A 1,153,433-nucleotide genomic window follows, 5' to 3' on the forward strand; every position below is an offset into this window, starting at 1 on the left:
GCGCCAGCTGGTATTCCTATTGTAAGTCTCTAAAGGACTTCACCTCGTAGATCTCCTACGCATGAAAGGCCAACTGGATACCATTTGTCAAAGCCCGTGTGGTCTCCCAGCAGACCTAACTGTGCCATAGCCTCACCATCCCAGTGCCCCTAAAGTGGTGTGCCAAAGTTTAACTGTCGAAGAGGTTGGCATAAGGGATGTTGCATGGTGTTTCCCTCCATAAATGGCTCTGAGGTAACCCCAAGGTCGTAATATTTCACCTATCCATTCTGTATGTGGGCTCATCTTGTGGGAGATAGACCATGTGATTCACTACTGTAAGTTGGGCTGCCCAGTAATAATATTGAAAGGCTGGGAGTGCTATTCCACCATCATACCAGCCCCTCGCCAGTTTTGGTAAGGATACCTCGTAGATCTCCTACGCATGAAAGGCCATCTGGATACCATTAGTCAAAGCCCCTGTGGTCTCCCAGCAGACCTAACTGTGCCGTATCCCACAGAGGCATAGTCTGGGTGATCCTGCCTCACCATCCCAGTGCCCCTTAAGTGGTGTGCCAAAGTTTAATTGTCAAAGAGGTTGGTGTAAGGGATGTTGCATGGTGTTTCCCTCCATAAATGGCTCTGAGGTAACCCCAAGGTAGCAATGTTTTGCCTATCCATTCTGTTTGTGGGCTCATCTTGTGGGAAATGGACCCAGTGATTCACTACTATAAGTTGGGCTGCCCAATAATAATATTGACGGGCCGGGAGTGCTACTGCATCATCATACCAGCCCCTCACCAGTTTCGGTAAGTGTATCCCGCGTGCTCCCTCATCCTAGAGGAGTGTTTGAACAATGGAGTCAACGTCTCAGAAGTATTGGGTGGGACCAGATACAGTGCATTGTGAAGACTGTACAAAAAGCGAGGCAGCACCATCATTTTAAACAATGACACCTTCCCCAGCAAAGAAAGGGGGAGGCCTCTCCAGTGTTGTAAATCCCCTTTCAGACGCTGCAAGGGAGGCTCTAAGTTACACTCAAAAAAGATATTCAGGTCTCTCGTGACTAATATTACCAGATATCTAAATCTCTCCATTACCACCTATGTCTTGCAGTTGCTGGGAAGACGTGGGACATTCCCATGAAGCACATATATAAGGGACTTGTTCCAATTTATTGTATACCCAGAATATTTATGGTATAGCTCAAATATGTGAAGTATTCTGTGGAGCCTGGTATACAGACTTGCCACATAGAGGAGGATGTCATCGACGTAGAGGGTTATTCTATCCTCCCAGTACCCAGTCCACCTCAGCCCTCTAATCAGCGGGTCCCCTCTTATCCAGTAAAATCCAATGGTTCCAGCACGAGGGCAAAAATCAGTGGGGAGAGGGGGCACCCTTGTCTCATACCTTTTTGTAGTTGGAAGGTTCTCGAAGTACCACCTTTACCTGTGCCAGAGGATTTTTGTACAGCAATCAAATCAAGGATAAAAACATTGTTCCAAACACCTGCTTCTCCAGGACCACATGCATGAAAGGCCACTCTATCGTGTCGAAGGTCATCCAGGCATCCAATGAAGCCACCAGAGCATCTTCTTGGGTAGAAGTTGCACATCCCAGTACCCCATGCAGGTGCCTCAGGTTGAGTGCAGTGTTTCTCCCTGGCATGAAGCCAGACTGATTGGGGTGGATCAGTTTACCTATCACCTGGACTAGTCTGCACGCCAGGAGCTTGGCCAGGATCTTGACCTCTGCATTTAATAATGAGATCAGTCTATAAGATGAACAGAGGTCAGGTGGTTTACCATCTTTGTGGATGACTATCATCTTAGCCAGACTCTGGTCCGCAGGTGGTTCCCCATCCTCCCAACTTTCTTGGAGCATTCTCAGTAGGAAGGGGGCAATTGTAGATGCTGTAAGTATGTACAATTTGATAGGGAGGCCATTGGGGCCCACAGCTTTTCAAGCGTTTAACAAACGTTTGGCCTGTGAGACTTCGCCTTCGGTCAGGTCTTGTTCAAGGAAGTCTTTTTCAGTCAGTTCGAGGCACGGGACCCGGAGATTAGCTCGTAATTCACATAACTCATCCAAAGTGGTTGTCGAGGATAAGGAATATAACTTTGTATAGTAGGCCCCAAAGGCGTCCGCTATACCCCGTCTATCTAGTACCCGAACTCCTTCTTCATTGAGCATTTCAAGCACCCATTGTATCTTTGCCTCTCTCTTGTCCAACCAGGCCAGGAACTTGCCCGCCCTGCCACCCACCTCATCCAGCTGGTGTGGGGTCCTTCGATGCCTGGCCCTGGCCGCTCCTTCCACCATATCTTTATATTTCTTACGTTTGGTGGCCAATCAATGTTGTACTGTTGTGTCCTCTCCTGCCATCAGTCTAGCTTCCAAATCTTGGATCTTGCACTCCAGGGACACGAACGGCACAACCTTCTCTTTTTTGTGCCCTGTGATCAGAGCGATACCCTGGCCCCTAATTACTGTCTTGAACGCCTCACACAGTACAAGATCCAAATACACTGTTCCCACGTTTTCTCTAAAGTATTGTTCAGCGGCCTCAAAGAGGCCAATCCGGATTTGCAGCACTTTGAGATACCAGAGGTTGAGGGGCATCACATGTCTCCCATCTGGGGACACACACACCTTTATCAGCTGCTTGCAGCTCATGATTAAGAAGTGCCATGATGTGCCTGCATTTCCTTGTCTTTTTTTGGGGTGTCTGTTATATATAATAAGTAAACGGGCTATGTAATTCAATTTTAACCGGGTGGACTATGTCAAATTCCAATTAGATTCACACAAGCTGTTTTTATAAAAGATGCAATGAGATAATATAAGTGGGTATTATTTCTTTTCCATACAATTCAATAAGCGTACATGCCTCATTTATCGGCCCATATCAATATATAATTGGCTGTTTGCAACTTGTTTCTAAGAGGTGCCATGATATGCCAAGGTACAGGTGTTTCGATATTATATCCCTTATACAAGATAAATGTATATGGCCCATTGTATTTCAGTTGTTGTGCTAAAGTCTTACATGTCCGGTATCGATTAGATTCTCGCAGGCTGTAGCTAAAGATGTCATGATGGACTATGTGCAGCATAACTGTATTTACAGTTTAGCTGTTACCCACAATGTGTGGTTGTGTGTGTTTTGAATTATTTCATGATTCTCTTTTTCATGTGATTTGAAGGCAGGAGATTTCATCACTCAGTCCATTCACCCATGACCTTAGACGATAAACCCTGCGCTGGTCTCTGGTCAAAAGTTTTTCGGAATGTCTGGGTAGTTCGTATTTACTTTCTCCAGGATCACCCATGTCAGATCTACGTCCCGGTGACCTTGTTGTAGGTAGTGGCGTGTCAATTTTGTGTTTTTCTTTTTGCATCGGATAGTGCTTCTATGTTCGTTGATTCATATCTTTATTTTGCATGTGGTCATTCCCACATAGAATAGACCGCATGGGCAAGTGATTTGGTAGACAGCATTTTCACTGTAGCAGTTCATCAAACTTTTAAGATTCCACTGTCTTCCTGTCTTAATACCAACCTATTTTGTGCTTCTTGTGAATTGGCAGGATACACAGTTGCCACAGCTGGTGGTTGTCCCATAACTTGGTTTGTGGGTTAGTCTGTGGTGACAATGTTTTTGTATGAACCAATTCATCTCGTAGGCTGGTTTCTTTTGAACCAAGGCACTCATTACATTTATAAACTTAATGGTGTATCCTATGTCGCAAAACGTTGCAACTATCCTCCCCTCTTTCAATTGATGGGGTAGGAGATACATCCATATTGTGCCATAATTAATATTCGCCCAGACCCATAAAATAACAGCTGTGAGACAACAGACAACACACACCCAGGTGTCACGTATAGACAAGAAAGGAAAAAAGTGTGTGTAAGCAAGATGGCACCTCACGGGCGAACCACCAACGGGAACCTGGCAGGTACTCACCAGGATTGCCCTGTTCTCATCATTGGTGCCATCAAGCCAGGAAAAATGTGTCCAAATCAACAAACAAAAGTAGTGTTTGTGAATACATTGAAAAAATTGTTGAGTGGACGGCAACCTATGACCCTAATTCCCTCTAGACTCCTTGTTTATAGACATGGTTTCTTTTGAAGGCAAAGAGTGGTTGAGACCATTACTCGGTTCCCCCATTTAAAATCCTCCTGTTCTTTTTTATGATGTTCTGGACTTAATTTGAAAATGGAGTGTATGTTGTAACACAAACAACCCTGTTGTTTTCAGATTTACTGTAGCTTTCCAACAGGGCTTCTCTATTATTGTTCTTTGCTCTTTTCTTAGCGTTCCTTACTGCTTTCTTAGGGTAATGGTATGTCACCATTTTTCATCTAGTGCATGTGCTTGTGTCTCAAAAGCCTCTATCGTGGAGCAATACCATGTAACTTGCAAGTATCTGCCCACCGGTAGGTTCTAACGGAGTCATGTATTGTTGGGACGAGTAGATTGTGTGGTATGCGAGTACTAATTAACAATAACAATAGGGTGCAATACTGCAGTGCTGTGGAACTGCAGCTTTGATATTGCCAGTGTGGTTGTAATGTTTGAAAAGTAAAACAATATTTCGTCTTTATGATTTCAATGTTTTGGCGTATCGATTCCTTCCTTTCCCGGCTGTACCAACACAATGGGGCATATTGACAAGGGAATTGAGCCACCGGAACATCACTTTTACTGACGTTCCGGTGGCGCAATGCCCTGCACCATATTTACAAAGTGGCGTTAAGCCACTTTTTGTGGCTTAACACTGCTTTGTGATTATTGCACCCTTTCACACAGGTATGTGCGTGAAAGGGGTGTGCAATGGGTGTGGCTTGGGCGATCCACCACAACACCCAATCCTTTTTGACGTTATCCCACATTTACAAGGATCTCTAAATCTGAGGCAGTGCCAAATACTAACGCCATGTAGGAGCAGGTGTTAGAATAGGACACAACGAGGAGAAATACCTTTATTTCTCCTTATTTTTGCTTTTTCTATGTGTGCTGCATTTTTCACATAAACACTCATTAAATAATGACTATTTGGTTCTTCAATGTGTTGCAAATAAGCAACAAATTGCTTTTATTGATTGTTTATGTGTTGGAAAGGACACCTTCCGGCACATAAAGAATCATTCCTTGCAACGCAGGCACCCTTGCACTATGGCGCAAAGGTGTCTGTGTAGGTGCGAGGCAGCTATTTTTAGCACCAGCGCTAGGGAAAACACAGGGGTGCGCCGTATTGTTTTCAATATGGCGTATCCCTGAGTTTTGGAAATGTCAGAGCGCAGTGCTGCAAAATTCGCCACACCCCGCCATTTTCTTGTAAATATGCCCCAATATGTGGCTGTACAATAATTAAAAGGTGAGAACTTTTTTGAGTTTTTCTATGTGGGGGTTAGGTGGTTATAGTTTCAGTTGTCAAAACTGCCATAAGGTGCCAATTTTCTTATTATAGTCTATTTTCAAATAGTGAAAAAAAACAGTTGGCCCGAGTTTACTCAGCAGGCATTGCTGTAAGTTGGGATCACTCTCTAATTTATGTGTTTCTGCTCTGGACTTCACATCATTCCTTCAGCTCATCATCTGACACCAAACATCCAGACGCGGACACATGTTTGGATCAAAGCTGAAGGTGAAAAAGAAGTCCAGATCCCCGAAAATGTGGTGTGCTTTTCCCACCATCACTGCTTCACAGGCTTGCAATTTATGTTCATTTTTTATGGCTCTGTTATGAAAATTGCCCTGGGACTCCTGCAAAGGCATTGACTGAATAAAATGATTTCTATGCTTCGGAGTGACAGGAGGTCACACAATAAAAATAGAAAGGCCACAAAGAGCCAATTCAAAAGCAGAACCTTTTATTTTGCCGCCTGAGGACCTCTTCCAAGGTCACCCGGTGAAGGATCGCTTCCGTTCAGAAACGAGCTGACAGGCCTCGGGGCAGAATCCTCGCGTGGATTTGCTCTAGGAGGCAGAGATGTTTACTGTCTACCAGGTACCAGTGAGTGGGGAACAACAGACATCTGCTATTTAGCGCCAAGATACACGAGGGTGAACATGTGCTTTACAAATATATATGTTGTTTTGTTATGTTATGGCTCGTTTGGAGACTCGGATGACGATTGAGGACTGATTTTATTAGTTCAGAAAATGTATAGGACAAAGAATATTCTGGCCTACAAGAGTCACGCAACCACATCTTAGACCAGAAAAAAATGCATTTCAAAACAAAAATAGCACTGTAAGAGCCAGGGGCTGCATTATACATGCAGCGCATTATCCTTCATTGCGCTGGGCGCACCTTTTGAAAGGTGTGCCAGCGCAATAAAGGAATGCGCTGTATTATGATGAATGCACTGCCCTCAGGGCAGCCGCAATCTGGCGCTCCCCTCAGGGCAGCGCATTCATGTGAAAAACTGAGCACCTTCTCTTTGAAGGGGGATTAGAGATCCCCTAGCAGGCGGGTGGAGTCATTGACTGGACCCGCCTGCAAGGGGATGTCAGGGGGGGGTCAAAGGTCCCTCGTTCCCTCCTCCAGAGCGCTGCTCTCATGGGGCCACCTTTTAGGTGGTGCACTGTCAGTGTGCCTCCTGAGAGCTTCTTTGCCTCTGTGCCCACATCAGTAATACAGCGCGGGAGCAGAGGAAATGGGATTCCCTCACTTGCATGGGGCATGACCCCATGCAAATGAGGGAACACCCCATGAAGTTAGCGCTGGCGTTTTATATGCGCCAGTGCTATCGGTATTACAGAAGGGGTCGCTCAAGCGTCTGCGGCTCCTTCAGTAATACCCGAGTGCCCTGGGGGTGCGCAAAGCAGGCACAAACGCCGATTGCACCCTCGCGACACTGTGTGTAATACGGCCCCAGGTCTTTACGGGCCCCTGGCTATCAATGAACAGGTGGCATGTAGATCCAATAAGCAGTTTAGCTCATCAGACGTTATCACCTAACAATGGGCGCCACCAAAGAAGCCTTTAAATTTCGAGGATTTTAGAGCCAGTGTGCAGCAAACCTGAGATGTGTGCCCGTAGGAAAAGGGGTCATTCACTAGAGAGAGAAAACTTTAAATGTGATGTGGTACCTTTTAGGCCACTCTGAAATCAGTGCTCATTGAATAAGCAGAAGGAGTTAATTGTGACTAATCATCAGATCTTTGTGGGCTAGAATGTGAAGAATGGTTGGTGGGTCCCAGACCCCAAGTAGACTGTTTTGATAAAGTTAGGCTGTGAGCCAACTTGAAACAGGCACTTTTCAAAACCTTCTTAAACATGCTGAGGTATTGAAAGCCATGGTCAAAGGTGTTTCAGGCAAGGCCCTCTAAAATGTTTACTTCTTGGCATTGCTACTCTGTCACCAAACCTGCAAGGATCCCCTTTCTATGGAGCTCTCCCTTTGTAAATCCTGCCTTAAGAGCCTGCATGAACTACCTGCAACATGTCCCAAGTCCCAGAGCAACCGGCCGTAGACTCAATGCTCAATCTAGGGTTTGCTGCATTAATATACAATCACTGAATCGTTAAGTAACATTAAATTGGGTAATAACAGGTACGGTACCTAGAAACGGTAGAAGTGCAGTGTGAAACACTTTAGAAAAACCATGTAATTATTAAAATTACCAATATCTTTATTATCGTCATTGTGAGTCAGGCCCACCTTTCCTACTGCACACTTTTGTGAAACAGAAGATGGAAGAATGAGTTTAAATAACAACTTTAGCTTTATTGTCACTTATGGAAACTCTTACAAGATAGAAACCCCTGAGAATGTAATAAAACCCACCAATACAAATCAAACAAACTAAAAGAATTACATTGATGATGGACAAAATTACATACAACCATCGGTTTTTACGTCTTTAATATCCGTCAGGATGGCTCATTGAAACAGCTAAATGCAGTTAACATAAGAGAAACACATGGAAAGTGCAGTGATTCTATTTTTTGATGTGCGATTAACAGCTTTTGGCTAGAGAAAACGTTAACAAAAACATTCAATTACTCTGAGGTCACAACATGCACAGTCCACTGGTGGAGACTTATCACCTTTTGCTGTTGTCCTCTTCATTTCAAGTAGGGGGTTTCCTCATTAGTTGAGAAGGAAGACTGGCCACTTCACCCTCGGACAGTCCCACTCTCCCAGACTGTTGTAATAATATCCCTGCTATGAGGGAGTACTCTCGAGGGTCTTCGAATAAGCGTGGACCACTAGTGCCAACTGCCTAATCTCAACAGGTACCAGTAGCCATCAGGAAGAATCAAGCATTGTTCCCATCAAATCATGATATAGCTCAACGATTAGGAAGCCCAATTCAGAAAATGATATGCAGCAGCTAATGACCACTCCTCGAAAGAGCCCACCAAATTAGGGAATATGAAGCACAAACACAATGAACCAGAGAGCAGAGAAAATACAAATACTTAAGTACGCAGCGGGAGTATGTGGCCTGAACCAGAGGGAATGTGCATCACTTAGAAGGAACAACACGAACGTGCAGGTAGAGACTTCAATGAAAGCATGCAGGCACTAATGACCAGAGGATAGGAAAGAACTGCTAGTGAGCACGTATGATTGACAAGGACTGAGTGAGTAGAGAGATCTTTTGAGATGATTGAATCAATTTCTGGAATCATTGGCAAGGGATTATTTGTCACACCTGTCAACATTGCAGCAGTTCTGAAAAATTCACAACTCTAAAAGCAACACATTTATCATGCTTGTGGCCTGTGAGTGAGTTTTGTGGTGGTGGTTGGAAAACATTTCCCATGTCATGGCTGATCTATTAAAAAATGGAAACCTTCTCTTTCCTGTGCTGTCATGACTGATAATCATGTACACTTAAAACATGATGACAACAGGAAAGATGTTAGATTTGATTCTACTAAATTAAGAGCTTAACTGACCAGAGACACAAATGGAAGGTACATTTAATAAAAAATATGTATGGCAAAAGACATTAAGTGAGTCTCATAAATCATGAATAAAATTAAATGTACATCATTAAAAAATCCTAAAACAACACCAGAGCAATATATTAACCACCGTATTTTACCAGTGTACTGGCAGTGCCCTTGCTGCACAGTTCATTTTCTTTAATTACTCAGAAATCTTTAAATTATAGAGGTCATTTTGTTCTGAAGCTACATTGTTGTTTACATAATGATGTCGCTTTGGTGAATATCCCTGCATAACTGGTCTCAGTACTAGGTAAGATGGGATAAGATAGTAAGCAAGGAGAAAGAGCAGGGGGGAATGCATGAGTAAGTTATTATTCAGTGAGAAGAGACAGACATGGATGAGACAGGACTGAATACACTGAAAACTTCTAGACTAAAACGCAGTGCTGGAGAGAATGAGAAGTTGTGTGTATGAGCTGAGCAAAGTGCAATGTCACGGAGAGAGAATAAAATAATTGAAGACTAAACATAAAAGTTTGTGATTTGGGAAGGCACACGAGTGGGTGAGAGGATTGTTTGAAAATTACTGACACTCCCCAGTAAAGAAAGGCTCAATTCCTGTACCATCTACAAAAGCAACATCAGCTGCCCGATGAGCCCCAAATTCTCAAATATTAACATGATTATTATTATTATTATTATTGCAGGTTTATATAGCGCTAGGAATCGACTCCCGGAGGAGTATCTCCACGCTTCGACCGCTGGGGAACCCGTCCTGGCTCACCCTGAGAGATAGTCCCTGATGGGTATCTCTAAGGTGCGACCAAGCATCCCCGGCGGTCTGAGGGGGCCGTTGTGAAGATGAGGCAAGCTGATGCCCAGAGTTGCCGAGTGTGGTTTCTGACTAGAGTAGGCACCGAGGCGAGAATTATCGAGTCCGCTGACCCTGGTCCACGACCCTGCCGCGTCGGGAATCGAACCCTGGTCCCGGGCCGTTCTCTGCTTACGGGTCAGCCGCCTCTAACCAGTGAGCCACACTTCTCCATTATGATGTGTATGTGAGCAGAAGGGATTTTACTATACGAAAATCCCTTTATCTCAACTTCCACTTTTACAGCTTAGGTGTAGAGATGAAGCAGTGACTATCAGATGCATTAAGAAAAAACTTTGGAGTTTTGCCTTACTGCAGTTAAGAACACAAACTTTAAACTTAGTTTGCTCAAAGTAATACACTCTGAAGAGAGATGTATTAATAATAAATAGTATTTTAGAGCCTTTTATTGTAAAACAACAAATTGTGGGCAAGGATACTAGTAGCTCCGATCAAGCTCTCCTCCGTGACTGGTGTCCCACCAACTCGATTTATATTTTTCCTGCAGTCAAGGACTTGGACTCAATTCAAGCATAATTCTGGAAGCAGAAGTTGAATCAGTCATCGAGGAATCTGATGCTCTTGCTAATTGAGCAAGCAGAGAGACAAATAGAACGCTTTAAACAAGAGATGGTAGCAACTAAGGTAGAGATTGCTCAACTAAAACTTGAAGAGGGTACACATAAAAACTACGAGATTTTAAAACAAGTTTTAGATAAATACCAGTAAGAAACAAACGAGAAGACGAAAGCCAACATTCAAAGAGATGAAAGAGATTATACATTTGGGTGGGTGTACTCATATGGAAAGAAATATGATGTGACATTTAGAAATGTAAAATCTGTAGAGAGCACATCATCATCAGAAAGTGTAGCATACTCGAAAGCATCCAGCTTGGAATCAAGGGACTCAACTAAAGCCAATGTGACCATTGATTCAAAGGGATCAAGTTTTTTAAAAAAGACCATATAAAGATGCGTCCAGCAGAGACAACACAAAACAGGAAGCGCAGGATACAGGAGTTAAAAGAAGTTCTAGAGGAAAAAGAGGGGGGACCAGACACCCGAGAAGAGAAGCAACCTGGGATCAAAACAAGGTCCCATTTGAAAGGGTATCGGAAAAAGCACAGGACCTAGTTGTGAATCTCTCTGACAGAATCCTAACGTATCAAGAGGAAAGTGTTCTGAACAAAGGCTTATCATTTGCGCTAACACGACATGTTAATAATTTTGATTTGAAGAGTGACCTATATACATTTGTCAAAATTCTCAAACTCAAAAAAATCTTTGCACAGAAAGCTGCCTTCTGAGGTTAGAACAAACAAAGATTTCAGAAACTATGATACAGGATCTAGTAGACACTCAAACACTAATCAGCTCAAGTGAGGATGTGGTCCTTAATATAGAGGATATAATAGCAACAATTGGGATTGAGAAAGGTGTGGTTGGTTATAGCTGTCTTGCCAGTAAATTGTGTTTTATCCCTTTACAGCCAAAAGAAAATTTGATAGACATATTTTTGATGTGATATGTAATGACAATGATTGTATGAGCAAAGAATTTGGTGCCAATAATATGACAATATCACAATAAAAGACATAGAGGCAATTAATGCTTTGATGATCTATTTAAGTATAATCATTAGCCAAGAGGATAAAGGAGGCAGCAAGGTTATTTTAAATGTTATGGACTATAATGCTGAAGCTTTGAAACAGCTATCGTGCAAGACCGACTATGAAGTCAGTAAGAACCCGATATATAATAGAGTCCAAATAGATGCTTCAAAACTGTTGAAAACTTGGTATGACAAAGGCTATCTAGATCAAGAAGAACTCAGATAGTTAGATGTTAAGAGTCAGTCACACCTATCATTTATTTTTTAGCCAAATGTTCATAAGAAACAAGACACGAACATTTCCTGTAGACCAATTATTTCTGGAATTTGGTCAGCAGTGGAAAGGATATCTGAATACATTGATTTTTAACTAGCACCCTTGGTGTGAAATTTGGTCTCCTATACTAGAGACACAAAAGACCTGTTACAAAGGTTACAAGATATACCTTGCAATTACAATTTGGCTGGTGACTATGGATGTAAAGAGTCTATACACCAGCGGCAGGCACAGTGATGGCCTACAGGCCTTAAAATATTTCTTTGGGATGAAATCTACAAGTTTTTACAGCCATTCCAAAATGATCATTGAATTTGTTGACTTTGTATTGAATGATAACTATTTTGTGTATCAGGATATCTTGTTTTGCCAGGTTTGTGGGACTGTGATGGGTGCCAGGTTTGCTCCCTCTTATGCCAACCCGTTTATGGGTTGGTATGAGAGGAGGCATGTATGGAATTAATCAGCTCATGAAGGATGCCAACATGAGGCTTTATGGATAAGATACATAGATGATGGGCTAGTTGTTTGGTAGGGCTCTGAAGACCAATTGTCCACTTCTCACGATATCTGAAAACAAATACAGTTAATGTGAAACTCTCCCTTGAATAAAGTCAATGTAAAATCCACTTTGTTTTAGATCTGGAACTGTATGTAATGGATAAGAACTTATATTCATGCTCATATCGGAAGAGCAGTGCAAGTAATAGTATCTTGCACTACCAATTAGGGCATCCAGTAGATCAAAAACTGAATTTCCCATTTGGTGAATTTATCAGACACAGAAGGAATTGTTCGAACATTGAAGATTATAAATTGGAAAAAGAATGAACTGTAAAAAGACTTGCAGTAAGAGGTTACCCTTTAAGAACTTTGATTCAATCGGCTAATAGGGTTCAGGGTATATCAAGAGATGTGACACTTAAAACGTCTGAGAAAAAGAAGGGCATAAGGAATCAACAGAAAATAATGTTTGTCACAAAATATAGTGCAGGAAATGGGAAGATTTACTACCTACCTAACAAACATTGGAATATACTAAAGGCAGATAAGGCTCTAAAGGAACTTTTCAGTCCAAGCCCATTGATCACATTTAGGAAAGCTGAGACATTGCATAATATTCTGAGTCCCAGTGACACATATAGCTTTGTTCTAAAGAAAGCTGATACTTGGCTCAAACTGAAACCTCAATGATGCCATCAGAAACAGGGATGTGTATGCTGTAAATATATTTGAGACAAATCATATAAGTTTGAGAATCATGATAAGAGTAAGAAATTCAGTATCAAAGCCTTTATTAACTGTAACACTACCTTCTGCATATACATATTTATCTGTGCCTGTAATAAACAGTATATAGGCTCAAACATTAGACCTTTGGTTTTTTTAAAACATATTTTTATTGGCATTTGGTTCATTATATGCAGGAGCATAGCGATACTTATCATATTAAATACCATACAGCAAATCAGCATGGTACACCTATAAATGTGTATCTCTATGTGGCACTGGTAATCACAGCTGATCACAGCAATCATATTCTTAGTGTGTTAGATATGATCAGTATAACTCAGAAGTCTCCAAGGGTATAACATTCCCACATTCTCCTCGGTATGCGGTATAAGGGGAATTGAACATGTTCTGCATATATATATATATATATATATATATATATATATATATATATATTGGTGTAGGAGGGGCCAGTTAATAAATGCCACTAAATTTGTGCGAAACAATAAAACTAAAACAACTATCAACCAACTGGTTATGCAGCGGGGTCCAGTCTGTTTATTTGGGCAATGTATGAGTATGCAGGGTGGTAAGGAGGGCATTGTGGAGCGAGACAGGGCAGAGGAGTCCCGGGCTCCTGCTCCTCCGGTGTGCAAGGTCGGTTGCAGCTATGGCATATCTCATCAGTGGAGGGGGGGGGGCGCGTGGGTCTGTGCAGCCGCTTTGGGGTATCTATGCTCAGTTCCTACAGTTACTCCACCTTGAAACCACCATTTAAGTATTAAATGGTTTATCAACTACCTGGGCTGTTCGTCCTCTGGTTGTGAAGTGTCACTTCCCTTCTCCTCCTCCCTCTGGTCCTGCCCCGAATTCTCCCAGATCTTCAAGGGCCTAACCCCAACAGCTCCAAAATGGGGCGTCTTCTGATCCCCTTCCTTTCTTCCCGGAGCAGAACTCTGCTCTTGGCCCCAGCCAAGTAGGTTGCATCTTGCCTCCACATGTCTGTTGCAGGCCTGGCCTCTGACTTCCAAGCCAGCACTATTCGTCTTCTGGCTAGGACCAGGGCAAGGTCTAGAAATCTATTTCCACACGTTTATGTTGACTAGGGAAGAGCCCCAATAAGCATACCCCTACTGTATTCTCCAGTGTGCGCCCCACTGCCGGCAACACTTCCTCCCAAAACCCATGCAAATCGGCACACCCCCAAGTCTTTTGTACAAAATCCGCAACTCCCCGATCACATCTGACATTTGCGCTCCTGCCCTCCGTATACGATCTTTAGTTTGTGGGGAGTCATATGGGTATAGTTAAACTGAGTGTATTTCATTCTAATATTATGTGAAACCTTCTTAGGGTATGCAAGAATTCTTCCCAACTCCAGGTCTGTGATTTTACTGTCCAAAATGGTTTCCCATTGGTTTTGTAAATTTTGTTAAGGGGGCGCGCGTCATTTCTGTTAGTGAGGTACAGAACCATTTCACTTGGCGGCGCGTCATCCCCAGTGTAAGGACTGAATGCAGAACTGCATGTGTTTTAGGTTTTCATGGCTCCCTCCCCATAGCTCCCTGAATGCCCGTACTGCCGCTTCATATATCAGACATTGACCAGATGGGAGGCCGACACTTTCAACTAGTTCCTAGAATGGTGACAGGTCTGGTTGTTGATAGCAGTTGTCTACCGTTACCAGTCTGAGTTTGGTCCAGGTTTTCAACTGCTATAGAGTCAGTATCATTCATGGGGTGCCATGTGGCAGGCCAGCCAAAGGCAGGACCGAAGTGTATAAGGGGGCTCCTGCTGCCCTAACTGTGCATTGTTTCCATCACCACAGTGGGGTAGTCTGCAATAGGGACCAGTGTGGGATAATTACGGTCATATCAAGCATTTTGGCTATAAACACATCAGTGCGGGACCCAAGGTCTGCCAAATCTGTCACCTCAAGGTCTGTTCCTTCTAGCCACTGTTCAGGCCACTGTAGCTGAGACGCCAAGTAATATTACTTAAAGTTCAGTACTCCAAAACCTCCATCCGTGAGGGGGTGCTGTAAAGTAACCAACAACACCCTTTGTCACGCCCTTACCATATAAGGCCTCGCAATATTGAGTCCAGCTGTCAGAATCACGAGTTAGGTATGGTGGTGGGGAGATTAGTAAAAAAAGTACAACAGTAGTGGCAGCATAACCATCTTTTCAAGTGAAGTCAGGGCCAAGATTGGCAGTCAGAAAGAACACCAAAATGAGACACACAACTTAAGTTATCTGAATGTCTTCCCAAGGTTGTTGTCATGTAGGTCTTCTAGGGAGTGGAAGACCTGGATACCTAAATATTTAAAAGTGGAGGGGGCCCAGTGGAGGTCCTCTGTGAGGTTCAGCGGGCAAGGCAATCCAGCCGACAGGGGAAATAGGTATGTCTTGCGTCGGTGTACTTTTAGCCCTGATATAGACTCAAATTGGTCCAGTATATTCAGTGCTGTGGTAGTGCCCTTACCAGCATCTTTAAGGTAGAACAGTAAATCATGGGCATACAGGAAAATAATGTGAGTATCCACCTACCGTCAGACCAAGCCCCACCTCATCCTGTCTAAACGGTGTACAGTCATAATATCGAGTCAATTATTTCGACTGGACAGAATATCGAGTAAAAAATATAGAATGGACATAATATCGACTAGACATAATATAGACAACAAAAATATCGACTAGAGAAAATTAATATCGAATAGAATGGACATAATATCGAATCAAAAATATAGAATGGACATAATATCGACTAGACATAATATAGACAACAAAAATATCGAATTTAAGGTAAGTTAATAATAATTTTTATTTTTTGTGTAATATAAGTCTGTAGCGGGTTGTGGGTTTATAGGGGAATAGGGTGGGAAGTAATTTAATTCTAATTAATTAAATATGTTAATTTATTTATTGATATATATTTAGAATTAATTGTTAATTAATTATTAATTGGTAATTAATTAAAATATAATTGGTAATTAATTATAATTGATTAATTGATAAATATTTTAATTTTAGTAATTTATTTTCTGTAGCGGGTTGTGGGTTTATAGGGGAATAGGGTGGGAAGTAATTTAATTATAATTAATTAAATATGTTAATTTATTTATTGATAATAATTTAGAATTAATTGTTAATTAATTATTAATTGGTAATTAATAAAAATATAATTGGTAATTAATTATAATTGATTAATTGATAAATATTTTAATTTTAGTAATTTATTTTCTGTAGCGGTTGTGGGTTTATAGGGGAATAGGGTGGGAAGTAATTTAATTATAATTAATTAAATATGTTAATTTATTTATTGATATTTTTTAAAAATTAATTGTTAATTAATTATTAATTGGTAATTAATTAAAATATAATTGGTAATTAATTATAATTGATTAATTGATGAATATTTTAATTTTGGGGTTCAGGGTCAGTTTTCAGTTTTTGGGTAAAGGGGTATTTTTAGGGTTCAGGGTCAGTTTTCAGTTTTTGGGTAAAGGGGTATTTTTAGGGTTCAGGGTCAGTTTTCAGTTTTTGGGGTAAAGGGGTATTTTTAGGGTTCAGGGTCAGTTTTCAGTTTGTAGGTAAAGGGGTATTTTTAGGGTTCAGGGTCAGTTTTCAGTTTTTGGGTAAAGGGGTATTTTTAGGGTTCAGGGTCAGTTTTCAGTTTTTGGGTAAAGGGGTATTTTTAGGGTTCAGGGTCAGTTTTCAGTTTTCGGGTAAAGGGGTATTTTTAGGGTTCAGGGTCAGTTTTCAGTTTATGGGTAAAGGGGTATTTTTAGGGTTCAGGGTCAGTTTTGGGTTTTTGGGGTACAGGGGTACTTTGTAAAAATAAAGTAAAATTACATTTAAATTACATTTATTTAATAAAATTAAATTATATTAAATTATATTATAATATTTTTTATTAATTTATATTCAAAAAATTATTATATACTTACCAATACTTATGTTGTAATGGTATGCGTTGTAAAGGTATATGCGTTGTAAAATCTTGCGTTGTAAATGTATGCGTTGTAAAAGTTTTTGCGTTGTAAAAGTTTTGTTGTAATGGTAGGCGTTGTAAAAGTATGCGTTGTAACGTCATACATCCCTGGAGTGGGAATAGTAATTTTAACCTCTACGCTATCCAGCGCTTTCCCTACTGTTGCACCCACTGGAGTGGGAGTAGTAAATTTTACCTCTACGCTATCCAACACTTTTGCTAATGTTGAACTCACTATAGTTGTAACAATAAATTTTAAACATTTTCTAAAATGTTATATATGTTTATTTAATAATATGTTTAAATATATATATATATATATATATATATATATATATATATATATATATATATATATATATATATATATATATGTGTGTGTGTAATTTTTGGTGATATATTTTTTTTAATTAGATAAATTATTTATTAAAATTATATTTTTTTAATAATTATTTCTAAGTTTATATTAAATATATTTATTACTATATTAGTTTTAACTTACTTTTAAGACATTTTAAAAAATCGATATTTTGACAGTCTATATTTTTGTAAGTCGATATTTTGGAGTCGATATTTTGGTACTTACCTGTTTGAAGATAGGGAGTCGATATTTTGTCAATCGATATTTTTGACTCGATATTTGTGTATCTCGATATTTGTGTCGTCGATATTATGTCAGTGATCCGTCTAAACAATATCGCTAGTGGTTCCATCGCCAACACGAACAGGAGGGGAGGCAGCGGGCAACCTTGTCTTGTGCCCCGCCCCATCTCGTATTGTGTGGAAACTATCTTACCAGTTTTAACACTAGCTGTGGGGCATTCATAAAGGAGTGACACCCATTTCAAACAGTCCTCCGCAATCCCATCCAACTCATTGTCTCAAGTAAATGATCTCATCGACTCATTGTCTCAAGTAAATTATCCATCTAACTGTATCGAAAGCTTTGTCGAGGTCAAACGATAAAAGTGCGGCCTGTGGTGACTGCTTTGCGGTACGGTGGAACATCACAGAGTACAATCTGCGTAGGTTGTATGATGTGTTTCGGGCCGGGATAAAACCGTTCTGGTCTGCATGGACTAAGGTAGGCATATATGGCAATAAGTGGAGCCCTAGGGTCTTGCTTAGGATTTTGAAATCCATGTTAAGCATGGAGAGTGGTCGGAAATCTGTGACCTGTGCCTCTGAAGCATTCTTAGGGAGTGGGACCACTAAGGTGTCCCACGTGGATCCAGGAAGTTGTTCCAGCCTCAGTGGTTCGGTATATAGGACTTCTAGGTGGGGAGCGAGTGCTGTAACATAGCACAAATAAAATTTTATTGGGAGTCCATCCAGACCTGGAGTTTTCCAGGTGGCCACTCATATCTCTTGCATGGTCACCAGGCCTCCCAATACTTCCCTCGCCTGACAGTCTAGTGTCAAAAGTGTCAGCACCCCCAGGAATCCCTCCTGCTTGCCCAGTGAGATCGGGATGGATGTCTTGTAAATATCCTCGTAATAAAGGAGAAATTGATTGTTTATCGCCTCAGGGTGGTGAATGGGATCCCGGTGTGAGATCGAATATACGTGATCGGGCATCCCGAATTTCTGGCTTAATGAGCCATGCCCGCAGACTACAAGACTTCCTCTTCTCCTCCTGGACCCGAGTGAGGTAGTCCATATAGTCACGGCACCGCAGACATTCTGGGCCCTGGCAGTATAGTGTACAAGTCACTTTTAGATTCTCAAGAGCCCCAAGACCGGTTCCCTGTGTATTATCTAATTTGTGTACTTACCCTCTAGCTCCGCCAGCTCTCAATGTATTTCTTGATGTCCTCAAATTGACTGCCCCAGTGTCCCCTTATCACAACCTTGAACGCCTCTTATTCAATCAAGAGGCCGTTTTCGTGTTGTAGCATAATAGGTATCAATGGTTGTGCCTATGGTTTCTCTACAACAAGCTTCTTCCAGCATTAGTGGGTTGAGGTGCCACAGTGGTTCTAGCGGGCGTTTACTCAGGGTTGTAGGATCAAAAGAAGGGGTCTGTGATCAGAAAATGTGCGTCCTAAATATTCGGTCTGTGTGACGGAAATACCCAGTCCAGGTATACACAGGAAGAGATTGAGGCTTGTATGTAACGGATGAATAGGGGAATAGTATGAATAATCCCTGTCCACTTCGTGTTGTGACTTCCATATGTCCACCAATTCCCAAAGATCCCTCCAGTCTCGGAACCCTGCTGTCGTGCTGTGTGTTTGAGTGTTTGACAATGGGGGAGATGAACGGTCAAGTGTAATATCAGTAACACAATTAAAATCGCCACCTATCAGTATATCTAGAAACGGCATCTCCGCCAAAGTGGCTGAAAGGCCCAAGAAAAAGGAAACCTGTTCCTGGTTAGGCACATATATGCTACCCAGTACAATTTTGTGACCAAACAAGCCTACCTTTTAATAGAACATATTTATCTTTTTTATCTACCAGGGTATGTGGTGCTTCAAAGGGTATTCCCGCACAAATCAAAATGAGTGTGCTCCTAGCATATGCAGAGTAAGTAATTGCAAATAATTAGCCTCTCCACCTTCTACATAGTTTCTCTGCATCATTGTGGGTGAGGTGTGTCATTTGTAGGAGCGCAACCTGTATACCCCATCTGTGTAAGTATCCGTGAATGTTATGCCAGTGGATGGATGAGCCCATCCCACTAATATTCCATGTTAGGAGCTTAATGTATGTGGGCTGGACACCATTTACTAGTATTAAGATACCCAGACTCTCCAGCCCTAACCCCCACTCCCCCTCCCAGGGATTAGAAATCTGAGACCCCACCTGCACGAAAACCAGAAATGTAACAATAAACCCCCCAAAAAAACAAAACTCCGATTTCCCCAGAGCTGTCTGGTAACAGCCAGCCGCCCAAACTGCAGACAAGTAATCATAGTAAACAGAAGGCCCCATCCAGTCTCCGGTGAGGGCCTCCAAGGGGGTAGTGGGCCACATTCTGTATGTTGCCCGTTGGGCAGTTCAGTATTGTATAGCGCGAGTTGCATCGGCCCAGTCATCAGCCACCTCCAGCCTGGGCCAGTAATCATTATCTTCGCGGCGGGTGGCCCAATCCAGTTCAAAAGTCACCCGCCGCTCTTGGGGTGACAGTTGGTAGAGTAATACTGTCCATTTGGAAGAACTGATTCTGTGCCTCCTGTGCCCTTAGCGGACAGGAACAGGGTTCTGAGGCCAATTATTTTCCTTTCAAGAGGTCTGCCACTGCCTGTAGGGCAACTGCCCTCACCCTCTGTTATGGAGGGGCTCGGTTTTTAAGACGTCCCAGCTTTAACCGGGCCCGCAATGTTTTTTTCGGTCCGCTGATCCATAGGAGGGGGGCGTCAGTGGCCATTTTTTTGTGGGGTACCCAGATTTGTATGATTCAAGTCAGTCCCAGGCCCCATTGGGGTCCTCACAGAAGTGCGTCTTTCCATCTAGCATAATGCGAAGCCTGGCAGGAAACATCAAGGAGTACTGTAGGTTCTCTGTTCGCATGGCCTTTTTAACTTCGAGGAATGAGGCCTTGCGCCTTTGCACCTCATCAGTGTAATCGGGAAAAAATAGAGATCCTGCATCTTGAAAGTGCCTACCGCCTTAGCTTTTTGGAGGAGAACATCTCTGTCCTTATAATGAAGGAGCCTTGCCACTACAGGGTGCGGTGGGCGACCTGGTGCAGGGGCGGGCAGGTACTCTATGTGCCCTTTCGAGAGTGTAGAATGATGAGAGGTGCCACCACCTCTGGTGCCACCACCGCACATATCTAAGGTTCCACTAAGGAGATCATGTCCACTCTTCTGATCTCCCCGGTAGACCTAAGATTCTGATGTTATTACTGCCATTTCGTCCCTCCGCATCTTCGGCTCTGCGTTCAAGGTTCTGAACTTGATCCGTGAGTTCCGCGACCCATCATGTTAATATCTGTTGTGCAGGGTGAAGCTCCACAATTGAGGCCTCAGCCACATTCTCTCGCTCCGCCAGTTTGTGATGTTCGGTTCTCAACAAGCCTAGTCCCACCAATACGGTGCTGATATCCTGGCGAAGTGTGGCTTGGTGACCGCAATGGCTTCCAGGGTTTTAGTCAGCTGTTGCTGTACAGGGTCCATCGTCGTCTGTGGGACCTGCGATTCCTGCTGGAGTTCAACTTGTTCCTGTCCCCCGTCCGAGGGTCCCCCGCTATCTTAGCCCTAGTGTTGCCCATAATATTCAGTGAACAGAGGTGCAGAGTTCAACAAGTTAGCCAGGCGTGGCTACCAGGACATTATGGAATGGTTGTCGAGGAAGGTATAAGGTAACCGGCGTGGTTAGGGGGATGACCAAAGGGTGATGCCAGTGTTCACCTGGTGTCAGCAGGGTATAGAATTAATCGGGAGTAGTTAATCCTATGCTGGACATTAACAGATCTAAATGTCAACCAGTAGTCCAAACAGTATCCAAGAGACCTGGTCCTCTTTGCCCGGTGGTAATATGGTTGCACCATAGGCCCCAGGTCTATCTCCAAGTCGTTCTGTGATGTGGGACTGTCCTGGCTGTCTCACTGGGACTGTTCTGTTCCCAGGCTCCCACTCGACCCTCTGCTTTCCACTCAGGAGTAGAGGCAACCCTGGGGGTACACCATGGCGTGAAGTTGGGCCCCAAAGTCTGGATAAGTATTCAGCAGGAGTAAAACAAAAAAGGGGGGGCGTCCCCTGCCCTGCCCCGCCATCGTTGATATAGCCTGTGTAAGGCGCTGCAGGGCCCCTACTCGGTTCGTGGATCTTTAAATGAGGCAGACAGCACAGCACAAGACGCAGCCCCAACCTCCCGAGCCCGAGCCCGAGATCCGGGCCAGTTTCTCTGTTATGCAGCGGTGGTATGGCCCTGCCCTGCTGGCATTGATGTAGCCTGTGTAAGGTGCCACAGGGCCCGACTCGGGTCCTGGATCTTTAAATGAGGAAGACAGCACAGCACCAGACACAGCCCCCAACTCCGAAGCCCGACATCCGGGCCCGTCTCTCTGTTATGCAGCGGTGGTACGTTGCAGCGGGAGTCCCTGGGCTGCTCCAAGCCATTAAGCACTGCAGGAGTTTCCAGGTCATTCTGCTCTGCTCTCAGGTTCCCCTTCAAGACTACGCTCCCTGTCCGAGTCTAGAGATTTCCCCAGGGGGGTACCATTGATATGTGGGCAGGTTCAAGAGTCTGGGCTAGTGTTCAGTAGGAGCAAAAAAAGGGGGGTCACCGTTGGCTCTGCCCGCTGGTGTTGGCGTAGTTTGTATGGGTGTCGTGGGGCCCAGACCTGGGTCTTGAATCTGTGAGTGAAGCAGATATCACAGTAATAGGCACAGCTCTCACCTTCCAAGCCCTAGGTCTAACCTCACTGTTCTATGACATGGTGTCTTCTAGACAGGTCACTCGAGTACGTGGGGGCGGGTTTGCACCCCACTCCGGACGCACAGCGTTAGGAGCATAACAAAGATGCCAGAGGTTAATCCAATTTGTCAGTGTTATTTATTTTCATTTCGTCTTTCCATGTGTAACATTTATCATGGTTACTCAGTCACAAGTGGGATGCACTATGTTAACATAAAATCCTTAACGCTTTAGACATGCCTTGACGAGCCTTGTTCTATAGCATGGAATGCTACATAGATTCTCCTTGATTAAGTCTTTTTCACCCAATGCATTTTGTGCCGTTCATGGCACTTCGTCAGGGGTTAAACTACAAATTTAAAAACACAATTATTAGGCTACATATTGAAATGATTTGTGTTCATCATATTTAACATCCTATGTACAACATATCAACAGTAAATGTTTGAAGCTAAAGTTCACCCCGTGATCGACGTTTAGCCCGCAGAATTCATGATGATTGATAATATGAGTTAAACTCCCCTTATTTCATTACATGCTTATTGTCAAATGATCCCCGAAAATGCGTTCAAACTAATCCCATCAAACAATATAAACGCTCCCTTGTCTGTCCCTTGAGTTCCTAATTACCAAGAAAGTTACATAAGCCCATACCTCGAGTGTTTCAATGACTGCCTCTTCTCATTTCCAACTGTATGCTGAATGTTCAGCCCTCTCCTTCAACTAAAAACACCTGTGTTGTATTCTCAGATCCTCCCGTTTTTATCAAATCCCACCCCTACAGTGATCAAACTAAAAACCACACAATGCACTATTGTTGTGAAAATGCTGCTACTATCCGTATCCACCCTGCAAAATCTTGTGTCGTGCCCTAAATTTGACATTATCAAAAGACCTGTGTCCTGGATGTTAACTTATAGAATTCACCGCCCACCCATAAGTGTTATTTATTAACGTTCGTCACGACTAGCATCAAATAATAACTAACTGCATTCTGTTATTCGTACCAAGGTAAAACATCACGTCATTCCATCAATACAACAGATATTAATCCACATTGCGTTTAAAAAACGTAGTCCATATTAATCATTCAAATGGAGGTTGTAAAAGTCATCCCGCAAGTGACGAAATCCTTTGGTTGGTTTGTGTGTCTGATTCCATGGGTGCTACTCGTCGAGAGGACAGAATAACTTTGGTTCACAAAAAACGGTGGTGACAGAGTGCACACCTTCTTTTCCATATTTCAAAAACATTCATGTTTATAAAGTTTTGCGTGCTGGCCCGGAATCGTGGACTGTCCTGCCACGTCATGAAATAAATCACTCGAGTACGTGGGGGCGGGTTTGCACCCCACTCCGGACGCACAGCGTTAGGAGCATAACAAAGATGCCAGAGGTTAATCCAATTTGTCAGTGTTATTTATTTTCATTTCGTCTTTCCATGTGTAACATTTATCATGGTTACTCAGTCACAAGTGGGATGCACTATGTTAACATAAAATCCTTAACGCTTTAGACATGCCTTGACGAGCCTTGTTCTATAGCATGGAATGCTACATAGATTCTCCTTGATTAAGTCTTTTTCACCCAATGCATTTCGTGCATTTCATGGCACTTCGTCAGGGGTTAAACTACGAATTTAAAAACACAATTATTAGGCTACATATTGAAATGATTTGTGTTCATCATATTTAACATCCTATGTACAACATATCAACAGTAAATGTTTGAAGCTAAAGTTCAACCCGTGATCGACGTTTAGCCCGCAGAATTCATGATGATTGATAATATGAGTTAAACTCCCCTTATTTCATTACGTGCTTATTGTCAAATGATCCCCGAAAATGCGTTCAAACTAATCCCATCAAACAATATAAACGCTCCCTTGTCTGTCCCTTGAGTTCCTAATTACCAAGAAAGTTACATAAGCCCATACCTCGAGTGTTTCAATGACTGCCTCTTCTCATTTCCAACTGTATGCTGAATGTTCAGCCCTCTCCTTCAACTAAAAACACCTGTGTTGTATTCTCAGATCCTCCCGTTTTTATCAAATCCCACCCCTACAGTGATCAAACTAAAAAACCCACAATGCACTATTGTTGTGAAAATGCTGCTACTATCCGTATCCACCCTGCAAAATCTCGTGTCGTGCCCTAAATTTGACATTATCAAAAGACCTGTGTCCTGGATGTTAACTTATAGAATTCACCGCCCACCCATAAGTGTTATTTATTAACGTTCGTCACGACTAGCATCAAATAATAACTAACTGCATTCTGTTATTCGTACCAAGGTAAAACATCACGTCATTCCATCAATACAACAGATATTAATCCACATTGCGTTTAAAAAACGTAGTCCATATTAATCATTCAAATGGAGGTTGTAAAAGTCATCCCGCAAGTGACGAAATCCTTTGGTTGGTTTGTGTGTCTGATTCCATGGGTGCTACTCGTCGAGAGGACAGAATAACTTTGGTTCACAAAAAACGGTGGTGACAGAGTGCACACCTTCTTTTCCATATTTCAAAAACGTTCGTGTTTATAAAGTTTTGCGTGCTGGCCCGGAATCGTGGACTGTCCTGCCACGTCATGAAACAAATCACTCGAGTACGTGGGGGCGGGTTTGCACCCCACTCCGGACGCACAGCGTTAGGAGCATAACAAAGATGCCAGAGGTTAATCCAATTTGTCAGTGTTATTTATTTTCATTTCGTCTTTCCATGTGTAACATTTATCATGGTTACTCAGTCACAAGTGGGATGCACTATGTTAACATAAAATCCTTAACGCTTTAGACATGCCTTGACGAGCCTTGTTCTATAGCATGGAATGCTACATAGATTCTCCTTGATTAAGTCTTTTTCACCCAATGCATTTCGTGCCGTTCATGGCACTTCGTCAGGGGTTAAACTACAAATTTAAAAACACAATTATTAGGCTACATATTGAAATGATTTGTGTTCATCATATTTAACATCCTATGTACAACATATCAACAGTAAATGTTTGAAGCTAAAGTTCAACCCGTGATCGACGTTTAGCCCGCAGAATTCATGATGATTGATAATATGAGTTAAACTCCCCTTATTTCATTACGTGCTTATTGTCAAATGATCCCCGAAAATGCGTTCAAACTAATCCCATCAAACAATATAAACGCTCCCTTGTCTGTCCCTTGAGTTCCTAATTACCAAGAAAGTTACATAAGCCCATACCTCGAGTGTTTCAATGACTGCCTCTTCTCATTTCCAACTGTATGCTGAATGTTCAGCCCTCTCCTTCAACTAAAAACACCTGTGTTGTATTCTCAGATCCTCCCGTTTTTATCAAATCCCACCCCTACAGTGATCAAACTAAAAAACCCACAATGCACTATTGTTGTGAAAATGCTGCTACTATCCGTATCCACCCTGCAAAATCTCGTGTCGTGCCCTAAATTTGACATTATCAAAAGACCTGTGTCCTGGATGTTAACTTATAGAATTCACCGCCCACCCATAAGTGTTATTTATTAACATTCGTCACGACTAGCATCAAATAATAACTAACTGCATTCTGTTATTCGTACCAAGGTAAAACATCACGTCATTCCATCAATACAACAGATATTAATCCACATTGCGTTTAAAAAACGTAGTCCATATTAATCATTCAAATGGAGGTTGTAAAAGTCATCCCGCAAGTGACGAAATCCTTTGGTTGGTTTGTGTGTCTGATTCCATGGGTGCTACTCGTCGAGAGGACAGAATAACTTTGGTTCACAAAAAACGGTGGTGACAGAGTGCACACCTTCTTTTCCATATTTCAAAAACGTTCGTGTTTATAAAGTTTTGCGTGCTGGCCCGGAATCGTGGACTGTCCTGCCACGTCATGAAACAAATCACTCGAGTACGTGGGGCCGGGTTTGCACCCCACTCCGGACGCACAGCGTTAGGAGCATAACAAAGATGCCAGAGGTTAATCCAATTTGTCAGTGTTATTTATTTTCATTTCGTCTTTCCATGTGTAACATTTATCATGGTTACTCAGTCACAAGTGGGATGCACTATGTTAACATAAAATCCTTAACGCTTTAGACATGCCTTGACGAGCCTTGTTCTATAGCATGGAAGGCTACATAGATTCTCCTTGATTAAGTCTTTTTCACCCAATGCATTTCGTGCCGTTCATGGCACTTCGTCAGGGGTTAAACTACAAATTTAAAAACACAATTATTAGGCTACATATTGAAATGATTTGTGTTCATCATATTTAACATCCTATATACAACATATCAACAGTAAATGTTTGAAGCTAAAGTTCAACCCGTGATCGACGTTTAGCCCGCAGAATTCATGATGATTGATAATATGAGTTAAACTCCCCTTATTTCATTACGTGCTTATTGTCAAATGATCCCCGAAAATGCGTTCAAACTAATCCCATCAAACAATATAAACGCTTCCTTGTCTGTCCCTTGAGTTCCTAATTACCAAGAAAGTTACATAAGCCCATACCTCGAGTGTTTCAATGACGGGCTCTTCTCATTTCCAACTGTATGCTGAATGTTCAGCCCTCTCCTTCAACTGAAAACACCTGTGTTGTATTCTCAGATCCTCCCGTTTTTATCAAATCCCACCCCTACAGTGATCAAACTAAAAAACCCACAATGCACTATTGTTGTGAAAATGCTGCTACTATCCGTATCCACCCTGCAAAATCTCGTGTCGTGCCCTAAATTTGACATTATAAAAAGACCTGTGTCCTGGATGTTAACTTATAGAATTCACCGCCCACCCATAAGTGTTATTTATTAACGTTCGTCACGACTAGCATCAAATAATAACTAACTGCATTCTGTTATTCGTACCAAGGTAAAACATCACGTCATTCCATCAATACAACAGATATTAATCCACATTGCGTTTAAAAAACGTAGTCCATATTAATCATTCAAATGGAGGTTGTAAATGTCATCCCGCAAGTGACGAAATCCTTTGGTTGGTTTGTGTGTCTGATTCCATGGGTGCTACTCGTCGAGAGGACAGAATAACTTTGGTTCACAAAAAACGGTGGTGACAGAGTGCACACCTTCTTTTCCATATTTCAAAAACGTTCGTGTTTATAAAGTTTTGCGTGCTGGCCCGGAATCGTGGACTGTCCTGCCACGTCATGAAACAAATCACTCGAGTACGTGGGGGCGGGTTTGCACCCCACTCCGGACGTACAGCGTTAGGAGCATAACAAAGATGCCAGAGGTTAATCCAATTTGTCAGTGTTATTTATTTTCATTTCGTCTGGGTCTTGAATCTGTGAGTGAAGCAGATATCACAGTAATAGGCACAGCTCTCACCTCCCAAGCCCTAGGTCTAACCTCACTGTTCTATGACATGGTGTCTTCTAGACAGGCTCAAGTCTGCTGCCAGTCGCCACCCAGGTCCCGTTGGCAATCGGCAGCTCTGCCATGCGACCAGCCAAACCTCGCCTCCTGTAGAGTTCCAGAGAGCAGCGGCCAACGAGCCCGGTCCTCTCACTTTGCCCTCCAAGCTCTCGTATCATCAGGTCAGTGGATACAGGTGTCCCATACAGGTTCCAGCAACTCTCAGGCTCACTCTCCTCGGGGCTCAGTGAGGAAGTTCCGGTTCGAGCCTGGGCCTCTGCCCCCGTACCTCGGGGGCCACTGGACTCCTGGCTCACAGCGCAGCTCACCTTCCCTACTGTAGCCTGGAATATGTCGCTGGGCCCCTGGTTCACCTTCTCAAACACGCCGGGCCTCCCCCGGACCAGGGCCACTCTCCTGGGAGTATTTCCCACCGGCAAGGGTCTGTGAGATCAGGATTTATCAAGGGCCGGTGCGGAGCAGCAGACTCGCGCGTCCGCCATTGCCAGTCAGCAAGCCACTTCCTCAATCATATGACCTTTAAAAGAAAGATCAAGGAACATTTAAATGCTATTAGAAAATGTGATGAGAAGTCTCCTCCTGGAAAGCATTTTAAAGAACTTCATAGTGAGAGGAATATTTCAAGTATAAGAATCATGGGTATAGATCATGTAAAAAGCCACCACAGGGGTGGAGATAGGACACAGCGTCTCCATCACAAGGAGACTTGGTGGATAGAGAAATTACAGACTGTAGAAATGGGGCTAAACCTGGACAGAAAACTAAGCACGACACTATATTAGTAGACACAAATGTTGTAAAACAATCTTTTGTCTTGGTTCTGCTCATCTAATTCTCTGTTCTTTACACTGTGTCCATGAGCTTACTATTAATGTAACTTTCAATGAGTTAAAGAATAAAATTAGATAGACTGCGGCGTCGCAGTTGCTCTGGCTTATAAGAATAATGGGTGAAAACAATTGGGATTGTGATCCGAATGGCAGGAGTGAATGCAAAGATTGATACAGAAAATTGAGACTTCTTTCTTGAATATGTCAATGAACTGAGGCCTGACAACAGAAATGAAAATAAGTGTAAGTTCGGGTCTCGCTGTTAACCTGAAGTGTGAGAGAGGTAACATTAAATCTCGTAATTTTTAATTAATGCGGAATAATTTACTTAAAGTATAGATTTGTTATACTATAATATCTTAAGAAACTGTGGACCAAAAAGAACGGACTGTTGCTGAACGGCCATAGGTTACAATATCCATAGTCAGTGAAAAAAGGATGCTACACTTTGAAACTGAGGCCAGATCTTGAGGATGTTGGAGTGCTTGGTTGTACAATACTAGGATAGCAAAAGATTGAACAATGAGATGAACCAGATGAATATTTGAGAGGTTATAGTATGAAGCAATTAAGTGATGTTTGTGAACAATATAAATTTTCCCTTTTAGTTTGCAATAGCGGAGTGTAATGGCCTATGGCCTCGAGACAATGAAAGGTTGACAATACTGGATTTGGTTCTCACTGGTGATCTTGATTTTAAGTTTATCAATTTAAATTCATAATTTTGAAATAATGTGAGACAGACTACATGGAAGACTATTGTAATTGTAATTGTAACGGTATTTGTAGAGCGCATGGCTATCCTGAGGCCTCCCAGCGCTGTGGAATCTGATCTGTGAGTACTCCATTTAGCTAGATGGAAATAGCAGTGTTTTCAGTAGCTTCCGAAAAACCAGATGGTCTGGGAGAGTGTTCCATCTTCTGGAAGCAACATAGGAGAATCGCTGGCCTCCACTTCTGGTTTTACGAATTCTTGGAATTGTTGCTAGGCGTTTGTTTCCAGAGCGAAGAGTTCTATTAGGATGGTAAGGGACAATGATTGTCTGAAGTATTGGAGTACTTTTTGCAGTCAAGATCTTGTGGGTGACGCAGAGGGCTTTGAACTGGATCCTCTCTGCCACAGGCAGCCAGTGTAATGAAGCTATGGCTCTTCTAGCTGATTCTCTCCGAGGGATGTTCATGAGCAATCTAGCTTCACAATTCTGCACTGCCTGGAGACTCGTTATTGTGGATCGTGGTGATCCGGCATAAAGAGCATTAGCATAGTCCAGGCGTGAGAGAGTTAGTGCTTGGACTACTAATTTCTTAGTCCCCCAAGATAGCAGTGGAAAGACTTTCCTCATCATCCTTAGTAATCCAAAGCAGCATCCTGCAACTTTCCGTGCTTGGACTTTCATGTTTAGTTTATTGTCCAGCCAGACTCCCAGGCTTTTAATTTGATCTTTGGCAGGGGGAGCTTTTCCTATGCAATTGGGCCACAAGGTAATGACCCCCTATGTGATATATGACAAGAGATAGCAGTATTGTGGGATGCAATAGAATGAAATTGGGTAAGATTTTGTTATAAACAAAGCCTTGGAGTTGTTGAATTGAGACTGTTGTTAATGAAATACAGTTCAGAACTTACATGTTACATGGTTGTGTTTAGTTTGAAAACTGCCAATTAGCAGGGGACTGTCAAAGTGAGAAATGAGGTCTGTATTTAAATAGTCAAGGGAATGGTGTCAGTGTGGTATGCTGTGGACCTGGTGCGAGCGACAACCCGTTATGAAGGTTAAATAGGCTTAGAAAGTATTGGTTTGAGATTATCGTGTAATAGGCAGAAACAAAGTAGACAACAACGCTGAGAGTCTATTCAATTCATACTAAAGTAAGAGTAAGTGGAAAGGTTGCAAAGTGGATATGGTAATATTTGTTTGAGTATGTGTATGCTTAGATCGTTAGTGGCAACATTGTTTCTAGTGAAAGATCACACAATGGCACTAGGTAAAATGGAGATACTACCAAATGCCTCAGTACACGTGTTGGCATTATCCAATCGAATGAGAAAAAGTAAATCAAGTCGAGGTGATGATTTATGTAGCGCAAGTAGTAAAAACTAATGTTAGCCAACAAGAGAGCGGTAACCTTTAGGGGCAGTGGTGACACCTCTAATTCTGTAACAGGTTGAATTGCTATACAAGGCAGAAAGTCAAGAAAGAAAAGACAAATATTGAAATGTATGCTGTGAATGTGAGTGGCAACACAGTTTGTAGGAAATGACCATGTTATGATCTTTGAAGGGAAACTTTTTGTTGAAGGGATGAGGTTGTGTTGTCTGATATGCCTTTACTGCCTTCAGACAACAGAGAACGGCAACATTGGGAGACAACGGCAACATGTTTATTGTTGTGCATGACTGAATTTCCATAGTATTTAGGAAGTTAGGGCAGTGAAGTAGGCTGCTGTGTGAGTAATGCTTAGTTGTTAAATATTTATATGGGTCTTGAGATGGTGGTGGAGTCATCAAATCGAATGGTAGTTTGCCTTTTATTTTATTTTAGAATACCTTTGATGTGAATATTGTATTGCCGATTATTGATGTGCTCTGGAAAAATTAATTATCGGCCATCAATGTCTATTTAGAGAACCCCTTTGGAGGGTAAGTGGAGCACAACACTATGTAGTAGCCTATCAATGGGATAAGAATACAGGAAAGGGATGTCTCTTAGGCTTCTCTTATTTACCTCTCTTATAAATGATCTTTTCCTTTCAGGCTAAATTACTTTCTTTTATCAATCAAAAGCTAAGAATCACTTTTTTATCAACCTGAACTGTATATGATAATTATTACGTGTGAGAAAAGTAGGAGACAGAACTGGTGCTTTGGAGAAATTGGAATAACAACAGATTTGGTTTATTTTAAAACCTTTTGATTGAATAATTAGATTGGAATATGACCTGATGACTATAAATGGCACCTTCACTGAACATATAAAGAGATATGAGGTATGTTGGAAAATGTCCAGACATAAAGATAGAATGTATTAGGTCAATGTTGGGGAAAATTGGAGTGCTCAGATTAAGTTGAGCTTTGTCTTGTGTGTCTAAATCTGTCAATGGAATCATAGACGTTAGTGCAACTTCAATAGAAAAAAAGAGAAAGTAATTAATCTAAAATGTGCTTTTTTGTTTATGTTTTCAGCCCTGAAGAAGCAACAAGTAAAAGCAGCGAAACACGTGCTAGCTGAATACACCTGATGATATTTACCGTGAACATTAGAATTTCTGTGTATTAGAACAATTCTTCATTTATGTTTGCAAAACGTGAAATAATATATTTCCAGGACTAATTAAATATATTGTTCAAAAACTCGCCATGACAGTTATAAAAATAAATCAAATTGAAATGTAAGATAAGTTTGTGTTTAAATGTATTGGTTGACAAAACAATCAGTAAACTGCTCCCTATGAAAACATTTTGTAGTTACTATTGCAATACTACCTTTTTAATTTTAAAATCAGTACAATCTACTTTTGAAGGTTTAAAATGTGGGTATGAAAGCAGCTGAGAAGACGTGGGATGTCAACAATGGAGTAGAATAATATCTGAAAAGAACCTGAACTGGTCTAAGCAGCCACACTGTTACTTACAGGTTTATTACTATGACACATCTCTTCTACTAAGATCTTCAAAATCTTCTGAAATCTCTCACAAAATGTCCACAGTGGCAAGCAGAGAATGCAGATAATGCCCATATGGCTGTTTATTGCCCTCCTATTCAAGAGTACTAGGGTGCTGTAAGTAGCTCTACGTTAAACATCTCAAGACATAAAAATGAGAACATATTATATTACTTGGAGTTTTGAACTAAACAGATGAATACGATACATCTTTAAAGATTTGATTCTTCTTGATGGAATTGACAAAAAAGCAAGAGTGAACACAGTGGATCAAAAGCCACACAAACACATGCGGGGCCTAAGCCGAGGGTATTTAAAACGTTATGGTAGTTTTCAAAAGGAAGTTGTGAAATGCACCAAATGTTCACAATTTGCTTTTTGTTCCAGTGAATATCATGCTGAAAGAGGTTTGCTCCTGTTGGGTGGGCAATGATTCAGGAACAGATCTAGCAGCATTACTAATTCTTAAAGGGATGTGGGGAGCACCTGCCACACAATCTTTTCCACTCTGGCAATATTGGTACAGAGAAGGCCCTGTCAATAATGTGGCAACGTGTGCCAAGCAGGCATGGAATTAAATGAGTAAAATGATGTCAAAGGGGCAAGAAAGGGAATTGGTGACCTTAGCAGTACCCACGCACTTTTTTAGGTCTCGGCTAGCGTAGGCTGCGCACATACGCAGTCTCGCTGGCGAGATTTAATGACTCTGAGTAGTGTGGTTAAGCCCCGCCCCTCTTCTCCATTCGCTGGCCTCCTAAACAGGCGGCCAGCCATTGGAGAAGAGGTCTCAGTGACATTCTCTTTTCGCTCTAAGACCCGTATTTTTCGGATTGGGGGCGTGTTTTTGACATTCTTTCTACCTAGTGACGTTCTCAGTCAAAAACACGCCCCCCCAGTCTGAAAAGGACGGGGCTTACAGACAGTGTGAGCATACGCAGCTTTTCTATGGGGCGTGTTTTTCTGGGGGGCGTGGTTTTGACTGCTGTTTGTTGCCCCGTCCTTTTGAGATTGGGGGGCGTGTCCTTTTGAGATTGGGGGGCGTGTTTTGGACATTCTTTTATGGGGCGTGTTTTTCTATGGGCAAGGTTGTAAGCTCTCTGTGACGCAGGTCGTGCTTGGAGTCTCCCGGGCTCAGCGGGTGAGGTCCTGGACGCAGTGGCGCCCACGGGGGGCTCTGCAGCCGGCCGCCGCTGCGCCTCCGAGGTTTCGAGACTGTGCTGGGCATGGGCAGGCGCCTCTCATCGGAAGTTCCCGCTGCTGCTGCTGCTGCCCCCTCCAGATGCCACATGCCGCTGGCAGGGGAACAGAGGCTAAACCTGTCAGCGACAGTCCGGATCCATGCCCCTTCTCTTCAAACCCCCTGTGCTCCTCTTCCTCCCCCTTGATACCTCTCCCCTGACTGCTGACGAGGTGCTTCACTCCCAACGTCTCTCCTGGAGATCAAAAGAGTCCTCGAAATGCTGCAACTTTCCACCTCAGTGTTGCACATATCGGAGCCTTTTTTCATCTTTTTTTGGTGTTCTTTTCCCTTCTTTATTCCATGTTGCAAAAAAAACGAGGTCGATCCGAGCCTTCTTCCTCCTCCCTTCACTTAGTCACTCCTCCTCCGCCTCCCAGTCACAGATCAAACAGTCTGCTGGGCACAGCCACTTCTGCTTCGCCTTCGCCCCCCCATCCGAGCCTGCAACATCTTCAGGCACTTCACGCAGATCTATCTGGTCTTCAGGGTTTTCTTACGTTCTGTCCACCTTGCTAGATCGTGACAAAAAAAACAACACGAAAAAAAAAAAACGGGCGAGGAGCGTAACAATAAAAAAAAAAAGGATGTACCGCATTACGACGCGTACTTTTACAACGCGTGCCGTTACAACGCGGTTTTTTCAACGCAAGTCGTTACCACGACTTGCGTTGGAGGGGGTGCGGACTTAGGAATTTATTAATTTACTATTCCAACACCAGCCTACATACATCGGGGAAGGTGTTGAATAGTAAATTAAAAAATTCCTTGTCCTGCAGCGCCCTCCAGCGCAAGTCGTGGTAACGACTTGCGTTGAAAAGACCGTGTTGTAACGGCACGGCGGTGTAACAGCCGCGTCGTAAAGGCTGTTCACCAAAAAAAAAGCCACGGCTGCGTTCACAGCGTTACTCTCTATTTGTGTCTATTTTCCGTTCCGTGTGCCTTAAATGTTCCCTTCTGCCAGCAGGAGGCTGATGAAGGTAAAATACCCCATTCTTACATTCTTGGGAGCAGGTTATTACCGGAGGGGCTGAAAATGTCGATGAGGCGGGTGGAGCAGCTGGATGGGTTTCTTTACCCTTCACTGAGCCGCGAAAAGTTGTGGGTTGGCATGCTCAGCGTCCCGTAGGTCTCGCCGGCAGATAGGCCTCAAAAGCCGCGACCTCCATTTCCCATGCGCCGTTGCGAGCAGGCCTGTGATGCTACGGGCACGTGGGAAGGGTCTGGTTTACTCCGGGGTACAAGTGGGGTTGAAGGTAGCTGAAGAGTCACGTGGAAAGGCCGTGTCCTCGCCCCGTCAATTGGCCGTTAAATACAATGCAGTGAGAGGAAAGTGAGTGTTTCGTCTTTGACGGTGCCATCTGCTCTCTCGGTTTATTTTACAATGCCCGCTCTTCGTGATAAGGCGAAGAGCCGGCGGCACAGACCTGTGTCCCTGTTCGCCCGCTGCTGGGATTAGCACTAATCTGCTCTGTGATCATTGGACATGCTGCTGAGCCCTGTTTAGTGCGAATACTTCCTTTGTTTACTCGGGCACGTTTATTTCCTACCTGTACATATTGTTCTCTTGAAACATCCCCAACTACAAAGTAATACAAATGGCAAATAACGATCAACTCGCGTGTTTCAGACGTTTGCGTGAATCTTACCTTCCGCGTTCTCAACTTGTAAGAAATCTGAGCCTTCTGTTTGTGGGAATACTATTGCATTGTCTTTATAAAAAGTTACCCCGAGTCTAGTGCCTTAACCCACTTCTATCTGGTCACACACAATTCCCCCAGAGTCTTATCCACATTTCATTCCTATAAACACGTGAAACATGGCGGCAGTTAGTCTAAATGTGTATGAAGTAAATGCAGCCCTAGATTGAGACGACCTGGCTATTTCACGTGCATTTTTTAAACATTTTCTGTGTATTTCGGTGGAACGTTAACACTAGCCTGCATTGCGACCTAGTTCTTGTTTTAAATGAAACAAAACTGCTTACTGCTGAACAAATGCACTTACTGAACGAGGAAGGATGTGGAAGAGCAAGCAAGGCTGGTAACCTAAGCAGAAACTACCCAACCTTTAAAAGGCCCAAATACCACCTAATTCTGCAAGGCTAAAGGAAGTAAACATTTTGAGCAGGAGTTCACACTCCAAACCCTTCTCAAGCCCCGAAGACTCCCAAAGATGGAAGCGCATTAGTATGGGGAGCCCTGTTGGCCAGGTCCTCAGTCCCAGGCCAGAGTAGCACTCTGCACATGAGCGGGGGAGAGAAAAATCACTTTTAGGTTGCTGCCCTGACAGTACAAAAGCAGATTGGCCTGCCTCAGGTAACCCTTCTGTCCTCCCCCTCCATGTGCACCTATTGCATTCAATCCCCGAGACACTTGCTCTTTTTTTTTAGTTCATATAAGATGGCCGCACCCTGACCTTCCACAATGTCCTCCCACACAGCTTCCACTTTCATTAGTAACAGATGACAATTCAGAGTATGAAAGACACAATGCGGTGAAAGGAGGTACCCCGTTTCCATTGTCACAGCTAGGACAGCAAAAAGGCTACAAGTTTTGGTGAAACTGCAGCAGAAAAGTATGCAGGAACCTGGATGATTAGGTTGCACAGTTTTAGAAAAGACTGAATTAACTGTAAAGCCAGGCTGAAAAAAGATTATAGGACCTTCAAGAGAATAAAGGACAGGAAAATTAACAAAATTATAGTGGTCAGGATAAGAGGAGATTAGGATTGGGAAATATTAGCGGAGATTCTAGTGGACAAGGACAGGCAGTGGGCGAGTTCAAGAGGACATTAAACAAAACAAGCTGATAACTGACTATATGAGATTATAGCTTAGTGAATAAATATTGGGTGTACTGACAACAAAATGAAAGGAATAAAGGATTAAACTATACCACACAAGATTAGAGAAGTGAACATGAGACTTGAGCATCAAGGATAAAAGGTGTTCAAACATATTATGATACAAGTTTTGACAATGCCATAAGGATATCGGGAAATGGATGAAAACAGACAAACTGAAAGAGCAGATTGCTACTTATAATGTATCTTTAGGTTGTATTACATTATCTATAATAAACTTCTTCTTTAAAACATAAAAAAGATTAGTTCAGAATATACATGTTTTGTGAAATATTATGTAATGACATAGAGCCCAATGACAGGAGACACTACAGCTTGAGATCAAAAGAAACTGGCTGAAATTGGATCACTTTAATAAAAGATCATATTGTAGATCAGACAGGGTGCCAGGGTACATGGGCCCGGGCTAGCTAACAAGCTCTTTGAGTAGTGGGCTCACAGCATTAGCAGATCGTTCTTGCATTAAAAGGATTTCTTTGGTGTTCTCAACATTTAATGTTCGCAGTTCTGCCAGCAAGCAGAGTATTTTAGCATAGAGAAACCTGCAAGAAACAGAGACAAAATACAGGTATTCAGTTTTGGAGACTACTGACAGACAGTAACACAACACTTATTTTTAGTAAAATCACAGCGAGATCAGAAGTGACGCTAAGCATACTTTAACTAAGGATGGCATCACTGGAAGTGACATCACATGACTTGTAGCATCTGTGGGTACCAAATGTATGAGTCTTTTAAAACAATTATTATTGAAAACTTGTGGCTGATGCCGGTTAATAAACAGTAATTGGCAACATGTGACAACACACTATTAAAAATATCTAAAGCTAAAGGCAGTCTCACTTTCAAACGCTCATTAGAGAGTCTGATAAAAAAAAAAAGCGCAGCTGGTTAGAAGTTTCACAGGGTTTTGAAATCTATAAATAAATGTTCCCCTGGAGTTACAAACTAGACAAGGGGAAGGATGTTGATGATGGGTAGAAGGTTACAGATACTGGGAACTAAATAATAAAATGGCCATCCCTGAAGCTTCAACACTATTTATTTTCCATGGCATCACTTCCCTCTGGAAGCTGGTAAAAGGTGCTCTAAAAATAACAAACTTGATCTTGCGACCCCTATTGTGCCTTGCAACATACATGGTTGGATCAGCATGACAAATCCTGTCATCTTTCCTTCATTAGACAACAGTGGCAGCAGTGATGCTTGAAACAGTAAATGTGTTGGAATAGCCACATGTGGTATTATTATAAAAACATGCTCACACTGCAGTCCCCATGGTAACCTATGGGGATTCACTGATAAACATTTAATGCGAATCAAATGTGGATGTTAAGTTCTTATCACAACTTTTTGTACCCTTGATAAAAGTATTCTGATGCTAATTTCTAAAGTTCAAGTTAAAAACCCAGGTATTTCCAGGCACAGTACTGCATGTGGATGAATTTCGTTTTTCTCCATTTGCATCTGTACTAAACATGGCCCTTCTGGGTAAAGATTTGCTCAGGGATGTTTGTATTTCAGAAAACACTTACTGCATCTTGCATATTACACACAGAGTTTAGAGGTCAGTTAGAGTTTGGTGGAGGGAGTTCAGCTCTAATTCGATGGGGGTCACATTTCACCAAACTTGTGGCTCCCATGTTCTCAAACAGAGTTGGGAAACCACTAGGATGCTGATGGCGAAGCCTCAACTGTCCCTACCACCAGAAGCCTCTGACCCAGCAGCCCATCTGCCACTGGCCCTAAGCAATGGAATGTCTTTCAATCTCTGATCACAGTCACATGCATGGCAGGATTTGAACACTTATATTCCTGATTTCCTACTGTTTGACAGCTTCCTGTCTCCTGTCCCAAGTAGATCTCAGTTTATTACAGTCACACATCTCGGTTCCAGGCACGCGTTACTGGGTCTCCATGCTTGCTCCTGCACAATCTCATTTATTGCAAGCCGAATATGAGAATTACATTCAGATGCATAATCTATAAAACATAATCTACAACTCTGAGGCCTAGCATTCAGCATTTCACAGTGGCTTCTAAGGTGAGAGCAAGACAGTGCCTAATGTGTAACCCTGGTTGTAGGTTATGAGCCTTGAGTGCTCACTTTGGGACCAACATTTATTTTTCATTATTAGACTTTGACCTTGAGTAAGAGAAATAGATACAAAAAAGGAAGTAAGAGGGAAGATGAGAAAGACAGGAAAGCAATAAGGCAGACTTCAATAAAACAAAAATGGTCTCCCGAGAGATAGATAAAGAAACCAGAAGTTTAGGGTCTTTGAAGGAAGAGGCATGAAATTAAATCAATATAGGAAGACTTGATATTTAGTCAAACTTGAATTTGACACTACTGGGATGGGCTCCTCAGAAAAGCATTGGATCCCTTCACTTCATATTTACAAATTACGCTCCGATCAGGTTACATGGCTTTGGACAGTGACGACAACACAAATAGTGCTATGACATGCCATTTGAACCGTATTAAAACACATGAAGCAGCACCACTTGCAGATGAACTAATTCTACAATAATAGTTTTATAGATGTTTCGCTACAGGCGCAACAGGAAAAAGATAAGTACAGTGCTTGTGAGTTGTGACCTCTAGCTCAGAAACCACTTACAACTTCTCTCCACAGACAGTTATCTCCAGGGGCCGACGTCAACACATACTATGACCAGTTAGGCCACAAACTGATGACCAGCTGCCTCTCAAAGGAAGGTGTTGGAAATGGCCCTTTTTGCAGGGTTATCCCCAAACGTTTTGCTTCTTCCTCCCTTATTTTTCCTGACCCGTGGTTGTTGGACCTAGGACTCTGGGCACCCACTGACCAGGCCTAACCCTTCCCTTTCTGTACACATTGGTCACTCCTATGGAAGGCCCACGGTACCCCCTTGGGCAGGATGCAGTGTATGTGAAAGGTAGAGCATGTACTTGTGCAGGTGACATGCTCTGGTAGTGAGTTACAGCCATTTTCGTTTTTCACTATTGTAAGGCTATCTTGCCCCATAGGCTATCATGGGGGATGCTGGCCACAGTGGCTACCATATCTTCCCATAGGAGCAAGATAGGACATACAAGTCTGGTATCCCTGAACTCAGAATTTAATAACACATCTTTTAGGAAAGGTTGTTTTTAAATCCTGTGTTTGAGATCAGCACTTTTAGAAAAGTTGTTGTTCTCTTGTCTGACCTTTCTGAGTGCCTTGGCCTGTTTGTGAATTGACTGTCTGGTTTGTGAGTGACAGGGGCTGGGTGGCTCCCAGAGTCTGATTGGGCCATCCCTGGGCTGAATAGCTCCATCTGCATCTAGAGTGGTGGGAGGGGGTAGCACCTGGGCCTGAATAGGGCTGTGCCTGCCTTCCACAATGCTGGCTCCACCTCCTGCTGGGTGGCTGATGACCCTGCCCCTCTCTCTGAAAGGAAAGGAGAGGCCAGGAAAACAAAGTCCTCAAGGAACACCCAGAACTGGTTCAGACCGGCTCAGAGCCCTCCTGCACAAAGGGATCAAAGACTTTTAGGGGTATAAGTACAGGACCCCTGACTACAGAAAATTAGATCATCCTGGAATCAAGAAGGAACTTCTGCCAAGGAGAAAGCTGAAACTGAAGAAGGAAGACTGTCCTGCTGTTGCTCTGCTGGACTTACCTGCGGTTGCTTTGCTGCTAAGGAGAGAGGAAGGACTTTGCTTTGTGCTGTGTCCCCTTGCTTGAAGGAATCTCCAAGGGCCTGAGAAGAGCTGGCTCCCTGTTAAGAAGTCCCAGGAACAAAAGGACTTCACCCCCAGCTTCCCTGAACTCTGCTGGGAGAGTTCTGTCCTTCCTGGAGTGCTTGGGCCAGTTTTGGTGCCTCTGGAAGTTGTACCTGTGTTGGGAAGTTGGAAACAAAGATTTTAAAGACTTTCTGCAAGTTTTATCGCATTGCTCACTTGCCGAGCGCATCCCCGTCAGTGCGAAGAAATTCCCGCCGCTACGAAGGCTGAGATCGTCGCAGCGCCTGTTGCCGCTGCCAGAGTCGTCGCTTCCTTCGTTTGTGGGACGCACCAGTCCGGTGCGGGAAGATTACCATTGCTTGCGAGTTTCGTCGCAGAGCCTGTCGTCACTGGGTGAGATCGCCGCACCTCTTGCTTGCGGACCGCATCGTCGCAGAGCCATCGCATCGAGGAGCTACGAGAGGAAGGTCGCCGCTGGACCGCGCATCGTCGCTCCGGAGATCGTCGCAGCCCCCAAAGATCATCGCATCGTGCCTTTGCGAGCTTTTGCACTATGGAACGTCCGCACCGGAATCCAAACAAGGTATCGCCTCCCTCCCCATACAGACCGGATTCGTCGCAACACGCCCACTACATCCAGCGGGGTTGCCGCATCGCCTTCCCAAGGTCTCAGGAGTGACGCATCGCTTGTTTTCCACCGCACCAGCTTCTGTTTTGGAACTTTGTCGCATCTTTAGGTACTGTTGGCTAAAAGTGACGCAACTGTGGATTATTTTATCGCAACCTTAAGAACCCTATTGAAACCATATTCTTGAACTGTGTATGTTGGATTTTTGTCGTTTTGGTCTTGAGTAGTTTAGATTAAAAAACCTTTATTTTTCTAAACTGTTGTGGAGTCAGTTTGTGGTGTTTTCACTGTGTTACTGTGAGTGTTGGTACAAATACTTTACACATTGCCTTTGATAAGCCTTGACTGCTCGTGCCAAGCTACCAAGGGGGTGAGCAGGGGTTATCTCAGAGGGTTTCCTCTTTACCCTGACTAGAAGCAAGGGTCCCTATTTGGACAGTGTTACCTACCTCTGCCAACTAGAGACCCCCAGTTCTAACAGAAGGCCAGGTCATATTTTAATTAAGTTAATGCTCTAACACATACTCTGCTGTTTGCTGGTCCAGAAATAGAGCTGTAGAGAGGGACAATTGATTGATGGTGGGATTAAAGGAAATTGGGAGTAATCCCATGGCCTGTTGCACAGTCCCATTCTTTTTCCTGGCAGGTTCAGGAAGTAGTTGCAATGGGAAATGTTCAAAAGCTAGTTACACAGCTCGTTTCACCTTCCTCCAGCTTTTAGACTCCAGGTGTTGGACTTCGGGAACCCCCTTTTGGAACTGACTAGTTTCAATAAGTCGAATGGATGCTCCTTCTGGGCAACAAAGAATACGGTTGCCACTAATCTTAAAATTAAGAGAGTTTGTGACGATCTGGTGGGACTTGCTTTTGGTGATCGGATTCATTTTTAGGTCGAGCCTGGCGTATGCAGCGCTAAGCGCTGTTGCCAGCGAGGCTTATTGTTGTGGACTTGCCTCAGAAGTGGGACAGGAGATGGGCACACGCATGGCGATTGGAGCAGGTGCAAACGCACGTACAGCCACAAGCTGTGCACATCTCCTGTCCCGCTTCGAGGCAAGTCAGCCTCCTGCAATAGCATTTTTTTAATGCTCACGCGCGCCGCTTCCGAGGCAAGTCAGCCTCCTGCACTAGCCTTTTTTAATGCTCACGCGCGCTCCACACGCCCCACTTACCGGCTCTTGAGGGGACTCTGCGCTGCTTCTCAGCTGGTCTCCTCGTGGCAGGGGGCCTCTTTTCCGGTCACTGGCGCAGAAACACGCGGGGCTCCGTCATGCTCACAGGAGCCCCGCAGCAGCATTCACAAAGGCGGGGCGGGCTCCCGTCGGACTTCTCTCTGCGGATGGGCTCCTTCACGCAGGCTGCAACACGCGGGGCTCCCTCAGCTCATGGGAGTCCCGGTCACTGCCGTGCGTTCCATGTCCCAGGCAAGGTTGCCCGCACGCATGCTCAGTACGTAAGAAATGCGTGTGTCATCCTGTGAATACGCGCATCGCGCGCTTTCAGTTTCCTTACCCCCGTCGGCTTGTTTACAATAGTGATCGCGAGCACTTGTTCTATTTTTGTAGGGACAGTGTTATCCGACTAATCAGGATGCAATTTCCACCCGCCCACATCTTTACACATGCGGTCTCCTGATTTCTGTTTCTTTCTGGTTCGTGGATCGGAGCCTCTGGACTACAAGTAAGCTGCTCCCCGGGGCATCATAGAATGTGTGCCGCATTATTCTCTCTACCTACCTTACTCTCGTTTGCCAATGGGTGCCAATTTGTATCCCAGGCAGGAGCATGTTCAATATCGCTGCATATCCTCTACAATATATGAACGAGGGGGTACAGACAAGTACTGTCATTCTCTCTACCTACCTCACTTACACTAATAGATGCCCATTTGTATTCCAGGCAGGAGGGTTCTGAATGGCCCTACATATCCACTGCGACATATGAACCAGGGTTTATATACAAGTGTGATAATGACCCTCACCCCTCCACATCTGAACAGGATGGAGAGACACACATAACTATAAGTAATGCTGATATAGTCTTTGTCATTTTTCCATACGTACATAATGCTAACACCTCTTGATCAGAACTGCAGGAGTTAGCATCCACAACATCCCAAGGGGCCCTTTACTGATTGTAGTTTGTTGTCGTATTTGGTGGGATAGCTCAGGACAAGGGATGTCTGTCGTCTGTGACCCAAAAAAAAGTCACAGCACGTGACTAGACACCGCACCACTGATTGGTTGGATTGCCGATTTAAAGCAGAGTTGATCAATGTCATTAAACAAACATTACCAATGGGAAAGACACAAATTTCAACTATACCCATTGTGATGACATTGCTCATTCTGGCCTGCATTGTGCAGTGTTTATTTGAGAAGTTCTAAAAGATGAGCCAGTCCCAGAAGAATTTATTTTGGCACCCTACTGGTTTAGACACTTAACATAATCCTTATGTCTCCCATGAGCTCTTTTAAAATGGCTTGCTGCAAAACCGAAGTTATCTGATTTGGAGAAAAGTTGTGTGACTCATATTTGCCTTTTTTCACTTTTGTTTAACCAGAGTTGTCATTTCTAGTGCACCAGTAGGAACCCTAAAGTAGGGCCACTGAAATAATACAACCAGGGAGCACCAAATTATGTGACAAGAGAAGGCACATTATGTGGTATAAATAGTATTTCTTCTTTATTTCAACTTTTATACACCTTAAAAATGTTGGTCAAATATTATATATCACGTTATTAGTACCAGTTTAACACCTATATATAGCAATAAGAAACTGAAAGGTGACAGTTACCTTTCTAAAGGGCCTTCCAGTGCGCAGCAAAACATGTCCCTGCGTTGTTAGTTTTACTCCATTTGTCCTAGAAACAAAACTTTTTTCATTGTTGTAATCTGCAAGTTTTGCAGCGGACATTCAATGATGTGGCAGATGTGGCAAATGCATGACTATGCGGAAATCACTGCAGCCACACAATCCCATAATTCCAGTTGCCAGGTTGGCCTGCAAGTACGGCTTTAGTTCTCCAACTTCTCCCAGCTATAGCTGTTCTCCAGGCTGGCCCCGCAGGCGGGTGCTGATTTGACCCCGCAACTAATGGGGTTTTCATCCAAATGTGGGTCTTGCTGTAAGAAGTCGTGATCACATGACTCTACAAGCCGAAAACCTTTTTTTGTTGGGTTTTGTCCACCCCCTCACCCCTCCCCCAGTAGAAGTTTGACATTTTCATCAAGTTCACAGTGGGCTCGCTTTGTTTGCTTTCACTTGAATGCCCCCTAACCCTGGCAGCCATTATCTAGCTAATCCTATCAGCTATTGTCTCCTGCGGCTAGAGCAGGCCTTGCCATGGCTGGGCAGGGTTTTTGTAAGGGCACAATATGGCCATTGTCTACGCCTAAATAATTGTGGCGGTTTTTGTATGGCCAGGACTAAGGCTTTTCAATGAGAACAGATCCCGCTTTAGTGTGAAAAGGGTCTAATCCTTGTTAATACAGCCCAAAAATAAAGCCTTACAGAACAAGCATTTGCAATGCTATAGGTCTCGCATTTGCGAAAGTTGGAGCTATTAGCATTGTAAATGACAATGCCTTTTTTTCATTTGTTTTGAAAACCTGCAAGCGGTGCATAAACACGCACTTTGTACGTATAGTCTTTGCTTACGAGAAGCAAGGCGGAGTTGGAGCTATTGGCATTGTAAATTACATTGCCTTTTATTAATTTGTTTTGAAAACCTGCAAACGGTGCATAAACACGCACTTTGTACGTATAGTCTTTGCTTACGAGAAGCAAGGATGTCAGTAAAGGAGACTGCCAGCTTTGCTTCTCATAAGCAAGGGCTATAAGTACAAAGTGCTTGTTTATGCACAGCTTTCAAGTTTTCAAACGCATAAATCAAAGGCATTGTCATTTACAATGCAAATAGCTCAAACTCTCGCAAATGCGAGACCTATTGCATCGCAAATGCTTGTTTTTTAATCCCATACGGAAGAGTTCCGCAAATTAAGTACCAGTTTGTTGGTCCTTGGTAGCCGAAAAAGTGTAAATCTTCTCTAAAAATATTAAATCAGAAAATAAATGTGCGAATACAAAAATATTTGTCATTTTCATTGAGTTGACAGCACGAAATTGACTGTCTTAAACGGTTAAGAAGCCGTCCCAAACTTCTTGAAAGGAGAATGGAACATGATTCAAATGGCTACAAAAAGGCAAAAGACTCTAGGAAGTACAGGTGTTTCTGTTACACACTCACCGCAGCGGGAGGCGTGCGCCGCAGCGAGCCAGAGGGACGGACAGGCGCGGACCTGGGAAAGGTACGCCGCGGTGTACCGGGCGCTGCAGGCCTGGTGGCCAGAACGACGAGAATGCCAAAGCCCAGAAAAAGGGGGGGGGGCGTCACTACAATTCCCAGAGGACTGTGCAGCGTATCGCATGTGCGCACAGGAAATGAGATCAACCCACAAAGCCAAGGGCTATGAAAGCCGGGCGTTGGCAGAAATCGGCGCAAATGATCCTGTTCCAGATATCGCAGAGGACCCATGCGGTTGCTGTTGTTGAAACGACCAATGCGGTAAGGGCGTCATTGGCACCACCTCCCCCTGTGCTTTTCCTTGTGGCCGATAGATGGGGCATACCACAATTTTCACAAGCAACACAACTAACCTTTTTAAAAGGGAAAGCGTTCGTTTTCCTATGTAATGTGATTTCAGTCTAAGCCATGAAGGGACCTTCAGTGTTGTACTTCAGCCGTATAACAAAAAACTTATTGCAGAGACCCTTGAAAGTACCAGGTGGTATATTGATGGCTTGCTTCTTGATCGTATGCAAATATTTTGGCAGTGAATATTGCTGTGACTCCATGTGTCGTTGCATTATGATTCAAATAATACACACCCGACTATCATCAGACTAATCCTTCATTAAACTATATTTATGTTACATGTTGTATGTTTTTGTTCCTCCTATATAGCAGGGGGTCAGTGAGAGGATGAACTCAGACTATATCCTTCCTCCCTTGTTGAAGTGGGGCTTTGCACTAACATTGTTGAGTGGGCTTCTGGGGTCTGAGAGGCAGAGACAGCACAAGTCTTGGTGGGACTGCACAGGAGCAGGCACAGCCCTCTCAGTACGCCCGAGGAGGCGTTTCTATGAACACCACAAGGTACTTTTAAGGCCTCTTGTAATGCGGAAAAGTTTTCCAAGAATTAACCTACAGAATAAGGTCATTTTATCACTTTTTTCATTTCCTCACCATAGAAACCAGGTCCCGAAGAAAGCCAACCTGACCCCTTATGGGCAATTAGTGGCTGAAACATGTCGACCTTTTTACGGACATTTGCAAGTGCGGAAGCCCCCTAACTACAGCTTCCTACGCATGCCCAATTCTTTTAACCAGGCCTCTTTTTCAATACTAATTAAATTCACTTCAACTGGTCATATAAGCCTTTTTATTCGAAACATCACTAATCACTACTGCACTAACCCGTGGTTTACCTCCGGGTGGAGGAAGCATACAACTAAACCCAATGATCCAATGATGATGCTATCACGTCGCTAACAAAGGCGGAGAACCAAGATACACCGCCATTCGAGCCTTGGTACGTGAATGAGGGTTCTTTTTTATCGGAACCAGAAACGTTTAGATTACAAAACCCTGGTTACTCAGGACAAGTGATCCTTTCCCCATTGATTTTTTGAAAAGTTGCAGAGGGCCATATGGAAGATCTCAAAGACTTGTGCTGAATTTCTGGAAAAGATGGGTGAGGTTGAAAGTAGAGTTAATCGGCTGGAAAATTAAGCCATAACCTGTAAAGAGATGACAGTGTCACTGGAGAGTCAAATTTCAGATACTCATTGGAAGTTGGAGGATTTAAAAAATCGAATGAGATGCAATAACTTGAGGGTCTTGTGCATTCCAGAGGGGTCTGAGGGGCGAAGTTTTAAAATTCACTGTTGACCTTTTGAAAGGGGCCCTTCCTGAGTTGGGGAATTGGGATTGGGCTCATGAAATACAGCGTGCTCATAGGTTCCCATTCAAGCAGAGGAAACCTTTATCATCAGCAGGGAATAAACCCTGTGCTATCTTGATCTATGTAGGGAACTTCCTCCTTCACCAGGCAATTTATGATCTAGCCTGCCCAGACCAACAACGATCCTTTAATGGCCGTACCTTTTTTGTGAGGCCCGATTATTGTCCTTCAACAGTAGAATGTCGCTAGCGACTCCGCCAGCTGATACAACCGTTTCAGAATAAGGGAGCTCAGGTGTTTTTATTGAACCCGGCCAAACAAAGTAATTTGAAGGGAAATCCCCGATTTTTTCTCATCAGAGATTTTGGCTAAATAATTTTTGGAAACCCTTAAGCAAATTCCGTTTATGTAGAAGAGAATAAAATATTTTTTGGGTCTTTCGCTCTTACCATATCTGTGTGCTGTTTCTTCTCTTCTGCTTTTTTTATGGGTAAAAGTTTTCTGTTCTGTTCTTTTTTGGCTGGGGTGGGAATGCAGGAGGGCTCCCTCTCCATCACAGGACCTGGTTGGTCTAGCCACTAGTGAAGGGTTGGGGAACACAAGTGGAGGGGGGATGGGGGAGGGCATCATGGGAGGTGGGTTAAGGGGAGTGGGGAGGAAAGGGGTAGGGGTGAGCAAAAGCCAAGGTGCTTGTTGGTTAATATATGTCATGATATGTACATATGTTTGAGGAAGACTGAAATTATTTCTATGAATAATCGTAATTTAATGTCATTGATGGGGATATTTGATATTTGAGAATTGCCAACACAAGGATGATGGGTAAAATGCGTAGCTGCTCATTAAATATATGTGGCCTCAATGATGGGAAAAAAAGGGATATACTTGCTAAGAACCTTCGCAATATGCAGATCGATGTAGTCTGTCTTCAGGAGACTCACATACCTTGGAGCAAGCGTTGGTGGCTAAGGGACTCGGCAGGGAACAACCACAAGGGGTTCACAATCCTGGAAAAACAGGGTTTGGGTCTGTGTAAGAGAGTCAAGGAAGGCAAGTTGGGGCGATGGGCCATAGTGGAATATAAATTTCAAGCTAATAGTGACTCTATTACAATCTGTTCCATCTATGGGTCTAATTTAGATTACCCTGATGTATTAAATTATCTAAGTATTAAACTTGCCCTACGGCTGCGCCCCTTGATCCTTTGTGGAGATTTTAATATTCACTTAGATAGTAATTTTATTATAAATGCTGATTTATCATATCAGGGAAAGAAGGGTCTGATCGCTACCTGGCACAAATGCAGATCTAAACTAAACATAACTAAAATAGAAAGCTATCCAAGGACCTTATCAGATCATGATGCTTTGGTAGTTGAAGTCTTATTGTGTGGGGCTACTAGGGCTCAGAGGCCTTGGACTTTTGAAAGGAAACTTCTGGGTGACCAATTATATCGGGATCATATGACTAAGTGGATTGGCGATTTTTTTCATACTAACAGAGGTTCATCCTCCGATACTATAGTATAGGATACTTTTAAGGCAGGGATTCGAGGTGAGACCTAGAGCTTTTCCATTTCTCGACCGAAAACTCGGCAGAGTGAAATAGGGAAATGGTTCAAGCAGTTAGAAATGGCGGAGCTTGAACTTATGGGAAAAGTTATTAAAGATCTTAGTGCCAGATGTAGGTAACTTCAATTTACCGACTCATAAATACCGAATTTTACCGATTCGGTATTTATGAATCGGTAAATTTGAAGGTGGGAGATGTAGGTAATTTTTAAATGTGAATTACCGAATCGGTAACATTCGGTATTTACCGATTCGGTAAATACCGAATCGGTATTGCCCATTGATTCCTATGGGCCTTGAAGCCCATAGGAATCAATGGGCAATACCAATTCCGTATTTACCGAATCGGTAAATACCGAATCCTGCAAGGGTGCATGGGGTGTCACTTTGACACCCTCTAGCACCCCAAATACAGGCATGTGTGACATGTGGCACACATACATGCCCTAAGGGCATGTCTGTGTGTCACATGGCACAGGTGTGCATGCACAGATGTGTATGCACACCTGAATTCGGTATTTTACCACCCAATAGGATTGGGTGGTAAAATACCGACTCTTAAGGGCCTGTGGCACTCTTAGGAGTGTCACCTACATGTGGATTTACCGAATCGGTAAAATTACCGATTCGGTATTTTACAGAATCTGTAAATTTACCGATTCGGTAAATTTACAGATTCTGTAAAATAATGGCCCCTACATGCCAAATCCTAAATACCAGTCGGTAACGGCCGAAATCGGCCGTTACCGACCGGTATTTGCTCTCCTACATCTGGCCCTTAATAGCGAGGAATGCCTGCAGGAAATCTCAATCATTAAATCCAAAATACATTAACATTTTGGCTCAAAGGTGGCAGCCAAATATGTACAACATATGGCTGAGCTGTATGAACTGGGAGAAAATACCGGGCGGATCTTGACAAAACGCCTTTGACAATGAGAGGTGATGAACAGAATCGTTAAAATTAAAGATCATTTAGACCAAATTCAAGAGTCTCCAACAGAAATACTGAATGTTTTTAAAAAGTATTATGAACAACTGTATACTGAGGGAGGGACCCCGACCAGATGAGGGAGCAGTTTTTTTGAAGGATCTAGAAACAAAGGTGGTCAGAGATGCACAAAATGGAATCCCCGCAAGAACTGAAAACAGCTTTAACCTCTCTAGCCCTCGGTAAGGCCACTGGCCCTCATGGCATCCCCCCTGAATTTTATAGGACATTCTTTAAATCTCGTCAGCAATAGATCCTGCAAATATTTCAAATGGCCCAAAGGGGATTTACCCCCAGCTCATGGCAAAAAACGGCTATAGTTGTGGTAAAAAAAAAGGGGAAACACGATTTGATACCAGCATTGTATCGACCCATATCACTTATAAACAGTGATAGTAAAATTTACTCTAAGATACTCGCAACCAGACTGGGCAAGGTCAACATCACTCTGGTCTCACTCCATCAGCATGGATTCATCCCTGGCAGGGACACGACAGACCATGTAAGTCGGGTTATAGCTCTCCTAGAATGGGCACAGGCCACAGAATCACCGCTGGGGGTAGTCCTGTTGGATGCAGAGAAAAGGTTCAACAGGGTCTCCTGGCGATACCTGTGGTCTGTCCTTCAGTGGAAGGGATTTTGGGCAGATTTTATCAAAGCAATTAGAGCATTATATCTTTTGCCAAAAGCTGTAATCTGCATATTAGGGCAGAATTCAAAGGAACTAAATATTAGCAGAGGCACAAGGCGGGGCTGCCCTGCTCTCCCTTGCTCTTCGCCCTTTATATTGACCCCTTTTTACAAAAACTGGAATTGGACATTAATATCAAGGTGGTGAAGATCAATGATATTTACTAAAGAGCATTGGCATATGCAGACAACATCGCAGTGCTTATGACAGATGTTGTTTCAGCAATGCCAGAGATAAAGCTATCAGCTGAACAGTTTGGAACCTTTTTAGGCTATAAGCTAAATATCAAGAAGACACAAATTCTTTGCTCTGAATTCGCTCAAACTATGGATCTCCCGATTGTCCAAGAGGTAATATATTTGGGGGTTAGGATTACAGCTGCCAAAGATAAAATCCCCGATATGAATACTATTCCAATAATGGATAATGTGACCAAAAAATTGGAAAGGCTAGATCATCCGCACCTTTCTTTATATGGTCGAAGCAATGTCATTAAAATGTCGGTCCTCCCAAGGTTTTTATACATTTTTAGAACTGTTCCTCTACAATTTTCTTCTTTCACCTTAGCAAAGATTGATAGGATCTGTCAGAGATTCTTATGGGGGTACCGCAAACCAAGAAGGGCGGCCAAATGGATGACCCTCCCAAAACAGCAGGAAGGCTGGGCAATTCCCAGCTTTTTTCTCTACTATTGGGCATCTATGTTACAACATATGGGTATCCCATTAGTTGGGGATAAAGCTGAAATTCCAGTTGAAGTCAGACCAACAATATATGAAATAGGGCTGGGGTCTGAAGCTAAAACTTGTCTGGTCAGGATGCGCAAACCCAGTTACTATAAAAAAAAACAAATTTTAAAATTGGGAAATGGGAAAATAGGCTGAGAAGGGATGCAATATATATTGAGGACTCAGTGGAGCAGGCAAATCAGCCTTACAGGGAGCCTTAAAAGCCAGGATTTTACGTCGGTGTTTCATTTATATTATACTCCAGCAAAAGTAGCAAAATGGGCTGAAGGGGGAGAGGAGGAAAATGCAACAGATGTGGTCTTGATGCTGCTGGTACTTTACACGTTTTACTCTTGCCCAAAAATGGATATCTTTGTGCAGGACCTTGAGGCCTTCCTAACTAAGGACTTTGGGTTTCCTGTATCAATTACTCCAACTCTCTTTATTCTGGGGCTTTTAGACAGTATAGAGTTAAATAAAGGAGCTAGGCCAGAGATAGGTTTCCTGTTTATTGCTATGGCCATTGCTCGCTCTTGTGTCACTTCTCAATGGATAAGCCCTGACCCTCCTACCCTTTTCAACTGGAGGTCTATGATGTTTGCTATTTATAATATAGAATCTTCAGTGTATGTGTTAAGGGGTAGAAGGAAAAGGGAGTTTGTGCAAAAATTATGGGCCCCAATTAGAAATGTGGTGAACTAGTAAAACTGTAATGATGAACTAATTTATAGCACATGCACTTTTTTCCTCCTATACTATCAAAAGGTAACCGATAGGGTGATTCGAGCTGCTATTTCTTAATGCTTCTTGTATATCTAAGAATGAATTCTATCTTTTGTATCTCTGTTCTCTCCAGGTATATGATGTGCTACTTTTTCATTATGTATCCAGAAAATGTCATGACGTATTAATTTGTTGTTTCTGTGCACGTGAAAATAAAAAGGGCTACAGGTGCTATTCTCTGATCTGTGCTAATATGTATTTAGTGAATAAGCACTTTATGTGCCTTATCTGCTTCTCTAGTGTTTGGAAATAAGTGAGCATACATTGCTTTTAATGTCAATCAATCAATCAGGGGTTTGTAAACCACGCTACCCACCCATGAGGGTCTCAAGGCACTTGGGGGGGGGGTGCATAGGTCTGCTGACAAGCCAGGCCTTGAGGCTCTTGCCGAAGGCGTGCAGGGTGTGACATGTATTGAGACATGATGCTATATGGTTCTATGCACATTGTCATTTTATAAAGGATAGGTATTTATAACTATTCTTTATTGTTAAAGGATAAAGGTTATATTTATGAGTCTGTTTCATCCATTATTTACACTTTGCATAGTGCACCATTCTTGTTGCATTTTATAAAGGTTTGAAATTGGAGTTACTGAATAAGTTCTTATATGCCTTATTTGATTTTCTAGTGTCTGGAATATGTGAGCATAAAGTGATTTTAATGTGCTATTAATTGAAACATGATTTTCTAAGGTGCTGTGCACGTTGTCACTTTATAAAGGGTAGTTACTGCTGTCGTTGTATGTTGGATGCAACTGATTTGAGGTCTTATATTCTTCTAATTGTGGATCTGAATATGTACAATGTACAACTGTTTTATGTGTTATAGATTATGTTGCCCTCCGTAGGAGTTCTGTATCATAATAAAGTTAAATTGACCTTCCTCCGGCCCAAAAAGAACAGTAAACAGAAGAAATCAGGATGAATCCACACAGAGCATCCCAGCACAGTCACCAGAACTGTGGAGAGACTGGGGTTTTACCTAAAAAAAAAAGTAGTTGTCAAAAATGTAGAACCAAAGAACTCGGTGTGAAACGTCATAGAATTTACACTTTTCAATTGCAGTAACACAAACGTTGCTTTGAAAAATAAAAGAAAGAACTAGAACTATAAATGTAATGTTACAAAAGACTTCCATGAATTCCCTTAATATTTTGAACACAATCCACAACTCCTTCTATTTTTGTATTTTCATGTGCATACTTGGTGTGGGCAAAATTACCCAGTGAATTTCCAAACAGGCTAATCCCCCAGAGTTTTTTTGCCTGCAGAGCATAATCAAGGTTACTCTGTGGGTACACAAACAAAAGAACAAAGCCCAACACAGGTGCTTCAAGAAGCACTGTTAACCTAGGTAATTACATGTTTCTAACCGCTGAGAGTGCTCTTGAAAGCAGATTTCCCCAACACAAAGCCTGGGCACGGCACCTGCCTGCCAGGTCATTCTGGCACTTTACCTGGCAGGCACCTCTCACAGAATCAACTTGTTTTCTAGCTCTGTCCGAGGGGAGCCGCAGTGTATTCAATTTAATGCAATAACAAGTGAGGTAATCACATCGCCCATCTCCTGACAGTGCTGGGCCTCACAATTATTCCTCGGTCCTTGCTGTGGTGACTGCAAGGAACTAGGAGTACTTGTGATGATAGGCATTCCACCTGCATTCCGCGTTTTTCCAGTCTCATCAGGTGATGCAGAACGAGCGAAAAGGAGCGGCATTTCCTGATCATCAATGGCCTTACTGTGTAAATTTTTTTTTTTTTAAACATCGACCCTAGTGGATACCGCCAAGCGCCTTAAATGGAAATATAGAAGTGCAGGTACTCACTATTTAGGGTACCTATTTGCTCCTGAGAAATGCTGTACTCGCCCATTACATTTATTGCAGAAGTGCCTAGAAATGCAGATACTCTCCATTTTAAATAAATAAAGTTCAGGTACTCACTACCGAACAGCACCTGCCCATTTAAAGAACTGCCACCGTCACCCCTCATTACCTCCTGCGATTTGTGCTCCTCTTTCACTAAATTCTTCCTTTCGCCTTCCATTCCTGAACCGCCTCTGCTCTGTTTATCTCATGCTTTGTGATGCCGATTTGTTGGGTTGGGGTAGCCCAACCACTTAAAAGCCCTTCTCTCCAATCCCCTACCTATGCTTCTATGTTTACCTTGTACTCTAGCACTGCATGTTAGTTCTGTTTCAACCCCCAACTGTCACTATCTATTAAACTCCATACAATATCAATCACTCTTTCTGCTGAGCTGCTGTCTTTCTTCTCTCTTTCTCTGTGCAGCTCTCTTGTTTTTTATCGGGGTGGCACTACTCCTTAGGATTCAGCACCTACTGCATTTTAATAGCAAGGCAGCCATTTTGAAAACGCAGCAGTTCTTAAAAATGCATTTGATGTACTTGGTTTGTTCAGAACGAGCTTTTTAGTGAAGGAGTCGGGAACCACTCTGCTCCACTTAAACCTCCTTGCCTTAGCGATGATTTCCGTATTCTTGAGTCCCACACCCTGCATACCAACGTCCTCCTTCACCCATTCCAATTCCATCATGAGAGGGTTATGTTTGCTAAAGTTGTTCCAGTTAATCCTCATCTGAATATCGTGGTGAGCCAGGGGTATTGATACAAAGATAAAATCAATAACAGAGTGCAGCCTCTTCCTACAAATGACCGAATAGCTCCCCCCACGTTATTCTGTTAAATTCTGAATACATTCAGAGCGGCTACAATATGCCACAGAATCTCCCCTTGTGGTGAATGTTCAAAACAGGTGATATTTTCTGGTTCACAACTATCTTCATCAAAGGTGAAACAGCCTCGGGAACACAGATGGACATTAAAATCACCCAAGATTATCACAAAGTAGGTGGCAAGTTGACGCCTGTCTTATCACTCTAAAAAACATCTTAGACGCAATAGTTTTTCAGTGGTTTCCACCTGCTAAAAATAATTGCAAAAGTTAACAATTAACAGGGTTGGGGTGGACTTAAATTTCAGTTGCACAGCCAATAAGCACTTGGAGCCCATTTCTACAAGTTGAACTTACATCTGATAGTAAGTATTGTAGTGTAGTTCCTATTATCCCAATAGGCTCTGCGCATTGGAATAATATCTTCAATAGTATAGACGTAGGACTGTGGTTAACTAGGTCTTCTACTGACGATATTAGACTTAAAGTTATGTGTGCCAGCTAGCTCAGAGTTCACTAGAAACTTTCTCGAATAGGCAAGGAGGAGTTTAACCTCCCTGGATAGACAAGAAGGGATTTAGTTTCTGACAACCATAGAACATGACAACTTTGCTCTCCCCTAATCAAGAGTATATCTCTAGAGTCGTGTGAAAATAAAAGACAACTATTTTACTCAGTCAGTGCGTGCATTCTTAGTTTCACCAGTTTGTAGAGAAATAAGAGATGGGTGTGCTTCAATAAAAATATGTTATTTATTGATCAGTCTCTTTTCTCATACAAAAGAAATGAATCGCTATTATTGCAATACTTATAGTTAAGTAAAGTGCATACAGTAAAAACAGAATTATAAAATAATACTGTAAAAGCATTTATATGGTTTCTTAGCCATATGATACTTAAAATGGATAAAAGATATACATACATATATACATTGACTAATCGTTCTCAACTGGTGCTTCTAACTACGCCTACCCCGGTGTACCTGACCTAAGCCTAATACTTGGGAGGGAGTAAGTAAGTAGCAGTTTAAGTTAAGTTTGTTTTGCCAAGAATCTGACTCAAGAATTCTCTGTAAGGGGTTAGTCAGTTCAGTACCTGGGATTTAGAAGGCTGGAGGGTTGGTATCTCTGTCTCAGGACTCGATATCCCAGTTACCCGCGAGGGCGGCTGGAAACGCCGGAGGCTGGATTTCTCGGCAGGAGAAAAGGCAGCGTCTCTCTCAGCGCATCAAAAGGGAGGGGCAGCGTCCGTGGGCTTTTCTGCATCAGCTGGGCTCTCCGGCAAGTAGCGCTGCTCCAAGCTCGTCACCACCGTGTCCTAGCTTAGGGCAGCGTCGGTATATTTATACCTGAAAGGTGCCGTGTTTGACGTAAGGATGGACATAAGACGTCAGCAAGAATGTCATAAGGACTGGTCGTTCTTACATTCTTTGCAGGAGTTCTCGAGCGAAATCAAAACAATAGCTGCGGGGGATTTCCCAGGTCTGTTGGAGGTTTGATTTGTTTTGAGAACTCTGTGTGCTTTCTAGGGGGCTGAAGGGATAGTGCTTGCTTAATGTGACAGCATGCGCTATGACCTAATCTGAAAACGGGTTTCTGTGCCGGTGTATGGACATTAGTGAATTAATAACCGGACAAGGGTCAGAAATAGGAGTATCAATATAGGTACCTAGATAAACACACTACACCCACTCCACGAATTTATGTACATATTTACTAAACTAAGCAATAGTAAACATAACTAACAGTGCATGTGTATACCGAACCACCCCAAAAACATTTTTTTTTTTTTTTTAAATGGCGTATGCAAAATGCACGAAATGAGTATAGGTACTGTATGCATTCAAGCAGTATAATCATTCAATAAGGAGATGCATATTTTATATCAGCATGAATGATTTGGGAATGTACACATGAAATGGCTCTTGATACAGAAAAAAATTGCGAGACCATCTCATCACATATAAACACAATTAATTGCATATAAACTAGAGGTTGAGGTAATGTAATGTCTCTAGTATTCCTAAAAATAGAAGTTCTGTTCTCTAAGAATAGTTTTACTTTAAGCAGAAGATAAGTGCCAAAAAGGTAAATATTTTGGAATTGGAAAAAGTTTTCGCTATTCAGGGGAGAAGAGAAAAAATTGTTCACAGTCACTTTGTTTTCAAAAGACTGAAGGCCAAATGGAGAGTTCAGGGAACGCCGTGTGCAAGTTTGTTTAAAATCATTCTCTCTGTTCCGGTGAAAACATAATTTCAGACAGACTCTGGAAAAAACAGTCTACAGCTTCTGGTGAAAGTTCGACTAGGTTAGAAAATGTCGCTACCATGCAGTCATGCGCATGATTGCTTTCAATGATGGTTCAATCAGAACTGCTTACAGAAGGTCGTACCTGGTCGATGCTGCTTTCATCTTGTACTTCACTACTCTTCAATCGTAGTGGTGAAGTCTCCACGAATGCCGTCATCAGGATAGGTAGCCGCTGGGGACAGCACAATGCATGAGCCTTTACTGGACCCAACAAAGTATCTGCATCCAATGGTACTTCCGATTGTAGTGTAAGACAGGTGTCCAACACGCATTCTTCGCCGCATAGCATGCACCTTAATACAGGCATAACACAATTCTGCCATATGGGTCTGAATGAAAGAAACCAGGTCATATTTAGATCTCGTAGCCGGGCTAAGCCAAGGACTTTAGTTATGCGGTCCCGGTAGCGGATAGCTAGGATCGTTTCTTCCATTTTTGCTGGAGTCTTGTCTGTGACATGGCTTGCCATAACGAAGCAAGAGTAGCAAGAATAAAATGCCTGCTACGAGTCCCAACAGGAGTGGAAGTCCGCCAAAGATGGAATGGACGAAATTTGGAAAAATACCCAGGAGCGCTTTGAATGGGGTTAAAGCTCCCGAAAAAACTGTCTTAAATACACTTGCGATCCCACTTGTATCAGAAATATTTAAGATTTCGTTCAGCATTTCTGCGAAGTGTAGGGGGCAATTTGTTGATAACATTGAATGAATCTCTGCCGTTGTCCTTGCAACTTGGAGATCATACGTTTCTTTTGATGACGTCAACTGGGTTGGCGTCTGTAGGAGCACAGTCTTCATTCCGCTTAAAGTATCAATTCGAATAGAAGAGATTTTTAAACTGGGCCATAACCTTCCCTCCCTGTCTGGAGCATCATTCGGGAACAATACTCTTTCACAGCACATGACCCTGGAAGTCACGCTTACAAGATAAGGTTTTCCTGGCAGCAAGCCACAACATCTGTGATCTACAATTAGAATGTAACTCCCGTTCGAAAGTCTTCTAAAGAATGGTTCTATTTGTGTTGCAGGTGTGCCTAACTGGTGACATGAAAGGTTATTTGAAGTCCCTTCACAGGCCCCATGCAAACTAATACCCTGACACAGAAGTATGCCACTTAGTGATTTTTCACAATTATTACCACTAAGAAATACACTCTGTCCGTTATTACTGACACATGTGTGTGTATAGGGCAAGTTCCATGTGGACTTAATGTATCCTTTACCCAACCTTTCATACTGGCCTGCCTGTATATATTTTTGGCAGTATTGAAACTGGAAAGTTGTTATCGGTATATTTATTATCCCATGTATTATCCATTCAATGACAGGTCGTTCTGACATTGTCAATGGTAATCTCTCAAGTTTTTCAATGCTCAGAATTGTATAGTCAGCACCCTTCTGTGCCAAACTGATTTGTTTATCAGTAAGGTTAAAGATTTTAAATAGTGACGTTGTGTTGATTAAACGCCAAGGCACATAGCCTGAAAACAGATTTTGTAACGTCCAGCCAAGCTGTACAATAGAACGCAATTAAGACTGACCGTGTTGTAACATCAGTAAGTCTTGTTCTATTATATCGATTGCAGAAGATACAATACTGTCCAGTGAATATATTCTGGAAGACAGAGTCATTAACCCATTGTCCACAACAGAAAGTGATTTTTCCAAATTAACACGGTCAATTTCCCGTATTTTTTCTGCTGTCTCAATTTGAGTTACTTTCCAAGCTTCGTTGTAAGCTGCATATATAGAGGCCGCTATGAAACGTTTTTGACGCTGTTTGCGTGGTCCCATGATGAAATCACGCAAGTCAGCACCTTCTTTAAGTAAAGTGAAGTGTTGCTTAATTTCTGACAGTGTGGATGTATGTAGCCATTGAAGGCAGAGTTTCCCCACACTATAAGTAGTTACAATCCCTGGATGTTGTCTCTGGGAGTATCTTGGGTCTGGCCTGGTCAATGTGAACCCCTGTATTTTGTTCAGGAATCTGTCTTGACAGTTATTTGTGTCTGTGGGCCAGAGCAATCATTGTTTCCAATCAGCATTTGTTCTGTTTTGGTTTAAAATATGGGATATGTCTATCTCAACATCCATAGTGCTATTACTGTTAGGTGTTGGTTTTGGAATAGACGGTTTATTTAAGTCTTTAATTTTGGCTAGGCCAAGACAGGATGTTTGTTGAATTGTATCATTCAAAAATATAATTTGTTCTGGGATCATGCAGGCTCTAAATAATGATTCTGTACCTTGCACTTGCCAATCTTTTGTGCCCCAGATCGTTTTCGTTTCAATGTTATTGTTCCAGAAATCAAAACCGAATGTATTAATTTTTTCAAAAAATGAGTCTGAATATATCAATTTTGTGTTTGTAAGCATGGTTTTCACTCCTGTCTTATTTAACAATTTGAAATAAAATGATTCTGCATTACTTGTGTTGAACCCTGAAAAGTATGAATATTTATCAAAAAATGTCTTTGAACTGCCTTTTGGTGGAGTTGCACAATGTTCCCATTGGTTGAAATTTAAAACATTTCTAGGTTGAGTAGATTTATGCAGATAATGGTTACCATAATGGTTGTAACAAAACATTTGATCGTATTAGATGAACCTTGCAAATAATCATGTTCTGTAAATTTAGCTGACATTACTAGATCAGACACCGTATCATTAATACTTTCAAAGTCCCAATCATCAGCAAACGTGCTTGGTTTTACAAAGTCACTCAATGAAATCTTGAATTGATGAGGATACTTCAGGAGCTCAACCGGACCATAGATTTCGTAATCAGTTTTGTCCCATGCTACCCCACCGGGTATAGGATTGGCTGTGAAGTTTACTGAAGAAAGTTCTCTTTTTTCTATGTGTGAAGACTTGTGTGGTTTCAGGACCAAGTTGATGTTCTGACTTGCTGTGTCCATTGTAGCATATTTTCCCTCAATGAAATGTCCCAAGCATAGTACCATGATGAGCCAAAGTATGAGGATGAATACTCCTAGTGCCACCCAAAGTTTAATCCGTGGAGAAATCAGATAGGTTTCTTTTAGTTGATGAGAGAGTTCCTTTGCTTTATCTTTAAAAGTTTTTGTTGTCGGCTGTTCCTCAGGTTCACTCAGATCTTCAGAAAAATCATCGAAGTTGATGAAGTAGCCGGATGCTGTTCTGTCAATTGTTTCAATTGCTTCTGGATTCCTTTTCGATTTTGGAATTTTCTTTGTTTCGTTAGCATAGTCTGTAGTGACATCATTGTAGACTGGTGTTTCTTGATTCAAGATTTTAATTTGGGTTTCAAGAGGTTTAAGTTCCATGGCTTTGTTGCATAGTCCTTGTTGTTGTACTGTAGGTTTATCAATTGTGATTAGTCTTTCAGTTTGAACCTCTGTGTTTGTAGCAAACTTTGGTGTTCTGCTACTTCTTGGGAGTCCACTTGGCCTACTACTTGTTATCGGCCACATGATTGTGGTTTAACCGGGTCGATGGATACAACTCGGTTCTCCTTTTTACCAGCAAGGGGCGGTAGTACTACTGATCTTGTCCCGTTGACAGACAAGACAGGAACTGCTTTTCTGTAAGAAGGCCCAAATTCCTTCTTCACCGCAATCTTCTCTCTGACCAGATCCCCGATTTATGGAATCCAGACAGGCCTTGCTGGGACAGGTGGTTTCTCTTCAGTGGTTATTGGCTGCTGTTTCAATTTTATGTTGCTCAGGTCTTTTCTTGTTTCGTTTAAGTCCTGTAAAATAGCTAAACGATCTTTGATATCAAAGCATTTTTCTTTAACCACTGAAGTTTGACTATCAAGGTCCTGGATTAACATTCTGGTCCCAAACAATAGTTCGTACGGACTGAGACCTCTCAGAGAATTTCTTGGCAGATTATTAAGACTACGTTGGACACTTATTAAATGTTTGACCCACCCAGCTCCCGAACCTAATACCTTTGCTGTTATAGATTGCTTTATGTAACGTTTTTTTCTTTCCACAATTCCGTTTCCCTCAGGATGAAAGGGACAAGAGTACCGCAATGCAATGCCCATGCTGGTCATGGCCTCCTTGTAAGTCCGAGAGCTAAAAGCAGGACCCTGGTCAGAATGTAGCATGCCAATTGCGTATGTGCCGATAAAGACTCGCAAATCTTTTATAACAGTTCTGGCGTCAGCCGATCGCTGGGGCCACATCCATATGAATCTCGTGCTTGAATCCACTGCGACCATGATATATTTATAGTTGCCGTCCCTTTGTAAGGGACCACAGTGGTCCAGGTAAACACAGGCTAATGGTTTATCTGAGATTAGAAGGGGCGTCTGGGCTGGTCGTTTCACTGTTGATACCTTCATTCTTTGACATATTTCACATTCTAGAACATAGTTCCTAGTTTGTCTCCTCATTCGTGGCCACCAGTATCTCTGTTTTAATAACGATACTGTGGCTGAAACGCCAGCATGTACAGAAGCAAGCCCTTTTTGTGCCGCTATAATGAGTCCTAACCTATGTTCCATGTTCGGAATTGCCCTATCCCCCACTCCAGGGATTCGAGCAAATGGAACGTTATTAGCATCAGTTATGTATGAGTACTTTACTGGAAAGCCTTTCGGGGGTGTTTCTATCGCATCTTTTACCGTAGCGCAGACAGCCTGTAATATTTCGCTGTCTATTTTTGTTTTTGACCGAGTGATGGCAGCTACGGAAGCCGTTTGCACAGCTGCCTTCGCGGCCTCATCAGCCAATGAATTCCCTGCAACGTGAACGCCATCACGTTGATGACTCAGTGTATGTATCACGTGAGTCTTTTGTAGTTCTTTTTGTAAAAGAACCACTTGTTCCCAAAGCATTTTATGCTTGATTGTGCCACCTTTTGCATCTTTAAAACCGTTCTGAACCCAGATCTGCAAGTATTCATTGTAAGACTGAACGCAATAATATGAATCGCACACTATGAGTGTGGGGAATTCGCGATCGGTATTTTCAAGCGCCATCTTAAATGCTAGTAGTTCAGCTCGCTGAGCTGTACAATCTCCTAGAGATTGCGTTTTAGTGACCAGTGGTTTAAATTTTCCTTCGTGCCAGCGACCTTTAACAATCGCGCACGCAGCACTGTAAGCTTGTTTACCCCCAACTGCGGGCTGTGCTGATCCGTCCGTATATATTATACAGCCGTAGCGTTCTAGAGGCAGGATTTCAGTCGGCAGAGGACATTCGAATTCATATTTGAGAAATTCTTGTGTTTTTAAATTAGGGTCAAATTCGTATACCACGTCTGTTGCAGCAAGGGAATTAGCCCACTGTATCCATCTCGGATGTAGTGCTTTAGCATTTGGAATGCTTGCCTTTGTTACCGCCTCCAGGGCTGGTATTGGTGTCACGATGATTATTCGTTTACCTTGTGCCAGGGCTCTTTCTTTCGATACAGCAGTCTGTACCGCAGTTAGAATTTTTTCCGTTGGGCTAAATTTCATTTCAGCTTTTGTGTACAAATGTGATTTGTATGCTATTGGTACCGTTTCTCCCTCATTTGAGGTTAGGTATGTGAATCCGCATCTTCCTGGGATGACTCGAATCACAAGGTTGCGTGTGTTATCGCGTGTTTGCAGTTTTGTTTTAACTAACATGTCTGTTTGTAAAGATCTCAATATTTCTGTGTGTTTTTGAGTCCAATTGATTCTTTTAAAATCTGGTTTTATTAGATCATAGAGAGGTTTAACCCTTTCTGCATAGTTTATAATGTAAGTTCTTCCGAAATTCAGGAAACCTAGAATTGATTGCAAGTTTCTCAGTGTTCTAGGTGCTTGGATTACAGCACATTTCTCTAGGAAATTGTCAGCCAGGCTTTTGCCTTCACTTGATAATTCATATCCTAAAAATAGGACAGTCAGATGGGCAATTCTTGACTTCTTGAAGTTGAATTTGTAACCCTCTGCTGCGAACCCAAGTATTATGGTGTTCACTCTTTTCAAGTGAGTATCCAAGTCATCGTCTGTTAGATAGATGTCATCGACATAAGATAATGCCTCATCATCATACATTTGTGGTAACTCTGTTACCCTCGCTGAGAATAATCCTGGGCTGTTCTTGAATCCTTGGGGCAAACGACAGAAATTTTATCTGCGAGCCATTTATTGAGAAAGCGGTCAAATATCTGCTTTCAGGTGCTATATTTTGACAAAAGAATCCATTAGAGATGTCTAATGTTGTTTTGTATTTTTTGCGCACTATGCTATTCATTAGTGCCGCACTGTGTGAGTTTTGTACTGCAAACGTTTTGCAGCATGAGTTAAGGTGTCTGTAGTCCAAAACTAGACGATATGAATCATCTGGTTTGGAGACAGGAAACAAAGGATTGTTCATTTGTGAGGTGCATATTTCAATCACCCCCTGGTATTCAAGTTGATCTAAGATCTCCCTGACCTGTTTTTTAGCTTCTTGCTTAATTGGGTACTGCCTCTGTGCAGTCGGTTGAGATTTTAACTGGATCTTGTGAGGAGGAGAGTCCTCATCCCATCCCACATGATTTTTATATAGTGCAGGAGCCTGGGCTACTGCCCACTTTCTTGCAAGTGTATATTTTTTATGAATTGGAATATGATTTGAGAAGGCAGGCATAATCATTTCTTCGCCATGAGGGCACTCCCTGACAAACTCTGGTGGCCAGTCTTTTTCAGCTAGAAGGATGTCATAGCCCTTGGAGAGATTATCCCAAAATAGACCCCTTATTTTCCTAGTCTTATCTCCCTCTATACATAAAGTTATTTCATATATTTTATGAGGTTTGCTAACTCTGGTATCTGCAGTTTCCACCTGAATGTACTCATTCGTGTCCACTGTCTCCAGATGATTCATCAGGATCTTGCGAGCTATGCTCACTTCTGCTGCGCTGTCTAACATTGTCTGAGCCCACTCTCCGTTTTTCAGCTGAGTCCTCAGGATCCTCGGCATGTTTGATTATTTTAATGCTGGCTACCTTTTTCTTTGGAAATTGTAACTTTTTACTTTGATGAGCAAGTTCTTTGTCTTTGGACTTGACGTGCTCTTCCCTGTGTTCTGACCGTCCTCTTCTTTCCGATTTCTGCGAGGAAGTCTGAAAAGATCGAGAGGGACGTGTATCAATATCTTGATATCTATCAGGTTTCTTCAAATTATCCCTATTTCTAAGGTTGTATTTTTTCTCAGAGGGCTCCCTCTGGGGAGACTTGTGTCCTTGGTCCGGAGATCTTTCTCTCCGCCGAGGAGACCTTCCTCTGGACTGGAATCTTTTTTCTTTGGGAGTGGATTGTTTATTTCCATCCCAGTTCTTTTTTGAAGTGTTTAGATTATTTTTTAATAAATACCTTTTCAGGATTTTCAATTAGTTGGGGTTTCACTGGTTTCCCACCCAAACTATCTCTTCCTAGTTCTTCATAGGATTTTTCTATGATTCTGGCAAGTACAGATGGTTGGTCTGCTATATCTGTTTCCTTCAATCTTTGGCGGATCGCCACATTTGCTGCTTCCCCTTTTATGTTTGCTAGTAATATTGCCGAGACCTGCTTGAAGTCTTTCAGTAATTTCATACCTAGAGTTAAAGCAGGTTCTGGACCGTATTCATTTTGAATCTGTTTTAGCACCTCTGGTATTACCGCCATGGACGGAACACCATGTGTTTTTGTGTAAATGGAAGCAAAAACTGTACCCCAAGTGTCACAGTCCTCCACATGTGGTGCGATCCCCATTTGGAGACAGATAGTCAGAATTCTGTGTTTCTCAACAGGGGTGGTATCTGGAAATACCGCCTCTATTTGAGGGATTTTCTCTGCTAACCAGAATGGAATTTGTTCCCTTTTAATGGGTACTTTACCTAGACAGGACTGTATGTTCTGTGGTGTGATTTTATTTGTGTTCCCCTGATGAGGGGTCAGCTGTGGAATATTAATAGCTGGTTGGACTGTTGAAGTCCGCATTACATATTGGACTAGTTGTCTGTGTATTTTAATCAGTTGTTTTAACTGTGTTAACAGTTCTGGTATTAGTATGTGAGCAACAAGGACCCCCTGGTACCGATACGTATCCTGGGACAGGGTAAATAATGTATGTTTGTTTATGTGTATTACATGCAATGTATGAAATAGAAAATAGACATCGAACTAATTTAGTAAGCTACAATCATTGCATCCTAAGGGAGCGTGAATCACCTGTTATCATACTAACGTTTTAAGTAAAAGGAATATGTATGAAGTTATATTTATCATAAATATGAATTTGGACAATGACATGAATGCACTATCGATTAATATATACATAGGTGTTCTTTATAGATAATGAGCGGTACATCAAGAATTATAACAAACATGTATGCAACCGATAGAAATGTGTAACATACTTATAACTACTAGAGTAATATCATTGAAATTCTGTCGTTACCTTTGTTACAGAAATTGGATGGTAAATGTCCTGATGAAGACATATTTTATGTTGAAACGCGTCGACCGGATACCACCTAACCTCCTTTTTGATTTCTAAATTTGTTTCTTAAATTGATTGTTTTGTGAATCCTTATATATCAGTCTAGTATTTTTATTAACTTTTATCAATGTATTGATTGCTATTGATTGTATTTTATTCTGAATTAAAAATGTATATTTTTTGATACCCTAGTAGTTTGTTTGTTCACTCTATTGTGTTATTGTTGTATTTTATGCCTGGGAGTGTTAGTTTACATACAACAGTTCTGGTATTGACATTTTTTCTATGTCTGGATGTGGTGTGTAGCTGGCTAGAACCGGCCACGTTGCTCCTTGGCTACCTAGTGGACCGAGCCTGGTGATGTGATCATTATGTTTTAGGGCGCCTTTAAACCAGAGCAGGTGCTCTTGGTATGTGAGTGGTATTTCCACCTCCTCGAAAGGGGTGTACTCATCCGGAGGTTCCTCTATCTTGTAATAATGGAACTCCTTTGTTACAGCGTTTGCTGCTGGAAAATTTATCCATGAATAGAATACCTCTGTCTGCCGATATTCGTGTGCCTCAATTACGAATATGACTGTACCACCTCTTGGTGTCAGTCCATTTTCTATAAGTTTTAAGGTTATAGTTTTTCTTATGCTGACCGGGATGAGTATTGCATCCGGGTCTTGCTGTACGAGACTTGTGTCTTCCGCTAGGAGTTTAGCTGCTACTCTAGCTGTCTCCCTTTCTTCATCAGTTTCTGACATTTTACTGTCAAGAAGGGTTTTTGTTGCAAATCAGGTTTCCACGGAAACAAAGATTAGATGCACAATATTTTGGAACACTGTATCCTTCAACGTTGAATAAACCAAAAACCATACATAGGCGTCTCCTCCTACTAAGTTTGGCGGATTTAACCTTTCACCCACTCCAGACGTCTTTGGAGTTTTATGAGAAAAAAGGGTCTGTGTGAAAAAGCACGACTGAGTTACTCTAATGTCTTGCGTTAGATTTATCGCCTATCCAAACCGTTGGGCGCCATGTAGTGTAGTTCCTATTATCCCAATAGGCTCTGCGCATTGGAATAATATCTTCAATAGTATAGACGTAGGACTGTGGTTAACTAGGTCTTCTACTGACGATATTAGACTTAAAGTTATGTGTGCCAGCTAGCTCAGAGTTCACTAGAAACTTTCTCGAATAGGCAAGGAGGAGTTTAACCTCCCTGGATAGACAAGAAGGGATTTAGTTTCTGACAACCATAGAACATGACAACTTTGCTCTCCCCTAATCAAGAGTATATCTCTAGAGTCGTGTGAAAACAAAAGACAACTATTTTACTCAGTCAGTACGTGCATTCTTAATTTCACCAGTTTGTAGAGAAATAAGAGATGGGCGTGCTTCAATAAAAAGATGTTATTTATTGATCAGTCTCTTTTCTCATACAAAAGAAATGAATCGCTATTATTGCAATACTTATAGTTAAGTAAAGTGCATACAGTAAAAACAGAATTATAAAATAATACTGTAAAAGCATTTATATGGTTTCTTAGCCATATGATACTTAAAATGGATAAAAGATATACATACATATATACATTGACTAATCGTTCTCAACTGGTGCTTCTAACTACGCCTACCCCGGTGTACCTGACCTAAGCCTAATACTTGGGAGGGAGTAAGTAAGTAGCAGTTTAAGTTAAGTTTGTTTTGCCAAGAATCTGACTCAAGAATTCTCTGTAAGGGGTTAGTCAGTTCAGTACCTGGGATTTAGAAGGCTGGAGGGTTGGTATCTCTGTCTCAGGACTCGATATCCCAGTTACCCGCGAGGGCGGCTGGAAACGCCGGAGGCTGGATTTGTCGGCAGGAGAAAAGGCAGCGTCTCTCTCAGCGCGTCAAAAGGGAGGGGCAGCGTCCGTGGGCTTTTCTGCATCAGCTGGGCTCTCCGGCAAGTAGCGCTGCTCCAAGCTCGTCACCACCGTGTCCTAGCTTAGGGCAGCGTCGGTATATTTATACCTGAAAGGTGCCGTGTTTGACGTAAGGATGGACATAAGACGTCAGCAAGAATGTCATAAGGACTGGTCGTTCTTACATTCTTTGCAGGAGTTCTCGAGCGAAATCAAAACAATAGCTGCGGGGGATTTCCCAGGTCTGTTGGAGGTTTGATTTGTTTTGAGAACTCTGTGTGCTTTCTAGGGGGCTGAAGGGATAGTGCTTGCTTAATGTGACAGCATGCACTATGACCTAATCTGAAAACGGGTTTCTGTGCCGGTGTATGGACATTAGTGAATTAATAACCGGACAAGGGTCAGAAATAGGAGTATCAATATAGGTACCTAGATAAACACACTACAGTATACTTTCGCAAGGCGTTGTCTGCAGTACCTTGCTTATATGGACTTTTCAACCGCCTTTGATTGTGTCAATAGAATAAATATGGTTGATGCTAATTAAAATGGGAGTCGACATTGCACTGGTTAATTTTCTCAAATGTCTTCATGAAAATCTGAGTGCAGAGGTACGACACGGTCAATCTGGTGAACTTTCTGATTCCTTTCCTCTAGCCAGTAGCTTGCGCCAAGGTTGCATGTTAGCACCATTGTTTTTTATCCTGTATATTAATGATTTGGCAGAATTTTTATCTGATTCAACTAAGGATGCCCAGAAAATCACAAACTTAGCTGTTTCGGCTCTGTTATATGCCGACGACGTGGTGTTGATGTCCAGGACACCGTATGCCCTTCGGAGTTTGGTTGAATCATTTGTGTCTTTCATCAGTATGTTAGATATGAAAACTAATTATGAGAAATCTCATATTATGGCATGTGGCCCTGGGAAGAAAGCCCTTCATGCACTAAACCTAGGCAGAAAGCAGCTAACAGCAACTACACCCACCAGCTATTTAGGCCTGGTATTTGATGCTAGTAGTTCATGGCAGTCACAAGTAAACATCACACAGAGAAAACTTGGTAGGGCAGCAGGTTAACTTTTTAATTTGGCTAGGAGAGATATCAGGACTACCATTTTCCCTTTTCTTAGAATTTACAGGATGCACATTCCCACTGCTATTTATGGAGCTGGGGTTTGGGATTTCACAACGCCAGCCCAGTTCAGGTGGAAGAAAATAGAATATGCAGGAGATTGTTGAACCTCCACCCCCCCCCTCCAGTCCAAACCTTATTCTGCATCCTGAACTGAATCTAGAGTACATACAGGGTAGCATTAGATTACCCCCCCTCCCCAAACTCTGGGTTAATGTCTGGAGCAATAAGGAGGCCTGTTTTAATAGGTCAGTCATTGCTGGTGGCTTGATCATGGATGGGGGACTTTCTATACCTTGGTTGAGTTGCGTGCGCAAATCTCTAGTTGATATTGGCATTCCACAACTGTTTAGTATCCCTGGCATGATTAATAAAGCCACCAAAGAAGTGGTTAAGCAGAGCTTTGCAGACCACACTTCCTCTCTGTGGTTACAGGAGACTGTCAGTTAACATTCTGTCTGCCATTATTATTCTATGTTATCCATGGGCGACATTGCTTTGTATCTTGTTAGACCTAACTCAATGGGAGAGATCACTCCTATTTAGATTCAGGGTGGGGACGGTTTGGCGTTTAGTATGCTTTTACGATTTGGAAGGTGCATGGAGAAAGGAACTCCCACTATGTCCCTGTAAAGGCAAGGTGGAACAGGCTTTGCTACACTTAATGTTTTTCTGTGGCTTCTATTGGCGATATTTTCAGACATGTCTTAAACCAATACTGAATAAATTAGCCTTTCGGAAATGTAGGGTTGTGATAACCGATCTTCAAATTTTGATTAGTCCAGATATTTGTTATACTGTTTCTTGCTTTCTTAAATTGGCCATTCACAGTAGAAAATCAATGGAGGGGACGTAACAGGGTATCTTAGTTGTTTTTAATCATGTTTTATATTATTTATATCTGATGAATTGATATTGTCTTAACATTCTTATTTATTGTATTGCACTGAGACTAGCATATTAGTGCACTGATATCAGTACATTGTTTTTTTAACTTATGTATTTTTCTCACTGTTTAATTTTATTATGTGCTTTTATGATCTTTTTTAAGATTGAATAAAGATTTATTGAATTGAATTACAAGGTGAGAGATGTATGGAATCCTCAAGGAGATCAGTGTGAGCAGCCCTCCTTTGGCTCTTCCTTTATTTGAAGGACTAGCTGCACTAGCAAAGGAGATGAACCCATCTAAATGGAAAAAGTCATCAGTAGCCCAGGTTTCTTGCATCGCTAGTATGTGGTAACCAGAAACTAAATACAGCCAACACTCATCCTCTTTTTTGCTAATAAGCCCTGCAATGTTCCAACTGACTAATTTCAATGTAGGCCCCTGCTCCTGGCCAACCTGTTCTACATGCAACCTTTGACCACAATCACTGCAGGCCTATATGCCCTTCAAGTCTGCTACGGATTAGTAAAACAAGGCTTATCACCTGCTCAAAGTAACTCTATATAGGTCAGTGCTGCTTGCCTCCGGAGACTATTGCAATGGTTCAGTCTATGGCAATGTCTTCCAAGCGCTGCATACACAGCAAATTATGAACAAAAGCGCACCTCTTAAAAAGTAATTTCCAAGGTTGCCCCGCACTTGTAAATCCAAGTTCTCTTGCAAATCCCCGGTTACTTAAACAATGGAGGGTGCGAGATCCTCATTGCGATGGCCATGCATAACAGAGACCCGCTCTCCTAGCATACATCATCCATACATCTGGTTGTTCTGTTTTTACCAGAGAGCTATTAACTCCCCATTTTCCGGTTATCTGGCTGGTTCTTTAGAGACTCATACGCTAAGAGAAAAGCCACTTCAAACTATTAGAGTGTCATGCTACGTCTTGATCTGTACTCGAGACCTCTCCCTCTTACCTAAAAGCGCAAAACAGTTAAGTGACACCCTCGCATACCACTTAAAACAACCTTTTACCTTTGGCTACCAGATGACAGCCACCAAGGAGAACACAGCTCCTGGACTGTTTGACACAATGCATTCTGGGAGCAGCAGTCCTGGGCCCGTCCTACTGAGCCAATGAATCAATACTTAGGGTTAGAAAACTGCCTCGTTGGTGACAAGGGGTCCTCCGACAATGACTTGTGAGGGGGTAGTACAAGCTATTAAAATATCATTACGATTACCGCTGGCTGCCCCTGATGCAGACTTCACCAACATGTCACCCTTGCCACCACTCAAACGCTACTTGGCCACAACCACTCTCAGCCTGTTACCTGGCGGCTGGCTCAGTCAGTGTGGTGTGTCCAGGTAGTGGATCTTGTAGAACTGGAGCAGTGCCGGCAGATTGTCGAATTCCTGGTCGCTGATCTAGAAGTGCCTCGAAGGCTGCAGCGAGTTGATGATGTAGTGCGAGACACGCGAGATCTCGGACACGGACAGTATGTACTCTCAGGGGCACGTGGAGTCCTGCACCTTGAAGACGCTGTGTTGCTGCCCATGCAGCCATGCCAGCACCTGGTGCGGGACACTGGCCCGAAGTACCAGCTCGAGCGGTCCGACGAGTCAAAGCGGGCCGAGGACCTGGCTTGGGCGGAGGTGGCCCTGGGGCTGCGAAGGAGGAGTCAACGCGGGCCCGGGGCTCGCGCCTTGAAATCCCATTCACTGTGTCGTTCATGAGTTACGCTTTGACGCTGTGAGAGCACGTTCAGTGAAACTAAGGCAGAGAAAGTAGCGTCAAACTAGCGGCGTGCAGTTGGAAACATATCTGTCCCAAAGAAATGCCCACATAACATGTCATTATTTATACTATAAACAACTCAGCCCGAAGCAAAAAAGGTGACAAAAAATATTGAGTATTATTCATGTCCCTCGAATCCAGAACATGGGCTCCCACCAAAGACACTATATGAGGGAGTTGGGGGGGGGCTGAAGCGTGTGCTCTCTAGCAAAGTACCACGCCCCCACCACTCTAGGAGTTCTCTCCACCCGCCTGAGAGTCTGTCCACTGGGTTCCTTCCCCATGGCATTTAAAATGTTCTTGAAATCACATTTACTGTGTCGTTTATGAGTTACGCTTTGATGCTGTGAGAGCACGTTCAGTGAAACTAAGGCAGAGAAAGCCGTGGCAGCGGGCTCGGCGTCGGAGGATCGCAGCAGGCTGTACATCTGGTCCCGAAACCTGCAAGGCCTTCAAACAAGTGACAAAATAACATGGCGCCCATTGTGCGTATTGAAGCTACGCAATGTTAACTGACCATACAAGAATGGTAAAAAAAAAGTGCTTACCCAGAAATTAAAAGACACTGTCTACCGCCGAAGTAAAAGATCCTGTCTGTGTGGGCGGGGCCAAAAGTGGACAGGGCGGTAACAAGGAGGGACTAAGAAACCTCCTTTTCAATCAGAAGCCAGCGTTTAGCATGGAGGATGATGCTACCCAAAAAGATGGGTGGGGCTTCAAGTCCCCTTCGGAAACCGTATTGATGACAAAAAGCCCTCGCAGAGCGAGGTCTGTGGGACCTAAAAAATGAGAATTAGGAAAAATAACAGCTAAAGTAAAAAGTGATTTCCATAAAGTTCATCCAGACCTACCTATTGCTTAATCTGGACTCCAAAATATCAGAAATACATTAAGATTTAGTTCAGTCAAAAATATAAATAAAGGCAGAAGTGCTCTAAGGGAGACCAGCCTGATCCTCCGTGGATTTTAGTTAGAACAGGCCAAAGGCTGCCACAGATATCTGGTATAACAATCTTGGAAGTAGGCAAATTATGTTTTTCATTGTTCAGATCACATGTTGCTTAAAATGCTAATTATAATCTCTCCAAGTAGGGCACTTCTATATAAAAATACTTTATGAAAATCACAAACTAATGTTTAATACATTTGAGAAAAATAAAAAGTTGTAAGTTTGAAACAGTAATATTGTTTCTTTGATGAACATCACAAGTGTTTGTCTGTATTTAACTGCAAATAGAATGAATTTTTAAAAACGGACTAGCTGATTTTCAGGGACATTCTTAGCACAAGAAGAAATGCGCTATATACATTTCTTCAAACGATAGGCCAGGTAAACTTGCATACTCCATCTATTTCAAGTTTATTTATCTTTTTAGCCAATTTAAATGAGGAAAAAAACACTATTTTGTATATATGAGCCCCATGGGTTCCAAATGAACTACCCTTATTTTTGACATTTTATGTGAAGAACGGGTTGGGTTCTTCTACCCATTCCTACTGGTCTTGGTGTAAAAATCATGAGGACATTTTAATACCCAATGGTCTTTCTGCCAGTTTCAGTTATCGCCAGCATCATCATTTTTTGCATGTACAGAAATGTATACATATACATGGCATGTTCAGCTGCACAGCTATCATTTAAGCACACAGGGCAAGGTTTTCTTCAGAAACATAAAAAGACAAATTTAAAGTTGTGTGGTAAAAAAACTCCCACGGAGGTGCTATATGCATAAGAGAATTTACTTGTAATACATCCTCTAATATACAGTCAAAAGGGACAATTAGCAAAGTATTAATGTAAACAGGAAGTAGTAAACAGGAGTACTCTTACATTCCTTTGTGAATCGGCCCTGAAAAGTCCGACTCCCATACAGTAAAAGAGCAGAAATGCATAGTCCTTTCTACCTGCACTAACAGTGTAGGAATATTCCCATTTATGACGTTTTGGTTCTAATGCACAAATGCCTGTAAGAGTATCTAAAAGAGTTCTAGTTTACATGCTCCAAAAGGCCTTTATGACTAGACACTAAATTGAACGAGGACATTCCCCTAGACCAGAGCTCTACAAACACTAGAGCGTGCCCCCCTAGGGGGAAGTGGATGGGTTCCCAGAGGGGCACAGATGCCTCTGCAAGTATATGTAAATGAAGATGGCCTGGAAGAGCTATGTTTATTTGCTGCATTTCCAGGCAGTCTTCATTTATTCCGAGCCCTTGAAGTGAAAGTGAGAACTGTGATTTAAGTGCCTTGGGGGCAGGAGGCAGTGAGTGTGCTGGCAGGGTCAAAGAGATTACTGAACAAGCATCTGGAGCACCATAGGTCTCAGCATTTTCAGGAATTTAAGCTACTGGCATTGTAAATGACAACGCCTTTTATTTATGTTTTAAAAACCAAAACATAAATAACAAACATTTGCAATGCAATAGGTCTCGCATTAATTAAGTTTGAGCTATTGGCATTGCTAAATATTGCAACACTAATTGCAACAAAAGCCTATCAATTGTAGGCCAAAAAAAGTGTATTTATTTTGTAGCAATGGTGGCATGCTGCGCTTTAGATGAATATGTTTAAAAGTAAAGTCCGCCATACTGCGATTGCTACAATAGTTTTTTGTGGATGCGTTAACAATTGATGTGTGCACTGATGGCTGGTGGTGTGTGTGCCTGTAGAAATTGTACACTGATGGCTGGTGGTGTGTCTGCCTGGTGAAAGTGTGCACTGACGGCTGGTGGTGTGTGTGTGTGTGCCTGGTGAAAGCGTGCACTGATGGCTGGTGGTGTGTGTGTGCCTGGTGAAAGTGTGCACTGACGGCTGGTGGTGTGTGCCTGGTGGAAGCGTGCACTGATGGCTGGTGGTGTTTGTGCCCGGTGAAAGCGTGCACTGTCGGCGGTGGTTTTTGTGCCCGGTGAAAGCGTGCACTGACGACTGATGGTGTCTGTGTCTGGTGAAAGTGTGCACTGACGGTGATAGTGAAGGCAAAGCCTTACGTCTAGACCCGATGATTACAGCTGCTCTCTGGGATTCCTTCCGGTTCAACTGATAAGCTGCACCATGTCAGGTATCAGGTATTTAGCCTTCTATCAAGTCTACGAAGCTTTAGTATGCAGCCTTGGTAAACTCAACCAAATCTCTGAAATGTAGTCTTCAACCTTGCTACTTTCCAACAAATCACTGAATTTCTTGTATTCAGCCTTAATAATGTCCACCCAATATCGGAATCTGTCGTTTTCAACCTTCATAATTCCCACCAAATCTCTGCATCTCTGGCATTCAGTCATGGTAAATTTCACCAAATTGTTGAATCCTTAGTTTTCAACCTTCATAAATTCCACTAAATCTCTGCCTCTCTAGTATTCACAATTCGTAAATCTCTCTGAATCTCCCATATTCAGCCTCTGTAAATCTCACGAGGGCCCTGAGTCTTGCCGGGCTCTCTGCTTTGCCCATCGGGCCTTTTATGCACCTGGTCCCAGATGTATCTTTTCTAGATTTCACGTAGAAGTTCTCTCACCCCAGTTTACTATAGCTTCCTCCTTGTTTTAGGTGTTCATCCTTTGAGCCAGGTGAAAAGGTGGCAGGGCCTAAACTGGTGACAGCCCCCAGCTCTTCCATGAATCCCTCATCACAGAACATTCCAGAAGCCCCTGAAGGCCCACCCTTCCTGTTACAACAGGATATCGAGCTAGTTCAGTCTATAACTTTCTATTCACCAGCCCTGGCGCCTAGAAGCCTTCGCGCCACCCGTAGCGTTGTATCAGTAACGCCACTAACCCATATCAGAAGCTTCTTGCCCCTCACATCTGCCCCAGTGCCTGTAAGGCAGCACCTGCCTCTTGTCACCAGGTTGTCTCTCAATGATCCCCCAGTGTGTGCCCACTTGAGGCCCTAAGATGCACATTCATTGTGCCCTGCTTCTGCCTCCGTGCCCAGGTTCTGCCTCAAAACTCCCCCTTTTTGCCTCTAAGCACAGATGTTTTTGTGCTGATAATCTGTGTTGGTCCCTCAGTCACACTGACCCAGGCACCCATCAGGTGCACACTGAAGCCCCACCGATCACCCCAATGCCATCTGCATGTGACGCTGTTCTTGCGGCAGCTTAAACTGCCCCCCATCACACACTGAGCATCTCAGCTCACCCCCCCACCCCAAGGGAAGCAGGAGGGGGGATGGGGAGGGACCCGGACGGTCCTCCCTCCGAGAGGAAGGAGAGCCCCGGGTCGGTGGGCACAGGAAGCCCCCGCTTGCAGCGGGGAGCGGGGGGCACCCTCCTCCGTTCCCGGGATGGCTCCGCAGGCGGCTGCTCCCGACACCAGACTGGCCTGAGCGGCAGGATCCGGCCTCCATCTCCGCACCCCCCTGGATGACGAATGGTAGGACCCGCGGGGGTTCTTGGGGAGGGGGTTATGTGGGAGGGAATACTGTGCATGTGGGGTCCACCGGAATATTTGTGAATGGGATAGAGTGCCGTGCTCCTCATGGTGAAGGAGGGGCTCTCACCAGGGATCAGTCGGGATGTAGGACTGGGGAGGGGCTAAGAGACAGCCTCTCTATGAATCCGAAATGGGATGCGACGGAGGGGGCTGTTGCTGTATCAATGATTTGGGGGCACCATCGCGTCCTAATAGGGTTCACTGAACCTGCTGGTGGGGGCTGTTTGTGGAGAGAGTCGCACAGGACATTGGCCTCGGCGCCTCTGAGATGGGGGGCCGTGAGGGTAAATGAGGAGGTCTGTTGAAGGTGGTCGGTCTGAGGGGGAGCGGGGGGGCTGGCTGCGGAAGATAGGTGGGGGCTGCTGAGAGAGCTCTGTCTGGGTCTGAAGGGGAGGGGCTGTTTACAAACGCTCGCTGCATAGACGTGCCGGTAATAGAGCTGTCTGCGAGACACCCAGCTGCCTCTGGCTATGAGAGAGGCGTCTATCTGTGAAGGACGGGGGTGTCTGTGAGAGGCAAGGTCAGTCATGGACAGGGCTGTCTGTCTCTGAGAGCTGTTGCCTTTTCTTAGTCACACACCAGATGTGCAGCACTGAAGCTATTGTAAAAAAAAAAAAAACGCCAGCAAGTGGTGCATGCGCATGCGCCACTGTGAGGCATATGTTTTCAATTATCGCGCCCGTGTCTGGGCACGATAATTGTAAAGATGTGGGCTTTGGTGCGCGTAACAGACTTATTTCAATTAAGGTTTACTTAAATATGTAGTTACTTGGTTCCGGGTGGGGGGGGGGTCTACGATTTATGCTGCAAAGGAAGTTGTCGCCAGGAAACCTGGGCGTCGCAGCGCTTACGGTTCACAATTAGCCTTTAAAGACCGTTAGTGAATAGACTTTGAAACGCCCTTGAAATAATGCATATTTTTTATTAAACATACATAGTATAAAGACTCTTGGTATCGCATAAATGTCCAAAATTGGAAGAGCTTTGTGTTAAGCACAACACAAGTGAAACCCAACAGGTGCTGGGACATGGAACATTTTCACTGGGGCAGAAACATGTCAAATCCACCGTCACCATTGTTCATTCTTTCTGCTCACCTAATGCTACATAGATGAAGAGGCATTGATAAGTCCATATTACATAAAGGTTTTTGCACCAGGGTGAAATTAATTGACGGGTCTGAAACCGCATGAGCAGGTTTATTGACCCCTGTACATAATTTTAAGTGAGTTATAGACGAATTATCAAATAAGCTCTGGTCAATGAACGACCCTCAATAAAACCAGAGGAACCAATTTTGCGTTGTTTGCAATTTATGTAACTATGAACAGACAGACATATTTTGCCTGAAACATGTATTTTCTCTATGTTTCAATAAGTAAAGGTTGCACACATACTGAATGAGAAATCAGTTTGTGGTGTGTTTGTCAGGTGAAAACTATATTTTTTTGAGAGTTTGCTTGAATGTGCATTTTAACTGTGCAGTAATAAATGCAACTTTTGTACTTTGCGTTTTCCCTGGTTTATTTTTTGATGCTTTTGGTTGTGTTTCACGAGGATGTGTCTTGCTGGTCAGTGTCTTGGTTTTGAGCACGAGGCGGGATTGCTGCTTTGACTTGTCTCGGTTATATTATATTATGGGATGAAGAGTTAAACATTTCTTGTTTCAATAACTTTATTAACATTTAAAATGTGCACATCAAAGAGTGGGTAGCTCTAGCATTCGGTAGGAATGTCATGGGTGTCTGAAAGCTACCTGCCTTGGTTCTAGGCTTGGCTGGCACCTGTACCTCACAAGGACCTAGAATGCTTAGCTTTAGGTCCATGGTATAAGCAAGGCCACTGTAATTATGCGGCAGAAGAGGGCCAAATTATGAGACAGAGGTGAGTAAATGATGAGGCAGGAATAGGCAAATAATACAGCACTTTTTTTAATAGTATTGCTTCGTTATGTTTTCATTTTCAAACTTGGTAACTCTGTCCGGGCATTGATTGCACCTCATTAGTACCAGTTTAATACCGAAATATAACTATAAGAAACAGAAAGAAGACCAGGCCAGCTTTGCAAAGAGCCTTCCACCGCGCGGCACCATGTGTCATTGCATTTTTACTAACTTTGGAACCGTTTGAGCTAGAACCATTTTTTGTTGTTGTTAATATTAGAAGATGATGTGGCAGATGATGGATTATGTGTCAAATATATAAAACACCCAAATACAGCAGTAAGCAACTACAAGATTACCAGTCAATCTTTGCAAAGGGCCTTCCACTGCTCTGGAACACTTTGTCACGTTTTAAGTAAATTTTGTTCCGTGTGAGCTAAAATCATTTTTTTTGGTGGAATCTGCGGATTATGGATTATGAAGCAAATGTGGTAAACTTATAATTATGTGGAAAATGCTGCTGCTGCAGAAACTCATAATTCCAGTGGCCCTGACTTTAAGTGACTCAATCAATTAACAGCTGGTAGGAAGGCTGGTTTCCTTTATAACTTTCTGCACTACTGCCACAACCTTCGCTTTCATGCAGAGGCACCTCGAAGTCAGCATTAACCATTCAGGGGCAGTTTTTTGTGTGAAAGCCATGGGGTGGCAGGTAGAAGGCCAGCAGGATTGCATTCAGATGCAAAGCCCTAATCCTATTGACTCCTGGGGCCTCACAGTAATGGTCTAAGAGACAGAGGAAAGAAGTGAAATCCATAGATATTGTCAAAGAGCAGGCCCAGAATAAGGAGCACTGTATGGGGACTCATTTTTAGGTCTCGTGGCGTTAACCGCGTGAAAGAGCGGTATCGCCAGAGACTTATTGTCAGCGACGCAGCTTTCCAGGAGACAGGACCTGGCCACGTGCATGGCGATCGGGGCGCGCGAACGCGCACGCCGTGGCCATCTCCTGTCTCATGGAAAGCTCCAACACACACACAGCCACACCTCCCCCTGCACGCATGTGCACACACAGAGACACACACACGAGCGCACATACACGCACGCACACATACAGAGACATCCCCCCCCGCCGCCGCACACATGCACGCGCGCGCGCACACACACAGACACACGAGCACACACACACACACGCCGCCGCCGGACTCCCCCCCCAGGCAGCCTAGCACTGGATACTGGAAGACGTCGGGCTCGGGCCTGTCACTCAAGGCAGCGTGGTAATGACACTAGCGGCCACGGGAAACCCTCACCTCTAGGTCGGACTGGGTGCCTCAGGGTATTAACGGGATCTGCCTCCTCTCCTCGCGGGTTGGTGCGTGTTTCGATAAAGGTGCGCCTCGGTGTGAGCTCTGGGCGCCGCGCCTAACTATACCAGGGCCTGCAGGATCTTCCCATCAGAGAGGAGGCCCCGCCTCACTGGGCCAACGCCAACAAGCCAAAGGCCTATCACAGCGGCAGGCCGGGAGTACTCTTCCAAACCGAGCTCCGCCCAAATCCTACTCTCAGGCCTATCACCGCTCTAGACCTCACAGCTCTCGCGGCCTCCAGATCTGAGCCCCGCCCCCACGCCTCCTCGCGGAGCCCTTACTGGTTTGACATAGCAGGTGATATTTCAAGAAACAAAAGCCGTGCATTTTTTATTTTTATTTATTAACTTTTCTTTAACAACGAGGGCACCAGCGTTTAGACTTTGAACATCTTAAGCTAAAGCGTGGGTGTCGCAATAGCTTTAAAAGTAAAGAAATAAAAAAATTGTTACTTTTACAGCAATCGCGACACCCGCACTTTAGCTTAAGATGTTCAAAGTCTAAGCGCGGGTGCCGTCATTATAAAAGATGGTGCTTGTGCAGGGAATAAATATTTTCCTCTATCTCTCTTGGTTGTCACAGGGACAAGTCAGCCCCGGCCATCACAACACAATGCTCCTGGCACATGGCGCTCTTATGAGGTTGTGCTGTACACCGCAGTGGATGATTTTCCATTGTGTTATTATGGAGGCGCCTGCTTACAGTGCTCTGACGACAGAACTGGCTTGTATGTGTGTCGGGTGAGATATGCGTGTTTATTTTAGTGCCTAAGAGGGATTACATGGATACCGTCTTATTCTCTGTATGCTGTCCATGTGTATGCATGATTGTATGTGTCTCTATGTATGTTTCTACTCTTAACCTGTTTGTGTGCATTATCATGTATGTTCTATTTGTTTACGTGTATGTTTCGTCTTCCTAATTTGTTTTGTCTCTTCTGTGTATGTTCCTTTCTGTTAGTGTTACCGATTCTGTGTATATTTGTGCACATATGTATTTATGTGCATATCTTTTGTGACTGTTTTCTCTTTATTTGTATACTTCTGTTTCTGTGTCAATGCGTTTTTTGTCTGCAAACGCTGTGAGCATTTTGTGTGCATTTAATATTCTGGCGTTTGCCACTGTATGGCGGTATTCCGTTTATGGATTTTTGTTTGTTTACAGTTTGTGTGTATATTGGAGAGCAGTGTGCTTCAGTTTTAAGTATCGCTTCTCCCTCTCTTTGCTTGAACTTCAAGTGGTCAGCTGGGAGAGTGGCTTGGGGGAGAAGGGAAACAGTTGATACACTGAAATTTCTGTCGCAGAACCACAGACACCTGCACAGCCGAGGCCGGCCCTCCGAGCCCTGGTGTCACGGTACTATACAATAAAGCCCCCGCACAGCAGTGCCCTGTGCATGGAGCTCGTGGGCACCACGACGGCTACTTACCGGCGCTGCCTGCTTACCAACGATGATGCATTGCCCAGCAGCACTTCTACCTCGCTCTGAGGCTGCAGACCCCAACCGAGATCCGAGGAAAACTCTGTTGCCTCTTGAACCAAACCAATCTGCCTGCAGCTTCTCGCAGGCTTTTTTTTTTCAGCATGAACTTGAATCAGTTAAACATTAGTGACACTCCCAAAAGGCCAATGTAAGGAAAGATGAATATAGCTGTGTTAGTGGTTAAAATGTACGGATGTACCTATCCTTCCTGAAGTACAATGTCAGAAACAAATCCAAGCCACCCAATGTGACTGGCTCAAAAACGTACAGCGTCGCCCTCCTGATGCCCCACATTAAAAAAGATTGCATTGTGTATTTAAATCAAGCGTGTTCATTACACCCCCACTTGGGTGTTCCGTACTCAGTATCCTAGAGGTGCACCAACTCCACCTTGCAAGTAATACTTAGAATCGGAAACAACCAGTTGTAGCCGGCATGATGGGGGGGTGGAGGTATGTTGGGGGGGTCGTGTGCGTTTGCGGTTTGGAAACAGGACGGTAAAGACAATTTAAACAAGAATTTGCAATGCAATAGGTCTCGCATTTTAGAAACTTTGACCTATTGGTATTGTAAATGGCAATGCCTTCTATTAATGCAGGTTTTTTAAACACATAAATAAAAGGCATTGTCATTTACAATGCCAATAGCTCCAACTCCAAGAAATGGAAGATATATTGCATTGTAAATGCTTTTTTTATTGGCCATTGACTCTGTGGTTTGCCCACTCTGCTTGTACTCCCGGTGCCTGTGTTCCGTTTGACAGGAAAACGGATGCAGCTGCTTCCCAGGCTATGTCTGTTTTGTATAACTGTGACTATTGCTGTATCTGATTTGTATGTGTGAAGATCAGAGCTGTGTGAATAACAACTGCGTCAGCCCCGTGCGTGAGGTGCATCATCAGAGCTGTGTGAATAATAATTACGTCAGCCCCGTGCGTGAGGTGCATCATCAGAGCTGTGTGAATAATAACTGCGTCAGCCCCGTGCATGAGGTGCATCATCAGAGCTGTGTGAATAATAACAGCTGTGAGCCCGTGCCTGACGTGCATCATCACAGCTGTGTGAATAATAACAGCTGTGAGCCCGTGCCAGAGGTGCATCATCAGAGCTGTGTGAATAATAACAGCTGTGAGCCCGTGCCTGAGGTGCATCATCAGAGCTGTGTGAATAATAACAGCTGTGAGCCCGTGCCTGAGGTGCATCATCAGAGCTGTGTGAATAATAACTGTGTCAGCCCCGTGCGTGAGGTGGATCATCAGAGCTGTGTGAATAATACCAGCTGTGAGCCCGTGCCTGAGGTACATCATCAGAGCTGTGTGAATAATAACTGCGTCAGCCCCACGCGTAAGGTGCATCATCAGAGCTGTGTGAATAATAACAGCTGTGAGCCCGTGCGTGAGGTGCATCATCAGAGATGTGTGAATAATAACAGCTGTGAGCCCCGTGCCTGAGGTGCATCATCAGAGCTGTGTGAATAATAACAGCTGTGAGCCCCGTGCTGAGGTGCATCATCAGAGCTGTGTGAATAATAACTGTGTCAGCCCTGTGCCTGAGGTGCATCATAAGAGCTGTGTGAATAATAACAGCTGTGAGCCCGTGCCTGAGGTGCATCATCGGAGCTGTGTGAATAATAACTGTGTCAGCCCCGTGCGTGAGGTGGATCATCAGAGCTGTGTGAATAATAACAGCTGTGAGCCCGTGCCTGAGGTGCATCATCAGAGCTGTGTGAATAATAACAGCTGTGAGCCCGTGCCTGAGGTGCATCATCAGAGCTGTGTGAATAATAACTGTGTCAGCCCCGTGCGTGAGGTGGATCATCAGAGCTGTGTGAATAATAACAGCTGTGAGCCCGTGCCTGAGGTACATCATCAGAGCTGTGTGAATAATAACTGCATCAGCCCCATGCGTAAGGTGCATCATCAGAGCTGTGTGAATAATAACAGCTGTGAGCCCGTGCGTGAGGTGCATCATCGGAGCTGTGTGAATAATAACAGCTGTGAGCCCCGTGCCTGAGGTGCATCATCAGAGCTGTGTGAATAATAACAGCTGTGAGCCCCGTGCTGAGGTGCATCATCAGAGCTGTGTGAATAATAACTGCGTCAGCCCTGTGCCTGAGGTGCATCATAAGAGCTGTGTGAATAATAAAAGCTGTGAGCCCCGTGCCTGATGTGCATCATCAGGGCTGTGTGAATAATAACTGCCGGCAGCCCCGTGCTGAGGTGCATCATCAGAGCTGTGTGAATAATAACTGCGTCAGCCCCGTGCGTGAGGTGCATCATCAGAGCTGTGTGAATAATAACTGCGTCAGCCCCGTGCTGAGGTGCATCATTAGAGCTGTGTGAATAATAGCAGCTGTGAGCCCTTGCCTGAGGTGCATCAACAGAGCTGTGTGAATAATAACTGCGTCAGCCCCGTGCTGAGGTGCATCATCAGAGCTGTGTGAATAATAACTGCGTCAGCCCCGTGCGTGAGGTGCATCATCACAGCTGTGTGAATAATAACAGCTGTGAGCAACAGCATACTCTTGCACACACTCTCACTGCTCACCAATTCAAAGTTTGCTAAAAATGTTATGCAACGCATTGTCATACACAATGCCAATAACTCAAACTTTAATGCTGCGAGACCTATTGCATTGTAAATGCTTGTTATGTTTGCAAATGGCCAGAGACAGCTTTTTCAGAGGGGTACCCCAAAGAAGGGGACAATATAAGTGTTGTTTAAATTTCTTTTACAAGCTCCTTTCGTTGATGAAGCTGGCACTGCTGCCAGGTGTATAAGTGGCCACTGCTGATTATCATTAAGGAAGCAGATTTAGCAGGACTGCCGGCCAGGGGTTTGAGGGGCCTACTGCAATAAAAGTATGACTGTCTACCTTAAAAAAGGGGCATGGCAGCTTATTTTCCTTTTTAGCATTAGGACCGAGGTGATGGTCCGTCATGGTGGGGAAGAGGTAAAAGATGCAGAGGAGTAGCCTGCTACTTAGGACTACAGTTATCATTAGCCCAGCAGGTATAGTTGCATTGGGGTCCAAGGGTGGGAGAGGCTCACAACACTCCAATTATGGGGATATGTATGTTTGGGGTAATGCATGTTTGTTTGATGCATTTGCTGTTTTATAAGACTCATATTTAGGGTGGTTTATAAGCTATAGAAAAAGTACTCCTGAAATCATCTCAGAAGACCTGCCCCCTGCATGCAGACCTGTCCCTCCGCTCCTCCAATCCTTGCCATAAAGTTTTGGACGGGGGCCAGACCTCAAAACATTTTGCTTAGGGGTACTCAGGGCAAACAAGTTTGAAGACCTATGCACTAGCCCCTTCATTATGTGCGCCTCCCCTCAAAGATTTTTTGAAAATTCGCTTTTTCCTCTTGCCTGTAACCTCTTGTGTTATAGTGATATCAAATAAAGCCTGACCTGGGCTACCTAAGCTCGTGGAGGTTACATTCACAGCCTCGAGATGCTGGAAACCTCCTGCCAGCTTGAGCCTAGCTCGAATCAAAATCTTCCTCTGTCTGAAAAATGAACCTTCCTTCCCATAAAACATTGTGCTGCCTCTTAATATTTAAGCAGATGCAAATTGCTGCTGCAGCGAAGGGTTTTTCGGCCATTACACCACGGCATAAAACTCCTCTGACATTTTAAATCACATGTCCTCTTTACAGCCCGGTTTATGTTTTGCCAGAAGGAAATGTTGTGACAGCTTTGCGAGCACAGGAATAGCCTCATATTGCTCGGTCCATTGGATCCTGGAGGAAGACGCTGAAATTACATTTACTCGTGCTACGGCCCAAAATATATCCATCATCATCACAGACTCATCAATTATTCTGAATTCCAAAGCCGAGAGTGAAAACCTGTGAAATGTGTGTGATTTCTAATAAAATGCAGAAAGCACCACTCCATAGAACAGCCATGACATGCCCAATGTTCCGCACAGGCAATACAATTACAGTTCGATGTATCTTTCGTCTTCGATTTCCATATCTTTAAATGATTTATCCATGGCTGTTTCATGAAGGGTTTAAATCTCCATTACATGACGCTGTGCAAATAGGATATGTATCTTTTTAAATTGTATCAGGCGAAGGCCTGAGTCCGTAACACAGATTGCCGAACGACAGAGAGCTTGGAATTCCTTCATTACGTATGGTAAACTCTAATGTAATGAGTAAACAATATTTTGAGACATATTTATTTTGAAGTATCACTGTCAGCCTTCAGATCCCCAGGGCATCATTTAACTTTTAAGAGTTAAAGGCCCATTTTCTTCAAATACCTAAGCCCAGTTACCAATTTGCATTGCAACCTCTTCCTTTTGTGAGGGAAGGAATGACTGCATGCAAAGAAGGGAACGAGAAAGAGAAGACTTGGGGCCTGATGTACGACCTGCAAAATAGCGCATTGCAAATTGCGAGTCATTTGCGACTAGCAATTAGCAAGGCGCTATTTTGCATGTACAACAGTGTGTTGAACACTGCTTGCGATTTCCAATGGGGTTGCAAATTGCAATGCTCATGAATATTAATGAGCCTCTCGCAATTTGCGAGCCAATTGGGAATAACAGGCCCTCCAAGAGATGGTGGCCTGCTGGGCTCAGCAGACCATCATGTCTGGGACTGCTTTTTTAATAAAGCAGTTTTTTTTTTTTTTTTTTTAAATACAGCCCGTTTTCCTTGGAGGAAAACGGGCTTCATTTAAAAAAGAAAAATTTATTTTTAGGTTGAGCCTAGCACTGCAGCGCGCATACTCTGCTAGCTCTGTGAGGCATGCTGTAGTAGGGTTAGATGTGGAAGTGCTTTGGAAGCCTCGCCCACTCTCCGCCCATATTTTTCATTGGCTGGTGGCATTGTCTTTCGTAAACGCTGGCTTCCGATCCAATATGAGGCTTCTTAGGCTCTCCTTGTTACCACCCTGTCTCCTATTGTAACCACCCATCAGGACCGGATCTTTTACTTGCAGTGCTACACAGTCTGCGTTATTGTAGTCGATGAGCACTATTTTCTTTCATGACTTATGTATGGGGCTCCCGGTTTTATGATATTTATTTTTTTGCCATTTCCGTCTGTATTTATCCATATTTATTTTTTGGGCATTTTCTCTGTATTTATCCACATTTATTTTTGCCACAAGCAAAAGACGACGCTACAGCTAAATTGACAATGCACACATGCGCTCACTTAAACTAGCGATTTGTTGTGGCTTTAGCAGTGCTTTAAATAGTCTGGTGCTGAGTAATTTGAAAAGGAGAGTACCTGTGCTTCTCAGTTCTGCTATAAAAACACTTTAGGATAGAGTACCGCGCCATTCATTGCTATCCCACAATTCTTGGGTTTTGGCGCCTCGGGCCCTGCCGCTCCATTCTGAGACTTGTCATTCTCAAAGTGGTTTGAAAAGCAGGGCTTTCGTTATTTAACAAGAATGCCGCTGCACGAGCTATTTTTATGAATAAAAATATGCGTTTCTACTCAGTCGACCTCTAAACACATAAAGTGCACCGTTCAGTTTCAATAAAAAGTGCATTCAGTATTTCTTTTGGAGTGAAACAGCAGCAGAGTTTTATTACTTTCACACAGCTGAAGGGTTAAACACACCATCTAAAGCCTTCACCTGGTGGACGCAGAAGCTGTGTCTTTGTTTCTACACTTAAGAGTACATTGCATTTGCCTTTAACAATATACTGTATTTATACAGAATGATAGCGAAGCAGTTTACATCATTGTGTTAGTTGGCTGATGATGTAAACGATGAAGAAGAAGTAGTAAAGAAAAACACTACTGAATCAAAACAAGTTAATGAAATATTCACAAGTAAGCACGCACACAACTAAGGGATGCGGCAAGGGTTGTGTGTTTAACCCCTTCCATGCTGGGCTGATTCCGCCGCTGTGCGGTAAACAAAAGAACAGGGCGGGGCCGTGACGAACCCCAGCCGTCATCAGCACAAGAGCACCGTGGAGCGTGACGGCTGGGGTTCGTCATCAGCATGGAAGGGGTTAAAAATAAAACAAACAATACAGTGGCCAGATGATGAGAATGTATACACCGGGCTAGTTAGTAATCGATCAGAGATAAAACGTGCAGGCATCTGTCTGGGGGGGGGGAGCAGGTGGGCTAAAGGCATCAGTGGGCAGAGCTGATTAACTGTATGGGGCCTGTGACCGGAGGCGTCAGGGGCGTTGGGGGAGGCTACGGTACGAGGTGAAAGAACAGTAAAGCCTTGTTAACAAGTAAATGGTCTTTCAAAAGACCTGTGAAGTTCTCGGGTGCGGCTGTGTGTGCCAGGGAAAGAATTTACAGCAGAAGGAAGGGGGCATGGGGAAATATCTCGGGATTCGAGCATGGCAGCGCAGCAAAATTTTCTAGTATTTTGCCATTTTTACATATAAATACAGACAACGGAAAAATTGATTTCCGTCTGTATTTATATGTAAAAATCTGTTTAAACGGAAAACCAGAAGCCCTACTTATGTATGTACATACTTACGGAGGTTTGATACGTTTAAATGTATACTGGTGTTTCAAATCGGAACGGGTCAGCTGATATAAGAAAGCAAAAACAGGTTGAAATGAGCTTGTTTTCTTTTCAATTTATTTATTTTTTCTACTAAAAACAGACAGAGCTCATGGGGTGACCGGCAAACCTTGTTCAGGCGAGGAAGGGAGACAAGTCTTTCTCGTCGTGGTGTTGAAGCATTCCATGTTTGGAATGCATGAGACATCACTGGCAGAATGAGAATGTACACATGGGCATTCTGGGGAGGACAGTTGATGAAGGGGCTAGGAGACAGTGATATCGTTATGTAATCCATGCTGCAGAGTTGCCAATAAAGCATGTGAATACATTTGGAGTACGAGCATACTTTACAATTTGGCGACTGAGGATTGGCAACTCTGCGCGAGCCCACGGAAGAGGAGGAATTGAGTTCAGTGCTTGATGTGAGAAGAGAAGGAGTATCAAAATGAAAGGACTGAGGTGAGCTAAGCGGAAGATTTAATTGAGCGGAAAAGTGGTGCGGAGGTCTGAATTTGAGTGGAAAAATAATTTCAAATGATGAAAGAAAACTTACCAAGTGCGAGAGAAGCAGCGCGTGAAGGTGGAAAGGAGGCGTTGAGAAGCCGGAGGAAGTATCGCATGCACTGGGAGCGTCATCGCGCTAGAAGAAGAAGTATTGCGTGTAGCAGGAGGATTGTGCCGACAAGCGGCACCACGCAGTGTTAAACGGAGCGGCTCACGTAAGCACGTTGGCGGCCATTTTAGATTGGGAATGAAGAAAACATCGAGAAACAGGAGTTTGCGGAGTTTGTGAATTACAACAAACGTGAATATTAAGGAGTAACGACGGAGGACAGAATCAACAAAAATTAACAACGTGAGGTATGGTAAGTGATAAGGGAAAGCAAAGGAAAATTATTTCCATGCTATCTATGGAATGAATTTGAAAAATATTGTGAAGGATAAAAAAAGAGGAGAATTTATTACTGGGCTACTTCTAACAGAGAAATAAGCATAATAAATTTGGAAAAGAACTTTTGAACAAGTGATTAAAAGATAATAGGAGGAATATATTACTGTGAAAAATGTGTGCAGCGCAAACGTTTACATTGACACCACCAATACCATTTTTGACTGAAACCGGAGAACCGAAAATTAGATGGCAGGAATGGAAAGTATATTTTAAAAACTATATGTTCACTATTAAAAAAGAGGATATGACGCCAGAAATTAAAAAAAGAATGCTATTACACTCCCTAGGACCAGAAGGGATTAGGCAATTTGAACAAATGCAGAAGAAATAAAGAGCTGAAGATGAAACAGATGTTTATTAGAACGCGTTAGATGACTCAGAGAGGTATTATGAACCTACAGTATATGTAGCTATTGATAGGTACAGGTTTTTCAGGAGGAAACAAGAGCAGGATGAAAAGATAGATGATTATTTAAGTGTTTTAAGGAGGATGGTGGAGAAATGTAGATTTGGACAAATAGAAGAAGAATTGATAAGGGACCAAATCATCATGTTGACTAATAATAAAAGGGTGCAAGAGAGTTGGTGGACTATGGGTGATGGAACATTGAACAAGGTACTTGCTGTAGTGAGAAAAGCAGAAGTATCTGTCAGATGTACAAAAGCAGCTCTTGACGACGAGAAAGGAAAAGATAAAGAGGAAGTGTGTGTCGTAAGGAAGGCCATAAGAGCAAGCAGTGTAGGTGCGGAAAAAAGGAAAAGTTCAATGATACTAAGACGGAAACGAAAACTGGTTATCCAACAAAAAATTAGTACAGGAAAGGAAACCAAACTAATTTAGCGTGTTATAGATGTGGAAGCTATACTCATTTAGCTAATAGTAGAGCTTGTAGGGCAAGAGATAAGAAATGTACAGTATGTGGATTAACTGGTCACTACGCAAGAGTGTGCTATAGGAAACACAAAACTACAAGGATAAAATATGTGACAAAGGAAGAGGAAGAAAGAAAAGAAGAAGATTCTGAAGATGATGATGAGATTTTTATGATAAGAGACTTTATTTTAGATGTCAAGATTAAAGGACGAATTAAACCGGAATGTGAAATTGTTGTGGCGGGAGTGAAAGTGATGTTGGTGGCTGATTCAGGGTCGCCATATACTATTGTTAATTTGGATATGTGGAAAGAAAAATGTATGAATGAAATTGGTGAAGACCTAAAGAAACGTGATATTAATCCAAGGAGTTTCACTGGGGAAAGCATTCCTATGGTGGGGTGTAGGGATGTGAGATTTGAGTTTAAAGGGAGAGTAGCAGAGGGAAGAATGTATGTTGCTGAATACGGACCAAGTGTGTTGGGATGGAGAGATCAGGCAAGTTTGGATATAATATTAAATCCCAATGGAATGGAACAGGTTATGGTGTTGAGTGAGAGTGATGATTTAGCAAAAGGAATAAGAGAAGAGTTTAGTGATGTTTTCTCAGGGAAAATTGGTATGCTTAAAGGGTTCAAACATGAAATCAAATTAAAGGGGAATGCTGTTCCGGTGAATTATAAAGTGAGAAATGTCCCATTTGCTGTAAGGAGTGAATTAGAAAAAGAATTGGTGAGGTTAGAAACATCTGGAATAATTGAAAGGATTGAGTCGTCTGTGTGGATGTCTCCGATTGTTGTAGCTAGGAAATCGAATGGCAAAATCAGATTGTGTGTGGATTTGAGGGGTGTGAACAAGGAGATCCAAGTGGATAAATATCCTTTGCCAAAGATTAACGAGTTATTAGCTAAGACAAAAGGTATGAGATGGTTCTCCACAGTTGATTTATCGTCAGCATACCATCAAATTCAATTGCATTAGGAAATCAGGAAAATAACATCTTTTATAACACATTTGGCTGTTTCCAGTATGTTAGGATGCCATTCGGGCTAGCCTCTGTGGCGGCAGTCTTCCAAATGATAATGAGTGAGATTTTGAGAGACATTCGTGGTGTGTTGTATTTTCAAGACGACATATTGATAATGGGGGAAAATAGGAAAATACATGATCAGAGGTTAAAAGATGTGTTCAATGTTTTGAAGGACAAAGGGTTAACAGCAGAATTTGGGAAATGTAAGTTTGCTAAACAAAAGGTGGCTTATTTAGGTCACAATATTGGGATTGACGGCATAGCTCCAAAAAAAGAACTATTGGAAGCAGTAAGTGAAGCACCGGAGCCAAAGAACAAAGATGAACTAAGCAGGAATGCCCAAATTGTTGATAGATTAACCCCACATAGCATAGACAGTCTGGCGACTATAAAGAGAAAAGTCTGGCGACTATAAAGAGAAAAGTCTGGCGACTATAAAGAGAAAAGTCTGGCGACTATGAAGAGAAAAGTCTGGCGACTACAAAGAAGATAATGAAATCGTCGGGTGACGTTAAAGAATATGTGCTGAGGTATTTATAGGACAAGATATGGAATCCATTAGATGTTAGCGGTATCTTTGGTTGTACAGGCTTGTAAATAGCTTCTTTTCACCTTCTCAGGTGAGTCTTCTAGATATCTTGTAAATAGTGGCCTGAGAAGAGTGTGGTTACGTGACGACTGGGTTAGCTACGGTTGGTAAGCTGCTTGGTCTGAGAATCCAGTCGTTACACCATCCTCTAACGTGCTGCTCGCGGCAATTTTCCTTCTTCACTCAAGTGTGCGTCCAGGCGTCCTAGACGTCCCTAGAACCGCAGACCTTTCGTCAATACGCGGGCCACCCCTTAAGTCTTATACCGCGACCCTGCAGCTGAACCCGGATGGTGGCTCAAAAAAAGAAAAAGAAAAATAGTCTCTTGTCTGAAAGAGTGTAATTCACAAAAAAAATCAGATTTTATTTGTCCTTTTTAGACCTTAAGTTGTAGCGTTCTTTACCAGGCACAGTTTGATCCTGAAAGAGTGTCTCTGGATGCGTAGTATCAAATCTCAAACACGGCGGCACAGCTTCTTGCAAGACTTCATTATCTGCACGTTCTGACTGAGTCCATTCCAGATGTGCATCGCTAAAAGGTACAAATCTTGGAACCCTTTCACTCTCGGAATCGGCAACACCTTCCCGGACCCACTTATTGTACGGTAAGGGCAAAGGTATCTTCTTGCAATGGGTACCATGTACCCAGTTTTTCTTGCCGAACACCTTAATAGCAGTCCGAGTTGATAACAGGACTTGGTATGGACCGGTCCATCTTGGTTCCAAGTTCTTTGACCTCTGGAAATTCCTGGTTAGAATCCAGTCGCCAGGTTGAATCATGTAGCCTGCGTCTACAGAAACTGAAGGCAAAGTGTCATGGACCTGTTGGTGAAGAACACGCAATTTAGCAGTCAATTCATGTAAGTAGTTAACCAACATAGGGTACTCAATATCACTGTACTTCTGAGGCCTCGGCACCCCCCAGACATTCGCCGGGCGTCCAAAAACAATTTCGTATGGGCTAAGTCCCACGCGAGAGTGTACTGTCGTTCTCGTGGACAAAAGTGCCAATGGTAAGGCATCGGGCCATGTAAGACCAGAGCTCGCTTGCACCTTGGCCAACTTCAGCTTCAGAGTGCCATTATAGCACTCGACCAGGCCTGCTGACTGGGGGTGATTTGCAGCATGAAATTTCTGTTTAATACCCAGACCCGCACATACTTTCTTCATAATCTGACCCACAAATTCACTTCTATTATCACTCCATACCATCCTCGGCAAGCCATATCTGGGAAAAAATTCTTTGAACAAAACCTTGGCTGTAGACAAGGCAGTATTATCCTTTAGGGGGTAGGCCTCTATCCATCAGGAAAAGGCACAAACAACCACAAGGACATACTTCAAGTTATTGCATCTTTCCATATGAATGTAGACTATCTGCAGCACCTCAAACGGATACGTTGGAGTGGCAAAATGACCCGCTGGAATTGGGGTTCCCTTTCCAGGATTATGCATCAAGCAAATCATGCAGTGTTTAACCAAATTCTCAGCACACTTAGGAATTCCACCATTCTGCCATACCGGAGCCAACAACTTACATATCCCTTTTGAACTAATGTGGGCCAGCCCATGAGCCATAGTAACCACCAGGAGCACATATGCATCCGTCAACAACCATCGCCGGTGCTCTGACAAATCAACCCAACAGCCTGTCGAATCCAACATTCCCGTACTCTCTCTCCACATACTCAATTCTTTCTCAGTAGCTTCTGCCTGAATCATCTTCACACTTTCTGTTGTATCTTCACACATTCCTCCTTCCACAACCCATCTGGCAGGACCTGCAACATACATCCGACTCGTCACATCATTCGCTGTTTCTCTCGCTACTTCATCTGCAAACGCATTCCCTCGACCCACATCATCCGTAACCTTCTTATGCACACTACACTTTACTATCGCAATTTGGGTCGGCAAAGTACGTGATTCAAGAAGTTCACTCACTAATTGTCCATGCTGAATTTTCGTACCATGGGAAGTAAGAAATCCTCTCTCTTTCCACAAACGACCAAAACTGTGAGCCACGCCAAATGCATATTGGCTATCAGTAAAAACATTCACTCTCTTTCCTTTTGACAACACACACGCTCTAGTCAATGCTATCAACTCCGCTGCTTGTGCTGAATTCTGTGAAATACGTGCTGTTTCAACAATCATGTGCAAAGTTGTGACAGCATATGCTGCAGTCGTCTCTCCATTTGGAAGCTTAAAGCATGAACCATCTACCCATAGGGTACCATCAGGATTCGAAAGAGGAGTATCTTTCAGATCAACTCTACCCTTTGTTTCCTCCTCTGTCCGGAGAAAACAGTCATGCTGTTCCTGAACATCTGTCTCTACAAAAATTGGCAACAATGTAGCTGGATTCAATGTGTTGCACCGCTTGATGTGCACATGGCTAGCAAAAAGCGTCAACTCATAACCTGACAAACGTGCACTGGTAAGATGTTGAGTCTTTGTTCTGTTCAATAAGGTATCCGCTGCATGTGGAACCATCACAATCAATGTATTATCCAATACCAAACCAGCAGACTGTCGGATAGAAACAGACGCTGCTGCTGTAGCTCTTAGACAATGCCCTAGCTACCGGATCTAAAGTGGCTGAAAAATACGCACATGGGCGCTGCTTGTCTCCAATTTGTTGCGTCAACACTGACAACGCACAACCTTCTCTCTCGTGTACATAAAGTGTAAAAGGTTTACTATAGTCTGGGGTACACAACACCGGAGCAGAACACAATGCATCACGCAATTCAGAAAAACTCTTCTGACATTCGTCAGACCAAGGAAGAGGGTGTGGCGTGTCCTTAAGAGTAAGTGCCAACAAAGGTTTTGCTAGCAAAGAAAAATTCGGGATCAATTGTCTACAATACCAGGTGATACCTAAAAAGGCACGCACCTCTCTCTGTGTGCATGGCACAGTCATTTGGGCAATCGCTTGAATACGCTCTGGGGTCAATCGTCTTCCTCGACAAGAGAGGACCTAAGTAGGTCACTTCTTGTCGGCAATACTGCAACTTCGAAGGTGACACTTTATGATGAAGGTCAGACAGGTGTCGCAACAAAGAAAGAGTAACCTCTTTACAAATCTCTTCATCATCAGCAGCAACCAACAGATCATCAACATACTGGATAAGAGTAGCACCAGAAGGCAATGCAAAAGTATCAAGCTGAGTTTTCAAAGCCTGACTATAAATGGAGGGACTCTCACAATAACCTTGAGGAGCACGTTTAAACCGAAAACTGCGGCCTCCTACAGAGAAGCCAAAAATATCCCTACTTTCCTCAGCAATCGGAATACTGAAGAAAGCGTTCTTCAGATCAATAACAGAAAACCAAGCAGCTGAGGCAGGGATCATAGTCAATAAAGCAGTAATGTCTGGGACAACAGGAAACTGTGGCACAACAATCTTATTGACCTCTCGAAGGTCGATCACAAACCGATACACAGGTGGCTGAGAAGAGTCAGTACGCTTAAGGACAGGCAGAACAGGACTATTACACACATTACCTCTCGTTTCTTCAACCACACCTTTCTCAACCAAATCATAGATAATCGCTAAAAGAGCTTTTTCGCCATCACTGGAAATTTTGTACTGAGGAATGCGAGGTAATTTAGCATTCGACTTAAGGGTAACAACGTAGGGTGGAATCTGCAAGAGACCAACATCATTAGGACCTGTAGCCCAAAGTGTATCAGGGAGAGAACGCAGTTCCAGTGGAAGGCGATCCTTAGACAAATACATCGGGGAAATCACTTTCTTACCCACTGTAAGATGTACTCCCGAAGGAGAACAATGTAATGTAGCATGCAATCTTTTCAACAAGTCCAAACCCAACAAATTCTCACCACAACCAGTCGTTAGAATAAGGGGAGCCTCCAATTCACAAGGACCAATAGAAAGGGGCAAAGGACAAGAAACCGGATTACGAACTGGGGCGCCAGAAAATCCTACCGAAACATTAGTCAAGCCAGACAAAGGTACGCCAGGGAGTTTAGAGTGCATGATAGAACTCTTTGCTGCACCAGTATCCAAAAGAAAAGGTTGTGCCACACCTGATGTAATCACTTCAACATAAGGTCCACTCTCGTCTACTGGAACTGACACTACTCCCTCCCTTTGTCCATGGCTGTCCTAACTATCATTAAAACCAACACTCTCACTTCCAACATAATAATCATCAGTGTAGTACTGAGAAGACTGGACGGTCGGAACATTCTGTTGGTCAAAATAATTTATAGAATTCTGAGGGGAAAAGGAACGTTCATTCTGGGGAAACGTACCACGTCCCCTACCCCAAGGTACTTGTTGGTAACCACCACGACCTCTCAGACCAGACATACCATTCGCACGCTGTAGCAAGATCGCGCAACTATTCTTGAAGTGACCTTCCTCTTTACAATAAGCACACTGATTAGGGCCTAGCGGGAGTCGCGAAGCAAAAGACTCAGGCTTCTGCAACAATTTCTGAAACTGTGGGGGTTGCTGAAACTGACGCTGATTAGGGCGAGGCGGATAAGCCTGCTGCAGAAGAACTTTCGTTTTTAATTCTCTAGTCTTCTTCACTACTTTATCCTTCTCATCTTTATCTCTATTCTCATAGTATTGTGCAGTAGCCAATATCTGGGCCGAAGAAGAAACTGCCCATGAACTCTTAGAGTCCTTTAACTTATTAGAAAGTTCAGGAAGTAAATTAAAAACAAACTTATCTACAAACAACCTCTGACCACCTTCTGTACTCATGTCCTGACCAATATTATCAATGAATGTTTCCTCAAACCTAGTGAAGAAATCAGACACACTCTCATCTTTCTTTTATTTGCATGCTGCTAACTTGTCTCAATTCACCAGCAAAGGAGGCATCATAGTTTTCATTAAATTAATATTCCTACCAGGTAGTTCTGCAACTAAGGGTTCAGGTTTGGCACCTCCTACCTGCCGACCATCTGCAGCAGTGATATTAACCCACGTATCTCCTAACTCTGGCGCGTGATCCTCGTGACGGATCTTCGCCCACAAGGGTTGAGGAACTACATTACCCATCAACATATCTATGTCAGCTAAATTCATAACACACGCATCAACTGTCTGAGACAATTCCTTGTAATAACCAGCAGGATTTTTACGGGGGTCAGGCAAGGTCTGCTTAAGAGCCAGGACCTCAGCTCTCTTCCAAGGGACATGTACCCACACTCGCTGAAAATGAGCCGGTGCAGCCACAATACCATGAGCGGCATCAGCCACAACTGCCTCTCTCCATACAGGGGGAACCTCTCTCATAGGATACTGCTTCACTTTTCTCATAACAGAAGGGTCAGGTTCGAACAATAACTGAGGTGGAAGTTTAGACCTAAAAGTGAGTAGTGTCTCTACCGCTGCCTCAACATCGGAACCCACTATCGTTCCTTTAGCAAATTCAGACTGAACATTAATCAATTCCAGTGGAATTGAACCCAACTCATTATCTTCCCATTCCTGACGAAGGAAGGTACACATGACATCAAAAACATACCTTTGTTTTGGTGCCTGCCACTGTAGGAAAATATCCATAACCACTTGTGGACCGTACTTGGAGGCATTCCAAACCCATCTACGAGCAAGGAGATCTAACACTGCCGCTCTTCGGGACCAGGAAGCTGACTACGTCTCTGCTTACGTTCATAGAAAGGAGACAAAAGACTAGTGACAGTCTCAGTCATTCGTTGCCGAGCAGAAGGAGAAGAAGTTGACATGAGGACAGGAGACAAAGTGTTTTGAGGCAAGAGAGACGTAGGGACAGAAATAAGAGAAGTCGAAGATAAAGGAGTGTAAGGCAAAGGAGTTTGAGGCAAGGCTGGTGACAAAGCTGGCGGCCCTGGAGGGGGCTGCGCTGCGGGAGGAAGAACCACCTGTGAAGCAACAGATGGCTGAACAACAACAGGGGGTTGAACGACAACAAGGGGTGAAACAACTGGAGGTAACGGAGGTGCAGTAGCACCCTGCACATAAGGGGGTGGTAATCTCAGTAAATGTGACATCAAAGGATCCTTTTCAGGGTCTGCAGTCACATTTGAAAGGGGAGGTGGCAAAGCCGGGTAACATTTGTCAATGGCCATGCAATGTTGTCTATCTGACACTTCAATCGCACGATCTTCTTCATCTTCCTTAAACTACCTAGCAGCTTGCATTACCGACATATTCCTTTCCTTCCTATCTCTCTTAGCTTGCTTAATTTCTCACTGTTTGGCTTCCTTACGCCAAAGGCGGAAAGAGTCAAACATCGCCGGCCGGGCTTTCTTCTTAAATAGCGCAACTTCTAGGTTATCTAAAACATCTGATTCAAAACTACCATGTTGGGGCCATCGTAAAACACCATCTTTCCTTGTATAACGGACCCATACTTCATTAAAGGTAATGGGACCCACACCATGCTTTAAATAGAGCTCATAAGTTGGAGTTCCAACCGGAGGTATCGGACACGAGTCCTTCAATCGGGAATCCTTATTACAACTACAACAAAACCATTTCCTAATTTTGCCAAAACCAGGCATCTTTAGCTCACTAGTCTTGCTTCAAACTTCAAGGGGTTATCAAAAAAATGATACACTCGTAAATATACGAACCCTTCGGCTTCGACTATTGCAATGGCCGAATCAAAACCAAGAAACAAAACAAAGTTGTGGGAGCGACCCACTTATACTTAACCAAAATGTCTGTCAAGCCACCAGAAGACCGTCTATCGTCTCGCCTTACAAATCATCAGAAGAGGGTCCAAGACAGGGTGACAGTCAGGGCAGCAGTCCTTCGCAGCCGTCGGAAAGGGGAAGCCTCGCAGAAAAAACCTTCGGTCCACGTCGACATGCAGGGGTCAATGAAGTGGCGGCCGTCCTCTAGAATTTCCTCACGGGGCTCCTCACAATCTTCGGGCTTGGCACAGTACCGCTGAAGTCGCCCCACGATGGGCGCCAGTTGAAGAACCGGGGTTTAACCCAGCGGCGTCAGGGACACGCCTAAGATCTTCGATTCACCTGTCTTGGTATTCGAAGACACGGAATACTTCTGGATGGCGTCAGAGACCAAGTTTATTAACTGCAGCTAGTAACAGTTATCCTAGAAATACATCATGGTGTAAATTCTCAGGAGACTGCTCATTTTACTAAGGCGAGACGTCTCCTTTTATACCCAATATTTCACATTATAAATGTACACCCATTGCACAAAATTCTAGCCAATAAGATACGTTTTCAAACAAAGTATCACATAGCAAAAAATTAAATTTACAATATCCCAACCCAAAAGTTAATTATTAGGAATGTCCCAAATTCAATCTCCACAAGCCGGACAAACCTATAATTGAAAGCATAACCCATGTAATGAAGAAACATAAAAAAGAAACAGTAAAAGATGCTGAACAAGATAAGGCATGTGCAAGGAAACTAAAAAGTTAACGATGTCCTGAACATTGATTGGCAATCTCAGACAAAGATCGATCAGGGAAATTGGCTTTGCGAGGTCAGTTTCAGGTGAAGAGGTCAGTTTCTTACAGTTCATTTCAGAGCCAAAAAGAAACCTAGTTAATGTGTACATGAACTAAGAAGGCCAGGCCGCTTTGTTCGCCAGGCTACCTTTACAGGCCTACGTGAAGGCAACACAAAATGGTGGCACAGAACAAAATGGAGTCAGACTCGAGAATTACTGAACCTCAAATCAGCCAGCGGGAATCTCCTGTTGGATTCTTCTAACAGAGAACTTTGTAAACTATCAGGATCAGTAAAAGATCCCTTAGAGGGAGAATCAGATGGATCCCAACTGAACCCAGAAAAACCATCATGCACGCACTCATCAGCAGCAGACTGGACTAGGGCAACGTTCTATGCGCTTGAATCAATAAGAAACTCCTTTGCAAACTCCAGACTGTCCAGAACGCCACAGACAGACTGATCCTTGAATCCCCTGTCGCAGTCACATCACCCAACACCTGCGCGATCTCCACTAGCTTCCAGTTGAAAGAAGAACCTCCAAACTCTTAAACCACACATACAAGGCCCTTCACAAAACTAGACCCACATACCTGAAAAGTCGCCTCTCCTTCCACGCACCTGTAGTAAATACTATCTTCACTGTTCCTCTCTGGCTAGACAATACTACAACACTTATGACATCATAGAATGCCAGAGTATCTCTCTAGCTGGTTGTACCTCTCTATTCCCTGTTGTGGCAGTTGATCACCTGAGGCTGAGCTAACGACAGCGAGCTCCTGGTGGGGTTTTCCTATCTATCTACATTATAAAGTAACCTGTCTGTCTAACCTGGAAGGAACCTGAATAAAGGATCATAACTTATCAAGTGGACTCTGCATCATTCATTTATTACAACTTGGCGACGATTTTTAAAAGGAAGAACCTACGCGTGGTAAAGACTACTTAAACGACTTTTCAAGTTTAAGGAAGGAACTCAAAGAACTCAAGAATTCAAGACTTTCAAGGACACTTCATTTCACAATTAAGGTAACGCCCTACTGACCCCACCAGTGTCCAAATACAACTGGACAGCCTACACCGAGGGCGTATGTTTCATCTTGAAGTCTGCTATCAGTTTGCGAGTGAGTATTCTTCTGCACCAAGGAGATTTGTCTGCTGTTCGTCTACTAAATGTGCTCATCTGTCTGCTGGCAGTCTGCAAACTGAGTCTTGTGTGCTAGACGAGACTTTGGAAAGGTATCTGCCTGCTAAGTCCGCTTCTGCTCAGTGTGTTAATGCGAGCATTCACTCGAGAGACATTTATCAGAGGGTCGGGTGTTTTTTCATGAACTCTGCGAGTCCCGCTTCATACACACTCTGTCTTCTGCGCAGATCGGATTGAACACTGTGCAGTACTCTGTGGGCAAATGCGACACACGGACAATTCTCTTTGCAATATAATTGGAGGAATGCAGATGTAAACATCCTATGTCCGGCACTGTTCTTGTTAGCATATTCAGAGGAGAACTACACTATTGCGGCAGAATTTGAAGTGTAAACGGCCTCGACTTTCGACGCATCACTCACCGTCCTAGATGTCTTTGTCCGTTGATCGACGGTTGGCCACAAGCAATCTTCTCTCCTTCCTGCCGGCCGTCCTTCTGATGACGTCTATAGAATGTTTCGAGGAGTTGGTGAGGCAAGATTCTCTTCATGCCCTTCACTCCTGTGACGCCCGTGACACCTTTCATGAGAGACACGTTCCTGACGCACATTACGTCAATACAACAAACGTAGCGGCCATGTTGAAATTTGTTTGGCTGCCATGACAACGGTTTACACGGTGCGCTTCCTAATTGCTGTTCGGCGCGTCCATAAGCAAAGTTCAAGTCTTCGTCGAAGTTTTGATTTGTGACACTGCATGTGAACTGTCTTCACTAATGGGAAATCGGGCTTCTCATCGTATGAGAACATTCAACTATGACTGCGCACATCTGACTACAGATCCCGGGTGAGAGGTCGCTCACCGGAGCTAATCTCATTTTATTTATTTATTTATGTTGCAGTTATTTCATCTTTACTTGTTAGTTAACACTGTTTTTTTTCAAGAATATGATGTGTATTTTAATATAACAAATCTGTGTGCTCATATGAAAAGTCTGTGAAAGTCTGAGTTGAAAATCTAGTTTAGTGTCTTTGAGTAGTCAATGCTATGAAATGTCTCTATTTTGCGTAGGGGATGTAGTTTGATGTTTTTTTTTTTGGGTAGTCAATACCCATCCATGTTGTCAAGGTTGGTATCCTGAATGGTACCCTACATAGAGGAGGTGTTTATTTTTATGTGGGTAGTCCATGCCCCATGTACTTGGTGTTTGCGTGTAGTACATGCACCATATCTTGTCCCAGGGTAAGTGTCTTTATCCTGTGGAGTACCTTTAATTTTGAGGGAAGTTGATCTTTGTGAGTATTTCATGCCCATGGTTGTACCCTCTTTTGGGGATGTTGGTTTATGTGAGTAGTCCATGCCCATAGTTGTACCTTAGTCTGGGGATGTTGATGTCTGTGGATAGTCCATGCCCGTCTCTTGTCCCAAGGTTATAGTCCTTACTGCATTATACCCTCTCCTGGAGATGTAAGTGTCAGTCGTAGTCTATACCATGGTTGGTTGTTCGGGGATGTTAATGGGTAGTCAACACCCATAGTATGTTCCATAAGTATTTATGGCTAGTCCATGCCCCTTTTTCCAGAGATATCTAGTCTGCTCTGCGGTGTACCCATTTCAGGGGAGGTTATGTGTTCTTTTTGGGTAGTCAACGCCCATAGTATGTTTTATGAGTATTATAAGCTACTCCATGCTTTTGTTCCCAGAGATATTCAGTCTGCTCTGCGGTGTACCCTTTTCAGGGGAAACTTTGTTTTTTTGGGTAGTCAATGCCATGCTGTCCTGCAGAGTACCATTCTCAGGAGAAGTTCAAAGTCTCCTGTTATTGAAGAAGATTGTGTGTACACTAAGTTTTACCTGAGTCTACCTTCTTGTGGCTACTGGCCAGGGCTTCATTTAGGAAAGATTCGAGTTACATTCTTATCATACTTCAAGTGTCGACATTTCTTCATCAAGGGTTGTCTTGAGGGTAGTCTTGGTTGGTTTCACTCTTTTGTTAAGGAGAGGGGATGTGGTATATTATGTCATAGTCTGATGTCATAATATTGAATCTTTGTTCTTTTCTCAAATAACAATACCTCATGTTAAAGTCATCTTTTACTGTACACTACTACTTTTGGTTGTTCTATAATGTGTACTTCCTTGCTGTTTGAGACATATGAGGTATTGTTACTGATTATTCCTTTGTTCTGATATTACTCTATAAAGAGAGAGGATATGTAGTAAATACTATCTTCACTGTTCCTCTCTGGCTAGACAATACTACAACACTTATGACATCATAGAATGCCAGAGTATCTCTCTAGCTGGTTGTACCTCTCTATTCCCTGTTGTGGCAGTTGATCACCTGAGGCTGAGCTAACGACAGCGAGCTCCTGGTGGGGTTTTCCTATCTATCTACATTATAAAGTAACCTGTCTGTCTAACCTGGAAGGAACCTGAATAAAGGATCATAACTTATCAAGTGGACTCTGCATCATTCATTTATTACAGCACCCAAAAGACACCTGTGATTAGCCCAGCTCTTTCTGGCCACCATCCCTCGTATCAACAAGACCAGAACAGGAGGAAAGTCCATTGCCTACCTCGCAGCCAAAGCCTGGAAAACCCTACCCAACCAAGTATCTCAAGACCTGGCACTTGGGATGACCCCAGCACACTATAGAGGCGCCCCCTCACCCCCCACAACTCTCCCCAGCACCTTGAGAGCCTCACGAGCGAGTAGTTGCACTTTACAAACCTTGATTCATTGATTGATGGATTGAATCCTTCTCAGCAGAGGTGTCATCAAAATCAAGGCTTTCAGAACTCGGGATGCAGAGTGTTTTAGACCCTCCTAGGATTAGTGAATCTTTATCTTGACAATAGAGAGACTCTTGTGAGACAGCACCAGAAAGAAATGTTGAATCCTTCAAAGATTACAATAGATGGGTTGAAATGCTTCCTTGGCGCAGGAGGTCCAATAACACCTGGTGGTAGTAGTAATGGATAGCTGAATTTGCTCCACCATTGATTAGGACGATAGCAACCTCCAGTCCGTTAAATGGTGCTTGTTCAGCTGAAGGAAAAGCAGAGGTGGGTGGACGAGTAAAGATATGATCATAAAGAGTCTATTCACGGGGTTCTATTGTGACAGACTGTAGAATGTGAAACCACAATCTCCTGAGGTGATTATGACCATCCTCCCTCCATCTTCACAATTTGGCAAACACTTGTAGAACAATGAGGATAGGGAAAAGTGATTTGGATTTGTCACCAGATCACTAAAGCATCTGTTCCTTATACCACTGGATTAAGGAACAGAATAAGGAGGGTCATTTCCTATACTTTGTCACCCACTAGGTCAATGACTGCCTGTTTTCATTGCAATTTCCTTAAACATTCCTTCCATGTCACCTGAAAATAATGAGAGGCAGGAAATACAGTTTTAAACAAGAATCCATTTTCATATGGGGCGCAATACTTCAATCTTAATGATTATAGGCACCCTAAAGAGCAGGTGATACTATTTCCCAGTATAGTGCTCCTTTTTTAACCTTCGAAGGAAAATGGCTCAGTTGACTTTTCTGAGATTCCAATCTGTGACCTGCAGATCATGCAAGACTTCATCATTATGCTTGCCAGCTAGAGTTGGATCAATGTTGGGGCTAGGATGGCCATGCCAAGCAATAAGTTGGATTAAGGACAGGCATCAGAGTCTTGTCTTTAGGACCTAAACTTTGGAATGAATCACCACTTGCTCTAAGGTAACCAACATTTTAGAATAATTCACAAACTGATTAAAGTTCTCCCTGGAAGTTTTTTTTTTCTGAATCCATCTGTTGATGCAGACAACTTGATACCGCCAGACTCCCCAGAATCAATTAATCAAATAAACAAGCCAAACAAACCCCTCAAGAATGCCCAGAGGAGCAAAATGGAACATACGGTACACATCCAGCTTAGCTTTAACTGTAATAAAGTCCAATTCTTCTAATAAATTGTAGAATTATCTGCACAGTTCCATCTTGAACCTCCCTGTTCTCATGCACAGACCCCCGCTGACGAGCACTTCAAGATCCCTTCCTTGAGGAATGTGGCTAAAAAGACAAAAATGGGGTGTACTTCAGTGACTATCGCTTTGAGTTTTAAATGGCATGGCATAATTCCTGTTGTAAAACATATTTGCGGCTATTTTGTCCAACTTAAGTCAGGCATCCAGGTATTGTACCTGGAATTCATTTAGCATGGACATTAGGATATGCATACCAAGCACATGCTTTTAAGAACAGGTTTGATCCCATATAGAATGTTTTCAAAGAAACGTTCAAGTAGAGTATCAGTCTTTTTGTTAATTACATCTAGAGGTGACATTTCTTTCTAGTGCCTAGAGGATCTACTCAACAGATTACACAACACTGCATTATATCTGTTTTCACACTCTACGGGGCAGAAAGCAACGCATGGGATAAATAATGCAGTGGCAACAGACTTGCTGTGCTCAGACAATAAACAGCTTAGGAAATATTCCTAGAAAGAAATCTGGTATGCCAAACTTCAGTGAACACGACGGCAATTGATTGTTAGTTGTGAGCTGCAGATCAATTAATCCTGGAAATTCTGTGAATTGGGGGAATGATCTTGATTGGAAACATTTTGCACCAGGCACTCAGTGTTCCATTCAGGATCTGCCTTCATCTACTGTTAGTACCATCTCCTAAAATCCTAATAGTGACACATCACTAAAGATGGCTCTTTAATTCCAAGCTTGGATGAATCAATGGTATTACTTACAATATTTGCTGCCAAGTAGCACCAGGTCAGAATGGAATTCCCATGTCAATCTTGAACACAGGTACCATGTTTTGGGCACTCCTGCTAACCACCTTGTTCAGATCTCTGTGCCATCATGGGATCTGCCAGATTACCGCAGGAGTGCACTCCTCCAACAGCTTTTTAACAAGCACTGGCATAACCAACAAGTTTGATTTCAATGTGCTAGTGCGCATAAATAGCATTTGTGCATGACACAGTTTGCATGTGTTAGTGAATTAAAATCAAACCTACTGGCTTTACTAATGCATGTTTTTCTTGGAGCAACAAGGAGAGATGGATGATGAGGAAGAGAGGATATTTGGCTAGAAAAGTAAGCAGTCATGGTATTACCTTTAGTATTTAAATGAGCAGCAGTTTACAGAGCATGAAGATCGATCAATTTAGGTCTAAATCTTCTTAAAAAAGACTCAGTAAAATGAATTACATCTACACTCATCATTGTTGGTCCCTCTCTTTACAGTCATCCTGGGAGCCAGACCAATCTATTAGCCAATCGTTGGCTGCACTTCAGGCATCGCCGACCAATGAGGTACAGACTCATAATTATGTTGCCAACTAAAGCCGCGCAGACTCTCGCCATAAGTTGTCCGGCATCAACTGTGGCGTAGGGTTACCAGCAAGACCTCCCAGGCAATGCAGAAGGCCGCACCTGGACATACTGACTAGCCAGTTGTGCGCTAACAAATAACTCTCTACACACACACTCCTTGGAGTGAAGCTCGAAGTGTGCGCTTCCAGTGATGGGCACGCGACAAGGTGCCTCCTGGATCCTCCTCACTTTTCCTAGTTGTTGTTTCATAGCAGGGTGGGCTGCTCTTTTTGTTTTCAGCATAGGCCATCTTTTGCTTCAGTCAAATACCTTCTTGAGGAACCTTAAACCATGTGTCAGTAAGGAGTGATAAACATTCTCTTTGGAAAAGTGACAAGGTGGGTGGTTTGGATTTGAACTTTGGATTTGAAGTTTCATGTTTAGGGTTATTTCTTTTCACATCTGGTGTGGGCATTCCAGGAGAGAGAATCTGGCATCGACCACGTCATCTGCCTGCCTCTCACAAGCCCTCCTTAGCTACACTTACTCCCCCAGTTAATGGGCAGTTCTAATAGTATGCTGTCTACTCTGCCCAAGCAGGATTATTCTGGAAATGCCAATGGCCTTAATAACAAAATTACGATAGGTGCTGTTTTGAAAGCAATGAAACATTCCCCCAATATCCTCCTGTGCCATTAGACCATTTCCTGAGAAGTAACTTTGTTGGCCAGTATGGCTTCATACAGGTCCATCATTCTGATTTCATTAGGGGCTAGGGAGGAGTGACTATCTTTTTACGGAGGATCGTCACTGTTCACTTTCGAAAACTTTCCATGACTCATACACAGGAGATCCACTATGGAATCAGTGAACACTGAAGAGCAAATATACACCTGCTGCCTCAGCATATACACCCCCCCACACTGGTGTCAGTCACTTTGCTCTTATTTCTGGGTCCATCACAGTTAGAGACTCATCCTGGCATCTTTTGAGCGCAAGTGATTGTAAAGGGGCTATGGACTGGAGTTTGGGACCATTCCTCTGACAGCACTGTGCCCAATGCATGGATCACATCCTTATCAGACTTCTCCGCCTCCCTGGACCGGTTAAGACATCTGGGCCCATTTTACAGAATTGCCCCCGGTTGCCCAACGGGCATTTGCGCCTGCTTTGTGCACCCCAGGGCTATAACAGAAGGGGCCACAGACTATTGTGGCGCCCCTTCTGTAATGCTGGCGCACATGTTGCACCAGCCCTTTTTCAAGAGGGCATTTCCTCATTTTAACGAGGGCTTGGCCCTATGCAAATGAGAAAATCGTCTTTACCTCTGCGCCATATTATGGACCTGGGCGCAGAGTTAAAAAAGGGTAAACAACCTTTACAACGCAACTTTTACATCGCAGAGCCTTTACAACGCAACCATTACAATGCAAACTATTACAACGCATTGCTCTGGGGGGCGCTCTAGGATAGGGAATAGGTTAATTTACTATCCAATAACCTTCCCTAGTGTCCACGGGGACTGGAGTTGGAATAGTAAATTAAACTATTCACTATCCAGCACCCCAAAGCACTATGCGTTGTAATGGACTGCGTTGTAATACTTGTGTTGTAAAGCCATGCGATGTAAAAGCATGCGTTGTAATGTCATACATCCTTAAAAAAGATATCAGGAGGTGAACTGTCACTATGCCCGATAGCAGCACTCCGCAGGAGGTCAAGAGGGCTGTATGGACCCCCCTCAAACATCCCCTTGCAAATGGGTGCAGTCACTCAATGGACCTGCCTGCAAGGGGATCTCTTTCCCCTCCTAAAAGTGCAGGTAGGCGCTGCCTTCAGAGTGAAACATGGAGTGGCTTTGAAGGAGCTGCTCCGTATTTTACATAATTGCGCTGCCCCCAGGACAGCACGAGTTTGCCCTTGCCCTGATGGCTGCGCATTGAATCTAATAGGGTGGACTTTCCCTGTTCGCGCAGGGTGCACCTGGTTGAAGGTGCGCCATGGTGCAAAGAGGGAAAGTGCACCCTATACGTAATAGGGCCCCTGGTGCTGATTATATCCAGTGGCGGCCAGCACAGATCAGGGATGGCGGGGCTGGAGGCTTTAGGTGGGCGGAGTGCTGGGGGTGTTAAGGGGATCGAAAATAAGATTTTTTTTTAACTTACCTTATCTCTGCATCTCTCCTTCTCGTCCCTCCGCACGGCCGGAACAAGAAGCACATCCAGGCTCCCCTAAGCAATGCTACAATGCAGCGTTGTGAATGGTCTGAGCGCTATGGTTAGGTGCTCAGCCAGGGAATGGGAGCCTGGGCATGTTCTCCACACAGGCTGTAATGCACCCTGGGTGGAGAAAATATAAAACAGCCATTGGACACTTACAGAGTGCGCTCTACTCTTCCCCTCTAAAAGCAGAGCAACCCTGCCCCGCAACAACGCCGCAGCAGGAACAAATAAAATTATAACGTTGAGTTATCACCATCTTATTTTTCCTTTATTTCACTTCTACAAAGCAATGGGGCGAGGCAGCTCCGCCTTAGCGGAAGAGCCGCCAGTGATTATATCCCACAAGGGCATATACATTCAATTCAGATTCGCATAGCTCGTTTTCCAGGCTGGACTTTTTTTTCATACCACTCTTAAATGCCCATTTGGTGTCTGAAGTCAAAATTCTAACTATAGCTATCTTAGATCATGGCCCAGCCCAACTTTCCCTTGGAACCCCATATCACTTAGAGATAACCGGGGACTCAATCCATGGTGTCTCATTGATGAAGATCTTATGATGCACCTTACAGAAGAAACTGGCTATTACTTCCAGCAAATCTGGTGATCTGTTGACTCCAAGGTCACAGTGTTGGAGACTTTCAAACCGGTCCTTTGATGAAAAGCAATGGAAAACATATCTCAGCCGAACAAAGAGAAATGTGAGGTGATTGGTGCCCTGGAGGTGCACCTGCAGGACCTTGAGCAATTCAGATGATCAAGAGAGAAGGACACTATCCTAGCACTCGTGGGAGACAAATTGCTTAGAGTAGCACCTAACAGAGGAAACTAAGAAAATATTTTTCGCATCCCAGTGCCAAATATATGAGCACGGAGATAAGGGGGGGGAGGGGAGGGCTCCTATACACGCTCAGTAGTCAAGAAGACCATTCCATGCATGCAAGAAAAATCAGTGCTGAGTTCAGAGGAGGGTTTGGTAACTAAAAAGAGTGTGATGGTCAATATGATGCAGAACTGCTTTTAAAAGATCTTCCGATGTCAAAGCTAAACCCATCCAATATAATAGAATGGGGCCGTGAAATATTCTTAGAGGAAGTGGAGGATCCCATAACTCAATTCGCAACTTGAAGAACTCAGTGGCCTAAGGGGTTCCCTATAGAACTCTTCAACTGCATCTCCTCTAAACAGGCACTGTACCTTACTGACACAGTTCGTAGAGCTGCCTCTGGACCTTCACAAAATCACAATAACCGTCTTATTGAAATTGATACGCTATAAGTCTGTGCGAGTCATACAGGCCTGTGTCATTGGCCAATGCTAAAACCAAAATATTGGCAAAGGTGGGTCCCAAACAGATGTGTACCTCAAATTAATTCCCTAATGCATGCTGACAAAAGGAGCTTTTTGCTGGATCATTCCACCAATATTCCTAACCGTTGGCTGCAGCCTCAAATTTCTAACCTACACCCATTTGTGATACGCTCGTCTGCAGCTTGGGTCTGAGTGAACGTGTTATATACAATATAGGTACCATAATATAGGCCTCGGTGAACTCATTACCCTTCACCTATATTGTCTCCCTACATTACACTTGTCACGGTTTACAGCGACTGGCCTTTTACCTAGATATTACACTGCATTCAGAAAGCGGGATTTCCCTAGTTCGAAAACTCATACATAATGCGTGAGGATTTTCTGAAGCACAGCAGGACTACCATCTCCTGCATAAAATCTATGTATAAAGTTCATGCCCGACGTCATCCTTAGGCCGACACAGTAATATAGCAAGGTAGGACCCCTGGGGAGACCTATGGGTACATATACATCACATCTTGCTAAAATAGACAGGAGACAGAGACTTCCCCGCTGACCAGAGACGCTGAGGTTCCTGTATGCAGATGCTACAGCTCGCAGTGGTCTAACATCCCTCGCGGGGTGTCCAACTGGAGACCAGGACGGGGTCCCACAGTCTCACACTTCAAGTAATGGGGTTGACTAAATCCTAGAGGAATTCTTGGCTTAACATCTACACTCATGCTAGGTCCATTAAGGTACATCTAGTTAGGGAGGCATTGTAGGAGTATGCCTCTTTTATCATGTGTTTTATATAGGTGAATGTATTCATAATTCTAGTAAGATGGTAGAACTATATCATCCCTTTACCTTTATAGTACTGGTAATCATTTATATCTCATACTGTCTAGCGGTTGTTGCAGCACATCTCTTTTACACCAGAATAACAACTGTTCAATAAATGATTTTTGGAAACGCCCAGCCTGTTTATTCTGTGTATCTCTCTGAGACAGACTAAGTAAGCTCAAGTGACTGAGCGAAAGGTAATATATTGTTTCCGCGATCCTGAGGGATCAGGGTTGTCATGTTCAATGATTGCCAAGAACTACTCTCTCCTTAGTAAGAAGAGAGTCTAGTGGCACTGTGAGCTAATTGGTACAAAAAGGGCCAACATACCCGGTGGGAGTGATCAGAGTTCATCTGACACCAATACTACACTGTATGTTGTCTAAACGCGCAGATCGTGTATATTTTCTATAGGAACTACACGACAAACGGTGTCCTATCTGAGCCCTACCCAACTGAGAACGGAACCCATCAGTGATGTTCTCTCTCTCCCCTGCTATTCACTCTAGCCATTGAACCATTGGTCACGCTCCTAAATGTGGACCACAGCAGAAAGGGATTCAGCTGGAAAACCAGACTCAAAGTCTGGGTTTCTCTTTCCACCGTTGACGTGCTACTTTATCTGCATTACCACCAGAGCTTAGTCTCACAGATGTTTAGGACAATTTTCTGGCTTTATAATAAAGCCATTGATGGTGATTCTTTACCAATGCAAGAGGCCATTTATACAGCCATATGCTGTCGAGAGCTGACGGTAGCCCCCGTAGGATTCCGGTACTTCGAAGTATGTGTCATAAAAGAGTCGTGAACCTGCTTCTTTTATCTATAATGGGATGAGTGGATATCACTAAGATGCTGCTCCTAACAAACATACTTTATTCATTTTCAAAATCGGCCCCACTATTCTTTCCTAAAAAAAGTGAACTGCCTTTCTTCAAAACTTTCTTTGGAGAAAAACCCTCTACAATATCGATGGTGAAATGCTACAATAACCCATTTGACAGCAGGCAAATGTGTGTTGGTCCTCACCTCCTATTACAGGGCCTCCTATCTGGTAGTTATTAATGACTGGCTCTATGGCTGGCAAATGAACCTGCTTATATTTCTGCCAGATGGGGATTGCTCCCCACTACACTTCCTCAAGGGGTGTTGCGCCACTCCAAGCATACCACCTGCCACTAGGTAGGTAATCACCATCACTGATCACTTTATGCAATCTTATGGTACAGCACACTGACAAAAGAAATCACCATAATGGTCCTGACAAGACTTGGTGATATTACTTTGCTTGAGGAAGTTGGGGGATGGGACCCCATCAGAATGTCAAGGCTCAAGGATGTGACTTCCTGCTTGCACTTGAGCGTGTTGTCAGATCTCTAAGTGGCGTTTGGCCTTCTCTGGTCTCAACTCTACAGCTATCTCTAACTCCAGCATATCATCTCTTTCAAACCCAAACGCTTGGCCAAAAAAAGCAGACTTCAAATCATTGGAGGCCAAGCTGATGATTGGCCACTGGTTGGGGGGGGGGGGTGGGATTTCTCAACTACATGTAAACCTGGCTATTAAAGTGCCTAAAACATTCCATACACAATGCAAAGCTGAAGAGGGTGATGGGAGGACCACTAGCTGACGAAGATTGCAGGATGCTCTCAAGGCACCAGGGAAGGGTCTATTTCTCCTCACCTGTGGCATTTGGGCAGGGACATGTTTTTGATATCTCGCAGATATGATTAGGACTCCTAGTTTTATAGTATTTATTTTTTGCTACTTTTATCTGTGTTAATCCATATTTATTTTGGGTTTTGTGATAAAACTGAAGATGTAAAAAGTATATTTCCACATTTATTCAATCGATAATTGTTTACTTCTACTTGGAGGCCTGACACATTTCAGTAATACGAACACCTGTAGATGCTAAATCGAAACATTGGTATGAAGGCAAGCACATTTTAATGTCAACCTCGTGCACAAGCTTTTTAAAGTCCCTTTAGTAAAAATGTATCTCTTTTCTAACTCCTTACCTGGCAAATAGGTAAATAAATTGTTTGTTATCTGTATTTATCTGTAAACATCAATTAAAACGTTAACACCTTCCATGTTCAGGACAGCTCCCGCCCGTCAAGAGTCACAGTAGGCGTGTGCTCATGAAAGCCGGGAGCCGTCCGAACGTTGCCGCTCCGCCCATGCGCGGTTAATTCCCCGCCTGTGCGGGAGAATTAATCAGTGGGCGGAGTCCGCACGGCTCCCGGCAGTCATGAGCACACGCCTACTGTGACTCATGACAGCCGGGAGCCGTCCTGGGTACCCGAGCGCCACGCCCAGCCCCGCCCCCCCTTCGCATCGCGGCAGAATTTGCCACTCAGCGAAGGGGTTAACCAGTGAGTCTTAGATATAATTCAGAAGAGGAAAGATTATTCTACACACTATATGGACTGTCCACCCATTCACGCCTTTTGGTGAACGATCTTCACACCCTCTTGACAGCTCTTCTGTGGCCAATTCAACCCTCCCCTCGATTGGTACTACTTAACATATCAGAGGGCGTAGACACCAAACAATACCCCAAAGCACTTTTGAACTTGGACTTGTGTTGTCCCAGAATGACACTGCCCAGCTCTTGTGTGCCAGTGACTCTTGCCCTTCCCCTCCAATTCTAAATGGGCGGCTCTGTGGCATGAACAAATGCATGTTCTTTGAACAACTAATTTATAAGGAAGTGGGTGTCTTCAGAAACACCAAAGCATTTTTTAGTCAAAGCAACAGCACTTTTCAAAAGGCCACCCCTCTTCATTACTTCACATCAACAGATGATTGGTGGCATGTCTCTTCTGTCTTATTTCTGTTCACACTCACCCGTCATTGTATAGAGTCTCCTCTCTCCACTTAGGTTCATAAAATGTTGCTTCATCTGGGTGTAAAAAGTGTAATGCACCTAATAATGTTTGTTCGTTGGCTGATGTACAAAGCTAGATATATAAGGCATATCTGTCAGCATATATTTCTCTTTTATCAATGTGCTCACATGCTGATGTATGAATGCTCCTCTCTCAGTGGACGTTTACTGAATATTCCTCACCTCGGATTTGGAATGAGTACTGTTCTTGAAGAAGATTTTTCTTTAGCCAATATCTCATTGGCTCCATTAGAATGTATATGCTTTTTGAAAAACAATTTAGAGAAGTATAAAAAAAATCATAACGGAAATGTACTGGACATATCCAGTGACTAATTTCAGGTGTTTTCTAGGACTAACCCCGAAAACTAATTTCGGAGCAAATGGGTTTAACTGAGCAGCTATTATTCAGACTCCCCCAGGATGTTGTGGCAACAAAATGAAAAATTTGCGGTACCAAAAATTGACAATTTTCGGGACACACATGCATTTTTTGTGCCAATGTAGTGTTGTTTTATTTTACCTATATTTTTTTGTTTTATTGTATTTTAAAGCCACCGAAACCTTACCGTTTCCTACCATTAACCTGCCCTGCCACCACACTCAAATTATTGTGGGTGCCAAACCCCAATAATCCTCTGATCCCCAAAATGTGATCACTATAAAATGCATCTAACGTTATTCAGCTCCCGCATCTCCCAGTAGATCTAGTGATTAGAAACTACACTCCTCATCAGAATAATACAGTTTAGTAGAGTTAAATAGAATACAATATTGGAATCATGAAAGACTGAGTTCTTAGAGAAACAATAGGCCAAAAATATAAATTTTAATACATGATTGTTAAAATGTGGTAGAGAAAAATACATGAAATGCCATAAAGGCTCAAACACAGAATTACAAATAATGCAAAATCAGAAAACTCATTAATTCCTAATTAAGCATAATCTAAGCAAGAATTCTAGTGCCATACTCATAAAGAGTACACACACATCCCATAAAGAATCTAAGTCAAATGAATATAGAAAATAAAGTCTCCACTGGACATTATCTTTATCTGGAGAAATATTTTTAATAGCTGTGGAAAATCTTACTATCATGATAAACTTCCGCTGTGGAACAACCCAATGCTCCCGGAGATTTTTCATGGTAGTATGTTACGACAGTGGGCGGAGTTAGGGATCCAGACATTAGGCGATCTATATGATCACGCAGGGCTCGCTTCATTTGAGAAACTACAAAATCTGTTTAAACTTCCAGATCATATGTTTTTTAAATATCTACAAATCAATAGATTTCTTGGGACACATTTGAAACTGACTAGTATTGTGGAGTCCGATATATGGGACTTTCTATATCAGGATAGAGTTATAGGTAAGATCAGTGGCATGTACAAAATCCTCACTAGCAACCGAAAAGGGTTATCAGTAAATTGGCTCATAAATGGAGCATGATGCTGGGTGAGGAAATCTTGGAAATGGATATAGAGCAAAGCTTACATATAGTGAGGAAGTCTGTTCATGCCACTAACCTACAAATGCAGCAATTTCGCACTATTTGTAATCTATATTATACACCAGAAAGAATAACTAAATGGGCCCACACTAACTAAACTAGCACACGTACGAAATGCCCTAAATGTGATCTTCCGGCTGCAGGTTTGATACACATGCTTTTAGAATGTCCTAAATTTAAAGATTTCTGGCAACAGCTTGCTCAAGTCTGCTCTGAGAAGTTAGGGATTGACTTCTCTATAAATTCAAGGGATATTATGTTGGGACCTTGTAAGTGTAGCTATCAACAGAATTGGCTATTATTGATATGGTGTGTGATGGGTAGATTGATCATCGCTAGAGCTTGGATTGATGTACACCCTCCTAATCTTAGGGACTGGTGGGCTCTGTTGAAGGAGACATATTCAATGGAATATATATTGGCAAAGTCTAGGGGCTCACAGGCCCAGAAGAAATTTAATTCTGTTTGGGGACTCATTTCAGAATGCTTTTGATAGGAACTAGAATTAGCGGGTATTATACGATGTTTTTTGTGTTAGTATAATCTCTATATTATTTGAATATGTTCTTTATGTTTCCTTGTATCTCTTTATAATATTATTATTTTTTAATACAAAAATTCCTGCTTAGTATTATTATATGAAACTAATGAAAAATGATTTAAAAAAGAAAATAAAGTCTCTAGATTCTGCAAATTCAGCATAGTCTGACCATGTTTAGGGTCACATTAACAAATCAGAAACAACCACATACTTTGAGATTTTAGCACTGACCCATTTTTTAAAGTGAGAGAAATCGTACGTCTTCCCTCTCAGCAACTGGCCTTTGAAGATCATCAACACAAAATGAAACATCCCTCTAATAATGGCTCATAGAATTTGCACTTTAAGTGGAAATCCTTCAAATTATACTTTGGGTACAGGAAGGGAGCTTAATTCAAAATACATTCTTTCTAGCAACGTTGTATATTGCTATTACATTGATGTCATTCACTTAGTGCTCTGCGGAGACGAGAGGAGAGATGGCTTACACAGGGTCCTGATTGGGAGGTTGAATGAGCAGGAGCAAGTAGAACAGAACATCAGAAAGTACATCCATCATCCATAGTAAAAAATAATGGTATCTTGCATAAAAATGTAGTATTACTATTTTTCTCATTGTTGGACCTGACATACTTGGTTTTCTCCCAACGTTTTGCCTTCCATCTTCCTGTTTTAGCTAACTTTGTTTTTGCGGCTTTAGTACTCTGCACATTTTACCACTGCTAACCAGTGCTAAAGTGCTTGTGCTCTCTTCATTCTGAAATTGATTTATGACCAATTTGCCCACTTAATACACTTGTAAGTCCTTAGTAAAGTGGTACTACATGTACCCAGGGCCCGTAGTGGGTTTGCAGCACTGATTGTGCAACCCACCCAAGAAACATGTCTCAGGCATGTCATTGCCGCCTGTGTGTGCAGTTTAAACTGCCACTTCAAACTACCAACATAAACCTTTTGCGAGGCCTAAATCTTCCTTTTTAATTGATATAAGTCACCCCTATACAGCCCAGAGGGCAGGGTGCAGTGTATTAAAAAAGTTGGACATGTACTTTCAAGTTTTACGTGCCCTGATAGTGAAAAACTATTAAATACGTTCTTCACTACTGCAAGGTCTAGCTCTCCCACAGGATAACACTGGGTTGCCTTATTAAATGTAATCAGTGCTAACTTTCAATTGGGAGCAAGTAGGAATGTCGAGTTTGTTGTCTAAAGAAATGGAATTTAAAATCCTCTTTAATTGCAAACTCATATTTTAAGTCACAATTCTGAAAATGCCACTTTTAGAAGGTTGGGATTCTCTTGTTCTAACCATTGTATATCTGCAGCCAGCACCCTGGGTCATATGACTAGGTGTTGCTGGCAGTTGGTCTTTCTGTATTGCTCCCAGACAGTGAGACAAAGGATAATAGGTGTTTGCAGGATTGACTTGATTAGGGGTAGGAGTAGTAACCTACCACATTTGCACTTCACAAAGGCTACAGGTGCGGTCACTCACAAAGGGTTTGGCACTAGTCTTTTGAAACCCCAGACAAGCTGGGGCCACGGCAGGGAGGCTGGAAATCCCAAACATCTCTGGGAGTAGAAACCCCCAGAACCTTCTCCTACTTCAAAATGGGGACCAGGTATAAATTATGGACCCTCAGACCCAACTCTTCATTACATCTCTGGACCTGTGGAAGACTCAGAAGGACTGCTGTGCCACTCTGCAAGAAGAACTACTACTCTGTTGCCCTGCTGCCCTTAGTGAAAGGACTGGACATGCACTTGGAACCCAGGACCACCAGAGTGAACCCAAGAGTTAGTTGGCTGGCCTTCTGATCAGAGCCTCAGGGTCAGAATAGGCTATAACCATCTTGAACCCAGCACCAGAGCCCTATCTGCTATGAGTCCTACCCCCCCCATTGGTGCCAGTCCTGGACCAATGAAAGTGGGTCTGCAGGTGCTCTGCCAGCTAGGTTGTGATCCTGTTGTCAAAACGACGCAGCACAACGCAGTTCCCTGCAGCTCTGATTCGGAACCACCACAAGGGCACGCATGCTTGATGCTGAGCCGTGCATTGCTGCCTGCTCTGCAATGCATTCTCGACGCAGGTTTTCATATCGCAAGCTACTCGTCAATGGCACCCTCTATGACAATGATGTAGTACTTCGCATCATAGCCCCACAGAATATTTGGAACCGCTGGTGCAGGACGAATCTTTGACACAGGACTTTGCATTGCAATTCCCTCATTGACAGTACCCTCGACGATGATGCAAGAGTTCGCATCGCAGCCTTGCAGCTCCTCAGAACTGCTGCTGGGCGGCACATCCTCAGCGCGGAATCTTGCAAAGCTATGCAACCAGGATTTAAGGTACCTTTTTCAGCGTGCCTAACTTGACCCCTGTATCCAAACTGCGGCCCGTATTGGTCAGTTTGTCCTGGTCCAGCCCATTGTGATTCCAGGCAATATTTTTACTTAAAACTTTGAAATGGCATGTCTTCGATTCTACAGATTGGATTTTTCTCGGTTAGGTCACAAATCATTTATTAACTTATACTCTTATTCCTAAATTGGTGTGGGATTTTTCTTGTGTTGTGTTTTCACTTTATTACTGTTTGAAGTGCTGCATGAAAACTTTACACATTCCCTCTAATATAAGCCTGATTGCTTTTCTACCACACTACCAGAGGGTTGAGCACAGATTAATGTGGGTTTTCCTTGTATCTCACCCTGACAGAGATTGTGGTTGCTGCTCAAGCAGGGCTTCAACTGCCCCTCCCCCCTCCCCCCAAGCCAGTAAACATATTTCCTACATTGGTGTTCAGCGATGAGATTAGGACTTGTGCAGAGCTGTACAGTGATTTTGTGTAACACTAAAAATCCCGATATTTTGTTAACAATTCAAGTTCTTTTTTTATTCTCATTGATTGGCTTTTTGCTTTTTCCAAACCCGCCCTCTTTCTAACAGACTGTCTGTGCCTTCTTCAAAACCTGCAAATATGATGTTTGAGCTTGCCAACCTCAATACCTACACTGTGGTTGAGCTCAATAAATTCTGCAAGTACTTCCATCCAAGAGGAACAGCAATAAGCTTCAACTCCAAAAAGCACAGAAGACCTGGGCAGAAGTCCGTCCATCACTAGTTACAGCAGATGAGGATGATGACATGAGGTCCTAGGCTCTAGAGAAGGGCAAGAGGAAGAGTTATCCCCTCCATGAAAGACACCCTTGTCAAGGACGGCCTGACCCAAGAAACGTTTAGGCTGAAGTTTAGAGACAGCCAAAAGCTGCCTTCTAAGTCCTGGGACGATTGAGTAGATTCCTTTTGCAAGGCACTGGATGGTTGGGTGAAAGGCAGTGAAGTGAAAGATTACCAGGGGCTGTAAAATTTGGTGGCAAGACAGCACAGTTAAGGCTTTATAGACCTGCGGCAAGTTCCCTAACCCCCACAGAGTTTGCCAAGGAGGTGGACCACTTACTCAGCACCAGGGTCCACAAAAAGATATGTGGGAATGACCACAGGGTTAGCCAGGGTCCCCACCAGAAGAATGGAGAGATACAAATAAAAACAAGGAGTTCTCTGAAAGGTTCCCCACATAATTTCCCGGGGGAAGGATTCCCAATCCCCAACTGAACAAAGAGTAAGTTCCCTGATCAAAAGTCCTCAGAGATGCTCACCCCAAAGTGCTATGAGAGTCATCAATTTGGGCACTTCAAGGGTGATACCAAGTGTCCCATGTGGGCACAGGTCCCTACAGCTGGACATACACCGGGGCAGGCTAGTGCAGTGCTTGCAGAGGAGAGTGCCCCCGTTATTATGGGGATTGTGTACAGGCTACCCTAGTGTCCCTGGGTGATGGCGAGATGGTGCCAAAGGTCAATATGCTTAGCAACACTAAAAAGTAAAAGCAGTGTGTCACCATCCATAAGCTGAGAGTGGAGGCTCAGAGGCACAGGAGCTAGCATTACAACCGCCAGGTGTAGGTTTCCATCCTCAGAGCCAGAGCAGGTAGTCCCTAATATAGTCTACCTGGTTGTGGCAAACATGAGAGTCACTATTCAGAGGCTCTGGTTCACTTTGAATTGGGGGGGGGGGGGGTCTCAGGTTCCTTTAGGATAGCTGTTCCATTAGGGCTGCCCTGGTTTCCCTTCCAGTTGTGGGCACCCGCCTTTGAGAGGGTGGGCATCGACATGTTGGGCCACTGGACCCCAAGACAGCCCTGGGCAATAGGTTCATCCTGGTTTTGGTGGACCATGCCACCAGGTACCCAGAGACAATAACTCTCAGAACAGTGACTGCGCCCGCAGTGGCCAGGGCACTGATGGGGATATTTACCCATATGGGGTTCCCAAAGGAGGTAGTATCTGACTATGGCACCAGCTTCATTTTAGCATATATGAAGTCCATGTGTGACAAGAGTGAGGTAACATACAAGTACACAACACCCTATCATCCCCAAACCAATGGGCTTGTTGATAGATTCAGCAAGACCCTTAAAGGCAAGATTATGGGCCTGTCAGAGCCCGTAGACCAAAAGTGGGGCGTTCTCTAGCCATGCCTCTTGTTTGCATACAGGGAGGAACCACAGAAGGGGGTTGTATTCAGCTCCTTTGAAATTCTGTATGGTAACCCTGTCAGAGGGCCTCTCAGCCTGGTGAAGGAGGGATAGAAGCAAGTAGTGCGTAGACTGGAGTTGTGCAGAGTAGAGTGCAGTGGCATAGAGTATAATGGTGTAGAGTAAAGTGGTGTGGAGTGTAGTGGCATAGAGTACAGTGTGGATTAGCATAGAGTCCTGGGATGTAGAGTTGAGTGTGAGAGTAAAGTGCATTGGCATAGAGTTTACTGTCACAGAGTGCAGAGTCTTAGAGTGCAGTGCTGCAGAGTGGCGTAGAGTGGAGTTGTGCAGAGTAGATTGGAGTGGGCTAGACTGGAGTGGTGTAGGGTGCAGTGGTGAAGAGTGTAGTAGTGTAGAGTAGAGTGGCATAGAATACATTGGCATAGAGTAAAGTGGTGTAGAGTAGAGAGGTGAAGAGTGAAGCGGCAAGGAGTGCAAGGAAATGGAGTGGTGCAGAGTGGAGTAGAGTGCAGTGGCGCAGTGTGCAGATGCGTGGAGTAGTGTAAAGTGCACTGGTGTAGAGTGCAGTGGCGTGGAGCTCTGACAGCGTGGAATGGCTTAGAGTGGAGTATACATGGTGCGATTGCACACTGCCATTACAGATAACACATTTCCAATTGAAATTACCATTGTCTTTTAGCGGCCCCTGTAATTGAAATCATCGGCATCATGCAACATTACTGATTTTGTAGGAGAATCACAAACTGCGCACATTAAACACTAGGGTATCCGTATTATTGCTGATTGCCCAGGTTGTGAAGTGGCCAAATAGGTGTATATTTTGCAAGAAAAAAACGGTGGCTGCTGAGCAGCATACCTAATTGTAATGCACACACTTACTTTTGTTTCAAGAATGGCACTGCTACTACAGCAAATAGTCAGTGCTACTCACTGCTTCTGGGGCTTGTCCCAGGCCCTGCCCCGCCCTCAAGCAGGGAGCGCCACTGGCTAACCTACCATTTGCTGGTTTGAGCCAAGCTGGGCCATGCCAGTACTATAGTTTCAGTGCTATGGCTCTGCAACATTTAGTGATATTGATTTGACTGGCCGTTCTAACATTGTCTTAGATTCCCTACCAAAACAAATGGGCATTTTGTTTATTGAATTATGGAGAGCGTGTTGTCCATTATAAATGCTTGACTTTACAAACGGGAATGCAAATGATTGGTGGAGGTCCAACAGTAGCGGTCGGCAATAGGAGTTACTGCAGGGCGGTGACGTGGACAGGGGGAGGGGCAGGGTGGGGGGTAGTAATGTATGGATTACGGAATTTAACAGGTAAGTAAACATTTAAATAAATAAAACAAAATTGGTTGCGCGCACTCCATCACCAAATGTGATGCAGTGCACGCAGCGAAATTCGTTTTATTTATTTTATGTTTACTTACCTGTAAAACTCCGTAATCCATACATTACTACCCCCAACCCTCCCCCTGTCCACATCACCGCCCTGCAGTAATTCCTACTGCCGACCGCTACTGGATGTTTGTCCTTTTCAGTAGAGCGCAACACTTTAAAAGTGGGGGTGCTGGCAGTGCTGCCCGCAGTCTATTCAAGTTTCGGTCCAACTACCAGAGCGCTGGTGCATCCCATTGAGCTTGTCAGCCCAATAGCTCAGCAAGAAACAAACCAAACGGGTGGGGTGGGGGGTTGAGCACACTGGCTGGCATCCCAGGAAATTGCCCAAAAGTACTATGGTAAATGCAGAGCTCGATAACACTTACTTCAGTTGAAAGTCGTTAGTTTTCATCATTGTTGGTGCAGCCAGTGCTGTCTTTTTTTCACACGTGTTTATGGATGTTTGTTTTTCTTCAGTAGAGAGCAACTCTTTAAATGTGGTGCAGCCCAATGAACTTGTCAGCCCAACACCTCAGCAAGGAACCAATCAAAACAAGGGGGAGGGATTGCAAAGTCTGGCAGCACCAACAATGGTGAAAACTAAAGACTTTCAATGCATTTGGGCACAATGTGTGCTGGTATGCTAGGCACTGTGCTCCCCCCTCACCCCTTCTCACAATGCAAATGATACTGACACCAAACATGCAACAACCCAGAATACCTTCAGCTCTACATATACATGGAATACTGGTTATTTGAAGAAAATGCAATCTATGTATCAGTATTTCTGTAATACTGTACACATCTGGTTGGGCAGCATTGGAAAAATATGACTGACATAGGAACTATGTCAAGGAAAGGGACAACATGATAGGAGTGGCATGTGTGGTTGCACTGGGCATCACCAGCAGTAGACAGCCTTGATGGCATCCTTCCAAAAAATCTTTTAGGTTAAGCGATTATTGTCTCCCCCCTTTTTTTTACAAGTTGAGCAGAGTACCAGAAATAATCTTGTATTCGTCGAAGTAGTAACAGTAAAAACAAGAGAACGTAAAACTCAAGTTTAATAGGAGAGACCATGCATGGGTGTGTTTGTGTGTTAAGAGCTGGTTGAGGACAGGAACGTGTTCACATGGCTGGAGATCTCAAAATGATGGACTGAAATGATTGAGTACTTTGTATGCATTCCACCAGTCGCCTTTGTGTGACACCCTAAGTGCGATGGTTGTGCCCAGTATTCTCGTACTCACCAAGCCACAGGACTCAAAGTACCCTTCACTGATGAGGCCTCACTTGGCCAAAGCAGGTATAGGGTTGCCATCATGCCCAGTCATACAGCACCTGGCCTGACAGTCTGGAGTGTTCCTAGTGGAGCATAAACAAGGCTGATTTGCATACGGTTGCTCGCTGGCTGTGGTGACACAGCGAGGGGGAAACAAATTCAGGGCTCGAGTAGGGGTACCACGCGGGTGGACGGCGTCCCCCGACTTATTTTACCAGGAGCTCGATTACTGGAGCAAATGGAGCCACACATTCACTCTTTGGCCTCTCTGGGACGAGACTGGAGCTCATTCAGAACGCTGCTCACGCGCTGGCTTCTCTGATGCAATCGCATCTAAGGGGTGAGCGAGGGGAGGCAATGAGTCTGATGGTGCAAGCCACCTTTCATGACGTCACTTCCTGTCGTGACGTCAGCGTCCCCCCCACTTCTTTTTTCAGGACTTGTGCCCTGGAAACGATGGACATGAAATGCAGCAGAGGGGATTGCCAGCATCCGAGACTTTCACAAGCATTCCACCCTCTGCAGGTCAGACGTTAAATTCTGTTTCCATAGTTAGTACGAAGGCTTTAACATGCAAATACGAATATGATAGCTGCAGATTCCCTAATATCCACAAATAATACATACAAATCAGTGAAAATGAGCCAGCAGGAATACCGGGTAAACAAATTACCCCAGGAGTGATTACCCTTCTTGCGCAGTACAACTGTTATGAATGTAAAAGCAAACACAAAATAAAACCACTTTACAGTTCACATGAACATGACTGAACATCTCGAAAGGACAAATAGATTTGTAAATTCCATTAACGCTAGCAATTCAAAGTGGAATATGAATCAGGCAGCCTCCGTGGATACGGAGAGAGAATAACCCGGCACAATATTAATTTATCTGGTCGGAGAGACAGAAATCTATAATAAAAATGCATGCTATAAATCAGACTGCTCTGAAATGAATCAAACCATAATAACGCTTAGAGCCCATGCTCTGAGGCGTGGGTCTGGTCGTCAGGGGCGCCACCAGTGTATGACACACAGCCTAGATGTGCATGGAAGTTATCAACACATTACCTCTGACAAAAACAGTTGCATTATAAAACAATTCCATCATATCAACCCTCTTGCATGGTTGCAGGGATTCTGTTGTGAAAACAGATCTATGTCTGGGATCATAGAACATCAGTATGTAGGTACTGAGTCACAATGCCATATTGGTACCTATGGGCCCGAATCCTAACTAGCTCATAGTGCCTTACTTGCCCTCTTAACCTTCCCAGAGTAACAAGTAAGTTGACATCCCAAAACACAACACTCTAGCCGCCTCAGTGAAACGAGGTAACAGGTAATCACCTTTCGTTCTCACTCATACATGTCCATAATAAACAATTGAAAGACACGAGGAATGTTTACAATTTTTATGGAAACTATTGTGCTCTACTCAACTGGCTCCACTGGCTCCGCATTGAAAGCTGTGTGAAGTTCAAGGCTCTATGCTCTATGCTATATGCATAAGATCAAGGCGAAAGTAGCTCCTTTGTACCTTCAGTCTCTTGTTAAGCCTTACATCCCTTCCCGCTCGCTCCGTTCCTCTTCTCAATATTTATTCTGTGTACCCAAGTTCAAACTGTCCAGAATGGGCGGCAGTGCCTTTGCCAATCTAGGAACTAGACTTTGGAATTCTCTTCCATTGGCTATGGCTGAGGAAAGCCATGTTCATTTTCGAAGAGCAGTGAAAACCTGGCTCTTCAGTAGGTCACTTTTTGTGTGGTGTCAGGATGTTTCTGCTCAATTAGCGCAGGGAAACCCTTACGGGTAGCTGTAGCGCTTTATAAACTCAATAAATAAATAAATATCATGCAGCATCTGTCCTGCAATCAGGAAACATATACAATGTAGTAACATGATTAGCATTATCAATAGATTATACACAACTAAATGCCCTACCATGGCAAATGATATATGTGTCTAAACCTAACCTCGCAACGTGAGCACAAATGATATAACACAGATCTCTGGGATTAGAGCCGAGCCCCAATACCTGGCGTTTGCCGTTAACTGGTCCGCATCCCAGATTGAGCAAGACTGGCAAGCTTGCCCCGGGGTTCTTCCTCTGCGAGAACTTTGCCTCTCGATTTTCAGAACAGCAAGTCTCGGCTTATATGATAAGAACCGTCATTCTAGAAAACAGCAGCTGTGTCTCCTAGTTATGTCTGTATGTTAGGTGTGCTATTGGCTAACCACAGAGAAAAACAGGGCAGTGTTATTCGACCTGTGCTAAATGTTCCAACTTACGGCCAGATTCATCAATGTCCCGTTTTGCGAGTCCTTAATAGCGATTATTAAGGAATTGCTACTAAAGACTCGCAAAACGGGATTCATGTAGAAATCGCTAATAAAATTGCGATTCCTACAACTTCCTTATTTGCGATTAGCAATTTGCTAATCGCAAATAAGGATGCGATTTCAAGGGTGCCAGGGGTGTCCAAAGGACACCCTGTAGCACCCCTGAAATGTCAATGTAGACTGATGTTGCGCACACACATGTCCAAAGGACATGTGTGTGTGTAACATACAACTTAGAAAAATGCACTAAAGTGCATTTTTCTAAGTTTTCGCTATTTACCACGAAGTCAGACTTCGCGGTAAATAGCGGCAAAAAATAGCGAATTCGCATTTTTAAAAGGTTCATGAATAGCATTGAAGGAATCTCTAATTGAGATTCCTTAGATGCGATCGCAATTTAAGAAATCGCAATTATTTGCGATTTTTCAAATTGCGAGTTCATGAACCATTGATGAATTCCAAATGTCATTTTTGCTGGCGCAAACGGCCGATTTTTGCGATTCGCACCGTTTGTGCTCGCAAAAATGCTTGATGAATCTACCTGTAAATCCCAGCAGAAGAGCTCAATACCATAAAACATGTGCAGTCTATTTCTAAAATAATAAAGTAGCACACAAAATTAAATGTGCTACTTTGTAACATGTGCAGAGCAAAAGTGGCCTACAACTGAAAGTTAGGCTAAGAATTTGCAACATTGTATGTATGTAATACTAACCACTAGTATCTGTAGTAGACTTAAGTACTTACTACCACTCTTCTGTGAATTTAGAGTGTATTTGTTTGTATCTTTTCCTTGAGTGAATTTGCACCTTGTATATATGCAACTCTAACCGCTAGTATCTGTAGTAGACTTATGTACCTACCAACATTCTTATGTGAATTTAGAATGTATCTGTTTGTATTTTTTTATGAAATTCATGTATTCTGAAAGCTTTATGTAATGTAACCGGTTCTATTGTAAAGCACTCTGACACCTGCGGGTAAAGTTTGCGCTATATAAAAATGCATAAATAAATAAAGAAGATAGGGGAGAACTACAGTGGGCCCTCTAGGGAACTCCTGACAGTGTTGCGAAAATGAAACAAGCATTGGCGAAGCACATTGGTCTGACTTTGGCTGCTAACTTTTGGTTTTGCTAATATTTTTTTATGGTTTTTGTAAACTTGTACATACAGACTACTTTTATGTGCAAGACCCGCCTGTGGAAGAACAGAATGCCATAGCTCACAGATACATAAACCCATTGCTGAAATGAGTTGACCATCTGGCCCATCCTGTGTGCTGCGTGGGCGGTTAAAAAATATGAATGACCCACTGACAGACAAATAGATGAAGCGAGCTGACTGAAAATCTCTATAGGAAAGTATATTATATATAGATTTATTAAGATCAAAAGATCTTGGCTAACGGTAGACCAAAAGTAAAAGAACACATAAGCGTCAGACAAACATTGCTCTAGAAAAGGACAAACAAAAACAGGGATGGAAATGTCACACACGAATCATATTGTAGATTCAATCATAATCCACTCGAAATTAATTCAATAAGAGCATACTAGTAGCCAAATTCCAAAATCCCATTCAAGAATGCAAAAGAGAAATATCCCAGTTGAAAAATGTACGAGACAATGCAAGGAAATGGCCAATGCGCTGGAAAACAAAATCATCTTCGGCAGTATTACAAGAGGGCCACGGGGCGCTGAAGGAGCATGCGCCTGTTTTTTGTGCTCTCCAGGCACTTCCGCATTATGGTTGGTTTGTCAGATGCGTGCAAGAGCAGCCTCATCCACCAACCATGGGCACGTCTCATTAGTGGGATATTACCCTACTAACAGCCAGGCCCACCCAAACATGAGCCTGGCCCACTCAAACATGAGCCTCGGCCCTCGCAGTGACGGCATGAAGGCCAATAGAAAATGGCCACTTTAATTTAAAACGTTCCTATGAACGTTGTTTTTCTTCCTGTTCTAGGAGTTGCGTGATTGGGCCTGGGCTCTCTCTCAACCCCCCTCCCCCCACCCCCACGCATCTTCTTTTAGAAAGGTAGGCTGTGTCCCCGCCCACACGTGCAGGTACAAAATGGGCATGGCAATGGGGGCAAAGCCTTTCTTTGGCACCTGGTAACCTTTGCCTACTGTCCAGCTGCGTGGATATTTCTTTTTAGGTCGAGGTAATATCCGGTCTGCCGAAGGCAGAACCGGAAGTCCGAGAATTAATGTTTCTTAGTGTGGGCTATTTGTCCCGCCTCTTTGTTTTCCTCTCTCTAATTGGCTAGCTTCCTAAATGGAGGCCATCCATTAGAGGAGAGAGCCTTCACTCCGAATAGGCTCCGTCTTTTTCGGATTTGGGGGCGTAAGTTTTGCTGTTCTTTAGACAGTGACGTTGTCCGTCACTCAGAACCTCAAAACCACGCCCCCAAGTCCGAAAATGGCCGGAGTCTTGTAAATGCCATTTTGCGATGATCGTCTCTGCAAGCAGTCGCTCATTACGTCTTCCGCCTGGTTGTTGTTGTTTCCGTTTAGAGGTAAGCCATTTTGTTTAGTTTTTGCTAATTTTATGTTTCATCTTTGTTTTCTAGGTCCAACTTGGCCCGTGGCGTCCCCCTGCAGCGATGTGCACCGCTGTGCACGGAGCGGTTCTGATACGCTGGTTTTTGCAGTTTGAGGTAAGCTATGTTTTCCATTTTACTAATGTTATGTTTTGTTTCCTTTTTCTAGGTACAACATGGCCCGTGGCGTACCCCTGCAGCTGTGTGCACTACTGTGCACAAAGTTCTTCAGGCGGGTATGTATGTTGTTGTTGTTTCCGTTTAGAGGTAAGCCATTTTGTTTATTTTTGCTAATTTTATGTTTCATCTTTGTTTTCTAGGTCCAACTTGGCCCGTGGCGTCCCCCTGCAGCGATGTGCACCGCTGTGCACGGAGCGGTTCCGATACGCTGGTTTTTGCAGTTTGAGGTAAGCTATGTCTTCTATTTTGCTAATGTTATTTTTTTTTTGTTTTCTAGGTCCAACATGGCTCGTGGCGTCCCCCTGCAGCGATGTGCACCGCTGTGCACGGAGCGGTTCCGATACGCTGGTTTTTGCAGTTTGAGGTAAGCTATGTCTTCTATTTTACTAATGTTATGTTTTTTTTCTGTTTTGTAGGTCCAACTTGGCCCGTGGCGTCCCCCTGCAGCGATGTGCACCGCTGTGCACGGAGCGGTTCCGATATGCTGGTTTCTGCAGTTTGAGGTAAGCTATGTCTTCTATTTTACTAATGTTATGTTTTTTTTCAGTTTTGTAGGTCCAACATGGCCCGTGGCGTCCCCCTGCAGCGATGTGCACCGATGTGCATGGAGCGGTTCTGATACGCTGGTTTTTGCAGTTTGAGGTAAGCTATGTTTTCCATTTTACTAATGTTATGTTTTTTTTCCTTTTTCTAGGTACAACATGGCCCGTGGCGTACCCCTGCAGCTGTGTGCACTACTGTGCACAAAGTTCTTCAGGCGGGTATGTATGTTGTTGTTGTTTCCGTTTAGAGGTAAGCCATTTTGTTTATTTTTGCTAATTTTATGTTTCATCTTTGTTTTCTAGGTCCAACTTGGCCCGTGGCGTCCCCCTGCAGCGATGTGCACCGCTGTGCACGGAGCGGTTCCGATACGCTGGTTTTTGCAGTTTGAGGTAAGCTATGTCTTCTATTTTGCTAATGCTATGGTTTTTTTCTGTTTTGTAGGTCCAACTTGGCCCGTGGCGTCCCCCTGCAGCGATGTGCACCGCTGTGCACGGAGCGGTTCCGATACGCTGGTTTTTGCAGTTTGAGGTAAGCTATGTCTTCTATTTTACTAATGTTATGTTTTTTTTCTGTTTTGTAGGTCCAACTTGGCCCGTGGCGTCCCACTGCAGCGATGTGCACCGCTGTGCACGGAGCGGTTCCGATATGCTGGTTTTTGCAGTTTGAGGTAAGCTATGTCTTCTATTTTACTAATGTTATGTTTTTTTTCAGTTTTGCAGGTCCAACATGGCCCGTGGCGTCCCCCTGCAGCGATGTGCACCGCTATGCACGGAGCGATTCCGATACGCTGGTTTTTGCAGTTTGAGGTAAGCTATGTCTTCTATTTTGCTAATGTTATGTTTTTTTTTTGTTTTGTAGGTCCAACATGGCTCGTGGCGTCCCCCTGCAGCGATGTGCACCGCTGTGCACGGAGCGGTTCCGATACCCACCCGCGGCACCAGAGGAGAAGCCAAGGGAGAAGAGAAGAGCCACCGGGCAGAGGAGACGCGCTGCTCCCTCCGAGCCTCCGCAGGAGTCCACAGAGCCCGGTGAGTGTAGACGGGCAGGGGGCACTCCTTCAGAGAGTCTGAGAGGCTCGGGGGCAGAGTATAAGATAGAGCCCAGCGAGGCTCCAGTATCTTAGGGGCATTTTGTTGTCTAAGAGCCCACGAGGCTCAAGAAGGCGCCACAGTTCTGTCAGAGCCCCGAGAGGCTCGAGGAGGCGCCATTGGTTTTAAAAGCCCACCAGGGCAAAGGTGGCATTTTGTATGTAGAGCCCCGTGGCTCACCGCCTGCATTGCTTAATTAGAGTCCATAGAGGCTCTGGGGTGCCACAGTTGTTCGTAGGACTTAAGTTGCATTGTCTAACTGAACTCGTTGTATTCTATCACAAACTGCAAGGGCAGGTGTCGAATAAATGGGAACATAGGCTTGACCGATGTAAAACCTGGCACTGGGTCCGGGGACATTTACAGCCGTGCTCCCTGCAGCTAAGTCTGTTTTGACTTAAATTACACTAGTAATCGTATGTTATTAAAACAGCTAGTTACGTCTCTAGCTAGTACTAATGGTCGAAGCGTTGTTTTTGAACGTACTGAAGCCATTAGCATCACATTTGCCATTTACGATGTAATATGCCTGAAGGTGAGAGATATGTAATACAATCCCTTGACAGCTATGAAAAACATAGGGCCACAAACCGCTTTACAGCCTTGCCTCCGAGCTGTGAGCGACATGAATTCATGAATGCAATTGCACAACGCTGTGCTGCCTCAAGGCGCTGTGTGGTAGGAGAAGTGAAGGTGGTGAGTCACAAATGGATCAGAGAAGCGGAGTTGTTTCCCTGCCCCCTCGCTGTGCTTGCTGCTCTGTGTGTGTATGTGGCTCTGTATGTGTGTCTGTGGGTGATACACTTTGTTTGTGTGTGACTCTGTGTGGGTGGGTCTGTATGTGTGTGTAGTTGGCTCTCTCTCTATCACTACCTCACTCTCTCTCTCCCTAACTCTCTCTCTCACTACCTCACTCTCTCTCTCACTAACTCACTCTCTCTCTCACTAACTCACTCTCTCTCTCACTAACTCACTCTCTCTCACTACTTCACTATCTCTCTCACTACTTCACTATCTCTCTCACTACTTCACTCTCTCTCTCACTACTTCACTCTCTCTCACTAACTCACTCTCTATCTCACAGCTTCACAATCTCACTACCTCACTAAATAACTCTTTCAATACCACATTACATCACTATCTCTACATACATCACTCTCGCACTACATCACTCTCTAAGACACTACCTCACAACTTTACTCTCTCTCTATCTCACTACCTCACTCTATCTATTTCTATCTCACTCTCACTACCTCACTATATCACGACTCACTCCCTCAAAAATTCACTACATCACTCTCTCACTAACTCACTCTCTATCTCACTACCTCACAACTTCACTTTCTCTCTAACTCACTACCTCACTCTCTCTATCTCACTACCTCACTCTCTCTCTTTCTATCTCACTAAGTCACTTTCACTCTCTTTCACTACCTCACTCTCTCTACCTCACAACCTCACAAACTCACTCACTGTTTCCATCTCACTACCTCAGAACATCCCTGTCTACCTCACTCTTTCACTACCTCACTCTCTCTGTCTCTCACTACCTCACTCTCTATCTACCTCTGTCTCACTACATAACTCTCTCTACCTCACTACTCCACTCTATCTCACTACCTCACTATCTCACAACGTCTCTCTCTCAAAACCTCACTACCTCACTCTCTCACTACCTCACTCTCTAGCTCACAACCTCACAACTTCACTCTCTCTCTAACTCACTACCTCAATCACTCTCTATCTCACTACCTCACTCTTTCTATCTCACTAACTCATTGTCACTCTCTCTTTCACTACCTCTCTCTCTATCTCACTACATCACATCACACTCTCCTTATATCTCACTACCTCACAACATCCCTCTCCCTCACTACCTCACTCTTTCACTACCTCACTCTCTCTATCTCACTACCTCACTCTCTATCTACCTCACTCTCTCTCACTACCTCACTCTCTCTATATTTCAATACCTCACTCTCTCTCTGCTAATGCAATAGGTATCACATATGCAAAAAAATAAGCTAATGCCAATAGAAATGACAATGCCATTTATTTAGGGATACAAAAAAGATTAAAAAAAATAATGAGCAATACCAATAGCTCTACCTATAATATTGCCGAGACCATTGCATTGTACATGCTTGTTCTATTCAGCGCAGGAGAAAATAAGTGGTTTATCCTAAGTTACATTTCCCATCCCCTGCAGCTGCTTATCAGATCTGGCTGTGACACATTCAAGGAACCGAGCAGGTAAGTGAATGTGGGCCTATTTGTTCTTATTTTTAAAATCAGCAAAGGCCCAGCAGGACACATACTTCATGTATCGTTCATTTAAACAGTTTTTATTATTTTCATGGCTGACTCTGCCACCAATGCAGGACAACAATAAAACATGCCCAGATAACTCTGGTGATTTATGATCCTGCTGGAGAGCAATCATTTGTTTGTTGGTAGTTTTTAAATGCAGATAACCTGTATTTTATGTGGGTAGCTCAGTGGGTTACCACCTTTGTCGCAGAGATCCTTGTGTTACTTGCAGTTCAGAATTTACAATCCTAACACAGGACAGTAACCTATGATCTGCCATCAAAGAGCTGCATTCAAAATGGAATGGTATGATTGGAACTTCGCTTTTTTTGTGTTGTGAAATAGTTAAAACTTCCCCAGTCTTTAATTATTCTAATATTACTAAAAAGAGTTCATTTGGGCAGATATACATTTTTATCAGTAAAGCCAACCACCGGAGTACTCTTTAAATCCTGAGTTTGTGCTTTTCCAGACCAAACCCTCTTAAAATATACTGCCCACCAGTATGGATGACATGTGATTCCTACACCTTGTAATCCTCATTTACTTATGTGACATTCCCTGTAGACTGATTTACATACTTGTATGATTCATTGTCTCTGTATAATGTGTGTGTGATGTAAAGTACTGTGACACCCTACACTGGTATGAGAGGCGCTATACAACAAATGAAAGGAATATGAGAGAGGGGATATGGAGAGATGAGGGGCACTGGCGGAGGCTGCCAGTGAGGGAATCCGAGGAGGAGGTCAATAGGGGGAGGGGCTACGGAGAGATGAGGGGCTCTGTTGGAGGGTGTCAGCGAGGGAATCCGAGGAGGTGGTCTTGGGGTGGAGAGGGGAGCTACGGAGAGATGAGGGGCACTGGCGGTGGGTGATAGTAAGGGAGTCTGAGAAGGAGGTAATGAGGGGGAGGGGCTATGGAGAGATGAGGGTCACTTGTGCCGGGTGGCAGTGACAGAGATGTTTTAAGGCATGTTCAAAGTGGGCTCTGGTCCAGGGCACCAGCCTTTCAGGGGGCCCCCAGCTGAAGCCAACTCTGTTCTGCAGACAGTCCTGCCCCGATGAACTTGAATCATTTTTAAACAGATAGTTTCAAATACCGTTTTCCTTTCATATATTTTTCATGTTTGATGGTGATTTTACTTATGTTTTTTACTGGGAATATTGAAAGTGGAACTGGATGGTGGCTGATATAGGGTTGGGGCCCAACGTCAGCTGTGAGATAAGGTGCACTGGAAAGGGGTGGTAGAAAAGTGGAAAATCAGGCCTGTAAGGGAGTGCGCTGGAGAGTCCGGGGTCAGGTGGAGATAGTAATGAAGAGGGATCCTCGCTGAAGGCTTGCACAGAGGGAGCCTGAGTAGTGTCACCTGCCTGATACTCCCACCTCAGAACCCTCCTCTTCCCATCAAAGGGACATTAGATGGAAAAAAACACTTTTTGAGAGTGATAACATTTCGAAAGAGACTTGGAAAAGAGTGAATTTGCTGGGCCTTGTAAGACTATGAAGATATAAAGGAGGGGCCCTGAAGCAGGCCTGGCTAGACACATAAGTGACAAATGAGGCCCGCAGTGGCCCACCCGAATGCACCCTTGGCCCACCCAAATAGAAATTCCTGGAGCCGGGCCTACTAACAGCCACAGAGGGTGAATATGGAGCAGTATGTGAGCTGTGTATGGAGAAGCAAGGCCGTGGTAAACCCAGGAGGAGATTCCATCCAGTCTAACACTTTTGCAGTGGGCCCAGGCCCAGCCAGGGCAGAACGGTCCTCGTGACATCCAGAGACATGGCACAGAGACAATGGCTACTGTGCACTATAAGAGTGAGACAGACTTTTGTTGGTACGCATCATTTGTCCACGAACTTGGTCCCTGCGGGGAGGATGGCGAGGCAACAAAGGTATGTCCAGCTCTGGAGGGAGGCAGACCCCAAGGATTAGCCGTGCTCCAGCTATGTAAATATAGAAAAGGCTACCCCAGCTCGGGAGACAACTGAACACAAACGAAGTAACCAGCCACAAGGGAAGGCCCTGCTCCGTGGGCCCAACTCTAGGGAGGGGTAAATTACAAGAATTAACTATGATCCGGGTCTGGAGAACGGATAATAATGGGCCCAACTTTTTGGGAAATGACAGACACAAAAGGGGCTTCTGGGTAAGGTTACCCGATGGTTCATAGATATAGTGCTTTAACCTTAGGGTTTAGTTTACATTCTGGGAAATATATTTCACTTCAGCTGGTTATAGTATTGAAATAACACGTCTGAAAACAAAGATTTGCAAAAGAAACGCCCAGGACCGGAACACGGTGTCCTTGCTGACTTGCGACCTCGGGTAACGTTAGCTTTGAGAATGAGGGTGGAAGGGCAGGCCACTAAGCCTACACACGCGGGGGGGTGGGGGGAGGGGCCGGCTCCAGAGAGCGGATATGACACAGGGGCAGACTGCGAGAGTTCCCATTCCAGGCCGCTGACAGCGATGAAAAGCTGCCGGTTGCTGATTTGTTTCCGACCCTACCTCTCCCCTAAAGACATTTCTAGTGAAGGCACCTTGACGAACACAACCGTCGCAAAGAATAATGCCCCTGGTGCAGGGAGACTGGCGTATTATTTTTGGCACGACATCTTGATGTGGTGGGAAGGCGCCTCTGATGAATCTCCGAGTCAGCCTCCTTGCCTCTTCCTTATAAATCCGCTGCTAATTCCCATGTCGGCGCTCCGTCAGAGGCAGCCATGATTAAGGGCAGAGGTGTAATGTACCGCGTCGACGGACGCTCCTTAAGCCGCTACCATCATTAGGCCCGCAGAGGGGAGGATTTATCGCCGCCAGAGCTGCAGCGCCTGCTGACGGCGCCCTCCCCGCCTCGCTCTTCATGTCAATGCAGCACAACTTCCAGTTTCCCATCGAGTGGCAGACGAACCAGGAAGCAAGTTTGCACACAATGTTTAACGCTCAGAATTAACATGAATTCTGTCTTTGGGTGTTCAGTTTGGAACATACCATGGCTGACTAGACGAAGCGGTCCAGTCTGTTCTGAAGGAACTCTCCGAGGGGTCAAGCTTCAGGTACAGCCAGGGCACGCCACGAGTCCTAAAAAAAGAAGTGGGGGGACGCTGTCACCGGAACTAACGTCACGACAGGAAGTGACGTCACGACAGGAAGTGACGTCACGAAATGTGGCTCCGATCCCGTCCCAGAGAGGCCAAAGAGTGAAGTCCAGCTGTTTGGCAGGGGGGACGGCCTCCACCCAGTAAAATAAGTGGGGGGACGCCGTCCACCCGCGTGGTACCCCGACTCGAGCCCTGGGTACAGCCCACGCTGACGCTGCCACCTCAGAAATGCACGCTGCTAGTGTTTGAAGTGTACTGCGGTGCATGCACCTGGCTCTGACACTTTGATTGAAAGTGAAGGAATATGAAGCTACAACTAATGCTCGAAGTTGAGCAAGAGAATCAATGTAAAGGTGGAATACCCAGGGCAGAAGTCGGGAGTACACAGCGTCCAACCACTATTTCCACATGGTGGGCGCCGTCCACGCTGCCAAAAAGTTGGGCCCCACACAAATATGCTGCACGTGTCACCGTATATTTTTCAAGCACTGGGACACGTTAAGCTGGCCTGTACATTGTCTGCTTTTCATTACCAGCAGCAACGTGCAGGCAGCGAGGGGGCTTTTATTTTTCACTTCCAGCTGAGCCAAAGGTAAAGGCCGAAGTTAAGGCCTCCTTTTGATAGAGTATCGTGACTGTTGCTGGCCTGGAAGAACCTCACTCTTAATTGTAAATGCAAGAGAGAAAAAGAAGCACACAGTGCGTCATAGCTGCCAAGGTTTCAAATTGCTATGTGTGACATTTTCATAACTTCAGTGTAATTATGAGTGACATTTCAATGACTATGCGTGACTCTTGCAAGTAGAAAATCAAGCGATGAAGTCGAGGGAAACCTATAAAGATCAGAAATTTTACCTATTTGAGCAACGAGAAACTATAAGATCTTGAAACTGCTGCATATGCCTGAGTTGGCTGACTCATAATTGTAACAAAATTATCAAAATATCATACATAGCGATCTAAAAGCTTGGCAGCTGTGAAAGAGGTCGGAATCACTTCACATGACGTAGCATTGAAGATCGTGCCCATACTTCTGCTCTTGACACCGAGTCTCCTTTACTTACATATTTCATAAAAGTCATCACTTGGAGTGGGGTGCCACCTTATTCACAAGCGAATGCTGTTAGCAGGAAAGTAAGACTTGTGAAGTTACTACTATCAGCCTCAGATGTCACCAGTAGAAAAAAAAAATAAAGCCTACATCTACAAAACAGGTCACATGGCTCTGCTAAGAATTAACACCAAATAGAGGCTTGCCTTTAGACTACAGAACCATAGGACTTTATAACAGGATGTGAGAGGCTTTAACTGAGAGCTCAGCTGCCTCGTACGGATACCATGAATTAAATAGCTGACGGGCGGACTCCGGCCACCGAAGTCAGCATTGTCATGAAAGCATGATTGCTGGCAAGCCTCAGGAGAGGCTGTGTGAGACATATAGCGGTCACAGCCAGGCAGGCTGTATGGTTTCAAAATGTCATACCAGTAAAGTGAGCAGTCTTGGGGACTGGCGGCGCACCGGCGCAGCTACACAATTAACTTACTTTCACAAGTCAAAAAACGAAGCGAACTGCATGTGTAGCAAACAGAAACCATTTCTCATTTTTAAAACAGACTTTCAGCATATCTTCTCGCCTGCACTATCAAGACACTCAGTCCACCTTCATGCATGCTCTCTAATCTGCTCTTGCACTGTCTGAGCGCGAGTTTGGTCCGCACCACCGGTCGCGGCACAGCTCCCCGCTGAGCGCTCGCCTAGACTCAGGAACGGCCATGATGTTGAGTGATGCTGCCGTCCACTCCACTAGTAAATATGCGCAGGCAATGGCAGCGCAATGAGTATAATGCTGCAGGACGTGCACAGCATGTCCACTCACTCAGTCGGGTCCCGCGGCTTCTTGAATATCCGACCACACGTCCTTCCAGACTAGGACGTGAGGTCACAGCCACGAGGTAACCACTGCCCGGGTCTCCGTACTATTGGGCAGTTGAGTCATGACGTTACATCCAATTTCAATTAATGGAGCCAGCAGGGCTAAAACAAGTATACATTGAAGCACTAAGCAGCGGGGAGCTGCAGAGCCGCCGTCGCACAGGTGTCACAGGCGTTACAGGCGTCGGCGCACGCGCTAGTAGCCTGTTCTGCCCTGGTAGCTGACTGAGACAGTGGCAAGCATTAAAATGCGTGACAACGCATTTCAGTGCGGTGATGCGGAACACCACACTGAAATGCGTTAGAGTCACACCCGTTGCGTGATACTTGGCAGGCCCGGTGTGTTATCTCTTCACATGTACTTAAGAGATAGGGTGACCAGATTCTCAAAAAAAAATCTGAGACAGTTCATAGACATAGACGTAGGGCTACAGTTTGCAGTAACTGTCGACATAAAAGTAGGACTATTTGCCACCTGTCATATACATAGAAAAGGGACTAAATGACAGCCGCCTCCACAGACACAGAGGAAGAATTACAGACAAATCATATGTTTGAAACAGACTTAGCCGAGAGAGACGTCGAGGTTTCAGTGACTGTCACCGCTAATTGTTACTTGGAGACATTCATGGGTTCCTGTGGATTGCAAAATATGACTCACTGCACAGCCTGGACAACACTGCCTGGATTGAGCAGTAAACCCGAATTGCCGGGGCACGCAGTAGCTTGCGGCCTGAGCCTGCCAGTGCCTGCAGCCTGGCCAACCTTGGCAGAGTGTGTTACTGCCCAAGTAAGTTTAAGTTTTAAGCCTGGGTGCCAATGGCAGCGCACGATCAGGCAGCTGCAGCGCCTGCGGTGTTACTCAAAACAGTGAAATGGGTTGCAAGACTGGCGCTGCGTGAAGTGTGTTTTATGTTGTTGGGGCTCTCTGACATAGGTTCCCTGTTGGGCCGGGTCACTCACATGACGTCAGAGAGTGGCCCAGAGTCCTGATGCTCTCCCGACTTCAATTTGCTGGGAAGGAGGGGGGGCACCACAAAGGCTGGCAATCTTCATGCTGATTTTTCTGCTGGCCCATCCAACAACAGTAGCCACCAGAGTGTTGTTAGGGTCTCGCAGATCTTTTTTGGGCTGGGTCCCACCTTGGAGAGAGGCACAGGGTACTTATGTGGAGAAGTGTGGCTCAATGGTTAGAGCGGCAGACCTTGCTGCAGAGCTCTGGCCCAGGACCAGGGTTCGATTCCCGTCTAGGTGGTTATTGGGCTTAAATTCCTCGGACCGGATATTCTCGCCTCAGTGCCTATTCTAATCATGGATCCCACTCTGCAACTCTGGGCAATAGCTTGTTTAATCTCCACAACGGCCCCCACAGCGCTGGGATGCCTGGCTTCACCTTGGGGATGCCCAGGAGTGGACATTTCACAGGGAAAAGCCAGGAAGGGTTCCTTAGCGGTATGAGTCAAGCGCCGAGAGACCCCGGTCCGGGGTAGCTGTGCGCTATACAAGTACAACACATTTACATTTACATTTATGTGACGTCAGAGGGTGGCCCGAGTCCCGATGTTCTCCTGACTTTAGTTTGCAGGGAAGGAGGGGGGCCACCACAAAGGCCGGCAATCTTTATGTAGTTTCTCTGCTGGCCTATCCAACAACAGTAGCCACCAGAGTGTTGTTAGCAGGGCCTCACACATCCTGTTTGGGCTGGGTCCCACCTTGGAGAGAGGCCCTGGACTGAGTAATGCTCTCTGCGCAGCATCATTAATTACGAGGGGGGAACCAGAGGGTCCAGTATAAGTCAGCAAAGGCTGAAGGTACAAGCCTAAAAAAACAAACAACCACACAAAAATTCAAAACAGCTCCTGACTTAGTGTGCAGGGCAGAGGGTAGCAGGCAGCAGGGAAGCACAGCAGAAAAGCAGTTCTTCCAGAGCAACTGCCCAGCAGAGTGGACATCCTTTTTTTCAGGATAGCAGTCCTTCCTCCAGGCAAATTGTCTTCACAGGTCACGTAGTATCTACTTTTGAAGGGTCAGAAAAACAGGACGTATACCCAGGTGTGCCTTTGAAGTGGAAAGACTTCAAAGACATGGCACTGAGGTGCACAGAGTCCCTGCACTTCCTGCCCTGGCTCCAAACTCACTACAGGTGGGTATGCAGCCCTCTGTGTGGGAACATGACACATCCTACTCAGGTGTAAGTGTCAGCCCCTTCCTCCCATCCTGCCCAGAATGGCCCATTAGAGTGTGGATGGATGTCTAAAGGGAATGCACAAGTCCAGCTGTCATCCACCCCAGACATGTATTGGAGACAGGCTGCAAGCACAAAAGGCTAACAGCAGAAAAGGACAGCTTTCTAAAAGTGAAATTTTTAAAGGGTAGTGATAAATTCATCTTTACCAGTAAAGAGGATTTATCATTACCATTTCAATGATATGAAACATGACAGTTACTCCTTCTCAATCAGGATTTACAGTGTATAAGTGTAATAAGGGATTCCCAATGTTAACATATGAGAGGGGTAGGCTTCAAAGTAGTGAAAAACTAATTTGGGAGTTTTTCATTACCAGGACATGTAAAACTTAAAAGTACATGTCCTACCTCTAAATTACATAGCACCTTGCCCTATGAGCTACAGAGGGCATACCTTAGGGGTAACGTATATGTAATAAAAGGCGAAATTAAGGCTTGTAAAGGGATTTTAAATGCCAAGCCGACATGGCAGTGTAAACTGCACACACGGGCCTGGGACATGTTTAAGAGCTATTTGAGTGAGTGGAACAAACAGTGCTGCAATCCCACTAGTAGCATTTAATTTACAAGCACTGGGCACGTGTAGTGCAATTTACCAAGGACTTATATGTAAATTAAATATGCCAATTGTGGATGTATTAATCACACCATGTATAGAGGAGAGACTGGTTAGCACTGGTTAGCAGGGGTAAGGTACTCACAGTTCTTAAGTCAACAAAAACGAGGTTAGTAAAAGAGGCGGACAAAGGTAAATAGTTTGGGGTGACCCTTCAGAAAGGGTCATTTTTTAACAACTATACAAGATGAAATCTCCCTGTGACATAACTACAGATATTAGACTTTTCCCTAATATGCAGACCCAGGAATATTGGGTCCAATACCACATTATATCCCCCTTTCTTCGGAAATAATGGCCCCACGCACCAGCAATAATAGGTCTGGCTTACAAATGAAAGTGTCAAAACCCAGGCCCGGATGGTATCCTGGTGGAGCTGTACCAAATGTACAGTGACATACAACTCCCTCGGCTGCTAGAGACCCTACAAGAGGCTAAAGAAAAAGATATCCTCCTGCAGTCTATGAGAAAGGCTCGGATAGTTATGCTACCGAAACCGGGCACAGACACGCGAGATCCCGGATCATATAGGCCTTTGTCAATGCTTGGCGTGGATGCAAAGATACTCGCCAAAGTTATCGCGACACACCTCAGTGGAGTGGTGACCCAGTTGATCCATGAAGAACAGTGTGGGTTTATACCGGGTAGGGGAACTCACATGAATATTCACCGCCTCTCACATGTACTACACTCGGTAGCTGCCAGTGATGATAGAGCAGCAGTAGTCGCCTTAGACATAGAAAAATCATTCAACACTATACGGTGGGAGTACATGTGGGAGGTTCTCAAAAAATGGGACTTGGTTGCAAATTTATTACATGGGTCCAGTTACTCTATCGGAGTCCGAGCACTCATGTGCGTACGGGCGACCACATATCAGAAAGCATGACAATTGAGAGGGGCACATGGCAGGGGTGGCCTCTCTCTCCATTGTTATTTGCTTTAATAATGGAACCTCTGGCCATCTGACTGCGCCGAGACATGAACCGGTGGGGAATCCCCATTGACAGGCGTACACACGTGATTTCCCTATAAGCGGATGATGCCCTGCTTTATTTCGCCACAGGGAAGAGGCGATACCGGCCGTATTGGAAATGTTGCACTCATTTGGAAAGACATCTGGTCTCCGCATTAATCGCAGTAAATCTGTCGCCTTCCCATTAGCAGCTTTAGTACAGGTAGAAGTGCGAGACCTCCCTGATGTAGAGTTCAGCTGGGAAGCAAATCATTTAAGATATCTTGGTATGCAGGTGACACACAGCCCCTGAGACCAATTCGCACTAAATATAGGTGCTGTCATAGAAAAACTGAAGGAGTCAATCCGTTTTTGGAATAGACTCCCAATTTCTATTATAGGACGAGTTGCACTTGCAGAATGGTCATGCTGCCTAGGTGTCTGTATGCACTACAAAATATGTTCTGTCATATCCCAACCTCTACATTTACCACACTAGAAAAATTACTGATGTCGCTGGTCTGGGCTGATGGCAGGAGCAGGGTGAAATTAGACATACTTAAATTAGACATGGAGCTGGGGGGATTGGGCCTCTCTGACGTTAGGCTCTACTATTTTGCTGGACTATTACAGTACGCCGCACAGTAGTGCATGAAATTATTCTGAGCGATCACTACCCCCTGAGTATTTCCCTAAAACTACTAACATCTCAAGCAGAGCACAACCACAAAATTGTCCACCCCTCTAAACATATGGAAATAAGTAGAAACAATGGTTATGCCTTGAAATGGTTGCTGGCTGATCCACTAGAAACGACCCAGAAAATTATAGTAAACAGGAATCAAGCCATGGAAGCTATTTTAAATGAAACCGCGACACATGAAACAGTCCTAACCACCTTCCAACAAGTTACAAGATCAATTAATGATGCCCTATGGGTATCAAAGTCTAGTCTCACAAAAAAGCCCAAAAGCTGGTTCAACTCGAACTGCACAAAGGCATATCCTGTTCTGAAAAAAATATCACATAGCTCCCCAAGAGACCAGATGGCACTAAAAGAAGTGAGAAAGGCTTACAATAAAGCGATTAAAAAACACAAAAGGACGTTAAAAGAAGAGCTGTGGCAGACCCTCAATGATACCATTGAGTCCTAAAATGGGGCAGGTTTCTGTTAGGGCACCCTTTTTCGAATCGGGGGATATCCCCACTATTGAAATAGCAATCACGGAAGAGCAGTGGGTGAAGCACTATTTGGAAATCTTTAAAGATAATAGTGCAGCCAACGCTGTAGCCGTGCAAAATGAGGAGGGGGAAGAAAGAACACCAATATGTCAGATAATTGAAAACGATCTCCAAATTACTCTGGATGAAGTAAATAGGGAGATTATGGCAAGCAAGGGAGGTAAGGCACCCGGCCACGACGGGATCCCACTAGACTTATACAAAAAGTAACATAGAATTATGGGGACCTATACTCACACAAGTAATCACAGCCAGCAGTTCCCTTAAACATATAGTGACATGGTCGGAATCCATTTTAGTCCCCGTTTTTAAAAAGGGGAATAGACAAGATCCCATTTGTTACCGACCAATATCCCTGTGAGACTCCTCTGTGAAAATAGTGGGGAGGGTAGTTTTAGAGAGGCTACAAAAGTGGGCTTAGGATAATAAAATATTGTCAGACCTACAATATGGATTCCGCAAGGGACTGGGAACAGTTGAACAAAATCTTAACCTAAGCATTCTTATTGGTAAATATTCTTGTCTAAAAAAAGGAAGGCTATTCCTAACGTTCGTTGACTTAAGCGCAGCTTTTGACTGCGTAATTCAAGAGAGGCTGTGGGGAGCACTGCAGAATTTAGGTGTGAATAACACCATTATATCCTTCCTGATACACCTCTATAAGAATGACAATGGTGAGTTCGATATGGCCTCAATGGAGAATGTACCGTACCCTTGCCAATTAAGAGGGGATCAGACAAGGGTGTGTGCTGGCTCCCATCATTTTTAATCTGTACACACACGGACTAGAACAAGCACTGATGAAGGCGGGACAAGACTACCCTTTGATAAATGGTCGACCCATTCCAGCATTAATGAATGCAGATGATGCCGTCTTAATGTGTCGTACCCAAGTGGGCCTTCAAAGATTATTGGACGGTTTCGCTGCTTATTTACGCGACCTAGGCCTTCGGGTAAACACATCAAAAACGTTCATCATGAGATATGGTTCAGGAAGTGATAAATGCAGAGATATGTTTATTGACAGTCAAAGAATACCTTTTATCAACAGTTTTAGTTACTTAGGTATGTTATTTGACAATAAAGCTAAATAGACGCTGGCTGTGCAGATGAGAAAACTCGCCTTCATGAAAGCCACTGCAGCCCTAATACGTTTTTCCCAAAAACTAGGAGTGAGACCCCCGCAAGCCCGATTACAAATCTACAGAGCAAAATGTGCATCAACAGCCATGTATGGGGCGGGATTGTGGGGACACTGTAACACTCAAGCGCTGCAAACGGCAGAGAACCACTTTTTAAGATATATACTGGCCCTCCCTAATAGTGTATCATCATATGTTTGTCACTCAGAATTGGGGTTTCCATTCTTAACAGACCTAATAAAAATAGAACCAATTATGCTCTGGCATAGGATATGGACCTCCGAGGAAACCCACTTGAATAGGTATATTTTAACCAATGCTCTGGGAATGACCGATGTGCTGAAACTGAAATGGCTAAAATATGTTAGGGACTTTTTCTGTGACCTAGGATATCCTGAGTTTTACAAGGAGCCAACCACAATGTGTTTGATGTCCAGAAAAGAACTGAAACATAAATGCCTATCATTACTCAAATTCTGTCGTTTAATAGATGAAATAGTAAAGCTCACAGTACTGCATAAACAGATGATAGGAATAACTCTGAACATTCAACCCTATCTTATCCTAGTGCGTGGCCAATACGACAGACTGTTGCTAACAAGATTCAGATTAGACATTTTTCATCGCATAACGAGTTTCCCAAATATGAACGACTGGGTAAGGGTGATGCAACTATGCCCTTGCGATAATAAATCCAAGCAAACGACAATACATATAGCTTTTTTCTGTAAATTTTATAGCCTACAAAGGAAAAAATGTCTGGTTCCACTTTTAAAGAAGCTTGCTTTTAGAAGAAGTCGATCAGCGTTTTTAGCCGTACAATTTTTATATAATGAATTTACGATATGGATTTTAACAAATTTCTTGAAAAGTGTGATAAAATGAACGAAGCCGATAACCCTGTAATGAATTCATGATCTGCATTATAACTTTGTCTCTATGGGAAATGTTCTGAAGCTCTTTTAATGTACTTTTATGATGTGCTTTCATGATTTTTTAGCATCGAAATCGAATAAAGCTTGTTATCTATCTATCTTGCATAATTTATGCAGCATTCTAAGCCTAAAAGGGGATTGTTATAACTTATAATGGGTTCTCCCTTTTGTCTGCACAAAGCAATACCTCTCTGATGTGCTCTAACTACAGCAAAACACGTGTCAGTGGTTGCTTTTATTCATTACAGGTTGGCTCTAATGGTATTTTATCAATGTGCCTGGAGTGGTAAAAAGCCTTGTGTCATTTTTTAGCCCGGAGTGGTTGGCACTGTGCTAATCCTATGCTTAAAGACTTTGCTGTAACAATGGCAAAAGGCTTTGTCACTGTCAAGCTCCTCACAGATGGCACAGTGCTAATTCTGTGCTGAAAAACAGACATTTGAGGTGAGCAGATTCAGCCTGGACTCACCACCTAAACTTGGGAACTACCCAAAGTGCCTTCTTTCTATCTTTCTTTCTTTCTTTCTTTCTTACTTTCTTTCTTTCTCTTTCTTTCTTTCCAAGTAAGCCTGTCAGACCTGCACAAGAGATTCTAGCAAGAACTATGACAGTGCAAATCTTCAACTCCTTAGGGTCTGTCAATCAGCACCACAATCCTTGCTTACAAGGGTATTATGTGAAAGTTCAAGTAACAAAATACATGTCTGCAGCTTAACAAAGTACAATAATATTTGACTGTTAAAAGCTTTTTGGCTTTAACAAATGTTTGATAAAAAAGAAATACAAAGCGCCTATTGCCTTTATTGTAACTTTTATAAAAACAGATCTAAACTCTGGCATCTGGCATACCTTTTCCAAATGAACCAATCAGGTATTTGTTTGACTTATCATCCTAACCAACTCACACCTACTATATTAAGCATGAGCTTTTCCACAGGGCAAACGTCAGGTTCAGCGTAAAGAAACACAAATATGTAGAACATTAGAATTAGCAAAACCATATAAATTCCCCCCTGAGAGAGTCTTCATTCCGCCTTAGTTTGAGTAGGTCAGCAAAACCAAAACCCTTGTCTACTATGGTTCTCTGGAGAGTCCAATTAATAAAATACCTGCCTACAGGCTTTTACCACAGTGTAACACCAATCCACCTGTAAATGCCTTTCACCTTTAGGACATGCCTTTCACAAAGGGTAAGTTACTCGCTTCCAAATAACGTTTCACGATAAATAGATCAAACCTATAAAATCTGACGTCATTTCCAAATGAACCCATAGGGTCAATACCATAACCTTTACTATTAGCTTCACACCAAAACCCATACAGGTTTACTGGAGTACACGTATGCTAGCAAACATCGTGTATATATATATATATATATATATATATATATATATATATATATATATATATTACCTACTGGCGGTCGCCAGTAGGTAGTTATAGTTAGGATCGTTTTCCATAGGAAATCCGCAACATTCTATTGGGAATAACTTTGGCGCCGAATAAGGGATCTGCCTGTAATTTTCCTTAACTTTGCCTCGCTGCGCTCCGCTCCTTCCCTGGAAGTTTCAGGGGGATCCGTCAAGCGGGGGCCGAGATAAAAGGGGGGTCCCAAAACATGTTTTCCCCATGTTAATTTCCATAGGGCGGTTGGACTCACTTTTAGCCCGAACGGCTGAATGGATTTCAACCAAACTTGGCAAAATTGTAGGGACTGGTACCCCGATGTGCCTTTGCAATGTGTCAAGATATATGCTCCAGTGGTTTTTACGAAAATTAACTTTGAAAAAATATATATTGGGGGGAGAGCAAGATGGCGTCTGGCTAGTCGTCTGGTGAGAGCGCTCCAACGCCGACCTGTTCATTCTCTAAAGTTATGGATTAGTTTTCCAGCTGATCTTCCAGTTCGCTAGCAAAAGACGCTGCCCCACTGTACCTTGTGGAGAAATGAAGATTGACATCGCGTTTGTTTCTGCAGTGACAGCCTCGGCGATACCAACAGCTGAGGCGCGATCCCGGCAAACTTCACGGCACTCCCCACAACACTCTCGACATCCCAGCAGGGGGGGCAGATCGGACGGCAGATCGGACGGAGAAACTGTGGTGCAATTCCCGCGGCGGAGTAGCGGAGGAAAGAGAGGAAGCGGGGCTCACGGAGTGCGAGGAGATTCTGGCTGCCTGCGGCGCAGGAGAGGCAGCAGAGGTCAGAGGAGTCGAACACCAGCTGGAAGACGACGGAGACATCACGGACTGACAGCGTGGTGTAATCGGCAGCTGCAGTTACAGCAGCAGCAGCTCCAGAGGAAGCCAGAGGACACAAGGGGAATATTGATACACTGCTCAGAGCTCAGCATCAGTATCTACACTTCAAGAGACTGCCAAGCAAGAAGTACTGGTAAGACAGAAGCGGCATACAGGGCCAGAGGGGGCGAGAGAAAAGTGAAAGCATTTATTACTCAATCAGGCAATGTGAGCACACCAGGAAGCTACTCACAAAGCGGGCGCCTGAGTCTGAACTTGAGCTTGAGTTGGAGTCTGCCTGGCTTAAAAGGGCAGAAAGACTTACAGAAACAGAAACAACATCAGCTAGCCATAGAGGCCATAGAGGCTGAGCTAGAGGTATCTGAGGCGGGTGCGGCTCTCAAGGGAGGCAAAGGGGTCATAATGGCTCCAAAACTTGTCCGTGGAGGGAAGGCGAAAGCACCTGAGGGGGCTGAGAAACAAGCCCTGGGGCAAGCTGTGAAAAATAAGGGGGGTGATAAGGACCCACAAGCTACGAATGAGGAAGGGGCAGTGGCTAATAGCAAAACGAGAACCAGGAAGCAAGCAGCAATCAATGCTATGCAGCCTATGCAGCCTTCAGGCCAAACAAAAGGTATAACGGGATATTTTACCCCCACGAACACAGCAAATACAGCAAAAGAGTGCGCCACCAATACTATAACTAATACCTCTGAGGTTTCTGGCACCCCTCCAGCAGAGATACAATGGAGTAACATTATGGACCTTAATGACATTATAGAGAATGCAGAGGAAAATACACAGCCCGATTTGGATATTGTGACCTCAGAGACTTCAGAGACAACAACAACAACGCTAGCACAACAAACTGAAATGTTGATACAGAAAATAACGGCAAACAATGGTCAGAGTGGGCTAGAGGATAACGTGGATCCAGTGGATAAATTTTTTTCAGTAACAGATGGATCAGATGCGTCTGAGGAGACATGCTCAGGCTTGGAGGAAAACGGTGGCATTAATACAGACTCAAGCCTGCCTCTAAGCTTGGAAGGGGGAAGCGGATCTTCACCAAGAGGGAAAAGTCATGAGCCAAATCAAGAGCCAAGGAAGAAAAGGATGTCTCGACGTCAAAGAAGTACACAATCGCAAGAGAAATCAGGCAGCAGCCGCAGACGGTTAAGTGCGGCTAGCACTGAAACGGAAGCAGCCTTAAACTGGGACTACTCAGACACACAGCAAATCTACAATGACATTGAGATTGAAAAAGAGGATCCTAAAGCTGGGGGGGCGCATGCACGGGCACAGGCACAGACACAGGCACAGGCACAGGCGGCGGAACCCACTCTGCAGCTAATACTTAACTCAATTAAACAACTGCAGGATGCTACAAAAGTTGAGGGTAAAAAAAACCGCTTAGCAACCAAAAATCTGCAAGGAGCTATAAAGAAGGTTGCAAAGATATGTACAGCTACGAATACGAGGATGACACACCTGGAAGAACGAACAGGGTTGATGGAGGACCAGCAAGCTAAGGACTCAACTAGATTGAAGGGGTATGAAAAACAGATGGTGGACGCCCAGTGGAAGCTGGAGGACATAGAGAATCGTCAAAGACGAAATAACCTTAGAATCCTGGGTATAGAGGAAGGGGTTGAAGGCGGGGATATCAGGGCATATGTCCTAAGAATGTTTAAGGGAGCCTTCCCGGAATTAAGTCATTGGGATTGGGACAAGGAAGTGCAAAGAGTGCATAGGTTCCCATTAAATCTCAAAAAGAAAGGTTCCACCACCTCCACGGCTGAGGGGACACCAAGACCAAGACCAAGAGCCATATTAATATATTTTGGCAACTTCTTGCTGAGGGAAGAAGTATACGCGAAAGCTCGTCCCAATGCTAAACGCACATTTGAGAACCAATCTTTCTTTTCAACCCCAGACTACTGTCATAGTACAGTTGAAAGAAGATGGAGATTGAGAGAGCTACTGGATCCATGCCACAGGATGGGCCTGCAGGCCTATTTAATGAACCCGGCCAAACTAAAGATAATCCATAAGAACTCTACCAGGGTCTTTTTTTCCGAAATTCAAGCGAAAGAATATATGGATATGATCAGAGCCAGCAGTGAGACTAGTAGTGAAGCTAGAGACAAACTTTGAAGATTGAAAAGGGGACATATTCATCAAATACAGGCTGGTTAAGCAAGAGAAAAGTTGGTTCATGAAGGGCTCAGCTGTGTTAAAATGTAACTAGAGTTAGTATCTGAGTAGAGATTACAAGAAGTACGAATCTCAGGAGGAAGATATACGGGCGATACGATCAAAATGAGCAAACGAACAAATGGACAAATGGACAAAAAGGAATGAAATGTGTTTTTTTTTTTTTTTTTTTTTTGGGGGGGGGGGGTTTTTTTCCCCATGGGGAGAAATGGTTAAAGTGGTTCTAAAAGAGGAAATCTAAGGGAAATAATTAATCCAGTTGGTCTAATTTAATTTAAGTATACAGGTCGGCAAAGGGGAGACGACAGCCAGACTCCATCACAGAGGCCAGCGGCCTGCTTGCTCTAACAGGTGGGGGGGTGGTGGGGAGAGAGGGTGGGGGAAGAGGGAAGGGGGAAGGGGGGGGAGAAAAACGTAAAAAAACATCACATCAAGACAAAATAGAACAAGGGGATAATTATCTTTTAAAAGACGAAAGAATTGTAGAAAAACTGTATGCTGAAATGAGGATAAAACAAAATTATCAATGCGGATAGGTACATTAAATATATGTGGTTTAAATGATGGAAGGAAGCGAAGGGAGCTGAGGGAATATTTAAAAACAATCCAGGTTGATATGCTGTGTCTGCAGGAGACCCATATAGAGGTGTCCCAGAAGGGCTTATTGGGCCAGTTAGGTTTCCAATTGCTTGCATACACAACACAAGGGACGAGAACAAGGGGGGTGGCGGTATTAGCACGGCAAGGTATGGTTAATGTTAAAAGGCAAAAAGCTGATTCATATGGGCGATGGGTGTTGATGGAATGCCAGGTGAAGGGATTTAATTTTACTCTATGCACAGTGTACGCCCCGACAGTTGATGACCCTGAAATGTTTAACCTGATAAGTACACAACTGGCTAACTGGCCCCAACCTCTGGTGGTATGTGGAGATCTTAATATTAATGGTTTGAACGGCCTATGGAAACAAGACCCGAAAAAATTTGGGGGGAGGAAAAAGAGAAGCCATACGGCTTTGATAAGGCTAATGGAAGACAATGGATTACTAGATATCTGGGAACAACAGCACAAGGTGGGGGGGGGCAGCACGTATTTTTCCGCACCCCATAAAACATTACCAAGACTGGACTATTTTTTGGTATCCCCTATAATAGCGACCATGAGCAAAGTTAGTAAGCTTCCTCGTGTCATATCGGATCATAATCCACTGATTTTGGACATTGTAACTACATCACAAAACAATCTAAGCTTAAACTGGACATTTGAGAGGGCACTATTACAAGATGTCAAATATATTGAATACATGAGAGGCTGGTTAAAAGAATTCTTTGAGGTCAATAGAGGAACAGCCTCTCCAGCTATAGTATGGGATACTATGAAAGCAGGCATAAGGGGGGAAACACTCAGATATTCAATTAGACGAAACAAGGTTGAAAAGGAGGAGATGGCAGGAAGAATAGGAACTGTGGCAAACATTGAGGAAGAACTAGTGGGAGCTATAAGGTCTAAACAAGACACTGCTGTAATATCACAGAGATTAGCAATGGCCAAAGCAGCGGTGGGGGAGATACTTGCATCTAAAGCAGCAGGGAAGTATTTGGCCTGGAGGAAAGAACAGTACGAATACAGCGAACAGATTGGCCGCATACTGGCCGTGCGAACTAGACAGGAGGCCACAAAGGGTGATATTGCAGAGGTAATGCTTCAGGATGGCAGCATGGTTACTGCACCAAGGGACATATGTGCCAGATTTCAAGAATTCTATCAATCACTATATAATCCTGATCAAGGGGCTGAGAAGTATGAGACAGAGGAATTTCTGGAAGGAGCTAATTTAGAACAACTAGGAGATGCCGACAAAAGGGCTCTGGAAATGATGGTTAGCCAAGGGGAAATGCATAAAGCTATTTTGGATCTCCCAGCAGGGAAAGCTGTTGGTCCTGACTCCATACCATTAGAATTTTATAAAATCTTTTTTCCTGAAATCAAAGAGGATTTTTATAATTTAATAATTAATATACAAAAAGATATCCCTCCCCCAGAGTCATGGAGCGAAGCAACTATGATAGTGTTCATTAAAAAAAATAAATCACCAACTAATCCAGGGTCATACAGACCAATAAGCTTAATGAACAGCGATGCGAAAGTTTACTCGAAAATCATGGCAAATAGATTAGGGAAAGTAATAGGTAAGATAGTATCCCCTAGACAGCATGGGTTCATCCCTGGGAGAGGCACCACAGAACATATCAGGAGAGTTGTAACCCTGTTTGATGGAACGACAGCCTCACGAGATCCTATGTCATTAATATTATTAGATGCAGAAAAGGCATTTGATAGGGTCTCGTGGGGGTTCCTATGGGCAGTATTAGAGAAGGTAAATCTTGGGAGTGGTTTTATAAAGGCTATCAGGGCTTTATATATCAATCCAAGAATTAAACTTAGAATTATGGGCGAATGGAGTAAAGAGATAAAGATTGGACGGGGAACTAGACAGGGATGTCCTTGTTCTCCACTTCTCTTCGCCCTATATATTGATGCATTTATTAGGAAAATAGAACAGAATACAGACATACGGCCAATAGTCTTAAATGGACATGAATTGAATTGAATTGAAAATTCCATTTGTATAGCGCATAACCACCCGAAGGCCTCGCAGCGCTATTGAAAATTCCATTTGTATAGCGCATAACCACCCGAAGGCCTCGCAGCGCTATGAAACAAAAATTCTGGGGTATGCGGACGATCTGGCGGTTACCTCTTGCGATCCTGAAACTGCATTACGGGCAATTGAAACAGAGGCAGCTATATATGGAAGATTATCAGGATATAAGCTAAATGTAGATAAAACGCAAGTCGTAATAAATAACAAAGTAACATTGGCAGATCAAAGAGTCACTGAGACTGCGATATATTTAGGGGTTTCAATCTCCTCCGATATCACAACTATAGTAGAGAAGAATTTAGAACCTATAATACGCAAGGCTAAAACTGACTTTAACCGATTAAATAACCTGCATTTGACTACAATTGGCCGATGCAACCTGATAAAAATGTCCTTTCTGCCTAAAGTGCTATATCTTTTTAGGTCTATTCCCCTACTATTTGACAATAAATGGTTCAGAGAGCTAGAAGGGGTAACAAATAGGTTTATATGGGCAGGAGGAAGAACGCGACGTAGCCAAAAATTCTTGTCGTTGCCCCGAGAACGTGGTGGGTTGACACTCCCAGACTTCAAAACCTATTATTGGGCATCAGTTTTACAATTTATAAGAGGGATGCTGGGGGGAGATATAATGGACAAATGGAGAGGGAGGGATATGACCCCGGATGTATATGAGCTTCTGGTCAAGGATTCGGATAGCTGGCTGCTCAAATATGATGAGAAAAGTTACTACAAGAAGGTACGGTTTAAGACCCTGGGGGCTGCCATAACAATATGGTCTACCCTTAAAAAGAAGCTAAAATTGGGTAGAATGAACTATTATACACCACTATATGGGAATCCATCGTTTCCAGGAATATTTCAGGATTCCATAATGAAAGATTGGGACAGGCAAGGGGTAAAAACTTTAGGAGACCTTGTAGGTCCCACAGGGGTAATCATCACCTACGAAAACGCGCAAAGGCTTTATAATTTAAGGCGAAGAGACTTTTATAAATATTTACAAATTAGGTCAGTCCTATCAAGAAAGAGGGGTGGAGAGGCTGACATGCAAAAAGTAGATTTGATGGAAGACTTGAGAAAGGAGTCAGGCTGCTCTATTTCGCAGCTGTATGTCGAAATATGTAAATTTAAGAAGGATGACTCTAAAAAAATGTTTGAGAAATGGGGAACTAAATTAGGGCTGACTGGGAACGAGGCCGAGAAGTCGTTAATAATGTCAAATAAGGTGCTGAGTTCAACAAATCTGCAAACACAGCAATATAAAACATTGTATGAATTGTATTATACCCCCCACAGGGTGGCACAGTGGGGTGGAACAAGTGGGATAATATGTCCAAGATGTCACTCTACCCAAGCCGATACGATTCACATGTTTGCTTCATGTCCCAGGTTAGATAGCTATAAACAGGATATGGAACAATTTTTTCAGAAAACACTGGGAATGAATATAACATTGTCAAACGAAGTTATGATCTTAGGAGTTGCTAAGGATGGCGTGGTTGTTCCACATTATGAGTTTTTGTATATAGCCATGGTATTAAGCAGACTATGTATAGCATCGCTTTGGAAAGATCCTAGCCCACCGACTGTACATCAATGGGTTTCTAGGTTGCTGGCAATCTTTACCTTGGAACAGGCTTTATACGAAAAAAAGGGAAGGGTAAGAAGGGAAGTTGCGAGGCGAATATGGGCTCCAATAATAACATGGAAGCAAAAGCTGGGGGAGTTATAAGCATACAGTAAGATAACTAATAATTTGTTTTAGGTATTAAATTGAATTTGTAAGATCTATTATGGATAGAATCTATTAAATGTAAGCACGAATTTATAAACTTGTTAAAGGATTAAGTTAATAATGAATGTTATTTGATTTTCTTATCTCGTTGAAATATATAATGAAAATGTAATTGTAATCTTGATGATGATGAATAAAAAAAAATGTTTAAAAAAAAAAGAAAAAATATATATTGGGCTACATTGGGCTATATATATGTTAGAGCCCAAATGTAGCCCAATGTAGCCCAAAGATGGCCACCAGAGACAAAAAAAACAAATGTAGCCCAAATATCAGCCAGATGTAGCCCAACTATAGCCCAATGACAGAATGTCCCAGAGTGTTCTAAAGAACAACTAGAGCGCTAACAGTCTTACTTATGACAAAAGTATGGCACACCTGAAGTCATCTTGATTGGAATAAAGTGTTAACACTTAAAACATTTAATTTGCAAAGGAACAAAATGAGGGGGTTCATTTTGCCATAGAAATTATGATTAGTGCTGAAGAAAGAAAAATTAGGGCACATTTTGAGTGACTTCTCAAATCCTCTTATATTTCATTAAAAAAATTCTGATATGCAGTCTCCCAAGATGGCCACCAGAGACCAAAGAGCCCAAATGTAGCCCAAATATCAGCCAGATGTAGCCCAACTATAGCCCAATGACAGAATGTCCCAGAGTGTTCTAAAGAACAACTAGAACGCTAACAGTCTTACTTATGACAAAAGTATGGCACACCTGAAGTCATCTTGATTGGAATAAAGTGGTAACACTTAATACATTTAATTTGAAAAGGAACAAAATGAGGGGTTTCATTTTGCCATAGAATTTTTTTTTTATATATATATATATATATATATATATATATTCACTGAAAAAACCATAGGTTTCACACCAGTTATAGTTAGGAATTAGCATTTAAAAAACCTATTAAATTCACTGAAAAAACCATAGGTTTCACACCAGTTATAGTTAGGTGGAAATTTTACTCGCATAAAACCATTGAAATTCCCACGTTATAGTTAGTTGGACTCACTATAACTTGCGCGTGCAATGCACTGCTGATGACGTCACATATTACATCACTCATGACATGGTCAGTGACATCACTCATGACATCACTGATGACATCTCAAATGACATCACTGATGACATCATCCAGTGAATGTGTATCTTTCTGAAAAATAAATGGATTTTTTTTTGTGTAAAATTGATTGGTTAACTGACTTATTAAATGTATCTTAGTGAATACATATATTAGCGAGTAATGTTTAAATATTTAAATATCTGTATCTGTGTCTCACTTTGTGTATAAGTGGCTGCATGGGTTGGTGAGTAGCTACATGAGTGTGTATATGGGTTATTAGTTGTTTTTTTGAGTATCAGTATCAGTGTCTGTATGGTTCGGTGGGGGATATTACTTAGAGCACAGATGCATGAATGAGTGACTCACTATTTGTATGTATTTTGAAGACAGCATGTGTGCAAGACTGTATGGGTGGATGATTGTGTGTATGGGTGGGTTAGTGAGTATGTGTTTTTATAATTGATTGTTTAAGAGAGTAAATATGTTTCCGTTTCTGTAGAAGTATGTGTAGTGGTGTGTATATAGCAGTATAATCAAGTAAATGTTTTTTTGATAGTTTATTTGCATGTGTGAATTTGTGTGTGAGTAACTATATGGATGAGTATTAGTGTGTAACAGGATGTATAGGTGTATGAGTACTTATGATGAGTAAGTACATGCATGAGTGACTATATAGAACTGTTGGTGAATGAGTGGATGTGTATGTAGATGTTGGAATTACCTAAACTTGTGAAAACACTACAATGTGAAAATTGGGCCTCTCTGCGGGTGGCAGAATGAGGGCACTGTGTGTTTTTAAAATACCCCTCACACACTATGAATCCCATAGTGTCATTCTCCCATCATTGGGGTCTTCCCGTCCCTCTACAGGGCGGGGCGTGCTTCAACCTACGAGTGACGCGGGAGCACTTCTATTTTTTGACAATAGGCTATAACGTAGGAATTTCAATGGTTTTATGCGAGTAAAATTTCCACCTAACTATAACTGGTGTGAAACCTATGGTTTTTTCAGTGAATATATATATATATATATATATATATATATATGTATATATATATATATATATATATATATATATATATAGTTATGAATTACAATCTGCACAAAATTACAGATGACAAAACAATAAACAACTTTACATATGGCAAAACAAAATACAGCCCCACTCAATTGGGCATAATAAGAATGAACACAATTACAATCTTCTATCCTCAGGGTTTTTGATGGGGAGGACAAACACTAAAAGCCTTTCCTTCTACAGTGAGATTTCATTTATTAAAAAAACCTGTCTCCAGCCTGTAACACAGCATGATGCCCGAAAGTGTAAAATACAGAACAACGTATAGGACAAGTAATTTATTATAGTGGGAATTAACTCTTGTTACACAGCATGATAACACTTGACCATTAATGGCCTATTGGCTTTAACAAGGGTTTATTCACAATATATAATCAAAGCTACTGCCTTTTTAGGTCTCGCCCTGCGATTGCAGGCCAAAGGCCTGCTGTCGCAGAGCGAGACTATTGTTATCATTCCGGCTTTCAAGGACTCAAAGGGAGCCGGAGAGGACAACAGACTGTCACGCGCACGCAGCAGCAGCAGCAGCAGCCTGCCGGGATCAGGTCGCGCGCATCAACAGGCTCTTCACAACACATGCACAACACACATACAGCCCCCCCACGCATACACACACACATACATAAATACATACAGAACCCCCCGCATACACACACGCACGCACGCACACACATACACAGAGAACCCCCGGCGCTTACACACACATCCCCTACCTCGTCTCGGCGTCTTCGCGCTCCCTTGCCCCCGCTCCTCTGGTGCGCGCGCACCACTAGTTTCGATTCCCGCGTCGGCTCCTCTACAGCCAATCAGGAGGCAGAACTCCTTTTAGAGATGCTCCCTCTCTGGTCCGCTACCATTTTTTTCTTTTTTAAACAGAAATCAATTAAAATATTAAGTATACATTTTCCCCAGTGATGCAAGTGAGTGCGGGCACCTAAATAACGCCACTGTGAAGTCACCCGACACAATGCAGTGGCGGTAAGGTGTGCAGAGGTGTGTAGTGCGGTGAAAGGAAGAGGCGTGACGTGAAATCCAGACAAGGCGTCATGACATTCGGCAGCCCCGAAGGCGGACCCCAGGGAAAAACGTTGAACACCTGCACTTATTTATTTGTTTACTTGTTTATTAATTCATCCATTTTTACACATTCAGGTAAAACAAAAGGGTTGTTCAGTGATTAGCCCAGACCTCAGTGTTCACCGTAACTTGTTTATAGCGCGAACTCGACCGAAGGTATCGGAGCGCTTTACATATGGAGCACCAGCGGGGCTACAGACGGACACATTCGGGGAGAGAAGTGATTTATTTTACCAGGACCACGGGATGTTTGAGCCGGTCCCTGCTCCGGTCTTTAGCGCCTCCTGCAGCGCTGCCATCAGTTCTCTTGGGCTCGAGGCGCCCTCGAGGGTCTGTCCTTGGTGCAAGCTTGAAATTAAAATCTGTTTATTTGTTTATCTTCTCGGTGGTGGCAGAAGGAAAGAAAGACACAGGCCTCTTAAAAGAAAGAAAACAGACTGCGTCGAGCCCTGGGCCTCTTTTCATCTGGGTAACCCGACCCCCTATCTTTAAGAGCAATGCCACCTGGGCCTGGGAGAGAAAGGGCGGGCCACAGCCCCCAACATTCAGGAGTTAAACAGAGGAAGCGGGGGGGGGGGGGCGGTGTTCAGAATCCGGGCAGCCCCGGCCTCCCCCATTACATGTCAGGGTGGGCTGCGCTCTGGTTCCCGGTGCCTCGTGCTCCCTCATGTGTGGCACCTTGAGCCAGCCGTAACTTTAGCCGACAAAGCTGTTTTTTAAGCCAGTAAGTTCACCGGAACTACAGGTACCAGAATGCACCGTGCGTGCTTCACAGAGCATGGGCTGGCTGAAGACCACTCGCCAGGCTCGCACATGAAGCCTGGCTCGCCTCGAAGTGCTGTTGTAACAGCGAAATCATACCGAGCCGAGCTTTCATGTGGCGTCTGCCTTCCTCAACCCGCGGTTTGGTGTTGTGGCGTTGTGGCCTGAGCTGCCAGGTTCGAATCTTAGCGTCCGCTCAACATCGTGTGATTCTAGGCATTCATCTCCCCATGGCTGTAAGCAATGCATGGATACTAGTTGTGTAATGAACTGATACCCACGTAAAGCGCTCAATATCTGGGGTCCAGGTTTTGCTGTATTTTTTAAATGCAGAAGAATGCACTGAGGTTAAAAAAAACAGAACCCTACTTACTGGCTGTCTGTACAGAGTGAAACCAGAAAACCTCCTGGACAGACACCTGCTTCCTTGCTTAAGTTGTGTAATTCTAGGCATTTTTTTTTGTTTTTTACCAAATCCCTTTTTTGTTCGTTCTCACGCATGAAAGCCCCTGCGAATACGTGAGTTCAGACTAGCATTTGTAGAAAACTATTACTTTTAATAAGTGCTTCTCAGAGCAGCCCTATAACGGGCCCTGTTGATGTCAGATCGTCCACGCGTTACAGAAATACATTTTGTGAACTCTGAAGACTCGTCATCATATTTGACGTGGTTTGTTGTATTTTTACTCGTGGTTTATGGTGGGGTGTACATATGTTCAGGGCTCGGCTCGTGCACGGCTCTAAGATCCGAGCCCGACCCTCGGCTCGGCTCGCCCTGTTCATTTGTTGGCTTGCCCACCTCTATTCCGCACACACATTGTTTCAGAAAGAGGCACAGCGCCTCTTCAGCGGCAGTCTCTCAGACCCCCCCCCCTCCCCCAAAGAGTGAGTGGAGTGGGAGGGACAGACATGATTGTTGAGAGGCAGGAGCAAGTGACCCTCGACTGTCAGATGTTTGAGCCTGGGCCATCTCCTTCCTGCCCCCCCACACCCTTGTCATCTCCTCTCTATATCAGTTCATCATCACCTCCTGCCCTCCTCCTCACTGGCACACTCGCGTATCTTTACCCCTGTCCTCTCTTACCACCCCCGCTTCTTTACCCATGTCTCTCCCCTGTGGTTGGAGTGTCTGCCTCTTTGGAGTATTTTCCATGTACTGGTGTTCGGTGCCCTTTTGTAACATGCACACACCACTCTGCCCTTGCAACACACGGCTGCTACCTCTCACTTGTCTTTACCTATGATACTTGCACAAGTGCCACCTTGCCCACGTAACGCTTGTTCCTGAGCCTGAGTGTCTAGCACTTATTGCAGGACTATACATCTAATTATACTCTGTTTTCTCTTATAACTGTACACTTGTCACTTTTCCTCTTGTGCACTTTTAACTACATGTATTTTTGGTTGCTCACAATTTTGACTACCTCATGTATTTTGTTTGCTCACAATGTCACTATTACCTTAGGTAAGTAACGTATGTTTTTGCAATCTGTTCTTTTGTAATGTTTCTCATTATGTTTCATTTCTGTTCCTATTGTGAAGCGCTCTGACGCCTTCAGGTAAAGTCCGCGCTATATAAAAGCGTGCTCTCGCTGAGAGCCTATAGCTGTCGGCCGACAAGGACTGGAGACAGGAGATGGCCACGCGCATTAAGACGGTAAAAGCTCACGCGCGCGACTCAATCCCAAGGCGCATGGCAGAGTTGGATTCCGACGCGCGTGACCCAATCCCAAACCGCGCGTCGGAATCCGACTCTGCCATGCGCCTTGGGATTGAGTCGCGCGCGTGAGCTACCGTAGACCGCTCACGTCACGGGCCTCGTATGTTTCAGTTTCGTTTTACGTGTGGCCGGTGGAGAGGAGCCAAGCGTCGGCGGCCGCAGAGGCATTGCTAAGTGCAGTGGGGAGACAGTGTCCCGGATACCAGCACGTCGGAGCCCAGGTAAAGTCCGCGCTATATAAAAGACTGGCCCGTTCCTCATTCGGTTCATGTTTGTTTTTGAAAAGGAAAGCTAGAAGCTGGTTTTGCCCCTCAGTAGAGACGACGACAGGCCAGGCACCTGAGTACTGTGTGCGTTTCTCCCCTGTGCCAGATTCCAACTTGTAATAGAGAGCCCTGGCATCGCCTGACCTTTGTGTGAAGCACGAGGGTAAAAACAATAAGTGTGGGAACTCACCCCTGATTGGTTGATTGAGGTTTTAACGAGGTCTGCTGAGAAGATTGTTCACAAATCAAGAAATGTTTAGTGAGTGAGCCATTTAGTGATACGTGAGCGAATCATTTCTACTCTCTTGCTACTAGCAAACCCTGCCAACATTTTTTTTGTACCCCTCTGACTGAAGTATCTGACAGCTGACTTGAGTATGTGCTTTGGTGGATGATTGTTCATGTTTTCATTGTGATTATGCAATTGCTCCGGCATCAACTTTGAAAACAAGCATTTGCAATGCAATAGGTCTCGCATTTACGTGAGTTTACACTATTAGCATTGTAAATTACAATGCCTTTTATTTATGTTTTAAAAACAAAAACAAAAATAAAAGGTATTGTCATTTACAATGTCAATAGCTCAAACTCGTGTAAATGCGAGACCTATTGCATTGTAAATGCTTGTTATAATAAAGATATCAGACCTATGACTTCAAGTATAACTTTTACCAGTGAAATAATCAGGCCTGTACTCTTTATTGGTTTTTCACCATAACCAACCCAGTCCTCTTTTATTGAACATGAGCCTTTCTTCGATGCAACTATCAGGGCTACATTCCCAAAATGAAAATGAAAATCAACATTATAGTTGACAAAGCAAAATACTCAGTGTCCTAAGAGGGAATAGCCAGGATTAACAAAGTACAATTCTTCTATCCCCCTGGTGGTGGGGCAGGTAGCTCCCAGGGGCAGGTCGGGGCCAGGCACAGGGGCAGGTGGGGGGCAGGCGCAGCAGAACCGGCCTGCAGCTCCCCAGTGGTCCCCTGGTCCAGTGTTTCTAGTGCCAGAATTGTCAGGTCCAGAGTTTGAGGACCTGATCATTCCAGAACCTGAGACATGAGAAAACATGTAGTTGCTCAGAGCATTATCACCTCTAGAGATGGTAAACAACGTTTACCCCGAAACTTTTTCAACGCAGAGAATCACAACGTGATCGGAACAACGACTTGCGGAGGGGGGAGGGGAGGTGTTGGAATTAAAATCCAACACCTTTCCTAGTGTCTGCACAGACTGGAGTTGGAATAGTAAATTATACTATTCCAACATCCAGCGCCCCCCTCTGCAAGTCGTTGTTCCGACTTGCGGAGTAATGGTATGCGGATCACAACGCGGTCGTTGTAACGACCGCGTTGTGATTCCCTGCGGGTAAAAAGGCTGCGGAATAACGTCATAGATTCCTAGAGATACAACTCTGGGAAACTTGACATCAGGACTTACAGTGCTATAAATTGAGCGCAGTCAATACAGTGCTTCAATTGCAGCACCTCAGCTGTAGCGCTCTATTAACAATGCTCAGTATGCAGCATATGCAACCTTTGCGCCCCAGTGATGCAGAAGAGTGCATGGGCCCTAATGCATCTATGCAAGCAATTTAAATGGAGCTCCTGTTTCCAGGTTGAGCTGTAATAGCCTTAAATAGGGTGCAGTTGCCTCTCACCCCACTAGGACCCAGAGCTACTACAACTGATAACTATGCCCCTGGTAGTCTTCTGCCCTGCTCAGCTAGCGTTGCAGGGGCTACTGCGCTATGGTGGCGCTAAATACCACGTTAGTTATTAGCAGAGGACATAATGTTTGATGCTGTTCTTGATGAGGTTTGTATAACAACAAAGGGTGTGGCTCTGAGCAGTAAGGCTGAGCACAATTTGACCGTGGAATACCAAACAAATTGCTCACAACAACTGGTTTTGAAAGAACTAAATTGAAGTTATCGAAAAAAAGCAAATGTGTTAAATAGGATAAACAAAAAAAAATGTGTATAAAATGTAAATATGTGTTTTATTCAGTGCAATTTTGTTTGGTATGATGAGGATGTATGTGAATGAAAGGTGTTCAAGTTTTTCTTTTTCTTTGTAAAGTTGTTGATTTGAATTTTGTGCGGCGTGTAAATCCAGTGTGTTTCATGAAAATTATATATATGTATGGTGTATAGAGATACAAATTTATATTAGTCATTTTTTCTAATGTATCAAAAATTTTCTTTTCAAACCAATTCAAATAAAAGCAATTAATAAGCTTAAAATGGTTCGACGGTATATCCGCACATTTTTCATACAGGACTAAGTCACAAACAAAAAGCAGCATTGGCAATTGTTTTTGGTTGTTCATGTTCTTGATGAGGTGGCACCTAAAGCAGGTGAGTAGCTGGAGAGACTTGTGATCCTGGACTCATGGAACGGGTCTGTTTTGCATCCGCTATTTAATTAATCATTGTAGCATATACGCACCCCCGAATCATCTTTCACATGCAATGGCAAAACCACTAAGTGTGGCTTTGGCTATCAAGCTACTGCCTTTGTCAGTGCTGGTTTCCTTTAAATGTGTTTTAGTAAAGTATAACGAAAGCATTCAGAGAGGGCAGCTTGTAAACGTGCATGCATGCAGAGGTATGCATGTGGGGTTTGAATTTTCAAGCAATGTACAACAAAATCATTCAGACATGGTTGGACAGGCATGGGGACACACGGGAGTCAATGTCCTGATGATTTTCTGGAAAATTCAATATTAATGCATGCATATCAAGACAGGTGAGCAGCAAAGTTAATCGGTTGGGCTATATTAAAGAGTGCATTCTTTGTTTTAAAGTCTCTGCATTTCACATTCCACAAACAAAATACACAGGTATCTACGGACATGTGCAGATAGACAGCATACAACATAAACAAGATAATTTGCAGACACAGTTGTTTGCTGTAACCAAGGTAGCAAAGATGTAATAGTATGTGGCCTTACACGGAGAGCTGTGTCCAAAACGGTTGTATGTGATTTCATAGAAAAACAATTTAATAAAATACTACTGAGAAACCAGTGTAACTAAACGGTTTAATGGAAATGTTCTGGATGAATGGCTTTTTTCATTCCATAGAAACCAATTCCTATATAGTCTTTTTTTTTATTATTGGCTTCTGCATACTTTTTTTCTTTTTAGGTGTAAATTATATGGTTGCAGGACTTACTTTCAGAAACCTTTTTGCTGAATGTATTTATTTCAATCCTCTACATTTAGGGACCTAATTTGGGATTAATATCTTTTACACTGTCAAGCAGTTACTTTGGATGATTTAAATTGGTTGATCCCCTAAACATCACCCTTCTCTGTCCCTTACATTTGCCTCCCCACGCATTAACTCCATCCATCTCTGACCCCTAAACTCCACCCACCCCATAGCCCTTAAAGCCCTTTCTACTCTTAAACTCCATCCATCTCTTAACCTAAAACTCCCTCACTACCGCTAAACTCCACCTATCCTGAACCCTAAAAAACCCTTTTTACACCTAAAGCCCACCCATCCCTGATCCCTTTACATCCCATACCACCCCTAAACTCCACTCCTTCCTGAACCCTAATAAACACCCTCACCACCCCTGAAAACCACACATTCATGACCCCTAAAGATCACCATCCCTAAACTATGGCTTCCCTGAACCCTAAAAACCTTCTCTACATATAAGCTTCACATATTCCTGTACCCTACAAACCAAACACCATCCTTAATTCCACCTATTCCAGAACAATAAAAACCCTTCACCACCACAAACCTCCTACTCACCACTGAGCGTAAAAAAACACTCACCAGCCCTAGACACCACCCATCAAAAAAAAACTAAAAAACCTCAACAACCCTACACGCCACCCGTCCCGGAACCCTAAAAACTCCTCACCACCCTTAAACTCCACTAATCTGTGAACCCTAAAAACCCCTCACCACTCAAAACTCAACCCATTACTGATCCTTAAAAAACCCTTGCCACAGCTATACTCCACCCATCCATGAACCCTAAACACCCCTCATCAACCCTATATGTCACCCGTCTCTGAACCCAAAAAACCCTCAGTACCCCTAGTCGTTACCCAAGGGTGTGGATTTGGATGTTTTCTTGAAATTCCCTTTCTTTTCAAATATTTCCTTTAATTTCCGATTTATTTGTATTTCTTAAAAATTAATCTTTCCCTAAAATTGTTTTTCCATGATTGGCTTTCCTCAAATGTGGGTTCTCAGTTTTTGTTTTCCCCCTCATTCATATATATCAGTCCGGAACACAAAGACAACCAGGCATCAGACAGCGAACTATGCTTCTTTTTTTTTTGTTGAAAATTTGTTTATTAGCATATCAAGTAGAGCATCAAGGCGTTACATTCTACATAAAATAAAATATACAAATGAGGGCATGCTCCTCGCTGCATTATAATAACAATCATAATGTAAATTTTTTCTTGTAGTTCGTTGTGTCGTGATTAACTCAACAGACCCTCCAGAAACCTCCCTCCCACCACCCCTATTGTACCCACCCTCGGCATTCATATTCGTGATTGAGGTAATCAAATGTAATTCGGCTGCTCCCTTACATAGCACCTTCCTGTTGGTTCATCCCATAAAGTTATTTAGAGGTATAAACAACACACAGTACAGGCATTTTGGTTATCAAGGTTCAAGACGCACCCGGTGATGTCGAGGCAAGGTATAACCTAGTAAGGGTAGATGGCAGATCAGACAGTAGAGAGCGAAACATCAGACCCTTCCTCCCCGTCCATTTCAAAGGCTCCCAGCATTGTGAACCAATCCAGTGAGATCGGCGTCTTTCTATGGCCCCTACGCTCTTCACGCTGCAGTGCCTCACCCTCTGCCTTACCCCATCGTACAACTTCCGCTTTCCATGTGTCTGGGTCTGGCGGTTTGGGTGATTTCCACCGCATTGTTATCGCGCGTTTCGCTAGCAGCAAGGCCATATCAGTAAAGCGCGTGGCCACACTGCGTTTATGCACGCCCGGCCCTATCCCTAATATAGTGTGTTCTAACGTGCGGGGTAATAGGGAAGAACCTGCTTTGGCGAGTGAGTCATGTACGTTAGTCCAGTAGTAGCCCAATTTTGGGCAGTCCCATAGCATGTGTAGCAGTGTGGCGTCATCAGCTCTACATCTGGGGCAGGCATCAGTAGCGTTAGGGAATATAACATGTATGCAGTGTGGCGTGAGGTAAGCCCGGTGCAGTACCATCAGTTGGGTGAACTTAAATTTCGGGCTTCTGGCCACCCTTTTGGGAAATTGTAGAATCCGCTCCCATTCTTTCTCTTCTAGTGACCGCCCTATGTCGCCCTCCCATTTGGTCCTAAGTGGTGTTAAGGGGATCGCCCTCCCAGTTCTAACACCTGCAGTGAGCCATCTGGTTAGGTGACTACCCGTTCCCATGAGGTATTGCATGGACAGTAGTGGGTTTATGGGTGGCTCCGTGTTATCTCCCGCCCATATCTCCGACACATAATGCCGTATACTAGCATGTAAGAGGAATGAGCCTTCGGGGACGTTATGTGTGGCCCTAAAGTCCTCAAAGGATAATAAGCGTCCATCTGCGAATAGATCTCCGATGTGCACGACCCCTGCGTCATGCCATGGAGCTAGTTTGTGGGTTGTGAGCAGGCCGGATTCCAGTGGAATACCGAGCAGTGGGGTTGTAGGGGCGTAGGAAGACGTGGGGGATGTATACTTCACCGCCTTCCGCCAATAGCGAATGGCAAGGCGGAGAAGGGGGGGGCATTTCTGGGTAGTTCCGAACGGGGCAGGAGTAAGGTGTGGATTTTCCCTTTGGACCGGTCCTCCTCCGTCATGTCAATCTCATGTAGGTTTCTACCCGCCAGCCAGTAAGCCAGCCATTGAAGCTGGCACGCATAGTTATGCGCCCTAAAGTCTGGTGCTCCCATGCCCCCGGCCCCAGTAGTAAGTTGCATCTTAGTCAGGCAAATGCGTCTCCGCCCCAATCCCCATATTAGCTCCGTCAGTAATGTGTCTAGTGTTTTGAAGGTAGAGGCCGGGATCAGGAATGGCAAGTTAGTGAAGTAATAAAGGAGTCGGGGGAGCACTACCATTTTCGAGATTGCTACTCTACCCGCTACCGACAACGGAAGTGACTGCAGCAGAACTATGCTTCATGCAATGATCTAACATGCTAACATGCTTAGTCCTCCTGCAGTAAAGCAATCTCCAATGTATGCTTGTTTTGTAGGTGTCAACTTCTGCATGGTTGACTTACAACCAGGTCCTATACACCTTACAGGTTTAGGAGCATGAACCTAGCGATCAGTTAAGCAGCTTTGGACAAATAGGTTGATTGAGCGACCCTTGACCCTGACTCCAGGCAGGTTGCTCCCCACGCCGCGCAGCTCCACCTGACTGCGCCCGTGTCCTCAGCCCAGCTGCTACCGCTGTGACAACGTTCTGGGTTCAAGACCCGCCGTAGGTTCTGCTCATTCTCCCATCACATCGTAATTGTACTGTGACAGTCTTACTGCAACTGTACTGTGTTGTTTTCCTTTGCTTATTGGTTTCGTCAACTTTTTTTCTCTCCCTCTATACTCATTGTGCCCCTCTTTACCTTCTGTTTTCGCTTCGCCGTTTTTTCCCTCCCATTCTCCCGCCGCTGCGTCCCTTGTGGCCCCCCACCCCGTCGCCCATTAGCCTCCCCGCTCCTGTCTGCCCAGCTGCTCCTCCCTCCCACCTCCCCTTATATGGCTGCGCCGCTGGTGCGCCTAAGGCAAGTCCATCTACGCCTGTCCGCGCCTGGACTGCGCCCAGCGCCAGGACCCCTGGCTCCCACAACACCAGCCTCTGATACGACTCCAGCACTCTCCACGCACTCAACGGCGGACGATAACGCACCTGCTGCCTGACCACCCGAAGCACACCCAAGGGTCTTTCACCTGCTCATTTACTGCAGCTTCACCAGCATCCGGCCCGCCCACCCACCCACCAAAGAACCCAACTACCTCAGATGCATCCTTCTCAACACCCGCTCCGCACGCAAACACGCCATTTGACTCTGGGACCTACTCGACTCAACCACCCCAGATGTCGCCTTCCTAACGGAGACCTGGCTGAACCCCTCCTCTGCACCGGACATCGCCATAGCCATTCCGGAAGGCTACAAGATCACCCACAAGGACCGCACCAACGGAGTAGAAGGAGGAATCGCCATCGTCCACAGGAACACTCTCAGAGTCTCGACAACACCGTCGACACCCTCAGCACCACCGAACACCTGCACTTCCAGTTCCACACTGACCCCAACTCCACCCTCAGAGGAACCCTCGTCTACAGACGCCCCGGACCCCTGCCTCAGTTCAGTGACTCCATTGCCGACTACGTCAACACGCACTCCCTCGCTTCCATGGACTATATCCTCCCCGGGGACCTGAACTTCCACCTCAAGAATAACAACGACACTAACTCCACCACCCTGATTGACAACCTCACCAACCTCGGACTCAGACAACTCATCACAACACCCAACCACGCCGCCAGCCACACCCTCGACCCCATCTTCTCCACAAGCCCCCATGTCTCCTTCAACCACACCACCGAACCACACCACCGAACTCCACTGGACCGACCATCGCTGAATCCACTTCACCTTCAGGAAGCCCACAACGCACCACCGCACCCAACAGATGCCTCGCCGCTGTTGGAGCAAAGTCACCGTAGACCAGCTAACCACCACCCTCGCCCAGAGACCACCCTCGGACCCCACTGACGCCGATTCTGCCGCCCGCAACCTCAGACAGTGGATCCACGACTGCACCAACACCCTCGCCCAAGAAACCCTCCAACAATCACACCAGCAAGAAAGCCAGCTGGTTCACCGAAGACCTCCAGGCCTCCAAACAAACATGCCGAAAACTGGAGAAGAACTGGCTCCACGAACGAACACCGGACAGCTACGCAGCCCACAGGAACGCCACCCGTAGACATCATCAGATCCACCAAGAGGACCTCATTCAAAGACCGCCTAGACAATAACGTCACGACCGCCCCGACAACCACTGAGACCTCGACCCCCACTGACACCACTCACACTAGCGGCCTGCTCTCCTGGACCAACATCAATGACGACGACACCAGCAAGATCATGAACACCATCCTCTTCGGATCACCCTCTGACCCTTGCCCACACCACATCTTCAACAAAGCCAGCAAAGCCATCGCACCCCATCTCCGGAAAGTCATCAACATCTCCTTTGAGACAGCAACTTTCCCAGAAAGGTGGAAGCACGCTGAAATCAACGCCTTACTCAAGAAACCCAAGGCGGACCCCAAGGACCTCCAGAACTTCCAGCCCATCTCCTTGCTCCTGTTCCCGGCGAAGGTCATCGAGAAAACCGCCAACAAACAACTGACCCACTACCTTGAGGAGAACAGCATCCTAGACCCGTCCCAGTCCGGGTTCCGCTGCAATCACAGCACCGAAACCGCCCTCATCGCCGCCACCGATCACATCAGGACCCTGCTAGACAACGGAGATACATCAGCCCTCATCCTCCTAGACCTATCAGCCGCCTACGACACAGTCTGCCATCGCACACTACGATCACGCCTCCATGACGCCAGGATCCAAGAGAAGGCCCTGGACTGGACCACACCCTTCCTCTCTGGCAGAACACAGAGCGTCCGCCTACCCCCCTTCCGCTCTGATGTCACCAAGATCCTCTGCGGCGCACCCCAGGGCTCATCCCTAAGCCCAACGCTGTTCAACATCTACATGGCACCCCTCACCCACGTCGCTCAACAGCACGACCTCAACATCATCTCATATGCCGATGACACCCAGCTGATCCTCTCCCTCACCAAAGACCCCGAACCGCCAAAACCAATCTCGAAGAAGGAATGAAGGCCGTCGCTGAATGGATGAGGAACAGCCGACTGAAGCTGAACTCGGACAAGACATAGGTCCTCATCCTCGGATCCACCCCCTCGGCCTGGGACGACTCCTGGTCGCCGACCGCACTGGGAACAGCCCCAACATCAACCGACCACGCACGCAACCTAGGGATCATCCTCGACTCCACCCTCTCCTTGGCCAAACAGGTCAACGCTGTCTCCTCCTCTTGCTTCAACACCCTCCGCATGCTCCGCAAGATCTACAAGAGGATCCACACTAATACAAGAAGAACGGTCACCCAGGCCCTCATCAGCTGCAGGTTGGACTACAGAAACGCACTCTACACAGGAGCTTCGGCCAAACTCCTGAGACGGCTGCAACGCATCCAGAACGCCTTTGCACGTCTGATCCTCGACATCCCCTGCTGCAGCCACATCACACCCCACCTGAGAGACCTGCACTGGCTCCCCGTCAACAAGAGGATAACCTTCAAGCTCCTCACCCATGCACACAAAGCATTCCACAACATCGGGCCAGCTTACCTCAACAGACGACTCAGCTTCTACACCCCCACCCGCCAGCTCCGCTCCGCTCCGCCGGCCATCTCCCTCGCCGTAGGCCCCCGCATCCAAAGGACGACTTCCGGCAGTAGATCTTTCTCCCACCAAGACCTTGAACACCCTCTCCACCCACCTATGGCTGACCCAAGACCTACTGACCTTCAGAAGACTCCTCAAGAAGGGTGTAGGAAGGAGCATCTTAGAACAAGCTCTGTAGCTTAGGCTACTTACCTATGGAAAGTGAGTGTACTTCTTAGGAAGTCTTCACTGCTGACACCTTTTTCTCTTGCCTGGGAGGGATGCTAAGTAAGGATGTCACCTTAGAGTGAGTGAAGGAAAGGCTAATCTTTTCCTTTCTTTGGAGCAAATGTAATCAAGACTTCAAGTAGGAACTATTATCGTTTGCCTGATGCTTCTTGAACTTATGTTGATTTTCATATTGATTCGTCTGAGACTCTTACGTAGGATTATGTTTGTATTAGTTCCTGTTTATTTCTTGAACCTCTTGCTGAGGCGCTTGTATGTTCAGTAATTTTTGGCTTTGTAATAACATTTTAAACTTCATTTCATAGTTAGTGATCCTTTAAATTGATTTAATTGATTATTTACAAAATTGTCAAAAGTTATGAAATTGAGAATCTTCGCTTTACACTTCTTAGCAGACAACAAAGGTCCAGTCGACCAAGGATTCTAAGGATTGGTAAGATAAGAATCTAGATAAGAATCCAGCCGCAACAGTTGGTAGCAACCGAGGATGGTTGTCTCTAGAGTAAGGGGAGATCTAGATTAGGATAAGGATTTCCAGAGGCCCATAGAATTTAGGGGATGATTGCCCAGTGGATTACCGGCGGAAGACGGAGTTTCATGGAGACTGACGGAGAGTGACGGTGCAGTGAAAGCAGCAGTTCGTGGTAGGGTTATATGTTGTTAGATTGCGGTGTTTGTGTTGTGATGTCTTGCGGAGTTAGAATGCCTGTTGTGTGAAAGGAGATCAGTCTTAGGCTCAGCGAGTAGCTTAAGCGGTTAGGGTGTAGCAGACACCCAGAGTAATTGTCAACCATTGTTAAGGGAATTGTGAGGTACCATTGATTGCCCGCTGGACCGAGATAGGGGGAACGAATGTGTGAGTGCGTGAGTAACTGATGCTGGTCGTGGGTTGCTGAGTGCTTGCAACCTATCAGTTGAGGTGATTGTCCGGGCGTTTCCTGGACAGACAATTGCCAGTTGAGGTAGACAATTACATGACTGTGGACGTACAGTCAGACTGTGGACGTACAGTCAGCGATGTAATTGCTTGGACGTACAAGCGATTATTTCAGTGTATGAATGGGACGTATGCGTGAGTGAGAGTCAGATTGTAAAGGAGGGGAACTGCTGCAAGCAGAGGCGAGTGACGTCGGAAGGTGGCGCGCTGTGATAGGGCGGTTGGTGTGAAGCCGCGCTGGGATTGGTGGATTGTCATCAGGAAGTAGAAGGGCGCTGCGAAAAGAGAAACGTTGGTCTCATCATGAAATGTTTTAAAGTTTTATGAGATCTGTTCAAAAGAGAAAAAAAGGTAGAGCTCGGGAGGGGGCGGGGGGGGGAGAGGCTCCCCCGAGGATACTCCGGCTCATTACATGGCTAAGAATGTGGGGTTGCATACCATACTTTAGCTTGAAAACTGGTGTAAAATGACTGAAGGCAACAAAGACTTGACCTTTCCCCGTTATGGAACCTTTAGATTGGAAGTGTTATATCAGCTAAAAATCGATTATGGCTTCTTTGCGACCTCTGCCTAGACCAACACAGTTCGAGGCAGTACATGCGTGGATTAGGGCGGCACATGTATGAAACAGGGACAGGAGACAGGAAAGAGTGAAGAGGTCAGTTAGGGCACTCCAAGATGCAAGGTGGGATGCATTGGAGAAGAGATGGAGAGTCCAGACAATCGAGGGGGATACATTGTACCAACTGTTGGTCAAGACGGGGGCACGCAGAAAAGGGATGCCTAGGATGATGACAGTGTTACCGATGATAGTTTGATAGAAAGGCTGCTATCTGAGAGACCACCTCCATACAATCTGGAGTCAGAGGGGTAGAAATCAGCCCAGACAGAGGGAGCTAGGGAACCGCAAGCTCCACCGAGTACCGAAGTAGTGGGAAAGCTCTCAATGGGGGAAATGAAGAATGCAGAAAGTGTAAGTCCTTAGACGTTACCGGATGCTCCTAAGGTGCCGGTTACCATCGGTCCCATAGTGTCAGTGTACCATCCAGAGCAGGTGAGGAATATGAACCCACCACAGGAAGGAATGGAAGGGAGTGCCAGCTTTGGAGGGAACAGTGTAGTGAGTGGGTTGGTTCAAGTACCGAGGCCTGTAGAGTCGAGTACACCGTTACCAGCTACAGCAGATTTGTCTAGAGGGCCGATGGATCTGAGAGGACCGAGACCGAAGTCTTTGGGCGAATTGAGGTCAGATTTGAGAACATGGGAGTCGGTTGAAGGGACTCAGGGTGACAGGCCAAGCGAGGACTGGGACTGTGGGGGTGCTGGGAACAGGATGACTTTTAGAGAGACACCTGAAGTGAAGGGTCCCAGGAACATGACAGTGACTGCAGAGAGTCAAATGGAGAGCAGCGAGCAAGCAGACAGCAGCAGAATGGCGCTATAGTGGTGTGGAACGAGAGCGGTCTGCGAACGGCCCGAGACCCACAGTCAAACTCCAGCTGCAGCCGCCACGAGAAGGGCCAAAGAGGCAAAAAAGAGAAAGCCAAAGCGGCGGCTCTCAAGCGACGTGCCACGAGGGACGAGCACGTCACCCACAGCGGTCTTCAGTGAGCCGAGAGCCGACACCGGAGGCGAGTGACGAGCGCGTGACCCTGCTACCGCAGCGGCAGAGAACTGGTGAGAGCCGCGGGGGGTGCCGCGGGGAGCACATAGATTCACCGAGCGGAGCTGCTTGTGGTTAGCAGAGCCCCATGGCGCGGATTGGGAAAAGCTGACTGGGAATAGTGTTCACCGCCAATACCAACGCCCACCAGACAACACACGTCGCTCTGAGATTGCAACTCGGGGCTTTCAAGGGTCCCCCCCTTAGTTGTATGAGGGGTCTGGGATCAGGTGGTGAAAGCGGGGGTTGAAGCAACGGCAGAGCACGGTGATTGAGGACCAGCATAAGGAAGAGGAGGTGTAGAGGAGGTGTAGAGTCCAGCCAAGCCAAGCCTAGCCCAGCCACGCCCGCTGCACTGCACCCCCGTAGCCAAAGACTACAAAGACTACAAACAACAGATAACTACACCAACAAAACTAACTAAACAATAAGTTAAAAGCTGTTTGCAAGATGACGCCAGCTGGATTGAGCTCTGTCTGAGCTCCATGGCACACTCTGGTCAAACAGCCCTACAACAGCCATAATAGCTGTAAGAGAGAGCCTGTTGTCGGTGACCGGCCGTGTCCCACTAACGAGGTGAGCAGGGGGGTGCCATACACCAACACAGACACCCCAACGTCTAACGCCTTACACCCAATGTTTAAACCTGCACATAATCCCAGAAAGCTAGAAATTAGAAACTATAACTCTGAAAAAATTGCTGCTGTAATAAAGTTGTGACAAATACTACTGGTGTTGGGCCGAGAGAAACAAGAGGAGCCCAAAGCCTCCGGGGTCAACGAGATCAGGAAAAGTGAGAAAGTACACAGCACCCAAAAAAAGGAAAGCGACACAACCTGACGCTGCAGCGGTCTCGGTCAATGCCGGCCACACTTTAAATACACAAAAAACGCTAAGCATACGGGACTTCTTTAAAAAAAAAAACGTCATCTAAGTTCGTGGAATCACCCCAACCAAGAGTGCAGTCTTCGGAGGCATTAACCACCACTCCTCTGGTGCAACCAGGCTCGATTAACTTGGCCCAATCCGGGTCGCATAACTTGGCCCCGACGCACCATTGGGCACCTGACATCGAGAGGGCAATCGAGCCACTAGAGATTTATATATTTGGGTCCTCCTGTAACGTCCAAAATAGCAAAAACTTTCAACTTGACCACCTTCCATTGGACAAGCTTTCAGTGTCTCCAGTAGAGGACCGCTTGCCCTCTCAAGGGCTACAAACCGAACTGGAGAGCCCTACGTACCCAACAAAGGCCCATGCAATGCCGCCTCAATCCACGGCAACTAACGCAGCGGCCACAACCACGCCTCTTGTGGCCTCCCTTCATCAAACAACGACGGCACTAATTCATAGGCAAGCCAACCCCGTGTACTCCAATAGCAGTCAACAGTCCCCAACCTCACAAACAACAACCTTCACAATAGCACCAACAGCACCACTAGCTCTGAGCTCCCCGTACATGATTTTCTCGCCACCTGGACACACAAAGGATACACAGCAAAGCCAGCCAGCATTGCCCGCTCAGAACGATCAGTTTATGACGGACCTGTCTCTTTTTTTCAAGACATCTGGGAATTCACCCAGATCCAGCCCGATCCCAAACGAAAAAAAAAAACACTGAAGAAAACATCGGGACCAGTGCTTGGCCACAACTCTTACAAACCCTGCAGCAAACAGTTAACGCACTTAATTACCATTCAATAAAACTTGAGGTGCAGGTCGACCTATTAAATACTCTGGCCCTATTTACGTCTGGGATCGACAGTAAATTGGATAAACTCAATGCCCTAATTTTACGGGCGCAAGCCTCCACGAACCTCGTCGAATCAACCTGCTGTTGTTCCCCAATTATAGATTCTCTTTCTCTTCTCCCAGAATGCCTAACCACAGTCATAAGGGAAGTGAAGTTGTTGAGAGGAGGAAACGTTTCTACCAAACCGTCATCCCCTTCACGGCAAGATCACTTTAAACCTATTGAACCTCCTGCTAAGCAGAACATAAATCTAAAAGAAGGGGAAGCTCCAAACATAGGAACAACCACTGGCCAATTGAGGCTGAATGGTCACACTCAGGGCGTCCACTCAAAATCAAACCCAATGGCAGAAACGGCCCGTCATCGCCACCAACCGGTCCCATTACCATGCAAGATCAACTTGAGCCTGTGCAAACATACTGCCCCATTACTCAAAGTGATCTAACAGTGGTGGCCCATCCGGGGCCAGTTTTACCATGCAGCAAAAGAGAGCGTAAACGCCAGCGCAAAGCCAGAAATAAACTAAGGATAAATACCAACATTGTCCACCAGGAACTCTTCCCTATCTTTAAAAAAGTTGAAAACAAAAGACCCCCCGTCATAAACAGTATCACAGTGCAAACAACCACCCTCAAGGGGGTCACTCCGGAAAAACCCACCCAAGAATCTGCAAACAGCCCAAAGGTCCGAAGCAATCAAATAATGGCTCCAGAAACATCCGTGGGCAGGGTTCACACAGAATTCTTAAGGGTGAGCACAGATACGGCAAGTGCAACAGGGCCTAGGATGACACCAGAGACGACATCAGGAAACCCCAGTCCATCGATGGCTCTCACTTCCCCGGGAAAAGAAAACGCGAAGCCAAGAATCAATTACTCCAAAACTATTTGCAACAACCCTAAAGCTGCGACCAGTCAAAATTCACACTTGACGAGGGCTCCACAACGACTGTCACAACAGTTATATGAAACCAATCTAGACAGGACAGTCGAAAATTCCAAGATTAAGCCTACAGGTGTCCCGGAGTCAACCAACACTGATCCACCTTGCCATCAGATTCTACTGGCCCCTGAATATAAATCAAAAGGTCGGCATGACAGCCTTAACAGATCTAATCTGCTAAAATTAGCAGAAGGAATCCCGGGTCTAGCTGGACTGGCCACGAACAATATTGAATCCATCGAATTCCTCGCCCCGAGGAAATCAACCCTCTGAGGCCACTGTGGTGACTTTTTCATTGCCCAGCTGGGTAGGAGCTTTTCTTGAACAGAAGCCGACACTGCGGAACTGGGGAATTAGAGTGTATCCTTATTCCATCCCTGGGTATACCACCTCCCTGTTAACAAGGCCGACCTCACCCAGCTACCTGTCAACATCTAAAACAACAGGAGGCGCAAGACCCTACTCGGTCTTAAAAAACGCTTCAGGGGCCGACGTCAAACCAAAAGGGCCCGAAAAAGTTGGGGCCAACGAAGAATCCAATTACAGCTGGGGGTGGCTGCCAGCAATCCTGTCATCAAAACATTCAAACTGACCGCCAGCAGGGGAAATACTTGCAGAAATACACAATTCCGTCAGAAAACCCCTTTCAGCGACAGATACATGGCACAAAAGATATACCAAACAGGGACAGTCTCCATTCTCACTGTGCTCATGGAATATCAGTGGACTTCAACACAAAACTTCAAATGAAGACACTATGGCTTTTCTGTGCAAACATACAGCAATCGCCCTACAGGAAACTTGGGCGACAGAGGGCTGTCCCATAGAAGGATACATCGAGTTCTGGAAACCAGCCCTCAGGGACAACCGATTTGGCCACCCTAAAGGCGGCCTGTCCACATACATCACAAATAATCTAAAAGGCGCTCTCAGCCAAATCCCCCTCAAAGAAGGCTGGTTACTTGGGGTTAAAATCAATCCCTCTGGGAGGCAGCGTCCAATTCTCCTTGTCAATGTGTATATTAACCCCTGCACCCGTACAAAAAAAGACCATCTGGTCCGACTGTGCGAAATCATGAATGACATCGCTACTGAATATCCCAACTCGGACTGCATCTTTACGGGAGATTTCAATACAAATCTATTCCAGGGGATTGCAGCAGACACTGAAGGGCCGGACATGACTAATATTATTGAGGCTTTGACTCAATCCAAACCCCTGAAGCAAGCCCCAAACATATTAGGTGAGCTCTCCGTGACGAGATTCTATAATGCAGGCTACCTAGTAGTGAACGGAAGGACAACAAGCGATTCACCCCCTAACTGGACCTGGTCGAACGGAAGAAAAAAATCTTACTTAGATTTCACTATCTGCAATTCTGAACTACTGTTCAAATTGAACTGTTTTTGCATCCACCCACGGTCCGAAAGCGACCATAGGCCCCAGGTCATCACTTTTACCGCAAACCCGGAATTCCATAAAGCGGCTCCCTCAACTTACAAGGGAATTCATACGGAAAACCTCAAGCGCCTTAAATGGAATGAAACCAACAGTCAGAGTGTTCTAAAAGCAAGCAAGGACTACATAACAGGCAGTCTTGACAAAGAAGCCAACCCAATATGGAAATGGTCGCAGTTGTGCCTCCACCTGATCAACTCATATCCTGCGACTGCTCAGAGCTCAAATCGCTCGCCTCCAGTAGGGGCCGAGACCTCAGCCACTTTTAAACCACTAAAGAGAGCAAGGAACGCCGCACTGAGGTTGATTTTAAAATTTCCTCGGAACGGCGCCTTCCTTGCCACATATCATCATGCCCAAAAAGCATTCAGGAGGGCAGTCTCCCAAGAGAAACAGGCTCAGGAAAACCAATACTGGATAAAATTGGTGTGGGAAAGCAAGCAAAAAAACACAAGGAAATTCTGGTCCCTTGTTAACTGCACCCACCTAAACCTGACAAACTCTGGCTCTGCAAATATCCAGGAAGCAGAATGGGTAACATATCTAACAGATCACTTCCAGGCACAAGATAACCATGATAGTTCCAGACCACCCATGGGTCGTGGGACTGCAGAGGACGACTCACTAAACACCTCTTTGGATACAAATCAGGGACTTACCCCTGTATACGCATTAACAGAGGAACGAGTCACCAAAGTAGTGACACAAGGGAGACAAGATGGAGCACCAGGCCCCAATGGCCTGCCTCAAAGGCTATTTAAATCGGACATTCCTTTTTGGTCCATGGTGTTATTGAATCTTTTTAACTACACCCTGCGAACATTGACAATCCCGGACTCATGGCGGGGCGCAATAATTCATCCCATCTACAAATCTGGCTCACGAGCCATGCCCAACAACTATAGACTAATTGCCCTACTGGACATAGAGGCAAAACATTTTGCAGGACTCATTCTGGAGGATCTAAGGCAATGGGCAAAGGACCACGATCTGATTCCTCTAAACCAGACAGGGTTCGTTGCCAACTCAGGAACTATGATAAATTTACTGGCAGTTTCCACCATAATCGACAAAGCTTTATCAACAAACAGGATGGTCTTTTGCTGCTTTTTCAATTTTAAAGCAGCGTTCGATAGAGTGCCCAGGGCGGCCCTTTGGAAAAAACTGACTCAGTGGGGCATTCCAAATGAAATATTGAACCCAATTATTCAACTCTACTCTGACACATGGGTCCGATTGAAGCTAGGGTCCGGCTCGCATCTCTCGCGAAAAATCATGACCTCACGCGGTGTGAAGCAGGGTTGCGTGCTGGCCCCTCTCCTCTTTAACCTATTTATAGCTGACTTGTCAAGTACTCTAGATAAGGTAAATAGCCATCCACCCAAAATAGGAGGTGCGTCATTATGTAACCTTTTATACGCCGACGATTTGGCCTTGTTCAGCCTCACTAGAGTAGGGTTACAAAGGCTCCTTGCTGAACTATCACAATACACGTCTGACAACCAGCTAGAAATCAACATGGAGAAAACCCTGATAGTCCCATTTGGCAAGAAACACCATAGCGGCTGTGGCTGGTCAATTAACAATACAAGCCTTTCGATTGGCCAGTCATATAAATATTTAGGCGTCCATCTGGACGCAAGGGGCAGCTTCTCAAAGCAAAGCAGTGTGATCGCAGCTAAAACTAAGGCTTTAGTGGTATCCTTAGCCAAGTTATCGAAGAAACTCTCAGGCCCAACCTTTGCCCCTTTATTAGAAGTTCTTAGAGCAAAAATTGGGCCAACACTTTCTTATGGCATAGAGATCTTTAAAGGGAAAATGAATACTGCCCTTAACAAATATACAACTAAAATCTACAGGAAGGTACTTCATTTACCGAGCGTTGCCTCCCCTGCTCAGATCAGACTAGAGCTGGGATTAACCAACTATGAAGCCTCTAACGTCGGTACTTACCTTAAGCTATGTCACAAATTAAGACAGGCCGAACCAGGCACGCTAGAATCCCTAATATGGAAAGAAATAAACAAGACTAATCCAGGGGGAACATTTGGGCGCCTTTTGAATGATTACATTCATCAAATGTCAGCTGCCGATCTTTGGGCCCTCAACCCCAGTCAGACTGTTTTCAAAACCACAATCAAAAAATGCGTAAGACTGAAATCTCTGGCTTCAGACAAAGCTCTTGTCACAAAACGCAGTCACTCCTGGGCGGTAGTTAATTCCTACAAACGATTGACCCCTGCGGCCTACCTCTCCACGACATTTGTACTTTATCTAAAGCGCTGTCTGATTGCCCTAAGATTGGGAGATTGGCGCTTTCTTCAAAATCTTCCCACCTGGCGTCGCAAGAAGGAAGACACAACATGCAGAGGATGCGGGTCAGCAACAGAAACAATCCTGCACGTGCTCTGCATCTGTCCCTCATTCAATCTCCAGCGCCGATGCCTGCTCAAGCCACAATGGAACAGGCTTGGTATTCGGACCTGCAGGCACGCCATTATCGCTGCTCTGTCTCCAGATAACATTGTTATAAATATAAACCTGTCCAAATTTATTCAGCACGCTTATCGCAATCTAGACAAAATGGACATTGCTGGGGCCATATAGCTGATTGCTAAGACGGAACCTGCACTTTAATAGACCTTGCAATAACGGGGAGAGTTAATTTACAAATTGAAAGGTTTTTAACTAACATACTTACGGTCACATTTTATTCTTTTATCAGCTTTTATTTATAAAACTGTACACAATGTGATTTGTGCAATCTTTTAAAGATATGTTTTTTATATCTAAATAAAGAATTACTACTACTACTAGAAATGGTGCATCTAGTCAAGGTACCCTGAAGTCAGCAATAAGGGCAAAGAGGTTGGATGTGATGCGATTAAAAGCAGAAGTGGATGAGATAGTTGAAAGAAATTTGCCCTTAGAGAGAGTAGAACTCTATGAACCAGATGAGTTGCTGTTTATAGATAAGGATGTGACTCGCAAATCAAGGTCGACACATGAGAAACTAACTGAATTGGCAAACAGATATGAGGTGGATTTGTCTAAAATGAACATGTTGCAGGGAAGTCACAGGTTACACTACACTGATCAGGACTTGGAGGAAAATAGGGTGATTGGACTGAAGACCCACATTAGAGAGCTGATCATAGGGATATGAGCATGGAATAGACTTGACAAGTGGGAAGAAAGATGGTCCAAGAAAAAGAGTGTTAAGAGAAAGGTGGCGGAGACACCTCCTCCGGGAGGGAGGTGTAAGGAATTGGGAACTACCCTATACGAGAGGTATCTAGCGGAGGGTATGTGCATGTGCCTTGGAGTCGAGGAGATTTGGCGGCATTCACGAATGACTTCCCAAAGTTGAGAGAGAGCAGTTGAGTGGTACAAGCAGATTGAGAGGTTTGTCAAGATCTCGAAGGTGTTGTGGATTGACTTGAATACATTGTTTAACATTGTGGTCCCGGGTGATTTGTGGGTAGCCTGTAAGGTTGCTGTTGAATGGCCCACTTCTGAGCCGGACAGAGATGCTGTCACGAATGGGCCTTCGCTGATTGTCATGAAGAAGTATGAGCAGGTGATCACATGGTTGAAATCCAAAGTGACCCCACAGGATATTGACTGGGTGAAAATAGATTGGACGGTTCAGGAACCGAAGGAGACGGTGCATGAGTATTAAGAAAGGTTGTTGCAAGTCTTTTATCAGTACAGTGAGTTGTATATAATGGACCCTAAAGATACAGGATAGTTTGTTTTGAAGGTTGTTCTAGGGTTGAGACCTGAAATTTGTCTTATGATTCAGCAGCATTTGATTTGTTGGCAGAACAAACTGCTGGATGAGATACTGAGGTATGCTAGATATTGCAGTGACGAGGTAGATTCGAAGCATAAGAAGCTTAAGGATAAACTGATGCTGGTCCATATGCAAGCTGCTGACAAGGGAGGTCAAGTACAGTCAGGTGGAGGAACGCTGGGTAGAAAACAGAATGGGCAGAATAAGAGAAAGGGAAACGTAGAGGATACTAAGCCGAGAGTAGATTTGGCAACTTTGAAGAAGACCACTGAGTGTCACCTTTGTTACCAGGTTGGACACTGGAGACACGAGTGTCCCTTGAATCCTGCAAATCAGATGCAGCAGGAGGAAGAGGCGGTACAGGTACAGGCATCTGAAGTGACAACGACAGTAATGAAGCCAGGGTCGATGAAAGGGGGGACTTCAGCTCCGTGGGTACAGGTTCCCCATCCACCGAGGATAGCGTCAGGGATTTGGACGTACCAGCATATGCCTCTTTTTGAGGACGGCGACGACTGTTACTTAGACCCGTTGGCATGACGGTTGCAGAGGGGGGAGGAAGACTGCACTCTTGGGGCAGTCTTGGAGGTAAACCAGAGGGGACCATTCATGGAAGCCGATGTTGATGGTCACCCTACCACCTTTTTGGTTGATACTGGTTCTACCCGTTCTACTGTGAGATCTGTAGTAGTCGCCAACCTACCCCTCTCTGGACAATCAATCCAAGTTGTAGGTGTTGCGAATAAGAAAATGATGAACACTTTAACTGAACCAGTCCACCTCAGATGTTCTACCCAGTTCTCGCTCTTCAGAAAGGCTTTAAAAACCTTCCTATTCTCTAAAGCATTCCCCCAATAATCTCTCATAAGTCCCCCCTGTTATTCTTGCTTCCTAAGGACTTGGTATACTGTAGCGCCATGGAACCGCTCAGGTGCACGCGCGCTTTAAAAATAATTTAAAACTCAAATTTAAAACTCAAACCAATTCCTGTGAAGATAGGAACGTTTCGAGATAGACATTAGTTTGTGGTGTGTGATTCGAGCCCTGTTTGTTTGCTAGGGAGGGATCTCCTGTGTAAACTCAATTGAACCATTAATTGCACCCCCAAGGGAGTAGAACTGCAAACCAATGGCGACAATGCTACTTTTAGGGTCACAAATCAGCATTTGTGCATCGAAATGTACCCCGTTGTGACAGTGGAAGAGCTTCTACTTGACTTGAGGGATTCAGTCTCACGGGACGTTTGAGACTTCACTGGTGAGGACATAGGCTTGATCAAAGAAGTTGAGCCAGTTAAGATTCGGATCAAGCAGAATGTTGAGTCCCCCAGAACGCCTCAATACAATTTGACGCCAGAGACAGTCGCAGGAATAAAGCCTGTGATCGAGTCCATGATTAAGCAGGGAATTCCGAAGGAAGTAATGGGCAGTCCATGTACCTCGCCTATTATGGGATTGCAGAAACCAAGTGGGAAATTCAGAATTGTGCAGGATTTACGCCGGGTTAACAACATAGTTGTTCCCTGTTGTCCAGTGGTACTGAATCCATCTGTGATACTGTTTCAGATCCCATGCCAAGCAGAGTGGTTCACTGTGATTGACCTCTGTCAGGCTTTCTTCTCTATACCATTGCACAAGGAGAGCCAATTTATTTTTGCATTTAAGCTGGAAAACCGTGTTTTAACATGGTGTTGTTTCCCTCAGGGATATATAGAGAGTCCGTTGATCTTTAATCAGATCCTGAAAATGAACCTTGAGAGTCTTGTACTGCCGCAGAACTCTGTTCTCGTCCAGTACATAGATGATCTCCTTGTTGCGTCAGAGACTGAGGATGCATGCAGGATTGATACCATCGCCTTACTGAATCATTTGGCAGAGAATGGACACAAGGTGTCGCGAAATAAGCTACAGTACTGCTTGAATGAGGTGCAGTATTTGGGTCACCGAATAGAAAAAGGCAAGAGGAAGGTGTCACAAGACAGGATTGAGGCAATTATGGGCATGATGGGGCCTTCTACTCCGAGAGAAGTCAGGATTTTCTTAGGGATGGTTGGCTGCTGTCTTCAGTGGATTGTCAACTTTTCACTAAAAGCGAAGCCTTTGCAGAGACTGACACACAAGGATGTAAGTGATCCGGTACCATGGGACAATGACTGTATGAAGGCATTCTTGGAGTTGCGAGAGGACCTTTGTCGTGCTCCGGCACTGGGGATGCCTGATTACAATAAGCCTTTTTCATTATTCTGTTGTGAACGAGAAGGTTGAAAACTGTCAGTTCTGGTTCAGGGTCATGAAGGTGTCCGTAGACCAGTTGCCTACTTCTCAGCTACTTTAGACCCAGTAGCTTCAGCGTTGCCCAGATATCTCAAATCCGTTGTTGCAACGGTGTCAGCATTGAAAGGTGTGAAAGCATTGTCATGGGTCACCAGCTAAATGTTTATGTTCCACATTCTGTTGATTACCAGGACCAAGACACAGCACCTGACCAACAATAGGCTCACATGCTAAGAGCAGGTTATACTTGATGCGGAGAATGTGACCCTCAGAAGGTGTTCTGTTTTGAATCCTGCTACCTTGATGCCGTTGCCGAATACACTTGATGAAGATTGTGCGGACCATGATTGTCTTGATGTGACTGAGCTTGCACCAAACCAAGACCTGACATTGTTGATGAACCATTGCCTCACCCTGACGAGATTTTCTTTGTTGATGGTTCATGCTTAAGAGACAGTGTTGGTCAGTTGAGAGCAGCATTTGCTGTATGTATCATTATAGGAGTAGTTGAGGCTGCGTGCCTGGAAGGAGCATACTCCACTCAGGTGGCTTAGATCATTGCTTTAACTAGTGCCTGTTTGGTAGCAGACCAGATTCGAATTACCATTTACACTGACAGCCAGTACGGGTTTGGTGTGGTTCATGACTTTGGACAGTTATGGTCACAGAGAGGTTACATGACATTGTCTGGATCGCCCATCTGAAAAGGGGAGTTTGTGAGGTTGCTTCTAGAGACCTTACAGCGCCCCAAGGAAATCGCTGTTGTTAAGTGCACAACTCATGGAATGGGGACAGATTTTGTGTCACTTGGAAACCGCTAAACGGACGAAGTTGTACATTTCTGTGCCGAACAGGGTTGTTCCTTTACTGAGAAACATGTAGAGGGGAGCCAAGAAAGAACCGAGTTCAACATGATGTTGGCCATGGCAGATACTTGGGATGAACTCAAGTGCCTGCAGGAACCGGTTTCAGATCAGGAGAAGAATATGTAGATTAATTAAGGCTGCATAAAGGGGGATGTGGACATTTGGGTCTCAAATGATGGGAGAGCGGTGTTGCCGGATGATTTGGTGAGCCCGATGGCAAGACAGATTCATGGTGCAGTACATTTGGGAAGAGATGCGATGGTGCGAGTGTTCAGACAAACATGGGACAATCCACAATTTCGCGCTGAGGCTGTGTGTCAGAGATGTGTTACATGTCAACAAATGAATGCTGGGAAGAAAACTGTGGTTACGATGAGTCACATTGTAAGGCATGGGGACCTTTCAACAGGATGCAGTTGGACTTTATTGAGATGCCTAGGTGCAACAGGTTGAGGTACATCTTAGTAGTGGTATGTGCGTTCTCAAGGTGGGTAGACGCGTACCCGACACGTAGGTGTGACACACTTACAGTGGCTAAGCTGTTGTTGAGAGAACTCATTCCTAGGTTTGGGATTCGGACCTCTTTGGAATCGGACAGAGGAACACACTTCCATAGCGAAATATGCTTTGTACAGCACTGAATGTTGAGCAGAGACTCCATTGTAGTTATCGTCTAGGGGCTTCTTGGATAGTGGAGCAGATCAATGGGACTTTGAAAGCTTGAATGGCGAAAGTGTGTTTGTCCACGTCTCTGAAGTGGCCTGATGCTTTGCCTTTGGTGTTGATGAGTATGCGCAGTACCCCAGACAGGAGAACAGGTCTTTCACCTAACGAAGTGCTGATGGGAAGGGCTATGAGGTTACCAGCGGTGCAGTCAACAGCCTTAATAAGCATCACAGACGATCTGATTCTTGATTATTGCAAAGGCCTCGCTGATGTCATTCGTTCTGTGTCCCATCAGGTGCTGGCTGCTGTGGTTCAGGCTTCAACTGACCTCTGTCATGACCTGAGTCCAGGGGATTGGGTGCTGGTTTGGAAGCACATGAGAAAGAGCTGCTTGGATGTTCGCTGGAGGTGCCCATACCAGGTCATACTGGTAACAAACACTGCAGTAAAGTGTGGAGGATTGCCAAATTGGGTGCATGCTTCTCACACCCGTCGAGTTTCAGCACCCTTTGAAGAAACAGCTCTTCTCCCAAATGAAAATCCAGCTGAAGTGGCAGGGCCACAGGAGGGGCCAGGTCAAGCTGTGAGGGTGGAGGAAGAAGCTGGTTGCTCACTAGACCGAGCTGAGGAGGGTCACGACGGAAGCGACACTGAAACTGCCTCAGAAAGGCGAAGTGACTGTGAAAGTGACCCCAAGACAGACTCAGCTGAGAAAGTTGTGAGCAGGGTGAGCAAAGAGAAGGCAGAAGGGCCAGCAGAGCAGAAGAGCAGTGGCCGGAGAGACAGAGGCGACTGAACTTGAGACTGGTCTCCGAGAGGGATCTTGCTCCGGTGTCTGAAGAGTCTGAGTCGGACGAAGACGAAGAAGGGCAAGCTCGTGGAGGTCTAAGGAGATCTAGACGAACGAGAGTGCCTTGCTGAAAGTACGCGACTCCAGAGTGGACATACGTTGTGACTTATGCCAGGAGTACTGAGATCGGGGTTACTGAGGGCAGGGACAGTGATCAGTACCAGTCCTAACGTGAAATTGGACATGGTGTTGTTGGTATCAGGACTTGAAATTGAAGGAGTACTGACCATCACCGTTCCGAATCCCCTGATACTAAGCAGAATTCTGAACTTGATTCTGAATAGATTGATATTTCCTACCTTTGGAACTGAGATACCATCTCATGAATCTGTTGTTCTTCGTCTTGAACTTTTGCAGCATGTTCTAGAAGCTGTTGGAGCAAATCTTATTTTGGATTAAAGAGACTTTGTTGTAAATAAGTTCAATTAAGATAACCTAGGTCCGAGTGGAAGAAGAAGAAATTTAGGGGCTTTCCACAGAGGACGGAGAAGGGTTAAGGTTGTCTCCTGCTTGGTGTAAATAAAGAACTGAAACAAGAAGGAGACTTCCAGCTTCTGAGGTGTGGTTCGAGTGGTGAAGCAGCTGGGGGAAGGAGAAGAAGAGACTCTTGAGCGTTGCTGCTAAACAAGAATTGTAAACAGTCCTGAGACCATGGAGGCTGGAAACCCAAATCATAGGGCTAGATGTATCATGGGTACACTTGTAGGAGGAGTGATACTCTTCATAGTTCTAGTAGTTGTAGTTTCGTATTTAGCACCACATGAGCAGGCAGTGTAGGTAGAGGGAACACTCACACCTACTACTCCTAGCAAGAAAGAGGTCAAAATAGGAGACGAAAGAGCTTTGCTACTAGAAGAGAGTCGTAGATTTCATGTAGATCTGTCTAAAGGTGACTTTAAGCTTAATGTGTATGCAAAGTTGTTGTATGAGTATATTGATGCAATAGATGCGAAAGATTGCTATGTGTGCATGAAATTGCCTGCTTCAGTGGATGAGGGTATCAGATACCATCATCTTCCTTTGACATATGGTATTTCATGTAGTTTGTTGCTTAGCATTTTCTATGGACGAAATCATTTTGAGTATTTATTTTCGAATTATGATGCAGTTCTTCCTGAAGTACCAGCTTATAAGCATTTGAATAAGTATGATTATTCTAAATCAGAGGATAGAGTTAGAATGTATTTCATTCTGACTTTAAAGTTGGATACAGCTTATGCTCATCGCTATAATCTGACATGCATGTTGTCGGATGTGGAGAAGAAATTCATAGATCAAGTAGAAGACAGATACAGGAAACAAAAACAGCTGCGTGATTGAGGACAGGGGAGAGTAGATTGGACAGACGAAGAGAAGTTGCACAAGTCGAAGGGAAGGTATGGTCCAATAGCTCTAGATGAAGTGCAGAAGGGGAAGTTGTGCATAAGTCGTTCACAGACATATTATAAGAATGTTAATGTGGGACAGACCACATGTGATCATACCTTTACATTAGAATATTCAGCTAAAGACTTTTTGCAAGGTGTTGTACAAGTTATTCCGACTGTGTATTTTGTTTGTGGAAGGAATGCTTATGTGCGATTGCCTGCGAAGTGGTATGGTACGTGTTATTTAGCGATCTTTTTCCCTAAGATTTATCATGCGGAGGAATTGGAGCTCCTAGAAGGACGACAACATTTCAGAGTGAAGCGAGGTGAAAGTGCAGCAGCTGTGGTTGGAGATATTTTTGGAGCAATGATACCAGGATTAGGAGTGATTTTGAATGATGTGAAAATTAGGAGGTTGGCGACTGTTGTGGATGAATTGTCCATGAACACAGCTAAATCGTTGGTGTTGGTTGAAGGAGAGATGTTATCAATATGGACGATGGTTTTGCAAAATCGTCTTGCTTTAGACGTCCTTCTGGCAAAAGAGGGAGTAGCCTGTAAACTTTTGAAGGTTCAAGAATGCTGCACATATATTCCCGACAAAAGCATGGACCTGGAAAAGTACCTAAGTAACATTATTGCGATCCATTATGAGATTGAAGATTTGACTGAAGAAACGGTGTGGGAAAAAGTTGGCAAGGGATTTGGCAAGGTAGGGAGTTGGTTTGCGAACCTTGGAAAAGGGTTCCTTGGCTATGTGTTGAAACCCCTTATTATAGCTGTGGTATGTGTGATTGGATTGTGGGGTCTGTTCAGAGCCTACAAGTGGTATAGATCCAGCAGATTGGAGAGATCACTGAGAGTGCAAGAGAGATGAATGGAGAGACTGCAGGACAGTCAATATAAAAACCTTAAAAACATGGAATTGCTCAGGAGAGGAAGAGTGGCAACAAGTTCTGTTTAAGTCGGTTCTTCCCCAAAGATGGTGTAGTTTGTGATGACACAGGTCATCAAAGGAGGAGACAGATAGAGCGCCAAGTTATTTTGAAATTTGTAGGGGTGCACCATAATCGTGAGTAGTCAGCACCCGCATATTTAGAGGATCATGTTAATGTGTGACTTTTAAGATGTAGTACTAGGCCGGGAACAGGGCAATATGTAGATGTGTGCTCATATTAATTGAAGACTAATGTAGTGCTTTAACCGAGAATATGCCTTAAGTAATGAGGAAATTGTTTCGTGTTTAAAATGTCGCATTAGGAATAAACGTGCCATATTAGAAGTTGCACGTGTAGGTTGCCTTTTGATGAAAAACGTGTGATGCTCTAACATGAGAAGAATAATGCCGTAGAAATATAATGAAATGTAATGTTTTGGAACGATTAATGTAATGCTTATGGTGTAATGTTAGAAATGCATTTAAATGTGTGAAGGCCTGAACATGTAAATGCAGTAGAGGCCTAACTGTATTTTTCTTAGCTTAGCTAGCGATGTAGACCTGAAATGTGTATTTTTCCTTGGAAAGGGCTCCTTTTCGGAGTCGAATTTCGAATTGTAACTTGGAGCGTGTGCAAGGTTGTTTCTCACACGTTTCAGTTGCAGGTGCAAGGACACGAAGCTTATTAGGTAGAATAATCCATTGTTTAGGAGTTAGGTTGGTAGGAGTGAGAACAAAGGGAGTGGATTGCAATGCAGAGATGCTACATTTGGCGGAGAAGGTGCCTGGGACCCAAGGACACAGCAATAGTTTTTGGATGAAGTTGACGGTTCACTGGAAAAATCCAGGAGGATGCACCTGCCTGAAGGAGTGTGCTTTGGGCCGGTTTATTGTTTTGGGGATTTTGTATTAGAGACAGTAACCGAGGGTAGAGAGCAGATTTGGAAGCAGAAGAAGCAGGACAGGCAGGAGAGGGGTGTAGGAAGGAACATCTTAGAACGAGCTCTGTAGCTTAGGCTACTTACCTATGGAAAATGAGTGTACTTCTTAGGAAGTCTTCACTGCTGACAACTTTTTCTCTAGCCTGGGAGGGATGCTAAGTGAGGATGTCACCTTAGAGTGAGTGTAGGGACAGGCTAATCTTTTCCTTTCTTTGGAGCAAATGCAATCAAGACTTCAAGTAGGAACTATTATCATTTGCCTGATGCTTCTTGAACTTACGCTGATTTTCATATTGAGTCATCTGAGACTCTTGCGTAGGATTATGTTTGTATTAGTGCCTGTTTATTTCTTGAACCTCTTGCTGAGGGGCTTGTATGTTCAGTTATTTTTGGCTTTGTAATAACATTTCATTTTAAACTTCATTTCGTGGTCAGTGATCCTTTAAATTGATTTAACTGATTATTTACAAAGTTGTCAAAAGTTATGAATTTGAGAATCTTCCCTTTACACTTCTTCGCAGACAACAAAGGTCCAGTTGACCAAGGATTCTAAGGATTGGTAAGATAGGAATCTAGATAAGAATCCAGCCGTAACACCAGTTTGGTGCCCCACCTCAAATCCCCAGCATGCAAGAACAAAATCATGGGTGGAACATCTTTCTATGTTCCAGCAGCCAAACTATGGAATTAATTACCCCCAAACATAAGATCCACAGATAACCATCTTATATTCAGAAGACTACTCAAGGGCTGGCTCTTCCATCCGTGACCACCATATTCAAAGTACATTTATACAGCAATAGTATGCACAAGACACCAATGGTGCATATATGTGTGTTTGTAAACATGTATATTTTGATTACATGTATTCAGATATGTTCATTTCTTTGTACAAATACACGTTACTTATGAATAAAAATACATATACTTTCAAATACCTATGCTTAATAAATGTAAAAAAGTATATATTACTTATGATTAAAATATATACACTCCTTATATTTATGCTTAAAATTTATATAGGTCATTACATAAAAACATAAGTATTTGATTACATGCTTATGGGTCTCTTTATTATTAACGCTAATATCACAACATATAAAAATGATTACACGGAAAGAATATGTAAATGTTAACTATTCAATACACATTAGTTTAAAAAAATCATAAATACATAAATCAAAATAGTTAAATAATAAAAACAAATAATGCTAATTAAATAATGGAATAAACAAACAAAAATAATATGGGTATGTATCTCTCTATATTGTAATCGTATTTATATAGCACTTACTACCCCTGATAAGGCCTCAAATCGCTTTTTCAGCGAGCAGCACGCTACTCCGGAACCCAAAAAGGATAAGTGGTGAATTAGCATAGGGAAATATGAAATTGATTTGAGCGGTGGACATGTTAATCTGTTATTTGGATTGAAAAGGATGGTGGAAGGATAGAATAGGGAAGGGTTTGCATTTACATAGTGCTAGCTACCCCTTAGGAGGTGTTGAAGTGCTTTTCGGCGGGTAGCACACTACTCCAGAACCTAAACTCGATTAGTGTGGAATTAGTATAGGTGAATATTAAATGAATTTGAGCAGTGGACATGCTAGTTTCTTATTTGTATGTATATTTATACTTACTAGAGACATGAAAAATAAATAAATATATCAAAAAAATTAATGAAACTAATAAATAAAAACATTATATACGTAAATATTTATTTATTTATTTATTTATTTTGAACGTTTTATATAGCGCGAACAAGACCCTTACGGGTATCAGAGCGCTTTACAATAAATGTGTATAGGTATAACAGAACGATAAAAATAAGCAGAACCATAAGAAAACAAGTGCATTACAGTCAATGTGTATAGGCATATCAGAACAATAAAAATAGGCGGGACCGTAAGAGTAAAGTCAAAATGCTTAGTACATGAACACAGGATAACTCAGACATTATGGGTAAACAGGACAATATAGATTGGCTCCAGAGCCAAGCATAGGTAGAAGGGAAAGTTAAAAAAAGTGTAAGACCTAGCCGGTCGATATTGAAGGATGCTGGTAGAACATTGAGATAAGCAGTCACAATCAGTGGAATAAAGTTGTACATATAAAAGATAAGCATTCGATTAGTAGTTAGGCTAAGTGGAATCAGGGTTCTCCATTGACATAAAAGGCAATGATTATGTAAATTTTGCCATAAGGATGCCTTTTACTTCCAGTTTGAAGGAAGGGATGGAAGGGTTACGTCTAATTTCTGGTGGCAGGGCATTCCATATCCTGGGTGTCATTCCTGAAAATTAACGATTATACGTTTTTTTCTTCTTGAATTTTTGTGGTTTCAGAAGGAAGTTTTCCGCACTTCTTGTCGATCTTGATTCTCCAGAAATTTGAGGTTTTGTGTGAGATAACTTGGTGCACTATGATGTAGGGCCTTGTGCGTCATGCAAGTTATTTTCAGGTGGATTCTGGCTTCAAATGGCAGCCAGTTTAAAGATTTCAGATCCGGGGAGATGTGGGCACTTTTTTTTTGAGCCAGTGATGAGTCTCGCTGCGGCGTTGGTGGAGGCTCTAAGAGGAGCTGTGGAGGATTTGGGAAGACCGCATAACGAGACACTGCCATAGTCCAGCCGTGGTACGACTAAGGCCAGCACCACTAACTTGAAGTCATTTGGGGGTAGGAAGGGCTTAAGCTTCCTTAGTGTGTTGATCTGAAAGTTTGCTCCCTTCGTAGCATTGCAAAGCAATGTTGTCTAAGGTATTGATCTCGAGGTAGAGTTGGGTATCGTCTGCATACATGTGGAATTGCACGTTGGATGTTTGTAGAAGATCGGTCAGAGGCTCCATGAAGAGGTTGAAGAGTGTAGGGGATAGAGAGGAGCCTTGTGGGACTCCTAGTGTGACCGGAACTGGTTTGAACAGTGTGTTGTTGATCTTGAATTTTTGAGTCCGGTTTTGCAAAAAGGAGGTGAACCAGTCGAGCACAGGACCTGAAAGACCCATTCTGTGTTTCAACAGATCTAACAAGTGTTCATGTTTGACCGTGTCGAACGCTGAGGAGAGATCTAATAGGATATTTATAACTTCATCATTTATCAATAATCAAGTAGATCAATACATCATAACATACAAGGTGATGAGTGTAAGCTTATGGGTTAATTTTCCTATAAAAACACCTATCTGTTCACAATGTGTATGTATGATTATAGCAATTGCATCTATAAGGGCTTCATAATTGACATATTGGGGAAAAATATAAATTACAAAAACTTAAAAGATTATTATTTTTAAAAACAGAAAATAAAAAACAAACCCCTTATTTTACAGGAAAAAAAATAAAAGCCTGAGTTTACAAATATTTATCTATGCATGTACATGAAACTTTATCTAGTACAATTTTATATCTCCCCAATATTTTCCATATGCATAGCATGTAAAATCTCTATGTATGTATACCTCTTAGTTGTTGTTATGTATCTACATATTCATATTTTTCCCACTCACTGCAGGGACAAAAAAATAACGAATCTCCCCAAACCACCACCCTATGACTCATCATATTCTTCTTCCAAAATATCCCCCACCTTTACTCTCTGACTCATCCTAAACCTCTTTTACTACAATGAACTCACAAATTAACCTTTCCAAACTCTGTCTATCCTTCATCCTATTCATCCAACTAACAGGATAACATTCCTACCACTTCAACTACTCCCAACAATAATTCTTATTTCTATCTACTAATCCACCTTTGAGCTCCGGAGTAGTGTGCTAATTGCCGAAAACCGCTTCAACGCCTCTTCAGGGGTAGTAAACACTGTATAAATACAATTACAATTCTGTCAAAGTGCACAAAAATGTGTTAAAAACCTCTGCTATGCTGACTATTACCTGTCATCGTGTTTTTATATTGTACCCATGTTCATCATTCTCATCATCAATACGTTTTTCGGTAAAACATACCATCAAAGTATACAAAAATACAACACAATTTACAAATAAAAAATTGAATTTTAAAAAAGTAATAAAATGCAGCAATCACGTATATCAGAATGATTCCTAGAACAGTTTAAAATCCAAGCAAAACTTGCAAATTAAGCTAAAAAAAAGTCGGTGCTATACACAGACCTGCTCATCCTTCTGGTTTCTGACATATTCAGCCTCATTCTGGTGCTTGGCATTCTAAGATAGGATTGATAGAAAGACTAGTTCACCACCTGACAGTGTACATTTCTTGCATCTTTCTCAAGGTCCTTGTTTGGTCTTTCCTCCTGCTATTATGAGTTTCGGTTTCTGTCATGGGTACTCTCATTTGAAATCATATATGGAGAAAACCTACAGAAGCCTATCAATAGAGGTGGGATTAGCATTAGATGCTCACTACTAGAGAGGGGAAACACTGTTGATTTGCATAACAATATTGCACTTTGGTTGATTTGCTAAATAAATGTGTGCAGACTTCAAGTAAGCACATATGTATTTCCTCTCATCCCTATGACATCCTGTTACAACTCTCTGAGAACTCTGCGCTCAAGCATTTGTGCTCTGTTGCCCATGTCAAATGCTCTCGACGAGCATGGATCTCAGATCTGAACCAGTCTCCCTTTGCATACCATGAGTATTCAATCTTCAAGAAGGATATAAAACGTATTTGTTCAGCTGACCTAATCCGCTCTTTTTTCCTGTTTTTATCCCTTAGTTTTTATTGTTCCGAGCACCAAGATGCCTGAACGAACTCCTAATAAATCTCATTCAATTCAATTCAATCCAATTCAATTCAATTCAATTCAATCCAATTCAATTCAATTCAATCCAATTCAATCCAATTCGATTCAGTGCTTGTTGTCCAACAGATTGTGGGACTGCTAGTGAACATCTCTTGCGGGGATGTGGAGCCTTACAGGCAATATAGGCGTGTGATTGTAAATCATGTACATTTCGGGTCTAGCACTCAGGTGCAGACCTGGCTTGTGGCATGGATGAGTAGCTCGGTGTGTCGTTATCAACAAGTCTCTGCACGGGTGAAGTACACACAATTTGGTCTCCTAGTGACCTCATTTGATGTGGCCAGGAGGATGGGCGACTCCATATTTGGGAACAACTAGCTTTAGAGAACTCTTAAAAGCAGCCCAATATTTTGTGGCATCAGCAAATAATACAGGAAAACACAGATTTGATGTTAAATTAGCTCCTTCAGTTGTCTGTTTTTTGGTGTTTCAATTGTACCCGAATGAAGTGGTGTGGTATGATATAGGTAGATGTTTGGTGTGCTGAGGTGCCATGAGGATAGGTGTTGTATGATGTGTAGTGGCATGCCTGTTGTAATGTAGTAGCTGATGTTGTATTCCAAGTTGTAGAGTAGAGTGAAGTGAGATATGGTGAAAGGTGAGACAATGTGGCATGGGATAGTGAGCTGAATGATGTGGTGTGGTGTGGTGGTGTGGTGTTGTGGTGTTTGGTACAATTTGACTTTTGTATGTTTGAGTCGGAATATGTTATGGGCTGTTCTCCAATGTGGCGATATGTGATGTATAGTTTGAATTAGTGAACGTCGGTGAATAGGAGAAATAATAAGATGTGATGTGGTCTTTAGCGTTTATCAAATCCTATATTTCAATTTCCAAGATGTGGATAAGAAGTACAATACTTGAAGTTCCTTTTCACAATGTGTACAGAATACAGTGCCAGCCAAGACTGCTCGTGAACCCACGGAGTACAACATCCTGGTGGGGTGTCAGAATCAATAAGAAGTATTCATTATGTGAAAACCTTTTCCTCTTACAGATCAATTACGAATACCCGGAAACGCCACCGTTTCCTCAGTTTGATGCACCAACGAGCCCTGCTCTTGTTTCCACACTATGGACAAAGCAAAGGCTTGTGACCCAGCAGCCACAGGGCTCGCGGCGACCCCATTTTATGACACTGAGAGCACATTATTCATGCAGAATTTATGAGTTTGTTTTCTTACCATAGATGAGCTACGAACTTTGCCCTCTACTGTAAAAAATCATTATTGTGAGGGTCAAGGCGGGTCATCAATGGGCTATAAAAGGAAAATGGGCCTTCCACGCTCCAACGAACTGCAATAAGTCTCTGTGTAACAGTCGCTGGGCGGGGAGCTTTGCCGGCTGTGAAAACCAGTCTCCAGTGAAACAGTGAGTGCTCGTGTCATGCACAGCTGGAGGAGGGAAGAACACATGAAGGGAGACTCCCTCCCTCTCTCTCTCCCTCTCCCACTAAAGGATTCAGAAAAATCCGAGCATCACACAAAGAACAAGTGTCGCAAAGGACCCCCGCCCATTGAGCAGGAGAGCGGCAAAGGTGTAGCTGGTGGCTGGTGTTGCATTGTGGTGCACACTGTCTCAAATATATTACTAAAGCACGGTGTGGTCATCCACAAACAGCGCATTTTCCATGGAAATGACCACTACATTTGCACAGAAATACAGTTTACTGATGAAATTACATAGCACACAAACAATAATGTGTGGAAATTGGGATTTAGCAAATATTTACTATTTGTGCATCACAAAGAAAAGTGTAAAGTGTGGAGTAGGGTGTTGTAGAATAGAGTGACAGAGTGGAGTGGTGTAGTGTGGAGTGGGGTGGCGTAGTGTACAGTAGAGCAGAGTGGAATGGAATACAGTGGAGTAGAGTGGAGTAGGGTGGAGTAGAGTGGGGTAGATTGGAGTAGCATGCAGTGACAGAGTGGAGTGGTGTAGTGTGGAGTGGCGTAATGTAGAGTAGAGCAGGGTGGAATGGAATACAGTGGAGTAGAGTGGAGTAGGGTGGAGTAGAGTGGGGTAGATTGGAGTAGCATGCAGTGACAGAGTGGAGTGGTGTAGTGTGGAGTGGCGTAATGTAGAGTAGAGCAGGGTGGAATGGAATATAGTGGAGTAGAGTGGAGTAGGGTGGAGTAGAGTGGGGTAGATTGGAGTAGCATGCAGTGACAGAGTGGAGTGGTGTAGTGTGGAGTGGCGTAATGTAGAGTAGAGCAGGGTGGAATGGAATATAGTGGAGTAGGGTGGAGTAGAGTGGGGTAGATTGGAGTAGCATGCAGTGACAGAGTGGAGTGGTGTAGTGTGGAGTGGGGTGGCGTAATGTAGAGCAGAGTGGAATGGAATATAGTAGAGTGGAGTAGGGTGGAGTAGGGTGGAGTAGAGTGGGGTAGATTGGAGTAGCATGCAGTGACAGAGTGGAGTGGAGAGTTGTAGAGTGGAGTGGCGTAGAGTTGTGTGGAGTAGAAAAAAGTGGAGTAGGGAAGAGTGGAGTAGGGAAAAGTGGCGTAGAGTAGCGTAGAGTGGCAGAGTGGAGTAGAGTGTCATGGAGCGGGGTAGAGTCATGTCATAGAGTGGAGTGGAGTAAAGTGAAGTTTCGTAGAGTGCAGTTAAGTACAGCATGTGTTAGCACCCTCCAAATACAAAACACATTTTTAATTGAAATGACCAATACAGTTGTACATATAAAGTTTTACTGATAAAACTATACAGCTCGCAAACGATAATGTGTGGAAATGGCGTCCGGAAATATTGTTGCAGAACCACGAGCCCCAGAATTCAGAAGGGCTCTGTGGAGGGGGCCCCTGACACCGGCGCACATCTGGCAGCAATTTGTTTGGCGCTATATAGCGTGGTGCAAAGACCCCCTGCGTTGGAGACTATTTTGCAGGACCACGAGACGGTGTGGAGCCGGCCCCTTGACACGGCGCACATTTGGCAGCAGTTTGTTTGGCGCTATATAGCGCGATGCGGAAGACCTGCTGAGTGGGAGACTATTGTCGCGGGACCACGAGTTCCAGAATTCATTTGGGCTCTGCGGAGGCGGCCCCCTTTACATCAGCACACATCTGGCAGCTATTTGTTTTGAGCTTTAGAGCATAGTGCTAAGACTCACTACGCGGGCCGCGCCTAGGCAAATCCCGGGCCAAGGCAGGCCAAGTGCCGGCCTGTCTTGTGCCCATCATCGCCCATAGTAGGCTGGGCTGGGCCACCCCTCTGACATCTGAATCATTTGAAGGTACATGTCGGATATCTTGCATTTTATATGCTAATATTGGCCCTATATCAGTTTTTTTTAAATTGCTCATTTCTTGCCACCCGTCATTTGGTGAGGACCAGGGTGGGACATTGTCTTCCTGCTCCCCCTGACCGGCAGTATTTGCCCACTCAGAGGACACTCTGTTTAGCTGCGCTCTCTCCCGTGGAAGGATGAGGAGCCTTATGAGTTTGGTAGTTCCAGGGTAAGGGCAGCCTTTGTGTTTACACTGCTCAGCCATTTTTAGGCCTGTGCATGCTGCTGTTTGACTAGGTCTGGCTGAGCCATTCTCACTCTCTTTTTCTGCTTAGAATGTGCCAACGGAAAGACATGTCCGTAGACGCGGGATAGGCTCAGTCTGGTATAGTCCCCAAAGACCTAGATTCTAATATTCTCTCCAAGTCTTCAATTTTGTCTTCAAGTTTGCAGTGTGGCAATTAATTGTGACATTTGCACAGTGGAAGAGAAGTTGTGTATTCCATCTGCCCCTTTGGAACCTGCAGCTGCCCTCTTGTCCAGCTTTCAAGGAATGGAGCTACAGGGAAGACGCCTGTGATACAGCCTGATGAGACTACTGAAGAAACTTATCGCAGATGTTCATCGAGCAGAGGCTGAGATTGAGACTGTGCTTAGGAATTCTCCAGTTGATTGTGGCCCTCCAGCACCCAAACAGAAAGAAAACAGAAGTTTGACCAGCTGCTGTGCAGCTGGGGTCCAAGGTAAAGGGAAGATCAGCTCCCTCATCAGTCACAAAGAAGAGCAGTCATACATTTCCCAAAGATCACACTGTTAATACTGTTAATATCAAATCTGATGAATTTGTACCCATGGTCCAGTCAGTGCTAGAGGTTGCAGTTGGTAAATGTCTTGAGACACTGTCATTTATCGAAGATAGTTTGAACAATTCTTTTGGAAAGCTAACACGTCAATGCAAGGTTTGGTATCTGGATCTCCGAGCCCTGTACTGGAGGGTGCGGACAGACAGGGAAGACGTTTATGAGGGATTCCGCACAGGGGCCAACAGGTGTACCCCGTTTATCTAAAGATGGCTGATGGCATGTTACTGCTCCCCAGTTTTCCCTCTCTCCGTATATCTGTACCAGACCCCCATGGTAATTCCCTGACCCATTCCATGTCGCCTGGTGTTTCAGGGCATCACAGCCTTTGGTCCAGTCGGGAGATGTTCAGTGCAATCCATTAAATAAGGAACCACGAGTTGGGCGCTATAAGCATCAGAGATGTCTCTGCACCCTCTCGAATAGTTCTTAGCCTCCCTCCTGCATCAGCTCCCTATGTTGTGGTACTCCCTGCAGTCCCCATTTTATAACAAGGGGTAAGAGTAGATTGCTCCAGCTTAAGAAATAAAGTTAGTCACTGGCTGTCACAACTGGGCTATGAAGGCCAAACTCTGCAAACAGGCTTATCTTGGCTTGGAGGGTGGCCTGGGTTGGTCCAGTCCCTGCAACCTTTAACAGTGATTGTGTGTAGTCATCAACTTTGATTGTCCAAGAATTGTATCAACGATTTTGCAACTAGCAAGGTAACCTTCCTATCATCCAGGCTCTCCTCATGGATACTTTTACTGTCTGCTGGCGGTTCAAACTCAATCGTGGTCCATCAGCTGTACTCGAAGCACTTGTAAATGGGCTATGACGTCACCCAGAACCAATTCCTTTGCATTACATACCTCTAAAAGAACCAAGGTTTTGGGGGCAGATACTCTTGACTCATGCCATGGTCCAAACTAAGAGAAGCAGCCCTCTGGGACAGTGTGGGGACTGGGGTAAGAAGGGTGTTAGATCAGACATCGGAACAAGGGGCCATGCGGACTGGCGTACATACTGATCCAGAGGAGAGATGCTTCTGTGTTTTGGTCAATTTCTATGGTGTCTCCTATAGTATTGAGGATAGTCTTGGTGGCCAACCTGTGGGAACTATTAGTAGGGGGAGTTTACAATGGGGCCCTTACTTCTTGGGACATAGATCTCTCAAGTGTCAAGAGAGGTACATTTAACGGCGCAAATCCCATTACAGTAGGGGGTGGTTACATGTACCTGTACTGATATTTCAGATAGCCTATTTTCTAGTGGAGATGTCATTGCAAGTCCGCTTAGACAAGCTTCCTTGAATGCGGAAAATTTAAATAAGAAAAGAAATGACCCTGATTGGTTGGTGTTTCTCAGATCATTTGCTATCGTTTGCCTGCAGGAATGTAGGACTTAGATGGTTCTTTTTTTGGAAAGCTATAAATCATACTTTAATCCTACAGTGCCTCAAACAAGGGGCATCCAAAGAGATTTGTTTACCCTGGTATCTCTTTCATTAAATTGCAAGATTAAAATTATGGCAACAAGCTTAGCCAATTTACAAGCAAATTTGTTTACGCCCCTGGTGGTTGGAGGTTTTAATTTGCTACGTTTGTATAATGCAACCACCGGTCTCACCTATAGCGACCCACTCTCCTCTCTTAGGGAACACACGTTGGACACTTTTCTTTGCAAAATTAAAGCTGGTTTTATTTTAGTAGGATATTTTAATATTTATTTCTGCTTACATTCCTTTACTTCATGTAACCAGGAGTACAGTGAAGACTCTTTGCACTTGGAATACAGTTAAGCGGGTGCCGTTTTGAATAATATCTTAGCAGAATTTAACTTGGACTGTGTTATGACCAAAACCTTTCAAAGGGCAGACAGTAGTGTTGCCCCTAATTTTATTGAATGAGGTTCGCATTCCACAATATATAACTTTTTCATTACAGTACCTTTGTGGGGCATTTTAGGTTCTAGTGATCAGTACTATATTTGTGTTAATGATCTGTTTGCACAAGCCCTGTCACACAGTGCATCTACCCGCTTGGATAGCACAGTGACAGATCAGGGTAGCAGATTAAGGTGACGAAGATCGTTCCAGAGGACTTTTTAAAATGTCTTGTGGAAGCCGAATGGGATAAATGTGACCTGTGTTTGGGGGACTCATATGATGTTGGTGCTTCCCAGAACCCTTATTCAGAGATTGGGGCTGAAATTAAATCTAAGATATCACTGCCTAAAAACCAGTAGTAAGTAGCAATCCTCGCTGGTTCAACAGAGATTGCTCAAAAGCACATAAATCACTAATGTCTGCATTAAAGGTCAGCCTAAAGACAGTTATTTAATAGCCAGTAGACATTATGCATATAAGAAGGCCATCGATCTGAGGAAGAAAGCACTTAAAGAGGAAGCCTGGGCTGGTCTTATGGAGGCCTCACTCAGGGCAGACAGTGGTAAATTCTGGCAGTTTGTTAAGTGCCTTTTATTTAATGATAATGGGGCCATACTATTTCTTCATATATCCTCCTGGAAAAGTGGATTGAACATTTACAGGGTATTTACAATTCTTTGGATAGTGGTGTCCATCATGAGCTCTATTGTTATCTGCCCATCAGTGTAATTTGACAATGGCGCTGGTGAGGTTATATCAGCAATACGATACATGACAAGTCATAAGGCCCCTGGTCCCGGTTGGATTCTCGCCAACTTGTTTAAGTTGTCAGCTGAACTTTGAGCCCCGATTTTAACCTGCGTGTTCAACTTGGCAGTACGTACAGGTCTCCCACATTTCTGGTCCAAATCCATTATCACCCCTGTGTTTAAAAAGGGCTCCAGAGATCTACCCAGTTGTTATAGGCCCATCTCCTTCATCCATTCGGTTGTCAAGGTGATGGGTAGGGTTATTTTGAAGACGGCTATGTCATGGGCAGAGGACAGTTCCATTCTCTAGGATTTACAGTTTGGGTTTCTCCCAGGCCTGGGCACATGTGTTCAATGCTTACATCTTTTTCTGTTAATTAACAAATACACTATTGTGAGCCCAAGGTTGCTGTTTATCACATTCCGTGATCTGTCCTCTGCCTTTGACAGAGTGAACAGATCCAAGTTGTGGCCCATTTTGCTGAAGATTGAAATGTATGAATACAGTTTAATTCCTCAGCAAGTTACATAGGGATATGGTGGCAGTTGTTTGTTATAATGTTGATGGGTCGTGCACAAGCTCTTTTAGTTTAAAGAGTGTGGTGAGTTAGGGATGTATACAGGTCCCATTTTTGTTCACACTGTATGTAAATGAACTGGGAGCCGGGCTGCTAGATAAGCAGGTGGACTATCCGCGGTCGGGTAATCGTCAGATTCAAGCATTGCTATATGCGGATGGAACTGTGTTGTTAAAAAAGACTGCCTGGGCCTTCAGACACTGCTTAACGGTTTTGTCATGTATATGGACTATTGACCTCTCCACAAACCATGGTAAATCTCAGGTGATGGTTTTGGGCCCTAGGGGGACCAAATTAAGAATCTTCCATGTACAGGGCCACACGTTGGCTGGGATTCAGACTTACAAATATTTAGTAGTGTTTTTGGAGAATAGATTTACCTAGGCCCAATGAAAAGATCGGAAAGATTATCCCTGTCTAGCTCTATTGGCCCGTTTTGTTTCTTTCTCCTCCAGAATCAGTAGTAAACCACTAGGCGCACTGATCAAGATCTACCAGGCCAAGTTGGTCTCAGTAGCCACATATGGCAGCGATGTGTGGGGATATGTAGACCCATAGGAGCTTCAAGTGGAGGACAATGGGTTTTGTATACGTCTCCTGGTTGTCCCTGCATCTACTCCTGCTTTTATGGTTCAGGAGGTGTTGAGGCTGCCTTATCTGTCGGATCTCATTTCATTGTGTCCCTTAATCAGATGGCTCACTATTTGGGAGAGACCAGAGAATCATTTCAATAGGGAGATACTAACAGATTGTATGCAGCTCCAAGGCTGGAGATCAATGAAATGGCTTGCATATATACGGAACACCTTTGTGAGGTTTGGCAGAACATCTCTGTTTGACTCGCCACACAATATTGCGAAGGCATCTGTTTCTTGGACATGGAACAACTTCCTGACTTGGAGGAAAGCTGCTAGAGAGGATGTAGAACTCAAGACGCCCCTAGTGTGAGGACACTCACAGATTTTAACAAGGCCAGATGTTTTATTTTATTTTATTTATTTAGAGGTTTATAGAGCGCAAACTTGACCCGTTAGGGTATCAGAGCGCTTTACAGTAAACAACAGTACTCCAGGGAATGCACTAGTCGGAGGTAAAGCAAGGTCTCTGGGAAATTAGAAGGCAAGATTTAGGCAAGGAATTTGCCCATTAGGAAGGTTTTCGCATCTTTTTTAAAATGAGCAGTAGAAGGGATTCTCCTAATGGCGGGCGAGTGTGAGTTCCATATTCTTGGTGCAGCCCCAGAGAAGGCCCGATTGTATGTTTTCTTTTTCCGCAAACGTGCAGGTTGGAGCAAGAGGTCTCTTGCTTAATGTGTCTAATGGCCATCATTTTTTTCTACTTACTAGATTCCAATGTAATCAATTTCATCTGTTGATGGCTTTCCCTAAGCCCTATCTGTGGAATGAACAGATGAGGCCCTGCACATGTGATAATTTTTCTACCCAGAACCTCGGGCATTTTATGTTTTTTGTGGTTTTTATGATGTCCCCAGAGTGACCATTTTAGTACCTCTATTAAAATCCCAGAATTTGTTCCAGGTTAAGCCAGCTCTCATGTACCTTCAGTTACTTCCGGGTAATCATAAGGCTAGCCATTATGACTACTCAAATCAAGAACCAACTTCAAATCGTTGTTTCCTTTGCCTTAATCATTGGACCCCGTAATGTTAGCCTGGTTATATCTTTCACCGATGCTCCAGAATTTGTTTTTCTTAGAGCTTTTCCCTTGTTTCTCTAAGTTATACACCCTTAGTACCGAGTTTAACCAGTCAGTGTGTTTTGGTGGCAATAACCATTTCCGTGCTTACCTCTATGTGCTATTCTATCGCGTCAGAGAGAATCTTACCAATCTGGTCCCAATAGTCTTTCAATGCTATGCAGCCCCGGAACACATGTAGGTCGTCAGCTCTTTCTTTTCCACACTTGGGGCACTTTTTTACTTTGCAGCTGGACATTTTAGACAGTCTTTTTGGAGTCCAGTAGGATCTGTGAATCGTGAAGAGATGTTTTTTCTTCAATGGAGCGGACTTTGCTACTCGCCCCATAATTACATTTGAAGTTTGCCAAAAGTGTGAAATGTCAAGCCCAGGCATATCTTTCTCCCAAATATATTGTGGGGCTTTGTATTCTGTTTCACCCGCGCTTACCAGGGCCCAGTACCAATATGACACTTCTTTTTTAAAAGTCTCAGGATTCAGCAGTTTTTGCTCGATGATCTCATCTCCTTGTAGATTTTCCTTTAAGGCTTTTAACCAGCTGTTCAGTTGATAATGCTAGAATCTGGATAGTGACCCTTGAGACTCTTCGTGTAAGGTTTCCCATTGTACGATTTGATTATTCTCTATCAGCTGACCCAAGTAGTTTATGTTGCACTCTCTTAATGGAGTCGCTAGGGCATCTTTTAGGAATTCTGGGGTGTCTGGTGATTCCCAAATTGGTTAATGTTTGCTGTAAAACTGTATTTTTAGGATTCTCCTTATTTCATACCAGGTTCTTGCTGCTGATTTTATTATCTTACGTTTAATCTTTTTAAAGAATTTGGGGTGTCCAGATTTATAAAGATAGTGGTTTCCATTAGGGCCTATTAGGGCTTCCAGGTTTCCCATTTATCCAATAGTATCCTTGTATTCTTGAACAGGAAGGATCTACAGTACTCCAGTAAGTCTGGGCTGGCAATTCCCCCTACACTTTGTTTCTTTATCTTTTTCCATCCGATTCTGACCCCTTTGGCAGCCCAGATAAAACTCGATAGCTCCCCCTGCAGTTTTTTCATCATAAGGCTTATGTTGTTGCTGGCTTCCTAGGCTCATCTTTGAGACTTCGGAAGGCGCTTGACATGGGTTATGGGCTAGCTTGATTTGCTACATAGTATTGTGGCTCAAGATACTTTTTTTTACCAGAAGAGGGCGTAGGTAAGCATGTTGGGTCCCGAATTGTTACTCAGTATTCACTCCACCACTATCTGAGTTGCTGCTTTTACATGATCATTTAAGGGGAACTGAGTTTATCTTGTATAGTTTATTGTTGATATGAGACTGCTTATGCTGCGTTTTGTTGGGGCAGATAGATTAGAATGTATTGCACTTAATTGTAAGCTGTTTCTCCCATATTTAATGTCTCTAGGAATAGTAGGCAAGTATGTTTTGTCTTGGCTTTGATTAGCCTGGATAGCTTATATTACTGGATAAATTGCAACATGAATATTGTGTTTTTCATTGTGTATTGTTTGGGAATGATTTCCTAATTTACTATTTGGGTGTATTAACGTGTATTCGGTCTCTCAATGATTTTATTATATAATGTCAATATATTTTAATCACTTTTATTGATTGATGAATGTAATGATGTTATTATGCACTTTTATGGTCTAATTTAGACTGAATACAGTTGCTTTGACTGGCATCACTCAGTGTATCGAGTCAAAGTGCTTCATTTTTGTTTCTACCTGTTTATTTATTTTGAAATATTGGCACAGTATATTTGCAGGTAATCACATTTTGATAAGTGTTAGACGAAAACTACAATCTACAGCATTTACTTTCACATCAGCAAGATTGTGACATAGTTCATTTTACAAAGTCTTCGCAAATAGTAAAAGAAAGAACCTTAAAAGAATAAGCAATGTATCAGCATACTAGACATTTGACCTCTGTCTTTGAACGCAGAGCAAATGCAGAAATACACCATCAAAATGCAAAGATGTTAATGCTCATTCTCCTTCAGAACTCCAGCATGGTTATTGTGGGGGCGCTGCACAACCTCCCCCGAACACCTACTTTCAGCCCCGATTCAGGGGGTGAGAACAGGTATTGCAGAAGTACCACCAATCCACCCTGGATTTTTTTTACTGATACCATGCAGACTAAAGCTCCCACATGCAGTACATAATTCATTCTTCAGAAATGAGATGCCATCTCCCGATTTTTTTGACAACTACCTCGTGTAGGACTCGTGGGAGCTATTTTATATATCACTGCTCAACTGCATTCTAGGAACCTGATTTGAAGCAGATAAAGACGTGTTCCTGGACACATATTAAAAATTAAACATGACTCTATACATAGTGCTTACTGCTCGATTTGTGTTTTCTCAGCAATTTGCAATATTTTGACAGAACTATTAACAAAAAAAATCAAACCCTCTTTATGTACCTCGGGATGGTTAAGGCCGAAGTCTTCTTAGGATCCAAAATTGGGCCCTTACATTAAAAGTGAAAGCCCAGCATGGTGCCAGCGGTTCGAATCGGGTGCTAAATATTGCAGAGCTGGGTCTAAGCCATCACTTTTAAGCTAAGGGCCTGCTGGAAATACTTTGACATACTCATTTATGTTTCATAATCTGTAGGTTATTCTCAGGAAACATATCAGTAATAACGAAGCCTGATTAAGAAGGTACATTCCTCTAAGGGAGTGCCGAAAATCTTGGGAGCGGTAAACATGTGAAAATAAAAAAGCAGCAAGAATGCCAATATTTACGTGTAGTTTGCATCTATTCAGGGCCAGCATCCGTAAATTCACGCATTTCAAAATATTTTGTTACCTGTTGTGTTTGTACGACACACACCGTCCCTGCCTTTTTTATAGTAATTTTATCCAGCGCGAACACGAACCGAACCGAAGGTGCTGAAGCTCTTTGCAGGAGCACCAGGTGCATCACACAAGGACACATTCATTTTTGGTAGGCACAGGGAGATTAACCCCAAGATTCATCATGCTCCTCTTTTGCGAGTCCTTAATAGCGATTATTAAGGAATCGCTATTAAAGACTCGCAAAACGGGATACATGTAGAAATCGCAGCGATAGCGATTTCTACATATTCCTTATTTGCGATTCGCTAATTGCCTTTGGCCCATAGGAATGAATGGGGAGCCATTCCTTATTTGCGATTAGCAATTAGCGAATCGCAAATAAGGATGCGATTTCAAGGGTGCCAGGGTGTCCAAATGACACCCTGTAGCAGCACCCCTGTAATGGTGATTTACACTGGTGTTGCGCACACGCATGTCCAAAGGACATGTGTGTGTGTGTAACATCCAACTTAGAAAAATGCACTAAATTGCATTTTTCTAAGTTTTCGCTATTTACCACGAAGTCAGACTTCGCGGTAAATAGCGGCCAAAAATTGCGATTTCACAAATCGAAAATGGTTCATGAATTGCATTTAAGGAATCTCAAATAGAGATTCCTTAAATGCAATTCTTCGCAATTTAGCCATTTTAGAATTTGCTAATTTTGCATTTTGGATGATGAATCCCAAATGCAAAAAAATCGCTCGCAAAGGGCCAGATTCGCAGAATCTGGCCCTTTGCGAGCCGATTTTTCCTTCATGAATCTGGCTGTAAGTGATTTGCCCAGAATCGCAGCATGTTGATGCAACACAGAGACTCAAACCTGATTCCACATGCTGTCCTTGCCCAAAGGTGAGGCTGCTCCAACATCGCCTGCCATGCTCAATGATGGTGATGCTTATTGCTTACCTGCCCCACTGTGAAGTAAGGGCAATGCCCTTCAACTCTTCCGCCTTACCTAAGGGCGGGGGTGGCATACGTTTGCTGTCTTGGCCAACAGCAGTGCTTGACCTAGCCAGAGACCTCAGGTAGATTAATCACAACCAACTTGCCACAGTGGAAGTCGAATGTCTCCCGAAGGCGGATGGAGGTGTACTCTGTTTCCCTAAGCCGAAGTGCGGGGAAGAATACTTCTCTCATTTGCTAGAGACAGGGTGTATATCCATCACATCCTGTAAGGGTGAAGAGGGGCTGCTCTTTCATTATGCTCTCCAAATGTCTGCACACATCAGAGAGAAAAACAAGCATTGGCAACGCCAATAGATCACACCTATGCAAGACCTACTGGCTTGGCTGATGTATTTTATCCATGTTGTACACCAGCGAAGTAACTATTTAGCATGGCTAAAGGCTAGTGGTGTAGAGGAGAATGGCATGACACAGAGTGGAGTATTGTGGAGGGGTGTAGAGTTTTGGAATGGGGTAGAGTGGAATGGCATAGCGTGCAGTGTTGTGAAGTAGAGAGGAGGGATGTACTGTGGAGTGATGTAGTTTGGAGAGATGTATAGTAGCAAAGAGTGGAGGGTATAGAGGGGTGTAGAGGCGAGTGGACTGGCATAGAGTGTAATGGTGTAGAATGTAGTGTTGTGGAGAAAACTGCTTGGTATGTATAGTGGAGTAATTTAGGGTGGAGTGAAGTAAAGTGAAGAGATGTAGAGTAGCACAGAGTGAAACGGTGTAGAGTGGAAGAAAGTAAAGTGGCGTGTAATTGCATATAGCGGAGTTGTGTTGTAGAGGGGTGTGGCATAGAGTGGAGTAGAGTTTTACTGATAAAACTATACTGCACAAACAATGCATGGAAACGGCATCACCAAGTGCATTGATTTGATATGCTGGTATTAAAATATTTGTTCACACCTGACTCAAGAATTACAAAAAAATGTGAGTCATAAGGCTTTCATTATTCGGATATATTCTGAAATATTCGCACTGTTTATTTACAGTCAATTACATTTTGTTGTGTGCTGGGAAAACCAGCCTGTTTACAGAAAGCGAGCACTCGTGGAATATAGTAAATAGGCTATGCTCCACAGGAGGGACAAAGGCATATTGGACAGCCTAAAACAAAAAGAGCAAGCACATAGAAAGCGAGCAACAATAAGTTACAAAACACAAGGCTGATGGTAAGCAATGGGTATAATGCATTCTCAGGAAAGCTTTCAGAATGTCCCTAATAAGTCTTTACAAACCAGGCCGTTGCTCTGATTAGTAGGTTTCAACCTAAAAACACAGTTGACTTTTATTTTTAATGATGTGAGGATTTTTTTTAAGGTAGTAAGGACCTTTTTTCACCAATTTGTGGAGGGACTATTTTATCTACACCCCATCTCTGCCAACGGCAGAGTGCATCGGCATTGTTCCCATCTGTATTGAAGAAGAGTGGAGAATGTATACTATTCTTCATCCACCACCTTACTCAAGGTTGGGAGAGGGGGTATGCAGGGCTGGATTGGGACAAGCCGCCCTGCCAAGAGCCCTGAGCCCCCACACTGCGTGGAGCAAGCAAGAGAGCTGATCTCTGGGTTTAGGGAATGCTCTCACACTTAAAAAAAAAATGATATATAGATGTCGTTAAGCACTCAACAATGCCAACAGATATGTATCAACACCAAGGAGGAAAGGTCAAGTACTTTGAGGGAACACATGAGTCCAAAAAATGGCAGCAGAAGCCAGGCAACTCAGGTAGAGGGACTAATCAGGCACATCATATGAGTTTGAGGCAATCCGAGCCCCAAACCATCACAATAAACATAGTAAGAAAATACTACACCTGCTCTCTGCAAAGAATACAATGAATAAGTAGACAGGTGGCTGTGCTTATGGTCACTAAAATATGAATTTAGCTATAGGAAACAGTCTCTTAGTCAATGGTTCAGGATCAACCCAGGTTGCTTGTAGATTGCATTACCTTCATTCTGGCAAAAATCACGCCAACCCAGTCACTTCATACAGAGCAATCTGACAACCACCACACACAATGGTTCCCTCCAAGCATGCTCAAACACACACAAAGATACTTCCAAGAAATAAAAACCTACTCAAACCACTCCCAGGTCTGAAAAAAAAATCTTAATTTTAGCACACACACTCCAAAAATAGTTTTGAAAAACAATGTGAAAGAGAAAATGAGAGCTGAGGGGCAGTGAAAGGGGAATTAGAATGTCACATCTGGGGACAGACAATAAAGAGGAAATCAGGAGACCAAGAAAATGTAGAGAAGGTATGAGCAGTTCGGAAGTGGGATATAGTGAAAGTGGTCTAGGCAAGGAAGCTATAGAAGAAATATAAAAGAAGTGAAAGAAAGGAAAGAAGGGACAGGCCCCAAAGCAGCCAGAAATAAACAAGAAAAGACAAGAAAGACAATGGCGAAATTTTCACAATAGCAGACTGAGGAAAAGGAAAAAAGAATGGGGAAATATAGCGAGGTAATGGAAACAGTGAGCTCAAGATAAGAAAGGAAATGTTGGAGACATCACTGAAAAAGACAAGGTGGAGAAAAAGGTGTCAGAGGCAGATGTTTTAGAAAAAAGCATAACAGAAAGAAAAGCAGGGAGTGCAGAGCAATAGAGAAGGGAATGAGGAAAGAAAAAGGATGGAGACGGGAATGAAAGAGGAGCGTCGCCTCCCCCTCCCCATCAGCCTCAAATCTTTGTCCGATGAAACGATAATAAAAGTGTTTATTAATGTTTTATTTTTCTTTCAATCGTGAGCTTTGAGGGTGGAGGCCTAATTGGGGGTTGTCATGGAGGAGGAGTGGTGAGCAGGGCACTGCTGTCAGTACGCATGACTGTCTGGCCGTCCGTCTCAGGCTGTCCAAACCGTCATGCGCACTGAAGCTGCCTCCAACCCAGCTGTGTTGCTAGGTTGGAGATAGTAGGCACAAGCTCCCAGTTTCACTGGGAGCGCAAATCATCAGCGCGAAGGTCAATGCTGAAGGTAGTTTCAGCAGAAGGAGAGCAGTAACACGATTGGTCACATGGGGATTCTATGAACCTGTGCTGGTGAAGACAGAGCAGAAAAGCAGAGGTGCGGCGATGCAGCAGGTACGTGTTTTTTTTGTCTCCTTTGTTTGTCGTTCCCCCCTTTCCCCTCACCACCACCTCCCTCACCTCACCACTTTTCCGGGACACAAGCCCCTACTGGATGAGTTAAAAGAAAGAAACACTGGGAGGACAGAAAAAGTGCGTTTAAAGAACAGGGCAAAGCGGAAACAGGAAAGGATATGAAACAGAAAACTGACCACAGCTGAGTAAAGTAAGCAAGAGGAAAGGGGAGAAAAACAAGAGTGACAAAAGTACAATTGAGAGAGAAAGCCAAAAGAAAAGCAGGAGTGGATGAAGAAATGGGATGAAAACTTGATTGGGGGAAATTGAGGGGAGGAAAAGAAAGGGTGAGACAGAGTGCTATAAAATCACTGGCACAGGATCTACACATATGATGTTACTACACTGCTAGACTCATGGTACAACATACAAAAGGAAGACACAGGTTTGTTTTTGGGAGGATGAGACTGGTATTGTCTCCTTTTCAGGAGTTATTGTGTTTGTGGCCTCTATAATTGGGTCTGGAATGTAGAGGCATTGCCAGTTTTGGTGCTGGCAGAAACCAGTGTGACTATCTTTGTTGGTGCCCACCCCAAAACAAACCTCCTTCTCCAAGAATCCCCTCACTAGCATGCTCCACCAGTGTCCTCATCTCTCCATAGCCCCTCTCTCATAAGCATTTCATTTCTTTTATAGTGCTACTCATAGCAGTGCAGCGAATCAGAGCACTTTACATCACATACTGAGTCAATAAATACTGCACAAACAAATAAGGCATCGTCATCGTCATCATCTTCAAGGAAACCATCAGGTGCACCATCACCAATGATGACCCTACGTCTCTCATGAGCCCCTCAACTTCCTGCTGCAAAATGGCAACAGGACCACGATAAGAGGCACCCTCGCCTACCGACCCCTGGGACTCCGATCAACATTCTGCAATGCCATCCCCAACCTCATCGCTCCCTAGCTATCCACTCTCACTACTATGTCCTATCGGTGACCTCAACTTTCACATTGATGACCCCAACAATACCAATTCCATCCTCCTCCTAGAGAACCTCAACATCAGCCTCACCCAACTAGTTACGAAATCGAAAGCTGGACACACACTCAACCCCATTTCCACCTCCAGTGGCAGAATCAAATCCAGCCACATCAATGACCTCACCTGGACTTACCACAACATTGTACACTTCACCATCACAGACGCCCAGCAAACCATCACCAGGCGTCAGATCTGCTCCCACTACAGCTGGAACAGGGTCTCAGAAACTCAGTGGTCACAGACCTTCACCACCTCCCAACCCGAGGCCTCAACAGACCTCAACCAGGCCGTCCATAACTTCACCGCCTGGATCACCAACACCGCCAACAGAGTTGCCCCACTGAAACCTACAACATCTAACAAGACTGCTAAACATGGCAGCTGGAACACCCCAGAACTCAGGATCACCAAGCATAACTGCCACCAACTGGAGAAACGAAGAACTCCACTGACAGAGCAGCTCACAAAACAGTACTCAACAAATATCACTGGCACATCAAGGAAGTCAAGAAAGCAGCCATCACCACACCCATAGACTCCGTGGCCAAGCACACAAATAAACTCTTCAAAGTAGTCAAAGAATTCTCCAACCCAACAGCCATAGAGAACACCATCCACACCTCCCAAGAACTCTGCGACACCCTCTCAGACTACTTCAACAGCAAGGTCTCCAACATCTACAACAATTCCAACCCACCACCCTTCACTCCAATGACCTCAACTAACCAGCGAACATCAAACAAACCATTACCATCTGGTCTCCACTCACTGCCCTGACCACCAGCCATAATGTTTTCAATCCACTCCAGGAGTCCCACCGACCCCTTCCCCCAACACATCTACACCCTCACAACAAACCCAATCAGCACACAACTCACCACCATCCTCAACACCTCCATCTCCACAGCAATATTCCTGGACAGATGGAAACCGTCAGAAATCAGACCCCTCCTACAAAAAGCCTTCTCCAACCTCAAATATTATCGTCCGATCTCCCCGCTCCCCTACCTGCCCAAAGAGCGCAAGAAAGCCATCAACTAGCAGTTATCGAATTCCTGGAACATAACCACCTACTGGATGCCTCACAAACAGGATTCCGTGCCAACCACAGCACTGAGACCGTGCTTATTTTTGCCACAGACAACATCAGAACACTCTTTGACCACAAAGAAACTGTGGTCCTGATCCTCCTTGACCTCTCTAAAGCATTTGACACCATCTCCCACAACACCCTCATCAACAGACTGCACATCATAGGCATGCAGCAAGATGCCCTCAAGTGGATTGCCTCCTTCCTTACAGTATGCACATAGAGCATTCAACTGCCTCCCTTTACCGCCACACCAAAAGACATCATATGCGGCGTACCACAATGATCATCCCTCAGCCCCACCCTGTTCAACATCTACATCCCCCCCCTCGCAGACATAATCAGATCCCACAAACTCAACATAATCTCCTATGGAGGTGACACCCAGCTCATCCTCTTGCTCACTGAGGACCCTTTCAAAGCCAAAACAAACTTCTGCAATGACATGACCAATGTAGCCAAATAGATGAGAACAACTACCTCCAACTCAACTCCGACAAAACTGAAGTACTGATCTTCGGGAAGAACACCTCCCATGGGACCTCAGCTGGAGGCCTGTGAAACTCGGACCTACACCCCCACAGACTGACCATGCAAGGAACCTCTGCATCATCATTGACAGCCAACTGACCATGCAACAACAAGTCAATGCAGTCTCCTCCTCCTGCTTCCACACAGTTTGCATACTCCGCAGAATCTTTAGATGGATCCCAACTGTTGGACAGGCCTCGTGGCTGGGCCGTCCCCCCTCCGCACAACGGGGCCCGGACCCCGGCTCTCCCTGAATCCCCAGCAAGAGCCACCCCGGCAACCCCCCGAGGCAACCCACAACCCGTCCACAACGGGACGCCAGCTCCTGAACCCTCCCGTACCGGCTGGCCCTGGTCCCCGTCAGCACCATGGCCCCGGCCCAGCCGCCATCTTTGGACACTACAGCACGAGGCCGCGTGGCCTCGACTCGACCCCAACCCTGGGCCTGGCCTGGCCCCGACATCGAGGCACCAACCTCCACACAGGGGGTAAAGAGACCACTTGGCAGGTCAATGGAAGAAGGAGTCGTCAACGGCTCTCCTCCGCCAGGTGTCGATCACCCCCGGCCTCCCTGGCCGCTGGCTCCACCCCCCTGCTGGGTGTCTGGACTCCCTCATTCCGGACCTCCCGACCTCCAGGCGCGAGGGTCCGGACATCAAAGGGGACCAGACCTATAACTGGGGCAGCCCCAGACCAGGAAGGCAGTTGTATCCTGGAGTCGAGAGACACCGAGAAGAACTCATCCTTGACGGACTGCTGGCGCTGCCGCAGCCCTGCCCTGTGAACCCTTCGTCTTGGCCTGCTGGCGCTGCCGCGGCCTACCCTCGTGAAACCACCGCCTTGGCCTGCTGGCGCTGCCGCGGCCCTCCACCTAGTGCAACCATCATCTTGGCCTGCCGGCGCTGCCGCGGCCTTCTGCCACGTGAACTATCGCCTTGGCCTGCTGGCGCTGCCGCGGCCCTCTGCAACGGGAACCATCGCCTTGGCCTGCTGGCGCTGCCCCTTCGTTGTAGACCTCTATCCTAGCCGGCTGGCGCTGCCGCAGCCCGACCTTGCAGACTCCTAAGCTCGAGGATTGTGAGCTTCCCTCTTGCCACCCCCGGTGCCGATCCGGTACCCAGACTGTCCCGCTACCCCCTTTTCCTACAGAGACTAGAATTGAGGGGACCCTCGAGTCCTGAATCTCCTGTATTGCTGATAACCTTGCCGCAAGAACCCTATATAAAGAGTGTTGATCTCATCCTGGTGTGGTGTCTATCTTTGGGGGGAGGAGTGACTTGTCTGTACGATCGCCGGAGACGGCCCTCATCGGAGGCCTCTCCCCCAGTACTCGGCCGACCCTCCGGGTCCCCGTCTAACACCAACCAACACCAGAAGCATCATCACTCAGGCCTTCACCCCCAGCTGCCTCGACTATGGCAACCTCCTCTACGTCAGCATCTCCACCCTGCTCCTCAAAAGTCTCCAGACCATACAGAACACTGCAGCCAGACTCATCCTTGATCTCCCCAAACAAACCCACATCGCCCCCATTCTGAGAGACCTTCACTGACTCCCGATCTAGAAGAGATGCCAGTTCAAGATCCTCACGCATGCTTACAAAGCCCTCCATGACCTAGGACCTGTTTACATCAACTATCGACTGAACTTCCACCAACCTGCCAGACACCTACGCTCCTCTTCACTAGCCCTCGCACATATCCCCCCTGCATTCATCACAGCGGTGGCTGCTCCTTCTCCTACATCACTGCAAAGACCTGGAATGACCTTCCCCTTCAGCTCCATAGAGCCCCGTCGCTGGCAGTCTTCAGAAAGAGACTCAAGACCTGGCTCTTCGACAGAGACACAGCACCCAGATACTCTTAGGGGTGACCATGTTGCACTTTACAAAAGCTGCTGACTGATTGAATAAATCATACATGTGTAAATCAGTCTATAGGAAACGTTACATACGACAATAAGGATTACAAGGTGTGGGAGTTGCATGTCACGGATATTAGTAGGAGGTATATTTTAAGGGTGCTTGGTCTGGGGAAGCAGAAACCCATGATTTAAAACATACCACAGTGGTTGGATTTACTAACAAAAATGTATTTCTACCCAAGTGAAGCCTTTTAATAAACATTAGAGTAATGAAAGACTAGGGGAAAAACAGAACATTCCAACCTATACCATGCAGTTCTTTGATGACAACTCATAGCTCACTCTGTGTGCTATATTAGGGTTGTAACTAATGAACTGCAAGTAACAAAAGGATCTTTATTGCAAAAGCAGTAATCTACTGAGCAATCTAGCAGGAGCATTAATCCCCGGAGTTATCTTGATATTTTTATTGTATCCTGTAAACTGACGATTTTTTTTATTTTGAGTTTTGTACAGCGAACGAATACCCTTAGTTGTGTAGGCAGAAACACACAAGGAACTCTTCAGCAGGTGCTTTTGTAGCCTGTGTTATCTCTAAATATGGCACCCCCTAGAACTTGCCCTGGGCAAAGGTGATGACAATTTATCATTTTAACCCCAGGCAGCCACACCTATGTTCTCGGCCATCTCCCAACGTATCAGCTTGCACAATTCTAACAGCGGTACTGGAAAAAGAGGGAGCACAGTCACTGCCACATTCTGGGACACCAAAACTTTCAGTAGGGAAATGAGGAGAATACTTCCTGACTAATATAAGTTGCATCAGATCGTCAGAGTTCAGTACTTCCACGGAGACTACTCTAGAAACACCTTTACTGCGTCCACCACTAACAATATCTTGTAGTTGATGAGAAAAAGCATCATCCTACTGAAAATGATATCCAGTTAAAATCAATACACAATATACAATACACAGTCTTGACGCAATCGGTGGTGGTCCAGCCGGGGGCGAGATCACTGAATTGGGCCAGAGAAGATTGGTCCTGTGCTGCCCTGCTGGTGCTCAGTGTGGTTTGGAGTAAGCAGGGAGAGAGAGGTCATAAGTGCTCTTGTACACAACAATCCTTATGGCAATGCCCCACCACTGAAAAACTGCAGCCAAGACTGAGCACTGAACTTAACTGTAAAATAAAATACTGCGTTGTCCCCAAGTTCACCAGGTCAAACACATTTTAAAGTGTAGCTTTGGGGTTAGGCTTTAGGGAGCAAGCATTAGAGAATGGGTGTGTCTGCATTATAGCTTTGCTCGGACATGCACCAAGAAACTGTCCTGTAAACAACAGTGGTCCAAAGTATCATGGCCCAACAAAGCAGACAGACTTGAGGTAGCATTTCAGGGCAAGCAGTTGGAGTTGGGATAACCCTGAGTCTATTTGTAACCCCCAACCCCCCACCAACGCCACTCCCTCATTTTCAACTAGGTGGCAAGAGGAGTTCTATTTAACCTATAAAGTTGTATTACCGTTAACACACCTTCCAAAACTCCTACAGAAAGCCCTTCTTCAGAGCCCCGCCCGCATGTTTTGAAAGTCGTTTGAATAAAATATTTGATTGAAAATATCGGGAGGTATAAATATCAGAAAATAAATATTTTGATACACAAATATTGCAATGTACAAATACTATTGACAAAAATATTGTATTTTTAGGAAAGTAATATCACTTAATAATATTGATGTTTTTAATATAATTTTCAATGATAAATCTGAAAGATTTTCTTTTAATTATCTGAATGTTTTTTAAGTTGATATATACGTTTTATGCATTACTATTATTTATATAAACGTTATTTTTATTTTAAAAAATATAGGTTATAATTTTAAATGATTTAGAATCTTTGTTTCGTTTTTTATAGTTATTAATATTGTTGTAGTGGGTTGTTGGGTTTTTAGAGGGATAGAGTGGGAAGTAAATTAAGTAATAATTAACAATGATTAATTTTCAATTATGTCATTTATGGCCTACTGATTTATTTTTCTTATATTTTAGTTGCGGCCTGCTGGGGATGTAGGGATCTGGGGTGGTAAGTCAGGCAATAATTACTACATTAGTTTAATATTTAACTATTGAATTCGTTTTTTAATTATGTAAAATATAGAATACTCATTTACTGTACTAGTATTTTAGTTGTTGGATTCAGGTTTGTTGTGATAGAGGGTGGGAAGTTATTAAATTAATAACTAAATGATTATTATTTGTACATTAATTATTTTCTTGAATTTTAAATATGTAAATATATATAATCATTTAAATGATATTTTAGTTGCGGCTGCTAGGTTTGTAAAGGTCTAGGCTGTGAAGTTAACTGAGTAATAAATAACAGCTAATTATTATTTGTTAATTAGTTAATTGATTTTAAATATATAAATTATGGAATATTTATTTTTTAATGGTATTTTAGGTGCCTGCTGCTAGGTTTGTAGGGGTTGAGGGTGGGCAGTTAATTAATTAATAATTGAATAACAATGACATATTCATTGATAATTATTTTTATGAATAGTAATTATGTTAATTAGTTACTGGCTTTTATTTTTTATTACACTCACACATATAAATGTGACATCCTTTTCAACGGATATCTCTTGTGGATATATATATATATATATATATATATATATATATATATATTACCTACTGGCAGTCGCCAGTAGGTAGTTATAGTTAGGACCTAGTTTCCATAGGAAATCCGCAACATTCTATTGGGAATAACTTTGGCGCCGGTTGTTGAATCTTCGCCAATTTCTCAAAGAAGATGTCCCTCTCCGCTCCTTCCCTGAAAGTCTCAGGAAGATTCGTCAAGCGGGGGTTGAGAAAAAAGGGGGGTCCCAAAACGTGTTTTCCCCATGTGAATTTCCATACACGGCTACAGCCCAAACCGCTGAACGGAATTACACCAAATTTGGGGAAATGGTAGGGTCTGGTACGCAGATCACCCTTTTGGTTAAATGGTGTAAATCCCTCCAGTAGTTCCTGAGAAAATCAAAAGAAATAAAATATATATATATCTGGGTGGAGCCTAACCACACATCTCATCGTGAGATCGGATTGGCTGTCAGCACTTCATCCAAGAAGTGTTGGCAACCATCTTGGGACCAATATACATGATATGACCTAATTAAAAAGCATTGCAGTTAATAGAAGGTTTTAGGACTTTAGTTACATTCTAAATCATTTGTTGATGGTACCATACTAATTTTAGGAATTGTGGTGTGTTCTAAGGTGATTTTACCATGTGAAAAAGCCTTCTACTGGGATATCATGAATCATGTTTGAAAGAAAACTATTATCTCATGCTTTTCCCTCAGTGGTTTGGAAGGTGATCTATAAGCTAAACTGAAAGCATATTTTCTGTAAATTCACATTATCTTTCTCAGTCATGTGAGAATGAAGTCTGACATTCTCAGTAAAACATGTACATCCAACAAGGACAGAGACTGTCAGTTGATTCATTTGTGTTCTCCTGCAGCTTCCCAAAGTGTTCTAAAGAACAACTAGAGCGCTAACAGTCCTACTTATTAGAAAGGTATGGCACACCTGAAGCCATCTTGATTGGAATAAAGTGGTAACTCTTAAAACATTTAATTTAAAAAGGAACAAAATGAGGGGGTATATTTTGCCATAGAAAGTATGATTAGTGCTGCAGAAAGAAAAATTAGGGCACATTTTGAGTGACTTCTCAAATCCTCTTCTATTTCATTAAACAATTCTGACATGCAGTCTCCCAAGATGGCCACGAGAGACAAAAGAGCCCAAATGTAGCCCAATTATCACCCAGATGTAGCCCAAGTATAGCCCAATGACAGAATGTCCCAGAGTGTTCTAAAGGACAACTAGAGCGCTAACAGTCTTACTTATGACAAAAGTATGGCACACCAGAAGCCATCTTGATTGGAATGAAGTGGTAAGTCTGAAAACATTTAATTTAAAAAGGAACAAAATGAGGGTGTTCATTTTGCCATAGAAAGTATGATTAGTGCTTCAGAAAGAAAAATTAGGGAACATTTTGAGTGACTTCTCAAAACCTCTTCTATTTCATTAAAAAATTCTGACATGCAGACTGAAACATGCCCTTTCAATACCAGCAGCAGACTTCCCTGGTGAGCAGTAGCTTTACTACAGTGATCTAATAAGCAATAAGCATGCTAACATTCTGAATGTATGGCAAATGTGTGTCACATCTGAATGCCTTCTTGATGGAATCAAAGTAGAAAACTGAAAGTATTTCCTACTGAGGAGACTGTAATAAATGAGGAAATTAGAAAACTTCATAACAAATAAGTCTCCCAAGATGGCCACCAGAGACAAAAGAGCCCAAATGTAGCACAAATATCCCCCAGATGTAGCCCAATTACAGCCCAATGACAGAATATCCCAGAGTGTTCTAAAGAACAATTAGAGCGCTAACAGTCTTACTTATGACAAAAGTATGGCACACCTGAAGTCATCTTGATTGGAATAAAGTGGTAACACTTAAAACATTTAATTTGCAAAGGAACAAAATGAGGGTGTTCATTTTGCCATAGAAAGTATGATTAGTGCTGAAGAAAGAAAAATGAGGGCACATTTTGACTTCTCAAATCCTCTTCTATTTCATTAAAAAAATTCTGACATGCAGACTGAAATATGCACTTTGAATACCAGCAGCAGACTTCCCTGGTGAGCAGTAGCTTTACTACAGTGATCTAATGAGCAACTAGAGTGCTAACATTCAGAATTTATGGCAAATGTGTGACACATCTGAATGCCTTCTTGATGGAACCAAAGTAAACCAGCATTGAAAATGCAATAGATCTCGCCCTCGTTTAAGTTAAAGCCATTCTGTTTGTAATGAGGTGGCTTTTTAGCTTTGCTTTTATTAGTGTTTTTCAAACGTTCATGTAAATAACATGCATATGTATGCATATATGTATATGTATGCATGCATTTATATTTTTATTTATATAGATATGCAGAATATATATGTTTATATATGTATGTATATATATACACATACATATATATAAATGCATATGCATATATATGCATATATATGTGTATATGTGAGCGTGTAGAGAGGTAGAGAGGTAGAGGTGTAGAGGTAGAGGTGTAGAGGTGTAGAGGTAGAGAGGTAGCGACTAGTAGAGAGAGAAGTAGAGAGAGGTAGAGAGTAGAGAGTGAGTAATAGAGAGTAGAGAGTGAGTAGTAGAGAGCAGTAGAGAGTAGCAGAGAGTGACTAGTAGAGAGTAGTAGAGTGAATAGTAGAGTGAGTAGTAGAGAGTGAGTAGTAAAGAGTGAGTAGTGGAGTAGTAGAGAGTAAGTAATAGAGTGAGTAGTAGAGAGCAGTAGAGAATGAGTAGTAGAGAGTAGTAAAGAGTGAGTAGTAGAGAGTGAGTAGTAGAGAGTGAGTAGTAGAGAGTAGTAGAGAGTGAGTAGTAGAGAGAGTAGCAGAGAGAGAGAATAGTAGAGAGTAGTAGAGAGTGAGTAGTAGAGTGAGTAGTAGAGAGTAGTAGAGAGTGAGTAGTAGAGAGTAGTAGAGAGTGAGTAGTAGAGAGTGAGTAGTAGAGTAGTAGAGAGAGAGTAGTAGAGTGTGAGTAGTAGAGAGTAGTAGAGAATGAGAAGTAGAGAGTGAGTAGTAGAGAGTGAGTAGTAAATAGTGAGTAGGGAGAGAGTAGTAGAGTGAGTAGTAGAGTAGTGGAGAGTGAGTAGTAGATAGTGAGTAGTAGGGAGTGAGTAGTAGAGAGAGAGTAGTAGAGAGAGAGTAGTGAAGAGTAGTAGATTAGTAGAGAATGAGTAGTAGAAAGTGAGTATTAGAGAGTAGTGGAGTAGTAGAGAGTGAGTAGCAGAGAGTAGTGGAGAATATTCCAAAGTTTGGCACAGCACCACTTGCACAAGTCCAATCAAATCATATCACTTAGAGTCCTTATTGAAGCGCTGAATCTTGGTGTATATTCAAATGCTTTTATTTTCCTTAAGTTTATGTTCCACAGCCAGCCGACGCGTTTCGTTCTGTACAACAGAACTTCTTCAGGGCGTTCTTATTTCCTTCAAGTTATGTCGGTATCCTGTTCATATAACTAGATATTTCTTCCAAATGTTAGACGAGTCGTAAGTACATTCTTATTCAAGGTGACTAGGTATCAATTTTACCCACACAATTCTGGCAGACTTGAGTAATTTATAGCATCCTCAAAGTCAGTCTTTCAAAAATTCCAAAGTATAGGACATGACAATCCAAATCCAAAAGTTTCTCAGGAAAAGTCATTTGCAATCGTTCGGAATATCGGCGTTTGGGCAGATATGACCCACGGACACGAATTATGACTTTTCTTGAGAAACATTTGGATTTGGAATATCATGTCCTATACTTTGGAATTTTTGAAAGACTGACTTTGAGGATGCTATAAATTACTCAAGTCCATGGATGCTGCTGGGAACGCCCCCAGCAACACCCATTGCACGCCCCTTTAACGCAGGACACTGCGTTAAAGGGACTGATATTTATCAGGCAGGATTACACCACAAAAAGTGGCTTAGTCCTGCCTGATAAATATCACTCAGTCTTCTGCGCCACTGGAACGTCACAAAAAGTGACATTCCGGAGGCGCAAGGGGCTCGTAAATAAGGCCACATAGGTTTCACACTCGTTATAGTTAGGAATTAGTATTTTAAAAACCTTTGAAATTCACTGAAAAAACTGAAATAACTGAGCGGGTGATTAGAAATTTCTATTGATGTGTCAATGGTTTCAAATATGGCACTTTCTATTTTACAGTGAGTGATGAAAGATTATACTAGTGTGTGATGAGGTGTATTTGATTGTCACATGGATGATGTCATCAGTAATGTCATCAGTGATGTCATTTGAGATGTCATCAGAGATGTCATCAGTGATGTCACTGACCATGTCATGAATGATGTAATATGTGACATCATCAGCAGTGGATTGCGGGCGCGCGAGTTATATTGAGTACAACTAACTATAACGGGGAATTTCAATGGTTTTGTATGAGTAAAATGTCCAGCTAACTATAACTGGTGTGAAACCTATCTTTTTTTCTGTGAATATATATATATATATTCCAGCATAAGTTTTGGCGCAAAGCTGTAGTGGCCTCTTGCAGCGGCGGGCCAAGGACGGGATCGCCAATCCCTTCACATACCAACACACTCGTTCACGATTCACAAGAACGGAGTCCAGGCCACCAATAGTTCAAATTCCGGATTTAATCACAGCCTTACTCGACGGGTTTCGGGAATTGCCTTCCCTTTCTCACGAGTACAAGAGTCTGTTTGCATCCAACATTTAAAGTAAATCACGTGATTGTGTTTGAAAAAATAATAAACATAGCCAACAGACTACCAAAACATCATACGTCTGGAGCTATGTAATACATTCGTCTTTCAGCAATGTGTGGCATTTCATAGTATCAGCATTTTAAATTGGTTAAACATTGTTTGTCTACCTGTATATGCTTTTGGCAAAAGGAAAATTGCATTGAAACTCATTATATTAGAACGGTATTCTGGCAGGGTCATTTCGAAGCCTCAAATTCCACATGATTTTGTATACACGGTATCTTTCTTAATGAAATGCATTCTGATCTTTTGATTTAACGTAAAGACATTGCAGGCTTATTCATTGTGATACACGACAATACAGAAAATTAAATAAAATAAATTATGCTACGAGTGAAAATACGATCTACTCAAAGCCTCGAACTCTCAGTCACAGAGTTCATGTATACCCGCATTGATCGTCTGCTTGTCAGAGCTATCCCGCTACCTCTTGTTCAGCAGCTCTAACTATCAACCAATTGTAAAACAACAGCTGCGTGCTAAGGACTAATTGCATCTTTAGTCAAAAGGACAGCCTGTATTTCATTGTCCTGGTTAATCTTTACTTTTATTAAACTGCACCAAACTGATGCTCCAGAATTCTGCCCAAGTGGGCCAGGGGTTATTCGCTCAAAAGTCCGTTTAGTGTCAAATCCAAATCATGACTTACACCAGGAAACACCTTTTATTGTGCCATTGCCAAGCGTGATTTCTGCAACTCGATACATACTGCCACACACTTTCTGATTGTGCTGTATTTTCATACTCTCCCACATTCAATGGTACCTGTGACAAATGATAAAATACAGTGATTAAATAACCTGCCCAATTCGTGCCTATAGTTCATTCATGCAAAATTAAAATCAAGATCAGAGGGCAGATCGGCAAAAACCATTGTTACACACAAATAATTCAATTCATCCAAGATGTACACCTAGAGCTTCATCACAGTTGTGCCCCTGGGGCTGTAAGGTATGGTATTTGATTATAAATCTTGACTCCAGGCGTATAAGCTCTTGAAGTCTATTCCCGCCTCTTTCTCTTATGGGTACTTGGTCTAGTACCACATAAGAGAGGAGGCTGCTGTTGCTTCTGTGGTGGGATGCAAAGTGTCTAGCCATGGGATACTGTTTATCCTGATTTTTTATGGCTCTTAGGTGCTGTAAGATCCTGTCTTTAGCCGGTTTAATTGTGCTGCCCACATAGAATTTGTTGCATGGGCATTTGAGTGCATAGACCACATACTCTGTGTGGCACGTCAGATGTTTGGTAATTTTGAAAGGCACACACAGATGTGATAATTTCACCTCTTTGGCATTGTGGCTAAATTTGCACGCTTTACACCGGCCAAAAACATAGAATCCCTGGATTGGATTAGTTCTCTTTTTGTTGACTATCATGGTTTGGCATACTTTGTCTTTTAGACATGTGGGTTTTCTGTACGTAATTTGGGGGTAGTCCCTGAGGCTTGGTTGCATATCTTTATCGGTCTTGAGGGCATTCCAATATTTATTGATTGCTCCTCTGACTTCTTTGGTTTGGGAGTGGCAGCTTTGTGCATGGAGGAGGCTGTTTCCTGCAGTCTCCTTTCTGTACAATGCTGTCAGCTTCCTCTTTGGTGCCTTCCCATGATTTATACATGTCTTACTCAGAACTACTTCCTGTTCAATGGTGCCATCTACCACCAACTACTTGGCACTTCTATGGGCACTTGTTTTGCCCCTAGTTTTGCTGGAATATACCTAGGGTGGTGGGAAGAACTAATTGTCAGAAAGTTAGACCAATACTGTACCGGAGTACGCACATGGCTCCGGTACATCGATGACATCTTCATCATCTGGGAAGGCACCAAAGAGGAAGCTGAAGAATTTGTGGCTGTCCTGAATGTAAATGAATTTAATTTGTCGTTCACAAGCCACATTGACAAGAAAACTGTTGATTTCTTAGACTTAAAAATCACCATAGAAGAAATGAATCTAGTGACAGCATTGTACAGAAAGGAGACTGCAGGAAACAGCCTCCTCCATGCACAAAGCTGCCACCCCCGAAATCTGATAAATTCTATTCCGTATGGTGAACTACTAAGAGCCAGAAGAAACTGTACCAGACAGTTGGATTATGAGAAAGAAAGAGACATCATGTGTGACAGGTTTAAGTCCAGAGGATACAATAAAAAATGTATCGCAGAGGCTGTACGAAAAGTGGAAGAGAGGGATATGAGCCAACCCTTAGCCACTGAAAAAGAAGGTGTAAAAGAAGGAGTGAGATTCATCACTGATTACCACTCCCAAACCAAAGAAGTCAGAGGAGCAATCAATAAATATTGGAATGCCCTCAAGACCGATAAAGATATGCAACCAAGCCTCAGGGACTACCCCCAAATTACGTACAGAAAAACCACATGTCTAAAAGACAAAGTATGCCAAACCATGATAGTCAACAAAAAGAGAACTAATCCAATCCAGGGATTCTATGTTTGTGGCCGGTGTAAAGCGTGCTAATTTAGCCACAATGCCAAAGAGGTGAAATTATCACATCTGTGTGTGCCTTTCAAAATTACCAAACATCTGACGTGCCACACAGAGTATGTGGTCTATGCACTCAAATGCCCATGCAACAAATTCTATGTGGGCAGCACAATTAAACCGGCTAAAGACAGGATCTTACAGCACCTAAGAGCCATAAAAAATCAGGATAAACAGTATCCCATGGCTAGACACTTTGCATCCCACCACAGAAGCAACAGCAGCCTCCTCTCTTATGTGGTACTAGACCAAGTACCCATAAGAGAAAGAGGCGGGAATAGACTTCAAGAGCTTAGACGCCTGGAGTCAAGATTTATAATCAAATACCATACCTTACAGCCCCAGGGGCACAACTGTGATGAAGCTCTAGGTGTACATCTTGGATGAATTGAATTATTTGTGTGTAACAATGGTTTTTGCCGATCTGCCCTCTGATCTTGATTTTAATTTTGCATGAATGAACTATAGGCACGAATTGGGCAGGTTATTTAATCACTGTATTTTATCATTTGTCACAGGTACCATTGAATGTGGGAGAGTATGAAAATACAGCACAATCAGAAAGTGTGTGGCAGTATGTATCGAGTTGCAGAAATCACGCTTGGCAATGGCACAATAAAAGGTGTTTCCTGGTGTAAGTCATGATTTGGATTTGACACTAAACGGACTTTTGAGCGAATAACCCCTGGCCCACTTGGGCAGAATTCTGGAGCATCAGTTTGGTGCAGTTTAATAAAAGTAAAGATTAACCAGGACAATGAAATACAGGCTGTCCTTTTGACTAAAGATGCAATTAGTCCTTAGCACGCAGCTGTTGTTTTACAATTGGTTGATAGTTAGAGCTGCTGAACAAGAGGTAGCGGGATAGCTCTGACAAGCAGACGATCAATGTGGGTATACATGAACTCTGTGACTGAGAGTTCGAGGCTTTGAGTAGATCGTATTTTCACTAGTAGCATAATTTATTTTATTTAATTTTCTGTATTGTCGTGTATCACAATGAATAAGCCTGCAATGTCTTTACGTTAAATCAAAAAATCAGAATGCATTTCATTAAGAAAGATACCGTGTATACAAATTCATGTGGAATTTTCGAGGCTTCGAAATGACCCTGCCAGAATACCGTTCTAATATAATGAGTTTCAATGCAATTTTCCTTTTGCCAAAAGCATATACAGGTAGACAAACAATGTTTAACCAATTTAAAATGCTGATACTATGAAATGCCACACATTGCTGAAAGACGAATGTATTACATAGCTCCAGACGTATGATGTTTTGGTAGTCTGTTGGCTATGTTTATTATTTTTTCAAACACAATCACGTGATTTACTTTAAATGTTGGATGCAAACAGACTCTTGTACTCGTGAGAAAGGGAAGGCAATTCCCGAAACGCGTCGAGTAAGGCTGTGATTAAATCCGGAATTTGAAAACTATTGGTGGCCTGGACTCCGTTCTTGTGAATCGTGAACGAGTGTGTTGGTATATATATATATATATATATATATATATATATATATATATATATATATATATATATATATATATATATATCCACACAAAGTTCCCAAAGCAATGAGAGAGAACACTACAGTGCTCCACCATCCGGCAATTAGATGCTGCTTGCTTCCTGCTCCAACTTTTTAAGATATGCCAACGCGTTTCGCGGTCTTGCACCGCTTCTTCCTGGGCTGCTGAAATCACACATAAAGGCACGCATTACCTTCATTTCCATTCAATTTATTCATGCTTGGCCACAATGGGCGTGTGCTGTCAAGTCTCTTCTAGTAATGCATGATGGGACATTGAGTTCCCAAATGCAAGCAAAAACAAGTTCAATGTGCATTTCAATTTTTTAAGCTTCATATTAACCTTTAGTAGGTGTCGGGGCATAGATGCAAGTTTCATTAGCATTTCGAGCACTGTCTCTCATTGCTTTGGGAACTTTGTGTGGAATATATATATATATATATATATATATCATCACCAAAGTGCCCGAGGCGTTTTTTTAGAGGGCACACACAGAGTCCCAAACATCCGGTTTTCTCTTTGTTTGACCTGCCCTTCACATCATGCTGTGATTTTTTCTTGCCCGACACGTTTCCAGGATTAGATCCTCTTCATCAGGGGCTTGCTTCACGATATCAGGAGGATCCGGCCAGTCCTCCTTTTATGTTGCCTGGCATATGCATGTCATTATCTGTAGTAGAACTGCTAAGTGCAGAACGGCATGCTGGGATAGAAGTCCTATTGTCTTTGTCCTTAGTGGGTTCAGTTCCTCCTGATCTATTTTAAAAGCGTAATTCATTTCCTTTGTAGGATAGTGACATTTCTGGCAAGTCACCATTAATTAAGGTCATCTGTGCTGCATGACGCCAAAACTCGTTTTCAGCAGCAGCCTCCATTAACTTTGTTTGGAAGGGTGAGACCGCCACCAACAGCCCATCGGTGGCAGTCTCACCGCCATCGTAGACAAGTTTCCCGCCTGCCATATTACAATGGTGGACGATGTGATGCCAGTTGGAAACACAGACCACCACGCATCATGCGGCAGAAGGCCTCGTAATCCCTGCAATGGTGGTGGTGCCTACCAGGCACCGCGTAGGGATTATGATGTCCCTCCCACCAGCCGTTTCATGGCGGTTCACCCGCCATGGAAAGGCTGGCGGAAAAGGACATTGGGGGCACGTAGCAGGCCCACCTTGCTTCTGGCCCTTGATTTTGGGTTTAGGGGGCACCTATAGTTCTCCCCTACTTATCCCTGCACCATGTGGCAGGCATCGCATGGTGCCTGTCATGTAGTTTTATGTTCCCGGTCTATTTCTTATACTGTGAAGTGTGCTGTATCATGCAGCACTCTCTGCAATACGAAAGACAGGCACTGCCACTGCCTTGGAGGCAGTCGCATTGTAATAAGGTTGACGGGACCACCAACAGCGAGTCGGCCAATCCCGTTGTCAGATAGGGTGCGTCCGCCCGCCATCCTAATCACCCCCTGAATTCACAATTCAACTCATCGAGATGTTGAGGCAGAAAATGCAACAGAAATCCCTCATACCTGGACCCACCCTTACCCACGCAAGATCAGAAGGCCGTAGTTGACACTCCAGCATCTTTCAGACAAACATCAGCAGCTAAAGTATCCAATGACACTGGCACACGCTGTTCTAATAACGAGACTGATTCTTATACCAGAAGCGAGTTGTTTATTTTAATGCCGGCTTTCATGCCAGAAATTGCTATTGAACTGCTCTGAACACGTATTGAATCATCATGCTACTCTTTGCCTAAAAGACAAGGCTCCTTCTTCTTGCATTAATGTGATCAGAAATTGTATCTGTTGCTTTTCCTTCTTTTCAACACAACCTGGCCGATTGCCTTGGTTGAGCAGTCTCAGTGGGTACCCTATAGGGTGAATGCCACCCTCCGCTTCCGCCTCTTTTTTCTGAGACACCACAGCGACTTACAGAGTGCCTAGTCACTAGTACAAGCATACACTAGCTAGCTGTCTGGGCTGACCAGGTGCATATCCCACACTCCACAGGTTCCTTACAACTAACCTGAATCATAGAGCCCCCTTCCCCTTCGCGGGTGAAGGCACATTTTTCCTAATTATAGTAGGACATGTGCTGCAAAAGCATGCACTTAAATTGTTCTTAATTTAGTGTAGTTGCCTCAGCTTTGGGTGGGGAAAGTTGGGGTCAATGCCTCAGTGGGGAGGAGGATGGTTCCTCTAGATGGTCAAGCAAGGCAAAAAAATATGTCCAGCTAAGGGAATCAAAGGTCTTGTCCATGTCCGCCAGGAGGAGCGCCGCCTGGCACCCAAGTCTATCAACTATGGCTATAGCAGTATGTGCACGCCTGATATTATGCTGCATGGCTCAGCCAGGCATAATGCCTGCCTGATCCGGGTGGACCAGGTCTGTAATGTGTGGAACCAGGCAGTTAGGGATCACCTTGACAAACAGTTTGGCTTCCACATTGAGGAAAGAGATCGGGCGGTAGGACGAGTGTTGTTCCAGAGGACAACCAGGTTTTAAGAATACAGCGATTTCTGCGTGCCGCCATTCCGGTGGGAGACCACCATCCTCCGCAGAGGCCTTTAAAAGCCGCCAGGTAAGGTTTTAACAGTTGCGGGTGATACTTTTAGAAAAACTCACAGGAGAAGCCATTCGGGCCCGGAGCCTTTCACGCCCGCATATCAAGCAACGCAGTTATCAGTTCTTCTACCGACAAAGGTGCATTCCAGCGTATGGCTCATCAGATAGGGCCTGAGAAGGAAAATCATTGCAGAACTTCTGAACAAGTTCCACTGGGAGAACTTCATGGGGAGCATACAAGTCTGCGAAATACGAGGCAAAGTAGTCAACATAGACGGACGGGTCTGTAGGAACCGTCCCGTCTGGACCGCGTATGCATGGGAGCGTCTGAGGGCGCAGCATCCGTTGGCACAGACGATGCACCAAGGCACTAGATTTGTCTCTCCATTGGTATACCCAGCTACGGGTGATGAGCCAATAAAGCCGGGCCTCATCCAGGAGCTCCCTGGCGTATGTCTGTTGTTCATTCAACAGGTGTCTGTGCGCGTTACGTCCCTCCGTGCCCCTACCTGCGTGCTCCAGATCGAGCAACTGGGCCTCATTTTGTAACAATTTGTTGCGGCACTGATGACATTTCGCAGTACAAAAAGCAATATCCATACCCCTGAGAGTGAGCTTCATTGCCTCCCATAGAATAATTGGGGAGTCCACCATGTCTGTGTTTAGTAAAAAATAATCAACTCGAGATTTATGAATTTGTGATGTACACTTTTCGTCACATAACAGCCATGGCGACAAACACCACCTGAACTGAGAACGCCTGGGATCCAGAGATAGGAGGAGGGAGACCATTGAGTGGTCTGGTAGCCCTCTAGGGAGAATTTCGGCCGCAGACAATCTATGAGTGTGCACCCCTGAAAGCAAAATATAGTCGAGGCGAGAGAAGGCCTTATGTGCTCCAGAGAAATAGGTGTATGCTGATGCAGTGGGGTGTAGAGTCCTCCATCCCAATCCCTAAACCAGGGGCAATAATTAAGAGTCCTGGGTCCCCGCTACTCGGGACGTAGTATGCCACCTATCTTGTGACGGCGACATAACATCGTTCCAGTATCCCCCAACCAGGGTCAATCCTGACAGAAGCTCAGTCCAGAGTGTCGTCAGTTTTTCAACAAAAGCCCATGAAAGAGGGAGAGGCATATACACTACCTAAATCAATGTGTTCCCCATACAGTGTCCCATACACCACAATGAATCTACCTTGCGCGTCAGACCAAGTTTGGCTATGAGCAAATGGGACTCTGCGATGTATAAGAATTACAACCCCCCGGGAGCCTCTAGTGAAACCGGCATGATGCGTGTGCACAGACACAACCCTTCCCAAACAAGATGTCTTGGTACCTGCCAGGTGTGTCGCCTGCAGGAACAAAATGCCTGCCCTGTGATGCTTAGCTTTGCGCAGCACAGCTCCCTGCTTGATCTTATCGAGCAGACCATTAGTATTCGAACTAAGAATCCGGAGCTCTCTACCCCCGACCCCAGCTAGGTTTTGCGGCATGACTAGCAATGGCAGGTGCAGGGGAACGTAGATAAGAGGGTGAAAGTAACAAACCCAAAATCCCATATAGAATAAGACATAGTGGCATTAATAAAAAGCAAAAAAACTCCCTGCATGAAATCCCCAACAAACCCCCACCCCAATACCTCCCAAACATGGAAGTATCTGTTGCGGCATGATCCAGGCCAAGACCCCAACAGAGGGTAGCGGCAAAGAGCAGCCAATGGATCCCAAATTAGAGTCTCCTGCCCATAAAGAGCGAAACAACTGAAGGCCAGAGACTCAATATACAATGCAAGCCTGCAATACGACATACAATGGGTATCATGTTAAGTGAATAGTTACAGTTCTCTGAGCTACATCGTTCAGGACGGTGAGGGTGCTGCTTGATCTTCAGAAAGTCTCTTACTGGATTTACTGTGAGTCTTGGGCCTCTTCTTACATTGCGAACAACGTCGCTGTCTGCCATCCGCCCCAAGGGGGCCACACCCCGGTCCACTAGACGACTAGTCAGTGTCAATTCTGGGCGGGGTGCAGGGTTTAATCTGCACCATCTCTACCAGCCACTGGAACACCTCCTCCGAGGACTCAAAAAAGTAGGTGCGCGACTGGTACGCCACTTGCAGACAAGCCGGATACAGCATGAGGATGGAAGCTTGAGACCTCCAAAATAAGCCTTGGCCTCCAGGAAGGACTGTCTGCACTGCTGTACGAGCCTGGTGTAGTCCGGAAAGATTAGGATGCCCTGAGAGTCATAATTAAGTGAGTCCCTCGCTCTCGCCTGCTGTAGGATTACATCTCTGTCTCTATAGTTAAGGAGACTGGCAACTGGCAACGATAGGGAGAGGACTGACACCTGGCGGCGGCTTCTATAGCAACGCACAGTGAACAACCTCCAACACGAAGCAGGATGAAAGCGAATCGGGTGCGAGCCAACCTCTGAGCCACATGGTGAGGAACTCTTCTGTGTTGTTACCCTCGCATCCCTCTGGAAATCCAATAAAGCGGAGATTATTGCGACGGGCACGTCCCTCTACATCCTCCACTCGCGTTGCCAGGCCTCGAGTGAGTGATTAAAGGGTAGACACTTTTTCCGTCAGCGTGCCCATTGTGTCCTCCACATCTGAGATGCGGGATTCTGCCTCTGTGATACGCTGCACAGCATTCCGGAGATCCTGTCGAAGCAGCATAACATCCACGCTGACCGCACCAATCTTGGTCTCCAATGTTTCCCGCGACTGCATGATCGCCGCATTGTCCAGCATGTGGGCTTCCGGGCCATCCAGTGAGGGCCCTGAGGTCACTGTTCCAGCGTATTTGTCAAGGGTACATTGCTTGGAGGACGCAGCAGGCGGCTTAACTTTGGCCATTTTAGAATCTCACGGGGTCAGGAAGGTGGTCCAACAGTCGGGATATAGCAATCTCCCACAGCATGCGCAGACTGGACACAGGCAACGGGGGGGGGCAGGTATTTCGCCCGCAGTGGGGGAAGGGAGGGCCAGACCAGATGGGGCCACCACAACCACAAGCCGCAACAACACTCAGTTGGCCACCTCCGCGGGCTAGGTATCCCAGCCTCCCCTAATGGGCGTCAAGGCACAGCTCCCAATCACCATGCAGTGGTAGGACTCCCCTTCGAAATCTTAACTAAATCATAAACACTACTGACAGAAGTGAAAGGCACAATATCATTGCTGACACGAAAGAGGATTCCTAGAGCAGATGGACTCACTCTAGAATTTTACGCATCCTTCACAGACCAAATAGTGCCCGAGCTGGTCATACTTTACAATGAGGCTATTGAATATGCGGTCCTTCTCCCCATAACCAATCTGGCCTTGGTCATTGTCCACTTTAGACCAGATAAATCCCCAAAAGAATTATTAGTTCCATATTACACATTGATTATAAACCACTGGGGAAAATGCCAGCAAATAGATTACTAAGGCACATGCCACACTTTATCAATGTTGACCAAAGTGACTAAATCCTGGGCTGCAATACATCGCAAAACATATGGCGTTTGTTTAAAGTATTTGAGCTCCAAAGGCATGGCTCAATGCAGTTTTATTAATGATTGACATGGAAAAAGCATTTGACTCCCTCAGCTGGACATACCTACATAAAATGAGGGACTGCTTCGGTCTTGGCAGTGCCTTCCCTAAATGTATCAAGGTCCTTTGTACCTCTACAACAGAACAAGTAAACATGAGCCAACTGATCTTGGAAAAATATCAGGTGTGTCTAGGGATCTCGCATACACTTGGAGAGAAAACAGAAGCCACCACTTCTACCTTTACATTGGGCCTACTCTAGTCCTTGGAAACTAAGTGTTTACTTATTGATGTGTGGAGCGGCTATACTCTGTGAGCTTTATTATTACACTCTGATTTTGGACATAACTTACAGAATTCAGTGGAATTCAGTGGATTTTACCGATCCGCGACTTGACCTTTACCTAGACGGCAACACTTACCGCTTAGAGAAATACGAACTATAGTTCCTAGGGAGAGAAGACCAATACGCTTCTTTATACCTAGTCAATGGGGCTCCAAGGACTTTTGGATTTCGCGACACGACACATCGTGAATTTGGTTTGCCTTGTTTCTAATTACAGACAAGCCTTGAAAAAGTCATCCTTTGACAAAACGCGTGTCGGCTGTTTCTTTCGATTGATATTGGCCTGCGCATCAACAAACTTGAAAACAAAAACATTGGATCTGCAACATTGACAAACCAGAAATACAGTATTGTTATAGTGCCCTGGGTTTGTGACTATGTCTAGGAACCAGGTAAGGCTGCTCCATCTGTCCCCTCTTATTCACATTAGCATTTGAGCAGTTTTCTGCACAACTCCAAATGGTTGGTACATATTGAGGAATCTCGAACGGTGAAATGTGTGATAATGTTTCACTCTATGCCGATGATCTACTATTATCCAAATCCCAAAATTCTTTATTTTGGTCTTTTAGACCATAAAAGATGCGTTGCATATTACATTAAAACAACCATACAAAAGAGAGATTGCGATTTTAAAAACATATTACATAAAAATTAATTGCCAGGTTATTCCAAACATGATAAAGATTAAAAAAAACAATTCATAGTTAGGAAAAACATTTCATGACATAGTTAAAAGCACAATCCATAGTTATAGGAACGGATTCATATTTTTGGCATTTGTGCCTTTAGCAGTTTTTTCCTAATCTGCCACATAGCCATAATAAATTTCGCCACTGCAAAGACTATGTGGGGCAGAGTACTAGTTCTCAACACTCTGTACGCATACATGTGGCTCCTGAAACCCAAGTTCCTACATATGGGGACCAGCCAGTGTTTCCTTGGTCTATGGTATGCAGGACAGAAAAAGAAAAGATGGGTTTCATCCTCATCATGGGAATTACAACCTGGGCAGGTTTTATCGTCCCACTGTAGCCATTTACACGTGAAGGTTTTGATAGGCAGAGTGCCGAGCCTCCACTGTATAAACAGCTTCCTGGCTAGAATGGGGAAGATAATGTCCATAAAACCTTCAAATTCATATGAGTTTTTGGATTGCAAGAAACGTTCAGTTAGGGTGCCATTGTTAGTTGCGGTCAGGAGAAGATCTAGGCTTTTTTCCTTGTGAATTTGGACTAATCGTTTGCGGGAAAGCCTTTGGCAGCCTAGTTCTGGAGTCTCCCAAAGCTCAGGCAATTTTAGACGATACAGTTCTTTCTTGACAAAAGCCAGCCAGGGAATTCTATCTCGCTGGTTCAAGTCCATTACATGGGCAAGATCACTCCTATATTGTGCGAGCTCACTAGTGGACCAGAGCCTATGCCAGAATCTTAGTGGCTTAGACTCCAGCTCAGCAGCGATGGAGGGTAAACCCACATCCAGTCTTAGAGGAAACAGAGGTGTGCCACGTGGGAGGGCCAGGAGACGTCTAAGAAAGGTGTTTTCCACTCTCGCGAAATCTGGGCCTGCTCTGTACCCCCAAAGCTCACTGCCATAAGATGCTGCCGCTTTGGCTTGTGTTTTGTACATTTCCAGTGCCGGACTTATGGGTTTGAAGGTTGAAGTATTTGCAACCTTCAAAATTGCACCAGATAGTTGAGACAACTTTAGCCGGGATCTTGCTATTTGGGGGTCCCAGGATAGATTCTCATGTAGTGTTACCCCAAAATATTGAAAGGTCGTGACCCTTTCCAGGCTGGCTGAGCCCAGAGTGGGATTAGATCTGGTTTTTGGGGATGGATTGAAGATCATGAACTTGGTCTTCTCTGTATTGATCTCAAGACCATGTTGTCTGCAAAAAAGACCAAATCCATCTAGAATCCTTTGAATCCCCATTGGGGATTTGTTAAGCAGGAGGGTGTCGTCAGCAAACATGATAGCTGGCACCCTCCTGCCTGCCAAAAGAGGGGCGTCATTATCCTTAACATTCTCAAGGTGAGATATAACGCTGTTGACAAAGAGGCAAAAGAGGGTTGGCGCCAGGACGCAACCCTGCCTTACCCCTCTGAGAACAGGAAACCTTGATGACAGCGCTCCATCCCTCCCACACCTGACCTGCGCATAGTTGCCATCATTGAGTCTAATTATGGCGTGCAACAGTTGGGTTGGAACACCCAACTCCTTTAGAACCTCCCATAGTTTTTTGCGTGGGACCAAGTCAAAGGTTGACCTCAGATCCACGAACACCATGTATAGCCTCCCCCCCTCAATCCTCACCGTTTTCCAGTACAGGAGGATGAGGCGGAAGATCTGGTCCATGGTGGACGTGTTTTTTCTGAAGCCAGCCTGGAGGGGACTCAGGATTTCGTTTGCCTCCATCCAATCCAGGAGATGGTCCAGGAGGAGACGAGAGAAGAGTTTTTGGGGAACATCTATGAGGCTGATCGGCCTGTAGTTGGCTGGGAGAAGAGGAGAACCCTTTTTGTAAATTGGGACTATCTCAGCTCCCAGCCAAGTACAGGGGATCTCCATACCTCCCAAGATGGCATTAAAGAGAATAAGGAGGTACGGGCCCCAAATCTCAGGGTGTTGTCTAAAGAGGTCACCGGGCAATCTATCCAATCCCGTGGCCTTCCCCATTGCCAGTCTCTCTACTGCACTAACCACCTCGCCAAGAGTAAATTCCAAACCAACTGCAGGGATGGATATATCAACAGGGGCCACTTCATAGGCGGGCTGTTCAGTATCCTGGTAAAATTTGCCATAGTGGGCCTCCCAGGCAGATGGTGCAATATTAGGCTCCACTGCAGCTTTAGCTTCTCCAGTGCCATTATTTACCAGGGACCAACATTTTTTTGGTCCCTGGTTTCTAATGCAGAGGAGAGATCCTGCCAATGATTCCAGTCCCACTCCGACTTTGCCAAAGCCTTGGCTTCCTTATACTCGCGCCTAAGTTTGGCGACCGTGCCCTTGTCTGTTCCTGCTTTAATTGTGGCAATTAACTCTGTCTTCACCTTTTTACAGGAAGAATTATACCAAGTTGAGGTTCGGGTCTGTTTGCGCCGTGGAGCTACCACAGGATAAAAAACCTCAGCTAGAGATCCCACTAGGTTTGCGTGGATATGTCCCAGTTTATCGCTAAAATCTGGGGATCTAGGCTGATTAATTAGTTCATCTATTTCTACAAACTTCGGGAGTGCTATATCAAAGATTTTCCTTATATTTTCCTCTGAACTAATTATTTTCCCCCATTTTACCCTTTGCCTGTTAGAACTGAGGACCAAGTTTCCTGGGTCATCATTGGGATTGGTAGATGGTGACTCATGAACGGGAGCAGGGTGTTTCAGATCTAATAAGAGTGCATTATGGTCGCTATCTATTCTTGGAGATACTCTAAAATCCTGGACCTTGGACCATAAGCCAATGTCAACAAAGATGTAATCCAGCCTCGATTGATTCATGATCCCTCCTATTGAAGGTACACAATGAGGGGCTGTCTGACGGAGTGCGACCATTACAAGCCCTCAATGCGTAGTTCAAAGTGAGGGACATGATTTGCACCGCAAGTGGAGACCAAGATTTGGGATGAGGGGATGAGCAAGGTGGGACACCCCAAAAGTCTTCTTCAGTGGTAAGGGCGCCCTCCTTTAGGCCTTCCAGAGGCTCAAAATGGCAGTTAAAATCTCCGCCCATTACGATTTTGTAGTCACTTGGCAGTGAGCCCAGAAAAGACGAAAGATCTTCCAAAGTGGGCGATTCCTTGGCTACACTGACTGGACGAGAGTATACATTTACAATTGCCAACTTAACTGCATTGGGCCACCTAAGAAGTACACATTGGATGTCCTGGGAGAACGTGGAAACGTTTTCTGCAACACATCCAATGTGACTGGCTACCCAAATTGCCAGACCCCTCGAAGGTCTCCCCTTTCCGCTCCACCTAGCCTGAATCTCAAAAACTTCAAAACCCGCTCTACTCAATGGGTCCCTGGCCCACGTCTCCTGGAAGAGGCAGACATCACTGGAGCCTGATAAAAGATCCCACTCTGGCGTGTGTATTTTATTTGCAATACCTGCCACATTCCAGGAGAGGACCTTCAGAGTTACGATAATGGATTTGGAAGGGGACCCCTCTGCTGTTTCAAGTGCAATGCCCATAGATGGAAGTACGTGCAACCGTTCTTGTGTTTCCTTAATGGGTTCAGCATTGGATGTTATGTTTGGGACACAGGGGGCTTGGGGAGTTAGAGTACTGCCCGTTTGGCTCAAGGATGAGGTATCTGCAAGGCCCCTAAGGCTAGGGGATTTCAAACTACCACCTTGGAGTGAATCCAATTCTCTATTGAGGATGTCAGTCGCTCCAATTCCCGTCCCCTGTTCTACAGAATCAGTTGCGATGACTTGGTGAGATTGTGAGGAAAAACCCCTTCGAAGTCAATCTACTTCATCAAGGCAATTGAATCTATTGCGATGTGCATAATTTATAGTGGCAGAGTGAGTGTTATACCTGGGCCTATATCTGGACCCGTCCACAGCATAACCCACCCGTGTCCAGCCATCGTCCCTCCTCATAGATGGCTTGCAAGAATTAGGATAGAGATATGAGAGAGGGACCAATTCAATGGATGTATTACCTGCGTTACCAAGCCAGTTGCAAATATAAGTGACGACCTGAGGGCTCTTAAAACTAACAATTATACAGTCCCCCACGCTTTTCTTGGCAGTGTACCCAACCCACGAAACCCGTCTAACCATAAGAACATCTCCTTTTAGGTTAGATGGTAGAGGCCTTTGGATGTTTAGCCAGCTGATTACCTTATTGCGTAAAGAATCATAGGACTCCATTACACCGCTGGCCAGCTCTGGGACCCCCATCAGTATCACAGTATAGCCCGCTGCCTCAGGGGGTAGGTTAACTGCCTTGCGCCTAGTTATGGGGCTATCCTGCTGGTTGGAGCTATGGGCTGGCACATTTGGCAGTCTCCCCGGGATGGATGGGCTAGCCGGAGCTGGTTGCTTCGACCTCCTAGGGGGTGGAATCGGGGGCACTAACCTGGGAAGTGGTACAGGTGCGGTTTGAGGCACGGGAACTGTACTGATGTTACTATTTTCCCCAATAGGGATTGTAGAAAGTAGTGGAGCATGGACCGTAGTGACGGGAGGTGGGTGAGGGGCTCCAACACCACCCCCATGTGTTCCATCTGAACTTGCTCCTGTCCCAAGCTGACCTCCATTGCCCACACTTAATCTCTCAATCGCTAACAGTCTCGATTCTATTGAATCCAATTTGAGAAAAAGAGGATTCAAAAGGCTTTTGAAGGTAGCGGTGAGTGAAGCAATGAGGTGATCTGTAGTGTTAGGGGTAGCCCCACCAAAAATAAATGGCTGAGTGAGCACAGGTGTAGATGCGATAGATGGGACGCTTAACATTACCCTATCCTTTTCCATACTTAGAGTCTCAGGTGCACCCAGATTTTCCTCCAGAGTGGGTATTACGGGATCAGTTTTAGCCCTTTTGGCACCTTTACCCGTTCTGGATCTTTTCCTTTTCATTACGGGATCCTCTCTATGACCCGTATGCTCTGACAAGTTTTCAACCTCACCCTGGTCCCCGGACAGTGCAAGCTCTGCAACAGGGGAGAGCTCTACATCACTGATAATGCGCGATGTGTCTCTATCCCTTAGCGATGAAGACGGTGTCCTTAACTGTTGTAAAACTGACTCGATTGTTTGGTCTATACTGTCCATTAGGGATAGGTGGGTGGCATCAAGCAAAAGCGGTGTACTAGTGTTTGTTAATAGACCAGGCGAGGATAGACAGGAATTTTCTACACCCTCCTCAGTTAGGTTATCAAGCACTGTAATACCCTTATTAGTTATAGGATTAGCTTTAAGGAAGAATTTGTCCAAAGTACCTGACAACGCGAAAGCAGCCTTGCTTCTAGTTTCCCTACTGGCCATAGTGTAGCGTCCTGCTTCTGGGCAACCAGCTAGACAGTGCTCATAACCAAAGGGACGGGGGCGTTGGAGGGGTAGCCCGGCCTCTACCGTTCTCTAACGGCCTCGACCGGCCCGCCCTTTGCCCGGGCTTAGCCCGGCGTCCGCCCGCGATGCACGTCCTGGGGCGTGGTATTGTAGCCGTTGACGTCTGGGGGCGTGGCCAACGGGAAGAGTCACCAGGTGCGGCTCGTTTCTACGCCGCTTGTGACCCTGGGACTCGCAGTCCCGCCGCTTCGCCGGTGTCCCTAAGCAATTCCAGGGATCCTGTCAGCCCCTGTAAATGAGGTATGTCCCAGCAGCAAACTCCCAACAAGTTCCTCGCAACCTCGAGCGGCACCCGTGATCTACTATTACATATGTTGGGGCACAGAACCACTTTGGTGTAGACATTAGAGAACTAGAAGCTTATGGCAGTTCGTCTGGACTGGTGGAGAATCTGGTCGAGACTAGTGTATACCCATTAAGACATAGGACCCACCTCGATATGGGACAGATCCATGACTAGTCTCCTAAAAGTAGCAAACCGCTGCTTCTAAGTGTTTTAGGATAGAGATCTACTGCACAGAAACTGATATAATAGCCAGCAATACTGCAAGAACAGTGAGGTCACCCCAATCTCAAGTGACATTCTGACTCTCCCTCCCACTCAGGACAGCTGGCTGGCTAGATCTGTCAAAAATTAAAATGTTACCTCACCTCCTTCATTATACAAACCAACCATGCATTCTGCCAAAGAGGCACTTTCAAGAATTGGGCAGCTTATTATTGGACCTGAATTGGAATGGCAGGTGTCCTAGAGTGGCTCAAGACACCTTAAAATGGAGGTACAGCAGGAAGGCCGAGGGGTCCCTGATTATGAATGACGGTATTTAGCAGCCAAACACAATGGCTTTAATGCGGTCTGGCAAAGTGAAATGTAAATGACCTTAAAAAAGACACACGAAAGTCTAGAACAACACAGTTAGCTTTGGTAGTAGCCTTTAACTCCTGGTCTCTGCACCGCTCCCCCCACTGCCCAGCTCCTCGAGTCTTCTGCATCGGTCACAGCCCAGGTGCCGCAAGTTCAGTCCTGCAGACTGGCTACTAAGCAAGTAGTTATTCTCCTTTGTACTTCTGTGAGCCCAGTTTAGTTTAGTTTACTTAATTTAGTCTGGTGAGCCCTGTTGATTAATGTTTAGCCTTATGAGCCCTGTTGTTTAATTTTGTATAATGTGTTTCCACGTTGTATTTTCCACCCTCCTCTGCGTACTGTGCCCACTGCCAGCAGCTTTTCCCACTTCAGCCAATTTCCGGCTCACCGCCCACCCGCCTCCCTGCGAGCCCCTCCTAGGACGACTTATGGAGGCTGCTGTGCAGCTCCGCTGAGTAGCTTTTGCCCCTGGTCTCTGTGCCACTCCCCTCACTGCCCAACTCTTCAAGTCTGCTGCTTCGCTCAAATGCCCTGTGGCTGCCAGTTCAGCCCCACAGTCCAGCTACTAAGCAAGTAGTTATTTTCCTTTTGTAGCTCTTTTAGCCCTCTTTAGTATAATTTAGTTTTGTGAACCCTGTCGTTTAATTTGAAGCCTTGTGAGCCTTGTTGTTTAATTTAGTATAATGTTTCCCACATTGCATCTTCTTCCCCTCTCTGTGTACTGTGCCCACTGCCTGCTGCTTTTTCCGCTCCTGTCCATTTCCCGCTTCCCTGCCAGCCCCTCCCAGGACTAATTATGGAGGACAAGACGTGGCCCCGTTCAGCAGACGTGCCACTGGTACACCAAAAGTAAGCCCCTCTGCACCCATACGCACCTGGACTGCACCCAGCACCAGGAACCCTGGCCCTTCGCACTTCCACAGATACTCCGCAGCAGACCTCCAACTGCTGGACCCCGAACGCAACAACAACTGCTACCTCACTTCACCTCACTCCACAGCGGGACCTTTCACCTGCCTCTGATGGCTTCACAGCCAACCACAGCACAGAGACAGCCCTAATCGCCGCAACAAAGGATATCTGTGCCCTACTTGTCACTGGAGACTCAGCAGCCCTGATCTTGCTTGACTTCTCTACAGCCTTCGACACCGTCTCCCACCACACACTCATCAATTGAATATGCCAGAATGGAATAACAGATGATGCGCTCAAATGGATAGGCATCCTTTCTCACCGGGCGCACCCAGAGAGTTTGCCTCCCTTCCTTCACCTCACAATCCAAGCACACCATCTACGGTGTACTCCAAGGCTCATCCCTAAGCCCAGCCCTCTTCAACACCTACATGACACCATTTGCAGACATCGCACGATCACAGGACATCATCATCTCCTACACCGACGATACCTAGCTCATCCTCTTGCTCGCAGCATACGCCACTATGACAAAGACCAAATTCCACAAATGTATGAAGAACGTTTCAGCATGGATGAAGGACAACTGCTTGAAGCTCAACATGGATGAAACCGAAGTTTTGATTTTTGACAGACGGATGTATGATATTACAACGCATGCTTTTACCACGCATGCCTTTACAACACGGTTTTTACAACGCATGCCATTACAACGCATAGCACTTTGGGGTGCTGGATAGTGAATAGTTTAATTTACTATTCCAACTCCAGTCCCCGTGGATAGTAGGGAAGGTGTTGGATAGTAAATTAAATCTAGTCCCTATCCTAGAACGCCCCCCAGCGCAATGCGTTGTAATGGTTTGCATTGTAAAAGTTGCGATGTAAAAACACTGCGTGGTAAAAGTTGCGTTGTAAAGGATGTTTCCCTTGACAGACACACCGCCCTCTGGAAAGGCTCCTGGTGGCTGGTGGCGCTCGGACCAATCTCACACTAAATAACCACACCTGCCACCTCAGCATCATCCTGGACAGCAAACACTTCATGAAACGTCAGATTAATGCCATCTCCTAAGCCTGATTCCACAAGCTCTGGATGCTCCACAAAGTTTTCAAGTGGCTCTCCCATCAACACCAGGAAAATGGTGATAAAGTTCCTCATCACCAGCCAACTGGACTATGGCAACACAGTCTATGAAGGCACCACCACAGTACTCATGCATAGACTCCAGACAATCCAGAACGCAGCTGCCAGAGTGATCCTCAATCTGCACAACAAGACCCACATCATGGTGTACCTGAAGGACCTCCACTGGCTCCCCGTCCAGAAGAGATGCCAATTCAAGCTTATGACCCACGCTTACAAAGCCCTCCACGACCAAGGACCTGCATACATGAACCACCCCCTGCATTTCCACTGACCTCCGAGGATTCTCCATATACACACATTGCACAGATTCCATGCATTCGCCGCTGTCACTCCGGAGGACGCTCCTTCGCCGCCAAAACCTGGAATGCCCCCCCCCCCTGCACCTCTGCATCGTACCCTCGCTGACCCACTTCAGGAAGGGACTCAAGACCTGGTTTGTTTTACTGATACCTCGGGTGATTAACTGCGCTCCACAAACACTACTTGATTGATTTTTTGGGGGGGAGTTTTATATCGCACAAACTAGACCCAAAGGTATCAGAGTAGTTTACAGAAGCACCAATTGTGTTACAGATGATCACATTATTATTCTTTTTTTGTAAGGCACGGGGAGATTAAGTGATTTGCCCAGAATCACAAGATGTTGAGCATCCCTGCCGGTTGCCCACTTCCAAGGTTGACTGCTCTTGCCGTTAGGCCGCATCCTCTCTCTCAATCTTGATTGACTGATTAGCTTGGTGGGTCCTACAACTGTCTAGATCACAAATCGCCAGAGCCTGCCGCACATGAATGGCGCAAGAGTGCCACTGAATGACGTTGCAAAGCACGAGAGGCGTTATATCCTATGCACCCAATATTTCACTTGCCTTGCTACTCGCCCAGATGCCAGTAAAAAGTAGTACTGCAACAATTAAGATGGGAACTGGCTGGGCTTACCACTAGGGAAGCGTTCTTTCAATCATTACTAAACAACTGAGCTCCCACTTGGAATTGGATCTATCATAACACATGGGGAGGTTTTGACCAAGATGCGCATTTCAAGGAGCATCACTAACTCTGAACCTCAGCCCCCCTGAAGACTAGATGAGCCCCCACTTATCTGACTGGCTTCTTGTACGTGGCTCAAAGCCAATAACACAGATCTGAAAATTGCATGTCAACTAGTGTTAAATAACCATCCCTGGAGCAGCACCAATAAACGCCCCTGCAGTCCATATTTCCCTGTAACAATCCAACATCCTATATTCATTAAAGACATATATTAGTGATCGGATCATTATTCCACATGTTGGCTTGCGAATAGCTGCACCATCCGGTTTAAGCCATCCGGGATATGTGCAGGGTAATTTTTCTTTGCAAGACTGTCTTAATTAATTTTATGAGTTAAAGCTCATTAAAGCTCCTAAATTAATGGCACTTTCTCAGTTTGATAGTATGAAATCACAAGAAGTTAACGTATTCAACACAAGCCCAACTCAAACATCATTCATTAATGTATTCACAAGTGTCAGAATTATTTGGTAAACCTAGACTGTGATCTTCCTTAATTCCTTGCCGCAGGCATTTAATTTGATTTCGATATTATGTTTATAAATTACCCTTAATGAAACAAATAAATATATATATATAGTGAGCGGTGTCGACAGCGCGCATACTTGACTGTCACAGCCTCTGAGGAAGGAGTAAAATCTCTGAAACGCGTCAGGCAATTATGGACAGACAAGCTGCTTAAGGGATCGGCTTGACGGCTTCTGCTTGTACCCGAATAAAGGACTCTGCACCCGCTGCTGCTGGAGTGCTTCTCGTTGCTTGGGGCAACTTGGGAGCGTGTATATTTTGGCGGCAGCCCAGCCGCCGACGAGCACCATCCCGGTAATGTCGGAACCGCGGGGGTCAACTATCTAAGATACCCGCTCGTGTGGAGCAGCAACGAGGGATTCAGAGTGGATCCGCAGGCTGAGGCTCATTCAGGGCTTCATTTACTGGCAGGAAGATTAGCGCACCCATCGAGAGAATTAATTGTGGACACTACAAGACCCAGAATTCCATGCACAGACTCATCCAGAGCAGTTGTATTAACACGTGCAAGGTGCCATTTAAATGAGTGGGCGGTGTCGACAGCGCGCATACTTGACTGTCACAGCCTCTGAGGAAGGAGTAAAATCTCTGAAACGCGTCAGGCAATTATGGACAGACAAGCTGCTTAAGGGATCGGCTTGATGGCTTCTGCTTGTACCCGAATAAAGGACTCTGCACCCGCTGCTGCTTGAGTGCTTCTCGTTGCTTGGGGCAACTTGGGAGCATGTATATTTTGGCGGCAGCCCGGCCCCCGAGGAGCACCATCCCAGTAATGTGGGAACCGCGGGGGTCAACTATCTAAGATACCCCCTCTTGTGGAGCAGCAACGAGGGATTCAGAGTGGATCCGCAGGCTGAGGCTCATTCAGGGCTTCATTTACTGGCAGGAAGATTAGCGCACCCATCGAGGGAATTAATTGTGGACACTACAAGACCCAGAATTCCATGCACAGACTCATCCAGAGCAGTTGTATTAACACGTGCCATTTGCCATTTAAATGAGTGGGCGGTGTCGACAGCGCGCATACTTGACTGTCACAGCCTCTGAGGAAGGAGTAAAATCTCTGAAACGCGTCAGGCAATTATGGACAGACAAGCTGCTTAAGGGATCGGCTTGACAGCTTCTGCTTGTACCCGAATAAAGGTCTCTGCACCCGCTGCTGCTGGAGTGCTTCTCGTTGCTTGGGGCAACTTGGGAGCGTGTATATTTTGGCGGCAGCCCGGCCGCCGACGAGCACCATCCCGGTAATGTGGGAACCGCGGAGGTCAACTATCTAAGATACCCCCTCGTGTGGAGCAGCAACGAGGGATTCAGAGTGGATCCGTAGGCTGTGGCTCATTCAGGGCTTCATTTACTGACAGGAAGATTAGCGCACCCATCGAGGGAATTAATTGTGGACACTACAAGACCCAGAATTCCATGCACAGACTCATCCAGAGCAGTTGTATTAACACGTGCAAGGTGCCATTTAAATGAGTGGGCGGTGTCGACAGCGCGCATACTTGACTGTCACAGCCTCTGAGGAAGGACTAAAATCTCTGAAACGCGTCAGGCAATTATGGACAGACAAGCTGCTTAAGGGATCGGCTTGACGGCTTCTGCTTGTACCCGAATAAAGGACTCTGCACCCGCTGCTGCTTGAGTGCTTCTCGTTGCTTGGGGCAACTTGGGAGCATGTATATTTTGGCGGCAGCCCGGCCCCCGAGGAGCACCATCCCAGTAATGTGGGAACCGCGGGGGTCAACTATCTAAGATACCCCCTCTTGTGGAGCAGCAACGAGGGATTCAGAGTGGATCCGCAGGCTGAGGCTCATTCAGGGCTTCATTTACTGGCAGGAAGATTAGCGCACCCATCGAGGGAATTAATTGTGGACACTACAAGACCCAGAATTCCATGCACAGACTCATCCAGAGCAGTTGTATTAACACGTGCAAGGTGCCATTTAAATGAGTGGGCGGTGTCGACAGCGCGCATACTTGACTGTCACAGCCTCTGAGGAAGGAGTAAAATCTCTGAAACGCGTCAGGCAATTATGGACAGACAAGCTGCTTAAGGGATCGGCTTGACAGCTTCTGCTTGTACCCGAATAAAGGTCTCTGCACCCGCTGCTGCTGGAGTGCTTCTCGTTGCTTGGGGCAACTTGGGAGCGTGTATATTTTGGCGGCAGCCCGGCCGCCGACGAGCACCATCCCGGTAATGTGGGAACCGCGGAGGTCAACTATCTAAGATACCCCCTCGTGTGGAGCAGCAACGAGGGATTCAGAGTGGATCCGTAGGCTGTGGCTCATTCAGGGCTTCATTTACTGACAGGAAGATTAGCGCACCCATCGAGGGAATTAATTGTGGACACTACAAGACCCAGAATTCCATGCACAGACTCATCCAGAGCAGTTGTATTAACACGTGCAAGGTGCCATTTAAATGAGTGGGTGGTGTCGACAGCGCGCATACTTGACTGTCACAGCCTCTGAGGAAGGACTAAAATCTCTGAAACGCGTCAGGCAATTATGGACAGACAAGCTGCTTAAGGGATCGGCTTGACGGGATCAGCTTGACGGCTTCTGCTTGTATCCGAATAAAGGTCTCTGCACCGCTGTTGCTTGAGTGCTTCTCGTTGCTTGGGGCAACTTGGGAGCATATATATATATGAGGGCAGTGAATGACGGAGCAATTAAGGGTCAGTGTGTGTCTGGGAGGCCGTCAGATGTCAAAGGCTCCCCCCTCTCCTCTGAAGAAGGCCGATGCGGCCGAAATGCATTAGGACAATGGAGCCGGTGTGAAATAATTTTAAATAAATGAGGTGTTCTCCTGACCTGTGGCGTGTGCTCCTCTGCTTCCTCTCCGAGCGGAGAGACCTTGGATGAATTAAACACAGCCTTGGCCCTGGCTGGTGAGCGATGCACCCCCAACAACGCGCGCCGGATTCTGCCAAAAAACGGGACCAACAACAGAAGACGGTGAAAACCAAGCTCTGGCAGCGGCGCCACCAGAGACTAGACTTTGGAATGGGCCCCAGATACGCTCGAAAATAGCATCTACGGGGACACAGGCATCACTAAATTTCAACAATTAAGTGTGACATCAACCACCGAAGGTTAAGAATTGGAAGGCCCAAGGACGCACTACATGGACCAGAATGCTCGATATTGTGGACCGGAAGAGTCACCCACCTGAGGGCAGTGAATGACGGAGCAATTAAGGGTCAGTGTGTGTCTGGGAGGCCATCAGATGTCAAAGGCTCCCCCCTCTCCTCTGAAGAAGGCCGATGCGGCCGAAATGCATTAGGACAATGGAGCCGGTGTGAAATAATTTTAAATAAATGAGGTGTTCTCCTGACCTGTGGCGTGTGCTCCTCTGCTTCCTCTCCGAGCGGAGAGACCTTGGATGAATTAAACACAGCCTTGGCCCTGGCTGGTGAGCGATGCACCCCCAACAAAGCGCGCCGGATTCTGCCAAAAAACGGGACCAACAACAGAAGACGGTGAAAACCAAGCTCTGGCAGCGGCGCCACCAGAGACCAGACTTTGGAATGGGCCCCAGATACGCTCGAAAATAGCATCTACGGGGACACAGGCATCACTAAATTTCAACAATTAAGTGTGACATCAACCACCGAAGGTTAAGAATTGGAAGGCCCAAGGACGCACTACATGGACCAGAATGCTCGATATTGTGGACCGGAAGAGTCACCCACCTGAGGGCAGTGAATGACGGAGCAATTAAGGGTCAGTGTGTGTCTGGGAGGCCATCAGATGTCAAAGGCTCCCCCCTCTCCTCTGAAGAAGGCCGATGCGGCCGAAATGCATTAGGACAATGGAGCCGGTGTGAAATAATTTTAAATAAATGAGGTGTTCTCCTGACCTGTGGCGTGTGCTCGTTTGCTTCCACTCCGAGCGGAGAGACCTTGGATGAATTAAACACAGCCTTGGCCCTGGCTGGTGAGCGATGCACCCCCAACAAAGCGCGCCGGATTCTGCCAAAAAACAGGACCAACATCAGAAGACGGTGAAAACCAAGCTCTGGCAGCGGCGCCACCAGAGACCAGACTTTGGAATGGGCCCCAGATACGCTCGAAAATAGCATCTACGGGGACACAGGCATCACTAAATTTCAACAATTAAGTGTGACATCAACCACCGAAGGTTAAGAATTGGAAGGCCCAAGGACGCACTACATGGACCAGAATGCTCGATATTGTGGACCGGAAGAGTCACCCACCTGAGGGCAGTGAATGACGGAGCAATTTAGGGTCAGTGTGTGTCTGGGAGGCCATCAGATGTCAAAGGCTCCCCCCTCTCCTCTGAAGAAGGCCGATGCGGCCGAAATGCATTAGGACAATGGAGCCGGTGTGAAATAATTTTAAATAAATGAGGTGTTCTCCTGACCTGTGGCGTGTGCTCCTCTGCTTCCACTCCGAGCGGAGAGACCTTGGATGAATTAAACACAGCCTTGGCCCTGGCTGGTGAGCGATGCACCCCCAACAAAGCGCGCCGGATTCTGCCAAAAAACGGGACCAACAACAGAAGACGGTGAAAACCAAGCTCTGGCAGCGGCGCCACCAGAGACCAGACTTTGGAATGGACCCCAGATACGCTCGAAAATAGCATCTACGGGGACACAGGCATCACTAAATTTCAACAATTAAGTGTGACATCAACCACCGAAGGTTAAGAATTGGAAGGCCCAAGGGCGCACTACATGGACCAGAATGCTCGATATTGTGGACCGGAAGAGTCACCCACCTGAGGGCAGTGAATGACGGAGCAACTAAGGGTCAGTGTGTGTTTGGGAGGCCATCAGATGTCAAAGTCTCCCCCCTCTCCTCTGAAGAAGGCCGATGCGGCCGAAATGCATTAGGACAATGGAGCCGGTGTGAAATAATTTTAAATAAATGAGGTGTTCTCCTGACCTGTGGCGTGTGCTCCTCTGCTTCCTCTCCGAGCGGAGAGACCTTGGATGAATTAAACACAGCCTTGGCCCTGGCTGGTGAGCGATGCACCCCCAACAAAGCGCGCCGGATTCTGCCAAAAAACGGGACCAACAACAGAAGACGGTGAAAACCAAGCTCTGGCAGCGGCGCCACCAGAGAACAGACTTTGGAATGGGCCCCAGATACGCTCGAAAATAGCATCTACGGGGACACAGGCATCACTAAATTTCAACAATTAAGTGTGACATCAACCACCAAAGGTTAAGAATTGGAAGGCCCAAGGACGCACTACATGGACCAGAATGCTCGATATTGTGGACCGAAAGAGTCACCCACCTGAGGGCAGTGAATGACGGAGCAATTAAGGGTCAGTGTGTGTCTGGGAGGCCATCAGATGTCAAAGGCTCCCCCCTCTCCTCTGAAGAAGGCCGATGCGGCCGAAATGCATTAGGACAATGGAGCCGGTGTGAAATAATTTTAAATAAATGAGGTGTTCTCCTGACCTGTGGCGTGTGCTCCTCTGCTTCCTCTCCGAGCGGAGAGACCTTGGATGAATTAAACACAGCCTTGGCCCTGGCTGGTGAGCGATGCACCCCCAACAAAGCGCGCCGGATTCTGCCAAAAAACGGGACCAACAACAGAAGACGGTGAAAACCAAGCTCTGGCAGCGGCGCCACCAGAGACCAGACTTTGTAATCGGCCCCAGATACGCTCGAAAATAGCATCTACGGGGACACAGGCATCACTAAATTTCAACAATTAAGTGTGACATCAACCGCCGAAGGTTAAGAATTGGAAGGCCCAAGGACGCACTACATGGACCAGAATGCTCGATATTGTGGACCGGAAGAGTCACCCACCTGAGGGCAGTGAATGACGGAGCAATTAAGGGTCAGTGTGTGTCTGGGAGGCCATCAGATGTCAAAGGCTCCCCCCTCTCCTCTGAAGAAGGCCGATGCGGCCGAAATGCATTAGGACAATGGAGCCGGTGTGAAATAATTTTAAATAAATGAGGTGTTCTCCTGACCTGTGGCATGTGCTCCTCTGCTTCCTCTCCGAGCGGAGAGACCTTGGATGAATTAAACACAGCCTTGGCCCTGGCTGGTGAGCGATGCACCCCCAACAAAGCGCGCCGGATTCTGCCAAAAAACAGGACCAACATCAGAAGACGGTGAAAACCAAGCTCTGGCAGCGGCGCCACCAGAGACCAGACTTTGGAATGGGCCCCAGATACGCTCGAAAATAGCATCTACGGGGACACAGGCATCACTAAATTTCAACAATTAAGTGTGACATCAACCACCGAAGGTTAAGAATTGGAAGGCCCAAGGACGCACTACATGGACCAGAATGCTCGATATTGTGGCCTGGAAGAGTCACCCACCTGAGGGCAGTGAATGACGGAGCAATTAAGGGTCAGTGTGTGTCTGGGAGGCCATCAGATGTCAAAGGCTCCCCCCTCTCCTCTGAAGAAGGCCGATGCGGCCGAAATGCATTAGGACAATGGAGCCGGTGTGAAATAATTTGAAATAAATGAGGTGTTCTCCTGAACTGTGGCGTGTGCTCCTCTGCTTCCTCTCCTAGCGGAGAGACCTTGGATGAATTAAACACAGCCTTGGCCCTGGCTGGTGAGCGATGCATCCCCAACAAAGCGCGCCGGATTGTACCAAAAAATGGGACCAACAACAGAAGACGGTGAAAACCAAGCTCTGGCAGCGGCGCCACCAGAGACCAGACTTTGGAATGGGCCCCAGATACGCTCGAAAATAGCATGTACGGGGACACAGGCATCACTAAATTTCAACAATTAAGTGTGACATCAACCACCGAAGGTTAAGAATTGGAAGGCCCAAGGACGCACTACATGGACCAGAATGCTCGATATTGTGGACCGGAAGAGTCACCCACCTGAGGGCAGTGAATGACGGAGCAACTAAGGGTCAGTGTGTGTCTGGGAGGCCATCAGATGTCAAAGGCTCCCCCCTCTCCTCTGAAGAAGGCCGATGCGGCCGAAATGCATTAGGACAATGGAGCCGGTGTGAAATAATTTTAAATAAATGAGGTGTTCTCCTGACCTGTGGCATGTGCTCCTCTGCTTCCTCTCCGAGCGGAGAGACCTTGGATGAATTAAACACAGCCTTGGCCCTGGCTGGTGAGCAATGCACCCCCAACAAAGCGCGCCGGATTCTGCCAAAAAACAGGACCAACATCAGAAGACGGTGAAAACCAAACTCTGGCAGCGGCGCCACCAGAGACCAGACTTTGGAATGGGCCCCAGATACGCTCGAAAATAGCATCTACGGGGACACAGGCATCACTAAATTTCAACAATTAAGTGTGACATCAACCACCGAAGGTTAAGAATTGGAAGGCCCAAGGACGCACTACATGGACCAGAATGCTCGATATTGTGGCCTGGAAGAGTCACCCACCTGAGGGCAGTGAATGACGGAGCAATTAAGGGTCAGTGTGTGTCTGGGAGGCCATCAGATGTCAAAGGCTCCCCCCTCTCCTCTGAAGAAGGCCGATGCGGCCGAAATGCATTAGGACAATGGAGCCGGTGTGAAATAATTTTAAATAAATGAGGTGTTCTCCTGACCTGTGGCGTGTGCTCCTCTGCTTCCTCTCCGAGCGGAGAGACCTTGGATGAATTAAACACAGCCTTGGCCCTGTCTGGTGAGCGATGCACCCCCAACAAAGCGCGCCGGATTGTGCCAAAAAACGGGACCAACAACAGAAGACGGTGAAAACCAAGCTCTGGCAGCGGCGCCACCAGAGACCAGACTTTGGAATGGGCCCCAGAAACGCTCGAAAATAGCATCTACGGGGACACAGGCATCACTAAATTTCAACAATTAAGTGTGACATCAACCACCGAAGGTTAAGAATTGGAAGGCCCAAGGACGCACTACATGGACCAGAATGCTCGATATTGTGGACCGGAAGAGTCACCCACCTGAGGGCAGTGAATGACGGAGCAACTAAGGGTCAGTGTGTGTCTGGGAGGCCATCAGATGTCAAAGGCTCCCCCCTCTCCTCTGAAGAAGGCCGATGCGGCCGAAATGCATTAGGACAATGGAGCCGGTGTGAAATAATTTTAAATAAATGAGGTGTTCTCCTGACCTGTGGCATGTGCTCCTCTGCTTCCTCTCCGAGCGGAGAGACCTTGGATGAATTAAACACAGCCTTGGCCCTGGCTGGTGAGCGATGCACCCCCAACAAAGCGCGCCGGATTCTGCCAAAAAACGGGACCAACATCAGAAGACGGTGAAAACCAAGCTCTGGCAGCGGCGCCACCAGAGACCAGACTTTGGAATGGGCCCCAGATACGCTCGAAAATAGCATCTACGGGGACACAGGCATCACTAAATTTCAACAATTAAGTGTGACATCAACCACCAAAGGTTAAGAATTGGAAGGCCCAAGGACGCAATACATGGACCAGAATGCTCGATATTGTGGACCGGAAGAGTCACCCACCTGAGGGCAGTGAATGACGGAGCAATTAAGGGTCAGTGTGTGTCTGGGAGGCCATCAGATGTCAAAGGCTCCCCCCTCTCCTCTGAAGAAGGCCGATGCGGCCGAAATGCATTAGGACAATGGAGCCGGTGTGAAATAATTTTAAATAAATGAGGTGTTCTCCTGACCTGTGGCGTGTGCTCCTCTGCTTCCTCTCCGAGCGGAGAGACCTTGGATGAATTAAACACAGCCTTGGCCCTGGCTGGTGAGCGATGCACCCCCAACAAAGCGCGCCGGATTCTGCCAAAAAACGGGACCAACAACAGAAGACGGTGAAAACCAAGCTCTGGCAGCGGCGCCACCAGAGACCAGACTTTGTAATCGGCCCCAGATACGCTCGAAAATAGCATCTACGGGGACACAGGCATCACTAAATTTCAACAATTAAGTGTGACATCAACCGCCGAAGGTTAAGAATTGGAAGGCCCAAGGACGCACTACATGGACCAGAATGCTCGATATTGTGGACCGGAAGAGTCACCCACCTGAGGGCAGTGAATGACGGAGCAATTAAGGGTCAGTGTGTGTCTGGGAGGCCATCAGATGTCAAAGGCTCCCCCCTCTCCTCTGAAGAAGGCCGATGCGGCCGAAATGCATTAGGACAATGGAGCCGGTGTGAAATAATTTTAAATAAATGAGGTGTTCTCCTGACCTGTGGCATGTGCTCCTCTGCTTCCTCTCCGAGCGGAGAGACCTTGGATGAATTAAACACAGCCTTGGCCCTGGCTGGTGAGCAATGCACCCCCAACAAAGCGCGCCGGATTCTGCCAAAAAACAGGACCAACATCAGAAGACGGTGAAAACCAAGCTCTGGCAGCGGCGCCACCAGAGACCAGACTTTGGAATGGGCCCCAGATACGCTCGAAAATAGCATCTACGGGGACACAGGCATCACTAAATTTCAACAATTAAGTGTGACATCAACCACCGAAGGTTAAGAATTGGAAGGCCCAAGGACGCACTACATGGACCAGAATGCTCGATATTGTGGACCGGAAGAGTCACCCACCTGAGGGCAGTGAATGACGGAGCAATTAAGGGTCAGTGTGTGTCTGGGAGGCCATCAGATGTCAAAGGCTCCCCCCTCCCCTCTGAAGAAGGCCGATGCGGCCGAAATGCATTAGGACAATGGAGCCGGTGTGAAATAATTTTAAATAACTGAGGTGTTCTCCTGACCTGTGGCGTGTGCTCCTCTGCTTCCTCTCCGAGCGGAGAGACCTTGGATGAATTAAACACAGCCTTGGCCCTGGCTGGTGAGCGATGCACCCCCAACAAAGCGCTCCGGATTCTGCCAAAAAACTGGACCAACAACAGAAGACGGTGAAAACCAAGCTCTGGCAGCGGCGCCACCAGAGACCAGACTTTGGAATGGGCCCCAGATACGCTCGAAAATAGCATCTACGGGGACACAGGCATCACTAAATTTCAACAATTAAGTGTGACATCAACCGCCGAAGGTTAAGAATTGGAAGGCCCAAGGACGCACTACATGGACCAGAATGCTCGATATTGTGGACCGGAAGAGTCACCCACCTGAGGGCAGTGAATGACGGAGCAATTAAGGGTCAGTGTGTGTCTGGGAGGCCATCAGATGTCAAAGGCTCCCCCCTCTCCTCTGAAGAAGGCCGATGCGGCCGAAATGCATTAGGACAATGGAGCCGGTGTGAAATAATTTTAAATAAATGAGGTGTTCTCCTGACCTGTGGCGTGTGCTCCTCTGCTTCCTCTCCGAGCGGAGAGACCTTGGATGAATTAAACACAGCCTTGGCCCTGGCTGGTGAGCGATGCACCCCCAACAAAGTGCGCCGGATTCTGCCAAAAAACGGGACCAACAACAGAAGACTGTGAAAACCAAGCTCTGGCAGCGGCGCCACCAGAGACCAGACTTTGGAATGGGCCCCAGATACGCTCGAAAATAGCATCTACGGGGACACAGGCATCACTAAATTTCAACAATTAAGTGTGACATCAACCACCGAAGGTTAAGAATTGGAAGGCCCAAGGACGCACTACATGGACCAGAATGCTCGATATTGTGGACCGGAAGAGTCACCCACCTGAGGGCAGTGAATGACGGAGCAATTAAGGGTCAGTGTGTGTCTGGGAGGCCATCAGATGTCAAAGGCTCCCCCCTCTCCTCTGAAGAAGGCCGATGCGGCCGAAATGCATTAGGACAATGGTGCCGGTGTGAAATAATTTTAAATAAATTAGGTGTTCTCCTGACCTGTGGCGTGTGCTCCTCTGCTTCCTCTCCGAGCGGAGAGACCTTGGATGAATTAAACACAGCCTTGGCCCTGGCTGGTGAGCGATGCACCCCCAACAAAGCGCGCCGAATTCTGCCAAAAAACGGGACCAACAACAGAAGACGGTGAAAACCAAGCTCTGGCAGCGGCGCCACCAGAGACCAGACTTTGGAATGGGCCCCAGATACGCTCGAAAATAGCATCTACGGGGACACAGGCATCACAAAATTTCAACAATTAAGTGTGACATCAACCACCGAAGGTTAAGAATTGGAAGGCCCAAGGACGCACTACATGGACTAGAATGCTCGATATTGTGGACCGGAAGAGTCACCCACCTGAGGGCAGTGAATGACGGAGCAATTAAGGGTCAGTGTGTGTCTGGGAGGCCATCAGATGTCAAAGGCTCCCCCCTCTCCTCTGAAGAAGGCCGATGCGGCCGAAATGCATTAGGACAATGGAGCCGGTGTGAAATAATTTTAAATAAATGAGGTGTTCTCCTGACCTGTGGCGTGTGCTCCTTTGCTTCCTCTCCGAGCGGAGAGACCTTGGATGAATATATATATATATATATATATATATATATATATATATATATATATATATATATATATATATATATATATATATATAAAAAAAACATTCGGTATGTTCAAGAATAAGTGCAATACATTCTTATAAGTTTAAAATGCTTTATTGAGGTTATAAAGACAATGTAAAACATCAGTACAAAGCACTAGTAAAAGTAGGAAAGATTTGACAACTTGGAATGTAAAACGAAGCGATATAACATAATATCCTATAGAAGAAAACTATACTTAGTGAAAAAAGCATTTTGATGAATTTTAACGAAAAGGAAAAGAAGAAAGAAAAAGAAAGACAGAAGAGGAGAGAGAAGAAAAGAGAAGAGTGGAAAGGAGAAGAAAGAAGGAGAAGAAAAGCATCAATAAACAAAATGACTGTATAAGAAGTATAACTATGAAAAAGTAATAATTGCATGAATCGTGCTAACTTTCTAGACAAAAAGGTAGTTAAAGGTAACCATAATAAATCTCTCTTGATTAATCAGGAGGTGGAGGTTGCGTAGGCTCTATCCATTCTGTGATGATGACATACTAAATTCCACCAGGCACAATACATTCTTTTAAACCGAAGAAAACTGTTAATGATGAAGAAGGTATTACAAATGCGAGCAATTCCATTGTTGTACCACTGACAAAGAGTTGCTTAAATATAAAGAGACAAATGACAGTCGCTAGACAGAGTAATGAATAATAATTGTGTAATTGAGGAGCTGACATGAAGATTTCACTTAATATCAAAGTTTGGAAAAGATAATCGAGCGGAATGTTTGATAGCACGAATGGCATGAGCAAAGCGACATACAGCACGGCAAAGAACATAAACCGCCTATTAAATAAGATTTGTATCTAATGAAGAGCTAAATTATCACAATGTTTGTACCAATTCTATTTATATATTTATTCAGTGGTTTTCTTGCGTACTGATAGGCCTAAATGGTAACAGCTTCCGCATGGGATTAACACCAGATAAACAAGTTTTGAACTACCTCTATAAATCTCCCATCAACCATTGACAAACTTGAACGGAATGTTAAAAGTTTGAAATAAAGTGGAATACATTTTTGGAACGTGTTGTAAAGATTCATTAATGTGGAGCCAAAGTAACAAACAAAAATGTTTTCTTGTGTAAAGAGGGAGATACCCAAATCTACAGAGGAGACACTGCTTCCTCTGTAAACTGTTAGTAAAAAGCACCTTGGAAAAAAGGAATCCTACACCTACAGTGGTAGTACGCCAAGGTGGAACAGTTCTGAACATACGCCAGTACACATTTATATTGTATTTCTATCATCGCAGGACTGCGAACCACACATTCTTTCAGTTATACTTTTTTTTTTTACCAAACTCCAACTGGTGAATTTTAATGGTTATAGTTTTTTTAACATTAGCTTGTGTGTCATTCTAGCCCCTAACTATAACTTAAATTTAACCTTTGTTTTTTTCAAAGAATTTCAGTGTTTCTTAACAGAAGTTATGGTCTTAGAACCTATCATAAACATAACATCAATTTAACCATTGTTTTCAGTGAAGTTAAAGTTTTTTTTTATCATTCTAAATTGAATCCAGTGCAAACCCTTTGGATTAAGCCAACCCCCCAGAACCTCAGATATGCACGTCAATAGTGTACTCTTGTGGATTACTCTGGGTATTCACATTTATAAGCTGACGTGATACAACTACTTGGCTATTGTATTATCATGAATAGATTATTGTTTTCAAGGAATGATTATTAAATTGTTGCTGGATGCCATTTAAGTCAATCCACTCCAAGAGTGAAAATTATTAATTTAATTACCTGGGCATTTTAGGCAAGTATTAATACAACAAACCCAATTAAATCAAAAGTTCAACAATTCTTAAAACGCATCATAAATGTAATTTTCTAATTGAAAAAATTATCTCAAGATTATCTGTTAAAAGTATAAAAATGGTACTCGATAACAAAAATCTGAGAATGAATGGTAGATGTTAAACCTCAGATTGGGGAATATCGAACGGTGAAACGTGCAATAACTTTTCAAACATGGTCTATCTCAAGAAGAATCCTAGATATTAAATTTCATAAAGCTAAAAACAAATTCAGAAAGAGGAGCCCAAAGAATTAGTTTCAAATTATTCAAAATGGCACATGTGTGAACATGCTACTGTTGACGAAATACCTTTTTTTTTTATAGCTACAGCATTCATTCAACCTCTTATCAAGCAGGTAGTCAGATGTCGAGCAATGAAACAGACAGAGGTTCATGATTTCTTCTCTTACTTATTGAATCAGCTATTTCGTTAGCACCATACAGCTGACAAATGATCTAAATGTGATAAAACTTCAGCACCTCATTGGCAGAGGCAGTTCCTCTGCTACAGCGCAGGAGCGTCGCCCGCCCATGCCAGCAGCACCTACATAACGTGAAAAATAAAACGATAATAAAGCAGGTTTATTATCATTTAATTTTTCTTTCATGGCCGAGTCGTGGGGTGGGCCTAATCCACGATAGTCATGGAGGAAGAGTTGTAGGCGCACTGCTATCAGTGCGCATGTGGGTTTGGCCTGTCGTCTCAGGAAGGCCAAACCGATATGCATACTGAACTGTCTCCAACCTGAGCTAAGTTGCCTGGTTGGAGACAGCAGGCCTAGGCTCCCAGTCTCTCTAGGAGCGGCGCATCAAGGGTGCTCAGGCCAATCCTGATTCTGCTCTCATGCTGCCATCAGCATGAGCGGTACAAAAGGGGGTGGTGAAGGACCACCACCACCCCCTTTTGTACCGCCATCAGCATGAGAGCAGTGTTAGGATTGGCCGCAGGGGAGTCTGGGAGCCTGTGCTGCAGTGGAGCAGGAAGAGCAGTGATGCGGCGGGCATTCAGGTAAGTTTTTTTTTTTGGTTGTCATTGTTTTCTCCCCGCCCGCCACTATGCCCGACACCAGCTGCTACTGCTTATTGGAAGGGTTAAGGACCATGCAACCCAACAGATCTCAATCCTATCATGATGGTGATATCGCAGAAATAGGCTCAGATGTAGAGAAGCATTATGGATAATCTATAAAAGTACCCAGGGATGGAAATTCACGAGAGTCGTTCATTTATAGTACTAATATGTAGGTGATGACGATGGTCATAATAGGTAAAGGAGCAAGAAGTCATTTCTTAATTTTGTGGACAATGTTGGAACAGGTATTCATAATGTAGTTAAAAAGTAGGTGACCCTCAAAGGTTTTTTGTTTTTTTTAAATTGGTGTTTATAACACTGCCAGACGGATAAAAGGGAAAGGCTCAGTGTCACAATGGAAAAAAGGTGGAACATTCCTATTCAATAATGTTGAGGTTCCTCATTGGTAACATGGAGTAATAAAGAATTCAGAGTATAAGAAGAGCAAAAAAAATAAACAATTACGGAAACCAGCAAGCTTTGACTATGTAAAGTAGTTATAAAAGCGTACTGTTTCTAACTGATCATTGAGATCCTTTGAGATCAAGCTGTAGATATTTTTAGGTCTTGCCTACAAGACTGCACAAGCCATCTGTTGGCAAAAAGACCTATTGCCTGCCTACAGTGGGCTTAGAGTCCGCTTATTTCATGCCATTGGTTATTTTTTTTGTCAGTCTCATTTGCTTGCCTCTTATTTGTCAATTTCTGTTGTCTTTACTAACTCTTCTTGGGCTTGTCCCTCTCATGGAACATTGACGCATTTATTGAGTCCTTCCATAGCTCAGTTTTGAAGCCTACTTCTTTCTTTTTGATAGGTATTCCACAAGAGTGCACCTGTTTTCCAGCTGTATCCCTCATGCGCCCCCGTGCTCAGTGTTGCTCTTTCTTTCTTGCCTCCTCTGTATCATGCTCCCACTCGTGTGCTTCTCCTCCCACTGCTATATGACCTAACAGGCCCAAATTCCTCTCTGTAGCCAGTATTCTTCTCTTTGCCCCTCCCTCCATATTGCTTCCCTAACCAAACCCTCCGTGTTGCTTCTGCGTTATGTTGCTTCACTCCCCTGTATTAGTTCCTTCCACACCAATGCCCTCAATTTTGCTACCCCCCCATGCCTCAAAAAAAGACAAACAAATTTTCACGCTACTATTCGCTATTTTTATTTACAGATCCAACTCAGACCGATGAATAAAACAACAAAAAAAGGGCCTGCGTCATTTTGTAGGTGCGCACAACAAATGAGGAGGATGGACACATCATAGTGCCATGTTTTGTTTAGTCTTTAGGCATGCTGCACAGCCTCGCTAAAAACAACTGGCAAAGTCAAAAGGTCCCAAAGGTTAGAATTCCTGTCTTTGCCAATGTTTGTTTGATACATACAGTTTCTCTTTGTAACAAATTCTTCTTCTTTTACCTCACGTTTGCTTCTTTTTATTTCAGGATCCTGATATCACATTTGGTTGATGTTATGCCTGGCTTTCTTGAAGTAGTCTGACACTAAAGACGGGATTCTACGTCCGCACATTACTATTGTGTACTTTAATGAGTACTTTGATATCTCTCTCTCTCTCTCGCTCTCTCTCTCTCTCTCTCTCTCTCTCTCAGTCTCTACTACTGTAGAAGGCTGGACACATTAGCAAGTGCGCATAATTGCTAGTGTTACAAATGGCTTTAAGGAATTGGTTTTTTTGTGTGCCCATTTTGGGGATGGGGTGCTGAATCAACTAAAATGGAGGCTTGCAGTTTCCTTAGCCTTGGCAAGCGGAAGAGCCTGTTTTTGGGGCCTCATTGTTCCATTGTTATTAGGAGTTCTGGATGCCAGTTTATTGATATTAAGCTGTAGTGTAGTTCCTATTATCCCAATAGGCTCTGCGCATTGGAATAATACCTTCAATAGTATAGGCCTAGACCAGACGTTAACTAGGTCTACTACTGTCGATATTAGACTTAAAGTTTTGGGTTTGCCAGCTAGCTCAGAGTTCACTAGAAACTTTCTCGAATAGGCAAGGAGGAGTTGAACCTCCCTGGATAGACAAGAAGGGATTTAGTTTCTGACAACCATAGAACATGACAACTTTGCTCTCCCCTAATCAAGAGTGTATCTCTAGAGTCGTGTGAAAACAAAAGACGACTTATTTTACTCAGTCAGTACGTGCATTCTTAGTCTCACCAGATTGTAGAGAAAAGGAAGAGACGGGCGTGTTCAATAAAAGATGGTATTTATTGATCAGTCTCTTTTCTCATACAAGAGAAATGGATCGATATTATTGCAATACTTATGGTTAAGTAAAGTGCATACATTAAAAGCAGAAGTATAAAATAATACTGTAAAAACATTGATATGGTTTCTAAGCCATATGATGGGTTAAAATGGATAAAATAGATACATACACATATACATTTGACTAATCGTACTCAACTGGTGTTTCTAACTACGCCTACCCCAGATGTACCTGACCTAAGCTTAATACGTGGGCGGGAATAGAAAGTAGCAGTTTAAGTGAAGTTGGTTTTGCCAAGTGACTGACTCAAGAATTCTCTGCAAGGGATTATTCAGTTCTGTACCTGGAGTCTAGGATGAATGAGGGATGGTATCTCTCGTCTCTGGTCTCGATATTCCAGGCTGCCTGCGAGGGCTACCCGGAAGCGCCGGAGCTGGATTTCTCGGCAGGAGAAAGCAGCGTCTCGTTCTCAGCGCGTCAGGAAGGCGGGGCTGCGCCAGCGGGGTCTGCTCTGCTCTGGGCTTCGGCAAGTCTGGCTGCTCCGATCTCGTCACCACCGCGTGTGTTTGCATAGGGCAATATCGGTAATATTTATACCTTTAAGGTGCCGAGATTGACGTAAGGATGGACATAGATACGTCAATAAGGATGTCATACGACCTGGTCGTTAGCACATTCTTTTGCTGAAGTTCTCGGTGAAATCAAAACAATGGCCGCAGGGTTTTTCCCAGGTTGTCATAGGTTTGATTTGTTTTGAGAACTCCGTATGCCTTATCAGGGGCTGGAGGAATTATCGCTTGTCTAATTAGATGGCAAGCGTTATGACCTAATCAGATAACACGTTCCTGTGCCGTAGTGTGGCTTAATCAGATAACGGTTCCTGCATCATGGGGGTTTTCTGCATCATGGGATGGCTGCTAGTTAACTTGTTAACCAGAATAGAGTCAGGAATAGGGGGATCGATACAGAACCTATAGGAATACATCACACCCACTCCACGCTAACTATGGACATATTTACGAATCTATGCATAGTAAAACATACTGTAGAGTATTGTGTATACCTTACCACCCCAAAATACATAAATGCATTTTGAAATTATCAAATATACGGAAAAAACAGTCACATGTAATATATGCACTCAAGCTGTAGAATAATGCTAAAGTAATCACGCATATCTATACATTATCACTAATTTGTATATGAGAATTTACATATGAAATGGCTCTTAATACAGAAAAAAAGTTTCGAGACCATTCCATCACAGAAAAATAATTATGAACATACCAGCGGGCAGCTAATGTCTATAAAGTATCTAAATATAGAAATTTTAGTTCTCTAAGAATAGTTCTTACTTTAAGCAGAAGATAAGTGTCCCGAAAAATTCGTAAAAATATTTTGGGGCTGCTGAAAAAATTGCTGTCCGTGAACTGGAGGGAAAATTGTTCATGGTATTTTATTATTCTAGTTGAAGGCCAAATTCAGGGAACGCCGTGTGCGAGCTTGCTCAAAAGTCTCTATTTCTGCTCTGGTGAGAACATCATATCATTTAGACTGTCGAAAAAGCTGTCAACAGCTTCCTGGGAGAGTTCCACTAACTCGGAAAAGGATGTAACCATGCATTCGTGCGCATGATTGTCTCCATTGACGTTTTGATTAGTATTGCTGACAGAAGGTCGTACCTGATCAATGCTGCTTTCATCTTGAACTTCACTACCCCTCAATTGTAGTGGTGAAGCTTCCACGAATGCCGTCATCAGGATTGGTAGCCGTTGAGGGCAGCACAAAGCATGAGCCTTTATTGGACTCAACAATGTTTCTGCATCCATTGGCGCATCTGATTGTAGCGTCAGACAGGTGTCTAACACGCATTCTTCTCCGCATAGCAAGCACCTTAATACAGGTAAAACACATCGTTGCCACATTGGTCGAAATGAAAGAAACCAAGTCATGTTCAGATCTCTAAGCCGGGATAGTCCCAGGATTTTTGATATCCGGTCCCGGTATCCAATGGCTAGGATTGTTTCTTCCCTTGTCGCAGGTGTTTTGTCTGTGACATGGTTTGCCATAACAAAATATAAGGACTAAGAATAGTATTCCTGCAATTAGTCCCAAAATGAGGGGAAGTCCGCCAAAAATCGAATGGACGAAATCTGGAAAAATACCCAGTATGGCTTTGAATGGTGTTAATGCCATCGAAAATACTGTCTTAAATACTTTTGAGACTCCACTGGTATCAGAAATATTTAAGATTTCATTCAGGATTTCTGCGAAATGTATGGGGGAATTAGTTGATAACAATGAGTGAATCTCTGCAGTCGTCCTTGCGACTAGGAGATCATACGTTTCTTTTGATGACGTGAGCCTGGTCGGCGTCTGAAGAAGCACTGTTTTCATTCTGCTTAAAGTATCTATTCGAATAGAAGTAATTTTCAAGTTGGGCCATGCCCTTGCCTCCCTGTCTGGAAGGGAGCTGGGGAACAATAAGCGTCCACAGCACTTGACCTTCGCAGTCGTAGTTATGAGATAAGGAGTCCCGGGCATAAGACTACAACATCTGCGGTCCACAATTAGAACGTAACTCCCATTATAGAGTCTTTGAAAGAATGGTTCTATCTCTGTTGCAGGTGCGCTTAGCTGGTGACATGAAAGGTTATTTGAGTTCCCTTCACAGGCTCCATGCAAACTAATTCCATTACACAGAAGTGTACCGCTCAGTGACATCGCACAATTATTGCCACTAAGAAACACTTTCTGTCCTTTATTACTGACACATGCATGTGAATAGGGCAAGTTCCATGTTGTTTTAATGTACCCTTTTCCCAATTTTTCGTACATGCCAGCCTGTATATATATTTGGCAGTATTGAAACCTGAAGGTTGATATTGGAATATTAATTATCCCATGTATTATCCATTCACTGACAGGTCGTTCTGACATTGTAACTGGTAATCTCTCGAGTTTCTCAATGCTCAGGATTGTATAATCAGCACCCTTTTGTGCCATACTGATTTGTTTATCAGTGAGGTTAAAGATATTGAACAGTGACGTTGTGTTGATTAAACGCCAAGGCACATAGCCTGAACGCAGATTTTGTAACGTCCAGCCAAGCTGTACAATAGAACGCAATTGGGACTGACCGTGTTGTAACAACAGTAAGTCTTGCGATAATATGTCGATTGCTGAAGACACAATGCTGTCCAGAGAAAAAATTCTGGAGGACAGAGTCATTAACCCATTGTCCACTACAGAAAGTGATTTTTCCAAATTAATACGGTCAATTTCCCGTATACTTTCTGCTGTCTCAATTTGAGTCACCTTCCAGGCCTCGTTGTATGCTGCATATACAGAGGCTGCTATGAAACGTTTCTGACGCTGTTTGCGCGGTCCCATAATGAAATCACGCAAGTCAGCACCATCAGTAAGTAAAGTTAGGTGTTGCTTAATTTCTGCCAGTGTGGAAGTTTGTAGCCACTGAAGGCATAATTTGCCCACACTGTAGGTGGTTATTATCCCTGGGTGTTGTCTTTGGGAATATCTAGGGTCTGGCCTGGTCATTTTGAACCCCTGTGTTTTGTTCAGGAATCTGTCTTGACAGTTATTAGTATCTGTGGGCCAGATCAACCACTTTTTCCAATCAGGATGTGTTCTGTTTTGGTTTAATACATAATTTACGTCTATCTCTTCATCTGTAGAGCTATTGCTGTTCATTGTTGGTTTTGGAATAGACGGTTTATTTAAGTCTTTGATTTTGGCTAGGCCAAGACAGGTAGTCTGTTGAACAGTGTCATTTAAAAATATAATTTGTTCTGGGATCATGCAGGCTCTAAACAAAGATTCTATACCCTGTACTTGCCATTCTTTTGTACCCCAAACACTCTTTACTTCAACACTTTTGTCCCAATAATCAAAACCAAAAGTATTCATTTGTTCAAAGAATGAGTCTGAATATATCAATTTCGTGTTTGTTATCATGGTCTTTGTCCCTGTCTTATTTGACAATTTGAAATAAAATGTTTCAGCATTACTTGTGTTAAAACCTGAAAAGTATGAATATTTGTCATAAACGGTTCTTGAGCTTCCTTTTGGAGGGGTTGCACAATGTTACCATTGATTATAATTTAAAACATTTCTAGGTTGTGCAGATCTATGTAGAAAATGGTTACCATAGTGGTTATAACAGTACATACTATCATAATTTGTCGAACCCTGCAAATAATCATGTTTGGTAAATTTAGCAGACATCACTAAGTCAGACATCATATTATTTATACTTTCAAAGTCCCAATCATCAGCAAATGAGCTTGGTTTTACAAAGTCACTCAACGAGATCTTAATTTGGTGTGGATATTTCAGGATTTCAACCGGACCATAAATTTCGTAGTCAGTGTTGTCCCATGCTACCCCACCCGGTATAGGATTGGCTGTGAAGTTGACTGAAGAAAGTTCTCTTTTCTCGACGTGTGAAGATGTGTGTGGTTTGAGGATCAAGTTGATTTTCTGACTTGCTGTGTCCATTCTAGCATATTTTCCCTCAATGAAGCGTCCCAAAGTTAGTACCATGATGAGCCAAAGTACGAGGATAAATGCACCAAAACCAACCCAAAATTCAATCCATGGAGAAATCAGATATGTTTCTTTCAGTTGTTTCAAAAGTACTTTAACTTTATCTTTAAATGTTTTTGTTGATGGCTGTGTTTTTGATTCAGTGAAGCCTTCAGAGGAATCATCGAAGTTTATGAAGTAGCCGGATGCAGTTCTGTCAATTGTTCCAATTGCTTCAGGATTACTGTTTCTTGCATAGTCGTTTGTTACTTCATTATAGATTGGTGTGTCTCTGCTAAATGTTTTTATTTGGGTTTTCAGAGGTCTAAGTTCCATTGCATTGTTGCATAGTCCTTGTTGTAGTTCTGTAGGCGTTTCGAATGTGATTAGCCTCTTAGATTGAACCTCTGTGTTTGTAGCAAATCTTGGTGTTCTACTACTTATCGGGAGTCCACTTGGCCTACTATTTGTTATCGGACACATGATTGTGGTTTTACCAGGTCGATGGATACAACTCGGTTCTCCCTTTTACCAGCAAGCGGCGGTAGTACAACTGATCTTGTCCCGTTGATGGACAAGACAGGAACTGCTTTTCTGTAAGAAGGCCCAAATTCCTTCTTTACCGCGATCTTTTCTCTGACTAGATCCCCGACTTTTGGAATCCAGACAGGTCTTGCTGGGACAGGTGGTGGTTCTTCAGTGGTTGTTGGCTGCTGTTTCAACTTTATGTTGCTCAGGTCTTTTCTTGTTTCGTTTAAGTCCTGCAAAATAGCCAAACGATCTTTGATATCAAAGCTTTTTTCCTTCACCACTGAAGTCTGACTGTCGAGGTCTAAGACTAACATACTAGTTCCAAACAATAATTCGTACGGACTGAATCCCTTCAGAGAATTTCTTGGCAGGTTATTTAGACTACGTTGGACACTTATTAGATGTTTGACCCACCCAGCTCCCGAACCTAATATCCTTTCTGTTATAGATAGCTTTATGCCTTGGTTTTTTCTTTACACCATCCCGTATCCCTCAGGAAGGAAGTGAGAAGAGTCCCGCTGTGCTATGCTCATTTGGCCATGTTTCCCCTCTGGCTGGAGGGCTAGAGTGAAAACAATGGTCAAACGTAGCATGCTTCTAGCGTATATGCCATTTAGACTCGCAAATCTTTGTATAACAGTCCAGACGTCAGCCGAGTGCTGGTGATCTACATTATAAGTGGAAAACTAGCCTGTATATGTTAATCGGACGCTTTGCTTTTTACTGTTGATCTTTTCTGGAGTGAAACGACACGGTATTACACCGTTTCTCTCACCACTGCGATTTCTGTTACAGTTTGGGCAGTTCTTTACAAACATGGTATGATGCAGGCTCATGCCTGGCCACCAGTACCTTGATTGTAATTCTTCCAGAGAATCTTTTAGTTTGAGGTGTCTGAGACCCTCGTCCATATGTGCGTCTGCTATTAACAAGGTTCTCCTGTCCATGTTTGGAATCACTCTATCCCCCACTCCAGGGATTCAAGCAAAAGGGACGGAGTTTGCATCGATTATGTATGTATAATTGAGTGGATAGTTGATCGGTAGCGCTGAGCAGTCGCCTTTTGATGACGTTTTCACCGCCAGCACTGTTTCACCGTCAATATACTTCACTGTACGCTTTTTTCGAGCTACGGAAGCCGATTTAGTTGCTACCGCTGTGGCTGTTTCAGCCAATGAATTCCCTGCAACGTGAACGCCATCACGCTGATGACTCAGTGAGTGTGTCACGTGAGTCTTTGGTAGTTCTTTTTTTAAAAGAACTATTTGTTCCCAAAGCAGTTTTTGCTTTATTGTTGCACCTGTGTCATCTTTGTAACCATTTTGAATCCATGTCTGCAAATCGTTGTTATATGATTTGACGCAGTAATATGAATCGGACACTATAAGTGTCGGGAATTCGCGATCCGCATTATCTAGCGCCATTTTCAATGCTATTATTTCAGTCTGTTGTTCTGAATTAGTTTCTACTGAGTGTGTTTTTGTTAATAGAGGTCTTAGATTACCCCCGCGCCACACTTCTTTTGTAATCTCACATGTGGGGTTGTATGCTTGTTCTCCCCAAACGGAGGGTTGAGCATGTCCGTCTGTATAGATTACACAAGCGTATTGTCGTAAGGGCAGAATGTCGATAGGCAGAGGGAATGTTCTTTTAAATTCTAGATTTTTCAATTCCTTTAGTTCTGGATCAAAGTAGTAGTATACTTTGTCCGTTGTAATTGAATTCACCCATTGTATCCATTCCGGATTCAATGTTGTTGTTGGTAAATTACACGGTGTTGTTAATGCCTCAAAGGCTGATTCTGCTGTTCTGACTGTGATATGTCTACCGTCCGCTTGATCTTTTTCTCTAGCTATTGCGGTTTGAACTGCATGAACAATGTTTTCTTTAATGCTGAATTTCTTTTCAGCTTCTGTGTACAAGTGTGATTTGAATGCAATTGGTACCTTTTCTCCCTCATTAGAGGTCAGGTATGTGAATCCGCATATTCCTGGGATGACTCGAATCACTAGATTGCGTGTGTTATCACGTGTTTCTAATTTTGTTTTAATTAACATGTCTGTTTGTAAGGATCTCAAAATTTCTGTGTGTATTTGAGTCCAATTGGTTCTTTTAAAATCTGGTTTATTAGATCATAAAGGGGTTTGACCCTTTCTGCGTAATTTGCAATGTATGTTCTTCCGAAATTTAGGAAGCCTAGAATTGACTGTAGGTTTTTTAGTGTTCTAGGTGCTTGGAGTACGGCACATTTCTCTAGGAAATTGTCAGCCAGGCTTTTGCCTTCACTTGATAATTCGTATCCTAAGAACAGGACTGTTAGATGGGCAATTCTAGATTTTTTAAAGTTGAATTTGTAACCCTCTGCTGCGAACCCAAGTATTATGGTGTTCACTCTCTTCAAGTGAGTATCCAAGTCATCATCTGTTAGGTATATGTCGTCGACATAAGATAATGCCTTGTCATCATATGTTTGTAGTAATTCTGTTACTCTCGCTGAGAATACCCCTGGGCTATTCTTGTACCCCTGGGCTAACCGACAGAATTGTTTTTGAGTGCCATTTATTGAGAACGCAGACAAATATCTGCTCTCTGGTGCTATGTTTTGACAAAAGAATCCATTAGAGATGTCTAATGTTGTTTTGTATTTTTTGCGCACTATGTTATTCATTAGTGCAGCACTATGCGAGTTTTGTACTGCATAAGTTTTGCAACATGAGTTAAGGTGTCGGTAATCCAAAACTAGACGATATGAATTGTCTGGTTTGGAGACCGGAAACAAAGGGTTGTTCATTTGTGAGGTGCAAGTTTCAATCACCCCCAGGTATTCTAGTTGATCTAGGATTTCTTTTACCTGTTTTTTAGCTTCTTGCTTAATTGGGTACTGTCTTTGTGCAGTAGGTTGTGATTTTAACTGGATTTTGTGAGGAGGAGAGTCCTCATCCCATCCTACATGATTTCTATATAAAGCAGGAGCTTGAGCTACTGCCCACTTTCTGGCAAGTGTGTATTTTTAATGAATTGGGATATGATTTGAGAAGGCAGGCATAATTATTTCTTCGCCATGAGGGCACTCCCTGACAAATTCTGGTGGCCAGTCTTTTTCAGCTAGAAGGATGTCATAGCCCTTGGAGAGATTATCCCAAAATAGTCCCCTTATTTTTCTAGTCTTATCCCCTTCTATACGTAAAGTTATTTCATATATTTTGTGAGGTTTGCTAACTCTGGTGTCTGCAGTTTCCACTTGAAGATATTCATTCGTGTCCACTGTCTCCAGAAGATTCATAAGGACTTTGCGAGCTATGCTCACTTCTGCTGCGCTGTCTAGCATTGTCTGAGCCCATTCTCCGTTTTTCAGTTGTGTCCTCAGTATTCTCGGCATTGTTAACTACCTTGATACTGGCTACCTTCTTTTTTGGAAATTGTAGTTTCTTTTTTAGATGAGCAGATTCCTTGTCTTTGGACTTGGCGTGCTCTTCTCTTTGTTCTGATCGTCCTCTTCTTTCCGATTTCTGCGAGGAAGTCTGAAAAGATTGAGAGGGACGTGTATCAATGTCTTGATATCTATCAGGCTTCTTTATATTATCCCTATTTCTAAGGTTATATCTTTTCCCAGAGGGGTCACTTTGGGGTGACCTGTGTCTTTGGTTCAGAGATTTTTCTCTCCGCCGAGGAGACCTTCCTCTGGACTGGAATTTCTTTTCTTTAGGATTGGATTGTTTGTTTCCATCCCAGCTCTTTTTTTGTGATGTTGAATTATTATTAAAAAATATTTTTCCAGGACTTTCAATCAGTTGTGGTTTTACTGGTATTCCACCTAAACTATCTCTACCTAGTTCCTCATAGGATTTTTCTATAATTCTGGCAATTTCAGCTAGTTGGTCTGCTATATCTGTCTCCTTTAACCTCTGGCGGATCGCCACGTTTGCTGCTTCTCCCTTTATGTTGGCTAATAATATAGCCGAGACCTGCTTGAAGTCTTTTAGTAGTTTCATACCAAGAGTTAAAGCGGGTTCTGGACCGTATTCGTCTTGAATTTGTTTTAGCACATCTGGTATTACCGAAATGGATGGAACACCGTGCGTTTTTGTGTAGATGGAAGCAAAGACTGTACCCCAAGTGTCACAGTCCTCCACGTGTGGTGCGATTCCCATTGGAAGACAGATAGTCAGAATCCTGTGTTTTTCTAACGGGGTGGTGTCTGGAAACACCGCCTCTATTTGGGTGATTTTTTGTGCTAACCAGAATGGTATTTGTTCCCGTTTAGCTGGTACTTTACCTAGGCAGGATTGTATGTTCTGTGGTGTAATTTTATTTGTGTTCCCCTGATGAGGGGTCAGCTGTGGAATTTTAATTGCTGGTTGAATTGTTGAAGTCCGCATCACATATTGGACTAATTGTCTATGTAATTTTATTAATTGTTTTAGCTGTGTTAAAAGCTCTGCTGCAGACATCCCATCGATGTCTGGATGTGGTGTGTATCCGGCTAGGACCGGCCACGTTGCTCCTGGTCTACCTAATGGACCGAGCCTGGTGATGTGATTATTATGTTTTAGGGCGCCATTAAATAAGAGCAGATGCTCTTGAAATTTAAGTGGTACTTCCACCTCCTCGAAAGGAGTGTACTCATTAGGAGGTTCCTCTGTTTTGTAATAGTGGAAGACCTTTGTTACAGCATTTGCTGCTGGAAAGTGTATCCATGAATAGAATACCTCTGTCTGCCGATATTCGTGTGCCTCAATTACGAATATGACTGTGCCACCTCTAGGTGTCAGTCCATTTTCTATAAGTTTTAAAGTTATAGATTTTCTTATGTTGACCGCGATGAGTATTATATCCGGGTCAGCGTCTTGCAGTGCATTATCAGCTGCTGCGAGTTCAGTTACTATTCTAACTGCCTCTCTTTCTCCTTCAGTGTCTGACATTGTACTGTCCAGAAGGTTATTTAGTTTGTTTTGCAGATCAGGTTCTTATGGAAACAAAGATTAGATGCACAATATTTTGGAACAGTGTATCCTTCAACGTTGACTAAACCAAGAACCATACATAGGAGTTTCCTCCTGCGAGGTCTGGCGGATATTACCTTTCACCCACTCCAGACGTCTTTGGAGTATTATGGGAAAAAGGGGTCTGAGTGAAAAAGCACGACTGAGTTACTCTAAATATCTTACGTTAGTTTTATCGCATATCCAAACGCGTTGGGCGCCATGTAGTGTAGTTCCTATTATCCCAATAGGCTCTGCGCATTGGAATAATACCTTCAATAGTATAGGCCTAGACCAGACGTTAACTAGGTCTACTACTGTCGATATTAGACTTAAAGTTTTGGGTTTGCCAGCTAGCTCAGAGTTCACTAGAAACTTTCTCGAATAGGCAAGGAGGAGTTGAACCTCCCTGGATAGACAAGAAGGGATTTCGTTTCTGACAACCATAGAACATGACAACTTTGCTCTCCCCTAATCAAGAGTGTATCTCTAGAGTCGTGTGAAAACAAAAGACGACTTATTTTACTCAGTCAGTACGTGCATTCTTAGTCTCACCAGATTGTAGAGAAAAGGAAGAGACGGGCGTGTTCAATAAAAGATGGTATTTATTGATCAGTCTCTTTTCTCATACAAGAGAAATGGATCGATATTATTGCAATACTTATGGTTAAGTAAAGTGCATACATTAAAAGCATAAGTATAGAGGGGAGGAGCCTAGCTCGCGGCCATGATGGTCGCCCTTTAGCTCGGCTCCCGCAGCCCTCCATCCTGACTGCCTATCCTGTCTTTTATCCTGTCCCGGGACGGCACACCTTTGGGGAATTGGAAACATTACGGCTTGTTTGTACTTACCATCTGACCCCGGGGTCCCGACGTGCAGTGGCTCCGGAGTTCTGGCCTCCGAGAGATCGGGGCCTCTGCGAGACTTGGACCGGGACCTGGCCGGTGGGATCCGACGGCTCTCGGCCCCGGCCGAGAGCGAGAACCAGTGTTGGGAGCCGATACGCGAAGATCCCGGCGATCCTGACCCGGACCTGCCCTGGTGGTCGCGTGGCCGACGTGGGTGAGAAGCCCCAGGACCTGATTCTGAGAGGGGGTCCCCCCGCCGCTGCTTGGTCCGGCGGCCCTGATCCTCGGGGCCCGGACTCCGCTTGTTTGGGGCACCGGTGCTGGTGCGGGCGGAGACCCGTTTTGGGCGGACATCCTTTTGGCATCGAAGCCGCCCTTGCAGGGACCCCCGGCGCTTGTAAAGTCCTACATTTGAGAACTGTTATTTCCGGGGGTCCTCGTGGGCGGCGACTGGGCTGATTCACGAAATGGCGGCCGGCCCTCTGGAACGAGAGTCACCCTGTGGCGGCGGGCCCGAGTTGCCTGATGGTGTGGGGATCGAATCTGGTGGGCGTGAGCCGACGGTCAGAGATATCCTGGAAGCCCTCAGATCCCTGCACGCTTCCCTTGCCCTGGGCATCTCGGTGGGTCCGCCACGATCCGCCGCCATTTTGGGCGGCCGTTTCTTCTTGTCGCCTTCTGTTTTCGATGCCTCCATTGCCTCACCCCCCTCGATTGACCTGAGTGTCTCCACCACTGATCGAAGATCGTGTAGTGTGCTGGTGACTTTTGGGCTCCCTGCTTTTCAAGGTTCGGACCCCGGGGACTCGGATGCTGTACTGCGACCTTGTTCGACATTGTTGCCTGGAATTATGGACGGACTTCCTCCTGCGCCTGCTTCGATGACTTTGCCTATGTTTAAAATTGTGACCACCTCGCCCGCTCCAGTGGCGCAACTGAACTCCTGTTCCTCATGGCTCGTGTTTCGATTGTTGATGCATCGATACTTTCAATTTGGACTACTGCTCACTTGTCGATCTATCTACCCCCCACGTAACTATGCTAGTCACCATTCCACTCGATTATATGCTGACTTCATATTTAGTATGTGGTTGTACATTGCCATGTGGTGGGTGGGGTTTGTCGCTCGGAAGGGCTGGGGGTGAAATGTACGACTTCTGCTTGATTCCCGGTATGCGATTTCGCTGCACGATTGTCTCTGATCGTTTAGGGGTGGGAGGTCCCCTTCTCCTAATATTTTGTGGCGTGTGATGGGGTGTCGTCCTGGTCTGTTTTTGATTGTACTTGTCGGGTTGGGCGGAGGGCTGCGGCCTACCGTTTGTATTATAGTTATTCTGCTCCTCCCTCCTGTTTTCTTTCTCCGCCTTTGTGGCCTTTTTGTCTCTTTTTTCTTTTCTTTCTTCTTGCTATATTTCGGGTTCTGGTTTAGGGCGACAGGCACGCTGTTTGAAGGGCAGGCCGTAGCCTTCTACAGGGGTGCAGGGTGGGACGGGTGGGTTGGGCTCTATTTTTTGTTTGTCTTCTGGTTCTATGGCCCTTTTGTATCTCTTTTTCGTGAGGCCGCGTCTGTCCCGACCTCCTATGGTGTGTTTCGGGTGGGGGTATGGCATCGTTACTCCTCCTGCTACATTTTGGCTGTCCTTCCATCCGATTGCCATGCCCACTTGGACCGCTAATCCTTTTGTCTCCTGTCCTCCCACCACGGGGAGCCGTGTCGGCGTGTCTTTTACCTTCTTTTTTCATATTTCCTTATCCCCTTTTATTGTTTGGTTTTTCTTCCCTCCATTTTTCTTTCCCTTCCTCTTCCCCCCCCCTACCTAGTCCCCCTTCCCTTTTTACTTCCTGCGTCCCAGAGGGTACTGTGACGGGTGGGTTTTCATGCATTGTCTTCCGATCCCTCTGTTTTGGCTTGGTAGTGTCCCGGGTGGCGGGCGTGTTACGAGGATAATGCTCAGGGGCTGACTGTATCTCACATATCCTGATTTCTTGACTGCATTGTGTTGTCCCCCTGAGATTTTGCCCCATGCCCCCTTCTTACTGTTGAGGTTGATTACGGGATGTCGGATGCCTCCGTATTGCAAGTGTGCCTGTCATATGCCCTCTCCCCTTATTGTAAAATTAAGCCTTATTTCCTCCTGTGTTTTGGCCCTTTAGTTTCTGTATTTCTTCTCCCCTATTGTGATTGTACGGCCTCTGCTCTGTATTGACTGAATATGTACTATTTGCCTGATGACTCCTGACTGTTTTATACACTGCGGCCGGCCGGCTCGGTTGTGGGCCTCGATTTGTCTTCTTTTGATATCAATAAAGGTTTAAAAAAAAAAAAAAAAAGCAGAAGTATAAAATAATACTGTAAAAACATTGATATGGTTTCTAAGCCATATGATGGGTTAAAATGGATAAAATAGATACATACACATATACATTTGACTAATCGTACTCAACTGGTGTTTCTAACTACGCCTACCCCAGATGTACCTGACCTAAGCTTAATACGTGGGCGGGAATAGAAAGTAGCAGTTTAAGTTAAGTTGGTTTTGCCAAGTGACTGACTCAAGAATTCTCTGCAAGGGGTTATTCAGTTCTGTACCTGGAGTCTAGGATGAATGAGGGATGGTATCTCTCGTCTCTGGTCTCGATATTCCAGGCTGCCTGCGAGGGCTACCCGGAAGCGCCGGAGCTGGATTTCTCGGCAGGAGAAAGCAGCGTCTCGTTCTCAGCGCGTCAGGAAGGCGGGGCTGCGCCAGCGGGGTCTGCTCTGCTCTGGGCTTCGGCAAGTCTGGCTGCTCCGATCTCGTCACCACCGCGTGTGTTTGCATAGGGCAATATCGGTAATATTTATACCTTTAAGGTGCCGAGATTGACGTAAGGATGGACATAGATACGTCAATAAGGATGTCATACGACCTGGTCGTTAGCACATTCTTTTGCTGAAGTTCTCGGTGAAATCAAAACAATGGCCGCAGGGTTTTTCCCAGGTTGTCATAGGTTTGATTTGTTTTGAGAACTCCGTATGCCTTATCAGGGGCTGGAGGAATTATCGCTTGTCTAATTAGATGGCAAGCGTTATGACCTAATCGGATAACACGTTCCTGTGCCGTAGTGTGGCTTAATCAGATAACGGTTCCTGCATCATGGGGGTTTTCTGCATCATGGGATGGCTGCTAGTTAACTTGCTAACCAGAATAGGGTCAGGAATAGGGGGATCGATACAGAACCTATAGGAATACATCACAAAGCTTGCGTTGGTAAGTAAAACGTGTGTGTTTTTTAATTAAAAATGCCCTTGAAATCTAGTTCAAACTGTAATAATCTCCAATTATTGGTGATCATTCTCTTGGTGTTGTGTGTGTGGAGTATTACATACAAATGCAAATCTGTTTTCATTGCCTTTGGAAAGAGAAGGAAAGACAGGGAAAAATACATGCAGCATGGGACCTGAACTAAGTAAAGGTACCCCGGTATGTGCCCCTTAAAATAAATACAGTAATGAAGCTCTGTAGTCCCAAAACGTTGAAAGCATCATAACTTGTTTCCACAGATAGCTGGGTTGCCCACATCTGCCCCTCTGAAAGCTGGGTTGCCCACATCTGCCCCTCTGAAATCCTATCTTCTTACTTGTGACTTTTCCCTCTGCTCCTTCACACTTTTGTGCCCACTCCCCCTCCTCTTTTTCACTCTCAATCACTAAAAACATCCAGTGCATCCTCCGTCCCCACCACTGTTTTTTTTCCATTCCCCCCTCTTTACACCTCTATCTCTGTCATGGTGTCTCTTTTCTCAACACCTCACCCTGATCTTGCTTAGCTATTCAACACAATTTCCTGTGCCTTTGCCGTCTGCTTCCTTTTCTTCGATAAAATGCAGTGGATATAGAAAACATGGCGGCCTTTGAGAAGCTAGTGATTTACCCAGAATCCAACCCCTTCAGAGAACATCTGACACTATGGCGTCGTTACATCGACGACATTCTGATACTTTGGAAGGGTGATCGAGATACCTGCACTGAATTCTGCACATGGATTAACCAACAGAACCCACACCTCAAATTTACAGGGACTATGTCCGCAACATCTCTCCCCTTCTTAGACCTCACGATACGGCTAGGCCCAGCCGGATTGAGCACCACTCTTTTCCGTAAGAATACCGATAGAAATAGCCTCCTCTTGTTCAAAAGCCATCACCCGAGAGCACTACGTGAGAACCTACCCTTTGGCCAATTCCTGCGGGTCCGTAGGAATTGCTCCTCTACGGATGATTATAGACACGAGGCTAACACCCTCCAACACAAATTGATGGAGAGAGGGTACCCCACGAGATTAATAAGGGACTCCAGGAAGAGAGCTCTTAACAATCATAGGGAAGCCCTTCTGGAAGTAAATCAAAAAGAATGTGATGACCTAATTACCTGCGTCACCAGCTTCACCAGGAACTCCAACTTCATCAAAAAAACTGTGAATAAACATTGGGGCATCCTCAACGCAGGGGGCACTGTACTACCCAAACCCAGGTTCACCTTTAAGCGCACAGCGAACCTCAAAGACTCTCTGATACACACACGCCCTAAGAAACACCATAACAGTGGGCAACAGACACTATGGCACCTCCCCCCCCGTAGTTGGACACTACTCGTGCGGCGGCTGTGTGGTATGTCCTCAATCCAGACAATGTAAAGAGATCAGACTTACGGGCTCTTACATATGGAAACTCAATAGACACACAAATTGCCTTAGCACCAAATGCATCTATCTACTGATCTGCCCCTGTATTGTATTGTATTGTATTGTAAGGGGAATTTATAAAGCGCGCTGACACCATGGGTTTCCTGGCGCTGGCAGACAACTGGGGGACTGGGAGGGTTTAGCCAGATTGAGGGAAGAGCCAAGTTTTTAGGGATTTACGGAAGAGGGTAAGGGAATTGGAGGTTTTAAGAGAGAGGGGGAAGGAATTCCAAAGTTTGGGGGCCAGAAATGCAAATCTCCGGCCTCCGGATCTGCAGAGTTTGACAGGGGGAGTGAGTAAGAGGTGCAGATGAGAGGATCTCAGGTTCCGAGAGGAGTTGTAGGTCCTGAAGAGAGATTTAAAAAAAACAGGACAGGAACCAGATAAGGATTTAAAGGTGAGGCAGCCGATCTTAAAGGCTGCCCTCGAGATGACGGGGAGCCAGTGCAGTTTTAGAAGGAGGGGTTTGGCGGATTGCCATTTCGGAATCCCAAAGGCCAATCTCGCCGCTTGATTCTGAACGAATTGTAGTCTGCAGAGAGATGTTTTGGGCAGACCATGATAGATAGCATTCGAAAAATCTAAGCGGGAGAGGACAAGGGCCATGATTACTTGCAGGAGAGCTTCAGGAGTGAGGAGATAAGCCACCTTCCTGATCCTGCGCAGCTGGAACATGCAGGAGGAGACAACTGTCCCCACCTGGGGCCCGAGGGAGAGACCGGAGTCAATAGTGATCCCTAGGCTTTTTACCGAGGCCACAGGGGTGGGGGGAAGGCCAAGTTCTGCCGGCCAAAAATGCGGACCCCAGTGGGTAGAGCTCTTGCCAGGGAGAAGAAGCTCCGTCTTTCCGGGATTCAGCTTAAGCTGATTTTGGCACATCCACGATAGGATGTGGGACATAACTGCCTGAAAGTTGGGAATAGCAGAGGGGGAATCAAGAGGGAAGATGAGTTGCAGGTCGTCCGCGTAATTGAAAACGGTGACGTCCCACTGCCTCAAGGAAAAGAGAAGGGGTCGAAGATAAAGATTGAAAAGAAAGGGGGACAGAGAGGAGCCCTGAGGGACCCCGCAGGGCAAGTGCTCCCGAGGAGCTCTAAAAGTGCCCAGGCTAAGGGTCTGAGACCTCCCGGTCAGGAAGGATTTGACCCATGCCAACGCCAGGCCCTGGATGCCAGCTTGCTCGACACGGTGGAGAAGGATGTTGTGGTCCACCGTGTCGAAGGCAGCCGACAGATCTAATAAAACCAGGGCCTTGGGGGTACCCTTGTCAGCACCGTCTCTCAGGGCATCCAGCACAGCCAAGATGACAGTCTCCGTAGAGTGGCCGGGTCTGAAGCCGGCCTGGTTAGTCTCAAGAAAGGTGGAGTTCTCAATAAACTGTGAGAGGCAGGTGGTGACATGGGCTTCCAAAATTTTGGAGAAAAAAGGCAGGAGAGAGATGGGGCGGTAATTCGCCGGGATGGCGGGATCAGCCCCAGGCTTCTTCAGTAGAGGCACCAACATGGCCTCCTTGAAGGAGCGGGGTACCGTACCGGACGACAGAGAAGAATTCAGCAGGGGAAGGATACAATCAGGTAAAGAGTGGCAGATATTTCGTAATATGGTGGGGGGACAACAGTCGTCTGGGGATCCAGATTTAACGCGGGTGGCCAGTGTGGCCAAAGCGGTAGGGTCTAAGGGAGGGAAAAGTGTAAAAGAAAGAGCATTATGGGGGGGAGAAGCGGGGCCGGCGCCAGGGGGGGGTAGTCGGAATGGTATCTTTGATCGAGGCAATTTTTTGGACAAAGAAAGTGCTCAGCGCGTTACATGATTCTTGTGTGGGGGCCTGAGTCGGAAGTGTCCTAGGATCGGAGGTAAATTCGTTGAGGATTTTAAAAATCTCCTTAGACTTGCAGGGGGCAGATAAAATTTTGTCTGAGGCATAAGCTTTTTTGGCGACGGAAATGGCTGTTTTATACTCGTTCCGCGCAGCCACATATGCACTTCTGCTAGGTAAGCAGTAGTCTCGCCTCCACCTGCGCTCGAGTCGGCGGAGTTCTAACTGCAAAGTCTTAAGGTGAGGGGTAAACCATTTATGGGAATGACAGTGTCGGGATCGGGGAAACTTGGTTAAAGGTGCGAAAGTATCGCTGGCTATAGTGAGCCAGTCAGAAACTTGCCCCTGAAGCTCGTCAGTGCTTGAGTCTGTGGGGAACAAGGGACGGGTGAGAGAGAGATGAGATAAGAGTTTGGAGGAGTCGGCGGCTCTCCACTTGCGTGCGGTACCGCCCTCCTGCAGTGGGGTCCTGATCTGGCCAACGGCCGAAAAGGTGGTGTCAATTAAGAAGTGATCGGACCACACACAAGGTGTTATGAATGGGCAGGAGGACTTGACCCCGTGAGCCCAGATGTGGTCAAGGATATGGCCACCGCTATGAGTGGCAGACCTGACTAGTTGTGTAAAATCCAAGCTCGAGAGGGCCTCGAACAGTTCGGTGGCATGGGGGCCGGCATCCTCATTCTGGAACCAGTAATTGAAATCCCCGACAATGATAGTACGGGGGGAAGAGGTGGCAAGATTGGTTAACTGTTCAATAAAGGAGGAGGGGAAGGAAGGCATGGGGTGGGGGGGACGGTAAAGTACCATAAGGGTGACAGCGCCTACCTCGGTCCCAAGACGGAGGACCAGGTTATCCACATTGGGGAGGGTCATATTGGCAGAGGCAATGATCTTAAGATTCTTCCGTATTACCGCTGCCACCCCTCCACCGGAGCGGCCTCCAGGTCGGTTGGTATTCAGCAGAAAGTAGTCAGGAGGTAGTGCAGCAAGGATGTCGGGGAGGGAGTCGTCAGTGAGCCAGGTCTCAGATAGTAAAAGGACATCTGGCTTCTCTGTCATAAGAAGATGGAAAATATCGGTTTGATGCCTGACCATGGAGCGAGTGTTGAGGTATAATACCCGGAGCTGCGACTCGGCAGGGACAGGAAGGGTGGAAGATGACGACGGCCCCAGCAAAGGGGAAGAGTGACCTGGGATCCCCAATAAGGAGATCCTGGTCCAGGTAGAGGGAGGTAGAGGGCAAGCAATGGTTTGTAGACTCATTAGAGTGGAGCGGGAATAAGAGATGGCAGAGGCAGCGTCCCTGGCCCCTGGGCCCGTCCGGCCGCGGACGGGCGCAGACGGGCTTAACTCTGGCGCAACTCCGGCGCGCCTCCGTCGCGCCCGCTGCGCTCGTCCGCTGCGCTGACGCATGGGGGACGTTTAAATAGGCTGATGACGAGGGTGGGCGGAGCCAGCAGGGCGGGTTGGGAAGGGTTTTTTAAAAAGAGATAGGCGTCCACCGCTCGTAGTCAGCGGGACTGAGAAGGAGCAGGGCTGCTTGCAGTCAGCAGAGGAAGCAGGTAAGTTTTAAAATAAATGTCAAGTGCCCCCCACGAGCAAGCCCTCTGCCACAGGGCTGCTCGAGTACACTCGGCAAAAAAAGGGGCGGAGCCTAAATAGGCTGATGACGAGGGTGGGCGGAGCCAGCAGGGCGGGTTGGGAAGGGTTTTTTAAAAAGAGATAGACGTCCACCGCTCGTAGTCAGCGGGACTGAGAAGGAGCAGGGCTGCTTGCAGTCAGCAGAGGAAGCAGGTAAGTTTTAAAATAAATGTCAAGTGCCCCCCACGAGCAAGCCCTCTGCCACAGGGCTGCTCGAGTACACTCGGCAAAAAAAAGGGGCGGAGCCTAAATAGGCTGATGACGAGGGTGGGCGGAGCCAGCAGGGCGGGTTGGGAAGGGTTTTTTAAAAAGAGATAGGCGTCCACCGCTCGTAGTCAGCGGGACTGAGAAGGAGCAGGGCTGCTTGCAGTCAGCAGAGGAAGCAGGTAAGTTTTAAAATAAATGTCAAGTGCCCCCCACGAGCAAGCCCTCTGCCACAGGGCTGCTCGAGTACAAACTATATGTAGGGATGACCATGAGACAAGTAAAATTGAGAATAACGGAGCACAAAAGTAACATACGGTGCTCCAGGACCCACACGAGACTATATGAACATTATCATCATCACAACCACTCTGCAGACAGCCTGGAGTGGTTAGTACTTGAATCCCAACCAGGCATGTCCAGGCAGGCATTATTCAAGCTGGAACAGCGATGGGTGCATCGCTTACAGTTGGATATAGTAGGACTCAAGGATGCCGTCCCCTGGGTCTCCGTCTTGAGGTGAACCTCTGTCCAGTCCTGTTTCTCTCCCTGACTTTCCAAATGCCAGTGGGCATTGGGTATTAGGGGTCTTTTACTCCCTTACACCCCCGACCCTGCCCCCTTCCTCTCTTGCTCCCCTCCCCCTCCCTCTCCTAACCAATCATCAGTTCTCACCCTGATTGCGGTTATCTGGCTCCCATGCACCCCTAGGCATTTAGCCTTTCCACATACATGGAGATCCTCCGCAAACACCACTTCATCTGCCTATACATTGTATAGGTTATATTATCCATTGAGCTTTATACTGCCCCCGATGTTCCCTCGGCTAGTACATAGAGCCAAGTACTGTAAGCCCTAACAACGGGCGCACGCTGACAGGAGGCGGTCTACACAGCTGATTAACGGCAGCGCCATAGCTCTCTCAATCATGGCCGCCACAATCATCACAGCTTCACACTGATCTCCGGAGTCCCGGGCCCTTAGGCGCGCATGCCCGACGCGCACACAGCTGACCACTTGACCACTCTAATATGGCCGCCACTTTCACTTAGAGTTCCGGGTTACCAACGCGCCCGTGGATGACGCGCGCCAATCAGCTACCACCATGCATCGGTGACGCGCTCATTTGCCCCCATTAAACACGGTAAACACCCAGACTAGGCACCAGTCGCTCCGCACTCTGACCAGGTGCTGCGAGCGTGAGGGGTAGGTGTCTCTGGCATGCTGGCGCATGGACTAAGGTAAGCCCGCGTGCCCTTTCCTTCCCGTCTTTGACTCCGTTCCCAAGCTTTCTACCCCCGTGCCTCGCGCACCATACCTCTTAACCCCGCCCCTCGCCCAACACTTCACCTCCCCGCCTCTGTACCTCCCTCACTGCGCAATCTGCAACCTGCCCCCGACACCACACTATGGCAGTCTCGCCCATAGCTCTCTGCGGATTTAACAGCCAGCTTCACCAGTGGACTGATCCAGCTTTTCACCGGAGGAGGGAGGGGTTCGCCAATACTAGTGAGTGGTGGTTCAGTAGTAACTACACCGACCCCTCGGATTCTCCACTGTGAGGGCTCTGTCTTTACCTTTACCCTAACCTTTACCAAAGTCTCTGTATCTGCACAGCGGGAAGTGCGCCTGAAAGGGTGACCAAACGATTCCCTTCATACTCACAAACGCTCTTGCCATCTTCCCCATCCACGTGCTAGTACTAGGGAGCCTTAGCGTCAGGCACCCCTGACTTACCTCTCACCATATATGCTCAACCGCATCTCTGCCCCCTTCCACAGGCATCACCACCAGACAGCGCTGGCCTCACGGGAGCAGACTGCGAGGCCCTTTTTAATCCTCCTTAGGGTAAGGAATCGCTGTTTTGTTTCCCTGTGTGTCCACTAGGCCACTGTGCTGTATGGATGGATTCGGCTTATTAACCATGTATTCTTTAACTTCTGAGGTCTCCAGCGAGAGATTAGAAAGAGAGTAATCAATTACAGAGTGACCTTACACCTTATCGAAGTATGATTATTTCCCTGAGACATGTTTTGAACTGTTTTCTGTCTTTTTGTTTGTGCATTTTTCACCCTATAGGTCGCCTAATTAGAGCAGGACCTCTGGCCCTCTACTCAACCGACCCAGTGAGGTTGTATGTGGACAATATTTTTGTTCTCCTTGTGTTTTTAGCACTTTTTTCACGTGTAGTACTGTTTTGGTCCTGACGAATCGCCGGATGGCGAGAAACATGTTGACCACACCAGGGGGTAGAGCTAGGTTCTGAAACTCACCACAGTCCCTCGCTCCCCTCTCACCCCCTTTTAATCAGGGAAGCAGCCACACCAATAAATTCTATTGTGGACTGGTTACCCTTTTTATCACTCACTTTCTCTGCACCGACTACACTACCATCTCCCTGACTCTCACACACCGTCGGCAAGGAATAAAAGAACTCCGCCAAAAGGGTGCCTGCTGGCACCCCGTCAGACATTGCAGCGCCGGTCTGACGAGGAGCAGTGAGCCAATGATGACACTGGACACCCTACGGTCAGGGTGTGTTCCACACCTAAACGCCTTGGGTGTGTGAGGCTCTCTAATTCTGATAGAGGAACCTTCTGGTTCCTTGACGGTCCACTCTGTATTCATCTCTCCTCTGTAGATAAACCTCTTTCCCCTGGGGAACTTTGTATCCTTTTGTGCGCTATAGAAAACATGCTGCCATGGTGGACATAGAAAACTTGCTGCCATGGTGGACGTAGAAAACATGCTGCCATGGTGGACGTAGAAAACAGGCTGCCTTGGTGGACATAGAAAACATGCTACCATGGTAGACGTAGAAAACATGCTGCCATGGTGGACGTAGAAAACAGACTGCCATGGAGGACGTAGAAAACTTGCTGCCATGGTAGACATAGAAAAGATGCTGCCATGGTGGACGTAGAAAACAGACTGCCATGGTGGACGTAGAAAGCATGCTGCCATGGTGGACATAGAAAACATGCTGCCATGGTGGACGTAGAAAACATGCTGCCATGGTGGACATAGAAAACATGCTGCCATGGTAGACATAGAAAACATACTGCCATGGTGGACGAAGAAAACAGACTGCCATGCACATAGATATTTTCTTTGAACGGCCAGAAAATTGAGTTGCCTTTATAGAAAAATCTCATTGGTTTGTTGAACTTTTTCCAACTTAGCAATATTCAGACCACATAGACTTTAGACAGACTGTATTTCCTTCTCCTCTTTCTCCCTTTCTGTCTGCAGCATCCTCTTATTTCAGTAGGGAACATCACACAATCAGCCTGTTTTGGAAAACGTTCATATGTGTGCACTATATGATTCAATGCCTATTAGATTCCCCATTTGATTCTTGTGATCGGTTACCTTCCTTTGCCTCAAATTGTAAAGTGCTCTGATATCCTTCGGGATCAAGTTCGCGCTCTATAAAACTTAAGAAATAAAATAAATAAATAAATGATGGACGTAGAAAACATGCTGCCATGGTGGACGTAGAAAACATGCTACCATGGTAGACGTAGAAAACATGCTGCCATGGTGGACGTAGAAAACAGGCAGGCATGGTGGACGTAGATACCAGGCTGCCATGGTGGACGTAGAAACATGCTGCCATTGTGGACGTAGAAAACATGCTGCCATGGTGGACATAGAAAACATGCTGCCAAGGTGGCCGTAGAAAACATACTGCCATGGTGGACATAGAAAATATGCTGCCATGGTGGACGTAGAAAACATGCTGCCATGGTGGACGTAGAAAACATGCTGCCATGGTGGACATAGGAAATAGGCTGCCATGGTGGACACAAAAAAAATGGCTACTACTAAAAACCCTTTTTTAAAGTTTCCCATCACGTTTTTTAAAACCGTTTTTAGGGTAAAAAAGTATAATTATAAATTACCTAGTCAACCAGAAATTATGCGAAATTTTGATGCAGCTTTATTTCCATACAATACCTGGAATTTGAATTGGAGCCCAGTGCATTTCTTAGGATAATTGTCAGTTTCTCCTAAATATTTGTTCGCACATTTTGGAATTAATCGAAACAGAGGTAGGCCAGCATGGGATGATTAGACCGGTATCCTCTGCTTTTATATTTCGCCAGACTGAGATCTGCCTCTTCCTGGGGTCACTTCACAATCCAGTACATTGCATGCAATGTTCATCCACTCAATAGAGCAATAGCATGCAGATATTTCTTTTAATTATGTTTTATTTATTTCAATGATGACAAAGTAAGGGAATGTACTTCTTGTAAAGTTGCTTCATCAGTGATAACAAAGAGGATGAAAGGTCAAGTGACGACAATTCATGGATGAGCCTATGATTCCACTTTTCGTGACGTCATGCAGATTACCGGGGGCTCGCATGTCCCCAATTGTGCACGAGGCCATGGGTCATCACGCGGGAGGGGCAGCTGGTGCTTTGACACAGTCCCCAGGACCTATTCACAGTCACACTTCCCTCCGCAAAATGTGCCCACACATCACAAGCGGGCCTCGTCTGATTTTGTGTCACACAGTATTGAAACGAAAGGGATAAGGCCAGCCTCTACTAGCTGGTGCAAAATGACAATTAACACACTGAAAGAAATGCTGACAGCGGGCAGACAATACTCTTTCATGCTCTGACGTTCACGACCTCTGCTGCAGCCCTCTGCAGCTCTCCAGAAGGAAGACTGCCTTTTAGAGGGAAGGGAGGAAGGCTGGTGGCCGGGCTTCCGGGATCGCGTGCGAACATTTCCAGCCCTTGAAGTCACATTAGATACTAGCTGTGGCCTTTTCCTTTTCACTGCCCCCCGGTGCTCACTGCTCAGCACTGCACTGCGGATCTCCACCACCTCTGCTCGTAACAGACCGAGGACCGACAAACAAAGTGGCAGCTCCAAGTGGGTGGACTGAGAAGCGTAGGTGGGTAACAAAAGGAAGCGGCAGAAAACAACAATTACCATAAGAGATGAGTAAATCGCACCATCCTTCCCGCCCACGGGACATAGACGGCCTGAAAAGAATCATTAAACGTTGATGCAGGTCCCTTATAATTATGCAAACAGACACATCTGGTAAATAAAACAGCAGAAGAACAAGGACCAGCCTCTAGAGACTGTATCCATGGTGTAGACACAATAGGGGTGAAGGAAAGGACGGAACAGCAGCAAGACGACCCGGGAGAATTCGAAGAAGGAATCGTGGAAGGGGGACGGGAGGCATTTTGAGAGTGGGAAATTAAGGAGAGAACAGCACAGGCATTAATGACGGTGAGAATGTAAAGGGTGCACCAGCTGGAGAGGGGGTCTGTAGACTCAACAAGGACTGAGCACGGATGTGGAGCTGAACTGGCCGATACTGTGGGCTGGAGAGCAGAGATGCCTGTAAAGGTGATGCTCAAGGGAGGAAGGGGGCAAAATGGCAAATAGGACACCAGAAAGAGAAGACAAGGTTACTAACATAGAGGAGTCATTTTTATTGGGTAGTCTATCTCAGGTAGGTGGAATGATTCATGCTTTAAGGACTGGAATAAGAAGGGGAGGGGAGAAACAGGTTTGTACATTTTTTTTCTCCATATTTCCCTAATAACCCAGTATATATATATATATATATAGATTATGGAGGTATTGGTGGAGAGTTTGACATTCTCTACCCAGCATCCACGATTCCACATGGGACTGTATCAACAGGTGTAAGAAAGCCGTCAGGACTCTCCAGTCTGCAAGCTCAGGCCACAACTACCGTTCACCCATACAAATGCAGGTCCATAACTTATAGAACCACAGACCAAGGGCCCAGAACTGTAGAATACAGCACAACGCGCCACATGAGCTTGTGCAAAAGCATTACTGAGTGGAGAACATGCCTTTCTAAATGCTGAATGCTGGTCCACTCCACCTTCGAGTGGAGCATAACAGACTTTACTGAACACCTCCCCTTCTCCCTAGCTTCAAATATGTATGTCAATCAAGTGACTTCTAAAGTGTGATAACTCATCCGTAGGGGGCTCAAGGCACTGGAGGGCTGCTGATCTGTTGCAGGCCCTGTGGTTCAGTCGGAGAGCCAGGTCTTGAGGTCATTCCCGAATTGGGGCAGTGGCGAGAATTGCCTTTGGTGGAGAGGCAGGGTGTTCCAGGTCTTTGCTGCAAGGTAGGATAAGGATCTTCCCCTGGCCCGGGTCTTGCGGATATGTGGGATGGCAGGTAGGGCCAGTTGGGCGGACCGTAGCTCTTTAGTGGGTGCTTGGAATGCGAGGCAGTGGTTGAGGTATGCAGGTCCCGCGTCGTGTAAGGCTTTGTAGGCTTGTGTGAGGAGCTTGAAGGTGATTCTTTTGTTGACTGGGAGCCAGTGTAGGTATCTCAGGTGGCTGGTGATGTGACTGTGGCGGGGGGTATTGAGGATGAGTATGGCAGAGGCATTCTGGATGCTCTGCAGTTTCTTGAGGAGTTTCCGGGTAATGTTGGCGTAGAGTATGTTTGCCGTTGTTGAGTCTGCTGATGATGATTGCGTCAGTGACCGTCTTTCTGGACTTGATGGGGATCCACTTGAAGATCTTTCGGAGCAGTTGTAGTGTGTGGAAGCAGGATGATGAGATGGTGTTGATCTGGCGGTTCATGGTGAGCGAGGAGTCCAAGATGATGCAGAGATTTTTGGTGTGTGGTCTGTGGGGGGATGTCAGCCACATTGTCCTTAACCATGTGTAAGGTACAACACATTTAATGTCATCCTGAAAATGTTTTAACTGATATTTTAATAGGAATATAGGAATAAGAATCCAAGTTTAATTTTAAGTACAACAGGCCTTCTTTGTGGGCGAAGAAAAATGGTAAATATTAAACACTTCTCCTAATTGTTGTGCCTGGAACATAGAACACCATATTAAACAAGCAAGACTTCAGAGTGCATTCTGTAACCGCCGCCACTGCCGAGAGTCAGACCTACCTATCTGGAGCCCGAGGAAGGCTGTAGCCATTGCCCACGCCACCGCCAAGAGTCCAGGGCTATCCAACTCCGCGCCGCCGCTCCGGGAGACTCCAACTCCCGGCAGGTACCGCGGCGGCGCGTTTGAGTGACGCGGCTGCGTCGAGGGAGCGCCAACAGCGGCGCAGAAAAGGAGGAGCACCCCCGCGTCGCGGGACGCGAGCGGGACGCCGGGCTAAGCCCGGGCAAAGGGCGGGCCCTCTGTGGCCCTCAGTGGTCAGCTGTGGTCGGGCGGGCCACGTCCTTAACTCTAATCCTTTAAGGTGAGCACTGCACTTGGTTACGAAAATGGGCGATTATACGCCTACCGTTATTAACACTGATGTATCTACCCAGGCTGTTGATACTGCTGCGTCCCTCATCACATCTTTTGAGACATTGATAGACACAGCCTTTAATGAGATTGTGGAGACGGAGAGGAGGTTTTCTATGGGTCCTTTTACCTCCAATGTTATTTCGAGTGCAACCACAAATAGTTTAAGTAGCACTAACGGTAACTTGCATATAACCCCTACTGTTATTATTGCCAAGCCCTCATATCCTCCTGTTGATGTTCCTATTGTCGTAGATGATGAAGATACTGCCAATTATATCGCACTAGATCTGGCATCGACGCCATCGGCAGCTGTTGACTTAGAACTGGCACTCATATTAACACCTCCTGTAGCCTCGCTAGATGGAAATGTTCCAACTATCATAATACCTTCACCAGATGAGGTACCTACCCCGGACAGTGTGGAATCTAGTAGTAATAAACAGGGAGGTGAAAAACGCAAACGAGGCACTACTAAGCAAAGTGCCAATAAAAGGAAACAACTGTCGATCCAGAGTAATCAGCCCACACCCCAAAGTTTGTGGAACAAACAGAAATCTACAAGGATGCAATCCGTTTCTATGGAGGATAATGATCAAGCAGACATGGGCAGCACTACCGTCGCATCTACTATTCACTCGAGTGAGAATTCTAATTCTGTCTGGACCCAAACAGCACTAATGGGAGATAATTATAATCTTTCAAGGCAGAATGTAAATCTTATAGAAACTATAGTGGACACCATTTTTAATCGAATAGAAAAGCAAATGATCAGTCAGTTTAATAATGTTTTTAAAAGACTTGATCGATTAGACACCTTGGTCAAAAACGGAGAAACCAAAAAGAGGGGGTCTGTTGTTTTGGATCAAATTAGGGCCGATCGTCTTATAAAAGAATTGGAATCTGTAAATCACACACTGTCAGTAACGAAACTGGATTCTTCTATTCCCTTGGTCGGGGCTGTGAGTAATCCCGGAATTTTATCACTGCATACTGTGTCTTCTACAATTCCACCTAGATCTATTGATGGAGGGCCTCATTTGACACAACCTGATTTGACCACTAGGCCTACCCCCACACCTGCTCCCAGAAAAACGACATTTCTTTCTAGTATAAACCATACCAATACTGTCTCAACCAGTAAGAATGGTCTCATTCCATCAACGACAGTGCCTAGATCATCTGTTGCAAATAATACTGAAGGTATTGATAAACAAGGGTCAAACAAATTGTTTAAGCATCAGGGGCCCGCCTTACATCTGCCTCCTGACGCCTGTCCCTTTGTTTTGGTTCTTGCAGGTGTACCACAGTTGAGGGAGGGTCAGGGGGAGTCTTGGGTGCAACTGAGAAACAAATGCATAGACTGGTTGTTTAAACATAAAGGCGTTGGTTATGATATCTCTAGAGAAATTTTATCGGTACGTAGGGTGTCATGGGTTGGACCTCTAACTAAGGATAAAGAAGGCGACTGCATAGTCCTTAATTTTCAGAACCCTGGGACTGTGAGGAACCTTCTTAATAGACACAGTAATTGTTCCACCATTTCTACTGTTGCAACCCTGCTACCTCTAAGCTATTTTTATAGACAAATGGCAAGACATCCTCGGCCTTTCTCTAGGCAATTTTTTCCACAACCACTACCTCAACCAATGCATTCTCATCCCTCATCTATGTATTTCCAGCCACTGCCCATGCAATTTCAACCGGCCCCACCTCCTTTTAGTACGTTCAACAGATTTGCACCTCTGTCAGACCTAGATCTGCAAGATTGACCATCTTTGCCTAGCTCTGTTGCATCATCTCTGTCACCAATTCTTGAATCTCAGGTTGTTCCCGAAGATTTACCCCCACATTTGCCTCGATTGGTTACGAGTGCAAAAAATCTGGTTTCAAATAATAAGACCCTGGACTCCAACTTATTGATTGTAAGCTGGAATATTGCTGGTCTAAAACCGAAATTAAAAATTCCTGAATGGTTAAACTGGGTTGACAACAATTGTGACATACTGATGCTACAAGAAACTTGGTGTATTACGTCTCCATTAATGGAGGGCTTCTGTTGTTTTAATCTGAAAGCTTCCCCCTCTCACATGGGTAGGCCTAGTGGGGGTCTATCCATCTGGTCCAAAATAAAACCTGGGGTCCAAATTAATTTGATCCCTACTTTGGGTAACTGTTTTATGGCCATTAAGTATTTTAATAGAATGAAACTGTGCATTATTAATTTTTATAACAATGATTTTGTAACTCATCCTAATAATAATTTTATTTCTCTGTTCTCATTTATTGATGACATTATGGAAGGGCATAAGTATGGGTCCTTTGATGGTATTTGTATTGGAGGTGACTTCAACGCACATATATATCGTAGTAGCCCCCCGTGTAAAAACGGTGAGGAGCTGAAAAATCTCCTAGCCTCCCGTGACTTATTAAATGTAATGGAAATTGTGGGTTCAAGTGTCAATAATATAACCACACCTACTTTTGTGGGTCATGGATGCGCATCCACGATAGACTACATATTCACATGCCCATCATTAAGTGACATAGTTTTAAAAGCAGAAGTCATCTGTTCTGCTTATAGTGACCACTACCCCCTTAGAATATATTTACATAATCCGCAGGCCATGAAAGCGGCACTAAATTTAGAGAGTGGGCCAAAAATTTTGGCATTATCCACCGATAGATTAAGACTAGTGTGGAAAGGGGCTGACAATAAAGACATTTTAGCTAGAGTAATTCAAAAATATCCTGTGGTCGTAGAGACTTGTTTGTCATACTCGAGTCCCAGTGATGCTGTTGTTGAAGCTTTTGGTAACCTTTGTGGGGCCATTAAAATAGAATCTTCTCAACCAGCTAGGCAGAATATAGTCCAAGGCCCACGCTGGTTTGACTCTTCCTGCTCCAAGGCCAATCGGGATCTGAGGGCTGCTTTAAAAACCAACCCTAGGGATGTGTCATTGGTAAGAGATTTAAGATCAAAATATAAAATTGCCATACACAATAGATCTGAGGCTTTGGTGATTAACCACTGGGAATCTCTTACGCGAACTGCTACGTTAAAGGACACAGCAGGCTTCTGGAGAGAAGTGAAGTCCTTAAGATCTTTTGGCTCTAGCCTCAACCCTATTAATTGCAACATAACTGGTGAGGCTTGGGTTGAGCACTTTACTCAAATCTATGCTATATCGGCCACTTCTCCAGTTAATGCCCCCCGACCTAACAGTGCTGAACCCTTGACCTTTTCATTACTGGAGGTCGAGGAAGCTATAATTGATAGCGCAAGTAACAAAGCACCGGGTCCCGATGGTCTTTCTATCGATCAGATTAAATCAATAATTAATTTTTGGGCACCTCTTTTATGCAATCTATTTAACAACTTGCATGAAACTACTTTTCCCAAATCCTGGTCTAACAGTGTAATCGTGCCAATATTTAAAAAAGGTGACAGGTCGGATCCCGCCTGTTACCGGCCGATTTCACTGATCGATAATACGTTAAAGGTCCTTGGTAGGGTGATCTTTAAGCGAATTAGGGACTGGGCTGAAGATAACAACGTTCTGCACTGTAGTCAACTTGGATTTAGAAGCCAAGTGGGCACAGTCGAACAGTGTTTAAATCTAAATTTGATTATGGCCAAATATATTATTGTTAAAAAATCCCCTCTTTATTTAGGCTTCATGGACCTGAGTTCTGCATTTGATTTTGTTAATCGTTCTAGGTTGTGGTCACTTTTGCTCGATTATGGTTTGGATGACTCCTTGGTTTATTTTTTGTCTGAGTTACATAGGGACTTAAAAGCTAGAGTACGGATTAATAATGATGGCGATCTGTCCAATGATGTTTTTATTAGCAGAGGAGTTAGACAGGGCTGTGTACTCGCCCCCCTGCTTTTTATTTTATATATTAATGGGTTGAGTAGCACTCTGAGTAAAATTACCAAGGACGTTCCAATTATAAACGGCTCCCCCATTACTACCTTACTTTATGCGGATGACGCAGTATTAATGGGGCGAACCCCGAATGCGTTACGCATTCTAATTTCGGGGTTTGTTGCGTTTATGTCCGACCTTGGTTTAAGTACTAATTTTAAAAAATCATTTATCATGAACTGCGGACCAAAAAAGTACAATGTCACATCAATTAAATCTGGTAATAATATTTTAAACTGCACTAGCACTTTTCCCTATTTAGGGTTGCTTTTTTCCAACTCTAGCTCTTGGCAGCCACATGCTGCTTATGCGAGGAATAAAATTGGCAAGTCAATTAATTCAATTCTATCCCTCCGACAACCGAAAATGGCAGATGTGATAACACCCCTACTTAGTATATACCGCACGCAATGTCGTCCAACTGGGACATATGGAGCTGAAGTGTGGGGATACTGTAATAGTAACGGTCTGCAGTCGGAGGAAAATAGATTTTGTAGGAGGGTGCTGGGGGGAGTCCCATGCGCCTCCACACTTATTTGTCATAATGAACTAAGATTGTCTTACATTGTTGATTTCATTAGGTCTAGGCCTGCTCTTTTTTGGATCAAGGTATGGTTAAATCCAGCAGCGTCCTTGACGCGCAGTATAATATCTGACTGTCTGTCAAGTGATAACGCCCACCACATACCTTGGTTAAATGCAGTTAAGAATAGCCTGCAGAGTGTGGGTCAGGGTTCTTTGTTTAGTTCCCCGAATTCTATTGTACCCGCCCATAAGAGTAGTATTAAACGGGCTTTACTTGACTTATATAAAGAGGATCGACGACGATCTGAGTCTACTAAACCTGGTGTTATCAACTATCAGCTCATTATTGATTCAAGTTGTGATAACTTAACTGATTTGAATAATTTTTATGGATACTTGTCAAAACCAATAGGAAAGTGGAATCGGAGCCTTTTATTCAGGTTTCGGGATGGAAGCATAGTAAATCTGCTCAGCTTCCCGCTCGGCTACAATAAAAAATTGGAAGATTTGGACTGTCCCTGTTCTCAGGGCGGGAAACAAAGTTTATTGCACTTCTTCTTTTTTTGTGGCTTTTATAAATTGTATACCTGTCAATATTTAAGGCCGACCCTTTGTAAATATAACCTTAGAGACTTTAAGCTCGCATTAAAATTTCTCCAAATGTTGCACACCGATGAAGTGATATACACTGTAAGTTGCTTTATAAAAAGATGTGTGAAATCGAGGTCATGCTTGGAGTTTGGATAATAGATATTAGTATTTTGGCATTTTTTGCACTATTTGCACTTATTTATTTTATTGTAAATTGACCATTGATTTAGCTGATTATTAATATTGAGACAAATGATCCCTGGGAGAACATAACATGAATTTTATGTCTGAGTTGCCAATTGAATATGTTTCTCCCCTATTATCTATTTTGTACTGTACATTAGGCATTTCGCACTTTATGATACATGCTGCTTAAACCCATTTTTGATAAATTTGTTCTTATCAACTTATTCGCTTGTAAACTGTTTTAAATTGTATTTTATTTGTATGTACTTTTATGGATATTGTTAATCCGAATAAAGATCATTTGACTTGACTTGACTTGAAGCAAGACTTCATTCATTTAATAAAAAATATTATAAGCTTATATCATAAGAACTGTTGTCAATTAGGGGCAACCAGGGGGTAGCACTTCTACACCCAATTTTCTTTTTGGTACCACTGTAATGACTGTCTTCAGAGGTTAGGAAGCACCCCCCTGCCACTGCAAGACAATAATAACTTAATTTCTATCTCCAATTCTACAGTTTTGAAAGAATGCACATAGCAGATGTTACAGTGAACCTGTGTATTGGCACTGAATTTACTGGCACCATGAGGATGGAAGGTTGAGTCGGTCTTACCAAGATTCAAGCTCTTTGCCTTCATTTACTGAATTTGGAGATGTGAATGTTTAATTTGCTGAGCCATCCTACAGGGCCAATAGATCAGCGTATAATTTCATCCCGGTCAAGCGGCAAGTCATATCACTTCTGGAACCCATGGCATTTTAATGAATTGATTTTCTTAAGTATATGGTTATCTGAATTGTGATAAGAAGGCAAAGGAGTGGACCACAACCTCAGGTGGTGAATGCCAATAGATTTAGCAGTACAATATTGGGATGTGGGTGTTGCAACTGATGATTCTAGCTGTAAGCTTCCAGTCCCAGTGCTGTGCTTTCATAAAAAAGGTGGCAATGCTGCTGATAGCTTTGTGAAGTCAACCCCAGTGCTTCGCTCTGTAATCAGGGACAGTGTTGCTGCTGTTAGTTTCACACAGTCACCCACACTGCTATGCTCTCTAGCTGCATGGAAGTATACCAAAATGTGATGGAATCTTGAATTAAAATGAATCTCAGCCATTGGTAATCACTCGGGCTGCAACCCAGTCCATCAATATTTTGAACACAATGCCACCTCATTTTGGACCCAGTCTTATGCAAATCAGTTTTGACCGTGCTCAAGTGGGAACACTCCAGCCTGAACTGTGAGGCCAGGTCCTCCCAGAACCGGAAAACAAGCAACCCAGGACTGTTTTCTCACTAGTTAGGGCTCATCAGCCAGGTAAAGCTTTGTTCTAGTTACAGTGTGCACGAGATCCACATCTGGGCACACCTGTCCCACTTAGGGTGACACACTAAAATATGCTAAAAAGTGATGTCTGGAACGATTGGATTAATCTCAACCACTGGTAATCACTCAGGGCCATTGCTGTTCTATATTACCAGGGATTATGTTGTCCCTGACCCCTAGTTCGAGTGTTGATAACCTGGTTGGTGCACTTCGGGTCTCCTGACCATTAGTCTTCCTAGAAGGCATATTAACCCTCTACCTATTACCTAGATGTAGTGTTTCATAATTCCATTTTGTCTTCATCCTCTTGTATCTCTTGCAAATTCCTGAACATTCCCTCCAGTGGCCAGTCGTCTACTTTTCTGTGTCTATTGTTGATAACCTGGTTTGTACACCACCATTCTCTTGACGATTAGTCTTGCTAGTGGCCATGTTAACCTTCTACTTATACACATATAAATAGTGTCTCATTACTACATTTTCTCTTGTAAATTCCTGAACTAACATTCCCTCTAGTAGGAAGTCTTCATTTTTTCCCGAGTCTATCAGTCCAGTCATTGGCACAGTGTGACTGTCACACAGTACATTTTCATGGCTGTGACATTGCCATTCCTTACCTGCCATCTGGACCCGGGTGACTTTGCTGAATGTAGCATTGTAGAGTGAGAGCCATCTTTTCATGAATCTGGTCAATCACGTCTCTGTGTAAAACCCCAGGCCGGTCTAGAAAATCAAATAATACATTGCTGAACACATGACCGAGCCAAGCTTACTTCCTAGTGCTTATATCTAGAATAACATTACAGAAATTCTGAGCCTTCATTTCTCAAAAACTGTTCAATAGATTTACATTAATTCACAAAAAACATGCTCTCTGGACCCAGTCTTCTGACAAATTTGGTGTAACTCCATTCGCAGTTTTGGCTGTAGCAGTACCTAATTTTCTTCTGGGAAATTGCATGGGGGAAACACATGTTGTAACCCCACTTTTTCTCGGCCCTCGCTTGGCAGATCATCCCAAAACTTTCCAGGAAGGAGCTGAGGTAAATGAACCTTTTTTTGGAAAGTTTCATGAATATTCATCAAACAGTGCCAAAGTTATCTACAAACCAAAAAATGTTTTTTTTATGGAAACGTGGTCCTAACTATAACTACCCAGTAGTGACCGGAGCGCCTTGGGATTGTTGGGGCAAGCCCCTGTGCACTAATAAGGGGTGCCTGGACTCTGCACGGAGCATCTCATTTTGGTGCACTATATAGATAGAGCCAGCTTCCTACACTGATGTTTTTAAGATCCAATTCTAATTTCTTTTTGCCTCAAGTTAGTTTATTTTTGGTTGTTCTGTCCATGTTTCTGCCAGTTACATTTTGACCACCATTGTTGGATCAATTTTTGTTAACTCTGATCAGTCCTTGAAAAATGGGTATCAAGGAAACCTATGTATTTCTGAAATGGTCACAATATGTGGAGTTTAAGAGCAGTGGTTATTTGTACATCTCTGAATTAGTGGGTACCCATACTAGAGTATTATTTAGAGGGTATTTTTCAAAATGTTTTCTTTCTTATACACTGGCTTACTTTTGAACTCGATGGCACTGCCTACACTGGCACCTCTGACAGGGATGGCAGCACTGACGCCGATGGCACTGCCTACACTGGCACCTCTGATAGGGATGGTAGCACTGACTCTGATGGCACCGCCTACACTGGCACCTCTGACAGCGATCGCAGCACTGACGCAAAACACGAGCACAGTCAATTCATTTGGTAGCTGCGGAGCTATCAAATTCACCCCATTTCACTATATGTATGTATATGTATATGTGTATATATGTATGTGAGCAAAAAAATGAAGTAAGGAACACTAGGTGGTTCCCACATTTTAGAGCTGAGAGCAGCTCCTTTGTATGGAACACTACACCAGCGACATTGTTTTTCTAGCTAAGATTTATGCATAGAATTAGCAAGTGCCATCCACACCAAGCTGAAATGTAATTAAAATCTTTTACTGTTCCAGGCATAGAATTATGACTTTGGATTGGTAAATACCTCCCAAGCCTGCTTGTTATTAATGAAAGCAACCCCTGACATCTGCATTGCTCTTATTGGAGCTTGTCTGAGAGATCTAGCTTTGCCCAGACACAAGGGAGCAACCAATTTAAGTAATCAGAATGCCCTGTCTGGCTTACAATGGCAAAACAATTATGCAAAAAAAAAAAAAGCAGGGAACCATGGATAGTTCACAAGGTTTAGGTGGAGAGCTGCGCCTTTATGTGGCATGTTCTACCACACCAACACTCCAAATCTGCTCGCCTTATATGTCTGTTTTTCTAGCAAAGATTTTAAGCATAGGATGAGGATTATAACATCTATTGCTCTGAAACAGATCTGTCCACTGAGCAGACATTGTGCTGTACACTTACTTTTTGTAACCGGTAAGATTTATTGATCTTTGGAAATTAAAAGTCCAATGCTAGAAATCTGTTTACCGTAAGCAAAGCCCAATCAAACCGCATTAATCCAGTTTGCAACACAGGTGTTGCTGCTTAAGAGAATTTGAGGAAATTCTGGTGTTCCTCTGCATCTTTACTCTTGAGTAAACAGGCATCAACCTCCAGCAGACACAAAGTACCATCTCTGCGCTATGCAACCATGTATGGGATGGGCTAATTTGCAGTAAAAACGTTTGGGGGGGAGGGGGTAAAGTGGAGAGCGGAGGAAGACTAGCCTCCAGAAAACATCTGAGTTTTAGATTTGCCATCGACAAAGCGCACTACCAGTTCACAGCCCTGGCCTTCAGACTAAAATCCGCACAAAGGGTCTTCACAAAATGCCTCGCAGCTGTAGCGGCGCATCTACGGAGGGAGGGGATTCATGTATATCCCTACCTCAACGACTGGCTGATAAAGGCAAGTTCCTACAAACAATGCCAACTACATGCAAAGTGGGTCACACAGACGCTGACAGAACTGGGATTCTCAATACACTGGGGAAAATCCTTAATGGAACCAGAACAGGTGAACATCTTCCTGGGCGCACAGATCAACACCATTCAGAGGAAGGTGTTCCCCAGCGAGGAGGTAGCGATTAGGCTTCTGGTGTGATTGGTTGCTGGACTGGTTGTGGGACTAAGAGTAGGGTTAGGCTTTCTATTGGAACTAGGGACAAGAGCTTCCTGTGCCATTTGTTGCTTGGACTTGGGGTGGGACTACTGGTAGGGCTAGGGCCTCTATTGTACGTAGAGATTAGGGTTCTTGAACTGATTGGGTGCTTGGACTAGGGCTAAGATTGGCTGTAAGGTCCTGGGGCCAGATGTATCAAGCAAATTCGCATTAGCAAAGGCCGAAATTTGCTAAATGGAATGTATGAAGCAAAATCTGGTGCAAAATAAGGAATCGCAAAATTTGCGATTCCTTATTTTGCAATTGCATTTAAGGAATCGCAAATTTTGGGATTCCTTAAATGCAATGTACGTAGCAAAAACAATTAGCAACATGCCCTTAAGGAATCGCAAATTACCACCAACTTCAAGTTGGTGGTAAATTGCGAATTCCTTGAAAAATGCACATTTTTGCATTTTTCAAAGTGCCACGTGATGCACATACATGCCCTTAGGGCATGTATGTGTGCCACATGTGCACCCATGCATATTTCAGGGGTGCAACAGGGTGTCCTTTGGACACCCCTGCACCCTTGAAATTATTCTCAATTTGCGATTCGCAAATTGTGAATCGAAAATTGAGAATAACTTCCCATTCATTCCTATGGGCCTCCTGGCCCATAGAAATGAATGGGAAATTATTCCTTAATTGCGATTAGCAATTTGCTAATCGCAATTAAGGAATTTTAAGAAATCGCTAAAAAATTGCGAATTTCTACATACATCCCAATTTGCAATTCCCAAATAGCGATTTCTAAAAAATCGCTATTTGGGACTCTCAAATGATGGTAATGATACATCTGCCCCTTAGTCTCCTATTGGTTCTAGATTTTTAGGGCTAGTGTTGTGATTGGATAGTGTTAGGGCTAGGGTTCCCATTGGCTGACGGGGTCACCTGATTACTGGGGCTATAAAAGGCCAGGCTTAGGGCGTCTCAGCTAAGGGCGGAGAGGACAAGGGCAGTTGCCTGTTTGAGCCTGTTTGAGACTGACCAAGGCCAGCAATGCTGCCCAATATACATACCTCCATTATGCACCTATATACTTTCAATGTACTTATGGATCTATATATTTATCACTTTCTTCTAATTTAGCATTTCCAATGCACATCCCTATTTCTCAGCCTATACTTCTCTCAGTATATCCTCTACATCCACTCTCTCATTTAACGCCAAACCCCATACCACTACTATGATCCCCAAAATAACCCTTTCTTGACTCTCTCCTACTCTACCCCTCCTTGCATCATCTTACACCTCTTACTATACCGATCTTCCAAAACAAACCTTTCTAAACTCTTCCCTCTTTTCTACCTCTCCCCAACCCTTCTCAATCCAAATAACTGACTAACATATCCATCACTAAAATTACTTTCATGTTTCACCATACTAATCCAACACTAATCCTGATGGGTTCCAGAGTAGCGTGCTACTTGCGCTTCAAAACCCCATCAGGCGTAGCAAGCTCTATATAAATACAAACCTCTTTCCCTTCACTATCCCACCACCTACACTTCTCTACCCAAATAATTGAATAACATATCCGCTACCCAAATTTCTTTAATATTTTACTATACTTATTTTCAATACTAATCCTTTGAGTTCCGGAGTGGCGTGCTACTCGCCAGAAAAGCGCTTCAACATCCATCAGGGGTAACAGGTGCTATATGAATGCAAACCTTTCTTCCCCTTTTATTCCTCCGCTATCCTTCTCACTCCAAATAACTGACTAATATCCACCACTGATATTACTTTCATATTTCACCATATTAATTCATCACTAATCCTTTATGGGCTTCCTGAATAGAATGTTTCAAAACCCCATCAGGGGTAACAAGCGCTATATAAATACAAACCTTTTTTTCCTCCTCTATCCTACTGCTATCATTCCAAATCCAAATAACTGACTAACCTATCCACCACTTAAAATGTACTTGCAAGTTTCACTATACTAATTCAACACTAATCCTCTATGGTTCCCGGAGTAGCGTGCTACCCACCGAAAAAGCGATTTGACGCCTCATCAGGGGTAGTAAGCGCTATATAAATGCAATTACAATACAATACAAAAAAATTTGTACTGGAAATTTTACGAATGCAAAGACACAGTACCGGGTCTTACAGTTTCATCAAGAGGTACTAAGTGAACCAGTGTTGGAAGGATTAAAGCTGGCCACCATAATCAAAGCTCACTCCTTTGTGGCATGTAATTTATGTGTGGAGATTTCATCTGAGTCAAAAACTACAAGTTCATTCCCATTGATCTAGATCTAATTTCATGCCATGTGATTTCCTGTTCTTTCAATGTCGGGATGATGGTCTTGTGATGTAATTGCTAGTGGTAAATTAGTTTGCTAATTGGCCATTTTAACACGTGGCAACCCTACTTCTTTTTGGGCAGATTATGGTGGCAAATATATATTCTCTTTAAGCCATTGGCATACAACTTTTTTATCTGGCTGCCATTAACCTGCTAATCTTCTTCAATAAAAAATGTAACATTAAAAAATCAACACTGATACTTTTAAATATAATTGACGATGAAAATAACTGAAAATAAATTGGTGAGATATTCTTAGAACAATGTAACAATGACCACTGTTTTTGTTTGGGTTAGTGATAGGATGCCATAATAAAATGTACATAAATTTAATGTTATTAATGCAGTTATGATCATAAAGACTATTTACTATTGGCAGGGTTAGCAATCACATGTGGTGTACTATAATGGCTCTTGTATTTTAAAAGCAATTTAAAACGTGTTAATCAAATTTTAATAATTAATTCAATTAACCATTAATAAAAGTGTTGGGCATAGCTTAAGCACAAGGGATAGGGTGGTGCTATCATATTGTATACAAAATAAATATGAAGCGAATGTCTCTGAGTAAACATGCTAAAATATGGATGAGATCACTCCCACAGCAGACCCTAATGCACCAAGGTTGCAGCTACATAATGTACAATATGTTGCAGCCATGCACATTATTATATTATGCTCCATGGGGCCTAATAATTCATAACAGGGAATGAGTAAGCTGCCCCTGAATGTCATGGCATGTACGGTTTGATGTTTGTTGCTCACAAACATCAATCATTAGAAATGTATTAAAAAACTAAATATGAATGGATTTAACATATTTAAGTTACTGAAATTGAACATTGGTTGGGATTATGGTTATTATTGGCAGAAAGGAGGATCTTCAATTCCGGGTACTCTGAGTGGCTTTTTGAATAAATGGCACACCAGATGCCAACCAATTGGATTAAAGGAACACGCAGGGTACAGTGGGAATGCGCTTCATTTGCCGGTTTCCTCACGATGGCCTTTGAGGAAGAAGAAGAGTTTCTTCGAAACGTGTCGGCCAGGAGGACGAAATGACGGGATGAGAAGCTGCCTCCTGTCTGCTCAAATAAAGGATGTCTCCTTACCTATCACAGAGTGCTGCCTTATTTTGGGATATATATATATATATATATATATACATATATATCCAAACAAACAAACCTCTCCGATAGGGAAGACGTGAGCCCACACAGGTGAGTAAATTCAACCTCCTTTATTTCCAGAAAACAAACCGGCATTATACATTTTGGCACTCCGTGCCTTCTTCGGATGCCATTGCTTGTTTAAAAATAAATGTCCACTTCAGAGCGTCTCCCTGATATAAATGGAGACACTCCTCCCACCTTCTAAGGGATGATTTTCCAAACTCGCTGCCCCGAGTTTACTGGCTGCAGTCACACATGTGGAAGTCCTTGCCCAACTGGGCGGTGACTGCAGCCCCCTTAGGCTTATGGTACTTGTTGTGTTCTGGAGGCTCAATTTGCTGACCTTCACCCCACCATCAATCTTCACAGCGAGCCGGTGTACCTGCTGCCTAAGTAAGCACAGGCGCGGCGATGCAGTCATCCCCCAGTTTTCTGGCCTGGCTAAGACGCTGCGAGTTGCGGTGGTTCGGCGTGTCTTCAAGCGCCTTGAGATGCTCCACCAGTTGCCACAGTTCGCCGAACACTTCAGCGTGGGAGCTCTAGTGCGGGTGGCCACGCACATTACATCCAAACAAACAATCCTCTCCGATAGGGAAGACGTGAGCCCACACAGGTTAGTAAATTCAACCTCCTTAATTTCCAGAAAACAAACTGGCATTATGCATTTTGGCACTCCGTGCCTTGGGAGGGATGAAGGGGGCAATCAAGACCGACTACCAATTTGTGTGTGTAAAAGGCCGCTTTATTTAAAACAGGTGCACATCACATAATTGCCTGGCAACCGCCTCACAAAACTATAACCTCTCTAAACATCGAGTTACCTGACCCATTAGGTTTTCTCTCCTCCACCCCTACGATCCCCACATGATACAGTCCCCCCACCCCGCAATTACAAATATACAATTCAATTACATCCTCCTAGTATCCAATTTTCTCCCCTACGTCCTAACTCCAAAACCTGCCAATACCTACAGACCTATCTGCCTTCTTGCAACTGTAACTAAGTACCCTCTAATGTAACTCCAAAGCTGTTTACCCTTTCCCCGCTCCCGTTCCCCAAAACCCCAAACATAAGAATAAAGAACCGAACTCCAGCCAAACTTGGCCAACATCCCCCCCAACTCCGCCTGCACCTGTTCAAAGCGACAAATACATACAAAAACCCCTCTTGTGCACCTGTCCCCAAAAGCCGCCTACCTATAAAACTTTACCCCGAAATACTTTAAAAACCCCAAACCACGGATCCAAAGGGTGGGAGGGTGGGACAAGCTACTTCACGCTCCCAGCCACCAGGTTTCAATACCTAAAATGGTGGCTCGGAGGAAGCGGAAACTCGGCTAAAAAGGCTATTTGGGCTGTAATTCCGTAATTTTTTAGGCTGCTTTGGGCTGGTCCCAGCAGCCCCAGGGCGCACAAAATGGCCGCTCCCATGTTTCCCCTTTCCCCCTCCCAAACCTGCCCGGGGGGCAGACCTCGAGGCTCGGCTGCCCCCCAAATCCCCCTTGGGAGGGATGAAGGGGACAATCAAGACCGACTACCAATTTGTGTGTGTAAAAGGCCGCTTTATTTGAAACAGGTGCACATCACATAATTGCCTGGCAACCGCCTCACAAAACTATAACCTCTCTAAACATCGAGTTACCTGACCCATTAGGTTTTCTCTCCTCCACCCCTACGATCCCCACATGATACAGTCCCCCCACCCCGCAATTACAAATATACAATTCAATTACATCCTCCTAGTATCCAATTTTCTCCCCTATGTCCTAACTCCAAAATCTGCCAATACCTACAGACCTATCTGCCTTCTTGCAACTGTAACTAAGTACCCTCTAATGTAACTCCAAAGCTGTTTACCCTTTCCACGCTCCCGTTCCCCAAAACCCCAAACATAAGAATAAAGAACCGAACTCCAGCCAAACTTGGCCAACATCCCCCCAACGCCGCCACCCAGGGAAAGTGGGAAAAGTGGTTACACCTCTTCCCCCACTTTCCCTGCCCCCCCAATCCCCCCCGCCACAAATGCGCGTCCATGCAGACTCCTTACTCCCGGCGAACCCCCAACAACTTCGCCAATACCTCCCGAAGCTCCAGCAAATAAAGATCCATGCCAATGCGGGAGAGGTGTACTCCATCTCCCCTGAACATCTCCGGCGCATCGTACCTGATGTCCCTGTGCCATATGCGCGTAAAACCCAAATGCCTGCAAAAACACACCATTTCCACATTTAATTTCCGCCTCGCCTTGTCCACCGCCTGCGGCTTCACCTCTCCCCGCCACACCCTACGCGGCACCAGCTCAGTCCACACCACCGCACAACCCGCCCAACACCTGCGCAGCTCCGCCAAATCCCGCCGCATCGCTCTCATGAGCACCAAACCCGACTCCTGCACCATATCGTTCTCCCCCAAGTGGAGGACCAACACGTCAGGGCAACGCCCCCCGCAAACCAAACCATTCAACGTCGTGACCAACTCCTTCCATCTCATGCCCCCCACCCTGACCAAACCACCTGAAACAAAGCCGGATTAAAACCCAGGTTATCCCCAAAATATCTGTCCTGCGCCTGCCACTTTGCCCTCTTCACAAAAGAATGTCCCACAATCCAGACCAACATGTCCCGGGACGTGGGGACCGCCACCGAACCTGAAATGGGAAACAAATGGCAATCAACACTGTCCCCCCAGCTCCAACTCGCGCGCTCCCCTTGGGTCCATGCTGCGCACATAACGGCGGTAGCAATCCGAGGTCCACCTACCCAAGCGCATGATGGCCCCCCTCCCGCACCCCCGCCGGTGCGCCTCGGACGCCGCCCCTATCCTAAAAGAGTGCGTGCTAAATTGTCGCCCATCCACTCCCAGTCTGCCCAGGGTCTTCCGAAACACTCCCAACAGCTGAGACCCCGTCACACACTTCCCATTCGCGTGCTGAAACACCAGACCACTCCCTGCACATTCACTCCTCCATTTCCTGCCCCAAAGCACCGGGCACTCACTCCCTTCGTCTCCTTTTTGCAGGACCACCCATTCCCCCACAGCCCTCTGATCCGTCTTGGACCTACGCAGCCACATGTGCACTTCCGCCTGTTCCACATGCACCTCAGGCCATTCCACCCCCCGACCGGCCTTAGAACCCAACAGCTCCGACACCCGGAATGCCCCCGCGAACATCCACACCATCAAAGTCCCGAACAAGCAAGCCTCTCTGCCATCTCTGCACACACTCGGCAGCATACCCACCACTCCGCTCAACAGCTCTTTTGACACCGGCCGCCGCACTGCCCTCCCTCCGCCCGCATTCCCGCGCCCAACCCTCCAACATCCTGGTCCCCAATTCACCTGCGGATGGCGCATAGCCCCAAAACAGCTTCCCCATGAAACTTATCCCCGCCATCTTACCCGCTATCGTCACCCTTGACAAACCCCTTCCAATCAGATCCAGTAAGTATTGTACCACCTCTTCCCGTCTGTCTCTGCCCGGCGGCCGCCAACGCGCCCCTGTCGCCACAAACTCCCCCCAGGCTGACACATACGCTGCTCTGGTTGACTCCGCCAAAGATCCTAGAACCAGCTGCAACATCCGGTGTTGCCTATGTCCCACAGCAGCGCCGGCAGTGGTGTCGGGTCCCGTTCCGCGTCCTTGGCTAACCCACGGAATCTCCCCCACTGTGAACGAGATAGGGCGTCCGCAATGTCATTGTCAATTCCTGGGACATGCACCGCGCGAAAAGCAATTTCATGGCGCAAACAGCCCAGCACAAACACTCTCAGCAGTTTCAACACTTGCTCATCCCTGGCGGATTGGCGATTCACCACGTGCACCACCGCCATGTTGTCCACATTGAAAGTCACCCTTCGATGTGCCAGCATTGCCCCCCACAGCCAGATTGCCACCACCAATGGAAACAACTCAAGGAATGCAATGCTCCTCCCTCCCCCTGACCACTCTGGGGGCCACCTCTCTGCGCACCATTTCCCGTTCCAGTAGAGACCGAAACCCTCGCTGCCCGCCGCATCCGAGAAGATCTGCACATCCCAAACCAAGTCCACGTCCCGCTGTAAGGGCCCCCCGTTGAACTGGTTCAGGAAAAACTGCCACATCCGCAAATCCTCCCGCACGCCCGCCGACACTCGCACGTGGTGGTGTGGAGGCCTCCGCCCCAGCAATGCCCGGCCTAGCCGTCTACAGAACGTCCTTCCCACCCGCACCACCCTGCACGCAAAGTTGAGATGTCCCAACAGCACTTGCACTTCCAACACCGTCACCTTTTTCCTGGCCACCATCACCTCTAGTAGCCCCAGCATCTGCTGCTGTTTGTCCACCGGCAGCCGCGCTTCCATTGACTTTGAGTCAATCTCAATGCCCAAAAACGACAGCGCCGTGCCTGGCCCCACTGTTTTCTCTGGTGCCAACGGCACCCCCAGGTCCACCATGATCTCCTGAAACCTGTCCAGTGCCACCTGGCAGTTCGTGGAGTCTGGGGCCCCGACCAAGAAAAAGTCATCCAGGTAGTGCGTGACTCCTTGGTGACCCGTGCGTTCCGTAAAAAACCACTGCAGGAACGTGCTAAAACATTCAAAAAGCGCGCAGGACATCGAGCAGCCCATCGGAAGCGCCTTGTCCACATACCAGCGGCCGTGAAACTGGATTCCCAGCAGGCCCCAATCGTCTGGGTGAACAGGCAGTAAACGAAAAGCCGACTTGATGTCGCACTTGGCCATCACCGCACCTCGTCCTTCCTTAACCACCAAAGCCATTGCCGCCTCCACTGAGGAGTATACTACCGTTGCCTCATCCTCATTGATATAGTCGTTCACCGACCCTCCGTCCGGCCAAGACAGATGCTGTATGAGCCGGAACTGCCCTGCCTCCTTTTTGGGCACCACACCTATTGGGGACACTATCAGCTCTGCCATTGGCCAGTCCTCAAAAGGCCCCGCCATGCGGCCTTCCTGTACCTCTCTGTCCAATTTACTCTGTACCACCTCCGGGTGTTCCCGCGCCAAACGCAAATTGTCTGCCCACCGACCCCCCGAGGACCCTCGTATCCCAAACGAAACCCGTCTCGAAACCCGGCTCGAAACCCGGCCTGCAGACGTTCCGCAGCCCCCACGTCCGGGTAAGTGCGCAGGGCTGCCGTCAACCTGTCCAGTCTAACCGGCGTACGAGCCCTTTGGCCCAGTACCCCTTCCACCTCGGCTGCTGTTTGACGGCTGTCCGCCCCCAGGGCGAGGTGCCCCTGCCGCCGCCTGTGTACCGCCATGCTGCTGACCGGCTGGGCCCCAACATCGCAGCACCGGGTGCCCATATTTACCGCACCCAGAGCACTCTTGTCGAAAACGGCAATGTTCTCTGGCGCATGCCCCTTTATTAAAATCCCAGCATGGCCCTGCTGTACCGGGCTGGCTCTTAGCTCCGGCCCCCACCCCTCCTCGGGTGGGGCGCCCCTGAAAGGGCTGATATATGATCGGGAGCCCGCTTGCGGTAAAGATAGTCTTGCCCGACCCCGCCAAGCCCATCGTGTGCTGCCATAAATCACAATCCAGCTCGCCCCATTTCGCCTCCGGATCCCACGCCATCCTTGCCCTGAACTCCTCGTCGTACTGCGCCCACGCAAACCCCCTACCCCGTAATCTGAGCCTTCCGGATAACGTCCATGTACTTAAAAAGGGACACCGATCTATCCGGGAATTTCTCACAGTACACACTCGCGAAAATCAAAAAAACGCCGCCGTCCAATTCTCTATCGTCAGCGGCACCCTCGGGTGCTTCTGCAGTTCATACTCCTCCTCTTTCGACCCTTCCTTTGACCGGACCTCCCGGTGCAACAACTTCAACAACTCCACATATTCTCCCTTCCATATCTTCTCTTTAGTGGCCACCATCAAATGCGCCCCTAGCGGCTTCGTGACCCCCATATAAGGGAGCCGTTTAAACTTCAATTCCTTACTCTCAGGCTTCGTTGCGCCCTCATCCACCGCCACTGCGCTGCCTGCACTCCACTCCGCCTCCGGCTTTGCAACTTTGCCCCCCACCGGCAACCCCTCCGGGCCCCCGCCTCCAGTGTCCCCAGCCACCTTCCCTCCAGGCGCCGGTGCAGCCACATCCGTCCCCACACCCCGATCTACCACATACCTCCCCTTGCAAAGCCAATCCTCTCCCCCCACCTCTCCTCCCCCCCCACCCCTACCGACACCATCCGCGGCGCCTCCCTGCCTTTACCTGTAACCAAAGTATCCCCTCGCCGTTCCTCGCCTTTCCAGTCCGGCGCTGACCTGTCTCCCGACCGTGTCCGGGCCGCCGCAGCACCCAAGCCCCGTGACACCTGCAAAAAAGAACTGACACCATTACCGGACCCCCGTCCACCCGGCCCATCCCTCACTTCCCCCTCCTCCGGACTGTCATCCCCGCCTTCTGTCAACTCCATGCCACCCCACCGATATGTCCGGCGCGCCGGTGGCGGCGCCGACCGAACCCTGCCAGAGGCCCTAACTTCGCCTCTGCCCCTACTCAAATTAAAATAGTCCTCTTTGCCGATGCTCCAGGATCTCTGCTGTTCCCCAAGCCGCTGGGGCCCTGTGGGTGCAAGGGCCGGCGAGCCCGTCGGGGCCTTCTTGAGCCAGCCGCGCCGTGATCCCTCGTGGTCTCCAGGCTTGCCGCAGGAAGCTCCGTCCTCCCTTCTCCTTGGTGTCGCTGGGCCGCCCCAAGCCTTTCCAAGTCCGCTCCCCCGCGCCGGCCTTCCCCCTGCAAGAAAAAAGGTACTGCTGGTGTGCCGGGTCCCTGCCACTGCGCGCCACCGCCCGCCCGATACCAATCCCCCCAGCCATCCCCCACCCCACCCTCATCCTCCTCTTCGCTCCAACTAAGCCCCCCTACCCCTGCCCCTTCGTCCACCTCCAGGTCCAGCCCCTCCCCGGCTCCCCTAGCCCTCTCCAGCTCCCCTCTGCCACCCTGCCCAAGCCCTTCCTTCCCCCGCCCCGACGGGCCCGCCTCGTCCCCCTCCTGTACTGCCTCATTTGCCGCCGCCATGCGAGCCTCCCTGAGGCCCTCTTCCCAAGACGCGAACACATCCAGCCCCTTCCACTCCCTCTCACTGCCCTCAGATTCAAACAACAACGAGGACCCCCCCACCTGCCTCTGCTCCCCCCCTGCCCGCTCCCCCAAAATTACAGCCTCTTCTCCCCTCCCCCTACCTCCCGACCCCACCCCTCCCCGCAATCCCCCTTTCGCCCCCTTCCTTCCGTCGCTCCTGCCCCTCCCCCTCATCCCTTCTGCCGGGCCGGCGAGAGGCTCTCATAGTGCCTCCTCGTGGCCTGCCCTCCTCTCTCATTCCCCCCTTCACCTTCCCACCGCCCCTCCCCCCCCGCCCGACCGTGCTCCTGCCTCCTTCCCCCCACCCCCTCCCTCCCGCGCTCCAGCTCGTCTCGCACTCCTTGTCCCTTGGACCCACCCGATGCCTCGCTCCTTCCCCGGGCCCCTCGCCACTCTCTACTATCTCCGAGCAGCCTTGCGACTCTGTGCGCGGCTGCTCGGCCTCGGCGCCATGCCTCCCGCCCGCCGCCCCGCCTGCCCACAAACGCACCAGAGAGACACGGCGAGGCGCCCCTGGACACGCGCCTCGCCCGCTCTTCTACATCCCGCTCCCCTCTGTCTCCCGGGGCCGCGCTCCTGACATCGGTGCTGCCCCGGAGACTCACCTGAAGCCGAGGGGCTTTTCGCGGCGGCGAGCAGGCCATAACTGCCGCCGCCAGGCCGAAGGACGCCTGCCTCACCGGCCGCACCGCCCGCGGCCCCACCAAGAGGTCCATCCGCCCTGCTTCGCTCAGCAGGCGGATGGCCTCTAAAACACAAACGTCTTCCGCAACCGCCATGCTCCGTATAAAAAACTGCCACAAACGCACGACAAGCTACTTCATGCTCCCAGCCACCAGGTTTCAATACCTAAAATGGTGGCTGGGAGGAAGCGGAAACCCGGCTAAAAAGGCTATTTGGGCTGTAATTCCGTAATTTTTTAGGCTGCTTTGGGCTGGTCCCAGCAGCCCCAGGGCGCACAAAATGGCCGCTCCCATGTTTACCCCTTCCCCCTCCCAAACCTGCCCGGGGGGCAGACCTCGAGGCTCGGCTGCCCCCCAAATCCCCCTTCTTCGGATGCCATTGCTTGTTTTAAAATAAATGTCCACTTCAGAGCGTCTCCCTGATATAAATGGAGACACTCCTCCCACCTTCTAAGGGACGATTTTCCAAGCTTGCTGCAGTCAGTATATATATATATACCATTCCCCTTTTTTGTTAAACATCGAATCACCACCTTTTATGATGTCTGCTTATGATTACACAGTCAGGCATCAATCAGGGAATTCAGCATGTGCTGCCATATGCCTTACCATCATCTAAGACTTTGTTGACAATTATTGCACTTTAATGATAGGTCAGTACGTAACATTCAGTTTTCTGCTGTGGAAATATGAATTTAATTATAATATATGTCGTTTTTCACGATTTTAGTTATTTGTGTAAAGTTGTCACATGGGGAACATGTAAATCATCCTAATTTTGATCTGCAACATGGGGTCCCCTAGTGCTTCCATTGAAAATCAGCCTGTAATCAGGAAGGAGGGATATGCACAATTTCAATATCCCCCACTTCGGATTTTTGGCATTTTTGCACTATGCACTAATTTGCACAGTTTTTAATGTATGTGTGTTCTTGCACTAGCACTTTAAACGATCATTGGCAGGGAATGTTTTCGACATAAGGAGAGTAGTTATTTAGGAATGTACATTGAGCTGCATATCATGAACTTTTTTAGATGCAGCGATTACCATGTATTATTAATACAATATATTTTATATTTATATACAAGGCATTTGGTAATCTGTTAAGTATTTAGGACTCATTATTGAACATTCTCAACTAATTATTATGAATGTTTTATGCCTATCTTGAACATGTATTGCACTGTCACTTTAAGAATAACTCTTCTATGTCTATGCATTATGTTATCCCGCCATTTGTATTGCACTCACTATATAAACACAATCATTGGTTCCTAATGTCATGTGAACAAGGCTACAGTGACGTAGCCGAAACGCATCATGCTGGAGGCGATGAAATAATTAAACCACCTTGAGAACTTTCAACGCGCATTCTGTGTGGTCTGTACCTGTTCGTCGATACTCGTGGGCGAGTTACAGGATACAAAAGTGATATATATATATATATATCCAACCGGAACTCCCATTCAAAGAAAAGAAGTACGCCTGACCAGACCTTCAGGTAGAAACTTGCACTTTTATTTTTCTAAGGACAGCCGAGTAAAAGTGAACAGTCCTAAGCCCCGAAACGCGTCAGGACTGTTCACTTTTACTCGGCTGTCCTTAGAAAAATAAAAGTGCAAGTTTCTACCTGAAGGTCTGGTCAGGCGCACTTCTTTTCTTTGATTGGGAGTTCCGGTTGGATATATAAGGAGGTTGTCTGCACCCTGCGCCCTGACCGCCCTGAAAGTGGTACCTGCTCCCTGCGGACGAATGGAGGCTGGATTGTTGTCTAAAGGAGCTGGGCCCGCCAGCATTGTTCATTCCAGTTCATGGCACGGAGTTTCCAGCCGGGAGATTGTGTGTGAACTATGCGAGGCAAGGGAAAAGGTGAAATGCCCTGCATTTCATTGATGGACTTCAGGCTTCAAGCGCTTTTCAATATTAAAGAAAGACAGCTTCAAGATTCACGGCCCACTGGGGCTTGAAATATTTAAAGACTTTCGAAATTGCACTGATCCCACGGTGGAGAAACAGCGCTTAACTACAGGTACCAGCATGCTTGACGTTTTCTGCTCACTTGAGACGCCCACTTGGAACATTTAAATCAAGAGCATTCAGTAAATGGCGCCATGACAAGCATCACAGTGCATTTCGTGGGTTTATCCTATGAGGAAGGGGCTATGCTAAGCCCCGAAACGCGTCAGGGCTGTTCACTTTTACTCGGCTGTCCTTAGTAAAATAAAAGTGCAAGTTTCTACCTGAAGGTCTGGTCAGTCGTACTTCTTTTCTTTGAATGGGAGTTCCGGTTGGATATATAAGGAGGTTGTCCGCCCTGACCGCCCTGAAAGTGGTACCTGCTCCCTGCGGACGAATGGAGGCTGAATATATATATATATATATTCACTGAAAAAACCATAGGTTAGAGACCATATATAGTTAGGAATTAGCATTTAAAAAACCTTGAAAATTCACTGAAAAAACCATAGGTTATAGACCATATATAGTTAGGGATTAGCATTTAAAAAACCTTATTTTACTCACACAAAACCATTGAAATTCCATATATAGTTAGTTGCACTAACTATATATCGCGCACCCGCAATCCACTGCTGATGATGTCACATATTACATCATTCATGACATGGTCAGTGACATCACTGATGACATCACTGATGACATCTCAAATGACATCACTGATGACATCATCCAGTGACTGTGTGTTTCTGTAAAGTTTAAATATGTTTTACATATTGAAGAATGAGTAGATGTAGAAGTGTCTGGATGAAGGATTTAGTAGGTGCGTGACTGACTGTATGAGTGAGTGATTAAATGTGTCTCACTGAGTGCATGGGTTAGTGACTAAACTGTCTTAATTTGTGCATCATTATGTCTGTTGTTCTGTAAACTGCTGCATGTGTTGGTCAGTAGCTATATGAGTAACTATATGGGTTATTGATTGATTGGCCAAGTATTTGTATGGGAGACTGAGTGTGTGTGGCTGGCTGGGAGGTGTGTGACTCTGTGCAGATCAATGTGTATTTGTATCAATAATTGTATAAGAGAGTAAGTATGTGTTAGTATATGTTTCAAAATGTAAGGTGCTCTATGTTTAACTGTATAGATTAGAAAATGGAAGTGTGATTGATTATTTACAGGACTGACTAGGTGTGCGAGTAACTCCATGGATGAGTGACAGAGTGTGAGAGTCTGTATAGGTGTATGAGTGCATATGATAGTGTTGTAAAGATGAGTGATTGTATGTATGAATGATTGTATGGGTAAATGAGTGAATGTGTGTGTAAACATAGGAATCACTGAGTGCGTATGTAGTAACTAGTATTGGTGTGTCAATGGTTTCAAAAATTATACTCTGTATTTAACACTGGGTGTAACAGAGATTATATTAAAGTGTGAGGAGATGCATTGTATTGTCACATGAATGATATCATCAGTGATGTGGTCATTGATGTCAAATGAGATGTCATCAGTGATGTCATTTGAGATGTTATCAGTGATGTCATTTGAGATGTCATCAGTGATGTCATTTGAGATGTCATCAGTGATGTCATCAGTGATGTCACTGACCATGTCATGAATGATGTAATATGTGACATCATCAGCAGTGGATTGCGGGTGCGCGATATATAGTTAGTGCAACTAACTATATATGGAATTTCAATGGTTTTGTGTGAGTAAAATAAGGTTTTTTAAATGCTAATCCCTAACTATATATGGTCTATAACCTATGGTTTTTTCAGTGAATTTTCAAGGTTTTTTAAATGCTAATTCCTAACTATATATGGTCTCTAACCTATGGTTTTTTCAGTGAATTTCAATGGTTTTTTAATAGCAAATATCATAAGCTGTCGAATGTCAAGTACGTGGTAAGTAAAAACATTTTCGTGTTTATGCACACTGATCTGCTTTGAATGCTGCCCCCCCCTCCCCCTCATTTCTATTAGGAGTACTCTCTCTTTGCAGATAGTGAAGGGTAGTTAACGCAGGCCTTTGCCCCGGTTGTAATCCGTCGTGCCTGCTTCTCTCTCCATTTGATTGATTGTTATCCAAGCATTTACTGTTTTAGAATTGGTTCTCTTTGGTTCATTCTCTATTTACAAACAAGCACAGAGTCGCAATACTCTGTTTAGTCTTTGCAGATAGCGAAAAATCGTGTAAAAAAACAAAAGGAATCGAGCAAAATCAGTAGGCCACTAATGGGATCTCTTTTTGACCTCGCTAAAATAGAAACATTAGGAACAACCCCTCATGACAAACACGAAACTGTTGAGATGAACTGAACTCCACACCATGATGGCTGCAATACAGCTCGGCTCCGCCACCCACCCCGCCCAAAATAACGATAAACTCTATGCAAATATTACAAATATATACAACACACCAGCAAAGTAACAGGGTAAAACATTTTATTAAACAACTATTTCCATAACTATTTTATACTTTTTGTTGCCCGATCCGGCTAGCTCAATCGATCGAGCATGAAACTCATGCACTCTGATGGTTCAAAGTTTTGAGGAGTGCTTGTAACACTGTCTGAAGCCTATTTGAACTTGCTTCAGCTTCACTATTCTCAAAGTAAAGTGGGGGCTGTTTGAGGACGTGACTGCATTTGTGAACAATGTAATGCGGTGCCACCCTGAACCGCTTGACGGAGGCCCCCGAGGGACGGTGTGATGGCGCGGACTCGGAGGGGGCGCTTGGCTCCGGCTCCCTCCCCAAGTCGTGTTCTCCTGGTGTAGCCTGAGATCGCCCCCGACATAGGTGGCCGGCTCCCGGGATCAAGCGGAACTTTTTGCCTTTTGGTAACTCTTCCATTCTTGACCTTGTCCCACAATCCGTTTCACCTAAAGACACGCTGTAGTGGGGCGGCCCTTTACCATTTCAGTTGCCATTCCGCCCGCTTTTGCTACACTGTGCCTCTTCCGCTATTCAGCTGTTTACCGCCCGCTCTTTCGACTACAGCGTCTCGCTCACCATGTAGTTGAGTTGCTCCCGCTCTTGCGGTGCAGCGATAGCCGGCTGCCACAGTACTCTCAAAATGGCGGCCGGCTCTTCAGATTTGGGCGTGGTCCACTAAAATTGCTCTGCGACACCTTGGAACTCGGACGCTTGTCTGCTAGAGATTGGGCTCCATTCTCGAAAGCGTCCCCTCAGCCTTGAAGATTCTACAAAAGTCTTGGGGGCCCCCGACTCCCGCAGGCTTCTGGTGGGGAGCGGCTAGCATTATTGCTCGTCGAATGGCCACGACGGAGCAACGAAATGGTGGTGCTCTCATGCTAACGCCAGCTTCAGTCTGAAACATCCAGAAACACTGTAGACTACCAATTTGATCAGTTCCGGTTGCGCCCCAACGTGACCCGGTAGAGAAGAACTAGCCCTCCCCTCTTTCACTGATGGTTCTTGTTGCCTGTCCCTTCTGTTGTCATTTAACAGAACTATTTCGCCTGCTGAAAGGGGTTGTGTTCCGACCGCTGGTTGGTGGAGACATTTTGACTATATTCTGGACCTGCGTTGTCGCGTAATGCGTCATATGACGCGCCGCGTTAGCGCATCCGGAAGTGATCCGGGGCGCGACGCGCAGCGCGTAACGTAAGCATAACAGGTCATGTGACTTGTTAATAAAACTTTTCATTGGTTCATTTTACTTTTCTTATTCTAATGATGAAAGGCTTGGTCATATGACCTAAAAATTACGCTTTTTATTACTTTCGAACATTATTTTTTCTTAAATATATGTTATAATGTTCCAGGCTAATGTACTTTCCCGGAAAATTTACAACTGTCCTGCAAGTAAAATATATTCCTTTTTCGAGAAAAAGGGCGTTTCTTCGTCCCATGACGGAGCCGTTGAGCAAAAGAGGGTCGGCCTGCTGTCTTAGTCGCCGATACGCCTGAATATGAGATTCTTATCGATCACTTTATGTTGCAGGAGTAGAAAACACAACAGCCCTTGACCATTTATCTTTACTGCGTTCCTGCGTATTATACCTTTTACCCTTCATGTAATTGGTCTGCTTTATTTCACTTGCCTTTTACTGATTCTAAAACAGTGACTATTATTAAAAACTTTACCAATGTATATACTACTACCATGTTTTCTTTTAAAAACCTTTATTGTGAAAATGTCATTATACAAATACGGGCCTATAACCACGTGGGCCGGCCACGGAGCAAACTGTAATCGTATATGATGAGTAGACATTTACACTGTAGAGGAACGTAACGGGCGGGCCATTAGGTTGCAAGAACTAAAGTGTCTAACAGTTGCGGAATCGGTGGACGTACATTTTATAATTAAAATACGACAGGGCCAGTTACAATAAAATTATCTAGATATACATTTGCGGGCAAGTACCATGGGTGACGTTAATTCGAACTTTCAATAGTACAGTAATCAATAACACATCAGAACTTAATATCAATAGGGATATCGAAATATTCAATCTATTCTCGTCCCCGCCCGCCATGTGCTTCAAAACTGCATACGTATCTCGTGATATCAAGGTTGTGCAACCAGTACACAACAAGGAGTTACGACTCCCATTTATTCCGGCGCCATTTTGGGCGAGGACGGGCAGGTCCAGGATATAGTCAAAATGTCTCTACCAACCATCGACTATGATGATGTTCATATGCTGTATTTATTAGAGTAACACTCATCTGTCCACATGAAATTAATTTGCCACAATCTAAACATGTCATTTTAATCTTTCCAAAGTTCTTCTAAATATTTGGGATCGTTTCCCTTGCCTCTGATGCTGTCAGTGCCACTTCTTTGATGAATGTACTGGCAGGTCGGGGGTTCTCCTCCAAATCTCTCTTTTATGCAGCACTATAATTAATCGGTGCCACCTCTCCATATGACGATGCATGGTATAGTTACCATAACTATATTTTTTTTCGGTTCCTCTGGAGAGTACATCGTGGCAGATGAAGCGTGTAACGTACCGGGCATTTACCTTTTTTTGCATGTAGAGGAAAGGAAAAAAAATTCGAGCGTCCGAGTTCTAAGGTGTCCCAGGGCCATTTTAGTGGACCAGGCCCAAATCCAAAGAACAGGCCGCCATTTTGAGAGTCCTCTTGCAGCCGCCTGTCGCTGTAGCATCAAGAGCGGCCGAAACTCAGCTGAATGGCAACTGAAACGGTAAAGGGGCGCCCCACTACAGCAGACGAGCCTCCACCTAGGAAGGCCCGTTCACGCCGCCTCCCCCCCCCCCCCTTCGGGCACCCCACGCCGTTATTCGGAGCAGGATTGTACGATGGCCACACCAGTACGGCAACTTGCTAGACACCACCTCGGTGCCTACCGAATCTCAGCGCCTTGTGGTGTCTTCTATTCAGAAAACATTGTTGTGCTGCCTTCGACCTATTCGCCGCAAGTGCGCACGCAACTCAGCTGCATAGCTTGCTAGACACCACCTCGGTGCTAACCGAATCTCAGCGCCTTGTGGTGTCTTCTATTCCAAAAATATTGTTGCGCTGCCTTTGGCCCCATTCGCACATCGGTCCGCTACTGACGCCATCTCACAGGCCAACGGGGCGCCCCACGCCGACTTTCAGCATTGTAGGATGGCCACACCAGTGCGGCAACTTGCTAGACACCACCTCGGTGCCATCCGGATCTTGGCATCTCAGCGCCTTGTGGTGTCTTCTATTCAGAAAATATTGTTGCGCTGCCTTTGGCCCCATTCGCACATCGGTCCACTACTGCCGCCATCTCAGAGGCCAACGGGGCGCCCCACGCCGACTTTCAGCATTGTAGGATGGCCACACCAGTGCGACAACTTGCTAGACACCACCTCGGTGCCATCCGGATCTTGGCATCTCAGCGCCTTGTGGTGTCTTCTATTTCGAAAATATTGTTGCGCTGCCTTTGGCCCCATTCGCACATCGGTCCGCTACTGACGCCATCTCACAGGCCAACGGGGCGCCCCACGCCGACTTTCAGCATTGTAGGATGGCCACACCAGTGCGGCAACTTGCTAGACACCACCTCGGTGCCATCCGGGTCTTGGCGCGTTGTGCTGCCTTCGGCCTATTCGCACATCGGTCCGCTACTGACGCCGCCTCACGTGCCAACGGATTTTCTACGCTTTTTATACCCTATGCCGCATAACAGGTCATGTGACTTGTTTAAAAAACTTTTCATTGGTTCATTTTACTTTTGGTTTCCTAATGATGGAAGGCTTGATCATATGACCTAAAAATAACACTTTTCATTGGATGAAAACTATTCTTTTTTCCCAAACGATGAAAGCCCCACCTTGTTTCTGGATGTTTCAGACTGAAGCTGGCGTCAGCATGAAAGCACCACCATCTTGTGGCTCCGTCGTGGTCATTCCGCGAGCAATCATGGCAGCCGCTCCCCACCGGAAGCCTGCAGGAGTCGGGGGCCCCCAAGACTTTTGTAGAATCCTCAAGGCGGAGGGGACGCTTTCGAGAATGGGGTCCAAGACCTAGCAGACAAGCGTCCGATTTCCAAGGTGTCCCAGGGCCATTTCAGTGGACCAGGCCCAAAAAGGAAAGAGCCTGCCGCCATTTTGAGAGTCCTGTGACAGCCGCCTATCGCTGCACCGCAAGAGTGGGCGCAACTCAGCTGAATTGCGGCTTTTGACACAGTGGACCAAAAGCGGACGGAATGGCAACTGAAACGGTAAAGGGGAGCCCCACTACAGCAGACGAGGCTCCACCTGGGGAGGCCCGTTCAGGCCGCCTCCCCCCCCCCCTCCGGGGCGCCCCACGCCGTTATTCGGAGGGCGGCAACTCAGCTGAATTGCGGATTTTGACACAGTGGACCAAAAGCGGACGGAATGGCAACTGAAACGGTAAAGGGGCGCCCCACTACAGCAGACGAGGCTCCACCTGGGGAGGCCCGTTCACGCCGCCTCCCCCCCCCCCCGGGCGCCCCACGCCGTTATTCGGAGGGCGGCAACTTACTGGACATCACCTTGGTGCCATCGTTCTGCTGCCTTGGAACTATTCGCACAACAGACCGCTACTGATGACCCACCCCCCGCGACGCCCCACGCCGGATACCGAAATCAGTGCGGCACCCAGGCAACATCACCTGGGTGCCGTCCAGAAATCTGGACGTTGTGCTGCCTTGGGACTATTCGCACAACCGACCGCTACTTCCTTCTTTTTCCCAAAAAATGTTTAAATGTTTTTACTGTTTTTGTTTTGTTGTATATATTTATAAGTTATTAAAGTTTTATAATCCTACTACTTTGTTGGAGTGCTATATATTTTTAATGTGACACATAATTGTAAAAACTTTGATGTACAAAGAGTCATCCCTGGAATCTTCCGCTTCAGGCTCGGTCCCCTCCCCAATCACAATACAGGATGGTTTTCAGATAGTAGGAACGCGTGTGGTGTGACGGATCTCATCGGGTGTGGGCCTTGATCTACTATAACTCCTTTGAAGAGGGGTGATTCTTTACAGCTGGGGCCATAAACTACATCTGCAGGGCTAGCTGATAGCCTGGGACCGGCCTGGACAATCGGACACAGAGGAAGAGGAGTGTCAGGGGGTGCGGTAGTGAATAGGGCGAAAGGGAGGTGTCGGACGGGCACAGGGTGTGATTCTCAGGGAAGAGCAGCGCAGATGGGGGGAGGTTTATTGCCCATGCATAAGACAGAGAGCGCGGGTGACCAGTGCCTGGGGGAGATGCTTGCGAGGGTGGGGAGCCATGCTAAGGATCGACAGCTTGCAGAGAGTGGGTCTGGTCAAGTCATCTAAAATGGCTGCCGTGCACGACAAAAGTGTGGCATTTGAAAAAAGGCAAGATGGCGCAGACAATGTTTTTCAACACTTCCTGATTTCCTTCGAATCGAACGTTAACAGACGTTGGGGCATATTACCACAGTTAAGCGATATTTATCCCTAACGATGCTTAGCAACGAATTTTTTACCGCTAAGCATCGTCAGAAATTATCGCAGATAAACCTTGCTATTATCAAGGTTTATCGCAAATGCGATAAAAAACGGCCGCAATGCATTAATATCGCTGAAAAGTCAGCGATATTCATGCATTACCGAGCTAATGCTCTTAGCCATGTTATCCACCTCCCATTGGATAACATGGCTAAGAACTGCTCAGGGCAGGTGTTACTTTTTGGAGATATTCGCGCTTAGCGCGAATATCTCCAAAAGTTGGTAATAGGAGATAGCGATGTTAGCGACTGTTTCCAGTCGCTAACATCTTGGCATGCCCACTTTGCATGTCATTAGTGATAAATATCACTGACATGCAAAGTGGGGCCCAAGATGGTCGCTATCTCCTACTAGCGGTCGCTAACTGGTGTTAGCGACAGCTAGGTAATACGGAGATAATTTTATCTCCGCTTTCTTGGCTTTTAAAGCCAAAAAAGCGGAGATAAACCCCCTTGATAATATGCCCCGTTATCTCTCCCACACTACCGGTCCCCCTGGGCTTAAACGCCGAGATGGTAGGGACTGCATCCCGTGAAGATAGGCCGAGACGCCACTCAGCAGAAAAAAAAGTTTAAAAAAAGTCTATAAACATACAATAAGTTAAAAGTCAATCATTCTTCATTCCTTGTAGTACGCTCCCCAGTCCGCTTCCCGTTACGCTAACCGGGCGCACCCCACCAAAAAAACATTTTTTTTTTTTTGCCCCGCGGAGCCCTTTTAAAGCCTCCACATCAAACCTATGGGGTCAGGGAGGATCTACTATGCCCCCTTATGGTCATTTGCCCCTTCGCTTTGGCCTCCTCTTGTCTCTCGATCCTACCGAGAGACAAGATGGCGGCCGCTACGGACTGTTTGGAATGTTTACAGACGCCGGAGAACCAATCAGCTTCGCTTCACAAAGCTCCGTAACGCGAAAAGTACGCGAACTGGAGCGCTGCCCGTTCTGCTGTTACAGATATATATCTTTTTTTGAACGTTAATTTCTCAAAATCCACTGGAGCACATATATTGAGACCTAGCAAAGGCACATCGGGCTACCAGTCCCTACAATTTTGCCAAGTTTCGTGCAAATCCATTCAGCCGTTCGATTATTATTATTTTTTTTTTTTTTTGCCCCGCGGGGCCCTTTTAAAACCTCCACATCAAACCTAGGGGGTCAGGGAGGATCTACTATGCCCCCTTATGGTCATTTTCCCCTTCGCTTTGGCCTCCTCTTGTCTCTCGATCCTACCGAGAGACAAGATGGCGGCCGCTACGGACTGGTTTGAATGTTTACAGACGCCAGAGAACCAATCAGCTTCGCTTCACAAAGCTCCATAACGCGAAAAGTACGCGAACTGGAGCGCTGCCCGGTCCGCTGTTACAGATATATATCTTTTTTTGAACGTTAATTTCTCAAAATCCACTGGAGCACATATATTGAGACCTAGCAAAGGCACATCGGGCTACCAGTCCCTACAATTTTGCCAAGTTTCGTGCAAATCCATTCAGCCGTTCGGGCTAAAAGTGAGGCCAACCGCCCTATGGAAAACTCAATGTTAAAAACACGTTTTGGGACCCCCCTTTTTTCTGGGCCCCCCCTTGACGAAACCCCCCCAAATTTTCAGGGGCTGCTCAGAAACAAAATGATCCATTTTCCTGAAAATTTCAGCCAATTCCGTCCACAAACGCCAAAGTTATTAGACATAGAATTTTCAAAAATCCCATAGAGAAAAAATCCTAACTATATATACCTACTGGCGACCGCCAGTAGGTAATATATATATATATATATATATATATATATATATATATACTTACTGAAAAAAACAAAGGTTACAGGGACATAGGAATTAGCATTTGAAAAACAAAACCTTAGAAATTCACTGACAAAACCAAAGGTTACAGGGGCGTTATAGTTAGTGAGCTAACTATAACTCGCGCCCCCCCTCCAAAATGCACTGCCTATCACCACACATATTACATCATTCATGACATGGTCAGTGACATTACTAATGACATCACTGATTACATCGCAAATGAAATCATTGATGATATCATCCGGTGACTGTGTTTTAAAAATGTTTGAGTGTTAAATTATAGGAATGTGTATTGGTGAATCATTGGGTTTACGAGTGCCAGATTGATGATTCAGTGGGTGCGTGTATAAGTGAATAATTAGGTGTCTCAGTGAATTTATGGGTGAGCGACTTGTTGAGTGAATATCTGTGTCAGTCAATTGGTGTCTAAATGGCTGTATGGCTGTGTGAGTGGGTATGTGAGTTTATGTATGGGTGAGTGATTGGTTGTTTGAGTATCTCCATGGGTGTCTGAGCGTCTGTGTGGGTGGGTGATAATTGAGTGGGTGAGTCAGTGGCTGTATGGGTTGGTGAGTGCATGTGTGTGGGGTTGTATGGGTGAGTGAGTGTGTGTATGGCTGTGTTGGTGAATGAGTGCATGTGTTATTGATATATAGGTGAGTAACTGGGAATGTGAAATGCAGTACAGGTGAGTGATAGGGTATAGGAGTGACTGTATGCTTCTGGCAGTGACTGTAAAGGTGAGTGAGTAATGTGTTAGAATCTGTATGAGTATGTGAGTGAGTGTGTGTGCAACTGTATGGGTAAGTGGCTGTGTGATTGACTGAATGGGCGAGTGAGTAGGTGTGTGAGTAGCTCTATTGGTGACTGACCCAGTGGATGAGTGGCTGTATGGGCATATGAGTGGATATGTCAGTGGCTGTATCAGTGAGTGGGTGTATGAGTGGCTGTATGGGTAAGTGAGTGGAGGTGTGTGTTGATCTATGAATCAATGAGTGGCTGTGTAAGTACTGGTATGGGTGTGGGAATGGATCTGAGAATGGTAGTGTGGAAGTTGGAGTGGATGTATGAAAGGTTACATGTGGGGTGAGTGGGTGCGCCAGAGATTCTGTGTATGATTTCATTAGTGAAGTCATTTGAGAAGACATCATTGATTTCATCAGTGATGTCACTGACCATGTCATGAGTGATGTAATATGTTTCGGTCATAAGCAGTGCATTGCGGGGTGCGAGTTAGTTAGCTCACTATCTATAACGGCTGGTTTTGTACGAGTGAAATGTCAGCCTAACTGCAATGCCCCTGTACCCTTTGTTTTTTTCAGTGAATTTCTAAGGCTTTTTAAAATGCTAATTCCTAACTATAATGTCCCTGTAAACTTAGGTTTTTACAGTGGATTTCTAATGTTTTTAAATGCTAATTCGTAACTTTTGATTTTTAGTGAATTTCTAAGATTTTTAAAATGGTTCTAATTATAAGATATCTCTATACTTTAGTTTTCAAATTGAATTATAGATTTTTTTTATAATGTTTTCTAACTAGAACTTTCTTCAAAACATCATTTCTTAGTAAACATTTATAACTTATTTTTTTTGTAAATGTATTTTGAAACACAAACATATTGCAGATTTTTTTTTAATTAACCAGTTTTGTAGATTTAAAACTGTAAATTAAAATCTTTTAGGAAAAATGTTTATTTATGAAAAAATTTATTTTTAAACTTTGATATTCTGTAAAATTTGTGACAGTGATTGTACTGTGAAATGCATTATTATATAATAGAGTGTATGTATAGATATGTAAGTATTTGGTTGTATATGTTAATGAAATCGTTTTAATATTTTTTTGTAATTTAATACATTAGTTTAAGTGTTTCAGTAATAAGTTTATATATTTTAAGAAACATTGTATTGTTGGTTGTATACAATTAAAAAAAATAATGTTCATGTACCAGGCGCAAATACCCGTGTATGATACGGAAGTCCGGCACAGTGTAACTATCAAAATTATATATGTATAGTAAGGTTTTCAAATTAGTTTGAAGTGAGACAATTATTAATATAGTAAATACTAAAATATAGGATGCAACAAATTTTAAAGTTTTGATGTTTATCACAGTTTTTGGAAAAGTTGTGATGGTGTCACATACCGTTTTCAGGAATCCCATCATGTACGCGATTCCAACGCAATGTTGGCACCATTATTACAGAATATGTATATATATATATATATATGTATTTATGTTCTTCATTTATAGATCATAGTTTTTGTTATGCACAACATTTGTAAAAAAAAATTGGTAGGCTTTATTGTTTTTTTAAAATCATTTAGTGGAACTGAGATACCATCGCGCACCACAGCGTCACATATTTCCGGTATTGTGTAGAGTGCACGACTCTAGGGATTTTTCAAAAGTATTAAAATTTATATTTAATGATCTTTTTGGTTTACATTAAACGGGGAGCATATAGGAATTTAGAATGGCATATTGTTAAAGAAAAGTACATACAAATTTAAATGTAATACTTTTTTACGGATTAGTGTTGGAGGCGCGAGGGGGTCGTATAGGGGTCTTGCATCTCATATGACATAACATTAAAGGGATTTCATTGGTTAAAGAGCTTTCTATAATATAGAAAGAGAAATCCCACAAATTTTCTTTTTCTTTGGGTCTGGTACTGTACAGTATCATTTGTAAAGAAAGCCGCCATTTTTAAGGTCCTTTGGTGTTTTTTCTTGTGTTTAAGAGAAGATGGCAGCTTCTTCTGATTTACAGCAGGAGGAGGAAGACAAAATGGAGGAAGAAGATGAGGAACCACCTTAGAAAAGGAAAGAAAGTGTGGTGTGAATTTTTTTTACAATTCCTAACGGAGAGAAAAAGGTGCATGCTCGCAAGGTAACTTGCAATATCAGCAGAAAGTACCGTCTCATAGATCTGAGAGGCAGTAATCTTATGGTACTTCTTCCATATATACGCATCTAAAGATCATGCACAGTGCTCGTCTGGCTAGAGCAGAACTACAGTGTTTGAAAGAGCAGGAACCAGAACAAGATGCCGGTGGTGCTCAGGCTGGACCATCATCTACACCAGGCCAAGTTTTAACTATGCTACTAACTTTGCCTGAGTTCACCAATGCTGGACTTTTCTGCCCTAAGTACTTAACTGTGCTTAGTGTTGGAGAGCAAGTAGTTTCTAAGATGCTTTAAACAATAAAAAATATTTGTTGTTAATTTATTTTTGCCCCTGTTGAAGCACACCTTTTTTTGGGTAATTTTGAACAAAAATAAAAAAAAACCAAAAACTTCAAAATGGTTGGAAAAAAATCTACACTTGTTAAAAAAAAAAGTTCTTCTTGCAAGAACTGCCTAAACTGTTTAAAGGAAGAGAATATATATGTTATACATTTGTTTTTAACAATGTGTATATGTCTTTTCGATAGGTGTGTAAGTGTGATTAAGTACATACATGAGTGAGAGGCATATTTACAAGGGCATTGCACCACGGAAGCATCACTTTTAATGATGTTCTTGTGGTGCAATGTCCTGCTCCATATTTTCAAGGTAGCTTTAAGACCCTTAATGCGGCTTAATGCTACCTTGTAAATATGACCTTTACTGCACCAGTCTGCTGTGGCAAAGGGACAGGCAACGAGTGTTGCTGTTGTACTGCAACACCCATTGCTTTTTGACATTGTCCCCTATTTACAAGGGTAGTTTAGATATGGGGCAGTGACAAAAATAAGACCAGGAAAAACCTGGGGCCTCATTTATGAGCACTTTTGCACCACTGGAACGTCATTCTTTTCAAGTTCCAGTGGCACCATGTGCCCAGGCATATTCAAAAGGTCACAGAAAACCCCTTTACGTAGCTTTTTATGGCCTTGTAAAACTGTGTCCCTTTCACGTAGAAAAGTGTGTGAAAGGGGTGTTCCATGACTGCTGCTGTGGGTGTTCTCATGCAACACCCATGGAATCTGAAGCATTCACAGATTTATGAGAAATTATAAACCTAGGAATGTGTGAGTATCTAACGACACCCCAGGGGTGGCATTAGGGAGGCACAACGAGGAGAAATGTTTTCATTTCTCTTTGTTTTCTATTTTTTCTGTGTGCTGCTTTGTGCAACACACATAGAAAAGGGAAATTACCTGAATCGATTGGTTTTGTGCAGGAAGGTGTCCTTTCCTGCACAAAATCAATCAGCCAATGCAGGTACTTTTCTCTATGGTGCAAGGATGCTTGCGTTCGCACATGGCAGCCCATTGTGCAGTAGTGCAAGGGAAAACGACAGGGATGCACTGTATCTCATAGATATAGTGTATTCCTGCTCTTTTGTTTTGATGTAGGGCAGCACAGAAGGATTCCATAAGACGCTGCCCTATGTCAAAATCTCATAAATGAGACCTTTGGTGTTAAATAGGTGCAACGAGGAGAAATTAGTCATTTCTTCTCGCTTGTGCTGTTTCTATGTGTGCATCATTTTTCAGTATACAAAGGAACAGCAAATTAGCATTTGTGATTATTGTTCATGTACAGGATGGTATTCTTTACTGGACATGAACATACATTCCCTGCAACGTAGGCACCCTTGTACTATGTTGCAAAGCTGTCTGTATTCTCGTTAGGCAGCTACATTTAGTACCAGCGCTAGGAGAAACTCAAAGAGAAGATGGCCCAAGTAAAGTAGGCTCTAGGTAACAGACTACATCTGTTTCAGACTGTATGTTCTGTAAATGTGTATAAAAGAAGCTGCATGGATCACTTTCCAGTTATTATATAGGGCAGCAGGGTATGAAGCTGTGTTTTCAAGTGCTTCCATGTGGCCTACGTAGCAAACAGAACTGTTTCTGTGACTAAAAGGTGAAATAGCTCTCACAATATTTGTCCCAGAGTATGATAGAACATAGATTTATATGGACTAGGATAGAGGTTAATACACTTGGCACCATATTTTAAATTTCACATTCCTCTACCACATTCTTTAGCGAGAGAGGTCACTGTGCCAGGCCTAACGTAAAATGAAAGGGTAAGTCCTGTCATGCCACTCATAATATTGTCAACATCTTCCTAGAGACTTCAATGAGGCTGTCTGTGCCTTTTATGGGTAAGATGACATGTAAAGTAGGGTATAGGTACTAGACTAACTGTTTCACACCGCATTCTCTGTAAATATGTGTAGAAGAAGCTGCATGGATCACCTTCTGCTTAATATACAGGGTAGCCAGGTATGAAGCTGTGTGTTCAAGTTATTCATGAGTTCTGCTTAGCAAACAGATCAGCGCTTCTAGGACTGAAAGGTGAAATATCTCTGACAATATTTCATCAGGGGTAGGATAGACTGTATAGCTTTTAAGTTAGGGTCAGACTACACGTACAAGTACCGACATACCCGAGACATGGTAGAGGTCAGACATTCTCTACCATTTTAACTAGAGAGGCAGAGCTCTCAATGCCAGGCCTAAGCCAAAATGAAAGGCTGACTCCCGTCATGCCACTCTTCTGAGTGTCAGTATCTTTTTAGATACCTCAATGAGTGAGTCAGTGCCTTTTTAGGGACACAATGACACATGTAAGGAAGCCTATAGGTACTAGACTACCTCTGTTTCACACTGTATGCTCTCTAAATGTGTGTAGAAGAAACTACATGGGTCACTTTCTGCTCATTACACAGGGCAGCCGGGAAGGAAGCTATGTGTTCAACTGCTTCCATGAGGTCTGCCTAGCAAACAGATCTGTGCATCTGGGACTGAATGCTGAAGTAGCTCCTTTGTATTCGATTTCTATTTTTATGTAGATTTTGGAACGTTTATTTAACAAATGCGGAAAGTAAGAGTAAATGTGCATTGTGACATATGCCTCTGGATAGCGCTTAAATAATACCTTATCAAAGCTGGAACACACAAATCAGCTGTTCTGTCTGTTGGCAAAGCATGAGACTTGGTTTCTCAGCCAATCACATCTCACAGTATTTTAATATATTACAAAACACATGCAATATATACACCTGTGTATACCTTCACAAGCTGTATACCAGCTCGGCATACTGGAAAAACAGCAAGAGGCTTATTGCTCAGGAAGAGCACATTTGAACACGATGGGTTTAAAAGGTATATAACGTCTGTACTACTCATCAAATGCCCCAAAATCATCAATGTTAAAAATTAGACATTTTCATTGACTTCAAAAATGCAATTATTGTTTTTAGGTCTAGCGTTAACCAAGACTTTTTTTTAAACTAAAATAATACGCATAATCTACTCACTTCTAAGGATTTCCAGCCGGCCCTCATCAGTCACTGGCCTGTTGTTATATCATTTACATTTCTCTTCTGCCAACTACAGCATCCAGCATAGGGAAATCTGCTTGTTCACAAAGAGCACTTCCACACACAGAGGGGCAGATTTAAAAGCCCCTTGCACCCCTTTTGCATCACTTTTAACATGAGAAAAGTGACGCAAAAGTGGTGCAAGGGGCTTGTAAATCTGCTCCAAAGTACTTTCCTCTAGTTCAAGAGACTGCTATTGCAATGCATGCATTTTCAGGCCAAAGAAAAAATTTCAAGTTCTAGTAATTGCCCCATCAATAAATATTACGAAAACCATGATAAAGCACAACGAGCATTGACAAAGTCAAAAGGCTAAGCACTAATTCAAGAGCTATTGGCTTTGTCAATGTGTGCTTCATCACCACTCTAAGTATAAACCATTGACATGTTTGTACCACTGCTTCTGTTGCTGGTTGCAATTGACACCCTTGCCCCGTCCACAGCACGCTACACACATCAGAAGGAACAGACTTCGGTGTGGGGCACATTAGCAGTTCATTCAAGTGTCCCTTCCATAACATGCACAAAATCTGCACTTTAGACATGGTTTAGTCACTCTGTGCATGTGTGGATACATTATGCAATTGGGTCAAGCATACATTTTAGGCACAGCACGCTGCACACAACAAAAGGAACAAGCTGCGGTGTGGGGCACATTTAGTAGATCTTTTGCAATCCATCACCAGTGTGGTTTGCTGCACATGACAAGTCACTTTTGCACTGTTTGCAGCTAGCAGTTGAAGGTGTGCACTTACATAACTCCTACCAGATTCCTTACTTACAAGTTCCATTACTAATTCAAAGGCAGTTTGAGACAGCAGTGATAACATTCCCAAACAAACCTTGTTTTTTTTTGTGCAGACATAAGTCAACAACAAACCACATAATTGTACTTTAGTCCTGAGGCCCTCAGGAGGTAAGGGGACATCTTCCCCCCACCAGCAGTGCGCCAAGAGGTGTGTTTGCAAAGTGGTGGAGAAAGGAGGGTGGCCTCGGACCAGCTCTCAGCAATCCAGCTGTGTGGGCCTTACTGGAGGGCCAGTTGGCCCCTAAGGCCTCTCCACGGTAAAGGGGACTTCATCCCCCAACCAACAGCGCACTAGGAGTCACGTTTGCAGAGGGGTGGAGAAAAGGGGGGCCTCTGGCGAGTTGGCAGCTTTTTTATTTATTTCTCTATTTCTTTTTCGGAAGGTGGGCCTGGACCCCATCCTCCGCTGCATGACCCTTTTTTATTTATTAAAAAAAAAAAAGTGGAGGCTCCTTAAGGATAGCAGGTTGCAGCGTTGCTCGTCTCTGCGGTCAGATTAGGGAGACGAGCAACGCCGTGACCTGCTATCCTTAAGGTCCTGGCCACATAGATACACCCTTCTGTGTCTTTTTTGCCTTATCCATCCATGCCGTATCCTACGGCGCCACTTTCACCCGTTGTCCAGGTCGGAATTATCACCGGTTTACAGCTCCCGTATCCTACGCCTGTACAGCCCTGAAGAGTCACAGGTATCCCCCTGTTGACGAAACACGTGTCGGCTGATGTTGTATGTGTCGATCACACAACCGGTGTCATCTTGATTTTCTGTAACTCGCTCAGTATCATTACTGTTTATCCTTACACGTGTGCACAGTACCTGTTATATGTTGTTCTAAGGCCAAGGGTTGTGACCTTTGGCACATTGAGAGGTTTAGGGTATCCCTCCATACTGGTCGCACCGTGATAAACTGTTTCAAACTTAAGTTACTCCACTACAACGTTGACCACTGTTCGAGCGCCATTTTCCCTGCCCACTCTCAAACCCTACGCAGACCTTCCAGTATGTAACTATTTGCTGCAGCAAAAAGAGCTAGAATCAGTGAGCATACCTACTGTACAATAATGTATACTTTTCCCCGGGGATGTGTGCCCCTGATACAAACATACTTATTATAAAGCTTATATATCTGCTGCCTGGGGATCCTCTCTCATTTGTATTCCTTCTTTCTGTCTCCCTATATATGGCTTGAATGCTTTGTAGTGTGTGATATTGTTGGTAAATGCAATCTCCTCTAGAATGGATGGTTCTTCCAATTATGTTGCTTTTTATATTGTACATGATTATTTCTCCTGATTACGGGGTATCGTATGTGAGTTTTGTGTACAAGTCAAAATGGTAAATAAAGAAAAAGAGGAAAACTTCATTTATTGTTTCGATATAAAACCAATTTAAATTACACAAGCCTTATAATCAATAGATATAGCTATAACTTTATAGTTATAACTTAAATTAAAATGTCTGCCTGGCTTAAAAGTTACTATAGTCTGTGCACCTCTGTACAGAGTGTTGTCAACTCGCTAACTCGCTAACTAGAGTAAAGTACCTATACCCTGGCCCTCTATCATGAACAGTGTTCTCATGCATGATGTAATTTGAGATGTCATGAGTGTTGTTATGAATGTTATGATGTAACATGCTGTGAGTGATGTAATATGATAGGTTATAAGCAGTGCAGGGGGAAGGCGCAAGTTACTCTGTAATTAATATATATATATATATATATATATATATATATATATATATATATATATATATATATATATATATATATATATATATATATATATATATATATATATATATATATATATATATACAACAGCTGCAGCCTCCCAAAGCTCCATGTGAAAACGACCAAGGAAAACCACACGAATCCAATATAGATGAAGGCACAAAGTTTTATTTAAAAGTTGAGCTTAGCAGTAATGGTGATCCGGTAAATAAGTGTGTGGTGAGTCTTCTGAGGATGTAGAGTAGTTCATATTTGAAGTGTGGATCCCCAGTGAGTGTGCACCATTGCAGTGCGGGACCACAACGAGAGAGTATAGTACAGGATATGTTTTAACTCTAATGCTAAGTGCAAGATATTGTGAAATGTTGTTTCTCAGCTATTAACTTACAAAACCACTACATTGTAAATAGGTAGGGGTGAGCCAGGAGGGTGGGAGGGAATGGTCAGTTTTATGGGGTCTGTTATTTCTGAACATGTATGAATATGTCATATTGCATTAAGTATGTACTGTTTTTTGCAACTACACATTAGTTCATAGACTTTATTCCACCTGTAAACGAATCCACTGTGAAGTATTGATGCGTTATACCCCAATGAGTATAATTGTATGCCTTAAATAACAATGGATACTAGAGATACTGTACATCAATCAAACCAATAGTCTGTTTTAAAAAAATTCTCACAAAACCACTACAAAATAGGTCAACATAGATACATTTATACAAACAAAAGAGACCGCTAAAGAACATTATGCTTCAAAGAAGGTGGACTGATATATCAATTTCACTTCAAGACTGTACCATTGGTACCCTTACACCTGGCATAATGCTGTACCACACAGCTGCCTGCACCCAAAGCTCATAGACTTGCATACCATACTTACAACTGATGCCAACCAAGGTAATGTGTTGAAGAGGAAACTAGCTAATTTGACATTGCTGTACTGTGATTGATTGTCTATAGTGGCACACTGCCTACAAGATAAAGAAAAATAATTGTTTCATTAACTGTGTGCCATTTGCACAAGCTATAAAAGTTGACTTGAACTCTGCTCTACTATAGTAAATCCTATCACTATTTACTATTACCTGCTGAATACTACCCGATAACACGGGCTTTCCATATGGAAAATCCCGCCGAGTGCATTTCGCTTTGGAAAGAAAGACTTGTCTGCTGCGAGATAAATGACAAGAATATGGTCTCCAAAAGTAAAATTTAACTAGACAGTGAAGCTGGTCATTTGCAAAGACTATTTTTCTCCACAAAGAACAAAATATATCTATTAAATAAATTAAATGTCATATTAAGTCGGATATAGTGAGAGCTCATAATCTTTGAATGAAGGAGATGAAGCTGAGTGCATAGCATAATTAATACATGAAATATAAACACTGAATGCTGGCTACTATCCCACGTTATTAACTCACAGTTGTTCTATTGCTTTGACTTATTGAAATTCGGACAACCCATTCAGAATCTCACAATTAAGGTTCTTGGTTCCATCCTCCCATGCAAACCCCTATATCTCTAACTCTGCATTGGGTTACACTGCATATTTACAGATGGTTATTTGGGTGCCGAAGTACACAACTTCCCATTTCAGTTGCACTTCAACAGTAGACTTCTTTTGTGCAAACCTGTCAAACACATTTTTTTAGGTCTATTGTCTTGCACCTGTCGGTCCATGATATTTGTACAGTTAGTGTACATTTTGAAATAGTACTAGGGCATGTTCTTACTTCATAAATGGAAAGTGTGATGGATTATGCATGAGCCTTTTGGGCATTTGAAAAAAAAATACTGAGTATATGTGTTTATTGTGCATGCTTTCCTTTTAATGGTAGTGTTCTCTTTGTTTAGGGGAACTAAATATTTCAATAAGCAACGGGGAGTAGCTTGCCATTGTGAAAAACGTTACTAAATGAACAAGCATTTGCAATGCAACAGGTCTCGCATGTACGCGAGTTTGAGCTATTGGCATTGTAAATGACAATGCCTTTTATTTATTTTTTTGGTTTTTGAAACATAAATAAAACGCATTGTTATTTACAATGCCAAAAGCTTAAATTTGCGTAAATGCGAGACTTATTGCATTTCAAATGCTTGTTTAGGACTAGTGCCTTGAATGCAGCACATTATCGCACTTGTGTCCAAAAATATTTATAACAACCATCTGTACCTCTGGGAAAGAAAGCACACTTCAAAGCATAAAAATGTATATGAAAACATAACAGTGTTGCCTCTGCAGCACGACGCAGTAACAGACACCAATGCTACCGTTGTATTTTTTATGCAATGACAGACTTCTTACCCTTTGTATAGCTGCTGTGAGAGAGAGACTTACAAGCAGATGCCATTTGTTAAAATGTCTGCTTTAGCTTTATTGCTCGAAGTGCTGGCTAGAGCTGGACTGCGGTTTACCTGACCGGAGCTCAGCTAGAAATACTTTGCTGTGCATATAAACTGTCCATACTAAGCAGACAAAAAGTTGACTTCTGATTCTTCTAATTTTTTCCCATTTCATTAAACTGCAGCGTAGTAGGGGATTTCAGAGAGGAGGGATTTCAGAGCGCAGTGCGGGGAAATAAGCAAATGTTACTGGTGCATCTTGGCTTCTGCATCAAATGGCTAGTGTTGCGGTGAAGACCTCGATTTCTTTTGATCTGTAGAAGCCTTTCTGGGGTGTCGGCTGTTTACCGTTAGCCGCTTCCTGCAGTTGTAGGGGCGCACTTGGCTCACTCTGTTGTACCAGAAAGAGAAAGTATAATTAAAGCTTACAGCAAAAGGAGAAAGATGGGAAAGAGGACGCAGTAGGTCCTACCGTTTCGGCAATGCTTATCATAAAACATTTTGATATTTGTAAAACCTTTTTAAAGGCCATAATCTATCAGGCAAAATTCCAGTGTCTCTAAGTCATTATGGTACACATGACGTGATAAGGTCCGAGACAGAATTCCAGTGTCTGGAAGCCTTTATGGAACGTGTCACATGACAAGTGGTGGGAGGGACGAAGACGGGAGCACCATGCACAAGGGCGTGGGGGCACAAGATGAAACGTAGTGCAGGTGGGGAAGCGAGATGAGTAAATTACCAAACTGCCTGTTCTCCACTTACACGATACTCAGCAAACTGGGTCTTTTAAATGCACTACACGCGGGCACGTTCATGTGCGTGGCTGATGCGGGGAGCTGCTATAGCGTGCTGCAAGCGGGCCACTCCGGGACCATCTGAGGGCTGAAGGTTGTGTGCAAAATAATCAGGAAAGGCTGCAGACTGGTTTCTTGGGAGAGTTGAAGCAGCAACGGGACGGGTGGGGAAGCGAGATAAAGGCGGGTGTTTTAGAAGTGGTGATACGAATACTGAGCTCCACACAAACGTGACAGAGTGCAGCCTGCAAATAAAACAAGGGGAGTGGGAAGGGGTGCAATGACTCAAATGCTTGGCAGAACTCCATGGAAACAAAAGTAATCAAATAATAAGCTGTCACCAATGGGCGAATGCAGCCGTGTATTTATTTTTGCATCGTGGTTTCAATTTAACAATAGCAGCTAAAGTCAAAGCGCGATACAAAAATAAACCCGTGGCTGCCTTTGCCCACACATAAGTTAACGAGCAAAACCAGCTCCGACAGCGAAACAGAAACCTTCCATGGGGCGGGACTTCCGTCTTTGGAAGCCCGCGCACGCTCCCACGGAGAGAAGCAGTGCTGGTGACGCGGGGCTCCCATGCCCGAGGGAGAGCCCCGCGGAGGCTGCAACACTTTAGAATTACGGTAAGTGGGGCTGGGGGGGGGGGCGCTTGTATGTATGCGGCGGCTTGGGGGGGGAGGGGGCGCTTGTATGTATGCGGCGGCTTGGGGGGGAGGGGGGCGCTTGTATGTATGCGGCGGGTTGGGGGGGAGGGGGGGCCTTGTATGTATGCGGCGGCTTGGGGGGGGGAGGGGGGCCTTGTATGTATGCGGCGCCGGCAGGGGAGGGGGGCACTTCTATGTACGCGGCAGGGGAGGGGAGGGGGGGGGCACTTCTATGTATGCGGCGGCAGAGGAGGGGGGGGCACTTCTATGTATGCGGCGGCGGCGCCGGGGGGGGCGCTTCGAGGTATGCGGCGGCGGGGGGGGCTCTGTATGTGTGTGTGTGTAGGTGCGCTCCTGTGTGTGTGCGGCGGGGGTGCCGGTGAGTGGGGGGAAGTAGGGGGGTGCGCGCGTGTGTGCCTTCCTGCCTGCGTGTGCATGTGTGTGTTCAGGGAATCTGTGGCAGGGGACGTGCACGGCGCCGTGCTGGGCGTGCGCACCCACAAGGTCAAATCTCTGCCAGAAGAAGCTCGTGACAGTCTGCTGTCCACATTCCCCCAAAAGTAACAACATAAGTTGTCTCGCATAGACAGCAAAAGCTTCGCTTTTGCTTTCGTCTAGCGAGACCTAAATATGGTGGCAGCAAAGAATAATTAATGCATGACAAGGTGCGGTATAGTGTTAACATTAAGGTACGCACAATTACCGAGCGGCAATCTGAAATATAGGAAAACAAGTTTACTTTATCTTCTGCCAATTTATGCTGCATAATAAAATTACTTTACTATGCCCTTCCACTCTGAAAGTCTGGACAGTATGTTTCAGCCAGCAACTAGAATGTGTCCCTGCTATTCACAAGAACTAAAATCTTTGAGTGTTGGTATCCAGAGGGCATTTGCATATGTAAATGTCTCAAGCTCTGTATCTTGCCAATTTTAAAAAAAGTATTTCATTAGCGATTGCTTTTGAAATGAAAACAGGAATTTTTACAAACAACTATTGCACCAAAGGCGCACGCTCTATTTTATATAGACATAGACATATACCTTGGGCCTGGTATGTATTTACGTATTCTGTCTCTGCAACAAAGGTTCTTAAAGGTGAGTATCACCAGTGTCCCTTCGTAATAAGTGTCATTAACTAAGCCACCATGTGCTGAACGATGTCCTTGTACTGTAACATTGTGAAGAACTTCTCTCTTCTCCATACAACATTGGTTATTTATTAGTAGTAGTAATTGATTTGAATGGCGCTACACATGCAATCAACACACCAGTTGGGGCCTGCTTATAAGCAGAACGTTCCTTTAGGCAGGTTGGGTTTTAGTGACTTTGAGGGATGCTAAGGTGGGACGGGTCCTCCGACTGGGGTCCCAGGAATTCCACAGATAGGAACCTGAAATCTGTTTTCATATTACTTTTCTTTCCACAGTGTTAAAATTTGCTGATTTACTTACATTACTACATTTTAGCTTCTGACCAGGAGTATAATGGGGAATTAGACAACTGACGTACTTGGGCCCTACTTGTCGAAAGGTGCTGCAGACAGTGCAGAGCAATTTCAAATGAATCCTTGGTTCCCCGGGGATAGATCAACATGATAATCTTGTCTCATATTTAGGCAGTGTCTTGTCACTTATAAATCCGCTGGAGCTTTTGAATGTTCCTTTTTGGAGCACCAGTGTACACTATGTTATCGTAGCCTGGGTGAGACACAAATAGGGGTTTTGTGAGTTTTGATGATGGTACTGAAGTAAAGTGATAACCCTTCTCAACATTATGAGCTGGAAATTGCTGTTCATTACCACTGAAGTAATATGTTAACTGAAATATTCACCTGATCTAGCCATACTCCAAGGGTTTTTCTAACCATACGAATTTATGTTTTGCTCCATGCTGAGATGGCCAATCGAATAATACAGAACAGTCAGATGGCTGTCCTGTAATCACGACCTCAGTTTTGGAGATGTTTTGGCTTAGGAGGTTTCCCTCATCCAGATGAAGTGACTTTGGCTATTTTATATTTTGTGTTGTTATTATTGGTTATTTTCATATCAGATATGAATTCCAGTATCATCATACATTAGGAGTTGATGCTGAAAAATGACCTCTGTCATAGGGACCCATTATGTATTGATCAGAAGCAGCAAAAAGGCAGAGTCATAAGTTACTATAGGGCTTAGGGTTTAGATTGGCTGATAAAGTTAGGGTTCTGTTTGGTTCCTAGTGCTATGATTTCTATTGGATTTAGGGTTAGGGTTCTGATTGGCTGAAAGAGTTAGGGTTCTGATTGGTGCTTAGTGCTAGGGTTTCTATTGGACCTAGGGCTTAAGGTCAGTGTTCTGATTGGTTGCTAGGGTTAGGGTTCTGATTGGTTGCTAGGGTTTCTATTGAACCGAGGGCTTAGGGTAGGGTTTTCATTGGTTGCTAGGGTTAGGATTCTGATTGGTTAACAGTGACAGGGCTCCCATTGGGTTTAGAGTATTGATTGGCTCACGGTCACCTAATCTCTAGGGCTATTTAGCCTTAGGGCTCAGGGTGTCTCAGCCCGAGCGTCAAGGCTATGGGTGAAGAGGAAAAGGACTGTTGCGTGTTTGGGCCTATTCAGGTCAGGCATAGGACCAGATATGCCACCCTTTTTTCCATTTACCAGCAACCACCTGAAGCCGTCTACATCTGCAAACATATTAACACAATCTCAGTAGACACCACTCATTACAACAAACAAACTATCCACATTTTAATGTCTCAGCACTCACTACTAAGCCCCACAAACCACATCTATACACCCTTTTGCCGATACTGCCATGCAATGGCACCTTCACTCAAAGGTCAAAAGGTCAAAGCAAGCTTTATTCGGATCATACAAAATGTCCACAAAAGCATACTATACAGTAAAAGGACTAAAATACATTTATAGTTAAAAAGAAGACACAACTAATATTTAAGGAAAAACATCAGGAGACATCAGTTCATCATTTAAATTAAATAGGCACAAAGCTGAACAAATATGCTTACGTTGCTTCATAATTCAGTCTTTCCAAATGAGCAAGTTCATTTCTTTGTTTCATTGCCAGAAGTATATAACAAATAACGGCGTTACAAGCTAAAACATTATCCAAGTACCGTAAATAATTAAAAGCAGTTTTATAGGTAAACAGGCAATTAGATTTAAAAATCGGCCGGAGAATTTTGTTTCTAATTTCAGTATAAAACTTACAAAACAATAAAAAGTGAAGGGTACTTTGTTTGGATCTGCCATCACATGGACAATTCGGCATAATGGCGCACCACTTAACCCTTTTAGGAAATGCAAATAAAAAGTGCAAAGAGCACAATCCTAATCTGGTAAGGTAGAATATGTGTTGTACATTGGTTACAAAGGCAAGATATGGTTGTAAACCCCTGGCCATGGGACCCTCGAGATAACAAGTGACTGTTTTCCTAGGGTTTGAGGCCTCATCTCTACGAGCGGCCCTTACACTTAACAATCTCTCTTTTAATTCAACAACACTGGGATATTGAGCATCTCCCAGAATAAAGTTGTTTGGAGTTAAATCACAGTCCTCTAAAAGGCCAACAATGTAACTTAACCAGGGAATTTTTGTACAACCATATTGAGACATACAATCTAAAATAATATCCCTCGTAAAATGAGTCTCTTCCCTAACCCAGATTCGATGCCATAGATTTAATGCGGCCATACTTATTAAGTCATATATGTACGGAGATCCAGTTTCCCTGTGAACAATAATAGAAGATGTAGCACCAGGGATGGCTAACAAGCGTCCAAGGAAGTTGTTTTCGAGAGTTTGTAATGAAGAAGTATCAGTCCGGCCCCATAGGGCCCCCCCATAACAACTCCCTGCGATGCACTGTGCTCCGTACAACTTAAGAATTTCCCTTAAAGGTTTATTACCGATTTTTTGGGAAAATCTAAATATGGCCTCCACCGTTTTTACGAATTTCAGCTTGCTTAGCATTATGTGCTTTTGCCAATTGCCCTTACTGTTAAAAAGGATCCCCAAGTAAGAAAACGTAGATGTTCTCTCTATCTGTGTCCTGTTAATGAAATGGGATTTAATTTTTATATTCCCTTTACCACAGGACATTACCAGTGTCTTACTTAGGTTAATTTTCAAATGTTTCTCCGTCATAAAGCTATTAAAATTATCCATCAGGGTCTGTAAGCCATTTGCCGTCCTTGAAATCAGGACGGCATCATCGGCGTACAATAAAAGGGGTGTTGCCCGCTTACCAATCATTGGGACATCTACCCCGCTGTTCTGTAATAAAGAGTCAACCCCATTTATATAAAGTGAAAATAATAAGGGGGCAAGAGTACAGCCCTGTCTTACTCCACGGGTAATTTTAAAGTGCTTCGTGCTTTCCCCCTGAATTCCATATCGTATCCTTGCCGACAACTATGCGTAAATCTGGGATGTATGACATTACAACGCATGCTTTTACCACGCATGCCTTTACAACTACGTTTTTACAACGCAAACCTTTACAACGCATAGCGCTTTGGGGTGCTGGATAGTGAATAGTTTAATTTACTATTCCAACTCCAGTCCCCGTGGACACTAGGGAAGGTATTGGATAGTAAATTAAACGTATTCCCTATCCTAGAGCGGCCCCCAGCGCAATGCTTTGTAATGGTTTGCGTTGTAAAAGTTGCGTCGTAAAGGCACTGCGTGGTAAAAGTTGCGTTGTAAAGGATGTTTCCCGTAAATCTGAGATAGGAAACTAACAATATCATCCCGGGCGCCTATTCCCCTTAATGTCTCCCATAGCTTTGAGTGGTTCACCAAGTCAAACGCACTCGATAAATCCACAAAGCAGAGATGAAGGGAGCCCTCCCTTGCAAGGGTATATTTTCCTATTATTAGATCCAAGTTCAGGCACTGCTCAACTGTGCCAACACCCCGTCTAAAGCCATACTGTGCCTTTGATAATATATTGTTTTCAATTGACCAAAGCTCTAGCCTGGCCATCAATATGCGTCCCATGACTTTAGACGTTGAATCAAGCAAGGATATTGGACGGTAGCAACTCGGACAACTTCTATCTCCCTTTTTAAATATAGAGACCATTAAGCTCTCCGCCCATGTAGCCGGTATCACTCCATTTATTGTTGCATTGAAGAATTTAAACAAGACAGGTACCCAAAAGGTCCATGCACCTTCACTCCCACACAACCCACCACTCTGTCCTATACCACTATCAAATCTACTCATCACCAACATAACACAAACCTACATTATACATAACCTTAATCTCTTCATACGCACATTCCTCGTTCATACAAAACACGAGCTTTACCCTCTACTTACTATTAACAGACCCCGTTCCATCACCACCAACCCTCTCTCATGTCATCCACCAACACCCTCCTCTTTTTACCAAAAATACACAACCAAACAATCCTTACACTCCACTTTACCACACATATTATCTCTTCCTGCTATCAAATCTAATAAAAATGCTCAAACACCTTGTACATTGTATTGTATTGTATTGTAATTGTCATTTGTAGAGCGCGTTATCACCTTCTGGTCTGTAAGCCCTGTGAGAGAGCCCACGCTATGCATGTGGGGAGAAGTCACTTGCTCTAGCTAATGCCCCAGGCTTCTGAAAAAAGAACTGTTTTTAACTTTTTCCTGAATGGGAGGAAGGCATGTTCCTTATGTTCACTCTCCGGCAAGTTGTTCCAGATGTGGGGGATGGAGGTTGAGAACGCCCTTCCAACTTTAGAGGAAAGGTTGAAGTGGGGGCAGACCAGGAGACTGGCCTCTGAGGACCGTAGCGTCCTACTAGGGCTGTCGTTGGTTAGCCGATCTTTGATGTAGCTAGGGGCTTGGCCATAGATGGCTTTGTGTGAAATGCAGAGGCCTTTGAACTCTGTTCTTTGTCTGATTGGAAGCCAATTTAGTTGACGTAGCAGAGGGGGTAGTGTGGGTACGCCTCAGCGCTCTATATATTAGTCTGGCGGCATCATTCATTGTGACCTGTAGTCTTGTCGTTAGTTTACCCGTCAGGCCGAGATACAGGGAGTTTCCATAGTCGAGCCGCGACAGTATCAAGGCTGAAATGGCCATTCTGAGTGAGGCGAAAGTAGGGAGGGGGGCGAGTTTCCTCAGTTGTCTTAACATGCAGACACATGTTCCTACTACTGCCAACACCTGCTGGGACATGGAGAGCTTTGCATCAATTTTGATACCAAGACTCTTTACGGCCAGGGCCGGCTCTGGATAGTTGCCTACTTCTTGTGGCCAGAAGAGGTCACTCCAGGGGTTGGCATCTGTGGAGATGGCCAGTACCTCTGTCTTGTCGGGATTCATTTTGAGGGAGTTGGCTGTCATCCAAATGATAGTGAATTTTAGGATGTTTTGGGTTCTTAGGTGGGCGGACGGGGAGCTGTCAATCTGAATGATGTTCTGAGTGTCTTCGGCATAGTTATAGATATGGCAGTCCATCTGGTTCAATGCAGCTATCAGGTGTTGAAGGTAGACATTAAAGAGGAGAGGTGACAGTGCTGAACTCTTGTTGTGTTCGATTTTAGATTCCGTGTGCATTTCCCGATTCATGCCCTTATATAGGTATAATTCACATTGCCCTTATATAGGCATAGAAATCCAGCTCTTATTTAGGCATAGCCCATGCTACCCAAATACAGGCATTGCTACTTACATCCGTTCATCTATGTCACAACGACTTCTTGGAAAACCAGACTCTTAAGCCGTTAGTGACTTCCCCTTGCTTGAATATTGATTTCTCCAAGAACTCACTTATTATGCATGAACATCTATTCCTTAGGGGTTCATTCTTGATGTTCAAATGCCCGACTTATACGTCAATACTGGCATTCCTAAACACCTTCAAGGTATAAATATACATTCACTTGCTATGGCAAAGGACGGTGTGGTTCGGTGAAGTTCGACTACCTACTTGCACGACGCAGCTCGCTACAGCAAGTGCTAAAGCAAGCCAACTCCCCAGCTGACGTACTGACCAGAAGCTGTCATCCTCCTGCCAAGAATCCAGCTCCAGTGTTTCTGACTCACCTTGCGGGGTGTTGGGAAATCGAATCCCGGGAAAGAGATACTAATATCTCTCATGCTAAGATATGGAGCTCATTAGAGCCTAAAAAACCTTTGGCAATTCTTGACAAAACGAAACCTATGCTAAACCAACAGCTACTTCTTCCCTCGTACTAGACCTAGGTTAGGTACACTGGGGTAGGCGTATTTTAGAAGCACCAGTTGAGTATTTTAGCCTGTGTTATTTATGTATGTATTTTTTTTATATATGTCATAGCAACAGACAATGCTATTACAGTATTATTTTATATTACTGTTTGCGCAGTACACATTATACTTCGCATTCTGTCTAACGATTGTAGCAGTTCATATCTCTTGCATGAGAAAGAAGACTGTGCAATAAACCCTTTTTATTGAAACGCCGTCTCTCTAGTTCTGTGCAACTCTGAAGAAAAGAAGCATGCATGATTGACTGAGTGAAATAGTTATCTATTGTTTCCACGACTCTGAAGATAATATTCTGACTCTAAGGGAAACAAAGTTGTCATGTTTATGCGGTTGTCAGAAACGAATCCCTTCTTGTTTATTCAAGAACGTTTCTAGTGACCTCTGAGTTAGCTGGCACACACAATGAAGTTTAATGTACTCGATAGAGACATACTGACCTCAGCCTTTTGTCAAATCTATAGTGTATATTACTCCAATGTGCAGAGCGTATTAGGGATATAGGAACTACACTACATGGCACCCAACGGTTTGGTAAGGCACTAATTTAATGCTAGATACTGAAGTAACTCAGTCATGCTTTTCTCAGAGACCCCCTACTCATAATACTCCAATAGACGCCTGGAGTGGGTAAGGGATAATATCCGCCATAGCTGATTAGGACGAAATATCCTATCTATTAGCTTTTTGGTTTGTTCAACGTTGAAGGATACAGTGTTCCAAAATATTGTGCACCTTATCTTTGTTTCCTTGAAGCTTGCTCTGCAAACTTTCATTGAAATAGCTGACGAGATTAACGCCTCGACTACAGCTGTAGGCGGAGACGCCGTACCAGTTTTTAACTTAACAGGTTTCCAAGAAACCGATGAGAATGCTATAATTATGTCTCCAAATTTAAGAAAAGCCATCACTAAAAAACTTATAAAACATGGCCTAACATCAAGCGGTGGTAGGGCAGTTTTTGTGATAGAGGCACATGAATATCACGAGACAGAGGTATTCAATTCATGGATAGTTTTCCCTGAAGCAAATCCAGTAACTAAAATGTTTCACTTCTACAAAGAAGATGATCCACCGAATTAATATATTCCTTTCGAGGATATTGAAATTCCTCTCACATACCAGGAGCATGAGCTCTGGTTTAACGGCGCCCTAAAACATTTAAATCACATTACCAGGCTCGGTCCACTAGGTAGACCAGGAGCAACATGGCCGGTTTTGGCCAGCTATACACCAGACCCTGACATTGAAGCAATGTCGGACAATTAATTACTTAGTAATAAACAAAGATTAGTAGAATTATACAGTTAAAATACAACTGTCTGAAAGTCCTGAAAAGTTCTTTACTAAAAACACTCCAACCTCTTCTAAAAAGAAACGGGAGAATAGCAAACAAACTTCAAAAGAGAAGTGTTCTCAATCCCGAGGTAGGGCTCCTCAAAAGGAGCCCTTTGAAAAGAGGTATAACCTCAGAAATAGGGATAATTTGAGAAAACCTGATAGATATCAAGATACTGATGCACGTTCCTCTCGTACCTTTCAGACTTCGTCACAGAAATCCGAAAGAAGAGGACGGTCAGAAAACAAAGAAGAACCCGTGAAGTCCAAAGACGATCAACACATTCAGAAAAAAAAAAAAACTAAATTAACCAAAAAGAAGGTAGCAGGTCTAAAAATCAGATATGCCGAGGATCTTGAGGACACAACTCAGAACGGAGAATGGGCTCAGACAATGTTGGACAGCGCAGCAGAAATAACAATATCTCGCGAGAACTTGGAGTGACTTCTGGAGACAGTGGAATTGAATGAAGACATTGAAGTTGAAACTGCAGATACCAGGGTTAGCTCTCCACATAGGTTATATGAAATAACACTTCGGATGCAGGGAGACATACCAAGAAAAGTGAAAGCACTCTTTTGGGAGCGAATTTTCAAAGGTTATGACATACTTCTAGCAGAAAAAGACTGGCCACCGGAATTTTTCAGGGAGTGCCCACATGGAGAAGACATCATTATGTCAGCCTTCTCTAATCATATTGGAGTGACTTCTGGAGACAGTGGAATTGAATGAAGACATTGAAGTTGAAACTGCAGATACCAGGGTTAGCTCTCCACATAGGTTATATGAAATAACACTTCGGATGCAGGGAGACATACCAAGAAAAGTGAAAGCACTCTTTTGGGAGCGAATTTTCAAAGGTTATGACATACTTCTAGCAGAAAAAGACTGGCCACCGGAATTTTTCAGGGAGTGCCCACATGGAGAAGACATCATTATGTCACCCTTCTCTAATCATATTCCAATTCTTTTAAAGTATACTTATGCCAGGAAAAGAACAGTTTCACAAGCCCCAGCATTATACAAAAATCATGTAGGATGGGATGAGGACTTTCCTCACCATTAAATACAGTTGAAAAGTCAACCAACTGCGCAAAGGCATTACCCAGTTAAGCAACAAGCTAAAAAACAGCTCAGGGAGAACTTGAATATCAAGGGGTGATTGAAACATGCACCTCATCAATCAACAATACTTTGTTTCCTGTATCCAAACCAGACAATACATATCATTTAGTATTGGATTACAGACATCTAAACTCTTGTTGCAAAACATTTGCAGTGCAAAATGCACACAGTACAGCATTAATGAATAACATTGTGCATAAAAAATATAAAACCACATTAGATATTTATAACGGTTTCTTTTGTCAAAACATTGCAACAGAAAGTAGGTATTTGACCACTTTCTCAATAATGGGGACACAGGGTCAATTCTGTCGTCTCCCTCAGGAATTCAAGAATAGTCCGGGGTTATTTTCAGCAAGGGTAACAGAGTTACTACAAACTTATGATGACAAGGCATTGTCATATGTCGATGATATCTACATTACAGACGATGACCTGGATAGGCACTTGAACAGGGTGAACACAATTATACTTGGCTTCGCCTCTGAGGGGTATAAATTCAATTTTAAGAAATCGAGAATTGCCCATCTCAACGTCCTATTTCTAGGATGCAAACTATCAAGTGAAGGCAAAAGCCTGGCAGCCAACTTTTTAGAAAAGTGTGCACTACTCCAACCTTCAAAAACACAGAAAAACTTACAGTCAATTCTAGGTTTCCTAAATTCTGAAGAACTTACATTCTAAACTACGCAGAAACGGATAAACCTTTCTACGAATAAATCAAACCGGATTTTAAAACAATAAATTGGACACAAAAACACACAGAAATTTTGCCTTAGCTACAAACAGACATGTTAACAACAAAACATTTACAAAACATGAGTAAACGTACACAACTTAGTGATCCGAATCATTCCAGGTCACTGCAGATTCACCTACCTAACTTTTAACAAAGGTGAAAAAATACCAATAGCATACAAATCACATTTGTATACGCAAGCAGAAATGAAATTCACTTCTTCAGTAAAAATTCTGACAGCTGCTCAAACCGCTGTAGCAAGAGAAAGGGCTCTAGCACAAGGGAAATGCATTATAGTTGTAACTCCCGTACCTGCATTAGAGGCAGTGACAAAAGCAAGCATTCCAAATGCTAAAGCTTTACATCAGAGATGGATACAATGGGTTAATTCTCTTACTGCAATAGATGTTGCATATGTTTTTGATCCTTATTTGAAAACACAAGCATTTCTACAATACGAACAAGAATGTCCTCTGCCTACTGAAATTCTGCCCCATGACCAGTATGAATGTATAATTTATATTGACGGATCAGCACAACCCGCTACGGGGGACAAACAAGCTTATAGTGCTGCATGCACAATCGTTAAAGGTCATATGCACAATGGCAAATTCAGACATATGGTCACAAAAACGCAATGTCTAGGAGATTGTACAGCTCAGCGAGCTGACTACAAGCATTCAAAATGCCACTTGAAAATACGGATCGTGAATTCCCCTCACTCATTGTGTGCGATTCTTTTTACTGTGTTCAATCATATAATGAATATTTACAGAATTGGCTTCAAAACGGTTTCAAAGATGCAAAAGGTGGCACAATAAAGCATAAAACGCTTTGGGAACAAGTAGCTCAGTTACGAGAAGGACTACAAAACACTCATGTAATACACACGCTGAGTCATCAACGTGATGGCATTCATGCTGAAGGGAATTCATTGGCTGATGAAGCCACAAACGGGGCTGTGCAAACGGCTTCCGTAGTTGCAATCACTCGTTCAAAAACAAAAATAGACAGTGAAATAATGCTGGCTGTCAATGCTACATGCAAAGGCAGCGGTGCAGTGTTACCTAAAGGGTTTCCACTCAAATACTCATATATAACTGATACAAAGAATGTTCCGTTTGCTCGAATCCCTGGAGTGGGGATAGGGTAATTCCAAACATGGAACATAGATTAGGACTCATCCTAGCAGCACATGAAGGGTTCACCTCTGCTCATGCAGGTGTTTTCTGCACAGTATCATTATTAAAACAACGATACTGGTGGCCAGGCATTAGGAAACAAACCCAGAACTATGTTTTGGATTGTGAAATATGTCAGAAGATGAAAGTCTCTACTGTGAAACGTCCTGCGCAGACGTCCCTGTTAATCTCAGATAAACCATTAGCGTGTGTTTACCTGGACCACTGCAGTCCCTTACAAAGGGATGGTAACTATAAATATATCATGGTCGCAGTGGATTTGTGTTCAAGGTTAATTTGGATGTGGCCTCAGCACTCGGCTGACACTCGAACTGTTATAAAAGATTTGCGAGTCTTTATCGGCACATACACAATTGCCACGCTACATTCTGACCAGGGTCCAGCGTTTAGCTCTCAAGTTTACAAAGAGGCGATGGCCAGTTTGGGCATTGCTTTGCAGTATTCTAGTCCATTCCATCCTGAGGGAAATTCGGTTGTGGAGAGAAAAACCCGGGACATAAAGCAATCTATAACAGCTAGGGTATTAGGTTCGGGTGACAGGGGGGTCAAAACATCTAATAAGTGTCCAACTTAGTCTTAACAACTTGCCAAGAAGTTCTCTAGGGGGTATCACTCCATATGAGGTCCTTTTTGGGACAAGAATGTTGGTCTCGGACCTTGATTGTCACACATCAGTGGTGGAACAAACGCACTTTGATATCAAAGATCGTTTGGCTATGTTACAGGACTTAAATGAACTAAGAACAAAACAAAGCAACGTGTTCCTGAAGCCAACTACCACTGGGGAAACACCAACTGTCCCAACAAGGCCTGTCTGGATCCCGAAGCTTGGGGATCTAGTCAGAGAGAAGATCATGGACAAGAAGGAATTTGGGCCTTCTTACAGACAATCAGTACCTGTCCTAGCAATCCACGTATCAAGAACAGTCATGCTGCCGCCCCTAGCTGGTAAAAAGGAGAACAGGTTTGTGTCTATCGACCTGATCAAACCACACTATGTGGCCAATACTAAGCAGTAGGCCAAGTGCACTCCGACCAAGTAGCAGACGCAATCCTCTAGCTACTATCCAAGAGGTTCAAACTGAGAGACTCATCACCACTGAAGAATCTGCAGTGAGAACAGAAGGACTAAGAAATAAAGCTATGGAACTCGTTCCTCTTGAGACCCAAATAACAGTTCGTCAAGAAACTCCTGTCTACTAGGAAGTAACAAGTGATCAAGTGCATCCAGTGATTTCAACAAATTCGGATGCTATCCCAACCGTTAACAGAACTGCCTCTGGCTATTTCACTAACTTTGATACGTTTTCTGAGGATCCCAGCGAACCTGAAACAACGCCAACAAAAAGAACTTTCAAGGAACAAGAAACTGACCTTTTTCATCACCTGGAAAAAACTTATCTGGTTTCACCATGGATTGAACTTTGGATTGTGTTGGGAAGAGAATATTTTTTCTTCTACTTTAGTTAGCTCTGGTAATAACTCTGGGTATGCTGATAAATGGAAGATATGTCAAAATGGACACAGCAAGTAAGAACGTCAACTTACTCCTCAGACCACACAAATCATCTCGTTGTGAACAAAGAGACTTGTCAGCAGTGAACATCACAGCCGTTCCTATACCGGATGGTATAGTTTGGAACAAAACAGAATATGACAATTTTGGCCCATCGGAGCTGTTGAAGATTCTCCACCAGTTCAAGATTTCATTAAGTGACTTTGTGTCATCTAGTACCTTTTCTGATTATTGGGACTTCGAGACTGTTAATAATATGATGTCAGACTTAGAAATGTCTGCAGTATTCATAACGCATGAATATTTGGAAGGATCTTCAGATTATGAACACATATATTGTTATAACCATTATGGTCATCATTTCTTGCACAAATCTGCAAGTCCTAGACATGTATTTATGTATAACCAATGGGAACATTTTCCTACGCCTCAAAAGGGTAGCTCAAAAACATTTGCTATGAAATTTACATACTTTTCAGGGTTCAATATATCCAATCCAGAAACATTTTACTTTAGAAATGTGAACAAAACAGGAATGAAAAGTATGTTAACCAATACCAAACAGATGTATTCTGCAGACTTTTTTGCCCAACTGTCTAGACTAGGTTTCTACTTTTGGAAAGACAACATTGAGACAAAAACTGTCTGGGGTACAAAAGATTGGCAGGTACAGGGTGTTGAAGCTATGTTTAGAGCCTGTATCATCCCTTCGCAAATTATATCTTTGAATGACACTGTCTAACAGACGTCTTGTCTTGGGTTAGCCAAGATATAAGACATGAACAATCCGTTCATACCTACACCTACACCTGAGAGTGATAACACTTCAGAGGGGGAGGTCGAAGTACATACTATTTTGCTTCACAACAGAACCTATCCAGATTGGAAAAAATGGTTAATCTGGCCCACAGACACAACTGTCAAGATAGATTCCTGAACAAAACACAAGGGTTTAAAATCAATAGGCCAGACCCAAGATATGTTCAAAGACAGCATCCTGGAATAGTAACAACATACAGTGTAGGGAAGCTATGCCTTGATTGGCTACAAAGATCTACACTTAAGGATGTAAAGCAACACTTATCTTTACTCGAAGATGGTGCAGACCTTAGGGAATTCTTGCTAGGACCAAGAAAACCGCGTCAAAAACGTTTTATATATGCCGGTATATATGCTGCATATAACGAAATATTGAAGATTACGCAAGCAGAGACTGCAGAACGAATACGAGAAATTGATCGTATTAATTTAGAGAAATCTCTCTCTGTAGTTCACAATGGGTTAAAGACTCTGTCATCCAGGATATATTCATTGGACAGCATAGTATCTTCTGCCATAGACATCATGGAACAGGACTTGGTCATGCAGCAACATGGTCAGTCGCAACTACGTTCTATCATGCTATTAGGCTGAATGTTACAAAACCTTTGTTCAGGCTATATGCCTTGGCGTTTAATCAATACTATGTCACTGTTTTCAGAATTCAATCTCACTGATAAACAGATCAAATTGGCACAAAGGGGAGCACACTATACAGTGCTGAGCATTGAAAAACTGGAAAGATTGCCATTTACGGTAGCAGAAAAAACAGCTCTGCCTGTTACAATTTTTCATTTTCAATATTGCCTAAAACACATACCAGCAGGCACATATGAAAGGTTGGATAAACAATACATCAAGACATCCTGGGAATTACCATACACACACAGATGTTGGAGTGGGGGACGTGAAGTGTTTGTTAGCGGTTCAAACTGTGAACATGCACTAAGCGGTTCTCTCGTTTGTCAGGGTATTCATTTACACGGGGCCTGCGATGGTTCCTCTAACAACTTATCCTGTCACCTGCATGGTTTACCAGCTGCAGTGATTGATCCAATTTTTGGACAACTTTCTAATGGGGGTTACCTCATGTTGAACGATCCCAGCTGTTGTGGCATGTTGCCAGGTATTCCGTATCTAGTAACGGTGTTATTCAGGGTCCCTTGCTGTATTCAAGTATTGTTTCCACAAACCAAGACAGTCAGGGAGTCGCCTCTATGGCCTTCACTGAACATCTCTTCTATACGAATTGATACTCTAAGCAGAATGAAAGCCATTCTTTTGCAAAAAACTGTGCCACTGACCTCGACCAAAGAAACCTATGATCTACAGGTCGCAAGCACTTCTGACGAGATACATGCCCTTTTGAATACAAACTGTCTTATACATTTCTCAGAAATGTTAAGTCATATCTTAAACATGTCTGATACGAGCGGTAATGTACATCTATTTAAGAACGTACGTTCCGGACTGTTAGCACCTTTTCAAGCAGTCCTCGGAATATTTCCAAACCTCGTGCACTCTGTGATTGGCAGACTGCCCCTCCTTTTAGGACTCGTTGCAGGGATACTCTTTTTGCTCCTTCTGCTATGATATGGCAAGCCAAATTACCAGCGCCACTCCAAGCACCATAGAGAGCGCTCTATTGGAGATGAAGTGTCATGAGTGCATCGTCCAAATTCTGAAGTTACCTCGTCTACGAGATTTAAATACCACACGGTTTCTGTCATTCAGACCAATCTGGCAAGATTGCATCTTACCTGTTCTATGCTGCCTGCTATACGTAGAAGAATGTGTGCTAGACATCTGTCTAACACTCCCATCAGTCATGCCAATGGATGTTGATACTTTGCTTGAACCGGTAACTGCCCATGCTTCGAATTTGACCTTCTACTTTTTCCTATGATTAATTTTTTCTCTCCAAATTTGTATTTTTCCTTTTTGGCATAAGTAATCTGCTTATAGTAGAACTATTCATAGAGAACAAGAATTCCTTGAATACTTTCAGAGACAATATCTGACCTTGTCCACAAACAAAGAGTTTTATGTAATCTGACATGAAATGGTTTCGGCCTTTTTCTGCTGTATTTACGAGCCATTTCATAAATGTATATTTGTATGATTCATTCATGTTTGCATTTCAAATGTCGAAAATATGCTATGAATGAGTACTTGCTTTAATGTGTACCAATGCAATAGTTTGGATACATTATTTACAATGTGTTTGAAACATGCTTTTGGCACTCATATAGATACATTTGAGATATGTTATCATGTTTAGAAACTTAGTAATGTCGTTCATACGAAAGTGGAGTGGATGTTGTGTTCAATTTTAGATTCCATATGCATTTCTCGATTCATGTCCTTATATAGGTATAATTCACATTGCCCTTATATAGGCATAGAATTCCAGTCCTTATTTCGGCATAGCCCATGCTACCCAAACACAGGCATGGCTACTTACATCCCTTCACCTACGTCACAATGACTTCTTGAAAAATCAGACTCTTAAGCCGTTAGGGACTTCCCCTTGCTTGAATATTGATTTCTCCAAGAACTCATTTATTATGCATGAACATCTATTGCTGAGGGGTTCATTCATGACATTCATATGCCCGACTTATACGTCAATACTGGCATTCCTAAACACCTTCAAGGTATAAATATACCTTCACTTGCTATGGCAAAGCATGGTGTGGTTCGGTGCAGTTCGTCTACCTACTTGCACGATGCAGCTTGCTACAGTAAGTGCCGAAGGAAGCCAACTCCCCAGCTGACGCACTGACCAGAAGCTGTCATCCTCCTGCCGAGAGTCCAGCCTCCGTGTTTCTGACTCCCCTTGAGGAGTGTTGGGAAATCAAGTCCCGGGAAAGAGATACCAACCTCTCTTATTCTAAGGTATGGAGCTGATTAGAACCTACTAGGGCAAGGGGATGAAAACTACCTGTAAATCCCTTGTATATAATAGGGTATGGTAGTTTAGAGGCCAGCGGCCTTTGTTGTACATGCATCTGTGAACTGCTGAGAGCCTAAGGTCATTTTAAAAGCAGCCCTGTGTTGCAGCACTGCTTTTAAAATATACATTCACTGCAAACTCGACTTTGGTGGCATGGGCCATTTGTAAGTGCTAATTTACCTCATTTTTACATATTAGGTACCCTCAAGGTCTTCCCTAAGTGTTAAAGGATGGGGTCCTGTAATTATAAGCAGGGTCTCTATAAAATATGTTTTATAAACTCTGGTGAATAAAAGCTGCTTAGTTTATTTTTCCACAGGGTAGCAAATTCCCTGCAAAGTCGACTTTGGTACTGTGGGCACTGTGAAGTATTAATCTAAATAATCCTTACATAATAGGTACCTGGGGTGGGGGGTGCTGTAATTATGAGCAGGTGCTTTATAAAATGTGTTTTATGTACCCTGGTGAGGGAGAAATTGCACATTTCATTTTCCTCATTGTAGATAGTTGGCCTGATAGGCTACCATGGCAATATTTTATGGACGCATAAGTATTGCTAGGAATTTATGAAAAATACCATTCAAGGACTGAATAAAATTGTATTGAAAAATCCAACAATTTGCCATTGTTTAATTTAGCCTAACTTGCACCGAAAAGAAGTCATAAGACTTTGTCTGTAAACCAAAATCCAGCTTTCCTGTAGTCTTCCCTGATTGGTCAGAAATGACGGGATTAGCCCGGCTGCCTTGATTGATTACATGATAAATTGCTACCCAGGGTAGAACTATCCGCTGGAAAAAGCTCTGCAGCTACACAGGAATGCCAGAGGAGGGGAGAGGGGTCATAAAGCATGTGGCTTCAGAGGATAACATGACAGTCAGGGAATGCCAGGCCTACCCACCTCCGTCCCCTGTGTCCCAACCAGATAGCAGGCGTAAGGAAAGAATTTACAGATTTGAGTCGGGAATTTATGGAAATAAGCCATACTCTGAGTATGGTTTAGTTAGCTCTTGCTGCTCTGTTGAAATTATAGCCATGATGGATTTTGAGAGAACAGTCCTTTGTGGGACAAGACTATTCCAGACTTTAGAGGAAGTTGTCATGCTTTGGAGTGCTGTCCTGCAATCCATTGGACAGGGGTACTCCCCTGATAGTCACCAGAGAACACTGGATAAATACATGAGAGGTGCAGTGCCTCTTAGTTCTGCTGTCTGAAACTACAAGAAGGAGATTTTCCTGCTGGAATCCTACCCCAATGACCTGCCTGGTGAAGAATGCACCTGCTGAGGGGAGGAGCCTAGCTCGCGTCCGAGATGTCCGCGTTTTAGCTCGGCTCCGTTCACTCTCCTGTCTATAACAACTATCCTGTACTTTATCCTGCCCCGGGAAATATTCGATGATGCGCAGTGGAACGGCGATACCTCACAGGCACTTACCGTTTGCTCCGGTGGTTCCTGGGTGCCACGGATCCTGAGTTACGCCCCTGTCTGCTTCGGGGCCTCCGGAGCGGCCGGGCCTGGCGCTCCTTGGCGGCGCCCGGGCTGGACGGGGCGCGGTGGCCGGCCCGTGGTGGTGGTGTGGAGCAGTTCGGAGAGGCCGTTGTGCTAATAGACCGATTGCGGCCCCCCGGGCCTGGTCCGGCGGTCCTGTGGCCTGGTGTTGGGGCGCTGCCTTCCGTGGACGGAGTTAACCGTATATCGAGCTTGTCCTCCCTTTGTTCTCCGGCCCGGCCATTTTGAGTTCCTCCGCCCGGGCCCGGAGAACGGTGCCGGCGGCGTGTGGGGTGCCGGCGCATCGCCTTCTTCTGGTGGCCCCCCTTCCTGCCCTGGTGGCACCCCTGCTGGTGGCTGCCGGTCCCCTGTTTTGCCCCGATGATATCCGGGCGGGGGTCAGTGTTCGCGGCGGCCCTGCCGGGCTTCTAAGATGGCGGCCGGCCCCATGACTCTCGGCCTTGCTGGGACCGGCGATGTGGGTCCGCCGCACGGCACGCCTTCTGAATACTGCAAAGGTGATCCTACACTTGGCGACATCCTCGCCGCCCTGCGCTCCTGGGGGGCGCCCATGACCGCACCCATCGATATCCTGGAGAGAGGTCCCTTGGCTGGGCCTGCTGGGTCCCCCCCGGCTTGGGCGGCTTCATCTCTGTTGTATGCTGCTAGACCTTTCCTTGGTGTCGTGGACCTGGAGGCTGCTGTTGATGTGGATACACGGAAGTCTGCTGCCCTGCTTCATTCTGTGCCTCCTTCTGCTTCGGAGGATCGCCAGCCGGATCCCGTCTGGACCGACCTTGATGGGTCTCCTTTTCTCCTTTTGCCTCGCAAGGCCGAACGAAGATCCTGTGACTGTGCCGCTGGACCGGCTTTCTTCGTATTCCCATCGGAACTGTGCCTGCTTTGCCTGAGGTGGTTACTGTGTTTTCTGAATCATCCGGACTGCGATCGCTATGCCTTGAGTGTATTTTTGATTCGATTCCCTGTTATTCGCCTCTGACTCCGTGTGATCTGGTTCCTGGTTCATTGGACTGCTACAGTTTGCGAAAAGCGAGGACAGGGTTGAGTTGATCCTGCATCTGTGGACTCTAAATTGTGGTATAGTTGGGTGCTCCGTTTCTAATTGCATGATTACGTTTGATACTTTTTTCCGCTCCTGGAGCTTATCCGTGTGTCTACTATTTTCCCGTGGGCTCTGAGTATTTTTGGGCGGGGGGGTTGGAGCTGAAGGGGTTTTGATTCTGTAGCTCCTCTCCCGTTGCCTATCCCTGTTTTCCCTTCCCCCCCCCTTTTTTATGTAAGTGATTCTTTCTTTCTTTATCTCTCTGTATTTCGGGTTCTAATTAGGGCGACAGGCACGCTGCTGGGGGGTAGGCCATAGCCTTCTGCAGGGGTGCAGGGTGGGCTGTGCGGGGTGGTGGGGGGGTTTGTTTTATTGTATCTTCCCTTGTTCCTTTTTCTTTTTTGGTTCTATGGCTCTTATGTATCCCCTTATTTCGTGGCGCGGTGTCGTCACTCCGCCCCCCCGGGGTGTTTGTGCTGGCATGGCCCTTATGGTGTATCTGCTGTCACGGTGTACTATGCGTTCATTTCGCCTGCTGCCACTAGTTCCTTGTGCCGAATTAGTATTGGGTGCTTTGTTAGCCGTGGGGGGCGTGCACGGACGCTGCGCCCTCACTTTCTCCCTCCTTTTTTCCGATGTCCTTTCCTTCCCTTTTTTTTTTCCCCCTTTCCCCCCCGTTTTTCCTTTTTTCTGGGTGGTTGTACCGGAGGGCTTTTAGTTTTGTATGCGTATTTTTCACTGTTTTATTAATGTGTGCCATGGTAGTGGTGGGAGGGCGTTGAGCAGTGATCGTGATTGTTATGGATGTGGGACTTACGTTCTGCCTTTGCCAAAATGTGACTGTATTTTTTGTCTTTTCCTGTATTCGACACTTCGACTTGCTCACGGCCCACCGCGGCCCTCTGGACTTTACAGATTGACTTTATCCTGCGAAACCCCCCCCTTTTTTTCTATTATAAAATTAACCTACTCTTATCCTGTTCGTGATGGCGGTTCGAAGACTTGTTGCCTTTGCCTTCATATGAGCTATTTAGAAATCCTGTCTTTATTCCTGTATTCCCTCGTATGTCTTTTTATTGTGGTGGCCGGCCCGGTGGGTTGTAGGCCCGTATCTGTGAACGCCTTCTGTACAATAAAGGTTTAAAAAAAAAAAAAAAAAAGAATGCACCTGCTGAACTATATGGGACTGCAGCTCTGAGGACTTTGCCTTGCTTCAAAAAGGAGTAAGGTAGCTACCAGCCAACAGAGCTTCTACAGCTAGAGTCCCCCTCCGGGAGTGCGTCCAGTGGAGTTTTAAGGGGTTGACCAAGTGCATTGTGGCAAGTGAAGTCCAGTCCTGCCGAGGACCATCTAAGGACCGTCTAGGAGATTCCAGATCCATGGATTTATGTTTTGAATACCAGGAGACCTTCTGGAAGGACCTTCAGAAGTTTGGGAAACTTTTTGGAAACTGCTCCTGGAGGTGACCGACCCAACCGCGACAGCCAAGCCGGCCACCTTCAACCGCAACCCGGCCCGAATTCCAGATTCGTCCCGCTGATGAGATCTGCAGGCCCAACTTCCAGAGTTTGATGGGGAGCTCCCTGAAAGTCAAGCTGGCGAACCCTTACTGATTCCAGACTGGTCGAGAGCAGCGAGGGCCCTTGTTGGAAGGTGGACTCTGACAACATGGTTGCCCCGATTTTTCTCCTGGTGTTTTGATGGTTTTTGACTTAGTTTGGCTATCCAGGGTCCCAGCATATCTTCTTTCCTCTCTAAAATGATTGCATGTACATTAGGTGCACTCCAGATTGGTTACTGGGTTACCCTTGTGAGTCCCTAGTATATGGTACCTTAGGTAAGAAGGGCATAGCTACCCCAGAGGCCTACCAGGGGCTGCAGCATGTATTATGCCACCCCTGGAAAGCCTTCCAAAATGGCACCACAGGACTGCTACTGCAGCCTGGGTAAGGTGGTGCATGCACCCTTTACTAAGATATAGGTTACCTATATCTAACGTTAATCCCTGACAAATATAAACCTATCAGTCACTCCTATGGCAGGCCTTATCAATCCTGAAGGCAGAGTGCTTGGTTTTGTGTGAGAGGGTGCCTAAGCGTGAGCAGGAACCCTCTGCAGCTTTCAGAATCTTTTCTCTGAAGCTGTTCTGTGATGCAGCCAGACCATATACTCAAGTGCATTATAATCTCGCGGTAAATGCTAATTTAGGAATGGCTGCATGGGAAAATGTCGTGTTTGGTGTCAAACACTTTGGAATCCTACCCCCCCTGCCAGTCCTGGCAGTGGGAGTAGAATTCCACCCTTCTAGAGGGAGAAGACATGTACACACTGGTCTGCCCGGTAATAGTTTAAACGAGCCCGGGCATTACAAAATGGATTTCAAGGACACGAGTTGTGAGCCTTGAAATGGATTATTGGTCCTGATGAATGCTGAGATTAAGTGGCTCTTTATAGCAGAAACATGTCGACCATGATGACCTTTTAGGACACACTGGTTCAAAGTTGCATAACCACTAGGTGTCCACCTGCACTTTGTTTTTATTGGGGACAGGCTATCCCTCTATTAAAATGTTTATAGGGTATAGCTATGTCTTCTTTTATTCTTCACCAACACACACTTGGGCACGAATTCACAAGCCCTCGAAAGTGAACCAAATGATGAAGCCAGTCACCAACTCGTTTGGTGCATGAGGGTTCTTTTCGAATTGTAGTTCATTCACCCGTCACTTTCAGCTAGTTTTTTCAAGGCTCACGACTCGTGTCCTTGAAGTATATTGCACTTGTTTTGTCACTCGTCCGTTGTTTGTTAAAGTTTATTTAAGGGGTATGAGAGTGACTTTCTAACCCTTTCTCTCTCATTGTTTAACTACAACTATCACAAAATGGATGTCACAGCCACAGACATGAGTCTGATCTCCTGCTGCTGGACGAAACTCCGGCAGAGGAGGCCTAGACAATAGGTTTACTGTCAGCTTTAGTGTATTGGGGCTGGGTGGGTGCATTCAGAGAATGCTTTTCAGACAGTGCTAGGGGCACACTTGGTGTTCTTGTGTATACCCCAGTTCAAACCGGTTGCAGGGGCATTCAGCTCCTCCTCTGGTGTGAAACTGGACAAAGGGAAAGGGGTGTAACCACCCCACTTCCCAGACCCTCCTATAGGTGGGTCCCAAGATTATGTCCATACCCTTTCTTGAGTATAAGTAAGGGACTCCTGACAACAGGACTTTAGATAAAACCTGGACGAAACTCTGAAGCTGAATCCTGGAACTTCGACACACTACTAATGACTGGATAACTGAAGAATCTCCCTTGGGGTCAAGGAGTGACTCCCCTGCTCAAGCAGGCACCAAAGAAGCATCTTGCCGGTCTGCATTTCTGAGGCTCCCGACAGACCCCAAAGTATTTGTGACTCAGGACATAAACTTCCAGACTTCTCAGAGGCCGACACGAGATCCCAGCAAAGCTGAGACCCGCAGCCCTCACGTGTGACATGGGACCGGAACTCCTGGACACCATGCACATTTGCTAGTGCATTAACTTCCTGAGCTTTCCAGAAGTTGTGCACTGGGCTAATTGTAGTCCAAGCCACGAGCACCATCTGCACCGAAGATTGTGGGCCTATACTCCACAAGTGTCCCGTGGGCCCGCTTCTAGCATTTTTGCTCAAGGCCCCTTTGCGATCCCTGGTCTATCAACTGGTGGGACCCCACGAAGGTAACTCTACTTTCCTTTGGGCTTCCCTGGTTGCTCTAGACGTGCCCTGACTCCCCATCGAGAAACCGATACCGCAGCACTCGACATCCTTTATGGAACACCTCAAATCCAGCTCCTGGTCAACCTCAATGCCTCCTGGTCCTCGTGGCTGAAGAGTCACGCTTTACCTTCTTCACCTGAAATCACCCAACATCGGTGAGTATCCGCTCATCGCCTTCCTGGTCACTGGCAAGTGACCCAGACTCTATCCCCTCTGCTTTCAGGTTCTTCTCATCCTTGATCTCTGGACACTTTCCACTTGGACGCCAGCAGCACTTTGCAGCAGATTGCCATTGAAATCGATGACGAAACCCAACACCAAAAGACACCTATGCACCTGGCTTCCCTGGATGTGGTAACTCGAGTACTCTGGTGCTCCCATGGGTATTGACTATAGAACTGCCTAGTTCTAAAGGGGTCTGCTCCAAGTCCTCTTCTAAGTGCCCTTTATCTTTAAAATTCCAACCGCGACTTTCCCCATTGAAGTTGATTCGCGGCTGTGTTTAGACACTGTACACGTCCCCCGTGGGTCCCCTGTGTCACTACCTTGGGAGTTTCTGGTGGCCCCAGCGGTTCTACATGCTCTAGGCCTGGTCTTCATGTCAGTTGTGGCTCCTATATGACTTTCTTAATATATTGTTTGGTACGCCCCTAGGGCTCAATGTATAATGTGCTAATTTACTGTGTGCTAATTAAGTTTACTGAATGTACTTTTGCCTCTAGCCCCTTAAAGAGAATAGAGGGATGTGTTTAGAATAAATACATATATTTTATATATATACCTGGTGTGGTTCTCCTTTCATTTGGTCATTCATGAGATTATAGGCTGGTAAAACAAGCTGCTTTACATTCTTCAAGCCTTAGCCTGAAGGCTGCTCTCCACAGCTACCACTAGGATAGCTTTCTATAAGGTTGTCTTTAAACCTACCATCAATAAGGGTCGTTTGGACTGGTGCACGCTGCCCAATAGAATAGTGGACAGCATATGCCAGGCCAACTTCTCACAGCCCTTGCTGAAGAAAGTACCAGAAAAGTTTCTAAGTCCAAAGGTAAAATTTTGACCTGGGGCCTACCGCATGAATATCCAAGCAGGGCTCCATTGTGGTCAGCCTCAAACTTTGACTTTGTCCAAGCAAGTGCGATCATATGTCCAGAATTGGCACTATTCTAAGCACTAGAAAGTGTTTATTATTTAAAAATTAATATCTCTGGTACCCTACATTGGATTGTCAAGGTTTTGGTGTCATTGTAAAGATACAAATACTTCCTATTTTTATATGTTGGTTTGGGATTTCTCTTTTGTGTTGTGTTTTATTTATTCACTTTATTGTTGTTTTTAAATGCTTTACATGCTTGTCTCCTAAGCTAAGCCTTTATGCTCGGTGTCAGCTACCACGGGTTGAGCAAGGAAATCATTTATAGAAACCCTATTTAGGACCTAGTACCATGTTGGTAACCTTGTGGCTGGTGCTAGGTGCCTACCTACCACTCCCTATAACCCATGTTCCAACATGTAGTGAATGACTCATTGAACATGGATTGGGACGAATCTGCTGGAGATTCACGCAACTAACTTGGGCCCTTAGTTAGGTGACTACAGGTTGAGCAACTATGAATGTGGATTAATTGCCACTGGAATATTAATAAACAACCCTTGGATCGAAAACTTTTCTTCCAATTTAGATCAGGCTGTTTGCCCCTGAAGTGTTTTACATCCAAATGGTCTCCCACTGGGGACAACAAATGTCATACATGCGCCAAATAAGTAGAATCATACATGCATGAGCTTTTTGTCTGTCCTGCTTATACTGGCCCGCGAAAAGCTTGGGTGAATCAGCTCTATAAGAACTTGGGTACAAGATTGCACAATATAGCCCTGCGGATCTTTTGCACTGATCCATCTCCCAGGTATGCAATCCAGAGGTCTATATTTTTGAGGTGGATGTGGCACATACGATCCAAACAAATCAGGGCTGGAGAATGATCATGATGAAATCCCCCTCTATTGCGCAGGTGTGCACACCAGGTCCTGCGGGGTCCATAACGTCTGCCAAGGTGCTTGAGATTGTTTTGCACTTGTTGCTTTTAATACTGTATTTCTTAAGTCTGTCTTATACCATGTGTAATATAATGATGGCTCTGATTGCTTCTTTGCACAAATGTTTAACTCAGATTTTATCCTTTTGTGATTCTGATTTTTAATCCTTTTATCTGGAATGCTTTTATGACTTGCTCAGTCGAATAAAGCTTCTTTGAACTGAACTGATAGAAGGTTGCTTTTATGTGGTTTAGTCCTAATGCATAGGCCATATGAGCCATTTTGTATTGATATAGATGAAAGAGGTGAACGAATTCCAAGAAATGAGCTGTTTAAAATGTAAGCTACATAAAAGTTTGAACTGCAAAAGAAAAAACTGAAAGACTTCAGTAGAAATAAGTGAGGGTTTCAGGTTACAATGAAGGAAAATAGTTCAACATTATATGAGAATGTAAAGATTCAAGAACATAGTTTGCAACTTGGACATTGAGAATTCCTTAAGAACAGATTTACAACTGTTCTTCATGTGAGCAGAATTCATGCTGTGGTTTTGTTTTGCCTTTTACTGTTTCTTTAATGTGTTAAGCTACATTAACAGTGTTTAAATCAAACAAACACACATGATTTAACTGGGTATTTAGTTTTGTTACAAAAGATGGTACCAAAATTGTACTAAAAGGAGAAATTTAAACATTACATATAATTTGGGCTGTAGGTCAGATAAGAGCAATGTAATTAGAATAAATAACTTTTTATCTACAGTGAATAATTGTGGAAAAATAATTTTAACCTACTGTATATCTGTGCACCAAGCGGGACCATGCCATTGGGAAAATTCTCTGTAGTTATCTTTTAATTGTATATAAATAAACGGTTTGCAAGCATTCAAAGTAGCACCAGAATGCAAGGTAAAGAATATTGAAATTGTATTGGATAAGGAATAAACTCTGGAGGGCTTCCATCCCTAATTAGGAATAGCCTCTGAAGTTCTTGCATCCTTGATCAAATTGCCGTTATAGTGCGACAAGGTGCTCGCTTACTCATATGGCATGTACAGCTTTCTATATCAGCTATGGCCTCTTATACCCATGTTCAAGCCTCATATGACAAGGAACAGCCATATATATCCAGGTGCCCTAAATTCATCTTGATATGCAGACCGCACTGCATATAGCCAAGAACAATTTCAAATGTCAAGTGTTTTACAAATTGGGTTTTTGATTGAATGGGTTAAAACCACTTCTCAAGAAACAACCACAATCCTTGTCACTGTGAACTATAAAATAAATTAAATTAAGCGGTGTTTAGTCCTCTGGTACCTTGGCACAAATCAGTCAGGCTTAACGTAGAGGAACTGTGTTAGGCATTTGTGCAGCACACAAACAGTAAAAAAGACCACAAAAATCCCAGACCAATTTGAAAAAACTAGCGCTTAAAAGATCAACTTGCCAACTGCGGACATCTAGTCACGTGAGACCAGGGCAAAATAGAAAGTTATGGCTGAACTCGATAGGGTGTGGTTCGAATACCAGAGGTGGACTGGGCCTGGTCTCGGCTTACTTTCAGACTTAGAGGAAAATTGAAAGAAAAATATCTGAGAAGGCAAAGTTCAGTGGGGTAAGGCAGCAGCCACTGGCTGAAGTCATGGTGAAGATTTCTACGTTACGACTTTGTCATTTCTTTGGAAGTCGAAAACCTCCAGTGCGACAAAGCTGCAGGCTGTAGCCGATGAGGGCTCCACGAGGCCGGATACCCTTCTGCGAGGTACCGCTAAACAGGCTTTGCTGCTACAGAGAAGAATATAAAGGGAGCTACCAAAAACCAGATGATGCACCTTGGGTGGACTGGCGAGCAGGCTCATTTTAGCTGAAAATTTTCCAAGTCCCACGTTTTTGGCAGCTTGGTCAACTTTAGCACCACTTCCAAAGGTCCATAAATGGGTTGGCCCCTGTGGGAGTGTAGGGCTCAGTTTGGGCAGGATGCAGATGCAGGGTTCAAGTTGTTGTAGTTTTTTGTGCCCCCGTAGCTCAGAACAGGGGGCCTCCCAGCTAGTCCTTTTAGTCACTCTTGTAGTTTGTGGTTCAAGCAGCAAGGCCGTCTTCTGAAGTACACAGCAGACCTTCCGCATTTCCTCCATAGGTCCGGAAGTCAACTGAAGAGTGGGTCTCAGGGTCCTATTTTTTAACCTTATACCTGATTTGAAGTGGAAGAAACATGTAGAATTTTGATCCGATTGTTCTGGAATTTCCTTAATCCCTGTCCAGGCTCCAAGAGGTCAAAGTGAAGCGAAGACTTGGAAAAGTTCTTTGTAATTGTGCTGAGGCAGCTCCTTTGAAAGTTAAGTGGGGCAAAGAACAGCTCTACCCTCCCATCCTGGGAGGATTGCCCATCTTGCGAACACCTAGTCCTCCTATGACTCACTATATGGGAGAAATACAGAAAGGCTAACTGCCAAATGTTCACAGTCATGGGACCTAGGACACAAGCTGCGGGCACCAAATGGGTGGGACAAGAAAATGCAAACTTTATATAAGTGGCATTTTTAAAATCGTGACTTAAAATCCAACTTGACCATTAAAGAGGATTTTAAATTACAATTTTTTATAGACCAACTCTTCCTACTTTTCACCCAATTTACACACTCCATACCCAGCTGGAAAAATGATTATGCTCAGAGAGGCTGAGTCAATATGCCACCTTTACGGAATACCTTGGGCGTACACTTCTCTGACCACAGCAGCCTCTTCCTGAGCTTTTGGTCCATTGATGATATGTCCTGTTGTGTCGCCTCCAGACGGCGACTCTTGAAGACACCTGTTACAGGGGGTCCCTCTATGGATGTAATATTGCCTATTTTAAACACAATAAGGGCATTGTATGAGCCATTCAGTGGTGGTAATTAGGGAGCTCCATGCAGGACTGACCACCCTAGGTAATAGGCTCCGTAACCTGGGAACAGACCCAGATGTCAATAAATGACTAGTTGATGTAAACGTACACTACATCGCTCTACCGGAGCATGAGGTGCAACAACTATAAAACCTATCCGGCAAAGGCACATGCTGAGGAGGGTAGATCTGGGATACTTCTGGCATGGCTTACCCTTCCAGAATTAAGGATTGCTCCCGTCACTCACATCACCTCATCCTCTGGGACACACATGTACTCGCCAGGTGATATCAACACAGAGTTCTGAAGATATTATGAAACACTGTACTGTAATCCAGGGATGCTGCTAGGGAGATGCAAGACTGATTCGTGAACCAAATTACTCTCCCGTCTCTGTCACTAGAGAACCAAGAAGACATAGGAGGCCCTGTGACGGTTCAGGAAGTCCAAGCGTCGCTGAAGGACATGGCCACGGGTAAGACTCCAGGTCCAGATAGTCTCCTGGTGGAGGTTTACTTTGCCTTCGTAGGCTCCCTGGCTCCCAGACTGGTCATACTCTATGCTGATTCTTTCTGGATAGGTCGCCTTCTGGGCTCCACTCAGAGTAATTCCTCTACCTAAGACTGATGTACCTGGTGGGCCCCTATTGGCATTTCGCCCACTGTCCATGTTGAATATGGACTTCAAACTCTTTAGCAAAATATTGGTGAGTAGATCGCTCCCATACATGCACACAGAGACCAGAACAGTTTAATTCTGAATGGTAGCACATCACTCAACCTCAGGAGACTGTACTACATACTTTATCACAGTGAGGTGCAGGCTAATGGGGAGGCTCTTAACATGTGATGGAGCAGGATTATTTGAGCATAATCTTGCTTGATCAAGTCTGCTCTTCAAGTGTGTACTAATATTTGTTTTATATATTACTAACAATGTGATGGTTTCCAAAACATGTGAGAGTTTAAAAAATAGTGCAACGTGAAAACGTGCAAGAGTAAAACAACACAATTAGAGTCATAGACAACTGCAGTGAAAAGTATGCAGAAGTGCTGCAAGGTGGTATTATGAGAGATGTTTATGTCATGCGAGAGAAACGTATTAAATGTACTAAAGAATATAATGCAAAAGTAACTTACAAGTAGAATTACAGAAAATATGATAATGAAAATGCTTAAAAGTAAAATGTTTCTTGCTTAAGTTTTCTCTGATCATGAAAATCATATTAGAAAATTGATTGCTTATATTTTGCTAATTCAAAATCAGACGATGCTTATGAGTTTAATTGAAATAATGTTTTTCATTATATAGTTTCCTATCCATTCACTATTTTTCTTATATATTATTAACAATGGTGTGTTTTATTCTTTAGAAAATTATGATTTGTGGTTTTTCCATGTAGGCCTTAAAACGTGTTCGTTTTATTTTATTTCCTAATATAGGCCTCAGAAGAATGTATTTTTTGTCTTTCATTATTTCTAAAATGCTGATCTCTTTGCTTCAGTCATGAAAGTTTATCATATCACTTGAGTTTCCTTCCTACGGTTAGAGTATTTCTTTCTATGGATAATTGTGTTGACTATGTTGCAAGCTGATGTGGAAGTGAGTGCATGTATATGAAGAAGCTTCGATGTGTTTCCTACTTCCGAGGTCACATGCCGTTTTGCGAATCACCAAAAACCATATTGCTAAAATGCCGGATGAACTAGGCTGGAGAACGATCCCACAATGGATTCTAACCAATGGAATTGTGTAAAACTGTCAAAAGGCTACATTTGGGGGCTGGAATTGTGAACATTTTGAGGTATAACTACTCTGTGGCAAAATAACTATTATAAGACTCTTAAGCTCATGCTTCAGCTGAAGGGTTGGCTATTTCAGACTATTGCACGCTGCACATTAGCTCATTGATCTTAGGTTCATATGGATCTCGAATTGCATACCAAATTGCAATGTATATGTTTTTTTTGTTTCTCTCTCTCACACTAGTTATTCATTTTGATGCATTTTACCATGATGTGTGTTTTCTGTTGTGATTTTACCTGTAATCTTTGAAATAACAAACGTACTGACGTTCTAATGTGTCTTTGTGTATTGGGGTATTTCTATAATCCACAGAACATGCCGCTATATAGAGAACTGAGGGCTCACAACGGTGGCTTTTTTTTTTTGTTGTCAAATCTTTTTTTATTTCGCCCCCATGACAGGGGGTTGCAGTGAAGTGAGTCGTACACAGCGTTAAGCCCACAACCCAACAGGGCCGGCCGCGTTACATCATGAAAAAATGGAAACCGTTGCCAGTATACAAGCTCAAAGATATACACAGCGGTTTACCTACAACCCATAAGGGCCGGTCGCGTCATAAGCAATCAACAGAGCCTGTAAAGTCACTGCTCAAGATTTGTCAAACTGCAGAACATCGGTAACCAATAAACCCAAAAGGTAGAACTATAAGACCAAGATGGTCAAAACTGGAGTAGAATGACAGAAAAGCGGACAGCAAGAGAGAGAAGACAGTAGGAGAAGAGGAAAGGTGTAGACGAAGAGAGAAAGGAGCCACTAGATGTCCGGGGGAGGGCCGAGAAGGGGGACGAAGCGGTACTGTGTCAGTCGCCAGGGCAATCAATGTCGCTACTAGTGCTCAAAGCCTCGCACAGCCAAACCTCATGCCAACAGTCGACCGGGGTCAGGGGGGACTACAGCATCCTCCACTAATCGCAGCGCCCGTAACTTGGGGGGCATGTGACGCGCCTGTTCCGTGGTGCATAAATATTTCACCAGGGGTTGCCACACAGCTTTGTAGCGTTCATCTCGGGTCTGTAGCCGGGCCGTGAGCAGTTCCATCGTCATGACATGCCAGAGACGTACAAACCACGCAGCAATGGGCGGAGCCTCTACCTTCTTCCAGTACAAAGCAATGAGCTGCCGAGCCGCACCCAGCATTTGAAGCGCCAGCGCCCAGTCGTTCCGAGTAAGGGCCTTCAGTCCTGCCGGTTTAATTCCCAGTAGTATCGTACAAGTGGCTTCAGGCAGAGGAAACCCCAGTACCCCCCTGATGTGGCTCAAGACCTCCTTCCAAAAGAGGGTCAGCGAGGGACATGTCCACCATATGTGCAGAAAATCCCCAGTCGCAGACCTACACCTCCAACACACCGGGGAAGAGTTCGGAAACATTCTATGGAGCCGCTGCGGCGTGTAATACCACTGGGTCATCATTTTGTAGGCATTCTCCTGTTGAGAAATACTACGATAAATCCGAGGTATGTCACGCCACACCCTGATCCACTGCCCTGGGGTGATGTCTACGCCCGAGAGGGAGTGCCAGCGTTTCTGATATGGCAGGGAGGGCGGAGTGCGCGGGTGCTGCAGGATCCGATAGATTTTGGAGATCAGCCCCTTTGTCTCTGTAAAGGAGCGAGCCAATCGCTCAAACGGAGTGAAGGCGCGCGTAGCCGCACAATAGGTATCGTCTGCTAGCACCCAGTGTTTCAATTGGGCGTATTGCAATCCGGCTGCGATCGGCACCCGAAATTCTTCCCTGCAGTCCGCAAAAGTCTTGAGGGAGCCCCCGTCAAACAGATCTGTGAGCACCCTACAGTTGCCTTGTGGCCACTTACGGAAAGCCCCCGTCCGGTGCGCTGGAGGGAAACTTGGATTCCCTTCGATAGGGGTGTGTGGCGAGGGGAAGGTTGTAAGGCCCTTACTGACTGCTATCCTGTCCCAAATCTCCAGCACTGTTTTCGTGGGCACCGCTAGGTATGCGCTCGGAGATCGCCCTGCCCTAGGTTTCCATGCAAGGTCCCATATGGTGCGCCCAGTCACGGCCCTATCCATATGGAGCCACCCTTTCTCGCTTTCCGTGACACCCCACTCCACTACAGACCGGAGGTGGGCGGCCCAGTAATATTCCACCAAGTTGGGGCAGGCCAATCCGCCCCGGTCCCTGGGCGCCAGCAGGAGGGCTTGCGAGAAGCGGGGTTTCTTCCCACCCCAGATGAAGTTCGTTAAGTCTCGCTGAAGGCCTCTGATGCTCTGTAGTGGGATAGGAGTAGGCAGACATTGAAAAAGATACAGGATTTTGGGCAGTATGGACATCTTGACGGCGTTGATTCTGCCCAGCCAGGATGGTACAAGCGGTCTCCAGCGCCTCAGATCCTCCAGGATCGCGCGTCGAAGGTCTTTCCAATTGGCCGACGTCCAGCCTTCCAGCGAGGGGGTCAGCGTCAAGCCCAGATACCTGATGTGCTGGGTCGACCATCTGTAGGGGGCTAAATGCTCTAAAGAGGGGATGTCCGATTTCGGGATAGTGAGGCTGAGCACCCAGGACTTGCTATGATTGATTTTCAAGCCAGAAGCTCTCTCAAAGAGGCACAGCACAGCATGCACCGCCGGTAGGGATTCTCTGGGCCGTGTCAGCGCAAGGATAAGGTCGTCTGCAAAGAGCGCTACCTTGTTGTCTTGACCTCCCAGAGGAACGCCGTGTATCTCAGGGTCCCTCCGAATCATATCCGCCAGGGGCTCAACTGCGAGGGCGAATAAGAGGGGCGAGAGCGGACAGCCCTGCCTGGTACCCCTTCCAATGTGGATCAGCTCCGAAAGCTGCCCGTTGACCCTTATCCTAGCCCGCGGCGCAATATATGGGGCCATGATCCTGGCAATCATCTTCGGACCGAGCCCCACCCGGCACAGCACCGCTCTGAGGAAGGACCAGTCTACGCGGTCAAACGCCTTCTCTGCGTCTAACGAGAGAAGGCAGGCAGGAATCTTCCAGTGGTGAGCCTTTCCTACCAGGTGCGCGACCCTGCGGACATTATGCGCTCCCTGACGCCCGTGAATGAAGCCCACCTGGTCAGGGTCAATCAAACCCGGCATGTGTGGGCCCATGCGCATCGCTAACAGCTTGGTGTAAATCTTAAAATCCGAGTTAAGAAGAGCAATCGGCCGGTACGACGCACACAGGGAGGGGTCTTTCCCAGACTTCGGGATCAGGACAATTTCTGCCATTCCCATGTCAAGGGATGGGCCCAGCTCGTCGGCAAAGGAGTTAAATAGGCGCAGGAGATAGGGGCCTAGCTGTGCCTGATACATGCGATAGAAGGAGATTGGAAGCCCGTCGGGCCCCGGCGATTTCCCCAAGGGGAGCTCGTGGATTGCCGCAGCTATTTCTTCCGGCAGAATCTGCCTCTCTAGTTCCTCAGCATGCTGCGGATGTAGTGACGCACCTCCGTAGTGCCCCAGTACTTCCTCCACCAGTTCCAAAGGTGGTCGCTCTGCTGTATATAATGCCGTATAGTAGTCCCGAAAAGCTCGACACTTATCCCCCGCCGCAACCACCCTGGTCCCGTCGGGCAGTTGGATATTTGCTATATGTTCCTTCGCGGCTCGGGCCCTCAACCTCCGTGCCAGGAGCTTCCCCACTTTGTCCCCTCCCTCAAAATACCTCTGTTTCAGTGCCAGGAGAGAGGTCTCAGCCCTATTTGTGCGCATCAGCCTGAGCTGGCCCCTAAGATTAGCCAAGTGCCGTCTTGTGTGCCGAGTGGAGTGGCCCTGATCCTGTGTTTCTGCCGTCCTCAAGTCCCCCACAAGTTTGTCCTCCAGTGCGCGGGCGTCCCGCGCCCTCGCAATTGCAAGGGAGGTGATATGGCCCCTTATGGTAGCTTTGAAGGCGTCCCAAACCACCGGGAAGGGTGTTTCAGGAAGGTCGTTGTCCTCAAAGTAGGAGACAATCGCTCCCCTGATGTCCTCTACAGCCTCCGAGTCCCTCAGGATGCTCGGCGGTAGGTACCACCTCCGTTCCCGGGCAGGGCGCGCCGCCGGATCCTGCAGCAATAACGCGACATGGGCGTGATCAGAGAGGGAGATGTCGGACATGTCGACTTCCACCGTGTCGCAGAGGAGGTCCCTAGTGACAAATAGGTAGTCGATGCGAGAGTAGGATCTATGGACATGCGAGTAGTACGAGTACCCTCGCTTATCCGGGGAAAAGTACCGCCAGGCGTCGAACAGCCCAAGGTCTGTCAGCTGCGTGCGCAGAGCCGCAGACATAGCTCCCGCGCCACTGGAGGAGTTCTCACTCCTGTCCACCTTAGGATTCCATACCAGGTTGAGGTCCCCGCCCACAATAAGGGATGAGCCGGTCTGTGGTATCTGCCCCCCTAGGAGGTCTCGAAGGTAGCGGTCCTGCGCCTGATTGGGGGCGTAGATATTGCACAGCGTGATGCGACGGCGCCTAAGTTCCACCTCCACACGTAGAAATCGGCCATCACCACCCCGGAAAGGCCTGCCGCCCCCCTGCCTGATACCAGCCCTGCACAGAATTGCCACTCCCGCTGTCTTGGTGTCAGCTGTAGCCCAAAACTGAAGGGGATATTTAGGGTGAGCCATGCGCGCAGTGTCAGCCTGCATGAGGTGCGTTTCTTGAAGAAAAATGATGTCAGGGTGCTGCCTTAAGAGATAATGCCAGAGCTGCTTGCGCTTATTAGGCGAATTAAGGCCCTTTACGTTAAGCGTCAGGACCTTCAAAGGACTAGGAGCATTCACCGCCATATCCGATTCTGTGCATCACCCAACCACAATCGCACCACACACATCCCGCGCATCTCACGCGTACACCAGCTAGGCTTCCACAGCATCCCGCCCCAGTCCAGCAATCGACGTTTCCACCCCGCACCCCCCAGGAAGAAGAGAGAAGAGAGAGCATAGGATAGTAGGAAATAGGAAGAATAGAGAAAAGAAGAGAGAACAACAAGCAGCCAGAAGGGCCACTCAGTCAGAAACAACAATGGCGGCCAACAGGGCCTCACTGTGCTGTCCCCGGTATAGAGCATCCTACACCCATAGGTTCGGGCGCTCTCTGGGATGTAACTCCCTGAGGGACAGTCGGATAAAGGGGGACGTGACAGTCCTCAAAGTCTTGGATACAGGGAGCTCCCACGTGCACCCCGCCCCCCACCTCAGGAGCCAGGGTAGAATGTGAAACGGCCCGAGGCACAGGAGTAACGTCCCCGTGCTAGAAAAATGAAGCATTAGGGTGTTGCCAGTCAAGGTGTAGGGGAGCGCCCCCCATGCCCCTCTTTGTCCCCTTCGAGGGACCGGATGTGAGCAATGATATCTTGCTTGGCCTGCGAGGGCGATTGCGCCCCATCAGACGGCGGTCGGTGCTGTCGACGCACAGTGGTCCATGAGGGCGCCGCGGCCTCCCTCTCTCGTCTATGAGATGGTGTCGGGCTCACCGGCGGAGTCGCCTGCAGTCGTATGAGTTGCGGCGCTTCTGTGTAGGTCCGGATGACCCTCCTCTTGGATTCCCACTGGAATATCAGAGCGAACGGATGCCCCCATTGGTACGCAATGCCCATATTGCGCAACTTCTCAGTCACTGGTCGAAACGCTCGCCTCCTCTTCAGGGTGTTGGGCACCAGATCTTGAAAGATCTGAATTTTGTGACCTCGGTATTGCAGGTCCGGCTTATCTCGTGCGGCCTTCCAGATTGCCTCTTTCTCGGTGAAGAAATGGACCCGCGTGAGAATGTCCGGCAGGAGTCCCGATCTGCCCGGCGGGGCGGACACTCGATGCACCCGATCCAGCGCCGGTGGAGAAGCCTTCTCGTCCCCCCAGATCTCATGAAGGAGCTGCGTCACGTATCCCATGGCGTCTTCCCCTTCTTCCCCAAGAGGAATTCCCCGGACACGGAGGTTGTTGCGGCGGCTCCTGTTCTCAAGGTCCTCCTGCTTCACTTGGAGGTCAATATTCTGCTCCTCAAGGGCCGCCAGGCGTTGCCAGAGGTGTTCCTGATCCTCCGTGCGTGCATCCATCGTCCGCTCCAGCCCGTCCACCTGGTCGCCAAGCTCCGTGACCTCCCTCCGCATCTCCTTCACGCACGTGTGCACTTCAGACCGCAGCGACCCAATCTCCGTCTTCAATTCGGACATGAAGGTGGACATAAACGCCTGTGTGACCGGCGGAGACTCCTCCAGAGCTCGCGACGACCCATCGCCTCCTGCGGCCGCCCCCGTCTTACCCCACATCGCTACAACAGTGTTGTCCTTGGGGGCAGCAGACGATTCAGCCTTGTTGCCTTTGTTGGAGCGCGTCATTGCGAAGGACCCCCGCCCGGGCTCCAGGGCCACAGGCACTCCTCGCTGTTTCGCAGTAGCCCAATCGGGGCAGAGAGGGCCGCGTTGAGGTCGAAGCCGGGGTCTAGCTCAGCCCCCACCGCACAGCAGTCCAGCAACTCCTCCTCTCCATCCTCAAGCCCCAACTTACTTCACAGGCGCACTAGCGGAACCATCAGAGCCCAGAGGGGATCCGGCCCCCAGCCACCCCAGAGGAGAGAGCACCAATCGCCCCCCCGCCAGAGCTGCCGAGGCCCGCGTTCCAGCCACCAGAATGCCGTAGTAAGCCCCACAGAGTCAATGAAGGAGGGCAGTCTGCAGTGTCTGTCACCCCTTGGCTCCCCAGGGGCCACTCCTCCCACCCGAAGGGCCCGGCACAGTACCTGATCGCGCCTTAGGCTGGCGGCGCCTCCGATGACCAGCTGCTGCAGTAGGCCAGCTCCGGCCCCACCACCACTGAGGGGGCCCTTCAGGGACCCACTCTCTTCACAGGCCGCCAAGGAGCCCACGGGCTGTTGATCGTCCGTCGCAGGGGGGGTCGTCCCCGCACCGTGCAGCACTCGCAGGGGCCCAGCTCTGTGAACCCCCAGACAGCTCCCCTGCCTCTTCCCCCCGTAGGTCGCACTCGCTCAACACAACAGGCCCTTGCGCCCGTCTAAGGATGGGCTTCACTGGAGGCCTCCGGCGCCCAGATTCTCTCCTCCAGATGGCGGGCTCAGCGCTCACCGTGCACCCCGGCGGTCGGCTCCCCTCCAAGGTATGGCCCCGGAGCCTGGGCTGCAGGGTCGCGCACCACTCCCGCAGCCGGTGAGCCCCGATGCCGCCCAGCAGAATTTCCAGCGGCCAACAGGGGGGCAAGCGTACCTTCCGGCGCGGGGGAGTCTCTCCTCGGGTGCAGCCACCACCCGCTCTGACTCACCACCTCTCCTGCCCACAATGGAAAGGGCCTCCGCTCCGCTCACTTCACGCGGCGGGCCCCGCCAGCCAGCGCCTCCGCGGCCGCAGCCGCCGCCAGCTCCCACCACCACAGAGCAGGGTCCAGCAAGTCGTCGCAGGGAGTCCGGCAGGGACCTCGTTTGGCACAGGCGCCCCTCCGGTGCCGGGCACCCGCCAGGGGATGAAGACTCGCCCGGACTCACCGGCAGCCGGAGGACAGTGCAGCCGTTGCCGGGGAAAATGGCGGGCTTCGCTCGGGACCCCAGGCAACCTCGGTCAGGCAGCCACCGCCGTGCAGAAGGGGTCAGGTCCCCTCTCACCCCGCATCCAGTCCGTCTCCTCGCACAGCCTCCCGCCGGTCAGGAGCTCCGACGGCCAGGGGATCGTCCGCCTGTCACCCACACCGCAGTCCTAGCCTCGGGGCACAGGGCGCAAGATGGCGGCTACTCCGGCCGGTCGGCTACGCTGCGACCACCGATCACCTCCTTCTGCTCTCCGAGGTCCCCATTCGTCGCAGCGCCAAGGTCAGCAGGTATGTCACACCTCCCAGATGGCAGAGAGGTGCCCTGGCTCCGCCGAAATCCCCTAAAACAGCGGCGTGCAGCGGGAGCTCCTCCGGAGCACGTCTCACAGCAATGCCGCCTTGGCCACGCCCCCACAACGGTGGCTTTAACCCGGTTAATTATCTGGTACAAACTAATAACCGGTTTGTGCCACTATCAACCCTAGGAGATAATGACTGACTGGGAGGGAGGGATAACATACGACAGCTTGCAGGCAGAAGTGCTAGTAAAGTGATAGATAGGAACCAGGCAAAATACATTGGTAACCTGCTGGGAAGTGAGAATGTACTCCCATGTCCTACGCCTTTAGCTGGCAGAAGGAGTGACCACATGGACAATGATCCGCAGGTCACTCCCATTAATATTATTGCCCAGCCCATAGTAGAAACACATACCATAGGCGAGTCACCGTCTGTTACTGGGAATGTTGAAGATGGGCAGACAAGCTACAGGATCAAAGGTCCGAGCCCCCTGAAGCCATGCCTGATCCTATCTTCCTGGAATATAGCAGGATTAGAAACAAAAACAACGTCCACAGATTGTTCATTATACATTGAGTCAACAGATGTGGGGGCGTTCCAGGAGACATGGGCAGTGGAGGGAGTTTTTCATCCAGGCTATTTAAACTTCTATAAAGCAGCGACTAGGGGTTTGAGGGGTCGGCCAGCTGGCGGGTTGACTTGCTGGATAAGACAATCTGAGGGGGTAAGGGTGGAGGAGTTGACCATCGATTGCCCGGACATAATGGCTATACGGGTTAGCTCATTAAATGGGCTAGACCTAATAATATATAATGTTTATTCGCAGGGCCAACCAGGTGGTAGGAGCTCTAATGTTATAACAACTCTTGAAAGACATCTGATTTCTGAAAGAAACACTAGTAGCGGGGATTTTAGTACTTGCTTCGAACCCTTAGGTCGTGAAGATGGACAGCTGAGTGAAGAGGTGGATGCTATATGGGGCATACCACAGCTGGACCTCAAAACAATAAGGAAATGGTCTGAGGCCGCTATCCAGCTGAAGGGGCTCTGCTTGGAAAGGGGCTTGAGGGCGGTTAACGGGAGGACGCAGTCTGATAGGCAGGGAGCATACACATTTAACAATGGTAGAACAGGTAGTCGTATAGACTACATTCTTGTCAATGTGGAATTATGGCCATCGGTGTTAGATATGGAGGTTCAGATGAGGCCAGAGAGCGATCACAATCCTCTGATTTTAAAAGTTAATGATAGACGCTTTTGCAGTCTTTTACAGAGGGATGGAGATATAATCCAAGAAACAGTTTCTATTGCAAATGATCAAAGAAGGGTCCGGTGGGCAAGGGTAGCCAATAATGAGAGTAATATTAAACAGATTAGGGTCTTGGTTTCGGGTGCCTTGACGTCACTCTCTGACAGTAAGGATCAGGAAGATTTAAATCTGATTTTTTTGGGTGTACACAATGAACTGTTTTCAGGTCTGAAAAAGTTCTTCATTAAAAATTGTCCTCGTAATAAATCCTGACCGCTTAAATTAAGCTCATGGTATAACAAAAGCTGTAGATTGGCGTACAAAGCCCTGTGGTAGCTATTAGGTCAAGGTCACAGGGCAATATTAAACAGTGCAGAGCCATCTACATAGCTTCCCAGAGACAAGTCAAGAGAGAGTGGGATGAAGACTGATGGACTGACTTGTTGCAGGCATGCAATGGGAGAAATATGACCCAGTTTTGGCACCTACTCAAATGGGGGAATAATCCGCAGCAACAGATCCCATGTAATCACGTTGAACCCGAAAAATGGGTGTCGTTTTTTGAAACTCAGTTCAGGGCATCAATTAGCAGCGATGTGATCCCTCCTCTTGCCCTACTGGAAGAACCATTGAAGTTTTCATGCAGAGAGGTGGAGTCTGTGTTGAAACTAGTTCCAAGTGGTAAGGCACCAGGGCCAGACTGCATCCCTGCAGATCTGTTCAAACAATATCAAGATCTATGGGTCCCCTATTTAAACCTTCTAGCAAATGCCATAGCTAGTGGTGCTCCTCTCCCAGTATCTTGGTCCGGTGCAGAGATCATACCGATCTATAAGAAGGGGGATCGCTCTGCACCTGCAAATTATAGACCCATCAGTCTAATTGATGCTGCCCAAAAGATTGTGGCGAGACTTGTGCTGGGGAGGATCCAGGGGTGGATAACTGAAGGGGACATCCTATAGCCCCTACAGGCAGGGTTTCGGTCTCATATAGGGACTCTTGACCAGGCTTTCAGATTCATATTAATTTATTGGAAGGAGGTGGTTGTGGGGGCGGGTTTGCTTTTTGCGGCGTTTGTGGATTTAAAATCCGCATTCGATCTCGTTCCATGGGAGAAATTATGGAGGGCGTTATTGAAAATGGGGATGCCTCATTGTTTGGTTGCCATTTTGGTTAAATTACATGAACATACTTATGGACAGGTTCGATGGGACAAACCAGGTAAAACAACAGAAAGTTTCAAGGTCACTAAAGGGGTTCGCCAGGGGTGCGTGCAGGATCCCACCCTGTTTTCTCTATTTATAAACGGGGTGGTCCAGTACTTTGAAAACCACCCAACTGATGCACCAATATTAGCTGGCCTGAAAGTTCCACTGCTCATGTTCGGAGACGACACCTTGCTCATTTCCAAAACGAGACAGGGATTACAGCTGGCACTGTGTGGTTTTGAGGTATTTTTGCCGCGAACATGAGCTAGTGGTAAATGTAGAAAAGACAAAAATTATGGTGCTCCACAGGTCCAAGCCAGTTAAGGCGAGCGTTTATATGGACGGCGCCTAACTGGAGCAGACAGATGTCTTTACCTACTTGGGCGTTACATTTAATGATAAATTAAGTTGGAAGCCCCATGTTGAAATGCTAGCTTTAAAGCATTCCCAGTTGGCTGGTGCCTTGGTTAAGGAACATAAGCTGTCCTTAACCAAACCCATAGCCCCCATTGTAAAGATATATACAACCAAAGTTAGTCCAGCCATATTATATGGTGCTGAAATTTGGGGTTTTAGCAATTTGTCTCTACTATCTTTAGCCCAAAACAAGTTTAAGAGATTGATAATAGGTTTGCCGCAATCGTCCCCCCTCTTACCGCTGTTTCTTGACCTTGGCTGTCACGCACTTGTAGACGTAGCATGTTACAGACCATTTGCTTTTTGGAGGCGTCTATGGACCACTCCGGAACTCTCACTGTATGCTAAGGCTTTATTAGAAGTGAGGGGATTGAGTGGATCGCATAAGATCCCATGGTTGTCTGCAATAAGGCTTTTGCTGACTGATATGGGGATGAAGAATTTATGGGATTACCCAGATGTTGCAGAATTTCCCCCGAAAAAGTCTTTTAGAGCAGCTTACTGGAAGGTGGTTAAAATCAAGAGATTTCCTCTCACATCTCCCAGTCGCCGTCAAGGGATTTCCTGGAATTAAAGGATGAAACTCTTATGGAGGAATACTGGGATCTTATTACGAAGCCTCACAACCGTAAACTGTACCACCAGTTTAGAATAGGTACATTACCTTTACTGCGGTTCACAAGCAAATGGAACTCCGCAAGTAGAGATAAGTGCACATTTTGCCATGATCTTAGTGAAAGCATTGACCACTTCTTTTTTGTATGCCCCGTTTATCACCAGCCGAGGAGTGTTTGGCTGAAACCAGTATGCCTGACTCTGAATACAAGATCAGCAATAGTTGCCAAGAGAATACTGAAATCAGACACTACAAACTAGTTGTAATTGGTGTAACAAAGTTCTTGAGCTGGGCTTGGGCCTCACGCAATAAAATGGGGGGGGGGGCAAAATAGATGGTTAATGATTAAATATGGGACCTTTTAATAGCGGATATAGCTTGTATATTAATGTATTTTGTGGTTTATAAGTGTCTAATTACTGTAAATTAACAAATGAAGATTAAGTCTTTTTGACCAAAAAATATATTTAATTATTTTTTATGAATTCTCTTAACATGTATTTCTATATATATTAACTTATTAATTATTATTGTTGTGGTACAAGTTTTAGATTTAGAGTATGATGGTGTATTTTATAAATGAATGGAAATTGTTTTATTTTGGAAATTTTGTCTTTTATGATGAAAAATCGCAATAAAGACTTAATGAATGAATGTATTGATCATTCCTATTTGATGATTTAGATAAAGGTACCTTGATAAATACACAGAGTTTGTCTTTATTGATGTGTTTTATTGACATGATACTTATTTTGACTATTGTTGTTGGATAGGAATTTTCTTCATTACAGATCCTCATGAAGGAAATAGCATCTGCCTCTAATTATCTGAGTCCCTATTAGCTCTTACAAAGATCTATCGGAGGATCTCATGATTTGTAAGTGGTTATAGAGTTTCTATGGGCCCAAACTCTTTGTTATAGAAAATGATTGTGTATATTTGGTTTATGATATATTGGTGATATTGTAAATGGATATAAAATTTACACCGCTTCCGTTGGATCACATGTCTGTAGACCTTGAGAAAGTCTTTGACTCCATTCGGTGGGACTTTCTCCTACAAGTTATAAACAGGATGTGGTTGGGAGAGTTGTGGATTAAATGGATCTCCCTCCTTTATGCAGACCCGACAGCTCGAGTGAAGACTGGTTCCACAGTTTCCACCGCATACGGAATATTTAGGGGAACCAGGCAGGGCTGTCCACTGTCTTCTCTGCTATTTACATTGGCCATAGAGCCATTGGAGGAACTGTTTTGGAACGAGGGCAGGTCTACTGGTATAGTATAGCGATAGATCTACGCTGACAATCTCCTACTATATTTGATGGGTGGATCAGCTGGAGTGCAGAGGGACTCTCAGGTCCTGGAAGATTTTGGGACTAAGACATGTATAATCTGGTGCATAAGGGGGATCCCTTGGCCACTGGATCTTCCGTAGGACTTCATATGGTCTCTCACTAACGTTAAATATTTGGGCGAGAGGGTGTACCATGACCTGTATGAGATTCGAGAAAGGAACTTGAAACAGCTCTCTGGTCCCTTTGGTCAAGTGTGACCTTTTGAAGTTCTTTGCGCCTGCCACTTATGGCTTATGTCTCGCTCGCCACGATGGGGATGCTTCCCCGCTCATTATACTTTTTTACGAACCTAGTGGTTAAGATACATGTGACATGGATCAACCACATTAATGCCCTACTTCACGACCTGAAATCGCAAGACATCCGCCAAATGCTTGGGAGATTGGGAGAGCCGGATTTTGAGCTCTTCTTTCTGGTGGCACAGTTGCAATTGGTAGCTAGATGACTAGATTACACTCATGCACATGCATTGGACCTCTTGGGACTAACTCTATATCAGGGACTTTCGTTGGTCCACCTGCTCTGCCCAGAGATATTCATTCCTAGCACACTACTACGAGTGGCATTGCAGTGTAGGTGTTGATGTCTTGTGCAAATCCAGAGGCCTGCCTGTATGCACCCGCTCTGCTGCTGCTGGGCCTCCCTCATGGAGACCCAGTCACATGTTTCACTGCTGCCCAACTATTAGAGTGGACGAAAGGTGGGGCTCAGGACAGTTGGAGATTGTTTTCTGCTAGGAGCCCTAGTCCTATTAGAGGATACCCACCCCCAACCCAGTGGTCAGTTCCTGACCTATGAAGCGCTAGCACAGACGTTCGTAGACCTGTGGGCCAAATCCATCAGGTCCTTCAATTCCTGCTGTCAATGGGCTCTGCACAACACTTAGTGACATGGTTCTATCAAGCGCTGAATGAGATGGGGAAGAAACCATTAGAGACTGAGGGCTCGTTGGGAAGCAATACTGGGACATAACATCATGGATAAAAAATGGGAAAGGGTAATAGCGTAGCACAAGAAGGTCTACTGCAATACCAGGCTAAAATATATATGGTTTATCTACACATGATGTACCTTACCCCACACAGACTACAGATCATACATGGGGGAGAACCTCAAAGCTGTACATTTTGTCAAGTGCTTGATGCTGACTTTTGCCATATGACTTGAGGATGCCAAGAACAGTAGTCCTTTTGGACCCTGATACTACAGTGGCTTCAGGCCACCAGGGGCGCACCTGTACGATACAAATCTGTTTCTTGCGGGGACCTTCCCAGACCCAGGGCACGGAAAGTGGGTTCTAGATTCATTGACCTGGTACTGGCCTTAGCTCGCCACAGAATAACAACAGCATAGAAATCAGACAGAGGGCCTGAGCTAGAGACTTGTGAGAGGGACATCATACCTGGGCAGGGGTGGAGGACAGGCACATAGGAGGGAGGATGCCCAAGGACTGCACAGACATCTATTAGCCGAACAGTTGCTGGAGATCTTGACGAGCTGGGACAACCCGGGGACAACATAGACTCGGAACTGGACAACCTTGGTGAGGGAGTGGGAAGCCCCTGGGGACTTGGCATGGAGGGAGACATGCATTGGGATAGTTGCACTGGTGAATGAGTAACAGAGATCCGGGGCACACACCATTATGAATTATGGGTAAGGCAAACCCAAGAAAGCCAAACTTACGGTGCTGCCACTACTGTTCTCGACCCATTCCCCTGGACACAGACTCGATGGTCACTGTCACCATAAGACCCAAAAGAGTTCACAGCTGTTAACAGATGATAACACATATACATACATTCCTATGGACTGGCTGATGCCGGCCCCCCTCTAGACCCGGAGGCATAGTTGATAAGCTGTCTAGTAGCTGTTTAGTTAATTTTAATAAGGGTTCTCCAAGTTCCCCCCTTTACCATTGGCCTACATTTATATAGTGCGAAACACACAATGAATGCAGACATTTAGTGCCTATTGAATAACACACCCAGATAAGCAGACTATGAGGTATGGGGAAGACACTTACAACTTTAGCACTGTTGATCTTCTGATTGTTGCGGCGCAATGGAAGTATGTATAAGTGATTCAAACCTACGATGATATTTACTGTATTTACTCATCCATACTGCCCGGCTTTTACACAATGTGTGGTGCATTCCATGAGGGTGCTTGAATGTTAGAAGGCATATATACTGAAAAACGATCTGCTACTGTGATGTAACAGAAAACGAAAAATGCCAATAAACATATCTTTAAAAAAAAAAAATAGGGACTAAACATGACATTTCTACCTGTTACCAAATAAACATTATCACTTATTAAATGCAATAAGGTAACCCAATGTCATCCTATGAGAGAAGTAGGCCTTTCAGTAACGAAAAAACTAATTTAAGAGTTTTTCACTACCAGGACATGTAAAACTTAAAAGTACATGTACAACTTTTTAAATACATTGTACCCTGCCTCAAGGGCTGTGTAGGGCCTACATCAGGAGTGGTTTATATATATTAAACAGGGAGGTTTAGGCCTGGGAAAGGGTTATTTTGCCAAGTCGAATTGACACTCTAAAACTACAAACAGGCAGAGATGGCAGGCCTGAGACATTTTTTGAATGGCTACTTAAGTGGGTGATACAATAAGTACGCCTAGTCTGCCCTGCCAGGAGCAAGACGTGGTGCCCGGAGGTCTGCTTAATCTGCTTTTATCAGAGGAAATCACTCACATCATACATGGATGTTTACGTAGTTGGTGTATGAAGTTTCTGTGCACCATTGAATCCTGGACCCTTGGTGAATTAGACCATTGGGCTTATTGTTTCAAGACTTACCTGTGTAGCCAGGCTTGGCACCAGGTTTAGGTTGCCATCCCATGTCCTGAAGAAGACTCGCAGCTGAGGCTTCACTCTCTCTCATGGCATCAGTCGAGTCGAAACATCGACGTTCTCCACCTGTCAAAACCTGTACCTACCGTCTTTCCGACATTCCGTTGAAGGTGCATTAATTGCAAAATTGTATATTTACAGACTACATGTAAATGAATGTTTCACATTGGACAGGTCTACTTCGTCTGGTTTTGATTACCAGTAACTCTGAATTGATCTAAAATGTTTGTATCATATTTTCATGTTATTCACCCTCTCACCACCCTCCACCACCACTTCCCTATTCCTCCTTTTCTTGCTCGCAACCTATAGATTGAAATGAAAATATTTTGCTGAGTAAAATGAATTAAATATTGTTGTTGAAAGCAATTGAATTCTGCTGGCGCTATTGTTTTTTGTGTGGGTCTTCTACACATGTATTCATGAATGACTATTGAGTATATGTATGTAGAAACGTGTTTGGATATTGATTATTAGTGTTGTAGTACTCAACACAACACAGATTGGACATAATTGAATTCAATTCATGTGGAATTGGTCACAGACCATTTCGTATTCCGGTATTGCACCCAGGTCCGTTTTGACTCTTTGGGTTACCCCATTATCTATAATGATACAATAAGTGCTACAGGCCCGTCAGTAGCATTTAATTTACAGGTCCTGTTAACATCTAGTACCACTCTACTAGGAACTAATAAGTAAAAGAAAAGTGTCAATTTTGTGCAAGCCAATTTGACCATGTTTAGGGGAGAGAGCACAAGCACTTTTACATGGATTAGCAGTGGTAAAGTGCAGTCCTAAAATCAACTAAAATGAAAATTAGAAAACAGGAGGGATGAAGGCAAACGTTTGGGGATGACCCTGCAGAGAGGGCCAGGTCCAACATCAAGAAACAGCCCAATGCAATGAAGGATTGCTTTATATCCCGGAAAGCAGCATCCTGTACCAAGGCTGTATCATAAGGCTATATAACTTTAAGGCCAAGAACGATCACATCCCAGATTTATGCACCCATGCACACACCAGCACACAGAAAGTGCCTCTTGAGAAGTGGCACCACGCCTTTTATCAAGTAGTCACAAAAGGGGGGTGGTGATGGACAGAGTATCTGAGTTAATCAGAACACTCCTACCCAGTCAACAGATCAGGGCTTGATCCATCACCGTTTTTTAGCTCACTGTACCATCCCAGTTCAGAACCTGGCTATATGCAAATTAATCTGTCCCTGGCCCAGTGCATCATGGGAACAAGGCAGACAAACTACCAAGGCAATTCTTCACTGGAAAGGAAACAAGCTTCCGGGGACCGGTTTCTGGCATTACAGCCGTCTTCGGCCCGGCTTGCTTGAATCCTGATGGTGCAATGAGCAAGGGACTCATGTCTGAGCATACCCTTCCACACTCATGGTGGCCAAAATAATTACAAAAGGGGGGTGGTGATGGACAGAGTATCTGAGTTAATCAGAACACTCCTACCCAGTCAACAGATCAGGGCTTGATCCATCACCGTTTTTTAGCTCACTGTACCATCCCAGTTCAGAACCTGGCTATATGCAAATTAATCTGTCCCTGGCCCAGTGCATCATGGGAACAGGGCAGACAAACTACCAAGCCAATTCTTCACTGGAAAGGAAACAAGCTTCCGGGGACCGGTTTCTGGCATTACAGCCGTCTTCGGCCCGGCTTGCTTGAATCCTGATGGTGCAATGAGCAAGGGACTCATGTCTGAGCATACCCTTCCACACTCATGGTGGCCAAAATAATTACAAAAGGGGGGTGGTGATGGACAGAGTATCTGAGTTAATCAGAACACTCCTACCCAGTCAGCAGATCAGGGCTTGATCCATCACCGTTTTTTAGCTCACTGTACCATCCCAGTTCAGAACCTGGCTATATGCAAATTAATCTGTCCCTGGCCCAGTGCATCATGGGAACAGGGCAGACAAACTACCAAGCCAATTCTTCACTGGAAAGGAAACAAGCTTCCGGGGACCGGTTTCTGGCATTACAGCCGTCTTCGGCCCGGCTTGCTTGAATCCTGATGGTGCAATGAGCAAGGGACTCATGTCTGAGCATACCCTTCCACACTCATGGTGGCCAAAATAATTACAAAAGGGGGGTGGTGATGGACAGAGTATCTGAGTTAATCAGAACACTCCTACCCAGTCAACAGATCAGGGCTTGATCCATCACCGTTTTTTAGCTCACTGTACCATCCCAGTTCAGAACCTGGCTATATGCAAATTAATCTGTCCCTGGCCCAGTGCATCATGGGAACAGGGCAGACAAACTACCAAGCCAATTCTTCACTGGAAAGGAAACAAGCTTCCGGGGACCGGTTTCTGGCATTACAGCCGTCTTCGGCCCGGCTTGCTTGAATCCTGATGGTGCAATGAGCAGGGGACTCATGTCTGAGCATACCCTTCCACACTCATGGTGGCCAAAATAATTACAAAAGGGGGGTGGTGATGGACAGAGTATCTGAGTTAATCAGAACACTCCTACCCAGTCAACAGATCAGGGCTTGATCCATCACCGTTTTTTAGCTCACTGTACCATCCCAGTTCAGAACCTGGCTATATGCAAATTAATCTGTCCCTGGCCCAGTGCATCATGGGAACAGGGCAGACAAACTACCAAGCCAATTCTTCACTGGAAAGGAAACAAGCTTCCAGGGACCGGTTTCTGGCATTACAGCCGTCTTCGGCCCGGCTTGCTTGAATCCTGATGGTGCAATGAGCAAGGGACTCATGTCTGAGCATACCCTTCCACACTCATGGTGGCCAAAATAATTACAAAAGGGGGGTGGTGATGGACAGAGTATCTGAGTTAATCAGAACACTCCTACCCAGTCAACAGATCAGGGCTTGATCCATCACCGTTTTTTAGCTCACTGTACCATCCCAGTTCAGAACCTGGCTATATGCAAATTAATCTGTCCCTGGCCCAGTGCGTCATGGGAACAGGGCAGACAAACTACCAAGCCAATTCTTCACTGGAAAGGAAACAAGCTTCTGGGGACCGGTTTCTGGCATTACAGCCGTCTTCGGCCCGGCTTGCTTGAATCCTGATGGTGCAATGAGCAAGGGACTCATGTCTGAGCATACCCTTCCACACTCATGGTGGCCAAAATAATTACAAAAGGGGGGTGGTGATGGACAGAGTATCTGATTTAATCAGAACACTCCTACCCAGTCAACAGATCAGGGCTTGATCCATCACCGTTTTTAGCTCACTGTACCATCCCAGTTCAGAACCTGGCTATATGCAAATTAATCTGTCCCTGGCCCAGTGCATCATGGGAACAGGGCAGACAAACTATCAAGCCAATTCTTCACTGGAAAGGAAACAAGCTTCCGGGGACCGGTTTCTGGCATTACAGCCGTTTTCGGCCCGGCTTGCTTGAATCCTGATGGTGCAATGAGCAAGGGACTCATGTCTGAGCATACCCTTCCACACTCATGGTGGCCAAAATAATTAATTCAGAGACTCTGTCCATCACCACCCCTTGTTGTAAATAATTTTGTCCACCCTAAGCGTGGAAGGGTATACTCAGATGTGAGTCCCTTGCTCATTGCACCATCAGGATTCAAGCAAGCCGGGCCGAAGACGGCTGTAATGCCAGAAACCGGTCCCCGGAAGCTTGTTTCCTTCCCAGTGTAAGAATTGGCTTTTGTAGTCTGGTCTGCCCTGTTCCCATGATGCCCTGGGCCAGGGACAGACTAATTTGCATACAGCCAGGTTCTGAAACTGGGATGGTGCAATGAGCTAAAAAACGGTGTTGGATCTAGCCCTGATCTCTTGACTGGGTGAGAGTACTCTGCTTAATTCAGAGACTCTGTCCATCACCACCCCTTGTTGTAAATAATTTTGTCCACCCTAAGCGTGGAAGGGTATACTCAGATGTGAGTCCCTTGCTCATTGCACCATCAGGATTCAAGCAAGCCGGGCCGAAGACGGCTGTAATGCCAGAAACCGGTCCCCGGAAGCTTGTTTCCTTCCCAGTGTAAGAATTGGCTTTTGTAGTCTGGTCTGCCCTGTTCCCATGATGCCCTGGGCCAGGGACAGACTAATTTGCATACAGCCAGGTTCTGAAACTGGGATGGTGCAATGAGCTAAATAACGGTGTTGGATCTAGCCCTGATCTCTTGACTGGGTGAGAGTACTCTGCTTAATTCAGAGACTCTGTCCATCACCACCCCTTGTTGTAAATAATTTTGTCCACCCTAAGCGTGGAAGGGTATACTCAGATGTGAGTCCCTTGCTCATTGCACCATCAGGATTCAAGCAAGCCGGGCCGAAGACGGCTGTAATGCCAGAAACCGGTCCCCGGAAGCTTGTTTCCTTCCCAGTGTAAGAATTGGCTTTTGTAGTGTGGTCTGCCCTGTTCCCATGATGCCCTGGGCCAGGGACAGACTAATTTGCATACAGCCAGGTTCTGAAACTGGGATGGTGCAATGAGCTAAAAAACGGTGTTGGATCTAGCCCTGATCTCTTGACTGGGTGAGAGTACTCTGCTTAATTCAGAGACTCTGTTCATCACCACCCCTTGTTGTAAATAATTTTGTCCACCCTAAGCGTGGAAGGGTATACTCAGATGTGAGTCCCTTGCTCATTGCACCATCAGGATTCAAGCAAGCCGGGCCGAAGACGGCTGTAATGCCAGAAACCGGTCCCCGGAAGCTTGTTTCCTTCCCAGTGTAAGAATTGGCTTTTGTAGTCTGGTCTGGCCTGTTCCCATGATGCCCTGGGCCAGGGACAGACTAATTAGCATACAGCCAGGTTCTGAAACTGGGATGGTGCAATAAGCTAAAAAACGGTGTTGGATCTAGCCCTGATCTCTTGACTGGGTGAGAGTACTCTGCTTAATTCAGAGACTCTGTCCATCACCACCCCTTGTTGTAAATAATTTTATCAAGTAGCCAGCATGTTGTCTGAGCTTTACCTCATTGGGCACAGTCAGTGCGGCGGTGTGGTAGTAGTACTTGAAGCAAATGGGGAGCAGACCCAACACCACATTCCCTATAGCCACACATATCTATTACAGTGCATTGTTTTGAAATGGATCAATCCGACTTTAGAGTCAAGTTGTGAAGGAGATAATCTGGAACGAGGGACAAACGGACTTACATTGTTAATGTGCTATTAGGAAGTGCGTTGGGTTGCAGTTCTAAAAAGGATTCAGGGCTGAGCAGGAGAGGGAGCAAAGCACACTACTCCTGGGTTGAATAACTCATTGTGGTAATATTTTCATGAATCAGTCCCTCTACGTTTGGAGCAACCAGTACTGGCAAGTCAAAGTCAATCTCCCAAACTTTTCTCCCAGCTTTTTATAGGTTAGGGCCTCACTTACCAAAACAAAACTCATGACCAAAGGCCAAGATAGGTTGTGGTAATCTGTAACATGTGGGTGAAGACAGCACTCGTGAATGCACTTCTTCAACTGCCGGTATGTACTGGGACGGGAGAGAAAATGTCCCACAAACAAATAGTTGATGGCAGTAAAATATCCAGTCCACAAGTTACTGCAGCAGTCTGTGGCTGCTGTTGATTCTATCTTTGATGTGCCTGTTTCTTCCTTCCATCTTCCCCTGAGGCTAGCCACCAGTGAAACCAGCAATAATACAAACTCACAATCAGTAACAAACCCTGCAGTTCAATGTACACTGCATGTCCCAGCGCGTCACCCTTTTGTGAGAAAGTCATACATGTCAATATTCGCAGGTCGATACAACACCTTTCTAAATTGTCATATTTTCCAATCCCATGTCACCTTCCACATTAACAAGTTAATTATTTTCAAAGGCCTAATTTGCAAATGCCATTTTTGTCTAGCAAGTCTATCATCCAGAAATTTAGTACAAATGTGTTACAAATCAGGATGGGTCATAAACTTGAATGACTTCATCCATTTTGGTTTGGGATACAGATTTTTGGAAGCCTTCCACATCTACAAGGGGATATAATTTCAACGTCTCTAGTAAAATAAAAAAATATATTATAAGACAAACATCACAGCATAAGAGAGAAGGGCAAAGAAGCAGCATGTACTATATACATGGATGGATTACTTTATGGTCAGCAGGCCAGATACCGGATTCCTAAAGTATCATTTTTTGAACTCCCTATAATATATATATATATATATATTGAATCTATAATTTTAATAATGACAAAGTCCTCCTACCCCCGTACCAATAAAGTAGAAATGTTCCGATACAAGTCTTACAGGAAATACCAGCTCAAATAGCTCATTTACTTAATACAGCCAACAACAATATCCACCATCAGAGGATCCATCAAAGCACAGATATAGAGGAATAATGTTGTGATGGATGTATTTCCTGGTGTCCCCCCCCCCCCCCAAGTCATTTCAAATATTCATTTTCCTGCAACCCGCATTATCACAATATTTTACTCACTGTAGCTGCCACTGGTTGACATCCCCTTACCAACAGCTGCATAACTCACCAGGTGCAAAAAGGGCAATGGCCTCCATCAACACGTATTCAGCCTCATGTAGCTTCAGCTTCTTCAGGTTCACGTTAAACTTGATTGCAAGATCCAAGTACATCTGTTGAATCCCAACTAGGATGTCAAGAGATTCAGAAAATAAAAGAAAAGGGTTGAGTTACTATATTTTAAAATAAATGCAGCTGACCACTGTTAGAAAGTTTTCATTGGACGATAGATCTATACACATGATCTCTTTCATTCATCTACTTTCGAAAGGATTCTGCTGCTGTAATAGAGCATGTAACATTCTTTCTAGCTGGAAAAATAGCTCATTGAGTTATGTGCTTCCGACTGAGACATGCCGCAAGTCACAGGTTCGATTAACAGCAGTACTGAATTAAACTTTTTGCATTCTCCAGATCAACGTAAGTATCATATTTATTTGAGAGTTCCGCTTTTGGACAAACAAAATTGTATCAAGTTTTTTGTAAAATATAGATCACTTTATGCTTGAATATTGTGACGTAATATTGTAATTGTATTTATATAGTACTTACTACCCCTGACGAGGTGTTGAAATGCTTTTCGGCGAGTAGCTCGCTACTCCGAAGCCCAACGGATTAGTGGTGGATTAGTATAGGGAAATATTAGTTGTTAATTTGAGCAATGGACATGTGAGTCCGTTAGTTTGATTGAATAGGATAAAGGAGGGCTAGAGGAGGGATGAGTCTAGAAAGCGTTATTAGGGAGATGATATTAGCAAAATGAGGTTTGAGATGAGTTAAAGGAGCTATACAGGAGGGAAGAGTCTAAGAAGTGTTATTTTAGAGATCATAGCACTACAATGAGGTTTGGAATAAGTCAAGAAGCGGTTATATGGAGATCATAGTAGTAGAATGAGGTTTAGGGTTAGTCAATGAGGGCTAGAGTTGGAAGAGTCAAGAAAGGATCTTTGGGAGATCATAGTAGAAGAATGAGGTATCGGGCAAGTCAGAGAGTGGAGAGGATATATTGAGAGAGGTATAGGATGAGACAGAGTAGTGCATTGGAGGGACTTGAAGATTTTTTTTATCTTTGTTTCTACAGTAGGACTAAAATAATAAATATACAGATACAAGGGTACAAATGTATGAGGAAAATAATGGAGATATAAAATTGTGGTGCATGAAGTTCAAGGAGCACACTTAGAATGCAGCTTAGAAGGATAGAAATTCAAACTTTCAGGTGTTGCTGTACATAAAAGCTAGCTTATTAGAGCATTTCTATGTATTTTTTTATAATTATGTTATTTTCATGTTTTCCTCAATATTTCGATAGTGAAGCACTTATAGATATAATTGTTATGGTCATGTTTACATATTGTGATAAGTAAATAAAATAAACAGACACCAAAAACCATGCAGTCAAATAAAGTTTATGAAGACTATGCAGCGATCTATATACATCTTAAGCATAAAATAATAAATATATATATATATATATATATATATATACACACACATATATATATATTCTCCATTATGCTCTCGTGAATTACTACTGTTTCCCCAAATCAAAGGGCGTGTCGCCTCAATGGACCTCACAAGAGAGGGTCCGTGACAATTCCACCTCTCACTTAAAACAAGGATGAAGACGCCGCGTGTGGATACTGTTATATTTTAATGTCTGGCCACCAGTCAACGCGTTTCGGCTGTACACAGCCTTGCTCACCGATGAGTTAGCAATGCTGTATACAGCCGAAACGCGTTTGATGGTGGCTAGACTATAAAATATAAAATTATCCACACGCGTCGTTGTCATCCTTGCTTTAAGGGAGAGGTAGAATATGTATATATATATATATATATATGTATATACGTGGTGAAGCTGGGAGTATTGCCACGGCGCTTCCCCTATTTACCCACAACGGAGACTGCAGAAGGCGATGAGCAGTGGGGGACAATTGTTTCAGCCCCAAGGGGAACTCTTCCGAATCCTGGCAGCCTGTTCCGACATCCCACAACAAGGGACGCTGGTATTTGCAGTCCACCATCTTTCCACCAATGAGGAGGATGTATTCCACCTTCAAAAAGAGACTGCTGCAAAGAGTCAGGAGGGGAGCATAGGCAACTGAAGAGGGACAATTCCCGAAACGCGTCATGCCTTAAGAATTCCTGAATAAATGTACCTGTTCACTGCCCGCTGAGTCCCTCGTTGTCTACTGTGTGGAGGCGACTGTTATTTGAGATATATTTTATTTATTTATAAAGTTTTATATAGCGCGAACAAGATCCCATATATATATATATATAGATATATATAATATATATCGCTGTCCCACTAGATTCAAGCTAGCCTGACTGTTGACGGGTGATACCCCGAAACTGGTCGTAGGACGCTTGTTTCCAGTCTAGGGGGACCTGGCCTGGCAATTCGGGCTGGACTGTTCCCATGGGGAGCAGGGTCAAGACTGATTTGCATATGGCTGGGTCAAAACTGGGGTGACATGGTGAGCAAAAGAATAACGGATTAAACCCAGGCCTGTGGCTGGGGGTGAGTGGTTGAAAAGTTTCAGCACTCCGTTCATCATGTTCTGTTTGCAACTTTCCAAAGGTGGCATTTTTAAAATTGTGACAAAAAAATAAAAATCAGACTTTACCATTAAAGAGAGTTTTAGTTTACAATTCCCTGGACACCTAACATGATTTCCAGCCTGCTTCCAAGCAAAGGTTATCACATATTAAATGTAATAAGGCAATTCAATGTTATCCTATGGTTGAGGTAGGCCTCACAATAGTGAAAAACGAATGTAGGAATTTTCAGTATCAGGACATGCAAAACGTAAAAGTACATATCCAACTTTTTAAATACATTGCACCCTGTCACATGGGATGTTTAGGCCCTAACGTAGGGTGACTTATTTGTAGTAAAAAGGGAGGTTTAGGCTTGGCAAAAATGTTATTTTGCCAGGTTGAAAAGGCTGTTTAAAACTGCACATGCACGCTGCAATGGCAGGCCTGAAACCTATTTAAACAAGCATTGGAAATGCAATAGGTCTCGCATTAAAAAAGTTGGAGCTATTGGTCTTGTAAATGAAAAATATTTTATTTATTTGTTGCTTTTTAAAATAGCTAAAATGATAGCTCTGTCATTTACAATGCCAATAGTTATAATTTTTGCAAATGTGACACCTATAGCATTGGTAATGCAATATGTGTTGTATTTACATGACTTACATGTATTGATATTACAAATAACAATGGCTTTTAATTTTTTTATTAATAAATACTGAAATAAAAGTTATTGTAATTTATAATGGCAATAGCTTAAACTTTTGTAAATAAATTATGAAGATTATGTTTAGTGTATTTTATTGTGACGAAAATCCAAGAACAGAAGTAAAATATTAACAGCTTTTTGTGGCATTTGTAATAAAGCTTGAAACATTTAGAGAACATATTTGAACCAGTTGTTGTTGAATGGTTGCACAGATTGATGCTGTGGTGGCGCTGAGTGATGCTGTGGTGGCGACGAGTGATGCTGTGGCATTCAGTGATGTTGTGGTGCCCCTGAGTGATGCTGTGGCATTCAGTGATGCTGTGGTGGCGCATAGTGATGTTGTGGTGCCCCTGAGTGATGCTGTGGGGATGCTAAATGATGCTGTGGTGGTGCAATAGATAGAGTGAGGGCGATAGATAGAGTGAGGGCGATAGATCGATTGAGGGCGATAGAGTGAGGGCGATAGATAGAGTGAGGGCGATAGATAGAGTGAGGGCGATAGATAGATAGAGTGAGGGCGATAGATAGATAGAGTGAGGGCGATAAATAGATAGATAGATAGAGTGAGGGCGATAGATAAATAGAGTGAGGGCGATATATAAATAGAGAGGGCGATATATAAATGGAGTGAGGGCGATAGAGTGAGGGCGATAGATAGAGTGAGGGTGATATGTAGAGTGAGGGCGATATGTAGAGTGAGTGCGATAGATAGAGTGAGGATGATAGATAGATAGATAGATTTAGTGAGTGAGGGCGATAGATAGAGTGAGGACGATAGATAGATAGATAGAGTGAGGGCGATAGATTGATAGAGTGGGGAGAGGGGAGATGGAGGGGAGAGAGGGGAGTGAGGAGAGAGGAGAAAGAGAGGGAGGGGAGAGAGGGTTTGGAGAGTGAGGAGAGGGGAGAGTGAGGAGAGGGGAGAGTGATGAGAGGGGAGAGTGATGAGAGGGGAGAGTGATGAGAGGGGAGAGGGGAGTGTGGTACTGAAAAAATTCTGGACTCATGCAATAAACTTTGTCGTAGCATAATGATTTTTATATCAAAAGACCGAGAATGGCTAGTACACTATGTACAAGCATTTTCGTCATATTCCAGTAACAATTTCACCTCAAAATCGTCATTTTCGTTCTGAAACCCTTGGCATCCATTTTGTGTACAGCAGCCATGTTGTGTGTTGCCCTTTACATAGGCTATAACACACAGCTAAATTCGATTCCAAAAAGCCACGTACACCTTGATTGACTTTCCCCTGACCTGAGCCTGTTGGAACCATTGCCCCAGGCCGGACCTGTTTGGTCAGTTCCTCTCCCAGTGGCCGAGCAAGATAGCATCAAGGCCCAACATGCCATAAACCTTTTCATCGCATACACACCCTGCCTATCTTACTTCCATCTGTCCCTGTTCCTGCCTCCATGAGCTATTTACGCCATGGGCTATGACCTTACTGTTTTGGGTTTATCCGGCCTTGTCAGCTAAAGAATGTATTCATTATGTGGACATTGTTTATGGCCTGGACTTTTCTTGAGAGTGGGTTTTGCATCTGTGTGCACGTTCTGGGAATGTATTTCAAATATGTGCCTAAGGCATAACAATCTGTATAAAAGGACTGTGCGGAGTCCATGAAGGCAGGCTATCTCATTCAGTCGCTTTTAGGCGTGGCTGGGCGACGTAGCCTCACAGTTGTATGTAATAAAGATGTCTTTTCATATTTCAGATTCTCTGTCAATTCCTTTGCTGCTTTTGAATGGACTACCTATTGGTAAGACCCCTGAGAAGGATATTGGGGATTCCTAGTACGTCAGGAGTGAGGAGAGAGGGGAGAGCGAGGAGAGAGGGGAGAGTGAGGATAGAGGGAGTGGCAAGAGGGTGGGGAGAGGGGGAGTGAGGGGGAGGAGAGAGTGAGGAGAGAGGGGAGAGTAAGGAGAGAGAGGGGAGGGGAGAGCGGGCGGGGGAGAGGGGAGGGTAGGGAGGGTAGAGGAGAGCGGTGAGAGAGGAAAGGGGGAGAGTGAGGAGAGAGGGGGGAGGTAGAGAGGAGAAGAGTGAGGAGAGAGGAGAGTGGTGAAAGGGGAGAGTGATGAGAGAGGATAGAGTGTTGAGAGAGTGGGGGAGTGAGGATAGTGAGGAGAGGGTAGAGAAGAGAAGAGAGGGGAAAGGGAGGAGAGAGGAGATTGAGGAGAGGAGAGTGAGGAGAGAGGGGGGTAAGAGAGGGAAGGGAGAGTGGTGAGAGGGGAGAGTGGTGAGAGGGGAGAGTGAGGAGAGAGGGAGGTGAGAGAGGGAGTGGAGAGTGAGGAGAGGTGAGAGGGGGAGTGGAGAGTGAGGAGAGGGGAGAGTGGTGAGAGAGGAGAGAGTGGTGTGAGAGGAGAGAGTGGGGAGAGTGAGGATAGTGAGGAGAGGGGAGATTGAGGTGAGAGAGGGAGGGGAGAGTGGTGAGAGATGGGAGAGTGGGGAGAGTGGTGAGAGGGGAGAGTGGGAAGAGTGAGGAGAGGGGAGAGATAAGAGGGGAGAGAGGAGAAGAGAGGAGAGAGGCGAAGAGAGGGGAGAGAGGAGAGAGGCGAAGAGAGGGGAGAGGGGAGAGAGGAGAGTGAGGAGAGGAGAGAGAGGAGAGGAGAGGGGAGAGTGAGGAGAGGGGAGAGTGAGGAGAGGGGAGAGTGAGGATAGGCGAGAGTGGTGAGAGGTGGGAGTGATGAGAGAGGAGAGAGAGGAGCGAGAGGGGCGAGTGAGGATAGTGAGGAGAGGGGGATAGGGAGGGGAGAGTGAGGAGAGGGGAGAGTGAAAAGAGGGGAGATGGAGGAGAGGGGAGATGGAGGGGAGAGAGGGAAGGGCGAGGAGAGAGGGGAGAGTGAGGATAGAGGGAGTGGGGAGAGGAGGGGAGAGGGGGGAGTGAAGATAGAGGGGGGAGGGGATAGTGAGGAGAGAGGGGAGAGTAAGGAGAGAGGGAAGAGGGGAGGGGAGAGAGGGAAGAGGGGTGGGTAGAGAGGGGAGGAGAGAGCTAGGGTCACGTTTGTAATTTTAAAATAAAAACGTGCCAAAATGTTTAAAAACTGCAATTGGTGATTAAGTGTTCATTGTGCGCAATGTAGTTGGGGAAATATAAGAAAAATAAGACACAGCAATGTGGGTTCCAAGATGGGATGTTAGCATTTGCTTTTCAAAACCACACCCGCTTTTTGTTTACACAGATTTCATGCTGTTTGTTAGAAGATGGAAATAAAATTGCACCTTAAAACTGCAAAATAATATGATTCGCCGCACTTAATTTGTAGACAAATTAAACACTAATAGGGCGTTTCTAACCATGACATTATTCAGTTTGCCCTTCTCCATGCCAATAGTAGAATGTTTACTATAGTTAGGCAGTGCAACAAAGGATTTTAAGACCGCATCGGGAGTTAGCGCAATAGCATTTAAAAACCGCTTTTTTGTGGTGAAGTTTATTGTTCAGTATTTGCACATTGCATCGGGAGCACTGGAATCAAATCTAATTGTTTAAAATAAAAAATAAAAACATTTTCACTACGCATCAAGGCCAGGGTTCGAGGATTAATGCAGAAGCATTTGTAAGAACTTGATCAAATTATGTCAGAATTGCGGAATTATGTGCTCAAGTCAACGCAGCGGTCTAAGTGTATTGAAAACACGTAAGGGAACTGTGATGCTGTTCACAATAGGGCCAGGCCGAGTAAGCGTGGTGCGAGGTCAAAGGAATACTAAAACAAGGACTGTGCGGCGAGAAGGGAGGGGTGAATGCCAGCAGGAAGGGAGGGGGTGACAAAGCAGCTGGGGTGTCAAAGGATTTTAAGAGCGCATCGGGAGTTAGCGCAATAGCATTTACAAACCGCTTTTTTGTGGTGAAGTTCATTGTTCAGAATTTGCACACTGCATCGGGAGCACTGGAATCAAATCTAACTGTCTAAAATAAAAAATAAAAAGCATTTTCACTACGCATCAAGGCCAGGGTTCGAGGATTAATGCAGAAGCATTTGTAAGAACTTGATCATATTATGTCAGAATTGCGGAATTATGTGCTCAAGTCAACGCAGCGGTCTAAGTGTATTAAAAACACGTAAGGGAACTGTGATGCTGTTCACAATGGGGCCAGGCCGAGTAAGCGTGGTGCGAGGTCAAAGGAATACTAAAACAAGGACTGTGCGGCGAGAAGGGAGGAGTGAATGCCAGCAGGAAGGGAGGGGGTGGCAAAGCAGCTGGGGTGTCAAAGGATTTTAAGACCGCAACGGGAGTTAGCGCAATAGCATTTACAAACCGCTTTTTTTGTGGTGAAGTTCATTGTTCAGTATTTGCACACTGCATCGGGAGCACTGGAATCAAATCTAATTGTTTAAAAAAAAAAAGCATTTTCACTTTTTCACTACGCATGAAGGCCAGGGATCGAGGATTAATGCAGAAGCATTTGGAAAACAAGACGGAGGGCATTGCTGTGGGGAGGGGGGAGGAGAAATGCGACACGGCCGCAGCAGGGGGCGGAGAGGGGAGAGCGGCGATGGGGGAGAGACACGGCCATAGTGTGAAGCAGCAGGGGCCTTTGAAGTGAAGCTAAGCTTCACTTCAAAGGTGTGGGAGGAGTGCTGCTGGGGAACAGATGGCGATTTGATGATGTGCACGCGCATTTTAGGTCAATGCGCTTGCGCATTGACCTAAAAGCGCACGGGCACAGCATCAAATCGCCAGTTAGTTAAAGTCTGTTTAAAGCCCTATAGTCTCACTCCGCTCAATGCGCATGCGCATTGATAGGTCACGAGACCTAAAAACTACTTAAGCGGGTGGCATGATTAGTGTTTCAGGCCCAATAGTAGTATTTCTACAGGTCTAATACATATGAAACATTTCTTTTACACAGAAATGCAGCGCAAAGCTCCAATTGAGAGTTCGGAAGTGTTTTTGGACTTTGATTAAGCATTTAAAAGGAATAAGCTGCTTGGCAAATTGAGAAAGCTGATCGGTACAGAAAGGGTCACGTGCACAGGGAACCAAAGCATATTTTTAGGCTTAAACATTGTTTGGATCACAAAATAAATGCATATAGATTTTGGTTAAAATAATGTAGTGACAAGGTGTCAAAAGACAAGAGCGATATGTGTTAAAATGATTGTCTTATTAAAGTTTTGGAGGTGGACTGAAGCTTTAAAACAAACCTACCCTCCCAAAGTGTCTTTTCAGGAGTTCCTAGACTCATTTAAGGCTCAATTTACTAAACAAACAGATTAAACTGTCCCATGCAGAAACAGTTATTTAAAAACTAAGAAAATCATCACTCCATCCCCACCAGTTCTGAGCAGGATTTGAAAAAACACACAGATTAAAAAGAGGAATAAGAGGCCCTTTAAACTTCAACAAACGTTCAAAAAAGCACTGACAATTTATCAGTAGGCAATATTGGAATTCAAGAAAATTATCATAGTTAAAAAGATTTTTAAAGTTTTTAATCAACTTTACGTAATTCATTTCAACTAGCTTCGGGCTTCATGAAATCGCAGTCCTTGTCCCCAGCGCTTCTTGTGGTTTTTAGAAACAGCTGAATCATGTTATTTGGGGAGCAAGTTTATTAAATGTGTAAGGAATATATTGTTTTGCTCTATCTCATTAGGCTAACATGGCCAGTGTTGCATCACATAAGGTGCAGGCAACCTAACATAAGGCCTTAATAATTCCTGTACATTATAGTCCATGATATACTATGTGCCAGAAACCAAATGCCATAAAACCCCAGTTTATCATACTGTTTAATGGGTTGATATACTTTATGTCCCTACAGCTGCTATCACTAATACTTAAGGAAAAGTAGGTTTCTTTACAATTCAAGCTGGAAAGTTCTTTTGGATCTGTTGAACTCAGATTGACTTCCCAACGTATTCCCCTAGAAACCCAACAACCTGCTATAACATTGTAAATTATTATTTTTTTTTTTTGGGAGGATGTATGGAGAGCTAAGCATGGTTCACTACAGGGACATACATTTTATAGTAAGAGGTCTAAACATGCCTCTAGGATAGATTATATGTTCACAGATAGGCATTCAATTAATGACATCAAGAAGGTAGAAGTGATGCCTAGTCTTTTTTCAGATCATGCTCCTATACAGTTAGTGTTTGTAAAAAGTGCAATACAGACGCAGTCTAGATGGACATTAAAGAGGGCTATTTTGTCCAGTCCAGAGACTATACAATCGATCCAAGCATTTACCTCAGAATTTTTTACATTTAATATGGGGTCTACCACTCCTGATAATGTTTGGGATTCTTATAAGGCAGGGCTTAGAGGGAAGCTCCATGCATTAGTTTGTGCTAAGAACAAAATGGAAGTGAGGGAACTAAGGGAAATTGAGAACAGAATAGATTAGCTAGAGCAAGATAGGATTAATGTGCACAGTAGCGAGCATGAAAGACTTCTTCAGATCGAAATGGATTTAGAATCAGCTAAGCAATTGTATAGAGGGCGCTTAGATGCTAAGTGCAAAGCCCAGTGGGATGTAAGTAGGATGGATAATTTCGAATATGGGGCAAAGGCAGGAGCATTACTAGCATGGAAATCAAGATCTGACCCTGCTAGGAATGACATCAAGGAGTTAATAATCAATAATAATGGGGATACATCAAGGAACACTGAGGATATGCAAAGTTGCCTTCTTTCTCTATTTTCAAATTTGTATAAAGATGAGGTGAAGCCGCCCATCGAAGCCATACGTACTTGGCTGAGTAATAAGAACCTGCCAAAATTGTCTGAGGAGGGAAGAAATAGTTTGGATGCCCCCATAACTGCAGAAGAAATATTAGTACAGATTAAGAAGTTAAAAAACAAAAAAGCTGCCGGGACGGATGCACTTCCTAATGAGATATATAAATATCTAACAGACGATCTATGTTCAATATTAGAAATTATTTTCAACTCAATCTACTCACCTACAGGCAGGGTCCCAAATTCATGGAAGGAAGCTATAATAGTCTTGATTTTGAAGCCTGGGAAGGATCCCCAAAGAGCGGATTCATATAGACCAATCTCCCTGCTAAATGCAGATTATAAAATCTTTATGGGCATTCTGGCAGGGAGATTGGCCACATTAACATCTAAATTATTCCATGAAGATCAAAAGGGCTTTGTGGCTGGTAGACACATTGAAGATCAAATACACCTTCTGCTGGGAAACATCGACCTTGCAGTGGGAAAATCTGAACCCTTGGCTGTGGTAGCCCTCGACGCAGCCAAGGCGTTTGACAGAGTTTGTTGGAAATACCTTTGGGAAGTCCTAGAGGTAATGGGGTTTGGGCCACTATTTATAAATACGCTTAAAAGCTGCTATAGAGGTGCCTCTGCCAGGATCCTTCTAAATGGAGCATTAACATCAGCGTTTCACATTCAGCAGGGAACCAGACAGGGGTGCCCCATCTCCCCGTTGCTGTTCAATTTATATATTGAACCTTTGGCTCAGGCTATTAGGCTCGACACTCTTATAACACCTTTTCAGTCTGGGCAGTATAGCTCTAAGTTGGCCCTCTATGCGGATGATCTAGTTCTATACACAAGTGACCCAGTAACAGCTATCCCTCGTATTGAGGAATAGACAGCAGAGTTCGGTGCACTGTCTGGGTATATGGCGAATAGATCGAAAACCGAGGTCATGTGTTGGAACATAGATCATTAGTTAGGAGTGGAGAGTGTGGAGTTCAGGTACCTGGGAATCTACATTGTGAGGGAATTAGATCGGATTCCCAATATAAATCTGGATAGAACCACTAAAGAAATAGACTGTCTGTTTAGTAGATGGAGGAACCTCCCATTGACAATCTATGGGAAAGTGAATTTAGTTAAAATGGTTATTCTGCCCAAGCTTTCATACTTATTTTCAACTATACCGTTACTATTCCCTAAGAAGGATGTAAAAAAAATACAGAGTAAAATTGGGAGTTTCGTGTGGGGAGATTAAGGGATACGACTAACTTGGAAAAAACTTAGAAGAAGGTTGTTAAAGGGCGGGCTAGCCCTCCCCGATATTAATCTCTATGTTGTGGCTTTTCAGTTCAAGAGTCTCCGCATGCTTCTCACCAGACCTGATGATTCATCTTGGGGCAAATTGTTGCAAGAAATGGTCAGAATAGAAAGGCGGAATGATGAATTTTTGTATAAGTTTGGCTCTCCAAAATACTTCAAAAGGGTCCGCCTGAAGATATTAAAAACAGCTTTGGAGGTATGGTACAGAGTAAGGGTAGTCTGTGGGATTGGATACTTTTCAGCTTCATCTCCAATCTGGGACTCGCCTGGCACCCCGACTGTCTAAATGATGTTCTGGCCATGCCCATAAAAAGAGCCGGAATTTTGAGGTGGAATGAGTTAATGGATGAGGAGGGGGTACACCCATGGGAATATCTGAGGGCTAAGGTAGGGAACAATCTATCAAGGTTCAAATATCTCCAATTAGTGTCCTGGCATACAGCTGAACGGGAGGAGACGGGGAGCAATGAGGTAGTTGAAAGGCTTAGCCAATCCCCCACATTGATACAAAAAGAAATCTCAACATGGTATAAACATTTAGTAGAGGGAGAAGACATGGGGATACCACCGGCAGAGTGGATTTGGAACAACACTGTATTGGCACTGCAGGCAGAGGACATGCTTGAACCATCTTTGAAGCTCTTATATAAATATATAAAGCCTGCCTGTCTGAAGAAGAATCACTTTTTTGTGATTAATAGGCTTTACTACACCCCCTACAAAATCGGGAAATTTGCCTCTATCCCCCCACCGAAATGCCCAAGATGTCAGGAACTAATGGCTAATGACATCCACATGTTTATTAATTGCAAAGAGCTGGATCAATACTGGAAGGAGATAGGACAGGTTTTGTCTGGACTTTTCAGTACCACAATTAAAGTAAACTCCTCACTTGTTATTTTTGGAGATGATGAACGCTTCTACTAGCAAGCTACATGTCAGGAAAAAGGGCTTCTCCTATATTTGATACTGTTGGCAAGGAGGGAAATATGTAAAAGATGGAAAGATCGCCTTCCCCCGAGCAGTGAGAACTGGCTAAAAGCATCATTCAGCATGGCTCGACTGGAATACGAAAGGGCAGAGGAGAAGCCGTCTAACATCTGGCACCCTTTAATGAGGTGGGGTAGAAATTTAAGAATGATTCGGTCACTCCAATGATTACACCATGTCCCCGATACTAAGGGGGAGGAGGTCTGGTGACCCAAGAAAAGCGTGGTCAGCTTGGCAGCGCACAGTGAGAGAGCATGGCTGTAAATGTTCCACAAAGACTTGACACGGTGAGATGAGGAGAAAAAATAAATAAAATATATAACATTGTAAATTTAACTTCAACAAAATAAAATATTTCAAAGATCAAAAGGTCATTAAAAAAATAATAACTACATGAACAATATGAACTAATTAAATTTCATTTTTATGGTTTCATTAACTTCTTGGCTTCAGCGTTTCATAAACATTGAGCATGAAACAAAACATATGTTTTTGGCAATGGATGCTACCAAAAACTGCTGAAATTATTCAAGGGAAGCACTGAATTATGTTCCTCCTGAAAACTAAGGAGAAGTGAGAGGGCGGTGGAAGAGGACCAAATTGTGCCAGAAGAAATGCCTGAACGAAGAGTAAAGAATGGCAAACGCTATCACAGAAACAAGAACTAAAAAAAGGAAAATAAAATGATGTTGGGGTGCACGGTGTTGGAATAAGCCTGACCAAAAAGCAACGATACATACCTAGATGTAAAAACATCATGACATGTGAAATTATTTTCAAAAACGGAATCCTTCTAAGAGTTGTTCCAGTTAGTCTCTGTATATTTATACACAAACAACATACAACAACCGAAGTTCCATATGCCCACTGTGGTGAAAACTACCCAGCCAACACAGAGCAGCGATTGTCCTTCCCTTTCCTTAAATAAAGTCCCACAAAAATGAGGTGCTTTATTGCTTACTGACTTTCCAAATCCACCATCATCACTTGTGAGCTTGAACTCTTACTAACCAGTAAATTCTCATTTTGTGGCCGAATCTAAATCTTTGTGGGGGTTCACAGAGAATGGCCCACCTGTGAAACCTTGCATTAACACCATGTAAGGCCTGACTCACCTGGCCATTTGAAAGAAATACCAGATTCCATTCCAAATTTGACTGCAAAGTGGCAATGTGAGCCGTGTTTTTTAATCCATCACTTCTCAACTGTGGCACCATCATACTCTGTTGTCTCTCCTGGTCACCCCCACACAAACACACACACACACACACACACACACACACAACCACACACACGCACACACACACACACACACACACACACACACTTTGGACGCATAAAAACATGACACCAGGGGCATACACTCTGGAGTCTGCCTTTCTACTGCACTTCTGCTGCACCACTTCTGGTTCTCAGTGGCTATTACAGCCCAGCTCAACCAATGCTTCCTCATTCACAATGGCCTCTGTGCCCCACCCAACACCAAGCTACCTTGAGGAAAGTTCCACACAATGACAGAATGCAAACCTCACCCTAAAACCCATTCCTACAAGATATACATAATCAGGAACCTAGTGACCCTCTCCATCACTGAACCCAGACTGCTGAACAGCCTACCTACCCTCAGAAAAGAACGCCATATACGTTCATTCTGAAAGCAGGTTCATGCTGAAACGTGTTCATTGCTACTCAACTGTCGCCCTAAAATCTAGGCACACTAGACACCTCGACATTAGTATCCCACTAACCCAGCCTTGAATGTAACTTTGCATGTAATTTGTATATTCTCTTGGCAACATTTTGCATAGCACACAATAGGACGATATTTGTATATATGACGAATTAATAATAATGAAACGCTATTTAAAAACTTTATAACAAAGAAAGGTGAACAAAAGAGGGCAAGAGTGTATCAAAATGATACGGTGTATATAAAAAAAAAAGCAAGTGCAGTATTTGAGATTAGTTGCTGGAGGGCATTCCCACTCTTCCCCGCCCCCTTCACAGGCCTACTAACAGACAAAAGAAAGGAAAGGAGGAAGAGTAACCTCGATACTATTGAAGCACCAGTCAGCTAGTAGAATACATGGATGAATGAATGGTGGGGTTCATTAAGTGGACACTGTAGTCAAAGGTGCAGGGGCGGCTCTAGGCTCATGGCGGCCCTGGGCAGGGAGCGTAGGTAGGGGGCCCCCCGAGAAACGTAGGCGCGGAGACCAGTGAAGAGGAGGGGGGGTTAGGGTGTTTGGAAGTGGAACAGAGCTGGAGCGTAGGTAGGGGCCCCCCGGAGGAACGCAGGCACGGAGGCTAGTGAAGAGGGGGTGTCCGGGTGTTTGGAAGTGGAACAGAGCCGGAGCGTAGGTAGGGGGCACCCGGAGGAACGCAGGCGCGGAGACCAGTGAAGAGGGGGGTGTCCGGGTGTTTGGAAGTAGAACAGAGCCGGAGGCCGCCACATCCCTGCCAGGGGCCGCCACGCAACTATGTATCCATCCTCAGAGGATTATTATATTAAGGATATATATTGGCATGGCGGCCCTGAGGTTTGGCGGCCCTGTGCAGGTGCACAGCTTGCACATCCCTAAGGCCGCCCCTGAAAGGTCTGACCATAACAAAGATTTAAAAAAAAGTTTAACTATGGCTGACCTTGTATCACACTGGGGAAACACTGAAGATTGTTTAAAGAAGTTTTAAAAAGTGCGACTCACCAATCAAGCAGTCTTCGATGCTGTAGCAGATTTCACCACAATTCCAGGACAACGCTTCTTCGTCGAAAAGGGTGTTGCACTGGATCTGGGACACTTCGAAGGCTGCTCCTTTGAGAAGAGCTATCTGATCATCCATTGACAATTCTCTTTCCAAAAACAAGAAATTCCATTACAACACAAAACAAGAGGACCACACCATGCTTCAACTACATTAAAAGACAGGGGCACTATTAGGAAGAGTAGCATCATTTCGTCAGTGGAATACATTAATAATTCAGATTTTCACATGATGTCTTTAGTGAAAGTGTAATTAGTTTACAAGGACATTCAAGGTGGTCATGAAGTGGAATGTGAGTACCAAGTTATTAAAGTTCATAAAGTAATACTGAACGCTCTCAAAATAAACCCTATTTTTATGTAATTACAAAGGATATCCCGCAATGTACTGAACAGTTCAACCAAATACAAAAACTTAGTTCAGGATCTCTAATTAAATTTTTAAGCACAACACAGCAGTTACTTTCTTCAGATAATATGTCGATTATATTACATGTTTGCTATAAACAGGGCATTTGATCAATTCTTTTTGCAGAATCTATGCTCCTGCAAAGCAGGTATTGTTGGTCATGTGGGCCATGTTGTCGAGTTGCATGGTAATGATGGAGTGCAGTCTCAGCACCAGTACACCACGGCACTGTGTGGAACCACCTTGCAGTTACTAGTTAATTTCCACAGAATAGGGAATGCCTAAGGTCTTGTTACACATGAAAAGGCCTATTTCCGAGTGGCATTTACCACCTGCAGGTGGCTAACTATGGGGTCGATTAGGATCGCGGATTCTCTGCATCCTCCAGGCCGGCGGAAGCCACTACCGGCCCGGAGGATGCGGAAAATCCGCTGCGGACCCACCAAAGACCCACCGCCACATTAGGATGGCTGGTGGGTCTTGGTTTCAGTCCGCCGCTTTTCCGCCGCGGTCGGCTTACAACCGTGGCGGAAAAGCTCTAATATGGTGGCGGTGTCTCTCCGTTGCGGGCCCCCTGGGTGAAGGGGGTGCACATGTGGTACCCCCCTGCATCGCGCGGTGGCTGCCGCTTTGTGCATGTAAATGCAATGCATGCGTTTTTAACATTGCGGCGGGTGCAGCTTGAAGTCGCACCCGCCGCAATGTTAAAAACAGAGGATGTGACCGCCAGGGTGGCGATCACATCCTAATTGCACAGGAGGGAATGCCGCAGCACATGCGGACGTTCCCTCCTACTCAGGGCTCGCGGATCGTAATGTGCCCCTAAATGGGGTGCTGGTGGAAAGAGGACAGGACAGACTGGTGCAGATGAGAGGACCATCAACGCTCCTGCCATGCCTTGGGAGGGTGATTGGCTGGGCCAGGCTGTGACTGTGCCCATAGACCCTGCCCCATACTTCTGCAAGTGTACTGGGACAATGTCCAACCTATAAAACAAGCATTGGCATAGCCAATAGGTCTCGCTTTTGGGACCTTATACGTATTTAGTTATGCAGCACAATATCCTTGGTAAATAAAAAAAGAAGGTTTCCCTTTTCCTGGTTGTAGGTGATAGATCAGACTGTTATGGGCAGTCCTACTATCAAGACTTAATTCATGATACAGCTGGGAGTATGATCAGGTATGAGGCACCCTGCATAGTAACAAATTTACACATATACACTAGTGAATTTAGGTGATATAATTTCACAAAATTGTATGACGAATATCAAGGTTCCAGAGTTAACTAAGTCGAAAAACAAGAGGTCACATATGAGACAGAATGATGCAGTCTACTGAGTATAAACTGATTATAGTGATCAAAATGTATAGAACATGTAGAAGTCTATGTTTAAAAGAATGTCTAGTAATAAAACTTTTTTATCTATATCTTTCTGCATAGATTGTTTTTAATCATAGAAAGCATTGTCCTGAAGAAGGTGTCCAAACCTTTTCACCGAAACGCCGCGTCGACAGTTACTGTGCTTCTTTTGTCTTTTTAAAAAAAAATCTTATTTATGATGTTTTTAATAAAATGTATGTGATAATGTGTTTTTAACAAAATGTTAATGAATGTAAAATATCATTTTTTGCTATAATAAATACAATAAATGTCATAATTTTAATCAACAGAACCTCTAGTATTTGATCACTTTACCTCTTATTTTACAACTTAGTTAACTCTGGAACCTTGATATTCGTCCTACAATTTTGTGAAATTATATCACTTAAATTCACTAGTTTATATGTGTAAATTTGTTACTGTGCGGGGTGCCTCATACCTGATCATACTCCCAGCTGTATCATAAATTAAGTCTTGATAGTAGAACTGCCCATAACAGTCTGATCTATCACCTACAACCAGGAAAAGGGAAACCTTTTTTTATTGATCGTATACCCACTCCCTTTTCGCCAAAAAGGGTGTCTCCCTAAATTTTAATATTGCACAATATCCTTGGTGCAATAACATCAACTGTTGCATGGCTAAAAACGGACAAGGTCCCAAAGGCGAGACCTATTGGCTATGCCAATGCTTGTTTTTTACTGTTAATGGGCATCAGGTAACAGCGGTTGCTATGCCATCTAGTAGAGTGATCCTAATATGGTCTTCTATTAAACCAGGACTAGAAAAGCTACACTGGCTTCCGATCTCCCAGCGCATAGCCTTTAAAGCAGGTTGTATCACCTTCAAGGCCACACAAGATAAAGGCCCTGCCTTTATTCATCGTCTGATTTCTAAATATATACCCACCAGAAGCCTGCGCTCTGCTCATAAATCCCTACTGGAGGTGTCTCGCTTTAAGAGGAAGCGACAGGGAGGCTGCTGCTTTCGCCATCTAGCAGCCTCACTTTGCAACTCCATCCCCTTACCGATTAGGCAGAGTAAGGATCTTCTCACCTTTCGTAAGGGATTAAAAACTTGGCTGTTCTCTCAATATGAAATATTTTCCGGAACCCCCGAAACGCTGGAGTAGGGAGGCCGGCCCGATTTAATCAGATATCGGTGTGAAGGAGGGAGGCTGTCTTCCCCCTCTCATTCAGTGCGCACACGTGGAACCCATATAAAAGTCCGTGGCTGCATTGTTTTGCCTTATGATAAAACCGGATACCTTCAATATAACAGTATCCTGAGATCGGTGGCTCCTGTTTATCCAGTGTGAGTCAGCCACTCAATTAAGAAAGATTGCTTTATCCTTAAGTTCAGCCAAAAATTTAAGAATTTGGTTGGTCACTTTTTGCCTAATATCCTGCACATCATCCTAGTGCATCATTAAGACCATCATACTTCTTAATGACTGAGAAACTGTCCTGATGAAGGTTTTAAATACTTTACTGAAACGCCGCGTCGACAACTGTTCCTCCTGAACATTTTAACATTATTTTGTCTTCTTGTAATGTGCATCCCGAGTATTTTACATTATTTTGTTTTTTAATATTAACATGTATTGTTTATGATCATTTTTACTGTGCATATTTTTGTGTAAATTAAATAACCATTTATTAAAAATCATTCTAGCTAGCAAAATACTTTTGTGTTTTTTCACTGCCGCATATCTCTTCAGCCTACATAAATTGTGCTGTATGTATCATTTGAGCACTGTATGTTATGGTTAACTAAACGATAGTTGAACACCTTGAGGTTTTTGTTTTATGTGTGATTGGTATCACTGACTAAGGTTAGACATAATACGGGTAGTTGTTACATGGATACCACTTGCTGTGGCTCCCCATAGGACCCTTACTCTTTTGTTCTGTTCTCTCAAGCCTGCCATTAGCCATTGTTAGCTTAGTGTTATGTTGGACGGATTCTTCACTTTTCCTATAGCGCCATGAAGCCCACGGGCGTACGAGCGCTTTACAAATTGATTTTAACATAACATAACATAACATAAGTAGTTGTACCCTACAGGATTGCCAGTTAATTGTTCTATTTGCGATTGACCTTTGGGCATGGTGGTCCAGTGGGGTTTCTCAAGCACTGTAAATGGTTAATCTTTTCCCCGCAATGCTCAGCAATATGGTCTTGAGTTATATAAAATGTAGCCTTAGCAGAGTAACGGTCTTTATGTCTTCCTTAAGTCTTCCTTATGGCTCACAGAGCTGGTTTATTGTCATTGATGGAACGTTCACCAAGATCTTTTGCTGCTTCTTTTCTTTAGTTTAAAATCCTCAGAAATCGTATACTATTTGCCTTTATTTTTAGTGTTTCTCCTTTTGAAGGGAGCAGTCGGATTGTATGCAATTTTAAATACGATGTATAGATAAATGGTATCATTGGGAGAATTCCTGGTAGAATATGACTGTAGTGTCCTGTGAGACACGTTCTAGTGTCCCACAGGAAGCTGTCATTCCAGCCACTCCCTCGAGGGCTGGACACACTGCACCCCCACAACCATCCATCATGGGTGCCACGAGTGAAGTGGCCCTGTCAATAAAAGGGCCCGGGTACACGTGCTTGAGGCCAGTTATTTCACTATACGGAAACGTGTCAGTGTCCATCATTCCACGCCATGTGGGCCTGAGGCCCAATGCTACACTGTCGACGAGGCGGGTAGCTGACCCCGCAAGCCTGCTGTGCTGCTCTATGCTGTTCTGTGTGAGGGTAAAGAAGAATACCAGCAAGCGACACCCCGGCGAGCTCTGTCACACCACCCGTGTGCCCATTGAGTCGCCTATTCACGCCTCCATGCCCTGAGAGGATCAGTGATGTCTGCACAGGGGCTCTCACATGGCCCCATCGCCGATACGGTGGCCGTAACCACGCTGCAGAAGGCGAAGGACACCAACTCCCTGGGCCGGCGTCGCTGCAGAAGGTCTATGCAGGGGCCCGTTGATGCCCACGCACTGCCGACACTGTACCTGGGTGCCGGACTGCAAAACAAGGTCAGTCAAACTCTGCGAATCCTGAATCGCCCACAGGCTGTCCCACTCGCTGAGTCCGCACTGAGAGGGAAGAAAGAGAGGACTGCTCCTAGCAATCGCCCTAACCCCAAAGGAGAGCCAAACCCCGTCACGATCGCAGATGCCCGCATCCGCGCAGAGGTGGCCGCCTCCTCGACCAACACAGTCCAGTCACCCCCAAAAGAGCGCGACAGAGCAACACTCAAGGCACCCCCACCTCCCTCTTACCGGGTTGCCGTGAGCACCACGACAGTCCTCACACATTGGCAGATGCCCTGCAGTGAAGTGCCACTGAGGGTGATGTCAATACAGAGAGAGAACATGGCGCTTTTTCAATGCTCGTGAGCCAGAGAGAAGCTGCCTTAGTCAACACAGATGGAGCCTGCAGGCAGCGCAATCTTGCAGCCACCTCCGCAGACAATCTGCCCCAGAGACCCTCAACGCAGCAGCAAGCCTCACCACCCACTTAGAACAGAGAGAGAGTCGCAGCGTGCTCCGTAACACAAACTGTGTCCCTACCAGGCTGTGACTTTGTTCTTCTCCTCCAGACGCTGTTAGTGGCCACCAGCTTCCCACGGGGGTCTTGGGCCCCTCGCCCATCACCACAAAAAGAACTCTTGCCCACGTTGTTGGTTCCGTGTGGCCTGCTCTTGGAAGGGAAGCTATGGCACGCCGCAGGCACCAACAGCGCCCCCAGCGCCCGCTAGTCCTTCGGCACCCAGACACCGTTAAAGCCTGCATGAATGCCCCACAAGCCTCGGCAGGACCACACGAGGATTCGCCTCCTCAGTGCAAGAAGCAGCAGAGTGTCTGTGCCAGGGAGCAACACAGAGCACCAGCAAGGGTGCCCCCTACTTTAAAGAGCACAGAGCGCCAGTAAGGGTTGCCCCTCCTAAGAGCTGCCATGGCCCAGAGGGAACAGACCACGACGCAGCGCCACTGAGCAGCCACGTGCCTACAGCGTATCTAAGGAACCAAAGCAGCCACCGGGCACAGGACTCAGTGGAAGAGCTCCAGCACCCTGAAGCCCAGCAAAGCACTAACCCTGAGAAACCCCAAGCGACCAGGACACCCTGGTGCACACCCATGCGCAAGGCCACCCCAATAGGAAAAGCAAAGCTGCCGCTACTACCGGCATCAGCCACACCGGGCGGCCCTCCAGAAAGGGCACACTGAAGAACGGACACACTGTGTGGCCAGAGCAGGCAGCCAGTCATACCCCTGCACCAAAGGAACCACACAGTGATCTTGACCCCACACTGCAGCTCACAGACGGCCACGTCACAGAGTCCTGCGCCACCCCGACAGCGCCCAATACCTTCAGCAGTCAAGGCAAGCCACCTCGACGACCACGACGCCACTGAGTAACTCCCCAGACGCCACGCGCCAAAGGACAGACGGACCGACTGGCCAGAGCGGCTAGCCAGCCGTGCCCGGTGACCATCAGCCCAGGCATCACCACGGACCGGAGAAGAGACCCGGACACTCCACTACCCTGCCAGAAGTGGCAGGACCAGCAAAAGGAGATGTCAATGTGATGCTAGCAGGAAGATCAACACCGGCGCATCCACAGAGCGTGCGAGCACACGGATTGCACACCGCAACCGATGTCAGTGCCACCGCACTGCGCCCCACAGACCAGCAGTACTAGAGCACCGCATCTTGCTAACCAACCAGCAACGGCTGTCAACAGACCCAAGAGTGCTCACCGCCACCACGAGGAAGACTCCCTGCCCATGCCCAGCAGCCGAGACGGATTGCACCAGGCACAGCAAGACATGCCCTCAGAGAAGAGTGCTCAAAGAGTGGCCCTCTGCACGTTGCAAGTGAGAACAGTCAGGACGCCTCTTCCTCACCGTAACCACCGTAGCAGCACCTTCGCTGTCTACCACACGTACACGCAGGCAAACCCGGCCATGCCTGCTGTACACGCCCAGCCAGAGTAGATTTTCCCAGCCCGCTCGGCCATGCACCCGTGGAGCAGCGCAGACATCCGCCGCTTCAAAGTTCGCCCTCAGGCACCGCACAACGAAGGGAATCCCCCGTAAACTACCATAATCGACGAATCGGCCACCTGCCCCAACCGCCCGGCAATAGCCTCCACAAAACTTTCTACAAAACTTTCTTGTTCCCCGCAGTGGTGCTCAGGAGTCAGGAAGAGGCTGTCTCTTCCTCTCCAGACATCTTACAGACTTCCCCAACTCCGCCCCTTCCTATTGCCTCTCTAATCCCACCTCACCTTGTCCTTCTGGTCGTTGCGCGAATTCCCCAGGGGAAGACTGGTCTGCGACCTTCACTTCCCCTGGGGGCCCCACTGGACTGAACCCTTCTTGCGGCACAGTGAGGCAAAAGACAGTTTTGCACACTCAGCCCTCCTAACCCTCCCTTTAAGTCTGTTTCCAGCCTGTTTTTCAGTGTGAGCACTGGATCCAACCAAGTTCCAGTACCATGTTTTCACTCATGGCCAGACCGCCGATCGTAGTGTGGTGAGGGGACCGCGGCTTGTGGTTGAAGGCGGTCACTGTGCAGAGTTCTCACCGGTTCCAGATTCCAGGCTTCCGCTTCCCCCTGGCTCCCCTAGCTCCTGCCTCCCATCTGCATTCCTGCTTTCCTGCAACACGGTGGTTGCGTTGAGGACGGCCCCAGCCAGCCCAGTGATTTCCACTATTTCCATCATTGACAGCTCCTGCTTCAGCACAAGCAGATTAAAGCTTTAAGTTCCTCATGAGTGCGTGTGTGTGCTTAACATCACAGCATCCCACAGTTGCTCTGGCTGCCCCAGGTAGGGGAGGCACCTAATTAGCGTGTGCTCCTGAGGCACCACAGAGGTACCACGGAGGTATTGGAGCACTGAGGTACTACAAGGGCACTGCTGGATACTACTTCACTACAACCTTGCACTGAGGTCAGGGAAAACCAGAAAATTGCCATCCAAACCCCTACCCAAAGCTACAAGGCAAGAGTCCCTAAGTGATAACTCAGAAATGGCGGAAGCACCATCCTTGGACATACTTCAGCCCAGTGTGACACATGGACATGCTCAGTCACCATCAATTCATCTTTCGATCCCCCCAGCACTTTTTCTCCACCCACATTGTCAGGGCTATCACCTTTTGTCAGCTCCAAACCGTAAGATACAAAACTAGGTATGACAGTCCATGTGGCCACTTTCCCCAAACGGGCGACATTGAGGGATTTCTTTAAAAACGCTGCAGCAACAAAAAAGCCAGGACTAACCTTCAAATACTTGGTACAACACTGCGCTGGAAACTACAGCCCCCCCCCAGTCCTCAGACAGGAACCTAAACCGAGTAGAGGCTATGATTCATGATGACCCCCACAGGTCAGGCCTCAGTCTGTCTCAAACCACATCCTCTTCAAGAATTCCAATGAAGGACGAATACTCTGCTCCAAATGCTACAGAGCACTGCCCATTACCACCTCCACAGGGATCTAACGTGTTCCAGCCATCAGCCAATGTAGAGTCAACTTTAGTCTTGCCTCAAAATACCCCTTTAAGGGAGGACGGCCAGCTTTTTATTAATACAAGCTTGCCACCACCGTTAACACCAAATGCACAGACCATGATTACGGCTACGGACGAGCAGGCTGGGAGTAAACCAGCATTAATCGCCCAAAGGGAACTACAAACAGGGCCCACTTTATGCGAGGACCTACTATCACCCACAAAATTCATACCGGAGCCATCCGACCAGCACAATCACACGGGCCCCTCAACAGGCAGCCCGATCATTAAAAACTCATTTGACTTGTCTTTTTTCAATGACGATCACAACAAGCCTTCTGCCTCGGAGAGCTGCTACTCTAACAACGAGAACATTCTTTGGTCTCAACTCTTGCAAACACTCCAATCAACAGTTTCGGCTTTAAACTATTATTCCAATAAATTGGACTAGCAGGTGGACCACTTCAACACACTTGTCGTGTTCACAGATGGGATTAACCAGAACTAGAGGGCCTTAACACTCTGATAACAAAAGCACAATCTAAAGCTCACTTGGTGCAGGCGGTATGTTGTGGTTCACCAATAATCGACAGCCTCTGCTATTACCGGAGTTCCTTGCGTCAGTCTTAACTGAAGTCAAGAAACTCCTGTAATCAGGGCAGAACCGTATTCCATCTCAGGATTATTGTTCTCCCGTGGTACCCAACCCAGTTGTTCAGAAATCACACACCAGGAATCAAGGCCTAGATACCAATAAAACCTTATTAGAAAGTTCGAGAACTTTTAAACTAACAGCCCCTGGCACCACCAATCACATTTTTGAATCTCTAAACGTGCACATAACAAACCGCATAATCCGGCAATCCCCAACAGCTAACTCGACTTCCTTAAAAACAAACCAAGTGACCCCTGTAAAGAGTATATGTTCTATCGGCAACATGGCTCGTGAGTGCTCCGGCTCGGCTGCCGGCAAAGAAGTGAACGTGGCTCAGATCCACAAGATGAGCAAGCGAGAAAAAAAAAAGACTCTGGCAATATCGTAACTGAAAAGTAACTGAAAGTCGAAACACAATAAACCATTACTTAAAAATAAAACTCTACCTTATTACTGGACTCATCCAGCACAACTAGTACCATTACCAGCCAGTCTTCGGCCCAACAATCAACTTTGTATAAAAAAACTACATTAACAAACCCACAACTTGCATCAAACACTTGGTCTGAGCTAATTGAAGTTCGTAACCCTACTCTCCACACATCACCAAAAGGAGCCCTTCCTCCACCCAACGAGGAGCCCAAAATAGATCAGGCCCGCCCGTCACCCACAAACCACAACTTAATGGCTACCCCCGGTGCTAGTACATCTACCCTGCTGATAGCTGGCAAGACAAGACCAAGGAAGAACTCGGAGGGTCTAGCACACACCGCAGGTAAAGCCAGCCACGACGTAGAGGAAAGGCATCGACTAATTCCAACTCAGGGTCTTGCCACCAAGTGTAAAATCACTATTAACAAAGCAAGCCCTAACTCCTTCCCCAGTAAAACTATCTCTAACAAAATGTCTCCAAATCTTTCCAGCGATAAGACAGGCTCCTTGCAAAGATCCTTTGGAAACCAATGGAGACCAGACAACACTGTAAAATCCCCAGTACTCACCATCGGCCCCACAGAGAGCCACGTGTGCAAAGAAGGGACCCAGACCAAACTGTTGTTAGTCCCGGAGTATATTTCCCAAGGCCTGCACAACATTTTAAATCGTGGGAACATTCTCAGACTTTTTAAAATCAATTCCAGAATTAAGCTAATTGGAATCTAGCGACATAATATCCGTTGGATTCAAACCCAGTAACAGCAACCGATCAATTGAAACAACCTTGATAACCTTGGCAATCGAAGCAATAAAGGACCTGGTACAAGCACAGACAGAGCAATTTAACAGCTGGGGTATAAACCTAGTAACACTTACCGACCTTCGGTACCCCTCAATCTTAGCTAGTGCTTCGGTTCCTGCTATTCAATAAGTAAATCCACCATTTTCGATATTAAGATCAGCTCGAAGCAGCTTTCTAACAGAGTGTGGGGAGCCAGCCATAGAGAGCCAATCCATTACAAAGCCAGATTGGGCCTGACTGCCAGGGGCCCTGTCCCGAGGCCATAAAGATTGAAACATTACTCTCTCCAGTCTGTCGATATGCTCCTGGAATATTAATGGCCTTGATAAGAAACTTCAATCCCTCAGCAGTCTGGAATTCCTGAAAAAAATAACATCATACTTCTCCAGGAAACCTGGTGTGTAACCAGTTCCCCAATTGAAGGCTATCTTGAATTTAGGTTACCAGCAATAAGAGTGTACAAGCACGAGGCGGCCTTTCGATCTACGCGCCAGTAAATTATCCTTGAATATCAATGTGTTGGAATTTAATAAAGATTGGATCTTTGGCATCAGAATTAGCAGTTCAAACCCAGCCAGACAACTTTTTTTGCTTAACATTTATGTTGCACCTCACTCCAGCAAGAAAAAGGCAAATTCGACCCACTGATTGAAATCATGTCCAACCTGATAAAAGACCATAGTGCAGTCCTAGGCTTAATCTCTGGAGATTTTAAAACCAATTTATATTCAAGCACTCCAGAGGAATATAATGAAATAATCCCTGCCGCACCGTTGCACCTAGTGCCATCTCTTAAACCACCAGGCACTAGGCCGAGCAAGCTGGGTGAATATGCTGTTTTACAACTTAACAGCCTGGGTTTCACTGTATTGAATGGGAGATTTCCTATGGATTCTCCACCAGCCTGTACTCGAAAAAAACGGCCTCTCCCACTCATTTCTTGATTACACGCTTGGAAGCTTCGAAATGCTCCCTTTAATAAATAACTTCTATATTGCACCACCAGGCGTTAGTGACCATCGCCCTAAAATAATAGGTGCATCCCTCAATGTTGTTCATCATTCAGCAATAGCTCGCACTACAACTGACATATGCACAGAGAACCTGAAAAAATTCAAATGGACGGATCATCTAATTCTTGCAATAATGGACAAATGCAGATCTCTCCTAGGAGAATGGAGCGCAGGAGAGATTGTCCCAATTAAAATATGGGAGCGCCTCGTTCAACAATTGCTGAGCCAATTTACGCCTTCAGTACTTACATTTTCAAACCCTGTACAAACTCCCATTACAGCCGAGACAAAAAAATGAAAGACCAAACGCAATTCTGCATTACGTCTCTTCAGGAAACGTCAGGGAGATGTTCATGCATTCGCCATCTACAAGCAAGCTCAGAAAGCATTGCGAATATCCATTAACAGGGACAAACATAAAGCAGCTGACCAGTTCTGGTTGAAATTAGTCTACGCCCGTAAAAACTCCAATCCTAAACCCTTTTGGTCAATGGTGAACAGGAGGACAATGACGTAACTGGCCAATGCAGCGCCAACATAAGTGAAGCTGAATGGGCCCTTTTTCTAACAGAGCACTTCCAAGATCAAAACAAAGGAAGGGATCAATTGAACACCACTTTACCATGGGAAACAACGAGAAATGGCACATTAACCACACATGCTAAATCCAACGCTTCTACTTTATTTATTAACATAGTGGAAACCAAGTTTCATATTGACCCTTTACTTCTAAAGTTCCGGCTCTCTTATGAAGGCATGAGACAAAATATTACTCGCTGTATCAGCAACGCCCGGTCGGACAGGGCCCCAGGCCCTAATGGGCTCCTGCAGGTGCTGTTTAAAGCGGACCCTACGCTTTGGTCCGTGCATCTGGCCCCACTATTTTTGCACTGCCGACACACTTATGACATACCAGATTCGTGGAAAGGAGCAATAATAATAATCTTTTTTAAATAAGGCAGAAGAGCAGATCTTAAAAACTACAGGATGATGGCACTCCTGATGTAGACTCCAAATATCACTCCAGCGTCCTGTTGGAAGATCTGTTGTCCTCGACGCTAAAAACTCAGCGGCTGCCATTTAATCAGACTGGCTCTGTGGCCAAATCAGGTACTACTAGCAACCTACTGGACCTATCCGTACTTACGGAGAAAGCATCATTCTTAAAAATGCCATTACACTGCTGCTTTGTTGACTTTAAAGCGGCTTTTGACCGGGTCCCTAGGAACCTGTTATGGCTCAAATTACAAAAATGGGGAATCCTGAGCGACCTGTTAAAATCAATAATCCAACTTAATTCAAACAACTGGAATTGCATCAACTTGGGTGACGGGTCACATGTTTAAAAAAAAATACAGACTTTCTGTGGGGTCAAACTAGGGTGTGTGTTTGCCCCTCTTTTATTCAATCTTTTTACCTCTGATTTATCCCATCTATTGGACAAGGTCAACTCTCATCCCCCTTTACTTGGTGTATCCCGAATTAGTAATTTGCTTTACGCCGATGATTCAGCCACACGAGGGTCGGTTTACAGAGACTTCTTGACCAGCTGCTTTCTTTCACATCAAGTAACGCTCTGGAATTAAATCTTTCAAAAACTAAAGCTATCACCTTCGGGAATCGGGAGCAGCAAACCGGTGGGTGGTTCTTTGATGGCAAAAAAATGTAAACTGTGATATCGTACAAATACCTGGGCATTTACATGGATCCAAGGGTTCTTTTGTAAATCAGAAAGAAGCGGTCAAAGCAAAAGCATTGTCCCTCGAAGCAGCAACAATGAAACTTTCGACACAGCTACTTGGCCCAAGCTTATCCCCCCTTCTGACAGTCATGAAGGCAAAGGTACAAACTGTTTAACCTACGGTCAAGAAATAATGTTGGGGAGCAATTTGTCAATGCTGAATTAAACAACAACTAGAATCTACAAACAAGCCTGGAATCTACCGAAATCGGCATCTCCGGCTCAGATCAGGCTCGAGTTTGGCCTCTTGAACCATGAGGGTGTCGGAGGAGGTGCATTCACCAAGCTGTGCCATAGACTGCGTAACTCAAGGGAAGGAAGCCTGGAGGTCAAGTTGTGGCAAGAAATATCAGCAGGCCAATCCAGTTAAAAACCCTGACGTTTCCTTGAACACTCCTTGAAACTGCTCGATGTTGTGGATTACTGGGGTACTAATCCGCCCCAGCAGGCACTGAAACTGTCCATTAAAAGAAGTGTTCGCCTCTGGTCTTTCCAACGGGACAGGGCACAATTGTCTAAAAGAAAACACACTTGGTCCGTAATCACTGAGCTCAAACCCAGATCAGAGGCCCCATATCTTTCGAGCACTTATGCAGCTGTTTGGAAGAAAAGATTTATGGCACTGAAGATGGGCAAATGGCCCTTTTTTTTTTTTTTTTTTTTTTAAATCTTTATTAACATGAAGGCAAAGTATACAGGTATTATGGTACGTTCAAGCTGTTAGAATCGTATTTGTTTGATACATTTCTTGAAGTATTAAGTTGCATTATCCATTCTGCATTTGTGTCTCATTCTACCTGTCTAAAATCTGCATCTGCTCTTCCGTATAACTGTACATGAGTTATCACAGTTCGTCTATTTTCTGCCGCTATGTGTTATCTAACATGTGCAGCTATGATATAACTACAAGAGAAAGCCCCCCCCCAAACTTCAGTCATCACTTTTTGATTACGTTTCCACACTCCCCCTCCCATCAGTAATTCTCCGTGCCCCTTTGACATCACACAGGTGAGTTATTGTAATACGTTGCTGCATTTGGTTTAGGCAATCATCCCCAACTCCATCCGTTACTCATCCTCCCCCTCAGAGTCCAGGTCGTCTCCGTCCGGTAAGGGTTCACAAATCTCACCCCTATAAACATTCCATGCTGCCCATACCTTGTTCCATTTGCGGGGGGAAGCTCGAAGGACATACACAGTTCTCTCCGTGACCATCAGGATATCCATGTTTTTAGCCCATCTGGTCGCAGTGGGTAGGTCCGGAGCCCCCCACTTCTGTGCAATATCACGCTTAGCCACCGTCATGGCCAGTGTAGCCCAAAGTATCACATATCTATCTAGGTCGTTGGGGTCCCAGATGTTCAAGAGGCATTTACGTGGTTCTGGTAAAATGGAAATCTTGAGTGTCTGTGAGATTGTGCGCAGTATTTGCCTCCAGAATTCCTGTATGCGCGGGCATTCCCATAGTGTATGAAATAGTGTTCCCTCCTCCCCACAACCTCTCAAGCAAAAGGGATGGGGTGCTCTATTTATTTTATGGAGTAGCGTCCTGGTGTAATAGATGCGGTGTAAAATTTTTAGTTGTACCAGTCTAAACTTTGCCGATATGCGCACCTCTCTCGGGGAGGCCAAGGCTTCGTTCCATTCCGATTCGTCCGCCTCGCCTATTTCTCCCTCCCATTTTTCTTTAAGTTTCAACGTGGGGTCTTCTAAGTTATTGATCAGTTTTTTGTATGTGAGGGAAGTTGCGCTCTGTTGCATAAATTCTGTCAATAGTCTGTCCTCAAGTGGTGAGGATTCCGGCAGATCAGTGCCCGTAGGGATCGCCTGGAGTAGTGCGTGCCTAATTTGTACGTACCTAAATGTTTCAGTGGGTCTGAGGCCATACTGCTGCTGGAGTTGTGGGAACGCTATTACCGTGTCTTTGTCCCAGAGGTCCCCCACCGTGGAGATACCTATAGAGTCCCACTGCGCAAATCCTTTACATGTTCTAAGGTTCCCCAGTGACCTCGTGTCCCATAATGGTGTCATTTTGGTGATTCTTCCTTTCCATCCCAGTCGTGCCTGTGCTATATGCCAGAGGGCCGCCGTGTGTTGTGTTGGACCGTGCAGATGTTTGAGTTGCGGTTTATTATACAGTACCGAGAGCATACAATCCGTCCCCAGCTGTGACCAGTCTGCCCGGTATGCTGGGTCGTCTCTCGGGGTGTGGATCCAGTGGTTAATTACTTTAAGTTGGGCCGCCCAGTAATACAGCTGAATATTGGGAAGCGCAATCCCTCCCTCATACCAACTTTTCACCAATTTGTCATAGGCTATGCGTGCTGGGCCATTGTTCCAGAGTAGGTTGGAGACCAACGCAGCGATCTGTTTGAAATATCGCGGTGGGACAGGGTGTGGGGTGTTTTCCAATATGTATAGGAACCTGGGGAGTGCCATCATCTTATACAATGCTGCCCTTCCCAGAAGGGTGAGGGGCAAGGTCGCCCAGTGCTTAACGTCCGCTCGTAAGCGCTCCATAGGTGGTTTGAGGTTGGCAGCAAAGAACTCTACTTCAGAATGTGTGATGACCATGCCCAGGTATTTAAAGGAGGTCGTCGGTGGCGCCAGGGGGCAGTCCTCCTGTAGCCTCGGTGCCGGGCCCCTGAGTGTATATATCACCGATTTAGACCAGTTCAGGGTATAGCCTGATGATTCCTTGTGTGTGTTGCAAAGTTCCAGCAGGGCAGGGATCCCGTCGTCAGGTTCAGCCATATAAATGAGCATGTCGTCCGCATATAGGGAGATTTTATCCTCCCATCCCTCCTCCCATTTAATGCCCTTAAATAGGGGCGTTGTTCTAATCAGGATTGCCAAGGGTTCGAGCACCAACGCAAAGAGTAAGGGCGACAAGGGGCATCCCTGTCTGGTCCCTCTACCCAACGGGAATGCCGGCGAGATGCGGCCATTAGCCACTACCTGCGCCACCGGTTTCGTGTAGAGCAGTCTTATCCAGGCTATATATTTCGGCCCAAAGCCCATACGTGCAAGTACTTCAAAGAGATATTCCCATTCTACTAGGTCAAAAGCCATTTTGGCGTCTAGGGAGAGAATTACAGCCTTCTCTGAGAGGAGGTGTGAATGGGCCAACACTCCATGCACCCTCCGGAGATTCAGCGCTGTACTTCTATGGGGCATAAAGCCCGATTGGTCGGGGTGGATCAGGGTGCACAGGTGTGGCAGCAGATGGTTGGCTAGAAGTTTTGCTAGCACCTAGGCCTCCACCTTGAGTAATGATATCGGGCGATATGAGGTGCATTCGGTTGAAGGTTTTCCTGGCTTTGGTATGGCCACTATTGTGGCCGTGCGTTGATCCAGCGGCAATTCCGCCTTTTCCCTACTCTCCATATACATGTCCAGTAGGGGTCTACTGAGCACTGAGGCCATTGACTTATACCATTCCACTGGCAGTCCATTGGGACCCAGTGCTTTGCCTGATTGTAGTGATTGAATCGCCATTTGAATTTCATCCTCTGTTGGGTCTGCCTCTAAGTCTTGCACATTTTCTGGTGTTATGCTGGGGATGATAATGTCCGCTATTGACATTGCCGCCGTTTGTGCAGTGACGATGCGGTCTGGGGTGTATACGTTCTGAAAATGTTTTGCCAGAGTGCGCACAATGTCTTCCGGATGTGTCAGTACTCGGCCGTCATTAGTACACAGTCTCCGAATACCTCTTGCGCCTCCCCCTCTCTTATCCAACCATGCCAGCATTTTCCCTGCTTTGTCGCCCACGTCATATATTCTATGTACAGTGTTCGTGATGTAGCCTTGCACTGTCGTTTTGAGGTGGGCCTGGTATTGCTGTTGCCGTAACAGCAGTGTGTGTGTCGTAGCTGGAGAGGGGTTCGTCATATGCTCAGTGTTTGCATCGTGGAGTGCTAGTTCTATTTCTGTTAGTTCTCGCTGGGAATCTCGCTTGTGTCCCGTAATGGCTGCTATTGCAGCACCTCGAAAGACGGTTTTATAAGCCTCCCACAGGAGCGACGGTGAAGCTACCGTTCCCCTGTTTTCAGCAAAGTAATGTGTCGTCGCTAGTTTAAGTTTCCTCCGAATTAAAGGGACTTTCAAATAATTTGGGTAAACTGGGTAGATTCATGCGCATTTCTTTTCTCTGGTGGAAAGAGTTACAACGATTGGGGAATGGTCAGATATACCTCTGGGCAGGATATCTATTTTGTCCACCGATCCCAGTCCCACCCCCAGGAACAAAAAGTAGTCTATACGAGATAGGCTATTATGTACGGCGGAGTAAAAAGTGTATTGGGACGCTGCGGGGTGTAGATGTCGCCATACGTCTACAATGCCCAGTGCTTCTAAAAAGTCAGGGAGCGATGCATTCCCTCTTGGGCGGGCTCTAACGGGAAAGGCGTCCATCGCAGGGTCTATTATTGCATTCAGGTCACCCCCTATGATTGTGTCCCCCTCAGGGAGATCTAGGAGGAATTTGCCCAGGGCAGGTAATGCTACGGAGTGGAGCGCCGGGGGGATGTATACTGATACTACGTTAAGCGGTTTGCCCTCCCATTGGCCATGTATAGCTGCGAAGCGTCCCTGGTCATCCGTCGCTCGATGCGTAATTATAAAGGGCGACGTCTTTTTCAGTAGGATCCCTGTCCCCCTGGACCCAGAAGTAAATTCTGCATGTACTGCCATTGTGTAACCGCGCCTATCAAGCGCTTTGCATGTCGTCCCTGCCAGGTGTGTTTCTTGAAGTAGAACTACGTCCGGGCCCTGACGTTTAATGGCTTGTAGGACCAGGCCCCTTTTAATTTTGTCCCCTAGGCCTCTGACGTTCCAAGTTAGCATGCGCAATGGGGGGACCCCTACTGTCACCGGGGCACCCTCAGTGGGTGTAGCCTGAAGTGGTTGGGCCATGTAATCGTTGGGATAATGTCGTGTGGAGTGTGTCGTTAGGTTCCGTGCAGCCGTTGCCTCTCGCGATGAGGCGTAGGAGTCCGCTGATTTGTAGAGTGGTAGTATGACGTGTGGATTGAGTGATGACCATGAATAGAAACTTGAACAATAAAACTATACCACCATCCCCCCTCCCTGCTCCCCTGCTCCACGAGCAAAACCCCGCCCGCTTCCCCAACAATGCAGAGTGCTTTAGTCCCTCCCCAACTATCTTACTTGCTCGTGGGGTTGGTGAGTCCCTTACAGGCACTAACTGCGCCCACCTTACTCAGCTGCAACAGGTCCAAGGTCCATTGCGGCACGCTCAGTTCTTTCCATATCTAGTCTAGACCGGAGCCGGTTGTCCAGAGTCCAGCGGGACTTGTGAAGTGTCAGACTCTGTTGCTGCCGTGTCATCCTGATGGGTCGAGTGGCTGGTCTGGCTGCCCGTTTGCTTGCCGTTACGGTGATTAGGCCGATCCCTGTGCGGACGTTGACGTTGTCCCACTTGTCTCCAACCATCCAGCCAGTCTTGGGCTACCTCAGGTGTGTCGAAGAACCACGCTTTACCATCGGCTACTATCCGTAATTTGGCAGGAAATAGCATGGAGTACGGCAATTATCTGTCCCGTAGTGCTTTTTTCACCTCCGTGAATGATTTGCGCCGTCTGGCCACCTCCGCCGTGTAGTCCGGGAAGAAGGACAAGGTTGCGTTCTAAATCTTAACAGGTGGGGAGACCCTCGCTGCTTGTAGGATTGCATCCCTGTCTCTAAAGTTGAAGAGCCTGGCCAGCACAGGTCGTGGCGCCGCTCCCGGCTTAGGTGTTCCGCCCGGAACCCTGTGTGCTCTTTCCACCGAAAAGAAGTGGGATAGGCCTTTGGGTTGCAGTTTGGTCTGTATGAGATCTTCGATGTAGAGGTCCATTGCCCCCTTCCCCTCAGTTTCCGGAAGTCCAAGGATGCGTACATTATTCCTTCGGGAACGCCCTTCCTGGTCGTCCAGCTTATCCTGTAGGAGTTTGGTGACTTTCTCCATGCGTTCCATGGCTATTTGTAGTTCCGACGTGTCTTCAACAAGAGACTTCGTGACCACCTCTACCTGGGATACTCTTTCAGTCCTTTTTTGGAAGTCCGCTCGCAACAGCGTGACTTCAGAGGAGATGGAGCCCACCGTGGCTTTCACTTCTGAAAGGGTTTTCATAATGTCTTCCAATGTTACCTTTTTTGTCCCTTCTGTTTCTGGGGCAGCACCCATGGAGTTGCGCCCATTGCTTTGCGGTTGTCTGTGGTGGGTGTACGCAAACTTATCCAACTTGGCCTGTGTGGTGCCACTCCTAGTTCCTCTGCCCGTCATTCCGTCGACACCTGCGGGGTCTGGGGCCGTCCTTCTTTGCGCCGTGGTCAGCTTCGGGTGATCGTCTTTGTCTCTTGCGTGTAGCTCAGAGGGACAATGGGTCGGTGTGTACTCCTGTATTTCGAGCGTTTGGACGGACTTTCCTCTCATCCACTCACTTCCACTGCCCGACCTCTTTTTCAGTCGTGCTTCAGGCCCGTACTTGTGGATCGTCGTGCTGTTATCGTCCGGCAGGCCGCTGCAGTGGCCGCGATAAATGTGGTGCCCTGTTCCTCTACTGTTAGTGTCCAGGGCACTGTGTCGCTTTCTGCCTGTGGTTGCTTCTTGAGCAGGTACGGTGTCAGCGGTACGTTTGTTGGATCTCGTGGGCTGGATCAGCCCAGCCGCCACGCCGCCAGGCAGAATTCCTTGTCGGGTGCGCACAACGTCACCGATGTGCCCCCTACGGTGCTATCACCACTGGTCTGGTTGAGGCCCCGCCGGGGTGTTTGTTGTACCTGCTTTGAGGTCCGTTCCCTCTCTAGTGGGTCCGGTTCGCCACTGTCATCACGTTAGGGTGGGCGCTGCTGGTTTTCCCTCGTGCTGTTGTGAGCGCTAGCACCGTATCCCTCCGTCTCCCGGGGGCACCCGCATTCAACGCACTCGGCCTAGTTTCAGTGTACTCGGCCGCACTGTCCCTGAGGTTGAGTGAGGCTTGTCGCACCTGCAGCGGCCGCCGGTGTGTAGGCACGGACGTTCTGGGCTGATCGCTTGTTCCCCTGGGGTGCTCACCATCTTGCAGCGCGCCGTCAGCCGTTCCGTTCTTCTCTCGCTTTCGAGTCTGCCTTCTCCCTTTTTCGGCCGTGTGTAGACGCCGGTAGTTGTACACGCGGTATGCCGCCTTCGGTAGCGTCCCAGAGGACGTCTCCACTGTCCTAGTTTCTGATGTGGGCAGTTTCGCGCTCCAAGCAGGGCGCCGGAGAGTGTCTCTTCAGTCAAGTCGGCCCGGACCCACTTCCGCCGGGGCCGGAGGATCACTTGAGGTCGGTGCTGTCTTTCTGGTCACAGGCCTCAGTGCGCCAGAGTGAGGTTGGGCGGGCTCCGGTCCTCGGTTTCCGCCAAAAGTTAGTCTCGCGATGCCGCTCCGAACCCGGACCCGATCACTGCCGCTTCGGGTGGGTAATGTAGCGAATTAATGCGTCGGATTTAAAGATTAGGCCGCAGTGCCCTCAGGAGCTCTCACGCTATGCTGCCGCCATGTTTGGCTGATAGCCACGCCCCCCCAAATGGCCCTTTTTAAAACATTTGCCAGCATGGCGTCGCTCAAATGAGGACATTAATTGTAGGGGCTGTGGTCATCACTCAAAAACAATCGAGCACGTGATGTGTGTTTGCCCTGCATTTCTTAAGGACAGAAGGCGGTTGTTGCAAGGTGAATGGATCAAGCATGGCGTTCGATCATGCCGGCAAGCCATTATATCAGCAATGAACACCAACAACACGATGCTCAATGTTAGGTTTATGAAAAAAAATTAACTCCGTAGGTTTACAGGAACCATCGCCACAATCATTAAATCTATGACCAATCTGGGATCCCCGTGTTTCCTATCAAACCTCAAGACTCCTACTGGTGAAGGGTTTGCCTGTTTTAATGAAAGCTAGGGGTGGGTTTTACACCCATCAACAAGGTCATTATGTTTTTAAGCATACTTTAGCTTCTTCTTGCTCTTTAAAAAAACAAATAAATAAATAACTATATATTTATATATATATATCCACAACGAGTTTCCACAGTGCTACCATCCAATGCGGCGCAATACCAGACTCCGTCAGCAAGGATACAGGTAAGTGTCGTTTATTCAAACATCATAAGTCCAAATATATACATCTATGAAGATGCGTGCATGCTTAGTGTGCATAAATAGTGAGAATGTTTGTGTCGTGATTTACCTCTTCACAGGGGTGCTAAATAAGCAAAAAATATATGATTAGAGGCAAATGCGGAAATGCCATTCATAGAAAATTCAAATTACTGTGCGTGTGCCCAATGTAGTCAGTTTATACCTATCTTTTTTTTTTTTTTTTTTCGAAAACCTTTATTGTACAGAGAGAGCTCACAAATACGGGCCTACAACCCACCGGGCTGGCCACCACATAGCAAAAATAGCAAGAGCAATGCACAGAGTGTCACAGGATACAAAGTCAATGAAACAGGAGAAATAACAAGCATCTTAGAGCAGTCTCAGGGGCAAACAATTAGAAAGGTAGTTTTCTTTTTAAAAGACGGGTCAGGGAGTTCAGGAGCATGACGGGCCGCGAGACAAACCAGAGGGGTGGGGCCGCGGCGGCAGCAACACAGCGATCGTAAAAACAGGAGAAACAAATACGAAATAGATATACCAATAAGCACCGGTCAAAACAACAGACATGAGGAAAGGCCATTGCGCGCACTGTCCAATGCCCGCCCACCGCAGCCACCACCCGTCCCACCAATCAGCAAAAAAAGGACCCAAGTACAAAAACAATACGAAACGCACCCCCAATAAAGGAAGAAAACCCCACAAAAAGGGGGGGGGGAGGGGAAAGAGGAAGAAGGAAAAGGAAGGGACTCTTACCCAAACACTCGCCCCCGGGCGACAAAACAGGAAAACAAAAATCCGGTACAAAATAGACAATAAAAATAAAGAAGACATACCTAGCAAATCACAATCATCGTAATACCGGAGAAATACCCCAGAAAGACACCAGGGGGACAGACGACGAGACAGAGCCCCGAAAGAGGGGATACACAAGGGCCATAGAACCAAAAAGGGAGAAAAAAGTGGAGGAGAAAGACCCCCCCAAAAAACAACAACAGACCCCCCCACCCACCCCACAAGCCCACCCTGCACCCCTGCAGAAGGCTACGGCCTACCCCCCAGCAGCGTGCCTGTCGCCCTAAATAGAACCCGAAATATAGAAGAAGAGGAACAAGGTAGAAACAGAGACAAAAAGGGGAAAGGGCCAGGGAAGGGGAAGAACATCACACACGGGAGAGGGCGAAAGAACAATATTATCTGCATCCATCCCGCCACCTGTGAAAAGGGAGGGGTAGAGCCCACGGGAAGTTAACGATATCAGGATAAGTGTCAGGAGCCCCATGAAGTTACACAACATCAAACCAGCACATGTCGGTTATAGATCAAAAACGAGACTACCGCATATAAAAAGTCGTTTCAGCCCTGTCCGCTTTTGTCCAAAGTTGTAATCATCCGAACAAACAAAGACCAAACGGCGAGGGACACAGGGCGCAGGAGAAGATCCAGCGGCAGTCCTGAGAAGAAACGTGAAAGAAAATACGGAGGATCCAGGAAAGTCATGGTACAACGTTCGCACCGCAGGCACAATTCCAAGGACAGTTCCAACGAGGCAAGCCCAGCTGAGTCGGCACAGGCGCCTCGGCCGGGGAGCCGACGCGATGAGAAACAGGAAGGATCAACGAGGCCAGGCCAGGATGCAGGCGGACCGCAGACCAGTGGCCGAGGCAACAAAACAGGACGACGAAGGGCGTCGGAGTTTCTCCGACCCATGGATGCGGTCGCCGCCGGGGGCACAGAGTCCAGGAGCACACCAGCCGCACCATGCAACGAGGAGACCAAATCCGACGTCGGGGGCCCGTACAGTTCGAAAAGAGGGTCCGCCTCCACAGCGGAGACAGGCGCAGCCACGGAAGTCCGCCAGGAGGATAGTGCATCCAGGACAACTTGAAGTGCAGGAAGCCCTTTACAAGATCCGGCACCCGGGCCATGTGGCGGGCCCCCAGCGGAGACAGGCGCAGCCACGGAAGTCCGCCAGGAGGATAGTGCATCCAGGACAACTTGAAGTGCAGGAAGCCCTTTACAAGATCCGGCACCCGGGCCATGTGGCGGGCCCCCACCAGAAGAAGGATTTTCGTTGGCCCCCTCGTGTCGCCGGCCCCGTTCTCCGAGCCCGGGCGGAAAATTCAAAATGGCCGGGCCGGGGAACAAAGGGGGGACCAAGCCGGATAAGTGAGTAGGCTCTCCTGCGAGAGGCAGCGTCCGTACCCCACGGCCCAAGCCCACCGGGCCTACACGCACATCAGCCTCCGCAACCAGATCCACAGCGTCAACAAGGGCCGACCATCGTGCTCCGTCTCGTCCCGGCGTCGCAAGGAGGTCCAGGCCAGCCCGCCCCGGAGGCTCCGAAGCGAGCGGGATCGCTGCACAGGATCGACAGCACCCAGGATCACCGGAGCAACGGGTAAGTGTCTGCAAAGTGTCCTCAATACCGAAACACAGCAAGGAGGGTTTCCCGGGGCAGGAGAAATACAGGATAAATGAAGAAAACAGGCGGTAGAACGGAGCCGAGCTAAAACGCGGCCATCTCGGTCGCGAGCTAGGCTCCTCCCCCTATATACCTATCTTTTTAGAGGCGGAAATCGTGGGGAAGATCCATCTTGGCCTACAGCATGTGATGTAACTAGAAAAAGCCAAACGGAACACAGACGCGACGCGATATGTACAATGCTCAAATGGAAAGACAATGACATGCACCAATGCATTTGTGAACATCAAAAGCAAAATGTGTTAAAGCTGTCACAAGACCCAACTCGAATTATATTACGTTGGGGTGCTCAGTATATATACAGTGCAAATATGGCACTAATCAACAGAAATGCACACATGGTAACATAGAGGGCACATATAATAAGACCATTTCACAGGAAGTGATGCAGATCCTCACAAGTGTTAAGCCCTGCGGGTTTCTTGGTGTTGAACTGCAGGATGTATTTGCTTTCTAGCTGACGCAGCGGTTTCTCCCTGTTGCCCCCATGCCTCAGTGTTGGTATACTGTCTATCACTGAGTATTGGAGGTGGTCTAGATTATTGCTGTGCACCTCCTTAAAATGCCTGGCCACCAGATAGTCCGCGTCACTATTGCTCTCAGGTGCTGCAGGATACGCAGCTGGACCTGTAGCTTGGTACTGCCAATGTACCTCAGACCACATTTACATTCCAGGACGTAAATTGCGAACTCAGTTCTGCATGTCAGCCGATACTTGATGGCAAGTGGTGCATTTCTGAATGTGGAGTCTAGCTGCGTGATATTTTTACCAAACTTACAGGCTCTACAGCTGTTACATTTTACAAAACCCTTTCTGTCAGCCAGCCAGTTCTGGGTAGTTTTAATCTCTGGATTATTCCTCACTAATGCGTCACGAATAGAGAATGCCCACCTGTAGGTGATGTCGGGGTGTTTAGCAACAAGTGAGCCCAGAGTGGGGTCACATTTAAGGACCCCTCAATGGTTGTTAATGGCTGATCTGAGTGTTCTTTCCCTTGTGTTGTGGGTTATGATAGGTCTGGTGCAAATAGTGCCCGCTGGCTCGGCGAAAATACTGCCTGCGCTGCTAGTATCAGGTACGGGTTTGCCCTTCAGGAGTTCTAGGGGAATGACATTTGCTCTTTCTGTAGCTTTTCGGATGGTGGTAGCAGAATAACTACGTGCCCTGAATCTCTTGGCAGCCTCACTCTGACACTCAATTAAGTCCTCACGAGTGCTACAGATCCTGATGAAGCGGAGCATTTTCCCATAGGGAATGCTGGCTATTAGGTGCCTGGGGTGAAAACTCGGGGTGTGGAGAGTTGAATTGCCTGCCGTGAGCTTTCTGTGAAGTTTGGAGTGCAAAGTGCCATTGGCGATGTACAACATGACATCTAAGAATTCGATGGAGGTGTCACTAATGTTGGTGTTGAGTTCCAGGTTGAGATTGTATTAATCTCAGTATGAATGCCCTTGCACAGTTAGCGTCACCTCGCCAAATTAAAAAGACGTTGTCTATGTATCTTAGCCAAGACACGATGTTGTCATTCCAAGCCTCTGAGTGGTCAACCATGAGAGCCCGCTCCTCCCACCAGCCAACATGTAAACATGCATAGCTAGGCGAGAAGCAGGCTTCCATGGCCATACCCCTGAGTTGCTGGTACACAGTTTTATTAAACATGAAAAAATTGTGTTTAAGACACCAATCAATCAAGAACAAGATGAGTTCCTTATGCTTATAATAGTGAATTGGCCTTTTGTTGAGAGAGTATTTACATGCAGCTAGCACATCACTGTGGCGGATACTCGTGTACAGTGATGCAGGCGCGGTTCGTCCATTGAAGCGTGGGGGCGTAGCCCCCCCTGCCCGACGCCGCCCGCAGCTCCCTCATGACAATCATGTCAATGAATCAACATGACATCAGACCGCCGGGCAGGCGTCATGTTGATTATTGACATGATTGTACAGGCGGCAACACAAGTACGCATGCGTGGGGACGGAGGGTGAATTTTTTACCCGTGCCCACGCATGCGCATTTGTGTTTTTGCGGCTTTGCGCATGCCCATCAGGAGCCCTAATGGGCGTGTTGCGGGCGAGAGGGTACCTGTGCCCCTGGCGCCAGGATTGGCCAGGGGCGCTTTGAGCCTGTGACGTGTGGGGAGCAGAGCCCAGAGGTGGCGCGGACCGGGACCGGCAGCAAGGTAAGAGTGTGTGTTTTTATTTTATTTTAAAGTGTTTGAGCGACCACTGCGCCTTCACCGGCCTGGTCGCCCCCACGCCCCTCGTGCCTCCTGCTCCCTGTGCCTTACCTGCCTCCTGCTGCCTGTGCCTTCCTGCTCGCCTACGCCGACTGCTTCTTTCCAGCGCCCCAGCCGCCGCAGGGCCGCCCGCCAGCCCGCACTCGTTTTTCCCGCCGCTGCCTGCCTGCGGCCCCGCCCCCCCGCCAGCCGATAGGCTCCCACGCTCCCGCCTCCCAGCGGACCCTCCCTCCCGGCTCCCTTCTTATGACGCCCCCAGAGCGACCGCGCAGCGGACGCGCGCAACGGGAGCACCGATTGAGCCCCGAAGGTGCGCCAAAGGTAAGCCCATCTGCGCCCGTCCGCGCCTGGACCGCGCCCAGCGCCAGACCCCATGGTCCCCACCGCCGATGCAAGACGACCCGTCTGACCTACGACGCCGCCACTCTCAACGCACTCAATGCCGGCCGGACCCACGCCTGCTGCCGAGTCACCCCGAGACGCATCCACGGACCCTTCACCTGCTGCACCTGCAAGTTCACCTGCCTCCGAACCTGCCCCGCACCCGCCAAGACAAACACCAGCAGCAACCAACTCAAGTGCATCCTGCTCAACACCCGCTCCGTCCACAGACACGCCGTGGAACTCTGGAACCTCCTCGACGCTACTTCGCCGGACGTCGCCTTCCTCACGGAGACCTGGATGAACGCCTCCTCTGCACCCGACATCGCCATCCCGGACGGGTATAAGATCATCAGGAAGGACCGCATCAACCAGACCGGAGGAGGCATCGCCATCATCCACCGGAACACCATCCGCATCACGACCGACGCCAGCGACTCCTTCGCCGCAGCCGAACATCTCCACTTCCAGATTCACGCCGACCCTAAGACGACCCTCAGAGGCACCCTCGTCTACAGACCCCCGGGACCACGCACACAATTCAGCGAAGACATCACGGCCTTCATCAGCCCACACGCCCTCCCCTCCGCCGACTACATCCTCCTAGGGGACCTCAACTTCCACCTGGAGAACAACAAGGACCGCAACACCACCGCCCTGCTGGAAAACCTCGGACTCAAGCAACTGGTCAACACCCCCACCCACTACGCCAGCCACATGCTTGATCCTGTCTTCTCTTCCAGCAAGTACATCACCTTCAGCCACACCACCGGACTCCACTGGACCGACCACAGCTGCGTCCACTTCAGCTTCAAAAGATCCACGACCCACCACCAACCGCAACAGGTACCCCACAGAAATTGGAGCAAGATCACCGCGGATCAGCTCACCACCTCCCTCAGCCAGAGCCCACCCGCCAACACAACGGACCCCAATGAAGCAGCCCGCAACTTCACACAGTGGCTGACCGCCTGCGCCGACGACCTCGCGCCACTAAAGAACCCTCCCAGCAGACCCAGAAGCAAGAAGGCATCCTGGTTCACCGACGAACTCAAGGACTCCAAGAAGACCTGCCGCACCCTCGAGAAAGCCTGGCTCCTCGACCGGACCACCGACAACATGACCGCCCTCAAACACGCTACCCGCAAGCACCACCAGCTCATCCGCAGCACCAAGAAGAAATCACTGAAGGAACGACTGGACAACAACGCCCACGACAGCAAAGAGCTCTTCACCATCGTCAAGGAGTTCTCCAACCCCAGCACCGGCACCAACGACATCACTCCGTCACAAGACCTCTGCAACTCCCTCGCCTCGTTCTTCCACCGCAAGATCGCCGACATCCACAACAGCTTCGGCGCACCACCCACGCACCCAACCGTCGAACCAATGCCCCCCACCGCCACCCTCTGCACCAGGACCACGGTGACCACCGAAGACACAGCCCGCACGATGAACACCATCCACTCCGGATCACCGACCGACCCCTGCCCACACCACGTCTTCAACAAGGCCGACTCCATCATCGCACCCCAACTCCGGAACATCATCAACACCTCATTCAACACCGCCACCTTCCCAGAGAGCTGCAAGCACGCCGAGCTCAGCGCCCTCCTGAAGAAACCTACAGCGGACGCCACCGACCTCAAGAACTTCCGCCCCATCTCGCTCCTCCCCTTTCCTGCTAAAGTCATCGAGAAGATCGTCAACAGACAGCTGACCGCCTTCCTCGAGACGAACGGATCCCTTGACCCCTCACAGTCCGGATTCAGAGCCAACCACAGCACCGAGACCGCCCTCATCGCAGCCACCGACGACATCTGGACCCTGCTCGACAAAGGGGAAACAGTGGCCCTCATCCTCCTGGACCTCTCCGCTGCGTTCGACACTGTCTGCCACCGCACCCTAGTCCAGAGACTCAGCAGCATCGGTATCCAAGAGAGGGCTCTGGAGTGGATCATCTCGTTCCTTGCCGGAAGAACACAAAGAGTCCGCCTCCCCCCGGTTCGCCCTGAGGCCACCGAAGTCATCTGCGGCGTCCCGCAAGGATCTTCACTCAGCCCCACTCTCTTCAACGTCTACATGAGACCGCTTGCAGCCATCGCTCGCCAGCACAACCTCAACATCATCTCTTACGCCGACGACACTCAGCTGATCCTCTCCCTCACCAGAGACCCCGACACCGCCAGAACCTGCCTACATGAAGGGATGAAAGACGTCGCCGAGTGGATGAAGGACAGCCGCCTGAAATTGAACTCGGACAAGACGGAAGTCCTCATCCTGGGATCTTCGCCCTCCGCCTGGGACGACTCCTGGTGGCCCCCAGCCCTGGGCACCGCACCCAAGCCAACCGACCACGCACGCAACCTGGGCTTCATCCTGGACTCCTCCCTCTCGATGACCAGACAAGTCAACGCCGTCTCCTCATCGTGCTTCAACACCCTGCGTATGCTTCGCAAGATCTTCCGCTGGATCCCGACCGAGACCAGGAAGACTGTCACCCAGGCACTCGTCACCAGCCGACTGTACTACGGAAACGCCCTCTACGCCGGAACCACAGCCAAGCTACAGAAAAGACTCCAGCGCATCCAGAACGCCTCCGCCCGACTCATCCTGGATGTCCCCCGACGCAGCCACATCTCCAGCCACCTGAGGAACCTGCACTGGCTGCCCGTCGACAAGAGGATCACGTTCCGGATCCTCACCCACGCACACAAGTCTCTCCACGACCTGGGCCCCAAGTACCTCAACGACCGCCTGACCTTCTACACGCCCACCCGCCAGCTACGGTCCACCAGCCTCGCCCTCGCAGCCGTACCACGCATCCGAAGAGCAACAGCCAGAGGAAGATCCTTCTCTTACCTGGCTGCCAAGACGTGGAACTCCCTCCCCATCCACCTTCGGCTGACCCAGGACCATCTCGCCTTCAGGAAACAACTCAAGACCTGGCTGTTCGAGCAGTAGCATACCCCCTCCCCCAAGCGCCTTGAGACCCTCCCGGGTGAGTAGTGCGCTATACAAATGGTATGATTGATTGATTGATTGATTTGGTGCGAGCGTGCGTGTATGCATGAATGTTTGGTGGAGAGTGTTGTGAATGGATGTGTTTGTGTGTATGCGTGTGTGAATACATTTCTTTGAGTGTTGTGTATGTGGGTGGGGGGCGGGGGGGGGGGAGGTCACCGCTGGCCTGAGTGGCCTGGGGCCCGCACTTGCAAATCAGTTTGCGCCTCACCACTGTAAAATGTCACCAGCCGCCCCTGCAGTGATGTGATGTCGAGCGATATTAATAAATAATCATTACGCCATGGCATGTTGTTCACTTTAAGCAAAAAGTCACTGGTGTCTCTCAAATATGATTGCTGGTTAGAAACCAAGTCCTGGAGGAACAAGCATTTACAATGCAATAGGTCTCGCAATGATGCTGTTTTGAGCTATTGGCATTGAAAATTGTATTGTTTTTTTTCCTGCATTAATCAAGTAATGGCTTTGTAAATGACAATGTCTTTTACCCCCTGTTGACCCCCGGAAACATTTTCAATATTATATACAAGAAAGCCATAGTTGTTACTTATTTATCTTACGCAACTAACAACAATTAACAAAGCCAATAGTACTGCCTTTTTGTAGGTGTAATGTTACTTGTTATATTATATATCTGGATGCAATGACAGAAGCAGCAAAGTACCATGCCCAGAAAAACTGGATGTTGAGCCGAGGCTGAGACTTAAACCTGCTTCCTTAGCTCCAAAGTTGGCAGTTCAAGCCATTACGCCACAACCTCTCACCCAAGAACGACAGCATTTTCAATATTATATACAAAAAAGCAATAGTTTGTATGTATGCATGTAGTATATTTATTTTATGCAACTAACAACCTTTGACAAAGCTAACTGTCCTGGCTTGTTGTAGGTGTAATGTTACTTGTTGTACAATATACGTGGAGGCAATAACAGAAACAGCCAAATAGCAGTCGTATGGCACGCACATTATGACTAGCACAGATTTTCAGCTTAATTGTTTACGCCACTCCATTAATATATCGACCAGGCCCCTTTGAGAGACCTCTACCCAGTTTTATTTTTTTCATCCCACTTAAAGCCATGACATTATGTGACAATCGATCCGAAGGCAGCATCTGTGTTCAAGACTTCTACAGTGCAGTACCTTCCAAACTCCCCCTCTGACTGCCAACCAGACACAGCCTTCCCACTGCCCCCACCAACCCATACCTCTGTTACACAGTGCAACGTTTGACCCGCCTCTCCCCTCATCCTGGCATTAAACGCAAATCGTATGAAAATAATGCGGTGTACATCAGTTAAATCGTAAGCTTTCTATTGAAACCTCGCGAGCAGGGAGCTTACTTTTATGATAATACTTTGAAGAGTACCGGCCACCATTAGATTTAACATACACCTACAGTGATGAATGTCTACCACCGGAGAAAACATTGGCAGCCACATATAGATACCGCCGCTCTTTTTTTGTATAATATTTCATACTGCGGTGTCCATTTCACATACAAACTTAGCTGTGAGTGCCACCTTGTGGATTACTTGTAAATGTAACCCAAATGTTTAAAAAAACTCAGAGCGAGAATATTGAAGCGCCTTATTCACATCAGCAGCACGCTGCTCCAGCACCCACGGTAAATTGGTAATCAATTGCTGCGTATTGTTTGCATCAGTCACGTGCTCTCAGGGAAAACTATTCTATATATTTAATTGCGTTTGGCTTTGCACTTTGTTAACATTTTTTAACGATATTGTACAGCAACGGAGACTGCTTTGCAACGTTGCTTAAAGTAAACAAAAACAGCGCAATGAGGTGAACCACACTGGCCACGCAATAGTGCTTTTCTTGGTTACTTACTTTGAGCCATGTTGCAAAGCAGCCAGTGCTGCTGTGGAACATCTTAAAAAAACAAGACCTATTGCCTCACATCAAACAAATCCCCGCCGGGCCGCCGCGCTGCCTGCGACGACCCGGAAGCGGTTGGGAAGCCGGCCAATCATAGCGCGGCCCCAACCGGAAGTCCCGCCCCATCGCGGCGAGAGGGAGAGAGAGCTGCCCGAGGAGCCAAGAAGGCTCCGCATTGAGTCCCGGTCCCGGGACCGGGTGAAGAGCGGGCGGGCGCATGGGGAAGGCGGGGCTCTCATGTGGTGAGAGAGCCCCGCAAAGCGCTACCGCCACCCGGGAGAAGGAGCCGCCGCCGTGCACCGCCAGAACAGGTAAGTTGAGTGAGAGGAGGGGTGAGTGGGGGTGGGGTGTACGCGTGTGTGTGTGTCTGTTTGAGTTTGTTTGTGCGTGCGTCTGTCTGTCTGTGTGCGCGTGTGTATGTTTAAGGGGGGGTGCGTGTGTGTATATGCAGTGTGTGTATGGCTTTCTTTGTGCGCATGCGTGAGTGACGACGTGCGCGCTCACGAGGTCGAATCTCGGCCTGCAAATGGGCATGGCACTTTGCTGTCCTCATTCCCCGAAAAGTAACTACTATAGTTGTCTCGCATAGACAGCAAGCAAAAGCTTCGCTTTTGCTTACGTCTAGCGAGACCTAAAAAGTGCACATATTTGGAAATATTTTCACACACACTCTTCGTTGCCGAGACGATGGGCCACCCTGGGATCGGGTTGGTGTTTTTGTGTACTCTGGGTAGAAAATACAAGATGGGGAGGACCAGTGACTCTGTGCTCAAAAATATCTGTTCCTCTTTGCTCAATTGACCCTGAGCCCTGAATGTGTTCAGATGTTTTCTGAGCTCTTTGTTGCTGTTGGCCACCTCCTGATTGCTGGATGTTTTATAGCAACTGCTGTTGGCCAAATGCCTGTTCGCCTCCTCTAGATACAGATGTCGTGGCCACAGCACAATGTTACCCCCCTTATCGGCTTTGTTAATAATGACTTCATTTTCGTTTTTGAGTTTATTCATTAGTTCATTGTACTTGAGATTCTGTTGTTTTTGTCTTTCTGTGATGTTTTGAGATGTAAAGTCTTGAGTTCCTCAGTAGTGACGTCACTGTATATATTGATTGCATCCCTGGGCATCATAGGTGTGAATGTGGAGCGGGGTTTAAAGGGGATAGGAATTCTGATGGAGCTCTCAATTCCTACGTCATGTAGAAATTGTCGTGTCGACTTAGGTGTGTTGGGCATTTCTAATTCTCCTAACAGACGCAGCGTGGGGATGTCAGCCACAGTCAAGGTGGGCCCCTCAGCAGGTGTTGGAGTTAAAGTTGTTTGTTGGTTGAGATTGCCTCGTTTCAATGTGAAAAACTTGACCAACTTGAGTTTTCTAATGAATTTGTAGACATCAATGCGAGTGTTACTATAATCAAAGCTACTCTCGGGGCAAAAGGTGAGACAAAGTGCAAGGAGCTGTTTCTCTGCCTCTGATAAATCAATCGTGCGTAGGTTGATGATGGTTTTTAGCATCGGATTTTATTTGTTCCTCCAGTCTCCTCTTCTTCTGGTGTTTTGCCTCAACTTTTTGTGTTTACTTCTTATACGCCTACTTCAGTTGTGCCAGTGTTTTGTTTCTTTGGAGTCATCTGAATCCGTTCCACTTTCGGCTAATGAGCTGAGGTCAGATAGAGATGCAGATTCAGCGCCTTCCATGTTACTTGAGGCGGGCTTGGCTTGCACTTGCTGGGTTGGTTTGTTCATTCTCTGTTGCCTGATTGTGTCATATTTACGCGCAAAGGTGAAGATTTACCCGCATTCATAATCCCGGCACATTTGAAAATTTTGCGCGTCTTGATTGTTTATTTCTTTTTTTAGGCGTGTCTTAGGGCCATATGTATTGATGAAGCAAAGCTTCGCATTTTTGCGACTTGCCGAATTCATGAACCTCGTTCATGTGTAACAACGTAATAATTTGTACGTCTTACTAATGTTTATTTTATGTTTAAACGAGGTCCACGAAGCTTGCCTATGTGTTTTACTAAAATAATTAATTCGAGTCTTTAAAATGGCCGCTGCTTTGAAATAAGTGTCTGCGCATGCGTCAGTCACACTCACGTGTCCTGATGTGTTTGCAGGTTTGGAGGGAAATAGTTGCGCATGCGTAATGCATAGCTTTGCCAGTAACGTGGTACTGCTCGTGCCACTGCTCTTGTGCTCATATGTATGTAGCTAACATATAGACTGCATAAGTATATTTTTCTATGATAAGTTGAAAGTACAAACCCTGTGATGTGTTTCCATAATGTTATTTCTATGTATTAATTTGTTCTTGCTTACTTTTCATGTACCGCGGGGAATGGGGGTCTGACTGAGCCGAAAGCCATCTTGGAGGGTACTTGTGCGCAGACTCATCAAAAGTCATCTTGGCATTGAATTGCTGCCAAAGAAGGTTGATACCAGAAGCCACCCTGGGAAGCAGCACCTTCGCCCCACAGCATCACGACATTGTTCTATTATGTTGCTAAAATGTATTCTTTCCCTGTACTCTGCGCAATTTTCTCATGGGAACCCCAATCTTGCTAGGCGGTGCCCTGAGATGTAAATAAGGCCTCCAAATAGTGTGTTCTGATTGGTGTGTTACCCAAATCCTATCTTAGGACCAATCCAAATTGAGGGATTCTGACACTTTGCAACATTGGGGGGTGGTACACCGTCCCCAAACTGTATATCTACCCTGGGTTCACCTAGGGAAATTGTCCGACTTGTCTGGTTTAGCTGACCTGTCACTGACCCAACGCACTCAATAGGTGACTGAAGATACAGAGAGCTGCGGAGCACTCTGTCCGAAATTGACCATAGACTAAGGTTCTACTGAACCTTAAAGTGCTGGCGAAGCACTTTGCTGGGAGTTCGCTGACCATATCGGGGTCGTGATCGATAGCTGCAGAGAGGGTGGAGCGCAGGCGTTGCTTCCAAACTGCGGGTGCGGTCCTGTCCTGAGCGGTCCTGTCCTGAGGGTTTCCTGTCCTGTCCTGAGGTCCTGTCCTGATTCCTAATCCGAGGGTATCCTGTCCTGTCCTGGGTGTCCATCCTGCACCTGCTGTCCTTTGAGGGGTATCCTTCCTTGAGGGTTTCCTGTCCTTAACTGACCCGTGGCCAGGGTTTGGTTTCCACACCAGTCTAGGTAAATATTGCTCTAAACTCTTTAAACTTGCACCTTTCTATTTTTCTGTCTTTGCTTCAATAAAGAGACACCTTTGCACATGTTGATTTTTTCCATGCTTTTGCCGCAATTATTAAAACGTAAAGACATTGCATATTTTCATAACGTGTTCCCATGTTACCCTACCTTTTAGAAATCCTATTTTGCATTGCAGTTTGTCATTTTCTGATATGGTCTAGAACGGCCTTACTTAAACTATCTAAAGAACTTTTACCCTGAATGCATAGTGTTTCCTGTTGCATCCCATATTAGCATTTCCATGATTACCCTGACTTTATTTCTCTATAGTTATGTACTTTTCGTTATCTTGATTATTGATTGCCTTATTCTTGTAAATCTCATGCTAGAAGAAACGAACTTTAGATAAAGATTTTAAAACTTCCAGTTGTCCGTGGTCATTTACAACAGTATTGAATGTCAATTTGAGTTTGTATTTTGCTGCCTTTCCTTTTACAGCTAGCTCCCTGATCCGTTGTGGTCATAGGTACCCGTGTCGGTGGATGGTAAGTCGGGTACGCTGAGGAATAACAGTAGGGAATTCACACAAATTGGTAGCAGCCCGTGAAGTCGCCCGGTCAATGTATATGGTGAATTGAAATATATGGGCCTGAAGCCGGAAGCGGCGAAATTATTGGCTGGGTGACCTCGCGCGCTCTATCAGTTTTTCTGGCTAGCAGAGGATGGTTAGGGACTAGTTGAAGGTTAGGCAGGATTAGTCAGGCTAGTTAAGTCGGTAGCTGCTAGTATATTAATGCTGCTATAAGAGTGGCCGTTCCGAGGGACCTGATCAATCTCTTGTGAATACGCTGCTTTGAAATTCATGAATTGTTTTATCATTGTTATTCTTGTTCTTATATTGTTATATGTATTAATCCATGCGTTTGTAAACCGTCTCGTTCATTGTTGTCCGAACTCCCCGGGGAATTGAAAAGGCAAGTGGTGAATAGAATCCATTGCCTTGAGGTCGCAGGCTTAAGGAAAAGTTAGGTGCAGGTTAGGATAACCGGGAAGCACTAACTAGGGTTTTTTCTGAATACGTGTGTGAATAAATGTCAGTAACGAGGTTCATTGGCAAAATTCCCATAGTGGCGTAACCTAGTAAGGGTCACATCGGAAGAGTAGCAGGTTCCTCGGAGCTTGGGTGAAAGCAGAGGGGTCCGCTGGGAAACCTTAGACTCGGATATATCCCGGAGAAGTGGATGAGTTTAGGGGAATAACAGGTTCACCGATGCTAGAGTGAAGGGTGGGCGGAAGAGATCTACCCGCAGCGTGTGAAAAGTAAATGGAAGTAGTTTACTTGCAGTAAAAGAAATCTTTCCTGTCTAGACACTTGAGCACTGTGGCGAATGTGTATTCGTTGTTAAATAACCAAGCACTAGCACTTTAGAAAGAAAGAACGTTTCCGTTACCTGGTGAAGGGAGGGAGTCAGCCGCGAAGCGTCTCTGACGTCACTCCGTGCCGCGCTGGGATTGGTAGAAGCAGCAGGCGGGTAGCGGGGCTGGAATTGTAAAGGAGGGGTGAAGCACCGGAGCGTGAGGACAGTCTCACGAAGGGGCCGCGCACCCATTGGTCGAAACTATTTGAACGCGTGCACCCCATTGGTCGCACGGAATTGCAAAACGCATTTTGATTGGAGGTAACTTTGTAAACAAAGTTAAGCGTAGAAATCGTATGTGGCACTCGTATTGTCCAGAGACTAGACCCGATCCAAGAAACCAAGGGTTTGAAAGGGATCAGTGGAAAGCCAATAGATACGATATTATGTACGGAGCTAAGAGAAAAATGTCCCTTGTAAATAGGGTAAAGAATTATTTCAAAACGGACAAACCGATTAAGTCCAGAGAGGACGTTATTGTCCCGCCACCGAATACTCCCGCCTAGTTCATGATGTTTGACCGAGGGTATAATACCTGTGTGTGGTTGGAGAATTGGGTGAAGTACACAAAAGATGACGGAATATTGGCTTTTCCGTTAGACGGTACTTTCAATGGTCGGATTTTATTTAATTTGAGAACCCGAATGAATGAATTGCATCCCAGACCGAGACTAACGCAGTATGAGGCATTAGAGGAATGGGAGATTGAGGCTTTTGAAAGAGAGAAACCCCGGTTGGACAAAGGTCTGACCAAGTGGTAGCCAAGGCTGAAACAAGAGACCAGGGATAAAAGGATGAAACAGTGGAGACAGAGCATGATTGTTGAGGGTCTGTTTCCCATGATGCCAGCAGGTACCCCTTCTGCGGGAGAGAAAAAGACAGAAAAGAGTAAGCATTGGGGAGCGCTTGGGGAGTCAGACGACGAATTATTAGATGACATTTTTACGCGAAGCCCGCCCCCTTACAATGAGGGAGCCCGACCTTCTAGTACAGGCGAGAATCCCCAGCGTCCATCTATTAAGGAGGAGGACAGATCCCTAAGTAGGGGGGGAGGGGGCCAGGTACTGCCCTATTTTGAGAATCCCGGACCCGCGGAGGTACGAGATATATATCCTAGAATGCCCGTGAGCCCGGAGGAAAAATATTCCCGTGAAAGAGCCTTTTTCCCAGACCTCTTTATGAAAACGAAGAAAAGCCATTAAGTTCAGGAATGCCCTTTTTACAGCCTCCATATGGGGAAGAGCGCAGGTCATTTGGCACAGGAACTTTGTTCCCAAAACCAAATTATGGTGGAGGACCAAGTGAGACGCATCCTACTGCCCCGAGTTTTACCCCTCACCTGACCCCACAGATAATACCTGACCGAACCTTAGGAAGGGTACTAGATGAAAGGGAGCAAGAGGCCATAGCTAGACAGAGGACAGAAATAATTCAGAAGATCTCCCAGTTAAATGCCAGTCCTGAGGCTTTGACTATTCCGGTAACAATCGGACCAGTGGTTCCGTTGTATGGGAATAATCAAGGAAGTCCAAACCCTCCAATTATGAACCCAATCATGGCCCCGCCGAGGCAGGAGCCCCTACTGATAGACGATCAGTCCAGTGAATGCGAGTCTGAAGTTGTGTTCTTGGACCTGCCAAACAAACAGAACGGAAAGGGAGTGCAGAAGAGGCATAATCCTTTTAATGCGAAAGAAATTAAATTAGAATCAACGTCAGGTACTAGGAGTGTTTCTTTGGTAACTCCGGAGGAAATTGAAAATTGGAGTCGTGAATTAGAAAAACAGACTCCGCAAACGAAACCTTTGGACCTCTACAAACTGAGAGTAGAAATAGAGGAATTAATGGCAGGAAATGTGGGATTAGACAGATTAAATACATACTCTGAAGAAGAGTTGCTGTTTATGTGTAAAAGCCTTACCAGAAGTACAAGAGTGCTCCATGAAAAGCTGACAGACACTGCAGCTAGTATGGGGATAGATATTTCCAGATCGAAGCCCTTGCAGAAACCATACCGAGCTGAATTCTCAGACAAGGATATAGAGAACTTGAATGTGTCAGGGAAAAAGTTGCAGATTAAAGAGTTGTTAGCAGTTTTGCAAAAATGGGGAGACGTGGAAAAATGGAAAAGCAGGTGGGCGCGAAAGAAAGATGAGGCTCGATCCAGACAAGCGACCCCTGAGTTCCCTTTGAGAGAAGTAGACAAGCCCGAAACGTTATGTCCCATGCGTGAAGTACCAGGTGGGAGGTATGTGCACGTTCCATGGTCCAGACAGGATATTGTGTCCTTTACTAACGATTTCCCGAAACTGCGCGAAAAGCCAGTTGACTGGTACCGGCAAGTGGAAAGGTTCGTAAAGGTGCAAAAGTGCCTATGGAAAGACCTGGATGGATTTTTCGACATTGTGGTCTCGGTAGATCTATGGACCGAGTGTAAAATAGCCATTGGCTGGCCTAGTGAGGAGTACCCGAGGGACTCTAACACAGGGGAGCCGTCGATTGAAGTGATGAAAAAATACGAACAAGTAATGCTGCATTTGAAAAATAAGGTGCCCGCAAAGGAAACTGATTGGACCAGGATAGATAGAACCACGCAGGAGAGAGACGAGACAGTGCACTCCTATTATGAAAGGCTGTTGCAGGTGTTTAAAACATACAGTGGTATAGATAACATCGAGATGAAGGATATGACGCATTTCATTTACAGGTTTGTAAACGGTTTAAGACCTGAAATTTGTCAGTGGATAAAAGATAACAAAATTTGTTGGCACTCCAAAAAGATAGATGAGGTCCTGCGGTACGCAAAGTACTGCGAGGACGAGATGGCAGAAAAGAAAAAGGCTCTCAAGGAAAAGGTCATGTGGGCTCAAGTGAAGCTCGCAGAACAGCAGGAAAAACAGTTGAGTAATATGGTCAAAAACACTCAGAACCAAGGTCCTGGGGGTGGGGGAGGAGGCAAGCCCCGGCCCAAAATGAGCAGGGAAGAGGCTATGAAGAAATTTCCCTGTCACCAGTGCGGAGAAATTGGACACTGGCGTAACGAGTGTCCTTATTTGCCTGACGATAACCCCAAAACACCTGATTTAACTCCACAGACGCAGAAAGAAAGACCAAGAAAGACTCAACCACAGGTAAAAACGGTTCAGGTGCCCCGAGCTCCTAAGCAAGTACATAAGGGAAAAGGCACAGAGGGTGATGAGATAGAAGTCTGGGAAAGCAATGAGAACAGAAATGCAGCAACTTCGCAGTATTTGTTAAACGATACCTTCCTTTGTGATGACCAGTACTGACGGGGCCTGAGAGGGGAGGACGAGGAGTGCGTACTTGGCGCCTCCTTGCCGGTAGACCAGTCCGGACCATACATTGAAGGGAAGGTTGACGGAAATGATGTCACTTTTCTGTTGGACACTGGCGCTACCCGTTCTACTGTGAGAACAGTGGACGTTCCAAACCTACCCCTCTCGGGAGAAGCCATCCAAGTAGTGGGTGTATCTAATCAATTGATTAGTACTCCTGTTACCAAGCCCATGGAGATCTGAATTGGAAACTTTAAGGAAATGCATAGATTTGTCGTTTGTGACACCAGTCCAGTGAACTTACTGGGACGTGAATTGCTGTGCAAAATGAACTGTACCATCTTTTGCACACCAAAGGGTGTTGAAATTCAGACCCCAGATGAAGACGGCATTTATAAATTAATGTTAATCAGACCTGACTCAGAAATTAAACGAATGACCATGCAGGATTTGCCCAAAGAACTCCAAGAAGCAGTGAAGCCAGAGGTATGGGACTTTACTGGGAAAGATGTAGGGTTAATGAAAAACGTGGACCCCATACAGATAGCAATCAAGGACAATGCAGTATACCCCAATACTAAACCCTACAGGATGAATGCAGAAGTGAGGGCAGGTGTCACTCTGGAAATACAGAAATTGCTAGAAGGAAACATCATACAGGAAGTAATGAGTAGCCCATGTAACTCACCGATTATGAGTATTAAGAAGCCTAGTGGCAAGTACAGAGTAGTGCAGGACCTACGAAAAGTCAACAAGATAGTAGTCCCCTGCTGCCCTATTGTCCCGAACCCAGCAGTGATTCTGTATCAGATTCCCTGGGATGCTGAGTGGTTCACTGTGATAGACCTATGTCATGCATTCTTTTCCATTCCTTTGCATCCAGATAGCAAATTTCTTTTCTCATTTGCCTTCAATGGTCACGTGTATGTCTGGAACCGGGTCCCTCAAGGGTACACAGAGAGCCCCTCTATCTTTAATCAGATCTTCAAAAAATGTTTGGAAACTTTGGTCTTACCTGGGAACTCTGTCCTAGTGCAATACATAGACGACCTCTTGGTGGCGTCTAAAAGTCATAGGGATTGTGTGATTGACACCATTGCCCTACTGAATCACCTGAGTGAGAAGGGACATAAAGTGGCCCCTGACAAATTACAGTTTTGTGCAAAATCAGTGAAATATCTGGGGCACCAGATAGAGAAAGGTGTCAGGAAAGTAACATCAGAAAGAGTGAGAATAATTCAAAAGATGCAGTTACCCCGTACTCAGAAAGAGATCAGAATGTTCCTGGGAGTAATAGGATACTGCAGGCAGTGGATTCTGGGATTTGCAGTCCTAGCTAGGCCCTTGATAAAAATGACCAAGAGAGGAACACCAGATGTTGTAGAATGGGATGATGAAAACTTAACAGCCTTCACCAAACTACGAGATTGTCTGTGTACAGCACCTGCGTTGGAATGCCAGACTATACTAAGGAATTTGCCCTATTCTGTGACACTCGCGATAATTGCGCGTTGTCAGTCCTGACACAAGAACATGGCACGACCAGAAGGCCTGTGGCATATTTCTCTGCCACCCTGGATCCAGTGGCGGCTGGATTACCAGGTTGTCTGAAAGCAGTAGCTGCTACCTGCGCAAGTTTAGAGCAGAGTGAGTCCATTGTCATGGGACATCCTGTAACTGTGTATGTTCCACATGGAGTGGTAATTTTACTGACCAGGACGAAGACTCAGTATCTCACCCCTAGTCGGCTGACTAAATACGAGAGGATTCTTGTGGGTGCTGCAAATGTAAACATTGTTAGGTGCAGTATTCTGAACCCCGCCACTTTACTCCCCGACCCAATGGATATGGAAGGTGGGGTGGATGATGAGCATGATTGCATTGATTTAACAGAATTCAACACCAAACCACGTCCAGACATTAAAGAAACACCATTGCCTGAGCATGACAAGGAATTATTTGTGGATGGTTCATGTCTAAGACATGAACAAGGGGGCCTGAGTGCTGCCTATGCGGTAGTCTCCTTAACAAAAATTGAAAAAGCAGGTTATCTATTTGACGTAAAGTCTGCACAAGTAGCCGAATTGATCGCTATGATAAAAGCTTGTAAAATTGGGAAGAACCTACGCATAACAGTGTATACTGACAGTCAGTACTGTTATGGGGTTGTGCATGACTTTGGCCAGTTGTGGCTACAGAGGGAGTTCCTGACTTCATCAGGTACCCCTATTCGAAATGGAAAAGTGGTTCAAGACCTTTTAGAGGCAATCCAGTTACCAAAGGAACTGGCAGTGGTAAAATGTGTTGCTCATAAGAAGGGCATGGACACTGTATCACTGGGAAATGATTTTGCTGATCGAGTGGCCCAATGGTGCGCCAGAGATCGGTATATCATAAATCCAAAACGAGGGGGGCCAGGAACCAGCTGCCAACTTCAAGTGTTTGAAGAAGTGCCTACATGGGATGAAGTGAAAGAGTGGCAGCAGGCGGCACCTTGGCAAGAGAGAGAGAAATGGAAGGAAGATGGGTGTAGACCAAGACGTGTGGATGGTGTCATCTTGGGCCCAACTGGTATGCCTGTGTTACCTAGACACTTACTTAGCACGATGGCGAGATTGATACATGAGGGATCACACATTGGTAGGGATGCCATGATTCTAGTGTTCCAACAGACTTGGTACAGTAAAAAGTTCAGGAAAGTAGCAGAGTCCCTCTGCCAGAGGTGCCTGCCATGTCAAAGGATGAACGCAGGCAAGAAAACTGCGGTGGAATTGGGAAAAATTGGGAGGTCAGGGGGTCCCTTTGTGAGAATACAGGTTGACTTCATCACCATGCCACGTTGTGAAGGGAAGCGATATGTCCTTGTCATGGTCTGCCTATTCTCGAAGTGGGTGGAAGCTTTCCCTACTCCCCAAAATGACGCAATAACAGTAGCTAAGTGTTTACTGAAAGAACTGATACCTAGGTTCGGGGTTCCAGTCACTATTGAATCAGATAGAGGCAAACATTTTCAGAATGAGGTGATCGCCGAACTCTGTAAAGCCTTTGGAATTTCACAAAAGCTTCACTGTGCATACCGTCCAGAGGCTTCTGGAATAGTGGAACAAGTAAATGGAACTATCAAAAACAGACTAGCAAAACTGTGTGATGCATCTAGCATGACCTGGGTGAAGGCCCTGCCCTTGGTCCTGATGGGACTCCGAAGTGTTCCTGATCGCAAGACAGGCCTAAGTCCCCATGAAATCATTATGGGAAGAGTGATGAGACAAGCATGGGTGCCAGGAAGCAAACTGTTGAGTATTACTGATGATTTGGTGCTTGAATACTGCAAGAGATTGGGTGAGCAAGTGCGTTCTATCTCTCGCCAGATCGGAGAAGACGCCATCCTCAATCCAACGACTCCTCTCTACAAACTGGTGCCGGGGGACTGGGTCAAGATAAAGAAGCATACTCGGAAGAGCTGCCTGGAGCCCAGGTGGGGAGAGAAGCGTCAGGTGATCCTGGTAACAACCACAGCAGTAAAGTGTGCAGGGGTTCCACATTGGATACACGCCAGCCACACCCAGAAGGTATTACCAGACGAAGAGCCTGAAGAAGAGGGGCGTCCAGCAGAGGACTCTGCAGGAGCCAGACCAGAAGTAGCTGACGACGTACAGCCCAGTACCAGTCGAGCTGCAGAATCAGCAGACGTTGGCCCAAGAATAGTTGATAACGAACTACCAAGAGCCCAGCCTGCTGAAGGGGTCCAAGAAGCTGAGCCAGAAGTAGCTGAAGACGAGCTGCCGAGCATATGGCCAGAGGAGTGGATTCCATTGATTGATCTCACAGAAGACCCCATTCGAACAAGTGAGAGACTTTGTGAAGGTAGAGAGTGGACTAGAGAGGAAAAGCAAGCCACAGGCGAAGAACCTCAGGATCTTGAGATTCACATCAAAACTGAGGAAGGAGAAGGTCAGACAGGGACAGAGCAAGTGATTGATACAGAACAAGTGATTGATACAGAGCAAGTGATTGATACTCCTCCACTGACTCCTGATGTCGGGAAGGGACAGACTAGACATAGCGTAATAGTTCGAGCAGAAGAAAGTCCAGAGATCGAAGTGCTTGAACAGGATCAGATAGGATTAGAAGAACGTGTTCAGGAAACAGAAACAGAGACATTTGGAAAACAAACACAAAACTGTCCTGAACAAGGCCAGATTAGTAACCAGGCAGAAGAAATAGATGCTAGCCCTAGAAACAGTCAGATAGAAGAGGAAGGAACTGAAACAGAATTGCCACAAACTAAGGAGAACAAGAGGGCAAGAGAAGAAAACGAAGTCCAAGTGCCAACTAAAAGACTTAAGAAAAGAAAGCACGTAGAGCCTGGCTTCGTAAAGAAATTAAGACTAAGGATAAAGACGGTGGAAGAAAAACGTGCTGAAGAAAGGAGAAGTGCTCGCATAGCAGAGCAACAAGAAGGTAACTCCAAAAGAAGGAGTGATCGAATAAAGAGACAAAACAAAAAGTACAAGTCTCCTGAATGGACGCTCGTGTTGGAGGAATTTGAAGATCTTGATATCACTGACGAAAGTGACGGGGAACCAGTCCCTGAGTACTCTGCCGAAGAAGAAGACGAGCCACCGTGAATTTGCACAAAGTAAGCTACTCGTGTAAAGTCACAAAGAGGGGTCGAGAAACTTCTTCTGAGCCAAAATGTCTGATTCAAGCGTGAATGGTAGACCTAGTCGCAGCTGTTGCAAAACATGCTGCAAAGTATGTGTATGTAGTATAGTTGTACTGATATTAGTTTGGATAGGACTAACAGTGTTCATTCCCTTTGCGGTAAGCAAAAATACTAATATTGTCCCTACTGAAATTGTAAATACTGACAGTGAGGAGCTGACAACACAGAGTGTAGCAAGACATGAGAGAGCACTGAGACAAACAAAGCAAGACTTAGAAGCATCAGATGAGGGAGGACTACATTATCGTGGAGTTAAGAACAAGACACACTTAAATGTTTTCGCAAACTTGTTAATACACTATGTAGAGACTATGGAAATTGAAGATTGCTATGTCTGCATGAAGCTACCTACCTCTGTAGCTGAAGGCGTGACATACCATCACCTGCCCCTGACATATGGAATATCCTGTAGCATTTTAGCAAGCTTATTTTACAAAAGAGGACCGTTACAGTACTATTACTCTAACAATGACGTGATCTTTTCTGAACTTCCTATACGTGGGAACTTGAATCCTGTACATACCAAAAGTGACGTTACTCGCTATATGGGCGAATACTTTCTGACTATAGGTAATATCGACATAGGTGACGCACACAGAGATAACTTGACTTGTTCTTTGCGTGAGCAGGAAAAGATGTTCCTGAACATGGCAGAAAAAAGGAGAATTAAAATACAAAGAAAGGCAGATGACGAAAAACAGAAAAGACCAAGATGGGCGGAAAACATGGAAGGCACCTCAACTGGTGGGGCGGGTCCTGCTCTGTTGCTGGATTTTGAAAAGAAAGGCAAGCTATGTCTTCACCGCGAGAAGACTAGCTATTATAATAACATTTTCATTGGTTCCAGTGAATGCGAACATAATTACAAGGTAATTGGAGGTTGGGGTTTCAAAAATGGGCCAGAGCCTGTGTTTCCTGGAATTTATTATATTTGTGGGGACAAGGCTTATTTCAAATTGCCGGATCACTGGTATGGAAGCTGCTACTTTGGCATTGTCTTCCCGAAAATATACCATGTGAATGGAGTTGCTGGAAGCAGTGAAAATACTAATGGCTTAGTGCGTAGTAAAAGAGAAAGTGTAGGTGAAATAATGGGTAGTATTTTCAGTGCACTGATACCTGGAGTGGGAGTGGTTCTGAACACTCACAGAATTTGCAAATTGTCCACTATAGTGGATGTGTTGTCTACTGACACAGCTCATGGATTTCTGCTGGTCAATACCGAAATGGTTGCGATCAGATCAATGGTTTTGCAGAACAGACTTGCTCTTGACACCTTATTAGCGAAAGAGGGCGGAGTCTGCCGGATGTTGAAGGCGCAACATTGTTGCACTTATATTCCGGACAAAAGTGTACAGCTCAAAAGATACGTGAAAAACATTACTAATTTGGAAAAGGAACTCAAACCACTCGAGGTTGATAGTGCCTGGAAGAGACTGGTAGATGGTCTCTCAAATGTAGGTCATTGGCTTGCTAGTTTAGGTAAAAGCTTATTGTTTAAGGTACTGATGCCAATTGGAATTATAGGTCTCATCCTATTCTTCATATTTGTCTGTTGCAAATGCCGTAAGCACACCAGAAAGCATCAAGTGAATGCGAGAGGGGTGAAACGAAGTGTGGATGAGCTTGAATTGGAGGAGATAAATAATCAGATATACGAAAGGGTGAAGAATTCTCACCCTACAAAAGATGAGAAAGAAAAGTTGAATCGTTTGCTGGAAGAGATAGAGCTGTATAAGGTGTGAGAAGTTGGCACCTGGTTCCATTTATTTTGTGATGATAGTAAATATCATCAAAGAGGGGATTGATGAAGCAAAGCTTCGCATTTTTGCGACTTGCCGAATTCATGAACCTCGTTCATGTGTAACAACGTAATAATTTGTACGTCTTACTAATGTTTATTTTATGTTTAAACGAGGTCCACGAAGCTTGCCTATGTGTTTTACTAAAATAATTAATTCGAGTCTTTAAAATGGCCGCTGCTTTGAAATAAGTGTCTGCGCATGCGTCAGTCACACTCACGTGTCCTGATGTGTTTGCAGGTTTGGAGGGAAATAGTTGCGCATGCGTAATGCATAGCTTTGCCAGTAACGTGGTACTGCTCGTGCCACTGCTCTTGTGCTCGTATGTATGTAGCTAACATATAGACTGCATAAGTATATTTTTCTATGATAAGTTGAAAGTACAAACCCTGTGATGTGTTTCCATAATGTTATTTCTATGTATTAATTTGTTCTCGCTTACTTTTCATGTACCGCGGGGAATGGGGGTCTGACTGAGCCGAAAGCCATCTTGGAGGGTACTTGTGCGCAGACTCATCAAAAGTCATCTTGGCATTGAATTGCTGCCAAAGAAGGTTGATACCAGAAGCCACCTTGGGAAGCAGCACCTTCGCCCCACAGCATCACGACATTGTTCTATTATGTTGCTAAAATGTATTCTTTCCCTGTACTCTGCGCAATTTTCTCATGGGAACCCCAATCTTGCTAGGCGGTGCCCTGAGATGTAAATAAGGCCTCCAAATAGTGTGTTCTGATTGGTGTGTTACCCAAATCCTATCTTAGGACCAATCCAAATTGAGGGATTCTGACACTTTGCAACATTGGGGGGTGGTACACCGTCCCCAAACTGTATATCTACCCTGGGTTCACCTAGGGAAATTGTCCGACTTGTCTGGTTTAGCTGACCTGTCACTGACCCAACGCACTCAATAGGTGACTGAAGATACAGAGAGCTGCGGAGCACTCTGTCCGAAATTGACCATAGACTAAGGTTCTACTGAACCTTAAAGTGCTGGCGAAGCACTTTGCTGGGAGTTCGCTGACCCAATCGGGGTCGTGATCGATAGATGCAGAGAGGGTGGAGCGCAGGCGTTGCTTCCAAACTGCGGGTGCGGTCCTGTCCTGAGCGGTCCTGTCCTGAGGGTTTCCTGTCCTGTCCTGAGGTCCTGTCCTGATTCCTAATCCGAGGGTATCCTGTCCTGTCCTGGGTGTCCATCCTGCACCTGCTGTCCTTTGAGGGGTATCCTTCCTTGAGGGTTTCCTGTCCTTAACTGACCCGTGGCCAGGGTTTGGTTTCCACACCAGTCTAGGTAAATATTGCTCTAAACTCTTTAAACTTGCACCTTTCTATTTTTCTGTCTTTGCTTCAATAAAGAGACACCTTTGCACATGTTGATTTTTTCCATGCTTTTGCCGCAATTATTGAAACGTAAAGACATTGCATATTTTCATAACGTGTTCCCATGTTACCCTACCTTTTAGAAATCCTATTTTGCATTGCAGTTTGTCATTTTCTGATATGGTCTAGAACGGCCTTACTTAAACTATCTAAAGAACTTTTACCCTGAATGCATAGTGTTTCCTGTTGCATCCCATATTAGCATTTCCATGATTACCCTGACTTTATTTCTCTATAGTTATGTACTTTTCGTTATCTTGATTATTGATTGCCTTATTCTTGTAAATCTCATGCTAGAAGAAACGAACTTTAGATAAAGATTTTAAAACTTCCAGTTGTCCGTGGTCATTTACAACAGTATTGAATGTCAATTTGAGTTTGTATTTTGCTGCCTTTCCTTTTACAGCTAGCTCCCTGATCCGTTGTGGTCATAGGTACCCGTGTCGGTGGATGGTAAGTCGGGTACGCTGAGGAATAACAGTAGGGAATTCACACAAATTGGTAGCAGCCCGTGAAGTCGCCCGGTCAATGTATATGGTGAATTGAAATATATGGGCCCGAAGCCGGAAGCGGCGAAATTATTGGCTGGGTGACCTCGCGCGCTCTATCATGTATCAAAATACTCATTTGCGATTCTCAAATAGCGATTTTTAAGAAATCGCTATTTGAGCATCGCAAATGGGTATATATGAACAAAATCGCATTTTTTTTGCGATTCCTTAATTGCGATTAGCAAATTGTGAATCGCAATTAAGGAATACTTTCCCATTCATTTCTATAGGCCAGGAGGCCCATAGGAATGAATTTTGAAGTTATTCTCAATTTGCGATTCACAATTTGCGAATCGCAAATTGAGAATAAATTTCAAGGGTGCAGGGGTGTCCAAAGGACACCCTGTGGAACCCCTGAAATATGCATGGGTGCACATGTGGCGCCCATACATGCCCTAAGGGCATGTATGTGCGTCACATGGCACTTGAAAATGTGCATTTTTCAAGGAATTCGCAACTTACCACCAACTAGAAGTTGGTGGTAATTTGCGATTCCTTAAAATTTTTTGCTACATACATTGCATTTAAGGAATCGCAAAATTTGCGATTCCTCAAATGCAATTGCAAAATAAGGAATCGCAAATGTTGTGATTCCTTATTTTGCTTCAGTTTTGCTTCATACATTCCATTAGCAAATTCGCATTCGCAAAGGCTGAAATTCTGCGAATTTCGGCCTTTACGATTGCGAATTTGCATGATACATATGGCCCTAAATCTCTTCTTTACCTTTGGCGATAGCATCCTTATGCTCCAGTGTGTTAAGCTCCTCATTGAGGCGATCTATTTCCTTTTGTGTCTTAATTCTGTCGATCTCCGCATATTTGATTAATACGATGACCAATTGGATTGATGCTTTCCAAATTACTCATGGCCCATTCTTTGAGCATGTCAGGGTTGGGCTGCTCTAAACTAGGGGCCAGCATAATCCTCAGTCCACGTGGGACGCGATCGGCTTCATGATATTTTTGTAGTGATTTTGCCTCCCACCACTCAGTGATCTCTGTGCGCATAAGTTTCTTCAGTGATTTCAGCTTATTCTTGTAATCGTCATTGCTTGAGCCAGCATGCACCTCCGTGTTTCTCATTTGGCTAGGGACATTGGGCAAATTATCAAATAAAGCTTCTGCTGCTGCTTCCCTCTCTCGCAGCGCTTTGTTGGACATGATGTGATTGTAAATGAGGCCAAATCTGCTCAGAGATTAATTTATATATATATTATCCCAACTCTCTCCTTACGGAAAGCAAAGAGCCGCACTCCGCACAGTGAAGGTAAAATCATTTTATTTCATTTTACCGGCAGTCCTGGCGCGTTTTCAGTCGTCTTCGACTTTTATCAAAGGATTAGCCTGGGCATCTTGTAGTTACCACAACGTGTTTCTTTCCACCATTTCATGCCTTTGTTTGCCCTCTGATGGACATTCCTCAGTGGATATATATATATATATATATATATATATATATATATATATATATATATATCACACAATTGCAGGTTATCCCAAGCGAAGAGACCACAAGAAGAAAAATTATTGCTTTCAGTAGATTTAATGCCATCTTGCAAGCAGGCCAACAAACAGCGTGTCACCATCAGTAAAGTTCAAACGCCAGACGCGTTTCGGGAACAAAAGTATCCCTTCCTCAGTGGCGTGTGGTTGGCTGAGGGCAGAGAGCACTTTTAAATTATAAGTCCAGCCCATGTGGGCGTGTCCGTTTGCAGGGTCTTGTGGATCTTGTAGTGCATAGTTCATTTACCCTTGTGAGCGCGCTCCCCTTGTCCTCAAAGATTAACACCCATGTGCTCCCCAAGTGGGCTGAGGCGCACCCTGTCGATAGCCTGCCTCGCTTTGTAAATGACATCCATAGGCGGTCGGGCCTCGTCCTGCAAGACGCCCGATCATCTTCATTCCTCTCACTGCCTGCACCATTATTATGCAGGCTCAGGATCCGCGAGTAGCGGAGGGTCACCTTCACGGCCGGGAAACGACCGTAATACATCACACAATTGGAGGTTATCCCAAGCGAAGAGACCACAAGAAGAAAAATTATTGCTTTCAGTAGATTTAATGCCATCTTGCAAGCAGGCCAACAAACAGCGTGTCACCATCAGTAAAGTTCAAACGCCAGACGCGTTTCGGGAACAAAAGTATCCCTTCCTCAGTGGCGTGTGGTTGGCTGAGGGCAGAGAGCACTTTTAAATTATAAGTCCAGCCCATGTGGGCGTGTCCGTTTGCATGGTCTTGTGGATCTTGTAGTGCATAGTTCATTTACCCTTGTGGGCGCGCTCCCCTTGTCCTCAAAGATTAACACCCATGTGCTCCCCAAGTGGGTTGAGGCGCACCCTGTCGATAGCCTGCCTCGCTTTGTAAATGACATCCATAGGCGGTCGGGCCCCGTCCTGCAAGACGCCCGATCATCTTCATTCCTCTCACTGCCTGCACCATTATTATGCAGGCTCAGGATCCGCGAGTAGCGGAGGGTCACCTTCACGGCCGGGAAACGACCGTAATACATCACACAATTGCAGGTTATCCCAAGCGAAGAGACCACAAGAAGAAAAATTATTGCTTTCAGTAGATTTAATGCCATCTTGCAAGCAGGCCAACAAACAGCGTGTCACCATCAGTAAAGTTCAAACGCCAGACGCGTTTCGGGAACAAAAGTATCCCTTCCTCAGTGGCGTGTGGTTGGCTGAGGGCAGAGAGCACTTTTAAATTATAAGTCCAGCCCATGTGGGCGTGTCCGTTTGCACGGTCTTGTGGATCTTGTAGTGCATAGTTCATTTACCCTTGTGGGCGCGCTCCCCTTGTCCTCAAAGATTAACACCCATGTGCTCCCCAAGTGGGTTGAGGCGCACCCTGTCGATAGCCTGCCTCGCTTTGTAAATGACATCCATAGGCGGTCGGGCCTCGTCCTGCAAGACGCCCGATCATCTTCATTCCTCTCACTGCCTGCACCATTATTATGCAGGCTCAGGATCCGCGAGTAGCGGAGGGTCACCTTCACGGCCGGGAAACGACCGTAATACATCACACAATTGCAGGTTATCCCAAGCGAAGAGACCACAAGAAGAAAAATTATTGCTTTCAGTAGATTTAATGCCATCTTGCAAGCAGGCCAACAAACAGCGTGTCACCATCAGTAAAGTTCAAACGCCAGACGCGTTTCGGGAACAAAAGTATCCCTTCCTCAGTGGCGTGTGGTTGGCTGAGGGCAGAGAGCACTTTTAAATTATAAGTCCAGCCCATGTGGGCGTGTCTGTTTGCACGGTCTTGTGGATCTTGTAGTGCATAGTTCATTTACCCTTGTGGGCGCGCTCCCCTTGTCCTCAAAGATTAACACCCATGTGCTCCCCAAGTGGGTTGAGGCGCACCCTGTCGATAGCCTGCCTCGCTTTGTAAATGACATCCATAGGCGGTCGGGCCTCGTCCTGCAAGACGCCCGATCATCTTCATTCCTCTCACTGCCTGCACCATTATTATGCAGGCTCAGGATCCGCGAGTAGCGGAGGGTCACCTTTACGGCCGGGAAACGACCGTAATACATCACACAATTGCAGGTTATCCCAAGCGAAGAGACCACAAGAAGAAAAATTATTGCTTTCAGTAGATTTAATGCCATCTTGCAAGCAGGCCAACAAACAGCGTGTCACCATCAGTAAAGTTCAAACGCCAGACGCGTTTCGGGAACAAAAGTATCCCTTCCTCAGTGGCGTGTGGTTGGCTGAGGGCAGAGAGCACTTTTAAATTATAAGTCCAGCCCATGTGGGCGTGTCCGTTTGCACGGTCTTGTGGATCTTGTAGTGCATAGTTCATTTACCCTTGTGGGCGCGCTCCCCTTGTCCTCAAAGATTAACACCCATGTGCTCCCCAAGTGGGTTGAGGCGCACCCTGTCGATAGCCTGCCTCGCTTTGTAAATGACATCCATAGGCGGTCGGGCCTCGTCCTGCAAGACGCCCGATCATCTTCATTCCTCTCACTGCCTGCACCATTATTATGCAGGCTCAGGATCCGCGAGTAGCGGAGGGTCACCTTCACGGCCGGGAAACTTATAATTTAAAAGTGCTCTCTGCCCTCAGCCAACCACACGCCACTGAGGAAGGGATACTTTTGTTCCCGAAACGCGTCTGGCGTTTGAACTTTACTGATGGTGACACGCTGTTTGTTGGCCTGCTTGCAAGATGGCATTAAATCTACTGAAAGCAATAATTTTTCTTCTTGTGGTCTCTTCGCTTGGGATAACCTGCAATTGTGTGATATATATATATATATTTCACGCTGTATTTTTTTTAAACAATTTTAACTTCTTCCTATTGCATTTAAGATGAAGCGTGTTTTTTTTGTCTGTTTTATTCTAAATTGTCATGATTTTAAGTAATCGAAGAATAAACAATTAACGTATTTGGACTCATCAGCTGGCCATAGCTTGGTTCAAGTGGTACAGTTTGCACTGGACTGGTCTGTTCATATTGAAGCAGGGTCAAGACTGATTTGCAAATTTTTTTTCAATTTTCAAGTCAATTCAATAAATCTTTATTCAGATTTAAAATATTCATAAAAGCACAGAGCAAGATACCAACAAAAATGTACATTTAAAACATTGTGCAATTTAAAACAATAAGCACACAGGGACCTGTGAATTTGTAACTTGCACGGCAATAAAAATACATGTATACAAAAAGACAAAAATGTGCAAAGCAGCAAATTCTTGATAAAACTTATGGTAAACTTAAAACTTATGGCAACATTTCTCATAGCAGGTAGCAGCATAACTTGATTAAGTGCAAAGAGATTTAACAGATAGCAGCATAGTATGGTACGAGTACGGTCAAGTGTAAGCACCTAGCACCGTAAAACATTAAAGTGCATTCCAATATAGGCTGTGTAGTTCGAAACATGAAATTAATGACACTATCTCCAGGGCACCAACCAAAATCCAAGCTTAAGTTCCTAGTCAAGTAGCAGCAAGATATAAAAAGTACAATATAGTCTATTATAAAGTACTCATGGAAGCATGTGAACGGATTGCCATTTTCAAAAAAGTGCTGACACAGAAAATCAAATCTTCCCCATTAAGCTTAAGGATTTCCCTATAGGCTATTTATTCTATAGACAATAATGACCAGTGACTTGAAAAAAGGGATCAGCAATTGTTTGGTATACTTTTGATAAAAATTACAGCTAAATAAAAAATTTAACATTGATTGATTGACGCGATTTCCGCAGGGACAGGGCGTTTGCTCAAATTTGATGTTAAAGCATAAAGGGAAGTACAATAAGTATTTTAAAGTGCCTGCCCTAAGGTGAAAGAGCAAACTTCCCTCCCGGCGACTAATGTCCTTTAAGAGGTAGCTGGGTGGCAAATGTGATGGGAGACAATCAGCATCCATCAAGGACATATACCGTGTGACTGATGATTTCAAAAGTTCTGTTGCGTGTCTTATGTCGCAAATACGTTCATATAAAACTTCCTGAATAATCTTTTTATTTATATCCTCCATGTTACTTGGGTTTAAAAAGATACACTAATCAGGCTTTCCCTAACAGCCGCAAGCCACGGTATATCCCCACCCTTGCCACATTTAGGACAATCACCTATGATTTCTCTAGTTAATGTTGCTGCTGGATTTTGCCAAACTTTGAGCCAAAATATGGCCGGGCGAGACCTAATATAATCCTCAATATAAAACAATTTTAACTCCTTGTGACAGACAAAGTGTGAGGAAGAAATCGGCGCCCTCAAAAGTCTCCGGCAAAATCTATTTTCTTCTACCTGGATGCTACGACAATTTGCACCATATGTTGCAATAGGTATGCACTGTGTTTTATATATTTTCAATAAAGATAGCACTACCTCAGTTCTTTTAGGTTGCGGAAGGCCCCAAATTGAGTTGGTGGCCTTTAAAAATGTACTCCCGCTATGTGCCAAATGGGCTGCCCAAGAACCATTATCTGAGAATACCAGCCCCAGGTATGGAAAAGTGTGAGTGCATAGCAAGCGTTCAGAACCTGAGGTACTTGTATTAACAAGGTGCTTTTTGAGGCCACAGCTCATTAAAAGGGATTTCTTAAAATGAGTGCAAAGATATAGGCCAGGCATAAAATCTACCAAACCCCTAACTAAAATGCGTAGTGCATTCGGGGTGCAGCCCATTATCACCGCATCATCCGCATATAGTAGGACGGGTAGTGTATTGCCATTAATCATCGGTACATCAGTAGTCAATTGAGACAGCACGTTGTGTAAATCATTAATGTATAAAATAAATAGGAGTGGGGCCAGTATGCTCCCATGCCTGACCCCTCTACCAATAACAATGTCACCTGAAACCTCCCTGTCTCTACTAATCCTCACCCGAGCCTTCAGGTCCCTGGGCAAATAGGCAAAAAAATTAACTAAAACCTCATCCAACCTGTATTTTAAAAGACATGATCATAAGTGCGAACAAGGTCGAAGGCTGAGGTAAGGTCCATAAAAGCGAAGCAAATGGAAGATTGCCGGGCTATGGTATATTTGCTGATAATCAAATTGAAATTTAGGCATTGTTCCACAGTTCCCAAATTACTTCTAAAACCTAGCTGGCACTTGTTTAAACTATGTTCCTCCTCAGCCCAAGACCTAATTTTATTGAATAGCCCCCTTCCATTTATCTTAAGTGTGTTATCAATCAGAGAGATCGGTCTGTAGCAATTAGGGATGGATCGGTCCCCCTTTTTAAAAATCGGGACAATAACGCTGGTCAACCATGTGCTAGGAATAAAAGTATTTGTTAAATTATTAAAAACATTGAGTAAAAGGGGTGCCCAGAACTCCGGTTTATACTTAATGAGATCAATGGGAAGCCCATCGGGGCCAGGAGTCTTGTTGCCTAAGCTTTGATGGATGGCGTCCTCGACTTCAGATATTGATATCTGAATTTGTGAAGCAACATCAATGTCAAAGGGGTCCTCGCTCTGAGATGGAGCCGTGTATATTTTAGAAAAGTGGGCTTCCCAGGCTTCACTGGTTATATTACAGCTTAAAGGAGTAAGTGTAAGGCCCATAGTTCTCATATCCTTAACCTCTTCCATGCTCGTGACGGCCGGGAGCCATCACGCGTCACGGTGGGCGTGTGCGCAGGCCGGACCCCGGCTGTCCTAATCTACGCCCACTAATAGAAACGCCCACACAGCGCGGTAATTCCCCACGCACAGAAGGAGTTAACTACTTCCCAAAAACCGTTTGCGTTATTGAGTCTTGCAGCACTGGCAAGATTGTCCCAACTTTCTTTCAAGATCTTGTCTTTCCGCTGCCTAGCCACTTGTTTATATTGACGTCTCAGTGATCTAAAAAGGCTTGCATCCCTTGGCACCGCTGTAAGAGCTACACGGAGCTCTCTATTTGCACGCGAACAAGCATTATTAAACCACTTTGGTTTCTTATTATTATCAAATGCAGGTCTTGAAATCAGTTGCTAAATACCTGCACATAAGTGACTAAAAGCATTAACTGCCTCAGGATTATGATCACAAGACGACAAACCGATCTCAACGGGTGATGGGTATGTTGTTAACATTTTAGAGAACAATTTACTATTATTAATACCTTTCCAGATCACTCTTAAATTATCTGTCAAGGGTACTAGGTTACTGGTCCCATGTTCTGTAACAAAATCCGGTCTGGGGGCTACCCTGATTGTAACCGTGGTTGGATTATGGTCACCATGCACTGTGGGTATGACCTCAGCTTTTAATAAAAAGTCTTCTAATGAGGCTGATATAAAAACATAATCTATAATTGAAGCACAACTGCGACCTCTATATGTAGGGATTGGACAACTGTCATTATGATTTATGGCCGCGATATCCATCATGTTTAATAAATGATGATTAGACAGTTGATCAAGCAATTTTGTCCCCCTTTTACATGGGTGCACATGAATTGGATGGGCAGTAACTAATTCATTTGCCCTAGCAATCTTAGCGTTGAAATCTCCGCCCAAACAGATTCCAGCTAATTTATAATTCTCCATTTGACTTTGTAAATCCGAGACAAAATTAAAAAGTTTAATGAAATTCATATTAGGTACAGTCAAAAAATCATTATTATAAAAATTGATAAAACAAATGAGGACCCTGGGGAACGCTAGGTGGCGCACGACCGAGATGGCTGCACACCAGTAAGGCTCTTGTCGAGCGAGGCGGAAAAACATTTATAACCCCCATCCTGAGATGTATAAAAGTCCATAAAAGTATATTAATGGTCGCCGGAATTGCTGCCAATACCCGTGGTGAGGATCTATATTTGGAGAGGGAGCAGAACGTCGAGAAGTGGTGGCTGATGAGAACCTGCTGAGTCCACCGTCTGGAGCAGAGGGGCGGCAGTAGACACCAGGAAAGAGCGTGGTCGGACAGTCAACCGCAGGCCCAACCCTTGCGAAGGCGGCGGTGCGGAGATTACCTGGGGAGAGTAACTGCTGCCGGAATAATTGAAAGAGTGCATCGCCAGAAAAACCGAGGTGAGCCACTACAGGAAAGGGGAGTGGCATGTGCACTACACTGCTGCTACGGCAAACACCGGACTGAGAGGCGGGCACTGAATCGGGCAGAAGCACACGGCGGCTGGGGGGAGAAACAGCGTGAGGCCTGGCTGCCGGCGGGCGTGTGCGTAAGCGCCGTAGGAGGTCTTGTGATCCGGAACTCTGAGGGATGATGATAGAAGTACATTGCGCGATCCCATAGTGCACGGAGACTCATCACTGGGCAATTTTATATAACACTGTACGTAATAAATCCGAGGAGAAAAGGCGCCATCTTAGCAGCCAGTCAAGGTCAGGAAAACACGTGGGAGCTGGTCTTGGCAGAAATAATTGCATATAAATTCAAACCCTCAACGTTTTGTGTCTGAGTCACGGGGTCTGGAGCTACGCGCATTGAGGATAGTGTGGAATCTGGAGCTTGCTGAACAGACAGTACGAAGTATTGGTGAGAGCGTGTGACTGGTGCTGGGGGAGGCCATTTTGGAAAGCAGAGCGAAGGCACGATAACTGCCATACATCTTGCCTGGAAGGCTCTAGCACGCAGCGGACAGACAGCATGGGGCGCACTGATTCAAAACAGACGAAGATACCGTTTGAATCGCGTAAGGCGCCAAAAACTGGTCTATCGGGACAACATCGAGGAAAACAGCATTTCTTCCAGAGTCCACAACAGGCAGAGGAGTATCTCAAACACTGCCGCCGAGCATCCTCCATGGAAGCGGGGGCTCGCCAACGCTCCAGGTCCCAGTCGCCGATGTCAAACCCGGACTGATTATAGAGGCTCCAGCCATAGAAACTAAGATTGCTCCTACCAGACTACCCCTTGTGAATTGCTATGAACTGGTGAAGTATTAAAATTAGACATCACATTGATTATGGCTCCCCCCGGACACTTGCCTCCATCCCACGGGACCTGCTCGCCTGTCAAAGGTGGGGTGGCATGTGGGTGCATTAGTAGAGGGGAGTGGGCAAGTCGTGAGCCCCTAGAGACTTCCCAAGTGGGCGATCCCCTATTTTTTCTTTACCGAGAGTTGGTAACTGTTTGATCTAAGTTTCTAAAGGTTGGGGTGGGTACGTATGCCTGGTGAGTTGGGGGTGTCAGAGTGGGTGGGGGGAGGCTGTCCTAGCCCGGACAAGTTGTATTTTATTCAGCATGCAAATGGTAGTGACATGTGTTTCAAGCTAATTAATATGATGTGGGGAACTGGCAGACACTACATGTATCAACGGTAAACTGCGTATCTTAACATGGAATGTCAGAGGCCTGAATAATCCTAGGAAGAAAAGACAGATAATAGGGTACTTGGAAAGGCACCATATTAAAATAGCCCTTCTGCAAAAAACACACTTGAACCCAGAGACCAAGCCCCAGTTTGCTGCAAAATGGGCATCGCACCACTGTTTCTCTTCATATTCTGGGTACTCTAGAGGGGTGGCCATTCTCATTAAGTGTGGAGTGAGATTTGTGTTGGGCGGGTCGGAAATTGACTCAAATGGGAGGTATTGTAAGCTTTGGGGGCGATTAGACTCACACGATGTGACGATTGCTAATTATTCAACATGGTCCAGATTGGACTACTGGACGATCCATTCCAGAGAAGGCACTGGAATGGATCGTCTCCTTCCTCGACGGAAGAACACAGAGAGTCTGTCTACCACCGTACAAGTCAGAGGCCACCAAAGTCATCTGCGGCGTCCCTCAAGGATCCTCGCTGAGCCCCACCCTCTTCAACGTCTACATGAGCCCCCTCGCGCCCATCGCACGCCAACACAACCTGAACATCATCTCCTACGCCGACGACACCCAGCTGATCCTCTCACTGACCAACGACCCCGCCGCTTCCAGAGCCAACCTTCACGAAGGGATGAAAGCTGTAGCCGAATGGATGACGACCAGCCGCCTGAAACTGAACTCAGACAAGACGGAAGTCCTCATCCTGGGCTCCTCGCCCTCCGCCTGGGACGACTCCTGGTGGCCCCCCGCCCTGGGCTCCGCACCCACACCGACAGACCACGCACGCAACCTGGGCTTCATCCTGGACTCCTCCCTCTCCATGACCAGGCAAGTCAACGCCGTCTCCTCGTCATGCTTCAACATCCTGCGCATGCTACGAAAGATCTTCCGGTGGATCCCCACCGAGACCAGGAAGACGGTCACCCAGGCCCTCGTCACCAGCCGACTGGACTACGGCAACGCCCTCTACGCCGGAACCACCGCCAAGCTCCAGAAGAGACTCCAGCGGATCCAGAACGCCTCAGCCAGACTCATCCTCGACATCCCCCGACGCAGCCACATCTCCGGACATCTGAGAGACCTGCACTGGCTCCCCGTCAACAAGAGAATCACCTTCCGTCTCCTCACCCACGCACACAAAGCCCTACACGACCAAGGCCCGAGCTACCTCAACAACCGCATCAACTTCTACGCTCCCAAACGCCACCTCCGATCAGCCAGTCACGCCCTCGCCGCCGTACCCCGCATCCGAAGATCGACAACAGGAGGAAGGTCCTTCTCCCACCTGGCCGCCAAGACCTGGAACTCCCTCCCGACCGACCTGCGCCTGACCCAAGACCACCTTTCCTTCAGGAAGAAGCTCAAGACCTGGCTGTTCGAGCAGTAGCAGCACCCCCCCCCCCCCAAGCGCCTTGAGACCCTCCGGGTAAGTAGTGCGCTATATAAATGTCCATGATTGATTGATTGATTGATTGTATCAGTGGGATTGGCTGATTGGCTGTAAACAGCGACTCATCTAGCCCGCACATACTCCGACCACTCTCCCGTGATGGTGGTTATACACACCCTGGTGGATCAGACCCCCTTTGCTAGCTGGCGCCTAAATCCTATGTACTTTCACGACACAGTCTTTAGGACTGAGATCAAACAGGAAATCCAGGTCTTCTTGATGCGCAATGTGGCATCGGTGTCTAGTCTCACTTCTGTATGGGTGGCCTTTCAAGTCACGGCTAGGGGGTGGTGCATTTCCAAGGGTGGGGGCATACTTAGGGACATACAAAGAGACCTACAAAGACTGGAAGGGGATATTAAAGCTCTTGAGAGAGACCTCACCTCTGGGGTACGAGTAACTAAGGCCAAATTACAGGATAAAATGACAGAATATGAGGATTTTGCAGCCAGAGAGTGCAATTTCCGAGGGAAATATCACATGGCGAGATTGTATGGAGAAGGGGATCACCCGGGGAAGGTTTTAGCAAATGCAGTGCGCCCACCCACATTTTTCAATTATATTGCAGAGAACCAGGACTCGCAGGGTAGGACCCACAAGAACCTCCCAGAGCAATGAAAGACATTTATAGACTAATATTGATCATTATATACCTCCCAAAGGGGAACCCCCGCTTGATCTCCGACGGTACTCTGAAGATACAGCTCTGGCCTGGCTGGGAGATACGAAGCGCACATTTTTAAGTCGAGCTTTATAAGTGGATGGAATTACGGCGGCAATTATGCACATGAAATATGGGTATGCGCCGGGGTCGGATGGCCTACCCATAGAATTTTATACGGCTTATGTGAAACAGTTTGCCCCCATTCTGAAAGAGGTATTTTACAAAGCTGGAGAGGAGTGTTGCCTACCAAAATCCATGCAAGAAGCCCAGATAGTGTCCCTATTAAAGCCTGAAAAATCCCCGCTGCACTGTGAGTCCTACCAACCTCTCTCTACGGAATTGTGATACCAAGAGCCTTGCTAAGGTCCTGTCTAACCATCTCAGTCTCCTGATGGAACAGCTGGTGCTACCGGATCAAGCAGGGTTCATTCCTAACCGTGCTACGTCACACAATCTTAGAACACTCTTAGCAGTCATGCCGGACATAGACCCAAACAATTCGGCGGTGGCAGTATTCCTTGATGCCACTAAGGCATTTGATTTGGTAGAGTGGGACTATCTGATAGGTACTTTGGGATACATGGGGATGCCTCCTGTTTTTTTAAACTGGGTGCAACTGTTGTATAAGCTGCCCATAGCTACGGTACTGCTGAATGGAGCCAAATCCAACAGCTTTGCCATATCTACGGGCAAGGCTGTCCCCTGTCCCCAATCATGTTTGCCTTGGCAATCGAGCCCCTAGCAGCAAAGATAAGGCAACACCATAAAGAGAGGGCACTCGCATACCCGTCTCGGCAGCTGCTTATTTCACTATATGCGGACGATATGACTCTATACATTAAACCCCCCCAGAAAAATGTAAATCCGGTCCTGCGAGAAATAACTAAATTCGGGGCCATTTCTGGGATACAAATAAACTGGACTAAGTCAGCCATTTTCCCCCTAATGGACAAGACCGTCCTGCACCAACTGGATTACCCACTGGTATGGAAGAATGACGAAATTAAATATCCGAGCATCCACATAATTAGGGAGAAAGACGTACTTATGCGTACAAATTATGGATCTGCTATAGATAAGGTGACAGACAGCATAACCGGGTGAATGAGATTACCTCTCTCAATGGCAGGGAGAAATTCCCTTATTAAGATGGTCCTCTTACCGAAATTCTTATACCTATTTATAAATATACCTTATCACCCGGGGAGATTTTTCTTCCAAACGCTCATGACGCAGTTAATGTGACTCATATGGGGGGGGGGGGAACAGGCGTGACTAAACCTTGCAACAATGATGTTACCGTATCATCAGGGGGGGTTTGAAGTCCCTAATTTTGAATATTACTACTATTGCGCCCAGGCACATTTTGCTACTTATTGGTTCCATCCACCTCCGTTTATGCCGCACTTAGCGGTTGAGGATGGATACATGGCCCAATACCACCCTCTGGCTATCTGTTCACGGTGGTGAAAGACAGGGAACGTGACCCATCCATGGTAGATTGCACTGTCGCCGCTTGGCGACAAATTGCTAGCAGATTGGAAGCCCCAATGTTGTACTCCCCCAGATTGCCTTTGGTGAGACACCCTCAGATGCAGGTTACATATGAAGGGTTATGTAGGAGGCTGCTTGATAGGCTCCATTACACCACTTGGGGCGACCTTTACTTTGGGGGACAGTTTCGTTCCCGGGAGCAGTTTTTTGGAGCACATCACCTACTACTATGAAACTGTTCATGTACATACGACTCCGGCAAAGTATTAAAGCTGCTACCCCAAAATTCTCTGCAGAGCCGATTGCCCTACCACCTCTACATGCACTTTTACAACCCGAGCCTCCCAGGCATGTCACGTCCCTGTTGTACAAACACATACAGAACGCACCTCCTTCCCGGGCCCCTCATGCTAGGACAGAGTGGGACAAAGATCTAGAGGCCCCTCTGACAGATGAGCTGTGGGAATTTAGCTGCATGCAGACTGAAACAGTCACAGCTAGCAGCTGACTACAACTTATACACTTTAAATGTTTACACCGATTATAACATACTCCGGTCAAACTACATAAATTCTGCCTATGGGAAGATGACAAATGTGCAAGATGTGGAGGGGAAGGGGCGGATTTCCTTCATTTGGCATGGCAATGTCCACAGGTATTCGAATACTGGAAGCAGGTGTCCGAAGGTATGTCACACATGATAGGGATGCAAATACAGCCGACCCCATTGGTAGCTCTCCTGGGTAGTACCCACGATGTAAGTACAGTTCACAAAAAATATCTTGCGTTGGGCTTTGTCTTGGCGAAGTGTCACGTGGCATGTAGGTGAGGTAGAGGCCACGCTCCTAAGTTCAAGCACTGGATACAAGACTTAACCACCTGGCAGGATCATTTGAACTGTTATGCTGAACTTCTATCCCTGAAATCACGACCAAAGGATGTATGTCTACATACCTCATAGCACAAGAGCCAGACATGGATAAAGAACAGGAGGTGGAGGAAAAAGAAGCTGGGGTGGCGGTAGAGATGGTTGAATAAATTCGCTCCCTCCGGATGTGGATGCAGCTTTAGAATCCTGAAGACTGAAAGTAGTGAAGTGGTGCAAGATCTGGGTTGATTGGGTAGAGGGCTTACATTTCTTTAGCATATGAATGAGATGGTAACTCTAAGTACTCATGTATTGTATGTACGGACTAGCCAGCAAATGGCGTTAGACACCTTGTCTCTCGGTATAGTGTGTTGTTATTCCCTACTCTGCATTATGTTTCTGATGGTTTGTGGGACTGAAAACAAATTAGGACCCCCCGCATATAAATCAGGGCTTGAAAGTTGTCACTATTTGTGGTGAGGGTTTTAGCACTGACACCTGAGGAAATCTTGACCCTGATGGAAAGTCCGCCAGGAGGGCGCCCTTGTTTAGGGACGGGTACAATAACATTAAAACATTCGAAACCTTAAAGGTTTAGTTCCCTTGTTGCCCAAGTCCCGTGGAACATTAATATATCATATTTTTGCATCACATTAACCCAGTACTCAGTGCTTACTTTAGAGGCCAAGCCAGCAATATTCCATCTTAGCACCAAAAGGTTTGGATTATGTAGTTGCAGACCATCATATCCCAAGGAGTTTGGCATGGGTATGGAGGGGGCAGGTTCAGTTGGTGTTGAGTTAGGCATTAGTCAATCCAGACTGTCTAGGCCAGATATTGCAGAGAACCTATTGTGCATCGTATGCGGAGGGATAACAGGTGTGTTTTGCCCGAGGTTTGGTTTATAAAAGAAGCCAAGAGGCAATGACCAAATAAAAGTAAGATTGGAACTATTAAGTTCCTGTGACATCAGTATCGATCTTACAAGTGACGGCAGAAATTGATGACAACACAGTCTCCCTCTATGGTCCTACATGAAGATCCAACCCAGCCTACCCTGTGCATCATTATAATATTGCTGATATTTGAGACCCTAAACCCTTTGTGTTTGGCAAGCCAGTCAGTATTATTATTTTGCAGTTGATCCCATGACCCAGTCTGATTTTTTCCTAGTGGAGGAACCCTTGCAAGGACTAACACATAAGGGCAAGCTGCCAGTGGTAGGCTGAGAACTTCTTTGCTAGCCTCAGCGAGCCCGCTGGCATTATTCTCAATAGCAGGGGTCATGCTCTGGGAATTGCGCACTAGGGAAACGTTATTTACACGGACTGCGGTGGAGGCTTGAACAGCTGGGTGAGTTGGTGGATATAGACTATTAAGGTCGCCTTGCTTCAGTCATTTTTTCTCGGCAGTTGGGGGTTTGGATAAAGAGCATTCTTTAACTTTACAGCAAGTGTCGCAGGAATCAATTGGGGGAAGCTGCGTAGGGGTCAGGGTTTGCTGTTGCACACTAGCGCTCGTTGCCCTGGAGGGCTGCGATTTGGAAGTCCCCTCCTGTTGGAGGGACGATTTGGGTGCGTTATTGTGCGGGCTTAATTTGATAGTTAATGATTCTAAACGATCCAAGCGCTTCCGAAGTATAGCGAAGTTCTTGTCTACAAGATCCCTGATGCCCTCGTACACAGTGTCTACAATGATGTCAATTGCGGTGTCCCCAAGTTTAAAATAAGCATGAGGGGATGATATGGACTCAGGTTGGGTATGGATAGAGTGGTTTAATGTTTCAGATGGTGTTAAATCACTGTTCCTTGAAAGCATGAGCTTAAAGTGGTGCATTGTTTATTTAGGCGTGGGGGTTGTTGCCTCTTGGAGCAAATTGGTTTAGTTTTCCTTTTAGCCCCGGTAACAGCTGTGTTCAGGGAAATGTTCATATTTGCAGCGATGTCCTTGTTACAAATCACTGCTGGAATATCCTCAGCCACCCTGTTACCCTCATTGACCTGACCACTTTCCAAAACTGGAGATTGCCTAATATGATTGATTGATAAGTTCGGCACCAGGGGGGAGCTAATACAGTCACCATCCTCGGTTGGAAGAGCAATCTGAGGGGTTGTTAATCAGTCGCCTCTCAGTTAACTCAATCTCCGTGCTAACAATATGAACAGCTCTTTCCAACATACTGTCTATAGAAGTAGAGGTACAGGTGCTTGGCAAAATGGTGCGTTTACCTATGGCGTAAAATATCCACAATCGTAATTATGAAGCCTATGTAACTCAACACAGTGGGGCCTGGAGAGTAGAGCCTGTCAGAGAGGTGGCCCAGCCCGGCCTCCGGTCTCTGACGGACGCGGAGGGCCTGCCCTTGGCCCGGGCTTTGCCCGGGCGCGGCCCAGGCAAGCCCGCATGCATCCCGCACTGCGGGAGCCCCTGGAAGAATTTGTAGGCGCTTCCTGGCACACAGGCAACGCTGGCAGCTGTGCGACGGCGCTGGGAGCCGCAAAAGATACTGGGGAGTGTGGTCCTACACTACTCCGCTCCCAGTCTGCCTCCCTCTGCTGCCTCCGGTCTTTGGCCCCAGCAGGGGGCAAAACAAACAGCTTCACGGCGTCCCGCGCTGCGGGAGCCACTGGAAGAATTTGTAGGCACCTCCTGGCGCACAGACAATGCTGGCGGCTGAGCGACGGCGCTGCAGCCGCAAAGTACACTGGGGAGTATGGTCCTACACTCCCCCGCTCCCAGTCGGCCTCCTTCTGCTGCCTCCGGTCTTTGGCCCCAGCGGGGGGCAAAACAAACAGCTAGATGGCGTGATTTGCAAATGGCTGGGTCCAGATTGAGGTGGCATGGTGTGCAAAATAATGAACTGAGATGTGGTCTTGAGTAATTACCAGTGACTGGGAATAATTTTATACATTCCATCCATGACTTTTTGTAGGCTTCAGTGTGATGACCTAATTGGGACACGTATGTCTAGATGTGGGTCCCGTCCACACTAACACTGGAACCAAGAAATGTCTGGCTTATGAGCCATAATAAGGGCAAAATCAGTCCTCGGATGCTTGTCCTCCATTTCAGGGAAAGCCTGGCAGTTCAAGTTGGACTGTTCCCATTGGAGAAGGGTGAAGAATGATTTGCAAATGAGGTCAAAACTGATGTGGGATGGCTTGCAAAATAACCATGGACTGGGATGCAGACCGAATAATTACCAGTGATGCAAGCATTTCATCTGTCACTTTTTTGTGAGTAGCAAGTATAATGACTTTAAGCTAAATACATCAAAAACTGAAACAGCAGTGTGTGGAAATTGGACCAACTATCACTGATCCAACATCTTGCCTAAAGAACATGGGTCAGAAATACTATTTACTGGCTGCAGAAATCTGGTCGCAAACTGTGAGGTGCAAATACTTTTAGGAACTGACCTATGCACCATTTGGTAAAAAAACTAAATTGGATTGAGTCGCAATCTAGCCCACCTAATAATATTCTTTAGGTCAGTTGCTAAGCGAGGGGGGGCTGCCGTGCTGAGAAATGACTTGAGTCACTTGAGTTTGGCGCTCCACTCCAGGGGACCGAATAATGCTAATTTTTCCACCTGACATCACAAGTTTTGCCTGCTATGCTTTGAACCGTCGATGTAGGGGAGTCTTGCTGTCCTTTATAGGGCCCCACAGCATGTGGTGGAGACGGCACATCCCAGCAGGCAGAGATGCGGCCTGCTGAACTGTGAATAGCTGCCCTGGGTGAGCCAGGTTGCTGACGGGGTGGTTGCTGTCTACCCTGCCTTCGATCGTGGGGTGTAGGGCAGGTGCAGCCTGTGGGGCTGGTGATGGCGGGGAGGTCGCAGCGCTCCGTACTGTGATTTTGCATCACATCCTTTGTGGGAACAGAGACCTGCGTTTGAATACTTTTTGGCTGGCCTCCAGCTATCCTCCAGATATGGGCAGATGTCTTCCTACACCACTACAAGGCGGTATAGCTAAGACAAAACACATGTGCATACCTGAGTCGTGCCTCAGTTGCTTACTAAAAACATTGTTCCTGAACTGTCTCACTGTAGTGACTATTGGGTCCCATTGGTGTTTACATGCTGTGCACTATTTCAGTGTGTCTCATGCAAGTATCCGGTGATCAACGATTTAGGAAAGTTAAAAATAATGGTGGACCTAAATATCACATGTCATGAACATATACATGCAACCTCTGTTCAATGATATCAAAAATATTTCTTATTATTTCTATTATTACAAATAGTATATCCTGATTATAACATTAAAAAAGGGAGAAAACATATAGTCCTCTATATTCAATTTTGCACTGTGATCTGACAATGAAGATTCAAAATCAATTCTTATATTGACCCACTATCAAATACATTTTGCACAGTGTCAATGTTAAATGTCATTAAGATGAAGCAGTTTACAATAGTTCAATTTATATCAAGACATAAACAAAGTTAGAAAATAATCACTTCATTATATACCAAGGACATTTATTTCTGGCATGGCTCTTGAAAATCTATGTCCTATGCGCGTTTCGGCTGTGCGCCTTCTTGAGGAAGCCATGTACATAATCAATGTAACCTAAACAGGGTGCATGTAAATATAAGACAATTATCAATGTTGGAAAAGAAAGGTCCTACTACATTTTTTATAGATGCCCAAAATTGGGTCTAAACACATACTTGAACAATTAAAAATTAAAAACACTAATTGCAAATCAATCATAGATACAATAAGCATGTGAAGCATAAATAGGCTCTCTACACTCTCAATCGTGCTCAGATCCCATCACCAAATGTCAGAAGCAGCTAAAACATACAGACACCTAGATGTCAAAGTAGGAATGGAGAAGTGATATCCCAAATAAAGAAAAGACGAACTATGGTGAAATCAAAAGAGTCCTGGAATTACAAGTGAATAAAGAAAAGATTAGAATATTTACAGGTCAGTTCTCCCAAAACTGTCATATTGGGAGAACTGACCTGTAAATATTTTAATCTTTTCTTTATTCACTTGTAATTCCAGGACTCTTTTGATGTCAATATGTTTTAGAAGCTTCTATATGTGTTTAGATCCAATTTTGGGCATCTATAAAAATGAATGAAGAGGACTATATGTTTCTCCCTTTTTTAATGTGTATAATCAGGATATACTATTTGTACTAATAAAAATAATACAAAATATTTTTGATACCATTGAACAGAGGTTGCATGTATATGTTCATGACATGTGATATTTAGCTGCACCACTATTTTCAACTTTCCTAAATTGTGATATTTACATTCAGTTATCGTCCCTGATTTAGGAATTTGCGTGTCAGTATCCGGTGATCAAAACATGGGGAAGGCTTACCAGTAGCAAAGTAAATTAACATTTGAGCAACAAAAAGTCTGTAGAGCTCAAGAAGGTGAAAAGAATACTGTAGGTGAGACGCCACCAGGTGCTGCGGATGAAACCATAGCACTACTGCGTGACTTGAAGGCTCGACGGGTGGCCATAGGAGGAAAGCTGGATGCTGTGCACTTTTGACTCGACCCCTTATCAGAGTGTTTGGATAAAGATGCTGAGAAAATTGATGGCGCAGATCGCCAGATCTCAGATCTTGAAGACGATTGTGCTGCACCTGCGTGGCCTATTACTGTCCACCTGCTCAATTATCGGGATATAAATGCAAATTTAAGGCTAGCCAGGGAACAGGGTCCAAGTTATCACCACGGTTCTGATATTGCCATCTTCCTTGAGTTCATAATTGCTGTCCTGGAGGCCAGAAAGAAATTCTCTGATGTTAAAAATCTGTTGCGTACTAAAGGTGCTGTTTACACTATGCTGTAACCAGCAAAACTGAGAGTAATGATTGAGAGCAAACCTATATTTGTGGGCGATCAAAAAGCTGCCTTTAACTTAGCAAAATATTACCAATCACCTGGTGCTCTTGCAGCTTTGTCATCCTCTCAGGCTGGCACCAGCCATGGCAGAGCGTACTGAGCGATGTTGAATGATTCTGAAGTGGTAGGCTGCGCCATGCAATTATTATTGCATATATTGAAAAGCATTTGTTATCCTATCATTTACTTCCATGTTGTGGCAGCTTCTGCATTTTCAGTCGGTTAAAACATAGGGCCTAATTACGATGTCGGTCGGAGGTGTTCAGGGAAGGTATCACCTGACCATAGGACGGCGGTTCTGACAACCCGTTAGAATATTACGGCACATGGTGGGGTCCCAAACTTCCATTTTTCAATGGGAGCTTGTGCATCAGGTCAAAGCCGCCTGCAGCACAAGCTCCCATTGAAAAATGTAAGTTTGTAAATATCCCTGCACCATGTGGCAGGCACCTCCTGGTGTGCAGGGATGTTTAGGGGGGCACCATAGGTTCCCCCTGGGCCCCTTAGCAGAGGGCCAGGGGGGAAGGGCGCCCTGCTAGGGGCCCCCAAAGTCAGTTTCCGACAGCCAATCCATGTCGGAACGGCCAACGTGGATGGCTGTTGGATTCTGGCATCATAATTCAGACTGCGGAAACACCGTCCTTAAGTGATTATGAGCGCTTTCTGACTGGCCAACTGGCATCTTGAGTCCGTCGGAACTGTGTCGGATTCCCCTGCCGGTTTAAACTGCGACCACTGTCATTATACAGTGGTCGGACTTTAAACCTACCATGCTGTTTGGAAAGCCTCCGTCCGTTTCCGACCAACAACGTAATCAGGCTCATAGTGTTTCAATAGCTTCTTACTCCCTGGAGCTGATGGCGCATCAGAGTACATCCGCTTGTGTGACATGAAGTATAGTTCACTTTGTTTCCTTTTTTTCTCCTTTTTTATTTCTGTTTCCTACCTTTCTTGGGGATTAGGGTAATTTGGGGATGTTTGTGGTGATCAGTGTCGAAGGGTCCGTGACTTGTTTTATAGTCAGTGAAGCAGGAATCAGGGGGGGGAATTGGAATAGTTTGGAACTTGCTGTTTCAAATGTGCTTGATCGAAACTGGATTTACCTAGCACGGGGGATCCTAGGCATAGGCATGCTTGTGGTTAATTTACATTGTAAATACATTCCTCTTCTGTTGTGTACTTTAGTCACATAGGCAGAACATGTGTTACACATCGTACTTACCTGACGTAATGTAACGCTGATTTCTTGGAATATTTGTCGATTAAGATATTTAGGTTAGTCCAATCATATCTTGACAGACACAATGGATCCATAGTGTTACTACAGGAGGCTCGCCTTAGAGATACTGACCCCAGCAGATTTTCAGCTAAATGGGGTGAGCGGTACCACCTGTCCATGTATAGCTTGTATTTGCAAGGGCTAGCCATATTAATATGCACAAATACACACTAGAGCACTACTAGACCAGCCTATGATTATTATAAATCTCTATGGTCCCAACACTGATAGTTTTGATATGTTCTTTGATTTGACAGAAATGCGCAGAGAATGCACTGACTGACTGATAATATGGGAGGGCGACTTCAATTTTGTAGTAAATAAGATAAACAATAATCACTCCAGACATGTCTGATCTCACTCCAAAGTTCTCTCGGATGGCATGAGATGGGACTTTGAAGTGCTAGATCTCCATGAGACCTGGCACACCAAACATGTGGAAGAGATCTCATACAGATTTCTGGTGGTGCTCAGATGATCTAATCCATTGGATCCCGGAGCAGAAATATCCCCATAAAATGCTGGCAGACCACCCTCAGGTGTGGCTACATATATCCTTCGCGAATGACTCTAACCGACTGCGCCCCTGGAGATTCCCATCTGTGCGCTATTAGACTCTGCTTTTAGAGCAGTGGTGGCTACTGCGATATGGGACTAGTTTATGTTAAACATATGGACAGTACATTCAATTCAGTGATTTGCGGGGCATACATTGCAAAACAAATTGGAATATTAAAAACAAACCACACACAACTCCTGATGCTAGATTCCTAATTCAAAGATCTTGCGAGCCGTTGCCGGAAAAGCCTAAATGACATGATATTGCTCAGTGTTGCCTGCACAGGCTTTTGCAAAAAAAAAAAAGGGGATAAAAAGGTAGGTTGCTAATTGCGACACTATCTGGTTGGTCACAATCATAGTTACTGAAAAAGATTTGCAGGCCACCATGTTTTGTTTGATCTTCAATAATTCTTCCATAAAGTAGACATTGTTGCAGACATAGGGCTGTGTTTAAAAAAATATCTTCTACTTTTTTTTAATAGCGTAAGACTTGGCAGTGACTTGGCAGTGGTTCCCTGGAACATTGACTACTCTTCATCAAAGTTTCGTTTACATTCCCGAAGGGGAAGGTGCGTCAAAGGCACGCCTCCAACACTGATCCATAAAATAACAATTCAATAATTGGAAAGGGACACCTATGACACACCACTTTCAAATGATTAGTTGTTATCCATTCAAAATCCCCTTTGGGAGTCGCAAAAAAGTTTTTGCGTCCTAAAATAGAATGCAAAAGACACACAATTGATGGACAGAATGCAGAACAAATCTAAACATTCACCCTCAGTCAAGAGATCTGGGTTAAATACATCATTCTTTTGCTCACCATGCCACCCAAGTTTAGACCTGGCCAAACTGGAATGGCATGGTGAGCAAACAAATGATGGATTTAGGCCCAGATCTCTGTACTGGAGTGAATGTATGACATTGTTCTGCATCTGTCCATCAATTGTTCTTTTTGCATTATCCTAAAATAGAAAGGCATTTTATCGGATTCGCAATCTCTGAATTCGAGCATTTTCAACCATGACAATACCTAGTCCATCTGTCCATGGCACTTAAAACCCTTTAAACCAAGTAATAATAATCCACATTTGTATAGCGCACAATCACCCGTTAGGGTCTCTAGGCGCTGGGGGCCGTCGGGAAGATTAAGCAAGCTATTGCCCAGAGTCACATGGTTAATCAGGCCGCCGGAGCCGGGGATCGAACCCTGATTCCCAGATTCCAGCGTCAGTCGCCCTGGCCGCGGCGCCACACCTCTTCCGCCTGTAATCTAGTGGGATGGTTAACTCTAGTCTCTTCCTGGTAGTAGAAGATAATCAAGCTACCAAAGGTTCTTCCTAAATCACATGATCCAAGCATCAAATTGTCCCTTACCTTGGTTTCCTTCTTAAGGTTCAACCGTCCGCTCAGTGATTTTCTGTCTAGACTATACCAACAATGTCTACCTCAGAGCACCTTGTCACTTTGTAGTCTGCTGAGAATTCGGAATGCAGCCCCAAGAGAAATTATCTGCTCTCATCTCATCAGTTCTTCCACTTTTAAACTTTCTTCCTAGGGACTGAAGCATCACCTTTACAGCTACACGTATGCCTCATTTAGACATCCACAGCACTCTTCCCTCTGATGTACTCTACAGCACTCACCAAATGATATCATTGTGCTCTAGATTGGACCCCACTCTTGGCCATTCTTCCCTTTAAAAGTTTTGCTCAGACAGACACTATTTCTTATTCGAGGCAGCCAAGAAGCTGATCTCAGTTTCTGCTAGAATAAAAGCAAGTAACAACCGTTCTGAATTAAAAAACACACGGCTCTTGCCACATGCATAAATGTATCAGAAAAATAATTCCAGGAAAAAAGGGAATGAATATGCTTGCATGACCGCATGTATTCCCAGAGTTTTCTGCCACAACGCATGGCAATGGGCAACTACCAGCTGTTAAAACCATGATTCAAGCATGTATCCGGTCCTCACACAGCACCCCTGACAGCTCCAATGAAGACCAGTTACAACCAATACCCTAACAACCACGGGCTCCCAAAGACAACCGAGGAACAGGAAGTGAATTGGAGAGTTTTACCAACTCTTAGGAGGTATGAAATGAAATGCTACGTAAATTCTTCAATATAATACTAAAAGGTAAGATATTTAAGTACTGAACATATGGACTGTCAGAGACTGATGATGCTGGTACTTTTAGCACTATTTGGTTAATGGTCAGATGTAAAGGTGTGTGTCTATATATATATATATATATATATATCATGGAGATCAAGGAGCGGAAGGCTCTGAAACGTGACACGCTGTCACATTGGAGCCGCCGTACTGTAGTTTGTTTGGCTGGAGTGCACCAGGATCTGGCCGCAAAACAGGTGTGGTTATTTTGGGGCTCGCTACCCCGCCGCATGGCTCACGATGAAAAGTGGCTTGGGTATAAGCGATTTACACAAGAAGAATATTATATAAATATATATATATATATATATATATATATATATATATATATATATATATATATATATATATATATATATATATATATATATATATAATAATATATTTCAATTAACAGATACCTCAAACTGTTTTCCTTACATAGCCACACATTTTAAATTCATGTGGATTATAGAAACACGTACATTTAAAGATAGAAATGCACAAACTCACCGGAATTCTGGGATCTCTTTTGCAAATTTGATCAACTGTTGGATCACAAATGTACTGAGATCGCTGAAGTGCTGGAGAAGCAAGGCTGTCTCAAAGGAGCAATTCTGCTCCTCAATCTGCGTTCTTCTCTGTTCTTCACTAGGTGTCTCAAAGATGTGTGACAGAGACTCCTCAGTTGTGGGTGACAGACTACAAGGAGAAAGGGAAAGACTGCTAGGGTTCCGACAGCGCCTGTCCCTAGATCTCCTAAAATGGGTATACAGATTGTCTGGAGGCTGCAAAGAAATTAAAAAATAGAGCGAGAAAAATAGATTAATGTTAGGTTGTTTTTCACACATTTATTTTAAAAATACCAATAAAAATACATTCATGCCAGAGAAGGTCATAGCTACGGCTAATCCCAACACCTTTATTTTCCAAAATCCTCAAGAGAGCTTTGCTCCAAGTCAAACTTTGCAACAAGACGAATGCCACATGGGTCTCATGTTATTGATCTTTCAAGACAATTTGACCTTCGACTATGACAGACTTTAGCAACCAGCATAGGGTTTTCACACAAATTACTGAACTTCTTAACCCCCCTAATGTCCCAGTCATGGTTTTTGTAAAACAGTGCAGAAATTTGACACATTTAATGGCCTTTAACAGAACTTCTGAAATACCTCTTATTCTTAAATCATGGATTAAAAAGGGACTTCAGTGTATACCTTGGAACAACACCATAAAATGAGCTGCAGTATATCAGACTGGATCACGTAGGGGCGATGGCCAGATGGTGAAGAAGAGGGCTGTGGTTTGGTGGAGACACGTTGCTTGAAGCATAGGCTACCCTTGACACAGACTCCATCACACTTCAGAAGAACTACTATCTGCAGGGCAAGGTCAGGAGAACTAAGATTGACTGCTCCAGTAGCCCAAAAGGACATTTTTAGGCCAGCAAGGAGGAAGTGTACTCAAAAACTGGTGGAATCATGAAGCAAGAAAGAGGGGAGGCTGGGAGCAAAAAATACCAGAAAGACAAGATGAAGATGCCGGTGTACCTGGATGGTAGTGGAACACGAACACAAAAAGTAGGCGGCGCAGGAATTGAAGATGTAGGAATACTACTGATGAGGCAGTCTCAAAACAACAAGGAAAGGCAGCCTTTTCCCTAAACAGTAGGACAACCAATCTGTTAGATTATTCAGTTCAGGAAAAATGTGTCCTTTTAGGAATATAAAAGCTGAAAGAAGGGTGGACATTAGCATGCCGCAGTCTGTAGGCCCTTGCCCATGCATGAACACGGAGAAGTGAAGGTTGCCTCTTTGTTTTTGCACTGTCTGAAGAGTTGTCCATCTCGACCATGCTCTGCTCTGAGCTCTACACTGTGGATTCAAGCCTCCGCCGTGTTGCCCTGTCTCAGCAGAATGGATGCTCCAAAAACGAAGATATTAGAAAGAACGCAGGGGGCGTGGCTTGGACGGCAATGAGGAAAGTTGCCTAAGTCCAGAGCTCCGCTACACCCTGGGATAAAGCGAGACTTACTCTTGCAGCCACCACACTAAATGCAGAAAAAAACACCTCTATAGCAATCAGAAGTGGCAGCGAAAAACTTGTGCTAATCAGAAACAGCTGGGTGCGGACTGAAAGACGTGAAAACGAAGTAAAGAAGAAGTAACGGACGCGAAGGAATCAGTGAGCCCCAAAGATGGTGCCCGGGATATGAACCCTTGGCAGAGAGAGAAATAAGGAAGGTCGGAAGGTACTAGGATCACAAATGCTGAGGGTAGCAAGAAAAGTGCAAACCTCCCACTGCAATACCCCCTCCCACTGCAAAACCCCCGAGTCAGCACAAAGCGACCACTCGGAACGCAAAGTGAAACCGAAACCGCGGAGTGGAGGCCGCCATCACAAAAATCATAGAGCACGATAGATCTGTAAATCTCAGAGAGTCTACCCACGCGTCTTACCGGAGAGGCACTAAATCCGAAGCAGCTACCGAGATAGCGCAAACACGAGGTGTGGGCCTGTAAGGAACAGCACACAAGCTCAGTATATACCGCGTGGAGGATAGAAAACACCCCGTGCAGATCTGCGTCAGCCAACTCAAGTCATAGTCAAAGGTGGCCCTGCAGATTAGAAGAAGCAGCATCACCAGTGGCAAGTGCTAAGGAGGAGGCAAAGGAGCTAAACGCCATAGTGCACCCAGGCTTAAATGTGGCAACTAGGAGGGGAGCCACAACACGGCTGTGTAAGCCGGCACTAAGAGCACTTCAACAAACAGAAGAGCCACACAGCGAACCATTACCGGCACAAAGTCACCAGTTTATAGCTTGTAAGGGCGAGGGGAGGTTCACACTTCGGCAAGTGAAACGTGGTCTAACAGACATGGCCAGAAACGAAGGAAAAATACACAACAACCAAAGAAAAACAGAGCGGACTTACTAACGGAATCGCCAATCAAACATAAACCGGACATCAACAGCACACTGGACACAATACTGAAAAACTGGCAGACGTCCATGACCTGGCTAAGTCAACAAAAAAGACGACAGACGCAATTCAATTGGAACTAGCCGCCGTCAGAGCAGACATACATGCAGCCAACAACAGGCTGACGGAGGTTGAACAGAGGGTGAGTGACATAGAAGATGGAGACCAAAAGACCAAAATAGCGATCAGAGCGCTAACCAAGACAACGGCAACACTCCTAAGACAAACAGCGGAACTAAACGATTGCAACAGGAAGGGGAATATAAGGATCCTTGGCGTTTCGGAAGGGGAAGAAGACAAAACAGGCTCCGGCTGAGCCCTGATACAAGACCTAATGGCAAAAATCACTAACATCAAATTTGACAACCCCTTTGAATTGGATAAGGCTTACAGAGTGCCGGCATTCAAAACAACTAACAGAACGGGACCAAGACCGATCATATGCAAACCCCTCCATTCGCACCACACCAAGGCAATCTTTGGAGTTCCTAGGAAAAATCAGAGTACGCAATGGAACGGCAATAGTATAATCCTCACTCAGGATTACTCAAAACCAACTGTTGACACAAGAAAAGCATTCCTGGTCCAGAGAGACAAACTAAGGAAGGAGAAATTCACATTCTCATTTGTGGGGCCCACAAGATTTAGGATCAACGATAAGGGAAGATTCCACGTATTTGAAGACTCGGCGGAGCTGTCCAGATACCTACAGGGCCCGACACAGCAGGAAATGGAAACCTCACACGGTGGCACAGGCAAAAGAAGAGCGTCACCAGAGCTAAGAGTGGAATAACCAGGAGAACACAACACACTCCATACATGCAGTGTCCGGAATCAGGCCAACCTCAATAACAAACAAAGAGGTCATCTCAAACAAACAACTTTTACCTCGGAGACAATGTCCAACACCTACCTCATGGCACACCGAATACCTCAGGACAAAAGGATAACACACCAGGAACAGAGAAAGCCCAACGGTACCTATCTAAGATGCGCCATCAGAGCATAGCCCTGGTCATGTGGAATATAGTAACGCAACATCGTCTACAAGTCACCCCGAGCCCCAGGGACGCCGTAAGGACTTAAAGTAAAGACTCACGAGATGGAGTCCTGGATAAACCAGAGAGTGCAAAGGGTCGGGATTTTTACAAATGATAACGAGTGGAAAAGGCGACAGCAGAGTCATTACCTGCACAACAACCCTATCCCCAACCCGTAGGCAGCGCCACAGGGGAAGAAAGGCAGACCAGAACCGCACCAGAAGAGAATATAAGACTAATGTATATCCTTTCCGGTGACGTAAGAGGGGATTTGCCAAGGAGGGTGGGGGAAGAGGGTCTAAAGAAAATTGTGGAAAACGATAAAGACATTGGGCAAGCAGTGCACAAGGAAAGGGGGAATGTGACTAAACACAATGGTAAAGAAAAGGAAAGCCAAACTATCTAACCAGTGCATCCCAGGTAGGGGGGCGGAGTGGGGACCTTGCCGTCGCACGTCTCAAACACGACGGTTTAGCTCAGGGAGGGTTGGGCGGGTGGGGGGGTCGGACGGGGGAGCTGTTTTTTATATTGGTACTGTTTTGTTTTGTGTTTAGTCATAACCAAGGCCCGGTGCCGTTGATCTTGTTCGTCCAGTTCATTATGTCTGTATTGTTTGTTTCCCATATCTACTCAGACACATTCAGATATCTCTATACCTATCTACACCCTGCCCGGTACAATCAGACCTAAAGGCAAGACCCCGGATAAAGGGGACGAGGGGAGACAGCCAGAAGGTAGGGCCAATAAACCTGGGGGAAGCCATAGCCCCACACAAGAAACACCAACAAACAAAGGAGCTTGTACTAAATCCCCCACGGGGGGAGAGAGAACAGAGACGTGAGAAACACACACACAAAACATGGCACAGAATAACAATCCCGCACTGCTAGCTAACCTAAAGATAGTCTCCCTCAATGTTGAAGGCCTCAACCACCCTGTCAAGAGGAAAAAAATCCTAGACTACCTAGCTAAGTCCAAAGGGGACGTCATACTGTTACAAGAAACCAGGCTATCCCTGGATGACTCAGCAAGAGTCAGGGCAAGATGGATAGGTCAGACGGCCTGCTCACCGGCGATAGGGAAGAAACAAGGTGTGATCACACTGATAAATAAGAACTCTAAGATTACCATTAAGGAACAACAGCACAATGATTCAGGGAGGCTACTAATAACACAACTGAAAAGAGGAGATGAAACCTTCCTGGTGGTGAACATATAAGCCCCAAACACAGATGACACCGTATACTGGGAGGAAGTCTTGAGGAGACTGGAAACGAGCGCCCAAAATGATATGACAGTGGTGGTAGGGGACTTTAACCTGGCACTAGACTACACCCTGGACAGACAATCACAGACTCACGCACTCCCACCAGCCTCACACAGTATTCTAAAGAACATATGCACTAGATTCAACCTGAAGGACCCATGGCGACTACAACAGCCACACACCAGAGATTATACCTTTTACTATAACCCTCACAACTCCAACAGTAGAATAGATTACATCCTAATCTCGGGCTCACATACACACCTAATTTAACACTCTGAAATAGCAGCTAGAACAATCTCAGACCATTCAGGCATCACCCTACAACAAGCGGGAAGACACAATGATAACCCCACCCGGAGATGGAGGCTTAGAAATGAGGTCATGACAAATCTTGATGACACGACCAAAATAGAGCAAGCCATTATAGACTACACTAGGGACAACGACATGCCAGATATGGACTCTAAAACCCTGTGGGACGCGCTCAAAGCAAAAGTCAGGGGGACACTAATAGATATCAAAGCAATTCGGACCAGAAAAGTTAAGGCTCACCTAGACCAATTAGAAAAAGACATCAAAAACCTAGAAACAATGCATAACAACGACATCAGGAATCACAACATCCTAAAAGAGCTGACGGAAAAAAAATACGAATTCAACAGAATCCTGAGTGAACGGGCTGGTCTGTGGATAAACAGATACAGATAGATTAACCTATGCGAGGCGAACAAAGCAGGGAAAACCTTGGCGTCATACCTGAACCACAAACAAAGACAACACACCGTCTCATCCATCACTGAACTACACGCCAGTCTGGCTCAGGGTTGAGAAAGCCATACTAAACAATGTCGAACCAATAACACTTCTCACTGCAAACAAACAGGCACAAAAAAATAGCCTAATACTTAAAACACTAGACACGCCCTGCTTAAGGTAGACCAAAAACTTGAACACAATGTTAGAAACTCCAAATGGTAAGAGTTGTGGGGCAACCCCACGATAAAATATAGGGGGAAACCCCTAGACATAGACTCATGAAAAAAACTAGGGTTCTCATATTCAGACCAGCTGGTGTTAGGTATCTTTTTTGGACCCTATTGTAAGTTTCCCGATTCATGCCCTTATATAGGTATAAATCACCATATCCTTATATAGGCATAGAAATCATAAACATATTTAGGCATAGCTCATGCAGCTTAAATACGGCAGGGCTACTTCCAATAGTTCCGAAAATCCACAACGATTTCTTGGAAAACTCAGCTTCAGAAGCCGGGGACTTCCCCTTGCTTGAATATTGATTTGCCCAAGAACTCATGGAGTTTTCAAAGAACTGAGACTCTTTGATGACGTTATTATGTTCAACTGTACGTCAAACTCGGCACCTTCAAGGTATAAATATGCCCACACAATCGCCCAGGCAACACACAGTGGTTTGGAGCAGTTCGACTATCTACTTGCCCGACGCGCCCTGCTACAGCAAGTGCCGAAGGAAGCCGACCCTCCAGCAGACGCACTGAGAGAGACACTGTCTTTTCTCCTGCCGAGAAATCCAACTCCAGTGTTTCCAAGCTAACCTTGTGGGTTGTTGGGAAATCGAGTCCTGAGACTGACCTTCTCCATTCTAAACTAAGGTACGGAGCTGATTAGACCCTTAGAGAAATCTTGGGCAGATTCTTGGCAAAAGAATACTAAATTTATACTACACCTCACTTACTTCTCCCCCGTACTACGATTAGGTTAGGTACACCGGGTTAGGCGTATTTTAGAAGCACCAGTTGACTACTTTTAGCCTCTATAATTTATGTATGTATTTATATATGGTTTAGGAACCATACAATGCTCTTACAGTATTATTTTATTCTACTATTTATACTGTACGCATTATATTTTACAAACAGTATTACGATTGTAGCAGTTCATTTCTTATGCTTGAGAAAGAAGACTGTTCAATAAAACCTTTTATTGAAAACGCCTGTCTTTCTACTTTCTCTGCACCTCTAGTGAAACGAAGCATGCACGATTGACTGAGTGAAATATCTATCTATTGTTTCCACGACTCTGAAGATACGTTTTATCTTGGGGAAACAAAGTTGTCATGTTTATGCGGTTGTCAGAGACTAATCCCTTCTTGTGAATTCGAGAAAGTTTCTTGTGACCTCTGAGCTAGCTGGCACACACAATTAAGTCTAGTATATTTGATAGAGACCTAGTTGACCTAAGTCCTACGTCTAATCTATAGGATATATTATTACAATGCGCAGAGCCTATTGGGAATATAGGAACTACACTACACTGGAGGAAGGGGGAAACCCCTGCACCTTCAACACGATAAAACTACGACATACTTGATATAGAACTCTACAACTTCCTCAAAATAAGGACTGCCCTATCAAAATCTAATCTAGCAAGACACAAACCCTCAATCATCCAATATACGGAAAACCTAAACAGAGTAGGCCACCAGGTCTCCCACATATACAAACTGCTCCGCCCCAGCTCCACCAAACTTAATGATAAGACAACCAGTTACTGGGAATCTCACCTAGACACCACTCTTAGCGAGCAAGAGAGACACGCCCTCTGGCTGTCCCCATCCAAGAACATGATCTCTCCGGTGCTAGCTCAGACAAAATTCTGGCCTCTGCACAAGATCTTCTAGACCCCGGCCCACCTTGCGGCCCTAGGGCTAAAGGAAAATGATTGATACTGGAATTGCGATAGAGAACAAGGGGATCTTGCACACCTCATCTTCCACTGCAGAAAGGTCCAAAAATGTTGGAAGAAAATATTTAGCTTTATAAACAGGGTATTAGGCTGCACACTTAAAGAAGAATTTGCCTCACTTACCATCACATTTATAACAGCGGACATTGACACGCAACAGGACAGGAACCTCATAGATCTTCTGCTAACGGCTGCTGTCAAGATAGTACTCACCAAGTGGAAAGACACCTCCCAAGTCACATTCAGGGGATGGCTCAACTGGGTAACATATCTGAGAGGGGCCGACATTACAGCCTTACGAAACACACCATGGAGAAATCCCAACAGGGGGTTTTGGACATCCCTGGACAAGGCCCTAATACAGTATGAGCCCTCATGAGAAGGTCAGCCAGAAACAGCCAAAAGGGCCACACCTCCTCACTATACACTAGAGCAGGACGCCCCCCCCCCCATACCCCTTCCCCCCTCTCTCTTCTTTTTCGGTCAGAGTAGATAGCTAATTAGGGGACCAGCCAAACATACACTCGGACTCACTCCTAACTGCCCAAGGGGTAACTCCTAATATAAAACGCCAAGAATCATATGTTATATGCGGGACGGTACTGTTTCAAGGACATGCAAGCTCATGTACTCCAAGTGAATTCTGAACAACCATCTGCCTAGCCTCATGGGCTGTCGTCCCTATATGTACAAGTGCGATGAAGAAAACATGTTATTTGTCTTATGTTGTAAGTGTAAAATACCAAATAAAAATATATATAAAAAAAAAATAAAGAACGGAGAATGTCCATGTACCGCTTCCATGATGGGAAATTCCACTGCTAACCAGGGGTGAGTGTCTGTCAGAATGTTTGCTTTTATTGTAAAACTCAGGATTGGTTAACTGAAAAAAAGACTTCAATGACGTATTTAATAATAATGAATGCATTAGAGTGCCTGATGGAAGCTTAAGGTTTAGAAAACACGCCTGCTTAATTTTGAGAGGAACCATACGAATTGCGCAAATGAGTGAACATGACCTTGTGTGTTCTGTTTTCATTGGTCGCGTTAACAGGCAGGAAAAGCGAGCGTTCTCCGAAGTCCCCTAAGAGACAGGGCAGCTATTGCAGCCACAAGGAGAGGTGACTTTGCAAGTTCCCTCTTGAAGTACGGAATGGTAATATCAAGGACGCATGCTTCAGGGCACTTCCTAAAATGTGAACAAAAGGGATGTACGTCGTTACAACGCGATGTTTTACATCACAGTACTTTACGACGCATGTTTCACAGCGCAAGTCGTTACCACGACTTGCGTTGTTGGGGGTTGGATAGTGAATAGTTTAATTTACTATTCCAACTCCAGTCCCCATGGATAGTAGGGAAGGAGTTGGATAGTAAATTAAACTATTTCCTATCCTGGAGCGCCCCCCAGCGCAATTCGTTGTTACAACTTGCGTTGTAAAAGTTGCGTCGTAAGGGAACTGCGGTGTAACACTCGCGTTGTAACGGATGTTCCCCGAACAAAAGTATTCAATGTCCTGTGGAGGAGAAGAGCCAAACCTTGGCTCACCGTGCTCCACAGAGCATCCTGTCTAAGAGACACACACCAGATACCGGTGCTTGGGACAAGGTGGGACATATGGACCACATGACGGACGGATGCTGCAACACTGAGCTCCGGCTTCATGCGCGATGGAACAGTGTGGTACACCGGAACCTTTACATCACTTGCAATGTACAAATACATGGATACAGCCATGCTCCCGGACAGCTAGTTATACCTTAGGTAGAGAGGAGGCCAACTGATTAGGGTTATGTGTTGAAATATGATTGGGGCATATCTAACCTTTGCCCTAACCGTAATGTGAACATTACTTGCTGTTTCTAATTTCTGTATTCATTACTGTACACACTGTGTAGGTGTGAATAGTGTATAATACATAATCATGGAGTATAAAATACAAATACTGTGTACTGATTTGTAGGGTGAGTTAGTGCAGTGAGTAGTTGGTGACCGTCCTGCTCCCAGCAGAGGCGATCGCTCCACATGCTGCTCCCAGCCTCCTCACCTGGTATCGTAGACTGCTGAGTGCCTATCTCGCCTACTGCTTAAGCCTGTATAATTATCTAACCTAGTTCGTAGCGCTAGATTGCCCCGCCTGCTTAGCATTATCTATAATATCTGCTGAGGTTAATTAGGTCGTAGCGCTCGACTGCCAAGGTGCGCTTGTCCGACATTAGAACTTGTGCTGTGCTGCCTGCAGTTTTATTTGTGCCTGATTGTTCCTGCGCCACCGCCATTTGCATCGCGCTATTTTGGATTGTGCCCCAGTCTTGTTTAGATATTGGCTGCTTGCTGCCATTTTGTTGTTGTTGTTTTTCTGCCCCCCTGCCCTGATCTCCACCCCGCTCCCGCCTCCCAGCTGACCCCTCCTCCCACTGATACTGATCTCCTCGCTCCGCCGTGGTAGCGCTGTGACCGTCCTGCTCCAAGCAGAGGCGATCGCTCCACACGCTGCTCCCAGCCTCCTCACCTGGTATCGTAGACTGCTGAGTGCCTATCTCGCCTACTGCTTAAGCCTGTATAATTATCTAAGCTAGTTCGTAGCGCTAGATTGCCCCACCTGCTTAGCATTATCTATAATATCTGCTGAGGTTAATTAGTTCGTAGCGCTCGACTGCCAAGGTGCGCTTGTCCGACATTAGAACTTGTGCTGTGCTGCCTGCAGTTTTATTTGTGCCTGATTGTTCCTGCGCCTCCGCCATTTGCATCGCGCTATTTTGGATTGTGCCCCAGTCTTGTTTAGATATTGGCTGCTTGCTGCCATTTTGTTGTTGTTGTTTTTCTGCCCCCCTGCCCTGATCTCCACCCCTCTCCCGCCTCCCAGCTGACCCCTCCTCGCCCCTCCCCTTCACTATCCACTTATGACAGATGCCTCAGCGTGCAGCGTTTACGCGCTGCGATCGCGCCACATGCGCGCCGAAGGTGCGCCAAAGGTAAGCCCGTCCGCGCCTGGACCGCGCCCAGCGCCAGACCCCCTGGCCCCCGCAAGCTCCACTCCGCCCGCATATCCTACGACGCCACAACCCTCTTAGCCCTGAACCCCGGTCGAACGCCACATTGCTGGGAGGCTACCCCAGGACATACCCATGGACCCTTCACCTGCCACTCCTGCAAGTTCGCCTGCATCAGGACCAACACCAATTCCACTAACTCCAAACACAGCTCCAACTCTAACTACCTGAAGTGCATCCTGCTCAACACCCGATCGGTCCACAGACACGCCACGGAACTCTGGGACCTACTCGACACTACCGCCCCGGACGCCGCCTTCCTTACTGAAACATGGCTGAACGCCTCATCAGCGCCCGACATCGCCATAACCATCCCGGACGGCTACAAGATCACCCGTAAGGACCGCACCAACCAAACAGGAGGAGGCATCGCCATCGTCCATAAGAACACCATCCGAAACACGACCAGCTCCGACGATATCCTCGCTACCGCCGAACACCTTCACTTCCAGATCCACACCGACCCCAGGACCACACTCAGAGGCACCCTCATCTACAGACCACCAGGAACCCGCACACAATTCAGCGAAGACATCACGGACTTCATCAGCCCACATGCCCTCACCTCCGAGAACTACATCCTACTAGGAGACCTCAACTTCCACCTGGAAAAGAAAAACGACAGCAACACCTCCACCCTTCTGGACAACCTGGCCAATCTCGGACTAAAACAACTCGTTGACACCCCTACCCACTTGGCCGGACACACGCTCGACCCAATCTTCACCTCCAGCAAACACATCTCCTTCGATCACACCACAGCTCTCCATTGGACGGACCACAGCTGCGTCCACTTCAGCTACAAACAGACCACGACCCACAACCCTTCACAACCTATTCCTCGAAGAAACTGGAACAAAATCACCAGCGACCAACTCTTCACTTCACTTAACCAAAACCCTCCCGCCATACCATCGGACCCAAACTAAGCGGCCAGCAAATTCACACAATGGATCTCCCACAGCGCTGACGAATTAGCACCCTTGAAAAACCATCAAATCAAACAAGGTAGCAAAAAGGCCCCCTGGTTCAACGATGACCTTAAGAAATCCAAGAAGTTATGTCGTACTCTCGAGAAAACCTGGAGAAAAAAAACAACCACTGACAACCTTGCCACCTTCAAGGACCCCACACGCAAACACCACCAATTGATCCGATCCACCAAACAATCAACATTCAAGGGTCGTCTCGACAACAACGCCCACAACAGCAAGGAACTATTTAACATCGTCAAAGAATTTACCAACCCCTCCGCCGGCTCCAACGACATCACTCCCTCCCAAGACCTATGCGACTCTTTATCCTCTTTCTTCCACAACAAAATCGCCGACATACATAACAGCTTTGAAAACCAGCCCGAAGAACAGTCCACCCCACCCACCTCCGAACCTAAACAACACCCTAACAACCTCTACGCCTGGAACCCAATCACTACTGAAGACACCATCCGCCTGATGAACTCCATCCACTCAGGTTCGCCTACCGACCCTTGTCCCCACCACATTTTCAATAAAGCTGACTCCATCATCGCACCCCATCTCCGCGATGTCATCAACTGCTCCTTCAACTCCGCTACCTTCCCAGAAAGCTGGAAACACTCCGAACTAAGCGCCCTTTTGAAGAAACCCACAGCTGACCCCACGGAACTCAAGAACTACCGCCCCATCTCCCTCCTCCCATTCCCTGCCAAAGTGATCGAAAAAGCCGTCAACAGCCAGCTCGCCACCTTCCTCGAATCCAACAAATCCCTCGACCCTTCACAAGCCGGCTTCCGAGCCAAACATAGCACCGAAACCGCCCTCATCGCAGCAACTGACAACATCCGAACACTACTGGACAACGGAGAAACAGCCGCCCTCATACTACTCGACCTCTCCGCCGCCTTCGACACAGTTTGCCATAGCACCCTCATACAACGCCTCAGCAACGTCGGAATTCAAGGAAAAGCTTTGGACTGGATCATCTCGTTCCTCGCCGGAAGAACCCAGAGAGTCCGCCTCCCCCCATTCAAATCAGAGGACACCGAAGTCATCTGCGGCGTACCACAAGGATCTCTCAGTCCCACCCTTTTCAACGTGTACATGAGTCCCCTCGCATCCATCGCGCGACAACACAACCTCAACATCATCTCCTACGCAGACGACACCCAGCACATCCTCTCCCTCACCAAAGACCCAAGCACCGCCAAAACCAATCTGCACGAAGGAATGAAAGAAGTAGCCGAGTGGATGAAGAACAGTCGTTTAAAACTAAACTCGGACAAAACGGAAGTCCTCATCTTAGGATCATCCCCCTCTGCCTGGGACGACTCTTGGTGGCCACCGGCCCTGGGTACAGCAGCCATACCCACAGATCACGCACGTAACCTAGGCTTCATCCTAGACTCCTCCCTCTCAATGACCAGACAAGTCAACGCTGTCTCATCTTCTTGCTTCAACATCCTACGCATACTCAAAAAAATCTTCCGCTGGATCCCCACCGAAACAAGAAAGACAGTCACCCACGCACTGGTCACGAGCCGACTTGACTACGGAAATACCCTTTACGCCGGAACCACAGCTAAACTACAGAAAAAACTCCAACGCATCCAAAACGCCTCAGCCAGACTCATACTGGACATACCCCGTCAAGCTCACATCTCCGGTCACCTGAAAGACCTCCATTGGCTCCCCGTCAACAAGAGAATAACATTCCGTCTCCTCATCCACGCACACAATGCCCTCTACGACCTAGGACCCGAATGCCTCAACACTCGACTGTCCTTCTACACTCCCACCCGCCAACTACGATCAACCAATCAAGCCCTCGCCGCAATTCCACGCATCCATAGATCCACCATGGGAGGAAGATCCTTCTCCTACTTAGCGGCCAAGACCTGGAACTCCCTCCCCACTCACCTCCGCCTCACACAGAAGCACCTCTCCTTCAGAAAGCAGCTCAAAACATGGCTATTCGATAAATAATGCACCCACCCTCCCTCAAGCGCCTTGAGACCCTCTGGGTGAGTAGTGCGCTATACAAATTACCGAACTTGAACTTGAACTTGCACTACTGTAACATCTGCAGAAAGAAATCCTCTGAGAGGTTTAGCCTACTCAGTCACAACACTCCTGGCAGGCAGACATAAACAAGGGGACGTGCGTGAGAGAAACCCGACAGCTTTCCTTTTCTTTTTGGGGGGGGCTTAGAACATCTACCGACTGTGACACAAATAATTTGGAGCTAAGGCAACATTACATTAGATCATATTTCAACTGCCTGGTGATAGATAGATAAATAGAGAGATAGATAGATAGATAGATAGATAGATAGATAGATAGATAGATAGATAGATAGATAGATAGATAGATAGATAGATAGATAGATAGAATGATTCTATGAATCCAACAGCTGCAAGGCACACTTATCTTTTGCAAGATTCTATACATTTGGCTGTTCCAGCAGTAGCTTTTCCATATTTTATTTAGTCACCTGTCCTCAGATAGACAGCAAGGTAGATGGTATTAGTTACAGCTTCAGTGTATTCTCAGGAGGAAAATGGTTGACTGTAATAACTTAAGTTTTGTCCTTCAGGTGAATTTTGCAAAGCTGTTAATTCAGGTCTGCAACTCTAGTCCCTTTTAGTGCCTCAATGTGCACCTTGAATCCAAGGCGTAGTTTATGTAAGGACTTCTGTGTGCAAAAGGTACAATTTGTGCAAATAGATATTTCTTTCACACTAAAATCAAAACAGAAATCAATTTGATCTGGACCCATTTACATTTGTAATTACCACCCACCCGCAAGCCCTCCCACCCCCGTATTTTCACACACACGTTTTAACCTCAGAGCGACTGCACCTAAGCATAGTATTTGTTGGAATTTATTGAAATAAGGTCTGCCTCGCTTTTGTTATCAAGGTGAGGTAATGCAGTATTCTACTTGCCTTATCCGTTTTTCTTTTTTTAAATATTTGTATTGGCATTTATGAGATTTATTACAGTACAATCCATGTATTTTCACAGCGACAGCAGGTACATACTACTCAAGTCGGAAACATGCAACATCATTTATGGTAATCTTTGACATTGAGCATACAAAAATCAATCCCCAGGAGTCAAACCCCATCAAATAGCGTTTCCTTGGGCTGCAACAGCCCCTCTGTCTGTCAACTTTAATGTCATGTTCCTGGTGTGTCAAGGTGTCCTGTGGGGAATAGTTGTGTCCGTTGTCAGCATTGTCACTCTCGCATATTTGTGCCCTTTGTGTGTCTGCGTGTATATCGTTATACAAAACAAAAAGGAAAGGAAGAACTTTAAGGCAACCGCGCAACAATAGATACCAAAACAAACTTGAACGTGACTAAGTCTTCCAGGGGTCCACTGACTGCACAGTATGCCACCTTGTTTTCTTTCCCATTTGTTAGACATCTGGCACAAGTCTGGTCGTCTCTCTTTGATACAACGCTCAATTTATGCGGCGTGAGGTAAGTCCTGTGCAGAATATTAAATTGCACAAGTTTGAATACCTGCCTTATCCATAATGCACATTTTTTGGGGGGGATGATAAGTGGACAGCAATGAACAGCAGTAACTTAATGAAATATGGCAAATTTATCCCAGCTTGCAATTTTCTTTCTTTAGTCATCTCGAATTTTTTCCAGGTAGATGTGTCAGGTAGAAGAAATGTTGGTTCAAAGGCAATAGGGTGTCAATGTTTCCCAAAAAAGACCCTACTATATATTAATGCAATTTGAAGGAATGGTAGCATACATTTGAGAAAAAGATAATGTTGCCCTATATCTCCATTTCAGTACTACTGTAATTTTAAGCACAGGTGAGGCACAGTCACCCTCCACACTTGAGATTAAAACTAAGTGGCATATTAACATAGGGGATTGTGCCACCAAAACATCACTTTTTTTACGTTCCGGTGGCGCAATGCCGTGCACCATATTTACGCAGTGGTGTCAAGCCACTTTTTGTGGCTTAAGGCCGCTTTGTAAATATGGTACCCTTACATACAGGTATCTGCGTGAAAGGGGCGCGCAATGGGTGTTCTGCAGCACACACAGAGAGCAAAATGCCATGAACAATTTTTTTTATGTGAAGGAAGGTGTCCCTTACTGCACATAAACAATCATGCAATAATGACTAGTTGCTACTTTTATGTGTGCTGAGGACTGCAGCACACATAAAAGTAACACATTACCATTATTGATTGTTTATGTGCAGGAAGGGGCACCTTCCTGCACATAAACTATTATTCCCTGCAATGCAGGCACCTTCGCACTATGCGCAAGGGTGTCTGCGATGGCGCTAGACAGCACTTTTTAGCGCTTGGGAAAACACTGGGGTGCACCGTATTGTTGTAAATATCGCGCATCCTTGCATTTTGGAAATGGCAGAGTGTGGACCTGCAAAATTTGCTGCAACTCTACTCGCCGTCAATTTCTTGTAAATATGCCCCTTAGATTCTTACACAACCTGCTCGAAATCTTTGAACATATCTCTATGCCTAGTTTATTGCTTGCCACATTTGGGGATGAGAAGGTGGATGGAGAAAGTTGCAAGAAAGGTAATTGAATCCAGAGTCAAGTCACAAGTACATAATCAAGAAACCTTTATAGTCCCAAATACAAAGTTAAATCAAAGAACAAATATATTTGCTAAGGTTAAAAAGCAGACAAAGTATAGGATACATCAGTTTATGGAACCTAAGCAACCTTGGCTACTCGGGGCTTTATGACCCATTCTGCACAGGTCACGATCATTCATGCACAGATCTGGAGTTGTGGTGTAATGATGTTGCATTGGATCACTGGAGAGTAAGAGTAATCTCACAGTAGCACTGTGGGCGAGTGACTGGAGAACACAGGCAGTATCAGCTCCCTTCCATCCTTCCCACCATGGTGGGAGCAAGAATTGTCCCACTATTAGCTTAACCATTAAATATCAGAAGCTGTGGTCCCTCTTCCCTGCATCGAGCCGTTACATGAATGCAGGATGTTCTTGTAAATACTGTAGTTTGCGGATGTAGGACAGTTTCAAAAGCATATAGTCCTCACGCCGCTATGTCTGCCGTCCACACTTTGGCTGCAGTAACGGGCTTGGACATAGACTGGGTCATGAACATTGACTATATCAGTATTAGAATTGGTCGTTCACTGTTCCCAATGTATTGTATTATTGTGAATAGTGAATATGTAACATTTACATGATGGTGCTTACCAGGGCCGGACTGGCCATAGCGGGCACCGGGCAATTCCCCGGTGCGCCGCACAGAAGGGGGCTGGTTTTGGCTGCAAAATCGGCATTGTACCAAAATCGGCCGAAAACCGGCCCCGGCAAAGAGCTCAGCGGCACCTCCAACCCCCCTACCCCCACCCCCCTCCCCCCCGAGTGGGGAGGGGGGGCCCGGCCAAGCACTTTTGCCAGGGGCGGTTGTGGTTTCCAGTCCGGCCCTGGTGCTTACTACGATAGACGTTACAACGCAAGCCTTCACAACGCAAGCCTTTACAACGCGGGTAAATAAAAAGGGCATTTTAAAGCTTTCTTTTGCAATGCAGACCATCACAACGAAGGTTTGAACCTTTTTAAAATATAATTTTAATGTCACTTAAAAAGAAGGGCGAGTTTAAGGCTAAAATGATGGGTTATTACGGGGTCAGGGCCGATAGAGGTAAGGAGGCAATTCCTTTTTATGATTCAGGGATGGATAGAGTAAAGAGAGGTTAGGATTTTTCGGGTTGTGGGGCAGGTAGAGTTAAAGGCACGTAATGGGTTTTTAGGATTCAGGTTTGGGTAGAGGGAAAGGGAGGTGCTGAGGTTTTAGGGTTCATACAGGTAACGGGAGGTAAGAGTTTTTCAGGGTTCAAGGGCCACACGATGTATTTATTACACAAGTTTTAAAGGCATATGTTGTAAACACATACGCTATGAAGTCTGATATTCCATTAGTGCATCAATCACCAATCTTGAAAACACCACATTGTACATGTTGGAATGGATCTCAAAAGCAATATTGGTAGATCCACTAGTGATCAATGACAGGACTTGCGCTAATTGTGATCCTAGTGAAATATCAATTACTTTCTAGAACAATATTTGGATATCGTGGTTAAGGCCAGAAAAAATGGAGACGCATCCAACATGTGCCAAATGGTACTCCCAGTAAAAGCATCTTCACTGAAAAAACACATTCTGGTTATGTGGCTCCATTTTCGATTCAACACCAATTTCTTTGATTGCTAAGGAATACTTTAAGCCATTCAAAATCTGTGGTAGACAATCCTCCTTTAAAGCTGAGGGGAGAGACCTGGGAGGTGAAGGAAGAACGTAACTTCCTAAAAAAGGAAGAAGGAAATGATCTTGGACTAGACGGAGTTATGCTAGAACCAATGGCAGCAGGCATAGGTCTCTTCACTCATAGATTTGTTTCCAGAATGTGGATTTGTGAATGCTTCAGGATAGCACACTTCTTGTACTCCATAAGAGCAGCCATTTTGTTTCTGAGATGGAGGTTGGTTACTTGCATGACATCGGTGTAGTAGGTCGAAATGAAGAGTCATACCTGTACTTGGACAATAAACAGTGCACCAGGCCAGCATCTTTGTGTTCACCACCAACGGTTTTGGCATGTCTATGTTTCTTTTATTCTTATGCAAATCGAGAACGTAAATGTATAGAAGGGTGGAGGTTGCAAATTATTAGTCTCTTCGGTGTCCAACATTATTGGTGCTTTTAGGACTCTCTGCTAATGCTACTGGCCTTTCAGGTGTATCCTTCCACTATCTGTTAGAATGCATGAGGGACTATTTTATATTTGAAAAGTACACTTGTCATCTAGCAATATATTAATCTTATACAGGACAACCACTGTACACAGAGTCCCTCCCTCCCAGCCGTGGCTGGTCCATTGATGCTGAGGGACCACGCCCCTCCACCTTTTGCCCCTCACGAACAGTGTCTGTCAGGCTGAACAAAGGTCAGCCTGACAGACGCTGTTCATTTCAGGCCAGGCAGCCAGGAGCCAGACATGCACAAAATGTGCAGGCTCCTGGCTGCCTGAGCTGAATTTTGCTGGGCTGAGGAAGTCACAGTTCTTGTGGGCAAGGCGTCCTCAGCTCAGCAATGGTCCCCGAGGCCCTCCCCTAAGTGACGAGGGGTAGCGTCACTGATTGCCTCGCACCTTTTAAGCCCTGAAGCGTCCAGGGTCGAGTGACAATCAGTGACACTTCATCACAGAGTGGGGTGGGGTCAGCAAGTCTCACTGACCCCATCCCACTCTGTAATGGCGTTGGGACTGCTGCCTTCCTTCACTGGCTGACCTTAGGTCAGCCTATGAGGAAAGGCAGCAGTCCCAAGACTCTTGAAACCTGCGAGGCAGAGTTGGCTGCAGGTAAGTGTGTCTTTTATTTTAAATTCATGTTTGGTGAGCGCATGCGTGTATGTTTGAACGTTTGTAAAGAGCGGTGTGAATGGATGTGTTTGTGTGTGCGTGCGTGTGAATGCATGGCTGTGAGTGTCATTTGTATGTGATTGTGTGTGTGTGCATGTGTGTCCCGTCGACCCACCTCCCTCTAAAACTTACCAGCCACCACTGCTCCCTCCTCCTTCCCCGCCTCTGTGCTGACCTTGCTCTAGCCCCTTTCTCTTTCCACTTCTCTCCTCCTGCTCCACCTCCTCCCTCACTCCTCTATCTTACCCCCACTGCCTGGCTCTGACCTCTCTCTCTTTCACCAGATCTCCAGCTCCCTCCTTCCCCACCTCTCCTTTGCTCCCAATGCTCTGGCCTCGTTCTCAGGCTCACCCGTTGGGCCAGCCCCTCACTTTTATGTACATCTCTTCTGTACTCCTGGGGCTCTGGCCTCTGTTTTTCCCCATCCATCATGTTGTCCCGCTCTTTCCTATATCTCTCCTCCACTGCCCGTGTGTCTCTAGATTTCTTTAGCACAGTTTCACTGCTTTAATTTAACATAATGCTTGTTGGTTCGGCGTTCCTCTGGTCTTCCTAATCCTCACAATATTTTACTTTAAAAAGATCTCACATGAAGTATTCACTTCATAGTTATTTTATATTTTTAGCAGCATTCAGCCCAGGGGCTTAAAGAGGATGTGGTATAGAGTTCAGAGGGTGCCTGAGAACTTGCACATGGAGTTCCTCTGATGTGCTGCTGCCTCCTCCGGTCTTCTTTCTTCAGGACAGGGGCAGCGCCTCTGTAATGCCTGCGGGGCGTCTCCCCACAGCCCGTGCCAGCAGACAATACATAAAATGATAATAACGCAATGTTAATATAATTTTATTAATGCTGTCCGAGCCCCGCAATACAAGGTGTAGAGCGGGGCAGGGCGGAGTAAAGTGCCCTCATAAGGGCGCATGCGTGTTTGGCTGGCCGTCCAAGGCCGACCAAACACACGTGCATTTATGTTTCTCCAGCCTGGCTGTGAGAAACAGCACAAACTCCAATGCACCGTTTAAGCGGCAAACGAGGCCGCTCAGACCAATCCTGCCGCTCCTCTCTCGGGAGAGTAGCACCTGGATTGGATGCGGAGCCTGTGCCCAGTGGGCCCATCCCCTTCTGGCCATCGACCCAAGAGGAACAGCCATGCAGGCATCAGTGGAAGCGAAGCGGGGCAAAAGGTAACTTTTAAAAAAAATTCTTATATTTTATTTCTTTTCCCCCTCCCAAACCCACCACCCTCTCCATCTGCTGCCGCCCTACCACTTTAGGTAGGCGGCAGCCGTCACAGTTTAGGAACCCTTGTCCATTTTGGTACTGTTTCTTGCTCCCACTTGTCAAGGAACCCTGCTCAGTAACAACCAGGATGAGTGCTTCCGCTTCTCCTGCTGCATCCCCTGATGACATGTACCCTGAAGTAGTAGGGTTCCTCCAGAGCGGGGATAATGTTTTAAGCCGATGTTAAGGAAGTATTCACTAACAAAGTCTCCCTTCCTATTAAATCTTGTTTGTTTAATTAAATGAAATTTGGTGTATATTGAAGGCTCTCTTGCCTTCACTACAGTCCTCTTTTGGTTTATAGGTAAAAGGAAGCCTGTGTTGCAAGGGGCCCTTCATTATAGGACTTGGTTTCTTTCTAAATCATTGGGACGATCTAGGAGGATGCGGTGAAACAAAAAGAGGACACAGTAATGAAGATTAAGTATCATTCAATATAGTTCGCTTTTATGTACCTAAGTTTAAAGTATTAAGGTTTGTTACCACATCTTAGCATATTAAAGACAGAGAAGGCGTTGCCAATGCTTGGTCTGTAGGAGAGTGCCAAAATCCTTACGGGACTTAAAATTTGAAACACGACTTTTAGAGCACCCCAAAAAACATTAATTGTGAACAGGAAGCGAAAGCAGTTGTCACTCTTCTTAAACGATAACTTGCATCTACAGTCAAAGAAATTGCAGTTGTAGAACTAATATGCATTTGATGAATTATTATTTATTTATTTGATTTATATAGCGCGTAATCACCCCGGGGTCTCTAAGCGCTTTTCCAGGTATATGCCAAACAAATTCTTCAGCCGATTATTACATTACAGCACACCCCATGCTTGCTGGAAAAGCACTGTTTTTAATTTTTGCCGAAAAAGCAGCAAGTTGGATTCCTTGCGCAGTTCGGTTGGTAAACTATTCCAGACCGCTGGAAAGATGTTAGAGAAGGCGCGACCACCAAGAGTGGATAATCTAAAACGCGGTTGGGTTAGATGGGTAGCATCTGAGGAACGCAGCCGTCTACCGGGTTTGTATGGGGCCAGACGGGTTTTAATGTAACTTGGCGCCTTTCCATACAGGGCTTTGTGTGTAATGCAAAGCCCTTTGAACAACACCCTCTGTTTGACGGGCAACCAGTGAAGTTCACGCAATAAAGGAGACGCCTGTGTTCTCATTGGTTTCTTAAAAATCAATCTTGCCGCATCGTTCATAACAACTTGCAGACAATTCAGATGTTTTTGCGGGAGCCCTGCATATAGTGAGTTGCCATAGTCCATCCTGGCTAGGATCATGGCGGATACAGCGCGCCTCAGGGTGGCAAAGGACAGGAGTGAGGACATTTTCCTTAGTTGTCGAAGGAGACCAACATACGTGCCCACCACTCCTGAGACTTGCTTTTGCATCGTCAAACTCCCATCCAGAGAGATGCCCAGGCTTTTCACTACTGCTGCAGGTTCCGGAGGCGCTCCTAGTTCTAATGGCCAAAACTGATCATTCCAGGGGTTATCCATGATCGTGATTGGCAACACCTCGGTCTTATCTGGATTGATTTTCAAAGAATTCAGAGACATCCAATTAGCTGTATATCTTAGGATATTCTGCATTCTTGCGTGTGCACCCGGACAATTTTCCATTTGGATGATGACTTGGGTGTCGCGGCATAGTTATATATTTGACAGTCCATCTGGTTGAGAGCCGAAATCAGGGGTTGTAAATAAACATTAAATAAAAGAGGGGAGAGGGCAGAGCCCTGTGGTACACCACAGGTGATCGGCACTGTGGTTGAAGATAAGTCTGCCAATTGAACTCTCTGAGTTCTCCCTTGGAGGAAAGATGAGAGCCAGACAAGTGCTGTGCCCTGGATGCCTAGGTCCCTCACCCGCAGCAGCAGTTGACTATGACAAACGGTGTCAAAAGCCGCGGAGAGGTCTAGTAGCACCAGGGCCCCAGGGAGTTTCTTGTCAGCTCTGTTCCTTAGCTCATCCAGGATAGATAACATCACTAGCTCCGTGCTATGATGCGCACGGAACCCCGCCTGGTTTTGCTCGATTGAGACATTTTTCTCCAGATGGTCAGAAAGATGCGTAAGGACATGCTGCTCCAGAACTTTGGCCAAGAATGGTAACTGCGAAATAGGCCTAAAGTTCTTTAGATTCTTAACGTCCTCCCCGTTTTTTTTTCAGCAGGGGGATCAGCCGTGCCTCCTTAAAGGAGGATGGGACCTGTCCTATTTGTAAGGAATTATTGAAGAGAGTCAAAACATCTTCCTCAATACCTGGCATAGCTAACTTAAATACCTACGGAGGACAAGGGTCGGCCTGGGAGCCAGATTTAACCCGCCCCCACAAGATTTGACAGTCTGTCCTTCGTAATCAAGGGCAGAGTGACCAAGGGGTTGTCGACTGGACGAATGACCGGAACAATCTGTAGAGGACAGTCCAGGATTGGGGTAGTGGCGATTTCTGATAAAAGGTCTTTGATCTTAGTGGAAAAATAGTCCTGGAATTTTTGGCAGTCTTCTTGCTTAAACTCTGGACTCTGCTCTTTATTTTTCCTGAGTTCCGAGAGGACCTTAAAAAATTATTTTTGTGGATCCGAGGCTCTGGAAATCCTGTCCTCATAGAACTCTGCTTTCCTTAAGAGAATAGCATGTTTATAGGAGGCGAGCTCCTGTATATAAAGACTCCGTGCGTTGAGACCGTAGTCCTTCCGCCATGCTCTCTCAGATTTACATAGAGCCCTCTTTTTTTCCCTAAGGGATTCATTGTACCACGGGGCCCCAGCTCCTCTATCTACCACCTTCATCCTTCGTGCTGGTGCCACGAGATCAACTACCCTTTTCAATTTATCTGTTAAATCGTTACTGATAACTTCTGGATTATGTTCCATCTTATTAGTATGAGGACGGGCTAGGAGGTGAGCTACCATTTCATCCCCATTTATATGTTTCCATTTCCTCACAACTTTCCATCCTACTCCGGACTTCCCCTTCTGTTCATCAACCGATATCATGCCCTTCACTAAGAAGTGGTCTGACCATGCACACGGCTGCGCAACTACTGGGCCATGATCTCGGCCATGTTCAGAGGTTGTTATCCAAACGAGATCCAGGGTGTGGCCCTTCTCGTGTGTAGGGCCCATTACCCTCTGAACTAACCCGAATGACCTAAGAGCCTCATCTATCTGATTGGCTTGACCTTCTTTCGGGAACTTTTCCCAATGGAAATTTAGGTCACCCATAATAATTACGTTATTATAACGTGATCGGACGTCCTGGACCAACTCCAGGAATAGATCCGGAAAGTCCGGCAACGCCCAGGGTGGCCGGTAGACTAAAAGAATTGTCCAGCAATCCGTCCCTATCCCGAGCTTGACGCCCAGGACCTCGGCGCCTCCCAGGCTTTCAGCGAAAAATCTTTCGCCCCTCAAACGGGTGCTATATAAAAGGGCCACACCGCCCCCTCTCATTGGACCTGCTCTATTGAGGCAAAATGCCGTAAAATTGGCAGGAATGGAGGCTACCAAGTCCGGCAATGAGGAGTCCTCTAGCCACGTTTCCGCGACACCCAGGATATCCAACTCTCCATCCTGTAACAATGAGAGCACCTCTAAGTTATGTTTCTGTAAGGAACGCGTATTTAGAAGGCCATAGGACAGGCCGCGTGCCGAACATTCAATATTAGGTCCTGGTTTAATACCATGGTGTTTCAGCAGCCCTTCCTGACTAAGTTTAGCTGCACATGTCTGGCTAAGATGGAACGTCCCCAGACCTACCTCCAACAGCTCTCCTCTGGTGTAGATATGGCGAGGACCAGGGGTCGTGGCCCCCGGCCCCGGTTGGTCGCGGATGGGTGCAGATGGGCTCGCCCCTGGCGCGCCTATGGCACGCCCACTGCGCGCATACGCTGCGCGTTTGCATGTGGCAACACCTTTCAAGTAGACATTGATGTCATCAGGTGCGTAGCCTCAATTTTCTTCTCTTGTATAGGTGTATCTCATGTATAGAAAGCCGAGGCTACGAGGTTGATACAACCCCATGTGCATTATAGTTAAAGGCCTCATCATGCGTTGACAATATTGGGGACTTGGAAAGTCTGAGTGCAAAGATGCACCTGTTACACAACACCCACTAGATGTAAAGGCCACATGGAATGAGGGTCTATGTGATTTAATGAACGGAATGCGTTGTAGGCTAGCCTTGCATAGCGATGACCAGGAGTACTTCCAGTACAGGTCCGTCAGTTACTCCAGTGGGGCAGCACCTCTTCAAAGTTAGTTTTTTTTTGGGTGCACCCAAGCAGGTGAATACTGAGGAGTTCAGATCTTCTAAGACTCAGTAAGCTGACAGCATTTGCCTAGAATTATTTAGAGTTGTTCTACATCAGGTATAAAATGGAGTTTGATATAGTTAGTCATAGAATTAAGAATTGATGTGGGCCTGTAATGCCTTTTGGTGTCTTCACACTTCATATGTGAAATGTTTTATAATTTGTCTGTCTTCTCATTATGGGTGTGCCATTATGCATAGGATATGTGATTTTGATTGATCTGGGTAAAAAGGTAATTGTGGTGTATGTGTAACCAAGCCTCGGGTATCTTCTGTCTTCAGCCATGTCGTTATACGGACCCTCTTCTCCTACTGGAGTGTGCACAGCCTGTCACGCGCTCGGCTTGTATATGTAACTCCGGTGAGGTGAAGTGAAATGAATTGAGAGTCTTCTCAATTTTGCTGTTGATGGAGCGAGGGTGAAAACAAACATTTTTGTATACACCTCAAGAAGTCAATCTCCCATAACTATAATATGTATTAATCGTGTGGTTTTTAAATTAACCAACATAGAATAGAAAGCACATACACAAATGCACGTGGGATACTAATTTGCTTATGTTGCAAACCATAATACATTAATTGTGTGATACTGTCTTACTAATATAGTACGCAAATGCTATAATCTGATGAAAAGATATGCATGTATGCTTTCTAAAGGTATAATCGTGGCAGATATGATGAAGAATGGTAAGTAAACAATGCATGTCCGTTGCTTTAAAGCTAAATAATAACTAACAGGATTAACTTAGAATGGGGGGAGGGTAACAGAAGGGTTTTACTTCGAAAACTAATGTTTAATTGTGTTTGTTTCTATAATAGTTCCCGTTATGGCCCATGCGGCCTATAAAAATATGCAGGGTTTGCGGGACTCCAAGCGAATGTTGTTCTACGCATGCGTGACTGTGCTCGAGAGATGTGCAAGCAGCCTGTGCCTGTGCGGTTGGTGTCAAGGTCAGCATGACCTGGAGAGCAGAATGGTGCCAAGTTAAGATGTCCGAGTCATGAGCCTGGGAAAATCTTATGAAGTGACAAGTTAAAGAATATGAGGAAATAATTTAATAATGAACAATTGGAACTTTATTTTTTGAAGTACAACCATGACAAAGCGGAAATATGGACAATGAGGAGATGAGGTTATATTCATTCACCCCTTTCTTGCACCAATAAGAATGGAGTGCGGGCCCTAAAAGTTTCAAATTTTAGATAGTTAGTGAAAAAGGGTATAAAAGAGGTCGTTTGGAAGATGTGATGGCTTACTTTTCGATTACTTTTCGCACCACAACATGCTGTCGGACTGAATGATTTTTCCTTTGTTGCAAAGACTTTGACATTTTCCTGACTTTAACTTTTGATGAATAGGAGACTTGATGGGTGGTGAACATCGAGAGAAAATAGAGAGGCTGTTTTTGGGCACTTTATTCTTCTAATCCTGATTTCCATTCCTGAGGAGAATTGGTGATATGTTTTTGCCTTATTTTTCAGAACTGTTCTGCTAATAAATGTAAAATGCTTGAATTAATGTTTTCTTCTTTCAGATGCCAATTAACTGTCTGAATTGAATTAGAAATAAAAGACAATTAACCCCTTCGATGCTGATGACAGAGCGTTACCGTCATCAGCATCAGTTGGGCTGTGCTGATGACGGAACCGCTCCGTCATGAGCACAGCCCCTGGGGGAGCGCTGGTGCTCCCCCCCGGGGCATCGATCTTGCCCCCACAAACAGGGATGGCAGCGGAAGAGTTTCCGCTGCCACCCCCGAACACCCCCCACGCTCCCCATGACGTCAGCGCGCAAAGAGCGTGCCAACTTCATCAGGAAGCACTGGACGCGCTGGAAACCATTTGTTTCCAGCGCATCCAGGGAGAGGAGGTAGGTTTGAGCCTCTGGTCGGGGGGGGGGGGGCATTTCTTGATTTCCGCTCCCCTGATGTTCCAATGCAGAGCATTCCTGGTGCACGATCGCGCACAGTGTCAGCCTTAATCCCCACTCTAGAGCTACCCGGTGGACTCCCACAAATCTGTAAGAGATGAACAAGTCCCTTGATGGCAACTGCTATATTTCCGGCAGTCATGAGTCACGATAGGTATTTGCTTCTGCTTTGGATGATGCATTTTGTCGATAATGGTTTAGCTTTGCCACGAGATCACCCTGATTGTGACCGTCTTTTCAAGATTCGGCCTGTCATTGATCACTTTGTTGATCGATTTTCTGAGATCTATGCTCCAGGGAAAGAAATTGCAGTGGATGAGTCTTTGGTGTTGTTCAAGGGCTGCTTGGTTTTTAGGCAATACAATCCAAGGGCACAGTATGGAATTAAGCTGTATATGCTGTGTGACAGTCGGACTGGATATGTCTCTAATTTCAGGGTGTACACCGGTAAGCAATCCAGGATTAACCCCCCTGGTTGTCCGTCCACTTTTCGAGTGACTGAGAAAATTGTGTGGGAACTTGGTAGAGGACTATTTAACAAAGGCCACCATTTATATGTAGATAATTTCTACATTGGTGTCTGGTTGTTCAGGGAATTGGATAAAGTGGACACTGTTGCTTGTGGCACAATCCGCTGTAACCGTAAAGATTTCCCAAAATAACGTATTTGTCTAAAGCTTGTGCGGGGACAGTGCCGTGCATTGCGTTGCGAGGAGCTTCTTGCTGTGAAGTTTTCAGACAAGAGAGATGTCTATATGTTGACTACCATCCTTGATGAAAGCACTGAACCGTTGACTGTTTGGGGTAAGGTTGCTGAAGCGCGCAAACCTGTGTGCATTTTAGACTATAATAGGCACATGGGTGGTGTTGACAGAATAGATCAGAGGTTGGAACCTTTTGCTGCTCTTCATAAGGCTTACATTTGGTACAAGAAGTTGGCTATCCATCTTTTCCACTTGGCAACCCTTAATGCTTGTGTTGCGTTCCAGGAATCCTGTCCTGAGTCAAAGATGACTTTTGTAAAGTTTCAGGAGTCTGTAATAGGCAGTCTTGGTTTAGTGGAACAGGCAAGTGTTCCTAGAGTTAGAGTGGTGGAGGATGTTGCTAGATTGAAAGATCGCCACTTTCCTGATCACATTCCTCCTACATCCTCAAAAGACTTTCCCAGTAGGAGATGTAGAGTCTGTATGTACTGCCCGAGTGTCCTTCTAACCCTGGGCTGTGCGTGCCTGCTGGTTTTAGAATGTACCACACGCAAAATAATTTTTGGGAGCATCCATGAGTGGTAAAGTGAACTGCCTGGCCTCTATTGTTTAATAATTTTTGTTCAGTTTCAAGGTTGGCATTTGTGTAGTGTATTTAGTTTTAGTTGTTGTGTTAGTAGATTTGTATCAATTTGCAATCTGTTTGTGTTTTCTTATTTATATAAAAAAAATCCTAAATGTGATGGCGGTTAGCGTGGAGTGGCGATTGTCTGGAGGTGTGCCTGGTCTGGCGCTTGGCTGGCGGTGTGTTTGGATTGGTGCTTGGTTGGCGGTGTGCCTGGACTGGTGCTTGGCTGGCGGTGTGAGTGGACTGGCGCTTGGCTGGCGATGTGTTTGTACTGACTCTTGGCTGGCAGTGTGTTTGCACTGGCGCTTGGCTGGCAGTGTGATTGTACTGGCGCTTGGCTGGCAGTGTGCGTGGACTGGCTTTTAGCTGGCAGTGTGCGTGGACTGGCATTTAGCTGGTGGTGTGCGTGGACTGGCATTTGGCTGGCGGTGCGTGTGGACTGGTGCTTGGCTGGCGTTGTGCATGGTCTGGCACTTGGCTGACGGTGTGTTTGGATTGGTGCTTGGTTGGTGGTGTGCCTGGACTGGTGCTTGGCTGGCGGTGTGCGTGGACTGGCGCTTGGCTGGTGGTGTGTTTGTACTGACTCTTGGCTGGCAGTGTGTTTGTACTGGCGCTTGGCTGGCAGTGTGCGTGGATTGGTGCTTGGCTGGCGGTGTGCATGGACTGGCGCTTGGCTGGCGGTGTGCGTGGACCGGTGCTTGGCTGGTGGTGTGCGTGGACTGGCGCTCAGCTGGCGGTGTGTGAGTAGTGACTTGATGCTGGTCACTAAACACACTGCTAGCTGAGCGCCACTCCATGCAATCCATCAGTTTGTGTAGTTGCTGTGTCAGGAATGATGGGCCCTTGAATGGCGCTGTCTGCTGGTGGCAGTGTTGTAATGTGATGGACCCGCGGCTGGCGGTAAGAATGTTTTGTATGTGTCACACGTATGAAAGGCGTATGAATGGCCTGTAAAGAGGTTGGTGCCTGGTCGTGGCTTTACAGCACACGAGCTGTGACTCACTGGTTCAGTTTCTCGTCCTTTCAATTATTAACAGTGCATTTCATTTTTGTGAAATCACTTGCTAATACAATTGTATATACTGAACCATCACTCACCCTCGTGCCAAATCCAACCAGTATGTGTGTGTGTTTGAGGAATAGATGGCTGTGCAGTAATATTTGTCTTTTTTGTATTTTTGAAGCCGGGTGCCCCTTGTCCCTTTTTGTGAATGTTGTGATGTGTTGCTTTTGTGCCTGGTGTTGTGAATGGTCTTCTGTGTATCAAGTATGAAAGGTGTGTGAATGGCCTGCAAAGCGGTTGGTGCCTTGCAGTGGCTTTACAGCTCACGAGCTGCGAGTCACTGGTTCGTTTTTTTTGTCCATTTAATTGACAGTGCATTTCATTTTTTTGAAATCTCTTGTTAATAAAATGTTATATACTGAACCATCACTCGCCCTCGTGCCAAATCCAACCAGTATGTGTTTGTGTTTGAGGAATAGATGGCTGTGCAGGAATCTTTGTATTTTTAGTCTCTCTGCCAAGGTGTACATTCCACCTAAGAATAACCTACCAACTGTAGATATTGTTGAAAACCCATGGGAGTACATGCTGATGTCTCTCTGGTGAATTTCAACAAGTTATTTTATCCACAATGTCCTGCAAACCTCACAATGTCTGTCACATTTTCCCTGCAATATTGTGCCAAAATTCTCACGCTGCAGAACTAAACTAATTTTGTCAAAACGATCTGGTTTTGCTAGGAGGGTCACCTGGTTTTTTGGCCCGGTGCTCGGCGGCCATCTGGGGAAACCTACCAAACCCACACATTTCTGAAAACTAGACACCCGGGGGCTTCCAGGGAGGTATGGCTTGCATGGCTCCCCCAGTGTTTCCCTACCCAGAATCCCTTGCAAACCTCAATTTTAGCTGAAAAAATTACTTTTTTCACCCATTTTTGTGTGGGAAAGTGTGGCTTCACTGGGTTCACACAAATTTCCTACCACCCAGTGTTCTCCTAGGTCTCTTGATAACAATGGTGCCTCACATGTGTGGGAGGCCCAAGTACCTGCGACAGCCAAGGGCCCAAAATGTAGTGAGGTGACAGAAAAATGTGTCTATCACCAAAGCACCTGGTTTTGCAAGGAGGGTCACCTGGATTTTTGGCCACGTGCTCGACGGCCATCCAGGAAAACCTACCACACCCACACTTTTCTGAAAAGTAGACACCCGGGGGCTTCCAAGGAGGTATGGCTTGCGTGCATCCCTCAACGCCCCTTACCCAGATCCCTTGCAAACCTCAATTTTAGCTGAAAAAAAGCAGGTTTTTTCACTCATTTTTGTGTGGGAAAGTGTGGCATCACCGGGCTCACACAAATGTTCTACCACCCAGCGTTCCCCCAGGTCTCCCGATAAAAATGGTGATTCACTTGTGTGGTCGGCACAAGTACCCGCGACAGGCAAGGGCCCAAAACGTAGTGAGGCGACATCAAAATTGCCTATTTCAAAACCACCTGCTTTTGCATGGGGGGTCACCTGGGTTTTTGGCTCCGTGCTCGACGGCCATCTAGGGAAACCTACCAAACCCACACATTTCTGAAAAGTAGACACCTGGGGGTTTCCAAGGAGGTATGGCTTGCGTGGATCCCCCAAAGTTCCCTTACCCAGAATCCCTTGCAAACCTCACTTTTAGCTGAAAAAATCAGTTTTTTCACACATTTTAGTGTGGGAAAGTGTGGCATCACCGGGCTGACTCAAATTTCCTACCACCCTGTGTTCCCCCAGGTCTCCCGATAAAAAGGGTGCCTCACTTGTGTGGGAGGGCCAAGTACCCGCGACAGGCAAGGGCCCAAAACATTTTGAGGCAACATCGAAATTGCCTATCAAAAAATTATTTGGGCACTTTGCCAAAAAAGGGTCATTTTTCATTGTGAAATTGAGGTGTGACCATGTTGCGTTTTGAGCCGTTTCCTGTTGCAGACACTAGATGACCCACATAAGTGGGGTTCCATTTTTCTCGGAAGACTTTGGGGAACGCGGGGTGGAAGGAAATTTGTGGATACACACAGATTCCAGAACTTTCCACCACAGAAATGTGGAGAAAATGTGTTTTTAGGGGAAAACTTTTAGGTTTGCAAGGGTTTCTGGGTAACAGAACCTGGTGGGAGGCAGTTAAGTCACCCAATCCTTGATTTCCCTGGGTGTCTAGTTTTAAAAAATGTATAGGTTTGCTAGGTTTCCGTAGGTGCCGGCAGAGCTAGGGTTCAAAAACTACAGCTAGGCACTTTGCAAAAAAAAGGTCATTTTTCACTGCGAAATTGAGGTGTGACCACATTGTGTTTTGCGCCGTTTCCTATTGCAGGCACTAGGCCGACCCACACAAGTGAGGTACAATTTTTCTCAGAAGACTTTGGGGAACGCAGGGTGGGTGGAAATTTGTAGATCCACGCAGATTCCATAACTTTCCACCACAGAAATATAGGGAACATTTGTTTGTTTTTTTACAATTTGTTAGGTTTGCAAGGGATTCTGGGTAACAGAACCTGGTGGGAGGCAGTTAAGTCACCCCATCCTAGATTCCCCTGGGTGTCTAGTTTTAAAAAATGCATAGGTTTCCTAGCTTTCCCTAGGTGCCGCCAGGGCTAGAGTTAAAAAACTATAGCTAGGCACTTTGCCAAAAAAGGGTCATTTTTCACAGCAAAATTGAGGTGTGACCACGTTGCGTTTTGCACCGTTTCCTGTTGCAGGCACTAGGCCGACCCGCACAAGTAAGGTACAATTTTTCTCGTAAGACTTTGGAGAACGCGGGGTGGAATTAAATTTGTGGATCCCTGCAGATTCCAGTATTTTCCACCACAGAAATGTAGGAAAATTTTGTTTTTTTGGACAATTGTTTAGGTTTGCAAGGGATTCTGGGTAACAGAACCTGGTGGGAGGCAGTCAAGTCACCCCATCCTAGATTCCCCTGAGTGTCTAGTTTTCAAAAATATATAGGTTTTTACGTTTCCCATGGTGCCGGTAGAGCTAGGGTACAAAAACTACAGCTAGGCACTTTGCCAAAAAAGGGTCCTTTTTCACTGCGAGATTGAGGTGTGACCACTTTGCATTTTGCGCTGTTTCCTGTTGCGGGCACTAGGCCGACCCACACAAGTGAGGTACCGTTTTTCTCGTAAGACTTTGGGGAACGCAGGGTGGGTAGAAATCTGTGGGTCCACGCAGATTTCAAAACTTCCCACCACAGAAATGTGGGGAACATGGGCTTTTTTGACATTTATTTAGGTTTGCAAGGGATTCTGGGTAACAGAACATGGTGGCAGGCAGTCAAATCACCCCATCCTGGATTTCCCTGGGTGTCTAGTTTTTAAATATGTATGGGTTTGCTAGGTTTCCCTAGGTGCCAGTAGAGCTAGGGTTAAAAAACGACAGCTACACACTTCGCAAAAAAAGGGTACATTTTCATTGTGAAAATGTGGTGTGTTCACGTTGGGTTTTGATCACTTTCCGGTCGAGGACACTATGCCTACCCACACAAGTGAGGTACCATTTTTATTGGGAGACTTAGGGTAATTCAGATTTGTAAAGCAACTGTTATTACCTATTGAGTTTTGATGCATTTCTGCCTTCCAAATGAAAGACATTGTGTAAAAAAGAAGTCATTTTGAAAAATGACCAATAATTCTCACGCTAGTACGAGTATTCCCAATTTTGAAAATGTGCAAATATGTATTGTTTCTAAACTCAATAACTTGTACCCATTTCAGAAATACATAAGTATCTTTCATACCGATTTTTCCATGTATACATTTTTGCACAATATTTGCTATATACCCGGTACATAATAAAAAGCCATTGCAAATTGCTACTCAGTTTTTGACTCTGGGTTCGTCTGCTTCTTGGTGAACCTACAAGTCCTATAAACCCCCCAACCAGGATGGTCCAGCAGATGTAACGGTATATTGCTTTCAAAGAGCTGTCATAATTACAAGAAGTTACAGGTGAAAACGTTGACACAAAAGGCTGTTTTTTCCAACTAATTTTCAATTTTTCCAATATTTAACTGTTAGTTTCTATAAAGAAACCTTGATAGATCTACACAAATGACCCCTTTCTGAATTCAGAATGTTGTCTACTTTTCTAAAATGTATAGCTTTCCAGGATCCATTATTGCTTTCATACTCATTTGTACCATTAACTGGAAGGAGGTTGAAAGCACTAAAAATAGCAAAAATAGGCTATGTCCCAGAAAAATGCCAAAACAGTGTAAACAATGTTGGTTCTCTGACAAAAGACTGTCATTCCCTAAAAGCTGTGAAAATGGTGATTTCATCCCCTCAAAACCTTTTTTGATAACATTTACAGGGAACAACCCAGAGGCTTTCATTTGTAGCCCGTTTTTCCAAATTTTCGGACAAAAAAAATGTTACTGTATTTTGGCTAATTTCTGGGACCCCTCCAAGGGAATCCACAAACCCTGGGTACCTTTAGAATCCCCATGATGTTGGAAGACAAGGACGCAAAATTGGCGTGGATACCTTATGTGGTCAAAAAGTTGCAGGGGCCTAAGCGCGCACTACCCCAAATAGTAAAAAAAAGGTTTAGCACAGGAGGGGAAAAGGCCGAGCAGCGAAGGGGTTAAGAAAGGTCATGCTAGGAGACTTAAAATCTCAAATAAGAATTAAATAAATGGAGAATTAGGCTGGTCTTGCTGTCCATTAGCTTAACTTTTACTAGCTGATCCATTGACCAAAAGTGGGGTGTCTTAAATGTTTTCCTTAGGAATTAAACCATGGTAAAAATCAAAGTGAATGCATATGTACATAATGTATAACATTTAGACTAAATAGATGAAGTAGGACACTCCGCTATATCCAGCAACTCACCCTCTGGTTTTCACTGAATCTAGGAGCAGACTGATTTGTGTGAATGAGTGTCTCACGGTGTTATGGGCCCCAAGTGTGATAGCTCCTGGGAGATATAGTGATGGTATAGAGGTTTGTTTCAGAGCAGCGCTGGTTCAGTTTTCTTGGTAGCAGGAGGATGGTTGCTATAGGTTAACTTGGACAGGCAATGTATGAATGTATTAGGGTAATGTATATAGAATTTTGATGTACAGAAATTATGACTAACACTATATGTTGTGTCTGTATTACGTTAAGTGTAGTCGAAGTTGTAATGCTTCTGGGAAGTAAGAAGCTGGTTACTCTGCCTAGGAAGAGAAAGATGTGGCATGTAAGTCACACGTTTTCATGGTCTGTTTCAAAGTAGTAGCATTGTTGTATGTTACAAGTTTAGGGACATTTCACCTGTAAAAGTGGTGAATGTATCGCAAAGGCAACCTATAAAATCTTGGGCTTAAGCACAGGAATCAATGTGTATTCCGACTAAAACTTCTCCCTGAGAGAGTAATAGTGTTTAACCTAAGCTTGAGAGAAGGGTAAGGTAGAGGGTAGTGCTACTTTATCAGCGAGTCTAAAATTCTGTGGTAGAAAAGAGGTGAGCGATGTCTACCGGTAATACAGAATTCTTGTGAGTTTGAAGAAACCATCACTTTGGTTTTAGTGAAACAGACATATGAAGTTGTTTTATGTGGTTACTGACTGGTTTTAGATCTATATAGGTGTAGAAAACAGTGTGCCGATAAATTTTGTAAAGGAGGGTCAGCAGAAGCTGCAAAAGCCGGAGGAAGGCTGACATCAGAAGTGTCGCGCTGGGATTGGTCCGCGTGACTAGGACAGTGAGTGCTAAATGGTGCGTTAGAAAACTCGTGAAAGCATTGGTTGAAAGTGATTGTGACATATTTTGTTCTGATTGGTGTGTTAAGTGTGAACCACGCTGTGATAGGTCGGTGTAGTAAAGTAGTTTTTGGAAGAGTGCGAGATTGTTTAAAGTTAGGAATTTGATTGGGGAAAATTGAGTTTTATAATGGAGAAGAAAGAGAAAAACCTACATGGTTTAAGAAATTGAAGAAAATGTTTAAAAAGGACAAGAAAATAGTTACCAGAGAGGGAAAATTACTTCCTCCACCTAAAACGCCAGCATCGTACATGACAACAAAATATGGCTGTCCTACATGCATATGGTTGGAAAATTGGGCTAAATACACTAACAACGATGGAGTGTTGCCATTTTCAGAAGTAGGTTCTTTTAGTACTGCTGTGTTACGAAATTTGAGAGAGACAATGACTAAGCTTGAGCCGAGACTTGGACCAACTCAATTTGAAGCATTGACCGAGTGAGAAGATGAAATGCATGAATTAGAACGAAAGAGGTTTGAGGAGTTCAGGGGATCTACAGGCAGATTGAGAGGTTTGTGGGGAACGACTCATGAGAGTAGAATGTGGAGATGGAGAAATGCTGATATGTGTGTGGAATGTATCCGATGAGAACAGTCGAGGAAATGGTAGGACGGAAATGTAAGGAAAAGTGGAATAATGTGGAAACAGAGAGAAAGAGTTATGGGGATAGTTAAATAGAGGATGTAGTGCTGGAGGAGATTTTAAATAGAAGACCCCCTCCATACCAACTGAGTCTAGTATCAGTGACTCCAAATGCCCCACCTATGGAGACCAGATTTTCTGGCACTCCAAGTTGATTTTCTGAAAATAAGGGAAGTACAGAGAGAGAGGAACTAAGATATGATTCTAATGTCCCATCAATTGAAACCAGACAAACTGGTATTTCAAGACGAATTCTAGAGAATAAAAACAATGCTGAAAGAGAAGAATTAGGGTATGATTCAAACGTATTGTCAATGGAGAATAGATTTTCTGGTACTCAAAGACAGTATTGTGAAACTAGAGGCAGTGAGGATAGAGCAGAAAGAAGATTTGAAGAAAATCCAAGTACTTCGGAATTTGTGCGCTCTACTAATGAATTGACTGAAAAGATACAGGAGCTCAGTAAAAATATAGAAGCAGTAACAGTCCCAGTAACTATAGGTCCTGTTATCCCAGTGTTTGAAAATCAGAAAACGAATGAACCCTCGTTAACTGTTCCTTTGAATCCAAGTTTACAAAAAGTAAGAGAAAAAGTTTATCCAGATTTATCGGAAGTTAGGAATAGTACCAGTCATATGATACTGCCTGATCTGACTTTTAATCAGAGCCTTCCATAGAAGTTCCTGATGGGTGCGGAATAAGATTCTGCAACTCCTAAAAGGAGTTTATAGAAAATTGAGTTTACGCAAACTCCTGTAAGACCGACAGAAAAGGAATTAAGTGATTGGCTCAAAATATTGAAATTAAAGGACACAGAACCCAAAACATTAGATGTGGTCAGATTAAAAATTGACATGGAAGAATTAATAATTGGAACGATTGGAACAGATAGATTAAAAGCATACCAAGATGATGAATTAATGTTCATGTGCAAAAGTATTACACGGAGAGCTAAAAATCTACATGACCGGTTAGAGGGATTAGCTAATGAACTTGCTATAGACTTTGCAAAAATTAAGATATTACAAAAACCTTACAGAGTAGATTTCACTGAAAAAGACATTGACAATATGAACACTGCTGGAAGATTAACACAGATAAAAGAACTGATTGTATTATTGAGAAAGTGGGGAGATGTGGATCGGTGGAAGGCCAAATGGACAAAGAAAAGAGAAGAAATTAATGACAAAACAATATTAGTATTTCCAGTTAGAGAAAACGAGCCCGTAGTGAATGAGTTTCCTATGAGAGAGATACCAGGTGGAGGGTATGTACATGTTCCTTGGACTAGACAGGATATATTGTTGTTCACAAATGATTACCCTAGGTTACAATAGAAACCAGTGGAATGGTATCGACAAGTGGATCGATTTGTAAAAGTATCAAAAGTATTACGGGAAGATTTAGATGGGTTGTTTGACATAGAGGTACCAGCAGATTTATGGTCTGAATGCAAGATTACTGTGGATTGGCCAAAACAGAGTACACAAGAGATCCAACAACAGGTGCTCCGGGACCTGAAGTAATGCGAAAATATGAACAGGTAATAACATTCTTGAAGAAATTCCTCCAAAGGAAACAGATTGGGTAAAGATTGACAGAACACTACAAGAACCAAAAGAATCTGTACATTCATATTATGAGAGATTGTTGCTAGGGTTTAAACAATACAGTGGATATGAGGAATTGAGTGAAAAAGATATGAGCCATTTCGTGTATAGATTTGTCTTTGGATTAACACCAGAGATAGGGGATATGATCAAACATAATTTGATGGGATGGCAGTCATGTTCTATTGATGAAGTGTTGAGACATGCAAAATACTGGAGTGATGAGATTGAAGTTAAGCAAAGAAAACTTAAATAGAAAGCCATGTGGGCACAAGTGAAAGTGGCTGAACATCAAGTAGCTCAACTAGAGAACAAAAGTCTGGTTGGAGGTCAAGCAAAAATGAGAGGGAATCTGAATAGAGGAAAAGGAATGGGTAATCTAGAAGAGGCAAAGAAAAGGTTTCCATGTTTCAATTGCGGCAGGTTAGGGCATTGGTCAAAAGAGTGTAGGTTACCGCCAAGAATTAATCCCGAAAACACATAATTGAATCCACTGGTGCAGAATGAGGTAAATCAGCAGTCATCGCCACAGCAACAGGTAGTTACCCAGCAGAGTCAGGTGCCACAACCTCCAATTACACACTATGTAAACCTAGAGAAATACAGTGCAGAGACAGGATTCTTTGGAGGAGAGCAGGTAACAAGATCACCTCGAGTGAATGTGAGTCCACAGTATTGGATGAAGGAAGATGAGAGTGAGTCAAATGAGAACTGTTGACGGTGCCTAGGAGAGGGAGAAGACTGCGTACTTGGCGCAACTCTAGAGGTAGATCAATCTGATCCTTTTGTGAATGGAAAGGTGAATGGCGTAAATGTAACTTTCCTAGTGGACACAGGTGCTACCCATTCTACTGTTAGATCTGTAGAAGTTCAGAATCTTCCTCTCCCAGGTGATTACATGCAAGTAGTAGGTGTAGCGAATAGGCAAATGAAAACATCCCTTACTGAACCAGTTGAGGTTGAAATTGGAAATTTCAAAGATATGCATCGATTTGTAGTATGCGATAGTAGTCCTGTTAACCTTCTTGGTAGAGATATACTGTGCAAGATGAACTGTGCCATTTATTGTTCACTAAATGGCATTGAACTCCAAACTCCAGATGAAGATAGATTGTACAGAATGACTATGTCAATGATAAAGTCAGAGCAAAGTAACATGTTTCCTGTGTTCAACAAAGAAAAGATACCGAGTGAATTAAAAAAGACAGTCAGAAAAAAAGTGTGGGATTTTACAGGAGAAGATTTTGGATTAATGAAAGGTGTGGACCCAGTAACCGTATCTGTAAAAGAAGGAGTGAGCTACCCAAATATTCCCCATTTCAAGTTAACAACAGAAATAATTGAAGGAATACCTCCTGTGATAAACAAAATGATTGAACAAGGAATTCTGAGAGAAATAATAAGCAGTCCATGTAATTCACCTATAATGGGGTTGAAAAAACCCAATGGAACATTTAGGATAGTGCAGAATTTGAGAAAGGTCAATACAATTGTTGTCCCATGCTGTCCAGTTGTACTGAATCCAGCAGTAATTCTATACCAAATTCCACATGATGCAGAATGGTATACAGTCACTGACCAATGTAATGCGTTCTTTACAGTTCCATTACACCCTGATAGCCAGTCAATATTTGCATTCCGGTTTGGAGACCGTATTTTGGGTAAGTGCTGAATTCCTCTGGGGTACAATGAGATTCCCTCAATCTTCAATCAGTTACTAAAGAAGTCACTGTAGAGTTTAAACATGCCTGGGAATTCAGTATTGGTTCAATATATTGATGACCTATTAGTTGCATCAAGAACCAAAGATGGATGTGTTTCAGATACCATTGCATTACTGAACCATTTGGCAGAAGGAGGACATAAGGTGTCACCATCGAAATTACAATTCTGTCAGTAAGAAGTGCAGTATTTAGGTCAGAAGATTGCTCAAGGAGTTAGACAAGTCACCATAGAAAGAATTATAATGATACAGGGAATGAAACCTCCTAAAACTCAAAGACAAGAGATAATGTTCCTAGGAATGGTAGGTTATTGTCGACAATGGATTAGTGGATTTTCCCTGATAGCAAAACCATTGCAAAGACTGACAAGAGCAGATGTGAAATACCCCATAGTGCTAAATCAAACAGAATTGGAGGCCTTTGAACAACTAAAAACTAGTCTGTGTGAAGCACCAGCATTATGTATGTCTGACTATGAGAAAGAGTTTGAACTATATTGCGGTGAGCGAGAAGGATGTGCATTATCAGTTTTTATTCAGAGACATGGGAAACTGAGAAAGCCGATTGCATATTTCTCAGCTGTGTTGGATCCAGTTGCAAAGGCATTACCAGGATGTCTGAAAGCTGTAGCTGCTACAAGTGTGAGTTTGGAACAGAGCGAAGGCATAGGGATGAGATACCCTGTTAAGGTATATGTACCTCCCTCAGTAGAGATTCTCCTCACTAGGACAAAAACCCAGTTCCTTACAAATAACAGGATGACCAAGTAGGAAAAGGTAATTTTGGGTGCAGATAATGTGACAATAATAAGATGTGTAAATGTGAATCCTTCTACATTGTTGCCTGATGCCATGGAAGTAAAAAATGAAGTTTATCATAAATGTTTGGATGTTCTTGAGTACTGCACTAAACCAAGGCCTGACATCAAAGATGAACCATTACCTGAATCTGATTATGTAATATGTGTGGATGGCTCGTGTCTGAAAACGGATGAGGGTGCCCTGAGTGCTGCATATCCTGTGTGTACAGTGGCAGATGTCTTGGAAGCATCTTGTCTGAAAGGAATTCGTTCTGCTCAAATAGCAGAGCTGATTGGTTTGATTCGAACATGTGAACTTGGAAAAGAGATCAGAGTCACCATAGTGATTGACAGTCAATATGGCTTTTGAGTTGTCCATGATTATGCTCAACTGTGGTCCCATAGGGGATACTTAACCTCTGCAGGAAGCCCCATTAGAAATGCTGAGTTTGTGCAAATGCTGATTGATGCAATTCAGTTGCCTGACAAAATTGCTGTTGTAAAATGTGCAGCTCACAAGAAAGGAGATGATTATGTCACTAGAGGCAATCGTTTTGTTGATTCCATTGCAAAATACTGTGCTAAAAATCTTGCATCAATAAATCGGGACAGAAAAGAAGAGTATGTTTCAAGTCCTTTAATGCTAACAACAGTGGTTGAGACTTGGCAGGAGGTCAGACAAATGCAGGAAGAAGCAAGTAAGTAAGAAAAATACATATTGTTAAAAGCAGGATGTAGACAAAGAGAGGAGGATGAAATTTGGATTTACAAAGATGAAAGACCAGTAATGCCTGATAGCATGATCTCTAACATAGCCCAAATGTATCATGGTCAAGCTCATGTGGGGAGGGACGTGATGATAAGACTGTTTAGTCCAACATGGTACAATCCTAAGTTCAGGATGATCGCTGAGAGCCTTTGTCAGCGATGTCTTGTATGTCAACAGATAAACCCATGAAGGAAAACAGTTGTGAGTCTCGGAACCATAGGACGGGAGGGAGGTCCATTTACAAGAATGCAGTTGGATTTCATTGAACTACCACCCTGTAATAGGCTTCGATATGTACTTGTGATCATTTGGCTGTTTTCCCGGTGGGTAGAGGCCTTCCCTACCAGGCGGAACGATGGAGTAACTGTTGCAAAGCTAGTGTTGAGAGAAATCATACCACGCTTTGGTTTCCCGATAACGATTGAAAGTGACTGAGGAACACATTTCCAAAATGAATTATTACAAATGATTTGTGAGGCACTGGACATTCGTCAGAAATTACATAGTGCCTACAGACCAGCGGCTTCTGGGGTGGTTGAGCAAGTAAATGGAACAATAAAAGACAGAATTGCAAAAATGTGTTTGGCCACTGGACTGAAATGGCCTGATGCTTTGCCACTTGTTCTGATGACCCTAAGGAGTATACCTGATAGAAAGACAGGATTAAGTCTTCATGAGAATCTGATGGGAAGAGTGATGAGACAAGCATTTGTACCAGTTGATAAACTGTTAACTATTAATGATTATGTCATACTGGATTACTGCAAGAACCTGTCTGACGTGGTAACTTCTGTGTTCCATCAGGTGGGAACTGAGGCAAACTCAAAAGAGAAACATCCAGCTCATTATCTAGTCCCTGGAGATTGGGTTCGGATAAAAGTACACAGGAGAAGAATCTGTCCAGTTCCTCGTTGGCAAAAACTCAGACAAGTTCATTCTTGTTAGTACAACTGCAGTTAAGGTGCTGGAGCAAAGAGATGGGTTCATGCTAGCCACACAATCCGTGTGCCTGAAATCTGCCAGAAGAAGCAGAGAGTACAACTGATTCGGATTCTGAAGCTGAACCAGACAAAAATCCAGATACTGAAGCTCGACCTGTTCATCGACATCTGGAAATATCAGATACAAGCTCTGCATCTGAAGGAGAAGGTGAAGTCATTGAAATACCAGATTCTGAAGATCGACCTGAAAGTCGAGATCTGATCAGGTCTGATACCAGTGTGAACACTGATGAAAACAAAGATAAATCTGGTAGTCAGACGAGTGAAAAAGAACAGTTTGAAAGCTCTGAAAGCAGGAACCGAAATCTTAAAAACTGGTGAAAAGGAAATAACTCACGATGAGGATGAGCTTCCAAGTACAAGCTAAAAAAAAGTTCCTAACAGAGTGAAAGAACTGACAAAAGAAAGAACAGATTCAGTGAACGAAACAGACATTATAAAGGTTACCATAAAGGAAACAGATGAGAAATCTGAAACTGAGTCTGATGACAGTGAAGACAAAACTCAATTAAGAAGGAGTTCAAGAAAAAGATCTTGAAAAGTGGAACGTGGTACTGTCGAAACTGAAAACAAAAGGCCACATAAAGGAGATAATTGGCCTATTGATAATGATGGACTGAAATTCAAACTGGTTAACAAAGCTAAAGTTCAAGAAGAGCAAGTAAATTAAATAACTAGTCAAAAGGATTTGGTGGGAGAAAAGATAGAGATTTTGCAAAGTTCAAAAAGAGTAAGGAGACCAAATCAAAAATACAAGTCACCTGAATGGACATATGTTGCGTTGCCTCCAATAAGATAAGTCAATAGTAGTCAAGAAAATTTGAATTACCAAGGTGACGAAAAATAGTTAGTGAATTAGAATTTAAAGATAACCAAGGCGTGCCTAAACTGGGAAACCATAAATTTGATACAAAGAGATAAAAGAAAGACAAGATTAAGGATCTTGAATAATAAAAGACACTTTTAAGCGCGAAGGGAATTAAAAAAGGACACCATAAAGCTTGAAAAGATTGTAATAAACGCTGTGTAAAAAAATGACTACTAATGCTGTGCAAAGATCAAAATGTGCGATATTTAGAAAATGGTGTAGAATGTGGTTAATATGTACAGGATTATTTATGTTGGTATGGTTGATATTAGCTATTGTGATTCCATTTAGGCCTGAATTTGAAAAGGTAAAAGCAAATGAGAGTATGAAAGAAAAGACCCATGAGTTAAAAGGTGAAATGAAGAATGTTTATAGACCTGAAATGCACCAAGACAAATCTATTAGTGATTACTTAAGGAATACATTTTCAAAATTATTTTCTGAGTATGTGAGAACTATGGATGCAAGTGATTGATACGTTTGTGTAAAACTGCCTGCATCTGTATCAGAAGGTGTGACATATCACCATCTTCCATTAACATATGGTGTTACATGTAGTGTGTTGGCTAGTCTGTTTTATAGAACTGGTAAATTAGAATACTATTATTCAAACTCGGATGATGTTTTTGCAAAATTGGAGGTAGTAGCTGGACTGAACAAAATCAAACCTGTAAAAGTTTTTGGAGAGTACTTTTTAGAAGCACAAGAATTAACTTATTATTATGCGTTTAAACATAATTTGACCTGTAAAATGAGAAATGAAGAAAAAGCCTTTTTGGATATGTAGGGGAATGCAGTATAAAACAAATGAAAATGCAAAGAAATCTAAATCCACAATGTGGACATTTGAGGATGAAAATATAGAATGAAATAATGTGAATGTGGCCATAAATATAGATACTCCACTGTTAGGGAAGCTATGTATTTGAAGCGACAACACTGTGTATGATACCTATTTTGTGGGTGCGAGTCAATGTGAAGATACATATATTATAAAAGGGGGTTGGGGATTTAAAGGAGGTAATGATCCAGTTGTTCCTGGGATTTATTTTCTGTGCGGGAACAAAGCTTATTATAGATTACCTGATCATTGGTATGGATCTTGTTATGTGGGTTTGGTCTTTCCTAAAATCTTTCATGTAGATAAAGGAACTAATGGAATTCATGAGATAGGTAAACCTTTAAGTCGTAGAAGAAGAGTGTGTTAAAAATAGTAGGTGATGTGTTTGGAGCATTGATACCAGCAGTGGGTATATCATTTAATGCAAACAGAATTCGGAAATTGTCAACGATAGTAGATAGTTTGTCAACAGACACTGCAGGGGGATTTTTAATGGTCAATACAGAAATGGTTGCTATGAGAACTATGGTAATGCAAAATCGACTTGCTCTTCACAGACTTTTGGCAAAAGAAGGAGGAGTCTGTGGAATTTTAAAGGTACAGCACTGTTGTACCTATATCCTTGATAAAAGTCAAAACATTGAAAGATATATTACAAACATTACAGAATTGCATAAAGAAATTATACCACTGGAGGTTGATGGTGTTCTTGAGAAACTTGGTAAGAGTTTTTCAGCAGTTAAGAAATAGTTTTATGAAGTAGGTAGATCAATAATAGGGAAAGTATTAATTCCAGTAACACTAATGATAGTTGTACTTTTAGTATTAAGATTAGGTTATAAACTTAGACAAAGAAGAAACCTTAAAAAGTCAATAAGAAATAGAATTGAAGAAAGCAAAGGAAAAGAACGTGAAATTGGAGACATTGAAATGGAAGAATTTAAGGAGAAAGTATATCAAGATAGAAAGAAAATGGAAGAAACCAAAGTGTAAATCATACTAATTGAAAAGAATTTGAAACATGATTTGAAAATTTTATAAAAATTTTTGGGGTGTTATTTGGTGATAAATCACCAAAGGGGAGAATTGATGGAGCGAGGGTGAAAACAATTTTTTTTGTATACACCTCATGAAGTCAATCTCACATAACTATAATATGTATTAATTGTGTGGTTTTTAAATTAACCAACATAGAATAGAAAGTGCATACACAAATACACGTGGGATACTAATTTGCTTATGTTGCAAACTATAATACATTAATTGTGTGATACTGTCTTACTAATATAGTACGCAAATTCTATAATCTGATGAAAAGCTATGCATGTATGCTTTCTAATGGTATCATCGTGGCAGATATGATGGGGAATGGTAAGTAAACAATGCATGTCCATTGCGTTAAAGCTAGATAATAACTAACAGGGTTAACTTAGGGGGGAGGTAAACAGAAGGGTTTTACTTCGAAAACTAACGTTTAATTGTGTTTGTTTCTATAATAGTTCCCGTTATGGCCCATGCGGCCTATAAAAATGTGGAGGGTTTGCGAGACTCCAAGCGAATGTTGTTCTACGCATGCGCGACTGTGTTCGAGAGATGTGCAAGCAGCCTGTGCCTGTGCGGCTGGTGTCAAGGTCAGCATGACCTGGAGAGCAGAATGGTGTCAAGTTGAGATGTCCGAGTCATGAGCCTGGGAAAATCTTACGAAGTGACAAGTAAAGGACATGAGGAAATAATTTAATAATGAACAATTGGAACTTAATTTGTTGAAGTACAACCATAACAAGGCGGAAATATGGACAATGAGGAGATGATGTTATCTTCATCCACCCCTTTCTTGCACTGTTAAGAATTGAGCGCGGACCCTAAAAGTTTCACATTTTAGTTAGTTAGTGAAAAGGGTATAAAAGAGGTCGTTTGGAAGAGAGAAAAAAGCATACTTTTCGATTACTTTTCGCACCACGACATGCTGTCGGACTGAATGATTTTTCCTTTGGTGCAAAGACTTTGAGATTTTCCTGACTTTAACATTTGATGAATCGGAGTTTTGATGGGTGGTGAACCTCAAGAGAGAATAGAGAAGCTGTTTTTGGGAACTTTATTCTTCTAATCCTGATTTCCATTCCTGAAGAGAATTGGTATTATAATTTTGACTTGTTTTTCTGAACTGTTCTGCTAATAAATGTAAACTGCTTGAATTGATGTCTTCTTCTTTCAGATGACAATTAACTGTTTGAATTGAACTAGAAATAAAAGACAAATAAGAAAGGTCGTGCTAGGAGACTTAAAATCCCAAATAAAAATTAAATAAATGGAGAATTAAGCTGGTCTTGTTGTCCATTAGCTTAACTTTTACTAGCTGATCCATTGACCAAAAGTGGGGTGTCTTTTTCCTTAGGAATTAAACCATGGTAAAAATCAAAATGAATGCATATGTACATAATGTATAAAATTTAGACTAAATAGATGAAGTAGGACACCCCGCTATATCCAGCAACTCACCGTCTGGGTTTCACTGATTCTAAGAGCAGAGTGATTTGTGTGAATGAGTGACTCACGGTGTTATGGGCCCCACCGAGTAGTAAAGTGTGATAGCTCCTGGGAGATATAGTGATGGTTTAGAGGTTTGTTTCAGAACAGCGCTGGTTCACTGTCTAACTCTGGAGATGTTAGTGAATCCTGGCTCTGACGGTTTGCCTCACACCATTGGCAGGTAGCATTTACTGAACATTTGTGCCACTGTGACCTTCTCCAACTGATGGGTGTTTCCATATCCACGCACTGCATGCACTAATACCATGTGTTGTTGAAAAGATCTTTCACAGATGTTTGTGCTGTGCTATTATTAATAGAAGTGGGGTCTTGAATGAGCTTCAGTCAACCCTTCTGCAATGACCGATTCAACACACTAAAACTTCCCTCAAAATCCAAAGAAAACAAGCAAAGCCAAAACGTCTGGCCTTTGTATGGGGAATGCAGAGAAAAATACATCATAAAGGTACCAGTGCACACACACACACACACACACACAGTCAGACCAAAAACCCATGCTGACACAATAAAACAGGTCCAGATATCAACACACACAAATCAACTGACTTTGAATCACAAATGCAAACAGATCAAGAGCCAAGAATGCAAAATACAAAATAGCAGGCACCAGAAACTACAAATAAAATACCTAAAGCAGTCAAGAACACACACACACACATATACACACACATACACACACACGCACACACACACACACACACACACACACACACCAAGGCAAAAGCAAAACAATCCACATTAATTCAGTAACAAAAACATAAATTAATAGCACAAACGTAAAGAAAATATTGAGCTAATCAGATCACAATCCAAGGAACAACCCCAACAACTCAGCAATGTGGGCGAAGCTCCCTCCTGTGAAGACTTCGCCTCTTTCTTTATCCAAAAAACAGACAACATAAGGAACGATCTCCTCATTGACATAAGTCTCTACCCCAAACCCCTTTGCACAGCACCCACTGAACCAAAAAACAATGCTACATGGTCATCCTTTGTCACCTACTCGGAAGATTAAATTGGTAGACTGCTCAGCACCGTGAAACCATCCAATCACCTCACGGACCCCCTTCCTGCCAATGCTGTCAAAGACCTTACCCCGTCGCTCCTCCCACTCTGGACTAAAATTATCAACAGCTCACTTCAACAAGGGACCATCCCCGACTCCCTCAAAGTTGGACAAGTCACACCTCTACTAAAGAAACCTACAGCCGACCCCTCTGATCTAAATAATTGCCGTCCCATTACCAATATTCCGACTCTTGCCAAATTGTTGGAAAAATGCGCACAAACTCAATTGACTAAACACATTAATCAGTTTGATCTACTCAACCCTCACCAATCAGGATTCAGAGCGGACCATAGTACAGAAACTGCTATGACTCACATAATTGACGACGCCCTCCAAATCCTAGATCAAAATGATACCTGCCTCCTTATCCTTCTTGATCGCTCTTCTGCATTTGACACCGTCAAACACGAGAACTTACTCGATCTATTAAAGACAAGAATGGGTATATCTGGAACTGTACTCAAGTGGTTCACGTCCTTTCTACACAACAGATCGCAGAAATTCAAGAGTAACAACTTGATGTCTGCTCCAATACCGGTATCGCTAGGCGTCCCACAAGGATCCGCCCTATCCCCAACTTTGTTTAACCTAGTTATGGAACCTCTCACCACCTTGCTACAAGCATCCAATGTTCAGTTCCACATGTACGCCGATGACACCCAACTTTATCTCAAACTACAATCACCCAAAGACATTATGCTCTTGAATTCAACGATTAGAAGCACCCAATCATGGCTGGCCGCTAATCATCTTAAACTCAATGCTCTTAAAACAGAGTTCCTCTTGATCTCACCTCCTGCGAAGATCACTACCACTCAAATCTGGCTTAAACACCTAACCGCACTCAATGTTCATCCCACCATCGTGGACTCAGCAAAATCGCTAGGCATAACACTTGACACCAACCTCAACATGCAGGAACACATCAACAAAGCAACTAAGGGGGCGAACTACCAGATCAATACATTAAGGAAACTCAAACCCTTCCTTCCAGCCAAAGATTTCCAAACTGCTGTACAAGCGCTAGTCATCCCTCGAATAGATTACGGCAGTATCGCCCTATGCGGTCTCCCCCTAACTACTACGGCGCCCTTAAGAGCTTCTCTAAACGCCGCAGCGAGACTCATCACTGGATCAAAAAAACACTCACACATTTCCCCTGACCTGAAAGCCCTGAACTGGCTGCCTTTTGAAGCCAGAATACATCTGAAAATCGCCTGCATGACGCACAAGGCTGTCCACCTGAGCTCACCCGGATACCTCGCCCAGAAGCTGACGGTTTCTGGAGGCTCCAGAAACACCAGAGGCACAAACAATCTCTTGCTAAAACCCCAAAGATTCCGCAAAGAAAAAACGTACAAACGCTCTTTCTCAGGAATGGCACCCAATATCTGGAACTCACTCCCCCCTGAAATAAGGCTCATCTCCTCTACCATACTTTTCAAGAGAGAAGTAAAAGCTATCCTCATGGCTAAATACACTTGAATCATTACTGGGGATGTTATTTACAGACGCTGTACCACTCAGTTCCACTGATCTTTTTTTCTTTTTTTTTTGCATTCTGTATTTACTCGTGTTATTGACCTGCCTGTGGGTTTACGCTATCAATTATTTGTACTTGTATCATTATTGATGTATCTGGCTGACTATGCTTCCACATGTACCTCCCCCACCCCAATTGTCATTTATTCACACATTGTTCCTTTCGGCTGTGAAGCGCTCTGATATCTGCAAAGATCTTGTTCGCGCTATATAAAACTTTCAAAATAAATAAAATAAAAAATAATTGACACTGAGAACAATGGTGCAGGTCCAGCAAAATAACAACTGATAATAGCAAGGTGTCTAGATTTCATTTCCCTTAACAGCATGAAACTAAAGGAATATAACAAATAGTTGCTTTAATGAATAATAACAATGGTACAGATATGGCTTCTGCAGATCAAGTTAAGCACCTATTTATCAGTTTGGTGTTTAGATTCATTTATTAAATGTTCATGTCTTATCATATGAGCGTGGTGACAAATGTAGATGGGTTTTATTCCAAGCTCTGTTCAATTGGATGTATGACGTTACAACGCCTGCCTTTACAACGCGGTTTTTACATCGCAGTCCATTACAACGCATAGCGCTTTGGGGTGCTGGATAGTGAATAGTTTAATTTACTATTCCAACTCCAGTCCCCGTGGACACTAGGGAAGGTTATTGGATAGTAAATTAACCTATTCCCTATCCTAGAGCGCCCCCCAGAGCAATGCGTTGTAATAGTTTGCGTTGTAATGACCGCGTTGTAATGGTAGTGCGTTGTAAAAGTTTCGTTGTAAAGGTTGTTCACCGTTCAATTAACTATCCTAAATATTTACGGACCAATAGCACCAACCAGCTTATTGAAACAATGTTCTATTGAAGAAAACCCTTTTGAGCAATGAGAATCTAATTACTGCTGTAGACTAATCATATTTTAAACCCATTATTTGTCTGAAATCCAAATACTTGTCTCTACCAGACAAAGCTCATAGAGCCTTTAAAAATGTGATGAATGTGAGACCTCTGTCTGATTCATGGAGACTTTGCATCGGGCTTCCAAATAATACACAGTTTGTACATACCTCTTTGGGTCTCTATCTAGAAAGGAGTACTAATTTACAATTTACTACCACTATTTTAATTAAACTGAACAATGGATCTATTGTTCTATTAGGTCATGCTTCCTCAATAGTGGTTATTTACCATAAATTTTACTGGGAGCATTAATGGTAGGTGGAGGTTCAATATTTATCTCATTCCTGATGCAACCTTCGGTAGTGAATTCACTTCATAAATTGTCATAAATGTTGCTGAAGCTACATGTGTACAACTGGCATGCGAATAAAGCTTCTTTATGAACTTTTGTTATTTCTTAAGTTGGTGGACAAAGTATTATACATAACGCTGTTCTTAAAATTAATCACATCAGATTAATTAAATCTTTGGAACAACAAAATCACATCTCTAGTTCCTTCGACACATTTGTAATTTAATAAAGGTAAAAACTGAACTAACTAAATAAACTTGCTACATTCAACACCAATAATATCAATCTTAGAGACAAGGACCAACATTATGGTGGCCAAAACTATACATGTAACATATTATAAAAGTATTTGAAAATCAAGAAAGTCTATTTAATACAATCTGTGATAAATATTGTGGATAATAGCATTATTGCTTCAGATTAAGCTATTGCTAACATGGTTGTACGTTACTATTAGAAACTATATGCAGAAGGTAATTAATCCTCACAAAAAGATTTTGGTGTGCATTTTGGAATCTTTCTAAACAATAAAATAGGAGTTTGGATTTTAATTAATTAAATGTTAGCATTACATTCCATAAGTTATAAATGCTATTGTGGCTCTTAAAAAGTCCAATGCTCCTGGTCCACATGCCCTTTATATTGACTTTATGGCAAATTGTTCAGATTTGCTGGCTCCACAATTATCGTAACTCTGAAGGCTGTGCTAGGGGGACATTTGCATCTGCTGCAATTACACTCATCCGTAACCAGGGTAAGTAGTACTGTTTTTACCAATGTGTTATGCCAATTTAATTAAAAAATAGTGATTGCAAAATTCTTTCACAATATCAGCTACAGGGCTTGAAACATTTATCCCAAACCTTGTCAAATCAGATCAATTGGATTTCTTTAAAGGAGATCCTTTTCTGTCCAATTTATTAATAAATCAATCTTTTGAAAAAGGGAAATGAACAAGGTATACATCCTGAGTTGAACATTTATTAAAGTGTAGTATTTGTATTCATTTTTATGATTTACTAACTTCATATAACCTACTCAGGATATTTATAGATTACAAATTATAACGAATGTTACCTCTTTCTTTCCACAGTCTACATTGCCAAGCTACATTTCCCTCTAACTCTCTATGAACTTATATGATGATGCACAAAAAGCTTCAATGAAAAATCGAGAATTACAAAAACCTTTCTCTTCTAGAAATAAACTACACATTGAACTGCAGCGGGAAAACTGTATTTCAATAAACTGGTTATTGATGATATGTGCGATAGTAATTTGGAACGCTCAATAAAACCACTAAAGTGGCTACTGTCACATACTATATTTCATTTTAAATAGTAGATTATATCCTCCTGTTAAATTATATACAATGTTAAATGTTAGAAGTTGGATTATTTGGAGTGGGTGTCTGCTCAATTCAAGGAATAATCACAACCCTTGTTAGGGTGGAGCCTCAAAGTCACTAAATTAACCTGAGCTCACCTCCAGGAAGCTATGGCACAGAGCAGACAGGCTGAACTTGGAACATGTGCAACTATTTATGCATTACCAAAACAGTAATAAAATGAAAATGCAAAACATTAAACATCCCAACCTGAATTAAAAAAAAACTGTGTACCTTTTAGTAAACACAATTACACCAAAATGGGAAAAAAACAATTGAGAGGAACCGAAGATGTGACTTTTTAAAGTTTTAACAGGGGTGTATAATTCCTATAGCCTGACGCCCAAGACATATTGTTTGGAGTCAAGAACAAGTTTTCAAGATTATTTTGTCCCTGGGACAAGTAGGCCCAATTCCCCTGCAGCACAAACCCTTTGGCTGTCAATTTACAGTACCACATTATGAAGCAGGGATGAGAATTGTCTGCAGTTGAGGTACTATTTGTGCTCCTATGTTAATGCTGTTTGAGCTTGTACTTATGGTCCATTAATGTAGCGACTTTATTATTAGGGTGAGCGTTCCAAATAAATGTTGTAAGCTCTGACTACACTACCGACAGAGGTTCCAGTAAAGGACATGTGTACACACATTTGCAAAGTTTAACAATATGAGGCTATGTATAATGCACCCAGAATTCTCTCTGATTAGATGCAAATATTTGCAGAAGCTTGAAAGCAAGTTGATGATTCTTTGCTTTCAAAATAAAATGCAACTAGGAAAATAAACATTTTGCTAAACTACTGTGAAATTGTATGTACCATTTCTTTGAAGCATCATTTAATAAAATGTGTAGATGTCTGCTAGTATTTCCAAAACAAATTCATAATGTAAAGTTAGTGTACACAGTTTCAACAAGATTTTGGGAAATGTGAAAATAAACAAGCATTGACAAAGCCAATAGGTCGACATTTTTGGTCAACCTTTTGGTTTTGTCAATGCATGTCTTGTTGTGACACAGCTTTTGAAAAACTTTTTTGTTGTGGGAGCTTCTGTGCCCTCACTATCGTAACAAACATTGGCAAAAAGCAAAAATATTTTTTGGTCTCAAAAAGCACACATTACCACAGTAGTTTCTGGCACTTAACAAAACTGCTTTGTGTGCTGATATGCTCCTTGTGAATGAGCCGATTGCAGCCATCCACAGTGAAGACTGCCAATAGAGGGAAAAAGATAGAATTTTAATAAAACTACAAGATCTTGGTTAACACCAGACCGAATTAGAGGCCCAATTCTTAAAGAAAGTCCCAAAAGTGCACCCATGGTATATGTCTTTTAATTAGTGCAGATTTACGTATTTCATGAATTCTCAAGAATTTACAGAAGTAAACCAGGAAATCATACTACTAGAAAATATTTGTGAACTGTATTTTCACACAAGTAAATATCCATGTGTAGATTTGCTCATGCGAAAATCTGTTGAGTGTTTACAAGTTCACTTTAACTCCAACCACTTTTTTCCTAACCCTGAAAGGGGTTTTACATCTGACCCTTGTCAGGAGTACATTTTCAACCTTTCTAGGTATGGGAAAAGACTAGAAAAGAACTGGTGAAAACCCTTAAAACATGGAAGTTAGTAGGTTTTGCAGATGCTCAAAAGGGCATTTCAACCCTGGAACTATTGCTTACCGCACCTCCATCCCCAGTATATAGTATATAGATCCGCAAAAAGGTGGCAAAATAAGGAAATTGCTAGTATTCAAGCCCTACTATAGAATTATCCCTGGCATAATCAGAGAGGATATTTTCAGAGCCCTTACATAATGAGATTGCTGCCATTGTTTGTGGCCACACTACATGGCACCAAAGGTACAAGTAGATTCACAGGACAAGTAGATTTGTGAAGCAATCTGTCCCATCAACAAGTAGATTTTTTAATTAAATTCCACATCCCTGTTTAAATAGATATAGTGCCATAAAGCACAGAGTGCCAATTTTAGTCAAGGGCCATGGTAGACTGAGGACCGGGCGCAACTTAAGGCTAACCATGATTGAGTGCGGGTCGAATATACCAGCCAGGTTCGCTCTGATCAAAGACTTCACCTTCTGCCTTAGTCCTTTAAGTCCTAATCCACCACAGGGTTACATTCACTTCTATAGCAGCCCTACTAGAGGCATTTAACTTTCAGGACCTGGGTACACATTGACCCTTACACTCTGGAATGATAGGTAAGTTAAATATGCCAATTAGAAAAATGTCAAATCAACCATGTTTAAAAGGGGTGCCCATGCACTTTACTGCTGTTTAGCAGGGGTGACAAGCATAGAGTTCCAAAGACAGCAAATATATGGAGGGACCAGCAAAAGGTGTTGACCACGCACAAAAAGAGGATTTCCTAAAGCTAGGGTAGCCATTTACAACTTCAAATCCCTCTCCGCCTGTCTGTCCTCAGCTGTGATGGGAGAAACTGTGGGAGGACACACTGCTCCCTGCCCTAGACAATGCAGGTAAGGCCACTCTTTTGGACACACACTCCTCCTTCACTGGCGCCTCTCCACTGTCTTTCACATTTCCCTCTCCAACGTCATCCTCCTCCTCCTGCTCCTGTGAGGTGGAATGCAACAACTTCCTCCTAAACTCTGAGGGCAATCTGGCAGTCCTCTTGGAATTATTCCTCAGCTTCAGTCCCCTCTGCTGGCACATCTTCCTCAGCTGTGCCATGCTGAGGCTCCAAGCTGTCACAATTAACCTTCATGTTAAAAATAATTTAAGGTGCCAAAACCAAGAACATAGATAAATTTAGCAAAAATCAAAAATGTCCAAATACAAATCAATGCCATTTAAACTCCACAAAGTCAATTTAAAAAGAGAGTTTTAATTTCAACACAAAACACAAAGTGAAACACAAGCCTTGGATCGCACTGCGGAACTCCAATGTAAGAAATGTGATTGTTCTTTGAGGTTGTCAGTTACCTACCCCAAATAGTATTCTAATCTACCCCAAATAGTACTCTAATTTCCTATGTCAATTGTATTTAACTATTTGTGATACACATGTAAAAAAGGGGATATGTGTGTTATTGCAATATAGTGTATTCATTCTGGTGTTTACTTTGCCAGAAAGTGACCCACTATTTAATATAGCCCTAACTCTTAATTTCTCCAACATTTTTTAGGTTGATTAACAGATACAGACATTGGTAACAACAAATACATTTATCTTTTTATTGCTATTGCTTTTTAGTAAATAACATCATGCTGGAAAGATTCCTCTAAGATATTCACATGCTGGTGGAATGGCACTTCTGCAAATCATAGAATGAATAGATAATATGCTCTCTCTAAGCATGACCATATTAAAAGAGATATTTTGGTCACCACAAAAAACTTTCTATCATCTAGACACAGTCATAACAATTCTTCTATTTTAGAAGAAATTCTCAAACCTCCACGACTGCTACATTTATAGAAATATATCTTTATTTAATTTGTCTCGCATTTTATACTATTGAAATCTTCATTGTAATTCTTTCTCACACCGAAGACCTCAAAATGTTTTGTACACTTGTTTTATTCTTGAGGTTTTCAAGATATTTTCTATTCATATATTTAAAATTGCAATTGATTTGCTTTGTTATTGTGATATTAAATTGATTCTTTGATTATTTTTGTTCAGAAGCATTGCTTATTGCGAAGGACTGGTGGTCATTATTTATGCTGTTACTTTTATTCTATTTTCTTTAAAGTTGCACAAAAGTTATTTTATTTTGTAAAAGAAAGATTTGTGAAACTTCGGAGATTGAAGCAAAATAATTATCAACTGATGCACATTTTCAAACAACTTCTTTTCAGAGCTCCATTGATCAGCAAAATCAGCTGTAGCCATGTATGTTGTCTGGCAGATGTCAAATTCCACAGTACAACCGAAAAAGGACATATCAAGTTTCATTGCTGAGGTGTGTCTGTTAACACTATACAAGGACATCAAGGTGCCAATGTTGTGAGTGACTGTACACAAGCACTGCTTATTTGGTAGATGGAGGCCTGGTGAAAAAGTGCAGACTATCCCAGATTTGGTCCTTACTGTAGAGCACTAGGGAAGGTATGTACCGCTATCAGTAAGGGATTTTTTGAGGAAAAATGGTAGTTGTATATCATTTAGTGACTCCATGATGTTTGGGTGCATGAACCCAATGAACCTGCAACAAGCCTACATCGTTTAGTGCAGATTGTCGTGAAGATTTCCACACGTTATATATTGAAGACGAAAGCACACTTCAAAGCTTTGTGGGCGACAGCAGCGGTTGTTCTTCACTTTACAAGAAGGGGGTGGGTGGCACGGAAAGGCAACAGTGGCGGCTAATAATGCAGCACACCAGTGAAGAGCGGGGGGAGTTGGTACACAGCTGCATCTCAATGAACTCCGCTGCATGTGTGAGGGCAAGGGCGGTCTCAAAGAGGGGAGCCTTTGCCTCTCTCTGCATACAAGAAAATGCTGACACTCCACATCACACACACTCCACTTACCAGATGGCTGTCCTGTGAGCAGATCCAACAATTGACAAGAAGTGCCAATTTAGCCATTGGCTGAAGGGGCTAACTTACTCCAACACTGTAGGTGTGCTGTGTGGCATGAACTAACGTTGCTCCCAATCAACAAAGCAACTGCAAAAAAAGCTCACCCAAAGTTCCTTTCTGCAGGTATTATTACTATGAATAATATCTACTGATTTTTCGGAAAACTGTCAGTTAATCAGGCAGTAAGATCGGCCTCTATAACAGACCTAAAAATAAAAGACCACCCCATGCCGGATGGCCTGACTTTTTCAACAAACATCTAGCGGGAACAAACCCGTTCCCATAAGGTTCCATAAAGAAGAAAGTGGCCATCATCCTTTTATGGTCAGCACCAGTTTAGCCACAAATCACTGTCTGCATAGTTTAGTTTTATTGTAGAAGTTTATTTTGGCCAACAGTCCAGTTTTTCAAAGGGTGTTACACACTGTAGTATTTACGTGTAGGCATTTCCTCTACCATGACATACATGCTACACAACATACTGCCACGTACTGATACCTTAGCTCTAAGTTCTGACTGGGGATTTTCGGGAGGATTTAGCCATTTTACAGCATGTTGTATGCCATCTGCACTTTCTGACTTATGGGTCTTAAAATGTGCATTATTAAACTGGAAAGTTGTTTATCCTCCTCTGAAAGTCAGAAAATCGTTTAGTAATGCTCAAAACATTCTTTGAAGTTAGCCACATTTTCTGTCTGTAGGGGAGTAGGTCAGTAGATATACAGTGATAAAAAAAAGCATATCTGTACAAAGAGTCAGTGCCAGGAATAACCTTGTGGGTGGTAGTGTGCTTTACGAATACACTTGGCGTAACCGAATGCAGTTATATAGAGTGTAGTTCCAAACCACTAAGGGAATTAGGCTGACATGGCCCCCATTCAAAGCTGCCCACATTCTTGATAACTTCTGTAGGTCAAAAAAGGGAAATTGATAATCAGCCCATCAAAGTAAACCCTACAAAGAAAGGTGGAAAAACCTTGGGAGGCACTAGGGTGTGGTTGGTATTCCCTTTTGGGCTCAACATTCAACCTTTAAACGAAGAAGCGCTGCGTCACCTCGCCTCACCTTTAGGCCGAAGATCAGAGGCATGCTGTCATTGAAGTTCTTCTTGTGGGAATGTTTCAAAAGTTCAATCAGCTGCTCTTGCTCCTCAGTGAGGCCACCCAGAATGACTTGCTCCACTCTCTGCAGACGCTCCTGCTTCCTTTGATTCCTTAGAGCTCGGCGTTCCATCAGGGACTCGTGTGACATGATCACTGATCAATCAAACAGAGGAAAACAAAGATGCTGTAAATGGAATCTTTCGATACAATGGTGAGAAATTCTGTCTTCACTTGTACACTTCACTGTGCCGGGGAAAGTATTGAGGCAGCACAACCTTCTTTAAACAGCACCTCTCTGGGACCCACTAACAGAAACGGGTAAAGTCAATTGATTACAGTCACAATTTGCCTGTGATCCACAATATTTTCTTTTGCTGCTCACTTGAATTACACATGATGCATATCACTAGCTACTTCACAGGCAATAGATACTAGTGAGGGATATCTACAGCGCAAAGCTACTAACTGTATCACCTCTCAGTAAAGAGGTAATGGTATGAAGGCCAGAAGACGTACATTCTCACAAATCGAAAAGAAAAATGGAACTGCATAAACTGTGAGATTATTTTACAAATGCTATCAACCAAAATAGTTGATAGAATATTAACAGGAGAAAAGTGATCCTTAACCACTTGCATGCTAATGACAAGGTGAACTCGTCATGAGGCACACTGAATCTGTGCTCATGACAAGGTCAACTCGTCATGTATAATGGGAAACATAAATCTGCAGCACGGGAGGGGAAAACCCCTTAGCAGGCAAGTGGTTAAATGTAGAAGGTGACCAGATGATTACATGTCAATGGGTTATCCTGCTCCTAGCCCTAGGCTTCATATAACCAATTGGTGAATTCTGGGAGTAAAAGTCTTGTTCAGTTCATTTGAATCGACTGAGCTAAAAACCCTGAAAACAAGGATTTGTAGAGGGGCAGCCAATATCTGTAAAAGGTTTGGCATGGTGGCCTTTGATGTGACATATGACCCCCAAGTGTTGGACAACAGATTCAAGCGATCCAGGATGATTTCTTTTTTCATCAACAATTGCCTGTTGTAAGCTAAGGAAAATCTGAACTGATTTGATGTTCTTAAGGGATCATCGAAACAACTGGGGTGGGAGATCACTAACACTGTATTTATGAGTAATAATGTGGTTTGAGCACACCATAGTTCATGTCATTAACAAGAAAAATAATAACAGTTGCAGACAGTGGTGAGATATTGGTTTTATCCTGGAAAATGGTCAACTAGCAAGTAAATTACATCTGTACATAGTAGCCATTTGATCATGTCACGTACACTGGCCCTATATGAGTGTCTGCTGAATCTTGTTTGTGTCGCGTTTGAATGGATTGTGCAGTACCTTGACTGACTAGTGAGAATACTTGATGTAACTGAGTGCTGAGGCAGAGAATGAATGTTCAAGGAGGAGTAAATAAAAGGAGCAGTGTGGAACTAAGAGCTGGCTTTTGATGCGGATGGATGTTTAAGACTGATCTGCTGGAGGTGGTCTTGCCCCACATTACAGCCACTATTCTCTATATTCCCTACATACAGAGAGTAGTGGCTTTCATCTTATTCTATAGAAGTGTGGTTCATTTGAGGCCATATATTAGCCAGAATAGGGATACTATGCTGCGGAAAGTCAGGATCTAGTGGGTGAATTAAGAGACTAGTATACAGTGTCAGAATTTTCAGCCCTCATGATGCCAGAAAGTATTAAAGGGTCAGTTAATCTCACAGAAATGGGGGGCACGAAAAAACGGGCAAGAGGTGTAGCTGCTGAGTCCTACAGTCAAATATTTCTAAACAAAATGACTGTACAAGCATTGGTACCGCCATTTTCTTCAGTCTTTGGATCAAAATTGGTTTTGTCATGCAACAACAACATTCTAAATTGATTTCAATGTTTAACCAGCCTGTTCCTCCCACTTTCGGATTACACAGTAAAGGAGACATAGCGGATGTTAATAGACAAGTGCATGGTATAGATGGGCGAACGGTCTGGGGGAAATAGATGATTTTGATTGGGAAGCTCCGTTAATGTTCCCGCGGGAGGTAGTGATCAAATCCAGGCTGCGACTTATCCTACTCAAAATCCTTCACCAAATTTATTATGATAGGGCTCGGCTCCACAAAATGGGAAGCTCAGCCTCATTGAAATGCTTGCGGTGTTGGGAGCCACAGGAGGCTTTTATTACATACTCTGGACATGCCCAACAGTACATTCTTTCTGGTGTAAAGCGCTCTTGGAATTAGGCAAAGCAGGGGTTGCCCGTGTAAATTCCACAAACTATGTTGTAGCTGGATCAATTATTATGGACTTGAGCTACAAGACGACTCAATGATATTTTCCACACTCAGACCTCTTGAAATGTGTAACCTAAATTGATGTTGCTTGCTTATTCTCTCTTCTACTGTCCTCACAAGCCAATTTGAAAACACTGGTAATATGGATGCACTTCTGCTTTTTGTATTTATGTATCTGGGGCCCTGGTCTGTGTGCCTTATTAAAAAAAATCAAATAAAATATATATAAAAATCCCTCCACCATCCTTCTCAATCTAAATACCAGACTAATATATCCACTGCTCACACTACTTCATACTTCACTATACTAATGCACCACTAATCGTTTATGGGTTTCGGAGTAGGATGCTACTCACCAAACATTATACAAAAGCAAACCTTTTCCCTCTTCTATCCCTCCACTACTCTTCTCAATCCAAATAACGGACTAACATATCCACCACTCAAATTACTTTCATATTTCACTATACTAATTCACTACTAAGCCTTTATGGGTTACGGAGTAGAGTGCTACTCGCCGAAAAAGTGCTTCAACGCCCCATCAGGGGTAGTAAGCGCTATATAAATCCTATTACAATATAATACAAGACATATGCGCATAGCGATTGAAATTCTATCTTTAATTGCCTAATATTTGTCATTGAAAATGAATCTCCTTCGCAAATAACATTTTCACTGCAACAGTGACAATCAAAGCACTAATATAAGGATTTTCGCAATTCAATTCGGTGAAATCTGGTAATTTTCTCTTCCTCTCTTGTCCCTCCTCTCTCCTTTCTATGCATACAATGCTCTGACGAGAAAAAATACCTCAGGCTCTGGTGAGTTCGAGATATGAGAGGCAGTAAAAAACACAACCACATCTCTCCGGACCTGCTGGCCCTGAAGTGGCTCCCATATGAGGCTCGGATACAGTTGAAAATTGCATGTATGGCACACGAAGCCATCCAATTCAAGAAAAAAAAAGACTTACAATCTTGCCTTCTCAGGCACGGCGCCGAGGATCTGGAACTCTTCGCCCCCCCACCCGAAGTCAGGGTGATCCCTTCCACTGTCCGCTTCAAAATGGAAGTTAAAGGACTATTGATGAAGAAATATTTGCCTCAGTCACCTTCCTGAGCTGCGGTTTGTAGCCCAGAGGTTTTGCTCGTGTGACATTTATAATAATCTTTTGTACATTTTGCTCTGTTGACTATGTATGTTTGCCTATACCCTTCCTTGCTCCATTATATGTAAAGCGCTCTAATACCCTCAGTGGTCATGCGCGCGCTTTAAAAAACGTTATTAAATAAATAAGTGGGGGACAGGAGATAAAGCGAAAGATATAGAGAGGTGAAGTAGAGGGAGAAAGGATGTAGCGATACTGAGAGATAGGTGAAGTGGGGCGAGATGATCCGTAAAAAGGGAAAATGGATGTAGTCAGAAAAAAAAAAACATAGGCAGATAGGGTAGGCCAAGAGAGGTGGAATTATACTGTTTTAGAATGAGGAAGAAAATGAAGAGAGAAAGGCCAAAAGCGAGAAAGGCATGCAGAGGGAAATTAAGTGAAAGAGGCGAGGTACAGAAAGGGAGGTGAGGTTCTTACACAGATAGAGAGGGTGAGATTGAGAAATCGTGGTGAAGTAGAAAGAAGTGTAGAGAGATATAAAGAGATAGTAGTGTAGTAGAGAGGGCAATTTGAGGTGAAGAAGGAGGTACACTGAAATGAGATAGAGGATGTAATAATGGCTAGAGAAAGATATTAGCAGTAGAAACAAGCATTGGAAATGCAATAGGTCTCGGATTTATTTGAGTTCGAGCTAATGGCATTGTAAATGGCAATGTCTTTTAGCCATGTGTTATGGAGTGTATGCATGTGGTGTGTAATATAATTACTACTCTGCACTTACTACTCACTACTCTGCACTCACTACTCACTACTCTGCACTCACTACTCACTAATCTGCACTCACTACTCACTACTCTGCACTCACTACTCTGCACTCACTACTCACTACTCTGCACTCACTACTCACTACTCTGCACTCACTACTCACTACTCTGCACTCACTACTCACTACTCTGCACTCACTACTCTGCACTCACTACTCTGCACTCACTACTCTGCACTCACTACTCTGCACTCACTACTCTGCACTCACTACTCTGCACTCACTACTCTGCACTCACTACTCACTACTCTGCACTCACTACTCACTACTCTGCAATCACTACTCACTACTCTGCACTCACTACTCACTACTCTGCACTCACTACTCACTACTCTGCACTCACTACTCTGCACTCACTACTCTGCACTCACTACTCTGCACTCACTACTCTGCACTCACTACTCTGCACTCACTACTATGCACTCACTACTCTGCACTCACAACTCACTACTCTGCACGTGTGCACCAGGGCAGGGGTGGAGGCAGCTCTTTCACCAGGCAGAGGGGGCGGTAGAGGCCTCATTGGGTAAAATGGAGCAGGAAGCTCACCCCTGTCACCCACAACGTCCCCAACAAATGCCGAAGTGAGAGAGATAGGGTTACGGGTAGTGAGGGCAGGGGGAAGGGTTTACTGAGGGCTGGCTTGATGCACCGAGGGTCGGAGAGGGTGGGGGTGCGTAGTTATTTTAATTGCAGAGTTTAAAAGTTTTAATGCGGATGAAGGCGTGTTTATTGCGCGTGAGTGTGAGAAGCAGGCAGCGTCTCGGATGGTGCCGTGAGGGTGGGAAAGGGACAGTGAAGGCTGGCGCGAGTGCACCAGTGCAGAGGGGAGTGCTGGAGGGCGAGTGTGCTTGCAGTGAGGGCAGTAGTGAGTTCTGGAGTGGGAGTGTGTTCCAGTGAGGGGTTTAGTGAGTGCTGGAGGGTGTGTGTGCTGCAGGGAGTGGTAGCCCTCTCTGGCGTCCCCTCTCCCCCTGTAGGTGATGCCCACGCTTACTGAGTGCTGGCAGCGACAGGAGGACACCCGCCACAGAAACGCAGCCCTCGGAGTCAGGAGGCGGATGGGGCCATAGTTGCCTGAGCCTCAAGGATCAGATGGTGTTGGCAGCACAGTCTGCGGTCTCCATACACTCATGCAACACAGCCCAGCCCCCTCTGGGTGAAAGGAGGAGACCGCCAGAACCATCATGCTGTACATACCGTGACGTGGGCCCCGAACACAGCACCAACAAGAGGGGTCGAGTTAGTGAACCCTCCGTCCGAAGCAAGGAGGGGGAGGGAACGAGGGGCGGGGTCCAGGGACGGGCCAAGAAGCACAACACAATGGGGGAGAGGGAGGAGATGAAGCCTTTATTCCAAACACAAGAGAGGTGGAGACCCCTGGAATTCTTTTTAAAGCGCTCTGACACATTTGATAATGTTCACGCCACTAACTCACAAATAAATAACATAGGCACAGCACACGGCAACGGCGGGAGGGACACAGTACATGGCTTACATAAAATGCGCTTCTCTCTTGTGAATCGCTCGCACACCTGGGTGATATTCGCGCTGTATTCCCCCGATTTAAACATAACGCTCCAGCAAGTGCACCCGCACTAGCTCTCATGTATCAGCTCCGTTCCCAACGTGTTATCTTAAATGGAGCATGACATCTGACAACCTGCCTAATTCCTAAGGTAAGGTAATGCTCTAACATCATGGACATAATCAATAAATTCTGTTCGTATCTCGCATGCAACGCATGTTAGCCTAACTCCCTATGTTCACAACTGGATCACATGTAAAGCACTCTGGCACCACGGGTAAAGTTCGCGCTATATGACCTGCATTAATCAGTGGGAAGAGCCCACCGCCTACTAATTTGGGTGGCCCGAGCGTGTAACTACACAATTAATAGCCACCGCGCATAATATTAAAATAGCAGGCGACTCACTCCAGCGCTCCTCCCCACAGTAGACTTTTGCGGCCACGCTAGCGTTCCAGTGCTTGTTAAACTTGAATTAACATTTAACTGCTTCAATTGGGGAATGTTGACCCCAAGGATCGAACCCGCGTCCCCAGTCTCAAAGTCCAACGCTTAGTATAATGCGCCACCTTAACCTGTCCTGATGTGCCACGACGTCCTCCTCTGTCTGCCTGAAATAAAGCTAGACGTTAACGAGCCCCTACCCCTCATCATTCCCCAACAAACCAGGCCCAGTAGAGGCCGGACGGGCTCAAGAGAATGCCTATACCCCCCGTAAAGGCTAACGTTATTTATTTATTTATTTATTTATTTATTTATTTATTTATGCGATTTTATATAGCGCGAACTTTACCCGAAGGTGTCAGAGCGCTTTACATAGGACCCAGTTTCAAACATAAGGACTGACGGTACAAAAAGAATTTGCAAATTGTTGACTTACATAAGAACCAGTTGAAAACATACGGATTGAGGGTTACATGCGTTATAGAAAGACTTAGGATTACATGCGTTATAAAAAGGTACAAACAGAAAAAATTGCAAATGTACAAGAGATAAAGTCACACAAGGAGGAGATACAAATGGATAAAATCTAGGCATATACTAGTGATATCTCTATCTACTTAGGGAGATAGAGATATCACTTAAAACGTTTGTTCTAGCGCCATGGTGTCCAGCATAAATCGCATATTATACTTCCAAGGTACTTGCTTTTCACCTGCCCCCCTGTCACTATTTCATCCTGTGCATAGTAAGCTACCTCATGTATTTGTCTGCTCACAATTGTCACTTTTTACCAGTAACATAACATTTAATTATCTAATCCAATCATATATAATGTTCTCCTGAGAAATTATTTCTGTTCTTATTGCGAGGTGCACTGACGCCTTCGGGTAAAGTTTGCGCTAAAAACGTACCTATGTATCAGTCTGTGTTCCACCATGCAAAATTGCACGATTTTTAAAAGGCTCTTCAAAAGAGAACACTAAGCTGCAAAACGAAGTCCGGCATAAGGAACCTCTCCATCACATTAAATAAATTACATCAGCCCTTTCTGTTCCTATTGTGAAGCGCTCCGACGCCATCGGGTCAAGTCCGCGCTAAATACCAGGGCCGCTATTGCCTACGTAACGTTTGTTCATGAGCCTGCGTGGCTAGCATACATTGCGGTATTATACCTCTCAAGTACTTCCTTTTCTCATGTAACCTGCACACTTGCCACTATTTTTCCTGCGCACTCCGCGCTACCTCATGTGTTAGATTGCTCACAATAGTCACATTTCCCTCGTGTAACTTAACGTCCGTTTTTATCATTTGTACACGTGAATGTTCTCCTGATGTGTCAGTTCCGTTCCTACAGTGAAGCGCTCTGACGCCTTCGGTTAAAGTCCGCGCTAAATCAAATGCATAATTAAAGTCAATAAATTAAAACGTGTCTAATAAATAGTTCCTCCTCCAGAGAGGTGCTCAGACCTCAAAGTGCAACGTCTGCGCTAATAAAAACATTATTTAACAAAAGACCATCGGGGGCAAACCTGAACGGGATCGAAAGCTACGGAATCGAAACCGGCCGACGCGGGAATCGAAACCAGTGGTGCGCGCGCACCAGAGGAGCGGGGGAAAGGGAGCGCGATGACACGCCGAGACGAGGTAGGAGATGTGTGTGTGTAAGGGGGGGGTTCTGTGTGTGTATGCGCGGCGAGGGGGGGGTCTGTATGTGTGTGTATGCGCGGCGGGGGGGCTGTATGTGTGTGTGCGTGTGAGTCTGCTTCCAAGGAGCCATGGGAGACAGGAAGCGCGCGCGACCTGATCCCAGTTCCAAGGTTGCGCGTGCACCTCACTTGTCTCCTGTCTCCCTTGACTCCTTGAAACCGAGAATGATTACAATAGAGTCTTGGAACGACAGATCGCTTCGCGATCTGTTCGCAGTTCCGAGACCTAAAAAGGTGTGAGAAAGGAGGAAAGTAGTCAGAGACGAGATAGATTGAACAAATGTAGGAAGAGTCAAGGTAGACAGGTGAAGTTAGCAAATGAATAGGGAGGGGAACTGCGAGGTTACGTTTTGACAGAGAGAAGGAAGGTGAGGCTGAGATGAAGCAGCAAGAGGTTTAAGGCAGAGAGATGTGAGGTTGACAGACCTGAGGTAGATATAGGGGTTAGAGAGAGGGCAGGGATGTGAGGATGGTATGGCACAGAGCGTTACAGAAAGATGGAGAAGTAAAGAGAAAGAGGAGGTTGATAGAGATAGCAGGTGGTGAGATAAAAGGGAAACTGGGTGGTGTGGGGAGAGGAGTAACTTAGACATCTGGGTATAGAGATAAGGATAGGCAAAGACAGTAGCAGAGAGTGTCCTGATCACTTTACTGGGGGGTGGGGTCTTAGAAGGGGGAAGTCCTGTGCAACGGCTCACTTTGCCATGTCTTAAAACATCTCTCCTAGTATAAACATAAAGTGAGGCTTGTTGGCAAATGATCACACCATGCACTCTAGAGGTGTTCTGGCCGTCACACATGTTTCTCTCACTTCTACTGCTAACAGTCAGATACAGTCTCTTTCATTTTCTTGAAAACAGCCAGGCACAGGCTGATTACCAAGAATCCCTCTGCTCACAGGACTGTGTGTTGTAAATTCCAGCATAGGAGTTCCCTTTGTGTTTCACAGTTATAAGGGCATACAGACCACAAAGCACTCTGGGATCTGACAGCAGGAAGGCAGGAGAGACCAACAGACAGAGTATCTAACTGGTCAGTATGTTAAGGATCAGATTCACCATTATCATTGGATAAGACTCAGTCAAACAGGAATCTTGGAAAAGGGGTACAAACCTTTCCTTATTTCTGCAACGTCTTCAAAATATAAAACTGCTCCAAGTTTGGTGGGCCACAGAAAGCGGTCGGAAGCCGAAAGCGGTCTCTGTTGCCATGCAAGCCCCCGCCACAAAGCCTCTTGCTTAGCAATCTACACTATGAACATGAGCTGTGGAGAAGTGCTTGTAAATGGCTGCCATTTATTTACATGGCAGCCTGGGATGGGGAAGCTGCAGCACAGGAGTAATGCCCAACACCGCATTGAAAACACATTTATCGTCAGTGATCTCAAAAATTTTGAATGGGATCACATTCAGAGAAACAGCCGTAACTCAGTGGAGGAGAAGGCAAAATGTGTTATATGCAGTTGACTGAATGGGTATTAGCCTGTTAAGGTGAATGGCCTATGTGTTCCTAAGGGAAAAGGTATTTATAAGCCTGCAGAGCTTCAAAAAGACCTCACCCTTACCAGGAAGCGGCAGCATATAACTTTATACAATGCTTTATTGTGTGTCAATTCTTGTAATTCCAAGAAGGCAAAGGGCCAACCCTGTAGGAAGGATCCACCTATTCTTTTACTCTAATTTTGGCTGCACTTCAAAGGGATTCCATGTTGTGAGGCAAAGCAGAGGAAAGCTCCCTCAGAAGGCTTGAAGCAAAGTTTGGCTTGTAATGATGACACAGGATGTCTCAGTCCCTAAGTAATGTAAAGTAGCATTGTTGAGCAAAGCCAAAGGTGGGATATATGCTGAGCATTTCCAGAGAAGGCTCAGCAGAAAATGATTACTCATGTTTATCCCATCAGGAAAGCCAAGGCCTCCCCAGAGAGCTGTTACAATATTGTCTGAGGCCCAGTTAAACTTTAAGGTATCATTTTTATAAACTATTAAAAAACAAATATTTATAAATAGTGCCTTGCTAAATCAATATTAAATGATTGAGTCTCACTGAAATTAACATATTCCTTTCACGTTTCATTAGGTAATATGCGACAACGTATACACTAGTTAAAATGACCTATTAGACATCATTGAAAACGGAAGGGACGGTGCTACAAGAAAGAAGTTGTAAAGGGGACAACTCTTGGGAACAAGGTCTACATAATACATAATATGGTTGATCTGACCTGGTCATTCATTATAATGAGATCATATTCAATGTTTGTCCCAAATGTCTAGGATTCTGAAAAGCTATGTATTAGTGCAGGAGTTCCTAACCTATGGTCCCGGGTCCGTGACACCTACTCAGGGGGTCCGTGAAAGCACAAGGGTATAAAAAAAATAATACATTAACAGATTAATAAAGCCTATGGACATAAAGAAAAAAAATGCGTATTTGTTTGATGAATGCTTGTTTCTGTAATTTTGTGCATTGATTTAAACTTCAAATCTACGAACTTGCTCACACCGGGGGCCCCGGATTTTACCAATGACTCCATGGGTGTCCCCAGAGTCCAGTAATGATTAACTAGGGGTTCACTGAAGTCAAAAGTACTGTATTTGTGCTTATGCACATGAGCAGTGCAGAGTAGCAACTTTCTGAATAGCTCAATTTATGGACACAAACTAGCAACCTAGTCCTCACTATGAATCCCAAACCCTCCTTGTGTTATCTGCACATAAGGCAAAGTGCTCAAATAATAGGTGATTATGTGTTAATTTATCCCAGTATTTACACAAATAATTTAAATACCACTAGTTTGTTTTGTTTCTTTTATAGAGCTACTCATCCCAATCCAGGGTGTCAAGCGCTTTATGTACACACTATACATTGACAATAAATCATATGTGTGTAAATCACTGTAAAGTATGTTATACATAAGACAATGAGGGTTACAAGGTGTGGGAGCCATATGTCCTTCATAGCTCACTGTGGTATATAAGAAAGGTTTACAATTTATGAACTGCATGTAACAAAAGGATCTCCATGTTAAAAGCAGCAACCCATTTACATAAAATAAAAATCACTTCTGAGTTTTATACAATGTGTTTTGCAGGAGACACTTTAACTCTCTAAGCTACCTTGATTCAAAAATGGAACGAGACAAAGCACAGATCTCTCCAGCAAATATGTTAACCTCCAAAGTTGTCTTACCATTATTATTATACCCAGAGATTAAGTTGCCACACAAAGATCTCTGCAGCAGATGCCTTAACCCTATAAGATGTTTTAAAGTGCAGACTTTCCAAGCAATGGAGCAGAACAGATGTAGTGCCACATTGTGGCAGGGTTTAAAAATAAATAAGTGTATAAGTAGAGGCCCAGATTTTGCGTCCAGTGTGCGTCACTTTATTGGCACAACCCTAATGCACAATCTCATTTGTTAAATATTGGATTGTGCTCAAGTGTATTCAATAGACCTGCTAAACATATGTGTGAAGTCTTAAGATCTGATGTCACTTCTGTGAGATCATGGGTTGTGGTGCCACTTCCTGTAATGTGCAATGTCATGCACTATGATGTCACATGCCATGATTTCCCTTGCACACTGCAAAAAGAACAATTGATGGACAAAATGCAGAACAATGTCATACATTCACCCCAGTACAGAGATCTGGGCCTAAATCCATAGTTTTTTTGCTCACCATGCCATTCCAGTTTGGACCCAGCCATATGCAAATCAGTCTTGACCCTGCACCCAATGGGAACAGTCCAGCCCGAACTGCCAGGTTAGGTCCTCCCTGGACTGGAAACACGCATCCTAGGACCGGTTTCGGGCTTTCAGTCCTCTTCAGCCAGGATAGCTTGATTCCAGTGGCATGGAGAGCATGGGACTCACGTCTGGGCATACCCGTCCCACTCGGTGTGAGAAATGCAAAAAGAACAACTGATGGACAGAATGCAGAACAATGTCATACATTCACCACAGTACAGAGGTCTGGGTCTAATTTTTTTTGCTCACCATGCCATTCCAGTTTGGACCCAGCCATATGCAAATCAGTCTTGACAATGCGCCCAATGGGAACAGTCCAGCCTGAACTGCCAAGCCAGGTCATCCCTGGACTGGAAAAAAGCATCCTAGGACCGTTTTTGTGTCTTTCAGCCCTCTTCAGCCAGCATAGCTTGACTCCAGTGGCAAGGAGAGCACGGGAACCACGTCTGGGCATACCCGCCCCACTCGGAGTGACAAATGCAAAAAAAATATTGATGGACAGAATGCAGAATAATGTCATACATTCACCCCACTTGCGCACTGCCTAACTTAGTCAGACTCCCCCCACTTCTTTTTTAGGACCTTTGCTCTGACTGAGCCATTTGACAGCATGGCTGCTACATCACTTCCAAGCTTGAAACAAGCTACCTTATCACTGTCCAAACTGAGATGTCCACACTTAGCACCAAGCAAAAACTCCCTTACCAATGGCATGGTATTTCAGTCGGTAGAATGTAAAACAGACTGAATTGTTTTTGCAAGTTTATGGTTACGGTTTTTTCTCTCAGGTTGTAAGAGTAATATGTTTCACAGCCCTGTCAAATGCCACACATGTATTGCTGGTATACACATCCCTACACTAAAATGCTATGTCATGCATATTAAATTGAAACACTCTGAGTCCTCTGAATATCATAACAAGGCACTGAGCCAGAGCAGTGTTAGTCCATCGTGCCTGCTGGGTCGCCCTGGCAGTGAGTTGAATGTGAACCGGGGCCAGGTTGAGGAGAGGCGACTGGTTGCCATGGATAAAGTCCTCTTTACCTGGGCCCGGCTGAGACGTAACGTAGAGTGTAAGACATAAAGTACTTGCTTTGGACTGGTGTTCCTTGACTTATGTCATTTTGTCACAATATACCGCAGAGGAAAGGGCTGCCTCAGGCCCTCATTCCCCGTTACGTACTGTAAGAAGTCTTGAACAATCTCTTCCTGCTGTGACGTAAAAAGGGTGGGGCTGCAATGCACGGCATGGCCAGCATAATAACTGCTTTTAGTGCTGCAGAGTGAACGGGCACAGAGGCGTGGCCCACATAGGATCAATCATGGCCACAGTGGAGTGGGTGTCTCCTGGGCTCGCTTGGCTCCCACCTCCCCAGGTTCTGGACGAAGGCAGCCAGTGAGACTTCCAGCTCGACTGACCTTAAAAATGCTGCAGTGTGCCATGCTGCAGGCAGGGGCGCAACTAGACCAGACCTTCGGTGAGGCGGGTGGGGGGAGTTAGTGCTAAACAGTGGTGGTGGGGATACCATTTCGCCAAATGGCGGCCGAGACAGTATCCCAATACCCATTTGGCAGACCAATAGGTCCTTTTAGTGTGCTAACGCATGGAAAAGGCATATATCCTCACCTGTTCTTTCATGCTTTAGCACATTAAAGCCACATCTTTTGTCTTCTCTAGTGCATTTCCCTGAGACACCGAGTACTGCTACAGCTCAGAGAGTCCACCAGACCTGCGAGTTTCGGATGTCTGCAAGATGGTTGCTACCAAGCGAGTCCTGTGCATGTCTGCCGCATAGAAAAGAAAGCACTGAAGGCTTACTGGAAAAGTGTCTTTTCTGATTAACAGTAACATGATCTGCATAATGATAAATGCTTCTAGGGAACAAGAAGATGGGTGTGGGAGAATTTCCCAATGTGATGTGCCCAGTAAAGTGCGCCCACAGATATTAAGAAGTAGTCTTGAGGTTGGAAGAATAAACAGGGATACATAAAATCGTGGAGGGCTTCCATCTGACTGTTACAAAATGAGGGGTGCTCACCAACAGCTCAAGACCAGATCTCCTCCCGTAGTTGATGTGATAGAACTTTCAAAAAAAGCTCCAAACATTTGATTTGACCACTGTTTGTGAACACTCATGTGCTGTTGATGTTTTAACATAGCCATTAGGCCAATTTACTCAAGCGGTCTAGTGAGTAGACCAAATACAAATAATGTTGGTATTTATGTATTGTATATGGGTAGCACGTAATTGAGTCGTCTCTTGTTTAAAGTTGAGGTTTATCTATTTGCATATACACAATGGTTTAAAGGTAAGTCCATATAAAGCATGCATAACGGGAAACTGTGTAATCTGGCCCAACACAATCATTCAGTGGTTCAGGTGGAATCGGTGGCCGTGTAGTTTGTAAATGTCACCAGAAGCCCGAGATGGCAGAGACAAGGTACCTGTTATGTGTTTTCTATATTGCAAGCTGTTTTATTCAAAGTGTAGCTAACAATGGGCATTAACTTAAATTCAAAAAATGCTGAGATTTTGTTTACCTGTCACAAATAAATTCTTGATAAAACAATAAGCAATGGCAAGATCAGTGGATTTATGTGAGTCTGTGGTTGCAGAGTTTACAGCATAATTATGAATTTTATGAATTTACCACAAAATATGCAGATTACACCAAAATTGTTGATTCTAGCTCAAAAGGATAAAAATAATACTGCCAGACTGAGCGCCATATAATTCGCATTAATTGTTGCATACTATAAAGATATCCTTGATTTTCCAAGCTGCATAACCCAAGTAGCCTGGACAATGTAAAACCTCTGCACAGTGGTTTAGGGACTACAGTTATGAAGATAAAATCAAAATTTCACACAGTAACCGTGAAATATTTTCCATGGTTCCTTACAAAAACCTGGGTTTTATACCACTGCTTTGTGTGCAACAAAAGTATCGAAATATGTAATATACACATTTTTACTCGAAGGTGTAATGACTTCTCAATAATTTTGATTGTACCCATCTGTGTAGAGCATAGATCGCGGTGAGGAGGAGTATCTTCCTTAATGTGTTTTTTCTAGTATCTAAGGTAGCGTTCAAATGGCTGATGATTTTTTTTCCCGCCCTGCTATACTTCTTTGAAATGGCTAAACATTGCTATGAGAGAAATGAGGCAATATTGTAAATTACAACTAGACAGCCAGTTCCCATTTTGTTAGCTGTAGGGTAATTTTCTTAAATAAATACACACTTACACCTAAGCCAAACTTGTCACTGTTTCTTTCTTTCCAAATGGAAGGTTAGACAAAGAAGCACAGATGTAACTGTGTGCATGCTGCAACATGAAATCATCATGGGAAGAAGTGTTAGCAGCCACATTAGTGAAGGAGCTGAAGACATGTATAAATGAAATGTAATCTTGTTTTGGTACGCATTGACAGAATAAGACACTTCTGCGGGGTTAGATTGAGATAGTCAGAAGGAGACTTGTAAGTTGACTCATGCATGTGGGAAAGTGTGTGCATGGCAAACACAAAGAGATGATGGACGGAGTGCTGAAACTTTTCAAACACTCACCTCCAGTCACAGATCTGGGTTGAATCCATCATCGTTCTTTAGCTCACTTCGCCACCTAAGTTCAGACCCAGCTATATGCAAATCAGTCTTGAACCTGTGCCTCATGGGAACAGTCCGATTCATAAAGGGGGTGGTGATGGACAGAGTATCTGAATTAAGCAGAACACTCCTACCCAGTCAAAAGATCAGGGCTTGATCCATCACCGTTTTTTAGCTCACTGCACCATCCCAGCTCAGAACCTGGCCACATGCACATTAGTCTGACCCTGGCCCAGTGCATCATGGGAACAGGGCAGACCAAACTACCAAGCCAATTCTTTACTGGAAAGGAAACAAGCTTCCGGGGACCGGTTTCTGGCATTACAGCCGTCTTCGGCCCGGCTTGCTTGAATCCTGATGGTGCAGTGAACAAGGGACTCACATCTGAGCATACCCTTCCACACGTGTGGTGGCCAAAACGATTCATAAAGGGGGTGGTGATGGACAGAGTATCTGAATTAAGCAGAACACTCCGACCGAGTCAAAGATCAGGGCTTGATCCATCACCGTTTTTTAGCTCACTGCACCATCCCAGCTCAGAATCTGGCTACATGCAAATTAGTCTAACCCTGGCCCAGTGCATCATGGGAACAGGGCAGACCAAACTACCAAGCCAATTCTTTACTGGAAAGGAAACAAGCTTCCGGGGACTGGTTTCTGGCATTACAGACGTCTTCGGCCCGGCTTGCTTGAATCCTGATGGTGCAGTGAGCAAGGGACTCACATCTGAGCATACCCTTCCACACTTGTGGTGGCCACTACGATTCATAAAGGGGGTGGTGATGGACAGAGTATCTGAATTAAGCAGAACACTCCTACCCAGTCAAAAGATCAGGGCTTGATCCATCACCGTTTTTTAGCTCACTGCAATATCCCAGCTCAGAACCTGGCTACATGCAAATTAGTCTGACCCTGGCCCAGTGCATCATGGGAACAGGGCAGACCAAACTACCAAGCCAATTCTTTACTGGAAAGGAAACAAGCTTCCGGGGACCGGTTTCTGGCATTACAGCCGTCTTCGGCCCGGCTTGCTTGAATCCTGATGGTGCAGTGAGCAAGGGACTCACATCTGAGCATACCCTTCCACACTTGTGGTGGTCAAAATAATTTCAAAAAGGGGGTGGTGAGTATCTGAGTTAATCAGAACACTCCTACCCAGTCAAAAGATCAGGGCTTGATCCATCACCGTTTTTTAGCTCAATGCACCATCCCAGCTCAGAACCTGGCTACATGCAAATTAGTCTGACCCCATGATGCACTGGGCCAGGGACAGACTAATTTGCATATAGCCAGGTTCTGAACTGGGATGGTGCATTGAGCTAAAAATCGGTGATGGATCAAGCCCTGATCTTTTGACTGGGTAGGAGTGTTCTGATTAACTCAGATACTCTGTCCATCACCACCCCCTTTTTGAAATTATTTTGGCCACCATGAGTGTGGAAGGGTATGCTCAGACATGAGTCCCTTGCTCACTGCACCATCAGGATTCAAGCAAGCCGGGCCGAAGACGGCTTTAATGCCAGAAACCGGTCCCCGGAAGCTTGTTTCCTTTCCAGTGAAGAATTGGCTTGGTAGTTTGGTCTGCCCTGTTTCCATGATGCACTGGGCCAGGGACAGACTAATTTGCATATAGCCAGGTTCTGAACTGGGATGGATCAAGCCCTGATCTATTGACTGGGTAGGAGTGTTCTGATTAACTCAGATACTCTGTCCATCACCACCCCCTTTTTGAAATTATTTTGGCCACCATGAGTGTGGAAGGGTATGCTCAGACATGAGTCCCTTGCTCACTGCACCATCAGGATTCAAGCAAGCCGGGCCGAAGACGGCTGTAATGCCAGAAACCGGTCCCCGGAAGCTTGTTTCCTTTCCAGTGAAGAATTGGCTTGGTAGTTTGGTCTGCCCTGTTCCCATGATGCACTGGAACAGGGACAGACTAATTTGCATATAGCCAGGTTCTGAACTGGGATGGTGCAGTGAGCTAAAAAACGGTGATGGATCAAGCCCTGATCTATTGAGTGGGTAGGAGTGTTCTGATTAACTCAGATACTCTGTCCATCACCACCCCCTTTTTGAAATTATTTTGGCCACCATGAGTGTGGAAGGGTATGCTCAGACATGAGTCCATTGCTCACTGCACCATCAGGATTCAAGCAAGCCGGGCCGAAGACGGCTGTAATGCCAGAAACCGGTCCCCGGAAGCTTGTTTCCTTTCCAGTGAAGAATTGGCTTGGTAGTTTGGTCTGCCCTGTTCCCATGATGCACTGGGCCAGGGACAGACTAATTTGCATATAGCCAGGTTCTGAACTGGGATGGTGCAGTGAGCTAAAAAACGGTGATGGATCAAGCCCTGATCTATTGACTGGGTAGGAGTGTTCTGATTAACTCAGATACTCTGTCCATCACCACCCCCTTTTTGAAATTATTTTGGCCACCATGAGTGTGGAAGGGTATGCTCAGACATGAGTCCCTTGCTCACTGCACCATCAGGATTCAAGCAAGCCGGGCCGAAGACGGCTGTAATGCCAGAAACCGGTCCCCGGAAGCTTGTTTCCTTTCCAGTGAAGAATTGGCTTGGTAGTTTGGTCTGCCCTGTTCCCATGATGCACTGGGCCAGGGACAGACTAATTTGCATATAGCCAGGTTCTTAACTGGGATGGTGCAGTGAGCTAAAAAACGGTGATGGATCAAGCCCTGATCTATTGACTGGGTAGGAGTGTTCTGATTAACTCAGATACTCTGTCCATCACCACCCCCTTTTTGAAATTATTTTGGCCACCATGAGTGTGGAAGGGTATGCTCAGACATGAGTCTCTTGCTCACTGCACCATCAGGATTCAAGCAAGCCGGGCCGAAGACGGCTGTAATGCCAGAAACCGGTCCCCGGAAGCTTGTTTCCTTTCCAGTGAAGAATTGGCTTGGTAGTTTGGTCTGCCCTGTTCCCATGATGCACTGGGCCAGGGACAGATTAATTTGCATATAGCCAGGTTCTGAACTGGGATGGTGCAGTGAGCTAAAAAATGGTGATGGGTCAAGCCCTGATCTATTGACTGGGTAGGAGTGTTCTGATTAACTCAGATACTCTGTCCATCACCACCCCCTTTTTGAAATTATTTTGGCCACCATGAGTGTGAAAGGGTATGCTCAGACATGAGTCCCTTGCTCACTGCACCATCAGGATTCAAGCAAGCCGGGCCGAAGACGGCTTTAATGCCAGAAACCGGTCCCCGGAAGCTTGTTTCCTTTCCAGCGAAGAATTGGCTTGGTAGTTTGGTCTGCCCTGTTCCCATGATGCACTGGGCCAGGGACAGACTAATTTGCATATAGCCAGGTTCTGAACTGGGATGGTGCAGTGAGCTAAAAAACGGTGATGGATCAAGCCCTGATCTATTGACTGGGTAGGAGTGTTCTGATTAACTCAGATACTCTGTCCATCACCACCCCCTTTTTGAAATTATTTTGGCCACCATGAGTGTGGAAGGGTATGCTCAGACATGAGTCCCTTGCTCACTGCAGCATCAGGATTCAAGCAAGCCGGGCCGAAGACGGCTGTAATGCCAGAAACGGGTCCCCGGAAGCTTGTTTCCTTTCCAGTGAAGAATTGGCTTGGTAGTTTGGTCTGCCCTGTTCCCATGATGCACTGGGCCAGGGACAGACTAATTTGCATATAGCCAGGTTCTGAACTGGGATGGTGCAGTGAGCTAAAAAACGGTGATGGATCAAGCCCTGATCTATTGACTGGGTAGGAGTGTTCTGATTAACTCAGATACTCTGTCCATCACCACCCCCTTTTTGAAATTATTTTGGCCACCATGAGTGTGGAAGGGTATGCTCAGACATGAGTCCCTTGCTCACTGCACCATCAGGATTCAAGCAAGCCGGGCCGAAGACGGCTGTAATGCCAGAAACCGGTCCCCGGAAGCTTGTTTCCTTTCCAGTGAAGAATTGGCTTGGTAGTTTGGTCTGCCCTGTTCCCATGATGCACTGGGACAGGGACAGACTAATTTGCATATAGCCAGGTTCTGAACTGGGATGGTGCAGTGAGCTAAAAAACGGTGATGGATCAAGCCCTGATCTATTGACTGGGTAGGAGTGTTCTGATTAACTCAGATACTCTGTCCATCACCACCCCTTTTTTGAAATTATTTTGGCCACCATGAGTGTGGAAGGGTATGCTCAGACATGAGTCCCTTGCTCACTGCACCATCAGGATTCAAGCAAGCCGGGCCGAAGACGGCTGTAATGCCAGAAACCGGTCCCCGGAAGCTTGTTTCCTTTCCAGTGAAGAATTGGCTTGGTAGTTTGGTCTGCCCTGTTCCCATGATGCACTGGGAAAGGGACAGACTAATTTGCATATAGTCAGGTTCTGAACTGGGATGGTGCAGTGAGCTAAGAAACGGTGATGGATCAAGCCCTGATCTATTGACTGGGTAGGAGTGTTCTGATTAACTCAGATACTCTGTCCATCACCACCCCCTTTTTGAAAATATTTTGGCCACCATGAGTGTGGAAGGGTATGCTCAGACATGAGTCCCTTGCTCACTGCACCATCAGGATTCAAGCAAGCCGGGCCGAAGACGGCTGTAATGCCAGAAACTGGTCCCCGGAAGCTTGTTTCCTTTCCAGTGAAGAATTGGCTTGGTAGTTTGGTCTGCCCTGTTCCCATGATGCACTGGGCCAGGGACAGACTAATTTGCATATAGCCAGGTTCTGAACTGGGATGGTGCAGTGAGCTAAAAAACGGTGATGGATCAAGCCCTGATCTATTGACTGGGTAGGAGTGTTCTGAATAACTCAGATACTCTGTCCATCACCACCCCCTTTTTGAAATTATCATGGGAACAGTCCAGCCCAAACCGCCAAGACAGGTCTCCCCTGAACCGGAAACAAGCACCCTGGGACAGGTTTCGGGGTAACACACCTCAGCAGCCAGGCTAGCTTGAATCCAGTGGCAAAGTGAGCAAGTGACCCAGGTCTCGTCTGGGCATACCCTGCCAATGTAGGGCGAACAAAGCGCAAACAAGGAGTTGATGAACGGAGTGTTGAAACTTTTCAAGCACTCACCCCCAGTCACAGATCTGTGTTGAATCCATCATCGTTCTTTAGCTTACTTCGCCACCTCAGTTCAGACCCATCTATATGCAAATCAGCCTTGAACCTGTGCCTCATGGGAACAGTCCAGCCCGAACTGCCAAGCCAGGTCTTCCCTGAACCGGAAACAAGCATCCTGGGACTGGTTTCAGAGTAACACCCCTCATCAGCCAAGCTAGCTTGAATCTAGTGGCAAAGTGAGCAAGGGACCGAAGCTGTAATGACTTCTCAATAATCTTGATTGTACCCAACTGTGTAGAGCATAGATCGTGGTGAGGAGGAGTATCTTTCTCATTTGTGGTATTTTCTGGTATCTAATGTAGCCTTCAAATGCCTGATTAATCTTTTTTGGGTGTTTTTTTCGCCCTGCAATACTTCTTTGAAATTGCTAAACATTGCTGTGAGAGAAATGAGGCAATACCATAGATTACAACTACACAGCCAGTTCCCATTTTGTTAGCTGTAGGTTAATTTTCTTATAAAAATACACACTTACACCTAAGCCAAACTTGTCACTGTTCTCTCCATATGGAAGGTTAGACAAAGATGCACAGATTTAAATGTGTGCATGCTGCAACAGAAAATCATCAAGGGAAGAAGTGTTGGAGCCACATTAGTGAAGGAGCAGAAGACGTAAAAATGAAATGTAATCTTGTTTTTGTGCGCATTGATAGAATAAGACACTTCTGCAGGATTAGATTGAGATAGCCAGAAGGAGACTTGTAAATTGACCCATGCATGTGGGAAAGTATTTGCATGCCCATAACCCTGCAGCACCACTCTCAAAGGGCTCCTGTAGCTCCAGTCAGTGCAAAATGCCTCCACCTTCAGTCAGTGCGGAGCTCATGCTCCTTCACCTGAAGAGATGCCTGGTGCTCTCTCTTACAGTAAGATGGAAGGTCTAGCTAGCAGTAAAGGGGGGTATGCAGAAGATTTGTTCACTTAGGGGACCATGATTAGAGGGCACCATGATTGGAGTCCTTCCCTTTGGTTGTGGTGCTTCCAAGACATACATCAACGTATTAGAGCACGTGCACTAACAGAGACTCCTGCAAGAAATCCCTCCTATTGCACCCTTGAAGTTGGCCTTCCCTCACAAGCTTTATGCTTTACTCCTCCATTCATTCACTTAGGGGTTTGCCAGCTTTAACCAAGCCAGGGAAGTGAATATATAAACTGCTAACTCCTTCAGTATCTGAAGTGTTTTCGTTTGTTGTTCCACATGAAACAATTTCGAAATGGACTAGACCACCTTTTACAATTCTAAAACATAGCTGTCAAGTGGATCTGTCACATGTGCAACACTTTCACTCCAACCCAGGGCTTAGTTTGCTAAAAGAAATATATGCGCAGGTGACAAAAATGTTATTGGGGAGATTGGTATCAGGACAATCCATAGCCAGCATCAGCACTGCACAGAGACACAGTGATAGGTGGACTTCTGATGAAGTGAGCAAAAGAAACAGGTGAAATGTGCTGTAAAGTTTGCTTTAATCAATGTAGTCACTGCCTCCTGCTTCCACACCCTCAAAATGTTCAATGAAATATTCAAATCGCTCCCAGTCAACACATGCAGAATGGTCACCCAAACCCTCATCCCCAACAAGCAGGACTTTGGCAACTTGGTTGCACCTGTGCTGGAGCTCATCTCATGTACAAAATCAAGTGGCCAGACTCACACTCAGGCTTTTCTCCGCGTTCATATCAGCCCGCCCCTCAAAGGCCTCCACTGGCTCCCTATTCACCAACCCACACTTTTTTAAACTGCTCACACACAGATTCAAAGTCCTAAACAACCTCTACCCTGCATACCTCAATAACCCCCTTTTGTCAATAACACACTCACCAGACACCGCTGCTCAGTCAGACTCCTGCTCGCACACATCCCCCACAGACAAAGAACCAGAGTCGGCTATCATTCTTTCTCCTACCTTGTGACCAAAGCCTGGAATGACATGCCAACACAAATTAGAGCGGTCTCCTCCGTACTTGAGCTCCACAAGAAACTGAAAACATGGCTCTTCACCTGGACAAGACCCAGTCACATTCGACATAACTCCTGCTTTTTCAGCACCAGGGTATTCTCTGGGGTGAGCTGTGCACTTCACAAATACTCTTGGCATAACAAAATGTGCCTTAGCATCATTGCTGTGGTGTTGTTCGTATGTCTCTCACTCTGGTGTCCCCCATTTCACACTCAGTCTCTGTTTATTTCCATGTGGGTCACACTCTAATCTCATTTCTTTCACACCTTTCTGTCCATGTTCTGATGCTAGCTCAATTCTCTTCCACTACTATCTACCTCGTCTCTCTATCTCTCTCTCTTCAATTGCTTCTGTCAACCCCTTCCCCCCAATGTCATCCTCCCTCCTACGGTCCTACCTTCTCCTCCTCACTCCCTCAGTATCAGAAACAGGCAATGTAGAAGATTATCTAGGGTAAGAGACATGTGATACCTCTACAGGTCACCAAGCCTCTAAGTTCTACCACCTCTTATTACCTAAATCCACAATCTCCATGAAAACTGTCTTAGAAAAATGGAAGAACCATCTTCCCGGATAACTGGGAACTTATTTGGAAATGAGTCGTAACCCACAAGATCTCTCCCGCACTTTCCCAAATAAAGTATTGGCTTCTACACAGATCCTTTTGTACTCAGTCACGGCTTTACAAAATGTCTCTTAGAGATAACCCCTCAGGTTGGAACTGTAATGCAGCTACCGGGACCTCTGTCATGTTCTATTTTACTGCAGTAAGGTCTCCTACTTTTGGAAAAGTGTGTTTGACTTTATCTACACTATCTTTGGGGCCCATCTTAACAAGGAATTTCTTTCACTAGTTCAAGGTTTTCTAGCCCCCTAAATCCAAACACAGAATGATAGACTCCTAGTGGACATATTACTGACTGTGGCGTGTAAGTCGATATTGGCCAACTAGAAAAACATGTCCGCTTCCTCCTTTAAGGCCTGGCTCAACTGGACCTCCTTCTTAAGAGGTGCAGATAATATCTCTCTTCAGAATTCCCCTTGGAAACCCCAAAATAACAGGGTATGGACATCTTTGGACACCTACTTCTCTATGACAAAACCTCCCTGATCCCTTCCTCGTGTACTGGGCAGGTGCCATTGTCTGGTCCTGGACATTGGGTTAACTCTCTATCATCACTCCCCTATAATCTGTGTGCCCACTTGGTATCCTAATTATCAACAAAGATGGACCATTAGAAAATCTATACATATTTGTCACTTGAAAATGTGCTATTCTCTGGCCCTAACCTCTCTATATTCGATTGTTAGAAGCATACACAAATATTGATTGGCAAGAGGTCCTTCAGTGAACCACTCGATTATTTCCTCCCCGTTTCATTTTTGTTTTTCTATTTTGTATTACTATTGCAGAACTATATATATTGTTTTCACATTTTGTTTCTTTCTCATGTATAAATGTATAGATGGCCATCGGATTCTGCTCATGTAGTCTGAACATTATGTATCCTGTTATAATGCCTTATCACGCTCAGTTTTTCCTGTGTTTTGCTTTGCTTTGTTCTGGAAAACCTAATAAAAACCTTCTGAATTAAAAAAAAAGAGTAACTGTGAGATATGACATCATTGGGAAACCATCCCCTTGATGCCAATCAGCAGCATTTCCATATCTGGGGCATCTGGGCACAGCCCCTCCTCCGCCCCCTGTGAGGCCCCTGTGCACTTTTTCATTTAGCAGTGTTCATGAAAACACAAGTTTCCTATTTTCATGTATAATGCCGGTCCATTGGCCAGCCCTCTCTGTCTCCTTTCCAGGCTGCTGAGGACAAAAGAAGGAGTAGGGGCCTCGGGCATGATCCAGCTACTAAGTGTTCTTTCAAAATGAAACACTCTGTAGATGGATGACTGAATTGCACATATGAGGGGCATAGTTCAACTACGGTCCATTCACACAGGCACAATCCATTTTACTAAGGAGACATACTGAGCATGTCTAAGGCAGCACAGTATCCCCCAGATTCATCATGCTCCTCTTTTGCGAGTCCTTAATAGCGATTATTAAGGAATCGCTATTAAAGCCTCGCAAAACGAGATGCATGTAGAAATCGCAAAATTAATAGCGATTTCTACTGCTTCCTTATTTGCGATTCGCTAATTGCTAATCGCAAATAAGGAAGCGATTTCAAAGGTGCCAGGGTGTCCAAAGGACACCCTGTAGCACCCCTGAAATGGTGATTTACATTGGTGTTGCGCACACATATGTGTGTGTGTAACATCCAACTTAGAAAAATGCACTAAGTGCATTTTTCTAATTTTTCGCTATTTACCATGAAGTCAGACTTCGCGGTAAATAGCGGCCCAATATTGCGAATTCGCAATTCTAGAATGGTTCATGAATTGCATTTAAGGAATCTCAAATAGAGATTCCTTAAATGCAAATCCTCGCAATTTAGCGATTTTAAAATTTGCGATTTTTGCATTTGGGATGATGAATCCCACATGCAAAAAAAGCGCTCGCAAAGGGCCAGATTCGCAGAATCTGGCCCTTTGCGAGCCGAATTTGGCTTCATGAATCTGGCTGTATATCTGCTAACATGAGTCTGTGAGGGTGTACATGAGTGCATTCCTGAAGCCAATGAAAAGCCACAAGGTGCAGCAGGGGCAGGATCACAAGCACTGTCCCAGTTTCTTTTGGGCTTGTACTTCCAGTACTATTAAGAAGCAGGGAGCAGTATTGTGGTGGGTTCTTCCCATTTTTGTTCCTGCCTTTGCCGCTCCATATGGCTCCTCATTGGGAATCATGCCTTCCTGGCTCCAATGCCCAGCACCAGATTTCTGCTTTGCTGCTAACATAGACCCTCTGAGTTGCCAGTTAAATAAGCAAGGCAAGTAAAACAAAAATGTTATTTCACTCTTTATGTGTGTATGTGTTTGTGAGTGATTGAACGTGAATGAGATTGAGTGAAAGTGCGTATGTGTGTTTGAGAGTATCAATGAGGGTGAAAGTGAAATTCGGAGTTTGGGAGTGTGTATCAATAGGTGAAAGTGAGTAGGAGGGAGGGAGTAATGGAGTATGAGTGTGTTACAATTAGTGATTGGAGGTTGTGAGAGGGAGTGGAAGTGAGTTGTGGCTATAGCTATCAATGGTAAAGCAGGTGCAGGTGGGCAAAGGCCCACAGCTACTGAGTGTGGGTAATTGTGTTAGTTAGTGAGCATGAGAATCAGTGAGTGAGTAAGTTTGCGTGTGAGTTAAAGTGAGTGGGAGTGAGAAAGAGCAAGTAAGAGAATGTGAGTTAGAGTGAGTGAGGGGAAAGAGACTAAGGTTCAGATTGTCAAAACGTTCACACAGTGCAGCACCCAAAGTTACTGCATCGTGTAAGAAGTGTGGCTTAATGGTGTCATCTCCAATCCCCACTGTCTACATTTATTGGATAACCTGGAGGATGACTTTGTCGAATTTGCTCATGAACACTTTGTGTCTTAAAGGTTTTTTTGTACATAGTGTGTAACTTTGTCAAACGATTGACAATTGTTGATTTTACTGTCACTACTGAATCGCCACTTCTTTCCTCACCAATTCCTCACTTTCACTACACCGTCCTATCCCCTCTCCCTCCTTGGGGCACCACCGAAACGAGTGTTCTATTATTGTATTTGTTTATCCTTGCATATTCGTTAAGCCCATTGTGAAGTAAACAATGTGGTTTCAATGTATGTTTCCTTGATTATTTTACATTTGTGTGTTTTTACGTTCCATGGCTACTGGGACCCCCTCTCTTTATTGACTTAACTACCCAGGTCCCCGTACCTTCTAATGGGTAAAACCCCCCCTATTAACAATTTACTTCGAGCAGAAGCTTTTCTGCGAGGTTCCCCCCTTCTTTTGTTCAATTCATTTGAGCTTAGCACATTATGGCCGAATTGCTCTCCTACTCTGAGGAATATATAGACAAGCTACTTGAAGATCAGAACAATTTGTTCATCTCTTCCGATATTCCCACTATCGATTTCACACTGAAGGATAAGATCTCCAGACTTGAGCGTTTGGAGAAGAAGCTGATCCGGACCCGGTGGCACGGTCATCTGCTCACCCGGTATCTCAAGGAAAACGTCATCCCGATTGGTCTGCAAATTAAGATTGAGCCTGCTATCTTCGTCGAGGTACCCAAATTCAGGGAAGGTTTCAGTCACGTGGCCAATAACTGTAGCCGTCACTGGATGGTCCTCGGTGTAGAAACTGCCGCGGATCAAGTCAAACTAATTACTGCTGAAATTAACACTTTAAAAGCTGAAATCACCGCTGATCCTAACTTTGAAAGTGCAAAAGAGACTATCAACAACTTACACACCTCACTCCACGATTTTGACACAACAACTCAGAACCGTAAACTGGAGAAACTTGCACGGGACATTAGATTGTACGACAAAAAGAAAACATATCCGTATCTCCAAGAGGATCATTTCAAGCAAGACAACCAAGGTAGATTCCTTAACCGTGGTCGAGGATCTTCCCGAGGTAGACGGAACTATTACACCTTTTCCGACTCCTCCTACAGCTCGGAGGGTGAACAAGACCAATCCGGTCCTAGCTATCAACAAAATTATTCAGACCCTGGTTATCACCAGCAATACCAGTCCACCGCTTTTTTAGGGCAACGCCAGGGCACATGGCGCCCACCTCGAGGCAGAGGCCATTTCTGGCCGCGCGGCCAACAACGTGGATCTCACCAGAACACCAACACCTGGAATGGTGGTCGTGGCCAACAGCAACAAAAACAAGTACATTTTCAGTCGGAGCCGCAGCACGGGGAACGTGTCACCCGCAACAAGACCTACAGATGGTAGCCAACATCAATACACCAGAGGTAGCAACCCACCCCCGACTATGTCTTCTGGGAGGGGCTCCTCCAGACACAGCCAGCCCTGTTGTCAACATATCGAAGGAAACTCTAAATGACGATGAAATTAAAATATTGGAAAAAGGTCTTTCCTATGTTCCCACTAGCCACCCAGATTCTTTTGCGATTCGTACTGAATTATTTAAATTTTTTCGCAAAATCAGATTGAAATACTTCTTCAGAAACTCTGAACCCAGTGTACAATCATCTGTTACTGGCTTGAGACCTCCCTCTACCTTTGTTCCCTTTAGCACTGCAATGTCACACAAGATATTGGCATATGAATCAGTCGTACTACGGGATGTTCTACAACTTCTAGGAACCAAAGTCTACACCAGATTCAACACCAGCAAGCAAGAGAAATTGGCCCTGCAATCACTATCTAAAAATACCAAATTTGTAATCAAACCTGCCGATAAGGGCGGTGCCATTGTGGTACAGGATACCAGCTCTTATGAACTAGAGATTCTGCGACAACTGAATGACGTCAACAGTTACCATCTTTTACGAGCAGACCCCTCCCAAGCAATTGCACGTGAAATTCTTGAAATCACTACAGCTGGCTTGGACCAAGGATTCCTATCCGAACATGAATTCAAGTTTCTCAATAAACCACACCCACGGCTGGCAACCATCTATACTCTACCTAAGATACATAAATCAATGGTTGATCCCCCTGGTAGACCTATAGTGTCGGGTTGTGGCTCGATCCTAGAGCCTTTGGGTCAATATATCGACTTTTTTCTGAAGCCCATTGCAGAGGCCACTCCAGCCTACCTCCGTGATACTATGCACACTATAAACATCGTGGAACGACTACCCTTTGATGTGAACCAACAACTCTTAGCTACATGCGACGTCGTGTCATTGTACACATGTATCCCCCAACAGGAAGCCCTAATGGTCATAGCTCGCTGCCTACATCAACGACCTTCCCCTGTCCAAGTACCTACGGAGTTTATAGTGGCTCTGTTACGCATAGCAATGACAAAGAACTTTTTCATTTTCAAGGACAAATTTTATATGCAGACTTCGGGAGTAGCCATGGGAGCACCCTTTGCCCCAGACGTAGCCATTTTATATATGGCCGCCTTCGAACAGGACACGGTACTTAATTCCATCAATCCATTCAGAGACCATCTCGGTCTCTGGATGAGATATATCGACGATGTCCTATTGATCTGGCAAGGCAATCGGGAACAACTGATGGTGTTTTTTGAATGGCTGAATGCTCAATCCGAATTCTTAAAATTTACCATCCAATCGGATAACCACCAAATCGACTTCCTGGATCTCACTATCTATGAGAACGCAGGTCACCTATTGACCAGACTTTACCGTAAACCGGCCGAGAGAAATTCCCTTCTGCATTATGGCAGCCACCACCCTCGAGCACTGCGCGATAACCTGCCATTCGGGCAATTTCTCCGCCTCCGTCGAAATTGCTCCACCAAAGAACATTATTTTACCGAATCAGAAGAGCTTAAGCAGAGACTCCTCAGCAGAGGCTACCCTAAACAGTTGGTCAAGAGGGCGAGAAAAAGAGCCTGGTTCTACCCTCGTGAGGAGCTACTGATTCCCAAAGCCGACAATAATCAGACAGAACAGAGACTTGTGTGCGTCACCACGTTCAACACTCAGAGCAACAGAATAAAACGCATCATCAACAACTATTGGAAATTGATATCAGATGACATTCAACAAGCAGAACTACCACTACACGCTTTCAGAAAAGCGCGCAGCGTCAAAGATCATGTGGTCCGCTCTTTCCTGAGGACCCCTGAGGCCTCCACCATTAACACCATGTGGAACCTACCTCCTATCCTGGGACATTTTCGATGTGGGGGTTGCAAAGCCTGTGACGTTACAATACAGACCAAAGAATTCACATATCGCCATCATAAGATCCCACTAAAGAGTCACACTAACTGCAACACGGTCAATGTTATCTATGCCATCCTATGTCCGTGCAATTTGTTGTATATTGGGCAGACTCAGCAGAAAGCTAAGAGCAGGATACTCCAGCACATGAGCAGAATTCGCTGCCAAGTCCCTGGTGCCCCTATGGTCGACCATTTCTCGTCAGCTGGTCACTCTCCTGATTGTATGAAATGGGTGATAATTGAACGGGTAACACTGGGCCCCCGGGGCGGGAACATTGCAGACATCCTTAACACCCGGGAACTCAGATGGATGCTGACCTTTGACTCTATTGATTCAGGGCTCAATGAACATGATAGTTCCTTTTCGCAATTGGCATGTTTGACTTAATGTTTTCCCTGGTCCGATTTATGCTGGCCTTTACCCGCATGCGCGAGGTACGCCACTACTCTGTATGCTCTAGTATTAGCTTACTGTAATCATATATGGCCTTTACCCGCTTGTGTGTGGTACGCCAACTGTATCTATGCCATTTGAGTGTATCAGCACTTTTTAACATCCTCACTATGACTACTATTGCTCCACCGATTGTATGCATTTCACATTGAGGAGGTAATAGGTACACTTTGTCCCTGAGTGTACTGATCTGCTTGATTTGCATGCACAACCTCTCCGTGTATATGTGTATATTTACATTTTGTGTAATTTCATGTTTATTTCCATTAGCATGGACCTCCTATGTACATCTCTAGGGTACAGGTCTTCCCGTTTTCTTTAAATTATATGTCCGCTCAATATGCGATCCTCCATCAGCCTAACACGATAACTGCCCGGCTCCCCCTCGTACAGGATCCATGTCCTTGCCCTCTGCATGCACTGACATCCTGTGTCACTATCACCACTCTTCCGCAGTAGTTACCGCTGAGGATGTCTACCATTGCTTCTGTTTACATGTCGCCTAGCAACGACAGGCAGGGCGCGTCCGCCCAGACCATGTGACATGACCCTGTGACCTGGTTGCCATAGTGTTTTTAAGAATCCCGGAAACCCGCGCCGCCTTCAGACGCGAGCCCGCGATCGTAGACTGATTCATTCTAAGCCCGGTAAGCGAGCAGCCTGTTCCCTGCAATGCCGGACGGCCTCGGTTTTTTCTGATGTTTGGGTACTTAAACCGCTCCTTACCGCCATCTGACATCCCACTTTGTATATATTTTTTACAGGAGACCGCCTCGTGCGAGCTCCCCTACCGGACTGACCCCGGTACTCCGCGCCTCTGTGACTTCACATTGCAAACGGAGACGGATTAATTCTAAGTCCGGTAAGCAGTGCGCGAGTTGGGCCACTCTGCAACTGACTTTCGTAGTTCGTTGTTTTCACTGGGCATATTTCAACCCCTTACGCAATGCATGTCTGTTTCCCTCTAGACAGCCACTGTTGAGTTACCTGACTGCCTCATCCTTTTATCCTTGTCGGATTCGTCTCACGTACGACAGCGGGGTAAGTCTTCTCCTCTGCCCTGTTCATGGTGCTATTATCCTTCGCGCTATGGTCCCTAACACACTTCTACCTCATTTACAGTTAGAATTGCACCCTGAAGACATCCTCAACCCCAAGCTCTATCCGGCACCACCTCACCACGGTTGGTGCACTAACGGTGAGTCGCTCTAACCACCACTATCCACCTTTGCCCGGTAAGCGGGTTAGGTATGCATTCCAACTTTGGATTCTCTTCTTTGGGTTTTTGCGCATTTAATTCGGTCCTGCTGACACCACTATTGTGGTTAGTCAGTCCCACTTATACCTTTGAGGTCCGAATTATATGTATAGTCTGAGGCAGTCCCTTCTGGCCTTTTCCTGATCTGGTATTTTACTTACCAGAACCCTGCCGGTCCACACCAGCCTAGTGCCACCCTGTTTCCTTCCACCATTTTGGATCCAGCTCGTTACCACGTGCTCATGATCAGTGAAAAGTGCAACTGACACCCCAATATGACGTAGTAATCAATGTGTCCCAACCTAACGTATGGGTTTCTAATTCATTTACGGCATCCAAACCCTAGTGTAATGTGCTTCCGTGTTTGAATTATATACAGGGAGTTTTATCCCGTATTCATAATGTATATATATTTCTATACATTTACTAGGTTATGTGTCCCCCAGTCCTGATGAAGACCCCCCAGCAAGATAACCATTGATATCTGCATCTCTGAGGGTCGAAACGTCGACATCCACTTCCGTGTGTCATCTCCAATCCCCACTGTCTACATTTATTGGATAACCTGGAGGATGACTTTGTCGAATTTGCTCATGAACACTTTGTGTCTTAAAGGTTTTTTTGTACATAGTGTGTAACTTTGTCAAACGATTGACAATTGTTGATTTTACTGTCACTACTGAATCGCCACTTCTTTCCTCACCAATTCCTCACTTTCACTACACCGTCCTATCCCCTCTCCCTCCTTGGGGCACCACCGAAACGAGTGTTCTATTATTGTATTTGTTTATCCTTGCATATTCGTTAAGCATTCCCATTGTGAAGTAAACAATGTGGTTTCAATGTATGTTTCCTTGATTATTTTACATTTGTGTGTTTTTACGTTCCATGGCTACTGGGACCCCCTCTCTTTATTAATGGTTAGAGCAGGCAGACCTTGATGCAGAGCTCTGGCCAGGGACCAGGGTTCGATTCCCGCCTCGGCGGGTCTCCGGCTCATTAATTCCCCTGACTGGATATTCTCGCCTCAGTGCCTGTTCTGATCATGGCTCACACGCTGCAACTCTGGGCAATAGCTTGCTTAGTCTCCACAACGGCCCCAAAAGCGCTGGGATGCCTGGCTGCACCTGGGGGGTGCTCAGGAGTGGACATTTCCCAGGAACGCCAGGAAGGGTTCCTAAGCGGTATACGGACAGCGCCGGGACACCACCGGTGGAGGTAGCTGTGCGCTTTACAAATTCCGACATTTACATTTACATTTAAGAGGGGAGAGCAGGATAGTGCCATGTCTAGGAAGCTCTGGCACTATCCTGCTCTCTCCCTAGAAGCGCCGACTGGGGAACCCAAAGCAGCCCTGGCAAATTTTGTCAGACCAGCCCCCATGGGGTGCATAATGAGCGAGCCTGACCACTCCAATGGGGTTATCCACCTAAGTCACTGCCCCCACTGCCTGCAACACACAGAGACGGAGGCGCATTTCTCCTTCTTCTGCCTGAAGTATGTACTGCCCCGTAAAAAATGGATTGTGGCATGATGTCTGAATATAGGTGGGAGACAACATAAGGAAGCTTTAAAGACCTTAAAGAGCGATACGAGCGAACATCCTGTGTTTGCGGTCTCGCTGTACCTGCAATGGGCCTGGACCATCAGAACAAAGGTGTTGCTTAAGATTCCTCTATAAACACCTTGCTAGGAGTGCAGCATAAATCAGCCCACTCCAGTACCATCCCTGCCCTGACCATCAAGTGATTGAGGCTATAGTATTATCATTTGCATAGAGCATATTTTTGTCTTTTTATGTATAATCCTAATGAACTGGCTGTCTAAAGATGGTCTAAGCACAACGTACTTTCTGAGCGTTTGAGGAATGTGTATTCAATGCCGCTTTTAAATGTTCATCAAGAATGTTTGGATAAATCATCACAGCTGTTTCAAAATATGTTGGCTTATCCCTAATTTGAACCTGCAACTGTTTAGATCATGAACGCGAAGCCACCGTATCAATATAAACATTTGTAATTCTACTGTGGTGAAAGACAGCGATTGAGATTGTACTCTTAGATATTAGTGTAGAATATATTATTTCATTAAAAAACGTAAAATGTCGTGGCTGTTAGGCACTACATTATGCATAATGTTTTAATGGGAAATTGGAGAAAGTATTTTCAAGCTGTTAAGATAACAAAGTCCAGAAGGAGCGCATTTATCTAATCAATCAACAGTGAAATATTGTAGTACAAATAATCAGATTCCGATGCCTGCTTCGTGTTCAGTTCTTTATTTTTAAGAAATTATTTTCCTCCAAAAGTGTAGAAATCTTTTTGTAGTCCAACATCAAACAAAACAATTATATATTTGCACAGCCTATGCGTTTCGTCCCACTTGGGGACATCATCAGGGCTCCTACATTTAACAATCAAATTATATGTAAAATCCTAAATTTCTTTCCTGGATGACAGAATAGCCTTCGTCTCCGAATATCCTTTGCCTTATTAATATGAGGTTTCCATGACAGTTTTGAGTTGATTGTTATGCCAAGATAACTGAAATTAGATACATGCTCCAGTGGAGTTCGATCGATCGCTATATCAGCCTTGAAACAATTATGTGTTCTAATGGCCATATATTTGTTCTTGTTGGCATTTATTTAGTGCGAGGACTTTCAGTCTGCAGTAATTCCAAAAAGTATCAAGCAGTCTTTGTCACCCCCTTGGAGCCTGAGACAACAAGATTGTGTCAACTGCGAACATTAGTGCAAATACAGGGGCCCCTCCTAGTTTCGGCAAATCATGAGTGCAATTTTGTAAGTACTGGACTAGATCATTAACATACAATAACAAGAGAGTGGGCACCAGGACGCCCCCCTGTCTCACCCCCCTCTTGAGGAATAGCCTCTGTGAGTTCACCCCCGGTCCCCAGTGCACTCTTCCATAGTTGAATTGGTGAAGCCAGATTATCTGGGTTCAGATCTCTTTCGGAACGCCTTGTTGTCGCATTGACTCCTATAAGAGATTCCTTGGAACCAGGTCAAATGCAGCTTTCAGATTGATGAAAACAGCGTACAAATGTCCGGCTTTATTTTGGCGTATTTCCAAGCTGTGCATGAAAGTCTGAACACCTGATTAATCGTACTTGTCTTAGTTTTAAAGCCTGTATGGCATGTTGAGAGAATATAATTTTCAGTTATCCAGTGGCTTAATTTATTCCGTATCTGTTTTGCATAGACTTTTTGAAGAATGTCAATTAAGCTTATTGGCCTGTAATTGGCTGGATGATCTTCCTGTCTGCCCTTCTTATGGATGGGCACAATTTCAGCCCCCATCCATGATTTTGAAATAGGCGCTCTAGTCGCAACATTATTGCTTAATAAATTCACATATAGGACCCATATTTCTAATTAATGCTTCAAAAGGTCCCCGGATATTTTGTTAGGTCCTGGGGCCTTCCCTGGTTTGACGGAAGCTAAGGCCGCTCTTGCCTCTTCTTTGCTAAAATGAAGGATAGGTTCTGGCAAGTTGTGTGATAGAACCTCAGGGGGTTCAGTTGGATTTGTGCATGACTCTGGGGCCCTAAAATATAATTCGGACAAGTGTCTGCACCAGGTGCCTGGGTCCAGGTAGTGGTCTGTATTGGTCCTACCTTCTTTGCATCCATGCACTATTATTCTCCAAAAATTGGCCTGGTCTTTAGTTCCAGCTGCACTAATAAGATCATCCCAGTTGGCGTCTTCCAAGCTCTTAGCTAGTGAACACTTATTATTGGACCAAGAGGTGTCAGACGAGCTCCTAGGAGCGCCCTGATTCGGACCTATTTTTTTAGGTTTAATTAAAAAGACTTTCATGCTCTAAGCCAACAATTGTGAATTTGTGCTATTGGTATAGCATCTGGGAGTACATAAGAGCATCATGGAAGGCTTTATAGATGCAAGTTAGGGGTTCAATTCTATTGACAACACTGGACCATTTGACTGACCTGTGATTGTTAATAATCGACAGCTGTGAAAGGTTATTTGCGTTGGAAGGAAGTAGCTTGAGCTTCAATCAGCCTCCCTGTCACAGTTAAACACAATGGAAAATGATGGCTAACTTCTCTGGTGCCCCTCCTGAAGTCATTCAGATAGCCCAAATGTGCGGTGCTCACAATGATGCAGTCTATTCTAGACTTGGTAGCACCCCTTTTGAAAGTATGAGCACATGGACTACCCGAAGGAAACCGACCATTGCAAGATCTCAACCCCTTTCTATGGTGAAGTGGATCAATTGCATAGCCGCTACTGCACACCGAACCGAGGTATTTTTGCTTAGAGAAGCGGTTCCTCTGGCCATATCTTCATTCGCGAAAATTGATTCTAGCCACAATAAAATCTCCTCCAATAAAAACAGCTCCCTCTGCTTGCATAGAATCAAAGACTCCATCTAGTAGAAGCACTACTCTGCAGTGGTTAGCCTTGGTCTTATATAAACATTGAAGACTTTTAATACTATTTTGTTGGATGTTCTTATGTTAAAAGTTAGGCTGCAAACGTCAACATTATCGGCGCCATCTTGCTCTCCTTGAACCCATTCGTGCACGTAAGCGGCAGCCATTTTGAGCACCATGGCCTCCCTGCCCCTCGTTGATAGCCAGCGCGTCTCTCTCTCTCCCTCTACCTCGCAGGCATCCCCTCCCCCCCCCACGCGCTGACAACCCCCCCCCCGCTCTCACATGCCCTGAGTCATAAACCCCTCTTCAGCGCAGCTCTGCCTCAGAACCCCATCCTGTTCCCAGCGCGACACCTCCCTTTCATGATCCCAGGCCCTTTGATACAAACCCCCTTTCCTGTGTGCCCGTTTGTCTTCCTCGTTCCCAGGCCGCCACCTAGCTCTGCGGATACTGTTTATTGCCCCCCCCCCGTACAGTAGGAAGCTTCCCTCATCAAAGGACCCTCGAGTTGATCAAAGCCCCCACCCTATGAGATCCGATCAACCCCCCCACATCCCGTGAATCGGCGGGATGTCCAGCTGCGCGATAATCATCACCTGTTGTGACCGGGGTGGGGACTTCAACTGTAAATGTGTGTGGGAACGGGCCTGAAGGGGAGATTCAGAGGATGTCCTTTCATACTTCAAAGCATTACAAGAATGTGTTACCTGCAATAAAGATCATGGAAATGTGTATAAGAGGCCAGGCCTCAGAGATGCGGTTAGAGCACCTCGTGACGATACTGGCTGTCCGAACTGATGTGTTCTCCTCCGGAGAGAATAAAACCCTTGTTTCCTGCCTTCCAGTCTCCAGCGCCTGCCTCTTCATTGATTTATATCTTGTGGGTTTAAGAGGCGACACCGCCGGGCAATACTTAGGGTCTTTTATTCTGGTTGGTAGCCTGACCTTTTTACAATTGGCGTCCCAAACGTGGGGCCCATCAGTGACTCGTGGATCCAGTGGGAGAGGTCCTGACGACAGAGTGAATGACTGCAACGATCGGGAGTGCACCTGTCCGATAGACCCTCGTCTGACAGCCGATCATCCGAACTTCACTGGTTCCGAACAGACCTCTCTCGAGTGATCTACGGTCCTGACTGGGAACCATCAGGAGTGCCGCGAGGATTACGAAGAAAAGAGGACGATCGGGCGCTGGATTCGGAAGACAAGAAACTGTCCATGCGGTCCGGATAAGGTCGTGTAAACACGACGAATTGCGAAATGATTATTTGAATTGTTTAGAAAATACTAGTATTACTCTTTGTTAATTTATTTGGAGATCCACTGTCTGCAAACAGAGAAACAACAAGCTCTCTCTTTGCAAGCAGTGGAGGATAGGTAATGCAACCGTCGCGCCTATCTTTCTCCCCCACTGATTAATTATTGAAACTGAACTATTGTTCGCAGACTGTTTTCTGGAGATTCTCTGTCTGCAAACAAGAAAGCCCCCCCCCCTTTTTTACAGATAGTGAAAGGGTAGGTAACGCAGACCTTTGCGGGCCTACTTATTCTCCCCACTGAATTGTTTTGACCGAACATTGACTAGTTGATATTGGTTCATGAGGTATTCACTGCCTGCAAACAACGTAGAATAGGAATATTCTGTCTAGTCTTTGCACGCAGTGATAAGATAGGCAGTGCTGACTTTTTGTCCCCATTGTGCTCCGTCATGTCTGTCTTCTCCCCACTGATTGGTAGCCTGTTTAGCCCGGACCGCTTATTAGAGGTGAACCATCCGGCTCCACTGGAAGGCACCCCTAATAAGGACATGTTCATGAAGCATGGATTGATCGCTATAGCCTATAACAAACTGTGGCATAAATATACGAAAAAGGATCGAGAAAGTCAGTGGCCACTGATAGGATCCTTCGATGATGACAAAATAAATGCGCTAGAAACAGCCCTTGGTAAAAACAAGACAACGCCCACTATGCTTGATAGTTTCGGCATGTGGCGCAAAGAAACTGAACAACGTAAAAAGAAAACTGAGAGTAGGTTGGGAAAAGAGCTGCGAAAAGCAGCCCACCTAGCTGCTCAGAAACTAGAAGGAGAGATAAAGGAAAGAGAGAAAGCCAAACAGAAACTAGAAATGGAAACATCAAGTCAGTGTCCGGTTAGAACGTCCTCCATGCTCTACCCCGATTTACCCTCGAGACAACGAGCCAACGATGATCTGCTGTTAGGTCCTCCGACCATCTACATGCCCCCTCCATATGCCCCTTCCCAACCCTTAGCACAGCACCCACCACCCCCAGGTACAAACGAAGGTAGCGCCACAGCTTCGGCCCCCATGGCCTCTGTGCCGGCCGAACCCCTTGTAGTAAATACTACACAAACGACAACGTCAGGCGACCCCGAGACCCGAAGGGCTGGTTCTGCAAGAACAAACAGACTAAGCAAAGATGAGCGAACAGGGATCGACAAGATAGCAAGGACACTGGTAGAGAGGAAGGAAGATGAAGAGTACATCACGGATATGTTTAACTCGTATACCGGGAGTCACAGACGACATTTTTCCGTACGACTGTGTTACCATGTCTTGAACGCATACGAGGACCGATATCGAGACAAAGGTCCCGAGAGCCTAACGACTCTGTACCGGAAGGTCGATATCGGGGATGAGGGCGAGTGTGATGTGACGGACCTCCTTACGCGTACGCTTGAGGTTTTCCGCCACCTCACTGAACGAGAATCGGGAACTAAACCCACGACCTCCGTAGCGACCGAGCCACAAACTGAGCAATCTAACACCATGATGCCGATACGAGAGGCTGCCCCTTACTGGGTTCCTCCACGAGGTGCAGGGACTAATGATGATGCAAACCACCCAGATGCAAAGGGAAGGGTAGTGTACAACTGGGTCTACCAGCCATGGGACCGGCAAGAGATTCTGACATTCCGGAAATCTCTGCCTGACCTACGTAAAAACCCCACGGCCTTCTACACTGAATTGGGTACAGCCCTAGGTTCAACGATCATGACCCTGGCTGACATCGACTTGTTTTTCGGGTTATGTCTACCAGCTGATGTGTGGAAGCAAATCCGGAAAGTCGACCACCTTGAGCTGTTTGGACATACCTGGTCACAACTCGATAACATCGATAAACAACGAGGACCTGGACAAAAGCCTTTGAAATCCATTCTAGACCTTCCCGATAAAATCGTACAGAAATTAAAAACCCTGATCCCAGAAAAGAAAGTGGACTGGTCGATAGTAACGGCCTGTCGTCAGAAACCCCAGGAGGATGTATCGGAATACTTCTCCCGGTTTGAAACGGTGTTCTCCGATTACAGCGGCCAGGACATGACCACTGCAACCGGACACCATCTGTTTGTCCAGAATTATGTTAAGGGTCTGTCATCGGAGGTCTCCCAGAAACTGCAGGCTAGCGAGAGTAGTTGGGCAGCCTCCAAACCTACAGCTATCCTCCAGATGGCCCAATATTATGAACATCAGAAAAATGAAAACGATAGGGCAACAGAGAAAAAGAAGAAGGACTTGAAAGAGAGGGTGATGATGGCCCAACTGCAAGGGGTGACTATAGGGCGAGACCAATACCGGGGAAACTATCAGACAAATGCCCCTAAGGCTGCATTTCCCCAGGACCGCACTTTGCCTCCCCACAGTGGACGTACAGACCTTAGAGAGGACCAGTGTGCTTTCTGCAAAGGAACTGGCCATTGGAAATCCCAGTGCCCAGTTCTTCTGGAAATAATCAGGAACAAAGACCCCAAGGACATAGCAAGTGGACCGAGAAATAAGGGACAACAGCGAGGGCCCCCAAATGACACGACTAACGACAGATCAGGCAGACCAAATACATTTGATCGACCCAGACAGAACCAATACCAGCAATCTGACTACGATGACGCCCACAACTTTGCATAGGACTGCCAAGGGCAAGGGAGGGATCCAGTCGAGCTCTATGTTGACCAGCAAGGCCCTTACGTCACTGCTAAGGTCCTAGGTACAAAATCTCCATTTCTGGTAGACACTGGCGCAACACGTAGTGCGTTATCTAAACGACTGATTCCGGGGGCACCCTTGTCTGGCTCACTTATAACATCGACGGGTTTCGATGGAACGCCCTCCACTAACCCTTTGTCTGCCCGATCCTCTTTGACGTGGAAAACAACACCACTGACACCACGTTTTTACTTTCCTCCAATAGCCCCGACGCCATTATGGGACTTGACTTATTGAAACACTTCCGAGCGACGATCAGATGTTCTCAAGACGGAGTTCGAGTTTTTCTTTACGACAACCCCGTTCTGCTTAGACATTGCCCTCCCCGACGCATGTTTTCCATCACCGACGTTGACACATCCCTGCTTGACACTCTGCCTCCGTATCTGTGGGCCAAGGCGGATTCGGACGTAGGGCGCATGTTGATTGACCCAGTGCACATTACTGTCCGACCAGACGCAACACTCCCAAAACTTCCACAATATCGGATATCGCCCGAGGGCGAGAAGGCATTGGTAAAGATTATTCAGTCACTAATAGACGCAGGAGTGGTAGAGGAAGTAGTTAGCAACGTTTGCAACAGCCCTATCCTGCCCATCATCAAGAAACAGGGAGAGGGAGATGAGAAAGCATACCGTTTTATCATTGACCTTCGAGAGATCAACAAAGTGGTGGTACCCCAGTACCCTGTGGTCTCAGACATCACCACCATCCTGACTTTGATTCCTTCTACAGCCACCACCTTCACTGTCATTGACCTCAAAAACGCATTCTTTTCCATCCCCATCCACCCAGACAGCCGATATCTCTTTGGCTTCACCCTAAAAGCCCGCTCATATAGGTTCTGTCGAGCACCCCAGGGCTATACAGAAAGCCCTAGCATCTACAGCCAGGCCCTCAAGAGACAACTGGATCAAGTCCAGTTACCCGATGGAGTGGTGTTAGTGCAATATGTCGATGACATCCTCTTGGCAGCCGACACCACTCCTTTAGCAGTTACAGCCACCATTCAACTCCTGCACTTCCTTGCGGAAAATGGCCACAAGGTCTCCAAGAAGAAGTTGCAATTCTGCCAACCCCAGGTCACTTACCTCGGCCACCTTTTTTCCAAAGAGGGAAGGAAACTCACTCCTGATCGAATCCAAACCATTCTCGAAACTCCTGTCCCTAAGACCCAGAAACAGGTTCGCTCCCTACTAGGCCTCACCTCCTTCTGCCGACAGTGGTTACCGAACTTTAGCCTCGTTGTGAAACCGCTGCTTTCTCTGCTAGGTAAAGACGTCCCCTTCCCACTCCCTTGGACCCCTGAGTGTCAAACCTCCTTCACGGAACTACGAGATGCCCTTTGTTCGGCCCCTGTCCTAGGTACCCCCGATTACAAAAAGCCCTTCTCCCTTTACACTCACGAAAGGGAGGGGTGCGCTTTATCAGTCCTGACCCAGGCCATTGGCCCAAAGCAACGACCGTGCGCTTACTTCTCTGCCACTCTTGACCCTGTAGCCAGAGCCTTGCCTGCCTGCCTTCGAGCTGTAGCTGCTGCTGCAATCTCTATCCGACAGAGTGAGGGGATCGTACTCTCGAATTCCCTCACGGTACTGGTACCCCATGCAGTTGACACCCTCCTGAACCAAACCAAGACGCAACACCTGACGAGTGCACGACTGACTGGATACGAACTGACTTTGCTTGCACCCCATATCACCCTGAAAAGATGCACCACACTGAACCCGGCAACTCTGTTACCCTTGCCAGAGAACGATCCCAATGTGCACCCTGTACATGACTGCGTGACTCTTACGGACGAACAGACTAGAAGTAGGGTTGACCTCAGAGACACGGCTTTCCCTGACCCTGACGGGGAGCTGTGGGTGGACGGTTCTTGCGTCAAACTCCCCGATGGCACCACTTCCGCTGTCTATGCGGTCACCACGGCTCGAACCGTAGTCGAGACAGCCCGCATCGCGCAACGATCTGCCCAGGCAGCAGAACTGATCGCCCTGACACGAGCCTGCATTCTGGCAGCAGGGACCACAGCGAACATTTACACCGACAGCCAGTATGCCTTCGGGGTGGTTCACCATTTTGGGCTCCTTTGGAGGGAAAGGGGATTCTTGACCTCACACAGCACCCCCATTTTGCACGGGGATCTAGTCTCCGCGTTGATCGAAGCTGTCCTTCTCCCCAAAAAGCTTGCAGTCGTCAAATGTCAGGCACACAAAAAGGTGACAGACATCATTGGGCAGGGAAATGCGCTAGCCGACATCACGGCCCGAACGACAGCTGAAAATAGGACGACAACACGCATGTACGTGACCAGGTCACAAGCAGAACAAGCATTGGAAATGCAATAGGTCTCGCACCATTAGAGTTAGTGCTTTTAGAATTGTTTATGTTTTTTTTTTGTAAATGTTTAGCATTTTTGTTTCCTGTAGCCAATGCTAAAGAATTACAAATAAAAAAAGCCATAAACATTTCTTAAAGCTCTAACTGAAATGGTCTGAGACCTATTGCACTGTGTGAGGGTGAGGGGTTGAGGATGAGTGAGGGTGAGGGTGAGAGTGGGTGAGGGTGAGTGAGGGTGAGGGGTTGAGGGTGAGTGAGGGTGAGGGGTTGAGGGTGAGTGAGAGTGAGGGTGAGTGAGGGTGAGTGAGGGTGAGTGAGGGTGAGGGGTTGAGGGTGAGTGAGAGTGAGGGTGAGTGAGGGTGAGGGGTTGAGGTTGAGGGTGAGGTGTTGAGGGTGAGTGAGGGTGAGGGTGAGTGAGGGTGAGTGAGGTGTTGAGGGTGAGTGAGGGTGAGGGTGAGTTAGGGTGAGGGGTTGAGGGTGAGTGAGAGTAGTTGAGGCTGAGTGAGGGTGAGTGAGAGTGAGGGTGAGTGAGGGGTTGAGGGTGAAGGTTTGAGGGTGAGGGTGAGCACACAAGCTTAGGAGTATGTCTTAGCACAACTTGCCCTCACCAATCACCTTTCACTTCTCAGGGCCTATGGACTTTCAAGGCTACAGATAGCATCTGCCATGTGCCTTAGAGGAACATTTATGTTTTAAAAATGTATTTGACAAATAATTATCGATCCATAGTTCAGCGCCGGCGAGATTATGCATTTTTGATATTTTTTGTTGCTGCACAGGCACTCGTGAGCATCATCTTTACCAGACTATACTATGGGTGGGCCGAGAGTTAGGCAGTCCAGGATCTGGGTGTTGCCATTTTAGAATGGCCCCTTACTTGCCAACTGATGGAGAATTGTTGGGTGGTCTCACTACTACTCGCTGATCTTGTAATTCATGCTCTAATACAAATGAACACTAAATAGCTTTTTATTCACCATCTCAGCAAGAGGCCAACAATTGAATAAGCAGAGTGTGAACCCTTCAGTGAACAGCACCAGTGTAAGTTGTGGATGACTTGAGGATTGTCGCTCATATTTTAACAGATTCGTAACTATTTCACATACATCTTTTTAGTACGAAAGATTCGCTGTTTTTTATTTTCTCATCTCTGATGCATTTTACTTGTTTCTTTTCATTCCTGCATAAACCATAGAGCCAACTCGGCACAAACGTGTTATAATGTGGTCAGAGGGAGGGGCACTAGATGACGAGATGTGGACTACCGCCACATTATGCAAGCTTGCCAGAGCCTCTGTGCCTTGTGGTAAACTACAGCTGTTCTTGAAGTGCTCAGAGCTGCTTCTTCATTCAACGTAAGCCATCGCTTCACTCCAATGAGAGCATCTGAGCATCCTGAAATTGACGTCCTTTGCATAATAAAAGTGTTTACATACCTCAAGCTTCTTTCTCTAGGATTCTTTCTGTAGGATTTCCTTCTGTTTCCTGCTCAATGGTTTCTTCAATGAAATGTTCTTAATTGCTTGTTTCTTTGCTGATTTTTTGGAGAGCAGAACTAGAGCACAGCTTGTAGCTACTCCTTTCAGTCTTTCGTCATATTTCAGTTACTGGTGCGTGTACTGCATCATTGAGGCACACGGCCCTGGTGCTGGGTGTGCAGGGTCGATTTTTACATTGACACAAACATGGGAAATAAGTGGTGCAAATTGAAATTATACTGTTTTCGTGCATGCTATTTAAAAAACAAAAATACGCTATTCCCTCAAAGTTATTACCAGCAAAATAACGAGAGTGTAGTTTGCACAAAGCTCTAAAATAGCACTGGAAACAAAGACAACAAGTGAAAGCAAGTTGCGGTAAAGCGGGTTTGGGCTTTCATTTAATGTTATTCCCGAAATGTGCTCCAGGCAACACGTTAATCTCTTTGTACGTCGTGTTTGTGCTGCATATTTGGAGGCTTGACAATAACATGCTAGTTGGGGCTGAGCAACACCAAAATGGTTAAAGGGACTGTAAGAAGGGACGGTGCAAGGAAAACAAACTGCGAGGGGCGGAAGGAAGGAGACAATGTAAAAAAAATTCAAATGAAAAGAAGCGAGACGGGTCAATTACATGTTCCCTCCAAGCGCAATGCCGCTGCCAGCAGCGGCAGAGCAAGAAAGTCAGCACAAACAAACGGTGCGAAGAGGTGGCTCAACATATAACGATGCCGACTTTGGAGAAGGGGAACAGGGTTCGAGCCTCAGCGTGGGCGGCATCATTAATTATAAATTAAATAAACTGAGATCTCCTGCATATTAAATATAAATAAAAAAACAGCGTGCGTGGGGTGAGGGCAGGAAGCTGCCAGCTATTTAAAAAACAAAAATACGCTATTCCCTCAAAGTTATTACCAGCAAAATAACGAGAGTGTAGTTTGCACAAAGCTCTAAAATAGCACTGGAAACAAAGACAACAAGTGAAAGCAAGTTGCGGTAAAGCGGGTTTGGGCTTTCATTTAATGTTATTCCCGAAATGTGCTCCAGGCAACACGTTAATCTCTTTGTACGTCGTGTTTGTGCTGCATATTTGGAGGCTTGACAATAACATGCTAGTTGGGGCTGAGCAACACCAAAATGGTTAAAGGGACTGTAAGAAGGGACGGTGCAAGGAAAACAAACTGCGAGGGGCGGAAGGAAGGAGACAATGTAAAAAAAATTCAAATGAAAAGAAGCGAGACGGGTCAATTACATGTTCCCTCCAAGCGCAATGCCGCTGCCAGCAGCGGCAGAGCAAGAAAGTCAGCACAAACAAACGGTGCGAAGAGGTGGCTCAACATATAACGATGCCGACTTTGGAGAAGGAGAACAGGGTTCGAGCCTCAGCGTGGGCGGCATCATTAATTATATATTAAATAAACTGAGATCTCCTGCATATTAAATATAAATAAATAAACAGCGTGCGTGGGGTGAGGGCAGGAAGCTGCCAGATATGGAAATACCAGCATCAAAGAAAACAAGACGGAGGGAAGAGAGGGGAGAGAGGAGGAGAAATGCGACACGGCGGGAAGGGGCAGGCAGGATGACTCAGGGGAGGGGGCGGAGCGGGGCAGAGCGGCATGTGGGTGTGAAGAAGCCGGGCCTTTGAAGTGAAGCTAAGCTTCACTTCAAAGGTGTCGGAGGAATGCGGGCGGCTGTGCACGCGCTTTTAAGCTCAATGCACATGCGCATTGAGCTTAAAAGTCACGGGCACTGCAAGGAATCGCCACGATTCCTTGCAAGTTAGATAAAGAGTAGATGAGCCCCTATAGTCTCGCTTGCTCGATGCGCATGCGCATCGACAGGCGAGACCTAAAAATGGACTGACGCTAGGGACACTATTAAAGACATTCAAACGGCTAGCACACAACGCGAGCTGATTGAATGGACACGGGTGGGATTAAAAGATGATGAAGGCTGCTGGCGGACAAGAGACACAAACAAATGGTTGCTACCTGACTCGTACCTGATTCCCATACTGGCTATGGCACACTCCCCTGCCCACATAGGATCAGCCCCCATGATTGAACTTGTCTCCAGAGTTTGGCACAATGATAAAATCACAGATTCCGCCAAACGTCTGGTCCAACAATGCTTGATATGCCTGCAACACAACCCCGGGAAAGGAACTGTAGTACCCCGGGGAGGATTTGGGGTCCCAAATCACCCATTTGAAGTCCTGCAGATGGACTACATCCAGCTAGACAGGTGCCAAGGCCTGAAATATGTACTTGTCGTGGTGTGCGCATTTAGCAAATGGGTGGAAGCATATCCAACCCGTGACAACACTGCTATGGCCACTGCAAAAGTACTGTTAAAGGAGTTTTTCCCCCGTTACGGCCTTTGTCGTATTTTATGGAGCGATAATGGCCCCCACTTCATAGCCGAAGTCATCCAGTTCATCTTAAAGGGGTTGGGCATCAAGCAGAAATTTCACGCAGTCTTCCACCCCCAGTCTGCTGGACTTGTTGAGCGACACAATGCCACACTAAAGCTTAAACTGGCCAAGATAGTGGCTACCACGGGTCTGAAATGGCCAGACGCCCTCCCACTGGCATTGCTATCGATGCGTTCCACCCCCACCCGACATCACTTGACACCTTATGAAGTTGTTTTCGGTCGACCCATGAGTGTCTGGTCTGCACCGAAACCAACTTCCATTCATGACGTCCCGGACGTCCTAATGTCTGATTATCTGTATAAATTGACTGAAACTCTGTCTGTCATTCATCAGCAGGTGCAGCAGGCCATCCCCGATGCTTCCAGGGGTCCGGGTCACGCCATCCAACCTGGAGATTTCGTGCTGATCCGGAACTTTCAGCGGTCGAAGAGTTTGGAACCCCGGTGGACGGGCCCCTGGCAAGTGTTGATCACCACCCGGACGGCTCTTCGTGTGGAGGGGAAACGGCACTGGCTGCACGCACACCACTGTAAGAAGGTCTCCTCGACCCTGGCCACGACGGAAAACATCGACAACCAAGAAGAGCTCCTGAACAAAGACCGACCGTCGCTAACCTGCTATCCCGATACCGAAACACTTGAACTTTCAAAATTCTCTGATCCCACTGTGCCATCCAGAGAAGGGTATTTCCTGCGTCGAAAGGAGGGAGCTTCGGCTAAGCAGACCACGAACTAAGTTAAATCTCAGAACGGTGACCCAAAGCAACCAAGGGTTACCTGGAGAGAAGGTAAACTAAGTCTGTGGTTCTGCCCACTACCGAGCACCTTGAAAACGAAGATGATGGAAGCGCCAGATAAGAAGATGATGGAAGCGCCAAATAAGAAGATGATGGAGGCAACAGGAAATACCCACTACAGAAACCCAAGGACAGACAGACTCCATAGCTCAAAGACAATTGCACTCTTCATCGCAATCCTTTTCTGCTTTCTCCTCATGACCACACTCTGGATTGTGGAAGAAAATGCGCCTGCTCACGAAACATTCCTGACCACTGCTCAGCCTACCACCATGAAGGAACATTATCTGATTTCGCTCTCTCCTCAACTCAGAGAGAGGCGAAAGGAGTTTTGGAATAACTCTTTCGTACAGCTCCTTCACCAGCACAATCTCGCCACCAACTGTTGGATCTGTGGGCTGCTACCCCACGCCACTGGACACTCGATACCATTCATCCCCTCCCCCTTCTCAGTTCATGGCTCCTGCCTTGCTTGGCTGATCCTCCTGCAAGAAAGCTATAGGGACAATGCCACCTCCAGCAAAACCGTAACGCATTTCTTCCACGGGGTCTGGCGGAACAAAACAAAGGCACACTTCTGCCCGCAGACCTCCAACGACTCGATCCACATGGACATCCCTGCTAAAGAACGAATTGAAATGCAGGTGTTCAACAATCCAACCAGACCCACCTTCTCCTACCTGCGGAAACGAACGGCTGCCACTCTGACTGTGGCCCTGTCAGTCATCAACGTCACAGGCCACATGTGCATAGAAGGACATGGGACACAGCTGGTGGGCCGCAGTACTTGCCGGTTTACCAGAACTTTGGACTCCACGGATCCACCTTCCTTTGTGTCGTCCCCAAACATGTATTTCGTCTGCGGCACAAAGGCCTACACCTGGCTCCCCAAAGGCTGGGGGGGCACTTGTTTCATCTCCTTCATCCTCCCTCCGACTTATGTGGCCCCAGCGAATCATCACAGACATAAACGAGCCAAGGACATTGAGCAAGCCGACTCAACAGGAGCGCAGTTCCTCGATGCTATGAAGGGACTTGTTCCTCTCTGGGGCCCGATGGCAAACAGCCGTGCCATCCGACATCTGACTCAGGCAGTTGAGACAACGATGAACATCACAGCTGGTATCTTTGCTAACAACACCGCCGAACTCCAAGCGGTCCGCCTGGTGGCCCTCCAGAACCGCCTTGTCCTAGATGTGGTTCTTGCCACCGTGGTGGAGCATGCCGCATTATTGGGTCCAGCTGCTGTACATACATACCGGACAACTCGCCCTCAGTGTACAAAGCCATCGAACATCTTCACAGACTCTCTTCAGAAATCCACCAGGATCAGGAAGAATGGTCGCTTGGTGGTTGGTTCTGGAACACTGTTAAGACCTGGGGCTGGAGACTGTTCACCATTATCCTGATTCCTGTAGTTGTAATATGCGGTCTATGCTTAGGAATCCAATGTCTGCCACCCCTGTGTTCATTATGTGCAAACTGTATTTGCCCTAAGACTGTGGACTTTGGAAACGAACGCATGGGAGCATTATATGATGTCGAGGTTAGGAATTTGATGAAGATTGACATTGAATAGGCAAGTTGGCTAGATATGTTGAAAAGGGAGGACTGTTAAAAGTTAGGCTGCAAACGTCAACATTATCGGCGCCATCTTGCTCTCCTTGAACCCATTCGTGCACGTAAGCGGCAGCCATTTTGAGCACCATGGCCTCCCTGCCCCTCGCTGATAGCCAGCGCGTCTCTCTCTCTCCCTCTACCTCGCAGGCATCCCCTTCCCCCCCATGCGCTGACAACCCCCCCCCGCTCTCACATGCCCTGAGTCATAAACCCCTCTTCAGCGCAGCTCTGCCTCAGAACCCCATCCTGTTCCCAGCGCGACACCTCCCTTTCATGATCCCAGGCCCTTTGGTACAAACCCCCTTTCCTGTGTGCCCGTTTGTCTTCCTCGTTCCCAGGCCGCCACCTAGCTCTGCGGATACTGTTTATTGCCCCCCCCCCCCGTACAGTAGGAAGCTTCCCTCATCAAAGGACCCTCGAGTTGATCAAAGCCCCCACCCTATGAGATCCGATCAACCCCCCCACATCCCGTGAATCGGCGGGATGTCCAGCTGCGCGATAATCATCACCTGTTGTGACCGGGGTGGGGACTTCAACTGTAAATGTGTGTGGGAACGGGCCTGAAGGGGAGATTCAGAGGATGTCCTTTCATACTTCAAAGCATTACAAGAATGTGTTACCTGCAATAAAGATCATGGAAATGTGTATAAGAGGCCAGGCCTCAGAGATGCGGTTAGAGCACCTTGTGACGATACTGGCTGTCCGAACTGATGTGTTCTCCTCCGGAGAGAATAAAACCCTTGTTTCCTGCCTTCCAGTCTCCAGCGCCTGCCTCTTCATTGATTTATATCTTGTGGGTTTAAGAGGCGACACCGCCGGGCAATACTTAGGGTCTTTTATTCTGGTTGGTAGCCTGACCTTTTTACACTTACCTTCAGCCGAGGCGAGGGAATGTTCATGACCGCTACAGCCCACCAGAGGGCCTCCCTTTTTAGAGAATGTTGCGCCAACATTAGATGTCCTATATTCTAGTTTATGTGGAGGCTCAATCAGCCAAGTTTTTAAAGCAGGCAGAGGTCAGAGGTTCCCATCTACTCCTGCCAATTCAGGTCTTCAAGTTTTTGTTTTAGCCCCGCTATGTTCCAAGAGGCCATCAAAACGTTTGGTGCATGTGTATCAAGGTTTGAGTTGGGGCTACACTCAGATTGTATATTTCTGTTGCCCATTGTGCTAGAAGTTACTCTACTCTCTTCATGGATTTTGTGTGTCTCCAATTGGCCTACCATTGAAAAGTTACAAACGAAACGTTGGGAGTTTAGTGTGGGTCCACTGTTAGCACTGTTGATGGCCCAAGACTTCATTTCCCTCAACACTATTCTACAGAACATGCAAAACTGGCTCACTAACAACCAACTCATGCTTAACACCTAAAAAACAGAATTCATTCTCATCTCCCCACTCAATCACACACATAAGATAGACCTATGGCTGAAACACCTAACCTCCTTTGACTGCTCCCCTCATCATTGACTCCGCGAAATCCCTGGGAGTCACCTTGGACAAACATTTGAATATGAAGATGCACATCACTAATGCCACTAAGGGAGCTAATCATCAAATGAGTATATTATTGAAACTCAAACCCTTCCTCCCTCAGGCAGACCTAAAAATGGCAGTGCAAGCCCTAGTGCTACCAAGATTAGACTGTGGAAGCAACACCCTCTGCGGTCTTCCCAAATACAAGCTAGCTCCGCTGAGGGCATCACTTAATGCTGCAGCTAGATTGGTATCAGGAACTAAAAGAAATAGCCACATTTATCCAACCTTGAGAGCTCTGAACTGGCAGCCATACGAGGCAAGAATACACCTAAAGGTTGCCTGCATGACCCATAAAGCACTCCATAACAATACACCCAGTTACTTAGCTCTGAAGCTAGAACGATCAGGAGGATGCAGACAATTATGAAGCGCAAGCTCTTTACTTCTCAAACCACAATCCTTTCATAAAAAGGGAACTGGTTGCAGAGCGTTCTCAGGGATTGCTCCAAAGATCTGTAACTCCTTACCGCCAGGGGTACGTGGAATCTCGTCATTTACCACCTTAAAAAAAGAAGTAAAAATACACCTAATGAACAAATTCAAGTCCTAAGACTTGATTCTAGGCAGACATCGAGTCACCTATGCGAACCTCTTATCACTGCCTACCTCTTGTCGTTGGAAGGAGAATATTATATGTATGTTTATTACCACATCTTTATCTCTAGAGGGAGTGGCCCAACCATCCTAGGGACTGGGTGCCAACACAAGCAGTAAATTTCCCTTGGACTTATTGTCATTAATAGTCATTCAAACTCATACAGTACTTCATCCACACTGGTGCCAAAGTAAGGGGTCTCCCCGGTTACACATACATACACCATTACAAATGTGACTCCAAAGTTGCCAAGACAATATTCAAATTTATTATGTAATCAATAAAAGTTATTAAAAACCCAATGATGAAAAATGAATTTCACATTCATTATCTGTAAACAAAACAATCATAAAAGGTTAAAATCAATTACAAGAAAGAGACAAAATCAGGTGATTCATTTCGGAACCATCATATGTAATTAATTCGTTAGAATCTTGAAAACCACGTCAGGCTAATATTAGCGAATGACAGCACACTAGTTCCTCGGATTTAATAATAACAATAGCTGCTTGTTGTGCACCACCTTTTTCAAGACAAAAAACTTGGTTGTCTCTCTTTTTTCAGAGGGCCACGCATACCCCAAGCAGCAGCTGCAGGTCCTGGGAAACATTGCACCCTGGGACCGAGAGTCCCACCAGGGGCTTTGTGGTCAAGGAAGCAGCAAGCAGTCCCAGCAGAGTTGGTCACCCTAGTGTCAACTCAATAGCCTGTGATCCTGGGCAAATCACTTAATCTCCTTGTGCTGAAAAAAAAGATCTGGTTTTGTGTAATGTAATCTGGTGCTCATGTGGAGCACCCTGATGCTTTTAGGCCGGGTTTGCTCTATATAAAACTGCACACACAAAAAAATAACACGCAGCTAGGATCATTTTATCAAGAGGACTAGGACTGCTACCCACTGACTATCTGTGCTAGCCACCTCCCAGCCCTATTTTGCCAACATCATTTTTCAAGCTCTGATGTTTTTAATCAGTACTTGGCATTTTTAGAACCACAATCACCCGTCCCATCCCCCCACTCCCCAAAAATGAAAGATGCTATTGGCAGAAGTCTGAACTGCCCAATGGTCACGCCATTTAAAAAGACTAAAAAACACTCCTGCCTCCATTTGTAGCATTTTTTTTGGCCTTTTTACCCCTCAGGAGTAGTAAGCATTATGTACATGCAATTGCAAGGCATGCCAATTTGCGATTTCTGTCTTGTTTGCTTGGGAGCATAGGAAGATGCTAGAGATTGTGAAGAGCATTCAGATGGGGTCTCACATACCAGCGTTAAAGGGCAAGCATTGTCTCCCTTTAAAACTATCGTAATCAGTAAAGCACACTGCCTTAAACAGTTAGAACCCCCACTGTGGGGTTTTTGTCCTGGGTGTTGTGAATCACTTGTGACCCCCACCCATCGCCTTCTTTAGGGCACTGCAACACAAAGATAATCTGAAGGTGTCTGTTGGAGTGTCAGAGAAAAGAACATTTGTATTCAGACGCTCTCTTCTCCAGCCCTACTTTGCCCTGGCTTTTCCTGTGACTGACACCAACACCGCTTCTGCCTGGGCTGCAACACCCAATGGGTAAGGGGTGCTAAAGCCCTTTCAGCCCAGTGGGCGTTGCACACCTGGCTGCAGTGCACCGGGATCAGGCAGCGCCCCACAATCTATGTGGCCCAGGACTGTCCGCGCAGGCTGGCAAGTTAATTTTCCCAAGACTCTGAATGGAGCTGAGCTATTCAGCCTCTCCCTACTAAGCTCAGCAAAGGCAGTCAGAGCACCAGTGACCACTGGCTGCAACCAGCAGGCCAACTGACGCCAGCCAATGAGCAACATACGCAACCTCTGTGTGCCTGCCACAATCGGTGTGGTTAAAGGAAAGGCATAGTTTTTTTTTAAACTATGCTCTTGGTCATTGGCTTGTATGTGTGTGTTAGTGGTTGGATCAAGCCCAGAAGGGTGAGGGCACAAAGTGTTCGACTCTTAGTCCAGTGATCTTCTGTGTTTGGGGTGAGCAAGGGCTCCTGCTTTCAGTTCCAGCTGGGGCCCATACAATGCCTCACTTGAAGGGTCATCTTGTTCTGGTCTCATCCTGTCTCAACACTAGCTATAACTTAACACCCTGATGCCGATGTAATTAGTAAGTAAGTATTACTTTTATTTGATTTCGTTAAAAATCATAAAAGCATGGAAAAAACATATTACATAATAGTTATCAAAGATAAAAATCTATAAAATGCAAACAAATAAAAACATTATCCAATCATAAGCTTTGGTCACAAACAGCAATTATAACAAAAATATTGTAATCTATACAAATTGTAAGAACTTCATTGCAGTTCAATATGAAAAGAGCGATATTTAATGTCAGTGCAGAAAGGGAGTGACCAGACAGTCATATATCTTTGCCATGTGGACTATTATGTTTTTTTGTCAAATTCTTTGGCTGCCATTTTCAAAAAGGTGATGGCTCGACATGACAACTGATTTGACAGACCGCCAAGGCATTGTATCACTGCAGCTCTGCACAACCTCAATTGTTTTTTCCTGAAAATCTCACAGAGGATTATTTTCCGAGGTTTTAATATCAAGGGGCAAATGCATAAAAGGTGTAGTAATGACTCTTCTCCTTGTTCACACAGCCGACATTCTTTAGTGGGCCATGTAGACTTCCATTTTGGGGTTAGATCCTTCGTGGGTAATGAACCCAGCCACAACAGCGTCAAATAGTGCTTTTTTTAATGTGAGAAGTGTTCAGACAAGTACGGTTGGGGTTTCAGAAACTGATATGATTGAATCACTGCCCATCCATGATTTTTCTTAGAGAAGGCAGTTTTTTTAATTAATAGCGAAGTTCGTTTAGTTGCGCTGTTTACCATATTTTTTTACGCAGAATAAGAGGTTGTTGTATACCAGGCCTCTTCAAGATGTAGATCAGCGAATGATTATTTTAGGACTGCAAGGATAGTTTTTTTGCCTCGCTTGCTTTTTGAATTTCTTCCCAACAGAAGTGGGCTAAAGTGTTGTCTTCCGCTTGCCTCATCCGGCAGTAATATTTTACCATCGCCCCTTGTCTGGTAGGTTTCTGATTTTTCAGCCCGTATTCCAGTCAAATTTATGCCTGAGAGCTGTGCCGAGGGATGAAAAACAGACGCTTAAAAAAACCTCGATTGGGCTAGATTTAAGGTGGCTGCATCTTTTTTATTCATATTTTCCGACCCATATAATATAGTGGGTAAACATGTTGCTGCAATTATCTTAAGCAACTGACCTGTTGGACAGCCTTTTAGCTTCTTCTGTAAAATTTTGAAAGCATAAAGGAGTTGTTTTGCTTTAATAGTTCATTGGTCCAAGTGTTGCTTTTATTTAAGTGTATGGTCAATTTGGAACCCTAGGTATTTGTAGGAGTCCACCTGGGATATTGTTTTTTCCTCCAGTTTCAGGTGAATTTCCTTTTTGACCCTATTTTGTGATGACTACAAAAGTATAACACCTTAGTTTTCTTAAGGTTTATTATTAATTGAGCAGAAGTAATATAAGTTTCTAGTTGGGTCATCGTTCGCTGCAGGCCTATTGGTGTTTGTGCTAGAAGCACGATATCATCTGCGTATTGGAGGCTGATGATTGGTGTTTTGCCTATTTTTGGGGGGTCAATTTGAACTTGTTGGAGATACTCAAGATCGGTTGTGTAGATGTTGAATAAACAGGGGGCAACACGCACCCCTGTTTTAGCCCACTTAGTATTAGGATCTTGTTTGTTATGGTGCGGCCATCTCCTTTCCTTATCTGCACCCACGTTTCTGAGTAAAGATTGATTATTGCCTCCAAAAGTTTGGGTGGTGCCCCCCAGCTTTGCATTTTGGCCCACAACTTCTCTCTCAGACCTTGTCGAACACTGCTTTAAGGTCAATGAAGCAAGTTTACAAGGTTCGGGATTTGCGTAAGCTTAACTTGCTAGAAGTGTCGCAGCAGAGATATTGGTAAGAGTGCCCATTCAGGCCTAAAATCAAGTTTGCGTGTTTGGTATCAGGTTTATACGATTGACCCAATCTTCTAGATCTGCCAGAAGATTCGAAGAATATATCTTGGCCTCGACATCGATCAGTGCAATCATTCTATAGTTTGCAGGGTCTGAACATGAACCCGATTTATATATGGGATTTAAAATACTTCCTCGCCAGGAATTAAGAATCGAGCCAGTTGCTAACGCGTGCATGAACAATGGAGTGAGAATGCCAGACCAAAATGAGGGGTCGTACCGGAAAAGTGCATTTGGCAAGCCATTAGGCCCTAGTGCTCCCTCAGATCTTAGATTTTTTATAATTTTAAGAACTTGATCTTGTGTAATCTGTAGCAGATGTTCTGAAGATTCTGGCTTTTGTGTCCTGTAGGCAGTTTCTAGTGTAGGAACTTTCTGGTTTATATCACCTAAGAGTGGAGTGGCATTGTATGTATGATCTACATGGTCTCTCCAAGTGTCTTCCGTTATTTCCTAGTTGAAATGCCGGATCTTGCCATTTGATAGTTGGTTGATAACTTCCCAGAACAGCTTAGAGTCTCTCTGTTTACTGGCATGGAAAAGTTTCACCCAGAGGTGTTCACTATAATCAGTCTTGGCCACCCGATGCCGATGTCATTTAGAAAACAAAGAAATTGAACTTGTCACTTCCCTACTGTTTAAGAAATAAACTATATTTTGGAGGCCTGTTTTTAGTTTTTCAATCTGTATATGTGAGAGATACACATGTACTGTAAGAATAACATATGTATCTATATGAGTAATTATGCCAATCACAATTTATATAGTACTTACTTCTAAGTTTGTATTATTACTTATACGGCCCCTTTTTAGGTCACAGCCTACCTGACAGCACAGCTGTCTGTTTTTCAAAAGACCTATTGGGGAAATTCAGAAAGTTGACCTATGAATGCATTCCGCCCGTTGCTTACCATTGGCTTTGTGGTCTGTAACTCAAATTTTCTGGCTTTTTGTTAGCTGGCTTTATTTGCTTTAGGCTGTCCAGCTCAAAGTTAGTCCGCCCGTTGCCCAAACCTTATTTACTGTATTCCTCCACAAGTTAGTTTTCTGTAAACAGGCCAGTAAATCTTGTTCTTAACTTGTCACATTTGTTGTGCATTCATAGGCGGAGATCAAATGTCAGGCTGCGTCTTCCAGAGAGCTTGGTGTTTAATTTTCTCCCTCTGGATTCAAAGTGAGAGGATATATGGGACACTCATGCTGGTTACTGGGGGTCTGCTTGAGGAAGGCATTACGATGTTATATTGTTTTTCTAGCACACAACAACATTTAAGTGTCTGTAAATGTACTGTGTTGTCGATCAAATGAATGCAGTCGGTAATGACACTTCCACACATTATTATTTATGTGCTGTATGGTGATTTCAATTGAAGATGTGTTGTCTGTAATGGCACTGCACCACTATATGCCACTGCACTCTACCCTACTCTGCACCACTCCACACTATGCCATCCACTCCACATCACTGCACTCTTATCTGCACCACTCAACTCTACGTATCTCTACTCTACACCACTCCGCTCTAGGCCAATGCACTCTAACCCATACTACTCTACTATGCACCACTGTACTCTTCGTCACTACACCCTACACAACTTCATTCCACCCTACTCTGAAACACTGCACTCTATGCCACTGCACTTTAAGCCAATGCACTCTTCTCTGTAGCACTTCATTGTATGCCAGTGCACTCTATGCCAATCCCGTCTAGCCTACTCTTTTCTACTCGGCACCACTGCACTCTACTCTGAAACAATCTACTCTATGTCTCTGCACTCTATGCCAATGCTCTCAGTGCCACTTTCCTCAAAACTAATGTACTATACGCCAGTCTACTCTGCCCCAATGCACTCTGCAAAGCCATATTCTACTCTGCTTCACTGTACTCTAAGCCACTGCTCTCTATGCCACTCTACTATGCGCCACTGCACTCTACGCCAATGCGCTCTACTCTGAAACAATCTTCTCTATGTCTCTGCACTCTATGCCAATGCACTCAGCACCACTTTACTCAAAACTAATATGCTATACACCAGTCTACTCTGTCCCACTGCACTCTACACCACCATATTCTACTCTGCATGACTGTACTCTACGCCACTGCTCTCTATGCCACTCTTCTCTGTGCCACTGTACTCTACGCGAATGTGCTCCACAATATTATGCACGGCACTCTCTGACATTCTACTTTAGGACACACTCTACTCTATACAACTGCACTCTATGCCACTGAACTCTACACCAATTCACTCTAAGCCACTCTAATCTACTCTGCACAACCGCACTCAAAAACACTCTTCTCTATTCCACTGCACTCTATCAGGCTTTCCTCTACTCTGATACCATCTACTCTACGGCACTGCAGTCTACGCCACTCTATTGCACACCACTGCACTCTATACTACTGCACTCAACATCAATGCCTACTACACCACTTTACTCAAAACCAATACACTGTACACCATCACACTCTATGCCAATCTACTCTGCACCACAGCGCTTTATGCCACTATACCCTATGCCACTCTACTCTACACCCATGCACTCTACGTTACTTTACTCTGCACCTTTCTACACAACTGCACTCTACACCAATGCACTGTACCCCACTCTACTCTACACACAGCACTCAATGACACTCTACTCTGTAGGATTGCACTCTTTGCCACTGAACTCTACGCCTTTCTATGCTGAGCCACTCTACTCTGTTCCACTCTACTCTGCACCATTCTACTCTGCTTCGCACCGCTCTACTGCACTCTATGCCACTCCACATCACTCTACTCTGCAACACTGCACTCTACGTCAGAGCACTCTATGCTAGTACTCTACCCCACTCCACCCTGCATCACTCCACTTCCCTCTACTCTGAAACAATCAACTCTACACCACTGCACTCTATGCCACTGCACTTTACACCACTGTACTCCACTCTGCGCCTCCCCAACACTCTATGCTGCACAACTCTACGCCAGTGCGCTCTACGCTATTCCACTCTACTCTAAATCACTGCACTCTACGCCAATTCACTCTACACCAGTTTACACAGAACCAATGCAACCTATGCCACTGCACCTATGCTAACTACTTTGCACCACTGCACTTTACACCATTATACGCTCCAACATTCTACTCTATGCCACAGCACTCTATGGTGCTGCATGCTACATCACTCTACTCCATTGCGCTCTACGTCACTAACCTCTAGCCCACTCTATTGTACTCTGCACCACTGTACTCTTCATCACTGCTCTCTGCATCACTATACACCAGTGCACTCTATTCCACTGCACTCTAGGGCAATGTAATTCAACCTAGTGCAATCAATGACAATGCACTAAAATGCCACTAAACTCTACGACACTCTACTCTTCATGACAGCACTCTACGCCATTAACTCTATACCGCTCTACTACACTCCACTGTGCATCACTCTACTATATGCTCATGCACTCTACCCCACTCTACTCTGCATACTCCACTCCATGCCACTGCGCTCTACCCTGTGTCACTCCCATCTGCAGCACTCCACTCTATGCCACTCCACTCTACTCTCCAACTGCTCTCTCCACCACTGAACTCAATACCACTCTACTCTGAATCGCTCCACTCTACGCTACTGTACTCTATACCATTCCACTCTATTCCACTTTGCACCACTGTACTCTACGTCACTGCTTTCTGCACTACTAAACACCAGTGCACTCTATGACACTGCGTGCTACGACAGTGCAATCTACGCCAGTGCAATCTATGCCACTGCAATCTACGCCACTGCAATCTACGCCACTGCAATCTACGCCACTGCAGTCTACGCCACTGCAGTCTTTATGACTGCACTCTTCATGAATGCACTCCCCACCACTGAACTCTATACCACTCTTCTGCACTCTACCCTGCACCACTTTACTGTATGTCAAGGCACTCTACACCACTCTACTCTGCATCACTCCACTCTATGCCACTGCACTCTACCCTGCACCACTCCACCCTGCACTACTTCACTGTATGCCACTTCACTCCACTCTGCAACTGCTGTTTCCGCCACAGAACTCTCCCCCACTCTACTCTGCATCGCTCAACTCTACGCTACAGTACTCTACACCAATCCACTCTAAGCCACTCTAATCTACTATGCACCACTGCACTCTATGACACTCTACTCTATACCACTGAGCTCAAAAACACTTCACTCAACTCCAAAACAATCTACTCTATGCCACTGCAGGCTACGCTACTCTATTGCACTCTGCACCACTCTACACTATGCCTCTCTACACCCTTTACTCAAAACCAATACACTCTAACACTGCACTCTATGCCAGTCTACTCTGCACCATTGCACTGTATGCCACTATACTCTATGCCACACATTTGCAATGCTACATTACTTTGCACAACTCTACACAATGCCCTGTACGACAATCTACTCTTCAGCACTGCACTCTCTGTCACTGACCTCTATGCTGCTCAACTCTGCATCAGTATGCTGCACTCTACTCTGCACCATTCTATGCCACTCTACTGCACTCGAAGACAATGCACTCTACACCACTACAGTCTATATCACCCTAATCTACTGTGCACCACTGTACGCTACGCCACTTCACTCTTTGCCTCCCTACTCTGCACCACTTTATTCCATGCTAGTGCACTCCACCCCACTTTACTATGACCTGCTGCACTCTTTGCCACTGCACTCTTTGCCACTGCAATCGCACGACTGCACTCTACCCTACTACTCTATACCACTCCAAAACCCTCTACTGCCCTCTACACCACTGCACTCTATGCCACTACACTCTACACCTCTCTACTGTCCACTCTCTATTCTACCCTGCACCACTACACTCTATGCCACTACACTCTACTCTGCAACATTGCTCTTTCCACCACTGAACCCTACACTATTCTACTCTGCATCACTCCACTCTACGTCAATCCACTTTAAGTCACTTTAATCTACTCTGCACCTCTGCACTCTACGACATGCTAGGCCATTTCACTCTACTCTGACGTAATCTACTCAATGCCACGCAAGCCTATGCCACTATATTCCACTTTTCACCACTCCACACTATGCCACTCTATTGTAAACAGCTGCACTCTACGCCTCTGCACTGTACACCAATGCTCTCTACACCACTTTACTCAAAACCAATACATTCAATGCCATTTCACTCTATGCCAGTCTTCTCTGCATCACTGCACAGTATGCCACTATATTGTATGTCACACCACCGTCACTACACCACTGCACTCTAAACCACTCTACTCTACACAACTGCACTCTATGAAACTCTCCTCAATGCCACTCTACTCTATGCCACTGCACTCTACTCTGCACTACTCTATGTGTCTTTACTGCACTCTCTGCCACTGAACTCTATGCCGCTCTACTCTATAGCACTCTACTCTGCACCACTTTACTCTATGCCACTGCACTCTACTCTGCACCACTCTATGCCACTCTATTGCACTCTAAGCAAATGCACTCTACACCACTACACTCAACACCATTCTAATCTACTGTGCACCACTGCACTCTATGACACTGTACTCAACGCCACTTCACTCTGTGCATCCCTACTTTACTCTATGGCATCCTATTCTATGCCAGTGAACTTGTCCCCACTCTACTATGCACCACTGCACAATTCACAACAGCACTTTACACTACTCAAATCTAGGCCACTGCACTCTGCACTGCTCCACTCTGTGCCACTGCACTGTACGCTAATTCACTCTATGACACTGCTCTGTACCACTCCACTCTTCCCTGTACCACTCTACACCACTTCATTCTACTCTGAAACAACATATTCTAAGCCACTGAACTCTTACCACTCTAATCCACTCTGTGCCACTCCACGCCACTCCACTCCACTCAGCAACACTCCACTCTTAGCCAATACACTCTTTGCCACTACTCTATACCACTGTGCTCTACTCTGCATCACTCAACTTTACCCTACACCACTTCACTCTACTCTGAAACAATTTACTCTACGCCACTGCACTCTATTCCACTCTGCACCACTCCTGTCAATACCACTGCAATCAACGTTGCATCACTTTACTTTATGCATCATTCTCTACACCACTACTCTATGCCACTGCATTCTGCCCTGCACCACTATACTCTACCCTGCACCCCTCCACTCTACTCTGAATCAATCTACTCTATGCCACTGCGCTGTATGCCACTGCACTCTACGCTACGCCTCTGCAGTCTACGTTTATGCCACTGTACTCTAAACCACTGCACTCTACACCACTTTTCCTCAAAACCAATGCACCCTATGCTACTGTGCCTAAGTCAACTACTTTGAACCACTGCACTTTATGCCACTATACTCTACAACATTCTACTCTATGCCACTGCACTCTAAGCCACTGCATCACTCCAAACCATTCTATTCTATTCCGCACTACTGTACTCTACATCACTGCTCTCTACACCGCTCTACACCATGCTACGCCCCTGCACTCTATGCCCCTGCACTCTACTATGCATCACTCCACTCTATGTCACTCTCCTGCACTCTTTGCCACTGCACTCTCTACACATTGCACTCTGCACCACTGCAATCTACTTTGCACCACTGTACTCTATGCCGATGCTCTCCACACCACTTAAATCAAAACTCCACGCCAGCCTACTCTGCACCACTATACTTTACACCACTTCACTCTAAGCCATTCCACTATACTCCACTCAATGACACTCCACTCCACAATACTCCTCTCTAAGATGCTCTAATCTATTAAACTCTTCACCAAGTGACACTCTACATAACTCTATGCCACTCCACTCTACAGCACTGTACTACACTCCATGGCATTCTATGACACTACTCCACTCTATGATGCTCTACACAACTCCCTTAATGCCGCTTTACTTTACTCAATTCTATGACACACTACTCCACTTCAGCCTCTATGCCACTCCACTCCAACACTCTATGCCACATCACTCAATGCCACTCAACTCCACAACACTCTACTCCACTCCACTCTATGACAATCTACGCCACTCTAACCTGCAACACTCTACTTCACTCTACGCAACACCCTCGATGCCACTCACTCCACTCTTCTCTACTCCACTCCATGACACTGTACGCAACTCAACTCTACGACACTCTGCTCAACTCTGACACTGTTCTCCACTCTATGTTTCTCAACTCTACGGCCCTTGTACTCTATGGCACTGTATTCCCTCCACGACACTCCACACCACTGTACACTACTCTATGACACTCCACTTTACTCCTCTCCACTCAACTCTACTGCACACCAATCCATACCTCTCCACTTTGTGACCATCATTTAGGTTACTGTCAAGTGACATTTCATTTCAAGGATTCAGTCTTTCAAGGCTTTATAGTGTTTCCCACTGCTTAAAAAGTGGGTTATTTCGGATACTTATCACTTTCCATGGATGTCATTGCAGGTTTTACTCACGAGAAAGTGTCAGTCAAAGTGCCACACATTTGGTAAAAGAATGTCATTCATATGTAGCCATGGAAAAGTCATACAAAAGCTATTAGACAACCTGGTAGCTATGGTTTTGTGTGGTTGTAGGCAGGGCCATTGAGTCCTCGGATCCACAAGCACGAGACACATACATGGGCACTGTCCACGAATAACGAACTAGCATACCATAAGAGGCATAACATTACTCAAAAGAAAATCCATGTTTCACATTTTTCATTGTGTTCCATCACCCACTTTGGGGTGCACAGTCCATTATGAGACAGGTATCAAACTACACTGTGCAGGAGGGGCTAGTCTGAAAAGTGATGTATGTTTTTTTTTGCTGTGATCGTACGCCGGAAGCTTATAGTATGTGAATGACTGAAGTAGAACTAGATCTGGCCCTGGGGTGCAGCGCCTTACAGTGTGATGGAGGAAAGAAGCATGACAGATTCATGTGCTAAGTAAAAATGTAATCCGCTGCAAGTTAGGATTTACTCAGCAATTCCCGAGATGTGTTCAGTTTTAAGTTGTATTTTTCAATTCATATCTATGACGACCGGAGTCACTGATTTGATGATTCTGAAGGGTCTTGGACATCTTGTAAAATATCCCAGCCACCTATATCGGTTAGGTTTACCTGCCTGTGTGGTAAATAATCACAAATCTTTGGTATTTAAAGAAAGACTGTTGTGGAAGGCCATGTCGTGCTTGGAGAGCCGAGAAAGTATGCAACCCAGGTACATCAAAAAGCCGTCCCAGGGTTTTAAACCATTATGTGAACCACCGTCTGATCACTGGGTCATGGAAAAGAGGTGGGATGTTGAGATTGCCCTAGAGCGGAGTGTACGGCTGTATAAATGGCATGGCATATTTAGTGCAGATTTCCCTCTAGATCTGATGAATATCCTTAATGGTCTTAAACTGCACATGTTTAAAAAAATTCAGGTCTGACCGTCTGCAGGGAAATCTGAGGTCAGAGCCAAGAGCCAGCTGGTAACCCAGTGTAAAAGAATTAGGATCATTATGTGTAAGTAGATTCAGAATATGCATTTCAAAAGCAGCCCAAAAATATAGCTTAAAATCAGGCAGTAGCAGCCCGGATTAGCTGGTAGTTTAATAAGACGTATTGCCTGCCTCTTTTATAGCCCCATAAACAACTGCAAATGACCCCCCTCAAGTCGCTTAAAGAATGAGTCAAGCACTCACAGCGAAATAGAGTGAAGTAGATAAAGACATTTTGGAAGAATGTTCATTTTAGCAATATTATCACCCTGTTAAACTAAGTGGGAGACGACTCCATGATTGCAATTTAAAACTTCAGTCAAAGTTGACAGAGGTCCACTGGATGGATGCCTACTCCCTCCTGAAATGTATACCCTATTTTACAAAGCTGAAAGGGTCCGAACAGGACACCGCTACCTTTTGCGTATAAGTTACTACCCTAATCAAAGTGTTCATACCGTAGCAATGATTTGCAACCGTATTCCATGTCACAAAATACTAATAAATAAGCTATTGAATCGCTACTTGGAAGGCACCCCACAACACACCCTTCCGAAACAGTAATTTGTAAAAAAAAAAAAATTACAACTCATTTTAAGAGGCAATAAAATGTTACCCAATCCAAAAATGGGTTTAGAACATAGAGGAAAACTCATTAGTGGTTGCATACTCATACATTTAGCGGCTGCTAAAAAGTTCCATACCTCTTGCCTGCTGTAGAGAGAAACTCATTAGTGATTGCATACTCATACATTTAGCAGATGCAAAAAAGTTCCATACCTCTTGCCTGCTGTAGAGAGAAACTCATTAGTGATTGCATACTCATACATTTAGCAGATGCAAAAAAGTTTCATACCTCTTGCCTGCTGTAGAGAGAAACTCATTAGTGATTGCATACTCATACATTTAGCAGATGCAAAAAAGTTTCATACCTCTTGCCTGCTGTAGAGAGAAACTCATTAGTGATTGCATACTCATACATTTAGCAGATGCAAAAAAGTTCCATACCTCTTGCCTGCTGTAGAGAGAAACTCATTAGTGATTGCATACTCATACATTTAGCAGATGCAAAAAAGTTTCATACCTCTTGCCTGCTGTTGACAAATGGGGCATTTTTCCACACACTGTGCCAACCACATGGTTCAACGTTTGGTTGGACTGAAAATGACTCGCATAAGGATTGTGTTCTCAAGGAAGGGTGGAGTGTTTTCAAGAATCAGGCGTTCAGTGGCCATAAAGGCCTAGCCTGTATTTCAAAATGACATTTGAGAACAGGTTAGAGCACATGACAAAGTATGACCCATTGGAAGTTGGTACTCTTGATCATGCTTATCTCAGGGGCAACAGATAGGCAAGAATCCAATATGGTCCCCTGAGTAATGAATTTTTGCATTCTTGTTGTGGCTGTTGCCAAAAATCGTGGCTTTATGAAAGGTTCTACTCTTTAATTTACAGGTCCAATACAAGTTCATCTAATTTGGGGCAGAAGGCCATTTTCTTTCATCCAGTAATAGATATGATGTAAACGTTTATGAGATTGCCTTGGCTCTACTGAGGATGGCCAAAGGAGACATTGAGCTTTGTCATGAGTGTAGCTTGGAAGCGCACATGACACTATCATAAGTGTTTCGCAACTCGTATGTACATAAAACTGCATGGGGAGGGAGCACTCTGAGGAATGGCGCAGCCCACCTTTCCTTGCACGACTAAGCCAATCCTAATATGATTAGTTTTAAAAGTGTACGCTGCTAAATGCATAGCTATCGTTATGTATGGCGCAGACCTGTGGGGTTTTAGGCCTGTTAAACTTCTTCAAGTGATTGAAGATAACTTTTTAAAATCCATTCTTTCCTTACCAAAATCCACGGCAAGCTTTATTGCTCATCAGGAATGCGGGGTGGATTTTCTGGAGGACCGGGTCGCTATGGCTCCCCTCCTGAAATGGATATCTGTGTGGCTCAACCCAGAGCTTGAAGTTAATCACGAAATCCTGAAGGACTGCCTTAATTTAGATCACTGGAACAAGATCCCCTGGCTGAACTATGTTGAGCAGTTGTGTATTAAGCTAGGAAGGCCTGAATTGTTCCATAACCCCTCTGCCCTCGTGAAGGCAGACTTGAAGTGGACAAAGAACACCTTTTTGTTGTACAGTGGAATGAACAGGGAAAACAGGGAGTTGTTAAAACCCTCGGTTAGGTCGCATCAATTGATTGTTTCCTCAGACCATGATCCGGAACTTTACTTGAAGGTCGTAAACAACCCAAACCATAGGTACCTTCTTACCAAGTTCCGTCTGAATAAAGTTCACTTGTTAATCTCTGGCCGCCCTGGCTGGACCAGGGACTCGGAACTGAATATATGTACTTGTGATGGACACTCAATTATGGACACTGCCCACTACTTGTTCTTTTGTATCCACTTCAAATCTATCAGGGAAAAATTTATTATTCCCCTGCTAAAAGGGAGGGGGTTTAGGCAGGTTAAACCAGCTTTATTATACCTTCAGATGTTAAATGATATCTGGGAAATCTATAACGTGGCCACATTTTTAACTATTGCAGTCAGATTGGGTAAAAAGATCAATTGGGTGTAGAATACCTACCTACAACAATCATGCTTACTGTAAAATTGAATCTAGTTTTTTAAAAATTGTAATGTTTTTATTTGATTGATAATTGTAACCTTTTTAATGATATATTGTGATTTTTGGACCATTGTTTATGTGTGTTTTGTACTTTTATGGTTTTGAAAAATTCGAACCGAATAAAGTATTTCTTGACTTGACTAGTTGGCTTAGATTGTATAGGATATTACTGTCTCAACCTAAGGGCATGACCTTTTCACTCTAGTCACCACTAAGAAATATGCTAATTTGACCTTGTGGCAGGCTCTGGAGCTTCAAGGAGTAGGTTGGTCTTCAGCGAGAAAGAGGTGGTTAGCCGCCCCGATGTGTGCTTCTTCGATCTCTTTTAATCATGTTGGACTGTATTTTGAATGGTCATCAGGAATTAGCTTGTGATGTACAACACACCCTTTTGTAATAAGGGTAGTTTTCTGGGGGACTGTAAATTTGTACAAGTCACTTTGCTGCTCTGTCTGGTGACTTCATCCCCCAGCTTGCCCTGCGGCTGGAGCCGCCAACGAGCTCAGACCGAGCCAGGAGGCACATTTAAGCGTGATCGGGCTCTCCTAGTGTGGGAGCCCTTTCTTGCACAAGTCTCTTTGCTGTTCTCTCTAGGGACTTCATCCCTCATCTTGCCCTGTGGCTGGAGCCACCAACAAGCTCAGATCACAACAGGAGGCGCATTTGAGTGTGACCAGGCTCCAGCAGTGCAGTAGCTCTTTCCTGCACAAGTAACTTTGCTTCTTTGTCTGGGGATTTCATTCCCCATCTTGTCCTGTGGCTGGAGCTGCCAACAAGCTCAGACTGCGACAGGAGGCGCATTTAAGCGCGACCGGGCTCCCGCAGCGCGGGACGTGCACGGGTAAAGCCCGGGCCAAGGGCCGGCCCATCTGCGCCCGTATTACCTGGAGGCCGGCTGGGCTGAGACCCCATCGTGGACCCATTATGAGGAATCTGGAAGAGTGAGGCCCAGGGGTGAGTCTCCCACCTACTGCTCTTATCCTTCTTAAACCATGGATCTTGTTCCTTGGGCAAGTCGGGCCTAAACTCAGCCTTATCTCCTGGTTTTTGCCTTTTAACCAAAAAGATAGTCACAGGCTCCTAATAGGGAAGCGTAAACCCCGGGCTCCAATGAGCCAAGCATTACATTCATTAACAACAACACCTTGGACTCTTTCTTGGCAAGAGCAGTTGGGGGTCATCACTATTGAAATTGACTTGGCGGAACGCAGGTTATCGCTGGAGGTGGGGGGGGCCTGGTCCTTCTCTTGGGGGGCTGCTTACTAAGGCCTTGCAGCCTGCCTTACAAGATCATTCAGTATCCCAGCCTAATAACAGCCTATACTGCTCACCTTCTGTGATTCAACTCCCTGTAAACAGTCTATGTTCACCCCAGCCCAAAAGGAAGAGGCAGCCCAAACAACCACCTAAAGCGAAGGGTGCAAAAGGACCTTCTAACATATCTACTTCTCAGCCCAACGCCAATTGTTCGGTTGCACTCAATCTTGTTGCTACGGACTGGGCAGATTTGTTTGGCAAGCTCAAAGATGCAATCCAGCTAAGTATTGCCCCTCTGATTGAAAGAATATTGGCACCTGAGACAGCCATCGCAAAACTGGCTGCTGGGTTTGATCCACTTAAGGACGCTATGAACTCAATCTGTTCCTCGGGAGGGAGGATTACGGGGGATGACCTGCTTACTACGCACAGGTAGCATACTTTGCGAGACTCTTTGCCCAGAGGTAAAGCTGCATATGGGGCAGCTATCTACACTTTCAACCCACCCCAGCTGCTCCTCCAGCCTTCGGCTCCCCCAGTTACACAAGTTGCAAGAAATCCCAGAGCAGCGGATAGCTACCAAAAGACTCACATGGACCAACCAGTCCCTGGGAAGTCGGCGGTCAGACTTAATAAATCAGGTGCACAGCTCCCTTGTTTACATTTGCCGCTGGGCTGTTGTCCCTGCACAGCCATCATGGCAGGGGACCTGAGTTTAAATGCTAATGCTACAGAAAACTTTAGCCAACTGAAAAACAAAGTATGCTATTCGTTGGCAAACAATGTTGACTTTAATTATAAGGATTACGATGATATCCTGTTTGTTAGGAGGGTAGGGTGGGTTGGGTCTATGACTAAGATTTTAGAGGGGGACTGTGTCGTAATCAACTGTATGTTACCCGACTTGGCAAAGCGATTACTCTACAGCTCAGTTGCACTTACCATCAAGAAAGCCTGTATTAACATTCTTCCGCTTGGCTTTTTCTATTGGTATTTGCAGTCGCACCCCATCCCATTGACAGAATGCGCCATCATTCTTGTAGGCTCCCAGCCACCCCCCCTGCACAAATAGCCATCCCTGTGAGTAATAGATTTGATCCCCTAAGTACCCAGGACCAAAACAATTGACTCCAGGACTTATCTTTATGTACCTCTGTGATTAAACCCTTAAACTCAGCGAAGGGTCTCCCAAACTCATTACCTGCAGAGCCAATACCATCAAATGTTCTAGTGCGCTCAATAAGAATCTTAAGCTGGAACATGGCAGGTATTAGGGACAAGCTAGCAGACCCTAATTGGCTTGATGTTACTTCTGTGTATGATAATATTCTGTTACAGGAGACCTGGGCTCTTGACCCGGTTGGCCGGGATGGTTACGAAAGCTTCTGTGCAGTAGCAATCCCTTCTCTTGGTCGATGGCCTTGTGGAGGCCTAATCACCCTAGTAAGATTTGCTGCTAAACTGAGAGTATATCAAATCCCTGTCAAACATCGTGGCACCGAGATTCTTTCGATTCTTAGTTCTAAAGATTTTAACTTTTTTCTTGTGAATTTTTCTAACTCTGTTGGGACCCCAGGTGCCAGATTGAGGCATTCTTTGGAGTAGTATCCTGCCTTGAGCTCAGATCGTTCGCTTATCTTAAGCCCTTCACTATCATAATAGGTGGGGATTTTAACGCTAAGCTGGGTCAATACCACTGTGAGGGTAACCCTTTTGCGCTAGAAGACCCTGTGATTAGCGATTCCGAGTCTGACCAGAGGGGCTGGAAGCTTTTGGAGGCTCTTGGTTAGGCTAGGCTAAGAAACATAAGGCGTTCCAGTCTGTTCAGGGAATTGCCCACCTTTGTCGGGTGGGGAAAAGGGAACATTATAGACTACATCTTTATTTCAAGATCCCTTGATAGTTTGGTTATCCAAGGAGTGGTCCACGTAACCACTTTCAGGGACCATAACCCCATAGAAATTGTGTTAGGAATCAACGTCAGCCCGGGCGTAACTCCTGACCCTGGTCTGACCGGTTTAACCACCAAGGATAAGGGACTGAGGGTAAAGTGGTGTAACCTCTCAATGGCCAAAGTGAACAAGCATGTGGTTACTCGGAACATCGCTATTATCCTGGAGCCCTTGTTAGCCCTAGATACATCACCCGCCCTAGTGGTAGAAGCCTTTAGCCAGCTAAATGAATCCACTGTTAACACCAAAAGGGACATGGCGGGTAAACCCAGGGGTGCCATTCAAGACATGCAGGTCCGCGGACAAGTATTTGCGGGAGGTTTTAAACACCTTACCCCAAAGCGAGGATAATATTAAGGAGGCCAGGAGGGCTTATAAACATGCTCTAGGGAAGCGGAAGGCGGAGCTCAAAGAAGCTTCTTGGGAACGGCTGGATTCCACATGCTCCTCCAGAGATTCCAGGGGTTTCTGGGCAGTGGTTAATGGAAGGCAATGTGGCTGTGCAAAATGATATAGGCTCCTCCATCCCTCCAGCCACTTGGGTTACACATTATCAAAAGGTGTATGCACTGGATAAAGACCTCCCTTTTAATCAGGGTGATGTGGACAATCTGTACCCTTTAGAGCCAAGGGGGTCTATTAGGATGGCGTGTGGATCGCCACTGCCGGGGTGGCGGTGGCAATCCGCCAATTAGAATGGTGGGGGGTACCACGGCAGAAAGACAGTCCGCCGCTTTTCCACCGGTCGGATTGCTGTCCGGGCGGAAAAAGCCCTCAATATGGTGGCAGCGCTTTGCAGGCACCGCCCTTCATATTATGATGCCTGCCTTTCCATGGTGGAGATTCTGCCATGGAAAGACAGGCAGAGATTGGCATTGGGGGCCCGTTGTGGTGGGTGGGGGCTGCATTCGGGGGGGGTACCTAAGGTAGCCCCCTTTATTGGCATTCACAAAGTGGCAGGCACCACGCACTGCCTGTCAAGTTGTGCATGCCAATGCACAACATGCATATTTTGCATTGCGGCGGATGCTGCTTACATCACTGCCCGCTGCATTGTAAAATATGCGGGACGGCGGTCGCATCCTAATTGCCATGGCGGGACTGCCGCACCTCTGGCGGTCGGTCCCGTGTACCGTTACGGTGCCCACCATCGTAATAGACCCCTAAGTTTGAGTTCGAGGAGGTTTAAAAGGCAATTATAGGCAGCCCGTCCAATAAAGCACCTGGGCCAGACGGAATTCCCTGGATTTTTATAGGGATGAACCTCATCTTTGGGCTTCAGTGCGGGTTAATGGTCTTAACGCCGCAACCCAACTTGGTCTTCCTCTAATTTGGATATCAACCACCATAGTCCCTGTATTTAAGAAGGAGGATCAACTGGACCCTTCCTGTTACAGACCAATTTCTCTGTTATGTTCAGTGGTAAAGGTGGTAGGGCGTATTGTCCTTCAGCAAGTGGAAGTTTGGGCTCGGGCTAAAGACATATTCTGCCCTCTCCAATATGGATTCAGAGAAGGGATGGCCACTATAGAACAATGCCTGAACCTCAACCTTATCATAGGGAAATACGCTTTGGCAAAGCAGGGATCTATCTTCCTTGCATTTATGGACCTTAGTAGCGCCTTTCATCATTGGCATTCTGGGGAAGATGGGGCTGCCTGCCGACCTGATCAACTTCCTTAGAGCTATGCACATGGATGTAAATGCACACGTTAGATACGGTACAGAGGGGGAAACTACTGAACCTTTCGTTTTACCACAAGGGGTTAGGCAGGGATTTGTGTTGGCCCCATTACTGTTTTTACTATATATTAACAGCCTAAACACATGTTTGAGTAAAAACGGTGCGGATCTTCCAAGGGTAAAGACAAGCAGGGTCCCGTCCTTGTTATATGCCAACAACGCTGTGCTGATGGTTTGGACGGCAAAAAGGCTAAAACTCCTGGTGGATCTGTTCGTGAAGTTCATGGATGACTTGGACCTAGATACTAACATCTCTAAGATGCATTATATGGTCTGTGGGAGGAGGACAGCCAAGACGAGGCCTATTTATATCAAAGGGCAACACATCACCAGGGTTTCCGCATTTCCTTACCTGGGGAACTCTTTTGACCACCAGAATAACTGGCTTACCTGTGTTTCCAGTCGATGCTCCAAATTCACCCAAGCCTGTTGTGCCTAATTTAGATTTCATTGTCAGTAGGTATGGCCACGAAAATTATCTCACTGCAGTTAAGCACCCCATGGATAGATCCTTACTTACTAAATTTAGTTTGGGCACTATCCCCACGATGATTTGCTTTTCCCTCTGGGTCAGTTTGATCCCCATTCCCTTTTATTCTGTCCTTGTGATGAACGTTCCCCCCCAAACTCTAATACATTTGGTCCTATTCTGTAAATACTATGACCTTTATCGTAGAAGATATCTAATACCACTTTTAAAAGTGAGGGGCGTCACTTAATTACAACCTGCTTTTTTATTCTTACAACTACTACAGGACCAGGTGGTGATGACGGCGGTCATCGGCTAATTAAAAGGCTCCTTATACTGGAACAAAATAATGTGTACATAGTAATAATGATGTATACGATAGGTCAGGGTCCTGATCTTAAATGGATTTTATGTGTTTATGAACCTTTTAAATCGGATGAATTGAACTGGTATGTGTCTAAAAATGTTTTTAAACGTTTTATGTGCTCCCTTTTAATATGTGTTTATGTACTCCTTTTTAACATGTGTTTCTATCTTTTATGATTATTCTGTATAATCGAATAAAGATTATTATCAATCAATCAATCGATCTTGAAGATACTTGGATCTTGTTTGGACTCTTCATGACCTTATCAACCTCCATGGACTTCACACCATTCTTATTGTATTTTCCAGCCTCTGCGGCCATGCTGTGGGCCTGCAGACGGGCACGTGTGGTTTGATATGTCCTAGCAGAAAGTGTATGTTTTTCTACAAAAAAAAAAAAATAACAGTTATGTTGAGTGTTACTGAGCAGGACATAGTATGCCTTTCCTAATTCTCAGTTCATCAGTTTGCTGAAGGTTCTACAAAGTTCCATTATAAATAATTTCTACAACTGACTGGTTGCCCCACTTAGCCAGATGCTACAATAGGCTGAGCTGGGTCTATTCACTGCTTTACTCTATCTCATTACACAAACTCTACAACAAATAGTGCACCTGTTGGCACTGGATCCCTGCCACCACACTAGAAGTTTAGGTACCTTATTTGGAGAGTTGCCCTTCCCTGAGCAAAACATTTCTTAGCCATTGTGAACTCTAATTTATTTTTTGTTAAATTATGGCTTTTTTACTGGCTGTAATCAGTTCAGGGGCTCCTCTACCTGCTACTGATGTTGAACCATGTGAATTTACCCGCACTCTGCTGTAGGCTATTATAGTACACTCTTCACCTAGCTTTGGGTTGATTTAACCAAGATTTCTAGTGATCCTATGCGTGGTTTGGCAGTAATTCATTATAGAGTGATGAAGGGAGATGATGGAGTATCTCTTCATGGCTGATAATGAACCACAGAGAAGCCACCGACACAGTGAGGTGGCTGATAATGTAGATGTGCGTGTTTAGCAATTGGGTGAAGCTCAAGGTATCTTGGTTTGATATTAGGTCATTGGTTCATCGGCTGTCCATGCTATTGATCCATTTGTTAAATACTCCTGTCAGAATTTTTTATACAAATAATTTGTATTAGTGGATTGAGAACTAACTGCAGAAAGGCAGGGGTGCGGCCTGTCCATGGTAAATCTCTCCTGCGTCCAGTACTCCTGTATACATAACGTTTTTGGAATAGACTGTCAAACCTATCAAACTTGGTTAGGTCACTGTTTTTTTGCTTTTATGTTTTAATTCAAAGTATCTGGTTGAATGGCCACATTCGCTAACAAGCTGGTAGAAATTTAGGTTTCTATCACTGAATTGGTTGTAGATTTTGATGCTGTGCTGGCATTACAAAGTGTATTTCACTCTAATTTTAGTAGTCTTGTGATAGTCTTCTTTATATATGATGTTAGGGGCAGCACACTCATTGTAATTTGATTGCAGTTTTTACTTGCTAAAGTTCATCAGTGCTTCTGTGCTTAAATGAAAACAAAGAGTTCACAGTAAGAATGACGAACCTATCACCAAACTTGATGTTTTTTAGAACCAAGTTCTTGGATTTACTTGAAGGATAGGAGATTGCAGACTTGCATCTGGTGATTTATTTTTATTTCTGTATATTTTGTTAGGTCTTTAGACAGCTAGATGGCAGCTTGAAGGCTCTAAGAAAGTAAGAGGCAGGAAAGAAGTAGTTGGAGTCTTTGGGAAGTATACAAACTCTAAGCTGGATGTATGGGGGTTTTCAATGCACTTATGATATTCAATCAAGTGTATTCAAGGCAGGGAAAGTGATAGAGTGTGTCAGAAAAGCCATATTAGTGTAGTTATCTACCCTCACCCAGGGTAATCGCTTCCGGTTTTGAGTGGCTAACTTCAGACATCTGGTTTGTTTAGTAGAGGAGGAGTCTTGTTGTTAATTTATCATAATTATTATAGGTCTAAATAGTGCTCAGTTACCCATTGGGCATCCTGGTGTTAGGTAAAAAGCTACCTGTCTCAGCGCTTTCCTCAATGAAAGAAGATGTCACATAAGTTGTAGCGTTTGCGGTAGCACTTTCCAAAGCTTGGGCACAGTGAAAAAAAAATGCATGACTACCACTTCGGTCTTTACCTCTTTTGGGGATATAGAGTAGTCATCTATCAGCAAAGCCCAACTTTCATGGAGGATTGTAAGGAGTGATTATCCCAATGGGTGGCCAGTGTAGCTATCTCAAGGGGTCAGACACAGGAGACCCTCTAATGTGTCCCAAAAGAGTTACAACAACCAGGATTTGGATAAACTGAAGTTGCTGTTGCTTGTATTTATGAAGTGCCAAATACTGGGCATTACAATAGTCCAAACATGTGCCAACTATTGTAGGTATGTATAACTTGAAAGCAATAATTAGGAGGTAGCATGGGGAAATCTTTCTTAATACTTTCAAGTGCAAGAAACAAACGGTTGACGGTTTAGATATTTGAGAACTACAGTCGGATTTGTGAGCACAGATGAAGCCAAGGTTGACCACACTGTCTACTATGGTGGGGATGTTGCCTAACTCTGTTGGCCACCAGTCACTTGACCAGTGCACCTTTCATTACCGAGAGTAATGAATAATTTAGACCTCTGTCTTGTATGAGTTAAGCTTGAGAACTTTTTCCTTCATTCATTGTGTGACCAAGGACATACAGACTTTGAAGTTGGCTTGATTCAAATCACATGCTCCATCCAACACGAGGATGATTTTCTTATAGTCTATTTATGACATCACTGCTGTATTGAAGAATCTAACTAATGTAATGAAAGGAGTACACAGATATAGAACAAAGTGGAGCACAAAGATGCACCCTGTGGAACTCCTCGCTTAACGTCTTTAAACTGCAAAAGGAAAGGTTGAGTTGTAACATCTTCAGTGCATTTCTTCACATAGGAAATAATCAAGTTATGTGCTTTGCTTGTGAAGCCTACCTTTAAGAGATGGGATGACGGCATGTATGAGCTACCGCGTTGAATGAAGCCCGCAGTACCCTCAACATCGAATTCATCATGTAGACCAATGCAGTCTCATAACCATGAAAAGCCCTAAATCCCGCATGTTTTTTTCCAGGATATTGTTTCATTCAATAAACGAAGTTAGCGGTTTATCGGCTATTTTTTACCTAACCTTGGACATGACTCGAAGCAATTGAATGGGCCTATAGCTCTTTAAAAACAGAAGGGTTCAGAAAGACCGTTTTTAGCCAAGGGGTAACTAGTGCTTCCAGCAAGAAGGGATCATAAATGCTTTCAAGTAAGCCATTTATTAGTGAAGCTAGCATAGGGGCGATAGTTTTTATGATCATGCAAAGTACCTTAAATGGGCAAGGTGTAGTGCCAGAGGCATTCCCATATATTAAGACCGCATGATGACCTTTGACTACCATTATTTTACTTGACTTTTTGTGTTTTACTTTATCCTAGCTTGAATGTACAACATACTTTTTCCTTGAAGATTTCACAAAGTAGAACAGCCTTGCCACGAACAGAACGTGTGGGATGTGCATTTGAAAGCATGAGAGAAAGAGAATGTACTTCTTGGTTTCGGAGTGCAATGTTATAAGCAGTGGTGCTCAAATGTGCATTATGTTGTACAGTGGGAGATGAAGTGTGTAATGCTATAGGCAGCAGTGCACAAATGTGCATTGTGGTATACATTGGGAAACATGATGAAGTTTTTTTTAATGGCTCTGACATTCCCTCATGCCATCTTGAATCCTGACTCTGTCTCAGGGCTGGACTGAGAAACAAAACCGGCCCTGGCAAAGTGCTCGGGGGGGAGGGGGGGAGGATTTGGGGGTGCGACCGCGCTCGTTGTCCGGGCCGGTTTTCGGCCGATTTTGTTACAGGGTCGTTTTTGCAGCAACGCTGCAAAAACGGCCCTGTAACAAAAAAAAGGCCCCCAGGGGCCCAAAACCGGCCCCCACCCTTGGGGCGCACCGGGTGATTGCCCGGTGCCTGCAACAGCCAGTCCGGGCCTGCTCTGTCTAGCTTGAGCTTTTGAGCACACATGCAGGCCCCAGATTACTCAAGTTGTTTAGGCTATTCAAGTTCAAGGTTGTTTTTGGGAGATTGTTTTCTGTACTGTTGGAGATTTTCGTAAGCTTCGTTAAGATAATCAGCTGGAACATGTGAGAACTCTTTTGCCTTTGGATGCTTGCACGGAGAGTGGCCAACTCCAGAGAGTTTTGTTGGCACAGAGGAGGGCCTCTCAGAAACTTCTAGTGTGCTTTGAGATTATAAAACTTGGGGTTGTTGATTTGGAAACTGGGATTTGTTTGGAACCTGAATGAATGATGAATGTGTCGAATTTAGTGTAGCAGTTCGCGGTTTTCTGAGTCTCTTGACTCCGGCTGTCAATCCCCCACTCTGGAGTGGGCCAAGATGCAGTCTTCGCAGTGTTTGCAGCCAGTGATGTTTTTCTTTTGAGTATTGGCAGTGTGATGTGTGAGTGTCTGTTTGCACATTCAAGTCTCCAGTGGTTATAATCATCTGAGGTGTTATTTTTGGTTATTGCCATTGTGTGTGTGTAGATAGATATACACACACAAAAGATATACACACACAACCACACATTTAAATGTTGTTCATTTGACATCTGGGAAAGCCTTTCCGGTAGAGAGTGTTGCAAAAATTAAACCCCATGCCCTATTCTAAAAACAGTCATTTGACGTATCTCATTTTGTGAGAATGAAATCCCTTTCCTGGTGTTTTTATTGCTTCACCATGATTGTGACTCCGTGAGGGAGGGCGGTGTTTTCCATTATTTGGGAGGGTGAAGCAATAGACAAGGATACAAGAGAGCCATATTTTACCACTTTACACATTGTACAGCTACACATTCTCAGTTACATTAGAGAGTTCTTAAAATGAGGGCTTTGTGAGTTCCTTTTCCTATCCTAAAGAAAATGTGGTTGTTAGTGGCTTAGTTAAGCTTTGCATTAATCACATCAATCTTGTAGAGAAATTAAGAGGACACTGCATCACAGAATGCCAGCAAAGGCATCTGGCAAAGAGTTTGAGGGGGGGACCTAGCCTCTTGAAGTCAATGTATAGTTTGCTGGGTAACAACTGTGGTGTTGTTATGGCCCATATATGGTCAGATATTCACCTAGATAACACTACTGCTGGATTATACATTCTAGAACCAGTGCAATCATTTCGAGAACCTAGGCAGAAGTGAGAGGATCCAGCAAAGAACATCAGGTGGAAGAAGGGAATCTTGTGGAGCCACTGACTTGCAACATTAAGGATGAATCAAGAGCAAATGTGATTCCAAGGGTACAGTCTTGATGCTTAGGGACTGGGATCATAGTCATGGGCGAGTCGCAATTTACAGAGGGAGCATTGGTGCACAGATTCTAGAAGCATGAAATATGGCATTGGTGTGTTAAAACATAGGTAAATTATGCCAATCCATGCCAGTATGGGCAGGAGGCAATGTGCAACATTTTGTTTGACCACCACATCCCCCGGAGTTTGAGATGCAGTTCGGAATTCCTATTTTACACCTGAAATAAAATCACATAACTCAAAATATGGTCATATGAGAAAAGTACAGTACATTTTAATAGTGGCTACTACCCCATGTGCGGCCTTGAGGCACTTTGCAAGTGGGTAGCACGCTACTCTGTAGAGCTAGTGTTAGCTTTCAGTGCTAGCTGTACATATTTTGGTTAGTTGTATATTAGGTCACGTTATTAGAGTTGGCAGACTGATACGTTTCATTGGTTAATGGTCTAAAGGAAGCTAGTGGGGAGTGTTGATATTGATACAGATGTTTCAGTTATGGATAATTTTGCATTCTTGACTGTGTTTTTGTGGGTAAATGGGAGCTTTATTCAAGCATATCTGCCCTATTACAGTTAGAAGACCTATAGAACTGTATTATCGAATGAGTGTAGTGCTGTAGTACAGATCTATGTATTTTGGAATATGATTAATTCATGCAAGATCAATGAAAAGTATGTGGGAGAGTTTGGTACGGTTACGCCAAGGAAATTAAGACTTACAAGACAGAGGAAATAGGAACAGAAGCAGGCTTACACTAATAGGTATAGGAAAAGGTCTGCTGTGTTATTCATGAACATTTGAGATAGGACTATATGCCATGCACTAAGAATATGTACCAGAAGAAACTATAAGACACAGGAGATACAGACAGACTCAGGTTCAGTTAGTGTGGGAACAAATCTAGTATACAATTTATGGACGTTTAAAGAATGGTTCACATGTGGTGTTATGCAATGAGTACAAGTAAAAGTAGAAAATATTTCATAATTGTATTTTTTTTTTATTCAGTGAGTTGCAGCCTTTAAGATTTTGTAGGTTACTGAGAATCCTCAGAGTTCCATGGTGCTCTTCAATGTGCCTGTAATTTAGATTCGATCAGACAATGACTTCTCCATCCAACTTATTTCCAGATGCAATCTTTGTTGATATTGTGCAAGATATGCAGTTTTGGTTGAGAATCAGGGAATGCTATTTTCCTAATTTCTACAGATTAGACTATGTTTCCTTTCCTTTTGGTCGTGAAATCCTTACTCTATTTACGCCATGAGATTCAAGTAGGAAGCCTCTGCCTAAAGTCCATGTGATTTTCAGTGTCACTTGTTTTTTGGTAGGAGTGAATTCCATACTTTAGGCAGACTGGACGGAGAAGGATGTATTACCAACAATTTTTTTATCTGTACTTTTATGATTGCACTTAACAAGCGAATAAAGATATTTTGAATTGAATACCAACAGTTTTATTCTTATGTGGGAAGCAATTGTGGTGCTAACCTGGATCGAAGCATCCGATTGTTGGTGTATTCCTTGTGCTATGTCTGTAAGAATATCGATCCAGATCTGTTTAGTGCATTGTGTCATAACAAATAACTTGAAAGTAGATTTTTTGACAAGAGATTGAGAGGGCAGAGCCTTCTAGGCTGGTCAGATGTGGTTGCAAATCTTATGGTGCAGAAGTTGCCTCGCTGCTGCATTTTTACTTCTTTGGAGAGGTCTTGTAGTACATGTTGATACGGCATGGTATAGGCTATTGACATGGATTAGGCATGAAAGAATGAGTGAGGTGGGTGCGTAGTCCTTTCTCTGGAAGCCCAGGTGAGGGACGATGTGTTGAAGGATCCTCATGGTGTTATTTTGATTGAACTGTGGTATGATAGAGAGGGCTGTGAATGCATGATAATTCCTAAATTCCCCCTTGCCGCATGTCTCAACTTCTTCTTATTGAAGCATTAAGTTTGGGGTGACGATCAGCCATTGGTCAGTGGTTTTGAGGCAGTTTTTACTGTGCAGGAGTAAAATTTACTCCAACATCACAAGCCTCTCTCTCTTTTCCCGAGGGATTTAGGGCCATTGGAGGTAATCCCTCCGATCATGCACCCTATTTAGAGTGGGCAGTTGGATGGTTTTTTTTTACTGTCCAACAGTAAAAAATGAAACATGACCGCCTACATGGTGTCATTAGTTTTCAGTATTCCAAAACAAACTCTCGCTTTGGGATTTTGTCTTTAAAAAATAAAGCACTCTGGAAAAGTTTGAAGGACGTCAGTCCATCATGTTTAACAGAGACATTTGTAAAACTTTTCTTACATTGACAGGAACTACCATGATGGCGGAGGTAAAGTCGTCAGTGCCCAGGTCTGCTTTTACTTCATTCACCAAACCTTAAATCAAGCACTCATGCTTTTTAATGGGGTTTCATAATGTACACTGTTGAATGCAGATCCTAATAGGTCGAAGAGAAGTACTGAAGCCACTTCATCTTCATCCATAGAAATTTTCAGGACATCTCATGTGCAAATCATAGCAGATTCAGTGCCTCTGACCGTTTTATGCATGGATTTGATGCTAACCTAGTAGATTTGGCCACACACCTCAGTTACTGCACTCAAGTCATTACTGCCATTTCTTAATATTAAATAATCTGCCATGATACACACTCATTATGTGTTTTTGTCCCAATGTAAATACAACTTGATTACTTCAGCATACCACACGTTACATTTAATAAATGAACACACATAGGCTGTATTTTTTAAGAAACTAATAAAGAATTTTTTTAACTGTACAGAAGATGTGATTTGAATACATTTTGAAATAGAAAAACGTCAAAGGGAATTATTTCAATTTAGAGCCAAGGTTCACTATATACCTCCTGCAGTTGGATTTTAACACCTAGGGGTACCCTCTCCCTGCATCTAGTCTTTTCTACTGCTTAAACTAGTACTTTTTCAGGGGTAGAAGTGGCAGCTTGTCAACGTTGTGCTGTCCCGTGCAGTCTATTTTTTTCCTGACTTGGGGTGTCCATTTTTTTCTGTAATGTTGGTTATCTGGGCAATGCTCAGGTAACTGGGAAACATCCAGAGTATATCCCGATTCTGAGTGCTGGCTACTATCCCCTCAAAGCATATATGCTGGGACTGGCGAAGGCAGCATTATATCACCGAGAGGGACTAGCTTTTTTTCCTCTAATACTGTGGGGAGACTACCTGATAGCTATCCTTAGTTGACGATCCATCCAAACCCCCTAAATGGGGGTTCCGCTACTTCCTTACATCAAGTGTGGAGTAAGTGGACGAGTGAGTTTTTGTCTTTCTCATACAAGTCATACAACTGAATAGTGAAGTCTTTTTGGGTCCCAAGTGCTTCACAATATGGTGACTCCCCTTTAGGAGTGCTGGCTTTGACCATGGTGGGCACTCTAGCCTGCAGGCATATCTTCCTGAGACGAGCCTATGCAAAACCTTACTCTACCTACTGGGTACAGCCTGCTTATGTTGTTAGTTCATATTTCATTTAGTCAAGTAAAAACTGATACATCTGAAGTGGCATCCACCACCTAAACTGTTTCAAACTGGTCCCACCTGCAAATCTTTGCTTCAAATCCCAGAAAACCCTGGATCATAGAGTATATGCACTCCCTCAGGAATTGGGCTGGGGAAGTGTCTAAGCTTAGAAAAAAGGCAGATGACTGGAAGGCTCCGGCTTTATACCGTTAGCACTGTACGAAGATAAAAATTGGCACATTGTGCAATTGTCGCATTCACTATTAAAGCCAGGGGATTCTACAACCAGAGTAAAAACAAACAAGCTGGGAGTGGTGACACCTTTTTAAGCTTGTTACTCTCCCTGCAGACAGGAAGTAAATCTAGCATCTCTTGGGAATCCCTACCTGCTTTGAGCCAAGAAGAGAAGGTGAGCTTCTGCCTGTCTGAGGATGTGGACCGTATCTCGCAGGAGTGGCAGATCCTGGGTAAACAAGTAAAAGGCCCAGCTGACTAGAGATTCTGCATGCATGATGCCTCAATTGACGGAGGCCCCTCAAAGAGTCATAAAAGCCCACAGCCCACTTGGCAAGGAGAAACAAGAAACAAAGAACTACAACATCTGGGACATGGAGCTGAAACATCCATGGTCTTTAAAAAGCATTAGCCTTTATGGTGCAAACCCCATACCATACCCAGAAAGTGCTAGTTTCCCTCAATAAGGCATATATTAATAGCTCCTTCGTGTGATAACTGCGTGCAATTTATGAAGTGGAAGGCATGGATGGATACAGATTTAGTTGAGGGTGCAGTACACGGGAAAATAAGTGAACCATTGCAGTCCAATGGCAAGGATGGCAATGTAGTCTTTAAAATAGCAGAAACGGATTTGTGTGTACAATCACTGCTGTTGCAATGAGAATGCCCCTGCATGGCATACAGGTGGGTACCCCACTCCGAGAGCCCACCAACACAACAGCAAGTGTATCTGGTAAACGGACTGTCATTTTAGCCCTGGCATCTCACTATTTTAGCCTCTGAACAGAAACCTGGGCCTTCCCCTGACTATAGGAAGTTTTTAAAAATGAGCCTTCATAGTGGACAAAGGACTACTAACCTTAATATGAATAAGGCATATAAGGAAATAGTGGCAGCAGACCATGTTTTGAGCTTAAACAGAGTGACCAGACCTTTTTATCTGTGTCAGTCAGACAGTGGACTACTGATCACTCTTGTGTATAGTTCTGCTGATATTTGAAAACTAGAACTTGGTGCTGACATCCTGAGTCTATGTCAAGTGCATGTGCATGCAGAATGTGTGTGTGTAGGACATGTCTGGTAGTAGGACACTGTGTGTGTACGAGTCTGAGTACTGAAACCAGTGGGAACCATTTTGGATGCTCCTGTGTTGCATTGTCTCACGTTTAGAATGCAGCCAGCTGCATTCTAGAGGGAAGGTTGCCGGGGGAAAGATGAATGCGGAGGGAAGAGGAGAACCGTTACGGAGCTGGCTGACAGCTCCTTCCTGGTGTTGCGGTGCACATAAGTGTGACCAAGCGTAGATTGAGAGCAGAGTACTGGTGGCCGGGGTTGGATAAGGATGTGGAAAGAATGGTAAGAGATTGTTTGGCATGTGTTTGGAGCGATAAGTCTCAGAGAATGGTAGAGTATCCTCCTGTGGTAGTAGAAAATATACATTATCTGTGGAAGAAGATAGGATTGAAAATTTCTGGGCCATTTAATGTCTGAGGTTCCCATCCTAAATAATTCATGGTAGTAATTGATTATTACTCGAGGTGGCCTGAAGTAAAGTTTACGGATCAGGTGACAACACTGGATTTGATAAGATTTTTGTAAGAGTTGTGGGAACGAGAAGGCATACCAAAGTCTGTAGTGGCTGATAATGGGGTGCAATTTGTGTCTCAAGCCATTAAGGATTTTTTAAGGGTGAATGGAGTAGAACATATAAGATAATCAGTTTATTATCCCCAAAGTAATGGTCTTGTCAAAAGATGGAATCGAACCCTTAAGGAAGGCATACAGTTGGATTTGTGTCAGGGTAGTCACTGGAGGGACCACGGCACAATATAGAGGATGAGGACAACTTACCTAGACAGTGGAAGTTTATTGCATGCATTCCTGAGGGAAAAGAGTGCATCCAGACACCGAAGTGAGATGGATGGTGTCAGGGCAACCATTAGAAATGTCATGAAGAAAAAGTTAGCAAGGGGCTAATGACTGATTCTTCTTGAGCACTGACTTTGGTAGATTGTAGGGGTATGAGTGGATGGCAGTTCATGTTCTGCAAGTTGAGTAAGTTTCGAGGTCTGGCCTGCTCTTTTGTCTGTCACTAATTACTACTGCGACGAGGCTGGTGACTGCTAGGGAAGAAACTGCACTTCATTCTGCCCTTGTTGTGGGTGCTAAAGTTTGGCCCCAGTCCTCCATGCTTTGACACATCTCTGTACAGAAAGGCTGTGCCTGGACAGCATCCTGAGAAGGGCACTTGAAAGCAGTGGCGACTGGTGGTGTTAGAAAATGATAGGGTGCAAAGATTGCGATAGAAACTGAGCCCGACACTAGAGGTGGCTGGGTCACAAAGCTCTAGTCTGGCTTTGGCAGGGCCAACAGTTTATTGGACCCGCGAGTCCCAAAATAGCTGAGTCTGAAGTGGTTGCTGCCTGACATCCACACTGTGAAAAGGAAAAGCAGTGACCTTTATGAAAACGAGGGAAAAGAAAAGATATCTTTCTACTTGTTGAATTGTGAATTGCACAGTGTGAAATAGAAAAATCTGGCCCAATCCTGGCTTTCCTTATTGACAAAATTGTGTCAAACTAGGTAATTATTAAATTTTACCGTTTCCCCTTTATCTCCTGTATTCCATATCAGAGCACCTTGAAAAACAGTAGTCCAAATAGTGTTCTGTACACAGATGTCTCGTGCTTGATTTAATAGACTATACTGCTGCACGATGTATAATGACCTGGGACACATAGAGGGTTAAAATAATGGACTTGCCTCATGTTGAACTAATGGCATCTGCATCAGGGTGCGGGATGTGTCCTCGTGTAAAAGTACACTCTTAAACTTTCAAGAGATGTTATCATATTTGTAAATAAATGTTGCTGCAATATTTGCCATTGGCTCGGCTTCCCCTGTACTTTGTTGGCTCGCCCGCCCTCTAGCAGACACACACTCCTACAAACACTTCTCTCTGGATATGGACACTCACACACTAGAGGAAGGCGTACACAGCCATGCACACATATCAGTGCCATTCAGCCCTCCATCACTCTGCTGCAGTCAGGCCCTCTGCTCACAAGTGACTGCAGCACGGTGTGTGACACCAGGGTGGACAGTGGTAACAGAGCACCTTTGTGCTGCAGTCATGTGGGAGCAGAGAGCCTGTCTGCAGCGTAGTAATGGATGGGCGACTGGCGCAGATAAGCATCAACGGAGCGTACATGACGGTGAGGGCAAGCACCCACCACCATCGTGTTAGCCAAGGATACAGCTAAGCTATTACTGCCACACGTGTGTCCAGTACACCGTCAGGAAGTCTGTGGCAGCAACTTCCTGGTAATTAAAACACTAAAAAGTGTGAGAACGAGTGGAGGCCGCTGCCCATGCCCAGCCAGGAAGGGCCAACCTCTGCCACCTTGACTCGGCCAGGCCACCTAGCTCCTAGCTCTCAAAAGTAGAGGGAGCTCAACTGACGGGATCCTGGGCCACAGCGGGGAACGCCTCAAGGCAGACACTGCTAAAATGCTTAAAACTGGGATACGCCCCACACATGGTGCAGCTTCCATCGTTTGTGGCTGAAGGTCCACAGAGAAGGTTGACTGGCACATGCACACCCCACAGAAAAACTATCTTGAGCCCAATTTAAAGTGGAGCTTCAAACCTTTATGCTGCTGAGCTGCTTGTAAACTCCCACTTAGCTGCTCTTCTGCCTCTGATGAATGGTCGGGCTCTGCCCCTCACGCCCATTTACACCACCCACCCTTGCTTAAATAAAATCACCTCAAACCGCTTCTGATGCATGAGCCAGTGGATCCCATCCCCTATCTAGAAACGAAGGAGCCAAACCACCTCATTTGGTTCCAGCTGCACCGAGGAAGGGAGTGCTCTGCAGAATACTCAACGGATTGCTGAGTGAGCAGGGCTGGTGTCTTCCTGACATGAAGTCTTCCATAGGTGAGGGGACATCGCACAAAGTATGGCCTTTCTGCTGGGGAAGCAGCGGGCTGTCTCGGGCCTAGACACCTGCCTACTTGCTGAGGGAGGCCAGGAATCTACCCTGCCCTGCAGTAGAAGAGACAGTCATGGAGAAGCCCAGCCTGTTCCTGGTCTGATGAGCACCCAGAGAAAGATGACTGACTGAGAGAGTGAAACCAAGAGTGACGTGTGCTTCAGTGGGTCTCCAGGTGTATCTCCATGGTTCCAGGTGATAACAGTGAAGGACTGTGTTCATCCACACATCAGCCTGAGTTGCATGCAGCCACCCGGCTGTGTGTGAAACAGCCCAAGGTGAGCTGCACCGGTCTTACCATGTGCATCATCTCTGGTCAGTTTTCCACCTGTTGTGCCGTGTGTAGCAACCCGGGTCAGCCTGCAACTGTCTGACGGAGTGCATCAGCCCATGCTGCTCTTCAACGACCTCTTCAGGTGCATGTGTCTTGGTCAGGTAGCAACAGCCTCACAATGCACTACATCACCCCAGACGCAGGCTGGGACTGCCATGGGTGCCGGCACAGCAGCACCAAAGCCTGCGAGCGGCGCCGGACATTCCAGCAAGGCAGCGGCGGGTGAAGACGTGAGGTGCGCCCACTCTGCCCCGCGGATGCTGCTGGAAACTAAACATGATTACCTTAGGTCCTCACCTACAGTCGAAGAGAGCCACTACCAAAGGAGTGATCAGAGCATGAGGCCTAACATCGGCTTTCTGCCCACTACGACACTGAGGAGTAAGAAAAAGAGTCACAATGTAACCAGAGTCTGAGATTATTCATGCTTGTGCCAAGGCTAACCATGAGCCAATCGGCACAGGGTCACGCAGGAGAAGAGAGCACAGAGAGAAGGGAGGGTGTAGCGCCTACAAGGGAAACATGAGCAGGGATATCACCCTATGCTCACAACCAAATTGCATAACGTTGAGTATTGCTGTGTAATTAACAGTTTCGAAAACAACAAGGGAACCCATTATTATTATTATTTTGAACAACAGCGAAATAAATGAAAGTTTGTGGCGTATAAGGTGTATTAAAGTGTCAATACACCTTATACGCCACAAACTTTCGTTTATTTCGCTTTAAAGGTGTTCTCTTGCAATTTGTTCTCATGACACTGTATTTTCTATGTGTAACAAACCAAAAAAGCTTTACCTGAGCCCCCTGTTGTTCGTTTTCTCCCATGTTGTGTACTCCACTGGCTACGTAGGACACAGGCTTGTGTCCCATTTTATGTATTGCTGTGTATAATTCTCTCTATTGCTTACAAGTAAATATCAGACCTCTGTCCGGCTGGACAAGTCCACTTAATATAGCAACGATGGTGTCTATATTCATTACTTGGTTTCCTATTTTTTCTTTCTGGGGACCACTGTTGTTCAAAATAATGTCTAATTAACAGTAGCTTCTTTTTCAAAAAGTAAACACTAGGCTGGATACTAAAGTTACTATATCTCTTGAGTGAATGTTGAGTTCTGCCCTCGTGCTGACCACACCACCTCCATGAGAAGCCTGTGAACCGAGTGTGGAAATGTCTGTATTTGTCCCAATTGCCGAGCCATGGTAGCATGGAACCCGCGACACCAATGGCCAACAACCTCAACCACCACACAGCTTTGGTCCAGCAGCCCCGTCTGTCTCCCCTGTGCCCTAACCCCACTACTGATCATCACATCATCCTGGGACATAGGGATAGGATTCACATTATTGGTCTTTTACACTTTTGAAGTGAGCGTGGATGTCCGCCAGTGCTTTAAAGCACAACATAGAAGTAGACGCTTGACGCCAGTCCGCAGCAGCGCTCTCATTAAAGTCCCTTATCCTAGTGTGAGCCTCACACTTCACAACTACCCTTTAGACGCCCTCATACACTCAGCATACATATTTCAATCCAACAAGTAATTATTCTTTAAGGAACATGTTTTCTGTATTTCGTCTTGAATCGTAAATGCCACTTTTTGAGGTCCCCCAAGATTTCACTTTTATGAGCTACTTTGCACTGAACCAATAGGAGAATCTTAAACCAAAAGCCTCATAGTGCCATTCATACAAAAGAAATGCAAAGCAGACATACTCTCCTTCCTCATCCCGGCGTCAAGGCACTTCTGAAGCCTGCAGGCCTGGCACTGTCGGCGTTTGCTTTTGTTGATGGTGCAGCTTCGCGTGAACTGGCAGGTGAAACTGACACCTTTGCTGATCGACCGTCTGCAGGTGGGGGTGGAAACCAATGCGAAGAGCAGGAGAGGGCCATGGAGAAAAAACAAAGAAAGCAAATTAAGCACTAAGACAAGATCGAAATGGGTTGCCACTTTTGATGAAAACATGCATAAACCAAAATAGAGACATTTCCAGCAGCATAAACTGCTGTAATGCAATCCATCTCAAGATTCTTTGAGGACAACTTGCCATAACAGAAAGTTTCAAAAAAGGACGCTTGAAAATATGTTCATAAGGCAGAAACTCAAAGGCTACCTTGCTATTCTTTCTTTGAATCTTCAGAATATTTGACCTGAAGATTGAAAGTGAACTGCCACAAACGTAAAATTTGAAACTTTTTGTAGCCAGAGAAATTGTAGACAATGCTACACAAGTTCACAAATTACCCTCTGCCATTCTGAAAACCTCCACTTCAGAAGAAGAGCAGACAGATGATAGTAAGTTGCCATCAGGATTCTGCCTTATCAGATTACACTATCTTTCAACCAGAGCACTACACAACGTTTCTAGTGATATTGTTCACCTCCAATATTATGTTCTTATTAAGGTGTTGTGCCTTATTCCAAGGTGTGTCGAACCGTGTAAGACTGATGCTGGAACAGTCAGATATGTGTTCAAGCTCAAGACAAAGTTTCTGCGCTTTCTTCTCCAACAAGTTATCTCTCTTGCTTTGCCTTATGCTTCTGCACCAACCCATTGAGCTACATGTTCAGTACATTACATAGGTTGTTATTAGGTAAAGGATATAGCTCTACGGCCAAATGGTTATATGAGTCACCATTGCACAAGTGAATTGTGGCTGTTTCCTTTCAAAATCTTTTTTAGTGCAAAGAGGAATCTTCCAGGGATGCCCTTTATCGCCCCTTTTATTCCTTCTTGCACCTGAACTGCCGGCTGCAGCAGTAAGACAGTGTTCACAAATAGCAGGTATTCCTATGCCAGCAGGCATCTCAAAGATACTTCTTTATGTAGATGACATATTGCTCACACTTACTGATCTCTCTACTTCACTCTCGACACTCATGTCTACCATTTCTCGCTTCTCAACCATTTCTGGCTACAAAGTCAATTGGAATAAAAGTGAAACTCCCCCATTGTCCAGGGGTTCAACTAAAGCAGCTATTCTAGGGTATAGTTGTCAATGGAAAGCGGACTGCCTGAACTATCTAGGTTTTTATATCAACACAGGTTTAGAATGTATGATTCAAGATACCTTGGACCCACTTATTGCCAAAACGAAGTCAGAGTATGAATAATGGTCCCATCTTAGACTGTCCTTTTGGGATAGAGTCAGGCAGTGAAAATTATTATAGTGCCTTGTTTCACTTATGTTTTAGGTATGATGCCTTTGACAGTTCAAATATCAATATTGCAAGACATCGACGAAGGTATTAAAACCTTTATTTGGGGATCTCGGAGACCTAGACTTAAAGGGCCAGATGTAGGAGCCCAAATACCGGTCGGTAACGGCCGATTTCGGCCGTTACCGACCGGTATTTGGGTATTGTAATGTAGGGGGCTTAAAAATTACAGAATCTGTATATTTACCATTTCGGTAAAATACCGAGTCGGTAAATATACTGATTCTGTAATGCAATATGTAGGTGGCACAGTTTACAGTGCCACAGGCCATTAGAAAATCGTTATTTACCACCCAATACTACTGGGTGGTAAATTACGAATTCCAGTGTACATGCACATCTGTGCATATACACCTGTGCCATGTGACACACATACATGCCCTTAGGGCATGTATGTGTGTCACATGGCACACAAGCCAGAAACAGGGGTGCAACAGGGTGTCAAAGTGACACCCTGTCCCCCTTGTAAAATCGGTAATTTTACCGATTCGGTAATTACCGAATCCGGATTTGCCATTGATTCCTATGGGCTTCAAGGCCCATAGGAATCAATGGCAAATACTGATTCGGTAATTACCGAATCGGTAATTACCAAATCTTACCTATTCGGTATTTTTACCGATTTTTTTTCCTACATAGCAATTACCGATTAGTAAATACCGAATCGGTAAAATTCGGTATTTACCATTCGGTAATTTGCTATTACCTACATCTAGCCCAAAATCTCCAAATTGATTGTTCACAGGCGATATGGGAGCCTTAGTTTACTGTGCAATGAGCATTATTATACAGCCCTTCATTTATCACAATTGGTTTTTATTTAGCCCAGACAGGAGGATCCCCCCAATGGGTTCTTATTGAAAGACAATCTGTACAGACAACTTCAGGTTTACAAATATTCTATACTCATAAATCACCTGCTTTACAAACTTTCAACCCTATTATTCAATCTATGATGAAGATTTGGAAACATGCCCACAAACCCCTTAAGAGTAACCCACGACTACAAATAACACTGATATTAGAATAGGTAAACAGACTATGTTCTGGAATATATGGGAGAGAGCAGGTATTCTAATGTTGGATCACTTTCTCACTTTAGAAGGTGAGCTTAAAATCTTTGAAATGCTTCAAATAGAATCCCAAGAGTGGAAACACTTACAACTTAAACCATCTCTATTTCGTAGAGTAGGACTAGATACGTGGATACCTGAGGATTCCACAGTGTCACAATACTAAAAAATGTGGGGAAAATTCAAAGGGGCAGTCTCTGTTTTTTTTTAATCTGATAGGGCATAAACTAGACTCATGCCCTTTACTAGCACAACTTCACGCCAAATTTCAAGGGTTAATTACTGTATCTTATTCCGATGAAGAATGGGCTAATGTTATTATGAAAAATTCTTCATAACTGGTACTGGTCACCACAAAAAACCAAGACAGCAGGTTTACTACACCAATCTACCTGTTGGAGGTGCCCACAGGCCAACTGCGATATACTACACGTTTTATTCCAATGTCCAATTTTTAAGGAATACTGGTCTTCCATAACTTCCTCTCTACACAGAGCTATACGTGTCCATTCCCTTACCAGAAAAATTAGTTCTATTACATGATGTTCCTGATCTCCCAAATCTAACAAATCATACAAGATGATTATTAGCCATTGTACTCTCTGTAGCAAAGATTTGTATATTAAGACATTGGAGAACACCACAATGTCCTACACATGATGAATGGCTTATTGAAATGTCGTCATATGAAAAACTTGTTTACAGACTGCAGGACAATGTTGGAATTTTCATACAAATTTGGAAACCTTTTCTAGCTAATATATATTCTATTTCTGGTAATATTTATGATTTTTCCTTCGAATTTGGAAATACAATAAGGGAGTTCCTTCCTTTTTTTCTCTCCTTATGAATTCATTATCATCTTTATTCATAGTCATGCTGTTGCTGGTATCATTAGGACTGTTGATGCTTTAGTCATTAACACTGTTATTTTAATTAGGACTTACTGTTCACCCATTGAAAATTGTTGAGTTAGTAGGAATATCTCCACTTGAAATATTATATTTGTGGATTTGTGTGAAATTATCTCATTATCTCTACTATCTTCTAACTATCTATAATATATGGTTCAATACATATTGTATACTAGCTACATCATCTCCTACCTTGTCCACCATTCCTGTTTCTTGCTTTCCAGGTTTTATGAGTATCTTAGATATTGTAACTTTTGATATCTGTATTATGATTTTTGTGTTTTGAAATCTGTGAAGTTGACATTTCATAGAATTTATTGTGTTGTCACAATTTGATTCATTGTTTAATTCTCCTTTTGTATGTATTGTTTATATACTGACATGTACTTCTCAATAAAAATATGCAAAAAACAAATTCTAGAGCCATAATGAAGGTGAGACACGTATGGGTTCCCTATTGCTAGAACAGGAGCTTTTTAATTCAAAGCATATCCTGTGAAGCTGACAGTAAATAAGAAAATCAAAGGTTAATCTGCACTGATTAATGTTAATGCGGGCCTCAAATCAGTCATTTCAAAAACGTAAGAGGGATCATAGGTATTTATTCATTTATGACACCATAACTCACGTTTTTTTTAAAAATAATTAAAGAAAGAGAGCCCCATCCATGCCAGCATCCATTTCCCACATTTGCTTCCTTAAACCACACATCCTTGATGTGGCTTAGTAATTCCTTAATTTTAAAATAGTAACATTTTGGCACGCACATAAATGCATATTTCGTCTTCCGTTATAATGCTTTGGAGTACAATTCCTTATAACGGCAGGAAGCTATTTGCAAAACGATATTGAAAATAACTCTGTGCTGAAATGGCTTGCCAGATCCCAAATAAGTTGTTATTTGGACAATTAATTTGACTGCTGCTTCTCCCATTTCTGTTTTCAGTACATTTCTATTTCGCCACCCTTCATAGCCCTTCAAAATCATATAAGAGAATTTAAAAAACGTGTCCATGCATCACTCACAAGTCCTTTCCCTCTGAAATACCAACAAGCCTTTAACTTCCCAGAAACACCCTCCATCTCTTTCGTTAGCTTCAAATATAAACTTATAACAGAAAGCGCCGACTGCCCTTAGAAAACTGTTGGAAGCTTTTCATAAAAAACAAACACGGATCTTATGCAACCCCCTTCAATTTACAACAAAATCTATCCCCCCCAAATCCTCAAACGGTCCATCTGAATAAATGGCAAATACTGCAATGGTCCCTTCAGCAATACTCAGTCCACTGCCTCAGTCTCCTAAACTCCTGTACCTCTCACATAAAGGAGCATCCTATCTGGGGCACATACCCCTTCTGCCCCTTTCTTATTTGTAACGCTCCTAACATCTGTGTGTAGAAACAAATGAATTTACATGCCCTCAACTTGTTGATGAGAAGTAAGATCTACAATTTGGTGTGAGTCACAAAACCAAATACTTAAATCTTGGAGTCAAGAGTGGCCACTTGATTTTTCTCTTGTCAGAGCAAATGTTGTGCACCGCAGTCTTCACGGAACTTCAGGTGAAGTCAAACCCCTGATTATTATTCCTGTGGGTCTTTGCAACATTCTTGTTATAATAAGACTTGTTTGTAGATTTTACACCCACCTTACACTATTTCTTTAAAATAAAAACGTTTTAGGGTTTTATATAGCGGGAACTAGACCCCAAAATATCAAGTATCAGAGCACTTTACATGAGCACCAGTTTCGTTACAGATGGACACCTTCATTTTTGTTAGGCCCGTGATGATTAGGGGCCAGATGTAAGACTCTTTTTTGCACTCGAAAACGGGAGATCGGCCTGTCTGCGACCGCAAAAAAGGATAATGGCATGTACAAACGATATTTTGCAAGTCACTGACTCACAAAATATAGTTTGTGACTCTCGCTATTAGGAAGGGGAGTCCCTTTCTAATAGCGAGGCTCACTGCCATGTACTATTGTTTTGCGACCACATTTGCAACCGAAAAAAACACGCGCAGTTTACCACCTACTTCAAGCGGGTGGTAAACCAAGTGGACCCCTTCCCCTTTGTGTGTGAGAAAATATTTTTTAAGAGCAGGCAATGGTCCCAGAGACCACTGCCTGCCCTTAAAAAATGCAACTGAAATGTTTCATTTATCGGGCTGCATTTAAAAAAAAACCTGCTTTATTGAAAAAACAGTCCCAGACATGGTGGTCTGCTGACCCCAGCAGGCCAACATCCCTGGGAGTACTAGCCTTCCCAATGGGGTCGCAAATTATGCATGCCTCATGAATATTGATGAGGCATGTAATTTGCGACCCCCATGTGGAGTAGCTAACAGTGTCTGTGACACTGTTGTACATTGCATTTGGTGAGCCGCAAACCACACAATTTGCGAGTCGCAAAATGTCAGGGTCGTACATCTGGCCCTAAGTGATTTACCCAGAATCACCGGATGTTGAATGCCATTGCCGAGACTCGAACCCAGTCCCCAGTTTTAAGGTCGACCACTCTAGCCGAAGGGCTACATCCTCTTCCCTTAGATTTGACATTTCAAATAAACCAGTATCTACATTATATATTATTATATTTAATATTAAATATTTTCCTTATACTTATTGAACTGTATGGCGTTTTATTTTTTTTGGCTAACTGTTCAATTGATATCTCAATGTTAAATTGTTCGGATGATTTCAGCTCTCTTTACAAAAAAGAAAAAAAGAATCAGCAATCTAAAAAATATTTTTTTTATAATGAAAGAAGTATATTCCAATTTTTCACTCTGTCTTCAGATACTACTGTAGAAAGAAGCTAAAATGTCTCATTAAAAGCACAGTTAACATTTGCAATTTCTTCCATCATTTGGCTACTCCCCAAAGCTACAAGTGTTGAAAAGGAAATCGGGTGTTGAAAAGGAAATCGGGTGCTGAAAAGGAGGGCTGGGTCAGAGACTCCCTATTTAAAAGCTGATATAAAATAGCAACATTTGGGGCAGAGGATTCCTCTACCTCCTCACGCTCTTCCAGCCAGTCCTAGGCCTCCCAAAATGGAACCCAGAATCTTCCATATATTGTACCACTCAAAGGTACACATACACACAGTATGTGCATATAATATACACATGCACAGCACTACATCTTTCATGTATTGTACCATTCACAGGGACACATATATCCAAACATGTGCACATAACACATACACATGGCACATCACTGTATACTAACCTGATGTAGGCCCAGGGTGAGGTAAGCACACAGCAGCAGAACTTCACATGAGTGAGCCCTATGAGTGAGACTGTAGGCTCACTCCACTGACACAGGTTAACCCCTTCCACAGGGGAAGGGGCCGCGTGCAGCGCCGCGGTACTCATGATGAGTCCAGCTCGTCATACTGCATAGTGGAGCTGTGCTCATGACGAGCTGGACTCGTCATGACTCCACCCACTCCTTTAGAATGCCCGCACAGGAGGGGAATTCGCCGCACGTGGGAGGGCAGCGGCAGTTATGACGAGCTCAGCTCGTCATGAGCACAGCTCCACTGTGCCTCAAGACGAGCTGAGCTCGTCATAAGCATGGAAGGGGTTAAAAGGCCTCTTCACTTCTACTAATCATTATACGGTATGCTGCCAGCACCGGGCTGCTGCTGCTTAGCTCCACAAAGGCAGTAGCCTTTCATCACTACGACAGCAGCACTTTGGGTGTCCCTCCCAGTCCAAACAGACCACAACCGTGATACAGGCCTATATCATTGCGCACATCATGATCTGCGTTAACCAAGGACAACAAAGCACCTGGGATCCAGACATCAATGCAGTGGGGGCCATTCAGGGCAGGGGTACACGTCCATCACCGTGTGAGGCACTCTTCCATCCCAACAAGGTGCTTGTAATTTTTTGCATAAAATGGGACCGAGACAAAAAGAGAAGGTTCTCTCAAAATCACTTATGTGCACTCTATATGCAGTGATTGGGCCCATTTACAAAAAGGTTGAGGTGCATGAGTAAATGCCTAATTTGTTCATATCTAAAATACGAACAACAAGGTGTACAGCCTCTAGGATCCAATAAGGATCTAGCAGCAGGGAAAGGTTGATAGACTACACCCACTTAAGAACAGTTTCTAAAGCTGGATTGAGGATTCACAAAACATAAGCAAACATGTGCTCCCGTTTGTTCTGGTTCTAAGTACTCCTGATTTCATCCTGGTATATACTATGAATGTTTCTTGGGCAAGCATAACCTGTGGTCAATGGGGTGAGTGGGTTTCCATAAGGAAATCTATGGAGGATAAAGTGTGATGTATTCCTATAGGTTCTGTATCGATCCACCTGTTCCTGACCCTGTTCTGGTTAACAAACTAACTAGCAGCCATTCCATGATGCAGAAACCGTTATCTGATTAAGCCACACCACAGCACAGGAACGCGTTATCTGATTAGGTCATAACGCTTGCCATCTAATTAGGCAAGCAATATTCCTCCAGCCCCTGATAAGGCATACGGAGTTCTCAAAAGAAATCAAACCTATGACAACCTGGGAAAATCCCTGCGGCCATTGTTTTGATTTCACCGAGAACTTCAGTAAAAGAATGTGCTAACGACCAGTTCATATGACATCCTTATTGACGTATCTATGTCCATCCTTACGTCAATCTCGGCACCTCACAGGTATAAATATTACCGATATTGCCTTAAGCAAACACACGCGGTGGTGACGAGATCGGAGCAGCGAGACTTGCCGAAGAGGCCAGCACAGAGCGGACCCCGCTGGCGCTGCCCCGCCTTCCTGACGCGCTGAGAACGAGACGCTGCTTTCTCCTGCCGAGAAATCCAGCTCCGGCGCTTCCAAGCAGCCCTTGCAGGCAGCCTGGAATATCGAGACCCAAGACGAGAGATACCATCCCTCAACCATCCTAGATCTCAGGTACAGAACTGAATAACCCCTGGCAGAGAATTCTTGAGTCAGTCACTTGGCAAAACAAACTTAACTTAAACTGCTACTTTCTATTCCCGCCCACGTATTAGGCTTAGGTCAGGTACACCGGGGTAGGCGTAGTTAGAAGCACCAGTTGAGTATGATTAGTCAAATGTATATATGTATGTATCTATTTTATCCATTTTAAACCATCATATGGCTTAGAAACCATATAAATGTTTTTACAGTATTACTTTATACTTCTGCTTTTATTGTATGCACTTTACTTAACCATAAGTATTGCAATAATATCGATTCATTTCTCTTGTACGAGAAAAGAGACTGATCAATAAATAACATCTTTTATTGAACACGCCCTTCTCTTCCTTTTCTCAACAATCTGGTGAAACTAAGAATGCACTGAACTGACTGAGTAAAATAAGTTGTCTTTTGTTTTCACACGACTCTAGAGATACACTCTTTTTTTTTTATATTTATTTTTATTATTATAACACAAGAGAAGAAATATACATATCAGGCGTCAGTAAACGAAACACAGCACAGCTGTGGGTGGGCAGGTGAAGCACAAAAACACCAGACAGTCACGAGTATCAAGAAAATTAGTCCCAGCAGAGGGCTGGGGCAAAGCAGTTAAACAACAGTGACCGCAGGCCGTCCCCGGCACCACCCACCCACCAGAAAAACAGGATTCACGATGCATATAAGTGACACCCAGATATGACGAGAAATACAGGAGAATACGCCACAGCTCTTGCGAGAAGGAAAAGGGAATAGAAAGGTCATAGAAAATAAGAAAGGCAAAATAAGAAACCCCCCCACTACCCTCCACCCTACACCCCTGCCGATGGCTACGACCCAACCCCACAAGCAGTGTGTCTGTCGCCCCATAACTGGACCCCAAGGAAGGGAAAAAAGGTTGGAGGAGGAGAACAGTACAGTACGACACGATACGAGCACCCGGACTCCCACCCCCCCGCCAAAGGCAGACACCCCCTAACATCAAAGTAGCAAAGAATAGCAAATCAAGAAATAGCCTGTAGGGGAGTCGCACAATAGAGAGGAAAGAGAACATCCCGCCCGACCCCGACTCAACAGAGAGAGCAAACCCCGCTAGATATGGTAGGAAAACTGTGACCTGGCTAATCAAGGAAACAGCCAGCCTCTCTCCCATAGATACCGCCCAGCAAAAAACAAAAGAAAAACATTGCATCGGAGCTTAATAGAGTTCAGCCCAAACCCTCACGGTCCATAACGAAAAGCCCTTCCGGTACAAACAGATCGCCACAATTCTCTACGTTGAATACACCCATCCGGACCGCCTTCATAACAAGAATGTCCAAAAACAGGAAAGTGTCAAAGTTAAAGCGAGGAGAAGGAAAGCAGGAGAATCGTTCACAGAGATGGAGAGTCAGAGCAAATCCAATTCCCAACAGCAAGAAAGCATCCAAGAAATGTCGATCGTTCCCAGAAAGATGCAAAGGCCGAGAACGGCGGCCACAGGAGAAGGCACAGGGTCCCAGAAGGGTAGACACATCCAGGATGGGCGATGTCGATATAGGGCGAGTCACACATCCAAGAATTTCTGCTCCAATCGCCGCCATCTTAGGGTAGCTGGGAGGCTCCAAAACAATAGCCTGCGCGGGGTCCTCGGTGTCAAGCAAGACGGCATCCGCGGGTGGAGTTGCTCGGCTTTCTGGCAACAAGGGGTCGGAATCCGGTCTCAGACTAACGCGGTCTGCAATTGCGATCAATCCCTGGATGTTGGTGGCGAATCGCTCGTGGAGCCGCAAAATGGCGGTCATTCCAGTGTGTAGCGACGGTGTGGTTTCAGCCCGCTCCATCGCTCCTCAATGAGCGACCGGGTGGGTATCCGAGCCCCAGAGGTCGACTTCTCCGGGGCACAGGGCAAAGTCAAAGTCAATGTAAAAGACCACTGTAGGACGCGTCACAGCACGATAGGTGCACCGTCGCCGCCTGCGAGGAACCGAGCCCAGAGAACCACCGGGAGCTCAACGGAGGCCTCCGGGGGACGGCTCCCCGAGCAAATGGTCGATACCAACAGGCCACCGTAGTTGCAGAATAAGCACCATCCAGTTAGGGAGAAAAAAGGGAGACCACTGCAGGAGACCGGATCCACCCACTACTCACAGCCGATGTTGTTCAACTCCGACCCGGCCAAAGTGAAACTCGAGGCCCCGGCGTCAAAGCTGGGACGGGCCAAGAAGAACGCACGGCAGATCTTTGCCGTCCGGGCCGCCAGAATTTTCGGGGTTGCACCTTTCGAATCAGGCGCAGTTCACCAATACGGGAGTCCGGCGGGAAGTCAGAATTATCTGCAGGATTTATGAACCCCTGGCGGAGGTCGACGGAGCCGGGAGCTTATGCGGCCATCTTGGTTGCGAGCGTAGCTCCTCCCCCTAGAGATACACTCTTGATTAGGGGAGAGCAAAGTTGTCATGTTCTATGGTTGTCAGAAACTAAATCCCTTCTTGTCTATCCAGGGAGGTTCAACTCCTCCTTGCCTATTCGAGAAAGTTTCTAGTGAACTCTGAGCTAGCTGGCAAACCCAAAACTTTAAGTCTAATATCGACAATAGAAGACCTAGTTAACGTCTGGTCTAGGCCTATACTATTGAAGGTATTATTCCAATGCGCAGAGCCTATCGGGATAATAGGAACTACACTACAAAAGCTGCTGTTAAAGTTATTATTTTGGTTTTTTTCAGCTAGGAATCAGTCAAAATGTTTCATTTTGTTTCATTTTCGGAGGTATTTACTAATATGTGGATAAATCGGCATAGCTACTACTAGAAAAAAACTATCAGTTTTTCAACTAGTCTAAATAGAATTTTATATCGTTCCCCTTCTCTCAAAAACTGCATGTGGAAGACTGTCAGTAGAGAGGATCCCTTTTGGAAAAGAGGAGGCGACGGTGAAGGTTTCGGTTTTGCTGCATTTAACTGCACCCAGTTTTCCCTCATCCGTCTCTCCTGCCGAGGAAGGCAGAGCTGCATTTTAGTTAAAGATGCATGAACTTGCGTAACGTTCTATTCAATAATTAAGTAACATTTCTGTGAAAAATGTGCATATCACGCAAATTATTCTTGGGTGGTGTCTATACGAAAACTATATGCGAGGTTTGCCCTTGCGTACAATATCACACAAGACACCTGCTTACTGCAATGGACTGTCAGATGCTTTAAAACTATTCTAGAGATAGACCCCTGAGTACATAAGTGACGTGAAAAACCTGAGCAGTATTTTGGGCAGTCGTCCGAGTGATAGTTTCAACTAAGACCCGCAAAAAATATGCAAAAACCATGAGAAACGGCAGAAATTAATGAGAAAATTGCAAAATAATAATCGGGACTTACGGATGACTTCGCTTCATGCACCAAACAGAACCGAATGAAAAACTGAAATCCATTTTGGTTAACTGGGTCCTTAAATGTCACTTACATGTCACTTTTGAATCTCAGTAAAATGCACATGGAGGTTATTTACGGGTCGCTATTGCGATCCATTGCATGCTCATTGCTTCCCCTGGGCACTGCTCTTGCTACCCCTAGCCACAGGAGTTTCAAAGGCAGAAGCAGAATAAGGAGAATTCGATATATATTTTTTTGCAACAAAAAAAATGAAGCTCTTTATAGAACTACTTCAGACTGATCTCACTTGAGCACATTTTGTTACTGGGTGCCAGTTTTGCAGTGGTGATGCAATATTGGCCCCTAGTAAAAAAAAGCGCAACAAGCAGTCATTTCCAGCCGCCCAGGGGCAGGCAGTGCGGCCCTAGGAACTTGTCCAAGAAAATTCCCAAGACTACTTTGGGTTCCCAGTCCGGCTCTGTCAGTAGCGCACACCACCAGTGCACAGGTGGTGTGAAAAACCAACATCAGCTTGCTCCTTGCACACAACACAGGTACTAATATAAGTGGTGCAGCAGGTGCAGTTGAACCCTGGTCCAAGGACAGTGAAGAGCCAATATCAGTCTGCTTCCCGCACAAAGCACAGGGGAACTGCTATCAGTGCTGCAACAGCATGGATGTCATTTAGGCATTTTCAGGGTCGCAGCAGTGACCTCTGGCCTGGCCATTGCAACCCCTGCCTCAAAGATGGCAAACAAAATCAGTGCCAGGAACACAGGGGCAGAGAAGTACTACATGCACCTGGGGCCTGTAAATGAAGTGCTACTAGTGGGCCTGCAGCACTTATTATGCCACCCACTTAAGTAGCCCCTTAACTATGCCTCAGGCCCGCCAATGAAACCTGTGTGTGTAGTTTTATAATGCTATTTCGGCCAGTCAAAATAAGCCTTCAATCTTCCTTTTAAATACATATACGTCACCTCTAGGGTAGGCTATAAGCGTCCCACCGGGCAGGGTCTATAGTATTTCAAAAGTAGGACATGTGATTTTTAGTTTTATGTGTCCTGGTAAAGAAAACCCCTTAGATTTGTTTTTCAATAGTGCAAGGCCTGCTTCTCCCTTAGGATAACATTAGCGTTACCTTATTAAATGTAATAAGTTATAACTTCCAAATGGGTACAGGTAACCAATTCATGTTTGTTAGCTTTGGAATTGTGACGAAAAATGCCCTCTTCTGGTAAAGTCGGATTTTAAATTAAAATTTAGAAAATGCCACTTTAAGAGAGTTAGAATTTCCTGCTTTAGCTATTTAGTGTCAGAAGCCTGTCTCCGGGCCACATAACTAGATGCAGCTCGAAGTTGGACTTTGTGCATTCCTCCTAGACAGCCACACACAATAGAGAGCTTAGGTGTGCCTGGATTGGCAATCACTGGCAGGATGGAAGGGCAGAGTTGGGCACAGACCTACTTACACTTGAATAGGCTGTGTCCTGCCTACACACAAAGGGCTGCATACCCCATTTAGTTAGTCTGGAGCCAGGGTAGTGGAGGCACGAAACCTGTGCACTTCAAAGAGAAACCTGTTCAAGCTTCTCCCACTTTGAAGGAGCCACCTGGTATAAATATTGGATCTCAGGCACCAATTCTTCAGTACACGTCTGGACCTGTGGAGAGACTGCCAGGAAGATGGGCTGCTGCACTGCTAAAAAGACTTCCACTCTGCTAGACAGCTGCTCTTCTAGATTACTGGCCTACGGGACTGCTGCCTTGCTGCCCTGCTGCCCCCGTGCCTGACTTAGAGGGATTGGACCTGCACTTTCACCCAGGAATCCCAGAGTGACCAGTCTGCTGGTATCCTGTTCAGTACCACAGGGAACCAACCACCTGAACTAGCACCCAGATCCTGCTGGCGTAAGCCCCTGACCCCCAAGTAATGCCCCTTGGACTTTGGTGGGGCCTCAGTGGAGCTGAAGTTTTGGGCTCTTTGCAACTGCGAATGGGCTTGTTTGCGTCAAAGCCTTGTTGTTCGCACAGCTTGACAATACGAAGCTCCAACAACCTGACTCTTTGTGATACAGCATCAACTGCTCATTTGGAGCGCCACCACAAAGTTCTGGCCCAACCATTCACAATGACAACATCATCTTTGCTCTACTGTGACAACCATCCACAACGCTAGGCCTGCTCTTCAATCTACATCGACAACCCTCCACAACGCTTCCTTGCTCCTTGCAGCACCCTCCAACGCGACTCTTTGCGCTGGACTAAGAAGCATATTTAAAGAAGACAAGGGTACCCCATTAGTGAAACCTGGGGTTAAGAGTACTTGTAAATATAACAATGGTTTTGGTGGCCTCAATGAGGTCCTGAGAGAATATTGTAAATTATGAAATTAATTCATAAAGTTAAGTCTGGAGAAGGTCTCGGTTGAATACCATATAGGTCAATTTTATTAGAATTTAAACAAAGAATAAATAAAGGACTTGTAAAGCAATAATGAATTTCTTATCAGGTGCTCACATATGTGACAAAAAGTGCTCAAAGTGACTTTAGTGAATTAAAAAAACATTTATATACATTTATATACAAAGATGTCACCACAAGGGTATTCCCACACAAATTATATACAATAAAAAAAGGGGGGGGTTTTCCTTGAGTTTGTCGACGGCGTTTCGATCTAGGTTGGTTTAGATCATCATCAGGACGTGAGCTTCCCTGAAACTGATAATAAATTAAATTTAGTCCTAAGGTATTATACACAAGACCAAAAATTACTTTGAAATTCTCCAGATAATGATTCTAGAAATGTGGCGCTATTGAATTGCCCTCACTTGCTTGGAAAAACCTATTTCCTAGCTGCACACTAAACGGGGGGGCCGTGCTGGCATTGACAATCACAGACCCATTTACGCGCTTTAGTGTCTTTTATGGACTTATTTAAGTCTTGGACTTCCAGACAGTATAGAAATCAATTATACTAGACCTAGTTTTTATTATAGGCTGGATTACGCGCTTTGCTTTGCTATGTTATTGAACTTACTTCCAAAGGGAACACTTTAATTCCTAGGCGGCAGGAGAAATAAATCAGGCCGATGTCGTAAAACTGCTTATCTAAAAATTAAAAGGTGGTCATTACATTCACAGTTTGTGGAGGGGATAGTGAATGGCCCAGGTACAATAGTTTAAATTCAACACTTACACGTGATTTATGCAGTAAGCGCCAAAAATTGCACAGTTTAATGTTGTTATTTAGGGTCTTCGTTTTCACAACGTTATCTAGAAGAGACAGAAGACCAATTTTTAACTTATATTTCCAAGTAATGACTTAGTATCCAAACATAGGGCATTTTTACCTCTATACGTTTTTAGCGTTGCAGAGCCCTGCAACGCCTAGGAATTAAAGTGTTCCCTTTGGAAGTAAGTTCAATAACATAGCAAAGCAAAGCGCGTAATCCAGCCTATAATAAAAACTAGGTCTAGTATAATTGATTTCTATACTGTCTGGAAGTCCAAGACTTAAATAAGTCCATAAAAGACACTAAAGCGCGTAAATGGGTCTGTGATTGTCAATGCCAGCACGGCCCCCCCGTTTAGTGTGCAGCTAGGAAATAGGTTTTTCCAAGCAAGTGAGGGCAATTCAATAGCGCCACATTTCTAGAATCATTATCTGGAGAATTTCAAAGTAATTTTTGGTCTTGTGTATAATACCTTAGGACTAAATTTAATTTATTATCAGTTTCAGGGAAGCTCACGTCCTGATGATGATCTAAACCAACCTAGATCGAAACGCCGTCGACAAACTCAAGGAAAACCCCCCCCTTTTTTTATTGTATATAATTTGTGTGGGAATACCCTTGTGGTGACATCTTTGTATATAAATGTATATAAATGTTTTTTTAATTCACTAAAGTCACTTTGAGCACTTTTTGTCACATATGTGAGCACCTGATAAGAAATTCATTATTGCTTTACAAGTCCTTTATTTATTCTTTGTTTAAATTCTAATAAAATTGACCTATATGGTATTCAACCGAGACCTTCTCCAGACTTAACTTTATGAATTAATTTCATAATTTACAATATTCTCTCAGGACCTCATTGAGGCCACCAAAACCATTGTTATATTTACAAGGACTAAGAAGCAAACATTTCAACTGTACTAACCAAGTCCCTGTATCTGACCCGTTGTCCATCGCGGTGGGTCTGAACTTGTGACTTTCTCCCGGTGTCACAGGACCCGATAGCCATGAGTGGCGCTGTCATGCCTCGAGTTCCGCAAACGGGCGGTCCCTTTAAGAAACCCCTACATAAGCAATTAGAGCCCTTGGAGCGACGCTTTACGTCCTTGCGTCAAGCTCCCGTTGCTGCATTCCTGTCCTGTTTCCTGTTGCCTGATTTCCGGTTGTTCCTTGTGTTTGAACGGGCTCGCTGCCGTTCTACTGCTTTCTCCTTGCTCCCGCTGTGGTTCCGAGTACTGGAACTTGCCAAGAGCCTAGTATTGTCTTTGACTGCTCCGCCCGACGGCCGGGTTCTCTCTCCGCCGTCCGGCCGGGCAGTGAGTCAGTGTTTCCCCAGGTCTTGCTAGCTCCGCCCGACGGCCGGGTCTTTGCTCCGTCGTCCGGCTGGGCAGTACACTGACCTCTCCTCTTTTCCCTTGGCTCCGCCCGACGGCCGGGTCTGTACTCCGCCGTCTGGCCGGGCTGCTATTTTTTCCCTGTCCGCCATTCCTCTTACCTGCTTCGCATACCAGCCGGGCTTGTTCCCCGCCGCCTAGCAGGTGATTCTTTAGGTATTTAGCCTTGTTTATCCTACCCTCCACCCGGCGGCCGGGCTTAATCTCCGCCATCCGGTGGTTCCCTTACCTGCCATTTGTTTCCTTCTTGGTCGTCATCATCTTCCCTCACTTCCTGTGTTCCGGGCCATCCTTACAGTGTGTGTGTGGTGTACTTGCGTGGACTCGTGAAGGGTACAGACATCTTCCACATCACCCAGAATCACGGTAACAGCGCTGTGCGCTACTCTTATGTTATCACTATACAGCCATACTTGAACTAATAGATGTTTGTTTTGTATCTCAGACATTTAGTTCTACGTGACTGTTACCTTCTGATTCTGGTGTAATCTACTGCGATACAGATGTTTATTTAAGAGTCTTCTACATGTTATCAAGTAAGAATTCTACAATCCTGAATAGTGTTATACGAGTTCACAGTCTACCTAGAGTAATCGCTATTGTGATTCTTGTTTGTTCCTCCACCTTAGCCCAACCAGACCCCTGTCACCACTACACAGCTATACGCCAGCAAAGTTTAACTTCCATTGGTATGTAGTACACATTTACTGAAGAGGTGGCTGTTTTTTGTGTATGTTACTGAGGGTTAGTAATTTATATTTTGGTTTTAGCTCCTACACCCACCAGAGGTCCAGACCAGGTGCATGTCCACACACACAGAAGTCTACGACCAAGAAGAATATTTTTTCCCCGCCTTTCCTTGTTTTGTCTCCCTGTTTTCCCCTGGCGAGCCTCTCGGTACTCTAGTGTTTGATAGAGTCGGAAGGCCGTAGGGGAAGGCTGTGGAATATTCATCGGATCCTTGGCGCTCCTGCGGAACCGGCCTGAGAACCATTACAGGCGCTTTGAGGTTGTTGGGCACTAATTTCGGGTACATTTTTAAAATTGCATATTTCTGGTTATATTGATTGGATTTTTGTCACGTTGGCATTGTTTTATTTATTACAATCTTCTGCACAAACTGCTGCACAAATACTTTACACACTGCCTCTAACTTAAACTAAGTCCTCTGTGCCAAGCTACCAGAGTGTTGAGCAGATGCTAATTGGGGGTTTGCCTGTGACTTCACCCTGACAAGGATTGTGGTTGCTGCTTGAGAAGGCCACACCTTAACCAGTAAACCCATTTTTTTACAGTGTATTAGAGGTAATTCTTGTCGTGGGATATCTGTGGAAGATGCTGGTGCTTTCAAACTTAACGGAAATCTGGTGATGGGGCGCGCATGGTAAAATGCTGGTGCTAGCACAATGGAGGTAATTATTGGCAAAAAAGGAGGACAACAGAGGAAAATAAGAGGAGGACAACCATGACAAAATACTGGCCCTGACATACTAGAAGTAATTTTTTATATTAGGAATGACCATGGTATATGGATGTCAGTTTCTGCAAAACTATGCCACTGTCATTCTGTATATAGTGTTTGGAATAAAGAGGAAGCCACGGATAATGGCGGGGGGAGGGCACCCATAACAAAATATTGGCCAAAGGCACAGAGGAGGTCATTTAAACATATGGAGTCGACCATAGCACGTGTAAAATAAAAAGTGGCTCAACTCCGGGGAAAAGGTCAGTTTTTATTTACTGTGATGTCCTCAAAGTTAACTTCATATGATAACTTCCTAGGAGCATTAAGGGTCAAAGGTCATATGATGTCACTACCAGCAATGTCTTTAGGGTCAAATGTCATGTGCCATTCAATTCAGAAACCCCTGGCATTTTGGTGAATCAACGTCCATGAAAATGCAACCAGTATTTTTAACTCAACTTCTCTGGTACTCCTGGTTCTCTGGCTCATCTCACATAACCATTTAGTTTCCTTTTTGTGTGTTACAGATTTCCTCAATTCCCATTTAATTAACTCTTCTGTTTGAAAAGCTTTATTAAGAATAATATAAGCACAACAAATTGACATCAGCAAAGAAGAATATATATATAATAAATCCGAATAAAGTCATAACAGCGCTAATGTCAAACTGAATAAGAAAAGCATTTTATGGGGTTTTCAAGGAAAAAAAGAAGTGGAGGGGAAACCCATTTAGTTAACTCTTAACACTGTCAGAATTCTTGCTCTCAAAAGTGAGCCAATGGGGTGTAGGTGCTGATGTTCTGTGATTTAACAACATCATTTAAAGTGTATTTTGGAAAAGCGAAGCGTTTTTCTGGATTAAACTAAATAGCTACAAGTTCATACTACAGTGCTACTATGAGCTGGATATCAGCACCTAAAATACTGCTCAGTAAAATAATGACATCTTCAGAGGAACAACCTTGCTATGGTTTGATCAGTGGAGAAACCCAAAAACAGAAAGAGTTGAAGACCTTGGGTTGTATTTCCTCCGCTACCCCTTGGTACCTCCCGCCCCTCCCACTCCCTTCTCTCCTTACCTGTTGGTATGCCCGGGAGCTCAATTGGAATGTTCATGATGATACCTGACACTGGAGAGAGGGATGACTAGAATTAACAACTCTTCTACTCTTCCTGTGTCTGAGTGGATTTCTTTAATTATAACACTGGCGACGATCCTGCGCGGGGGGCAGGTATAGTCATCTCCCCAGGGTAGGGAGGTGTGATGTATTTCTTCCACTGCCCCTTGGTACCTTCTACCCCCCCCCCCCCCACACTCTCTCCTTACCTGTTGGTATGCCCGGGAGCTCAATTGGAATGTTAATTATGATACCCGACACTGGAGAGAGGGATGACTAGAATAAACCACTCTTCTACTCTTCCTGTGTCTGAGTGGATTTCTTTAATTATAACACCTTGATTCACAGAACGGTGTATGGACCTATCATTCTGGGTGAATAAGTGGCTGAATGCTGTGACCAAGTCACTGGCTTTGTTAATATCACCAAGGGGAATGCAACTGGAAGCATGTTTTATTGCCATCCTTCAAAAGAAATGCTATAAGTAGTCTAGTGTGGGAGCCTAGCAATAGTGTGTGGCCTGATGGCTCCCATATACGAGACATGACTGATAGGGTGTTATGAGAGAGCGAATGATTGGTCAGGGGGAGGGGGAAACATCCTTTACGACGCAACTTTTACCACGCAGTGCCTTTACGACGCAACTTTTACAACGCAAACCATTACAACGCATTGCGCTGGGGGGCGCTCTAGGATAGGGAATAGGTTTAATTTACTATCCAACACCTTCCCTACTATCCACGGGGACTGGAGTTGGAATAGTAAATTAAACTATTCACTATCCAGCGCCCCAAAGCACTATGCGGTGTAAAGGCATGCGTGGTAAAAGCATGCACTGTAATGTCATACGTCCGGGGGAGGGACTGCGTGCCAGAACTGGGCCAGAATATTCTGTGAGAGAGAGCGAGATTGAGAGAGTGAGATGCTGGTTTGTAATTATGCTTCTTCTGAAGAGAGTGCTTTGCACCTAGTGAAGTGCACCCATGAGGAAAATCGTGCCTTTGAAGGCTCTCCAACGAGGACCTCTCCACAAGATGACCACAAGAGCTGGACTGCTGAACCCTACACTAATGTGGAGCTGCTGGTGGGTGATCCATTTTGGTCACATGATCCTTTCTATCATTCTGGAAGACAGACTGGCAGTGGGCCAGGCATTTGGCACAGCACAGGATACCAGTAGGAAACAGTTAGTGGGACAGACAAGCAAGTCATGATTAAGGCATCAACCAGATTAGTCTTCTACCATCTGACCTGGGTGGGTATCAACCAGTTCTTGCAGGCTCGCAGACTCTAGTCTAGATGCTCTGCTGCTGAGCATGACAGGTAAGTCATACTCCGTGTCTGTTCACTGGAGAGAGTCTCTTTCCTGCTTAGCCCCAGCCGATGGGTGCACCTATGGTTTTGGGACATAGGAAAATAGGAGATCGGCAGTCTAGAGAGCCGGGCAAAAATAACAACTCCATGGAGTCCAGGTGTCATCCACACCTTGCTATCCAATACCACAGGCGTGATAGAGGCTCTTCGGTTGTCAGAATGACTATGATGGGTGCACCCATTATCAGTATTGTGTCCTATGACCATTAACCAGGTTGGTCTAATGGCACTGATGTGGATCCCATACGGTTTGGTCCTGGCCTATTGCTATTTTCATTTCAAAATAAAAGCACATTGGCTCACTGATCCGGAGTGTGGGGTTCATATTGGTGAAGAGGTGATGTGTCCCGGGACAAGTTAAACACCAGGTGGAGGGGCTTTGTTAAGGTTGGATGGCAGGTACAGTACCTGGGGATCTGTATACGCTTCCAGATCCTAGATCACACATTTAACATAATTTGTGCATCAATGAGTCGGAAATGCCATTGACACTGGACTGCACTGGTCCATAAGTCTTTATATGAACATGCTGGACTTTCGAAAGCTTTCTTGTAACAGATGCTTCTCATCATCCACAAAATGAAGGGCAAATGAACTAGAGTGCCAACCAAGCACACTGTTTCATAAGGTCCTGAGAGGTACATTACAAAACCTTCAAGCCAAGCGGTTTCTAGAAGATCTGGCCACAATCAGAATTAATTCAAATGTTTGCCCATTCTTTAAAGAGCAAGGCTGAGACACAAGGCACACCTGGGAATATAGTAGGGTTAAAATGTCAAAAGTATTGAAGCCCTTGAAATTATTATCCATATGGGAAACAGATTCACAATCAAAGACAGTCATCTGCAAGCAATATTGGTCGAATCACAAGAATCTGCTGATGTAATGATAACGGCTGTGGCATTATTTGCTTAAAATATGGACTGGACAAAAATGTACAGAAGCCTACATACCAGAGAGCGTCAAGATTCCCGAAGCCTTTACTCGGGTACACAATGTTTTTCCAGAACATTCATTAATCTGGCTCTGTGTTTTAGCTTTTCAGCACTTTCTATGTAAACAGATCATTATTTCTAAAACAATGGAATTAGAAGATAGAGACTGAGGTAAATACACCATTAGGTAAGGCATTTTTGGAGACAACATGTGATAATAAGATTCAAAAGGGGATTCCCAAGACTTCCCATGCCAAACGGGTAATAATCCTGGAAGGAAATGAGGAACTGAGAGAAAGTCATCTCTGGTGTGAACTGTTGATTGTGTCTTCAATGAGTATTATCTGGGAGACTCGCATTCTGCTTCTGTGTGTCCACGCTGCTGGGGTCAGTCCCTTTTTTTTCTGGTCCTTCCTGAAGGCTGCACCTGTTCCCTGCTTGTCTGCATCTAAGGCTGGAGCTTTTGCAGAGTGGATTGCAACCGCTAGGGACTCTAAGTCCTTGCTGGGCCCCCACCTGTCAGTGATCTGCAGCACTATTAAAGCGTGAGGGAGTCCCGCTGCACAGGACGCACATGGGCGTGGCCGGGCCAAGGGCCGGCCCGTCCCAAGCCCATCAAAGACGGGCAGAGGCTGTGCTGGGCCACCCCTCTTCCTCTCACCATCGGGTAAAAACCATGGGTAATCGTAAATTAATTTGTAACCCAGACTCAGTGAGCGAAGGCCCCTCACTATTGTGCATCAATAATTTTGTATCTCCCAACGGCTGTGGGAGCCCTATCAGAAGAAATTCAAAGCGCAGAGGGTAAGTTGGCCTTGGGGTCACCAAAAGTGAATCAAATACAGCTGAGCAGCATATGAAGGGGGAACAGGTGGTGAAAGTTAATCAAGTTGAAGGACTGGAAGAACCTGTGCTAAATGAGCTACCACCAAGAGCACTAACACCAGAGTAAGATTATCATATAGTGGATTCACCATCCCAAGAGAGAGCAGAACCCGTCCAAAAAAGGAAGAAAAGGTGTCCAAAGGTTAGAACTTCCACGGACGGATCAGCAATAACAGCGAAGAATGCCTCTACCTTTCACCTGGGTGCAGAAATGCCTCTGGAAAAAGAAAACCTGCTGCACCCAACTATGGCAACCACTATGGGTAGCCTTATCCAGACACCAGTAGAACCCTTGTTCCTGGCTTTACATGAGAACTTAGAGAAAGTATTTTGCTTTACAATTGAGGGGTTGGTGAGGAAAATAAGCAAAGTAGTGTCTTTAATGGTTAATCTGAATACATGGCTTTCTGAAAATGCCACTCGTATTACAGCTAAATTATTGAACATTCCACAAACTGAACAGAAAGATGGTCTTGTTAGCGGGGGCGACCGCAAGGTATTCATTTTGGCCATTCTGTGGCCGAGATTGAAAGGGCTAAGCATAGCATTGGGTCTGTTCCAAGGGTGCCTGAAAACAGTTTAACCAACCCTGTATCCCACCTCTCATCACCTATAGGTTGTTTACTTCCTTCATCTCATAGAAGAGCATCACAAAAGCTACATATTTGTCACCCAGCCAAATCAATATCTAGGGAGGGCAGCACGTGTAGATTGCAGCTGCCCCCTGAGGCAACACCCCTGGTACTGGTATTGATAGGAATACATCAGAATCCACCCCAGAGCTCATATGAAATACTAAATATTGGTGTAAGAATTTGACGGGACATGGAGCACAGGCTTCCTCTCATATCATCATGGCTAGACGGGTGGGATGGGTAGGCTAGAGAACTAAAGTGGATAGGGGGCTGTAATTTAATTAATTTTGACCAGCCTGATATTGAGGGAGGTTGTTTCATGCAGGATCTAACCTGGGCCCTGGAGGTACGGAGCATTGGAAATTTGTTTTTGTATCTTCCAAAAGAAGTAGTGCTGTCAGGATGTTCTATATATCCTTTGAGAAATGTTGCATTCTGTGTGAGGGGGCCACCAGAGTCCAGCATCTAAACATCAAATAGATTTTTACCATTGAGCCAGTTGGACAATAATAATTGACTTACACCGGTTCCCCCTTCTCTACCCCAGACCAAGGATAGTTCAGTAACTGACAGACCCCTTATAAGGAGTGTGAATGAGTTGGTAGTCAATCCAGTTAGCCAACTAAATATTCTTAGCTTGAATATTGCCGGGTTAAAAAATAAGAGAAGAGCTAAGATGGGTCGATAGTTTAAGGAAACAGACCTATAAGAAAATTGGGAAACTGAAAACATGTTCTTTGTGGATGGGTGTATGACCTATTTTGAATCCTCGCGACCTTCACAGGCTGGTAGAGCAAAAGGGGGTTTACTTACCCTTATTTCCCTCAACACTCTGGGTACCCATTGTAAGCTTGAATAGGGCTCCGATAACCTCTTGGTTGAATAATCATTCTTAATTCTTATAACTCTTGAGAGAAATGTTATGACCGAGCACCTGTTAAGTTTAAAATATTTCTTAGAGTCGTACAGGGATAAGCCAAATACTTAATTCAGTTATAATTCTTGGGGATTTTAATGTGCACCCAGGCCCAAGTCACTGGCATGTATTTGATGGACTTGGCCCTGGGAACTGCTCAATATGTGCAGGATATTATGGCTGATTTTGACCTACAATACCCAAGGTTGGGGAAAGTGTTTCCGCTTTCACTGGAAGAGGATTGAACACCACAATTGATGACATTTTTAAAACCGCTTATTTGACCCATCAGGTTGTATCCTATAAAGGGTAAGTGGTCTCTGTTCAGCGACCATAATCCTATAAGCCTGAGCCTGAAATGGGGATAAGGAGAAAACAAATTCTGATGAGGGTGTTAATAGAGGTGATATTACCTCTCAGGATCAGGCACGCAGGCTGAAATTGAATAAGGTCGTACGCGACCAGTTTATTAATGATTTATTAAATATTTCCAGGGATGACATTAGACTTTGTTCAGACGGCACTACCCAAGGGAAAACATTGCTAAATGCTTACGGCAAGATATGCCAACAGGTGGCTAAAACACTCTTGCAACCTGTAAGCAAAGCCAGGGAGGGGCAGGAGAGATGGATTGACCACAAATGTACAGAGGCCCATCAGAAATTAATAAATTCTTTGAAGCGAGTACCTGAACATAAATGCCAGATAGATAAGTGCAGAAATATGTATAAGCAAATACTGGAAACCCTGCAAAAAAGAAGTTGAAAGGGAATCCTGTAATGACTAATTGTGCATGGATGTTAATAAAAACAGCGCTATGTTTTGGGAGATTGTTAACCCCTTCAGTGCGCATGAATAGTTCTGTCATGCGCCACGGTGCTCGTGTGCTGAGGACAACACCATTCTGTCCTGTGGGCATGAGTACCAAATCCCACTGCTGTAAACAGCAGAGGAATTACTTTTTTGTTTTTGAGCCTCAGGAGCTGGGGAAGAGCTTGACAAACCAACCTAGGCAATTTATTTTTTCAGTGTAATGGTGATCGGCGCGCATGGTGCACTGGCGTGATTACATTGAAAACGAAAGTGAAATGAGCCAATTGGCTCATTTCACTTTCACTGCCTATGTGCTGGCGGGTCTGTCTCAACCACCCGAGAATGAAGAAAGATGGGAGAGGTATCATTTGAAAGGGAGAATCTCCTCTTTCCAATGGTACCTTTCCCTAGTGGATCCCTGCTTGGGGATCGCATCAGAAGGGCGATCCCCTAACAGGGATCCACCACTAGACACCAGGGAGGGGGGAGCGGCCCCTTGGGCAAGAGCCTTGGCTCCCCCCAAATATGTTTGGGCATATTCAGTCAGGGCAGTTGGGGGCAGAAAGCCCACTAGGCCCCAGGGATGTTCTTTTGTACACACAATGGTAAAGGACTGCCCAAAATGGGCATTCCAATGTCCCCACCACCCAAAAAACTAAAAGGACAGACTTTCTGCCACCTCCTGGTGGCAGAAGGGGGTTATTAACCCCCAATCTGCGCTCCAGCGGTGCAGAAAGCTCACTAGGCCCCAGGGATTCTTTTCTTTGTAAACATAGGGGTGGGGGCTGCCCAAAATGGGCATGCCAATGCCCCCACACCCCAAATAAAAAAGGACAGTCTCTCTGCCCCCCCTGGGGGGCAAAGGCAGGTTATTAGCCACAATCTACCCCCAGGGGGCAGAGAGCCCACTAGGCACCAGGGATTATCTTTTTTTTAATAAAAGAGATGTGGGGCTGCCCACGATGGGCATTCCAATGCCACCACCCCCAGATCTAATAATAACAGTCTTTCAACCCCTTCTGTGGAGTAGATGGGGGTTATTACCTCCGATCTATCCCCCAGGAGGGGCAGAAAGCCCACTAGATACCACTAGTTAATATATATTAAAAAAAGGGGTGTGGGCTGCCCAGAATTGTCATCCCAATGCCCCTAACCCCCCCAAAAATGCGCACATTCATTCTGTCCCCCCCCCTGGGGAAATAACCCTGATGAGCCTACGAGGAGGCAAAAAGCTGACAGACATGGGACTATTTACTTTTCTTAGTGTATGTGTGAGTCTGTACAGATTGAGTATGTCAGATATGGGCAACAGCCCCCAATCTGCTCTGCTGTGGGGGAAGCATACTAGCACCAGGGATATGTTTATGGGTATGTCACAGTCATGTGTTGCTCCCATTTTTTTGGCACACATTTTAGCCGTCCTGTCCCACTTGGGGCCTGATCAATGATAGGAGGGGTGTGGTGGTGGTGGTGGTGGTGGTGGTGGTGGGTGGTGGGTGGTGGGTGGTGGGTGGTGGGTGGTGGGTGGTGGGTGGTGGTGGTGGTGGTGGTGGTGGTGGTGGTGGTGGTGGTGGTGGTGGTGGTGGTGGTGGTGGTGGTGGTGGTGGTGGTGGTGGTGGTGGTGGTGGTGGTGGTGGTGGTGGTGGTGGTGGTGGTGGTGGTGGTGGTGGTGGTGGTGGTGGTGGTGGTGGTGGTGGTGGTGGTGGTGGTGTGTGTGTGTGTGTGTGTGTGTGTGTGTGTGTGTGTGAGAGAGAGAGAGAGAGAGAGAGCGGGAGCGAGAAAGAAAATTTGAGTTTGGCTGACAGTCTGCATGTACTGGTGTTTGTCTGGCTGTGTGTGTACTGGCATTTTGCTGGCAGTGTGTGTGGACTTGCCCTTGACTGGTGGTGTGTGTGCATTAAGTGATTGGAGGCGGTGTGTGTGGAATAGTGCTTGCCTGGCAGTGTGCGTGGACTGGCGCTTGGCTGGCGGTGTGCGTTGGATGGTCCTTGATTGCCAGTGTGCATGGATGGTGCTTAGCTGGTGGTGTGCATGGACTGGCACTTGAATGGCAGTGTGGGCGGGCTGTCGCTTGGCTGGCGGTGTAGCTTACATGGATCCCCTAGCTTTTTCTTACCCAGAATCCACTGCAAACCTCAAATTTAGCTAAAAAGTCATATTTACCTCACATGTCTGTGAAGGAACGTTGAAGGATCACCGCACACCCGGTGGAGTCCAGGGAGGTGTGGTTTGCGTGGTTCCCCCAATATTTTGTTGCCCAGAATCCCCTGCAACCCTCAAAGTTAGCAAGAATGTTCAATTTTCCTCACATTTCTGAGCGAGATCCAGCATTCCCCTTGATCTCCTGATAAAAATGACACCTCACTTGATGGGTGCCCAAACCAGAGTCAGCCTAAAAAAGTATAAGAAAAACTGCCCTAATGGATACGCGTTGGTTCCCCCTCAGTTTTTTATTGTATACGTTTTTAGGCTGACTCTGCTTTGGGCACGCACACAAGTGAGTTATTATTTTCATTGAGAAACACAGGGGAATGCTGGGTGGTAGGAAATGTATGCAGGCACACTGATACCACACAGAAATGTGAGGAAAATGTGATTTGTTAGCTAAATTTGAGGTTTGTAGGGGAATCTGGGTAAGAAAACATTGGGGGATGCATGCAAGCCACACCTCCCTGGAATTCCCCAGGTGTGTAGTTTTCAGAAATGTCTGGATTTGGTAGGTTCCCCTCAATGGCTGCTGAGCCCAGGACCAAAAACGCAGGTGACGTCCCCCTTGCAAAACAAGGTCATTTTGTGATAGATCATTTTGATGCCTCAACAATACGTTTTGGGCCCTTCCCTGTTTCGGGTACTTGGCCCACTCACACAATTGAGGCAGCATTTTTATCGGGAGATTTGGGGAATGCTGGGTGGTAGGAAGTTTGTGTTGGCCTGGTGATTCTACAACTTTCCCACACAGAAATGTGAGAAAGTGTGATGTTTTTAGCTAAATTTGATGTTTGCAGGGGATTCTGGGTAAGAAAACATTGGGGGATCCACATAAGCCACACCTCCCTTGCCTCCCCCAGGTCTAGTTTTCAGAAATGTGTGGGTGTGGTAGATTTCCCTAGATTTCCGCAGAGCCCGGGGCCAAAAAAATCAGGTCTTTATTGTGATTTATAATTTTGATGTCTCCACAGTACGTTTTGTATCATTTTCTGTCACAGACACTTGGTCTACCCATACAAGTGAGGTACTATTTTTATCGAGAGACTTGGGAAAATGCTGGGTGGGTTGAGGTTTGTAGCTTCCTGCAGATTCCAGAACATTCCAGCACAGAATTGCGAGGAAAATGTGGGTTTTTTCACAAAGTTTGAGGTTTGAAAGGGATTCTGGGTAACAGAACCTGGTAAGAGCCCCACAATCACCCCATCCTGGATTCCCCTTAGTGCCTAGTACAAAAAAATGTGTAGGTTTCTTAGATTTCCGTAGGTGCCAGCTGAGCTGGGGTCCAAAATCCGCAGCTAGGCACATTGCAAAAAAATGGTCAGTTTTCACTGGAAAAATGTGATGAGTCAACGATGTATCCTGTCGCGAGCTCTAGGCCTACCCACACAAGTGAGGTGCCATTTTTTTTGGGAGACTTAGGGGAATGTTGGGTGGGTGGAACTTTATGGCTCCCCGCAGTTTCCAGAACTTTCCATAATGTGAGAAAAATGGGTTTTTGACAAAGTTTGAGGTTTGCAAGGGATTCTGGGTAATATAACCAAGTGAGAGCCATGCAAGTCACTCCATCCTGGATTTCCCTTGGGGTATAGTTTTAAAAAAAGTATAGGTTTGCTAGGTTTGCCTAGGTGCCAGCTGAGCTAGGGCCCCAAATCCACAGCTAGGTACATTGCAAAAAAGGGTCCGTTTTCACTGGAAAAATGTTATGTGTCTACATTGTGTTTTTAGCCATTTCCTATTGTGGGTACTAGGCCTACCCACACAAGTGAGATAACAATTTTATCAGGAGTCTTGGGGGAATACTGGGTGGGTGGAAGTTTGTAGCTTCCCACAGATTCCAGAACTTTCCATCACAGAAATTTGAGGAAAATGTGTTTTTTGTTAGATTCTGGGTAACAGAACCTGGTGAGAGTCACACAAGTCAACTCATCCTGGATTCCTTTGGGTGTCTAGTTTTAAAAAATGTATAGGTTTTCTATGTTTCCCTGGGTGCCGACTGAGCTAGGGTCCAAAATCCACAGTTAGGTACATTGCGAAAAAAGGTTAGATTGCAAAACAAAGATCAGTTTTCACTGGAAAAATGTGATGTGTCCACGTTACGTTTTAGGCTGTTTCCTGTCACTGGCACTAGGCCTACCCTCACAAATGAGGTACAATTTTTATCAGGAGACTTAGGGGAATACAGAATAGTAGAACAAGTAATGATAGCAATCAACTTTATATGCATTTCTGCCTTTCAAATGTAAGACAATGTGTCAAAAAGAAGTAATTTTGAAAAATGTCCTCAAATTCACATGCTAGTATGGGTACCCACAAATTCCAAGATGTGAAAACCACTTCTTATGAACTCCATATTTTATTCACATTTCAGAAATGCAAAGGTTTTCTTGATACCTATTTTTCACTCTTTATATTTTTCCAAATGAATTGATGTATACCGGGAACACAATGAAAACCCATTGCAAGGCGCAGCTCAGTTATTGGCTCTGGGTACCTCGGGTTCTTGGTGAACCTGCAAGTCCTATATATTCCCACAACCAGACGGGTCTAGCGGTCGTAAAGGTATATTGCTTGAAACAATCTGCCATGTTTAGAAGAAGTTACAGGTGAAAACGTAGGCACAAATGCCTGGGTTTTTTTTCAACTCAATTTCAATATTTTGTTATTTAAACTGTTAGTTTCTAATAGAAACCTTTAAGGATCTACACAAATGACCCCTTTCTAAATTCAGAATGTGATCTACTTTCCAGAAATATATAGTTTCCTAGGATCCAATATTGTTTTCACACCCATTCCTACCACTAACTGGAAGGAGGTTGAAAGCAGGAAAAATAGGCTAAGTACCAGCAAAAGCTAAACGTGTGTAGAACATTTTTATTTTTTGACAAAAGCATGCCTGTTCCTGAAAGTTGGGATGGTGTTGATTTTAGTACCACAAACCCTTTGTTGATATCATTTACAAAGAAAAAAACAGGCACTTTCCTCTGCAGCACATTTTTCCCATTTTTCCCAAATAAATAAAAATGTATCTGCATTTTGCCAAATTTCTCGGTTCCCTCCAGGGGAACCCGCAAACCATGGGTGCTTTAGAACCCTTAGGGTAGTGGAAGAAAAAGAAGCAAATGAGGTGTTGATACCTCATGTGTACAAAACGTTACAGGGGCCTAAAAGCGAACTATCCGAAATAGCCAAACAAAGGCTTAGCAGAGTGGGGGGAGCGGGTGTAATGGGGGGGGGGGACTAGCAGTGATGGGGTTAATAGACCATTCTTCTCGTGAGCTAGAATTAGCCCGATATACCAGCTGATCAGTGGGTTACACATTTTCAAAACATATGGTACCCTACTGAGGTAGCCAGTTCTTCGCCCCCTGTATTTGATGGCGGCAAATGTGGTTTGGTTTTTAATGAAGAGGAAGTAACTGAGGCAGTTTTATTAACAAACCACACAGACTATACGGCCTACCATCTGATCTTTATAAGTTAAACCTGTCACCATGGTCTAAAATGTTAACACATGTATTTAATGCTGCTTGTTTGATTGGTGTGCCAAGGTCGTGGTCACAATCTATCAAGCCGTCCCAAGTACCAACGCCTCAGCTAATACTTGGCCCCCGGATCCAGTCCTAAGCTGTTACCACGATTTATTCAGGTAAGCGCTTTCCTCCGCGAGCCTCTGGCCACCACTTCGGCCTTGGCTGCACCGCCGGTTATGTCCAACTCGTGGTAATTATCCACCTCTTTCCACCCCGCTAGGTACTGCTCTCACCGAACTTCCTTCTCCCCTGGACCCCCGGAGACTTCCACTGACGGTTCTCCAGGCTCCCACTGACTTAAGTTAGTATTTCGCCGTGCCCCCCCCCCCTACCGCGATCACTCTGTTGTCAATCACACGACCCCCTTACATTTTGACTCTCATTCTTTCAGCTTCCAGGAAGACGCTGCCGCTTCCTAAACACGCTCAGGCACCCGCCTCCAATGTGGTGCCTCCAGGTATGCTCGCCCCTTACTTCACTGAGTAATCACGGCCTCCTCTCACAACTGACTGATCCGCGTACCACCATACCACCATAGATTAGGCGCTACTAGCTCCTCACCCCCGGCACTTGACGCCCTCTGCTTGGATATTGCCTGCTTATGTTGCCCCGCGCACTTTAGTCCTCACACGCACATCAACATGCCTAAGTAACCACCTGGCTGTCTTTGCCGCATATTCACCGCTATCATCGGCACCATTGTTCATACCGCTCCTTCCTAGATTCACTGGGCGCCCTCTACCCGTGTGTGCATTGCCCGTTGCTGTCGCCTCGCGCGCACTACAGTCCTCACACCCACAGTGACATGTCTTATTTACCTGGCTGTCCTTGTCGTACTTTTCACCGCAACCGCCAGCCGACTCGGTCATACCACTCCGTTGTAGAATCGCCGAGAGCCACCCACCCGCCTCAGGCACTGTATTTTGGTCTTTGGCCTACGCGCCTTTCAGACGATATCTCACCCCCACCGCAGCCCACATTCAACCTTCCTCCCCTCCATGACCCGCGCTCCTCTACGCATGGCATGCACACCCCACTCCCGGAATCGTTCCCCCGCCTACCGCGTTCCTTCCTACCCCTGCACCTGCGCCTGCTCCCTCGCTCCCCCTGCCCTCCCCTGAACTATCCTTTTCATCCCGCAGCACTTTACGGACTGGGCAACCCCGTCCTGAAGACGATCCCAATTGAAGAGGATCGAAACGCCATCGACTTTACACCGCAATATAAGGCGCACTATCTACAATGGCTCACTAGAAATTGCAAATTTACGAATACAGTCAATACAAATTGTCATTTTTGAGCCTACCACTGTATATTATTCACACAATTGTCCACCTTGCACCGTTCACGCTGTTCACTTAATCACTTATGTCGCCACCTCTATTCACTTGTATATATATATTTGTTTTGCACCAAGTGCCTTTGGGTTGTTACATGATTTCTTTCATACAGTGCTGCTACAACTGTATACCCTGATGAACTATTGCCTGAAATATATGGTGAATAACACCCCTAACCTAATTCAATTTGAGTCTCCTTTTGTTCTTGCTATTGTAATGCCTTTGGCATACATACATAATTGTCTTTATTACCAGTTGGGATATTGTTTTTCTTCTCCACAATCTATCATCATCACAGTTTTCAAGAAAGGGGATATAGATGACCCACGATGTTATAGCCCTATATATAGTTGACTGATTCGGCAGTTAATGTCATAGGAAGAGTGGGGTACTCAAAAAATTTACTGATTGGCTAAAAGATCAAAAGGTAATCTCTAATTTACAGTATGGGTTTAGGACAGGTAAGGGAACAACAGACCAGTGTCTCAATTTACAGCTGATAGTAGGGGAATGTACTGAAGCTAAAAGGGGGTCACTACATTTAGCTTTTATGGATCTATCCTCAGCTTTCGACCACATGCATAGATTACAATTATGGACATTACTGATCAATACAGAAGTGGATTAGAACATTGTTAATTTTTTGTTTGACTTGCACAGGAATCTTACTGCTGTGGTTAGATATGATAAGTTGGCAATCACTAACCATGTATAAAGATATCAAGGGGAGTCAGTTAGGGGTGTATATTAGCCCCTCTATTGTTTATGCTATATATCAATGATCTAGACTCAGCTCTGTTTAGCTTGTAAAGATATCCCCCATGCAGGAGATCAGTTAGGGCCATATGTATCATCAACCTGATTTGCGATTTTTTAGAAATCACTATTTGAGTATCGCAAATAGGGATGTATGTACAAAATCACAATTTTTTTGTGATTTCAAAGTGTTCCTTAATTGCGATTAGCAAATTGCAAATCGCAATTAAGGAATACTTTCCCATTCATTTCTATGGGCCAGGAGGCCCATAGGAATGAATGGGAAGTTAGTCTCAATTTGCGATTCGTAATTTGAGAATCGCAAATTGAGAATAACACCCTGTTGCCCCCCTGAAATCAGCATGAGTGCATATGTGGTGCACATACATGCCCTAAGGGAATGTATGTGCCGCACATTGCATTTAGAAAAATGCAAAAAAGTGCATTTTTCAAGGAATTCGCAAATTACCACCAACTTGAAGTTGGTAGTAATTTGTGATTAAGGGTGCAAGAGTGTCCAAAGGACACCCTGTTGCCCCCCTGAAATCAGCATGGGTGCACATGTGGTGCACATACATGCCCTAAGGGAATGTATGTGCCGCACATTGCATTTTGAAAAATGCAAAAAAGTGAATTTTTCAAGGAATTCGCAAATTACCACCAACTTGAAGTTGGTAGTAATTTGTGATTCCTTAAGGCCAATTTGCATTTTTTTTCAGCTTCATACATTGCATTTAAGGAATCGCAAATTTTGCGATTCCTTATTTTGCACGCAGATTTCTTTGATACATACCATTTTGCACTAATGCGTTCGTTTGCGAACGCATTAGTGCTTTATACATATGGCCCCTAATTCCTGCACTAATTTATGCAGACGACGCAGTGCTAATGGCGAGGACGGCGTTGGGGCTACAATGTTTACTTAGCTCGTTTGTTGATCTTATGGCTTTACTGAAGTTAAGTACTAATTTTGTCGCTTGCAGCAGTTTTCTGCATTCGTCTTGTCTGTTCCCTAAACTGGACCCTCTCTGCTGGCCCTTGCTGTGGCTAAAACTGACGGAGGTAGGGAGGTGACGGCGGCTCTTAGACCCAGACTTCGTGGGACTTCAACGGCGGGACGCCGGGACTGCGAGGACCAGCATTCCTAGAGTGACATCCAGCTGGTGCCTCTTCCCATGACGTCCCCGCCTACTTTTACCAGCCTTTAACTGCTCGCGGCCCCCGCTTCGCGGGAGCCGCTCGCAGCAGTTTTCTGCATTCGTCTTGTCTGTTTCCTCAACTGGACCCTCTCTGCTGGCCCTTGCTGTGGTTAAAACTGACGGAAGTGCGGAGGTGCGGAGGTGACGGCGGCTCTTAGACCCAGACTTCGTGGGACTTCAACGGCAGGACGCCGGGACTGCGAGGACCAGCATTCCCAGAGTGACATCCAGCTGGTGCCTCTTCCCATGACGTCCCCGCCTATTTCCGTGTATTTCTTTACGCCCCCTCAACGCATCGCGGGACGCATCACGGGACTAGCCGGGCTAAGCCCGGGCAAAGGGCGGGCCCTCTTAGGCCCTCACAGGCCGGAGGAAGCTGGGCTGGGCCCTCCCTCTTTGATCTGCCATTTAAGGCGAGGTTTGATTGACTGTTGGAACACGTACGCTTTTCCAGCAGCTAGAACTACCTACGCTTCTCCACGGTATATTTGACAAATTGAGTATTGTGTATTGAGTGATTATAGCCTGGTCTGTGACAAAATTTTAGCCTAAGTGTGTTTTGGCCCGGTATCTATAGTATTACGTTGGAATAATGACCTCACCTGCCCCCATAGTAACATCTTCATTGGTTGGCGGTGAAAAACAAGGGACATTAGACAACTATTTTATCCGGGCTGCTATAGGAACTGATAGGGACATCGCACTCGCTGAACGACGGGCCGAGAGACGTCACTCTGTTGAGCTAATTAAGAACAAACGTTCATCCCTCGGCCCGCTACAGCTAGCCATATCTCCGCTTCCCAGTATCCATTGTGAAAGCGAGGGTCCCGATACATCGCTTGGAGATAGTATTCCATTACTCTTCCAAGATATAACCCCTTCTCCCAATTTAAATAATGACTTGCCCATAAACCTCTCTGTCTCTTCAGGCAATATGACGCGAGAGGCAGAAGCTCTGGCAGATACTCCGTTACCATCGGTAGAGACTGCCAAAAAACGTAATAAACCTCCAATAAACCCTCGACCACAGGGTCCTCCCCCGAAAAGAAGGAGAAAAATGGGTAGTAGATCACAGAGAACAAAGATTAGTTTAATTGATTTAGCCAAATCTAAGAGTTCCACATCTAATGCACCTACCCTACCTGTAGTTACCGAACCACCCCTCCTATCACTAGATCCATCCTGAACTGATTTGATGGGAAGCATTGAAAAACTGGTTAGATCTCTCACTTTGCCTCTAGTAGAGAGACTACAAAAAATAGCCCAACAGCTGGGGAACTTAGAACAGGCAATTGATGAAATCAAAGAAGGAATTAGGGGTTTTCCAGTGCCCCCATTAGCGTCCGCAATTATTGTACCACCCCCAAATGTTACTGATCAAATGGTGGCTAAAACTACAAACCAAACAAACTTGAAAACTCCAAAACCAAGGCCTGCCAAAACATCCCGGCCAAAGGCGAAAAATAGTGATAAAGTGGCTCAGGTGGGTGGAAAACCTAATCCTCTTGGAAACCAGCAAAAAACTACCGACCATGAAGATTCTGTGAGGCCATACTTATCTAAGAAAATTGAAAAAACAATGGCCCTTGACAAGGGAAATTTATCAGTTCCAATAATTATAGGCCACAATGTGCACTATAATGAACACATAGTCCAGCCGGACTATAAAATTTATTCAAATGTTAAGATAATCAATTTTCAGCAAAACACAATAAAACAAGGGGACACAATCCTGCATCCACAGTGCTGCACACACAATACACATAACATATAACTAAGGTTCTTCAGGCATTTACAAGAGCAAGAGCGAAGGACATTAGGTTATAATCGCTTCATATATGTGAAAAACACATGAATTTTAGCACTTCATAGTGAGCTTAGTGTTTAACCACATATTGTTTGTCGACGGCGTTTCGATCCAATCACAAATAATGGATCATCATCAGGACATGTAATAGGTTGCCTGAAATAAAAGGCCTTAAGTTTAGGCTAGGTGCATGAGGGTTGAGTTGGCACCAGAACTGTGCAGGTTCGGGTAACCTATATAAGAGGATTGCCCACGTCTAATGAATTCTCTGGGGATCAGGCTGCTAGGCGAGACGCGCTCCCGCTAGACAGATAAACAATCGATGTAATCGTCGATGTGATCGTAGTTCAGATAACCTGGGAGCTTCAGGTTCAATCTCCCTGTTACGAGGCTGATTAGCGTTTGTAAGGGCTCCTTTTGTTCACAGTGGAACAAGGTGCAACATCCCGGTACCGAGTCGCGCCGTGGAGTCGACTTATCTAAGAGACACAACGTGGAACTACCTCCGGAAGCAGCTCCACTAGTGGTGGTCCTCACTGGAGTCCCGGTTTTGGAGGGTGGTAATGATGGTAAGACTGAAAACCAAAACCAGCTAAAAAATAAAGTCATATTTTGGCTCAGGAAGAACAGACCACTTCCTCCTAACGTGAATGGTGAAATCCTTCACGTCAGGCGCCTTCCCTGGCTAAGTCCCAGTACAAAGAACATTACGGGGGACATCGTTATAGTACATTTTAGAGATATAAGGGCAGTCAGTTATATTTTAGATTGGTTTCCTCCAAATGCAGTAATGCAATTACAGCCCGTGACTTGACTTACTTTTATCCTAGAAGTCTTATAACCCCTGTAACTAATCCCAGGCCGCTGGGCTACCATCAGGATGATTACATCAGACCTTTTTTCCAACATGAGACCGATCAATTTAGGCCTCAATTTAATCACCGAGATGATCTCTTTGGACCTCTACCTCAACGCCAGGATCCTTGTTTTAGGTCCCTACCCTCATATCAGCCTGATCAATATACAACTTCATTCCAATACCAAAATGATCACTTCAAGCCCCCAGGTACTTATTACCCCCACTATGGACTAATTTTCCCACTCAGGAACGCAGTTTTAATCATCCACTGACCTCAAGACCATTTCGGAACCCCATCCAGAATCGATTCAATATCTTGTCAGGAATAGATGATATAGAATGACTAACAACCACCCCAACTTCTTTGCATAATTTTAATTTGTCCCCCCCCAGTCAAGCTGACCGTATCCCAAAAGGACTCCTTATCTGAGGACCACTGTGATAGCCTTTCTCCCTCCAGTGATCCTCTAAATATGGCTGTGGTAAATAGTATCTAGACTGATGGGCCTTGGAACTTAACACAAGATCCCTCCCCGTTGTCTCAAGGTCAAACTGCGGAAACTCAAATCTACTATAAACAACAGTATTCTTCTTCTAAGGTACTACCACCTATTAGTTTGACCCTTTCTATTATATTCTGGAACATAGCAGGCCTGCGCCCTAAAGTTGACCAACTTAACTGGCTAGAAATAATTAGAAACCATAATATAGTATGCTGCCAGGAAACATGGTCGGTAACCCCCATCCATCTGCAGGGGTACAGATTGTACCACTCAAGTGCACGTCCTTCCCTTTTTGGTAGACCCAAGGAAGGATTATCAGTATATGTATCCAATACTTTCCCATTTAAGGAAATTGTAGAACTAAAAACTGACGAGAACTATCAGATACTTAAACTCTCAGTGAATCAAGGGCATACATATTTTCTGGTAAACTTCTAAAACAATCTGTCACCACCTGATTTTGTTAAAGTTTTAAATAGGATAACCTCTGTTCTAGATGAGCACCGGATTAGATGTTCCTCTTTGCCTTTTAAATTGATACGGGGTGGCGATTTTCATATTACCTCATGTAAAGAATACAATAATCCAAATTGTGGTATCGTGGATGACGATGGGAGACCTCTAACACATTTCGCACACTCCAGTACTGGGAACATGCTAAATGAAAAATTCTGTACCCTAGGACTGGGGTATGCGAATGAATTAGTTGAACCCCTAATTAATTTTTCCCCTACCTTTCACGGTAGGGGCTGTAACACCATAATTGATTTCATTTTGATCCCCAATTATATGAAGGACGAGATGCTCACATTTTTAACCGGAGATGATATTAGTAGTGATCATTTCCCCAACAGCGTCACCATTCTAGTTCAATCCACACGTAATACAACTGGTAACCCTGGGTTATTGGACCAAAAAGCCTTAAGTATAGATAAAAACCAATGGCTATTCGGTTAAATAGTCCAAAGTAGATCCGGATGCTATTACAACCAAGGTTATTACCAGAGCCCTCCCTATGCTAGAAACATGCTTAAATTTGCATTCCTCTGCAGACCAGATTTTGACCAGTTTTATTAATATCACTAAGGTAATTAGCAAGGAGTTGCTTCATAAACAAAAGCAGAATTTCTCCCATGAAAAAGGGTGGTTTAATTTAAAATGGCGTAAGGCCCTTTCGACACTAAAAAGAGCCTTATGCAAACCCGAGAGGGATCAGCTTGAAATTAGGAAGCTGAGAAAGCTCTACAATTTGGCCATAAAAGAATGTAGGCAAGAAAGGAAAAAAGATCTGTGGGAGAAGCTTCTTGAGAGCTGTAACAGAAAGGATAGTTTAATGTTTTGGAAAGTGGTCAATTCACCCTTCCTGAAAGATGTGAACTGTGGCCCCAGTATAGAGGTAGCTATTACAGCAGAGGGATGGGTTTCTCACTTTTCAAAAATAATTCTAGCTGAAGGTCCCAACTCAAATGAAAGTAGGGAGGGAGCTATTACATACACATCGCCCTATCCCATTGAATTATCTTTTAGTCATGACGAAGTAATTAATGCCCTGTCATCTTCAAAGCCTGGCAAAGCCCCCGGGCGGGACGGTGTACCTTTGGATATCTACACCCATACTCAGGAGCTCTGGTCACCAGTACTGACCAGAGTAATTGAAGCAGCTTTAAAAGGGGGTCTTGTGAAATCTTGGTCAACCTCTACCCTGTTGCACATTTTTAAGAAGGGGGTGATCGTAACAATCCGGCAAGCTACAGGCCCATCTCCCTCCTGGATTCTCTTGGTAAAGTTGCTGGTCGCTTGATCCTAGACAGATTGCGGGCCTGGTCTGAGGACAATAACATCATGACAGACCTGCAATACGGCTTCCGGGAGGGCCTGGGCACTGTGGAGCAGGCGCTGAATCACTCCCTTCTTATTGGGAAATACGCCCAGGCTAAGAAAGGCAATCTTCACTTGGTCTATGTGGATTTGACCGCAGCTTTTGACTGTGTCTCACATTCAAAGCTGTGGTCAATTTTAACAGAACTAGGCGTAGACCTACCGATAATATACTTCCTACGCGAGTTATATTCGGAAGCATCGGCCAGGGTGAGATTTGGGGTGAACGGTGAGCTTACTCCCCCTTTTGCAGTTACTAAGGGAGTTAGACAGGGGTGTGTCCTGGCTCCCTTCTTATTCAACCTTTACACGAACGGCCTCGAGAAGGCCATGTTAGAGGAGAGTCAGGACTTACCAGCAATCGCCCGTCGTCCCATTCCTGCGTTACTCTACGCGGACGACGCGGTGATCATGGCGCGAACCCCAGTACAACTCCAGATTCAGTTAAATTCCTATCATAAATTTATGGCCTCATTGGACCTTAAGGTCAATATTAAAAAAACTTTTGCTATGCATTTAGGTAAAAAGACAGCCAAGAAAAGATCGATACTTATTGAAGAAGCCAAGTTGGACTGCACCAAGACCTACCCATATTTAGGTATTTTATTTGATAACACTTCTTCCTGGAAACCGGCCATCGTTAGTAGGCATCTCCTATTCCTGAGAACTACTTCTGCCCTCATTGCCTTTGCGCGCAAAATAGGGAAGCCTCCCCCAAAAGAACTTATGCAAATATACTATGCAAAGTGTCACAGCGCAGCTGTTTACGGTGCTGGGGTGTGGGGCCACATACCCGTGGACATCTTACAGAGGGTAGACAACAATTTCATTCGTTATTTTTTGGCCGTTCCACAGTGCTCTCCAACGTTTGCCTGTCACATCGAATTGGGCATGGATTACATCGCTGATCATATCAAAATTCAGCCAATATTACTATGGCATCGTATTTGGTCAACGGAGCAGTGTAGTCTAACACGTGCACTAATCTTAGATTGCCTGGGCCTAGACAATTGGTCAGATATTCTGTGGCTGTCCTATGTACAAAACTTTCTTAAGGATTTGGATTTTTCTATATATTTTAAAGAACCGTCTATTTTATCCACTATCACAAGAAAGACCCTGAGAATGTTATGTTTGTCACATTTAAGGGAAATACGTATAGCCCAAGAAATTAGTAAAGTTACAAACCAACAAATTTTAACTATTCAATGTACTCAGGGCATTCAACCGTATCTCACCTTTTGTCTGACCAGCTATGAAAAATATTTGTTGACTCGGTTTAGGCTCAATATGTTCTTCTGTTTGATTACATTTCCAAAGAGACAAGATTGGTCCACTTTAATTGCCCGGTGTCCTTGTGATGGTATCTCTGAACAGTCTACTATTCATGTATTTCTGTTCTGTAAATTTTATGAATCGCCTCGCAAGCGTTGGATTATTCCAATATTGTTATCCAAGGGTTTGAGAAGATGCCGCCCTGCCCTTATGGCGTTACAACACCTAGAATCAGTATCTAATGCTAAATGCATAGCTATGTTTCTCAAAAACTGTTTGAAAATTCGTCGTAAATAGGATTAATTGTAATTCCAGTGTTTTATTAATTTTTATTGCTGGTAACCGAATCGGGTACAGCAATAATGTCTGGTATTATTATATAAGTATTCGGCGGAAACAAAATTATTTTTACCTAGCAATTGTAGTCATGAAAGACTTTACTCTGTTAAATGTTAACATAATGCTTAATTCTATTTTTATTCTATTTTTATGATCTTGTATGAAATTGTATACTATGATTGCTGCTTTTATGATTTTATGCTGTTTTTAAAATCGAATAAAGCTTACTACTACTAATTTTGTCAAATCACACACAATGATACTGGGACAGAGCTAGAAAAGAGAGAACCTAATTCGGTGAAGGAAATAAAATAACAAGGGTGACTACGCTCTCTTATTTAACGGTCTTATTTGATGATAGGGGCACATGGGGCACATGGGCCCCACAAAGAAAAGTAAAAAGAAATGCCATAGCAAGAGCCACTCCTGCAGCCCTTGATTTCACAAACTGGTTAGGGGCTAAACCAATTCAAGCCATGATGAATATAAATAGAGCCAAATGTATTGCAATCGCTTGCTATGGGTCTGACATTTGGAGGTAGAAGGAGGACGGAGAACGGGGAAATCCAAATATTGTTCTCAGTCCCGCAATCTGTACCCTCTGCTATTATCCATCAGGAATTAGGGAGTTTGTTTATGTTTCTGACATGGTAGCAATGGCCCCACTTTTGTGCTGGATAAGAATTTGGATTAACCCAGATCTGAATCACAAAATAGCTCAGGACTGTCTGTCTTTAGACAGAGCAAACATTATTCCCTGGATACGTTATAAAAAGATTTTATCTGGAAAATTTGCACATGGAGAGAGTAGCAAGGGAGCACCTGAAATTTATGGTACGGGCCTATACATTACTAATAACGATCCTGTTAATAGAACCCTACTTAATTGAAATAACAATTCCATTTAATTGTTTTCTTTTTACAAGGATCAGGTTAAACCTTTTACAATCTGTTCTGGTGGAACCTCAGGGGTGGTGTAAGATGAAAGATGTGGGCCCTTGTTCGTGTAATAATTTTTCCACTCAGGAAACATTGCATTTTATTATGTTTTGAGATTACTGTTGCTGTATTTGTAAACATTTCATATTACCGTTATTAAAAAACAAAGGTTTCTTGCAAGTAAGACCTGCATTAATATACCTCCAGATGTTAAACAGTCCTCTGGAATGTTTTAGTATTACAAGTTTTTTAGTTGCGGCTCTCAGAAAAAGAAAAACGGCTCCTTTGAATATTTGTATATATGGGCTCTATGTAGCAACGCTTGGAAACTATTTTATCTGATGTACTGTGATATTTTGATGACTGAGATTTTAGGAAAGACTTATTCGTATTTTTTTATTGCAATGTACTAGATTGTATTGTATGCAATTTTATGGTTTTAATTAACTGAATACAGTATTTTTACTGACTGACTATTATTGTCATTTAAGGAGCAAGGATGTTGCTTCATCAAAATGCCCAGGATAGCGGAGGTGACATCACTTGCTCTTTGGCCTCTATGGCAGCACAGAAAGTGGCATCACAAGAACTTAGTGTTAATGACAGCACATAAATTGACACTATTTACGTTCAATAATAAACACATGAATAAATTAACACAACACCGATAATGGTGGATCTTAGATACCACCTATAGTTTAATTCAAGATCTGATATGATGTCCAAAGAGAACATTGTACATTTGTCCTCGTATTACATAAAAAACTAAGAGTATCTACTGTTACAAAACACATAACAGTAGACACATAAATTACATATTGAACAACTCGCATGTTTAAATGGGAACCCTAGTGCAGCAGTTCTTAACCTATTGACTTCTGTGAACCTCATCTTAATCATTGCTGGAACTCGCAGACCTCTACAGAATCATTACTGGAATCCTTGGATTTCACTGAGTCATTATTGGAAGCCGGGGGCCCCGGCATAATAATTTTTAATTATTTGAACCGTATATCAATACACAAAAATATATGGAGACAAGCATTTATCATACAAGTACACAAACAATTAAATATTTTATTTAATTCACAAATATAAAAAAGAAATGTTAATTTGAATCAGAAAGTTGTAGTTTGAGTAAATTCAATTGAGGCCACTCATCAACAATACTATATTCTGTTTGATGCACTTGCACTGATCCCACGAATCAATCTGAGAGAAACTAACTTAATTTTTAGCCACCAATGTTTAATTCCTTCACATTGGTAGAACGTTTAAAAATTGTCCAGCTTTACATTTTCTTCTTTATTTATATGCACTTTATTAATCTGCTAATATTATTTAATTTTCAATTCAGTCACTGACCCTCTCAGTGGGACCACTGTTAAGTGTAGACAGGTCAAAGAAGAATCCTCACACAGGTCTACTTAAAAGTCGAGCATGTTTATTCAGTAAAATAAACCATAGCACATGATGATATAAAGCAACAAAGGTTCCCCCTTTGACCACAGTTAATTTGCTTCAATATGTTGCTTGTTTAAAGACATTTGCAAACAGCTAGAAGTGGAACAAGTTACAAACTGAAAAAATCAGCTCATTGCTGGTATACTAAGTACTCATGAGAAGGGCACAAAAGTCATTGAGAAAAGATACAAACAAGCATTTACAATGCAATGGTCGCGGCAATATTAAAGGTAGAGCTATTGGCATTGTTCATGACATTTTTTTCTTTTTGTTTTTTTTAAACATAAATAAATGGTATTGTCATTTACAATGGCAATAGGTGAGCATTAGAGAGTAGTAGAGAGTATTCGCGGACACAGAGCCATGCACACACACACAGACAGAGCCGCGTACACACACACACACACACAGACAGAGCCGCGCACACACACACACAGAGCCGCGCACACACACACACAGAGCCACGCACACACACACAGACAGAGCCACGCACACACACACAGACAGAGCCATGCACACACACACAGACAGAGCCACGCACACACACACACACACAGAGCCACACACACACACACAGATAGAGCCACACACACACACACACACACAGACAGAGCCACGCACACACAGACAGAGCCACGCACACACACACACACACAGAGCCACACACACACACACAGATAGAGCCACACACACACACACACAGATAGAGCCACGCACACACAGACAGAGCCACGCACACACACACACAGACACAGACAGAGCCACGCACACACACACACAGACACAGACAGAGCCATGCGCACACACACACAGACGGAGCCAAGTGCACACAGACAGAGCCACGCGCACACACAGACAGAGCCACGTGCACACACAGACAGAGCCACGCGCACACACATTGTGAACACCTCAAAGTGGGCTGGAGGGCAACACCTAAGGCTGGGAGGAGGAAGCCTCTAAGGATAGCTACTCCTAGGGGCTGGAGGTGGGGAACCTCAAGATGAAAGGGTAGAAGCCACTGCTCATGTGGGCTGGGAGCCATCAGGTTAGGGTGGACTTGACGGGAGCCTTGGGGTATCCGATTACGGCTCAGATAACCATTTATGTGTTTTTTTGTTTGTTTTTTTTATTTAAAAAAACCCTATTTTGTTTCTTCTCTACAATAAAACGAACCCAAAGGGCGCCTCAGCGGTGTGGACCCGGACTGGCCTTCAGTGTAATCTGCATATCTCTAACAAACAGGCTTTGTGAGCCAGGCCTCCCCGGGCTCGTGGCTGAGGGTGGTAATCACACAGGGGCAGCGGTGCAGCGAGGGATTATTCAACGGTGTGTATTGGTGTTGGCGCTTCATCGGGGCACTAGCCTTTATTCTGGGGTGAAACCTTTTCGGTAAAGGACAGGGCTTGGCGGATTTCACGCGGATGTTAAATGTTTCAAGCATTTCTGGTTTTGCACGACCTTTGGCAACTGTCTCGTGTATCCGAGATCGCAGTTACTGCGAGGAACACACCTCAGCTAGCGGGGTTAATGGGGGCTGTTGCTGCACGTCGGACCGACTTCCCTCTGCAGGGTATTTTTGAGGAGAAAGATAAGCGGCTGTGATGTAACAATAAAACTGGAGTATTAGTCGGAGCAGTAATTCTGTCGACACCCTGGAAGGCGAGGGTCGGTTGTCATTTGGGGTGCAGTGACACTGCGGATCACAGGTCAGAATTTGGGGTGACTTGTGAAGTGATACTGAAGACCGCCCAGGTCGGTTTTGGGGGTCACTTCAAACCGTGCCCCCTCCTCTGAGTCCCTTGACGTGTAGGGCAGCAGAAAAGGTGTGAGACAAAATATGAGAGCAGCAGCAACATTTCACGTGCTCCCTCAGGACGAGCAAACCCTCAGAGAGCCGAACCCCCACACCACCATTGTGCAGTTCTTCCTCTATGTGCAAGGGTTGCCTGTTTCCCACCTCGCTGGGTTATTGTAAAGCAGGGGTCGGTCGGAGATTGAAGAGGTCTGAGACCCACAGTCTCGCCTAGGAGTGAATGGAGCGTGAAATCCCCCCGGCTGCGGGGGACCTACCCGTGTCTCAGACACCCCAAGAGAGAACCTCTGAAGAAAGAGCTGCGCAGAGTTACGCTATGTTCAGTCGAACACTTAACGAGGGAATACGGGGCGCTTAAAGGGTCCTTCCTCGAGAAATACGTGGAATATTCCGGGTTAGTATTGATGAGTGCAAGGTCCGGGCACTGCCCCTCGGGTACATGTGCTCGTATAGAGGTATTCAAGACAGACAGTATCGATAGAAGAAGCTACTCAAGGAACTGTCATAGTATCAATACCATAGTGATAGTAAATGGAAGCGATACCCCCGCGATAATCAGGGCATGGGCCATGAAAATCTCGTTACCAGTCGGCTAAGCTGTTCTAGAAGGCTCTAGGCGCTACTTAGGACATGCGTGCGCGTGCTGCGGGTACCGGTGTTAAGTGAGCGCTGAACTGCAATGAAAGAAGAATTAATGGGCTCCGGAGTGCAGTGTCGGGGAGAACATTGCAGGAGGTACACACTGCGCTGAGCAGGGATTCCACGACCTCTGCTAGCAGTGAGCCGTGATACCTGTGTTTGTGTTTGCATGAGCCTGTTTACACGGGCCTGTACACAGGGGCGTGGACAGACAGACACAGGCGGGCGGACATTTGCAATTAACAGCACCAAAATGGCGGCGGGAGTGAGATCATAAGAGAACAAGCACTCACTGGAAGACTCGGTGGCGGCCGGGCAACAATGGCGGCCGCAAACGTCCGAAATTTTCGGAATAGGGGGCGTGTTTTTTGCGTTCTGAGTGACGGATGACGTCATAGGGCGAAAGAACGCAAAAAACACGCCCCCGAATCCGAAAGAGACGGGGCTTTAATGGAGTGACGCCCCTCTCATCCAATGGCTGGCCTCTGTTTAGGAAGCCAGCCAATGGGGGAGAGAGGCGGGTTCAAGCCCCCCTAACTCAAAAACATAAAATCTTTGGACTCTGCCCACTGCTACGCAGTGCGACGGTCCGAGACCTAAAAATTTAAACTTCCAGTTGCTGAGCTGGCATCTTGTTAATCCACGCTTTTTATTATTGTTTCAGCACCCCGTCCATCAGCTTGTTGTGTTTGCAATGTTTGCCTTTAGTGCCCAAGGGGATGCCTAGTTGTGGGTCCCTTGCTTGCTGTGCCACTGAATTCAAGCTAGCCTGGCTGATGAGGGGTAATACCCGAAACCAGTCCCAGGATGCTTGTTTCCGGTCCAGGGAGGACCAGGCCTAGCAGTATGGGCTGGACTGTTCACATGGGGAGCAGGGTCAAGGCTGATTTGCACATGGCTGGGTCAAACTGGGGTGGGATGGTGAGCAAAAGAACGACAGATTAAACCCAGATCTGTGACTGGGGGTGGGTGGTTGAAAAGTTTCAGCACCCCGTCTATCATCTTGTTGTGTTTGCTATCATTGCCAAGCATGAAAATGAGGCTAAATGCATCAGGTACAGTCTGAAAAGCAATGGTTAACATGGGCAAGCTAATGGCAATAACTATACCAGTAATCTTCAGTGCAAACACATGTGAATTTTCACACCTCATGGAAAAAGTATTCAGAAATCAAAGCTAGAGACACAAAACAAAAGTGAAAAAACCCAGCAGTTATGCCCACCTGTTTTAATTGATTTAAACCATATATTGAATACAAACTTTGTTACTGGCTCCAGGTGTTCTATATTGTTAACTGTTCATTTGTAAGGCACTATCACTCAACTTGTTTGACGGGGGAACAGCATGTTGGCGAGAAACATGGCGGCCTTTTTCCTTACACTGCTCCCTTGATGTGGCTGCGGCAGTACGTTTCCAGGCATCCAGAGCAATGTTAATTAGAGCTGTTTTGGGATGTGAAATGCAGCACCCAATAGAGAAGTAAGGTGTACTGGTGTCCCTGCTAGAGTGCATTTCGGAGCTCTGAGAAATCTCAGAGTCAAAGGCGATGACCGAGATGGCACCCAGTCACACCTGATGGCCCTGCAGTACTTGCTCGGCCAATGAGAGTGATATGCTTTCGAGGCCTGCAGTGGGCGATTGCCAGCAAATCTGATGGTATTCATAGAACCATGGTCAGAGTATCAATCCAGCAGAGTGGCTGCGGCCACTGGGGTTTTAGGAGGCCTTGTGAATGCACTGTTCATAGTGGGAGGTGGTGGAGGTGAGGAGGAAGCACTAATTTGACACGGTTGACATATGCAAGCCTGCTACGTGCCTTGTCTCCAGGTGATGGTACGGTTGCCATGTAGGGAAAGCAAACCAAGAGAAATATGAAGGTCATTTTCTAGCCGGCACAGAAGAAAGGGGTCGCCCAAAGATGGTGAGGAGGATATGGCTGCTGAAACCTTTATGGAGGCAAAGGGAAACAAATATTATCTTTGACGCTATCCAAAGAAAGTTGGTTAAAGGTGGAGAAATTCACATATGGGGTCAAACATGTTTGGAGAAGAGGAGTAGAGGGTCAGAAGGGTGGGAGCCATGGCAGCTTCATGGATGCAAATTTTCAAGCACAGGAGGGGCCGATTGAATTAAAAGATGGCTGGTGCCCAAACATACGTCCAGAATTGAGTGGAAGCTGTGCTTTTTGTCCTTGATGGCAAGTTAGAGTTTTTCGAGAATGCCCAATACGGGGGTTGGGTTCAGACACCAGTGACTAAGATGATTCAAGCTCAATTACTTCCCGCCTCCTGCGCTGCAAAGGAGGTAGTTAGAAGGGCCACAAAATAATGAGTAGGTCACCTGTTATCACAGTTTACCCTGATGGAGGCACCATCAGGTGACACTCTAACGCGGTGATGCTGACAATAGGAAGCAAGAATCCAAAAAAGGGCATTGCAATGACAGCAACTGAGAATTCTCCTCATTCTTGATCTTAGCAGGAGTATGCAGGCAAGGAGAACAAGCATTGGAAATGCAATAGGTCTCACATTGACATTAGTTTGAGTTATTGACATTGGAAATGACAATGTTGTTGTTTTTTTCTTTTCCTAAATAAAAGAAATTGTTATTTACAATGGCAATAGAAAATTCAAACAGATACCCTTGCTTTTTTTAAGTTTCAAAGAGGAAACTGCTGGAGTCCTTGTTCTTGGCCGGTGGAGCAAACGCTGTGAGGGGCAAGTTGTTGCTTATTTATCCTACACAACTAACAACCACTGGCAAAGCCAATAGTTCTGGCTTGTAGGTGTAATGTTATTTGTTGTAGTATATATCTGGATGTAATAACAGAAGCAGTAAAATACCAGTCGGGGGTCCCACTATGCTAAGCACAGATTTTTAGCTTACATGTTTTTAAGCCACACCCTTAATTACATTGACCATGGCCCTTTGAGAGACCCTCAGTTTTTTCATTCCACTTAAAGCCCTGGTGGAATCAAATGTAGACAGCCTTTCCCACCCCCCATTGTGCACAGCATCACAGGTTCCTTACTTTTATTTAAAGCACTTCGACCGCTGTCGTGGATGTAGCATACAGAATATAGTAAGACCATGTGGTATTGGATGTTGCCAACTTCTCCCATGTCACGTGTGACGTTAACCTAGCTTCCGTTTTTTTTAACTCACTTGGTTTTATTATGGCCCCTGTAGCTTTGCCTTGAACAGTAATCATGGGCTTAGAATTCCCAGCACACAACGTGATTTTGGCTAACGTGTCACTTTGGACCATGCTACTTTGTCCCCATATATGCGGTGGGTCTGCTATAATGCTGTGGCCAAACCAAAACATCTTTAAATTAGTACAGGCTTAGATGAGGCCTACTGAAGGAGTGTCAAACTAAATATGGAAACAGAAAATGAAATGATTTCTTTATCCAGCATGACCAATGAGAGATTTAAGTTGTTCACATGGCTAGTAGATTCAGAAATGTAAGAAGAAGTATAAGAGGCAGCAATGGAGTAACCAATGAGTCGTTCGTCAAGCCAATGATTGAACACAATGGCCGCAGTGCACATGTCAATGTGTCGCAAAAGAGCATGCAGATAGTAAGGTTTGGAAATAAACATGGTGCTACATTACACCCCCGCAACAGCTGGGAAATGACTACACTCCTATGAGAAGTGGGTGTAATAATGTTGATCGAGCCATCATTAACTTTTCTTAAGGTCACACTAAAAGGTATCGAAACCCAACCCCCTATAGAATTCCTAAATTCAGCCAAACTGCTGAGTCACATACATTAATACTAGGTTAATTTTGCACCCCACCTCCTATCCCGGCATATCTGGGGTAAATGTGTGATGGAGGGATTAGGTGCATTTCAACATTTTTACAAATAGATGTGTGCCTGGGCAAGATTTTTAAAGCCTTTGTTGTAGGTGCAAGTTTGGGAAAATCTCTTTGCAGGCCACGTTTGTATCCCCCACAGACGTGTCTCCACACAACCCTCCACACTCTGGATCCGGTCTATAGACCGTCATCTGCTAAGGATCCCTCTCTGTCTGAAGACACCATACCCCTAAATACCAGCCATTAGGAACTTACAGGTGAAACAGCCCAAGTCCCGTTTATACCAGAGCTCGCCCACTTCCTTTTGGAAAGTTTCCACAGACAATGATCCCCTGTAGACTAGCTTAGTGACAGCCCCTACCACCACGGGACTCTTTCTGCACACAAACAAGATTGCCCTCACCTACAGGCTCGCAGACACGTGGTTTTCTGTACAGACAACCCTCACCTAAAGGTTAGTTTAGAATGCCCAGCCTTAAGATGAGATTGCAGGACGTGCTCCACCAAAGACTCATTCACACAGCACCATCTGCTGTAAACCAGTGCAAAGACCACTCTTACCTATATTCCAGTCCACAGACCACTAGATACTCGCCCAAAGAGCACCCTCCCCTACGTACCAGTTTACATAACCCTCCCCCACAAGACCATTTTATCTTACAGACTGATCTACAAACAGTCCTCTCCTGCACACCAATTTACAGGCACCTACCTCTATTGACCAGCAGACACTGTTCTGCTTCACACACACGCCTGCCTACAGTCGTCTTCCACAGACCAAGATACAAACTGACCTTCTGTAAAGAACAATACACAGAAACCCCACCTTTCCTGTTTAGGTCCGTCTATAGATAGTCCTGCCTTACAGATTTGTCCACAGGTCACCTATCCCCACAGATCTATCTATTGACGGCCCTCCTCCGTAGACCAGTCTACAAGCAGCCTCCATCTGAGCCTTTTGTTTCCCTCAAACCCTCAATATTTGAACAGCTGATGAAGCTCATTAAAGCATTAATTGCGCCCGATGCAGACTCTCGCTCTCCCCTGCAGCTGTAACTCTCCCCTCTCCGGCTATGCAGCGCCCGTTTGCCTTGCCTGATATGCCTTCACGGAACCTTGCATACCAGTGATGTCGCTCAGCCGCCTTCTGCCCCTCTCTCCGGCTCCACCTCACGTCCGTTGCCAACATTTGCGCATCCATTTCACTCACTTCTGCATCCATCACCCCACCCCAAACAACTGTTCTCAGCCATCGGTCACCTTTAGCTAGCGCCACTCCCTTCCCGCCCCTCCCTTCCAGACCCTGATAGGAAACAGACCTTGCCAGCTCGGCACAGTAACAGCCAAGTGGGAGGCTGCGAGCCTGAGCCCTTGGGTTGGGTCTGCCCCACTGAGCCAATCCCTGAGTACATTTTAGATAACATCAGCAGAGATGGGGTGCACACGAAAATGGCTAGCGACATAATGGAACGCACGGTTCATTCATCTTGGACTGGCGCGGGTACGCCGCGTTTTCCCAACAGTGGACCGCGTATTATACTGGACAGTTAGGGAGGGTGGCTACGCGAGGTCCTCCACTTCTTCCTAACGGTTATCAATGGCTTTGTTTCCCCTTCCAAATATAGCCACAGCTCAAACCCGTCAGTTTCCGAGGAGCCACCATCGGCTCATTCCAACAATGCCACCACCTCTCCCCTCCATCTAATGGTTCTTGCATTGCGAGAGTTCCGCCCCACTAGGGCACCCCTTCACTGGGGGTCATCAGCTGCGGGCATGTACGAGTAAACAAGCAAGCGAGACACAGACCCAGGCTGATTAGTGAGGATCAGAACTAGGTAGGTGAAAACATGCCATGGCTATATCCAATACGAATGAAAAATCAACATTGACAAGATATCCGCAAAAGCGGGGACCAACATAGAGCAGGACCCCCACTCCAAGTGAAATTCGCACAGCACACTGCAAGGACGTGTAACGGGGTTGCAAAGAAACAATCTCAACAGGATTAAATAAAAATAGCGGTCTCGGATAGGCACTACAGAATGTTGTCAACAAGGAATGGCAAAAACAAGCCAGCAGCATCCTCTCATGGGGCAGATTCAAATATTGTACTAGGACGGCACAGGCCGGGATCATGAGCTTGAGGCAGACCTTGAAGCCATGCTCAGCTCCTGTCTGTTACTAGAAACCTGCGCGCAAAGAGGGGTTGTGCTGCCGCCACCTCTCGCCCTGTCCGAGAGCCGCACGTGCTCCAGGAAGGAACTGGCGGCTGAAGTGGCCAAGGAGCAGGAAACGTGAGCTACTTAAAAACAGATAAAGACAAGAAATTGCTTTGCGACAGCCGCAAAGCAGACGAGCCAGTCCGGATGGGCCGGATGAAAGAGCAAAAGGGCAGTGGCGAAAAAGTATCCTTTTCAATGGGAAGCCAGCGTTTAGCATAAACGCTGAAGCGACCCAATGAAAATGATGGGCGGGGCTTCAAGTCCCCTTCTGAAATCTCCTCTCTCACTATATGTCTCGCCGAGCGACCAACGCATTCACTGCAACACTGGGCGAGACCTAAAAAACCTGTTGGAGCTAAATTACCACCCACACTGGTTCGATCCATTTTAGGAAAGCTACCTAAATGCTAGGTTTGTGAATGATTGGTCCACCCTTGAGAGCATCACCAAACTAACCACTGTGTAGATAGAGCAGTTACACCCTTTGGTCCTGATGAATTGCCAAACAATCCCTGACACATTAGGCAAGAAACATGTTGACCACTATCTTGCAGCCACCTCTGACCATTATATCAGTGGTGACACACCATTGCTGTTTTTAAATGGGACCAGTGGGATCGCAGATTAAATTTATTTTGGAGCACTACTGTGCCCCATTTTATGCCTTCTCACACCATCCCTTCACACACCCTATCCACATCTACACCACGAGGCCCTACACACGCACCACACCTAACAGCTTGGGAAAAAGATCTCCAACAAAGAGACCCTCATAGGTTGCCCGTCAGGCATTGCAGCGCCGGTCTGAAGAGGAGCCTGCCCTATAATGAAGCATCACACCCAGGCGGGTGTGTGAGAGCCCCATTTCCCAAATTGTGAGACACCCTGTCTCTATCTTAGGGTGAGGGTGTGTATCCGTTCTGACCTCTGCCTCCCTCCTCCCCGTTTAGGTACTGCATACCTCTTCTTCAGACATATTGTAAACTTCCCCATACGATCAGGAGATGCTGAATGTGAACTGCAAGTCACACCTGGGAAGGGAGCAGCACAGGTTGATGGGCTGGCAGGAGGCGCATAGCCAGCGCAAACAAGTACAGGGACTACAAGTAACGAAGCAACTGGCATAAGCACAAGACAAGAAGCTGACACAACAACACCTTGCTTGCCATCTGCAATGCAATCTCATTCATACCCACAAAACTACTAATCTCGCAGTCCGAATATTACTCAAGACTTTCTATGTATAACTGCAGGATGAGGAGCAAGAAAGCTTTGAGAGATTCCATTGACATGATCAACATGCTCCTTCAGCTAGCGAGGAGGACCGTGATGATCCCAATGCTATTGCCCTTGTCCAAACCTATTACCTTCTACCCCTGCAAGAGTACCCAGGCATGGAAAATCTCCTTCAATAAAACAGTTGATCCATAAAAGGTTTAGAGTATTCAGAGAGCAGTCTGCCCCGCCCTTGGAATGTCCAAAAAGTAGGGCATTGATTCTGTGAAATTTTGGGGAATTGAGGTTGATCATGCGGGTTGTATGAAATCTGCCCTCTTAATGCTCAACCTTTTTATGGATGAAATCTTTTTATTGAAGAAAGATTTTACAATTGAATCCATCTACATCCACCAGCTGGCAGGTTAGCATCAAACTCATTATTATAACTCTTCGCTTATGGTACAAATCGTAGAACAAAGGAACTCCCTCCAACACCCCCATCGCCCTATCTCTGTTGCTGTGATGATGTGAACCTTCAATCTCAATACTTGCACCAGAGCACATACTGATATGTTCATGCTTAGTGAGGGCTCAAGTCCATTCCGTGCCTGCCCCCAAAGGTGTCTATTGTCTTAATCCAGCCCTGTGAAGTATAATACTCTCAAATATCAGGGACAACGAACCTCCTGAAATTCCAAAGCCAGTAAATCCAGGCACGGTTTGCCAAGGACAGAAAACAGTTCTCCTTTTCTGCTATCAACATGGATCTCTTTTCCATCTCAAGTAAATCCCATAGATTATATATACATATTCTTGAATTTGGGGCATTCTACTGTTCCCTGAGACCCAGTACAGTCAACTTCAATCCACAAAATAGAAGAGCGATCAAGTGGCCTCTCTTAGAGTGAGCTGGGTAAGACAGTTTACCTGCAACCCCGGAACAAGGTATGCTGGCAGGTGAATCCCAATTTTATATTGAACATTAGACCTATCTCATCGAGGACCTTTGTCCAGTATCTTTTAAGCGTCAGACAATGCCACACCAAGTGCATCAGTGAACCTGTGGCCCCCATCTCCTCCAGCATTCCACACTCCTTGCTTTGTTCCATTCCTGCACCCTGCTTGGGGTATAATACCAAACATAGGGCAATATTTTTTGTGTGTGTTTTCTATAGCGCAAACAAGACCCTGAATAGGGTATCAGAGCGCTTCATAGTACAGAGCAAAGAATTCAAGACATTTTAGTAGGGACCTACAGATAGATATCTGGTATATATGATGTTTTTATAAGTACAATTCGATAAAAATATACTAAGTAAAAATAGGACTGTTCAGTTCTGTGCATTAGGACATGTTCAAGTATAAACAAATCATATTTAGGGAGGCTGTCCTCACAAGGACATATGATAGAGACGAATTTAGTATAGCGGATTGGTTCATAGGAAGCAAAAATTTTATTGAAAGTAGAGCTTCCTCAGGAGTCGGATCTTGTGGTAGCCAAAATAGGGAGAGTCACTCCAAGAGAGGAGCAAGTCGAAAGATGAGTAAAGATTGCGGAGGATTTAAGGGAGGAATTTGCACATATAAAAAGGTTTTAGCTTCCTTTTTAAATACTGTTGATGATGAGATTCTTCTGATGCTCGGAGGGAGAGAGTTTCCAGATTCTTGATGCAGCTCCAGAGAATACTCTATCATATGTTTTTTCTATCTGAAGAATAAAGGCTTCAGGAGAAGATTGTCGAAGCTCCTAGAGAGTCTGCTTTCTCCAGATATCATACGGTTTTGGGCTAGATATTGGGGAGTTTAGTGGTGTAAAGCTTTATGTGTGATGCAGGCCATCTTTAGATGTATTCTCGCTTCTGTAAGGCAGCCAGTTGAGCACCTTCAGGTGTGGCGAGATGTAGACAAATTTTCTAGATCCTGTTTAGAGTCTTGCTCTGCGTTGAAACAGGCTTTTAAAGGGGCTGAGATCTTGGGACGACCCCTGAAAGAGCTGTTCATCTGTACTCCAACCTCGAGATGACTAATGCCTGAATTGCAGTTTCGAGGTCAGGATTTTGAATGAATGGTTCCATTTTTCTGAGATAGCTGAGGTGAAAGTGGGCATTTTTAGCCAGCATGTTGATGTGTGTTTGCATATTTAGGTTCTTATCCAGCATGATTCCAAGTGAGTTGGTGGAGTCCACTAGGATCGAGGTACAATTTAGTGCAGTGATCATCTTGGTACATTCCATTATCACTAAAGAGTTATTTGATGTGGAGATTAAAAGCAATTCAGTTTTTTGAGAGTTTAGCTTAAGTTAATTTGTAGTTAGCCATTGGACGGTCTTTTCAAAAGCTTGATTCATCATCTTAATCTCTTCAAGGGATGTGATCTTGATATACAACTGTGTGTCATGCGCGTACATGTGGAAGGAGATATTAGCCTGCTGTAATAATTCAGTTAGGGGTCCGACATAAAGGTTGAATTGCACAGGGGATAAAGTAAACCCTTGTGGTACTCCTAATGGATTAGTGGATGGAGGAGATAGATTTTGATTCACCATAAACCTTTGCGTTCTGTTTTCTAAGAAGGATTGGAACCATCGAAAGACTGTGTCCGATATTCCCATCCTATTTTCAAGTCTCTCCAGGATTTTTCCATAGTTAACAGTATTGAAAGCGGATGAGAAGTTGAGCAGCACTAGCAGACAAACTTCATTATGGTCAAGAGCGAGTAGGGCATTGTCTACTATATGTAGAATTGCTGTTTCGGTGCTGAGCCTGGGTCTTAATCCTGACTGGTAGTCATCCACTAGCTTGAAATCCATGATGTGTTGGTTTAGTTGTTGCTAAACACATTTTTCCAAGACCTTGGCTAGAATAGGAATGTTGGTTATTGGTCTGAAGTTATTAGGGTCCGAGGGTTTTCTGTAGGTTTTTTTTTTAAGATGGGGGTGACTTGAACAATTTTTAGGCAATCAGGGATAGAGCCTTGCAAAAGGGAGGCATTGATGATTTTGGTCCAGAGAGAGGTGATGATATGGTAGATGTAAGGTGGGCATTTTGAAGGGAAAGGGTCATTGAAGTGGTTGATCGGTTTGATAGTCGATAAGGTTTTTGTTATATCTCTGAGATCGTAAAGTTTGAAGGTTGACCATTGAGTTTTATTATTGGGCATTGGCTGAGCAGGTTGGATTAGACCAGGGGTACTCATAGTACGGCCCACGGGCCGCCAGCGGCCCGGCAAGCCTTCCTTGGCGGCCCGCGGACCTTGCACACATCCTACCGGTGTTTTTTTTTGTTGTTTCTTTTTTAACGAGTGTCAGCAAACACCGCCGGTTGGACTCCAAGAGACTCTGCTCTCTGGGGGCTGGGCGATGTTCCGGTAATAGAGTGGAGATGCAGGGTCGCTAAGGAGAGGCGAAACACAACAAAGCCTCATTTGCAAGTAAATGGTCTTTAAAAGACCTGTGAAGTACTCGGGCCATACTATGAGTACCCCTGGGCTAGAGATAGCACAACATTAAATTGTGGCAACTCCGGCAGAGGGCGACTTGCGTGTCCTACCCCAGGTAGACATAACAGTTCTTAATTTAGGAAGACGACCAGGCGGGGACGCGCTTCTCATGACTTTTGACTCTACGCTGGTGAGGAAATGGCTATTTCCAACCGGCGCAGAGCAACAAAGACAAGATTTTGAATTTACGCTGGGTATGTTGTTTGTGTGATGTTTTGCCAGCGGCCAGTGTGGTGTTTACTAGCTGTGGTGATTTATAAACTGTGAGGATTAAGAAGAGAGGTTTATATTTGTCAATAGACGCACAAGATGCGATCCCTGTCTCATGGAACGAGAGCCACTGGCATTTTGGAATAATTTGCAGATGCTAAAAATGGATCTTTGCGCAAACACAATTGTATATATTATTTTATGTATTTAGTTTTAAGTTTTGATTTATTGTGTGCGTGTCTGTATCCTTATATGTCCTCAGCTTGAGTAAGACACCGCCGGTTGGACTCCGAGAGACTCTGCTCTCTGGGGGCTGGGCGATGTTCCGGTAATAGTGTGGAGATGCAGGGACGCTAAGGAGAGTCAAAACACAGCAAAGCCTCATTTGCAAGTAAATGGTCTTTAAAAGACCTGTGAAGTACTCGGGTGCGGCTCAGTGTATTCCCGGGGAAGCTGTCTGAGACAGGCTGCCACACGGGGGGTGGGGGGGAGAGGGGGCGGGGGAAATAACGGTGATGGATCAAGCCCTGATCTTTGGACTGGGTAAGAGTGGTCTGCTTAATTCAGACACTCTGTTCATCACCACCCCCTTTTCTGAATCGTTTTTGGCCACTATAGGTGTGGCAGGGTATACTCAGACATGAGTCCCTTGCTCACTGCTCCATCAGGATTCAAGCAAGCCGGGCCGACGAGGCTGAAATGCCAGAAACCGGTCCCCGGTAGCTTGTCTCCTTTCTGGTGAAGAATTGGCTTGGTAGTTTGGTCTGCCCTGTTCCCATGATGCACTGGGCCAGGGACAGACTAATTTGCATATAGCCAGGTTCTGAGCTGGGATGGGGCAGTGAGCTAAATAACGGTGATGGATCAAGCCCTGATCTTTGGACTGGGTAAGAGTGGTCTGCTTAATTCAGACACTCTGTTCATCACCACCCCCTTTTCTGAATCTTTTTTGGCCACTATAGGTGTGGCAGGGTATACTCAGACATGAGTCCCTTGTTCACTGCTCCATCAGGATTCAAGCAAGCCGGGCCGACGAGGCTGAAATGCCAGAAACCGGTCCCCGGTAGCTTGTCTCCTTTCTGGTGAAGAATTGGCTTGGTAGTTTGGTCTGCCCTGTTCCCATGATGCACTGGGCCAGGGACAGACTAATTTGCATATAGCCAGGTTCTGAGCTGGGATGGGGCAGTGAGCTAAATAACGGTGATGGATCAAGCCCTGATCTTTGGACTGGGTAAGAGTGGTCTGCTTAATTCAGACACTCTGTTCATCACCACCCCCTTTTCTGAATCATACTATGAGTACCCCTGGGCTAGAGATAGCACAACATTAAATTGTGGCAACTCCGGCAGAGGGCGACTTGCGTGTCCTACCCCAGGTAGACATAACAGTTCTTAATTTAGGAAGACGAGCCGGCGGGGACGCGCTTCTCATGACTTTTGACTTTACGCTGGTGAGGAAATGGCCATTTCCAACCGGCGCAGAGCAACAAAGACAAGATTTTGAATTTACGCTGGGTATTTTGTTTGTGTGATGTTTTGCCAGCGGCCAGTGTGGTGTTTACTAGCTGTGGTGATTTATAAACTGTGAGGATTAAGAAGAGAGGTTTATATTTGTCAATAGACGCACAAGATGCGATCCCTGTCTCATGGAACGAGAGCCACTGGCGTTTTGGAATAATTTGCAGATGCTAAAAATGGATCTTTGCGCAAACACACTTGTATATATTATTTTATGTATTTTGTTTTAAGTTTTGATTTATTGTGTGCGTGTCTGTATCCTTATATGTCCTCAGCTTGAGTAAGACACCGCCGGTTGGACTCCGAGAGACTCTGCTCTCTGGGGGCTGGGCGATGTTCTGGTAATAGTGTGGAGATGCAGGGACGCTAAGGAGAGGCAAAACACAACAAAGCCTCATTTGCAAGTAAATGGTCTTTAAAAGACCTGTGAAGTACTCGGGTGCGGCTCTGTGTGTTCCCGGGGAAGCTGTCTGAGACAGGCTGCCACACGGGGGGGGGGAGAGGGGGCGGGGGAATTTGCTGAAGCCCTTTCGGCCAGGCTCTGGGCTGGCGTGGGTGCACACTGCACACTTGCAAGTGCAGGAATGGCAAAAATGATTCCTCAAACCGTGACCATGCCACGAACATGTCATTGAAATAGCTCACCTCACAGAGCAGGCACGTGTACATGGGCATTTAAATTTTAAAAATGTTATGATTGGAATAATGAGGCAACTTCACATAAGGCTGCCTTGTGTTACTGCTCCATCATGGGAGGGCCTCAACCTAGAAATAAATGTTGCTGAACACTTGGTACGATCACACACAGCCCTACTAAGTATTTTCAATTAGTACACGCCCTTTCAATTTGTGAGATATGCTAATCGTACTTGCAAAGTATCCTTTTTTTTTAAATGCACGATTTTGACAAAATTGTTTTCACCTACATTTGCCCGAAAAGTACATAGATATTGAAGGGGAATCATACATATCCCTGTACTTTTATGGTTCACAACCAAGCATACCTCTCCCCATTACTGTTGCTGCTTCCCGTGGCACTCATAGTGAGGCCGGCAGGCTTTTCTTGGCGGCCCACTGACCTTGCAGTTAATGTACCCATGGCCCTCCAGAAACCCACTTTTACCAGTGACAGAAGAGAGTGGAGAGAGAGAAAGAGTGGCGAGAAAGAGAGAGTGGAGAGAAAGAGAGAGAGAGAGAGTGGAGAGAGAGAGAGAGTGGAGAGAGTGGAGAGAGTGGAGAGAGAGAGGAGAGAGAGTGGAGAGGGATAGAGATAGAGAGATATATATATATATATATATATATATATATGTATATATATATATATATATATAGAGAGAGAGAGAGAGAGAGAGAGAGAGAGAGGAGAGAGAGAGAGTAGAGAGAGAGTAGAGAGAGTAGAGAGAGTAGAGAGTGGAGAGAGAGAGTAGAGAGAGAGAAGAGAGAGAGAGTAGAGAGAAAGAGTGGAGAAAGAGTGGAGAGAGAGAGTGGAGAGAGAGAGGGGAGAGAATGGAGAGAGAGAGTGGAGAGAGAGAGGGAACATCCTTTACAACAAAACTTTTACAACGCAGTGCTTTTACAACGCAGGTTTTACAACAAAAACCATTACAACGCATTGCACTGGGGGGCGCTCTAGGATAGGGAATCGTTTTAATTTACTATCCAACACCTTCCCTACTATCCACGGGGACTAGAGTTGGAATAGTAAATAAAACTATTCACTATCCACGACCTCAAAGCGCTATGCGTTGTAACAGCATGCGTTGTAAAAACTGCATTGTAACAGCATGCGTGGTAAAAGCATGCGTTGTAACGTCATACAACCAGAGAGAGAAGAGAGAGGGGAGAGAGAGAGTAGAGAGAGAGTGTGGAGAGAGAGAGAGAGAGAGAGTAGACAGAGAGTAGAGAGAGAGAGTAGAGAGAGAGAGAGTAGACAGAGAGAGAGTGGGGAGAGAGAGTGGAGAGAGAGAGTGGAGAGAGAGAGAGAGGGGAGGGAGAGGGTAGAGAGAGAGGGTAGAGAGAGAGGGCAGAGAGAGAGGGGAGAGAGAGAGAGGGGGGAGGGGGGGAGAGAGTAGAGAGAGAGAGAGTAGAGAGAGAGAGACTAGAGAGAGAGAGTAGAGAGAGAGTGTGGAGAGAGAGAGTAGAGAGAGAGTAGAGAGAGAGAGAGAGAGAGAGAGTGGAGAGAGAGAGTGGAGAGAGAGAAGAGAGATGTAAATGTAAATGTAAAATGTATAGGCATTTATATAGCGCACTACTTACCCGTAGGGTCCCAAGGCGCTTCGACCGCTGCGAAACCCTTCCTGGCTTCCCTGAGAGATGGTCCCTTAATGGGTATCTCCAGGGTGAGACCAGGCATCCCCGGCGGTCTGGTGGGGCCGTTAGTGAAGATGAGGCAAGCTAATGCTTTGAGTTGCCGAGTGTGAACGCTGATCAGAGTGGGCACTGAGGCGAGAGAATTATCGAGTCCGCTGACCCTGGTCCAGAAACCTGCCGCGCCGGGAATCGAACCCTGGTCCCGGGCCGTCCTCTGCTCTCGGGTCTGCCGCCTCTAACCAGTGAGCCACACTACTTCACAGAGAGAGAGGGGAGAGAGAGAGGGGAGAGAGAGAGGGGGAGAGAGTGGGGAGAGAGGGGGGAGAGAGGGGGGAGAGTGGGGGGAGAGAGTGGGGAGAGAGTGGGGAGAGAGTGGGGAGAGAGTGGGGGAGAGAGGAGAGAGAGAGAGTGGAGAGGGGAGAGAGATGAAGAGAGAGAGAGTGGCGAGAGAGGAGAGAAGGAAGAGTGGGGAGGGGGAGAGAGTGTGGAGAGGGAAAAAGGAGAGAGAGAGAGTGAGAGGTTGGTGAGAGAGAGTGGATGGAGACTGACTGGCTAGGAGAGAGATAATGATTTACTGAGAGAGAGACTGACTGACTACGAGAGAGAGACACTGACTGACAGAGACTGACTGACAGAGAGAGAGACTCATTGAGAGAGACTGACTGAGAGAAACTGACAGAGAGAGTGAATGACAGAGAGAGAGTAACTGACAGAGAGACTGACAGACTATCTGACTGACTAAGAGAGACTGACTGACAGAGAGAGATTGGCTGATTGGGAGAGGCAGACTGACTAAGAGAGAGACTGACTGAGAGACTGATTGACTAACAAAGAGAGACTGACTGAGTGAGAGAGAGAGACTGACAGACAGAGAGACAGAGTGACTAAGAGAGAGAGAGAGACTGACTGACTGAGAGACTGGCTGACTAAGAGTGAGACGGACTGGGACAGAGAGACTGACTGACTAGGAGAGAGAGACTGACTGCAAGAGAGAGAGTGACAGAGAGAGAGACTGTCTGAGAGAGAGACGGACTGAGAAAGACTGAGATAGACTGACATAGAGAGTGACTGATAGAGAGAGAGTAACTGACTGACAGAGAGACTGACAGACTAGCTGACTGACTAAGAGAGACTGACTGACAGAGAGAGACTAACTGAGAGAGTGACTGATAGAGAGAGAGTGACTAATAGAGAGAGAGTAACTGACAGAGAGAGAGACTGACTGACAGAGAGAGAGACTGACTGACGGAGAGAGAGACTGACTGACTAGGAGAGAGAGAGACTGTTTGAGAGAGACTGACTGAGAAAGACTGAGAGAGACTGACATAGAGAGTGGCTGATAGAGAGAGAATAACTGACTGACAGAGAGACTGACAGACTAGCTGACCGACTAAGAGAGGCTGACTGACAGAGAGAGATTGACTGACTGACTGAGAGAGACTTACTAACTGACTGAGAGAGAGAGACTGACTGACTAGGAGAGACAGGGACTGACTGACAGAGAGACAGAGTGAGAGACTGGCCTCAGAAGTCATGGAGTTTGCTCCAGGAATAAAAAGTAAACCCTTGGGAGTCCCCTTGACTTTATGCAGTTGTTGCTCCATGCCTTTCCACCATTGCGTTTGCAAGACATTGCAGGCTATTGCGGGGCTAAGGATGGGCCAAAAGTAACCCTGTGACGGAATTGGGGTAAAGTGTGTATGAAGCTATGCAATGTCTGTTAAGATTGCATTGTCTACTTTTTAAACAGGGTTGATTGTTTTTACTATAGTCCCGCCCCCCCACTGACCCCGCCCCCCACTGACTCCACCCCTACCAGTGCGGCCCTCGGCCACAAACTACACTGTCATTTTGGCCCCGACAGAAAGTTTGTGAGTACCCATAGATTAGACCATCAGCTTGAGAATTCTTTAGGGTTGCTGAGTTGTTTGCAGCCGTCATGAGCTCCTTCTCTAGGGAGGTGGCTTTAGCTGTGAAGAAGGAAGAAAATTCTTCACTACTTAGCTGCAATTTTGAAGTCAGGGGTGCGGTTTTGGCCAGTTTGTTTGATTGTTGTTTTAAGATTTTGAAGAGTTTCTTTGGTCTGTGTGAGAAGCTGGCCTGGTATATGATGTCCACTAATGTAAATGGGCACCTTGCACTAGTCAAGACATTACTTATGGTGATTTAAGAAGTCTTAGTCAACCTTAGAAAGCTCTCCAAGTGGTAGCTGTGGAGAGCAGCCTTCAGGCAGGTTGTTTTACCAGAATGCAATCTTATAGTATAGATTAAGTGAAAAAGAACCACATTAAGGGGCCGATTATGATGGCGGACGGACCTGAGTCCGTCCGCCACCATAGAGTAGGAGGGAACCTCCGCATGGCCTGCGGAGTTCCCTCCTGTGCAATTAGGATGTGATCGCCACCCTGGTGGTCACATCCTCTATTTTTACCATTGCAGCGGGTGCTGCTTCAAGCTGCATCTGCCGCAATGGTAAAAATGCATACATTGCATTTGTATGCAGAAAGTGGCAGGCACCGTGCGGTGCCTGCCGATTTCTGCATACAAATGCAGGGGGGTACCTTAGTTACCTCCCATGTGCACCCCCCACACCCCCCCCTTCACCCAGGGGGCCCGCAACGGGCCCCCGCAGTGAAGTTACACATGCTTTTCCACGGCGTAAAACCCGCCGCGGAAAAGCATTTTGCACAGCCCATCCTAATATGACTGACGGTGTCTGAGAGACACCGTCACCATATTAGAGCTTTTCCGCTGCGGTTGTAAGTCAACCGCGGCGGAAAAGCTGCAGACGGAAACCAAGACCCACCAGCCATCCTAATGTGGCGGTGGGTCTTTGGTGGGTCCGCAGAGGATTTTCCGCACCTCCGGTGGCTTCCGCCGGCCCGGAGGATGCGGAAAATCGTCCATCGTAATAGGCCCCTAAGTATTTATAAAAATATGTATTTATTAAATAATACTCTCTAGTATGTTCCACTATCTCCTACATGGAGATAAAAATAATTCACAATAATTTAGCAAAGAAACAAAGTAAATAGGTCGAAATACACAGTGGCCCCAGGGGGGACCAAACCATATACTAAGAAAGTGGTATAAAAAGCACGACTCGAGTCAAGACAGTGTTAAAAGGACATATAAGTGCTGGAACCACCCAAGGAGAGTAGATAGAGACCCCACAGAGAGATTGTGCAGTGTGGACACACGACTGTGTGCTCCGTACAACTCTACGTGCAAGTTGCAATTGGATTTTTAAAGATTACGGACCCTTCCGGGTGGACCCTGAAGAAACCCTGTGGAAGACAGAAGGTTGGAGAGCCACCCCACCCCACCCGTGGATACCCTAGTACCCATGTTACCTACATCAGGGAAGCCAGGTAAAGTGGTGTCAAAACCGCCGTCGAACCCAATGGAGGACTTCAGGAAAGTGCCACTGCTGGAAGAGGAGAAAGTGTCCATGGGAATCCAATCATGGATTCTTGAAAAGCAGTACCTGAAAGCAGAGAGGACAGGGTCTATGCCACTCAGGATTGACATGGGGACTTGGAAGACGAATGCCCTACGATGTCGAGTGCATCATGGAGGATGATGATGACCTTGACTCTGCAGCTGTGAGGACCAGGCGACGCTGAGGAAGACCAGGAGCCATGCGCAAGCTGTCCCACAAAGGATGTTGAGTGCTGAGGGGTCGGTGTCCGGCGGGAGCATCAACAAACCTTGGCAAGGGCAAGCCATGCAGGAATCAAAGAAGGAGCAAATTTGGGACCAACAAGGTCCAAGGGACTCACCAAAGGCAGGAGAGTCGGGGCAGGCACCAAGCAATTAGAGGAGCCCAAAAGAAACAAGTGGGAGCATCAAGTGGACCCACAGGCTGGAGGCATCGGTGTCGCAAGAGGACCTCAAGCAGCTTAACAAAAGATGCAGGCCACGATGCACATGGTGTGGTGTGGCTGAAGATTCTGATCACTGGAGGTGCTCGAGGTTGGGGCTACTTGGAACCTCGAAGATCTTCTTGCCAAGAAGCCTTTGCAACTGCAAGTTGTGTGCAGTGCATAGGGTTTCGTATATTGCAACCCCCACGAGGGATACTGGACTCAAACCTGGTGAGAGGGTAGAGCATGCCTCGGGAGCTGTGGAAAAGCACCACCTGTGTTGCTGAGGCCACAGAGTCTGGAGGAGATCAGGTTCTGCAGACCGGTCGACTTAGTTGTGGTGCCTGCACAGGGGAGTAACTCCTTGACTCTAAGGGAGATTACTTTAGGTGTCTGTGATGCTTCATAGGCCTTGGAGGGTTCCTGTATGAAGCACAGGCACAGACGATGCAGCACTCTGGAAGGGAGACTAAGTCAAGCCCAAACAAAGTCCAGCGAGGTCCAGAGTGCCCAGACAGTAGTAGTGTAGTGGTGTCTGATCTGAATCTCATGCCACAACGAATCTAGGGACCTAAACCCGGGTAAGCCCTTAAGTACCCTAGGGAAGGGGTTGGGAAGATTCAGGGGAAACTCCCAGGGGAGGGTCTGGACAGAGGGGAGGTTACTCCTATGTCCTTTGATACAGTTTTGTGCCAGAGCGGGAGCCAATGGCTCCCAGAACTGCTTTGAACTGGACTATGCATGGGGACACCAAGTGTACTCCTCATGCAGACTTTCTGGCACTGGCAAGCGCACCCACCCGGTCCCAATACACTAAAAGCTGTCTGGGAGGTGGTCACACCTCCCCGTGACAGGATGCCTATTGTTCCACATTCCTCTGCTTGAGCTCAGCAGCAGGAGGGCAGAAATGTGTCTCTGGTCGGCAGCAACCATTTTGTGCAGTCCGGGTCTGGAAGACTGGTACTGGGAACACCAAGAGCCTAACGGAGGGCTTTTCTAGGTCTTGGAATCATACCAACATGTATGATACCAAACATGATAGGATTCGTTGCAGCCATTTTCAAGATGGTCATCACGTAATTACTCAGTGTCCCTCTATATAGTATATGGCTGCTTCACTGACAACCCAGGAGAATGGCCTCCATAGACTGCAGGGGCGTCCTTCTCATGCAGGGGCACCCTCTCACTTAGAACAAAGCACCCTACCTTCATGATTGCAAAAACCTGCTATAGGGGTGACTTATAGGTTTTAAGTGCAGTGACCGTTAGATATAGTAAACCTATATCTTTAGTAAGTGGTGCACGCACCAACTTACACAGGCTACACTGGCAGGCCTGTAGTTCCATTTCCGATGGTCTCCCATGGGTGGCATAATGCATGCTTCAGCCCATGGGAGACCTTTGGGGTACCTATGCCCTGTGTACCTTCGTACCATATATTAGGGACTGATAGGTGGACCCCAGTATCCATTCTAGAGTGTACCTAAGTACTCAACACAACAATTTAGGGAGAAGCAGATAGACTAGTTATAACACAGCTTAGCACTAGACAGAAAGTGGGGCTAACCATAGAAGTAGATCCAACTTTCCTACAGTCTGTTTTCAGCATTGTCAAGTTCTAATCTAAAGAAGTATTTTTTTTATTTTAGAATACTTTTGTTATAGGTATTGCTGGACTTTCTTAGCAGGTTGAGTAGAGGGTAAGAAGGATGATGTCTCCAATTCCATTCAGTTGGTCTCAATTTTCGTCTTTCTTCATTAAGAGCTCCATTGAACCACAGGTTTTTGTCTTTGTCTGGTTTTCTTTTGAGTTTTGTTGGGGCTAAGTGGTCAATTAGTTTGGTCATCGTAGAGTTGTAGTGATCCGTGAGTTCATTGATGTTGGCATGTTATTAGGAGGAAGAAGTTCTTTTTCGCAGTGGGTAGGTAGATTGTTCCATTTAAGGTTTTTTGTGTCTCTACCCGAATGCCTGGGCTCAATTTGTTGTGAGGAAGGTTTCATTTTTGTGGCGGGTATTTGGAAGGTAATAATATGATGGTCTGACCAGTTGCATGGGATGATTGAGATAGATTCAACCCTCTTTTCTTTGGAGATGATCCAGTCAAGTGTAGCACCTTTGAATGAGATGGAAGTGAGCAGGCTTGGATCAGGGAATGGTCTGCTCGGAAGGTTTTGATAGCATTGACCTGCTTACCTAAAGGGTCTTCCCAGTGAAGATTAAAATCCCCAAGGAATATGTCATTAGAGTGATGGGTCGAGTTTATGGTAAAATATATAAAGTTTGTAAGGATGATTATCTGAGGATTTTATGGAGAGCCCTAGGTATTCACAAGATTCAAGGGGTTCGGAGTGAAACTTCAAGATAAGGATGTTGGATCGATGTATACAAGTGATGCCTCCACCCGTTTTGTGTGGTCTGTCTAGTTTTATAATGTTGTAGTTGGGGGTACAAGAAGGTCTAGGCATTGGGAACATGATTCAGAGAGCCATGATTCAGTTAAGATGTTTAAGTCCACATTTCGGTTCAGGATGAGGTCCGTGATGTCAGATACGTGTTTCATTGCTGAGCTGCAGTTGAATAGGAGGCAGGAGATCGGATTCGATGTGTTTCCCAGAGTAAGGTCACGATGTTCAGGGATTATGGTTACTCTTTGTAGGTTATTAGGGTTCATCTTTCTGGTATTCCACTGTGAGGTCCTATTTGGATTGATGGTGACTTGGCGAATCGTGAATTCATCCTAATTGGTGAGGAGACATGGAGTTGACTCGTAGGATAGTAGTAAGGTTTGGATTTTAGCGTCAGTTGAGTAGATAAGGTGTTTGCGTGTACAGTATTGCCGGTTTGGCAGAGGCAACGGAATAGCATTTTAGCTTGCTGTTGGCTGAGGTTAATGATTTTTGGAAATGGTTGAGTTTAGAGAGAAAATATTCTGAGAGGTGAAAGATATTCTTAATTTCTGAGACAACGTTTTGAAGGTTCCGGTATGTCATGCCCGTATGGGTTTTTAGTGTGTCTAGTTCAATTGGGTATGAGGGAGATGGAAGGAGCGGAGTGCAAGGAAGGCTGTGGTTAGGATTGCTGGGAGGTTCTATAACTGTGTCCGCAGTGTGATAGGTCAGTATGGTAGGGATAATGGTGGTTCTGGATGAGTGGGGTAGACCTGGATGAGAGTTTTTTTTACTATTTGCTACAAGGGCCTCATTACTGTGTGCTCCATGGGAGGTCAAAGAACGGTTAAGGGTGGGGTAGCTGGTTCTGAGATGGGGCTAGGAGCATTGTAAGGAATTGAAGAGGGTCGCAAGTTGTGTTCTACGGGTGGTGTGTTGCTGATGCTTCTTTCAGTGGTTCTAGCCAAGGGTGTGAGTTGCTGCGACTCTAGAGAGATAGTGAAATCTGTCTGATCTAAGTGGTCTATGGGTTGTGTGTTGGTGTGAGAAGTATCCCCGATATGAAGTGTATGATGGGAGCAGTTGTAGATGTGAACTTTTAGTGCGGTCAAATATTTGTCGAATTGTTCTAAATCCCTATTGGCTGCTTCTATAAGAGCATTGCCATTTTTGTAGGAGGTTATGTTCAGATTAGCTCAAAGGTTTTGTGAAGGTGCTGTCATAATCTTAGTTCCATATCAAATTAATCTTATCCTTGATAATAAGTAACTTAGAAAAGGTAGTGCCCCATTTAGCCAGTTTCCTAGTGAAAAATATGATGTCATTAATAATTACGCCTTTATTTATGTTGAAGGAGGGGTCAACAAACTGAGTGTCAGGGTTTTTTTCTGAGAAGGTTGTATTTGAAGATTTTGGTAGCATTTCTAGAGAGATTGGAGGGGTATAGGATAGAATAGGAGTTACTTTGTGCTGGTTTCATAGTTTCTCCCGCCATGATTGAAGAGAAGACTCTAACTACTCTGACCGTAGGTATTTAAGATGGCAGGCTTCGGGAGGTAGAGCATTAAATGTGTAGGGTAGGCTGCGAGGTAGACCGGAAGACAGAGAATAGCTAAAAAAAAACGGGAACGTGCGAATGTAATCACAAGGGCCAATTATATCGGGTGGTTGAAAATCATTCTAACATGTCTGCTACTTGTAGGAAGCACACCCAGGTGACCCAAACAACTTTAGACTAATTACAATTGGAAATTTCCTGGGCAAACTGATAGAAAGAGCATCACTCACTCAGATGTCACAAATCATTAAAGACAACTCCATACTTTCCAACCTCCAAACAGGATTCTGTCCAGGGAAGAGGCACAAAATCTGCCTGCATTGTCATCTGGAATGACCTTAAAACAACAGTAGGCTGGAACAGGGTCGCTGCACTACTTCACTTGGACCTTTCAGCTGCTTTCGACAAAGTTGATCATAACAATCTAATCCAAAGACTCTCCATACAAGGGACTATTCTCGACTAGATCACATCCTACCTTCAAAACAGAACAAATGTCATCCATACTCCCCCTTTATAACCCAAACCATCCTTAACAAAAGCAGGGGTCCCTCAAGGCTTGGGGAGAGGATGTGGCCTAGCGGCTAGGGCTGTCTACCTCGAATATGAGGAACCGGGTGCGAGTTTCTGCAACGATGCTCAACATCCTGTGATTCTGGGCAAATCACTTAATCTCCCTGTGCCTAACAAAAAAAAGGAATGTGCCAGTCTGTAACTGGTGCTCATGTAAAGAGCTCTGAAACCTTTGGGTAAAGTATGCGCTATATAAAATGCCAGAAGAAAAAAGGCTCCATCATCTAACCGATGCTTTTTAACATCTTCGTGAAGTAATTACCAGAAATGATCAATGGATTTCAGCTCACATGGTATAACTACGCAAATGACACACAAATACTTCTTAAACTGGAAAGGCCCAAAGACATTGCAAACACAAAAATCTTCAGTTGCCTCAGAGCCATTGATCGGTGGAAAACATGGAGCCATCTCATAAAGAATGTGTCCAAAACTGACCTACTCACATGTGGCAATTGGAAAAACTATGACCCACTCTCTGCCTGGGCTGACTATTGGGGACCACCTCCTAAAGTATCCAACAAAGTAAGAAACCTTGGTAATACCATGGACTACAAGCTATCAATGAATGCCTAAGTGAATAAGTTAGCAAGATCAAGCTTCATTGCTATGAAAACTCTACAACGCATCTTCCCCCACCTAGGATTTCCTCACAAGGTCCAAGCTACTATCTCTCTTGTACTGTCTAAACGTGATTATGCCAATGGCCTCTAAAATGGATCAGCTTTATCAACTATGAAAAGACTACAGCGGATTCCTAACTCTGCTGCTAAACTACTCCACTTCTAAAGCCATAAGCCGATATGTCCCCTGGCTTGAGGGCCCTACATTGGCTACCTGTTGCCAGAAGTTCCACCTTCAAGCAACGTTGTATCACCCACAAAGCAATACATGTAACTGAACCACTTTTTATCAGGAATAAACTCACCAAATACATACATCAAAGGAACCCTCCACTCTAGATTGGCACCTCGCCTCAAAACCCCAGCATACAAGTAAAAAAAACATAGGTGGTATGCATTTCTCTGTTCAAGCAGTTCAAGCAGCCAAACTATGGAAGCCGTTACCCCCAAGCACAAGATTCACGGATAACTATCTTATCTTCAGAACACTACTCAGGAGTTGGCTTGTTCCTAAATGGCCACCATACTCAAAACACAAATGCACAGCATTTTCCGGTGTATGTTTAACATGTATAATTTGATTATATGTATGTATTATGATATGTCTATTTCTTTGAACAAATATACATACTACTTATAGCTTAAAAATATATAGATGTTCTTCAAGGTCTGCTTAACAAATGAATCTACTACTTATGGTTAGAGTATATATGAGTGTATGTATGTATATATATATATATATATATATATATATATATATATATAATCTATGCTGAATATGTATATTTGTCACTGCATAGATCACACATGAGGTATTTGCTTATATACTTTATTTATTTTAGTCTACCAAAATGTGTGATGTTATAGAAGTTATTTGATTAGATGCTTATGGGTCTGTGTTTTATTTTATCTATCATAATGGGTAAATATGATCATAACAATTGTATCTATAAGTGTTGCACTACTGAAATATTGGGGAAAATATTGAAAGAAAATAAACAAAACATAAATAAATAAAACAAACTGCATAACATTTCCAAAAAAAACTAAATAATACTACAAATACACAAAAAAATAGCTTTATGTACAGCAGCACTCGAAAGTCTGAGTTTCTAATTATTTAGCCATACATGCACATATGGGACTTTATATAATTCCATTTTATATCTAGTATTTTCCATATACATGTATACCTTTCTATGTAGTTATGTATCTATATATTTATTACTTTACTCCTACTGTACAAGCGAATAAGAAACCTCAACTCTCTCAAAGTCACTGCTCTCTGTCTCATCTATACCTCTTTCAATATACCCTCTATCTCCACTGCCTGACTCATCCCAAAAGCCAATGTACTACTATTATCTCTCAATAACCCTTTTTAGAATCTTCCCTCCTCCAGCCCTCCTTTGGCTCATCCCCAACCTCCTTTTACTTCTATCTCCTTAATACGCCTTTCTGAACTCTTCCTTCCTCTTTCCCTCCCTTGACTCACCCACAATATCATTTAACTACTATGATCTCCCAAATAACACTTTCTAGACTCTTCCCCACTCTATCCCTTCTTTATCCTACTACATCCAACAGACTCCCATGTCCACTACTCGAATGAACAACTTAGATTTTCCTATACTAATCCATTTTGGGTTCCAGAGTAGCACGCCACTCGCCAAAAAACACTTCAACACCTCGCATGGGGTAGTAAGCGCTACATAAATATAATTACAATTAGAATGTTCATGTTTGTCAGCCTCCCAGTAACCGTCTCAATAAATGGCCAAATTTGGGTAGACGTTTAAAGACTTTGTTCTAAAAAAAAAAAAGATAAAGTTTCAAATTCACTAAAACAAAAGTGCAATAAAATTGGAATTTAAACAAAGCTTAAGAGTTAAAGTTATGCTATTCTGCAGATTTAATTTTTAGGTCTTACTAAAACAAGTGTTAAAATTTCGGTCACAAATGATAGACTAGAAAGAAGGAGACTCAATAAGACCTTGTCACGAGACAGGAAGTGTAAATGCAACATTTGACATCGTGAGAATCTCTTAATTTAGCACTCGCTCTTGTGGCTATGTGTGTTTTTAAATACTGAAATGATTCTTTTTTTAATAGTGTTTCCAGAGTGCCCGTCTATATTAACAAGAAACAACTACTTTGGTGTTTACAGTCTATGTTAATCTGCCAAAACTTGGGGCAGTTTGTACAAAAAAACTGGCCACAAATTGCGACCAATATTATTGTAAGCAATAAATAATTTTGCAAACCGATTTATATAGCAACATGTTGGGTCTTAAATTCCAAATCCTAGTGAGTCGTAATCTGAACTACCTCATAATTATTAGGGAGGTAGGGCGCAAACTGCGACTCAGTATGATTGGCGGCCATCACAAGGATGGTGTCCTACTAGGGTTTAAACAAAAAAAAGTTTGCTTTTTTCCAAGGTTTGTTTGAGAGTTTGGCCCCTGATCCACCACCTATTCCCTAACATGTATTTTTAATTCACAATGAGAATGCATTATCAGTCACCCTAGCGCCATTTAGTCACAAAACATGGCTACTGATCATAACGATTCTGTATTTTGAAGGGACAACTACAACATGTCTTTTCCAAATGCCGATTCAGGATGGCGTTTGCTTCGTGTCGGCGTTTCTGCGGCATTTGCTAAGGTGTGCCGAGTTCCTTCCGAGACTCTGAGATTCGGCGCTGTACGCAGGAAATGTAAGCACGGCTACAGGATCCTTTTGCCGTTTGTGCTAATACGTTTGAACAACGGACAAGCTCGGAGGTATTTAATCTGTCAGACTTTGGGATTAAATTACGACCGCTGCTACTCCCGTTTCTCCTCACCTTTTCCTATTCGCTGCCCGCCGTATTATATTCTCTGCAGCCTTCTATGCTCGCTGCTCCTTCGCAGTCCCCCCCGCCGCCGCAGCCTTTGGATATTTGGCAGCAGCCGCAGTGTGGGTAGGACTACATGTCCCAGCATACCTAGCAACAGACAGTGGAATCACGGATCAGCTGCTGCGGCAATTGCTCATCATCACCTGAACTCCTGCTATCCCGGAGAGGACATTTGCCGAGGTTGTGTCATCATCTGCTGTTGTGGGGGCAAGTAGAGCGCAACGCACGGGACTCCAGTGTCCAGGAGTCCGTGCGAAGTATCATCTGCGCTGAGGCCCGCCCACACGCCCACCAGCCCCATAAAACGCCTACCGGTTCCCGCAGCGTGGGACGATCAAAGGGCGGGCCGTCCGAGGCCGAAGGAGGTCGGGCCGGGCCACGTCACTCATCTGGACTCGTCTCATGTACTGCAGGCTGACCGACACGTCCCCGCAGGGGACACAGATAAGAGGGCGGCCACCGTAGTGCCACAGGAAGGCACACGGGGCAGCCCAGCTCTTTAGGACCCGGGGGGTCCCACGCGTCACGTCCTTCCTGTGGTGGGCGGGGGAGAGTATATATTCCTCCCCCGCCCACCGAGCGGCCTCTTTGTCTGCTGTCCCCTCACCCTGACGCCGTTTGCTGACCGCGCGAGCCCGTGGCCTGGTCGGGCGTCGGAGTGCCGTGTTTCGCTGTTTTCTTTCTTTGCGGTGAGTCGGACAGTTGTAGGCTTTGTGTTAGTGATTCCTTGCCGTCAGGTGAGGGGACAGTGGGGGTCCGTCGGTCTAGCGTGGGTGTGGACCCCGGTGCACGGCCTCGGTATTGTGGGGTCGTGGTGTGGACTCGCGTAGCATTAGATCGTGCATCGCACAGAGAGGCCATGTATTTGTAACTTTCGGCTCACTTCAGGGGAACGAGCACGTTATGTTTTCCGGGTCGTGTGAAGGTGCAGACAGTAAGTTTAGGACTTAGTGAGCAGTTGTTTCCATCGCGCTAAAAGCGCGGGATAAGTCGACTCTTTGTCCTTCGAGGGGGTGTGCTGAGGAAGCATCAGGAGCGGACCTAAAGTGTTTTCATGTTGCGTGCGGCTTCCATCACAGTCAGAGTTGCCTGGGGCAGACCCAGGTGTTACGACTTGTCCGAGCCTTGCTTTTAACCCTCAGCCCATTGCGTCCTGGGACGTGTAGTGTGGGAGACTGTGATACCGTGCCTGGTGCCAGCGATGGGGCGCAGCGTAGGTTGTGTCGGTATTTACAAGGAGCTTTCCTCGCCCCTTGAAAGTCTTGTGAATGTTTTATGGTTGAAGCGCCTTCACCCTCCGGGTAATCTCTGTGCGGTATCTTTGTCGGTGGGGGAATTGGCGCGAATGCGGCTATATGTCCGCCACGTCACTCATCTGGACTCGTCTCATGTACTGTATGGTACTTAGTGGGTCTCAAATTATATAAAAATCACAGAGTGTAATTCTGCTTACAAGCTCCACAGTGTTAGTGGGTTAGTTATAGTCCTACTGGTGTAGGAAAAGTTTGCTACTGCATGGGTAAACGAAAGACTATGGATGGTGGCGGGGGTCAACGAGGCAGCTAAGCGCCCAAAGCAGTGTAAAAAGAAAAAAGCGAAGGTAGCGCCCAAGCATGCCGCTATGAACTGTGTTATGGATCGAATTGATGCCATTGTGGATGACTGTCAAGAAATATTGACAGACGGCTTGGGGTCTTCAGAGGTGTCGGGCTCTATTACGGGGGCGGGGGGCCGAAAGCCTGTCATTCATGAGACTGAAGGCCCATCTTTTATAATCCCGGAAATGTTTCGATCTCAAGTCAAACCGCCCGCGGCCAGACCCCTCATTCAAACTACTTCATCCCCATCGCAAGGTCAAGAAGGGCGTTTGGAGGGGAAAAGGGAGAGTGATAAAACCCCATCTATAATTGCAATCAACACTGACCCTATTCCCTGCTCTAACAGATACATGGTATTAGCAGAGATCGGGTCTGAGGAGAACAACACCAATCCTATGTGTGAAAATAACTCTCCCCTAAGCATTGTTATAGATGATGGCGATGTCGTTACCAGCACTTTAGAACGCCCTGAAACGATCAGCGATTTGGCTAAATTAGTCTCCTTACTTAGGGACGAAATTGTGGCCATGAAAAAACTAATTATTAATTTAACTACAGCCACAATACCAAATCCTGTTGTCTCTTGGTCCCAAGTAGTAGCCTCTGAAAATACAGTCGCAGCTTATCCAACCAAACTGAAGCAAGGTCCCCCTCCATTAGTAGGGAAAAGTGACTTTATGAGTAGCAAAGTTCCCCAGATTCGTTCTGTAAACATCCCCACAGCTATTAGTAAAAAGACTCCCGGTCCTGCGAGGGAAAACAAGCAAGCAAAGCAGCCCGGCTCTAGTATGCAGAAGGGCCCCAGTGGAGGCAGGGGATTGATAGGGGTTTCCCAACCAAATGAGATAAAACAGACGATAGGAGCATCCCAACCTAGCACCCCCAAAATTCAAAACCAAGGGTCTCTAAACTCTAATTTAGGGCCAGGCAGGGGCCATGCTTAAACTAGGGGTAATTTCCCTACAAATAAAATATTTATGACTAATGTCCCTAAGCAAGAAAGGAGGGCTGATAGTTTCAGGGAAGGGGTGGACTCCCTGACGAACAAGGCCATTCATTGGCTACGATACGTCAGGGGGTGTAGATCGGTTATAAGGGACGATATAGTCAAAGCAAGGAGAATGAGTTACCCTGGGGCTGCTCATGATGTCATCGAACTAACCCTGCCCTTGGATGATATAGCTGAGAATTTATTTCAGCTGGAATTTAGATCTAGACCTCCCCCCACTCGGGTATACAGTTGAGGAAGATGCCCCCTTTTCCGTTTTCAGTGGCTCCTGCTATGTCCCTAGGAGAAAACAGGCATAGGATTAGCAACTCTAGGCTTGATTCCATTGACTGACTACCAAGTAACGGAGCAGGGGACAGAATTGTATATTTGGGGTCCAGTGGTGGAGATCGGGGTTTAAACTGTAGTTTGGTCGAAGGGATTAACCTCATGGAACTGACGAGAGCCTGCCCTGTTAATGATGTTGTACCCCGGGACACTGTTGGGGTGGTTTCTGGTGATTCTAACCCCCTCCCAAATATGGGCCTGGAACCCCTAAATGTAAAGGGCCCAAGTATTCATGCCCCAGCCATCCCAGTACTGCTGTGTGAAACCAGTAGGAAAGGAGGAAGCATGGTATCATGGCATTTAGCTGGACTGGGCCCTAGATTACTATCTCCAGAATGGGTTTCTTTTATAAACGACTTTGACCTTTGAATTTTTCAAGAGACCTGGGTCTGTGAACCTCAGTTCCTCCTGGGTTTCTTGAAGTTTTTTGTGCCGGCCCTTAAGGGTCCCAAGGGTCGCCCGAAAGGGGGGTTAACTATCTGGGCACGGCAAGCACTCTTTGATAGAGTGATAGAGCTTCCGACTGGTAGTAGTGACATTCAGTTGATCAGGATTACTTTGGGTTCAGGGGGCACATTAGACATCTACAATCTGTATGTTAAAGGGGCAGGTAGTGGGAAATCCCAGGTTCTGACCGCCTTACACCACCTGATTGATACCCAGTCATTTGAGAATAACATAATAAAAGCAGGTGACCTAAATATGACCTTCGAGCCCCTCACTGTAGATGACTGGTATCCAGGGGAAGATGATGATTCCCTGTGGGGGATCCCCAAACTGGACCTTAAACCTGTTAACAAATGGACAGATAGCATAATACAGATTAATGCATTATGTAGCGAAAGAGGGCTCAGAGCCTTAAAAGGAAGAACTGCGAGTGACAGTCAAGGTGCAAACACTTTTGATAACGGCCGCTCACAAAGTAGGATCGAATATGCTATCTGCAGCATGGCAATCTGGCATCAGATGAAGGACATGAAGGTAGTGGGTAGGCAAGAGAGTGACCACAACCCCCTATGTATTACTCACCTCCTATGGGGTGGAGACCCAGAGGGGCTAAGCAATTGTGAGGAGGCCCTGGCTGAGATCGTCCCAACTAACGATATGAGGCGGGTGAGGTGGGCGCAAATTGCGATCAAAAGCGAGGTGCTAGAGAGCATTAGCGAGGAACTAGACAAAACTACTCTTGCCCTAGAAGCCACCTTGATGGGCGGAACAGAGAATATAAATGACCTGAAAGAAATTACTAATTTATATGCTAACTTCTTTGAAACTATAAAGGGGCATTTCTATAGGGTAGCTTCCAAATCCGTAGGTAACACCAAACGCCCCAAAAGAAGGGGGTGGTAGAACGAGGCTTGCAGATCTGCAGGAACATCCCTAGGAACAGCTATTAAAAGTAGAGTTTCATCTGCTGTCAGGGATGCAAGACAGGAGTATAAGACGTGTATACTTACGGCTAAGAAGCAATGGGACGAGCAACACTGGCAAGCTCTCAGAATTGCCAGTACTGCTAAGGATTCTAGACTGTTTTGGAGCATTGTCAAGTGGGGGAAAGGAGGCCAACTAACTTTGTATCACAGAGTAGTTGGATAGAATACTTTGGTCCCCAATACACTTGCCGTCCTGAGGATAAGACTAGAGAAGCTGCTGTTAATATTGTATTCTCTGCCCCTCCCTTTAATAAGAGCGATGTAGGAATGGCCCTTGACTCAGTTTCGCGGGGGAAAGCACCCGGACCCGACGGGGTCCCAGCGGATGTTTTTCTTCATGATAAAGTCCGATGGGGCCGGTATATAGTGAAGTTGGCTAATGCTGTGGCGCTAGGGGCCCCTGTACCAAAGTCGTGGCAAGGGGCTGTTATAATTCCCGTGCACAAGAAAGGCGATAAAACATTGCCTGGGAACTATAGGCCTATTAGCCTAATACACACGGTACAAAAGGTGATAGGGAAAATGACCCTAGACAAAATAATGATCTGGGTAGAAGAAGAAAAAATCCTGTCTCCTTTTCAAGCAGGCTTTCGTAAGCTAACTAGCACCACAGATCAGATATTTCGCTTCACTTTACTTCATTGGAAGACGGTCCTGCTAGGGAAAGGTAGCCTCTATGCTGCTTTTATCGATTTACGAGCAGCATTTGACTTAGTTCCTCGGTCCCAGCTGTGGGAAGTCTTAAGCCAGATGGGTATGCCGCTGGAAATCTTATCATTAGTGATGAGGCTGCATGAGTCAAACCATGCAAAAATCCAGTGGGGGGGGGGCACGGGCAGGTCACTACCGAATTCCCAGTTGAGCGTGGAGTCCGACAGGGATGCGCCATTGCCCCCACGCTCTTCTCTCTGTATATCAACGGGGTAGTGGAGCATATGCTGTTAGGATCTGTAGATGCCCCCACCTTGGCTGGAGTGAAGATCCCGATCCTATTATTTGCAGACGATACGATTATAGTTTCCAAAACCCCTAGTGGCCTACAGAGTGCTCTGAAGATCTTCGAGGGTTTTTTAAATGACCGCGGGCTTGCAGTTAATGTAACAAAGACAAAGCTCATGGTCTTTAATCCCCATACCAGCTTTAAAGGGGAACTTTTTTATGGATGGCCAAAAAGTGGAAATGGTGTCGGACTTGGTCTACTGGTTAATTGGGGGAAACACATAGAAATGGCAGCTCTTAAATTCCGCCAAAATGCAGGCGCTATAACTGTTGAGCATAGGAAATCTTTGACAAAGCCAATACAGCCAGCACTCCAAGTGTATGAGGCAAAAACCCTCAGCTCAGCTCTTTACGGAGCTGAAATCTGGGGCTATGACAACTTAGTCTCATTAACACTTGTTGAAAATAAATGTCTGTGAAATTTTGTCGGTCTCCCCAAAAGTACACCCATGAAGCCTTTGCGCTATGAATTAGGTAGGAAAGCACTTTCGGACATGGCCAGATTACGACCTATAATATACTGGCGTCGTATCTGGGTCACCCCCGAACTTGCGCAGTATGCCCAGGGTTTCGTGGATTTAATTAAAACCGACATATTTCATAAGATTAGCTGGTTGAAGGAATTGTCCAAAACACTGGTTATAATGGGCATGAAGGGGCTGTGGGAGAACCCCGAGACATCCCAGTTCCCATCCAAAGAGGCTCTAAAAGCCAAGTACTGGGAAATGGTAGCCTATCAGAAATGGAATGATGCTGACCCTTCCTCTATGGAAGGTCGTTTCCTGGAAGTGAAAGTCTCTCCCAGTTTGGAGTCCTACTGGGATGACATTACAAAGCCTGGGGATCGGAAACTTTATTTCCAGCTCAGAGTGGGGTCACTCCCAATTAGATCATTAACAGGCAGATGGGCTGAAGCCAATTCCAATGTTTGTCCGACATGTAAAAATGGTCCTGAGACCATTGCCCATCTACTTTTTGTCTGTAGGGCCTACTCAATGCCACGAAGAGTTTGGTTAAGAGCAATGTGCAAACTGCTAGGCACTAGGGACAGCAAGGTGGCCCAAAGATTAATTTGCACTAGCACTTTGCCCGTCATTTCAGTGGCAGCTGCCAAATTCTTGGGGTGGGCATTGGCAATTAGAAGGAAATTTGTATCCTCAGCTGTGACCAATTTTATTTCTGTTCTTATGAGAGTCATTTTGCGATTTTATGTGCCTTGCTTGTTTTATTGCTGTTTTTTAATATTTGTCCATCAAAATGCTTTGTACATCTATTTTTAGAAAAATTGCTCTTTTTTTCTACTTTTAAATTGTGCCATATCTATTGTAGCTTGTAAATGTATTGTACATAGAACAAATCTGTTGTGCTTATATGAGTTTTTATCTCGAATAAAGCAAATTTGACTGACTGTATGAGGTCACAGCCCCATTTTAGGAGTTAGTAAAAGTTTACAGATTGCTAACATGAGATTCTTATAAAAGAAAAAGCATTGTTTTCAGTTGTAAACTCCGAATCAAGTGCTTTAGACCGCATACACATGCTTAGTGCATCTGGCCCTTAGTGCGATACAAATAGCTCAGTGGGTGGAATCTTTGTAACTTCCTACTCTAAGAATGTGAAAAAGAGCTCATTATTTACAGTGTATCTGCATAACCTAAACACAATGGCAGCATTGCAGTATTTACAGATTGAGTCAGCTGCCACCACTCCTTGCTACAAACAGCGCAGTGTTTAAAGTCTTGCAGTGATAGTGACAAGCCAGACATGTTGGCTTGGTCGCTGCTTGGTACCTAGTGCAAGTGATACTAAATTCAGCTCGTATTCCAGGGTGTTTGAAAAACCTTTCGCCTACTCAACTATAGTAGCACTGAAGAATAAAATACAAGAGTTCCTAATACAGACGATCAAACTGCCCATCGATGCAGATGGACAAAACTATCAAGGAGAAAGAAACAATGTCCCAATTTCATGGCAATGAACGCACACTGTAAAATTTTTGACTTTGAGAAACATTAGAGCTGAGTAAGGCAGTAGAGCCATAATTGGTCTTGAAGAACCCTACACGTTTCGCCAACACTCACCTGAAGAAGCCCTTGCAACCTTCACAGGACATGACGTGAAAGTGGTAACCAGTGGCTTTGTCTCCGCATACAGTGCACAGTTTCTCCTCTCCCTCGGGGTCGGTGTCCTCATTCTCGCTGGACTGGCAGCTGGGCGGCGGCGTACTAAGATTGCTGCTGCTGAAGCTGTCCTCATCAGAGGGCCGGTACATGACCAGCATTCAATCCTTCCGCCAATCAGCAATTGGATGGGAGCCGTCTTCCTAGGAAAGGATGCATACCGAAAGATGAGACACACAACACAACTGGTTTATTGCACCAAACATACACCAAATGTAGTGGCATGGCAGTATGAGATCTTCATGCATCCATAGCACCTCGAAGACGATCCTCCAGCCACTAGCTATCACTCTGCAGCAAGCAGCTCCTCCATCTCATCACTAGCACTGTTTCCTAATAGTTGCTGGAACATGGCGGCAATGTGAATCTCCCATGTAAGCCCCCATCATGTCACTTCAGTAGGTCCCTGGCTGCTCAACGCTGCTGCAGGACATTGCACCAAAACAATCTATCTTAGGAAGAGTTGTCAACTCCCCCAAGCCAGGAGATCAGTTATTTTCACTTTTGCATCTTTAACGTAACTTGCAGCCCTTCCTTGAAGGCGCAAGGACAGGTCTTCCAGAGCTGGGCTGTCCCATCACTGAGGCACATGACTCAGATTGTGTCACCGTGCATGCAGCAGTGTGTGGTCACTTAGAAGATTGGACATCTTTTATGTAATTATTGTCTGCTCATCTGTGGCGAACAAGGCCTTTCCACTGTTCCACAAAACGTCTTGGTAAATGAGTTCCTCACCAAAAAAATGGGTTAAAACATGAAACACTATCATTTTGAGTAACAGCGAGTACCGTTCTTACAGTGTACCCCTCTGTGTGCAATAATGTATTCAGTCTAGTGCAACACAGTACCCTTCCAGAGTAACTGTCGTTCCTGCGGGTGCAACAATGAATTCCTGCCAGGAGAATTGTTGCCCGTCTGGCTGCACAAGCGGACAACTCCTACTCCTAGACTGGTTCACCTTATATTGCAAACTTTCCAAGTTCAAGAGTGGAAAACTGGGGCTTGGGTCACCATCTCTCTAACAGCTTGTGTTTGAGGAGACCAAGTCACATCAGTGGGAACTCCTGCCCTTTATAGACCTGTGATGAGTTATTGTCTGAAGAATTCTTTCCTTGTGTCAGGAAAACGCTAGACTCTTTTGGGGGTTCATAGTGCATTAAAGTATGAAGAAAGATGGACTCAGACTTGCATCATCTAAGTTTAGCTGCACTAAAAGATGACATCCTTGCATCAGCTTCAAGTGTGGGCCGACCTTCTGCCTAAAACATTGGGCTCTTCTGGCCCCTTCAACGGGCCTCATCAGCCGCAACAGTTGGTTTATTGGGCTGCAACATTGACCTTCCACCCATATCTGTTATTTTACCTCCATTAAGACCCCAGATTCAAGGCACGCCTTCTTTGATGCAAACAGCAGAATTCTCCTCTATATAAAGCGCAGGAGCTAAAATACACGACTTCTTCGTATCAATGCTCCTTGGCGTTGCGTCAACACTCTAGTGAGAGTTGATAAGCCCAAAGGTAAACACAGCAATCTCAGAGGAGAAACTGTTGATTCACAGAGGGAGGAAAAGGGTCACCATGATGGGTTGCTAGGTTCATGAAAGAAGGATCCTCGATTAGAGCTAAGGCGTTGCAGGCGATTTCTTACACATTCGTGGTTTGATACAGTCTCATAAAGGGGTGCAGTAACCTGCTTCACAATATTATGACTCCTGGACACTGTTGCCAATACCCTGCACAAGCGCAGGTGCGCAGATCTAGCACACCAAACGCTGCGCATATGAATTTACAATTACTAGATTTGCTTCTTTTGAGAAATAGAAACTCTTGACTTCAGAGACAAATCCCTTAAGGACGGGACAATCTCTGGTTACTTCTGTTACACTCAGACATCTTTTTTTTATTATTTCGTGTTACTGGCTTTCTATTTGCTGGCTTTATTTGCTTTAGGCTGTCCAGCTCAAATTAGTCCCTCCTGTTGCCCAAACCTTGTTTACTGCATTCTTTAACGAACTTGCTTTCTGTTAACAGGCCTTTAAATCTTGTCTTATGTTGTCACATTTGATGTACATTCAGAGACAGACATCAAATTTTAGACAGTGTCTTCCAGAGAGCTTGGTGTTTATTTTTCTTTCTTCTGACTTCAAAGTGAGAATATTGATGTGCCAATCATGCTGGCTACTGGGAGTCCGCTTGAGGAAGACTGTACTATGTCTTTTCCCCCTAGGACACTACAAAATTTAAATGTCTGTAAATGGCCTGTACTGATAAATAAATCAATACATTGCATGATGACATTTCCACACATTATCCTTTGTGTGCCGTATACTTTTTTCAGTAAAACTGTATGTAAGAGCATATGTAATGGTTATTTCAATTAAAATGTGTTCTCTGTAATGGCAGTGTGCTACCATACCATGCATGCTCCGAGTTACCCCATTCCACTCTACTCTGCTGCCACTCCACTCCACACATCAGCACTCTACTCTGCACTACTCCACTCCACACTGCATCACTACACTCTTATTTGCGCCACCCCACTCTACACATTTCCATTCTACACCACTCCACTCTATGCCAATGTACTCTACCCCACACTACTCTACTATGCATTACTGCACTCTTCGCCACTGCATTCTACACCACTTCATGCCACTTCACTTTATACCACCCTACTCTGCAACACTGGACACTATGCCACTGCACTCTATGCTAATGCACTCTACTATGTACCACTCCACTGTAAACCACTCTAATCTACTCTGCACCACTGCCCTCTACTCTGAAACAATCTACTGCACTCAGCACCACTCCACACTACACTGCACCACTTCACTTTACGCCAATCCACTCTACATCACTTTACTCAAAACCACTGTAATCTACACCACTGCACTTTACCCTACTCTAAACAACTAAACTCTATGTGAATTAACTGTGAACCACTTTACTCAAAACCAATACACCTTACGCAGCTCTACCTATGCCAACTACTTTGCACTACTGCACTTCATGCCACTATACTCTACAACATTCTACTCTATGTCACTGCACTCTACGCCACTCTATTCTACTCTGCACCACTCTACTCTGAAACATTCCACTCTACTGCTTCTGCACTCTACGCCACTGCACTATACGGCACTGCCCTCCACACCACTCTACTTCTCTTTGCACTTCTGCACTACTCTACTCTATGCCAATGCACTCACTTCCACTCTATTATGCATCACTCCACTCTATGCTCCAGGATTCTATCCTGCACCACTCCACTCTATGCCACTTCACTCTAAGTCAATTTACTCTGCAACACTGCTCTCTCCGCCACTGAAGTCTATGCCACACTACTCTGCATCACACCACTCTATGCCACTGTACTCTACCCCAATCCACTCTAAGCCACTCTAATTTACTCTGCACCACTGCACTCTACGACATTTTACTCTATACCACTGCACTGTATGCCACTTCACTATACTCTGAAACAATCTACTCTACGCCTCTGCAGTCTACACCACTCTATTCCACTCTGCGCCACTCCACTCTGTACCACTTCATGCTACACAACTCTATTCTTCACCACTTCACTCTAAACAAATGCTCCCTACACCACTTTACTCAAAACAAATACACTGTACGTCACTGCACTCTATGCCAATCTGCTCCGCACAATAGTACGTTACACCACTTCATTCTAGGCCACTCTACTACACTCCACTCTATGATACTTTACTCCTTTCAACTCCTTTCAACTCCGTTCCAGACACTCTTCTCCACTCTATGCTACTCCACTCTACTCCACACCATTCTACAACACTACTCTTCAGCGCTCTATGCAACTCCCTCTATGCCACTCATGCCACTTTACTTCACTCTATTGTATGAGACACTACTCCACTCTATGCCACTCCACTCTATACCAATCTACTCCACTTTACAACACTCTACTCAAAACCATCTACACCAATCCACTTTACTCTACACCACCCACGACGCTCTACTGAACTTGTACTCTATTCTATGCCACTCAACTCCATGCCCCCAATCTACACACTCTACTCTCTCCACAACACTATACACTACTCCATGACACTCCACTTCACTCCTCTCCATGCTACCCACCTCTACTGTGTGTCACTTTATGCCAGTCCATAACACTCCACTCTACTCTACTCTACTCCACTTTACAACACTCCACTCCACACCACTCTCCTTTACCCCACTAACATTGAGCCATCCTGAACAGCAGCCACTCTGGTGTACAATATTGTTAAAACATATTGGCAAAACCAATAGCTCTTGCATTGGCGAGACCTATTGGCTTTGCCAATGCCGGTTTCAATTATCTGTTCACTGAATGTAATGATAGAGAAATAAAACAAAGCTTCACAAAATGAATTGAATAAAAATGGAGGCAAAATATTGTGTCCCATCAAATTAAATATGGAAAGCAATGCTTACATGTCTACCAAATGGAGCGCCCAGCCGGTAAGACGCTCCCTGTTGTTAATGACACCTTTAGCCAGCCAGTGAGCCAAATGCACTCTGAAAGTTCTACTACTGGTTACCAGTAGAAGTGTGGGGTTAAAAATCTCAACATGATGAGTTATGTTGGACGGCTTAGACTGGCCTCATGGAAAATTGGGAAGTGTCTATTGAACTGGTCTGACAAGCCAGTGTGGACCGGCTTGGGAGTCTAATCTGGGCCAGTTTTTCAGGGTGTACCAAAATGTATTCGTTTGGTCAGCAGTTCTTTTTTAGAGGGACAAAGACAGGAATTCAACACATGCTAAGGGTGGGGAGATCGAACTTGTGACATGCGCAGCTTAGTACTTTATTCCACAGTTACGTCGAATGCCACAGATTTTTCATTTTGCAGTGTGACAGCACTTCTGTGGGTTTAATGGCAGCAGCTTGCCATGTCAACTGCTTTTCACAGTTAATCTTGAATACAACCACACGTAGAACAATGACAAATAAACCAAAGGACTGATGGAACCCTTTAAATCTAGTACTGAAATGTTACAATACATCCCAACTAAATTCACAGGCGAGATATATGCCTAAGAAATATATTTCTTGGATGTAAAGATCACATTATATCTAAATATGCTCAAGGCTTCTTTGTACACCAAAATCACAAACTGTAACCTACTATACTTCACTGGCCATCTTGAATAATTGTGAGTATGGTCGGAGGACCATTCCTAGTTTGCTTGAAGTTGGTGGGTTTGCGGACCCTTGGAAAACAGACTGTTTGCACACGTTTTGCCAGGCCACCTCTTGAATTTGGTCTACTCTTGAAAAAGCCTGGGCTAGAGCCTCTCTTCTTGTTTTGGTACAGTCTCGGACTGTCTTGATTTTGATGCAGTCTACGGGCTGCTTCTTGGAATTATTTTTCGTTGTGTGCGTTATTTATTTTGTGTGAAAGGGGAGTGTGTATTATGTTAAGATGCCTTGCCTGAGTAAATTATGGTGTTTGTGGTGCCGCTCTTGTTCTGCTGAAACTCGGCTAGAGGAGAGACAACCTGCACCTCTGGAAGGCACCCGGAACTTTGATATGTATACTAAGCACGGCATTGGCCCTGGTATGTTTAGTACATTATGGCACAATTATGCGAGGGACAATGCTGAGCTTCAGTAGCCACAGAAAGGTACCTTTGATGAACAAAAATCGATTTATTTGCAGGATAAATTGTTTTCCAGAAGAAGTAGGCAGTCAGTGTTTGATTCCCTTTAGGTATGGCAGAAGGAAGTTAGGAAGAGGCGCATGTGGGCAGAGAATGAGGTCCGGAGAGGGAAAATGCAAACAGTAACTCAGTAAGCAGTAGCCTACGACAGAAAAAAAATAGAGAAAGGTATAGAATGTGCTGATAGGAAGTTGCGATTGCAATGTGATAAGTCCTATGTTGCCCGAGAGGTAGATGATGCCTTTATGGAGGAGCTATTAGAAGATCGACCTCCACCTCCCTACGCCCCACAGAGAATATATCTTGTTATTCTGATATCTCAGTCTTTTGCCCCTTCTGCTGTTGCATCTGGCCCTTCGGTCTCGGACCCGACTGCTCCAGTTATGGCCAGACTGTTTCCTCCCTGGCTCCAAAGGTTGTGGGTACAGTAGCTGCAGGCCTTCCCGCTGTGTCTGCTGCCCCCTCCCATCTTTCTCCCCCTTCGACACAGCCGTTACTAACGTCGGTGCCTATTCCTTCATCCATTGTGTCCCTCAGATGTTTCCTCCCCAACATCGTTGGGTGTTGGGACGCCGATGCGTGGGTCGGACGAAGGAAATTGGGCAGTTGCACGGGAGTGAATGGGTTGAGTATTCATTCGATCTGATGTGGGAAATGAAGAGAAAAAGATGGTAGCTGATCAGGCTGCACACTGGGCACAGAATCCAATTTACAGCGTAGAGGACGTGGTGAGTGTGGTGAAAGATTTTGAGCCTTTCGTACAGCATGCACTTAAGAACATGTCAGCCACATTGATAGGGTTGTGGGAACAGTGTTTTGGTGGAGGGGCACCCCAAGTAGTTTATGCCATTGGTGACCGGGTATATGCTGCTGACATGGCCCCTAATGATGTTTTTAGTAATGTTGTGACGTTGATTGGTTACCGAGGTAGGTTACACCAGAAAACGCCAACGACAGTGTCCCAATTCCCAATGGGAGAGGTGCATCCTATTTTTCATCCTGAGATCCCGGAGAAGTAATGCACAGGATGTTATTGTTCAGCAGCGGGTGGAGGCTCGTTTTCAGGAACAATGGGTTTACACTCCTTGGAAAAGGAGTGAGGTGTTAGCTCTTAAGGGTCAGCTGCCGGACCCACGGAAAAACCCCACTGCATATAACAAAGAATTAACTGAGGCCGCCTCGTTAACAGTGATGACGCTGGCAGATATTGAGATGTTTTTTGGGTTGTTGGTACCAGTGGACATATGGAGACAGGTGCATACGCAGGACCACGTTGTGGAGTTGGGTGGCACATGGAATGAGATCAGAGCATGGGATCAGGAGCGTAAGCCTGTTGAAAAGCCTAAGGCTAACATATTAGCTTTGCTGAGTCGTATCATTACTTACATGCATTCCCTCATTCCACCCAAACGAGTCGATTGGGTTAAGTTGGCAGCATGTCGTCAGAAGAAGGATGAAAGTGTGTCCGATTTTTTCACTCGGTTTGAAGGGGTGTTCCGGGATTTTAGTGGACTTATTGGCAGAGGGAGGTGTCCGGTTGTTCGTTAACAATTTTGTTACAAATCTGCTTCCCGCGGTTGTGGCTCAGTTGCAGGCTTCTGAGAGCACCTGGACTGCCTCCTTCCCTTCAGTGATATTGAGTATGGCTCAGTACTATGAGCATAGGGAAAGTAAAGAGAAGGAAAAGGTGGAGAAGAAGAATAAGGAGTTGAAGATCAAGGTACTAATGCAGCAGGGGTCCGGCAAGGGACGTGGCACTGGTCCGGCTCAGTGGTCACGTGGCACTGGTAGAAGTGGCATACCTGTGGGGCCAAACCAGTGTGGGTATTGTAAAAAGGAGCGACACTGGCAGAGTGAGTGTCTGGAGTTGTTGCAGAAAGTCGCCGCTCCCAGAGGTCGGGGTTCTGTTGGATGGGGTCATGGTGAGAGTGGTCGTGATGAGGTCCAGGCTGGTGCATCCCCGTGGGGTCGATCTAACCAGAACTATTTTGGTGATCCCAGGGAGGCAATACTATCACGACTATTATGATTTGGACGAGGTGACAGGGATGTCCTATAGCTAGGACAGACAGGGACAGGGTGAGGGACCAGTCCAAATACATGTAGATCAGCGTGGTCCTTATGTCACAGCGGATTGGCATGGTTCGGCACAAAAAATCTTGGTGGATACAGGTGCAATGAATAGCTCGGTTTCTCGTTCATAGGTTCCCGGGGCAGTACCGGTTTTGACCCACATGTAAATGTAAAATGTAAGCCAATATTTATACCGCGCAACTGTCACTCCAAGGAGCATCTAGGCGCCTATACTGACCAGGAAGATCTAAGACACTGGTCAGACTGCTTTCAAGGTCCAGCCATGGACGTTCACACTAGTGCTCTGGCGCAGGTATCAGGGAGATTAAAGATCCAGGTTTTCAGTGCCTTTCGAAACTCTGATTCTGGTTCCATGGCACGCAGATGTAGGGGGAGTTTATTCCATGTCTTTGTCCCTAGCACAGGCAAGGATTTGCCACCTCTCGAACTGAGTCTGAAGGCAGGAACAGACAACAGATTAGCATTGGAGTACCTCAAGGCACGCAAAGGATGGTACCGTGAGAACCTCCTTTGAATGTACTTTGGTCCCCGAGAGTGGAAGGCTCTAAAGGAAATTAGCAGGATCTTAAAAAGGACCCGTTTAATTACTGGTAGCCAGTGCAGGGTGTTTAATGCGGCAGATGCAGAGGATTTCTTTGGCCATTTCAGCACCAGCCTGGCCGCTGCGTGTTGCACCATCTGCAACCTGTACATGACCGCCTTATTAGTTCCCGCATATAAGCTATTGCAATAGTCAAGTCTCGAAGTTACGAGAGCGACTGCTACCATTTTCCTGGCTGACAAAGGAAGTAGGTCAAAGAATTTTCTTAGTCCCTTGATGACATTAAAGCAGGTGCCTGCTACCGCTAATGCCTGTTGTTTGAAGGACAGAGCGGAATCAAACTTGATACCTAAATTACATGCCGTATTGGTTGTATGCGGCGGTACCTCTGCATTCTCCAGCCACCATAGCTTGGGTACAAAGTTGTTTTGCGGGCCCATTAACATAATTTCAGTTTTGCCCGTGTTACATTTTAAATGGTTCTTCCCCATCCAGTCAAATGTCGCCGTCAGGCACCGTTTAACCTTTGCTTTGACCATTGTTGTTGCAGAAAGTCGCCATTGGCCCTTTTACTGTGGGCTCGCCCTTTTTATTGACAAAGAACTGCGGAGAGAATTTAATGGGAATAGATTTGTTGAAAAGGTTGCATGGTACGATTTCATATTCTCCAGATAATGGTTTTTTTAATGACCCTAGGACCAAAGGTAGCTAGTAAAAAGCAGTGTTTTTCAAAAGATGCGCCGCTTCCTGCCAAATTTGAAGATGTACTACCCACCTTGTGGGCAACCGAAGATACAGATGTAGGGTTGTTGCAGATACCACCAGTCTCTGTTACGGTCAAGAAAAATGCTGTGCTACCTCGTGTCCCCCAGTACAGAATACCGCAGGTGGGGGAACGGGCTTTGTTGCAGATTATACAGGATCTGATCAAATCGGAGGTGGTTGAAGAGACATTAGCGAATGTGTGTAATAGCCCTATTCCCCCCATCTTTAAAAAGGCACCCTTGGATTTCTCTGATGCTCATCCTGCTGTCTATCGTTTTGTAATTGATTTGCAGTAAATTAACAAAATAGTGATCCCTCAGTTTCTGGTGGTCCCCAACATTACTGCTCTCTTAACAATGATCCCTTCCACCACTAAATTATTTTCTGCAATTGATCTGAAAAGTGCTTTCTTTAGCATCCCCATTCACCCGGATAGCCGGCACCTTTTTGGTTTTGCATTGGCTGGAAGGAGCTTCCAATTCTGCAAGCTCCTCAGGGGTATACTGAAAGTCCTAGTATATGTAGTCAAGCCTTGAAAAGTCAGTTGGATTCCCTCTCCCTTCCCTCAGGTAATGTATTACTCCAATACGTGAGCGACCTTCTGGTGGCCTCCGATACTAAAGAAGGTTGCAAGGATGCTACAGTCAGATTATTACAGCATTCGGCACAGCATGAACATAAAGTGTCCCTTTCGAAGCAAGCGCAGAAACGGAGGTGAAGATAGCCACATACTGGTACTTGACCCCTCCCGCCTCCATCAAATAGATCCTGCACAAGAAGGTAAATGCTGGAGATGCCTCAAAGAGAGTGGCACACTCACACATATACTGTGGGATTGTACGAAGTTGTCACGATTCTGGGAAGAGGTACTTACGGACATTGATGTGTACTTCTCCACACAGTTACCTAGATTTCCATTGTACACTGTGTTGGGACTACCAAATCCACTCACCTATCCACTCCGATCCTGAGGAGGTAGGCAAATCACATTAGCACCCCGAGCAGCACATCAAGTAATTCTAGCGTGTTGGGGTACTGACAGAATACCACACAGGTTAGACTGGCTAAATAGGATCTGGGGTCTACTGGGTATGGAACACATGTACTCAGCATTGAGCCCAGGGTACGAAACATTTAGGGACATATGGGGACCGTTCTTTGCCTTTCTACAACAAGAATTCACTGAGATCACATACCCCCGATACCTTAGAGTGTTGAGGCTGACAGGAACCCCTCAATCCGGATTCACCCCAGGGAATCAAAGGCAGCAGACGATACATTGAATCCGAAATGAGCAGGCACCCAGGGGAGGACTTGGGGGGGGGGAAGGGGGGGAGAGGCAGGGGGGAGTTAGGAGGGGGTTGTTATTTTGCATAAGTTTATTTGATTATATGAAAATGTTGCAATGCACCTGACAAGGGGGAATGTTGACGCCAAGTCAGGAATATATTTTGATGTCTTTAAGTGGCACAATAAAACAATTTAATCATAAAATGAATGCAAAGTATATATGCATTTTGAATGTAACTATGTTTGGACTTAAAACAACTTTTTTGAATAATACATGGTACTCTACATTTCACAAATTGTGGGATAACAGTGACAACTATTGCAGTTTTCAGCTGAATTTTATGAAAAGAACAGAGAACTGTAGAAAGATATTTCTCATGCATTATGCTCCACAGATTTAAAAGAATGATGTAACTTTAATTTCCCATCTTGAAATTTGAGGCATGTCCCTTCTATCCTTTGAAAACCAGAAGCAGCATAAGAGAGCATTATTATTACACACACTAAAAGGCTCTATTGCCCTATGGGTATGGCCGTCGGGTAGGTGACAACGCTAAAGTAACAACACAACTAGATGGCGCAAGATGGCCGCCGGGTAGGAGCTCCTCGTCGGAGCTCCGAGTGCTTGGGATTCCAATTTTGGATTTAATCCCTGTTAGCACTCAGTATCCCGGGTATCCGTAGTTACGCAACTGAATGTAACTACAACAGTAACTCAAGTAACTGGAACATATTCTTATCGGCGCGGGAGAGGACCTAATCGCCCCCGCCTTTACCGGACACCGGGCTGCTACTGTCCATCGCAGGCGCCTAGAACGGACGGCTGACTGCCTGGAGCTTGCAGGGGTGCTGACCGGAGCCTGCAGGGGAGAACAGATTGGGACCAGAGACACCCGCTGTGAGCCTACTGGGGCGCGGACTGAAGCCGGCAGGGGATTCCAGACTGGGATCGTGACATCCGCTGTGAGCCTGCTGGGGCGCTGACCGGAGCCAGCACGGGATACCAGACTGTGACCAGAGACGCCCCTCGTGAGGGACTGCGAGAGAGCTGCCCTCTTGCTGCGCGGCGGTTCTGCCCGGATTCTTGCGGCGCCCATTGGAGAGTGGGCGCTCAGGCTCGGTGGGGTCGACTGAGCTGGCCCCCAACCACAACGGACGGCGGGAACCGGCTGATGGGGCGCTGACCGGAGCCAGCAGGGGATGCCTGACCGCTGACTGGGAGCAGAGACGCCCCCTGTGAGGATCTGCGAGGGAGCTGTGAGGATCTGCGAGGGAGCTGCCCTCATATTGCTCGGCGGATTCTACCCGGGCTCATGCGGTAAGAGTGGAGTCCCGAGGCTAAAGGCGAGGAAAGCGGGAGACACACGACATCGCCTAGCGAGGCGGGAAGGGTTGCAGCGTAGGAGCTCTGGATTTGCGGGCAACAGCGAGGTTCCTTCGGCAGACGTGACTCCCGGTGGCCCCCCTCTCATGCTGCTGCAAGGGCCATAGGAGCGGACCTGCGGACCTACAGCCTTCTTGCGGTGCTGGCGGGGACCGAGGATCGGGCATGGAGTATTGCACGCAGCCTGCCAGTAGTTCACCGCATCTTGCTTGCTTCACCTCTTGCCTAGACCCTGGATGCCTGCAAAGCGTGATATCGGTAATAATACTGCAATCTCAACTCTAAGGCGCCACAGAGCTGAAAATAACCATAAGGTATTTTATTTACTCCACTCGTCTCACATTTTTAAATCGCCATTGTTCATAAGGGCAGGGGTCACTAACTGAAACCATAAATCTCTGCCTGTACCTCCAGACGCCCACGAGGCTCCTCGGCATAACTCCTCCACACAGGTCCATCAAAATAGAGATAAGACTCCCTCACAGAAGGCCCTTCCCTGCTCTCAAAGCAAGAACAACAAACAGAGGACTACTGACTCCGACTCCCCTTCTTGGCGGCCACTTTAGACTGATCTTTCTCAGTGGCGGCCATCATGGACTAGTCAATCTCACTATTGGAGCATGACCTGAGAACCGGACACATAGACTAAGTTCCACTACCGCGCACCTTACTTAGCCTATATCGACACGCTCTTGTGATAGTGTCTGCCTTCTATTGCAGCATTTTTACATCTATTTTGTTTTTATGCAATTGTTTTTTACCTGTAATGCACCGACTGCTACAACATATATTCTTGGATGCTCACAGTGTACAACGATTTGTTTCTTATGTATTGGTCCTGTAACCTGTTGTCATTTAATTGTTTTTACCTGTAACGCACCGACTGCTACCTCATATATTCTTGGGTGCTCACAGTGTACAACTATTTGGTTTTACGTATTGGTCCTATAACCTGCTTTTATGTAATTGTTTTACCTGTAACGCACTGATTGCTACCTCATATATTTTTAGGTGCTCATAATCTACAACTATCTGTTTTTATGTATTGGTATTATAACCTGTAATGCACCGACTGCTACCTCATATTTACTTATGGGTGCTCACTAGTATCACCTGGTACATTTAACTCCTGTACTGCAACATTTGCTACCGCATATATCTTTTGGTTGCTCGCTAATGTCACTTGCGATTCATGTGACTTACTGTTGCTGTTGTATTTTGCTCCAGTATACTGACAGCACCATACAGCTACCTGTATTCGGTACATTTAGGCAAACTGCACCCGTTTAACTTTTAATTCTTAACCCCCTGTAATGCACCGATGACTCAATTCACCGCCATCCCCTTCACCCCGGACTCCACTACCCTCACCCGCAACCACACCCCCTCCCCACGCTCCAATCCTCAGAACTACACACATACCATTAACACTCATCTCTCTCCCGACATCACAGCTCCCACCCACACTGCTCTCACCCACAACCCCACCCCTTCCCCTCCTACCAACTCTCAGACCTCCACACATACCATTAACACCCCACTGTCCCCTGACACAACAGCTCTCACCCACTCTCCTCTCTCCCCTGACATCACCCTCAACACCACCCCTTCCCCTTCGACCAACCCTCGGACCTCCACACATACCATTAACACTCCTCTCTCCCCTGACATCACAGCTCCCACCCACACTCCTCTCTCCCCTGACATCACCCTCAACTCTGCCTCTACCAACCCTCGGACCTCTACACACTCCATAAACACTCCTCGCTCCCCTGACATCACAGCTCCCACCCACACTCCTCTCTCCCCTGACATCACAGCTCCCACTCACAACCTAGCTCAGCTCCGGAACGACACACACAACAACAATTCCCACCCTTTATCCCCTCCCATCCTCAGCCCCCACTACCCTCTGACTAAATACGCAGAACACACTTCCTCTCTCTACTTAACTCCCCCACCTCTCAACAGGTCCACCATCAATCCCACTTCCCCCCCCACTCTCAGTCCTCACTACCATTACTGCACCCCCACCACCACTAACTTACACCCAGCCTCCACCCTGCTCTCTCCGCCCTCCACCAACCCCCTCTCTACCTCATCCATACCGCCCCCGCCCAAACTCTCTCTCCTCCCTACCTCCGGCCCGTACATGGACACTGACACAATGGAGCCCTGCACGAACACCAGCCTACCCCCCCTCCTGCTCGCTAATTCACGGGTCAGTCATGCACCTCTGATCCCCGCTCCCACCGCCATCGCATACCCCACGCTGGACAAGATCATGGCCACCCTCATCCAGGTCAAAGAAGAACTGCACATCATCAAAGAACTTCTCTGCACAAACCCCATACAACTCTCACCCAACTCAACCCAACCCACCAAGTAGTTCAAGTGTACTAATTACACTTGAACCACTACTTCGGACTCTTAAAGACCTTACTCCCTGCTCGACCTCTTTGTTTATCTGTATTATCTGTATTTTTGATCTACATCGATTTGTGCTGTTAGCTTTACTGACTTAGCTGTTTGATTAGGATCTTGTACTCTCTCTATGTAAAGCGCTCTGATATCTGCAAAGATCTTGTTCGCGCTATATAAAACTTTCAAAATAAAATAAATAAATAAACTGCCAGCTGGTGCAAAATATCACCGTTGCATTACAGATTTTGGACGCAGGATGATGCAGGGCCCAGGTGAAGCAGTATAAGCTTGAGGAATTGATATTGCACACACACCAAAACAGCCTGAGACCTTGTGTCTGGGTAAACATTGCTATTAGGGAAAGAGATAATTCTAAAATCATTCATGAAGGGCACTAAAGAGGACACAGCGCTAATGGGAGGAGATAAACTGTGTCTGGGACTTGGCAGTGAGCACAGAGTGGTATGTCTCCTTTTCTTGAGCTGGTTGTTTGTATAAAGCAGGGATCTCCAACAAGTTGACCGCGAGCTGCCAGTAGCTCACCGACCCCCTGGGAGTAGCTTGCGCCCAGCATCAAATAATTAAGGCTTCATTCGGAGCTCCGGCATTTCTTTATTAGCCCTTTGTTGCCTTTTTAGGTATCGCGTGCTTTGCAGGGCAGAGCCCTGCTCCGTCTCCACAAGAGATTTTGTAGGAGAGGACTTTCAGAAGAGGGCTTTCAATTAAGCCCCGCCCCTCATTTCCATTGGCTGGCGTCACCGTTTATGGTAAATAGTGGCCATTGGAAATGAGGGTTTCCTGATCACGCTCTTTGTCTCGAGCTGGACTGGCTCACCTGGTTTGCATCTCTCATGAAGACATTTCTTATCAGCTTGTTTAATTAACAAGCTGATAAGAAATGTCTTCATGAGAACCGTGAAGGAGCATGAACCAGGCGTCCTGCAACCACGCCGGCTTAACGCCTGGAGCATGCGCCAGTCAGCTCTCTCATTGGTCTGTCACTGGCTGGTGAGTGGGCTTCGCGAACTCGAAGTGCTTTGCATGAGCTCCAGCAAGGACATGTATCCAGGGTGCTACAGTGCAGTGACCATGTGGTGGGAACACGCTACACGGAGAGAGGCAGTAAGAATTAAGGATGGCGGAGGATAGGGAACGGGCTGAAGGCTGGTGTAGTATGCGCTCTAGTCTATGAGCGTGAACGCGATGACGCGTCACGCTATAGACGAGAGCGTGAGGCGCGCGCAGGCGCAGAAGCGAGTTGGTGAAGGCGCGAAGGGAGAAAACGGCAGTTGGCGACCGGAGCGATTGTTGGTTAGACGCTCGGCGCCCTAATGCTCGATTTGCTTGATAACAAATGCAAATAAAGAAGTTATCCTTTACAGAGTCTCAGCGTGTAGTGTGGGGGCAAAGGAGGAACATTACAGTGGCGACGAGGCTGGGACCACGAACACCAGGGAGCACAGTGGTCAAGAGCAGGGACTCTACAACAGCCCCACACCAACCAGAGGGACAAATAGCAACAAGGACGAGCAGAGGGCGTGGCAGTAGCGAAACAGCACTAATATAAGTCACAATACAGCCCCAACAACCAGGTCAGTGCTGGGATAAGGAACGAAGAGTACAGCTAGCACCCTGGCAGCCAAAGGCGTCACCCCCAAGACAGAGGAGGGGGCACAAACTGACAACCCCACGCAGGCCATAAGGGACAACACCCCAGGTAGTCCCAGAGGGCAAGGTGACACGGCAGGGAGTGCAGGAGCATCCGGTGTACCCATTCAACAAGGTGCCCAGGTGGTAGACCCCAGAGGTGAGGCCAGGATGGCGAATCAAGCGTCGGCCCTGATGGCCCCCGTCCCATTCCTGCCTAGACCGGGAGAACCACAGTTAAAATGGGAAGATTGGAAGGAATACTTTCAAAATTTCATTGAGGCACTTGAAGATGAAAATGAGGGGGCATTCACCCCGGAAAGGAAGAAGAGACTGTTACTCCACAACCTGGGCCCGGAAGGGGTGAGAGTGTTCAAGAACCTGGTGCCCAAGGAGAGGGGAGCGACTGAAACAGATGTCTTTAAAAACGCACTAGATGACTTGGACAGCCATTACCGTCCAGCAGTTTGTGTCTCCATAGACAGGTATAATTTCCAACAGAGGAGGCAGGAGACTGGTGAATCGATTGATGATTATGTGGCAGCACTCCGGCGCCTGGCCATCACGTGCCAGTATGGTGCTCTTCAAGAGGAGTATATCAAAGACCAGATTGTCATGCATACCACCTGCAGGGCGGTCCAGGACAAACTTTGGGCGCAGAGCGAGACATCACTTAAAGAAGTTGTTGCTATGGTCAAAAAGGCTGAAATGTCAAAACGCGGCGCTGATGCAGCCAAACGAGAGGGCGCACCGAGACAGATGATTAACAAGATAGACGAGGCGCCCCAGCCCAGCAAACCTAGAGGGATGTATGGAGACCAGAGGAAGGATTCGAGATGGACAGGGAAACAGACGGTCCGCCCCGGCTCAGACAACAAGTTTGCATGTTACAGATGTGGCAGCACGGCACATTCGGCACAGGATAAACGCTGTCCCGCGTTCCGTGCCAGATGCTCGTTTTGTGGCCTGGTTGGCCACTTTGAAAAGGTATGCCGCAAGAAGGGGAAGAAGTCCACGGTCAAGTGCGTCGATGCGGCCACAGCAGACGTCAGCGAGGAGGACGACCTGGAAGATGGAGATTTGGTGCTATGCATCGAGGACCAGGTGCTAGAAGTGGCGGGGAAGCGAAGAGATAAGCCTCGCACGGACATGCTGATAGGGGGAGTGAAGGTACATGTGGCCGTCGATTCAGGATCCCCTTGGACTATCGTGCAAAGATCCATTTGGGAAGAAGACTTCGTGCCAGTAGTGGGGCCAGACCTATGGCCGCCGGACATCAAACCAATCTCGTATACCGAGAATGCCATTCCACTTGTGGGGTGCCGAGACTTTGCATTTGAATTCAGAGGGAGGTCTGCCACGTGCACCCTGTATGTGGCAGAGAGAGGTCCTTCAGTGCTGGGGTGGAGAGACGCAGGAGATCTAGGAATCATACTCAACCCAGGTGGAAAAGAGCAGATTCTCTTGACGGACGAGTGGCCCCTCACGAGAGATGAAGACTGGAAATCTGCATACCCCAAAGTTTTCGATGGCTCAGTCGGAAAACTGGACAAGTTCGTCCACAGAATGGTCCTCAAGGAGGGTGCAGTACCAGTGGTGCACAAAGTCAGAAACATACCCATATCCACTAGCGGAGCGGTACAACAAGAACTTCGGAGGCTGGAAGAGCAAGGCATCATAGAACCGGTGGACAGTGCGGAGTGGCTATCCCCCTTGGTGGTGGTCAAGAAACCCAATGGACAGGTTCGTCTCTGCGTTGACCTCCGCGAGCTCAACAAAAATCTCATAGTAGAGAGATTTCCCCTGCCCAGGATCGAGGAGATGCTCGCCAAGACGAAAGGTGTAACCCACTTCTCCACCATAGATCTCACATCTGCATACTATGAGATTGAGCTGCATCCGTCGAGTAGGAAGTACACAGCCTTCATTACACCCTTTGGGTGCTACCAGTTCCGGAGGATGCCCTTTGGCCTGGCATCCGCAGCGGCTGTATTCCAGAAGCTAATGCATCGGCTGTTCAAGGACATTTCGGGGGTACAGTACTTTCAGGATGACATCCTGGTGATGGGCTCTTCTAAAGGAGATCACGACAGCAAGCTGCATAGAGTCCTGGGAGTACTGCAAAACAGGGGGCTAACAGCGGAATGGAGCAAATGCAAGATTGGGACCCACACAGTGACATACTTGGGTCATGAGATTGGCACGCTTGGAATTTCACCCAAGGAACAGAATGTGAAGGCCATAAGAGATGCCAAGGCTCCCAGCACCAAGGAGGAAGTGCGGTCATTCCTTGGAATGGCCGAGTATTATAGCAAGTTTGTGAGGCACTTCGCCACCAGGACATATAGAATGAGGCAACTCATCAGAGACAAGACAAAGTTTGAGTGGGACTCAGAAGCGCAATTGGAATTTGATACGATAAAAGACTGCATCAGCCATGCTGTTCCACTGCAAGGGTATGCCCCCATGGGCAAGACCGTGGTGACTACAGATGCCAGTGATAAGGGCTTAGGAGCGGTGTTGGCGCAAGTGAGAGAGGATGGAGCTACTGAAACAATCAGCTTTGCTTCACGAGCGTTGTCCCCGACGGAGCAAAGGTACAGCGTCATTGAAAAAGAGATGCTGGCAGTCACCTGGGCCTTAGGCAAGTTCCGGCAGTTTGTTTGGGGCACAAGATTCAAGCTTCAAACCGATCATAAACCCTTGATCAAAGTCTTGACGTCCTCGGGTCATGAGACAGCGACCCCGAGAATAGCAAAGATGACTCTGAAGCTGCTCGATTACACCTATGATGTGGAGTACCTACCAGGAACGCAGAACAGGGTCGCGGATTATCTCAGCAGAGCTGCGGCGATGGAAGTGGCGCCGGTGGATGCCCTGGATAAGGAAGAGATGGTGGCCAGCATGGAGGACCATGAGAAGTCGATAAGTATCCAGGAATGGGCGGCAGCCTATGATCAGGATGTGGAAAAGGTAGAGATAAAGAGATATCTGACGTCGGGCTGGCCTGACAAAAGGAGGCTCACCGATGGAGTACGGAGGTTCTATGAAATGAGAGAGGAGCTGTCCCTGAGTGACTCGGGAGTGTTCATCTACAGAGGTGAGAGGGTCGTGCTTCCAGATTCACTAATACCCAGATTATTAACTCTACTTCACGAGGGGCACCTGGGTATCGTGAAGACCAAGGCACGTGTCAAGCAAATGTATTGGTGGCCAGGCATGGATGTCCACATAGAAAGACAAGTAAGAGAATGCGGCCAGTGCCAAGGAGCGGACAAAGTACTGAGACCACTCCGACCCGCCTTAGGGAAGTTTGACACGCCACAGGGCCCCTGGGAGAACGTGGCCATCGACATATTAGGACCTGTACTGGACAGCAAAGGTGTGAACAAGTATTTATGTGTGGTAATAGACAAGTATTCTAAATGGCCTGAAGTGGACATTCAAGAATCCATGGATACGGACACGATTCTGAAATTTCTGACGACGGTGTTCTTAAGAGAAGGTATTCCCAAAAACATCCTCAGTGACAATGGCCCGCAGTTTGTCTCGGACAAATGGATCAGGTTCATGAAGAGGAATGGGATTGAGTCTAAACACACGGCAGTATATCATCCAGCATGCAATGGTCAAGTGGAGCGGTTCAACCGCGTGCTAATGGGCTCCATACAGGCGGCCATCACGCAGGGAAAGGACTGGGAGACCGAAGTGATGAGTATGCTGTGGGCCTACAGGATCACCCCCACGGCTGTGGGGTACAGTCCATTTCAAGTGCTGAGAGGACGGCATCCGTTCACCCGGGACAATGTAGTGTGGAGGGAGAAGACCATCACTAGCAAATGGTCCCCAGCGGTGGTTCAGCACAACTTGGAAAAGGCCCAAAAGATCTATGCTGCACACTATGACAGACGTCGCAATGTGAAAGAGGCAGAGCTGGAAGAAGGAGAGTGGGTCAGGGTTAAACTCCCTACCCTACAAAAGAAAGGTGAAAGCAAGTATAGCCAGCCGTTACAGGTCAAGGAGGTGCGAGGCAGGGCAGCACTCCTCAGCGACGGCAGGGTGTGGTCACAAGACCGCATGGCCAGAGTAAACAAGATAGTTGTGTGGCCCAAAATGGAGGAGATAGAGACACAAGTGGATTCCCGTGAAACCAGGCCTCGACCAGAGCAAAGTGATGAAGTCCTGCCCGATGGAACAGGAGAGGACAGTGAGACGGAAAACCCAATCACAGGGTTTACAGCCAGAGATGGTGCACTGACCGAGGTAACACTGAGCGGAGATCAGAGAGATGGTGCGAGATCAGGAGGAGAAAGAGAAGTGGAAGAGAACATGCCGGTAAGACACACCCGTAGTGGCAGGGCGGTCACTGTGCCCTCTCGATATAGAGACTTTGAAATGAGTGGACACTAGTCATAGACATCCAGACATGAGTGCCCTCCAGAGACTATTGGGGACCATGGACACTCAGTGAGAGTTGGGAAAAAGGTTATTTTGTTTATTGTTGAAAAGGGGAGATATGTAGTATGCGCTCTAGTCTATGAGCGTGAACGCGATGACGCGTCACGCTATAGACGAGAGCGTGAGGCGCGCGCAGGCGCAGAAGCGAGTTGGTGAAGGCGCGAAGGGAGAAAACGGCAGTTGGCGACCGGAGCGATTGTTGGTTAGACGCTCGGCGCCCTAATGCTCGATTTGCTTGATAACAAATGCAAATAAAGAAGTTATCCTTTACAGAGTCTCAGCGTGTAGTGTGGGGGCAAAGGAGGAACATTACAGCTGGTGCAAGACATTTTGAATCCCTAAGCAAACGTATGTGATTCCTCGCCAGGCAGTCTAGCGCCTGATTATCGGTAGCACTTCAAGCAGCTGAACAGTGTTTTTTATTGCTGGTCCACCATCCCCTGCAGAACTGGGCGTAGGCGCGCATCCTTTTGCTCACAGCATTTCTCTGCTTAGCTCAGGAGGTATTTGCTGCAAAATAGCTCGACGGGTTCATGCAATTACTGCTGCTTCCAAGATCTGTGCTGACCTTCCACGCCGCATGTTAATTCATTCACCTAGGATCAGTAAACGCTAAACAGAGCTCTATAGGGTAATTGTATCCTTCTTTATCTACAGCTACGGGCAGGGATTAAAGTGGGCCGGGTCCTGACAGTGCTCAGCACCTACAGCTCTGAAGAGCAGGTGCCGAGACGGGTCCCTTTGGGGCTCTCCATCAAACATTCTATTTGCTTTTCATGTAACTTTTTTTTTTTGCAGTTCTATATAGCGCGAACTCGAAGCGCTTTGCATGAGCCCCAACAAGGACATATACATTTATTTTTTGGTAGGCACGGGGAGAATAAGCCATTTGCCCAGAATCACAGGATGTTGTGTTGAGCCAACGAACACTCAAACCTGATTCCCCAGCTCCAAAGTCGGTAGCACAGGCCCTTACACCACAACCTCTCACACACGAACTGAAGCATTTTCAATATTATATAAAACGAAGCCAGAGCTGTGTTTGCACCTTGTATATTTATTTTATGCAACTATTAACCGTTGGCAAAGCCAATAGTCCTAACTTGTAGGTGTATTGTTACTTGTTTTATTATATATCTGGAGGCAATGACAAAGCAACAACAATAACAGTCGGGCGGCACACTATGCTAAAACATTTCTTTAGCATAATGTTTTTAGTCACGCCAATAATTACATCGGCCACGCGCCTTTGTGACCTCCAGTTCTTTCATCCCACGTAAAGCCCTGGTTACAGGAATGCTGTGGTAAATGTGTAATGTAAATGTTTTTGAGCTTGTAAAGCGCACTGCTACCCGTCCATAGGTCTCCTGGCGCTGTATAACTCTGGTGAACCCGTCCTGGCTTTCCCTGTGGGATGGTCCCTTGCTGGGAGTCCTCAAGGTGGAGCCAGGCATCCCCGGAATTGGTGGGGCCGTTGTGGAGATTAGGCAAGCTAATGCCCAGAGTTGCCGAGTGGAACCCCTGATTAGAGTAAGCACCGAAGCGAGAATTATCGAGTCCGCTGACCCAGGTCCACGACCCTGCCGCGTCGGGAATTGAACCCTGGTCCCGGGCCGACTTCTGCTCTCGGGCCTGCCGCCTCTAACCAGTGAGCCACACTACTCCACTGGTAAAATTTAGCCCCCAAGTGCGTCCTGTCACACACCTCAGTGCGATCACCGGGCTCAATGAGGAGCCCACCCTCGCTCCTTTGAGACCGCTGAGACGCCCATTTCATCCTCTCAATGTGGTATTGAGGGGAATCCAGCCTAGGAAAATGCTGATTGTGGTCAGGCAATGACGCAATAAGCAACATAAAACAATAAACAACTTGAGGTAAAAGTGTGGCTTGGATGCGCCACGAACAGCTTCAAATATGTGGAATCACAAGAGAAGGCGACTAGGCGAGGAATGGCAAAGGGCGGGGTGGAGGGGGAATACAGGGGAACCTTATTTTAATCGTAGCAGGAGGGAGGATAAAACAATCTCCCTTCGTTCTTATTACGTGGCACAGTAACAAACATAGTCAAAGCCAATTTCTCTCGCCTAAACGAGATTAATTGGCTCTGTCAATGTGATTTTTAGCTATGTTGCACAGCGGCTGATCTAAAAGTTTGGTTCTCTGGCGAATATTAAGGTAAAGTTGTAAATCCCCCGCTTATTTTAAGAAAGAGTCAAACAGTGATAAGCTTGCATCGAATTAACTGCTGCTTTAAGGGCGAAGCTCATAGCAAATATAAGATACCCGCGTAGTTTTATTCTCCCAATTATATATGCATAGCTGCAGATTGCCTAGCCAGTTGGGTGACTGTCAGCTGGTTCGTGCGTTTTGAGCCCCAATCAAACTGAAACCAGTTGCTTTATAATAATTTGGGATAGTGAAACTACAAGTACCAACTTACTAAAAGGGATCAGCGGGGCTTGCCTTCCCGAGATCTGCTCCCCCGGAGTCCCCCCACTCCCCCCCATCACAATCCTGTAACCCCTGTTATTCAGACTGACGCTAATTACACATTGGATTACATTTGTGGCAGCAATAGCATGACAATTTCTTTCCCTTGTAGCGCAGCGTAAACACGTTCGTGCCCTTGAGGAGGCTCTGTACCATCGGATAGTTCTCTAGGTTCGCAATTCAACACATGATGAATGGCACCTATCACAGGTTGTCAATTTCCAAATGGGGATAGCATGCACATTTGGTGCTTTTGACACCAGAATCTGTATGTCCTGATAATTACTCTGTATTTCCAATGTATGTCTGTATGAGGGGTCAACAGGGGCTAAAAGACATTGTCATTTACAATGACATTACTTGATTAATGCTTTACGAAGGGGGGAAAAAAAATCAATGCCAATAGCTCAAAACAATGTAATTGCGAGACCTATTGCGTTGTAAATGCTTGTTAGGTTTGTTATCCTGTTATCTGCGTTTGATCGTCCTCACCCAAACCCGCTGTTCAGATTGGCTGAACTGAGCTTAGCAGGGGCGGGGCAGGCTGAATTACGTAAAGTTCTTCCTGAAGTTTGGCACAATCAGGAACTGCTCCACCTGCCTTTTCCAGGCTGGCACAAAGCTTTTCAATCTGCCTTTTGACCATGCGCAGAGCTGCGGAGCAGATCAGTAAGTGAGCCCTTGGCCTAGTAGCCTCATATTTAGTAAAAGCAGATCAGCGCATGCACGATGCTTTGATTTTAACGTCGGTTGGCACCGCACTTTATATCTGCCTTCCATAGTAACCGCGCTTTATAAAATTGCAGTCAGTGAAAGTGGCCCAGTGCACGCAAGGCCCTTTGATTTTAATGTTGGTTGCCAGAGAGCTTTACTAGATTTAAAGCACAGTTACTACCGATGTAAAGCATCTCAGGTTATGCAAGGTGCTTTGGTTTTAATGTCGGCTGGTACCGCGCTATATATCGGTTGTGCAACGGAACAATGCAGGGAAATACATTGCATGCCTTAGCCATGCATTTTTTACCTTGCATTTTTTTTCAAACCATATGCTTCTACAATGTATGCCATTACCACGCATTGTTTATATATATATAAAAACAATGTACTTGTGGGGGGGGGGACGACACACCCACACCTCCAAACTTACCTTAAATGAGTAGTAAAGGCATGCACTGTAAAAAACACACGTGGTAAAAACAAGCATGCTAAAAATGCGTGGTAAAGGAACAACATGGTAAAAACCTTGTTGTAAAGGCGGTTTCCCTTTATATCTGCCTTCCATAGTAAAGCCTGGTGGCAGCTAACATTAAAATCAAAGGGCCTTGCGTACACTGAACCGCTTTACATCTCTAGTAACCACACTTTATATCTGCAATCAGTGAAAGTAACTCAGTGCACTAAAGGCCCTTTGATTTTAACATCTGCTGCCACCACGCTTTATTAGATGTAAGCATGGTTCCTAGAGATGTAAAGCGGCTGAGTGCATGCAGCTCAGTGAAAGCATTACTAGATGTAAAGCGCGGTGGTAGCCAACGTTAAAATCAAAGGACCTTGTATGCACGGAGCCGCTTTCACCAGCTGCAGCCTGTGCGGTAAGAGCGGGGGCAGTGGGGCGGGGAGCGGGGGAAGCGGGATGGGCGAATTTAACAGACGAGGTTGATGGAAAATGAAATAAATAATTTTCCCTTGTCGTTGTCTGCCGAAACCCCGCCACCCCCGCCACCCAACCCTACTGCCCCACCGCTGCACTACAGGTGGCATGTCAAATCTCCTTTATGTGAGATTGAAACGAGCAGGAGAAACTCTTCCAAATGCACGGTTTGGCCATGTGCAAGACGTAGAAAAATGTGTGTTTGTTTAAAAAAAAAAAAAAAAATGGTATATTAGTGAGGGTGGGTGGGATTATACTTAGAAAGAATTTTGACAGTTTTATTAAAATTGCCAGATAAATTTTAGCAAAGCGTTTTCTTTCATCAAATAGGTGTCTCAGTGCTTGCCGACTAGAAGCCAAGGCAGTGCTTTACTCTTTAGCTGTAAAAACAGAAGCAACCAAGTCTCGAAGAAATAAAAAAAACACTTACACACCTATTCATTATGGATAAACTTTCAAAGTGTCTTTTGTGGTGCCAGGCTGAAGTTTCACATTTCTGGCTCAGGTTTAAGGAATCGGCACCACATAAAAAGGATGAAACCCAGTTCTGTGTCTAAATTTGGCAACAGCAAGTCCCTCGAATAAATGAAGTTTTCCACATTTTCAGTATACAGATGCATGAATGAGTATATGATAACAATCATGAGGCAGAACTACCTTAGGATAAGATCCCTGACGTGGAAGAGGCACTCATTCAGCACATTAATGTATGCTGTCTCTGGATTCTGTTGTGCTGCCCCTTCAGTTGCCGACTCCAGCCTTCATTTTGTGAGACCAAGAGGTAATTGGAGCTACAATCTGTCTTTTGTTCAAACCCCAATCACCTATCTTAATTACCAATTCGATTTTTATCACACATAATGGAAGTGAGTGTGATCATGATCATAGGCACCACATACCTCCACACATATTTTCCACACAAAGGTAATACACGCAAGCAGCATCCAGGCTCGGCATGGATGGGCGAATGTCCATGTTGCAGGGGACTAGCAGACAATCTAAAACAAGGGAATCGCTGGAAGGCCAGCTCCTTAAAAGGTGGCATCCGAAAAGGACTACCCTAACTGAAATTGGTACTGATGCCACCACTGTTGGCCCGCTGCAGCCCTATGAGGCAGTAGTAGTTGCAGTCACAAAAGGAGGGTGCACTTGTTGTGTCCCACCATCCTCAAAGCCCTTCTATGGGTCTCACACCATGTTGGAGAAGGCCTCTGTGCACATGGACGATTGTGTTTTGTGCTGAGGTAGGGTTAGTTTACTAGGATAACCTTCAGGTAGATGTGCAGCTCTTCCTATCCAGGCAGATACCTTTCTTCATCTCAATATTCTCTCTAATGAGGAGACTGGAGGTCTGTCAATATAAAGCTTTGAACGCTACTCTAATGAACCATCTCGAAATACCGATCAGGGCCGCCAGGGCTGGGGCTGATTTTGAACCCCTGGGGGCTGTTTTTGTTACCAGGCGTCGGTTTTGCAGCAATATCGGCCCCTGTAACAAAAGCAAATGCAGTATTTTCCACAAACACCCCCCTCCCCACCCTGCATCAGACCCGACTTAATTGCCATGGCCGGTTTGCGCTCCCAGTACGGCCCGATACCCATCCCTTGCTGCAATGTGGGAGGCTGCAGGAAAGCATTTCTGGGCGGCCACATATGGCACCACCAGGCTGCCATTCACATCATCAAACATGGGGGGTGGGGGCCCAGTACAAGAGGGCAGTAACATTTCACTTTACTTATGGTGCCAATAATCCTAGCTCAGCCCTACTGACATCTTAGTAATGAGTGATGCCACAGATGGAATACCTGATAGTGGCTCTGTCTCCAATTGTGTCCTTCAAACAATTAGTCGTAGACTGCTTGCATTCATCGGCCCGTACTACCTGTGAATCAGTCACATTCCTTGTTACTGTGCACCCACAGCAACAAAACCACAGGCAGTGCATATGTTAAAGCCTGTTCTCTCACCTAAATACCTCTTACCATTACCCAAGACCTCATCCTTACACTGATCTTGGCATTTTCCTTCACAGGGTTCTCATGGAGGCTTCTCTTTAGACAAAGGGTCGCTCCCTTCTCCTTTGTCCATCTGGATTTCCTAAACGTGTGGTGTGGTTTCTTTACTACATGTCTGTGCTTGTGGTTTAGCTGAATGTTTGTGGTGTGGGAATCATAGAATGGTTAGACGAGAACCTGCTGAAATATGGACTCTACAGTTGAGTTTGTAGAGTGTCACTTATGATTGAGCGGCCTTACGTGCAGCTGCCCTTTCTGCTTCTTTTATTAGTTGTATGTCAATTAAGTTTAGAAATATATTTAGGAGCTTTGTCTTGTCCTTTTAACTGTGTCTATAAGTGGGATAAGATAGCAGTTAGAAGTGGATGGTCCTGCTCACAGTGGTACTGGAATATTTTTACAGCCAATAAGCTATGAGGAAAATAAACAAAAATATGGTAATGGCATAACTGTTTTATTCATGCAAAACAAAAAGATGTGTAGTCTTTAGAAGGATTAGTTTCTGTTGTCAGGTCAGTGGTCACAACCTGCAATTTTGAAGATATTTGCTCTGAACAGGTTTTAAAAGAGACCAATTTCTTATTAAAATGAAGATGAAAAAAGTTCAAAAAAAGACTAAAGCCTGGATCAGATCTGAATTTGCACAAATCTATAAATATAGTGAATGGTGCTGAGCAATCAGGAAAAAATGTCATACAAATTAGTGGTCAGTCCTCCTCAAAAATGCTGCTTATTAATAAAAAAAAGGAGGTGGCAAAATATAACAAATAGCAAAACAAATAATCTTGAGAAGAAATATACCATGCATTGTTGAAAATGTGGCAGCTTAAGAGGTATGGGGAAAGAGTACAGTTTGGCAGACTCTATAGAGCAGGCTTTTCCAACAAGTGGCTCGTGAGCTACTGGTAGCTTTCTGGCTGACAGCCATTGACTCTCCTGTGTGCAGCCACGCCTACTGAAGTCGGAGCTTTGGCTTGGCTGAATTAATATATACCAAAGAATACCAACATTGAAAAGTGTGCATCCGAGATGAAATTGTTTGTTTTCAGATCTCATAAGCTGATGTTGTAGAAAAATGGTTGAATTTCCAAATATATATGCAAAGCTGACAGCTAAGTGATGAATTGCGTGGCATTGAGAGAGATTTACTAATAGTGTTAGTACCTTGATGCTAGGGACATTGCAGCTATGGCTATTATGTGTTTCCCACGTAGAGGCATTAACAGAGTCTTATTTTACACTGCTTTTAGCTACCTGTCTTATGCACTGAGGAGATCAATGTTAATAATCCTGCATAATGTAGTGGCCACAAATGTAGTCTTGTCTGATGTTGTTACTATTACAAGACTAATAATATTAGCAGGTCGTGATGATTTTCATTGAATATAAGTAGCTCTTACTACAGAAAAAAATGGAGATCCCTGCTATAGAACACAGTGAGTATAGTGACCCACTAAAAAGAGAATGACAATTTGAGCCTGAATCCCAATACTTGTGCTTAGTGTTGGTGCAGACTTGAAGTTCGAGGTTTTACCATGAAGTATGATAGTGGTTGATGGCAAAGAGAGGGCTAGTGGTTAATTCTTGTGTATAGTCTACCAGAGAAGGTAAGGCTCCTGTTAGCCACTTGATTGTTTTTCTTTTTGTTAGTCGGTCTGCATCTTATATTGTCATTTTTGAAAACATTTTATTCCAAAAAATGTTATCCTGTATTTTTATAAAATTTTATGCATAGAATTTTACTCTGTATTTGTATTTAAATTTTAAACCTACTATCAAGTCTTATTTTTAACTGAAAGTCTTATCTTTTAACAGTAATGATTGTTAATCTGGTTTTTATACTGTTCTATGTACTTGCTTTGATGAGTGAACCTCTAATAAAGCATTATTTGACTTGCATAGTGGTGTGTGAGAGACAATTATTACCTACCAAGCAGTGAGGGGTACACTGTGCATAAGATTGACCCAGTAGCTTATTTGTATGGGATACATGAACTCTAGAGGAAGGAGAATATTGGGTAAGTTCTAGGTAGAAGAAAGAGGCAACCTAAGTTGTGATGGTCGGTCCTGGAGGACACATTGATCTCATTAGAGAGTGAGTACTGTGGTAGTAGATGCCTGCAAATGGTGTATAATAATGCTGCCCCTAAAGCCACTGTGGATTACATTGAGGGATTTAGAGAGATGTTAGGAAATTACAAAGGTTTTTTTAAATGAAGGTACAGTAGCTATGTGTCACTGTGCAAGGAATATACTAATAACATACAAGGGAAAACCAAAAGATGTGCTGAATGATCTTTGTGAGAAAGAAACAATCAAACCAACTGAAGCATCTCTAAAGGTTGCCCGATGGACAATTCCCCTAAAGGCTCTGGAGGTTTACGATTATATATAGGTCTTTACAGCATCAGTAATGTCACTTGAGTAGATTGTCAATAAATTCCTAATCTAGAAGAAATGGTATCTGCACTAGCTGATGCAACACTGTTTTCAATCATGGGCTTAGTAAGAGCCTATCATCACATCTTTCTAGACAAGAATTGTACACATGATTCTGTTTGCAATCCTTGAAGGGATGTACAAGTGTAAGAGGATGCAATTTGGCTTGCCAGTGCCACATCGGTATTTCAAATGATTATAGAAGAAACTTTAGAATATGCAAGTTGGGCAGAAATCTCACAGGATGATATGTTAGTGTCTGCAAGAAAATAAAGGCAGTTTAAACAGGGTGTTGTATATGTTGGGAGAAAAGAGTAACTTTGCGGTGAAGGAAATGTAAGAATGGATAAAGTGAAGTTGAGTATTTGGGGCACAATATTCGAAGAGTGGTATTAAAACTGAGAGTAGGCATGCTAAAGCCATCAATTATCAGTCTAAGCCTTCATTGAAAGACTTGTTCAGATCTTTTCTGGGACACATTGAATTTTAGGCAAAATTGAAGAAAGTTTCTGAAAACAAATACAACATTTTAATGGGAGGAATACAAAATAAAGCATTTGATGCACACAGGATTTAATCCAAGCACCAGGCTTAAAATCTTCCATTGTCTGACAACAAATGTCATCTCAGTTGACACAAGTGTCTGTGGTTCAGGCTGTATGCTGCTATGACGTGACGGCTGGAACAGTGGGTCAAGTCCCGCGGGGCATCCTGAGGCCATTGGCCAAGTGGAGCATTTCAAGAGATTTATCACAGAGTCTATAAAGTTAGCTTTGAAAGAAAGGATTTGTTAGAAAACCAACTTAACTTTTGTACAGAAAACCACCCACTGGTGCTATGCAGCATTTGCCTTTTGAAATATTGTGGAGTACAAAACCTGGTTTGAGGTTTTTACCAGATTATGAGGCACAAGGTATAGGTGTATAAGGCTAAAATGCATATACTGGACGACAGGCCGACCAACTAACAATGCAATCAAATGAAGGTCAAAGGTTGTAAATCAAGTTACTAGGAAAAGCCAAGAAATGAGAGCTGATCGAGTTCTTTTAAAATGACTGAAGTGTTTAAAAGGGTGGTGAGAGTGGAAGGCGATGCTTTAAGAAATTTGAAGAGGATTTCAACATGAAGTTGTCATACATATAAGACATGATGAGAGGGAGGTACCTAAGCAAGCTGAGAGCAATATTTTTGTACGTAAGTCTCTGCTCCTCCGATTGTGAGAAGAATAAGGATGAGGTTTATGGAAGTGGAAATGGGAAGCTAAATGAAGAACTCATAGTTGCTGCAGGATCTTTGTAGGATCTTTTATTGGGATATCTGGGACAAATAAACATTAACTTTTAAGTTAGTTATGTACCTTGTTGTTTCCTAATAGGTGGAAGATGAATGCCGTTGCTTCTTCAACGTGTGTGTGTGTGTCCGCATTTTCAATGGTCATGGTGTGAGAATATAAAACGGCTAGCATGGACATGGAATGAATGCTGGAATGTGGAGTGTAGAGGGGGATTTGTAGAGTGTCAATTATGACTTAACCGTTCTGCATGCAGTCCCCAGTAATGCTTCTATTTCAGTAAAGTTCTAAAATTCACTTGCAATCTACAGACCTATTCTTTTAACAGGAAGGCCAATGGCTGGAGGCAGCAGCCTCCACAGATATGAAATGTTCCCTCAGAGTCTTCCTTATCTTCTGTTAGAGCTACCATAGTGACTTCCTTTATAGGTACAACCCAACATAGAGTTTCCTGGACCTTTCTTTACTCCAAACTAGAATCTCCAGCCTAATCATAGGCTTGTTCTCAACTGCATGAAGAATGTAGGGTTGGGGTACAGCTCCATGCCCTAAAGCAAAAAGAGAGGGCGATCAAACACACACACTCCCTGGTAGCTATGGCACAGAGCATACAGGCTTACTTAAATATGTATGCAGTATGAAAACATTAATAAAGTCAGAATTGCCAACCAATAAAAATCCCTAACAAAATTAGAAATGTAGAGTACAATTTTAAAAGCCAAATGACAAAAATCCAATAAGGTGTACTAGAGATATGATTTTTAAAAGTTTTAAGTAGCAATAGAGCAAAAATGGACAAAGATATTCAATTGTCGCAGTAGACTGAGACCTAGGCACGAGCTGAGGTCGGCCGCGATGGAGTAAAGTTCCAAAGCAACACAGGAACTCAAGAGAGGCACTTAACGACTCGCAGAGGTCAATCAATCACAATTCTTTATTCAGAAGAAATACATTCTTACAGTAATAGTGCACATTGACCCAATTCATTGACATAGACAATTACAAATATAATAAAATCAGCAATACATAGCGCTTAATTAAACAATTCAACCAACACGTCATCAGCCTATAATAAATACAAAACTGTATATAAGGTATCATTTCTACTCAATAGAAGGTCAGCAGCGCATTATCCCACAAGTATTAAAATGTTTAGAAGAGCAACAGATTAACCAACAGCATGCAGTTGATTTTGCCAACTAGAACATCATAAGGTGCAGTGTGCAAAGCCAAATTATCGCAATCACAAGGGACTCATTCAGTCAGTCTCACTGGCAAAGCCAGGTTTCTGATCTCAAAACCAGTGTCCTAATCAGGACATCCTCCTAATATAGTCGACATCAGTCTGCCGGTTAGAAACACATCACTACCGACCTAAGGGGGTACCATCCTGGGTCTAAAACACTAGGTAGTAGAAAGCCTAGCATAGGATCTTATGATTTTGTGCAGGTGTTGACAAATGGCATTGGTTCCATCCTGAAATCTAAAGCTGCATATCAAGTTTAGGCCCATTTCACCCCTTCCCCACCCCACCCCACATTACCTTGAATGCGGACCGTTTACACCATGTTAATTCGCAACTGGAAGCATTGGGTTGCTGCATCATAATTCGCATAATTGAATAAAAGGCAAGGAAGGGCCCAATCTTTCGGCAGACATTCTCTCTATGTATGTGCTGCTCATGCAAGATTTCTTCCTTAAAGGGCTGGCAAGAGACAGAAAAAACAGATTCTCCCCCCGACCCACCCTTCAGTCCTGCAGCTCTAACTAACAGCAACAGTATAACAGTAGGCGTTGTAGGATGCTACTTTCTTTGAAGACGTCTTCTAGGGTTATGAGATTGATTGTGCCATTATCCACTGGTAGTCCCTTTCATTCCTGCCTGTAGTCTTCCAGCACCCCTATATTCAGTGCCAGGGTGTCAGCTGCTCCCCTTGCTTTGAAATTAAATGGAATTACATTTATAAAGCGCACTCAACCTGATGGTATCAAGGCGCTGTATATTTTAAACGAGCCAAGGGATATGTGAAACTGAAAAAAGACTCCAAGCCACCCTCACTGCCCACAAGTTCTTGCTTCTGGGCAACTGTTTGGACAAGATGTAAAATGTGCAAACATGGCTGCCTCTGTTCTTACACTTTTCTCTTCCTCCCATGCGGATGCGCAGCCACTCCCGCTATCAGGATGTCCATAATTAATATTCAAGTAAACCGAGGTATTGTGGATCTATGCCGCCAGCTTGCAGTTTTGTTTAGCCAACACATCGGAAGCGGGTTACCCAATGAAGGATGAAGGTAAGGAAGTAACGGGGCTGGGGGAGAGGTTTGATTAAGTTAAAACCATTTGCTTTGCTAACGGTATTGCATAGCAAAGGCGAGACCTGTTGCATTTTTACTGCTTGTTATTAACAGGCCAGAGAATCTTCTTCCTTCTCTCTGGGAAGAGTACACAGTCCATCAATAGGTGGGTCACTGAGAACATTCTACCCCGCTTACGAGAACTCGGACCAAGGTTTTCAGCTATTTTTGGTTTTAGCCCTGGCATCCGACATCCAGAGTTGATCCCAACCCTCAGCCGTAGAATTGGGTTTTGCAGAAATGAATCTAGTATTTTATGTAAGTATGGGAAAAGGTCCATGCTCGCCGGAGAAATTAGGAAGGGAGTAACTGAGCTCTTGTTCTTGAGATACTGAAGGTCTTCCCTCCAGAGGTCACCAGCAGGGTCAAGACCAAGTCCTCTTGCGAGTGATCAGGTGAGCACATCCAAGTAAGGGCCTCTTACAGCTTCATGTCATACTGTAGTCACACAGGCGGGTACTCAACTGACCTTTGGAGTCCACTTCATTGTCCTGTGTACAAGAGGGAGCAGGTCCAGTCCTTCAGGGTTCCTCTCAAGTAATAACCCGATCTTCCAAAAGGCTATAAAGTGTTCTGAAATGGGAGCCTGGAGATGCAACATTTATACATGGCATGAGCTAGAAGGTGGGAATGGGGTATATGTTCCCTGGGGTAACCATGACCACTTCTGCAGCAGTTACTACCTGTCGTGCTGCAAACAGACCCACAATGCCACATGACAGGGCATTTTCAAGATAGCAAAAGTCTTTGGCCACAGTAAGCTAGCAGCATGGTAATCCTAATGTCTTCCTTCATCTAACACTAAGAACGAGTTTGAGGCAGGCATTTTGTCCATAACAAACCCAGAGACAGAAGTCTGATAAGACAAAAGCAGGGTCCGCCAGCAACCAGACAGTGGCTACAAAACAACTGTCTTGTCAAACTGTTTCTTCCTTTCAAACATGCTCCAATTGTTACATGTGGCTCAATAGACCTGTCAATCAGGATTTGACACTGCTGTGTGATAAAGGCTACCCAGAGACCCCACCCTGCATAATCTGTAAAGTTCAGAGGAGGGGTGATCTCTGCTCATTCTCATGCTCATTCAGGTCAGCTCATTCCCCAAGGATGTATTTCACAATTTTTGAGCACATGCTGACAGCTGGCAGAGACTTATGCTAATTACTTTTCTGACGATTCAGGCAGGTAAAAGTTAACTTTGTAAAAGTTACTTTTCCCTAATAATAAAAAAAATCCAACTTCACCACTGAATTGGATTTGAACAACTATTTAAAATTGTGGTTTATTTATTTTTCTACCTGGTCCCTTTCCTGAGATACAGTATTCATTTGTTATACTTCCATCAATGGTTTCTCTACGGGTCAACTAGTCTTCCTAAAGTGAAAATAGCTTTTGGGACTAGTCACTGTCAGAACATGTTAACTTTCTACATGTCCTACTTATAAATGCCATGCACTCTACCTTGTGGGCTACAAGACATACATACATGTGACTTACTAATTTTTAAAAGGCATATTTTTTCCTGTCAAAGGGTTTATTTTGGCAGACCGCAGTGCAGATCTTGCACTGTTACATTCTGGATACAATGGTAGGTCAGTAGCTATGTTTCCACCTTGACAATAGTAGATGGCACCATAGGTGCCTCAGCCCACTAGTGGCATTTAAATCCCAGGCTCTAGGATTATTTTGTGCCATTTACTAGGGACTTATAGGCTGGGCAACTCAACTTATGCGATTCAGCAGCTGCTGCAATTTTAACATCATTATTAATTTGCCACATTTGCCACATAATGCACCATCTGCCGCATAATCTACAGGTTTCAACAAAGAAAAAGATTTTGTTTCTTCCTCAAATGGATCAAAAGTTACAAAACAAAATGGCAACTGGGTGCCTGCACACCAGAAGGCTTTTGCAAAGGCTGACTGGCTATCTTGCAGTTGCTAGCTGCTGTATTTGGGGGTTAAATTGGTGCCAATTACTGTGAACTATTTTCGCAAACACTGTTAACAGGTGTAAAAATGATAAAATTATGAGGTAATACTATAAAATATGTGCTGCATTCTGCTGCATAATTTCCTTTTTCTTGCTGCATAATTTTGTCAACCTTGCCGCATATTTTGGTCCTACTCTTCCACATAATTCTACTTGCACTGATATAGACAAGTTAAATAAGCAAATTGGAAGTATACCATTGCAACCATGTTCAAAAGTGGTGCACGGGCACAGCACTACTAGTTAAAGTGTTAAGCAAACAGAGTTGTAACACTAGCAAAAAACATAAGGTCCAGCAAAAGGCAAAAAATCCAGGGTGACCACACAGGGAAGGTGTTTAGCCTACAATTTTCATTCTTCAATTTTGTTGACCACACTCGGTTTAAGGAAAACATTTCCTCTTCAACTGAGAATGGTATCAAAGTAATTTCAGCTTGTAAGACATCAGTGAATAAATGAGCACCAAGAAACAGAAACCGAATACATCCTACAAGCATGCTTCTAGTTGTTGGCCACTGCCTGGAGATATATACGAGCCTTCTCTACGACTGATCACAATATCTTGAATCAGCTTGTGAGGTTAAAAAATACCTGCGACTCATTTTGATGTAGGTCTTGCCTTACCTATCTGCTTTTACTCACCACACCGGCTGTGATCAAACCAGCTGTGTTTTAGTTTACCCTCAAAGAACAACAAATATTTTGCAACTCCTGTGTATAACTAAGTCACCTATCGTTTGTTGTGCCTCCTTCTATATCTTCTCTACTATGTGCAGTTTCTGCAAAATGTAGCAGCCTCCCATCTTTGTTACATGGGCCATTTCTGCAACCTCTCAAAAGGTTATTTTCACCCCAGGGGATTGGCTTCAAGGTTCTCTGTATTACTTACAGAATATTGCTCAACCGTGGGCTTTATTTCTACACAGCACTGTCACCTGGACCGATATGTAAAAGTGGATGGTGGCTCCCTTGTCGTGATTCTAAATACAAGTTGGCTCCTTTTCCATTTCTGCGGCACTCCTCGCCTTGTGCCTTTCAAGTGACTCTAGATAACTATTCCTGAACATGTAAAATAATGGCTTGGCCGTTCCCTAATTTTGAGCTTTTATCCTCAACCCTTTTAAGGTTTTTGGCTTCTCAATGAGGCTCGTCCAAGGTCCTAGTTAGAGGCCATGCTATGGTGCTCCAGTAAAAAGAAGAAACACAACTTAAATGATATAACAACTTAATACAACATTCCCTAACTGAGGTTCATTCAAGAACCCTATTCTAAGCGGTCTAAACCGCCCTAAGAAAAAACAAAAACGTTTTTTGTAAAACCCTCAGCCACAAGGGTTACCCCTTGCTGGCATGCTTAATCTTTGGGTCCTTCTTGTTCTGCTGTGGAATGGGGCGTGCTGTGACCTACGAGTTACGCAGGAGCACTTTGAGCGACTATACAATGACAAAAAAGATAATCCCGGAGGGAGGAGTGGGAGCCTGATTTGAGCTGGAGTGAATTCTGTTTAAAAAATACCTAGCTAGTAGGTTTTGTTTTTGTTTTGACCCCTAGTCGGTTAAAAGCAGGTGGGCTGTTTAGTAAAAGGAGGCAATGCTCCTAATTCCTAAATGGTTAACATGTTTCTAGCCATAGACCTATTGGTTATTCTTCTGGGCCTAGAGAAATCACTGCTATTATAATGTCAACTCCCTGGTTCCACTCTTTTTGTCACACAGTGGACATATATTTTATTGCATGCTAATAAGAGGTGTGTATACTTGTACCACGCGAGAGTATAGAAGTATATTTCTGTGGTCAATAAGAACAGAATTCTGTGGTCAAGAAGAACAGTTACTCAAAACTGCCTGTATTTCACCTAAATGGAATACTTTTTTAGGAGAAGAAGGCAAATGGATGTTCTTCTCCATCATGACATAGATAAAACAAGGCTGCTCCCACAGGTGTTTCAGAGGCATACGTCTCAAGAATTAAGGGCTGTTGTAATATGGGAGCTTGAAAAAAACAATATTTTTCAGCCTTTCAAAAGCTAGGTGGAACTACAACTTCATTGAAAGCTCTTGTTTTCTTAAGCAAATCAGTGATCGGAAAGACAAGCTTGAAGAAATACTTGATTATTTTCATGCAGCAATTTGCTAGACCTAAAAAGCTCTGTGATTCTTTTATGGAAGTGAGAGTGGGCCAATCTAGAATGATTTGAACCTACTGGGTGTCCATGGCAGTTCCTTCAGAGGAAAGATTATAGCCTGAATAGTCTACAGAATATTTTTCAAACAGATGCTTTTAAAGGTTTGGCAAGCAATTTGTTTTCTCTCAGATGATGCAGGACTTCCTCGACATGAGACAGATGGCCTGCTGGGTATTTAGAAAAAACAAGGATGTTATCTAAGTAGACAACCATTGTCTGGAGGACAATGCAGAAAACATAGTATTCATAAAGTGCCGGGAAATGGCTGGGGCATTACGGAGGATGAACTGCATCACTTAACACTCAAAGTGCATAAATGGTATTCTGAAACCTATTTTCTATTCATAACTTCACTAAATCCAGATCGGGTGATAGGCTCCTCTCAGATCCAATTTGGTAAACATTTTACCCCTTGATCCGCCTCTAGAACAGGGGTCTCCAACGAGTAGCTCGGGAGCTACTGGTAGCGCACCAGTACCTTCAAAGTAGCTCTCAGAGGAGAAGTCAAGCCCAGTACGAAATGTAAAAATCATGTGCCTATTAAAGAAGGCAGCACTGCTCATCTCAAGACCCTTAGAGTGACAGCCAGCCAAACCTAGGGCAGTGACTCATAATAACTTTCAAACACACACTGTATTGGCCTATAGGGCCTGCCACTTGACAGTCTGTATCCAATTTCAATATAACCAAGTCACAAGGAGATTGACCATGTTGTAGTCCCTGCTTTATCAGTCACAACGTGTGTGAACAGTGGACCATAATAGAAGTATGGCAGTAGTAGCCTGAGCAGTAATCAGTGCTGACCCAACAAAGTGTGGGACTGCAGGAGTCACAGTGAAAATGTGTCAGTTGGGTGCATGATCTGCTCAAGACCTAAGGAGAAGAGGGCATGATCCAGACCATAGCAAATTAAGAGACTCCTCAGCATTTATGTGCAACTATAATAAACACTATTGCTTCCTGAAAGCTATGCCTCGTGTCAAGGACCACCAAATGTGTATGCTAGTCCCCATCATAAGGGATGTTATCTCTGACATAGTTGGGTCTTTTCCTGGCGTAATAGTGCCAATGGCATAATAACGGGCATCCTTTACTATGTTGGGTATTTTTGGTCTAGTAGCAGCCCTCAGTTTCATACTAGGAGCATGACTGGCCTACATTTGTCTATTCCTGACATAATAATGTCCATGACTGATATATGGTCTCTGGGTTTTCTTCTGGAAAATTGAGTTTGTTTGCCTGAAGTGGAAAGTTGTATTTGAAACAAAAATGTGCATTTTCAGAAACTGATGAATGTTAATTTAAGCTGAGCTGCGGAGACCTGCTGCTGTACTTATGTTCTGCAGCAGGGTATGTCAAGATTTGATTGTTATTTCATAGGTCAGGTGGAGGCATTTTATATGGATGAATGTTTTCCCGGCAATTCTGCTGGTAACCGCACCTGGAATTCTTGGGGTGTAACTACTGATAATTCTGCTTAAGGTGGTCATAGTGTACTGTAGTCACTATTTTACAGTTATAACATTTGCTAGTAGCTCAGGAAGACTTTCCTTCAGCAGAAGTAGCTCTCACTACAGAAAAGGTTGGAGACCCCTGCTCTAGAATATCAGAAATGAAGGGTAAGAGATAACAGTCCTTGACAGTCGCAAGATTTACAAGGCCTAAATTCAGAAGTGCCCTTTTTCGGTACCAGGTCGAAGCAGGGGACTTAGATGGAGTAATAAGACCATTTTCTAAGTTATTGGCAAGGTACTTCCACTTTCTAAGTTAATGTTGTACTAACCGCATTGTGTGCCCTCCTTTATAGCCCGCTATGTACCTGTTTATTGCATTACTCTCCTTAAACCAGTTGTCTTGTAATTATGCGATTATTCCTGTTTTGTATTCTTACTTGATGTCGATATTGCATTTGTCCTTCCATCCTTTTGTAAAGCGCTCGGATATCCTTCGGGATCTTGTTCGCGCTAAATAAAACTTTATAAATAAAATAAAATAAAGGAGACAAGGAGAAGGTCAGCTCAGGAGGAAATATAGACTCAGAAAGGATTTCAATGGTGTGATCAAAGGGAAGGTGAAGCAGTAATTTCTTGGTAGAGGACTCTTGGAACACATCAAGGTATTCTTGATAGATGTCAGGGATTTCAGACAGTTGTGTCATTGTCTTAGAGAAACTGTTAAGGAGAACTTCAGAACTTCCAGTAGAAGAAAGGTAATCAATCGGCTGTGCAATGAGAGAGACAAAACTGAGCCCAGCAACAAGGTTTTTGAACACCAGTTTATATAAGGATTGTGTCTAACTAGCCAGTTGATACCTAATATTACAGAATAATAGGGGGAGGAAATTAAATCCAAGTTACAGTTTTTTTTATGACAGGAAGAAATACGGAAAGGTAAGGATTGAGTTTATTCAATAACTCAGTCAAAAGCCAATAAAGTTACATCTACTGCTTCTACAGCAATTGGAAAGTCTTTCTTACAGACTAGAATCTGATGGTCTGGAGACCACTAAATATCCATTTAGATATTGGAGGCTCCACAGTGTACAAGAACTGTCACCAAAAGATTGTGAGGCTGGAATCGTAGTTCCCCTTCCAGGATGACAAAACTTGAAACATTTCAGAGGTGACGGCAGGCATGAATAATTATTATTCGTCTCTATCCCTGCACTAGGGGTGAGCTTCCTAGTTATTAGGATACGGAACAAGGCGTACAGGGCAATAACTCTGAAGAAACCCTTCCAGGCCATAATATTAGCACAGTCCTTAATTATTCCATCTTGGATTCTTTGCCTCAGTCAAAGGACCTTGAGTGTTACCCATTTGCATGAGCACATCTTCCCAATCGGAAGGCTTAGATGGAATCTTGAACACTGGTTGACATGAGGGTTTGACAATTATTGTTTACAATGTTAGATTCACCTTTCGTGAAGACAACTGTCAATCTGAATGGCCAGTTGAAGATCTTGCAGGAATGCTGGCCTAGCAACTCTGGCAAGTTTGTCCTTCAGTTTATTCTTTGAGCATTTTTGGAAATAGGGTTATGTCCCGGGGGTGCCGGGTTTACAGGGGTATCGACCACCTGAGGGGGTTCTGGAGGGTCAAACAGAAATACTGGGGCTTTCAAGAGAGGTTTTAAGGAAGGTTTTATTGGGATGAAAGTTCTTTTCATGGATGTCACTGTAAAGTCTATGGATAGGTCCCGTCGCGATGCCTTGTGGTCTTGGTAGTCCCGTTTCCGGAAGGGGTGTCTCCAGGCGTCTCGCGGTGGACCCGGAAAGAAAAGGAAAGCAACGAGTTATACTCTAAACTCGGGGAAAGTCAACAAGGGCCGGGAGTGAGGGAACGCACCCAGTGCACAGTGCTCTAATACAGGAGGTGGGTAGGAGTGCTTGTGCTCGGGGAAGGGTTCGTTGCGGGAGATGACTACGGGGGTGGCTGCCTCCGCCTCCCAACCCAACCCGGCCCGTACCTCTCTCAGCCACGCTCCTCCCGTGGGCGCGTGGCAGGGCGAAGCGTCCAACCGGTGGCCTCCTGGCTTGTCGTCTCCGTCTGCTTCTCGTCCTCGTTCTCGACCTGCGTCTTCCTCCGCTGCCTGGGAATCACCGTCCGTCTTCGTGTCGGTACTTCCTGCTTTTGACGTCATCAGGGGTGGAGTCCCGGGCTCGAGGTCCCATGCCTTAAAGGAACCGCACTCAATTTCCTCGGACCAGTCCTTCGTGAGGTCATCGGGATTCCCATGCCAAGTACCGATGTGTGGCTGTGGGGAAAAGGTGCAGGGTGTAAGGGGGTGGCGGACCACCAGTCTTCCGTAACAGGCTCGTGGGGGCCGGACCCGTGACAGGTTAAAAGAGCAGAGACTAGTCAGTCAACCACTCTAGCTAGACCCTTGAATTTGACAATGTAGGTATGTAGATCAAATGAACCTTGGCTGAATTCCAAAAGTCCCTCTTAGGCAGAGTACCTAATCTTAGCAATCAAATGTCTTTTGAATTCCTTGTGGAACGCAAGAAAATTGTCCAGAAATGGACTAGCATCCGAAACTAAAGGCACAGACCATGCCAAACCACTTCCCATAGTATTGCGGATAACCAAGCCTACCTTAGATCTTTTACTACCATAAATGTGAGGCTTAATTGTGAAATGGATCTGTCAAGTGTCCAAAAATGCCGTTAGTTTCTGAGGGTTCCTATTGAGTTTCAATTCTGCCAAACCAGCCAAAGGAGGAGCCTTTTTGCAGTACACCAAGGCATTTTCAGTGGTTAGACTTTGGACTTGAAAGTCATTGCCTCCTATCAGAAATTCTTGGAAATCATTTTTGTTGGCATCACAACCTGGCAAGAGCAGGTCTTCTTGGCGGCAAGTGGTATATCTTCTTTGTGCATAGGAATTGTTAGTCATCTCCTGAAATAACGCCAAATTTAAACTAGGAACGTAGTATTGCTTCAGAGTATAATCTTCAGCAGGAAGGGAAAATACTGGAGAGCAGCAAAAATCATCCAAGTGATCAGGCCAAGCAGCTAGGCGACGAGCAAAACTACAAGCAGAAACTGGAGAAGGTAAAAAATCCACAGAGTCCCGTAACAGTACAATAAAACAGATAAAATTACAAAACATTTGAACTCAAAACAGACAGACATTTCTAATTCCAGAAGTGGTTCCACCATCTTGAATTGGGTTATTATACATGAAAATACCTTAAAAAATCAAGATAAAATGTATTGGTAACAAGGGAATAAATAGTAAAACACATTATGGGTAAATTCTTCCAAATCAATTCTTTAACTGCACTTTAATGCGCGATGTTTGTAGTAGTTCTCCTGCATGCGGAAAACGCAGAAGCCTACAAGAAGAGTGACACCCCAAAATTCCTGAGTAGCCCAAATGGGAGCTGGAAGAAGAATACTAGATGCTGGCCAGGAACTTCACCCCATGGCGAACAAAGTGGTACAAAAGGGGGTGGTGATGGACGGAGCATCTGAACCAATCAAACACTCACACCCAGTCAACAGATCTGGGTTGAATCCATCACCATTCTTTAGCCCACTCTGCCACCCCAGTTCAGATATGGCCATATGCAAATCAGTCTGACCCTGTGCCTTATGGGAACAGTCCAGCCCGTACTGCCAAGCCATGCCATCCCTGGACCGAAAACAAGCTTCCGAGGACCGGTTTCTGGCATTTCAGCCGTCTTCAGCCTGGCTTGCTTGAATCCAGTGGCAAAGTGAGCAAGGGACTCACGTCTGAGCATACCCTGCCAACTTATGGCGAACAAAGTGGTACACAAGGGGGTGGCGATGGACGGAGCATCTGAACCAATCAAACACTCACACCCAGTTAACAGATCTGGGTTGAATCCATCACCGTTCTTTAGCCCATTCTGCCACCCCAGTTCAGATATGGCCATATGCAAATCAGTCTGACCCTGTGCCTCATGGGAACAGTCCAGCCCGAACTGCCGGGCTGAAGACGGCTGAAATGCCAGAAACCGGTCCTCGGAAGCTTGTTTCCGGTCCAGGGAAGGCATGGCTTGGCAGTTCGGGCTGGACTGTTCCCAGGAGGCACAGGGTCAGACTGATTTGCATATGGCCATGTCTGAACTGGGGTGGCAGAGTGGGCTAAAGAACGGTGATGGATTAAACCCAGATCTTTTGACTGCGTGCGAGTGTTTGATTGGTTCAGATGCTCCGTCCATCACCACCCCCTTTTGTACCACTTTGTTCGCCATAAGTTGGCAGGGTATGCTCAGACGTGAGTCCCTTGCTCACTTTGCCACTGGATTCATGCAAGCCGGGCTGAAGATGGCTGAAATGACAGAAACCGGTCCTCGGAAGCTTGTTTCCAGTCCAGGGAAGGCATGGCTTGGCAGTTCGGGCTGGACTGTTCCCATGAGGCACAGGGTCAGACTGATTTGCATATGGCCATGTCTGAACTGGGGTGGCAGAGTGGGCTAAAGAACGGTGATGGATTAAACCCAGATATTTTGACTGGGTGTGAGTATTTGATTGGTTCAGATGCTCCGTCCATCACCACCCCCTTTTGTACCACTTTGTTCGCCATAAGTTGGCAGGGTATGCTCAGACGTGAGCCCCTTGCTCACGTTGCCACTGTATTCAAGCAAGCCGGGCTGAAGACGGCTGAAATGCCAGAAACCGGTCCTCGGTAGCTTGTTTCCGGTCCAGGGAAGGAATGGCTTGGCAGTTTGGGCTGGACTGTTCCCATGAGGCACAGGATCAGACTGATCTGCATAGGGCCATGTCTGAACTGGGGTGGCAGAGTGGGCTAAAGAACGGTGATGGATTAAACCCAGATCTTTTGACTGGATGTGAGTGTTTGATTGGTTCAGATGCTCCGTCCATCACCACCCCCTTTTGTACCACTTTGTTCACCATAAGTTGGCAGGGTATGCTCAGACGTTAGTCCCTTGCTCACTTTGCCACTGGATTCAAGCAAGCCGGGCTGAAGACGGCTGAAATGCCAGAAACCGGTCCTCGGAAGCTTGTTTCCGGTCCAGGGAAGGCATGGCTTGGCAGTTCGGGCTGGACTGTTCCCAGGAGGCACAGGGTCAGACTCAGCATATGGCCATGTCTGAACTGGGGGGGCAGAGTGGGCTAAAGAACGGTGATGGATTAAACCCAGATCTTTTGACTGGGTCTGAGTGTTTGATTGGTTCAGATCCTCCGTCCATCACCACCCCCTTTTGTACCACTTTGTTCGCCATAAGTTGGCAGGGTATGCTCGGACGTGAGTCCCTTGCTCACTTTGCCACTGGATTCATGCACGCCGGGCTGAAGACGGCTGAAATGCCAGAAACCGGTCCTCGGAAGCTTGTTTCCGGTCCAGGGAAGGCATGGCTTGGCAGTTCGGGCTGGACTGTTCCCAGGAGGCACAGGGTCAGACTGATTTGCATATGGCCATGTCTGAACTGGGGTGGCAGAGTGGGCTAAAGAACGGTGATGGATTAAACCCAGATCTTTTGACTGCGTGCGAGTGTTTGATTGGTTCAGATGCTCCGTCCATCACCACCCCCTTTTGTACCACTTTGTTCGCCATAAGTTGGCAGGGTATGCTCAGACGTGAGTCCCTTGCTCACTTTGCCACTGGATTCATGCAAGCCGGGCTGAAGACGGCTGAAATGACAGAAACCGGTCCTCGGAAGCTTGTTTCCGGTCCAGGGAAGGCATGGCTTGGCAGTTCGGGCTGGACTGTTCCCATGAGGCACAGGGTCAGACTGATTTGCATATGGCCATGTCTGAACTGGGGTGGCAGAGTGGGCTAAAGAACGGTGATGGATTAAACCCAGATCTTTTGACTGGGTGTGAGTGTTTGATTGGTTCAGATGCTCCGTCCATCACCACCCCCTTTTGTACCACTTTGTTCGCCATAAGTTGGCAGGGTATGCTCAGACGTGAGCCCCTTGCTCACTTTGCCACTGTATTCAAGCAAGCCGGGCTGAAGACGGCTGAAATGCCGGAAACCGGTCCTCGGTAGCTTGTTTCCGGTCCAGGGAAGGAATGGCTTGGCAGTTTGGGCTGGACTGTTCCCATGAGGCACAGGATCAGACTGATCTGCATAGGGCCATGTCTGAACTGGGGTGGCAGAGTGGGCTAAAGAACGGTGATGGATTAAACCCAGATCTTTTGACTGGATGTGAGTGTTTGATTGGTTCAGATGCTCCGTCCATCACCACCCCCTTTTGTACCACTTTGTTCGCCCTAAGTGTGGCAGGGTATGCTCAGACGTGGGTCCCTTGCTCACTTTGCCACTGGATTCAAGCAAGCCGGGCTGAAGACGGCTGAAATGCCAGAAACCAAGGGAACAGGTAATCTGTTGCACCTCTAACCTATGGAATGATGCTGTAGCACTAATGTACACCCCCAGAATCTCTCCGTCCACTTCCCTACTGTGGGCGTACCCTTTGCAAGACCCCAGCCCTGATCCTCATATTGTTAATGCTTAGGGGGCCCTGTGAGGTGCCTTCTGTGGAGAAGACAACCCACTTTTTGATTGAAAGACTTACCTTTCAGAGCCTTAATTCTTTCTTTCAATGATTATATTCTAGGTTAACACCCATTAACTCCGTGTACCCAATGTACAAGGTCTCCTGTTCGGAAAGCCAACCAGGGCAGGGCTGGAAATTAAAATCAACTCTGCAAAAACAATCAAACAAGCCCACAGCCTACTGGGGAAATACCAGAGAGACAGAATGGCCAGTCCGACCCTGATCGGCAACAGATACTCCTTTCCGAAGCATGCACTCGCTCTTGAGAAAAACACCCCAATTCCAAGTAGCCTCGTTTTATGGAGATCAGAGTTGCATTTAGTTTACACATATGGATACTTTGCTGCTGGTTGTACAGCTGCACAACGATCCCTCATCACAATATTAATCTCAACTAGTAAAGCTGGCAGTGGCCACACAACACACTGCATCGAAACACATACAAATAAAAGGAAAACCTTGTGAAAAACAAACCTGCCAGTTGCTACAAAATAAAAGGACATTTCACCGTAAAAGTTGCGAAACATATGTAGCAGTGGTCCGGCTGGCTGGCGATTGTTGGTGGGAAAAGAGGGCGCGCCAAACAGGACTAAAATCAAAAGTACCTGACAGTTCACGAGGACGAGGAACACCAGTTAAGAAGTAAGAAATAAGAATCATACAGTAAGGAGTCGATCTATACAATCAAATAAGTGTGAATAACTGCAAAAAATACAAGCATAGTAGCAGTGAAAATGGTTGTAAAAATACTGGTACTACAGCAGTAATAAATAAAAGTAGTGCAAATCGGTTCCTGCTGACTTCCACCTGCGTCCCGGAATGCTCTCCGACTAAACAATACACATCTCCCGTAAATTATTTACTCTATTAAGGAGTTTAAATAGTCATAAAAATACCCAAGTCCGTCACAGTTACCAATTCGAACTCTGAATATTTGTTTTCTGACGAGAGCTGTGCAGTTTACAAGTCTGGAGATTACGCAACGCACGATCTGGGAAAACATACTGCTCGGCCCACGCAAAAGCTTCAAGTGTCTACAGCAATCTCTTACAAGAATCAAAAGAGAATTACTCAATTGTTTACTGACTACAACGACCCATGTCGGTCATAATAACCGCAAGGCCCAAACGCAGAGACAAGGTCAATATTTTGGGACCGGGTGGGGATACCTTACCTCACTCAGTCTGCACCGCGCGGCACCTGACGCATTCCGCACCCCCTGCGAGATCACTCCGCACCAGCTCCTTCCACAGTCTAACCCAGAGCCAGTGTTTCAGGAGGCAAAGGTCAACCGGCACGTGACATAAGCAGGAAACATTCCAGTCAAAGTCAAGTGGTGTAAGATAGTTAGATCGCCTGGTGAGCCTGCGTCACAGCGAAATAGGTGCGTGCTGTAGGGCTGCCACCTTGCCCAGGAATAAATACGGCCATTTGCTCACATTTTAAGATTCTGCAACGACCATGAACCAGATACTTAAATAGAACTATCGATAACACCGTTTGTATTCATTTTTAAAATCGCTTTACTGTCTTTATTTATTTTAATTATCAGTAAGGGACCATTGTGGTAGCCGTAGAGCACATATTAAAACTGCTTTATTTTTATATTCACTGTTTAAAGTTTGTAATGATAAGATGTAAAAAAAAGTACCAGATTTAGGTGATTTTCCTAATACTTGTATCATCCAGAACATTAAATACGGGTGGCCATGCCTGTAAAAATAGCAGTCAGTAAGCTTCAAACTAGATAACTCTGCGCATCACCACAGAAATGGCCAAAAATATTCAGCCAAAGGTGTGGCCAGTCCATGATACAGTTCTGGCAAGGCACAGGTCAAGGCAGTGCCCGATTTAGAGTTCGGCGGACAGGTTGCTCAGTCACATTTGTGATAAGAAGGATGAATATCCGTCACGTTTTTCCTTGTAACAAGGGAACTAACATTTCAAAATCAGCTGGAAAAGGCACACAATAGGATACGAATTCCACTTAGCACAATACCACTTAGCGTAAGCGCTATCTAAACGTTGCAATACAATCCCAAAAAATATTTTATATTGTGTCTCAATAGCAAGCAAAAGCGAGGGACTGTTTCTGTAGCATCTTGTGCTATTTGTCAATGACTGACCAGTTTATAAAGAAAATTGAGACGTTGGCAAGAGGGTCAATGCCCCTGGAAGTCTGGGAGAGGGTCAGCCATGTTAACACAATGGGTTTCCAGAGCTGCTGTCTTCTACCAAGTGTCTTCTTATCACCAACGGCCACTTCTATGGGTCCCCATTCCATTGAATGTTTTCACATCAAAGCAACCATTGCTTCCTTGTGTACCTTGTGTAATGTCACACTGTACTCTAATAGAATGCCGTATTTCTGGCTCATTTTGGACCCAGAAATCACAAACCATGGTAGTTTTGGTACCCTCTTCACTTTCTGTCAAAAATGTCTCCACACCTAGCCATCAGTGGTGGTAAATAGATTGCTGGAGTAATATATGGTTGAAGCAAGTAGAGATGCCACCCTTCTCACAATAACGCAGCAGACAATTCTTCATGAGTGAAGATTCTGTAATGGCCAACAGCATGCCCTTGAATATGTCTAGGAAATCGTCCTTTTCTGCACGGTCACCCCAGATTTTTACCTTTGCTGTACCATATTTATTTTATGCTGGCTTTAGAACTCTATGCAATTTACCCCGCTAACTAGTAGTAAAGTGCCTGTGCTCCCCCTTCAAACATAGTTCAGTTGGCCTAGTTCTAATTAGTATAGTTCACATGGCTGTAAGTCCCTAGTTTAAGATGTAAACTGTAATCTGGTACTTGAAAGTTTAATGAATGTAGCACTTATTGTGCCATTCACTAGTATATCAAAGCAAACATTGCTTCAGGCCTACTGTGCGTAGCCTGAATGCTGCAATGCTGCCTATTAAAATAACCATACTGGGCAGGTAAAAACCTCCTTTGAAATATTAAGAAGTCCCACTATGTAAGCCTTGTAGCCCACAAGGTAGAGTACATGGTATTTAAAAGTGGGACATTTAAAAATGCAATTTACAATGACACTATAGTGACAAAGCTCTAAACGTTATTTTTACTATGGCAAGCTTAGCTGTCCTTTGTAGAAAATCAGAGTATTTTCTACAAAGTTCAGCTACCTTCATGCCCGGCATGAAGGTAGGATTTCCCCAGGGCTCTATTCTTAGCCTAACTCTTTTTAACCTTTACATGTCCCCCTTGGCAGAGGCAAATAGCGCTCAGGTTATATCCTACGCGGATGACACACAACTGATGTTCACTTGTGAAAAAGGAACTGATTTCAACAGTGTTAATATCAGAGCAAGTCTCATAAAGGTGTTTCAGTGGCTCAAGGTGAATCAACTGAAATGCAATTCGGATAAATCAGAGATTGCCTTCTTTGGCCAACCTGCAGTTAGTAATTGGAACGCATGGTGCCAGAAGAGTATTCTCCGCCTCACGTAAAGAAGTCATCTGTGAGGAACCTGGGTGTTTATCTGGATAACGCCCTTTCCATGAGGTCACAGGACCAAACTCGGTCGGCACCTGCTTTGGTATTTTGCGTATGTTAAAATAATTTCCTCCAATTCTGACAATAGAGACTAGGAAAATAGTGGTCCAGGCCTTGGTGACGTCAAGACTGGACTATACAAATATCTTGTGTCTGGGCCTTCCCAGATGCCTTATACAGCCCCTGCAAGTAGTGGAAAACGCCATGCCATGGTGATCCTCAGACCAAACCAAGGTCTCATATGTCCCCCCTTCTTAAGTCCGTCCATTGGCTTCGACTGAAAGAAAGGATCAAATAAAAAGCCCTTGTTGTCTTTTTTAAGGCCCTTCATGGAAAAGGAGCAAGTTACCTTAGCAAACGAGTTAACCACTATACTCCAGCACGATCTCTAAGATCTTCTTCCTCTTACCTTGCCCGTACTCCCAAAGTACGTTTGCCCCGGATGGGCGGCAGGCCTTTTGGTTTTCTGGGTGCACAGGCTTGGAACAGACTCCCTGCTTCTCTGCGAGCCATTTCAGAACTCTCAACTTTCAAGAAACACCTGAAAACATGGCTTGTTAAAACTTAGCTGCGTATCTAGCTCCCTGCCACACGTTTCTGTCAGTGCCGGGACACTCTTTTTGAGTAGCTGTTGTGCTATAACAAATACGTTTCATTCATTCAGTACATATTAAAATACTAACACTATATCACAGGAATGGGACCAGCCCCAGAAAATAATAAAACCACTATTTTTACTAATAGGGCAATAATTGCTAATTGTCTAGTCTATCGATTTTAAGTGCTCTCTAGGGTGATGGTTACCCTACCATTCACCAATAATATAATGTTAATTGTAAAAAAATCAATTGTAAGAGGCACCTATTAAAATCCAGAATTCCATTTCAATGTAAAAACGTTTTCTTTTTATTCTACCACCATAAACATTTTGCACAATGCACAACTCCTATTTGAATTTATTATGCATTTATACAATATTACAGACCCCCCCAGGATATAGCGGCATGGATTAGCAAATTTAGTGGCACCAAAATGGAAATTTAGCTGCACAAATATGGAAATTTAGCGGCAATTTTGTGGAATTTTTGGGGCCATTTTTCCTACAACAAACACAGACATCTTAGTTTTTTGAGTTATTTAACAACATGAAGCTATGTATATTTGGTTTATTTACAATGTAGACACTTTGTTTGGCTTCAAGGCTCCATATAGGACATAAACATGTTAATTAATAAATGCCCCAAAAGCAATGCCCCCCAGGGCCCACTACACACTGGGCACGCAGGGGGCCCACCAAGAAACACTTGTAAAAAACGCATTTGGAACCAGTCAAGCACATTGCAGTCCCTGGTTTTATCTCCCTGACCCCCCCTCCCCCATGCAATTTCCGATTATCTGGCTGTGTTACCTGCACAACGAAACACAGCATTTCCCGTGTGTTTGCTCATTTATTGTATTTATTTTTTATTTCAGACACTCATGATATGTAGTTTCGTTTTTATTTTAAACACTCGTGTAGCACCGCATGCCTGCAGATTACAGCTTTAAACGCTTTCATTGTTTATTAATGAGCTGTTTAGACAGACAAAAGCAGCCTCCTGAAGACCCAAAAAGCTCAGTATTTTGACGGGATTTGCAAAGAAAGCGTCCGGCTGTGCTCAGAGTACCCGTCTTGGTGAAGTTAAGTCTTTGCTGGAAGGAGGATACTGTGGGTGATAAGATATATTTTCACAACATGGATTTCACGCTTTCAAATGCTGTGCACAGATAAGTAAGTGACATCATACGCGCCATATGTACTTCCCACAATTTCAATTGCAATGAAGAGAAATGGCAGTAGCTAATTTATTGTAGTCACTTTTGACAACGCATTGTAAGACAGTATCAGTTGGAATGCTCAAAGTTAGGAAAATAGGGCTGTAAGTTCACGTAAAAATGAATGTCTGAAGAAGTCCCATGAAATATTCGGTACCCAGCTTTGTCTCACCACACTATTAGGTATGACCAACTGTGCACGTGGCCTCAAGTCTCATCTCAATGATAGACATGAGATAGACAGGCATTAGGCGCCACTCTTCAACTTACACGGAAAATGCATGGTCTATGATATGACCTTTATGTGAGTAGTGCTATATGTTCAATTTAGACATGGCACCATTCTCTTGAATGCATCCACGAGTTTGTGGCAACGGAATGCCTCTAAAAATGAGGGTTGCAGTGCCGATTTTGCATGCACTTTTGTAAAAATCGTGGCATTTTTACAAAAGTGTTGATTTTGCAGCAAAACGCGAACCCGCGAAATCCTGGAGGGTCTGAATATACTAATTTTGTTGTGGATATACTGTGGTTGCTCACATTATTGAACTTTATACAGTATATTGTCATTAAATAAACAACAAAAAATAAGCTAATCAAATTAACAGAATTTCTTAAATAAATTAATAGTGAGTTTGTGGTACAGCCAGCATGTGTTTCTTGACACCTGTCGCTTTTTCAAGTCCTTAATTGCAAATGAAAAAAAACATACAACTATGATTCTCAACAACATGCCCAAAATTTGCTAGTTAAACATATTCATCATTCCGTCAAACAACAAAAATGCATCTATACATAAATGTTCCTTTAGGTTTTCCTGCAGCCATCCAACAATATTTCCAAACATATTTTCATAATTTAGATAGAGAGAAAAAATACATATTACTAAGTCTGTGAAAGACCTTATAAGACCAGTAAGATAACTAAATACATATATTTCATAATGTAAACTATTTACTTCAGAATACCTGAAAATCTAAATAGGTTAATATTCTTTTTTTTAAAAATCGATTTGTTTTTTTTACCATTTTCTTTGATTCTCAATCAATTGGACAATATTAAATATTCAACCTAACAAGTCCTCGAATTCCGATTAACAATATTAAGATACAACAAAGAGAAAGGGAAAAAGAATAGCATATATGTTTATATTAGTCACATATAAAGGCTAAATACCAAACTTTTTATCCAGACTAAATAAAAAAAACACTGGAATTATTCGCTAAATACACCTAAATAAATGAAGACCCACTCCAATTGAGATAAAATACACCAAGGTAGTAAAACATTCTAATGGAATGATATTAAACGACTGAATAGTAATCCACAAAAGAAACAAAGTGGTATCTCAATGTGAAAATGAAGATCACAACACATGATACCTGCAAAGTAGTTCTAGATTGACTCAAAGATGAAATCTAATTCAAACAGATTTCTCAGGTGAAGTGTTTATAACAAGCACAATATATCTAAAACATACACGGATACAACCGATTTAAAGTCACACACTTAGCTTATAAAATTTGGTATTTCAAAGTTAGATGTTTCCCATAGTTGATCCTTATTATCATTTGTTCAATTACAAAGTGCCTACACCTGTTAAAAAATTCCAACTTTTGCAAAGTCAAAAAGAAATGTAATTCATAAGAATAATTGCCAACATCTAGAAATCAAACCTAAATTAAACTCAAATGACCAATATAACGCAAGTGAAAATGAAGCTCATCTTGTCTTAGTGGGACAACTTTACTCACACTTAATTTAGTGACTTTGAGGGTTCACCCTGACAAGGGTTGTGTTTAGTCCTTGAGGTGGGAAACCCTAAATAATAATCAACTTCCTTACAGTACGTGTGTAACACCTTCTCTTATCCTATTTTTAACTTGGCACTGCTGCCCCTGATGGCAATAATAAGCATTCAGAAATTGTTTAAATAGCTGGACAGTACTTTTAGAGTGATTTCTTCCTGGATTCTGTGTTGCAAGTTTAGAAACCAAACAGTAAATCATATCTGCTTTTGCTGATTATCACAATTTTTTAACGGGCCTTGATATGCATTTACCGGATGACCTAATTAAATGCAGGCTCAGTAGTAAACCTACCAACAAGCATGGTTTGGGCTCCATTATGGCTTCCAAAGTTAGAGCTAGCCTCTTGGGCTGTAGTGAGTGTCCATGTCCTCAATAAGTCACTACTAAACAGTCTGCAAAATATTGCTTCACCCGAGAAACAAAAATGCTAGATCCAGACTTGGCTGTTCAGCTTCTTAGTCATATCCACCGTCTTCACAAGGGAGTAGCTGTGGCCTGTGAAAAAAAACCTCATATTAAGATGCCCTTTGAGCCTCACTTTCCCTGAAACCTGCCGGGCAGAATAGCTTAGTTATTCATATAAAGTGTACTTTTTCAAAACAAATAGGTAAAAAAGAAAGGTTTCCCTTTGTGTAATAGTCTAAATCAATCAGAACCACTTATACACTCATCACAAACATTCTGGTTGGACCTGTCACAGTACGTGAAACACTTACAAGGAAGAATTCTATAACCCAATTTACATAGACCGTGATACTCGACGCGGCTGACAAAAAGAAAACCCGCGGGGAAGACGGCACGTAGGAATCCATAGCCACGGCCACGAGAATACCCGGGGTTGGAAACTAATAGGAAGCCTGACATCACCGCAACTGCTAGACTATTACACAAAGGGAAACCTTTCTTTTTTACCTATCAGTATTTGGGTGCTCCATTCCCTTTGTAGTCCAAATATCTCTTCTATTTTGGACTTTTTCAAAACAAGCCACAACGGGCTGCTGCCTGTCACAGTTCACATGTTTAGAGAATCAATGCACATAAGGTATGTAGTTGTAAGCTTTCCTGTTATGAGTTTCTGTTTTGAATTCTGTTTTTTTCAGTGTATTCCAGTAATTTCAAAACATGTCAACATTTGCGGTGATCAGTGTTTAAAAAAAATTCGTAGGCACTGTGTTTTTCATAAAAGGAGTTCTATTTATTTCCTTGCTTCCCTCAATAATCCCAGTAACTAATTCAGCCCTCCTTCCTTCTTTCTTGCTCTTCATCTAACCTTCACATTTTCTTAGTATTTGCTCGCTTTGTAAATTTCATTATTTATCTCCCCTGCCTGTCTACTTTATTTTTCAGCTTTCTTACTCCTTTTTCCAGCACATCTGTCTCAGATCATGTGAAGGATGTGCATGGTTATGCACCTCATTAAGATATGATTGCAGCAGATAAAAGGTTACTGATGGGCATTTAAAGCCCAATCCTGTTTTTATCTTCTTAATTTAATAGCAATGATCAGCTGCAAGAGGATTTTAACTTACGGTTAGAAGTATATGTCGTAGGGTATTCCGTGCTATATTATAGCTGCCCGTATTATGTTGTCCTCTTCTTTGTCTCAAGATACCAGGAAGGAGATGGGCTAATAATGTGGTATTACTGTTTGATCTTGGTCTTTTCTTGCACTTTCTAGTCATTGGAAGAAGCCTGATGAAGGTATAATATCCAGCCATACAGCTGACTATATTCCTTTTCGTGACAGTCAACTGTGCTGCATCGATGGAATAACATCTGAGGTTCTCAAGAAAGTCATGACCTACAAGAGAACGTTTGGCTGTTTAACTGTGTAGGTCACACATTGAATAAATCAACTAGTGCAGCATAGGCAGTCAACAGCTAAATATAGGAAGACCACATAACAAGAATTGTGTACTTTTGTGAAGCTTTTCTTTCTTTCTCCTCCTGATTTCTTGTTTTTACATTGTTGAGCTGTTCCTACTGCTTGTGTTGTTTTGAAAGTCATTGTGAGGATTGCTCACCATGCCATCTAAGACAGGAACCCGCCATATGCAAATCAGCCTTGTCTCTCCAATAGGAACAATCCAGCCCGAAATGCCAGGCCAGGTGCCATCTGAACAGGAACACTAGCAAACAAACATTGGTTTTGGTGTATTTAGGCCATGCCATTAGGGTGGTTCTTTTGTTCCAGTAACACGTGACCTACATCTACGCATACCCTTCACACTGAGAACTACACAGAGGTTATGGGTGAAACGCTAGAGTTAATCTCAGCCACTGGTAATTACTCAGAGCCTCATTCCAGTCCATCATTGTTTTTGCCAGCCATGCCACCTCAGACTGCAGCTTCAGACAGGAACCAGCCATCTGCAGATAAGCCTTGGCCCTGCTTCTGAGTTAAATCCCAAAGTCCTGGTTCCCTCTAAACAGATATACAAGCAACCCCAGACCATTTTCGGCCTATTTGGGCCTCTTCCTGCTGTACATTTGCAGGGATTATGTGAGAGTTTCAAAAGTTTCTTTATCTTTGCATTCTGTTCAGCAGTTGTGCAGTATACAATGTTTTGGTCAATTTTCCTTCTTGTGCTGAAAGAAAACCAGAGCTGGATTAGTTGCCAATAAATGCAGGACAGCAGCATGCAGAGCGCATCAAATTGGATCCTGATGAGTTACCCATGCTCCCTAACCAGCAGAGCAGGGAGTTGAAGTAGGTCCTGGTGGGGCAGGGATCTTTAAACAGTCACAATGACATATGTGGTGTCGGTTGATGGACACTACAACGGGGGCTATTAACAATGCTGCCATTACAACGCTGTTTTTTTACAACGCAAGTCGTTACAACGACTTGCGCTGTAAGCGCTGGATAGTGGAATAGTTTAATTTTCTATTCCAACTCCAGCCCACGTTACAGTAGGGAAGTTGTTGGAATAGAAAATTAAATTATTCCCTATCCAACAGCGCCCTCCAGCGCAAGTCGTCGTAACGACTTGCGTTGTAAATGCAGCGTAGTTATGGCAGCGCGTGGTAATGCCCGTGTTGTAAAGGCTGCTCACCGTGGTGTCTCAACATGGGCCATGAAAGTAGCATGGTGGGTGTATCCATCATGGAAAATCATAGAAAATGTCTTAGAACTGCGGGCGGTGCTTATACTGCTGTGGCAACATTGAGCACTAAAGCAGCATATGGCAACTAATTCAGTGTTACTGGCTTCCAATGAAAATCATTTATTTGACTCTTTGGGTTTTGTCAGTTTTAATGGATTTTAACAGAAAACCCAAAACCACAGCAAGGAGGGAAAGTGTCTGAGGTATGTGCGGGCAGGGTGTGTTCCTGAAATCAGAAATAAATGCCTGGAGAATTCCAGCTGAACATACCCTTGGATGTGCCTGTCCCTCACCACACTGGAAAGACTGGACATGTCTCTGATTCGGGTGGTGGCACAGTAAAGTATAACATAGAAGAGGAACTTCAAATTGATGGGGCAGCTGACTCACCAAATAGTGTTACTAAACCTTGGATTGAAGAAGAGTTACCCATTGTAGCCAGTGCTTAATTTGAGCCGGTGGTTTACGGTGCTCAGCACTGGCACTTAATCATCAACACAGCCGCTTTTCATGAGCACCAGCAAGGGGAGATTAAGTGATTTGCCCAGAATCACAGGATGGTCTGGGGTTGCTTGGATTCCGGTTTGTAGGGCACAGTTCGGGATTTAACTCTGGAGCAGGATGTTGGGCCGATGCTGAGACTCGAACCTGCTTCCCCAGCTTTGATATCAGCAGCTCTGGCCATTACTCCACATCCTCGCCTCACTTTCATGGTTGGTTGGTTGGTTGGTTCAGTAGTTGGTTCTGTTTTAGGCAGCGCAAACAGGAGAAATGGGCTGGTGGAAACTGCCTCCTGCCACTGTTGCAGACTGCACCATGCTGAAGATGAGTGCTGCCCCAAGATGACAGAGAGCATGCGAGACTGCACAAAGTCTCCACCAGAAGGGAACACAAGTGATGCAGATCATTTTCAGCCTTATTAGTTCTGTCCGGTGCAGCTCAGATCCTGTGGCTAGCCAGCAAGTGCCCCACCTAAGGGTATACACTTTGCCAGGGCATTGCATCACAAACACAAAAGTTAATGGGAGGAATGCTTGAAAGAAATGATGCTCATGCTGGTTAGCATTCCAAGTCATCGTTTTATGTCCACTGTGCCACTCTTGACAGATGCCCGTCTTATGCAAATCAGTACTGACCCTGCTCTTCATGGGAAACATCAATCACAAACTCCCAAGCCAGGCCCCCTCCAGAAGTCAAAACAAGGAACCCTGAGCGGTTTCAGTCTTGCTAGGCATGGTCAGTGATATATAGCTTGGATTCAGTGGCACAGCGAGCAAGGGGCCTACCTTATGCAAATCTGTACTGACCCTTCCCATGGGAACAGTCCATTGCATCAGGGAATTTGAAAGATTTCCAAAAATAATCCTAGTGCAAATTGTGAATTTCCAGATAGATAGAAATCAGCAAAAATGTTAAGAGAAAACATACGATTTCTGTATACGTTTGTGAATACAGCTTAAGGGGATAAACTACCCTAAGGCTGTCCTTACAGAAATAGCAGCCTTTTGAAATGCACCCTATGGGAGGCCCATCTAGGAGGTTCTTCAGAAGAAAGGCCATTTTCCATACCCCTTGCTCTGCCAGAGTGAGCCTGGTCATGCAGTAAAAGCTTGTTCAGCTACATAAACACAGCCGCTCTCTGACAACGACCTTGAGTGCCCCTGGGCTCTTTTTGCATAATACCTGGCTGTAGTCGAAGACCGTTATCGCAGCATGACTGTTTATTCACCTTTATGTTTCTGTATTATTCTTGGAAAGACAATGCGGCCGCTCAAAACCATGTTCTGCATAAGTCATTTAGACATTTAGGGCCCGGTTTCCTATTGGTCAGGTCGCTAAGCAGTTAATGGTTTCTCTCATCTCACGCTGCATCACAAACACACATCGGTTAACATGCAGGGTGAACATTCAGTGGAATTTTGTAGAATATTGTCTTTATAATATTATACATGCAGGAATGTGTTATGCAGATTCTACAGAAAGCCTTTGAATGGAAGGATGGAAGCCTTCAAGGGACAGCAGACCTTCCACCCCAACCCCAACTGGCAATCTTAAAATGCCATTTGAAAGAGCGAATTCAATGTCCCTTAAAGTACAGGGATGCGTTCAGAAAAATAAACGTGGCCCTGTAAGGGAACGCTGAGGAGCATGCAGTGTGAGTCGGATGCATGTCGTTACAACGCATGCTTTTTCCACGCATGCCTTTAAAACGCAGGTATTACAACGCAAGTCGTTACAACGACTTGCGTTAGAGGGCGCTGGATAGTGAATAGTTTAATTTACTATTCCAACTCCAGCCCCCGTGGATAGTAGGGAAGGTTTTGGATAGTAAATTAAACGATTCCCTATCCTACAGCACCCTCCAGCGCAAGTCGTTGTAACGACTTGCGTTGTAATACCTGCGTTGTAAAGGTACTGCGTGGTACAAGTTTAGTTGTAAAGGATGTTTCCCGTGTGAGTCACAGGCTTTGTGAATCAGAGCTTCTGTACATCAACCCCTTTGGTATTTTGACACATGTCTTGGGGCAGTAACTGGTTTAGCCCATTGGCTAGGAGCACAACATTTCCGAAAAGTAGAGCTAACCATCAAGCACTACCTGAAGCGAGGAAACACGAGAAAACAAATATGAAACAAAACATCAAATTGAAGCCTGAACTGAAATCCACAACTCAATCCTGGAATTTACGAACTTCTCCTGCACAGAGGCAGTGATTGAACAGTGATACGCTGTAGTTTGCTGCTAAAAATGGAGGAAGCAGTTTTTGCTGCTATTTTTTTCACTTGTGCAATTTTGGGAGTATGCGTATGCTTTATTCAAACCACATTCTCCTTGCTCTTATTTGGTCACAAGCAAAAATAATCAAGAAAGTAAAATACACTATCTTTTCAGCAGTTATGGAAACCGATTGAAGACTATATTAATATTGATTTATGAATGATTCATCAGGACTGCTTATTTTTATTCATTATATTTTATAACTATGTTTTTGAGGAGTAGCCTTGTTTGTTAGTTCCCAACCTTTATAGTTTCTTATGTTTAGGACGATGCTAAGCCTTTCCTTGTTGGTATATCACTTTGCAATAGTAGTGTTCTTTATGGTTACATTATTAACTTATATGTACCAACACTGTATAATTTTTTGTTTGTCTTGTTATCTTAAAACCTAATAAAATATTTTGAACACAAAAGAAAGTAGTATTTTTGCAAGATTTAATGGAATACCCCCCTTTTCTGTGCTTTATTAAACATTTGAAAGAGGGTCGCAGCAAGTTCCTGTTCCCTGCCCGCACAGACTTTTCTGACATTTTGTTTGGGTCAGGGTGTTTGGAAGTGGAACAGAGTCGAGGCCGCCAAATCCCTGCCAGGGGCTGCCACGTAAATATGTATCCACCCTCAGAGGATTAATATATTAAGGATATATATTGGCGTGGTGGCCCCTGGGGTTTGGAGGCCCTGTGCAGGTGCACAGCTTGCACATACCTAAGGCCGCCCCTGGTCACGAGTCGCTGCAAGTTCCTGTTCCCTGCCCGCACTGACTTTTCTGGCATTTTATTTCTAGCTAGAATGGGACTGCATCCCCCAGCAGTCCCTGAGGTGAGGAGGGGCCAACACACGCTCTTAAGAGCACGGGCATCCTGCGGTCGCGAGTTGCAGCGAGTTCCTGTTCCCTGCATACACTGACTTTCACTGGCATTTTCTTTCCCACTGGAGTAGGACTACGTCCCCCAGCAACCCCAGAGGAGGGGCCAACATGCACCCTTAAGGGAACAAGCACACAGTCACAGTTCACAGCTAGTGTTCCTGTTCCCTTCTCACACTGACTTTTCTGGCATTTTCTTTCCCACTGGGGTAGGACAACGTACCTAAGCAGCCACCGAGTTGAGAGGGGCCAACATATGCGTTTAAGCGCACCGGCATGCCGCAGTCACAGGAAGATCCTGTTCCCTGCCCGCAATGAATTTTCTGGCTTTTTGTTTCTCGCTGGGGTGAGATTATGTCCCCCAGAAGCCCCCGAGGCGAGACGGGCCAACACGCGAACTTAAGTGCACGGGCATCCTGTGGTCGCTCCAAATTCCTGTTCCCCGCCCACACTGACTTTCTGGCATTTTGTTTCCTGCTGGGGTGGGCCCACGTCCTCCAGCAGTTCCCGAGGTGAGGAAAGACCAATAAATGCTCTAAAGCACAAGGGTATCCTGCGGTCACGGGTCCCAGTGAGTTCCTGTTCCCTGCCCGCACTGACTTTTCTGGCATTTTGTTTCCCGCTGGGGTGGGATTATGTCCCCCAGAAACCCCTGAAGCAAACAGGGGCCAACATGTGCTTTTAAGCACATAGTCATCCCATGGTCGTGGGTCGCAGCAAGTTCATGTTCTCTGCCCGCACTGACTTTTCTTGCATTTCGTTTCCCGCTGGGATGGTACTATGTCCTCCAGCAACCCCCGAGGTGAGGTGGGGCCAACAAGCGTTCTTAAGTGCACAGGCATCTCGTGGTCACAGGACCTGCCCTGGCATGTGCCTCTGCGGTCCAGCGAGGATGGACTCGGCCACCCCCCTGTGATTTTACTCCAGGAACTATGCCCTGGTCTACAGGCGTTCGTTGATTGATTCATTCATCCCCTCTCTGCCGTGAACTGTAAGTTGACATGACTTGACTTCAGCCTGGGGAATCTAGGGCTGTGAGACAGTTTTTTTAACTTGGATACTGATCTGGTTGATTGACCAATAGTTGTAGAATAAGTGTAGGAGGAAGCATAATACTACCTCCATGGGGAGTGCTGGGACATTGAAAAAGGTTTTATCGGGAGCAATGAGAGCATTGAACAAAGAGATCTGCAATGCTGAGGACAAAATTGAGGAAACTATCAAATCTATTTCCCCACTGGTTAACCTCCAAAGTGCACCCCTTAACCCTCCGGGCATAGAAGTAAACACCATGGATCCGTCTGATTCCAGAATGGTTAATACTAATGGCTGTGTAGTGGTCTGCACAGAGTCAATTATCCCTATTTCTCCTGAACAGGTTCCTGGTCCATCTCCCAAAAAGAGACCTAAATTATTGATGGTACAAACTCAAATGGTCAGGAAATGAAACCACATTGGCACTTTTAGTGTGCGGAACAAGGCCCTTTCTGTACATCAGTGGGGAGATTCCGGTTGTTAATGAATCATGTGTAACTGAACCTGTTTATTCCCATATGTTTTATAGTTACTCAGACGGTCTATGGAATTACATGTCCCTTAATTCCATACAAGGAAATGACACGCAGTTGACCAAGGGGGGGTGTGAGTGTATATATATATATATATATATATATATATATATATATATATATATCACAGCAATTCCTCTGCTAAGCAACGCCAGCAAAGAACGACGACACCATGTATCGGCCTCCAAATTTTATTGGGTCAGCTTACAAGGGACGCGTTTCGCCTGACCAGCAGGCTTGTTCACCCATTTTTTATTTTTTGAAAAATCGGCCATTTAAAATCTTACGTTCACCCGTGATGTCACATGATATGACTACAAACTTGGTGTAATGGAGAACAGACTCGTAGTTTTAGAGCGAGTTAGACCAAATGTAATGCAGCAACTCATATATAACAATTCAACAAGGCAGTAGCGAGATTGACATGTAACAATGATACGGGTTTTTGCGTTCACCCACTGGGGTTCAATACGCTGTTGCGATGTTCATGTCCGTTCTGAGATTGAAACAACGGATAAAGTTATTTTCTGTTGAACATTGCAAAAAAGATGACTCCTCTGCAGGCAGCGTCAACACAGTCAGACTTAGAAACTAAAGTCATGACTTCCAACAGTTGATTTGAAATGCGTATTGGTGCTAAAATAATAAGAAAATATTTCTTTATTGGGTGATATATATATACATGGTTTTAACAAATGAATTTATTTGTAAAACAAGTATTAATGATATCATGCATATAACTGTTGAATTGTTATATATGAGTTGCTGCATTACATTTGGTCTAACATGTTCTAAAACTACGAGTTTGTACTCCATTACACCAAGTTTGTAGTCATGTCATGTGACATCACGGGTGAACGTAAGATTTAAAATGGCCGATTTTTCAACAAAAAAAAAAATGGGTGTACAAGCCTGCTGGTCAGGAGAAACGAGTCCCTTGTAAGCTGAACCAATAAAGATTTGGAGGCCGATACATGGTGTCGTCGTTCTTTGCTGGCATTGCTGAGCGGAGGAATTGCTGTGATTTTGAGGACCGTGACTTGGGTGGTCCATTTGACGACACACCCGCTGGTTTGGAAGGCAGCGGCGTTTCCCGAGTAAGGAGGAGTAAAAAAATATATATATATTATATTTGCCTGCATGTCAGCTGACGTGCTTATTTAAAGTTCCTCTTAATGTTAGATGAGCATTGAGCAAGACGTGTTGGTGGCGTGTAAACTTACTGGAGAACGTCAGTTGATTGCCCGCTACTACATGTGAGTCTATGGAGAGACACCTGTTCCTGACCTACGACAGCGTCAGTTTTCCCAGGTAGGATATCACCGGCTGTATTTCTCTGAGACGCACAGCAGTTCTGTATGTGCCCATCTGAGTGTGGAATGCTTATTTTGCTTGTTTGCTTGTTCGTACAGAAGTCCAAGCAATCAAACGGTTTTTATGCAGGCGCTAATTAAAATTTGGAAGTGCGAGTGACGCTTGAATTAAAAGACAGAAGTAAGTGCATTCATGACATTGTCCTTATATGTTTGGAGCCATGTGGTTTAAGGGCTTGCTATCTGGTGTAAACATGTAAGGAGTGCTTAGTGCTTACAACTCTCTTATCTACGAGACTTTGGGGTGATGTGTCAATTTGGAACATTCACTAAAAAATACCAGTTTCTGTTAGGGTTGGATTGTTAATATGAAAATTGATGCATTCATCAATAAAAATGAAATCTCGTATTTATTAATAGAATCACCCGCTGTGTACTCCACATCAACCTTGACGTGCAACTATTTAATCAAGCAGGCCCTGACACCAAGTCCCAAGATTGCTGATTGATAGGTCGTAGGTGGGAGGGTACCTCGCTGGCAGGCAAACTCTCAGGCAGGAAACTCTTGATCATTCCCATGGATAGGCACAGCAACATTACAAGGGTCCAGGGAGATTGCCCAAATAAAGCACAAATGGCCGGAGGGGGTATGTATGCTCCTAAAACACCATAAAAAGTCAGATGCCACATGAGTTACAAATACATAGCCAATCAGGACCAGGCACACACAGTGATCATGTGCTCCCAATGCCAGTCATCTGGACACGTTATCCATTGGCCACGAGGCCACGTGAGGTCGAGACCTCCTGTGGTAACCATTAGACAATTAATTTACGACTCCAAAGGCAGAAACCAACATTTCTCACCATATATGTTATGCCATAAACTTTTATAACCCATCATGTTTTGTATAAAAGAAGGACACATACTGATTGTAAATTGAGACCGTCCCCAGACCTTGGGCCTGTAACTGTTCTCCCGGCCGTAAAGTTCAATTAAACAAACTGTTCCTGTTTTGCCAAGTCATCTGTTATTCATGGGATTTCGAACTTGAGTAACATTTTGGCGAGCCAGCCACGAGGTGATTGGGACCTCGAACCCAACTGCAGGCGAAGGAAGGAGACCCGGCCCAGATGGATTTACGATTGTGCAATAGGAAAGATTGGCAGATACAACAATTGATGGGCAGTCCTGCTGAATCCCCGGGGAGGAGGTCCGTCCTGAAGCAGCTGCCACAGAGGCACAACATCAGAATCTCAAACATACTCTAAGGCATTTGGCTTATGGTAAACTAGGGAGAAGCGTAAAAAGATCACCTAAGTGCTTGTGTCACTGACAGGGTCCAGCATATTACCTATTTTATACGTCCTGACTGAATCAGTCGTAAGGCAGCCTTGGAGGCGTTCCCGCGGAAGTCACCTAATATTAGAGTTAAGGCGAAGATAGCCCTTGATAACTCCCAGGACGTTGATTTTTGAGATACAACTAACCTCATTGGGTGGAGTTAATACACAAGTCTCATAGTTAGTTCAACAGTTTCTCAGTGCTTAGAGGTTTCTTAACACCCTTATTATCTGGAAGGATTGTGGGAGGTACATCAGCTTGGACCCTGGGCATTGTAACAGGGTGGATTTCGGACACATGGAAAAAATTGGACACCTGAAACTGGGCATAACTTGTGTGTATGATTCCAGAGTTATTACTATAAGGTTTCTATGATTACCACATTTGGAAGACTATCCAGCTCCCTCAGGAGCATGTTTCACATAAGTCTTCTCTGTTTAGTGGAAACGTGCTGAGAGTGTACTAATTTCTTTGACATAGTATTTTTTTCTGTCAACCATTATTAAACTGTATTATGTATGTGATTATGTTGTATTGATTGTTAATTGCAAACTGTATTGTGTGAAAAAACTGAGATGGTGAGATGCTATTCTAACATATCGCATATTCGCCCTATGTCGTAATACTACATATGTTTGTTTGTCTTGTTTTTATTGAAATGTTCAGTCAAACTGTTTGATGCAAATATTGTAAAAGCACAGAGCACCCACCCAATACGCAATTTGTAAGGGTGCACCACATACAATTGCCCTCATGATTAAACAAACAAAACTACAAAACGTCATTTAAGTTGTATTTATCCAAATTGCTAAAACTGCCATGGAGATCCCATTGAGGCATAAGGAAACTACGTTCCCCAAACAGATAAAGAAAATTACTACGTTTTGCCAAGAGTGACATTTATACACAAATGCATACACATTTCCCTGGCCTAAAGAGAGAACAGTTGACACAAATATAATTTAATATTCTAAAACACACATAAAGACTAAATATGCAGGACAAAAGAAAGACAAAACAGAGAGTCAATGTTAGAATTATGGGCCATCTTTAACCCCTTGCCTGCGTCGGACGACCCCGGTCATCCGACGTCATGGTGGGTGTGTGCATCGGATGGCCAAGAGCCGTCCGATCTGCGCACGCGTGGAATTTCCCCGTACCGCAGGGAAATTTCGGCCACGAATCAAGAGGTTAAAGGAAGCTAAAACCCAATTGCCCCACAATGTCGATAGCAAGCAAGGTGTCAGCACCTTACCAACCATATGCAGGGATGGATGTACTCACACTAGCCCCCCCTGCATTAGGATATTCAAATTCAACAATAGTGTAAGCCGATGAGCCCCCTATAGAGAAAAGTTCAGTTAGGTCTAAGCCCGAGTAAACCAAAAGCAAGCAAACCCAGATGCCTCCAGCACAGCCCAAGTCCCTAGGGAAGGTCCCTTAAAGCTTGACTCCCCATCCACAATGCTCAACACGTGGCAAGTTAAACTTCCACTGATTTAGGTGAGTGTAGACAATTGTCCGGAAAGTTTGTGGCGGTTCTCGATAGCGACTCCGCAAACTCAGAGAGGAAGAGAGCTCCAGTCTCCTCGGAACTGATGACGAGGGTGGGGCTACAGGGATTGCCATGGTAGCCGAGGAGGAAATAAAGAGTGAATCTGAAGGTGAAGCCAGGCCAACGAAAGCAATTCGTAGCTCAGAGCAAAAGAAACAGGCCATACGCATGAGGAAGAGAGGCGTGAACTGATGATTGAGAGAGAAAGTGCACGCAACCAGGAGTTAGAGCAAGAGCACGGAGGAGAGGGACCAATATGACAAGTGTTTGAAAATGGAAAGATCATCTGGGCCAGAGCCCATGGCAGTAGCAGAGGATGAATCAGGCATGGAAACTCCAGTTGCAACATCCGCTGCATGTAGCAATGCCTTGCAAGATGGGAGCGCTACATTGAGGAGAAACCCACAAGTCACCTAGAATGAGAATGTACCCATTACTACAGAAGGGCTCGGTGGGGATTATATACGTGCCATGGGGCCCGATGGACAAAGAGGGGTTGAGAACAAAGTTGCAGTCATTGCTGGATGGGGCAGGGAAATGGATCACATGCTTCGGGAAAAAGCACCACAGATATCACACTAGCGATAGATGACATTAAAAGCCTGTTAAGCAGCCTAATTGGGGAGCAAACAAACACAGTGTTCACCCAGGCTCACATTCCAGCAATAACTCTACCAAATACCCAGCACGAAGGGGCCACATTTAATACAGACAGGCACCGGATATGGACCGCCCTAAGAGAAGTATTCCTTTACTGCCGAGATGTAGTAGGGCTAATTGCAGAGATCATGAAGCCAGAAGAAAGAATAAACAATTTCCTAAATAGAATGAGGGAATGATGAGGACAGTAAGCCGGATAACCGTGGGCCAACACAGGCCCAAGTCACATTTTTCTATAATATTTTGAAGAAAGGATTACCCACCGAGATACAGAGGGGGCTGGACAGCATAGTTGGTTTAGATACCAAACCCTGGCATATTCTCCACTACCATAAAAAAGCAAGAAAAGGATAGAGAGAAGCAGCAGCAGACCCAAAGAGACACAGCAAAGTTAGTGCAGAATGAGTTGAAAAAAGCTGCCCTTGAGGGGGCAGTGATGGTCGCAGCCATGCAGATGGCACCAGCTACAATGGGGGTTCCAAACAGGTAGTCCAAGAGCACAAACAAGTTATGGTAGTAGAGGCCAGGAGGCTGGTCACAACCAGACATTAGACAGTGCTTCTATTGCTGTAGGAGGGGTCACCTGGTAGAGGCATGCCAGACAAAGGCATACCATGAGCAGCAGAGGTTAGACAATAATGGCCAGCCATTACAAAACTCAACATGAAAGGATATGGCTAATATCCCTCCTCAGTACCAAGCACTGGGTAATCAGAACATATCATACACTCAGTCGCAGTGAGGTCCACCATTTGCCACACGACGACAGAAGGATCAAGTAATTTGGTGATAACGTGGCAGCAGCAACCACAGATAGGACACCCAGCAAAACATGACTGGGGCCATGGTACCAGCAAGGAGGGGTGACAGTGTGGAAAGGTAATACCTTCCCGCAACCACAGAGTCAAAATTCACAGTGAAATAGACCCCCTAGTGAATGAAGACAGGTAATAATAATTGTAGTGACTTAACACCCAGTAGTTTACCTCTCATGATAAAGACAACCAGCATCCCCTTACCCCTAAAAATTATATCAGATCAGAAAGGACTAACAGACAGCATTGGGGTCCAAATATTTTACTTGCATCTAGGAATTCAGAGCTGTTGGGGGCTGTGTTGATCGGGCATCCACACTACCGACATAGTCATCCTACGAGAGCACAGAATAATCAGGTTGCCTAAGGCGACTACAGAAACCAAGGCAAGGCTCTGCTGCTGATCCCCCATGGCGGGGTTCACTGGCCACACCCCAGGGGCAGGGCAGCATGACGAGGGGCAGGACAGCATCTAGAAGAACTGTTTTAAAAGCAGACACCCAGGTCCCGCAGCCAAAGTCTAAAGGGATGCATTCCAATCACCAAGCCAGAAGGACCCCATTTTCAGGCATCATGTCCAAACTTAACATTTCCTTCATGGCGTGTAGTCCTGATAGCACCCCCAAATGCTCTCCAAGCCTCCTGATCAATGGAGGCCTCCTTTTCAGTTATAAATTAAGCAATCCTTGGTGGCGGAAACCATGTTCTTCTTGTGCCTGGGATGATAGGACCCTAAAACTCCATAGCCCCTACACAGGAGAGTCGGTAAGCTAAGAGGCCTCAGCACAATGATGTATTTGAGATTCCAGTTGGGGGTTCACTCAACCTTTCACTGCTCCAAAGATCGACATGATGAGCACCAATTTTGTTAGGCAATCAACGACTGTATCTAATCTGAGGAGCTCAAGAGACCCCAGCCAAAATCTAGCGACAGCAAACCCACCAGAAATGCTGACAGAATGTGGAGTGTGACCTAAGGGAGAGGGGAGTGCCAGGGATGAAGGCTTCCAAGCCTCTACACCTGCTCCAGGTGGAATGTAGGGCACCAGGTGCACCCCATTCCAAGCATAGTCCACTCACAATGCCCCAACCTTGAAGGCACAATCCAAGAAAACAGCAATCCCTGACTTCCGATCTCATGGGAAACAATGAATTATGTGACTAAAGGAAATGCCCATCTAAAATAAAACAGCCACAAATTAGCCCAAAAGGAAGTTTCCAGATAAAAAGGTGAGGGTGAGATCAGCCAAAGCCAGGAATCGGAAGGCAACATAGCACACCATATGCTGGAAACAGGGTGCTGCACAAACATAAAAACGTGTTCCCGGGGCACATTGCAAGCACCAGCAACACCAAACGGCAACACACCCCCTTCCCACATTTACATGCACATGTAGAGAACATACAAGAACTGAAAAACACAACTCATAGCAATCACAACTGAGGGTAATATCCAGCAGGGAAATAGTGTAAGGAAGAGACTGCACAGCAATCGTACCAGGGAGATGTTTTGGAAATACTAGTGATGCCCATAGAACTCTTGCTAAAGCCACAATCCTATCCCGCCCTGAACTCAGGGGACCACTCCACAACACACCTAACACTGATCTGACCACCCAGAGCCAAAATGTCAGAAAAGGTCAGAAAACACCCTAGTAGGATAAGTGTAGGGGGGAGGCTCAATGGCTTATAAAAATAAGATATGTCTCAATAATGTTTATAGTAATCACCATCACCCTCACTCCCCTAATTACTGAAAGATGTATCCACAGGGGTCACCTTCTGATACCTCACCAGATCATGTGATCACTATGGGAAAATACAGGTTCTCCAAAACCATTGAGAACGGAGCTTATGTAACTAAACTGAATTCACAGTCAACAAAGTTCTTGTCAAACATATTTTATTAATTTTTTTATACAGTGTACATCATACGACAGAACCATCAAGTCACCCCTCACAGGAGGTCTATAGCTGCAATGGGACTGTAAGTGGTCAATGACATTTAACGTTTCATATCAGTCCAACCCTGTCATCACTGGATTGCTAAAAAAGGGTTCCAATTCCTTGTATTGACGTGGTGTGGGCGAAGCCTTTAACATCTTTTAATGATGGTCAGTGTATCAGCTTGCGTTCCATCTTTCTTTTACGATGGTTAAAACATTGAGTCCCTCTTCAGACGGAGGCACTCGAACAGCTCACATTTATGCAGTAACAATCCCCAACCAGGGTGAAAACAAGAAAACAATGAAAAAAGAAAAAGAAGAAAAGCAAACCCTCCCTCCCTCCACGTCCCCAACAGTGGTGCGGGCGGTGTGTAAAATCCAGTCTGACTAAGGCCATGTAAGGCAGATTATAGTTGAAAAAGATGAAGAACTCTAATAGACGAAGGGCATACCGCAGACTGTAGGCCGCGTGAATGGAAGGCCACCAAGGGCCCTCATTTCAATTCAAAGTTCTTAAAGTAGTCTCGAAAGACATCAGACATTCGTTCCAGACTAAGAAGTTTCCACAATCTAGAATTCTTTAGGGAGATCGCTGGTGCTTCCCTCCTTTTCCAGGCGGCCACCAGGGTAACTTTCGCTGCGCCTATACATAGCCACATGATTGTTTTCTCTGCTCAAGTCTGATGTTCTAGTGCAGGATCCCGAAGGCCCAGAAGGACCCCCGCCATGGTGGTTGGGATAGGGTACTCCAGCATATCCTTAATGTGTGAGAGTATTTCCTCCCAGAAGGGGAGATTAGTCGGGCAATCCCACCAGATATGTTTAAAATCTCCCAGTAACCCACACCCTCTCCAGCATCTATCAGAAGCGTTAGGGGAAATCTGCTTGAGCGTAGAGGTGTGGAGGTACCAGTCCAACATGGTCTTTAGATGGGCTTCCTGTAGATCAGAAGAATGATTGAATCGTGCAATGTCTGTCCATAGGTGTCCCCATTCAATATCCGAGATGGGACGTTGTAGAACATGGGTGCTCATAGTACGGCCCGCGGGCCAGGGGTGGCCCGGCAAGCCTTCCCTGGCGGCCCGCAGACCTTGCAGACATCCTACCAATGTATTTTTTTTTCTTTTAAAGATTGTCTGCTGCAGCGCGACTCTGAGAGTCTCTGCTGCTCTGTGGGGGCCAGGGTCGGGCGATTCTCACTTAGCCAGAGTGGAGCTGCAGGGGCCTAAGAAGAGGTGGAATACAACAAAGCCTCATTAGCATGCAAATGGCCTTTAACGACCTGTGAAGTGCTTGGGTGCGGCTGTGTGTGTCAGGAAGCTGTCTCACCCAGGGCTGACACACAGGCAGGGTGAGATGACAGAGGGTGACAGAGGGAGGTCGAGGGACAGAGACAGAGGGAGGGATGGAAAGAGAGGGAGACAGAGGGAGAGAGGGAAAGGGAGGGAGAGAGAGAGAGAGGGGAGAGGGAAAGGGAGGGAGAGGGACACAGAGAAAGGGAGAGAGAGGGAGGGCAGAGACAGAGGAGGACGATGGAGGGAGTGAGGGTGACGGAGGGAGTAAGGGTGACGGAGGGAGTAAGGGTGACGGAGGGAGTGAGGGTAACAGAGGGAGTGAGGGTAACAGAGGGAGTGAAGGTAACAGAGGGAGTGAGGGTAACAGAGGGAGTGAGGGTAACAGAGGGAGTGAGGGTGACGGAGGGAGTGAGGGGGATGGAGGGAGTGTGGGCGAGGGAGTGTGGGCGAGGGAATGTGGGTGAGGGAGTGAGGGCGGGGAGTGAGGGCGGGGAGTGAGGGCGGGAGTGAGAGGGGGAGGGAGTGGGAGGGAGTGAGAGAGAGAGAGACAGACAGAGGGAGGGAGACAGAGGGAGGGAGACAGAGGGAGGGAGAGAGGGAGGGAGAGAGGGAGGGAGAGAGGGAGAGAGGGAGAGAGGGAGGGAGAGAGGGAGAGAGGGAGAGAGGGAGCGAGAGAGGGAGTGAGAGAGAGGGAGTGAGAGAGAGGGAGTGAGAGAGAGGGAGTGAGAGACAGAGGGAGTGAGGGAGAGAGGGAGTGAGGGAGAGAGGGAGTGAGGGAGAGAGGGAGTGAGAGAGAGAGGGAGTGAGAGAGAGGGAGGGAGTGAGAGAGACAGACAGACAGGGAGGGAGGGAGCGAGGGAGGGAGGGAGAGAGAGAGGGATCAAGGGAGGGAGAGAGACAGCGAGAGAGGGAGCGAGAGAGGGAGGGAGAGAGGGATGGAGGGAGAGAGTGAGAGAGGGAGGGAGGGAGAGAGAGCGAGAGAGGGAGGGAGGGAGAGAGGGCGGGAGGGAGCGAGGGATGGAGAGAGCGAGGTAGCGAGGGATGGAGAAAAAGAGGGAGCGAGGGAGGGAGAGCGAGGGAGGGAGAGAGAGGGAGGGAGAGAGAGGGAGCGAGAGAGGGATGGAGGGAGACAGAGCAAGAGAGGGAGGGAGGGAGAGAGGGAGCGAGGGAGGGAGATAGATGTGTGTATGCCGGGTGTGGTGGCGCAGTTGAATAAGGCATCCGCTGCAGGGACCTGTGATCAACCTCATGGTCATAGGTTTTTTTGTTGATCTAGCCCCGCCCCCTCCCCCAATGACCCCACCCCCACCGGTGCGGCCCTCGGAAACAAACCACACTGTAAATGTGGCCCCTGAGAGAAAGTTGGTGAGTACCCATGTTGTAGAATGTCCTCCCACATGGACATGTATCGTGGCCTCAGGGAAACTGAAGTGGTGAGAAGAAATTTGTATATGAAGGAGATCGCTCCCTTCATGGTTGTGGTCTTGGTAAGGAAGGATTTGAATCGTGTTAGGGGCCGGGTGACTGCATCGCGTATTTGTAGTGTGAGGGCCCAGTGCATCAATTGGGAGTAGTGGTATCATTCTTTGCTTCCCAAGTTATAGTCCCGCTAGCAATTGTCGAACTTGAGAGGGTCATAATTATGAAAAAGGTGGGTCAGAGCAAGACAGCCCGCCTCCCTCCAGGCATCAAAAGGCCCCTCTTGAGTACCCGGTGGGAATTCTGGATTAAAGAGGAGCGGTGTAAACGGGGAAGGGAAAGAGGTCCAACTTTCGTATCCCGCTACTGTGTCCCATACTTTCAGTGTGGTGCGTGTGGGCGTAGCGATGTATGTGTTTTGGGGTCTATGTTTTTTAGGACACAATACCAAGTCCCAAATGGTTCTCCCAGTCACGCTATGGTCCATGTGCAGCAAATGTTTGCCGGATTCCCCTTTCGACCACTCGACCAAGATTCTTAGCCGCGCTGCCTTTTAATATAACATGATGTTAGGGAGGCCCACTCCCCCCTCCGAGCGGGGGCGACGCAGCAGGGAGAAGGAGAAAGTGAGTCCTCTGAGGCGGAAGCCGGAGGTGGTGTTCACTCGTTTTTTTTTTTAAACTTATTTGCATTTGTGTTTGAAGCAATTTTTAAAACTTGTAATCTCACCCTGAGCTCCTCTCTGTGTGAAGCGCCAAGCAGGCACCCCACAATCAGCTGACCTAGCGCTGTTTTCGTGGGACGCTTTACTCGGCCGCCATCGCTGCTACACGCGAGGCCACGCCCCCTGCCAGGCCACGCCCACCCCCCACCTATTAAAGCGCTGACTGATAGCGCATTCGCTGGAAACTGAGTCCTCTGAGGCGGAAGCCGGAGGTGGTGTTCACTCGGTTTTTTAAACTTATTTGCATTTGTGTTTGAAGCAATTTTTAAAACTTGTAATCTCACCCTGAGCTCCTCTCTGTGTGAAGCGCCAAGCAGGCACCCCACAATCAGCTGACCTAGCGCTGTTTTCGTGGGACGCTTTACTCGGCCGCCATCGCTGCTACACGCGAGGCCACGCCCCCTGCCAGGCCACGCCCACCCCCCACCTATTAAAGCGCTGACTGATAGCGCATTCGCTGGAAACTGAGTCCTCTGAGGCGGAAGCCGGAGGTGGTGTTCACTCGGTTTTTTTAAACTTATTTGCATTTGTGTTTGAAGCAATTTTTAAAACTTGTAATCTCACCCTGAGTTCCTCTCTGTGTGAAGCGCCAAGCAGGCACCCCACAATCAGCTGACCTAGCGCTGTTTTCGTGGGACGCTTTACTCGGCCGCCATCGCTGCTACACGCGAGGCCACGCCCCCTGCCAGGCCACGCCCACCCTCTCTCTCCCTAAATGTGCTTCCCACACAAGCGCAGCGGACGAGCGCAGCGGGAGCGCCGTTTGCGCGCCGAAGGCGCGCCTAAGGCAAGCCCGTCTGCGCCCGTCCGCGGCCGGACGGGGCGCGGGGCCATAAACCCTGGCTCTTCTATGCCCGACAATATACGGTATGGTAGGCAAGAACTGCTGGATATGCGGCCTAACACTCCCTTATCTTGCAAACACTCTATGGAGGCGTTATCGCTCCAGAACTGTCCCACGTGTTCTTTTAGTCCTGAGAATACGATTACTAAAATAAGCACGGTAGGGAAACTAAAAGCAGCACTGCTTAATTGCAGATCCCTTCGAAAACACTGCACTCAAATTTTCCATCTACTTGAGGATGAGAATATCAACATCTTGTTTCTCACTGAGACGTGGTTGGACGAGTACTCTGATCCCGACATTATACAGGCTCTACCACCCGGTTATTCCCTCTCCAGACTTGATAGAAAGGATGGTAGAGGTGGGGGTATTGCTATTGTTACCAAAGCCCCTTTAGAATGCTCACTCTCTCCCATTACGATTGATCACAGTGAAGCCGGCTCTTTTACCATCATCACAGGGCCGAAACACTCTCTTTCAGGCATCCTTTTGTACCGACCCCCTGTTAGTGTTAGTATTGGGGGATTTAAATGTCCACTTTGACGATCCCCTTGATAAAGAGGCGGCAGACATTAAATCTGAACTACTCTCTCTACAACTAGAGCTAAAGAACTACGACACGTCACACCAACTGGGACATTTATTGGACCCTATATTTGGGAATTGGACGGGAGTTCAGACCTCATCTCCCCAACCAGTACCCTGGTCCGATCACTTTGTTATCCCCATGCAAATTCAATTAGATGAAACTGAACACAACAAAGATAGGGCACAACGATATCAACGTAGGAAATGGAAAAATTTCTCTCTAGACACCTTTATAAAAATCCTTGAAAATGCGGGACCTCCTAGAGGATCTGACAGTGAGACAGCATATAAACATCTACAGAATTGCATCACTAATGCTCTAGATATCACTGCCCCTATTCGCACTTTAACCAACTCTAAGAGGACTAAAAAAACTGCCCCGTGGTTTACACAGGAGCTTCAGCTAGCTAAAACTGCTTGTAAAAAGCTCAAAAGGGAATGGCGCAATAATTTCTGCCATAAAATCAAAACCCTATATAAAACGGCGCAAAAAGAATATACCAAAAAGATTCGAGTGTCTAAAGCATCCCATTATAGTAACCGTATCCTGGAAGCTGAAAACTCCTCGAAAGAGCTCTTTCAGATCTTCAAGGAAATTTCTATAATAACCACGAATCCTACATCCCACAATGATTCAGTAGACACTTGCAATAAAATTGCGAAGTATTTTTCCGGCAAGATCACGGACATCTATGCCAATTTCTCCAGTAATATAAAATCTGGCATTGACTTTGTTGAGAGGGAAGATACCATCCTTACAAAATCTTGCCTTTGTGCTTTTACTGTTCCTCCCTCCGAAATTCTCATGAAGACTTGTAAAAGTATTAAATCTGGCTCTCCCCGAGATCCCGCTCCCCCTAAAGTTTTAGCAGCTAGCCTCTCGGTCTTAGAGCCCTACTTTAGACATATGCTCCAAGTCTCTTTTAACACTGCCTGTCTGCCTGTAGAATGGAAGAAAGCAATTGTACTCCCCATCAAGAAAAAACCGAATGTGAGCCAGGACATCCTGGAGAACTTTCGCCCCATCTCCTTGCTACCTTATCTAGCAAAACTTGCCGAGAAAGTAGCCAACATCCAACTCATGGCCCACCTTGAATCTCAAAATGCCTTTCATAGCTCGCAGTCGGGCTTTAGATCGAGCTACTCCACAGAGACAGCGCTCCTGAGAGCGACCGAAACTCTGCGGGAAGGAGCCGATGAGGGTAAGATCATGGCACTCATCATGCTGGACCTCAGTGCCGCGTTTGACACTGTAGCACACTCCATCTTGCTACAGTGTCTAAACAAAGCGGGGGTCACCAAAGAGGCTCTGGGGTGGCTGAAAGCCTTTCTTACCAACAGGAGCTTTCAGGTCCAGAGAGGAAACTTTCTCTCGGACAGCATGGTATTAGAACAGGGGGTACCTCAGGGCTCTGCCCTGAGTCCCACCCTGTTCAACCTCTATATGGCGCCGTTGGCAGAGGTGGTTCAATCGTACGGCGTAGAGCTTGTCTCTTACGCCGACGATACTCAACTGTTGATCTCCTTGTCCCAAGCCCCCACCTCTGATGCTGACAACTTCAAATCCTGCATGAGCAATCTCGCAGATTGGATGACTAATCACTGCCTCAAACTAAATGGCACAAAAACTGAGGTACTCATAATAGGAGGTAAGGACACCAACTGGACCAAAGACTGGTGGCCTCCCTGTCTAGGGCCTCTACCCACTCCCAGTCGGGAAGCGAAGAACTTAGGCGTCTGGATTGACAACAAACTTTCGTACGACAGCCATGTTAAAAGAACTGTAGGAAAGTGCTTTGGAGTCATGAGAACTCTCAATCGTACCCTGGATCTTCTCCCTCTAGATTCCAGGCGTACCATGACTCAGGCACTTATAACCTCCCGTATAGACTACGGCAATGTGCTTCTGCTGGGTACCTCCGAAAAGAACATCAGAAGATTGCAGGTCTTACAAAATTCAGCTGCACGTTTAGTGCTAAGACTTCCCAGAAGAGCACCTTCTAAACCCACCTTGGCTACCCTCCATTGGTTGCCAATCAGGAAGAGAATCCTATTCAAGGCACTTCTCTGGTGCTATAGGATTATCTCTCAGAAAGCTCCATCCTATCTGTCCGATCTAGCCATGTCCTACGAGCCCAACAGATCCCTTTGTTCCAAGGGAATGGGTTTGCTCAAGACTCCGCGCACAAAAAAAGCTAGAATGGGAGGTCGCTCTTTCCGTTCTCTAGCAGCCAACAGATGGAACACCCTTCTCATCAACATTAGACTAGCTAATAATGAGTCCTCTTTCAGAAAACTGCTGAAAACACATCTGTTCGCCCTTTAGTTTCCCCCTCCCCTTTCTCCTCCCTTGACTCGATTTCCACAGCGCGGGGACACGCTGGGAGGCGTCACCAGGCGCTTTACAAACCCCTTTAATAATAATAAAAATAATAAAATGGGCACGTCCCCCTTGCCATATAAACTGTAGGATCATAGTCCTAACTCGGTGGAAGAGATCTCTTTCTAGCTCTATGGGTAGGGCCTGAAATAAATAAAGAAGCTTGGGAGGAGTGTCATTTTTACTGCGTGTATCCGGCCCAGCCAGGACAGGAAGAGGGGCCTCCACTTTATGAGTTCCGCTTGGATGCGATTGAGAATAGGTGAAAAATTAGCCTTATATAGCCTTTCAATCTTCGGCGTTAGTTGAACCCCCAGGTATTGTATGGAAGAGGTAGCCCATGCAAGGGGGGTAAGGGGCTGGAGTCGGTGGACCACCGTTGGTGGCAATGTGAGGTTAAGGATATAAGATTTGCTAAAATGTATTTTAAAGCTTGCAACAAGTTCGTAACGTTCAAGTTCTGTCTGTAGGGCTGGGAGAGAGGTGACCGGTTCGGAAAGGGACAGGAGAACATTGTCTGCGAATAAGGAGATTTTATGCTGTTCTCCAGTAAATGGTATACCCCGTATACAGGGATTATCTCTAATTGCCATGGCTAGGGGCTCAATGCTAAGGGCGAAGAGTAGAGGTGAGAGGGGACATCCCTGTCTAGTGCCTCTAGAGTAGAAGAAGGAGGCTGAACGAACCCCGTTGACTAGCACTCTGGAGCGAGGTTGCCGATAATTAGCTCTGATCATGGTTAAAAATTTGGTTGAAAATACAAATGCCTGGAAAAACGTCCAATTAACGCTATTGAACGCTTTCTCAGAGTCTAGACCCACTAGGACAGCAGGGATCTAACGTCTATTGGCCTATTTGATGAGGTGAATAATTCTACGGGTGTTGTCGTGAGTTTGGCTCCCCTTAATGAATCCGGACTGGTCCGGATGTATGAGGTCAGGCATGAGGTCATTCAATCGTTTGGCTATGTTGGTGGAATACAATTTGGCATTGTTGGGATATAAATCTGATAAACACATGTTATTGGCCTAATATATACAATATAACCTTATAACTGTATAACTTTATAATTAGATTTCGTTGTGTTAATATAGTAACACATGATTCACTTTTCGAGCGCCTAAACCTATTGATATGACCGGAGATATTTTGTTTCGTTTCTCTATGTACCAGTACTGTTTCCCTGAAATCACGTGATCATGCTTTCCGCATGAAACCGCGATGGCTGACTTAGCCATCTACTTCGTTGGTTAGCTTGTAGCTCAGGGAAACACCTGCCCTTCTTGTGGGATGCGCACATTCTAGCAGAGCTCGTTCCTGTACTCCCCGGGCTACAGATAGACAGGGAGGCACCTTACTGACCTGCCCCCGGAATAGCTAAGACCTAGGCTATTTGCAATCAATTGTGCCTTATATGGGAATTCCTGCTGGCTCACTGACAAGTTGTATCTTTCCTAGTAAGGCAACTCTGGTGTGTGGGTGAAACGTATATATGCCTTGTATCTTTTGTATGTAACTAGTCTCCTCTGCGCACCTCCGAGGGTCGTGTAGACTGAGGCTCCTCTGTCAGGGCTTGTATTTGTATTGAATAAACGATTGAACCTTCTCCATTGCCGACTGAATTCTTATTAATAATATTGGTATATGGGCTATTGGTAAGTATGGTCCATTAGAATAATTTTGAATCCTTCAGCATCTAGGTTGAGAAGGGAAATAGGACGATAGGAGGCACAATGTTGGGGATCTTTTTCGGGCTTCGGAATCACTGAGATTATGGCTTCAGTCATAGATGTAGTAGGTTCCCCGGACTTGGGCCATCTTATTGAAAAGCCCTGTGAGGTAGGGGCAGATGTCTGGGGCACAGGTCTTGTAGAAAAGGGTAGTATACCCATCCGGGCCTGGGGCTTTGTGGGGCTTAAGGGCTTTAATCGCTAAATTGACTTCTTCAAAGGTGAAGGGAGCGGAGAGCAACTAGTTCCATTTGTTGGAGACCTGAGGTACGGGCAGCGCACGGAGATATTCTTGTTGGGTGTCAGTATCTAGATTCTCACCGGAGTATAAAGTGTCATAAAATGAGCCAAAGATGTCGGCTTTCTCTTCATCCTTATGCGTAACCTCCCCAGCGGGCCCCACAATGCCACCTATGTATTTTTTCTCCCGTTTATCACGTAGTTGCCTAGCTAAATGTTTACCAATTTTATTGCTTTGGGAGTAAGATAAGTGGCGGAGTTTGAGGAGAGTGAACTCAGCTCTGTTGTTATAAATGGCAGGGAGCTTGCCGCGGAGCGCTGTCAAATGGCGGAGGGTCTGCTGTGTGGGGTTTAGTTTGTGGGCATTTTCGACAGAGGTCAGTTCCTGCTCTAGTTGCTCTCTTTCTCTAGCACGCTGCGTGTTTAATGCTGAGTTAAGTGCAATACATTTCCCTTGGAAGACTGCTTTGAATGCGTTCCATGTGGTAAACTCCGACGTGTCCTCTGGTTTGTTAATCTCAAAAAAGTATTTAATAGTGTCCCTGAGTTTAGCACAAGAATCTTTATCTCACGTTAACAATGCCGGAAAGTACCACCTGGGAGTAGTCGGTGCGTCCCCGCGCCAGGACAGACAGATGGAAAACAAGCTATGATCGGACACAGAGAAAGGGAAGATTTTGGCGTCCTGAAGGGAGAACAACAGGGACTGACTAATAAAAATATATTCAAGCCTAGAGTACGTGCGGTGCACATGTGAGTAGAAGGTATAGTCTTGTGCTTGTGGGTAAAGGGTACGCCATGAGTCTAGTAAGCCCAGGTTTCGGATTCATTGTTGGGAGTCCACGGAAAAAGAGGCCAGATCGGAGCGCTGTGAGTGTGTGCTGTCCATTTTTTGTTTATGCCAAGTCACATTGAAGTCCCCCATGAGGATTATCTGTCCTTCTGCAAAATCCAGCATTTTCCCCAGCAGTGTGTCTAAGAACAATGTTTCACCAGAATTGGGTGCGTATATCGCTACAAAGGTGCAAATCTTCCCTCTAAGACGGCCCTTGACCATGATCCATCGGCCCTCTCTGTCGTTAAGAACATCCAGGGGTTGGAATTGTATGGTAGAGCGGAACAGCAGTGACACACCCCTGTGTTTGGTAAGTGCCGAAGATCTATAGATTAAGGGGTATTGTTTGTGTCTAAAACGAGTGTCTTGGGCTCTGGTGAGGTGTGTCTCCTGGAGCGCCACCACATCTAAATGATGATCAGTAATATACTTCCAAACTTTCTGGCGTTTTTGAGGGGAATTAAGACCTTTGACATTTCAGGTTCCAATTATCAGTGGTAGATGTACAGACTCTGTAGATGCCCCCTTATCTCAAATGCTTGCTGCGACGCCGCAGGCCGCCTGAGGAGGTTGTGTTGCTCATTCATCTCAACCGAGGGTAAACAAATACTCAAGGGCTCGCCAGAGCTAAATGAGGAAAGCCGCCACCATGTCCCCTCCCCAACCCACCCCAAACTCCCAACAAAAGGCAACAAACATAGAAAAGAATACAATTCCAAAATACGTTAACAGAGCTCTGCTGGGAGCGTAAAGCCCCCGCGGAAACCAGGGGGGACAACAGGTCAGAGGTCCCGTCCACGTCCACCCCGGCCACAGAATCCAAAAAGAAAACTTACCATTGTTTAGATACGGCTGAATAACAGTGACAGGCCTAGGTCCCTTCTGAAAGTTCATACAGGTCGTCAACTAAGAAGGATAAGGCACGTTAAGGCATGTCGCCAACTCTGGTGGTGTCAACCCTGATACATGCATAAGAAAACGCACATAGGTAGTGCCAACACATCATTCTGAGCAGGTGTAAACCCCTCCCCATCTAAAAGCATAGTTCTTACTTTGAGAAGGGGTCAGTCTGTATTCGTCCGAGTACTTCCCCAGGTAGCCAGGGTCCCCAAGAGTCCGAGTCTAGGCGGATCAAGGTGATAACGACCCCGGGGTGTGTCCGGAGAGCTTCATTGAGGGCCGTGAGCCACACCAGCCGGCGGCCATCACCGGGGGGAAGAGCAAGTAAACAACTAGGATCGCAGAGGACCAGATCCTCCAGCAGGCTCAGGGGAACAATAGACCATCAACTCAGAGGGTAGCCTCTACCAGTTATCGTCGGCCCCTGCGTGTGCCCACCGACCACCCAGAGGTCGTAGGTGTTCCTTGTGAAAGGTCTCCATGTTTGTCCGATGTCTAAACAGTTGTCTTCGTGCCAGAGTTGCCGGTGCCAGATCTTGGTATATGGAGCACGGATGATTTTGGAATGAGATGGAGCTCTTTGTCCTGGCCGCCTGGAGGACCGCCACTTTCACTTTGAAAGAATGGAACTTTGCTAGGATGTCACGCTGTCTTTTCTTCTCACCAGGTTAGCGATGCCACGCGGTTTACCCTGTCCAGTTTGATCTTAAGTGATTGGGGGGCCATAATCTCCGCGAACAGGCCCTCTATGAAGGCCGCCAGGTCCGGCCCCTCCACATCCTCTAATACAGGTACAAGTACAAGGTCTCTAATATGTACCGTGTCCGGTTTTCAAGGTCCTCGGTCTTGAGTAGAGATTGGTGGAGCTGTTCCTGAAGTTGGCGGACATCTTCCCGCAGCTCTGGGGTTAGCCGCTCTTGCTCCTGAGAGTGCGTCTCCAGGTTGAGGACCCTAGTGCCCACGGAGTCTACATCTTGTTGGAGGGTGGTCAATCGATCGGTTAGATCTGTCTGTAGTTGATCGATTGAGGTTTTAATGTCCTAGCTCAGGTCATTGCGGAGTTCCGTTTTGAAATCTTTAAACCTAGCTGCCAAATCCATTTTCGTAATCGCCATTGCCATGGCTCCTGAGTCGCCTCACAGCGTCGGGCATTTATCTGAAGGAATGAAAAAGTTTGAGACTCTACCCGTCTGCTGGCTCGTCGGCTTCTTCGGCGGCATAAGGTGCGGACCAGGTTGGCCCCCGAGTAGCTGTCTGGGAAGATGTAGTTGCCGTGCCCCTGGTGAATGGCTGAGTGGGGGGATTAAGGCAGAGAGAGCCTGTTTGACTCCCAGGCGCGTATTCTGCAATAGGTGTGCGGTCTCCTAGTTAGGAATGCCTCACGGGGAGCGAGCTGTGGTTAGTCAGCGTCAGCAATGCTATGGAGGAGTGTGACCAGCAAATAGGGACCGATGAGGAGTGGCTGATTCTGTGGGCTGTCCGGGTGCGCTGGCGTGCAGTGGAGGCCCGCCAAGAGTCATTGATTTGGGCTGGGTCCGGCCTTCAGACGTTGTTAGCTGCTGGAGTCTTGGTGCGAGGAGACCGAGGTCCCTCAGAGCGCGATCGCTATCCCAGAATCAGCTTTGCAGGGATAGGTCAGGCCTGGAGGCAGACCGAGATTGTTCTGGAGAGCCTCGGAGCAATTCGGCACTGTCTGTGTCCCCAGACCATTGGTTGACTGGGTAGCAGCTTGGAATTTCAGGGGGAGACCGCAGATTTTGCAGGGAGCTGGTGCAAGGTTAGGATGAGCCGGGTGAGGCGCCGATCAATGTTCGAAGGTCGCCAACGGCCGCCATCCTAGGGCCAGGCAAGTGGAATGTCTCGGAGGGGACTGCCGCCAGGATGAAGCCGATTATTGTGCCCCCCAGTCCAGAGGATTAGCGGGGGTCTCTGTGGGGGGGGGGGGCAGCACGTAGGCAGCAATCCTACCTCCCACAGGCAGCCTCAGTCGCTGGCGCCCCCGGTGTGGCGTCGGCTGCGATTTTGCGTTTCGCCGCCCCTCACCTCCGCCGAGGCTATCAGCCGCGTCCAAGTTCTTAGGGATGGGCAAAGTCGCTCCGCTGGTGCCCCAGGTTCTCTACATCAGGAAAGGAGCATTATCGAGCAGAAGGAAGCTCTGTAGCCATCCAGACCCGGGCCGGAGCAGCGCGTGGACCTGGAGCCGAGACGAGCTATGTCCGCTCGGCCACTTTGCCCGGCCACGCCCCCTATCATCAACAAAGTTCCTATTCAATACCAGGTAGCTGCAAGGACAACAAACTACGTTGATGGTGACTTGTCATCAACCCCCACGACCCAAGGATGAAAGAACATTACTGAACTTGCACAAATGGAAGGAGGAAAATCCATGGGCCCTCAGCTTAACAACCACGGCCCTCAAAGAAGAGAGGAAAAGTGCATGTGTGTGCTGTTCCAATGTGCGGTCGAGCCCTTCCATGGCGATATCACCCTAGAACTAAAAACTGTGAACTTTCATGAACTGGTCAGAAGGAACACAGCCACCAGAGGAGTGCAGACAACGAGACCCATACCTAAAACTGCAGTGTTGCAACAAACGTTATGTATAGTTATATGGTTATGTACGATCTGCCTACTATTAAGTAATACAGAGGAGACTGCCCAGTCAAAATAAGTTCAGAGAACTACTGCACCTGCGTAGGGATCTCCCATATGTTACGCACAATTTCACCAAACAATACACCAGCATTCCACATGCACTGCACAGCGCCCTTTTGCATAACACATGTGCCAGCACACGACCACAGTCGGCCCCAAAGCAATAGCCAGGTCCTGTTATGTCTGTTCATTAATCCCACATGTGATAGGAGCAGACAGGCTTTACTTCTCCCAAGAAGTAGCCCCCGAGAAGCAAAAAGCCTTATCTAGATTGAAGACCAAGATCCAACGCAACAAAATAGAACCACACAGGGTGAATGTAAACATATTCCAATATGACACCAACCCAACAGCCCTATACATCCTAACTAAACCTACTCATATCCAAATAGAGCTGGACAGGATGCTTAATAAGGGCCACTTAGGGGTAGATCTTACATGGACCCGAGATTTCCCAGAGAAAAGATTTTTGGAGGTGGCAAAATCCCCTAATTAGTGCACAAACACCTCTGATCCAACATCCATATGTGGACCGAGAGTGGCACTTAGTGTAACTGGGGCTGTCTGCATGAAAAACAAATGGTCTCCCAACAAGGAATTCATATGTAGGGCCAACCAGATTGGGAGTAAAAAGAAAATGGGCCGCATGAGGGAGGGTTGAATCAAAGTATGACAATCCCATGTCAGGAAATATGGGACGCCAAGGTGGGTGGATAAACTTGGTTAGAAGGGAAATGACAAGCCCTGATTGTACAGAACCTAACACTGTATTCCTTATGTTTCAGATGAAAAAGGAATGGTTCCGCTGGGCACCAATGCTAACTCCGGAGTAAAATTATATATTATATATTCCGGATATGCAATGGGGCACCTCTACACTGATGGATGACTAATGGCAGTGCAGCAAGTACACCTACACTCAGCTTGCTCCCGGATGACCGGTCACCATGCGCACCCCGATCTTGGTCATTCCTGGGGAAGAGCTATCAGTCTTGTACCGGTAAGCATTTTAAAAAAAAACTTGCTGCACCAAGCTCATGAAAGTAGAGCTGTGGACTGTTTAGGCTGGGCACAACTCAAAGACATTCCAGAAGAATTTAGACTCTTCACGGAAGCACAGCTGAGAGCAGGGGGATTGATACCCTTCTTCACCATACGAAGAAAAGCTAATTCCCGCTAGTTACAAATAGCCAGGTGGTAGATGCTCAAAATGATGAACAGCACTGAGCCCAGCCTCAATTCTATCAAAGAAGAAATGCAAGCATTCCGCCTCATGGTAATGCAGCACCGATATGTACTGGACTTAATGACCGGAATGGAGGGAGGGGTCAGTGCCAAGATCGGAGCAGCTTTCAGTAAGTTCATTCCAGGGTATGACATGGACAATGGGACACTGATGCTTGCCATTCAAGTGCTGCACAATCTATGAAGAAACATACTGAGCAGGAGCAGTTTCCGAATTGGTTGTCCTGGCTTCCACGAGGGATATCCGGTTTATGTTAATCACTGTTGCCAGTTATCCTTCCGCTGCTATTGGTATGTGGGGTTATAAAATTTGGGATCACCTGCTGTAAAAACGCAGTGCTCAAACTGGGAAGAATGCAGGTTAACAGGAAGGTAGTTGTTGTCAAAAGCGGGCAAAGAGCAAACAACAGGCCCCAAAGAAGTAACTGTCAAAATGCATGAGTTAGGTAGTGTAGTTGAAGAATCAACTCAAAGGGGAAATGTTAATATGAAAATTGATGCATTCATCGATGAAAATGAAACCTGGTCCTTATTAACAGAATCACCCATTGTGAACTTCACATCAACTTCGAATCACAATTGCTGACTAATAGGTTACTGATTAATAGGTTGCTGATTAATAGGTTACAGGTGTGAAGGTGCGTAGCTGGCAGACAAACTCCCGGGCAGTAAACTCTTGATTAATCCCACAGATAGGCACAGCAACATTACAACATTACAAGGGTCAAGGAAGATTGTCCCAATAAAGCACACAAGGCCAGAGGAGGTATGCTGCTCCTAAAACACCATAAAATGTCAGATGCCACATGAGTTAGGAACACATAACCAATCAGGACCTAGCACATACAGTGATCACGCGCTCCCCATGCTGGACATCTGGACACATCCATTGGCCACATTGTGTCCAGGGGAGGTCGTGACCCTTCTGTGGCAACCATTAGACAATTACTATAAGACTCCAAAGGCATTAACCAACATGCCTCACTATATATGGTATGATCGAAACTTTTATAACCCATCATGCTCTGTATAAAAGAAGAACATATACTGATTGTAAATTGAGACAGTCCTCAGACCTTGTGCCTGTAACTGTTCTCCCAACTGTAATGTTTAAATAAACAAACTGTTCCTTTTTTGCCAAACGGCTCTTGTCTTCTGCTATTTAAATGGTTTCAAACTCGATCAACAGGATATTCCATTGATGACAATGCAAATTTATGGAATCCCAGTTTTGTTAGAGCAACAGTTTTTCTTGTTTTTACATTGTCACTTTCAGCCTTAGGTCATAAATACTGGTGACTGTATTTATTGGATTTATGACTGAGAAATCTGCTGAGCCATTGTTTGTGAGAGACTTTCCTTTGGCAATAACTAAAACCTTGTTTTTGGTATGTATGAAGGTCCCGGTATATATGGAAGAAGTCTTATGTTTCAGGAGAGAATTTATAGAGGATAACATACACTCGTTAGTCAGTATTTCCCCATGTCCACTTATCCATCAAAGATGACTGTTTGAGACACGTGCTGCACAGATGATCTTCTGTCAGACTTAAGAGCTTGTGTGTGTGAGGATTGGTAATTGGCAAATGGGAGCCACATTATCTCAGATAAGTCAGGATCATTTGGACACTAATCATTTCCATTTTCTTGCAAGTCTCATTCCTCCCTGTTCCTTTCCCACTACCCTTTTCCAGATTTGGGGAAATCAAGAGGTGGGCCCTTTCTTGGTATCGCACTGTTCCTGATGAGTGCTCTTTTTACTACAAGCCTTGACACAAAGTACCATACAGCCTATTTCATCTGGCAGCTCCAGCTTTGAGACTCTGCTTAACCCAGACCTCCAGACCTTCCAAACCATGATAGTTAAACAATGTAAGGCCCTGATTTCAGCCATGGAGCAGTGTATACTATATAGGGTAGAATCATATTGTTTATAAAAAGTTGAACAGGAGGTAGATTCTATCTTTAGACCTCTTCACTCCCCCCTTTTGTTATTTTCTTCATATTACATCTAAATTAACCACTATCTCCATGAGTCTGACCTCAGTTGAAACTCTACAACAGGCCTGTATAGGATCCCTGGGATTCCTAGATAAGGCGCAGTCCTCTAAATCTGACAAGTTACTAGTTTCATCCACTATGCAACCCGAAGAAGCGAACAACAGAGTGGTTAAAAACTGTGTTCAGGCAAGGAATGATCATCACACATTTCATTTTAGAGCTCAGAACAGTACTAGGGGCCATATGTACAACCATTCCATTATGCGAGTCTCAAATTGCAACATTTTGCGACTCACAATTTCCCATTAACAAAATGGAATGTACAGCAGTGTCTTATACACACTGTTTGCGATTCCTAATGGGGTTGCAAACGACCTGTCTCATTAATTTTCATGAGACAGGTCGCAACTTTAGACCCCATTGGGAATGGTGGCCTGCGGGTTCAGCAGACCACCATGTCTGTGACTGCTTTTTAAATAAAGCAGTTTTTTTATTTCTAAATGCAGCCCTTTTTCCTTAAAATAGGGTTTGTACATTGCACAGACCTATTTTGCAGTCGCAAACGGGCAGATTTCCCGTTTGCCACAGCAAAAAATGGTTGTACATCTGGCCCTTGGTCTCTAGTAGATGAACCAACCAGTAACACCAAGTTACTACCTCCTCAGTCCGCCCGACCCAAATAACCTTACTAAGCCATCATTAGTTAACTTGGATCTTCCACCTGAATCAGCCCTCTATGTACTGATGATGGTAGGGGTTCCCCCACTTTCAAAGAACATACCTGAATCTTGGAGGGAGCTTAAAAACAAATGTATACAATGGTTAGGGTGTTGGGTTGGTCTAACAAATATTATGATTCAAAATGTGATAATGATTAGACATGTAAACTGGTTAGGTAGAGGAGTGAAGACAGACGTGAGGGATTGTATTGTTATCAATTTTCAACAGCCTGCATTTGGTTGGGAAGATTCTCCATACATGCTTTAGTACCCACATTTTGTCTAAGTCTATTACGATAGTTCCACTAGGGTAGTTTTTATAGGCCAAAAAACAAAAGGTGTGGAGGGTCGAGGGGAACGTTTAACGACCTGTCTACTCACTCCCCATACTAATAATACATAACACTCAAAAGAGTAGACCAGGTCTGCGAGGTGGTGTGTGTCTAAACAGATGACTGCGAAACAATTGGATGTAAGTGTAGGCGTAAAGGACTGCTGAGTCGCAGAGGTTTGTGTAAATCCCATCAGACCACCCAATTGGTGGATTTTCATCATATGGGAGTTGGTGAATACTCAAAACCTCTCCTGACCAAGTAGTGCCAGGATAACATCACAACTCTATGTGTGTTGTTCCTCAACAAAATAATGTGAATAAAGTGCAGTGCTCAAATAATCGTGGTAAATAAAATTGACTACTAAGACTTAGAACGTTTTTTCAAGTAGAAATCTAAGTGTCAAGAGTTTAAAAACATGCCAGGTAGTTGATATTGGATACTACCATGTGGCGCTAAGCAAGTTGGTCGACATGTTTCAGCCGTCTGGGGAACTACCCCGGCTTTCTTCAGGACCTTTTGTGTGGAATTGCTACTGCAACTGAGAGTGATTGTGATGCGAGGAACAGAAAAATCACTTAACTTGAAAGACATCATTAATTAGGGTGAAACCTCTGTTTCTGAGCCGATTGTAAGCACTCGTACCAGCACCTGCAGATCCTCCCGTCCTCACTTCCGTCCTCACTTCCGATCACCAGCAGGTGGCGCTCCAGGACTTCCGATTTCGGGTTGCCGCGGGCGCGTTTACCGGCCGTTTTTCGGCCGTTTTTCGGCCGTTGCTGTTACCGCCATTGCCGCCGCGGCCGGTGCCGGAGTGGTGCTGGGTTCATTTGGGGCACAGCTGGAGCCCTGGTAGATTGTCGGATCCCTCGGGAGGCGGCAAGTTTTGGAGCTGTGAAAGGTGGTTGCCGAGGATCCGAGGGAGCGCAGCGCTGCACCTCCAGCGGCCGTTTAGAGGCTGTGTGTGGCCCAGGTCAGCGTGAGGAGTCGCGCATAAGACGTGGTGACCCCCAGGAGAGTGCCCAGAACAGTATCCAGGGAAGTAACTGGGTGCCTCCAACAAGAAGGGGCAACGTCTGGACCAGAACTGAGAGTGGAGCAGAGAGGAGCATATGATCTAATATAAAGCTGCTGCTGCTGCAAATTGGCAACATTATGGAATAACCAATAGGAGCCTAAGTGAGGAGGAGGAGGAAAGAGTGCTGGCTCATAGAAACAGAGGTAAGTGAGGTTAACATTGTACTTCCCCTTATAAACATATAGATATATAAATAATAATTATCCAGGGGAAGCTTGTGCGGAGTGGGGATTGCTGTGCACCAAATAAGTGGTGGAAGCCCTAAGGTGAAGGAAACCCCTCCGTAACCTGCGGGAAGCTGAGAAGAAGAACGCAAAGTAAGAACACAGGAAAAACAATGGCCCTAGGGAAAACTAAACCACGCAGAGTGGTAAGAAATAGTAAAAAAACTGCAAATAAATCGGGAACAGTGAATGCGACAGGCTCACCCAAAGGCTTGGCTGACGTAAATAATGAGATGGTAAATAATGAGATGGTAACACCGATTGCTGGCAGAACAATATCCATCAGAGCAACCCCTTCCTCAAGCACAACCCCGCAGCCAGCGCCGGCATCTGCCAGGTCAACAGGCGCAAAAGGGGGGTCGGTGGTATCAAAAACCATTAAGGATTTTATCGGTAAACATTTCATGGGGAAAGAGAGAGCAGAAAAGGACACAATTGAAATTGAGACCACGCAATCTATCGAGGATCCGGCCGCATCAAGCACAGAGGCCTTGAATCAGACTGACTTTAATATCGCTGAGATACCAATGGAACCGCGTCTTTCATCTTCCCCAAGGATGTTTCAGTCGATTTGCACCCAGGATTTAGGTGCAGATATGGCGAACGAAGAACGAGTAGTCTGTAGTGACTCCTTGGGAGAAGGGAACATTACTGGGGAGACTCCCTGTCAAAAGGATCATGAGAGTCTAGGATCCCCAAAAATAGTGGGATTAGATGCATCCGGCATATCCTTATGTAGCCTGGAGGTGACGGGTTCTAACGGCCAATCCATGCTCGAAGTAATGCTAATGCTCCAGAAGACTCTGCAGGGCATTCTGGAGGTTACAGTATTAAATAATGACATTCTGAAAAGACATGGTGATCAATTTAAGGGCATAAATGGGGAATTAGCACAGATTAAAAACTTGATGCCTTCAATTGTAAGACCTGTAGAAACAAAGGAGGATAATAAAGTGGATAGGGGGGAAGAAGTGGAAGAGGTGACTAGCCCCCCAGAGAATGAACCAACAGAATATGTATCCTACCGCCCCATGCTTATAAAGAGGTATGGGGATGAGAGATATAGAAGGTCTAATATACCAAGGAGAAGGAAAGGAATTAAGGCCCGACCCAGCTGCTACTCTAAAAAGTACCAGGATCACAGGGGGGGGGGAACGCCAATATATAAGTCAATAAATAAGATAGCAAGGCAAGGATCTAAAAAGTTAGATATCGTAGAGAAAGGGGCAAATAGCAGCCGACATGAGGTACAACGCAAGGGGATAATGAGGAGGGATATGGGAGAGAACAAAAAGGCTAATAGGAGAAATCCCCCAGGGGTGAAAAAGAGTGTAAGAGTAGAGCGGGAGAGGGAGATGTCCCCAAGTGCGGAGGGACCCCACCCAAGTAACTGGAAAGGGGTCAAAAAAGGGGGAGGAGAAGAAGCTAGTTGGCACTCAAGGGGAGTAACAATAGGAGGGAATCGCCAACATCAACAGACAGTATTACCCACTGACACTTGGATATTTGTAGAGTCAATAGGACAGGCGAAAGGGGGGAAAAGAACTAAGAAATTAAACCCCTTGAATCGCTCCCAGCTACTATCCTCATTTGGGAAGTGCCCCAGTCTAAGAAATGTTAGCACTAAAGATCTAAAAGAAGTGGGGTTCACAGTAAACAGTAAGGGGGAGGAAATAACTAAGGTTTTACTCCACTCAGCCCTAATAAAGGATGCTATAGAAAAGGCAGAGTCCGAGATGCTAAGGGAAGGCATTAGAATACTAAAAAGGAAGGATGTATTCTCGGATAAGTTAGGGACTCCTTTCCTTAGAAATCACGCAGCTCTAGGGGACAGACAAATAAAAATGATCAATCTGGGGAGAGGTACCAACGACGCCCTAGAAATCACGATAAGACCCAACGACCAAAGGTGGGACATGGAAAAAGTACTTGCTGGGAACAGATACAGAGAGCTGGCATATATGAGTAGCGAGGAAGATGGTTTTATGAGTGAGATCGACTAGGAAGCAGGAGCGCCGCACAGCCTATCAATAATGACCTGGAACATAAATGGGTACAATAGAATAGCGATACAGGAAAATTTTAAAAATATCTTGAGGAAAAACGATATCGTTTGCCTCCAGGAAACTTGGCTGTGTGGCGAAATCCCAGCTACGGTAGGTTTCACTCATTATGTAAAAGCCGCTAAAAGGAACACGGTGGGCAGACCCTCAGGGGGTTTGATGACGCTGATTTCTACAAGGATTGCCAAGGACATTGAACCCCTGGAACTACAGTGTAACTGGGCACTGGGCAATAGAGTGCGAACAACAAACAACATGTTGGGGGGTGAAAGCCTATGCATTATAAATGTATATATTCAGAAAGGGAAAGTAAATGAATATAAGGCAGACTTGGAACACTTAAAAACTGACCTAGATGGGGTGTGTAACCGGTTTCCAAAGGATGTGCTCGTAATATTGGGAGACTTCAACCATAAATTGAATCCTAAATCAATGGATTCTTGGTTGAAGGACTTGTTGGATGCATATAAAATAGAGCAGGCACAATTCCCCAGCTGTGAAACCTCAAGTAAAGATGATAAGCTCGGGCAACTGTTGGGGGTTATGGGATTTGTATGTACCAACGGTAGAAAGGAAGCAGACAGGCCTGCGAAGCGCACCTTTAAGGTAGGGCAACAAATGTGCCCCATAGACTATGTATTCATACAGGCCTGGCATTTCCACCTTATCAAGCAGTTCGAAATTTTGGGGGTGGAGGGTAGTGATCACCATCCACTGCAGGTTGAACTTCAGGTAAATAGCCACCCGCAAAGACAAAAAGTGTTATCAGTAGATGTAGAATACCCCAAGCGGTTAACAACCCGAATCACCGAGGAATATATACAGAAACTAAGTGCATATCAGCTAACTGTGAATTTGGGTAACCTTGTACCAGAAGGAAGTATAGCCTGGTACGAGGGCATAATAAGGCAATTGGTGGAATGCCTCCGGATTAAGTTAAAGTGCAATATCCAAAAACCAGTAAATAATGCGACATTATACCCTAATAATAACAAACACTGGTTTGATGCCGAATGCCGGAAATTAAAGGCCGGTATTAGGAAACAAGAAAGACAACTCAGAGGTAACTATAGTGAGGAAGTGGTATCAGATCTCAAAAAAATGAAGCTAAAATATAAGTCAGTTATTAGAGATAAAAAAAGGTGTTTTAAGGACAAATGTTGGGATAATTTACTCGTGACAATTGAAGACAAAAATGTGAAAGGCTTCTGGAGGCTAATACAGGACAGTATGGGGAAAGCACAAGGGACCATGCAGTGCGCAGTACCAGAGGACAAGTGGCTGGCCTATCTAGAGGAAATTTATGGGAAATGGCCAATGAGGGAGGGAATAATGGTAAATGCCTGGCCAGGAATAAGTGAAGAATTAAAGACCCATTTTCTCCCAGATCAAATTAGAACCATAATATCTAGACTAAACCTAACACGGGCAGCCGGCCCTGACAACCTGCCAGCTGTCATAATAAAAACAAACATAGAATGGTGGGCAGAGTTCCTTTCAAATATGTTTTTATGGATCCTAAATTCAGGTGAATTCCCTGCAAATTGGAAAGGGGCTATTGTTAGGCCAATCCATAAAAAAGGTGATGTAAACACCCCTAAAAATTACCGCTTAATAAACCTCTTGGATATAGGCGAAAAGGTTTTTTCTAAGGTAATCCTAGGGATTCTAAAGGAGTGGGTGGAAGACAAACAGATAATACCCCCAGAGCAGGGGGGGTTCAAAGAAGGCCACTCAACGATTGACCATTGTTTTGCCCTGTGGTCCATCGCACGGAAGTCAATTGATCAGAGGAGTAACCTATTCTGCTGTTTCGTTGACTTCCGTGCAGCCTTTGATCTTGTGGACAGGGACCAGCTGTGGTCAACACTAACAGGGTATGAACTACAGGATGACCTGCTGGCCCTTGTCCAAGCATTACATACAGAAAATTGGGCACAGATAATATTGGACACGGATGGAGGACTGACCAGGAGAATCCCTATTGGAAACGGCTTAAGACAGGGGTGCGTCCTAGCCCCCCTGCTGTTTTCCCTGTTTTTAGCTGACCTACCCCAAGTATTAAGAGATGTCAGAGGGGCGAACCCGAAGTTGGGAGGAAGGCACATATCGTGCCTCCTTTATGCCGATGACCTAGTAATAATGGATCAAACAGAGATAGGCCTCCAGAGAAAACTCAATAGGTTTAAAGATTACTGTACGAGTAAAAAACTAGTGGTAAATATGGATAAAACCAAAATAGTATGTTTTGGGAGAAGGAAAGTGAAGTTCTCGTGGTATCTTGGCACAACCTTGCTTGAGAGGGTGACCAACTATAGATATTTGGGAATGTGGTTCTCAGGTAACCTGAAATGGCATACACACCTGCAAGCACTAAAAATAAGGGCATTGGCATCGGTCAAAGGCCTAAAAAGCTTTAATAACACCCATGGTGAAAGGTCAGATAGACCGGTCTTAAAAGCTTATCAAGCAATGGTCCCCCCACAATTTCTGTATGGAGCCGAGGTTATTTATCTCAGTGGCAAGACCTCCTGGGATAGTGAAGAGGGAAATATATTAAAAAGCTTATTCGCTCTGCCAAAATCCTCTATGGTGCAGGCAGCACGACTGGAGCTGGGAATAACCTCCTGGGCTATTACAGTTTGTATGAGCCTTGTACGCTTCTGGCAGCGGTTGGGAGTAGGGGAAATTGCTAAAATCTCCCAATGGGCTAAGGAGGAAATTATCAATAGTGAGCTCCCCTGGGCAAAAGAGGTAAGAGCCTCAATAAGCAAGGCTTATGGGGTGCTAGATTTGAGGGTATGTTTGCCACAAGACCCCATAATATTTGGGAAAAAAGAATTAAAGACTCAGGGGGTCAATATGTCCCGTAGTTATGACCAGGAATACCTTGCTCAAAAGACCTCGGTAGCACACATGAAAGTGGCTTGGGAGAGCAGTCAACACTTCCCTTACGTGGACCGGTTACCCAGCCATAGTCTGAGGCGAGAAGTCCTGAAAATGCGAATTGGCATAAACCCATGCTATGCAAATAACGGGGTTCGAAATTCAATGATAGGAAGTAATGGGAAATGCACTTGCACTTTAGGAACCACTTGTGATATGTCACATATTTTATTAGATTGTACGAGATTTTTAGACTTTCGAAAGGAGTTTTTATGTCCGATTTTAAAAAAATATAAGATTACGCACAGAATGCAAGCTGCCACTCTTTTGGTGGAAATGGAGACTTTAGACATAGCCTGCGCGTTGGGGAAATATATGAATAAAGTTAGGTGGTTCCTCAAATGCGCAGAAGAACATGTATAGTGTAGCCCTTATCCCTGAATAAAGGTAGAGATACTAAGGGACAATAGTAGTAAAAACTGCATTCTGAAGAAGGTATATATAGGAAATTTTAGCGATTTTAACAAATAATGTTATAGTACTCCGTTTTAAAAGGAATAAGAGAAGTTAATTTTAAGTATCTTGAGGTGTAATTGTGGTTTTAATATTATCTTGTTATGCTGCTGCTCTTTTTCTTGTTGAATATTACCATGTTTTCTGTTGTCCTTTCTCTTATCACGGAAAGTGGAATGTACTTTTAAGGTTTTAACAAATCAAATAAAGTTTTGTTTGACTGACTGACTTGAAAGACATCACATATCTACCAGGAACTTTGCGCTCCAATGTTCACTGGTGGAAGAGAGACAAGGCTTCTTCCTATCAGGAGATAAAAGATAACACAACAAAACAGGACTAAGTCACCTGCATACATCTGCATGAATACACATACACCGCTCAGAAGGAACACACACATGCGTGAACAGTTTTTATTCCGCCTTACTGAAAAAAAGCATAATAGCTACATCACACAGAGGCATTTCCTCATAGTGATACTCACCCAGCTTTGTGTGGGTGACGACCTCACCTCACCCGGCAACCGCTCGGGAGAATGAGGCCCCGCTCTACAGTGTAGAAAAAGGACACAGTAAGTGCACAACATCTTCTATGCCCAGCCAAATTGCTCTACACATAACCCAGCAAACGTGTGATGGAAACCCAACAATCAGACCACACAGTTATCTACACAAGGGTAGGAAAAATTCAGAGGTGTTCAAAAACCGCCATATAGGCCCTACTGAATGCCTCTAAATTGCCACCTATCAGACATGATAGAAGTACTCACTACAAGAACCAAGATTTAGGTTGTAGATGTGATCCTGACAAAAGACCAAAAGTCTATAAGCACATCATAAACGATATTGATAAAGAATTCGATTGTGAATATGATCTTAATCTAAGATATACAGTCTTTAAATAAATCATAAAAACTTGGATTACTTACAAAGCCCCTTAATAGTTTTTATAGGCCGCCTATGATGGCTCCCCCTTTGAGAATCAACATGCCTTTTATTCTAGTGATAGACGTTGTATACAAAATGATAACGATTGGAGGAGGGATAAGCGGTTTGCTTTTCCTAGCGAATTTAATGAATAGGATTGACTCCTTTTGAATAGGATGCAACGTAAATGTGAATATCTTTGCTCAGCTCCTTTAGAGTCTGACACATTGTTTTCATCCGCACCTAACCCTCCCACTCTGACCAATGTGAAGTTATCACCTCAAACATCTAGGTGAACCACCCTTGGTCCAAATCATTGTGCTATGAATGACTCAACGAAGTGTGGCTCTTATCATGGAACATAGCAGGGCAAAAGAAAAAGTTTGACATGGCCGACTGGAGAGAATATATATCTAAATTTCATATTCTTTGTTTTCAAGAAATGTAGGTGCTGCAGGGAGGTTACATTGATGGTTATTCGGTGTATTGATTACCTGCCCCTCCTTCTTCCTCAGGAAGAGCTAAGAGGGTTTCGCAACATATATTAAAAATACTTTTCCTGGGAATCTGGTTAATTTCATCAATGACACCATATTTTTCTATTTACTCGCTCGTGTTTCATTTACAGAGAGATTGGGACATGATCCTAGCTAAAATGTATAACAACTGCTTTTACTTTAAGAGAATTCAGGTGGTGGCCTACTTGGATGATTCTATCCAAGTGATTTTTAATGAACACCCTAAACCTTGGTGAGTGTTCCGCATAGAAGAATTTAACGCCCACTGCTGCAAACTGCCAGCTAAGCTAGTGTGTGGTTTTGTGGACTTTAAAGAGTAGGGTTTGATTCATTTTTCACATGACTCCTATGGGAACTCACTGAACAATCTACTAGTTAAGTATAATCCAGATATGTCCAATTATACCGGTTCAGCTTTCCCTAATCTTGTTCCTACCTTCACGAGTAATCTGTGCACTTCAACTATTGATTTTATTTTGGTCTCTGAAACCAATTGCATCAGTGACCTTGAGTCAAATTTCACCTAGCGACCATGCAGCCCTAACTTTGAGAGTACTGATTGGGGTCTTAAAACCCAGCTCAAAGTTAGCTACAAACCCGTTTCGGCCAGGTAAAACTGATTTATTATAAAATCGGCAAAGTTTGGTACCACTAATTTCCTCCCATCCATTATCCAACAAAAGCACTTAGAGGTGGCTACTTGCCTTGACACGTAAGCTGAGGCAAATGAGATCAGGCGAGCCTTTATAGAAATTTCAGTGAATATTAGGCAGTCTTCAACAAGATTTACCAGTCCCCTCCCATAAAAACCATGTGGTTGGTTTGATAGCGCCGGTACCAAGCCCATACCTTGACCATCCTGACCCAGTCAGAACTGGTCGCTCCTCTCGCAGCTCGTCCCTCCTGTGCCAGCTATCTGTGCATGCGACCTGCATTCTGTGCCTGATATCGCGCTCTCCGTGCCAGAGACCTGCTATCTGTGCCAGCGACCTACTATCTGTGCCAGCGACCTGCATTCGGCCCGGTATCGTTGCCTGCATTGCTCAATTTTGTGCCAGCTATTTGTGCCAGCGACCTGCATTGTGTGCCATTGATTGTGCCAGCGATTGTTTTTGTTTGTGCCCGCGACCTCGCTCTGTGCCAGTGATCTCGCCCAGCATTGTTGTTGTGCCCTTAGCCCGTCCCTGCCGCTGCTCCCCCGCGGCCCCACCCCCGCTCCCTCCAGCTCTCACTGACCCTCCACACTAGCCACCCCCACTAGCCACCCGGCTCCCGCCTCCCAGCTGCTCCTCCCTCCCACAAACATACCTCTGGCTGATAACGCGAGACAAGGAGCTGTGACCATCCTGACCCAGTCAGAACTGGTCGCTCCTCTCGCAGCTCGTCCCTCCTGTGCCAGCTATCTGTGCATGCGACCTGCATTCTGTGCCTGATATCGCGCTCTCCGTGCCAGCGACCTGCTATCTGTGCCAGCGACCTACTATCTGTGCCAGCGACCTGCATTCGGCCCGGTATTGTTGCCTGCATTGCTCAATTTTGTGCCAGCTATTTGTGCCAGCGACCTGCATTGTGTGCCATTGATTGTGCCAGTGATTGTTTTTGTTTGTGCCCGCGACCTCGCTCAGTGCCAGTGATCTCGCCCAGCATTGTTGTTGAGCCCTTAGCCCGTCCCTGCCGGTGCTCCCCCGCGGCCCACCCCCGCTCCCTCCAGCTCCCACTGACCCTCCACACTAGCCACCCCCACTGGCCACCCCGCTCCCGCCTCCCAGCTGCTCCTCCCTCGCCCCGCCCCCCTCCACTCTCCGCCCCCCTCCACTCTCCACTTATGACAGAGGCACTTGCGCGCAGCGTTCACGCGCAGCGGACCCGCCCTATGCGCGCCGAAGGCGCGCCAAAGGTAAGCCCGTCTACGCCCGTCCGCGCCTGGACTGCGCCCAGCGCAAGACCCCCTGGCCCTCGCATTATCCACTCCACCCGCCTAACGTACGACGCCGCAACCCTCACTGCGCTCAACACCGGCCGCCTCCCCGACTGCCACCAAGCCGCCCCTGGACGCACCCATGGTCCCTTCACCTGTCAATCCTGCAAGTTCTGCTGCATCAGGACCCACTCTACATCCTCAAACGCCAAACAGAGCTCAGACAGTAACCACCTGAAATGCATCCTACTCAACACTCGATCGGTACACAGACACTCCATCGAACTATGGAACATGCTGGACAACACTATGCCGGACGTCGCCTTTCTCACAGAAACCTGGATGAACGCCTCATCAGCACCCGACATCGCAATAGCCATCCCGGACAGCTACAAGATCATCCGAAAGGACCGCATCAACCAGACAGGAGGAGGCATCGCCATCGTCCACAAGAACACCATCCGCATCACGACCAGCTCCGACGATACCCTCACAGCCGCCGAACACCTCCACTTCCAGATTCACACCGACCCCAAGACCACACTTAGAGGCACCCTCATCTACAGACCACCAGGACCCCGCGCACAATTCAGCAAAGACATCACTGACTCCATCAGCCCACACGCCCTCCCCTCCGAAGACTACATCCTACTAGGGGACCTCAACTTCCATCTGGAAAAGAACAACGACAGCAACACCACCACCCTTCTCGACAACCTCGCTAATCTCGGACTCAAACAACTAGTAAACACCCCCACACACTACGCCGGACACACGCTCGACCCTATCTTCTCCTCCAGCAAGCACGTCTCCTTCAATCACGTCACGGGACTTCACTGGACGGACCACAGCTGCGTTCACTTCAGCTTCAGAAAGACCACAACCCACCACCACCCACAACAAGTCCCCCGCAGAAACTGGAACAAACTTACCACCGACCAACTCACCACTTCGCTAAGCCAAAACCTTCCCGCCAAATCATCGGACCCTAATCAAGCAGCCATCAATCTCACACAATGGATCACCTACTGCGCTGACGAATTAGCGCCCTTGAAAAAGCAACACAACAAGCCAGGTAGCAAAAAAGCCTCCTGGTTCAACGACGACCTCAAGAACTCCAAAAAGAACTGCCGCACCCTCGAGAAAGCCTGGCGAAAAAACCCATCACAGACAACATGACCGCCCTCAAGGACGCCACCCGCAAACACCACCAGCTGATCCGATCCACCAAGAAATCTGCATTCAAGGATCGACTCGACAACAACGCCCACAACAGCAAGGAACTCTTCAGCATCGTCAAAGATCTTACCAATCCCAGCGCCGACACCAACGACATCACTCCCTCTCCAGACCTCTGCGACTCTCTAGCCTCGTTCTTCCACAGTAAAATCGCTGACATACAGAACAGCTTCGGCGACCTGTCCACTCCCCTCACCACCGAACTGAAGCACCCCACCACCACCCTTTGCGCCTGGAACCCGATCAGCACCGAAGACACCATCCGCTTGATGAACTCCATTCACTCTGGATCCCCAACCGACCCATGCCCCCATCACATCTTCAACAAGGCTGACTCCATCATAGCACCCCAACTCCGGGATATCATCAACTGCTCCCTCAACACCGCTACCTTCCCGGAAAGCTGGAAACATGCCGAACTCAGTGCCCTCCTGAAGAAACCTACAGCAGACCCCACTGAACTTAAGAACTACCGCCCCATCTCGCTCCTCCCTTTCCCTGCCAAAGTCATAGAGAAGGCCGTCAACAGTCAGCTCGCCGCCTTCCTCGAGTCCAACGACTCCCTCGACCCCTCACAGTCCGGCTTCCGAGCCAAACACAGCACCGAGACCGCCCTCATCGCAGCCACAGATGACATCCGAACACTACTCGACAACGGGGAAACAGCTGCCCTTATCCTCCTGGACCTCTCCGCAGCATTCGACACGGTCTGTCATAGCACCCTTGTACAACGCCTCAGCAACGTCGGGATACAAGGAAAAGCATTGGATTGGATCATATCATTCCTCGCCTGAAGAACCCAGAGAGTCCGCCTCCCCCCCTTCAGATCAGAGGCCACCGAAGTTATCTGCGGCATACCACAAGGATCATCGCTCAGCCCCACCCTCTTCAACGTCTACATGAGCCCCCTTGCATCCATCGCACGCCAACACAACCTCAACATCATCTCCTACGCTGACGACACACAGCTGATCCTCTCCCTCACCAAAGACCCAAACACAACCAAAACCAACTTACATGAAGGGATGAAAGACGTAGCCGAATGGATGAAGAATAGTCGTTTAAAACTGAACTCAGACAAGACGGAAGTCCTCATCCTAGGATCATCCCCCTCTGCATGGGACGACTCATGGTGGCCACCAGCCCTAGGCAACGTGCCAAACCAACGGACCATGCTCGCAACCTAGGATTCATCCTAGACTCCTCCCTCTCGATGACCAGACAAGTCAACGCCATCTCATCATCATGCTTTAACATCTTGCGTATGCTCAAAAAGATCTTCCGATTGATCCCCACCGAAACAAGAAAGACGGTCACCCATGCACTTGTCACTAGCCGACTGGACTACGGAAACACCCTCTATGCCGGAACCACAGCCAAATTACAGAAAAAACTCCAACGCATTCAGAACGCCTCAGCCAGACTCATCCTAGACTTACCCCGCCACAATCACATTTCCGGCCACCTGAGAGACCTTTATTGGCTCCGCGTCAACAAGAGAATAACGTTCCGTCTCCTCACCCACGCGCACAGAGCCCTCTACGACCTAGGACCCAAATTCCTCAACACGCGCCTAACCTTTTACACCCCCACCCACCAACTACGATCGTCCAATCAAGCCCTCGCCGCTATTCCACGCATCCGAAAAACCACCATGGGAGGAAGATCTTTCTCCTACTTAGCGGCCAAAACCTGGAACTCTCTCCCCACCCACCTCCGCCTTACACAGAACCACCTCTCCTTCAAAAAACAACTAAAAACCTGCCTATTTAATAAATAACGAACCCCCGCCCCCCCTCCCCCCCCCTCAAGCGCCTTGAGACCCTCCGGGTGAGTAGTGCGCTATACAAATTCTTTACTTACTTACTTACTTACATACTGCCCTCCACATTGCACTTCATGTTAAACCCAGATAGTGGAGTTAATTAGGAAAGCATGTGTACTATATACATCAGCTTGAGTAAATAGAAAAAAGCAGATAAAGGAGGATGCCTGAAATTCTATTCATTTAGCTAGTCAGCCTAAAGATAGTGCTGCTTTTTGGTGGGTGGCTAATGCCTCCTATTTTAGTGTTCCAACTGGTCCTTCTGCAGAAGTCGATTTCCTGTCACACAAGTGGTTAGATCATTTTTCTAATGTTTATACCACTCAGGACTCCCCGGAAGATCAAGCAGATGATAGTCAAAGGGATGGCACATAGACCACCCATTCTCCCTTGAATTTTGAGTATGCGGAGCTCTGTGGCGCATTGGTTCAAAGTAAGAATGGCAAGCAACCAGGACCAGACGGGGTTCCTCCAGATGTTCCTATTGCTAGGCTCGATCTGTGGGCTCCATTGCTTACCAATGTGTTTAATGCAGTAGCAATGGAAGGCCTTCCTTCGACATGGAACAGTTCAGTAATAATCCCCATTTATAAAAACAAAAGGGGGGGATAAAGCCGAACCAAAGGCCTATATCACTCTAAAATTCTACTATTAAAGTTACGGAGCATATTCTGCTACACGGGCAGGAGGATTGGGCGGCCGAGAACAACATTTTAACTGACACCCAATAAGGTTTTGAGAAAGGCTTGCACACTGCAGACCAATGTTTAAACCTCAGTTTAGTCATAGCTAAGTATACTGCTGTCAAAAAGGATCCATATCTTTGTCCTTCATTGACCTCACAGCAGCCTTTGACTGTGTTTCACACTCTAAACTATGGCTCATCATGCATGAGTTGGGAATGGAGCAGGGCATAATCTCATTTAGAAGACAACTATATAAGGATGCTTCTGCCTGTGTCCACTACAGTAAGGACACAGAATGCATTGTTAATTTTAGTATTCAAAGGGGAGTAGGACAAGGATGCGTCCTTGGCCCGTTTTTATTCTCTTTTATATAAATAAAGTTGACACATTTTTAAATTTGAGATCAAAGGACATACCCTACATTAGGGCTCGCCCCCCCCCCCCCCATTCATTCTTTGGTACACAGATAATGCGTTTTAGTGGCCAGAACAGGAAAAGGGCTTCAAAGTGTAATTGACAATGTTATTGTATTTATGAATGAACTAGGTATGAAGGCAAATGAGAGTAAAATGCTTACAATGAACTGTGGGGCAAGACTAGCTAAAAAATCCTCTCTTTTTATTAACAATGCCAAGGTATTGGTGGCTGAATGCTTCTCCTCTTTGATGATAAATACAACTGGAAACCAATGTTTTTAAATAGAGAAGCCCTCTTTGAAAGATCTATTAGATCATTAGGAAGTGGTGTGGCGCCAGGGCGACTGACGCTGGAATCTGGGGATCAGGGTTCGATCCCCGGCTCCGGCGGCAGATTAGCCCAGCACCATGTGACTCTGGGCGATAGCTTGCTTAATCTTCCCGACGGCCCCCAGCGCCTAGAGACCCTTACGGGGTATTGTGCGCTTTACAAATGTGGATTATTATTATTGATCATCAGTTTACAAGGTTTTTGTAAAATATTGGGCTCGAAACCAGTGAAAGAGATTTCTGTGATTTACACTAGTAGATGTGTGGCTATGACCGACATAAAGATGATCCAACAAATAGAAAAAAAAATCTGAAAATCTATTGGTGGTCCCTTGAAGTTGCGCTAATGCCATCTGTCACGCTGAATTGGTAATCCCCTCCATAGGGGACAAAATCAAATGATCTCCCCTCTTACAAGTGGCACTCTATCTAGGCAAGGTAGGAGGCCCCCCACAACAAGCTCATTATAAAAGAATGTATTCGACTTCAATTTGCCCTAGATATCCCATGGCTGCATATGTGAAAACATTGTTAAACCAAGACAAGGGAACCCAAGGCGCAATATGCTAAGGACCATGGGTAGGTACTTTATTACAGAGACAGAGGTCCTTATCCTAAGGACCCCTGTCTCTGTAATAAAGCATATGTGAAAACTGCATGTGAGTTGATTGGTCAACTGGGTTTATTTGCCACTCCAGAGTCTTGCCACCTCCATGGGAAAAGTATTTCAAAGCAACTATGTTATGATAAGCCATCAGTGACGAATGATTCTCTTGATCATCTTAAATCTGCAGTGCACTCTTACAACCAGGGGCCATATTACGTATTGGCATTTTTTGTGCCCAACGCACGTTTTAAAAAGTGCGCCGGGTGCAAACAATGCCAATGCGCCCCATTATGGTGAATGCGCTGCCCCCAGGGTAGCGCTTTCATGTGAAAACACGGAGCAGCCACTCCGTGTTTTCACAATGCAAGCGGCACCGGTCTGCACTTACAATGGTGTTTAGAGATCCCTTTGTAGGTGGGTGCAGTCAGTGATTGCACCTGCCTGCAAGGGGATGTCTGGGGGGGTCCATGGGACCCCCTGTACCCCCTGCAGAGAGCTGCTGTCAGGGGGCGCACTGACAGTGTGCCACCTTTTAAATGGCACACTGTCAGTCAGGCGGGCAACTAGAGCCAAATTTCGGGGGGGCTGAAAAATATTTCGGGGGGGCTACTTCTTCCAACCACAGACAGAGTGGCTGTAAGAAGGGGTGAACACAACAAAAGCCTCATTTACAATTAATGGTCTTTTAAAGACCTGTTAAGTACTCCGGTGCGGCTGCAATTAGATGCTCGCCAGCCCGCGAAGACGTGTCAGCCCGGGCTGACACACACGACGGGGGGGCTGAAGCCCCGTGAGCCCAATGGGTGTTGCGCGCCTGCTGTCAGTGCGCCTCCTGAGAGCTTCTTTGACTCTGCTCCCACATCTGTAATGTGGCACTGGCGCGGAGTCAAAGGAATTCCCTCATTTGCATAGGGCACGCCCCTATGCAAATGAGGGAACACCCTCTGAAGGTAGTGCTGGTGCATTTAGTGTGCCAGCGCTATCGGTATTATAGAAGGGGACGCACAAGCGTCTGCCTCCCCTTCTATAATACCAAAGTGCCCCCGGGGCACCTTATGTAATATGGCCCCGTGCCCGTTCACGAGGGTCTTCAACATCATCTCTCTTTTATCCACAATAGACAGCAGCCATGTGTCCTCACCAGGTTTCTGTTAATCTTTTACTTCAATAGTAGGGTTTTCAGCTAATAGTTGCACTTTGTCGGATTGGAGTCCATACACCTGTAATGGGAAATCAGTTGAGTCGTTCCCACATATTGTGTTCTTTTGCTCCTTTTATTAAATGCCTAGAAGAACATTTTTACTGCCAATTTTACATTGTGTCAATGTAGACCGGCCTTGCTATTTTTATAACAGTGACAGTCCTTTGATACGTTGCTCGGTTGCCTCTTTCATATGCCATATACTAAAATTAAGGAAATGTGCAATATTGTGATTTTTTTATAGTCTATGCACAGCTGTATTATTGCATCTGGAGACACTGTTTTTATTCTGCTTGTTTGCACTGTTTTTCCTCTTTTATACTACAAAAATGTGGGAAATAAAGATATATTTGATTGAGTCATTGATTGAACGATACTCCCTCAATATGCTTTTGCAAATTTAAATACTGTGTAGGGTTTTTGATGTATCCCTGAACAGTCAGCTCACTGTTTTCCGCCCATTAATTCAAACCGACTTCAGGATATTTTGATTGCGCAAATAGAACATGCTGACCTATGGGAAGGCGCTTCAGCTGCTGTCTTATTTTGGAAGCGTGAGCATTCACGCCTGAGAGGGCTCCACTGCAGGTGTTACTGGTCATTTGCATACAGCTTGTTACTGTGATTGACAGGTCGGATCAGCCCGCGGTTACGAAATCCATGGCAGCTTGTTAATGGGCTTGTGAGGGCATTAGATGTGTAGGCGCAGGTTACAGTGTCCTCGGAGTTGAAAAGTTAATGAGATCAGAGTTTTGATCCCAAGCCAAGGACTGGAACATCTCTCTAAGCCCGGAGTCTCAAAGGCCAGCAGGACTTCGCCGCCGCCAAAGCGGCCTGCGTGCAAGTCCACGCAGCCAGGTCAACGAGGGCGTCCTTTAATTTAGAGACCTACAACTCACCTGCCTTGTTCGCCGCTTTACTAATCGACCTCTGAAATTTCATTTATTTACTGTGTTTGTAAAGCGCTGCTAACCACTCGGCAAGGGCCTCAAAACACTTGGGGGCATATTCTCAAGGACTTATCGCCGATTTATCTGCACTTTAGCGCTGCAAAAGTGGCAATAGATTTATTGCCCGATTCCCAAGCTGGTGCAAACTGCTGATATCGCCAGTTTTCCAGGGATAGCTGCCGCAAAAAACATCACCATGGATGAGAGCGACAACTAACGCTAATGATATGCAGAGTCGGCGTTCTTGTGCAAAAACACACGGAAACACCACTTCGCGATATTCTCAACGACCAGCCACATCAGCGATGCGATCCAAAAACAGGGGATAAGGTGCGTTAGCCGCAGGGATTTAACACCTGCCTTTTACTGGTGTTAAGCAGGACGACAACCTGCAGTATGAAAGGGAGCCCAGCCCAGAGCCACAGCTGGAGACCAACACATGTCATGAAGCTACTGATCATGCAGCTCGGAGACCCAAGAGGGCCACAACCCCCACCGCCACCCCCCGACCCCCCACACCCTGGACTACCATGAGGCAGTCCCTGGTCGTGACTCACCCTGTTGCTGTTGGCTCAGGTCATGTTGTGCAGTGTCCAGTTCCTCAACTCCTGCCACCGTCTCCCCAATGATGGTCCCAGGCTGGTCCTCCGTGGGGCATGTGGGGTTCTGGTTGTCCTCTGTACTTGCTTCGGCTACCTCCATGGTGCTTCGCAGTTGTTTGTGTTTTTTGTTGCCGCTTTTATCGTGATTTTTCCCGCCTAACTGACTTGTGAAACTTGCAGGCCTGGCGCTGCTTATCGCTGAATTTCTTATCGCAGTAGGGCCCATCGCAACTTTTTTCACGTTCGGGTTTAGATTTTTATTGCCATCCCGGTGATTTTATCGCGGAAATTTGACGCATTATCTGGAAACTATCACATGTTACTGCCGTGTTGTGAATACGAAGTTAACACAGAGCTATTTTCCCGCGATAGACGGCGATATGACAAATTGCGTTAACTTATTTTGGCAATGATTATCACATGTTCTTGAAAATATCCCCCTTGGTGTGTTTATATAGATAACAGCAGGTCATGGATAGTGCGTCCAGAATACTTTTTTGGGCTACTCCGAAAGTTCCTCTTTCAATGGCACTTGTTGACCTGGCCAGTAGATTTTTCCCCAGGCTGGTTTCTTGCAAACACCTTTCTCGTTAAAGTGAGGGGTTTAAAGGCAATTCTGTGTTCTGCTCACATCAGGGAGTGCTCCAATACCTGAAAGGGGGCAGGTTAAGCAGATTTGAAAATAAAAATGTTAATTTCGAAGCCATCTTGTTTCTCGCTGTGACCTCTCACTTCTGGTTAACAAGCCTCGGGCTTCTTCACGGTGACGTAATCACGGTGACGTAATCGGATGAAATTGTTAGACTCAAGAGCCTGAACACCTTAGGTTCACGGTCTACTCATCACCTCTGCCCCGCATCATCACCAATTACATAAACGATTACTTCACCCAAAGCTCAGAGCTTTAAGTATGATATTGGGCGTGGGGGAGGGGGTTTAAAAGCAGCTTGGCCTATGTCATTAAGGCCCAGCTTGAACAAGTAAACTACACATTTATGGATCTCACAGTACGCAGCTCGACTGATATTTTGCTGCGTCTTTGTGCTTTCTGTTATTGCCTGCAGATATCGAACACAACAACTTACATACACCTAAAACAAGTCAGGGCTATGGGCTTTGTCAATGGCTATTAGCTGTATACGATAAATGAGTAACAACAATCATTTTGTTGTAAATAAGATTGAACACGTTTCAATTCTGAAATTATGAGACTGTGAGTTAAACATTACTGAGGTTGGTGGGAGGGACAGTGGTATCAATCACGCTCGTCTTCCCTTCACATCACTTTCTTCTGCAGTCTAGCATAGACACGCCTGCCCTTTTTTTCTTCACATCTACCTGAAATCCTCCACCTCTACATCTCACACTTAAGTTCTTTCCTCCTCTGCACTGTCTTTTCACTCTCCCCAGTATGCACTTCCTCACATCTCGTTCATTTCGCCACCCCCAACCCACCCACACACACAAAACACACACACTCTTTCTTTTCTTTTACTTACTCATTCTCAATACTTAGGCCAGTGTTTATTTCCTCCATACACATTTGCATAGAATCAAAGTTGCAACTGGTATATGTGACCAATGCTCTTAGTGTGCTCTGCAGAGAGGCCAAGGACTGGATGATCATGTACACTGAACACCTTTGACCCAGTGACAGGCACTGTGAGAAACGTGCACTTCTTTCAGCCTGAATTCCAGAACTCTCAATTGTAGTCCATTATAAACACATGGATGCGACTTAGTTCAAATATACTAGAGTCATTAATATGTTGCACAAAAAACTATGGAAACATAACATTCAAGAAATAACAAATACCCCTAGGGAATCGAAGATTAAGTTAACTTGTCAACCTAGTTAACTTTCTATAATAGAAATATTTAAGCTCAGATTCAGAAAGTGTGTGTAAAATGGACTTGCATTTGGAAAACACCTTTTTTTGTAAATGACAACATAACATTTTAATGCTCAATAGTTATTACTGAACTCATATGGATTTACACACAAGGAATTTTCCATATGAGTAAACCTCCCTCCATAATAGAGGGGTGGGTATTACGGGGCAGCAATGTACTGGAGGTTTGTGAATACACACTAACGTACATGTTGGTGAGTAGTTACCAACTCTCTCCAAGTACTTTCTGCCCTACAACCCTCTGACATGAGCCCCCCAGCAGCGGCAAACAGTGCTCTGCCTTCTCCTCGCACATTTGACACAACACCTATCAGGGATGCAGAATACCCACAATAGAGCGTTGTTGGACTTCTCAGTAACTTCCTGTGAAGAAATCTCTGGAACAGAACGTCTAGAAGACCTGTACTCCAATAAAGGGGTGAATGTGCGAGGAAAGTTGGAGCAAGGTTAAAAAAGTATACACAGAGCTAGTTAATAGCTAAAGGTTGGTTGAGTTACTCAATGCTAGCTTCAACATAGAGCCAGCATGGCACAGGTAGAGCAATCCATGTTCAAAAAACCATTTCAGTTGAACGATGAGGAAGGCGCGTTGGATAATTCTCCTCAACATGGGTGGCGCCCGCTGGTTGGGAAGTAGGCTGTCGACGTTTCGACCCCAAGAATAAGTTGGGTATCCATGTGACCTTAAAACGGGGTCTTCATCAGGACGGTGAAATGGTTTTTTGAACATTGATTGCTCTACCTGTGCCATGCTGGCTCTATGTTGAAGCTAGCATTGAGTAACTCAACCAACCTTTAGCTATTAACTAGCTCTGTGTATATTTTTTGAACCTTGCACCAACTTTCCTCGCACATTCACCCCTTTACCTTTTCCTCTCTTGGGGCACTAATAAAAACCTAATAATTGTATGATATCATGTATCCTTGTGCACAGTGTGATTAAATAACAGTGTTCCCAAATAAGGTTTCTGTATATTTGTTTTTTTGTATTTATGTATGAATATTTGTCTTTGGCTAAACGCTATACACTTACACCCCTCCCTACTGTATCGCCTTGTACCCAGGTCCCAGTGACTTTAATGGGTTTACCCTCTTACTGTAATGTACTCCAATAAAGGCAAATATACGCTACACAAATAGATAAAAACACTCTTTCATGGTAGGCCAAAAGAACACGCTTCTTTCTTTTGGGACTGTGTGTATACAATATACAACTAAACCCTGTATCCCGGTTTATAGGTAAAGTCGCTCTAATAAATGCGGATTTAGACATTTTCTGAATTCTCACAGTTTTTCCAAGGTTATGCATAGAAACCATCACTAGCCACTTACTTCCAGGCATAATCCTAGAAAATTTAATATTTAATTTTCTCAAGCAAAAACACACTTGTGTACATTTTGCATTAGGGTAAAAAGGAGCACTTGCAAGTTTTCTTCTATTTTTTCCTTTCACAGAGGTTTTTTCCACCTCACAAAGACCCCTTTCCCAACACCTCTACCACTTCTGGGGTTCCCTTTAACTTTCTCTATGGAAAATAATTTACTCCTGTTCCTCTCAAGACAGAGTACATCTCTGACCATTTCCATGAGGGAGTCTTATTAATCAGGCAACAGTTTATGGTTTTACAGATGTGGCTTGAAGCTCGATCGCTGATCAATCTCGTGAAAGGATAGGTTGCCCATTGGCAAGCATTAGGGTAGACTGCGTCTGGTGTTGCCAGCTCTGTGGCTGCCTGATTTGAGTGCGAGATGCAAAATCACACACAGAGCTCCATGGACAGAACATGGCAGAGGGGCACCATTGCCATTTGGAGGCATATCTGTGCCCCATCAAAAGTGGGAGATGTGCCATCCGTGAAATGGCTGTAATGCTCACCCTAGTGCTCACTGTGGCTGCAGGTGCCATTCTGATTGCTCTCATTCACCGTGGCACTGAGTTGTGCCACTTCTGATGTAGAAAGCCTCACTCCTGCTGGGCAGGAGCCAGCGTCGATTCTCAGACTCTCATCGTTTCATTCATGTAACATTTCGAAGGATAACGTTTTCTTTCTCACTGATTAGCTTCAGTCCTACATACAAAACCTCTGTTTTAGTTTCAATCATGCGATGTCCACTGTAATCTGTTTGGGGTGTACATACATGTTTAGTATTAAATTCTCAATGGGGAATGGGAACTTCTCGTGGCCCTAATCTGTGAATCACAGACTCATAAGATGTTTGAATGTTAATAAACTTGTTCAGACTTCAAGTGGCACCAGCAGAAATTTCTTTAACAATCTTGGGCCCAGATGCATCAAGCTTAAATCCGCCCGCAAAGGGGCAGATTCTTAGAATCTGCCCCTTTGCGACTGGTATTTTTGCATTTGGGATGCATCATCCCAAATGCAAAAATCGCAATTTAAGAAATCGCAAAATTGTGATTTCTTAAATTGCTATTGCATTTAAGGAATCTCAAATTCAGATTCCTTAAATGGAATGCATCAAAGTTAAAAAAAATTGCGATTTCGCTAATAGGGGGCGCAAATTATCATGAAGTTGAACTTCATGGTAATTTGCAAAAACTTTGAAAAATGCACTAAAGTGCCTTTTTCAAAGTTTCATGTTGCGCACACACATGCCCTAAGGGCATGTGTGTGCGCAACATATGTGCACCGAACAATTTCAGGGGTGCAACAGGGTGTCCTTTGGACACCCCTGCACCCTTGAAATCGCATTCTCAATTTATTGAGAATTTCTTCCCATTCATTCCTATGGGCCTCTAGGCCCATAGGAATGAATGGGGAGGTATTCCTTAATTGCGACTCGATTTGAGAATTAAGGAATTTCAAGAAATCGCTATTTTTAAAGTGATTTCTTCATGCATTGCATTTTGCAATTCCTTATTAGCGAATCGTTATTTTTCGCTGATGCATCTGGAGGTTGGTGCTTTGTCCTAGAATGCCTATGCTACACTGAATTTAGGAACCACGGGCGATGATCACATGGATGGGTCACTGTGGACCAAGTGGGCAGCCATGGGCGAGGAAGTCCCATTGCGGCAGTGTAGGCGTGATGGCAAGGTGGAGGAAGACCTTGAGGTGGGAGGGACTCCTGGCCAGATTTATGGACCTGTAGGGTGCTGGACCATCCTCTCCCAGGGATGTCGAGGGGCAGCTTGGTAGGGCGAGGACTGACTGGTCTCCTGAAATGATTGTATGGCAGATTGAGAGGGGGCACTCAGTTACTGTTTAACGCAGTTATGTAAATGTGTATGCAGGGCATGCCTTTATCGTAATGAAGTAATACATCTGGTGAATTATCTTACCTGTGGTGCGGGGAAGATAGCAATTGTTTTTTAATTGTTGATGCCTGTTTGCAATTTTGAAAACAATAAAATATGTCTTTAAAAATAATAATTTAGGAACCAGGGCTGGACTGTACGCCACATGAAGACTCGAGGCACCAGCAGTAAAGGACACATTTACAAGGGAACCTGGGGTGGAAAACGGCCTAGCGCTCCTTTCCGTCAATCAGGACAGATAGTATTAATTAATTTAAATTCTTTAAAATCGTGCGAAGTCTGGTCAAGTTTATTCATTGCTGTACTTATTAAACAACTCAAAATTGTCATCAGGACAGCTACGTACGGGTCATCCCAGGGAATGAGAAAGCAAGAGTGTGAATGCAATCCACAGTACAGAGCAGATGGTTTCAGAATTGAGCTGAAATGGGAAAATAGGCAGGAGTGCCAGGACCCTAACGCATGAATATGTGAATGAAAGAGGGATATTGATCTAGCACACGTGGAACCTCTTAGAGCCTCCCTAGGCTGCAACCGGAGAAATCCGAAAGTAAGAGTCAGCGGACAAGTGTTGAAGTAACATTCCTCAACAAAAATAATTAGAACTGTTAGTCCCGCCTGCACCTTGGGTTGCCTTTTACTCGACAGGATGATCTGCAGCACAGGGCCACCATTAAAAATAAATCTTTATTTATGCAAAGTCCAACATAACCAACAACGTGCCTACTGCACACAGTATCCATTTTTCGGGGTATATCCTCGTTGCACAGATTGAAAGTACACGTTATCACAAGGTTTCATTTCTTCCCACTGCCTCCACTCCCCCTTATTCACACCCAGCGGATGTATGTCGTTACAACGCATGCTTTTTCCACGCATGCCTTTACAACGCAGGTTTTACAACGCAAGTCGTTACAACGACTTGCGTTGGGGGGCGCTGGATAGTGAATAGTTTAATTTACTATTCCAACTCCAGTCCCCGTGGATAGTAGGGAAGGTTTTGGATAGTAAATTAAACTATTCCCTATCCTACAGCGCCCTCCAGCGCAAGTCGTTGTAATGACTTGCGTTGTAATACCTGCGTTGTAAAGGTACTGCGTGGAAAAAGTTTTGTTGTAAAGGATGTTTCCCCACCCAGCCATCCTTTACTGTACCCAGACGACCTCAGCTATGGGTACACCTCAACCAGATATGGTGCACGTACAACACGTTCATTGCAAGGCACTGGGGACACGTACACATCACTAGTTTCCCACCCCTTCAACTTATTTGAGGCGTGCTTTGAATGTTTGATTGCAACTGACCTGCTCTTCTCTCACTCTCTATTGTGTAAAAAAATGCTTTCAATGTTGTCTTGCCCATCAATATCACCTTTCTCTGCAAAGTCAGCCAAGAGGGATCATCAAATGTATTAAATCATTCTGTAATTTTTTATTCCTCTAAGTCAGATGTATGACTGAACCATGCTATGCCTTCACCACGCATTGCCTTTACCGCACAAGTTTTTACCACACATATGCCTTTACCACGCATTCCTTTCCAACAAAAATGTAAGTATATATCAAGTAAGTGAAACCCGTTTTATACATTACCTACTGGCGGCTGCCAGTAGGCAATTATAGTTAAGAGCTAGTTTCAATCGGAAAATAGTTTTTTGACTTACCTATTACGTTGGCACCGTTTGACGAATCTTCAGCAAATTTTCCAAAACAGTATCAAGTTGGGTCTTGTGCGTTGAATGGTGCAGGGTGATCTGTCGAGCGGGGGCTGAGAAAAAGGGGTGATCAAAAACTGTGCATTTCTCATGCTATTTTTTGGGGGAATTGTAGAAACTACTACAGTCCGAAACACTGAACAGAATTACACCGAATTTGGCAGAAAGGTAGCTCTTGGACCAAAGGAAGTGTTTTTTTGTTATTTGGTGTAAATCCGTTCAGTAGTTTTAGAGTTATTTAAAGAAAAACAAGTTTGTATATCTAGGGACGCCCCCCCTCTGCGAATCCTCCCGAACTCGTGACGAGATCTAATTCGCTGCCAACACTTCAACCAGAAAGTGTTGCCAGCCATCTTGGACTCAGACTTAGCCAAGTCCCAAGAATTGTTTTTAAAAAGCAGATTAGGGGGCAGGATAGAAATACCCTGACCCACTAGGCCTGGTGCCAGAGACCCCTACCAAGGCCAAAAAGCATTATTAAAAAGTTTTGCTGTGAAAATTGCAACGGATTAGCAAATTTGCAGCAATAACTTCAAATAAAAACAACCGCAGGCTCCCGTTCTTGATTTCACTCTAGCCCCCCGGGTGGGCCAGGTCCCAGGGGCATGAGGGTATTTGATAAAAAAAGGAGGGGGGTGGGCCTCCCTCCTAGGGCTCTTTTATCCCTGGGGACCACCACCACACCGGGGCTTTAATTAAATATGGGAGAGTGACAGCGGCGAGCCCCCCTCCTGGGGCTTTAATATGCCCTGGCGATCATCACCTCCCTGGGGGTATATAAATAATGATGCAGGGGGCGTGCGGACCACCAATTCCCTAGGGCCAAACACATATGCAGTCCCCCTCCCAGTGCCATATACGGTCCAGGGACCACCACCTCCCCAGGGCTGCACTGTGCTAATTAAAGGAGGGAGGCCTGTGGCCCCCCTCCTGAAGCCAATTATGGGCCTGGGAACTGCTACCACTCAGATTTCTGACTCCTGCTATGTCCCAAGTGCCCACCCTCAGAAGATAGCTGTTTCCTTTTGCTTGGCAGGAGCTGTAACAGCTAACTTTGCTCCCAGTGGGCAGGAGCTGTCAAACTGCTCCTACTTGCTGGGAGCGTAATTTTCATCTGTTTCCCCGTCAGCTGTCATGCCCTCCTAACCCAATCGTTTTTTACAATGCCCCAGGTTCCTGGGGTTGAAATGGACCTGGAGAGGGTGGATGAGCAGTCCTCGTCCCCTTCTAATAATTGACTGGGCTGCGGGGGATGGGGTCCAGAGGGCCAAAATCAACCTGGGCAGGGGGCTGCACGGCCCTCCATTAATTCTTGGTCAGGCCCGGGGGCTGGGGTCCCTGGGGCCAAAATCAGCCTGTGGAGAGGGGCTGCGTAGCCCTCCTCCCCCATTAATTCTTGGCTGGGTCCCAGGTATGGTGATACCCGTAGCCAAATTCAGCCAGGGGCATGCAGCCCCCCTCACCCATTACGTTTTGGTGGGGCCATTGTGGGCCTTATGCTAATTTCACAGAATTAAACTCAACGGGAAGCACTTACAAAGGTAAACCTAACAGGTGCCCCTATAAAAGCTCCACTTCTGTAAAGGACAAATGATCCTGACTTCCTGGGCTTGAAGAAGGCAAAGCAAATGCGTTTTCTCAGCAATTCACATTGAAAGAGGATCTGAAATGCTTCCTGGGGGTGAATGTATCATTGATCTACTGGAGCGCAATCTGTAGTGACTGTGATGAGTGGGTACTTTCTTGGCCCCCCAGCGAGTTTCTCACCGATTTTAGTGATGAGTTCTTGATACTGAGGAATATGAGGACGACTCCACCAAAGAAAGAAGTGCTTACTTTATATAGTTAAGAAGAAGGTCCCTTGTTTTGTGGAGATTTACCTCTTTCTACTCTCATCGTCTTCTGTATAGGAAGATTCATGTTATCACAAATTTCTTGTTGAAGACGCATGAGGAACAATCACATTACCAAAACACGCACACGGTCACTGGTGACATTTTCTCGTGCTCCATTATGCAGCTGTAGTGTATAATATATACTGGACATTTACCCAAGGAGGTAGAACTTAGTAATTAGCCAGTAGTAATTACTGCACTTGGGTAGATATTCTGTGCAAAACTGTAGATTCTTTTTGGATAAAGGGGCAGGATGCGTTTCTATTATGGCCCGGTCATTGACACATCTACTGACACACCCCACAGATACTTTGACACTCACTCAAGCATTCAGACACTCAAACACCCACTGACAGACCCACTCAGACACTGATACCTCCTCTTACAAACCTACTCAGGCCCTCGCACATGCACTCATAGAACCACAAAGACACTCATACACCTACTCAATTACTCACACCCACTGACAAACCCACTCAGGCACCCACTGAAAGAACCACTAATTCTCTCTCACACCCACCCACTCACAGACTGACTCCGAGACTAATGCACTCACTCACAGACCCACTCAGAGATTTACACACCCACTCACAGACCCACTCAGACATTCATGCACTCACAGACTGGCTCACAAACTAACTCATGGAGGCACTTGCAAACCCACTCAGGCACTCTAACACCCACTAACAGACCCACTCAGATACCTACTCAAACTCTCAATCACCCACTCACAGACCCATATAGGCACTCACGCAACCACTCACACACCCAGCGAGACACTTATGCCGTCATTCCCAGACCCACACACACACTCACACACCCATTGAGACACTCATGCACTCACTCTTAAAGGTTACAGTTTGGAAATAAAATTATAAAAAACGTTTGAAATTACTGAAAAACTAAAGGTTACAGATACGTTATATTTACCAGTGAAATTCAGCATTTATAGTTACATACCTGAGCTAACTAAAACTTATGCCCCCTCAATGCAGTGCTTATGACTTCACATATTAAATCACTCATGACAGGTCCGACTGCAGTCCCAATGCCAAGAGTCTCTCTCACCAAGCCAACTAAGACCCCAGGCATAAAAGAAGAATTATAATCTGATAATTACTAACTCCTTCGACGCTCATGACGAGCTCAGCTCGTCATGGAGTTTCCATTGATTTCAATGGAAATTACATTAACATCCTTCAGATGCCTTAGCATCCAAGTGGTTAACCATAGTCTCTTACATAGGTAGTGGACAGGGGGGCAGAGCATTCCAGGCAAAAACGTGTTACTGTCAACCCAATAATATCCTGCTATCATGAAACAAAGGGAGGTCCAGTAGAAACAGGCAGGTGCACCCGTAAGCCCTGATCTTGCAAGCAATATGTCAACAATAAAACATCATAAACATTCTCTCTAAACAATCCCTCTCTGGAGAGCCACAAATGAATCAAATAAATCTGTGTCTGGCCATACAATTCCGGTTAACAAACATCTTAGCACAGTTCCCCAGTAAGCAGAATCAGAAATTCCAACAATAAAACAGTCCCCTTTCCCATTAATCACATTATATTCGTGCAGCCTCAGGTGCAGGGATCTCCCTCCGTCCAGCCCGAGGTTGAAGAACCTCCAGAACGAACCAGAGGGCTCCTGCCCCAGCGAACCGTGGCCCAACAGGATTTTCCTACCCTATAGTTGAAATGGAAGGATAAAAGTTGTCTGGCGGGACAGTCCCCCAGACCACACCACCCATAACGACTGTGCATGCCCATCATGCATGTGGCCCTTCGTTCTTAGCCTGGCTCCAATGTTCCCATGTGTATTGCAGTATCTGTGATGCGCTCTATGCCACCCCAAGTGTAATTGTTCATCAAACATACATATCAGGACTCCAAACCACCAGCCGCCTCCAGGGACTTGGCCACATCCTTCAGCGGGACCTCCGCTCTCCCCTCCCCCGGTCTCATTGGTGAGTGTGTGGCTCTCCAGCGACAAAAACATCCCCTCATTCCTCATGGTGTCATCCTCTTGCACCAGCACACATGAAGTTCCGAACACACTAGTCCTGGTTAGTCCTGAGGGGCCGTGTCACCAGACACCATTCCTCGCTGATTTTCTCAGCTCTGTAGTGCCCCGCTCCCTCTCAAGACATCATGCAGGTACTTTGTCCCAAAGTTCCAACCATGACCATACCTACTCTTAATGATCAAAGAGGTGGGTTTTTCCTTTCGCAACAACGCGCAGTCTAGCAGGATGCACCAACATATAGCGCAGGTTCAATGCTTTGAGATTTTGCTTAACCTCTAGGTGCGACTTCTGCTGAATCCTCACCTTGTGCATGTAATCAGGGTAGATGGCAATGTAGCAGTTTTTGTAGTGCAAAGCTTCAGCCTCTGTGGCAGGTCTCAGGATACAATCTATGTCTTTATAATGAAAAATACAAGCAATAAGTGCTCTTGGAGGTGCGTCCAGAGGAGGAAGGCCGCCAGCACCCTATACACATGCTCTTCGGAGAACATTGCGGACAGCCCTTGCGGCTTCAGTGTATTGGGGATCCATTCCTCCAGGAATCGTTCAGGAGATGTAATCTCCACACCCACAGGGAACCCCACAACCCGAATGTTATCATGCCGTGAGCACCCCTCCGAGTCTTCTGCTTTGGCTGTCAATGTTTTTCTCACAGAATCTAATTTTGCCATATGTTCATGTAGAGCTGTGACCTCTGTCTGGAAGTCCATAATAGATGCTTCTGACTTTTTCAGTGATCTTGTGAAGGTCCATCCGGAGCTAGTTAATATCAATGGACACCTCTATTTTGCCCTTGACCCCTGAATGGCAGCAAGTAGATCCGCATGCATTGGCTACGCCTACAACTGACCACTCCCAAGGTTCATTCGTGGTTCCTCCTGCTTCACAGCAGAGGGAGTCACTGCATATTGCGTGATGTTGTTACCCTGCTGTGGGCCAGATGCCTTATGCTTTCCTATGTTCTGTCTGCAGAACCGCTGTCGCCCAAGGTCAAAGTAAGAGTCAGCTCCCTCAAGAAGAAAGCTACACCCCAGGTACACCATCCGATCCAGGAACTGGGCCCACATCCAGCCCTCTGGGGGTGGCAGATCCCAGCGAGGTTATGCACTTAGTCAAAGAGTACCTCCAGGCTACTCCCCACAATATGCAAAGAAGATCCAACCAGGCGTGCAGTTCAGCAGTGTTAGCCCTGTCTTAGTGGGGGTGCACAACACGTCTCCTCCAGTTCAGGCACACACCAAGGTGTATTAGGCCAAGCAGGACAGAGCAGCCAATCACACTCCAAAGACAGCAGGATTGTAGTGCAGCATGGCAGAAAGAGCAAACAGACAACAGCATGTGCAATCACTTTGCCACAACGTGGCCACCAGCATGGTTTCCACCTCACCACATGCTAGGCACCCCTTGGTCTCCCTCACTAGCTAGGCGTACTCTATCCAGGGCAGTCGGCCAGTACATCTGAAGGAGCAACCTCTCTCAATCCTCCAGGTCAGATCCAGGCACCCTGTTGATATTAATTGTGGCCTCTGACAGCTACAGGCCACTGAGGCCTGAAGGACCCCTGCCAGACCCCACAGTCCACACCAGTCTATCATGGGGCCATGGTGCAAGCGCCTTGCAGCACCACTGCACCCCCCAGCCACTGCCATCACCGCCACTCCTTGTCTTCAAAGGGGGAAGCACTTCATTAAGCGCAGCCAGAAGATATGCGATCAGCACCGTGCTCAGGATTACTTCAGATGCCCACATGCAGTATAGCTAGGCCTCCGATCTCGATCTCTGCCTGCAGTCAATCACAGCTGCCGAGGCTCTAAGAAGGCTCAGCGGATGGGGCAAGGGGCCAGGCATCAGGATCTGGGACATGAGAGCTGCCATGGGCCGCCTCAGGGGAGGATGTGGCAGGACTTTAATGGGTGGTCCTGGAGCTGCCTAGAAAAACGTCTTGACTGCCATCTTGCATTGGCCATGCCGCAGGGCTGCCAGATACTTCAATGCATTCCTGATTGTGAATGAGTGAGCAGTACCAGGAACAGGGACAAGAAAGAGCAACCCCCAGCAAAAGGGACTCCTGCCCATCTGATGTACCACCAGTATGGGAAAATAATGCACAAGTCTATAAAGCAGTGGGCTGAACTCACTAACAAGGATGGGAAGAAAACCTTTTTGGAGAAAGGCACATTTGATTTATAGTGCTAGAATCATTTCAGAAAAATACTAAAAGAGCTCAAAAGTACTCTGGATGCAAAACAATATCCAGTTTCTCTAAATCAGTACAAGGAAACTACTTTAAATAAAACATACGTCTCAATTTAGGGGTATGAAACAGACCCATAAGGGACTCAAATTACCCATTTGAGGGGCAAGGTAAGGGCCAATATGTTTACTCTTTCATATTTGTTTCCCCAAATCTTATCAGAGAAGACAGAAGTAAAGAATGAAAATCGCGTGTATGACACACAAGGCATTACATCACAAAACACCTAGTTATCTAGCTGACAAATTGGTGCTGTCTTGTGGAAACCAATCCACCAGGAGCTCAAATAACCTGCTACTGAAACCACAACAATTTGCCAAGAAGAAAACGTACAACTGGACCTTCTGTGGAATGGCTCCCAGGATTTGGAATACTTTGCCCCCAGAATCGAAACAGAACCCTTCCACTGCATTTATCAAAAAAGATGTGAAATCTATTCTCTTGGCCAAATTCACCTGATCTATTTGTGTTTCTTTATACATGTGTGCCAATTTATAGAAGTTATTATTACTGTATTAGTTTAAACTATATTGTTTGTTATGCGTGTTTCTATTAATCACATCTGCCTGTAAAGCGCTCTGATACCCGCAAGGGTCTTGTTCGTGCTATAAAAAAACCTTAAAAATAAATAAATAAAAATAAAGACGAGGATTTACTAGATGTCTTGACTTTTCCCATGCCTGCTGCAGATGCTGGAAGTGCCTCTGCGGCAGTGCCTGGAAACGGGGCAACGCCGGCTGATCAGCCAGTGGGAGGGGTATAATATGCATGCAGGCATGGCGAGTGCAGTGAAGCAAGCAACTGATGGCAATGCACTCGGGAATTGTGCAGAGGACATTACCAAAAAGCTGACTCCACAACAACACATACCTCTTCCAGAGCCTGGTCTCACTCTGCACGTCACTGGACCGGTGGCAGACCAGATATCGACCCGACAGGGTTTGTATCCCAGCTGTAACCAGGGATAGCTTAAGATGTACGGCTAGCAAGAGAGCTTGAAAGACCTGAAGTCACTGACACCCCTCGTCTAGTGATGTCAAAAGCATCAATCCCCAGGATGACCTTCTTCTTCTAAGGGAGTACAGAGGAGCAGGAGCGAATGGAAGGGTCACTATTCATGCCCCTTGGTCCCCAACAAACCTCGTCAATATAAAGAAGAAATAGTTCCCAACTACCCATGAAAGTTCTTGTGAAGAACTTCAAATTGTGGTTGAGTGTTATAAACCTAATTGAGATGATGCAACTCAACTATTACGATAATTGGTACCGAGTGAGGTTAGAGACCCATTGGTTCAAAAGGGAAATTGGCATCAACAAGCCCCAGATGATGCAGTCTCTCTTGCAGCGACACTAGAAAAGCTGCTGGATGTTGTAATGGGGAATGCTCAGTCAAAAGTAACTGACTAAAATGTCCAATTATATACAAAACAAGAGAGAATTCCTTGCAGGTGCCGCCTTTGTTCAGGGTTTTACCTGAATTCAGGTGGACCTTCGTACTATCTGCACTGGGTGGCAAATGAAGGGGCTGGCTGAACCAGTCACTGTTGTCAATCATTGCTTGGTGACGCAAAATGGAAAAAAAAACAATTAAATGATTCCTGATCAATGTCTTTGCAAAAGCAATTGTTCCAATAAATCATTAAAGGGAGGAAAGCGCAGAATGAATGAGAAGGGCAGACATTGGGGAAGAAAGGTATGTAACACAATGGGGTCGCCCTTAAGGAGTTGCATGCTTCAGGCGTGGTCCATTGCGTGATTCGATGCAGGACTGTCCCAGTGTACATATTTGTACACCTTTCCAAACAGATCAACCCGGGCCCACCTGGCTTTCTGAAAGCCAATATTCTACTTTTTGGGGGAGCCTGAGGGGTGCTGACTGCTCGGTAAAGACCCTGAACCCACTAGACAAAATGGGATACCTTAGGGTGACCAGGCGTCCCCGTTTTGCCAGGTGGTTCCCCGTTTTTAACCAGCTGTCCGAGCAAATTTCAAGAAATTTAGCTCATGTCCCCGGTTTTGGAGAGGGTCGACTGAAAACGGTGGGAGGTGTTTTTTTATGTTTTACAATGCAGGAATAGTTAGCAGTTGTTTCAAGAAAGCAATTTGATTAACAGGCAAGCTACTGGGCTTAAAAATGGCATTTTATGTATGTTCTTACTGCCTATCATGTAATTCTCTGCTGAGGAGCGCCCTCATCGCTTGAAGTAAAATTGTAGTACTTCTTCTATTTTTGTGAAATGTCCCAGTTTTTGGCTTTAAAATTCTGGTCACCCTAGGATACCTGCTTCATGCCTTATTGATACCAGTGCGAGGCAACCCCGCTTCAGTTTCTTTCTTTACCTCTCCTCGGGCATGCTCGCTGATGCACCTGTCGTTCCTAACACTAGGCTTGCACCACACCACCGCTCCAGTCTCCAAAGCCCTGCACCACACTGCTGATCAGCACGCCTGTACATCGAGCCCGAGCTCTCACACTATCTGGCTGGGACAGGACCTCATGTAAAGTGTAGGGTGTGCTCTACTAATGATGGCGGTACTCGAAATATCCCAAAAGTAAACGAAAATGAGGTCTTAGCTGTTGTATCTGAAACTACTGACGATATGAATGAGGTGAAATGCAGACTGAAGGTACCCAAACCTAACTATCTCTAAATTCTTTATGGTCTGAGCACGCAAATGACGTTTGTTGTGAACTGTCCACTGATCCAATAAAAATTAACCACAGCAAGAAACTACCTCCAACTCCTCAGTACCCGTTACAACCTTAAGCAGAAGCAGGAATCTGCCACATTATTAACACGTTAATAACACAAGGAATGTTAGTGCTTACTGTAAGCAAGTGCAATATACTCCCATTCACAACATTCGAAAAGTCTGATAAAGTTACATACACATGTGTGAAAGATCCTAGAGCTCTAAGACCTCGGCGGTTTGTTCATTCATTAACTGCGGTCACTAAAGTGTTGACCCTCTCCTAAAAACAGTCTGGGTTTCAAGCCAGGCTAGCCAGCAGAGTAGGAGAATGCAGGAGACGGCATTTTCTATTAATGTTATGGCTGACTAGAGAAAAATAATGATTTCAGGAGGGGCTGAATACCTCCGTGACTGCTATTAAATAATTAGGGAAACCACCGAGGTATTGAAGTCCCCACAGAGTTGGCTCCTAGGGCTTCAGCGCTTCAAGCAGGCGCATGCGCAGAGCGGCCTGATTTCAGCCAGCATGATTGTCGTTGTGTTGGAGCCACAGTGTCTGTGGAACCATATTCCAAACAGAACATCATCCCTTTGAAAGGTAGAACTATGCACGCGCTTGTGTACATTATCGGTTTGATTTACACTGTTATTAGTGTATTTATTGTACTCCATGTACTAACACTAATTCATGAAGAAACTAAACACACAGCACTGTTTTACGGAGCTGGTTGGACGAAAGAAGGTTATAACTCCGGCCTACAGTGTCTGAACTGCACAATGTGCAACCAGAAAATCTGGACTCAAATCCAGGCTTCCCCGCTTGATCCATGGACCAGCACTTTACTTTATTGTGTATCATTTCCTTTCCTAAACCACTTTGAGGGCATTAAAGCGATTCAGTTTAAAACCCGCACGCTACAAAAGTCTCAGATATATAGTCTATTATAAAATAATCTTGCTTCAGATTTAATAACAATATAGGCCTTAAAAATAGAGAACATATCAAACTTTTGATAACTCGTAACAAAGTAGTTACAGCATGACGGTACACTTGGTTGTTTCATGTTAAAAATATATGATTTTCATAAAATGGCACCTTTTACAAAGTTAAAATTGTATGTATTTAACTGAAACACAGAAATGTTGAAAAATATTTTGTTCGTTTTAGTGGGCCTTTAACACATTTTTTCATGACATTTACTGTCTGATTTACATCTTTTGGTGGCTCAGCTCATGCTTTGGCACTCAAAGACAAGTCAGACTTCTTTCTCAGCAATCCTAAAGGCTGTCTGTGTCTACCCTGGAAATGTAATGTCTCTTATGGCCCCGATTGCTGCTACTGTCCTCTGAGGGAAGGTGGGAGCTGGTACTGTCCTTTGAGGGGAGGAGGGGGTGGTCTCTGGTAGCTGGTACTGTCCTTTGAGGGGGGGAGGGAGTCTCTGGTAGCTTGCACTTGTTGTAAATCAATCTGGGACCGTAGGGTACTTTTCCTGATTCATGCCCTTATATAGGTATAGTTTATCCGAACCTTATATAGGCATAGAAATCATCTCCATATTTAGTCTGAGCCTATGCAGCCCAAATACGGCATGGCTACTTCCCCTAAGTTCCAAGAATCTACAACGATTTCTTAGAGAAACCCGCCTTCTGCAGCTCGGGACTTCCCCTTGCCTGTATGCTAATTTATCTAGGAAATCGAGGAGGTTTCTAGGGATTGAGTCCCTATATGACGTTATTAAGTCCAATCACACGTCAATCTCGGCACCTTCATAGTATAAATATGGCCATATTTGCCCAGACAAACACACGGTGGTTTGGAGCAGATCGACTTACTACTTGCCCGACGCCCTGCAGCAGCAAGTGCCGAAGGAAGCCGACCCTCCAGCTGACGCACTGAGAGACGCTGTCTTTTCTCCAGCCGAGAAATCCAGCTCCAGTGTTTCCGGTTTACCCTTGCGGGTTGCTGGGAAATCGAGTTCCGAGAGAGAGATACAAGACCTCCTTCATTCTAAACCAAAGGTACAGAGCTGATTAAACTCTTAGAGAATTCCTTATCAGACTCTTGGCAGAGAATTTCTAATCTTAGGCTACTCCTTACTTACTCCCTCCCTCGTACTAAGACTTAGACTAGGTACACCAGGGTAGGCGTATTTTAGAAGCACCAGTTGAGTACTTTTAGCCATCTTTTATCATTGTATGTATTTTATATGTTTTAAGCAACTTATGGCTTGGAAACCATATCATGCTTTTACAATACTACTTTAGAATACTGTTCGTATTATACGCCTTGTACTTTATAACCAGTATTACGATTGTAGCAGTACATAACCAGTATTACGATTGTAGCAGTACATTTCTTATGCTTGAGAGATAAGACTGTTCAATAAATACTTTTATTGAAAACGCCCGTCTTTTCCTTTTCTCAGCAACTCTGGTGAAACGAAGCATGCACGAATGACTGAGTAAAATAACTATCTATTGTTTCCGCGACTCTAGAGATATGTTTCATTCTGGGGAAACAAAGTTGTTATGTTATACGGTTGTCAGAAACGAATCCCTTCTTGTTTATTCGAGAACGTTTCTAGTGACCTCTGAGCTAGCTGGCACTCACAATTAAGTTTAATAGACTCGGTAGAGACCTAGTTGACCTCAGTCCTACGTCTAATCTACAGGGTTTATTATTCCAATGCGCAGAGCCTATTGATAATATAGGAACTACACTACATGGCCCCCAACGTTTGGTAAGGCGATAAATTTAACGCTAGATACTAGAGTAACTCAGTCGTGCTTTTCACACAGACCCCATTTTCCATAAAAACTCCAACAGACGTCTGGAGTGGGTTAAAGGATAATATCCGCTAAAACTAAGTAGGATGAGAATCCTATATATTAGTTTTTAGTTTATTCAACGTTGAAGGATACAGTGTTCCAAAATATTGTGCACCTAATCTTGGTTTCCTTGAAACTTGTTCTGCAAAATCTTTAGTCAGTAAAATTAAAATGACTGACGAAGAGTTAGCTGAAGCTACAGCTCAAGCACTCTTAGAGGCGAGAAATTGCATACAGAATGACCCGGATGCCATAATGATCCCGGTAAATGTAAGAAAAATAATAACTTACAAACTCATAAATAATGGAGTTCCATCAACTGGTGGTAAAGTAATATTTGTTATAGAGGCACATGAATATCGGCAGACGGGGTATTCTATTTATGGATTCATTTTCCCCCAGCAGATAGTGTTACACACGACTTTCACTACTACAAGATAGAGGAACATCCACTGGAATATGTTCCTTACGAGGACATTAAAATTCCATCAACTTACCAAGAGCATGCGCTCTGGTTTTAAGGCACCCTAAAACATAAAAATCACATTACTAGGCTAGGTCCACCATGAAGACCAGGAGCCACATGGCCGGTATTAGCCAGCTATACACCTCATCCTGACATAGAACATATGTCAGACCGAGAACTATTAGAACAGTTAAACCAACTGATTAAGATTCACAGGCAGTTGGTACAATATGTCATGAAGACTTTAACAGTCCAACCAACTGTAAGAATCACACAGCATACCCCACATCAGGGGAACACAAACAAAATCACACTACAGACTATACAATCAGTCATCGGTAAATTGCCTGCTAAAAGGGAATAAATTCCGTTTTGGTTAGCACAAACAATTACTCAAATAGAGGCAGTATTTCCTGATATTACACCTCATGAGAAACACAGAATTCTGACAATCTGTTTACCAATGGGGATAGCACCACATGTGGAGGACTGCGACACTTGGGGTACAGTCTTTGCTTCAATCTACACAAAAACGCATGGTGTCCCGTCTATGGCGGTAATACCAGAAGTTCTGGGTGAGATTCAAAATGAATACGGTCCAGAACCGGCTTTAAACCTGGGTATGAAATTACTAAAAGATTTCAAACAGGCCTCGGCTATATTATTAGCCAACATTAGGGGTGAAGCAGCATCGGTGGCTATCCGCCAGAGGTTAAGAGATTCAGATATAGCAGACCAGCCATTTGAGCTGGCGAGAATTATTGAAAAATCCTATGAAGAACTAGGTAGAGATAGTTTGGGTGGGAAACCAGTAAATCACAACTAACAGAAAAACCTGAAAAAGTTTTTATCAAAAATAATCTCACCACTCCTAAAAAGAAGTGGGGAAACTACTAATAAGACACTTCCTACAGAGAAATATTCTCAATCTAGAGGAATATCTCCCCAACAAAGAGATAGGTCTCCCCGACGGGAGCCCTCTGAAAAAAGATATAATCTTAGAAATAGGGATAACTTAAGAAAACCTGATAGATATCAAGACACTGATACACGCTCCTCTCGTCCCTTTCAGACTTCCTCGCAGAAATCAGAAAGAAGAGGACGATCAGAATAAAAAGAAGAACGCATGAAGTCCAAAGACGAAGAGTACGTTCCAAAAAATAAGAAAACTCAATTTTACAAAAAGAAGGTAGCGAGTGTAAGAATCAAACGTGCCGAGGATCTTGAGGACACAACTCAAGAACGGGGAGTGGGCCCACACAATGCTAGACAGCGCAGCAGAAGTAACCATAATTTGCAGGATCCTTATGGATCATCTGGAGACAGTGGACTTGAATGACTGCATTCAAGTTGAAACTGCCGACACCAGGGTTAGTGTACCTCACAAGTTATATGAAGTAACACTCCGGATGGAGGGGGACATAACTAGGAAAATAAAGGCACTCTTTTGGGAGAAGCTTTCAAAGGGTAATGACATTCTTCTAGCTGAACAAGACTGGCCACCTGAGTTTGTCAGGGAGTGCCCACATGGCGAAGAAATAATTATGCCAGCCTTCTCAGATCATATTCCTATTCACAAAAAATACACATATGCCAGAAAATGGGCAGTAGCCCAAGCTCCAGCATTATATAAAAATCATGTGGGATGGGATGAGGACTCTCCTCACCATAAAATCCAGTTTAAAAATCAACCTACTGCACAAAGACAGTATCCAGTTAAGCAAGAAGCAAAAAAACAGGTCAGGGAGATTTTAAATCAACTTGAATACCAAGGGGTGATTGAAACATGCACCTCGTCAATGAACAATCCTTCGTTTTCTGTCATCAAACCAGACAATACATATCGTCTAGTTTTGGATTACAGACACTTAAATTCTTGTTGAAAACTTTTGCAGTACAAAATGCGCAGAGCGCAGCACTAATGAATAACATTGTGCGTAAAAAATATAAAACCACATTAGATATTTCAAATGTTTTTTTCTGTCAAAACATTGCACCTGAAATATTGGGGACACAAAGACACTTCTGTTGTTTACCGCAGGGATTCAAGAATAGTCCAGGGTTATTTTTAGCAAGGGTAACAGAGTTACTACAAATGTACGATGATGAGGCATTATCATATGTCGATGACATCTATCTTACAGATGATGATTTGGACGTGCACTTGAAAAGAGTGAATACCATATTACTAGGGTTCGCTTCAGAAAGGTACAAATTCAATTTTAAGAAATCACGAATTGCCCACCTCAACGTCCTATTCTTAGGATACGAATTATCAAGTGAAGGCAAAAGCCTGGCGGCAAACTTTCTAGAGAAATGTGCGCTGCTCCAAGCTACAAAAACGCTGAAAAACGTAGTCTATTCTAGGTTTCCTGAACTTTGGAAGAACTTATGTTCTAAATTACGCAGAAAGGGTTAAACCTCTCTACGAACTGATCAAACCTGCTTTCAAACCAACAAATTGGAAACACACAGAAATTTTGTGTTCAGTACAAACAGATATGTTAGCAAAAACACACTTGGAAACACGCTTCAACTCGCGCAATCTTGTAATCCGAATCCTCCCTGGGAGATGCGGATACACGTACCTAACCTTTAATGAAGGTGAGACGGTACCAATAGCTTACAAATCACACTTGTATACACAAGCTGAAATAAAATTCACTTCTACAGAAAAAAATCTGACAGCGGTTCAAACTGCAGTAGCAAAAGAGAGCCCTCGCACAGGGTAAGCGCATAATTATCGTTACACCTGTACCTGCATTAGAGGCAGTGACAAAAGCAAGCATTCCGAATGCTAAAGCTTTACATCCAAGATGGATTCAATGGGTAAACTCTGTTGCTGCGGCAGACGTTGAATACGTCTTTGACCCAAGTCTAAAAACACAAGAATTCCTACAATACTGCCGATCGAATTTCTACCTCTAGAACATTACGGATGTATAATATATACAGACGGTTCAGCACAGCCCACCATCGGGGGTAAGCAAGCTTACAGTGCTGCGTGCGCGATTGTTAAAGGTCACTGGCGCGAAGGAAAATTCAGACCTATGGTCACTAAAACTCAATCACTAGGAGACTGTACAGCTCAGTGAGCTGAACTTCAGGCTTTCAAGATGGCGCTTGAGAATACCGATCGCGAATTCCCCACACTCATAGTGTGCGATTCGAATTACTGCATACAATCTTACAACGAGTATCTGCAGTACTGGGTTCGAAACGGTTTCAAAGATGCAAAAGGGGGAACAATTAAGCATAAAACGCTTTGGGAACAAGTAGTTATTTTACAGAAAGAACTACAAAAGACTCACGTGATTCATACACTGAGTCATCAGCGTGATGGCGTTCATGTTGCAGGGAATTCATTGGCCGATGAAGCCGCGAAGGCAGCTGTGCAAACGGCTTCCGTAGCTGCAATTACTAGGTCGAAAACAAAAATAGACAGCGAAATAATGCAAGCTGTCACTGTTTCAATAAAAGACAGTGGTAAGACACTCCCGAAGGGCTTTCCAGTAAAGTACTCCTATATAACTGATGCAAATAATGTTCTGTTTGCTCGAATCCCTGGAGTGGGGGATAGAGCAATCCCAAACATGGAACATAGGTTAGGACTGATCTTAGCAGCACACGAGGGACTGGCGTCTACTCATGCAGGTATTTCCGCAACAGTATCACTATGGAAGCAAAGATATTGGTGACCGCGTATGAGGAAGCAAACTAGGAACTATGTTCTAGAATGTGAAATCTGCCAGAAAATAAAGGTTTCAACAGTTAAACGACCTGCACAGACGCCGCTCCTGATTTCAGATAAACCACTAGCGTGTGTTTACCTGGACCACTGTGGTCCCTTACAGAGGGACGGTAACTATAAATATATCATGGTCGCAGTGGATTCCTGCACAAGATTCATTTGGATGTGGTCACAGCGCTCGGCTGACGCCAGAACTGTTATAAAGGATTTGCGAGTCTTTATCGGCACATACGAAATCGGCACGCTACATTCTGACCAGGGTCCTGCGTTTAGCTCTCGAGCTTACAAAGAAGCCATGGCTAGCTTGGGCGTTGCATTGCGGTATTCTAGTCCCTTCCATCCTGAAGGTAATGCGGTAGTGGAAAGAAAAAACGTGACATAAAGCATTCCATAACAGCTAAGGTATTAGGTTCGGGTGACGGATGGGTGAAACATCTAATAAGTGTCCAACGTAGTCTTAACAATCTGCCAAAAAATTCTCTGGGTGGAATCACTCCGTATGAATTAATGTTTGGTACTAGAATGATAATCGAAGACCTCGATTGTCAAACTTCAGTGGTAGAACAAAAACTCTTTGATGTCAAAGATCGTTTGGCTGTTTTACAGGACTTAAATAAATCAAGAAGAAGTCTGAGTAACAAAACACAGAAACAAACAACCACTGAAGAAAAACCACCTGTCCCAGCAAGGCCTGTCTGGATTCCAAAGATTGGGGATCTGGTCAGAGAAAAGATCGCGGTAAAAAAGGAATTTGGGCCTTCATACAGAAAAGCAGTACCTGTCTTGGCAATACAAGGAACGAGATTAGTAGTACTACCGCCCCTTGCTGGAAAAAGGGAGAACAGAGTTGTATCAATCGACCTGGTCAAACCACAACATGTGGCCAATAATAAGTAGTAGGCCCAGTGGACTCCCAAGATGTAGCAGACAGTCAAATCTTGCTACAATTCAAGAGGTTCAAACTGAGAGACTTATCACCTTTGATAAACCTGCAGTACGAGAAAAAAGACTATGCTACAAAGCCATGGAACTTGTGCCTCTAGAAACCCAAATAACGGTTCGTCAAGAAACACCGGTCTACAATGATGTAGCCTCGGACTATACAAACATGACTAAGGAAGGAGCAGCTCCAGTGATTCCAAAAAATCTGGATGCAATCCCAAGTATTAACAGAACTGCCTCTGGCTATTTTATCAATTTTGATGATTTTTCTGAGGATCCAAGTGAATCGAAAACAATGCCAGCCAAAAAAACTTTTCGAAGAAAAATTAAAAGAGCTCTTTCATCATCTTGAGAAAAAAGATCTAGTTTCGCCCTGGGTTGAATTTTGGATTGTGTTAGGTGTACTTTTCCTCCTGCTCTGGCTCATTCTTGTGTTAAGTTTGGGACAAATGATAAATTCACATTTTTAAAATAAAACGTTGATGGACACTGCAAGTACCAACGTCAACTTACTCCTGCAACCTCACAGTTCATCTCATCACGAACGAAGAGACCTGTCATCAGTGAACATCACAGCAGTTCCTATACCTGGTGGTATAACATGGGACAGAACTGATTATGACATTTATGGCCTTGTGGAGTTGTTGAAGATTCCCCACCAGTTCAAGGTTTCTTTGAGTGACTTTGTTTCAACTAGCACATTTTCTGATGATTGGGACTTTGAAACTGTTAACAATATGATGACAGATTTAGAAATGTCAGCAAAATTTACAGAACATGAATACTTAGAAGGTTCATCTGATTATGAACAAATGTATTGTTTTAATCACTATGGTCACCACTATTTGCATAAATCTGCACACCCTAGAAATGTTTTACCTTATAATCAATGGGAACATTGTCCAACGCCCCCAAGGGGTAGCTCGAAAACATTTTCTGAAAAATTTCAGTACTTCTCAGGGTTCAATGTTACAAATGCAGAAACGTTTTATTTTAAAAATGTGAATAAGACAGGAATGAAAACTATGTTGACCAATACTAAACAAATTTATTCTGCAAACTTTTATGCCCAACTGTCTAACTTAGGGTTTAACTTTTGGAAAGACAACATTGAGACAAAAACAGTCTGGGGCACGAAAGAATGGCAGGTGCAAGGTTTAGAAACCCTGTTCAGAGTCTGCATTATACCAGACAAATAATGTTTTTGAATGACACTATTCAACAAACTTCATGTCTTGGCCTGGCTAAGATAAAAGATTTAAACAAACCGTCTATACCTAAACCCATACCTGAAAGTAATGACACTACTGATGACGGAATAGACGTAACCTATATTTTGAAACAAAACAGAACAGATCCTAATTGAAAAAAATGGTTAATCTGGCCTACAGACACAAATAATTGTCAAGATAGATTCCTGAACAAAACACAAGGACTCACAGTGAATAAGCCAGATCCAAGATACTCCCAGAGACATCATCCAGGGATAGTAACAACATGGAGTGTAGGGAAACTATGCCTTGAATGGCTACAGACATCTAAACTCACCCAATTCAAACAACACTTATCTTTATTTAAAGAAAGCAATGATTTGCGAGATTTCTTGAAGGGGCCTCGCAAACCACGGCAGAAACGTTTCATATACGCCGGTATATACGCTGCTTACAACGAAGCTTGGAAAGTGACGCAAATAGAAACGGCAGAAAGAATACGAGAAATTAATCGTATTAATTTAGAGAAAAAACTCTCTGTAGTGGACAATGGGTTAAAGACTCTGTCCTCCAGAATTTATTCTTTGGACAGCATCGTGTCATCTGCAATTGACATAATAGAACAGGACTTGCTAATGTTACAACATGGCCAGTCACAATTATGTTCTATCATGCTGCTAGGCTGGACGTTGCAAAATCTTCGTTCAGGATACGTGCCATGGCGTTTCATCAATACCACGTCATTGTTTTCTGTGTTTAACCTTACAGATAAACAAATCTCGTTGGCACAAAAAGGATCAGACTATACGGTGCTTAGCATTGGAAAACTGGAAAGATTACCATTAACAGTTTCTGAGAAACCTGTCATAGAATGGATAATACATGGTACAATTACGATACCAGTGACGTTATTCCAATTTCGGTATTGTCTATAGCATATACCAGCAGGCATGTATGAAAAGTTGGGTAAAGAATACATAAAATCATCTTGGAATTTACCACACACACACTTGTTGGAGTGGGGGGGAAGAAGGTATTCCTTAGTGGAACTAACTTTAAGACCTCACTTAGTGGAACACTTTTGTGTCAGGGTATTAATTTACATGGAGCCTGTGACGGTTCTGCAAATAACCTTTCCTGCCACCTACACGGTGCTCCTTCCACAAAAATAGAACCCGTTTTCAGACAACTATCCGATGGCAGTTACGTTCTGCTCAATGATCACAGCTGCTGTGGCATGTTGCCAGAAAAAAGTTATCTAGTTAGTGTGTCGTCCAAGGTTACTTGTTGCATGCAAGTATTGTATCCAAAAAGCAAGACAGACAGAGGGACGGCTTTATGGCCTTCACTGAATATCTCTTCTATTCGAATCAATACTTTAAGCAAAATGAAAGCCATTCTTTTACAAAAAAATGTGCCACTGACCTCGTCCAGAGAAACGTATGATCTGCAGGTTGCAAGGACAGCTGCTGAGATACATACATTATTATCAACGAACTGCCCAGTACATTTCGTAGAAATGTTAAGCCAAATCTTAAACATGTCTGAGACTCTCGCTCTCGATTGCAGGACTGGTCGGGGCCCTTTAAGGACGGCCCGGATTCTCCTGCCTGGTACTCCGCCCCTGTGACGTCAGGCTCCCCAAGCCTATCAGGAGCGCTGACTGGATGGCTAAAGGCGGACCCGGAAGATGCGGAGCTGTGGATGGCACGACGGGAGTTGCAGCTGGAGAAACCGAGTCGTAGGGAAGCCGAACACCTCGGAGGACCGGACGGAGAGCACACCGGAGAAAGGAGAGCCACCATCGGTACAAAGACCCCTGAAGAAGCTGAAGTCGCGGACGCCGCTGGTCGAGGGAACGTCCCGGAGGCATCACCCCAGAAGGAGCCAGGAGGCCAATGTCCCCACGCTTAGCCCAGCCACGCGCAGGAAGACGCGTGGCTCCCACAAGTACGAGAACGATTGCGTGCCTTGCTAACCTTTAACCGGGCTGGAACAGGGTAACAGAGGGAGGAGGGAGGGAAGGGACTGGGCACTTGTCTTTTAGCACAACCACCCTGCACTGTTCGGGTAGAGCTCTCCAGGATCAGGTGAAGGTCGCTTATCTCCTCACGATTGTTACCCTCACGCCCCTTTCCAATTTAAGTTGTAGTGGTATTGAGCTGTGCCCTAACAGCCACATTTCTTTTCCTTTCCTGTTGGGTTCGAGCGCTACTGGCAGAAGAGGAAGAATACCCCGCGTATAACACAAGCCTGCCCCAACCAAGAGGATCCCTGCTCTTTGGACCCGGACTGTGCACAAGCAGACTGTTGACTCTGTAAAAACCCTTAATAACCATAAGTAAAACTGCACTTCAGTGTTGGCTCCTTCCCTCCTTGTCAACCCCCAAGGTGACACAGCGATACCCAAAACACCATGGAACAATGCCTCCTAGCCATAAGGTATCATGAGATTCTTGGCTTGGCTCGTCTAAGAGATCTGAACACAACTTGGTTTCTATCGTTCAGACCAATCTGGCAAGATTGCATCTTACCTGTTCTACGATGCCTGCTTTGCAGACAAGAATGTGTGTTGGGCATTTGTCTTACACTTCCATCAGTCCTGCCTGCGGATGTTGACGCTTTGCTAGGTCCAGTAACGACTCATGCATCGTATTGTCCCCAACTGCTGCCATTCTTGATGACGGCATTTATTGAGGTCTCACCGGCAAGTCTAACTGAGGGTGAGATACGGGTAACTACAGGCACACAGGTACCATCTGTTTTGGACGTTGCTAATGCATCCAACGCTGACGGCAATGATTCACACTTCTGCACTTTCTACCTACTAAGCGAAGTGGTTCCACTTTCACCGACTACGGTAGAAGGTTTCTTTGCCAGCCTGGACAAACTGATGTTTTCTCCTGAAACCGAAAATGACTTTTGACTAAATTACACCGCGTTCCCCGAAACTCTGAAATGCGGCCTTCATTTTTTCAAAATCAACTGCTCTGCCAATTTGAACTTTTTCAAAATAGAACTCGTTGGCACAAGGTAATCTGCTTAAAGTAGAACTATTCTTAGAGAACTGGATTTCTGTTGAATCTCCTAAAAAGACAGATAATATTTGGCCTTGTTTTGAAACAAACCGTTTATATTATGTGTTATGAAATGCTCTCGACATTTTCCTTTCTGTATCATTAAGAGACATTTCATGGTTACAATTTCATTTAAAAATGTTTTACTTGAATATATGCTCTCACAATATGGTTCATGTTAGTTGAGACCTATGATCATTCATATTAACTCATTATTTCATGTGTACAGACCTTTTGAAATGCAAAATTGTATTTTGGTGGGAATGTTAACACTAGCCTTATAGACATGTTCCATGCTTATAGGTTTAGTTTAATTGAACTTAAGATCGTGGAGTGGGTGTTGTAAATCAACCTAGGACCCTAGGGTACTTTTCCTGATTCATGCCCTTATATAGGTATAGTTTATCCGAACCTTATATAGGCATAGAAATCATCTCCATATTTAGTCTGAGCCTATGCCGCCCAAATACGGCGTGGCTACTTCCCCTAAGTTCCAAGAATCTACAACGATTTCTTAAAGAAACCTGCCTTCAGCAGCACGCTAGGAAATCGAGGAGTTTTCTAGGGATTGAGTCCCTATATGACGTTATTAAGTCCAATCACACGTCAATCTCGGCACCTTCATAGTATAAATATGCCCAGATTTGCCCAGACAAACACACGGTGGTTTGGAGCAGATCGACTTACTACTTGCCCGATGCCCTGCAGCAGCAAGTGCTGAAGGAAGCCGACCCTCCAGCTGACGCACTGAGAGACGCTGTCTTTTCTCCAGCCGAGAAATCCAGCTCCAATGTTTCCGGTTTACCTTTGCGGGTTGCTGGAAAATCGAGTTCCGATAGAGAGATACAAGACCTCCTTCATTCTAAACCAAAGGTACGGAGCTGATTAAACTCTTAGAGAATTCCTTATCAGACTCTTGGCAGAGAATTTCTAATCTTAGGCTACTCCTTACTTACTCCCTCCCTCGTACTAAGACTTAGACTAGGTACACCGGGGTAGGCGTATTTTAGAAGCACCAGTTGAGTACTTTTAGCCATCTTTTATCATTGTATGTATTTTATACGTTTTAAGCAACTTATGGCTTAGAAACCATATCATGCTTTTACAATACTACTTTATAGTACTGTTCGTATTATACGCCTTGTACTTTATAACCAGTATTACGATTGTAGCAGTACATTTCTTATGCTTGAGAGATAAGACTGTTCAATAAATACTTTTATTGAAAACGCCAGTCTTTTCCTTTTCTCAGCAACTCTGGTGAAACGAAGCATGCACGAATGACTGAGTAAAATAACTATCTATTGTTTCCGCGACTCTAGAGATACGTTTCATTCTGGGGAAACAAAGTTGTCATGTTATACGGTTGTCAGAAACGAATCCCTTCTTGTTTATTCGAGAACGTTTCTAGTGACCTCTGAGCTAGCTGGCACTCACAATTAAGTTTAATAGACTCGGTAGAGACCTAGTTGACCTCAGTCCTACGTCTAATCTACAGGGTTTATTATTCCAATGCGCAGAGCCTATTGGGAATATAGGAACTACACTACACACTGTCATTTGAGGGGTGGCGATCTCGAATAAAGGTCTCAGGGTAGTGGTGGTAACCTATGCTGTCCTCTGAGTGGAGGTAATCACTGATAATGATCTCTGAGGGCTGAGAGTCACTGGCACTGTCCTCTGAGGGAAGGTGGTCAAAGGAACGTCCTCTGAGGAGAGTTGGTCGCTGGAGTGTTAGCTGATGGAAGTTAGTCACTGGACGTCCCTCTGTGGGGCAGTGGTCACTGATACAGTCTTATGAGGGCTGCTGGTACTGTTCTCTGATGGGAGGTGGTCTATGGAACCAAAGAGAGGGTGGTTGTTGGTACTGTCCTCTGTGGGGTAGTTAATCACTGTTCCTTATCTCCTAGGGATGGTGGACACTAAGCATCCAAGAGGAGGTGGTCACTGATATGGTACTCTGAGGGGTGGTTGCTGGACTGTCCTCTGAGGCAAGTTGGTCATTATCACATTTTTTCATGACATTTCTTTCCCGATTTCCTTTTTTTGATGGTTCAGCTCAAGCTCTGGCTCTCAAAGCCAAGTTAGAGCCCTGGCTCATCTTTCCCAATTCTGTCCAGGTCCCCCATGCCAGAAACATTGTTTCTCCTGCACCATTGAAGATGCCTTCATCTTCCACTGTGGTTCAATGCTGGTTTAATATGTAGATGATTTGATTATTGCTTGTGATTCACTAAACCATTGCAAAGTTGCCACTCCATAACTTCTCACTGAATAGGCTAATCGTTGACACAAAGCTGCAACAAAGAAATGTTGTTGCCCCCTATGTTCGTTTTCTAAGTCACGGAATAGAGAGGCACTTGCCTGTTGGTCATACTGAAGCTGTTTGGAAGTTACCAAGACTTGTTACCAACTCAAAGGTATGCACTTTTCTGGGAATTGTAGACTATTGTATACATCATCATCATTATACTTTATTCGATATAAATATAATTAAAGTACAGACATACACATACATTATGACAAAGAAAACAAAAATTTAAAAAGGGACGATTTGTAGCGATTTCATGCAATAAAAATACACATTTAAAAGACAATAAAAAGCACTTATATACATGTTAAAAACAGGGTATTTAGGCAATCTCTAAATTATTAGCAGTGGTATAATACAAAGATTCAGTTCCAGCAGGCTCTAAGCATTTCTGTAGTTTAGCGACTTGGAACGGATATGCCAAGCACTTGATAGATATTTAGCTACTCCGCATACAACAACTAGGGAACTTGAATCGGTTAGGAGGATGCGAAGAGCAACTGTAAAGTCTCTGACTCCTAACATCAAGCATACCGGTTTCAACCATTTTACTCTCGCATTCTTGTATGCTTTACATCCGAACAAGAAATGCGGTAAGGATTCGTTTTTACATGGGCAGGAGCCATCTATGGCCCACCTTCCTTTCCAGCCCTCCACAATTTTATTGAGTGGAAGTGTCCCGTATCTCATTTTAAAAAAAAATGGCTCTATCTTTAGGTTTTTGAATGAAATCTAAGAGGGGTTCAAACCTCATGGTGGGTTTATACTCTAGGAATTGAGCAGTTAGGGCTCCCTGTGTGTTCCTGAGTTCCTCAGTCTGGCACCACTCTCAGTAAATTTTCTTAATTACTTGTTTTGGCGGAGGGGACTGTGTACTCCAAAATTCCGCCAATCCAAGCTTTATGACCATCTGTTTGAGTTTGGTTAGCCACTGAATCTTGTTCGCACCATTTAGTGAGATAAGTTCGTCCATTACTAGGGCGTAGTTTGCTAGCTCTGGGGTCCTCCGCAGGCGCACCCAGAACAGCAAAGGACGAAGACAAACTATATCTAATATCGAACGTTTGCCCATATCACGAAGAAGAGGCTTCAAAGGGGTGGAGGTGGGGCGAGAGACTAGGTCCCTTAAAAACTTGTTTTCCGCTCTAGTCAGGTCTATTACATTTTCACTACCCCAAAGTTCAGATCCGTAAACTGCAGAAGCCAGTGTTTTTCCTTCATAAACTGCAAGCGCAGGGGCTATGGGCCTGCTTGCAGACATGAGCTGGCTCCTCAGAATAGCACCATTGTATACAATGCCTCTCGGTTTTGCTTCTCTTGTGAAATCCCTCCAAGATAATGCTAACAGACATACCCGAGAACCTTTGCGTGGACTAGGGAAGCAGAACCTTTGTAGGTTTGACATAGGCTATCATCTGCCCCTATCCTGTGGGTTTCCCAAATGTAAAAAAACATTCAGTTTGTGTAGTCATTAAAAGCATGATTCTGCATCTGGGGTACTGGTCCAGCACCATGGAGATAACAAGAAGCCATATTATTCAACTATCACTGATGCAGTGACTGCAGGGCTTTCTTCATATTTGAGAGCCGTAGAGGTTGCGACCCCGCTCGTAGAAATGTCTCAAAAATATTGACCTCCTTTCTACCTTCATTGTGGCCCAATGTTGTAGTTACCCTTCTGCTCCCCACTAAAACCCAACATTTATCTGCAACCACATTGTCCAGATATGAAATTATCCTGATAACCGCCTCCCATATTAATCTAGGCTGTTGTCTTGTGTTAAACCAAGCCTCCCTCGTACACACAGCCCAGGAAGGTGAGCCTCATGACTGTCTCTTGACACATGGCCACTTAACCAAGCCCCACACTGATCTTTCAAATTCACCAGCATCCCATTGCGAATCGATTTACAGCCAAATTCATCAAACAAAAATCCGCTCGCAAGGGGCCAGATTCTGAGAATCTGGCCCTTTGCGAGCGGTATTTTTGCATTTGGGATGCATCATCCCAAATGCAAAAATCGCTAATTAAGAATTCGCTAAATCGCGATTCTTTGCATTTAAGGAATCTCAAATTGAGATTCCTTAAATGCAATGCATGAAAGTGAAAAAAATGGTGAATTCGCTATTAGGGCACGCAAATTACCATGAAGTACAATTTCATGGTAATTTGCAAAAACTTTGAAAAATGCACTAAAGTGCATTTTTCAAAGTTTCATGTTGCGCACACACATGCCCTAAGGGCATGTGTGTGCGCAACATATGTGCACACATCATTTCAGGGGTGCAACAGGGTGTACTTTGGACACCCCGGCACCCTTGAAATCGCAATCTCAATTTGCGAATCGCTAATTGCGATTAGCAAATTGAGATTGTCTTCCCATTCATTCCTATGGGCCTCTGGGCCCATAGGAATGAATGGAGAGATATTCCTTAATTGCGACTCGCAATTTGCGAGTCGCAATTAAGGAATTATTAGAAATCGCTATTTTTTTTGTGATTTCTTGATGCATAGCATTTTGCTATTCCTTAATAGCGATTCGGTATTTTTCGCTATTAAGGATTAGCAAAATGTGTTCTTGATGAATCTGGGGGCTGGTTCTTTAATGCTTCACATCTCAGAAATGAATGGGGTACTTTGTTAGCCAGTTATGCTGTATGTTCATTACAGAGTTTAAAATTTTTATTGTTACTACTAGTGCATTCTGCTCAATTTGCTGAGGTTTTCGCCCTCGCTCATGTTTGCATAACAATGGATAACAAAGGTGTTACACTACATAATGATCCAGGCACATTATTGGAGTGGCTCATGATTTTGGGCTCCTCTGGATACAGCAGGGATTCCAATGTAAAATGGCGCTTACATTAAAAGTTTATTTGATGCGCTAATGCGGTATCGTAAGATTGTGGTTTGTAAATGTGCTGCCCTTCATTCCTCTTAAGATAAAGGGTCTAGGGGCAATGCATTTGATCATCAGACCATTAAAAAGGCAACATATTCCTCAATTAAAAAAAGTAATGGTGTATGTTTCCCAAACTACTGAACGTCTTTCACCGAGGTGCAAAGCTAGGTCTGAACTGCAGACCTGGGCGCCAGAAACAAAGGCCTGCATTTCAGAACCAGTACTGTGAAAAGGATCCCCATGGAGGGCGACGGGACTGCACTGGGAAACTGGTCGCAACCAAATATCTCATCCCCAATGTTGCTGGATTATACCATGTCCTTTCTCATGTCAGCAGGGATGGCGTGACCCATGCCGGGAGTACTCACTGGTTTGGCCCATTCTTTTCTTCTGCTGCCTAACATTATTGTCAGTCCTCTGCCACTTGCCAAACCCACAATGCTTGGAAAGGGATAAACACCACACACTCTACACGTCCGCCTCTATGGTGTGGTCTTTCGTATATCTACAGATGGATTTTATCCAAATGATGTTCATACTCATACAATAATGAGGTCTAAAGTGTCTCTGAGTGGGTTGGCTTGTTGGATAGCTGCATTAAATAGATGTCCAGTATGAAGTATAATATAGCCTTATAGCCTGCTGTATCGGGCTCTACTGGCCATTAAAGGCCCGCTCTAGTGTTAAAGGCCCAAGCCCAAAGTAAGGCCTTTAACAAGGGAGCAGGCTTTTATTGGCCTGTGGAGCCCGCTATGGAGGGCTCTAAGGCTATTCGAACATTCCGCCCTTAGAGGGCAGAATGTTCTAATTTGTAAAACAAAAGCTTCACGGAGCCTGAGGGGGTTGAAATCCCCTTGGACTCCGTGAGGCCTTTGTTCACAGCAACAGCTGTGAATAAACACTAGAATGTTGATGCTCCAGGCTTCTACCAGCCATGAGAAACCCGGAGCACTCCATTGTATTCAATGAAGAGTTCAACATTCCAATTTTCTTAATAAAGCTTCGACTGAGGCATCCTTCTAGTAATCACAATTGAAGTTAAAGTCCCCAACTAGTAGGTAGTCATTATGGAACAGTAATTTAGTGATAGTGAAGCCAAGCAGTGCTTCACTGATGGCTCGGTTGACGGTAGAAAGGGGGGTAATTGAGGGTATTATTTACTAAGAAGGTACTGAACATATGAGGGTTGCAAGCTTTCAAAGGACAAGGCTTGCAAAGGGATGAAAGGAGTGCTTAAAGCACCCCATGTATTATGAAGACTTCACCACTGGCTCTATTTCCATATCCTTCCCCAACATGTTGTATCCTTGTGAAATTATCTTTTCCTTGAGGGGACGTAGAAAGGGGATGTCAGACTCATATTTATGAATTAGGTTTGCAGTGCACAATGCTTTGGCTGGAATGCACTTGATTTTGTTAGGTTTCAAACTTTTAATAGGCCTTAATTGTTCACTCCATTGGATTAGAGACTCATTAGTTAGAGAGGTTCTTTGGTTAATATATGTAATCATAGTATTGTACTTTACAGTTTCTCTGTAGGTGATTCTGATTCATAGGTGGGTTTTCTCGGCAGTCGCACTGGTGATAGTTTGATAATTGTTAGTAGGGTCAATTTTGTGTAGAGCCAAGGAGGAGTCAGCCAATGCAGAACGTTTGGTTAGTGTTTATACAAATTAGAACTCTTGAGGGGAAACTGTGAACTTTATTCAAATGAAACTTTGGTAGGATTTGATAGCATTCTAAACTACAATTCCAGTAAGCAATTAGGCTTCAAAGATTGCCTGGTTATTGCTTGGGAAGTCTTCAGTCTTGTTTACATGGTGACAGAGTATGTCCCCAGTTGAGTTTTCTAGAAAAACAAAAATCCGTTATGCAGTTAAACCATGTTTTTGTGAAAGGATGTTGAACATGAACTCTGTACTTCACTCTGCTGCTCCTCACATGGTAATTGTGATGCAGGAGGGAAGCCACCAGCTGATTGGCGGGCAGGAGGAGACAAGAAGCCGCAGTTTATGCAAGTTACCCTGACGGGAGCCTTCACATAGGCATCGCCTGTAGGATCACACAGTCTGCAAGTTAACCAGGCCATCAGGCTTTTCCTGAAAGAGTCCTCGGAATTCGGAATAGACATAATTTGGAGTAATTCAACCTTCTTCCCTCCCTAGACTGCCTGCTGTAGGAGAGGTGGACTTCAGACGAGTACTGTTTTATATGCCCTACCAGGATTCCACAGGTTAGTATAATAGAGGTACCAGAGTTGCCTTTACTTTGTAGGCATGGGAAGTTTGATGGGGAATTAGGTAGGACTAATAGACATGAGTGTGACTATGGACATAGAATATGAGGGTCTGTTTTACTGGAGGGATCCCTGTCAGAATCTGATGAAAAGTAAAGCATGCAACCTTAGCTCCACACTTAAACAGCAGAGAACTACTCCACTCACAGTGTTAATGGTAATCCAGCATCAAGTATTGTTTTGTCACCAAAACATGCTGTGTATCTAATTACTTGTAGATATTATGTGTCGGACAATTAACTTAATACAAGTATTTACCAAGTCAAAACTGTTTATAGTATACTAGCAGCCCGCCCCAGCGCTGCCTGGGGCAGAAGGGGTCTGGGGGCAGCATTTTCGGATTTTTTGCAGTCCCGGCCGGGCTCCCGCCCGCCCCGACATTGCGTAGACCGCCTCCCGGCTCCCACCCCCCGCCCGCCTGCCTCTTGCCCCCCTGCCTCCCGCCTCCCGCCTGCCTGCCTCCCGCCCGCCTGCCTCCCGCCTCTGCCTTACCTGAGCCGCGCTCCGGACTTCACCGCCACTCCCGGGCCCCCGCCCCGACCGCCTCGCCTTACCTGATGCGCCGCTCCTGCCCAAGCTCCGGACTTCACCGCCACTCCTCGCCGCTCGTCAACGCTCCTCCCCTGTCATCACGCACATCGAGGTCGCGGTCAGCACTACGTCGAGGCCGGCGCTAGTTTTAGGGGACTACTTTGTTTATAAATTTTAATTATTTAATTTACGTTTAATTTTTATTTTATGTCGCCTATGTCCATCTACACACCCTGAGAATTCCAACAATGTATTGGGTGTGTGGATTGGCGCTGTGGTTCCCGAGTTTACCTTGCCAAAAGGTTTCTGTTCTCTCTTTATAATAGTAGTATAGATTTAGAGAATAAGCCCACACCTAGTTCAAATTAAATTGATCAACAGAGTAGGATGTAGGTAATATTAGCCAGAGTAGAGTCTGTGATCTGTGTAATCTTGATTCTTTTTCAAGTTCCATAAACAGAAGAATATTTTACGGTAGAGCATGTGAACATCAAGTGAATAATGTCCTTGCCCATCTGCATTTGCGTAAACACGTGAATCCATAGAGGTAGGGTGTTTGGTTAATCAAAGTGGAGGCACTATGTAAAATAAATTAAATTTGAGCAGCATCTCTGGGTTAACACAGGTGGTTCATGGTATTAAATGCCCTGATATCAATGTATACAGTTTCCAACCAGTTCCGGTTGGCATGTCCTCAGACACATTTGAAAGAGAGTGAGCCCCAATTTACTTTCCTGCTATACATTGCATCAAAAAATAAAACTTCGACTTATATGAAAGCCTAGAAACACTTGGGAAATAAATGATGGGCACCAGGAGTCTGCTTACAAACTGATCACGATGTGCGCAAATTTCATCCAAAATTTCAAAAGGAATGGTGCATCTGGTCACAAGGGGCCAAGTCACAAAGCTTTTTCACTGAGTAGTGATGTCTTAGGATGGATAGGCTCAGGTGTGATAAGGGCCTGCTTTAGAGTTCAGCGGACGGGTTACTGTTTCACAAACATGATGGCTATTCCTGTCCCCTGCATATCCAACAGCACTTGTAATACGGCTGACAGGATATATGTCACGTGTAAATCAGGCCATACCCCCAGATGCATCAACAACCCATTTTGCGATTCCTTAATAGCGAAAAATACCGATTCGCTATTAAGGAATAGCAAAATGGAATGCATCAATAAATCACAAAAAGAATAGAGATTTCTTAGAATTCCTTAATTGCGACTCGCAAATTGCGAGTCGCAATTAAGGAATACCTCCCCATTCATTCCCATGGGCCTAGAGGCCCATTGGAATGAATGGGAAGACAATCTCAATTTGCGATTCGCAATTAGCGAATCGCAAATTGAGATTGCGATTTCAAAGGTGCAGGGGTGTCCAAAGGACACCCTGTTGCACCCCTGAAATTGATCTGTGCACATATGTTGCGCACACACATGCCCATAGGGCATGTGTGTGCGCAACATGAAACTTTGGAATATGCACTTTAGTTTTCTCTATTTTTAAAACTTTCATGCAATGCATTTAAGGAATCTCAATTTGAGATTCCTTAAAAGCAAATAATCCCAATTTAGCGATTTCTCAATTTGCGATTTTTGCATTTGGGATGATGCATCTTCAACGTATACATGAGCCCCCTCGCATCCATCGCGCGCCAACACAATCTCAACATTATCTCCTACGCAGACGACACCCAGCTGATCCTCTCTCTCACCAAAGACCCAAACACCGCCAAAACCAACTTACACGAAGGAATGAAAGAAGTAGCCGAATGGATGAAGAACAGCCGTCTAAAACTGAACTCGGACAAAACGGAAGTCCTCATCTTAGGTTCATCCTCCTCTGCCTGGGACGACTCTTGGTGGCCACCGGCCCTGGGAACCGCACCCATTCCTACGGATCACGCACGTAACCTGGGCTTCATCCTGAACTCCTCCCTCTCGATGACCAGACAAGCCAACGCCGTCTCATCATCCTGCTTCAACATCCTACGCATGCTCAAAAAAGTCTTCAGTTGGATCCCCACCGAAACAAGAAAGACGGTCACCCACGCACTGGTCACAAGCCGACTGGACTACGGAAACACCCTTTACGCCGGAACCACAGCCAAACTACAGAAAAAACTCCAACGCATCCAAAACGCCTCAGCCAGACTCATACTGGATATCCCTCGTCAAGCTCACATTTCCGGTCACCTGAAAGACCTCCACTGGCTCCCCGTCAACAAGAGAATTACGTTTCGTCTCCTCACTTACGCACACAAAGCCCTCTACGACCTAGGACCAGAATGCCTCAACACGCGACTGTCCTTCTACACCCCCACCCGCCAACTACGATCGTCCAATCTAGCCCTCGCAGCAATTCCGCACATCCACAGATCCACTATGGGAGGCAGATCCTTCTCCTACTTAGCGGCCAAGACCTGAAATTCTCTCCCCACCCACCTCCGCCTTAATCAGAACCACCTTTCCTTCAGAAAACAACTAAAAACTTGGATATTCGATAAGTAAAAGCACCCCCCTCCCCAAGCACCTTGAGACCCTCTGGGTGAGTAGTGCGCTATATAAATCTCTGAACTTGAACTTGAAATGCAAAAATACCGGTCGCAAAGGGGCAGATTCTGAGAATCTGCCCCTTTGCGAGCGGATTTTTGTTTGATGCATCTAGCTGTTAGTCTTCAATTTTTTTGATTTACACTGAGGTACTCAAGAATGCCCGGTTACTCACCGGTAATATCCATTACTCCCAGTCCTGGTCTCCCCGTCCCATTCCTTACAAGTGAGCAGCTAGTCTGCTCTACAGAAACCCCTACCTAGCTGAGCTGTTTGCACTTCCCCCTAGGATGACGTCACCATCACGTGACTATAAAGGGGGAAGTGCATCAAGAAACATCCTGAGAATACCAAAGAACCCAGAACGAGAAACAGACAATCACCCAAAGAAAACCCGAACCAGGGAGGGAGGGAAGGGCTCAGGAATGGGACAGGGAGACCAGGACTCGGAGTAATGGATATTACATGTGAGTAACCGGGCATTACCTCTTCGTCCTGTCTCCCCGGCCCATTCCTTACAAGTGAGCCCATACCCAAGCACACGGTGATTGTAAGAAAAAAACAGACCAAACAGTTTAGAGAAAAAAAACAGGTCCATTTTAATCCACAGAAAACAGTACAGTTCACAAACCATGTACCGCAGAAAGGACACTAGCCCCAAAGGCAGCAGAGGCCGCCATCCCCAACTGAAGACGATAATGTGCAACAAAAGTATGGGGAGAAGCCCACGTGGCAGCATTGCAAATGTCCCTCAAAGAGGCCCCCTTGAACAAGGCCCAGGAGGACAACACGCTCCGAGTCGACCGACCCTGAACAGAAGAAGGCAGAGGACAGTGGGCCGAATCATAAGCAGAAACCACAGCGCCCCGGACCCAACGAGACAAGGTGGACAAAGAAGGCTGAAGCCCCAGGCCCGAGAGGCCATAGGTGACGAACAAGGAATCAACCTTACGGAAATTAGCCGTACGCTCCAAGTAGATGCGGAGAGCCCTCAGCACATCCAACGAATGGAGGAGCACCTCCTCAGGAGAGGCAGGAGCCAGAAAAAACACCGGGAGAACAATATCCTCCTGACAGTGAAAAGAAGACACCACCTTAGGAAGAAAGAACGGACTCGGACGGAGAATGACCTTGTCAGCGCAAAAGCGCAAGAAGGGGGGAGAAGCCATCAGCGCCCCAATCTCACCAACCCTCCGCCCAGAAGTAATGCCCACCAGGAAAATAACCTTAGCAGACAGGAACTTCAGGGCCACGGAGTCCAAAGGCTCGAAAGGAGGACCCGTCAAAGTCCGCAGAACCAAAGGGAGATCCCAAGGAGGCACAGGAGAACAAGAGACAGGACGCTGAAGCAAGAAACTCCCCAGAAGGCGAGCCACCAACGGGGAGACAGAGGAAACAGAGGAACCCCGAAAAAGCAAGAATGGCAGCCCATTGCGCCCGCAGAGATGAAACCGCAAGCCCCAAGACAAAACCATCCCGCAAGAAGTCCAACACCCTCACGGCCTCACAGGAGGCAGAAGAGAGACCCCTCCGAAGACACCAGGTGGAGAAACTCTTCCAGTGACGGGCATACGACTTCAAGGTGGAAGGACGCCGGGAAAGCTGGAGACATTGGGCAACCTCCACCAAGCAACCCAGACCCAGCAAACTCAACCTCTCAAGTGCCAAACCCCCAGCCGGAGGCGTCGCAGGGAGGCAAGCGAGAGAAGAGGAGCCCGCAGGGGGGAGGGAGACAGAGGAAACTTCCAATGAGGGCAAACAGAAAAGGTCAGCAGAAGGGGGAACCAAGACTGCCGAGACCACTCCGGAACCACCAGGAGAACCTCCACCCGATCCAACCGAATCTTCCGGAGGACCCGCGGAATTAAGGCAAACGGAGGGACGGCAAACAGCAGACCCCCCGACCAAGGAATCGAGAAAGCATCGGTGGCCCACGCCAACGGAGAGGGAACGATGCAGCAAAACAGAGGAAGATGGGCGGACTCCTCCGAGGCGAAAAGATCCAGCCAAGGAAGGCGGAACCGGAGGACAATCAGATCGAACAGATCCGGGGACAGACAGAGGGACACTGAGGAGGGGAACACCCTGCTCAAAGAATCCGCAGGCCCATTCTCCTTTCCCGGAAGATAGACCGCCGTCAGAGACAAGAGACTCGACTCGGCCCAAAGGCCGATCTACCGGGATAGGAGAAACAGAGCACGACACATGCCCCCCTGGTGATTCTCATAAGAACGAACCACCTGATTGTCCGTCTGCACAGAGACCGCCCGACCCCGAAGGAGAGGAGCGAACCAAAGAAGAGCCAACCAAACCGCTCTCAACTCCTTCCAGTTCGAGGACTGGAGGGATTCTAAACTGGACCATCAACCCTGAGCCTTGGAGGCCCCCAGAATGGCACCCCACCCCAAAGCACTGACATCCGTGGACAACACAACCACAGACTGAGGAGGAAGGAGATTGAACCCCCGGGAAAGAGAGAGAGGGGACAACCACCACTGGAGATCCACCCGAATCCCCGGAGTGACAGGGATCAGAGTCTCGTAGTCCGAGGAGGCAGGATCCCAGTGCGACAGGACATGATGCAACAGGGCGTACAGATGTAGCCTGGACCAAGGAAGGAGAATCAGAGTGGACGCCATCTCCTCCTGACTCCGCAACCAGAGACGGGCAGCTACCCAGGATTGGGACAGAAGCCAGGAAAGGTGACGAAACAAAGTCAACTGGCGCTCCTGCGATAGAAAAACCATGTCCATGTCCATGCGGAAGAGAGCCCCCAGTAACTTCAGGGACTGGGAGGGCACCAGGGAGTATTTCCTATGGTCGATAAGGAACCCAAAGGAACCCTGCAGAAGACACACCTGGTCCACATCCGACAGAGCCTGTGAAAATGAAGGAGAGACAATCAACCAGTCATCCAGATATGGAAACACCAGCAGTCCCCTGGAATGAAGGATACCCACCAGATCGGCCAAGAGCTTGGTGAACAGGCTGAATGGGAGCACCCGGAACTGATAGTGAAGGGATCCCACAGCAAAACGGAGGAAACGCTGGTCGTCCGGATGGACAGGAACGGGCAGATACGCGTCCATCAGGTCCAGGGACGCTAGGAAGCCACCCGGAAGGACCAGAGGCAGTATGGACTGGAGAGTCACCATCTTGAAAGGACGATGGAGGACGAAGCGATTGACCCGCTTCAGATCCAGAACAGGCCGAAGATCCGAAGTGTCCTTCTTGGAAACCAGAAAGAGAATCGAGTAGCAACCATGGCCTCGCTCCAGCCGAGGAACCTCCACAAGAGCCCTCTTCTCCAACAGGAGCCGCACACCTGCCAACAAAGCAGCCTTTCGCAGAGGAAGACGGGGCAGGGGAGTCACAACAAAACCCAGAGGAGGAGGAGAGGAAAACTCTTTCCAGTAGCCGTCTGAAACAGTCTGAACCGCCCAGGCATCCGGAATCGATAACCACTGGGCGCGGAAGGACTGGAGGTGACCACCAACGGGCAAAGGCAGACAGTCATTGAGAAGAGGAGGAAGCGGGGGTGGCAACACTGGCAGTGGCCCGGGGCTTGGCACTTCCAGGGGCCCCCCGGCCACGACCCCTGCCACGAAAGGGCTGAGAAGCGCCACGAGCAGGAGGCCCAAAAGCGCAACGATAACCAAACCCACGCCCCCGAAAAGGAGGGCGGACCGGAGCCACCAGCTTGCGGTTCTCCGCTGACTTCTTGACCATACCCTCCAGCTGAGGACCGAACACCTTGGAACCTTCAAAGGGCAACTTAAGGAGGACCGACTTCTGGGAAGAGTCCGCCTTCCAGGAACGCATCCAAATATGATGACGGGCAGCGATGGAAGCACCAGAAGCAGCCGCTGCCGCCCCCAGATTGTCAAAGGAAATATCCGACAGGTATCGCACCTGCAACTCCATCAAAGACAAAAGAGGCGTGGCATGCTCGCCGTCATTCAGCAGAACGGACAGGGACTGGAAATCCTTAAGGAGCGACTGAACCATGTAGTTGGAATAGGCAGTCGCCCAGACAGAAAAATTAGAAGCAGCGTAGGAACGCTTCACCGCAGGAAGGGCGTCCTCAGAAACCACCAAACCCTGAGAGGAAAGTCCAGCCATCAAATTGTCAACCTTCACAGCCTGAGGGAACTCAGCCGCAAAACCCTCAAGAGGGTAACACCTGGACAGGAAACGAGGAAAAGTAGACTTGTCCACCTCCTTCCATTCGTGAGACAGCACATTGCGTACCGCCCCGTGCAAAGGAAAAGAGTCAGGAGCAGGCTGGACATACTGCGTAAAGAAGTCATCCTCCAAAACAGCATCCGCAGGAGGAGAGAAGCCCAAATTGGACCGTACATGGGTGAACAGTTCAGCGAGCTCAGCACCCTGAACAAATCGACCACATACACCCTCATCATCATCAGGACCAATGTCATCCTCAGGAGCAGCCTGCGGATCCAAAGAGACACGAGGCACTTTGGGAGGAGGCCCAGCCGCGTCCCTAGCCAGGAAAGCAGTAGCCACAGCCTCATTAATAAGGAGGCGCAGGGCATCAAGAGGGGCAGCAGAGGAAGAAGCCTCGGAATCCATGCCAGCAATCAGCCCAGTCCAAAACACCAAAATCAGGCAGAAGCAAGGACAAAAATCATGCAGGAAGGACCCCATTTAAAGGACACGAAGTCCTGAGGACACGAAATCCCAAGAGAGCCGGAAAAGCGGGCCGGCACAAAAGGCACAGCCAACAGCCAGACTCGCCCCCCAAACGCACTGTGAAAAACGAGCGCCACACCTCCACACTCAGAAACCCACGCCCGCTAAAGCAGGGCACACGGGGACCCGAAAAAATACCCAGGAACGGCAGCTGAAGCAGGCCAAAGCCACATGGTAAGAGCGGTATTTGAAAAACAGCTGCTAACGCGAACCGCGTATCAAAAGGCAGACCGCCGGCAGAGGCAGCGCGGGGGAAACACATAGAAGCAAACAACGGGCAGCCGCTACAGCAGGCCGCCAAAACAAAACAAAAAGGAACTTACCAGAACTCGAGGCAAACTCCGATACAGCACAGCACAGCTAGGTAACAGGCACCCGCTGCAGAAAAAAAAGAACAGGATGTTTCTTGATGCACTTCCCCCTTTATAGTCACGTGATGGTGACGTCATCCTAGGGGGAAGTGAAACAGCTCAGCTAGGTAGGGGTTTCTGTAGAGCAGACTAGCTGCTCACTTGTAAGGAATGGGACGGGGAGACAGGACGAGGAGGTAATGTGATCTCTCAATCTGCTCACCAACAGCTTTCACACCTGTAGGACCAGCTCAAAAACAGAATATAAAAGAGAAGCTCTCACTAGCTCACTGAACACAGAACAAAAGAAAGTGCTCTCAAACTGGAAACAACGGGAACGACAGAGCGGTGTTCTGGTAACAAAGTGTTTTGATCCATTTGTTCTCGATGCAGCTCAAAAACTGAGATGGGTCCATTAGGATGTCCTGAGTTAGTCAGTAATATGCTCCCTAGTGTGCTCTTCACAGACAACACAGTTCTTTTACCAAAAGCATAGATGGGCCAGCAGATAATCTTTTATGAAGTCAATATACATTATCAGCGTAAGTCTCTGGTGTTGAACCTAGCCAAAAGTAATGGTCTTTTGACGTGCGAAACAGTGAATTTCCAGGTAGATCCAAATGAATTGATAGTGGAAAGTATGCATTTATTTGACTACTGGGAATTAAGTTGAATACTATGAATAATTAGGCGGGACAGTTTAAAAAAGCAGAGGTGGGAAATCCTCAAAGAGTTGCAGCTGTATTGACTTTGAGCTGAAATTGTACAAAGAATTTAAGGATGTGGATTTTAACCATGACCGCAACACCGAAAAAACGGGAGATGAGAGGTAATACTATTGATAGACGATTTCGAATTTTTTAATTCAAGAGCATTATTATAAATGTTATATTTCTCTTTAGTTTCACTACGAAAATGTTACTCTTCAATTTATTTACTTCTTTTACATTCGTATGATTTTGTTTTCCCTTAATTTCTCTCCTTTTTGCTTCACCTATTTTATGTATTTATTTGTCTTTTTAATTTCTTTTTTTCAGTTTTTGATGTAATCCCGGATACTCCCTTTCAAACTGTGCTCCTCATCTCCTTGAGGTTTTTGATACTTTTCTTTTCTTCCTTGTTAGGTTTTTTTTTGCAAGGAGATCGTACATAGTCCACATTTCATCTTCTTTTTCCTTGGCTTTTCCTGCTTCCCTGATCTTTACATTCCCTATTTGTTCACGATTCTTTACATTTTTCGAACAGTAAACCTTTAGAACTATTCAATTGGGAAGTCAAACATAGGAATGTTTGAGGTGGTATCAATTTAAAGGGTTATAGACCAGCCACTCTGTATTACCTGCACATCGAATTACACATGCATTCACTTGGCCATGTATTCATGCTAAGTATTGTGATCGAACCATTAGAAGACATCTTTAGTAAAACCTGTAGTATGAGAGCAAATAGATCTTTCAGCTTGAAATTAATGCTGATAGCAGAGCTATATTGATATGGTATTGAGGTGCACTAAAAATATGATGCCCAGACAGGTTCTCCTGATCAAGTAGATTTTTCTGGTGAATGAGAATATTGCAAGGAAGGGCAGATTTGTTTTTATAAAGCTCTATTCCTGATTGTGTGGATATGCAAATTTGTATGTAATGTTGCATTTATATGAAATTCTTTTAATCCTAATAAAATATAATACACATTGTGTGCAAACATACTAAGCAGTGGACAGGGGCGGCCTTAGGCATGTGCAAGCTGTGCACCTGCACAGGGCCACCCAACCCCAGGGGCCACCACGCCAATATATATCCTAATATAATAATCCTCTGAGGATGGATACATATTTGCGTGGCGGCCCCTGGCAGGGATTTGGTGCCCTCCGGCTCTGTTCCACTTCCAAACACCCTGACCCCCCCTCTTCACTGGCCTCCACGCTCCGCCCCGCACGGACCCCCTCTTCCGGGGCCCCCTACCTACGCTCCCTGCCCAGGGCCGCCATGAGCCTAGAGCCGTCCCTGCAGTGGAGCTGCTCATAACCAAACCGTGGCTTCGGCAGATTTGCAACTAACTGATCGTACTTCTCAAAACAAGTTAGGATGGGTGAAATATGTGGCTTAGTCTTAGCCACTGGTAACCGCTTGTGATGCATTAACATCCATTGTATATGTTTTGCTTATTATGCCACTCCAGGCAGAGACCTGTCGCAAACAAACCAGCCATGGTCATGTTCCAAAAGAAACATTCAGGTCCGAACTGTATCGTCTACACCGAACACAAGCAACCACATAGCTGATTGTAAGAGCCAATGGCCTGCCTCATTCACCGGCGGCAACTCATCACATTAGTGACAGTATATGGTGATGGTCTCCTTGGCCTATGATTACAGATGGGTGATATAGGGTAGGGGTATGTGTAACAGTAAGTAAGTACATTTATTAATCCTGATTAATTAAAACCATTGCATACATTAATACATTTTAAATAAAATATCTAGCTCTTGTGTAATAAAAACACTATTAAAAGGACCCAACATTTTTACAATAATAAATAAATAAGAGTAAAAAGTCATTAAACGAAGAACTCAAGTTATTAATGACTACTGCTCCATCCTCTTTTAAATCTGTTGATCTTATTCCAAACAGTGGCTGTTCTGATGAAAGTTAGTTCTTAGCCAATACAGGCAAGTGTTTCAATCTTTGCGGTTATATCAAGAAGTTTAGTTAGCCGGCAGTTTAGCTGTGTTATCTCTGGATTAAAACACATCATTACCTCTTGTCGGCAGGACCGAATTTCATGTTGCCTGAACATTGGTTTTAGCAAGGTTATCCTTATATCTCTTAGGCTGGTACAGATACATATAATGTGGATAACATCCTCGATTCCACAGCCACATAAACGGCAGAGCTGGTCTCCTCTACTTTTCTCCCAAAGAGGTAAGAATTGATTAAAGGGCCTGACCCCCAACCGGAGTTTTAGGAATTTTTCCTTGGTGGTGATTTTTATTCCCGTTGTCAAGTAGGATTGGGGTTTAACCCCTCCCATGCTGGTGACGAACCCCAGCCGTCACGCCCCGCGGTGGGCATGTGCTGATGACGGCTGGGGTTCGTCACGGCCCCGCCCTGTTCTTTTGTTTACCGCACAGCGGTAAAATCGCGGCCGCAGCGAAGGGGTTAAGGGCTTTGTATGTATTCAGTACTACCCAGCCGTGAGTAAAAGACAACATTGAATGGTCCATGGCTACTTCCATGTGTAAAAAGTCCCTCCAATCCATAAGCATGTTGGCCCTTGGAGTTTGTTCAAAACAGCCTAGCAAATCTCAATTTTGCAGTGGCTACTTTTCCCGCCTAGCTCTTATTCCTATATTGTGTACAATTTTATTTTATAATTTTCATACGCTATGTTCCTTATCGGTGGACCGCATGCTTGAGCAAGTTGCCACATTCTGATTGCACTGCACGCCACCTTGCAGGAGGCCAGCTACGTAGCACCATAAACCACTGGGGCTGTGCACTTTGTTACTTTGAAGCTATACTAGGTAGCATTATAGCCCTCTGTTAGTAGTCTTCAAAGACTCTCTACTCAAGTGATAGGCCCACGCTTCAGACGACCGCCCAAAATGAGGGAGATGGAGTTAACAGCACATATTGCCAAAGGTAGAAGGGCTATAGGCTACTAGAACATTCAGCCAACTGAAGGCAGGAGGATCTAACTTAAACAGGGTAAAACCATTCAAAAGCACAGGAATGTTGTAGCAGGGGTTCAAACTAGCCACTCCGTGGTCCTCAATGGGACGCTTAACATTCCTCGATTATAACTATTGCTGCAGCAGTTCACATAGATAATCAATCGGGTATCTAAGTACTCTTCCAAGACCACACCAGTCAATATAGTCAGTTTTAGCCCCGCTAACGATGAGTGGGTCGAGAGATCCCATATCAACAGTAGAGGTCTACAGATTATCCATACTTAGCGTTCATCAGCGAGCCTGCATCACTCTGATCTGAATACCACCCATTCTTAATTGTGCCCCACATAACGGATGCCCTCGAGTCAAACAGAAACACAAGATTTACAATATGATTAATAGCAAGCTATTAGACAGTCTATTTATAACAGACACTTGCCATGCCCAGTATTCCAGTATCATTTTTACTGATATTTTTCCTTTCCTGAAATCATTTCTCATGAAACGAGACACAACATACCAATGTTACTTAAAAGCTGTTGCCTCATAAAACAACAAAATACTGCTGAAGAGCTAGAATTTGAGCATCTTGCTCTAGCCACCTGGCTTCACATGCATCGCAATACACTGCATTCCGTGGACATCATTCATTATAACATGTTGATGTTAGTGAAGAACTAGGTGCTTAAATTGCACCAGTGGTTGCAGTGCTGGGAACCGAAAGGTTTTTTTTCCATCATCAGATTTTCAATGGAGCACAAGATAGAAAGTCAGAAAAAGGAAAAAGAGGGATGAAGACAAAAATATGAAAATAAGGACACAATGTGTCAATAGGGATGAAATAGAACCCGTCAATGCGAGATTTAGGGCCCCATTAGGATGTCTGGTGGATCGCCACCGCCATGCGGGCGGTGGGGATCCGCCAGACATCCATACCCGCCCGCCACCCATTTCCCCCCCGCCATATTACTATGGCGGGGGACCGCGGCAGACGGAAAAAACGTCCGCCGCTTTTCCGCCCCGGTCGCCTTGTGGCCGGGGCGGAAAAGGTTTAATATGGTGGCGGTGTCTATTAGACACTGCCGGCCATATTAACATGGGCCAAAACAGATTCCTTTCCATGGCAGCGATGCCGCCATGGAAAGGCATGCGGTCTTCACTTTGGGGGCTCCCTGCAGACCCCCAGAGTTAAGGAGAGGTGGGGGGTGCACACTGGGGTACCTGTGGTACCCCCTGCATTTGCATAAACAAAGCGGCAGGCACCGCGCGGTGCCTGCCGCTTTGTTTATGCAAATGCATAAGTGCATTTTTAGCATTGTGGCAGGCGGTGCTGACAGCACTGCCCGCCACAATGCTAAAAATGCAGGATGCGCCCACCACAGTGGCGGGCGCATCCTAATACCCCCCACGGGACCCCCACCCTTATGGTGGGCGGTCCCAATCCCCGTGAGGATGGCGGGCAGGCAAAGTACGCCCGCCATCCTAATGACCCCCTAAGAGACATGTAGCATAGAGTGCTGGAAGAAAGACACAAGTTGAAATCAAGACTGGACAGCCTCGGAATTGAGCAACCCCAGTAAGTGCTCCTAAGAAAAACTTTGAGCCCCTGCAGTTACTGTCGCCAAACTAAGATCTGGTTTGGCTCAGGGACCATCATGGCATGGACGTCATTTAGGGGTAACCAGGGTTTGCGATCCCCTTGCTACCCGTGGCACTGCCTTTGCAACCCCTGGCCTCAGAGGTGGCAAAATCAGTGCAAAGAACACGGGGGTGTCTCGCATTATAAGAGCCAGGCTCTAACCTCGTTTTCTGCTTATTTCTATTTCATTAATAGCGAATAATAATAGTTTATTATTCACTATTAGTGTAATAAAAAGTGGAGCAGCAAGATCTGGGCCTCTACTGGAATCTTAGATAAGAAAAATAAAAAGGGTTTTAATGTAGGTTGTGTGCTTGCATGAACGTGAGAGTGAGCTTGGGAGCAAGAGCATGTATATGTGTGAGCATGTATGTTTGTATATGGGATCATGGATGTGTGTGTGTGTCAAAATGAGTGAGTAAATATAAGTGAGTCAGAGTGTGAGTGAGTGTGTGAATGAATGATTCAGGGTGATAGTGAGTGCATGAGAGTAGGTGAAAAGGAATGAGTGCAAGTCAGTGCTAATGATAAAATGAGTGTGGATAAGTGAATGTAAGTGAGCATGGGTTGTTATGCTTGCAGATACCTGGCATGCTTCTTGGGCTTATAGAAGCACCCTTGGCAAAATGTTGGCACTGTAATATTGGAGACAATACTTGCTTACGGGATACCCTCGGCAAAATGTGACTGCTGGCATTTTGTAGGTACATTTTGACATGGAGCACCCATGAAACAAATGCCCATGCTGGCCTCCTGGAGGAAATTCTTGGCATAGTTGGCACCTGTGGCAAATAGCTTGTGATGGCACATTGGAGGAGATTTGTGGCATTTGGGAAGACAGCTGTGGCAGGGTCATGGGGCCATCCATGACAAAATGTTGTTCTTGACATATTAGTCATAACCTTTGACATAAGTGACCTCTACAGTGCAAGAGAAGCAGTATTAGGAAAGTTCTGGCACTGGCATATTGTAGGCAATGTTTTGGCAAAAGGGGCCACCAAGGCAAAATAGCTGCTAGCAATGGAGGTCATTTTTCACATAAGAGGCATCCATAGGACAGGTAAAAACATAATTGGGTGAAATCATGGGGACTGTCAGATTTCAGTAGCTTGGCACACAATAAAAGGACTTGAATTTTTAGTGAGTGGGTTTTAGAGCCTATTGCTTTTTAGAAATTGTATGTGCAAAATTGTGTATTAAAATGCACTAGTAAAGCCCATTTTTTCCAAACTTTTCTCAGGGTAGAGAAACCACACCAATTGTTCTCCCCTGGAACAATATATAATATTAATTAAGAAATGATGTGACTTCAGCAATGTTAATTATTGTGATGTCATCAGGATTAAGGTTATGTGCCATCACTTCTTGGGATGATTCAGGGTCAATGGTCATATGATGTCACTTCCTGTGACATCATTAAGGTCAAAGGGTATATCAATCAATCAGGGGGCTTTTAAAGTGCGCTACTCACCCGTGAGGGTCTCAAGGCGCTACCCCAGGCATTTTGGTGAATCAGTGTCTATGAACCATGGCACAACTGCTTTGTTTATATTGCAATATCTGGTTAATAATCAGAGCCATTGCTTGTTTGGTTATGTGAAAAATAAGATATTGCTTAATTTAATTGCACTTTGTTCACTGTCAATTCAAGTAAGAGATGCACGCTCGAGGTAGTCTTTCTTTACTTCGGTCACGGTGGCAAGGTGACTGCTGCTGGGAACAGCAGACTGCCATGCTGAATTGCAGTGATTTAGCGGTCAATCTTTTTAAAGTTGGGCAACAGTAAACCTGTAATTTACAGTGTTTGTACACAGCAGCACATTGACATGTTAGGTTGTTTCCTAGTCAGATTATATACAATCTAATTTCAAAATGTAATCGTACTTGAGAGAGCGTGTTGAAAAACAAAATGTGTTGCCTTTTACCTACTGCACATCTGTGGTACAAAATATTTAAAAGACATTTCACATTCTGCCTCAACATCCAGGGAGATAGCATAAAGAGCGGTTCTAGATATGACTTTAGGCAGAGCCCCCTCCCCTAGCGCCTTGAGACCCTCTGGGTGAGTAGTGCGCTATATAAATGCTATGATTGATTGATTGATTGAGCCAGTGTACCACGTCCAGGATCAAGGGAGAAGCGTTAAGCACATGATCTTCCAAAACCAAGAAACAGCGAGGTCACACAGCAGGCATAAGCCACCCACCTACCTCACTCCGCCCTCTGCCCGAAGAGCCGGTGGTGCAGCAGTGTCACAGCTGTTCATGTGAAAAGCATTGCCAATAACATAAATGTATCTATTAATTTACATGGGTGCATCATTCAGAAAAGTTAGGCCAGGTTTCAGACCTGATATCCATACAATACCTCTGATTTATTTAATTATTTTAGGACCTTTGGCTGGTCTACGCAACTAAACAGAATCAATTTGATAGGTAAAATGTGCCCCACATGCTGGCAGAAGTGTAGCGCAGTGACAGAGAGCACACTTGCTAAAGTACCATGGCTACTATACTCTGGCAGTTTTTAAGGGCTGTGTTCCACCAAACCAGAGTAAATAGTAGCCTGACGTTCTTATCTTCGGATGTAAAGGCCATGTACACACTAACTGTGTACATTAAAAAAGTTCTACAGATCACTAACAAATGGCTCTTCAATGAATGTTCCTCATAGTATTCCTTGAATTACTACGAGCTATATACCTCTGCATACTAACTTACTTATTCCACTATCCTTACTGGGGTACAGGTCCTTAATCAGCTAACTCTGTCCTGGGATTTTCTTTCAATCTGACTCTAGGTTTCACCCGTCTTCTTGCAGTCAGCCTCAAAGCCTCAGCACCAGGTGTTTCTTGGCCTTCCTCTTTTGCCTTGAGGTTTCCAGATCAATGCTTGCCTGGTGCTGCTTGATGTGGGCTTCTGGAGGGTGTGACCTATCCAGCCCCAGCATCTTTTCATTATTTCTTCATGAGCAAGGAGTTGGAAAGTCAGCTGCAAAAGGTCATTGTTACTGATGGTGCTTGGCTGGCGGATTTGGAGGATTTTCCTCAGCGGGGTGTTGATGAAGGTCTGGATTTTGTTGGTGGTGGTCATTTTTGTCCTCCACGATTGTGCTCCATACAGGAGGACTCATTTTACATTGGTGTTTCAAAGCCTGATCTTGGTTTGCAGCATTAGGTCTTTGGAGCTCCAGATCTTCTTCATCTGAATGAAGACAGCCCTTGCTTTGCAGACTCTTGCCTTGATAATGGAGTCTGTGCCGCCCTACTTGTCTAGGACACTGCCCAGATAGGTGAAGGCCTTAACCTCTTCCAGTGCATCGCCTGCAGTGACCGCAGTTGTGCTGGCAATGTTAGCCTTCAGGATCTTGTTTTTTCCCTGTGAATGCTGAGGCCCAGTTGTGCGGATTTTGCGGCTGCCTTCGAGGTCTTCTCTTGCATCTGCAGATGGATATGGGAGAGTATGGCCATGCCGTCTGAACAGTCCAGGTCATCAAGCTGCGTCCGAGGTGTCCACTGGTTCCATTTCTTCTCCTTGCTGTAGATGTCTTCATGATCCATTCTATAGCCAGCAGAAAGAGAAAAGGTGAGTGCAAACAGCCCTGGTAGTCCTCACTCCAAATGCTTCTGTGAGTTGTCATCCATGGACTTTTTTTTACAGGTTATTCCCTCGTAAGTGTTCCTGATGATTCTTACAAGTATATCTGGCACACCATAGTGGCAAGGAGTTTCCAAAGGGTCTCTCTGTCCATGCTGTCTAATGCCTTCTCATATGTCAACGAAGTTGACATGGTTGGAGGAGTTCCATTCCATTAATTGCTCAATGATGATGTGCATTGTTACAATCTGGTCTGTACGGAATCTATTTGTGTGGAAGCCAGCTTGCTGATCTTGCAACTGAGCGTCAACTTGTTCCTTCATTCTGTTCAGGATCTCCCTGCTGAACACTTTGCCTGCGGTTGTTGGAAGAGTTATCCCTCTGTAGTTTTTTGCAGTTACTCAGGTCACTTTTCTTGGGTATCTTGATGAGATATCCCTCCTTCCAGTACTTACCAGATGCTTCCAAACATGGGGGACCTCTGGATGTATACACAAAATAGGTCTATACACATTGGAAATATGCATTTTTTATGATTTACTTAGCATGTATTGATAATATGTATGGCAAGTGTTACCACCTGAAATAATTGACATGTATTTAGTTTTGAATAATGCCATCTTTTTTCTTTTACCCTCCCAAAGGGCGATATTTGCCAATGTTTAATCACACCTTCCCCAATCCAACTGTGAAAATTGAGGTATCCCTTTAAAGAAGGAAGCTTGGGAAAGGCATCGCAAACGTTTGTGTGTGCCCACAGATTACTAAACTGTTGATTCTCACTTGGTTTGTATGTATTGCTGTTCTACTGCCACCCACCTGGGAACAACCTCTAGGTGTCAGAAATGCAGACAAATCTGCATACAGAGTGGCATTCACATGCAACATCTCTCCATGCAAAATAGACTAAGACAGCCTTTAGGATTCCTATTTACATTTTAATTGCAGAATGGGCCGCTTTTTCCCTGGAAATGTTTTAGACAATTTGGCCCAGCGAGAGACCTTATAGAAACACATATAACAGATGTCTTCAGCGCTACAGTTAAGTGGTGGTGTGGCCAAGATTTGGACTGCACCAGGAGTGACTAGGAGATTGAATTCTAACGTATTTCAGGTGCTTCCAGCCACTGTCAGAAGTAGTTGTTAAATAATTCAGAGGAGGTTGCATAGGGTTGAGTGAACACTGGTAGATGCATTAGAGAGTGAGAGAGGTAGTCTGGAGTAGCTGGGGGAGGAGGAGGCAGAATCCAACAGAAAGGCAGTGAGCAGCCTAGGCAAGTGGCAGAGTTTGGCAGCGATTGGTCAACAGGTGGCCTGGGGAGACACAATAAAGCCAGGGAGAGACATAAGGAAGGAAGGAGGGAATGTGGGCCCAGGACAAAGTAATACAACATAAGATTTAGAGAGGATAGCAGAAATGTGTGTGAGGGTTCCAATGGGCAGCCGGTTGGAGAGCTGGGGGCAATATACCCGGGAGGAAGCAGCACAAAAGGAAGAGAGCACGGAAACACATGTACTCTCATGGAATGCTGAAAGAAAAAGAAAAAAGTAGTTTCCTACATGTGAGCAGTGGAAGGATACAAACTACCCAATTAAAAGGGTGATAAAGAATCTATGCTCTATGGTAGAGATGTGGAATAAAGTATAGTGATGTTAATTAAACCTTCTTCCCTTGGAGGCGGTCTCCCATATTTTATCAGTTCCCAGGAGTGTAGGGAACACCAATGTCGAAAAGGGGAAGTGGGGTGAACATTTAGAAAGAGACAAAGAAACACTCATTTCCAACAGGATGGTTGTTAAAAGACTTGGACTGGACTCTCTAAAGTACCGGAAGGTGCATTGTTGCAGAGGCACACTTTGACTCACTGTCAAGAGACAATACAGAAGACAGTGAGCATTGAGTAATGGAGGAGGAATTCTATAATTGGTTCATATGATGACAAAAGCAGCTCTGTAACTATCCTCCAGCCAAACCAGAAAACTTGCCTGAGACCTGAAAGTGGGGGAGTGGGGGAGAGGGGTGGTGGGTGGGTGGGTGGGGGAAGGGAGGTTCACACCCTTCTACTGAAGGGCAGAATTGTAGTCACCAAGCCAAAAAGGGGAAATCCAAAACCAGGTATAAAAGCATGTTCTTAATTACCAAAGCCTAATCACAAGGGAAGACAGAAGTTGGTGCAGAACCATAGCAGAGTTGAAAACCAAGGTCAGTTCAAGCAGTAGGGAGGAAGTGAACCAATAAAGGAAAAAACACTAAAGGTGAGGGAATGTAAATTCAGGTGCAAACGATAGCATGAAGCCAAAGAGTAAAAACAGCCAATGTTGCCAGACACAGCCTTCAGAATCCACTAATACTTTAATAGGGCTCTGTCACTGTGACCAGGAAGTGAACTATCGGTCCCTAGGTGGCTGGGGCAGTGTGTATTAGACCTCAGCCCTAGAAGCTATTGTCCCCATGACTGCAATTTCCATTGCCGCATTTTCCAATTCCCTTCATGTGGTATGTTTCCTTACTCTCCTACGTGGTGTCTTATCTCATAACCTGACAGAGATAAACACAATAAGAGAAAGAACGCCATTGATTAAGAACCAAGCAAATGAGAGCGACAAGAGAGTCAATGGGATGGCCATAAGCCCTTTGTAAGTTCTGGTATTGAACACCTGAGATCTTTTACCAACAGCCCAAACGCTGTCTGTAGGCGAGACGTTAAGGGAAAAAAACTAGAGACAGTCCTTCCATGTTTTCTGTAATTACATTGGACATCATGGTTCATCACTCAAATAAACAACAGTGAACATATCAAAGAAAAGAGGGGCATGCACAACTATATAACAGAATAGGAATACTGCATGAACAATAAATATCACAGAGTACATTACTTCAATATATGACAATAAGAAGAGGGCAACAATGACTACCACACAGAAGGTAAATGTAAAGCACTATACCACCATAATAACAGGGTGAGATCAATACCAATCAGAAAGTGGGTTCATGTACGTCAATTTGTTTTATAACCAAATATTATTGTTTTCCATGTCAACACAAGAACTACAACAAGATTTCCTGGCCACAACGTCTACCCCTAACCCCCGCACCATCCATGTACATTAATTTATTATTATGAGAAGAGGACTAAAAACAACATGTAATGCAAACATCAATGTAACACAACAATAAATGAGCAAAAACAATAACAAACCACAAAGTAGGTCTTATAGTGCCTCCTTTCTATGTAATACTCTTGCTCTATTATAAAGGTGATAGAGTTGTAAGTTGGGGACGCCAGGTTGGAGTATTGACTCAAATTGTACTAAGGCCTATAAAAAGCTTAAGAATGCTCTACACAGGGCAGTAACGGATAGGAATGAGATTAGAGAGGCCCAGAGAGAATATAAATGTGCCCTAAAAGGGAGAAGAGACATGCTAAGAGGAATGAATGGATAACCCTGCGTGAAGCCTCCAGTTCAAGAGATTCCAGTGCCTTCTGGCAGGCAGTCAATCCACCTTTTTTTAGGGACAAAAATGCAGCGACAATTGAGGTGGCAATTCCAGAACATCAGTGGATAGAGCACTTTTCTAAGTTGTATGATGAGCTGTGCTCGGGGTCACAAAACAGTACAATCACTGTGGTGGAGCCAGGCAATTCCCTTATGGATCAAGAAAATTTGCTCTACTTTGAGCTAAATGAGGTAAATTCAGCCATTGCTTCAAGTTCGGGTGGGAAGGCAGCAGGGCCTGACTGTGTCTCTGTCGATGTCTTTAAAGCTAATACCACCTTATGGGAACCATTGCTGATGCAAGTGTTTAATGCCAGTATTCTGGCCTTGTCGTGACATGGTATGAGTCCATTCTGGTACCAATATTTAAAAAAGGAGATAATCTTTGTTAGACTCAACTGTGAAAATGATGTGCCGGGTCATATTAAATAGACTACAGGATTGGACGGAGAACAGGTTTGTGATAAGTGATCTGCAGTTTGGCTTCCGTAAGAAACTAGGCACTGTTGAGCAAGGTCTGAATTTAGACATTATACTGAATAAATATATTAAAGCAAAAAAAGGGAGCCCTGTATTTGGCATTTGTCGACCTATCATCGCCCTTTGACTGCGTGAGGCACAATAAATTGTGGTTGATTCTAGAGGAGCTGGGTGTCGAAGCAGTTTTGATTTCTTTTCTAAGAGAGTTATATTTAGGGCCAAAGGCTAAAGTGCGATTTGGGGTGGGCGGGCAATGCACAGGTCCTCTTAATGTAAGACGTGGTGTGCGGCAAGGTTGTGTCCTCGCCCCGTTCCTCTGTACCTTATATATAAACGACCTTGAAAAGGTTTGGTGAAAGAATGTAACGGCCTGCTTGTGGTTGGTAAACGCCCTATTCCCGCATTGTTATATGCTGACGATGCGGTCCTAATGGCCCGCACACCACTAGGACTCCAAAGAGTGGCATCCAGCTTTCCAAAGTTTATGACAGAACGGGGTCTTACAATTAATTCAACCAAAACATTTATTATGAATTGTGGAGCTGGAGCCCTGCTTTACGGTCACTTGCCTTTGCTGCTCCCAATACCGGGGGTGCCCAGGAACTCTGCTGCCACTACCGCCATAGCCCCTGCTGCCGGGTTTGGACTACAATGCCCGGCAGCACTACTCACGTCGTTTGAGCCAGTGCGGGGAGAAAGCACCAGGAGGCGCTTATAAGGAGTGCAGGGCCCCGGTGGAGTGGGAGCCCTGCTTTACAGTCACTTGCCTTTGCTGCTGCCAATACTGGGGGTGCACGGAACTCTGCTGCCACTACCGCCATCGCCGCTGCTGCCGGGTTTGGACTACACTGCTCACGTTGTTTGAGCCAGTGCGGGAAGAAAGAGCCAGGAGGTGCTTATAAGGATTGCAGGGCCCCCGTGTCACGGGACGCGCGTGGGCAGCGCTGGGCCAAGGGCGGGCCCGTCTGAGCCTGTCAGAGTCCAGACGAGGCCGGGCCAGGCCCCCCTCTAAATCCTTCAATTCAACAAGTGTTAGTGCCATGATTCAGGAATCCTTTGGGCACAGTGGGGGAATTAGGCTGTTTCATTCAGAGTGGAGTGACTGGAGCTTCTGGGAGCTACCTGCAGCAGGTAGGATTCTAGTGGACTCTAGTGGAGGTATTGGCAATATTGGATCATACCCAGGTATCGGCTCTGTGTGAATTTTGGGCTCCATTTTGACTTTCTAGGATATGCTCCTGGTAGTGGATGATTAATTACAACTGTTGAAGAACTGACTTTGAAGATGTAGCTAGTATGTACCTCTGCTAGTTATAGGCATTGGAGATTTTTAATGTGCTTGACTGTTTTGAAGAAGTGCTGGATGTTAAATAATTTGCCTATAGTATAAATTGTAGCCAGGAGGAATTTTATATTATTGTGGTTTATATAGACTTATGTACTAACGTTAATTTCCTGAATGCACATACTGATCATATTGTAATTGTTATTGCTAAATTGCAGGGAGCAATTAAAGAAAGCTATTTTCCTGGATAAGAATGAGTAGACGTAACATTATTCCAGGAAAAGCGTGATATGAACGCTAGATGCCTTCTTAACGAGGGCCAAATCAGTTCTCAACAGTGAAATTCTGTTGACAGAATGTAGGCTATCTTTGAAGCCCCTTGCAGTTCATGGGAGGCTCTCTCTTACCCCCGCGTTTCCTACAGTCTCACCAACTATAAATCATGCTTCAGAGCAAGATCAGCTAAACCAATCCACTGATGGAATGTCTGTATCATCAAATATCCATGTTTCATCTGTGGTTGTAGAGCAGGAACTTAGCCCAAATAAAACTAAAGTGAGAACCAGAGGGCAGAAAGCTATGAGGAAAACTAATCACCCAAATAACTCACCTGAGGTAGTAAGGAAAACTCGGAGTGTTCCAAAAATAAAGAAACCTGTGTCAAAACCCACAAAGAGAACTAAGGATGTAGATCCTTCATTAGGTATCAGTCTTGAGGGTAATAATACTACTATACATCAAGATAAGGTTGGGCCAGCATTAGGAACTAGATCAGAGGGTGATTTCTGGGGTAAGTTAGAATCCATGTGACATATAATAATAGATCCCATTATCGGACACAGGCGGTATTCACACCCCCATTCACCTCGGATAGTCGCCCTCTCAGGTGGGGAGTCCCTCAGGGCTCCTCACTGAGCCCCCTCCTGTTCAATGTTTATTTTTCCCCCTTGGCCGAGATCATCGCTCAATCCGGAATCAAGGCCACCTCTTATGCTGATGATATACAGCTACTGTTTTCATATGACTCCCCATCCCAATCCACCTTTGACCCATTGAAAAACTGCCTTCGCAACATCGCAAGCTGGATGGACAACAACTCCCTCCGGCTTAACGCTAGCAAAACCGAGGTTATATTTTTCCACCAGCCCACGCCTCTGGACTCCAACTTGTGGTGGCCCCTTGAATTGAGCACACCCCCCTCACCTAAAGACTCAGTTAAAAATCTGGGGGTAATTTGGGATACCAACCTCTCTTTCCAAAAACAAATCCAGATAGTATCCGCGGCCTGTTTCTCTAAGATGAGGATGATGAAAGTTCATCAATTTCCTCCCCGCCAGACTAGGAAAACTATCGTGCAGGCTTTGATCACCTCCCATCTGGATTACGCCAATGGACTGTACCTTGGTCTCTCCCTGGGCCTCCAACGGCGTCTCCAGGCAGTCCAGAATGCTGCTGTTTGTCTGGTCTGTGGCCTCCTCCTTCGTGAACGTATTACTCCCCATCGGCATAAGCTGCACTGGCTCCCCGTTCACAAAAGGGCAGAATTCAAGGCACTTACCCTAGCTCACCGGGCTGTCAAGAGAAAGGGCTCTGCATACTTATCCTCCTGCCTCCGCCCATACAGCAACACCAGACTTCTCCAATCGAGCTCTAAACATCTTCTTTCTACCCCCAGATTTAAAAAAGTTCGTTCTGGGGGAAAAACATTCCAAGTCTGTGCCTCTTCCCACTGGAACAAGTTACCTATGTCCATCCGGACCATTCAGGAGGAACTCCCCTTCCGGAGAGCTCTAAAAACCTTTTTCTTCTGTTAGTACCATCTGAGTCAGACACAGCATCAGCTCTCACAGAAGCGCCGGGACACCCCGTTGGGATATCTGTGCGCTATATAAAACTCCCTAATAATAATATGCAGAAATTAAGCTCTGTTGAAAACAGGCTGCGTAGTCTAGAGATGATGATGGTATCTGCACCCCCAATAAATTTAAGGGCAATTCCGACCATGTCTACAGTTTCAGCGTCTATGGAAGGGGAAGACTAGGACAAGACAGGGATGGAGGAAATACTGATGCTAAGCCATCTGCTAATAGTAGGACGCCTGTAGTAAAAGGCATTATTAATCCAAAGCCCGTTAGCACTGACCCTGTTGTTTCTAGACTGTTTCCGTCTACAACAACACGGCCTCCTATCATGCTGAGAAATCAGATAGAATAGCATAAATAACGGGACCCCCTCTAATAATACTTCAAGGACCAGGGAAAAGAGGGGAAAAAACAACACAACATATGAAAAATTCCCCCGTGGTCACTATTTACTTTATCATGCGATCAACCTCATCAAATTATTTCATTAGCCTTCTAATCCATATAGGTACAACACCATCCACAAGTTTCATTTTATAGTTTTATTTGTATTTATTATTTCTGTGGTATATAAAAATATATTTTTTCTTTTTTTCCTTTTTTTAGGTCACCTGGCGTATAACTACACACAAGCAACAACTGTGCTACCTCTATTATAGGATCTGACTATGACTGGGAGAAGATTGAGAGTGGTATAAGTGAGAATTTGTATGACTGTGCAAGTGTGATGAGAGAGTGATGTGTATATATTAGGGTGATGTTTTTGTATTATGTAATTTATTGATTTGGGTAGACACTACGAAAGTTTTTCTCTGATATGATGCAAAGCACTTTTTATAAAATAATTCATTCTATATGATGAACCATGTTACTAATGTATATGGAAAAAGTGAACTAAAGTATTTAAAAAAAAGGAAAAAAAGAAAAAATATATTTTTATATACCACAGAAATAATAAATACAAATAAAACTATAAAATGAAACTTGGGGATGGTGTTGTACCTATATGGATTAGAAGGCTAATGAAATAATTTGATGAGGTTGATCGCATGATAAAGTAAATAGTGACCACGAGGGAATTTTTCATATGTTGAGAAATCAGATAGAAGAAGATAAGTCACCGCATACGGCAGTCTTCCCTACCATCGATCTTCCTCCAGAATCAACCCCGTATGTAGTGATTCTGGGAAATGTCCCGGCTTTACCATCAGGGAAGAGGGAAGACTATGACCAGCTTCTGAATAAAATACATCAGTGGTTTACACAAAATACCACGATCGGCCCGCGCATACTTAATAACATTCTTATGGCACGCAGGGTTAATTGGATAGGGGGCTCACACAAACAAGGGTTGGGTGACTGTATTATTATAAACTTTGATAATCCACATATAGCCGGGAGGCTATTTGCTAGGGATATCAGTCTGACCCCGCTGGTGGGCTATGTCATTAAGATACTGCCCTTGGGCTTTTTCTATAGGCCGTCCATTAGCAGGGATGCGAGAATGGTTGTCAGTGAGGATTTAACAGCAAGGGGTGGCCGTGTAAGACCATATCCCAGTCTCCATTCTATTCCTCAAGCCCACCCACTGATACCTATAGATAGGACGTTTGACACTAATCATAGTTTAGCTCTACAGAACAGGTTTGATACCCTGTCTGGCATGGAAGAATGTGATTGCCTGGGGGTCATAATTTAATAGGACCAGAGCAGGTGATATTGACCCAGTTTCAAGGGGACGTAACCTCAAGACCATCAAGGGACCCCCCTAATGACTTCCTATCGTGGAACATAGCGGGGCTAGCAGCGTAACTACAGGATCCCAGATGGGTAGCTTTTATTAAACAATTTCAGGTAATCTTACTCCTGGAAACTTGTTGATGACCTACTCCTGGATGGCTATAAGGCCTTCTTTGTTCCAGCTAGACCATCCAGGAGTGGGAGACATATAGGCGGACTGGCCACTTACATTTCTGTGGCAATTAATTGTAAATTACAGTTGATGCCTATTTCTCATCATGATATTCAGGTGATAAGGGCCCGTAAAGGAGGTATGAGTTGGGGAATTGTTAATTTTTATAACTCTTTTTTGCCCTCAACAGAGGATAGCAATCTATCTGCACTGGGACATGCTATAAAACAAGCATTGAGTGCTAGTTTTCATAGTCTCCTGGTAGCCGGTGATTTTAATGTACACCCATGTGGTGACCCTCTCACGGCCTGTATGTCGGAACAAGTCTGCCCACGAATACACGGGTTTCACTTTGAGCATTCGGCTCAAGGTGAGATGCTAAATAATATGATCAACGAACTAGATCTGATGCCCACATTGTCCTTAACTGCCCCTTGCACCAATTTCAATGTGCCTACATTTAAGGGCCAGGGGGAAAGGATCTTTTATAGATTATATCCTAATTTCATCCTCATTACAATCTTCTGTGAAGAACTTTAAAGTCTCATGGAGTGAATTTAGTGACCATAATCCCCTAACACTGTACCGGTCATACTTACTGGCAGAAAAGGGTGTAGTGGAAGTGAATAAGGGCCTACTACGCTCAGTTGATTGTGGGCGTAGATTAAAATGATCTCAAGAAACGCCAGAAATGTTTTACAATGAGGTTAAATCAGTATGTAGCGTTGACTGTCCCTCTGCTTAGAGGAGCGATCTACGCCAATAGAGATCTTAAATGCTTATAACATCATCTCACATAAAGTGTCCATGCTTTTATCTACTCCAGTGAAAGGAAATGCTAGGTCGGGACCTCGATGGTTTGACCCCCATTGCTTCAAAGCTGCAAAAAGGTTGAGGGAGGCTTTGTAAAAAAAAAAAAAACAGAAATCAAACTGATGTTCTAAACTGTCGTAGGGGGTATAAGGCGGCCTACACCACTCGAAAGGAATCATTAAAGGAAGAAGCACGGAGGGAATTGCTAGAATCTAGCACCCTTAGAAATAGTTCGAAGTTCTGGGGTATTGTGAATAGGCCTCTGTTTACGCAGGAAGGGGGGGGGGCCTTGAATCCTCATAACCGAGGAGGAGTGGGCAATACACTTTGAATTATGTTCGATATCAGGAATGGGCATAATGATAGGGAGCCTCACGACACATATGAGGAGGGAATAACATTTGAGATGGGCGAAATCTTGGAAGGAATAATGGGATTAACGGCGGGTAAAGCACCCGGACCGGATGGGATGCCTCCAGATCTTTTTAAATCAGATCCTTCGTTTTTGGCCCCGATATTAGAACATGTATTCAATGCGGCAGCACAGCACGGCTGTCCTGAGTCTTGGGCAACATCTACAATAGTTCCCGTCTTTAAAAAGGGTGACAGAAATAGGACATTGTGCTACAGATCCATTTCTTTAATTGATTCTGTGGTAAAGGTGGTAGGGCGCTTCCTTCTTCAAAGACTGTCGGAGGTTCAATACGGTTTTGTGCATGGTCGGTCTACTATAGCTCAATGTCTTAATCTGTTCTTGATATTGAGCAAGTATACCATTGCACGCTCTGGGACCATCCAGCTGGCCTTCATGGATCTGTCATCGGCTTTCGACTGTGTCAACAGGAGGATGCTATGGCGGTCCATGAGGGCCATGGGAGTGGATAATGGTATTGTTAATTTCCTGGAGGACATGCACAAGTCCACCAAAGCCATCGTTAGGTTTTCCCAGGGCTTGCGGGTCACGAGGGATTTTAACATTAAAAAGGGAGTCCGGCAAGGCTGCATACTGGCCCCCTTTTTATTTAATCTTTATATTAATGACCTGGATAACGTTTTAAGGGCTAATGGTGCAGATTACCCGAGAGTAGGGCGGCACGGGATTCCTGTCCTGCTTTACGCGGACGACGACGTTCTTATATCCAGGACTGCAAATGGGCTACAAACACTTTTATCTGCCTTTTCAAGCTTTATGCTAAATAGGGATTTGCTGATTAACAATTCCAAATTGTATGTTATGCAGGTGGGGCAGAGGGTTAAGAAGAATTATCAATTTCGAGTGGGAGACTCAAAGATTCCATGTACCAACGTGTTCTCCTATCTAGGGGTCCTTTTTGACGACAATATGAATTGGGGGCCATTATTGCAGAAAACAAAAGGGAACATGGTGATGGCAAATTCGGCAATCTTCAATTTCTCGTCTAAAATAGGGAAGAAGCCCGTAGGAGCCATGTTGCAAGTGTATAAGGCTAAAAGTCTGTCCGTAGCCTCGTATGGCAGTGAACTATGGGGCTATATTGCTGGACATTCCCTTCAAATATCGGAAAATGATTTTCTGAAGCGCCTATGAAGTGTCCCTCGGGGCACCTCTAATATGGTGGCTCATGAGGAATTAGGGGTCTCGTACTTAAATGATCTACTATCTCTGCGACCACTTACCTGCTGGATAAAAAGTTGGCTGAATACAGATATCCCCCTTACTCATTTGATCTTAAGAGGTTGTATGGCTCTTGATAATTCAGCACGTATCCCGTGGCTGAATTATGTGAAGAGAAGTCTGGAAAGGCTGGGTCGGGGGGAACTATTATCTAATCCTGACTGCATTGTGAAGAAGGATGTGGAAGCAATTAAGGTAGCCTTTTTATTAGAGAGGAATATGGAAAGGGAAGCCAAGGAGATTGAGAAATCTAGTGTGAGTACACACATTATGCTTAAGGTATTGCTTTGTCCCCTAGGACAAAGCAATACCTTATGGGGTCTCTGTCTATGCATGACAAATTTCTGTTAACCAGGTTTCGGTTGAACCTCTTTCACCTCCTACTTGCCAGATCCAAATGTTTTTGTAGAGGCATGGTGGCAGCTTCCTGCGGCTGTGACAATCAGTCTCCGCAGAATATGCTGCATTTTATGTTTTTATGTAATTTTTATGCTTTCCCTCGGAAACCTTTCCTGGTCCCAATTTTATAAAGAATGAATTTTAACCAGGCTCGATCCGCACTGATGTATTTGCAACTATTGAAGGAAGACTGTTTACCTTTTATACTGGGTTTTTTAAAAGCTTGTGTTAATTACAGGAACTATATGGATCAATAATGTATGCCTTCCTCTGACCTTTTTTAACTATTTATTATCTTTTTTTCTATTGTAATTCCGGTGCTCTTCTATTGATCAAGCACAGATTGTTTTAACTGTATTATTATTGTGCAACGTTTATGGGTTTTATTATAAAACCTAATAAAGTTTATGAATGAATGTATTAAGACCAGATCCATTTTTATTGAGGGAAAGCGGATTGAAAATACTAAGATATTCTCTTATTTAGGTATTTTATTTGATCGTACGGGGTCATGGGTGCAGGCTGTAAAATTAAGAAGATTACTGTATATAAAAACTCTATCTGCACTCATAAATTTTAGTAGGAAACTAGGCAGACGCCCCAAGGTGGAACTAATGAATATTTATAAGGCAAAAAGTGTTACTGTAGCTTCATATGGAGCAGGTATTTGGGGGTATGCGGATTAAGCTCCCTTCAGGTAGTTGAAAATACTTTTTGAGATTTTTATTAATGGTCCCTAATGGTACCTCTTCTTTCATATGCCACACAGAACTAGGTTTGCCATATTTGGAAGGCGTCCTAAAAATTCTGCTGGTTCTGTTGTGGCATAGGATATGGACAACAGAGGAAATAAAGTTCAATCGTGGGATCCTATCAGATTGTGCAGGTCTAGATGGAGTGGCGAATATTAGATGGCGGTCTTATGTTAAAATGTTTCTATACAATTTAGGTCATTGAGAATTTTATGATGATCCGCCCATGGGTTTCTGATACATCTGAACCCAAGCTGGATCTGGTAAATAGAAAGGGGAGGTGGAAAAAAGAGGTATCCTTTTGGTATGGGGCCATGTTGGAATCGGAGGGAGTTACAGAACAAGAACTCCAAAAGATGTGGGGGGGAATAGTGGGCTTAGACTACAATAACTTAAAAGACCTGTGGGGCGATTCTTTTATGATGCTAAATGCGGTAGTTAAGGCTGCACCCCTCAAAAGAAACCACCTATTCACTCTGTACAGAGTATATATTTCTCCTAAAAAACTAGTTAAGATCACAAATTTAGAATACTACTGCCCAAGGTGCAAAGCTCCTGCCGCTGATGACCTTCACATGTTTGTGGAATGTCCCAGGCTTATAGACTTTTGGTCTAAAATAGGAGAGTTTATAGCTGAATTATTGGTAATACAATTTTCAATTACCTCCAGAATAATTTTGTTTGGGTTAGCCGTAGAATACCGGCTCAATGATATGGCGACTAAATTCATTTTCTATGTGATGGTCTTAGCGAGGCGGGAAATATGTAAGGCCTGGAAGGATGTAAATGCCCCCACCTTTTCGGACTGCCTGAAATACATTATATATACAAGTGAATCTGATATGGCCTGTGACTGCACTAGCCAGGATAAGATCTGGGCGGCCCTGGTCGCATGGCGGAACAGATGAGACTAATCCGAGAGTATTCTGATGATTTCACCTGGGCACTGTTGGTGTTTGGTCTCCAATTCAACCCGAGGGCCATCTAGATAGAATTGGAGTGGAGCAAGCAAAAAGATGAAACTAGAGGGGTTTTCCCTATCTCTCTCTCTCCTCTGTTTTAAACTACTGAGGTCGGAACGCCGCAACATTGGAGGGGGGAGGGGGATTTCCCCATCTAGAATGCCCATTATTGGTATATGAGGAATACAAAAAAAAAAAGGATCCGCCCACTTTGGCAAATTACTCTAGGAAAGATCTTAAGAACGAATGCTTGCACTATCTCAGTGAACAGAGACTAAGGGGTCGATTCCGATTCGGGGAAAAAAAAAGTTTGTACGATTTGTATCCGGAGCCCTCTCCGTACGAATCGTACCCGTCCGTCCGAGTCGCGAAGTACGATCCGTATTCCGTGAATCCGTCCAAATCGTCGCGATCCGTACGTATTGCAAGGCTGAAACCGTGAACCGTACGACTCGTACTCATACCGTACGACTCGTACACATGCCGTACGACCCGAGGAGTACGATCCAGACCGGGGTATGAGGACACGATTCGTACGGTCCACGTCAGGTAAGGGCGAGTCGTATGGAAAAGCACACAAACACATACACACCGTTCGGTCCGTACCCCCCATGATCGCAGGGGTACGCACCATACCCCTGCGATCATGGGGTGTACGAGCCGTACCCCCATTGTACGATGGGTGTACGAGCCGTACCCCCATTGTACGATGGGTGTACGAGCCGTACCCTCATCGTACAATGGGGGTATGGCTCGTACACCCATCATACATGGGGTACGGCTCGTACGCCCATCGAACAATGGGGGTACGGCTCATACACCCATCGTACAATGGGGGTATGGCTCGTACACCCATCGTACAATGGGGGTACGGCGCGTACCCCTGCGATCATGGGGGGTACGCACCGTACCCGGGGGGCGTTCCGTACCTGTTTCGGCGCAAACTCTGCTTTTACGGCTTTTTTCAGCTCCCGTAGAAAAAGGGTTGTACGGTGCGTACCCGAAACGTATCGTACTTGCTGGGTCGTAAAAACCAGCCGCGAACCGTACAGATGTCACGTACAGGGGGTTCCGAGGGAGAATCGTACGGAGATTAGAGTCGTACGGTGTCTTGTACGACTCGTACGGAGTACGGCTCCTGGTACGAATCGTACTTCGTCGTACGTACAGGGGACGTTGCAGGGTAGGATTCGTACGGGAAAAACGCTCCGAGCGGCTATTCGGAGCGGTTTTTCCCGAATCGGAATCGACCCCTACATGTCGAATTGAGTAAGGTTACAGTACAAGCACACAACCTTACATTAACAACTTTTAAAATGCAGCCATACCTATGCCTTATAACTAACGACTATGATAAATTCTTATTGATGCTTTTTCGCATCGGGACTCTGTATAGATCCTTAAGTTTCCCAACTGTTAATGACTGGTCAAAACAGCTATGTAAATGCCCATGTGATGACATTTCTGATCAGTCCACTATAGATGTCGTATTGTTCTGTAAATTTTACTCTGTACAGAGAAAAAGGTGGATTGTTCCAGTCTTAAAAACACTTGGTATGAGGTCGTGTCACCCAGCTTTTGTGGCCCTCCAACAATTAGATACAGTATCTGTTGTACCTTCTGTATCCGCTTTTAAAAAAAATGTTTTTAGAGGTAGGAAAACGATTGTGATGTGAAAATTACGACAATGAAATTTATGCTGTGTATGAAGAACGGTGTTAATTTATTTATAAAGTTTTATATAGCGCAAACAAGATCCCGAAAGATATCAGAGCGTTTTACAAAAGGATGGAAGGAAGGACAAATGCAATATCGACATCAGGTAAGAATACAAAATAGGAATAATCGCATAATTACAGGACAAATGGCTTAAGGAGAGCAATACAATAAACAGGTACATAGTGGGCTACGAAGGAGGGCACACAATGAGGTAAAGAAGAGCAGCATCAAATGATGGTACAATGGTTGTAGGATCAATGACTTAGAGCAGGTGAGCCTAGCCCAGTTAAGGTAAGAATTATTTTATTAGGAATCGTTTGGCTTCCAGTTTGAAAGCCGTCGTTGAGGAGATTCTGCGTACTTCCGGTGGAAGAGAGTTCCATATCTTTGGGGCAGCACCGGAGAAGGCTTGGTGACAAGTTCTCTTTTTGCTAAGGATGAGTGGTTTCAGGAGGAAAGTGCTAGCGCTTCTTGAGGCTCCAACCCATATGTTTTTACTGCTACAAGCCTGCATAGAATTTGGTCACACTTTACTCATCTTAGTGTCCTTTTATCTTACACCATGTGGCTTCTTAAAACCTTACCCCTGAACCCTCCGCAGGCTTTTTTTCCAGTTTCTGGTGAGTGACCCATGAGTGGTCAGTGGAAAAGAATATTTCATGAATTATAATACTACAACAGAGGATAAGTCCATGGGAGAATTCACTCTTGTTAGGAAAAAGAAAATAATCTTACATACCTTAGGCTCGGAAGGTCTAAGGATTTTTTATTCAGATGGAGAAGGTGAGATCAGTGGATGAGGTATTAATAATAATAATAATAATAATAATAATCCACATTTGTAAAGCGCACAATCACCCGTAAGGGTCTCTAGGCGCTGGGGGCCGTCGGGAAGATTAAGCAAGCTATTGCCCAGAGTCACATGGTGCTGGGCTAATCTGCCGCCGGTGCCGGGAATCGAACCGTGATCCCCAGATTCCGGAGTCAGTCGCCCTAGCCGCGGCGCCACACCTCTTCCCAAGAATGCCTTTGAAGATCTAGATACACGTCTTATGCCTACCATTTGTGTTGCTATTGATTGATTCCATTCTTTTCATTACAAACAAGGCCATATCCAGCCCATGGATGACCACATAGCAGCACAAAAAAATGGACATTGCTTGCAAATTTGGTAACTTGTATCACAAATTCACCCAAGATCAAATAGCTATGCTCACCAATGATCCCAGAAAGGCTATGGTTGCAAGGTGACTTTAACTTGAAGGGGGATGTCGCTTTAATGAAAACAGCAGAGTTATCCAAGAGGTGATCAATAGGAGCTTTAAGTAGTATGCATGCAAGGATACCATCAGTAGGGTTTCTCAAGGAAGGCTGCACTCCCCTAAGAACAAAGAAAAGACCATCACCACTAACAAGGATGAACCTTAGTTTCAGAGTAGTCAAGTTTCTCCTAAGTACAACCGCACAAGCTGTTATAGGCGGATCACTGACATAATATCGAATACAAAAATATAGACTTACCAAAATATCATTGACAAAATATAGAATAAAAATTTCGAATTCCTATCTACAACCAGGTAAGTACAAAAATATCGAATCAAAAAAATCGTTGTAAAAAATATAGTTAGTCAAAATATCGATTTTGTTTAATGTCTTAAAAGTAATTTAAAATTAATTAAATAATAAATATAATTAACTGAAACATACTTAAAAATTCTTAAATAACCTTAAAATTAATAAATAATGAAAGTTAAGAAAAAAATACAATTTTATTTTTTAATACATGTATGTATATATATATATATATATATATATATATACGTAATATTAATGCAAATATACAATATTTTTACTGTAAGATAGCGGGAGAGTAAAATTTACTATTACCACTCCAGTGAGTGCAACAGTAGGGAAAGCGTTGGATAGCGTAGGGGTAAAAATTACTATTCACACTCCAGTGAGTGCAACAGTAGGGAAAGCGTTGGATAGCGGGAGGGTAAAAATTACTATTCCGACTCCAGAGAGTGCAACAGTAGGGAAAGCGTTGGATAGTGTAGGGTTAAAATTACTATTCCCACCCCAGAGAGGGCAAGAGTAGGGAAAGCGTTGGATAGCGTAGGAGTAAAAATTACTATTCCCACTCCACAGAGTGCAACAGTAGAGAAACTGTTGGATAACGTAGGGGTAAAAAATACTATTCCCACTCTAGAGAGTGCGAAAGTAGGGAAAGCATTGTATAGCGGGAGGATAAAAATTACTATTCCCACTCCAGAAAGTGCAACAGTAGGGAAAGCGTTGGATAGCGGGAGAGTAAAAATGACTATTCCCACTCCAGAGAGTGCAACATTAGGGAAAGCGTTGGATAGCGTAGGGGTAAAAATTACTATTCCCACTCCAGAGAGTGCAACAGTAGGGAAAGCGTTGGATAGCGTAGGGGTAAAAATTACTATTCCCACTCCAGAGAGTGCAACAGTAGGGAAAGCGTTGGATAGCGTAGGGGTAAAAAATACTATTCCCACTCCAGAGGGTGCAACAGTAGGGAAAGCGTTGGATAGCGGGAGGGTAAAAATTACTATTCCCACTCCAGAGAGTGCAACAGTAGGGAAAGCGTTGGATAGCGGGAGGGTAAAAATTACTATTCCCACTCCAGTGAGTGCAACAGAAGGGAAAGCGTTGGATAGAGGGAGGGTAAAAATTACTATTCCCACTCCAGAGAGTGCAACAGTAGGGAAAGCGTTGGATAGCCGGAGGGTAAACATTACTATTCCCACTTCAGAGAGTGCAACAGTAGGGAAAGCGTTTGATAGCGTAGGGGTAAAAATTACTATTCCCACTCCGGAGAGTGCAACAGTAGGGAAAGGGTTGGATAGCGGAACGGTAAAAATTACTATTCCCACTCCAGTAAGTTCAACAGTAGGGAAAGTAATGATTTTATATATTAATAAAAATAAATTAAATATTAATACCAATGAAACATTAATTCAAATTAATTATCAATTTAATATTATATAATAATTAATTTATTAGAAATACAAATATTAGTTATTAAACATTAATTACATATTCATAATTAGCAAACAATTAATTGTCAATAACAAAAAATAATTAATAATACAAATTAATACCAATTAATAATTAACAGTAAATTAATTATCAATACACAAAAAGTATTTTTAATATGTAATTAATTACAATTACATTACTTCCCACCCTATTCCCCTATAAACCTACAACCCACTACATAAAATAAATTAATAAAATATTCATAATTATCAAATAATTAATTAATAAAAATTAATTACCAATTAATAAAAATTAATTACCAACTAAAAATTAATTAACAATAAATTAAAAATCAATACCAATAAATAAAAAAATTATTTACTTAATTAAAATTAAATTACTTTCCACCCTATTCCCCTGTAAAGTAAACCCTCAACCCTTTCCGGAAAATAAATTAATAAAATTAACATAATTCTCAATTATTCAATTAATAAAAATTAACTACCAATTAATAAAATTAATTACCAATTAAAAATTAATTAACAATAAATTCAAAATGAATACCAATAAATAAATAAAAATATTTAATGAATTACAATTAAACTACTTCCCACCTTATTCTCCTAAAAATCCACAACCCGCTACAGAACTAAAAAGCAAAATTAAATTAAAAATAATTAATAATTGCTAAAAAATTATATTTAATTTAATATAATTAAATTACTTCCCACTCTATTCCCCTATAAACCCACAACCCGCTACAGAATTAAATTACGCGAAAATAAAATAACATAAAATTATTACTTAAAATAAATTAAACATACATTACAAAAATAATATACACTTTTCACACATATATTAACATACAAAACACTTTAAAAAATTTGATATATTTTAATGCCTATATTATATACTTCGATATTTTAAACCTCTATATTTTGACAATCGATATTGTATTACTTACCTTCAATTCGATATTTTTAACCACTATATTGTGTTCATTCGATATTTTGTCCATTCTATATTTTTACTTCGATATTATGTCCATTCTATATTTTGTATTCAATATTATGTCTAGTTACCGTTATAGGCGTATGGGCTAAGTCCATTTTGGTCAGGATAACAATTGTTCTGTGGCAAAATAAAGATTCTCATATTTTGGCATTACTGGACATTTTGGAAGGGGCTGCAGGAAAAGGCATTTTAATGCCAATGCGTAGTGTGTTCCTGAACATCGTGATTCAGAATCTTCAAACACTGAAGGGAGCAATACATTAGATTGAATTCTGAGAATTCCCACCAGCGTGGTTCCCATATCACACATCTGCCCAGTCTAAAGGAATCTGCTTTGTCAATGACTATGAGCTTTAAAAAAACTGGTCTGTAAGCTGAGTGTTCCTGATCTAACTGGCATTTGTAAAGTAGTAGACTCCAACTTTATGCCAACACTCGCATATGGCTCATTGATCTTTAAAGATCACATCTATTCCTGGCTGGACAAAGCTCAATAAAGATCTATTTAATCTTCCGGATGCCGCACCATCTTCACAAATATGGCTGGAATTTGGTCTTTATAAACAATCTAATAAGTTGAAGGTCAGTTTTTTGGAATACTGTACAAAGCGGATGACTTCCCATCTTGGGTCACTTAAATAAATGATAGGGTGCGGTATCAAAGATAAAAAATTAATATGGGAACCCTACCCGAGGGAGGCAATGGAAGGTCTTGACGCACCGAACATCTTTAAACACAGTTTAACCCCAAAGCTTACTGCAAAATTGTTGGTTAAAACGGCTAAGATAAAATCTGGAATTGATAACAAAATGAGCTTTCCCGAAAAGCCTACGCCCATGCATGTGAGACTCTCAAGAACAGGGGAAAACATTATATCTAGCCAGCCCCAAGAAATTGGCTGTTAAAAAAGATCTCTTGAGGCTGAGATGTGGTTTAATTACCCTAAAAGGCCACAAATTTGGTCGTTTAACTGGATCAGTGGAATGCACCTGCTGTGTATGTAATTACAGGAAGGAAAGTGTGACCCACATGATACGCGTGTATCCAGCCCTAAAGAATTTAAGATATTATTGGCTGAAACCGCTGTTCCACAAACTCGGCATAAAACAATGCAACACGGCTATCGCCGTGTGTCTGCGTGGTGTGGATATACAGCTATCAGTAAGATGAGCGAAGTTCTTCAGAGAAGCACTCAAGCTACTGAATCTACCGCAGATGAGCCATTAAGCAGGGGATTTTTTTTAGACACTTCTTACTTTCCTTGAAGACTCCACATCTCTGGCAAGCAGGTGAGGCTGTTAATGAGTCTGCCTCCGATCCATGCAGACCCATTCTAGGTGAACCTGTCTTTGAACTCCAGCTCGTCATCTTCAAAATAGACTCTTAGAACATAGCCAAAATGGATTCTCCACATGGCATTGCAGCAGCACTTTATTTTAATCTTAAACTTTCACTCCAGTCTCTGGCCTGGCAGCAGTGATGCCCGCCAGATCTTATTGCACTTTCCTAGGTTCAATCGCTAAGGGCTATTTCGGATAGCCTGTCATGCACCTCAAAAGAATCTGACCAGTAGAGTACAGACATAGTGAATTTTGCCCAGCGTTATTCTCATTTCAAATTGCACTTTAGTCACCGGATGCCCTGCAGAGACGCCTGCAGTTCTTATTGCACGAGGCACTTTACCAATAACAACCTGTTGATGGACCATCTGTCTTCTACAGAATCCCTGAGCATATAAGCCGTTTGCCCGCCCAAAAAGATTTCCTTTTGTCCCATGATACCTAACAAACTTGTTGTATATGGGCCTAGTCACCGTCCCCACCTCATTTCACTGGATTTTCCAATTGTATGACTTACCTCTGAGGACAACATTGAACTTGTTAGGGCTTCAGGAGATGTTTACATAAATTCGCTTTAGCTGCCTGGCCCATTGTAGGTCCTCCCACACCACCTTCATTTGACCCCAACACAGCACCCAGCCCCTCTTGAAGTGTGCCTTACCATCTTGTTGTATAACACTGCACCTTGCACTTTAGTGGAGCATGGTCTCAGTTGCGTTTATTGTGTGGTAGTACGAATGGCCGACTGACCATGGCTGTTATAGGATGCCGATTGTATGAACTGAACATGCTATATTATGTTTTTGCACTGTTTTTACTTTTTTTTAAAAATAATGTTGTTTTATATTGTAATGGTTTTAATTAACTTGAAACAATTAAAAAAACATCCATCCATCTATCTATCTATCTATCTATCTATCTATCTATCTATCTATCTATCGAGTATTGATTAACCCCTTCGATGCTCATGACGGAATGGTTCCGTCATGAGCTAAGGTTGAGCTGTGCTCATGACGGAACCGTTCTGTCATGACCACGCCCGTTTTTATTAGGGCCCAGCACCGGAGGGGGAATCGCGGTCGCGCTGAAAAGGTTAAAGAGCACTTGAATTGCATGTGAATTCCGAAAACAAGCCTCAGTATAGAATTGAAATTGAGTGCATACCAGGTAACATAGTTGCCAACTCTGATTTCTCTTTCACTACTGTGAATGAAAATGTGTGTGCACGTAGGTTTGTTGATGTGATTGACAAGGAACGAGAGTCACCAGATGCCCAGAAAGTTTTACCAGGGAACACATACCAATGTTGGGATTCAGAACCTTCTCCTCCAAATTTAAAAGAAGGAAATCCTATGGTAAACAGTATGTTGCTGAAAAGTGTGAGTAGACCAGAGAGCATTAGGGCATCAGTGGATCCCAAGAGCAAGGAACATGTCTTAATATTGGCTGAGCTTTCTGCACCAAATTTCTTCGTGTTTTTTTAAATGAAAAGTATAGAGATTTCAAGGATTTACCCACTATATCATCCTGAGGAAGGATTATTCCCCAGTTCAAGATAGAAACATACTTATGGGTATTGGGGGTAAAGTAGCAGCAGAAAGACATACGTTGGAGAAAGTACAAATTATTGAAGCAGCAGGTTCTATGGACTGACTAGCACCTTTGGTCATGGCTCAAAGGGACTGCAGTTGAGTGAGACTGCGCAATGACCTAAGGGATCTGATTAAAAGTACACTAGTTGACAAGATTCCCTTGCCCATGATCAATGAAGTTAGCCATGACATAAGTGTCAAGTACTTTTACAGTGTGAACCTAGCATCAACATTCCTTCATCTGGATAGCAAATACCGCACAGCATTCATAACACCCTTTCGGTTTTATCAGTTTGTTTGCATACCCTCCCTTTAGGTGTTATCAGTTTTTTTGCATACCCTTTGGATTAGCTTCAGTCACAGCAGTGTTCAAAACGTGGATGCATCATAGATAAAGGGTCAGAAAGGAGTATTCTTCTCTCAGGATGACATACTTGTCATTGGTAAGGATTGAGAGAAACACGACCAGCGGTTGAGGCATGTTGTAAGTTTACTTAATTCCAAGGGTTTTGCAGCTGGGTATGTATAATGCACAATTCTATGTGAGGTCAGTGGCCCATTTGGTTCACAAAGTCAGTGAACCTTGAAATTTACCAAAAAAAGAAATTGTAGATGCTATAAGGAATGCACCAACATCTATTCCAAGAGATGCAATTAAAATATTTTACGTTTGTCAGAATTGTACTTGAAGTTTCTGCAAGACATAGCATGTAAAATCCATGGCACTAGGCAGCGGCTCAAGCATAGTCAGAAATTTGTATGAAGTGATGTGCTTCAAAACAAATTCAATGCCATCAAGGAGGATTATTGTAAACCTAGTCCATTGCAAGGCTTTGATCCCAGCTTAAGGAGTATGATTGCCACAGATTGCAGTGGGAATGGGTGAGGTGTTGTGCGGTCCCAAACTAATAAGAACCACCAAGAATGTATTATTTCCTTTGCCACACACTCTCTTTCCCTCCACAAACGCAAAGTACTCTGTGATTCAGGGAGAAATGTTAGTATAAGAAATTGGATTATTATTTGGGGTGGGTGACTACCTACCCGAAGGCATCACAACACTAGCCAGAGTGAACCCTCAAGGCCACAAAATTAACCAGAGCTCAACCCCCTGCTTCATGGTCTAAGAGTTTATTTTCTCATCTCAGGAGGCACTTAGAGAGTCAAAGTACTATGTTTTATTGTGCTTTTATGAGTTTTTATCTCGAATAAAGCAAATTTGACTGACTGACAGAGAGTCAAAGGGTGTCAGGCAGGGTCCAGTCATCACTGGTTAGCGGAGTATTTCCAGGAAAAGGCATCTCTTTAGCTTTTGTATCCCTGTAGCTTGAATAGGTCAGCCTTATGACCCAGGGAGTTCACATCTTTGTCCTGGGTACAAGAGGGAGCAGATTGAGTCTTTTGTGGAGCCTCTCAAGTAACAGACTGCTTGTCCAGTCCTCTTCTGGTCTTTTCCAGGTCCAGGAAGTGTTCGGCAGAGTGTACCACATTTGTCCATGGCACTAGCAAGTGGGTGAGAATGACTCCTGGGCACCTCCTAGCCAATGGGACAAAAGTTCTCTAGCCAACCCTACCTACTTTGGGCATTTTCAAGATGACAAAAGTCTACATCCACACTGAACTTGGGCTCTGAGAGCTGGGTGTGTTTGTGGGGAGTGCACTAATATGGCAATCCTTGTATACCTTCAATAAACCCAAAGACAGATGTCTCATAGGACAAAAGCAGAGTCCTTCAGCAACCAGACGGTGGAACCACAAGCACAGTTTTTCCTTCCACTTCTCTCCCCTCGCAAGTCTGTACCAAGGGTTGTGTCTAAAGCAGGAAAATGTGTAAAGCAGGATTTGACACTCAAGCTGCATTTGGCACTGTATTGTCAAAAAGGATTCCCACAGCTCCCACAATGCATATGCTCCAGAGTCCCGGTCAGGCTATTGTTTGCTCCTAGGAGGCATTTTACACATATTCAAAGCTAATAACTGACTGGGAGAAGCTGGAGAGCCAATGGAAATTAGCTGACAGGAACTTCAGACAAGGCAACAGTAACTTTCTAAAAGTTTCTTGCCTTTGATATTTAATAAACATTCAAGTTCACCAGTGAACTGAATTTTTACTATTCCCAATAGTGATTTAATTATTTTTCTAGTTGGTCTCATTCCAGAGATACAGTATTCTAATGTGTACTCTAGTTTTCTACGTAGGTCAACTAGGCCTGTCACAGTGAAAATAGCTTTAGGGTACTAGTCACTATAAGTACACGTTAATATTACATTTCTACATGTCCAACTTCTAAATACATGGACATGCCTTCTGGAATACAAAGGCCCACATAGGGGTGACTTATTAATGCTTCAAAGGAATGTTTTGACCTGTCAAAAGTAATTACTTTATTAGGTTGAATTGCTGTTTTTATACTGTCACAGCAAGGCTACAGTGGTAGGCCTGAAGCTATGTTTGCACTGACACTGTAATTGATGGCACAATAGGTGCTACAGTCCAGTAGTGACATTTAACTCCCAGACCCTAGGTACCCTTTGTACCGTATACTAGTGACTTTAGGTGAATGTATTATGCCCATTAGGGTGATGCCAATTTCACCATGTTTAAAAGAAGGCACACAGGCACTTTATTATGGTTAGCCAGACAAAGTGCACAGAGTTCTGCAGCCAGCCAAACAAATAGTACAAATAACTGGGGGTACAGCACATAAGAGATGGTTATTTGCCTAAGTAGGCATATGTATGGAGCATAGAAACATTTAGGCAGTATGCCTTTATTCTGATCCTTCAGATATGTGACTAAGAGTGAGTGTTTGAAAATCTTTTCAACATCCATCATTTTATTTTGGGTTGTTGCTATGTGCGCCCTATGTTACTATGGGTATGCCCAGGAGTGGATCCCTTGCTAACTGCCCAACTGGATTCAAGCTATCCTGGCTGATGAAGAGAGAATACCCTGAAACCGGTACCAGGATGCGTATTTCCGGTCCAGGGAGAACCTGGATTGGCAGTTCAGGCTGGGCTGTTCCTATGAGGAGCAGGATAAAGACTGATTTGCAGATGGCCGGGTCCAAACTGGGGTGACGTGACAAGCAAAATAACAATGGATTAAACCCAGATCTGTGACTTGGAGTGAGTATTTGAAAATTTACTTATATTTTGTGATGTTGATATTCTCCTCATGTGCCATAAGCTACTGACAAAAAATGTTAACCACCAGCAGGATTCTGAAGACAAATCTCACATTTAATAATGGCTCTTAGATTGCTGGATTATAGCTGCAGGCTACTGTTAAGAACAATGTGGGAGACTTTCTAGTTAGGTTAACTTTACCTGTAATAGACCGTGTTCTAAATGCTTGGGATGACTTTTTTTGTTGTTTGGTGCAGTCAACTGATCAATTTGAAATCTTGGTAAGAGAATCATTGAATGGTTACACTAGAGAAGATGTTCCATGTGAAGTATGTGAACATGCCCAGAGTTTGTGCACAGCAAGAAGCATGTAGGTGAGAAATTGAAACTATTACGGGAAATCAAAGATGCATTGTTAATGGATGACATCGGGTTCTTGCTAAGGGGTTTCAAAGTTGAACCTCCTAAATGCATCATAATGGCCACTTTGACATTGTTAAATTGAAAAGAAGGGTCATGCCCCTGTATTGGTAGCCTGTTGTGGAATCAAATATTGAAACATTTGGGCAGAACTGAAGAGATTGTGCATGTGCCGACAAATCCCAAATTGCCCTGAGATCTCTGTTCATTCCCAAGAATGCCCTGATAATCATTAGGAAGCTGGGACAATGAACGTTCTGGGGCTTATTTTGGATTCATATAATTCTTTGAAGTATGCCTTAGTATTGATTGATCTATTCCCTAAGTTACCTGAAGTGGACATTGTATATAAGTGCAATTCAAGGTCTGACTGTTGCTAGGGACACAACCTGACTTCAGGATAAAAGGTTTATGTTGAGATCAGAAGTGATCACACACATGCGTTATCCAGTAAGCTTGGAACTCAGGATAAAGCTCTTAAAGGGAATTCTAGTGGCACTAGTGCTCAAATAATCAAGTCAGGTAGAGTGGTTTCCCCACCTCAGACTCAGAAGTTTATGAATTTCGTGGTGGCCATGTTGTTCCATCTGTGTAGCTTCTTACTCTGCATTCTAGTTGGATGTCATGTCTGTTGAGAATGTTCTGTCATGTAGTTCCTACTAATCCAAAGGATCTGTGCATTGTTTGGACCAGTGGCGAAGCAAGGTCAGGTGGTACCCAGTGCAGAACATTTCTTGTCACTCCCGGCTTGACAAAATGTCAAAAATATGTGTTTAAAACACATATTTTTGCCACTTTGTCACCCCCCCTCAGTGATGACACTTGTCACCCCCAACTTGACAAAATGGCAAAAATATGTGTTTAAAACAGATAGAGTTGCCAATTTGGCCCCCCGTCAGTGATGACACCGGGGCGGCCTGCACCCACCCTACCCCCTTCCTATGCCACTGGTTTGGACAACATAAACTAAGGTCTTAGGGTCAAGACTGATTCCAGACACCACCTGCAGGATATGTTGGCTTATAGACCAGCTAGCTCACAGTGCCACCGTAAACCCCTAACCTTACCAGGGAGCGAATGGTTTCTGGCATCAACTGAACAACTGGACAACCCTGACTCCTCAGGAAATATGGAAACAGTGCAGAACCTTTCGCTCAGTCACTTGTGCTCACTTATTCTCAGAGAAATATAGAGAGAATACAAAGTGGGGGATTTTCAATAATATTTGTTGAACCAATGTTATTCTTGCATAAAATACATGGGCTGCAATGATTAGTGGACAGAAGCAGATGAACATTATTACAAGCACCGAAAGAGTGAACAGTAGATACATTTCTACCATGGTGCTGAAGCATTGAATATATGCAGGCATATATGCAAAATACGGTAATCTAACATACTCCTGCGATGCAGACCCTACTCTGAGTGCACCGAGAGTGTGTGTGGGTGTAGAGCCAAGAATCTTTCCATGGGACGATCCAACCCCATTACCTGATCGGATAGAGTGAAGGACCCTGTCTTGGTCTCGAGTTGGACACCCCTCACTGAATGTCAGACCGGTGCGTGGTGGATTCTCAGCATGCACTGACCTTCAGTTCAGTGTCAGCAGAAGTGCCTGCTCTCCCGCTCTATCGGGATGCCTATTATTTTATAATAAAAAGCAGCCTTCACGATGTGGGTGTTAGATTAATGATGTTATGGAAATGTAGGTAGCACTTTCGCCCCATGGATGAAGATAGGACGACTTTTGTACCTAGTGCGTAGAGGCCTAGTACATGATGTTCAAGGCATCATGATAGTGTTGTGCGAAGCTGGATGCATAAACAAAGTCGTTTCAGAGGAACTAATCAAACATTGTTGTGCATGCAAACGTATGCAAAAGTTCATCGCTGAATTGTTATTTTCTAGCGCAATGTAAGAAATAGGCAGCTTCGCTACATGGGCCTAACTCAGGAATATAACACTCTGGATTGCAGCTCTCTTAATAGTATTGAATTGATTTTTGTCTTCTTTCTTTTCTTCCTTCAGTGTTGTGGATTCATGGGGTAGTGTTACTTTTGTTGTTTTTAGTGGGGAGAAGATGTGGTGTCTGCTTTCCCTGCCTCGCTCTTGGTCTGTTCTGGTGTGTCAGATTTATACTTTGGGACTTTGGGTATTCTGTGTGTGGCAGTTGTTGCCTGGCACTCACCCTGCCGACTGCTAGCTGGAGTTACTGAATAAAGTACTAAACTTGCCTCACGGTGGAGTGCTTTTTTACAATATGTGTACATCAGCGGAACACAAAGTTACCGACAAAGATCATAGAACTATTGCAAAGTAGGTTAATCTACTCTAGTGAACTGCAATAAGAACGTGGATAGCACAGTGACTATCACACAGTAGGTACAAGTGTATTAATATAACACAGGAAGAACAGAGACAGAGCAAGAACAAAAACCATCGCAAAAAAGGTACAGGAGCATCGACAAAAACCATCACAAAACAGGTACAGGAGCATCAACAAAACCCATCACAAAACAGGTACAGGAGCATCAACAAAAACCATCACAAAACAGGTACAGGAGCATCAACAAAAACCATCAAAAAGCAGGTACAGGAGCATCAACAAAAACCATCACAAAACAGGTACAGGAGCATCAACAAAAACCATCACAAAACAGGTACAGGAGCATCAATGCCCCTTCGATGTGGGTGATGTCATGAACTGAACAGAAGGATCAGGATAACTCCCAACTCTATTCCTGACGGGGGCAGAACGCAGCGCCGTGCAGTGCGGGGGGCCTTTCAAGGGACCCTCATTAAGCTCACGACCAATGAATATCAGTGAGATATGGGAGGCGAAGGGGCCCTCGTCACATTCTGCAGGGAGCCCCATCATTGCGCGTTACACCACTGCGTCATGACCTTACGGCAGCATAGAATCCCTAAGGGGATTTGGGACATGATGGCAACCACAATAATGGGGGTGCGGCAGGGGGCCCCATCATTGCGCGTTACACCACTGCGTCATGACCTTACGGCAGCATAGAATCCCTAAGGGGATTTGGGACATGATGGCAACCACAATAATGGGGGTGCGGCAGGGGGCCCCATCATTGCGCGTTACACCACTGCGTCATGACCTTACGGCAGCATAGAATCCCTAAGGGGATTTGGGACATGATGGCAACCACAATAATGGGGGTGCGGCAGGGGGCCCCATCATTGCGCATTACACCACTGCGTCATGACCTTACGGCAGAATAGAATCCCTAAGGGGACTTGGGACATGATGGCAACCACAATAATGGGGGTGAGGCAGGGGGCCCCATCATTGCGCATTACACCACTGCGTCATGACCTTACGGCAGAATAGAATCCCTAAGGGGACTTGGGACATGATGGCAACCACAATAATGGGGGTGCGGCAGGGGGCCCCATCATTGCGCATTACACCACTGCGTCATGACCTTACGGCAGAATAGAATCCCTAAGGGGACTTGGGACATGATGGCAACCACAATAATGGGGGTGAGGCAGGGGGCCCCATCATTGCGCGTTACACCACTGCGTCATGACCTTATGGCAGCATAGAATCCCTGAGGGGACTTGGGACATGATGGCAACCACAATAATGTGGGTGAGGCAGGGGGCCCCATCATTGCGCGTTACACCACTGCGTCATGACCTTATGGCAGCATAGAATCCCTGAGGGGACTTGGGACATGATGGCAACCACAATAATGTGGGTGAGGCAGGGGGCCCCATCATTGCGCGTTACACCACTGCGTCATGACCTTACGGCAGAATAGAATCCCTAAGGGGACTTGGGACATGATGGCAACCACAATAATGGGGGTGAGGCAGGGGGCCCCATCATTGCGCGTTACACCACTGCGCCATGACCTTACGGCAGAATAGAATCCCTAAGGGGACTTGGGACATGATGGCAACCACAATAATAGGGGTGAGGCAGGGGGCCCCATCATTGCGCGTTACACCACTGCGTCATGACCTTACGGCAGAATAGAATGGGACATGATGGCAACCACAATAATGGGGGTGAGGCAGGGGGCCCCATCATTGCGCGTTACACCACTGCGTCATGACCTTATGGCAGCATAGAATCCCTGAGGGGACTTGGGACATGATGGCAACCACAATAATGGGGGTGAGGCAGGGGGCCCCATCATTGCGCGTTACACCACTGCGTCATGACCTTACGGCAGAATAGAATCCCTAAGGGGACTTGGGACATGATGGCAACCACAATAATGGGGGTGAGGCAGGGGGCCCCATCATTGCGCGTTACACCACTGCGTCATGACCTTATGGCAGCATAGAATCCCTGAGGGGACTTGGGACATGATGGCAACCACAATAATGGGGGTAAGGCAGGGGGCCCCATCATTGCGCGTTACACCACTGCGTCATGACCTTACGGCAGAATAGAATCCCTAAGGGGACTTGGGACATGATGGCAACCACAATAATGGGGGTGAGGCAGGGGGCCCCATCATTGCGCGTTACACCACTGCGTCATGACCTTACGGCAGCATAGAATCCCTGAGGGGACTTGGGACATGATGGCAACCACAATAATGGGGGTGAGGCCCCATCATTGCGCGTTACACCACTGCGTCATGACCTTATGGCAGCATAGAATCCCTGAGGGGACTTGGGACATGATGGCAACCACAATAATGGGGGTGAGGCCCCATCATTGCGCGTTACACCACTGCGTCATGACCTTATGGCAGAATAGAATCCCTGAGGGGACTTGGGACATGATGGCAACCACAATAATGGGGGTGGGTGGAGGGAAGGTCCCTCAGCAGAACTGAAATAAAAGTGAATTTCTCGTTGGGGAAAGCGTGTATCCTTACTGTGATTTACTTTTCTGACACATGAAACGGTATAATGATGTTTGTATTATCAGGGCGCCTACGGCTTGCTGTATCTCACTGCATTTCCCATCTTTTTAATTGAATTTGTAAATGGATTTGCGCTCCAACCCTTGTGCTACAAGCTCAAACGAGGCAGAGCTTTAAATGAACTCGAACCACCAGAGATTCTGCGCACTTGCACACTGCTAGGCCGGGCCGCGGGGAGCCAATCTGACAAGCGCGCCATTACACCGCGCGCGAACCAGCTGCCTATGTAAATATGGATATTTATTCATTGAAAAATGGCGGTATGGTAATGTTAAGATTAGAAATAATTCCAATCATGTTTTGAGGAGTACATTTTGAAGAACCCTTCATATGCATTGAAAGAACCGACGGCTAATGCGATGGTAACGGTTTTTAATAAAACTCACAAAGGCGCTGCAATTTAAATGTTAGGAAGAAATACAACTTTAATCCACCTCCCCCAACCCAAGCTTTTGCTCATGACATTTTTGAAAAAAATTATTGGCATATTTCACTTGTAGGAGACACTATACACAGGAACCACATTTCTACAAAACGTACAAATAAATGCCTGATGTAACAAAGTGATATAAATCTGGAAAAGTCGAGCCCAGACGGCGAGGCCAGGTCCTCCCTGGACCTGGTTCAACTTGTGGCTTTTTTGTGATTGCCTAAAATTGCAAATGCAAATAGGGATTTGCAATGTGCGATTCTGTAAGCACATGTACCAAGCATTTTCTATATGCAAACTGTGCCTTTAGGAAATGCTATTACCATTGACTCCAAGTCAATAGGAACCATGTGCAATTTATGAAAAATGCACAAAAATGCATTTTTCAAAGGGCCGTGTAGCTCACACATGCCCCTAGGGCATATGTGTGCTTTACATGTGCAGATTTGTTTTTGGGGGGTGCTTCAGGCAGGTCTTAGGTCACTGGACACCATTGGCTCACCATTGGTTCCCCCCCCCCCTCTGCACACTTCAGGAAGTGCCTCAAGACCTGGCTCTTCGACTGATCCGGAAGTGCACCCTCCCCCCTCCCCCCCCAGCGCCTTGAGACCCTCTCGGGTGAGTAGCATGCTTTATAAATCCCTGATTGATTGATTGATTGATTGATTGGTTGTGTATTCCTAGTTTTTAGGTCGAGGGACCGTTAAGCTGCGAAGCAGCTTCCGGTCCGGAGAATTAATGTCCTCTAGTGGGGCTTCAGAACCCGCCTCCCTGCTCTGTCTCTCCACCATTGGCTGGCTTCCTAAAAGGAGGCCAGCCATTGGAGGAGAGAGCCGTCCCTCCAAAGAAGCTCCGTCTTTTTCGGATTCGGGGGCGTGTTTTTTTGCATTCTTTAGCCCTGTGACGTCGTCTGTCAGTCAGGGCGCAAAAAACACGCCCCCGAATCTGAAAATGGCGGCGCTTTTCTTTAGGCCATTTAACAACAACAGCCGCCCCAAGAAGTCGCAGCCTCCTCCACCTAGCAGTCTCTGTGTGCGAAGATAGCACCCAGAGTCGTGGATGCGCCAACAATAACAGTAAAACATATTCATCAAAACCCACTATGCTGTAAACATTGGGTAAAACGTCATTTCAGATTCAAAATGATTGCATTCTCGAGACCTCACAGAGGTAGGTTATGTACTGTTTGCAGCATGCAACTTCAGTTGACTCAACTGTTACTGCGGATTTTGTCAATGCTTATTTTATTCCGTTGTTTCTTGCTTCATAACTATGCTCGTGCGTAGCCCTAGCAATACATAAAACAACAAGAAGTGACTTGTAACTATTTAGAGCGCACGCAAGTCTCCCTTATCACTGCTGCCAGCCAAGGAAACTGCTACTTGACAATCGTAGACCCTTGCTTTCACGGCGGAGCTCTCACCTTCTGAAGCGCCAGGGTATGGCCGGCTGGAGAGCCGGGCCTGGCGGAGAATGAGCGCTCGCTGCCGATTCTGTTCTATTTTCGCACGTAATGCGGCCGGCAGCGGTGCTGCTTCTTGTTCCTGCTGCTCCATGTTAGCATCCAGACTCCCGGCTGTTTCTAACCGAACCTCCATGTTTACGGAAATTAGATTTGATGGTACGCTATCGCTATTTTGTTTTCTTTTGCAGCTTTGTACAGCGCAAACTCGATTCGATTACGTAGCTGCTAACTTTTCACATTACTTACGTGTGACATTTTGTTTGTTTTCAGTTAAATCATTAGTGACATTCTATTGCTAAATGCCGTGACACTTCGATTGCCACTTTGTGTGCGCCCGGCCCCTTTTATTAGGTCTCGGTAATTGCAGCGCAGTGGAAATGTTATACAAATAAGTCTTTATTAATGCCACAAAAAGTACTTTAATTATATTTACGAAGATCAGAAAACGGGGTCACCTGAACTTTTCTTGAGATTCACAGCCGTGGGTCTGTTTCCATAAACTGGTTGCAGTTATGTCCAGGATGTTACTGTTTATGTGCCCGGCGTTATTTTTCCACGCGCTTAAAGGGATGTATATTTAGGGAGGGATGGAGGGCGCATGAGTATACGCTTGATTATTAGGTTGCATTTTTGTTCATCCGTGTTGTTTATCTTCCTATTGTTGTGGGGCAGTTTCTAACGTGCCATTATTTTCGCAAAAATGGATTTCCCCAGTGTTAAGTTCTCGGAACTCCGCCACTGAATTAGCCGTGCAGGCGGGAACTTTACTATAGCGTTATAAAATTGAATTTGTTATCCGGCTGGTGTTTGTGTACGTCTCCATCTCAGAGGGTGTTTTTTCTTGACCCTATCCGTGGCTTTATCGAAAATGGGGAGGGAGGGAGGGGGGAATGGACGCCGACATCATTTAGAGGGTTTTGAACGGCATCCAGTAAGTTCTTGCACTGATTCCTCGGAGATTATGTGGTACTTAACTCCTGTTTCTTGTGTGTATGAGCGAGCACTTTCAGACTTATTTACCATGTTTTACCCCGTGGAGTCCTGTATCTTTGCCTATTGAACGAGGAAACTCCATTTCCCAGGTGTGTGTGCAAAGAGCTGCCGACCTCCCGTCTTGGGCTGTGAAATACCTGTCCCGTGGGTTGCCTTGATCGTCCTACCAACGCCAGAGGAGGCTGCCATGGCCTCGGCACCCCACGTGGGGGGCGGCCACGTCGCTTCTTGGCAGAGTGTGAGTGCAGAGTGTGAGTGCAGAGTAGTGAGTGCAGTGCAGAGTAGTGAGTGCAGTGCAGTGCAGAGTAGTGAGTGCAGAGTAGTGAGTGCAGGGTAGTGAGTGCAGGGTAGTGAGTGCAGGGTAGTGAGTGCAGAGTAGTGAGTGCAGAGTGCAGAGTAGTGAGTGCAGAGTAGTGAGTGCAGTGCAGAGTAGTGAGTGCAGTGCAGAGTAGTGAGTGCGTAGTGAGGGCAGAGTAGTGAGTGCAGAGTAGTGAGTGCAGAGTAGTGAGTGCAGAGTAGTGAGTGCAGAGTAGTGAGTGCAGAGTAGTGAGTGCAGTGCAGAGTAGTGAGTGCAGTGCAGAGTAGTGAGTGCAGTGCAGAGTAGTGAGTGCAGTGCAGAGTAGTGAGTGCAGTGCAGAGTAGTGAGTGCAGTGCAGAGTAGTGAGTGCAGAGTAGTGAGTGCAGTGGTGAGTAGTGAGTGCAGTAGTGAGTGCAGTGCAGAGTAGTGAGTGCAGTGCAGAGTAGTGAGTGCGTAGTGAGTGCAGAGTAGTGAGTGCGTAGTGAGTGCAGAGTAGTGAGTGCAGAGTAGTGAGAGTAGTGAGTGCAGAGTAGTGAGTGCAGAGTAGTGAGTGCAGAGTAGTGAGTAAAGAGTAGTGAGTGCAGAGTAGTGAGTGCAGAGCAGAGTAGTGAGTGCAGTGCAGAGTAGTGAGTGCAGTGCAGAGTAGTGAGTGCAGAGTAGTGAGTGCAGAGTAGTGAGTGCAGTGCAGAGTAGTGAGTGCAGAGCGCAGAGTAGTGAGTGCAGAGCGCAGAGTAGTGAGTGCAGAGCGTAGAGTAGTGAGTGCAGAGCAGAGTAGTGAGTGCAGTGCAGAGTAGTGAGTGCAGGTGCAGAGTGCTGTGTATTGGCAATGTAAATGACAATGGCATTTATTTATGATTTAAAGAAAAAAAAGAAATGTCATGAGCAATGCCAATAGCTCTACCTTTAATGATGCCGAGACCATTGCATTGTAAATGCTTGTTTTTTTTTTGCTGAGTTTTATATAGCGCGAACTAGACCCGAACCGAATCAGGTATCAGAGCGCTTTACATAGCACCAGTTACGTTACATGAGGACACACTTTCATTTTTTTAGGCATGGGGAGATTAAGTGATTTGCCCAGAATCACAGGAGGTTTTTGGCGTCGTTACCGAGACTCGAACCCAGATCCCCACGTAGTATTACCTAATAGAGATTACCCAATTGTGAATCTTTAGGAATACCTATTAGGTAATCGCTATTTTCTTACATACCATTTTGCATTCCTTAAATAGCGAGTACCCAAATTTTGCAGTTTGAGGAATGCAAAAGGGGTTTTTGATACATATGGCCCCAGATTTCCAGGGCACAGAAAAATATGCAGTCTGGAGCATGACTAACCGAAGCATTGTTTGCAGTTTTCACAGAGGTTACTCCAAATAGAAGTATAACCAGGATGTCAGTAATGGACCAACTAGCCCATTTGTCTTTTTAGGTCTCGCGTGGGGTACTGCGCACATGCATAGTCGAGCTCGCGAGATTTTATGTCTCTTAGTAAACTTCACTAGGCGGGTTAAGCCCCGCCCCTCTTCTCCATTGGCTGGCCTCCTAAACGGGGGCCAACCATTGGAGAAGAGGTCCTAGTGATGTTCTTCTTTCTCTTTAAGCCCCGTCCTTTTCAGACTGGGCTCCTTGACTTACTGCTGAAGTAAAAGGTTTCTTATCTTTTTCATGGGTCCAGATGGCCTCATAAAGAAGATAAGGAACCTTTTACCGCAGCAGGAAGTCGGGGAGGTCAATCTGAAAAAGACGGGGCTTCAAGATTAAAGGCAGCGCTTTCCCTCTCTCCGCCGACCTCTTCCCTCTACCCCTCCCAGCGCCCCTCACCCCTGTGTGCCATGTATCTGAAAACCTGTTCACATCTCGAGTGTGTGACAGGTTGCTAACAAGATCCTGTCCCTGCCCCAGCTACCTCGGCTCTCGGATGCGGCGATCACAAGTGGGGTGTGCCCTAAACACTGTTTCTGATCTGTATTTTACCCAGCTGATGCTGTGAAGGGAGGTAGCGTGCCTCCTCCCCAGGCATGCTTCAGCAGCGTCGCTAGGTCACTGGCAGCGGCAGCCTCGCACACGGCTCTTTACCTGCTAATACATGCCTTGGGATTAGGGAGGGGGCTGAGAGTCTCTGATGACACGTTAGTGTCGCCGCTCCTCGCATGCCCACCCCCACCACCCTTGCGCTCGGGGACTCTCTGTTTTCTGTGGGATTGGGGGGTGACCTTGGATCGGTGTCCCCTATGCACTGGCTGCAGCGCCGCTGCTCCCGGGATGAGACGTGCGGTGGGTGAACAGCGCACGGGCACCAGTGAGTTAAGGATGCACTCGTGGGGTCTACGCGCACGCCTGCCCTCCGTGCGCGCAGATCCATCTAAGACTAAGGTAGGGTGTCCTGGATCAGCCCTCGAGTAGACACCTCCCAAGCACGCACAGGCGCAGAGATGGTATTGGCTCCCAGCGCTCTCCTCCCTGCAGGATTTAGAGGCTGAGATTAGCCTGCTTCGGTGAAGGAGCCCTGGAGCTGCCGCTTCCTCCTTCAGAGAAATAAATGTGCTTGGGGTGGGGGAGACCAGCCCTGTCGTGCATCAGGCTGGGAGGTGAGACATCGGAGGCAATATTGTGACTGGCTGCTAGAGGTGCAGCTATTTTGCAGGCTTTATTTACCGCAGGGCGACATTACTGTACATTTCCACCTCATTGAACTCATTTTACAAAAATTAATTGAAATGAACATCCACCACCACATCCACCACCACCACATTCACCACCACATCCGCCACCACCACATCCACCACCACCACCACATCCACCACCACCACCACATCCACCACCACCACCACATCCACCACCACCACCACATCCACCACCACCACCACCACATCCACCACCACATCCACCACCACATCCTCCACCACCACACCCACCACATCCGCCACCACCACATCCACCACCACCACATCCACCATCACCACATCCACCACCACATCCACCAGCACATCGACCACCACCACATCCACCACCACCCCATCCATCACCACCACATTCACCACCACCACATCCACCACTACCACATCCACCACGACCATAGCCACCACCACCACCACATCCACCACGTCCACCACCACCACATCCATGTGTGTGTGTGTGTGTGTGTGTGTGGCTCTGTGTGTGGCTCTCTGTGTGTGTGTGTGTGTGTGGGTGCAATACAATAGGTCTCGTATTTGCAAGAGATTAAGCTATTGGCATTGTAAATGACAATGCCATTTATCTGATTTCAAAACCAACACATAAATAAAAAAGTTGTCATTTACAATGCTAATAGCTCTAACTTTTGCAAAGGCGAGACCGTTGCATTGTAAATGGTTGTTTTATATTGCTACTGTGTCTGCCAGAACGTCCCAGACACAGCAATCCATGCAATCTGAATCCACTTTTCATGCTATGAATTCTGCCAACTCATCTGCCCATTCAGCTTTAGCATAGGGGGAATACCAGGCTCACAATATTTGCCTAGGGTTTCTACTCAGATGTCCTGGCCCCTTCCAGGATCAGAAGGAACAGGCTGACTTTCCAAATGTGCAGTCCGCCATGTTAGGGAGACATTAGAGAACTATGTTGTTAAAAAAAAATGTATGCAGTTCGGTTTGTAAAGACTTCTAAAAATGCCCTAAGCATGGAGTTGCAAACACTCAAGCCATAGCTACTTTCATTTCAGCCTCCTCACTGACCTTTGTTCTGGTCCACGTAGATGGAAGAAGGTGCGCTCTCCTGGTTGTGCTAAGTGCCTGTTTTTTGACCAATAACGTTCCCTATTCACGTTTGATTCCAATCAGCGTTTTCATTCTTTCAGCACTCCCAACAAAACCTGTCTTCAACGTGTTCAACTTCTCAACAATATCATCCGCCTTCATCCACACAACAAACGCCACTCCCCAAACGTCAAAGCACCTCTCATCACTCCCTAATAAAGCAGTCGGAAATCCCAATCGTAATTGCATGCTACACAACACCAAACAGGGTAACTGTCACCAGGCTGATATAGTCAAACCTCATGTACAGGCAACGTTTGCATGATTCATTCCTGGCTCAGGCTCACTCCATGTTTATCAGGGACTTGTTTGTCTCTCAGAGCTTCATCATCCTATTGGAAGATAGGCTAAATAAATAAGCAATCGGCATAGTCTATAAGGAATTATTGAAGTGGAAAGCAATCCCAGGCTCCAGCGCCTCCACATTCAAATGTCTTAAACTTTCCATTTCCTTGTCGCTGTCTACTCTACCTTCATACTCAACACGAAGAAGGGGAGAGGGCCGTTAATGTTTAGACTCTACCACCCCAGGCCCCCAAACAAATTCAAATGTGCACACAAGAGGGGTGTGTAGAGTACACGACAAACACAAATCAGACAAATTTCTCTGTTTGGAAAAACTGCCCTCACTCACATACCGAAGTATGTGACATGCTTCATCATCGGGCCTGCTACAAAATGCCCTGGTGTAGCCACATCCAGGGTGGAGCATAAGGGAGGGGGAAAAAATAATAAATTCCACACTATAAGACGTACAACCAAATAATTTCAACATATACAACACTTAACACAGAATATGGTGAAAAGCAGTGCAAAACACCCTGTGGCTGAAACTGATAGTGCAACAAAAAGTGCAGTACAAGGAAGTGATTAAAACTGATTTAGGGTGCCAACTGAGAGAATTGCTTTATTAAACATTGCTTGGTACCCCTATCAGGATTAAAAGTAAGAAAAGGATGGGAGATGTCTTCTTGAGAAAGTGAGGTTCCTCAAGACTTCCCTCCTACCACTGCTGAAGTCAACATGTTTCGACCGCTAAGTTCGTGCCTAAAAAGGTCACCCCAGTCTTCATCAGGACTGTCGCGATCAGCGCCACTGTTGGCCCTCCCGTAATTCGGTCGATGGACCCCCAGAAAAGAGCAGGTCTTCTGGATCCGTACTCTTCTAAGTCATATGTGGAAGCTGATCCCAATAGTGCGGGAAAACATTCACGAGTTTATGAATTTCATAAACCCGAAATGGTGTCCGACAGGAGGGTCTCCCAAGAACACAATCGTTCCGAGGGCTAGCCCTGTCGTGTCTGCCTGTAAGCTGTGACACTCTACCTTCATGCCATTTATTTTCCACGCCAGCTCAAGTCTAACCTAATATCCTACATTAATTCTAACGTTATCATCAAACAACATCAGCCAGTGGGAGGCTACATTATTGCTTGGGTAATGCCAAACTCGACCCTTTCACAGGTGATGGCAATGGAGGCAGTTCTTGAATGAGGAACCCGAGCACTGAGGTAATAAGAAGTGTTCCAAATCCCTGACAAAATGATCAACAAACTACAAAGGCAACAGAAGACAAGATTAGATGCAACAGTATGAGGTGGTGGCTACTTAAAGAGCCACTCCTGCTGCTGCAGAGGATGAAAATTCTCCATCTTCAACCTTCGCCCTGCCTCAGCCCACTGCTGCTCACTGATAGTACACCACCTGCCTCTGCCCTCTGCTGCTCACTGATAGTACACCACCTGCCTCTGCCCTCTGCTGCTCACTGATAGTACACCACCTACTGATTGTTACACTTCTACCAGCTGCTATGAGCATGCCACATAACACAGGCCTCATGAACCTGCATAGTGAGGAATAGTGATTTGTAGGCTTGCGCCTTCAACCCCCCTTCCACATCAGGTTACACCATTCACTTCCAGAATGTGATCCCTTTTGCACAAGCTCCTTTTGGGTCTACGTTGGTGCTGACAAAGAAACTGAAGTTGCAGACTGTCGTGGTGGTACTGTGGTCCGCCAGTGGGGAAGGTTGTGGTGTCCAGTACTAGTTCTACAGGGAGTAATGGAGTTGAAGAGCTATCAGTGGCAGATGGCATGGGACTATGAGATCATCATTAAAACAGATAAAAATTGAGTGAGCAACAAGCAAATGTATTCTAAAGAATCCATTTTTACTCTCCCTTCAAAATGCACCACAACAAGGCGATCCTGAAAAAGATTGCCCAATCTATTATTAGCAAACGTAATGAAAATCAACTTTTTGACCTTGGAAAAGAGGAAACTGGTTTGTCCTGTACAAGATTAGTATCTGGAAAAGATGAAAACGAGGTACAAGCTTTCACAGAGAAGACATAGTCACACAAGTGAAACTCCTGTCAATTGGGAACATGTGTAACAAGTTCGATTGGGCAACAATACACGCTAATGAAATGATACAATATAGCGCATATATTATATGAGATGGAAAAAGACATTTCACAGGACTTGCTTTTTCAACAGTCAATATCAACAAATCATTGCAGAATTCCATTAAAAAAGTAACAACCAATCTACAGAAGGCTTACTCCTTCTTGCTGCAAGTACATAGAGTGTCTGGGCCATAGGGTTCCGTCGATGGAGCTTTGAGAGGCTTCAACCCAACAATCAAGGTGGTTCAGCATTGGATCAGTGGTGAACAGGTCTTTGATAATGCCATCCAACCTATCCACCTCCAGGCCAGAAGAAGAGTGGGGAGCTTTCGGAGCGGGATCCGGATGAAATTAAAATGTGCGAGCAACAAGTAAATGGAATAGAAATAACCTCATTGAGGATTTTCTATTCAAGAAACATCTAAAGTAACACAGGGGTATTTGATTTTTCATAATGGTCATAATGTATCTGTTGCATAACGTGTCTTGAGTGGATCTGAACACCCAGCTCTACTGAGTGCAGTTGGTCAGAAATTGGGGTATTTATTTAAGAGAGGGGCACCCCTACAAACTCAATAAACCCACTCTGGTTAGGCCAAAACAAAGTTATAAGAGATTCTCATCTCAATCCCAGTTAGCTATGACAAAAGCAGCAGACAATCCCCAGAGAAATGTGATCTAGGTTCAAACAGTACCAACAATTTGAAAGTAAAGAACACAACACGATAACATTTCCAAATCAATTTAGAAAACTAGAGAACAATTTAGTGAACAAGGACACCAAGAACATAAATATATCAAAATAGGTTATGGGGAACTGGAGACGTGTACTTTTAAGGTTTTAAGACATGAAGTGCCCAAAGAAAATCAAGCACTAGGGGAAAACTATAGTTCTCAATGGACTGGAACTTTCAAAATTTAAGGCCAGCTACGATAGAGCGCTGGTCAGATACACCAATTGGGTTTACCCGTCATAGGTTTTACCTTCAGACCTAGTCTCAAACTGCTGGGACATGTTCTTCTGGTGAGACCTGCATCCCAAGCACCTAAAAGCATGCTTCTGGGCCCTAAGTCTCTCTTCAACCTTGTCCCCCTGCAAGGCGCCCCCAAGATTCAGGAGTCCATGTGCGAGTCCTCTTCTTCAAGCAGGGGCCAGGAGTCAGGATTAATCTTCCAGCAGGACCTTCTTCAGATGGAGTCTTCCAAGGTCGAGGAATGTTCTAAGAAGGTGGGCGTAGAGAGCCAGATTTATCCTATGCACTAGCCAGCGATTGGAGACATTCTACCGCCCAATCCTAACAGTTTTCTCGTAGTACCTCACCTACTTTTGCAGCACTTCTTCTCTATCCTTTCTGTAAAATTACCCAGGAACCCACTATTTCTAGATGGTAGCACTCGGCTGCCACGAGGCAGGCATGTCTTCCTCTTCTTGGCCCCTTCCCTACCTGACAGGGTCAACACTGTTTTCACTTTGATTGTGGCTGGAGCTTAACTGTCTACAAGGGTCCTGGGAATAACAGAAGAAGCCCACTTTGGCATCTCTAAGTCACAAGAAGTAGCGCTAATTCCGACCTTTTTTCTGCCAACTGTACCTGTCCACTCCCAGATAGCTATTCACTGGTAACTGGTCAGTAGTTAATACCCATTAACCTTTCCTGGGCCCAAAGACAAGACATTGTCCTCTGAGCCAGGGTTGGTAAGTCTCCCAGACAATGTTATGCATTACAGCTCTGGAGGAGTAGTGATTGGCAGAATGGATTATAAAATACTTTTCTTCAAAATATGACTTCACCATTACTTCAGTTTTTAAAAACTAAGCAAGGAATACCTTTGAAGCATTTTTCTAGCCGATTCAGAAGCGGAGGTGGAAAATAAAGATTTTACTTCCATCTAGTCCTAATGGGGAAAGGTTATAGCAGGTCAAATTGCATTAGGGTTTGGATTACTGAGAGGGCGCAATTAGACCAATATGAAATGTGTCCTATTTTTATAGATTAGCACCCTGCACCTTTTCCTTGTAAGTCATACCTTTAGGGACTTATGAAGGTATGAACTAGGCTTTTCCTCCATTTTCTCTGCCATATATCACTGCAGTGGATTTAAACTGCAGCCCAGTCAGAACACTGTGGTGGTCCTGGCAGACATAGGGCCCGATTCAGAAGTCAGCAGAAGGGAACACTCCGTCACAAACGTGATGGATATCCCATCCACCGTATTACGATCACATTCTATCCTATGGGGATTGTTATACGGCGGACAGGATATCCGTCACCTTTGTGACGGAGCATTCCCTCCACCGACTTCTAACTCAGGCCCATAGATTTTTGTCATATATGTAGATGGTCGAAATACACACTGTAGCTCACTTGTGACACTTAATTTTCCATGCCATAGCTTCTCTTAAGACACTATTTACAATGGACCTATAGGGAGTTAAGTAAGCCAATTAGGGTCTTCCAATGTGCAGTACATGTTTTAGTTTGGACGCACAAGTACTTTATTACTGTTTAGCAGTGGTAAAGTGAACATATTTCTATAGCAAACACAAATAGGGCCCAGAAGAAAAGGATAGAATCTGAATGAGGTGCCACATGCTTTATAAAATTCAGGTAGGTGGGTCCTCAGAAACATGGACAGTTATTAAGACAAAAAGTGAAATATCACAACTGTGCAGTATAATCTGACTCTCGGCTATGCAGAAGAAGATACCAAGAACTATGTGCAAAACTGGGACACCAGTAGAACATCCGAACCTCAAAATGTGCAGATGGGCAGTCCTGTGGTCATGAACCACTACAGGTAAGTAAAGGGTGAGAAAAAGGGTGGCTTGAAGGAGGGGAATAGGGGTAAGGCAGAGGTCTATTATGAAAATGGTAGGGAATAAAAGCAAGAACAGTGGAGCATATCAGACATGTAAAGAAATGTAGAAGCCCAAAATGACAAGGATCGTGGGCCCTATTATGTATAGGGCACACTTTCCCTGTTTGCGCCCCGCATACCTTAAAACAGGTGCACCGGGCGTAAGCAGGGAAAGTGCACCCTATTACATAGAATGCGCTGCACCCAAGGCAGCACATTCAGGTGAAAGACGGAGTGGCTTTGAAGCAGCCGCTCTGTGTTTCACTGTGCAGGTGGCAACCCGCCTGCACTCTTAAAGGGGATTAGAGATCCTCTTGCAGGCAGGTGCAGTGAGTGACTGCACCCACCTGCAAGGGGAAGTCTGAGGGGTCCATAGTACCCCTTCCCCTCTCCAGAGGGCTGCTATCAGGAGGCGCAATCACAGTGTGCCACCTCTTAGGTGGTGCACTGTTAATACACCAACAGGCAGCTTCTTTGCCTCTGCGCCTGTGTCAATAATACGGTGCGGGCACAAAGGCAAAGGCGTTCCCTCATTTGCATAGGGCACGCCCCTATGCAAATGAGGGTACATCCTCTTAAGAAAGCACTTTCAGCATTACAGAAGGGGCCGCAGTTGCGTCTGAGGCCCTGTTTGCAATATCAAAGTGCACAAGGGGCACGCAAATGCTGGCGCAAGCTCCCGTTGCGCCCCCGTGTGTAATACGGTCCCAGATCGGCAGAACCAAAATGGTAAGTGTAGCAGCTTCCTGCAATGATTGCTGATGTAGATGTAGTCAACAATTAAAAGGGAACAATGCAATAAGACATAAGCCCTTATTGAGATCTGCCAAATCCAAAGAAAATACTGTAAAGTGGTAATAATGGTGGCACCAGGTAAACAATTCAGATGTAGAAATTTGAGGAAGTACACTGGAATAGCTCAAGTGAACAATACTGTTGAACGCATTTCCTATATATAGTTGCATTTGATGCAAATAATGTTGTTGTGCTTTAACGCTACAAATTCCCAGTATTGCAAAAATACCAATGCCACATAATTTGCGGCAGTTTAAATGAGGCCTACAGTGTTACCAACAAACCATTACATGTATTAAGTGCATTACACACACAGGGATCGTCCCCTCTTCATCCCAAAAGATATGACAGAGATGCAGATGCACTAAACATAAGATAGGGAATGTCAAATCAATATATTATGGTAATAAATGCTCAACAAAATTTTCATCCTATTTCCTATAAAAATATACATAGTAAAATACAGAAGAAGGAAAAATAAACATAGGCAATATCATGAACCAAACATAACCAAATGCCATTTTTGTCATCTATTTTGTTTTGCATCTACAGTATAAACAAAAGTGCACAAACTGAATGTTGGGTCATTTATTTATTTTTTAGCCAGTAAGAGAGAGGATAGTCTCTGCAACTCAAGGTTTGTAAATATTCAGGCATGCCTAAGGGCATATAACTACATGAGCCACCCTCAAGCCCATGTAAACCTGGGCATGGAACTATAATGTGCTACAATGGTTCTTACAGGAAACAACTGAAAAGTACATGGTACTGTAATACAAATATGGGCAAAATTACGGCTCATATTTGTATTACAGTACCATATATGTTTCCAATTGTTTCCTGTGAGAACCACTGTAGCACATTAGAATAAACAGAGACAACGGCATACTTGAAAAAAACAATACTGTATGATTTTTTACTGTATGACCCTGATAGTCGAATAGGCCCTTTGGTTTGTTATTGGGCTGGTGGCAGCATACCTTAACTTGTTACCTCTTCTGCCTACCACAGAGGCTCAAGATCGTCTATCACCCCTTATCACATACTCAAAGGTTAGTCCAGTGCCACTCCATCCCCCATCCTCAGACTAAAATACTTTAAATAAAGTTCAGTTGTATTAGATAGTGCTCTATTGCCTAGAGACTTGACACATTCAGGCAAGAATTCCTAAGCAGAAATCCTCCACTATACTGGAAGCAATTCCAAAAGTCAGTTATCATGTGGTATTTGCCTTTTTCCTACAAACCGGGGGGTGGGGGGATTTTCAGATTCCTCACAACTCTAAAATATCTCCAATAATACATGAACGTTGAAGTCTTGAGTCTTGAAACATTCACTTGTTGAGTGTGTCTTTTTTCCAAATGACATAAGAGGAATTGCCTATACCTATTCCCACTAATTAGGGGCCAGTATGTTTATGATTAGTTAGGTAATGTTTAGTTATGTTATATTTCTAGGTTATGTTATGTAATCTTTATTTATTTTTTTTATTTTTTATTTAGGGGGTTTTGTAAAGCGCTTGGTGACGCACAGCGGCGTGTCCCCGCGCTGAAGAGCTGATATTTACTGGAGCTTACACATGCGGAACAACTTACTGTGCGAATAGTACAGTTTTAAGCTTGGCTCTAAAGATGGTTCTGATGGTTCTAATCGCAACGCCGTGGGTAGCTTGTTCCATCTAGAAGCTGCAAGGTGCCTAAAGGATCTTCCGCCCATCCGAGCTCTGGACACCTTAGGAATGACTAGGAGTCCTGAGCCGGAAGATCTCAGGGAGCGGGACGGCTCATAGGGAGTCAGCAGTCCTTTCAACGGGAGAGGAGACCTCCCATTGATAATCCGGTGGCACGTACATAGTATTTTTAGTTATGTAGTTATGTTTAATGATGTTATGTTCAGTTCTTGTATCTTTAGTTTTGTTTTCTTTAGTATGTTATGTGTATTTGTAAAGTTAACTATCATACGCAAGATTATCCTGATGTTGAGCAGGTCTATGGTGCCTAGCTCTACCAATGGTAGGCTGGTTAATTGAAAGCCAGGTGCTGGGACGGAAGAGTCCACTGCATGGTTGAAGACGTGTACCCTTGCCCTGAGTGCCCAACGGTACTGATGTCTGGGTGCCTAATGCTGATTTTTTGTCAAAGGAGAACACAAATCATGCATGTGTGTTATGACATAGGCCTGCCTCATGTATTGCATTCTTGTTGAACCAGGAGGTGCCCAAAGGCCTACCCTCATCAACCATTCAATCAATCAATCATTCAGGGAATTGTAAGCGCACACTACTCACCCGTGAGGGTCTCAAGGCGCTTGGGGGTGGGAGGGGACAGCAGTTCCGTTCAGTTGAAAAGTAGTGGAAGGCTAGTGCCATCACCAGGAGTTAAGCAGCACAAGCACGGTGATGGTAGCGTACCACATAATGGTCAGTAGTACTGAACAGAACCTATTTACTCTGTGTCACTAGAATGAGGCATACAGGCACGCTCACCTTTTTAATAAAAAGTTCCACTGCTATGTGCTTAACTCACCCCTTGACCTATATTAGGTAGATGTGGAGTACTGCACAGCGCAGGAGCAGTGACTGCGCTTGAGGTATGTGTGCCTGGGAAGGGTACAGAACAGTGACAGAGCAGGACAGTCCAGTATGTGTATGGCCAGTGCATGAACTGGGTGTATGTAAGCCTGTAAGGAGTATATGACACATGTACTGGGTGTATGGATGCATCTAAAGACTATATGACATGAAAGATGTAGTGCTGTGTAGTGCATGCATAAGGAAAGCATGCACTCTTTGCTTGCATGAAGTACAATACATGAAGGGTGAAGTGTTGTGCAGCACACACATGGGAAGTGTGTGTGCTGTCAGTGTATGTGTTTATTAATTACACACCCTGGTTAGATATGGACAAATTTAAGTGATGAACAGTGTGCTCAGACTGTATGTGCTGAATCTATATATACTTACAGGGTACAATGCATGGAAGTAACAGTGCTGGCAGTAAGTGTGCGTTGAATGTACACTGAGTAAGTATGCCTGCGATGGTACATTTCATAGAGAACCATGGGTTCCATTTTGGGAAGCCAAGGGCTGCATGGTGAACACATGAGGAGAGGAATCCCCACAGACACATTTGTGTATTGCTGCATCCTGTGAGCTGGGTGGGAAACACACAGGAGGGAAACAGGAAGAGACTCCATTCACACTGCTCTTTGATTCAGAGATAGATTACAAGGAAGAGGCCTAGACACCTCAGGAGAGATGATGGGGATGATAAGGGACTCATAAAGAGTAGGTGGGGGGTCTGGGATTAACCTTTTGATTCACATATCACTGTGACTGACATCCAGGTGTGAACTCTGGTAACTCCCATGAATTGTGTTGTGGGTCTATCAGCTTCAGAGTCTTGCCTGCTATGCTAGTCTCTCTGGCTGGATGAGGGGAGATCACCCTGGAAATCAAGGTCACCTTCTCTGGAGCACCAGTGCCCGCCTGTTTGCGGAGACTAATGTGCCCTGTGAGGAAGGGCAGAGCATTGGAGGGAGCAACGTCCAGTGAGGAACTCTGCAAAAGGATTCCCTGAGTGAGGTTGTACACTGATTGGGTCATTACCTGTGTGCAGGGTCGGCTCGGCAATCCCCGTATGCCAGGAGAGGCCCGCCAGAGACTGAGCCGTGAGTTAGGAGCCGAGCAGGACTAGATGAACACACACTACTGGGCTGACCATGTATGACAAAGAAGGCCACCAATAAAGTAAAGTTGTTACTTCCAGAAACTGGTAACCGTCTTGGTGTGGGCACCTTTGTAGGAAGGTGGATACCTGACTATGGTTCCCCTAGATTTTTTGCCATGTGTTTAGCTGATTTTCGACTTAGTTGGCCTGGGATCCTGCTAATCAGGGCCCCAGGCTATATGCTCTCTCTATAAAATGGACTCCATGTACCTTAGGTACATACCTAATTGGATATTGGGTCACTCTTATGAGTCCCTGTACAGTGTACCATAGGTACCCAGGGCATAGGTGCACCCAAGGTCTACCAGGGGCTGCAGCATATCTTTTGCCACCCATGGCTGGCCATCCAAACTGACACAACTGGCTGATCACTCAGCTGGGGCAAGGTCGTGTAATCACCCCTTGCTTCGGTATAGTATTCCTATATCTAACCTTATATATAGACACATATGCACCTATAAGTCACTCCTATGGCAGGCCTTAACAATCCTGAAGGTAGAGTGCTTGGTTTTATGTGAGATGGTGCTCTAGCATGAGCTGAGCCTGTCTGCAGCTTTCGGAACCATGTCCTTATAGCTGTTCTATGATATAGCCATACCATATACTCTTAAGTGCATTATAATCCTCGCGGTTATTGCTAACTTTGGTTTGGTTTTATCAAAACTTGTCGTGTAAGGTGTCATACGCTTTGGAATACTACCCCCTCGCCAGTTCTGGTGAAGGGGTAGCATTCCACCCTTCTAGAGGTAGAAGACATGTTGTTCCTACTAATCCCGGTTAAAGTTAACCAGAGCCTCAGCATCACAAAATGGTTGCTGCTGCCACAGACACATGTCTGACCTCCTGCTGCTGGAAGTCCTTCGAGCGAGGGAGGCTTGGACAATAGGTTTCCTGTCTTGGGAGGTGCTAGCACCACCCCAGACAGGCCATAGTGTATTGGGGCAGGGAGGGCTGAATGAAACGAGACACTGCCTGGGGCACACAAGGTGTCCCATGCATAGTCCAGTTCAAACTGGTGCTGGGGCACTCCAGCCCCAGCTCTGGCGCGAAACTGGACAAAGGGAAAGGGGTGTAACCACCCCCTTCCTGGGTCCCACCCATAGGAGGGACCTAGCAGGTAATCCAGCCCCTAAATTTGGTATATAGGTAGGAGCTGAGTCCTAAGACTTTAGAGTTATCCTGACTGAAACTCTGATACGAAACTCTGGACCTTTGACGATCTACTTTGCAAGAAGACGACTGAAGAATCTCCCTTGTGGTCAAGGAGTGACCACCCTGCACAAGCAGGCACCATCAAGCGATCAACGGTTTGCTTTGTCGACGCTCCTGCCAGAGCCCGAGCACAGAGCCTGACAAGACCCAGACTTCCAGACTTCCAACAGCCCGACCCACAGTCACAGCAGAGCTGAGACCCGTGGAGGTGACGAGAGACGTGGGACCGGCCATCTTGAAAAGCCAGCAAATTGCTTTCCGTGCAACTTATGAGAAACCCTTGAAGTTGTGCATTGGGGATTGAGAAGCCCCAGTCCCGAGCACCAACTGCACCAAAGATCAGCCCTCCACACTCCACGAGTTCTGCGTAGGGCCCTTCTGCATTTTCCTGCTTGACGCGTCTGTCCAGTCACTTGCCCGTTGGCTAGTGGCCTCTGTGACGATGAAACCTTTGATTTACAATGCTGTTCTGGCTGCTCCCAACTGGCCCTTGCTCCCCTGAAAAGGAGCAGCCCATCAGACCTTGCTGGTCTGATTAAGAAGCCATCTTTCTTTTCTGCGTGGGTTGCCTTTGCCAAGGCTTGTTGACTCCAATCCGGAAGCCGACACCGCCGACAGCGAGATCCTTCGTGGGACAGTCCGTGCCCAGCTCTTGGTTGTCGTCAACACCTCGGGCTCCATGTGCCTGCAGAGACAAGCTTCACAACATCACCTGATCGCATCCCGACATCGCCTGGTTCCTTCCTGGTTCCATCCTGGTCACTGGCTAGTGACCCAGACTCTGTCCCCTCTGCTTTCAGGTACTCTTCATCCTCGATCCGCCCTTGGATCCAACCGGACACTTCTCTCCTGGTCGCCAGCAGCATCTTTCTCAAAGGCCCTAAACCTGACCTGTCCCTCCAGTAAGCCAACAAAAGGGACCCAGCCTCCCGCTATAGGCAGCCAGAGATTGACCCTGAGGGCACAGTGCAACTCAGTCATGGAAAGAAAGGCACACATGGTGGATAGTGATTGGAGGAAGCTGAGCCCTACATTAGTGGAGCCTCACTTCAGTACTCCATCTCAACACCAGCCTTTTACTTTGCCAAAACACACCACAGGGAGAGATTCCCTATGGTGGAGACCCTCTGATACCCCTAGGGTGAGGGATTGCTTAGTGGACCATGAGACAGGGGGTAACCATGCTAGTGCAGGTACTTCCTTATATGGCCACTTAGGCAATATAGGCTTACCTGGTCAAGGATAGCCTTATCTCCTTTTGTTAGGGGGGGGGGGGGGGTTGTGTAGGAAGGTGGATACCTGACTATGGTTACCCCAGATTTTTTGCCTTGTGTTTAGCTGGTTTTCGAGTTAGTTGGCCTGGGATCCTGCTAATCAGGGCCCCAGGCTATCTGCTCTCTATATAAAATGGACTCCACGTACCTTAGGTACATACCTAATTGGATATGGGGTCACTCTTATGAGTCCCTGTACAGTGTACCATAGGTACCCAGGGCATAGGTGCACCCAAGGCCTACCAGGGGCTGCAGCATATCTTTTGCCACCCCTGGCTGGCCATCCAAACTGACACAACTGGCTGATCACTCAGCTGGGGCAAGGTTGTGTAATCACCCCTTGCTTAGGTATAGTATTCCTATATCTAACCTTATATATAGACACATATGAATCTATAAGTCACTCCTATGGCAGGGCTTAACAATCCTGAAGGCAGAGTGCTTGGTTTTATGTGAGATGGTGCTCTAGCATGAGCTGAGCCTGTCTGCAGCTTTCGGAACCATGTCCTTATAGCTGTTCTATGATATAGCCATACCATATACTCTTAAGTGCATTATAATCATCGCACAACCTTAAACAAGATAGTCTGTGCCCTTGCTGTCAAGTACCGTAGTAATCCAGTATGCAAGGAGGGGCTGCCAGTACCAATATTGCCGAGGGAATTGGGTTGCTGGCCGAAGGAGAGGCTGAGGCTCCTTTTGGAGCTGCTCTGACTGAACACTGAGGACTGCCGAGGACACTGTAGATGGTGTCACACCCTCTTTGGGCTCCAGTTTGGAGGTGAAGAAAAGATATCACCCCGTGCCTGCTCTCTGACAACATACTACATCTTCCTGAACTGAAAGCTGCTCTGACAACTGAGAAGAACTCTGGCAGCACCGCTCAGGAGAGAGACCCTGCACTGCCATGAACTTCTGCATTGGCTGCAAGGAGCCTAACTTCTTAGAGCAGAACTGGACCGCTGCTCGCACTGAGAGCAACCGCTGCACCACTGAGCTCTTCAGGCTGCACCAGCGGGTAAGACTTGAACTGGGCCAGGGGGGCCAAGGAGACTTGCTGCGAACAGCGCTGCAACACCATGGTCACTTTTTTTTCACAACATAATTTTATTGTTGACAGCCGAAACCAGGAGCACCAGTAATGTACAGTAATTGTCACTAATGCTGATATCAACATTTTCAATATTACAATAGCACCATTTGAAAAGTAGGTGTGACTGAATAAAACTCTTAAGAACAAACAGTAGTGCCATATTAAACATTAAAATAAAATAAAAAGATCGGAGATACATAGTTCAGAGCCATCCAAATTGAAGGCAATTATGGTCAAAATCCAGGCTATCGCACAAACCAGTCATCATGGCAGCCCCTCAATAGCGGAAATGGGAGGAATAGGTTCCAGGCAAAGCCCCCTATAATCTGCCCACCTCCTCCATATTTCAGGATGTTTCCGAGGACACCCCCTCACCTTGAAAACGGTTATTTCTAGACCCATAGAGAAATCTCGGCCCCTCATCCATGCTGCAACTGATGGTGGGGACACATCGTTCCATGCCCTGGCGATATCACGCTTAGCTGACGTGAGGCCAATAAACAACAGATGGCGCTTGTACTGGTTGTCACCCACTCCTTCCGTGATATGAAGCATAGCTAAACGTGGCGAAATTGGAATATCCCATCCCAGGACCTCTGAGAGGCATGTGGTCACTCCCCCCTCCAAAACCTCAGCAAGGTCGTTCACTGCCATACCGTATGCAAGAAGGTGCCCTCAGCAGCCACCATAGTCACTTTTGACTAAAACCAGAAACATCAAAGGGGAACACTTGAGTACACCTAATTGTGAGCATTTCCTGGATACAGCCACCAGTGAAAGGGGAAAAATACTGAAAACATGTTACACAAAGGGGGTGGAACAGGGGTTTTCCTGACAACTACTAGAGCTCCAACCTCAAAGAGGATTGTGTTGGTGCTTCTGAACTCCGTATACCTTTGCATTTGTAGAGTTGGAAATTAAATACTTCTTTTTCGTAGATAAAAGGAAGTATTTGACTGATTTAATGTTCTTACTGTTTACACTCTGAGTTATGAGTCATGTTCACTTACTTGTATCTACATCTCCCCCAAAGGGAGCCTTAACTGTTTGACCACAGTTACCACTGAGAGCCAGTTGCAGAATGGGTACTTCGTCCAGTTGCCCACAATCCATAGTAGGTCAGACCCCGGAACATCAGGATTAAAAGGCCTCATCCACCACGGCTAGGCCCAGTAGCCTTGCAAGCCCTCTGGCACTCTGAAAGGGGTTCAGACACCAGGTCTTTAGGTTCTTTGGGAATTCAAGAAAAGAGGAGGAGGTTCTGGTGTAGAGTGGAAGGCTGTTCCATGCATTAGGAGTGATGTAAGAGAACACCTGTTCTCCTGATATAGTTTTGTGCATACATGGGATGTGTGTGAGTAGGAGTCCTGCAAAGCGAAGGTGTCTGGGTGGTTTGTGGAAGGAGTTGTGACTATTCAGGTAGGTGGGTCCTAACTTCTGTAGTGCTTTGAATGAGTGTGTGAGGAGTTTGAAATGAGCATGTGTGTGTATTGGCAGACAATGGAGCTCCCCAAGGTCTGAAGTGATAGGAGTTCTGTGTGGAAGGTAGATGATGAGTCTGAATGCCGAGTTCTTGATGGTTTGTGGTCTTCTATTGAGTTGCATGGTGGTCCCAGCATAGAGGGAGTTCCCATAGTTTAACTTGCTGGTGATTAGGGTATGAGTGAGTTTTTCTAGTATTGCATGGGGGGGGGGGCATTTGAAGATCTTCCTCAGAATCTTCAGGGCGTGTAAGCAGGATGCAGTGATGGCATTGACTTGTGCAGTCAACCTCCAAAACCAAGCATCTTTCGCAGCAATGGTTACACTGTACTGCACAGGTGTAAATTCTAGAACTTTTAATCAGTTTGGTGCTTTGAACCCAGTGTTGAGCTGCCCTACAATGCCCTTAATCACATAGGAAGATAGCCATACAAAAGAGTAGCACGCAAACGTCATAGCTATAAAAGTCCCAAGTCCATGGTGCAGAGACATGTTGACAATATTCTGCCATTGAAATGAGGAGACTCGGATGCTGGTGATTAAAAAGGTATCATCAACCTTTATACTTCATTGCTTCTTTTTTTAATATAAAAACTGACAATGGCAGCCCAGCAAACATGTTTTGTCTCAAATCGATCTATTCATTATTAAGGAGCAGATGGAGTAGAGAGAGAGTTCCTGGATGGCAATCTGGTGCAGTCACCTGATGAGGATGCGGTGTGAGACCGTCTTAAATGCTGCAGAGCGATCCAGGAGAATGAATGCTGCAGTGTCTCCTGTGTCAAAGATCATGCTTCTGTCATCTGTGGCAGTCATGATTGCTATTTCTGTACTGTGGTTGGTCATAAATCTGGACTGTGTGGCATTTAGGAGCCTATTGGTGAGGTGTCAGTTGATTAGTTTCTCTATGACCTTTGCCAGGTATGGTAGGAGGAAGATGGGTATTCAGCTGGAAAAGATGGCTGGGTCAGAGGATGGTTTCTTGAGCAGGGGTCTGATGGTGGAATTTTGCCAGGTGTCAAAGAATGGGGCTGGGTTGATACAGGCGTTGAAAATGGGTGTTATTGCTTCGCTTATCGGTTGGAGTCCTTCATTGAAGGTATGATGGGATCTTCCAAATTTCCAATCTACTTGTTAGGTCTGTTTTATTCTCAGTCATGTTCTACTATCATTCAGAGAATTTGTAGAATGCTTCTATCCACCCATGGAGTTTTTTGCTTTATAAATGAGATAACAAAATAGGATAGAGAATAGATTCTCTAGCTAAGGCATATAAGTGTTTTAAACAGCCACAACTCACCCATACAGCCACTCACACACCTACTCACTCTATAATACAGCCACTCACTCACCCATACAGGTACTCACATACCCACTAACACATCCATGCAGCCACTCATACACTCAGCCACTCATACACCCTAAAACCACTCAGACATCCACTCACACACTGTTACAGAGAGTCACACATCCACTCAGATCACATAGGTCAGAAATAGTAAGGCTAATTACTAGTACAGAAAGAATAGTAATTTACCTTATGCTGTAGCTTAGTATTTATCTTTAAGTCTAAGAAATGGCTACAAAACATACTTCAACAACAAATATAATTAAGGGGGACCCAAGGGCAATTTATTGACCAGCTCTGAATACACGCCCCAGTTACATATATCACAAAAGTATCAGAGGGTCAGAATCTGAAAGGTGATTACCATGAACAGGGGTGGTTACCAAAAAGCCAAACAGTGAGAACTATAACAACCAGGTCAGGTTTGTGTCCGATCTCTGGCACCCATCAGTCACCACTCGGAACCGCCCTTCATCATTTGGGGCTCCGAGGACAAACACCATACCTGTTATTTGCTCCAACAGAGAAGGACTAGCCCTCCTGTGGGGCAAGGATGGTTGATGCGAGTTAGAAAGATATATACTCACAACGTGGCTGCTGGGGTAAAAAAGAGTGCAGTGCTAGGGATAAGTAATACCAAGAGTGATAAGGTGTGGCGCCGCGGCCAGGGCGACTGACGCTGGAATCTGGGGACCACGGTTCGATCCCCGGCACCGGCAGCAGGTCAGCCCAGCACCATGTGACTCTGGGCAATAGCTCGCTTAATCTTCCCGACGGCCCCCAGCGCCTAGAGACCCTTACGGGTGATTGTGCGCTTTACAAATGTGGACTTTTATAAGGAAAGTGAGTAAAATTGGTTTGAGGAGCAAAAAATATTTTATTAAAGTATAGCTCCCAACACCAAGGTTAAAAAATAGCCAAGACAGGGGAATTAATAAACTGTCTAGCGGTGGAACGGTTTGACCACGTTCCACCGCTAGACAGTTTATTAATTCCCCTGTCTTGGCTATTTTTTAACCTTGGTGTTAGGAGCTATACTTTAATAAAATATTTTTTGCTCCTCAAACCAATTTTACTCACTTTCCTTATCACTCTTGGTATTACTTATCCCTAGCACTGCACTCTTTTTTACCCCACCAGCCACGTTGTGAGTATATATCTTTCTAACTCGCATCAACCATCCTTGCCCCACAGGAGGGCTAGTCCTTCTCTGTTGGAGCAAATAACAGGTATGGTGTTTGTCCTCGGAGCCCCAAATGATGAAGGGCGGTTCCGAGTGGTGACTGATGGGTGCCAGAGATCGGACACAAACCTGACCTGGTTGTTATAGTTCTCACTGTTTGGCTTTTTGGTAACCACCCCTGTTCATGGTAATCACCTTTCAGATTCTGACCCTCTGATACTTTTGTGATATACAAAACATACTCACAGGATGATTCTATCTATGATGTCATCAGTGATGTAATTTGAGATGTCATCAGTGATGTCATCATAATATGTGCGGTCATAAGCAGTGCATTGCCGGGGCATACGTTATAGATAGCTCAGGTAACTATAACTACTGAATTTCTATGGTTTTGTAAGAGTGAAACCTGAACCTAACTAGAACGTCCTTGTAACCTAATTCTATTTCCTAAGTATAATGTCCCTGTAACCTTCATTTTGAAAGTGGATTTAAAATTTTGTATAATTTTATTTCCTAACTGTAACCTTTGAGAGTGGGTGTGTGAGTGAGAGCATGAGTGTCTCAGTGGGGTGTGAGTGAGCACGTTAGTGAGTGTCTTAATGGGTGTGTGAGTGGGTGCTTGAATATCTGATTGGATGTGTGAGTGTGAGTTAGTCTGTGAGTGGGTGCGAGAGTGTCTGAGTGGGTTTGCAAGTGTTTCATTGTCAGTGTGAGTGAGTCTGTGAGTGAGTGCATGAGTGTCTGTGTGGGTCTGTAAGAGGGTGCAGGAGTCTCAGTGTGTCTGTGAGTAATTACATGAGTCTCTGAGTGGGTCTGTGAGTGTGTGTATGAGTTTGAGTAGATCTGTGAGTGTGTGCATGAGTTTTTGAGTGGGTCTGTGAGTGTGTGCATGCGTCTCTGAGAGGGCCTATGAGTGTGTGCATGAGTCTCTGAGTGGGTCTGTGAGTGGGTGTCTGAGTGTCTAGTTGGATCTGTGAGTGGGTGCATAAGTGTCTCAGTGGGTCTGTGAGTGGGTGCTTGGGGCTCTGAGTGGGACTGTGAGTGAGTGCATGAGTTTCACAGTGGATATGCAAGTGAGTGCATGATCCTGAGTGTGTCTGTGAGAGGGTGCATGAGTCTCTGAATGGGTTTGTGAGTAGGTGTATGAGTGTCCCATTGGGTCTGTGAGTGGGTGCGTGAGTCTCTGAGTGGGTCTGTGAGTAGGTGTGCGAGTGTCTGAGTGCTCTCTGTTTTGTCATCTTCTGCTGTGTTTTGGTTTTGCCTTTTCTGCCCTTTGTTTTGCCTTTTCTGCTTGGTTTTTTTGCTCTCCGTTTTGCGTTTTCTGCTAATATTTCTGCCCTCTATTTTGCCTTTCCTGCTAATTTTCTGCCCTCTGTTTTCCCTCTTCTGAGCCTTAGGGACCAACACGTCCCCGGGGCTTTACTGATATTAAGAAGAGGACCACAGGGACCACCCTCCATTGAGCACCAAGAGTTCCGGGGCACCACCTCCCCGGGGCTTTATTCTGATCAAAGGAGGAGGGCCGCAAGGACACCTTGGGGCATTCATATACTCTGGGACCACCATCTCCCTGGGGCTAACTTAAAAATTATGTGGGGGGCCATGTGGACCCCCTCCCCGAGCCCAAGGATCACCAACTCCCCGGGCCAAATACATTTATTATAGTGGTAGGGGACAGTGCAGCCCTCCCACCCAGGCCACATACGGCTCCATGGACCCTTTCCCCCCCGAGGCCCGGTCATGTCCCCTGGGTGCCCCCCAGAGCACCCAGTGTGCATCATGAGGACAGTGGGGAGAGACTAAAGCCCCAGCGGTCCCAGCCGGCCCCTGCCCCCTGCGGGAGATGGCATTGCTCTCACAGACAGGGAGCTGCTAAACGTGCAGTTCCTTGTCTGTGAGAGCAATTGTTTTGTCTGTTTCCCTGCTGACATGACAGCGGGTAGGGAAACACACAAAAACTCCGCTTTCAGCAAGTGGGAGCGGTTTCACAGCTCTTGCTTGCTGAGAGTGGAGTTTGTGTTTGCTCTGACTTGATGAGATCTGTCAAAGCTCCCACCAAGTCAGAGCAAAACGCTATGTCCCGGGGTTGGGCACCCAGGGATATAGGAGTCGGCCCTGGGATGTGGCGGTCCACATGGCAATATATGGCAACAGGCCGGGGGCCATGTGGCCCCTCCTTTTGTTTGCACAGGATGGCCCCAGGGAGGTGGTGGTCCCCAGGGCAGTATATGGCCCGGAAGAGGCCCCTGTGGCCCTCTTCCCAGTATTTTTTGTCTAGGCCCCAGGGAGGTGATGGCCCCTGGGGCACAGGAGGTCTGTATGGCCCCCACAATTTGCTAATATTATTGCCCCGGAAAGTCTGGTGGTCCCTGGGGTTTGTATTAAGCCCAGAGGAGGGTCTGCATGACCCCCCTCCATGAATAAAATGAACTCCCCCGGGAGGTGGTGGTTCCCGGGTTTCCAGCAAGCCCAAGAGGAGGGGTCCACGTGGCCCACTCCATTATGAAAATAAAGCCCTGGAAAGGCTCGAAGAGCCTTCGGAGGGAGGACCCATGAGCCCCGCTCCTATTTAAAAAAATACTCCTGGGACCTGGCCCACCCAGGGGCTCATTTCAAAACAAGGAAGGGGTCCGTGTTTGTTTTTTGTTTAATTTTTGTGTACGCCAGGGCACACTTTTTTGGAAACGTTTGTGATAATTCATCAAAAAGTGCCAAAGATATCGGCAAGTAAAAAACTGCTTTTCCATTGTAAACATGTTCATAATTATAACTACCTACTGGTGACTGCTAGTAGTTTATGTATTTATGGTAACTATAACGCGTGCCCTAAGGTAACTATAAATCATGCCTTTGCAATGCACAGTTTTCTCTTCAATAATTTTATTGCAAATGTTGCAGTGATATTATTAATGATGTTATAGAAGATGTCATGAATGATGTAATATGCGGGGTAATTATCAGTGCATGGCAAGGGCCTGAGTTACAGTTACCTTAGGGAGCGAATTATAGTTACCAGACCTTACTATAACTGGTGTATTTCAGTGGTTTTGAATGTTTAAAACATTACGTTGTCACTGGAAGTCTCACCTAACATTACTTAGCCTTTGTTTTTATCAATAAGTTTCGAGGGTTTCTTTAACATAAAGTAACATTTTGTTTCCATATATAAATCCAAACCCCTGGCCAAACACGGCCTGTTTTCGATGACTCCTGTAGGCAGCCCCTGCCTACAGCGGATGACCTGCAACCAGGCTCTGCAGCCAACCACCGGCAGACAGACAGCCCCACGCCAAGCAAAGTCTTTGGCATGCACGGTTCAGGGTGATGTTTGGGCAGCAGGGACCCATCTCCCAGGACATTTTATTTTTATATTTTCCTTATCAGGAGCTTTATGGTAAGGAGGGTCACAGTCCTCTCACTGAACCAATAGTGGCCCTGGTGATGCCATCCCCCGGGGCTTAACTATATATCAAAAGGGTAAGAGGGGCACATGGCCCCCCTCTCCAAGCCAATAGTGGCCCCTGGGATCCATCCCATGGGGCCAAAATACATATATTAAGGGGGCACACAGCTCTCGTCCCCAAGTGTTAACAGGCCCCGGGGACCTCAACCACCTGGGCCATATTCCAATAAAAAGGGGGAAGCTGGGCCCCTACCAGAGCCTCATTATGCCCCAGGGCCCTATCTCCCAGGGCCACATATTAAATAGAGGAGAGGCGCCATATGGCTCTCCTCCCTGAGCCTATTGTGGCCTTTAGGACCCCATCCCCTGGGGCCTCCCTAAATTATAGGTGGGTGCCCTGGTACCAACCCGGGGCACCCACGGAGCACCAGGTAGGGGGCCATGGGGGAGCCCCTGGGGCCTCATGTCCGCAGTTGGCTCCACTCATACTCCAAGAGCTGGCATTGCTCCCTCCCAGAGGGAGCAGACATTTTTTGCATGATCCCTCTAGCGGGGAGCAATATCCATTTTCCTGCCCAAATCAGTACGGGCAGGGAAACAGAAGTCTACTCCCACCTGATGAGAGCATTTTTTAATTTCCCACCGGCTGGGAGCAGACTTTCCTTCCCTGCCCCCCTGCTACTAGGCAAGAAAGACATGTTTGCTCCTGTCTGGCGGGATATTTAAAAATGCTCCTGCCTGGTGGGACAAAACATATGTTCCCCTGCGCACACTCAAACTACTCTGTCCGGGTGTGGGCTCCCCAGAGAAGAGTACTTAAGATGGCCCCAGGGATGGGGTCTCAGGGGCCTTATAAGGCTTGGAGTGGGGGGGGCACACAGACCCCTCCCCTTTTTTGATCAATATGGTCCCAAGGGATGGGGTCTGTAGGGTAATGCCTGTTTGCACAATCATTCCCAAAGTTTTGGACTGATGATTTTAGTTTTTCAATTCGGAGAATGCACTGAGGCCTACTAACCAGACCTCTGTACCAGTGTCCACATTCCTTACAAAGTATAAGTTGATTTGGCAACCCCCAATTGGCATAAACTGACTTACTTACATGTCCCTATTATATGGTACAAAGGGTACCCAGGACATGTAAGACAGTGTGTCCCACCAGGGCTGCAGCACTGGTTGTGTGACCAAGTACAAAATGGCTCCCAACCTTCCACTGCAGCCTGGAAGGGCAGTTTTAAAACTGCTAGTTCGGCTTTATCATTTAACCATTGGCAAAACCCCCCACTTACCTTAGCAATATATATAAGTTTCCCCTAAGGCAGTCTGGAGCTCCACGACAGTGAGCTGTGTATTACTAAGTTGGATATATGCTTTTTATAGGTCCTAACAACAAAATGTCCAAATTGTTGTTTTTGCTGTGGAAAGGTTAGTAGTCCTATTGGCTAACACAAAGTTGTCGGCTAACCACTCAGCCTGGCTAACTTCTGACTGGGATTACTAAAATGGGAACTTCAAAGTATTAATTAATCCTGGCATTAATCCCCGACTTGGTGCCCAAGTCAAATTTAATGTCACTTTTATGGAAAAGCAACTTTTAGAAAGGTGTCACTCTGTAGCGCAGGCTGTACAGTAGCCTCACACCGTTGCTAGTCACCAGACAGCTTTCCGCCAGGCCTGGGTGTAATTTGCAGAGTTTTGCTATGGGGAATTCCGCGAAGGTACAAAAAAACTCAGTGGAGTTTCCCAAGTGGCGGAGTGCAGTGCGAACTGCAGTTTGCACTGGAATTCCTGCCGATCAGGTAGAAATTCTACCAGGGCGGCAGCTCGCTCTCACGAACTTACCGTTCACGATCACATGGGGGAGAAAACTCCGCTGCACTATGTGAAGAGGAGTGTGCTGCACTCCGCAAGCTCCGTGGAGCGCGGATTGCAGAAAAACCCTCAAACGGAGCGGAGTTCACCACCCAGGCCTACTACCTGCCCTCTTGGGGAGTAGTGTGAATGACTCCCATACTTAGGAATAATTGTAGCGTGCTGTAGAGGGAGGTGTTACCCGCCCCTTGCAGTAAGCCACTCATGGTGTTGACCCAAAAGGTGAGATTCAATGGTGAAGTTGCCTTTGGTAGGCAAATGGCGATCACACTCATGAGAGGTGTCCTCTTATTCAGGTAGACAGGCTCGTGGCGGAAATAGAGACGGGAGACCAGTGCCCACATTGGTTTTCCCATGGGCGTGTTGCCCACAGGTAGTCACACACTTAGGGTGGGCTACCAAGTTCCTAACATCCAAGGAAGGGTTCAGACATCTTGGGAGTGGCCAGAATAGTGCCCCCCGAAGTTGCTAGATGCCACACATAGCTGGAAGTTATCACCGGGCGGGGGATCCTAGTAGCCCAATGACTAGTGACAGGGTGTTATGTTCAGGCATTCCTAGCACCCTGAACCTCAGATCACATCAGAACTAGAGAAAGGACCAATGAAGGAGTCCTCTGCTGACCCCGGGACCTGGAAAGAGAGGCTACAGTTTGCTGTACTGCACCTGCTACTCCTTGGGCTAGCGAAAGAGTACTGTGCCTGTGGCTCCTGGCTGAAGGCAGAGATGTTCCTGAGCATCAAATCAAAGAAGTGATTCCATGGGTAAGTCAGCTGACCCACTGGCATCTACACCAGGGCCATCAAGTACCCCACTCCAGTAAGTCAGTAGCCACTGCTGGAGAATCGTCACCAACTGCCACCAGGTACCCCAAACGACGAATCCTCGATTGCCAAAAGTTGCACCCGAGTCTCCCAGATCCAGGAGTGTCACCTGAGTCCAGATTTGGCACCCGAGTGGGGCACTATTCTCCACCAAATCATACCGCTGGACCCGCTGTGTACGGAGACCGGTAGCCCAGTAGCAGCTGGCCTTTTATTGGCTGAATGAGAACTTTGAGGGACCCCAACCTCTGTGGCAAAAGTCACCCCACCAGACCCGTGGACGGAGGAGTAACTGCAACACAACACTCACAACATACTCCCCAGGTATGAATACACAAACTGAAGGGGGCCAACTTCGAAATGTACACATCGAAGGGGGCAGCATTTCTTACAACCCCACATTTTACATCACTCATGACATGGTCAGTGATGTCACTGAGGACATCATCCACAGACCCACTCACATACCCACTCCTCCCCCTACAACCTCTCACATACCCACTCACACACTCGTTCACAGACCCAAATAACTACTGATACACACATTCACTCACTCACTCATACAGACACTCACACAACTACTCACTAACCCATAAAACCACTCACAGACCCATACAGCTACTCATACACCCATAAAACCACTCACACTCACAAATGCATATAGACAATCATACACTCACACACCAAAACACTACTCACATACCCATTCACACACCCACACAACCACTCACTCAGCCATGCACCTACTAACAGGGCTACTTACTCACCCATATAGCCACACACACATCCACTCCCTCATCCAAAAACACTTACATACCCATTCAAACCTCAATACAATCACTCATGAGCCCACACACTCATCTATATACTCACACAAATATGTACTGTAAAAACAGCCACTCACACACCCACTCACTTACCCATATACACAGCCAGCCACTCACTTACCCATACATCAACTTACACACCCAGTCACTCACCCATAGAGCCATTCACACAGCCACCCCAGTCATCAATGCAGGCACTCACTCACATATTCAAGCACCCATACAGCCACTCACACAGTCACTTACTCACACACCCACTTATTTTCCCATACAGCCTCTCACACACCCACTCACACAACCAAACAGCCACTCAGACACCTATCTCCACACTGATACAGTCACAGTGCCACTCAGATGACATATATTACAAACAATATCACTCTTTAATAGTACAAAAAGAATATTTTAACTTATGCAGTAGATTAGTATATATGTTTAATTCGCAGAAACCTTTACGAAACACACTCACTGGATGATGTATTCAGTGATGTCATCAGTGATGTCATCAACAATGTCATCAGTGTACAAGTCATGAGTGATGTAATATATGAGGTCATAAGCAGTGCATTGCAGCGGCGCAGTTTTAGTTAGCTTAGGTAACTAAAACTGCGGAATTTCAATATTTTTGTATGAGTGAAATCTGAGCCTAACTTTAACGTCCCTGCAACCTTTGATTTTTTCAGTGAATATATAGCTTTGTACATCACAATGTCATTGGTTGGATCATGTAAACATTACTTCCCCTCTTCTGAAGTATTTCCCAAAGCAATCAACTCTACACTAGAATGGGTACTGTCCCCCAAGCAGGTTAAAAACTAGCCACAAACAGGCGGAACTATCAGCACAAGAAATGGTAACACTGCTAACCTTATTACCCTTCAATGCTCGCACAGCAGAAATCCCTAGGACCAGAAGACAAATAAGGCTGTGGGGCACATCAAAGAGGGTGTCCAAAAATATTTGAATGGCTGCAAACCCCGTTGAATCATACTTTCATCTGGCAGACATCTAGCCTAGTCAGCAGCGTGCTATTTTACATACAAAATGTACTGTCCCCAGTATAGGTACGAACTTGCACTGTGGCAAGTCAGCACTGAAAAGTTGACTGGGATTATAAAATTGCTGTTCCCTCTATAAATGCAGTGATATGGGCAGCGCTTTGAGGAAAGGACAAGGGCCCCGCTGTAGGTGGATGCAACGTGTGACTGCACTCACATGGGGTTGATGCCTGGGAGGCAAGAAACGCATGCTGTCTCTCTTCCTAATCAATATATGTTGCGTTCAGCCACTGCCCAATGGTGATCCACATAAGAACATGGATATGACACATACAAATATCGTTGGAAAAAGCCCGTACATTCTTTGCTGGGTGAAACATGGTGGGCCCGATTCACGAAAAGGTTGTTATATTTCTGAATGGATGGCCTATGACAATGGTAGCCAATGTGTGACTAACGAGCAACATGTTGCTGATGGGACCTTAGATTGTTGTCCCTGTCCTGCCAGTGCTGTGCTTTGCTAGCAGAACATGCATTGGTATCCTTGGGCCAAATGAGACACAATCGACAGGACAAAGAGGCAGACCACAGTAAAGTCTCCTAACCCAGAGTCAACCAGAGTATTTAGAAGTGTATTAAGTGTGCATACCAGATGCTCTATGGAAAACATCAAATGTAGGCCAGAAGCCATTATGAAAACTTTGAAAGTGTGCTTCCTATAGAATTATTGGATGTTTAAGTGAGCTAACAGGACTTTGTGGAATTGGTACTGTTGCCATTGAGTAAATTTTGCAAAACGACTTAGAGACTTAAGGGAAAATGCAAAGTGCTAACTTGGGTATTTAGGAAAATTGCAAAGTGTGCTAGCTGGCTATTACATAAAAATGTGATGGGCTAGCTGGAGAAATTCAGAAATGTATGTGTGACAACTGAGAAATAATGACAAATTTCAAAATAATATCTTACTTAGACAGTGGGAAATTCCACGTGCATTATGTCCCACCCCCGCCCTAACCCCCCCCCCCCCCCAACCCCCTTTAAGTTACTATTTTGACACTGGAATTGTGGCCTTTGCCTTTGACGGAACTGCAAGCACAAGTGTTTTTATAGAAGGGTGTGCCTTGATTGTCCCAGGGCAACTCCTGCTACTGTTGGCGTGGCTCCCTGTCAAGGTCTGAGACTGATACTAGTGAATAATAAGAGACTAAAACTAGCCAGTGAAGGTGGCCTCCACCCTGCCGGTTGGATCTAGATAAGTTGAGGGACTCTGAGCACAGCATTTTGTTACATAAGACACAGGACCCGTAAAACAAACTTTCAGTGTGGGCCACAGAATGGTGGAGCCTGCCAGTGGATTTCCTTACAAACCGGGGGAATTGAGGGTTTGCCAAGAACAAAAAAATGCATTATGGAAACTTGCAAAGTATGATAATTAGGATATTGTGGAAAATAAAATCTGCTAAGACATGGTTTTAAAAGATCAGAAATCCTAACAAGATTTTACAATGTTCCTTTCCTAAAGCACTAAAAAATGCACCATTTGCTATGGAACCGCCCTAAAGCATTGTTGAAGACAATCCCAAACCCCTTTAAAGTCGTCTTTAAATCCTACCACATTCTGACCGATGTTACAACAATAACATTCTTAAAAAGTGCCTAATCATCTATATTTATCAGATGTGCCTTACAAAAACTCCCAACCACCACAGCAATCTTTCAATCCTATCAAGGTTTGACCAATGTTGGTGCATGCTGAGTTTTATATATACCAGTCAACGCTTCATTGTCCTACGGGTTTCTGGGGGAGAAACCCCAACCCTCCTTGTAAAATGATATTTAAGTGTATACCTATGGCACTCCCTAGTGTTCTTTAAAATGCACCATTTGTCCTAATTCCCCAAATGTTAATGTGGGACAGCCAACAACGTCCTTGCACTGTAGTCTTTTAATCCTCTCTTTTTTTCAAATCTTATGCAGAAAAAAGCTTCAAGCCACATAGGTAAAAACAAATAAACATATTTTGCAATCAATTCCATCTCATTCCAGTTTCTTTCCATATTGAAGATTATTGATTATTTTTCATGGTGGAAAATACTTTTTTCAAATACGGTGACACTTTTGGCACAATCTTTGCTAAGGCATAATTATAAATCCTCTAAATGTTGAATAGTCTGTCTGGCCCAACGCCTTGTGAATTTCACAATTTCACGTTACCTTTAAATTAATTCCTTGGCAAGAGCCCACATCCACTGCGCCTCCAGCTCTAAATTGAATGAATGAATGAATGAATGAAAGTGGATTTATAACAGCGCGATTGCTGCCCTGAGGCGTCCAAGCGCTAAAAAAGGAAACCAAGTGGAGGGTAAAAGAGGATGAGAGCCAGAAAAAGGTGGAGAAACTGAGTTAAATTAAACGGAGTTGAATAGGTGTGTTTTTAATTGTTTTCGGAAGGAAACGAGATCAGGATTGGATCTCAAGTGAGACGGGAGGGAGTTCCAGATCTTGGCGGCGTTGAAGGCAAACGTCCTTCCGCCAGATCTAGACCTTTTGACTCTGGGGACTGTTGCCATGAAGGCCTGACTAGAGCGCAGATTTCTGCCTGGATGATACTGGCTTACTAGATCACGGATGATTAGGGGACCCGAATCCCAGAAAGCCTGGTGAGCAATACACATTGCTTTGAAAGTGACTCTCTTACGCACTGGGAGCCAGTGAAGATTAATCAGAGCCGCCTTTACTGATAATCTACGAGGAATCTCCAGCAGAGTACGCGCGGCACAGTTTTGCACCAGCTGTAATCTCTTTAAGGTGTACTCTGGTGCACCCAGATATAGGACGTTGTTGGAGTCCAGCCGTGATTGTATCAGGCCCTGTATGGCTATCTGCTTTGCCTCCATTGGGAGCAAAGGAAGAACTTTTTCAGTGTCCTGAGTATTCCAAAGCAGGTGGCTGAGAGCTTTGTGGCCTGGGTGTTGAGTGAGAGGCTCCTGTCCAGCCATACCCCTAGGCTTTTGATGTTATCCTTCGGGGCCGGAGGGGGACCCAGACAGGGGGGCCACAATGAGTTGAAGAATGTGGGGTCGGCAGGGCCTAGGAGCATAAGCTCCGTTTTGTCACCATTAAGTTTTAATGATGACCGAGTCATCCAGGTCTTCACCTCCTCCAGACATTCGGCAAGTCCCCCTGAACATGGTTGGAGAGCCTCCTGCGCTAATGAGACCACCAGCTGGGTATCGTCCGCATAGGATATGATCTTAACTCCATACGGACGAACTACCTCAGCCAGTGGCCTCATATAGATGTTGAAAAGCGCGGGGCTTAAAGAGGAGCCCTGCGGGACTCCGCACTTCAGGGGAATGCTAGAGGACACTGTCTGTCCATCGAACACCTGGAATGACCTGTTGCTCAGAAAAGATTTTAACCAGAGCCACGCCTTGTCCACAATGCCGACATTCGCGAGACGGTTCAGTAGGGTGGCATGACTGACCGTATCGAACGCCGCACTGAGATCAAGGAGGATCACAAATTCGTACACATTTGGTTGCAGCCAAGGTCCTATATTGGGCTCTGAAATGCACAATGTGTTTCTACTCTAAATGTCCCCCATATACTGTCAATTACTGTTCACCGATAGGTGTTACTTATTTTTATTAGTGTACTGGTTCATGTTTCAATCATTTTACCAAAGCTTCTGCACTCACATGTTCCATTGTGGTTGGGAGGATGATGAGGAACATTTTTGCTGACACACAAATGTTGATCATTGCTTACAAAGGGTTGGGGACCTCTGGTGTGGACATTTACGAGAGTGGGAGGTAGGCCAGTGACAATAAACTGGTACGTCATAATCGGACACTAGAGTGTTGCTGACCTCTTGGGGATGGCTGGAGGACCTGGACATGGCAGGCAGGTACCATGTAGACTTGGGAGTGAACGGCAGATATGTTGGAGTAGGTTCAGTCTAGTCGGTATGGTTGGAGAATACTTCAGCCACATGAGATTAGGCACACACGGTTTACAGACTAGAGGGGAGAAAAACAAGCTCTCACTTTGGTGACAGCTCATCATGCATGTCTGACATAGCACTCGTCCTGCGACCTTGAGGGGAAGGGAGTTCACCCAAGGCAGCTAGAAGAATGGTATTCACATCTCCTAGAAAGCTAAGGAGTCTTACAGTACACCAGCAAAAAACAAATGCTGACAACTTTACTAAAAAGATATGGGTTAGGGGGCTGGAAACAGAGAAACAGTTGTCAGACTGGAACCGCTGGCTGTGACGGGCAGTGACAAAATAGGAAACATCGGGACACTAAGTCACAAGGACAGGGAGCATAGAATACCAACCTTCCATTATAATGACAGCAGGTCAAATGTCCCTAGATACAGGAACCCCGAGACTATGAACGTGTGCTCACCCAAAACAGGTTTACTGAAGACACATGAGCCCTAGAGCAAGGAAACCACAAACCAGCATGATCTCAGTCCACCAGATCATATGGCAGAAGGGAAACACCCCAAAGAAGAAACAGTTTACTCTCAAAAACACTGCACTGCAACAATCTGCAGGGAATTAGTGGACACGATGCTAGATAAAGCCCACGCAATAACACACTTTCCCCTAGGAAGTACTCTAAACATGTGAATAAGCAAAGAGAGTGAAGTTCCAATGCCACAACGGAGACATATTTCATTAGAAGGAACACCAAACAAGTGTACACATTGCGTAGAGCAGATGCTCCTTTCCACAACAAGATATACTACCAGGTAGCATCCTGAGAATTCTAATACATTGAGGAGGACATCGCCGCTGCCTCTGCTGAGGGATAGTACATTTCTCTAGGAATTACTCATTCTGATACCCTGAACGACGAATAAAGACCCTGTGCTTGAGGGCATTCTTCTGGGAAAAGGTACATAGATTTTGATCCTACAAGAAGAACAGAGACTCCTGAAATACAAAGACACAACGATCTGCTAGTAAAGAGATACATAGGTCTGGATATTCCAATGTCAGCAGAGGCCTCCAACCGTGAAGAAAATACTTTCCACTTTGAATTACCCCACAGAGTGGGACACCCCTAAAACATCTGCAGGAATTAATAGTCAAAATGCAAATCTCAACTCTTACAGAGACGTGATTGGAGGGAAATGCGTTTTTTGGCAAGAAAGAACAGAAAGCACGAATAACAGATTTTTCTAATGTTGATGATTGTGGGCAAGAAAATGGCTATAAAATCAAGCAAAATATTGTTCGTGATATCTTTATTTCTATCACAAGGTAGATAGCTGATCTGTCAACTGGAAGAAAACTGAACAGAATGGACAATGAGTTGTCAATTATATAATCACCCATATTGCACACTTCCTCACCCATGGCTCTCCTGCCAAGACAAAGCACTTTATGAGGATAAATATTGCTACCTAATGTTCTCAAAGGCTTGTTTATTGCTTCATAGGTACATGTGATCCGGCTGAAAAACACCAGCATGGTTTAATAAGAAACCAGAAACAGGTTTTCCGTCCCCTGTCTGACCCTGCTCTGCTCAGCAGGTTCCAGTTTTTTTTCATTTCATCATAAGTTGACCTCTGCAAATGCATTACATTCGCCAGAGTTGAGAGGGAGAGAGGTGATGAGAGGAAGGAGGAAAGGTCATGGATCACAACAAATGCGGCCAGCTAGATGCGGAGTCTAGAATTGATCAAGAATTGATCACCACACAGTCCCCGCTAGACAGTCCACTGAACCCTCGTAAGGAGGAGAATGTCTTAATACTCTGAGAGGATCAAGGCAGAGTTGCTGATTTGCCAATGGTTAATTGTTAAAAAATAGGGAGGTCTCCTTATGAATCCAATAGGGGACAAGGAGTAATGGAATAGAAATACACAGGAGTCCCTAATTTACCAAGAAATTGGGAAAAACACATCCACAAGATAATGCAGAAGGAAGAACTCACAAACCCTTTGATGCCATAACCGCACGTATAATAATTCACAACAATAGAGGAAATGAAATCAAAAAACAATTAAAATGGTATATAGAAAATTGTACAATTTATTCAAAAGATTATACATTCATAAAAAATTCTTTCTTGCGCCAATTAAAACAATTAAAAACGTGTCAATACACATGAAGATTTGCCAATGGCACACCTTATTTTTCAGATCGCTGAGGGTTTCTGTCCTGTCTGCAAGCAGACATGAGAGTTTTGTCTGGACTGCAGCAAAAGGGCAGTAGGCTAAGATGGAGATGGGTGGAAGTATCCTCTGTTGGGGGAACCCTCCTGTCTAGAAGCAGGGACAGAGCTTTCGATTTCTGAGACCTTTTGCTGGAGTTCCCTCCCCCAATAGATGGTATTCTGCCAGCAGGAGTGATTGAATCAATAGATGGGGCAGTCAGTAGGTACAGCTCCCTGTGCATAGGTCTTTGTACATTCAGTTGATGCCAGGGCGGTGTATGAGACCACCACGTCCCCCTCCTCAGTGACTTTCGGAAATATATTGATATGTTCAGTTAACTTTATAATCATTTGTTCCAGACTTTAAATTGTTCCTACTAGGGTGTGACGCCAATATTGAACAGGGCTTTGATCTTCTCAAGAATCAGTGCTCGGTTAAAGTTATTGATTTCCCCATTATTTTCTCGAGCCCGAGCATGGTTCAGGTTCAGTGTGAATGGGCACATGGACCGTTTTATTTTTATTTAAGTTCTTAACGGCCCATGCTTGCTATTACTAACACTTTTACTTTGTAGTTTCCTCTTGAAGGATGTGCCCCCTTTGCTACTGTGCAAGGAATGAAGGTCCATCATTTCTCGTATGGAGGTCGCAGCGCTCCCAGTGAAGTCGCCCTCCACTGAAGCGATTTGGATATTAGTGGCACCGAGATGTTGGGAGGGTGAAGTGTAAGGGGAGCATGTCAATGGTTCACCTTTATCCAGGGGCAACCGCCTTTCTGCCAGGTCAATTTCTTTTCAGGTAACCCAACTGCTCTGGCCAGAAAGGTGGCCAATGTGGAACCTGCTTAAGGAGTTGAAGTTATAACTTTGTCTCCACCTCCTGGCAACTTCCATTTCCCCATGGTGCCAAAAAGAACAAACTCGCTTTTATGAAATTAAAAAAATACAGCAGGAAAGGTAAGCCTTACATAAGATAGCAGTCAAGTGACCTCAGCACAGAAGCCAGATAACCAACTCAAGGCCACAGAATGATACCTTCTTAAGGAGTCCTCTGCATTGCTGATGGTGGTGACCAAAAACCTTCAAAGATGCTTTACTCTCCAGCCAGGAGGAGTGGCTCCAGTAAGCCTCCTCTGGGAGATGACGGACCCACCCTTGGCGTCCAGCATAGCAGGGCTAGGAGCATGTGTTGACTCCACCCCCTCCTGCTACCTCAGTTGCTCTCTGAGTGCTGGCTAGCACAGTCTTCTGGGACCTGGAATCCTTACCACAGCCCAGACTCAATTTCAAATGCAAACTTCGTGATATTTTGTGTATAGCATCAAACAGAACAGCAAAATCAGCCTTATAGTAGCAGTTGTATTCATTGTTATTGTTTTGGGTGTGAGCTGCTAAATGTCGCTACAGTAAACTCCTCTTCTGATGCTTGCTTTTATCCCGAGATTTTAGTTTTTCCCGGAATTCATTAGTAACAAAGCCATGAAAAACCACCTAACCTCTCAATGCCAGTCCACATAAAGGTGCCAAGTCTTTAAGCAAAGTCTCCTCAGACTGGTACGCCACACACTGCTGCCTCCTCCACTACAGACCTTTAACAGGCCTTCCTTTCTAATAGAGGTCGTATCCTCAGTCTACGGGCTGTAGTTCATTGTTTGCCATCCACAAGCCTGCTTTACCCTACTGAATTGATAAGCAAACCCCAAAGGAACAGTCTTAGAAAAAAAATAGCACTCGCCTCTGGGAGGGTCTAACAGCCAGATTCATCAAACTAAAATCGGCTCACAAAGATCCAGATTCTGAGAATCTGGCCCTTTGCGAGCGCTATTTTTGCATTTGGGTTTCATCATCCCAAATGCAAAAATCACAATTCTAGAAATCGCTGAATTGCGATTAATTGCATTTAAGGAATCTCAATTTGAGATTCCTTAAATGCAATTCATGAACCATTTTAAAATTGCGAATTTGCAATCTGGGGCCGCTATTTACAGCGAAGTCTAACTACGTGGTAAATAGCAAAAACTTTGAAAAATGCACTAAAGTGCATTTTTCAAAGTTTCATGTTGCACACACACATGCCCTAAGGGCATGTGTGTGCGCAACATATGTGCACACATCAATTTCAGGGGTGCAACAGGGTGTCCTTTGGACACCCCTGCACCCTTGAAATCGCAATCTCAATTTGCGAATCGCTAATTGCGATTAGCAAATTTAGATTGTCTTCCCATTCATTCCTATGGGCCTCTAGGCCCATAGGAATGAATGGAGAGATATTCCTTAATTGCGAGTCGCAATCTGCGAGTCGCAATTAAGGAATTATTAAAAATCGCTATTTTGTAAGTGATTTCTTGATGAATAGCATTTTGCTACTCCTTAATAGCGATTCGGTATTTTTCGCTATTAAGGAATAGCAAAATGTGTTCTTGATGAATCTGGGGGTAAGATCCCAGGGCATGCAAGGTACACACGCACAAAAACATTGTAGGGGTAGTCTGGGCGTTCAGCTTACTCCTATAACAGGGAGCAAGACCTCTCCTCACCTGCCACACGTTCAAACCCTCCGGCTCCCCAGGGGTAGTACACAGTGGCAAAAGAGACCCGCTGCCCCTGCAGAGCATGCCACGCCTTCTATTGATTTTTGTGATTGGGTGAAATGGGGCACATAACAGACCACTGACTCCTTGTATGTGTGGAAAAGGGTGCTTTATTGAAACAGGTGTTTATCACCATAAACATCCTCAGCCTAAGGCCTTATAAAACTAAGACCTCAGTATACATTAAACATCCTACCTTCCTTCTCCCCTGCCTTAAACCTGTCCCCGGTATACATACCCTTCAAACTTTGGCATCCTATACTCTAGAACTTCTTTGATTAACTCACTTTAAACTTCCCCTTCTGCTTGGCAGTAAACTAATTAACATGTGCAAAACTTGCTATTCCTATGATGTAACATTTTAACTCCAGGACTTTGGTGTGGGCTTGTTGAGCCCCCCATTTCTGCCTGCTTAGCCTGTATTAACCAAAATAACCTTAAGTGAAGGCCTGTAAACTTGTGGGCCAACGACCACCAGAAAAAAGCACCGACCTGACTATTTATGCCCCAACACAAAACAATTCACTCCTGTAGCTTCAAGGTCCTGACCAAAAACAACCTCAACTCCAACAAGTATAATCTCATCCCATGCTCAGAAAGATGCACTCCATCATTCCTGAAAAACTGCACCTCTTCGTAACACTAGTCCACATGCTGTATGTGGCCTAAACTATTGTCCATACAGAAACGGCGATTTCTCTATTCACGTTCTGTCTGGTTTTATCTATTGCTGCCTCACCAACATCTCCTATGGACAACTGTGTCCATGCTATGAAACACTCTGACCATTGAAATCTTATCTCCCTCAAGTCCTGTTTCATGGATCGTAATATCGTCAAACCTTTCTCTACCACCATGTCGTTCTCTCCTAAGTGAATCATAAATATATCCGGACAAGTGTTCCTAACTATTAACCTGTTGAGCTTGGGAACAGTTCTCTCCATCTCATACCACCCTTACCGAACAACTCAACTGTCAGTGAGCTGTTGTGAAAACCCAAATTCCTACCCCAAGCACTCCTCCCTGCAGTCCACTCTGCCCACTTTAATAAAGGAATATCTATCAATCCACACCGACAAGCCAGCAGTCAATGGACCTGGAATCAAACCTGGAAAAGAAAACAGATCATCTTGCTAACAGTCCCCCCAGTCCCTAACATACCTCTGAAAACAATCTGAAGACCACCTGCTTAGCCCCATTATTTGTTTCCTAGACCACCCTCTCTTTCCTGCATCCGTCGCTGCCTCAATATGAAAAGAATGAGTGCCAAATTAGTTTGCCACTAATCCCAGCTTTGTAGCTGCCTTCCTCAATACCTCTAACAGTTGAAAAGAAGTGATCCGATCCCCTTGTTGGTGTTTAAAAAGAAGCCCATCTACTCTCCCCACTTGCTCCCTGAGCTACTTGACCCATGCCATTGGGCAAACCCCTTCCTTCAGAAACTTCAAAAGTACACTTGTTGCCTTCGACTGCTGGTCAGTCTTTGACCTAATCAAATGGATCTCAATACCATTCTGCCAAAAGCCAACGTCCTCCCAATTCATACCTTGTTCACCCCGACCTCTGAAGAGCACTGATAACTTGACTGCCCCAAAAAACATTCTCGTCATTAATGTGGAAAAGTGAACAATTTATATCTGAAAAAAGCATACCTCTGGCAAAATATTGATCATCCTGCAAAAAACCTGCAGAGAAAGATGCCTCCTCATTTGGCCCCCCTTTCCTTGTTTCCTGGCCCTACATTCTAGCATTCTCCTACCGAGTTCCCATGGTGATGGCACATAGCCCCACAATAATTTTTCCATGAAGGCAATGCCTATCAACTTCCCTGAAATTGTTAATCTGGAAAGACCTTTTTCAGTTAGCCGTATAATGACCTGCACCATGTCCTCAACTCTGTCCCATTAATTTGAGCTTTGATAAGCTTCTGAACTCAGAAAACTGCATCAAGCCTAGTAATATGCCTTACACATGGACGCCGCCAAGGACCCAACTACCAGCTGACACATCCTCTGTTGCCCACTGTCCATAACTCCGTGGGCTTCCACGTTCTATCTCTGCGTGCCTCCTTAGCCAGCTCATGGAACCACTCCCACTGAGAATGAGATAAAGCATCCGCAATATCATTGTCCACACCTGGTACATGCCTGGCTTTAAATAGAATGTTGTGTCACAACCATTCAAGAACAAAATCCCACACCAACGTTAGGACCTGTGTGTCTCTTGCCGTTTGTCTGTTAACCACTTGAACTACAGCCATTTTGTCTATTCTACGGAGTACCGTCTTGTGCTGCAACCATGCTCCTCGCAGTGGGACTGCTACCACTAGTGGAAAGAGTTCAAGAAAGGCTATTCTGCATCCCCCTTGCTTCCAACCATCCAGCCATTCCTCTGCACACCACTGTCCCAACCAATACAGTTCAAATCCTATGCCACCTGATGCAGCTGAATAAGTTAGAATGTCCTAGTCAAAATCCTGTTGCACTGTAATTAGAATACCATGTAAGAAGTCCAGCAAATAGGGGGCGTGGCCAAGCACAGGCTGAAGATGGCCGTGTAGGAAGAGGGCTCCGTCGTCCGTCCTAGCCCGCAGCAATCCTGATCAATAATCCGCTGTATCCCTCGACAGAAAACGAAACCGGAACGCTGGCGGAGTCCATCCCGCCGGTTCCGAGGTTCGAAGGAGACCCAGAGGTGGAGATACTGCACCCGGAAGTCTCGGCCTCCAACTAGGCCTGAAGCCGGGACATCCAGTGATGAGTCTGCCCGGAGGAGTGCTCCCGCCGGCACCTGGAGATTCAGTGGGGGTGCCGTGGGCCGGGGAGCCGTCGGCGGAGACCTGCGCAGCGTGTGGTCCTGGGCGGAGAGGTTACCGCTGTCTGGTGGAGGTGACCGAGGTGCCTGGGGGGTAGTGGTGGGGCTCCGGTGCGGCAGTCAGAGTGGTGAATTGGGACGAGGCGGGGCGAGCCGGCCACAAGAAGCAAGATGGAGGCGGCTCGTCCCTGAAGTCGGACGTACTTTGTTGCCCCCCCTACCGCGCAGACTTTTGACCCTCCCCGGGGGTACCAATATCGGGCCTGTGGCCTCCTGCTGACTGTAGTTCAGTGGCACTTCTGGCGGGACATTACTGCACAGCGGTGGCGCAATTGCCCAGCGCGGCACCTGACACCATCGGCGAGGTCCTGTGGACCGCGGGGGACTGTCACATCGAGTCCGGATTCCCGCATTTGAACTGCTGGGGAGGACCGCTTCTTCCTGCTTCTGCCTGTGGGACCCTATGCTGGCGGAGCGGGGAGTAACCAGAGGCTTGTGTGGCCTGGGGCTGGCTGTGGTGCCTGGCCCCAGAGTGGTAACGGAGACAGAGGTGCTGCCTGCGTGGAGAGCCTGGGAACCAACCTAGGGGTACAGAGCTGCACAATCTTCCCTGCAGGACTATTTAAACAGTGCCGGCCCACTACACCTGGGAGGGGGCTGTGGAGCCGGGTCCTGTGGTGGAGTGAAAGGGAGGCAGTGGGGCACATGGTGGTGTGCGTGGCCGTGGCACCAGCTGTGGAGTGGTCAACGATGGCGGTGCATCCCTGACAGTGAAGACCACCCTGAGCAGTCCTTGTCTCTGCCTTCTCTGCCTGATTGCAGGGGGAGCATCGGAGTCCTGCCCAATACAACCAGCTGCACTTGTGGTTCTGTCGGCTTGAGCAGTTTGGAGCTGGTCGGGATGGATCGCGTCAAGACCACGACGGCCCGTGGTTCCAAGACCACGCAGTCTAACAAGCTGGACCGGTATGCCATACCTAAGCTGTAAGCTGTTGATGGAGGGCTAAAGGCGTCTCTACACAAAAAGGTGACAGATAAAAACACAATTCTACACCATAGAAGTGCCCACCCTAGGAACTTAAAGGCAAATTTACCATATGGGCAACTGCTCCGAATAAGGAGAAATTGCTCTGAGCTGAGCGATTATGATGAATACTCTAATACATTCTGTAGTGAAATGACCCAAAGCGGCTATCCCAAGAAACTTCTGAAACACTCTCGAAAAAGAGCAAGATTCACGCCCCGTGAATACCTGCTGGAAAAGAAACCCAAGAAAGAACTTGACAGGTTAGTATGTGTGAATACGTTTGGCCCGAACACTCATAAAATGAGGCAAGCAGTCCTCAAGAATTGGCACCTCTTAGAGGGGCTTGATTGCCCATTTCCGCGACCGATCTTTGCCTACAAGAAAAATCAAAGTATAGGGCAACAGATTGTCAGAGCGGATATTGCTGTTCCAAAGGCCAAGAACGATCTACTGAGCCAGTGGAAGATGAAGCCACTTGAAGGTCATCACAGGTGCGGCAACTGTGTCGCCTGCCCGAGTACGATAGAAGGAAATGAGTTTCAGCATTTGGGCACTAAGTGGAAACATTTGGGATTCACAACCTGTAAGACGAAAAACGTGGTATATGTGATAATATGCCCGTGCAATAAGATTTACATTGGAAAAACAAACCAACAAGTGAACTTGAGAATTTGCCAGCACAGGTCACAAATAAAGAAGAAAGTCATGACAGCCCCTATGGTTGAGCACTTCGTAGAGAACGGGCATAGTGAGAACGACTTCAAGTGGTCGATTCTTTTTACTATCAGCCAGACAAAATGCCCAACAGATGTAGATAGATTTTTGTTACAGAAGGAGGCGTATCTTATCCTCAAATTCAACAGTACATTAACAGGATTAAACAATTTGTCTGAAATATCACGACTGTAAATATCAGAGCAGGCTCATATATCTGTTAATTGAACCCACAACTAGTTGTGCCCCTGCCACGACCAGCAAAGTGACATTCAAAATAAGCGAGTATGTTCTTTGCCGAGTCCCCTTGGAATTGCCCCGCCCTTTCTTTGCGATATTCACCGAATTAACCTTGAATGATCATAATCATTTTAATCATAGCATCATCCACGTCGTGGGCGATTAGAACAGCCTCTTTAATGAATAGAAACTACATGTCCCACAATCCTATGGGACAATCAACAAGAGAAGTATAAGGAGTTTTCAAAATGGCCCCCGTTACACCAGTATCGAGTAAACCCGTCCCTGAGAGGCTGCAGTTATACAGGTACTCGCAGCGGAATATAGCCGAGCGCAGTGATGGCCGTGTTTAGGTGATAAGAATGCCTAAAAATTTAAACTTGTTGCTTTCCTAGGCGTTTCTACTGAGGACCCACGCGTGCGAAAGGAGTTGTACAGTAACCAGAAAGCGCAGCATGTTCTGCGCGGTAAGCGCTCCGCGAGGAGACGCAGAATCGATTGATTATAAACAAGATAACCTGTGCATCTTCTGCATGAAGGTATGTGCTTTTAAGAAATACTGTGGTGATTTAGATGTGATTACACCAATTTAAGGGCTCTAATAAGGTCATTTTTGTTGGCAGAATTAATTATATAAATTGGACACAAAAGTTGATTGGCAGCCGCGATTGGAACCGAGTCCTTTATGTGAAAGGTATGATACAGTTGTTATTCCGACATTTTAATGGGTCCAACGATGTACTTTCAGAGTGCTAATGAAGCCCTTAACTCCTCCCCTTTGTGTAGGGGGTTTGGTCCTTTACTCAAAGATATAGTACAGCAGTATAGAATACTCAGACCTGGAAAGCATCAAGCAAAGCGAGGATTTCAGAAATCGACAGGTACTTTTAGTGTGTATAATTGGTGGTGTGATTTGAATACAAAAGATGGATGCAGCAAAATAATAAATCTTTATTTTTTTCTTCATGTTGACACAGACAAGTGACAGAGCTCTGATGAAAGTCCAGGAACTGGTTTCCTTGGACTAGAAATGCGTCGGCACATCCGAGGGAGCTATTTGTAACACCAAACGTTTGTTACTGGATTATGCCGGTTGCCAAGTTGTTTCTCAAACAGAAGTCTTTGCTCCTTCTTTCTTGACTTTGTCCCTTTTTCTTTTTTTGTATGAATATAGATTAGCTCTATTAGCCAAATATTGTCTTAAATTATTCTCTTTGTTTGTATTTTGTATTACATGTAGAATGTATGATAATTGTATAATTGAAATGTACATTTTTTTGTCTTGTAAATAGTGTGGTACAGATCTAATTGTCAATAAGTGAATGTATGTTCTTTCCCTCTCTGTATAAACTATAAAAATAATAGAAAAATACGTAAGTTGATAGGTATAAATAAAATACCAGGTCAAATGTAAGAAATTGTGTTTGTCCTATTGCTCTAAATAATTTGCTTCTTTCTAAAGAAAAGTTGGGTGTAGGCATTTTGTGTTTTGTTAATTATACCTAAGGAGGCCAACAGGACAGGGCGCCCAGGGACTCCAGCTCCGGGGGACTGGGCGATGAGGAGCAGGAAATATCGGTCAAAGATGTCATGACCGCCATTACGGGAGTTAAGACCTCTCTGGACACCGTGGCTATCGAGGTCAACCTCATCTGAGCTGGCATGAGCATGCTCAACGAAAAGGTTAAGCAAGTGGAACTCACGACGGCTAGCCTGGTAGATGATGTCTCGCAGCTCCAGGGTGAAGTGAGGGAGCTTCAGGAGTTCCGCAAGTTTACGGACCTTAAATTGGACGACTATGAAGGCCGCCTGCGTCGGAATAACCTGCGCATTCTTGGGGTTCCGGAGAAGTCGGAGGGGCAGGCACCGGACCTTTTCGTGGAGGACCTTATTTTAAAACACTTGCAACCAAAAGGCCTCAGTAATTTCTTCGCCGTTGAGCGCGCCCACAGGATCCCAGGCGGCCGTCCCAAGCCGGGCGCTCCCCTTGGCCCATGTTGGTGCGGGTCCTAAATTTCCGCGACAGGGATGCCATCCTCCAACACTCCAGACCTGGTGCTCCCCTGCGCTATGAGAACTCGGTTATCTCCTTTTTTCTGGACTTTACCCAACAGGCGCAGAGGCAAAGACGGTTGTTTAGGTCGATCAAGCGTGTTCTTTGGGATCAGGGCTTGAAATATTCCATGTTGTTCCCGGCCCATCTCCGGGTTGAGGCGGATGGGCGAGCGTGGTTTTTTGAACACCCCGAGGCAGCGGCGGACTGGGTCGAGAGCAGAGGTGCAAGGAGCCCGGCCGGTCAAGGTGGAGGTGGCACTGACAATAGCCAACCGGCCTGAGAAGATGCTCGCCCAGTGGTTGGACAGTACTGTTTGCAGTGTATTGGCACTCTATCAGTGGTCAGATTAGTATTGTTTGCAGTGCGGGGTGGGCGATGAGAATCGGTGGGGTGCTCCTTTTGGACTTGGGGTCGAGTGGTAAGTGATTCTGAAGAGATCTGGGGACTGAGATTAGTAGGGATATGACGTAGACCTCCTGGGCTAGGGTGGGATGGACCCTGCCTCCCCCCCCTATAGGGGTTTTTTCTCTTTTCTTCCTTGAATTTTTCCGGGGCGACAGGCACTCTTCCAGTTTCTTCATGGGCAGTTCCAGACCCAGAGGGCAGGGCAGCGGGGTGTGGGGAGTTGGGAGGGTTTGTGTAATTCTTTGGCTGTAATTTGGTTCGCATCAGCAGCGGCTATGGATATATTGATTGGGGGAGCAACATTGTTTTTGTGATGTTCAACAAACTTAGAGATGGCATCGGTCGGGGACAGTGGGGTTAAATTGATGAGTTGGAATGTCAATGGGTTGGGGGACAAGATCAAGCGTAGTGTAGTTCTTCAGTGCATTAAGCGCCAGGCACCTGATATTGTCCTTCTGCAGGAGACCCATTTGATCGGAGGCACATATAAAGCGCTGCATAGGGGGGGGGATACGTTTTGTTAGCCCACGCAGGATTCACCACCGTCTCCAGCGGAGTTGGCATATTAATGAAAAAATCCTTCCCCCTCGTGGTGCAGGATACTTGGTCTGACGCGAGAGGAAGGTATGTGGGAATCTCGGGCACGTGGGAGGGCCGCCCTATCACCTTACTTTTGATTTATGTGCCGCCGGGCCTTCAGGCCTCTACTTTCAGGGACTTGAGTACGCTGCTGTTGGAAATCCCAGACGGCCTCTTGGTGCTAGGAGGGGACTTTAACTCGGTGGTTGCTGGAGATTTCGACCGGTATCCCCCGCGCAATCTTCCCCGTTCACACCGCTGGTTGCCCGAGTTCTTAGATTCCATGGGGTTGGCGTATGGGTGGATGGCTTTTCATCCTGACTCCTCACAGTATACTTTCCATTCAGGGCCTCATGGGAGTCTATCCAGGATTGACTATTTCCTGTTACCTGCTTCGCACCTCTCCCATATACGGGAGATAAAGCAACTAGCCAGAGACATTTCAGATCACTCACCGGTATGGCTCCATTTGGCGCTCAGTTTCCAACAGGTGGGACGTGTGGCCCCCATCAATGCATGGTATTTGCGTGATCCCCATATCCGGCGGGAGCTCCTTAAAGCCATTGAGAATTACTTCAATGAGAATGAGGGCGCGGTTGAGTCCCCCCAGGTGCTCTGGGAGGCATTTAAGACGGTGATAAGGGGTCAGGCCCTTTCTCTGATCTTGGGGAAGAAGAAGGAACAGCGCAAGGAGTTGGTGGCATTGGAGGCTGAGGTGGGGAGGCTGGATGCAGATTTGGAACCGACGTCACACCCGGCAAACTCCATCTTCTCAAGCTTAAGCAACAGGAATACAGGGCACTAGCGACAGACCATGCAAGGGCCATAGGCAGAGCAGTTCAGGGCGATTATATGAGGTAGGGGATAAGGCCGGGAAACTCTTGGCCTGGTTGGACAAGAAGGAATGGTCAAGTAGACTTGTTCCGGAACTTCGTGGTCCTGAAGGTAATTCCCTGTCAGATCCGTAAGTTATAGTGGACTCATTCGCAGCCCATTTCCAAGCGGTCTACACCTCGGTTGCTCCCTACCCGGTTGAAGACTCCCGCCAGCTGCTCGCTGACATTGATTTACCCAAACTGTCAGGGGTCGAACGCGACCTCATGGACAGCGACTTAACTAATGAGGAAGTGGCAGCAGCAATCCATGTTCTCAAGCCGGGCAAAGCCACGGGCCCTAACAGGTTACCAATCGAATTGTACAAGCTTAAACCCGACAAACTGGCCCCGTATCTCAGAACCATGTACGAGGACTCGAGACAATTGGGCTCCCTTTCATTGGACCAGCGTACTGCCACCATAGTTACCATCCACAAGGAAGGAAAGCCCAAGACCGAATGTTGCTCTTACAGGCCGATATCTCTGCTAAATGCAGAGCCTAAAATCCTTGCTAAGCTCCTCGCCACCCGCCTACTGCCGGTGATTGGGACCTTGGTACATCCGGACAAATCAGGTTTCATACCACACCGTAAGACGGCGCTGTACCTGCGCAGAGTCCAAGGGGTGTTGAGTAGGGCGTCTACTATACTGGAACTGGCAGTCATAGTTTCCCTAGATGCAGCTCTGGCCTTTGACACCATTGAGTGGCCATACTTATGGGCAGTGTTGAATAAATTGGGCTTTGGTCCAAAGTACATTCAGTGGGTGCAGTTATTGTACTCCCTGCCTATGGCTCAGGTAGTGGTTAACAACAAGAAGTCAGCTACTTTTCTGCTGGGCAGAGTGACCCGGCAGGGCTGCCCTCTGTCCCCTCTGCTGTTTGCCTTAGCATTGGAGCCACTGGCAGCCTGGATCCGTCAAGACTTGATGGTTCGAGGCATGCGTTGGTCCTTTGATTGGGAAGATCGGATTTCCCTTTATGCGGACGACATCCTCCTGTATTTGACCTCCCCTAGGAGGTCCCTGAGTGTGGTTTTGGACATTTTCACAATTTTTGGAAGGTATTCCGGTTACTCCATAAACTGGAGCAAGTCCCTCATGTTTGTGGTGGCGGGCGAGCCTCGATCCTGCCGAGGGGGTGCCCGTTACAGACTTGCATCGACTGGTTTACGTATCTGGGTATCGTTGGACCCTTCTCTCCGCTATTCTCGCAACCTCCTGCCCCCACTGCTCCAGCTGCGCAAAGATATCACCCAGTGGAAGACTCTTCCCCTCTCCCTGTTGGGAAAGGCCACCTTGTTTAAGATGATGTCCCTGCCCAGATTTCTGTATGCACTCCAGAACTCTATGGATCCGATACCTGCGCTATATTTTCGGGAGGTGGAGAGCCTCTAGCGGGATCTTCTGTGAAATGGCAAACCTCGTATTGCCCTTGCCAAATTATCACTGAACTAGTCTGACGGCGGCATGAGCCTCCCGGATATAAAATTGTACTACTGGGCATCTCACTTATCCTTCATCAACCACTGCACCTATGCCCAGCCCGGCAACCCGGGATACAATATGGATAGGTGGCTCCTCTCCGGGGGGACCTTCAATAGAGCTCTCTACTCTAAGCCCCGGCGCTACCCACTAACGGGCCCCACTAAACATCCAGTACACGTTTGGCACACTGCTACCTCCTGTTTGGGTTGGCGACAGAAGCTAACGGTAGCAACACCACTATGGGACTCCGAGCAGTTGGGCGACCGTGGAAGAGTAAGGGGTTCGACAGATGGGATCTTATAGGTATTACTCGCATAGGAGACCTGTGGGACAAGACGGTTATTAAGCCTTTTGCAGGGCTTCAGCACCAATATCACATGGCTGACTTGGAGCGCTTCCGCTATACACAGGTTCGACATGCATTTCACACACTTCTTAGGCCTGGGACCACACTGCTGTAATCCTCTCCTTTGGAGGATAGAGTACTGGATGGTCATCTCCCTGATAGCACCATTTCCCTGATATACAAAAAGCTGGTCAATAATCTCTCAGATCCTCTCAAGGCTCTCCGAGAGAAATGGCTCAGGGATGGTATAGAAATGGATATTGAGAAGTGGCAGGAGGCAGTGTTCTCTCCCAGAGTCGTAGCTATACCGGCCTGTCTCTGCCTTGTCCAGCTCAAATTAAATTTCTCCACCGTATTTATGTAACTGGTGCGAATGGGAAGGGTAGATGAAGACGCTTGCAGGAGGGGATGTGGCCAGCTGGGCACTTTTTCCCCACACAGTTTGGGAGTGTACGTACATCCAACCCTTTTGGAGCGAAATTCACGACAATATTCATACTGTTCTGTCTGTGCAGCTTCGAGTGGAGGCCCATAGGTGTCTCCCGAACATTTGGGAGCCAACTGATTTGAAGGTATGTATTACACAATGGGTAATGCTGGGGCTAATGCTGGCTAAGAGGAATATCGCCCAGCGGAGGGGTGCGGTGGACCCGCCCACGGTTCAAGACTGGGAAAAGGACTTGGATTGGGCAATGTTTTGAGAAAAGACTGCGTATGTAGCACGTGGATGCCCTAAGAAATGGTCTCGGGTTTGGGGCCCTTGGAATTTCTACCGTGGAGAAATATGTCAGCCTCCCTTGGCCCCTGTGATGGATGATTCCCCGGCACCATAGACTTTCTGTTGAGATATATATGTATTTCTGTGAACTCTCCTTCTGTACCGATGATGCTGATTGTGATGCTCCCTTTGAATATTGATGCTTTGCTGATGTTTGTTTATTTTTTTATTAAAAAATGTTTTACATTTTTAAAAAGATTTTGTTTAAAAGAAGTCCAGCAAATAGCCTCACGTCTGCAGATCGGACCTTCACACTGCGGATATCATAACATAATGGTGTGGAAGGGAACAGCCAGAGAGCGCCAATCCCATCCTCTGGCAGAATGTCCTGCCGGCTCGCACAATCCTGCAAGCAAAATTGAGGTGTCCTAAAAGCACCTGTACTTCTTGCACTGTGACTTTATTTTTTGTCAACATCATGCCTAACAATACCTGCAGCAAACCCACTGACCTAGTAAGTGAAACTGCTCTCCTCTCACACAGCTCCACCAGCTAAGTGCTGCCCCCAAGCGTGATCTGACTTCTGTGTCAAGGTGTTCAATGCCCTCTTCCACCCGCAGGCTCCCGCCTGCACCTCATCCCTGGTGGTCCAATGGGAGAGCATTCTGCTGTTCTGCTCTTCTGCTCTTCTGCCCTCTGCCCTCTGCCCTCTGCCCTCTGCCTTTCTTCTCTGACTTTTTTTTCCTTTTCTGTGCCTTTTTTCTGTGTTTGCTTGTTTCATTGTTTCCTTTTTCTGTGCCCCCTTTTCTTTTCCCCGTGCCTTCTTTGGCCTTTTTCTGCCATTGCTGCCCCCCACGACCCCTCCCCCCTATATTGCACTGTTCCCAATCCCTGTTTCCCTACTCCCAGCTAACACACCCTCACCCCTCACCCTATTTAATGGCGGCCACTGCACAGCAAGAAGAGCAAGCCCACTGACCTAGTCAGTGAAACTGCTCTCCTCCCTTGCAGCTCCACCAGCTAAGTGCTGCCTCTGAGCGCGCTCTGACCTTTAAGCAGGTTGTTCGAGGCCCTCCCAAACCCACAGGCCCCCACCTGCTCCTCATCCCTGGTGGTCCAGTGGGAGAGAATTCTGCTCTTCTGCCCTCTGTCTTTCTTTTTTTCCTTTTTTTGTCCATTTTCCTTTTCTCCTTCTCTGTGCCTTTTTTCTGTTTTTGCCTGTTTTCCTGTTTTTCCATTTTTACTGTTTCCGTTTTCTGTGCCCCCTTTTCTTTTCCTCCACGCCTCCTTAGGCCTTTTCCTACCTCTGCTGCCTCTGTGGCCTCTCCCTTGTACTATTCCTGCTCCCAGCTTCCTGCCTCCCAGCTAACCCGCCCTCACCCTACTTAATGGAGGCCGCACCACTAGTGCACCAAAGGCAAGCCCGCCAGTGCCCGTCCACGCCCCGACCACGCCCAGCACCTGGAAGCCTGGCCTTCTGAACTGCCTCTGCTACAACTCCAGCAGCCTCCATGATCTCAACCCCAGACGCAAAAACAACTGCCAGCTTTTGATGCCGAGCAACACCTACAGCCCTCTCTTCTGCCTTCACTGCCTCCGCACGTTCACCCACCTCCATACCCCAGCTCCATCACCCAACCAGCCGACCCTCACCACACCCAAAACGTCAACTGCATCCTCCTCAACACACAATCACTCCACAAACATGCCACAGAGATCTGGGTCTTCCTCGACACCGCCTCACACGACGTAGCCTTCCTTATGGAAACCTGGACAAACGCCAGCTAAGCACCAGACATAGCCATCCCTAATGGCTACAAGATCATCCACAAGGACCACCCCAACTGGCCAGGAGGAAGTATCGCCACAGTCCAGAAAAGCACCTCTGCCTGACCAGCCACCCAGATGACGCGACAGCCACATGGAGCATCTGCACTTCCGACTCCATACCACCCCAAAAAACACCCTCCGTGGCACCCTCATCTACAGACCACTCGGCCCCCGCTCCATTCACAGATGCAATTATCCACCTCATCAAAACCCAGGCCCTCACATCCACAGACTAAATCCTACTCGGAGACCTCAACTTCCACCTGAACAACTACAACGACCCGAACACCTCCCCCCTCTTAGAGAACTTTGTAAAGATTGGACTAAACAGCTAGTCACCCCCCAACACATACAGTTGACCCCGTCTTGGCCCCAGGAAACAGTGTCTCCTACAGCCACACCACAAACTTCTCTGGACCACCACTGTATCCACTACTCCTTCAACAAACCCACTACATCAAAGCATGCCCACCAGTTCCCCTGCAGAAGCTGAAACAAGGTCACCGAGGACCAGCTCACCACTGCCCTAAACAGCACCTCACAACAGTTAACCTCTGTCGCCAACAGCACAGCATGCAACCTTCACCAAGGGATTGTAAACTGAGGCAACACCTCGGCCCCCTCAAGAAAGCCCCCGGCAAACAAATCAAGAAAGCAAGCTGGTTCGCACCTGCCCTCCAAGAATACAGATGCTCCTACAGACGATTTGAAAAGACATGGAGGAACCACAAAACCCCTGAAGTCCCAACCGCCTTCAAAGCAACCACCACCACACACCACCACCTCTTCAAAAACACAAGGAAGAAGGCCCTTCATGACAGAATCAACACCAACACACACAACAGCAAAAAACTCTTCACCATCATCAAGGAATTCAGCAAACCCGTCTGTGAAACTACAGACGTCCCACCCTCCCAAGACCTCTGAAACAGTCTCTGCATCTTCTTCCACCACAAGGTTAAGACGGTCTACGACAACTTCGACAACCAGGACCTCATGACCACACCAGCAACCTCCTCAGCTGACGCTCCCGGGAGACCCTGCCCCGTTGGACCCCACTCACCACGGACAACTCCCTAAAGACAATGAAAAGCAGCCACTCTGGAGCACCATCGGACCCCTGCCCGCCCCCACCATCGCACCAGAGCTACACCAAACCATGAACAACACCCTCAAGATTGCCTTCTTCCCCGACAACTTGAAACATGCCAATATCAACCCACTCCTGAAGAAACCCTCAGCGGACCCAACAGACCTTAAGAACTTCAGGTCCAGCGTCCTGCTCCCCTTCCCAGCCAAAGTCATTGAAAAAGCCATCAACAACCAACTAGCCGACTACAACTAAACAAATGACATCCCGGACATCTCCCAATCTGGTTTCTGAAGCAATCACCGCACCAAGACCACCATCTTCGCTGAAACCGACGACACCTGTTCCCTCCTTAAAGAGGGCAAAACCGCAGCCCTCATCCTCTTGGATCTCTCAGCAGCATTGAACACCATCTGCCACTGCACCCTAACCACTAGACTCCCTGACGCCGGCATCCATGACATGGCCCTCGACTGGATGAGATCCTTCGTCACCGGCAGAACACAGTGGATCAGACTTCTGCCTTACCTCTCAGAACTGACATAGATCAAATGTGCAGTGCCCCAGGGCTCCTCTCTCAGCCCCACCCTCTTGAACATCTACATGGTCTCCCTCACAAGCATCGTCAGGAAACACAGACTCAACATTGTCTCCCACGCAGACAAAACACAGCAATCCTCTCCCTTACCAACAAAGCCAACGTCACCAGGCACAACTTCCAAGAGGGGATGAAAGCCGTCACCACCTGACTGAAGAACAGCTGCCTTAAGCTAAACTCAGACAATAAAGAAGTCCTCATCCTGGGATCCACCCCTCTGCATGGAACGATACCTGGGAGCCCTCTGATCTAGGAACCCCCCACCCTGACTGACCACGCACAAAATCTCTGCATCATACTAGAAGCATTGCTCACTATGGATCAACAGATCAACTAAGTATCCTCGGCCTGTTTCAAATATCCTCTGCCTCCTGCGAAAAACCCTCAGATAGATCCACCGAATCCAGAAAGACCGTCACTCACACACTCATCAGCAGCAGCCTCGAATACAGCAACACACCTCCCCCGGCACAGCCGTATCACTCAACACCTCAGTGAACTCCACTGGCTCCCCTCAGATAGAAGGATAACCTTCAAACCCCTCACCCACATTTACAAGGCCCTCCACAATGCTGGACCAGCATACCTGAACATCTTCCTCTCTTTCCACGCACCCAACAGACCCCTCCACTCAGCTCACCCTGGCCACCATCCCACGCATCCGCAGGACCAGAACCAGAGAAAATCCTTCTCCTTCCTTGCTGACAAAACCTGGAAAACCCTACCCCTCGACCTCAGACTATCTCCCACGCTACCCCAGTTCAGTAAGGGCCACAAGACCTGGCTCTTCGAATGACCTCAGCACTTAGGCGGATCTGCTTCCCACCTCCCGAGAGCACCTTGAGACCCTCACGGGTGAGTAGTTGCGCTTTACCAACCCATTAATTGATTGATTGACTGATTGATTGCATCCACAATTTCTTCTCAGCTGGAAGGTACGTTATCATAGCTACTGAATTCAACTCAATTCCTAGAAACTAAATGGTGGTCACCAGACCAACCATTTTCTCCGGGGCCAGTGGAACCCCCACGTCCTCCATGAGCTCCTGCAAACTCGCAGTCCGTGGAACTGGAGTCCATGACAAAGAAAAAGTTATAGAGATAGCGTGTCACCTTTTCGTGACACATTACCTGCATGCAGAGACACTGTAGAAAAGTGCTGAAGCACTTGAAAAGTGCACATAAAATTGAGCTTCCATAGCAAATGCTTTGCCCACATACCATGCCACTGAAATTTGGATATCCAGCAGTTGAAAATCATTCGGGTGCCCAGGGAATAATGGCAATGCAGATTTTATATCACATTTTGCCATATAGACTACCGGTACTGCCTTATCCACCATAGCCACAGCCACGTCCACAGAGCACCGATGCTAGATCTTCCCCAATGAAGTCATTGAACAATTGGCCTTCTGGCCATGACAGATGCTGAATGAGCCTAAATTGCCATGCCTCTTAATTGGGCACCACTCCTATTGGCAAAACAATCAATTACTCCAATAGCACCCTGTTAAAAGGCCCTGCCACCCTCCCTTCCTGCACTTCTTTGCTTAACTTGTCCCACACCACAAGTTAAGCAAAGAAGTGCAGGAAGGGAAGATGGCAGGGCCTTCCTCCCTTCCTGGCAGCGGCTGAGACTGAACTGACCACAAATTCTCCACCCAATGCCTTACGCTCTACTCCAACCTGAAACCCCATGTAAAAGCTTCCTACAAAATACGTGCACCTTCCTTATTTGGGTAGGATCTCAGCCAGTATGCGAGCCTAGCTCACTTAGCCAGCATAAAAGCTTTTCACTGGAGTTCCCTTTGCTCCCCCAGTAAACTCCTGTGTTATCTGCTCTTGCTTCCTCTGAAATATGTTGCCGGTGTGGCTAGTGATTAGGTCTGGGTGGTAAATTCTATTACTCTCGTGGAATTTGGGTAATTTCGCGTTCCACGCAGAACGGGTAATTGCCAAAAATGACGTGGCTTTGCTGATTTGTTTGCTTGTTCGCGCTTTCAAAATGCGTGTTCACAAGATATTTCCCCCCGAGCAGGCAAACAGCGTTCGCGAACAGGAAAAAAAGCATCACGAACGGGCTGAACAAGCAATTCCGCGTGTTCGCGGAACTCTGCGTGCTCGTGGAGATGTTTCACCGTTTTCAGAGCTTTGCGTATCGCGACTTCGCAAATTCCACCCACCCTTAGTAGTGATCTCCTTGCTAAGTCCCTGATGTCTCCCCGGTGATTCCATAGCAGTTGACAAGTGGATGCCTCCCTGAGCACTTGGAGCATTCATGCCTTAATCTGCAATACTCCCTCATGCACATCTCCTTGTTGAAATCCCAACAAGCAACTGTTGTGTCTCACTGACCCTTATAAAAATTCCCCACACTTTCCCAGGTGGGACAGGCCTGACAGGGCTGATATACTATGGGCAAACCACTCGCTGTAAATATGGTTTTTCCAGATTTGGCTCAGCCCATTGTTTTCTGCCAAAGGTCCGTATCGAACTTGCCCCGTTCTGCTTCAGGATCCAATGTCATACACACTATAAACTTCTTGTCATATTGGGCCCAAGCAGTACCCCTAAAGGAAATCTGTGCCTTACGTATTACATCCATATACTTAAATAAAGCTAAACTCCTCTCTGGGTATTTCTCACAGTAAACTGCTGTCCAATTCTCCATGGTCATGGGTACCCTTGGGTGCTTTGCCAGATTGCATTCCTCCTTTTTTGAGCCACATATCTTTCCAAATTCTATCTTTAGCAGACACCAGTGGTTTAGTAACTCCCATGTATGGAAGTTTTCTTCTCTTGAACTCTTTATTCTCTTTCCCTTCAGTCTTCTCATCCTTACTCTTATCCCTTTGTTTGTCTTCTTTAAAGCTGTATCCCTAACCTTCGCTACACTTGCAGATGCCCCTTTATTCTTCTATCCACCCTTCTTGTCAACACCCATCTTTTTGGGAGCCTCTTCCTTCATGTCTTCTGCACCCACCCCTGTGTCTTTAACATACCTACCCTTCTGCAGTCATGCCTCCTACTCTCACTCGTACCCCACATCTACTCCCGTTGAAACCATGACTGGACCTGACACCTTAGACACATTTGTACCCTTGCCTGACCGTAAGGTCGGTGACCGCTCCGAAGCCTGCTGCCTTGCCAGTGTGCTTCACTGTTGTGCTACTTCCACATCCATTGGCTGACCTTGCTCCCTAAACAGAATCTGAAAAATGGTACTAGAAGTGGGATTAGAGGAGCCCCCCTCCCACACGCAGTGCCCCTGTATACCTTTGGCAGCACTGCGAGGTCCTGTACCTCTGTGTTCACCATTTCTCCTTCCTCATGTCTATTGCCCCCATAGTCTAGAGCATGGGTATTCGCAAACATTTCCACAAGGGCTACAAAGTATTGTCTGTGGCTTCACGAGGGCTGCACCAATGCCAGTAGGGTGAACATTGGGGTGTTGATAGGTGGGCATAGGGGGACGGAAAGCAGATGCATGCTTAAGATAAGTTGTCTAGGAAACCTACTTTGCTTCTTTACCATTAGTTTAATTAATGTGCAAAATAAAGTATGCCAGTTTCACAGCTTCCTGAATGCTCCTGCTCTGTCAAGTGAACAATAGCCCAGTGCTGCTGTTCACCAGTGGGCCGTAGTTAAAGATCAGGGGGGCAGCATGCAGCCCTTGGGCCGTACTTGAATATCCCTGGTCCAGAGCCTCGTCATGCAATGTAAGCCGTGCGGGGCCACTTCCTATCACTGCCACACCTCGTCGCTCCTGGTGCCCTATCCCAGGGCTACCTGGTACCATTTCTTGAGAGACTGTACAATACCATATCAGGCGTTCCACCGATGCAGGCCACAGCGACCTGTGTTGCTCCCTCATGGTAAATGGTCCTGTGGTGTTTGGGTTTTTTACTTTGTTGTTGTATTTCATTGATGCTCTTATTTTACAGCCCATATGTGGAACCTTATGTTTTGCTTGTGCTTGAATTCTATGTACTATTGTAGTTGGAATTTTGGGTGAAGGTCTGGAACACCACAGTGTCAGTTCGTGCTGCCTCCTTAAGCCCTCAATACGTATGTACTTTTCCTTAGTCTTTTTTTGTTATAAAACCCCTGAGTCAGCTGAAGACTCCTGGTGAATACTTTACAGGTCCATCCTGCTCTTGCATTGGCCATGGCGAGGCCTCCCAGGACCTTCTTGTGCCACATACCACTGGGTCCCACAACACATTCCGGCTGACCATTCTGGGCCACGACTTCTCTTCTTCCTGTGGCATGCAAGCTGCACCATGCTCTCCCAGGTTGGGTACTGCTGAAACCTAGACATCAGCAAAGAAGGTAGGCCCAGTGTGTAATGCCCAGAAACACTTGCTGGATGATCCTGGCCCCTGCTTTCCCAAAACCCTGACCTTACCTATTGCTCCGCCCTCTTTCTCACCCCCTTTATTCTGCCTTGCATAAACTTTGGGGGATTTCCATTAAGTGAACCCCTCCCCCAGAAATCCTGTCTACTCCCCATCACTCCACTCGAGCATGGCTCCCACAATAGCTGATGTTTGATGCCTGCTTGAGATCAACCTCCTCTGCTGTCCCCTGTTTGCCTACCTGACCAACTTTCCCCAATGTCGCTGGAAGCTAATGGCCACCAACTCCCAAGCTCCTCATCTGGGACATGCACCACCTATTCCCACCCTGCCTACATTCTGTGCTTGTTAGACCCCTCCCCCCATGCCTAGCTATCCTCTTCAAATTTTAATTCCCCCTTCAGGTCATGTCCGGCTCCACCCATGTCTTCCACAATCGTGCCCAAGGTCCAATGGAAATCATCCACTTGGCCAGCCTGCCACTGCTTCTTTAAGGGCAGCATTAAGTCCTCCTCACCCTAAAAAAACAGTGCCTGCAGCAAATCAAAGCACCCAGACTTGCCTGCCTCTCCCCACTTCATGCCAGATCCACATACTTCTGCCTGCTGCTTAACGTGTGCCCCCACCCCTTCTGACTGATCTTCCCTGGCAGCATGGGGCTTAATTCCTTGCACCCCGGAGGTCTTCACTTTGCCTCTAATAGCAGATTTCTTGGAGATCCCCCCGTCCCTGAGGCTCTTTAATGCCGCTTATCACCCGCAGCCCCTCCTGAACCCCGCTCCTGCCTCAACACAATGCTGGGGCCACTCCGTGTGATTGTGTGTGGCCCCTCACACTCACAAGAGCCGCAGCAGGGTCCTCAGGTGGTGAGCACGTGAATATGGTGGTTGCCACCCCACTAGCGTGGTGGGCAAAAAAATAGTAGATTAAATCCAGATCTGTTGACTGGGGTGAATGTTTGCATTGTTCAGCATTCCATCCATCTTCTGTTCTTTTTGTTTTTGTCACTCTACTAGAGGCCCTCACCAGCTGCGGGCCACGTTTCCAGCCACCAGTCGATCCAAGCACCCAGCCTCCTTTACGAGACAGAGCACTTCCTGAACCCACTGGCGTAACAAAACTTGAGGGGACCTCCTGCAAGGTAGTTGGAGGTGCCATCTCCGGACTCAATTGGGAGCTTGTCGGCCAGAGTACTGTGCTGAGGGGGCCCCCTGGAGCTTGGGGGCCCCCATACAGTGGGGGGCTGCGGGGGCCGATGTTACACCACTGACTGGACCCTTTCATCCAGCATTTCCTCACACAGGAGACGATAAAAAAAATGGGACAAACGCTCACCTACAGACATTGACTAACCTAGCCCTAAACTAACACTCATTAGTAAAAAGGGAACATTTCTGAGTACCTGGGGCAGCCACTGTGTGTACCTACCATGCAAAATGGTGGGTGACAGACAAAAATGACATGATATAAATACCTTGGGCTACATATTTTACCAGATATAGCCCAAACCAGCCCAGTCATCTAGACTGCACCTGGTTTGCTCAATACTCCCTTTGGTTGGCTGTCCCTCAATGCCCTGTTCTCTCAAAAACGCCAAAAGTCACCTGCCTCTGGGAGCGCAGTGAGCAGCGAACAGCAAGCAATGTGCGGCCTTTTGGTTTGGTGCTCAGAATTTCTGTCCTTCATGCTGGGTTTACAGATGCAGCCACTCATAGGTCCGGGCTTCTAAAATGTCGGCCCCCCCAGGGGAAGCAGGGTCGCAGACTAGTCTTCTCCCAGGGATCTTTGCGTGGCCGGAAGTACAAGGTGGGGTGGGAGTTCAAAGGGGTGGAATTAGGGGCAGTCCAGTGGTGATTATACAGGTGTTGGGGTGGGATGTTCCGGCCTCTTTCCCAGCACCTCGCACCACCGGGTTAGGGAGGTTTAGGTTGTTTTTTCAAGTTGATCCACCCGCCCTCCCTACAGTTATTAGGGCGAGGGGGTGCGACCGAGGCGGGCCATTTTAGGACAGGTTATGCAGTTTTAATAGGTTGCGGAGCTTTGGAAGGGTGGTGAGTCATGAAGGGGCAGAGCCACCCCTTGGGGGTACATAGGTGAACGAGGGCAGAGTGCAGGATGCAAGGTGCAGCAGAGGGAATGAAAGAGAGGATGCTTAAGCGGGCTGTGAAGGTGAAGAAGGGATGGATGGAAAAGTTTACAGCAGGAATGGGGAGGAGTTAAAGAGGTGAGAGGGATGGAGAATGGATGGATGATGGGGATGGGCTTGTTTATTGCTGATTAAAGTTATTGCAGTTGAATTGTTATGTTAATAAAAGTTGAGAGTTTTTGATAACCTTGTCCTAATAAATGGCCTTTTACGCTTCAAACCAGCGTGGAGTTTAGTTAATGCGCGAGACTCCAAAAGCAGCTTCATGCAGAGTGGTGTCTCAGCGTGTCTTCAAGTGTCCCCGTCAGCAACTCATGGAAGCAGGAGGGTGGGCAGGCACTAACGCCAGCAGCATGGTGTGCTGGAGGAACACAATTTGAATACATCTATTATAGATTCACGCATCCCACTGTGTGTTTAGTGCTGCAGATTCATGCTCTCTTTTTCTGAGTACATACTAGTGTTTACATTAGGGCCACCAACCTTCCATTCCAGATTGTGTTTGCTGTGAAATAAGTAAGGAAGCGTTAGCCTGACTCTGGGATAGGGTTCTTTGCCTGTCTAGGTAATCCACCCACTACTTAAACATTTTCACCAGTTTTGGCACACACAAGCAGAAAATTACTTAAATCTGCCTCGGTGGCAGTAGAGTTGCAATAATCAATTGGTGGTGTAATGGCCCCAGCCCTCACTATATGTCATACTACTGCACATACAAACCTGATAGTGGTCTCAATAACTCATGTAATACTTTATAATATCCAACAGCGCCTCAAATTAATTAATATTCTGCAGTCCTAGAATAATTTGTATTCCCCTTAGAAACAGTTTGTGAAATTTCAGAACTTTATATATTTTGAAGCAAGAGCTAAAGCGGATGAAATGCCCATCTCGTTTGCTGTCCCCTGAAGTAATGGCCATCTAGAACACAAAGTAACTGCTAAAAGAAAAAACACTAGAAGACCGACAGTGACTGGCAGAAGTGCTGTGTGTCTATAAAAAAAATGTATCACAGGAGTGTCTGCAATGAAATAATATTCATCCAAACTGTACCATGATACTGTGCGTCTCGTAATATGGATCAAGATAGTGTAGTGAATGAGGCACTCTTGTGTTTTGGCACCCTATGATGACCTTCAACTACCACCATTTAACTGACTTTAGTGTGTTATTTTACCTTAGCCTGGATATATGAGACGGTCCTGCATATGCCTGTTTCCCTTCTTTCTTGTAATCTTGCTGTCTTTCAGTGGGAGCTGTCACTGAGTAGAACAGTCTTGCCAAGAGCAGAGTGTGTGGGATGTGCATTTCAAAGCATGAGAGAGAGGTGTGGAATGTACCTTTTGATTTCGAAGTGCAGTGTTGTGGGCAGTGATGCACACGTGCTCGGTGTTGTACATTATGAGTCCTTACTATTGCCTTTGACATGGCCTCATGTCATCTTGTTTTCAGACTTTGTCTTGCTTAATTATGAGGTCTTACTGTTGGCTCTGACATGGCCTCATGTCATCTTGTTTTCTGTATTGTCCTTGCTTAATTATGAGTTCTTACTATTGGCTATGACATGGCCTCAACTTATCTTGTTTTCTGGCTTTGGCTTGCTGTTCACATGTAGCTGCAAAGTGGGGAGGGCAGGTTTTTGCTCTTCACTTGTTTTTCACTCCTCACTGACCAGAGTGAACTGGATATTATCTGTAGAATGTGCACCTCTGCCTCGAAGTCAAAATACGAGAGCTTGGCCAGCCTCCGTCTTGGCCTTGAGGCAGACTAGTACAGCCAGTTCAATTTTTTTTAAATGAGAAGGGGACGAGGTTTTCTAGAAGCCTCGCCTCACGTTGAGTAATAATATTTAAGCTGGGAACCTTCGGGCGCCAGGTGGAAGCTCACCACCGAATAGACATATTGCTGTGGAGGTGACAGAACTTGAGTCCAGATTGAACTCCTTCCTGGGCAGTTGACAGGCTTACCCCAGCTTGAGTTAGCAAGGATGATGCAAATTCAATTAATATATTTGGCCTACCGTTCTAAACATTGCATTAATAAATTTGTGTGTGTTATTTTAAATGCATCTGGATTTGTTTTCTTGCTGTGCTTAAAGGGAGTGCTGTGTCTCTTCCTCGTCTTTAGGAAGTGCTGCTCAAAGTGTATCATTTAAAGGTGCAGTGGTAAGTTTGCCTCCCAGGTGGGAGTGCAGGGTTTGGGTGTGTCCTTTTAGTGAAAATCACTTTCATTACAGATAGGCATACAAAGTATTGTGGCAGAGACTGCTTCTCACCAGTCAGGTTTTGTGGAATTTGCAGTTTTCTGACCCTTTGCTAGGTTTAACAAATTATTCAATTTGGTATAATCCTGGATACCCAATTTGCTTTTTCTAAATTCTTGTTGCCAATTGCAATAGCTTCAAATGAAAGAAAATGAAAACTAGGAGTCACACAATACGCTGATTTCTCAAATGTAACCACAGGATAGAAACATGGTCTGATGTCACCATGCAGATATCTGGCATTTAATTCCTGGCACTACAAAGCACGTTATAAACCATTGTGAGGCAGAGTCGGCAAGTGCCTCCCTACAATTAGCTGTACCTGCAAATGTCTTTGTAAGTATATAAATGCTGATGCAGACTCCTGGGCTTTCATAGTCCAGGAGTCTAAATCTAGGCTGCTACATGCCAATTCATGAAACCGTCTAACCTAACAAAGTGAGGTGTGTTAAATGAATATTAATTATTATCTGTGGCTTTGCGTATGTTTTGATATGGGATGCCAGCATGGTGCCCAGCGTGCCAAGATCTTGCTACTGACGACACATTTTTGATTCATGGAAAGGCTTACTCAGTTTGTTATACTCCATGGATAGCTAAATTATGTACCATTAAAACTGGAGAGCAGTAAACCTGATGTTTACAGTCCTCAAAAACAGCATCAACTCTTGTGTTAAGCACTAGAAAAGAAAATTATATTATTATTATTATTATTATTATTATTGTAATCTACACTTGAGGTTGTGCTGTGGCTTTATGTACTTATGATAAAACTGGAGACTTGTGGTTGTCTGGTAATTGATGTGTGGCTGTTCTACTTATTCACGCATATTATTATAAATGCTATTCTTCAATTTATCATAACTAAATAAATGATTGATGCAGTACCTATTTTTTTGTAACACCTACAAGTTTGGCAAGCACTTTATGCCCAATGTACAAAAGCGGATTGAAGCCACAGAGGCTTCAATTCACAAAATCACAGGTTTGGGACTACAAAAAGCTAAGGTGCAATGCACACGAGATGCTTTAGAAGTCGGAAACGTATTTGTGACTTGTAAAGTAACTTTTGCACCTCGTTTGCAGTAACAAATAGCAGAGACATAAAGCCCCCCCCCCCCCCATATTTGTGAGTCATGATGCAGTTTATCAGTAGTTTAAGGCACAATTGAAGTTATCAATCCGTAATCTGTTACTGACTTCTGACTTGGGGTGGTAACTGATTTGCAAAGGAGAAGCTGTCCCTGTGGAGGCCTCAGTGGGAACACACTGTGATACAGAGAATCGCTGCTTGCCCCGCTCCACGTCATTTCCTATAAGTGAGCATTTTTAGAAGCAGCCAGTGATCTGGGCCACAGGCTGCTTTTTAAAGTAATGTTCATCTGGAAGGAATGCGATTTAAACAAGATGGATGGAGTGTGAGCGCAGGGATGAAGACTGCTGTCCAGCCTCTCTCCCTGTGTTTGCCTGCATTTACAGGGGGTTGTAAACTGCATCCTGACTCGCTTTTGCAACCAATTCGCAAATGAACATTTTGTGATGTGAACGATTGAAATGCATCAACAAATTGTGATTCGCAAAAAGCTAATGCCTTTCCATTGATTCCTATGGGCCTCTAGGCCCATAGGAATCAATGTAATGCCATTCCTTAATTGCGATTCGCAATTAAGGAATCGCAAATACAGAAAATTAAGAAATCGCTAAAACTAGTGAGATTTCTTGATGCATAGGATTTTGCAATTCCTAAATTGCGATTCCTTAATTTTCGCAATTTAAGAATCGCAAAATCCTACAATGATGCATGTGGCCGTAAGAGTTTACGAGTGTCCACTATCGTATATCTTAGTTAGGCTGGAGGAGAAACGCTGCCATTTTAAACATATACACATCTCCTAAGTTGCCTTCCTTTTCACACAATGACTTTTAACACACATTTGCGCTTGTGACAATGCAGGATTCATTTCTCTGAAACTGCATTGCTTACAAATTCCACTAAGTAAGAAAATTATCACAATACCTTCAACATCCTGTACAAGGTCCGAACATACATTGTGCAAATGCAGTTGTTTGTTATTTGTCCATATGGCGACGCAACTATCTATAGAACATAAACAATGGCGGCCTGACTAGAGGTCTCGGCTCAGAGCAAGGATGCTTTTTATCACAAATAAACAAGCATTTCCAGGTTGAGGCAGAGGAGCACTTGCTGTCATTTGCGAGGCCACTACACACTGATACCTCAGCCCAGCTGCTTGCTGATCCCTCTGCAAGGAGGGATGCCCAACTCGTAATCAAGATGGGGACCTACATTCTTTCCCTTCAGGTAACAGAGGTGGATCATCCAATAGGAGATTCTTGGCAGAATGAATACACACCCTAAACACTCATGTTACGAAACGCAGAGCAGGAGTACAATATATATATATATTTTTTTATTGTTTATATGCTTGCGTATATAAACATTTTAGCGAGATGGTGAAACTGTTCATCCTGTTCACTGTCCTTATATTGCTAATTACTCTTCTTTGCTTTGGTGTATTGATCAATGAGGCACATATATTCTATACAAGAATCACAATGGTTCAATAAATATTTAAAACGTCCTTCTGTATTTTCCTTGCACATTTCTCTGAGAGAGAGAAAGAGGGCATGATTGGCTGAACAAAAGGGTTCTAGATCTGTTACCACAATTCCTGGGAGGGATCAGGGTTGTCATGTTCTGGGGTTGACAAAACAGTTTGCTACCTATCTAGGTTTAGGGGTGCTTACGGGGCCACTGTGACCTAGCTGGCCCTTAGGTCAACATATCCTGAGGGGGTGCTCGGAATCAGTCTGGCACCATCCCAAAGTTGACGCTGCCCAACAAACGTGCAGTTCCTACTGGAAAGTGGAAACTACATGACACCACAAACTTCTGAGTATGATGCCTACTCCAACTTTTGTTAGTGAACCAGCCCTCTTTAGATAGATTTGCATGAGTGGAAAATGCATTATAATGGGGACACTTCTTTTGGAGAAAATCGTGAGAGTCACGAAAGGTATTTTCTCCTTAGAGATGTTGCCATTTCTGCATCTGAGTAACACTTACGCATCAACTAGCTTAATCAGCGAGGCCTTTGCAGCACAGTGGCAAACTTGGAGGTAGAATGCATATGCCGGTATTAATTCTCAATGTAACATTCTGTTCCACAGTAGCCTTAGGGCCCAGCACCCTTGCTCAGCCACTGTGCCTTTTCACATTTTTATCTACGCCTGTGCCACTAGAATGTTGCTGATCATAAGAGCGGTACAAAAGGGGGGGGTGATGGATGGAGCATCTAAATCAATCAAACACTCACACCCAGTCAAAAGATCTGGGTTTAATCCATCACCGTTCTTTAGCCCACTCTGCCACCCCAGTTCAGACATGGCTATATGCAAATCAGTCTGACCCTGTGCCTCATGGGAACAGTCCAGCCCGAACTGCCAAGCCATGTCTTCCCTGGACCGGAAACAAGCTTCCGAGGACCGGTTTCTGGCATTCCAGCCGTCTTAAGCCCGGCTTGCTTGAATCCAGTGGCAAAGTGAGCAAGGGACTCAGGTCTGAGCATACCCTGCCACACTTATGGCGGCCAAAAGCGGTACAAAAGGAGGTGGTGATGTCCGGAGCATCTGAATCAATCAAACACTCACACCCAGTCAAAAGATCTGGGTTTAATCCATCACCGTTCTTTAGCCCACTCTGCCACCCCAGTTCAGACATGGCTATATGCAAATCAGTCTGACCCTATGCCTCATAGGAACAGTCCAGCCCAAACTGCCAAGCCATGTCTTCCCTGGACCGGAAACAAGCTTCCGAGGACCAGTTTCTGGCATTCCAGCCATCTTCAGCAAGCTTGCTTGAAATCCAGTGGCAAAGTGAGCAAGGGACTCACGTCTGAGCATACCCTGCCACACTTATGGCGGCCAAAAGCAGTACAAAAGGGGGTGGTGATGGACGGAGCATCTGAATCAATCAAACACTCACACCTAGTCAAAAGATCTGGGTTTAATCCACCACCGTTCTTTAGCCCACTCTGCCACCCCAGTTCAGACATGGCTATATGCAAATCAGTCTGACCCTGTGCCTTATGGGAACAGTCCAGCCCGAACTGCCAAGCCATGTCTTCCCTGGACCGGAAACAAGCTTCCGAGGACCGGTTTCTGGCATTCCAGCCATCTTCAGCCCGGCTTGCTTGAATCAAGTACCGCCTTTGGCCGCCATAAGTGTGGCAGGGTATGCTCAGACGTGAGTCCCTTGCTCACTTTGCCACTGGATTCAAGCAAGCCGGGCTGAAGAAGGCTGCAATGCCAGAAACTGGTCCTCGGAAGCTTGTTTCCGGTCCAGGGAAGGCATGGTTTGGCAGTTCGGGCTGGAGTGTTCCCATGAGGCACAGGGTCAGACTGATTTGCATATAGCCATGTCTGAACTGGGGTGGCAGAGTGGGCTAAAGAACGGTGATGGATTAAACCCAGATCTCTTGACTGGGTGTGAGTGTTTGATTGGTTCAGATGCTCCGTCCATCACCACCCCCTTTTGTACCGCTTTTGGCCGCCATAAGTGTGGCAGGGTATGCTCAGACGTGAGTCCCTTGCTCACTTTGCCACTGGATTCAAGCAAGCCGGGCTGAAGAAGGCTGCAATGCCTGAAACCGGTCCTCGGAAGCTTGTTTCTGGTCCAGGGAAGGCATGGCTTGGCAGTTCGGGCTGGACTGTTCCCATGAGACACAGGGTCAGACTGATTTGCATATAGCCATGTCTGAACTGGGGTGGCAGAGTGGGCTAAAGAACGGTGATGGATTAAACCCAGATCTTTTGACTGGGTGTGAGTGTTTGATTGGTTCAGATGCTCCGTCCATCACCACCCCCTTTTGTACCGCTGATCATAAGAGAGCATGGATTTTGTGCATTGCTGTGACGTAGTTTTACCTTGTAAATGACATGGTAAAATGCAAAATCGATGCTGTTTTCCTGCGGTACTTACAATGCGTGTCAACAATAATATATGTGAAAATCAGGACTTTCAGCACACATTTGCCGTTTGGAGATCACACAAGGAAAGTGTCAAGGTATGCTTCCGCTTCATTAAAATTGTTATTTAAATTGCACTCTAGATATTAAAAAAGCATGCCTCATTTAATAATTCCTGCTGCTGATATTTTTAGAAATACTTGTAAACTTCATTTATAAGTATTTCAAAAAGCAATTGAGGCCGTGTAGTCTAGTTTCACACGCCCTGTAAACACGCCTGATTCTGGTTAGGATCCACATACAAAAGTCAGAAAGGGAAAGTAAACATGGATCCATGTCAAAATGAATACGCAACGATCTGTTAGTGGGGAAGGAGACCTGTGACCTCTAGAGGAAAGCATCAACTTGAAAGGCATATTTCTTGCTTATTTTCCTTTTAAACGCCTTCGAGATTATTCTAGGGGTGGTGCAGCCCACTCCCGCACGGGCACGTCTAACCCCAGCCTCACTCCTTTTCTGGAATGTATAGTCCTGTTCACCATGTTATGAAATCAAGACAAGAAGTCACAAAAGGCAAAGCAGAGGTTGACTGGATATGCAATTAGTTCATGCACAGAGGAACTTGAGACGGCTTCTAGAGCATTGATGCCCCCAATAGAACAGACCTGCGCAAGTTGGCGCTGCTCGTGATAGCGCACAATTCCCGTCGCGGCGCTATGTGTATTGCCAACCATGAACAGTACCTGTCCGATTTAAAGAAATCCGTAAAAAACTGCAATAACACTATACAATGGGAGAAGACCGCAGCACAGTGAAAGCCGGTAAGTTCCCCTTACCTAGCTGTGAAGGGTCCCTGCAGAATCACGATCCTTCCTGGTTTGAGAACTTGAAGTAGCCACGTTGTTTGTTGTTTTCAAAAGTGGATGGCCACAGAGGTATACTCCGCTTCAGGGAGGGGAGGGAGAGAGTGTGCGTGAGTTAAGGAGAAGCCCCTCCCCTTAGACCGTCCCAGGGAAGCAGCTGAGGAGAACGGAGGCCGAGGTCTGAGGAGGTGGGTGCAGAGGTGTAAATAGACTCCTGTCCCGGCTGTACTCGCCACCAAGAGCAAGAAGTAAGGGACAGGGCACGAGGGAGGCCGAAGGTAAACCCCGCCCACTCCCGCAGGGCTGTACTGTACTCAGTCACCTCCCAGCGCGGCAGGAAGGGACAGGTGACACTGCGTCCGAGCTTTGCCCTCTCCGTGTGTCTGCCTTTACCCTTGTCCTAGTTCCTCCCCAGCCTTCAGTCCTGAGGAGACAAAACATGTTTCTAAGAAAGAATTCTCCCCGCATGCCCCACGAATGAAGACGAACAGGTCTGGGTCATGACCCGCGCAAGGTGCAACCCAGGCCTCCGTTTCTCAACCACGCCCAACTACCTGAGTTACAAAACCAGCCCAAAGGTGAGTAATGAAACAAGTCTGAAGTCCAACAGCACCCAGGTGCATTGAGGGATTTGTCGTTTTTCCCCTTTCATTTATTTTGGAACCTTCGTGAATGGGTTTTAGAACTCAGACTAAACGGGCAGGTACTGTTAAGGGCACTTGTTAGGATCACTTCACGGCCCTAAAGTTTCCCATCCCAGATTCACTAGGGGGTCGTCAAACCCAGTCTGCTTCCATAACATCGCCTCGGTACATTTAATGGGACAGTATCACATCTTGCAATATCATTGCTATACCTTTAAGGAGACAGCATCAAAACCTCATGGTAAGTCTGTTGTGCTTTCATTAGAATAATACTGGTGCTTCTGAGAAGAACTGGAACACTTTAAGTGGGCAGCACCATCGTGTTTTTACTTTTATCCTTAATTTGAGAAGACAAATTTAAGACAGATTTTAAATCAAATCTTATGCCTGGTATAATGAACAGATTATTTTTAAAATAAGTGCTTACATTTGAGAAATATTCTAAAATATATACAATGAGCACTTTTTGGAAAACAGGCACACTTTTTCAGTTTAGTTTCAATATTCATAATTGCAGTGTACAGTCGTGACAGTTCAAAAGCAGTTTATTTACCCACTAGAACAGAGAGCTACCCCCAAGGTTCCCAATTCCTTGTACGAATATGCTAACCAGTCCCGGATTTTTCCTTGCCTTCTCTTATTTCCAGTGCTCAAATCAGGAATAAATAGGGCTACAGACAATACAAAACTTCATGAAAGAAATATGGATGTAATTAGCTGCTGCTCTTTCAGGGAGCGGATAAACTTAGGAGCTCGTTACAGAAGTACAGCAAGGAAGCAGCAGTGTGAATTTCCTTCATGCAGAGGCCACGTTTAGAAGTGACCGCAACAGTGTATGCCGGGCCACTGGAATGATGCAGAAGTAGAGGGATGCAATTGTCCCGCAGATATATTGTGTTTAACATCCATTGATACAAGCAGAAGTCTAAAGCTATACAGAATGCAATTTTTTTAAATTAAGGGAAAAAAGTACACATTTTCACCAGATCTAATTGAAAATGTAATACCTAACATTGTAGCTCCATAGAGGACTCCGCCTGTTATGAAGGGTGGGCTTCGGTGTGCACAGACTGCAGTTAACTGAAGTTAATTGTGTGCACAGACTGCATCTAGATGACGTTTTGTGCACCGACTGGTTCTAGCTGAAGTTAAATGTGTGCACAGACTGGTTGTAGTTGAAATTATTTTGTGCACAGATTAGTTTTAGCTGAAGGTAGTGTGCATAGACTGCAACTAGCTGAAGTTAATTGTATGCACAGACTGTAGCTAGCTGAATTTAACTCTGTTCACAGACAAACTCTAGCTGACGTTAACTGTGCACAGGCTGGTTCTAGCTGAAGGTAATTGTGTGCATAGACTGGTTCTAGATTAAGTTAATTCTGTGCACATATAGCAGCTAGCTGAAGTTAATTGATTGCACATACTGCTGCTAGCTGAAGGTAAGTGGGTGCACAGGCAGCAGCTAGCTGACTTTAATTGTGTGCACAGATTGTAGCTAGCTGAAGTTAATTTTATGCACAGACTACAGCTAGCTAAAGTTAATTGTGTGCACAGGCTGCATCTACCTGACGTTAATTGTCTGCACAGACTGCAGCTAGTTGGCGTTAATTGTGTGCTCTGGGCACAGCAGATACCAACTGGGTGCCAAACTAGTCCTGTGATTAAAATCTAGGATTTGGTGAGCATAATCTATAATGAAATCAACTGAAACACTATCACGCTTACTACAGATAGATGCACTGAAGTACATTTTGTAGATTGATTGCTTCTTAAACAGGTTTCGGATTTGTAAATACGCTATCTTGATTGAATGCCATTGAAACAAGCATTGGCAAACTCAGTAGGCTCGGCCTTGGCAAGCGCCTTGGGTGGTTTGGGCTCCCTCGCTGCGCTCGCGTTACCGTGTCCTGAAATTTTATTTTCCAGAATGGCGTGTCACCAACATGAAAAGTTTGGAAAGCTGTGGCCTAGGGGCTAAGGGTGCACTAATAGTGAGATGAGGCCTTTGGGTATAGGGAGTAAAGGACAAACACAACAGGCTCTTTGCTGGTAACGTGCCATCGGCCACGAGTGCTGACGTCACACTTTATTTATACTCTCCGGTCCACGTCCGGCCCAGGGAGTTGATGTGAACACTTTGTATAGTATGAGCCGGGTGGCTCACTACATCCAACGGGTGTTCAAACAACAAACTAAAATAAAAAAGACAACAGATCAAACTAACATAATAAACACATCAAACTTTAACACAAAAAGTCTCTCAGCTTCTGACTGGGCTGGGGTTTGTCTCTCAGCTGGTACAGGTGTCCTCTTCTTGGGGTGCTGCTTTCTTCAGCTAGCTGACCCCCTTCAGTGTCAGTCACCCATTCACTAGACGCCTCTCCTTCCAGGGAATCCTCCGGCCCTCGTGCTTCTGCCTGGGGGGTGGGGTGTGTGTGTGTGGTTTTTTTTTCCCTTTTGCCGAAATCAGCCTCAGCAGGTCGGCCGTCTAGCCTTCCTAGACGGCCGACCTGCGTCGAACAAACAGCTGACCGGCACTTCCGGGGGAGGACTTATATCTAAATCGAAGCCGCCGTAATCGGCGCTTTGTATTGCAGTACTGAGCTTCGCAGGAGCGAATGCTCTAACAGCAACTGGAATTCCTCCGGACTGCACAAGGGTGCCTACCACGGAATCTCTGGATACGCGACTCGTGCAAGGGCACGGAGCCGTGCTTATACCGACTTCCCCGCAAGCGCAGGAGCGCTTTCATTGGCTTTATGCGACCCATGTAAGGCACTACATTTGTTTCTCCCCCAAGCACAGGAGCCCTATGTGGGAAAGTAATTACTCAGGCCACACCGAATAAGTGTAAGTATTTCCCTTTATTCAAACCCGGAGCGCCGGGAGACAGTGCCCTGTATGCGGCGGTCGGCGCTTAATAAAACATGGCCGCCTTCCGCTTCCCGTTGCCTCCCTTCCGTTTCCTGTGACGGAAGACTAGACCGTCACCACATATCTCCCCCCTTTATGCAACAATAACAACAAACAATAAAGTCCTTACTTCCAGTCCATATCATAGTCCTTGAACTTCCCTGGTACCTTTACAGCTCTTCCAACTCTGGTTCTCATTACTTAGGTTCTACCTTCTTCTCTCTGTTCTCTTCTGTCTACTCCTCTCCTTTCACCTTCATCGTCTCCGCCACAGACTTCCTCATTGTTTTCTGCCTTGCACTCGCTCTTCCTCTCTTCACTCGTCTCACCTTCTACTTCGCCTTCTTCCACTTGCTGCTCTCCTTCTTCTACATTCTCGGTTTCCCTCATGCTACATTCTCTTCCACTTTCGTATTCAACTTGCTGTGTTCCTTCTTCCGTTTCGTTTCCCCACTTCAAGATCTTGCTGCACTTGGCCATTCTGTCCTGTGACCATACCTTTCCATCACTGAGCAGGGCGGATCGGGTGTAGGGCTCCAGCACTTGCAATGGTGGTGAAAATTTGCTTTCCCCCTTCTTCTTGAGGACGGCCAGCTTCACTCTCACCCAATCCCCCTTTTCCAATTCAGCACTCTGAACGTTGCGTCTCTTGTTAAAGTGCGCAGTATACACTTCTTGTGCTTTTTCTAAATTTCTTCTGACAATGGCCGGTGACCATTTACTTTGCACCACTAATTTCCTCCAGGCCATGTTGTCCTTAGTAAAGGCTTCCCTTCCTCTCAACACCTTAAATGGGCTGTATCCCGTGCTTCCTGGGGTGAAGCGATAAGCCCAGATCATTTTCTCCAATTCCTTCTCCCAGTCCAAACCATCGTTTATGGCCGCCTGAATGGTGCCCATGATCACCCGATTGAACCTTTCCACTTGACCGTTTCCGGCGGGATGGTAGATGGGGGTGTGTTTTATCTCTATGCCGTTCCTGGCCGTGAATGCGATCCACTTCGAAGACGTGAACTGCGGCCCATTATCACACGTGATGATTTTAGGGATGCCTTCTCTGACGAACGTGGTACGCAGGAAGCGTACTACTGCCTCCGTGTCTACATTCTCCATAATTTCCACCTCCGGCCACTTGGAATATTTGTCTATGAGAACCACCGCGTACTTCTGTGTTCCCTCTTTGTTGAGAATGGGGCCCATAATGTCCACCGAAACCATTTCCCATGGCCCATCCGGAACTGGAAATTTTCCCAACGGTGGTCTTAACATGCTCTGTGACTTGTCTGCCTTGGCACATGACTCGCATTTGCGTACATGTCGTTCTATCTGGGCATCAATGGCTGGCCACCAGTATGCTTGTCTGGCCAAAGCATTTGTCTTGGTGATTCCCTGGTGTCCTTCGTGCAGTAGATTCATCAGGTGCTCTAGAATGCCTTGAGGTGGAATCACTTTGTCGCCTCTGAGCAAGAAGATGGGGTTCTCCGCCAACGATAGTTCGTCCCTTACTTCCCAGAATTTTCTCAATTCCTCCCTGAGGTGTCTTTTTTCTGGCCACCCGTGAACCACGTATCCTTTGATGGCTTCCAGGTCGACGTCCTCACGGTATGCTTCTTCCCATTCCTGGGCGCTGATCACTTCTTCCGTATCCTGAATGGTGGCTACCACATAACCTTCCCACCTTTGTTTCTCCCTGTCATCTGCTACTTCCATCGCCGCCGCCCTGCTCAGGAAGTCAGACACTTTGTTCTGCGGTCCAGGAATGTGTTCCACCTCGTACACGAAGTCCAAAAGTCTGAGAGTCATCTTGGCAATCCTCGGTGTCGCGTGAGCATGGTCGCTTGATGTCAGCACTCGGACCAAAGGCTTGTGGTCCGTTCTAACCAAGAATTTCGCTCCCCACAAATACTGTCTGAAGCGCTCCATCGCCCACACCACTGCCAGCATCTCCTTTTCCACCACACTAAACTTCTCCTCATTGGGTGCAAGTGACCTTGAGGCGAAGCTGACCGTCGCTACTTCTCCGTTGTCCGATTTCTGCATAAGGACCGCTCCTAGGCCCCGGTCACTGGCATCAGTGGTGAGGATGGATTCCGCACTGGGGTCGAACCCCTTAAGGGGAATGGAAGTGCTCATTTCTTGTTTCAGTGCTTCAAACTCTGTTTGTTCCTCCTGACTCCATACGAACTTGTTCTTCTCCTTCAGAAGTTGGCGTAGGAGATGCGTTTTCGTAGCAAAGTGAGGAATGAACTTGCTGTAGTATTCGGCCATTCCCAAGCATGGGCGGATTTTGCGTATTTGCAATCCGCGGATCTGCGGATTTGCGTATTTGCGGATTGCGACAATACGCAAAATCCGCGGATCCTAGCGTATTTTTTTTTTGCGTGTTCGCACGGGTGTCTGCAAGTTCGCGAGGGTTTTATTGTACAAAACGCTCGCGAACATGCAGAAACCCGTGTGAACACAATGTGCCTACTCATGGCCAAACGGACGGGGCTTCCATGCGAGTGCACATGCCTCTTGTGTGTATAAAAGGTCAGAGGCCGATCAGAGCCGCAGATGAAGATACAGAGACTCCTGGTCACAGGAACAGCACAGGGATTGTGCTCGCGAAAGTCAAGGATGCAAAGGCCTCTATCCAGCATCACAGCTGACTTTCGACGGTAGATTTTAAGATTTGGTAATTAAGAAGGCACATTGCCCAGCCTCGACGACGCTCTCGATTGTTTCTGGGCTGATGAATGAGTCACTGCATTTGAGCTTCAACTAGTTCCAGCGACCATGTGTGTGTTTGCAATGGCGCCAGCAAGCTGCCAGCGCCGTTGTAAAATAGTTACAAAGTTAGCTTGCACAGGAAGCACTTAGATAAAATAAAGCAGCACCTGCTTCGTTTTATCTAGTGGTTCCTGTGCAAGCTAACTTTGTAACTATTTTACAACGGCGCTGGCAGCTTGCTGGCGCCATTACATGAGTGGGTGGGGGTTCAACTTTTGAACCCGTTACATCCGCGGATTTTTTTGGATTTTTGGGAAAATACGTAAAATACACGGATTGCGTATTCACCAAAAATCCGAAAAATCCGCGGACGTAACGGATTTGCCGCCCATACTTAGCCATTCCTAGAAATGACCGAACATCCTCCTTTTTGGTTGGTGTGGGGGCGTCTTGGATCGATTTCATGTTGGCCTTTTTCGGTAGTATCCCGTTTGCGCTCACTTCATGCCCTAGGTACGTGACAGATGTCACTCCGAACCTGCATTTCGACCATTCTGCCGTCAAGCCATTTTCCTGTAGTGTCCGTAGTACGATGTGGAGTTTCTCGTTGTGGTCTTGTTTAGTTTTCCCCATTACCAGGATGTCGTCTTGAAAAAACTGCACGTTCTCCACACCCTTCAGCAACTTGTGCATAAGCTTCTGAAAGACCGCTGCTGCGGATGCTAGTCCGAATGGCATTCTCACAAATTCATAGCAGCCGAACGGCGTGATAAATGATGTGAGATGGCTGCATGAGGAGTGTAGTTTCACTTGGTGGTAGGCTGACGACAAGTCTATTGTGGAAAACCACTTGATGTCTTTTGTCCTGGCTAGCATCTCCTTAATTCTTGGCAGAGGGAATTTGTCGATTACAATGTTTTTGTTCAGTTCTCTTAAGTCGACACACAGCCGCACCTTGCCATTGGGCTTCTGGGCTACTACTAGAGGTGAAAGCCATTCGGCACTCTCTATGGCTCTGATCACTCCCTCTCTCTCCAGCCTGTCCAATTCGGATTGTACTGCCTCCCTACTGCGGAACGGAATGTTTCTCACCTTGTGCACCACAGGTTTGGCTCCCTCCTTTAGCTTTATGAGGTGTTTGTATTTCACTAGTTCCCCAATTTGACCATTGAATACTTTGGGGTACGCTCTCTGCCAGGACTCTACATCATCCTTCGTTTCCATGTCCATTAGCATGATCTTCTCAATGCCCCCTGGGTTGAGTTGTATTCCCAACGCTCCTTGGTGCTTCCAGCTTAACACTGAGGGGCCTTTTTCTGCGATGTATAACTTGCATTGTGCTTGGCGACCACGGAACTCAAACAGGAGGGGACAATACCCCAACATAGGAATTCTTTGTCCTGTATACGTGACTGGCCTCAAATCCATCGGGTGCAGTGTCTCCTTGATCTTGGTAGCGAACTTTTCTTCCCAAACTTGTTGTTGTATGATGGAGATGGGTGCTCCACTGTCTGCGATCATTTCCAGTGGTATCCCTCCAATGTGCATGTCCAGTCTGGGTTTGTCTGTTCCTTCCCCTTCCATTTCTAGCACTTGGACATCGATGTATAGGAACTCTTCCTGGTCCTCTGCGTCCTCTCGATCGTCTGCATCTTCACTTTGTTCCTGGTCTACATATCTTACCACTGCTCCTTTGGGTTTTCTGCGGCACACCTTCTCATAGTGCCCGAACACACTGCAATATGAGCATTTCGCCCTGAATGCTGGGCACGCTTTGTCATTTCCCATGTGCGTGGTACTGCCACACCTGTAGCAGCTCGGCTTACTTCCTTTGTTCGATCTGTTGTCCGTTTGGTTGTAGATGAGTCTTCTTTCTTCTGGATTCCTTTGCGAGTCTCTCTGCCTCGGCCGGTCACTTCTCGCTGGCGTCATGATCTTGCATACCGTCTGTGCTCCACCTGCTTCTTTCTTGGCCGCTTGTGCGCACCGCTTTGACATTTCCGCCTTTTTGACCATGGCCCATATTTCTTTGAGGGGGGCATCTCCATTTACCCAAAGTTTCTCCTGGACGTGGGAGCTGGTAGTGTGCATGATAATTTGGTCTCTAATTAGGTCGTCATGCAACCCGTCAAACTTGCACGTAAGGGCCAGCCTTTGCAGGGCCACGACATACTCGTCCACCGTTTCTCCGCTCCTTTGCTTCCTTTGAAAGAAATTGTATCTGTCTATCGCGACACACACCACTGGTCTGTAGTGGGCGTCAAGATCCGCAATGGCGTGACTGAATACGTCCGTGTCCGTGCTATTCCTCTCGGCCTTGACAATGGTGTCATAGATCCTGATCCCTTCAGGACCTAAGTTGTGTAATAGTATCTTTTTCCGCCTCTTGCTTGAGAACGGAGTGTCGCCTTCCTCTTCCAGGGCATCAAGATAATTGAGAAAGTACCTCTTCCAGTCTTCCCATTTCATCTCTGGTTCTCCACTCTTCGTCAGGAATGGCACCAATTGGGTGAGGGATGATGACTGGGACTCCATCTTGGACGCACCTCGCCGAAGGACCGGAACTGTGAGTGTCCGACCCGGCGGGCTCCCTGGCGTGTGTTGCTCAGTGGTGTCACCTTCGCTCAAGTCGCTGGCGCTGTCCTCACCTCCGTCCTTGTTTGAAGGGCCCGACGACGCTCGTTGGACGATCCCTGTGGCTTGATCCGTCAAGCTGGGTGCTGCCGCGCCTGGCAGCTGCTCCGCCAGGGTGCCGCGCTCTGCTTCCACTGCTTGCTATGGAATGCTCCCCTGTGGGCTGTGGTTCGCCGAGGCTCAGCTCATCTCTCAATGCACCAACAGGATAGAATTTTTTTTTCTCGATTTGGATTTGCCAGTGCTTGTTTTTTTTTTCTACTAGTGGTAGCTAGCACTCTCGAGCAGAGCAATACCCTTTCAACTCCTGCTGGCGCTGGATCCGTTGTAGAGCGAGCGGTGGGGCGCCCTCCAGGTTCGCGCTCAAACCGCCGCTCCTCCTGCCCCTCTGCCACGCTCCGGGCTGATTTTTTTTTTTTTATTTTTTTTGCGTGAGGCCGGGACCACGTGACCGTTCTGCGGTGTGCCGTGGGTTCGCGGACTACTCCGCATCTCTCGTCGCCATTGTGGGAAAGTAATTACTCAGGCCACACCGAATAAGTGTAAGTATTTCCCTTTATTCAAACCCGGAGCGCCGGGAGACAGTGCCCTGTATGCGGCGGTCGGCGCTTAATAAAACATGGCCACCTTCCGCTTCCCGTTGCCTCCCTTCCGTTTCCTGTGACGGAAGACTAGACCGTCACCACACCCTATCACCGGCACCACGCGATCCGTGCCAGGGCACGGAGTCGCGTTTCCTTTTATTATTTCTAGCGAGCGCAGGAGCACTCTTACAGAACACCCACGACTCGTGCAAGGGCACAAAGTCATACTTTGCTTCACAGTATCGGAAAGCGCAGGATCGTTTTTGTTTTCCTTTACCAAGCAACCCCAGTAGCACTCCCCTGGATACTCCCACCAGCGCAGGAGCGCTTTTCTGGTTACCTCTGCAGCGTGTACTAGCGCACGAAGTCCCACACTATAATTTGGCAACCAGCGCAGGAGCGCATGCTCTTTTCTTTCCACAACAACCTGTGCAGGGGCACGAGATTGCCATTTGGCTACTTCCGGATCAGTGGTGTTGGCAACGCTGCTTCTTTGGGGATCCAGAACACTGCTAACTGGTCTTCTCCGCTCTATAGGCGCTGCGTCTCAGGTGACTACGCTTTTTCTTCTATTCTGTGTTGTTTCTCCTTGTTACCTGTGTCTGTCGTGTGTGCTACCCATCTGTTCTATTCCTTAGGCGGTGTCCACCACGAGACCCCAAGAGAATCCGAGGGCAGATCACTCCCAGCATCCTTCTACGCTGTTTACACCCTATCTTGGTTGCCTCCCCACAGTCCCCTCTTCAGCCTGGTTAGTATTTAGTCCTTTCTAGGAGACGGTGGGAGCCGGAGGGGGTTATCCACGTTTTCCCTGTGGGATCACTTCACAAGCAGACGGTGAGTGTTGTGGGGACCTGACACTGCCTCGGCTTCTGACGCTCCGGCCTCAGTCTCCCCAATAGATGACCGCCTGGCATTTATTGACTCCGTCTCGCCAGTCGTATCCACCATTGGGTAACCACTTTCTTAAACCATGATGCATTTCTGGCAATCTGGCGCTTTCCTCTCCTTGCCATGACCATCGACCCTTGTACCTGGATCACCTCCCATGGTTCCTTTTTGAACGGCGTCCTGAACTTCCAGCCAGGATACCTGTCTTTCTCGACCACCTAATCTCCGGGACATATATCACTGTGTTGAGCTCTTCTCTTCTGGCTGGCTTTGTCATTGGTCTGCTGGTGTTTGGCCTGGGCCCGGCCACTGTCCAACACCCCTGGCACCCACTGCGGCTCGCTGCATTAGGAGCTCACTCTGAGCACACCCTGTTGTGCAATGCAGGGTCTGCCGGTATGCACATAAGAATCTGTGCTAACAGCCCTCAAGGTCTTCTTCCTGGTCCACTCCAATCCGGAGAGCCTTGTTCACCGTTCTCATGAACCTCTCCACATCTCCATTCGCTTGTGGCCACTGGGGTGTTATTTCCCTGGAAGGTGGGCCCGTCTGTGCGGACCTCTACGGGCATTCCCAGTAGAGCAAATGTCTTTTCCAGAATTGGCTTCAGCCCCTCAAATGATGTTGAGTTCACCAGTTCCACCACAGGTAATTTGGAATAACTGTCCATCATGACCACTGTGTGCCTCCCGTCCGTGAAGCTCCCAAAATCCAGGCTGATGTTAACCCAAGGCGTCGAGCTAGGTGTTTCGGTGATCACTGGCAGGTTGAGTGGCTCCGCTCTTGTTATTAGGCACGCATGGCATCCCCTAACCTTCTCCTCCACCAGACGATCGACGCCCGGGAACCACAGCTTCGACCGATGCAAGCCTTTGTTTTCTCAATTCCCTGGTGCCCCTGGTTGGTGAGGTCCACCATTCTCCTCCACAGTTTCGAAGTAATCACCATGCATGCTCCCCTTAAGATGACCCCTTCACAACCCTCGCTCAGTTCTTCTCGACATCGCCACAATCCAAGCCTCGCTTCTCATTCCTCTTCTGTCAGCAGCTCGGATCCCTGAAGGAAGGTCTTCCACTGATGGTTGTGCAGCGTCTCCTTGACAGTCTGGAGGCCCGCGTTCTCTCTGGTAGCCACCACAATCTCTTTGATCGACAGGGCCCGTGGACAGGAGGCGTCAAAGACCTGCTTGATGAATGACTCTGTGCCTTCGTCCACCTCCAGAGGTGCCTCTGGATTGATAACCAACGGGTGTCTTGACAAACAGTCCGCCGGATTGTTCGCCCCTGGATGGTACACAACTTCAAACTGGTAGTGCTGGATCTGCACCACCCACCTCTCAATCAGTGGCAGCCCATTCCGGGCTGTTCCTCCAAATAGAGGTACCAGTGGTTTGTGGTCAGTCACCACTTTGAAACTGTGTATACAGGTATATATTGAAATGCTGGCAAGCCCACCGGTTTGCAAGAGCCTCCCTCTCAATCTGGGCATATCGTGTTTCTATAGCTGCGAGAGCCTGACATGCGTAGGCGATTGGCACCCATTTTTCGCTTTGGTCTTGCTGCATGAACACCGCCCCCAAACACCGCCCCCAGCCCTACTGGGCTGGCATCCACGACTACCTCCGTTAGTTGTCCTGATTTGAAGTATGCCACTGTTGCACCATGCAGCAGAGCCCCTTTTATTTCCATGAACGCTTGCGCCTTCATACTGGACCACTTTCACCTTGCATCCTTCTTTGTTAGCGCTCTGAGCGGCTCAGAGATCATCGCCAAATGTGGGATAAACCAGCCACAATAATTTGCCATGCCCAGGAAACTCCGCACCTCTGACTGGTTCTGTGGCGTTGCCCCTACCCGAATGGCCTCAACCATGGCAAGATTCACTTGCAGCCCTTGAGTTGAGAACCTGTAGCCGAAGAACTCGACCTCATTAGTGTAGAACTCACACTTCTCCTTGTGTAAAGTTAGCCCCTGCTCCGCAAGCCGTTGCAAAGTCGCCCTCAGGTGTGTGTGGTGTTCTTCCAAGGAGTCTGAAAAGATCAGGATTTCATCACTGACATTAATTACACTCACCAGGCCTGACAATGCTTCCCTGATGGCATCCTAAAAGACCTCAGCTGCCGACGACACCCTGAAACTGAGTCGTTTGAAATGTCTGAGTCCCACTTGGGTGGAAAATGTTGTTATGTAGCTGCTCTTTTCTTCCAAGACTAATTGGTGATTGTGAGAAGTTGGCCTGATATATAATGTTCACTATTCTAGTGAGCACTTTGTATCAGTCCAAACAACCCTTATTGATGATTGGTTGTAAGTCAACCTTATAAACCAGCTATCCTAGTAGCATGGATACGAGCAGTCTAAGGCTAAGACTCTAGAAGGCGTGTTAAGCCAGCTGTTTTACCATCACATTACCCCTTGAACACCAAGTGAAAGGACACCACACAAGTTGTTATGAAAATAAACAGATATTTATTTATAACAAGTCTACCCTGAACTCTTTATGAGTCAGGGAGCTAAGCACACAACAAAAACTCTTGTGAAAATACTTTAAGTCGCACAATTTACACAAATGCCCTAGGGGCACGAAAAACCATATATTACAAAAGTGGAATGCGAATTACTAGCAGGTAAGTAACTATTCTCATAGACTTTAGAAACGCTAGGCCTACAATACTAAACACTTGGAATAGATGCAGGAGGCCTGTGGACGTCGTGTGCAGAGTGGGAACTCTCACGCGTAAGGCGGGAAAAAGTCTATGGAGGCTAGCAAAGACAAAGTTACTGTTCTCGGGCGAACCCGACTAGGTGGATCGAAAACAAGGGTGGATCCGAACACTTGGAGTGTTGGACTATGCTGAAGCAGCGGAGTACTTGGTTTACCTAGCCCAGGGGCTGCGGCTGCATAGGGTCGAAGTTGCGTCGGAAACCCACGTTGAAGAACCAGGAGCCTGAAGAAAGAAGTTGCTGCCAGGCGGCCAGTGAAGAGAGTTCCAAGCCTGGATCAGGGAAGAAGAAACCTGTAAGCAGAGGGGACCAAGTTCTGAATCACTAGCCAGTGATTTGAGTGGGCACCAGGATGGCACCGGACGAAGTCACCTCAGCCAGGTGAGTGGGCGCTGCTGGGCTCTGCAGTCTCTCGGACCAGGAGGCGTTGTCGGCGACCAGGATGGAGGTGCGAGCTGTCCCACGAAGGTACTTGCTGTCGACGTCGCTGGACCCAGGATTGGGCAACAAGTCTTGGCAAATGCAAGGACCACGCGGTGGACCTAAAATGGCGTCTTGAGTGGACCAGGAGGGTCCAGGGTGCTCCTCTTTTGGAGGGGAGCACGGGCTAGTCTGGAGCAACCAGACCAGCAGTGTTAGTTGTCGTGGAGCGTCGTGAGGGGGCCACTAGCCAACGGGCAAGCGACCTGGACAACGCGATGAGCAGCAAAAAGCAGAAGGGCCCCACGCCGATCTCGTGGATGCAGGGGGGCTGCACTTCGGTGCTGGAGCTGCTCAGGGTCGGGCTTCTCTTACCCCAAGGCACTCAGTCGAGGGTCACTCAGGTGTCGTGCTGGACAAGCGTCGTGCAGTTCTGAAGATGGCCGGTCCCTCGAGGTCTCGTCACACCCACGGATCACAGCTGGGCTGATGATGTAGGTTGAGATCAGAGGTGCCAGGGAAGCCGGTTCTCGTCGTGCTGGAGCAGTCTTGATCCGAAGGAGAGACTGGCAACAAACCGCGATGCTTGGTTGGTGCCTGCTGCTGCAGGGGGACTACTCCTTAGTCACAAGGGAGAATCTTAGGAAGAAGTCTTGAGTTCCTTTCGTGGAAAGTAGTTTCAGGATTCAAAGATGATCTGATTTGGAAGGGGGCCAGGTCCTACCTTTATCCTGCAAAAAGGGGCTGGCACGCGACTAAGTCCTGCCCTATGGGTGGGACTAGGAGGGGGGTGGTTACACCCCTCTCCTTTGGCGGGCTTTCCCCAGGCCAGGGGCTGGAGTGCCCCTGGAACTGGTTTCAGCCGGCCTATGCACAGTGAGCACCGGGGTGCCACTTGCAGTCACCTTCCTCCAAAGCCCTGCCTACCTAGGATACACAAAATCCTGTCTGGGACGGTGCTAGCACCGCACCTGGCAGGAAACCCTTTGTCCTTGCCTCCTGCTCTGGGAGGACTCCCAGCAGCAGGAGGGCAGACTTGTGTCTCGGTGGCAGCATCCATTTTGTGGAGCTAAGGCTCTGTTTGACTTTAACCGGGGTTACAGGTTACATACATGTCGTGTCCCTCTAGAAGGGTGGAATGCTAACCCCGTCGCCAGAATTGGCGAGGGGTTAGTATTCCAATTCGTATGACACCTTACTCGACATGTTTTGATAAAGCGATACCAGAGTTGGCATATAACCGCGAGGATTATAATGCACTTAAGAGTATATGGTATGCGATATCATGGAAACGGCTAAGGGATGGATACCGAAAGCCGCAGACAGGCTCAGCTCATGCCAGAGCACCATCTCACACGATTCCAAGCACTCTGCCTTCAGGATTGTTAAGGCCTGCCATAGGAGTGACTGATAGGAGATCTGTGTGCCCATTTTAGGGTTAGATACAGGAATACTATATCTAAAGCAAAGGGTGATTACACCACCTTGCCCCAGCTGTCGTGCAGCCAGTTGTGTCAGATTTGGATGGCCAGCCAGGGGTGGCATAATACATGCTGCAGCCCCTGGTAGGCCCTGGGTACACCTATGCCCTGGGTACCTAAGGTACACTGTACAGGGACTGATAAGGTGACTCAGTATCCAATTGGATATGTACCGAGGGTACATGGAATCCATTTTAACAGAGAGAGCAGTGGGCCTGGGGTCCTGAATAGCAGGGCCCCAGGTCAACTAAGTCAGAAAACCAGCAAAACACTAGGCAAAAAGTTGGGGGCAACCATAGTCAGGGATCTACCTTCCTACATAACCCCCCCCAAACGAAAGGAGATAAGGCTATCCTTGCCAGGTAAGCCTATATTGCCTGAGTGGCCATATAAGGAAGTACCAGCACTGGCATGGTTACCCCCTATCTCATGGTCCACTAAGCAATCCCTCACCCTAAGGGTACCTGAGGGCCTCCACCATAGGGAATCTCTACCTGTGGTGTGTTTTGGCAAAGGAAAAGGCTTGTGCTGAAATGGAGTACTGAAGTGAGGCTCCACTAATTTTGGGCTCAGCTTCCTCCAATCATTTTCCACCATAGAGGCCTTTCTTTCCAAGACTGAGTTGTTTTGGGCTCTCAGGGTCAACCTCTGGCTACCTACAGCTGGAGGTTGGGTCCCTCTGTTTGGCTTACTGGAGGGACAGGTCAGGTTTGGGGCCCTTAGGTCCCAGGTTTGGCTGTGCCCAACAGTGTCCATCTGTGGGAGGTCCCTAACTAAGTTTAAGGGGGATCCCTCAGGAGTTTGTTTTATTTTCACTTGGCTAGGACTACTAGCTTCAGTGCCCTTAATCTGCTGATTGGGGGATTCTTTTGGACAGGGGGCCCTTTGGGGTCCAACACTGGCCTCCCTGACCTCTACAGCCCTGGGCTGACTGAGGCAGGGTAGAGAGGGGCAGGTTACCTGCTCCAGACTGGGTCCCACCTTGGAAGGGTCCACTGACATCAGGGGTTCTGCCAGGCTAGGCCTGACTACCTCTGGGGCAGTTTCTTCACAAGGGGTCAGATCAGTTCCCTGAGGAGGCTGATCCTTTCCTAAAGTCTGGCGGGAGGGAGATTTCTCTTCCTCCTCAATGCTCTCTGTCTGAGTGGAGTGATCCATAGTTTCAGGCTTCACAACACTATCATCTGTCTGAGTTTGAGCTGTGGCCATCACAACTCTCCCAACCTTTTCAGGAGGGGGCTCAGTTTGGGTGTGGGCTGTTACCATTACAGCCTTGACAACCTGTTCTGGGAAGGAAGTTGTCTGAGATTGGGTTGTGACTGGCACAACCCTCCTGACCTGTTCAGGGAGGACATCTTGGACTGGGGCTGTGGCTATCACTGCCCCACTAACCTTACCATGGAGGTTTACCATTTTAGAATGGGTTTCTTGCTCTACTTCAGCCCAGGCTGAGAGCTCTAAATCATTCCCCAGTAGGCAATCTACAGGCAAGTTTGGTGACACTGCCACTCTCTTGTGGCCAGTGACACCTCCCCAGCTGAGATTAACCACTGCCATGGGATGATCTCTCTGTACTCCATCAATATTGGTCACCTGGTATGTGGCACCAGGTAAAAGTTTCCTTGAGGGGACTAGACTCTCAGTCACCATGGTGATGCTAGCCCCTGTATCTCTATAGGCCTCAACTTTTATACCATTGATGAGGGGCTCCTGTCTGTACTTGCCCAAAGTGTTGGGACAAGTTGTGAAGTTGGCAAACCCCATGCCAGTCTCACAGACAAGAGTATCTAAGTTTGGAGACCTGGTTAGGCCAGAGTCCCCAGGAACTCCCAAAGTAAATGCACCCAAATTCTTGGGGGCACTCCCACCACCTGGGGGATTACTACTAGTAGTAACAGGAGGTTTGGGAATGTTACTTGGGGGGTATGTTCTCCTTATTGTTGTTCTTTGGGCAACTGCTGTCAGTTTTCAAATGACCCACCTGTTTACAGGGATAACAATAAGGTTTCTTCTGGTTATTAGAAGGATTCTGGGACCCACCCCCCTCAGAGGATTTTTGGGGCCCTGATGTGGTTTGATCTGTAGATTTATTCCCACCCTTCTCTTGAGGCTTGGTTGATTCCTTTTTCTGGTCACCACCTGGGTTCTTGGGCCTAATCCTGGTTCTGACCCATTTGTCTGCCCTCTTACCCAATTCTTGTGGAGAGGTCAGATCAGAGTCTACCAGGTGCTGGTGTAATAACTGGTTCTGACAATTATTTAAGACTTGCTCTCTCATAATAAGATTATACAATCCTGTGAAGTCAGTAACCTTGCTACCCAGTAGCCAGCCTTCCAAAGCCTTAGTGGCACAATCAACAAAGTCAGACCAGTCCTGAGACTGAGTTTTCTGGGTGTCTCTGAACAGCAACCTGTACTGCTCAGTGGTTAAGCCAAACCCATCAACCAGTGCATTTTTCAGGACCTGGTAATTGTTAGCATCCTCAACTCTAGTAGTGAGGAGCTTATCTCTACCTTTGCCATCAAAGGAGAGCCACAGTATAGCTGCCCACTGACTCTGGGGAATGCACTGCACAGTGCAGGCCCTCTCCAAAGCAGCCATCCATTTCTGGATGTCATCCCCTTGCTTGAAGGGGGGCACTATCTTTGTCAGGTGTTTAGTATCTAAACCCTTCTCTTTTTCTCTTGGGAGATTGCTGCCACCAGTGGGAGCTAACCCACTCATCTGCTGCTCTCTAGCAAAGGCAAGCTTCTCTTTGGCCAGGGCAAGTTCTTCCCTTTCAATCCTCAGAGTAGCCTGTCTCATCCTAGCTTCATGCTCCATTCTCTGAGGGGAAGTCAATCTCCTCTGGGGAGAGTTCCTTCTCCTCTGAGAAGAGGCATTCGAGTGCAGAGATCTATTGCAGTCCCTAGAAAGAGATCTATCTCTCCTAACTCCAAGGTTAGGCCTACTTAGGGTCAGTACTGGGGGTCCCCCAGATCCTAGCCCAAGCAAGTCTAAGTTGGCCCTAGTTAGCCTTCTGACTACCTCAAGACCTTTGTCTACCTCGTCCCCAGAGAGTTCCTCTTGATCCTTCTCCTCAACTGCATTGGCAGTGTTGGGGAGGTCTGGATCCCCAGAGGTACCCTCTAAGGCTGGCATATTCCCATCTAGCTGAGAAATCTTTCTCGCATCATATGTCTCTAAGAGACCTATCAGAAAGGGAATGGTGGGGTTAGACCCCTGTTTCAATTTCCTGGAGGTACACACTTGTCTCATCTCCTGGAAACTGAGAGCTGCATATCTTGATTTGACCTGTGGAGGGTCAATATCCACAAGGGGAGTCTCCGTAGACTCTCCCTGGGTAGACATGCTTTTCTAGTGAGGTGTAAGTGGTGCACTTACCTACACTATATGTTTGCCTACTGATCCCTTGCTAGAGTTGTAGTTTAGGGTGTGCTAGGCCCTAGGAGCTACAACAGCTGGTTTAGTAGAACTCAGAGTATTCTAAGCTAAGTTATATGTACCTTAGTACTTATGTGATCTTTCACAAGATATTCTTAGGATATGTGTGGTAAAACAACAGCAAGCTCAAATCCCAACCGCTGCTCACCAATGTGAGAAGTTGGCCTGATATATAATGTTCACTATTCTAGTGAGCACTTTGTATCAGTCCAAACAACCCTTATTGATGATTGGTTGTAAGTCAACCTTATAGACCAGCTATCCTAGTAGCATGGATACGAGCAGTCTAAGGCTAAGACTCTAGAGGGCGTGTTAAGCCAGCTGTTTTACCATCACATTACCCCTTGAACACCAAGTGAAAGGACACCACACAAGTTGTTATGAAAATAAACAGATATTTATTTATAACAAGTCTACCCTGAACTCTTTATGAGTCAGGGAGCTAAGCACACAACAAAAACTCTTGTGAAAATACTTTAAGTCGCACAATTTACACAAATGCCCTAGGGGCCCGAAAAACCATATATTACAAAAGTGGAATGCGAATTACTAGCAGGTAAGTAACTATTCTCATAGACTTTAGAAACGCTAGGCCTACAATACTAAACACTTGGAATAGATGCAGGAGGCCTGTGGACGTCGTGTGCAGAGTGGGAACTCTCACGCGTAAGGCGGGAAAAAGTCTATGGAGGCTAGCAAAGACAAAGTTACTGTTCTCGGGCGAACCCGACTAGGTGGATCGAAAACAAGGGTGGATCCGAACACTTGGAGTGTTGGACTATGCTGAAGCAGCGGAGTACTTGGTTTACCTAGCCCAGGGGCTGCGGCTGCATAGGGTCGAAGTTGCGTCGGAAACCCACGTTGAAGAACCAGGAGCCTGAAGAAAGAAGTTGCTGGCAGGCGGCCAGTGAAGAGAGTTCGTGGAGATCCAAGCCTGGATCAGGGAAGAAGAAACCTGTAAGCAGAGGGGACCAAGTTCTGAATCACTAGCCAGTGATTTGAGTGGGCACCAGGATGGCACCGGACGAAGTCACCTCAGCCAGGTGAGTGGGCGCTGCTGGGCTCTGCAGTCTCTCGGACCAGGAGGCGTTGTCGGCGACCAGGATGGAGGTGCGAGCTGTCCCACAAAGGTACTTGCTGTCGACGTCGCTGGACCCAGGATTGGGCAACAAGTCTTGGCAAATGCAAGGCCCACGCGGTGGACCTAAAATGGCGTCTTGAGTGGACCAGGAGGGTCCAGGGTGCTCCTCTTTTGGAGGGGAGCACAGGCTAGTCTGGAGCAACCAGACCAGCAGTTTTAGTTGTCGTGAGGGGGCCACTAGCCAACGGGCAAGCGACCTGGACAACGCGATGAGCAGCAAAAAGCAGAAGGGCCCCACGCCGATCTCGTGGATGCAGGGGGGCTGCACTTCGGTGCTGGAGCTGCTCAGGGTCGGGGCTTCTCTTACCCCAAGGCACTCAGTCGAGGGTCACTCAGGCGTCGTGCTGGACAAGCGTCGTGCAGTTCTGAAGATGGCCGGTCCCTCGAGGTCTCGTCACACCCACGGATCACAGCTGGGCTGATGATGTAGGTTGAGGTCAGAGGTGCCAGGGAAGCCGGTTCTCGTCGTGCTGGAGCAGTCTTGATCCGAAGGAGAGACCGGCAACAAACCGCGATGCTTGGTTGGTGCCTGCTGCTGCAGGGTGACTACTCCTTAGTCACAAGGGAGAATCTTAGGAAGAAGTCTTGAGTTCCTTTCGTGGAAAGTAGTTTCAGGATTCAAAGATGATCTGATTTGGAAGGGGGCCAGGTCCTACCTTTATCCTGCAAAAAGGGGCTGGCACGCGACTAAGTCCTGCCCTATGGGTGGGACTAGGAGGGGGGTGGTTACACCCCTCTCCTTTGGCGGGCTTTCCCCAGGCCAGGGGCTGGAGTGCCCCTGGAACTGGTTTCAGCCGGCCTATGCACAGTGAGCACCGGGGTGCCACTTGCAGTCACCTTCCTCCGAAGCCCTGCCTACCTAGGATACACAAAATCCTGTCTGGGACGGTGCTAGCACCGCCCCTGGCAGAAAACCCTTTGTCCTTGCCTCCTGCTCTGGGAGGACTCCCAGCAGCAGGAAGGCAGACTTGTGTCTCGGTGGCAGCATCCATTTTGTGGAGCTAAGGCTCTGTTTGACTTTAACCGGGGTTACAGGTTACATACATGTCGTGTCCCTCTAGAAGGGTGGAATGCTAACCCCGTCGCCAGAATTGGCGAGGGGTTAGTATTTTAATTCGTATGACACCTTACTCGACATGTTTTGATAAAGCGATACCCGAGTTGGCATATAACCGCGAGGATTATAATGCACTTAAGAGTATATGGTATGCGATATCATGGAAACGGCTAAGGGATGGATCCCGAAAGCCGCAGACAGGCTCAGCTCATGCCAGAGCACCATCTCACACGATTCCAAGCACTCTGCCTTCAGGATTGTTAAGGCCTGCCATAGGAGTGACTGATAGGAGATCTGTGTGCCCATTTTAGGGTTAGATATAGGAATACTATATCTAAAGCAAAGGGTGATTACACCACCTTGCCCCAGCTGTCGTGCAGCCAGTTGTGTCAGATTTGGATGGCCAGCCAGGGGTGGCATAATACATGCTGCAGCCCCTGGTAGGCCCTGGGTACACCTATGCCCTGGGTACCTAAGGTACACTGTACAGGGACTGATAAGGTGACTCAGTATCCAATTGGATATGTACCTAGGGTACATGGAATCCATTTTAACAGAGAGAGCAGTGGGCCTGGGGTCCTGAATAGCAGGGCCCCAGGTCAACTAAGTCAGAAAACCAGCAAAACACCAGGCAAAACGTTGGGGGCAACCATAGTCAGGGATCTACCTTCCTACAGTGATATCCCGAGTTTAAGTCCACTTCGGAAAACCACTTGGCACCGTTGATGTCAGCCACTATCTCGTCAATAGTGGGTGTGATATGACGCTCCCTTCTGATCGCTTTGTTCGGCAACCTCATATCTCCGTGTAGACGAATGGCTTCTCGTTGCTTTGGTTTAGGCGCGATCACCAGTGGAGACACCTATGGAGTGGGCCCGACACCTTCTCTATCACTACATTGCATTCCAGCCGGTCCAACTCTTCTTCCACCAAAGGTCTCAGATGGCATGGCACCCTTTGAAGTCTCTGGGCTCCCGGCTTGATTGTGTCATCTATTTGGAGTTTGACTTCGACTGCCGTTAGACATCCCAACCCGCTGAACAGCTCCGGGAATTCCGCCATTACAGTTTCTGCGTGGGACTGATGAATTTGTCTGGTGAAAACTACCATCCCCAGATCTTCCGCAGAGTGGCGACCTAACAGGGAGGCCGCAACATCCCGGGTCACGTGGAATCGTATAGTTGCAGATTGGGTTCCATGGGTGACCTCCACCTCGATTACCTCCTGGAAGGGAATGGGAGTATCCCCCCGTACGTGAAAATCTTGGCCTTCATCTTGAGGAGCGACAGTTTAGGCACAAGGCGCTCATACTGGGTGGCATCGAGAATATTGATGGACGCTCCCGTGTCAATTAACGCCCTGATGTTATTGTCCCCACTCCAGAGCTGGCACATAGGTGGTGGTCTTTTCCTTGTGCTCATCTCCCCTGTGTGTGACATCACAAACACATTGTCTTCCTCATCGTCCTCCGTGACATTCATCCTTCTACACATGCTCTGCATCTCGTCCAGCACCTCCACCTTGTGCACCACCTGCTTGCTTGTCCCTGACGTCTTCTGTCTGCCTCCTCTCACCGATGGACGTGCTCTGCCCATGCACACTTTCGCAAAGTGTCCAAATTTGTTGCACCTCAAACACTGCTTGCCTTGCACCGGACATCCCCTCGGTGGATGACTCTCTAGTCCGCAATTGCCGCATCGCCGAAATTGCCGATTTTGACAAGGAGGACTGCTAGTCCCAGGACACCCTGCTCAGAGTCAACTTGCCACACCTGAGCACCCACGCTCTTGGGGAGAAGCCTACAAAGCTGCTCGCGCCACCCGCTTCGCAGGAGCCGCATCGCCGAAATTGCCGATTTTGACAAGGACTGCTAGTCCCAGGACGCCCCGCTCAGAGCCAACTTGCCACACCTGAGCACCCACGCCCTTGGGGAGAAGCCTACAAAGCTGCTTGTGGCACCCGCTTCGCAGCACGCGCACCGTGCGAAGCCCGGGCCAAGGGCGAGCCCGTCTGAGCCCGCCGGAGACCGGACGAGGCCGGGCTGGGCCCCTCTCCAACCTCCTCACACGCAAGGTTAGTCATCCCAAATTTAATATTTCCTCATTTGTTAGTTCAAACCTTGTTGATCGTTGGGCCCAACCTTAATACTATAATTACGATGAGTAAGCGTGATGCAAAGAGGCTTGAGGCTCCTGCAGGTGGCTGCATAACAGGGAACAAAAACTTTGAAAGAGGGCCCAAGGAGATTGGAGATTATTGACCCTTCAGTGTCCTATCCCTCAAACTACATATGCTAGAAAACAAGTGGGACACTACAGATCAAGAGATATGTGGTTAGAAAGTGACAAGAAATGGCGTAGGCTGCGTCATAAGTGTGTGTCATCACAAGTGCCTAAGAAACCCGTCAGCTCACCCAATGGCGGAGCATCATCATCTGGGATTTTTGAGAAAGAAAACTGGTATCCCATCCAAGAGTCCCACTAGTTGTTATCGTAGGACATCCATGGAAGGATCCGCCAGTGATGTACCAGTATCCAGGATGGAATATGGTGGTGCTGAGAAATAGTGAATTGCAGTGTGAAACGGAGGAAAGGAAGTTCAAGGCTAAAATTGGCTATTATGATGCCAAAGAACAATTTATTAAACGGTCATCATAAGGTCAAGGTTAAAAATAGTGTTAGGATAGTCAAAATAGATGGTAACTATCCAATGGTGTTCAAGGAGGTCAACATGTTTCAGCCAATCAGACGGTAGGTAGTCCAGTGGCTTTCTTCAGGACCAAAAAAGGATTAAACACTACTGCAATCATAAGTGAGAAAAAATAATTAATGAACACAGATACCCTACCGTGTGTCAGTTTTCCAAATCAGGAAAAAGGTATCTCTGGAGGATAGTTCGTAGCCTGAAAAATAAAGTGAAATGCACAGACAAACAATGACACACATGAAAATAGACACAGACATGAAAACCATCAAATGTAACAGTGATGACCCACATAAGTTAGTGCTGTAGCCAGTGCCTTATATCAGCAAACTTTCATAGATATCCATATGGTATATCGATTGTTAACTCACCCAGAACAAACTTGGGATCGGACCTCACCTCTCCTGGCAACTCGCTCAGGCAATGAGGCCCCGCTCTAATGATATGAAAAAGAAAGAAGTAGTTTGCAAGACAAAAAAGTTATCCTGCAAATAGATCATATTATGTACACAATCATAAAACCTCGATATCTGCTCTAGACTCAGAAGGACAGTCTCAAAGAGACCTTTTAATATTTCGATGGTATTAGTTGTCACCGTCATGAAGAGTGACTAAGTCTATTTGGTTTAAAGAAAAATGTTTGTGACATATCAAATATCACATCTTTGGTTGCATTGTTTTACTATTTAACCGCTACACTGGGCATTGGGTTTTAAGAAATAGCCCCGGAACGGTTGGGTGGTGGCTAAAAAGACCGACCGGCACATCTAGAAAGAAAATACAGTATGCCGGAAGTCAAAACATTAAATATTAGGTTTTGCCAAATCCAGAGAGTTTCTGTGCGAGTTGTGGCAGGTGACGGTGCCCAAATGTTGCAGTCGATGGCAGTTTCTTGCCCTACCTGTCTGTCTGTACCTTGGGCTTAAGCCTAAGCCGAGGGGGAGGTACCGACTGACGCAGTGCAAGCGGTATTTATAGTACTTCCCATTGGTTGAGTAATTGGTTTTCCCGCTAAATAGGTTGCGGACCAGGAAGGAGACTACTCATATTTTGGCATACACTTCTGTCCACCTCTACGTATAGATATGCGGACCACAGAGGGGCCTATCATACCAGGAAATAGGCGGAGCACATCCGGTGAGAGCAGAAGTGGATCGGCTACCAATGACAAGAACAGGAGGTTGAGGCTGTTTTTTTTTACTTTACTGCCATTGGACATCGGCGCGTAAAAGATTGGTTACGTATCCGGATGTGAAAAGATTTCAGTAAGGCCGCTCGCAGATTGTCTTGCGATTTCTACATAATCTTCATGAGAGTATCCGTGCACAACTATGGTGTCATTATACCGATCTATCAGTAAATCAAAAGACAGCTTGATACTATAATATCCGGCGGTCCACAATGGAGCCATGTATTAAACTGCAACTGGAGAATGGATTGCATCCGGTGTAGCAAAAAAAGGCTGAACTCTCATTGGTCCTCACGTCTGGCGGCCGTGACGGAGTGGTTTAACGTATCTTTTCAGAAAAGGCAGCGGTGACACCGATGTTCACAGTACCTACGCTGTCCAATGATTGATGTACAATAAATATAGGTTCGTAAGTACAAATAATGCACATATAGCCATATGGATCTCTCAAGATAAACACACGTGGCCCACAGTACATAAGTAAACTAACAGTAATTAGTACAAATAGATGGGCGAATATCTTAGTGTATATTGGTAAAGTCATGTAGCAAATGGATATGCCTTGGTGGACTCGCGGCTCACGGTCCAAAGGTAGATTGATCTGTTGGTTACTAGATCAGTATTCAATTGATTGTCAATGACCCTATACGTATTGTCTCTCATAATTCTATAAAGGAAGCAACCTGATGTTAAACCAATGTTACAGACCCACATGGGGCCCTCGTTGCATGTTTTGGGCAGGTTTGGAAAATACCTGAGCTTGAATATAGTAGAGTCAAGAGTTGTATCTTGATTAGGTACCACGAATTCAGGACAGACCTTCCCGATTCTGGCACCCTGGAGGTTTTAACGTATAATATTAATCGTAATCCGGGAGGCAACATCATCTTATTAGCCCCTCTGATTGATTCTACTCTATATGAGGACTGCTCTTATGTATCCTGCATATATTATAGATGCAGACGGTATTGGATGTCCTAGGATAACAACTAGTAGGACTCTTGGATGGGATACCAGTTTTCTTTCTCAAAAATCCCAGATGATGATGCTCCGCCATTGGGTGGGCTGATGGGTTTCTTAGGCACTTGTGATGACACACACTTATGATGCAGCCTACGCCATTTCTTGTCACTTTCTAACCACATATCTCTTGACCTGTAGTGTCCCACTTGTTTTCTGGCTGCATAACAGGGACATTAGACCAGTTCATAATAAGGGCAACTTCTGTCCTTGAAAAGACGATAGCGGTAACTGAACGCCTTTTGTCCTTGGACCCACATCTAACAAAAAGGTCGTTGTTGGGTCTAATTGCCACAGCCACTTTCTCCTGTCATCCCCCCTGACAACATAACCCAGACTTTGATTACCAATGAAGATAGCAGTTCTGTGTCTACACCAATAGGCTCCTCGGAGAGCTCAGTAAAATCTTTCTTAGCCGCAGTAACCTCTGCTACCACCGTCCCTCTAAGATCATCAGCTAGATCTCTGAGAAAAACAACAACACCAGTAATAAATCTATTCATGATCTTCCAGTTAAAAGGAAGAGAGGAGGCGGCCCTCAGAGGCCTGTAACAGCGAAAGCGCCCAGGACTAACAAAAACAGAGGACGTGCTCAAAGTGACATTCAAAGTACCACAAGCAACCAAGCCCTGGTTCCCCCGGACTTTGATTTTGCAGCCATGGGTGCTCATGGTACGAACTCCAAAGAGGAAATGTGGAGGAGGCTGGAGAACCTATTATCAACTCTTTTATCTCCTATTACCTACAGACTGACCCATATCGAAAACCGACTCACCATTATCGAAACCCAGGTAAAATCAAGTTCTTCAGCTCTTGATGACCTCTCAGCTCATTTTAAGTCTACACTAGTGACCCTAACTGACCAACCAGTGAATATAGTCCCAGCCCAGGTCTCAGCTAAACCTAAGCGTTTAAATCATCAAGTTCTGAATCCAACTGCTCCTGGCACCCTTACAGGCCCAGCAGTGGTACCCCAGGAAAACCCAAACCCCACAAACTTTTGCAATGTAGCACCGGGTAATCTGTCAAGTGAATTCACCCAATCGATTCTAAGCCCTTCCGGAGGTGGCAGAGTGGAGGTGGATCTATGCCATTCAAGGACTCTAACTGTGATACCCGCCTTCTAGTAAGGAAATCTAGTCCACCTATCGACACACAATGACTTGGAGCCAGGGGGCAAATTCTGTGTATCTTAAGCCCTCTAACCTCCACCCTCTCCCGGCAGCTGCCCCCCTTGTGGTTGACTTAGTAAATGTTCCACAGCTACGGTCAATGCAGACTGAAACGACTGACCAAATGATGTTTAAAGTTCTGCATTGGCTTAACAACTGACTGAAGGATGTTGGGTTCTCGGAGTACAGTGTGGATAGGCACATGATTATGGCTAGACATACTTTGTGGATTGGTTACTCTAGGAAGGAAGGGAATGGTGACTGTGTAATTGTTAATTTTAATAACGTACACATAACTAGGTTCCTATTGAATAATTTGGGAGGGATGGATGGCAGATACACGGATAAGGTGTTTATCTTACCTTTAGGGTTTTTCTACAGATCTGGGCCTTATCCACCGAATATGTTGAATTCCCACGGGGGGAGCACGCAACATCCACAGAACCAAGTAATTAGACCACTAGAGGTCCCCTGACCAATAGTTATACTCTACTTTCTGGCCTAGATCAGTGCGACTGACTCCCTCCGATCACTTCTCCAAGGGATGAGCACTATGATAGCCCTCCTATTTCACCACTGAGCATAAGGAAGGTTCCTCAACAATCCGTGACTGAGAGCCCGGTTGGCTCGGAATTCACACTACGCGCAGCAAAACCCCTCGGTACCACCCCCACTCAACTCTCTTGGCTATCTTGGAATAAAGCTGACCTCTTGCCTAAGACCCTGTCATCTGACTGGTCTTGTTTCATTGAGGGGTATGATTTTATTGCCCTTCAAGAGACATGATCAGTAGACACGATCCATCATCCAGGCTATTTGGCTTTTGGCAAACAGCAATTCCCAATAGAAAGGGGAGACCGAGTGGGGGATTAATTATCTGGGCCAAGCAACAGACACTGTTCCAAGTAGAGGAACTACCAATAGATAGCCCAGACATCCTCGCTATTAAAGTATTTGTGGAGGGAGAGATTGACTTTATACTTTTTAATGTATATGCAAGAGGGATTGTGGGAGGGAAAGCGTCATCAACTATCGCCCACCTGGATACTTTTATTAATGAGTTTGGTGGCTCAAACCCCCTGGTGATCGCTGGTTTTCTTAATTGCACATTCAAGCCCTTAGGTCTTGAAGACTACAGCTTTACTATGGAGGAAGATCAGAGCTGGGGGAATCCCATCCCTATCGCTGCCACCGACTAATAAATGGTCTGAGGCGGCACTACAATTAAAAAGTATGACCCTCAGGAGGGGGTTAAGGGCGCTAAACGGAAGATCCTCCTCCGATATGGAAGGCATCAATACTTTTTCCAATGGATCTAGAAGCAGTAGAATAGACTATATACTTTATTTATTTATTTATTTATTTATTTATTTATTTATTTTTTAGCAGAGTTTTATATAGCGCGAACTAGATCCGAACCGAATCAGGTATCGGAGCGCTTTACACATTTTCCAGTTACGTTACATGAGGACACACTTTCATTTTTAGGCACGGGGAGATTAAGGGCCAGATGTAGGTAGAATTGATTTACCAATTCTTAATTACCGAATTTTACCGATTCGGTAATTAAGATTCGGTAAATCAGAGGGGTGGAGATGTAGGTATTCCAGATGTGCTGGAATACCGAATCGGAACAATTTGGTATTTACCGATTCGGTAAATACCGAATCGGTAATGCCCATTCATTCCTATAGGCTTTGAAGCCCATAGGAATGAATGGGCATTGCCGAATCGGCATTTACCGAATCGGTAAATACCGATTTTCACAAGGGTGCAGGGGGTGTCACTTTGACACCCTCTGGCCCCCCCAAAACAGGCTCGGGTGCCATGTGGCAGGCATACATGCCCTAAGGGCAGGTCTGCCTGTCATATGGCATAGGTGTGCATGCACACATGTGCATGCACACCGGAATCGGTATTTTACCATCAAATTGGATTTGATGGTAAAATACCGATTCGGTAAGGCTTGTGGGACTCAGAAGAGTCCCACCTACATCTCAGATTTAACGAATCGGTAAAAATACCGATTTGGTATTTTACAGAATCGGTAAATTTACCGAATCAGTAAATTTACCGATTCTGTAAAATAATGCCCCTACATACCATTTCTGAAATACCGGTCGGTAACGGCCGAAAATACAGATTTTCGGCCGTTACCGACCGACCTACATCTGGCCCCAAGTGATTTGCCCAGAATCACAGGAGGTTTTGGCGTCGTTACCGAGACTCGAACCCAGTTCCTCCAGGTCTGAGGTCGAGCGCCCTAGCCGTTAGGCCAACTCCTCTCCCCTACTTATACTTACTACTACTTACTTACTTACATACTACTATACTTATTAGTTTAGATCTCTGGCCCTGACATGTGGACATGCAGGTACACCAAAGACCTGAGAGTGACCATGATCCGTTGATACTAACCCTGGTTGGGAAGGGATTGGATTTCATAGGGGCAGAAATGGAAATAGCAATGGGAGATGTGTTTATGTCTCTAGATTGCCGCCGGCTGAAGTGGGCAAAGGTTTCTGAAGATGAGGCCTCGATAGCACAGATTAAGGCCATAGTAGAAGAAACAACATTATTATTGGGCACGCTTTATCCCTCCGATAATTCTTTCATGGCTCATAAGAAAGCGCACAAAGCCTTATTTATTCAGCTCAAATCCTTGTTCACTAAAAAGATGAGACCATTCAGGCGCACTACAAAAAAATCGGCCAATTGGTATGATGAGGCATGTAGAGCTGCATTTGGCAGCTCAAAGAGGCCATTAGGGATGAAACATCTCAAGAAGTCAAATTAGCGAGGGTAAACTATAAAAAAGTACAACTATAGCAAAGAAGAATTTTGATGAGGATAGGTGGGAGTCCCTAACTATTTTTTTTTTTTTTAAAGAATTTTTATTGTTTTCATTATTGTGAAAAACTTCAACTCCTCATCTTTCTTATAGCCATTACGCAGATGGCCCATCAATCCGTACATATGTAATTCAGAGTCGTTTAACAAAATTCTTCCCCAACAGTCCTAGGCCCCTCCCTCCTACCCCCACCCCCTGTCAGTGTGCCCCAGCCTATCTAGTCCCACCTATAACTCCCGGTTCGTCCTGTTTCTGAACACATCTGACATGATAAGAGAAGTAAAGGAGAACAAGCAAGGAGTTCCGGTAATCAAGCATATGTTCCTTGCATCTCTGCACTAATCTGCCAACACCCCTAAGCCTGGACTAAGCAATTGGCCCCTCCTTCACCCTGCAACTTGGTGCGTCATCCCTCCCCAAGTTCCTTATGGGTTAGCCATCCCCATCCTCTCCTCCCGATCTAGCTCTCCAACCTCTTCCTCCTCCTCATCCTCTCGAGTAGGGACCTGCAGGTAGATTCATCAATGCCTCAATCTGCGATTTCTAAATTGCGATTAAAAGCGAATCGCAATTTAGAAATCGCAGAACGGCATTCATGAATTTTAGCGAGAAAAAAATGCGATTCGCAAGCGGCCGCAATCAGCGATTGCGAGTCCCAAAAAATCGGTAAATAATCGCAGATTCCGCCGATTCCCGTGTTGAAATTGCGATCTCGCAATTACCGAAATCGCAAATTGCGATCTCTCTAACTGCGAGATCGCAAAAATGGGAAGTCGCATCCTGAGCACAGTGATGACCTCACAACCAGGAAGTAGGCAGGTTACACCCTCATTCTGCAGTGAGAGGCTGAAGTACAGGCAGCAGTGTCAGAGCTCCCCTCCAGTGTTTTCCACATGAGTACAGCAGGAGACACCACAGTGGCAAGCATGTCACAGGATGCAGCAGGAGCTTCCACCAGTGGGAGAAAGCGGAAAATCAAGTTTTCTGAGCAGGAGTTCGAATACCTCATAGAAGGAGTAGCAGAGGACCACAACAGGCTATTTGGCAGTGACTCCCGAAGGGTGCCTGAGGCCGACAAAAGGCGCATATGGCAGCGCATCCGCGCCAAAGTGAACGCAGTAGGGGTGACCCAGCGCTCGGTGGACGAGCTGAAGAAGCGCTGGTACGACCTAAGAGGGCGGGCAAAGGAAAAGATTGCGCAGAGGCTTGGGGAGCATGTGGCGACAGGTGGAGGGGAGCCCACTGTCCCACAGAACACACCACTGGAGGACCGCGTGGAGGAGACCATCAATCCACAGGCCTGCGTGGGTGTGACCCATCTGGACTCCTCCCGACTCACCAAAGACACAACAGGTAAGTGCCATGCGACAGCGACACCCTGTCCCCTCACAATGTCCATGACTCCAGTGCATCCCATAGCAAACCCCAATCATGCTGCCAAAGCACACCACTATAGCGCTATTGCATTGTGGGACATGTAGTCTGACCACAATTACCATCCTGTACCATTAAGCCTGACATGCCCAGTGTGAGTCAGTCCTGCAGCGAGTCAGGGAATGGTAGTCTGCATGCATGTAGCAAGCCTAACCGTGTACGGAACATTTCACTAATCAACGTCCACCTTAAATCACAGGTGGCGCTGATGTCCACAGCACGGACAGCGAGGCCCTGGTGATTGATGACAACTTGGAGGACACGGAGGGAGACACACAACATACCCCACAGCCCGGACCATCAGGGCAAGCTGCTGCGCCAGCAGTCATCCCACCACCTGCCCCTGTGGCCCCTACCACCCCTGTGCCAACAGGCGCTGCTGTACCACCGCGCCGCATTCAACCATCAGTGGGGCCTGCAACACCAGCAGCAGGTTGCCAACCAACCCGCCGCCCTGCGGCTGTGAGGAGCCAGACTAGTGGACTGGCGAGAGAGCAGCGCACCAACACCCCCAGCGCTGGCAGAGTCAGAAACGTGCGTGCACGTGGGCTCTCCATCGAGCGCAGGATGTTACATGTGCACCAAACTCAGGCCCGTCACCTAGCCGCCATCCATCTACAAAAAAGTTTGAGTAACTTAATCTGACTCATGTCATTATTAATGTTGCCATGCATGAGTTGAGTAATGGGTGTGGGGAGTGGGTGCACTAGAAATAGTTCATGGTGATATGGTTGCGGCGCCTCTGTCATTCAGCAGGATTCTCTCCGCGTGCGTGGCGCACATGTGCAGGTGGGCGGTTGTCCCCTTCCGACTCACTGCCAGAGATGTCAACAGGGATCCTGCGCTTGGTAGCAATGTTGTGAAGGATCGCACACATGGCCACGATGCGGCAGCAGAACTCAGGATCGTATTTCATGGCCCCACCTGTCTTGTGCAGTATGCGGAACCTGCTTTTCAACAGGCCAAATGTCCTCTCAACACAGTTCCTTGTGCGAATGTGTGATGCATTAAATCGCCGTTGTTGTGGAGTTGCAGGGTTGAGGTATGGGGTGAGGAGGTACTCACGGAGTGCATAGCCGCTGTCACCTGTATGTAAGGAGCAGAGAGTGAGTGCCTGTTCTGCGCAGCTACATGATCACAACATACACATTTGGGGCATGTGTACTTACCTAGTAGGTGTCCTTCCCCAAAGTCTCCCCTGGCCAGTCGTGTGTAGATGCCGCTGTGCCTGAAGATGAAGGAGTCATGTGTGCTCCCCGGGTACTGTGCCACAATGTCCGTGATTATTGTTTTGGCATTGCACACCATCTGGATGTTGAGGGAGTGGTAGCTTTTCCGGTTGCGGTACATGTACTCCGTCTCAGCAGGTGGGCAAATATGGACGTGCGTACAGTCAATACATCCAATGACGTGTGGGAATTGAGCTACATTGTAAAATTGCAGCTTTGTATCATTGAGGTCCTGTTGGCTGGTGGGGAATGATATATAGTGGTGTAGCCGGGTCAGCATTGCCTCCAGGAAACTCCTTAGGCAGCGGGAGCGGGACATGGTGGGATGGGAAACCCCCCCTGCAACTGCGACCATCCCCTGGAAGCTTCCGGAGGCCAGGAGGTGCAGGCAGCACAATACCTGCACATGTGTGGGCACGGCATTGGTCCTCCTTGTAGGGTGCTGCATCAGGGGGTCTAGGTCCCGGATGAGCTTGATTATCATGGCCCCACTCAGGCGGTACTTGGCATAGATTTGCTCCCTGGTTTGGCCCAGAAGGGTGACCCGCTGGCAGAATATCCACTCCTGTATCCTCCGTCTGTTGCATGCAGCTCGCTGCAGCCTTCGCCGCTTCACCAGCATGTAAAGTCCAGGCATTGTGGGAATCACCTGGCTCCAGCTGCATGTCCTTAAATGTGTTTGATCAGCCCTGCACCTGTTGGGAGTGACCTAACTGTTTAAAAAAAAACAGTACTGGTTACCACCTGATTTGAGTTCTTCTTAATTTGCGCGTCGCAAATAGCGATTTTCTCGTTTTTCGCTTTTAGCGATTTTTCATGAATGGCAATTGCGACTTTTTTGCGAATTCGCTATTAAATTCGCAGAATCCATGCCTTCTCGCTATTTCCAATTCGCAAATGCCCATCCTCCAGGATTCTGCGAATTTAATAGCGAATTCGCTATTTTTAAATTGCGAATTCGCTATTTTGGTTGTTTGGGTTTCTTGAATTCCTTCCCTTCAAATTGCGAGCGCAATTGCGAATTCGCAGCTATTGCGAGCGCAATTTCCTTTCATGAATCTAGCTGCTGGAGTTCTACCACCAAAGCCCCCCACGCCCTTGCTGCCTCCAACGCCTTGTCATTAGCAGTGCGCCTAGATAGCTGCAGACGAAGTGTCCCTTCACTACTTGCACAATGTAAAAAACTTGCCCTCCACCGCGAATAGCTGGGTCCCGTTTTCGACTTCCAGTGCATGATAAGCTCCCTTTTCACCATTATCAACCCTAAATCATAAAACTTGCTGGTAATCTTAGTGCTGGGGGTATGTGGGAACGAGAGTAATAGACAAGTCCTCATCTCTGCCTCTATCTCATGTCCTGTAGCCTGATTCAAACAAGCCACCACCTCTTCCCAGTAGGACCCAACCCCCGCACAAGACCAAAACATGTGACTGAAATCAGCCCCATCGGTGTTACACCTTGGGCACGGTGATTGGGAGCCCCCGAAATACTGTAGGATTTTAATCGGGTCAGATAGGCCCTATGTAATGTGAAGAATTGAACTAATTGGAACCTGGCATTGCGCGTACCCTTCCAAGCACGCCGCAGTAATTGAGGCCACGTCGTCTCTGGTATTGGTTTACCTATATCCGCCTCCCATTTGCCTTTGAGCATCAAGGGGAGGAATCCACTCGGTTGACAATCGTTTGTAGAGGCACGTGATAGCCTTAAACGTGCCTGCCGCCATGGTGATATATTGGCAGCCCAATGAAGTCGGAGGTTCTAATAACCCCATCTTCCATTGCCGTTGAACTCCTGCTATCAGGGCAGCATGCAACAGATAATCTCCTCGTGGCAACTCAAAAATGCTTTGCAGATCTTGAAATGACAACAGAGCCCCATCTCTGTATAAATCCCCCAGCATATGGACCCTAAGCTCCTCCCAACCAGCCAGCGCCGACCAGTCTCCTCCATGCGGGAGGGCCGTACACATGCCCAGAGGGATCTCCGGAGCATATGGGCGAGGGAATCCTGCCCGTTTCTGGCTCCGGTTCCAGCATGAGCGGAGAGTGCGCTCCTCAAGAGTAAGCTGGTCAAGATTGATCTTCTGCTCCAGGACTACGAATGATAGCACATGCCTGGGAATCAACCTACCTTGCGGTCCCTCCGGGCCTCGAAACTCCCGCGCCACCGCCTGTGTGAGCCACTGCAGCTGCGCCGCCAGATAGTACCATTCAAAATCGGGGACCGCCAGTCCCCCTTCTGCCCTCGGTCGCATCAAGGTATTTAGTGCTACCCGCCTTCTACCTGAACCCCACATAAACCCTGTAGTCAAGGCCCTAAGCCTCCCAAAAAATTACGCCGGAATCCACACAGGTAACGTTAAAAAAAAGTAGACAAGCGTGGGAGCGCCACCATCTTCAACAGCGCTACCCTCCCAGCCACTGATAAGGGAAGGGTCCGCCAAAACTCCACACTGCCCTGGAGCCCCCACATCACCCCGCCCACATTGCCTTCCAAAAGGTCGGGCTGAGTGTGATAGATGCGGACACCCAGGTAAGGCAAACATCGAGGTTCACATCGCAAATCCCCTATCGTCAGAGGTACCTGAACATCCGGAGCCAGAGGGAACAGACAGGTCTTACCCCAGTTCACTCTTAACCCTGAAACCCGGCCGAATTCCTGAAGCAGGGCCTTAGCGCCCCTTAAAGAGTCCTCGACATCCGCCAAGTACAGCAGTAAATCCTCTGCGTATAGGGAGATGTAATGGACCTCCCCCCGTAGTGACAGACCTTCATAAGACTGTCCCAGTCTAGCATGCGCCGCCAGCGGCTCAATCGCCAGGGCAAACAGTAGCGGCGATAAGGAACAGCCTTGGCGGGTGCCTCTACCTACTTGATATGCCGCTGAGATGGTGCGCCCCGTTCGAACCCTGGCCGTGGCAGAGTTGTACAACAGTGTAGTCCACTGTACAAACTGATCTCCTAGACCAAATCCCCGCAACACTTGAAACAGATAAGGCCATTCCACACTGTCGAAGGCCTTCTCAATGTCAACCGATAGCACCACTGCTCCCGGTGTCCTGTCTTGACCATCACCCATACCTCTAATCAGCCGACGTATACACGCCACTGTGTTCCTGGTGGGAATAAAGCCCGCTTGATCCGGGTGAACCAAGGCAGCCATGTGCGCCAGGAGACGCGTCGTAAGAATCCTCCTAAGGATTTTGTAATCCACCGTGAGCATCGAGAGTGGCCGATATGCCGATCTAGAACTCGGGTCCCCACCTCGCTTCAACACCGGTACTATGATCGCCTCCCTGGTAGTCGATGGCAGCCTACCTAGCTCCCATGCTTCTCTATACACTGATTGCAAATGTGGTGCAAGAAGGTCCACATACGCCACATAAAACTCTACAGGGAGGCCATCAGCCCCCGGATTTTTCCGCCTAGCCATGTGTTTAATCGCTGTGCGGATCTCCCCAAGTGAAATGTCCTCTCCCAGCCCGTTCCCCTGTTCAGGGTCTAATCGTGGGAGTTGCGCCATTGACACGAAGTCATTGACCCCGTCTGGGAGGTCCCGCAACGTGCTCTGGTGGAGCAATGTGTAATAAGTCAGGAACTGATCATTAATCTCCTTCTGTGAATGCACTAAGCCCCCCGCCGCTGCAGTCAGCGATAAAATCGGAGTACCCCGGGTTGCAGGATTAGCCAGCCAGGCTAATAAGGACCCTACTCTGTCCCTCTCTGCATGGGCCCTCACTGAGTATTCCCTATAGTCAAAACAGTGTAACCTTTCAGTTTGAACCGCCACTTTTTCGCATGCCTCAACAACGGACTCCTGTCCCTTCAGTTTCGTATGACTATCCTTCTCCGCCTGACGTAGGCGATCTTCTTCCTGCTCTATGTCACGCGACAATGTTTTACGAGTTCCCGCCGTGGACGAAATACACACTCCTCGTACCACAGATTTAAATGTGTCCCACTCCTGGGCCCTGCTTGACGCCGTCCCCGGATTCTCCGTGAAGTAGTGCTACCATCCCTAACCTCAGCTCTAAAAAACGGATCTTCCAGCGTCACAGGGTTCAAGCGCCACGTGGGGATCACCTGTCGCTGCCTGGACCACTGAACTGTAATCAAACAAGGGTTGTGATCAGAGACTGTCCTCGCTAAATACTCACTATGAGAAGTCAGCTCCTGGGTAGCACAAAATACCATCTAGTCGTACATGTAAATCACGCGGTACGGAATAAAAGGAGTAATCTCTGGCCGTGGGGTGGTGTATCCGCCATGCATCAACTAAGCCCCAGGTGTTTTGCCATTCTCGTCTCACCGTCGCTAGCCGGTGGACCGCAGATTTGGTCACCGGTGGGTGGAACCGGTCCAATTCCAAATCGGTGACTGAGTTAAAATCACCCCCCAGAAACACTGTACCTGTCAGAAAAGACTCCAGCTTCCCAGACACCCGTGATAAGAAAGCTGACTGCTCTACGTTCGGGGCGTACACGCTACACAGTGCTACATCCCTCCCATCCAGTCGGCCCATTACTGCCACAAACCGCCCTTCTGGGTCTACGACTATGGTCACAGGCTGGAAGGGAACACCTGACCTCACCAAAACCAATGTCCCCCTCGCAAATGCAGAGTAAGTGGTATAAAACAGTTGGCCCCTCCATCTTCGCTGTAGCGCCCGCCCCTCAGCCTGATCAATATGAGTTTTCTGTAAGAAGGCCACCTGTATCCCCCTACGTACTAAATATGCATGCACCTTTTAACGTTTCGTAATGGAGTTCAGCCTTCGCACATTCCAGGTAATACATTTCAACTCAAGTCGGGTCCCCATAGTGAAGCATGCAACAGAACAACCTTAGTCTACTGGTCACACTGACAGTCCCCTTGAACCCAAAACCTCCCCAACTAACCCTCGCCCCTCCCTTCACCAGAACAGGTGCTAACCCACAGTAACCCATCCAAACCCAATCCCGAATAACGGGAACTCTCTGGTAGCTACCAGAGTCTCACAACTAGCGTGAGGTCGAGGGGGTGGCTCTACACCAAGTCGAGCCGGACAGGGATCTCCCTGTCTGTCCCACCCGCGCTCGGCGAATGGAATCCCCCCCAGTGCCACCCTGTCCCAGAGGAGCCCCCTCTAAGCAATCGCCGCCTCCCTCTCTTGAGATAATGATACAGTGGAATAAACCTCCCGCCGTCATCTCTAGATCCCCATCTGATCCCCTCCCCGGCTCCTGCTGCCACCATGAGTGCACCCTCTTACTGCATGCAAGCTGGAACCAGAGATGTTCATTCGTCCAGAAGGTCATCAGCCGTCCCCGGGGTAACATGAGGCAAGTTCCGGGCGCCCTCCTCAGAGCCTTCCGACACCAACACCTCTGATCCCCGCTGGGATCCTGAGTCCACCAACGAGGCAGCAGCCGCCGCTCCCGATATGGCAGCGACCGCTTGAAGAGCCGCCTGTCGTTCCAAGTCCGTCTGCAATGTCGACGGCGTCTGGCTAGCCGCCGCATGTTTCCTGGTTCGTCGACTTCTGCGGGGTTTTAGTCTGGTCTCCGCCGCCTTCTCATTCCCCCTATGACCATCAGTTCCAGCTCGATACAACTCCAGCCAGGTCCATGCATCATCCGGCATACTATAGAAGGACTCCTTACCATCAACCATCACTTTCAGGTGGGCCGGGAACAAGAGAGAGTACTGTATGCCCTCGTCCCGGAGGGCCCTCTTGACCGCCAAAAAGGACGATCGGCTGCGCTGGACTTCGTAGGAGTAATCAATGTAAATGGAGACAGAAGCATTGTCCACCCTGTAGGGGCCCATCGCCCGTGCTTTCTGCAAGATAGCGTCGCGATCCTTAAAGTGCAATAATCGCGCTACCACAGGGCGAGGAGGTCGGCCAAGAGCTGGCGCACGCGCCAGCACCTCATGGGCCCGCTCCAACGTGTAAAACTGCGACACGCCATCAGGAGCGACCACATCAAGCAACCAGGCCTCCAGATAGGTTACCATATTGTCCCCTTCAACTTTTTCGGGCAGGCCCACCACCCGTATGTTATTGCGCCGATTGCGCCCTTCGGCATCCTCTACTCTTTTCTCTAGGTGCTGCACCCTTCACAGTAAGTCCCCCACTGCCGCATCAGTCGCCTTTTGGGCCGGCTCCAGGACCTCCAGGGTGAGTTCCGTGTGCTTGACGCGTTCTACCAGCTTTCCATGGTCTGCCCGTAACAACCCCAGACTCGTCGATACTTGCGCTATGTCATGGCGCAACGCATCCTTCGTATCCGCTATGGCCTTCAGTATTTGGTCCATCTGTTGCTGCTGCAGCCCCGGCGCCGGCACTCCAGACGAGTCCTGTTCGTGACACCCTCCAGCAGATCCCCAGTGGGGTCAGGGGGCGTCGACCCAGTTTCGGCCACGGTTTTCCCATTTTCCGGGCCCCAGCTAGTGCCCAAGGCGATTAGCAACCAAGAAGTCACAACAGCAGCTCCCAAGGGCACGGGCAGCAACACGGGCGGTGCACTGTTACCCCTGTAGATCAATTGTCCTCCTCCCTACTGGTCAGACACGGTTGCAGGCGGGCATCCCAGGGGGCTAGAGGGCACTACCCAAAACAGTTCCACAAGGCGGCTCCCAAAACACCACCAGGGGCCGGATAGGTCCGACCGGGCCATCCCCTCCGCCATCCGACCCATTCGCACAGCCGCAACACTGGCTGCCACCCGCACAGCCTCCCCGATCTCCCTGCATACGAACACGTGGCCCCTGCAGCACACTCCAGTACCTCGTGCCCGCCGCTTCCTCCAGCTCCGGCCACTCAAGGACTCCTCTTGGCGGTGATGGCCCTCAGGGCGGGGTGGGCCCGGCAACTTGCCACCGCGTAGTCTCGCTCTCCCCTGTCTCCCCTCCGGCTACCTCTCCAGCCGCGAGGGTCTCTAACGGTGGTGCTCCGAGGTCACATGCCTCTTACAATTAGCCCCAGTGCCCCGGCTCCTCCGCTCTCTCTCTCAGGTGCCGTCAATCCAGGGCACCTGCGATCACAGTTGCCCCTCAAAGTGGGTGGGGGAGAAAGGGGGGATTGCGGGGGCCCCCCACCAGCGTGCACCGGCCCATCCCCGCCCCCCTCCTCGGCCTCCACATCAGCTGTCGGGGCCCCGGACCACAGCTCCCTGGTGGGCCCGAGTATAATGCGGTGCCAGAAATCACCGTTGTCACCACATCCGTGGCATGCCCCCTATGGGAGACCCGACGCCCCAGGTCGGCCGATCCTCCTGGCGTGTAGGCGGCCGCCACCCCGGCGGCGGCACCACGCTTCTCGCCGGCTTCAGGGCAGCTCCTCCAGCATTCGTACCCGACGTGCTCCGGCAGCCAGGGGTCTCCGTGCATTCAGCACCAATAAGGGAACTCAGGGCCCCAATCCGTCGTTGTTGCTCCGCCGCGGATCAGCTGCAGCGTGCGCAACGCTCCGGTGCTCGGTGTGGCTGCATCCGGCTCGCCCACCCCACGCGGCTGTCCTCCAGCTACTTGAGGCCGGGGATCAATGTTGCAGCCTAGGCCTCAGCAGGATGGCCGGCTCCGTCCGCGATGGCTGGCGAAAAGCTCCGCTCCGGCTCGGGTGGTACTCCACTGTTCGGCCCCCTTGCTCAGGCGGCACCAGCTGCTCTGAGTGCCGGACCACGCCGCACGCGGGTGGAGGTTCCAAGAGGCTTTAGCCTCGTGCTGACCGGGTATGAACCTAGAAGCACAGGTGACACATGAGCAGTCTGCGGGGCGCTTCCTCAAAGTCTGAGGGGTGATTTCCGCACAGGACCACTGGCCTGCCCTGGTTTCTTACCCCTCAGGTTGTATACTGCATACACTGTAACGCCCAATTTGGGCACTTTACTAGTTTATGAGCACGATTAGGTCCTGAAGAATTGCCTATAGGGCATGAAACATGTTGACCACATGCGAGGGTTGAACGAGGCCAAAATACATTGACTTTGAGTTTCGGTACCCCTCCTTCACTATTTTATTAAGGCAGGTAGCCACACGAATAAAGTCTTCCTAGTGGACTAAACTAACCTTTTTTAATACACTTCCTCATGCTCACTACTTCATTTTTCTGGGTCCCTCATACGCACTCAACCACGGCAAGGAACAAAAGAACTCCATAAAAGTGTAGCACTTTGTGCTACCCGTCAGGCATTGCCGCGCCGGCTTGACGTAGGAGCAGGAAGCCGGTGATGAGGCAAGACAACTACCTTGTGGGATGAAAACAAAATCATCCAGCTACTCAGTTGTATGAGGTTTCCTAGTTCCGACAAGGGATCCCCGCGGTTCCCTGATTATTGTTTACACGTCTATCCTTTGAGAGAGAGACTGCTATGCCACACTAACACGACTTCTTGGGGAACTCTGTACATTTTTTGTTTATAGGCTTACTACAGTGCCCTGGTCTCCCCGGCTTGGGTGACAGCTGTGCAGCCCGGAGCGCGGGGCGCCATGCGAGGCGGTGCCCTGCCCATAGATGAGATCACATGGCTTGGGGCTCTTGAATTTTGCAGCCACGTGACTCATTAGGACTGCAGCAGAATGCGGGCCTGTGATGCGGCAGTTGGTGGCCTCGAAACCCGGATGCCAGTGTAAGACTGACTGAGGCCTTACTGAGTTCCAGAGGCAGTGCAAGACCGATACCTGCCCATCTTGGAGGGCAGATCTGGGAGAGCAGAGACCCACACATGGGAGCCACCGGCAGTGTAACACAGGAGGGCAGAGGGCCTGAGCGTGTGACAAAAGGTTAGCTTACTAACCGACATCGCCGGCAGATGAGGTCTGGGGACAGTGTCTTTGTCCCTACACCTGGTGGACCGATAAATGCGAGATAACCCCGGCTTTCAGTTGGTAAAGCCGTAGAAGACGGGCAGAGACCCCGCTAAGTGCATATTTGTGAATCCGGCGGAGAATAGCGCTGAGAAGGGAATTGGAGCTGTCTCTCCTCACACTTATGCATTGGAGCACTGTGGACGCCGTGCGAGATTGAGGAAACTGAGACACTGGGCACCCAGACAGCCCCTAGTGTACGAAACATTAATCCGGATTACATCTGGTGCGTCTATAGGATACCTGAAAGCTCGAGGGCCAGCAAAAATGGTGAAAGAGAAAGGGAACTGAGTGGCTCAAGCCAATAAAATCCTAAATTATGTGCATCCCAACCCTCCAGATCTTGGAGCACAAGAGACAACCCTGACTGAACACGCCGAGGGCCTGTAGCATATTGCAGAACAGTCCCCCTCTATAGCAGATGTGCTGGTGGTTAGCCTCACCACACAACACAAGATGATACACAAAATAGATTCCGTCGCCATTGATGTCAACTTGCTCTGCTGTGATTTCTATGAAGTCTCCAACAGGGTGACCACCACTGAACAAACAGAGGAGACCTTGCAGGCAGAGGTTCATACTTTACGAGACACTGTGCTTGACCTCCAAAAGTGAGTGGTGCGATTGGATGACAGAGCGGAAGACTCTGAAGGGAGATCACACAGGAACAACCTGCACTTTGTAGGTTTTCTTGAGAAAGTGGAAGGGCCATCCGTCAAATTCCTTGAGGACTGCATCACTTCTACTTTGTCCCCCATAAAGCTTTCAAAGTTTTTTACTGTTGAGCAGACACATAGCGTGCTTGTTCCTCCACTCAAACCTGAGAGCCATATAGCCTGGCTCTTCAGCTTCCGAGACCAGGACGCCATCTTGCTGGTTACCCGTGCATGCAGTCCTTTGTTGTTTGACGGCACCAGATCCCAATCTACCCAGAATAAACACAACATGTGCAAGATCAGCAAAAACATTCGAAATGGTAAAGCGACGTCTCCGGGACCTAAATCTTAAATACAGCCTCCTCTTCCCTGCCAAACTGAAGCTCGAAAGCAATGGGAAAGCATTGTTCTTCTTTTCAGCAGCGGAAGCGAGTGATTGGTTGGATTCCCGGGGCCACCCGAGGCGTGCTTGGTACCTTCAATGGATTCTTCCCAGACAACTGGATCAGGCAGGCCGCCCGCCCAGGAATCAGAAAAAGCAGAACCCCTGGCAGTCCAGTAATGAGACTCGGAGTCCCAGGCGAATCATAGTATGCCCTGATGGAACTCTGCAGACATTGGACGCTGTCTCTGACTCTAGGGACTCATCCCCTGCCTAGCTGATGGACCAAGGCCCAAACGAGGATACTGGCATTTAAAGTGTGGAAACCCTGACAGGGAAGGGACATGCATACTGGGCCCAGATAAGTGTAATGCTCTTTATTTGAGATGGATGATGGAATGCAGAGTTTACAGCATGGGAGTTGCTTGCAAAGGTGCTGTATGGGAATGGTGTTCCTCTAGATCCAATTTAAGTGAAGTCGATGGGGGTCTACCCCCGAGAGGCTGGCACATGGTTGGGAAGCTAGAAGCTTGACCTCGCACCCCACCATCTGACCAGCCACTAGCGCAGCACAGTGTTTATTGGCAGTTGTAAAATGAGCAATACTGAAATTATGGAAATTGGGAAATTAAAATAGACCCCATGAGTTTATGGTTTCTTGTTATGCTTTGTTCTGGGTTTTTTTGGGTGATAGGGCGACATCTGCACATCCTCACCTTGTCTCTTTCAAGCCTGGAGGGGGTGGTGATATTGTCCAAGGGGAGGGGGGCGACTGTACATGTTATGGTTTGGTTGGGGTTAATGCCCCCACTTCCGTGTCGGGTGGAAGAGTCTGAAGTGATGCAAGGGTTTCAATGGGAGCAAGAGATGCCTGGGGAAGTGTGGCCAAGAAGCGGCAAAGAAAATGTATTATGTGTTCTATGGCAGCCCCCATGACAAAATTGAATTCTTGGAATGTCCGCAGCATTGCTGCCTTTGAAAAACACAGAAGGATGTTCACCGACCTGAAACAGTACAGAGTAGCCATGGCATGCCTGCAGGAAACACACATTTGGGGGGACTCCCTACCATGTTTAAAGAAACTTTGGAGGGGGCAACTATATGCCACCTCATACTCTGGCTTTGCAAGAGGGGTCCTCATTTGGGTGGCTCCGTGGGTTCCCTTTCAGCACTTACACCATGTGGTGGACCCAGAGGGGAGGTATGTTATTCTACATGGGAAGCTAGATGGAAAAGAAAAATGCATTCTCAACGGGTATGGCCCTAATGCAGATTGTCCCTCTTTCTTTCCCACCCTGAAGGAAGTGGTGTCTCCATACTTGGGTGCACTGATGCTTACAGCAGGAGACGTTAATTATGTCCTTGATGGCTCACTGGATCACAAACCCCCTGAGCCCATACTAAACCCTGACTGGGACACTACGAGACATTCTAGATGGCATGCACTTATGTGACATAGGGCGAGAATGTTACCCAACAAAAAGACGGTTTTGCTGTTACTCTCCAGCGTCTGGAACTTTTAGTTGTTTAGACTACTGGTTCCTCTCAGGTGAGCTTGAGCCTGGGGTGAAAGGGATAACCTGTCTACCTAGATACCTCTCTGACCACACGCCTGTGTTGTTAAGCCTTGGGGGGAACCAAGATCATTCCTCAATACCCCTTTGGCGCCTTGGTACCGAGGCCTTGACGGAACCCCCATTTTTTTTTATCCTCATTTTGCGCATGAATGTATAAGGAGTACAGCGGGGAACTTTAGAACTTCCACTTTTGTTCCTTCACTCTTTTACTTTACTTTGCCGACTACATAGAGTACCCCTTTGGTGGATCTGTCGTGTTTTAGTCCTCCTATACCCTTTACCATATTCAATAATTCTTAGCGGAGAGGGTGATGAGCTAGCCATCTTGGCTACTCGGTGGGGAATTATTCCCGTCTGAATTATTGTCACCGCTTTAATCATCGGACATATTGGTGTGTTGTTCGATTTCCCTTACATGTTACTAATATAGTGATTTTCCCAAATTTCCCAGAAGTTAAATTTTTTGGATGGTTTTCCCTTCCTTTCTAGTTTGTGAGTTGTTATTATGGAGTTTAGCCAGTCTTCATGCAAAGGTGGTACTGATTTAACCCAATTCAGACATATCTCTCTTCTAGCAAGAAGTATCAATACAAAATATTATTATTATTATTATTATTATTAAAAAAGTTTATAGAGCGCGTAGTCACCCTGGGGTATCCCAGCGCTGAGGATCCCTACATCTGTAGTTCCGGGGGCAAAAGGAAAGGGAGGACAGCAGATTCAGGCAGGTTATTTTCTTGTTTTCTGGTTAACCTCTCGTTGCTTACATTAAATTCGGTACATACCCCCATTTTTAGCTACACTCTCAGACGCCCTGGGGTGTTACTTTGAGGAGAACTGGAGGCTGGCCTGGAGACTAACGCTTGAGTGGGCGGCAATCAAGGTTGTACTTAGGGGGGTGTGTATTAAGACGTCCTATTGGGTCCGACATCAATTGGGAAAAGACATAGCCACACAAATTGGAAGCGATGCTCCCTGTGGTCCCTCATAAAATGACGGAGTGTTGTGCTACCCGGGAAACCTTATTGACAGATTTATATAGAATAGAGAAACACACACACCACATACCGACAATGTCTTTTGTGATATATATTGCTGCTGTTTAAGTGAACTGGTTGCATATTGTTAAATGTCAGTTGAGCATAATAGACCATGATCTGATGTAATAGTATGAACTACTATCCACATGTGTTATACCCCGCTTAGGCATTGTGTCATGCACGGAGTCCACAAAATAAGACCCTGGCCCCCTCCACTCGTGACCTCTTGTGGGTGCACCCGGTATGATTACGCCATATGTAGTAGCAGGGGCGGCTCCTCCACTATGGCAGAGAAGCGTCGCCCCACTGCTTTCAAGCAGTGGTAGTAGAAGCACAAAATGATAATGACACTGCATTATTATCATTTTATGCTTCGTGCTCACTGCTTTACGGGTGGGTGGGGCTGCTCTGCTCTTGGAGCAGGGCAGGAGTGGTTTGCTCACTCCTAAGTTTGCAAAGACTGTTTGGTCAGCCCTCTCGGGTCACCCAAACCAGTCATGTGCACTTTCCCCATTCTCCATACAGGCTGCACTACAGCCTACATGGAGAACATGACCAGGCCCCCCATTCTCTGTTTAAGCGTTGAACCAGGGCGCTCAAAACCAATCACAATGCTGCATTGCATGCAGCGTTGTAATTGGTCACGGTAGCCTGGCTGTGCTTCCAGAGGAGGAGACCAGGGGCAGATAGGCAAGACCCGGCATGTGGCAAGGTAAGTATTTATTTTATTATTATAATATTTTTTTTACATAGCACACCATTTCCCGAATTCCCCCTACCCATGCGCCCGCACCGCCGCCCGTGAGTCATGCCAGCCGCTACTGCATTCTAGACAGTTGTGTAGGTATTATTTGTCCTGTTGAACATGTTAGTTGATTGTTGTTGGGAATAAGAATGGCTTTAGTAGCATGATTGCGATGCTACAGTGGGTGGGGTGGACCTTTTGACAGTACATGATATAATAACGTTCATTAGGAAACAATGTCTTTTCTCCCTCCTCCTTTTGTATTCCACAGGCCATGTGAAGGTAAGCTGCCATCCTTTGTAGTTTTTCAGGAATTGTGATCTCTTAAAGGAAATACCTTTACTTCATCCATCTTACACAGGACACTCACTACACTTTGTAGCCTGCTTTAACCATCTCTAGAGAAACATGTCATATCGTATAATTTTTAAGATTAAATCCTCACATCATGGCCAGCGCTTGGCATAGGCAGTGTGGGCAGCTGCCCAGGACCTCGCACTCAGCCCACCAGCATGAGGCCCCCAGTGCAACACATCATCGGTCCGCTTGTACCCCTGCTGATCAAACTGAAAGAAAGGGGTCTCTTTGCAATTGGGGCCATGGGAGGGGCCCCCCTCCCTTGGCCTCTTATGGATGGTGTGGGGAGGCCTAGGGAGGGAAAAACTTCCTCTTGTCCCAGCTGCAAGAAGACACATTTTGCAGGTCTGTCCTACTGTTAGGCCTCCAGCCCGACTGCCTATTCAGAGACACTGCGGGTTGCCCATTGCCCAGCACATTAGCGACCCAGTGACCGCACAGTTTTCAGCCCACAAAACAATTCTCACACCTTCAGCCCGATAGAAGCTCGAAAAGAGGTGCTTGTAGGTGGCTGAGAGGAGGAGTTGCGGCCAAGGAGGACTCTGCACAAAGCCGCTTTCTTTCGGAGCACTGAAAGTGTTACTTATGTAAATAAAGGGGCCTCGCCCATTCCCTTTCTTCCCGGGGCCCACAAAAATCCTAGAACCGGCCCTGGCTACGTATTTCCCTTGCTTCCATTGAGAAAATAAATTTCTGGTTCACTGCTGGCTGCCAACATCTGAAGTGTCGTCTTTCTTCAGTACAGTAGAGCACAAACGTGGTATTGTGCACATCTGTCAAGGGATACAATATTTGTCAATTTACTCATTTCAAAATCTCAATATAGGCTTCAACTTCTCTATTGCGACATTGTGAATTGTCTTCAGTGGTTTTCCCTGAAGCGGCCTTTGAAGTGCTGCTGGCTCAGCTAAAGAGGCATAAGTATGTCTTTGTATGTCCCAGTATTTAGGGCTTAAGCATACTTTTTCCTCTCTAGAGGTAAATTCTAGATCAATTCCTAATGTTACACAAAAACCTGGTCTAGTTCTTTCTTCATTCTGAACTTCTCCATTCTGCCACTGTCTTTGTCTAAAAAAGATGTTGTAGCCTGTATCCCTGGGACATTTTGATTCCCTGCCCTGGTAGTTTGTCCTTGATCAGACTTTCTTCAAATGCTGTGTCATTGAGCCCTTATTGTCTGTAAAGCATCCCATGTATGGGTAAGTGGAGTCCCCTTCCAAATCTTTGTTTAACTGAAGCTTTACTGTGGTCTTTTTCCACATAATTATAATCATTGATTTACTTTATTGAGCTTCTGCTTCTTTGCCAAGAATGTAAGCCAGACCGCAGGATTCCTCGCTAGTAGTCTGTGTACGCTACATATAAACTTACCTGCACTGGTGTTGGACGCCTCTTAAAGCCACGCCTGGATGGTGGACATGTTTACTGGAGATCTGTAGATCAATGCACAGCAGACTTATGGAATGATAGGACCCTGGCTTGTTCTTCTCTCCTTTCCTGTGAACGGGACCACCACGCTATTTTGCTATGAATCTGGGACTGATTTGCTCATTATAAAGTGTCCAAAAATCTCTTTGAATATCCTTTTCTTTTCAATGATTATTTATTTATAGCAATTCCTGCGCTGTTTACATCCTGCCAGCCTCTTCCCTCATTTTTTGCCACCTTACATTCTTGATCATAATACACCTGGTACCATTGGTAGGCACCTTCGTCCACTTTACTACTGATTTTACTTCACAGTTTTCATTTTACTTTGATTTGTCCTTATGATATCCCAGTACCTACATTATGTAGCAACTTAGTTAACCCCATTGTGTTACAGTATTACTGCAGAAAATCCTCGGCATTAGGTATATCTATTGTCCGATCCTTTAGTGTTAGTGCCTCAGTGTCCGCTAGTGTCTTCTAGTGTTTCTCGGGAGCCCAGGCTGATGCCTTGTGTGCAACATAGTCTTAATTTTCCTAGATTCTTAGGAGATCTTGTATTTAACGGGTTTTATCTGGCCAGATACGTATTGGAGGATTATTTGCCAGCCATATAATTCACACATGCATTATGATCACTTTCTTTTTTAAGTTTTAAAAATAGAAGTATATTAAAATAATTATACAAGTAGAATACAAAGAAAAAAATCTCATTAAGCATGTCATCTCAAATATGCAATACAGAACACCATCGGGAAGAAATGTATCAATTTATGGCAACATGAAAACATCTGTAATAAGATCTAAACAGTATAAAACAAATACATCAAAGTTATTATTAGAGAACAATTCATGGAGGTTTAGGTGCTTCTTCAATTCTAGGATTGTGTAACTATGAATTACGGGCAGAAGTATTTAAAAAGGTAGTTATGGGTAGCCATCGGAGATTCCTTTTAATAGGAAGTGCAACTGGATAAACATATGCTCCATCAAGTCTGTGATTGTAACAGAATCCATACCACCATGCCTGAAAGGATACCTGAGAAGTATCCTTGCAGTATTTTGTAATTTGTTGAAAAAAAACAACCAGAAGTAAATCTAATTTATAAAAATCCTTGGATTAGGAAGTCCAATAGTCAGAAATACTACCTAGAAAAATTTTAATAAAATTAAATGGGGCTTGTGTGTTAAAAATAGTATGTATCTGTTGCCAAACCCTCAACAAAATTTATAAATAAGAGGACATTCAAAGAGCATATGTTTAAGATCTGCTGAGGGTTGAGAACGAGACCAACAGTTAAAAGGTACAGCAGAATCTATTTTATGTACTATAACAGTGGTGATCAAAAGGCGGTTATAAATAAAAAATAAAGTTGGAGTTGCATTTGCCGCTCTAGACGATTTCCTTATTATAACCTACATTTTATTCCAAATTGGGATGGGATAAGTAGTTAACAGATTGAGTACCCAAAGATTCTCTACCTCTGTTTTATCTCTATCTTCAGGAACAAGTGTAAGATGTTTATATAGTAGGGATGCAGAAGGCAATATATCCAATAAGTTATGAATAGGAGGAGGTAAGGGAGAGGTTGCCTGATCAAGAGAGAATTTGTTATAAGAGTATTGAGTTGCCGAGATAAACAATCGGTATTTGACTTCATATGAATCTGGAAAGGAGAAAAGCAACTATGTAAGTATACTTGTAAAGCGCACTGTTACCCCATCTCGGGGTGTCCTGGCGCTGTATACCGCTGGGGAACCCGTCCTGGCTTTCCCTGTGAGATGGTCCCTCCTGGGCACCCCCAAGGTGAAGCCAGGCATCCCCGGCGTTGATGGGGCCGTTGTACTATAGTACTCGAAATAGCAAGCTGGCACCATCTTGAAAGAACTAATGAATCCATTTAAAAACTCTAGAGTACCAATCCTTCCAGAACACTATTCTATTATTTATTTTAATCGAGGTATTATATCAAAGTGAGTTTAAATATTGATCTTTAGGAGTTTTATAAGAAATAAAAATGGGAGATAAAAAGTTGCCGTGTTTTTAAAAATCGGAAGAGATACAAATAAGGGTCTAGAAGTGAAAGACAAACACTCAATCAGGGAAAAAGGGTGCCGAGGGGCTTTTTCAAGGTCTGTCCATAAAGGAGAGAGTGTAGAATCATTTTCTTATAATAAAAGCAATGTTTGTTTACGACAAAAGCCTAAGTGATATTTATGGAAATCTGGAAAGTTAAACCCCCCCCCATACCTTTTGGTTCTTTAAGTTTAAGAAGCAGCATCCTAGGTTTTTTATTGTTCCATAAAAAATTATCTAAAACAGAATATATCTTTTTATATTGAGACTGTGACTGGCATTGATGTCTCTCCGTGCTGGCCTCATGTCCAAAAATGTCTTCCGTCTGTGGGCTGTTGCTTTGGCATAATCTTTGGAAAAGAAAAGGGTAGTGCTGTGCCATGAGATTCTACCCTTGACTGCTTGCAGGACCTTCAACAAGTCTGTGTATTATAAATCATACAAAGTAACTCCTCTTGGTATATTCGATGAAGATGTGAAACGTGACCTAAACAATGAGCTCTTTGAATGTTCAATGTCTGAGATTCAGGAAGATCCTTAAGTTTTGGGAGAAACGATTTGAATAAGGAGAGAGGATTAGGGTCTTCAAGTCCCTCTACTAAGCCGTAAATGCGTAGTCATTGCTTCTGCTGTGATTTTCAAGGGTGTCAATCTGTTTTTTGAATGTTGCGAGATCTGAGATTGCATAGAATGGACTAGATTGGTGACAGAATGGAAAGATTCCATTTTATTTTCTAATTGAACAGTCCTACTCTCCATGTGTGACCATTTACCATCCAATTGTTAAAGCTGAATATTGGTCTCTTCCATATAAGGTTTAATTGCCTGAACTTCCTCACGGATTATTTCCATATAGATTGAAGGAGGAGATATAGTTGGTAAAGGCGGGTCTTTTTTAAGCCCTTTTCCCAAATGAGAGGGCTGATGTGCCCGATAGTTTGGACGCTATTATGGAACTAAAAAGTGAAATACTTGAAAGCAGGAGATTTCATGCAGCACCTTGTTTTGAATCCGCCTTGTTCTCTTGAAGAACACAAAAAGGATTGAAATCAACCACAGATGAAGAAGAACTGTTGACAGAACGACGAGCAGGTTTCGTTCTCCCCATACACAAGGTGGCATAAAAGAAACATGCAGCTAGAATACTGAGGGATCCTGACGAGGTGCATACCGGAACAGCAAAAATGATTAGTATACCAATCCAATCCAAAAAGCTTTATTTAACAGTTATATCATAAAAGAACAATACATAAAATAAAAATATTTCATAACACACAACACTATAAATAGGTGAAGTTTAAAACATTATTAAATTTACGTATGAACTGTTGCAGCGAGTGATAAAACATAATTCATATAGATTAAAAGACTAAGACAGATAAAATAAGTAAGCCAGTTACAGTACATAGGATTGAATAGGGACAATAATAAATGCATTTCTTCCAGGGTCCATACACATTAACAAGGTATCAGGCTTTGGTTCATTACAAGTTAAAACAAAAGCAAACTTTGTATGTACAGTTGTCAAGATGACACTAAACATTCTTCAGTTTGCAGGGAATGAACGTAATCTAATGACCAACGACCAGCTCAAGAATTTAGCAAACCCAATAGCAGTACACGGTGATGTGTCTGTGTGCAGTATTCTTAGTGCATCAGCGCACCTTCTAGTGCCCAGTGACCTACAAATTGGCTTGAGCCTCACGCGGCGGGGAGCGGCATATGCTGAACAAACAAACAATAAATGTGTTAGTGTCTCCAGCTGGTCCAGATACAACTTGCTGTTGCCAGTTTGGATCCATTTTGCTGTATAAGATCTTATTGGCAGTGTACCCACCCTGAATTGGAAGTACAGCTTCCGATCATGGGGTTTGGTTATTAAATCCCAATACTGCTCTAGATTTGGCCGGAATTTGACTTCCAAGAATCCTCCCATTAAAGAAGACATGTCATTGTTTCTATGAATATTATAAAAACACCGATTCCCAGTATTTTTCGAAGGATTTTCCCACAAGGTGGCCATGCCGATACTGACTAGGGAGGCTCTAACCTCCCGTAACCCTCCAATTTTGTGATAGCAATCTGCCTGGATTAGATCATTGAGGCCGGCAGTGTAGGATGCCAGTTGTGGCTTGCACCAAATTCTTTGTCAGTATAATATTGGACGTAGTCTGGCAATATCGACCTGTGCTTTTCTGCCTAACTCATATAGCATTGGGCACACTGAGGTGCTTTGCGGGAGACTGGTAATCCTACATAAAAAACCTGTTTTCAGCAACGGCTAACTGGGAAAGGTTCTCATATCCCCAGAGCTCTGCCCCATATAGGACAGAGCTCACAACTTTCATTTTGGAACTACGAAGTGGAAAACTTGAAAGCAGGAGTTTTGATACAGCACCTTGTTCTGAACCCGCCATGTTCTCTAGAAGAACGCAAAAAAAGTTTAAGTCAACCACAGATGAAGAACTGTTGACAGAACGGCCGGCAGGATTCATTCTCCCCATACACAAGGTGGCATAAAATGAACATGCAGCCAGAATAGTGAGGGAGCCTGACGAGGTGCACAGGAGAACAGCAAAAATTAATAGTATACACTTTAAGCGGAGAATTACAGTCACAATGAAGAAAAGGTGAGGCAATATTTAAAAAACGCCAGAACAGCTCCAAAGATAATATAAGCTACCTCAAGACCACTAAGGAGATATGAAAGAAGCGACTCCATTGTAAACATTATCATTGAGCATTAGAAAATTAACATGAACTCCAAATTTGAGGCTTTCATGACTTAAAAAACCCATTGGTATTCATATTGAAGAGAAAACATGCTTGCGGCAAAAACAAGATGGTGGTCGCAATACCTGAGTGTTGCAAAGTCATCCTATCCCCTGGGCACCCCTCAACTTTTTGCTGACTGGTACTGTTGGTAGGCCTGGGCCTTAAATTCTGTTCTGCTCGCGGAATTTGGGTAATTTCGCGTTCAGCGGAGCACGCTAAATTGCCCAATATTCTGCGTTCCGCGACTTCTCGAAATTTTTTGCTTGTTAGCGATCTCAAAATGTGTGTTCACGAGATATTTTCCCCCGAGCACGCAAACAGTGTTTGTGAACAGGAAAAAAGCATCTCCAACAAGCAATTCCGCGTGTTCGCGGAATTTCTGCGTGTTCGCGGAGATTTTTTACCGTTTTGTGGAGATTTGCGCAACGCGATTACGCAAATTACGCCCAAACCTAACTGATGGTAACTGACTCTGACTGACCCTGGGCTCTGCCTAACCAGGCCCTGGGCCAGTGCTTTGCTGGAAACACTTAGAATACAGTGAAAACACCTACATACACTAGGAAACACTAAGGGTTGGGGTACCCCTGTGATTGGTATGACCTATGTCATAGGGCCCTAGTACATAATAGGGCAGGGGGATTGAAACTACCTATCAGTCCCTAGTATAATAATAGGGTATTTCAGTTTAGAGGCCAGCAGCCCTTTCTGCACTTGCATGTGTGCCCTGCTGAAGCCTGAGGTCTTTTTAAAAGTGGTTCTGTGCTACAGGTCTGCTTTTAAAAGTCAATTGTACCCAACCTCAACTTTTGTGTTTGGGGCTCTTACAATGGTTAACCTACAATGTTTGTGCATTTTAGGTACTCCCAGGGTCTCCCTTAGGTGTCCCAGGGGTGGGGGGTCAGGTATCTATAAGGTGGACCCTTATAAAATACGTTTTATATGCCCTGGGTAAAGTGAAATTGCACATTTCACTCCAGCAGTGTGATAAAGTGCTGCCCAAAATCAATTTTGGTGGTAGAAGCACTGTGGAGGGAGGATCTGCAATATTTTAGCATATTCAAAACCCTTAAAGTCTCCCCTAGGTGTTCCTGAGGTGGGGGTCCTGGAAATATATGTAGCGTACTTATAAAATAAGTTGTTATAAGCCCGGGTGCTGGAAACATGGCCCAAGTCACTTTTCCCATTGCAAATCCTAGGCCATAGGTTAACATTGGGAAAGGTTATTAGTTAATAACTGGAGAATGAAAAGCCATAAAACAAGGATTAAAGGACTCAGTGGAATGGTAATGATAAATCCAACAATATGGGATTGTTGAATTTATTGTAAAATGTACAGACAAGAAGTTACAAGACTTAATTTGTCTGTAAGCCAAAATGCAACCCTGTGCTGCTCTGCCCTGATTGGTCAGAGATAAGTGAGTGAGCCTGGTGGCTTTGAAGAGGTGATAAATGACTCCTGGGGTTAGGAAGCCTCTCCGGGAGGAGAGGTTGCTGGGCATAGAAATGCCAGAGCAGGGGGAGGAGTCGTAAACCATGGACTTCAAGAGTAAGGGGAGGACCCCAGGGTCATTTACAACTCTCCTCTTTGACCCAAGGCAGATGCTAGGTTTAAGAAAGGGATGAGCAGATGCATGTGGAGAGGCTATGGAGATTAACCATCCTAGGGGTGTGTTTAGCCAGCTCTTCTCTCCCTGTTGAAACTTCTGACATTTTCAATTTTGGAAGAATAGTGATTTCTGGGTTAGCATTTTGCCACACTCTGCTGCAAGTGGTCAGACCTTTGGGTGGAACCCTGCAGCTCATTGGACAGGAGTGACCTCCTGCTTGACCCAGAGAAGTTGGAATACGTATCTGAGAAGGGCAGAGCCCCTAAGATCTTCAGCTTGAAACCTAAGCTAATCATAAGGGTCTGCTCTGAAGAGTTTGATGTGCATTTCCAAAGGCCTGGACTCTGAAGATTTCGCCTTTTTGCACCATTTGAAACGACAGCGCTATAGATCAAACCTGCTTCAAAAAGAAGTAAGGAGTGGACTCCCTGCAAGCTACAGGTTAACAAAGCTCACCTGGACATCACCACAAATAATCCCCAGCTTGGAGTACTACCAGTGGATCTGTAAGGGTTTTGTTCAAGTGGATTGTGGGAATTGAAGTCTCACACTTTCAAGGAGCCTTTTGGAGATTCCAGAACCTTGGATTGTGTGTTGGATACTTTGGGACCCACAAGAAAAACTGCAGGAAGAAGTTCTAACTGGACCCAGCCTGCTGGAGGGGGCTGCACAAGAGGGGTGAGATGTCCTCCAGAACAATTACTAAAGGTGAATGTGTCCCTGTCGGAGGTAACAAAATGACTAAAAGGGGTACTGTTGGTTTCTAGGCACTAGAAAGTGGCTGATCTTTAGAAATTAATATCTCTGGTTCCCTACAGTGGATTTGTTTCACTTTGGTGTCATTTAAAAGATACATATTTTACCTAATTTTATAAATTGGTGTTGGATTTTTATTTTGTGTTGTGTCTTAAATATTTACTGAATTGGTGTTTTTAAATGCTTAAATGCTTACATATCTGTCTTTGCAGTTAAGCCTACCTGCTCGCAGCTGCGATACAAAGGGTTAAGCATAAGAATCATTTTCTAAGACCTCTTCTGAGCCCTATACTGTGTTAGTGGCCTTATTGCCAGTGGCAGACCTACATTTGCCTCTACCAATAACCCACTTTCCAACACTGAGAGAAACGCGACAGTAGAAAAGAATGCAAAATGTGGTATTCCACTTACCGCAAGGAAGTTGTTAAGGGAGGAAAGTAGGTGCAGGTAGTTTCATTGAACAACGCAGGGCATTTCATGCCCAACGGTGAGGTCTTGCCAGGATAGAAGGAGAAAGTCTCCCGCCCCGCGACAGAGCTTACATCGGAGCGGCCATTCTTGTCGCCGTACAAGCCACGCCCCTATTATAGTCACTTTCTTCTCCTCTCTGCATTTGAAGTTTAGAAAATCTGTGCATCTCGTTATAAAAAGGTAATCAATTACTGACTCCTTATGCCCTTCAAATGTTAGCACATTCCTGGGATGTGCTCTAAAGGAATTGCAGACCAAGATAAGGTCCTATCCTGTTAAAATGTGTGTTAGACTTTAGCCTTTCTTATTGACCACCATAAAGGTAGTGTCCAGTATTGATCCATGGCAAATCCTTATCTTCTTTAATAATTCTTCATCGTCATCCAATCCCAGTGTGAGGCTCACATGGGTTTTCCGCAGGGCCGAAGTGGAAGGAACAGATGGTGGGTCCCAACTTCGGTCACCCACCTCCTTCACCCAACAAAGTCAAAGCAAAAGAGGAGAAGGTGGGGAAGCGGGGAAACAAAACACGGAAAGGGAAAATGAGTAGAATACACTGGTCCGTCCAGTGTGGTGTCGCATATGTTTCCTAATGGGAAAAGATACAATGTTAAGTATGAGTCTAGAACTACGAGACTGCAATACAGAATGTGTGGTAAATGTAGGAGCATACCTGTTGAATGCTCTGCTGGTGGTTTAAGGAGATATGAACAACTAGAACTTGAGACTGACACAGTAATATCTAAAAAGTGAAAGTATACTTATTAATCATTAGGACTTTAGAATTTAAGACATAGGCAATGATTAGAGTGAAACATACCAACCTTAACAGAGACCACCATTTGAATTCCTCAGACCCATAAAATTATATACATCCTGACACACTAGGAAAAAAACAAAAAACGTATTTTCCTATTCAGCAATAACAAGAGAAAAAAATCAATGTGTTACAAAAAGGTGCTGCGTCAAAATGGGATAATTACACAATTCAAGAATCCGTAAATAATAATATTCTCTTCTTTTTTACAGCAAAAGTGAGAATAAATGCATCAAAGCGGAGAATAGAATCCATAACGCTGAAGGAGTGCAGAATCAGATAAGTATATTAGTCTCAGGACAAAGCGTAGATATATATTGCCTCCTACCTTAACTAGGACTATGACTCTTTAAATACTTCTATAAATCTTTTTTGCATGCACAGCTGTAGGAAAAGCTGCCTGAAGAAAAGTAACTAGGCTGGCCAGCGAGGGCGCGCTGACTCAGCAACTATGCCCCGGAAGAGGAGCGGCAACCCGGAAGCACGGAATCCGAAGATGTCAGGAAGGGAACGCAAGAAATGCTCCTGTTCTGAGACTTGGACATGAGAATCCAGGAAAGTGAGGGCAGAAGGTTAGGGAGGCCTGGCGTGGGTCCATGACGGAACGCGATGCGCGTTCCCCTCGTCAGGGCAGCATGACACCCAGATACCAAGCTTGGCATTCACGTCACCTGCAACCACAATTTGTCCTGGGCATATGTCTACCATTTGATTGATTAGGCTTAGCATGTTGTCCACCTGCTTCATGTGCATACATATTGATGAGTTCCAAGTTTATTGGGAGTAGATACACATTGATTATCTGTGACACATCCTTGTATTTGGGCAAATAGCCTGCCCATTGCGTCCCATTGGTTGGCTTTGTTGTCACTCTCATTTGCTTGCTTCATATTCAATGGGTTGTCCTTCTCTTCTTGTATGTATCCCTCCCCTGGAGCATAGCTTCTTTAAGATCCTTTGATTGGCTGATCTTTATCCTTTCACTTCTCACATTTGGGGAAATATTTTTTCCCTACACACCAAATATCTCCCCTGTGCTGAGTGGCTTCCCACCAAGCCCAGCTTGCCTGTAAAAGCAGAGCAACATGGTTATTTTTTGCTGGGGTATGGTTAAGCAACAGGGTAGGCATATCCCTTCACATTTTGACACTTGCTTATTCTTTTTTAATTTGCTTCAGTTTCCTGAATGGAAAGTATTTGAAAAATACCTAACTCCATTTATATAAAATTTAAAACATTGAATATGTATTGAAATACAGTGTGTTGAAATGTACATTTAAGATACCCTATGCTATGTATTTCCTTTCCCTCCTGTGTTTTGTATGTTATTTGTTTTACTTTTTTAAACAATACTTTACAGACAAGCATTGACAAAGCCAACAGTTTGGCACCTACATTATAAAGGTGAGAGAGATTAGCTTTGCCAATGCTTGTTCTTATTTGGTGTTGCTTTATCTCATTTTCTGGAATGTAGAGTGAGCATCCTTAATTCTTTCACTTTATATATATATCAACACTCTATTGAAGCCCTTATGAGTCTCTCTGTTTCATGTTACCAGATGCAGAGAATATGTGAGTCTCATAACCTGGCATATCCCATGGAAATTTGGACCAGGTTTTCTGTAGGAGGCAAATGCCAAATTCTTTCAAATAGCTTCACAAATCCACATAACTTTTTTTGGCTGTAATGTCAGCAAAGCTATCAAACAATATTCTTATTTGTTCTACTTCTTCTGCTAGTCATATAATCATAGAACTGTTGCATCGCCGACTAGTAACCTTTTGTTCTCTTCAGTCTGTGGTCGCCAACTCAGTCGGTCTTTGGTTATCGAACCTATGTAGCTGTGCATCTAATGCTCTCTTATGAATGATCACATCTACTCTTTTCCTTATTGCAGACACAGCTTTACCTTAGTCAGGCGTCTACCTTCTCTTCCTTCTTTCATGGATTCAGTTTTTTTATCATATGTTTAATTTGATTAAATTATATTACCTTACATTTACACTGACCCTACCTTAACCACAAATTGATCCAAAGTACATATTTTAAATATTATTTTACATTATAGCAACACAGATTTACAATCCTAATTCAAATTAAATACAGTTAAGTGATTTGTTAAAATATATCAATGTTAACTGTAGCACTAACTATTTTTAATCCAATTAATATTGAAAGTAATTATACAAATGAATATTTTCCTGATGGTAACGGACACCCTATAATTAAATTTAATTTATATAGGCCAAGTTAAATTAAGTTATATTGTACTAATATTAATTAATTTCATACCCTAAATTAAATTAAAGTAATTATAAACAGTGTTCTAACGTTCATACTAACTCTGTGAGGGTTATTTCATTAGTTTAAATATGCTTTCTTTAATTGTTACGGATTTATTTAGTTTTAATTCAATCATGTTCAAATAATTACTGAGAAAGTAGCCATAACCCCTTTTTGTTAACTCTATGCCTAATTGTGGTATTTCTGCTTTTATTCATGTACATTTCTTCAGTCACATGGGTTCCTTCACTATACCAATTTTGAACACTGGAACTTTAGATTGGGGATTTCCGTTACATAGTTGTAGTTAGCTATTTATTATCCCCTAAAGTACCATTTTGATGCACTTTAAATTTCTGCAGCCTTACTACATCAAATCTCGATTTGTAACGCTGTTTATGTATACAGCATCATTTCTTAGGGCACACATAGAAAACTGTCTCAATTGCAGGAGCAAATTATTCACCACCTAAATCCAAGTTGCAAACCTCTGAATGCGAAATAAAGTTGTAATTTTTCGTTTTCCTTGAAAATGGCAATTCTTTTCTGTTTGTCCTGCTGATTTTCGCTAGGATATACTTGGTGAAAATCGGAAGTGCAAACACGTGGGAGGGCAGATGGCACCTTACTTGCAATTCTGTTTCGGGAGACTACTGACCCACTTGTAATCAGGGCCTTCAAGTCCTGTTACAGATCTCATACATCTGAATTGTCTCGTCCGGCACTTCCATTCAATACATTGTGGCAACTGATGTAAACTTATGGTTGTCTAAATCCACCTTGAGGATAGGGGAAAAGATATGGACAGATCTAATGAGATTCGTGCATACCTACGTTCACAGCCAGCTGGGGTAAGATATTCTGAATACCTGTATGACTTAAGTTTACATGCATAGAACGTAAATAGGAAACATTTACATAGTATTGATTATATGCAAACCTGAAATGACAGTATCTTTCTTGGACCAGTTAAGTTCCCTGAGTTCAATGGATGTCTTTGAGTGGTACAACCCCCTGCTGTATGTGGAATGTTCAATGCTCAATAACCTTTAGACATTTACAGTATGGTAATAGTAATGTAGTTGGTAGGCATGCTACTCTATTTTAGTGTGATGGATTGGACCCCAAAGTTGGTGATATTTTAAAGAAGGGATTCAGTAAGGTCCCGGGACAGGTACAGTATAAGTAGTCCTTCCCTGGCGGGTGGGGGGGGCGGGGGGGAGGAGAATGCAGATGAAGACAGATGAAGTAAATGTAGTTATTTACTGTATGTATTTGACTAATGTGACCTTTTCCTTTCACATGTAAAAGGTCAAAGGGATAGCTTGTGCACCGGTTGTCAAGTTTGTTACCAACAACTTACGAATATTAGGAAGGTGACGATTGATGTATCTGAGCCAGAAACGATGCCCTGAAAAGAGGGGAAAGAAATAAGTAGTTCTAGCTGAGTTGAGGCTGACCTGCTTTGGTTAGACTCAGCTCTGAAACCTTTCTTCATTTGACGCCAGGAGAAAGATTGAACAATGTGGAATCTACACTCTATAAAAACAGTAAAGTCCAATTGACAAAAGAGCCCTTATTACACTGGAAATGCCTCCCAGACTAAATTAGTACTATGGTTATTAATGGTCGACTTGAAGTACCAGCTAGTGTTACGCATATTTGGAGGGGGTATGGAATTAGCAATGAGAAGTACCACCATTGGCAATCACTGATGGCTGATGAACAGTGTGGGTCGGTGAAAATCAGATTCAGCAGAGTACACATCTTTGCATTTAGCAGATAAGTAAACCAACTGGGGCAAGATTTACCATTAACTGGTAAAAATACAGCCAGCCAAAAATACATTTTAACTGCTTAACCGTGGCTCAAATTCTGCCGTGATGCGGCAGTTTGAAAGAGTGGGTGGGCTGCGTCGGCCAACGGACATGCGCAGCACTACTGAGGTAGTGCTCGAGACGGCCGTTGGCCGACGCGCGTAGTGAAGGGGTTAATACAGGGAGTTTGGCCATGGCGCCAGTATGGCAAAACACTAGAACACTTGGGCATCGTTACCTGTGTTTAGTGAATTTGCATAGGTAATGTTTTTTATTCTGGAAATATGCCAGAGGTTTAAGATATTTTAAGACCTACTCAGAGCTGGTGGTATTATGGATGGTAAAATCCATAATTTTTTGGCCATTGTGGCTGGCATTATGAGTGGTCCTATAATACAACGGAACCGGTAACTTGAGTTACCGGCTCTGCCGGATCTATAGGTATTGCATTAACACTGCATCCATGTGATTTGGAGAGTTCACCTGCTGCAATAAAGCAACGTCTCTGGATGGAATACCAGCGAAAAGGTTGCAGAAATCGGGACAGTAAATCAGATTTCCACATGTGACTCCTCGCTCAAAAAAAAGCAAATTTTCTGATACTTCCCAGCCCTCAGATTTACCGGAGTCCCTGGTAACAGTAATTCTGGGGTGGGCAAACATCGGGATTTATTAAGGGCCCCTCATAATGACGGCTAACGTATGCCTTAAACGGTGACTGGGTAAGTGATGGAATACAATTACTGCCTGGTATAACTTCTTCACCAGTGTCAAAAGTTTTGTATGAATTGTACTGCTGATCGAAAATGTTTTCTTCTCTAACGGTAGGAATTTACCCCTTTTCCTCAGCAGGAATGATCCATTACTGCTCACTACCCATTCCACAAATTGTTACATATAATGATGTTGCTTGTTGCTGCATTGAGAAAAAATAATTTTAAGCGAGAGAAAAATTAATTATGGCCTAAAGCTGCCCATTAATGCCATCAGAAACAAATAATTTGATTAATCTGGAATCCGACAAAGAAGTTCAGACTCATTTGACCTTGTCGGAAGGCAGTTTTAGTCCCAGGGACACATGGAGTGTATGCCTCAGCACAGGAACCAACAAACAGCTGTTCAACAAAGAGAGAGGACAATTAATCAAGGCAGCCAAGCTTCAAAAAGCAGTGAACAGAAGAGAGCCGACTTAAATGGTTTGAGAATGCATGCGTTCTGCATAAGCCCACTGTAGTAGATTCCATCTGCAATCGTTTGTATTTTTATTTCCCGGATGATTAACTAGGGAGGTGCTTGGCAGGAACATAGTCCCTTGACAACCTTTCATGCGTCAGTATCAGTAAGTGAAGCCCCACCTTGCTAAGAGAGAAGGGGGTATGGGTGTTAGTAGCCCTGATCAGACTTTGCCTGTCAGCACTTTTCACGCAGCTTTGCATTTCTAAATATCACCCCTGCATATCATTTCTCTCTCTCCCACCCCAATCCCTTCCAATGTTGTAGTACACTGTTAGGACAACAAAAACAGTGCAAAGAAATTCAGCTCCTCTTTGCCTGATTTTACTGGCCATGTCTCCGTTAATCTATCTCATTCCGAAAGTGTTGTGTCTGAGGGAACCCTTGGCCCCATTCAAGTCAGTAGCACTTTCCTACACTCAGGAGGGTGTATATTTACTCGCTTGACATATGCCACCTTTCATACAGAGCTCAGCAAAGTGCTTCTCTGCAGATTGCAGAGCAAAGCGGTGCCAGTCCAAGTTTCCAAGTTTATGAACAGATTTAGCATCATAATTCATTATCAAGCAATTTTTCAAATCACACTCAAATAAACAAAGCAATAATCAGTAGAAAATAGATTAAAATGAGTTAAAAACCCTACAGTCATAAAATTAACGCAAAACAGTAAGAACATCAATTTAAATCATTAAGCTAGCAGGACACAGTTCACACTCATCAAAGTACAATTACAGTAACTCATTTCATTTAGCGCAAACATGTGCATAGAAAAGTCCTTCGATAGAAATGGTCGTTGTTAATCGAGCGGCCGCTCTAAGTCTAATAGACCATGCATTGAAAAGGAATTTACTGTAGTCACTACCACTCTAGTAGAATCGCTTCTGCAAATTCTAAAAGTATTAGTACGGTGTGACATCTTTAGTAGATGACACGGGGGGAGGGGGTTGGCATCCACCCCGGCCCTTGGTCTAGAATAATTTGGGCAAAAACAAATCAGATGTTCCTCGGTCACGTGGTATAACATGCATGACTGGCACAAAGTGGACCTTACTTGTAGAGGAGCCCATTTTGCTAAAAACACAGCAGCCAGCATGGTACCATACCTAAATTGTAGTAAAGCGAGCGCACACGTGTTGGACAAATAAGATTTAGAAATTCCTCAGCCTTAAGTACGCTCTTGTGTAATAGAAAGGGCTTGGTGCAACTGCCTGTAGAACTCGACAATTCCTTCTGGGCAATAGCTCTCTCCCAGTATCTAGCCTTAGCAACAGTAGCCACAGGGAACGTTATGGGAGAAAGGTAATCCCAAAAATGACCTAAGCCCACATCATAGAATGATTTCTTTTGTAACATAGGCTGGCCTCTTGTTGTTATTAGTGCTGGATACATTTATTTTATTTATTTATTTATTTATTTGAGTTTTATATAGTGCTGGCTAGACCCAGAGGTATCAGAGCGCTTTACATAGGGTTCCACAAAGTTACAAAATTACATCAGTTACCAGTTACATCAGTTCTAGAAAAACATTTCAAGAGCGTAAAGATGAGATAAATGGAGCTTATAAGGGAGAGGGGGTAGGGTAAAGGGGTAGGAGGAAATAAGGTGGAGAGACGAGGAAGAGTCTGCCCAAAGTCCGGCTGGGTAGGTGACGGCCGAGGGGGAAGTCCACAGCCCATCTCCTCTATAGCTATCAGGTAGCTCCACTGGGCATCGGCCAAATAGCTAGGTCTCAACGGAAAAACATTCAAAAAGATATCAACACGGCCCTCTCTATAGGACTGTAGTTCCTGAGAAGGCCCATACAAGGACCCAATAAAGTAACAGCTTTGTGAAGCCAATGCAGGCACAGGTTTAAGATCAAGGTCCACTCTAAGCAGAAACAAAGGGGTAACTCTTCCTATACCTGTAAGAGCTCTTATGAAATTATTCTCATTGGTACCCAGGGAGCCCGTGGAGCAATGACCCCATAGCTCTGTGACATACTATGCTGCTCCCTTGATTGAGCTTTTCTAAATTTACATGGCTGGATGAATTGTATACCAGGTTCCCTTTTAGCAAATCTAACAATGGCTGCAGCTCTATGGGGTAACAAGAGTGAGCTTTACAGATCTGCAGGGAACATGATCCAGAGTCAGCCAGACAGGTCCCCAGGTATTCAAATTCCTTAACCCATTCCAGCAGTTCCTGTCCCAGGCTAATGGATCTGATCTCCCTCTTCCTCTTGCCATAAGTCATCTGTTTGGTTTTTAGTGCATTCATTTCTAGGCCTTGTGACATGCCAAACATATTAAATGCGTCTACAAGTATTTGTGAGACGGCATAGGTTTTGGCAAACAGAAAAGTGTCATTTGCAAAAAGAGGGCAGGGATTTTCTTACCTGCTAGCATAGGGGAACCATTATAACAGTTGATCAGGAAATTAACACAGTTGTTGATGTACAAAAGGAAAAGAGTGAGAACCAGGACACAACCTTTTAAAACAAATATATTTATATTTTTTATTGAATTTTGCAAATAACGAACAAAATAAAGAAACACAATGGTCATAGCATTGCAGTGTAGCAACACAGAGAGAGGCACGTAGTACCATTCTAAATAGCAGCGTAACTTATACAGATATAGCAAGAAATACAGGGTCCGAACGGTACCAGATATGAATGCATTCGTAGGTTCTCCTTATAAAAAAAGCAGTTGTTGAGTGCAGTAGTCCTAAATCAGGGGAGACAACACATAAAGCAAATACACCTTTACAAATTTGCAGGCCCAGAGGGGTTAGTCGGGTCTTGAGAGGGCGGGTCACTACCATCCTGCGCTGCCAAGAGATAGGTTTGAAGCGGTTGCCAGATGTCTATAGGTCGAGAAACGGGCGGCTGCAGCTGCGCATGTGTCGCTAATGATGTTACAAAACGTCATGCTATGGAGCCATGCAGCAAGCGTGGGGGGCCTCAAGCAGGACCATTTGATAGCAATTTCACGCTTAGCGAGCAGTAACGCTATGGCAACAAAATGGCGTTTAGATTTAGGGATATCGTGAACATATCCCAATAATGCTAATAGAGGCGATGGCGCAATCTCAACCTTTATCATCTGGGATACCTCCCTAAAAATTGATCTTCAATAATCCTCAATTCTAGGGCAGGTAGGCATCGTGTGCGCAAAATCAGAACCCGGGGAACGACACCGCAGGCATGCGTCCAGACGAGTGGGATCCATGCAATGCAACTTACTAGGGTTCTTATATGCCCTCCATAGAGATTTGAAGTGCAGCGGTTTATGTATGTGATTGGGAGACACCCGATGTATCTGAACACAACACAGCCCCCACTGCACATCGGTCAAGGGGTACCCAAGATCACTCTCCCACCCTGCCCATACTTTCGCATCGTGGCATGGGAGCAATGTCACCGCTGTCTTGTACATCCGGGCCCCTCACCCCCCTTAATGACCCCAGTTAAAATAGTGAAGTCAGGGGCCTCCAATGGATAACTATCCATACACAAGCGCAGTGCCCTCTGCACTCTCATCAACACAAAGTGGTCCATTGTAGTGGCGGAGCGGAGGCGGGGGTCGTCCGTGCGGGAAAAAATGTGACCACCCTGAAACAGGTCGCCAAACGTATCCATCTGGAACTTGGCCATCATACGCTTGGCCAGGGTCTCCTGCAGAATGGATATACAACTATTTTTTGCCAATGGTAGCGCGAGAGAGTATAACACGCGAGCGCTCATCAGACGCTGCAGCTTATGCCAAGCCCAGCTAGTCGTGGACACCGTCTGGATATCCTGCGGGTCCCTAGGGAACCCCCACGGCAACAGGGTGTTAAGCGCGGCAGGAAGGACTCGGTCAGCTTCAGACCTATGGTACGGGGTATGAAGATCTGTGCAGTACACATGTCGCGCAAAGCTCGCCTACTCCACCAAATAGTAAAGCTGTAGGTTAGGCACGCCAAACCCACCCCTTTCATATGGGAGTGTTAAAGTGTCCCAGCCAATGCGGGCACACCTACCTCCCCATACCAGTCATAGTAATAACATTCGTAAATTAGTGAAGAAGCTATTATAGAGAGGGATGGAGATATTTAAAAAGAAATACAGAAATTATGGTAGTACCACCATCTTAATTATAGCTATCCGTCCAGCCATTGACAGGGGTAGTTCCAACCAACGTTCAATGTTGCGTTCCAGTTTCTCTACAGCTGGGCAATAGTTCAGCTGCGGAATGCGGTCCTTTTTCCCTATGGATATGAACCCCTAGATATTTCACAGTCATCACACCAGGTCAGAGGGTATTCTACCTGTCTTGCGCAGGCCTCCTCCGTCAATTGGAACACCTCCGGCTTTTCCCAGTTAATATGAATGCCCAACTTGGTGCCATATCTCAATACTTCCTAGAGTAACGGCGTTAGGTTATCATCCTAGTGCTGTACATAAAGCATAATATCGTCTGCGTAGAGAGTAAGTAGCAAGGGCCCGGTGTTGAACTGCAATCCCCTGTGACTGTGCCTTTCTAACAACTGGCGCACCAATGGGTCTAGCGCTAGGACAAATAGAAGTGGAGATAGGGGGCATCCCTGCCACGTTACCCGCTTAAGAGGAAATGCCTTGGTCAATGTACCATTCAACCGGATGCAAGCTGTAGGCAGTGTGTACAATAGCTGAACTACCACCAAGAACCATTCCAGCATCCCCAGTCTTTGCATGGTAGCAAACAAAAAGGGCCACTCAAGTGAATCAACCGCTTTCTCAGCGTCAAGGAGCACAGCGACCGCAGGAACCAACCGTGAAATCCTGTTCAAAGCAGCAAACAAGGTACAAGTATTCAGGGCGGTGGACTTCTGGGGGATAAATCCCGATTGTGCTGGGGAGATCAGTTTCTCAACTATCAAAGCAAGCCTTGTTGTTAACACCTTGGCCAGGATTTTATTATCAAAGTTCAGGAGCAAGAGGGGCCGGTAGGAGCCACACCTCAGTACGTCCTTACCAGGCTTAGGCTGCAGGATTATGACAACTTCCCTCAAGGTGGGTGGAAGCATGCCAATTTCAATGGCCTCCTGATACATATCAATAAGGTGATGCACAATCAGGTCCCAGTATTTTTTATAAAAACTACCTGTCCGTCTAGCCCAGGTGTTTTAGATCCATCCAGTGCATTAATAGCGTCAGTGATCTCATCATCTGAAAATGGTTCAGCCAGGAATTCTTTGTGGGCTTTATCCAACCAACAAGTGAGATCTCATCAAGGTAGTCACTCTAGGCAGTGGGGTGGTCAGCAGTTCTATAAGTGTACAGGGTGATATAGTACTTAAGCACTTCTCTCAGCACCCTTTGTTACCCGTGATCCGCTCGTCACTGTCCGCTATGTAGGTGGGTCTGCGGGTTTGTCGCATTAATCTAGCCAACGTCCTACCAGGTCGTTCACCCTCCCTGTCCTCCGAGCAACTGCATATTTACTGAGAAAATGTGCTTCACGTTCCAAGCCCTCATGGAATTCTGCCAAGAGTGCCACACACCTGTGCAGGTTGGGAAGATCCGCAGTACCTACCTCATGGTCAAGCTCCGTAACTCGTGTCTCTATATCCGCAAGTGTGTGACGCAGCGCCCTAAGTACCACAGCATTCTTGGAGATGCACACCCCCTTGCATAGGCCTTCAAGGCCTCCCATAAAGCAACCTTAGAGTCCACCGACCCAGTGTTGATTTTAAAATATTCTACTATCGCTTCCCCAAGTTCAGTCACAAAAACAGTTTTCCTCAAGGCCTTATCCGGGAAACGCCATGGACGTTCTATTCTACACCCCCTGCCCTAGGGATGAGCAAACTCACCTTCACCTGAGAATGGTCCGATAATGTACACGGAAGATGCACAACCTCATCGATCCACACTGCCACCCCAGCAGATAGGCACCAGTAGTTCAACCTCGTCCAAGTATTGTGTGGCGCAGAGTAATGTGTGTACCCTGCACGGTCTGCGCAGTGATACCTCCATACATCTACCAACCCAAGCTGTTCAATGGTGTTCATCCTGTGCTGTGCTGTCGCGTCCCTGGTCAAGTAACAAATTGAAATCTCCACCCATATAAACACCATCTTTCCCCATGCATATTATGTGACCGTGAACTGCCTCAAAGAATTCGGGGTCATCCACATTCGGGGCATAGATGTTAACAAATAGCACTGAATGATCAAGCATGGGGCCCTTAACCCATAAATAGCAATGCCTTCATCCCGACACACCTCCTCCTCCCAAAACGGCACCCGTTTGTGTATCAACACTGCAACCCATCTAGCATATGAGCTATATCCAGCAAAATACTTATGTGGCCCCCACCCCGATGCCAGTGGCATCGTGACATGCGTCACAAGGTGAGTCTCTTGTAAAAACACAACATCCACATGAAACCTTTGCATGTAATTTGTCACCTGCTTACATTTGCAGGCATTATTTAGTCCCCTAACATTCCAGGACATTAGCACTACACTGGATTCTGCCACAACCCCCCTGCATTTCTGATTCACTAGTATCAGGACTACATACGCGGCACAGCAGCTGGGGTGCACAATAAAAACACGCTACAATCATTAACCAATAATCCCAGAGCCCTCCCTCCCACCACCCTTCCCTTATAACCATAAGAATGGAACCAATCAAACAGAAATAAGTTATACTGTAAACCTGCACAATAAAATAAATGCACAAACGCACTGGGGGCATGGCAACACCCCGCCACTATCCCCAACATTGGAACAGAGTGCCTGCACAATGGTAAGTATTACATCATAGTGGAACAATAGTCTGCACTATGGTCCAGATAGACAATGACGCAGCAAAGGCAGTGGAAGTATACATCGTAATACCGTGCCATTGAGGAGCAGGTGCTGTGCGGTTAGCTAAGAGTGAACAGGTTCGCACTGGCACCGGATTCCCGAATGTCCTAGGTGTGTCTCAGCGACGGCTTGCCCTTCTTCCTAGCAATGTTGGAGGAGCTCTGACAGAACTCTTGGGCCTCATGAGGGGAATCAAACACTCGGGATCGACCATCAATGTCCACTTTCAGCCGTGCTGGGTACAGCAGCCCATATCTTAGCCCCATTTTTCGTAGGGCTGCCTTTACACCAGCATATTTCCTTTGTGCGTCCTGGACCATGGCAGTAAAGTCTGGGCATAGGGATATGTTCAAGCCCTCCCACACCAACTGGCCTTTTTCACGTGCCAATCGTAGGGCTGTATCCCTATCCCTGAAATTCAGGAGCCAGGCTATGATTGGTCTCGATGGGCTTCCTGGATTAGGTTGTGACCCCAAAATACAGTGAGCCCGCTCAACCACAAAGTTGGTGATGAATGATTCACTTCCAAGCACGTCCACGAAGTGGTCCAGGCGCCCGGCATTGGTGGATTCCGGAACCCTCATAATGCGAATGTTTTTCCTCCACCCATGGGCTTCCAAGTCCTCGTTCTTGATAGCCAAAGACTTGAGGAGCCTCTTCATCCTTTCAAGCTTCTTGGTGGTCTGGGCCACGCCGTCCTCCAAATCAGAAATTCGGACCTCCGTAACAGTCAGATGACTCTCCTGCGCATCCAGCCTGGCCCCATGGAATCCAACCTTTTGTCAAGGGCCTCAAATCTGGTATCCAGGGCTTTAAACCCAGCCCTTAGTTCCGTCAACAAGCCGTCGGGCCCACCGGGTGAATGGTGGGCATCTCCCCGCCCTCCACCATGGTGGGCTGCTGCGCCAGAGTGCTGGGACCAGGTGGTTTAAAAGGCAAGGTGCTTTGTTTGTGAACCTTGCGCCCAATATCCCACGCTGTAGATTCACCGCAAACTCTGTCTAATAGGTGTCCCCACGTCCAATACCCAGCATGCGGTGTGGAATGCTTCCCCCAAATGGTAGGTAAACCGCACTGCAGTTAGTGCTTCACAAGGCCGTAGGACAGACAGACAGCAAGGGGGTAACAAGAAGAATGGTGCCGAGGTTATACACCAATCGTGTTCAACAGCTGTCAGGGGTCGTGGCGAACAACCGGGAGGTAGGTGAGTAGCCCTGGGATTGGTCTAAGCACCTTGGTTCGGCACTCAGACTTGGACTGGGAGCCTGTGTTGGTTTCTCCACCCAGCTGTATAACAGTGAGAAAGGCTAAATGCGCATGACGGTCAAACCATAATTCTCACTTGGCAGTGCCCACCACTTCCCTCTCCTCCCTGGTGCTGAAGCATCAGGACGAAGGGCCCGCCCCTCCCTCGAGCCGAGCCTTGTAGGACAACAAATAAAATGATAGTAAAAATGTTTTATTATATTTTATTTGTGTTGGTTTCCTCTGCCGACTTTCTGCAGGGGGGGCAACGCTCCTCTGCCATAACGGAGGAGCCATCCCTGAAGGAAGGTGATGTCTACCACCCTCCCTGAACCATTAACAGATGTCATTTAAAATGAGAATGTGAGTGAGACAGTGCCATGGCAATGAAAAACACATAGTATACTTGACAAGCAAAGTGCAACAACCAGAATACAAAAAATTAGAATCTCAACTGTCATGTGCCCGAGTTAGGCCCTGTATGATTTAGTGTGATTTGTGCATGTACGCAATCCTTTTTCCTAAAGTTGCCTTCTTTTTGCCACATTAACGTTTGACACATTTTGTACTTGTGACGCTTGGACTGGTTTCGCAGAAACACTGACCTTGCTGACAAGGAACACTTCATGAGAATACTATCACACTGCCTTGGCATTTGGTGTAAGGCCTCTCACGTGCGTAATACAAATATGTTTTATTATCACATCCACATGGTGACACAGCTATCATGAGAATACTATAACACTGCCTTAGCATTTGGTGCAAGGCCTCTCAGACGCTTAATACAAATATTTTATTATTACATCCACATGGTGACACAGCTATCATGAGAATACTATCACACTGTCTTGGCATTTTGTGCAAGGCCTCTCACGTGTGTAGTGCAAATGTGTTATATTATTACACTCACCTGGTGACACTGCTATTTGTAAAACACAAACAATGATTGCCTGATCACAATCTCAACCCGAGGTAAGGATTTCCTTTTCTACATATAGCCTTTTGTTTCCTAACATAATTGGAGTAGGCACTTCTGCTGACTTCAAGGGTCCCCCAAATGCTGAAGCCTTCACCTAGCAGCTGACAAACATCTCCATGAGGGGTGTCAAGTTTGTGACCAGTACAAGGTCATATACTCTTACCTACCAGATTAGGGGATTAGATCATCCAGACTGGGGTTTTCTTGGCAGATCATACATTCACACCCTAGACATGTAAGTTAGGGTTAGCATCGTAGGAGTACGGTAGATTGTTATAATCACTTATATGCATGTATATATATAGCCTGTCTCAACAAGATGGTGGAACTCTTTGTTTTATTCTCTGTGTTGACACTTATTATAACTGATGTCTGCTTCTGTCTATTAATTTTTGCAGCCCATATCATCTATAAAAGAATCACTACGGTTCAATAAATATTGAAAAAGCCCTTTGTGTAATCATTGTATCTTCTTCTGAGCACAAGAAAGCACAAGAGACTAAGCGAAAGTATAAAGTCTGTCACCAGGGTTTCTGAGGGAACAGAATTGTCATGTTCAGTAGTTGTAAGAACTGTTCGCTCCCTGTTCAGGTTTAGGGGGACTAACAGTGGCACTGTGAGCTAGCTGGCCCAAGGGAAAATGGGCCAGATGTACGACCTGTTTTTGCATGCGCTAATGGGTTTGTAAACCCGTTTGCGCATGCAAAAACATGGGCCATGTACAAAGCCTATTTAGTGAGTCGCAAGTTATTTGCAACTCGCTATTTGGAAGGGGCGTTCCCTTCCATATAGCAAGTCTCAAAACCATGTACTAATGTTTTGCAACCGCAATTGTGGTCGCAAAACACTCGCAATTACCACCTACTTCAAGTAGGTGGTAATGCATTCGCAAATGGGAAGGGGACCCCAGGGGACCCCTTCCCCTTTGGGAATGCATGCAAAAATATTTTTTAAGGGCAGGCAGTGTTCCGAGGACCACTGCCTGCCCTTAAAAAATTAAACGAAAATGTTTCATTTCTTTTTTTTTTTAAATGCATCCCGTTTTCCTTTAAGGAAAACGGTCTGAATTTAAAAAAACTGCTCTATTTCAAAGCGGTCCCAGACATGGCAGTCTGCTGAGCCCAGCAAGCCACCATCCCTGGGAGGGCCTGTCATTCCCAATGGGCTCGTAAATTGCGAGAGGTTCATTAATATTAAAGAGCCTCGCAATTTGCAACCCTCATTGGGAATCACAAACAGTGTTAAACACACTGTTGTATATTTTATTTTGTGCCTCGCAATTTGCGACTCGCAATTAGTCATAAATTGCGAGGGGCAAAATAAAATGGTCGTACATCTGGCCCTCTATATACTACAGAGGTGCATGGAATCAGTCTGGCACCATCCTAAGTTTATGCTGTCCTCAAACACATAGTTCCTACAGATTAGTGGAAACTACACTACACAATCACTACCCCTACCCCTACCCCTCACCCACACCAGACAAGAAGGTATCCAGCAAATCCCTGAAAACAAAACCACAAACCTAAACAATGTCACTAAAGACAATTTGTTATACACCATTGGCAAGTGGCAACATTGGTGTGGACCATGTGATAAAAGGAAACCTGAAATGTTAAAGAAGAATCAACTGCACAATTATAGCACTGTTACACCTCAAGGACGAGGAATGATGACAAATAATGAGCAGTACAGAACCACCACCAAAAGAGGACGTGCAGCCAGGGAAGGACGGCAGTGCAGGAGCCGGTGAGCTTTCTTCAGGGGTGCTCCGCCTGGAGGAAGATGATTTCAAGGCAAAGTGTTTGCAAAAGTCAATCCCTTCTGCCGGGGTGTCAAAGGTACAGGGCTATCCATTGACTTCAACCCACATTCAGGCCGGGTAGAGTATGGCATATTTGAGGCCCAATTTGAGAAGAGATTTTTTGGCGTCACGGAATTTTCAGCGAGCCTCCTGAACCGTGATGTTAAAGTCAGGTAATAGAGTAATGGAAGAGCCCTCGTATTGGAGAGAGCAATGTTTGTGGAAAGTTGGAGGGTAGTGTCTCTATCCCTGTCGTTGAGAAGGTGCGCTATGATAAACCGTGGGAAGGCGCCCCCGGGAGGCCAAATCCCAAGGGATCGTTAAGCATACTCTACTTCAAAGGTGGTGGAGAAGTTGTTGCAGTTCAAGAGATCTGTGAGCAGTTGCTCGATGAATGTGCCAGGTTGCCCTATATTTGTAGTTCTGCTATGCCAGATAAGGGGATATTGTTTCTGTGGGACCTCGCCTCCAAGCATTTCATTTTGATCGCTATGGTCTTAAGGATGTTCTCCAACCATTCAAGACATTTCATTTTGGTTGTAGCGCCATCTTCCAGACCCGAAATGCACTCCTCTGCACTATCTATCCTGGTATTCTGACTATCAAGGCACTCCCCCATGCAATCATTGCAATTTGTGAGTGACTCAAAGCGGGCGCCCTATGGAGTGGAACCCAGCCCTGAGATACGCCATGATGGTAGCCGTGCCGCTGGTTGCGTCTGTGCCATACTCCCTGTCTGTAGGCTAGTTGGTGTTGGAGTGAGAGTCTTGAGCCTTGAGTCTTGAGAGTCTTGAGCCCTACTCGTTGGCTTGGTTTACTCTAAGAGTAGTCTGTGTTGTTTGGGGTCAGTGCAACCCATTATGAGTGATGATCTGCAGAGGCGCAGTGCAGATTAGAGAACAATACGTTGAGAGCGGGTCATTTTGAGCAGGTTATTGCAGGGGACCTCCCCATCATGTCTGTCAGTTCTGGGGCTGAACCCCCAGTGGGCATTCCGCCAGTGGGTAGGGAAGCAAGGAGGATGGTTGAGATTGTACGGGTGTCAGCAGAAGAACTCAAAGCACCGTACTGTGAGTGGACTGAAGCTGATGTGGCAGGATAGTTGAGGTTGAGAAGCTGCAAGTAGTGAGCATCACAGGAAGGAGAGTGAGCAGTGCATGAGATGAGGCACTGATACTGCAGGGGTATGCACCCGGGTCCCCCTCTGTTGACAACAGACCAGGTGGTCCAGGGCTCTATGACTTTGAGAGTAGGCCTCAGTTGAGAGCGTGAGCTACAGGAGCGAGTCAGATGGTATGATTGGGGCCCACAATGTCTAGCGCAGGAGATGAGCTTGCCTCTATAGCGCTATATTGGGGAATGGGGCACCCCATTTGCAGAACCTCCTGCAGTTATATGGCCTTTATTGATGGCCGTGCCACCCGGCGACTGGAAAGGTGGTGTGTTGCATGGCACAGGGTTTTAGAGGATGGGTTTGCCACTGAGGCCCAGAGTATCGCATGTTGACTGTTGGTGAATTGCTCCATGTACATAAAGAACAGGCAGCCCGGGTGTGTGCGGCAACGGGAGGTCTCTGTTATCCTTGCAGAGGGTCACACTCACTGGCTGGTATGCTTGTGGTCCATTAGGCCCTGGGGTTGAGAAACTGCATCAGGAGTGCGCCCGTCACACGATGAGCTAGTTGAGTGGTGGCAGTGTGACGGCGTGTCAAGCGGGCCTCCGCCGCGGCCTCACTGGGGTGCTGTGGAGAGATGAGGGCGGCCAACGGCACCTGTGAGACTGGGTAGTCTCTGCCTGCAGCTCACACACGGCCCTGTCGCCATGGGGCCTTAAAGGCCATACCGGGCCAGGCAGTCCATCCAACTCTGCAAATATGGCCAGGAAATGGCCCCAGCCATGGGGAGGCCTGCATTCAGCATCCCCTCATTGACAGCTGCATCGTCATGCTGTGAGGATGAGGGTAAATGAAAGTATGGCGGAGATTCTTGTGTGATGCAGGCTACAGCTGCCACAGCTTCACAAGATCTCAGTCATCTTGGTTGCTGCCGTAGCCAGTTCCCTTGGGTGGGCAATTCTGTGCCCAATTTACACACTTTATGTAGACGGGAATCTATTAAAGATCAAGGTTGCAGAATTTGTTGGGATAAGGTTATCCCCAGTCAATTCTAATATGACTTGTTCAGGAAATGTTCTAGGGAGTTTTTAACTTGCCTGGATGATGGAGTCTTGGCTTAATATATCCTAGACATCGGGCGGACCGCCACAGATGGCCTGTCGGTGGCAGTCTCCCCGACATCAGAATGAGGGCCTTTATATCAATACCACCATTAGACATCAAGGGCCATATGTAGGTAATCCTAATTTACCGATTCTAAAATACCGAATTTTGCCGATTCTGTATTTTAGAATCGGTAAATGCTATGTAGGAAAAAATTTGGTAAGTATTACCGAATCGGTACGATTCGGTATTTACCGAATCGGTATTTACCGATTCGGTAATTGCCATTCATTCCTGGAGGCCCATAGGAATGAATGGGATTTACAGAATCGGTAAATACCAATTCGGTAATGGGGGGAAAGCATTCAAGGGTGGCAGGGTGTCACATTGACACCCTGTTGCACCCCTGAATTGTGCATGTGTGAACATGTGGCACACAAACATGCCCTAAGGGCATGTATGTCTGCCACATGGCACTTTTGGGAATGCACAAAAAATGCTTTTCCAAAGGTTTTTGATATTTACCACCAACTTTTAGTTGGTGGTAAATACCGAATCCTTAACTATGCAATTCACTCATTTGAGTGCTCCCTACATTGCAGATTCAGTAATTTACCAATTCGGTATTTTAAGGAATAGGTAATTTACCGATTCCTTAACCCCTTCGCTGCTCGGGGTATTTCCCCGCTGTGCTGGGGTGGCGGGGGGCGCGTACAGTGCCCCATGCTCATGACGAGGCCAGCTCGTCATGTGCCACGGCGCTCCGGTGCTCATGCCATGCAAGGAGTTAAAATACCGATTAGGTAAATTACCGAATCTGTAAATTGGCCACCTACATCTCAAAAGCCTAATACCGGTCGGTAACGGCCGAAATTCGGTAATTTCGGCCGTTACCGACCATATTAGGCTACCTACATCTGGCCCTAAATTCCTTCTTCATGGTCCAACTTGATAATGGTACTGGTCTTTAAAAAGCGCTGTAAAGATGATCCAAAATATTATCGTCCTATCTCCTTGATAGATTTCATGGTCAAGGTGATAGTAGGAGTAATACTGAATAAACTAAACATGTGGGACAATGACTATCATGTTCTGACAGACATTCAATATGGGTTCCAGTTTGGGAAGGGGACTATAGATCAATGTTTGAATCTCTACCTGCTTATAACTAAATATACCAATACCAAGGCTGGCTCACTTCATTTGGGGTTTATGGACTTGAGCACAGCCTTTGATAGGGTTAATAGGGCTAGGTTCTGGACTGCTATGTTGGGAATATGATTGATAAATCGATTATTGCCTTTTCTTTTTACATGATTTGCACATGGACCTTACAGCTTCTGTTCGTTATGGGTGTCTAAGAGGAGTGTACGACGAAGGTTGCTTTGAAAAGGGGTTTCAGAAGGATTGTATGTTAGCTTTCTTTTTATTCATGTTGTATATTAATAATTTGGACACATTTTTATCTTTGACAGGACCAGATATATAACCTTGCTGGGTAGTCAGGCAGTGCTCGTTGTACTCTATGACGACGATGCTGTCCTGATGTCCAGAACTACCCTGAGCCCTCAACTGCTTTTGGACAGTTTTGTTTATTTTATGGACAGCCTGGACCTCAATATCAACTTTATCAAATCTAATATCATGGCCATTGGCCCAAAAATACCGAGAGTAGATTCTACTGTAGCAGGCTTAGCAAAATGAAAATGTTCCCCTATATTGTGATTCTTTTTGATTCCTCTATTAGTTGGTCTCCTTTGGTTAGTGCCAGTCACACTTTTGCCAGAAGCATTGCTTCTGTTTTTTACTTTGCTTCCAGATTAGGGCAGAGATGTGTTATTGCTTAGCCTAAAATCTACAAGGTGAACTATCTTGCCATAGCTGCTTATGGCAACGAGATTTGGGGGTATACTAATCTGTCAAAACAGCTATCAACACAGAACAGATTTTTATAGTGCCTATTTTCTTTTTTTACCCTGCAACGTGTCCCCCTATACCGTCGTCTGGAGCAGCGTAATTTTGGCTCCAGCCTTTCAAGTCTTGGCAATGCCACATATATTTGCATGTAGTACCAGATACTTGTGTGCTTTAATGATTTCCTTATAGTAGTACCAATTTGCAGTTTTCATATATATCTGCATTTGTGTAGTTTGAGCAATTTTGTGAAATTATTTGAATAGCATCCTGCATGCATTTGTTATCTGCATACATATCCAGAACCATGCATTTAAATGTTTATTGAAGTGCTTTACTGCGTTAGCTTGACCAAATTCTTTTGCATTTGGACTCTCATGTTTAACCTTCTACTTAAAAGTTTGCTTGAGTTACAATGTTTTTTTCTTCTTTGCAAGTACGTTCATATGATCTCATAGTTCGTGAATGGCACAACGTATATAAGAGTTAGTGAGGCTCAGGAGGAGAACTCTTGGCAAGGGCAAAAGGCGCTAACTAACAAATGTAAATGTAAATGTAGTATACTTGTAAAGCGCACAGCTGCCCCAGCAACGGGGCGTCCCGGCGCTGTATAACTCTGGGGAACCCGTCCTGGCTTTCCCTGTGGGATGGTCCCTGCTGGGAGTCCCCAAGGTGGAGCCAGGCATCCCCGGAATTGGTGGGGCCGTTGTGGAGATTAGGCAAGCTAATGCCCAGAGTTGCCGAGTGGAACCCCTGATTAGAGTAAGCACCGAAGCGAGAATTATCGAGTCCGCTGACCAAGGTCCACGACCCTGCCGCGTTGGGAATTGAACCCTGGTCCCGGGCTGACTTCTGCTCTCAGGCCTGCCGCCTCTAACCAGTGAGCCACACTACTCCACAGGGAGGACACCTATTCATGTTGCATCCAGAGACAGGAGAAATCCAAGGACTTCCTGATGTTCAGACCATGAGATGGGCGTATAGAATAAGGTTACAAAGTTTTACTGTGAAAAGGTGGAAAAGTACTGGGACACATGATGTGGGATTCACAAATGTTCTGTGGAAGTTTAATTGGTGGTCACACTTTAGCTGTAGTCAGATTCCTTTTAGACTTTGAGAGGCACAGACCTCTTTGCTATATTCTGTTGTGTGGCTTTGTGCTATGTAAGACTCCTGATTTTGGAGACATCTCCACAGAAGTCTCTGCAATGCTGACACCTTCCTGTTTTACTGGATCTAGTTAGGGTTTCCCCAATTGATGCTACTTAGTTCAGGCTTAGTTTAGGTAATGTAGATGTACTCATACCTAGGCAAGAGGACCGGGAATTATATACTGATCATGAGATTTTGTTCCTTATTTTGTGCATTGCTTGTATGTTGTGTTCTTTTGAGACTCTTTTGAGAGATTTAGACTGCCAGTAGTGATTCATTATTTTCACAATGCATTCTTGAGAGTTGTCTACATTACTTTGGCTTTGAATTTGTAATACACCTACATTTAATCACATTTTTTGACTTTGGGTCCTCATTGTGTAGCCAAATGAGCTACACTGTAAATTAAACTTTTGGATCATGTTAATTCCTCTTTATTTCTCAGTCATCCAACAAGGTCTATTGGAGGGAAATTTGGATATTTGGCTCAGTGCTTTGGAATGTCCATGAAGATCTAGCGATTGGCTTTATTTCCAACCTAATTCAACTTTGTCCCTTGAATACGTGGTTATCTGTTTGGCCCAAGAACTAGCTTGAGTTTAACAGTTTAATTATTAAAGACTGAGCCTGCACCATGGCAACACGATCCTGTGGCTTAAATAGGTAAAATATTGCACAAACTTGAACAACCTGATTTGTTTCATAACCCAGAGTCTATTAAGAAAGATATAGCTTAGATCAAGAAAGGCTACTTGAGGCTAAGGAGGGATGAAAGGGAAACTAATGCCATGTCTATGACTGCTGTCAGATCTTATGTATTGATTCAACCCACTTTTTCTCAGGAACTGTATCGAATTTATGCGATGCCAAATATCCAATAGTTTTTGTTTACCTGCTTCAGGCTTAATTTACTACACCTGCTATGAGTCCCGCAGGGATGAACTAAGGAGACAGATAGTGCTCCTTGTTTATATGGTGGTATTTGCATCCAAAACACTTCGCACTTCATTTTTGTATGCCCCCCTTATTCTTACATGCGTAAAACATTTTTTAAAGTCAATACTAGCAGATTGCAATTGTAGGTTAGCTAGACCCACTCTGTTGCACCTGCAGATGCTACCAGACCAGGGCCAGATTAAGACCTTTAGAGGCCCTAAAACTTTAAAGATTTTTGTGCCCCCATATACATCAAATTCAAAATATAAACAATAATAAACAGTAAAATACAATGTTTAAAAAAAAAAAATGAAACAAAACTCACAGATGAAAATATTGTTTATTTTTGTGTACTTCCACTTTATGGAAATCCAGCAATGGAACATTTCTGTGGTGCCCCTATTCCCTTAATGCCCTAAGCACGTGCTTATTTTGCTTAATGGTTAATCCAGCCCTGTGCTTGACGTTAGAACATGTTGCTTGTTTTTTAAACAGTGTAGTTAGAATGAGGAACTTGAGGATTTTAGACTGATGAACTAAGTGCTGTGCCTACATTTTACTACGCAATGTATGCAGTCGGGATTTTGTTTCCTTCTCTTCAGGTTTTTTTTTATCATGTGAGCTATTTTAATAAAATTATGGACTGCTGAAGTTATGTTGTTTTTTGTCTTTAGCAGTCTACATGCTTAAAACCGAATAAAGTATTTTGGACTGGACAGTCACGAAGCATGATACTGTGAGAAACTGGTCGAAACAGATTTTGTTTTAGTTCAGAGTGAGACGCCCTTTAGTTTAGATATTTAGGTGCTCACTTCTCTAAGATTTTCAGCACAAAGCAGTACGTGTTTACAGCCCACGTTATGTATATGCAGGGGTATCAATGCAAGCAAAGGAAAGGAAGAAACAAGGGTGAAAAGGCTTGTGTTTCAGCAGGATTGAGGAAACCTAAGTACTGTGAAGCAGGGAACCTTTGGGAAAAAATGGGTAACTGTATCAGAGACACGCAAAAGGCAGAAACACAAAGAAACAAGCACCAGCAATACCAGCTGCAAGAAAGCATCATTTTAATGCTTCAATGTCCAGGTGACTAATGGCAAATGTTATTAACAGGCATCTCAATCCCCATTCGGGGAGGGGCTAGGGGCAAGCAAGGGCTATAGGACCACAGCTGTGGGGCAGGAACATTTTGTCTCTGCTGTCATGAGATCAGTTCTACTATGAATCTGCAAACTGGACCAAGTCCAGCCCCCTTCATGACTGATTCCTGGTAGGAGTGCAAGAAGTCACAGACTTCTAAGGGAGGCGAATGCGGTAGTATAACAGGCTCAGCGCTTAACAGACCCCTACCAGCACAATGACGTGATTGTCTAGCCCAGTGCTCTTCTATGAGATAGGAAAAGCACTTTAATACATGGTAAAACTCAATACTACACTCTACACAAAAATATCAACTACCTGGGGCCGCATTATACATGCGGCACATTTTCCTTCATTTCACTTTGCACGCTTTTAAAAAGGTGCACCCAGCGCAATGAAGGAAAATGTGCCACATTATGGTGAATGCACTGACCCCAGGGCAGCCGTGAACTGATGCTGCCCTGGGGGAGCTCATTCATGTGAAAAACAGAGCGGCTGCTTTAAAGCTGCTCCATGTTTTCACAGTGCAGGAGGCATCCCGCCTGCACTTTGAAGGGGGATTTGAGATCCCCTTGCAGGCGGATGCCGTCACTGACGGCACCCGCCTGCAAGGGGATGTCTGGGGGGGTCCATAGGACCCCCTTTACCCCATCCAGAGCACTAGTCTCAGGGGGGAACTGACAGTCTGCCGCCTTTTAGGTGGCACACTGTCAGTGCGCCTCCTGAGAGCTTTTTGCCTCTGCACTCACGCGTCTGTAATATGGCACGGTCACAGAGGGAAAGGGATTCCCTCATTTGCATGGGGCACGCCCCCATGCAAATAAGAGAACCCCCCCTGAAGATAGCACAGCAGCTTTATGTGCGCCAGCACTATCGGTATTACAGAAGGGGCCACACAAGTGTCCGGTCGCGTCTACAGGATGATCCACTCGGATCAGTAAGAAATCCTACCCATGCCTATCTGTGCCAGACAGGATTCTCCGGCGGAATAATTTAACTCCGCTTCACCACTAACTATGGTTCTGGTTCCTTGACCCCTTGGAACCTGATCTATAGGAAATCCCAGAAATCGAATCCCTATCTTCCTGGAACCAAGGTTTGCCAGGATTCACTCACTAGCGGCTTGGAAGCCCTCCTTCGAGTACCTCCACTACCAACACCTAACGGCTAGCTTCCCGTCGGCGCCCCGCAGACACGCGGCGCCTCGACCACCTTATCATCACCAAGGCTTATGGTTAACACTCAGGCAATGTATTTTTAGTCCTGATGATGATCCTTTATTTTGTATAGGATTGAAACGCCGTCGACAGTTTTTGTAGTCACACACTAGTTTTCCCATTGTGTTACCCAACTGTGTTTACTATATGAGGTCAGCTAGGTTAATTTCTAACTCTTTACCAGCGTCCCCCCGATATAAAATTGCCTGCAATTACCCCTTTTATTTTGTATTTTACTTGGTTTTGTCCTCTATGTGTTATATGTACTGGATACAGGATTGTATCCCACTGTATAATTGTTCACCTTATTCTGTTGAATTTCTAACATTGATTAAATCATTGTCCGGCTAGACATTTTCGCTTATAGTACACATTGTTGTCTATAAATCATTAATTGCCCCGTATTTATCGTGTTAAGTTAAGGACCTTTGTTGCTTGTTAACACAAGTGTCTGCGGCAACTTCTGTAATACGAAAGTGCCCCGGGGCAGGGCAAAGTTGGAGAAAACACCTGCTGTGACCCCAGGGCACTTTGGGTGATACAGTCCCTGGGATACTGGTAAGAGCCTAATACTTGAAGGTAAGGCTCAACCCCTTCTCACTTTGTTCCCATCCTGACGCCCACCTTATGCTAGGGCCCACTGGTGGGGTATTAGTGCAGTTGCAGTGCTTTCTTCCCCCCAGTCTACCAGTTTTTAAGCAGGCATAGTAATCAGTCTCTCAAACTTGTTCTGCAGCTGCGGTAGGTGTTGTGTCGGCCTTCCTCACTTCAGGGTGGGATCCTCTGTCCCTCTGGAGAAGGTCCTCCTGTTGCTTTTGGGCCAGATAGGAGGTTCACTCTCACTGGCAGGTGCGAACCACACAGCAGTGTCATTGAGGCAGTGGCATTACAAGGCTGTCTTCAGACAGCAGGGTCTGACTGGCACAAAGGGCAATCACTCAGTGGCCGACGGGCTGGTCTGACAGGTCAGTGTGTGGGATGGTTTTTTGCCTGTTTGAGTACCTGCTTTATGGTCTTCTGGGCCAGTTTGTACTGTTGATTTTCATGATATTAAAACAAACATTACCTGCTGCAAACTCAAATCCATGAAGTCTTCCATACATTGCAAAACGCTTATACAGCATATCTTTATATGTTCTAAACTTCTCCATTTTGCAAACATGTACCACTTTTTTAGCTTACTAATTCACAAATGGGGTGCATTTTTAATATGGTGTCCAGGCCAATTTTCTATCTCAGTCCGACCCTGTCAGAAAGCGGCCCTCTCCTGGGCTGATGGCATGGGCAGAATGTGGGCTGCTAGATTGCAAACAGGCCTCCTCTTTCCAGACGGTTGAGCCTTGGGTCAGTTGCTCCGTTTGCCCTAGGATGAGTTGGCAGTGCAGTCTTCTCTTAAAGTCCTCTTTTAGGCATAGGTCCAGGGTTGGTGACTGAGTGGCTTCAATGTGTTTCTGGGCAGTGACAACTGGACCCGATACAGCACAGGTGAGAATAACGCCATGAACAGCCACTCTGTTGCTTCAGCACACTTTGGCAAGTGCTTTCAAGTAGTGGCATTCCCTTTCAGTGGTATAGTGTGCATGAGTACACAATTGAAAAGTACGGAGGGCTAGACACAATTCAATCCATCGGGCATTCTTGGGCATGTGCCACAGCTTCACAGGTCTTTCTTTGGAGACGCAGACTGCTAGGACACACTTGGCACATGCCATGGCTGTGATGGCAGAGCTACTTCCGGAACATGAGAAAGTGCCAGAGGCCAGTGTTGGTCCCTTTTTTTTTTAGCAGTACAGCCTGTTTAGACAAGTTCAATTCAGCTTTATTCGGTGCATAAAGAAAAATCCCCATAAAAGCCCAATATTCAAACAGCAACAATTCAATTAATAGAAATCACAGTTCGTAAAATATAAAAATGGTATACATTATTTCATTGAAAAAAATCTATCATAGAGGGCAAATATCTATAAAAGGCAATATTTAAAAAGTTATTAAAAACGTTAACACATTATTTTAACATAGTTAATCAGGCCTAGATTATGTCATCTTCATTCTCATATAGTAATGCTTCCATGTGAGAATAATCTTCTCTTTATCTAATTGCACATTGAATGTATCTAATAACAGAGTTGATAATTGTCTACATTTCCCAAGTTACAAATAAAACTGTAAGCATGTTTGTGATTAAAAAGTCTATTAGATAAAAATAGAGGTTTTAAAAACAGTTTCCGTATATCTATGTAAAATTTAAAAAAATGGATAAAGTGCATAGTTGTTTGTGCAGATCTTCCATCACATGGTCATTTAGGTGAATTGTTGTTCCAATTTTTCATCTTTGGGAGTGCTACTAAAAGATGTAATATATCAAACCTTAACCTTGTTAGTTCATCTTTGGGAGTGCTACTAAAAGATGTAATATATCAAACCTTAACCTTGTTAGGAAAAATCTGTGCTGTATATTTTTTACCGATGTTAAATATATGGGTAAACCAGACACAGCCACCCGTTCATGATAGGATACAACACTTTCTTTTAGATTATCAACTCTATCTCTATCATTTTCTGCAAATTTAAGGTAACTGGCCTTCAGATCCCTTTTGCTAAAATCTTGAATGTTTGAGGGATTCTCATAATCAAGGTCAATTCTGCAGCAAGTTAATAGTTTTGAGATATGCTCAAACCATGGAATTTTTCATATTACAATCAAGTTTCAGACAATCCATTATAATTTCTTTTGAAAATTTGGATTCGTCCTTAGACCATATCCTTTGCCACAGGAGCAAGCCGGCTAGATTTAAAAGTGGGGCCAATAGCTCTTTATGTACTATATGATTTTCTGTACCTTGGGGGACCGCTAATAATCTTTTAAAGAATTTATTTTCTTGAGTTTGTAGTGTGACAAAAGATGCTCTCCCCCAAATTGCGGCCCCAGCAAACCCCAGTAATACACTTGCTCCGGTAAAGAGCTGTTGCAAGGATCCTACTCATACACAGAACTGTGCACAGAGACCCAGGACATCAGTGAATTGTGGTGTACCAGAAACTCACCTCAGTACCTAGAAAACCCCAACCAGCTAGAATCAGTGTCACATTAGCTCTTCGTCTTATAGCAAAGTAACCAATGAAGAGACAACCTAGAACATGCGACTTAGGACAAACTCAGGAATGGTGGGAAGTGAGAACACTCTTTCGTTATACTCATACCAGTCCACAACAGGAGTAAATAAGAGACCCAGGTATGGTTAAAATATTTATTTTAACGATGTGATCCCAGGTGCAGTATCTTAGCCAACATAAGCAGACATATGGTTAAAAATAATATGGTCAGCATTGTTACAATTCCATAAAATACAAAAGGAGAAATTATTATAATGATGGTGAAAACAGTTCTTATAGCGCCTAGTTTTAACACCCTCCCTATATAGGAACTATGTTTATAAACTAAAGAAGGTCTCTTAGGCTTGTTTGGGGGACCCCATTACCTTTTCGCTCAGTAAGAGTAAATCACATCAGGATCCTCAAAAGCTCTCTGCATCCCTGGAAACGGAAAATCTTCCAAGCGTGTGAAATCATGTCAACTGGCCCTAATAAAGGCGCCATAATGTTAGTTGGCTCACAGCTGCCAAATTGTTGTGTCTAAAAATCCTTACTCGATCATGTCGAACAACAGCTACCATGTTATGATAACCTTGACGGCTTCGGCATTTACTGTGCAGAATAGGGGCACGATGTAAGTCTAGAGATGTCGAAAACAAACCTTTTCTTATGTGTGGACCTTCACGAAGCCTAATTTACAAAAACAGCTATATGCAGTGTCGTGTGCAAAAGCGGCAAAAGGTAAAATAGCGTTTAAACTTCTAATAAGCCATGCTAACATAACATGCGTGCAAAGCAGGCCTTAGGCCACACTTCACACTTCACCCTCCCTTGATCAGAGAACGCACAATAAAGGGGCAAGATTCATAGAATGCAGAGTTCAAGTTCAAATGACACAGACTCAAGTACACAAATTTTGCCAAACTTGATAATTTGGAGTAACAATCCGAATTAAAAAAGTAACCAAGTCAGTGAAAACATCCACAGGTGGCTATGGTGTGAATAGGACCTCAAAAAGAGAAAATGTAAAAAACATTAATATACCAAATAAATTCACGAGTTCAGTACGTGAAGCAGAAAAAAAATCTCACTTCAACCCAACAGCGTATAGGCACTGTATGTTGCAACTGCCTCCAACAGGAAGTCTTTGTCATCATCAATGAACATTTCAGCCATCCAATTAAGTAATGGAAATTAACATACATGTTCTTTAACAGCCGGAGCCTCTAGCACCATCAGAGGACAACTCGGGCTTACTTTGAGATAACTGCATGCCAGAAAATCATTGGCTGCAGCCCATATGTTCCAATTGCCCAGGACCCCATGAGCAGCTGCGCAGGCCATAATCCCGAAACCAGAACAATCTATTTCATGAGCAACTAAGGGACTCATTAGTAGATTAAAATCCAGGTCAGGAGACACCGTGTTGCATAGACACAAATCCAGGGCCCATTCAAATCCACAATCCAGGCAATGGAAAACAGGCTGCTTGCAAGAAAAGTAAGAAAACCGGAAAGATAAACCATACGCTACACTCAGAGCCGCAAGGGGTAGCGATCCATAGTATTCGAGCATCCGATTACGAAGCTGGACCAGCCGGGGCAGATCATCGTGGAGTACAGAATGTGCATCCATTTTGGAGTAAAGAAATTAACACCAGTACGCCCGCTCCCAAAGTGAGAATTAACGAGAAACCGCCGAAGACACTCGAAAAAATCGAATGAAAAAATGCTGCGATCACACCAAATATAGCCTGGAATGTAGTCACAAGGCCAGAACTTACTTCTTTAAAAAAGTGTGCCAGGCCCGTGATTGACAAGGCATTAAAAAGTGTGTGAATCCAAGCACCAAAATGCAGGGGCAGATCTGTATTTATTAAGGCATGTACCTCAGTACGAGTGTTTGCAACGTGAAAGACGAATGTTTCACGTGCAGATGTAAGGGCGACTTCCTTCTGGGACAAAAGAGCTCTTATTCAACTCATCTTGTTGAACTCTGCTTTCAAGGTTGGGATAGAGAGCCAGATAGAAACATTGAGCCTCCCATGTGGAGGAGGAAACAGGACATTCTTACAGCAAACTACACATTGGAAAACTGTAACGATATACGGAATACCAGCGAGCATACCACAGCAATCTTCATTATTTAATAACAAATAACTACCGTTTGCAAGCAACGTGAAAGTTGGTGTAATAGCCGGGCTGGGGGTGCCTTTCAAAACTAATGCAAGATTAGGTGCTGTAACATTACAAGAACCGTGCAATTGCAGATTTCTACAGACCAAAGAGTGATCTGGTGTGGATGAGCAGTCTTCACCTTTTAAATAAACTTATTTTCCTTCCCTCAAGCACCTATACGTAAATGGGAGATTCTAACCTTCATGGAGAAAAGCGCTACCTAAAGGTTCCATTCTGCGTATGGCATAGTGTTTCATACATGACTCACATTTAAACAGGGGAAAAGGTAAAGTTATTAACCAATGGATGAGCCAAACAGCCGAATTCAACTCGGCCACCGAAAATGGTAACTGCTCCAGTTTTTCAATATGCAGCAGTGAAAACGTGGCATCTTTCATTGACATAAATTGTTGTTTAACAGTCAAATTAAAAGGCAAAAATAATGAAGGTGTGTTCATGTAATCCCAAGGCACCTCCCAGACTTCAATGTTTGAAGAGTCCAAGCAAACTGCATAACAGAACGCAATTGATTTTGTCCATGGTATAGAACTGCAACATCGTCTTGCACAATATCATCAACAGATGAAACAATATTATCTAATGTGTAAATACGGGAAGAAAGCGTGTTAAGGCTATTATCCAAAATGGCAAGCACTTTTTCTAAATTGGCCTGATCTATAGCTCTGAGTCTAGAAGCAGCTTCAATTTGGGATAGTTTCCAAACTTCATTATAAACAGCATATATCCATCTTTTCGATCTGCCTGCTGCAGGACCTTTTACAAAATCATTCAAATGAACGGCGTCAGTCAATTTAGACAAATGCAACTTAACTGACGCCAAGGTGGAGTGTTTGAGCCAACTCTGACACAATTTGCCGACAGAATAGGTGGTAACCGAATGTTGACCCTGAAAACGAGGATCTACTCTAACCTCTGTATAGCCAGGGGTTAGACTTAGAAAACAGTGCTGGCAAGAATCCACACATTTTTGCCATGGCAACCAGCCCTCGGGATGAATGCTGGAAATATTAACCCCTTAGCTGCGGCGGCCATTCCGCCGCAGCGCTAAGGGGGAGGCGGGGCCGCTCGGCGCTCCCGTACTCATGACGGAACCGCTCCGTCACGGTCCTCGGGTGAGCTGTGCTTGTGACAGAACGGGTCAGTCACAGCCCCGCCCGCTCTTTAGAACATCAGAGCAGGCGCGGAATTCTCACCGCGCAGGCGCGGCGAACGGGCCGTGACGGAACCGTTCCGTCACCAGCACAGCCCACCCGAGGCTCCTGACGGAATGGTTCCGTCACGAGCACGCAAAGGGTTAAAAGAGGAATTTCTCAACAGGGCCTGTAAATCACTCAGGGAAGAACTGGTGTAATTATTCCAATGGGGAAATTCACCCAAATCAGGAATCGAAGGAGCATTTAATTTTTTAGAAGTAGCAAATCCAAAGCAGGTGGTTTGTGAAATAGTAGCATTCAGAAACAACATATGGTTCGGGATGAGACATGCACGATGCAAAGCCTCAGTGCCTTGCACTTGCCAACTTTTAGAACCCCAAACAGATTTAAGTATCTTTCCACAGTTCATAGCCCCCAACAGCCAACTGGTCAATAAAGGACTTCGAATACAGTAATTTGGTATGGGTAAGTCTAACCTTGGAAGAGGACTTCTCAGTCATTTTAAAATAAAATGCATCAGGGTTTGATTGATCAAAATCAGTAAAATAAGAAAACTTTTTCAAAAGAGTCTTTAAGCTGCACTCAACAGGTGTTGGAAAATGTTCCCACGGTGTGTAGTTAAACACATTTCTAAGCGAATTTGTCTTATGCAGGAAGTGATTGCCAAAATGTTGGTAACAGAATAAATTACCATAGTTAGCAGAATCTAGATATAAATCTTCAGCATCAAAGGCAGCATAATATTTCAAATAAGAAAATAGAGCCTCTATGGCCTGGACGTCCCAATCATCAGAGCGAATATTTTGTGTAACCCCATCCCCCATAGAAACATGGAGTACATTGGGAACATTAATAACCTCCGTGGGCCCATGAATCTGGAACTTTACAGCATCCCATACAATCCCATCTAAAACGGGCCAAGCAGGTATATTCACAAATGTCTGGTCCCTCTTCATGATGTGCAAAGAGGAGTGGGGGGCCAAAGTTTCATCAATGAATCTAATTGAAGTTCTTTCTTAAACGTAGTGTCCATTCACAAAATGAAAAAATACACCACAAATCCAATGGACATGAATAAAAAAACTGAAAAAAGCACTACCCAAATGTAAGTCCAAGGAGGAATCAAAACATGTGTTTTAAACCAGGTAGGAACAATCAAAACTTTTGAAGGGGTTTTTGATGTCGTTGAGCCAGTGTCAAATGAAAAACGTGATTGATTAGCCACACGGGTCTCCAAATCGGGCATGGACAAGTCAACTGGGTAAGTATATTCAGTATCATTAAGATTATCACCAGCAGGTGGATTCAATAACGGATTCACAACTGTATTCATTTCAATGGCAACATCAGGCCCAATGGCAGGATCCGGGGCCAAAACAGAGTGTCGCACCATTGCTGGACACGCTGTGTAGTTTGACATTGTCAATGGAGATGTACCTGTTTCCCTTTCGCCCAGGAAGAGGAGGTAAAATGACTGTTCTTGTACCCTGCACTCCAAGTACAGGAACTGGAGCTCGATAGGAGGGACCGAATTCCTTCTTGTTTTTGATCTTCTCTCGGACCAGTTCTCCAACTTGGGGTAGCCAGCCGACTTCCGGAATCTGCAACGCAGCATGAGATGTGGAGGGCAAATGTTCCTTTGCAAGACTGTCTCTGGTCTTTTGTAGGTTCTGTAAAACAGCAGAATCTTTATCTACGTCAAAGGATGCGGCTGCCGCCGCCATGTCTAGACCCTCAAGGTCCGATACAAACATTTTGATGCCAAAGAGCATTTCGAATGGGGTCCGCCCACCCAGAGACCTTCTAAGGAGATTATTTAGTGCACGCTGCACGCTATTGAGGTGGGTCAGCCAGTACCTAATACCTTAGCTGTCAAGGATTGCTTTAAGTCACGGTTCATCGGCTCCACAACACTATTGCCCTCAGGCCAGTATGGAGATGATATTTTGTTGAGCTCGTAGCCCAGGAACAACACTGTGTACTCTGCAATGTGACTTTTTGCAAAGTTGAATTTATAGCTAAAATCTGGAAAACGGCGAATGTGGCCATAATTAGTCGTCTGTGAGATAGATGTCATCCACATATGAACATGCATCTGTGTCGAGCCCCTCCAAGAGGGAGCGGCAAAGACGCCTGGTCTATTCTTATAGCCCATGGCCAAACGGCGAAATTGGCGTGGTTTGCCACCACTGGTAAAAGCTGTCCATTGACTACTATGAGGGGATAGATTGTCGGCAAAAAAAACATTGGATATGTCAAGTGTGGTTTTGAACCTTTTACGCTCAAGACTATCCACAAGAGCTGAACTGTGAGTGTTCTGTACCGCACACGTACGATAATGGGAGTTTAAGTGGGGATAATCCAATACCAAACGGTACGAGCCATCCGGCTTGGTCACAGTAAAATGAGGGTTATTCGTCGGAGACACAGACGTTTCAATCACACCTTGATATTCCAACTGTTCAAGAATTTCCGCAAGAGAAGCTTTTGTGTCACGCGGAATGGGATATTGGGGTTTAGGCTGTGGCATTGACGGCAAAGGAATCTCATGTCGAGGGGAAAATTTGTCCCACCCACAATGAGTACGGTACAAAGCCGGCGCTAGCGCCTTAGTCCAATCTTATGCAAAATAGGGCGCTTGCTCTTTCGGCACTGTGTGTATGAAACTAGGGAGGATTTCCTCTGATATAAGCACTACTCGAGAGTCTCACAATAAGACCACTACGTTAGGTGCGCCATGTTGCAAGGATCCTGCTCATACACAGAACTGTGCACAGAGACCCAGGACATTAGTGAATTGTGGTGTACCAGAAACTCACCTCAGTACCTAGAAAACCCCAACCAGCTAGCATCAATGTCACATTAGCTCTTCGTCCTATAGCAAAGTAACCAATGATTAGACAACCTAGAACGTGCGACTTAGGACAAACTCAGGAATGGTGGGAAGTGAGAACACTCTTTCGTTATACTCTCATACCAGTCCACAACAGGAGTAAATAAGAGACACGGGTAAGGTTAGAATATTTATTTTAACAACGTGATCTCCGGTGCAGTATCTTAGCCAACATAAGCAGACATATGATTAAAAATATGGTCAGCATAATTACAATTCCATAAAATACAAAAGGAGAAATCATATTGTAATGATGGTGAAAACAGGTCTTATAGGGCCAGATGTAGGAAGGCAAATACCGGTAGGTAACGGCCGATTTCGGCCGTTACCGACCGGTATTTGGAGTTTGGGATGTAGGGGCATGTTAAAATACAGATTCGGTAATTATACCGAATCAGTAAAATACCGATTCGGTATAATTACCGAATCTGTATTTTGACATGTAGGTAGCACTGTAATCAGTGCTACAGGGGTTTAAGAATTCTTAATTTACCACCAACTAGAAGTTGGTGGTAAATAATGAAAACCCTTTAAAAAGCATTTCTTTTGCTTTTTAAACAGTGCCATGTTGTTGCAGACATACATGCCCTAAGGGCATGTATGTCTGCAACATGTGCACCCAAGCACAATTGAGGGGTGCAACAGGGTGTCAAAGTGACACCCTGCCACCCTTCAATGTTTCCCCCAATGACCGAATCGGTAAATACCGATTCGGTAATTACCGAATCATACCGATTCGGTAATTAAATCAGTAAAATTACCTACATCCCGAATGCCAGTTCTTAAATACCGAATCTGGTGATTCGGTATTTAAGAATCGGTAATCTGGGATTACCTACATCTGGCCCATAGTGCCTAGTTTTAACACCCTCCCTATATAGGAACTATGTTTATAAACAAAAGAAGGTCTCCTAGGCTAGGTTGGGGGACCCCATTACCTTTCTGCTCAGTAAGAGTAAATCACATCAGGATCCGCAAAAGCTCTCTGCATCCCTGGAAATGGAAAATCTTCCAAGTGTGTGAAATCATGTCAACTGTGCCATAATAAAGACGCCAGAATCTCAGTTGGCTCACAGCTACCAAATTGTTGTGTCTAAAAAGCGTTACTCGATTATGTCGAACAACAGCTACCATGTTATGATAACCTTGATGGCTTCAGGACTTACTGTGCAGACTAGGGGCACGATGTAAGTCTAGAGATGTTCAAAACAAACCTTTTCTCATGTGTAGACCTTTACGAAGCCTAACTTACAAAAGCAGCTATATGCAGTGTTGTGCGCAAAAGCGGCAAAAGGTAAAATAGCATTTAAACTTCTAATAAGCCATGCTAACATAACATGCATGCAAAGCAGGCCTTAGGCCACACTACAGAGCTAATATTTCTCCTAAGGGCTTGTTACCTAGTTTTGTAGAAAATCTAAAAATACTTTCTGTCACTTTTCAAAATGTCATGCTATTCAGTTTTATGTAAAAAATTCCATCGGCCTGTATTACTAAAAAGCATTCCTAAATATGAAAAACTAGAGACTCTATTTAGGACAACCCCATCGACTTGATGTTGTTTGATCTTAGGTCTATTTTTCCACAAGTCATCACAAAAGTTTTTTTTAAGTTTACCTGTAAGCTTTTATCAGTCATAAATCTAACAAAGTTGTCAATTAACCCCTTCCACGCTCATGACGAGCTGGGCTCGTCATGAAGTAGCCTCCTCGCACGCTCATGACGAGCCCAGCTCGTCATGAAACATGGGAATCAACAAATCTCAGCACAGGAGGGGAATATGCTGAGCATCCATGGGGTTAAAAGTTGCAGCCCGTTTGCTGTCCTAGAAATTAGGACAGCATCATCCGCATATAAGAGGACTGGTATCGGGCGCATGCCCACTTTTGTTGCATCTGCTGGTAATGATTGTAAAAAAGAGTCTACACTATTAATATAAAGAGAAAATGAAAAAGGAGCTAAGACACATCCTTGTCTTATGCCACGTGTGACTCTAAAAGCTGATGTACATTCTCCCTTTTTCCCGTAGCGTACCCTAGCAATTAAAAAGTTATACATTTGGGACAGGTAGTTGATAATTTCTATGGGTGCGCCTTGTTCCTTTAAAGTTTGCCATAGCATTTGGCGGATGACCAGGTCAAAAGCGCGAGTTAAGTCTACAAAGCACAAATGTAACGCCCCTTCCTTTACTAGGGTGTATTTTCCTATTAGTAAATCTAAATTCAGGCATTGTTCTACTGTACCAATACCTCTTCCGAATCCATACTGGGCATCCAATAGGATATTACATTCTGTTGCCCAGTTTTCGAGTCTTTCTAACAGTATGCGACCCATCACTTTAAAAGAGGAATCCAGAAGAGATATTGGTCGGTAACAATTTGCCATTCCCCTGTCCCCTTTTTTAAAAATGGGTATGATAAGGCTCTCTATCCATGTTGCAAGTAGGGTGCCTTTTAAGGTTGCATTAAAGGTGTTCTTTAAAATGGGAATCCAAAAAACATATTAGACTTAAAGACGTCAATTGGCACACCATCTGCGCCAGACGCCTTGCCATTTGCACTTTTTTCCAATGCAATTTGATTGTTTAGACACATACCGGCTAGTGGCATGACTGCGAATGCAGGTTAGATTTTCTCTAGCATACTTTGGTAGTGTTGCCAATTCTCTGTTTTAGCTTCGGTGACCAGCTTTGAGGCAGGAGTACACCATATATTATTAACCTGATATATGGTTTAGTGAGTGGAGGGTGACCTGGTTATTACCCCTCTGTTGCTCCTCTTTTTTGATGCAGGAGTACACAAGACAGACTCTTCATGAGTCTCTGGTGGATGGACCCTCAGCACTGAGTTCCACTGCTCGTGTCAACACATGTAGTCAGCTCCCACTCTAGGGTTGACTCTCCAAGTATTCCATGAAAACTCCTTCCTCCAAACCAGAGTGACGTGATGGATCCTCACCTCTCAGAAGCTGGCTGTTAGGTATTCACATACTCTGGTTCTGCTATAGTCCTCTGGGTACTCTGTGGAGCACCCACTCTTTGGTCAGAGAGTACTTGGAATTGAAACAAGTGGTCGACAGCTCCCACTTTCATACAAGGATGGCAGCCCAGTAATACATACTGTCTGTCTGCACTTTTGGAACCAGTTTGGGTTGGCTGTCCTTTCCTGTGCTCCTCACAGCAATGCCATCTCAAGGCTGGAACACCGACAACAGAGGCACAAAGAGGTGTGAACAGTCTGCTCCTGAATATCAACATGCAAACCTGAGCGTGATTATGAAGAGAGGCAAAAGGTTGACCCCTTTATACAGGACCCCTTCACAATCAACAGGAACTGTTGTCCTAACCTTCACCACTTCCATCGACAAATGGCAGTTTCATTTAGATTAATCAGTAGGCCGAAGGGAACAGATTCAGGCTCTCATACTTCTGGAAAAGACTCCACGCAACGTAAAAAAATCCCCAGATCAAGGAGGCGTGCTTCTGGGTCTCCATCTCAACCTGAAAGACGTTTAGTATGGGACTATTCGGCTACATCACAGGTATACCAGGATAATGGTGCCGCTGGAGGCCCCTCTTCTGAGGCCCCATTTCGAAGTGACTCTTTTGAAATTCTATTCACCACCCTTAAGCAGATGCAAGCCGAAGCAAGATCAGATAGCCGCAGAGCAAGGCAGGCCACTAAGAAAATTCAAGGATCTCTTAGGAAAGTAAATAAACTGTATAAAGAAGTTGTGGGCAGAGCAACGGAGGTAGATGAGCGTACAGGAAAATTGGAGGACGATGTTGGGAGCTGGCAATCATTTAAAACCGAACATGAGAAGATGGCGGAGGACCTGCGCTGGAGAATGGAAGATTTTGAGAATAGGCAGAGACGGAACAATGTCAGAATTTTGGGTGTAGCAGAAGGGACAGAAGGGCAGGATGTAAGGCAATTTGTTGTAGACCTGTTAAAGGGGGCCTTTCCAGAATCCCAGTGGCAGTGGGAAAGAGAGGTGCAGAGGGCACATCGGTTCCCCTTTGTGTTAAAGAAAGGGCAGGCCGCAGGAGGTCAGGGTGCATTACCTAGGGCAATTCTTGTCAACATAGGGAACTTTTTGTTAAGGCAAGAGATCATAGATAAAGCAAGGCCAGACAGTAGGCGATCATTTCAGAATGTCATGTTTTTCACTAGGCCCGACTTTTGCCACACCACTGTTGAGCGCAGATGGAAATTGAGGCAAATGATAGCACCCTTTCAGGCCCTAGGGGCAGAAGCATATCTCCTGTATCCTTCAAGGCTTAAGGTAGTGGTAAAAGGGAAGGTCTGGATGTTTTCTTCAGAGATCAAAGCCCAGCACTTTCTAGATGAGATTAAGAAGCAGAAAGCTGGATCAGGGGTAGGACTGACGAATCCTTGATACTAGTTGTAGGGTTTAAGTGTTCTCTTTTCTTTTTTTTTTTTTTGATTGTGTTAAACTTTGAAAATGGAGTAACACAACACAGCATTGGATAGAATGAAGCAGTGGAGGGAAGCGACTTGCACAATTTGATGCAGCCACACATAGGTCTCACGACCTATTTGCCTGTAGGGGGGTGGGGGGAGGTAAAAGAGGGGGAAGGGCGGGGGAGGGGAGAGGGGGGGAAGAAAGGGTTCACGAAGGTATGGTGATTTGAGCTTGGCACAGCACACTTGGGTAGGAAATATGGTAACGTATGTACAAGATATACAGGACACGGAAGGAAATGCATGGTATCAACAGTCGTATCCTCTACCTAGCGGATTAGTAGGGGTACTTGTTGGTTACAGAATCAACCCAGATGGCGTGTAGAATAGCCTCAATAAATGTATGCGGGCTGAACGAAATAAATAAAAGACATAGAGTGGCTGCACTTCTGAACACTTTGCAGTTGGACCTGGTTTGTTTACAAGAGACTCACATAGAAGGTAACAAGGCATATCTTATGGAGCAGCTGGGGTTTGTAGTCTTAGCAAAAACTAACCAAGGGACAAAAACTAGAGGGGTGGTAGTGTTGGGTAGAAATAAAGACACGGTGGTGAAAAGGGAAAAAGAAGACCAATGGGGAAGGTGGGTACTGCTGGAAATAGTCTTTAAAGGGGAGACAATTACGCTGGTTTCAATCTATGGGTCCACAGAGGATGACCCGGATGTCTTTCAGTATCTGGATGTGGAATTGGCACAATGGCCTGAACCAATCATATGCTGTGGTGATTTTAATTTGCATGACCCAGTTAGTTCATTTTCGCAACCTGGGAGCCAATATTTAGGTAGGAAGAAAAAAACCTATAGAGCACTGTCAGAGTTGGTGTTAAATAATGCTTTGGTGGATCCATGGGTAAAATGGAACCCGAATTTAGATGGTAGCACTTTTTTTCAGCTCCCCACCAGGTACTGGTTAGACTGGATTATTTTTTAATTTCAAATAGTTTGGTAACAGGGTCAAAAATAGAAAGGCACCCACGCATCATATCGGATCACAGCCCGTTAGTATTAACAGTTAAACTGGGTCAGGTTCAAAGGAAAGAGATACAATGGACGTTTGAAAGGGCGTTGCTGCAGGACCAGGAATATAGAGCAGCCATGGCAAGCTGGATCAAGAGCTTTTGGGATATAAACAGGGAGACAGCATCCCCAGGGGTAGTGTGGGATACGTTTAAGGCCGGGGTCAGAGGGGAGACAATGAGTTTTGTTTTTTCAAGACAGAGGAGGGAGAAGCTGAAGGCAGAAGAGATGCGTAACAGCATCTTGAGAGTTGAAGAAGAGTTAGCAATTGCTATTAGACAACATTCCCCGTTAGATCAGATACTGCTTAAGGGTATAGCACTCAGGGCAGAGGCGCTGGAAGGGATCGCCAAGAAAACAACTGAAAAGTATTTGGCCAAAAAGGAGAGCGCGTATGAGCTTAGCGAACGGGTGGGCCATATCTTAGCTGTTCGGACTAGGCAGAGAGGAGCGGCAGCAGATATTAAGGAGATCATAGATGCACGAGGAAACACTGTTCGAGAACCAGATCAGATAAGGGAAATATTCAGACAATTTTATTCAGATCTGTATGCTGCAGATAACACGGGGGGTGGTGGACATAGAAGGATATCTGAGTGAGGTACTCCCTTCAAAGCTCTCTCTGGATGACGAGGCTCAACTAGATGCTACATTTCAGCTAGAGGAGTTTGTTTCGGCGCTAGGCAGCCTACCTTCGGGGAAGGCTGCAGGTCCGGACCAGATTCCGCTGGAATTCTTTAAGACATTTCAAACAATCCTTATGGGGGACATGTTTAATATCATGCTATTGGCACAGAAGGGGGAATCGGGACCTGAATTTTGGGGAGGGGCCGACATCATAGTAATTGCAAAGAAAGGGAAACCGGTGACCGCCCCAGGCTCATACAGCCCGATCACTCTGATGAATTCGGATGTGAAGATATACTCAAAAATGCTGGCTAAAAGAATATCAAGGGTTGTAGAAAGCCTGGTTTGCCCTTCCCAGCATGAGTTCATCCCTGGGAAAAGGGACAACACAGCATGTCAGACAAGTAATAACTATGTTTGACACAGCAAGTACCCTAGGAGACCCTATGGCAGCGCTGTTTTTAGACACAGAGAAAGCGTTTGATAGGGTCTCCTAGGGTTACTTATGGTCGGTCATGAGCTGGAGCGGCATAGAGGAAGGCTTCATAAGAGCTATACAGACTCTATACAAAAATCCAACGGCCAAGATTAGAGTTAATAGGGGACATTCGACAGCTGTTAGAATCAGCAGAGGGACCAGGCAGGGTTGTCCATCATCTCCCCTACTATTCGCGCTATATTTGGACCCCTATCTGTGCAGATTAGAAAGAAATCCAGGGATACCGGCAATGAACATAAATGGCTGTAGGGTAAAAACACTGGCATACGCGGATGATGTGGCCAATTTGACACCCAAATCCATAGCTGCAATTAGGGCGACGGAAGCAGAGGCTTATTGTTTTGGACAGGTTTCCGGATACAGCTTGAAAAGGTCTAAAACGCAGATTGTTGAGAATAGTTATTTGAACTGTAATGATGATAGGGTTGTTAGTTCAGCAATATACTTGGGGGTGGAAATATCAGCAAATTTGGATCAGGCGGTGGGAAACAATATGACCCCCTTAATGACGAAAGTAAAAGCGGATTTGGAGAGGATGAACAATTTGCATTTGTCGCTGGTGGGTTGCACCAATGTAATTAAGATGGTGATCCTTCCCAAGTTTCTTTATTTTTTTAGATCAATCCCCTTATTTTTTGAGGCCAGCTGGTTCAACACTCTGGAGGCTTTTTGTAATAGGTTCATCTGGGCGCAGGGTAAGACACGCAGGGCCTACAGATTTATGTCCCTACCTAGAGAGAGGGGTGGGTGGGGTGCCCCGGATTTTAGACTCTACTATATGGCAGCCGCTTTGCAATATATGCAGGGGTTAATAGGCGGAAATGATTGTGATCCAAGAGTTAATAGTTTCTCCACTAAAGTATATACAGCTGTAGTAGGGTTGGATGTCGGAAATTGTTTTTTAAACTGCATAGACTATGGATACTTCAAAAGAACGAGGTTTAAGACAATTTTGGCTGCTGTTAAAGTATGGAATGTTTTTCTGAAAAAGTCCAAATTGGGGAGATACAATCGGTATGTAAGATTGTATAAAAACAGGTCATTCCCTATGGAAATATTTGGAGATCAAATAATGTTGGATTGGGCGGAAAGAGGTATTGTACAAATTGGCAATGTATTGAACTCGGAGGGGATGGTACAGTTTGCGGACCTTAGAAATAAATATGATATGAGCAATAGAGATTTTTCTAAGTATCTCCAGATCAGGAGTTTTCTAGCCAGTAAACAAGGAGGACCAGCAGGATTTAACAAGAATTAAATTTTGGAAAAAATAAGAATTGCAGGGGATCAAACGATTCGCTCTCTTTATGCAAGCCTGGTAAAGGAGAAAACCGATGATTTAGAAAAATATAGTAATAGATGGGCGGAGAAAACAGGTGGGGAAATGGGGTGGTTCCAGGAATCATTAGATTTAGGTCGAACGATATTGTGTGCATCCCCCCTCCAATCTCAGCACTACAAAACCATATATTCACTTTACTTTACTCCAGCCAGGATCGCACAATGAGGGGGTATCACGGGGACTACCTGTGCTAGGTGTAATGCCGCTGAAGCTGATAGTATACATATATTTGCCACCTGTCCGCAACTCCATACGTTGGTCGGAGATATTGAGGGGTTTCTGGGTAGAGCATTAGGGATCCAAATCAAGCTTACTCCGTCTTGGATTTTATTAGGGGTTGGCATGGATAAGGATGGTGTACAGCGGGAGTTCTTGTTTGTGGCAATGGCGGTATACAGATTAACAATAGCTGGGGCCTGGCTGGATAAGAACCCACCATCAATGCAGTGCTGGCTGGCTAACTTACTAGCGGCATACAATATGGAGAAGAATATATATGCCCGAAAAGGAAGGAGAGGGAAAACGATGGGCTTGAGAATATGGGATCCTATAAGGAGATGGAAGGAGGGACTAGGTTGAAATTGAAGTTGAAATTGCTAGGGGTATGGCGTTTCTTTTATATAATTATAACTAAGATAACAAAGTGTATTGGATACTGTATATCTGTGATTGACATGAATTAATGGAAATTTAATTAATGATGAAAAATGTATAATGTTTAAAGTGTGCGTAAATTGAAAAATAAAAAATATGTATTTAAAAGAAAATAGATTAATCAGTAGGCCTCTGTGTCAAAAGGGTCCAATCAAATTTTTAAGGGGAAGTCTATCTCCTTTTTCCCCCACTTCAGTTTTTAGGTTCCATACTTCCAGTATCACGAATGCCAGCAGTGCATTTCCACTGTCTGGGAAAGACATCTCACCTCCTTCTTTTGCACAAGAGCAGGCCAGGATCTTCCAAAATGGAACTCATAGGCCTGTGCCACACTGGTTCACTTAGACAATCATTCGATGTGCAACATGCATATCACAAACATGCATGCAGCCAAATGCTTGATGCTAGGATCCACGTTCATGTGTAGTTTTTGAACTTCACGTGAGTTGGCCAATAGGCTTCGAGCCTCATGACACAGATAAGGTTGGGTCATACTGTGATTTCTAAAAACAAATGTGTTCTGTCACCACTGTTCTATATGCATTATCCTGTGACCGAGATGGTGGTCCTCTGGAACTATGGACGATACGCTTGATGCACCCCTTCAGATTCAGGACCAGAAGTTTGTTAAATACTGCATATGATAGATTAGCTTGAGGATAGATGAACATTAAAAAACGTGGACACCAGATGCTCATAGTTGGTCATGTAGGATGGGGGGTGTAACTATATATAGAGCAGGGTACATTTCTGTCCCAACAAAACATTTTTGCACACTAAACTGCTATGGATCCATTTTAAGTTCCAACTGCAGAGTGTCTCCACTGCATCAATTATTTTATCAATGTATTTCATGTATATATCATATTTAGGGCTCCCGGTTTTCCGTTTAAACGGATTTTTACATATAAATACAGACGGGAAACAAGTTTTCATTTTTCTGTATTTATATGTAAAAACGGAAAATACTACTGCCATGCTCCCCGCAGAGTTGCCTCGCCAAGCCCTCTTCCTGATTCCAGGGCTGTGCCTGCCTACAGTAACATGAAACGTTTTTGTAGATGCCCATCCATTTCTGGGGCTCCTCTCATTCCCTGGAGTGAGCTCTGCACCAGCCTTTCGTAAACAAAAGTAAGTGCCCTCGTGGAAGAGGGGAGGGGGTTGGGGCTGGAGTCAGTGGCGTATGCAGTTTTGGGGGCGGCAAAAACAGGAATCTAATGCCGGCACCCCCTGGTGTGCCAAAGCCTTTACTACATCAGTGGAGTGTTGCCGAGTTTGTGGCCGGACTGTAGAGCAGTACACTGTGTATGTGTGGCTGCAAGAACAATCTGGCCACAAACTCAAAGCCTTTCTACACCACAGACTGGAGTGTATGCAGAGTTTGTGGTTGGACTGCATAGCCCATAACCGTTGCAGTCTCTTCCTTTTTTGCTGGACAAGACAAGGACAGTGTCCACTTCTTCTGCCACCCCCCTCTTTCTTCTCTTCTTCCCTCTCTTTCTGTTGCGCTCCTCCTCCCTTGAAGAAACTAGTGATTGTTCTTTCCTCTCCTTTCCGTCATTCGTTTCTCTGTGAAATGAATCCAAAAAAGGAGAAACACTTTGCTGCAAATGTCTTTGACATTTTTCTTCACCAAAATGCAGCCTCAGGAGGAGAGAAAAAAGCTTTAAGATGCAAGCAATAAATACATAACAAAATAAAACAAGACAGAGTAGTCGCAAAGTGGCCAGTTTGGTTTTATTTACACCCAAACACATTAGCGCCACCTCTCAGAGTTTGCCAGTGAGGCGCTACTTTTATTTTCATGTCGTTAGCTTTTCAAGCAAATACACTCATTGATTTCTGAATAATGAGTGTAAAAGCATTATGGTGTATTCCCTGTGAGTGTTTGCTTTTTTCAAGCAGCATATATTACTCTAGTCTATTGCATAATTTGAATTGAGTTGCTTCCAGGTGTTTATAGCGGGGCACAATTGGGTTGTAGCTGAAGGCTGTGTGTTTCTCACAGTGGGGGAATATTGTTTTCATCGAGGGAGAGGTTCTCAGAAAACGGCAAGGGTCTGACACAAATGGCTTGTGATAGCACTTTTAAGAGTATTTGGGACATTTCGCAAATGGCAAATTTTTCAGATGAATGTAATGTGTTGGCCAATAACAACCAAGGGCATGTGTGCACTGCCAATTTAAATAAATGTGGAAAAATACTAGCAGCAGCGTCAACTTTTGCTTGTGTCAAAAATAAATGTGGATAAATACAGATAAAATGCCCAAAAAATAAATATGGATAAATACAGACGGAAATGGCAAAAAAATAAATACCATAAAGCCCAGAGCCCTAATCATATTTAGGAACTATATTTTCCTTAGTTTTTCTCTTTGTCAGTCAGCTGCTCAGTTACAAAATGTCCAATAAATAATTTCTGTGAGGAAAGCTATTTATTGTGTGGTGTGGTAGTGTGATTTCTCTGTGTAATAAACTCACAAACCTGTATTGGGTCCAGTCAGGCTTGTTTTATCAACCTTAGTTCAACCCTGTGTAGCTCTGACTTAGGGCAGGCAGGCTTTGTCAAAGGAGCAAGTGCAAAACATTTAGAAGTACCACAACAGTTGAACAACAAAGAACCACAACACAAATAAAATCCAACGCCAATTTATAAAATAGATTTTATTTTTAGGAATTTTTTCTACACCAAAAAGAACAAAATCCACCAAAGGTTTCTGGAGATATAAATTATGAAGCAAATAATAAATTGCTGCTTTTAATTCAAATCGCTAACAAGCATTGGCAACTACCATTGTTACTTGAAAACATTTATAAAGTTTTAAATGACTACTCTGACCCGCATACGGCGGCCAACTCCAGCAGGAAGCGAGTCCCGGAGGCCAATGAGGCTTCGCAGGACTGTTGAATTGCAGTTAAAGCAATCGCCTGTCCAGTTCCAGGCTCTATGGGCGAACCACCAATATACATCAATAGAGTGGCCCTGATGCCAGGTATACAGAATGCTGAAGATGCTGATCTGGTTAGGGAATCTTACTGGGGTCACCCCATGCTCCATGAACATGGTGGGGTGTGATAGGGTTTGATGTCCCTTGCAATCCAGTTGAATTCCATTCAAACACCAGTTGTCACTGATCTACTGGTCTCTGGTTACAGCCAAACTAACTGGTGGTTCTCTATACCTAAGGCTAGTGTCCATCTTGGTTGACCAAATTGCACTCCAACAACTCTTCCGCATCCAGCAGACTCAGGTGCAACTTTTGAGTGTGGCTATCAGCTCCCTAAGGCAGGCTTTATTAGCTTTTCGTGGCCCTGTATCTGGAACAGGAAGTCATCCAACTGACTCTTGGAGTCAGTTCTCCTGTCTGGGGCTCTGGATGACTTTTCTTCGAGCAGGGCACCACTGGCACAGTCCTCTCTTTCCTAGCTCAAGGATCAGTAGGTGCAGTCCAGTCTTTATTTGCTTCTCTCTTTGCTGAGTCCAGGGAACAGCAGGGCAGTCCTTCTTTGGCCGTCTCTCCAATGCGTATGTGATCTGAGGTCTGGGTGCCACTGGTGCCACCTTTATGCCCAAAACTTGCTCTTGGGGGATGTGGTGGCAACTTGCCAATGGGTTACCAGGTTCACAGCAGCCTGATGACAATTTCATGTCAAGTGTGGCATCTATCTGTCTAGATGGCTATTTTCTGCCCACTCACGAGATGGCAGAACCCCTCTTTTACATTGTAAAGCTCGGTAGTACACCCTAGAGATGTAGCTTCCTAAGGGCTACACTCCCTCTGGAAAACTGTTTCTCCCTCTCTGTACCTGGCACCAACCTGTCTACCAGAATAAAAAACAACAACCCCTCTCATGTGTGCCCACCATTTGCTCTTCAAATGTGACTTCCCCTTTCAAGCTCACTTTGTGGGCTCACATCTGTTTGATCTTCTTGCCAATAAGTGATAATACCTCTTCCAATGGCTGGTACTTTGTGTTCCTTCCTGAGAGTCATTCATACCTCCTCCCAGGAGGGCGGAAAGCTGTCTTGTGGCCAGGAATCATAAACTGTCACACGAAAACTTGGGCAACAGAGTAGCAACTTTCTAAAGTTGCCATTTGCTTAAAAGTTATATTAAATTCACCTTGGGCATCAAGTGGGACTTAATGTAACAATTATTTTAATACCATGAAGCAACAGCTTCATTGGCTCCATCCAGAAGTTAGCACAGCTGAGTTGTCTGCGTTTAACCCTGCACTCGCAATGGGGCTACTAGACTTTCTACAGGGAAAAACATAATTTGTTATTTTTAATGTTAATACATGTCAAAACAAATATCCCACTTTTTAATATATAGCACCCTGGTTTAAGGCTTGATAAGCCTGCATTAGGGGTGACATATATATAAAAAAGGAAGAGCTGGACATGGTCATTAGTTTAAATAAAAATGTCAAGATAACAGTTTGAAAACTGTTCTGCCAGCCAGGAATAGCAGACAGGGAATCTTGCTTTGCCACACTCATGTTGCCACAATAAGTGCCGCTGTCCACAAGTGACACTTTAACTTACAGGCCCTGGGTACCTCAGGGACTATATACTAGGGACTTATGAGTAAGTTAACTTGTACAAATTGTGGGCGAGCCAATCAGACATACAGGATTTAAGGGTAAAAGCACATGCACAATGCACTTTCGCCTGGTCAGCAGGGCCCAGTGCATCAGAAAGTCACTACACCAGTGCCTAATAGTCAAAAAGTAGGGAGAACCTGCAAAAAGCCATTAACTCACAAGGAAATGGTCAAATTATAAAAGATTACTGCAAAAGAAAATTAGATTAAACAGAAATGGAGTTAATCAGAAAATAGTTCCTTTATCCAAAATGTCCATTAAAGATCAGCTCAGCTTTTGAGATAATTCACTACTGGCTTTCAAGGATATAGTCAGTCACCTTGATGTGTTGCATGCTGCTCCTTTAATACAGCTATTGTAGAAGTGTTACCAAAGAGTTTTTACATTTGTAGTAATTGTCAGAAAGCTGTCATGATGAGTTCCTTGTCTTCACCCCTCTTAGTAAAAGAGGGGAGCACCCCAGAACCACTCTAGTCTTCCTGTTGTTTGAAGTATGGCTGGAGACATAGCTTGCCATCTAAGAATCAGCAAGAACAGGGCAGTGTTATTCCAAACCTGCTCGCACTGAGTCCATATCAGGGAATGGAAGTCAGGTGGTTCTTGCAGAGTGTTAGTGCTGTCAGGAATGATGCTTTGTGTGTGTGTTAAGAATGAACTATGTGATCGCACCCCAATAATGAAATACATTTCCAAGAAAACTTTAAACTCCCGCATAGTTTAGAGAAGTATCCACCTTAGATTTCTGGGTTTAACTTTCTTCATGGCCCACAGCATATTTGCTAAGCAATCGAGGTGTTATGCTGCGAAAGCCAGGTCCATGCTAAGTTAATCTAGGTTTTCTTTTTACAAAAAGGATGCTCTCTATTAGATTTTTTTTAAAATGGAGTCATGCAAAACAAGTTGGCTGCCTCTCGTTAACTGTCCCCAATGCCCGCATCTTCGACTATAATTTACAATATTTCAGGCTAGCTATTCCTCATTGGTTGTGCTTCTAACAACTATATAATGCCAGCCCTTCATGAAGATACATTTGTTGGTGCGTTTCCTGGGGTTTAAGCGATGTGTTTCCTCTTGAGCCTGCACCGGTCTCTACTATATACTGCTGCCGAAGAATTCCTTCACATCGAAGCCCAAGTCATATCAAACCTCGTCAAATGACTTTAAAGTTCTGCGTTATCATCACTTAGTGATGAGCCGTAAAGCGGCAAGAGAGATTCCATCTTTAATGGTCAATGGTAAAAAAAAAATCATCCATCAAGACTTAACCAAGGAAACTGTGAAAATCCGCAAAGAGTTCACAGAGGTCAGACCCCGATTAAGAAGCTCTGGTTTTAAATATGGCCTTTCTCTACTATGAGAATATAGAAAGATAGTTTCTCCAATTCTTTTCAGCGTCCTGATGATCTTTGTGCCTTCTAAGATCAATACTCTCAGCTCTCCATGGAAATGAATGAGAATGATACTTTATTCTTTTGATTTAATATTTACTTATAGCTAGCCTATTTTTCTGATTTTCTTTACTAGGGCATTGTCTCTGCAGGTCACTCTTGCACATGCATGTTTGCTATTCCGGGTTAATAATTATGTTTCTGTATCATCTTTTCTATGTTTGTCTTTCCTTTCCATCTTTTTATTTATTCCTAGAGCTACTTTTTACTCTTACATATTATCTTTTTTCTTCTTTCTTACCGTTTTATCCCTTTTATGGATATGGATAACATTAATAGAATGAAAATTGTTTCTTATAATGTTAAAGGTTTACAACACCCTGTTAAATGAATGAACATTTTAGAATACTTTACAAGACATAAAGCTGATATTTGTTTGCTCCAAGAGACTCATGTAGGTGATACCTTTTTACAACACAAGAATAAAAAAATTGGTTGTTAATGTTATTTCTTTTCCTGATACTAACAAAATAAATGGAGTTCCTATTCTTTTCTCAAAAAACATAATTTCCAACTATTAAAAAAAATCTGATTCAGATGGTCGTTAACTTATAATGAGAATTAAAATTGATAATACTATTTTACACTTGAATAATGTTTATGGTCCAATAAATTAAGACCCAAATTTATGGTCCCGCTTTACATCTGAAGTGCTAAAATTAATGTAATGTTCTGCTTATTATTGGAGAGGATTTTAACCTTATACGCGAACCCCTTGTTGGACAGAACATCTCTGGCTAAATATTATCCTACCAAAGCATTTTATACTCTCAAGTCCTTTATTGAAACTACCAAACTGGTAGATATTTGGCCCTTGCATCACCCAACAGATGCATATTTAACTTTTTCTCTGATCCTCATTATTCCTATTCCAGAACAGATTATTTATTAATATCCCGTCAATTAATCCATTCAATTTCTGATCCTAATTTTCATAATATCGATATTTCCGATCATGCATTCATTTCTTTTGTTTTGCAACTTAACTGCACTCAACAATCTCAAAGTAGATGGAGTATAAATGTAAATGTTGCTCACAATGAAAAGCCTCAACTAATACTTTTGTGTGCAATACATGGCTATTTTTCGTTTAACCAAGAAGGCTCTACTTCAGTTGTCAATCGGGATGCATTCAAAGCTTTTGTCAGAGGTGTAACCTTAACCTTTATGGCACATACCCCCAGATGCATCAAGCATCCATTTTGCGATTCCTTATTAGCGAAAAATAAGGAATCGCTAATAAGGAATAGCAAAATGCTATGCAAGAAGAAATTGCTCAAAAAATAGCGATTTCTTAAAATTCCTTAATTGCGACTTTCAAATTGCGAGTCGCAATTAAGGAATACCCCCCATTCATTCATGAATGGGAAGAAATTCTCAATTTGCGAATCGCAATTAGCGAATCGCAAATTGAGATTGCGATTTCAAGGGTGCAGGGGTGTCCAAAGGACACCCTGTTGCACCCTTGAAATTGTTCGATGCACATATGTTGCGCACACACATGCCCTTAGGGAATGTGTGTGCGCAACATGAAACTTTGAAAAATGCACTTTAGTGCATTTTTCAAAGTTTTTGCAAATTACCATGAAGTTCAACTTCATGGTACTTTGCGCCCACTATTAGCAACATCGCAAATTTTTTTACTTTAATGCATTGCATAGAAGGAATCTCAATTTGATATTCCTTAAATGCAATAGCAATTTAAGAAATCGCAATTTTGCGATTTCTTAAATTGCGATTTTTGCATTTGGGATGACGCATCCCAAATGCAAAAATACCGGTCGCAAAGGGGCAGATTCTGAGAATCTGCCCCTTTGCGAGCGGATTTAAGCTTGATGCATCTGGGCCTAAATGATGTAATTTAACTATAAATTTAAGGATTTAAATAAACAAATAGCTAAGTATGAACGCCTCTTTATCACATCTAATGATATCACTTACGAACAACACTTATAAAAACTCTGTTATGAATTAAACACCCTATTCAGCAAGAGAGCTGGCTTTCAAATTTCTAATAATAAGGCTACATGTTGTTTTGGTGCTAAAAGATCTGGAAGGCTTTCAGCAAATTATCTTTGTATAAAGAAGATAAAAATCAAATTAATACAATTCATGGTTTAAATGGTATAATTATACTAACAAACAAAGAAACTGTTAATGAATTTTTGGATTATTATTCAACGTTATACAATAATCCCCTATCCATGGATATTCCTCATAGTGATAATTTTTTGTAGCATTGTATGTTACCTAACATTTTCCAATCAGTTAGAGAAAACTTGGATTTACTTATTTTTCTTGAAGAGATTGTGTCAGCCATTAAATCCCTTAAATCCCTTGGTCTGCACTGTATACCTGCTGAATTTCATTAGAAATGTTCTCCTCATATTTTGCCTCATCTATTTACTCACTTTAGTATTTCATGATCAACTTCTGCTTCCTTTGCTAAAGCCTTGATTATAGTTCTCCCGAAACCCAACAAAGATTCCACTGAAGTTTCAAAATGTCCCCCTACATCTTTAATTAATCAAGACTGGAAGCTTTATGCAAAAATTATAGCAACCAGATTAGCCTCTATTCTTGACAATGTTAATCACGTTGATCAATCTGGTTTCATGAAATGTAGACATTCTGTGAACAACACTAGGGGCCAGATGTAGGTGGCCAATTACCGGTCGGTAACGGCCGAATTCGGCCGTTACCGACCGGTAATTGGATTTTGAGATGTAGGGCATGCATTTACAGAATCGGTATTTTACCGATTCTGTATTTACCGATTCGGTAAAATTACCGAATCGGTAAATACAGACTCGGTAAAATACCGATTCTGTAAAGGCAGATGTAGCTGGCACATGTCAGAGTGTCACAGGGCTTTAAGAATCGGTATTTTACCACCCAATCCAATTGGGTGGTAAAATACCGAATCCAGGTGTGCATGCACATGAGTGCATGCACACCTGTGCCATGTGACACACAGACATGCCCTTAGGGCATGTCTGTGTGCCACATGGCGCACATGCCTATTTTTGGGGTGCCAGAGGGTGTCAAAGTGACACCCCCTGCACCCTTGCTAAAATCGGTATTTACCGATTCTGTAATTACAGAATCGGTATTGCCCATTGATTCCTATGGGCTGCAAGGCCCATAGGAATCAATGGGCAATACTGAATCGGTATTTACAGAATCGGTAAATACCGAATCTTAACGATTCGGTATTTACCGAATCTGAAATACCTACATCTCCCCCCGTCTATTTTACCACTTCTTAAATACCGAATCGGTATGATTCGGTATTTAAGAAGTGGTAAAATAAAATTACCTACATCTGGCCCTAGATTATTATTCCATGCGTTTGAAACTAGTCCATCCTTGACTCTTCCTTCTGGAGTCCTAGTACTTAATGCTGAAAAAGCTTTTGTTAAAGTCAATTGGTAGCATTTATTTCGTAACTTGTATGCATTTAATTTTGGCTGTTTGTTTATTTGCATAATATTAGCCTATCTTCAGGTCCTTCAGCCAGACCTTTCATTAATGGTCAAATCTCTAGTAATTTATACCTTTTTAAAGGCACCCGACAGGATGGCCCTTATCACCATTGCTGTTTAGGTTGTGCCTGGGCCGCGCATACTCTGCTGCGAGGCATGCAGTATTGGAGTATGGCTTTGAAGCCCCACCCATATTTTCAATTGGATTGTCTCATTGTCCTTTGTAAAGGCTGTCTTCCGAGTCGTTATTAGGCTTGTTAGTCCCTCCTTGGTGGCGCCTTGTCTGCATTTGTTAACTCCCATAATGACTGGACCTTTTACTTCTCTTGTTACATGGTCTGCTTTATCTTGGCTTTGAGCACTATATTGTTCAATGATTTGCCCCTATTCCGCCCACTACTCGCAGCATGCCACCCGCTTTTATTTTAGTTACTAATGTCAGTCCGCCTTAACTATAGTGGTTGCGTTTAATATTTATTTGTTTTAGCAGCGCAGTCTGCTTTAAGTGTAGCAGCCTCACTTATTAATTTATTTATTCATTTTTTTTTTGTTTACTAGTACCCATGCGCCGCTTTCACATTCATAGAGGCCGCACCCCTTTCTTTAGACAAGCCATGTCTAAAGAAAGGTGCACAGCCGCTATTTAAGTGAAAGCGCGGCATGGGCGCGTTTACAAAAAAAACATGTTTGTCAACATGAAAACCAGATGCTTTTTTTGTCAAAGAGCCCCACGCCATGGTTTCACTTTAATGTCAGCCACGCCCCTTTCTTTAGACGCGGCTTGTCTAAAAAAGGGGCACAGCCGACATTAACGTGAAAGCGCAGCATGAGGCGCTTTGACAAAATGCTTGTGTAAATCGGGTTCTCATGAGCGGAATGCTATCTCTGCCACTGCTCTGCTCCTCAACCCTCACCTCAAAGCCCCAGCTGGTGTCTTCACTGCCCTCGGCTGCTCCTGCCAGATTTGGTGGGTGTCAGCAGAGCTTGCGCACAGCTGCCCCTCTCACCCCAGGGGTGCTGCAGTGGGTTTGAGCTCGGTGATGCAAGCTGTTGTGACAGAGCCTTGAAGAAAAACCGAGCGAGAACCCCCAGACCACAAAGGGAATGAGGGGGGCAGCAATGCTCCTTCTTGTACTTGTGTTATCAAGGAGTGGGCTGTCCCTGCCCTTCCGTGTATGCTTTACACGCATGGTACCTGCTGATGAATTTTTCAGGAATGTTCTCTACTGTCTTTCTGTTTCATTTGGCAAGTAATCACTGCTCCTTTGTTTGCGGCGTGGTCCCAGGTTCCAGCTCATCTTTGGGGCATTCTATGCTCTGTTTACTGAGTTGTTGGAAGGGGTATTACTAGACCTTCATGTATTTGGGAGTTGGTCCCTGAACTAGATCCCATCCACCCCTCCTTTATTTGAGAAGGTGAGGTTCGGTAATTCTCGAGTCTGACTCCATTTTGTTCTGTGCCACCATTTTGTGTTGCCTTCACGTAGGCCTGTAAAGGTAGCCTGGCGAACAAAGTGGCCTGGCCTTCTTAGTTCACGTATACATTAACTAGGCTTCTTTTTGACTCTGAAATGAACTGTAAGAAACTGAACTCTTCACCTGAAACTGACCTCGCAAAGCCAACTTCCCTGATCGATCTTTGTCTGAGATTGCCAATCAATGTTCAGGACATCGTTAACTTTTTAGTTTCCTTGCACATGCCTTATCTTGTTCAGCATCTGTTACTGTTTCTTTTTTTATGTTTCTTCATTACATGGGTTATGCTTTCAATTATAGGTTTGTCCGGCTTGTGGAGATTGAATTTGGGACATTCCTAATAATTAACTTTTGGGTTGGGATACTGTAAATGGAGTTTTTGCTATGTGATACTTTGTTTGAAAATGTATCTTATTGGCTAGAATTTTGTGCAGTGGGTGTACATTTATAATGTGAATATTGGGTATAAAAGGAGACGTCTCGCCTTAGTAAAATGAGCAGTCTCCTGAGAATTTACACCGTGATGTATTTCTAGGATCACTGTTACTAGCTGCAGCTAATAAACTTGGTCTCTGACGCCATCCAGAAGTATTCCGTGTCTTTGAATACCAAGACAGGTGAACTCGAAGATCTTAGGCGTGCCCCTGACGCCGCTGGGTTAAACCCCGGTTCTTCAGTCTGCCTTGGGTTTCATGAGTAAGGCGTTGATCTCGACATGCTTCCAGCATTCCGGGAAGGTGGCTGTTTCGAAGGAGATGTTGATTACTTTCCGGAGATGGGGTGCGATGGCTGTGCTGGCTTTGTTGAAGATGTGGTGTGGGCATGGGTCTGAGGGTGATCCGGAGTGGATGGTGTTCATGATCTTGCTGGTGTTGTCGTCATTGATGTTGGTCCAGGGGAGCAGGCGGTTGGTGAGGGTGGTGGTTGTGGTGGCGGAGGTCTCAGTGTTTGTCGGGGCGGTCGTGACGTTGAAGCTGTCGTGGATGTCGGCGATCTTGCAGTGGAAAAAGGTGGCCAGCAAGTCGCACAGGTCTTGCGAAGGAGGGATGTCAAAGAGATCTTTGCTGTTGTGTGCTTTGTTGTCTAGGAAAACAAGTCAAAGTTGTAGGTATTTCCAATAAAAGTAGGACTCCAGTTTCAGCTAAATTCATAGTGAAAATAGGGCCTCTTGAGGAAGACCATTAATTTGTAATATGGGATTTGAATCCAATTAATCTACTGGGTAGGGATCTACAGTGCAAACTCAACTGTTTAATCTATTGCACACCGGTTGGCATACAGCTTGTGAAATACAATGAGGAAGCAGATTTTTAATAAGAACTCAAGAGTCAATTATTGGGTTGTTCCTGGTTCTGACAAGAGAAGACTTACCTCCTGATTTATGAGAGTAGGTGAAAGAAGAAGTCTGGGATTTTACTGCTTAATGCATTGGTCTAACCAAAGATTTTGAACCTGGAGGATAACTATAAAACCTAATCCAGAGTATCTCTAAGTTCCAATGCAATCTTTCACCAGAGGTGGTGGCTGTAATTTCCCTCATTATTAAATCCATGCTAGAGCAAGGCATCTTAAATGAGGTATTAGGAGTTCCTGCAACTCACATGTATCAGGTTGTAAAAAGTGAAGGATCATTCAGGATTTATGAAAAGTTATTCAAATTGTTGTCCCAAGTTGTCATGTGGTACAGAAAACTGCTGTGATACTCTTCCAAAAAACCTATGACACTGAACGATTCTCAGTTATCATCCTATGGCAATCATTCAGGTTCCAAAATAAAATCCTGGCATGGTCCTGAGTGCAGGATTGTGGTGTATTATATGTTGTGGTTTTGTGACCTCATCATTTAATACACTCACAAAACCATCTTGAGTCCAGTCAGACTTGTCAGACTTGTTTGTAAAATCTCTAGCTCAACCCTTGGTAGCTGTGGCTTTGAGCAGCAAGGCTTACACAACAGAAATAGTGTAAAGCTTTTCAACATACCAAACAACAGAATAAGAAAGTCACACAGGAAGAAAGAAAGCTGACACCAATTTGTAAAAATTATGAATTTGTAGACACCAAGATGAGCAAAATCCACCAGAGTGTTCCGAAGATATAGGGCCATAAGTAGGTGGCCAAATACCGGTCGGTAACGGCCAATTTCGGCCGTTACCGACCGGTATTTGGAGTTTGAGATGTAGGGGCCTTAAGAATTACAGATTCGGTAAATTTACCGAATTTGTATTTACCGAATCTGTAATTTGAGCTGTAGGTGGCACTGTAAACAGTGCCACAGGGCCTTAAGGATTCGTTATTTACCACTAACTATTAGTTGGTGGTAAATAACGAATACCTGTGTGTATGCAAATCTGTGCATGTACACCTGTGCCATGTGGCACACATACATGCCCTAAGGGCATGTATGTGTGTCACATGGCACACAAGCACTGATCAGGGTTGCAACAGGGTGTCAAAGTGCCACCCTGCCACCCTTGACTATTCGGTAATTTTACCAAATCGGTATTTACCGATCCGGTAATTGCCATTGATTCCTATGGGCCTCAAGGCCCATAGGAATCAATGGCAATTACTGAATCGGTAAATACCGATTCGGTAATTACCGAATCTTAACTATTCGGTAATTTTTACCGAGTATTTATCTACATAGCATTTATCGATTTGTAAATACCGAATCGGTAACATTCGGTATTTACGAATCGGTAAATACCATTTACCTACATGAGGCCCATAGATTTGTAAGTATAATGTAAATGTCAGCTTTTAGTCCAAAGAGCAAACAAGCATTGGTGACCATAAAGTTTAGAACCTTTCTAAAAGTTTTAAAGAGATGTGTTTGACTACTTCGGCTTGGACTGGCTGAACAATTCTGATAGGGAGAAGATCAAGGGGGCAATATGGTTCTCTGGGCAGTTACCCGGTCACCAAAGCAGTCTCAAATCCACACTCTATGCAAGGCCTGCCATAGACTTCAATTCGGTGGTCCTGATGCTGAGGATACAGGATGCTGAGAATGCTGAAAGATGCTTTGGATGCTATGCAGTCAACGGGGGTCTCTCTTCCTGTGTTCCTCGGTCCAGGTGGGGCAACGTTGGACACAGGGTTGATGACCCTCTAAGTCCTCTTTGGTCCAGCAGAAGTTCAGCCGCGACTGAGATACTGGTCTCAGGTCACAGCAAGTCCAGCGGTTTCCTTTGGTAAAAGCTAGTGTCCGTCTTTGCTAACCAAATTGCACTCTGGTGATTCTCCTGGGTTTGACAGACGTAGGTGCAAATTATGGCTGCACATCAACAGCTATTCAATGAAAGTGGCTACTGACTGGCCAGGACAGGCTACTTCTACTTTTATGGCCCTGGTGCTGGAAAAGGGAGTCAGCTGACTGAATCTTGGAGTTCACCTTTTCTGCTTGGGGTTCAGGAGTGACTTTTCCATGAGGAAGGAACCAGTGGCACATTCTTCTCTTTGCTAGCTCGAGAAGTAGCAGGTGAAGTCCAGAGGTTGGTGCAGCGTCTCTTGCCAGGTACAGGAATCAGCAGAACAGTCCTTCTTCAGTCCTCTCTCTAATCCAGATGTGATCTGAGGTTCAGAATACCAGGGTTCTCATATTTATGCATATAAATTGCCCTGAGTGGGAATAAGCAGTCACTAGCCAATGGGTTACCAGGTTCCCTCCCGCCTTATGAAGACTTCTGGCTATGTGTGGCATCTTAGCTATCCCAGAGTGCACTATTCAGCCCACTCCCAAGATGTCTGAACCCCTTTCTCATTGTGAGTAGCTTGGTGTCCACCCTAGAGATGTGGCTACCTGTGGGCAACTGGTTTGCCCTCTCTGTTCCTGCTGCCAGCCCATCTACCTGAACAAAGGGGCAGTCAGTCTCGAGTGTGGTTGCCATTTCCCCATCGAAGGAGGCTTCTGCTTTGAAGCTTGCCTTATGGACCAAATCCCTGTGTGGCTTCTGTTAAGGGGGAGGTAACACCCCCTATGCAACAGGGCTCTTTTGTTCCTGTGCCCGAGAGTCACCTCCCAATGAGAGCAGAAGGCTGCCTGGTGGCCAGCATCTGTGAATAGCCACTAGAATAATCGTGCAATACAGTTGCAACTTTCTAAAAGTTGCCCTTCTTTAAAAGTGACCAGAAATCCAAATTGGGCATGAAGTTGGGTTTGATGCCACAATTAATTTGATACCTTGAAGTACCAACTTTAGTAGTCCCATTCAGAAGTTTGCAGGGCTGAGATATCAGCCTAGAACTGTACTCGCCAATGGGGCTACTAGCTTTTCTGCAGTAAAAGTGACACATTGGGGCTTTTACTGATAGGACATGAAAAAACATATATCCTACTTTTTAATATACAGGCATATATATTATTAAGGCCTTGGCCATGAGTTTGTATTGCAAACTTGAAATAGCAGATTAAAACTGCTCTTCCAGTCCACAGTGGGAGCCAGGATGTTCTTTGTCAAATAAAGAGTGGCACAATCAGTGCTGCAGCCCTGAGCGAACACTCTAATTTACAGACCCTGGGCTCCACTGGTTTTGATATACTAGGGACTTATAAGTAAGTTAACGTATGCCAATTGTAGATAGCCAATCCAACACACATTTTGTTAAGGGTTAGAACACTGGCACCAACCTCTGGTTAGCAGTCCTTGGTTTACTCTCGGATTCCAAAAAACAGCGGCATCAGTCCAAAACTTTGTGAATGATCATGCAAAAAGAGGCAGTTCCTTACAAGCGGAGTATAAAGAGAGCCCCTCGATCTTTTTTCAGATACTGAAGAGAAATGTGGAGACCTTGCAGTTGCTGTGCAACTTGATCTTGGACCAATACATCGACAACCTGCTTGTGGCATCAACAGCTCAAGATACATGCAAGCAAGACACAACTGCATTCTTTAAAATAGATTTTGTTGTTTACTGTTACAAGTGTAAAGGGGGGTGCTGTTTGCATTAGCACAGACCCACGAGGAAGCAAAGCAACCTGTTGCCTACTTTTCTGCCACACTTGATCCAGTAGCCGCAGCATTATCAGGACGAGTTAAGGCAGTGGCTGAAGTTGAAGTCAGCATTCAGCAGTGTGAGTGTTAGAATTGAATGTGTCGTTACCCCATCACTGAGGCTGTATACTGTGTTATGTTAGCATTCATGTAGCTATTCACTATTGCAAAAGCATGTGACCAGTCCCTTCTAACATTGTGCGGGCTAAAGTTAGCATCTGAGACGCCATTTTCTGCCATGTAACCGCCATGTTGCGCTGTGATCGAAACCTGGCCTCTGTGCCCCTCTCTGCTTGCCTCAGCAGAAAGCTGCTGTTCAGTTATTACCTCTTATTGTATTCAAGGTTGAAATCCAGATGTACTAATGAATAGCTTATTCTGCTTTGCATGCCTATCCCAGATTATAGTTATGCTCCCACACTAGAGAGAGCTGAGACCGAGCAAGACGACCTTGGGAGTCTGATAACTTGTACCCATTCTGCAGGTGGCAGCTCATCCTTCTGTGCCTTCTTTGTTCAGCCTTTGCCCAATCTGTATTTTTCCACCAGAGGCGGGATTTGGGAGGTGTTGGAAAGCTTATTCTGTGTTTCAAAGTGCTCAGAAGTCAGTCTCTCGACAGCTATCCTATGAGGCTGGTCAGACCGGGCTCCACTGCAGTGTACTTACTAATAAGAGTTTGATTGTATTCTCCACTGTCGTTCCGACTCTTCATATGTAGGAAGGCCGAGCGGTGGTCACGAGTGACCCGGGCGGCCCATTTCAGGTCAATTCCTTTCCTTGACGGCATAGTGCGTGTATACTAATTTAATAGGATGCTCCCTCACTCAGTCAAGATTTTGTTAACTCGTACAAATAGCAAACTCACAAGGTATGAGCACGTCATTCAGGCAGCCAAAAACCTGACACTGAAGAGGTGTCATACCTTAAACTCTGCTTCACTTTTATCCTTTTCCTGTAGCTAATGATGATGGAAATGGGGTTGACCATGACTGTCTTGATGTGACAGATTTGTGTACCACACCAAGACTCTGCATTCAAGACATCCCTCTGGAAGAGCCTGATTTTACCTGATTGTGGATGGCTTTTGTTTAAGAGATGGACAAGGAGTTCTGAGAGAAGTATATTCTGTGTGCCCCTTAGAAGGTGTTGTGGAAGCCTCCTTTTTGTGCAGTTTAACTTCCGCACAGGTAGCGTTCTGTGTCTCTAACCATTTGAGGACTACCATTTATACTGACAGTCAGGATGGGTTTGGCATGGACCATGATTTGGTGAGTTGTGATCCCACAGGGGTTAATTGAATTCTTCTAGTTCTTCTGTAAAGAATGGAAGTTATGTGATGGATGTACTTGATGCATTACAATTGCCTGTTGAGGTAGCTGTAGTGAAATGTGCAGCATACAAGAGTGGATGGGATTTTATAAGTGCTGGAAACAACTATGTGAATGAGATGGCAAGGTACTGCACTCTTGAGTCTTGCACGTTCAATTGAGAGCATTTATGTGATTCATAGAATAATGCTGTTTCAAACATGTTGTTGGCTGTTGCTGATATTTGGGAGGAGAGTAAGAACTTACAAGAGGAAACCCCAGTATGTAAACAGGAGTAGTAGGTCAGGGTAGGGCGTGTGAAGAATCAGAATGAGATATGAGTTACGGTAGATGGGAGACCCTGTCCTACTTACTGGATGCTATGGTGTCTCTCCTGGACAAGTATTTCCACGGTCTGACTCATATAGGGAGAGATGCTTTGGCCTGTCTCTTCAAGACCTACTGGTTTAACCCCCACAGTGTCATTGCAAAGAACCTATATTACAGATATATCACTTGCCAGCAGATACATGTGGGCAGGTGGATAGTTGTGACAATGAGTCACATAGGGAGCTCAGGTGGTTCCTTTAGTGTAATGCAGTTTGATTTTGTTGAAGTGTCTGCGTGCAGTGGGTATCCGCTATATCTTGGTAGTGTCTGCATCTTTTCCCATCGGGGGCAAGCATACCCTACTAGGAAAAATGGCTGTTTTATTGTGACAAAACTGTTGTTGAGAGAACTGTTTCCCAGGCTCAGCCTAGCTGTTTCTTCAGAGTCAGATCATGGGGCACATTTTGACATTGCGGTTATGAAGATGATGTGTGTGTAGCCCTTCAGGTAGAACAGAGGTTCAATTTTTGTTACAGGCATCTGGGATTGTTGAGTAAATCTATGAGACGCTGAAGTTTCTACTTAGCAAAGTGTGTGCGTTCACTTCCCACAAGTTGCCTGATGCCCTTCCCCTGGTTCTGATAAGCCTTCAAAGCATCTCTGATTGTAGGATGGGATACTCCCCCCACCAACACAAAATCGTGCCTTGCCTGCAGTTGCACTTGTGAATATTACCTAGAATATGTTTATTGACTACTGCAAAGGATAGGGAGACATGGCGCGTTCTGTTTCTCACCAGGTTGGCCACTCAACTTCCAAACAATAACAGTGCCATGATCTCAATTCAGGGGACTGGGTTCTGGTGAAGGAACATGTCAGAAAATCATATCTGGATCCCCGCTGACGTGGCCCTTTCTAAGCCATCCTTGTGACTGTAAAGTGTGTGGGTCTCATAAACTGGGTCTATACCTCACACCGAGAGAATGAGATAAGCTGGTGAAGGAGTGGTGACAACAGCCACAATTTTGCAGCGCCAAACTCCAGTGTACACCAAATGCTCCAAGGGAGGAGAAGATTGTGCACAAGCATCTCAAATTCTGCTCGAGACAAGTGCAGATTCTTGGGTGAATGAGCCAAAAGTACCCACAGTGAACCAAGCTGTAGAAACTAGAAGTGTACACCGCGAGCTCAAAGAAGGTACAAGGACTTCAACCGGAGCAGAGCAGAACAGAGAAGAGAAAGATGGCAAGAGACTGAAAGTGGTTGTGTTAGAAGAATGCATCCCAGACATGATCACCAAAGAGACTGAGACAAGTGAGAATGGGGACAGTGAAAGGTAAGAGACAGTAGTGAAAAGATTAAGGAGAACACAGGTGCCTAGTCGAAAGTACTCAGCCCCATAATGAACTTACATGCGGAAAGTGGGCCTGACTTGAGAACCATTGGGTCTAAGAATCAACAGAAGTGCTTCCACACTGAAGATTGTTCAATTTTTGATTTGCTTTAGATATGTTGTTCACAAAAAAGGACAGAGTCTGCCACATGTTACGTGTCCAGCGGTGTTGCATGTACATGCCTAACAAAAGTAGTGAAATTAATGTGTTTGTTGGTACTATTTCTGAAGTTTCTAACGATTTGAAGGATCCAGACGAAACAGGTGTCTGGGAAGCAATAGGGAATGGGTTTTCTGCATTTGGTCGATGGTCTAGTGGTATTGGCAGTAGATTGTTAAGAACAATACTAACTCCTTTACTAATCGTTGTAATTTTTGTGATCTGTCTATTAGTTTTCATAAAGGGAATACAATTAATAACTACAAAGGGTAGCTCAAAATCTAAAGGGGGAAAGCAGCTGACAAGATTGAATGGTAGAGAAAGAAACACTGCAGATGTTGAGGAGTTGTAAAGTCATATTTATTGAATTACAGAATTTGGAGGAGTCCAAACGTAACCTACAAAAGTCAACAACTGTATGCAAGATGAAGTGTTTAAGGTAATTATTAGAAATGTGTGATAAATCCCACAGTTATGAGAGGTCGGGTTGGATGAATTTTTTCTCATAATTAAGTATTTTGCACAGATGAAAACATTAACCTGAAATGTGCAAATATATTTACCTTGCACTTTACTTTTACGAGACTGTAGTTATCATAGGCCTCATATTAAAATGGCCAACATTGGTTTTTACCTTTGTTCTGTGCCCTGTATCTTTTTTTTATATTCAGGAGAGAAGCTGTACTAGCAGACGTGAAAGATTGATCTTTATTGATTTTTTCTCATGTGAATGTTTGCTTTACGCAATCCCTGAATTATCCTGTGCTTAGTTTTCACAATTCCCGAAGTATCTGCTAACGAGCTGCTGGGGAAATGATGGTTTGGAAATAAAGTATCATTTTATGAAGCTGAAGGACATTTAGTGGAGATTTCATTGTATTCTAGTGTGTGAAATTAACAAGGCTACCTTATATGAGAGTACTTTAACCTGATTGATTCCCTTCATGGGAATCACGTTTAGGTGTAGCGAAGGGATGAAAATTAACCCTGGGCAGTGAACTCCGTTTCGCTCACGGTATTTGCCGAGTTTTCTGCACTCCGCGCTACATGGAGCTTGCGGAGTTCCGAAAAACTCTGCTTCGCGGAGCGGAGTTTTTTTCATCACTCGTGTTCACCAACATTATGTTGGCGAGCGAGGAAAATCCACCTCCCGGCGAGATTTTTCCTCATTCACGATCGTCAACATCAAGTTGGCTAGCGCGAGCGTGGAAAATAAACCTCCCGGCGAGATTTCTCAATGTGGGGGGGGGGTCAGGTATCTCCTTGTGACTGGTTGCGTATGCTCACGACCGCTCGCGTTGGGGAACTGCCTGTTTGCGTTGAGAAAGCTGCCGCTCCAGTAAAAATCTACTCTAGCAGTAGAAAAGGAAAGAAGGGACCGCTTGCGCTGTGCAAGGTGCTGTTCACAATGATCGCACAGTCCGGATAAGCATCCGGCACTGTGCAATCACCGCAAACCGCATTTTTCTATGGAACTCCGCTGCTTGCGGAGCTCCGTGTTGTGTGTTGGAGGTTTTTTGCCACTTCGCGGAGTTCTGCGTAGTGCAACTCCGCGAACTTCGCCCAGCGTTAATGAAAATATGCTTTTAAACTAATGCAATGTAAACTTGCACTCAGAAACCTTTTCCACTTCCTTTAGAGATGATGCCTTTTCCTCTAGCTGAAGGGTATAGACTCTTGGGCAACTACCTTCCTCACTTGTTTGACAAATATTTATATAATTTATAGATTCTGCCTTTCAAAGGCTTTCCATGCCGACACCTTCTGCCTGACTGCTCTCCAGCTTTCCTGACTTTTCCTTAGCTTAAAGTAGGGGTTTTGCAGCACAGAAAACCAAGTCTACTTTGATTTATTTTATGACAACTCTACGATTGTTTGTCTTTACATTTATGATTTTGAATTGCTTTGAATTGTATTAACTAATGTTGGCCATTTAATTCACAATTAATTTGATTATTTTAATTTGAAACTTTGCCACTCTATTAAACATCATGGTTACAAATCTAAAATTCTCGATCATGTTTGTGGGGCCCAATGTGCTTCAGGTTATTGAAATGTATTGAATGTTCTGTCAGACTCGGTCGTAGCTAAAGGGCCATAAGTTTGATTGCAGCCTGTACATGAGTTTGTACCTGATGCATGTGCAAAGTGCTGCATCAATTTGAAGCAGATTCCCCAAAGGCGCACTGTTTTTCCTGGCAGCTTGCCGAGTAGCATGGTTATCGGTACATTGGGAGGTTGTATGTAGGAAAGACTTTTTATCACCTGCTCCACCTTGGGCCATCAAGGTGGCCCTCTCAGAGCCAGGCCTGGTAGAGGGAGTCTGCTCTCCACAGAACTCTGAGGGTACTGATAACATAAGATGGATCAGTAGCTCCTCCGTTTGAGTAGATAGCTGGGAAAACCTAATAGAAGCAGAAATGGCCCTTTTGAGGAAGTGCACCTGCTGCGGCTCCAAATCAGTTTTCTGACCAGCAGCCACTTTGGAAACAGGCGGAGCTGGCTGTCCAAGGGTCAACTAGAAATGCTTTTGGGCTTGATGGAGCGGGGGCGGGGGGTAATGGGAGGTGAGTAAACATCAACATTAAGGGAAAATCTGGCCAGACATGATTGTTTAAAACTGTTGCCCACCTAAATGAGCTGCCAGTGGAGGCTGCCATGCTGCGTGACAAAAAAAACAGTCCTATTCTTTGTGATGCTCAAACACACCACAGGTGCTGCTTCTGTCACATGTTGAGTGCTGAGGCCCTAACATGTGGAGGCTGTAGCTGTCAGTTAGCCAGTAATGTGTAAAGAGAGATGGCCTTCTTCCCTTCTGAATGCTCACTCCTTCTGGATATGTCTGGCTATACACTGCCACAGTAAACAGGTTAGGAGCCATCACTTGTCTTGTCCTCACTGGATTTTGTATTATGGAATAACTGATTTGAATGACACTTCCAAAAGAAAAATGGCCGAAGAAGTTACCCACAGCCACATGGTATGATGGTGTCCTGTCACCTGGTCTAAACGATAACGTTGAGGAATTGATGTGCTGATTATTGGAACCTGCACTGAGCACTTCTGTTATGAGGCTTGGCTGAAGCACTAAATAGCTTTTAGCTGCTGACAGGGGCTATGATCAGAATGCCCGACTATCTTTTCTCATAGAATAAACACAGCCTATTTGCAGAACATTGGAAAGCATTCAAAACAGGAGACATGAATATAGCTGATCAATCAATGTTTGCTAACTTATCAGCAATTCTCACATTCTCATATAGAAGTAATGAGACAACAACTTCAACTCCTAAAGCGACCATAGGTTAAATAGGTTAAATACTGGACACTTTATTGCCAGAGGAAAGGGCTACTCCTGCCAGTAGCTTTGACACAATCCTGCACAGAATAGTATATGAAGAATGTGTCGAATGTCACAGTTAAGAAACAAAAACAACAAAGTATTAAAAAAAAACCGTCTTTATCAATCTTATTCTTGAATGGAGTTGAAGATACACAGTAAAGTGATTAGCAGGGAATCCGAACCTTTGAAAACCTCACCTGCCATCACGCTACTTGCTGCTCATACCTACCTGTCCAGCAGCAGCAGCTATCACCACAGGAATCGGCCGCCATTGGACTACAAGCCCCAGGGGGCCTAGCGAGAACGCTGGAGGAGCCGCGGAACAACTTGGCGCCAGCCGGTGCATAAAGCACCGGGAGGGCTCCCGCGGCGCGGGACGCTCCCGGGCCAAGGGCGGGCCCGTCTGCGCACGTCAGAGGCCAGAAGAGGCTGGGCTGGGCCACCCCTCCAACATTGACATTGGAACAGCAAGTAAGCCTGTGTAATTGGACCTGGTAATAAGGGGGATCTTTCACTTTTGCTATAGGGACTGATCGAGGGACTGTGCTTCAAAACTACGTCAAACGTTTCCCATTGTAAACTGCTTAGTCTTCTACTTTTTGGGGATGAGTAAAGTCACTCGCAAAGGGGGGCAGGGCCGTGAGTGGTGGGGACCCTAGACGCCTTCCTCACATGGGCTGGATCCGTGTTAATAAACGGGATTGAGCTGACTGAATGGAGGATTTCACTCGATCCACTACGTTCATCCATAGGGCATGCTCCAGTACTAGAGTCACCAGTTGCTCCAACTGTGAGCCCCCAATCATCCCCTATGATCGTAGGTAGCTCACAGATAGGTACTTCTAAATCAATTGCCTCTGGACAATTCATCCTCCTCGCCCCCAGCTACCCACACCAATATGCTAACTAGGCAGCAAAAGTTATCACAAGCCCCAGGAGGAAATGACCAGACAAAGAAAAGAAAAGCACGGAGTGCCCCCAAAGCCAGCCACCAAGTCTCAAAGCAGTCTAAGAACAAGAGTGGGGTATCTGGGAGAGGAGGGTCTCAAGCTTCACTCACTGAGATTGACAACTCCAAGGTGGGCGCTGTTAGTCTAGAACCATCTGCATTGGGGCCCGACATCCTGATTCTTTAAAGGCTCATGATGATCTTTTAAAACGGATGGAAGCCAAGCTCTTAGCCCTGATTGATCCCCTTATGTCTAAATTAGAAGCTATAGACCAGAGACTAATTAATATAGAGCAGCATATAACAAAAGTCCAACCTACTTATCCTGGGAATAGGCAGGCTGAAGTCATAGCTACCGGTCAAGTGGGAAATCAATCTGGGTCACTTTGTCGTGATGCGGCCTGCCCACTCCCTTCCCTAGTAATTCCTCAGAAACCATCCATACCACTCTTACCATCGCACAATGCCCACCTGACTCGCAAGAAAGGGCCAAAGGGCCCGGTGGGAAGACTACAGGGTCAGGTGGGGATATGTCGACAGATGTGTCTCTCCACCTGAGGCAACACCCTACACCATAGTACTGGCCAATATCCCTAGACATTTTCGAGAAGAGGAACATTGGTCCTCACTTAAGAACAAGGCCCTCCACCTTTTGAATACTAGGACAGGGCTTGGGAACCATCTCTTTACCGAATTTAAGATGGTCAGAAGGGTCGCTTTGGTAGGTCATTCTGACAAAGGCCTGGATGGAGACTATGTTGTTATAAGCTTCAGGTCTCCGAGCATGGTTCGGTGTATTTTGGAACGGGCAGTCTCCTTTGGGGTTAGTACAGAGGCCATTAATGTTTTCCCGCTGGGTCACTTTTATCAGTCAGGTAGAAATCCCAGAGGGGCAATACAAAGGATACCCCGGTACCCGCCAGGCCCTAATAATCATGCAGTCTTGACCACCAACAGGTACGAGGTACTTAGCTCGCTGGAGGATAATGATTGACTGTATTCTAAACTTGGTTCCACTACTCCTAGAGAATCTGTTATCAAGTACTAGGGAGTATACGAAATCGTATTGAATATCCAGAGCCAAGGGGGCCCTCCATTCATAACAATCGATTCACTGGAGGGCTCAAATAATTCGGAAGATGGACCTGGGGAATGTGATAGTCCAATTGAGACTATTTTGGATGGAGTGAGCACACCGGTGGGCGAAATTGATCCTTGTGTAGTCCCTGGTGATAACAGGTCCCATCCAAGTAGTAAATCCAGTCCTGAACCTTTAAATTTGGCTTTGGTTTCCTGGAACATTGGCGGGTTAAAGAATAAATTAATATCATCAGACTGGCTAACCTTTATCGAACAAAACGATATTTTGATATTTCAAGAATCATGGTCAGTGGACCCGGAGTTTAGACAAGGATATCTGAATTTCTGTAAGCCTGCTGCTGCTGGTGAAAGGGGTAGACCGATGGGGGGACTAACTATTTGGGTGAGACAGGACGATAGGTATAAAGTTCAGCAGTTGGACACTGAGAGTAACGATATCTTATTAATTAAAATTAAAATTCCGGATATCGAGGACCTTTTAATTTTGAATGTGTATGCTAGAGGGATGCCTGGAGGTAAAGCCTCTGACATTGTTGCCCTCTTAGATTCCTATCTAGATTATTATAAAGGAGGGGGAAACATATTAGTTGCCAGTGATTTTAACTGTTCTTTTGAACCTTTAGATACAAACGATGTAGACCTTGGCCTTGAGGAGGATCTTTTATGGGACATTCCGCAATTAACCCTAACCCCTTTTAAAAAATGGACGGAAGCTGCATTGCAGCTAAAAGTATTATGCCTAGAGCATGGGTTGAGGGCTGTGAATGGGAGGACGAAATCTGATAAGCAGGGTTCCCCCACCTTTAGCAGTGGATTGCGTAGTAGTCGTATAGACTATATACTTCTTAACAAGGGATACGGGTCCTCCCTCAAGTACATGGTTGTTGTGGAAAGGGTGGAAAGTGACCATAACCCCCTGGTACTGTCACTTCACTTGTTAGGAAGTCACGCCCCAGAAGATTGTTTAGTGGGTATAGAAGTGCAGCTCAGCAATGATACCAGGAGAGTATAATGGTCGAGCTGTCTTAATAAAGAGGACCAATTAGTGGTCATGAGTAAGTTGGTCACCGAGGCAACTATAGATCTCCAAAATTGTTTTAAGCAGCAGGAGATTGAGACTAAAGTTATTCCTATCCATACCAAACTTTTTAACAAGCTCAAGGGCTTTTTTAGAACTACCGTACAAAACCCCAAGAACCATGCTAAATCCACGGTGGACACATGGTGTGGTAAATCATGTAGGGAAGCATATAAAGTATTAGCCAGGGCGATAAGATAAAAAAACAGAGACAGAATTAAAAATGCTAGGGCGGAATACAAGCTAGTGCAACACAAGGCTAAAAGGGAATGGGACGAACAGTATTGGAACGAGCTGTATCACGCCAGTAAAGATAGGAACATGGTCGCCTTTTGGCACTTGGTTAAATGGGGCAAGGGGAAGCCTAGTCAACCACCTTCCAACCATGTAGCACCGGAACTGTGGGTTTCACATTTCATGACACAGTTTGCTTCTCCTGCTCGAGATTCTGAGTTGTCCCATGGTTTTCCCATTATCCCTGTAGACATACCTACCCTGTATTTCACTAAGCAGGAGGTTGAAACAGCACTTAACACGGTCCCAAGAGGTAGAGCGCCCGGGTTAGACTATGTACCTGCCGATCTGTTCTTGCATGACAAGGTAGTATGGGTGAACTACATCCAGTCCCTATTGAACGCTATTGCAAAAGGCTCTCCTATACCAGATACAAGGATGGGTGCTGAGATTATTCCGATTTTCAAAAAGGGAGATAGTTCATATCCTGGTAATTACAGGCCCATAAGTTGACTGCTAGGCTCGTGCTGAGCAGAATTCAAGGTTGGATCGATGAGTTTGATATCCTTTCCCCCACACAGGCTGGGTTCTGCTCACACACGAGTACTATCGATCAGGTGTTTAGATTTGTTTTAATTTACTGGCATGTGGTGATCCTTAGAGGTGGTACGCTGTATGCTGCGTTCGTAGATCTCAAGTCGGCATTTGACCTAGTTCCGCGTACCAAGATGTGGAGTGTTTTTGAGGAACAGGGCATGCCCTTGGATCTACTGGCCTTTTTATTTAAACTTCATGATGCAAATTTTGCACAAGTACGATGGGGTCAGCAAGGAAGGGCAACTGATAGATTCCCGATCGCCAGAGGGGTCCGTCAAGGGTGTCTACTTGCACCAACACTTTTTTCCTTGTATATTAACAGGGTAATTCAGTACTTCACAAGCCAACCTACTGACGCCCCTACACTTGATGGTAGGAAGATGCCTCTGCTAATGTTTGCAGATGATGCCTTGTTAATCTCTAAAATGCAACAAGGACTCCAGTTGGCGATTGGGAGATTTGAGGTGTTTTGCCGGGATAATGGTCTTATCATCAATGTGGATAAGACAAAGTTCATGGTGGTACATAAGCATACGATTGTAAGGGGGAGGGTAGCCATGAATTAAGTCATATTAGAGCAGACCCAAGTTTTTTCCTACCTGGGTATTACCCTAGGCTGCAAACTAGATTGGAAATCACATATTGACCAGCAGGCCATTAAACACGCTCAACTGGCCGGTGCCTTAATAAAGGAACAGCGTCTGTCCCTCACAAAGCCGATTGCCCCCGTGCTTAAAATTGATAACACCAAAATGAGCGCGTTGGTCCTGTATGGGGCCGAACTTTGGGGCTTTAGCAACCTAGCGGCACTGACGAACTACCGAAATAAGTGAGGGGTATAACTGGCCTCCCACAATCTACTCCATTACTCCCCCTCTATTATGATTTGGGATGCCAGTTTATAGAGGATGTGGCACGATATAGACCTGTGGCCTACTGGAGGAGACTTTGGGTAACCCCCAAGCTCTCACTGTACGCTCAGGCTTTCCTCGAGGTCTGGTGTGCCGATAGTGCGTGTAAAATCACATGGTTGAGGCAGGCAAAGGCCACTTACAATGAAATGGGCCTCAACCCTTTGTGGCAAAATCCCGCAAATAATGTCTTTCCATCTAGAAAGGCTCTCAAGGAGTTATATTGGATTATGGTCTCCATTAAATGCTTCAAGTCATTAACCAGTCCTTCCTTATCAATGGTTTCTTGGAGGTCAAACATGATACCGTTTATGAAGGGTACTGGGATTTTATTACGGTTTTTAGTAATAGGAAATGGTACCACCAATTTAGGGTGGGTACACTCCCAGTCAATTCATTTATTGGTAAATGGCGCACCAAGACTAGCATGATATGTCCATTTTGTCCGACCCAGCCTGAGTCTATAGCACAGATCCTTTTTATACGTCCAGTTTACAAACAACCAAGGCACACATGGTTGAAGCCTATCTGTCTGTTGAAGGGCATTAATACTGGCACAGAGGCTCTAAGGATATTCACAACGGACTGCACTGAACCAATCGTAATTGCTGTTGCCAAATTTTTACACTGGATGTGGGTAATTCGTGCACATAAGCTACGCTTGATTTAATGGTTTTATATTGTACTATCTGTTTTTAGGGATAGAAGCAAAATCCTTTTTTTTAACTTAGTTACAACTACCCTGTGGTATACACTGTATTATGGGTTGGGGTTTTTATACAGTTTTTATTCTGTTTTTAGAATAATTTATTGTACATATGGATGGAGTAACTTGTTGATTCACTTTCCAACTGTATCAGTTTTTTGTTATCCCTATGAGAATGGAATGTTTAATATTTTAAATGTAAATGTCTTTTATGATTATGTGTATCAAAATAGAGACTTTTCGAATCGATTAGCAGGGTACCACATTCCTGTATATCAGGGAACAGAAAAGAGCCAGACATAATGTCCAGAAAAGGAAGCTCAAACTGCATGCAGTGTAAAATCAGGGAAAACAATAGTAGCATAGTGGCAAGTAATTATTTGAAAAATCTGGGAGGAAGTGCATTACAATGCATCTTCCTCTTGTGATTGTCTTCTTTACATAGGATTCAAACAGGAACTGGCATCATAGGTAAAGAGTCTCCTACATCTTGCATAAGGGACATGACAAGCATCCTGTGGACAGACCACCATCCTGGAAAGTGCTGTTTATAAGGTTTGTCCATGTCTCCTTTCTGGAATTCATTTAAAGTACAAAGGAACCCAAGTTTGATATCCTGTGTGCCATGCAGAAGTCTGCTGACTTCACACTATACTTTGTGCTCCAAGCGACTAACGAAACACCCATCTGGGTGACCATATGTGCGGAGCAGTGGAGTAATACAAAATATGTGGGTCCTCTGATGAGGGGCCCAGTAGTTTCCCATATCTCACAGAAATGTATTGGGTTTGAGCTTAAAGAGGCCTGATGAAGGTGTGGGGACTCCTGGAACTGTTGGGGAATTCCCTCCACGGCAGAGGCCTGCATTAAACATCCGGTGTTGAGATGCCAAAGTGATCCAGGCTGGGAGGTCTAGCTACGCACTGAGTGCCACATCCAACAAAGTGTTGCCAGGCAGTGCTTGAGGCACTCTAGCTTACTTTAATACATGAAGTCCCTGGTAAGCTCTTGGTAATGCTATTGGCACAAATATGTCACCCACTTAAATAGTAAATAACAGCTTTGACTTAGACTTGTGCCTATATATACGTCTACACAGAATCCTGCTTAGTGACCGGTGACACAACGGCTAAAGCACAGATTTGTTTGTAGCAGGTAGATGGTGCAAAAAGAATCCATTTATGAGTGAACACCAACGATTATCGTTAGTGCAAACAAAAAACACAAAAATGGATACGACCAACGTATTTTGCTCCACGCCATCAAATGGGGCTCCTAAATATGTTCACTGAAAATAACAAAGGTTAAAGTGACGTTGTAGTTAGGTAAAAATGTCAGTTTAAACATAACATTTTAAACTAAAAGAAACACTGAAATCCAACAGTTATAGTTATTTCAAGTAATGATAACTTGCGCCCCTGCCATGCACAGTGTGGTCCTCAATTATGTCATTTCAGTTGTCATCAGTAATGTTATCAATGATGTCACAGAACATGTCATGAGTGTAGTAATATGTGAGGTCCTAAGCAATGCATGGCAAAGATGCAACCACCTGCACACAGCTAACCCCCCAGCAACGAATGGCAGTCAACCATGCACAGCAAGTGATTGGCCATAGTTCTTATGTCCAACCTGCCAAGGGCAGTCAAACCCCCTGCTGTGCATGGCCTGGGGTTAGCCAAAGGGCCAACTGCCTGTTTGTTGCAATCCACTGCAGATACTCAGGCCCCCTTTAGAAAAAAAAAATCGGAACCTGCAAGACTCTTGCCGGAACTAGCACTGCTTCTCCGCTCCTATGGGACTTCAGCAGCAGTCCAGGGGGCCACTCTGGCTTCTACGGGTGTCACAGAAACCCCCGCAAATATATATTTATTAAAATTTACCTCATGGGGTATCTCACGGGTACTACCCCCCCCCCAAGATGGTGCGGGGGTCGGGGTACTCCTACCCTGCCCCTTTACCAAGCCCTTGTGTCCTGAAATGGCGGCAGCGACATCTCTCTTCATATTGCGGCTAGATAATCCGAGCATGAGCTCCAGCTGGAGTTTATGGGAGCTTCTCATTCCTGCAGGAGTGAGGTGGCTGATCAAAATTAAAAGCCCCCATCAGCCAATCAGATCTCTCTTTTTAGGGCTCGCCCCTATTCCATTCCGCAGGAATAGGAATAGGGGTGAGCCCTAATGCAGCTAAACCACTACTTAAGCGAAGGCTCTCAAAAGGCTCTCCAAAAGCGGATTTTCAACAGTTCACGTGAATCACGTGACCAAACAAGCACGCGCATTTTCACGGCCGCCAGGCCGTGACACCATATCAAAGGGCTTCTCCCAGCGTGCGCTCTGCGGCTTCTCCTCCCCTAATTATTCATGGCCGGCCGGCCGGCCGTGCAGCTCCAGCTTTCGTCTCTTTCGTCCTGTTTAATGACTCAGCTTTCTCTGCCCGTCTCTCTACTCTTCCATGTCCTTTCCTCCATTCGTTCTTTCTTCTCCTTTTCAGCCCACCTCATCACATCTCCCAGGTGTGCACCACACTCGTTTTCCATTCCATCCCTATACTCGTTTTCTTCCCCCTTCCTGCGCTCTGCTTCCTCTCTGCCTTCTTTCTTACCTCTCCCCTCGTCCTCCATGATTCTCCTTGCTCCCCTTCTCCCACACTCATACCTTTTATTCTCCTCCCAATTCGTGCGTTTCTCTTGCACCCACCACTCTTTGTGTTCCACGTCTCTTGTCTGCTTCATCTCCCATTCTTGTTATTTCTTCTATCTTGTGCTCGATTTTCTTTCCTCTCCCCCTTTCTGCTCGTTTTTCATATATATTACTACTGCCACAACTTTTCTAGTTAGTTTACGTGTTTTTAAGCCCAACACTTAATTACATTGGCCCACACCTTTGAGACCTCCCTCCTCCCCCCGTTTTTTTCATGCCACGTAAAGCCCTGGGGACACCCCACCGCAAAAACACTGGGACAAGCTCTAGAGACTCCATGGCGACTGGATCCGTTCACTATGCAACAAAGGTGAAAGGACGAGCAGCCCTGCGACAGGGTTAACCCTTAAGTGTCCGCGGGCAGCAATGGATGTGACAGCAGGCGCCTGACCCCAGTGCAAGTGCAGCACAAACAGTGTCTCCCCTCAGCCATCTCTCGTACCTCCCAGTCACAGCGCGCCCTCTCGCTCTCAGACTCGCCGTGGTGTCAGTGGTTGGGTGGGGCGAGAGGTTCCTTGATGAATGACCCATAGAATTCGTGTCTTTATGATGAGTGGGCGTGGAAACATATTTATGTCGTGTGCATGCTGTGCCTAGCATTACACAGTACCTGGATAATGTTTGCTGTGCAGAAAACTGCAACACAACATTTATATTTTTAAGCGCTACTCAAAGTTTTTCACGGTGTTGGGTGTAATGTCCACATCATTTTGGTTCTTGTCAGGCTGCAGACATTAAAGAAATGTCACATTTTGTTTGGGTTACCTTGCAGTGATTGTGATGGAAGCCATCTGTTACTTCCCCAGCACACCCTCTCCCCTAATTATTCACTTCACTTTTCACAGCCATAAGCCGTGACTCGCATCTGCTTCTCTGCTCTTCAAAGGCTCTGCTCCCCACCCCCCCACCCCCGCCTGCACCACCCAGAGCACTTCAGTTCGTGCCCAGCCCCCCTCCCAGCGCTGCCTCCTTTTAATCGTTTCGGCTTATGTTTTAATACTGCCAAAGAGTCGAGGCATGGAGCATACATGCCAATAGACCCGATACAGGCGGGAGACTACTGATTTTCCAAGCCAAAAATGGCTTTATTTTGTCTGTCTCCCACCTAAAATTCCATTTTCTACAATGGAAGTCAATAGGGAATTTTCATTCTCCCGATTTTCTATTTTAAATCTCCCACGTCCCTGTCCTAAAATGTTGGCATGTATGATGGAGGGATAGTCATTTAGCGCTTACACAATGGTCCTTTCTGCGCGTGGCTTGTTCGATTGCATTTATTTGTATTTAGTTATGATCTCGTCACAGGCCCGTTTCTTGTCGCTAGCGTAGATTGTAATCAGATGAGAGACGCTGCTCGTTGCCAGAGACATTTTGAGGCTTGTTCCAGTCCGGGGGAGGATGGGTTAATGAGCGTCCACAGCCAGAGAGGTGCCTTGATTCCATTTCACATGCAATCTCTGCAACTTATTTTTCTGCGATTTTTCCAGTCCCATTTGTTGTAGTGTACAGAAAACAGGAAAGCTTGGCACGGCCGGCCCCAGGGCCTGCTGTTGCATCACTCCTACGACGCGGTGGTGCCGGGCAGGAGTTCGCTTGCTTTGCGAAGGAGATATGTGCGTTGTGGCTGTTTCGCTGGCTGTGGATTTATCTGTAAATCTCACCTTTTACCCCAAAAATATATATATGTCTTTACTCGCAAACCTTCAATTTTGTTTGCATTTGCTTGTCAAAGAAAATACAAAAAAAACTACACTCTTCTTTGAAAATATTGGCTAAATAATATATGTTGTAACCAGCGCCATTGGTTACATTTAAACAGCGTGGGACTCGGTAAACACATCTTTATATGGCAGGGGAAAGATATTAAAAGGATCGGCGACTTAATGTGTGTCCCCAGCAAGAAATGCAGAGAAGTCAGAACCTAATTCTAGGGGCATGCGTGCAGCACACAGCTAAGGGCTTGTCGCCGTAAGTTATACCCTAAAACACTGACCTGCCCAACATACCAAGCATCTAAGCCAGGTACAAGCCCCCTCTCTCTCGCTCTCTGCTCTGGCTGTCATTACAGACCCAAGACAGGGTGTGGCTTAACGCTCAGAATTGCCGGCTACGGGCTTTTGACGTCTGCTGAACATCCTGTGATTCAGCGCAAATCACTTACTCACCCCTTGCTTGCTACAAAAGAATGTGTCCCTGTATGACATAACTGCTGCAGCATCACTCAGCGCTACCCCAGCATCACTCAGCGCAACCCCACCATCACTCAGCACTACCCCAGCATCACTTAGCGCTACCCCAACATCACTCAGCGCTACCCCAACATCACTCAGCGCTACTCCAACATCACTCAGCGCTACCCCAGCATCACTCAGCACCACCACATTATCACTCAGCACCACCACATTATCACTCAGCACCACCACATCATCACTCAGCGCCACCACATTATCACTCAGTGCCACCACAGCATCACTCAGCACCACCACAGCATCACTCAGCACCACCACATTATCACTCAGCACCACCACAGCACCACTCAGCACCCCCACAGCACCATTCAGCACCACCACAGCATCATTCAGCACCACCACAGCATAACTCAACACCACCACAGCATCGCTCAGCAACACCACAACATCACTCAGCAACACCACAGCACCACTCAGCACCACCACAGCACCACTCAGCACCACCACAGCATCACTCAGCACCACCACAGCATCACTCAACACCACCACAGCATCAACCAGCGCCACCCCAGCACCACTCAGCATCACCACATCATCACTCAGCGCTACCCCAGCATCACTCAGGACCACCACATTATCACTCAGTGCTACCCCAGCATCACTCAGCACCACCACATTATCACTCAGCATCACCACAGCACCACTCAGCACCACTACAGCATCACTCAGCACCACCACAGCATCACTCAGCACCACCACAGCACCACTTAGCACCACCACATTATCACTCAGCACCACCACAGTATCACTCAGCATCACCACAGCACCACTCAGCACCACTACAGCATCACTCAGCACCACCACAGCACCACTCAGCACCACTCGGCACCACCACAGCATCACTCAACACCACCACAGCACCACTCAGCGCCACCACAGCATCACTCAGCGCCACCAAAGCATCACTCAGCGCCACCACATTATCACTCAGCGCTACCCCAGCAGCACTCAGCACCACCACATTATCACTCAGCACCACCACAGCACCACCGCAGCACCACTCAGCACCAGCACAGCATCACCACAGCACCACTCAGCACCACCACAGCATCACTCAGCACCACCACAGCACCACTTAGCACCACCACATTATCACTCAGCACCACCACATTATCACTCAGCATCACCACAGCACCACTCAGCACCACTACAGCATCACTCAGCACCACCACAGCACCACTCAGCACCACTCGGCACCACCACAGCATCACTCAACACCACCACAGCACCACTCAGCGCCACCACAGCATCACTCAGCGCCACCAAAGCATCACTCAGCGCCACCACATTATCACTCAGCGCTACCCCAGCAGCACTCAGCACCACCACATTATCACTCAGCACCACCACAGCACCACCGCAGCACCACTCAGCACCAGCACAGCATCACCACAGCACCACTCAGCACCTCCACAGCATAACTCAGCACCACCACAGCACTCAGCAACACCACAACATCACTCAGCAACAACACAGCACCACTCAGCACCACCACAGCACCACTCAGCACCACCACAGCATCACTCAGCACCACCACAGCATCAACCAGCGCCACCCCAGCACCACTCAGCATCACCACATCATCACTCAGCGCTACCCCAGCATCACTCAGCACCACCACATAATCTTCACAAAAGTTATTCACAAAAGTGTAAGCTATTGCCATTATAAATTACATTCACTTTTATTTAAGCATTATTTAAAAAAATTAAAAACCGTTATTATTTGTAATATCAATACATCTAAGTCACGTAAATACAAAACATGTTGCATTACAAATGCTGTAGGTGTCACATTTACGAAAGTTATAACTATTGGCATTGTAAATGACAAAGCTATTAATTTAGCAATTTTCAAAACCAACACATAAATAAAGAAATTGTCATTTACAAGACCAATAGCTCAAACTTTCATAATGCGAGACCTATTGCATTGCAAATGCTTGTTTTTTGTTGGAATCCATTTTCAGGGCTTATTTTTTTCCTGGGGACCGCCACCTCCACAGGTCACTGCTTTTAATGTATGCAGGGGGTGCTTGTGCAGCACACCGCGCCCTGGGGACCAACACCTTCCCAGGGCACATCTCTATAAATAAATGCAGGGGGGTGCGGCCACCTACCCAGGGCACCTAAAAATATGCATGTGGGTGGGCCTGCACCCCAGGTATCGCCACCTCTTTGGGCTAATACAGATAAAATCAATGTGGGGCCACATTCCCCTCAGAGCCCCACAGACCTCCAACTCCCCAGGGCACTTAAAAAATATGTATGCCCACTGTGCCTACCCATGTTCCAAGGACCGCCACCTCCCCGGAGCTAAACATATACCTGCAGCCCCAGGGACCACCACCTTCCACAGGCACTTACACATGTGTAGGCGGGCAGGCCTGCTGGGCCCGCCCGCACCCCGGGGACCCCCATCTCACCGGGGCTAAACATATAAAATTAATGCAGGGGACTCATAAGGCCACTGTGGAGCCCCGGGGACCGCCATCTCCCTGGGACAATTCATTCAATTTAAGGGGAGACTGCATGCCTCCCCCACTGACCTGAGGACTGTTACCTCCCCAGGGCTGAAATAAATTAATGTAGGGGGTCAGTAGCAGACCTCGGGGTCCACCACCTCCCCGGGCCTAACGTCCACAATGAAAAGGGCAGTGCTGGTGCCCCTCATTGAGCAATAGATGGCCCTGGGGACCGCCACTCCCAGGGCCGGCTCCTGCTACCTCCCAATGTGCTCACCCATGGGAGGTAGCTGTTTGCATTTGCATGGTGGGAGCTGACAGCTCCTACCAAGTAAAAGCAAACAAAGCTTTGCTTTCTGCAAGTGGGGGCTGTTAAACAGCTCCTGCTTACAGAAAGCAGAGTTTTCATCTGTTCCCCTGCATGCAGAAATGCGTGCAGGGAAACAGATAGATCATTGCTTCCACCACTAGGGAGATGCTATTTAAAGCAGCTTCCTGCTTGCGGGAACTGGCAATGCCAACTCCAGCAGCAGTCGGGAGCTGGCTGGGACCATAGGGGCCTTGAGGCTCCCTCGCAGTCCCATGGGGAAGATGAGAAATAGGCAAAGTAAAGGTCAGAAACAAGCAGAAACAGGCAGAATAGAGAGGTGAATTGGATTGTGCCTCATGTTGAACAACCACTTTTAAAAGCCTCACTGTGACCAAAATTGTAATTTTTACAGAATTTCCCTCCCAGCTAGAAGCTTCCAATTTGACCGATTTGGGCAGGGAAATGACTCTAAACACACTTAATTTAGTTACAGAAGTAATCATTCACATGCAATAGTTCTTTACAGTCAAAAGATTTAACATGAAAAAATAACCATTCCTGACCATCTGGAGAAAGTTCGACAGGCGTTTTCCAGCAGAAAATTTATTTTTTTGGACTGTACCAAAAAATGATTCAAAATGTCAATTGGATTGTGCCTCATGTTGAATAACCACTTTTAAAAGCCTCACAGTGAATAAAATTGCCATTTTTACAGACTTTTCCTCCTACTCAGAAGCTTCTATTTTCACTGATTTTGGGTAGGAAAATGACTCTAAACACACTTATTTTAGTTCCAAAAGTGATAATTCACATGCAATAGTTATTTTGGAGTTATTATCCAAAACTAGCAGAAAGAGGCACGATAAAGGTGAGGAACGAGCAGAAAAAGGCAGAATAAAGGTCAGAAACAAGCAAAAAGAGGCATATTAAAGGTCAGCAACAAGCAGAAAGAGCCAAAATAAAGAGAAGAAAGAGGCAAAATAGAGGTGAGAAATGAGCCAAAAGAGGAAGAATAAAGGTTAGAAACAAGCAGAAAGATGCAGAATAATGGTCAGCAAGTAGCAGAAAGAGGCAGAATAAAGGTCATATACGAGCAGAAAGAGGCTAAATAAAGGTGAGAAACGAGCAGCAAAATGTGAAATAAAGGTCAGAAACGAGCAGAAAGAGGTGAAATAAAGGTGAGAAACTAGCAGAAAAAGGCAGAATATAGGTCAGAAATGAGCAGAAAGAGGCAGAATAAAGGTCAGAAATGAGCAGAAAGAGGCAAAATAAAGGTCAGTAGGTAGCAGAAAGAGGCAGACTAAAGATCAGAATGGAGCAGAAAGAGGCAGAATATAGGTGAGAAACGAGCATAAAGAGGCAGAATAAAAGCCATCAACAAGCAGAAAAAGGCAGAATAAAGGTCGGCAGCAAGCAGAAAGAGGCAAAATGAATGTGCAAAGTAAGCAGAAAAATGCAGAAAAAAGGTGAGAAGGGAGCAGAAAGAGGCACATTAAAAGTCAGAAGGGAGCAGAAAGAGGCACATTAAAAGTCAGAAACGAGCAGAAAGAGGCAAAATAAAGGTGAGAAGCTTGCATAAAGAGGCAGTGTCAAAAGAAAGCATAAAGAGGCCGTATAAAAGTCTACAACAAGCAGAAAGAGGCAGAATACCAGAAAGAGGCAAAATAAAGGTGAAAACGGAGCAGAAAGGCAGAACAAAGGTCAGAAGGGAGCAGAAAGAGGTAGAATACCCTCAATGAAATTATTCACTATCCAATACGAACATGGGGGTAAGTCAGGCAAAGCGGGTTTATTTTACCCTATCCCAGGTGCATGAGATTGATTTCTAATAATGTGTAATTTTTCAGTCTTGTTTTAGCATGCACCTTTTGAAAAGACGGCACTGTCTGTATTTTGTATAAATGTATTGATTTTAGATTTTAACTTGATCTTAATTTTGCATTGAGGACTTATTTTAATATATCTGTTTTTATTTGTACGTGCTTTTATGACTTGTTAGTCGAATAAAGCGATTTTGATGATGATGAAAAGCCAACAACAAGCAGAAAAAGGGAGAATAAAGGTCAGCAACAAACAAAAAGAGGCGAAATGAAGTTGCAAAGTGAGCAGAAAAAAGACAGAAAAAGGTCAGAAGGGAGCAGAAAGAGGCACAATAAAAGTCAGAAACGAACAGAAAGAGGCAAAATAAAGTGAGAATCTAGCATAAAGAGGCAGGCTCAGAAGGAAGCATAAAGAGGCTGTATGAAAGTCAGCAACAAGCAGAAAGAGGCAGACTAATAGAAAGAGGCCAAATAAAGGTGATAAATGAGCAGAAAGGCAGAACAAAGGTCAGAAGGAAGCAGAAAGAGGCAGAATAAAAGTCAGAAATGAGTAGAAAGAGGCAAATAAAGGTGGGAAATGAGCAGAAGGAGGCAGAATAAAGGTCAGGATGGCACAGAAAGAGGCAGAATAAAGCCCAGAAACTAGCAGAAAGATGCATAATAAAAGTCAGAAACGCGCAGAAAGAGGCAAAATAGAGGTCAGCAACGAGCAGAGAGAGGCAAAATTAAGGCGAGAAATGAGCAAAAAGAGGCAGAAGGAAGGTCAGAAACAAACCACAAAAGGCAAAATAAAGGTGAGAAACAAGCAGAAAATTACAAAATAAAGGTGAGAAACGAGCAGATAGAGGAAAAATTGAGGTTAGAAACCAGCAGCCAGAGACAAAATAAAGGTGAGAAACCAGCAGAAAGAGGCAGAATAAAGGTCAGAAGGGAGCAGAAAGAGTCAAAATAAAGGTGAGACCCACTTAGAGACTCACACATCCATTCACAGATACACTCACTCACACACCCACTCACACACCCACTCTGAGACTCTTGCTTGCTCTCAGAGACCCACTCAGACACTCGTCCACCAACTCACAGACCCAACCAAGACATTTATGTTTCCATTCATAAACTCACTTAGCGACTCATTCATAAACTCACGGATCCATTCAACGACTCATACACCCACTGACTGACCCACTCAGACACTCACTCACTCACTCATAGACCAACTCAGAGACTCGTCCATCCACTAACAGACCTTCAAAGCCACTCCTGCACTCACTCACAGACCCTGTCAGAGACTTACAAACCACCTAACACACCCACTCAGACAATCATGCCCTGTCCCCGTAGGCCCCATGGAGGGGAACCAAGATGAACCCACATGGGGTCAAAATTGGTAAAAAGACAGCAATTTTTGCTGCACTAAAAAAAAGATACCCAAATGGCGGCTCGAGGCTGCATTGGTAAATTAAGGGGAGGCGGTTTGAGGCTTCCCTCACCATGACATTATAGGATCCGGGGATCGCACCCTGGGACTGCATTTTATAAAGGGAGCAGGGAATGCCCCCCTTCCCCGAGCCTTGAAAGACCCCAGGAAACCAACCCCTGGGGCCTAAACGTGCCAGAAAGGGAGGGGGCAGTGCGCCCCCCTCTCCCTTAGCCTTTAAAAGGCCCTGGGAACTCCATCCCCCAGAGCTGCTATGTTTTTAAAAAAATGGAGTGCGGCTGCTTGGCCCACCCTTCTTGAGCCATTATTGGCTCTGAGGATCCAATCCCCCGGGGTCAGCTTACTTGCTATGTCCTTACGAGCCCATCCCCAGGACACAGCAGTTTCCCTACTCGCACCAGCATGGGCGGAGAAACTTGTGTTTGCTCCTGCCTAGCAGAAGCATTTTCAAAACTCCTGCCTAACTGGAGCAAACATTAAGTCTGCTCCCAGCCAGAGGAAGCTTTAAAAATGCTCCTGCCAGTTGAGAGCATACTTTTATCTGTTCAGTGAGGACAGGGAAACAGATCAAGATATTGCTCCTGCCCAGAGGGAGCAGCATAAATAGCTGCTCCCTGTGGTTGGGAACAATGCTGGCTCCCGCAGCATGTGGGAACACGCCTGGGCCCACAGGGCTATGGGGTTCCCCCACAGCACCCAAACACGTGGTTGGTGGGGGTCCCCGAGTGGGCCTTGGGCACCCACCTTTCTTTTATGGAGGCTGCGGGGGATGGGACCCCAGGGGCCAAATACAGCTCAGGGAGGTGGGCCACGTGCCGTCATTTAATAGATATATAAGGCCCTGGAGTCTATATATATATTATATATATATATATATATATATATATATATATATATATATATATATATATATATATATATATATATATATATAAATAGATATGTTTGTTAATATTGCGCGCATTGCCAGATAATGCGCTTCAGAGGCCCCGTTCCACCAAGAGGCTTGGGCTCATCTGGACCCTGCGTTTGCAGTTCACCAATTAAGCAAAGTATTGCTATGTCCCGAGCCCGCCCCTGAACACCGGTGTTTCTCTGGGCGGCAGCAGCTGCTGAACCGTGACTTCACGGGGGACTCGCAAGCACTGTCTTTTTCGGTCCCTGCTCGCTTCACATCGGGACTAGGAGGCTGGAACGTATGGGGACCGGAGGGAGCATGCTGATTACTTTGCTGGATACAGACTTTTGCTGCTCGCTACCCTGCCACATTAACGTTTGTCCACTGGGACACACCACCAGCAGCACTCACCTGGCTGTTGCATTATGGACCCTGCAGTTCCGACGAGCAGCAGGGATCGTGACTTCACTCCATTGGTGGGTGTGGCGCCTATCTACAAATGGGATTGCGGCAAGGAGTACTTTCTCGAGCAGCAGAGTCGCCAGAACACTGTCGATGGCATCTGAGGAAGGCCTATGTCAGGCCGAAATGCATTATGCCCAACAACAGCTTTAATTAAATGGTGTCTCCGGTTTCCCCGCTGTGGCCTCTGCTTCTGCTTATTTTGGGAGGAGATGTTTGTTAATATTGCGCGCATTGCCAGATAATGCGCTTCAGAGGCCCCGTTCCACCAAGAGGCTTGGGCTCATCTAGACCCTGCGTTTGCAGTTCACCAATTAAGCAAAGTATTGCTATGTCCCGAGCCCGCCCCTGAACACCGGTGTTTCTCTGGGCGGCAGCAGCTGCTGAACCGTGACTTCACGGGGGACTCGCAAGCACTGTCTTTTTCGGTCCCTGCTCGCTTCACATCGGGACTAGGAGGCTGGAACGTATGGGGACCGGAGGGAGCATGCTGATTACTTTGCTGGATACAGACTTTTGCTGCTCGCTACCCTGCCACATTAACGTTTGTCCACTGGGACACACCACCAGCAGCACTCACCTGGCTGTTGCATTATGGACCCTGCAGTTCCGACGAGCAGCAGGGATCGTGACTTCACTCCATTGGTGGGTGTGGCGCCTATCTACAAATGGGATTGCGGCAAGGAGTACTTTCTCGAGCAGCAGAGTCGCCAGAACACTGTCGATGGCATCTGAGGAAGGCCTATGTCAGGCCGAAATGCATTATGCCCAACAACAGCTTTAATTAAATGGTGTCTCCGGTTTCCCCGCTGTGGCCTCTGCTTCTGCTTATTTTGGGAGGAGATGTTTGTTTATATATATATATATATATATATATTCATATATATATATATATATATATATATATATATATATATATATATATTACCTACTGGCGTCGCCAGTAGGTATATATAGTTAGGATTTTTTTCCTATGGGATTTTTGAAAATTCTATGTCGAATAACTTTGGCGTTTGAGGACGGAATTGGCTGAAATTTTCTGGCAAATGGAACATTTTGTTTCTGAGCAGCCCCTGAAAATTTGGGGGGGTTTCGTCAAGCGGGGGCCGAGAAAAAAGGGGGGTCCCAAAACGTGTTTTTAACATTGAGTTTTCCATAGGGCGGTTGGACTCACTTTTAGCTCGAACGGCTGAATGGATTTCCACGAAACTTGGCAAAATTGTAGGGACTGGTAGCCCGATGTGCCTTTGCTATGTCTCAAGATATATGCTCCAGTGGTTTTTACGAAAATTAACTTTGAAAAATATATATTGGGCTACATTGGGCTATATATATGTTGGAGCCCAAATGTAGCCCAATGTAGCCCAATGAAGCCCAATGAAGCCCAATGTAGCCCAAAGATGGCCGCCAGAGACAAAAAAAAACAAATGTAGCCCAAATATCAGCCAGATGTAGCCCAACTATAGCCCAGTGACAGAATGTCCCAGAGTGTTTTAAAGAACAACTAGAACGCTAACAGTCTTACTTATGACAAAAGTATGGCACACCTGAAGTCATCTTGATTGGAATAAAGTGGTAACACTTAATACATTTAATTTGAAAAGGAACAAAATAAGGGGTTTCATTTTGCCATAGAAATGTTATATATATATATATATATATATATATATATAATATATATATATATATATATATATATATATATATATATATATATATTCACTGAAAAAACCATAGGTTATAAACCATATATAGTTAGGAATTAGCATTTAAAAAACCTTACTTTACTCACACAAAACCATTGAAATTCCATATATAGTTAGTTGTACTAACTATATATCGCGCACCCACAATCCACTGCTGATCATGTCACATATTACATCATTCATGACATGGTCAGTGACATCACTGATGACATCACTGATGACATCTCAAATGACATCACTGATGACATCACTGATGACATCTCAAATGACATCACTGATGACATCACTGATGACAACATCCAGTGACTGTATGTTTCTGTAAAGTTAAAATATGTCTTACATATTGAAGAATGAGTGGATGTAGAAGTGTCTGAACAAAGGATTTAGTAGGTGCATGACTGACTGTATGAGTGAGTGATTAAATGTGTCTCACTGAGTGCATGGGTTAGTGACTAAACTGTCTTAATTTGTGCATCATTATGTCTGTTGTTCTGTAAACTGCTGCATGTGTTGATCAGTAGCTATATGATTAACTATATGGGTTATTGATTGGTTGCCCAAGTATTTGTATGGGAGACTGAGAGTGTGTATGGGTGGCTGGGAGGTGTATGACTCTCTGCATAGATGTATGGGTTCAAAAGTGCATGTGGAAACAGCTGCATGGGCGGTTGACTGTGTGCATGACTGTATTGGTGAGTGAATAGATATCTCAGTGCTACATGTCAAAGTAAGTACATATGTAAAATACAGTACATGTGAGAGTTGACATATATAAATAACTGTGCATAAGAGCCAGTGAATGTGTGAGTGGCTGTATGGATCATTGTGAACTTGTATCCAGGATTGTATAAGTGAGTAAATATGTTTTAGTATATGTTTGAATAAGTAAGGTGTGTTTAACTGTATAGTTAAGGAAATGGAGGTGTGATTGATTGTTTGCATGACTGACTAGGTGTGTGTGTAACTTCATGGATGAGTGACAATCTGTGAGTCTGTGTTTACACTGAGTGTATCTAAGGTTATATTAGAGTCTGAAGAGGTTCATCGTATTATCACATGAATGATGTCATCAGTGATGTGATCAGTAATGTCAAATGAGATGTCATCAGTGATGTCATCAGTGATGTCATTTGAGATGTCATCAGTGATGTCATCAGTGATGTCATTTGAGATGTCATCAGTGATGTCATCAGTGATGTCACTGACCATGTCATGAATGATGTAATATGTGACATGATCAGCAGTGGATTGCGGGTGCGCGATATATAGTTAGTACAACTAACTATATATGGAATTTCAATGGTTTTGTGTGAGTAAAGTAAGGTTTTTTAAATGCTAATTCCTAACTATATATGGTTTATAACCTATGGTTTTTTCAGTGAATATATATATATATATATATATATATATATATATATATATATATATATATATATATATATATATATATATATAACCTACTGGCGGTCGCCAGTAGGTATATATAGTTAGGATTTTTTTGAATAGGGATTTCTGAAAATTCTATGTTGAATAACTTTGGCGTTGATGGACGGAATTGTCTGAAATTTTCAGGAAAATGGCACATTTTGTTTCTTAGCGTCCCTTGAAAGTTTGGGGGGGTTTCGTCAAGCGGGGGCCGAGAAAAAAGGGGGGTCCCAAAACGTGTTTTTAACATTAAGTTTTCCATAGGGCGGTTGGACTAACTTTTAGCTCGAAGGGCTGAATGGATTTCTATGAAACTTGGCAAAATTGTAGAGACTGTTTGCCCGATGTGCCTTTGCTAGGTCTCAAGATATGTGCTCCAGTGGATTTTGAGAAATTAACGTTAAAAAAAAATATATATCTGTGACAGCGTCCCGGTTAGCGCCCCGGTTCGTGTACCAGACGCGTAACGGAACTTCGCGAGGAGAAGCGGATTGGCTCTCCGGTGACTGTCAACATTCTAAACAGTCCGGAGCGGCCGCCATCTTGTCTCTTGGTAGGATCGAAAGACAAGAGGGGGAAATAAACGAAGGGGGAAAAGAATGAAAGGGGGCAAGGTAGACCCCTCCTGACCCCCTAGGATTGATGTGGGGGCTATTAAAGGGCCCGGCGGGGCAAAAAAGTAAAAGAATTTTTTTTCCGATTTTTCGTGGTGGAAGCGCTACCCGGTACACGAACCGGGTAGCTCACCGGTAGCGTAACGGGAGTCCGCCATCTTGTGTTTCGGACGAATTTAGTCACAAGATGGAGGATAAACAATGTTGGGAATGGGTATAAGGGGGCACGGGAGACATATCCTGACCCCCTAGGTTTTCTGAGGGTGGCTGAGGAGGCCCATATATGTAAAAAAAAAAAATTTTTAAATCATATTTTCGCACGGGTAGCGCCCGGTCCGCGCACCGGGTAGCGTTCCGGAAAGCGTAACAAGGGGAAAACCAAGGGAAATATTAAAACAATATTTTAGAGTGCTTTGAGGTAGGGTAGCTCTGAATAGAGCTGTTGTGTTGTGTGGGTGATGTAAGTACCAACATGTAGGTACCAATGAAGAGTCTAAAATTCAATGTACACCGTCTCCTCTGTAGATATTTTGTATGTTCTAATATGGGTTATTTAAATGTAAAGGTGTGGAAAAGCACTTCATGCTTTAAAGCAATTGTATTTTTGAACTGATTGTTCTTTCCTCTTAGTCCTCCTCTTTGTTTTTTTTCCCCACACTCTTCTTCAGCATGATAGTTGATAAATTCGTTCCCTCAAAAAATGTATATACATAAAAAAATTATATTAAATACATATAAAATATATTTTTCCTTTAATAGAAGAATACATTTTACAGCTTTTGATATTTGCTATTAAAAAACCATTGAAATTCACTGAAAAAACCATAGGTTATAGACCATATATAGTTAGGAATTAGCATTTACAAAACCTTGAAAATTCACTGAAAAAACCATAGGTTATAGACCATATATAGTTAGGAATAAGCATTTACAAAACCTTATTTTACTCACACAAAACCATTGAAATTCGCATATATAGTTAGTTGCACTAACTATATATCGCGCACCCGCAATCCACTGCTGATCATGTCACATATTACATCATTCATGACATGGTCAGTGACATCACTGATGACATCACTGATGACATCTCAAATGACATCACTGATGACATCACTGATGAAAACATCCAGTGACTGTATGTTTCTGTAAAGTTAAAATATGTCTTACATATTGAAGAATGAGTGGATGTATAAGTGTCTGGATGAAGGATTTAGCAGGTGCATGACTGACTGTATGAGTGAGTGATTAAATGTGTCTCACTGAGTGCATGGTTTAGTGACTAAACTGTCTTAATTTGTGCATCATTATGTCTGTTGTTCTGTAAACTGCTGCATGTGTTGATCAGTAGCTATATGAGTGAGTATATGGGTTATTGATTGGTTGCCCAAGTATTTGTATGGGAGACTGAGTGTGTGTGTGGGTGGCTGGGAGGTGTATGACTCTGTGCATAGATGTGTGAGCAGTTGATTCACTAGATGTATGGGTTCAAAAGTGCATGTGGAAACAGCTGTATGGGCGGTTGACTGTGTGCATGAGTGTATTGGTGAGTGAATGGATATCTCAGTGCTACATGTCAAAGTAAGTACATATGTAAAACACAGTACATCTGAGAGTTGACATATATAAATAACTGTGCATAAGAGCCAGTGAATGTGTGAGTGGCTGTATGGATCATTGTGAACTTGTATCAGGGATTGTATAAGAGAGTAAATATGTGTTAGTATATGTTTGAATAAGTAAGGTGTGTATAACTGTATAGTTGAGGAAATGGAGGTGTGATTGATTCTTTGCATGACTGACTAGGTGTGTGAGTAACTCCATGGATGAGTGACAGTCTGTGAGTGTCTGTTTACACTGAGTGTATCTAAGGTTATATTAGAGTCTGAAGAGGTTCATCGTATTATCACATGAATGATGTCATCAGTGATGTGATCACTCACGAATTTGCCGGTAATACCGCCCAGATCCTTCTTCCGCGATGTGGACTCCCTCCTAGGGACCCTTATCTGGGGCGAGGGCCGCCATAGGGTCGCCCTGAAAACCCTTCAACTTCCTACGACACTGGGAGGGCTCGGAGCTCCGTCCTTCGAGTCATATTTCCTCGCGGCACAACTCCAATGGCTGTCATACTGGACGGCGGACCGTTACTCTCAGGAGACTGTCACCTCGACGGGCAGAATCGCAACCCCGGAACTCACCCGTCTTCTTCTCCCGGGAACCAAGCCCCGACGTACGTACCCCCTCCAGGTGGCGATAGCGCGCCGGTGCATGATGCGGATCCACCGAATGTCCCCTAACAGGCCTCCGTATTCCCCGTTGTTACCATTGATAGGCAGCCCCAGGCAAGACTCCTACTTTACGGCGCCATCCTTCACCGAATGGTCGCACTGCGGCATCACGGATCTGGAATCGTTATTTGAGGACGGCCAATTAAAATCACTTGACCGCTTGACCGCTGAATACGGGCTCCCCCCAGGCCAATTCCTCAGGTATCGACAGCTGATTGCCGGATACCGGCCCCATTTTAACCTCTACACTGGCGAGCCAGACACGCATCCAGTAATACACGCTGTCCTGCGTATGGGGGTGGGACGCCACTTAGTTACCTGGCTGTATAAATCCATTCGGGAACTTTCACAAGCACCTCTGACAACCTTGCGGGCTACATGGGAGGAGGACATAGGTCGCACACTACATGACTCGGAATGGACTAAAGCGCTCGAGGCTCCTAAACGCGTCTCTAGGAATGCCCGCTTCAAGAACATCCAATACTATATCCTCCACAGGGCGTACCTCACCCCAGCGCGCTTGCAGAAGTTCTATCCCTCCACACCATTCTTATGCCCCAGATGCTGCTCCCCTGCCGCAGACTTTCGCCACATGTTCTGGAGCTGTCCAGACCTTCACTCCTTTTGGCAGGCGGTACACAACACACTGTCTGACCTGACAGGTCTTACTACACTATCCACCTGGGAATCCAGTGCATTAGGTATCCTCCATGTCCCTAAGCAAGCCCCAGTGCATAGGCGCTTCGTGTCCTTAGCGCTCCTGCTGGCGAATAGATGCATAGCCATGCGCTGGCGCTCCCCGGAAGGTCCCCCTATAGCGGCATGGACGGGGGCGGTCAGTAAATGGGCGGCGGCGGAGGAAGATGCTCTTAGAGAAGAAGAAGCCAAGGGTGCGCGTAAATTTCCCATTTCCATGGAATGGGCCATGCTTCTCTACAGTTTTCGACAATCCACGCGAATGGGTGACCCCCCTACTCCTTCTCCCCCCCCGACCCGAGAAGACCGTTTACGCCTGGCTGTTGTCCCCCTCCCTGAGGCAGGTTCCGGATACCCCCTGCATCCTGATTGACTTCCCACCCTCCTGGAATGCGGGCTGAATAGCCCCCCTTGGGTTCGTCTCCCCCCACCCCCCCCCCCGACGCCCACCGCCGATATTTCCACCACACTAGCGCCTACATGCTTCCCCCCCACGGTTTTGCCCCCCCCGTTTTCTGGTACCACCATTACATGGACTATACAGGCCCCGCTCCACCGCCCTTTGAGACGGGACATTATACTCCTGTTAACACGCACTGTCCTCCTTGCTCTACAAGTTAATGGTCTTCCGACCTGCACACATGGTTGCATGGTATGTACTGATGTTTGGAGGGAATGGATATTTGTACCAGTTGTTTAAACAAAAAACACGTTGCACGCATGGCTGAATGTTGAGGCCACGTCAGCGGCTGACTCACGATGTACTGTATACTTCGATGCAACAATAAAACAAATTTCAAAAAAAAAATCAGTGATGTGATCAGTAATGTCAAATGAGATGTCATCAGTGATGTCATCAGTGATGTCATCTGAGATGTCATCAGTGATGGCATCAGTGATGTCATCAGTGATGTAATTCGAGATGTCATCAGTGATGTCATCAGTGATGTCATTTGAGATGTCATCAGTGATGTCATCAGTGATGTCATTTGAGATGTCATCAGTGATGTCATCAGTGATGTCACTGACCATGTCATGAATGATGTAATATGTGACATGATCAGCAGTGGATTGCGGGTGCGCGATATATAGTTAGTGCAATTAACTATATATGCGAATTTCAATGGTTTTGTGTGAGTAAAATAAGGTTTTGTAAATGCTTATTCCTAACTATATATGGTCTATAACCTATGGTTTTTTCAGTGAATTTTCAAGGTTTTGTAAATGCTAATTCCTAACTATATATGGTCTATAACCTATGGTTTTTTCAGTGAATATATATATATATATATATATATATACACATATACACAGACGCCCTCAGGGAAGGGTACCATGGCCCCTGTTCCTTTTAAAATAAAAAACGTCCCTTGGGGATGCGGTCCCCATCGCCTTTTTAAGGCTTGTTGAGGGGAACCTCGCTTGTGCTTGGTTTTCGAATCTCCCAAATCGCCCCATGACAATTTGTCCTCTCAAAGCGCTACCCACTTTATACTTTTTTGCACATTGCATAGGTTATGGTACACTCGCTTTTTAGCACCGATTTTTCAAGCTGCTAGCATTAGGAACTATAATGCTCTGTTTACAGCAGCTGGGTTCATTTGAGGTTTGTCGAGCAGTAACTAATTCTGTTCGAGGTTCTATAATAGTGAGGAAAAGATAAGGAGTTTCAATTTAAAATATATTTCAGCTACGATTGAATGCCCAATGTAAACTGTATTCTTTGTTGCACTGAATGGCCTAGGGGTACTTTGCCTTTGTTTTTTACCCTTTCATATTTTAAATGTCCCATGAAATATGATGCCTACTTTGTTATTGTTCAGTTTTACTCAGCATGCAGTCTAAAAGTTATGTAGTTGATCAATAGTCTGACTTGTTTAATATTCATGTTTCACGTTATTTTATTATTTTTATGGTGTATTAACCAAATAAAGAAACAATGACTGAATGGCTCACTAAAGCAATGGGAACTGAGTGGGTACTCCCTTTGTGCAATGTTTAGCTAATGCTTATGGGGTCCCTTCTTGACCAATCATAATGGACTGGATGAAGAACAGGTTGCCAGGATATTCGAATGGTTGGATTCTGACCTTTCTCTGTATCAGTAACACACAATCCATTTAGGTGTGTCAGATCATAGTAATTTGAGACTTGTAGCGTGTAATCCGCCGTCACCTTCTGAACTCGTAAAGATTTCATTAGAGGCTTAGAAGGTTATTCTTAGAACTAAGGAGCGTAATCAGAGCTGCAAGTAGTCTTCTGGAACATTTATTGGTTATGCCCCTTGGATGGAACCAAAGAATTTATAAGAGAAAATACATGGATATGACTTTCTGATTCATATGGACACTTGGCTTGTAGATCACCATATGTGAGCAGCTATGCCATAAAGGGTACAAGGGCCCAGCTTTCAGGCAGTGATATCTTCATTAAGCCTTTAAACTTTTAATTGAAGTTATTGCGATAAGTGTATGCCTGCCTCCTAAATGCATGCACGTGGCTCCCTCTTTGGGACGAATGCTACACTCCGATGACCTCGTGCAGGGGTGCGTCCTCTCACTGACATTGTTTTCACTTTTTTTGGTCGACCACCAGGTGACTTTGGGGAGACACATTCTTCCCTCCTAAGGTTTTGCAGACACAAGTTAATTTTTAACTTTATTCTGATGTCTACATTGATATGGATTTAACAGTGGGATGTCTTTAAAGCCAACTCATCTGTTTATCCAATTATTATGACGAAAACAGATTAATTATTAACAGGCTTAAAAATAAAATAAAGTTATTTGGCTGGAGCCTCCCAGAAGGAGCATGTTTCCAAAGCAACAAGTGTTGCAAGATAGTGATTGATTATTAATATTAGGGAATCCGTCTTTAAAGCAATCTACCTTGGAAAAACATCTTTGACTATGTGAAATTGATTTTTTTGACTATTATGAAATCTATTCAGGTTTAACCTGTGTGCGGCGACTTCTCCATTGTGTTCTTGGTTAGAGCTTTGAAGGGAAGATCATGTTTCTGTGCTCTCCAACCTTCATCAACAATGGAAAAGTCCAGTACTATTGAATATTTGAAAACAGATGTTGGATACTTGCTCTCGCTTTGTACAATTGCAGCGATTATCTAAGAGAGCCATTTAGACATTGGCGGGTCTGTTGACCTGCTGGGTCAATAAAGGCTGCGGCGACCCTAGGCACAGACATCGAATGATGACTCCCTCACCTTAAATAGGGTGGGGCGACTGTACCCATGAGGCAGCAGTCCAGGGGTGGAAGGGTCACTAGGTTAAAGGTTTACATCTGGGAGACAAGCTGAGCTCCTGCTTGTGCAAATGGTACTCTCCTAGTGCTTAATCTGAGCCGGAGGTTTCCGGTGCTCAGGCACTTAATTGTCAACACCGGCTGTTAGAGCAGTCTGCCACATGGAGGCACTGTTTATCTAATTTACAAATAGGTGTAACAGGACATACAAATGACTAATAGCTGCTGCTCAAGGCATTGTTATAGCTTTTGGGGCCTGGAATAGTCTGATTGGTCAAGTTTGTAGGACTGTGATGGTCAGGAGTTGTGTTGGTACTGTCAATGGAAGCAGGGCAGTGGGTGATGCAAGCGGCAGTGGACTCCTGACAAGGGACCTGGTGCTTATTTATTTACCAACTAAGCACTGCACTCTCCCCGTCTCTGAAAAAGACAAAGTGTCTGTAGGTTTGACGGGTTGGTAGAGTGGCAAATTTACAGCAGTCGCCCCACACCAATAAACCTACACATCCCCTTAGGACTTTAATATTGAGACAGAGACTTAGTCAGTATTTATTTTTGCTTAAGGACTGAAATAGCTCTATATTTGGGCTCTTCACCTCTTAGATGTTGAAAGGGCTCTAGAACTGGTCACCCAAAATGGAATGTGTTGTTTTCTAAATATTGAGTTATGAGTGATCAGTGTCGGTGGTAAATGCTTCCATTGGTCTGGATGAAAGTCCACTACATCATTTGGCAGTTTGCCATTCCTCGGAGTGCTGCCCACTAAGTAAAAAGCAAGATATCGTCTCAGTAACTAAATAATAATAATGTATTTATTGCACAATTAATTAAAATCATTGCAATTCATACAAAAGAAAACTTAAGAGCACTTTCCGTTCTCTATCAAACAAATGGTTCATGTTAGAAAAGGGATCGTAGCTAGCACTTCAGAAGTTCAAAAAAAGCTCACGGACAGGGACTCTCCTCATAAAGCCACAAGTTGTCATGATTTATCACAGCTAACTGAAGTAGAGGGAGAAGGTATTAAAACAAGAAAACTTACAGAGGAGATAGCCACAGAAGTAAATCTTAGGGACGGGCTGGGAAAAAAATGAAACGAGGAGGCATTGAACCCCCTCGATATAGCTGATCACAGGCTGCAGCTCTCTCAAGGAAGTGCAAGAGGGGAAGAATCTTCCCATGATGCCAGCCTACACTGCTCTAACATGAACAGACCAGAATGTCTAAATCAATCACTCAAGATCAAGGTACCCAAAGATGACTCTGTGGTAAAACTCTTACAACAGCCGAATAAAGCCGTATTGAACACCGCAGAGACAATTCACTTGCCACAAGAAAGCTTAAAACTAACGCTGTACGCAGAGTATGTATCCAAGGGAGATGGGACACCCTCAATAGAGGAAATATTCTAAAGCTGTGTTCGCACCTTCCGGGATTAGAAAACATAAAAACAACAGATATTGAAAGCATGGCTTTCGTCGCCCCAGAACAGGGCCAGACAAATGAGGCTACAGTAGTAACCCTCTATAGTAAAGACATGGTCTCTGCTTTAATGAAGAACAAAAATTGCCTGGGTGACTGGGGCATCCAGGTCAGTCTTGCAACCGAGGGCAAGTATCCCGCTTTCTTAAAGGACAAAGCTCTCAAACCCTTTATGGTCTCCTATAACAAAAACGAGTCCAACAGCAATACAACCAGGCAGCCGCCTACCTCAATTTTGTGTGGGTCCCTAACCAGATCCCAAACAACGTCCTGGAAAGAGAACTTGCTACAAATAACTACATCTAAAGTAGGACCACATCCGTGTGCTTTCATACAGCAGAACTCCCAAGACTGGTCCTGGCTCTTCCAGGCCCTAGGGTGAAGCACACCACCTTGGCTGAACATAAAATTAATAAGGACGCCGCTTACCATCTCAAAATCTGTTCCTGGAGTATTCTTGGACTGGCCAAGGAAAAAGCTGAAAGGACAACTACCTTTTTCCTGAAGAACTATGACATCATTGCCTTGCAAGAAACTTGGTCCTTGCAAACAATCGCCTGGGAGGACTTCACCGCCTATGAATCCTATGCAACAGCATCTCAAGCAAGGGGCCACACATCGGGAGGAGTGCTAATCGCTGTGAACAACAACCTGCCTCAAAGGTTTCCCCACTCTGTGAAGGGCAAGGAGATTACATCTTTATTAAGATCCAGACACAGTTTCTGGAAAAAACAACTCAAAACAACAAACAACAATCCTTGGCTGTATCTATCTACATCCCTCTAAAATCAAGCGAGAGGCAACCTTGAGTAAAATGCTCCCCACCGTGAGAGACCTTTTCTCTCACTTCTCAAATGATATGTGGCTAATATTGGGAGATTGTAATGCTAACTTAATGGAGACAGGCTTGGACTCCTCTTTTCAATCTTCATTAGACAATCAGATTTGTGCCATCCCGGATATAAGGCATCAGTACCAACGGAAGGATGGTCAAGGGACTAAGGTGGCAGCGTATTTAAACCAACTAGGCCTCCGCATTTAAATGGAAGACTTGACTCGGACTCACCGCTGCTTATACCCATGTGTCTCCCTTCAGAATGACCACTCTGGACTAAGATTGGATTTCGGTTACCCACTTTCATCTTGTGCAGGAATTGGCGGTAACTCCCTCACCGGAAAGTGATCCTGCCGTTCTAACGTGCAAAGTTTAATTCCGGCTGTGCTTCCGCCCAAAAACCCATCTGATTGGGAAATAATCTAACTTGGAGCCTGTAAGAAAACTGTGGTGGACTTTGGACCATCAGGAAACAATTGAAGTGAAGGTGGATGACTTCTTGGACAAACTAAACCAAGAGTCTAGTGACCAACTGACCGCATTATCGTGGGAAATGGCAGTGGAAGACCGCAGAGAAAACTTAGCCACAAAAATAACTAAACGGCCAAATAACTCCACTTCAAACTCACTCCACTCCAGTGAGCACAAGCAGACTACAATGAATATTAAACAGAAATTAAATCACTTACTGTGCAGGTGTGCCTACAATGACAGAGATCACAAATTCTATGAGAGAAGATTTTGATCACACGCAAGGAGTACAGGAAGGCAAGGGTCACCTCTGAGAGGATGAAAGCAGAACCTAGCTGGACAATTGCCCACGAAATTATTAAATCAAAGGACCAAAGTAGATTTTGGAGCTGGGTAAACAAGGGTGTCAGACCTGCCCAGCCACCTTCTGTAATAAACATCTCTCCTACTGATTGGGAGGCCCATATTGAAGCACTCTATGTAGAGCCCTCTAGAAACAACTGGCCCAGTCATCACAGCTCTAGCCACACTAACTTCTACATTGGATCGGAGCCCACCATCAAGATTACACCAAACCAAGTTGCACTTATCATAAAGAAAATGCGCCCGGAGTGGCACCGGGCCCAAATGACATACCAATAAAGATATATAAAGCATCTACTCACAAGTGGGCCGCACTCTTGGTCCCCCTATTTTAGGCAAGCAGAATGGGTGGGCCTATACCGGACTACTGGCGAGGCTCTCTCCTCGTCCCCATCCATGAAAAAGGCCTGCGGTCCTATCCTGTCAATTACCGGATGATTGCCCTTCTCGATGTTGAAGGGAAGGCCTATGCAAGTGTTCTAATACAAGAACTGACTACCTGGGTGGAAGACCGTAAATTAATACCCTTTACTCAAACCGGCTTCCAAAAAGGCTGCCACATCGAAGACAATTTGATCTGTCTAGCCCACATGATTGAGGGCACGCTAGCTACAAAAGGAAAATCGCTTTATTTGGGATTCATCGATTTCCAAAAAGCTTTTGATAGCGTTGTTCGTCCCAGACTCTGGGAAAAGTTAATGAAATAGGGCATCCCACAATCCCTGCTGAATACTCTCATCGCCCTGTATACTGACACCTGGATAAAAATAAGATTTTCCCCTGGATGGTCAACAACCAACAAAATCATGACCATCAGAGGTTTAAGTTCGGTATCCAATGGGGTTAACCCAGTATCCCTATGAACCTGGGCAGTAACTTAATTTTGTAAACAGGTGGTTCATTCGGGTGCCATGTATTTCTTCTACTTTCTCATATATACATGTAGTACTCATATAACTCCAAACTTTAACATTCTTTCCAACACAGAATATATTTTCAAAAACAGAATATACTTTAAGAAACAGAATCCAAATCATCTATGTCTTCATTTGACGTTTTATAAATCGTAATCACTCATAAATATTTAGAATATATTATTTACAAAGAGGCTGTAATGTGAACAGTGAGTGCAATTTGTGACTTTAAGTGCTCTGTGCTCTCGGCGCAAGTGTGACTAACAGACTATACAATTAATATTTACAAGGGGATACAGAAAGAACTTTTTAGCATGGCCTATACTATTTCCACTATACAACTGTATACTGCACTTGTCAGTGTTAAATACAGGATCTTCATATGATAGGTCCACTACATTAATCGTCGACGTTTCGACCCTCTGGAATGCAATTAAGGCGTCTAAGCGGGTCTTCCTCAGGACTGTGCGGGACGGGGAAGGACAGCCTAAGAGATTAGGGAAGACTGATTTAGGAATGGATTCTGCTGAATGTGGGCCACAGATTGCCTCTAATTATTAAAAAAGGACTCACCTTCTCATAAACCCAGCCGGGCTTGTGGTGGTGAGGAAACTGTATAAATCAGTTCTGTTGGAAAGAGGAGCCTAATTAGTGCTTCATGGATACTTTATGGAATTTAAGGGACCAAATATTCATACCAAGGTTCCTCTCAAAAACGCTGACCTGTCGGTACTGCCACAACTTATGCCCCCAACGGTGCTCCTATTTGTTAATTAGCCAAAGATTCGCAAAACCAGTATACCTTCCTGAATGAAAGGAGAGGGAATAACATATTAAATACTCAGTTATTCCCCTTTTAACGTAGTCCTCTAGTGACTAAATCGGTATCTAAATTACTGGTCTCACCTTTTAGAACTGGTAAATCTACAGGGTGGTACTCCTCAGCAGACATATAAAATCCATGTTTCTAGTGGTTTGCGAATTACGTCTTTATGCGGTGCAATTTCACACCAGGGAACGTCCCGTGTCAGATTTTATCAACCAGAGACCCATGGGGAGATATCCACAAGGAAACAGACCTACAGATGGTAGATCGGGTAGCACAAATAGCAGATCAAACACATAACATACAAATAGTGGGATTGAATATGAGTGAGCAAAATGATCCAACTAATAGTCTCATTTTGACAATTTCTGGAGATGTATCATGTACAACATACACCACATATAACAATGATGATCCCACAATGTCTGTCTATGAGGGTCTGCCAATCATCCAAGACCAGAGTGATATATTGAACTTGAGTCGACCATCGAGTCAGTTAGAACAGATTAACACCGCGGATATGGTGCCTCTGGATCCTATCATAAATCTATCCAACTAGGTGCTTAATAGTGCGGAGCACAGTATCCTAGCGAAAGGACTCATGTTTGTACCCACAGTAGCACCTGACTCTTTCAAGATGCAACTAGAGCTTCAGAGATTTTTTCGGAAAATCCGGCTGAAATATTTCTTCTCCAAAAATACATACAATGCAAAGACTGTGGCAACGCCATTCAAGCCACCATCCGAGTTTACGCCTGCCTCCTTCATGATGAGTGGGAGGATTCTCGCCTTTGAAAAAATTGCATTGGAAGAGGTATTACAGTTGTGCAAGATCAAGAAATACATTCCCTATAATATCAGCAAAGAGGAGCGCCTGGCTCTTTCCAATTTGGGACAAAATAGGTCCATCATTATAAAGGCTGCTGATAAAGGTGGGGCGGTTGTGGTGCAGAATAGAGAGGATTATTCCAACGAGATCAAACTACAACTAGGAGTAACAGAAAGCTACCGACGGATCCCCAAGGACCCGACCAGTGAAATAAAAACTCTGATAAAGAACGCCACAGAGTGGGGGATGAATGATGGATTTCTGAGTAAGAAAGAATCAGAGTTTTTGGACCAAAAAGATCCACGTATACCAACAATTTATACGTTGCCGAAAGTGCATAAACGCTTGGACAATCCCCCGGGGCGACCAATCGTCTCGGGATGTGGCTCAGTGTTAGAGCCATTAAATCAATTCATTGATTATTTTCCACAGCCTTTTGTATCACAGACTAAATCTTATGTGCGTGATACTATGCATATTATTCAATTGCTTGAGGATTTTCCCTTTGACCAACAGAAGAATATAATGGTGACGATGGATGTGTCATCTTTATACACTTCCATCCCTCAAGACAAAGCAATCCAGACGGTAATGAATGTACTGGACCAAAGAGTAAGACCGCACTGGATACCCACATCCTTCTTGATCAGGCTATTGGAAATAGCGATGAAAAAGAACTATTTTATTTTTGAGAACCAATTCTATTTCCAGTGTAAAGGGGTGGCGATGGGGGCCACATACGCCCCTAGTCTAGCTAATATCTTCATGGACGAATACGAGGAAGAACATCTATCTATACACTGACTCAAATCCATACCTCAATAACATTGAGGTATGGAAAAGATACATCGATGATGTTATTATGATCTGGAATGGAGACCAAAGGTCACTGGACAACTTCTTTGTATGGATAAATCAGAAAAGTGAGGACATACAATTTACGATGTCAAGTAGCACTGTTTCAATAGACATTTTAGACTTAACTTTTAAAACTGAAGAAGGCAGATTGTATTGTAATCTTTACCGAAAACCATCAGAGAGGAATACATTGCTGATGTATCGATCCCACCACCCCCGTAATTTGAGGGACAACCTGCCGTACGGTCAGTACCTTCGCATAAGAAGAAATTGTAGTAAAAGATGAGACTTTTTTCATGAAGCGGAGGAACTGACCAGCCGGCTAAAAGAAAGAGGGTACCCTGGAAGTCTATTGAAACGTGCAAAGAAAAGAGCATGGTACAGCCCCAGGGAGAATCTATTGGAGGTCAAAGAGAAAAAAGAGGACTCCAATAACATTGTGTGTGTTACTACTTTCAACACCAAAAGCAATGATGTGAAGAAAATTGTATCAAAGTATTGGAACTTAGTTGCAGGTGAACTAAAAACTACAGAGAAACCAATCTTTGTATTTAAAAGGGGAAAGAATGTCAAGGATGAAGTGGTACAGGCCTATTTGGAACCGCAAAAGCCACCTGACATTAGGAGTATGTTGTACCTTCCACCAATTACTGGCCACCATAGGTGTGGATCATGTAAGGCCTGTGATTTTTGTCAAGAAGGGGATACTTTCACACATGAAAATAGGACCTACAGACTCCACGATTTCAGTAACTGCAATAGTACCAATCTTGTCTATGCAATTAAGTGCCCCTGCGCTAAGATATATGTGGGTCAAACCACGCAGAAAATAAAAACACGCATTCTACAGCATATGAGTAGGGTGAAATGCAATACTCCAGGCGCACCCCTTGTGGAAAATTTCTCGAATCAGAAACATACCCCGCAAGACATAACGTGGTGGGTGTTAGAAAGAATACACACTAACCCTAGAGGTGGTTCAATTCAACACTCCCTGAAATACAAGGAGTGTCGTTGGATCCATTCTTTGAATGCATTGAATAATGGACTGAATGAGATTGAAGAGACAAACAGACAGATGGGGCAATTGTAGGGTTACACGTGGTTGCATAGTATTACCCCCTGTTTTGTTCATTTAATCAAGATCAGAGAGAGTAGAATACACTGCTATGTGTGGAAAAGTGTGGTGCACTGATGCAATGAGATTACGAGCAACTCCAAATATGTTTAACAACAATATATTTAATTGCATGTTATCTTTATGCATGTTTGAAACCGAAAGAATTTATGGCACATTGATGTATAATTAATGATGAAATGTGGGACTTAATTATTCATTGAATTTAATGTGGTTTATATGATTGATTATTCCAAGTTCATGATTCTGTGACAATAACTATTGCAATTTGCCTTTATGTTCAACAATGTCTGAAGGTGATGAAGGTGCGCACAATAATCTAAATCCGGGACGTGGGTCCCGTGATAATAACAACCAGATAATGCGATTTAGACAATACAGCGTTCGACACGTAAAGCCACTTGTATGAAAAGCATTCGCCCTCCGACATTGATTGTGACTCTGCTACCGATGTCATACACGGCAGCCTACAATCAACACAAGGCTTTGCACATACTTCCGGCATTGCTGGTTGCCTCGCAACCGACGTCATACATGGCAGCTCACGTTCGCTGCCTCTGACGTCTGCGCGCATGCCTCAACAGACCAATACCAGTGGCGACGCAGCTCTCGCGATTAGAGCTTTGGCAGAGCAACGCCGAGTAGGAAGAAATCTCTCCGCCGGTTATCGCATTCGGTTTGGAGCATTGATCACTCTGAATAGGTGAGCCCAATGCAATCTTGTTTTCCTGCGTCCGACATGGCTGGGACGTAATTTCAGCATCTAAACTTGACCAGCAATAATATTATTGGGACGCCATTTCGCCTTTAAAAGATGTTTAATGTGCTTCTACCTTTAAGACCGTAACACTCAGGTGTTTTTCACTTACAGTACTAAAGTCAACCAGCAATAACATTACTGGGACGCCATGTCGTCTTTTTGAAATGATGTTGAATGTGTGTCTACACGCAAGTCCGTAACATTCAGGTGCTTTTCCCTTACAGTGGGAAATCGCACCGCATGAAGACGTAATTCGCGAACAGCTAGAAACATGGATTTTATATGTCTGCTGAGGAGTACCACCCGGTAGATTTACCAGTTCTAAAAGGTGAGACCAGTAATTTAGATACAGATTTAGTCACTGGAGGACTACGTTAAAAGGGGAATAACCGAGTATTTAATATGTTATCCCCTCTCCTTTCATTCAGGAAGGTATACTGGTTTTGCGAATCTTTGGCTAATTAACAAATAGGAGCACCGTCGGGGGCATAAGTTGCGGCAGTACAGACAGATAAGCGTTTTTGAGAGGAACCTTGGTATGAATATTTGGTCCCTTAAATTCCATAAAGTATCCATGAAGCACTAATTAGGCTCCCCTTTCCAACAGAACTGATTTATATAGTTTTCTCACCACCACAAGCCCGGCTGGGTTTATGAGAAGGTGAGTCCTTTTATTTTAAATAATTAGAGGCAATCTGTGGCCCACATTCAGCAGAATCCATTCCTAAATCAGTCTTCCTTAATCTCTTAGGCTGTCCTTCCCCGTCCCGCACAGTCCTGAGGAAGACCTGCTTAGACGCCTTAATTGCGCTCCAGAGGGTCGAAACGTCGACGATTGATGTAGTGGACCTATCATATGAAGATCCTGTATTTAACACTGACAAGTGCAGTATACAGTTGTATAGTGGAAATAGTATAGGCCATGCTAAAAAGTTCTTTCTGTATCCCCCTTGTAAATATTAATTGTATAGTCTGTTAGTCACACTTGCGCCGAGAGCACAGAGCACTTAAAGTCACAAATTGCACTCACTGTTCACATTACAGCCTCTTTGTAAATGATATATTGTGATGTATTCCTATAGGTTCTGTATCGATCCCCCTATTCCTGACCCTATTCTGGTTAACAAGTTAACTAGCAGCCATCCCATGAGGCAGAAAACCCCCATGATGCAGGAACCGTTATCTGATAAAGCCACACTACGGCACAGGAACGTGTTATCTGATTAGGTCATAACGCTTGCCATCTAATTAGACAAGCGATATTCCTCCAGCCCCTGATAAGGCATACGGAGTTCTCAAAACAAATCAAACCTATGACAGACCTGGGAAAAACCCTGCGGCCATTGTTTTGATTTCACTGAGAACTTCAGCAAAAGAATGTGCTAACGACCAGGTCGTATGACATCCTTATTGACGTATCTATGTCCATCCTTACGTCAATCTCGGCACCTTAAAGGTATAAATATTACCGATATTGCCCTATGCAAACACACGCGGTGGTGACGAGATCGGAGCAGCCAGACTTGCCGAAGCCCAGAGCAGAGCAGACCCCGCTGGCGCAGCCCCGCCTTCCTGACGCGCTGAGAACGAGACGCTGCTTTCTCCTGCCGAGAAATCCAGCTCCGGCGCTTCCGGGTAGCCCTCGCAGGCAGCCTGGGATATCGAGACCAGAGACGAGAGATACCATCCCTCATTCATCCTAGATTCCAGGTACAGAACTGAATAACCCCTTGCAGAGAATTCTTTAGTCAGTCACTTGGCAAAACAAACTTAACTTTAACTGTAACTTTCTATTCCCGCCCACGTATTAGGCTTAGGTCAGGTACACGGGGTAGGCGTAGTTAGAAACACCAGTTGAGTACGATTAGTCAAATGTAAATGTGTATGTATTCATTTTATTCATTTTAAACCTTCATATGGCTTAGAAACCATATCAATGTTTTTACAGTATTATTTTATACTTCTGCTTTTATTGTATGCACTTTACTTAACCATAAGTATTGCAATAATATCGATCCATTTCTCTTGTATGAGAAAAGAGACTGATCAATAAATAACATCTTTTATTGAACACGCCCGTCTCTTCCTTTTCTCTACAATCTGGTGAGACTAAGAATGCACGTACTGACTGAGTAAAATAAGTCGTCTTTTGTTTTCACACGACTCTAGAGATACACTCTTGATTAGGGGAGAGCAAAGTTGTCATGTTCTATGGTTGTCAGAAACTAAATCCCTTCTTGTCTATCCAGGGAGGTTCAACTCCTCCTTGCCTATTCGAGAAAGTTTCTAGTGAACTCTGAGCGATCTGGCAAAACCCAAAACTTTAAGTCTAATATCGACAGTAGTAGACCTAGTTAACGTCTGGTCTAGGCCTATACTATTGAAGGTATTATTCCAATGCGCAGAGCCTATTGGGATAATAGGAACTACACTACATGGCGCCCAACGCGTTTGGAAGGGCGATAAAACTAACGTAAGACATTTAGAGTAACTCAGTCGTGCTTTTTCACTCAGACCCCTTTTTTCCCATAATACTCCAAAGACGTCTGGAGTGGGTAAAAGGTAATATCCGCCAGACCTCGCAGGAGGAAACTCCTATGTATGGTCCTTGGTTTAGTCAACGTTGAAGGATACACTGTTCCAAAATATTGTGCATCTAATCTTTGTTTCCATAAGAAACCTGATCTGCAAACAAACTAAATAACCTTCCTGTCGGTAAAATGGTAGACAGTGATGAAGAAAGAGAGACAGTTAGGATAGCAACTGAACTCGCAGCAGCTGATAATGCACTGCAAGACACAGACCCGGATATAATACTCATCCCGGTCATCAAGAGGAAATCTATAACTTTAAAACTTATAGAAAATGGACTGACACCTAGAGGTGGCACAGTCATATTCGTGATTGAGGCACACGAATATCGGCAGACAGAGGTATATTATTCACGGATACATTTTCCAGCAGCAAATGCTGTAACAAAGTACTTCCACTATTACAAAACAGAGGACCCTCCTAATGAGTACACTCCTTTCGAGGAGGTGGAAGTACCACTTAAATTTCAAGAGCATCTGCTCTTATTTAATGGCGCCCTAAAACATAATAATCACATCACCAGGCTCGGTCCATTAGGTAGACCAGGAGCAACGTGGCCGGTTCTAGCCGGTTACACACCACATCCAGACATCGATGGGATGTCTGCAGCAGAGCTTTTAACACAGCTAAAACAATTAATAAAATTACATAGACAATTAGTCCAATATGTGATGCGGACTTCAACAATTCAACCAGCAATTAAAATTCCACAGCTGACCCCTCACCAGGGGAACACAAATAAAATTACACCACTGAACATACAATCCTGCCTAGGTAAAGTGCCAGCTAAACGGGAACAAATACCATTCTGGTTAGCACAAAAAATCACCCAAATAGAGGCGGTGTTTCCAGACACCACCCCGTTAGAAAAACACAGGATTCTGACTATCTGTCTTCCAATGGGAATCGCACCACACGTGGAGGACTGTGACACTTGGGGTACAGTCTTTGCTTCCATCTACACAAAAACGCACGGTGTTCCATCCATTTCGGTAATACCAGATGTGCTAAAACAAATTCAAGACGAATACGGTCCAGAACCCGCTTTAACTCTTGGTATGAAATTACTAAAAGACTTCAAGCAGGTCTCGGCTATATTATTAGCCAACATAAAGGGAGAAGCAGCAAACGTGGCGATCCGCCAGAGGTTAAAGGAGACAGATATAGCAGACCAACCAGCTGAAATTGCCAGAATTATAGAAAAATCCTATGAGGAACTAGGTAGAGATAGTTTAGGTGGAATACCAATAAAACCACAACTGATTGAAAGTCCCGAAAAAATATTTTTTAATAATAATTCAACATCACAAAAAAAGAGCTGGGAGGGAAACAAACAATCCAATCCTAAAGAAAAGAAATTCCAGTCCAGAGGAAGGTCTCCTAGGCGGAGAGAAAAATCTCCGAACCAAAGACACAGGTCACCCCAAAGTGACCCCTCTGGGAAAAGATATAACCTTAGAAATAGGGATAATATAAAGAAGCCTGATAGATATCAAGACATTGATACACGTCCCTCTCAATCTTTTCAGACTTCCTCGCAGAAATCGGAAAGAAGAGGACAATCAGAACAAAGAGAAGAGCACGCCAAGTCCAAAGACAAGGAACCTGCTCATCTAAAAAAGAAATTACAATTTCCAAAAAAGAAGGTAGCCAGTATCAAGGTAGTTAACAATGCCGAGAATACTGAGGACACAACTGAAAAACGGAGAATGGGCTCAGACAATGCTAGACAGCGCAGCAGAAGTGAGCATAGCTCGCAAAGTCCTTATGAATCTTCTGGAGACAGTGGACACGAATGAATATCTTCAAGTGGAAACTGCAGACACCAGAGTTAGCAAACCTCACAAAATATATGAAATAACTTTACGTATAGAAGGGGATAAGACTAGAAAAATAAGGGGACTATTTTGGGATAATCTCTCCAAGGGCTATGACATCCTTCTAGCTGAAAAAAGACTGGCCACCAGAGTTTGTCAGGGAGGGCCCTCATGGCGAAGAAATAATTATGCCTGCCTTCTCAAATCATATCCCAATTCATAAAAAATACACACTTGCCAGAAAGTGGGCAGTAGCTCAAGCTCCTGCTTTATATAAAAATCATGTAGGATGGGATGAGGACTCTCCTCCTCACAAAATCCAGTTAAAATCACAACCTACTGCACAAAGACAGTACCCAATTAAGCAAGAAGCTAAAAAACAGGTAAAAGAAATCCTAGATCAACTAGAATACCAGGGGGTGATTGAAACTTGCACCTCACAAATGAACAACGCTTTGTTTTCGGTCTCCAAACCAGACAATTCATATGTCTAGTTTTGGATTACCGACACCTTAACTCTTGTTGCAAAACTTTTGCAGTGCAAAACTCGCATAGTGCTGCACTAATGAATAACATAGTGCGCAAAAAATACAAAACAACATTAGACATCTCTAATGGATTCTTTTGTCAAAACATAGCACCAGAGAGCAGATATTTGTCTGCATTCTCAATAAATGGCACTCAAAAACAATTCTGTCGGTTAGCCCAGGGGTACAAGAATAGCCCAGGGGTATTCTCAGCGAGAGTAACAGAATTACTACAAACATATGATGACGAAGCATTATCTTATGTCGACGACATATACTTAACAGATGATGACTTGGATACTCACTTGAAGAGAGTGAACACCATAATACTTGGGTTCGCAGCAGAGGGTTACAAATTCAACTTTAAAAAATCCAGAATTGCCCATCTAACAGTCCTGTTCTTAGGATACGAATTATCAAGTGAAGGCAAAAGCCTGGCTGACAATTTCCTAGAGAAATGTGCCGTACTCCAAGCACCTAGAACACTAAAAAACCTACAGTCAATTCTAGGCTTCCTAAATTTCGGAAGAATATACATTGCAAATTACACAGAAAGGGTCAAACCCCTTTATGATCTAATAAAACCAGATTTTAAAAGAACAAATTGGACTCAAATACACACAGAAATTTTGAGATCCTTACAAACAGACATGTTAATTAAGAAACACTTCAGTGGGGTTTTTAGAAATTCAGATCACTCAGGCGCACTACCTCGGTTAAACGTTACAGAGTGTAGATTGACAGGTAGCAATGTAGTGCGTGAAGAGCAGGCGGAAAAACACCCTTAACCGTCTAAAAAGTCAAGGGACTATACAGATATATACAATTGTGCTCTCGCTACTACAAAAAAGTATTACAAACAGTACAATGACTGATGAGTATTCAAGGAGACAGAAGCAGATTCTTTGGTGTGTTCTTGATACAGCAAGAAGTTGGTTTATTCTCTCCAGATTCAAGAAATGTAATGCAAAGCCGACACGTGTTTCGTCGTGTACAGTTGAGTCAACACGACTCTTCAGGGCTTGAAAATTGGTATGTTCGTGGTGCTTGTTGTTAGGTCTGGGCTACTATCCATGTATTGGACGTTACTTGTCGGAGAGAGACACAATTCAAATGTGACTACACAGAAACGGTCTGTTCCTTTAAGATAGTCACGTAGAAAGTGCTTAAACAGTGGCAGTCTGCCTATTGAATGTCACACATCTTTGTGTTTGTTCACTCTGGCTCCTGGTGTATCAGGAGGTAGCCGGGAGGGGATCCGTCTTACTTAGGACTCGCTAGAGACGGGTGCGTCTCTCAACAGGCGGTGCACTGTGTTCAAGAATCCCTCCTCCTGTGGTTCCCGGTCGCCGTCTCTCTGTACGGACCGTACAGAGAGACGGCGACCGGGAACCACAGGAGGAGGGATTCTTGAACACAGCGCACCGCCTGTTGAGAGACGCACCCGTCTCTAGCGAGTCCTAAGTAAGACGGATCCCCTCCCGGCTACCTCCTGATACACCAGGAGCCAGAGTGAACAAACACAAAGATGTGTGACATTCAATAGGCAGACTGCCACTGTTTAAGCACTTTCTACGTGACTATCTTAAAGGAACAGACCGTTTCTGTGTAGTCACATTTGAATTGTGTCTCTCTCCGACAAGTAACGTCCAATACATGGATAGTAGCCCAGACCTAACAACAAGCACCACGAACATACCAATTTTCAAGCCCTGAAGAGTCGTGTTGACTCAACTGTACACGACGAAACACGTGTCGGCTTTGCATTACATTTCTTGAATCTGGAGAGAATAAACCAACTTCTTGCTGTATCAAGAACACACCAAAGAATCTGCTTCTGTCTCCTTGAATACTCATCAGTCATTGTACTGTTTGTAATACTTTTTTGTAGTAGCGAGAGCACAATTGTATAGACATGTTAATTAAAACAAAATTAGAAACACGTGATAACACACGCAATCTTGTGATTCGAGTCATCCCAGGAAGATGCGGATTCACATACCTGACCTCTAATGAGGGAGAAAAGGTACCAATTGCATTCAAATCACACTTGTACACAGAAGCTGAAAAGAAATTCAGCATTAAAGAAAACATTGTTCATGCAGTTCAAACCGCAATAGCTAGAGAAAAAGATCAAGCGGATGGTAGACGTATCACAGTCAGAACAGCAGAATCAGCCTTTGAGGCATTAACAACACCTTGTAATTTACCAACAACAACATTGAATCCGGAATGGATACAATGGGTGAATTCAATTACAACGGACAAAGTATACTACTACTTTGACCCAGAACTAAAGGAATTGAAAAATCTAGAATATGAAAGAACATTCCCTCTGCCTATCGACATTCTGCCCTTACGACAATACGCTTGTGTAATCTATACAGACGGACATGCTCAACCCTCCGTTTGGGGAGAACAAGCATACAACCCAACATGTGAGATTACAAAAGAAGTGTGGCGCGGAGGTAAACTAAGACCTCTATTAACAAAAACACACTCAGTAGAAACTAATTCAGAACAACAGACTGAAATAATAGCATTGAAAATGGCGCTAGATAATGCGGATCGCGAATTCCCGACACTTATAGTGTCCGATTCATATTACTGCGTCAAATCATATAACAACGATTTGCAGACATGGATTCAAAACGGTTACAAAGATGACACAGGTGCAACAATAAAGCAAAAACTGCTTTGGAAACAAATAGCTCTTTTACAAAAAAGAACTACCAAAGACTCACGTGACACACTCACTGAGTCATCAGCGTGATGGCGTTCACGTTGCAGGGAATTCATTGGCTGAGACAGCCACAGCGGTAGCAACTAAATCGGCTTCCGTAGCTTGAAAAAAGCGTACAGTGAAGTATATTGACGGTGAAACAGTGCTGGCGGTGAAAACGTCATCAAAAGGCGACTGCTCAGCGCTACCGATCAACTATCCACTCAATTATACATACATAATCGATGCAAACTCCGTCCCTTTTGCTCGAATCCCTGGAGTGGGGGATAGAGTGATTCCAAACATGGACAGGAGAAACTTGTTAATAGCAGACGCACATATGGGCGAGGGTCTCAGACACCTCAAACTAAAAGATTCTCTGGAAGAATTACAATCAAGGTGCTGGTGGCCAGGCATGAGCCTGCATCATACCATTTTTGTAAAGAACTGCCCAAACTGTAACAGAAATCGCAGTGGTGAGAGAAACGGTGTAATACCGTGTCGTTTCACTCCAGAAAAGATCAACAGTAAAAAGCAAAGCGTCCGATTAACATATAGAGGCTAGTTTCCACTTATAATGTAGATCATCAGCACTCGGCTGACGTCTGGACTGTTATACAAAGATTTGCGAGTCTAAATGGCATATACGCTAAGAGCATGCTACGTTTGACCATTGTTTTCAATCTGGCCCTCCAGCCTGAGGGGAAACATGGCCAAGTGAGCATAGCACAGCGGGACTCTTCTCACTTCCTTCCTGAGGGATACGGATGGTGTAAAGAAAAAACCAAGGCATAAAGCTATCTATAACAGAAAGGATATTAGGTTCGGGAGCTGGGTGGGTCAAACATCTAATAAGTGTCCAACGTAGTCTAAATAACTTGCCAAGAAATTCTCTGAAGGGATTCAGTCCGTACGAATTATTATTTGGAACTAGGATGTTAGTCTTAGACCTCGACAGTCAGACTTCAGTGGTGAAGGAAAAAAGCTTTGATATCAAAGATCGTTTGGCTGTTTTGCAGGACTTAAACGAAACAAGAAAAGACCTGAGCAACATAAAGTTGAAACAGCAGCCAACAACCACTGAAGAACCACCACCTGTCCCAGCAAGACCTGTCTGGATTCCAAAAGTCGGGGATCTAGTCAGAGAAAAGATCGCAGTAAAGAAGGAATTTGGGCCTTCTTACAGAAAAGCAGTTCCTGTCTTGTCTGTCAACGGGACAAGATCAGTTGTACTACCGCCGCTTGCTGGTAAAAAGGAGAACCGAGTTGTATCCATCGACCTGGTAAAACCACAACATGTGGCCGATAACAAATAGTAGGCCAAGTGGACTCCCGAGAAGTAGTAGAACACCAAGATTTGCTACTAACACAGAGGTTCAATCTAAGAGGCTAATCACATTCGAAACGCCTACAGAACTACAACAAGGACTATGCAACAATGCAATGGAACTTAGACCTCTGAAAACCCAAATAAAAACATTTAGCAGAGACACACCAATCTATAATGAAGTAACAAACGACTATGCAAGAAACAGTAATCCTGAAGCAATTGGAACAATTGACAGAACTGCATCCGGCTACTTCATAAACTTCGATGATTCCTCTGAAGGCTTCACTGAATCAAAAACACAGCCATCAACAAAAACCTTTAAAGATAAAGTTAAAGTACTTTTGAAACAACTGAAAGAAACATATCTAATTTCTCCATGGATTGAATTTTGGGTGGGTTTTGGTGCATTTATCCTCATACTTTGGCTCATCATGGTACTAACTTTGGGACGCTTCATTGAGGGAAAATATGCTAAAATGGACACAGCAAGTCAGAAAATCAACTTGATCCTCAAACCACACACATCTTCACACGTCGAGAAAAGAGAACTTTCTTCAGTCAACTTCACAGCCAATCCTATACCGGGTGGGGTAGCATGGGACAAAACTGACTACGAAATTTATGGTCCGGTTGAAATCCTGAAATATCCACACCAAATTAAGATCTCGTTGAGTGACTTTGTAAAACCAAGCTCATTTGCTGATGATTGGGACTTTGAAAGTATAAATAATATGATGTCTGACTTAGTGATGTCTGCTAAATTTACCAAACATGATTATTTGCAGGGTTCGACAAATTATGATAGTATGTACTGTTATAACCACTATGGTAACCATTTTCTACATAGATCTGCACAACCTAGAAATGTTTTAAATTATAATCAATGGGAACATTGTGCAAACCCTCCAAAAGGAAGCTCAAGAACCGTTTATGACAAATATTCATACTTTTCAGGTTTTAACACAAGTAATGCCGAAACATTTTATTTCAAATTGTCAAATAAGACAGGGACAAAGACCATGATAACAAACACGAAATTGATATATTCAGACTCATTCTTTGAACAAATGAATACTTTTGGTTTTGATTATTGGGACAAAATCGTTGAAGTAAAAAGTGTTTGGGGTACAAAAGAATGGCAAGTACAGGGTATAGAATCTTTGTTTAGAGCCTGCATGATCCCAGAACAAATTATATTTTTAAATGACACTGTTCAACAAACTACCTGTCTTGGCTTAGCCAAAATCAAAGACTTAAATAAACCGTCTATACCAAAACCAACAATGAACAGCAATAGCTCCACAGATGAAGAGATAGACGTAAATTATGTATTAAACCAAAACAGAACACATCCTGATTGGAAACAGTGGTTGATCTGGCCCACAGATACTAATAACTGTCAAAACAGATTCCTGAACAAAACACAGGGGTTCAAAATGACCAGGCCAGACCCTAGATATTCCCAAAGACAACACCCAGGAATAATAACCACCTACAGTGTGGGTAAATTATGCCTTCAGTGGCTACAGACTTCCATACTGGCAGAAATTAAGCAACACCTAACTTTACTTACTGATGGTGCTGACTTGCGTGATTTCATTATGGGACCGCGCAAACAGCGTCAGAAACGTTTCATAGCAGCCTCTGTATATGCAGCATACAACGAGGCCTGGAAGGTGACTCAAATTGAGACAGCAGAAAGAATACGGGAAATTGACCGTATTAATTTGGAAAAATCACTTTCTGTAGTGGACAATGGGTTAATGACTCTGTCCTCCAGAATTTTTTCTCTGGACAGCATTGTGTCTTCAGCAATCGACATATTATCGCAAGACTTACTGTTGTTACAACACGGTCAGTCTCAATTGCGTTCTATTGTACAGCTAGGCTGGACGTTACAAAATCTGCATTCAGGCTATGTGCCTTGGCGTTTAATCAACACAACGTCACTATTCAATATCTTTAACCTTACTGATAAACAAATCAGTATGGCACAAAAGGGTGCTGATTATACAATTCTGAGCATTGAGAAACTCGAGAGATTACCAGTGACAATGTCAGAACGACCTGTCAGTGAATGGATAATACATGGGATAATTAATATTCCAATATCAACCTTCAGGTTTCAATACTGCCAAAAATATATACAGGCTGGCATGTACGAAAAATTGGGAAAGGGGTACATTAAAACAACATGGAACTTGCCCTATTCACATGCATGTGTCAGTAATAAAGGACAGAAAGTGTTTCTTAGTGGCAATAATTGTGCAATGTCACTGAGCGGTACACTTCTGTGTAATGGAATTAGTTTGCATGAAGCCTGTGAAGGGAACTCAAATAACCTTTCATGTCACCAGCTAGGCGCACCTGCAACAGAGATAGAACCATTCTTTCAAAGACTCTATAATGGGAGTTACATTCTAATTGTAGATCGCAGATGTTGTAGTCTTATGCCCGGGACTCCTTATCTCGTAACTACGACTGCGAAGGTCAAGTGCTGTGGACGCTTATTGTTCCCCAGCTCCCTTCCAGACAGGGAGGCAAGGGCATGGCCCAACTTGAAAATTACTTCTATTCGAATAGATACTTTAAGCAGAATGAAAACAGTGCTTCTTCAGACGCCGACCAGACTCACGTCATCAAAAGAAACGTATGATCTCCTAGTCGCAAGGACGACTGCAGAGATTCACTCCTTATTATCAACTAATTCCCCCATACATTTCGCAGAAATCCTGATTGAAATCTTAAATATTTCTGATACCAGTGGAGTCTCAAAAGTATTTAAGACAGTATTTTTGATGGCATTAACACCATTCAAAGCCATACTGGGTATTTTTCCAGATTTCGTCCATTCGATTTTTGGCGGACTTCCCCTCATTTTAGGACTAATTGCAGGAATCCTATTCTTAGTCCTTATATTTCGTTATGGCAAACCATGTCACAGACAAAACACCTGCGACAAGGGAAGAAACAATCCTAGCCACTGGATACCGGGACCGGATATCAAAAATCCTGGGACTATCCCGGCTTACAGACCTGAACATGACTTGGTTTCTTTCCTTTCGACCAATGTGGCATCGATGTGTTTTACCTGTATTAAGGTGCTTGCTATGCGGAGAAGAATGCGTGTTAGACACCTGTCTGACTCTACAATCAGATGCGCCAATGGATGCAGAAACATTGTTGAGTCCAATTAAGGCTCATGCTTTGTGCTGCCCTCAACGGCTACCAATCCTGATGACGGCATTCGTGGAAGCTTCACCACTACGATTGAGGGGTAGTGAAGTTCAAGATGAAAGCAGCATTGATCAGGTACGACCTTCTGTCAGCAATACTAATCAAAACGTCAATGGAAACAATCATGCGCACGAATGCATGGTTACATCTTTTTCCGAGTTAGTGGAACTCTCCCAGGAAGCTGTTGACAGCTTTTTCGACAGTCTAAATGATATGATGTTCTCACCAGAGCAGAAATAGAGACTTTTGAGCAAGCTCGCACACGGCGTTCCCTGAATTTGGCCTTCAACTAGAATAGCAAAATACCATGAACAATTTTCCCTCCAGTTCACGGACAGCAATTTTTTTCAGCAGCCCCAAAATATTTTTACGAATTTTTCGGGACACTTATTTTCTGCTTAAAGTAAGAACTATTCTTAGAGAACTAAGATTTCTATTTTTAGATACTTTATAGACATTAGCTGCCCGCTGGTATGTTCATAATTATTTTATTCTGTGATGGAATGGTCTCGAAACTTTTTTCTGTATTAAGAGCCATTTCATGTGTAAATTCTCATATACAAATTAGTGATAATGTATAGATATGCGTGATTACTTTAGCATTATTCTACAGCTTGAGTGCATATATTACATGTGACTGTTTTTTCCGTATATTTGATAATTTCAAAATGCATTTATGTATTTTGGGGTGGTAAGGTATACACGATACTCTACAGTATGTTTTACTATGCATAGATTCGTAAATATGTCCATAGTTAGCGTGGAGTGGGTGTGATGTATTCCTATAGGTTCTGTATCGATCCCCCTATTCTGGTTAACAAGTTAACTAGCAGCCATCCCATGAGGCAGAAAACCCCCATGATGCAGGAACCGTTATCTGATAAAGCCACACTACGGCACAGGAACGTGTTATCTGATTAGGTCATAACGCTTGCCATCTAATTAGACAAGCGATATTCCTCCAGCCCCTGATAAGGCATACGGAGTTCTCAAAACAAATCAAACCTATGACAGACCTGGGAAAAACCCTGCGGCCATTGTTTTGATTTCACCGAGAACTTCAGCAAAAGAATGTGCTAACGACCAGGTCGTATGACATCCTTATTGACGTATCTATGTCCATCCTTACGTCAATCTCGGCACCTTAAAGGTATAAATATTACCGATATTGCCCTATGCAAACACACGCGGTGGTGACGAGATCGGAGCAGCCAGACTTGCCGAAGCCCAGAGCAGAGCAGACCCCGCTGGCGCAGCCCCGCCTTCCTGACGCGCTGAGAACGAGACGCTGCTTTCTCCTGCCGAGAAATCCAGCTCCGGCGCTTCCGGGTAGCCCTCGCAGGCAGCCTGGGATATTGAGACCAGAGACGAGAGATACCATCCCTCATTCATCCTAGATTCCAGGTACAGAACTGAATAACCCCTTGCAGAGAATTCTTTAGTCAGTCACTTGGCAAAACAAACTTAACTTAAACTGTAACTTTCTATTCCTGCCCACGTATTAGGCTTAGGTCAGGTACACGGGGTAGGCGTAGTTAGAAACACCAGTTGAGTACGATTAGTCAAATGTAAATGTGTATGTATTCATTTTATTCATTTTAAACCTTCATATGGCTTAGAAACCATATCAATGTTTTTACAGTATTATTTTATACTTCTGCTTTTATTGTATGCACTTTACTTAACCATAAGTATTGCAATAATATCGATCCATTTCTCTTGTATGAGAAAATAGACTGATCAATAAATAACATCTTTATTGAACACGCCCGTCTCTTCCTTTTCTCTACAATCTGGTGAGACTAAGAATGCACGTACTGACTGAGTAAAATAAGTCGTCTTTTGTTTTCACACGACTCTAGAGATACACTCTTGATTAGGGGAGAGCAAAGTTGTCATGTTCTATGGTTGTCAGAAACTAAATCCCTTCTTGTCTATCCAGGGAGGTTAAACTCCTCCTTGCCTATTCGAGAAAGTTTCTAGTGAACTCTGAGCTAGCTGGCAAAACCCAAAACTTTAAGTCTAATATCGACAGTAGTAGACCTAGTTAACGTCTGGTCTAGGCCTATACTATTGAAGGTATTATTCCAATGCGCAGAGCCTATTGGGATAATAGGAACTACACTACAATATATTCTAAATATTTATGAGTGATTATGATTTATAAAACGTCAAATGAAGACATAGATGATTTGGATTCTGTTTCTTAAAGTATATTCTGTTTTTGAAAATATATTCTGTGTTGGAAAGAATGTTAAAGTTTGGAGTTATATGAATACTACATGTATATATGAGAAAGTAGAAGAAATACGTGGCACCTGAATGAACCACCTGTTTACAACATCAGAGGTTTAAAGCAGGGATGGATATTGGCCCCACGATTCCTTAATTTGTATCTAGCAGACCTTCCCGAGTGGCTGGCTCTCTCTCTGGCATTTCCACCTAGAATCACTTCTACTAAAATTCAATCAATGCAATATGCAGACAATACGATTCTTCTCGATCAAACCCAGGTGGGCCTTCAAAGACACCTCGATTCCCTCGGTCTGTACCGTAATACAAACGTTTTGGAGATCAACATCGCCAAAACCAAGGTGATGATAGTCTCGAGACTACGAGCAAGAAAGCGCTCCTGGTATATTGAAGGGAAATCAATAGAGGTAGTCGCCACATATAAGTATCTGGGACTCTGGATAGACCACAGAGGGAGACCGGCTCTGCACATCGCTGCAATGCAAGGGGCGGCCCGCTGCCTGGTGAGGGCCTTCCTAAGAACCAAGAAAGCCCTCCATTCTCCAGATTTTTCGCCGCTAATCAGAGTGATAGGTGCCAAAAGTCTACCGACCATATCTTTTCATGTCATAACCTTCAAAGATAAAATGTTTATCTGGCTCGATATGGTGCAGTCAGCCTGTTTTCACAGAGTGTTCCAACTATCAAACTCGACCTCTCACACCCAAATTCGAATGGAGTTTTGCTTGTCATCCCAGCACTGAATTATGAACACAGGGCCCTGCTGATGCACACAGAGGCCCTGCTGATGCACACAAGGGCCCTGCTGATGCACACAGGGGCCCTGCTGATGCACACAAGGGCCCTGCTGATGCATACAGGGGCCCTGCTGATGCACAGAGGGGCCCTGCTGATGCACACAGGGCCCTGCTGATGCACACAGAGGCCCTGCTGATGCACACAAGGGCCCTGCTGATGCACACAAGGGCCCTGCTGATGCACACAAGGGCCCTGCTGATGCACAGAGGGGCCCTGCTGATGCACACAGGGCCCTGCTGATGCACACAGAGGCCCTGCTGATGCACACAAGGGCCCTGCTGATGCACACAAGGGCCCTGCTGATGCACACAAGGGCCCTGCTGATGCACAGAGGGGCCCTGCTGATGCACACAGGGCCCTGCTGATGCACACAGAGGCCCTGCTGATGCACACAAGGGCCCTGCTGATGCACACAGGGGCCTGCTGATGCACACAGGGGCCCGGCTCCGCTGCTGCACACAAGGGCCCGGCTCAGCTGCTGTATACAGGGGCCCTGCTGATGCACACGGGGCCCTGCTGATGCACACAGGGGCTCTGATGATGCACAGAAGGGCCCTGCTGATGCACACAGGGGCCCGGGTCCGCTGCTGCACACAGGGGTCCGGCTCCGCTGCTGCACACAGGGGCCCGGCTCCGCTGCTGCACACAGGGGCCCTGCTGATGCACACAGGGCTCTGCTGATGCACACAGGGGCCCTGCTTCTGCACACAGGGGCCCTGCTGCTGCACACAAGGGCCCCGCTGCTGCACACAGGGGCCCCGCTGATGCACACAGAGGCCCAGCTGATGCACACAGAGGCCCTGCTGCTGCACACAGGTGCTCTGCTGCTGCACACAGAGGCCCTGATGATGCACACAGGGGCCCTGCTGCTTCACACAGAGGCCCTACTGCTGCACACAGAGGCCCTGCTGACGCACACAACCCTGCTGATGCACACAGGTGCTCTGCTGCTGCACACAGAGGCCCTGCTGCTGCACACAGAAGCCCTGCTGCTGCACACAAGGGCTCTGCTGATGCACACAGGGGCCCTGCTGCTGCACACAAGGGCCCTGCTGATGCACACAGGGGCCCTGCTGCTGCCCACAGAAGTCCTGCTGATGCACACAGAGGCCCTGCTGATGCACACAGAGGCCCGGGTGATGCACACAAGGGCCCTGCTGCTGCACACAGAGGCCCTGCTGATGCACACAGAGGTCCTGCTGATGCACACAGAGGCCCCGCTGATGCACACAGAGGCCCCGCTGATGCACACAGAGGCCCTGCTGATGCACACAGAGGCCCTGCTGATGCACACAGAGGCCCTGGTGATGCACACAAGGGCCTACTGATGCACACAGGGGCCCTGCTGCTTCACACAGAGGCCCTGCTGATGCACACAGAGACCCTGGTGATGCACATAGAGGCCCTGCTGATGCACACAGAGGCCCTGCTGATGCACACAGGGGTCCTGTTGATGCACACAGAGGCCTTGCTGATGCACACAGATGCCCTGCTGATGCACACAGAGGCAATGGTGATGCACTCAGAGGCCCTGCTGATGCACACACAGGCCCTGCAGATGCACACAGGGGCCCTGCTGCTGCACACAGAGGCCCTGCTGCTGCACCCAGAGGCCCTGCTGCTGCACACAGGGGCCCTGCTGATGCACACAGAGGCCCTGCTGATGCACACAGGGGCCCTGATGATGCACACAGAGGCCTTGATGATGCACACAGGGACCCTGCAAGCACACAGAGGCACTGCCAATGCACTCAGAGGCCCTGCTGATGCACACACAGGCCCTGGAGATGCACACAGGGGCCCTGTTGATGCACACAGATGCCCTGCTGATGCACACAGAGGCCCTGCTGATGCACACAGGGGCCTGGTGATGCACACAGAGGCCTTGCTGATGCACACAGGGGCCCTGCAAGCACACAGAGGCACTGCCAATGCACTCAGAGGCCCTGCTGATGCACACACAGGAGCCCTGTTGATGCACAAAGAGGCCTTTCTGATGCACACAGAGGCCCTGCTGATACACACAGGCAATGGTGATGGCTGAGGGGATGTGTGAACACGTGGGAATGTAGGTGACAAGTATTCCTTAGAGATGCAAGCCTGCCTTCGTTCCTGAGGACACCTAGGTGGAGTATGGAGGCCTGCAAGCACACAGAGGCCCTGCTGATGCACACAGGGGCCCTGGTGATGCACACAGGGGTACCTGCTGCTGCACACAGAGGCCCTGCTGCTGCACACAGGGCCCCTGCTGATGCACACAGAGGCCCTGCTGATGCACACAGGGGCCCTGCTGATGCACACAGGGGCCCTGCTGATGCACACAGGGGCCCTGCTGATGCACTCAGAGACCCTGCTGATGCACTCAGAGGCCCTGCTGATGCACACAGAGGCCCTGCTGATGCACACAGAGGCCCTGTTGATGCACACAGAGGCCTTGCTGATGCACACAGATGCCCTGCTGATGCACACAGAGGCAATGGTGATGCACTCAGAGGCCCTGCTGATGCACACACAGGCCCTGGAGATGCACACAGGGGCCCTGCTGATGCACACAGAGGCCCTGCTGATGCACACAGAGGCCCCGCAGATGCACACAGAGGCCCCGCTGATGCACACAGAGGCCCCGCTGATGCACACAGAGGCCCCGCTGATGCACACAGAGGCCCCGCTGATGCACACAGAGGCCCTGCTGATGCACACAGAGGCCCTGCTGATGCACACAGAGGCCCTGGTGATGCACATAAGGGCCTACTGATGCACACAGGGGCCCTGCTGCTTCACACAGAGGCCCTGCTGATGCACACAGAGACCCTGGTCATGCACATAGAGGCCCTGCTGATGCACACAGGGGCCCTGCTGATGGCTGAGGGGATGTGTGAACAAGTGGGAACGTAGGCGATGAGTTTTCCGGAGGGGTAGAAGTCTGCCTTGGTTCCTGAGGGCACCTAGGTGGAGTATGGAGCTCTGCAAGCACACCGAGGCCCTGGGGAAGCACACAGGGGCCCTGGTGATGCACACATGGGCCCTGGTGATGCACACAGGGGCCCTGCTGCTGCACACAGGGGCCCTGCTGATGCACACAGAGGCCCTGCTGATGCACACAGGGGCCCTGCTGATGCACACAGGGGCCCTGATGATGCACACATAGGCCTTGCTGATGCACACAGGCCCCCTGCAAGCACACAGAGGCACTGCCAATGCACTCAGAGGCCCTGCTGATGCACACACAGGCCCTGGAGATACACACAGGGGCCCTGTTGATGCACACAGAGGCCCTGCTGATGCACACAGAGGCCCTGCTGATGCACACAGGGGCCCTGATGATGCACACAGAGGCCTTGCTGATGCACACAGGGGCCCTGCAAGCACACAGAGGCACTGCCAATGCACTCAGAGGCCCTGCTGATGCACACACAGGCCCTGGAGATGCACACAGGGGCCCTGTTGATGCACAAAGAGGCCTTTCTGATGCACACAGAGGCCCTGCTGATGCACACAGAGGCAATGGTGATGGCTGAGGGGATGTGTGAACACGTGGGAATGTAGGTGACAAGTATTCCTGAGAGATGCAAGCCTGCCTTCGTTCCTGAGGACACCTAGGTGGAGTATGGAGGCCTGCAAGCACACAGAGGCCCTGGTGATGCACACAGGGGCCCTGGTGATGCACACAGGGGTACCTGCTGCTGCACACAGAGGCCCTGCAGCTGCACACAGGGCCCCTGCTGATGCACACAGAGACCCTGCTGATGCACACAGGGGCCCTGCTGATGCACACAGAGGCACTGCTGATGCACTCAGAGGCCCTGCTGATGCACTCAGAGGCCCTGCTGATGCACACAGAGGCCCTGCTGATGCACACAGGGGCCCTGTTGATGCACACAGAGGCCTTGCTGATGCACACAGATGCCCTGCTGATGCACACAGAGGCAATGGTGATGCACTCAGAGGCCCTGCTGATGCACACACAGGCCCTGGAGATGCACACAGGGGCCCTGTTGATGCACACAGAGGCCTTGCTGATGCACACAGAGGCAATGGTGATGCACTCAGAGGCCCTGCTGATGCACACACAGGCCCTGGAGATGCACACAGGGGCCCTGTTGATGCACACAGAGGCCTTGCTGATGCACACAGAGGCCCTGCTGATGCACACAGAGGCAATGGTGATGGCTGAGGGGATGTGTGAACACGTGGGAATGTAGGTGACAAGTATTCCTGACAGATGCAAGCCTGCCTTTGTTCCTGAGGACACCTAGGTGGAGTATGGAGGCCTGCTGATGCACACAGAGGCGCTGCTGATGCGAATTAAGGCCCTGTTGTTGCACACAGAGAACCTGGTGATGCACACAGAGGCCCTTTTGATGCACACAGGGGCCCTGCTGATGCACAAAGAGGCCCTGGTGATGCACACAGAGGCCCTGGTGATGCACACAGCGGCCCTGCTGATGCACACAGAGGCCCTGCTGAAGCACACAGTGGCTCTGCTGATGCACACTGAGGACCTGCTGATAGCTGCGGGGATGTGTAAACAAGTGGGGTCATAGGAAACAAGTCTTCTTGAAGGGTGCAAGCCTGCCTTGGCTCCTGAGGCCACCTAGGTGGAGTATGGAGCCCTGCAAGCGCGCAGGGGCTCTGGTGATGCACACAGGGGCCCTGGCGATACACAGAGAGGCCCAACTAATGCACACAGAGGCCCTGGTGATGCACACAGGGGCCCTGGTGATGGCCGAGGGGATGTGTGAACAAGTGGGATCGTAGGCGATGAGTCTTCCTGAGGGGTGCGAGTCTGCATTGATTCCTGAGGACACCTAGGTGGAGTATGGAGCCCTGCAAGCCCACAGGGGCGCTAGCGAAGCACACAGGGGCCCTGCTGCTGCACACAGAAGCCCAGCTGATGCACACAGAGGCACTGTTGATGCACACAAGGGCCCGATTGATGCGCACAGAGGCCCTGCTGCTGCACACAGAGGCTCTGCTGCTGCACACAGAGGCCCAGCTGATGCACACAGAGGTACTGTTGATGCACACAAGGGCCCGGTTGATGCGCACAGAGGCCCTGCTGCTGCACACAGAGGCTCTGCTGCTGCACACAGAGGCCCTGCTGATGCACACAGGGGCCCTGCTAATGCACACAGAGGCCCTGCTGCTGCCCACAAAGGCCCTGCTGCTGCACACAGAGGCCCTGCTGCTACACACAGGGGTCCTGCTGCTGCACAACGAGGCCCGGGGGATGTGTGAACAAGTGGGATCGTAGGCGATGAGTCTTCCTGAGAGGTGCGAGTCTGCCTTGGTTCCTGATGACACCTAGGTGGAGTATGGAGCCCTGCAAGCCCACAGGGGTGCTAGCGATGCACTCAGGGGCCCTGCTGCTGCACACAGAGGCCCAGCTGATGCACACAGAGGTCCTGCTGATGGCTGAGGGGATGTGTGAACAATTGGGATCGTAGGCAACTAGTCTTTCTGAGGGGTGCAACCCTGCCTTGGCTCCTGAGGCCACCTAGGTGGAGTATGGAGCTCTGCAAGTGCGCATATGCCTTGGTGATGCACGCAGAGGCCCTGGAGATACACACAGGGGCCATGGTGATGCACTCAGAGGCCCTGGTGATGCACACAGGGACCCTGGTGATGCCTGAGATGCTGTTAAACTGCAGTTGCACTCACTGGTGGCACGGAGGAGGGTTCTGGGGGGTTGATGGTGCTTTCGCATCCATGTTGGTGCGCACATTGGTGTCTGAGTGTGGGGAAGAGTGCACCGCCGTTGTTGGCGACAGAGCTCTGTTGTAAGCCCTGCACTAGTGCCAGGATCTCAATTTCTGCCACCACACATGAGTGGGGGGAAAAGATGTGCAAATTACCCAGGAGGGCTGTCAGTGAAACCGTGCGGGTTAGGGATGCACTTTGCACAAACCAAACAAAGGGTAACTGTTTCAGGTATGAGTGCAAATAGTCACCCACAAACAAGAGAAGGAAGGGAAAGAAGGAAGAGAGTAAGATCCTAGGTCTAAACCTCACATACTAGAGGCAAGCACAAGTCTTGTCTCTTGATGCCCTCACACACCCCGGAGGATGTCATGCATCATCATCGGGCACTTTCTTCTCGTCTGGCTGTCGCTGCAATGCCCTATGGGTCCCCCGAAGGGTTGCTTTAGCGGAGATCTTTTGTTTGTACTGCCATAAGATAAGTGTGGGTGTGAGAAAGAGAGTTCTAAGAGAACAGTGAGTGAATGGTAAAACTGGCTAAGGCATACCAGAGTGAGTAACATTTAATGTATAGGTTCCCTTGTCAGGTTAAGAAACCCGCAGGTCGTGAGTTACTGATAGAGCGTAATGTGCCTTAGTAACTAGAGGTCGACATATTTCGCACCGTTTAGGTGATCGGAATGATCCCTGGCGCTTCTTCAGGACCAAATAGCATGAATAAAAAAGTGAGTCGAAGTGGTTGGGTCTAGAACCCTAATAGATCGGAGCGATCCAAACTTGTGTGCAACTACAAGGTGACAATAACTTTATTGAATGGCAGCTTCTGTCGCATCCTTGGAGTAGATAAGAGAAAACAAGAAGGACAAATGAGGAGTCCATGTAATCCAATCTAATGGCACATGGTTGAGTGCATCTGGTGTCTAAAGAAATTTACAGAAAATTATGTTGACATGCCAGATGTACAACACAAATTAACGAATGACTCCATTCTGGAATAAAATTATGGTTCTTCTCCAGCATGAGTGCACACTATAGTGGACGCGGTACACCGGTTATAGGTCATGCTACGAGGGTAGCAAGAACATATGCGGCATTGGCGGACACCCAACATAAGTACACCACACATGCTGGGAGAAAGCTATTACAATACTCAAAGTAGTGGTAGTTTCGCGAGTGCATAAAGGTTTTAGCGTGATTGCCATAGTACGTGCGAGCACTTCCAAAATGTGACTTAGCAGCGCAACATGTCATGCAATTAAGAAACATGGCTAGCGGTGTTGGCTCTTACCTAGTCTAAGATAGTTGGTTGGTCGATAGGTTAGCACGTGTGGATGCCCGCACTGTAATGGACTGAAGTGGAAAAAATGTATTTAGGAAAAAAGAAGAACAGTGTCATCGCCAATACAGAGTGACATTGCGGGATGTGAGTGTGACCAGGTCATGGTCGGAATTGACCCTCCTGGTTTTTACTTATGGTTTCCCGCCTGGTGCACTTCCTGTCAGCACCTACCCCTTACACGCCTGTCTGCATATTAGGTGCCTGCTCATGGCTGCGTCTTAAAATAGTGCCGGGCCGTGAATGAGGGAGTGTCCGGTTTCTAGGGGCATGGTCGACCGCGGTGCCCATTGCCGGGCGCCATCTTGGACTGTATGGTGAACTCAGGAGTGGTCTAGTGATTGTGGGTAGACCTAACGGGCGCCATATTGGAGTGTGCCCCATGCCTGTGCTTAGTAAAGGCCGGAAAACAGGCTACAGTACTCGGAGAAGGTAATTCACGAGTGCCAGGAGGCAATATGTTTAGTGCATCTCTTAGAGAATCAGTATATTATAATCTGTAGAGATGAGGGATAAGGAAAAGCACAGCATGGGTGAATGTTAAGGTTGCACCCAGAGTGCTTATGTGGGACGGTGCTGCCGATGCGTTATTAGCGATTTAATGCGGGCACATGTAGGCGAGAGGGGGCACCCACGCATTATGTGAGCATGCAGTGATGGGAGGTCAGAGTTCTGTCCACAGGATTTCATCATTCAAACCCCTCGTATTCGTCCAAAGGCGGTGAACCCAACACTGTTCACGTCTTAGAAGCTCAATGTTGTTCCATGCTGGGTTGGCTTAGAGGATTGTCCACTTGATCTCATCACATGAGTGTTTTTTTCAATGAAGTGGTTACACATTCTTGTTGATGTGCGTCCACAGCGGATAGTACTCTTATGTTCACTGATCCTAGTCTTAATAGGTAGATGAGGTCACAGGGGCATGAGATAAGATACACAAAATTCCTGGTATTACAGATCGTATTGTGGTATTGCTCCCATGTGAAGTCCCCCAGTTGTAGTTCCTTAGTGTGTTCAGTGGAAGCACATGCGTTACAGTTGCCACAAAGGTAGTGCCCGGTGACAGGAGGTGTGTTCCACAGAGTGGTCTCCATTGGTGTTTTACGTGGGCGTGGTCGTGTATTAACCAGGTGGTCCCTCAAGTTTGTGGTCCTTTTAAAGGCAAACCTTGGTTGTACTACATTGAGAAAGACAGAATTTAGAATACTCCAGTTCCACACGATGATGTTCTTGACTTGGTTAGATAGTGGGGTAAAGGTGGTAACACAGGTCATAACATTGTCACTCTGGCACTCCTTGGTCTCCAGTAGGCCCTGGCGGTTACTGTTTCTCTCGCTTTTTCTGGCTTTGTGTATGACATCCACCCGGTAGTTGGTTCCTCTCTCTCAGGTTCGAAGTAAGTGTTGTGGCTTGTAAGTCAAAATCAGTGATGGAGCAGCAGTTGCGTCGGATCCTCAAAAACTGGCCATATGGTAGATTCTCTTTTAGCCCCTTTGGGTGGTGACTCTCGAAAGAGAGGAGGCTCTGGCAGTTGGTGTCCTTCTTGTATGTCCTGGTGTGCAGGTGTCCATTCTCCAGGTATGTTATCAGATCAAGGAAAGGGATCTCCATCACTGATTGTATTTTGGTAAGGCGCAGGTAGGGGTTCAGACCATTGATCCAGTAGTGGAAAGCTGTGCAGCTCTCCTCCCTACCCTTCCAGAAGATGATATCATCAATGTACCTCTTCCACGTAAGGATTTTTTACTGGAATGGGTTGGAGTCCATAAAGATGTAGAGGGACTCGAAGTGTGCCATGTACAGCCCCGCCAGACTAGGCGCAAATGTACTACCCATAGAGGTGCCCTGTACTTGATGGTAGATAGTGGTCCTGTACATGAAAAAGTTGTCCTTTAGGGCAATAGTAATACAGTTCAGGATGAAGTCCACAGGGGTACTTGTGGGAATGTCAGATTCCCGTAGAAAATTCTCCACGACTGCAATGGTGGCGTCTTGGGGAATACTCATATATAGCGCCTCGATGTCTAGCATCAGCAAGAAGTTGATTTCCTCGTTGTTGTCATCGTAGACATCGTTGATTAGGTTCAGGATGTTTCGTGTATCATTCAATTAGGCATGCGTCATTTGGACTAAAGGTCACAAGAAGAAGTCACTGAACTGACTCAGAGGTTCAAGGAGGGATCCGATTCCCCAAACAATTGGACGTCCATGTGGGGGGACAATGCCCTTGTGTACCTTCAGAAGGAGATAGAAATATGGTACCTTGGAAGTGGTGTTTACAAGGAAAGCTGCTTCCTGGGGTGAGATCCAGCCCTAGTTCGTGGCTTCATTCACTTGGATCCTGATATGGGTGAGGAGGCATTCTGTAGGGTCAGTGTCCATCTTTTTGTAGTATTTAGTATTGTTCAGTTGTTGGACGCATTCCTGTTCATAGTCACTGGTGTTCATAATCACTGTGGCCCCCCCTTTGTCTGCTGGTTTGTTGGTAATGCTAACGTCTTCTTTGAGGGTAGAAATGGCCCTACCCAGTTCGTTGGATAAGTGTTATATGTACCCCTCTTCTTGAGTTGGTTCACTCCCCTCAAGACCGCTTTTTCAAAGGCGAGGACCTCACTGGGGACCATACTGGATGTGGGGGTGAACTTGGATGGTGGTCTCAGTCCTGTATCCTCTCTTTCTGGGGTGGGATTATCCTTGAAGAATGACTTCAATCTGATCTTACAAAACCGCTGGTGTAGTTCCTCATTGAGTCGAAAGTTGTCTTCCTTGGGATTTGGTATGAATCCTAGTCCCTTCTCCATTACCATGACTTTATCTGGGGACAGTGTCCTGTTCGATATGTTCACAATCAGGTTTTTTTGCTTGTCTGGCTCCTTGTTGTTTGCTGTGTCTCCATAAATTCCCACTGGGCCTGTTTGTTTCCTCTTCTTCTTCTTCCTCTGCCTCTGCCCCTGCCTCTGTTCCAAAACAGAGGAGGAGGGTGTTGGAAGAAGGGTGGTTGAAAGCTCTGTTATGGTCCTGGGTCGGCCGGATACCACATCGGTCCTTGTGGAGGGTACGGTTGGTTGGTATACCCATACATTGCTGGTAGGGAAGGTAGTGGGAGAAGTCCCTGTTTGTTCGTGTTCCTACCCCAACTGTTGTTGCTCGAGTTGCAATCGGAGGAGCGGTTGGAGTGTTTTGTTGCTTTTGAGCCGTCGGATGCGTCATTGTCAGAGGGTTGTGTGTCTCATTGTGGGGTAATTTCAAAAAGGGGTGGTGATGGACAGAGTATCTGAGTTAATCAGAACACTCCTACCCAGTCAACAGATCAGGGCTTGATCCATCACCGTTTTTTAGCTCACTGCACCATCCCAGTTCAGAACCTGGCTATATGCAAATTAGTCTGTCCCTGGCCCAGTGCATCATGGGAACAGGGCAGACCAAACTACCAAGCCAATTCTTCACTGGAAAGGAAACAAGCTTCCGGGGACCGGTTTCTGGCATTACAGCCGTCTTCGGCCCGGCTTGCTTGAATCCTGATGGTGCAGTGAGCAAGAGACTCATGTCTGAGCATACCCTTCCACACTCATGGTGGCCAAAATAATTTCAAAAAGGGGTGGTGATGGACAGAGTATCTGAGTTAATCAGAACACTCCTACCCAGTCAACAGATCAGGGCTTGATCCATCACCGTTTTTTAGCTCACTGCACCATCCCAGTTCAGAACCTGGCTATATGCAAATTAGTCTGTCCCTGGCCCAGTGCATCATGGGAACAGGGCAGACCAAACTACCAAGCCAATTCTTCACTGGAAAGGAAACAAGCTTCCGGGGACCGGTTTCTGGCATTACAGCCGTCTTCGGCCCGGCTTGCTTGAATCCTGATGGTGCAGTGAGCAAGGGACTCATGTCTGAGCATACCCTTCCACACTCATGGTGGCCAAAATAATTTCAAAAAGGGGTGGTGATAGACAGAGTATCTGAGTTAATCAGAACGCTCCTACCCAGTCAACAGATCAGGGCTTGATCCATCACCGTTTTTTAGCTCACTGCACCATCCCAGTTCAGAACCTGGCTATATGCAAATTAGTCTGTCCCTGGCCCAGTGCATCATGGGAACAGGGCAGACCAAACTACCAAGCCAATTCTTCACTGGAAAGGAAACAAGCTTCCGGGGACCGGTTTCTGGCATTACAGCCGTCTTCGGCCCGGCTTGCTTGAATCCTGATGGTGCAGTGAGCAAGGGACTCATGTCTGAGCATACCCTTCCACACTCATGGTGGCCAAAATAATTTCAAAAAGGGGTGGTGATGGACAGAGTATCTGAGTTAATCAGAACACTCCTACCCAGTCAACAGATCAGGGCTTGATCCATCACCGTTTTTTAGCTCACTGCACCATCCCAGTTCAGAACCTGGCTATATGCAAATTAGTCTGTCCCTGGCCCAGTGCATCATGGGAACAGGGCAGACCAAACTACCAAGCCAATTCTTCACTGGAAAGGAAACAAGCTTCCGGGGACCGGTTTCTGGCATTACAGCCGTCTTCGGCCCGGCTTGCTTGAATCCTGATGGTGCAGTGAGCAAGGGACTCATGTCTGAGCATACCCTTCCACACTCATGGTGGCCAAAATAATTTCAAAAAGGGGTGGTGATGGACAGAGTATCTGAGTTAATCAGAACACTCCTACCCAGTCAACAGATCAGGGCTTGATCCATCACCGTTTTTTAGCTCACTGCACCATCCCAGTTCAGAACCTGGCTATATGCAAATTAGTCTGTCCCTGGCCCAGTGCATCATGGGAACAGGGCAGACCAAACTACCAAGCCAATTCTTCACTGGAAAGGAAACAAGCTTCCGGGGACCGGTTTCTGGCATTACAGCCGTCTTCGGCCCGGCTTGCTTGAATCCTGATGGTGCAGTGAGCAAGGGACTCATGTCTGAGCATACCCTTCCACACTCATGGTGGCCAAAATAATTTCAAAAAGGGGTGGTGATGGACAGAGTATCTGAGTTAATCAGAACACTCCTACCCAGTCAACAGATCAGGGCTTGATCCATCACCGTTTTTTAGCTCACTGCACCATCCCAGTTCAGAACCTGGCTATATGCAAATTAGTCTGTCCCTGGCCCAGTGCATCATGGGAACAGGGCAGACCAAACTACCAAGCCAATTCTTCACTGGAAAGAAAACAAGCTTCCGGGGACCGGTTTCTGGCATTACAGCCGTCTTCGGCCCGGCTTGCTTGAATCCTGATGGTGCAGTGAGCAAGGGACTCATGTCTGAGCATACCCTTCCACACTCATGGTGGCCAAAATAATTTCAAAAAGGGGTGGTGATGGACAGAGTATCTGAGTTAATCAGAACACTCCTACCCAGTCAACAGATCAGGGCTTGATCCATCACCGTTTTTTAGCTCACTGCACCATCCCAGTTCAGAACCTGGCTATATGCAAATTAGTCTGTCCCTGGCCCAGTGCATCATGGGAACAGGGCAGACCAAACTACCAAGCCAATTCTTCACTGGAAAGGAAACAAGCTTCCGGGGACCGGTTTCTGGCATTACAGCCGTCTTCGGCCCGGCTTGCTTGAATCCTGATGGTGCAGTGAGCAAGGGACTCATGTCTGAGCATACCCTTCCACACTCATGGTGGCCAAAATAATTTCAAAAAGGGGTGGTGATGGACAAAGTATCTGAGTTAATCAGAACACTCCTACCCAGTCAACAGATCAGGGCTTGATCCATCACCGTTTTTTAGCTCACTGCACCATCCCAGTTCAGAACCTGGCTATATGCAAATTAGTCTGTCCCTGGCCCAGTGCATCATGGGAACAGGGCAGACCAAACTACCAAGCCAATTCTTCACTGGAAAGGAAACAAGCTTCCGGGGACCGGTTTCTGGCATTACAGCCGTCTTCGGCCCGGCTTGCTTGAATCCTGATGGTGCAGTGAGCAAGGGACTCATGTCTGAGCATACCCTTCCACACTCATGGTGGCCAAAATAATTTCAAAAAGGGGTGGTGATGGACAGAGTATCTGAGTTAATCAGAACACTCCTACCCAGTCAACAGATCAGGGCTTGATCCATCACCGTTTTTTAGCTCACTGCACCATCCCAGTTCAGAACCTGGCTATATGCAAATTAGTCTGTCCCTGGCCCAGTGCATCATGGGAACAGGGCAGACCAAACTACCAAGCCAATTCTTCACTGGAAAGGAAACAAGCTTCCGGGGACCGGTTTCTGGCATTACAGCCGTCTTCGGCCCGGCTTGCTTGAATCCTGATGGTGCAGTGAGCAAGGGACTCATGTCTGAGCATACCCTTCCACACTCATGGTGGCCAAAATAATTTCAAAAAGGGGTGGTGATGGACAGAGTATCTGAGTTAATCAGAACACTCCTACCCAGTCAACAGATCAGGGCTTGATCCATCACCGTTTTTTAGCTCACTGCACCATCCCAGTTCAGAACCTGGCTATATGCAAATTAGTCTGTCCCTGGCCCAGTGCATCATGGGAACAGGGCAGACCAAACTACCAAGCCAATTCTTCACTGGAAAGGAAACAAGCTTCCGGGGACTGGTTTCTGGCATTACAGCCGTCTTCGGCCCGGCTTGCTTGAATCCTGATGGTGCAGTGAGCAAGGGACTCATGTCTGAGCATACCCTTCCACACTCATGGTGGCCAAAATAATTTCAAAAAGGGGTGGTGATGGACAGAGTATCTGAGTTAATCAGAACACTCCTACCCAGTCAACAGATCAGGGCTTGATCCATCACCGTATACTCAGATGTGAGTCCCTTGCTCATTGCACCATCAGGATTCAAGCAAGCCGGGCCGAAGACGCCTGAAATGGCAGAAACCGGTCCCCGGAAGCTTGTTTCCTTCCCAGTGTAAGAATTGGCTTTTGTAGTCTGGTCTGCCCTGTTCCCATGATGCACTGGGCCAGGGACAGACTAATTTGCATACAGCCAGGTTCTGAAACTGGGATGGTGCAATGAGCTAAAAAACGGTGTTGGATCTAGCCCTGATCTCTTGACTGGGTGAGAGTACTCTGCTTAATTCAGAGACTCTGTCCATCACCACCCCTTGTTGTAAATCATTGTGGGGTAGACTCGTATACAGGCTTTCGACATCGCCAATGGTAAATTGTTGTCTGGATCGAAAGGGAGATCCTCAATTAGTTGTAGCACTGCCATGGTATCTTCCAGGTAGGTGTTGGTTTTTTGGATAGGGGTTTCAAAAAAGCGTCCGCAAACTTGAAAAGGAACAACATGTGACAGGGCTCAACGATGACATTCCGTGGGGTCAATTGACTTAATACTCAGCAGCAACTTCCATACTGTAATGTATCATGTGCAAAACCAACATACTAAGTACCGCCTAGAGTGCAGAGGATATATTCTTTGGGATATCCCCTTTGAAATATATCACTAAACACTGTGTTGCCCTTGGGACTAAGTAATAAATATAAACCAATGCTGCATGAGTCTTCTTCAATTATGAACCTGAGAACATCACTAAGATCACACAGCAAAACTTCTTTTTTGGAGTTCTATTTTGGGAAACTAGTACGAGTGGTGTTGTGTTTACCATCAGTCATCATAGTACAACACGCACAGCCATTCGTCCCCCTTTATAAGGAAAAGCGCCTCACATGCGGTAGTCTATCGCGTTAGGCAGCTAGGAGTTAGATCTGTAGTCATACGGCCTCAAGTGGAACTACCATCGTCCACTTTAAGACATCAACCTGCCGGTATTTACCTTTTTCCACACCACGGAAGCGAGCCTAATGCACCACTTCCTTTCTCAAACCGAAATAACGAGCGTAGCGGTCTAGTCTTTTTCCGCTTCATGAAGTATGCTCAATGTGTCACTTCCACTATTAATGAAAACCTCAACTTTCCCCGGCATATTGGGCAGCTCTCTAGCGTTTCAATATGGGATAACACACTTCCGGCCAGGTGTATCCATTTTAGACCAATTTAGACCAATTAATGACCGCTTAAATACTCCTCCATCCGCCCTCTCTGTCATAACCAATGAGCCGCGGAATGGTGAGAGAGGAGGCGAGGACTTCACGACCCTGAGTAAGTACGGCATAGCCGCATGGGGGATAATGACTATACTTTCTTTCACGCTGGCAGAAAAGACACCAAGAGAACTTTTGGTTCTCCCATGACTTTACTTTATTTTGATTGTGAACCCAATGCAGGAAGGTCATTTTCTGTCTTCTTTCCTACAAACAGAATACAGTGTCAATTACCTCTACACCCTGAAAAAAGGCTCATGGAGCACTGACTCCTACCGTTTCTAGTATGTATTTACTCTCCAATCAAAACACCTTTGGATATTCACGATATAGAGAGTGTGTTTTCTGTTAATTGTTTGTGTGTTTTGTGTTTTGTCTTCCCCTTTTTTCCTGAACAGGTCACAGCACTTGTGGTTAATTGTAGATTTTACAAATTAGGAAAACGCTAAATTCACAATGCATCACTTTTTATCTCTCCGTCTAGGTGATCTGTGTTTGCGCATTGGGAAGCGCATGTGAAGTAACTGTGCTCTCTTTTTCAGGCTTATTTTCAGAAATACTGACAGAGCTTACATGATAACAATACCGAATGGGTACTGTATTTTAACATCACTTTCTGTATATATTCACATGTTTTTTCACATATTGATAGCAACATAGTGAGCACCAAAGGGATCATCTTTAGTCCTGATGAAGAAGCCTTGATACTTCGAAATATGTTGACATACCGAGGAGAATCAGCACATTAAAAGCGTGATATCTCTAAACCACCTTTTTAAGAGTACTGGCCTATGACCGAATAAATTGTCTTTAGTTCATAAGGCCAGGTAATTTTTAAGCCACACATCTCATCCACCCTTATCCTTTCTCTCACTACATATACACCACACATAGCACTACAAGAACAGTGCTCCAGCGTAGTCACTAGTCGTAGTACGCCCCGTCCCGCAGCAGGGTGGGAAGACCCCTATGATGAAGCATGACACCAAGGGCCCTTTTGGTGTGTGAGGGGTATTTTAACAAACACCGTGTATGCCCTAGCAAGCCTCTGGACATACTTCCCTTCCGACCTCTTTGAGGTGGATCCTTTTGTTTCTAAATTAATGTCACTGAGGAGGACGCATCCACCCCAGTGCCCTTGAAGGGCACAACCTCTTCACTCCCTAATCTTGTTTTTTTGTATACGATGATCAGTATCAGCCAGTTGCGGGTACATTTCTAGGCAATCCGGCTCCACTTGCGTCTGAAAATAAGGTCGTCCAGGAAAATAGGTGGTGCAGTTCTCACTATTAGGCCATTTGGTGCCACACTGGCCCTAAGGTATTGAGTCCTCACTGCCCTGTGAAGTGCAATTTTCACCTGCTGTTTCTTCAGAGATGCACTGGAGTTCCACTCCCCATGCATGCTGACAGTCGCCATGTATCCCTCACTATCAAGTAGTGATGGTGTCCTGAGAAGTTCAGGTACAATATCCTCTCCAAAGCTAATTCCCAGGTTGTCGTTCATGGTGGAAGTAGTCATGTCCCGTGGAGTGTAAGGGAAAAGTTAGATATAAAGAAGTAGTCCCTCGACTGAGCCGCCGTGCTAAAAATTTACCAAAAACAAGAGGGGGGGTATTAGGAGCTCGTTGTGGTCCAGTACCCGTGCTCCCTATGCTAATCACAAACTAAAGAAAGGGTACCTGTTCCAGGTATGGGCGCAAATAGTCACCCACAAACAAGAGAACAAAGGGAAATGAGGAAGAGAGTAAGATCCTAGGTTTAAATCTCACATACTAGAGGCAAGCCCAAGCCTGGTCTCTTGATGCCCTCACACACCCCGAAGTATGTCATGCTTCATCATCAGGAGTTTGCTCTTCCTCGGGTCGGCGCTGCAATGCCCTACGGGTCCCCTGAAGGGTTGCTTTAACGGAGATCTTTTGTTTGTACTGCTGTATGATGAGTGTGGGTGTGAGAAAGAGGGTTCTTAGAGAACAGTAAGTGGGTGAGTGAATGGTAAAACTGGCTAAGGAATACCAGAGTGAGTAAAATGTAATGTATAGGTTCCCTTGTCAAGTTAAAAAACTCGTAGGTCGTGAGTTACTGATAGGGTGTAATGTGCCTTAGTAACTAGAGGGCGACATGTTTAGCGCTGTCTAGGAGGTCAGAATGATCCCTGATGCTTCTTCAGGACCAAATAGCGTGAATAAAAAAAGTGAGTGGAAGTGGTTGGGTCTAGAACCCTAATAAATCGGAGTTTCTAGTTTCCATCCCATTTCATTGAAAAGACATCTCCCTGTTTCACAATTTATTTGCATTAAAAGAATCTCTTCTAATACCTCAGAGACCGACAATTTAATTTGAGCACAAGTGGAAAGGTATCAACAACGGGGATATCCATTGGACAAACTAGAAAACGCCATGGCAATTGTTGCAAACAAAAAACGTGAAGACCTACCTCGGAACAAGCCAAAAACCACAAACAAACGTGAAGTATTTATTTTAAAACACTCTCAGGAGGCCATCAGAATCAAAAGAATTATAATGAAGAGTTGGGAAATTTTGGAACTGGAGCCTGATTTTATGGGAGTATTTTTGGATAAACCCCTTTTTGCGCACACACGTTCAAAAAACCTAAAAGAACTTTTGAAGCCAACACACCTATTCAATCTATCACAGTATACAAAGGCATGAGAAAGTGCCTAAGTTGTGGACAATGCAGAAACGTAATTACAGGCAACATCTTTCATCATCCTCACACAGGCAAAACTATCATACTAAAACATACCTCAGACTGCAACACAGAGGGAGTCATATATGCAATATGTTGTCCGTGTGGATTGACATACGTTGGAACAACTTCTCAAAAAATTAAAACACGTATAATTGAACACAAAAACATGATACGTAACAAAAACAGACACTGTTGATTAGCTGCACACTGGATTGACACACCACACACCATTCCACAACTTAGATTCACTATCTTGGAAAGTATAAAGGACAGAGCTGGTATAGATACACATACATTATTAGCTCAATGTGAAACATTTTGGATAAAATACCTTGATACGGTTATCCTGAAATGTTTAAATGATCATTATGAAATGCTTTGTTTCTTGTAATTTATAACAGCATTGTATATGATCTTTTGCATAGGATGTCTACAATGGTTGTACATCTGTACTTGCACTCACTACCACCGAAATACCATTCACTATCACCATAATACGAGTAGCCCCTCACAGTTCAGCACCACATCTCTCTTCTTTGGCAATTTCACTTGTCAGGCTACATAGCAGATTGTTTCTTGGTCACTAGACTTGTAGTCCTCACATATATTCTCATTTTGGCATACTTTTCAATTTTTCGCACACTGTTTTCGCTCTAACACACGTTTTATAACGTGACTTTCCTGGAAGTTTTCTATAAGCCAAATTTCGTATTAGACTTTTTTTATATACGTGCATGCTATATTCGGTTGCCAGCAACCTTCTTATACAATAAAGTTATGTTACTGTTGTATCAGTTGCACAATCGTGCATATACCTTTAAGAACACCGACCGCGTGGTCACCTCACATTTTGCACCTTAATGTTTCAAGAACGTATTTTTTACAAGCCCCAGACGCACAAGACATGTTACACGTTACCACAGAGCCAGTCGGCACCTAACCACAGGGAACGCGGTGAGTTAAACAAAGTCACATGAATTGCAACATGAGGTTCCGTGACAATTATAAGTGATGTTTTCGACTCGCACGAATATGGTCGAGTCTGGTATCTAAGAACCGCAAATAACGAGTTTAGTAAGTATGCGCAGTTTCGCTGTGCTAACTTAAACCGTTCGTTTGATATGTGGGTTTTTCATCTGTACCCACGGGTTCCATCTTAGATACGGCATCCATTTTGTCTCTTGCCCTCAAGTAGCCAGCGAACGGACACTGTCCGCTTCGTTACCCTGGGACTCTCAAGATATTTGTGGAAGACACATGTTCTTTGTAAATATCTTTTACGATGAGGGGGATGATACTGTAAGGCAGATGGCCCCGCTTGAGGCGCTTCTGCCGTGCCGGTTTATTGTCTCAGCCGTGCATCTCATTAGGCACGTCCCTTTGATGCCTGTATCTCGTGTTTCCTGATACCTCCCCTTTTACACCCTTCTCGATCTCCCCACTGTCTCCATCTTCCTCTGCACCTGTCTTTGTCCCTATTTCGATCTGTTTTACTGCCGATTGGAATTCACTAATGTTGGGAAGATAGGTTTTTACAGTTGGGAACCGCCAAATGTTTCCGCACTTATGTTCCGGACCTTATGTGTACCAAAGTGACCAAAGCAACCCCTCTGGGGGATAATTATGGGAACCAGGTTGTAAACTTTTGTGTATCATGTTGTCCTATGAGTAAATTCTGTATAAAAGGAGCGCTCCACAGAACCAATTTGAAGCAGTCTCCCCAAGTTGCACGTGTTGTACTTGTTGTGACTTCTGTGTTCCCTGCAGTAAATAAACCTTGAATCTTTGACGCCGAAGGAAGTGTCCCGTGTCTCTGTAGTTTGTGCGCCGAAACAGGTATCCCATGAAGGTTATAGGTGTTGTTCCCTGGCACCGCTGGTACTGTTAAAAAGTCCAGTCCTTCAGTTGGCGCCCAACGTGGGGCGACTTCAGCGGTACCGGTCCAAAGCCTGATGATCGTGAGGAACTTCGTGTGAAATTTCCGAGGGAAGGTGCACCCCGCTTCATCGATCCTGTTGTCGAAATAAGTGGCCCGAAGTTTTTCCCTGCGAAGATTCCCGCCTCCTGACGGCTGCGACGGACCGATGCCCTGACTGTCGACCTGTCTTCGACGCCCGGCGTAGACCTTATGTACAAGCGAGACGACAGACGGGCCTTCCTGGTGACGCCATTGAAGTTCTGAGTTAAGTATTTGTGGGTCGCTCCCAGTCCTTAGTGGTTGTTCTAGCTTTTGAAAGTTTTGTGGTTAGCCTTTAAGGCTTTGTGGTAATAGCTCACTGAGCTTTGTAATAGCCTCCTCAGGCTTTGTGGTTAGCTCTCCGAGCTTTGTGGTAGCCTTAAGGCTTTGTTGTATTGCATGGTTCCATTGCATTTGTGGTTCTTAGTATTAGTCCTTAGTATTATTTGACAGTTGCAATTGCCAAAAACCAAGGGTTTTGACTTACACGAGGTTTTATTGCTTCGGTAATCCTTGAAGTTTGATACTAGGTTAGTGTGCACGATGCCTAGCCATAGTGGTTTGTTTCGTATTTTTAAATGTTGCGCAATGGATTCCCGGTTGGAGGACTCGTGTCCGATACCTCCAGTTGGAACTCCGATACATGATCTTTATAGTCGACATGGGGTGGGTCCTATAATATATAATGATTACTGGGTCCGCTATACAAAGAAAGACGGTGATCTTAGATGGCCACCACATGGAACTTTTGAACTTTCGATTTTAGATAATCTTGAGGCTATTTTTAAAGAAAGCTAGGCCAGCTATGTTTGATTCCTTTCGGATATGGCGTAAAGAGGCCAAACAGAAAGAAATCAAACAACTTAAAAAGAATCAAAAACAAGAGTTCGTTCCTGTAATGCAAGCTATAAAAGAATGTAGACAAGACAAAGAAGAAAAAGGCATGGAAATCGCTACTAGATTGCATCACATGAAAATAGATAAATGTTACCCAGTTTTACCGAATAATCTAGAAAAGAAAGAAGAAGATTTGAGGGAGGATTCCTTGTTATCATATTTGATGAAATCACCACCTCCTTATGTACAGGGTGCTCCTGCTCCTGTAGTTGCTCCTGTAGTACCTCCTGTTGTACCTCTTGTTGCTCCAGTGGCTGCGGGCCAGCCCGCTGTTAACCCTACGTTTGTTTCACCACCTGTTCTTGTTCCTACTGCTCCTGTACCTGTACCTCCGCAGACTGTTGTTTCTGCTACTCCAACTATCTTGTCCGTTCCTACTATGCCTTCCTTCACCTCCAGTGTTGTTGCCCCTGTTTTTCTTTCCCCTTCTGTTCGTAAGCGTGTTCCTAACTCTGTTGCTACTCTTTATTCACCTCTTTCTGGTCCGTTATTTTCGTCTGATTCATCTGAAACTCCTCAGAGACGGAGTCAGATCCCTAATGGTAGGGAGAAAGAGACGTTAGTAACAATGGCACACAGGTGGATAAGACATCCTGCTAATTACACTCCACGTGTAGTCTTTGATACGTTTTCTCAGTTTAATGAGCCTACGCAGAGATTCGTATTTGAGGAGATGTGTAACTTTTTGAGAGAAGAATGGTATAATGATGAAATAGATAATGTACCGTCCGACATAATTGAACTTCAGAGTCACTTTTCGAACGGTATGATTATAGGAGACGATGTACGACGTGCCGTGGAACGCTTATTAGCATTCAGACCCACAGCACATTCTCGGGTGTCATTGGATGATACCACTGAGAACTGGAAAACGGTTCCTGGTCAGTATCCTATGAGAGAGGTTCCGCCACTGTGGGTGCCTGGTGACCCTGCTGCTAATCCTGCGGTGCTACCGCATTTTCGAAGAGTGTGGATACATCTTCCATGGAAACGATCAGAAGTTTTGCAAGTGAAGCAATCCTTACCTGATCCGCGTAAAAATCCGGCTGGTTATTATAAGGAGTTATCACAACTGGTGGAAGCTACTATTATGAATATTGCCGACATCGACATGTTGTTTGGCAATGTGGTACCGCAACCAGTTTGGGCTAAAATTCGTCAAGCCGATCACGCAGTTGAATTAGGGGGTGATTGGGCTGCACTGCTAGCAGCTGATGCATTACAAGTTGGTGGGGCCAAGCCTGAACAGCTGATTTTGGATTTGCCTCAGAAAATCATTACGCTCATGAAAACTCTCATGCCAGCGATGAAGGTGAACTGGGATAAGTTATCAGCTTGTAAGCAAAAGAAAGACGAGAGTGTCTCAGATTTCTTTACAAGGTTTGAGGAAGCGTTTGTCGACCACAGCGGCCAGGACATGGGCGCTGAGGGAGGCCAGCGATTATTCGTTGACAAATTCGTGTCGAATTTGCTGCCTGAACTAAGCAACAAATTAAAGAATTCAGAAAGTGCATGGGCAGTTTCAACCCCTGCGCAAATACTAGCAACGGCTCAGTATTATGAGAATAGGGAAAAGGAAGAGAGTGATCGTGTAGAAGAGAAAACGAAAGAACTCAAAACGAAGGTTTTGTTGCAGCAAGCATACCCTCCACGATCAAACCAAAATGATTCGCAACAGCAGTATCGACCACGAGCACAGCCCGATAGGACACAGCCGCGCTCTGACAGCTTTGATTCCAGATCTTCACTTGGGTATAATCAGTGCGCATATTGTAGGAAAGAGGGACACCTAAAATATGATTGTCTTGCCTTACGGGACCGTCTGAATGGTGTGTCGATACGTGGAAACCGTGGTGGTGGTCCTCAACAGGCACCTCGTGGTAGAGGTCGTGGTTCATTCCACAATCAGAGTGATCGTTATCAAAATCAATCAGACGCAAATAATTATTTTGACCAGCGAAATGCGGGGTCAGTTCGATCTGCACAGTATAATGTTGATGATTATTATGCAGAGCATGAAACTGTTGTAAATAACAACTACTAGGACAGCCGACGACAAAGAGAGGGAGTAGTGTCAGTTCCGGTCGATCAGAGTGGGCCTTACGTTGCAGTGGCTACATCAGGTGTAGTTGAGCCTTTTCTGTTAGACACTGGTGCGACGAAAAGTTCCATCATGCATTCAAAACTCCCTGGCGCACCTTTGTCTGGCTTAACGAACGTTTCCGTTGGATTCTCTGGCGCCCCTGTTAGTAACCCAGTCTCTAGTCCTTTGCCTCTTATGATTGGACCCCGTGAGCTAACCGCTCCACTGATTCTATCTACAGGTTGTGGTGAAAATCTTTTGGGCCTGGATTTGTTGAAACGATTATATGCAACATTGTATTGTTCCCCCGAAGGAGTGGAGCTTACATTGGGACGGAGAGTGATCTCTCCCATGTATTTATCGGTCGATAAATTCCCACCGGAATTGAGTTCTCTCCCTGCGTCTCTATGGGCCACAGGTCCCAATGACGTGGGCCTGTTAGACATTCCACCTTATGTGATTCAATTGAAACAAAATGCGCGACTACCGCGTTTACCTCAATATCGTATTTCTCTTGAGGGCGAACGAGCGCTGTTAGCAATTGTTCATGATCTCATTGGAAAAGGTGTTGTTGAAGAAACTCGTGGAAATGTATGTAATAGCCCTGTATTGCCAATTCTGAAACGAACTGACCCAACTAAACCTCCTGTGTATCGCTTTGTTATAGATTTGAGAGAGGTAAATAAAATAGTGGTTCCACAATTTCCCGTGGTCCCTGACATTACGGCTTTATTAACAATGATTCCGGCATCTGCCTCCTGGTTCACAGTGATCGATCTAAAGAATGCTTTCTTTAGCATCCCAATTGCAGAGGAAAGCAGAGACCTATTCGGATTTTCATTAGGAGGTCGCAGTTTTAGGCTAAAACGCGCTCCACAGGGCTACTGTGAGAGTCCGTCAATCTACAGCCAAGCACTTAAAGGTCAGCTTGATGCCTTTGTATTACCTAATGGTGCAGCTTTGATTCAATACGTTGACGATCTTTTAGTGGCAGCTGATACAGAGGCCATTTGCAAGACGGCTACAGTATCATTATTGCACTATCTACATGACTTACACCATAAGATATCGCCTTCAAAGCTACAGTATTGTTGTCAAGAAGTTACCTATCTAGGTCACTTATTGTCAAAAGAAGGGAGAAGGTTGACCCCAGAGAGAATTGCAGCGATTTCCCGAATGACTGTGCCAAGAACCCAAAGAGATGTTCGCGCCTTTTTAGGTATTACGTCCTACTGCAGACAATGGATTCCAAATTTTTCATTGTTGGCGAAACCATTGATAGCCCTTACATGCAAAGACGTTTCATCCCCAGTACCTTGGTCTGAAGAATGTCAGAAAAGTTTTTCTGAATTGCATGATGCGTTGTGTTCGGCTCCTGTGTTGGGCACTCCTGACTACAGTAAGCCGTTTACACTATACGTTCACGAGAGGGATGGTTGCGCGTTGAGTGTTTTGACACAACCTTTTGGTGGTAAACAACGCCCATGTGCCTATTTTTCTTCGACTCTAGACCCAGTAGCAAGAGCCTTGCCAAGTTGTTTAAGAGCAACAGCGGCAGCTGCGGCGTCCATTCGACAGTCCGCAGGTCTAGTCATGGATAATATGCTCACGGTAATGGTTCCGCATGCAGTCGACACTCTATTGAACCGAACGAAAACTCAACATCTGACAAGTGCAAGATTGTCTGGTTATGAGTTGACGTTACTGGCCAGTCACATACGGATAAAACGATGTAATGTGTTGAATCCAGCAACATTGCTGCCGATCGACACAGAATCAAGTGATGAAGCAGTACATGACTGCTATCTCAAAACTGAAGAGGAAACTAAAGGTCGCATTGACCTAAAAGATACTCCATTGACAGATCCCGATGGTACTTTATATGTGGATGGTTCCTGTTTCAAGTTGCCGAACGGTGATGTGACAACTGCGTATGCTGTAGTTACATTGAGAACGATTGTGGAAAGCGCAAGGTTAAGTCAGAATTCGGCTCAGGCTGCTGAGTTAATTGCTTTGACGAGAGCGTGTGTGTTGTCTAAAGATAAACGGGTGAATGTGTTTACAGATAGCCAGTATGCGTTTGGTGTGGCACATAGTTTTGGACGACTGTGGAGAGAAAGAGGATTCCTTACGTCACATGGTACGAAGATTCAACATGGCCAGCTTGTAAATGATCTTTTGGATGCACTTACGTTGCCTAAGCAAGTGGCGATTGTTAAATGTAGTGCGCATCGTAAGGTGACGGATGATGTTGGTCGTGGTAACGCGTTTGCGGATGAGACTGCTAAGGAGACTGCCTGGAACCTTAGCACTCGAATGTATGTGACGAGTTCGGTTAGGTGGCCTGCAGAATCAAGTATGTGTGAAAACACTATCGAGAGTGTAAAAGCAATTCAGAATGAGGCCACCGAGACTGAAAAGACGAAGTGGAAAGAAAGTACGGGAAAGTTGGATGCGAATGGTTGTTGGATTGACTTATCGGAACAGAAAAGATGGATGTTGCCTGATGCGTATGTGCTGGCTGTTGTGACTATGGCACATGGGTTAGCACATATTAGCGCGAAAGGTATCTGTAAATTGCTGTTTCCTGTGTGGAAGAATGATGGTATTACGAAATGTGCTGAACGTTTGGTTAAGAATTGTATGGTGTGTATGTTGTACAATCCTGGTAAGGGAACCCCAACTCCTCCTGGTAGTTTTGCTCCCCCTTCATGTCCCTTTGAGGTGATCCAATTGGACTTCATCCATATGGAGCGATGCAATAACTTGAAATACGTTTTAGTTGTTGTTTGCGCATTCTCCCGATGGATTGAGGCCTATCCTCTCAAAGACAATACTGCTTTGTCCACTGCGAAAATCCTACTGAAGGAATACTTTCCTCGGTATGGAATGCCTAGAATTGTGTGGTCAGACAACGGAAGTGAGTTTGTGGGGAGTGTGATGAAGAGTGTGTGCAAGGGCCTTGGAATTAATCAGAAATTCCATAGTGCCAATCATCCTCAGTCAGCTGGTTTGGTTGAAGGGTACAATGGCACCCTTAAACTAAAACTAGCAAAGATTCAGGCTACGACAGGTCTTTCATGGCCTGACGCTTTACCCTTAGCATTGCTGTCAACAAGGGCAACTGTACACTCCCGAGTAGGGCTCAGCCCCTATGAAATAGTGTTCGGTCGTCCTGCCAATGTTTGGGGGGTCCCTAGACCGGGTGCCTTTTGTGATCTTGAGTATCCAATGTTGATCGATTATCTTCATGACTTGACTGCTAAACTGAGGTTAATTCACCAACAGGTTCACGAAGCATTGCCGACGCAGACGGAGGGTCCAGGCCACCCGCTCCAGCCCGGAGATTGGGTGGTAACGCGAAACTTTTCGCGCAAGAACAATTTGGATCCCAGGTTCACTGGACCCTATCAGGTCCTCCTTGCCACGAGAACTGCAGTTCGTCTCGAGGGGCGGAAAAATTGGGTGCATGCCACCCATACCAAGAAAGTCCCCATCCCGTTGCCAGCAGACTCGTGGGTGAGGAAAGGCATTGCATCAACTGAAACCGAAGGATTGCCGGCGTTTGTACCTTTCAGCGACGCACAACCTGTCGGAGAATCCTCAGTGCAGCAAAAAGGCATTGTTGAACACTTGTCATCAGAAGACTCAAGACCAGAACATTCAGCTGATCAACAGGGCGTCGTCCCTTCGACGGATCTTTTGTTTAACGAACAGACACGTCCTGGGAAAACCCGATATTTTCTGCGATCCAGCACTAAAGACTAATAAAAAAAACCCGTTCTGTCCCTTGACAAGTGCATTATCCCGTTTTCCATGATCAGTTTGAACACTCATACTATTGTAATTATTTTGTACATATTCATTGAGCTTCGTTCCTTACACTTTTTTGTTTCCACAGCTGAGAGACATTGTTTTCACATATATATATATATCTGTGAAATGAAGGCCGTAGGGCCGCGCGCGTACTTCCTCCTGGTTAGTAGGTCTTGACGCTAGGTTAAAGACCGTCGGTTCCTGGGAACTCCTAGGAATTGACTATTGCTACACAGAACGAAGTGCGTCAAGAAACGTTGCGGACGGTCATAGGGAATGGCATTTTCAAAGCTGATGGACTTGGAAAGAGCTCAAGCACAAAGATTCAAGCTGCAGCAACTCAGTCGTACCAAATGTTTTGTGTTTCAAATATTCGTACTGTTTGTGACTGTTTCTGCGTTATTGGCGGGTGGAGTATATTACACAATGTCTTACTTCTTGCCTTCTACCATACCTACTCCTACCCCGGACCTTAAACTCACCTCCACTGTTTCTCCTCATTCTTTTCACATTTTACCTGAACACGAGCAGGCTAGACGTGCAGAATTCCGCAACAATTCCTTTATTCAGCTCCTTCATCAGCATCAGTTAGTGGTTAACACTACTAATTGTTGGGTGTGTGGGTTGATGCCGCATACTACGGATAAGGGAATTCCATATCTGGTGTTACCGTATAGCTCCCAAGGGTCTGCTCGAGCATTTCAAACAATGTTTCGAAGCGCACTGGGTTTCCACCCCATTCGAGAACCACGTTCCCCCTACTCTGGTCCTACCTCGTACCAAAAATCTTTATCTATAGCAATAGAGGATTTAGATAGCGATATCTATGATCCCACGCTTATCCCTGAAGAAGAGGTACAAGCCTATAGGGTCCTAAGTAGAGGCGAATATAGTGTGTTCACTGGTGAAAAACAGCTTAAAAGCTCGCCTCCGATATGGGTCGTACCCCACATTGGCAATTTTTGTTTAATAGGTCGCGGCCGTAGATCGAAAGCCCGACTTGGAGAGAGTGCTTGCACTGAAAATTATATTTTGCCAATGGTCTCGTCCCCTGTGTTTTTGGCTGCCAAGGGTACATACTTTATTTGTCATGATCGTGCGTATGCATGGTTGCCCTCTGACTTCATGGGTTCATGTTATATCGCAAACTTGTTGCCTCCGACGTTTACTGTAGATGCAGATTATCACAAAACTAGAGTTGTGAGAGGCGTAATTAGCGAAGAGGATACTGCCGGTCAAGAGGCAGGAGACTTTTTCAAGGGTTTCCTCCCATTTTGGGGACCTATGGTTAATAGTAGGAACCTGAGACAGTTGACTCGAGTGGTAGAATCGACAGCTAATATTACTGCCAGTGCCCTTGGTAATATCACCACAGAACTTCAGGCGGATAGACTTATGACGTTACAAAACCGTATGGTTTTAGACGTGATCTTAGCAGATCGAGGTGGGGTATGTAAGGTGATCCATTCGAGCTGCTGTATTTTCATTCCTGATAACGCTCCGACTGTCTATCAAGCCATCTCGAAGTTACATAAGATCTCCGAATCCATACACGTGGATGTAGGGGATTGGACGCTACTTGGATGGTTTTGGGGCCTGATGTCGACTTGGGGTTGGAAGATTCTGATGATCATTGGGGTCGTTGTAGCGTTCCTGTTCACGTGTTGCCTTTGCGTGCAGTGCGGTCCTGCCTTATGTGGCCTCTGTGCTACAACGTGTATAAGACAGCCACCTGTTACCAAAGGGTCTCGGTTGGACAGAGCTATGCTACAGCAACATCTCGAGGGTCTGATGAATATCGAATATGATTCCGACTAGTGCTTGCCTACATGAGGGCAAAAGGAGCGTCTGAGGTTCCGTGACAATTATAAGTGATGTTTTCGACTCGCACGAATATGGTCGAGTCTGGTATCTAAGAACCGCAAATAACGAGTTTAGTAAGTATGCGCAGTTTCGCTGTGCTAACTTAAACCGTTCGTTTGATATGTGGGTTTTTCATCTGTACCCACGGGTTCCATCTTAGATACGGCATCCATTTTGTCTCTTGCCCTCAAGTAGCCAGCGAACGGACACTGTCCGCTTCGTTACCCTGGGACTCTCAAGATATTTGTGGAAGACACATGTTCTTTGTAAATATCTTTTACGATGAGGGGGATGATACTGTAAGGCAGATGGCCCCGCTTGAGGCGCTTCTGCCGTGCCGGTTTATTGTCTCAGCCGTGCATCTCATTAGGCACGTCCCTTTGATGCCTGTATCTCGTGTTTCCTGATACCTCCCCTTTTACACCCTTCTCGATCTCCCCACTGTCTCCATCTTCCTCTGCACCTGTCTTTGTCCCTATTTCGATCTGTTTTACTGCCGATTGGAATTCACTAATGTTGGGAAGATAGGTTTTTACAGTTGGGAACCGCCAAATGTTTCCGCACTTATGTTCCGGACCTTATGTGTACCAAAGTGACCAAAGCAACCCCTCTGGGGGATAATTATGGGAACCAGGTTGTAAACTTTTGTGTATCATGTTGTCCTATGAGTAAATTCTGTATAAAAGGAGCGCTCCACAGAACCAATTTGAAGCAGTCTCCCCAAGTTGCACGTGTTGTACTTGTTGTGACTTCTGTGTTCCCTGCAGTAAATAAACCTTGAATCTTTGACGCCGAAGGAAGTGTCCCGTGTCTCTGTAGTTTGTGCGCCGAAACAGGTATCCCATGAAGGTTATAGGTGTTGTTCCCTGGCACCGCTGGTACTGTTAAAAAGTCCAGTCCTTCAAACACAAGCAATTTTCACGTTGGAACCAAAACCTAATGGTAGGTTTCTCTCCTATAGATAACGTGTGTCACTTTCCTTACAATATTTGAGTCTATAACCGCCTATCAACAGTACAGGTAAGACTTGTTTACGCTAGCATCTGGGGAAATTACTACGGTGCAATTAAAGTATGACCGTATAGTATGGCCGTGTTTTCAGACTTTGTTGCTTTTCTACTCAGGCACAGATATGCCCTGCAGGGAGTTCGGTTTTACCGGCACATCCCTCTGAAATTTTGAGGTAAATCTCTGAATCTCTTGCATATACTTCTTGGGCACTTGGCTAATATCAGATCGCATAGATACCACAGAGGGGTTCACAAAGTGTCAAGGCTAGCAACTATGGTTCTAATGGCACGGGAGCAGAACAACACTGTTTCCAATGCCCTTCTCATATCCTCCCTGCTTAGTATTTCAATAAACAATTGCAGGTAAGTACCAAGGGGGTAAAGGGGAATGGGACAGAGAAGAGACAGCTCCCAACACTCATATGTGATGTAACTTTACTTTTCCATTTATCTAATAATGACTTACTTCCTTTAACATTTAAGATTTCTTGCCTTACCAGGATATGATTGGGAACCGTCTTCTCTTCTTACTTCTCCTTTGATTTCTTCTAAAGTTATGAAGAGAAGAGCAGTTCAGTAATCTTCTTTCTTCTTTTTCAGAGACGATCTGCGCCTATCTTACTTCAGCTTCCTTCACAAGAAATGGTACAGGTAAGTCTAAGTTTTATTTATTTAATTCTGTAATGGTGTGCTTCTTTTTTATTTTTTTATTTATTTTTATTGAAACTTTTAACAACATAAACAAGAATAAATAATTCTCTGGCTTAGGCAAGATGGCCGCTATGCTGATGTAGAGTGCAGTCGCACCTACTCCTTCTCCTGCCCTACAGAATATGCAGCTGAGAACTGGATAAGGATATGCTGATTCTACAAGGAATATCCAAGATCAGCGATGCAAGGAATAACGGGGTGATACAGAAGGCTCTGGCTGCTTTACTCTGCTATTTTGAAGAGCGTTGGAAAAAAGTCTATATCCAAGGTATTAGTACAATCGTTGAGATGGCACATCGCACTGGAGCGATACCAAAATCAACAAACATTGCAATACATAAGCGAGTCACTGCGGCAAACACTGCGGCGAATACTATCGCCCCAAAGAATCAGCCTAAGAGAGGTGAGAAGCCAGACAAAGCAGCCAATGAAAAAGAAAAACTCGAAGCTAAAGCATTGATGCAAGCGGGAACTCCCGCTGCGAAAGGACAGCAACAGCAGAGGCAGAAGCGCCCACAGTCAGATAGCGGGACGCCGAAACAAGCAATCACTGTACCTGTACCCGGCAAGGATTTGAGGCAATCGACTGTTACGGAGGCTTTTGCGGGCAAAATCCAGCCGGTAATCTTGATCTCCGGGGTCTCAGACACAAGCACGGAGACAAACACGGGGATTAACGCGGAAGCAGCCCTCATCGACCGCGAGGACGCAAGCACGGCGGTTGCCAAGCAACGGGAGTCACAACCAGGCGTGTCTCACGCCGGAGCCGCGCTGGGAGTGGAGAACTCCAAGAATGCAGGAAAGGACACAGATCCAGGTTCTGTGTTGGCGAGTGGTTTTGACAAGCTGGACAACGGGCAGCCGGAGGAGGCAGAAGACCCGGTGAACTTCAATAACACCCAAATGTTAGAGGCTTTGATGCAGGTAAACCTCGATCTCACCCCCGGGGACAGCAACATGTTAACTCAATCAAACTGGGGGAGCATCAGAAGTATTGAAAGCTGCACATTGAGAGGGGCTAAAGGGGATAAAGGAAGGAGAGTGCGCTCCCGGAAGCGGAAAAATTCTACTCTGTGACTGAAGGGTCTGAGTCATCCATATAGGGCTCAGAGGAGGAGGGCAGTACGACAGATCCTTCGCTAGGGTCAGGGTCAGGGTCAGAATCAGAGGGATCCCCCTCTATTGAACCCAGAAACAAAGAAACACAGAGGAAGAAAAGGAGAACTATGATAAGACGAGACAGAGACATAGATAGATCAGCTTCAAGCACGAATAGGAAGCTGCTTTGGGATTACGGCAGCACCTCTAAAATATACCAGGAACATGGCCTAGGCAAAGTACCTGTTAATCAGCCAGACAACGCCCTTCAAGATACCACCGAGTCATCGCCTCAAGCAACTTTAGATGGAATGTTTGCTATGCTAAAGCAAATGCACACAGAAGCTAGATTAGAAAGTAGGAGAGCCAGACAAGACACTAAAAAAATACAAGCAAGTATCAGGAAAATGAATAAAAAATACGAAGAGGTGGAAGAAAGAGTGGTGCAGGTCGAAGAGAGAACTGGCAGATTGGAGGATGAAGTCACAGAATGGCAGTCCTCCAGAGATGAGCAGGGAAAGGTAATCGTAGACTTACAGTGGAAGATGGAGGACTTCGAGAATCGCCAGCGGCGTAATAACCTGAGACTTCTCGGTCTGGAGGAAGGAGTGGAAGGGAAGGACCCAAGGGGGTTTGTGATTAAACTTCTGAAAGGCGCATACCCAGAGGCTCAGTGGCAATGGGAAGTGGAAGTCCAGAGAGCGCACAGATTCCCATTGATGCAGAAGAAAAGAGGCGCCGGTCAAGATGGCTTACCAAGGGCAATGCTATTTTTTTTTGGCAACTTTTTGGCCAGGCAGGAAGTTATGGAAACTGCCAGACCAGATAGAAAGAAGACTTTTGAAGGGGTTACATTCTTTGCCAGACCAGACTTTTGTCATACGACCGTAGAAAGGAGATGGAAACTCAGGCAGTTAATTACTCCATTTCAGCGACAAGGCTCTGAAGCTTACCTGATGTTTCCAGCAAAACTGAAAGTTATTACAGGGGGTCGTATCAGAATGTTTTTCTCGGAAATATAGGCAGGCGAGTATCTTGCAGAAGTTACGGAGAATCAAAAGAGTAAGAAGAACAGGGGTACCGATCCAGCATAAGATCCATATTACAGTACTGAGGGTAGTATTGAATATGGGATTTAGGGGGCAGGTCAAGCAGGAGAAGGAGGCGACACTACAGCAGTGAGCAGTCACATATAGGTCAGATTGACCTATTTGCCTGTAGCAGGGGGGGGTAAGTAAGGGGGGTGGGGTTGACTGGGGAGTGGGGGAAAGGGGGGGTGGGGTGGGGGTGGTGAAGAATTAAGGTCATGTACAGCACAAGGTAAGAAGACGTACAGGAGTAAACAAGTGGTAGTTAATTTCAGAAAGATTGTGTCGGGTTGCCCAACTTTTAAGTTTAGATGGCGTTGAGGCTGGCTACTATTAATATCTGCGGCTTAAACGATGGTGGGAAAAGACAGAAAGTCGCAGCAATGTGTAGACTATTGAAACTAGATATTATATGCCTCCAGGAGACGCATGTGAGAGGAAAGGATAAATATCTTATGGATCAGCTTGGGTACGAAGTCTTAGCATGTACACAGCAAGATACAAAAACAAAAGGAGTGGCCATTTTTTCAAAAAAAGGAATTATGCAGGTAAAGAAAAAAAAGGAAGATGAGGGAGGGAGATGGGCACTGGTAGAAGGGGAAACTGCTGGAGGACGATATACAATTGTATCTGTTTACGGCTCCAATGAAGACGATCCTGAATTGTTTGACTTTTTAGATGTCGAGTTGGCATTGTGGACAGAGCCGCTAATTTTCTGCGGGGACTTTAACATTAATGGATTATCAGGGTTGGGTGTGTTGGGTGGGGGGATGCAGGGCGATCGCAAAAAGAAAACACGAAGGGCTATCACTAATTTAATGTCTAATAATGCTTTGGTTGATGTTTGGTCAGTATATAATCCTATAGGAACAGGTAGTACCTTCTATACTGCCCCCCACAAGGTTATCGCTAGATTAGATTACTTTTTGGTCACTAGCTCTCTAGCACCAGATTTAAAAATAGAAAGGCTCCCTCGGGTCTTCTCAGACCATAACCCTTTAGTAATAACTATCCCGCAGAACCTCGGCTCTATCTATAAAGAATATAATTGGACATTTGAAAGAGGGCTACTTAGAGAAGAAGATTATGTAAATAGAATGAAGGTATGGATCAGACAATTTTGGGAAATAAATAGAGGTACGGCATCTCCAGGTGTGGTCTGGGATACATTTAAGGCAGGGTTAAGAGGGCAAACACTGGCTTATACCCTTCATAGGAGTAAAAAGGAAAAACTCGAATTAACCAAGAGGCTACATGAGCTAATGGAATTAGAACAACAGCTTATTCAAGCTGTTATCAATCAAGAATCTCTTGAGGAGATCCTTTTAGGGATAGAGCTGAAAAGAGCCGAGACCAGCGAAAACATGGCGAATAAAGCAGCAAGCAATTATTAAACTAAAAAAGAAAAATGTTATGAATTTAACGAGAGGATAGGTCACATTTTAGCAGTCAGAATCAGACAAAATCTGGCAGCGGGAGAAATTAAAGAAATCAAGGATAAAGGGGGAAAGATTCTGACTAAGGTAGAAGATGTGAGAGAGGTGTTTAGGGAATTCTACTCTGACCTATATGACCAAGATCTGGGGAATGTAGATTCTGAGATAGAGGATTTCTTAACAGGAATTCCTCATGAGGAATTGAGCGAGGAAAACAAGGAGGCCCTGGAATCACCACTGACATTAGGAGAAGTCTATAACGCAGTAACTAAACTCCCCTCAGGGAAGGCAGCGGGGCCCGACCAAATCCCGGCGGAATTCTACAAAACGTTTTGGGATGCCTTGGGGATCGATATGCTGGAAATCCTAAGTCAAGCACAGAGGGGGAGAAATGTGCCACAATCATGGGCTGGAGCCAATATCATTGTAATCTTGAAAAAAGATAAATCACAGTTAGACCCCGGCTCATATAGGCCAATAACACTTATGAATGCCGATGCTAAAATCTACTCCAAGGCACTCTCACAAAGACTAAGTAGGGTCATTGAAGGGCTGGTATGCACAACACAACATGGCTTTATTCCCGGAAAAGGGACCACACAACACACAAGGCAGATGGTCACCATACTGGATGCTGTAGGGGCCGCAGGGGACCCTGCCTCGGCTATCTTCTTGGATGCAGAGAAGGCCTTTGACAGGGTCTCCTGGAGATACCTGTGGAAGGCCCTGGAGTGGTTTGGGATAGGAGCAGGTTATAGTAAGGCCATACAGGCACTGTATTTAGAACCCACGGCTAAGGTGAGGATAAATAGGGGGTATACTGCAGGAATACATATAAGGCGCGGCACACGACAGGGCTGCCCGGCTTCGCCACTGCTATTCGCTTTATATCTTGACCCTTTCTTGCGTAGACTGCAACGGAATCTTAACATTCTCCCTATTAAATTGCATTCCTATGAGTATAAAACACTTGCTTACGCAGATGACGTGGCGGTGGTTACTCCAGAACCAGGTGCGGCTATCCTAGAAATCGAACAAGAGGCGGTGGCCTTTGGAGCTGTGTCAGGCTATTCATTAAATAAAGGGAAAACACAAATCATACAAAATAATTGGGTGAACTGTCAGGATATAAGAGTAGTTCCTGAAGTTACGTATCTAGGCGTGAAGATTACAGCCGACTTAGATAGGCTAGTCGAAATTAATATGAAACCACTGTTGGCAAAAATAAAAGCAAATACGGAGGGAATTAATAATCTGTATCTGACTTTGATGGGCCGGATTAATGTAATAAAAATGGTAACATTCCCAAAAGTCCTGTATCTATTTAGGGCTATCCCTCTATTTTTCGATAATATATGGTTCAATAAGCTGGAGGCGATCTTAAACAGATTCATTTGGGTCAAAGGGAAGACAAGGAGAGCCTATAGACATCTAACAGTATCTAGGGGAAAAGGTGGATGGGGAGCACCGGACTTTAGGCTCTATTATTGGGCTGCCGTAATGCAATATTGCCGAGGGCTACTGGGTGGGGGAGGTAGAGAACACACAACAGAAGCTGAGATAGGGTTCACTAATGTATATACTACACTACTTGGGGAGGGGGCAGAGAACGGATTTTTAAACACAACCGATTCAACTTACTTTAAACACACACGATTTAAGACTCTAAAAGCGGCCTATAGGGTTTGGAAAGGAATGACAAAAAAATTCGGTTTAGGAAGGTATAATAACTACACGCGACTGTACACAAACTGTTCATTACCGAGGGATATTTTTAGGGATACTACCATGAGGGATTGGCACGATAAAGGCATAGTGAAAATAGGGAATTTGCTGGATAGCCAGGGGAATATGTTACAGTTTGGGACGCTACAAACAAAATTCGGGTTAGCTCATAGTAGCTTCTACAAATACCTTCAAACCAGAAGCTTTTTAATGCAAAAACAGGGCGGTCCGGTAGGACTGGGACAATGTAAAATCATGGAATATATAGAAACAACCAATAAGTGTACGATAAGTCAGTTATATGCGGAATTGAAAGATAGTAAAACTGATGAAAGGGTGAAATATTCACAAAAATGGTTGTATTTTAAATTTAGGGTGGGCTCCCTCCCAGTCGGTGCACTGGTGTCTAAGTGGAAATCAGGTGATCACTTGTCTCCTTTTTGTGCATG

The 1,153,433-nt window shown here is 45.2% G+C and overlaps 1 protein-coding gene across 6 annotated transcripts; it reads right to left on the minus strand.

The window, feature by feature from the left end:
* Positions 1 to 36,570: 36,570 nt before the first annotated feature.
* Positions 36,571 to 945,378, minus strand: NR1I3 (nuclear receptor subfamily 1 group I member 3). 6 transcript variants are annotated; one of them, XM_078671477.1, is made up of 9 exons: positions 944,801 to 945,378; positions 687,201 to 687,442; positions 607,915 to 608,045; positions 521,717 to 521,907; positions 465,391 to 465,665; positions 393,268 to 393,413; positions 378,326 to 378,442; positions 288,140 to 288,245; positions 36,571 to 36,776 (listed from the first exon to the last, which is right to left on the minus strand). In XM_078671477.1, exons 2-9 carry the CDS (start codon positions 687,398 to 687,400, stop codon positions 36,641 to 36,643), a joined length of 1,302 nt encoding a protein of 433 aa, XP_078527603.1. In that variant the 5' UTR covers positions 687,401 to 687,442; positions 944,801 to 945,378; the 3' UTR covers positions 36,571 to 36,640. The 6 variants fall into 6 exon arrangements, with proteins under 6 accessions (XP_078527603.1, XP_078527605.1, XP_078527604.1 ...); XM_078671479.1 differs by having other exon boundaries at positions 687,201 to 687,484; positions 944,754 to 945,058; XM_078671478.1 differs by lacking the exon at positions 944,801 to 945,378 and adding an exon at positions 733,189 to 733,284.
* Between the last annotated feature and the right edge of the window lie 208,055 nt (positions 945,379 to 1,153,433).

The sequence above is a fragment of the Lissotriton helveticus genome, chromosome 12, assembly GCF_964261635.1.
Source record: "Lissotriton helveticus chromosome 12, aLisHel1.1, whole genome shotgun sequence".
NCBI classification, from domain to species: domain Eukaryota; kingdom Metazoa; phylum Chordata; class Amphibia; order Caudata; family Salamandridae; genus Lissotriton; species Lissotriton helveticus.

Bases quoted from the DNA above. Each gene is read 5' to 3' on its own strand.
- NR1I3 (XM_078671477.1), bottom strand. From the start codon at position 687,400: ATGCTGGTCATGTACCGGCCCTCTGATGAGGACAGCTTCAGCAGCAGC. The intron at 521,908-607,914 runs GTATGTCTGCTT...TTGATTGATCAG, and splicing joins CGCCGGGATGAGGAAGGAGA to TGATCATGTCACACGAGTCC. The intron at 36,777-288,139 runs GTAAGGAATGGC...TGTTTCTTGCAG, and splicing joins CACCCGGGTCCAGATGGCAG to GTTTCTCTATGCTAAAATAC.